Source organism: Dendropsophus ebraccatus, chromosome 4 (assembly GCF_027789765.1).
Source record: "Dendropsophus ebraccatus isolate aDenEbr1 chromosome 4, aDenEbr1.pat, whole genome shotgun sequence".
Lineage (NCBI taxonomy): Eukaryota > Metazoa > Chordata > Amphibia > Anura > Hylidae > Dendropsophus > Dendropsophus ebraccatus.
In genome coordinates, this window is record NC_091457.1 from 26355728 (window position 1) to 27225422 (window position 869695).

Sequence of the window (869695 nt, forward strand, 5' to 3'; positions counted from 1 at the left end):
GAGTATCGCTATGACTGGCACAGTGAGGTCTCCTTGGGTGTCACCAGGCTGGGCAGACGCAGCAGCGGGCTCACTCCTCACATGCCAGGAGGGAGAGGATGTTGTTTTGTTGGGGGTTAAATGCAATATGTTCATTATCTGTTGCTGTTTCCTGCCCAGATGCTCAGGGAGGAAGTGTAACTCACATTCTACCACAGGAGGGGGGGCTGGGCGGTGAAAAGTGACACACAGGGGCTGAGTCCTGTCACAAGCTCTGGACTGAGGTAGGTGCAATGCTGCTCTGCCTGCTGGCTGCACCCATCACCAGGGATACAGCGCTGCCAGCTACACAGGGGATGCTGGGGGTTGTAGTCACTCACACTGGCTGCACCGCTTTGCTATGCGCTGCCTTGTCCTATACATCTACTTTCCATGTTATCCAGCAGGTTTCTAACATGTATGCGACGAATGCCTGCGTCCCATACAAAAGTAGCAGAGCTGAGTGTGTAATTGCCTCTCATCACATTGATGTTAGAGAAGTAGCGGACATAGTATAAAACACAAAGCTGGAACAAAGTAACAGAAGAAAGGTCACCGTCCGTTCATGGCATTTAACCCTCTGGGGTTGTGTCGTTTTTATACGACTGCAGTCCCATGTAAGAACAGTGTGAACAGGTTTGTGCCAAAATGACATACTCAGCTCTGCTATATCCATAGTTAGAGGGGTGGTATCTTTTTTTTTTTTTTTCTTTTGCGCAACTTTATTTTATTTTTAAGGATGTGTAATTCTAAACCTGTGACAATTTACCGGGGATTACTGATACAATTGTAAACATGTGACTTAAAAGAAGTTATCCCTTATCTACTTAAAGGGGTTATCCCTTATCTACAGGATAGGGGATATAAAGCTGATTGGTGGGGGTCTGACTCCGATCCTGAGAATGGGGACAAAATTATCTCCAGAAGGAATGGATGCCCGTCCAGCGATCAATCAACTCATGTCTATGTACAGTAACTTCTTAAGGTGGTAAAACTACTTTATTAGACTTGGTCTGTTCTGTCTTATAATAGTAACTATACAGGGGTACAACGCATTGTGTAAGAGGGGCAGAACTGTTGTGTTATCCTTGTACAGACCCCCTGATTGCTAACTTTGGGGTCTGGCAGCAATATTAGTTACCATTCACTGTATAATACATATATAAGTGTTTTTACATTATCAGAATGAGCTTAAACGAGTTGTCCGGTGTGGTCAATCGCTAGTCACAATCCATAAGGATCTATATGTTCAGCTCCCACATTGACCCAGAGGATGCAATTATTACAAGGACAGCCTATTGATTTCACTGGGAAGTGTAAAGTATCATACATTATACTGTATGTTTTCACCAAACAGGATCCTTAAAGGGACATTCGAAGTTAATATACAAGAAGATTGCATACCGCGGCACTTCAGCCGAAAAGCTCCACCTTTATTGTATTCAAAAACACATAACAGGACGTAGAGGTACTCACACTCCCTGCCAACTGTTTCGCGCTATCAAACGCTTTCTCATGCCTTGAGAAAGTGCTTGATAGCGCAAAACTGTCAGCAGGGAGTGTGCGCACCTCTATTCCCTGTTATGTCTTTTTGGATACAACAAAGATAAAACTTTTAAGTAGGGATGGTCCGAACCTGCCTTCGTACGAACCCGAACTCTCGGCAATGATTCCCGCTGTCTGCCCGCTCAGTGGAGAGGGTGGATACAGCGGGGGGACTGCCTGGAAAACTGGGGTACAGCAATAGCCATAGGCTGTATCCCAGTTTTCCAGGCGGTCCTCCCGCTGTATCCACCCGCTGCACGGAGCGGCCAGACAGCGGGAATCTGATGCCGAGCGTTCGGGTTCATGCGAACCCGAACCTCGGCAGGTTCGGACCATCCTTACTTTTAAGGTGAAGTGCCGCGGTATGTAATCTTCATGTATATATTTGTATAGACCTATATGTTAAGCTGAGCACCATCTGAAGCACTGATGAGATGTGAATGCACACCTGACTGTGCACAAATGCCTGGGACCAGTAGTTCCAGTGAGATAGCTAACTGTGGTACTGCAGTACTGGCCGGGTTAACATCACTTCTTTTTAATTGGAATACGGGCACATTAGGGTGTGCTTTCACTCCAATTAGCCATAGCGGACAATGTAAAGTAAAGCCAAAGCCGCACTTTACATTGCCTGCACAGTCTATTTTGTGCGGGTGCTGTTCACTGAATAGCGGCCGCACAAAATAGACATGTGAGTTTTCTGTGCGGCCGCATGGAATCCATAGTAAGTAATATAATCGGCCGCTGTGATTAAACAACAGCCGTTGTTGCAAACAGATCCCGTTGCAAAAAAGTGAGGAGAATAACATTTCTTCTCTGCTCTATGAGATGCCACGTAGGCATTATGCATGGGATGTTGATCCAGAGATTTATTGTGATAGTCATATTGAGAGTCAGAAAGAAATGTTCCCTTAGCATGGGGCAATTTGCACCGTCCTAATAGGAGTTTTTTTGTCTTCATCTATATCAACACTATGGGGGGGAATTATCAAGACTGGCGAACTCATACGCTGGCCCCGCCCCCTTTCTCCTGGCTGAATTCACGCCTTCGCACCCGGTGAACCATTTCTGTGAGCAGGCTTAAATCATTATAAATGCGGCCACACCGCCTACCTGCCTTGCCGCACCCCCTCCCCCCTGCCCGCCAACGTGCAATGCCACCCCCCAGCATGCTGTTCTTTTCAACACGCCCAAAGGCGCATGATTACAGCACAGGAGTCCACCCAGGACCGTGACTAGATGAACAAGCCACCCGCCCACCATGACTACTTAGCAGGTTATTTTACATACAGGAGATAATTAAACTAACTTTGCGGTTTATATGTACATGGTACGCAGGGGGGTATGTTTGGGAAGTTTGCTGGGTGATGTACCAGCACGTTTCCTTAGCTATATGGCGTTTTTTTTGCGTGATCGGTTCCCTTTAAAGGGGTAGTGCGGCGCTAAAAAATTATTCACAGAATAACACACATTACAAAGTTATACAACTTTGTAATGTATGTAATGTCTGTGAATCGCCCCGTTCCCCGTGTCCTACCACCCCCGCACGTGTACCCGGAAGTGTGTGGTGCATTATACATTACCTGATCCGTGTCGAGGCCGTCCGCCATCTTGTGCCAAGCGTCATCATCGGACGGACGAATCCCTGCCGCCGTCCCCCCTCCACCACGTTACATCTGTGCTCAGCCGCGATTGGCTGAGCAGAGTTATGCTCAACCAATCGCAGCTGAGCATCGGATGATGCTGCAGAGGGCGTCTGGTATTCGGGACAGTCGGAGCTCACTGACTGAAGATCGGAGACGGGGGTCGGCGCGTGACAGGTATGTATAGCGCACCACACTTCCGGGTACACGGGTGGGGGGTGGGGGGTGGGACACGGGGAAGGGGGTGATTCACAGACATAACATACATTACAAAGTTGTATAACTTTGTAATGTGTGTTATTCTGTGAATAATTTTTTAGCGCCACACTACCCCTTTAATAGAATGAACTTGATGGACTGTTGTCTTTTTTTTAGCCTCATCAACTATGTAATTATAGTGGGGAAAATAAGTATTTGATACACTTTCGATTTGATACACTACTGATTTTCCACCTACAAAGATTGGAGGGGTCTGTAATTTGTATCATAGGTACACTTCACCTGTGAAAGACAGAATCTATTAAAAAATTTCATAAAATCACATTGTAAGATTTTTAAATAATTAATTTGCATTTAATTGCATGAAATAAATATTTGATCGACCGACCAATAACAATTCTGGCTCTCACAGACCTTTTTGTTTTTCTTTAAGAAGCTCCTCCTACTCTGCACTCATTACCTGAATTAATTGCACCTATTTGAACTTGTTACTTGTCTAAAAACACCTGCCCACACACTCAATCACATTACAACCTCCCCACCATGATCAAGACTAAACTGCTGTCTATACAAAATTGTAGACCTGCACAAGGCTGAAATGGGCTACAGCAACGCTTCTCAAACTTTTTTTCTACTAGAGCCTCACCCCTCAGACCAAAGCAATGCCTGGGCCTCACCAGACAGACCAAGGGGGAAACCTGGTCAAAAACTAAAGGAAACTTAAAGGTTTCAGTTGTATCAAATACTTATTTCATGCAATACATTGCTAAATAAGTATTCAAAAATCATACAATGTAATTTTCTGGAATTTTGTTTATAGTTTCTGCCTCTCGCAGGTGAAGTGCACCTACGATAAAAATTACAGACCCCTCCATTCTTTGTAGGTGGGAAAACTTGAAAAATCAGTAGTGTGTCAAATAGTTATTTTTCCCACTGTATGTAACTGTGTATACACAATCTGTATGGTGTTCACAGATCAGCCCCTAGAAAATGATATAAAATGATCAAGGAACAGGGGACTCAATCAAAAAATTGCATTTTAACTGCAATTATTTTTTTGGCCTTATGTTTTTAGCATTACTGCAGTGAGACACATGATACCTTTCATATATCTGTCTGTGCTTCTAGGATGTAGATATCACGTATCTGGTCATGAATGAGGAAATTGACCCACTCTAAAAGTAAAGTGTACCTGTCATAGAAAAAAACTTTTGAGAAGTCCTTGGAAGCTTTGATCGGTGGAGGTCCGGATGATCAGACACTCACCGATCTGATCTGTTGTGCAGACAGAGGGGGGAGTGATCGTGGGGGTCTAAAACCAAGACCCTGACATATCAAAACTTGTGACATAGGATGTTCGAATTTTGTATTCACTAAAATGCCATTTATAGACTGTGGTTGATGCTAATAGAAATGAACTGACAAACAGAATAAGCAGGAGGAACAAATTTCAAGTTTTCTACTTCCTATCTTCAGTTATCTTTCTTAAAAAGTCTCTTTATTTTGAACATTCCCTATTAAAGTCAACGGGAGCTAGAAGCTCACAATTTTGGGGAGCATTTCTTTGCCCCTGTGAATGCACCCTAAATTTGACCGCCTTTGACATGCCTTCTTCAGCCTTGGAGGAGGTGGGATTTTCCAGTGTACGACTCTATAGTTAAAGGGGTACTCCAGCGGGGGGCACTTTTTTGCTGGGACCCGCATCGCGGCGCTGCGGTGCCCGGTTTCCGCCCACTTCCGGGTATCTGACGCAACGTCTCAGGTCCGATCAGCCACTCAGTGAAGGAGGTGGGATCCGTTTCAAGTCTGCTGAGATCCCACCTTTGTCACTGAGTGGCTGAGCGGACCTGAGACGTATCGTCTCGGGCCCGCGTCAGACACCCGGAAGACACCGCGATGCGGGACCCGCTGCTGGAACCGCGGAGGTGAGTGGACGTCTTTTCCCTCGGCCACCTCCTCTCCGGTCCCAGCAAAAAAGTGCCCCCCGCTGGAGTACCCCTTTAATCTTGGGATGGTACTGATATATCCAAGTTCCATCACAGATAAATGAAAAATAGATCTGCTTTGCTCCAAAATTTGTGCATAGATTGAAAAATTCTTGGAAATCCCTCAAAAATTTCATGATGTTGAGGTGATTGTTCAAAACTTCCCTGCGAGTTTCTTGATCAATAGTCACTATGTCTGATGTGGATGAGCAGCCTCCCCTTTCATCATCTACAACCTCTTAACCTTCCTTAAATCTCTTGTGACTCTGAAACGCTCACGTGACATTAGTTTCCTCCTCTAAGCTTTTGTTAACATCGGAAATTTAGCCTCTCCAGTGATTTAGTTGCCATTTTGTTCAGTGTCACTAGAAGTTTTAAGGTAATCTGTTGCTCTATGTACTCAGTCATGTCTGACGCCAAACAGACTATGGGAGAGGAGTACAGCTGGTAGCTGTGGTTTGGGAGGGATAAAAGGGTTTCACAAGCAAACATGGTGAAATCAGATAAAATAACTTATAAGGTTCTTTCCCCCCATTGATCTGATTACTTTCTCGACAATTTACATTGTTTATATTTTCAGTGGAGACTAACTGCCAATACTTGTAGGACAGACCAAGAAGTTGCAATTAAACATGAGCATGTGTGACCACCTTATAACAAAGCGGGCACGTGGGGAATAACAGGTATATGATTATACATATGGTATATGCAGATGACAGCTTGGGTCGGCCAAGAACAAAAGTTTAAAGCGAATGCACCACTAGGTACATCGCTTTTTGTTTTTTATATGAACAGACCGGAGCCAGCACAGGGATGCCGGTGCCGCAGTGCTTTCTTTCTAAACCGCCGCTCGGTACCCGCACAGGGCACCAGTCTATTCCCGAGCACCGGCCCGGCATAAAGCACTGATGGTGGGCCTGTCGGCCCCCAGTTTGACAATCCCCTCTCCCTTCTGTGACGTGGCTCCATTGATTCTAATAGAGCCGCATCAGAGAGGGGAGGGGGTTTCATCACACATGGGGGCTGGCAGGCTCACCCCCAGTGCTTCATGTCAGGCCATTGCTTGGGAATAGACTGGTGCCCTGTGCGGGTAGTGGTTTAGGAAAAAGGACCATGGCACCGGCACCCCCGTGCCGGCTCCCGTCTGTTCATGTAAAAAACACAAAGCGATGTACCTAGTGGTACATTCCCTTTAAATCCTACAGTTAAGAGGCCCTGATACGTACATAGTAGATGGTAGTCTGGATCCGCAGACTACCATCCAGCAGGTTTGGGTGACATTTATCTAATATGTATGACAAGCTTTAATGTGACAACTGTTCATCCTACCATGGGTTACTTGTCTTCTGTTAATGGTCTACAGAATAGGTCCATGGAATTATTACCGTCACTGATATTTATATGTAGTCTGACAAGATGAGATGTAAATGTTGAAATCCTGATACTGGAAAATGAAGTACCGGCAGTCTTGGATACATTCCCTTCATTTCCAAGTAGTCACAGGGATTTTCAGAATTGTAAACATGCCAGTTTCTATGCCAGTTCTCATGACTCAGTTTCCTTCTCTATACTGTAATATGTTTTTCAGCAAGTGAAAGTATATAAGGGTATGCTCCAAGATCAGCAGTGGGGCGTCAGAAAGCCTTATTGTTACCGCATGAAAAGGGCAGTCGTGGCCTTTGTAACTGCTTTATCCACAATGGTGCACTACGTATGTGTCTTGGACTATGCACTATGGAGTATATCTGATCATATAAGGACAAGTGGGGTCTGTTGGCTACTTATGGTTTATAAGAGAGCCTAAGGCTGGCTTCACACTACATTTTTGCAATCCGTTTTTGCAAAAAAAAAAAAAAGAATGGAAAAAACGGATGCATGACTGGGGAACTGTGCATGACTGGGGAACTGTGCCAAACCAATTCCATGTTATTCCATACGGTGGTGCAATTTCGACTCTAATGAGGCACATTATATTTTTGAAATTATTGGCTGTAATTTTTCCAGAAAATGACGGTTGTATTTTGCCCTTATTTTTACGTTACTTGAAAATACCCTAAAACCAAACTATGTTTGTGGGATAAATTGGCAAACTAGCCAATAGAGATATATTAAAAGTTTTAATCGGTTGCGGTGTACAGACCCTGACCGATCACCAAAACAAGCTCTGTGTCAAGTGGCATAAACAATCTCATAAAGCAAATCTAATGATCGGCCAGATAATCGTTTAGCAAGGGCTGCATGGACATCGTTACTGATGTCCTTGCAGCCTTTGCCCAAACAGTATACATTACCCATCTACGCTCCAGGGCTCCACATGCGCTCTGCTTCCTCCCCGGTCCCACGCGCGGCAGCATCAGAGCGACCTGTTTGAGATGACAGGCCACTCATCCAATCACTGGCCGGGATCGAAGTGGCCAGTGATTGGCTGAGCTGCCTGTCCGCTCCGCCGTTCCTGGAGTGTGGATGGGTAATGTTTACTGTTTGTAGAATTGACATCCATCGGCCATACATCGCTATTGCACGTAGCGATGCGTGGTCGTCACCCAATGATTTTAGGTTTGAGGCTAAAGATTTTAGGTTTGATTGTTGTCTCTATTACACTGACCGATAATCGGCCAAATGGGGCCAATTAGGCCGATTATCACTCTGTGTAATAGGGCCCTTAGTCCCTTATTAACAGTTTTATTGAAGGAAGAGGTAAACAATACAGAGTTAGCAGGATTATCAATACAATCATATATAGCATGAAACTTTAGTATAGTATCTTGAACATTGTATGACTCTGAACCACAACATATGGTATAATAGTAGTGTCCATCAAGAAGAGGATAAAAGAGAAGTAACCTCAGTAATACTATTCCATGTTCAGAGCAGAATGTTGTCTGCTTGGAACGTCTTTCAACCTTTATGGACCAAAATCTAATGCAAGAAGAATAAATGAATGTCATAATAAGCCCATAAGTGGACTGTTGATGATATAAAATAAAAGAATTATGTTAAATTAGAATATAAAAGAAGTAAGAAAGAAATAAGACCGAGAGTGGAAAAGAAAGTCTATGGAGCAAGAGAGGGGGGGGGGGGGGGCAGGTGGGGGGGGGGGGTATGTGAGGGGAAGGATGTCCAGGAAGGCGGTATCCTGAGGCCGTTCCAACCAGGAGCCGATGACTAGAGGTAAGGCTTCAGTCTACGGGGAAGCTAGCCATGAGCCTAGCCCAGGGCCATCACGGAACATCAGCCAGATCATCCAAGTGTGGTTGAACTGAGCATTACGATTGGCGTCCTCAGCCGCCATCTCCTCCATACGCATAAGGTAGTTAACCTCAGTTACCCATTCTGCAAGAGAAGGAGCTGTGGAGGATTTCCAATGACGGGGGAGCACCACTCTGGCAGCAGTCAAAAAGTGCCTAAGAAGGCCCTTTTTAGCCGAGGAGATAGAGCCTGGAATCATGGAAAGGAGGCCAATCTGGGGAGTAGCCGGTATCGAATTGGTTGTCAGAGTGTTGTATAAATTGAAAATCTTGGGCCAGTAGCCGTCTAATGATGGGCAGCTCCACCAAATGTGTAGCATAGTCCCAGGTGCAGAGGAGCAACGCCAACACAGGTCTGACACCGAGGGAAAAACAGAGTGTAAGAAGGTTGGGTAACGGTACCACCGCGTCAAGATTTTATAATTTTTTTCCTGAGCGTGACATGCCATTGGAGGTTTATGCGTGAGTATGAAGCATTTGTCCCAGTCAGTGGCATTAAGCCGTACAGTAAGTTCCCTTTCCCATGCCTGCACAAAACATAGTGAAGGAAACTGAGTGAGGGAACCCAGGATAGCATAAATGTCCGAGAGGAGCTTCTGCGGAGGGCCTACCTGTGTTATCAGCGTTTCAAGATCAGTGAGTTCCTGGCAGAGAGCCTGTGGCTGTGGAAATGAGTTCAGAAAAGATCGTAGCTGAAGATACCCCATCCAGGTGATATGACTGTCCTGATGGAGGTTTTTGAGTTGTGTGAACGTAGGTATAGTGGGCTGGCCAGCCATGGTGTGTGTCAGTCTCGGGAAGGAGTCTCTATCCCATGTAAGAAATCTATTCTGTCGGAATGCCGGAGGAAAGTCAGGATTGCCAAAGAGAGGTGTCAGTGGTCCCGGGTTGTGGGAAATGTCGCATGAGGAAATCAATCTATTCCAAAAAGTGAGAAATTGTCGGGTCAAAAAAGGAAGATTTTGGAAGGTCATATAGTGTCATTTATCGATCCATGGCAGAGAGCGCAGGGCCCAGGGCGATAAGTGTTCTTCTATCATGACCCATTGCTTAAGCCCACGCGACCTATGCCAATCCACCACTCGCATGAGGATGGACGCTCTGTGGTATGCCTTGAAGTCAGGGAGACCTGCTCCCCCAGTCCGTTTAGATTGGCAAAGAGTTTTGAACCTCACATGAGGTCGCGTCGAACCCCAGATGAATTTACTGAGTGCTCTGTTCAATTGTAGGAAAAATGCATTGGGGGCGTGTATGGGTAGTGCCTGGAATATGTAAAGGAAACGTGGCAATATATCCATTTTGACCACGTTTATACGGCCAAACCATGAGAGTAGTTTGAGGTTATATTCTAGCAGAGATGCCTTCGTTTTGTGGAGGAGAGGTTCGTAGTTTAATTTGAATAATAAGGATAGGTCGGTGGGGATGTGGGTACCTAAGTATTTAATGGCAGTGGGTTCCCATTTAAAGGAAAAGTTGGACTTCAGGGTTTGCACTGCAGCAGAAGGAAGTGATATATTGAGCGCCTCAGTTTTATTATAATTTACTTTGAAGTTGATCATTTTACCAAATTTGTCCATTTCCGAGATGAGGGATGGGAGGGATGTATGAGGGTCGGTGACATATAGGAGCAGATCATCTGCGTATAACGCTAATTTATGATGATCTGGGCCCAGAGTGATACCGTGTATGTCGGGGTTTTTTCGTATAGCAACAGCTAGGTGCTCCATGACTAGGGTGTAAAGTAGGGATGATAGGGGACACCCTTGCCGGGTGCCATTGTGGATGGGAAAAGAAGTAGACAAAATTCCGTTTGCTCCAACTTTCGCCGAAGGGTTGCGATATAACGCCATGATCCGTGACAACATGAGGGGGCCCATTCCGATTTGACAGAGAGATTGCTCCATAAAGGACCAATGCACCCTGTCAAATGCTTTTTCGGCATCCACAGAAACAAGGCACATAGGTACCCGTCTCTTCTGGGCGAGTGAAATAAGAAGTAGTGTTTTATTCGTGTTATCTCTCGCCTCTCTAGCTTTAATAAAACCGACTTGGTCATTGGAGATAATAGAAGGGAGGAGAAGGGAAAGGCGATTGGCAATGAGTTTGGAATACAATTTAATATCAATGTTGATTAGGAAGATAGGGCGAAAGTTAGAGCAAGCATTTGGTTCCCTCCCTGGCTTGGGCAACACCGTGATGTGGGCCTCCATAGCCTGTGCTGGGAATGGAGAGCTTACCGTAATTGCATTGAAGACTTTCACAAGGAATGGTGTGAGGAGTGGGGCAAGGAGTTTATAAAAACGGGTAGTGTATCCATCGGGGCCGGGGCACTTGCCCGTGGGGAGGGACTTAATGGCCTCTGAGATCTCAACTTCTGAAAAGTCAGCTTCTAGCGATTCTATAGCCTCTTCAGAGAGCGTGGGCAGGGATGTATCTGAAATATAGTCACATATAGTACTATGTAGGGTTTGCGGAGGTGCATCATGGAAGTAACCCCGGATATTGTACAGCTCTGAGTAATAGTCCCAAAAGGCGTCAGCAATAAGCCTTGGGTCATGAATAGGGGGCCCTTGTGGGGTGTTGAGTTTGGGGATGTAAACCGTGCTATTGCGGGGGTGGAGCAATCTTGCCAGAGCCCTGCCGCATTTGTCTGCATTTTCATAAGAATATCGTTTCAGTCTGTCCCTGAATCTGGTGTATGTCTGGTTTAACAGAGTCTGTAGCTTGTCTCTCGCTGTCGTCAAGTCAGCTAGCGTTTGTGGAGCTAAAGTGGACTTGTGGGTTGCCTCCAGGTCATGTATCTGTGTCAGAAGGCGAGATATCGCCGCTGCACGGTCTTTTTTCAATCTGGCGCCATGTTTAATTAAGGTGCCACAGAGCACACATTTTAGGGCTTCCCACTGATAAGGGAGAGCAGTGTCGTCATGTGTATGGTTGGCAATGAAGTCAGTTATGGTGTTCTGCACGTCAGAGAGGCACAGTTGGTCTTTTAGGAGGTTCTCATTCAGCCTCCAAGACTGAAAGGTGGGGGTCGACCCAGGTATCTCCAGCGTGCAGAACACAGGTGCGTGATCCGACCAGACCACCGAACCAATCCGCGAACCCGGATGCCATGTAAGTAGGTGATGGCTGACCAGAAGGAAGTCTATTCGACTGTATGAGGCATGTAGTGGTGAGTAGAAAGTGTAATCGCGGTCAGTGGGGTGTAAGATTCTCCATATGTCTACCAATTGGAGAGAATGTAAGGTGGATGTCAGTCGGTGCATGTGAGATACCGGGTTGTTGCCCACCGCCAGATGAGGAATCTAGAGCCGGATCAAAGACGAAGTTGAAATCTCCGCCAACAATCAAAAGGCCCTCCGCAAAACCCTCCAGCAGACGCAGGTATTGCTGACATGTCTTTACTTGGTCCTGATTAGGGAGATAAAGACAGGCAAGTGTAAAAACCTTAGATTGGACAGACAGTTTCAGAAACACATATCTCCCCTCTGTGTCAACCCGGGCATCTAGGACCTTATGCCGCAGTGATCTGTGAATGCCTATACTAGCTCCCCTAGACCTGGATTCTGGATTGGAGCTGTGGTGCCATGTGGGGTAATACCTGTTAGAGAACTGGGGTATGTGATGTGTTTTAAAATGGGTTTCCTGTAAAAAGAGGAAATGAACCCTTTCTTTATGCATATTATAGCAGATTTGCGACCTTTTTTCTGGGGTGTTGAACCCCCTAACGTTTAGGGAACATAACTTAATGGAGGCCGCCATCCTGGGTAGTATGCCTTGCTGGTCTGATTGTACCGCCTGCTGCGCAGCCTGGGTAGCTGATAAAGTGCCAACATCATCCTCTATCCTCTGTACTTGATCAGTTAGCTGAGAGAGATTAGCTGAAAGCACCTTTATTTCTGATTTGTAGGTAGATTCCAGGCGCTGTATGTATCTTTCCATGTCCTCTCTTGTAGGCATGGCGGCCATTTGCTGCTTGAGTTCTTTCGGATCATCCCCCATTATTTCAGATGTAGTGGGTTCAGCTGTGGAGAGGGTCAGGGTGGCTATAGAATTACACTGTGTCAGTGGGATAGAGGAGAGAGTACCCAGGGCAGGAAAGTCTCTGTGTCCCAGAGTGAAGACAGTCCCACCAGCAGCTGCGTGTGCAGGGGGTGAGTTGTGCAGTAATGGCGGCTGCAAAGCTGTGGGAGAACACGTGGGCGCCTGGCTCAGCAGTGGGTCACCCTCTTGGTGGACGGTTGGCGGGCTCTGGAGGCAGTGGGGAGCCGTTGCGGGGGTATTGCCGCTTATGGAGGCCACCGGATCACTTGCCGACACTGCGGCTGCTGCAGGGGAGAAGCTACTGCTGCGTAATGGCGGCAGGGAGACCGCGGGACTCACCCCCGTGCTTCTCAGGTAGCGCCGAATGGCCCCTGTAGCCGGGTCTGCAGGCGTCTTCTTTGTCCTGCTTGGCTTACCGGTGATGGCGGAGGTATGTTGGGACATGTGGCGTGGCTTTGGTAACGCTGGTGTGCCTGGTGCTGGGCTGAGGGAGCGGAGCACTCACACTATGCAGCCGCTCGGCGCCATTCCCAGACCACGCCCCCCTAGGGCCCTTAGTTCAGGGGAAGGTAACATATACCAGAATTTCTGATGTGCCACATACCATTATTAGTGTAATAAAGCGAGAAATTCACCTGAATAAAAAAAAAAAAAAATGCTTGTATGCTCAGCAATTGCTGTAAAACAGAACAGAACGCCAACTGTGTCCAGTGCTGGTGGTCACACATGCTCAGTACATTCTGCTCCTGTACCAAGACAACAAAGTATATTTATTCCTTAAATGAATTTAAGGAGTCAAAGAGATCCACTACCTCGCTGTGCCTTTCAGGTTAGCCTATAAGCTTTGTATAGTATAAAGCTAACTTATTTGTGTAGTGTGGCAGGTTAGCACAGTATATATTACACATTTGTGGTCTTTAATTGGTTTGGGTAACACCGCTATGGTGACTGCATACAGATACTGTGGTATGTGACCCAGTTTTTTACACCTTTAAAAGCTGTGAAGTCAGCTTATCTGCAAACATTTCTGCAAGCCTGACTGCCAGGCCCATTCAGTCAGTGGCAGCGCAATGCATTGCAACCGCAGGAACTACTTGCAGCATTTATTGCAGCTCAGTGGGGAAAAAAAACAGGTGTCAAATGTGAGAGTGGAAGCCTGCAGGTGTGTATTGATTCAAAGTGAGTCTTGTCTTAAAGGGGTATTTCCATCTCAAATACCATAGTTATACTTGTAGGACTCGTCAAGGTAAATATTAAAGGGAACCTGTCATCCAGCATTGCGGCGCAATGCCCGCCCGACTCTGGTCTGTAACACATCCTCTGTTCACGGACCGTAATTTTGGAATGTGTGAATGCCCCCTAAGATGCCGTTTTTTTTGCCCCAGACACCCATATACTTGAGTCTGACCATAGTCTAGGCTCTATCAGTTATCATTGATAATACTTGGGCTTTTGTGCTCACTTCAAGGGCAAGTTCACACTCTTCAGAAAAATGTCCAAAAATGTATGTAGTGTGTTGATATACAATAATTTGGGACAATTTTCACTTGCTTTGTTTTATAATTCATTGGACATTTTACCTGCAAGAATCCACAGATTGCTTTGTTTAATTGCACAACATTTGATAAATCTCCCCCATGTACTCAAACAGACAACACAAACTGAGATGGAGAGCCTGTTACCTGTGGCATGCAGTGCTGTGCAATGTACCAGTATGTCACCTCTGATGGATGTAGTACAGTACCAGTACAAGAAGACTGAGGTACAGTCCATTTCTACTTACAGCAGGGGTGACATAGTGATGCATTGCACAGCACTCCATGCTGCACATAGTTTACGTAACCACAGCAAAAAAGAAATAAAATAGAACAAATGGAGATCACTATTAATAGGACATTTACAGAAATAGAGGTCTATTACAATGTGACTTAAGGGCCTATTCCACAGAACGATTATCGTCCGTATTCAGCCGATATCAGCCGCCACGGACAATAATCGTCCCGTGGAATAGAGTGCAACGATCAGCCGACATCGTTCATGTCGGCTGATCGTTGCAGTCGCTTGTTTTTCAACATGTTGAAAAACAAGCGACTGATATAGCAGCGATCTGCTGCCGTCGCTCCATTGAATAGGAGCGTCGGCAGCAGATGCTGCTATATCCTATGGGCTGCCCGGACGATCAGCAATCCTCCGAGCAGCCCCCCCGCAGCTCCCCGCCGCCCCCTCCCGCACTCACCCGCTCGCTGCTGCCGCAATGAATAGCGGCAGCAGCGAGCGGGGAACAAGGAGAAAATGTGCGCTGGGAGCGCTCGTTTGCTCCTCTAAACAACCTGTGAAATAGGGGCTTTACTTGCAGTGGAAGGGGAATGTAGGGAACAGACAACAAAAGCAGTCTTATTCTATCTGTGCAGATTGGAATGCCGGGCACTTAAGGGTTAATCTCCCCCCTTCCTCCTGTGCAGACAGCAATGCTGGGCACTTATGAGTTAATCTCCACCCTTCCCCTGTGCAGACTGCAATGCTGGGCACTTATGAGTTAATCTCCACCCTTCCCCTGTGCAGACAGCAATGCTGGGCACTTATGAGTTAATCTCCACCCTTCCCTTGTGCAGACTGCAATGCTGGGCACTTATGAGTTACTCCCCCCTTCTTCCTCCTGTGCAGACTGCAATGCTGGCCACTTATGAATCAATCTCCCCCTCTTCTTCCTTCTGTGCAGACTGCAATGCTGGGCACTAATGATTTAAAGGGGTTGTCCAGTAAAATTTTTCTTTCTTTCAAATAAATTGGTGTCAGAAAGTTATATAGATTTGTAATTTACTTCTATTTAAAAATCTCAAGTCTTCCCATACTTATAAGCTGCTCTATGTCCTGCAGGAAGTGTTGTTTTATTTACATTCAAACACAGTGCTCTCTGCTGACATCTCTGGCCAAGACAGGAACTGTTTCTATGGGGATTCACTACTGCTCAGGACAATTCCTGACATGGACAGAAATGTCAGCAGAGAGCACTGAATGTAAATAAAACAACACTTCCTGCAGGATATATATACTAGCTTGGGAAGTATGTATGTATGTAAGTAGAAGGGGAAGACTTGAGATTTTTAAATAGAAGCAAATTACAAATCTATATAACTTTCTGACACCAGTTTATTTCAAAGAATTTTTTTTTTGCTGGATAACCCCTTTAATCCTTTCCCCCTTCCCCTGCACTCAGGCTCCTATTTCCTCCGCACATGAACTTCTGCTGTAACATGATATACAGTAGCAGCGCTGGCAGTCGGGACTGAGAAAGTAGGAGGAGGGGAATCTGCAAGGAATAGACTGCCAGCTACAACTACAGACGCATGTTATACAGGGCCGTATTACCAGCTGCTGCTGCCCTAGGCACTGATCCGGAAGACGCCCCATCTTCACTCACCAATTAGCATCAGGAAGAAATGGGAGCCTGAATTTGGCCACATGCATTTCTCTACATGTAGGAACATTGTCTGAAGCATGTTTTTCATGGTTTTTAACTGCTTAAAACATAAACAAATTTTCACCACAGAATTGATAGGTTGGTAGGTAATAGCTCCAGGCGGCACATTTAACACCGCCACACCAGACCTGACCAATACCGCCATACTGTGACTGGATAACATTGCCATACCAGACCTGACCAATACCGCCATACTGTAACTGGATAACACTGCCATACCAGACCTGACCAATACCGCCATTCTGTAACTGGATAACACCGCCACACCAGACCTGACCAATACCGCCATACTGTGACTGGATAACACCACCACACCAGACCTGACCAATACCGCCATACCCTCCCCCTACTTTGAAAAGACACCAGATGTACTGTCAAGTCTGAACGGGAGGTGCTGCCCCCCTGCTCCCTGGTGCTGCCCTAGGCACAGGACCACAAGTACCTAGTGGTAAATACAGCCCTGATGTTATAGCAGTAAAAGCAGCATGTGTATGTGAGGAAGCCATAGGGGCACTAAGCACTAGGGAGGGGGATTAACTCATACATTTCCTGTACTGCTCACTGCACATGGCAGAGGGAAACATGACAGGCACCTCCAGCCTTCAGCACTCACGAGTAGCTTTGCTCCCATCTTGCTCCAGGGCCATGTGTCCCGCATCCTTCCCAGGCCCCAGGCCGTGCTTCTGCTCCTCTAGGGGCCAAGTCCCACCAGGGCCGTTTCCAATCCTCAGCAGTCAGGAAAGAGCTGGCACCAGGAGAAAGCCAGTCTATCTGCACTGAATTACATTTAAAGAGACTCTGTACCCAACAATCTGACACCCCCAAACCGCTTGTACCTTCGGATAGCTGCTTTTAATCCAAGATCTGTCCTGGGGTCCATTCGGCAGGTGATGCAGTTATTGTCCTAAAAAACAACTTTTAAACTTGCAGCCCCGTGCCCAACGGCCGGGGTTTAGATTGTGTATGCATTAGTCTGGCACAACCTCTCTGTCCCTCCTCCCCACCCTCCTCATCATTAGGAATGCTCCAGGCAGATTGTCTCCTATTTATCAGCTGTGTCAGCACGGCACATTTGCTGACCTGTGCAATGTTCAGACAGAAGAAAATGTACAGTGGCTGTCAGGATTGTGCTGAAACCTGGTGTGAACTGAACCTGCTTTTGCTTCTGTGTGCCACACCCGCTTGCTTCTCTGCTACCTGGCAATGCGGGAGTTAATCTGATTTCCTAGGAGACTTGATCTTTCCAGCTGAGTAGGTCTTTAGACTGACAGGAATCTCTGCCTATCTGGAACCTGGATATCTGAGCGCCGGTCCAATGGGGGATTCGAACTGGGCTCTGGTTCAGTATAAATAGGAAGCTAAGACAGAGTTCCAGTGCTGGTTATTAGCTTAATACCCTGATCCCAGCTTCCCTTGTCTACTCCTGCGATCCCCACTCCTAATCCCTCTGTTTTGCTCGACTTGATCCCTGACCTCCTGCCTGACTTTTTGACTACCCGTTTGCTTGCTGATTTTGTACTGCTTTGCCTGTTTGGATTTTGGACCCGGCTTGTTTGACCATTCTTTTGTGTTGTTTGTCCGTCTTGTTCCGTGTGCACGTATTTAGCGCAGGGAACGTCAACGTGGTTGTCCACGGCCGCCTAGGGCCGACTGAGGCAAGTAGGCAGGTGACAGTGGGTGGGTTCAGATCTAGGGCCCACTGTCTCTTGTCTTGTCTACGCCTGCCAGTCCTGACAGTGGCATTCCTAATGATGAAGAGGGTGGGGAGGAGGGACGGAGGGGTGGTGCAAAGTTAGGGCACAGATACTCTAAGGGCACGGGGCTCCAAGTTTAAAGGGGTTATCCAGCGCTACAAAAACATGGCCGCTTTCTTCCAGAGACAGCCCCGCTCTTGTTTCTAGCTTGGGCGGGGTTTTGCTGCTCCGTTCCATTGATGTGAATGGAGCTTAATTGTACTCCGCACCTGAACTAGAGACAAAAGTCACGTTGTCTCTAAAAGAAAGTGGCCATGTAGCACTGGATAACCCTTTTAAAAGTTGTTTTTTAGGACAATAACTGTATCGCCTGCCAAACGGACCCCAGGACAGATCTTGGATTAAAAGCAGCTATCTGACGGTACAAGTGGTTTGGGGGGTCAGATTGTGGGTACAGAGTCACTTTAGTACAATGCGATAATGGAGAACTGGCTGGAGTTGGGAACATCCCCCCCTCTGCCTGTTGTCTCTGTAGGTCAGACTGCGTGATCAGCACTCCCTGCATCATTCTGGCCCAGACCTGACTAAATGAGCCCAGAGCTGCTCAGCTCCCGGGCCAGGAGATTGGTGAGTATACAAAGAGGGAGTGGAGCTGGGAACTTTTAGAGAATAAGTGACTCTCCAATTGCTGCAAAACTACAACCCCCATCATGTCTTGCTGGCAGTACATCATGGAGTTGTAGTTTAATAACAGCTGAAGAGTCACTCATTGGGAAACAGTAATTTGGGGGACAGTTTATTAATCCAGTCTTTTCTAACATGTGATTTTTCCAGTTGCTGCAAAACTACAACTCCCACCATGAACTACTGGCAGGGCATAATGAGAGTTATAGTTTGGCAACAGTCTGAAAGCCACTGATTAGGAAACAAAGATTTAGGAGGAGAGTTTATTTAGTGAAGTGTTCTCCAACAAGTGATGCGCTCTCCCTTTACTTTACAAGTACAACTTCCATCATGCACTACTGGCAGGCCACGATGGGACTTGTATGCAACAGCTGGCAACAGCTGAAGAGCCAATAGGATGGAAAAAAATGATTTAGGGAGACAGTGGCACAATTGATCTGGGGGGGCAGTGACACAATTTATTAGCAGGGCATTTGCACATTTTAAAAGGGCAATGTAATTTGGTCCACGAAGGGGCCCACTAAGGCTTTGTCGCCCAACCGCCCACAAAAACCTGGAGCTGGCCCTGTCCTCCTCCACCAATGAGCCGCCCTCTTCTCATTCAGACAGGTAGAGGCGCTCATTGGGTAATAAGAGCGCTCATAGGACACCTTTATAGGAGGATGATCACGCAGGCTGGCTGACACTTTTCACTGGCTAGGACCAGTCCCCTAGAGCGGTTGTGGGCCCCGGCACTTGCCCTAGTAAGCCGGGTGATGACGCCGGCCCTGATCTGGATGCCTTTTTATGGTCATAAAGAATGCAACATTTTTTATTTTTTTTTACAACGGAAGATAAATATATATGATGCCATATGATTACTATTTTTGAAGTCAGTGACAGACAGATCCAATCTGACATGTATATTTTTGCATACAGATAAAAATAAGTGAAAAGAACAAAACAGAATGTACCATCTCTCATAGGCGAGTCCATTGCTGCTATACACTAGGCTTCGTATATGCTTTATTGTATTGAGGATGGAGATTATATTTAGATAATATGTTGTATATTCCTTCTTTCTGCTGGCAATGTCATGTCAATGATTGGACAAGGTATTAGATTTCGAGCAGTTGGGGGATCAGTTCCCAAATATCTGATGTACAGCATCTATAATGGCCGATCATACACTTATAATAAAAGAGACTGAACACCCATCAATTTCAGCAGCATCGGGCAGTGATCTTAATGTACAGTACATCCCTCCTGACTGTTTCCATATGCAACACATTTATGTGGGTTATAAAGTCATTGTTATAGGGGGCTGTCAGGATCTCGTTACCCTCTGCCCATTGATACAAACCAATTCCTATTAGGCACAGTTTGTAGAGAACATCTTACTAAGGTCATATGAGCCGCAGACTTTCGGCTTCCAAAACAGGAAGCGATAATTTGACAGTTTGCAGTTCACATTTTGGTATTTCTGATAAAATATTAGGAAACTGCTTTATCAGCATTGCCTTATTATAGTATTATTATTAATAGTAGAAAATCTCTAACTACAAGTATTCGTTCCGAATTCTCCTTCCACTGGACTGTATAAGATTCAGCTTCCTAGACAGTATCCCATCCCAACTGGTTGGTGATGTTCCCTTAGGTACTGTTCTTTTAGGTTGCATCTGGATCACATTTTTACATCTACTTTGGGCTGTCCATCAGAATCTTGTGAAATAAAAAGGTATGCTAGCGTTATCGTCCGGCCCTTACATGCATGTGAATGTAGTCTGTGGTTATGTTCCATCTATTTCATATGTTGTATGGCACAAAAATTGGGCGATTGACGTAAAGGTAGAAACGAGATATGAGCCTTACTTTTGGGTTAGTACCGTCACATACTTATTAATAGTAATTAAATACCTATAAAATATAATTACAAAATAAAAAAATATGCTTAAAGTGGTAGTGCGGTGCTACACATGTATTCATTAAATAACACACATTTACAAAGTTATACAACTTTGTAATGTGTGCTATTTAAGTGAATGGCCCCCGTTCCCCTGATGACGCACCAGAGTGGGGCCGGCATGAGGGACGGCTGAAGCAGTCCAGTCGGCCTCCTGAAGATGACGTCATTGTCCCAAGATGGCGGCCGGGGTCGACAGTAAATATATGAGTGTAATGCACCACACACACACACACACACACCAGGGGTGGGGGGGGAACACGGGGAAGGGGGCCATTCACTTAAATAACACGCATTACAAAGTTTTATAACTTTGTAATGTGTGTTATTTAGTGAATAAATGTGTAGCACCACACTTTAGGTTCATGACATGTTCAGACATTGTGCTTATTTCAACTATTGGGAACTGCCGAGTCAACCTGTGCCCCAGATGTGAGCAGCGTTTGGGCATATTGACTCCAGTTGCATTGAAACAACAGTTTTACCCTCTATACAAGCTTTGCACCATTAGCAACCATGATAATATGAGCCAGAGGGGGGGGGGCTGCACAAGCATAGACCCTGCCTGTTCTTGGGGAGAAGACTGGGATGTCATGAATTTGTGCAGAGTTGACCTCATATTTAATTTTTGCTCTTTTGAACTTCTTGACCTTGAACTGTCCTCCCACTTTTTAGCCAATTACTATTTTGACCACCTACAATCTGGCTTCCTTTCCCACCACTCCACAGAAACTGCCCTAACCAAAGTGGACAATGTTAACTGCCAAAGCCTCACGCCAATACTTGCTGCTCCTTCTCCTTCACCTATCCTCTACCTTTGACACAGTCAACCATTTACTATTTCTACAAACTGTTGGTGTCCTTCAAGGCTCCGTCCTGGGGCCTCTACTCTTCTTCATTATAGGTTTGGACTGGGGCAGTGACAGAATACCATGGCTTCAAGTTCCACTTCTATGTCAATGGCACTTAAATCTATCTCACTGGTCTGAATGTCACCTCTCCAGGATCCCAGAGTATCTATCAAGCATATCTTCCTTCTTCTCCTCCCGCTTTCTAATACTCAACATGGACAAGACAGAATGAATCCTTTTTTCTCCCATCTCACTCCACCCCACCATCTAATCTGTCAGTGAATGGCTGCACTCTCTCCCCTGTCTCACAAGTCCGCTGCCCTAGAGTCACCGTTCATTCCGCTTGTTATTCAAGACTCAGATCCAGACCCTGACCACTTCATACACATTTTCTGACTCTTTTCACAACTGTTACTCAAAACAGCTGGTCCATGGCCTCATCATCTCCCGTTTGGACTACTGCAACATTCTCCTCTCTGGCCTTCACTCTAATACCCTCGCTTCCCTCCAACCCACCCCTAACACCTTTTCCTTCGCTCCTCCTTCGCTCGATCCCTTCACTGACTACCCATTGCCTAAATTCACTTTAAATTGACCATAACATGAAAGGCCATCCTCAACCTGTCCCCTCCATACATCTCTGACCTGATATCCCAATACCACCCTAAACGCCATCTCCAATCTTCCCATGACCTTCGTCTGTGCTCTCCCCTTGTCCGCTCCTCATCCAACATACTTCAAGATTTCTCCGGAGCTTCTCCCATGCTCTGGAATCCACTACCCCAACACATTCGTCTCTTGTCCACCATCAAAACCATCAAAATCAACTTGAAACCCCACAACCTACACCAACCTTGCCACCATCTCACTGCACTGTGACCAGCTGCCCCCTCACCTACTGTCTTCCCCGCCCTTGTGGGCAGGATCCTGTCTCCCTATTTACCTGTCATTTACTTTATTCGTGTTGTTTGGACTTGAGTTTACATTACAATTGGTAGGTTATTCCCTTATCATATGTATAGCGCTCTAGAATGAAGGACGCTTTAAAAATAAATAGTAATATTAGTACATGCCTGTTGTTACGTTGTTTGTAACCATTAGTTCATAGACTATAATGGGGGTATTTGTAGCATGGGCGGCCTTCGAAATCCTCGTATAAAGAATTGTTTACAATGGAACAGAACAACTACACAAATATACAAGCTTTAACTATGTATAGAGGTGAGAACTGGAATGTCTTATTAAATCTGCAGTTATACAAAGGATAATAGAAACATATTTTTAGCGCTTGCCAAAAGTAGTAATTCCGATTCTGCTACAACTACTATATAAGTGGCAGCATACACACAGGGAAAGAACGTGAGGTTGGCACAAAGGTGACATATCTTTGTGAAAGCGTTCTCGCCTGGCAGCGAACCAGTCATTCATAAGCAACTTGTGCAAAGCTATAAATGCAAATATGGCCTGTCCAGATCGAAACAACAGGTTACTGTTCTGAGGCTATGTAAAAAAAAATAAAAAAATAAAAATCTTAAATATTTATATGTATGTTTCTATAAATTGCCTCTGCAGAGCTCAGGTCTGACATAGGAAGTGAAAGTTACCTATTGGCTGCTCATTTGTTGCATCCTGCTAGTGGACATATGTCTGGAAGAAGTCGATGTATTATGTGCCCCGTGTGATTATTGTGGCTCTAGTGTGTGTAGAATAAGGACCCCCTGGATGGCTCTGAATAATAGTTCAAATAAAAGGAGAAAATAAATGAAAACCTTGGTCTTGGTCAACTAAGACTGTCTAATTTTTATACAATGTAAACTTAGACTAGACAGTCTAGAACAGGGGTGTCAAACTCAAATACATAGTGGGCCAAAATTAAAAAATTGGACAAAGTCGTGGGCCAACCTTGATAATTATTTAAGCACGAATGCCACCCTCCTGGCACTGTCAGTGGTGTGCGTCTCCCAGCGCTGTGCACTATGATAAATGACATGATAAATTGCTATGCCATGATTAAACTTCAACCCATGTAATAGCCAACCCCCCCAATATTGCCCCATGTAGTAGTCAACCCAACCAAAATTGCCCCACATATTAGCCAGCCCTCCCAATAGTGTCCAAATAGTAGCCAGCCCCCCAATAGTCTCATATAGTAACCAGTCCTCCCCCATAGTCTGTTATATAATAGCCAGCCCTCCCCAATAGTCTCATATAGTAGCCAGCCCTCCCCCATAGTCTCTTATATAGTAGCCAGCCTTCCCAATAGTCTCTTATATAGTAGCCAACCCTCCCCCATAGTCTCTTATATAGTAGCCAGCCTTCCCAATAGTCTCTTATATAGTAGCCAGCCCTCCCCCATAGTCTATTATATAGTAGCCAGCCCTCCCCAGTAGTCTCATATACTAGCCAGCCCTCCCCCATAGTCTCTTATATTGTAGCCATGGTGGGCCAGATGCAATTCAAACTCTTAAATGCCTGGCGGGCCAAAAATAATGGCACCACGGGCCAGATTTGGCCCGCGGGCCAGAATTTCCCATGACTGGGTCTAGAAATTACCCAAGTTTTATATCAGTGACTAAAGGCCGTAGTAGAGGAGCAAGCTCCTTGTTCCCCGCTCACTGCCAGTGCTATTACATGCAATGTGGCGCAGGGAGCTGCGGGGGAGGCGGGGGGTTTGCCCAGACGATCTTTAGATTTAGAACAGGGTGGCCCATAGGAGATAGTTGCTGTCAGTGAGGAGTTAACCCGTGCAGTGTGTAAGAGACGTGTTACTACTAGAGATGAGCAAGGTGAATATGGCGAATCAAGATTCTGTGCTGTCAATTCGCTTCGTAGTGTGAAGTGAATTCCCACCAATTTGTTAAGGAAATTTGCAAAAAAATAAAATGGCGGCCGCATATGCTGTCTGGAGCGTCACTGGGTGGGAGAAAGGGATTAACCATAATCCCTAGTGTCTGTCCAATCAGCTGCAGGCGGCTCTGTGATGTCAGCCCCCTCCCCTTCTATATATGGCGGTTTGGTAATGGAGGTGGCCAGTCGGCTGTGTGTGGAGGAGAGAGCAGAATGGCTCTCTTAACAAATTCGTCTTCCGATTTGATTCACGAATCTTAACGAGTTTGACCGAAAAGCTTGCAAATGAATTTTCGCCCATCTCTAGTTGCTACTGGGTTTCCTTGGCTCTGACGGATGATTATACCAGTTGGTTCTTGGTGGTTAGAATTGCTGTATGTTGTAGTGCGGTGAGCTGTTGATTCCAGTTGCAGGATGCAGGTCTGAATGGAAATGTGACATTACCGTCAGGAGTAATGGTCCTGGCTAAAGGCCATAGCAGGTTTCAGTCAAAGGCAATGTAGTTGTACAGTAGATACCACAGACAGCAGTATATTGTCTACTTGGTCAACTCATCTCAGGTCATATGAAGCAAAAAGGCACACTGTCCAGAGCAGCAGCAAATCCCAATAGAAAACCTTTCCTGCACTGGACAGTTTCTGACATGGACAGAGGTGGCAGCAGAGAGCACTGTGTCAGATTCAGAAGAATACAACACATCCTGCAAGGCATACAGCAGCTGGAAGGCATGACATTTTTCAATAGGAGTAATTTACAAATCTGTAGAATGTTCTGACACCAGTTGATTTGAAAACTAATTTTTCTTTTCCAGAGTACGCCTTCACCACTTCACTCCCCCTCCACCTGCCAAGAACATGGTGCAAATATACAGTACACTACAAATGCAGTATACTGAGGCATATGCCTATTGGTTTTAGCTATACATTCCAAACTGAAAGCTACAAAGTGTGTTCTATATATATATGAACCGTAATAAAACTACACTTAAACAGGAAGTTTTGCAGATCTGATGTTTTCACCTGGACAGTTCTTGTGAGGAAGTACTGTATATAAGTATTAAGGAACTGAGGGAGGAGGGTAGTCACAACTATCATGAATCAAAAATGCTATAAAGAGAAATTTGAGTTATAAGAGACATTAAAAGAAAGACATTGCCTATTAGATGGCCCGATGCCTCTTGTAAGCAAGCGCCAATCTTTCAGGCTATAATGACAGGCTATAATAGTGAATCTGAAATGGCAGCCACAGATGCCTTCATAAGGCCCCTTGCTATCCTGGCATACACATTAGCACCCAAAAATTGCATTTCAGGGGTACTTATCAGAACTCCGACAGGACTGACACCTGGGACAATCATGAAGTTAAGTGACCACTTGGGTATTAGTTGCTGTACATGTATGTTTGAAGGAGTTAATACTTTTTTGTTGCTAGATTTGTGGGTGAGGATGATTCCTTTACAGTGCTATGGAATATGTTGGTGCTATATATAGGTAAATAAAATAATAATATATGTTCTAGACAGGGAAGCTATAACAGTTAACTTACATCCTTAAAATTACTATTTACTTTCATGCCCACTGTTCAGATTGCTAACAGGAGCGATTCTGTTCCTAATATCTTTCTCTCTTTAGCCAGGCAAAAAAAGGCAATGCGTTGTATCACAATGATTATAGTTTTGGTCACAGGTACTGTGTTGGCATGAGTGGTAGCAGTGTGGCAGATGTATCTGTGCATGCAGCCACCCCTGGCAGTAGGACTGGCAACATAGTCAAATGGCCTGGGCAGATTAAAGAAATGCCAAAATCACTTAGGAACAGTAGGTGAACAAGCAATCCCTGTACCCAATTCAGTTCTTGTAATGGGAGCACACCGCAGCACCAAATGAGACAGCAGAAAGGACATACATAGTCTGAGTGTCTACTAGTAGCTACAAATAAGATAAAAGGTCCTAACATATTCATATATGTGGCGTCACGAACAGGTCAAAATCTCAGATTATGATCTCATATGTTGAAGGGAATTTTTACTATATAATTCTATCACCAGCATCTAAATGACACCTATGGCTGATTAAAAATAGTTGCTGAACACCAAGCACTGTGCACCACTTGCCGCCGTTGCTGCCAGGCCTATAGCCTGCCACTTTGGCGAGGGGAGTCATCCACAGGAAATTATTTTCAGTACTTAGAAGTAATGTCATGCAAGTGCTTACACTGAATGGCGGTCATTGATATTGTCATTGAAGTTGGTATAATAGGGAATGCATTCAGCAACTCTTTCTAGTTGTCATTTGTTTGACAGATCACAGTTTTCCTTTCAGCAGAGCACTTAGGGGTCTGCTTTGCTGTAACTTCACATCTAATTTACGTTGCTGTCTGTGCCATATTCTCACACTTTTTTTTCCTTTACAAAGGCCTATAGTGGTCAAGAAAGATAAAAAATTATTATATATTTTATATGAAACCATATTTTTGCCTTATAAGATACTATGGGGAAGATTTATCAAATATGGTGTAAAGTGAAACTGGCTCAGTTGCCCCTAGCAACCAATCAGATTTCACCTTTCATCCCTCACAGACTCTTTGGAAAATGAAAGGTGGAATCTGATTGGTTGCTAGGGGCAACTGAGCCCGTTTCACTTTACACCATGTTTGATAAATCTCCCCCTATATGCTGAAATGCAGGTGTGTGTTAGGCTCTACAGCTGCCAGTACAACTTCTTTTTACTTTTGCACCACTCCAAGCACTGTCCTGAAAAGTTGGCAGGGATTAGTAGGTGATAGATTACTATAATGCACCAGAGAATTGGCATGAACTATAGCAGATATCTACTGCAGCTCCTAGCTGGCATAAAATCAAGCGCTTTGAGGTGCACCAAATTTATTAAGAGGCCCGGACCTCTTAATAAACGTAGGACATCTTACGTTAAAATATTTTCTCTTAAAGGGATTATCTGGCGCTCGCTCATTTTTGACATGTTGCTGCTACATAAGTAGAGTAACCCGCTGGGGAAGTAGATGTTAGCGGTACCCGAGCTGCCACTGTCAGATGCTATGGTCACGATATTGGCACAAGGGTGCAGGGCTAGACCACGGGAACTTGAGAAAGCGGGACCCCAGGACAATTCTTCGTTGCCCCTAATCAAGGCACCAATAACTAGACCAATGCCAGGGTTCAGAAACAAGGGGAGTTGTGCGTTTATTAACACGGTGGTTGTCAATAACAACCAGTGATAGGCAAACTTGAATACAACTGAGGAGATGGGTGATGTTGCAACAGGCCGTAGTGTGATAGTGTCACTTTGGTTAGAAGAAATCTTAACGGAGGATAAGAGTAGTAGTTTTCTGAGAAGGATGCTGGGTATAGCAATAATGAGAAGAATACTTGTTCTTAACGATGAACTGAGGGTAGCGACTTGAGGATGTACCCAGATCTTGAGTGGAAGTAAGAATCTTGAGGATGAGACTGGTCTGGACTGGACCGGAATACGTCTCAGAGGTAGTTGAGAGGATCACACTGAGTCGCTGCCTTCTCCCTGAGGAGCAGCAGAGAACACGTCCTTCCCCCTTGAAGGTAGAGGGAGAACAACCCACCCTAGAGGGGAAGTGACTAACTGACCCCAGCCAAAAGCTCGACAGCTATTGGGGTTACTATGGCAGCCGGGGAAGTCACGCGACTCTAGGCCATTTGCATCACCACACCACACCACACCACACCATACCACACCAAAAAAATATGCAAATTAACATACATAGGACAATATGAGGAATACAGAGGATGATACCAACTTGAACAACATAAGTTGAGCTATTTGCTGTGGCCATTAACCCTTTCCAGTACAAGAACAAATGGAATACAGATATACATATATATATATATGTATATATATATATATATATATAGAGAGAGAGAGAGAGAGAGAGAGAGAGAGAGAGAGAGAGAGAGAAGAAACTTTTGTACTGGGACACTGCATAAGAAAACATAACAAACATGTTATGCTTACCTCTCCGTGCTCCTCCCATGTCCTGATGCGGTCACCATTGTCTGTAGCCGCCGTTACTTTAGAGACAAGATCATCTCGGGAGTGACAGCCTGCTCAGCCAAATGCGGCGCTGTCCTGTCTCAGTTAGTGATTGGTTGACCAGGCGGTCACTCCTGAGACGAGCTTGCCTTGGAAGTAACAGCATCTACAGACAGCGCGGGACATTAACGACCGCATTGGACACTGTAAGACAGGGAGGTAAGCACAACATGTTTCATTTTTTTTTATAAAGCAGCAAAATGCTTAAAATGTGCAAGCGCGAGATAACCCCTTTAAGACTAGCATGTTAAATGCTGGTCTTATAGGGAATCTGTTCAAATCATGCTCAGAACTGCAGACATGGGCAGATAGCTGATGGGGAGATAAATGATACCTGTCTCTTAGCTGACGACTGTGATAAAATCATAAGTTGAAAAGTCAGAAAAGCTGGGCTGAGCTGTAACATGCATACCTCCACCCTCCCCCACTCCTTACTGCTCTGCATGATTGATGCAAATGGATCGGTCCTGGAAGCCAAACCCTGTATATCAATCATTCAAGGAGGTGTGGGGAAGAAAGAGGCATGCATGCTGCAGCTCAGCCTGGCTTCCATGATTGTATATCATTGCAAAGATCCATCAGCTAAGAAATAGTTAACCTTTGTTTTATCTCCTTTAGCTTCACGATCGGAGCATGCATGAGTTGTGCTCGTCTCTAGCGTTCACCAAACACGCGTCACACCTGTATAGGGTAGAATGTGATGAAGAATTCTTTCAAAACCATGGATATCTCATCAGAACCCGATGCTGCCATCATAGGCCATTATGGTTTTCCGTTTTGAAATCTATTCTCTTTGCATGGCTTGTTTTTTTGTTATTCCCTTTGTAAATGTAAGCCTAAGTTGACAACTAGACATTACCATTCTCCGGTTCAATAGGTTGTGTCCTTACACGTTCTAGCGGTAACCATAAATGTCACGTTATCGTGTATGCTGCACACAACCTTATAGGAACAGTATATTTCTGACTATAATTGATAGAATACTAAGCGGCTACATTAGACCTTGCCGTGTGTACTGAAATATATTATTAGTTCTACAGTTTGAGGTATCTGCGGCTTCGTATAATACTGTAGATCTTATGTGAGAACGTCCCTCAGTGTGCAGTGGTGTGAAGTCACGTCTATACATAGCCGGATTGTCAAGCCGTTCACATGAAGGTTTGGTCGTTCTTCAAGCTGTACAATTACCTGCGCAGGATTTCCACAAGCAGAAATTAAGTCGTCCATTTACCAGGAGCGCCTGTCATCGTTTTTTAATTTCATGAAAGTGTTTGGCGCTCTAAACGAAGGAAGTTCTAAAAGTGATAAAATAAGAGCTCTACTTGTCACATAAGGTGTTCTGACCTCTATTACGATGCGCTAAGAACTTCATTCTCTTAAAATGTTGAATGTTTTTATGGTGTCAAAAGAGATGATAGGTGCCCTTTAAATACTTGCCATGTTTTACCAACTAGAGTTAGAGTCTAGCACCTAACCGAAGTCCTGATAACGTGTAGTCAAAACTTTCTCTACCACTGGATAGCGACTGCTAGGCTCCACCGGAGTGATGACAGGGCGAGATCAGGGTGATATATACACTCATCATTGGTAAAAAAAAAAATTATTCACCCTAATATAACCGTCAGATTGTAAGACTCGGCATGTAGTTATGTCTCAGGCTGATATGTAATGGTTACAGGTGTGGTCGTGTTGTGTGGGCATGCTCAGTCGGGTATATGCTCGATTGCGCTTGATGCCGACCAAGCAACTTGTGATGTTCTGGTAAAGATAGCTATACTTAAAGGGGTTGGCCACTATATAGTAAAATAGTTCAGTGTACAGTATAAGTAAGTGTACTCACTGCACTTACTGACAGCAACTCAGTGTACCCCATAAGGCTAAAATCAGACTCCTCTCTTCCAGGCTGTATTGTCCTGCTCTGTGGTGTTTTGGTCCATAAGATGGCTGATATGAAGAAGCATGTGACCATGCCCCGCCCCCCTGTGTCCACCACTGAGCCTGTATTTGTCAATGTAGAACATTGGGGGCAGAGCATGGTCACATGCTCCTCCATGCCGACCATCTTATGGACAGACTTACCACAAAGCAGGGCAGTGCAGCCTGGAGGAGTGGAGTCTGCAGGCAGGGCCGTCTAAACAGCATTATGGGCCCCTGGGCAGAGGTGCAAATTGCTCCCCCCCCCGCGGCCGCCACCATCAAAAACCCCCCATCTTTGCATATAGTGCCCCACATAGTAGCCAATGCCCCCATATAGTGCCCCACATAGTAGCCAATGCCCCCATATAGTGCCCCCCATAGTAGCCAATCCCCCCCATATAGTGCCCCCCATAGTAGCCAATCCCCCCATAGTAGCCAGTGCCCCCCATAGTAGCCAGTACCCCCATAGTAGACAGTGCCCCCCATAGTAGACAGTGCCCCCCATAGTAGCCAGTGCCCCCATAGTAGACAGTGCCCCCCATAGTAGCCAGTGGCCCCCATAGTAGCCAGTGGCCCCCCATAGTAGCCAGTGGCCCCCATAGTAGCCAGGCCCCCCCTATAGTAGCCAGTGCCCCCATAGTAGCCAGTGCCCCCCATAGTAGCCAGTGCCCCCCATAGTAGCCAGTGCCCCCATAGTAGACAGTGCCCCCATAGTAGACAGTGCCCCCATAGTAGCCAATCCCCACTGCCGAACAGAAAAACAACAAACCAGTTACTCACCTGTCTGCCGGCCCCAGCAGCTGATGTCTCCCGGCAGCGCGCTGCCGCCATCTTCCGGGCACAGGCAGCGGGGTACAGAGAGACTGCCTGTGCCGGAAGTGTCCTGCAGCCTCTATCATGAATGATAGAGGCTGCACGACACATCTGGGACACAGGCGGACGAGTGAGTTCCTGGACCGCCCGCCCCTTCTATCGCTGCTTAGCTGAGCCGATCAGAAGCCCAGGAAAGTGCTGCTCATTGCACTTTCCTGGGCTTCTGATCGGCTCAGCTGAACGGCGATAGAAGGGGCGGGCGGAGGGGGTCGCTCAGGGCCGCTCAATATGCATATGCACGGCTTCCTTGCGGTGCTCGGCACTCCTTGGGAGCCGTCTTCGCTTTATAGGACCCACTTAGTTTTTCCTCCCACTTTGGGAGGAAAAAAAGTGCGTCTTATAAAGCGAAAAATAAGGGTATGTCACAGCGGGCAGGGGCCCCCTAGGACGCAAGGGCCCCCGGGCAGCCGTCTACCAGCCTACCATGCCCAATGGGTAAGACGGCCCTGTCTGCAGGACCAGTTCCAGCAACTAGTGTAATGCTGCCATTATGTGTCCTGCCATTGGCAACAAGTCACTGTTACCTTCATTTCCAGTGGTGAGAAGCGTTGACTGCTGTGGACTGAAACTGCATTGTCTTTAAAGGGAAATCCCAAGTATCTCATGTGTCGCCTGTCATGGCAGGGCTACCATGTGACATCCTTCAGCAGGATAATGCTTACTCACACACAGCAAGGGTTTCCCATGAACATCTCTGCCAGATTCTAACACTTCCTTGGCTGCCCCGTCCTCAGATTTTTGCCAATCCAGAATTTGTCACCAGTTGGGATGCCAGCTCCGGCATCCTAGGAGTGTGCAAGATGTACAGGCCCGGCTGCAACATCTGTGAACAAATATACAGCAGAAAGCCACATGGAACCTGTATTTCTCCATGTCCTGCTGTATTGCATCTTGTGTGCAGGCTAGAGGCTCCCAACAGGGTAAGATAACGTCTGCACGATTGTACAGTTTTCCCCAATAAACTTCTCCTTTCGCTCAGGTTCCGTGCACACAGAGCAAAAGCGACGAAATTGTCTGCCGCGGAATGCCGCCAGCCTCCCTGTCATACTGACAGTCTATGGGAGGCTCCCGTGGCTTTTCTCTCCACGCCTCTCATAGACTGTCACTATGACTGGGAGGCTGGCGGCGTTCCGCGGCAGAATTGTCCGCTTTTGCTCTGTGTGCACGGAGCCCAAGGGTAAGTTCACAATGAGGAAAACAGGTGGAAATTCTGAGTGGAACCCCCTCCCTCTGACTTTTCTGTCAATTCTTTCAGCGGAGAGAGCAGAGGTACGCAACAGATTACATTGTGACGCTGAGGCAGACGGGATTCCGAGAGAATCCGCTGCGGAGGTTGCGCTCAGAATTTCCTCCTGTTTTCCTCAGTGTGAACGTAGCTAAATATTGTTATGACTTATAATAATCATTTCATTACACATGCAATGTTTCATCAGATTCTGGCAAGTCCTTGGTGCATTATCCTTAAAAAATTAAATAAATTTTATATATATATATATATATATATATATATATATATATTACAAGTATATCTACAGTCATGGCTAAAAGTTTTGAGAATGACACAAATATTATATTTTCACATAATCTGCTGCCCTCTGTTTTTTTGTGTGTTTGTCAGATGTTTTTATCACATACAGAATAGTGATGATCGAATACTGTTCGATCGAATAGATATTCGATCGAATAGTAAGGTATTTGATCTGTCGAATATCCTGGGGTCCGTTCGGCAGGTGATGCAGTTATTGTCATAAAAACAACTTTTAATCCGGCAGCGCTGTGTCTAACGGCCGGGGCTTACATTTGTATATGCATTAGGCTGGCACCACCTCTATGTCCTTCCTCCCCACCCTCCTCATTATTAGGAATGATCCAGGAACATTTACTGCTGTTTGAGCTTTGCACAGGTGTATTAACGATCCAATCCATGTGCCGGGCTGCCACAGGTGGGGAATAGGAAGCAATCTGCCTGGAGTATTCCTAATGATGAGGAGAGTGGGGAGGAAGGACAGAGAGGTTGTGCCAGCTTAATGCATATACAAATGTAAGCCCCGGCCGTTAGACACAGCGCTGCCGGATTAAAAGTTGTTTTTATCACTATAACTGCATCCCCTGCCGAACGGACCCCAGGACAGATCTTGGATTAAAAGCAGCTATCTGAAGGTACAAGTGGTTTGGGGGGTCAGATTGTGGGTACGGAGTCGCTTTAAGGCAGGGCTGCAATGAGGTTGAAACGTGTTTTGGGGGATAATAATCATTTTCTAGGCAAATATTGACTTTGCAAGTAATTGCTGTTAAGCTGATCACTCTTTATAGCATTCTGGAGTATATGCAAATTGCCATTTTAAAAACTGAAGCATTAGACTTTGTAAAAATTAATATTTGTATCATTCTCAAAACTTTTGGCCATGACTGTACATGACATGTCTGGTTGTGGAGCAGTTGGTATTCTTCAGGCTTGAAATGTACATTTTTCTACACTAGGAAAAAAACTTATCGGAGTGAAGGATTAGCACTTGGCAGTAAGTGTATTTAGTAGCAGAAGCACTATGTGAAAATGAATTGTACAAAATGTAATATTAGCTGTTTTCTACCGTCTTATGTAAGTTATGAAAAATGCTTGGTGTTTTATATGCACATGATATATATTTATATACTGGGGCCATTGCTATTTCCTGATACCCCTGGGACACCCTTGGGCACCGTGACAGGAGTCAGCGGCTAACTCCACAATAATGGATCTGCAGGCAATAACTGTTAAACACCGGTATACAAAATTCATATATCCAATAAAATGGCATCATCGGTACAACGCATAAAGTAACTCTAGAGAAGTAATTTAGAGAACTTTTAGACGGGTCAACTGCTGTAGAAGATGAGCGCCAATCTTGTGCAGGTGGCCAAATGACCTCAGATAGATAGATAGATAGATAAATAAATAGATAGATAGATTATAGATATAATGTATATGTTGGCTTTTTATTATTGTATTCCCAGTTGTTCTCAGCCTAAAGTACAAACATGAACCAAGGTGAAGAAAGATGGTGGATCCATTGGTGCGCACCCCTTCGGGACAGACCAGGCGAATGGACCTTGAGCACCAGGCATGGAACTGATAATATCCAATGGTTCTTTTATTACAGATAAGTTATGCCTGATGAAAAGGGCAGTTTAGCTCTTGAAACACATAGCATCTGTAATAAGAGAACCATTGGCTATTATTGGTTCCTTGTCCAATGTCTTCCATTACCTGAGGCCCATTCACCCGATCCAGCCCGGTAGTGTATATTAGAGTCATGCCAATAGTACAACTTATTCAGGTGATAATGCATTCTATATGTTATGTGTTCACTAACCCACAGGATTATTGTTCGGAGCATCCAGTATCTGTGTTCTCCTTTTTTCCTCTATATTCCCTAAGGGCCCTTTTACACGGGACGATTATTGTGCGAAAAATCGTTAAATCGTTCGAATTTAAACTATAATCGTTCCGTTCTGTGTAATTGCAGGCAACGATCGAAAAATCGTTTGTATGTCGTTGATCTGAACCTAAAATTATCGTTAATCGTTCGCTGTAATTCCACGTTCGTTCGCTCAAGTTCAACATTTTTTCACTAATCGTTCAGTGTAATTGCACATTGCCCATTGTTTTTCTGGGATCAGAAGGAATAAACGATCATAGTAACGATCGCAACAACGATTGTAGTAACGATCGTAAGTAACGATTATCGCTCTGTGTAATATGGTGAATGATTTCAGGTTAACGATAAACAATCTCGTTTGCGATCGTTTATCGTTATGGTGGTTTTATCGTTCGAATTTGCACGATAACAATCAAATTCGAAGGATATTCGTACGTGTAAACGCAGAAAACGATCAAACGACAAGCGAGAAATCGTTCATTTTGATCTTTTAACATGTTCTCAAATTGTCGTTGATCGTTCGCAAAAAATTTGCAGATCGTTCCATGTAAACAGTCTTTAAACGATTTAACCTATGTGTGAGATAGGCTTAAAGGGGTTGTCCGGCGCTAAAAAATTATTCACAGAATAACACACATTACAAAGTTATACAACTTTGTAATGTATGTTATGTCTGTGAATGGCCCCCTTCCCCGTGTTTCCCCCCACCCACGCTAGACCCGGAAGTGTGGTGCATTATACTCACCGCATCTCGTGTCGTCCACGGTCTCCGATCCTCAGCAGTGACGTCTTCTTCGGGAGACCGGCGGATCTTCCCGAGTGGCCGCGTCATCAGCCGCTCAGCCGCGATTGGCTGAGCACAGTTATGCTCAGCCAATCGCGGCTGAGCTTCGGATGACGCTGCAGAGGGCGGCCGGCACTCGGGAAGATCCGTCGGCCTCCCGAAGAAGACGTCACTGCTGAGGATCGGAGACCGTGGTCGGCACGTGACAGGTAATGTATAGCGCACCACACTTCCGGGTACATGGGTGGGGGTGGTGGGACACGGGGAAGGGGGCCATTCACAGACATAACATACATTACAAAGTTGTATAACTTTGTAATGTGTGTTATTCTGTGAATAATTTTTTATCGCCGGACAACCCCTTTAAGCGTTTGCAAAACGATCGCATAACGATTTTTCCGTACGATGTATCGTTCCGTCTAAACGCTGATTGTTATAAAAAAAACATCGTTCATTCAAAATCGTTAATCGTGCGATCGGGCGAATTATCGCTCCGTGTAAAACCACCATTAGTCGTTAATCGTTAAAAATCGCTCAGTGTAATAGGACCCTTAGGCTATGTTCACACACAGTGGGGGGGGGGGGGGGGGGGATTTATGAAGGTCTTAAATTAGGCCCGTCCTTTTCTCCCAGCCAGATTCACTAAGAGGCGCACACATCTTAGTAAATCCGTTCTGAACCTGAACCTGCACCCGGCGCACCAAATTTACACCTACTTTCAGCAGGTGTAGATTTGGGTCATGTAAATCAGGGGTGGGGAACCTCCGGCCCGCGGGCCGCATCCGGCCCCTGACGCCTCCGGATGCGGCCCGCGGCACCCCTGTGACATGCGCTACTCTGGAGGAGAAGGAGCCGGCATTCACAGCTTCCTCCTGTGTCTGTGACAGTTACCAGACACAGGAGGACGCTGTGTATGCCGGCTCCTTCTCCTCCAGAGCGGCACACGTCTTCTGCGGTTTGCGGCTCTCCTGTCATGTGCGCCGCGGTGGTGAGGCAGGAGCCGGCATACACAGCATCTTCCTGTGTCTGTGCCGGCTCCTTCCCCAACAGAGCGGCGCACGTCTTGTGACTCCTGCGGGCCGTGCGCGATGACGTCATTTCACCGCGCGCCGCCTGCAGGAGAAGACCGGCACAGAAGAGAGGAGGGAGAAGAGGACCTGGATAGCGTGGGAGCGGAGGAAAGGTGAGTGGGATGTTTATTTTTTTTTTATTTGGGGCAGGCACTGGGGATTAACTAGGCCACCAGGGACATGACTGGGGGGGATGGGGGGTTAAGAAGGCCACCAGGGACCTGACTGGGGGGTTAAGAAGGCCACCAGGGACCTGACTGGGGGGTTAAGAAGGCCACCGGTGACCTAACTGGGGGGTTAAGAAGGCCACCGGGGACCTGACTGGGGGGTTAAGAAGGCCACCAGGGACCTGACTGGGAGGTTAAGAAGGCCACCAGGGACCTGACTGGGAGGTTAAGAAGGCCACCAGGGACCTGACTGGGCGGTTAAGAAGGCCACCAGGGACCTGACTGGGAGGTTAAGAAGGCCACCAGGGACCTGACTGGGGGGTTAACTAGGCCACCAGGGACATGACTGAGGGGGTTAAGAAGGCCACCAGGGACATGACTGAGGGGGTTAAGAAGGCCACCAGGGACATGACTGGGGGGTTAACTAGGCCACCAGGGACATGACTGGGGGGTTAACTAGGCCACCAGGGACATGACTGGGGGGTTAACTAGGCCACCAGGGACATGACTGAGGGGTTAACTAGGCCACCAGGGACATGACTGAGGGGGTTAGGAAGGCCACCAGGGACATGACTGAGGGGGTTAAGAAGGCCACCAGGGACATGACTGAGGGGCTTAACTAGGCTACCAGGGACATGACTGATAGGGGGTTAACTATGCTACCAGGGACATGACTGGGGGGTTAACTATGCTACCAGGGACATGACTGGGGGGTTAACTAGGCTACCAGGGACATGACTGGGGGGTTATCTAGGCTACCAGGGACATGACTGGGGGGTTATCTAGGCTACCAGGGACATGACTGAGGGGCTAAACTAGGCTACCACAGACATCACAGAGGGGCTTAACTAGGCTACCAGGGACATGACTGGGGGTATTAACTAGGCTAGCAGGGACATAACTGGGGGGATTAACTAGGCTAGCAGGGACATAACTGGGGGGATTAACTAGGCCTACCAGAGGCATCATTGGGTGTGTGTGTGTAGGGGGGGGTAATTAGGCTACCAGGGACATGACTGGGGGGTTAACTCAGGCTACAAGGTATCACAAAGGATTCACATCAGGTACAAGGGGCATCACAGAGGGTTAACTACAATAGCAGGGGCATTAGGGAAACAATACTTTGCCTTGCCCCGGGTGCTGCAAACCCACGCTACCCTGCTGCGCACGGTATGCGGCCCTCGAATGATTTTATAAATGCCCGACCGGCCCTCGACATGGAAAAGGTTCCCCACCCCTGATGTAAATCATGATAAATAGGGCGTGGGAGGAGGTCACGCCCCCCCCCCCCACTCACCCATCAGGCAAGCGGGGGATACGGCAGACGTGTGCCAGGGAGAAGGGACGAATCGGCGCCTTCTCCCTGCCCCTGCCCGACTTTTCATAAATGTCCCCCTGTATTTTTGCTCAGTATATTGGTCAGTATTTTTCAACCAAAACCAGGAGTGAATTGGAAACACAGAGGGGGGGGGGGGGGGCAACCATGGCAACCAATCACCATTCCTCTTTTATTCTACCAGAGCTGAAAGCTGAGCTGTGATTGGTTGCTGTGGGCATTTAAAACCAGGTGTATATTTACACCCTTTTCATAAATCTCCCCCAGAAAGTCTATGGTCACACACTGTTGAAATTGAGTGGATGGCCGTCACTGAATGGTAAATAATTGCTGTTATTTTAAACTATAATAGTTGTTTTGAAATGAGGGCCGTTATTTGCCATTAAATGACGGCCATCCACTCAATTTCAACAGTGTGTGAACATAGCCTTTCTGTGTTTTTAAAAATACTGACCAAATTCTGAGCAAAAATACTGTGTGGGAACAGAGCCTAAAAGTGTAAGCTAGCTCCAATTGTATGAATGCTGGGAAACTGACAAATCTATGTGAAGTGCTGTGGAATTAGTTGACGGTATACAAATAAATGAATTATTTTTTGAAATAATCAATAAACCTCATAAGACTTCAGGAATCCTCAGGCAAGGTGTATAAAACGACACCTCACAAGCCCCATGTGCGCCCGACTTCCTCTCGTTTTTTCTGCCCCGTTTCCCCCTTATATCGCAGTCCCCTAAATGATGCTAATGACAGATACATCACTTGTTGATCGCCTTTTCTCCAGATACCTATATGTTGTTCTTGGAAACATTTATTCATGAAAAAATGTTGCTTGAAAGTTGGCAAAAATTGTCAAACTCATTTATGATGGCAGATTTTCATTCGGCGTCTATTGCCAGCTACTCGAGACTGAAAGGTTTTGCCATGTGTTCCTTTATGTAACTAAAGCTGCCACAAGTTTTCGAAGATTTTACATTTTTTATGGTAGATCTGTGTGTTTCTAGTCATAACGTTGTATAAATCTGTAGATATAATGTGTAGATATTTAATAAAAGGGACGGGGAGCGTATTTCTGTTAGGTACATACATTATTCCGCTTACCAAACACACTCCATGGGGGAGATTTATCAAACATGGTGTAAAGTGAAACTGGCTCAGTTGCCCCTAGCAACCAATCAGATCCCACCTTTCATTTTACAAAGAGTCTGAAAGGTGGAATCTGATTGGTTGCTAGGGGCAACTGAGCCAGTTTCACTTTACACCATGTTTGATAAATCTCCCCCCAATGTCAATATAGTGCTTCTCAGCTCAGTTCTTAAAGGGGTTATCCAACCTACCCAAGAGACCATGAGTATGCAGTCAGGGAGGCTGAACTGTCACCTCCTCCATTATAACAGTATACCGAGACTATATAATCATTGTCCGTAACTGTGATGGGATCGGCTATGAGATGTTGGTCCCATGGAGAGCCCAAGGACATGAAATGGCAGGTCACACGTTGAGACTTCTCTTAATGTATTAGATGAATTATATGTACTTGAGGACTAGAGTTAAAGGGGTACTCCAATCTGGCATCTGATTGTGGGGGGTCCAGGCAAGAACAGGGACTCCAAGCTTCCGTTATAATGGAGTGGCCACACGTGTGCTACTGGCTCCATAAATTTTTAATGGAATATGCTATACTTGGCTCCCATTGACAATGAAAGAATGGTGTATATGGGCGACCATGTACTCCTTCCTAATGGGAGATGGGGTCCCTGTTCTTGAGCTGGGGGCCCAGTTGTTTGAGAACTCGGTGATCACCTAGTTATGCCCTACCTGTGAATAGGGGGTAATTTTTTCAATAGTTTAAAAAATTGACTTTTGATCCATTATAATGTTATGGTTCCTTACTAATACAATAATAGCTTAAAGGGGAAGTTCCATGAGAGAAAACAAAAATACAGACAGGCAGGTAGGTGCAGGAAAATTACAAACAATGTTAACCTACCTATCCTCTCGCCCTATAGCGCCCCTTCAGGTTTCCAGCCGCTGGTGCAACTCCTAGCTGCAATGTTATATACCTGGCTGAGTGATTGCCTGCTCAGCCAATTAGTCTCTGGGGCGGGACTTTGCCGAAGTCAATGAGTGGCCGAGTGGGCAATCGCTCAGCCGGGCTGTGATGTTGCAGCTGGGAGAGCCGGGTACGTGATGTACCATGTTTCCAGCTGAAAATGACAGTCGGTGTCCACCATCAGGAGCGGCTCAATGGAGCCTAACCCATTTAACACCTTGCTATACGATCAAGGTGGACAAATATCAGGTTCTAGATCACAGATGTCAAAGGGCCCTATTCCACCGGACGATTATCGTTCAGATTATCGTTAAATCGTTCAAATCTAAACGATAATCGTTCGGTTGAAATGCAGTTAACGATTAACGACCGAACGAGAAGTCGGTGATCGCTTTATAAGACCTGGACCTATTTTTATCGTTGCTCGTTCGCAAAACGTTCGCAAACCGTTCGCATTGAATAAGAGGTCGTTCGGTCGTTCGCAATAGATATGAACGCAATAGCGAATAAATAGCGAAGAAAAAAAACGATCACAATTACGATTGAACTTTTTCGCAATAGCGGTCGTTTGAGATCGTTAATCGTTAACGATTATGCAAACGATAATCGTCCGGTGGAATAGGGGCCAAACTCATGGCCCTCCAGCTGTTGCAAAACTACATGCCTGGACAGCTGACGATAAACCCAACTTGCAATGCCTACCTAACATTCAGGTTTTCTATTGATGTCTATGGAGGTTTGTTTCTTGATTAGTCTAAAATCAAACAGCAAAAACTTTTAGCAAAGTTTTGCGGAGTAAAGTGACACCAAAAGGGTTATTGTACCAAAAGAAAACTGTGGTTAATGTGCCTCACGATAAACGGCGAGGAACGACACGACTGTAATGGGCTAGGTGTGAATGAATGCGCCAGGCCCACCAGAGATGTTTCATAACTGACTCTTTGTCTAGATTGCTAAACTGAGGAAAATTGAATAATTCATCGCTTACCACATCCTACCTCTACCATTGCGCTTTGATTCACCATTCTCTTGCCGTTCGTGGCTTTCCGCTCGTACAATGTTATACTGAAAAGCCATTTTATTACAGCAATTTCATTCATTTGTGTGTTCTCCTAGCGTGTGGTTAGGACGGCATTCTTCTGCCGGCTTTCTGTATTTAGGAAATGTAATGTGACTAAACAGCACCGGCGACTTCGGCCATGCGGACAGACTATAATACTCCCCAACTTCATAGCAATCAGAGCAGCTTTTAGAGATTGACCTTAAAGTTTTAACTTTTTTTTTTTTTTGCAGGTGTTTTGCATTCACACCATAATACATTACAGCACTAGCCTGCCATCAATCCAACTTTTTGGATATATACTTGCCTTCAAGAGTATTTGGCTGCTGCTACTTTTTCTTTTTTTTACAGCAGAAATACATTTCTATCTCACAAAATATTGGATTATTGGTTTAGATAGATTAACGTAAAAAAAAAAAATTGGCTAAAAAATTGTAAAAAAAGTAGCCTTTATTTTCTTCACAAGAATGCACAAATGCTTGATGGTTGCAGACGCAAAGGGTCTCAATTCTGTGTTCCAATTTGGTGTGAACAATCACTTACTGGAGCAGTGAAACCGTATAGTACAACTTAATTGATTCAATGGTTAAGGTGCGTTTACACACAACGATAATTGACCCAATCGTATGATTAACGATGTCAGAGTAACGATTTTTTTTTTCATAACGATCAGCGTTTAGACGGTACATAATATCGTACGGAAAATCGTTTTAGCCTATCTCACACATTGGTTAAATCGGCGAACGACTGTTTACACGGAACGATCTGCGAATTTTTTGTGAATGACGAACGACGATTTGAGAACATGTTGAAAGATCAAAATGAACGATTTCTCGTTCGTCATTTGATCGTTCGCTGCGTTTACACGTACGATTATCATTCGAATTCGATTGTTATCGTGCAAATTCGCACGATAATCGTTACGTGTAAACGCACCATTAGGCTGCGCCCAGAGTGGCTGCCATCTGTCAGTTCTTCAGTGCTGCTAAAGGTCTAAAAGCAATTTTTTTTTTTTACCAACTGGTGCTAGAAAGTTATACAGATTTATATAAATTATAAATTAAAAAACGTCCAGTACCTGTCAGCTGCTGTATGCCCGGCAGGAAGTGGTGTATTCTTTCAAGTCTGACACAGTTCTCTCTGCTGCCACCTCTTGACCATGTCAGATTTTCTATGGGGATTTATGTGTTCTGGATAGTTCCTGATATGGACAGAGGTGGCAGCAGAGAGCGCTGTGTCAGACTGGAAAGAATACACCACTTCCTGCAATGCAAACAGCAGCTGATAAGTACCGGAAAGCTTGCATTTTTTTTTTAATAGAAGTTTTTACAAATCTGTATAAACTTTCTGCCATCACTTTTCTTCTGCCATCACTTGATGAATTTTTTTCTTCTTCAGAGAATCCCTTTAAAGACACTAACCTGGTACAACCTTCCCAGATCTAGGCCTCACTTAGGAGGTTTCACCAGCCACTTTGTATAGGTCTGCCCTGTGTCTCCGTGGGTTTGTCTTCATGATTGCAGAGCCATAACCTAACATAAAATCCCCCCCCTGATATGCATATGTATATGTCACTTAGCTCACTGCAAATAAGGAGTGTGGTGCCGGCCCTGACAATCAGACATTGATGGCCTATCCTATGGATAAGCCATAAATATTATAAACCTGAACAGCACCTTTAAAGGATCTCAGCTTCCTATTCACTTTCCATAGGATAGGGATAACAAACTGGGATTTTGATCCCTACTGATGCGGAGAATGGGGGGTGCAATTGTTCCCACAAGTAATGGAGCACTTACTGTGCCTGCATGGTCATTACCGACTATATTCCATTCATTCTCTATGGCCGCAGAACGCTACTAAGCTGAAATGGGAATACCTCTTTATGTGCAGCAACTTGCACGTTCCATCCTGGAAGGCGGCTCAGTGCCATTCCCTGCTGCTACTAATACTACTCCTGTTGCTACTGTGCTGGTTAGACTGCTCGTCCCCAGTAATTGTGTAGCTCCATGACCTTATGTAATGCATAGGTCACTAGGTTTTATGGCACTGTTATAGATTAATGCAAAGCAGCCCTTGTTTCTATATGCTGTGTATGCTGTCTACAAAGTCCTCTATATAGTCCTCCCATACTTAAAGGGGTACTCCAGCAAAAAAATCTTTTTCTTTCAAATCAACTGGTTACAGAAAGTTATATAGATTTGTAATTTACTTGTATGAAAAAAATCTCAAGTCTTCCAGTACTTATCAGCTACTGTTTGTCCTGCAGGAAGTGGTGTTTTGTTTTCAGTCTGATACAGTGCTGTCTGCTGCCACCTCTGTCCATGTCAGGAACTGTCCAGAGCAGGGGAGGTTTTCTGTTTCAATATTTTTTTTTTATTAAAGATTTCTTATATACTCAACAAATAATCATCCCTAATACAATACTTATATAACATAGGTTATATGATTATTTGGTAGCAGGAGAGGTTTTCTATGGGGATTTGGTACTGCTCTGGACAGTTACTGTCTTGGACAAAGAGGGCAGCAGAGAGCACTGTGTCAGACAGAAAAGAAAACAACACTACTTCCTGTAGGACATGCAGCAGCTGATAAGTATAGGAAGACTTAAGATTTTTAATAGAAGTAAATTACATATCTATATAACTTTCTGAAACCAGCTGATTTGAAAGAAAAAGATTTTCGCTGGAGTACCCCTTTAATACATGGTTCACATTTTTAATGGAATAATAATCTGAAAGAAAACCAGTCCACTTGTTATTCCATCTGAATTTTTCCTCCCGGCATGTGAATGGGGTAATATAATACTATATTCACTTGCATTATGTTGGCAGATTGTGTCAGGATGAAGGCGCAGAATCCACACCTAAACACTGTCACAAGCCTGGAGATGTGAACATGGCCTAATAGTGTAATAGCCTCCTCCATGTATTAGGCAAGGGTTAGGAGTCAAGAGAGCACCTAGAGCGCTGAGCGCCAGCTCTCTGTTTTTCCTGGATGCAGGACGTAGAGGAAAGGCTGCTTTGTCGCACTCATGGGGTCATAGTGATGTTGTGTGATTTCCTCATGTCACTAGTTATTATTGTTCTATTTTCCAGAGCTGACAACTGAGATGACAACCTACTATTTACACCGGCTCCTGCCTGCCCATTTAGACTTTAGAGTGGAAACCATTACCACAGCCCCACAATGCTATTAGAGTTCAATTTAACAGTAAGGCTCTGTTCACATCATGTTATGTGAGCACGTTCAGCGTATGGACCTGGAAAACTTCTGGTGCACATACATAGCAAATATAACTATATCCCTTCACCCGACAGAGCCAAAGGGATTATATACCTCTGTATACCCTTTATACTGTGTAGAAATCATAGATCTCTACACATTTGTATGCAAAGTTATCCAGTAATATACATGTATGTATGTACAACTGAATCTTAAAGGGGTACTCTGAAGAAAAATATTGTTTTCAGATCAACTGGTACCAAAAAGTTGTATAAATTGCATTTTAAAATCTAGTACTTATCAGCTGCTGTATGCCCTGCAGGAAGTAGTGTATTCTTTCCAGTCTGACACGGTGCTCTCTGCTGCCATCTCTGTCCGGGTCAGGAACTTTCCAGAGCAGTGAATCCCAATAGAAAAAAGAGATGAGGGAATCTTGAACATGCTCTGTTCCGTCCAAACCTCTGAGTACGGCATTTGATTATTGGTGGCTGAAGAAGTTGGATGCAGTCTTAAGGCTGCCTGGAAATACAGCTATGGATACAGCCATAGGCTAAAGCAGGGGAAGCGAACCTTGGCTTTTCAGCTCTTGCACAACTACAGCTCCCATTATGCCTGGACAGCCAAAGCATTACTTGAGCTCTCCAGGAATGATGGGAGTTGTAGTTTTGCAACAGCTGGATAGCCAAGGTTCTCTACCCCTGGGCTAAAGGCCGTATCTGTGTTTTTCGGGACGTCCTAGTTGCATCCAACTTCTTCAACCACCGGCAGTAAAATGCAGAGCATGCTCAAGATTCGCTCTCCTGCTCTGGACAGTTCCTGTCTCGGACAGAGGTGGCAGCAGAGAGCACTGGAAAGCATACACCACTTCCTGCAGGACATACAGCAGCTGATAAGTACTGGAAGACTTGAGATTTTTAAATGGAAGCAATAAATCTGTATAACCTTCTGACACCAGCTAATTCGAAAACATTTTTGTTACTCCGGAATAACCCTTTAAGTCACTTATTATTGTCATGGTACACTGCAATATCTATAAACTTTTGCCGACATATTGTAGTGACCTTTCCAGTGTCTCTGCTTACATGTCATTATTTTCCTGAAAGAGGAAGGAAAACTTATTTAAGAGGAGTGATGACAATTTGTTGGTGACTTTTAGTGCAATGTTGTTTCCATACAAAGAAACAGATCTGTTGTGCCAAGCTGACGATGCCGTTTCATTGTCTCTGTATTCCTGAGAGCGGTCCCGTGGCACGATGTTCTGAGTAATGTTACAGCTATTGGCACAGAGGATGCATTCTAGTCAGGCATTTGTTTATACTAAAGGCTAAAAATTATTTTGTCCTTCCTCAATAGTGTTACTAACACATTAACGGTAACCCCCCCCCCCCCCAGTTTATATGTTCTCCCCTATCCTATATACTGATTGGCAGGGGTCCGATCACTAATCACAAGTAAATTTTCTAGTGTGCATGCTGGTCCTACTCCATTCACTCAATGGGACTTACAATCTGATAGTGATCAACATGATGATAGTTTATCAATATATTATGAGCAGAAACCTCTTAAGGGTACGTTCACACTTACCGGATCCGCAGCGTATTTTCTGCTGTGGATTCGCAGCGTATCCGCAGCAGATTTCATTTAAATAACTGAACACAGCATCAAATCTGCACCATCAAATCTGCTGCGGATCCTGTAGGTGTGAACGCACCCTTAAAGGGAACCTGCCCCAAGGCAATGCTATCTAATCTATGGTCATCATGTTATAGAGTAGGAAAAACTGAGAAGATTGATATATATCATTGTGGGAAAAGATTGAGTATAACTTGATTGAAATCCCTGCTCATCCTGTGTTAAGAAGTCAAGTGGGCGGTGTCACTCAATGGACTGGACTCTTTAGCATGGAAACATCAGGGATTTCAATCATTTAATTACAAGTTATACTGACTTTTTCCCATAAAGATATATATCAATCTGCTCAGTTCCTTCTGCTCTATAACATGATGCCGATAGCTGAGGTAGCATTTTGATGGTGACTGGTTCCCTTTAAGTAAACTTTAATATTTTTTTTATATGTAATAGATTGTTAGGGACAATCCAGGGATTTATTCTGTTCAGAGCTCTCCGTAGAACGTGAGCTATAGGCCCCACTATACTAGAGACCACTCTATGAAACACTACTGACGTTCCCAGAAGCCCCATGGGATACAAGTGTGTTTCTGTCAATTGCCGGAGGAAGTAAGCTATAAAAACAGGAAGATACATCAGAGAGATCGCAACTGACAGAGGAAGAGGTTACCCAAAATCTGGGAGGGGTAGTTCAGCGTGTACTGCATGTTTACAGATCACTTCACCTTTCTAAAGAAGAAATATCACATTCGTGCCACACACTTATATAGGGTTTCTATGAGATCTTAGGGATCATTGCATCTTATGGGTTCCATAGAATTTATTTTTTTTCTTTTTTCATCTGATAGATTGACAGTCCTACTTGCAAACCTCCTGGGAATTCATCCTATTGCACCTTTGCGGCAGTCAATGAAAAGGCAGAAATGGATGACTTGGATTTGGAGAAAGGCCATACTATCGATGAGATGATAGAGATATCCATCCACAACTTTGGTAAGAACATTGCACATGGTGTTATCGTGGTGTCTATATCTAAGGATATGCTGAACTACCATCGCCTTGACATCTGCTGTGTCACCAGTGGATATCACATTGAAAATTTGTAGTGTATAGTGGATAGATAGCTATGGTGGTGTTCAATTGTCACCGTGTAAGGTGCGAAAAAGACCCAACGTTTAAGTGACATCTCTTATTGGGTCTAGGTCTTAGTGTAAGAGGAGTTGGGGATAGCTCTTGTATAATTTGGAAGTATTGTTTTAAATGATTTAAAGGGTTTTTTCAGGGCATCATGTACTAATGAATTAACCAAAGGATAGCCCATCAGTACATTTCACCAGAAAAACCTTTACCATGTTAGTTTTTAAAAAAGATCTTTTGTCTTTGATGTAGGTGTAGATAGTAGGAAACAGTCGGAGAGCAGAGCTCTACTTTGTTTACCTCATCCTCTCAGCTAGATGTAGGGATGAGAATTGTCAACCAAATGCTTTATGTTACCCTTAGAGATAGGTGCAACTAGAGCATGCTCGAGTCTGGCATTGGATTACCGGTGGCTGGAGAAGTTGGATGCAGCCCTAGGGAGTCCTGGAAAACATGGATACAGCCTCTGGCCTATGTCTGTATCCATGTTTTCCAGACAGCCTTAGGGCTGCATCCAACTTCTTCAGTCACGTTCAAGTTCGGACAAACCCGGAGAGTACTCGAAATTCGCTCATCCCTAGAAACCAAGTTTTAAAGGGGTATTCACATCTGGAAATCATAAAGAGAGACACAGGGGCACCTCCTGGTGTAATACGTCCAATAGTGACCCCAAGTAGAAGTGCCATTGGAATGCACTCAATTGGGAGAGTTGTGCGATATTTTAGGCAGAACTCTATTGAAGGCGTGAAGTAGTTAACACCGCAGCTATTCCTGAAGGCACCACTGAAGTGGTCAGTAATGCAGAGAGATGGTCCTCACAGAACCAATGAACCTAGAGACCTAGAAAAGGTTCTCTAGGTCCATTGGTCCCATGAGGATCATCTCTCTGCATCTGGAAATCATGATATATCCCCAGAATAAGCCATAAATGGGAATAGATGCCAGTCTCAGCTTAGGAACCCATACCCATCTTTAGCCACTTGGCCTGTGGAAGTCGGGAAACAGCCAAACCAGCTGTTTTATGCAGTTTGTGTGACTCCCGTTGATATTTATATGCCTGGTACACACAGCATAGCACAGCAGTCAATGATGCTTTTGCTCATGGTGCTATACTGCTTTTTCATCTACTATAAGGCTATGTTCACATTATGTATGAGACCGGCCGTTCCGTGACCCCGGCTGTGTCACGGAACGGCCGGTCTCTGGCCGGATCATCTAGGCCGGTACTTAAGTATCGGCCGGGTGATCTATCTGGCCGCGGAGCTCTGAAGCGGGCGCATCAGCGTGCGCCCGCATGAGAGCTTCCCATAGCCCACAGTGAAGCAAGCGGCCCGAGCCGCTCGCTTCACTGTGTGAACTGACAGGTCTTTCTGCGGTCGGAATTCACTGAATTCCGGCCGCAGAAAACTGACCTGTCAGTTTTTTCCAGCGCCGCACAGGATCCCGGCCGGAGCGTATATGATGTGTGTACGCTCCGGCCGGGATCCAATTGACAATAAGACTATGTTCCACACCGCAAAACTACGGCCGTAGTTCTGCCGCGAGAACTACGGCCGTAGTTTTACGTTGTGTGAACATAGCCTAAGAGTCAATGGAAGTTAGGAAAATGCAATAAAATAGCCCATTGATCTGTTTTTGGTTTTCTGACCACCTACGTTGGCCTTGACCTTGAGATAACAGCAGGGCCCACCTCTACAACCCCCCACCTATCAGACTTTGTAACCAGTGTCGGACTGGCCTACCAGAAATCCTCCGGTGGGCCCCCAGCGTTAGTACCTGCACAACCGCTGACTGATATGTTGTTTCACTCTGGTTCTTCAGTGGTGGGCCCCCAGGATCATTTCCTCCGGCGGGCCCCAGATACCCCAGTCTGACACTGTTTGTAACCCCTTAACCTTGCTTTATACTGCAGCTCTGTAAACCCTCCATCCCTTCCCTGCTCATCTCCGGACAGTCAGTGTCATGATGGGAATCCATCAAAAGTGAAGCGGAGGAGAATGAGCAGATATGATATCATTAGTCCCTTCATTAATTTTATTTACTGGAACTCTCCATAGCCCGCAGTGGAATTGTTCTGCTTAGTTGGAGAAGCCTTTTCCTTGTAAACTTTTGTTCTGCTGTAGAGAGCGGGCTGGACATATTTTGCTAGTGATGTAATTGTTTAGCTGAAATATAACATTGATTTGTTATTATGGGGACGATGTGGGAAAGCACATGTGCGAACAGTATTGACTGGCAGTATTTAGTGATATCAATGCTGAACGCCATCATTGAGCGCGGGCTCCTGTTTAGTGACACTGTAAAGATTTCCTTACAGGCAGACATGCATCCCTGCACCCTTCACAAGCGGGAATAGTCCAACAATAACCTGTAAGAATTCATAGGAATTCATCGTTTCCATACACCTTGTGGAATCAGTCGCTCCAGTTTATACAGTGCATGGATCCACAGCGATCAGCTGATCACCTACCTGATTTTGTTCCAAAAAAAAAGAATTATTGTTGTTGAATTATTAGAGACGGTCTTGTATTTTCTTGATGCACAGCATTGACATTTAATTTGTAATTTATCTATTGTTATTTATTTATTTATATATATATTTTTTTATTTTTTTGTAAATTTAACTTTTATCATTTTCTTTGTTTAGACTCAGATGGGAATCCTAAGGATCGGGAACTGCTTCAGATGTTTCTTATGATGCATCCTTGGTATATTCCATCTGGGGATCTTGCCAAGAAGCTCTTTTCACTATATCCTTTTGAGAAACTCTATCTGGATGAAAACACTATCCCTACAATGCTTTTTACTTTGTGGTGTTTTTCCCATGAAACAACAATTCCGGGTTGCCTATTGTTATAGCTGTGTGATGCGCCATTCCTCTGTTATTCTTACTAGAAATACATGACGCAATAACCAACTGGGTGTTACCAGCTGGGGGCGTGTCCCTACATTGTCTGGTACTTCCAGCTCTGATTGGCTAGTGTCAGACAGTCTTGGGACACGCCCCCAGTTGGTAACACCCAGTTGGTCAATGAATCATATATTTTGGGTAAGAATAACAGAGGAATAGCACATCACACAGCTATAAGAGAATATGTTCCAGAATTGTTATTTCACAGGCATTGCATGTATTTATTAAACCAGGCAGGCCAGGAGTGCGGACAGGTCATCTTTAAGGACCCTGGAAATGTAAATTTTTGCATTTTCATTTCTCCCTTTTTTTCCTTCTAAGAGCCGTAAGGCTATGTTCACACATGGTAGTAAAAAAGCAAAATATGGCCTTAATTTAGAGTGAAAAAGATGGCCATATTTTTAATGTAATAACGTGTTCTTTTGAAGTCTATAGGAAATTAACCATCAGTGCACATACAGTACAGAAAAACTGCTGTTTTTGAGTACGAGTATAAATCTTTACATGTTGTTTTATTTTGACTCAAAATTATGGCCGTATATTGGTATTTATTTTACTGTGTGTGAACATAGTCTAGATCCTATTTTTCCATTTACAGCGCCATATAAGTGCTTGTTTTTTTTAGGACCAAATATACTTTGTAATAACACTCTTCATTTTACTTTAAGGCTATGTTCTCACACAATATTTTTGCTCAGTATTTTGCAACCAAAATCAGGATTGCATTGAAAACACAGGCTATGTTTACACACTATTGAAATTGACGGACGGTGTCAGTGAAGTTCATTCTAGACAGTACTGTAGTACTGGCCGGATAAACTTAATTTCTTTTGATTTGGAATGCAGTCCCGTTCCGATGTGCCCGCATTCCAAATCACCATAGCCGACAATGTAAAGTGTGGCCAGAGCCGCACATTACATTTTCTGCTCTGTCAGTCTTGTGCGGCCGCTATTCAATGAATAGCAGCCGCACAAAACTGACATGTCAGTTTTTTGTGTTGCCGCTTGGAATCCCAGCTGGAGTGTATACAGAGTGTATAGTAATTAATGTGATTGGCAATTTCATTAAATAACGGCCGTGGTTGCAAAACTGCAACTACAGATGTTTTTTAATGAAATTATACGTTGTGTGGCCATAATATGTACAGTGCTCTGGAATTAAGGGCTCTTTAAAAATAAATAATAAGTTACCCTAATGAAACATGTACAATTTCTTAAGTGATAAATTTCACACATTTTCCTTGACCATTTTCTACTTCGGAGGCAGGTGATAATGCAGAGCGAGAACGGATCTGTCACCTTGTAAGGTATTGCGACACTTTTACCGCTATTAGCATGAATTCATTAGCTCTCATTAGATTAGTGGATGTGTTGATAACCAAGCCCCGACACATAACGCACACTCTCCATCTCTTGTACTGGCAGGTTCTGGATAGCGGAATACCCGGCTGAGTTTGACTTAAATCCAGAACTGGGAGAACAGATTCGAGACCTGAAGAGGGCGCTGGAAAACAAAGGGAACCGAAGGGAGAGCAGTCTCATAGACATTGAGAGTGTGTATGTAATGGTTGTCCGGAGCGCCGGAAACTTATGGAGGGAAACTGTGAAAATCACACTTGTGCCGGCTGTTACAGTACATACAAGTGCTTCATACCTTATATCGAAAACCCTCTCCACAGGCTGAGTGCTAAGATGTTTCTGCTAGAGTGGAAAGGTCATTCTTACCGCCTGGTGTGAAAATGGTGCATTAAGAAAATCAGCTCCTGTCATTTATGGGTATTTGTGGTTATGCTGGAGCTACATGGGCCGTGCTGAATAATAGTGTTTTACATGCTATATATATATATATATATATATACTGTATAAAAATTGGTCACTTTATTAGACACACTCATCTCGTAGAGCAGTTGACCTCCTTTGGCCTCCAGACCTGCTGCAATTCATTGTGGCATACCACTAAGGTAGTAACGGATTATAACAGGTCCATTTCAGGCGGTCGCCCGGGGCCCTGAGCTTCTGGGGGGCCCATGGCCACCCTAACAGATGTATACTTTTAGTGGTGTATTGTCCCCGGCTAAAGTTCTGCCATGATTTGCAAACACGCTGCTTTTTTTTAACCTCAGAACATCATGACATTATCTATTCTGTACTATGAACACCACGCTAGTGTTGCCATAGTTACAGTGGGGTGGGGGGGGCCTAGGCTTGGTGAACAAGCCGGGGCCTATGGTAAAGTTAATCCACTAAGGGGATGAAATGGTTCTGTGTTATATTTTTGGCCCCTAAGGGTATGTTCACACTGAGTAAATTAGGCGGAATCTTGTCTTAGTGTGTCATAGCATCTCTATGGGAGAGTGTGTGCTCCTTGTTCTACCTCATCCCAGTCATTCTTTATGGGATTAATATCTGGGGATAGTAAAGCAAGAAACACTGAGTAGACCATGACTACATGACCCTTGTGGTCCTCTACCATAGGGTAAACAGCTGCCATGAAGGGATGACATTGGTTGTCCATAATGCTTAGATAAAACCTACTGTCCTTATATCCATCCGTGAAAATCAGAGGACCCAGTTAGGAAACGTCCCTCACACCAGAACCCCACCTCTGTTAGCCTGAACTGTTAAAAACTGATAAAGGGTCGTGGATCCATGCTGCCTGTACCAAATTCTGACCTCCTATAAGCATGGTGCAACAGGAATCTCTGTTCATCTGAGAAGATTTTCCACTAGTCAGTCATCCAGTCTTTGCCCTCTTGCCCACTAAAGTCTTGGCTTCCTTTCCCCTCAAACAGCAATGATACTGGAACAGGTTGACTTGGGTCATAGACCATCTGTCTATGACCCAACGAGTTGTTCCTCGTTGTTCCTCCCCAACGAGGAACATTGAGTTGTTAGTTGGACACCAGCGTTCAATATGGCTGCCGTTCTCTTGAATGTTCATCCGAACGATTCTTGAAATCCTTCTTTGAACCAATTCGTTGAGTTGTTTTAGACTCTGCAGGGTTCGCTTTTGCTCAATGTTTTTCCCAAGTTACGCCATACTTTGTATACATTGACACTGCTGCCCAATGTTGTAGCATGACTCTATATAATAGGGGTAGTTTAACCAATTTTTTTTTTCCTGTCAGATCAACTGGTGCCAGAAAGTGCCAGAGATTTGTAGTTTATTTCTATTAAAAAATCTCAAGTCTTTCAGTACTTATCAGCTGCTGTATGTCCTACAGGAAGTGGTGCATTCTTTCCAATCTGGAGAGAAGGAGAGGGTTTTCTATGGGCATTTGCAACTGCTCTGGACAGTTCCTGACACGGACAGAGGTGGCAGCAGAGAACACTGTGTCAGATTATAAAGAATACATCACTTCCTGCAGGGGCATACAGCAGCTGATAAGTACTGGGAGACTTGAGATTTTTTTTTAATAGAAGTAAATTACAAATCTCAAGCACTTTCTGGCACCAGTTGATTTAAAAGAAAAAAAATTTGGAAAAATATTTCGGACCATGATGTTTGATGCATCATAGTCTATGGCTGACCGTCAGACCTTTGGAGAAAGCCCCAGTGGAGCTGACAGGAGACAATGTGACATGGTTGTTTCCCTAGCACCTCTGCTTGTTCATTCTTAAAAAAATAACTCATGTCTCACTTGGGATTATTCTCAGACATTTTTAGAAGCCAGCATTTGATCTATGGGAAAGGTTAATCGAGGAATTCTTTATATAGAAGGATCTATTCCTAGTTGCAGTCAAAAGAGTGGGTGAGATACAGTACATGCATTGCCCTGTAAGGAACAACATTTAAGCGTTCGCTCACGATTTCTTGTCGGAGAGGTTATCCACCAGACAGAGCGTAAGCTCATTCACTCAGTCTGTATTCAGGCTTATTGACAGGTCAGTACACTGGTTAGTAAGGAGAGCTCCACCTTCTGTATGACTGAATGAACATACAGTACTTGTCTACAACTGCAAATTTCGGAAGGCCAGACATTGTCTTGGTTCAATAGCAATAGTCTTCCTTCTGAGACTCTTCATCAGCATTCAGCCTTTATCGCGAGCTTTTACTTACGCTTTCCTTTCCATTTCCTTTACTTAACAAGGACCTTTGGCCAGTATGAGAAAAATCAAGTTATTTCTAGTAGTGTTAAGCAAACTTGCTGAACTGTTCGGGTTCGGCAATGTTCTCCAGACCAGAACGCTCGGCATTTGAATCCTGGTGGCTGGCGAAATTGGATGCCACTCTAGGAAATCCTGGCAAATTGCAGCCCTTGGGCGACATCCAACTTCTCCAGTCACTGGGAGTCATGTGCTGAGCGTTCAGGTTTGGAGAACGTTGCCAAACCTGAACAGTTCTTGACGTTTGCTCAACACTAATTTCTACTAATTTCATAGAGAGTTATGAAAAGTTTTGATTGGTCTGAGTCTGAACACTCAATCGGGAGAACGAGCGTGGAGAGGACCGTCCTGCAGCGCGTCCTCTCTCTGCTCTGTGTAAGAAAAAGAGTCAGGCTCCATAGACTTACATTATAAGTCAGACTCTTTTTTTTTCTAACACAGAGTGGAAGTGGACTGTGCTGCAGCGCTTCCTCTCCCAGCTCGTTCTCCTGATCGGTTCGGGTCTGATCAGAACTTGACATGACTCTATGACATGTCAAAAGTTTTTACAAACAACAGGTACACTTTAACATCCAGTGTGCTGATCATTACAGTGTTTTTACTTTGCGTCTATGCCTTCCTTGCTCACAAAATATAGGGATTTTACTATATGGCTGCAATGGTGCTCTAGTAGATGCCATGAGTATCAGGCAAACAGGCCAGTATGGACCTTTGTAATAGGCCCAGGGACCAGCCGATGAACAAGCTTGGTGGCTGATCACATCATTGTGACTGAAAAATCCTTATTCTTCAGCCGCACACCTCCATGTGTAATAGAGGATGTGTAGCTAATGGATGATGGAAGTAAAGGGCCGCACAAATGATCTAGTGATTGTTTGTCTGGCCCTGCCTGCACAATCATCTAGCTATGTATAATATAATATATTTGTGATAATATGATCTCACAAAGGTGCCTGCTATAAAAATTAACTCTAACCATTGTGTGTTACAGTCCATCGTATGGCTGGAAAAGACAAGTGACGCAGCGAGTACAAGGCAGCGGCAGAATAAGGAAAACTTCACTGTTGTTTGATCATTTGGATCCAGGGGAACTAGCGGAACATCTAACACATCTAGAATTTCACTCATTTTCCAAGATCTTGGTAAGAAGATTGGTTTTGGTTATTCCAAATGTGTATATATAGTGTATGTATTCATAGTAGTCCAACCTTGTTGCTGGATATTAAGTCATTCATTTCTTAAATAAGTATAAATCTTTAAACAGCTGGTGGTAATTCAATCTTCTGTGGTAATCATCCCAATCAGTATTTCATTGTGGCCGTGTCTTGTTTAATATTCCTATCCATCTTTGTTCATTATTTTGTTTCTTGTTAATCTAAAAAGGCTTAAAATTCAATACTAATTCATTACTTATTATATGCTCAAAGCAGATGAAGCACATTTAGGGGGTAACTAAACTGTGGTGGTTTGACTGCTGATGATAAGAACAGAGGTCAATTGTCTACCAAAATACCAACTGAAAGGGGGGCATCAACAGCTGTGTATTGTAGTGGGAGGGATAGAGTTGGCTGAAATCCTAGATAGAGTGTGCAGCATGAAAAGGAAGTCTTTTGCAGGATGTACACCAGACAAGAAGAGAACAGAGCAGACAGTTTGCATCAAGAGCAGAAAGAAGGCATGAAGGACCACAGAAAGGAAGTAAAATAACTTTAACACTCAGTTTACCAAACAGTTGAAAATAAATGTTATTATTGGAAACCCCCTTTAATGATGAGGTAGTCCTTCTGTGTGACCACTATGTGTGTTCTGCTGCTTCACCTTATGGCTAGGAAGATGTGGTATCCCTATCTAGAAACTTCAACTACTTGAAGTGGTTGTGCTGTTAAGAAAACTAAGTCTATACTGATTCATTAAAGGGGTATTCCAGGTAAAATTCACTTCCCCCCTGTGGATAGGGGGAAAGTAGGGGATTGCAGTGGGTCCAACCTCTGAAGCCCCAACAATCTCCGTATCGGATCCTGCCGACTCTGTTATTAATAGAGCCCCGGGTCGGCACGTGACCCACGGCTCTATTCATTCCTATGGAGCAATGGAAAAAGCCGAGGACGCCAAAAGAGCGCTGTACTCAGCTTTTTCCGTCGCTCCATAGGAATGAGTAGAGCCGCAGGTCGTGTCTTGACCTGGACTCTATTCATAACAGAGCCGGTGGGGTCTGATCAGGGTTTAGGAGTCAGACCCCCGCGATCTCCTACTTTTCCCCTATCTTATGAATAGGGGAAAAGTGAATTTTTCCCGAAGGACCCCTTTAAGTAAAATTACAAGCATATCTGTAACTGTCCTTTTTAATATATATATATATATATATATATATATATATATAGCCTACCTCCCTTGGTTACAACCTACGGTACTGAGATCGACCAGGCCTGAACAATTCAACTGCAATCTCCATGAATACTGACAGTTGTTCTCCACTGAGCCAGTGAACATGAAGAATTGTGGGAAAGGGCCCTATTCCACCGGACGATTATCGTTCAGATTATCGTTAAATCGTTCGAATCTAAACGATAATCGTTCGGTTGAAATGCAGTTAACGATTAACGACCGAACGAGAAATCGTTGATCGCTTTATAAGACCTGGACCTATTTTTATCGTTGCTCGTTCGCAAATCGTTCGCATTGAATAAGACGTCGTTCAGTCGTTTGCAGTAGATACGAACGCAATAGCGAAGATATAGCAAAGAAAAAACGATCGCAAATACGATCATAAGTAACGATTATCGTTCCATGGAAATGAGTGAACTTTTTCAGGTCTTTCGCAATAGCGGTCGTTTGAGATTGTTAATCGCTAACGATTATGCAAACGATAATCGTCCGGTGGAATAGGGCCCAAAGTGTGCGCTCTTTTGTATGGCAACAGCAGGGTCACAGTTCAGAGAGGAAAGCATACATATATGTATGTGGTACACATTTATTTTTACTAACTTTGCTTCACACTACAACCCTTTAAAAGACGTTCAAAATGGCACAAAGGGTTTACTTTAAGCCGAGAAACTTGTAGCAATGGGGGATGGCGGTGTACTAATTTATTCAGATAGTTATGAGAGTTGACAAATGAAGAATATATTTAATTCTGATGAATTTTCCCGACTCCTGTTAATGCGATTAGCCCTGTGATACAGTAGACTGTGATTTGATAACACTGCTCGGAGGCTGGAGATTCTATAATTTTACTTTGGGTCCGGACACATGTAATATGACTGTCACTGACGCTGACACACCACAGACCTCTTACCTGGGACATAACATACATGCCCGTTGGGTGGAAATCTAAATCATTTCACATATTAATATAAAAAGAAAAAAAAAAGTCAACTGGAGGAAAATAAACTCAGAGGTTGGTGGTCAGCGGTGTGTTTTCTTCAACGACATTGTATTGTTGGATGGAGGGTCACATGCTACATTGTAATCTTGCAAACTTTCCTGATGGCTATTTAGCTAATAATGAATGCACAGCAAGTACGAAATACAGCGTATCTATATTTAGGAGGAAGTAGAACAGGGAGGATTTTGTATGCTGTATAACTAAATGTTCCATTCCTATTCCAACATTAGCTAACACAGTCAATCTTGTTAAAGGGGTTATCCAGTTACATAAAATACATGTTCAATAGTTCCCCCTCTTGGAGACTCTAATCTATTCCATACTTGGTATTATCTTATCGGTCTCCTTCCCAAGTTCTGAGTCTGCTGCTTTCTGCTCAAGATGCAGAAAACGGTGTGTGAGCTGTTAACTGCGTCTCTGCTCTGAACTCCCTCCTCCCCTCTCCCTTCGGAGGCGCTAATGTAACCAGTGTCTCTGCACTCTGTGATGCCGAGAGGGTTACTCAGTTATTTTTGTGCCACTAATTGTTCTTTGTAATGACACACTTAATGAGTCACTGTCGTAAAATTTTTTTTTTAGCAGAAATTAATCCAGGCGATTTTAAGAAACTTAGTAATTGGGTTTATTAGGCAAATATGCCATTATCTGCATTTAAAAAGACTTTCCCCAGGTCCCCCCTCCTCTCCTTTCTGTCATCCACTGTTTAGAATCAGGAAATCTCAACTGTTTTACATCAGTCGGATCCTGTCTCTGCTATGGAGAGGGAAGGGAGGAGGAGGGAGAAGGGGGATTAGTCGGCAGCAGAGAGCAGAGATCAAAGGATTACACCATAGGGAGCCACGAAAGCCCTTATTCAAAGGTCAGAGAGGTCAGTGCTGATGTCATAGGAGAGAGCCTGGGGATGTAGCTGTAAATTAACTCTTTGTTGTCCTGTTTTGGTGCCTCATCTCTCCCCTTTCCATAGAGAACAATGAAGACAGGGGGGGGGGAGAGCTTAAAACTGCTTTTTCATGATAAAAATGCATTTTTCGGCTAATAAACCCAATTACGTTTCTTAAAATCGCCTGTACCATTGATTTCTGCAAAAAAAATTTTTTGTTCTCTGCAGCCGAGAACAATAGATTGCCGATCCGGGCCATTATGGCACAGACCCCTGGCCGTTTCACATGCGAGGACCGCTCCTCCGCGATCGTGTTGTGGGGGGGTCCCCCTACTAGACCACCATGGATGGGAGAAAGAAGGCATTTAAATGCAGCTGTCAACTTTGACAGCTGCATCTAAATGCCTAATTAGCGGGCACGGCAATCGGACCTCTAATTGCCGCGATCTCGGGTGCTATTTGCAGGCTATTCAGAGCGGGGTCGCTGTCGGGCCCCCCTCTGAACTCCCCTAGCGACGCAAGGGCCTACATTTACGCCCTTGGTTGTTAAAGGGTTAAGGATATTTAAATCTTTTATACTGTGTATAGGGGGAGATCTATTAAAGGGGTGTAAAGTAGAATTGGCTAAGTTTCCCTAGCAACCAATCCGATTCCACTTTTCATTCCTCACAGATTCTTTGAAAAATGAAAGATGGAATCTTATTGGTTGCTAGGGGCAACTGGGCCAATTCTACTTTACACCAGTTTGATATATCTCCCCCATATCTCTATATATCTACACTACTTCTATATATATATATATATATATATATATATATATATATATATATATATATTATATATATATAACAGTTTGGCCATTGCTTTGAGAGCATATAAGGGAAGAAGGCAAGTTTACTAAACTTCTTACCCCATTAGGTCTTTAACTTGTGAAATGAGGATAAAAAATCCTAAAATAAATTCTAACTGGTATAAAAGTCTTCAAATACAATTCGGTATATGATTTACAGTAACACATACCTCAACAATTTTAGGTTATACTTCCCAGACTTTACTTTGTTTTTCACCAGCTATAGTAGTTTTTGGCCCTTTTTTTTGTACTGTTTATATGATTACAAGTTTTTGCTGTAGTCCAATCCTTCACCGTTACTGTATACACAGCGGCATGGAGGACAAGATGGATCTGCTCAGACAGAAACACATTTGCTTTTATTTTTTTTCCCTAGCTATCATCTCATGTTACTGTACTAATCGGATTTTTCATGGAACGTACACGATGTGTAAACAGCTTACTTGATAGAACAATCTGTTTAAGAAAATAACCAACTGTAGTCAATCGCAAGCTGTCTTGTATTTTCTTGCATTCATTTAAAGCCAGAGTCGTAAGAAATTTTTCTTGCTTAACATTTTCTACTTTATTACACCGGCTTTTCGTGTTCTTTTGATTTACATTGGTAATAACTGTGTGCGCTCTGTATTAGGCAATTCTTAGTATGCTATAGGTATAACACATCAGGAAATCTACTCAGGGCCAAAAAGTGAAGGTGTCGTCTAGATTTTTAGAATAGAGCCAGATCCAGAAACATGTTCTATTTCTGATTGTAAGTTTTATATTTTTTGTACAATAACTTGGGAGCAACCATATTGCCTGAGCTAGAGATATATGTTACAGCAACTTCATGGAGATAGGAAACAATAGACTGGAGGGAACTCATTGACTTATATGGAAATGGTTTCTAGGCATGCTCTGTGACCATTGTGCAGAGAGGTGGAGGAGGGGAGCTATTCCTATTGTGAATGGCCTGATCCAGTCTTATCAATATACTGATGCCACCTTTCATTGTTATCCCACCGGTGATGATCATTTCCTTATAAACAGGAGGTTTCAATTTATTAAAAAAATTTAGAAATATAAAAGCTTGATTGAAACAATAGGGGATTTTTTTTTGAGGACACATTAGTTTTTGTAGGTTCCTTATGTGACTGTAAATTGTCCTCCACACTAACACTGAAAAACCACAGGGGTCCGACATGTTTATTTGTACAATTTGACATCTGCTTAGCATCAAAACATAGGAGTTTCAGAATTCTTGCTATTTTAAGACCTTTGACTGTGGGTTTTTTGGGAATGTGCATCAGTTTCACATCTATAACCAGTGACTATAAAAGAGTTTTTGGGACTTTTTGTTTTTCCCGATGGCCTACTGATAGGACAAGTCAATACCAGTGTCAGTGGTGGTCGGCAACCTAGACAACGAGCTGTCTATGGAGATATCAGGAGATATTTAAGTTTAAGTGTCCTAAGACTATAACTATGTTAGTTGAGATGGGAATACCCCTTTAAGAACTTCAGATTTTTTTTGTACCTGTCTACTTTGAAAATGGATGATCAGGCTGACCTGTTATACGGGGTCATTCGGTCAGCCTGGCAAAGAAGCTTTGTGCAGTCTTCAGACTTTTATGAAACTGCTTGTTCTCCTCGCATAGCGTTCTGTTTGCTGCGGCAATATGTTAGTTGCTAGGACACATGGTATCCGTGAGTTCTTTTACAAGATTTTTGATTGTACAGAACTTTGTGTTATATAAAAAAAAATTCTAAAAAAGAACTTACAATTTTGTTTTTTTGATTCCTTATTTTTCAAAAAAGTTTGGAATATGCAGAGCACACTTCTTTTCAGATCTTGACAACATTTCTACCGAGAGTCCCATAGTTCTTGTCCGGTAACAATAGATCTGTAAATTTGCTTGATTCCCTACCAGCTGCTTCAGTTTCCCACATTTACAAAGCAGTTTACATCATAGCCTTTTCACACAAGTTCTCGACCTTGGAATCCTAATTGGAAACCTTAAAGTGACTGTACCACCAGGCCCAGGCTGAAGCACTGGAGGCGGGCCGACCCACCCTTAGTGGGAGAAAACCCCCTCCCCCCTATGATAGGGTTCCATTGATTCTAATGAAGTCACGTCATGGAGGGGCTGGAGTTTCTTCCCACTAAGGGTGGGTCGGCCCGCCTCCAGTGCTTCAGCCTGGGCCTGGTGGTACAGTCACTTTAAGGGCATGTGTCATCATAAAATGACCTATTAATGAAATCAAGATTTGGGGGGCAGGTTTATTATAAAAAAAAAACAAACGCAAATTTTTACATAAACAATGGGGGGAGCAGCGTAAAAGAACGTGGCTCTTAGTGGCCTTAGTGTTAAACATATTTCTATGAATTTTTGGTGATGTTTTCTTTCTAGTTTTCAATTTTACAATCTTTATTTTAAGCTAATTCTAAATTCTTGCTGTTTTCTTTCTGACCACTAAGCATAAAGCTGAGCTGAGACTTCCTATTCTATCTGTGATAAGGAGGAAGCAGCTGGAAAGTGATCTGTACAGCATTACAGGGAAAAGTGATACCAGTAGATACAAAATACAATAGGTAGTTTTTACAGCTCAGCCTCCCCCTCATTGTGGATTGACTCCTGTAAGGGTCACAGAGCATGCCTACAAACCTTTCCCATTCATGTCAGTGGTACAAGTCCCCATTATTGTGCCTATGCCCGTGGGCTTTCTGTAATGCATGTCTCTAAATTTCGTATCAACCATGGGTGCGATGTGCAGCCATTTCTGTTCTCCTGGCTTGTGCATATGGTATATATGTTGTTATGTATGTTCTGTCGCTTTTTTCATTGTGGCTAGCACTCCTCCTTGTAAGACCCATGTGATCCTAATTAGCAGAAAGCACCTCTGTACATATGGTAAGTACCTCCTCTTTCTCCCATTCTACCTGCTGGTGGTTTGGTGAGTAGTAACATCTTGTTCACACTTCTGTTGCTTGGCGGCAGCCTTCTCCGCCGGCGGTGCCTGTGGGGTTTGGGGGGGGGGGGCCCTTGGGGTTTGGTCCTGTGAAAGTGGGGTTGCAGAGCCATTCTGTGGCCTACCTTCCCTGCTTGCGCTTGTTGTGCGAGGTTAGCGGCCGCTGGCCGACACAGTGTTGTTTAGCGTAGGGATCTGATCGAGGAGGTACATGACGCAATATGAATAGTTGGGAGGCTCCCAAACATATTAGATAGTTGGCCAGTTTTGCCAAAATTGATAAGTCCGTTAAACCTATTACTATGTGTATGAGGACCCAATCTCTTAACAATAGTCTGTGTAATGGAATACACAATAAATATCCAATTGTTGCCCTAGGGATTCAAGCCTCCTATGTTCTTAACTGTTTCCTATGTCTTCCTTTCCAGTTTCAAGACTATCACAGCTTTGTCCTCCACGGCTGCACTGTTGGAAACCCTGTGTTAGAAAGATTCATAGCCCTTTTCAATGGTGTTTCTCAGTGGATCCAACTTATGGTGCTCAGCAAACCTACTCCACAACAAAGGGCGGCCGTAATCAAACAGTTTGTTCAGGTGGCCGAGGTGAGTATCTCAGTAGTGATTGTGACAATGGCCACATTCATCTTTCATTGTAGGTTCAATAAGATTTGATAGATTGCTTTACAATTTTTTTTTTCTATAGATAATATATTGTTGCCCCCTGGGGGGGGGGGGGAATAAAAAAAAAAAAAAAAAAAAAATATATATATATATACAGTATATATATAGATATCATGCTTTCTTGATCCTTTTTGACATTACTTCTGTTTATTGCATAAAATAGTTGCGAATCCTGAACAATTTATCCTTTCTACAGAGGCTTCTTGAGCTGCAGAACTTCAACACACTTATGTCTGTTGTCGGGGGTCTCAGCCACAGCTCCATCTCTCGCCTGAAAGAAACCCATTCACATGTCAGTACAGAGACTACCAAGGTGAGTACCGAATATTGTACAATGAGGCGTTCCCGATGTAAAGGCTTGGCATAGTGCATTTGTTCGAGCATAATGTTATTATTAAAGGTTTGGGTACTTTATAGTAAAATAGTTCAGTGTACCTCATAGAGCTAAAATCAGACTCCCCTCTTCAAGTCCTGCTCTATGGTGGGTCTGTCTATAAGATGGCCGACATGGAAGAGCATGTGGCCAAGCTCCGCCCCCCAGTGTCCACCATAGGCATATACAGGCTCAGTGGAGGACACTGAGTGGCGGGGCATGGTCACATGCTCCTTCATGTCAGCCATCTTATAGACAGACAGGGCAGGGCAGCACAGGACACTTGGGTCCCTGAGATTGTTGGGGGTCCCACTAGAAAATGAGGTCCCACTGGAAAATAAAAGGTGGAATCTGATTGGTTGCTAGCCCCTAGCCAATTCTACTTTGCTAGCCCCAACTGAGCCAATTCTACTTTACACTATGTTTGATAAATCTCCCCCTATTTATACATTATATCCCTATACGTCTACACTATAGCTATATATACTAGCCAAACCACTGCTGATAGAGCAAAGTGGTTGTCGGTAACCTACACAATGAGCTGTGAATAATAAGAGGGAAGAAGCAGCATATCAGGAGAAGGAGGCAATCTTACTATATGAATATATTTCCTAAACTATTTCACTTGGTGAGCCCTACAAGGATAACAATATTAGCTGAGATGGTAGTACCCCTTTAAGGCTAATTTTTCTAATAATATGAGATCAAATACATTTAGTCATAAGAATAACCAAAATTAGATCAACTTCAGACGCCAGCTCTGTAAAACTCCTATATAGCGAATGGAAGCAACAATGTTCCAGCTTATTGCAGAGGAGACTGAAGACTATACTTATCCCAGCCGAATGATTGGGAATTAATTACATGAATAATGACCTAGAGGATTGATCTTAGCTGCCGACAGAGTGGGTAGACAATAAGTGAGTGTGAGTTGTTCAGTGACCCTGTCAGTCACATGATCTGATTCCAATTGAACATCTTTTGGATGAGCTAGACCATCACATTGGATTGTGCAACCGGGGGAACAAAAATGATCTGTTTCCTAAGCTATAAAACGTACAGAAGAATATTATAAAGTCCATAGCAGCCATGAAAGTCTCAGCAGAGTTCCATCCTTGTGAGTCTATTACTAAGAAAAAGATCTAGTTTTATGTTAGTAGTATTTTACGCATTTGTTGTGATTTTTGTATTATTCTATATAATTATGTTATATAATGGATTGTATAATTGTATATGATGCACTGTAGTTTATAGGGTCAGAAGAATGGCTTACCAAGCTCTATCTCTCCATTGCTGGATGGGTTGATTCGGTGGAGACAGCATCTCCCATAACCTATGTGCATACCTTCCTACTTGAAGTGTCACTGTAATTTTACAAAACTTTTGACATGTCTTAGGGCCCTATTCTACCAGACGATTATCGTCCGCATAATCGTTAACGATTAACGATCTCAAATGACCGCTATTGCAAAAGACCTGAAAACGTTCACTCATTTCCATGGAACAATAATCGTTACTTATGATTGTATTTGCGATCGTTTTTCGTTCGCTATTTCTTCGCTATTGCGTTCGTATCTACTGTGAACGACCGAACGACGTCTTATTCAATGCGAACGATTTGCGAACGTTTTGCGAACGAGCAACGATCAAGCGATCAGCGATCAACGATTTCTCGTTCGGTCGTTAATCGTTAACGGCATTTCAACCGAACGATTATCATTTAGATTCGAACAATTTAACGATAATCTGAACGATAATCGTCCGGTGGAATAGGGCCCTTAGAGACATGTCAAAAGTTTTGATCGGTCCAGGTCTAAGTGGTCAGACTCGTACCGATTGAGAGATAGAGCTGGGAGAAGACCGTGCTAAACGCAGTCCTTTCCTGGTTTGGTGTCACGTGATCAGTCGGACTTATGATGGAGCTCTGTGGAGTCCGACTGATCACGTGACACAGAGCCAGGAGAGGACCGCGCCCAGCAGTCCTCTCCCAAACGGTAGAGGTCAGACCTGGGCCAATCAAAACTTTTGACATGTCTCTATGACATGTCAAAAGTTTATTTGAATCAACAGTGACACTTTTAGGTGTATCTAAACTTTTATTAAAGTCCTCAACTTTCCATGGAAAGCCAAGCAGAAACAAAGGGCTGAAGTGCTCAACCGGGCTCTTTATTTTTCACTGCAATAACATTGGCAGTATGGTTGAAATAGGACATGTCTATGAACGTCATCCAAGTTATTTCCCTTATTGGACCAGACTAAGGTAACACACAAAATCACAAACAATAAAAATCAATAAAAGATTAAAAACTCTGGAGAAAACTATGTGCGAAGGAGGCCGAAAGCTTCTCAGCATCTCAGAGGAAGACAACTGGAGCTTCCTCTGTGCTCAAGTCCCCATTCCTGGAACTGAACCTGAGCTGTATTCCTCATTCCTAGTGAGCGCTCTATAAATGATCTGTCTTCCGCGTGAGAAGAAGGATTATAATTCACAATTTGTACTCACTTTCTGTTTTACCTTGTAACTACTCTACAGATGTAAGATGGAGGAATCGGGTCTTGGAGTATATCTACAGCAGCTATTCTCCACAGTCTGGCAAACTGTATTCTGCATATTGAATACAGCAAGTCATGAATGTGAGAAAATGATTCTCCTTTAGGGGCAGAAAAAAATTATTATTAAAATTATTATTAATAATAATAATAATAATAATAATAATAATAATAATAATAACAACCCCTCTTCTGTATTTTATCCCATTTCTAGGTCTATGATTCTCTCCTGGAGCTTCTCACCTCTTCCGATAACTACTCACGATACAGGCGCAGGTTTGCAATCTGTGAAGGTTTTCGTTTTCCCGCTTTGGGGGTGCACTTAAAAGACCTAATGGCATTGCATGTAGCGCTGCCCGACTGGACGGACAAGGCCAGAGGTGCCATCAATCTCTCCAAAATGCGTCAGGTCTATAAAGTGGTTCATGAACTAACAGATGCCCAGAGGCTGGAACCTCCAGTGAAAGCCAATCCTGATCTTCTAAACTTGTTAACGGTGAGTCATTAAGCAAGAAAAATTAAGAAATTATTAAGAAAAAGGTGTACTCACGTACCTGGATCCCCCACAGCACCAGTTCTCCTTTCGTCACTCTTCCTTTTACTTCTGAGACAACTCGTCTAAGCAGTGACGGCCCCTTCAGTCAATCACTGGCCGCAGCGGTGTCCCACCTCAGTCAGTTATTGGCTGAACAGGCTGTCACTGCTGACAACAGTCCATCTTGGACTTGTCAGAAGAAGAGTGACAAGTGGGCGGGTCTCGATGACTTCACACAGTACAGGAGCAACTGGAGACCGAGTGATCGGTGAGCCTGGATTATGGAACTGGCACTAAACCGCTGTGTTATTTTTTTCACTTTTGCTCCACTTATCCAACTTTCCGAAAGAGTGAGGCTTAACGGGATCACCTAAGACAAAAAGAAAAAAAGAGATGGATGGCGTATAGAAGAAGTCTCCCGCAGCTCAAAATTTATGTAGAATTCAGTTTAAAGCCGTACAGGCGGCCTTTAAACTAGATATGCATGTGGAACTTTAAAGGGGTACTCCAACGAAAATCTTTCTTTTAAACCAACTGATTTCAGAAAGGTATAAAGATTTGTAATTTACTTCTATTTAAAAATCTCAAGTTTTCCAGTACTCATCAGCTGCTGTATGTCCTGCAGAAAGTGTTTTCTTTCCAGTGCTCTCTGCTGTCAAGAACTGTCCAGAGTAGCAGCAAATCCCTATAGAAAACCTCTCCTGCTCTGGACAGTTCCTGACACAGACAGAGATGGCAGCAGAGAGCACTGTGTCCGACCGGAAGTCGGAGCTGATAAGTATGGGTAGACTTAAGATTTAAAAATAGGAGTAAATTACAAATCTATATAACTTTCTGAAACTAGTTTATTTGAAAGACAAATCAAGACTTTAAGACACGGCAGCTTGAGGTTGCCACCCAAAACTGAATCTGTATTTTGAACGTATTGGTTAATAATAGTTGGCACCCAATAAATTAAGCCTGCTGTTTGATATTTTTTTCCTTGGCAAAAGCTCACTGGCAACGGCTGAAACACATTTTCACTTATCTGAAGAAACGATGGGAGCGAAATGCACAAAACCGATTGTCGGTTTTATTAAAGAGCTCAGGTTCAAACACTTGAATAAACTTTTCTTTGGAAATAAAATATTTGACGTTTTTAATTTTGTTCATGGATTTTCCCCTACATCCCCAGGTTTCCTTGGATCAGTATCGATCAGAAGAGGAGATTTACCAGCTGTCTCTTCAAAGAGAACCAAGGGCACGTACATCGGTAAGATGGAGGCATGTGATGCCCAGAGGGAACATAGCTGGGGGTTAGAGGAGACTATGGCGACAATGAGATACACTCAAAGAAATCCATAGGTCCATGGGCTTGACCACTGAGAAGAGGGCTGCACTAATGACGCTGGTTTAGATATCCCCAGGGAATAATAAGGTGTCATGTAGGTTAATAGTTGGGGTGGATGTCCATATCACTGTGAAAACACCCAGATACCCTGTGGGTAAAGGGGTACTCCATAGTAAAACTTTTTTGAATCATCCCCTGGTGTCAGAAAGTTATAAAGATCTGTAAATTAAGTATTCCCATACTTATCAGCTGCTGTATGTCCTGCAGGAAGTGGTGCTTTTTTCCAATCTGACACAGTGCTCTCTGCTGCCACCTCTGTCCATGGCAGGAACTGTCCAAAGCAGTAGTAAATCCCCATAAAAAACATCTCTGGTTCTGAACAGTTCCTGAGATGGACAGAGGTGGCAGCAGAGAGCACTGTCTCAGATTGGAAAAAAACACCACTTTCTGCAGGACATACAGCAGCTGATAAGTATGGGGATATTTGAGATTTTTAAATAAAAGTAATTTACAAACCTATATAACTTTCTGTCAGATTTTTAGGCGCCGTCTTGTGAGCCCTGGTGCATGTCAGCTACACTAGTCTGTCGCATGTACAGGAGACAGAAAATCTTGTTATATTAAGGTATCCTGATATTTGGTGTGAACATCTTCTGTATAATCTATATCTCACACCAAGTCAGAAACAACACAAGCAGCATAAAATTCCCAGCAATTCTGCAAGAAACAAGTCGCACCCGGTCTGCACTACTGTAATGACATAGTACTGGAGGATAAAAAGACATACGTCTGTCAGGTGTAATCTTTCATCCTGAAGGAAATCCACTATTTGATCCACTGGAAGATAGAAAAGAGAAAACAAAGCTTAGTTCAGCTTGTCTTAAAAGGAGAAAATTCCACGCTGATCCCATTCTGGCACTCGGACAGATCATTGGATCAGCATGTTGTATTGTGTTAGAGTCGCTTTTGTTAGGAAAATATTCAGGCATTTGCAGCGTTTGCCAGGACCATATCTTGCTGGCTGTGCCTTCCTGATTTTTCCTCATCCATTGAAGGCATTTTCTTCACCTGCAGTAGGTGGCCATGTCTGTTCTGAATCCTCAATCTTAAAGGGGTACTCTGGAGAAAAAAAGTGTTCAAATCAAATGCCTGAAACATAAGCCTCTTTTACATTGGCCGATTATCAGGAACGAGCAAAGCTAGAAGCGCTCCTTCGCCCAGCCGCAGTGTATACTATGGGGGAGATTTATCAAACATGGTGTAAAGTGAAACTGGCTCAGTTGCCCGTAGCAACCAATCAGATCCCACCTTTCACTTTCCAAAGCGTCTGTGAGGAATGAAAGGTGGAATCTGATTGGTTGCTAGGGGCAACTGAGCCAGTTTCACTTTACACCATGTTTGATAAATCTCGCCCTATGTGTGTGTACACTCTGTCCGGGATTCCCTTAGCCTGCAGCACAATGTAGGTTCAGTAGTAATTGGCAACAACGGCCGTGATTACTACTGAACTTACGTTGTGTGAACATAGCCTCAATGTGTACACAAACGATGCAGTTATCTAAAATCTTTTAAAGGCTGCAAATGAGCGCTGATCAGTGCTTGCTTGAGTCCTTGCATGCTCCCATGTAAAAGGACCTTTAGACAGATTTGTAAATATCTTCTTTAAAAAAAAAAAAAAAATTAGGCCCTCCAGTACTTATCAGCTGCTGTATGTTATGGAGGAAGACATACAATTCTTTCCAGTCAAACATGGTGCTTCCTGCTGCCACTTCTGTCCACAGCAGGAGAAGTTTGCTTTGAGGATTTGCTACTGCTTTGGACAGTTCCTGCCATTGACAGAGGTGGCAGCAGAGAACACTGTGTCAGACTGGGAAGAATATACCACTTCCTGCAGGACATACAGCAGCTGGAAGGTTTAAAGGGAAGAATCTAATCTGCTGTTATGGTCTCACAGAGCAGGACACTGAGGAAGAAGGTAGTTGTCTTAGTTTGATTCTTACCTTCATGCCGTTGCTTAGATGTTTATGAAGTATATAGAAAAATCTGTAACCTTTATATAAAAAAAGATTTGATCCTACTATAAATAATAGATCTGAATATAATCATATTAAGTTGACAGATGACTTTTCCTCTCTTTCAGCAAGCCACTATCAAGTCGCCCCCATCCCCCTCACCTCCTATGGAGGAATGGGCTTCATTAAAAGCCAAACCAGACCAGGCCCTGCTGTGCCAACACATAGAGAAAATGGTTGAGGTAAGTTATTGGTTATTGTAATAGAGCTGGTATTGTGTTAAAACTTTAATCAATACATTGGTGTAAATCTTTGTATATATAGCACCTCTAAGAATCGACTTAAAGTGTACCTGTCACTACTCTTGACCACCTATTCTTAGCTCTGTGATGTGCTGTTCCTCTGTTATTCTTACTAGAAATGTAGGACTCAATAGCCAAGTAGGTGTTACCAGTTGGGGGGCGTGTCCCTACACTGTCGCCCAGTATCCAGTGAGAGCTGACACTGACAGACAATGTATGGACACGCCCCCAACTGGTAACACCCAGTTGTCTATTTAATCTTATATTTTTAGTAAAAATAACAGAGGATCGCGACGTCTCAGAGCTGTAAGAATAGACAGGGGACACACCAAGTGTCCCAAATCAGCTAATGTACATTGCTTTATTAAGCTTATTGGTAGACAGGAAGCATGGCTGAAATCATGGCCGCCATTAGCCCTATGGCCCCATACCAGCAGATATGTATGCACAAACCTTCTGCTAGTCTCTTTTGTAAACCTCCTTGGGATATGCAGCGTACTGTGCAAGGCTCGGTACACCTCATGTTTTTGCATTGTTCTTTTTTTTTTTTTCTTTGAAAAAATTCTCTGCTTCTTAACAGGGAACAACAGTGTTTTTAAGATAAACTGTACGCTTTTCTTGTTGGTTTCCTTTTCTTACCGAACCATTGTACCAGTTTTCAGCAGTTTGTTTTCCTTTGTGAACAGATGTATTTTTTTCTTTGCCTTTTTTAGAGGTGTTAAAATCAATTCCAAGTTTTATTAGAAAAAAAACAAAAAAAAACAGATGTCAAACAGCATGGTGCCATAGGATGCCTATCCTGTAGCATCCTGCTATCTTTCAGCTTGTCAGAAACTTTGCCTGACTTTGGAGGTTCGTACCTCCTGTCTACTTTCCTGTGCTGGTCTTCTTCTGGGGTCTGTAATGTGCTGATCCCAGAGCTGTCAGACGATCACAGATCTAGGCGGGATACAACCTTGGCTACTTATTGGCTGAGGGGATTAGTTACTGCGGGGTTGGCACATCACAGGGAAGTGAGGTAATAAGTGTAGCTTTTTATAATTTTTACACCTGATGCTGCGTTTACACGTAACGATTATCGTGCGAATTTGCGCGATAACGGTCGAATTGGAACGATAATCGTACGTGTAAACGCAGCAAACGATCGAATGACGCACGATAAATCATACATCGTGATCTTTCATCAGGTCAGCAAATCGTCGTTCATCGTACGCAAAAAATTCGCAAATCGTTCCGTGTGAACAGTCGTTCGCCGATTTAACCAATGTGTAAATCGTAAATCCGACATCGCTAATCGTACGATCGGGCCAATAATCGTTACGTGTAAACGCAGCATTAGGGTCCTATTACATGGAGCGATTTTTAACGATTAACGACTAACGATAATAGTTAGATACGATCGTTACTACTATCGTGATTGCGATCATTACTATGATCATTTATTCGTTCTGATCCCAGCAAAACAATGGACAATGTGCAATTATACTGAATGATTAGTGACCAAATGCGGAACTTGAGCGAATGAACGTGGAATTACAGCGAACAATTAGCTAACGATTAACGATAATTTTAGCTTCAGATCTAAATCAACGGTCAACAACACACAATTACACAGAACGATTATCGTTTAAATTTGAACGTTACAACGATTTTTTGCACGATAATTGTCCTGAGTAATAGGGCCCTTACCCAGCTGTGTAAAAAAAAATTTGTGTGATCAATCTGGAGATCTTCCAGCCTCAGGTTAAAAGGGGTATACCAGAGATTTTATTTTCTTTCAAATCAACTGGTGTCAGAAAGTTATGTCGATTTTTCAATTACTAGCCAGATATCCCTCCAGGAAGGACCCAGTCAAGGAGTGGCTCCTGTAAGGAAACCACCAAAACCACCATATAAGTCAATGTAATGACAAGGGAAAAACCAAGGCCAGGTATTCATCCACATACAGCTGTTTCGGGGTGTTGCCCCTCATCAGTGTAAACAGAGGTGGCAGCAGAGAGCATTGTGTCAGATTGGAAAAAACACACCACTTCATGTAGGACATACAGCAGCTGATAAGTACTGGATATTTTTAAATAGAAGTAAATTACAAATCTATATAGCTTTTTGACACCAGTTGAAATGATTTAATGTAAAATAAAAAAATAAATAAAAAATAAAACTTGGACTTAGATGGAACTCCATTTCTAAGCATCATTTTATTTTTCAGCTTAAAATTTTGAGTTTAGACTATATCCTTATATAGGTCGCCGCTCCATTTTTCTGAACTCTAAAATCATTCCTGCCATTCTCCTGTTTAATTCACATAAAATCTAAAATTAGACGTAGTATACTGATGTAATAACAAAACAATGAACTCTGATAATGTGGAAAACGTTCCGTCACTGCAAGTCTATTGTAAACTAACGAGGCGGCTTATTTGCCACAACACAGAGAACTAGCATAGCGGATCATGAAAACACTGTGAGATGTTTCCGTCCTCTGTGGTGCGTTCTGTAAAGGATGATGAGATACCGGAGACGGTGCACCTTACCTGTTGATCTCTAGTAGTACCTATGTGAATGTATTCTTGTTGGAAGTTCCAAATCTTGATGAGAAGTTGAAAATGTTTCAGTGTATGAAAATATTCCAGCCTTGCGTGGTCCAACTGGCAAACTCAAAAGAGATAAAATACAAAATTAATGCATTTTTTTTTTACATTTTTTATTTCTCTGTCAACTTCGGTACAGTGGTGACAGGAATTTTTGGCTCAAAGTGTCCCTGTCATTAGAAATAAATGTTGACACGTCACGTCGCAGAGACACGTCACCAGTTTTTATCAGTCGGGGTATGATTGTTTGGACCCTCAACATGATGAGCTCCATAGACTTATACAGGGCCGTTTCTGATGCCTGAGCCGAAACATAAATGGCACCCGCCCCCCCCCTCCAGTTTTATGCTGGTATATATCGAATGTGCAACAACTGCACAAAGAGTAAGGGCCCTATTCCACGAGATGATTATCGTTCAGACAATGGTTAATCGATAATTGGTCGGTTGAATAGCAGTTAACGATTACACGACGAACGAGAAATCATTGATCGCTTAATAAGACCTGGACCTATTTTTATCGTTGCTCGTTCGCAAATCGTTCGCATGGAATAAGACGTTGTTCGGTCGTTCACAATAGCGTCGACAAGACGACCGCAAGAACGATCATAAGTAACAATGATCGTTCCATGTAAATGGGTGAACGATTTCAGGTCGTTTGCAATAGTGGTCATTTGGGATCGTCTATCGTTGACGATTATGCGAACGATAATCGTCCCGTGGAATAGGGCCCTAAGGGGATGGACAGCATCCCTTTAAGTAAAGTCACCTGACTCTCTTCCCCACAGTTGCAGTCTTGCTGGCTCATGGTGCCCAGTCCTTCCATCTTCTTACAACTTCCTATGATGTTGCCACCATGCAGAAATAGTAGCCGTGGCCACATATTGACTTAATGGGCTTGTGCTGTATGGTGGCCACTAGAGGAATTTTTGATGCTCAGGAGCTGACTCAACTGCAGCAGCAGGGGAGCAGGGCAGGTGAGTATACTGTATATATATATATATATATATATATATATATATATATATATATATATTTATTTATTCTTTTATTTTTTTTTTTGCCCATTCTAAAAATATTTTAGAACACAAAAGAAAAAAAAACAAGAACCTATACAATGGGGGTTGCCCAGCATTTATTTTAAATAGATGGTCAGAATTAGTTTTGAAAACAAACAATAAAATGACTCATCTTACCGGTACCCCTTCACTGCCCCTTTAATGCCCGCTGGGTGTCTACTGACCTCTACTTCCTGGTCCTTTCTTGACACAAAGAAAGGATTTAGTTGAGGTGGACCGATACTACAACGTTAAATAACTTTATTATATATTAGTTAGCTGCAATATTTTTTCTTCACTACTTGCAAACACCAAGTGGATATTGTACTCACACCCCACTCCAGAATTTTGTTGCCCATTCCGGAGGCGGACAATTTATAGTATTATCCTATATGTACTGTGTCCACCTGGAATTCCGAGGGGATGAGAGAAAATATATAGGAGACTACTGACAAAGCTATTCTTAGTATAGTAACCCTAGAGGGCAGATATGTTAAGGCTTCATGTGTTATTGTGGGATCTTTGGACTTGATCCGTAAGCCTCAGGTGGCTCCGCTGTACACTAAGGTTGGTGTTAGCCTTTATACATAATACTCTTGTGCTGCTTTACAATCGTGAACCGTGAATCTCTTTTTCCTGTTCTGATTTCACCGATTGACACCGAATACTTTGATTACAATATATAATGTTATTGCTGGTGTCCCAAAGTCTTAAGAAAACTAAAGAGTACGTTTAGGGGGAGTTTTATGGAGATATATGCCAGGAAGAAGGCGGAGATTCACCCCTGGCGTACGCCTGCCATAGCCTCCACTCACCTAATGAGCGGGCAGGGGGGCAGCGGCATGATTTACGCCTGCTCGCAGGCGTAAATCATGCCACAAATCTACACCTGCTAAGGAGCAGGTTTACATTTCTATGCCCGCCTTAGGGTAGTATTACACGGGCCGATCAATGCCTGATAATAACTATAAACGAGCGCCGATCTGCCAGATTGGCGCTCGTTTACTGGGCCTATTACACGGCCCGATTATCGTTTAACAAGGGCTGCAGGGACATTGTTACCGATGCCCTTGCAGCCCTTGCTTTTACTTTATACATTACGTATCCATGCTGCAGGGCTCCTCTTGCGATCTTCTCCCCGGGTTCCGTGCACTCCAGCTTCAGAGCGGCCTTTCTGAGCTGACAGGACTCTCAGCCAATCACTGGCCGCAGCGGTCCCGGCCAGTGATTGGCTGAGCGGCCTGTTAGCTCAGACAAGCCGCTCTGAAGCTGGAGCGCGTGGGTCCCGGGGAGAGGACCGCAAGAGGAGCCCTGCAGCCTGGATAGGTAATGTATATCGTCAGTCGCCGGCTGCACATCACTACATGTAATCGGCCCTTAGATTACGTGTAATAATACCCTTAGAGTCCACAGGGTATGGTCACTATCTGGCTTTGCCAATGGCATCATCCCTTGTTGTAATAATTCCATGTCGTCATTTCGGGTTCTGTTACCTTTTAGGCAGTCCTATTTGTTTGTTAGCTTCCTACACAATTTCCAGTGACCTCAAAAGCCATTGATCTTCTTCCTATAGTCTGTGTTTCGACTCTTTGATGAAGATGGTGACGGCCACATCTCCCAAGAAGAGTTCTGCAGTGTTCGGAGCAATTTTCCCTACCTATGTGCCTTTGATGAAATAGACCAAAACCAGTAAGTGCAAGTTCACGTTTATTCTGTACTGAAGAAGGTAAATGGTAGCAGAAATTGGACAAGGCCATCCAAAGAGCAATGTAGGGAATGCAAGGGTTAAATGAAACATTTTGCTTCCATCCTTTTTAGGAAATATTTAGGCCTTTTTTGGCCGCCCTTTCTAAAAAAAAAAAAAAAATGTAATTTTTACAAAAAAACAAACAGGAAAGAAACTGCAGAAAAAAACAAGAATGTCATTGGTGTCATTGCTAGATAGTAAACTGGGTGGATGAAAGAAGTTGAGGCATACGGGGGCCAACTAGAAGTATACTGCACAAGGGCCCACATAAAGCTGAAGCTGGCCCGAGACGTCTGGCTGTAACAAACTTTTGAAAGCTGGCAGGGGCAGGGGAGAAAATAACAATCAAGGATTACTTACCTCTCCCCGTGCCTGCGATGCGCCACCTGACTGGATCCAGAATCCCCACCGGAAGGCATTTTCCCCTAAGTTGTGATGATGTCACATGATGCCCGTCCTGGCTGATAGACTGCACTGCACTGACGCCTCTGGCTGAGTGGCCAGTCTATCAGCTGGGTCGTGACATCGGCTCTGCAGGAGATCCCGGAGCCTGGTGGGGGCCCGGAGCGGCCATCCGGCTCTGGAAAGGCACAGGGAGAGGTGAGTTAGTATTGTGTGTTATGTTCCCCCCGTGCCCTGCTGTTTGGAAAAAAAATTCATGTGGCCGGACTTCTCCTTTAACATGGAATTTACTGTTTACAGTGGTCGTGTTGAAATATCAGCAACAGCTGCAGATTCATTAAATGATGAGTATATAGTATATAAAACTGAAGGCAGATGCTGTGTTAAATGTTTTTTAATATGTACAGTGATTTCTCTTGTGTAATGTACTGTCGTTCTTCTCTGTATATTCCCTCTTGATGTGGTGTACATGATGGTTTCTATATGTCTAAACAAGTAAACAATCTAATCTATTATCTATCTCCTATCTATCTATCTATCTATCTATCTATCTATCTATCTATCTATCTATCTCCTATCTATCTCCTATTTATCTATCTCTCATCTATCTATCTATCTATCTATCTATCTATCTATCTATCTCCTATCTATCTATCTATCTATCTATCTATCTATCTATCTATCTCCTATCTATCTATCTATCTATCTATCTATCTATCTATCTATCTATCTCCTATCTATCTATCTCTCATCTATCTCCTATCTATCTATCTATCTATCTATCTATCTATCTATCTATCTATCTATCTATTTCATATCTATCCACCTGACTGTGTGATCTTTCTCATATCTATTAATTTTAAGCCTATTTTTTATATGTCTTATGTACTTACCTCTTACGTTCATATAAACAATGTGTTTTTCTTCTCTGATGCCATCAGTAGATTTTGGATGAAATAAACACAATAACATCCAGATTTTTTTGCGTGTCCCTCAGCTCCGATAGTGACATTACAAGCTTTTCTGTGCCCCTAACAAATGTGTTCATCTAAAATAAGACATAGCTCCGAGCTTCTATTTTCGACCATGGACTGTTGTTTGGTATTTTTGTGTCTTTTCTCCGCTTAGTATTATATCCTTTGTGTTTTTAAGCAAAGTATTTAGATAAATGTGAACCATCTCTCTAGGCCTTGACTTCCATTATAACATAATGCTTTATCTCTTTGTGTCTTGTGTGCAGGGATGGAAAAATCAGTAAACAGGAGATGACTTCATATTTTCTGAAAGCTAGCTCAGTGTTGGATTGTAAAATGGGATTTATCCACAATTTCTGCGAGAGGGCATTCCTTCGGCCTGTGTCATGTCAGCACTGCGGAAACCTGGTGTGTGTCTGTGCCGTAAGATACGTCAGGGAGAATGATAACGTAACTCATAGATTCTATTTAGAAGTTCTTTTTAATGCGGACAGTTCTAATGAACATCTTTTATATGGAGTCAGTGTATTGTTTTTACAAGTACTGGGCCAAGTACAGGAACTGGAAAGCTGCTATAGTGTTGTCCTTATGATTGACACTTACCTGCCCTTGCAGCTTAAAGGAAGTCTGTCAGCAACGTTTTCCTGCCATGGGCAGCATCCAGTCCCTCCAGGCTTGGAACTAAGTTCAAATGGGGATTTTGCAGAAAAGTTGCATAGCTAATTATACTCAGGCTTCTGCTAAATAGTAAGAAACTTAACTTTACCTTCCTCGCTCCCCCACTCTGGCCATTCTCGCAGAGTCCACCGCACAGCATTTCTGGGGTCAGTTTAGCACATGGGTTTGTCCGCGTAACTAATAAGTGACCACAGTGTTGTGTCATCTCGGCCTGATCGGGAAAATCTATGTAGACTATCACTGGCACTGGGCTTTGTCAGAATGGTGGCAGTGGGGGAGCGAGTAAGGCAAAAATATGTTTTTCTTCTATTTGACGGTAGGCCTGAACCCAATTGCCAAAAAATATTTTCCCTGGGAATACCCATTAGGGCCAAGCTGTGGCTTCTCCTTGCCCTGCTTGACTTGGTTGACAGGCTTTTCCCTATATAAAAGGCAAGCTGGGCAGGGAGAAGCCAGGAGGACCATCTCCCAGACATTCCTCATTGCCTTATCTAGGTCTTAGGAGAATGGCTGGAAAAATACACACAAAAGGGAGGCGCTCCTTGGGAGAATCCGTAAGGTAATATAAAAAGGTAACCGATGGTGAGGAGGATTGCAATCACCGCCGCTCTGTAAGCCAGAGATGAGGAGCCACCCACGTCTCGGGTAAATTCAAAGGAAATAGGTGCCGACAGGAAAATAGGTGCAATTCAGAGGAAGTAGGTGCCAAAAGGTTCCAAAGGTAAAACCTTGGCTTTGGTTTCCCGTCTGCACCTATTTCCTTTCCTTGGTTTTAAACTAAGACTTGATCTTGATGAGGGGACTGTATTGACTGATGCCATCTGTGCAGTGGACAGCTTAAATCCCCACTTTAAAGGGGTTGTCTAAAGATATATGGCTTAAAAATTAAAAAGAAATTATACTCACCTCTCCCAATCCCCTTTTTGTCACAAGATCTTACTTGTTCTTGTGACATGTCATCCCCACAGGAGCCGCCTCTCCCAGCCAATCATTGGCTACAACTATGTCCAACCTCGGGATGTGTATAGCTTTAACACTTCAGCCAGTAGAAGTGATCCATCGCCAACCTCTAAAGTACTATGTTCATTTTCGTTAGTGTTGAGCGGACTTAACAAACTGTAAGGATTCGGCATCGTTCTCCAAACTGAACACTTAGCATTTGACTCCTGGGGGCTGGATGAGTAGGATGCCGCCCTATGGGTGACAAGAATACATGGATACAGCCTATGGCCTATGGCTGTATTCATGTTTTCCAAGACTCCCTAAAACAGCATCCAACTTCTCCAAATGCTGGGAGTAAAATGCTGAGCGTTCGGGCTTGGAGAACCTTGCCGAACCCGAACAATACGGTAAGTCTGCTCAACACTAATCTTCATTTTTTTTGTACATTTCTGGTTTTGACTAATGGACCCTCAAAACTACAACATGTACGGTGCTCAATAGTTTTAAAGTGACTTTCACTTGACTAAAACTCTGTGAATTAAGGACAGAAATTAGGACGAAAAATGGACCAGTAGGAGAGTATAAACAGTACAAATGGCTTTAGAAAAGACTTCAAAGGCGACAGGCAGCCTTCTCTCCAATGTTCCAACTCAATAGTTCTAACCCGGCTCACACATTTCTGCATATGAGGGAGGATGGAAATGTTGGAAGTTTGCTGCATTTGTAACACACTAAAGGAAACCTAACAGGTTGTTAAAATCCTTCTAACTCCAGCGGTATTCTCACTAAACAAAGGCGGTCATGCATAAAAACTCTTCAAAACTAACAAATGTGTCGTCCATAGCAACCAATCAGGTCCCGGCTGTCTTTTTTTTTCAGGCAAAAAAAGGAAAAATCAAGAAAGCGACATTTTATGTGCTAGAATACATTGTACGAATGTGATTCCCTGTTTGTATATGATAAGCTAGTTATTAGGAAATGGCGAGGAAGGAACAGAGAATGTTTTTATAATAAGCATTCTCGTTTTAGCTCATTTTATTATATGGATAAAAGTATTAGGACACCTACACAATCCACCTACGGGAGCTTTGAGGACATCACAATCTAAATCCTATTATATCTTATTATATAATATCCTATTATATGGGGTCTTTCCTCCCACTTTGCAGGTATAACAGCTTCCACTCTTCTTTGAAGACTTTCTACAAGATTTTGTAGATGTCTGGGGAAAGTTTTCCCATTCGTCCAGAAGAGCAATTTGTTTGGTCACCAGATTCCCCCTCCGTGCCTTTATGGTCCTTGCTGTGTGCACTGGGGCACAATCATGGCGGAACATAGCAAGGAAGAACCCAAACCGTTCCCACAAAGTTTGAAGCAACAATTTTCCAAAATATCTTGGCAGGCTGGAGTATTAAAGATTCCAGTATGAGAAAATTGTAGTTAAATGAAACTATCACCCCAACATACATACTGTTAATATCAAAAGTACTGGCTTTAGTGGCCTTTTCCGTGCTTAAAAGGAGAAGTCCGGCAACATTTTTTTATTAAAGTATGGTATTGTGCCCCAAAAGTTATATGAATTACCAATATACACCTATTGCGGGAAATGCACATAAAGTGTTTTTTTTTCCCTGCACTTACTACTGCTTTAAGGCTTCACTTGCTGGATAAAATGGTGATGTCCCTTTCTGGATAACATGGTGATGTCACTTCCTGGATAACATGGTGATGTCACTTCCTGGATAAAATGGTGATGTCACGCCCCGACTCTTAGAGCTGTGTGGGCTGTGGCTGATGGAGAGGATGATGGCAGGGGGACACTGAAGAACACAGGGCACTGGAAGGACACTGAGCATCCCCCTGCCATCATCCTCTCCAGCAGCCACAGCCCGCACAGCTCTGGGAGTTTGGAATTGGAGTTTAATTGCAGTACTTCACAAAAATGATGCAGTACTGCAATGAATTGATGCAGTGACGCAATGAAATGATGCTAAATGTCACAGAGGATCAGAGCCGACACTGCCAATGCCATCCGCAGAAAAAAGCAAGGCATGAACAGTATATATAGAGTGTAAGATAATATCGGATAAAGTCCTTATTTTCGTGCTCAGCTTCAAAGACAAATGATGCTTGATCATAAGGACGACCAAAAATAGGCACTCTAAGTAATATTTAAAGTGATAGGAGTAACCATAATACCTGCAAAGAGATACGAAGAAAAAAGGCGGCACTGACCAAAATAAATACTTTGGGATACAACAGCTTTGGAAGGGGTGTCAGAGTGAAGGACTGTGGTTAACAGCTTATGGAAAGCAATGCATTCTGGAACTTGCAGTACTGAGCAACTGCCCAACCAGGAAGTACAACCACACAATACGGAACTAAGAACCCCAAAACTTTGGTAAATGATCTACAAGATCTGTGCTCAGGCCAAGTAATCGGGACATATGTCCTAAGTCTACCCGTGAAAAAAAAAACATTATCCCTCTAACAATCTTCACAACTGACACAATGCAGTCCCAGATCCAAACTTGTCCATCAGATGCCAGATATCCCTCACTCCACAGAACACTTCCACTCCATCTGATACTTGGCATTGTGCTTGGTAATTTAAGGCTTGCATGCAGCTACTCAGCCATAGAGGCCCATGCCATGAAGCTCCCAGTGGGAAGTTTTTGTGCTTATTTTAATGCCCAATGAGGTTTGGTCTTTTCAGTTATGGAGTCACCGAGTGTTTGTATTTGCACCACCCCCCACCCAACCCCACCCCACACCCCTAGTGGGCACTGCACCAGTGATTTCCCCACCACTCTGGTTTTTACTGTTTTCACTTGATAGATTTGATATGGTTACTTTTATTGTTTATAGTGATGCAAGCATGGACCCTCTTGAATGTGTATTATCTTACATTGCATTGGATTGATAATTTATTGAATACAATTACATCTTATGATCAAACCTTTTTCTTGCAGATCCTTGGACTATATAAGAAAGGATTGAAATGCCGAGGTAAGGTTTTCTGTAGCTATCCCTCTCATCTGAAGGGGGCTTGTACATGAATAGAATTGATTTTCGGTCGCCGAAATTTCAGATACAAATCTTATTCAGACTGGAAAAATATAGACTAATATACTCCGCATACTAATAGGTTGCTAATGCAAAATGAAAATGAATACTTTACATTAAAAGGAATTTATTTATTTTTCTTGAGGCCGCCTTAACACGGGCTTAAAATCTTGGAAAAACACCAATAAAACACCATGGCTTTTTTTTTTGGCAAAAACGCCAACAGCCAAATAAAGGTCAATGGAAGTTTATGATCTGCCTTACACACATGGCCTTTCTATTTCGGGTGGTGTTTTTCCTCTTCTCTTTTTCTACCCTAGACTTCAATGGGATTGTTCTGGTTGTCTCAAAAATGATTGTTGTGATCCAGTTAAAAAACATTAGCACACAGCAGCCTGGGCCCTGTAGCTCTGCTAGCTGCAACGTCAAGTCCCCAGCAGAGTGATTGCCCGCTCAGCCAATCAGTGACTAGGGCGGGACACTACCCCAGTCACTGACTGGCTGAGCAGGCATTTACCCTACCGTGACGTTGCTGGGAAAGCCAGGTACGTAACATACCCAGTTTTAGGCAAAGGAGGACAGCTGGATGCTGTGAATGGGACCTGGGACCAGCACCATAGAGGCACGGGGATGGGTGTATTCAATTGTGTATCATTTTCCCTCACCCCCCTGCCTGCCAATTTTAGTGTATGTGGGATTTCCCCTTTAAGTAGTGACTAGTGTTGAGTGAGCACAGTACTTGATCGAGCATTGGGGCTATGCTTGTGATGCTCAGGTAAAGGTGGCCATACACCTTCAATAACTGATCGTTTGGCATTTTTGTATATTTCATCCCTTAAAGGCATGTTTAAACTAAATATACAAAAATTTGAACGAAAAAAAATGTACTAGGTTGCTGCAAGACACATTTGAACTCTGGCACTATGCCGGCAATTGCGCCTGGCGAGAATGCCAGCAACGCTACTTGTGTGTCGACCAATAAGGGGACCCAAAAATCAGCAGAATTAGAACCAGCAGGAAGCGCTTCCTCTGACATCAATGGAACATATGTCATAACAAACAGATCTTTTTTAATCAATTGTTACGGATGAAACATATGATACTTACTGTTGAAATATTCTATATGGTTTTCATGGGATAATTTCTTTAAAGGGGTACTCCAGCGGGGGGGGGCACTTTTTTGCTGGGACCGCGGAGGAGGTTGCCGAGGGAAAAGACGTCCACTCACCACCCCGGTACCAGCGGCGGGCCCCGCCTCAGCCACTCAGTGAAGGAGGCGGGATCCGTTTCAAGTCCGCTCAGGCCACTTTTCCCTCGGCCACCTCCTCCCCGGTCCCAGCAAAAAAGTGCCCCCCCCCCGCTGGAGTACAATATTGGCAACAGTGAACGAAAATATACAAACATGCCCTGACTTTTATTACTACCTCAGGTACACTATACTGTAAATTGTTAAATGCTGTCACATCTGCAAGCATAGCATCATACTGGTATACAGAGTATAATATTAGCATGTCTTTTTTACCTCTAAGGGTTAATAATTTGTGACTTTACTAGAGAAATTGCTGAGCTACTCCTGTGATACTTCTCTTTTGCAGCCTGTGGGGTCACCTGTCACAAGCACTGTAAAGATCGACTCTCTGTAGAGTGCAAGAAAAGATCTAAAAGTGTCAGTGAGAAGAGGGAAAGTTCTCACCAGGGACGACATTTTTCCTTCACTCTTCCAAGATCATTCAAGAAATCCTCATTACCAGCAGGTAGGTCGCCATACCATATCATTATATTCATCTCTTATTTCCACATTAAAGGGGTGAAATGAAATTGCAGCTAAATAAGTGTCACGCCCAAAGCTATTTAATAGTATAACATACATGTAGGCTTTCTGTAAACTGATTGTACTCACCCTCCCCCCAATTAGCTGTGTACCACACTCTTTTTTTTCCTTGACAGCTTGCATCCTCTGCTTGCTCCCTCTTCTTTCTGGTTCCATCAGCTATATGTAGCCTCTCTATACATACGGAGAGTTGTGAGCCAAATCTGTGACACATAGGCCGCAGAAAGGAAGGAGGAGCGAGCAGAGAATGTGAGCTGCTGAGGACACACAGGAGGAAAAGGCCAGTACACAGCTTCCTGTGAGGGAGTAAATTGAGGGTGAGTACACTGACATCACAGAACACCTTGAATTTTTCAATTTTAAGTATTTTACGCTATTAAAAAACTTTGGGCATGAGTTTATTTATCTGTACTTTTTTCTCAATGAAATACTCCTTTAGGCTATACACATTGTATGACCCCCGCCAGTGTCAGATAAGATCAGTGTGGGCATCAGTGTGCGCCCATATCAGAACTCCCCACTGCACATAATGGAGTGTTCGGCTGGAGCCGCGCGCTTCATTGTGTGCACTGACAGGTACTCTGCGGCCGCTATTCAATGAATAGCGGCCGCAGAAAACTAACATGTCAGTTTTTTGCAGCGCCACTAGAGATCCCGGCCGGAGCGTAAACTATGTGTATACACTCCGGCCGGGATTGCATAGACGGCAACGTAATGTATATTTTCGTATTTATCACGGCCGTTGTTGCAATCAGCAACTACGGACGTACTTTTTTGAAAGTATACGTTGTGTGAACATAGCCTTAAAGAGGACCTGTCATCGCCCGTGTCGGGGTGACAGGCTCCTGACCCCCTGCTAGATCCCCCTATACTCACCTAATCGTGTCGGGTCCCGCTTCCTGATGCGGTCGGGTCACGGAGATATCAGCGAGACATCAGGAAGCGGGACCCGGCAGGATTAGGTAAGTATAGGGCGCTCTAACGGGGGTCGGGAGCCTGTCACCCCGGCATGGGGGGTGACAGGTATCCTTTAAGGGGGTTTTTCCTGGACTTTTCCAGTGATTCTGTCAATGGGAGCTCAGCTGTGGTAACTCAGCATGGGTACAGCACAGTGTTTAACACATCTGCTTCTGTCTCTATACACACGTGTATGTGGGCTCGGCAGGGGTGCTGGATATTGAACCCTTACCCATAAGATATTGAAGGCCTATCCTGAGGACTGCAGAGCCATAGTGGCCCTGTCCATAGGACAGGAGATGGCAACAGTCACATTACCTCTCTGACTGCTTTCTCATTTGCTCCTGGCTCTATCTTCTTCATCACATGCAGTGAACAGTAACGGAACATGATCAGAGCCTGGATACAGGAGATTCTGCACATACGCTCAGTTACTGCTCAGCGGCATATCTGCTGCAGACATTTCTCTGACTTTCCCATTATCTCAGCGTTACTTAAAGAAATCATCATGCTTGCTGCCAAGACAGCTTCATAAAGATGAATCTACCTAATGTTCCATTTCAGAAATTTTATCAAATTATTTGCACGTGGATTCACCCTGAGTGCATATTAACACATCTGTGCTGATTTGCAAATGGAATCCAACTAATTGTCACATCCCAATCATTGTTTGTAACATCCCTAAAGACATTCATTTTTAAACCTGTAAACCTTCAAATATCGGCCTCTCTCTCTGTGACGTTATTTGGAAAACGTCTTTTATCAATGCGGCGAAGTGGGCAGTCAAACTGGCGTGGCCTAGAACATCAGTGCCCTTGGCCTACAGCAGCTCTCTCCCCGCCTCCCTTCACATTCCTAATGGAGGCGGGGAGAGAGGCGCCGCAGGCCTAGGGCACTGATGCTCTAGTCTAGGCCACGCTGTCACGGCTGCGGCGGCGTCCCGTGATCTGGGCCGCCGCCGCCACGACCTCCCCCTGCCCCATGCAGCCACCGGGGTCCATGTGCTGGGACCCGCCGCTGCTACTAGTTCGGCCCCGGGGGGGGGGGCGCATTACCTCGCCCCGCTCCTGTCACTCGCTGTGCCGGCTGGCGCGCGCGTCCCCGCCTCCTAGGGCGCGCGCGCGCCGGCTGTCTCAGATTTAAAGGGCCAGTCCGCCCCTAATTGGTGTGTTCCCATTATCACTCCCTATAAATTCCAGCCCTGCCCCACCTCAGGTGTTGGAGCCTCTACATGCTTCCCATAGCGTTTGGCCCAGCTCCCTGTTGTTCCTGACTTCAGTCCTTGTTCCCAGTTCCTGTCCGCTGTCCCGGTCCCTAGCTCCTGTCCGCTGCTTTACCCGTTGTTTCCTGAGTACTGTCTGCCACCGGCGATTACGCCTACAGACCTCTGCTTGCACTCTCCTGCCTACTGTTCCTGCCACACCTCGCCTGCCGTCACTAGCAACCAAGCCAGGGGTAGCGACCTGGGGGTCGCCAGCCGCAGCAAGTCCATCCCGCCTTGCGGCAGGCTCTGGTGAAAACCAGCGGCCACTTAGACTCCACTCCCTGGTGAGGTTAGTGCCATCACTAGTGACGGTTCAGTGGATCCACGAATCCAGGCGTTACACACGGCAGTTTGACTTCCTGCCCGCTGCGCCGCATTCATAAAAGACGCTTTTCTTCTAAATACTGTCGCCTCAGAAATTTAGACTGATGTAAACCTTCTATTCATGTTTATAAATGGAAGAAAAGGGGGTACATTGAATAGCACCCCACATTATGGGTAAAAGTGGAGAGCGTATATTCATTCATAGTTCATTTATAGTTGCAATAAAAGTAAACCCTTAGTTGTAGACAAACACAAGGTAAAGGCATTTGTATTGTTATTCTATTGTCTTCTATTGAGCCCATTCAATAAACATCCACAGTGCAGGAAAAAAGTGAGTGAACCTCTGTGTTCAAATCCAGAAAATGGTTGGGGACTTTTTGTTGCCTTGTGATCAAGACAATGACCCAAAGCACACAATACATTAAAGGGGTTATCTAGTGCTACAAAAACATGGCCACTTTCCCCCTACTGTTGTCTCCAGTTTGGGTGGGGTTTTGAAACTCAGTTCCATTGAACTAAAGGAGCTCAAAGGGAACCTGTCACCCCCCGTGCCGGGTTGACAAGCTCCCGACCCCCCGCTACAGCCCCCTATACTCACCTGATCCCGCCGGGTCCCGCTTCTCAATCCGGTCTGGTCACGGAGATATCAGCCGCTGCAGCCCGGTGCACGCGCTGAGAGATGAGTCCAACGCTTATAGAGAATGACTGAGCGTTGGACTCTCCTTCATTCTCTATGAGCGTTGGACTCATCTCTCATATCTACCCTAAACCCAATTAAGATACTGTCACCAAAATAGGATAAAAATGAATGAAAGCATTCAGAACACACTTTTGTTGCCTGTGTTTTTATTTTTACAAAGAACACACCTTTATTTAGGCTGTAAATAGTGTCAAAGAGGCGGAGTCTATGTTTTCCTGGGCTCTACTACCGCTATGTTGTATGCAGACTGCACATTGCTGAGAATGCTAGGGTCAAAACAGTAACGTGTAGCAGTACAAGGGCCCAGGGCTTTAGACTCCGCCCCTTTGACACTTTTCACAATCCAAATAAAGTTCTTTTTTATGAAAACAAAAACACAGACACATGCAAAAAAGATATTTTCTGAATACTTTCATTGACATCTATCCAGCGGTGCTGCCAGCCTAATAGGCAGTCATGGGGTCACAGATTCACTTTAAATTTAAGGGTTCATTTACAATTTTTTCCTGCCCTGTGGATGTTTACCTAATGTGAAGATTTGAATGGTACAGCTGTTTGTGTGTTATTAGGTTACTTTTTTTTCTATGATTTTGTCTATGTCTATGTGACTTAGATAACAGCCTGACCTATTATATTAGCAGGCAGTGCAGACATGCAGGTAATTTCAAAGGGTTCACTTACTTACATCAATACAATATTAACAAATCAAACAGCTGTTTTAAGGGGGTTTGAGAGGGACTGGACATTATTTTAGGAAAATGCTATGGAAGATTTAAAAAAATATATATAATAATAAAATAAACCACCATAAACAAGAACACAATGAACAACTTAATATAAAAAAACGACTAAACAACAATAGAAAGACATAAAACACTGAGGTAAAAACCAAATGTAGTCAGGAAAGCTGCATAGCCTTATAGACGTTATACACGGAAGACTGGAAAACCCCTTTAACCTTGTTAACCTTGACTGTGGCATCATGTATTATTGTTCCTGAGTATAAACTCATTATATGAGAATGGATTCCGGAGCAGCTAATCACTCAAAGACTTTTCTGTGGTTTAGAGCTGAAAGAAGAAGATCCGCAGGTGGAGGATGATGGAGTTTTTGATGATCATTTATAACCAGAACAGTAAGTAACACTATTGATAAGGAAATATAATGCATAGGATGGTAGATGATATAGAAACCCTGTATATAACAGTTATGAGGACAAATAAGGTAGACGATGGCCGATGTAAAATCTAATCTTATGGGAACGTAAGCCAATGGATTTAGAGGTCACAACTTTAATATATGTCAAAAGTTTCCCATTATATTGTAATAGTTATTTTATCTTTTTTTTTAGCTGTAAACATTTATATGATAAAATAAAGATAAAAAAAAAAAAAAGTATACGAAGGCCGTGATTCACCATTGTTGTAAATTTATCCAGCTAGGTTTTTTTTCACCCGGTTTGACAATTTGGCATACAGGGAATTTTGGCGCACCAATAAAAGTATCATAGTGTGCTCCAATAGAGTTTCAAAAATTATTTTACAAAAATGCACATATTGACATCATTGCTTACACATTTCTGTTGGATTTTTTTTTTTTTTTTTTAAAACACTTTAAAATTTGGCAAAAAAAAAACATTTTTGTTTAGGTTTCATTAACCCCTTAATGACCAAAGCTCATTGATGTACAGATGTCCAGGTCACGTTGAAGCAGTGCTCCTCCTCACCTTCTAGGAGTCATTACACTTTTTCATTTTGTTACCTACAGGGCTGATTGGAGCGTCATTTTTTTTTTTTTTTTGCCCCATGATGTATTGTTTTTATTGGTATCAGAAATGGGAAATTAAAGGAGTTATCCAGTGTTAAAAACACATGGCCACTTTCTTCCAGAGACAGCACCACTGTTGTCTCCAGTTTGGTGCAGGTTTTACAACTCAGTTCCTCAAATGAATGGAGCTTAATTGCACACTACACCTGAACTGTAGACTGTCTCTGGAAGAAAGTGGCCATGTTTTTCTAATGCTGGATAAACCCTAATTATCCCTGGATAATCCACAATAACTGAAAGTAAACCTGCCTGGGATAACCATACATCTATCCTAAGATAATAAGAATGGAAATACTTAAAGGGCAGACTAGATGGACCAAGTGGTCTTTTTCTGCTGATGATCTTCTATGTTTTTATGTTATTTTTTTTTTATGTATAATTAAAAAAATCTGTAATCCTGGTGGGTTTCTCTTTCCTATTTTCATTTACACCGTCCACCCTGCAGAAACAATATTGGTATAATTTAGGGGGCACTAACACGTCCTCAAATTTGCAGGCATTACGGATAGGGAAGGAATGTCATAAATTCATTCCACGTCCAGCATGACGTGTCAATATCATGCCAGCAGAAGGGAAAATATTTGAATTGCCATGGCACTCTGTTTCCCCACTGCCAAGTTTGTGCATGTGTGAATGCCCCCTTAATAGATTGGACAATTCCGCACACTACGATACCAAATGTTTATTTATTTATTTATTTATTTTTATGTTAAAAAAAAAAAATCATATTTTTATTTGGAAGATCGGAAAGGGGTGATTTAAACTTTTATTGGGGGGAGGGCTTTTGTAATATTTTTAAAAACCTTTCTTTTTACACCTTTTAAAGTGACTGTACCACCAGGCCCAGGCTGAAGCGGGTTCGGGTTTGAGTCGATCCGAACACGAACGTTCGGCATTTGATTAGTGAGGGCTGCTGAACTTGGATAAAGCTCTAAGGTTGTCTGGAAAACATGGATACAGCCAATGACTATATCCATGTTTTCCACATAGCCTTAGGGCTTTATCCAAGTTCAGCAGCCACCGCTAATCAAATGCAGAACGTTCGGGTTCGGATGGACTCGAGCATGCTCCAGGTTCGCTCATCTCTATTTAAGACCCCTTAGGGGACTTATATAAGCAATCCTTAGATTGCTTATACTGATCAATGCTATGCCATTACATAACACTGATCAGTATTATAAGTGATCTGCACATAGGGGGACATTTATCATCCGAAAAAGTTCTATTTTTTGGTGGAAAATGTCCAGATGTGAATAAATTTATTCGCAAATGGCCGTTTTCTAAAAATTTTTTCGCTTTCGGACATTTTCCGAGAGCGGGGTGAATAGGGGGCGCGGACTCTGGGTCCCCTTACGTTACCATTTTTCATGCCGAAAAAGGATAAGGAAACCTACGCCAGCTCAGAGCGTAGGTTTCCTCGGCACTCACAGGAGTGCGCCTCTACATAAATCAGCGAAGTGTTGGCGATGCGGGGACATTTTTAAGCCTGGTGCAGAAAAGGCCGGACTTAATAACTGTCCCCCATAGAGTCTGGCTGAGGCAGACTCTATGAGAGGATCGCCGATCTGACAAGATTTGCCTTTTTCAAGCCAAGTTAGGATGGATGAGATGCAGATAGCTACGTTAATACCAAGATTCACACCTTCCTACACACCTGCTCAGGAATATGTGTATATATTCACAAATAGATACACACCCCTGCACACAACACTTAGCTGCTCCCGTATTAGTTTGCGTACACATATAACATTTACACATATAAATACGTACTGTACATGGGCTAAAGTCACTCACCTGAGGCTGCCCCATGGTTTAATTACACAAATACCTATTAATAGTGTGTTTTGCTAATATATCCAGTGTGCATAGACTATAATAGTATAATATAATATGGTATAGTATAATATAGAATAACATAGTAAGAACTGTTGAATAGCAGTACAGAGGTCCTTCTTATTCCTTCTGCTGGTCCATCTAACACAGAGTGTCATTCCTCATCCTTCTGGATGTATGAGATTGTCACATCACTTTGGGACAGATTTATAAAACTTGGTCCCTGGCGTACTCCAGGGAGGAGCAGATTCGCCCCTTTCCCCTGGTGAAAGCCAGCCATATCCCCTGATCACCCGACGGGAGGAGGTGTGGCGCCAGAGAAGCAGATCAGGCTGGTTTAAGGCTTCTTAAATGTCCCCCTTTGTGTTGAGGATTATACAGACATGATCAATTATGTTCTTAAAGGAACAATGAAAATACAGTCACAATGAAAATACAGTCCAATATGCAGGCATCTAGTTAGTCAACCGACGATTTGACAGGCAGCAGCAGCATACATTACCTGTCAGGTCTTCTCCGCGCTGTCTTCATCCCCGGGTCCTGCGCGCTCTATCAGAATGGCCGGTCAGCTGACGGAGCGCTGACGGGACCGCCGCGGCCTGTGTTTGGCTGAGTTTGGCCGGTCAGCTGACCGGCCATTCTGAAGATAGAGCACGCGGGACTCAGGGATGAAGACAGCGTGGAGAAGACCTGACAGGTAATGTATGATGCTGCAAGGGCTGCAAGGACATCGGTAACGATGTCCTTGCAGCCCTCGCTCCACGATCATCGGGCCGTGGAATAGGCCCAGTAAACGAGCGGCGATCTAGCAGATGGCCGCTCAGTTACATCGTTGATCGGGCCCTCCTCGGCCCGTGGAATAGGACCCTAAGGTTGGGTACACATGAATGATGCGCTATATACACACCTATATATTATTCTCAGCTATATACAAACTGCTGCAGATTGGACAGCATATTTAATGCGACAGGTTCACTTTAAGCCCAGTACATGTCTATTCAGTGTTCACTTTCATTCAGTTTGGGTTGTTGAGAAGCTTTACCTGTACCCATAATGCATCACCACATCAGGAATGCGTGTTACAGTAACACCTTAGCAGTGTGTGAGCATTTGTTAACAGATCATATACTGTATGCTGCATGTTATAATAAGTATATAAAGAGCACCGTACCTGCAGCTATTCCGCCCACATCACACATCTGTTGACATGACACATTGATGGAGCTTTCCTTCTATTTTATTCTTCAGGTTGGATCCTCGTCCAAGTCATTTAAGGATTTTACATAGAAGCACCGTCCTCCTATCTGCTCATCTCTAGAAGAAACCTCACAACTTTCCCTTCGTGTTCTGATTTATTATAGGACAGAAGACTCCGGTGAGGCTGCGAGTGGTGAAAGTCAGATATTGCCAAAATATGTATAAAGAAATGAGAAGAGACGTCCTTGTCGAAACACCCATAAAATAAATGTACAGACCAGTTTTGTCTCGCTGCTTTCTTTTACCTAGTTTATCAGAGACAAATACATGTCACAACCATTTGCTACTGACTAGCGGCATTTACCTCTTTTGTTAACCCATCACTTTCCATTATGATTTTATATAAACTTCTAAATGACCGCTTGCATAAAAGATATTTTAAAAAACGGTTGGATGACAACAGCAAAGAAGACTTTATCAATAAGTGATACAACTCATTTAAATGGACTGTGTCACCTCGATTTTTTTTTCCTGGCTAGATACAAATAATGAAACGTGTTCATTCTTCTAATTTGTTTCTGTTTTCTTACTGTAAGAAAGAAAGAAAGAGAGAGAGAGAGATAAAACAACAGTGTGTCCTTTCCCCTATACTACTCAGGAGAGGCTGTTGTTTCCCCATCCTTTGGCCCGGTGACCACTGTGTAATGTCAGTGGTGGGTGGGGTTACAGGTGAGACGTTACAGTTTACCTGGCAACAGAAGAGACAGAGATCATGTGTCTTTGGTCTCAAAAGGGAAGAGGAGGACAGAGAAGTTGAGACAGAGTGGACCAGGAAGTAAGGTGTTTTTTTTTAGCATGATGTGCTGCAGACAAATGGCCCAATTCATGTAATAGAAACCTATTACAATCAAGCTTAGATTATGGGTGGGGGTTAAACTGTGTTAAATCTTTATTAACCAACATTCGTCTTTAGGCTGGGTTCACACTACGTATATTTCAGTCAGTATTGTGGTCCTCATATTGCAACCAAAACCAGGAGTGGATTAAAAACACAGTAAGGATCTGTTCACACAATGTTAAAAATTGAGAGGATGACCGCCATTTAATGGCAAATATTTGCTGTTATTTTAAAACAACGGATGTTATATTGAAATAATGGCCGTTATTTACTGTTATATGGTGGCCATCCATTCAATTTCAACATTGTGTGAACAGAGCCTTTCTGTGTTTTTAATCCACTCTTGGTTTTGGTTGCAATATGAGGACCACAATACTGACTGAAATATAGGTAGTGTGAACGCAGCCTCAAACACAATTGTTAAGAATATTTGGTGTTTCTGAATTTCTATTTTACTGTCTTGGGTCAAAGGGGTAGTAACTCTAGTTAAGGAGAGCCCGTCATAAAGACGTGTGGAGACTTACAGACCATTGCTGCTCCACTGAGAATTCTGGGAAGAAAGGATAGGCAGAATAGCTCTCACACCTCTTGAGCAAAGCGATGTCCCTTCAAGTGAAGTTTAGCTCAGTCAAGGAGCCTTAGAACATTGACTTTGGATTTTATGCCAAGCCAAACAATCTCTCCAAATGGAAAGACTTTCCACCTGCAGGCAGCTGTTTCTGGGTTTTTGCCCCTCATCAGTGCAGAGCAGGGTGTTGGCTGGCTAGTGAGAGGTCTATCGATGTGGGTCAAAGAGGTAGTGACTCTTCTTAAGGAGAACCCATCATAAAGAGCTATTTTGCATATTTTACTGTCTTATAAAAAAAAAAAAAAGATATCTTGTAGTTTCCATTCTGGCCACTAGGCATAAAACTTCGCTGAGACTTCCTGTCCTGTACAGATTATTTCCCAGCAGAGTCTGTCTTATCATTACAGACAGGAGTACAGTGACAGTTGTCACCAGTATACGGAAAACAGAGGCTCACACAATAACTGCTGTTCACAACTTAGTGCTCTCTTCTCCTTCTAAAGGGCACTGAGCATGCCCAGAAGGCTCACTTAATCAACTAAATGGCACAGGTCCTGTCCTATTGTGTCCATGTTGCTTACTGTAAAGCATACCACAAGCTTTTTGACTTGTGCAGGGAGATGGGGTCTGTCACCCACTGTAGATGGTAGATCCTGTGTTATGTATTGGTGTTACCTGCCATGGTTATTGTGCCTGTAATGATAAACAAGAAACAGCTACAGAACAGGTAGTGCCATCTTATTAGTAGGCTTAGTGGCCAGACTGAAAACTGTTCGATTTTAGCATAATTAAAAAATTTAAATAGTGAAATTTGAAAATGAGGAAAATTATACCAAAAATTCGCAAAAAAATGGTTTAACACAGAAAACTAGAACAATGGGTGATTTTCTGATGACACCCTTTAAGCTGTAGTAGCTTTAATAAGACTCATTCATCTACAAATAGTGAGCAGTTGCTTTGAACCCATCAGTGATTCCATTAACCTTCTATTTTCCTAAGAAATTGTAACCTTTGTTCCCCAAGACATCAGTCGGCATCTGACTCCTTCCTATTCCGGCCACCTTCAGTCTTCAGTAGGTCCATCTCACGGGAAATCCTGATACACTGATCAATGATCCAGAGGATTGTCCCCTATGTATTATGGCTCAGACATCACTCTAAGCAAACAAAATTCATTACATTCCTTTATGTCTTGGACAGGTGCCCTGTCTGACCTCTTAATAGGCTGTTCTCTTACCCGACTTTCTTGATCTTCATCTGTTTTGATCCTTGCCTGTCTACTATCTTTGAACAAATCCTGCTCGTCTTGACCTTGTGCTGAACGTGACTTTGACAATGATGACACGTCACGAATCCATATTTCACTATTGGTATCCTTGTCTTCTGGTCTGCCTCACCTTCTGGTCAGCTGGGTCTTTTGGAAATTATTTTAGAAACCGGTAAAGAATGGATAATCGCAATAATAAATCAAACGCTAAATCTCCCCTAATAATAGGTCAGGGGAGTAATAGTTCCTTTTGTCAAAAGAAAGTAAATAAGAAAATATATTGGGTATTAAAATATACAGTGTTTCTCCGAACATAACACAGGCTCTTATATAATTCTGTTCTCCGAAAAAAGGCTAGGGCTTATTTTGAGGGCAGGTTTTCCCAGTATGCCCCTACACTGTAGCCCCACTCTGTACAGTAGTGTGCCACCATACTGTGTGTCCCACTGTTGTTAGGCTCCTATACTGTAAGTTTCCTTGTAGTTAGGCCTCCATACTGTATACATGCCTCCCTTCTTTGTAGTTCTTCCCCCCATACTGTATACACCCCCCTTCTGCAGGTAGTCCCTATACTTTATACCTCTCTATCCCCTCTCTAGTTGTTCCCCCATACTGTATACATCACCTTCTGCAGTAAGGCCCCCATACTGTACACCTCCCGCCCACCTCTTTAGTTGTTCCCCCATACTGTATTCATTGCTCCTCTGCAGGCAGTCCCCTATACTTTCCTTCCCCTGTGTAGTTGTTACCCCACACTGTATACATCGCCCCTCTGCAGGTAAGAAATAAGTAAAAAATAAAAAAAAATTTGTTCAGTGTTTCCAGCCCTGCCTCTGAAGACCGACCCGGACTCTGATATTCAGAAGATACAGTGGTTCTTTATTGAGACTTTGCACGAGGTTGGCATGGGACTTTGCACGAGGTTCGGGAGACACTCTCCCTTCTTCAGAAAAGAAGTGCACTTCTGTCCTGAGGAAGAGAGAGTGTCTCCCGAAACATGTATCTTCTGATTATCAGAGTCCGTGACGGTCTTCAGAGGCAGCACTGGAAACACTGTACCAATTTTTTAATTTTTTTAACTTATTTCATTCATGATACGGGCCACCATTGAGGGAGTATCCTGTCTGATGGTACATCTAGACATCTACCAACATCACGGTCCCTCTTAAGGGTGATAAGCTACAAGCCCAAGGGGCTTTAAGGTGAGCGAATTATCAACCTCCGTTCTATCCACCGTACCCTCTGGTGTTACACGAGGCGCCGGTGCCTTGTTTTTTCAACTTTTTTCCTCTACCCTCTGTAGGTAGTCCCTATACTATGTACCTCCCTCCCCCCTCTGTAGTGCCCTCTGCCCCCCCCCCCCCCCCCATTTAATGTCCCCTACTGTGCATCTTCTTACCCCTCCTGCCTCTCCTGCAGCTTGTGCTGAGCAGGTGGGGGCAGACCATAACAAATCTGGCCCTGATTGGCTGATGCTCAGTCGCCCAGTGTCAGGGATCTGGTCAGCTGACTGTAACTAGGGCTTATTTTTGGAATACGGCTTATATTTCAAGCCTATTCCAAAAAGTCTGCAAAATGAAGTTAGGTCTTATTTTCGGAACAAACATAGTAACCTTATTGATCCCAAACAGCGTATATGAAAAAATAATATCAAACACTAGAATTGCTGATTTTTGGTCATCTCATAAATCAGATAAAATTGATTAAATAGAAAGAACAAAACATTCTGGGGGAGATTTATTAAAGGGTGTAAAATTTAGACTGGTGGAAAATGCCCACAGCAACCAATCACAGCTCAGCTTTCAGCTCTGGTGAAAGGAAAGCTGAGCTGTGATTGGTTGCTGTGAACAGTTTGCACCAGTCTAAATTTTACACCCTTCGATAAATCTCCCCCTCTGTGTACCCCAAAATGGTACTGAGAAAAACTGCAAAAAAATTAGTTTTCATACTGCTCTGTGGACGAAAAAAAAAAGTTATAGAGATCAGAATATCGTGATTCAATTTTATTTTTTAAGTTTATTTTTTTTCCAATGTTTTACATTCCAGCAAACAAGTATTTCTGTTTCACGGTACATTTTATGGTAAAGTGTAGGGTGTTAAATAATACTATTGGTGTCACAAAAAACAAAAAAAAAAACAAAAAAAATTAGCCCTCATTCACCTTTACAGAAAAATAAAAGGGTTATGGCTTAAATAAAAGTTTTATGAAAAATTATTACAATGCATCATTACGTCAATAGTCATTTAAAAAAATGAATTTAGTTTTTGTACCTTAAAGAAATTTTTAAAATTCTTTTAAGGAGTGACTGTTGTCTGCACTTCCTGCTGCTCATAAATGTGCATTAGGAGTTGAAGCCTCCTAATCTGTCTACATAACGCGAGACCCAGTGTCATTTGATTCTATGGCGCTTGGCCTTCTCTAGGCCTAAGCCTTATGTTCACACACTGCTAAAATAAAATGGCCTATAAAAATGCCCGTCATTTCAACGGTGTGTGAACATAGTTTTAGGCTTGGTTTGAGGCCTAGCAAAATTGACTGTAGTCTACTAAGCTGAAAAGCTGGGATATACAGTACACTTTATTGGTTAGGGCCAGACTGACTGGAAAGGACCATCTTGATGGGGAAAGGGGGTTGGACTTTGGCTTTTTGCAGACAGAAAGAGATGGACCTAGGAGACTCCTCCCTTAGAGATTACTCCACTGCCTTATAAAGTGTATTGTAAACTACATGTTTATTTTCTCACATGTGACCAATACACAATAATGTTAAAACTTGCGTTGACAATATTTCTTAGTGTATGCTGTTCAGCAGTGTAACAAGTAAAGTCGCAGTAAATACAAAGAACAAAGACGCTTAGAAAGGTATTTCTCACCACATGACCAACACTTTTGGCTGGAATATGGGTATCGGGACACTGAACAGGACTTAAAAAAATGCCATAAGAACACTTACTACATTTTCAATATTCTGACATTTTTTATTTTTTTTTCATGGGATTTAAAGTGCCATAAAATAACACGATGTGAAGCAAGCTTAGCAGATTTCTGAAGGTCTTACAAACAGCTCCAGTAAGAGTGAAGGATAGATAGTGCTGGATCACTAACAGGCACGGTTCACCAGTTGTGTCAGGTGAAAGCAACATGGGAAAGAGGTAATAGAGTGGGTTGTCCCCATTAACTGTGAACTAGTTTGACCTATGCAGTTGTACTAGAAGACACTTGGTAAAAGACAAAGTCAGTGACATTCAAGAAGATCAGGACATTTATGGAGGACATAGTTCAATCACATGTGACCCATGACCAGGCTGCTTGGCTAGCCAGGAAAGATTTTAAGGATGACTGATCAGATTTGGCTTTCTTCTTGATATGGAGCTTCCTCAAGGATAAGATTTACAGTATTTATACTCTTAAAGGACACAAAGAAGTTTCCGGTGGCTTCTTCACCTAAACTTTCTATGTATGAATAGTGAAGTAATTGAGGAAATGGGTGGCTATAGAGTCAATGGATATCAGAAAACAGAAAAAAAATGTTATTTTATAGTCACACTGCTCAAAAGTGTTTATTATCAAGTTATAAGGGGAAAATTTTAAAGAAGGTGTTATAGTATCCTATAAAAAATCTTAATGGAAACACAAAAAAAAAATTAAATTGCCTTAAAAAAATACCACTAACCATAAAAACAAATCAAAAGCCAAAGTACAGTCGAAGAAGCACAAATATAAGGGATGCTACTCGATTTAGGCACCAATTGTTCACATAACATTTCAGCAACTCTACGGAGCCATTTACTGCATATAAATTCCCTCCCACGTCATTCATTAATCAGGTAATTGTATAATGGGAGAAAACAACAAGGAAACAAAAAAGACAAAAGAAAGTGGCAAGTACATAATGAAGCGATTTTCATATTAAGTGCTGCTTATAATAATAACAACATCTATAATCATATAATCACTGTAATTCACGCAGTCATCACTGATCACTAACCTGGTACATCTTTCTTACTGCTACTCCAGCTATGCTGGGCCATGAGAGGCCACACATCTCCGTGTCCATCACATTCGCAGTCACAGGAGATGACAACAATAAGCCAATTAAATGATTGTATTGAATTAGTCCTCCTAATGCAATGAACACAACCTAATAAGATTTGTTGTTACTGACCAGTAATACGGAAACATTCTTTTTTCTAATCTGATTTAATTTTCTGGTTGTAATTTTTTTTTTAGATTATTATGGTGGCCTGAGCTATTTTAACTAAGCAGATCACTTAGTTATTTGCTTTACAGCATGCTCCATGGACATAAGCAACAATGGTCACGATCTGTCCCTTTAACATGAATAGGATACATTACTGTGACCATTGAAGATGTTATTCCACCGGGAGGGGTAGGCTGAGCTGCAAGCTTCATCTACTTCTGTACAACCTCCTGCTTATCACCACAGACCGATTATGGAGCCTTAGATTATTTTATTCAGTTTAATTTGATCTTTATAGTCAACAAAAAATCTTTCCCCTAACAAGAGCAAAATGGCATCTACCTGATCTAGCGGATTTTTTTCTTGCCTTCCCCTGGAACAACATGGAGAAGACCAGGAGGGGCAGAGCTGCAGCAGGAGAACAGCCTGCCCCCCCCCCCCCAACCCATCCCTCAGCTGTGTGTGCTCCGAGTCTGGCCAGAGACCTGACCTGCTGGGAATGCTGGTAGGGAATCTACACACTCCACAGAAATTATCTGCTGGTGTTATACTTTTTAACTGAAGCATCATACCTCCCATGTAGTGTTGTGCCTCCCTACTGTGTTCTGCTGTGCCTCCCATGTCTATGTCTCCCATGTAGTGCTGTGCCTCCCTAATGTGTACTGCTGTGCATCCCAAGTATTACTATGCCTCCCATGTAGTGCTGTGCCTCCCATCTATTACTATGCCACCATATCGTGTACTACTGCACCTCTTATGTACTACTATGCCTCCCTACCGTGTACTACTGCACCTCTTATGTACTACCATGCCTCCCTACTGTGTACTACTATGCCTCCCTACTGTGTACTACTGTGCCTCTCATGTATTACTATGCCTCCTTAATGTGCATTACTGTGCCTCCTATGTACTACTGTGCCTCACATGTAGTAGTATGCCTCCCTACTGTATACTCCTTTGCCTCCCATGTACTGCTTTGCTTCCTATGTACTGCTTTGCCTTTCCATGCACTGCTGTGCCACCCAGGTACTGCTGTGCCTCTCATGTACTGCTGTGCTAACACCTCCCCTGTACTGCTGTGCCTCCTATATACTACTGTGTATCCCATGTAGAACTGTGCCTCCAGTGTTCTAAAGCTCTGCCCGGGGGCTCAAAATGATGCCCCTTTCCCCAGAGGACAGCATTCACAAGTGGCCCCATCCCCTCCAACCCACACCGGAGGATAGATTCCACGAGCATCCCCATCCTCCCCAACCCACCCTGGAGGGCAGCACATGAACAGAACTCAAGCCCTATTAAATCTATAGGATTCCTCTATCCGCCCAAGCAACACAGATCTGCAACAGAATTTTCCGGACGGAAATTTTGCTGTGTGAATGAATGGGCGGAAAGCCTATATAAGCCTATGGAAAGGAGGACCGATGTGCATATTTTATGGACGGAATTTTGAGTGGATTCTGCGTGCAATTTGAGAAGATTTGTCTAGGCTTTGGCAACACAGTTGAATGTTTTTAGACAATGCTAATAATCTTGAAAAAAAAACCTGTAAGATGACCCTGGATGGAAGCCTCTGCCAGGTCCCCAGTCTTAGCATAAAGTTCTTTTGTCACTAGACTCCATAGAGACAAGATGCAGTCAACCTTTTCTCCTTCAGTAACTCCACTCAACACTATGTAGTGCTAAGCCCTTCTCTAGAGAGGACAAGTCAGAGATCATCTCAACCCATGCAGTGGACAAGGAGAGTGACAGTGCAGGACAGTATCCACAAAGCAGACGGCTAGGAACTGATCCGGATAGAGCAAAGTTGCTAGAAGCCTATGAACTCTATCTTGCAGCGCGTGTGTCAGCAGGGAACCCTCAGCATTCCGCTCATCTCAGGTAACAAGGTCTGGGGCTTGTGTCCCCCAGTAGGAAGGGTCCCCCGACACTGGTAGGGCAATAAGTGGTGCGAAGACACAAAGGTCAAAACACAGGCACAAGTATTCTCTCTTTCTTCTCAAGTATTCTTCTACCTCATCCTCCAACATCCCGGCAGAGCACAGTACTAATTGGGTTGGGACTCGCACAATATCCTCCTCTCTGCTTCTCTGACTTTATACTCTCAGCACGCAACTCAGTCCACACGAGTACGACTGTACTACTTCTTCTCGCTCACTACAGATCTGGATCCTATCAAGTGTCTTATTAAGAATGAAGTATCATTTCTAGGCAAAGCTGTATGATTTGCTGTACACCAGTGTTTTCAAGTAAAACGACTTTATTTATCATAAAGAGACTCTGTGATTTCTCGCCCTGCACCAACACAGTACACCAACATTCCTTGGGTCATCTCCCCTTTCTGTGGGTGGCAGTGGCAATAGTCCAGGTGGGTCATCACTTCACTCCGGACCACCATGACTGCAACCCAATAGACCCTGCTACAGCCCGGCAGGTCGCTGACCACAGGGGAACAAGGTATAACCGTCCCTTTAAAATAAAAGCAGGTGTGCCCCCATACCTGTGTGCCCAACCGTCACTGGCATCATGACATAACATCACTGGGCCTGGCTATATCTCGGCCAAGAGCTTAGCAGTTGGGTCGGGGAACCTAATGATTAAACTTAGGTAGAGAGTTCCCACAGTCCTAGGCTTTTTTAGAATAAATAAACAAAGTGGAGGGACTGTGGTGAAAATGCTATAATACGTCTTATAGCATGTATTTATTAATATGTACATTAAACACAAACATGAAAAACAGGTTTTATAATTAGATGATTATAGGTAGAGGTATAAGGGGTAAGGGGTAAAGGTACGAGATAGGTTACCCCTGGTTTAACCCTGCCTATTACTAAAGTGGGACCCCCTGGTTTAGGCGTCCCCAAACAACAGGAGGGACTGACCCTGTGCTAGGGTTGTGTAGGTCTTTCCCGTTACAGATGTCAGTTGTCACTGTGTCTGGTAATACGGTAATATACAAAGTGTGTAGCATATAAAAGGCAGGTGTAGATGTTTTTTTGTCGTGGTTCTGATATCCCTTCTTCCGTTTATCCAACGCGTTTCCCTTGTTCTATGGCGACAAGTTCCTCAGGGAGTAGGAAGAGTGTTGGAGTATCAATGGGATATGCCTTGATACATGTCTCAGTCTGATCCAGGAAAAATTGAATTTACAGATGAATTTTGTGGGTGCTCCCAAGTCTGTTGTAGGGGATCACCGCTGTATGTATAGAGATACGTCTGGTGGACAAGTTGTAGTCACTTTATCCAGATTTGTGTCTGGTCTTGTGTGTTAGTTGTTTTCTGCCTTTACAGTATGATCAACTGTATAGTATTATTACGAGCTGTAGTAGATAAGTAACCAGCAATCTCAGTTCCCAGATGGTGTTAGTAAACAGATGTAGTTAGTTTGATACAGATAGTTTTTCTCCTGCAGAGTGATGAGCTGTGGAGCGTGCACTGAGTCTGCTGTGAGGTCTCAGAGATGCTGAGACATCTACCCTCTGTGCGAGGTGCCTGATGGAGGCGCGTCCTCGTGTGCTGGTTTTCACCACAGTCCCTCCACTTTGTTTATTTATATCTCGGCCAACCAGCATGGGACTGGCATCACACCTCACCATCTGGCAAGTGACTTGTAGTATCTTCTCTATAACACCTCAGGGGGTCACCACTAGGGATGCTCCGAACCTGCCGAGGTATCAGATTCCCGCTATCTGCCCGCTCCGTGCAGCGGGTGGATACAGAGGGAGGACCGTCTGGAAAACTGGGATGCAGCCTATGGCTATGGCTGTATCCCAGTTTTCCAGGCGGTCCTCCCGCTGTATCCACCCTCTCCACGGAGCGGGCAGACAGTGGGAATCATTTCCGAGAGTTCGGGTCACCACATTATGTGCTATTCCATTGGGGAAATAAAATACCATGCAATATAATTGTTTTTTAACATGAGACCCTATTGATGAAAGATACCTCTAAGTGGCTTCCATCTTAGGTATACCAGATATTGGTATAGGCTATGTTCACACACAGTTATTTCCGTAAGTCTTTTTTCAACCTAAACAAAGAGTGGGTTGAAAACGCAGAAACTGTGCAAATCTCTCCATTATAATTTTGTCCTGTCAGTTCCACTCCTGATTTTGGTTAAAAAAAAGACTGCCAGTAATACCATGTGTGAACAAAGCCATGTACATTATTGTGTGCAAAATGTTTGGGCAGGTGTGGAGAATTGCTGTATAGTAAGAAGCTTCCATGGATTTATGCTTTATGACCTGTTCTCTTTAGAGTCTGTTCCTGGCTTTGGCTTCAATAATCTGTAAACACACTATTAGTTCTTAATGACATCGGACAATTTGTATTAAAGCCCATATTGTGCCCTTCCCCCGCTAATTAATTCCCCCACTGTATCCCCAATCAGCATTATTGTCCTTATTATGCTAACAAGCAATTATAATGCCCCCATGGTGCCCCTCACCCAGTAATAATCCTCCCATGCTCTTTAGTGTGCTCCCCTCTCAGTAACATTGCCCCTGTGCTGCTCATTGGGCCTTTCTGTAAGTAATAATCCCCTCTTTGCCCCTCACCATGCCCCTTGTGCTCCTCCAGAAATAATATGCACTGTACCCCAACTCTGCCCCTTTTAGTAAAAAATGCCCCTGTGTCCCTTCTCAGTAATAATGCCCCCTGTAACCCCTTCCTCTGCCCATTCTCAGTAACTATGCCCCTGTTCCACTCACTCTGCCCATTTTCAGTAATAATGCATGTGTCCCTCCCTCTGCCCCTTCTCAGTAATAACGCCCCTGTACCCCTCCTTCTGCCCCTTCTTACTAATAATGCCCTTGCACCCTTCCCTCTTCCCCTTTCTCTGTAACAATGCCACTGTGTCCCTTATTTTGCCCCTTCTCAGTAATAATGCCCCTGTTTATCTGACTGTGCTTCCCTCCATTAGTGTCCCCTGCATTGTGGTGAAATAAAAAAAAATAATAATAATAATTATAATACTCACCTAGCCCCACTCCCTGGATGCAGCCTTCTTTTTTCAGGTTAGAAGCATAAAAGAAGCTGCACAAGCTCCCCCTGCAGGCGTGATGAGATTACATCATCACACCGGCCACTACAGGGCTCCCATTCTGGTGGCTCATATGTTGCAAGACTGAACTACCGGCAGCCTATCACTTCACAAAGAAGTGACAACTCAGTGCTCTGCCATTCATCTGCAGCTGAGTCTGGACAATTCAAAGTGGAGGTTGCCCAAAGGTCCAGAGTACCCGGCATAAAATCTGGAGCAGAACAGTATCTGTTCATATATATTAATCTTACACTTTAGTTCTAGCAGCTCCTTACACTACATTCACACATTAACATTTGTGTATGAGCTCAATTCCATATCCTGAAAAATATTGTTGTACAGTATAATAATGGTTCATTCTGCCAAAATAAATGTATTGAGCTTTTAAGGAAATGTCAAAAAAACTTTAAAGGGAATCTGTCCCTAGGTTTATGCCGCCTTAAATGAAATCAACATAAACTAGTTAAAGAATTGCAGGACAGATCGGTGTATTACTTACATCATTCTGTTCAGCCGTTCTCCTAATATGCAGAAGAATAGAATTCTTGCCACACCCCTCCCCCCGCCCTCCAGCTGCTGATTGACAGTTAACTGCCTATACACAGCATGGATAGATAACTGCCAATCAGCAGCTGGTGGGCGGAGTTTTCTGCTTCTCATGAATATCCAGAACTACTGAGCACATGCACATAATGGAGAGGAGTACCTATTGTCCATGTTATTCAGGAGGAGATCTCTGGATCAGCTGCACAGAACAATGTAAATTATACATCATTCTGTTCAGCTTCTCTGTCACTAGTTTATGCTACTCTGAGATAGGACAGCATAGAACTACTGACAGAGTCTCTATACACATGTAGCGTATACACAGATTTTATGCTGTCATCAATGATACACAGGAGTAGGCTGTTATTACTAATATTATTAAATATTTTTTTACCTGCTTATGATTCTTTATAGTTACTACCATTTTGTCTTTCTCAGTGGGAACGATTTCCTTTTTTTTTTTTTTTTTTGTTACACAGTATAACAAAGACCGAGTCTATCGACATTATTGTTGGATGTGCGGCCCTTACTTTATACTTGATTGCTGTCTTGGTACTTTGGTCTGTAGCAATGAAAGCATATAACTAGGATCAGCAAAGTACAAGACTGCGAGCAGTCAGGAACTGTAACCTGAGGTTCAGGAGAGGTCGGGAATGACAGGAGACTTCATAGTGATTTCATTAAAACATTCCAGTTGCCATGGAAACTGAACACGACCGGGATGGGCTAGCAGAGAGACACTTGCAGGAAACAGGGAAGCGGTGCTGGACTGGGGAGAGGTGAGTAAGAAGCCTCCTAAGAGGAACGCTTAGGCCAATGGGCAGATTCCAGATGATGGATGTAAATGCCATTGTCTAATGTGTAAACGAAAGTTTATGAAAGGTCTTCAGGGTTTCACGGATGAGGATCAGTAAGAACAGAGGATGGGGAAACGTCATAAATATCTGATTAATGCGTATTATATTCATCTACCCTGGAACCTATTGACATTCGAGCTATTTAACAGGGTATTTGACAAAACAGATTGGACAGATGATCAATTTCCAAACCAAAGTCCATTGATATGTATTTCAAAGGGAACCTGTCAGAAGGCTTACTGTATGTGCGTGTGCTGTGAGCAATGTGAACTGAGCCTGGTGTGTTCCTCATTGCTATTACTGAGCCCACCATTCCTGAATACATCGGACCCCCCAGCACTCGAGGCGCACTGGGATCAACTATTAGTTCAGCGAAGAGAATATAATACGCGAGAGAAGAGACGTAATAAAAGACACACAGAGAAGTTCCTTTGTGTTCTATAGCCTATACTCCACTATATAGATATATAGGTATTACTTACTGACTATACCATGAATATATGCATGTGCACAATTTGCTGCCAGCCTCCATGCTACAGCTGAGTTGGTTCAGTGTATTATTGGGATGCTACCAGTGACACTTCACAAGGGTTTTAGAAGCATAAAGTGATGGCGTTCGATGTTTATTGATGAGCTGCATATATTAGAGATAAGGCGCGACACGGGGAAAAGGGTCAGAATCTGCCAGTGATCACTTCGGAGATTCACTTCCCAGTCTTGGCCATCGAGGATTCCAGTACAATTAGAAGAGGTTTAACCCCATGGTCTCACATTTTATTATCCCATTGTGAAATGCATAGAGAAACATTACAATTAATAGTTATATCAATTCAAGGAAGAGAGCAAAGAGCTCCCTGAAATGCTGAAAGCGGGGGGGAAATCTCCAGCTTGATCTCCAACTGCACCTACATACATTGTCATGACAAATAGTTTATTGAAAATTTTTCAATTTTACAAGAAAATGTAACAGGGTCAGCAAACAACTAACCAAACAGTGATAAAATAAAAGAAAACATAATACAACATAAATAAACATCAAATGGTTCCTCTATTGCCCGCAATACCTACACACATTGTCAATCCTATACATACTGGTGGTGAGCCTATGCTCAAAAAAGATTGCTTAAGGGTATATTCACACGGACGGGCTTGCAGCGAGATTCTCGCTGCGAGCCCGGCAGGTCCTGGCAGTTCCCATACACTACATACTTGCTGCGATCTAAACGACCGCAGCGAGTATGTAATTATACCGCCCTTAACCCCTTCTGCTCCCCCGCTGTGTATATACTTTACCTGTCCTGGCTGCACGGGTCCGGCGTCCTGCTCTCCCGCCCGGCCAATCAGTGGCTGCGGCTGGGCAACACACTGATTGGCCGGACAGGAGAGCAGGACGCCGGACCCGTGCAGCGAGGACAGGTAAAGTATATACACAGCGGGGGAGCAGAAGGGGTTAAGGGCGGTATAATTACATACTCGCTGCGGTCGTTTAGACCGCAGCAAGTATGTAGTGTATGGGAACTGCCAGGACCTGCCGGGCCCGCCCGTCCGTGTGAATATACCCTAAAACAGATGCATTTCCTAATGACTTACACTACTGTTCAAAAGATTGGGGTCACATTGAAATGTCCTTATTTTTGAAGGAAAAGCACTGAACTTTTCAATGAAGATAACTTTAAACTAGTCCTAACTTTAAACAAATACACTCTATACATTGCTAATGTGGTAAATGACTATTCTAGCTGCAAATGTCTGTTTTTTGGTGCAATATCTACATAGGTGTATAGAGGCCCATTTCCAGCAACTATCACTCCAGTGTTCTAATGGTTCAATGTGTTTGCTCATTGGCTCAGAAGGCTAATTGATGATTAGAAAACCCTTGTGCAATCATGTTCACACATCTGAAAACAGTCTAGCTCATTACAGAAGCTACAAAACTGACCTTCCTTTGAGCAGATTGTGTTTCTGGAGCATCACATTTGTGGGGTCAGTTAAACGCTCAAAATGGCCAGAAAAAGAGAACTTTCATCTGAAACTCGACAGTCTATTCTTGTTCTTAGAAATGAAGGCTATTCAATGCGAGAAATTGCTAAGAAATTGAAGATTTCCTACAACGGTGTGTACTACTCCCTTCAGAGGACAGCACAAACAGGCTCTAACCAGAGTAGAAAAAGAAGTGGGAGGCCGCGTTGCACAACTAAGCAAGAAGATAAGCACATTAGAGTCTCTAGTTTGAGAAACAGACGCCTCACAGGTCCCCAACCGGCATCTTCATTAAATAGTACCCGCAAAACACCAGTGTCAACATCTACAGTGAAGAGGCGGCTGCAGGATTTTGGGCTTCAGGGCAGAGTGGCAAAGAAAAAGCCATATCTGAGACTGGCCAATAAAAGAAAAAGATTAAGATGGGCAAAAGAACACAGACATTGGACAGAGGAAGACTGGAAAAACGTGTTGTGGACGGATGAATCCAAGTTTGAGGTGTTTGGATCACAAAGAAGAACGCAGAACAAATGAAAAGATGCTGGAAGAATGCCTGACGCCATCTGTTAAGCATGGTGGAGGTAATGTGATGGTCTGGGGTTGCTTTGGTGCTGGTAAGGTGGAAGATTTGTACAGGGTATTCTGAATAAGAAAGGCTATCACTCAATTTTGCAACGCCATGCCATACCCAGTGGACAGCGCTTGATTGGAGCCAATTTCATCCTACAACAGGACAATGACCCTAAACACACCTCCAAATTGTGCAAGAACTATTTACAGCAGAAGCAGCAGCTGGTATTCTATCGGTAATGGAGTGGCCAGCGCAGTCACCAGATCTGAACCCCATTGAGCTGTTGTGGGAGCAGCTTGACCGTATGGTACGCCAGAAGTGCCCATCCAACCAATCCAACTTGTGGGAGCTGCTTCTAGAAGCGTGGGGTGCAATTTCTCCAGCTTACCTCAACAGATTAATAGCTAGAATGCCAAAGGTGTGCAATGCTGGAATTGCTGCAAAAGGAGGATTCTTTGACAAAAGCAAAGTTTGATGTAAAAACAATGTTATTTCAAATACAAATCATTATTTCTAACCTTGTCAATGTCTTGACTCTATTTTCTATTCATTTCACAACGTATGGTGGTGAAAAAGTATGATTTTTTATGGAAAACACAAAATTGTTTGGGTGACCCCAAACTTTTGAATGGTAGTGTATATTGTAAAAAAATAAAATAAAGTGCTATATATAGTGGTGTAATCGACTATGTTTTGTGTAGAACAACAACGAATGTATGCAAAATGCACTGTGAACCTAGCCTTCAGTTTAGGTATACTAAACCAAAGGTGGGGAACCTTTTCCCTGTCGAGGGCCATTCGGGCAATAATAAAATCATTAAAGGGCCGCATACTGTGTGCGGCAGTTAGTAACGTGGGTTGGCAGCACCCGGGGCAAGGCAAAATATCGTTCCCCTAATGCCCCTGCTATTGTAGTTAACCCTCTGTGATGCCCTTACTACCTGATGAAAATCCTTAGTGATGCGCGGTAGCCAGAGTTAACCCCCAGTGATTCCCCTGGTAGCTGTAGTTAACCCTTATTGATGCTCCTGGTAGTCCTACTTAACTCCTAAGGATGCCCCTGACAGCTAATGTTAACCCCCAGTGATGCCCCTTGTAGCTGATGTTAACCCCCAGTAATGTCCCTGGTAGTCCTAGTTAACCCCCACTGATGTCCCTGGTAGTCTAGTTGACCCCCAATGCCTGTACCAAAAAAAAAATTAAACATCCCACCTTTCCTCTCCTCCCACGCTGCCCAGGTCATCTTCTCTCTCTTCTCTAGTCTCTGCTGGTCTTCTCTTGCAGGCGGTGATCGATGAAATGATGGCATCGCGCGTGGCCCGCATGGAGAAAGACCACGTTCTCCTGTGTCTGGCTGCGGTCGCATTTACAGAGAGAGCCGCGGGCCGCATTGGGATGTCTCAGGGGCCTGATGTGGCCGTATTAATGTTTATGGATTTAGAACGGAACGTCCTATAAACTCCTGTAGGTGCCCCAATATGGTATATTTCCAGTATATAGTATATATCCTGTATGGACAGGCTCACACAGATAGCAGCATCCTAGTCCTATAAGCTCCTGTAGATGCCCCAATGTGGTATATATCAAGTATATAGTATATATCCAGTATGGACAGGCTCACACACAGATACGGCCAGTGCAGTAAAATTGAGAAGGAATTTGCTTGCTAGTTCTTATTAAAAAACAGATAACTCTGAACTGGAAGATTTCCCGGTTGAAATTCAGCTATTTATTTCTGACGAAATATTTTGGTATTAAGAAGTAAATTTTCATCAACATTAAGTTTGCAGGGTGAAAGTTGTGAGACGTGTTACAGGGACGAGTGAATAACAAGTAACAAGCTTGTTTTTTATAGAGAAGAATAACTCACAGCATAAGTGCGCACATCTAGACCTATTAGCGGTTTACGAGGACATTCTCATGACATCTCGAAAGTTCATCTAGCACAGGAAAGGAGCTCCCAGAATTCCCTTTTATGTCTGACTAGTCCACACAGTGCAGTTTACAGTACATTTCTAAAAGCCTACACGCCCTCCTTGAGTTTATCGGAGACACCAATGTGACCACAAAGTGGCGCTCCAATTGCATCCTACTGGTCCATTCATTGGGCTGGTAGTAGAGCAGGTCATTTTGTAAAGGTACAAATAGTCTGAACCAGTGGCGGACATATCACATGTGCAGCCTGTTGAGCTGCACAGGGACCCGAGGTGGTGGAGGGGCCCGCTCATAATATAGTACAGCACAAACCTCAGGTCCCACTGGAGGATTCTCTGCTGGGCCCTGATGTCTGTTCTGTGCATCATTCTACTGTGTGTAGGGGCCCGAGTCACCTATCTTTCTGCCACTGAGCTCAGTACCATCCTGCTCATCCTCGGATCTGGCTGCCAGTCACACAGTAGAGAGGAGGGTCTAACAGCGCTGACAGCCAATAAAGGATCCGGCTGCACTCTGAGGCATCTGAGGTTCCCCCCCTTCCTGGCGCCTTACCGCTACCCACGCGGCACTGGGGGGGCTCCCTTCCTCTAATTGCCGCCCTCCGCCCTCCTGCCTGAGGGACCCCCTCCCTCTCCTCCGTCCCTGATCACAGCTGCAGAGGCCGGGGCTGTGATCTCTCCCTCCAGCAGGCGCAGTGATGTGACGTCATTGTGCCTGCTGGAAGAGCTGTCCCCGTTCTCAGGCCTGAGGCCAGAAGAGAGAAGACCAACTGCCCTCCCTGGATTAGGTGAGTATAATGGTTTCTTTTTTTTTTTTTGCAATGCAGGGGGCTCTATTACTATATGGGGGCACAGCAGGGACATTATTACTATATGCAGGGCACAGGAGACATCATTACTATATGCAGGGCACAGATGGCATTATTATTATATGCAGGGCACAGGGGGCATTATTTCTATATGCAGGGCACATGGAACCATTATTATATGCAGGGCAGAGGGGGCATTATTACTATATGTAAGGCACAGGGGGCATTATTACTATATGTAGGGCACAGGGGGCATTATTAATATATGCAGTACACAGGGGGCATTATCACTATATGCAGGGCACAGGGGGCATTATTACTATATGGGGGGCACAGGGGGCATTATTACTATATGCACGGGGCACAGGGAACAGTATTACTATTTGGGGGCACAGTAGAGGAGCCTACATACAATTTGTTAATACAAAAAAATAATTCCAATTTGCAGGTAAATACTAAATAAGTCGCATGTGCAAAACAATATATCCTGCATATCAATCAGTACCAATATTACAAGGAAAACTCAATACACTACCAAAATATACCAAAAGAACACTGAATGAGCATGAATTCCTTAATTCAAAAATATTCCTTTATTAGTAAAAATATAAAGTGAAGATGTCATACATAAAAAATGAGGGAAAAGGTGATGACAGTACAAAAAACCAGGGGATACAGAAACAACTATGGGTCAAAAGACTATTTGTATAGATGTATTCCATATACAAAGGGCGCAAATAAGTTAATATAATAAATACCAAAATCTCAATAAGTCTATCATACAAGGTGCATCAATACACATTATAACTCATTCTCTAGACACAAATGGGATCTGTAAACATAACACACATAAATTTGCCACCAGCCCGAAAGAAATTACTGTGAGATGTTTAAAAATGCAGATTAACCAGTCTTACCCATATTGCTGTTCCCCTGGCACACCCCGACGCGCGTTTCGCAGATGACCACTTTATCAAGGGACATGCCCCTTGATAAAGTGGTCATCTGCGAAACGCGCGTCGGGGTGTGCCAGGGGAACAGCAATATGGGTAAGACTGGTTAATCTGCATTTTTAAACATCTCACAGTAATTTCTTTCGGGCTGGTGGCAAATTTATGTGTGTTATGTTTACAGATCCCATTTGTGTCTAGAGAATGAGTTATAATGTGTATTGATGCACCTTGTATGATAGACTTATTGGGATTTTGGTATTTATTATATTAACTTATTTGCGCCCTTTGTATATGGAATACATCTATACAAATAGTCTTTTGACCCATAGTTGTTTCTGTATCCCCTGGTTTTTTGTACTGTCATCACCTTTTCCCTCATTTTTTATGTATGACATCTTCACTTTATATTTTTACTAATAAAGGAATATTTTTGAATTAAGGAATTCATGCTCATTCAGTGTTCTTTTGGTATATTTTACATACAATTTGTGTAGAATTTTAGGGGTTGGAAAAAAGAAGGGAAGATGCTGGATAAGTGCGGAGCCTAAGATGTTTGTCTGGCAGGTTGAGAAGAGATGAATTGTAGCTGCAAGAAATCATCATGGAGGCCGGGGCTGGATAAGGGGGAAAAGGAAAGTGCCACCTCAGATCAAAGAAGATGTCACCTGTGAGTCCCTGTATGTCTTTTTTTGTATTTTGTAGAACATTTTTGGGTAGGAGTTCCCCAAGGTTAAAAAAAGAACAAGCTTTGTGTTTATAGCATACCGGAGAAAAGAGGTAATAGTGAAAGGGTAGGGATGGGAAACAATAGTATGGGGAGGGGGGGGGGGGGAGTATAAAGGGATTATTATATGTGAGGTGAGACAAGGGGCCATAGAGAGATATGTAAATATGCACTCCAGAATTCAAATGAAAAGCTTTGTGTGCTTTCTGTAGTGCCGCAGCATTTTTGGAAATTTATATAAGTTTACACCAGTGGATCTTTTTCTTTTCCTTTTTTTGTGTCCGATAGCGATGGACTGCTCCGTGTATTAGGAGTGGTGGCAGCAGACCGCCACTATCCTGTGGAGCGCGCTTCATAGCAAGTGAGGGGCGGCAGCAATCAGCAGCTGAGTCCTCACTGTTAATGATAGGCAGCACAAATCGCGCTGAAGCCTGTCATTAACCCCTTAAACTGCGCCGTTTAAGTGTAATTGACAGGAGCAGCTCCTGTCACTCACCGATAGGCCCCCCCTGCAATGTGACTGCGGGGGTCCCGATTGCTGTGTCCGACCACCGGAGGTCTCATACCTTCTTCCGTGCGGTCCATAAACGAAAAGAGGGAAAAAAGCACCAGGATTACAGATTTTTTGTTACATTATATATTAAAAAATTAATAAAAAGTGATTGAAATGCCCGATCTACACAAATATGGTATTATTAAAAATTGGGCCACAATAGGATTTCATTAAAAAAAAAAAAAAAATTAAAAAATCTGTGTAAACCTGCATGTGGTTGTGTTCGAACTGACCTACAGAATAATGATATCATTACGTAGACACAGGAATCTCCTAAAAGTTACCATATTGCATTCTTTTTTCCAATTTCACCAATTTATATTTTGAAATCATTTAGAATTTGGGGGTTCTGTCATACATGTTATGGTAGAATGAAAGAATACAACTATTCCTGAAAAAAACAAGCCCTTACATGGCCCTGTAGATAGAAAAATAAAAGTGCTAGAGGTCCTAGAAGGGAAGGAGGAAAAAATGAAAAAGCAAAAATGAAAATTGGCGTGATCCACTGGGTCATTTTGGGCCTGGTCCTCAAAGGGTTAAATGACATCAGCAACTATTTGCATGTATTGAATATAGGAAAGGCCAGGTTAAATGGTTATTGTGTTTTTTATTTTATTTCTTTCTTTCTAGTACTTTCTAGTATAGATTTACCATTGTGCTCACACACCTGTGTTATAGCACCTGCTCATGTTTGTACAGTAGAGTGGCATAGCTAGCAGATTTTTCCTGTATAATACAGAGAGCTGGTCTAAATATCTGTCATGTGATTCTGATCCTTACACATCACGTGACCCCTCGTGTTCAGTGGGTTCCATGACCCTATTTAACTGAATAGGAATTATGATGGAATAATTGTTATTATGGTTATACTTCGTGGTGTATAGATTCACTTGTCTGTATATAATGTATATATAGATACCGGCTGCCTGTAGGGGAGCTGTATAAAGCCTGCCTGTCTCTAGGTGCTGTCTCTGTACTGAGGCTATGTGAGCAGAATTATCTATACTATGGCTGTATCCATGTTTTCCAGGGCTACCTAGGGCGGCATACAACCTTTTCAGCCTTCGGGAGTCAAAAAAAGTTCAGGTTCGGAGAATGTTGTCAAACCTAAACAGTTCGGCAAGTCTGCTCAACACTACTTCTATAAGAGAAACAGATCGCTGATCTCAGAGAGACCAGCCAAACGATAACACTGCCGGCTGCTAGTAAAAGCAATCAATGCAGTTAAATCCTAGGTGCATTGCTCCCTGGAAAACATAGATTTGCAAAAGAAGAGCCCGTGGAGCCTCATCGAAGAGTCGCGAAACACAGGACTAGCCAGATATCCCTCCGGGAAGGACCCAGCCATGGAGTGACTCCTGTTAGGAAACCACCAAAACCACCATATTAAGTGGCCCTATAAGTCAATGTTATGACAAGGGAAAAACTAAGACCAGGTATCCATCCACATACAGCTGTTTTGGGGTGGTGCCCCTCATCAGTGTGGAGCAGGATTCTGGCTAGGTGGGAGCAATGCCTAGTAAAGCCATAAGAGAAACAGATCACCAATCTCAGGGAGACCAGCCAAACAATAACACTGCTGGCTGCTAGTGAAAGCACTCAATGCAGTGAAATTCTAGGTGCATTGCCCCCTGGGAAACATGAATATGCAAAAGAAGAGCCTGTGGAGCCTCATCGAAGAGTCTCGAAACACAGGACTAGCCAGATATTCCTCCGGGAAGGACCCAGCCAAAGGGTGGCTCCTGTAAGGAAACCACCAAAACCTTACAGGAGCCACCCCTTGGCTGGGTCCTACCCGGAGGAATATCTGGCTAGTCCTGTGTTTCCAGACTCTTCGATGAGGCTCCACGGGCTCTTCTTTTGCAACACTACTTCTGACTGGTTGACTGGTTGTATCATTGACAGCAGCAATAATGGCTTTTTATCATTTTCTATCACTTTCAAGCATTGCTCTTGAGAAATCTGAATTGCTTTAACTCGTATTCATAAATGCATAAGCTGCTTATTTTTGTAAAGCAAAAAATTAAAACTGAGAAAACAAAGAAAGCGGCGATAGATTTAGGAAATGTCTGTCGTTATATCATTATACTGTAATGAAAAGAGCAACTGTGTATGAATATAATAATATGGGATATCTGGTGATCTATGCCATGACCACTGGCAGGGCAATAGATAATATGGTGGGCTAGCTTGGAGTTGTAGGTTACAGTAGCTGGATCCTGGGCACCTCCCATTGACTCCCATTGTTCCAGTTCTATAGGGTTAGAGGGTTGGACTCCTCCCACAGAACATTTTAGTGGCTTATATAAGAAGACTGTATGGGAAGGAGCATGTGACCCACCTCTCATATGTTTACATATAGTCCACCAGTAGGTGGCAACAAAGGATAAGTAAACCATTGCACAGGTAATAAAAAGGTTTTTCCCTTTTACTCATTTAACTGCTGTGTATGCTCATGGTAATACAGAGACATATAATACATGTTAGAGAAGTTCTCACTCACGGTGCCGTATGGTAGTGGTGTGGCAGCTGCATGGGTGTAGGGTCACTTGGGCCCTTGTCACGGTAGCCAGGAGTAGTGTTGGAACCCACCCCCGCTGCACTCAAAGTTTGGATAACCCAAGAATGATCTGGTGTGTAGGTGTGGGTGCAGAATAACAGACCAGATTTCAATGGCTTAATCAGGATAACTTCTGTTTATTGAAAATCTTCAGTGCAATACAAGGCAATAATAATGCTTTTGGACTGCAAGTGCAGGCAGGAGGTAGTTGTATAGACTTGGTAGGTAAAAGCAGAGTGGAGTACAGGAGCGTCTTGAGGGCTGTGTCCAATGTAGCCTTGTACTCTGCTGGGATAGCGTACTCTGCCCTATAGTGTCGGGATACCCGTCCTGCTAGGATAGCACGAGGTCCCAGGTCCCTGCGCTGGGATGAGCAGACTTCCCAGGGTTTCCCAGAATAGCTGTGAGTTACAGTAGGATATGTAGGCTTTAACTGCAGCTTTGTCCTACTAGGGTCAGTACCTAACTCACATATACTGTCCTGTGTAGTGTTGAAGGTATCCCTGCCGTGAACAAGGTGATCCTTAGAGGACATCCTTCTTCCTGAGGGGTCTAGCACGGCATGCTAGCAGTAGCTAACTGCATAAAAAGAAAGCTCCCTGTCTCTGTGTCTGTCTCTCTCTAGTGACTAAACTGAAAGACCCTCCCACCAGGAACTAGCTCCTTTTTATAGGGTTCCCTTAGCTAGTGAGGGATTGGTGGGGCTGTGCGTGTAAAACAGAAAAGAGGTGATAAGAGACAGAAGAGGGAAAACAGACCAGCACCTGTGATAGGATAAGAACAAACATTTGACAAAAAAAAGTTAACCCAATGCTTCCTTCAGCTGTGCATAATATCAGACATACAGTGAATACAGCAGCGACACCTAGTGGGGAAAACACATAATACACTTCTCCTTCATCCCACTGTGAGAACCTGAGTGAGTTACTGTGCCCAGGTGCATAAAAGACTAAGTGGCACACTACAATAGCATCTATACACACTTTGACCAATCTACAGCCGCACAACAACAACACAGAAGACCAGGTAGCGGAAAAGTGCAACTACTACTGTGGCATGCCCTTGCGGTGGTATGGTGGAGGTACGGCCTTTCACTTGCTAGGTGGTGAAGTGTGACGCCAGTTCTATGGTGGTTGGCCAAGATGTAGCCGGACCCTAGGATGCTATGTTGTGACGCCAGTGCCGGTTGGGCACACAGGTATAGTGGCACACCTGCTTTTGAAAGGCTGGTTACACCTTGTTCCCCTGTGGATAGTGACCTGCCAGGTTATTGCTGGGTCCGTTGTGCTGTCGTCATAGTGGTCCGGAGTGGAATAGTCACCCACCAGGACTATTGGTACTGCCACCCACAGAAAGGGGAAATGTCCCAAGGAGCGTTTGTGTGCTGTGCTGGTGCGGGATGAGGAATCAAAGAGTCTCTTTATCATAAATAAAATCTTGTTTACTCTGAAGATACCTGTGTTCAGCAGAACATACTGTACAGCTTTGCATTGACAGGATACTTTACACTTGATAAGACACTTAATAGTTCAAGATCCAGATCTGCGATGAGAGTAGGGAGAGAGCGGGACAGTTCTGCTGACTGGGTTGCGTGTTGAGAGGTACAAAGAAGAATCAGAGGAGCAGAGAGGAGGATGTCGTGAGAGTGCCAACCCAAGTACTACTGTGCTCTGCCGGGAGGTTGGAGGTAGAAATAGAAGAAGACTTGAGAGAGAATACTTTGATTCTTGTAGGAATGAACCACCTATTGCCCTACCAGTGTCGGGGGACCCGTCCTAGTGGGTGACACAAGCCCCAGACCCTGTTACCTGGGACGAGCGCAATGCTGAGGGTTCCCTGTTGACAATGGCAGTGCGAGATAGAGTACATAGGCTTCTAGCAACTTTGCTCTATCCGGATCAGGTTCTAGCTTTATGCCTTTGTGGATACCGTCCTGCACTGTGACTCTTCTAGTCCACGGCGTGGGTTGAGATAATCTCTGACTTATCCTCTCTAGAAAACAGTTTAACACTGCATAGTGCTGAGTGGAGTTACTCGAGGAGAAACTGTTTGCTGCGTCTTGTCTCTACAGAGGCTAACTGCAAAGACCCTTACACTTCCTCTACCCACGTGACTTCCTATCTACAGCCCACTGTAAGGTGCACTGTAAATGGGTGAAGAGTGCATACAGAAGAAGTAAAGAAAGAGAGGATAGGATAGAAGAAGGAAGTATTCTCATTGGTCCACAGATCCATGTGACATATAAACAAACAATAACCTTTCCATCCTTCAGCTGTGCACCAAGTACATATACTCACAATAGCGACATCTTTTGTCGAAACCTTATCACTACTACATCACCACTTGCTTATAAAAAGTACAGGTTTTTGTGAAGGGTGTAACTAATAGCAACACCTGTGGTGGGACACCACACTACCATACCAAATCCAGGCAATTTTATTTGCGAATGGAAACCTAAAATACTCCAAACTAAATAACAAAAAAGTGGTAATTCAACATGTCCTCCTCTTTTCTGTCATTCCATCAATGCACTTAGTGGCCTTTATCCTGTTTCCTTAGAGTTCGCCTTCAGAAATTTGGAGCATGCTGAGATTCTTTTTACTTCTGTTCTTCCGCATTATAAATGGCTATGACAACGCTCTAGATAAATGTGCACTAACCAGAGACAGCGTAGTAGGGAATGACAGAAATAGAAAAGCTCTCCTATAATGGTAGAGCTGCAGTCGCTCCCTTCTGCCATGGGAGTGTTCGGATAATACCCATGTGGATTCTCGGCCGTTGACGTAGCTCTGTTTCAGCAGCCTCTGTCGATAGATTTCTAAACCTGGTACATATTTCAGTGGAATCATTGCTTAAAGTTTTTATCTGGGACTTTTTCATTGATGGACTATCCTTATGGTGCGTTTACATAAAAAGATTTATCTGATAGATTTTTGAAGCCAAAGCCAGGAACAGACCATAAACAGGGTGCAGGTCATAAAGGAAAGACTGAGATTCCCTGTCTTTTCAAGTCCAGTCCTGACTTTGGCTTCCAAAATTGGTCAGAAAAATCTGCCTGTGTAAACGCACCATTAGGATAGGCCAATAATAGCTCAAAGACTGGCACCCTGCTGTTCAGCTGTTCTCACACACACACACACACACTTTATAAAGATGTGGAAGCAGACAACTCCGTTCATTGTGTAGTGGCCGAGCCAGTTACGGCAGCTCAGATACCATTCATTTCACTGGAGCTGCAGTAGCCCAGTATGGCCACTATACTATGTACAGAGCTGTCTGCTTACAGGTTTTGTTCTGTATATATGTGGACATATTGATTCATGGCCTATCCTCAGCAAAACCCCAGAAATCCATTTACACTACAAAAAATGTAATATTGTTAAAAAACATCTTGGCCTCCACGTGTCTTCCTGCAATCGCCTGTCCACTGCCTGTTGTTACTGCCCTCTAGTTTAGGATAGAACACCAGATGTGGGAGTAGGCCTTAGCATGTGCTGTGTGCAGAGGAGAGAGTCTGAGAAATCTCCCACCATGCCTGGCTGCTGAAAATTATCCACATTGTTCCTGAAAGGTAAATCATGGCTTTTCTCCCATCTCTGTTAGTTTTTAAAGCTTAGGGCATCTGTATCTTTTGCTCCTACTGTTGTGTGTCCACAATTGTGCTGATATGGTTCCCTACAGCACCGTATAGAGCTACTGTTCAGCTCGCGGCACATACCTGCTGCAGCTGAAGCAGTAGCTATAGTAAGCAGAAAAAAAAGTTTTATTCTGCAGCTTGAGGCAGGGAGAGGGGCGGCCACTAGTCATCTGGGCAAGGAGCCGTGCCATGACTGGTCACTGCTCTCTCCCTGCTGGCACGCAGTGTGGGGATCATTGACAGGCAGAGAGGCCACTAATGGGTCTCTCCGCCTGTCCGTCATCATGAGCTCTGACAGGAATAGAGTACTGACTAGTCACGGGTGGCTCCCCGCCCAGATGACTAGTTGCTGCCCCTCTCCCTCCCTCCATGGCAGAATAAAACTTCTTTTTCTGATAACTAAAGCTACTGCTGCAGCCGTGGCAGGTACATGCGGCCACAAGCTGAATAGTAGTCAGCTGAATCAGTAGTCAACTCTGGAGAGTTGACTACTGGTAGAAGCATCGTGGCAGTATAGGAACTGTGATTTTTTACTTTATCTTGTGATATAGACTACTAAAAAGAAAAAAGAAAAATAAAAAAATACTGTTTATAATTTTAATACTTAACTGAATATATTACTGTTTTTATTGAATTTATTACTGTTTAATTTAGTTAATCACTGTTTATTTCTAGGTATTTGGATTTGTGTTTTTTACTGAGGTTAATTTGGTCATTACTACTAGGTTTTAGTTTGGTGTTTTTGTTTGGTTGCTGCATTTTGTGAATAGGTGTTAATCTGGCAGGGTGTGGCTAGACATTCCAGACTATGATAACATGCTGATGGATGAAATTACTAAAATGTCATTAAAGGGGAACATTGTAGTTATGGGTGACTTCAACATGCCGGATGTGGATTGGAATATCCCTTCTGCACTTACATGTAAAAGCAAGAATGTAATGGAGGCCCTTACAGGGGCATCTCTGAAACAGCTAGTGAAGTCACCAACCAGAGGAGAGAACATTCTAGATTTAGTATTTACTAATGGGGATCAGGTGTCTGAAGTTAGAGTGGAAGAAAATTTAGGTTCCAGTGACCACCAGTGTTTATGGTTTGACATACAAACTGACTGCGTCCAATCCCATACTACAACAAGAGTGTTGGATTTTAGGAAGACAGATTTTAATAAAATGGGGGAGTATTTAGATAAAGAATTAAGAGGGTGGGATAAAACATCGGGGGCGAGCACTCAGTGGGCAGAATTAAAAAATGGCATATTAAAGGCAACTAGACTACTTGTACGAGAAGTTAGCAAAAGTAAAAGGAAGAAGAATCCATTATAGTTTACCAGAGAGGTTAAGGCCATTGTAACAGGAAAAAAGGCAGCGTATAGGAAGTATAAGGAGACTGGGAATGAAGCTGACAGAGAGACGTATAAAAGTATACAGAAGGAGGCAAAGCAGATTAGAAATGCTGCTAAAGCCTCAAAAGAAGAAGAAATGGCAAAATCTGTCACTGCAGGGAATAAAACCTTCTTCAGATGGTCCCCGATGTTTGGAGAACAGCCAATGTTATACCAATCCACAAGAAGGGGAATAGAGAAGAGCCCAGTAACTACAGGCCAGTGAGCCTGACATCTGTAGTAGTGAAAATGATGGAAACTCTTCTAAAAAAGAAGATAATGGATCACCTAAGAATCAACAATTTGATGGATTCAAACCAGCATGGCTTTACTGAGGGCCGATCATGTCAGACTAATCTCATTGATTTCTTTGATTATGCCACAAAAGTGCTGGATGAAGGTGGTGCTGTGGATATCGCCTATCTGGACTTCAGCAAAGATTTTGATACAGTTCCCCATAAAGAGCTGATAGAGAAGTTGGAGAAAATTGGACTTAATCCCTGGATAGTTCAGTGGATTTGTGGTTGGCTGAAGGAGAGATATCAGAGGTTTGTTGGTGGTGTATATTCCGAGCAGAGACTGGTTACAAGTGGTGTGCCACAAGGGTCTGTTCTGGGTCCTATTCTTTTTAATATGTTTGTAAGTGACATAGGAGAAGGGTTGGTAGGTAAAGTTTGTCTGTTTGCTGACGACACAAAAGTGTGCAATAGGGTTGATATTCCTGGAGGTGTCAGTAATATGGAAAATGATTTAGCTTTGCTAGATAAGTGGTCCAAACAGTGGAAATTGAAGTTCAACGTTTCCAAATGTAAAATAATGCACTTGGGGAGGAGGGATCCTCTATCCGAGTATCACATTGGCAGTACTGTGTTGGAAAAGACTTCAGAAGAGAAGGATTTAGGGGTAATGATTTCTGACAGCCTTAAAATGAGTCGCCAGTGCAACCAGGCGGTGGGGAAAGCAAATCATATGCTGGGCTGTATATAACCAGTAAGAAGAGGGAGATTGTAATCCCACTGTATAGAGCTCTAGTGACAAATTGTATGCTGGGCTGTATAGCTAGAGGTATAACCAGAGGGATTAGGGAGATTGTGATACCGCTGTATAGAGCTCTGGTGAGGCCACATCTGAAATACTGTGTCCAGTTCTGGAGACCTCACCTAAAAAAGGACATTGATAAAATAGTACGGGTCCAAATACGGGCTACAAAAATGGTGGAGGGTGTGAGGTATAAACCATATCAGGAAAGACTTAAAGATTTGAATCTGTATAGTCTGGAGGAAAGAAGAGAAAGGGTGGACATGATTGAAACCTTTAAGTATGTTAAAGGACTAAATAAGGTTCAGGAGGGAAGTGTTTTTAGTAAAAAACTGAGCTCAAAAACAAGAGGACACAGTGAGAGATTAGTTGGGGGAAAGATCAGAAGCAATGTGAGAAAATATTATTTTACTGAAAGAGTAGTAGATACCTGGAACAAACTTCCAGCAGAGGTGGTTGGTAAATCTACAATAACAGAATTTAAACACGCCTGGGATAGACATATATCTATTCTAAGATAATAAGAAAGAAAATACTAAAAGGGCAGACTAGATGGACCCAGTGGTCATTTTCTGCCGACAATCTTCTATGTTTCTAAGTAGCTCTACCGGAGGCAACCATATCAGCACAATTGTGCTGATTGGTTCCCTTTAAGCTTGTTTGCAGCAGCAGTTCGATGCTTAGGGGGAGATTTATGAAACATGGTGTAAAGTAAAAGTGGCTCAGTTGCCCCCAGCAACCAATCAGATCCCACCTTTCATTTTCCAAAGAGTCTGTGAGGAATGAAAGGTGGAATCTGATTGGTTGCTAGGGGCAACTGAGCCAGTTTCACTTTACACCATGGAGGGGACTCAGGGGCTGAATAACAGCAGTGACATGACAATAATCACCATATCTGCACCAAATCTTATACATTTGGGAGTGGAATGTGTTAATGTAAGAAACAATCAATTTAGAATCCTGACCTGCAGATTTTGCTGCGGGTGGTCCCCCTGGTTATATAAGATGCCTATACACAGATTAGTCATTGAAGCCTCTGATGAACGATCAGTGTTGTGAAAAATGACTACAAGCATTGACTAGACATTTCTATCACTTCTCATTACAATTATTGTACATATGCCGCCATTGTTACACACTGATTCAACCGTGGCATCAATGTACTGTAAAAGAAAAGCCCGGCACCATAAATTGTTTTGAAAAGTCAGTGGCAGCGGGGTAAATGATAAACCATCACTACTTACTTCTCCCTGGGCCTCTCCAGCGCTGGATCCCTGCTCCGGGACCCCCGTTGGGCTCCAGCATCTCTTATCAGCCAACGTTACAAACAAGTTATTGGACTGGCTGCTCAGCCAGTCAGTGATTGGGGCGGGACGCTGCTGCAGACACTGATTGGCTGAGCGGCCAGTTCAGCGGCCGGGCCAGTTCACCCTCCCCTCCCTTGAGCCGGTCATATGGCGCATTGCGGCCATGGGGAGAGGTAAGTAGTGCTCGGTTAACATGTTCAGCCCTACCCCTGCCTGCTGTGAAGTAGTTAAAATCCTTGGAAGCTGACAGCATGGATTTACAGGATATACATATATCCATGCTGTCAGTTTCCAGATCACACAGCAGTGCATACTTACCTAGTGCGCTGCTGCTGTGATCTGGCATTCCCTGTTCTCTGGCTCTCCCTGGAGGAGGGGAATGGTCTGAAGATACTGCGGCTGGACGGGAAAGATGGATCTCAGCAGCAACACACTAAGTAAGTACTGCTGTGTGATCTGGAAACTGACTGCACAGATATATCATTATCCATGCTGTCAGTGTGCCTCCATTCTTATTGGCAACGCAGGGAGATTTGCAGCTGATAACGATAAATTTTAAAGACTGCTCTAAACAAAGCAACAGCTGAGGATCAGACGTTTCTTCTAAGGTTTTTGGACGATAATCGGTGTTTGTAAAAGGCCCTTTAAGGGGAAGTCTGGCGTCTTTAAATTTAAAAAAAACAACATGCACCTTCCCGGCTCCAGCGCAGTGGTTCGCTGTCCCCCGCTCCGGTTACTTCCTGGGATATTGGAATGAGCGCTAAGGCTGGAGCAAGTGTAGATTTATGCATAATCCCTGCAACAGGCACAGGTCTGGCCATGTGTATGAGTACGCCAGTCTTGCAAAATATTCCCTATAATGTAGATGTAGATACAGTGTATATAATCTATATAAATATGTATACTACAGCTATATATACCAGCCAGACCACTGCTTTTAGAGCAGAGTGGTGGTCGGTAACCTAGACAACGAACTGTCAACAGTGGGAGGTAAAGAGCGGCCTATCAGGAGAAGGAGACAAGTTTGCTAAATGATTGCATTTACAAAAATATTTAACTTGACGAGTCCATTAAGTATATCTGCGTTAGTTGAGATGGGAATACCCCTTTAAGCGCTAGTAAATGATAGCTTTATCATTTATCGTTTTACGCCTTTCTACCAGGCACTTACTCTTATGACCGCAAGGAAACGTATGAATCATACTGAAGATTGCGACATGTAAATGGGTCTTAAATATGTGAAAATACCTTTGCGATACGGTTTGGCCACTTTGGCATTTTACAGCTGCTGTCAGACGTGCGATGTTAGTAAATTGCTGTAATTTTCTTTGTGGTTTGCAGCTGTTTTGATGTTTTTTTTTTTTTTGTTAGCAAAATTGCATCCACAGAGACAGGTCCTGCACTATTTCCTGGAAATGATGTTCACACGCAGCAGATTTGTCGTAGAAAGAGTCTGTTCCATACATCATAATGGGGTTTACATTCAGATATTTGTGCAACAGATACACCACATGTGAAGTCATCATTGCAGTCTGGGTATGCTACAGTAATGATAGGACAATGATATTGGGGGGCAGGGGGGGGCTCCTGGAACGTATAATTCTACATATGATCGCTGTTTAAGAGTCTATAGAGGGGGGGTCCATGGTTTTGCCAGAGATATAAGCTGGGATGGAGCAAAGAGCCATTGGCTCCTGTCCCTGTCACTCACCCTTATAGGTAACAGGAGGCCAGGAGCAGTGCAGGACGTTTGTGTTATAGCACAGGTACAGATAATGAGGTCACTCATTGTGCGTCTGCACCAGAAAAGACAAAGATATTACATAACGGGGTCGCCTATCTACCAACTGGGGCACCTTTCTAATGGGGAAAAACTAGGGGAAAATGTCTACCTACAGGAGCACCTACCTACATATGGGGAAATACTTTATAGGGGAAACTATCTATCAAGGGTACTTATCTCCCTACTGGGGGTTTATTGATGTACAAATGGGGACATTACTGGGTGAACTACCTAATGAGGGAATCTACAAACTGGGGGCATTTTGATACTTAATGGGCACACTATGGGGGTGCCTATATAAGGGGGGAACTGCTTACATAACTGGGGGAACTTAACTACCAACTGTGAGACCTACCTAATGGTGGGCAGGGGGGAGGACAACTTTCCTAACTACTTACAGGGGGGAACTAGATACCTACTAGTAAGGACAATCCTACCTGATTATTGAGTAACCTATATACTTACGTAGAATGGAAAATGTCTACGTAATAGAAAACCTAACTTTCTAATGGAAGGACCTACCTAATGAGGGAGGGGATTATTACATATTAGGTGGGGGATAAGGTGGGACTGAAAAAGATGGCTGGAAGATTTTACAGTGACTAGTTGTGGCTGAAAGAAGTCATCATGGTGGTCTGGGCCACATGGAAAAAAAAGGAAAAAGAACAACAATATACTGAATGTATGTGCTCTGTAATCATGTGTACTGTGTGCAGGTATCAGGCATGATGGGAATTGTAATTTTGCCACAGCTGGAGGACCTGAGTTTGACATCTGTGAACTACATGGACGGCACATTCACTCACTTTCTGTTTAAGAATGCGGCAGACATTGACAACCTCTCCCAGAAATGATTGAGTGGCGCTTTCTGTGAGTAGGTGTAACATTATGCTGAATACTCTGGCAAATCTCATAAATCACCTTCAAATTTAGTCTCGTTCTTATCATAACAATATTTTGTGTGGAAAAACATCTGGTGGCGATTTTAGGGCACAGACCATTTTTACACTGTTAATGTCCCTCTTTGGGGTTCTTAGGCTGGGTTTACACTGAGTTTTTGCAATCCGTTTAACCCCTAGGTGACCCTGGGCGTACCTGTACGTCCTGGGCCGCCTATGGGTGTTCAGAGCGGGGTCGCGCTCTGAACCGCCGCGGTCCCGGGTGCTGCATGTTGCCGGGGACCGCGGCTATTAGCCTGCACGGTCCGATCGCCGTGCCCGCTAATTAAGTAATCAGATGCAGCTGTCAAAGTTGATAGCTGCATCCGATTACCTTATGCAGCCCTTCCCTGGTGTCTAGTGGGGTGGAGCGATCCACACGTCTGCCTCGGGCCGGGGTCTGCGCCGTAATGGCGCTGATCCTGGCTCGGCACTCGATTGCTTCCGGCTGCAGAAGCAATCCATAGCCTATCTCATTGATCTATGCTGTATAACTATACAGCATAAATCTCAATGAGAGATCAGTGTGCTTATACTAGAATTCCCCTAGGGGGAATAACCCCAACCCCAGGGGGAATATTCCTAACCCCAGGGGGAATAACCCCAGGGGGAATAACCCTAACCCCAGGGGGAATATTCCTAACCCCAGGGGGAATATTCCTAACCACAGGGGGAATAACCCTAACCCCAGGGGGAATATCCCTAACCCCAGGGGGAATAGCCCTAACCCCAGGGGGGAATATCCCTAACCCCAGGGGGAATAGCCCTAACCCTAGGGGGGCTTCTAGTATAAGTGTAAAAGAAAAAAAAAAGTGTTTTTGTTAATTAAAAAAACCCCTCCCCTAATAAAAGTTTGAATCCCCCCAATGTTATAAATAATAATAATAATAAATAAATAAATAAACATGTTTGTTATTACCGTGCACGTAATCGCCCGAACTATTAATTAATCACATTCCTGATCTCGCACGGTAAACGGTGCAAGCGCGAAAAAATCCCAAAGTGCAAAATTGCGCATCTTTGGTCGCATCAAATCCAGAAAAATTTTAATAAAAAGCGATCAAAAAGTCATATATGCGCAATCAAGGTACCGATCGAAAGTAAACATCATGGTGCAAAAAATGACACCTCACACAGCCCCATAGACCAAAGCGCTATAAGCCTGAGAATAGAGCGATTTTAAGGAACATATATGTGTTAACAATGGTTTGATTTTTTACAGGCAATCAGATAAAAGAAAAGTTATACATGTTATATATCGTTGTAATCGTAACGACTTGAGGAACATATATCACAAAACTGTTTTACCCCAGGGCGTAAAAAAAAAAAAATACCCTCCAAATAAAAGTAATGCGTTTTTTTTTTCAATTTCACCACACGTTGAATTTTTTCCTGCTTTCGCAATGCACTTTATTAAAACATTCAGCCTGTCATTGCAAAGTACAATTAGTGGCGCATAAAATAAGGGCTCATGTGGGTTTCTAGGTGGAAAAATGCAAGTGCAAGTGCATTAAGCACAAGGAGGAAAAACGAAAACGCAAAAATTTTAATTGGCCCGGTCCTTTAAGGGTTAACGTATATGTTTTATGGAAAAAAGGGATGCAAAAAACAGATGCATAAACGGATGCAATTGTGTGTCATCCGTTTTGATCCGTTTTTACATTGACTTTTATTATTAAAAAAATAAATAAATAAAAAAAAAACAGATCGAAACGGATTCATTTTTTTTAACGGACACAAAAGTAGTGTTTACGTTTTCTGTCCGTTAAAAGTAACCAATTAAAAAATGTATACGTTGAACGGGTTGCAAACTGTGTGAACCCAGCCTTACTGTCGCCCCCTCCCAATCATATTAAGGCTAAGTTCGCACAACGTATAAATTCATTAAACAATGGCCGTTATTTAATGACAGTGGCTGATCACTTTCATTACTATGGAATCCCCATCGGAGTGTATACACACTGTATACATTCCGGACGGGATTACGTGCGGCCCCACAAAAAACTATTCATTAAACAGCGGGCGCACGAAATTGACTGTGCAGACAATGTGAAGTGCGGCTCTGGCTGCACTTTACATTGTTTCCAATGGATAATTGGAACGCTGGCACACCTGCATTCCAATTCAAAAAAAGTGATGTTCATCCGGCCAGTACTGCAGTGAAGTTCAGAGACAGCGGCCATTGTCTTACAACGTGGGAACGAGGACAATGGTCACATCATCCAATCAGAAAAAATTCCAAGGCGTTTCAGACTCTTTCAGAAGTCTTCAGACCATTAGGTCACTCCCCCAACATGTAACACAGAATTATTGAATTGGCCAATTCAATAAGGAACTATTATAACTACACAGGTGTACTCTGCCATGACTGAAATACAGAAGCAAAGACAGAAAAAAATCTGTTTGTAGTGCAGGTGCTATGGCTTTGCCAAATGGCCTATTGGCTTATATTCCAAGCAGGGAAGGCTTCAAGCAGCAGTACAGTATGGAACATGTGCAGCTGAGTATGGTAGTAGTAGCATCCTCCAGCACAGACATTGACTCCTTAGCCATCTTAAAGGGGTACTCCAGTAAATAAAAAAAAATATTTCAAATCAACTGGTGTTCAAAAATGTTATAGATTTATAATTTACTTCTATTTAAATATCTCAAGTCTTTTAGTGCTTATCAGCTGCTGCATGTCCTGCAGGAAGTGGTGTATTTCCAGTTTGACACATTGCTCTCTGCTGCCACCTCTGTCCATGTCAGGAACTGTCCAGAGCAGAAACAAATTCCCATAGAATACCTCTCCTGCACAGTGTCAGATTGGAAAGAATACACCACTTCCTGCCAGACATACAGCAGTTGATGAGTACTGGAAGACTTGAGATTCTTAAATAGAAGTAAGTTACAAATCTATATAACATTACGATTTGAAATAATTTTTTATTTTCCTGCTCTTAGGGTCTGTTTCCTATGGACAAATATTTTAATAGTTTGTTAATTATTTATTTTTACTGGATATACAGTAGATGTGTCTGGTAGTGACATGTACACCATATACCCCACTAGCACCTCAATTCTGTACATTTATTTTAACCAGTTCATTGCTGGTATAAGCTATAGCCCGGTGTATGCAGGACATTACCACAAAGCCGATGGGGGGATCACAGTGGGCCTCACCGCCAGGCGCCCTTATCTCTGCTTTGCAGTTTCTCGTTTTCCCTACAGGTTCTCCACTAAAATCAATGGACGCTCATGGTTTGCAGCACGGATGTAAAGTCAGGAGATGTGTTACAGAAGGTCTTCAGTGAGCTAAGCCTGGTTCCTCATAGGGAATCCTCTTTAGCGTACACCTGTAGTAGGATATATGAGTAAATGTCGTGATGCCGGCATATGGCTGAATACATGGTGTCCTGCGGCTGACACCTCCCATAGTCAATGCATAGGCCTGATGGCTACATATCCTATATAGAAGTATCACACTGCTCTCACTGAAATCAATGGGTATTTAAGTGACGCGTCAATGTGTTGGGTTCCCCAGGGTACGCGGTGTTAATTGCAGCCCCCTCCCCTGAAAATAAGTGGGGACATGTATATGGGACCTCTCCCGCTATTACCAGTAGACATCCCCTTATACGATATGTAATATTGAACATACAGTATCCCCTGAAGCGTTCATTAGAATATTGGAGAATTACATCTAGAAATGGCTACTCCTATACAGTGGCGCAGTCTGCAGGCATATACTGTAAGGAGTGTTCATAAGTGTGTCCATTGGGGGGCAGTACCATCTTAATTATAATCCACATCCATGGCTCTTAGCTGAGGAGTGGGCATTATCTCATGTCCCCTATATGCCCCCCTACCCGTCTTGCATATACCGGGCCTGCTCTTCTCCTCATCGTCTCCCCCTCATCTCCCCTGACTCCCTCCTTCCCTCCCTCATTTTCTCTCCCTGACAGACATTCCCTCATGGATCAATACACCGGTTCTTCGCTTTGTCACTCTGAGTCACAATCCTGGTCTTATCATGTCCAGCAGCTGACAGCTCTCCTGCCTCCCTCCTTAGCACTGTGTCTGCTGGCTGCTGCATCCGCCCTGTCCCCCGCACACCTGCAGTGGATGCACAGCACTAGGTACATGGCCAGCACTTCCCATACCTCTTAGTTCTCATGCTGAGAAATATCTGTGCTGCCACTGAGCAGGTTACTGTTTAACACTGATAAGGGAATTATTGTCATTTAATGATCAATATTTCATTTCACTCGGCCTGTCTGTGCACTTGATGGATCTGGTGGCTGAATAATGCCTGTCCTCATTGTGTACTACCTGCCTGCCCCTTACCGCACCGCATCAACACAGCCACTGCGGGAGGAGAAGGCCTCAGCTTCTATCTATCTATCTATCTATCTATCTATCTATCTATCTATCTATCTATCTATCTCCTATCTATCTATCTATCTATCTGCATTGAAAAATTCCAACAGCACTCCCAAATTTACTGCAAAAACGTGTAGGTGTTCTGTTGGAATGGTGTTGGAATGATGTAGGTGTATTAGGTGTGTAGGGAGTGCTTATGGAATTTTTCAACATATATATTTGATCCTGGTCAAGGTCCTCCAGCTGGCACCTACCATCTAGACGAGCTCCAAGCTGTGCTTTTCACAATCCTGCTGCATATCTATCTATCTATCTATCTATCTATCTATCTATCTATGGTTACACCCTTCGTAAAAGCCTGTACTTATTTTTAAGTGGTGATGAAGGTAGTGATAACGTTTCGCCACTAGATGTCGCTGTATTAGATGTGTGTATTTAGATGCTGCACAGCTGAAGTGTGCAAAGGGTTATTGTTTATTTGTTTGTCACATGGATCTGGGAACCTATAGGAATCTGTTCTTCTTCTCTCCTATCACCTCTCTCTTTACTTTTTCGATTTGCACTCTTCACCCACTCACAGCGCACTTTAGATACGCTGAGGAAGGAAGTCACATGGGTAAAGGAAGTGTGTAGGTCTTTCGTGTTAGACATTGTAGAGGAAGGACCCAAGCTAGACAGCTCTCTACAGTGGTCTTCTCTGGGCCCTCGCCCTCTGCCAGGTCCCCTACTCGGGTCAGTCTTAGCTAGAACCCTGTATGGGTATGAAGCAAGACACAGCTCACAGTTTCTACTCAGTATCGCTACACAACACTATGCAGTGTTAAACCCTTTCAAGAGACAACCTCAGAGACAACCTCAACCCACGCCATGGACTTGCAGAGTCACAGAGCAGGACAGTATCCACAGACAGCAGTAAGCTGGGAACTTATCCGGATAGAGCAAAGTTGCTAAAGCCTATGAACACTATTTCTCAGCGTGATTGTCAGCAGGAAATCCTCAGCATTCCGCTCATCCCAGGTAACAAGGTCTGGGGCCTTGTGTCACCCTCTAGGACGAGTCCCTCAAATCCAGTGGGCATTAGGTGGTGTGAAAACTAAAAAGGTCAATACACGGGCACAAGTATTCTCTTCTTCTTCTTCTAAGTTTTTCTTCTACCTCATCCTCCAACATCCCCGTAGAGCACAGTACTAGCAATAGGAATAAAATGTCAGCTCACCCTTCCTTGGCCGTGATAATTGCAGGTGTGTGTGGACCTCTTTAGTGTAAAGCTCGTGATGGCAGTATTGCGGGCCGAAACCCGAAGATTCCAATCACATGAATAGGTTCCATCCACGGCTTGGTTAAAACGTAGAAAATTTATTCAAACATCACAAAAAACAAAACAAATAAATAAAAAACACACCGACGTGTTGCTGGGTCAAAACCCCTTAATCATGGCTAGTGTATCACAGTAGTTTACATGCTTATATACCTGTAGGACTGCTCTAGACAGTGCACGCCCCTTGGAGGGTGGGGAACACCTCATCTGAGAAGAGGTCACATGACTACACACAAATAAGTTCTCACATAGTATCACAATAAAAAAAAAAACTTAATTACTTCTAATGATAGACATCACATGAATACCAAAAATTTGTTTCAATAAATATAATATAGATCTGATTTATAATTTAATCCTTTCGGTATATCTTGTTTAAAATCCACAGAGTCTCCCTTTTTCGTAGCAAATGAGTCCAATCACCCCCCCCCCCCCCCCCCCGCCTGGGTTTGTTAACTCTTTCTATGGCTGAGATCTGCAGGCCTTTTAAATCTCCCATATGGCTTTCTACATAGTGTTTCGAAAAACCTGAAAGTGAGTGATAGTTGTTGGAGGTTATTGCTGTGCGTATGTCTGTAAGATGTTCGCCAATGCGTACTTTCAGTTTTCTTATGCTCGATCCCACATATTGCAAATTACACACAGTGCAGTGAACAACATACACTGTGTGTGTAGAGTTGCAATTTATGAAGGATCGAATCCCAAAACTGCGGCCTGTGGCACATGACACAACAGAAGTTTGTTTGACAGTGTACACACATGTGCTGCAGCATGGCACCGCTCAGCGGAAAAAAACTTTTATATTCAGCCAGTTCTGGAAATTGGTATCCTTTGCAGCAATGTCACTAGGTGACAAGAGATTGCCTAACGTACATCCTCTGCGTACTACATATCTAATGCCATTGTTAAGGACCTGTTCACACTTGGAATCAGCAAATAACAGTGGAATGTATTTATTTATAATGCTGCGTATTTCTTTGAACTGTGGGCTGTAGTTGGTGGAAAAGGTTATAGATTTAGAGGTGGATTGCATATTGGGGGGTCCGTCTAGTGCCCTATCTTGTAGGTGATGAGATCTGTTTTTTTGTTCGGCTATATTTCTAGCTCTTATTATAACATAACGAGACTTATCTACGGGAGTCTACAGGATAGACTTTTGGCGAGGGGCTATAAACTACATGTTATAACAAGAGCTAGAAATATAGCCGAAGAAAAAAACAGATCTCATCACCTACTATGTAAGAAACTCATTTGTGAGTAGTCATGTGACCTCTTCTCAGGTGAGGTGTTCCCCACCCTCCAAGGGGCGTGCACTGTCTAGAGCAGGACATCACATCCTACAGGTATATAAGCATGTAAACTACTGTGATACAATAGCCATGATTAAGGGGTTTTGACCCAGCAACGCGTCGGCGTGTTTTTTATTTATTTGTTTTGTTTCGTTTTTTGTGATGTTTAAATAAATTTTCTACGTTTTAACCAAGCCGTGGATGGAACCTATTCATGTGATTAGATCACAGTACTATTTAGTATGACCCTCACGACATCCTCCTCTCTGCTACTCTGCTTTTTTGTATCTTTCCACATGCTACTCAGTCAGCACGACTGTACTTCTCACTCTATTGCTGTCGCAGATTTTGTAATTGTACTGTAAAGTGTCTTATCAAGTGCTTTATCAAAGGAACTTTCAAGTGTAACCTAACTTGTTAAAGTAAAGCTGTATCACTTGCTGCACACAAGCACCCTTCAAGTGAAAACAAGATTATTTAGGATAAGAGACTTTGTGATTCTTCATCCCACACCAACACAGTGTACACTACATCCTTGGGACACTTCCCCTTTCTGTTGGTGGCGGTTCCGATAGTCCGGGAGGGTCATTACACCACTCTGGTCATCCGTGACTACACTAATCCAAGGGACCCTGTAGCAGCCCGGCAGGACACTGTCCACAGGGGAAAAAGGTACAACCGGCCCTATAAAATAAAAGCAGGCATGCCATCACACCTTTGTGCCCAACCGCCACTGGCATCACGAAATAACATCTGTATCTCAGCCAACCACCACCGGAGTGGTGTCACACTTCACCACCTAGCAAGTGACCGTCCGATCCTCCGAAACATCACTGCGAGCTCACTCCACATATGTATGTACCTCTTCTCGGCCTCTCTCTCTCTATATATATGTATATCTCCTCTCCTTCTCTCTATGTATACAGCTCCTTCCCCATGTCTCCTGGCTCTCTCTCTCTCTATATATATATCTATATGTATATATCCTCTCCCTCTCTTTATGTATACAGATCCTTCCCTATGTCTCCTGGCACTCTCTCTCTCTCTCTCTCTCTCTCTCTCTCTCTCTATATATATATATATCTATATCTCTATCTCCTCTCCCTCTCTCTATGTATACAGCTCCTTCCCCATGTCTCCTGGCGCTCTCTCTCCCCTTCCGTCTTGTCTCATTCTCTCTATCTATACAGCTCTCTCCCTGTGTCTCCTGGCACTCTCTCTCTCTGTATATATATATATATGTATATATCCTCTTCCTCTCTCTATGTACACAGCTCCTTCCCCATGTCTCCTGGCACTCTCTCTCTGTACATATATGTATATCTCCTCTCCCTCTCTCTATGTACACAGCTCCTTCCCCATTATATATATATATATATATATATATATATATATATATATATATATATATATATATATATATATGTGTGTGTGTATCTCCTCTCCCTCTCTCTCTCTGTATATATCTATCTCCTCTTGTTCTCTCTACATATACAGCTCCTTCCCCATGTCTCCTGGTGCTCTCTCTCTGTATATATCTATCTCCTCTCCTTCTCTCTATGTATACAGCTCCTTCCCCATGTCTCCTGGCCCTCTCTCTCTCTCTCTCTCTCTCTCTCTCTCTCTCTCTCTCTCTCTCTCACTCTCTCTGTATATATCTATCTCCTCTCCCTCTCTCTATGTACACAGCTCCTTCCCCATGTCTCCTGGCACTCTCTCTCTGTATATATATGTATATCTCCTCTCCCTCTCTCTATGTACACAGCACCTTCCCCATGTCTCCTGGCACTCTGTATATATATATATATATATATATATATATATATATATATATATATATATCTCCTCTCCCTCTCTCTCTCTCTGTATATATCTATCTCCTCCCCCTCTCTCTATGTATACAGCTCCTTCCCCATGTCTCCTGGCACTCTCTCTCTGTATATATATGTATATCTCCTCTCCCTCTCTCTATGTACACAGCTCCTTTCCTGTGTCTCCTGGCACTCTCTCTATGTATATATCTATCTCCTCTCCCTCTCTCTATGTACACAGCTCCTTCTCCATGTCTACTGGCACTCTCTCTCTGTATATATATATGTACATCTCCTCTTCCTCTCTCTATGTATACAGCTCCTTCCCCATGTCTCCTGGCACTCTCTCTCTCTCTCTGTATATATATATATATATATATATATATATATATATATATATATATATATATGTATATCTCCTCTCCCTCTCTCTATGTACACAGCTCCTTCCCCATGTCTCCTGGCACTCTCTCTCTCTGTATATATATATGTACATCTCCTCTTCCTCTCTCTATGTATACAGCTCCTTCCCCATGTCTCCTGGCACTCTCTCTCTGTATATATATGTATATCTCCTCTTCCTCTCTCTATGTACACAGCTCCTTCCCCATGTCTCCTGGCACTCTCTCTCTCTGTATATATATATGTACATCTCCTCTCCCTCTCTCTATGTACACAGCTCCTTCCCCATGTCTCCTGGCACTCTCTCTCTCTCTCTGTATATATATATGCACATCTCCTCTTCCTCTCTCTATGTATACAGCTCCTTCCCCATGTCTCCTGGCACTCTCTCTCTCTCTCTCTGTATATATATATATATATATATATATATATATATATATATATATATATGTATATCTCCTCTCCCTCTCTCTATGTACACAGCTCCTTCCTTATGTCTCCTGGCCCTCTCTCCCTCCTTCTCTCCCTCTCTGCTCTTACACAGATTCTACTAGATGTTACAGCCTCCCTGGCAGGTGTCTGGCAGTGTCAGGGGACAGGTTACAGGGTCTCGGAGGACAGGGGACACTGGCTGCCTTGGTGACAGTGTGAGAATTCAATGTACTGTGTAATTGTGACAGTGACAATATGGGAGGCATTCTGTGTGAGGGAAGAACAGATTGCTAAGTGTTTGGGGGAAGAGAGCGGCCCAGGCAGAGAGAACAAGGAACAGATGCAGGAAAGGAGAGGGAGAGAGAGGAAAGAGACAGGAGAGAGGGGGGGAGAGATGAGGAGAGGACAGGCATTCCCGCCTGAATGCTACAAGACTGTGAGGTGACATGGAGGGAGGACACATAGGCAGGAGGTGAATGGGGGAGCACTGGGCAGGGGGGGGGGGGTGTATGCCAGCTTTACCAGGCATCACTGCCAGCTGCCAGGGATCTGGGAGATGGATTTCAGCCTGTGTTTGTCTTTCTCTATCTTTATACCTTCTCCTTGTTTCCTTCTATCTCTCCCTTTCTCCCTCCCTCCTTTTTTTCTCTCTCCTTTCGCACTCCCTCACCGTCTCCCCAGCCCCCAGCTCCCCTCCCATAGGCCTCCAGAGCTGTCACTCATGCCTGCCATCATCCCAGCCCTGGCACTCTGCTGCTGCCTCTGTCTCTGGTGCTGAAAGGGAGCAGTCATAGGCGTCCAGCCAATCAGAGGCCAGAGGCGTCAGGAAGCCCTGGGGTGGGCGTGGCCTGTGCTGGTCCTGATGCTGGCATATTCTCCATTGCTGTGATACAGAGAGGTAGCAGCATCATCATCGCCTTTTGTCAGCAATCTATGGGCCTGCACACACTTCTCCAGGATCCGTCCCTGCCAGACTGCAGTCGTCCTCTGGATCAGGTACTGGGATCAGGAGGGGAGGCAGAGCATGCCGGAGTGATGCAGCTGTTTACTGACGCTACCATGTTGTAGCATTGAAATATTCATGAATCGGGGAAAAAGCTTGGTTATTAGGTAGACAGTATATTACCTTGGCCGCGTTGCTCTGGAGACTAGGGATGGAGCGGGAGATCCTGTCTGCAGTGGATGTGGCTAGGCCATATGCATGCTTTTCTGCATGTGGATGAGATATGTGTAATGCAGCCCGGAGATTTACAGACGTGTTCGGCTAGGTAACCACAATCCCCCATTCATCCTGCAGGTAATGGCAAGGGTTAATTGCATCAATGTCTATGTGGATCCCTACAGGGTGTAGTCAATGTGGGCTCACCCCCCTACTCATCCAGGGTCAGGAAAGTTTATCGTAGAACTGAATATGTCCAAATTATAGAAGAAAACAGGCTTCTCTATTGACTTACTGAGTGAATATTACCTTGCAGCATAAGACTAGCCCTCTGCAGGTATGAGACTATGAATTCTAAAGAAAAAAAATTCTAAGACATGGAAAGTGATTGGAAATGGATTTTTATGTCAGGGTTATGGGAGTGTAATGGGATTAGGGGTCAAAAAAAATAAATAAAAAATCGGAGCCAATGGTGTGTTAATGTGCTTTGCTTTTATATTGTATCAGTGGTCTATCAGGCGGTCACATATCCCGTGTCTACGGCTCCAATCGCCACACTCGATCTGTCTATCTGCTTAGAGGACATATGTGTGAACAGGAGTTATCAATCACATATAGGCATGGGGAATCCACTATGAGGAATAGTAGGTACTCATATTATACATTGACCCTAGTGTAATTCCGGAGTCGGTAGCCATCGAAATGACCAATGTCAGTTACACGGAGGTGGGGAACACCAGCGTTATAGTAGCATGGATGGTAAATGTGTGAACAGCAGGCCAGTGCATTGCAGGGGATCTCTCTCCACACAAGCTGTGGGGATTTTATGGGAGTTGTAGGGTGAAGTTGTAGAGTGTCTGAGCAGCGTCAGCTAAGCTCAACAATAGTCATACTGTAGTATTGATGCATGCATGGGAATGCACGGGGGGGGGGATGCACAAGTCATCTCCCTTATCTTGTATCGAGGACGATGGTGAATTGTGAGTAAGGACGGCGGCTTACAGGACGGCTAGGATGGGATTAGTGCAACTGTTGCATTTTACACAATAAAGGAATAGAAGAAGGTCAAGTGCACATGCACAGGCGTCAATGCTTCTTAATGGAATGAAGGTGTTCAGCTATACGCTCAATGAGAAATCTGGAAAATGAGTATTTTTTTTTTTACCTTTAATTCTGTATAATTGACATTTGTTGCCTGTGCACCGAGCCTGAGGACAATGCAGAAACCCAGCAGAGGCTTCAGTAATTCTCCTGCTTCAGATGGCAATATCGCTGAATGGAATTGTGCTCTGCAAATGCCGTGTACACAGAGGGATCCTCCTTGCAGGCTCCATAAACAATTATATTAGGATAGAAGTGGAGGATATACGGCTCTGGGCGGCCAGGATCCGGTGCATTTATATATATTTTTTTGTTGTTGTTGGAAAGTGGGGGGGGGTATTTATTTGTGGAATTGCAGCAGATTATACGCGTCCATAAAATGTAAATGCTGACACTTTTATATTGTTATAAAATAGCCGATGATTCACGGGGGTTTGCTGGCGTCGAAAATCGAAATCGGATAAATTGGTTTATTTATTACATTTGCTGTGACACCAGGGCATGGAAATGTTGCAGCTGTGATGTTTGACAGCCTTTGGTGCAGTTTATAGGGGGAGGCGGCACTGGTAGAGACAGGGAGAGGGAGAAACATAGAAACATACGGAATGGGAGAAGAGAGAGAGGGAGAAGAGAGGGGGGAGGGGAGAGACAGACAAACAGGGAGAAACAGACATAGGGGAGAGAGAGAAAGAGTGCAGGAAGAGAAAGGAAGAGATAGAGGCGAAAGGGAGAGAAGAAGAGATGGTGGAGGGAAGGACGGAGGGAGGGAGGAGGGATGGGGAGTCAGGTGGAGGAGACAAATATGGCACATCCATATGCAGTTATAGTAAATATCATCTACATGGATGGCGCACGTAGCCAGGAGAATCAGAGAATCATATAGGACCCTGCAGGTGGACTTATTGTTAGGACCTTTTTTGTATTTATTTCTCTGGTTTGTAGAGTATTTCCAAAAACAAGCAGTAGATACATAGTTCTATAGATACATACAGTAGATACATAGACACATGCAGTAGATACATAGGTCCATAGATACATGCAGTAGATACATACTTACATAGATACATGCAGTAGATACATACTTACATAGATACATGCAGTAGATACATAGTTCTATAAAAATAAGCAGCAGATACATAGTTCTATAGATACATGCAGTAGATACATAGATACATGTAGTAGATACATAGTTCCATAGACATAAGCAGTAGATATATAGTTCTATAGGCACATGCAGTAGATACATAGTTCTATAGATACATGCAGTAGATACATAGATACATGCAGTAGATACATAGGTCCATAGACACGTGCAGTAGATACACATGTAGTAGATACATAGTTCCATAGACATAAGCAGTAGATATATAGTTCTATAGGCACATGCAGTAGATACATAGTTCCATAGACATGTGCAGTAGATACATGGTTCCATAGACATAAGCAGTAGATATATAGTTCTATAGGCACATGTAGTATATACATAGATAAAAGCAGTGGATACATAGTTGTATAGACACATGTAGTAGATACATAGTTGCATAGATTCAGCCAGTAGTTCCATAGATACATGTAGTAGATACATAGTTCCATAGATTGAGCCAGTAGATACATAGTTCCATATACATAAGCAATAGATACATAGTTCCATATACATAAGGAGTAGATACTGTATATAGCTCTATAGGCACATGTAGTAGATACATAGATACATGCAGTAGATACATAGTTGTATAGACACATGTAGTAGATACATAGTTCCATAGATACATGTAGTAGATACATAGTTCCATAGATACATGTAGTAGATACATAGTTCCATAGATACATGTAGTAGATACATAGTTCCATATACATAAGCAGTAGATACATAGTTCCATAGATACATGTAATAGATACATAGTTCCATATACATAAGCAGTAGATACATAGTTCTATAGCCTCATGTCCGTCTCTATTGGATCCATAGAAACTCTTCTTCCTTTCGATCTCTCATCAGCGCCATTATTATTCTTACACCAGTGATATGCTATGAGCAGACTGTGGCGAGAGATTTGCAGGCATGATTCATTACCCCCATGCATCTGCCTTGGTCAGCTGGTGCCCCTGCTGTGGGCATGCAGATTTGCTCCACCACTCTGTGACTTGCACCAGAGGCCCCCAGCTGTCTTGCCCTGGCATCGCCTCCCCAAGCTGCCACATGCCAGTATGTTTGCCACCTCCTCCCAGCAGTGGTGATTCCAGATGCCAGCTTACATGGACTCTCCCAGTGCCGCTGCCTTCTTCTTCTTCATCCTTGTTAGCTGAATGTGAGTGTCAAGGAGAAGAGGCATTAATGAGTGTGACTTCCAGTGAGCGAGGCTGTGTCAATGAGTGTGATTATCCTAGTGTGAATGATGCCTGAACAATCCATATTAAATTGGAGTTTCGCTGTCATCTTCTCCTATGGCTTGCAGCAAGTGGCGGGGGAAGGGGACAGACAGTCACACCTAGGACGTCAGCCAAGTGGAGTGGTGAACTGCAGAACTATGAGCAATATTCTATGCTAGAGATTGTATTGTAGACTACAGTAGGGCTAGGCCCACATCTGATTCCATTTGGCACCAGTAAATGGAGCTGGCCATAACGCTGCACAACGGACATGAACGGACCCCAAAAGCCCCCCTTGATTTTAATAGGGTTCATTGGGTTTTCCCATTGGGCGAGGAGCAATTGTTTACATGGATTCTGCATGGAGGCCTCTTATACAGATGTGAACACAGCCTTTTATTTACACAACATCTGATGCCATATGGTATGCCAACACCCTAAGAGATAAGCAGAAGTAGTAAGGAATGCAAAGGGTCCTCATGATTTAAAGGGGTACTCCAGAGAAAAAAAAACAGTTTTCAAATCAACTGGTGTCAGAAAGTTATATAGATTTCTAAATGACTTCTATGTAATAATCTCCAGTCTTTCAGTACTTATCAGCTGCTGTATGTCCTGCAGGAAGTGGTGTATTCTTTCCAGTCTGACAAAGTGCTCTCTGTTGGCAACTTTGCCAGTAGAAGTTTTCTATAGAGATTTGGATAAGTCTTGCCATGGACAGAGGTGGCAGCAGAGAGCACTGACGGGGAAGAATACACCACTTCCTGCAGGATATACAGCAGCTGAAAAGTACTAGAAGACTTGAGATTCTTAACTAGAAACACAAATAACTAGAAGTACAAATTAACTAGATGTACAAATCTATATAACTTTATGCCACCAGTTGATTTAAAACAATTTAATCCCTTTAAGGCTGGTTTCACTACTGTCACATTTCTGCATCATTATGACGGGCCGACTGCACTTCGGCTAATCCTGACATACAGCTGTCACTTCACGTCATCAGAAGTGTAGCCAGGCTGAGACTTTTGCCTGTAACACTGAGGTCCATAATAAGTGTATGTGAAATCAGCCTATAAGGAACCTGCCATGACTTTTTAGGACACTATACCACTAGCATAACCAAGGGAGGCCACACCACCTGCCGTAGGACATATAAAGGGAGATTTATCAAACATGGTGTAAAGTGAAACTGGCTCAGTTGCCCCTAGCAACCAATCAGATTCCACTTTTCATACCTCACAGACTCTTTGGAAAATGAAAGTTGGAATCTGATTGGTTGCTAGGGGCAACTGAGCCAGTTTCACTTTACACCATGTTTGATAAATCTCCCCCATGGACTATACAAAATACAAACCAGATGGTCCCAATCCACCTATTCCAGTAGTTCTATAGATAAAGTGTAAGACGCCCAGCCTTCCAGTCAGACCATACTCTTTATTGCAACAGTGAACGGCGACGTTTCGACCCTGACCTACGTGACTGGACCAAGACCGGCACGGCTGGGTTGAAACCTTGACATTGTAACGGTGAAGACCATTATTTGACCGGAATGCTTGTTCCCTTTAAGGGGGGAATTCACACGCGGCAGATTAGTGAACTGTCAGCTGTAATACATTATCCCCATTCAGATGAATGGAACTGATTTTCACTTACAGAAACGTCTCACCCTAAAGCCATATTGTAGGAACAAAAATTAAGTTAGGAGATAATGGGATTTGTGTTTTAGCACACGGCAGACATAGTAAGTACGTCTACAGGCATAGGCACTTCACAAGATGTTTCATTGCCAGGCTTAATGACACTATATATATATATATATATATATATAGAGAGAGAGAGAGAGAGAGAGAGAGAGAGAGAGACGTATTCCCGAGTGCCTGGCACCGGGTGAGGTAATGCCAGTGGTGGCCTTTTTCAGCCGGCTTCTCTAGATGAGACTACAGTATCCATGTAGTGAAGACTCTCTAGCAGTGTTTGGGAACCCCAGGACGTTGTTTTCTATGGGGATTCGCTGCTGCTCTGGACAGTTCCTGACATGGACAGAAATGGCAGCAGAGAGCACTGTGTCAGATTGGAAAGAATACACCACTTCTTGCAGGGCATACAGCAGCTGATAAGTTGTACCATGGCCCACCTTATCCATATCCAGGACCAGGAGCTGTCAGCCTGTTTGGTCTTTCTTCCTATCACTCATACGTTATACATTGTGGTTTCACCACCACCTTACACTTGCATTGATTCCCAGCAATCCTGACCATTTTAAATGCATATTACATTGATTTAGGTCCTGTGCCGATGACAGTATTGTATTGGAGAAATAATTTTTGTAACGTGTGATGCAATACAATAAAAAAAATGGTAAAGTAGTGGTTAAAAGGGTTATTGTAATATTGTAAGTTACTCCCTGTATATAGGATAGAGCAGGGGTAGGAAACCATGGTTCTCCAGCTGTTGCAAAACTACAGCTCCCATCATGTCTTGACAGTCAAAGCTTTAGCTTTGGCTGTCCAGGCATGATGGGAGTTGTAGTTTTGCAACGGCTGGAGGGCCAGGGTTCCCTACCCCTGGGATAGAGGATAACTAGATGTTGGGTGGAGACCCTCCACCAGTTATGAGAACAGAGGTCCCCTGAATGAATGAAGCATACATATGACCACTACTCCATTGACTGTCTATGGGCAAACGTTGCTGAGCACTGAATTTGGACCCATGGCTGAGCATTCATGCACAGCTGAGCCCCATTTTGTAATCAGTAATGGCCCCATAAATCAGACCCCCACCAATCAGCTGGTTATCCCCTATAACCACGGAATCCGTGCAGATAAGCCCTGGAGAATTCCGTGCGCGCTCCCACTTGAAGATCTGGGATTCTATGTTCAGGCAGATTTCTCTGTCCGCCCAAAGAATTGACATGTTAATTCTTTTTTTGGGTGGATGGCGGAATCTGGTTAAATAGAGCCTATAGGATGGCCAGGTGGTGGTGGTGGTGGGGTCAGGCGCATAGATTCCGCCGGAGCTTATCCGCATGGATTCCGTAGTGTGACCAGGCCCTATAGGAGTAACCTATAATTTGGGGGTAATCTGTTTATATGGATTGTCCAGCATTAGAAACATCACGTATTGGACTGGAGGTGAACAGCAGTCTATAGTCATGTGAGTGTATTATTCTGACAGCTATCACTTTGCGTCAGAATCGGTATGGGATTTATGTCCATAATACGGATACAAGAAAGCACATATAATATACATGTGTGAAACCAGCCTATCCCTATCTATCCGCATTGGTCTTTCCTATCATTATTGCTCAAGGGAATGATGATGTCCGCGCTGTAGACCATGGGTCTCCAAACTGCGGGCCTCCAGCTGTTGCAAAACCACAATTCCCATCATGTGGGCAGCTAAAGCTTAGGATTTGGCTGTCCAGGCATGATGGGAAAAGTAGTATTGCAATAGCTGGAGGGCCGCAGTTTGGAGACCCGTGCTGTAGAACAATAATCAGACCCCACAGACATGGCATCTTTATATGGCGTCTGATGCCAATGGGATTTATATTGCATGTAAAACTCCATTTAGATCTGGTATAACGTCATTACCAGTTGTTCCCGGGACTGGTGTTTGCAGTGTAATATACTTATCACAGTCGATAATGGAAAGGAATCTCTTTTGTTGTATTTAAAAGTGAAGGTGTATTTACTAGCATTGATCAATGGTGCAAATGGACATTAAGTCGTAACATCAGTCAGACAGCTGACTTTATTGCTTAAAGATGACTATAGACGCCGAGCTAGCCCTTCAATTGATGACCAAATTATACAAGAGTCAACCCTATAGACCCTCCTCCTGACCAGATTGAAAGCTTTGTAATGTCAATAAGCCAGGTGTCGATGAGGCCAGAAGTCTCCGCAGTCATCGTTTGCATTTAGATGACAGGTTCGCTATAAGAAATCTGATTGATTTTGTTGTTTTGTTATTATACGGCATTCCGACTTCTTTGTATTGTTGGCATCGAGGACAGTGTTGCAGCCAATGTGATTGGCTAAGCCTGAGCTGAACGCTTATTACTTGTAACTGTGCCATAGTGTAAAGTCAGCAAGTAGCACTGTCTGCAGAAATGAGGTTGCACAGTTGTTGGTTTCCTCACTTTGCTTTATTATTATGCTTCTTTACAACTTTGGAAGATCTTTTCCTTCTCGAAATCTGGCAAGAAAAGTGCAACCTACGAAGTGAGCTCATGATGTAGGTCATGAGTATTTCTGGGAAATGTAGGAGCCATCTCTGGGCGTACATGGAGGACCTTAAGGTGCCCATATACCTTATGTATCCGAATGTATGTTCAGCTATCTGCCCTGATCTCACCACATGCATTGCACATGTGTTCCCGATAGAGGTGGGAGGTAGGCTGCTGTCAGACATGAGAATCCAAAATGCCAGATCAGGGTAAGGCTAGGTTCACATTTCGTGAGCGGCCGGGGATGCTCGCTTCATTGTGTGACCTGACAGGTCTTTCTGCGGCCGCAATTCACTGAATTGCGGACGCACAAAACTGACATGTCAGTTCTTTGCAGCGCCACATGGGATCCCGGCCGGAGCGTATACTATGTGTATACGCTCCGGCCGTGTTTCCATAGGAGAGGCAATGTGCATACACGTGCAAAGTACGGCCGCAACAACAGTCGTACTTTTACGTAATGTGAACATATCCTAAAGTTGGAAGGCCGCCCTCCTCTTAACTAAATTGTATGGATACCTAAGAGGATAGATAGAATTACATTCGTTTGGACTTGAGAAGAGATGAAGGGGACATGATCAAATATGGGGAAAAGATGTTCCAGCCCCCCCCCCCAAAAGGCTCCACCAGCCTGGAGAGAAAGAGGTTCAATCTTTTCTACCATGAGATCTGTGAATTGGGCTATTCACACAGTTTTTAATTTTGTTCTGTAATCTGTTCTGTAAAAAAAAAAAAGGAAAAAAGAACATGTCCTAGTGTGGATTGTAATTGTGGTATGGATTACCACTAGAAGTCTATGGATTCCATATTTTTTTATGGACATCCCGTCTGTAAAAGACACAAATCAAATCTATGCAAACTAGCACTGTTCACATTTTACAAAAAATGGATGCAATTACGGATGCAAATACGGCAGATTTTCCACGGATCACAGAGAAAAAATAGCACGAGGTTTTGCGGCCCAGAAAAATCATGTGAATGAGGCCTAATACTTATGTACACGTATAGAATTCTGATTATGAATGTTGATCCAGTCTGATCGTCAGGAGGAACATTTGTGGTTTATACCTTATGGCTTTCTTCTCTTTCTCTGGATCAACAAAGGGAAACAAAATGTTGAAGTTATCCTTCATAACTTTATCTGTTTTATTTTATTCTATATTACCTAAAAGGAGCCTTTATATTGAAGATCAACATAGCCCCCCCTCCCCCAATTATGGTGCAAAGTTTCTTCACCCAGTACTCCCTTCACTACACCTGTGCCAATTCCTTACCTTACTTTTTATAGCAATGCAATTTCTTGAGGAGAAAGGAGTCCTTTATAGGAACTTGCCACCCAGTAACATTGAGAACTAACTACAAGTGTCCCACTTCACTCTTGAGGCCCCTTAGCACCTATTGTATATGGTTTTCTTGACAGATGCAGCCACCATTAACTTGATTTTTGGTGCTACTCTTTTGGCATGACGTCAAAGACTTGTATGCCATGAAAAGTATCTACGGGAACAGGGACTCCTGTCAAGGCTGGACTCATGTTCTTGTTTGCTTCGTGATGATACAGTACTGTATGTATTGCCACTCTCCTTATTTATGAGCTGCTGTATGTCCAACAGGAAGTGGTGTTTTCTTTTCTGTCTGACACAGTGCTCTCTGCTGCCACCTCTGTCCATTTTAGGAACTGTCCAGAGCAGGAAAGGTTTTCTATTAGTGATGAGCGAATACTGTTCGATTGAATAGATATTCGATCGAATAGTAAGGTATTCTATCTATCGAATATTATCGAATAGTACACCGAATATTCAAGAAATATTCGATAAGCGTTCAAATCCCCCAGCTTCCAGTTTTTACCTCCAAGTGGTCGAATAGATGTTTTTCAATAAGCGAATACTTGTTCCCATAGACTTTTATGGGATCGAATATTTGATCGAATATTCGGGAGATATTCGTACAAATATCGAATATTCGAATATTTCACTATTCGCTCATCACTATTTTCCATGAGAAAGGATGTGTTACTGTTCTGGACAGTTCCTGTCTCAGACAGAGATGTCAGCAGAGAGCCCTGTCTAAGGCTTTGTTCAGACGCTGTATGAGACCGGCCATTCCGTGACCCGGCCAAGTCTCATTAAAGATCATCCCGGCTGGTACTGCAGTACCGGCCAGAAGATCTCTAGCGCCACAGAGTTCTGATGCGGGCGCTTTCGTGCGCGCCCACATCAGAACTCCTCAATGCACACTTTTAGAGCCGCTCGCTCCATAGTGTGCACTGACAGGCTTTTTTGAGGCCGCTATTCACTGAATAGCAGCCGCAGAAAACAGACATGTCAGTTTTCTACGGCGCTGCTAGGGATCTCGGCCGAAGCGTATACTATGGGGGAGATTTATCCTTTCCTTTCAGCACTGCCTAAAGCTGAGCTGTGATTGGTTGCTGTGGGCAGTTTGCACCAGTCTAAATTTTACACCCTTTGATAAATCTCCCCCTATGTGTTTATGCTCCGGCCGGGATTCCACAGAAGGCAAGGTAACGTATATTCTGGTATTGAGCACGGCCGTTGTTGCAATCGGTAACAACGGCAGTACTTTTACGAAAATATACGTTGTGTGACAGACAGAACCTCCGTCACGTAATCCTCAGCTCCCGGACTGCAGCGGGCGCGCGCATCTCCGTCCGTGTCATAGACTCCATTCTATGCACAGGCGGATTCCTTCCTCCGTCCAAAGAATGATCAAGTTCCGGGAGCGGGCGCGAGCTGAGGATTACGCGGCGGAGGTTCAGTCGAAAATCCTCAGTTTGCCCATACCTTAAGACTGGAAAGAATACAGCACTTCCTGCAGGACATACAGCAGCTGATAAGTACTGGAAGACTTGAGATTTTTAAATAGAAGTAAATTACAAATTTGTATACCTTTCTGACGCCAGTAGATCTGAAAGAAAAAGATTTTCACCAGAGTGCCCCTTTAAGGAAGACTGCAGGGACAATATGTCCCTATTGGTAAGAGTAAGAAGATTACTGCTATCCCCAGATGCTGGGTACTAATACGCCACATATGTAAATACATAAGGACAAAATGGTGGAGGATGCAATACCACTAATGATATTATAATATGACATCTTATTATACATAGACATAGGGGGAGATTTATCAAACATGGTGTAAAGTGAAACTGGCTCAGTTGCCCCTAGCAACCAATCAGATTCCACTTTTCATTCCTCACAGACTCTTTGGAAAATGAAAGGTGGAATCTGATTGGTTGCTAGGGGCAACTGAGCCAGTTTCACTTTACACCATGTTTGATAAATCTCCAAGCAAACAAAGGGTGGCAAAATCTAGTATTTTACCTACGATGATTTTGACATATAAACAGCAGCATAAACAAGAAAACTAGTATCCAGTAGTACGCTCCACAATAAACCCATAGGCTCTCCTGCCACGATCACTCACTACTAAATTGGACCTGTATAGTCACTTGTCCGCGCGGCAGTGTGATGTAGTGTTACTTATCCCACTGTTAGAAAATGGCAGAAATGGTCTTTTTATTCTTCCAGATATTGTACATGTACATGTTTAAGCCTCAAGCTGTGTTAAGTTACTTATCCCGCTGGCAGAAGTAGCTGCAAGATTTACTAAACAAACTGAACATAGCTGTCACCGAATCCATCACCGGAAGGGACGCCCATTGGTTTCAACAACGGCCTTTAAGTCAACAAGAAGCCATAACTTGCCAGCTGTATAATGATAGCCTTTCGCTATATTTTTTTTGGGTGGTTTTGCACTTTAACAAGACTGAGCGCCCACCGATCGTCTAATGGCCCGTCACGCCAAACGCTTGTGTTCTATTTAAATTATTTAGAAAACATAAATCTGCGCATCACGCAGATGTAGCAGAGCTGTCGCTTCTCTCTCTAGTGGCCTGATACTATAGTAAAACCACAGAAGTACATAGCGATGATATCATTATATCTTGTGCTATAGGACAGCACTCGGCTCAGCTACATCTATGTCCCCATTTCCTTGTCATTGATGTAGTATGTAGAAAACAAAGTGCAGTCACACAAAAAGCAGCGTTGCTCCAAGGAATAAAAATGTCATTTGTTATCCAATCGGATGCTTGTATGTTGTTGGTCTGGTTTGGCACTAATACATGAGCGGGATCTGGTATCGCCTGATTATTCCCATACTTTCATTGTAATAGGTAATTGGCTGAGGATGAAGAAGGGGTTTCCTACACAGTATCACATGTAGTCTCCCCCTCGCCGTGTTTCTGCAGATAGTGCTGAATCTTCATCATGAGGGAGTTGTAGGAATGAAAGTTTATGTTTCTGCATTTTTTCAATCCCATCACGGTTTTGGATAGAAGAAGCACACTAAAATATCTATCTATCTATCTATCTATCTATCTATCTATCTATCTATCTATCTATCTATCTATCTTGAGGCTTGATAATGACCCTGTGAGAGGGTCGAAACGTCGCATCTCTGTATTTTTTGCACTCTCTGCAATAAACAATCACTTTTTTCCACGTATGCTGGCGTGCTGCAGAATATCTTTGTATACTATTGGGGATCCCCAGGCCGGGGGACTGACTTTGTACAGCACCCGCTTCATGAGGATTTGGACGTGCGGCTTTCTCCTGTATCTATCTATCTATATTAGGGCTGGGCGATATGACGAAAAAAAATAAGATCTCGATTTTTTAAAAATTTTAGATGATTCTCGATTTAAATCTCAATTTTTTTTTTCTTTTTGGCTAAATAAACAGAACATTTTTCTCCTTGCAGCGTCAGATACTATTTTAATAACTTTTGAGACAACTGTATTGTTTCCCACTGTAAGGGTAAGTTCACACAGTAAAACCGGTGGAATTCAGCGTCAGAACTTTTTCGCTGCGAAATCACTTGTCACTTCCTTGAGCGGAGAGCGGCAGCAGCGGAGGAGTGCGCGCCCTCTCATTCACTCACATCGGGAATTCCGCCGTGAGTGTGAACATACCCTTACAGTGCTCCCCCTGTGCCCCCATGTAGTATAGGAGATCTTCTTTGTGCCTCCATTTTGGTAGAGTGTAGTAGTGCAGGTTAAGTGGATAAGGGGTGTAGTAGTACAGGTATAGATGAGGGGTGTAGTAGTAGTTCGGGTACTGATGAGGGGTGTAGTAGTAGTACAGGTAATGATGAGGGGTGTAGTAGTAGTACAGGTACTGATAAGGGGTGTAGTAGTACAGGTAGAGATGAAGGGTGTAGTAGTAGTACAGGTACTGATGAGGGGTGTAGTTGTAGAGGTATAGATGAGGGAAGTAGGAGTAGTACAGTTATAGAGGGGAGGCAGGGGGTGACTGAGGCAGGCTGGGGGTGACTGGGGCAGACAGTGGGTGACTGAGGGCAGGAGGGCACACACCTGGTATTCCCCTCCTCCTCTCACCCCGGGCACACTCGTTATCCTCCTGACAGCACACGGAGGTCCCCGGTCTCTTAAGTAGGAGGAGGCCGCAGGGACAACTGAGTTCAGGTGACTGGGGCAGAGGTGATAGCATCCCTGTGGGTGCTGAAACTGTACAGCGGGATCGATCCTACTGTACAGTTCTAGCACCCGCAGCGACGCTATCACCTCTGCCCCAGTCACCCAAACTCAGTTGTCTCTGCGGCCTCTTCCTACTTAAGAGACCCGGGACCTCCGTGTGCTGTCAGGAGGGGAGCTCGTCCAGCACCTCACCACGCCACGCCACCAACCCCGTACCTCCGCCACGGCGCCAGCCCTGTACCTCCGCCACGGCGCCAGCCCTGTACCTCCGCAGCGCCCACAGCCCCGTACCTCCGTCACGCCGCCAGCCCACCCGCAATGATTTTTAATGCTATTAAAGCCAGTGATTAACTGACCCTGGATGTTTTTCTAACTGTGGGTAACCCCTTTAAGCAGAATCAACTTACTGTTAGTGGCATGGGCATGGCAGTAGGCTGTCAGATCTCTATGAGCTTAGTCTTTGTAAGACCTTAATAGATTAGTGTGGCCCCTTCTTTATGTGGACAAAACCAGGCACGGATTTGGTGGCCCACGGCTTTATCATTTTGCTGGTTATATACACTCTTTCTTGCAAATTTGTATGGTCCTTGGCCACTGTATGGGGTCACAGCCTCATCCATATGCGGCAGCGGCTACATTGGATTTTCCTCTTAATGCAAGGAATGAAATTTTGAGGTTATTTGCACATAGATATGAAAATCACGTTCAGAAAAGTGCTCCTCCATTTATAGCACCGGTATGTAACAAAGGTAATTATAGTCCCCATTATTATTATTATTATCACTCACAATAGACACAAGGACAACGGTGTGACTGGAGCCAAGTCTTTATTCACAGCATCTTCTATCTTCTTTTCAGTCAGAGTGTGAAGCCTGGAGAATCGGCTCCTATAAGACAAAGCCTCCAGAACAATTATACTTAACAAATAATTCTAAATAACATAGATGTATTTGCTGGCTATTTATTAACATCACAGGGTATTTTTAAAGCTGCTGGTTTTTGATGTGTTTGTTGTATCGGGAACTACTGTACGTGGTTGTGTTCCGACACTTCTGATAATTGACTTATCTAATAAATAAACCGAGGACTACGTAAAATAAGGCGAGTTTCACATGGGCGTAATTTGCTGACATTTCTGCCACCATATTATGGCCGCAAGTCCTGGCCTGGCTGCTGGTCTGATGACCCAAAGTGACAGCTGTAACAAGCCGGTAATATAAATGCTAAAATGCCGGAGCAGAGAGGCATCTAATGATTTACAGATTCAAAGGAAGCTAAAAAAAAAATGCACAGAATAGCAGGAAAAAATCCCCTCCCCCCCCCCCCCCAAAAAAAAGAAAAGAAAAACAAAAGCATATACTCACCTTCTAGTACCTTTGCAGTACCGGCCAGATGATCTTTACCGCTGCTTAATTCTGATGCGGCTACATCCGTGCGCGCCTGCATCAGAATTACTCACTGCTCACAACGGAATGTGCGGCTGGAGCAGCACGCTCTATTGTGTGAACTGACAGGGTTTTCTGCGGCTGCTATTCAATGAATAGCGGCCGCAGTAAACTGACATGTCAGTTTTCTACGTTGCCGCTAAGGTTCTCGGCCGGAGTATATACCATGTGTATACACTCCGGCGGGGATCCTATGCTTTCCCATACAACGCATGTGCTGTATAGATCACAGCTGTTGTTGCAATTTGCAACAACAGATGTGATTTCTACACTACATAAAAGTACGGCCGTTGTTGCAATCGGCAACAACGGCCGTACTTTGTACACCTGTGAACACTGCCTGTTCTTCTATCGGATCCTGGCCGGAGCATATACACATCGTATGCCCTCCAGCCGGGATCCCATGTGGACCCGCAAATAACAGACATGTCAGTTTTCTATGCCTGCAATTCAGTTAATTGCGGACACAGAAAGACCTGTCAGTTCACACAATGAAGCGAGCGGCTTTGGCGGCTTGCTTCATTGTGTGCTGTGGGAGGTTCTGATGCGGGCGCGCTGATGCGCCCGTATCAGAACACTGAGGTCGGAAAGATCATCCTGCCGGTACTGCAGTACCGGCCGGGATGATCTGTGCAGAGGCCGGCCGGAACATGGAACGGCTGGTCCTATACGTAGTGTGAACATAGCCTAAATATGTATGCTATAGTTATATACCAGCCGCTGCTTAGCGTAGAGTGGGAGTCAATGGATTATCAATGGAAGGGGCAGGCCAGATAATGCTGTGGGGACAGGGCAGTGCTTCCAACAGTTCTCCCGGCCAAAAATTACACTGACTAACAGAGCGGGACCAGTGCCAAGGAGGACAGTAAGACAAGTACCTTCTTCCTCAGTGTCCCAGGCACTGTAGGGGGTTATCAGCAGGTTAGATTTCATTTAACCTGCTTATAGTTCCCCTTTAATTTAAATGATCTTGTAGTCACATAACAGAAATTATAAATCCATATTTTTTTCCTATTCAATCCAAGTCATGCTATTATGAGTATCTAAGCTGCATTGTTTTCTATCAGGAATATGCTAAACTGATGTAACATTGTTAACCCAATGGCTGACTTATCGGTGGCGACATTTCATGTAGCGGGGTGAGCGATGTACATTCATTTTGTGCATGTGGTTTATCTGTACCCCGCAGTGATAAAATGTAAAATCCTTGAATTCTCACTATTATTGGCACACATTATGAAATAATTATACCCCATCATTGCCCCTTGATTTCCTGACATACAAGATGGGTGGGGGAGGAACCTGTTGCTTATAGTGACTGTAAGTACAGCATGTGTGTAAGCATACCTAGAAAATTTCAAGGGTTTCATGTTCAGTTTCATCTATGTATCTGTGTCTTTGCAGCTGTTGTAAAACTACAACTCCCATCATGCCCGGACAGTATTGGTAGTAATTAGAGGTGACCGAACCGGGTTCGGGTTCGTGTCCATCCGAACCCGAACGTTTTGTATTTCATTAGCTTGAGCTGCTGAAGTTGGATAAAGCTCTAAGGTTGTCTGGAAAACATGGATACATTCAATGACTATATCCATGTTTTCCACATAGCCTTAGGACTTTATCCAACTTCAGCAGCCACCGCTAGTCAAATGCTGATCGTTCGGGTTCGGATGGACTCGAGCATGCTCGAGGTTCGCTCATCTCTAGTAGTAATCTTATCCACATGCTGCTTATAATTTTTTTTTTATTCTGCATATAAATTGAGCCGTGGTGTAGATTTTTCAAAAAGCTTCATGGCGCTACAGGGATTATGGGTTTATAGCAGATTTAACCTAAATGAGATCAAAATAGGCAAAAAAAAAACTGCAGTCGTTGCAATATAAACATAATCCACACCAAAACCTGCAGTAGAAACAGCGCAATAAATCTGCGCTTAAATCTGCATGACTTGGTGAGGGGTTTCTGATATAATTCATGAGCTCCGGTGAAATGAAAGCTGAGCTGTGATTGGTTGCTATGGGCAATGAAAGCTGAGTTGTTATTGGTTGCTATGGGCAATGAAAGCGGAGTTGTCATTAGTTGCTATGGGCAATGAAAACTGAGTAGTCATTGGTTGCTGTGGGCAACAAAGAGTCTTACCAAAAACTATGATGGAGATTTGTTCTATAGTAAGAATGTCCTTTTTTGCCCATAGCAACCACTCACAGCCCAGCTTTTAATGCCTATAGCAACCAATCACAGCCCAGCTATTATTTTCTGGGACCCTTTCTGAGTATTTGATAGCTGAGATGTGATCGGTTGCTATGGGCAACAAAGGGCTTTCCTACTATAAGACTACTGCCTGATAAATCTTCATCTTAGTTTTTCATGGCTTTTTCATGTGTTTTTTTTTTTATTTTTTTCGTGTCCTGATATTACCAGTCTATATGAACTATATAGAAACAGGTGTCATATATGAAGTGCTTTGCACCATTTTCAGTGTAGTTCTCCTCTGCTTGACAGATTTGCCAAGTGTTTGTGGCTTTTTAAATGTTGCTGTGGGCGTGGCCTGTGAGTCGTATCTGTTCATTATTCGTGACTTTAGCACTATGGTGCTCCAGGGAGGGGAAGTGTAGATTCTGTCAGACAAATCTGATTTGTTATACAAACATTGACTTTTTTTGATCAACCTGCACCAACATAGACGGAGTGCACGGACATAATACATTACAAATCTGATTTGGGGTCTGTGGTGCCTTTTTAAAATATAACACTATATAATATTACTCAAGTAAAATTTTTGTAAAATCAGGAAGTGAGAATCACAGAGCTGTGCAGGAGGACAGTGACAGAAACTTTTCTATACAGCAGTGTAATGGCTGAGTGTGTGTGCAGGCAGATTATAGCAGCAGTGTGTATAGCTGAGTGTATGTGCAGGAACATTATAGCAGAAATGGAGAGGATGGGAAACACAAGGACTGAATGAGACTGCAGGGAGCATGAAGGAATGAGCAGGGCAGACGTGGGCACTTACATGCAGCGCTCTCTGCATTATCTCTGTCCTGTCCCCTGATGTAAGCCCCAGCCTGAAGTCCATCTGCTATGATTTGGAAGGTGAGGGAGACCTGGATCAGAGTACAGTGCTGTAGACCGCACTATTCAGACCATGCCCCTCCCCCGTTCCCCCTCCCACCCAGTAAAGGGAGCTCTCAAACCAAAGCAATGCTCTTAAACCAAGTTACAATTTTGAAAAACAGAGTTTTTCTTGCAAAACTCTCTAAATCAAAGTTACTCTTAAACCAAGGTGCAACTATCTCTCTCTCTCTCTTAATTATATATATATATATATATATATATATATATATATATATATATATATATATGTATATACACACACAGGAACTCCAGTAAGTTGCTGGACTCCTTATTCCTAGACAGTACTGAGTGGTGACGTATACTCTGTGCACATTCACAAGGCTGGGTTGGGGGACTGTTCACACCATTTGCTTTTAGACACGAGTAAGGGTCCAGTGGGGCTTGAACCGCCTACGTTTGTTGGTTGTGAACACCATACATGCTTTTAATGGATTTTCAATAAAGATGGCTGGCTTTTATTCGATTTTCTTACTGGGGATACTTGATACTTTACATTCACCGGTACCTGGTTGGGAGTGTTCACACCTGTTGCTTTTAGCTAAGAGTAGGGGCCCAGCGGGGCTAGAAATGCGTAGGCTTATTGGTTCTAGGTACCATGAACTTTTTAATGGATTGACAATAAAGATGGTTTGCTCTTATGCGATATAGTCACTATAGATGCTTAACACTTCACATTCCCCAGGCTGGGTTAGGGGACGTTCACACCATTTGCTTTTAGTCACCAGTAAGGGCCCAATGGGCCTTGAAATGTGTAGGTCCATTGGATATGGGCACACTACAGATTTTTTTATGGATTTAAAAAAAAGATGGTTGCTATTATTTAGTATAATTGCTGTGGATACTTGATACTTCCCATTTTCGAAGTTGAGGGGGTGTTCACATTGTTCAAATGAAATGCATTGGTTGATGGGCACTGTTGGACTGGGGTATCTGGGGCCCACCAGAGGAAATTATCTTGGAAGCCCACCAATGAAGAACCAGTGAGAAAAGACATGTTAGTCAGTGGTAGTGCAGGTTTTGAAGCTGGGGGCCCACCGGTCCTCTGGTGGGCCAGTTTGACACTGTCAATGAAACAACGACTCCTACATTGCCTGGACAGCTAAAGCCTTAGCCTTAATGGGAGTTTTGCGACAGTTAGAGGCCCACGGGTTTGACACCCCTGATCTACTGTGTTTCCTGGACATTAGAAAAATATTCATAATGCAGGACCGATCCTATAATAAATTTTAATAATATATAGCTTGGTTTTATTAACGTGAGGGGCCTAAGGCTTATTTAAACAATGGCTTCGCGACATTGGCAGTGACCCAGACTTAGCTCTGTGTGCACAAAACATATTCAGTGGGAGATGGCGGCTGAAGGATTCCCTACTAAAGCTTTTATTTCTTACTAGAAGTTCTCTCTAATGTCTTGTCAACTATCTCATGTTTATGGTGCTCGCTCGATGGTTCCCTCCTGTCTTTCATGTGTGATCCTTTGTTCCCCAGGATAGAGGCAGCACCAGATGTGTCTGGAAGCAGCTTATCCGCCTGCTCCTACAGAGAGCTGAGGCTTAGACAGGCTTGTTTTGGCCAACAGTTGTCTGGGGCTTTTTGCCAGATCAAGAAATCCTTCACACACCCTTTGTTTAGCATAAGAAGTCTATATTATAGTCCAAAATATATTTATTTCACGTCTGTAATTTTTTCCCATTCCATTCAATGCTGCACAGTTCACATTTCTTTTAAGTGCATTGAGCTTATTTTTGATGTAATACAGCTGTGTTTTTCTAGTTTTACACCGAATGGCGGGCTGGGGCATGTGGAAAGGTGAGGAGGGGGCGTAAATCATGCTTGATGCTGGCTTAGATCCCTGAGGGTGCTGGATGTGCACCTCTCAATAAAAACGCATGGGATATAGGGGCGGGATTGAATTAAAGTGCTACTGTCACAACCCTATTCCACGGGATGATTATCGTTCAAAAAATCATAAGATTGTTCGGATTTGAACGATAATCGTTTCGTGTTATAGCAGGCAAGGATTAATCAACCAACGAGAAATCGTTGATCGTTTAATAGAATCTGGACCTAGTTTTATCGTTTGATCGTTCGCACTTCGTTTGGTGAAATAAGAAGTCATAGCTAAAACATACGCAATAGTGACGACTAGACTACCGCAAGAACGATCATAAATAACTATCATCGTTCCGTGTAATTGGGTGAATGATTTCAGGTCGTTTGCCATAGCGGTCATTTAAGATCGTTTATCGTTAGTTGTCAAAGAATCGCTTGGTGTAATAGCACCCTTACTTTCGCTTCATTTCATGGGAAAACAGTGTCACCTTGGCGGACCTTATCTCCTTGGGAGAGAGTCCAATTGCCCCAACTAGGTGACATTGTCCACTAATGAAATTAAGGGATTTTAGAGAAGAAAGAAGACAGACAAGTTTTATACAATTATAAATCGAAAGTCCAACATTTAAGCTTGTAGATGGTGTGGAGAACCAAACCACACAGAGTAAGGGGGGGGGGGGGGGGACAGTATAACTTTAAGACCTGCATACAGATACACCAGTCTAGAGGAAACCTCCCACCACCCCTTTGTAAATATGAGTATATTTTTAAGCCTCAAAATACACCATAGCCTTAATTTTTTTTTTGTGTATAGTTACTCTTATGATACTGCGTTGCGGTTGACATTTTGTCCTGCAAAAAAATAATGTAGGAGAAAACTGCACTAGAGATGAGCGAGTAGTTAAATATTCGACTTTCAAAAATTCGAATCAAATAGGCACGGAGATTCGACTATTCGAACAAATATTCGATCCCATTATAGTCTATGGTTAAAAAATTTGCGACACTTGGAAATCAAAATTCGACCACTTGGAGGTCACCAAGTCCCCCATGAAACCTCCCTAAACGATGCGAACACCTCCGGAATGACACTGGGACATTAGGGGGAGCATCCCTGGGTGCACCCAACACATCAAAATCGCAATATAATGCCACTCTCCGCAGTTGCGAAAAAAAAATATTTGCGAACGCTTTACGAACATTTATGGCAATGTTCACTTATTTCGTTCGTATTTCTTGTGCAGCGTTACATACATGATTCCAATGTGCATCTGTAGAGCGTCATGTTATTCGCGCGTATCACACTTCATGCTGTACGAACGTTACTGGAACAGTATGTATGACGTGCCTTTTTCTGGGCTACTGGAACAATATGTATCATGTGCCTTTTACTGGGCTACTGAAACAGTATATATGAGGTGCCCTTAGTGGGCTACTGGAACAGTATGTATAACGTTAAGGTGCCCTTAGTGGGCTAAACCAGGAACACTATAAGTCACTTGTACACACAGGGTACGGGAATGAATACAGCTGCTGCTGCTGCTGTTGTTGTCATCTATGTCTTAGCACTGAGAATTGCTTTGGATTCAGAGATGACTTTTTCGCTGAATCTTGCCCTGAAAAAGACTTTTGGGGTCTGTAGTAAGCCTGCCTAACCAAAACGCTACTAAAACCTATCTCTCCCTGCTCCAAGATCTTTCCCTGGCAAGGTTGAAAGCGCATCTGCGGTCGAGAGGCGGGAGCCAAGTATTTAAAGGGGTTATCCAGCGCTACAAAAACATGGCCACTTTTTCTCCTACTGTTGTCTCCAGTTCAGGTGCGGTTTGCAATTAAGCTCCATTTACTTCAATGGAACTGAGTTTCAAAACACCACTCAAACTGGAGACAATAGTAGGGGGAAAGTGGCCATGTTTTTGTAGCGCTGGATAACCCCTTTAAGATTCGAGGTCATGTGGTTCAGCTATCCAATGAGGGTAGACACCGTTTTCGCGCTGCGTGCCTACTCCGAGGGTCCCTCACGGCCTCCCTGCATGGTCATTGGATTAAAAAAAGCGCCAACTGCGATGGGAGGGCTTTTGAATGTTTACCGCATATTCGACACACTACTCGATTGAATTCGAATCTTTCGAATACCGCAATATTCGATCGAATACCATCTCGATCGAATCGTATTTGCTCATCTCTAAACTGCACATAAAAATTTGTATACATAGAAGTCTTCATTTTCAGATAGATGCCACTGACCCCAAAAACGACACAAAAACATATGCAGGTTTTGTGATTTTTTTTTTAATGGGTTTCACACACTGAGTTTTGTGGCAGTTGAGTTTTTTTTAAACCAAGGAAAGAAGAGGATGAAGTAGGAAGGAGAAGTTTATATTTCCCATACTTCTTTCTATTCCCCATTCCTTTGGAGTCAACTTCTGACTTTGACACAGATAGCTAAGTGAAAAACTACCACGAAAAGCTGTGATGTCCCTCATGTTGTTTTCTTCAGCTGAACACAGAAGTGAATACAAATCAGAGAAGTATCGCGCTTACTTTTATACCTTTCCTTCATACAGCATGTAAATACAGCCTCTGGGAAGAAGCACATGCAAAGCAGCTCTTTGATATCAGCTTTTACAGGTAACTTTTCCTTCAAGTTAATCTTTCATTCCAACAAGGAGTCATAGAACATGACTGGAGATATATTCCAAGGCAGAAATTTCTCCAGAAGGAAAGATTACCCACCTGCAGACAGCTGTTTGGGGGTTATTGCCCCTCGTCAGTACAGAACTGGGAGTTGGCAGGTTGCAAATACGCCTATTGTAATGGGAACAAAGGAGTAATATTCCTCCTTAAGAAGAGTGTCAGAATGACAATTGATACTTATAGGCCATTCATGCTTTACAGGGAGTTCCTACTCTGTACTGATGAAGAGCAATAATCCTAAAACAGCTGTCTACAGATGGGTAATCTTTCCTTCTGGAGAGACTTCTTGCTTGACATATATCCCCAGTCATGTTTTAGGATTGCGTGACATGATTGGGAAGCCACCACTAAAAGGAGGCATCGGAGAGTTGCTTAGCCCATCCCCAGTGTAGCATGAACGGCCTATACTGTAAATCTCCACATGTCCTTATGACATGGGGAAATATTACCCTTTTGGTCCTGAAACAGCCTCTGTCACACAATTTGACGGTGTTTATCCTATTATAAGGTTATACATTTCAAATATTTTTATAGTTTTTTTAACAGTGCTTGGTAGTGTTTTTTTTTAATTTGTTGTATTTATAACATGCATTTTTCCTGTTGTTTTTCCTGTTGTTTTTCATACCTAGAATGTGCTGTGTTTGAAAAAGTAATTTAAAAAAGGCACCAAAATAAATAAAAAAAATTGTATAAAAAACAAGAAAAACTGCAATAAAAATTAAAATGAAGTGAAGTTTTGATGAATCATATGAATGCATGATATCATTTGGCATTAGATAAAGGGACACAACACAATAATTAAGGGGGTATTTCCACATCTATTGGATAAGCCATGAATGTCTGATAGATTCCGGTTCCATAACAAGATCAAAGGCCCCTCACCCCCTTCACCATGAGAAAAACAATGAACAGGCTTTTACATAGTATGTGTAATTCCGTTTCATTCTAATGTGAGTTGCGCAAACAGTATTGCTAATTGTGCACCGCTTACACAACTCCCATTACCTTCTATTAGAGTTACATAACCTGTGTAAAATAGCCTTTTTTGTCTGTTTTCAGCCTTCCAGCCCCCTCTGGCAGCTGCAGCCAGATCAGAAGGGGTCAGGGGGGCCTTAAAGGGGTTATCCAGCGCTACAAAAACATGGCCACTTTCCCCCCTTTCTCCTCTTGTCTCCAGTTCAGGTGTTGTTTTCAATTAAGCTCCATTTACTTCAATAGAACTGATTTTGAAACCCCACCCAATCTGGACACAAGAGGGGGGAAAAGTGGCCATGTTTTCGTAGTGCTGGATAACCCCTTTAATCTCAAGATAGGTGCAGGTCTGAGGGGTGTAACTGAAGTTAACTGGGAATCTGCAGTGCCGCTTAATGGACATTCACTGACCAGATGCAAGCCTGGTGATGCAAAAAAAAGTACTATATGTAGTGCCTCTCAATGTACAATCACTGGAACAGGTGCAAGAGTGTTGATGCAAACAGTACTATGTGCAGTGCCACTCAATGTACATTCACAGGGCCAGGTGCAAGAGTGGTGATACAAAAAGTATTATATACAGTGACGCTAAATGTACATTTACAGGGCCAGGTGCAAGAGTGGTGATACAAAAAGTATTATATACAGTGACGCTAAATGTACATTTACAGGGCCAGGTGCAAGAGTGGTGATGCAAACAGTACTATGTGCAGTGCCGCTCAGTTTACATTCACTGACCGGGTGCAAGAGTTGTAATGCAAACAGTAGTATGCGCATTGCCGCTCAATGTACATTCACTGGTCCAGGTGCAAGAGTGGTGATGCAAAAAGTACTATATGCAGTGCCGCTAAATGTACATTCACCGGGCCAGGTGCAAGAGTGGTGATACAAACGGTACTATGTGCAGTGACGCTCAGTTTACATTCACCAGCCAGGTGCAAGAGTGGTGATGCAAACAGTACTATGTGCAGTGCCGCTCAGTTTACATTCACTGACCAGGTGCAAGAGTTGTAATGCAAACAGTACTATGTGCACTGACGCTCAATTTACTTTTACTGTTTCAGGTGAAAGAGTGGTGATACAAACGGTACTATGTGCAGTGACGCTCAGTTTACATTCACCGGTCAGGTGCAAGCCTGGTGATGCAAAAAGTACTATATGCAGTGCTGCTCAATGTACATTCACTGGGTCAGGTGCAAGAGTGATGATGCAAACTATGCTAACAATTACTATGTGCAGTGTCATTTGTTGAGTCAGGTGTGAGAGCGCCAGTCTTGGCAAATATAAAGTACAGTATATGTATTGCTGGCTATACTGCTGCAGTAGCGTAATATAGTGCTCCCATGGTCATGACTGATCATGTCAGGTTTATTTGCTGTATAGAATAGGGCAGTCTCATACAGAAGCCATATTAAAGCAAATATGGTGTACAGTGTATTACAATGGGTGACTATGATGGTAGGCGCCACTGCATGGCATCCGTGGGAGGAATCGCCTAACCGTATACGTCAGGAGCTTTTGCCGGCGAATGGGTTTAAACTGAGAGATTTAATGCAGTGTGAAAGTAGCCTAATCCCTCAGGCAGAAAAGGCACACGTAATAGCCGCATATTACTCTGCCCATCCTTCTGTATTTCTGGGAAAATCAGCCATAGTTAAGGGTGATCAGAGCCATCAGCATTCCGTGTGACAGGGACGTGATATCCCATCAGTAAATACCTTTGCTGGGCTTTTGCTTTCGCAGCACTAGACCATACATTCTGATGAATTGTACTTGCTGAAAGGAAGAGATGATCAAAACAAGGAAGGAAGGAGATCTGAGCATCAAGTCACCGAGCGTCAACAAGGCATTGATCTCCTCCTCACTTCTATCAGCTCTCTGGGCGCTCTCTTGTTAATGTAAGAGAATATAAGACAAAAGAGATGACCTCCGACTCTGCAGTAATCTGCATGAGAGAGTATACAGCGCAAGATCATGTCCTGTGTGGTCATATCTGACGCCTGGTGACACTGAAATCTATACGACATGACAACCTATATACTGTAGAGGCTATACGACAAGACAAATGCTACAGTATACAGTCTATATACTACATGACAGACACTACACTATACAGTCTATAGGACATGACAAGCTGTATACTGTACAGTCTATACGACATGACAAACTCTACACTATATAGTCTATATACTACATGACAAACTATATACTATACAGTCTATATGACATGACAAGCTATATACTGTAGAGGCTATACGACATGACAAACGCTACAATATACAGTCTTTATACTACATGACAAACGCTACACTATACAGTCTATAGGACATGACAAGCTATACACTGTACAGCCTATATGACATGACAAACTCTACACTATGCAGTCTATATACGACATGACAAAGTACACTATACAGTCTATATACGACATGACAAACTCTACACTATGCAGTCTATATGACATGACAAAGTACACTATACAGTCTATATACTACATGACAAAGTACACTATACAGTCTATATACTACATGACAAACGCTACAATATACAGTCTATATACTACATGACAAACGCTACACTATACAGTCTATAGGACATGACAAGCTATACACTGTACAGCCTATATGACATGACAAACTCTACACTATGCAGTCTATATACGACATGACAAAGTACACTATACAGTCTATATGACATGACAAGCTATATATTGTACAGCCTATACGACATGACAAAGTACACTATACAGTCTATATACGACATGACAAACTCTACACTATGCAGTCTATATGACATGACAAAGTACACTATACAGTCTATATACTACATGACAAAGTACACTATACAGTCTATATGACATGACAAGCTATATATTGTACAGCCTATACAACATGACAAGCTATATACTGTACAGCCTATACAACATGACAAACTCTCCACTATACACTCTATATACTACATAACAAGCTATACACTACACAATCTATATGACATGACGAGCTATACACTATATAATCTTTATACTACATGACAAACTATATACTATACAGTCTATATACTACATGACAAACTCTACGCTACACAGTCTATATGACATGACAAACGCTACACGATACAGTCTATGCGGCATGGCAAACTATACACAATACAGTCTATATACTACATGGCAAACTGTACACTATACAGTCTATACAGCATAGCAAACTATACACAATACAGTCTATATACTACATGACAAACTCTACATTATATTGCCTATACGACATGGCAAACAATATACAGTACTATACAGTCTACATAACATGGCAAACTATATACCATACAATCTATACGACATGGCAAACTATTCACAACACAGTCTATACGACAAGGCAAACTATACACAACTATACATATCTATACTACATGACAAAACATATACTGTACAGTCTATACAACATGACAGACTATATACTGTATAGTCTTTACGCTCTTCTATGTAGTCTATATACTACATGACAAACTATACACTATTCAGTCTATACAACCTAACAACCTATATCGGTGCATCAAGGGCTGCAGCACCACTTCCAGTGCGCCAAACAGCCTAACTAGCATATTAATTAAAGAAAAGATATTAGGAAAAATGGGGCTGAGGATGAAGGTAAGAAACCAGCCTTCTTCCTCCTCAGTGTCTCCGGCCCTATAAGGAAAATGATGCCCGGCACATTGAAATTCTGTTCGAAATCTGCTACGACCAGGAACTGATAAGGATTTGGGTGACATGAACGATATCGAGTATATGAAGCCATTAATGTGATTCAAGAACATTTGTGATAGAAAAAATATATAAACATTAAACCATAGGAATAAACCATGAAATAAATCCAAATCCAATTGTTACACAGAACAACATGAGATGAGTAAATCATTGTTTAATGTAAATCCCCATGGCTTATCAGTTCATGTCCATAAATGTAGAAATCTAGGTGCTGGAGGCAGAAGGCTTTAGCTTTGACAACTCATCTTTCATGGTTCAGCAATGACCTGAGTGCTTGATGTATCCGGTGACTGGCCGTCATAAGCGTCTAATAGTAATGACATGAAAACCATGTGATTTGTCAAAGGATGTCATGCAAAAAAAAACAAAAACTAACGCACCAGATAGCGGAGCAGTTACCTATAGCAACAAGATTACAGCCGTCACTTTATAAGCCGCCATAGGAAGTAGCATCTAGAATATTATTATTGTAAACTTCTCTATTTATGTGTTTTATATATATATATATATATATATATATATATATCCCTCAGTTACCATGATGTAACCGTCTCTAAAAATGACTTGCATAAATAAAGCAATAAGAGTATCAGCAACAACAAAAATATACCAAGATGTGATGATCCGTGCACCTACTCACTGAGTCACACATCGGCGGCGGATAATCGGAAGACTGCGCTGCCGAAACAGATTTGCACTTGTAGCATATTTATTGCACTGTGGTTTTTTCTGTTCACACAACATACTTTTTATGAAAAAAAAAATGGCCGTCGTTTTGAATTTACACAATGACCGTTTTTTTATTATAATGCACTGATTTGTATTGAAGTCAATGCAAACAACTGCCGTTGTTTCACACAATGTTTTAAACTACGTCGAAATGATGATCGAGTCAATTATTTTGGGCTGTTGTCCATAGACTTTAATAAAATTTTCATTTGAAGCAACTGTCGTTGTTTGATACCGTCAGAACGACCATACATTGTGTGACCCAAGCAGGAACAATGACAGGTCAATTACTTGTGCGGCCGTAGGGGAACAACGGCCGTTGTTCAATACAGTATGTGAACAACAGCTGTTGTTCCCATAGAGTTCAATACAGTGCATTATTTTAAGGCAAGAATGGCCATTGTTTTAACCGCCAACAACGGCTGTTCTTGTCTTTAAAAAATACACTGTGTGAACATAGCCTTAAGGTGTATCTAGTAAGAAATCACCAGCATGCATGAATATCATACTGGGAAAATCCATTTATTTCTCCTGGTTGTGCTTTCTAGTTGAGCAGTTACTCAGTACTACAATTCCCAGAATGCATTGCTTCCTTTCAGCTGTTCATCATAGTCCTCCCACCCTGCCTACTCCCCTCCCCCAGCACTCCTGTTTGTTCCTTGCTGAAAGCTGTTGCAGAACATTTAATTTCACTGCATACTATTACACAGAAAGGTTGCAGGCTCTAGTGGCTGGTTGTAAATGGTGATATAACTTGGGAAGGGGGGGGGGTATGACATACAATCATTAGATGCCATTGCATAGCATTGATCAGTGTTATCAGTGCTCTGCACATAGAGTTTGCCTATGACCAGACGTTCGATCGGACTGCATCTTGGTAAGTATTAAACTTTTGGCAGTCAGGGAAAATTATCAGGACCGCTGCAGTCACACTGTGGGGGTCCCAATTGGACACTGATAGCTTAGCTCCTTTCACTGACACTTAAATGCAATGATTAGCAGTATTGCAGGGGTTAATTATAGGCAGGAGAGCCATTGCCTGATAGCAGCTGGTCCTCAATCTCTATTCAGCTCCTGAGCTTGCTTCATAGAGTCCCTGGAGTGTATTTATGCCTTATGTTCCTAAAGTGTATCTGTCGTTATAACTTTCAAAATCTAAATCAACAGTAGATGTGATATAAAGCAAGTTTGCAATTTACATTCATTATTTTATTTTTTTTAGTTATCATGAAAAACACGGCACTTCCTGTTTTCTGACTCTTTTTTTCTCATAGAGCCAGAAAACAGGAAGTCCTGTGTATACTACCAGATCACCTCACAGAGAAGGCAATCATGTGATTGATGGACACATTGAGCCGTAACCCTGTACTGGATGGAATTCCTGTGTTTAGTCTGTTTTTTTTCAACCAGTCTAAAAAATATACCTTCAGGAGACTGGACCTGGATTTCTGGTAAGTTCGGCTTTGTTTTACAGAATGATAACAACAAAAATAATGAATGTATATTGCAAACTTGCTTTATATCACATCTACTGTTAATTTAGATTTTGAAAGTTAGGTCGACAGAAACACTTTAAGTGACAGGCTTCCATGGCATACATTTACATCATATGACGGGAGGGGGTTAATGATTTCTGAATTAGAAAAACACTTGGTAAACATGGGATTCATTGAGTTGTCTTCCAATGCAATTTAAAAAAATTATGTTATACACAAGCTGAGCCTTTACGGGGGTGGGAGGGATCAAGCGTATTCATTCCTTTTTTTTCCCATTTATATGATGCCACAGAATTATCGCTGACATTTGCCCCTGTCTCTGCTGGGGTTTACAATTTAAATGTCAGTTTGGCTTATCGGCCAGACGAGACAATTATTGCCTTGTGTAGACTGTGTTCACATATTCAGGTTTTTAATTGCACTTGTACTGAATACAAAGCCGTGAACTGATCATAAATGGAGAACACGTAGCGAGGAAAGACTGAGGCTTCTCTGTTCAGATCCATTCCTGGCTTTGTATCCAATAAGTGCAATGAATAACCTGAAAGTGTGAACACACCATTATAGACTGAGCAATCAGATCTTTGGTTGATCACTGGGATTGTTACTGATCGGTGAGATCGTGCAGTCCTTCACTGAGCTGTGTTATCAGGCAGTGGTTTAGCCATCTAAAGCATAACTATCATTTTCAGTAACTTTTGTATGTGGTCAGACAAGGGAGGGCGTAAGCGGGCGCAGTATAGCTGCAGCCCGGACATGAAGGGGTGGGCAATAGGGGGTTAACAGGGCTTAGGTTAGGAGAGCATGAGGGGAACGCATGGTCAGGCTGTGAGAAAAGGGGATGGAGCAGGGGGAGTGGGGATGCGGGCAGAGGCCAATAGGGGGGCAGGGGATAGCGTCAGGGGAGGGGAGCAAGTTGGTAGTATAAAGGCAGGGGGAGGGGTTTTCCTGCTTACCAGCTCCTCTGTCCCGGACCTGAAGCGGCGTGCTGCTCCTGCTGTAATGGACCGAGAGGCTTTCTCTGCCTCCCTGTGGGAGGCCGCGGCGCGCCATGGGGCTGAATGGCTGCAGGAGCAGTTCCTGCAGGTACTAGGGGGAACGGGGGGGGCGGCAAGCTCCCAGGGTGCGCGCCCCCCCGTACGCCGCCGGCGCCCGCCGGAGCGGCTGAGCCCCGACTTGCCCCGCCGCTCCCGCCGCGTAGGGAGCCCTGTCCAGGACCCTCCAGCCCCTGCTGTCCGGTCCCCTCCTCTCCGGTCCGGCAGGGCTGCTGGGAGGAATCCCGGAGCGCGGAGGGGTTCCGGTGCGGGGAGAGAGGCACGTGCAGCAGCCTCTGCCTCCTCGGTGCCGGCTGCTGACTCGGGACCTGTTGCGGCTGGCCCCTCCCACCGGCCTGTGCAGGGGGCAGTCAGAGGAAGGAGCGAGTCCTCCTACAGGCCCCATAGGAAGTCTGGGGCGAAGGTGAGCACCCGGGCCCGGCGCCGGCCTGAGGGGGTTTCCCAGGGGGGGGCACCCCTGCCAGCGATTGCAGCGGAAGTGCGGGGGGAGGTCAGGCGGTCCAGGCGGCAAGGGGCCTACCGCAGTGCTTCGCCAGCGACCGTCCCCCTGTTCAGCGGCAGCCCTAATTCGTTGCAGGCGCAGGGGCAGGGTCGGAGCCCGGCCCCTGGCGCCGGGGACATAAGTGAGGACCAGAGGGCTTCATCACCGGACGATGACATCGAGGCCGTGGAAGACGGCGAAGTGGTCAGCGATTCGCCGAGGCGCGTAGCATCCTCTGTCGCGGCTGTTCCGGCGTCCGTCCAGAGTCAGCCTGGTGAGTCACGGTCCATGTCTGTTTTGCCTGTGGCGTGTGGTGGGAGTGGTGGGGGTGCGAGTGGAGCCGGTTTTCAGGGGTCTGTCGGTGGTGGGGGTCAGTTTGCTGGTATGGGGGAGGTGGTTGCGCAGTTTTTGGCTGGTATGCGTGAGATGTGGTCGCAGGGAGCGGGGGCCCGGGGGGGTGTAGGGTCTCCGGTTACTGCCTGGTTGGGGGGTAGCGCTGCGCCTGCGTTATCATCGGCGGTCGGGGCGGCGGGTGGTGCGCTGGTGCCAGTGGCGGCGGGGACCTCCGGGGGAGCGCAAGCAGGCGGAGCAACAACAGCGGGGGTGGGCGCAGCTTCAGAGGTTTCGGTGCGGTTGGATGACGCGGCGCGTGGGGAGGTGTACGTTTGCTTTGAGGGGCCCCTGGGGGCCCACCTCAAGCAGGAGGTACGGGAGAAGATTTGGCGGGGTGAGTACGTGGAAATATTTTCCCTGCTCCCCCTCGACAAATTTAATTTAGATAAGGGAAAGCCTGATGACAGCAAGAAGGAGGAGGAGGAGAAGCGGCGGTATCGGTTGATACCGCGCACTTTTTCTAACTGGCTTCAGGCTTTCGCCATTTTGGCTAGCGTGGTGGGGGAAAAGGCTCCTCAATGCTGCTCGGCCCTGTTTTGCTACCTTGACTCGATAGGCGAAGCTTATCGGGTTTACGGTGGCACGGCATGGCTGCGGTATGACGAGCAGTTCCGGCAGCGCAAGGCGGTTCGCCCATCCCTGAGGTGGGACCATAAGGATATAGCCTTGTGGATGCGGCTAATGACAGCAGCGCGCGCTCCGTCGCAGCCGTTTCGGTCTGGGGCCGGGGGTTCGGCATCATCGACCGGAACCTCGGCCGGCCAGAGGCCAGGGTGTTGCTGGCAATATAACGACGGGCACTGTCGTTTTGGTTCCTCGTGCAAGTTCAAGCATGAGTGCGGAACTTGCGGGGGGAACCACCCCCAGTCGCGATGCTTCAAGAAGCAGAAAGGACGTAGCGGAGAGACTGGCGGTAAAGGGTCGGACGCCAGTGAGCCTAGAGGCGATGCGGCCGTATCTAAATGAGTACCCTGATCGGGCGGCGGCGGAATTATTAGTGTCCGGCTTTCAATGGGGATTTCGGATCCCCTTTTCGAGGGAGGCTCCGATTTTTCGCCCACCAAATCTGAAGTCCGCACGGTTGCGTCCGGACGTGGTGGGCGACAAATTGGGCAAGGAGGTGGCCCTGGGGCGGATGGCGGGTCCGTTTACGGACCCGCCGTGGCCCCACCTGCGGGTTTCTCCTTTAGGGCTGGTGCCCAAGAAGGAACCTAATAAATTCCGGCTAATTCACCATTTGTCTTATCCGGCGGGGTTGTCCGTTAACGATGGGATTGAGCAAGAAGTTTGCTCGGTTTCATACGTGTCGTTTGACAAGGCGGTGGAATGGGTGCGGCGGTGCGGGCCGGGGGCACTAATGGCGAAAACTGACATTGAAGCGGCATTTCGGCTCTTGCCGGTGCATCCTGAATGTTTCCATTTGCTGGGGTGTGTTTGGGAGGGGGCGTACTATGTGGACTGCTGCCTTCCTATGGGGTGCTCAATCTCTTGTTCACATTTCGAGACATTTAGCACCTTTGTGGAATGGGTGGTGCGCAGGGAGTCGGGTTTGCAGTCGGTGTTGCATTACCTGGACGACTTCCTGTGCATTGGTCCGGCACGGTCCACTTGTTGCTCCCTCCTGTTGCATACGGTTGAGCAGGTGGCCCGCAGGTTCGGCATTCCATTGGCACCGGAAAAGACGGAGGGCCCGGCTACGGTCATCCGTTTTTTGGGTATCGAGATAGACTCGGTGGCAATGGAGTGCCGACTGCCTGGTGACAAACTGGTGGAGCTGCGGGAGTTGGTGGGTTGTTTCTTGGAACTGCGCAAGGTTCGCTTGCGGCAGTTGCAATCGCTGCTGGGCAAGCTGAACTTTGCTTGCCGCATTATGCCAATGGGGCGCATTTTTTGCCGGCGGCTAGCGCAGGCCACGGCGGGGGTGCGTTCGCCGATGCATAGGATACGGCTGACGGCGGATCACAGGGCAGATTTGCAGGTGTGGGCGCAGTTCCTGGTGTGTTTCAATGGACGGTCGGTGTGGAGGGAGGAGTGGATTCGGACTGTGGATATGGAACTGTTCACTGATGCGTCTGGGTCGGTTGGGTTTGGAGCATACTTGAGTGGTGAATGGTTTGCTGGGGAGTGGCCGGATTGTTGGCGGGAGAATGGATGGGTACGTAACCTGGCCCTGTTAGAACTGTTCCCGATTGTGGCTGCGCTTGAAGTGTGGGGTGACAGGTTCCGGAACAAGCGGGTTCGTTTTTGTTGCGACAACTTGGCGGTGGTGCAGGCTGTCAACAGTCTCACGGCATCTTCCCCGCCAGTGGTGCGGTTGCTGCGGCGCCTGGTTTTGCGTGGGCTGGAACTGAATGCGTGGGTGATGGCGTGTCATCTGCCAGGGACTGCTAACTCTATAGCCGATGCACTTTCTCGTTTGCAGTTCGATCGGTTCCGTTTGTTGGCCCCGGAGGCGGAGCAACAGGGGAAGCCCGTTCCGAGCTGTTTGTGGGAAGTGGCATCCGGACAGCGTTTGGTTTGATGCAGCAAGCCGTATCGGGGAGTACGTGGAGGAGTCATTCGGTGGCGTGGCAGGAGTGGCTGAGTTTCTGTGGGCAGTGGGGGGTGGATGGTGTGCGTGGTGAGCTCGTTCCCTTGTTGTTGTGTTTTATTGGTGATTTGTTTGGGGCCGGGGTGTCGGGTGCGGGGATGGTTCGGAAATTGTCAGGGTTGGCGTATTGTTTTAAGTTGCTTGGGGTGCGTGATTGGACGAAGGAGTTTGTAGTCCGGCAGGCGGTGAGGGGGTATCGACGGTCGCGGGTGTCTAGGGACGGGAGACGGCCGGTGTCCTTTGAGGTTTTGGGACGATTGGTGGGGGATCTGGATGGTGTTTGTTTTGATGTTTACGAACGCCTTTTATTTAGGGTGGCCTTTTCGCTTGCCTTCTTTGGGGCGTTCAGGATAGGGGAGTTGGTCAGCTCGTCTTGTGCGGCCCTGGGTGGGATGCAGCTGGCGGATGTGGTGCTGGGGCAGGGATTTGTGTCTTGCTGGTTGCGGCGCTCCAAGACGGACCAGGCGGGTAGGGGGAAGAGGGTGCTGTTGTACGCGGTTCCCGGTTCGGTGGTGTGCCCGGTGGAGAGCGTTCGGTTGTTCAGTGCGGTTCGACCTAGGGGTGCGGGGGGTTCCTTCTTAATTCATAGAGATGGGAGAGCGCTCTCGCGCTTTCAGTTTGTGTCGGTGTTCCGGAAGTGCTTGGCGAGACTGGGCCTTCCGGCACGGGAGTTCGCTTCCCACTCCTTTAGGATTGGGGCGGCGACGGAGGCGGTTCGCTGGGGGTTGGGAGAATCTGTTGTGCGCCAGATTGGTCGGTGGGAGTCTGCTAGGTTTCGGTCCTATGTTAGGTTAGATTTGCTTTGAACGTGTTGTTTGCCCGGGATGTTGCTTTCATGTTGTTGTTGTTTTGTGTTTTGTTTTAGGCCCGGCATGCTTGGTGTGGATTCTCGGCCATTCGTATGTTCGGAGGGGGGCGTGCCGTGCTGACATCCGGGCGGAGGGAAGGCAACTGGGTTTCCCGCGGGCAGAGGTTCAGGTTCACTGGATGGGAATAGGAGGCATGCTGTGGAGTGGAGTTCTGCCGGAGGTCCACTACTATTCCAGGTTGGATAGGCCCCCTGATATTCTGGCCCTTCACGTCGGGGGCAACGACCTCGGCGTCAGATCGTCTAGGGATCTGATTAGAGATATTAAGTGCGATCTGTTGCGTCTTTGGTCGTTGTTCCCCGGCGTGATTGTAGTGTGGTCCGAGATAGTGGCAAGGTTCGTGTGGAAACATGCGCGCTCTATTGACAAGCTGAATCGGGCACGGGGGCGGGTTAATCGCGAGGTGTCTCGCTTTGTGGCTCGCAATGGGGGCATTGTGGTCCGTCACCGGGAGTTGGAAATCCCTACTACGGGTTTTATGGACAGTGATGGGGTGCACCTTAATGGGGTGGGGATGGATCTGTGGTCTTGTGACATTCAGGACGGGTTGGAAAAGGCCGTTGAGGTGTGGCGGGACTCGCGAGTTCAAGGGGTCGAGCTCGCTCGTGGTGGCGGAGGGGTGGTTGTGGATGGCACTGTGTGAGGAGGTGTTGGAGGTGAGATCTTGAAGGTGGCAAGCCCCTCTCCTTTAGGTTGCAGGGAGATGGGGCATGGTTGGTGGTGCTTACCGCTTAGGCGGAGGAATATTTGTTATATGGGAAGCAGTATTGGGGCATATTTGCCAGCCCTGAGTCGGCGCGGTGCGACAGGGGGACCAATATTTTCATACTGCTGCTGGGCCATCCATGACCTCCCTGATGGGTATGTTATTAGGTTGGGTGGGAGTTATCGGGGTTGAAATAGTTGGTATCATGTTTGACATGTTATTTATTTTTCAATAAAAGGCTGCTGTGGCCATTATTCCAACGTTAGCAGGTGTCATGTCTTCTTTCAAGGTAAAGGGGAGGGTATGGGGATGGGTAAGTTAAGATAATGGTGGGGATGTGTATTAAGGTTATCATTTTAGGTAACCCCCGTAATTTGCCCTGCCCCTAGTCAAGGGAGGGCGTAAGCGGGCGCAGTATAGCTGCAGCCCGGACATGAAGGGGTGGGCAATAGGGGGTTAACAGGGCTTAGGTTAGGAGAGCATGAGGGGAACGCATGGTCAGGCTGTGAGAAAAGGGGATGGAGCAGGGGGAGTGGGGATGCGGGCAGAGGCCAATAGGGGGGCAGGGGATAGCGTCAGGGGAGGGGAGCAAGTTGGTAGTATAAAGGCAGGGGGAGGGGTTTTCCTGCTTACCAGCTCCTCTGTCCCGGACCTGAAGCGCCCGCCCGCCCGCCCTGTTTTTTGGTAGGTGGGTGGTTGGCTGATATTGTTGCACTATTGTCGCGGCAGCTGCGGAGGGGTGGTTGTGGATGGCACTGTGTGAGGAGGTGTTGGAGGTGAGATCTTGAAGGTGGCAAGCCCCTCTCCTTTAGGTTGCAGGGAGATGGGGCATGGTTGGTGGTGCTTACCGCTTAGGCGGAGGAATATTTGTTATATGGGAAGCAGTATTGGGGCATATTTGCCAGCCCTGAGTCGGCGGGGTGCGACAGGGGGACCAATATTTTCATACTGCTGCTGGGCCATCCATGACCTCCCTGATGGGTATGTTATTAGGTTGGGTGGGAGTTATCGGGGTTGAAATAGTTGGTATCATGTTTGACATGTTATTTATTTTTCAATAAAAGGCTGCTGTGGCCATTATTCCAACGTTAGCAGGTGTCATGTCTTCTTTCAAGGTAAAGGGGAGGGTATGGGGATGGGTAAGTTAAGATAATGGTGGGGATGTGTATTAAGGTTATCATTTTAGGTAACCCCCGTAATTTGCCCTGCCCCTAGTCATGTCACATTGGGTGATCTTAGAAACATAGAAACATAGAATATTGTTGGCAGAAAACGACCACCTGGTCCATCTAGTCTTCCCTTTTAATATTTCCATTCTTATTATCTTAGGATAGATCCCAGGCAGGTTTACATTCTTGTATTGTAGATTTACCAACCACATCTGCTGGAAGTTTGTTCCAAGCATCTACTACTCTTTCAGTAAAGTAATATTTTCTCACGTTGCTTCTGATCTTTCCCCCAACTGACCTCTCACTGTGCCCTCTTGTTCTTGAGTTAAGTTTTTTGTTTTACTAAAAACACTTCCCTCCTAAACCTTATTTAGTCCTGTAACATACTTAAATGTTTCAATTATGTCCTCCCTTTCCCTTCTTTCCTTCAAACTATACAGATTCAAATCCTTAAGTCTCTCCTGATATGTTTTATGCCTGACACCCCTGACCATTTTTGTAGCCCATCGTTGGACCCGTTCTATCTTATCAATATCTTTATGTAGGTGAGGTCTCCGGAACTAGACACAGTATTCCAGATGTGGTCTCACTACAGTTCTATACAGCGGGATCACAGTCTCCCTCTTCCTACTGGTTATACCTCTAGCTATACAGCCCAGTATATATATATATATATATATATATATACAGCCCAGCATACCATTATATATATATATATATATATATATATATAGAGCCCAGCATACATATATATATATATATATATATATATATATATATATATATATATATATATACAGCCCAGCATACCATTATATATATATATATATATATATATTAATATGTATATATATATATATATATATATATATATATATATATATATATACAGCCCTGCATACCTATATATGTACAGCCCAGCATACCATTATATATACAGCCCAGCATACAATTTGCTTTCCCTACCGCCTGGTTGCACTGGTCACTCATTTTAAGTCTGTCAGAGATCGCTACTCCTAAATCCTTCTCCTCTGAAGTCTTTGCCAACACAGAACTGCCGATATGATACTCAGATAGAGGATTCCTCCCTCCCCAAGTGCATTATTTTACATTTGGAGACATTGAACTGCAGTTTCCATTGTTTGGACCACTTATCTAGCAAAGCTAAATCATTTTCCATATTACTGATCTTGGGGAAAAAAACAACTTCTATCTCCGACTGTCGATCAAATCCAACTCCTTTGCTCATAAAATGAATCTATTGGATATTGGATTGAGTTTTTACATCTCATGTTAGCGCCTTAATGTCATACTGTATTCAGTATATCAGGTTTGAAAAAGGTCCAAATTGCCTATGCAAAGTATGTAGATGAGCAGGGACTCCTATCAAAGGCAGGAGTCCATGTTCCTGTACAACACCCTTAGTGGCTAGGCTCGGCCCAGAAATTGTAGTGATTGGAAGCCTATGAGGCGTTACCTCTGACCTGCTTAGTGTACGGAGCTCGGATGAAAAAATCCAGAATCTCAAAAATTTACTCTACATATTTGATTCATGTCAAATTAACTCACTCCTCTCTACTGGTTTCTATTCATATGCCTTCATTTGTAAGGTGGTAGAATATCTAATGAAATTATAGTCACATAAAAAAGAGAATATTTAAAGGTGGAACCTGGAGACTATCGGTTTAATATTCTATCATTTAGCGGCGTCCCTAAAGCGGAGCCGCCCTGTAGGCATCTGCTTGCTTTTGTCCCTGATTAAACAACATGTTTGAGTATGTGTTAACATAATAAACAGACCCAGCCATGGCCCAGGAGGGCTGACAGTCTGCCCTACAGCAAGTATTTATTGCGGTTACACAAGTGTCAGCATATTAAGCACCATTCCGAAAACAGATCGACAGTCCAAAAAACAACCCTTCCTTATTCCATCTGGTGACACCTCACTTAGATCGCGGCCCTGCCAGTGACATCACAGGGAAATGTCACCGTAAGAAGAGTTTTTAGAAACCGACATCTTTTTATAAGAATATTTCCAACAGCTCCTATTGATTTGCTGAGTTGTTCTATTAACCTCCACGGTATTTTACACACAAACGCAAACATTTGAAGGTTAATATAACTTTTATTGTCTTAATGCACCAAAATGAAATTGATAAATTTAGATAGCACTTGGCGTGGGAGGAAGATAAATGGCCACAGTAGGAGACTGATCAGTGGGCAGAGATATGGCCGGCATACTTAACCTATAATTTGCTGAGAGTTTTCAGTAGTATTTGCAGTGGAGAATACTGAATACAAAAAAAAATTTTTAAAAAAATTAGGTCCCGTGGATAGGACATAACCGGTCAAGATGGCAATACCCCTTTATGCCTGCTCTGCCTGCTCACCTGTGCCTGAGCAGCAGTGTGGTTTGGCTATAGAGAAGGTGTGTTTCCTCATAAACCATCCTATATTTTACCTGTGCCAGTTTACATGACGTTGACTGTTCCTGCCATGACTGTTCTGCCAGAACTTGTCCCCTCTTCTGGCTGGACCCACTACCCATACTGGAACTACCTGGTACCCACTAGCAGAAGAACAGCTTCTGCATCCTGGAGGGGGATAAAATGTGAAAGGGCACTGAGTCTCCACTTCTGTGCTTGGACCTGGGCCAAACCTATTGGGCATCACAGCAGGTCCACACTCATCGGGACATTAGAGAGAGTCTATTTTGACACAATCCAGTTTATATGGGCTGATACAAGGATGCAAGCGAGTATTGCTCAGCAAGAACATGCTCGCTTGCAGTCCCTTTAAAAGGCACTACTAATCGCGTGGCCAAGCCACACGAATGATCTCTGTATTGTTTGTGTGGCCAATTTAAATACATTGCCTGTTTACTAGGGAAGATGTATGGTAAATAACGATAAATTTTGCTGCCCAAACAAAAGATGCAATCATCCGATGAGCGGGTTTTCCCGTTCATGATTGCTGACACTTTTACAAGGGCTGATTATCGGCTGAAGGAGCGTTTCTAGCAATGATCATTGCCAATAATTGGCCCATGTAAAAGAGCCTTAACACCTACAACAATGTCTGTCATTGGAAGCCAAAATTAGATACAGTTGGATGTTTGCCTATTCTTGTATAGTCCATATTTTTCAAGTGGTTGTGAAGCTGAGAATCACTTTAACCATGTAAAAGTGCTGCGTGTTCAATATTTAATATCTAAACCACAATTGAAATATTCAGCATGTTACTAGCGGTGTACATTTTTTAAGGAACAGCTATGAATTTAGATGTGTAAAAGCGCACTTTGGAAAATCCACAAGCACCAGGCCTTATTTTATTTCACTGTAGTTGGAATATAGAGTATAACAGGTGATAGTATATTTAATAATATATACCAGTGTAAGCCTATATTACCCTTCCAAGACATTCATCTGTTTGGACTGCACTATAAAGTGCATGTATGCATGTTCATGTATCTCCTCCAGCAGAAATGACAGATTAAGTACAGATCAGTGGCATCAAATGTAGTCACATGGTGTAGTGTGAAAGAGCTATCAATGATTTATACTGAACCCTCATGCATCACAGATAAAGTGTTATCTTACCTGTATATACTGACTCTACTGTCTCTACACTGTTGCTGACAAGGAGAGTTGCTTAGTAAAAGTGATGGCTTATGTTGTTAGTAATATGCAGGGTGTCTATTTGGCTTAGTGATGTTAACTAAAACTTTTTGGGCTCAATAGGAAAGCAGTCACATCTTCCTCTTCTGCCGGGGGTTGACTGAGGAGTCCCCTTTCTAAGCACACTCCAAGAAATCCGACTAAAACTTCTTGGTAAATGAATTGTGAGGAGGATTAACAATTGTGGGTCACTGTTAGCTCCTTCACGAATCTTCAGTTGGCAAATTACCTTGCAATGTCTGGGTGATAGTATGTACTGTATATATGACCCAAATAATTATGATATGCCATGATAATACTATAACAATGTGCCTACATAATAATATTTCACATTGTTTAAAAATCATACTTTTACGAACAGTCACTTGAAAAGTAGCACAGGAGACACAGACAGTGAACCCTAGGCTCAGCCCTGTCCACTGTCCCTGCCTAATTGCCACAATCTGTCCTAAATGGCAGAACAAAACAAAGGAGCCACAGTCTCTTATTTATCTCCTATCCTGAGGATAGGGGACAAGTTATTTTATCTTGGACTACCCCTGTTTAATGACCAAAGGGAATTCAGCAGGGTAGAGATGGGTGTGGTGAAGAATAAATTACCAAAGCAAAATGAATTGAGCTGTGTTCAGACAGTTTTCAGACTGGTGCAAATGAAATGCAGAATTTAAATACTAAGTCATGGCTAAGAACAGAGTCTCAGCAGTATACCACGTGCCGAGGACCACGACGAAGTCCGAACAGGCACAGCCATCACAGTATCCCTGCGTGATGTACATTGGTAAAAGTTCTGATAAATCACTCTGTTTTATGTATACAGACATACTGGTAGATTCCCATGTAATCACATATGGGCCGTTCTAATAATACTCTTTACCTCTGAGATGTAAAATCATCTAACAATGCGCACAACAAAAACAATTAAATCAAACAGCTACATTGCCAAACTCTTGTTTTCTTTTTCTTGCATTTCCATTGATGTCTTCCCTTTTAACATAGCAACTCCTGAGTGATATAAAAAAAAAAACACTCTCCTACCCATTGAAATCCATATGCCCAAAGGTGCAGTGTTATAGTAGATGGTGCCTTTAGATCCTTACACGCCTGCTGTGTTATCGTGCGGCTTCTACCGGGTCTCTCACTTACCCGATGCCACCGTCCTTACTGAAGGATTACAGTCCTTCCCTACTGCTGTGGATATTGCAGTGACACCATTGGCTATGCATCTTACTGTCCCCACCTTCTTCCGAGAGGGGGCTGACATGGACGATCACGAGATGAAGACTGATAGCGTCTTTCAGCCTCTAGTTAAACGCACCATAAAAAAAGCAATGTGAACCTGAAAAAAATGATTTAACGCTGACAGCTATAACTAGTGGAAAAAAGCCTTTTTGCAGGATTTGGGCTGCAGCCTTTTATCTTCGTCGTCGTCTGACCGTCATGACCACAGATTTTTTTTTTTTTTTTTTGTGTTATAGATAGGAACCAATCATCTTTCCAGATGATGGCAGAGGAGCCGTATAGAAACACTTAGTCTTGTGGATAGGAAAGGGGAATTACAGAACCATTATATCGATAAATGACCTTGAGGCTGGATTTGCATATAATGTCGTCTTGCACAAAATGTTAAGAGGAAAGGATTTCATTAGCTACCAAACACACTGACATTCATCTTAAGAAGGTTGCATTTCACTGGGATCGTGGTGAAGGCAGACACAATTTGGAAAAACTAGCTCTTATTATTGCTGTCCAAAGCTACATGAAAATGTTTAAACTCTTGAAAGAGAAAACTCCGGCTCAATAAAAGCCGATGCCAAGGCAGTGGTGCATGGTAGACGGGCCGGGAGAGGAATCAGGCAAAAAATAATTTGAAGGAATGAAATTCGCTAAGCAGCAAATGTTCAGGAAGGTCCAAGTTTAATCCAGTTTTGGACCAATTTGCATTGAAATGTCCCCCCCCCCCCCTTGATCACCATGACACTGCAATAATCCAAAATATTCTGGGCAATCGATTTAGGAAGTGCTTATGGCAAAGAGGGTGAGCCAGGATGTTAATGTACCGTTCTCTCGACCTGCATAACCTAGACATGGTCCTTCTGTTAAATGGACAGAATAAACAGAAAAATACTATGTCGCATTTCCTTGCTTTGGCCAATGAATGTCCGTTAGTACTTTTGGATGGCATCTGTAAGTCACACTAATTCACAGGGGCATGTTCGTATAACACTATATCTTTACAGTGTAAAATAATTCACAATAATTCGCATACATCTCCTGTTGTAGGGGTTAGAGACTTGAGAAACTTGTGATCTGAAAAATTCATGGAAACTTTTTGGGTAATTCATAAGTCTTTTTGTACATACAATATGATGACCTTTACATGTAAAAAAAAAAATAGAGGGTCAAAAGTCTCAGGACCCCCCTTTTATTTCAGATACTAAAGGGGAAATGACATATCTAAATACCCCAGCAAGTAATAGGTGAGGGGGGTCTATCTTTTAGGCTATGTCCAGAACATGTCCGCCATCTTTAACCTGCCATATTGAACCAAGGGCTAGTTTTCTCTAGAATATACAGCTATTTGATATGCTGTCCATGGTAGTGAATGCAGAGTTGAAGGCGCTGTATCCAGTCATTATGAAACTGCATGAGAATTTTCTTTGTTGGTAACTTTGAACCACAAGAGATATTGCAGATCTGTTACAATTGACTTCTTTGATATACTAAATGACCACTTTCCCATTGCAAAATCTTACCTTTGATTCAAAATGTCGGCTTTCAAAACGGCGGCCATGTTCCAGATGTGGGATAGGCCCCTTTACCTATAACTTTCTGGGGGATTCAGATATGTCATTTTCCCTTTTGCTTCTGGAACTTTCCCTTTTGCTTTTGTCTCATCCTGTATACAGATTTATCAGCTGTGTGTTTGTGTACGACTCTACACTATCAGTGAACTACATCACATAATGTACACATCACAACATCATAATTCACAATTTGAAAGTGTCATTATTAATGGTGTGTATTCTGAGCAGTGGTGTCCCACAAGGGTGTGTTCTTGGTCCTGTTCTTTTTAATAGGAGAAGGTTTGGTCTGTAAGGTTTGTCTGTTTGCTGATGACACAAAAGTGTGCAATAAGGCTGATATTCCTGGAGGTGTCAGTAATATGGAAAATTATTTAGCTTTGCTAGATAAGTGGTCCAAACAATGGAAACCGCAGTTCAATGTCTCCAAATGTAATAAAATACACTTGGGGAGGAATCTTTTATACAAGTATCATATCGGCAGTTCTGTGTTGGCAAAGACTTCAGTTGAGAAGGATTTAGGGGTAGTCATTTCTGACAGCCTTAAAATAAGTCACCAATGCAACCAGGCGGTAGGGAAAGCAAATCGTATGCTGGGCTGTATATATAATGGTATGCTGGGCTGTATAGCTAGAGGTATAACCAGTAGGAAGAGGGAGAATGTGATACCGCTGTATAGAGCTCTAGTGACATCACATCTGGAATACTGTGTCCATTTCTGGAGACCTCACCTACAAAAAGATACTGATAAAATAGATGGGGTCCAAAGACGGCTACAAAAATGGTGGAGGGTGTGAGGTATAAAACATATCAGGAAAGACTTAAGGATTTGGATCTGTATAGTCTGGAGGAAAAAAGGGAAAAGGGGGACAACCTTTAAGTATGTTACAGGACTAAATAGGGTTCAGGAGGGAAGTGTTAAGAAACTGAACTCAAGAACAAGAGGACACAGTGAGAGGTTGGTTGGGGGAAAGATCAGAAACAACACAAGAAAACATTAAATTACTGAAAGAGTGGTTGACGCTTGGAATAAACTTCCAGCAGAGGTGGTTGGTAAATCTACAATAACATAATGTAAACCTGCCTGGGATAAACATATATCTATCCTAAGATAATAAGAAAGGAAATAGTAAAAGGGCAGACAAGATGGAGCAGGGGGGCTTTCTCTGCTGACAATCTTCTATGTGTCTATGGGGGAGGTAAGTGTATTATGCTACTGATAACGGAGAAGATGCTAATATGTAAGATGGCAGCACATACATAGGCTAAAGAACACGGCTTCCGGCATCTGCGTCCGCTTTGCCATCTTCTACATAGATTCAGGCTCAGATAATATTTAGAGCAGTGAGATTATTGTATTGAGATAAAAACGTCAGGTTGGAGCGTTTGAAGAGGAGCTTCTCAGTGGGTCAGACCCTGTCACACTCCACAAATTGCCTTCATTTGTATCCTCCCGCATGTGGTGGTTTCAGGTCTTATCCCTATACTTATAATCAGGAGCCGTTTACATGTGTTTTCTACCTTGAAAGCTTCAGGCACAGATTTGCTTGCAGCGGTAATGCATAAAAAAGTATGTAAAAGCAGCAAAACATCCCACATATAATTAAAGCAGGAAAAGATAGAAATGAGGCAAAACAACAACGAGGAGAGAAATGGAGAACTTTATTTTATTCTGACGGGTGCTTAGTGTACTTAAAGAGAACCCCTGGCTAGTAGGAATACATTGAGTTATTTATATCGGTTTGTAGCCTCCGGTGTCCTGATAACCGCTGTGTTCTTTCCGGCTACAAATCTGCATATTCCCTCAATGTCCACCTTGGCGGTAAGTTTATTTTATAAAGGGGGTGTGACGGATTCACGGTTAACCCACAACACCTTAAAACCCCCCCCCCCTTTACCACCCTATTGGGGAAATGTGTAGATTTGCAGCCAAATATTAATTAATCAAACTGGTGTTAAGTAGAACTGGCTCAGTTGCCCCTAGCAACCAATTAGATTCCACCTTATATTTTCCAAAGAGTCGGTGAGGAAAGAAAAGTGGAATCTGATTAGTCGCTAGGGGCAACGGACTCAGTTTCACTTTACACCATGTTTGATAAATCTCCCCCATAGACTTCAACCTAGATATAAAATATGGACCTATAGGGGGAGATTTATCAAACATGGTGCAAAGTAGAACTGGCCCACTTGCCCCTAGCAACCAATCAGATTCCACCTTTCATTCCTCACAGACTCTTTGGAAAATGAAAGGTGGAATCTGATTGGTTGCTACGGGCAACTGAGCCAGGTCTACTTCACACCAGTTTGATAAATCTCCCTCTTTACGTCTCAAAAATAATAGGGAGGTACTTAGATATCAACAACGGAGCACTAGATGCTACAAAATTGAGGGTTTTTCAAGCTCTTTAAGTAATATTCTTTGTCTCTTCTACCTCTAGACACAGTTGCAGAAAGACTTGATCAGTGTGTATTTTAGATTGGGGCATCATGCCTTTTGTATCATTTATAACTCATATAGCTTAAAGGGAAGCTGTCGGTGCTAGATCGTGTTCTAAGTGGAAGGGTCAAGGCAGCTGTTCTGAGCCTCAGGATGCATACCTCCTCTCTCCCCCACCGCTCTCTGTCCTGATTGATTGACTTACAGAGCTTTAATTTACACACTGAATAATACATATTGATCAGTCAACTCCATCCTGGGGCTCAGAACATGATCTAGAACTGACATAGAAGGGGGTTCACCTATGTAGACCTATATATTAACAGCCCATTGACTGGAATAAGAAGTTTGCAATGCTTTCTTTCCCCTGTGGTGGTGCTGCTGAATACTTGCTGATGGTTTTATTACAAATTACAGTTGATCGCTGGGGGTCTCAGCAGCAGAACAACCTCTGATCAGCTTATCATCGGGGGACCATTCTAAATAAAAGAGATTGCACAAAGCGGCAGCCTATTAGAGGAATGGAAGCGAAATAATAAAGGTAAGATAGCACTTATATACAACATTAAGCTACTTAGTCTCCGTGGAAGTGTAATACATGTAGAGCGATATCTGGGTTGCAGTATTTACAGCTTTATAATTGGAATCTTGATTTGCCTTATATATAGTAATATCTGTATGGGAATGTTGTTTATGACATAGCTGCCCCCCTCCCCCTACTACCAGTTTGACATTTATTGTAGAGATGTATATGTAATAATATTATAATGTGTGTATAGTTCTGTATACAGAGACGCATCTTAAAGGGGTTGTCCAGGCAAAAAAAAAAAAAATCAGCCCAGCAGGGAGTGGTGTAAACATAATAAACAAGTTAAGGCCCTATTACGGCCATACTCAGCCAATTATCGGCCGTGACAGCTGATAATCGCTTGCTGTCATAGCTACTGTTAAAAGATGGCGATCAGCTGACATGCACAATGTCGGCTGATCTGTGTCTTTTAACGTGTGGAAAAATTTGTGAACGATAATGACGGTCTGCTGGCCTTCGCTCCGCGCATTAGGATCGGCAGCAGACCTTCACTATCTCCTATGGGCTCCCCGGACGAGCCCCTCCTGCAGCTTTCCGCGCCCCCCACTCTTACCTGCATGCTGTTTTGGCATGTGAAATAGCAGGAGGAGAAAGTGAGCGCTGATCTGAGAGGTAGGCGCTCGCTTGCTCCTTCCGATCGGCCTTTACACTCCCCTGTTCTGGTCCCCTAATCTCTATAGCTTCCAGGAGTCTTGCTAAAAAGTAACGGGCACAAACCATAAGGCATATGCCATCACCCATAAAAACAAAGATATATATATATATATATGTCATCAAACAAAGCTTCTATATCACCCCGATACTGTTACTAAAAAACACACTAGACCGGTATTACCAAAGATCCCATTATACAAGATGGCACACCATGGCCACCACCATTACAATCACATACAGACAGAACAATATTACATAATTACATAGATAATGTTACTGAATAAAATCTAAGGCTAATATTACCACCACATAGTGACAATATAGTGGTAGATACAACTTGTATGACTAGATTTCTATTTCTTCACGACACCTATAGAGATGAATGCAGAGAGGTGATAGAGAAGACTATACAGAGTCATCAGTGTTCTGGCTGGTCTTGAAGGGAATCTGTCAGCTGTAATACAAGTGTATATTAAGCTGTAATACATATCCCAAACTGTTGACACATTTAGATGCTGTTAGGACAAGGAGACACATGGTACCTTTATACATCTGTCTGTGCTTCCAGGATGTAGAGAATTGCTTTTATTCTCTGGTACAGGGAGTCAAATAGGGTTTCCGAGCTCCTGATCTGCTGTGAGCTGGAATGTCTCCTCCCTCCCCCCTACTTGATTGACCCCTGGAGTCCAAAGCAGGGTTAGGTATGGGAGGGGGAGTAAGGAGATATTACAGATTTCTTCACTTCAGGAGCTTAGGAAATCCTCTTTGACTCTTCTTACTATATAATAAAAACATTTTAATGTTTTGGAAGCACAGCCAGATATATCAAAGGTACTATGTGTCTCCCTGATCTAAGAGCTATCTAACCAGCTCAGCAGTTTGGAACGTGAATTGCAGCTGACAGATTCCCTTTAAGAGCGGGGCTCAGGGAGTTTGTGCAGGAGGAGCTTCTCCTGAGCACTGAGAGTTCATATGTTGTGTTGCAGTTCAGCCGCCTATAAGGGTAATCCATATATCACCATATATTACCTTGATTTATTATTTTTTTTTATTTGAAAATCACACAATTTCACATTTCTTTGAAAATGTACAATTTTCTGACTCTTCACCCCCCCTCCCTCCACGCCCCTAAGGACCCACTCTGATTCCGTGCTTACCCTGTGTTGCTTCTGACATGTCCTCCAGCAGTTCTTTTGTATCTATTCATACGCTGCTCAGATCGAAGCTTGGCCTTCTCAGCGCACAGGTCATGCATACACGGAAAGCGTCTCTGTGCCTCTCTGCTCTGCATTGACTAAGCGATGATGCCAAAGAGGAGTCACAAGAACCACTAATTGAAAAAAAAAAAAATAGATATTGGCACTCACAAAGCTTGTGGAAGGTGAAGTGAATTTATTCTTGCACTCTCTAACAGGGGTGTCAAACTGCGGCCCTCCAGCTGTCACAAAACTACAATTCCCATCATGCCTGGACAGCCAAAGCTAAAGCTTTGGCTGTCCAGGCATGATGGGAATTGTAGTTTGCAACAGCTGGAGGGCCAGAGTTTGACACCAGTGCTGTAAGACATCAGGCCCTTTTACCACAGTGTGGTGGGGACATTCTGTCTTCCATTTCCAGGACTGGTTTAGTTGTTGTATTACCAATTGTGCAAAATTCTTAGCGTACAAAAAGTGATGACTATTGTGCCCCCCCCCCCCCCCCCAATGAATGTCAAGTGAATTCAGTGTAGGCATCACCGCCCATTACAGTACATATACATTCACTGGACTGGGAGCTCTCACACCTGAATGTTGGATAAATCCAGCTAGTGGCTGTTGCCTACACCTCTAACTAACCCCATAATGCGGACTCCTCTAACACCATAGAGCAGACTTATGCATGATGCCACAGAGCCAGCAAGAATAGGAACCTGCATCCTGTTCATTAATTAAGAATCCCATCCGTCAGCCTTGGCCTATGATTTCTGTTGAGTCGACTGCCTGATTTATAACATAGCTGCTGTGTATCAATATACTGCATCCCCTATAGCCCTGTGTACATCTCTATTCCTGTTCTCCGGCTCCCTGAGTCCCACACTGTATTACACCTAAAACCCCTGCTCCATCCATACTCTGCCTACCCCAAAATACAAATTGTATAGAGGGTGGTGCATAGATGTATATATGTATATGGCTTATATGTATGTGTATATGGATGCGTGTGATATAGTAAACATACTACTATTTTAGCATTACACTTTGCTTTTGAGATTTTTAGCACACTTATAAAGGGAGATTTATCAAACATGGTGTAAAGTAGACCTGGCTCAGTTGCCCCTAGCAACCAATCAGATTCCACTTTATGGAAGGTGGAAATGAAAGGTGGAATCTTATTGGTTGCTAGGGGCAACTGAGCCAAGTCTACTTTTTAATAAGTTTAATAAATCTCCCCCATTTTGTTTAATGTATACATTTATTATTTAGGTGTATACTATTCCTTTATATTATTTGTGTGTATAATGTATGCAGGTATTTATATTAAAGGGAACCTGTCACCAAGACAATGCTATCCAATCCATTGCCATCATGTTATAGAGCAGAAAGAACTGAGCAGATTGATATATAACATTGTGGGAAAAGATTTAGTACAACTTGACTGAAATCCCTGCTCATTCTGTGTTCAGGAGTCCAGTGGGCGGAGTCACTCAATGGACTGGACTCTTTAGCATGGAAACATCAGGGATTTCAATCAATAAATTACAGGTTACACTGAATCTTTTCCCATAAAGATATATATTAATCTGATCAGCTCCTTTTGCTCTGTAACATGATACCTATATCTTAGGTATCATTTGCATTGTGACGGGTTCCCTTTAAGTAAATTGGTACATTATTTATATGTACAGTATAATGTAGTATGTTGCTTACAGTATATTGTAGTATAATATTCAATCATTTTTTCATATGTGACCCCAGTGATTTTTCCTGTGTTATTTGCACCCCCCCCCCCCACCTTGTTGCCGCCAATAAGGTCAATGAAGTCAGATCCAGTTCCTGGTTCATCTATATTCTGCAAAACATTATTTGAAAAATTCTGATCTTTTTTTTTTTGTTGCCTAGAATCACATAATACAAGAAGCTATAAAAATATCGCCACTTTTCAAGTACTAGGGCTTTTCCAAGGACTTCCTATGTGTCATTGAAAACATTGTTGTTATCCACAGGCACAGCTAGAATAAAATATTATATTATTATATGTTTATTTATGATTATAATATTATATATTATATGTGTATCACCTATGGTTTCTAGGTTAGATGGGATGGTGAAAGTCAAGGAAAAGTGCTAAGTAGAGATGAGCGAACCGGGTTTGGGTTCGAGTCCATCCGAAACCGAACTTTCGGCATTTGATTAGCGGGGACTGCTGAAGTTGGATAAAGCTCTAAGGTTGCCTGGAAAACATGGGTACAGCCAATGACTATATCCATGTTTTCCACATAGCCTTAGGGCTTTATCCAACTTCAGCAGCCACCGCTAATCAAATGCCGAAAGATCGGGTTCGGATGGACTCGAGCATGCTCCAGGTTCGCTCATCTCTAGTGCTAAGCCTTTTTGAGCTTAAAAATTCCTGGAATGGCAGGTAGGTTGGAGCTGTCATCTTGCCCAGCTCCAGTAGGGGGTGATACTGAGATTGGACCTGGACTGGACCCTATTACTGAGGGAAACCACAAAAGGCTGCTGCAAGATGCCAAACTAGAAAATCAAGCTTAATGGTTAAGCTGAGGAGACCCGTGTTTAGTTAGAGCCGGGAATGATAGGTGTTTATCTTCTGGTATTTTTGCGCACTGTTGATAAAGCTAGCTTTTAATGGACTTTTCTGCTGTGAATAGATCCTACTTGGACTTTTTTCTGTTTTGAATGTAGGCTGTGTACTTGACTACTTATACCCCAAGGTGGTTTAATTGAGATGACCAGTATCTCTCCTGAACTCCCTATACACCTGCACCAGCCAAACATTATTTATTCCCTATGGGCCAACACACCAGACTCTTCTCTCTATCGACATCATCTATCGGGGTCAGAAGGCACCATACACCTTAGACAGTCGGTCCTTCAGCATCTAAGGTGTGTGGACACTTTTAAGAATCCCATACACTTTATACTTTGCTTGTGGCAGGTTCATCCATTAGTGTAAGGTGTATGGGGGTCTTTCGAGACTCCCCCGACATCATCTAATAGAGGTGGAGGTAAAAGAATTTCACTACCTGACCCCTTTGTTTCTCAGACCCTCTCAGAATACACAGGTGTGACATCTATGGTATCTTAGTGTTAAAGTCTGAAGCTGTAAAGATTATGATGGTCTTGTGGCCTGTGGTGCAGGAATGTCTGGTAAGTGAGGCATTGTCTTACCTGTGGACACCAAATTATTCTGCTCCATTTTGTTGGTCTGGTGGCAAGTTTTTGTAACTGCATCCAATGGCGCCAGTATGGGGAATCTACCTTGTGGCAAGGGAAGGAATAGTATATGGGGAATATGTGCTCCTTATGGGTTCTCAGTCATGTCCTTCTTTATCTTATTACTGTTCCATCAGTTACCTGTATTGTCTTATAAATATCTAAAAAAGGTTTGGATTACTTTGAAGTAAGTTCTCGTAAAGAGAAAAGCTGTAACAGTGTTTCCTCAAAACTAAGACATTGTCTTATACTGCTTCCAAAGATGCACTAGGTCTTATTTTCAGGGGACGTCTTATTTTTCCATGAAGAACAATTCACATACACAGTAGGGACAACATACATTATGGCGGCTTCTTGCCACCAGGGGGAGCTGACTACAGCACACTCGTACAGCACAGCAGGGACACCGTACTGTATGGCATACTGGATAACGGCAGTCTGTGTACAGCTGTACATCTGGCAGTAGGAGACAACAAGATGGCGGCAGGCAATGGGCCTGTTAATGCTTTGCCTGCACATTTACAAGTGATGGCTCTGGAAGGGAACATCAGGGTGGGCGGCAGGTGACTGTCTTCATGTCCTGCATGTAGAGCTGGTCTCCAATGGATGGTGAAGGTAGAGGATAACGGTGGTGGGGTAAAAAGAATGACAGCTGCATGCCCCGGTGTTCTGTTTAGCAGGTACCCTTGCAAACAAAAACTTTTTCTAGGTCTTAGTTTCAGGGGAAGCCTTATATTTAGCAATTCAGCAAAACTTTTCTAGGTCTTATTTTCAGGGTAAGTCTTATTTAGGGGGAAACAGAGTATGTACTTAAGATATTCTCAGCCATACACATAGATTTATTGTTTTTAATAAAAAATTAAGAACATACGGGCAGAATGATAAAAATGTTAATTGTTGAACCATGATACCATAGATGCTTAATCTCATCCCAGTGATGATCCTACGCTAACAAAAGAACTGAGCTCCTCGGTCTGGGTTTTACATGAAAAATAAACTAGCAAGAGAAATATATTTTTAGCATTTTCCCTTAGCCTTTCGGGAGTGTTATAGTGTTGGTCATTTCAGAAACCATCTGTTTCTGTCGGCAGGGGTGTTACTAAGCCCATGGCTAGATAGGGATAGTTGTTGTGATTCCGATACCTTTTTCAATACTGTATCTCCATAGTCCTTCTAAGCAGAAAAATATAAGATCTTTTGTTAATATGTAAACAAGGCTTAAAAGCTCAGGGGGTGTTCCCCAGAAAAGCAAGAGTCCAGGTGAGTCCAGCCCATGTCCTCTTTATTTAAAGGCTGTCAATCAAATTAGGTAGACAGATGCAAGTGGGAAGAGAGGCAATGAATAGTGGGCTCACCTGAGTTGGTACAATGGTGGGGAACGCCCCCTGACAGGTCCACTTCCTAACAATTAACCATTTCATGTCTAGAATTAGGAATGAGACCACTCATTATGTCTTCATTATAACAATATATATTATCTGTCTAAAGCTCCTATGCAGATTTATGTTTTACATCTAAAGTAGTGTAAAGTCTGATCCTGCAGTCTACTTTTTTTAATCCCTGAATCCTTGGAAATGTATTCTGCAGTTGTTGCATATATAGAGACCGCCAACTGTATTGGCAGTGCACTGTGCTGGTTTTGTTGCACTGTATGCTATTGGCGTATTGCACCAAAGAATATCAGCAGAGGATCAAGGACTGTTTATCCTTGGACTCAATCTGTGATGCATATAGTCCTGTAAGCATTGCAGCTCATTTCACATTCCCAGGACCAGGTCTCACACATTTACTTGGACAGGATGAAATCGAACTTCATTGCTTATAGCACTGTATGCATCACTGCTTACACATTTACCAGGACAGCGCTGAAAGTGAGCAGCTATGCTTACAGAACCATATGGATCACTTCTCATGCATTCACCAGGACAGCGTTGAAAGTGAGCAGTGATGCATATAGTATTGTATGCATCACCGCTTACACATTTCCAGGCCAACACTAAAAAAAGAGCAGCGATGCATATAGTATTGTATGCACCACCACTTACACATTTCCAGCCGAGCACTGAAAGTGGACAGCAATGCATACAGTACTATATGAAGCACCACTTACACAGTCACCAGGTAAGCACTGAAAGTGAGCAGCAATGCATACAGTACTATATTCATCACTTTTCACACATTCACTGTCAGCACTGAAAGTGAATGACAGCATATAAAGCACAGTATGCATTGTCATTCACACATTCTCCCAGCTAGCACTGAAAGTGAGCAGCGATGCATACAGTACTATATGCATCACCTCTCCTACATTCACTAGGTCAGCACTGAAAGTGAATGACGGCATATAAAGCACAGTATGCATTGTCATTCAAACATTCTTCCAGCTAGCACTGAAAGTGAGCAGGGATGTATACAGTTCTGTATCCATCAGCGCTCACACATTTGCAGAGCCAACATTGAAAGTGAGTACTGTATGCACTGCTGCTCACACATTCTGAGGGCCAGATAAGAGACCCGGTAGTCTGCTGTATATAAAATGAGTGGCAAAGCATACAGTAGACACCATCACCATCCTCATACACAGTGTGCTACATCAGTACATCCAATCAGACATGACAAAAGGAGAGTATGACAACAGGATAGGCATTTTGTAGTCTGTTACCATAGACACACATTGGTCTACATAGGAGCTGTAGACATGTAACAGTTTTTTTTTTCCCTTTTAACGACGGTATTTGCAAAAGTGCGAAAAAATTATTGAGGCGAATGGCCCCTTTAACACCATACATTGCGGTAGCTGATATATTGTTGAGTATATTGTAATGTATCCAGTCACTTACGCGAGCATCACAATGGTTTCCAGGCTTTTGTTTGCTAACTGAAGATTTTGTTGCCGCATTTTCAGGATAAACCCTGAACTCTTTCCTGGAATATAAAACAACACATTTTACTGTTGAAATAAAACAATTGTTGGTTGTGACCCTGAGATTCAACCCCAAAAGATTGAAAGTTTACAATTAATTCCGATGAATTAGAAGGTAAAGTATTCAGGCATGAAGGCGAGCAGAAGATCGCATTACAAGTGGTGGGAAATTAATTGATTGTAAATGAGCGCTGGCCGGATAATAGTAGTGAGCGGAGACAGACAAAGCGTCAGAGATGGAGAGCTGCAGGGTGGGATAGGGGACGCCGAGAACTGGTAAAAGTGGAAATAAGCGAAGGGTCAGGAAACAGAGCGAGATAGTTCGGGAGAAAATGACATAGTAGTGATGAATAGGCTCTGCAGAACATGCATTAAATGCTTATGATACATACCAAGCTATATTTATAGGACCGTATTGCTGACAGTAAAGTGCAGATTCGGGAGCGGAATTGCCTTCTTCTTTACGAGACGTAAAGATGATTGAAGCGTAGACTTCAGACCGAATAGGCGAGGAATTGAAGAGGAATCTGCTCTTAATTTCCGCTTGAAATTCTTCCCGTAAAATATGAACAGAGCAATGCCCCATTGTGTTCAATAGAATTTCACTTCTGTTTTTCACACTGCAGAATTTCCAAGCAAAATTTTCTGCGGCAGGATGGGTTCACACTACGCAACAGGGGCTGAATAATCTGCCGCGAATTCCGGCGCTTGCCCCCTCTCGCACCCAAGTGCATCTCCACTCGGGCCATAGACTTCATTCTATGGTTGGGAGAATTCCGCCATCAGCCAAAAGAATTGACATGTCAATTCTTTCGGCAGACGGAGGAATCCATCATACCATAGACTGGAGGCTATGGCACGGTCGGGCAGAATTCGCGCCGGATTATCCACCCCTATTCCGTAGTGTGAACCTACCCGCAGATATGCTTTCCGCCCATTCCGCATTGACATGTCAATTCTTTGGGCGGATTCTGGTAGAGGAATCCTATAGAAGTCAATGGGGGCTTAAATTCTGCAGTTAACTGGGCCAAATTCTGCTCAAATTCTGCTCAAATTCTTCCTATATTCTGCCAGAGCTGAATAGGCGAGGAATTGAAGAGGAAAGTTTTCTGCTTGAAATTACACATACCCTTATGGAGCTTTAATTCCTCCCGACTACTCAATAAGCGTTACCCAAGTGTTTAATTGAAAGCTATGTATTTACCCAGTCTACAAAGGAATTGCAGTCATGCACGAGATACGGTAAAATGGCAGGACTGACATGACAGCAAGGCGACAATAATGGTTTCCTAAGGCGAGTGACCTTACAACAATAGGGAGAACACATGAAAGCCTTGTGCACCTTTGTCCTCTCTGTAGGAGCTCCAGGCTCCAGGCTCCAGGCATTATAGCCATATATTTAGTATATACGTAGCCAATCATATTAAATAACATAGTGTATTGAACTAGAAAATCTATATTTGTCTGCATGATTGCCATCTATACAAATGTGTGCTCCCAAGCTGTTTATCCTGTTAAGAGATCTCATCTTTATGCACCATTAACTCTGGCAAGCAGTTGGTAAATCATCTGTACAGTAATCCTGAGAAATGAGCGGGGATTGCCAAAGGACGTGTAAAGGGCGGAGCACCGGCAGGTTAGTCTGGAAGGACACATGCCCATATTACCTATGTAGAGGTGGTCTCCTTATTATTCCTCCTATAAGATCAGTCTATTATTATTCTTACAGATATTTAGTGAACAGAAAGAGGTTTATTTATTTTATTTTTTTTTCCTTCTTTTTTTCACAATGTGTTATCCCTCTTCGTGGCAGGATCCTCTTGTAAAAGTTACATTATCCATAGACAGGGATTCTTTACTGTAAGAGCAGTGAGATTATAGAGCTATCTGATATGATGACTAATTAGGTTGAAGAGAAGCCTGAATAGCTTCCATGAAAAATATAATAAGCCATGTCTCTCCAAAAAGAAGCCTTTTTTAAGAGGAAAAAAAAATTATTTTTGGAGGGAAGGTCTTATTTTCGTAGAAACACAGTATACCTCTACACTGTATCCCCACTCTATACAGTAGTTACTGTAACTGTTATAGAGTATGCCCCCTGTTGTTAGACTCTTAGGCTGGGTTCACACTATGTATATTTGAGGCTGTATTTGGTCCTCATGTCAGGTCCACATAGCAACCAAAACCAGGAGTGGATTGAAAACACAGAAAGGCTCTGTCCACACAATGTTGAAATTGAGTGGATGGCCGCCATATAACGGTAAATAACTTCCATTATTTCAATACAACAGCCGTTGTTTTAAAATAACAGCACATATTTGCCATTAAATGACGGCCATCCACTCAATTACAACATTATGTGAACAGAGCCTTTCTGTGTTTTCAATCCACTCCTTGTTTTGGTTGCTATACAGCCTCAAACATACAGCCTCAAATATACATAGTGTGAACATAGCCTTATACTGTAAGTTCTCCTGTAGTTAGGCCTCCATACTGTATACCTACCTTTACCCTTTGTAGTTCTTCCCCCCATACTGTACACCCCCACCAGCCTGCAGGTAGTGCCCATACTGTATACTTCTCTCCCTCCTCTGAAGTTCTTACCGTATTTTGTATACCTATCGACTAGGGATGGTCCGAACCTGCCGAAGTTCGGGTTCGTATGAACCCGAACGCTCGGCAGCAGATCCCGCTGTCTGCCCGCTCCGTGGAGCGGGCGGATCAAGCGGGAGTAACACCTGGAAAACTGGGATACAGCCTATGGCTATGGCTGTATCCCAGTTTTCCAGGCGGTTCTCCCGCTGGATCCGCCCGCTCCACGGAGCGGGCAGACAGCGGGAATCATTACCGAGGGTTCGGATTCGTACGAACCCGAACCAAACTCGGTTCGGACCATCCCTACTCCCGACCTCTGTGGGTAGTCCCCATACTTTATACCTCCCTCCCACCCTCTGTAGTTGTTTCCCCATACTGTATACATCCCCCTCTGCAGGTAATCCCCTATACATTATACCTCCACATCCCCTCTGTAGTTGCCCCACATACCCTCCATATTCTGTCTCCCCTACTGTGCATCTTCTTACCCCTCCTCAGCCACCCAGTGTCAGGGATCTGGTCAGCTGACTATAATTAGGGCTTATTTATGGTGCAGGGCGTATATTTAAAGTCTACTCCAAAAAGCCCACAATAAAAAGCTACCATTTTCAGGGTAGATCTTATTTTCAGAAAAAAAAAACAGTATTACAAGTCCTAGATTTTTAGAGACATAGCATCAGTCCACGGATTTAAGCTGATTGCCACGTTTCAGAGTTAAAAGTCACATGAGGTCTCACATGGGCCATAAATATTTCCTGTGTGTTTCAGTATTTATCTACATTCACACCATACTTTTAGTAGGGGTGATGTAAGTTACTGCCATACTTTTAGTAGGGGTGATGTAAGTTACTGCCATACTTTTAGTAGGGGTGATGTAAGTTACTGCCTTTCATTTGAATGTGACACCATCGCTACTAAAGTAAAGTACTGTGATACAGGTATGAGTGCTGATAAATACTAAAATACTGGGAATAGTCTATGAATTTTATAAGGCTCGAACCACTTGGGAACCTTTGTAGACCAGGAAGAATATACTGTAAGGCTGTATTCACATTTCCTGTAAAATTGTCCGTGGTCATGTAAAATTTTAGGTACCAGTATGCAGCCATTCACATGATCCGTGCCGGGAAAAAATAGGACATGTCCTACTGCAGATATAGGCAAGGATCACTACCCCCAACCCCCCTCCCACGCCGCCTGGCAGCAGAGATGACAGGAGGGAATGATATGCGCTCCTGTCATCGCATCTACTACTCACCTACTCCCCCGGTGCCGGCCGGCTTACATGTTCACCAGAAGTGGCCTGGACTACGCTGCCTTCTTCTCCCGGCGGTGTAGTCCAGGCCATTTCCGGTGAGTGTGTGTAGCCGGTCTGCACGTGGGAAAAGGCGAGTAGTAGACGTGATGACATCTCTGTCATCTCTGCTGCTGGGGGGCATCCGCGCCGGGTGGTGAGTGGGCTACGGCTAGCGGATCCGTGTTACGATCCTCCTCCGGATCACGGCACGGATCGTGTGAATAGGGCCTAAGTAAGAAGCAGACCATGTTATTGCTCTGGGGCCCTCAGAGCCCCATTCTCACACCTGTACAGAACACCACTCCGCAGACACATATAGCATAGCACCAGGGGCTGGCTGGCAAATTTTAGCCTGGGGGGCAAGCCCACAGCACTGGCCCATGAGTAGCGGCTAGCGGCCCATCCTTCAAGGACCACCCTGTCCCTTACCTAGTAATACCCTCCCCACATCAGTGCAGGGAAGGTAGATGGTAACTTGGACCTGTACGTCCTCCAGCAGCCATGTTCCCACAGTTCAGATAACGTCTTCGGGCCTTCCACTCATTTGTAAACAGGGAATTCCAATTGCTCCCTGTGTCACTTTCCTGTATGAGGCTATGTTCAAACACTGTATGACACTGGCCATTTCGTGACCCGGCTGGTGTCAGATAGTATCATCCTGGCCGATACTGCAGGATGATCTTCAGCGCCGTTGAATTCAGATGCGGGTGCATCCGTGCGCGCCCGCATCAGAATTCTCCGCTGCTCACAATGGAGCATGCGGCCGGAGCCGGACGCTCCATTGTGTGAACTGACAGGGTTTTCTGTGGCTGCTATTCAATGAATGACATGCTAGTTTCTTGCGGCACCACTAGGGATCCCGGCTTCTATACGGGAGAGCGCACGCTCCACCGCTGTCTCCACTCAAAGAAGTGACATGTCACTTCTTTGAGTGGAGAGCGGCGGCAGCGGAAGAGCGCATGCTCTCCCATAGAGAAGCAGTTTCACACTGAGACAGGCGGGATTCTGCGGTGGAATCCCGCCTGTCTCAGTGTGACTATTCCGCCTGACTCCACAGCCCTGGTGTAAACATACCCTAAGTATATGGGACGGCTCATCACAGAAACAGAACCGTCCCATAGACTTCTATTGACAAAGTGACTTCTGGCCCCTTCACACAGAGCAGTAGAAATTCCCTGGTCACAAATGACCAGAAGGGAAGGAGAAGTTATCCGAACTGTCAGAACATCGCTGCTGACAGAAGTACAGGTCCGGGGTGCTATCTACCATCCCTGCACTGATGTGGGGAGGGTAATAAAAGGTAAGGACTGGAGTGCTCCTTTATAGGGAACCAATTAGCACAATTGTGCTGATGTGGTTTTCAGCTGCAAAGTATAGATCTACTGTGCAGCTCTCCGAGGCTACCAGCCACTGAGTATAAGGGTATAAACCCACACACCGTATACACAGCGTATTTACTGCTGCGATACGCAACAAATACGCAGCAGATTAGATCTAAATAACTGAACACAGCATCAAATCTTCACCATCAAACTTTTGCGTATCTGCTGCGTATTTGCTGCATATACGGTGTGTGGGTTTGTACCCTAATGCTGCGTTTACACAGAGAGATTTATCTGACAGATTTTTTTAAGCCAAAGACAGGAATGGATTTGGAAAGAGGAGTTATCTCAATCTTTCCTTTATGACCTGTTCCCTGTTCATAGTCTGTTCCTGGCTTTGGCTTCAAAAAGCTGTCAGATAAATCTCTCTGTGTAAACACACCATAAGATGGTGGGAAAGCTGGGTAACCTCCATTATGCTGACTACAGGATGCTGGAAAGCTGGTTGACCTCAATTACACTTACATACATGATGCTTGGAAAGCTGGGTGACCAGAGTATACAGAGAGGGGGCAGGGGATCCCCTCACCCATGTACTGTTCAGGGCCTGGCACCCATACAGACCCCCTGCATATTTGGGCACCAGGCCCTGAACAGTACATGGGAGGGGGTACAGCATCCCCTCTCCCCTCACAATACTGCTTACTAGGCCATGGTGCAGGGGAGAGGGAATGCTGTATAATTCATAATAAACATCTTACCCATATACTGTTCAGGCCTAGTGGATGGGCCCCCGCCCGCGAAACTCCGCCCCCGCAACTTTGGCCCCGCCCACTTTCACCCGCGACCCTTACCTAGGCCATAGTAGATGGGGGTCCTCTCCATCAGTCCCAGGCAGGAGGGGGTGGTCTGTCCTCTCTTCCAGGGCAGTGGGCAGGAAGCTGTGAGCTGTGCTGCCTGCTCCATGAGTGAAGGAAGAACCACACAAGTAAGCACCCTCTCCCGCAGCGACCGTGGCCCCGCCCCCGCGATCATGGCCCCGCCCACTCACCGGCGACCATGGGAGGAAAAAAAACCTTTTCCCCTTCCCCTGAAGGTGCCGTCCTAGGCAAATACGGCCTGAATGTGCTTTAGCTGTTCCTGTTGCCTGTGATATGTAGAAACGGCCCTGCACAGCAGCCTTACTGACATCCGGCTGCCGCAGCACTTGGTGTGTTGGGGGGACCGGCCCGGGGGGCATATGCCACCCTGCCCCCCGGCCCAGCCCGCCCCTGCATAGCACCAGAGGGTGAACATATTCATGGCTCGTCTCGAGATTAAATGCTTTTAGAAAGAAATCAAATGGAAACCATTTTCTTAGTTGTTCCAGCCGATGATTGTATTGATAGCTATATACTTGTACTATTCGTACAGTTATTCAATTCTAAAAATGGAGAGGCTAATGTCTACAATCCATCTGAAATGGTTTTCTGCAATGCATTATACACAGATAACTGTTTGCCTGAAAACTGTGATAAACTAATTCTTGTGTATAGGCAGGCGGCACTCACCACAGTCCAGCAAGACACATACGGCATTATATATCAGTATAAGCATTGATTTATCTTATCTAAACACTTATATATGCATAGATTCACTAATACTAGTCTATGCGTCTAGCGTCAACATATGGATAAATCAATCCACCAAGAAAACATTTCTCTCTTGCTCGGATAAGGATTCCTTGACAAGTGATCCATCAAAACGAATGACTTCTGAAGCAGATGTAATTTTTTATTCCATTATATTCAACAACAGAACATGATATTTGGTTTCTGTGATATATAACTTTTAGATCGGCTTTCAGGCCCGACACATAACCAAATAGATAGAAAAGCCCAGACAAAGCCGTTCACCATAACCCTCTCCCTCGACCTGTTATGTATCGATTTACTTGAGCTACTGAACCAAAATATAAAAGAACTAATAACCCCTTACTAAAGAATACGAGAACGCCGAGATGGGGAAGGGGCAGGCAAAAGAACTCACTGACTGTGACAATAGAACATGTTCATACGTGACAGATTTCAGGCATGATTTGCCAACTAGACCATGTGTGAAGAAGTGGCATGTGGGAAAAAATCTTCCCAATATCACATCTGTTCTCTGTCACATTCTACCAAAACTGTAAAGGGATTTAACCACTCATCTAAATTCTAGGTTGTGTTCTAAGGTGTCAAATTAACATAGTAACATACTGTAGGATATAAGACTGAAAAAAAGACTTCCAGCTTATTGCCCGACTGTTGATCCAGAAAAAGGTAAAGGTGCCCCTGAGATGGAAGACAGGTCTTTCTCAGCAAAGTTGCCCCATCACTAGCGCCCACCGGCCCTGAACAAGCTTAACCGCCAAAGCCACAACCAGCGCCCCGATCGGTGTGGGGTAATGTGAGCTGCCGGGTGACGTCGAGGACGGATCCCAGCGGGAAGTAGGGACAGCAGTAAGCGTGCGTGTTGGGATGGCTGCGGGAATGCTCATTCTGCCTCATGGCAGAAGCGGCCCTGTTCCTCAGTAATAACAATTTCTTTCAGACTCTAAATCTGGGAATCTGGATCATGGTCTCTCCTCCAGACTCTAGCATATGTATACTGTAATATTGTATCCTGTTAAGCTCCAGAAACATATCCAAGCTCCTTTTGAACTCTGTTAGTGATGTAGAAACTTTCCTTCCTGTAGACTTAAAGGATTTCTTCCATCTGGGCAAGTTATGCCCTATTTTGCTGATCCGGTTCCCTGTTGCACAGTATAGGGTACTAGTCATGGGCGGCTCTCCGAAGCTACCAGCCACTTCAGGGAGCTGCACAGCAGAGCTATACTTTGCAGCATGGAACTACATCAGCACAATCATACTGATTGGTTCCCTTAACTCCCTTAGAACACAGGGGTGAATGCCATCTGGACCTGGTTATTTGTCAGCTTTAAACCTATTATACCTCTCCCTGTATTAGAGAGGAGAGTTTACCTTATCTCTCTGCATTTCACCTAACACCTCAATCTCCTCTGTGAATAGAGTGGAGGAAAAAAAGGATTAATATATTCACATCCTCTTCATCATCCTTTAATAAATTCTAACTTCAGGGGCTGCAAAAATTTAGTTACAGTACACACTTGTCTTGGAGTAGGAAGATTGAGGGAAGCTTTCATGCCTCGCCAGGGTTTGGTTGGAATAATGATGATTGATTGATTGGTTTGTTTTGTTCTTTTTTTTTTTTCAACTGTGTATAAATTATTCAGACACAGACGTGTCCTCCATGCTTCATTCCGAGGAAGGGGCCTCCTATGTATAACGCCTTATCTGGGAATACACAGACCCACAGAGGGTTATTGCGATCTTGCACTCTGATTAACAAGGCGGTGATATACAGGCCATAGAAGAGGAAATTAGCTGGAGAGAATCCCATGGACTAGAGTACCTCATATGTCTATCGGCAGGATATGAGAAATAGGTAAACAAGCTGTATATATTGCTAATGCACGTCATATCATAGGGTGCATTATGTATGTAACCATATTAGAAGATGTATCCTAGAGCAGAGCCAAAAAGGAGCCTCTTCTGGCGATGGCGATCACTTCTATGCCCCTAAACCCAGGGATCTGGTGTTTTTTTTTAGCTATCTCCTTTTCACTTGCTCATTTCTACACTCTGTTTTTTCAGAACCTATTAAAGTAAATAAGACGACTAACCTGGTCTTGGCATACTCTCTCCAAGCAAACGGCTTCATAGCAGGGACTGGCCTTCCTCTATTGTATCTATGCTGTATAGCAGGGACTGGCCTTCCACTATTGTATCTATGCTCTATAGCAGGGACTGGCCTTCTTCTATTGTATCTATGCTCTATAGCAGGAACTGGTCTTCCTCTATTGTATCTATGCTGTATAGCAGGGACTGGCCTTCTTCTATTGTATCTATGCTCTATAGCAGGGACTGGCCTTCCTCTATTGTATCTATGCTCTATAGCAGGGACTGGCCTTCTTCTATTGTATCTATGCTCTATAGCAGGGACTGGCCTTCTTCTATTGTATCTATGCTCTATAGCAGGGACTGGCCTTCCACTATTGTATCTATGCTCTATAGCAGGGACTGGCCTTCTTCTATTGTATCTATGCTCTATAGCAGGGACTGGCCTTCTTCTATTGTATCTATGCTCTATAGCAAGAACTGGTCTTCCAGTATTGTATCTATGCTCTATAGCAGGGACTGGCCTTCCATTATTGTATTTAAGCTGTATAGCAGGGACTGGCCTTCCACTATTGTATCTATGCTGTATAGCAGGGACTGGCCTTCCACTATTGTATCTATGCTCTATAGCAGGGACTGGCCTTCTTCTATTGTATCTATGCTCTATAGCAGGGACTGGCCTTCTTCTATTGTATCTATGCTCTATAGCAGGGACTGGCCTTCTTCTATTGTATCTATGCTCTATAGCAGGGACTGGCCTTCCACTATTGTATCTATGCTCTATAGCAGGGACTGGTCTTCCTCTATTGTATCTATGCTCTATAGCAGGGACTGGCCTTCCATTATTGTATTTAAGCTGTATAGCAGGGACTGGCCTTCCTCTATTGTATCTATGCTCTATAGCAGGGACTGGCCTTCCACTATTGTATCTATGCTCTATAGCAGGGACTGGCCTTCCTCTATTGTATCTATGCTCTATAGCAGGGACTGGCCTTCCTCTATTGTATCTATGCTCTATAGCAGGGACTGGCCTTCTTCTATTTTATCTATGCTCTATAGCAGGGACTGGTCTTCCTCTATTGTATCTATGATCTATAGCAGGGACTGGCCTTCCACTATTGTATCTATGCTCTATAGCAGGGACTGGCCTTCTTCTATTGTATCTATGCTCTATAGCAGGGACTGGCCTTCTTCTATTGTATCTATGCTCTATAGCAAGAACTGGTCTTCCACTATTGTATCTATGCTCTATAGCAGGGACTGGCCTTCCATTATTGTATTTAAGCTGTATAGCAGGGACTGGCCTTCCACTATTGTATCTATGCTGTATAGCAGGGACTGGCCTTCCACTATTGTATCTATGCTCTATAGCAGGGACTGGCCTTCTTCTATTGTATCTATGCTCTATAGCAGGGACTGGCCTTCTTCTATTGTATCTATGCTCTATAGCAGGGACTGGCCTTCTTCTATTGTATCTATGCTCTATAGCAGGGACTGGCCTTCCACTATTGTATCTATGCTCTATAGCAGGGACTGGTCTTCCTCTATTGTATCTATGCTCTATAGCAGGGACTGGCCTTCCATTATTGTATTTAAGCTGTATAGCAGGGACTGGCCTTCCTCTATTGTATCTATGCTCTATAGCAGGGACTGGCCTTCCACTATTGTATCTATGCTCTATAGCAGGGACTGGCCTTCCTCTATTGTATCTATGCTCTATAGCAGGGACTGGCCTTCCTCTATTGTATCTATGCTCTATAGCAGGGACTGGCCTTCTTCTATTTTATCTATGCTCTATAGCAGGGACTGGTCTTCCTCTATTGTATCTATGATCTTTAGCAGGGACTGGCCTTCCACTATTGTATCTATGCTCTATAGCAGGGACTGGCCTTCTTCTATTGTATCTATGCTCTATAGCAGGGACTGGCCTTCTTCTATTGTATCTATGCGCTATAGAAGGGACTAGCCTTCCTCTATTGTATCTATGCTCTATAGCAGGGACTGGCCTTCTTCTATTGTATCTATGCTCTATAGCAGGGGCTGGTTTTCCACTATTGTATCTATGCTCTATAGCAGGGATTGGCCTTCCTCTATGGTATATATGCTGTATAGCAGGGACTGGTCTTCCTCTATTGTATCTATGCTCTATAGCAGAGACTGGTCTTCCCGTATTGTATCTATACTCAATAGCAGGGACTGGCCTTCCTCTATGGTATATATGCTGTATAGCAGGGACTGGCCTTCCTCTATGGTATATATGCTGTATAGCAGGGACTGGCCTTCCTCTATGGTATATATGCTGTATAGCAGGGACTGGCCTTCCTCTATTGTATCTATACTCATGGCAGCTATGATGCAGCATTCTGGTGTGAAGAATGATATGATATACATATCATTGGAAAAAAAAGTCTATTACCCTTATATTTCGGCTAGTCCATCACTTTATGATCGAGCAGCCTGACCTCGTGCACTCCCACTGATCGGGAGATCACCAGCACTCACATAAAATCATTAAATTACAGACTTTTGGACTTCTGATTATTTTTATGTTTTTTGTAACTTAGTAAATCCGCCCTCGGCCTGTGTGGGTACCGGTTACTCTTTGGCTGACTCAGTTCTTAGGCGGCGAGAATGAGAATAAACAAAATCTTTGTCACCAAAACATTAATTCAGCTAATTTCATAAAGGCCATCCACGCGGCTCCGCAATGCATTACACGCTGCTTTCCTAATTTATACCAAATGAAAAAAGCATTAGCCTGAAATCCAAACCACAACATAATGTAGATGGGTAGTTCTTAATATGATACTCGTATCATCTGGTATTTTCATATGAAGTCTGTTTTATTTGTAGATTTCTCATTTGGATCAACAGACAAAACTTGACTCTGGCTGCTGCCTTTTACACATTGTCCAGTAGGGGGTGTAATACTAGAGACTTCACTTGACCTGGGCCCTAAAGCCAAATTGGGGCCAAACGCTCCTATGCATGATACTGGGAGACCAGTGCTATAAATGTTGGGTGATTGCTCAGGGTCGGTCTATTCCCGAGCATGAAGTACAGGGCATGGGCCCGCCGCCCCCCAGTGTGACAATCTCCGCTCCCCTTTGTGACGCGGCTTAGAATCAATAATGCTGAGTCACAGAGGGGAAGGGGTTTAGGCATGCTGGGGGCCGGCGGGCCCATCCCCTGTGTTTCATGCCAGGACAGTGCTTAAGAATAGACCAGCACCGGGTGACAGTTCAAAAAAAGAACCGCACCACCGTCATTCCCATGCCGCCACTGATCCATTTATGTAAATAAAAACAAGAGCAAAAAAAATGATTACGGGCTGAGGATGGGGGAAAATAAAAAAGAAGTTATAGTCACCAGTCCTGGTGCTCACGTAGAGCTGCGTCCCACAGTTGGACCCGCCAGCTGTCTTCTGAGCTCCACTCTGGCTACGTCACAACCTGGCTGACGGATACCCCGCTCAGCCAGTCAGTGACTGGGGCGGGACACTGCTGCAGTCACTGATTGGCTGAGTGGATTAACTCCCACCCATCTGTGACGTCGAGCCTGGGTCGTGATGTAACCAGAACCTGGGAGAAGATGACAGGTGGCGAGCTCCGTGATGCAGTGCAGTGTGGCCTCCGGGAGCGGTAGGCAGACCACCTTTTTTATTCCATCCCCTGCCTGTAATGATTTTAACCCCCCGTCAGACTTCTCTGAAATGTTAGTGTGGTTATGTGACCAATGTTCCTATATTTTTATTACCATAAAAAGTAATCAGCACTTGACTGGATCAATAAAGTATATCAATGGGATTGAAGTGAGGGAGAGGAGTAAAGAGGAGAAGAGAAAGAAAGCGAGAAGAAAAGAGAGTGTCATCCAAACCCATGCCATTCAATTAAAGAGCGGCTTGTCGCATAGCTGATTGACCTTGGTGAGCCATACACTAGAACATACACGATACACTACAAATTCTACCATAAATAATTAAACCCAAGCTAAAGGATCCCTGATTCATTATTGGAAACAATTTGTGTCCCCGGGCCAGCACTTGTACGTGGTTTTGTGATAGACATTGTGAATTAATATTGTGACTGCCCACATCATGTTTATACCCCAAGGCTGAGCCATACCTCCTACACTGTTTTTATAAGATTGTTGATAAAGACCAACCAGAAAAACATGTTAATAGGGGGAGGATTAAAATATAAGCGTAAAATAATTATAGCGCTTAAAAGGGAATGTCAGGTCTAGAAAACCCCATGGTCCATTAGCCTCTAGGAAATGGATAAAGAGGGGTTCCCTGATCAGGACCCTCATTTACTAGTACAGTATAGTAGAAGATGGCTACAAAGAATGTGCATGTGTTTGTAGAATATACATAATTAAAGGGGTTATCCAGCGCTACAAAAACATGGCCACTTTCCTCCTACTGTTGTCTCCAGTTTGGGTGGGGTTTTGAAACTTATGCCCCTATTCCACAGGTCGTTTAGTGGAGCAAACGAGCGCTCTTAGCGCTCGTTTGCTCCTCGTTCCCCGCTCGCTGCCGCCACTATTCAACGCGTCTGCAGCGTGCGGGTGAGTGCGGGAGGGGCGGCATGGAGCTGCGGGGGGGCTGCCCGGGGGATCGCTGATCGTCCGGTCAGCCCATAGGATACAGCAGCGTCTGCTGCCGATACTCCTATTTAACGGAGCGACGGCAGCAGATCGCTGCTATATCAGTCGCTTGTTTTTCAACATGTTGAAAAACAAGCGACTGCAACGATCAACCGACATGAACGATGTCGGCTGATCGTTGCACTCTATTCCACCGCACGATTATCGTCCGTAGCGGCTGGTATCGGCCGAATACGAACGATAATCGTTCCGTGGAATAGGGCCTTCAGTTCCATTGCCATTGAAGTAAATGGAGCTTAATTGTAAACCTCACCTGAACTGGAGACAACAGTAGGGGGAAAAGTGGCCATGTTTATGTAGCACTGGATAACCCCTTTAACCTCTTAGGGACACATGACGTACCCGTACGTCATATGTCCCCAAGAGGTGTTCAGAGCGGGGCCGCGTGGCGACCCCGCTCTGAACCGCCGCGGTGCCGCGTGTAGCCCAGGACCGCGGCTATTAGCGGGCACAGTCCGATCGCCGTGCCTGCTAATCAGGTAATCGGAGGCAGCTGTCAAAGTTGTTTTGTTTAAAAATCTCAAGTCTTCCAGTACTTATCAGCTGCTGTATGTCATGCAGGAAGTGATGTATTCTTTCCAGTCTGATATGTTGTTCTCTGCCGCCACCTTTGTCCATGTCAGGAAAGAGAGGTTTTCTCCACTTTGCTGCTATTCTGGACAGTTCCTGACATGGACAGAGGTGGCAGCAGAGAGCACTGTGTCAAAGTGGAAAGACTAGAATACACCACTTCCTGCAGGACATACAGCAGCTGATAAGTACTGGAAGGGTTCTTTTTTTAATAGAAGTAATTTACAAATCTGGATAATTTTCTAGTTCCAATTGATTTAAAAGAAATTCTGTAGTACCCCTTTAAGGTAGACTGAGCCAACACCTTGAACTCTATCACCTTCCTCTAATCACCACTTCCTGAAGGACATACAACAGCTAATAAGTACTGGAAAATGTGAGATTTTTTTTTAATAAAAGTAATTAACAGATCTGTTACTTTCTGAAAACAGTTGATTTGAAAACTATTATTTGTCTCTGGAGTACCCCTTTAATGGAAACTGTGTAATACTATACATATACATATTTGTTTTAAAGGTCTCTGTATGGGGGCCTCTTAGAAGGATTGTGCAAGATGGATTTAAAGGAGTGGTGACAAAGAAAACTAGGTCTATAGTGGTGTTTTAAGTTAAATGAAACATACCTAAAGGAGAAGTCCGGTGAAAATTTGTATTAAAGTATTGTATTGCCCCCCAAAAGTTATACAAATCACCAATATGCACTTATTACGGGAAATGCTTATAAAGTGCTTTTTTTTTTCCTGCACTTACTACTGCATCAAGGCTTCACTTCCTGGAAAACATGGTGATGTCACTTCCTGGATAACATGGTGATGTCACTTCCTGGATAATATGGATGTCACAACCCGACTCCCAGAGCTGTGTGGGCTGTGGCTGCTGGATAATGGAGGGGGACACTGAGGGACACTGGGGGACACTGAGCATCCCCCTGCCATCATCCTCTCCAGCAGCCACAGACCCACAGCTCTAGGAGTCGGGTCGTAACATCACCATGTTATCCAGCAAGTGACATCACCATTTTATCCAGGAAGTGACATCACCATGTTATCCAGGAAGTGACATCACCATTTTATCCAGAAAGTGACATCACCATTTTATCCAGGAAGTGACATCACCATGTTATCCAGGAAGTGAAGCCTTGATGCAGTAGTAAGTGCAGGGAAAAAAAGCACTTTATGTGCATTTCCCATTATAAGTGTATATTGGTAATTTGTATAACTTTTGCGGGGCAATACTATAATTTAATAAAAACTTTCACCAGACTTTTCCTTTAAAATGTATTTTTTGTGACATATAGACTGACTATTTCCCCCAAGTGCTGCTCTGTTTGATAACCTGTTGGCATTGGTGAAGGCCCGCCAGGCATACACTAGCTTGGGTCAATCATGCTTTGTTTGATTGTAGTCACATGATGCGTCCCATCAGTACTGCCAGTTGGTTTTCACTTCATATGCAAGCAAGGGGGATTGTGGGAAAGTATCTGCACTGTTGCATGGCAACAAGAGGGTCACAGTTCAGAGAACAAACCAGGAAGTCTTTAGATGTAAAGGCAAGAAAAATGGTCCAGTGATGTAAGTTATTTGACTAAAAACTTCACATTTGTTCTCCTTTACGCATATGTATGTGGTACACATCTGATCTTACCGTCTTTGTTTTGTGACACCTCCCCTTTAAGTCACCACCAGAGGAGTCTGACAGTGGCCTACCCCTCCTCTCTTCATTGAGATACACGTTGGCTGAGCCGGATGTTCATATTAGTGAAGGGATCGGAATAGATCAGTGTCGGCCAAACACAAAAAGCTGACAGCTAAAGGCGAAGATACCACTTCCCGCTGGGTTTCCTCAACGCTGGGGCTCTAACAGCGATGATACATTTACAATCAAAGAATCCCTTTAACAGACATAAATTAGTCACAGCGGACAATGCCTTTAATGCTTCATAAATAGTAATTTTGTAGATACAAGCCAAGTTAGCCCTCTAAGAAAATAGGTTTACGCGGCCTAACAAGCCTGTTTTATCATCGATACTACTAAATAATGTAGCTGGAAATAGGGAACACTGGATACACTTTTACGCTCCAACCTCCAGTTACCACTTGTTTATTTTTATGTGGACGCTTCATTGACCAAACTTTGCTTTTTTAGCCACAGATTGAGTGAGCGTAATGCAGTATGGTGGCTATGCTGTGACACATAGGTGTCATGGATTTTCACTATAGTTACTGCAGTAATGTTTGTGCTATAAAGGCTACTTTCCTGATTTGAATGCTTTTTTTTTTTCATTGTTTTGCCTTGTTGTTCTCAAGATGTAGGGATGAATGGGCTGGACTCAAGGGGGTGTGAGCCTGATGCTCACACTCCACCCACATCTACTCACCCTCCAAGCCTGATTCATGCCCCATATTCCCACACCCCGTTTTTAATTCCTGTCCCCTCAGCCTCATATTCACACCCTGTGAGCCTGATCCATACCCCCTTAGCCTTATGTTCATACCCCCTGATTCGACTCATGCCTCCTCAGCCTCATATTCACACCCTGTGAGTCTGATTCATACCCCCTTAGCCTTATGTTCATACCCCCTGATTCGATTCATGCCTCCTCAGCCTCATATTCACACCCTGTGAGCCTGATTCATACCCCCTTAGCCTTATGTTCATACCCCCTGATTCGATTCATGCCTCCTCAGCCTCATATTCACACCCTGTGAGCCTGATTCATACCCCCTTAGCCTTATGTTCATACCCCCTGATTCGATTCATGCCTCCTCAGCCTCATATTCACACCCTGTGAGCCTGATTCATACCCCCTTAGCCTTATGTTCATACCCCCTGATTCGATTCATGCCTCCTCAGCCTCATATTCACACCCTGTGAGCCTGATTCATACCCCCTTAGCCTTATGTTCATACCCCCTGATTCGATTCATGCCTCCTCAGCCTCATAATAACACTCTCTGAGCCTTATTCATGACCCCTAAAACCCCCCAGCCTGATTAATGCACATTTTTAAAATGGAGTTCCCGCCTTTTACAGAAAAAGTGTAGATATTCAACTAAATGGTAAAATCTTTATTACTCCGCTTTTTCTATCTACTCTTTAAAGGGAATCTTTTACTAGGTTTATGCTACCTTCATTAAGGAAGCAGAAACTAGTGACAGAAATGCTGAACAGATCGGTGTATTACTTACATCATTCTGTTCAGCCGTTCTCCTAATATGCAGGAGAAAAAGAAAAGGAGAAAAGCTACTGATTGACAGTTTACTGCCTATACAAAGCATTAATAGATAACTGCCAATCAGCAGCTGGTGGGTGGAGTTTTCTGCTTCTCATGAATATCCAGGACTACTGGGCTCATGCACATAATGGAGAGGACTACTTATTGTCCATGTTATTCAGGAGGATATCTCTGGATCAGCTGCACAGAACAATGTAAGTGATACATCATTCTGTTCAGCTTCTCTGTCGCTAGTTTATGCCACCCTTAGATAGGACAGCATAGAACTATTGACAGAGTCTCTTTATTCCCTGCTATGTTGGGGGAGGCGGGGTCTGATCCCCGATCGTCTTTCTTCGTCCTGCCTTTGAGACAGCAGCTCAATTTGGACTCAAAGTAACGGCCATTAAAGACGTTATGCAAGCATAGCCTGACAATGATACCATTCTGTTTTTCATGGAAAAAGGCCCCAATGAGAGGAACCTGTTAGTCAGCATCTACTGAATGTCTATATGTTATATAGTTATCTGCTGCACATAAGAATCAATATGGTGTACATAGTTGTGTCCCACTTAATAGATTATTTGTAAACTCAGCGTTTACGTTCGCTTTCACGTTCTATGTTCTTTGATGCATAATAACGCTGTATATTGATTGATGTTAGTCAGGAGGAAAAAAAAAAACAAGGAGGAGGGGGTTAACTCTAATTCTTTTTATCCTGTCTGATTTGTATTGATTTTGGTAAATGCAGGTTTTTCTCCAGTCTATATTATGATTGCGCTATTGTGATTATTCTTTTTCTTTGAGATGTAAAGAAAATTCTGCATTCTCACTACCACGTTAAGTATAGTCAATTTAATACTGTATAGCTTTCCTATTCTGGTATGTCGGACGATAGTATTAGCTAACCATGGCTAAACACATCTTTTATGCCTCCTTTCATGTGTCTTCTGTGAAGAAACATGAAAGGAGCTTCTTAAAGGGGTTATCTGGGAGTAGTAAAAGCACAGCTACTTTCTTGCAAAAACAGCACCACCCCTGTCCTCGGGTTGTGTGTGAAATTACAGTTCAGCTCCATTCACTTCATTGGAACTTAGCTGCAAAACCGAACTCAAACTGAGAACATGAGAGGTGCTGTTTCTAGAAGAAAGCTGCCATGTTTTTTAGGGCCATGTGCAGACTACGTAAGAGACCGGGCGTTCCGTGACTTGGCCGGTCTCTGAAAAGATCATCGCGGCCGGTACTGCTGTACTGGCCAGATGGTCTTTAGGACCGCAGAGTTCTGATGCAGGCGCATCAGTGCGCGCCCACATCAGAACTCTTCACTGCACACTATGGAGCGTGTGGCCAGAGCCGCTCACTCCACAGTGTGTACTGACAACGTTTTTTGCGGCCGCTATTCACTGAATAGCGTCCGCAGAAAACTGACATATCAGTAGTTTGCGGCGCCGCTAGGGATCCCGGCTGAGTGTATACTATGTGTATACACTCTGGCCAGGATCCCATAGAAGGCAAGGCAACGTATATTTTTGTACAAAGTACGGCTGTTGTTGTCGATTGCACTTTTACGAAAATATACGTTGTGTGAACATAGCCTAAGGGTCCTATTCCACGGGCCGAGGAGGGCCCGATCAACGATGTAAACGGCGGATCGTTCTCTCTATTCCACCGAGCGATAATCGGCGAATGGGGCCGATTCGGCCGATTATCGTTCCTGTGGAATAGGGCCCTAAGACTGGATAAGCCCTTTAAATCTTAAAGCCATAACAATAAAATCATTGACACATCAAGTGAACAACATTGATTTTCTTGTAACAATGGCGCCCGTGCTAGTAAATAGCAAGTGCCAAAAGCGGTCAAAGGAGGGACGACTGGCAGGATATGGGCAACCAAGGCTCATTGATGTGCATGGAGAAAATCAGCCTATCTGGTTCCGTCCCACATAAGAACTATTGTAGAACTATTGTGGACAGTCGAATGAGCAATGACATTGAAGGCAGTGTGATGCTCTGGGCAAGGTTCTACTAGGAACCAGACATTGGTCCACATTCTTTTACAATGATTTCTGGAAGGTGATAAAGAGTTCAAGGTGTAGGCTCAGTCTACCTGAAAGGAGTACTATGGATAGAAAAAAAAATAGATTTTAAACCAACTGGAACCAGAAAGTTATCCAGATTTATAAACCATAAAACAAAAAAAACCTGAACCCTTCCTGTATTTATCAGCTGCTTCATGTCCTGCAGGAAGGGGTGTATCCTTTCCTGTCAGTGCTCTCTGCTGCCAACTCTGTCCAGATCAGGAATTGTTCAGAGCAGTAGCATATCCTTACTTTAACCACTCTGGACAGAGGTGGCAGCAGAGAGCACTGTGTCATACTGGAAAGAATACACCACTTCCTGTAGGACATACAGCAGCTGATAAGTACTGGAAGACTTCAGGGTTTTTTTAATGTAATTTACAAAATTGTATACCTTTATGGTACCAGATGAATACATTAGAGTGGATTGTAATAGTATTATATGTAATGCGGAAATAGTAGAAGGCTCTTGCTGTTATGACAGATAATCCCTTGATAATACATGCAGACGTAGTAAATCCATACATGACTTCAAGTACTACCTTCTCAATGGGCTAAGTCTTAGGCGCCCAACAACTTGTCCTGAGATGTAAATCCAGGACTCCACATAGGATGCCATAAACAACTAAGTATTCAAGGAGTGTAGCCGTGTGAGGTATAAATGGCACATAACAGTATGCTGAGCTTTATTAATACAGCTGGACAAAACAGCAATAATGTTTATGGGTCCTTTTACATGGGCAGATTTACGGCGCGTAATATGCGCCGCTGCAGGAACTAGCAGGTCAATTGGCGCTCGTTCATTTTCATTGACATGTTGCAGTCATCATGAGCGGTTTGTAGAGACATCATTGGTGCCGTCGCTCATACAAACCACTTAATGTTCTCGTTGGCAGCACGTCCCCTGTTTACATGAGGGTGGTGCTTACAAAATATTAATTCCTATGCTGGCATGAAAGACGCCATCAATAACAAAGGAGCGTTTTATCATTTGAGCTCTGGGCATGTTTACAATGGGCACAATGGGTAACAAATGTTCATGTGGGGATCACCCTGCTCCTAAAACAGTACAAGATACTGTATAGCATGACCTCGCTCCCCAGGGCTCAACCTCTGCAGAGTGTGTTCTTGCAGTATTACCCTCTTTTGCCTGCCTAAAGTGTGCCCCCTATAGGCTTTGACTTCAATGACCCCTTGAGACTCTCTATTGGGCTATGTTCCCACAACTGTTTTTTTTAGATGGAAAAATGGCTGTTTTTTTTTTCTTTTAAAAATGACGGCCATTAATAATGATCATGATGAAAAAACGGACGTTATTTTAGGAACCTAAAAAGCCAAAGATAGCTGACAGCTGCATTTGCGGCTGCTCTATAGAAAATGAATGGAAAGGTGGAGTACGTGGGTGGCCCACAGCTCCATCCATCAGGGATTTTGGAGTCCACGTTACCTAGACTGCAGGAGGGAGAGGGAACCCTGTGCGATTTCATACAACGTTCACAAAACATATTTTTTAATTAATCACGGCCATTGTTGCAATTTGCAACAATGGCCATGATTAATTCAAAAGTATTTTGCATTGAATGAAAATGAATAGAATCCCGGCCGGAGTATATACACATAGTTTGCAAGCGGCCGCACGGAAAACTGACCTGTCAGTTTTGTGCTGCCGCTATTCATTAAATAGCAGACGCAGAGAACTGTCACTTCACACAATGGAAAGTGCGGCTCCAGCCGCACTTCCCATTGTGTGCTATGGTGAATGGGATTCGGGCACACCCGAATGCGCCCGCATCCCAATTCAACATAAATGAAGTTTATCAGGATGATCTTCGCTGACACCGGCCATTCTGTTACACGGCCGGTGTCATACAGCGTGTGAACCCATCCTTAGGATGGTTTCGCACTGGTTGACCATGTTTTTGTATACGTAAAAGTAACCATTTAAAAACGGATACATTAAAAGGACTGCAAAAATGCAGTGTGAACCCAGCCTTATAGCAAGATTCTCTTTGTTGCCCATAGCAACCAATCACAGCTGTTTTTATTTTTCATATAGCCTTTGAACAATTAAAGCTGAGCTGTAATTGGTTGCTATGGGCAATAAAGTGAGCCCTGATTGTTGTTATGGGCAATTAACTGAACTCTGATTGGTTGCTATGGGCAATAAAGTGAGCCTTCATTGGTTGCTATGGACAACAAAATGAATCTCACTATAAGGCAGCGGGGTAAATCTCCCCATTGTTTTCCATATCTTTGGAGTTAACATTCAAATTCCTCAGAGAATGAATTTTCTCCATTGTTAGCTTTTTTTTCTCTTCTGGTTACCTAAGTGAATGTGATCAATGTTTTTGAGGAGACTTGTGTCTGAAGAGATGAAAGACATGAATTCTATGCATATAGGTTTTGCGCTGTGATGTTCCTCATTGTCTGGTATATGTGGTGCAGGGTTAGGAGGGCACCGGAGCGCTGGCACGTTTGCATGGGATTAGAGTCTGCGAGAGGAAATAATATTCCTCTTGGCAGCTCTATAGTCTACAATAAGCATGGCCGCCAGTCTAACAGGCCGCAACATCATCAAAGATACACGGAAAGGAAAGAATAAAAGAAACGTGTCACAACACCATGGGATGAGACCTGTTCTATACGCATAATGCTGCTCTTATCGTTTTAGCATAATTTATAGCTTTATATTGATATTTATAACTATGTTTTCATCTTTTTTGTATAGTTTCATTATAAAATTCCATGTAATTTTTAAGTAGGATTTAAAACTAATGTTAGAGTCATAGAGAACACTATACGTATCCAATCCATAGAGAATACTATACGTATCCAATCCATAGAGAATGCTATACGTATCCAATCGATAGAGAATACTATACGTATCCAATCCATAGATAATACTAATACGCATCCAATCCATAGATAATACTATACGCATCCAATCCAAAGAGATCCCTGTATGTATCCAATGCATAGAGAATACTATATGAATCCAATCTATATAGAGAACACTATGCGTATCCAATCCGTACAGAACGCTAAACATGTCCAGTCCATAGAGAACACTATAATATCTAATCCATAGAGAACACTATACGTATCCAATCCATAGAGAACACTATAATATCTAATCCAAAGAGAATACTATACGTATCCAATCCATAGAGAACACTATACGTATCCAATCCATAGAGAACGCTATATGTATCCAATCCATAGAGAACACTATACGTATCCAATCCATAGAGAACACTATACGTATCCAATCCATAGAGAACACTATACAGATCCAATCCATAGAGAATACTATACGTATCCAATCCATAGAGAATACTATACATATCTAATCCATAAAGAACACTATATGTATCCAGTCCATAGAGAACACTATACGTATCCAATCCATAAAGAATACTATATGCATCCGATCCATAGAGAACACTATACATATCCAATTTATAGGGAACACTATACATATCCAATCCAAAGAGAACACTATACATATCCAATCCATAGGGAACACTATACATATCCAATCCATAGGGAACACTATACATATCCAATCCAAAGAGAACACTATACATATCCAATCCATAGAGAACACTATACGTATCCAATCCATAGAGAACACTATACATATCCAATCCAAAGAGAACACTATACATATCCAATCCATAGGGAACACTATACATATCCAATCCAAAGAGAACACTATACATATCCAATCCATAGAGAACACTATACGTATCCAATCCATAGAGAACACTATACATATCCAATCCAAAGAGAACACTATACATATCCAATCCATAGAGAACACTATACTTATCCAATCCATAGAGAACGCTATAGGTATCCAATCCATAGAGAACACTATACATATCCAATCCATAGAGAACGCTATAGGTATCCAATCCATAGAGAACACTATACATATCCAATTCATAGAGAACACTATACGTATCCAATCCATAGAGAACACTATACGTATCCAATCCATAGAGAACGCTATAGATATCCAGTCTATAGAAAATACATATCCAATCCATAAAGAACACTATATGTATCCAATTCATAGATCACACTTTGCATATCTAACCCATAGAGAACAGGTAGCACCACCTAATATATGGGGGAGAGATTTATGGGACCCCTTTGGCTTCTGGGCCCAATGGCACTCTCTGCATCCCCTATAACCATGCCCCCAGTTAGCTAACCTTTCATTGGTTAGCTTGAAGAAGCCGCTAAAGGGATTTTTCACCTAACAAGTGGTTTTAAAACTAAGCTACTCATCCATATGCCTTCCCCAGATCTAAGGCACTGTTCTGTCTCTCTACTTGGCCAGTGACTGTAGGTCACATGAACATTGTTCCTGTCTTTTCATTGGTAGCCAGAGGTATTGACCATTGATGGCCTTTATCGTAGTCGCCAGTGTCTTGGGCCCATGTGACGTGACTTCTTCCCCTTCTCTTTATTGGTCACTTCTGAGCGGCTGCAATTGTCATTTGAACCGAGTGCAGTAAATCCATAAAACATTCCCTTAGTAAACCTATCCACTTCATAGGGTGCGTAATGAAGAACGTAGAGGCAGCATCATGAGGTCAGCTCTCCCCAACTTGGGAGAGCTGTGGAATAAAATACTAGTTAATGAACAACCCCTTTATACTTAATAACTGGGATAATATCCTCAGGAATAGAGATACTAAAAGGACATTTTTTAAAGTATCTTAAATTTTCGCTATAAGAGGTAAATACCTTATAGAGATAAAAAGGTTTCGGAAGAGGGAAAACAAATGTGGATTAATAAAAGTGTAAAGAAGGCAATAAACAACAAATAGAAAGCATTTAGGCAACCAAGCTGAGGAAAAACATTAAGAGAATAAAACTAAATAAAACGAGAATGTTTTTTAGTTATATAAATAGTAAAAGTGTAATAAGTGAAAGTGTTAGCACTGAGGGAGGAATTATAGAGGGTGATGAGGTGAAAACCATTATATAGTATAGATTTCCTCTTTACTTTGCTTTATTCACAGAGAAAAATGAAATGCTAGACAACTAAGGTAAACACTTGATTAAAGGGATTATCCACCTAAGAGCGAAAAAAAATTAATGCTCGCTGGTCTTACTCACCAAGTCGCCCTGAGTATTTTGAGCCGTCTCCTGTCTTTCTATCGGCTGCCATTCCTGAGTTACATGTTTTTATAAAAGCCGATCTATAATCATGATAGGAAACTACATTTCCCATCATGCATCTCCCTGATTGGTCCATTTGTGTACTCGCTCCCTTAGCTTTCTTTCCTGACCACTGCTGTCATTACTATTGCACAGGAAACACAGGACTGTTTTTTTTCACTGATTTTGCATCACATCACTGCAATATGTATTCCATAGAAACTGATGATGTAGCAGAGCTGACCTGCGCATGGTGTAGCTATGTGCTACATAACGGGCATCTGTTTACTGGGGGTGGGGGGTGTAGTGTAGGTTTAGATTTCTGCTTGTTGACTGTGAATGAAAACATTCTAGCTCCATCCAGACTCTAAGAACATCCATAACACTTACACTATAAAGAGCTGTGACACAAAGACAGGTACATATGCTTGCATTCACTGACAGCAAGCAGAGATAGAACTATAACTTTTCATACAAAAAAAAAAACCTAGGCTCAGGGACACATGTAGGTCTATGGAAGCTGCACAGGTGCATGAAGATCATGCAGATAATGCCGTCTGGGGGTCGGGTTACCAAGTCAATAGACAGCTAATCCAGCCCCCAGAGAGGAGATCACATGTCCTGTGAATACAAAAGAAGGGGGAAAGAGGGAGCTGATCGTGGTCAGAGTAAACCCAGAGTAGAGGATTTTAGACATCCAGAGCGAATAAGAATAAGAAAAAAGGGTAAGGGTGCAAGATATATATGTATATTAGACATAGGGTGGTATTGGGAAGGGGGATTGTTTAAAATATTTTTTTGTTACCTGGATAACCCCTTTAAATGTCATCTGTCTAACCCAAGAAGAAGTTCAGTGCAGCCTTAGGTAAGAGTTCAAGAGATAAATCACCAGTTCCAAATGGCCTTCACCCCTGTATTCTAAGGGAGTTGAGTAATGTGATAGATAGACATATAGGTCTGTAAGTATGAAGCAAACCTAACAGCAGGAATACAGGGATATAAGTTAGTATATGGCTAGATAGGGCTTTCTATCAGACTGTTCCCCAGTATGGCAAGAGCCCAGGTATGTCCAGGCCTTGTCCTTTTTATTTGGTGGCTCTTAGTCAAATGGGGTAGGTGGATGCAAGCAGGTCCGTTGATGGTGACCTGGACTTGCCTTGGCTCTTCCTATGCCGGGGGACACCCCTATAGCACTTGCCCCTTCTTTTGTAAGCTGGTATGCTTTGAACCATAAAGACTGGCCCTATCTAGCCATGTTAAGCTTCAGCCCTCTTTTCCTGCTGACATGTCCATTTATACCTCTGTAGTAGATAAATTGCTTAAAATATTTCTAAGAGTTGCCTATACCGGAGTATCACAATGAAAATAAATGTAGAAGTCCATATCAGCATGGGTTTATGAGGGATCGGTCCTGTCAAACTAACCTGATCAGCTTTTATGAGGAGGTACGCTTAATACTGGACTGGGACGAATCCCTGGATGTCATATATCTTGATTTTTCCATCGCATTTGACATTGTGCCGCATAAAAGATTGGCACATAAAATAAGAAGGCTGGGGGGGGGGGGCATGGGTGTAAGGATAAGGGTAAGTAACTGGTTCAGTGATAGGAAACAGAGAATGGTTATTAATGGTGCATGCTGTTGAAAGTGGGGTTCCTATTGGGGCCTGTTCTCTTTAATATATTTATGAATGACCTTGCAGAGAGATTGCATCATGAAATATACATTTACAGATGTTAATACCATAGATGACGACCAACAGTACACTGTTACACATGGATCTGGATAGGCTGAGAAGTGGCAGATACGGATCAACACTGATAAATGTAAGGTCAGGCACATGGGAAGGAAGAATTATGTAATACATGGAAAAACACTGGGGAAAAGGAGTTTTAGTTAAAGCGTTACTTTCATTCATAATAACTAGTGTTAGAGGGGTTGGCCACTTTATAGTAAGATTGCTCAGTGTATAATATTAGTAAGTGTACTCACAGTACTTACTGACAGCAGATCCCTGTGTACCTCATAGACCTAATATCAGACTCCCCTCCTCCAGGCTGCGCTGTCCTGCTTTGTGGTGAGTCTGTCCTCAAGATGGCCGACATGGAGGAGCATGTGACCATGCCCTGCCCTCTCAGTCCTCCTTAGGCAAATACAGGCTCAGTGGTGGACACTGGGGGTTGGGGCATGGTCACATGCTCTTCCATGTCCACCATCTTAAGGACAGACTACAAAGCAGGACAGCACAGCCTGGAGGAGGGGAGTCTGATGTTAGCTCTATGAGGTGGTCAAGAAGCTTCTGTCAGTATATACAGTGAGAACACTTACGAATACTGTATACTAAACTATTTCACTATAGAGTGAACAAGCCCTTTAAGCAGACTTGTCTTACTGTTCAGGTTAGGCATCATTCTCTGAAACTGAACGCTTTGACTTCCGGTAGCTGGAGAAGTTGGATGCAGCCCTAGGGAGCCCTGGAAAAGATAAATAAAGCATGCAATATTTTCTTGCCATCATCCAACTTCTCCAGCCACCGGGGGTCATATGAAGAGCGTTCAGGTTCAGAGAATTTTGCCAAATCTGAAGAGTTCAGCAAGTCTTCTCAACACTACTAATAACTATTGACATGTCATTGGCCATGTCAAAAATGACTTCGGAGACCCAGTGTGATCCTGAGATACAGCCAGGGGGAGAGTGTTTCCCCTACTGTCAATCAAATCTGACGTCTTCACTTTATTATAGTCAATGATTTGAAAGAGTCTGGCCGGGGAGTGGAGGGCACTGCCGCACTCTCTTACCCCAGCTGTATCCTAGGATTGCTGCAGGTTTCAACAGTGGGGCCCACTGCAATCGATATTTTTTTACATGTCTGATGATATATGTTAATAGACATTACAAATGACAATAACGCTTTAAGGGTACGTTCACACCTACCGGATCCGCAGTGTATTTTCAGATCTGCTGCGGATTCTGTATGTGTGAACGCACCCTAACAGTAAAGATATCTATAGTAACCAGTGTCAGGTAGATGCTGCCGAGGCAAATATTGTGTACAGTTTTGGGTACTAGTATACGGGAATGACATAGGGGAGCTGGAGAGGGTTCAAAGATGTTGCAACCAGAGTTAGAAATGGAATGGGAGGACTACAGGACGCAGAAATATTATTAAAGTCAGTGGAGAAAGATTTATCAAACTGGTGTAAAGTGGAATTGTCTTAGTTGCCCCTAGCAACCAATCAGATTCCACCTTTCATTTTTCAAAGAGTCTGTGAGGAATGAAAGGTGGAATCTGATTGGTTGCTAGGGGCAACTAAGACAATTCTACTTTACACCAGTTGGATAAGTCTCCCCTAGTGTTGTTAAATTTCAAAAAAGATGGCTGAGGGGGTAAAAAGAGGGCATCCTCTGCATTCAAAGGAAGAAGTTTCTACATTTGCAGAGAAAGGGATTCTTTACTGTAAGAGCAGAGGCACTATAAAACTTTCTGCCACATGATGTTGCCATGGAGAAAAGGAATCAATAGGGGTCTAATAAAATCATATATTTATATTTGGATGACACCTTCTAGAGAGAAGCGAGCTTGCTGAAAGTTTTTGGTTCGCATGTTGCATCCACCTTGGTTTGGGTTCGCTTATCTCCAATGCCTATGATAGGGCATTTATAGTGAAAAGCCACATCAAATAAGTCCAATAACCGATAATATATAGTTGTACAGAAGCCAAAAACCTGATCACTTTAGCTGAAAACTCATCCTGACCATACAAAGAACATACATCAACATAAACATATAGATGTCAAAGAGCTCAATACTTGGAATGTATCGTATGAAAAGCCTAAAGAACCTAGATAAATCAAAACATATATTAAAAGCAAAAGATGCATAGATCAATATGTAATGGTCTGTGTTCCCGTAAAATTGCCCCATGGGTATTGTTGGCTTTCTTAGGGTATTACCGTCTCTTGATCATCATTTGGTTTTTTTTTCTTTTTAATATAAGTAAGCAAAGTTTTTTGCAATATGTTATGTTAAAGGGATAGTTCAGCAAAACATTTTTTCTTTCCAATCAACTGGTGCCAAAAATCTCAAATCTTCCAGTACTTGTCAGTTGCTGTATGCCCTGCAGGAAGTGGTGTTTTCCTTCCAGTCTGACACAGTGCTCTCTGCTGCCACCTCTGTCCATGTTAGTTACTGTCCAGAGCAGTAGCAAATCCCCATAGAAAACCTTTCCTGCTCTCCAGAGTGGAAACAATATACCACTTCTTGCAGGATATACAGCAGCTAATAAGCACTGGAAGTCGTGAGATTTTTTAATAGAAGTAAATTACAAATCTTTAAACCACAAAGTCCTAGAATAACACCGACACTACTCTTTTTATCCACAAGGTTGTATTGTTGTGCGCTAATGGGCCTTAAACACACTTGGGACTGCAATTAAGTGCAACGGAGGTGCTCCTCATGAATAGGCATATTGTGAAAACAGCAAGTTCAGTAAAAAGCTGAGGGCACTCACCGAAATATTGCGATGCTTCTTTATTTCAACATATAGTAAAATCTTCGGTGACACATGTCACTGTTCAGCAGACGCCAAACCACTTCACATATACAACACAGACATGACGGCCATTTCGCGCGCATGTGCCCTTCATCAGATCTGATGAAGCGTGCATGCGCGCAAAATGGCCGTCGTGTCTGTGTTGTATATGTAAATTTCGGTGAGTGCCTTCAGCTTTTACTGAACTTGTTTTACAAATCTTTAAGACGTCATGTACTAAGAATCATTCCCAATGGTTAAATCCAGATGCCCCATAGTGTTTCCATGGTAGAAGTCATAATAAAGGTATATAAGACACCATCTCACCACCCCAATAAACCATCATCATACACAATGCTATGGCTATGATTGCATCATAATTTTCCTTACACATTTACGTTTCTTTTATATAGTGAGGGTCAAACTATGATATTAGCAGTAAGTGACATCTGAATATTTGCTTAGCATATTCAGGGATGTCAGTGTAATAAGTGAAAGGTAGCTGTGTACAGAGCCTTGCCGAGGCACAAAGCAGCTCATAAGGAAAACTTGGACAGATTCACAGACCCATTGTATGTCACTGCCATATTGTTGTGGGAGGAACAGACAGAGCTCTTTCTCACTCTGTCATAATGCAAGGGGGAGAAGTCTCATTTATTTCTTCTATTACTGTGTGGGGGAGATAGAGAATAATAACTTCCTCCTGGCTGGCTGTTTCACGCTAAAGATGGGAAAAAAACATACTCAGAATTTCGATTAGTGACTTTTACCTACAAAGGGCCCTTCTATTTCTATCAGTGTCGCTCTCCCAGCCTCAATTTATGCTGCAGCTATGTTTTCTTGCCTGTGAACAACCACTTATTGAGCTAAAACATTTTTTAGACCAAAAATAGGCTAGTTCAGCTGTGATAATATATTACAAAGTCAGGGCGAGCAGCACATCGAGGTTGGAAAGTGAGTGACAAAACTTGTACATGTTAAGGCCATGTTCACACTACGTATTTTTTTCGTAAAACTACGTCCATTATTGCACAGTGCAACAATGGACGTGAGTATTATGAAAAAATACGTTACCGCAGAAAACCCTGTCAGTGCACACTATGGAGCGAGCGGCTTCATAGAGTGCAGTGGGGAGTTCTGATGTCGGCGCGCACGGATGTGCCCACCTTAGAACTCTGCAGCCTGAAAGATCATCTGGCTGGTAGTCCAGTACTGGCCGGGATGATCTTTTCAAAACCAGCCGGTCTAATACATAACCTGCACAAAGCCTAAAGAGGTATTCCCAAAAAAATGAACCCCAATTGGAATGAGTAGAGCCGTGGGTCTCGCGCCATACCCACAGCTCTATTCATAACACAGAAGCCGGGGGGTGGGGGGGGTGGCGATACGTCCTCCGACGTTGTTCACATTTGTGTCCTGGTTTGTGGTCCTGTAGAGCACAATGCTGAGTTGAATTGAGCCCAAAGGATGCCTGGACACCATGGATTCAGCCATAGATTGTGTCCATGTTTTATGCTGAATAGTCGGGCTCAAGCATGCTCGTGTTGCGCTCATCATTAGTTGTAACCACTTGTGGGATACACTGTGGCACCATTTACTGTGCTGCCTCTGATGCAGCACGATCCATACATACAGACACAGTAATATCTAGTCCTGTTGTTTCCAAGATCACATTGTAACTATAGCCTTAGGCTAGGGCCATACAGAAATTCACAGAAACCACTGTGTTATCTTGCCTGGTTGCACAACTCCATCTCTCATACAAGTGTATGGGGTCATGTTGAGCTGGTAGGTAAAGAGGGGAATCACGATGCAGGACTTTTCCTATTAGTATAACCTAATGCATTGATAGGGTACATATGGAGAACCTCTCTATCATCCACAACCTCCTTTCTAAGAAGGTCCCAAATAACAAAGGCATTAGGCAACTGAAATCCAATAAAAATCAACCAATAAAAAACTGCATATAAGGGGGGGGGGGGGGGAATTTATCAAGACCGGCTTACTCATACAAATTAGGCCCCACCCCCTTTCCACCGGCCAAATTCACTAAGTAGCGCACACCTCTTTGTGAATCCGGCTGGGTGTGTGAACCTGCGCCTCCTCCTCGCCTTGCCGCATCCCCCCTGCCTACCCATCAGGCGAGCAGGGGATACGGCAGGGTACGCTAGGGAGAAGGGGTGAATCTGCGCCTTCTCTCTGGCGTACGCCCTTGCCGTAACTTTCATAAATGTCCCCCAAGGTGTTTTGAGTGGGTGAAACCAAGTGCTACTATTTTAGGTCTATTTTAGTCTATGGGGCACCGGATGGGAAGTCAGATGCTTCAGATCCAGCTCGTTCCCATCCGGGATGGCTCCAGATCACCCGACATATGTGTGTGGGCCCTCAAACTGCTTTATAAATATATGGCATTGGCATATAAGTGAATCTACCGAAGGGAAATGTTAGCTGCCTCTCCGTGTTATTATTAGCACCATATCTATACAATAAGTTATGGAGCGCTATATGGCTGTAAGTGGCGAACAAGGAAATGTAAATAATTCTAAAACACATTTCTCTGCATTTAGAGGTGGCAAATACAATTGGCACGGCACACGCGGAATCTTACTATTTTAGGCCTTATATGTGGGATGTACTGCATATAGAAACAGAGAACTTGGTGCATATACATTTACATAAATGATATGGAATAAACGGAATATTTAACTCTAGCATGCTAATGTAATCTGCCACCGAGAATCCCCGCTGCCACATCAAGGTCTGAGGAGATATTAAGTCCTCTAGTCACACAACAAGTACATGACCCACTTTGCGGCATCTCTTGCCTGCTGTCTACCAGCACAATCCCGTGTTTGTTAAGGTCATGATGGGAGCGATTCTCCTCTAATGTCACAGTATGCTTCCTCGCCGGTCGTGTGGCTTCCAGGAGGAATGAAGATTGATTCTTCTCTTTGATAGTAAAAAGTCTGCAACATTCCGATTAAGAGGATTGATTGACCAGGGGCAAGTGCGCATCTGACTCTCTACTGTACTCCGCGTCTCCTATAAAACGCCGCTTGATCTGTGTTAATCTCCTAGTGGTGGTGGCATCCATAGGACAGGAGAAACCATCATTCTTTATATAGCAAATACCAATATAGAATATAGAGATGGATCACTACTAGGATTTTTTTACATAAACAAGAGGAAGCATTAATAAGCCCAAGGACCATGTAATATATTCACAATACATAGTGATGAATAATACATATATACATTCATTGGAGCATGGATTATGGTGATATCTATTACATTTGAAAGGATGGCATTGTCATCAGTGATAGGAAACTGTGTAAAAACTAAGCGATAGGAAGAAGACAAACGGACGTTTCTGCTTACACAATCTGGTATCTTGTACCATGTTTCTCCGAAAATAAGACAGGGATTTTTTTTTTTTAGTTGGGTCTTATTTTTTTCTATGAGCAACAATCACACATTATGCTCGATTCCTTTCTTAGGCCATGTTCACACAACGTATGTTGTGTATAAATCACGGTCGTTGTTGCAATTTGCAACAACGGACGTGATTTATAAACAACATAGGTTGTATAAATGAAGGGAATCCCGGCCGGAGTGTTGAAACATAGTATACATTCTGGCCTGGATCAATAGCGACTTAGATGTGTTCAGTGGCCAGGTAGACTATGAATAGAGCACAGGTCACACTGGCCACACAAGCACAATGAATGTTCTACTGCAAGGACGATTGTGTCCCGGGATCGGTGGAGGTCCCGACAGTTCTACCCCCAATGATCACCTTGTTATTACAAGCTCAGATGGGAATAACCTTTAAATGCAACTACCAGGATCATCTTCCTCTACATAGTGCCCGGTCAATGCACTAACTGGTCATTTCCCAACAAGGCTGTGTTTCCCTTCATCTCCCTCATCTCTGTCCACCAACCTACTGGACATAGTCAGCTCTCAACAACAAGGGGTATTATGGCATGGTTTCCACATTGCTGTGAATAATTTTTGGCCAATGGAAAAAATGCTGCACAGAAGGGGCCATATTACACAGCCTGATGATCGGGGTAAGCGGGTGCCCGTCTGCTAGAAGTGACAGGCCTCTGAGCCAATCACTTGCTGAGACGGGACAGTGCTGCAGCTGCAGGGAATTACAAAAACAAGCCAGGAGGACACTGGAGGAGGGTGGAGATCATCGTGGAGATAATTTTTTCATCTCTTTATCAGGCACGCATCACAATTAAATGTGGTCATGTGCTGCTGGCAGCCTATAATTTCCAAACCTGGTGAAAGCCATCGATCAGCCGATGGTCAGCTCCTCGGCTGATCTTTGTCTTTATTACATGTGGCGATATCTTCTAGGTAATGTAAAGTGTATAAAGGAACTCGGCAGGCAGGTCATTCAAGACATCTTGGAGGACCACAGACCTTCTCTAGATGTGGCTGCCCATGCCCTGTCTCTTCACATGATCCCAGACAGACTTCATGATGTGACATCAGGGCTCTGCGGGGCCATATAATCACTTCCAGGACTTCTTCCTAATCCCATTGTCTGGATGTTTGGGGTAGTTGTCCTGCTGTAGAATATATTTGGAGCCAATCAGATGCTTTCCTGATAGGAGGCATTTTTTCTGTACCTGCATAGAACTATACCTGAGAAAACTTGTACAATCCCCGTATTTAAGATGATGTATAGCTTTATCTTAGATAACGCCTTTCGGGAACATACTGTTCTCTTCCTGAGATCCATGCAATGCATACAAATAAGGTGGTTTAACTACGGAATCCAGTGACCCGGAAGCACATACAGTACATATCAAATGTAACACTTTATAAATCTTGGAGACTTATTTAGTAATGGTAAAATACATCTTTGATGTTTCTGGTCTCCAGTGTTGAGTGAAAGTTATTTATCACAATCCTGAGTAACATCTCCATCGTATGCTATACTATACAGTAAGTAAACTAAATGGTTTCATCGCATCTGTCATAAAGATGGTTTATTATTACGCATGGATTTTGCATTGTACCAGGACACTATTTTGGCACCTAGCAATAAATTCCAGGTCATTGTCACGCAGAGTTTTAGTTGAAAGTGTAGAGATCCTACACAAACCTTAGTTATTAAACAGACTTAAACTTTGCCTATGTCCTCCCCCGCAGCACAAAACAAGTAAAGGACCATAGTTACCCCCTCCCGCTCCCCTTGCTGCTCCCTCTCTATGATCTTCTGGTCCCGGCTGTGTTCTTGTTCTGCCTGTTTCTACTGGGACATCAGTGGAAGTCGGCTGAACAGGAACACAGTCGGGACCAGAAGATCACAGAGCGGGAACAAGGGGGGAGCAAGAAGGGGTAAGAATAGCAGGATTATTGTGTTATGCCAGGGGGAGGCTGTAGGCAAAGTTTAATATTCCCTGGACACCCTCTTTGATCTTTAAAGGAGTATGCTGAGTTGTATCTTTTTCTAAACCTATAGCCACCCTGGTTAAAAAACAAACAAACATACTTACCTCTCCCCCTCCACTGCTGTGCTCTCCCTGAACTGGTTCAATTGCACAGTGCATTTGTGTTTGTAGTCAGGCATTGCTTGCTGAGCCAATCAGTGGCCATGGCACTGACCCGCCTTAGCTGCTGATTGAGCAATGTACACACCAACCTCAAAAACAAGTGTGCAGTGGGATCAGCTCTGGGAGAGCGCTTGTGGCAGGGGGAGGAATGAGGGTAAGTATGGGATTTTTATGTTTTCCACATAAAACGCACAATTTCGCTTTTTTTCCAAAACCATCCACTGGGAAAATATATGATAATAGAGACATCAGTTCTTCTATTTTTTATCACTGTCGCCAGCAGGAGTTTGTATTGGCATACTATAGGGAATATCACCATGAAATAGTAATCATTTGCATTGTAGTCATTTCGCTTGTGGATTATGATTTTTTATATATTATTAAATATTATTTGGAATGTGCTGTCGAGTATTTGATCTTCTCTCCGTAAAACGAATCATTTGTATAATCCCATAGAAGGCTGAAGACTGGCGCTGTGCCAAAACATTGCACCACGTATAGCCAGCTAAGGATACAATGAGTGACCAATCTGTAGCTTATATAGATGGGATAGAAATAGATAGCAAATGGTTACACATGCAGTAGTTCCTCCTAGGAAATGGAAGCGTGAGCTGCTGAAAATAATTGCAATATCAGGGCGACTAATTCGGCTCCGTGATGAGAAAGCTCACGTATTGAGCGCCTGGGTCTGATTGTAGTTACAGAAGACTGGATTGATTGGGAATGACTGCACACCTGGCCCTTTGATGCCTTCAATGTGATTAGCTAGGTATCACTGTCATTACCGCGGGATGTGACATTAAGCGGAGAGCGAGATATTGGTTAAATATGGCCATATCTATTGCTAAAACCTGACATCGAGTTCCAACACTAATTGACAAACCATCATTAAAATCCTTGTGGGTTAGAAAAAAAAAAAACATTTCAATTGGAACCATCTTGTAATTTGTAACACTAGAAAAAAAATGTTGAGTGTTTAAGAGAATAAAATGTTCTGACTCTACTGGTACCAGATGTCCCTATGTTTCTTTGCCGGCTTCACTTTCCAGGCCCTCTAGCATCCTCTCCCATTACTTGTACAAAAATGAATGAACAATTAATTACTATGTGTGCTGATATGTAACACTGAGTCACGGCGAGCACAAGCCTGCCTCTTGTTCCTGATAATAGAAGCCATTAATGCGCTAGGGTTGACTATGCTGTTAAAATAATCTGTCACCTCTATATCATGCTAAGAGGGGGATAAAACACATAAAACCTATCTCTTCACAGATGGATGTTTGCAAAGTTATAAAATCAGGTTTTTCTTCTAAGCTCAAGTGCCATAGAGGCTTTACTGTTCTACAGCATGCATGGTTCCTCATTTTCCTGCTTTTCTTTACTCCACATGATTGATGTTCAAGGCTTTGTGCTAGAAGCCAAGCAGGAAAGAGTGGGGGAGGGAGGAGGCGTGCATGCAGAGGCTTAGCACCACCTCTATGACACTTAAGCTGGGAAGGAAAACATGGCTTTATAACTTTACGCACAGCTAAGGGAAAGTTACTATTTGTTTTATCGCCCTGTCAGCTATTTATCCATGCCTGCAGCTCTGAGCATGTTACAGAGCTGATTGTTTTGCTAACTATTAAGCACAAGGTTCAGATACGTCTTTAAAGAAGGCCACAAATTAAGATACAAACTGATTAAATAGATAATAAGAAATACATAAAAGGATTATATTGCAGACATACAATAACCAGTTGTTTGTTGGAAATATTATATTATAATATATGAGATTGCATAGATGTGAATATAAAGGGTAAGTACATACAATATTATTAGTATTTAGTAACATCATCTGTCCTTTTAGCATCGGTCACCTGCAAATCCGCAAGTGGCTCTGTCCAGTCGGCGCAGGACAGAGAGCAAATCATCACCAGGAACATATTGATCATATCAATATCTTATCTGTCATAAGTTTAACCCATAATAGGGAAGAATCTTATGGTGATCTGACAGAGCTCCAGTCCTGGGCTTACACTATGGAGGTGTCCTCCCCATAGGTCCAAACCTCTCTACCAGATGGCTGAAACTCTTAGGTTTTATACACAGTTGGAAATTAATAATAATAATACAACCTAGTGTTGTATTAAATTAAAGAATACAATTATAAGAGGACAATACTCAAACAATGGGACAATGCAAAGAGAAATCCTAAAGTAATGATAAGAGGTTTGTCTAGGTTCTATTGAATCAGAAAATATATTTTTAGCACTGCAAAGTAGCTCCATTGAATCACTGCCTTAAAATCTTGGAAAAATACCAATAAAAACACCATGGCGTGTTTTTTTTTTTTGCTTTTTTTTTTGCCAAAACGCCTGCAGCCAGATGTTAGCTTGAAGTCAATGGAAGTTTATGACCTGCCTTAGGCCATGTTCACACAACACTTTTTCAGCTCCATTTAGAATGATGTCCGTCATTTTGAGTCTAAAATGACAAACATTATTTAGCTGTCTGGCCGCCCATCAGTGCAATGACGGCTAATGGTACATTATTCTAGTTCAGGTGGACTGATTGCCCTTTAGTTGAGTCTTTAATTGAAAAGTCCTTTGAATTTAATAGTCAAAACGTTGAAAGAATGGTGAAAAAAGAAAAATTGCGCGTGAACAACAAAAAAACGTCTGCTGTTTGCAATAGATGCCCGGAAATAATTGACTTGATCATTATTTTGATGTCCACGCAGACAACGTCCGCTATTTTATACATGGTGTGCATTGGACATCGGTCATCCCATTGACTTCAATGCATTGCAAGTCAATTAAATTGCAGCAATAACGGACGTCTTTTCTCTTTTTTGACGTTGAGTGAACATAGCTTTACACACATGGCTTTTTTGGTGTGGTGTTTTTCTTTCCTCTTTGGCGTTTTTGAGCCTCTGTGGCAGTTTTTCCAAAACGCAGCATGCTGAGGGTGTGGCTTTTTTTTGTTTTTAGCAAACTGTGACTTTTTTTTTCTACTATAGACTTCAATGGGCTTGTTCTGGAAGATGCCGTGCATATGATGTTTTTATTCTGGTGTTTTGTCACCTTTTGTAGTCCAGCAGCTAGGTCATGTGATGGCAGAGGGAAAAAAAAGTTCAGAACACAAAAACGAAAAGATCACTCACACAAGTCAGAAACGCCAAAAATAATGCCAGAATAAACACACACAAATCATTGGATAAAAGGCCATTGGCTTTTTTCCTGACACTATTTTTTATTTTTTTTGGCCTGAAAAACGCCAGACAAAAAGTGTGTGCGAGGGCACCCCAAAACTTTCTGGATGACCCAGAAGTCTCGTGTATCATCTAGGTCATCCATTAGGCCCGTTCCCTAGGTCATGAACATGTTCATTCTTCAGCGCGTATAGAGCAGGAGCGCGCGCCTCCCATAGACTCCCATTATGAGCGGGAGGCTAACAGCATTCCGCGGCGGACAATTCCGTCGCGGAATTCCGCTACCTTTGCTCAGTGGGAACGAGGCCTTAGTGAAGGACTTTTAAATATGTGAAATGGAGATTGACACACAAAATGGCGGCTGGTATACTTCAAATAGGCACAAACTAGCCCTAGCATTACACAGATCCCTTAATATGGATTGATGTCCAGCTCAGTGTATTAAAGTAAATTTATTACCTAGATTTTTTTGTTACTGATTAGAACCAGATACTGAACCATATTCTTTTCTGGTTGTTTTTTATTTTCAGATTTTTTATTTTCTGTATTTTTAGTACATTTTTGTATTTTTTTTCAAATATTTTTTAACCCCTAGGTGACCCTGGGCATACCCATACGTCCTGGGCCGCCTAGGGATGTTCACAGCGGTGCTGGGCAGCGGCCCTGCTCTGAACCGCCGCGGTCCCGGGTGCCGCTCGTAGCCCAGGATCGCCGATCGCCGTGCCCGCTAATTAAGTAATCGGATGCAGCCGTCAAAGTTGACAGCTGCATCATATTACTTACTGCAGCCCATCCCTGGTGTCAAGTGGGGTGGATCGCCCTTTTGGGACGTTGTCCCGGAGAAGCGATCCACACATCCGGCTCGGGCCGGGGTCTGCGCTGTAATGGCACTGATCCCAATTTGATTGCTTCCAGCTGCAGCAGCCAGAACCAATCCAGTGCCTATCTCATTGATCTATGCTGTATAACTATACAGCATAGATCTCAATGAGAGATCAGTGTACTTATACTAGACGTCCCCCAGGGGGAATAACCCTAACCCCAGAGGGGCTGCAAAGTCCAATTAGTGGCGCAAAAAATAAGAGCTCATGTGGGTTTCTAGGTGAAAAAAATGTAAGTGCTATGGCCTTTTAAGCACAAGGAGAAAAAAACGAAAACGCAAAAATTGAAATTGGGCCGGTACTCTAAGGTTGTGCTTAAAAGTTTACATACCCTGGCAGCAGTTTAGCTTTTTTGTCCATTTTTTCAGAGAATATGAATGATAATACAAAAAATGTTTTTCCACTCATGATTAGTAATTAGTGGGTGAAGCCATTTATTGTCCAACTACTGTGTTTTCTCTTTTCAAATGAAGACCAAAACATCCAAATGACCCTGATAGAAAGTCCAAATGCCTTAGTGATATTGGCCTGATAGCATGCACAGAAGTTGACACAAATGGGTTTGAATGGCTACTAAAGGTAACATCCTCATCTGTGACCTGGTTGCTTGTAATTCGTGTGTGTGCACATAAAAGCTGAGTGAATTTCCGGGATCCAGACAGATTCTTCCATCTTTCTAGACTGGGAGTCATGGGGAAAGCAAAAAAAATTGTCAACGGATCTATGGGAAAAGGTAGTCGAACTGTATGAAAAAGGAAAGGAGTACAGAAAGATATCCAAGAAATTGATAATGCAGTCAGCAGTGTTCAAACTGTGATTAACAAATGGGAAATCAGGGGCTCCGTACAAACCAAACTACAGTCAGGTAAAGCCAACAATAAAATTCGGCCACAACTGCTGGGAAATTGTGCGGGATGCAAAGAAAACCAGGACTCTCATAAAACTAGTGGGGTAGCCGTTTCACAATAGGGAGGCACTTTAAGATGAGACCAAAATTGAACTTTTTGGCCCCAACCATAAATGTTACATTTGTCCCAAGGCCTTTGATGAAAGGAACACCATTCCTACTGTAAATCATGGAGGTGGATTGCTGATGTTGCAAATGTGCACTGGAAGCTGCGCATGGGGCGTAAATGGACGTTCCAACATGATCCAAAGTAAAGGCCAAGTCAACCTGTTATTGGCCACAGCAGAACAAAGTGAAGGTTCTGGAGTGGCCATCTTAGTCTCCTGACCTCAAAATCATTGAGCCACTATGAGGAGATGTCAAGCGCACAGTTCATGCAAAAGAGACCAGGAATTTACAGGAACTGGAGGCCTTTTGCCAAGAAGAATGGGCAGCTTTACCGTCTGAGGAAATAAAGAGCCTCATCCACAACTACCACACTTAAAGCTGTCATTGATGTTAAACGGGGCGATACCGGAGTATGTAAACTTTCGATCAGGGTTATTTGGATGTTTTTGGTCGTCATTATGATTTAAAAAGAGAAAACACAGTAGTTTGACAATAAATGGCTTCACCCGACCACTAACCATGAGTGTGAGGAAAGTTTTTGTGTTAGAATTCATATTTTCTGAAAAAAAGAACAAGAAAGCAAAAAGTCTGCTGGGGTATGTAAACTTTTGAGCACAACTGTAAAAACGTGATTTAAATAATATGTAATTTTCTGTTGACACATTCCCTTTAAGTTACTTATATAACAAGAGGCCGGATAGTACTAAATACATCCCGCCTTCCCTTGTAGAATTTCACTAATGCAGTCCATCTCGGCCTAATGTTTTCTGCGTCTGGCTAAGTGAATACCATAGCTCAGGAGGGGGCCGCAAGTGGAGATTTTCTTTCAAAACACGAAAAGGTTAGAAAAATAATTCTCCTCCTGAAAGTATTCATTATGGTACTGTATATGAATATGCACCTCAAGTGCTTGTCCTTTATGCGGCATAAGATCTCTACATAACCATAGAAATCTTGTGTTGCTGTTCAAAGTAAGGCTGTAAAGTTATTCATTATGGAATTTCCCCTTTCATTCAAATAGTCAAGGTACTTTTGCTTTATATATATATATATATATATATATATATATATACTGTATGTATGTATATATATATATATATATATATATATATATATATATATATATAGTTATCAGACTGTAATTGTCTTCTTCAGATAATGAAAGAGACAGCTATTAAAAGCCACCAAGGACTGCCCAGTGATTCATGGTTAAGGCAGCATGAAAGGGATGACAGGCTCCCTTTAAATTACATGTTCTCTAACTAAGTAAGGAATAAAGTTCGCCATCTATAGATCATAAACAAAGTTTTTTTTCTCTGTTAACGACTAAGGGTACTATTACACGGAACGATAATTGGCCGAATCGGCCTGATTCAGACAATTATCGCTCCGTGTAATAAAGACAACGATCGTTGTCATCGGCTGATCATTGATATAGATTAAAACCTATAATTGTCAGGTGCCGACTGCGCATCGCTACGTGTAATAGAGGTGCGCGGCCAGCGACTGACGATATACATTACCTATCCACGCTCTGGGGCTGCTCCTGCGGTATGCTTCTCCCCTGGTCCTGCTCGCTCTAGCTTCAGAGTAGCCTGTCAGCTGACAGGTCGCTCAGCCAATGACAGGCCAGGACCACCGTGGCCTGTGATTTGCTGAGCGATCTGTCAGCTGACAGGCCGCTCTGAAGCTAGAGCACGTGGGACCTGGGGAGAAGCGGACCGCAGGAGCAGCCCTGGAGCGTGGATAGGTAAAGTATATAGTTAAAGCAAGGGCTGCAAGCAGGCCCGGACTGGTAATCTGGCCAGCCGGGCAAATGCCCGCTGGGCTGGCCGGATGACCAGTCCGTGGGCCGCCCGGACTACAAAAAAAAACAAAAAAATCATTATTTTAAAAAATCGCCGCTGCGGCCCGTTCCCCTCTGCCCGCTTCTGCCACCGCAGCCTGCCTGTTGCGCTCGGGCCGCTCCTGACGTGCAATGCAATCCTCCAATGCAATCAACGTGGAGGAGGAGCGGGGGGCCGCTGCGGCCGGCCGGCCGTGACGCACTCGTTGAACGTGCACCACAGCCGGCCGCAGCGGCCCCACGCTCCTCCTCCACGTTGATTGCATTGGAGGATTGCATTGCACGTCAGGAGCGGCCCGAGCGCAACAGGCAGGCTGCGGTGGCAGAAGCGGGCAGAGGGGAGCGGGCCGCAGCGGCAGGAGCTCTACGACGGCCAGGCAGTGGGATCGGTCTGCGTCAGGTCAGGTGTGTGTGAGTGAGTCTGTCTGTGTGTGTGAGTGAGTCTGTCTGTGTGTGTGTCTGTCTGTCGGTCGGTCGTGGGGGTAGTGTCACCCTCACCGCCTTGCAGCTCTGCCATCCTCCGCACTCTTCTCCTTCCATGTACCGGCACAGGCAGCAGTGACAGAGACGCTGCCTGCGCCCAATGCGTCCCGCAGGGGCATCTGTAGGGGGGGAGGGAGAGAGAGGGGGCCATCTATATGTGGGGGAGAGATAGGGGGCATATATAAGGGGGGGAGAGAGAGGGGGCCATCTATATGTGGGGGAGAGAGAGGGGGGCATATATAAGGGGGGGAGAGAGAGGGGGGCATATATAAGGGGGGGAGAGAGAGGGGGGGCCCTTCTATAAATGGGGGCATCTATCAAGGGGGAGAGAGAAGGGGGCCATCTATATGTGGGGGAGAGAGAGGGGGGCATATATAAGGGGGGAGAGAGAAGGGGGACATCTATATGTGGGGGAGAGAGAGGGGGCATATATAAGGGGGGAGAGAGAGGGGGGGCCCTTCTATAAGTGGGGGGGCATCTATCAAGGGGGAGAGAGAAGGGGGCCATCTATATGTGGGGGAGAGAGAGGGGGGCATATATAAGGGGGGAGAGAGAAGGGGGACATCTATATGTGGGGGAGAGAGAGGGGGCATATATAAGGGGGGAGAGAGAGGGGGGGGCCTTCTATAAGTGGGGGGGCATCTATCAAGGGGGAGAGAGAAGGGGGCCATCTATATGTGGGGGAGAGAGAGGGGGCATATATAAGGGGGGAGAGAGAGGGGGGGCCCTTCTATAAATGGGGGCATCTATCAAGGGGGAGAGAGAAGGGGGCCATCTATATGTGGGGGAGAGAGAGGGGGGCATATATAAGGGGGGAGAGAGAAGGGGGACATCTATATGTGGGGGAGAGAGAGGGGGCATATATAAGGGGGGAGAGAGAGGGGGGGCCCTTCTATAAGTGGGGGGGCATCTATCAAGGGGGAGAGAGAAGGGGGCCATCTATATGTGGGGGAGAGAGAGGGGGCATATATAAGGGGGGAGAGAGAGGGGGGGCCCTTCTATAAGTGGGGGGGGCATCTATCAAGGGGGAGAGAGAAGGGGGCCATCTATATGTGGGGGAGAGAGAGGGGGCATATATAAGGGGGGAGAGAGAAGGGGGACATCTATATGTGGGGGACAGAGAGGGGGGCATATATAAGGGGGGGAGAGAGGGGGGCCCTTCTATAAGTGGGGGGGGCATCTATCAAGGGGGAGAGAGAAGGGGGCCATCTATATGTGGGGGAGAGAGAGGGGGCATATATAAGGGGGGGAGAGAGAGGGGGCATCTATATGTAGGGGAGAGCGAGGGGGGCCCTTCTATAAGGGGGGTATCTATGAGGGGGGAGAGAGAGTGGGGCATCTATAAGGGAGGGGGGAGAGAGAGGGAGCATCTATAAGGGGGAGGAGAGAGAGGGAGCATCTATAAGGGGGAGAGAGAGTGGGGCATCTATAAGGGGGAGGAGAGAGAGGGGGCATAAAAAGGGGGAGGAGAGAGAGGGGGCATCTATAAGGGGGGGAGAGAGGGGGGCATCTATAAAGGGGGGAGAGAGAGTGGGGCATCTATAAGGGGGGGGAGAGAGGGTGCCCTTCTATAAGGGGGGCATCTATGAGGGGGGAGAGAGAGGGGGGCATCTATAAGTGGGGGAGAGAGAGGTGGGGCATCTATGAGGGGGGGGAGGAGAGAGGGGGCATCTATGAGGGGGGGAGGAGAGAAGGGGGAATCTATATGTGGGCGAGAGAGAATGGGCCCTTCTATAAGGGGCGGCTGGTGATGTTAGTATATGGTGGTATTAGTCAGTAGCAGCGGTGATGTTAGTCAGTATGTGGTGGTATTAGTGTGTGGTGGTATTAGTCAGTGTGTGGTGGTATTAGTCAGTATCAGCGGTGGTGTTAGTCAGTGTGTGGTGGTATTAGTCAGTAGCAGCGGTGGTGTTAGTCAGTGTGTGGTGGTATTAGTCAGTAGCAGCGGTGATGTTAGTCAGTATATGGTGGTATTAGTGTGTGGTGGTATTAGTCAGTAGCAGCGGTGGTGTTAGTCAGTGTGTGGTGGTATTAGTCAGTAGCAGCGGTGGTGTTAGTCAGTGTGTGGTGGTATTAGTCAGTAGCAGCGGTGGTGTTAGTCAGTGTGTGGTGGTATTAGTAGCAGGGTTGGTGTTAGTCAGTGTGTGGTGGTATTAGTCAGTAGCAGGGTTGGTGTTAGTCAGTATATGGTGGTATTAGTGTGTGGTGGTATTAGTCAGTAGCAGCAGGGTGGTGTTAGTCAGTGCGTGGTGGTATTAGTCAGTAGCAGGGTTGGTGTTAGTCAGTATGCGGTGGTATTCATCAGCGTCTCGCACCAGGGCCCAGAAGACATTAGCTACGCCCCTGAATGGGGGCTGTGAAATCACTGCTGTATTCTTTTCTATAGTCTGCAGGGTGTAATACTCTGCAGCATTTGTATCTGGTGGCTATATGGTCAGTGTATGGCGGTATTAGTGAGTATATTGGTCGTGTACACTTACTTTTCTTCTGTGATAATTTTGGGCGTTATATATGTAAGAAAATAGTGTGACATAGTAGAACTTTGCAGTGGGGGGGATTTATATGTGGGCTGGTGGGGTTTGTGTGCCAGGGCTGCTTTTCTTCCCCAGTCCGGCCCTGGCTGCAAGGACATCAGTACTGATATCCTTGCAGCCCTGGTTAAACGATTATCAGGCTGTGTAATAGGCCCAGTAAACGAGCGCCGATCTAACAGATCGACACTCGTTTACAGTTGTTATCAGGCCCCTATCAGCCCGTACCCTAACTTTTTTGATGCTCATTCTGGAAACAGCTCCCCCAAAAGCAATAAAACAGCTGTAGGTGCAAATCACTGTACTGTTTTTCTCTCCCATGGATTTATTCATTGATTTCCTCTCTGACCTGTGACCCTGCTGTTACCATGCAGCAGTGCACACAATTTCCCACCATACCCTTTGCTTGCAGGCACAGTGGAGACCAACGGCCAGTACTTCCTGGAGATTGCAGTTGAACTGAGCATGCCTGATCTACCTTAGTGAGCCATGAATAATAAAGGGTCGATAGCTCTCACACAGAACTGTTTCAGAATTGCTTGTACATGTGAAATATGAATAATTTTACATAATATATCAGTTAAGACCTAGCTTTCTTAATGGGACAACTCCTTTAAATTTAGGGAACTTAGGCTTCAACTACAATCTCATCATGCCTCTAAATTAGTTTACAACTTAGAAAAATTACATCTTTCTTTCTAATTTCATCCTTGTTCATCGCACAGAATTAGGCTATAGTTTCAGATCCGCAGTTTTAGGTCCCATTGATTTCCTTTGGGCTGTTTACACTGTCTGTATATTTACAGGTCTGAACAGGGGCGGATTAAAGGGATTATCCAGCGCTACAAAAACATGGCCACTTTTCCCCCTACTGTTGTCTCCAGTTCAGGTGAGGTTTGCAATTAAGCTCCATTTACTTCAATGGAACTGAGTTTCAAAACCCCACCCAAACTGGAGACAACAGTAAGGGGAAAGTGGCCATGTTTTTGTAGCGCTGGATAACCCCTTTAACTTTACTATGGGCCCCGGGCTGTTCACCAAGCTTGGACCTCCCCAACCCACTGTAACTATGGTGGCACTAACTTAAGTCTTTTTCCTCCATAATGCAGCTTGTAAAGGACCTGTGGTGACATCATTGTCACATGATAAGGTCCTTCAGTATATTCTCTAATGTTACTGCGTTGTCTCCTGGATGCAGTTTGGCCCTGATTTGTACAAAATGCAGTAAAAAGCAGCAATTTTTATGCAAATCATGGATAAACATTATTCTGTTTGGGAGGCCCCAAGCTACCGCCCGAAACGGACCTATTATAATCCGCTACTGGGTCTGAAATATGCATAAATTGTATCCGCAAAAAATAGTGACAAGCTCTATTATGGACCGTAATTGCGGCACAGGGTGTTTTACAAAAGTCTGTGGGAGCGTCCGTAATTTTTGTGGATCCATCATTTTTACGGATGGAAACGCCTGTAATGTCCGCAAATTCGTAAAAAATATAGGCGAGTTCTCATTTTAAACCATTCCCAATTATTTAACTATCACATTCCCATTTTTTGCGGATTGCGGAAAATTGCAGATATCCTGATAAATAACTGAACATGTGAATGCAGCCTAAGGCAGGGTTCACTACGCTTTTCCAATCCGTTTAACGTATACGTTTTATGAAAAAAACAAATGCAAAAATGAATGCAATTGTATGCCATGCGTTTGGACCTGTTTTTCCATTGACTTTCATTATATATAAAAAAAAAAAACGGATCAAAAACAGATGCGTTTTTTTTTTTACGTACACAAAAATAGGGTTGACTACGTTTTCCTGTCCATTAAAAGTAACCAAAACGGATACGTTAAACGGATAGGAAAAACGTAGTGTGAACCCAGCCTTACTCCTGACCAGATTTTTGTTTGACTTTGTGATCAGCTATTCGTTTAATTTATGTTTTTACCATTTCCCCTTGTGAGGTCCTTGTCTACGCTTTGCCATTATACATAGTCAGCCAGTTATAGAAAAAATATATATTAGAGGACAGAGCTGACCTAGCACACAGCTGGGGCAATGCTATAATCTAGTCTCAGTTTTACCATATGATAAACATAGATTATTGCCTCACAATTTTTTTTATTTTATTTTGCCCTTCAAATATTTTTTTTTCCTGGCTTTGTAATACATTATACGGCAATAGAAAGAGTGCCAATAAAAACTACTAAGTTGTCCTGCCAAAAATAAGCCATCATACAACTCTGTCAGTGGAAATTTGTAAAGTTATGGGTGAGGAGGGAGAAGACGTACGCCAAAAGTCATAGGGGTTAACCGAGTGCTTCATTATTTAATGTGTCCGCTCTACTTTTTACATTAAGAAAACAAATGACTATTTAGTTACAATATTGCTGAGTATTTTATCGGAATACTATTCATTTAGCCTGTCTAGCCTTGTTTTCCCCTCGTTTAATGTTATTACACAGCGGGATGGGATCATGTGATGACTGGATGCTGGGATGAGACATGTCTGTCCTTGGCATACATGCAGCTTATCATTAAGTGGCCGGTGATGGATTATGATCGGAGGTAGTCAGCCATAATGGGACACAAGTCCAGTTTTACACTGTAGCATAAAAAATGTCTCTTTCATGTATGACTAATTTATTTAGTAACTGCAAGGGTAGTGCTTAAAGCAAATGTACCACTAGGTTCATCACTTTTTTTTTTTTTACATGAACAGGCCGATGCCAGGATGCCAGTGCCAGGGTCCTTTTTTTGAACCACCACCCAGTTCCCATACACAGCGCTGGTCTATTTCCAAGCATCAGATGGGGAATGAAGCACTGGAGGCCTGCCCGCCGGCCCCCTGTGTCACGAAACCCCCTCCTCTCTGTGACGGGGCTTAGAATCAATGGAGCCACGTCACAGAGGGGAGATCGTCTCACTGGGGGCCAACCAGGACCACCCCAGTGCCTCATGTCCAACCGGTGCTTGGAAATAGACCAGTGCAGTGTGCAGAAACCGAACAGCGGTTAAAAAAAAGAACGCGGCACTAACATCCCTGCGACGGTACTGGCCTGTTCATGCTCATGTTCAAAAAAAAAAAAAAAAGCTATGTACCTAGTGGTACATTTTTTTTACTGATTAGAGCCAGGTACTGAAACATTTTCTTTTTTTCTAATCTGTTTCTTTTTTTCTGATTATTTAATTTAAAATTAATTGTACATTTTTATGGGTTCTGCCATCTTGTCTGAGCCATTTTGACAGCAGCTAGTGACTTGCTTTACAGTAACCCCATTGACCATAGGACATATATATCCCATTCAGATGACTAGGAAAGGCTTCTGGGCATGCTCAGTGACCTTTACAGTGGTTATTCTAGTAGGATTTCTGAGAACAGCTATTGTGTGTACCTCTATTATCTATATACTGATGTCTCCTGTCTCTGTATTCCTGTCTGTGTTTATAAGGAGGATACAGCCAGGAAATTATCTGTACAGAATAGGAAGTCTAATCTTTATTTTAGTGCTAGTGGCCGGAATGGAAACTGCAATATTTCAGGATTATTTCAAAATCTTGATATTAAAATTGGGAAAACATATCATAATTTTCTGTTGACACATCCCCCTAAATGATTGCACATTTAGGCTATGTTCATTCAATATTTTCCAATTTTTTTAAAGAAAAGAACGGCCATTGTTTTCAATTAAAACAACAGCCATTCTTGTTATAGAGAAATGTGCTGCATTGAAGGCAATGCAAACAACGGCTGTTGTTCAAACAATGTATTGAACAACGGTCATTGTTTGAAACGGCTGTGCAAATAATTAACATATCATTTATTTCCGTGCATTGTGCATTGAGTTCAATGCAATTTTCAATGCAACAATGGCCATTGTTTTTGACTGTCCAACAACAGCTATTATCCATACCTTGTATGAGCAAAGCCTCATAGAGTGGCTACAATGGGGAAAAAAAATTAGCCAATCGAGGTATCTATTTTTTTTCTACAGGGGAAATAATGAATTCATTGTTTTGGTTGGTATGCTCCTATGATGATGCCAAACTCCCATATTACATGTTCATTGTATATTATATATCTATAATTGTTATAAGTCCTTCTATATGCTGTCTTTAAGTGAATCCCTACTTATCTACTATGATGAATGAGATAAAAACGTAGAATAATTTTCGAAAACACAGTGTTTATTTGTGTCTTTTCTATTAAAAACCTTGTATTATTCGCCGGCTTTTTGGTACACTTTGCCCTGTGATTAACAAGCACTTGATGTGCCCATTCTTCGGCAATGTGCAATGAACAGTAAAATTAAAGTCTTGCATAAATTTTAGAACAAACAGTTCAAACTATCAAGAACAGTGTTTTGCATATGTAAAGCGAGGCGAATATGACTGCGATCAAAATATTACCGCTTCTGTTCAGTGTCTAGCAATGGTCGTCCACCTCTATGGAGTCTAAAGAAAAGATAAGCAGACACCATCCTGCCGTGTAGGTCGGGGAGGACGTAACTGGCAGACATGTATGGTTGACATCCATAGTGCATTCTCATAGGATAGGTCACCTTTTACGTGCACAGACATATCCTACCTTACCACTGTCTGTGGCCACCTCTGCCAACATCCTTTAGGTACTTGCTTCATGGGAAATTTGTTTATGTTTTAACACAAAAAATTGACCATATAGCAGTATCCATAGTGGCAATGGCATAAGCTGTAATATGAAAAGTATTACATACAAATAATCCCTACCAGGCTATTGGTAAGGCCATTTGTAATCTGCAAAAGAAGTGGTTTGGCACTATCATTGTATAAAACTTTAAAGGGCTTCTTAGTTTCTTTTCTACTATCCATAGGAGAGGGGATAGCAAGCTGCTGGATGGGGGTCCGACCAATGAGACCCTCACCAATCCAGAGTACGGGAATGCAGTCCCCACAGTGAATGAACTGCTCAATGCATCTGTGTGATCACCGCAACTGGGGCTCCATTCATTCTCTATTGGGCCAGCAAACCCTTCAGAGTTCAGTGCTCAGAAGCATTCGGTAGCCCCATAGACAATGAATTGAGCTCAGTGCTTTATTTATTGGAAGGCGATTCCATCACCTTTCTTGGGATAGGTGGGGAATCCAGTTAACGGAACCCCAGCTATCAGCTTGTTATCCTTTGGATAAGGAAAAACAAGAATACCCCTTTAAGTGCTCTAAAAACCAGGAGACACCCGAGTAGGGTTCTCCTCCATGTGACCATGTTTTGAAGATGACTGTTCTTGTTGCAATTATAATGTAGGATACCTTTACACGTATCGGATCGCAGCGGATTCTGCTGTGATTCCTGTAATTTTCTATGGGTTTACATACTTGCAGAGGATTTTGCCTTCTATTGTATTTAAAGCCCTGTCCCACCTTACTCAGAGCTGTCTGGCAAATAGGTTACCTCTTGCTTCTCAGCCTCCCTGGTATCCCGATCAGCCAATCAGTGCGCTGCCCATCCGTAGCCACTGATTGGCTGAGTGGGACACCAGGGAGTCGGGAGCCTGAGAAGCAAGCAGGAGCTTGGCCAGGTAACATATTTGCCGGGCAGATGTGGGTTAAGTGGCATGGGGCTTTAAATACAGTAGAAGGCAAAATCCTCTGCAAGTATGTAAACCCATAGAAAATGAAAGTTCCGGGAATTGAGATTCTGCTGTGATCCGGTACGTGTGAACGTACCCTTAAAGCCAACAAAGAGCAGAGTACCTCAGGACATTTGCTGCTATAGTGATGCCAGTGAGCATACTTATATAAAGTTTGCAGTGGTCAAAGCGCTTTTGTTATTTACCGGTATACTTTATAGCTTTAGGAAAGGATATTTCTGTATTCTTTTATGATTTGTTAAAATGTTTTTTTTTTTTTTTTTTTTTTAACTAATAAAATGGTGAATTCAATTACAAAAAAAGGTTGCTGTAAGATTACAGGTTTTTGAAAGATGACTTATTTCCTTTAAATGTATAAAAAGAAAGGAATAGTAAAACGCTTTAAGCAAAGAGTTGCCATTTAGAAAATATATAATCATCTCTTCATGGTTATGCACTTTCACAAAGACTAAGTCATGGCTGGGATCTACAACACAGAGTGATGTTTTCAGCTGAGATTGCAATGTATGTATCTGTTTTTAGTTTCTAATTGTAGCAATTTTCCCGGTAAACTTAGCTGTCCATGTGATTAATCTCATTCAATATGATATTTCTGCGCTATAGAAGTCAGGAAATACTCCAAGGAGAGGTACGAGAAGACCAGGTAGGGAGGGAAATTTTCCTCTTAAAGTGCCATCCATAAACATTAAAACTACACATAGGATAATATTATTTCTTAAAGGAGAAGTCCGGCATTTTCTCCTACTTTTGGCCACGGCCGTTCTACCAGCTCACCACAAGGAGAGGAAAGTTCCTACTTGTAAACAATCCACCACCATCCCCCTTTCCCCCATCTGGATCTCCAATCTGTAGGCTGACGGCTTTTAGAAAATCGCCGGACTTCTTTAGGGTATAAACCCACACACCGTATATGCAGCAGATATGCAACAAAAACGCAGAGGATTTGTTGGTACAGATTTGATGCTGTGTTCAGTTATTTAGATCTAATCTGCTGCGAGTTTGCTGCGAGTTTGCTGCGTATCGCAGCAGCAAATACGCTGCATATACGGTGTGTGGGTTTATACCCTTAAGGAGATTTTCTTTTGGCAAATATTTTTTTTCCCCCATATAGCAGACAGTTACAAAGAAAATAAAACAAGTGACCGTATTGTTCACATTGTCCATGTGATGCAGGATAGTGTGAGACGGTACTCCACTAGAGAGGTGGTGCTCGTCGCTGGCAAATCCAAGGCAAAAGAAAAGAATGTCCGGCACTCACCAAGTAGTTTCTGCAATTTATTCACATTCCAATAAAGAGGTTACAGTCATAGAATGCGTTTAGGCACACAAGCCTTCATCAACTAGCTAGTTGATGAAGGCCTGCACATCGAAATGCGACCTATGACTGTATCCTTTTTATTGAAATGGGAATAAATTGCAGAAACTACTTGGTGAGTGCCGGGAAATCTTTACTATTGTCCATGTGACGTAATGCACATAGGGAGAGATTTATCAAACTGGTATAAAGTAGAATTGTCTTATTTGCCCCCAGCAACCAATCAGATTCCACCTTTCATTTTTCAAAGAATCTTTGAGGAATGAAAAGTGGAATCTGATTGGTTGCTAGGGGGCAAATAAGACAATTCTTCTTACACCTGTTTGATAAATCTCCCCATAGTGTAAAAAATATAAAGACTAGACATGAAGGACCCCTCTTGCATTTCTAAATCACCCTTCTAGTTATCTGTTACCCAGAGGGTTATGAGTACTAGGGTCTCAGAAAGAATAGTGATCAAAAGATATAAAACAGGCCACCAAACAGGACAGCTGAATAAAGCAAAGGCCATGTAAAAGGCTCTATAAACGAGCGTTGATCTGGGATATCGGTACTTGTTAGCAGCATGGCTCGGGATGTGTAATAAAGCCTTAAACACACCTGTGTTTACCAGGTTCTGATGCTAGGCAGTATGGACTTTGCTGCTAGGGACCAATGCTGTGTCTGCAGAGACAGATAAATGGTCTCATCAAAGACCTGAGATGGGCAAAGAATTGTTGACTAGCAGAGCGCAAAACCAGGAGGACATGGATAAACCAAATGAGCAGGTGAGAGGTTATCTGTCAAAAAGTCAGATTGATCCAAAATGATAGAAGATGGGTATGAAACCGGGAACAAAAAATAATCAAAGGCACTTAGGGTACTATTACACAGGTCAATGAAGGCCCGATAATAAATGAAAACTAGCGCCGATCTGCTAGATCGTCGCTCGTTTACTGGGCCCATTATACGACCCGATAATCGTTTAACAAGGGCTGCAGGGACATCGTTTCCTATGTCCTTGCAGCCCTTGTTCAAACTTTATACTTTACCTGCCCAGGCTGCAGGGCTCCTCTTGTTCTGTGCTTCTCCCCAGGTCCGCGCGCTCCAGCTTCAGAGCGGCCTGTCTCAGCTGACAGGCCGCTCAGCCAATCACTGGCTGCGGCGGTCCTGGCCAGTGATTGGCTGAGCTGCCCTTCAGCTGAGACAGGCCCCTCTGAAGCTGGAGCGCGCGGGATTCGGGGAGAAGCACAGAACAAGAGGAGGCCTGCAGCCTGGACAGGTAAAGTATTCTTCGTTGCTAATCGTCAGTGCTGGCCACGCACCGCTATTACACGTAGTGGTGCGCGTTCAGCGCTCGACAATTAAAAATCAGAACCTATATCAACGATCAGCCGATGACAATGATCATCGGCTGATCGTTGTCTATATTACACGGAACGATAATTGGCTGGATAGGGCCCATTCGGCCGATTATCGTTTCGTGTAATAGTACCCTTACACGGGTAAATACCTAATCCAAAGAAGGCACCTTAGCTTAGGATTAGATACAACATACCCTTAAGTCTTCTGCAGGAGAGGAAGACAAGCTGGGCTGCGTGCCTGGCCGTATGGCACAGCTGTTGTGTTTTGCCAGTCAGCTCTATAGTATGGCTGGAGCTGAAGTCTCAGTTCCCAATCACGTCCTGCGGCTGGGACTCCAGTCTCCATAAAACTACTCCCCTCATCATCCTCCTTGCCTGCGATAGAGCCTCTTTGAGTGTGACTAAGCTAGCGTTGTATCCTAATTGGCATTCCCTGGTTTTCCTGATTCTTACTGGACTTCCTGACTATTCGCCTGACTTATGGTTTTGTACCACAACTACCGATAGTTCCTGTTCAGTCCTTGTTGGGGCCGGCCTGCTAAGGATCCGATCACTTCAAAAGGAAGGGGCCAGCGGGGTGGGTGTCAGTGTTAAGGCTTCACTTATCCTGTGTCTCTGGGCCCCAGCCTGACAAAGACACTGTGCTAAGTCCCTGACACAGCATACAGTCAAAATTATTATAATGAATGAGGTAGTATTTCATTCATCTCTACATATATCTATAGATTAGAGATGAGTGAACCTGGAGCATGCTCGAGTCCATCCGAACCCGAACTTTCGGCATTTGATTAGCGGTGGCTGCTGAACTTGGATAAAGCCCTAAGGCTATGTGGAAAACATGGATATAGTCATTCGCTGTATCCATGTTTTCCAGACAACCTTAGAGCTTTATCCAAGTTCAGCAGCCCCAGCTAATCAAATGCCGATCGTTCGGGTTTGTATGGACTCGAACCCGAACCCAGTTCACTCATCTCTACTATAGATATCACCCCAAACATAAGATCTGCTCATCACAAGACCCTTCCTTGTATAACTTTTCTGCTGTATGCATCCCCTCCCCTTTGTTAAACCTGCCGTATAAATCCCCTTATCTAATATTCGGTCTCCCAAGATAGAAGACTCTCTCCGATTCTCCAGACTAGAAAACATCCATCATTCCAGACCCACTCTCCTCCATGTATTCCATCATTAACACCCATTTGCCTTATGTTCTGTCTCTTGGGCAAGGCTTTTCTATTGTCTTGGTTTCTTTATCCCGTAGGTTCGGTGTATTGTGTACATGCTTGGTGCTCATGTGCACTCACGTATGTTATGTACAGTATTAATCCCCCTCCTCTTCCCATATACAGCGTCTTTGGAACTTTTTGAAGCTATACTCATACAAATGTGTTTCCTAATTTGGCAAGAACATCCAATGCACCATACCCGAACAGGACGGGGAACTGTATTGTTACGTTGGCAGGTCTATAGAAACTAGTGTTCCGTCTAGATGTATTCCAGGTAATTTATTGGTGGAACTTGAAGCTGAACAATTGTTTGGCACTCCAACAATGAGATTCATAAGGTAATTACATATTCCTTACTAGAAATGAGTGAGTACGTGTCCTTTTTTTTCCTTTTAGGACACTTTGCTAGCAATCCAAACACAGTGTTGACTTGATGAGCACCGCATTGGTATTCTAATTCATGGCTTATTTTATAAGCAGTTCTAGTCTGATTGAATCCTCTAGTTGTTATGTAGTTCAGTGCTCTTCTCCCAGAATCCACAGGAAAGGATTCACAGTATTAGGACACCAATGGCCCAGAGCACCGTGGGTGACAAAGCCCTTAAGCATAGATCCCCATGACTCTGTTATAAAGAGCTAGACCTAATTAATAATTCTATGTAAATACGGATACGAGAATATTAGATCAGCCCACAGTCACATCTATTATACAATATATTTAACTATTGTTAGTAAAAAGCTGTGTACAATGGCTCAAAGGTCTCCATATCGAATAAAAGCCTTATTGTAAATGCCTGTACATACTGCGGGACATTCTTTCTCTCTATTTAAACCATAAGCAATTACTTTAACCTGTAGCAACAATTATACCTTCCATGATATTGTTATAATAAATCTTTTAGTAGGTGTAAATATAGGAAACTTGGTAATATATATTATTAGGGAGGAGTATTTATTCTCTGCTCTTTCGACTTTTTAGCTCCGTCTACTAAACTTATATTATAATGTTTATATTCGCCGTCTTCACAATTATTGCTTCTCTAGTATTTTATCATACAACTTCCTTTGCCGCCCTGCTTCCACACATAAAACCCCTAAAGCCCCTATTACATGGGGCAATTCAGAGGAGCAAGCCAGCGCCGACCTATCAGGGAGGTGTGTGGGGGGGGGGGGCTGCCCGGGTGATCGGTAGATCGTTGCTCCTCTGCTCCTATTGCACGGAGCGACGGCAGCATATCACTGCTATCTAGATCGTTGGTCTTTTAACATGTTGAAAGACACTGAACGACAACGATCAGCCGTCATCGCGCATGTGGGATGATCATTGTCTTCTATTACACAAGACGAATATCGTCCATAACGGCCATATGGGTCCAATATGGCCGATAATGGTTTTCTGTAATAGGGCTTTAGCTCTCCAAACACACTTAACCACCTCAGACCCATATCCTACTAACGTCTACTTTAACTCTCAGTCAACAAAACCCCATCTCTCGTATTGCTGTTTCACCACCAAAACCTCTATGGCAGCCTTTAATTTACTCGAACCCACCTCAACCTTCCCTTTCCCTTTCTTCTCTAAATGTACTCTCTGTTTGCATCCTTTTCGTCCTCCCATCTCTAATTGGCCGTCACCTTCTATCCTCCAAGAGCTATACCACTATTTTTACTTATCACTTAGCTCCTACAGTTCTTTAAAATGGCATCCCCACCATCATCATGGATGACTTTCCTCATTGACCCTTACCATTTGCTTACCATACCATTGACCCACACCTACATGTGTTCCCTATCTAACCTCTCAAACCCTCTCTTACTTACTTTCTCTTCCCTTTTCTCCTTGTGTGGGGTAACTCTCTTGATATTAACCCTTTCTCTCTCTCTTTTCTCCTGCCATCCACTTCCGAATACCAAAGCAGCCACTGTTGTTAATAATACTACATTCACTACAACAGTCAACCCATCCCTTACACTCACTCAAAGAGCTTGATGAATCAATAGGCAAGTGTGGGACACTAGTCTGACAAAACAACCGAGGCAAGCTTCCAAGGTTGCAGGGCGGCGTTGGAAGAAAACCCACTCCGAAGAAGGCTTCAATACATACAAACAACCAGTTCTCATATTCAAATCTAACCCACTTCTCATAAACACGACCACTTCACTACTGTCATGTCTGCTCGGTCACACAATCCCAAACAATTTTACATTTTTAACTCCCTTCTCCACTCATCAGTGCCCCCTCTAATATGGCTGATTAGAACATTAGAAACAGCTTAGATCTCCAGGACTTTTAGCCTCTCTATACAGCAGCTGAGGAGTCTCTCCCTATTACATGCTTCTCCACCATTACTGATGAGGTGTGATGTGGAGGGCAGTTTTGAAAGCTTTTTACCACCTTTGCATCTGTCCCTAATCCATTCCACCAACTACTGTGTTTATGCCAGCCTTATCTCATCTCTTTACCCATCCTTAGGAGACGTCCAGCCAAAAGTAATGTACATTAACTATGGGAAATGCACATATACTGCTATTTCCCTTTTAGCAGATCAGACAGGGTTCAGATTCTGTAAAAAAACGTGACGTCACGAATCAGTTGTAATTCCTATGGAGTGTCCAGCAGGGGGCGCATTATATGTACATTAGGAATTTGTCTAACTTTTCATATGTAATAACATATAAAAAATACGTTTTGGCTGGAGTTGTCCTTTAAGAAGGTTTCCCTCAACTTCTTTTGTTTAGCCATCCCATGTCTAACTGAACCCATTTGCCTCAAAACTTCCTGAACCGCATGTCCACCTTGAGTTGACCTCCCCCCTCTCATCCAATATTTTTGCAGTCTGGCATCTGACCCCACTACTGTATTACAACAGCCTTATTCACATTATTATGGTCAATAGTGGTCTTGTAACTGCTTCATGGCATTACTTAAACAGTGATCCTGTCCTCCAACCCCTTTTTAGACAATCCTTTCTATTACAAATTCTGCAATCCTTTGACACGAAGGCTTGACCCTTTCCTGGATGGCCTCTTGCCTTACCATTCAAACAGTTAGGGCCAGTTCACACAGAGTAAAACTGGCGAAACTGGCATGGAATCCTGCCAGCCTCCGTATTAATACAGGCATTCTATGGGAGGGCTCGCGTTCCTCCTCTCTCACCGCCTCTCCGCTCAGAAGAATTGACACTTTTGTGATGGGTAGTGTCTTCTTCTGTACCTGTATGTCACTCAATACAGGGGTAACGTTTATGGCCCATCCACAGATCACTGGGGATCTCGAGAAAAAGGACCTCCAAGTCCTGTCCAGCCTAGTTGTGGAGAATGGAGGTGGTCGCGAAGCCGAAAACATGCCCTCATTCTTGAGATAGGGCAGGTATAAATGTCTGCACCTATGTCAAGAGGAAGAAACCCATTTAAGATTAAGTTTATCATGTGGTTTTTGCCTTGTAATTTGTATTGTAAAGGGGTGTAAAGTAGATCTGGCTCGGTTGCCCCTAGCAACCAATCAGATTCCACTTTTTTATTCTTAACAGATTCTTTGGAAAATGAAAGGTGGAATCTGATTGGTTGCTAGGGGCAACTAAGCCAATTCTACTTTACATCAGTTTGATGAATCTCCCCCATTGTTCCTATATACAGCTCCAAATGAAGTAATAATTATAAGTGACATCTTCTTCTCCTCGCCTGTATTCCTCCTCTACTGCCTACAGGTTGTCTATAAATGTTCAGCAACCTCCTAGCTGTCTACATTTAAAAAAGTAAGGGAGGAGAGGAGAAGAAGAGTGCAAAAAAAATCTTCCTCATTGCTATGAGAGGGGAGGAAGGAGGAGGAGGAGGAGGAGGAGGAGGGGGCTCCTGTTACAACCTCTGCTCAGTTTATGTGTGAAACTGCATTAGCGGGAGAGAGGAGGGGGCAGCAGATGGGAGACATCAGACTGATTCAGAGCACACAGCCACCACTCTGACATCACGCCAGGAATAGCCTACCCAATCAACCCGCATGAATAGAGAAAATGAACATTTATAGAAAATATGCAGACAGGAAGGGAAGACCCCAAATATGCAGCTTATATACATTTCTGTCTGCTCCCCATCCAATACACGCATGTAGGGGGATGAGGAGTGACTGATAAAATACGGAGAGAGTTTAATGCATATCTATTGTTACATGAAACGGTTCATTCTTATATGTCTATACAGGTAATAGGAAGGTGAAGCCTGATGCACTATAGTACTGTAAACCAGCGCTTCTCAAACTTTTTCTACTGGAGCCTCACCCAATAGAGCAGGGCAATGCCTGGGCCTCACCAGACTGACTAATAGGGCCTGGGCCTCAGAATCTGTGGTGAAAGTCCATTTAAAAGCTGAAAATAATGCTAGGGCTAGCTTTCACCCGTCTTCCACGTTCTTAATATTCTTACAAAGCAAGTACAAAATAAATTAATAATATTGTTACAATGGATATTTTTGCAAACAGCAAAAGGACTGTGCAGATCATAGTTACTTTTGTGAAAACTGGCTCCCCAGCTGGGCCTCACCAACAACTAGGGGACGCCTCATTGGTGTAAACTAATTGTTGCTCTTACAATACATACCGTGTTTTCCCAAAAATAAGACGCCCTCCTAAAATAGACACCCCAGCTACTCTACCCTCTAGTCTAAACCCCCCTCGAAAATAAGGCAACCCTACACTAGACTAGGGCATCCCCCGAAAATAAGGCACCCCCTGGACTCACCTAATCTCCTTGTGGACCTTTAAGGCAGGCACTGCAGGTAGCCTGGACCATGGCCCCCACGTCCTCTGCACGCCACAGGACCCGCCACTGACACACGTCACGCCGCTGACACACTGCAGGACTCGCCGCTGACTTGCTTTTTTGGTGAGTGTTCCGGGGAGGTCGTCTTATTTCTATAAGGCACCGTTTTATTTTCAGGGAAACACGGTAACAGGACCATGTAATGATATTACAGGAGGGGTGACAGTACCGCCCCTGGTGCACCACAACCTAATTTACATAATTGATAAAAGACATGTGCGATGCCCTGGCCCCTGGGGGCCACTTCCGCAGTGCTGGTGTTATGAGCGGGCAATGACCGGGGCAGCTGCAGGGGTTATACTTGTCACGGTATAGGCCTGAGGGCAGCACAGCTGTAGGGCCGGTCTGTGGAATCTGCGGGTGATGATGGGCATGCGATTCTTCGCTGCACCTAGTCAGGGCACCAGTTAGTGGACACCAATGCCAGGGTTCCGTAACAGCGGTTTTATTATAGATGAGGTAACTAGTAGCAACAGTTCTGTCCGGATGCAACCGGGTATATAGCAGGCTTTGACAAATAAGGCAGGAGTGGTGCTGCATAGGCTGTGAGAATACGTGCCGGATGATGGGAGTAGGAGTATGAGAGAAATAGCGTTGCTGGGTGGATTAGCTTGAGAATAATACTTGCTGTGAATCCTTGTAGCGATGAGGAGAGATAACGGAATGACACCCAGATGAGAGAGAAGACTCCGGACACTTGAGCAGGCAGATACAGCCGAAGACTGGTATATAGCAGCAGACTTAGTCACTCTTCTGTGGGAGAGGATAGAACCACACAACCTCCTTGCTTGGAAGCAGGGGGAAGACTAACTTGTCAGCAGGAAGTGGGAGGTCACATGGTTGCTCCTGGCCAGAGCTAGTCGGCCATTGGAGGAACCATGGTTACAGGTCACGTGATCAACAGCCTTGCATACCACTGTACACTGTAATAATACACAGGAATACATGACAATACACATGAAAATGCACAATACCAGAGAATACTAGGGGAAAACCAGCAGCAGTTGCAGTGCAAACACTTACCAGAACAGGCATTGACACAGACATAGAAATGGCCATAATAGGAGTAGTAGTCTGCATGTTCTGGGACACTGCATACCTCCCTAGCAAGTTTGAGCCGACCTCGACGAATCTAGAAGGCAGCAAACATGAATAGACTGGACAATCAAACGACAGGAATGAATGATGAGAGTGAGTGTGATGAGGTGTGTGTTTCCCACGCCCAAGGCACAGGTGAGAAGAGAGAGAATGAGAAACCCTAGTGGCAGGACTTCACCTAGGGGTGCCTAACGTACTCTGGCGACCAGGTAGCTAGTGCGTGAACCATCTGACGTGTAAGCCAGGACAACTTAACTGCTGGCGGGGGACCCTCAATATTCCAGCCAGTTAGACAGTAGGTTTTCTGTTAAATGTGTTACCCTACTGGAAAAGAGAACTGTGAAGACCTGTGTACTACCTTGGCGTGTCTGAGTAGTGTCTTGGATACCTGGAAGAGAAAAGAACAAAATAATAAAAGCAAACATACATGGGGAGCTCCCTTTCATACCACTCAATCACACACACAAGCACTCCACAGGCCAAACACACGAAAAGATATCCAAGGTGCGATATGTATGGACCAGTGTGAAGGTTAGGTATGACTATGTGTGATTACTACTGTGTTGGGACAAGACGGAGGCGAACAAATACTGGAAACAAAAAGGAAGGGAACACAAGGGACAACAAATACTGCGAGGTCTTGAGGAGAACTGGCTCACATGAATCTGAATGAAACCTGAGAAAAATCTGAATGAAAATCTGAGAAAAATCTGCATACGAACTGGCTCAACTAAATCTTTCCAGCTATAGATATGATAATAATACACAATACTGAGACTGGATGAGAAAATACACTCCTACATAAACTGGACTTTCTCTGAGGTATATATATATACTGACTTCTCTTACTCAGAGGAGGAGCTATCTGACTTTGACACTGGAAAAATATACTGTTTTACAAAAGAGGCACTCTACTCTGAGGCAATCTACGTAACCTTGTGCTTACTCAGAGGAGGAAATACAAAGACTTTGATAACACTGGAATGCAATGGTAGAAAAAGTGCAATAATGAAATAAGCTCAATAATACCCTGTGTGGAACACACAATCACAGGAAAGTGCATTAGGAAGGAATGGGTTAAGTGTCTCTGTTAGGTAGAGTCTCTTTTAGGCAATTGGAACATCGTCCATGTAAAAGGCTCTGGGACAGGCACTAGAGAACCTTTTGTTATGGTAAGCGTCCATCAGCTTATCGCTGGTTAGTACAGGGAACTTGGTCAGGAGGACCAGGCACGAACCTTGAACGTTGCAGGAACCTGAAACAATTAAACAGTTAGACAACAGAAACAGTTTAAGGGCTCTGGTCTCTGTAAGGACACTTAGCAGAAATGTCCTGGAGGACCCTGAGTAGGCTTCTTCTTTTTCTTCTTCCACGGATAGCGATAGCGTGAAGGGCCTGGAGCAGAAGCATCACTGGATGCCGTAGTGACTACAATGCTGGGCGTCACCGTGGTGATAGGAGAGATGATGGGGGCCACATGATAGGTGACGGTCGAGGTAGAAGAGGCAGCCTTAGCCACAGCAGTGGGGACAGTAGAGGGGACTGCGGTAGTAGACGGGCCCGCTGTAGTGGAAGCTGCAGGAGTAGCGCTAGGTATAGCGGTGGCAGCTGTAGTGGCAGGCGACAGGGCAGCGAGGGCCTGCTGAATGTCCTCGATCAGCTGCATAATCTTAGGCCCCGGCCCGAGCATCCATTGCGGCAGGGGCGGCGAATCACGCCCTGGAGGTTGCCACAGACCCGGGGATATGAAGGCCTTAGCAGAGTTCTCCCCTTTAGGGCCAGGGACTGAGGACAACAGAGTCGGTCCACTTACAATCTGTTCGCTGTCCGGTGATGAGGACCCTCCGGTACAAGAAGCGAGGTCAGCGGTGCTGGAGTGACCGGGTCCCGGAGAAATGCTGGTCTCAGGTATGGGCCCCTCATTCTGATCAGCAGAGGCCGGGATGAAGGCCCGGCGAAGACTTCCGTCGTCCGACGGGGCAGCGGCCCAGCTGGTGTCGCTGTAGGATGGGAGTGGTGCTAGCAGGCAGGCAGGATTGCTCTCCGGCAGTTCCGGCATCACTGGTGCTGCGGCTGCAGGCAAACGTTTCTCGGGGGCCGCCATCTTGTCACGCTCTGGCCGGAACTTGTAGCAGGAAGGGGAGGAGCGAGAGGGCAGAAAGCTCGACTCCCCAATCTGCCCAGAAACTATGACGTCATCCGGCCCAGGCAGGCAATCAGGAGCAGTCAATGGAAAGTCTATGGCGCCGGGCGATTCCCGCGCTTTGGCAGCATGGCTGTTAACCCCCTCCTCTCCGGGGTATGGCGCAGCCAGAAATTGAAGAAAACGGCGGCCATCTTGTGTACTGTTTAGGGCCCGAAACACTTTAATCACCCCCATAGTAATCGGCAAAGTCTCTGGGGGGTAACAGTACAGTTCTGGGGACACTGACAGTTGGCACAACACAGTCTGTATCCTGTTCGTGACGCCAAAAATGCGATGCCCTGGCCCCTGGGGGCCACTTCCGCAGTGCTGGTGTTATGAGCGGGCAATGACCGGGGCAGCTGCAGGGGTTATACTTGTCACGGTATAGGCCTGAGGGCAGCACAGCTGTAGGGCCGGTCTGTGGAATCTGCGGGTGATGATGGGCATGCGATTCTTCGCTGCACCTAGTCAGGGCACCAGTTAGTGGACACCAATGCCAGGGTTCCGTAACAGCGGTTTTATTATAGATGAGGTAACTAGTAGCAACAGTTCTGTCCGGATGCAACCGGGTATATAGCAGGCTTTGACAAATAAGGCAGGAGTGGTGCTGCATAGGCTGTGAGAATACGTGCCGGATGATGGGAGTAGGAGTATGAGAGAAATAGCGTTGCTGGGTGGATTAGCTTGAGAATAATACTTGCTGTGAATCCTTGTAGCGATGAGGAGAGATAACGGAATGACACCCAGATGAGAGAGAAGACTCCGGACACTTGAGCAGGCAGATACAGCCGAAGACTGGTATATAGCAGCAGACTTAGTCACTCTTCTGTGGGAGAGGATAGAACCACACAACCTCCTTGCTTGGAAGCAGGGGGAAGACTAACTTGTCAGCAGGAAGTGGGAGGTCACATGGTTGCTCCTGGCCAGAGCTAGTCGGCCATTGGAGGAACCATGGTTACAGGTCACGTGATCGACAGCCTTGCATACCACTGTACACTGTAATAATACACAGGAATACATGACAATACACATGAAAATGCACAATACCAGAGAATACTAGGGGAAAACCAGCAGCAGTTGCAGTGCAAACCCTTACCAGAACAGGCATTGACACAGACATAGAAATGGCCATAATAGGAGTAGTAGTCTGCATGTTCTGGGACACTGCACATGTTCTATACAAGATGGCAGCACATCTGCAGGTGCCATCTAAGAGCTCTGTTTAGCAGTGCCATTAGTTTCATATAGCCATAGATGGTGACAGTTTCTCGGTATTTCAGTGTTCATTTAATTTTTAGTCTATACTGTAAATCATTCAAGATAAGTGACATAACAGTAATCACATGCATTAAATATACATTGCACCAGTATCCAATAGAGGCTGCGTCGCATCAGTACCTAGGTCCATCACACAAATAAGAGGGGCATGTCTGGCAAAATATATTGTAGCTCGTAAAAGCAGACAGAAAATTATGGGTTGAACAATGATAAGTCCTGCAACTAAAATCTTGACATTTCTGAATTAAAGGAGAGAATTAGAAGGGACAACTGAAAGTGAAAAGAAAAGGTCAGAAAGGGAACATAATATACATGTAGCACAAATATGCTTGTTTGCATGTAAATGTCTCTGCCAGCCAGATACCGATGTGAAAAAACATTGAAAAAGTTCAGTGTGTGTATCAATATCCTATATGGGGCCAATCCTTTAAACCCTTCAAACAAATTGCCATTTGATATAAATGCTATTACATTTTCATAGTTTGGTCTTTTATGAATCCGGTAACTTTACGAACTGAGATTTGTTATGAACTTTGCAAATTTTTTTCATAATGAGTTCATAAAGATGGTGGCCACACAATTTAATACACAAAAAAAAACAAAAAAAGAGCCTATGGTTACCTATCCGTGCTCTCCCTTTTTCATCCTACAGGTCTCTGGTGTCCCCTGCGAGCTTCTTTTGGTATACTTGCTTGTCGCATCATGTTTTTGTTGCAGTGTTGCTGTTGGATATGAAAAATAGCAACACTGGAACAAAAACATGCTGTCATTAATATACACAAAAGAAGCTGGCAGGGGAGAAAGCAATTGGCATACACAGGGATCCTGTCTATGTAAAGCTTGCATACAGGACAGTAACTGTATGCAAATGCTTAAAATAATATAAAGTATATTATTTTAGGAGATTAAGAAGTGAAATAATGTATATTATTTTAGGGAATTACGCAATTGCATGCAGTTAATTTACTGTATGCTAGCTTTGCATAGACAGGATTATTGCTTTCTCCCCTGCCAGCTTCTTTTGTGTATATTTACTTATCGCAGTATGTTTTCATTCCAATGTTGCGGTTTTTTGTTTCCAATAGCAACATTGGAGTGAAAAAATTCTGTTAGTGTGGTTTGTTTATAGTTTGATTCGGACGAACCTGAACTTTGCCTCAGTTTTTAGCGAACCTGCCGACCCAAACTTTAGAAAGTTTTGCTTATCTCTATAGGTGATATTGATTATTATGCTTAGTTTTAATTGATTCGATTTTTCTCAACCTATAATTTACAATATTTGAGCAGTGTTTCGTGCCTGATTGTCTCCCTCTTCGCTCTTCCTCCAGAAGGGCCTAATAGGTGTGCTAAGATGTCATATTTGGAAATCTTCAATAGGTCCCTGGTGTCCATGACTATACAATGGCATCTCTGCCTCTAACAGTTATATGATTATTGGCTGATGCCCAAAATATTCTACTAGTCACTCAACTATTTACTTTTTTCCACCACTTAAGTAACCATTTAGGCCCCTTTCACACTTCCTTGGCCATTTTTATGGTCAGAAAACAGTGATCAGGAAGCCATCAGTGTTTCCTGATTGTAAAAATGAAGGAGTAAAAAAAACAAAAAAAACAACAACATACTTAGCTGGACCTGCTGCAGGCTGCATTGGTGCTCTCCTCCAGCATAATATTATGAGCATAATATTGCCTCTGGCCCAAAGAGTGATTGACAGAGTGAGAAGCATCAGCACCTGGCGGTACTTGTCTGTGTGTAGGGGCTGGCCCGGGCTGCCAAGCAAAGCATCAGGGCAGTTTCTGGATGTGCATCTGCAGCTGTCTAGAATTCCGAATTCTCCCATAGGGTTCTATAAGACATCCATGTCAGAATTCTGGACAATTATAGGACATGTCTTATACATTCTGGGCCCTTTTTTCCCGTCAGGAAATCTTATCTAGAAATAGAAGGGTGAAGGGGGCCTTTCTTTACAAGTTTATGTATTTATTGTTTTTTATTAGAGTTTTAAAATACACACACACACACACACACACATATATACATTTATTTATTATTAGAAATTTGAAAATGTTTATTTAGGCGAATTAAGTAATCATCACCTGACTTGATTTTTAGTGATTAAAAGGATTGTCCAGGATCAGAAAAACAGCTGTGTTCTTTCAAAAACAGCATCAGCCCTGTCTTTAGGTTTTTAGTGGTATTATAGCTTTATTCACTTGAATGAAACTCAGGCTAAATACTACAGTAACTAAGGGCAAGAGTCGTGCTGTTTTAGTAATAATGGAGCTTTGGTTTTTCTAAAAAAAAACAAAAACATAAATAAATCAAAAAAATCTTTTACAGTTGATCCTCGGTTCTCGAACTGCTCTATGCTTAAGGTACATCCTCTTTAATCTGAACCCACGGATCCAACGGTGCCGTCACGAGGAAGCCTGTGCCGCAGTCTTTTTTTCGGACCGTGGCCCGATTCCCGTGCACAGTGCCGTTCTATGCACCAGAACCGGCTATTCATTCTACTATTATTATCTATATTATTCATTCTAATGGAGCCGCGTCATACAGGGGAGGGAATTCCCTCCCACTGGGGACGGGCCGGCCTACCTCCAGTGCTTGAGCACCTGCCAGTTCCGGTGCATAAAACGGCGCCGTGCACGGGCACCGGCTTCCCCGTGACGGTGGCGTTCGATTTGTGGGTTCAGATTAAAGAGGATGTACCTGGTGGTACATCCTCTTTAAACAGTCCAGTTCTCAAACAGTATTTTCATGGAAAGTTTGCTCAGTTCTCAAACACTTTTTCGGCACCCAGTACAGTGATACCTCGGTGTTTGAAAGCATCTGAAGTCAAACTGTTTGGTATTCGAACAAAAATGCATCTGGAGGTAACGTTCAGAATTCGAGCTTTGCTCGGTATCCGAACAATTTTGTGAGCGTGGATTATGGGTTGTACCTGGTGAGTTTAGCACTGGTGAGGCTTCACATACAGTGCAGTACTGTATAAGACTGCTGGAGTGTATATTCAGTACAGTAGTAGTACAGTTAGTGCACCGACTTCTCTGATCTGTTACAGTACTGGGATTTGGGAGGGTGGGGGGGGAGAGGACTCTATACAGTAAAGGATGAGTGAGGAGTTAGGCTGGGTTCACACTGCGGTTTTGCAATTCGTTTTTTTTCATCAATTTTTTCCAAGAAACTGATCCGTTTTTTTTTTACGGCCACAAAATGTAGCTGACACTACTTTTGTGTCCGTTAAAAAAAAAACGGATCCGTTTTGATCTGTTTTTTTCACAATGGAAGTCAATGGAAAAAACGGATCAAAACGGATGCACACAAATGCCTCCCTTTTTTTCCATCTGTTTTTTGCAAAAAACGGATGAAAAAAATGGATTGCAAAAATGCAGTGTGAACCTAGCCTTAGTGAGTACTGTACTATAATTGCTGGTTTTGTTAAACATTTCTTGTATATAATGTACTGTACAGTATATAGTGCTGCTCTATAATGTCCTGTACAGTACATAGTGCTGCTCTGTAATGTCCTGTCCAGTATATAGTGCTGTTCTGTAATGTAATGTACAGTATAGTGCTGTTCTGTAATGTACTATACAGTACATAGTGCTGCTCTGTAATGTACTATAAAGCATATAGTGCTGTTCTGTAATGTCCTGTACAGTATATAGTGCTGCTCTGTAATGTACTATACAGTATATAGTGCTGTTCTGTAATGTCCTGTACAGTATATAGTGCTGCTCTGTAATGTACTATAAAGTATAGTGCTGCTCTGTAATGTCCTGTACAGTACATAGTGCTGCTCTGTAATGTACTATACAGTATATAGTGCTGTTCTGTAATGTCCTGTACAGTATATAGTGCTGCTCTGTAATGTACTATACAGCATATAGTGCTGTTCTGTAATGTCCTGTACAGTATATAGTGCTGCTCTGTAATGTACTATACAGCATATAGTGCTGTTCTGTAATGTCCTGTACAGTATATAGTGCTGCTCTGTAATGTACTATACAGTATATAGTGCTGTTCTGTAATGTCCTGTACAGTATATAGTGCTGCTCTGTAATGTACTATAAAGTATAGTGCTGCTCTGTAATGTACTATACAGCATATAGTGCTGCTCTGTAATGTACTATAAAGTATAGTGCTGCTCTGTAATGTACTATACAGTATAGTGCTGCTCTGTACTGTAGTGGTTACACTGGGCACTCTTCAGTGTAATAAATGTGTATTGTAGTTAATTATTGGTAGATCTTATTTACTATGGGAAAACACTACTCGCTTCTCAAACTGCCCTCCTGAACCAATTAAGTTGGAGAACAGAGGTGCCACTGTATTTGGTGTGGTAAGTCAGGCGCTTAGCTTTTGTATGACAAATGAAGATAAATCAATAGGCATTCTTATGGCTTGTTTACTTCTGTTTTCCCTTTTTTATCATCCAAGGCTGTATTAAGGGGGGGGGGGGGGGGAACTTTGAGAGAAAGGGAAAAATCCCCATGTGCAAAAATTTTAAAGGAGATTATTATTATTATTATTAATAATAATAATAATAATAATAATAATAATAATAATAATAATAATAATAATAATAATAATATAGATAGCAGAATTGAAAGAAAAAAGCCCCATCACATAAGAGGAAAAGATCAATGTAAAATACTATGTACTGAATACTATATGTTTGCTGCAGAGCCTCCAGCTTTTATAGTAAAGTACAAGGCAGCTCTTGCCTTCCATTAATTCTATATGTGAATTGGAGAGCTACTGGCTGTGTAACTATAGGGTGTGTGAGCAAAGGATAGGTTTCTTTCACACATAACCGGAGGTACCCGGGTGTCATGCCAGGTCATGGTAATAGCCTCAACTATTCCCAACAATGTGAAATAGGAAGCTGGATTTACATGCAATGGTTTTACAAATCCTAAGATTTTCTGCAACCCACTAGTTACCAAATTGATTCTAAAAATTGTAGTTCTGCTTGTCCCAAACCAATTTTTTTTCCCAAAAAAATGTTGCTGTGGTATCTAGTGGGGGCAACTGATGTTATGTTGCTGGCTAGCTGGATATTGTAGTTCATCAGTGAAGAGTCACGTAGCAGGGTGGGTTGCTATTCCAATGTCCCTTGTGTAATCCATCCGCTTGTGATGCAAAGTGTAAGAATGAGACCTCTGGACATCAGGATTCTGTGAAATAACTAACTCTTTACTGAGAGTTTATGTATAATAATACAGGCAAACTTCTGATATGGCACAGGCGGCACAATCCCAACCAAAGGGCGTACACAGAAAAGACATGGAGGCAACCTGGAACTAACTTCAACTTTAGAGGTAATGCAGGAGAGTCCTTGAGGAACTGTTATCTCTCTTGACTAGCCATTTTTTTTCTGTCTTGAATAGGACCAGGTTTCTGAGTAGAACTTTCCTCTCAGAGTGGACTGTAGGCAGTCTTGGGCAAAACCTTGAGACTCCAAAAAATGCTGTGATTTCCCCATGTAAAAGGTCCAGATCTGTCCTGCAAAAGTGGCATCTGGAACAAGATGTAGGATAGGTGGACTCAGTGATCACTTTACATTGACGCTGCCTGTGGAGGTGTGATGGGACTCTTCTTTCTTACATGTGACCATTTGATGTGGTAAATACAAAGCAGTAATGATAACCCTTGCACTGTCAATATACCTCAATGTATGTTGTTTAGCAGTATTTGGCAGTGTCACAAATAAAATCATAGCACATAAAAAATACTGCAATACCCAAACACAGTTCCAGACAGTCAGCAAGGTATTACTCAGTCAGACAACAACTCTAGGCTGGGGTCCAGGTACCAGGACACTGCATTGGAGGTTTTTGACCATGACATACAAAGGAGTTTTCCCAACCTGCTTACTGCATTATTGTCAATGAGAGCATTTAGTTTTTACAATTATCAAAACATTTTTCAATATTCTTTTTAAGTAAAAAACATCTTATTGATGTATGTCACTTGGCACTGGCAGCTCCCTGGTCGCTGTCGTTCTCTCTTCTGGCTGCCAACATGCTGCTGCTTTCCCGTTGCAGTGGCTTGAAGAATGAACATGTTCTCTTTGCCACTTGAAGGGGCATGTACCCAAAACCTGCCCGCCTCTAATCATCACTCTGTACTGCCCTTTTAAGTTAGCCCTGCCTGTTCCTTGGTGTCCGAGCAATACTTCTGGCGTATACCATATCGATGGTTACTACATAATGCTCTTGTACTTGAATCTGGTTTCTGTCTTTGCCCAACCTCTCCTGTGCTTGACCTGGACTGCTGACCCTGACCCTGTGCCACCTACCATGGCACCTCTGCAGGTTCCTAACAACACTGTTTTGCCCTTCCCACAACCGATGCCTAGACCCTGACTTACCTTGCCTGAACCCTTAATACCTGGCACAGGTTTACCCAGCTGATACTCTCACCAGGACCACACTTCTGCATCCCGGAGTGTGAAAATAGATGGAAAACTAAAGGGTGCTCTTGAACATGGCTCAATGGCAAACCGTATCACATCGAGTCCTGATCCGTTGTCTTCTTACATGTATACCTAGTCATTGGTATAGGCATTTTATTGTATTGTTGTTATTGAAGCAGCCATTAGGGCTGTTCTCCCTCCATAAGGCCAAACAGTCAATTTTCCTCTCCGCATTTTGTTTTTGCTTTCCTGTTGAATAACACAGCGAGAGACTCTAATGATGGACTCAGCAGACCTTTTTCCTTTTTTGAGCGTTACTAGCTCTGCGCCGTATTAATATATAACCCTTATCATCACTTCACACTGCCAAAGCTAAAGAGGATTAGAATCCTCAATAAGACACACAGAGGCCTCTAGAAGTAGTACATTATTGGACACTACTAATCACAGCATTTAGCTTTACTGCCTAGGGCTTTGGGTTTGTTTCGGACTCGGGGTGCTTATCTATATGGGTTTTTTTGTTTCTTTTATGGTCTCCGTGGTGTTTATCAACCGGCTACTGAGTACAACATTGCTGGTAGTTGTGACAATGACATTAGAGGTGGAATATATATGAAAATATAATACATTGATTCTGTTATACATAAGGACATTATTATATAACTTTGCAGTCTATAATATCCCGGGCACAGAGTCATGTTTCATGCCACATGCTCACGGATAGATGTCCAGTTTCTTTATAGTGTCCCGATACCATCTGTAAATGTTTAGGTCGAGATTGCAACTTCAATATCTGCCCATAGCCGAGCTCTGCTACAGTATATTCTTGTATCACACTATGTTCAAGGTGCTCAGCACTTGGCACTTCTTTAAGTAGAAGTTATTTAGAAATTTAGAAAGGGACAAAAATTTACAAATTATGTAAAGTGGCACGAAACCAGTCGGTGCTTTAAAAATTAAAGATTTATTATTATATATTAAAAGTGCTCATGAACATCCAAGACTAATGAGCACATGCACATAATAGAGAGGACTAATTTGCCTCTCTAGTTTTTCAGGAGGATATCTAAACTGCACAAAACAATATAAGTGATCGGGTCCTATTACAGGGGTTAACTACAGCCCAATCATTTTAGTAGACTAGCGCCAATCTGCTAGATTGGCGCTTGTTTACTGGACCTATTAGACGGCCCGATAATCAGGAAGCAGGGGCTGCATGGACATTGTTAGCATGTCCATGCAGCACTTGCCCAAACACCTGATACTTTACCTCTCCTTGTCTTCTCTCCTGTTATCCACAACTTCCCAGTCCCGGTGGCAGCCGTGTCTAAGCAACCTGTCAACTAACAGTCCACTCACAGGATCGGACCACCAAGACCTGTGATTGGCTGAGCAGCGGGGACCAGGAAGCTGCGGAGCACAGGAGAGAAGACCGGGAGCGGTAAGGTATCAGGTGTTTGGGCAATGGTCAGCCGTAATGTAATAGCGATGCGCGGTTGACGTTCCGACAATTTTAGACCCAAACCGAAACCAACGATCACTGATAATTGTTTTGTCGACTGATCGTTGTTTCTATTTCACAGAGTGATAATTGGCCACGATTTGGACGATTATCGCTCCGTGTAATAGGGTCCATACATCGTTCTGTTCAGCTTCTCTGTCCCTTAGATAGGACATCATAAATTTACTGATAGAGTCTCAAAAACACAAGTGTGCAAAAGCTGCAAACTCCATTGTGTCTGGGTAACCCTCTTAGATGATGATGGTGTTTGGAATTGAAGAGCTGCAAAGGATGTTAGATACAAAGGTAGAGAAGCACCAGGCAGAGGCTGCCCTTCTGCCAGGTTTCTCAACATAAACAAACTGGCCGTCAGTGTGGTTTAGATGGTAAAAATCTCACTTAGGAGCCCTCCCGGGGAGTTTGGAGGCTTTTATCTACACCGATGATTTTACTACAAATGTCAATGTAGAACGGAATAAATGGAAAATAAATATAAACAGGATTTCCCTTTAAGGTAAAGTCAAGGATTGATACTGAGCCCTGTGAACGTAGATAGGTCAGACACAGAAAGAACAAAAGATAAAAATAAGCTGGTACAATACTAGAAAAGTGTCTCTTGCAAAATTTGCTTCCAGATATCTGTGAGATGTGCATGTCTGGTGTTCCAAAAAGGACCAGTAAGTACGGCAGCCTAATTTATGGGCTAATTAGTGATGGTAATGGAGAGATATCGCCTTGGGCCGTAATAACGTTACATCTATGAAATATTAAACGGAAAATAAAAAAGGAAGTTTAGGAGGTTTAAATATACATAGAGACTGAATATGAGTAAACTAGTTTATAACGGCAATATCCATGTAATGATGAAAAAAGAAAATACTAATTGGGATGGTTGGCTCATAAGGTTTCTCGGAGGAGAAGTTGCCAAGCACAAGGTGGACACAGGGCAGTGTACCCCTCTGGGCCACCAGCCTCTGATAGCAGTTTAAGGAGGCACTGCAATGAAGGGGTGCAGCTTCTTGAACTTTACTAGAAAGAGGGATATGCAAAACAGCCCACATTTTGGAAGTTGTTTTCCCTTTAAGTCAGCGTTTGACAGTGTTTATTAAGAAGCCTTAGGACATGACTGGGAATTTAATAAGCCAAGCTCAGAAGGAGAAAGCTGTCTACAGATAGGTACACTTTTCTTGGGTCTGGCTTTGTTTATTAAATCACTTCAGAAAATTCTACTTCAAAAAGTAGGAAATAGACTGACAAACACAAACAACAGGGGTGCACTATGGTGTAGTATACTCAGTAATTAGAAAGCAAGTGTGGTTCAGAAGAGAGAACTAACCTGATCGAGTTGTGCTGATATAGGCGCAACTCTATGGAGCGTTTGAAATAGACAGAAATACTGCAGCCCGGCTTGTGATCCTGCAGTCCTCATCCGTAACGATGTGGTTGCTCAAAGAACGATAACTTACAACCACCAGTTGGGTCATCTTCTCACCCTTGGGGCAGGAATGGAGACTAGTCTAGCCAATAAAAGCACCATTTCATTGCACAATAGGAGCAACACATTTCAATGCTGATCTGAGCTTGAGAATGACGCCAGATCAGCGTTAAAACGCCTCGCTCCTATCAGCTGTGTATTTTATCTGAATTGTGCAATAAAATGGTGCTTTTATTGGCAAGTCCAGTGTCCATTCCTTCGCCAAGAGTGAGAAGATGATCCAACTGGTGGTTGTAAGTCATCTTACCTCAAAAGGTGGCATCAGAGAACTGCTTTGCATATGCTTTCCAGAATTCCCAGTCGGGCATGAATGGCTTATAAGTCTCTACACATCTTTACGGTGCTGTCCTCAAGGAGAAACATTACTCCTTGAACTTTACAGTGGATCACAACAACAGGAAGAATAAGCAGCAAGCTTTTATCTCCCAGATGGAATGCACAGAATGAAATATACCGCTGTCCTTGCTTAACCCCCTTAGGGCACCATTCGACCCTGCTATAGAACACAGTAGACTACAGTGACAATCTCTTAACACAGCAAGTTCTTGCAGTAAACTTGTAGGTGTTGGGCAGACTTGACCCTGTCCTTCCTTAATAACTCTTGCAGTAGAACCAGCCTCTGTTGCAATTGGTCAAAGCTATTTTAGTAAGCACAATGGGGGAGCAGACTCCTGTAAAGGAAAATACCGGTATATGGGAGGCGTCAAACCGATTGGTTCATCAGACCACCTTGTAAGTGAAGAATTAAAGTATGGAGTTAATGATAATAAAATGTTTTCTTGTAACTGGACAACGCGTTTCGAGAGAGATGCTTTCCCCTTTGTCTAGTCATTAAAACAATGGGAAATCAGGTAACACACAAGATGGCACAGGACCCAGGAACAGGAATCTATGACACCAATCCCTTTGAGTGTAATAGAGACAATGATAAGTCAATGACGATGATCATCGGCTGATCGTTGGTTTAGGTTTGGACCTAAAATAGTCGGGCCGACCACGCATTGTTGCGTGCTATAGCAATGTGCGGCTGATGGCTAACGATTGCCCAAACACCTGACACCTTACCTCTCCCCGCTCTTGGTCTTCTCTCCTGTGCTCCGCAGCTTCCTGACCTGTGATTGGCTGAGTGGCCTGTCAGTTGACAGGCTGCTCAGACGCTGCTGCCTCCGGGAGCGGGAAACTGTGGAGCAGAGGAGAGAAGACCAGAGGAGAGGTAAGGGATCAGGTGTTTGTGCAAGGGCTGCATGAACATTGCTTACGATGTCCATGCAGCCCCTGCTGCCCGTATAATGGGTCTAAAAGATCTATCAGATCGGCGCTTGTTTACTAAAATGATTGGGCCGTAGTCACCCCATTTAATAGGACCCTAAGACCCTTTTAGACCGGCCAACGGGTGCACTAAATGAGCATTCATCTAATAGGTCGACACTTTATCCACAAGCCTTTCGCCTATCCTAACCATCATTCTGGCAGGGCCACACAAATAACATCTGGATCGCGTTGCGAACCTTCATTGTTATCATTGTCAGCTGCATATCCCCCCATTTACACAGGGTGATGTGCAGCAGAATAACAATGGCTTTTAGGTCTGTATAAATGATATGATCAGCTGACAAATAAGAGCTTGTTCGCTGACGGACTGCTTGCCCTTTTTACACCATCCAATTATTGGTTCATAGGAACGTTCAATCAGCCGATAATTGGTCTGTGTAAGAAACCCTTAAGCCAGGACAGCAGTATAAGATAGAAAACACAACATTAACCCTTGACACAGCCCCCCATGCAAAATGGTATAAGTCCAACAAAGCCTATTACACATTCAAGTATCATACATGAGAACACAAAGGAATAAAGATATTCTGTTGTATAGAAATACAGTACAAAACTCACAAATGAAGTATAACAGCAAGTTGGCAACATTATGCTAATAGAGTGAGACATGATAGTAAGGGATCCCTGATGTAACTACAGAGCTTTCCATTCTCTTCCACAGCAATGGTTTAGATCTAAGCAAAACACGTACTCACTGAATGTCTTCTATAGCTTTTATAAACGAAATAAGAGAAAAACTGAGAAAATCCACTATTAAATGTCACCTCAGAACAAACCTTAAAAATAGACTTCAGGTCACCATGCCCTGTAGAACTTCACTTTTGTTATTGACAGGCCTGTTTGTTAGGATAAGGACTCACTTTTTGCCAGGATCTATTTTGCAGGAGTGGTGTAAAGCAATTGCAGACTCAATATTTTAAAGGGAGGCACCACTACTGCCTTTTTTTTCTTTTTTCATGGGAACCATTATTGACCAGGAGCGTTGCTTGAAACAAGATTACAAGCAGTGTATACTTACCATCCGGCATCCTGTTCTCCCGTCCTCGGACGCTGCTCTAACTCTAGACCACCGCCTCCTCCAGAATGACACTCGTAGGAGGCAGGGTCATAAGATACAGTCGGAGGGCTGGAGAGCTGGATATCAGATCACAAGCAGAGCGGGTGGTAAGTATGCGCTGCTTGTGATCTGGAAACTGAGATTAAAGATGTGTACATATCTATGCTGTCAGATTCCAGGGCTGCACAAACAATACAAGGATCGTTGGTGCAGCCCGGCCGTTTGATTTGCCAATCTGAGTGACCGGCTCTCGTTTGAGAGCCGACAATTGGCTGCAAGCAAAGGACCCTTAAAGAGACTTTTATATGCTTGAAAACCTTCTGTAAACTATGGGGGAGATTTATCAAACTGGTGTAAAGTAGAATTGTCTAAGTTGCCCCTAGCAACCAATCAGATTCCACCTTTCATTTTCCAAAGAGCCTGTGAGGAATGAAAAATGGAATCTGATTGGTTGCTAGGGGCAACTGGGCCAGTTTTACTTTACACCATGTTTGATAAATCTCCCCCTATAAGTATTAACATGGTCTTTAAACACATGCATTCTAACCTGATTGATATCCCTGAGGCAGGAATGTAAAATGGGCCCATGATACATAGAAAGTAGCCCAAAATAGTCACTGTGGGGAAGGTGGTTACATAAATCCCACCCCTTTTGCAGTCCGGTTTTCAGGATTGTCATGCCAAAATAGGGACTGTTCACAAGTATGAAAAACTAAATGTTTTTATCCTATGTAAATGGTATCTATCAAAACTAGAACACAATCACTGAGATGTCAGCTAGATTGACATGCGCTGTTTTATGGCTTCTTAATTATGTGGTCAGGACCACATGAACAATTGCTCTATCATCTGTGTGGCCCTTTACGTCCATCACTGTCAGCCATGCATTCCCATAAAGAGATGCACAACCGCCACACTATAGATATTGAAACTGCTTAAAAGATGCAATCAGCCGTTCATTGGCTAATCACTGGGCCTATTATACAGGGCATTATTGGCTTTCTGGGCTATAATCCCCCCTGTGTAATATGGCCTTAAAGGGGGTTTCTAGTCAGGTAAAATACATGCTGAACCCTTCCACCCTCCTGAAGACAATTCTCCCTGCACTCCACAATGTCAGGAGGGTTAATTTGAGGTCAAGTTGCTGATGACCTCACTGAGATTACCCCCCCCCAGCATTATAGATCGCAGAGACCACTGGCCAGGGATGATGATTACACAAGCCGTCTTGGGAGGGAACGGGAGGAAGGGCCAAAGTGAACAGCTCAGACACAGTTTTCTGTGTCTTTAGCAGAAAGCAGCAGTTCAACACTGGGGGACGAAGACTGAAAAAAATAATACTGAGTATGGAACTAAGTGTAAGTTTCCAGGAGGGGGGATCATTCAACATTATTTTACCTGACCGGAATGCTATTCCACCGTAGCGATAATTATCGTTCCTGTAGAATAGGGCCCTAAGGGTCAGAAAGGAATTTTACCAATTTTTGGCCAATTGGTCTATACCAAGGGTAGTTTTTGCCTTCCACTTATATAACAGTTGGCCCTAATTCACCTTTTTCTCTCTATGATTCCATAAAGATCATGTTAGGAGACATCCATAGGCTGTATCCACGTTTTCCAGGACTCCCTAGGGCTGCATCCAACTTCTTCAGCCACTGGTAAGAAGTTAGAGGGAATGGGTAATTAACTGCGAACAATGACTATAGAAATCTGAATTATTAGTCTTATTAGTCTTGGATTACCTCACCTGAAATTAACCATTGTCTTCTGTAAATTACATTTTTGATAATTTAAGATGAAGAAAACAGGGTTAGACTTTAAAGCATTAAATAGAATTTAACAGGACTAGATTAAAATTGTAGGAGATGGTGAAATACAATAAGAGCGACTCTCTTTTCTATGACCGTCCACAGTCTGTGTTTTTCCAGTATAATGATTAATATTGCATTTATAGCTATTTGTAATTGCAGCTTGTAAAATGTAATTAAATGAACAGTGAAAACGCAGTAAAAATTCTCGACATTATAGACATTAGAAGACCAAGGACATTAGATCATAATGATCTCATTCCTATCTCCAGACCAACCATGAAAGGGAAACCTGAATATCCCGCCTAGCAACAGGAGCCCCTTTTAGAGACTGCTGGGGTCACCTAGAGGCGAAACATAAAGCTTCTGGGCTCCAATGCTAAATCTTTTGCTTTGTACTCTGACCGCTTCGACTCCGCAAAACATTTTATACTATTTTTTTGTGCTGCTTATCATAGTCGGCAGCATTGTGTCTGTACATTCCTATGTCTAGCCTGAGCTATTGTATAGAAGATATTGTGCAATTGCAATAAAATATAAGATTCTAAGGAAAGTTGTAGACAACACGTAGCAATAGACATTTCTGGTGCCATATATGATGATTGCAGAAATTGGAGCCATCACGTGCACAGGTTGGTGAACTGTCTTAGCTCTGATGGTCCGGGCTATAGATGAATCTATTAACTAATTAATAATGGAGAAGGCTATCATGTAATAGTAGAGGGAACAATTTCAGTTAAAGGAGAGATCCCGCAAAAATTAAAAATCCTTGGCAGGAACATAATGAAAAATGGATACTTACCTACCCCTGTTCCCTAGCAGCCACGCCTTCTCGATCTCTGACTGTCACTGGCCTCCTGCAGGTCCTGCTGCTGCAACGTCATGTACCCGGCTTATCAATTACTGGGGCAGGACACCATAGCGGTCAGTGACTGGCTGAGCAGGCAATCCATCAGCAGGCGTTGATGTTGCAACAGCAGGAGCCAGGGCCTTGACACACCAGGAAGTTGGGAGAAAATGACATCCAACAGCTGTCCGAGAGTGATGCAAGCATTGCAATGGGGGCACAAGGACGGGTAAGTAATCATTCTTATTATTATGTTCCAGCACCCCCCTGCCTGACGGTGCTTATTCATGAGACCTGTCCTTAAAGGCGAATGCTTAACCCTTAGTCAGATTCATTCATGATGCCACCTCTTCACTATTCATGATGGCCCTTTTTTTTTACCTCAAACACCATCTGTTCATCCTTAAAAGGGCTCTCTGTTTTTTATGTTAAAGGGGAACCCTGGTCAAGGGATAAACAGGAGAGCAGGGGGTGGCGGTAACATAATGATAAAGTGATACTTACCTGTCCTGATGCCCTCACAGCTGCAACGTCACTGCTCATGGTCACCCGCTGGTCTCCTTTGTCTCCTGGTCCTGTGACGTCACAGCCCTGCTCAGAAATTCTCGCAGAGCCAATGATTGACTGAGGCGGGATACCTCTGCAGTCAGTGACTGGCTGAGCGGGTAGTTTCTGTGCTGTTGTGATAACAGAGGAAGCAGGGGATACAGGAGACCGGAGACTGACAGTGAGCAGTGGCGCTGCAGCTGTGAGGGCCCCAGGACAGGTAAGTATCACTTTAAGTTGAGGGGAATGGATTTACAGACTGCACGATGTACTTTAACTTACTCTAGAATTAAGCATAATTTATAGTGTTTATCTATGCTGGATCATAGCCAGGAAATTCCATTTTTTTCTGGTGTTTAGATGTCCAGATGTCTGAAGTTTGGTGCATTTTAGTGCAGAGTACGTTAGACAAACCTATGATTTACGTGTACTCCTAACTATTGTTCTTTTGTCCTGGTTGAGGACATTTGTACATCAACAAACGTTCAGTTGTAATTATGTATAATCCCCAAAGAGACATCAGAGGGCCAAAACATAAAAGACTTCCATCCTATTCAAGATGGTGGAATAGATTTTGAGTTTCACATTTTGAAGGCTCCACAGTGACAAAGATTTACTCACAAGTGATTGACCAATAAGCCTGATCATTTCCCCTTGTAAACTGATGAAGCGAACGACTAATCAGTGCATTAAATGGGAGGCAAGTAGTACATGACATCAGCTTATTGCACTGCATAGTCAATCAGCCGCCATTGTGTTACTGATTGTTGTCTAGTGGCATCTGTTTACATGGATTGTGGTGCTCTCTACCTGTGCTATATGTATTAGTACTGCTCCCTACCTGTGCTATGTATACCATGCTGCTATCTACCTGCGCTGAACTGGATATACTGTCGGGTCGTGAATAATGTAACATAGGGGAGGGCTAACACGCACAGGTAACAAAATATGTTCTGAATAACTTTATTCATATCTATCCAAAGGTGCCACCAGCATTATTTCTTATTGTGACATTTTAGAGTCTTTAGAACTTGTTACTATTTCTAAGTTACATAAAGTTACAATGGTAATGTTCTCCTTGCATTTGTCAAATACAGAGAGAGAATTGTTATCTATTGTTCCACATAACACATTTCAACTGCTTCGGATTCTAGTACGTTTGGCATTGTACATAGTGATGTAAGGCTTGCATGCAGCTGCTCAGCTTTGGAAATCCATACCATGAAGCTCCCGTGGGCACAGATTATGCGCTGACTTTAGTCATGAGATGAGGGTTGGTCTCTGTGATGTTGTAGGTGATTTTTGTGCACTCATACCCCTTATTTCACTATGTTTGTAAAGGCAGACTGCATTCGTAAGGGCACCTCGCATAGTAGCCTAGAGTAGTGTCTCACACTGCCTAACACAGTAGCATACAGTGGTGTCTCAGACCACCACCTCACACAGCAGCCTACAGTGGTGTCTCAGACTACCTCACACAGGATCCTAAAGTAGTGTCTCAGACTACCTCACACAGTAGCCTACAGTGGTGTCACAGACTACCTCACATGTCTCAGAGCACCATCTCCCACAGTAACCTACAGTAGTGTCTCACACTGCCTAACACAGAAGCCTACATTGGTATCTCAAGCTACCTAACACAGAAGCCTACATTGGTATCTCAAGCTACCTAACACAGAAGCCTACATTGGTATCTCAAGCTACCTAACACAGAAGCCTACATTGGTATCTCAAGCTACCTAACACAGAAGCCTACATTGGCATCTCAAGCTACCTAACACAGAAGTCTACATTGGTATCTCAAGCTACCTAACACAGAAGCCTACATTGGCATCTCAAGCTACCTAACACAGAAGTCTTCATTGGTATCTCAAGCTACCTAACACAGAAGTCTACATTGGTATCTCAAGCTACCTAACACAGAAGCATACAGTAGTGTCTCAGAGCACCATCTCACACAGTAGCCTACATAGGTGTCTCAGACTACCTAACACAGTATCCTACATTGGTGTCTCACACTACCTAACACAGTAGCCTACATTGGTGTCTCAGACCACCTAACACAGTAGCCTACATTGGTGTCTCAGATCACCTAACACAGTAGGCTACATTGGTGTCTCAGACCACCTAACACAGTAGCCTACATTGGTGTCTCAGACCACCTAGCAAGGTAGCCTACATAGGTGTCTCAGGCCACCTAACACTATAGCCTACAGAGAGTTCAGGGATTATGTCTCCGTCCCTTAGATCAGCTAAAAAGCCCAGGAAGACAAAGCACAGGTAACTGTCCCCTCTAGGGACCGACTTACAGATCACTTTTGAGCTCCTGCCTAGACAGTTGCTTCAGGCAGTAGCTGAAAGATGAAGCGTACAGCCATAGCCGACAATGCTGAAGCTGTGATAATGTCTGAGAAGGAAGTCTCCACATATCACATCTGTCCTCACTCTATACCTGGAGAATCCTCCATATACTGTCACCTTGGCAAAGTGGTAGAAGAATACGTCTATATCAAACACTCCTCTCACATTTCACAACATGTGGCTACTCAAAAAACATTGGATGTCTCATATACAGTTATAAATGTCACACAACGGTATAAAAAATACAAGGCCGGATGAATGGGTACTATTTACTAACTTCGTCAGTTGTGAACTTTGAAAATAAAAAGAGTTTACATGGGTACTTGGTCCTTAAAAAAAAAAATTCTATATTACTACCCTCCTGCTGTCATTTCTGAGGTTAGAATAGGCTCATTAAAAAAAATAAAAAATAAATAAAAACATAAATAAATATATATATATATATATATATATATATATATATATATATAGCAATATATAAAATTAAATAGCAGAATATGCCAGCGACAAAGTCAAAGAAGTAAGAAAGAAAAAAAAAATTTGCTGGAAGGAAATCCTCTTTACATTTCTGTGTATGTTAAAAATAAGCAATGACCTGACTGGGGAACAGTATAGGAGACACCTGAGATGATGAAGCTAGCTGATGACAACACAGAGACCTTAGAATAACATCTTTGTATGTCTCAGCATTGCTGTATTGCAAGGGAGAAGTCTCTTTGTATATATATATAATGGGAGGCTATAATTATAAATGATGGATGTTTTATTTCTCAGCTCCCATAGTTCATTTGTATTTATTTGTAGACCGGCTGTCTTATGTTGGTTTCATTGATGCTTTAATATTTATTAACAGGCTGGTCCTCAGAGTTATTTATATGCAGATAAATAACTACTTGGACAAATTGTGTAAGTGTAGGTCAGCCACAGCTTTAGAGGGAGTGTCCAGAGACATGCATTTTTTATAGGATGCTAAGGTGGTGTCAGAATAAAAAGTAAGTGATACTCATGTTCCCTGATCCCCCACAGCTAACTGTATAACAATCTAGTCTATATATAACAAAATGGGGGCGAGGGGTAGCGGGAACATTCCTACAAGACTAACAATAGGTTGGGAGGACAGGAATTAGAAATTCTCTTCGGCCCAACACACCACCCAGATCAATATGGCCTCATGGAAAGACTCAGACTGGGGAACCCGCTTTTGGTCTGAACTTTGCAAAAAATTAAGATCTGCATGAGCAAAAACCTCAAACAGTTAGTTTCAGCTAACCCTGCTTTCACAGTAAGTTTGTTGGTTGTAGAATCTAAAGGCCTGTTCAGACCAAACTAATTCTATCTAAACTAAACATTTTGTTGAGATTCGGCTTAAGAAGCCAAACTACATTCCTTGGTTCCTCTATCTGAGCATCATATCTGCAGTTCTGTGTTAGCAAAGACTTTAGAAGAGAAGGATTTAGGGGTAGTGATTTCTTGCACCTCACAATGAGTCAAGAGTGCAGCCAGGCGGTGGGGAGCGCTAATCATATGCTGGGCTGTACAGCTAGAGGTATAACCATTAGGAAGAGGAAGATTGTGATCCTGCTGTACAGAGCTCTGGTGAGACCACATCTGGAATACTGTGCCCAGTTCTGGAGACCTCACCTACAAAAAGATATTGATAAAATAGAACGGGTCCAACGATGGGCTACAATAATGGTGGAGGGTGTCCAATTCTGGAGACCTCATCTACAAAAATGGGTGCAAAGACAGGATACAAAAATGAAAAGGGAAATAATATAAGGGCAGACTAGATGGACCAGGTGGTCTTTTTCTTCTAACAATTTTCTATGTTTCTATATTATTCTCTGTCTCACTGAGCCTGGAAAATTATATTTAAAATTAAATTTGGCGCTCTTCCGCTGTACTCAGCTCTTTCTGGCTCTCCATAGGAATGAATAGAGCCGCGGGTCGCATGCCAATCCGGGGCTCTATTCAGAACAGAGCCGGCGGGATCTGTTACGGAGATAGTCGGGGGGTTCAGGGGTCAGATAGGAGAAAAGTTAATTTTTCCCGGAATAACCCTTTAAGATTGGTATAATGTTAGTCTGATTCATAGCTCTGATGTTTGCCGTTTTTTTGCCGTCTGTCTAGATGCATTTGATTCCGTTGTTGTAACTAGTTCTTTTGATGGATTCTATTGTTTAAGTCATGTAAAAGAAATATATTAATATGTAATATGTAATATAACCCTCATTTCTCTTATATATAACACACTGCATTATACTATTTATATTATATACTAGTATTTCCAGCATGCCCTTGTACGTTCATTATTATTACATATAGCTGAGCGCTTGGCTGTGTTCTATTGATAGAACAATATATTGGCCTAGATAAATGTATATGCCAATTTCTGATGAGTGTAGCTTCAATGATTTTACTGGAAAGGCAGCCTGGTGCGCAGACTGATACAAACAATGTTACATTATTGTCACTTTGGACATAATTCAATCTGTCATCTAGGTGTGACCTCTCGATAACTAATGCGCTTTATGTTGTTATCCCAACGCTTTTCTGACAAAAAGAACAGAATTCAGTTATTTGCTGGTCACGACTTGTGCTGCTCAGTTTTCTTTTTGTTTTAAAATAATCTATGAAAGTCACTTACCAATTTTGTAGTTGGGTGTTAATCGAAAGGGGCAAATATAAAAAAAAAAACATAGAGGGCATTGCTTAGTTAGAACATTATAAAGTTATACTTACCTGTCCTAGTGCTACCGCTCACGGTTCTCCTGTATCTCCCCAATCTGTGATGTCATGGCCCCGCTCAGAAATGCCCGCTCAACCAATCAGTGACTGGGGTGGGGTACCTCTGCAGTCACTGACTGGCTGAGCCGGTAGTTCCATGAAGTGAGTGTAGCCATGAGCAGTTGAGCTGCAGAGGCACCAGGACGGGTAAGTATCACTTGATTGATACGTTTTCACCACCCCCTGCCCATCTGTTTTTTTTTTACTTTGTACCTCTTAAAGAAATAAAATGTATCTATGAACACATTGTAAAGTAAAGGCTATGGCCTGAATATTTTTAGGAGGAAAGGATACTAAGAAAAGAATGTTTCATGCAGACATGATACATTTGGACTTGGGAATCAGAAGGGCTATGGCTTATAGTAGGGCATATTTCTATTCTATTCCCTTCCCCGGTATTATCACTATTTACACAATTAATACTGGTGGTGAAAACAAGTTGGGTTACAGTCCATACAAAGAGTAGAATGGATGTACTTTTGAAAGCCTTTCCATTTAAACAGCTAGCAGTTGGACCCCCACCGATCACACCGACCCCACTCTCCTTTCATTAGAACTAGATCATCTTCCAGTTACTGACGGTTACTTAGCTTTCCATATTCTAGCACTGACCACATCACATATAACTTTTCATTTGAAGGGATTAAAACTACCTTCCCTAAAAACACAAACTCTATTAATGGAGCGACAGATGGCTGGTAGTATAATTATGTTGCATAAGGTTTGGGCTGAGTACTAAGTAAATAGTATATGGTAATAAGCTGCTACTGTTATTGCTTTATTTTTGACTGTAATATGGTTATTATATGTATTAATACATAAACTATAGTCTATTAACTGCGCTATTTTAGGTGTTGATAAACAACAAAAAAATCTGGTGTTTTTTTAGAGACGTGTTTTGTGTTCTATCATGATACCGCTGCCATTGTTAGGTTTTATGATTAGTTCTGATTTTAGATTTAAAGTTCTAATTAGTTTTATTTTACACAAATATTTAAAGGGGTATTCCCATCTCCAAAATGTATCACCTAACCACAGGATAGTGGATAATAAGGTGATTGGTGGAACTCCCACTGATTGCGGGAACAGAAGAAAAGCGTGTCCCTGAATGGAGTGTACTGCGCATGCTCAACCAGTACTCAATCCATTCGTCGAATATTGATGAGTGCTGACCTTGGCAATGCTAGGAAAATCATAGAAAATGAATGATGTTTACTGCGCATGCTCAACCAGATAGGGCTTCTTCAACATTGGCTCCAGGGCACATTCCTTGCATGCCCCCCCACCCCCACCCCTACAATCAGGACCCCATTAAGAATTATTATAAACCTATGTTTTCTTCTGTTCGATATTTTTAAAGATTTTTATTTGGATAATGGCCTGGATTATTTAACCGCACCTAATTATTATGCCTTATCCCTCCTGAAATCTGTGAAAGAGCATGTTACTACTGTATATCCCGGTATAGACCAGCAGTTATTTAATAACTCACTCTAAATGCAGTACAGTCCCCCGGGAAACATAACAACTAGGGACTTAGCGAGGCTGGAAATAATAGAAATGGTGGCATAAAATCTCCTGCTTTTGTATTCTCCATTCACCTTTTTGTATGAGTACACCTGCTAGCTCCATAATTTGCACTGCATTTCTACATATTTTCCTAAGAGCCATGCTTTCACCTTTCTTATTTAATTAAAACATGACAGGTTGGATTTCTATTACTATTCTTGCTGGCAATTCTTTGCCATTCTAGGCCGGCCATTGATGTTAGCGATGTAATTGGTGTAAATGATTGCCGATCTTGGCCCGTTGTATGTTGAGGACATAATATGCTATGTTTGAGAAAGAAAGGTTTATTCTATTTAGACTTACCGGGGTTCAGGACAATGGGGGTGACTTGTCTCTTGCTAGTTGACAATCACAATAGTATTTTTATAAAGCAGATGTAGTTGTCAGATATCAAACTGAAACTACTTCCATAAATTTTCTATATGTTCCACTTTAAATTTATAGAGAGTCTCTACATATTTTCCATGACTTGTGGCCACCACAGGCCATTCATCCAATAGTAGGGAACCAAGAATAAGCATATGAACTGCATTGCCTATCCAATGGCCGGAAATTACACAGAGGCGGGAGTGAACATGCAGAGTGGTGATTTCTCCCCTCTTGTTCTCCTAATCGGTCACGGTCTGAACACTCAGACATTGACCGCTCAAAATTTTTGACATGACTCTCTGACATCACCACCAAAGTAGTGAGTTTCAAGAGCACCAGAAGATCAATATCCAGAAGATGCCCAAATGTAGAAGTTGGATGCACACTGGTAGAGCCTACTGTCCCAAAGGTAGGTTTATATATATGTGGAAGATCCAACAGCATCTGTTGTACGGTTTCAAAGATTTATTAGCATAGCCAGGTACAGAACATGCAACATTTCAACCCTATGTGGGTCTATGTTTGATAAATACCTGGATGCTGTTGGATCTTCTTCATTCCATGTTTCTCTGACATGTGGGGGAAAAAAATTATGTCAGTGGCCATTTAAAGCTTCCAAGTACTTTAAGATGCTTTTTGCAGTTTAAATAGATTAACCATTCTGAGTAGGTGATCCTTTGAGAGCCTCCTTAATAGTCCACAGCTAGTTTTCATTGCCTTCATTTCAGAGGATGGGACCAGAGCTGGGTTGTCCGTCAGCAGTATTCATACAGACACTTTATTTTTTTTTTACTTGTCTGTCCAATCACAAGACAGCACATACTCCTCTCTGCTAAATGGTAACATAGTGCTGGTGATAATGTGAAAGTGCACTAGACTGGCACTGGGCTGAGGGGTAATTTTTAAAGTACATCAATATACTGTAGGTGGCATTTAGTGGGAGAAGATGTTACTGATGCGCTGGGTTTACAAGGTGCTATGTGAGTAGAGGAATTAGCTACAGCAGCACCATAAGGAGGGAGTTACATTAAGCACTAAACTGATGCTGATCATGATAATGTTGAAGACATACCTGCAAACTAAAAAAATCAAGTGGGAAAGAGATTATATTCAGGTGGCGGCTCTAATGCCTGTGCCTGTACGAACCTCAGATCAGTCCTAGGATTGTGGAATATTGCTGAACACTGAACACAGCTCAATTCCTTCTGCTCTGGTAATTGATTCTTCACCACACCCATCTCTTCTCTGAGTTAAAACATTTAACCTTTGTTTTGTTTGTAATTGACATCCTGCCTTTTTACTCATCCTTTGCTTTGTAAGTCTGTGTTCTGTCTGCCTGGTACAATCATATTCTGGACTGGGTCCCTGACCCCCTATAAAGGGTCTGTCTGCCCTATACTCTATGTTAGGTATTATTCTCACCTGAGCGTGCTAAGCGTTTTCCCGTGTTTCTTTATCTCTATACCTGGTTTATCTGATCTTGGCTCTTGTTTCTGACTATTCTCTGAATTCTGATTGCCTGTCAGGTTTGACCCTGGCCTGTACAACCACCCATTGGTGTTGGTCTGTCTTGTCTTTGTTTTATGTTTTACACTTTTGGTGCATGTTAGGGATTGCCAAAAGGGCAGAGATCATGGCTTACTGTCTGTGTCCTACTCGTTCCCTTTCTTCTCGTCCTATGTCCGCCTAGCTGACAGTGACACTGAGTACATACCATAGCAGGAAAATATGTATTTACACAAAGGAAAGCTGCCCAGAACATGTACATGACATGTACATGACACACATACAGGGGCGGGCTGGGCCGGGGGGCAGGGGGGCATATGCCCCCCGGGCCGCTCTTCCCCCAGCTGTCAGGGCCGCATGGCTGCTGACAGCTGGCTGGAGTCCTCAGTGCCTCCCCTGCTTACAGCCCCGGCCTCTTCAGTTTTATTTACCTGTGGCTGTGCTGTGGATCCGGACTGTGATGGAAGCGGCCGCTGAAGCCCCGCCCCCATTACGTTAAGCCCCGCCCCCTTTATGGCCATTATGCTTTCTATAAGCCTATGAGGCTTATGGTAAAAAGCAAACTGCTGTACGCAGTATCTTCCTCCGGCCACCAGAGTGCGCTCTCTCCTCCCAGCTCGTTCTCCTGTGTCTGGGCTAGAAGAGCCTGAAGACAGAGAAGATGGTGTCTGCAGGAAGCCAGGTACCTACACAGCAGGACATAGGGCAGGGGGAGGGGACCAAGGCTCTCCAGATGTTGCAAAACTACAACTCCCATCATACCTGGGCAGCCATAGGCTGTCCATGCATGATGGGAGTTGTAGTTTTGCAACAGCTGAAGAGCCAAGGTTCCCTATCCCCGACATAGAGGATACATATACACAGGAGACCTACACAGGAGGATACATATATACAGGAGACCTACCCAGGAGGATACATATATACAGGAGGAGACATACAGAGGAGTATATAGAGGATACATATATACAGGAGGATACATATATACAGGAAGAGACATATATACAGGAGTATATAGAGGATACATATATACAGGAGACCTACACAGGAGGATACATATATACAGGAGGAGACATACAGAGGAGTATATAGAGGATACATATATACAGGAGGATACATATATACAGGAGGAGACATATATACAGGAGTATATAGAGGATACATATATACAGGAGACCTACACAGGAGGATACATATATACATGAGGAGACATACAGAGGAGTATATAGAGGATACATATATACAGGAGGATACATATATACAGGAGGAGACATATATACGGGGGTACATGGAGGATACATATATACAGGAGGATACATATATACAGGAGGAGACATACAGAGGAGTATATAGAGGATACATATATACAGGAGGATACATATATACAGGAGGAGACATATATACAGGGGTACATGGAGGATACATATACACAGGAGGATACATATATACAGGAGGAGACATACAGAGGAGTATATAGAGGATACATATATACAGGAGAGGACATACAGAGGAGTATATAGAGGATACATATATACAGGAGGTTACATACAGAGGAGTATATAGAGGATACATATATACAGGAGGAGACATATATACAGGGGTACATGGAGGATACATATATACAAGAGGAGACATACAGAGGAATTAGGGCTGGGTGAGTAATCAAATTAATTCGCCCAGAAGGTTAGAATCGATTAGATTTTTTGTGAAAATCTTAAATTAAATTTTCACAAAAAATCATTGCAGGCGGAGCAGCATGGATTGTCGGGTTGGCGGCCGGGCAAGAGGTGCAGGTCAAGCGGGCGGCGCGGAGGTGAGGTGCATGGCGGGCTTATGGCGGTGCGTGGAGTGTCGGGCCGGAGGTGAGGTGCAGGGCGGTCGGGCAGTCCGCCTAACAGAGCTGCGACTGACCTGCCAGAGCTATTAATATCACGTCCTGCTCCCCTCCTGGCCACACGTGCAGGTCCCCGGTCTCTGGAGCAGGCCGCAGGGACTGTAGTGGTGATATCACCACTACAGTCCCTGCGGCCTCCTTCAAAGACCGGGGACCTGCACGTGTGGCGGGGAGGGGAACTTGTGTGCCAGGGTGAGAGGAAGAGGAGGAGGGCTATGTGCACTCCTGCCCCAATCACCCCCAGCTGCCCCAGTCCCCCTAGAGTCACCCCCAGTCTGCCTCAGTGCCCCTCAATCACTCCCAGTCTGCCCCAGTCCCCCTCAGTCACCCCCAGTCTTTCCCATTTCCCCTCCGTCATCCCCAGTCTGCCCCAGTCCCCCTTCAGTCAACTCCAACTGTCCCCAGTCCCCCTTCAGTCACCCCCAGTTTGCCCCATACACCCCCAGCTCTCCCAGTCACCCCCAGCTCCCCAGTTTGCCCCATACACCCCCAGCTCTCCCAGTCACCCCCAGCTCCCCCAGTTTGCCCCATACAGCCCCAGCTCTCCCAGTCACCCCCAGCTCCCCCAGTTTGCCCCATACACCCCCAGCTCTCCCAGTCACCCCCAGCTCCCCCAGTTTGCCCCATACACCCCCAGCTCTCCCAGTCACCCCCAGCTCCCCCAGTTTGCCCCATACACCCCCAGCTCTCCCAGTCACCCCCAGCTCCCCCAGTTTCCCCCAGTGACCCCTCAGCTATACCCGTATTACTACTACACCCCTCATCTTTACCTGTACTACTACAGCCCACATCTGTACCTGTACTACTAATCCCCCTCATCTGTACTACTAATACACCCCTCATTTATACCTGTACTACTACACCCCTCATCTATACCTGTACTACTACTACTACACCCCTCATCTATACCTGTACTACTACTACACCCCCATCTATACCTGTACTACTACTACACCCCCATCTATACCTGTACTACTACTACACCACTTATCTATACCTGTACTACTACTACACTCCTCGTCTATACCTGTACTACTACTACTACTACACCCCCATCTATACCTGTACTACTACTACACCACTTATCTATACCTGTACTACTACTACACCCCTCATCTATACCTGTACTACTACTACACCACTTATCTATACCTGTACTACTACTACACCCCTCATCTATACATGTACTACTACTACACCCCCATCTATACCTGTACTACTACTACACTCCTCATCTGTACCTGTACTACTACTACACCCCCATCTATACCTGTACTACTACTACTACACCCCTCATCTATACCTGTACTACTACTACACCCCCATCTATACCTGTACTACTACACCCCTCATCTATACCTGTACTACTACTACTAATCCCCTCATCTGTATTACTAATACACCCCATATCTATACCTGTACTACTACTACACCCCCATCTATACCTGTACTACTACACCCCTCATCTATACCTGTACTACTACTACACCCCCATCTATACCTGTACTACTACTACTACTACACCCCTCATCTATACCTGTACTACTACTACACCCCCATCTATACCTGTACTACTACACCCCTCATCTATACCTGTACTACTACTACACCCCTCATCTATACCTGTACTACTACTACTGCACCCCTCATCTATACCTGTACTACTACTACACCCCCATCTATACCTGTACTACTACTACTACTACACCCCCATCTATACCTGTACTACTACACCCCTCATCTATACCTGTACTACTACTACACTCCTCATCTGTACCTGTACTACTACTACACCCCCATCTATACCTGTACTACTACTACTACTACACCCCTCATCTATACCTGTACTACTACTACACCCCCATCTATACCTGTACTACTACACCCCTCATCTATACCTGTACTACTACTACTAATCCCCTCATCTGTATTACTAATACACCCCATATCTATACCTGTACTACTACTACTAATCCCCCTCATCTGTACTACTAATACACCCCTCATTTATACCTGTACTACCACACCCCTCATCTTTACCTGTACTACTACTACACCCCTCATCTTTACCTGTACTACTACTACTACTAATCCCCTCATCTGTATTACTAATACCCCCCATATCTATACCTGTACTACCTCACCCCTCATCTTTACCTGTACTACTACACCCCTTATTCACTATACCTCCACTACTACACCCTACCTAGATGAAGGCACCAGTGGTATGGTGGTATAAGTAACTACCGTATGTGGTGAAGGAGTGGTGATAATATTTGTTACTTATATAATGGTAATAGATGATGTGGCTATGGGGTCATAGAGCGCAGTTATGGGCGTGGCTATGTCCCTCTTTCCCCCCAGCAAAAGTTGGGGGGTATGCATATATACAGGAGTACATAGAGAAGATATATATACAGAAGTATATAGATGATACATACAGTATATACAGTAGTACATAGAGGAGACATATATACAGAAGTATATAGATGATACATATATACAGGAGTACATAGAGGATACATCATATATCCACTATGTACTCCTATATATATGCATCCTCTATGTACTGCTGTATATATGTCTCCTCTGTACTGCTGTATATATGTCTCCTCTATGTACTCCTGTATATATGCATCCTCTATGTACTCCTGTATATATGCATCCTCTATGTACTGCTGTATATATGTCTCCTCTGTACTGCTGTATATATGTCTCCTCTATGTACTGCTGTATATATGTCTCCTCTATGTACTACTGTATATATGTCTCCTCTATGTACTCCTGTATATATGCATCCTCTATGTACTGCTGTGTAGGTCTCCTCCTGTGTGTATATATATATATATATATATATATATATATATATATATATATATATATATTTATACTGATCCAAATTTTCCTGCATTGCATATTCCCTCGTGAATATATATATATATATATATATATATATATATATACACGCACACATAGGAGGAGACCTACACAGCAGTACATAGAGGATACATATATACAGCAGTACATAGAGGATACATATATACAGGAGGAGACATACACAGCAGTACATAGAGGATACATATATACAGGAGTAGACATACACAGCAGTACATAGAGGATACATATATACAGGAGTAGACATACACAGCAGTGCATAGAGGGGACATATATACAGGAGGAGACATATACAGGAGTACATAGAGGATACATATATACAGGAGTACATAGAGGATACATATAAGTATGTGTGTTTGTTGTTTTGTTTATTATTATTTTTACTAATGGGGGGTGCACACACGAGGGGGGTGTTCTAAAAAGAGGAATGCCTATACCCACAGGACCACAGAAGTGATATAAACTATTGTAAAAAAAAATACAGAAACCCCAGCTTTCCCAGCATCTTGTATTTGTAGTCAGTATAATGGAGGTCACCCAGCTTTTCCACCATCTTATACTCAGTATGATGGAGGTCACCCAGCTTTCCCAGCATCTTGTATTTGTAGTCAGTATAATGGAGGTCACCCAGCTTTTCCACCATCTTATACTCAGTATGATGGAGGTCACCCAGCTTTCCAGCATCTTATACTCAGTATGATAGAGGTCACCCAGCATTCCTAGCATCTGTCTATGGGTACGTTCCGTGTCATCGCTGAGCCGCCCCATAGACTTATACAGGAAAGTGACTTCTGATCCCTTCACAGGGCACAGTAGGATATTTGCTCACAAATGACGAAGATGTTATAGGTAAGGGCCAGAGTGGTCCTTAAAGGATGGGCCGCCAGCCTGCTACTTATGGGCCAGTGCTGTGTGCTTGCCCCCCGGGCTAAAATTTGCCAGCCAGCCCCTGCACACATATATACTATATTATGTATATGCCATGCAATTTACTATGCAATACATGGGATAACATGGGGGTGGTGGTGTGCTCAGGGCAATAGGTTGTGTTTGTCATTAGAAATTTTCAATAAAAATGACTTGACTGAAAAAAAAAGTATACCAACATATAGTTCTACGCTAACACAATCTATTATAGTAAATTATTAAAATGCATCATACCTCTGTGTATTATTTTATACGGGTCCGAGCCTAAGTCAAGTAACAGTAGTCATGTATAATTGTATAATGCAATACCTCCATTTATTGTTTTCGACCCCTGTTCTATCTATGTGGGAAACAGTTATTACTGATGCTTGTGATATTTCTTGCTAACTATGTCATTAATCATGTGATGCCTGGAATAATTTATAGGACCTCTAATGAGGTCTCAAATATTGGTACCATGGTAAACTTATTGGTTGTCAGTAGAGATGAGTGAAGCAGTCGAAAATTTGTTTCAGAATCGCAAATATTTGCAAATTATATATAGACAAATTTAATTAAAACAGCCAATCTAAAGTAACTACAATAGTGGGACTATTACAACGTTGTTGTAATAGTGTAAGGAATTGGAAAATTACAATTAAAAAAAAAAAATGATGATCAGCCAGCCACTGATTTAATTTCTGCCAAGGACAGCAGTGGACCTTGGTGGATCAGTGGCGTAATATCAATTTTCTCCCAGGACGGCAGTGGATATTGGTAAAGGAGCGGTGTAAAATGACACTTTCTCCCAGGACATTGGTGGACCAGCGGCATCAAATGAAGTTTTCTCCAAGGACAGCAATGGACATTGGTGAATCAGCGGTGTATACTTACCTTTTCTCATTGCACACGGGGAGATCAGCGGTGTTAAATGACACTTTCTACCAGGACAGCAGTAGACATTGTAAAGCTTCAGCCCCATCGGGGGCAATATCCGTCCACCCTCGCTATGGTCACTACCGAAAAAAGTTACCCTAATGGTGCATTCACGTGTCGCTCTAGGGCTGCTGTGTAAAACCATCAGCAGATAATAATGCTGGCCAGTACGATGTAGGCTTTGAGAGATATGTAATTTCAGTGTTTAACTAGGTAGTTCCGCACTGAATTTTGTATTATCTGCTGACAGGAGTCTGGAAAACAGTTGTGCATCCTCTCAGGGTTTTAGGCAGCAGAAACCAAAAAGAAACTATTCACGGAAGAAAACACTATAAATAAGGCCTTTCAGCAAGAGATAGCTGCTGGTAGTACCTTTAGAAGTTTCTTATATCACATTTAGAGGACATCATCCTTTGTGCTATATACCCCATCAAGAACCCTTCCTATAGCTTTAAACCACTCAAGAAACCACAAGAGCCATTAAAACGTCACTCAACAAGTACCTTATCAGGAACCATTGTGCGAGCTCTAAGTACCCTTGTGATATCTTCAAAACATCAAGAACAGTTATTGTTCAGTTACCAAACGTGTCCTTAAAAATGAGACATGAATTGTGGTAAGATTTCTTGGCTCAAGTGCCAGGGTTGAAACCCCACCGCTATGGTAAACAAGAACAGAAATGTCATGGGGATTTGTGTCTTGATAATCCTGTCCTTGGGACATGGGTTGCACATTGGTGAGGCATTAAGCTAGTGTGGATAATATATGCTATGTTGGAAATGTTTTGGCATGGCCATTGAATTTAAAGTGACCCAAAATCTGTCTGCCATCCCCCATATTGCTTGTACAGTTGGATAGCTGCTTTTAATCCAAGATCTGTCCTGGGGTCCGTTCGGCAGGTGATGCAGTTATTGTCCTAAAAACAACTTTAAGGGTACAAACCCACTTGACGTATTTGCTGCGTGAATCAGTCTTAAAAATAAGCAGGCAAAACGCAGGTTGGCTTTATACAATTGTTCTGCGTTAAAATACGCAATTGCGTATTTTTGAAGCGTGAAGCTTGTTGTTAGCAAAGCATCAGTTGTTAACAACCTGTGCGAAAAACGCATGTAGCTTCAAGCTTCAAAAATATGCAATTGCGTATTTTAACGCAGAACAATTGTATAAAGCCAACCTGCGTTTTGCCTGCTTATTTTTAAGACTGATTCACGCAGCAAATACGTCAAGTGGGTTTGTACCCTAAAACTTGAAGCCTTGTGTCTAATTGGCGTGGCCTAGAGTGTCTGTTCCCTAGGCCTGCACAGCCCCTCTCCATCCCTCCTCCCTGCCCTCTTCACCATCAGGAATGTCCCAGGCAGGATTTCTCCTAATCATCACCTGTCTGAAAAAAGCTAATGTGCTGGATAGTAAAGGAACTAGTGCAGTGTTCAGATATGTGAAGAATAGGAGAAATCATGCCTGGGGCATTCCTAATAGTAAAGAGGGTGGGGAGGAGGGATAGAGAGGCGTTGCAGGCCTAGGGCACAGATGATCTAGGCCACGCCAATTTGACACAGGCTCTCTTGCTGACGGCACTGGCAATAGGAATTGGGTCTCAGACACCCACTCACAGCACCCAGTGTTTAGATGAAATACTGTCTTCGCAGCACCCAGTGACTTGGTATAATTCACAACCAGCACCCAGTTAATCAGTATTATGTACACCCAGGGACTTGGTAAAATGTACAACCAGCACCCAGTTACTCAGTACAATGCACAACCAGCACCAAGTGACTTGGTATAATGTACAACCAGCACCCAGTTACTCGGTATAATGCCCAACCAGCACCAAGTGACTTGGTATAATGTACAACCAGCACCCAGTTACTCGGTATAATGCCCAACCAGCACCAAGTGACTTGGTATAATGTACAACCAGCACCCAGTTACTCAGTACAATGCACAACGAGCACCCAGTTACTCGGTATAATGCACAATCCACACCCAGTAACTTGGTATAATGTACAACCAGCTCCCAGTTACTCGGTATAATGCACCCAGAACCCAGTAACTTGATATAATGTACAACCAGCTCCCAGTTACTCGGTATAATGCACACCCAGAACCCAGTGACTTGGTATAATGCACAACCAGCACCCAGTGACTTGGTATAATGTACAAACAGCACCCAGTTACTCGGTATAATGCACAACCAGCACCCAGTAACTTGGTATAATGTACAACCAGCTCCCAGTTACTCGGTATAATGCACACCCAGAACCCAGTGACTTGGTATAATGCACAACCAGCACCCAGTGACTTGGTATAATGTACAACCAGCTCCCAGTTACTCGGTATAATGCACAACCAGCACCCAGTAACTTGGTATAATGTACAACCAGCTCCCAGTTACTCGGTATAATGCACACCCAGAACCCAGTGACTTGGTATAATGCACAACCAGCACCCAGTGACTTGGTATAATGCACACCCAGAACCCAGTGACTTGGTTTAATGTACAACCTGCATCCAGTGTTACAGGATAAGTTCTACAAGATCTACTTCCACTCTCGATCATTCATTTGCATTCATTTAACTTCTTCCATTTTTTACAAAGTTGAAGGAGTCGTTTTTCTTCCGACTATGACTTTTCAACCTTTTCCATCCTCGATCAGGTTATTTTTCAACCTTTTCCATCAGGTTTAAAACCAATGAACATATAGGAAAACAAGAATCTCGCATTATCCAGAGTTCAGCAGATGGCTTTCAATGGCTGCTGCTACTTGGATGTAATGACAGACAAAGGAACTACATTTTGGGATTTTTTTTTGTCTGGTGAATCAAATGATTCGGCATAGAAGAAACTCCGGTCCATTAAAATATTTTGTGTATATGTCATTGCCTATAAAAGGGCCGTGAGTGGCAAACTTGACTTTTTGCTACAGCAGTATAATGGACCATTGATTCTGATAAAGAACATAAATCGAGGATATGCTAAAAATGTCACAGGACCAATTCAACTTAATAGTACTGACATCTGTTCATGCAAAAATAAAAAAAAATCGCACTACTAAATCCTATGTTGTAGAAGGGCTAAATCTAGTTTTTAGTCAGCCAAATTCTTGCAAGACTCTAGATTGACCCTTTGACACTAAATTATTAGCCAGTCATCATAATGACTAATGAATAAGAGCTTAGTATATAATAAACACCATAAGATTATAAACCTGCAATGCACAACATGGGTTACGCTATGAAGATTTGCGTGATCGGAGATAACATACTGTATAGAACCTATCTGGGTAAAAGTTACATAGTAATATGTAGATAGGAGAGAAAAGTCATCGGCACTCACCACTCTGTGATTTCCATTTCAATTTATTTGTAAAGACACAATAGCAGGGAGAGGAAGACAAATGAGGTTTTGGAACATCTGTTTCGTGCTGTGTGAGCTTCTGGCTGGAAACTGCCTTTCCAGCACCTGATTTGTCTTCCTCTCCCGGCTATCGTGTCCTTACAAATAAAGTTAAGTGGAAATTGCAGAGTGGTGAGTGCCGATGTCTTTCTACATCTACTATTGGATTTTTTTTTATACATCTGAGCATCTGCAGCAACCCTTCAAATTTATGCCCCATACATCATCCATGTCCTCCATTGCCACATTGTCTGCCTCATCTGGGTTTAGCGCCATCCAGCTCTACCATAGGATAACATAGTAACATACTATAGTACAGTTGGAAAATACAACCAGTCTTGCAGTGCTGCCCAGGAGGAAGGCAGTAACGCAGAAATAGATATTACACAAAGGGGGAATTTATTAAGATTTTATATGCCAGTTTTCCATTGTAAGCATTGATAAATTCCCCCCATAGAGATGTTTTGACTGGATATCAGTAAACTGCTGATTCATCCTTTTGTGCTGGGATTTCCACTGGGAAAGAGTGATAGAGGTGACTCATTCACAGTCTGGACTGTTCGCTGCTCAAAGAACATGACAATGTTGTATAGGGTTTGTTTTTCAGAAGAGGATTTAACTTGATGGCAATACGTGAATCTATATGGTCCAGTGGAGAAGAAACTCATCTGCAGCTAAAAGTGGAGCAGATTACTTCCTTAGTTTTGCTACTAGAGATGAAACATGAATTGTCTATAAAACTATGTTCACACAACGTTCTTTTTAAGTAAAGAACGGACGCTGATTGCAATTGCCTCAGCGTCCCTTCTTTACTGCAAGGGCGGCATTGCATTGAAGTCAATGCAATGCTGCCCGCTGTGTTCTCACATAGTTATTCTAACGCCCGATCTTTAGAACGGCCATTAGAATAATGTGCCTGTCAATAATTTCCAGACGCTGTTCACTGAACAGCATCCGGAAACATCAGCTGTTCACACAACGCAATGTGCAGCGCGGCCGCACATTGCATTGGAATGGCTATGTTCACACAATGTTTAACAGCGTCCGTTGCACTCAGCCTGTTCCTGCAGCCGATACCTTCGTATCGGCTGCAGGCATGTTCTTTTTTCACAATTGATTTGCGGGCACCGGCAGCTGTGCCCACAAATCAATTAGCCATTCACTCCAATGCAATGTGCGGCCGCGCCGCACATTGCGTTGTGTGAACAGCTGATGTTTCCGGATGCTGTTCAGTGAACAGCGTCCGGAAATAATTGACAGGCACATTATTCTAACGCCCCCTTCTAAAAATTGGGCGTTAGAATAACAATGTGAGAACACAGCGGGCGGCATTGCATTGACTTCAAAGCGCCCGCAATTGCAATCAGCGTCCGTTCTTTACTGAAAAAGAACGTTGTGTGAACATAGCCAGTGAATGGCTAATTGATTTGCGGGCACAACCGCCGGTGCCCAAAAATCAATTGTCAAAAAAGAACGTGTCTGCAGCCGATACGGAGGTATTGGCTGCAGGAACTGGCTGAGTGCAGCCCGACGGCCGGCTGTTAAACAGCGTCCGTTGCTATGCTAAAGCTAAAGCTTAATGGGAATTGTAGTTTTGCAACAGCTGGAGGGCTGAAGGTTCCCCATCCCTGACTTAAAAGATGTTGCCTCCAGCAAGCTTATTTCTTTCTAGAGGGGAGCTGCTTTCCTAATCTTTTTCCCAAAAATTATTATGAATCATCGTTGAATCATTCTACACATAAGAACATATTTTGCAATGCTAAGCAAATGCAATTGTAGTTATCATGGTATATTCATAGGGCCACATAGGATACTAATTTATATAGGTGATGTTAGGGAGCAGTAGAAGGTTTAAAGAATTGTGAAAGCTATAAGGAAAGGTTGTCAGAAGATATACTGTGCTGTTTGCAGATACAACAGAGCTATTGGTGCTTTTGGTAGTGACCTCCTATTGAAATTGCTGCCATATTGGTTGTCAGGTTTGATTCACCATCCCAGAAATGGACAAAATCTCTTTATGGCAGTATGTCAGATCAATAATAATGGCAGGTTGTGGACACTGACAAGGTTGTATGAGGGAGCTGGACCACATGCCATTCCAATGCAGATTTTTTTATGCAGTTATGAAGCCAAGATAAGGAGTGGATAAAAATCTTTTTCTATATAAATCCTCTAATTTACCATCCACATAAATAGGAAATCCATGAAGAGGACATGTGTGATAGCACCAGAGAAAACAAAACATTGCAGTCATTTACAAAATATTTTCATTACTTTTAAAAAATCTAGGATTGAGACGTCCAGTGCTGGTGGTCGCACATGCTCAGTAGCACAGTCCCAAAACTAAGATGGCAACATTGTTCCTTCTGTTGTCTAGGCCAGAATTGGTGCATAGATGTGTCTTCTATTAACCAGCACTGGATGGATTATATTCCGGGTTGGAATCTACAGGGATAATTTACAAATCTGTATGACTTTCTGGGACCAGCCAAATAGATTTGTTTTTCCCCTTTTGGAAAAGCCCTTTAACAGTCCTAAGGTGACCTATTTAGAAGCAGCTTTTGGATAGTTTTGCCATATAAGAACCCCATCGCCCACATGCATATGCTAATATGTTATGGTTGCTATCTCCAACACTATTAGTTTCTTCTTAGAACAATTTCTAAGCACGAGACCCTGTATGCTTGAAATTAAAATGTTAATATGCCAGCGATTGATTTGACTGCAGCACTTTCATGGTATAATCCCTTCAATGATGGAGATCTGTAGCCTCGTTTTCTCTGTGATTCAGGTGTTTGGCGCTTTGGATTTGATAATTCCCTATTGCCTTTCATTGACTCTTCTGTCTACTTCAGTACATTAGTCGTACATTTTAATAAAGTTTCTATATAAATCGCATTGTATGCTTGAAATCCACATTCCGTGGCGGTGTATATTCTGCATTCTGTCTCTAGGATTCTTCCCACCGGTTCTGTGATTCCAGTGTGCTAATGTGATTTCATCTTGATTTCCTACAGGGGTGGACAAACATATTGAGAGCCTAGAAGTCATCCATGCATTATAAGAATCAGAACACTGAGCATCCAACACCTCCACATCTGTCTGACATATCTGGTAAGGAACCTTCTGTGCCCAGTTTTCATTTTCTACTATATTATCCTTGGTTTTAAAGAAACAGTTTTTATCTATAGATTTTTACCACTTTAGTTTTTTACGCTATTGCAAGCACTCATGTAACAAAAATCATTTCTAACATACGACCATTCAAGTAGTTACACTTCATTGAGCAGTATATTACCACTTGTAACCTGTCTTGGTAGAGTTCATCGTTGGATTTCGAATGACACAAGTCTCCTAACAAATTTTTTAAAATTCTTTTTTGAAACCTTGTATAAGCCTAATGTGTCCGGTGTTGGTGGTCGCACATGCTCAGTAGCTCTTTTTAAAAATTTAGATGATATAATCATTTTTTCTGTTGTGGAGGCCAGCCAACAAGAATCAGTGCCCTAGAAGCTTCTTCTCAATGGCACTGGAGTGAAGTTAAAGGATATGAAGTGCAATACTACACATAACCAGAGAACAGGGGTGGTGCTGTTTTTACAAGAGTAGCTGTGCCTTTAAAAAAAAATCCTGGACAACCCCTTTAAACACAAAAATACTTTGTATTGTCACATTATGAAACTTATAACTTTTTGTCTATGAAACTGTGTGAGGACTCGCAATGGAAGAATTTTGGAGTTGATGATCCTTTTTTGTAAAAAAAATTTTCTGGGATGTGGCATGATGATATATGATGGGATATATATATAATACTGCATGTGATACCAAATATGAATTTTTTATTTGAAAAATGGGGAAAAAGGGTCAATATAAGGTGTGTATGTATACACACACACACACACATATATATATATATATATATATATATATATATATATATATATATATATAAACATTTTTTATATAATAGGAATACTTTTATAGAATACCAAAATAACTTATGGGTACATGTTATTGCATCACAGGGGGTGGATGGGGGGTAGCCCAGAACTAATCGGCAGGGCCAGTTGTATGCACATCTTAGTCAAGGACAGGGCTAGGTGTGTTTGGGTTTTCAGCCTCTGGATGTAAAGAAAGAATACTGTCATCCACTGACAGAAAATAGAGATTTTACATATGATAAGGAACTGAAACCAAAGTACACGGAGTATGTTAGAAAGCTGGGAAACTTTTCATTAATCAATAATTGCAGGGGCAGAGCTGTAGGGGGCGTTCTGTAGCCTGAAGGCCCTTCTGTCAGATAAGAAGACACCAGTATTATAAATGACACATGCTAGAAGAAGGTCCTTTTGCAGATTTTCCATCGGTACTCGGGAGATACAAATCTGGCACCTGAGGGATTAGGCTTTATATATACAGTATATGAAACCAGAATACTTCTTTCATGTATTACTAATGTTAGTATGTAAAGTGGTTGTATGAGACTCAAAAATGACAGCTAACTTAATGGAGACAGTGCAACTCAAGTAAATTGGCTCGGTTGTAATTAGTGTTGAGCGGATCTGTCAAAATGATCGGATTCTGCAATATTATCTGAACTCGAATGCAGAGTGTTTGACTCTCCGCAGAAGTTGGATGCTGCCCTAAGGAGTCTTAAAATATGTGAATACAGCCATAGGCCGGGTTCATTTACAGTATGACATGGCGGTCTGTGATATGGCCGTGTCACAGAATGGCCGCTGTCTGTGAAGTTCACTCCAGAAAGTACTGTTTGTGTGTGGCCGCGGTCTAATCAACCATAGCCGACAATGTAGAGTACGGCCAGAGCCATACTTTACATTGTCTGCCCAGTCAATAATGTGCAGCCGCTATTCACTGAATAGAGGCCGCACCAAATTGACATATCAGTTTTCTGTATGGCCCCATGGAATACACTCTGGCTGGGATTCCATAGGTAACAATGTGAATTCGCTCTTTAAATAAATAGCGGCTGGTGTTGTAATCTGCAACAATGACAGTTATTTATTGAAAATATACAGCGTGTGAACGTGGCCATAGGCTGTATCCACATTTTTCTGGCAGCATTAGGCGGGCATCCAACTTCTGCAACTGTGCAGAATCAAACACTAATCATTTGGGTTCGGATAATGTTGCCATTTTTGCAAATCTGCTCAATGCTAGTTGTAATACAAAGTTGTAATATCGAACAAAGCCTGTGGATAAACTTTTCACTACATGTGACTACACCCTCATGCCGAGGTTCGGTACATGGCAGCGGTCTCCAAATTGTGGCTCAGGTTGAAGATCAGGGATATATAGTAAGGTTTGGATTCAGTAGAGCCGGCTGCAATCACGTCTGGCTGTGTTCAATCAGTGAAATCTAATTATCAATTCAATTTGGTCAATTAGTTGATTGAGCATATGCAGGAATATCACATCGGGTAACGCTGTTCCTTAAATATGCACATTAAGGGAAAGGCCACATGGAAATGGTGTCATATGGCCAAGACGCAGCTGCAGTGCGGTTGAAAACCATGCCATTCTGCTCTCTGATGAAGTTAAGAAAATTGATTGTTACTGTATGAGAGGCAAAACCCCTGTTTCTGTCTGCATGCAGTTCTATGGCCATTAAAGGGGGTATAATGTTTATATATAACTGGGGTTGATTTAACCCCTTAACAACATGGGGCGTACATTTACGCTCCCGCAGCCAGGGCCTTGGCACAAACAGGCTATGAAGCACTGCAACTGCTGCATTTAAGTGTGTAAGTGACAGGAGCATCTCCTGTCACTTACGGATCAGGACCCGATCACATGGCCTGACGGCCAGAGGTCTCTTACCTTCCTCCTTGCAGTCAAGTCTTAACTAGTGATGAGCGAATACTGTTCGATCAAATAGATATTGAATCGAATAGTAAGGTATTCGATCTATCGAATATTATCGAATTGTTCGCCGAATATTCGATAAGTATTCGATAAGCGTTCAAATCCCCCAGCTTCCGGTTTTTACCTCCAAGTGGTCGAATAGATGTTTTTCAATAATCAAATACTTGTTCCCATAGACTTTAATGGGATCAAATATTCGGGAGATATTCGTACGAATATCTAATATTCGAATATTTCACTATTCGCTCATCACTAGTCTTAACTCTTCTGATACAGTCTGCCACAGGCAGGCTCTATCAGAAGATCACAGATAACACTGATCAGGGATCAGTGTGAGAAATCTATTGTAATAATGTAAAAGTCCCCTAAAGGGACTATAAAATTGTAAAAAAAAAACATTAATAGTTTTAAAAAATGTCCCAAAGCCTCTCCCCCAATAAAAGTAAAAATCCCCCCTTCCCCTTTTATACATAAAACACATAAAATAATAAAGTTCATTAACATAATATACCGTAGCATGCATAATTTTCCAATCTATCAAAATAAAACAATATTGTTCCCGCTACTTTTAAATTTCATTTTATGTATAAATTAATAAAAAGCAATCAATACGTCTGATCTAAAAAAATAAATTTAGTGATAAAAACAACGAGATAATGGTGCAAAAAAATTATGCCCCATGCGACCCCTTAAGTGAAAGAATAAAAGCACTATAAGAGTCAAAATAGGGCCATTTTAAATACACCTATTTGCTAAAAATTTTTTTTACTGCTAATAAAGATAGTAAAACGTTAGCATATTGCTGTGTTCAGACTAACCTATAGAATATAGAAAAAAAAAGTCCGTTTTACTATAAAGTGCATCACGTAAAACATGGACCCCCTCCCCCCCCAAAAAAAATTGCGGAATCACATTTTTTGACCCAAATTCACCCCATAAATGATATTTTGGAGGTTCCGTCATTCATTTTATGGCGCCAATACAAAGTACACATGTTCCTGAAAAAAAAAGTTCTCACATGGCCCTGAAGGTGGAAAAATAAGAGATTTATGGGTCTTTTGAAAACGCAAAACTGAGAATTGTCCCGGTCCTTAAAGGGTTAAAAATAAAGAGATACTCACCTGCCCTGATCCCCAGCACCTGCAGAGTCAACAGCTCCCAGTCCCAGCTCAATACTGCTAATTCCTAATGTGTCGACCCCACATGAAATTCCCCACTCAGCTAACCAATGAGCTCAATGTTGACCCCTGTCAGTCAGTTATTGGCTGAAGTGTCCTGGGAACCAGGAAGCAGTGATGATGAGAGAGGAGCTTAAGAGACCCTCATAGACTCTTCTGCTTTTATGATGCTATTTTTGAAGCCAAAATCAGAAGTGATTCCTAAAAAGAGGAGAAGTATTACCTGTCTTTTGTAGGTTCTGTCCCATGATGATCCACGCCAAACGGCAATATGATTTTGCAGGTAAAAAGTGTGCTGCTACAGACAGTTAGTTAACCGTAGCAAACAGCCCATCAGTGTGATTTTCGGCCAGGCCCAGACAAATTCCAGCCAACTACCTGCATCAGTATAGTAGAAGACGGCACTCTGTGGGCCAGGCAGTGCTTGTGGTGGGAGTAATTCCAGAACAGTAGAAAATATGAATCTCGGCACTCACCAAGTCAAGAAATGCTTATTTATTGGTGCAAAACAGACAGGAATATGGAGGACATGTTTCGGCTGATGAAGGCTATGTTAGCCGAAACGCGGCCACAATATTCCTGTCTGTTATGCACCAATAAGCATTTCTCCACTTGGTGAGTGCCTGGATTCATCTTTTCAACATCCTGCATCAGGCATCTTCCTTTACCCACGGCGAGTAGATAACTATTGGATCACTGAGTACATTTATTAAACTACTTTATCCTCTACAGTCAGTTCTGTGTAAATTTGTAGTCTTCATAACATAAACTATTCCTAAAGACCGCACAAAGACAGAACGTACCTTGAATGGCAGCTCAATAAGAAGCCTAATCGTTTGGCAATTTATAGAGTTTAAGGAGATAGGTGCATGCTTCTAAACATGAATAAAGAGCATATTAGAAGTGTCTGTCTATAGATGTATTATTGTACACTGCACTGTTACAGACAACCCATAGGGATCAATGGATGCATGCACAGTGACAATAGAGTAGACTCATGCACTATGTCTGGGATATGAGTTGCTAACATGAAAATAAACAATTAAATCTTCATAGTATATAATTTTGGGAATATAATAACAGCTATGGTCCTATGTGAGACTATCCCAGCTGCCACAGACTAGAAATGAGCGCTACAGTTCAATAATCTGCAGATGGAAATACTGTAACTTAGGACGGCCTGGTATGAAATAGCAGATGCAGGGATAATAGGAGAGTGTATGGACAAAACATGATTATGTGCCAAGACAAAGACTGGAAATAGAATACACAACATACGCTCGGGACCAGAAGGTTCAGCATTATGTCCAGTTCTCTTACATACCAATGACCTTGTTAATAGAAAAGAAAGTAAAGTTTCGGGTTTTTTTGCTAATCTGTGTGCCTGAATTTTTTTGTTTGGAAAAAAAGAAAATTCTAAAAATTCAACAAATTCACACAATTTGGTGTAAATATCCTGCTTTTTTTATTTCCATGCAACTTTACCCTAATGAAGTCATGATTAAATAAGATAAAGTTAGCTCAATGTTGTGAACCTTTTTAGATGTTTCTTCAGGTCATTGTGTAAGGTAGCTAAATGTGTGGTCTGTCAATCAAGAATGGTGGGCGGGAAGAAGCCACCAGACCAACCCCACGAAAGGCAGCATTAAAGTGAGGACAGGTTCCCTTTAAATATAGATCAAGGGGAAACAATCTAAGCTTAATTTCTGACTATCTACCATCTGACAAGGCTGATAGTGGTAATTTGGGCAATTATGTAATGGGCAGTACTTGCAGAACTTCAGTCATGAACCTTTTTTTTATCAGATAAATTATTCCTATTCAATAAGAAATTAGGTGTGAAGCTGTATTTTCTTTCTGTTCAAATGCTGGTTTATGTGAAACTCCCTAAGGTGGCGCTCCTTCTGACTGGAAGAAAAAAAGATTCAGTCTCTGTAAGCGAGAATTCTTATTTACCATAATAACACTGGATCTGTGGGATAGTCACCCCACAGCAGAAACAGCTTCATAAAAAGCTAGGACTATACTCATATTTTTTCTGGGCCTTCTTTTGGTCACTATTTTTGTCCTGAAACCAGTAGTGGGTGCAAGACATAAAAAAGGTTCAGTTCTAACCAAAAAACTGACTGGGAACATAGCCCTAGACCAATTCTTACAACGCTATATAATCTTAACACTTAAACTATCAGCAGGTTCGTACCTGTAAAGGAAGACAAACAGATCCAAGGGCTGATCTTCTTATCTTCCCCTGTTGCGCCATTTTTCAGTATTTTTTGCCAACTCCAATATGTAATTCAGATCTGGTACACTAGTGGCATTTCATGGCCCTTCATTGCACCGTCCAACACCTCTTACCTATGCATATTTATATATGCATAAGTAATCACGTCTCCCTCCATGTTAATTTATTTCAAACATTTTTAAATGGTATAGATGTAATGTATAGATGGGTAAAGTATTTGAGGGGTTTGTAAGAGATGCTATACGGAAGCCACTTAATGGAAATAATCTTATAACGCAGCACCAGCATGGATTTATGAGGGATCGGTGCTGTCAGACTAATCTGTTCAGTTTCTATGAGGAGGTCAGTTATAGACTGGACCTGGGGGAGGCTGTGGACGTTGTGTATCTGGACTTTTCATAAGCATTTGATACTGTGCCACTGGAAAGGTTGTTCTATAAAATGAGGATGCTGGGACTATGAGAAAATATATGTAAATGGATAAGTAACTGACTGAGTCATAGAAAACAGAGGGTTGTCATTGATGGATTCAGTCACAGTAACTAGTGGGGTACCCCGCAGGGGTCAGTGTTGGGTGTTGCTTTTTAATATGTTTATTAATTATCTTGTAAAGGGGAAAAAAGGGTTGAATCTCCATATTTGCAGAGGATACTAAACTGGGTAAAGTAATCACCACAGAGGAGATAATATAATATTACAGAGGGATTTGGAGAAGCTGGAGGCTTGGGCAGAGAAATTGAGAAATTAAGTTTAATGTAGATAAATGTAAGGTTATGCACTTGGGCAGTAGAAATAATAAGTACAGTTATGTGCTTAATAATAAAACACTGGGTAAAACTGCTTCTGGAAAGGACCTAGGGGTATTGGTGGACAGTGAACTCAACTTTAGTGATCAGTGCCAGGCAGCAGCTGCCAAGGCTAATCATGGGATGCACCAAAAGAGGCATTAATGCTAAAGTTGGGCACTGGTATATAAAAAGGACGCAATTAAACTGGAGCCGGTGCAGAGCTACAGTACCAAGACAGATTATCAAGCTTAGGACTATTTAGTTTAGAAAAGAGATATCATAGGGGCGATCTGATCACAATGTACAAATATATGAATGGACAGTACAGAGGTCTTTGTAATTATCTTTTTACTCCTAGGTCTGTAACCAAGGGGTTATCCTCTACGTCTAGAGGAAAGACGGTTTCACCACCAGCACAGAAGGATGTTGTCATGGCTAATTAATTAAATAAGTTAAAGGGAGGTCTGGATGCTTTTCTTGAAAAATTTAATATTACAAGTTATGGACATTAGATTTCTGAAGATACGTTGATCCAGGGATTATTCTGATTGCAATTTTGGAGTTTGGAAGGAATTTTCTCCCTGTGATGGGGCAATTGGCATCTGCCTCACAAGGGTTTTTACCTTCATCTGGATCAACCTTATTAACTATGTTACTATATTATATTTTCACCATTTCCCAACCTCTTCAAATGGACCATAGACTACAAAGTCCATTGGCTACTATGTGCAAGTGATGACATAGCAGAGTTTTTATACTGCATTAGGATGGTGACACATCCCTAAAGCAGCCTCTTATTGAGGGCTCATAGTGACGTTATGATGGGGGGATGTGAGAAGGACTTACCCAAAATCTCAGGGCATATGCAGGGTAAAGTAGACTGTGTCAGTTTTTCTTCGATCCTTATTTGATTGAGATGCGTTTAGAAGAGACTGAAGAGGCTTGGTGTACTAATCTGCGATACATTATAGCTCTTGAGCATGCAGATATTCATCAAGATGTTCAGCGTATTTGCTAACTGTATTCTTGACCTCATTTTCCTCTAGATTTCTTCCCTGCTCGTATTCCAGCCCTGACACTCTGTAACACAGAGGAACAGATTTAGCAACAGATTTGCCAGTTTTGGGGTCAAATGTTAAATATACATAGATTCCCAAGCCATGAAATTTATAGAGTGGCTTCAGAACCCAACAACATCAAGTCTGATGTGGGTATGTTATCTACAAGGTGTGCACTGTATTCATAATGCATGGGAGAGATCCTGGAGGACTCTCTTATACATTTAGCAAGTATTAACAAACAGACATGAGCCAACCTGCCTAAAGTTCGGGTTCGCACAATCCCTAATAATTGGCATTTGAATCCCACTGCCTGGAGAAGGTGGACACATCCCGAGGACTGGCTGGAAAACATGAATACAGCCATAGTTTCAGCAGGTTCACTCATCTCTATTAACAAATCTAACCTGTTACTGTAAACTAAAATTATAACACTACAGCCAGTGTTTCAAAATCTGCAAATACAAAAAAAAATAATAATAAAAAAAAAAAAAAGTTCCAATTGGCAGTAAAATTATGAGAATTTTTTTAGCTTGTGTTTTTTTTTTTTTTTTAAATGAGACTGATAATATGGGCCCAAACATTGCGATATATTGGTGAGTGTGCACATAGCAGGGTTAGTTGTAGTTGCTGTTATTTAGTAATGTGGCGCCACCACTGAGGATTTACATTGGGAAGTTACATAATTCCTATGAGTCAATCTCTTACAGCTAGGGCATCATGGGCGTGTATTTTGGAGCTCCACCTTCTTGTTCGGCTGTAGATAGCCTTCTCTAAGCAGTATTCTCTAACCTTTTTCTCACAAGTCATAGTTTATTATACCAGGAGATCTTACCTAACCTAATCTATCCTTGCATTGCATTTAGATCTATATGTGTGACACATCTGCATATGCAAAGCATTCTGGGCTTTGTAGTCCTGGATCCTACTCGCTTCACCTTTTAGGATTGCTGGGGGATCCCCTCTACTATTCAGATCTGTAATCAAGAATCAGAACAGGTGCTGTTTTAATTTGATTGGATAATTAGCTTGTGAAAGCTAATTAAAACCATCCACCAATGAGGAAGAGAAGACTATAAATAAATCAGCGTCTAATTTGCATAAGGCTCGAAATTAAAAGCTGTTTAATTAATATTTAAAATGTTGAACACGAAATTGGACAATACATAACTTGTGGGGATCGAATGGCTCGTCTTCTGCACCTTAACCATTTACAGAGGAGGTGTACCCTCCATACCCGGCCCAACATATGCTTATGCTTCCCTATGTATTATAACCTATGGTCCCTGTCTGTGTACAACGTCTCCTTTCAGACACAGCCTTTGGCTTCCCTTTAATTACCACCATGTGGTCCAGACCTTCTCACCTTGTGCATATATTGTTCCCTTCTCTAAGGAGAAGGCTCTGGCCCATAGGGTGCATGTGATCCCTATTTAAGCCTGCTTATAGTTCCTAAAAAATACTGTGGTTTTAGATAGCAGAGGTCGGCTTGTATCATTAATAATTTTGACAATTGACTGTGACATGTCTGTTTTCTGCCTGTTTACTGGTTTGATCCTCCCCTGCATGACCTGGATTGGGGCCTATGAACATGTGCCACCTGGCATGATCCTCCTGTCTGTACCTGCCCATTACCCACACCTGGACTGAGACTTGCCTTTGCCTAATTCCTCAGGCCTTACACCAGTTTCTCATGGTCTGATGGTCCACCAGCTACTGGTTAGGGGATGTTCTCGCAATACGTTCTGATATCCTCTGGTAACTCCAGCTTACACATCCTGAAGTCGGATAAAGAGTCAAAACCTAGAGTGTTCTTAGGTTCTTCTCCAGAGTATGATCCAAAGCCCAACAGTTTGGTAGCAGACCTGATCCACATGAACACATTGCCAATCTACAATTGATGCCCTAATCCAGCGTTGCCCAACCAGGGATTGGTAAGAGAAGGTGATAGGCTAGAAGTAGTTGAGCTTGTAGTTGATATGGTTGGCATGCAGTTTGCCATTGACATGTTTAATGTTATCCTATACAGCAGTAGTATTGAATAAAGATGAGCGAACCTCTAGCATGCTTGAGTTCATCCGAACCCGATCGTTCGACATTTGATTAGCGGTGGCTGCTTAAATTGGATAAAGCCCTAAGGCTATGTGGGAAAACATGGATATAGTCATTGGCTGTATCCACGTTTTCCAGACAACCTTAGGGTTTTATCCAACTTCAGCAGCCACCGCTAATCAAATGCCAAACGCTCAGGTTCGGATGAACTCGAGCACGCTTGAGATTCGCTCATCTCTAGTATTGAACATGCTATGTGCATTCATGTTGATAATAGCTTCTTAGAATAGGAAAACTAATTAGATGGGTTTTCTTATCTTAAAAAGTCTGGGAATCGTTGCGTTTATCAATAGTTGCCACTTATATGATTCATCTTCACCTAGAAATGCCAGTTTGCAGCTATATCCCTTCTTTCTCTTTAGTAATATCACAACAAACCTTCATATACCAAAGTCTCTGATAGTGTAACCCTGTAAACACTACAGTATAATACAATAGTTGATAACTACCACGATACCATATATACTTCATGTTGACAATTACCACTATATGGTATACACTTCATGTTACTGGTAAACCAGTGATATACTATGACTTCGTAGCACAGAATAGATTAGTAAGGCCTGGAGTCTTTGATCCATTGTCATAACACTTATTCTTTAGTAGATCAGCCAGGTAACATTCAGAGATCAGTTTCTACCAAGATACAATGTAGTTTTTGATTATCTGTTTCAAGACATGGCCAGGTAAGGACCATATTCACTTCAGTGATGTGGATTGATGTAAAAAGATCTTTGAAGTGTTCCTGAGAGCACGCAGTGGGGGACATTTATTAAGTCTTAATTCATTAGTCTTAAATTAAGCCCGTCCCCGCTGGCTTACAGTCTCACCCCAGAGCTGGGGTGACATGTTACCCTGCTCAGTACTGCTCTATAATGTCCTACATGCTGCTGAGGGTTTTCTACAAAGAGGACTTATTCATTGTCCTCATCTTATCTGTCTTCCCCATTTGATTAACAGACGCTAGATCAGGAGGACATGGGGTGAACTTACCTGGGCTTTTTGCTGGGGGACACATTCTGGGCTTTGAGTCTCATTTACATAATAACAATAAGGCTTATACATATGTCAGCTCTGGAGAGGACTAAGGAGGAATAAAAGGTATGCAAAGACTTCAGAAGAGAAGGTTCTAGGGGTATTTTTTACATGACCTTTGCCATGTTTAGTGAAGCTGTGAACCAGTCTGAACATGACCAGGTAGTGGGTATACTGCAAATTCAAGGGAGACTATACCTGCTTACGATCTATGTATAAGTAGATATTGCCATCACAAATAAAATCAGAATGTTTTATGAAGAAAACTACAGTCAGTCTCTTCACTTTGGCTGCTTATACCATAAACCAGTAAAGGAATATAATTTTGGTTTCCGGTCTCTTTAAGGGGGTAAAAAATTGTTAACATGCATCAATAATTCTGTATCCTTCTATAAAGTTAACCACAGGAGTGCGGTTACATAATTAATCGAGTAAATATAGACACAGGTTATGAGGTTCACCCTGTAATACTAATTAACCCCTGCTGATCCAGAGCAGAGCAGAAACACCTGCCTGGCCTTCTCATGACATGACGGCGGGTCCTTGGCTCTACAATTCTTCACTTATACAATAGGTTATACCTTACCTACCTATCGCTTTATCCTTCTAATCTATGCCACCCATTACCAATTCCTCTGTAGACTGGTTCTATAACATTTACATTTGTAAAGTAAAATGAATATCAGCAGAAAATATTCTTTACAATTAGGTTTAATGTTTAAGGGGTTATCTGGTGCTTGCAACTTTTTCCTATATAGTTGTGGTCATATAAAATAACAATAAACCTATGCTTACCTGCTCCCCTGGCATCCTGCTGGTGGTATATTTGGTGCCCCCCCCCCCCCGACTGCAGATGGGAGAGCACTATGGCCTGTGATTGGCTGAAGGGAAGCACCTGCAATCAGTGGGAGGCACTGGATACACCACCAGCAGGACACCGGGAGGCCATGAACAGGTAAGTATAGGATGTTTATTATCTGACCACAGCTGTATAGAAAATATTTGCTAACACTGGATAACGCCTTTAGGCTTTTACTCCCTGGGTTCTCAGTCACCATTAACATTAAATATTGTAGTATAGGAGGAACGCCTACTTAACAGATAAGTCTCTATGCACAGCTGTCTGGGATTATAGTGTATCTCTTGAAGATTTCCAATCAGGCATGGGGAGGTGCAAATATTAAGGCAGGGTGGGCTGTTTTCAGCTGTATACTCCTGTTCAGGATTAGTATGCAGTTGAATACTATGGGGGAGCAGAGAGCAATTGGCCATTGTTAACCAATTCGAAGAACAGCTTGTGATGTCTGTGTCTCATTGTACACTTTCCTACATAAAATGGGGAAGTTTTGACTCAATAATTCCTACACATTACTTAGAGACCCCCTATTAATACAGGGAATTAGGAGGCACTATGAAAGAGCAGGGGGAGCTAACAAATTGGTCAATTTTTGCAATGGATAGGCAACCTACCTACTCTAGTTACCTACAATTTAGGGGCACAAAAAATGACAGGATAGGGGATTAGGTGGGTCATTTTACTGTTTTTGGGTACAAAAAGGACGTAACTTCTGTATGGGAAACACAAAGAGGCACTACTACTGCTACAGATGCGGATGCCTATTATTGATGGCACAGATCACACGGCAGTCAGGTGCTCACCGCTCTCTGCTGAATTATCTGGCCGCCCACACATTTGATTCTATTAACAAGTGGGATAAAGAACCCAAAGGACCAGAGCAGAATGTGCAGATCTATTGCTGAATTCCCAGGAGCATTGAGGGCCATTTTTTCTTAAGGGAAGACAAGCTGCACAGGGATGAGAGGGGGCTAAGGAGCGCCATTTGTCTTGTCTGCCTAGGGCACCAAAATACTTTGTCCTGGCCCCGATCCCAGCACCATAAATGTACAGAATTCTGTACCACTGTGATATTATACAGGACTAGTCGAGATTTACTAGCCTCTATTTTACAATTTTCTATTTCTTTGTAACGTTTAGGCGTAACTCCATATACTGAGCCAAACACAAATGAGCTGGAAAATTAAATAAAAATTATAAAATCTTTAGACTTTAGAGAAAGAACCATCCAACCCTTAAAAAAAAAATCTTTGTGTCATGTGACAGTGATGAAATTCCCAATAGGTTTACCTCTCCTACGATGCCGCGCCAAATGACCGATTCTAAACTCATCGAATTCTGCTATTAAATATTAAAGAGGAGCTCCGACTTGAAGCTGCATTTTTATATAAGATTTGCGATTTGTGTCCGAAATGAACTAAATGACATATTTCCAGAATAGCGATCTTTACAAGTAATTTGGGTAATGGAGCAGGAAGAGCTACAGAGGAACAAATGTAGCCGCTGCATGAGAAGATTGTTAGCAGACGTCTGCACTCTCTGAATAGAGCGGGCAGAGAGAACTGTGCAGCGGCCGTCAGCACATGGTGACAATTGTTCTGCTCACTGTAGACAGATAATATATAGTGCTGTGAATTCAGCCTGTGCCCAGCCGCCTGCGGGGTGCCACTATTATATAACCAGTGCTGTTTATATCCTTATATTAGATAACTGCTGATCATGCTGCACCCTATTATAAAAGGTGCATAGAATCTATGTGGATCTTATTAGGAGCCTTATTACTATCTGTATGACATTGGATTATAGATATACACCTGTTTTATACCTCTATAATTCATCTTCTTATTCATCTTTGCTATTGTATTAATATGGAATCCAATGGAACAAAAGTTTCTATATACCTTTCAGCAGGGACGAATTAACTTTACCATAGCCTGGGCCCCCCACCTTACAGTAACTATGGCAGCACTAGCGTGGTGCTCATAGTACAGGAGAGATAATGTCATAATTCCCTGATTTGTGCAAATTTGCGGTAAAAAAGCTGCAAAAATCATGGCAGAATTGTAGCCAGGTGACAGTACACCACTTAAAATATAATTTTTTTTGGGTGGCCATGGGCCCCCCATGAGCCCAGGGCCCCGAGCTACCATCCGAAACGGACCTATTATAATCCGCTACTGTCTGGAACTCACCTCGCTGTCCCTTCCTCTTGGAGTGATCGCCTCCTTAGCAGGCCAGCCCCAACCTGAAGACTGATACTATGACGAAACAAACACAATGTAAGCAGGAGTCACATAAGAAGAAGATGGCACTCACCGACTGGGTAAATCATCCGGCTTTATTGAACATGTGAGGATCGGGGGTGGCGGTGCCAGACGCCAGTAAGCATAACAGTAATGCAGAGCACCCAGGCCACCCGGCAACCAGGCCGCTGGTGCCGGCTCCTGACAGTACCAATATAAAACAATAGAAGGCATATGGAAGTAGAGTAGGACTCTCATATGCTTCTGCGGTCAGGTCCATAGGCTTTAAAAAACGTCTCTTCTTTAATATGCCGTAATCACATTTGTTCCGATGTAGATTGTAACATTTAAGGATGAGGTTCCTTTGACAGAGGTGTCAGTTCTCCCCAGTACATAAACCTATGAATGAGTCATAAAGCTTAAAATAAGTATGTATCAGAAATTCTATTGAAAATGTGCGGCATGTAATAGCTCTAACATATCTTACTCTGGTTGACTCATTTCATTTCGGTTACACTGTTAGATGGAATGCCTAATAGCTCCCTGATGGAAATTCCAGGGTAACAAGCTGAGGTGCCAAAATCTATGTCCAAAGCCATTAAGGGGGGACATTTATTAAAGGAGTACTCCAGAGGAAATAACATTTTTTAAGCAATCTTCCAGTACTTATCAGCTGCTGTATGTTCTGCGGAAAGTGGTGTATTCTTTTCAGTCTGATACGGTGTGCTCTGCAGTACTCTTAACAATAATATGGATAATTGGGCTTTTTCTAAAAACTTTCTTTAGAATAATTGTATTCAGATGTATGTCAGGAAAGAATATCCTAGTTTCAACTACATCAAGATTAGAGACCTTGATGTAGCTGGAAATTCGTTTCGCAAGCTTTAAAAATTTTAGGTTAAACTTGCGAATCTTAACAAATTTCATTAAAACAGCACAGACTATAGTAGCTACAATACTGGGACAATTACAGAAAGGCAAATTTGTAATAGCATCTTGTAAAAGTGGAAAAAAAAAATTTCACCATTCCTCTCCTCTCTGTCCCTATATCGCTGTTAGTCTCTCCCTGCTCTGCTCTAACTGCTTGCTGCCATCCTGCTCTCTCCTCCACACACAGCCGACTGGCCACCTCCGCTAACGAACCTCCTTATATAGAGGGGGAGGTGCTGACATCACAGGGGGGCCTGCAGCTGATTGGACGGGCACTAGGGATTATAGATAATTTTTTTCTCCCGTCTAGTGACGCTCCAGGCAGCATGTGTGGCCGCCATTTTGTTTTTTTTGGTGAGTTTTCTTAACAAATCGATGGGAATTCACTGAACATTTTCTCACCATGGCCAGCAATATATGAATCGTTATGTTTGAGCGGAACACCCCTTTAATGCTTGTTACCAATCTAAAACCCAGCTGATTGGCTCATATTACTATTTTAGTTTTCCTTTATTTTTTATCTCCCTTATTTACTATTTTGGTACTATTCTTTTTATAAATCTGAGATTTATCTTGATGTAGACAAAGCTAGGATATTTTTTTGCCTATTTTTCTGTTGGTTTATTGTGTGATCAAGATCTCATTTTGCACATTATAGATGTCAGTACAGTATAACATGGCCCCCTGTTGGAACTTGTCAGAAACAAGGGTTATATATGACACACAAAAGATAAAAAGAACACAATTGTAGATTTCCCCCAATTCTATCCCATTGGGAGGTCCAGTTGGCAATAATGACTGCAGATGCTAAGTGCGGGCATGGTGGCTCAGTGGTTAGCCTGTAGCTTGCAGTGCTGGAGTTCAAGGGCAGTATATGGAGTTTGTATATTCTCCAGTTATTCTCATTTCTTCCTAAAAACATATTGGGGGCGATTTATCAAACATGGAGTAAAGTGAAACTGGCTTAGTTGCCCCTAGCAACCAATCAGATTCCACCTTTCATTTTCCAAAGAGTTTGTGAGGAATGAAAGGTGGAATCTGATTGGTTGCTAGGGGCAACTGAGCCAGTTTCACTTTACACCATTGTTGATAAATCTCCCTCATTGTTGCTTTATTGTACAATTTATATTGTGAGGAGGGGTCTATTGTAAAGTGCTGTGAAATTTGTTGCCGCTATATAAATAAAGAGATTATTATAAAATAGTTTTTATTTAAATTATTTTGCCAAGTAAAGGAGAACATGCATTAGAACATGAAACATTAGAACATGAGAACATTAAAACATGCAAAACTACAATTTCCATCATGCCTGGACAGCCAAAGCTTCGCTTTGGCTGTCCAGGCATGATGGAAATTGTAGTTTTGCAACAGCTGGAGGGCTGGAGGTTCCCCATTCCTGGTCCCTGAAGGGACCCCTTAGTGTTTAGCTGCATTTGTTATTAGTAGAGACAGTGCAAGGTACTGTATGTAGTCCTCTGCAACAAGGCAATGCTGCACTACTGTACTTGAAACAGCTGATAACCCTGGATAACCCATGTAAGTGTATCCTTATACACAGCCATCAAATATGCTGGCATAATATAAATATGAGCAATAATAATAACTAATGATCATCAGGATAAAAATAGAAATGTATAGAGAATATTATCCTCCCAGTAAAGCCTATGTAGTTGCAATCCTACCAGAGGCCATGAATCTGTATAAGGGCTCGTTCCCACTGAGCAAAAGCAGCTGAATTTCTGCGCTGAATCAGCGCTGAAATTTCAGCCGTTAAAATAGGTGCAGAGCTAATTTCCATTGTGTTGAATGGAAATTCTGCTCTGCAGTTCACACAGTGGAATTTCCGCACTGAACTAATCTGCTTTCCGCCAGAAGAATGAACATGTTCATTCTTCCGCTAGCGGAAGCCTATACAAATCAATGGGGCTCTGATTTTCTGTTTCAGCGCGGAATACGCGCGGAATCAGCGCGGAATACAAGCGTAATACAAGCGGAAATTACTCGCTGAATCAGCGCGGAAATGGGGAAAAGTGGGGGGAGGAGGATTCTAGTATATGTTCTGGTATAGTCTAGTTTACTCACCAAATACTCGCTGAATTTCAGCGCTGAATGCATGCGGATTCAGCGCGGATTCCTCGAGTATTCCGCGCTGAATTTGTCAAGAGCTTATTACGAGCTGAACACTTTCCTAGCAGAATACGCAGGGATTCTGCTTACATTCTGCTTATATTCTGCTCGGAATTCAGCCTCAGTTGATTTCAGGCGGAAATATTTCCTTGCGTAATCCGCTCCTTTTGCTCTGTGTAATTGTGTATCTTACTGACTTGGAAAGAACTGAATCCATTAGAAGCAGCCAATTAAATCGGGGAATATTCATAGTTTAACATATGCCTTTTTTGCTATTTATTATTTACAACTCTGTAATACTTTTCTTATTTATAACTGTGGGGTCTTCACATCACAGGAACCAGGAAGGGGCTCCAATTTCTAAAGGGCTTTTTACACTGACTGAGTATCGGCTAGGGGGCTTGCTGGAACTCTCCTACAGCTGATAATCGGGCCATATAAAAGAGACAGTGATCAGAGGAGGAACGGGAAAATGCCAGATTCTTAGCTGATCAGATCTTTTGGACTGCATTAAAAGTTATCGATATAGGCCGCACATCTTCCTGTGTAATGCATATGCATATGTCTGTGCTGTCAGTTTTCAGATCATACATGCAGTATACTTACCTAATGAGAGCCAGCTTCCCACTCTCCGCCTCTCCCATCCTGAGCTCTGGCCACCACTGTATCTTCAAGCTGCCGCTTCCTGTGGCTGTCGGTCATTCTGGCGGAGGCTGCGGCCTGAAGATAAAGAGGCAGCCAGAGAGGAAGATACGAGAGCTGGTGAGCAGGTTGCTGGATCACACAGCAGCACTAGGTAAGTATGCAGTGCATGTAAGATCTGGAAACTGACAGCACCGATGTATACATATGTGTGCTGTTAGTTTCTATGGTCACATAAACGATACAAGGATCGTTTGAGTGGCCGGTTGTTCAGTGCCGCATACAGGCACTGAAAACCTCAGCAATCATTGGATCTTACGCATATTGGGCCGTGTAAAAGGACCCAATGAATATTGTATGTGTGCAGATATACAATTGTAGCTAATGCTGGCAGGGTCTTTGTTATGTATCACATGCCGGATTTCTTTTATTTCCATCTTTGTAGTCTATGTATGTATCTTTGACAGGTGTATTTATTGCTTTTTATTATTATTTTTAATGTTTACCTGCAGAGTTTTCTTTTCTGTGTTATAAATGTGATTGAACAAAAGAAACAGCATGAAGTAGGACGTTAAGGGAAGAGTTGCTCTTTTCATTTGAATTAAAAAGAAAAATGCTAAATAATTTGGGTCCTGGCTTTTTATACCTTTGCCCCCTAAATCTTTAGTAGTTTATCTGGGAAGAAAACCAAGTAATACTCACCTATCCCAATTCCTCACTCATCACCTCTTCTTCCTGGTTCCAGCGATGTTTCAACCCCACAGGCTGCTCAGCCAATCACTGACTAAGAACTGACACACTTGCAGTCAGTGATTGGCTGAGTGTAACAGTTCCTGTGGTAAACATTGGAATGAGATGGCAAGGATGAGGGAAGGTGAGTATCACTTGTATCCTAGAAAACCCCTGATATTATATATTTTCCACAAGACCACATCTATACTGGAAATACCCTTGGCTTTTCACTCTACATCACGTCCAATGAGCCCGGGCCAACAAGTCCCAGGTGGTGCTCTCCTCTGGTGCCTACAGATAGCTGTCTAATATAATAAAGAAGGAGAAAAGGATCTGGCAGCACTCGTCATGTGTCCTCTCCTTCAAATAGTTCCATAGATGCAACACATGCCAAGTCCAGGTTGGGAGGATGCACCTCACCTTACAGCCAAGGATATCGACCTGGACTTAACATTTCGAAAAGGTCCGCTGCATCCTTTCCTCCTCCTTTATCGATCCCTGATTCTATTTATAACATGCAGTAATTGAACAGTGGAAAGTTATCTCTTCTGGCCTTAGTATACACATGAACGTTTGGCCTGGCCAAACATTTATGCGTTCCCTATAGAAAGGGGTAAGCTGCAGCCAAGCTGGCTTGGTGTTGGCTTATCTCACTAAGAACAATGGGTTAGGGTGGCAAAAATCCATCACGTCTGACTCCTATCTCGTCAGTGGCTGAAAATGTCCATTGTGGTGGGTTCAACCAACTCTAGTATAAGATATTTTTACAACTTAAGGCCATGTTCACACAACATATGTTTTGTGTAAATCACGGCCATTTTTGCAATTTGCAACATCAGCCGTGATTTACACAAAACATACGTTGTATTGTGAATGAATGGAATCCCGGCTGGAGTGTACTGTGTACACATAGGGGGAGATTTAACAAACATGGTGCAAGGTAGAATTGGCTCAGTTGCCCCTAGCAACCAATCAGATTCCACCTTTCATTTTCCAAAGGATCTGTGAGGAATGAAAGTTGGAATTTGATTGGTTGTTAGGGGCAACTGAGCCAGTTCTACTTTACACCATGTTTGATAAATCTCCCCCATAGTATACGCGCCGGCTGTGATTCCATCCAGCCGCACTGAAGACTGATACGTAGTGGCCTGATGATCTTCATTTTTGATTCATTCAGATGCGGGCGCACACTAGAATTCTCTGCTGCACACAATCGAGCGTGCGGCTGGAGCTGCACGCTCCATTATGTGAACTGACAGGTTTTCTGTGGCCACTACTGCATGAATGGCGGCCACAAAGAACCTGTCAGTTCACAAAAAGGAGCATGCGGCTCTGGTCGCACGCTCCATTGTGTGCAGCGAGGAACTTGAATGCGGGCGCACACGGGTGTGCCCGAATGCGAATTAATCAGAAATGATGATCCTCTCTGACACCGGCCGTTCTGTGACCTGGCCGGTGTCTTACGCCATATGAACATGACCTAAGGGCTTATTCACACGTCCCTTTATATTACGTTACACCCAGGGGCGGTCTTGGCATTTCTAGGGCCCCAAGCAAAGTTATGTCTGGGCCCCCCCCTCGACACGCGTTCCAAAACAATAGACCGCTGTGTGTTTCCCCCAGTAGTATATACCCCTTGTGCGCTACCGCCAGTAATATATACTCCTTGTGTGCTGCCCCCAATAGTATATACCCCTTGTGTCCTGCCCCCAGTAGTATATACCCCTTGTTTGGTTCCCCCAGTAGTATATAGACCCCTGTGTGTTCCCCCAGTTATATATAGCCCCCCTTGTGCTCCCCCAGAAGTATATAGACCTTCTGTGTGCTGACCCAGTTGTATATAGCCCCCCTGTGTGCTCCCCCACTTGGATATAGACCTCCTGTGTGCTCCCCCACTTGGATATAGACCCCTGTGTGCTCCTTAAGTAGTATATTAACCCCCTGTGTGGTTCCCCCAGTAGTATATAGACCCCCTGTTTGACCCACCAGTATTAAATAGACCCCTTGTGTGCTGCCCCAGTTGTATACAGACCCCTGTGTGCTCCCACAGTTATATATAGACCACCTGTGTGCCTCACAAGTAGTATATAGACCCCCTGTATGTTCCCCCAGTAGTATATAGACCCCCTGTGTGCCCCGCCAGTAGTATATAGACCCCTGTGTGCTCCCCCAGTAGTATATAGCCCCCCTGTGTGCTCTCCCACTTGGATATAGACCTCCTCTGTGCTCTCCAAGTTGTATATAGACCCCATTTTGCTGCCACAAGTAGTATATAGACCCCCTGTGTTCTGCCCCCAGTAGTATATAGACGCCTCTGTGAAGCCCCAGTAGTCTATAGCCCCCCGTGTGCTCCCCCCATTTATATAGACCCCCGATGTGCGCTCCCACTGTTAAACAGACCCCTGTGTGCTCCCCCTCCCATATAGTATATAACACAATAAAACAAACACTTATACTCACCTGGGTCCAGGCGTCTCCTCTTCTCTTCACTCTTGTGGCCGCAGGAAGGGTTTTCCCTGCGATCACAAGAGGCCGCACTCCCCTTGTCCTGGCGCCAATGCTCCAGTGATGTCACTGGAGCGCCGGCACCACAAGGACAAAGCTGCCACTTGTGACTGCAGGGAAAACCCTTCCTGCGGCCACAAGAGTGACTGACAGGAAGGAAGGCAATGTCTCCCGCACTGTCAGTGCTGCTGCATGTAACTATGAGCGCTCATTACGAGTGCTCATAGTTACAGTTCAGATGGCAGCAGCGAGCGGGGCAGCGGCCCTGTCCAGCGGTCTTGAGCATAAGAGCGGGGCGTGGGGGCCCCCCTGGATGTTGGGGGCTCCAAGCGATCGCTTGGGTTGCTTGGTGCCAAAGACCGCCAGTGGTTACACCTATAGTTACACCTCAGATAGATTAAGAGATTGACTGCAATGTGTATTCCAGAACAAAAAAACATTGCTCAATGAAAGCTCCTGCCATTTGTTTAGTCATTCAGTTTGCTAGTTTTCCCTTTCTAACAACCTTGTTCTTTCCTACAATCCTCATTGCATCTCTACAATTCTCTCCCTCCTTCCACCCCCATTCTCTCTCCTCCCTCCTTCTCCTGTAATATTCGGCATGCTGTTCTTTTTGAAATAATTAGCGCTTTCGCATTTAAGGAGATGAAGATTGGAGTCTGTATACAAATTACTTTTCTGTCAGTTACTTAAAGAGAGATCGCGAAGGGGGGTGAGAAGGATGGATGGGAATTAATGTTGGATTTTTTTTTTTTGAATGTGTCTCATGGGAGGGGTTATTCCCAGTGGAAGCAAACGAGCAAATCACAGAGAAGGAAAAAAAAAGGAATTGCGTTTATGCAACAAACTAATATACTACATAAACCACAATGCTATGCAAATGGCAAACAAAAAGTAAAAAAAAAACATTACCAATTGTGAACGTGAACATAGAGTGTAAGATTAGCTACAATACAGGAGAAATACGTCTGTTTTTTTTTTTTACTTTAGGTGTTTTTAATGTTTTATGCCCTAACTCCACATCAGAATGCCCCGGCAAAGCATTGCTTCCTATGGCACCTAGTACCTGCATTAGATATGCCCCTGCATACTGTATACTAAATCACATCACAGTTCATGGGTACCACTGAAATCGTAATATCTTTGGCTTCTTAAATGACACTTTTGTAATACACTGCACATATTGTATGCTAATAATTTTTCCTCTCTCTTCTTTGCAGCAGTCGAGAACACCACTGTGCCTGAGACGTCATCCTAACAGCGCTCCTCTCTCAATGAGACATTTCATTTCCAGAGACTATCAGAAAGAGAAGGAAAAAGGGGGGCATTCTGTTTGTTAGGCTGGAGGAAAGACCTATAGTACTGTAGGAGTAATATCGAGCTCATGTAAGAGCGGAGGGGGTCTTTCTGTTATTCGGGCCATCAGATTGCTCCGATATTTCCCATAGAACAAGAGGGAAGACGGGAATGTAAAGATAATTTCCCCCCTTTTTCCCCTTCTGTCCTTCCCTTAAAACCTTTCCCTTCCTTGTTTCCTTTTTTCCCATCTACAATTTTATATTCCTTCTTTTTGCTCCTTATTAGTTTAATAGCTTTTATGTTTTTATATATTCTTGTTCTTCATATCTGGGGTTTGTAACTCTACTTTTACTTTCATTATATCTTCCATCCATATAAATTTCCTCTTTTTTAAAAACATTTTTTGGTCTTCCTTTACAATCACTATGGCTTTGGTTTTTCAATAATCTTTGTACTCATGCCCAAGCCCTATTTTCCACCTCTTCTATGTTCTCACTTTTAATTCCTCTTCATTCACTCCCCATGTGGTCCCTTCTTTGCCTGTCTTCCCTCCTCTCCCTTCCCCTCTGTTCCTTTTCCCTCCAATTCTATGGAGCTCCTGGTCAATGGGTCCGATACTCTCGGCCTACATTAGCGAGTGGTAATGGGGGTTGGGGAGAAGACCTCACCTTTCGGCTTCGAACAAATGCCAGCCGTGGCCTCCTCCTTTATCAAGATGATGAGGGTGACTGTGATTTCCTTGAGTTAGCTCTTGATGGAGGAAGACCACGTTTACGGTTCTCTATCTCTTGTTCAGAGCCTGCAGTTGTACGTTTACCTCGGGTGGTATCAGATGGGCTTTGGCATGGTATAGTAATTGGAGGCAATGGCCGGGAAGGCTGGTTGGCTGTAGATGGAGAAAGAGGAGCAGCGGAAGTACGTTCAAAGCGTAGAGAAATGATCCTTCGCAGTGACCTTTTTGTTGGTGGTCTCCCATCTGATCTACGTCTATCTGCTCTAACTTTGGGTGGGGCCAAATATGAGCCACCTTTTCTTGGTGAAATTGAAAGTCTAAGGCTAGGGGGAAGGCCGGCTCAGCTACTGGCCAGCCAAGGGGTAGGAGGAACAGAAGAAGAGGAAGAGAGGGGGGAAGATCGGGAGAGGGTCAATTCATGCAAAGGAGCAAACCCCTGTCTCAATGGAGGAAGATGCAGAGATGATGCGGAGGGGGATATACGATGTGACTGTCGGGACACTGGATACCATGGAGAAAATTGCTCTGAAGGTGGGTTATGTACCCTTGTTAACTGTATTGTTGACCTTTTTAATAGGCCTACTTTATTATCTGTGATTTAAGTGACCTGTAGGAAGAATAGACATGTGTCACACAATAAATTGTTATAGTAAATAATACTTGAATTCATTTGTACTTATCCAATGTTCCATTTTTTCATGAACCAAATGCCAACAAGTAGCAAAGGCCGAGGTTATTTGTTAGACCAATTGGTAACAGGTTGTGAATTTGTTGAACTTGAGACAATGGAACTGAAGAGCTTTCTAACACTTCTAAATATTATAGCACTGGTCAGAGCCAAATCTTTATGCCACTAGCTACGGTCGTGTTTATTTGAGAAACAAAGAACAATTATTATGGCCATGGTGCCATTATATCTAGGAAGTATGAAGGAACACTTGGGATTCCTGTTGTTATTCTTCATAGAAGCCAAGGTGATGACCTTCGGCATTACAAAAGTATCCATGCCTGATACTGCATCTTAACCCAATTCCAGCAAACGTTACTCAATTTTAATACAATAGCATAGAACATAGGCAAGGATGGTTTGGAAAAGAAAAAATCAAGAAAGGTGGGAAGGTGCAGCGTAGGGACTCGGTGACATGGTCACATCCTCCTGCACAGGATGTCATATGTAGACTGAGGGGTTGTCTAGCCTTAGAGGAGGATGGGGTACTGGAGAGGGATGGAGCTAAAGAATGAGGTCACCAAGTGCCTTATAGAAGAGTGTAATTAGAGCAAATTTTAGTAAACAAGATAGGAGTGTGAATGCTAGGCTCAGAGAAGATGCATGAATAAGGCTCAGCCGGAGTAAAGGTTTAAGGGGCATAAATAAGGCTTAGAGCCCGATAACTCCCCCCCCCCCCCCAAACACACACACACCTTCTCATTCGGAAAAACTGAGACCAAAATATGGACTATAATAGACGTTATTTTAAAACAACGGTCACTGTTTTGAAACAACGGCCATTATTTGCTGTTATATGACTGCCATCCACTAAATTTCAGCAGTGTGTGAACATAGCCTTTCTGTGTTTTTAATCCACTCCTGGTTTTGGTTGCAAAATACTGAGCAAAAATACTGTGTGTAAACATAACCTTAAACTGGGTCAGTATACTGCGTTACCAAGACTAATATGATTGTCCACAGCTGTAGATTTACCTAATGGCCGAATGCGGCTGGTGGGTCTATGTGTCCCTTTGTAGAAATTTCTAACATGGAGTTACAGGGATTACAGGCATCTGTATGTGAAGACCAGATAAAACATGAAGGTTAGAGATTCGGTGTCTAGCATTCGGCCTAATTGAAGTATAAGCATAGCGCTATTAGAAAGATTTATTACATACATTAGTCAAACCTCAGGATTATGGCCACTCCTTAGAACGACGGTAATTGGCAGCAAACTGCTTTGCAATATTAAAGGATTGCTACTAGTATCATCCATCGAAACCTGACCGTGAGAGTGCACCTGTATAGTGACTACATGCATCATGTATTATTTTTCTGCTTCCTCCATTGTTGCACTTTCCAGAATAGGATTTTCACATTTGTCAGAGATTGGCTAACCTTTAGAAGTGCCGACTTTTCATTTGGCCTTGATAGATGTGCTCCTGATGTTATTTATAGGCAGTCGTCTACTCTTGTATTATACTCTACTGTATGTGCTTTTGTGTTTTAGAAAAAGGATGTAATTCCTTGTGTTAAGACCGCAGTCATTTCCCTACCGAGCTGTATGCTATATCTTAGCAGGGGCCATCCCAGGACTTCTGAGCATAACATAGCCTGATTCATTACGCTGGTTTCTATAATTTTTCAGAACTTAATATGTCAAATACTGTTAGGTTTGCTCACTGAAGCTATGGGTGTATGTTGCCAATTTTTCCTGGAGCTAAAAATACTGACTTTAGCATTGCCACTATCTTTATCCTTTTTGCATGCATCTTTTTAGCAGAGACACAACATGCCACATATAGACGGGCGGCATGGTAGATTAGTGGTCGGCATACTAGATCTAACTTCTTGGCAGATGTAGGGATCGGTAACCAATTGTATCTCTCCACTATATCACTAGGGGTGGGGCCAGACCTTCCGTTAACTTTTTAAAAAAAAATCTTATTATAAGATCTGTCGAGATGTTCAGGTTCGTCAAGGTTCTCCAAATCCGAACGTTTGGCGTTTGATTCCCCGCAGCTGCAGATGTTGGGTGCCAGGAAAACATGGATACAGCCTATGGCTATGTCTACACACAGTATTTTTGCTCAGTATTTTGGTCCTCATATTGCAACCAAAACCAGGAGTGGATTGAAAACACAGATAGGCTATGTTCACACACTGCTTAAATTTAGTGGATGGCCGTCATTTAATGGTAAGATAATTGGCGTTATTTTAAAACACCAGTCGTTGATATGAAATACGGCCATTATTTGTCATAAAATGATGGCTATACACTTAATTTCATTAGTATGTGAACAGAGCCTGTGTTTTCAATCCACTTCTGGTTTTGGTTGAAATATATAGACCAAAATACGGAGCAAAAATACTGAGTGTAAACCCAGCCTATGGCTGTATTCATCTCCACCAGGTCTTCCTAGGGCAGCATCCAACTTTTCTATATCTATATTTTATTTGGAAGATAAAAAATATTTAAAGTAACAGTCCCCCTGCCAGCCCCTTCACCACCACAGACTCCCCCCCCCCCCCCCGCGCACTGGCACATATACTCACCAGTGATGATAGGTGTCCCGCGGTGCGGCTCTGTTCTGGTCCTGCGGCGCCAGAAGTCACGTTCTCCAATGCATCTCTATGGGATCAGTCTCCTAGAGATGCATTGAAGAGTGTGACTTCCAGCCTTCAATAAACATTGAGTCGGAAGAGGGGTCACAAGAGTGATGGTGTCACCGCACATGGATTTGAATGGCACTGTGGAAACAGAACGAAGCCACGCTGCGGGACACCGATCATCGCTGGGGGGGGTGGGTGTATATGCACCAGAAAAAATATTTTTGTGGACTGCTTCTTTAATTCCCTTGTTGAATGAAAGACATTGATATAATATAGAAGGATATAAAGCCCTCACTCATGTATTGGTGGTGGGGTGTCTGCTCATATAATAGGAACCACTCTAGACTTTCCTGCTTTTACGCCTCCATTTGTTTCTTGACACCCTGAATGGAACACAGATCAAACGCACCTTGATGAAGTCCATTTATCTCATATAAATACATTTCCTTTTACAACTCCAGTAAGCCAGAAAAAAAAATCTGATTGATTGGAAATAACACATTACTAAAAATCCACTTATGTGGAGTAATAGTTCTCAAGCTTCTATGACATGGCATCACATTAGTCAATTTGAGAGCAAAGCTAAAGGGCATAGACATGTGCTAGACACTTTCAGAATGATACCCCCATCATATAGCTTTATAAAGGCTCAAACTCTATTTCTTACTGATACAGAACTACATATTGCCAGCATAGACATTTAGTTAAAAGGGGTACTCCGGCGAAAATATATATAATTTTTGTTTTCAAGTCAGCTGGTTTAAGAAAGTTATATAGATTTTTAATTTACTTCTATATAAAAATCTCCAGTCTTCCAGTACTTAGCTGCTGTATGTCCTGCAGGAAGTGGTGTATTAGAAACATAGAAACATAGAAGATTTTCGGCAGAAAAAGACCACTGGGTCCATCTAGTCTGCCCTTTTAGTATTTTCTTTCTTATTATCTGAGGATAGATAGATGTTTATCCCAGGCGTGTTTAAATTCTGTTATTGTAGATTTACCAACCACCTCTACTGGAAGTTTGTTCTAGGTATCTACTACTACTACTACTTTCAGTAAAATAATATTTTCTCACGTTGCTTCTGATCTTTCCCCCAACTAACCTCTCACTGTGTCCTCTTGTTCTTGAGCTCAGTTTTTTACTAAAAACACTCCCCTCTTGAACTTTATTTAGTCCTTTAACATACTTAAAGGTTTCAATCATGTCCGGTGCCTAGGGCAGCACCTTGCAGGGGGGCAGCTCCAGGAAGCAGGGGAAAAGAAACAACTTTTTTTTTTGTTCTTATTTTTTTTGTCTCCCCCCTCGCATTCAGACTTGTCAGTAAATCTGGTGTCTTTTTTTTTTTTTTTTTTTTGGGGGGGGGATATGGTGGAATTGTTCAGGTCTGGAGCTATTACCTACCCGTTTACCAATCCTGTGGTGAGTATTCCGTCAGACAATATGCAGTCGGCTCTAATCATTGATTCAATATGGAAATTTGTTTATGTTTCAAGCCATTAAAAAACAGGAAAAACGCGATTCAGACAATGTTTCTACATGTAGAGAAATGTGGCCGAAACCAAGTCCCCCATGCTCCCCAAGATGGGTCGTCTTCAGGTTTAGTGCCTAGGGCAGCAGCAGCTGTTAGTACGGCCCTGCCCTTTCCCTTCTTTCCTCCAGACTATACAGATTCAAATCCTTAAGTCTTTCCTGATATGGTTTATGCCTCACACCCTCCACCATTTTTGTAGCCCGTCTTTGGACCCGTTCTATTTTATCAATGTCCTTTTTTAGGTGAGGTCTCCAGAACTGGACACAGTATACAGATGTGGTCTCACTAGAGCTCTATACAGCGGGTTCACAATCTCCCTAATCCCTCTGGTTATACCTCTAGCTATACACCCCAGCATACAATTTGTCACTAGAGCTCTATACAGTGGGATCACAATCTCCCTCTTCTTACTGGTTATATACAGCCCAGCATACCATTATATGTACACCCCAGCATACGATTTGCTTTCCCCACCGTTTGGTTGCACTGGCGACTCATTTTAAGGCTGTCAGAAATCATTACCCCTAAATCCTTCTCTTCTGAAGTCTTTTCCAACACAGTACTGCCGATGTGATACTCGGATAGAGGATCCCTCCTCCCCAAGTGCATTATTTTACATTTGGAAACATTGAACTTCAATTTCCACTGTTTGGACCACTTATCTAGCAAAGCTAAATCATTTTCCATATTACTGACACCTCCAGGAATATCAACCCTATTGCACACTTTTGTGTCGTCAGCAAACAGACAAACTTTACCTTCTCCTATGTCACTTACAAACATATTAAAAAGAATAGGACCCAGAACAGACCCTTGTGGCACACCACTTGTAACCAGTCTCTGCTCGGAATATAAACCATTATCAACAACCCTCTGATATCTCTCCTTCAGCCAACCACAAATCCAGGGACAAACATAGATCAATATATCAAACAGAATTTTTTATTTAGACAATTCATATGAATAAAATACAATATATCACATTATCATGAAAAGAAAAAACACACAAAGGAATAAAACACGACCAAACAGATGAAAAAACATACAGGTGGTGAGGGGAGATATACACATATTTTATAGGATCATATATTGCACATGCTATTCAGGATATATGTAATTGAGGGAATGCCACGCGAAACGCGCGTAGGGTGAGTGGGTGAGTGGGACTATATTGAATGCAGCCATCCTCCATTACTTATAAATTTTAGACATTAGTTTATTTTCTGTGTGGGAGACACTTATTTGTGTATCTCCCGTACTTTCCAGGGCTTCTGCCAGGTTATACATTATCTAGTGTTGTATATAATTACATTCAGTGCGCCATCTAGTGGAGGCTGCCTGCATTCCCTCAATTACATATATCCTGAATAGCATGTGCAATATATGATCCTATAAAATATGTGTATATCTCCCCTCACCACCTGTATGTTTTTTCATCTGTTTGGTCGTGTTTTATTCCTTTGTGTGTTTTTTCTTTTCATGATAATGTGATATATTGTATTTTATTCATATGAATTGTCTAAATAAAAAATTCTGTTTGATATATTGATCTATGTTTGTCCCTGCATTTCTTTGATCCGTAATGGGATCTTTTTCTTGTTGTATGTGATGCTTTTGGTGCATTTTGGGACTAGTTATTTTTTGGGCGTTTTCTTTTATTTTCAACCACAAATCCACTGAACTATCCAGGGATTAAGTCAAATTTTCTGCAACTTCTCTATCGGCTCTTTATGGGGAACTGTATCAAAGGCTTTGCTGAAGTCCAGATAGGCGATATCCACAGCACCACCTTCATCCAGCACTTTTGTGGCATAATCAAAGAAATCAATGAGATTAGTTTGACATGATCGGCCCTCAGTAAAGCCATGCTGGTTTGGATCCATGAAATTGTTGATTCGTAGGTGATCCATTATCTTCTTTTTTAGATAATTTTCAGTACTACAGATGTCAGGCTCACTGGCCTGTAGTTACTGGGCTCTTCTCTACTCCCCGTCTTGTGGATTGGTATAACATTGGCAATCATCGGGGACATCTCCTGTTAGCAGGGATTGGTTATACAGATCTGTCCGGGGGGCAACAATCACAGATGTGAGTTCTTTAAGAACCCTGGGATGGATCCCATCTGGACCCATCGCCTTATTCAGCTTTAAACGGGCAAGTTCCTCTGCAACTTCAGCCTCTGAAAATACTGGAGCTGAACCTATATAGCTGGAGGCAATGCTGTGTCCAACCATCCAGTGATTGTGAAGGCCTCCTTCTGAAAACACTGAGCAGAAGTAACTATTCAAATAGTCATTCTTTCCAGTCTGACACAGTGCTCTCTGCTGCCACCTCTGTCCATGTCAGGCCCTGTCTAAAGAAGAAGGAAGAAAATCTCTCCTGCTCTGGACAGTTCCTGTTAGGGACAGAGGTGGCAGCAGAGAGCACTGTGTCAGACTAAATACACCCCTTCTGCAGGACATACGGCAGCTGACAAGTATGGGAAGACTTGAGATTTTTTGATAGACGTAAATTACACATCTATGTAACTTTTCCGAAACCAGCTGATTTGACAGAAAAATATTTTTGCCAAGGAACCCCTTTAAATGATAGCATTCTAGCTTCCTGCAGCTTCCATTGGGGAATATAGGGGTTTACTTCAGTTGATTTATACATTAAACCCAATACTGGATCCTTGGGCCGCAACCAGTTTGGTGCTGGCTTAACATGAGTACAGAATCTAAGAAAACCCCAAATTTTCCCCTATAACCCACACAAGGAATTTTGGACTTTGTTGTATGGTATCCTTAGGTTTTGGTCTCCAGTCAACAGCTGGATGTAGTGGCAATAGTAGGGCGCCGAAGTGACAGGTCTAGTACATGATGAGAATGTGCCCAGAGGACTTTAGCATGGTCAGATGGAAGCAAGGGTCAGAGCCAGTAGACAAGAACAGGAGTCTAATGATAAGTCCCAGGGCAAGGGAGACATGTAGGGAGAAGTAGGCAAAGGTCAAGATCTGGGTGTAGAACTGCAGGAAACAGGCAGATAATCCAAAGATTAAGGGAAAAAAAAGAGTCCAAGAATAGAGCTGGGTCATACACAGAGGGATGAGAATCAAGCTAGAGGCAGAGGATGAACATTCTTGACCCTCAGGCATCTAGCAAGTGGTTATTATATAGCAACCGAGACAACCTTGCGCAGAATTAGCCAATAGACGTACAGCATAGAAAGGGTTAACAGATTCCAGCCAAAAGGTTGTGGTCACATAATAGGCAAACAGTCTTCTAAGTCTTTCCTTTATGACCGGTTATGTTTGAGTGGCATAAGTGGAAAAAAAAACTCTGTGGAGGAAACCCCTAGGGAACCATGGCTAAAGGATTGCCCTTCCCTTGGGCTTAGAGGGTTAATACCAAACTATAACTAATCAAATGAAAATCAAACCAATATTGTCATCGCATATATGGCACCATGCACACACAGAAAATATTTACAATAATACATGCATTATTACACTTGCAAAAATAGAAGCCGTTGTAGAATAACGATTAAAAAAGGGGGAGGTTTGGGGGGGTAGGAGGTATGTGGGGGATTTTCTCTAGATCTTCCTGTGAGGGTATGTTCACACTGACGAATAGGTGACGAATTAAGGAGGAAAGTTGTCTGCTTGAAATTTCCTCTTCTTCAGTTCTGGAACAATTGGTGCAGAATTCAGAAAGCGAAAATTTAAAGCCCCAATGACTTCTATGGGATTTCTCTAGGCCAAAGAATTAATCTGAAATCAGATCCGCAATGGAACATTCCATGCGGGGGGGGGGGGGGGGGGGGGGGGGTTGGGGGTTGGGCGACCTTCACCCCAGCACGGGGGTGACAGATTCCCTTTAAGGGCCAGTTCACACTGAGTAAACACGGCGTAATCCCGCCGTGCTCTGTGTGATGCTGTAAGTGAATCAGAGGGCGCACGCTCCTCCGCTCCCTCTCCTCTACGCTCAAAGAAGCAACATGTTACTTCTCTAACCGGCGCCGTCTCATTCACTTACAGCAGGACACTGAGCATAGCGGGATTACTCAGTGTGAACTGGCCCTAAGAGCAGACTGGGCTTGGAATTCCTTGCCTATTCCTCATTGAGAGCATACCATGAGAGAGAGGAAGGGAGAAACAAGACAGAAATGTATATCTATTCCTAAACCCCACCCACCTCATAGCAATACACTAGGCATAAGTAGAACCACCTGTGCTTAAAGCATTGACTTTAACATGACCCACGGATAGATCGGCGCCGGCAGCGTCGTTTTATCCACGGATACCGGGCGGGGGCTGAAGCACTGGAGGGGGCCGGGCCGCCCCCAGTGGGGGGAATCCCCCGTCCATCTATGACGTGGCTTCATTGATTCTAATGGAGCTGCGTCATGGAGGGGTGGGGATTTCCTCCCACTGGGGGCGGCTCGGCCCCCTCCAGTGCTTCAGCCCGCGCCCGGTATCCGTGGAAAGAACGGCGCCGTACACGGGAATCAGGCCGTGGTTCAAAAAATGAACTGCGGCACCAGCTTCCCTGCATCGGTGCTCATCTATCCATGGGTCATTTTAAAACTAATGTACCTGATGTTACATTCGCTTTAAGTATATACCACTGTACAGGCAAAACTACAGGTTCAATAGGTCTCCCCCCTACCACCACCACCACCACCACCAAAGTCATGTCCTGCTTTGTTTAGGTCTTTGGGGGAGTCTGTACTGCTTGTGACAATATGACAGTATGTACTAAGCTCCCTCTAGTAACTGACAGGCTGGATTATATAATTATATTTTTTGGCTATACAAGTGACTTAGGGATCTATTGAAAAAAAAAACACAAAAAATACAAAATTAAAATCAAGCTCTAACAGCTCCAAGGAAATATCAAACAATGAATCATCTCAGGACTGATATTCCCAAAACTTTTGGTCTCCTAACATAATGTATGCCGAATGTGTAAATTAAACTGGTTGTCTCACCAAGATCCATGCTTCTTATTTTCTGGCAATAAGATAATATAAAGGGACGGCTAAATACAATAAAATACTCTTGGATGCTGTTTTCTTCCTACTGGGGTACAGTTAAAGGGGTTATCCAGTGCTACAAAAACACGGCCACTTTCTTTTACAGACAACACGACTCTTGTCTCCAGTTCAGGTGCGGTTTGCAATTAAGCTCCATTCACTTCAATAAAACTGAGCAGCAAAACCCCGCCCAAGCTGGAGACAAGAGTGGTACTGTCTTTGGAAGAAAGTGGCCATGTTTTTGGCCACTTTTCCCCCTACTGTTGTTTCCAGTTCAGGTGCAGTTTGCAATTAAGCTCCATTTACTTCAATGGAACTGAGTTTAAAAACCCCACCCAAACTGGAGACAACAGTAGAGGGAAAGTGGCCATGTCTTTGTAGCGCTGGATAACCCCTTTAAAGGGGTTATCCAGTGCTACAAAAACATGACCACTTTCTTCCAGAGACAGCACCACTCTTGTCTCCAGCTTGGGGTTTTGCTGCTCAGTTTCATTGAAGTGAACGGAGCTTAATTGCAAACCGCACCTGAACTGGAGACAAGAGTTGTGTTGTCTCTAAAAGAAAGTGGCCATGTTTTTGTAGCGCTGGATAACCCCTTTAAGACTTTTCTCTCTTTTTTCCTTAATGAAAAACCATCCCTGAGCAATGTATACATAATGCATGTATCATGTAGTCACTGGCAGAGACTGTCACTTTAAAGGGCCTGACTTTGGTATATTGTAAAATTTAAGAAATCTTAAGAAGTCAGAGAAGACATAAACGCGCTTTACATTGTGTCTTCTGTCAGACAACCGCTTGTCGGGTAGCCCTCCTCCTCCTCTCTCCCGCTCTCTCCCCATAATTCTATTTTTATAAACAACCGCCTTCTCTATCTCTCTATCTGTGCAACATTGCACTCTCTTTTCTCTTTCATCATCTTGCTTTTTAGTCCTCTCTTCCACAGAGACTCTCTGTTTTCCTTCATCTCAATCACTTTCACGATCCCCCTCCCTCTCTGCGGTCCCTTGTGGATGTCACCAGCAGTGACACTGACTCTCAGCCTGGGGTCTACTGGTCTATTCATATCCATGGAAGGGTGGGGAGGGGGAGCTCCTCCAGGGGGCTCAGCTGGCTGGATGAACATTAGCCTGGGGTGGTGGTAGTCCAGGGGCAAGGAGAAGGATGAAGGTCACAACAGCAAAAACAGAACTGAGAGATAGAAAGGGATGGAGCGTGCATGAAGAGCACATAGTAGAGGGGAAAAGAGGAAGAAGAGATCCAAGTACAATTCTGTACAATCTGGAAATAAACAATGAGAACGAGGGAAAAGTGAATAATAGACAGAGCTGGGAAATAAAGAATAAATGTACAACCGCGCTCTCTATGTCTTTCTATCATTGTGATTTTCTGCTGCTCTCTTATCTCCTTTAGTAATTGTCATATTCGTCTTTTTTCTTCTCTCTCTCTCGGTTTCCATGCAGAGGATCGTGTGATTGAAGGTGAGTAGCTGCTTGTTTAAATAATATCATATGATACTCCGCAGGGATCTGTGATGGAAAGGGTTAGGTATCACTGTGTAAATTCCATCCCCCCCCCCTTCCCCCCGTCTCTTTCTCAGGTTCTTCTCCCAACCATTCACTTTCCCTACCAACCACCCTCCTCTTCTTCTCTCCTCTGCTCACCCCCCTCCCTATTATCTTGCTTTCCCTGTCACCTGACTCCTCTGAACATAATAATGAGCAAGCATTATGCAAATTATGTTAATTAGACTTTAATGGGAGAGCACAGGACTGGAAATCAAGAGATGTTTAGGAGAAAAGGAAATAAGGAGGGATAAGCATGACAGAAAAATGAAGGGGGGGGGGGGGGGAAAGGTGGAGAAAGACTGGTAACCTAGAAGACTAATATGAACAGAGAGTAGGCTCGGGGGAAGAACATTAGCATTTTTGGTCCCGAAATGGAATAAAGTTAAAATATGCAGTGGAAGAGATGAGAGACAAGGTGCAATAAGATGTGAGAGACAAATTCAACTCAGGAAGGGAAAAAAGTAGAAGAAAGGTTACGATACAGCCAAAGAATCAGTCTCGGAATAGCCTAAGGGTCTTTATTTATAGGATAGACAATATGGGGGAGATTTATCAAACATGGTGTAAAGTGAAACTGGCCCAGTTGCCCCTAGCAACCAATCAGATTCAACCTTTCATTTTCCAAAGAGTCTATGAGGAATGTAAAGTGGAATCTGATTGGTTGCTAGGGGCAACTGAGCCAGTTTCACTTTACACCATGTTTGATAAATCTACCCCATTGTTTCTAACATCAGGTTACATAACAATAGAATGTATATGTTATACGGTACAATAAAAGGTTCTACAGCTAAATAAGTTATGACTCACCCGTTAGGTAGACCATAAAGGGACACCTTATACTAACTCAAAGCCACTGGTGGGCTTGGCTGACTCTTTAAGGGGTATAGCAGCTTCCAGACTCCCCACAAACAGATGATGTCATTGGAAAATCTCTGGGCCCTTTTTTTCTTTGAGGAATAAGCTGGTGCCAGAGCTGTATGACTGCAGCTTTATCCATTCCTTCCATGGAGATAACACTTGAACATTTAGAGTCCTATTACTGATGAAGGGAAGATCAATATTGTAAAAGAGCACTGATCTAGCAGATTACTCGTTTGGCAAGGGCTGCATGGACATTGTTAGTGATATTTGTGCAGCCCTTGCCCAAACAGTTAATACATTACCTGTCCATGCTCCCGTTCTTCTCCTGCGCTCTCCATGCTTCCCCGTACCGCAGCTGCAGCTTCAGAGCAGTCTGTCAGAGCTGACAGGCCACTCTGAAGCTGCAGCCACGGCACCGGGAGGCATGGAGAGCGCCGGAGAACACCAGGAACATGGACAGGTAATGTATTACCTATTTGTTCAATCGTCAGTCGGCATTGCTATTACATATAGGAATACGCGATCAGAGGGCGATGATTTTAGGTCTAGACTTAAAGAAACAATCAGCCAATGATCATTTCATCAGCTCTTTGTTGTCCCTATTACACAGAGTGAGAATCAGCCAAATCAGGCCGAATCGGCCAATTATCACTCCATGTAATAGGGTCCTTAGACATGCTGAACATTCATGTGTATGGGGAAGTCAAGAGAGATAACCAAAGGTTACTTTAAGCGACTCTGTACCCACAATCTGACCCCCCCCCCCCCCAAACCGCTTGTACCTTCAGATACCTGTTTTTAATCCAAGATCTGTCCTGGGGTCCGTTCGGCAGGTGATGCAAGTATTGTCCTAAAAAACAACTTTTAAACTTGCAGCCCTGTGTCAAACTGGTGTGGCCCAGGGTGTCTGTGCACAACCTCTCCGTCCCTCCTCCCCGCCCTCTTTATCATTAGGAATGCCCCAGGCAGGTATTCTCCTATTCCTCACCTGTGTGAACAAAGCACATGCGTTGGATCATTAAGGCACCTGTGCAGTGTTCAAACAAGTGAGGAATAGAAGTTGTTCTGCCCAGGGCCATTCCTAAAGGTGAAGAGGGTGGGGAGGAGGGACGGAGAGGCAGTGCAAGGTTAGGGCATAGACACTCTAGGCCACGCCAATTTGACTGCAAGTTTAAAAGTTGTTTTTTAGGACAATATCTGCATCACCTGCTGAACAGACCCCAGGACAGATCTTGGATTAAAAGCAGCTATCCGAAGGTACAAGTGGTTTGGGGAGGGCAGATTGTGGGTACAGAGTCACTTTAAAGTGTATGTAACCGGTAAAGCATAAATAGCATAAAACCTGGTAAAAAAAAAAAAAAAAAACATTACAAGGGACTCTTGCCAACAAACCGAATAGAATATTCAGTGACAGGAAGCGTTTGCCTAGACAAAAACTTGTCAAACTTCATTACTTTTTTCATGGTCCAGTTATCACCATAGGTAATAAATATAAGATCTGGCTATTCCCTAGTTTAAGTAAATGTACGGTGAAGTGTAAATGTACATTTTTCTCCCTCATTTCTACAGTACAATTAAAGGGGTAGTGCAGCGCTAAACAATTATTCACTAAATAACACACATTACAAAGTTATACAACTTTGTAATATATGTTATGTTTGTGTTTCCCCCCACCCACACCAGACCCGGAAGTGTAGTGCTCTATACATACCTGAATCTTGCCGCCACCTCCCCCCCCCCCTGTCCGCCATCTTGTGCAAATGATGTCATCTTTGGACGGACGGCCCTAGTGCCGGCTACCCTCTGCCGCGTCATCAGCCACTCAGCCGCGATTGGCTAAGCATAACTGTGCTCAGCCAATCGCGGCTGAGCAGCTGATGACGCGCCAGAAGGCGGCCGGCACTAGGGACGGTCGGAGTTGTTCGGCCGTCCGTCCGAAGATGACATCATTGGCACAAGATGGCGGACGGGGGTCGGCAAGAGGCAGGTATGTATAGAGCACTACACTTCTATGGGTCACATAGAAATATTTACTGATTATGGAGTCCGGAGGTTTCTACCCAGCGACCAGCAACAATCTGCTTCTACTGTAATCTCCAATCCTTTAGCATATGTAAATAGCAGACTCCTCATGCCATTTCAGGAAGGTGGTTAGGTAACCAAATAAATAAATGGATTTATACCATAATCTTCTACCTTTTGTAAAGACTTATTCTTCCTTCCCATTTCATTCTAAGCTCCTTTCTTCCCATCCTGCCTCTGCACTTTTACTGCCCTCGACCATTCTTTTTTTCTCTACACCCCAATGGCTTACCAGATCTTCCTCTCCCTCTTCCACCTCAGTCCCTCACCTCCCTCGGGGTCTCTCTGTTTGCCGTCTCTATGCTGTGTTTTACAGATAAGAGTCAGATTTTCTGTGACTTTCATATGCTCTTCCTTGGACAATAAAAATGGTTGTTCATGTCCACACGGGAAGAGATGGCTTTCAGTATAGCAGACAGATAGCCGCGCTTGTCTTCTATGTGCAAGATACCCATGAATGTTATTCAAGTAGGTTTTTTTACAGTGCAAAACAGCTGCCCGGGTTCTCTTTGCGGAGCGGTAATGATAATAACCAATTACACATCTCACATAATGGATAACTGTGTTCTCCGGAGCAATTTGTCACTGCCGTATCTCAATATTTACTGTGTGACATCTGTATTTATTTATTTAGGTTGTATTGTGTTAGATAGTTCTATGGAACGATAGACGATCTGGTTGATGTCATTGTGCGATCTGTACGCTGGGTCCTAGCCGTAATGTTTTATTTACTTAGCCTGTGTTAATGTGAATCAAGCCTGTTTAGCATCAGAAATGATTAGCATTGGTGGCAAGATTACCAGTCCGGACTAAATGATCCACAGGTGAGTGAGAAGGTGGATGAGCGCTCCTTATTTAATACACTGTTTACGTTTTTTTTTGTTTTTTTTTTTAACCCAATGGTCTCCATAGAAAGAATAAACTTTCAGTTTGCTCCTATTGTTTTAGGCTTTAGACCAAATCAGGCAATGATAGTAGCTGCAAATAGAAAACACCATCAAAATGTTATGAAATAAACATGTCACTGTGGTTATAACTTTCAAACTCTAAATCAATAGTATATGTGAAATAAAGCAAGTTTGCAAAATACATTTATTGTTTTTTTTTGTAGTTATCATGCTGTAAAACAAAGCTGAACTTACCAGAAATCCAGGTCCAGTCTCCTGAAGTTTTCTGACTTATGCTGGTTGAAAAAAAACAGGAATTCCGTCCAGTACAGAGTCACAGCTCAATGTGTCCATCAGTCAAATGACTTCTCTCTGTGAGCGCTCAGATGGCCTGGGATATACTGAACTTCCTGTTTTCTGACTCTTTGAGAAAAAAAGAGTCAGAAAACCGGAAGTGCCATGTTTTCCATGATAACAAAAAAAATAATGAATGTGAATTGTAAACTTGCTTTATATCACATCTACTGTTGATTTAGATTTTGAAAGTTATAACCACAGTGACACTTAAACGCACTTAGCGTAGGTATAATGAGGGTATACGGCTGCCATGCTCCCCTTTTACTGTGTTCCCCAATAGGACGCCACTTCTGGCCCCTGCTTCTCTTAAGTGTAACCAACCCATTCACATATGCACTGGAGGTCACTTTCTCAATATACTTTTATGAGATACATCTAGAGAAAAATTTAAAAAGTTGCTTCCGGTTCACACAGTAGGAACATAGCAGGGACCAGGGACGATGTTGTGTGATGGGAAATAGAATGCCTGGAAGGAGGGTGAGCAGGGCAGCTATTTACCGTCACCATGCATGCCCATAAGGCGAAAATAATTACCGAAGTGTTACTTTAAAACTGAGACTATTATACCGTAATTCAGCCATAATTAACACTAACGTGACCTTTATTATGCTATGCTATAATGTAGGTAACAAAATAGATTGTATTTATTAAATAACAACACAATCAGAGTGTCCAACCATAGTAAATAATTAATAGATCCAGAACTAATATAGGGTGCCATTTGGTAACTATTATGCACCATACAAATTGGGTTTGACCTCCCACAAATTCCCAGAATAAAAAAAAAAAAACACAATGAAGTTGTTTCAATATCTTTACAAAACCGTGACCACGTTCGTGAATGTTTGGCGAACACGAACCAATCACGTTTTTTTTTTTAATGTTCGTGTTTGGGATCCGAACCGAACATCAAGATGTTCGCTCATCACTAGTCCCAATGTGTTTCCTCCAGCAACAAAATGGTTCATAGAGGGCTATAAAGCTCAGAAAGGAAAGAAGAAACCCATGAACTATAAAGCATAAGGCACATAATACTGGGACACAGCTACTTACTAATGCAGCACTTCTTGTCGTAGACGTAAGTCATGGATGGACGGCCTTTATCAGCATTCATGAGGGATCAAGAGTGATTAGCTTGATCAATAGCCAGTTTATTTTCCCATCTATTTCTGCTGTGCACTAATGTATTATGTACTTGTATCTATAGCATCATGCATTAAAGGTTCCAGGTTCTTTCTTTTCTATCCATCTTTTCTATATTTGGTCCCCTGATGAATCCTTTACTTCTGGGAGAAATGCGTTGAGACCATGCTCTTGGCTTTATTAGCAATATTAAGTAAGCCTTTTTGTGTGTGCATTTTTTTTCATTCATTTAGATGGTGCATAGTAGTTACCGATTACCATCCTATTTTTGTGCTAATATTGACTTCATTTTGATGCAGTTCAGACATTCTGATCATCCGTCATCCCAGTTCAGTACAATGAAGATACTAAATTAACTTTAGCAACCGATGTCAGGCAGCTGCTGCAATGGCGTTTAGTGAAACCTGTTGTGAAACCTGTAATGACAAGTTATATATAGGGAGGTGGGTCGGCCCAGAGATTATAATCTGATTATCATTAATTCTGGAAATAATTTCTTCCTCTTGAGTTTGAGGCCATTTGGCACCAACCTCCTCTGGATCAGCGATGTAGTAGTATGGAGCTTACAAATGTTACTTAGCATTTCTGTTACGTTTCCATTTCCTTAAGTTTGTTTTTCAAAATTAAAGATCTGGTTTTTGAAGCAACCTAATAGTCTATGGATGATTAGTTGCGAGAACATTAGTTATAATTGTGGAAATGTGTTTGCTAGGCAGAAGAATGTCTAGCAGCCATCCACCAAAATTGCTTTCATTACTGCTGAGCAACTTCTCTCCTAAGTGCAGTATTTTAGTTACTATGTGCTAAATAATGCGGAATGATCACTTGGGTTTAGGGTACGTCGGAAAAAAGCTTGATTGGTACCAAGTACTATAAAGAAGTACTTTCAATAACATTTGTACAGCTGACCGTTATCTCTCATGTCCTCCCCATGGTCTAACATACATGTGTTCTCTCAGGGCTACCGGGCAGCTCTGGCTATGTCTTACCTCTCCAAGACCAAAAGGTTTGGGCAGTTAAAACCCATTATACCTGTCCCCTATCTTCACCGACATTATCTGTTTGGTCGATGTTAGTATAAAGTATATGGGATAGAGATGAGCGAACCTGGAGCATGCTCAAGTCCATCCGAACCTGAACTTTCGGCATTGGCTGTATCCATGTTTTCCAGACAACCTTAGAGCTTTATGCAAGTTCAGCAGCCGCCACTAATCAAATGCAGATCGTTTGGGTTCGGATGGACTCGAACCCGAACCCGGTTCGCTCATCTCTAATATGGGACCTTAAGAATACTTGCAACAAAGATACCTAGTGTCATGGTCAAGTCTACCGACAATCATAGTTATGACTAAGGACAAGTGTTCAGCCGACCTGTTAAAGGGGTATCCCAGGAAAAAATTACTGGTCCCCTATCCACACAACAAGGCAAAAGTAGGAGGTCACGGGGTGTCAACCTCTGAATTCCCCAGAGATCTCCGTATCGGGCCCCGTCGACTGTTTTGAATAGATCCCCGGGTTGGAACGTAACCTGCGGTTCTATTCATTTCTATAGAGAGGCGGAAAGAGCCCAGTACTTTGGAAGAACACTGTGCTTGGCTCTTTCCGTCTTTCAATACAAATGAACAGAGCCGTAGGTCGCATGCCGACCCGGGGCTCTATTCATAACAGAGTCGGCGTTGCCCAGTACGGAGATCTTCGGGGGTTCAGAGGTTGGACCCCCTGCAACCACCTCCTTTTCCCCTATCCTGTGAATAGGGGGAAAGTAAATTTTTCCCAGAATACCCCTTTAAACTGTTCAGGTTCGGCAATGCTCTGAATGCTCCGACGCTTTCGTCAAGGTTCCGAACGCTCAATACTTGATTCCCTGTGGCTTCAGAGGTTTGATGCCACCCTGGAAAACATATCTATGTTTATGTTTTCCTGGCAGCCCTAGGGCTCCATCCAACCTTTGCAGCTGCGGGGAATTAAACGCAAAGCATGTAGGTTTAGAGAACGTTGCCAAACCCGAACAGTTTGACAGGTGTGCTTAACACTAGAGATGATCAAACAGGGCCGAGGTTCAGGTTTGTACCAACCCGAACCATCGGCATGTGACTCTGGCTGCTTTCCCGTTCCGTGGGGAAGGTGGAGACAGCCGAGTACTGCCTGGAAAACAGGGATACAGCCTATTACCTAGGCTGTATCCCTGTTTTTCAGACGGTAATTGGGCTGTCTCCATCTTCCCCACAGAACGGGAAGGCAGTGGGAGTCACATGCCGATGGTTCGGGTTTGTATAAACCTGAACCTCGGCCCTGTTCGATCATCTCTACTCAACACTTCTAAAGGACTTGTTCTAAAACAGGGGTATCCAGCTTTTCCAAATGGACGACTCATCCACCACATAGGATAAGCGATTGGCGTGAGTGCCAGGAGTCGGACAACTGTTCATGCAACTGAATCAGTCATCGACTCCCTCAAAGGATTGAACTAAAAACTAGAAGACACAAAATTATGAGCTTGCCGAGATACTGGATGTCTCTGTGCCTCTTGTCTGTGACTGTTGCCCTCTGGAGATGGTCTGTGCACCCGCCTGTGGAGGTCCAGGGCAGTGAGCCCATCTGGCAGCTTGGTTCTGTTGTATACACATCTATGAATAGACAAGTAGAGGTCCTATACATCCTTGTGGATCATTTACAATGCAGAAGAGGTAAAAGCTGCTATCTGTCAACATGTTTTGGTCCGCTTATACATCGGAGAGTAAAGCTTTTTGCATAATGTGCATATTTTTTCTACAAATCCTTTCAGTTTTAATCAGATAATATCAGTTATTTTCGGATGGTAAGACCATTGGGTCAATAGTAATCTCACAGCCAATTATGAGCCGAAAATAAAATGGTGTTCGGATAGAAAGACAATTCAAATTAAATTCTGAGAACACACATTAAGCATTTTATTGGCGTACCTTTTTATATAGTAATGTACCAAGTCAAACCCTTCCTTTTACAGCGGCCTGTGAGGGGAAGGACGGTTAATGTGCCTTTTCTGTGGTGGCTTTATTCTTTTATGTCTCTTGTAGCTGAGGGCCCGGAGAGATTGAGCGAGAGCAGAAGCTTTTTTATTTTTTTAACCGCTTCTGATCTTTTAATCTCTTTGTAAAAGGCAACATATGGTTTGTGGGGATCACATGCTCAATTATGTAACTGATTAGAAAAAAAATATATAAACATTAAGAAAAATACAGGTTTTATACTAAAATTAACTTCAGTCAGGAATGATTCATAATAGGCGGGGTTTGTTAAAACAAGAATATGCAGTATATATTTTTATTTTCTTTTTACCAAATAACAAAAAATGTCTGAGCCACTAAAGTAAGCCCTACAGTCACTGTCCTGTGCCCCTATCAGAGGTGCAACTACCACCGTAGCAGCCATAGCGGCCACTATGGGGCCCACCACATCAGAGGGGCCTATCCTTGCAATACACTGGGCCTCCTGAGCTGTGATCATAGTTCAGAGTAGATCCATTCTATGGGGGATACTATGTACTGGGGGGGTAGGATCAGGGCCGCTTTAACCTAGGTGCATATGGTGCACGTGCATCGGGCCCCCTAGTTCAGATCACGTGACAGGGGCCCCCCGGCTGAGGAGAGCAGTGAAGGGGAAGGAGCTGAAGACACAAGTGTCGGCGCTCTGTGACACCTGTAGCAGTGCGGGGCTGGTGGTGGTCGGGAAGGAGGAGGACTGTAGCTGCTTCCTGTGACACAGAGTGACCGGGTCTTACAGGAAGCAGCTACAGCTACAGGCTGCACTCCATGCTCTGCTGGCCCTGTCTGCGGGGGAGCCCAGGAGGCAGTGCGACTTCACAAGCATCCAGCCTCTCCCCAGGCAGAGTGTGTGGAGGCCGGGGAGCAGCGCCTGCACCATGCATGTAAGTAGTAGCCAGGTGGGGGTGTGTGGAGGGGGGGAATTGAAGCTGGGGGCCCACTGACAGAGGATTTGCCCACCAGACCTGTCCGGAGTATGTCCCGATAAGCCCCTCCCCTGGTCTCAAGCCCCGCCCCCGGAACAGACCACAGGTGGTATTTTAACACTTACTGCCATTCAGAAGTCACTCAGCTTTCCTGCATCTTATATTTTTGTATGACTGAGGCCACCCAGCTTTCCCAGGATCTTAGTCTTAGTATGATGGGGGGGTCCTCCTAGTCAGTCCTCCTAGTCTGTAAGCTCCTGTGTCCCCCAGTCCTCCTAGTCTGTAAGCTCCTGTGTCCCCCAGTCCTCCTCCTAGTCTGTAAGCTCCTGTGTCCCCCAGTCCTCCTAGTCTGTAAGCTCCTGTGTCCCCCCCAGTCCTCCTCCTAGTCTGTAAGCTCCTGTGTCCCCCCCAGTCCTCCTAGTCTGTAAGCTCCTGTTTCCCCCCAGTCCTCCTCCTAGTCTGTAAGCTCCTGTGTCCCCCAGTCCTCCTAGTCTGTAAGCTCCTGTGTCCCCCAGTCCTCCTCCTAGTCTGTAAGCTCCTGTGTCCCCCCCAGTCCTCCTAGTCTGTAAGCCCCTGTGTCCCCCCAGTCCTCCTCCTAGTATGTAAGCTCCTGTGTCCCCCAGTCCTCCTCCTAGTCTGTAAGCTCCTGTGTCCCCCCAGTCCTCCTCCTAGTGTGTAAGCTCCTGTGTCCCCCCAGTCCTCCTAGTCTGTAAGCTCCTGTGTCCCCCAGTCCTCCTCCTAGTCTGTAAGCTCCTGTGTCCCCCCAGTCCTCCTAGTCTGTAAGCTCCTGTGTCCCCCAGTCCTCCTCCTAGTCTGTAAGCTCCAGTGTCCCCCCAGTCTTCCTAGTCTGTAAGCTCCTGTGTCCCCCCAGTCCTCCTCCTAGTCTGTAAGCTCCTGTGTCCCCCCAGTCCTCCTCCTAGTGTGTAAGCTCCTGTGTCCCCCCCAGTCCTCCTAGTCTGTAAGCTCCTATGTCCCCCAGTCCTCCTAGTGTGTAAGCTCCTGTGTCCCCCCCAGTCCTCCTAGTCTGTAAGCTCCTGTGTCCCCCAGTCCTCCTCCTAGTCTGTAAGCTCCTGTGTCCCCCCAGTCCTCCTAGTCTGTAAGCTCCTGTGTCCCCCAGTCCACCTCCTAGTCTGTAAGCTCCTGTGTCCCCCCAGTCCTCCTAGTCTGTAAGCTCCTATGTCCCCCAGTCCTCCTAGTCTGTAAGCTCCTGTGTCCCCCCCAGTCCTCCTAGTCTGTAAGCTCCTGTGTCCCCCCAGTCCTCCTAGTCTGTAAGCTCCTGTGTCCCCCAGTCCTCCTCCTAGTCTGTAAGCTCCTGTGTCCCCCAGTCCTCCTCCTAGTCTGTAAGCTCCTGTGTCCCCCCAGTCCTCCTCCTAGTCTGTAAGCTCCTGTGTCCCCCCAGTCCTCCTCCTAGTCTGTAAGCTCCTGTGTCCCCCCAGTCCTCCTAGTCTGTAAGCTCCTGTGTCCCCACAGTCCTCCTCCTAGTATGTAAGCTCCTGTGTCCCCCCAGTCCTCCTCCTAGTCTGTAAGCTCCTGTGTCCCCCCAGTCCTCCTAGTCTGTAAGCTCCTGTGTCCCCACAGTCCTCCTCCTAGTATGTAAGCTCCAGTGTCCCCCCAGTCTTCCTAGTCTGTAAGCTCCTGTGTCCCCCCAGTCCTCCTCCTAGTCTGTAAGCTCCTGTGTCCCCCCAGTCCTCCTAGTCTGTAAGCTCCTGTGTCCCCCCCCAGTCCTCCTCCTAGTCTGTAAGATCCTGTGTCCCCCCAGTCTTCCTAGTCTGTAAGCTCCTGTGTCCCCCCAGTTTTCCTAGTCTGTAAACTCCTGTGTCCCCCCCAGTCCTCCTCCTAGTCTGTAAGCTCCTGTGTCCCCCCAGTCCTCCTCCTAGTCTGTAAGCTCCTGTGTCCCCCCCAGTCCTGCTAGTCTGTAAGCTCCTATGTCCCCCCCAGTCCTCCTAGTGTGTAAGCTCCTGTGTCCCCCCAGTCCTCCTAGTCTGTAAGCTCCTGTGTCCCCCCAGTCCTTCTAGTCTGTAAGCTCCTGTGTCCCCCAGTCCTCCTAGTCTGTAAGCTCCTATTGTCCTCCCAGTCCTCCTCCTAGTCTGTAAGCTCCTATGTCCCCCCCAGTACTCCTAGTCTGTAAGCTCCTGTGTCCCCCAGTCCTCCTCCTAGTCTGTAAGCTCCTGTGTCCCCCCAGTCCTCCTCCTAGTCTGTAAGCTCCTGTGTCCCCCCAGTCCTCCTAGTCTGTAAGCTCCTGTGTCCCCCCAGTCCTCCTCCTAGTCTGTAAGCTCCTATGGTCCTCCCAGTCCTCCTCCTAGTCTGTAAGCTCCTATGTCCCCCAGTCCTCCTAGTGTGTAAGCTCCTGTGTCCCCCCCAGTCCTCCTAGTCTGTAAGCTCCTGTGTCCCCCAGTCCTCCTCCTAGTCTGTGAGCTCCTGTGTCCCCCAGTCCTCCTCCTAGTCTGTAAGCTCCTGTGTCCCCCCAGTCCTCCTAGTCTGTAAGCTCCTGTGTCCCCCAGTCCTCCTCCTAGTCTGTAAGCTCCTGTCCCCCCCAGTCCTCCTCCTAGTCTGTAAGCTCCTGTGTCCCCCCAGTCCTCCTAGTCTGTAAGCTCCTGTGTCCCCCCAGTCCTCCTCCTAGTCTGTAAGCTCCTGTGTCCCCCCAGTCCTCCTAGTCTGTAAGCTCCTGTGTCCCCCAGTCCTCCTCCTAGTCTGTAAGCTCCAGTGTCCCCCCAGTCTTCCTAGTCTGTAAGCTCCTGTGTCCCCCCCCAGTCCTCCTCCTAGTCTGTAAGCTCCTGTGTCCCCCCAGTCTTCCTAGTCTGTAAGCTCCTGTGTCCCCCCAGTCTTCCTAGTCTGTAAGCTCCTGTGTCCCCCCCAGTCCTCCTCCTAGTCTGTAAGCTCCTGTGTCCCCCAGTCCTCCTCCTAGTCTGTAAGCTCCTGTGTCCCCCCAGTCCTCCTAGTGTGTAAGCTCCTGTGTCCCCCAGTCCTCCTAGTCTGTAAGCTCCTGTGTCCCCCCAGTCCTCCTCCTAGTCTGTAAACTCCTGTGTCCCCCCCAGTCCTCCTAGTCTGTAAGCTCCTATGTCCCCCAGTCCTCCTAGTCTGTAAGCTCCTGTGTCCCCCCAGTCCTCCTAGTCTGTAAGCTCCTGGGTCCCCCCAGTCCTCCTCCTAGTCTGTAAGCTCCTGGGTCCCCCCAGTCCTCCTAGTCTGTAAGCTCCTGTGTCCCCCAGTCCTCCTCCTAGTCTGTAAGCTCCAGTGTCCCCCCAGTCTTCCTAGTCTGTAAGCTCCTGTGTCCCCCCCCAGTCCTCCTCCTAGTCTGTAAGCTCCTGTGTCCCCCCCAGTCCTCCTCCTAGTCTGTAAGCTCCTGTGCCCCCCCCAGTCCTCCTCCTAGTCTGTAAGCTCCTGTGTCCCCCCCAGTCCTCCTAGTCTGTAAGCTCCTGTGTCCCCCCAGTCCTCCTAGTCTGTAAGCTCCTGTGTCCCCCAGTCCTCCTCCTAGTCTGTAAGCTCCAGTGTCCCCCCAGTCTTCCTAGTCTGTAAGCTCCTGTGTCCCCCCCCAGTCCTCCTCCTAGTCTGTAAGCTCCTGTGTCCCCCCCAGTCCTCCTCCTAGTCTGTAAGCTCCTGTGCCCCCCCCCAGTCCTCCTCCTAGTCTGTAAGCTCCTGTGTCCCCCCCAGTCCTCCTAGTCTGTAAGCTCCTGTGTCCCCCCAGTCCTCCTAGTCTGTAAACTCCAGTGTCCCCCCAGTCTTCCTAGTCTGTAAGCTCCTGTGTCCCCCCCCCAGTCCTCCTCCTAGTCTGTAAGCTCCTGTGTCCCCCCCAGTCCTCCTCCTAGTCTGTAAGCTCCTGTGCCCCCCCAGTCCTCCTCCTAGTCTGTAAGCTCCTGTGTCCCCCCCAGTCCTCCTAGTCTGTAAGCTCCTGTGTCCCCCCAGTCCTCCTAGTCTGTAAGCTCCTGTGTCCCCCCAGTCCTCCTCCTAGTCTTTAAGCTCCTGTGTCCCCAGTCCTCCTAGTCTGTAAACTCCTGTGTCCCCCAGTCCTCCTAGTCTGTAAGCTCCTGTGTCCCCCAGTCCTCCTCCTAGTCTGTAAGCTCCTATGCCCCCCAGTCCTCCTCCTAGTCTGTAAGCTCCTGTGCCCCCCAGTCCTCCTCCTAGTCTGTAAACTCCTGTGTCCCCCAGTCCTCCTAGTCTGTAAGCTCCTGTGTCCCCCCAGTCCTCCTCCTAGTCTGTAAGCTCCTATGTCCCCCAGTCCTCCTAGTCTGTAAGCTCCTGTGTCCCCCCAGTCCTCCTAGTCTGTAAGCTCCTGTGTCCCCCCAGTCCTCCTAGTCTGTAAGCTCCTGTGTCCCCCCAGTCCTCCTCCTAGTATGTAAGCTCCTGTGTCCCCCCAGTCCTCCTAGTCTGTAAGCTCCTGTGTCCCCCCAGTCCTCCTCCTAGTCTGTAAGCTCCTGTGTCCCCCAGTCCTCCTCCTAGTCTGTAAGCTCCTGTGTCCCCCCAGTCCTCCTCCTAGTCTGTAAGCTCCTGTGTCCCCCCAGTCCTCCTAGTCTGTAAGCTCCTGTGTCCCCCAGTCCTCCTCCTAGTCTGTAAGCTCCTGTGTCCCCCAGTCCTCCTCCTAGTCTGTAAGCTCCTGTGTCCCCCCAGTCCTCCTAGTCTGTAAGCTCCTGTGTCCCCCCCAGTCCTCCTAGTCTGTAAGCTCCTGTGTCCCCCCAGTCCTCCTCCTAGTGTGTAAGCTCCTGTGTCCCCCCAGTCCTCCTAGTCTGTAAGCTCCTGTGTCCCCCAGTCCTCCTCCTAGTCTGTAAGCTCCTGTGTCCCCCCAGTCCTCCTAGTCTGTAAGCTCCTGTGTCCCCCCAGTCCTCCTAGTCTGTAAGCTCCTGTGTCCCCCCAGTCCTCCTAGTCTGTAAGCTCCTGTGTCCCCCCAGTCCTCCTCCTAGTCTGTAAGCTCCTATGCCCCCCAGTCCTCCTCCTAGTCTGTAAGCTCCTGTGCCCCCCAGTCCTCCTCCTAGTCTGTAAACTCCTGTGTCCCCCAGTCCTCCTAGTCTGTAAGCTCCTGTGTCCCCCCAGTCCTCCTCCTAGTCTGTAAGCTCCTATGTCCCCCAGTCCTCCTAGTCTGTAAGCTCCTGTGTCCCCCCAGTCCTCCTAGTCTGTAAGCTCCTGTGTCCCCCCAGTCCTCCTAGTCTGTAAGCTCCTGTGTCCCCCCAGTCCTCCTCCTAGTATGTAAGCTCCTGTGTCCCCCCAGTCCTCCTAGTCTGTAAGCTCCTGTGTCCCCCCAGTCCTCCTCCTAGTCTGTAAGCTCCTGTGTCCCCCAGTCCTCCTCCTAGTCTGTAAGCTCCTGTGTCCCCCCAGTCCTCCTCCTAGTCTGTAAGCTCCTGTGTCCCCCCCAGTCCTCCTAGTCTGTAAGCTCCTGTGTCCCCCCAGTCCTCCTAGTCTGTAAGCTCCTGTGTCCCCCAGTCCTCCTCCTAGTCTGTAAGCTCCTGTGTCCCCCAGTCCTCCTCCTAGTCTGTAAGCTCCTGTGTCCCCCCAGTCCTCCTCCTAGTCTGTAAGCTCCTGTGTCCCCCCAGTCCTCCTCCTAGTCTGTAAGCTCCTGTGTCCCCCCAGTCCTCCTAGTCTGTAAGCTCCTGTGTCCCCACAGTCCTCCTCCTAGTATGTAAGCTCCTGTGTCCCCTCAGTCCTCCTCCTAGTCTGTAAGCTCCTGTGTCCCCCCAGTCCTCCTCCTAGTCTGTAAGCTCCTGTGTCCCCCCAGTCCTCCTAGTCTGTAAGCTCCTGTGTCCCCACAGTCCTCCTCCTAGTCTGTAAGCTCCTGTGTCCCCCAGTCCTCCTCCTAGTCTGTAAGCTCCTGTGTCCCCCCAGTCCTCCTAGTCTGTAAGCTCCTGTTTCCCCCCCCAGTCCTCCTCCTAGTCTGTAAGATCCTGTGTCCCCCCAGTCTTCCTAGTCTGTAAGCTCCTGTGTCCCCCCAGTTTTCCTAGTCTGTAAACTCCTGTGTCCCCCCCAGTCCTCCTCCTAGTCTGTAAGCTCCTGTGTCCCCCCAGTCCTCCTCCTAGTCTGTAAGCTCCTGTGTCCCCCCCAGTCCTGCTAGTCTGTAAGCTCCTATGTCCCCCCCAGTCCTCCTAGTGTGTAAGCTCCTGTGTCCCCCCAGTCCTCCTAGTCTGTAAGCTCCTGTGTCCCCCAGTCCTCCTAGTCTGTAAGCTCCTATTGTCCTCCCAGTCCTCCTCCTAGTCTGTAAGCTCCTGTGTCCCCCCCAGTCCTCCTAGTCTGTAAGCTCCTGTGTCCCCCAGTCCTCCTCCTAGTCTGTAAGCTCCTATGTCCCCCCCAGTACTCCTAGTCTGTAAGCTCCTGTGTCCCCCAGTCCTCCTCCTAGTCTGTAAGCTCCTGTGTCCCCCCAGTCCTCCTCCTAGTCTGTAAGCTCCTGTGTCCCCCCAGTCCTCCTCCTAGTCTGTAAGCTCCTGTGTCCCCCAGTCCTCCTAGTCTGTAAGCTCCTGTGTCCCCCCAGTCCTCCTCCTAGTCTGTAAGCTCCTATGTCCCCCCCAGTCCTCCTAGTCTGTAAGCTCCTGTGTCCCCCCCAGTCCTCCTAGTCTGTAAGCTCCTATGTCCCCCAGTCCTCCTAGTCTGTAAGCTCCTGTGTCCCCCAGTCCTCCTCCTAGTCTGTAAGCTCCTGTGTCCCCCCCAGTCCTCCTAGTCTGTAAGCTCCTATGTCCCCCAGTCCTCCTAGTGTGTAAGCTCCTGTGTCCCCCCCCAGTCCTCCTAGTCTGTAAGCTCCTGTGTCCCCCAGTCCTCCTCCTAGTCTGTAAGCTCCTGTGTCCCCCCAGTCCTCCTAGTCTGTAAGCTCCTGTGTCCCCCAGTCCTCCTCCTAGTCTGTAAGCTCCTGTCCCCCCCAGTCCTCCTCCTAGTCTGTAAGCTCCTGTGTCCCCCCAGTCCTCCTAGTCTGTAAGCTCCTGTGTCCCCCCAGTCCTCCTCCTAGTCTGTAAGCTCCTGTGTCCCCCCAGTCCTCCTAGTCTGTAAGCTCCTGTGTCCCCCCAGTCCTCCTAGTCTGTAAGCTCCTGTGTCCCCCCAGTCTTCCTAGTCTGTAAGCTCCTGTGTCCCCCCAGTCTTCCTAGTCTGTAAGCTCCTGTGTCCCCCCCAGTCCTCCTCCTAGTCTGTAAGCTCCTGTGTCCCCCAGTCCTCCTCCTAGTCTGTAAGCTCCTGTGTCCCCCCAGTCCTCCTAGTCTGTAAGCTCCTATGTCCCCCCCAGTCCTCCTAGTGTGTAAGCTCCTGTGTCCCCCAGTCCTCCTAGTCTGTAAGCTCCTGTGTCCCCCCAGTCCTCCTCCTAGTCTGTAAACTCCTGTGTCCCCCCCAGTCCTCCTAGTCTGTAAGCTCCTATGTCCCCCAGTCCTCCTAGTCTGTAAGCTCCTGTGTCCCCCCAGTCCTCCTAGTCTGTAAGCTCCTGTGTCCCCCCAGTCCTCCTCCTAGTCTGTAAGCTCCTGTGTCCCCCCAGTCCTCCTAGTCTGTAAGCTCCTGTGTCCCCCAGTCCTCCTCCTAGTCTGTAAGCTCCAGTGTCCCCCCAGTCTTCCTAGTCTGTAAGCTCCTGTGTCCCCCCCCAGTCCTCCTCCTAGTCTGTAAGCTCCTGTGTCCCCCCCAGTCCTCCTCCTAGTCTGTAAGCTCCTGTGCCCCCCCCAGTCCTCCTCCTAGTCTGTAAGCTCCTGTGTCCCCCCCAGTCCTCCTAGTCTGTAAGCTCCTGTGTCCCCCCAGTCCTCCTAGTCTGTAAGCTCCTGTGTCCCCCCAGTCCTCCTCCTAGTCTGTAAACTCCAGTGTCCCCCCAGTCTTCCTAGTCTGTAAGCTCCTGTGTCCCCCCCAGTCCTCCTAGTCTGTAAGCTCCTGTGTCCCCAGTCCTCCTAGTCTGTAAACTCCTGTGTCCCCCAGTCCTCCTAGTCTGTAAGCTCCTGTGTCCCCCAGTCCTCCTCCTAGTCTGTAAGCTCCTATGCCCCCCAGTCCTCCTCCTAGTCTGTAAGCTCCTGTGCCCCCCAGTCCTCCTCCTAGTCTGTAAGCTCCTGTGTCCCCCAGTCCTCCTCCTAGTCTGTAAGCTCCTGTGTCCCCCAGTCCTCCTCCTAGTCTGTAAGCTCCTGTGTCCCCCAGTCCTCCTCCTAGTCTGTAAGCTCCTGTGTCCCCCCAGTCCTCCTCCTAGTCTGTAAGCTCCTATGTCCCCCAGTCCTCCTAGTCTGTAAGCTCCTGTGTCCCCCCAGTCCTCCTAGTCTGTAAGCTCCTGTGTCCCCCCAGTCCTCCTAGTCTGTAAGCTCCTGTGTCCCCCCAGTCCTCCTAGTCTGTAAGCTCCTGTGTCCCCCAGTCCTCCTCCTAGTCTGTAAACTCCTGTGTCTCCCCAGTCCTCCTAGTCTGTAAGCTCCTGTGTCCCCCCAGTCCTCCTCCTAGTGTGTAAGCTCCTGTGTCCCCCCCAGTCCTCCTAGTCTGTAAGCTCCTGTGTCCCCCCAGTCCTCCTCCTAGTCTGTAGCTCCTGTGTCCCCCAGTCCTCCTCCTAGTCTGTAAGATCCTGTGTCCCCCCCAGTCCTCCTAGTCTGTAAGCTCCTGTGTCCCCCCCAGTCCTCCTAGTCTGTAAGCTCCTGTGTCCCCCCAGTCCTCCTAGTCTGTAAGCTCCTGTGTCCCCCCAGTCCTCCTAGTCTGTAAGCTCCTGTGTCCCCCAGTCCTCCTCCTAGTCTGTAAGCTCCTGTGTCCCCCCAGTCCTCCTAGTCTGTAAGCTCCTGTGTCCCCCCAGTCCTCCTAGTGTGTAAGCTCCTGTGTCCCCCAGTCCTCCTCCTAGTCTGTAAGCTCCTGTGTCCCCCCAGTCCTCCTAGTCTGTAAGCTCCTGTGTCCCCCCAGTCCTCCTAGTCTGTAAGCTCCTGTGTCCCCCCAGTCCTCCTAGTGTGTAAGCTCCTGTGTCCCCCCAGTCCTCCTCCTAGTGTGTAAGCTCCTGTGTCCCCCAGTCCTCCTCTTAGTGTGTAAGCTCCTGTGTCCCCCCAGTCCTCCTCCTAGTCTGTAAGCTCCTGTGTCCCCCCAGTCCTCCTCCTAGTGTGTAAGCTCTTGTGTCCCCCCAGTCCTCCTCCTACAGACTAGGAGGAGGACTGGGGGGACACAAGAGCTTACACACCCATACTCCCTACAATGGGAACCTGTTATAGCCAGAAACTGTTCCAGTGGTGATATTAGGTCTGTACGTGCCCCCACTAGCTTCACTCTCCATTATTCATAAAGATTTAGGGGTATTGTACCTGACATAGCAATGCTCCCCGACTATATTCCCTTTTTATAACTTGTCATAAAACCTGATGCACTGAGTATAATGCACCAGTGATAATACCTGATAAATATAATTCAGTTAAGCTTTATAAGGAGAGGGGGCCCACTCTTGAGGTCTGTGCACTGGGCCCACCAGTGTATTAAAACGGCCCTGGGTAGGATAATAGGGGAGATGTCTATTTTGGGACATCTCTATGTACGGGAGGGATATAAGGTGAGATGCCTACCACGGGGGACATTAGGGGGGATGCCTACCATGGAGGACACTAGGGGACATCAGTTAGTGTATGGGGACCTTAAGGGTATGTTCAGACTAAGTAATATACGCGGAATCCTGCCTGCCTTAGTGTGGGAGGAAAAGTGGGAAATCGCACGTGCGGGGGCGGGTTTCGACCCCTATATCCTCAGCCCATCTTTGTATCGGGGCTTGCCGGCTCTGTTATGATTAGAGCTGCGGGTCCCATGCCGGAGCGACAAAAAGAAGCAAGTATGCCAGAAGAGTGCTGTACTCTTTGTTTTGCTCCATAGGAGTGAGTAGAGTTGCTATTCATAACAGAGCCGGTGGGCCCCGATACGGAGATCGTGGAGCGTACACAGCTCAGACCCCCATAACCTCCTATTTTTCCCCTCTCCTGTGGACAGGGGAAAAGTCAATTTTTTTTGGACAACCTCTTTAAGGGAGAAGTAGCTGATGACTTGGGTGGAGTTTCCAGGGAATACTGACAGTCATATCAACTCTTCACCCTTACAGCATAGAATTCAGAAGAGAAGGATTTAAGGGTAGTGATTTTTGACCACTCTAAAATGAGTCTCCAAGGGAAAGCTAATCCTATGCTGGGCTGTATAGCTAGAGGTATAACCAGTAGGATTAGGGAGATTGTGATCCCGCTGTATAGAGCTCCAGTGACATCACATCTGGAATACTGTGTCCAGTTCTGGAGACCTCACCTAAAAAAGATATTGATAAAATCAAATGTTTCCAAAGACAGGCCACAAAAATGGTGACCCTCCACCATTTTTGTAGCCCTTCTTTGGACATGTGTGAGGCATAAAACCAGGAAAGACTCAATTATCTAAAATCTACATATTCTGGAGGGAATAAGGGAAAGTGGGTTGAAACCTTTACATATGTTTAAGGACTAAGTAAGGTTCAAGAGGGAAGTGTGTTTAATAAATAATTGGAAAAAAAACCTGAACACAGAACAATTCCTGCAGATGGCAGATGTGGTTGCTAAATTTACAGTAGGTACAGTACCTGCCTGGGATAAACCTATATATAATAAGATCATAAGAAAGGACATTTTATAAGGGCAGACTAGATAAAGCAGGGTTTTCTTTTTCCTGCCGAAAATCCTTTATGTTTCTATAGACTAGAGAATCATCCTATACATCGATTGTCACGTATACCCTCAGGCATTAGTGTCAAACATTATAAATTTAATCTTTACACATTTAGATGAGTAACTGAAACTTTAAGCCTTAATGAAGACCCACGGCCTTTCTTGACATGGCTGTTTTAGTAAATCCTTGTATTCCCCATGCAATAACAATTCTGGAATATTGCTTCTCATTCTGTGATGTATTGTTATTGTTACTGGAAATTTATGACTAATTAGCCAACTGGGTGTTAACAGCTAAAGGGGCCTGTCCCTATAAATTTGTCATTGTCAGAGTATGGAGACACAACGGGTAACACCTGATTAGCTAACTAGTCATAAATATCTAATAAAATAATGGGCATGGCACAAGTCAAAGTCAAAGAAGAGAATACTTGTATTTACTAAAACAGACAGATCAGCTTAATAGGGCACTTATTTAGCTCCATAGACCCAGATCATCATGCAAGTCACCCCCCCTCCTCCCCTCAGTACACATTAAAGTGTCACTGTCATTTCTTTCTTTTTTTTTCTTTTTTTTTGAGAAATCAATAGTCCAGGTGATTTTAAGAAACTTTGTAATTGGGTTTATTAGGCAAATATGTCATTATGTGCATTCAAAAAGACTTTCCCCAGGTCCCCCCCTCCCTCCTCTCTCTCATCCACTGCTTATTATCAGGAAATCTCGACTCTTTTATACAGTTTAGCCCTGTGTAACCTATGGAGAGGGGAGGGGGGAGGAGGGAGATTTGTCACGAGCAGAGAGCAGAGAACAAAGGATTACACAGCCGGACCTGTGTGAAAGATGGTATTCCGAGGTCAGAGAGGTCAGTGCTGACTGTCAGAAGAGATTGCTCTGTCATGTAGCTGTGATCATCTCCCTCCACCCCTCCCCTCTCCATAAGAGAACAATGAAGACGGGGGGGCTACAAAACTGCTTTTTCATGATAAAAATGCATTTTTCAGCTAATAAACCCAATTACAAAGTTTCTTAAAATTGCCTGTGCTATTGATTTCTGCAAACAAAAATTTAATGACAGGTACACTTTAAAGCGACTCTGTACCCACAATCTGACCCCCCTAAACCGCTTGTACCTTCAGATAGCTGCTTTTAATCCAAGATCTGTCCTGGGGTCCGTTCGGCAGGGGATGCAGTTATTGTCATAAAAACAACTTTTAATTCGGCAGCGCTGTGTCTAACGGCCGGGGCTTACATTCATATATGCATTAGTCTGGCACACCCTCTCTGTCCCTCCTCCCCACCCTCCTCATGATTAAGAATGCTCCAGGCAGATTGCTTCCTATTCCCCACCTGTGTGCATAATGAACATGGGCTGGATCGTTAATACACCTGTGCAAAGCTCAAACAGCAATAAATGTTCCTGGATCATTCCTAATGATGAGGAGGGTGGGGAGGAAGGTGGTGCCAGCCTAATACATATACAAATGTAAGCCCCGGCCATTAGACACGGCGCTGCAGGATTAAAAGTTGTTTTTATGACAATAACTGCATCACCTGCCGAAAGGACCCCAGGACAGATCTTGGATTAAAAGCAGCTATCCGAAGGTACAAGTGGTTTGGGGGGGACAGATTGTGGGTACAGAGTCGCTTTAAGGGAACTCTTCCCATTCAGCCCTTTTCCCTGTGCACACATATGTTTCACTGTATCCAAGACTATAGAGATACCAAATGTAACAGTGGGCAAACATTTCAGTGTCCCTATACGTGGTGTATCAGATCAGTAGGCTTTTGTTAAAATACATGGAATGACACAAAGTCTACTTAGGATTTGACTAGAATTAGCTTCCCTTAATTGTGTTTCAATAGAATTCAATATAAGTGACATTTAGACCCAGCAGTTCCATTGTTCCATCCAGATACATATTTTCAAGCTTTTGTTCGGCTCCCTGGAAATATGTGATAATTGTAGCAGAAAAAACGATAAAGAACCGTTATCTCTGATGAAACAATTATACGTCTTTGTGTGGTGGATCTCTTATATGCGGTTATATTTGTGTACTACAGCAATAAATCCAGGCAGTAAGTTATTTATGTCCGTCTCGGTGTCACATGAGAAGCCTACAAGCCTTGATCACTCGTAGATGACACATATACTCTGGATAGGGGGGAAGGCTTTTAATTAGCCGCAGTAGCTCAGCTGGTAACTTTGCTGACTTTGACACATTGTCCGGAGCAGGAACGCCTGGTTCAGTTTCTGTGTCAGCTTGTTGCAATAAATTTACTAACAAAATGTAGTGATCTGTGACTAAGTGATATTATTTCCACTTCTATTAACTCATAGTTGTTGCATTCCTACAAGGCCATAGTAAAGATGCCAGACCAAGATGTATTTATGGATGCACACCGCCAGTACTTAGACATATTATAGTAAACCTTTCACACTTCACTTATTATTATTATTATTATTGTTGTTGTTGTTGTTGTTATTATTATTAGTATTATTAGTATTATTATTATTATTATTTATTTAAAGTGATATTGGGTGACAAAAAAAAAACATTACAAAATAAAAACATAAGGCTGGGTTCACACTGTGTTTTTCCCATTTTTCTATCCGTTTTTTTTTACCCAAAATGGATGGAAAAAACGGATGCATTTGTGTGCATCTGTTTTGATCCATTTTTCCATTGGCTTCCATTATTTAAAGAAAAAAAAAAAAAAGATCCAAACAGATGTTTTTTTTTTTAACGGACACAAAAACGTAGTCGACCTAATTTTTGTGATAAATTTTGATCTGATTTTTTTTTTTTTCTTTTTAATAATGAGAGTCAATCGATCAAACGGATCAAAACAGATGCTCACAAATGCATCCGTTTTATGCAAAAAAACAGATGAAAAAAAAAAAACAATTGCAAAAACGCAGTGTGAACCCAGTCTTACATGAGTAAGGGGAATGGTAGACTGGTACAGAGGAATAAAGGACCCGGCTGTGAAGGCTTAAAATCTACAGGGTGAGGGGAGGGGACAGTAGGAAAGGGGGCAGTTGGTTAAAGTATGGTGCAGAGTTATTGAAGGTCTTGATGGACGATGATAGCTGGATGTGTCAGGGTAGTGAGTTGAGAAAGACTTGTGCAAAATCTTGGAGGTACGAATAAGGGGAGAGCAGAAACAGAGGTTGTTGGAAGATTGGAGGTTGGGTGAGGGATGGTAGCAAGATATCAAGTCAGAGATATACGGAGGAGACAGGTTGGGGATGGCCTTGTAGGTCATCATCAGCAGTTTAAAATGAATTTGTTGGGCACTGGGGAGCTAGTGAAGGGATGGGCAGAGGAGAGAGGCAAAGAGAGTGGAGAGGAAGATTAGACGGGCAGCAGAGTCGAAGATAGATGAGGGATGCAAGGGTGTTAGATAGAAGGCCAGAGAGGAGGATGTTCCAGTAGTCCAAACAGGAGATAATGAGGACATGTACTGGCAGTTCTGTTGAGTCAGGTTTGAGAAAACCCTGTAAACTGCTCAAACTATATTTGACATACATTTGTTTACAAGATAAACACATACATGATACAATTTTAGCAATTTTCCAACCTAGCCTTTGCGGAGATTAAAAATAAAAACTCTTGTAAGAAACCAACGATTAATTGTAGGACTAAGGAATTATAGCTGCAACCTCTGAACTCATGTTTTAGAGCAGAATGAGCTGTGGGGAAAGGGTAAAGGCTATGAACACATTTGAACAGTTTTTTTTTATTGTTTACTCGTTATCTGACAGTTAAATGAAGGAAATTATTTCTAAGTAGTCTTTATTAAAAATGGTCTTCCATTTAGCTGCTCCCTGTGTTATACAAGAAGGGGGTTTACATACCAAACTTAAAGGGGTAGTGCGGCGGTAAAGAATTATTCACAGAATAACACACATTACAAAGTTATACAACTTTGTAATGTATGTTATGTTATGAAATCTTCTCTAAAAGGTCCCTGGCCGAGAATTCAGGTTCGTACAACCCGAACTTTTAGTAAGTTCGCTCATCTTTTATAACTAGTAATATATAAAACCCATGCATATTCAGGGCTAGGGGGTCCAGTGACCTTCTCAGTGCCTGAGACTTTTCTTTAAGCACACTTGTGTCACTTATTAGGAGGTCTGCTCTTATGACTACTTAAAGGGATATATTGACATGGGGGTAAAAAAAATAAACCTGCTGTAGAAACATACCTGACTACCCTAGTTTCGAAACCATCAACAATCCATTTGTTTTGGGGGACGTAATCTGTTTTTTCTGGTTGTACTTCCTCATTGAACAGTTGTTGATTACTACCCAGAATGCATTGCTTTCCCTCAGCTCTTCTTTATAGTCCTCCCACGCTGGTCAGAAATGGTGACATCACTCAGGGGGCAGGGCTAGAGCTCAGAAAGATCCAGCCAGCCTATTGTAACATCAGAGCGTGATGCATTGTCTAGGAAGAGGAAGTAGCCGGGGAGCTGGAGACAATACACCTTGTGTAGCCCTTATTTTTTTTATTTCCTGTCAGGAGTTGAAGCATGAAAAATACACTCTGAATCCTATTCCGAAATATCCCTTAAACCCAGAATGAACAGGAATTTACATGAATAAATGACAAGTAATACTGGGACTATATCTTTATAGCACATAACTATCTTGTACCTACCTAAAAAAATTATTTGAAAAAAATAAAAATAAAAATCCAATCCTTGCCTGGTTAATTATCAAGCTGAACGTATGATCTTGAGAAGGGATTTAATGTCACACGTGAAATCACACATTAACAAATAGGGGGTTTGAAGAATGTAACGGCAATTTATCTGTCGTATTTGCATTCCTTAGCAATCTGCTTATATTCCATAGAGGACGTCTATAATATGTGTAAAAAAAATGCCACTTAATTGCACCACTTCAAGACGCTCTTGCAATGTAATTGTGACACGTGAAAAGTGAATTGTGTGTAACAAGTAATATGTTAAAAGGACTCTGTGAGCCGTGTGATGTAACTGTTATCTTAAGCCACCCAACAGGATGGAGGAGTTTGGTGCTTTGGGGCTGTACAGTAATTTCCTGACCTTTTATACACAAAGTGATTGGCTTCATGCACCCCTGATAATGGAATCCCATTTAAAGGGACACTCCTGCAAAAATATTTTTCTTTTAAATCAACTAGTTTTAGAAAGTTGTATAGATTTGTAATTTACTTCTATTTAAAAATCTCAATTCTTCTCTTATTTATCAGCTGCTGTATGTCCTGCAGGAAGTGGTGTATTCTTTTCAGTCTGACACAGTGCTCTCTGCTGCCACCTCTGTCGGAGACAGGAACCACCCAGAGCAGGAGAGGTTTTCTATGGGGATTTGGTACTGCTCTAAACAGTTCCTGTCTCGGACAGGGATGTGCATTGTGTCAAACTGGAAAGAATACACCACTTCCTGCAGGAAATACAGCAGCTAAAAAATACTGGAAGCCTTGAGAATGTTAAATAGAAGTAAATTACAACTCTATATAACTTTCTGTATCCAGTTGGTTTTAAAGATTTTTTTTTTAAAGTACCTCTTTAATGTTTGTTATATTTAGCCTATGCACACATAACATCGGACTCAAATACAAACGATACCTAGCATTACCAACATGCAGTACAAATCCATTTGTTGTACCCGGGTATTAGAGGCATATAGAAAGTATTATAGCAATCCATACAAAGTGACGGGAGCAAGGAGTAAGTCGCCAGCTCGGTCTATAGAGAAGCTCTAAATACAGATATAACAATTGTTCACATGACCCTTTGTAAGTTAATAAAATAAACATTATAGTCCTCCAGCCATGTTGTCATCGTGCCTTATAAAGTGTGGACTTCTTTAGTGCTCAGATAGGAAAACACTATTTGTTAAAGCCATTGAGCTATCTCAAGTATAACTATATAAGCTACAAGTATAACTATATAAGTGGAGATCGGAATTGCTCCTTACCACTATGCCATGACATAATGTTGGTGAAAGTGCAACAGATTGAACAGACTGGCACTGTGTTGGTGATGATTTACACAGAACAGTTCTATAGATGACTGTGGAAAGGGAGTTATTGATGCACCGACACTGCTTGGTTACATTCAGGAGGCAGCACTGTTTACATACAGTAGTAGGATAACAAGGGACAGCTGCCCAGAGCTTTTGAATTGTCAAATATTAGAGGGAAGCCTTTGATTTACCTTACAGATACATTGTGGATTCTCTGGAGAAGGCAGCTTAGCTTCTATTCTCACAATTTGTCACGGCCGCGGCGGCTTCCCGCGTTCCGGGTTGCCGCCGCGACCGCCTCCTGTCCCGTGCAGCCGCCGGGGTCCTTGTGTAGGGACCCGGCGCTGCTGCTGCTTCGGCCCCTGGGGCGCCTCACCTCTCCTCCGTGCTTGTCGCGGTCTGTGCCGGCCGGCGCGCGCGCGCCGGCTGTCTCAGATTTAAAGGGGCAGTGCGCTCCTAATTGGTTAGTGTCACCAATCACTCCCCTATAAATCCCAGCATGCCCTGTCCTTAGGGTTGGAGCCTCTACATGCTTCCCATAGCGTTTGGCCCAGCTCCCTGTTGTTCCTGTGTCCTGTCCGTTACCTGGTCCCAAGTCCCTGTTCCTGAGTCCTGTCTGTTACCTGGTCCCAAGTCCCCGTTCCTGGTTCCTGTTCCCCTGTCACTCCACCTGTTCCCGTGTCCAGCCTGTCACGTGCTCTCTCATCTGCAGACTATTGCCTGTGCCATCTCCTGCCACGCCTCGCCTGCCGACACCAGCAACCAAGCCAGGGGTAGCGACCTGGGGGTCGCCTGCCGCAGCAAGTCCATCCCGCCTTGCGGCGGGCTCTGGTGAAAACCAGCGGCCCCTTAGACTCCGCTCCCTGGTGAGGTTTGTGCCATCGCTGGTGCCGGTCCAGTGGATCCACTACTCCGGGCGTTACAGTAGGCTCCAACCATGGATCCCGGCGAGGTGCCTGATCTCCGTGACGTCGCCAGAGTGGTCGCGCAACAGGCTCAACAAATCCAGAAACAGTCACAGCAGATCCAGCAACTCACTGCCGCCTTACAGCAGCAGACTACTGCCCAGCGCACACCACCTCCTGACGCTGCTTCTTCACTCCGACTGGCCCTCCCAAGCAAGTACTCTGGGGACTCTAAGTTGTGCAGAGGATTCCTGACTCAGTGCACCATGCACATTGAACTTTTGAGTAGTCAGTTTTCCACCGAGCGCTCTAAAGTGGCTTTCATCATCAGCCTATTAGAAGGTAGAGCCCTGGCCTGGGCCACGCCACTGTGGGACCGTGATGATCCTGTTGCTGCCAATCTCCGGGCCTTCCTATTCGAGTTTCGCTCCGTCTTTGAGGAACCTGCCCGTGCTTCTTCAGCCGAGACTGCTCTCCTCAACCTCTCTCAAGGCAGCTCCTCTGTTGGTGACTACGCCATCCAGTTCCGCACCCTGGCAGCTGAATTGGACTGGAACGAGGCCGCCCTATTGGCCACCTTCAAGAAGGGCCTGTCTAGTCGTGTGAGAGACGTGCTCGCTGCCCGAGACCTGCCTACCTCCCTGAACGAACTCATTCTACTGGCCACCCGAGTTGATACTCGTTTTTCGGAGAGGGAGGAGGAGGTTCGGCATGAACATTTACTAACCCGTTCCCGTCGCCATCCCCAGCTGGCGCCGGTTTTCCAGAATCCTGACCTTTCGATGTCCCAACCCTCTCCTGAGATTCCTATGCAGGTGGAACGGGCTCACCTGACGCCTGATGAAAGAATCCGGCGCCTGGAGCAGAATCTCTGTCTCTATTGCGGTGGTGCCGATCACTTCCGGCTGGGATGTCCCCTACGTCCCCAAACATCCGGAGGATGCTCGCACCTAGGTCCGGTGGGACAGGTGTCCCTAGGTGCGAATGCCACCATTCCAAGTCTGTCTATGCCAGTTTCCATCCGGACTCCCTCAGGACAAAATCATCAGACTGCTGCCTTCCTCGATTCTGGCTCAGCAGGCAGTTTTATTGCGGCAACATTGGTCCAAAGATGGCGGCTACCCGTGACCCGACTAGCCAGGCCCCTGACTATCTCCTCGGTCACGGGCGAAATTCTTACCGACCGTGTGTACTACCAGACCGCATCTTTAGTCCTCCAGGTGGGTCCTTTACATCAAGAAGAGATATCCTTCTACGTCCTGCCCCATTCTTCCCCCGCGGTCCTCCTGGGACTCCCGTGGCTACAAGAACATGCCCCTCAGCTGGACTGGAGAACCGGGGAGATTCTCAGTTGGGGTCAGGACTGTTCCCACCAGTGTCTCAAGTCACCTCAGACCAAGTGTACTATGTCATTTCCTGTCCCGGCCAAGCCTCTATCCGGCCTACCGGCAGAAGACCAAGACTCGGCGGATGCCTTCTCTGCCGAGGTGTACCCTCTCCCCGTACCCAAGACTAAGGTCGTGTCCTCTCACCACCGGAAGAACTTACAGAAGGTCCTCGTCCACAGACCCACAGTCCCTTGCCACGTTATACCGCCTGATCGCCTAGTACCAGTCGTCACCTCCACTCTTCAGAGAGTACCCCCCGGAAAGACTCATGTTCACCCTGCGCTTCGAAGAGGTATTTTGAAGTGGGGACATTCCTCGTTGGAGGCCGGGCACCCTGGAGTCCGTAAAACCGGCCAACGGATCTCTCGCCACTACTGGTGGCCCAGCCTATCCCAAGATGTCAAAGACTTTGTGGCTTCCTGTGCCATTTGCAGGCAAGAAAGAGGGGGAGGCCAAAGGGGGGGGGTACTGTCACGGCCGCGGCGGCTTCCCGCGTTCCGGGTTGCCGCCGCGACCGCCTCCTGTCCCGTGCAGCCGCCGGGGTCCTTGTGTAGGGACCCGGCGCTGCTGCTGCTTCGGCCCCTGGGGCGCCTCACCTCTCCTCCGTGCTTGTCGCGGTCTGTGCCGGCCGGCGCGCGCGTCCCCGCCTCCTAGGGCGCGCGCGCGCCGGCTGTCTCAGATTTAAAGGGGCAGTGCGCTCCTAATTGGTTAGTGTCACCAATCACTCCCCTATAAATCCCAGCATGCCCTGTCCTTAGGGTTGGAGCCTCTACATGCTTCCCATAGCGTTTGGCCCAGCTCCCTGTTGTTCCTGTGTCCTGTCCGTTACCTGGTCCCAAGTCCCTGTTCCTGAGTCCTGTCCGTTACCTGGTCCCAAGTCCCCGTTCCTGGTTCCTGTTCCCCTGTCACTCCACCTGTTCCCGTGTCCAGCCTGTCACGTGCTCTCTCATCTGCAGACTATTGCCTGTGCCATCTCCTGCCACGCCTCGCCTGCCGACACCAGCAACCAAGCCAGGGGTAGCGACCTGGGGGTCGCCTGCCGCAGCAAGTCCATCCCGCCTTGCGGCGGGCTCTGGTGAAAACCAGCGGCCCCTTAGACTCCGCTCCCTGGTGAGGTTTGTGCCATCGCTGGTGCCGGTCCAGTGGATCCACTACTCCGGGCGTTACACAATTCAGGCTTTCTCCTGGACATAGCACTATCTAAGCCCCACCCCTTCTCCTGTGTTTCATCTTGGTCTATCTATAACTATGGGCAGATTGAGCCTAACTATAGGCTGCGGACAGCATATTACAAAGAAAAGAAGCGAGATGCCTAGTTTTTTTTTTCTGGAGTAAAGAGTCAAATTACTGGGGTAAAGAGTCAAATAGCATACATAAACTTGTGTTCCACACATATTTTTTATAAATACATTTATTTAGCAAATCCTTTTCCCGCACTTTCCCTCCCCTTGTTGACAGCTCATACATACACTAGCCAGATCCCTGCTGTTACAGCAGAGCTGTGGTTTGTAACCTACACAATGAGCTGTCAACAATGGGAGGAAAAGAACCGCAACACACTGGTTGCCGAGAGGTCGGCTTCAATGTAGTCACTCAATACTCATTCAGTACATGATTTTTGAACGCTATCAATTCCCCCTTTTCTCATATATTCATAAGAGCGTATACTTCAGCTGATAATAGCATAGTTAAAAATTTATACAACATTGCTATAGTCTTATATCGAATGGCAGCCATACAAGTAGTTACTTATTCATGTCCGTGTACCGGACTGTGTGTACTGACTTTTTATACTAGAAAGCAAACTTCAATGATTGAATATACAAGTCTAAGCTAAACAACAATCTCTTCTAGATTTATTTATTGCTTGTCCGCTTGTCGCTTGCTCGATCTGCAAAATCACTTGAAATTTTTTGGCTGTAGTTTATGACTTGTGTACCAGTGTAGTCTCAGCTTCTGGATATTCAGCATATTGGTTTAGTAGAATGGTAACTTATGAGTTATTCATGTTCCTCTATATAAGAGAACGATCTAAGCCTCCTGTAATAGAGGTATATGGTTAAAGGGGTTATCTGGGGTTAGAAAAAAGAACAGCTACATCCGTACATAAACAGCACCACCCCTGTCCTCAGGTTGTGTGTGGTACTGCAGTTCAGCCTCATTCACTTCAATGAAATTCAGCTGTAGTGTCGAGTGAACTTGCCGAACTCTTCCCGTTCAGTAACGTTTTCTGGACCCAAACGCTCAACATTTGGATACCGGATAATATTTGGAAAGTTGGATACCGCCATAGGGCTTCCAGAAAAAGATAGGTACAGCCCATGGCTATGTTCACACAACTTAAATTTTCAATTAATCACGGCCGTTGTTGCAAATTTCCACACCAGCGATGATTCATTGAAAATTTAAATTGCACGGAAGTCAATGGAATCCTGAACCTGAACAGTTTGGCAAGTTTGCTCAACACTACTCACCTGCATACCTCCAACCAAACTGAGGACAAGACAGGTACTGTTACTTAAAGGGGTACTCCAGTGAAAATTGTTTCTTTAAAATCAACCCGTGTCAGAAAGAGCCAGAGATTTGTAATTTACTTCTATAAAAAAAAAAAATCTCAAGTCTTCCAGTACTTATCAGCTGCTGTATGTCCTGCAGGAAGTGTTGTAGTCTTTCCAGTCTGGCACAGTGCTCGCTGCTGCCACCTTTGTCCATGACAGAAACTGTCCAGAGCAGTAGCAAATCCACTAGCCTCAAATCCACTAGCAAAACCTCTCCTGCTCTCCACACTGGAAAGAATACACCACTTCCTGCAGGACATACAGCAGCTTATAAGTACGAGAAGACTTGATATTTTATAATAGAAGTAAATTACAGATCTTTTAGGCACCAGAGGTATTATTATTATTATTACTGGAGCCCCCCTTTAAAGAAGACAGCCATGTTTTTCTAAGCTTGGATGTGTAATTGAAAGCCAGTGTTTAGACAGCAGATTTCTATGATATTTGCCTGGCTATTTGACATTTCAGTCTTGTATGTTCGATGTAGTGTAATGTTCTGCGCTTTGTCTCTGTCCTTGTGTGAACCAGGGCTTATGGGCTATAATAAAGGTTGTTATAGCCTTTTGGGCTGAATAAAGGTGTTAGTAACTGATTCCCACTAGGAGACGTCGCCATATGGTCCTCGCTTCCTGCGTGTGACAGAGTACAGAAGATTCTTGGCCTCGAGTCCAGGTCTACAGTACGACTGGCATGTTAGGCTTTTTAGTGTTTATTCCTGAACCATAAAATACACATACTTACAGCTAGAAATCCCTGCATGGTAAGATGAACAAAGGACAATGTCCGAATATTATTATTATTATTATTATTATTATTATTCTTGATCACAGCAGGTTTCACTGCTTAGAGATATGGACGTGTCATTTCCTCCCCGGCCGTATCTCCATAACAGCCAATTCTGACAATGGAAGTCTATGAGGCTATATTGTTGGAATTAGAGGCCGGCCGGGGAATGGATTGTGCTACGGCCGTGCTCTCTCCCCAGCTATATCTCCTGATCACAGTGGGTGTCAGCAGTGAGACCCACTGTGATAAATAACTTTTGACATCTAATGATATTTTATATGACGGGTCCTCTTTGAAGTGAATGTATCACTATAACTACTCAATTAAGATTTCCACATCACCTGATCGGAGCAGCCGCACACAAAGTACCGTCCGTTCTTCCCAGCACTGCCCTGCTACTGAGATCTCCTCAAATTTGTACTTATGCAAATGTCCGGTTTGGTGCACTGGAGATGGGCACAGCACCACCAATATCTCCTCCCCTCAGTGACGGGAGGAGTCTTCCCATACTTATCAGCTGCTGCATGTCCTGCAGGAAGTGGTGTATTCTTTCCAGTCTGACACAGTGCTCTCTACTGCCACCTCTCTCCATGTCAGGAACTGTCCAGAGCAGCAGCAAATCCCCATAGAAAACCTCTCCTGCTCCAGACAGTTCATGTCTCAGACAGAGGAGGCAGCAGAGAGCACTGTGTCAAACTGGAAAGAAAACACCACTTCCTGCAGGACATTCAGCAGCTGATAAGTATGGGAAGACTGGAGATTTTGAAATAGAAGTAAATTACAAATCTATATAACCTACATTGTAGGTTAGCTACATTCACACCAGCCTAATGTGTGATCTGGCCTATCGAAATCGAAATCTAGTATGCTGTTTTTATTTTGTATTCAATAGTAAGTTACAGGTGCTGCTTCACTATTCTACTTAATCCATCAAACACTACATACATATTTAATGTAAAGTATTTATGGAACGCAGGCAGATCTAGGTGGTGTCGCTGTGCCAACCCTTGCTGTGAATCAAAGCATCGCAACGCATCGATCCAAAGGTAATTACCAAGTGGCTGCTCTTATCTTTCCTTACTGAATGTATGGCCACTGATAGTCTGACACCGTAAGATAGCTGTAGCCTAGATGTAAGCACATCATAAGGGTGCCTTAAAGGAGTTTTCCCATTAAGATAAATAGCGCTATACTAATGCATAATGCAAAAGTGAACACAAGCTTTTCCAAAAATCTTACATTTAAGATATATAGCTACAGTACTTACTACTCCTATGTGTGTGTCTACTATCTTTTGATAACCTAGTGGTCTTGGCTGTGTCCACCTCATGGCGTCCACTAAGGTGGTCACACATGCTCAGTTCATTTGTAATCTCCTGGTCTCCTGGAAGTATTGTGGCAGTTACAATTAGTCTCCACTGTTCTCGCAAGCAAGGGGGATTGTGGGAACATGAGCAATGACGTACATCTACAATTTATAGGGGAAATCAGAAAATTATCAGATCGATGGGAAGAAGAAGAATATAGTGATATGTTATTTTCAGCAACAAAGGCACATTTGTATCCCAGTACATTAAAGAGACACTGCCGCTGTTTATTTATTTTTTAAGAAATCAACAGGGGTTGTGATCACAAGCAGTTGTGCAATATACTCTCTCTTTTTTTAAGTTTTGTTTGTTTAAATCAGTGTTGTACATATGGCCACTTCACTGCACATGTAAACAACTTTCAGTAGCAGAGAATCCTGGAGGTGCTCGCATTGTATGGTCAGCTCTCCTGTCACACAGCATGAAAACGTCTGTGATATTATACTGACTGAATTGTTGAATAACAAAGAGCATTGTCTCCTGGTAAGCTGCATAGTTGATAATATAGTTGATAATATAATATAGTTGATAATAATAATTAGCAAACATTAATTATAAATTAATTGCCCTCAGTTGATATACAACCTGTATGATGAACAGGTGTCTTTCCTTATGTAAGCGCACAAAGGACGGGGACTTCCTGTGTTTGGTTTCTTTTTTGTAGCAGAGAAAAGACCAAATATCCGCACAGAGGGAGCATGGAGCACAGTTTGGCCGTATGTATAACGTTGATTTAACCCCTTAAGGTCAAAGCCAATTTTCGTTTTTGCACTTTTGCTTTTTTCACTTTATGTTTAAAAGTCCATAGCGCTTGCATTTTTTTTACCTAGAGACTTATATGAGCCCTTATTTTTTGCAAAACCAAATGTACTTTGCAATGACAGGCATTATTAAAACTGACTTGTTATATATGTTCCTCAAGTCGTTACGATTACAACGATATGTAACATGTATAACTTTTATATTATCTGATGGCCTGTAAAAAATTCAAACCATTGTTAACAAATACAGTATATGTTCCTTAAAATCGCTCCATTCCCAGGCTTATAGCGCTTTTATCCTTTGGTCTATGGGGCTGTGTCAGGTGTCATTTTTTGCGCCATGACATGTACTTTCTATCGGTACCTTGATTGCGCATATGTGACTTTTTGATCGCTTTTTATTAAATTTTTTTTGGATTTGATGCGACCAAAAATGCGCAATTTTGCACTTTGTAATTTTTTGGCGCTGACGCTGTTTACCGTGCGAGATCAGGAATGGGATTAATTAATAGTTCGGGCGATTACGCGCACGGCGATACCAAATATGTTTGTTTATTTGTTTATTTATTTATATTTGTAAAATGGGAAAAGGGGGGTGATTTGGACTTTTATTAGGGGGTGATTTTATTAGGGGAGGGGATTTTTTTATTAATAAAAAAACATTTTTACTTTTTTTTAATTTTTTTTTACTGTAACTAGAAGTCCCCCTTGGGGGCTTGTATATACACAGCACTGATCTCTCATAGAGATCAATGCTGTGTATATAGACAGCAAAGATCGATTACATCAGTCATAGATTGCTGACCCGGGATCAGCGTCATTGCAACGCTGAGGCCCGGCACGGGCAGAAGAACGGATCTCTCCCCCGCGATCGCATCGTGGGGGGGAGATCCGTCCCACTAGACACCAGGGACTTGCGTCGTAAAGCCTCTAAATGCAGCTGTCAGGTTTGACAGCTGCGTTTAGAGGCTTAATTAGCCGGCGCGGGTCCCGCGCCAGCTAATAGATGCCGGGATCAGCGCCGTTCAGAGCCGCCGGGACCCCTCTCTGAACACCCCCAGTGGCACCATGAAGTATCAGATACGTCATGGGTCGCTAAGGGGATAAACATAGAAAACGTAAAAGGAAAAAAAAAAAGAACATAAATAAAGTGAATCTATTGAAAAACTGCTTCTGATCATAACACTTTGCACGACAAGTAAGGTGGTTCACATTTTATCAACTTTATCACTATTCTAGAGAGGAATTCCCTTTAACCCTTTCACGACCTGGGGTCATTGATGCTTTAATGCCCAGGTCATTTTTGGACATCAGCTTATGGGATCATAATGATCCAATAAGCTGATGTCCCTATGTCTGCCCCCTTCCGCTGTTACAATCTTGTGACAGCGTCAGGGGAGAGAGGGGAGGGGGCAGAGCTCACGGCCGCATGCCCGGCACGTGCCCTGCCTTCCCTCCCTGCCTCCCTCCCCCCCGCTGGCCACCGTAAATAGGAAACCAGAAGCCTGAGGCTTTCGTTTTCCATGGCTACCATCGGGGCTCTGCGATTACTTCGCAGAGCCCTGATGGACATCGGACAGAGAATTCTCCCACTCTGCCAGGAGCCCTATAGATGCTGCGGTCGTGCTGACTGCAGTATCTATAGGGTTAATTCTTGGCTCCGGTGCTGAGAGTTGCGGTGGGTCCCCGGCTATCACTGATAGCAGGGACCTGCCGCGGATGACACAGGCGCAGCTCCTGCGCCTGTGTCATCCTGCAGCGTAAATTAATGTTCCTGCAGCATCAGGCATAGTCTGCAGCGACGTTATTTACAGTGCAGCAGCGGGAGGGGGTTAAGGAAGATGCAATGCATACTAAACTATATAATATTGGTGTTTTGTTATCATCATTATTATTATTATTATTATTTTAGTAAGTGGCAAAGCAGATTAGGACTAAGGTATCCAATGTGCAGAGAAGAATAGACAAGGGAATATAAAGACACCAATAGTAGCAAATAGCAGCAAAAATGCAAAAAAACATAACTATACCAACATATTTAAGAGATCTAAAACATCCTTGACAGTGATTATACAGTGTGTGAGGGGGTCAAGTTTTGGTTACAGCCCAGGGCCTATGCTTTACGCAAAGGGATATTCCCATCTCTTATCCATTCTAGGTGATAACAAAGTGGTCAGTTGGTTTCGGCAATGTTTGGAAGAGAATGAATGGATTGCTGGCTGCACACGCATGGTGCACCCCAATAATTTAGTTGACTGACCCGGAGAAAATCCCTTTGACACTGGTGGTTGTCACCACACATGCCCATAAAAAAACAACCTTTAACTGGTTTCAAGGGGAGCTCAAATACACATACTTCTTCTCTTTATACTGTATATAGATGTATTCTATTATAAGATATCCTTTGCTGGGGTTTTAGACTATTACTTTCTGGCTTTAGTACATATCGGGAGCATTATAATGCAAAGCAGTTTCCATGTAGAGCATTGTATTTTGTTTACGCATGTAGGTCTATGAATGAACTGCGGGTAGTAAGGTCTATGTACAAAGCCCCCGCATCCTACATTGACACAGAGAGAGAAATGCAAAGTTTTATTATCTGTAAATTTCACAGAAGGTGATGCATTTCCGTCAGATGATTAAGTCCTTTTCTCACTTCAGCCATAATTGCTGATGACTTGATATGTTATAGGAACCTGCGAGCTTAAATCTGTTTTTATTAGATAACACCCAAAGTATTAGGACGTGAATTCTGTAGAGATCAATACTGAACGGCTTCCTGATGGTTACATTGTGACTTTCATCCCACAAGAGATACATGAGTACCGTATGTGGCAGCTTTGTGCTATGCTTTATAGCTACCAAAGGCTATGCATTAAATCTACAAAGGAGCCTATCTCTTTACTGTTTCGGGGGTGAGCATTGTATGATTGCAGAGGAAGGAGCAAATTCTTAAGGATATGGAACATACTATTAGGATGGCACTGTATCTGAAGTCAGCTCGGCTACAGAGATCTAACGGTTCTCTCCACGTCACAGCGATGTACTGTAGGACCTCTAACATACAGAGGAAGATTCCATAGGCGATACTGCTAAGGGGAGGCTAGTGCTCTCACTAACCTGTAATTGACAATACTGTAAGGGAATTCTCTGCTATAACATGGAGAAAGTCTTATTTATTGAATGGAATATCCAAGAAATGTATCTATTCTTCAGCCTTACATTGGTGACAGCTTACTTCAGGTCTATTATAATATTATAAAGTATACATGTACTTACAAAAATGTTATGAGGGATTTAGTGCTTGCACAGATGCTTTACAAATTCCCCCTTTGCAAAGTCAATTTGTAGGGCCTCTTAATAATAATATAATTATAATATAATAATAATAACTTGCTCATTTAAAATGAGGGATTGTTTTCCTCTTCTGCCAGGGGTCAACTCGGGAACCCCCAAACTAGACTTAGTACACACTTATAAAAACTTAGAATAAAACCCACTTGGTAGATTAAATTTAAGGAAGAAGCCAAGTAGAATAAATGGTTTATGTAAAAATTGCTACAAATCACCTAGCACGACACAGTTATAATCTTGTATACTCATTATGGTCCTGGCCTTAAAAATGGGGCTACATGCTAGACCTGCATGGAGTAACTGGATATTTCTCAGTGGTTGAACAATAAGTCCTGAAAATTTTACTCACTACTATTTGAAGCACATATGGTGTTACACAAGGCTTCAGCAATCAGGTCTATGTAAGCAATTTGAATAGGAGGCAAGACCCTACTCTGGGATAGCCATGGGTTCTGTAGGTCTCTGAATGATCTACAGAATTACTACAAGATTATTTTCTGGTAGACTGGAGCTGGTAGACTTCTATCATTCTGCATGCCCAAGTGTAGGATTTTCTGTACTTTTCAATAGACAAACATTGGCTTCCTCTCTGATTCCTCCATGTTACCTTCCCTATAGGAGGCATGTACTTCTTTTGCCAGGTTGCTCAGCCAATCCGTTTTTTCCCTCTACTACTCCTCCTTTAGGTTGTAGAGGAACACAGATGCAAAAGGCGCTAAGAATAGTAATTAGCGTCTCAGGTTGTCTTATTGTTATTGTGTAGCACCATCTCTAGTGCCTTCTGCTCCCTCTTAGTTATCATTTATGTTATCTTTGCCTATTAAAAAATTTCCTTATATAACACTAGATTGCTGGGCGGAAAGGAATCTTTAAAATAGAACATGAATCCACAAATCGGATCACCTGCTAGGATGACACCTATAAATTAATCTGCTTATGATACAACACCACTAGTCTGATTGACAGCTATGATTAAGGTGTCTCAGTCCAAAGAGAATAGGATCTCCCTATGAGACTGATTTCCAAATTCTTATATTTATCAAAGTGCCCTTTTGCTTGATTACATGTGGTATATGAAGAGAACCTGAATAATACAAATAGACTGTCCTAGTCATTATGCCATTTTATAGAGAACTAACATCCAAAATATGTTAGGGAGGTTCCTGGATAATGTGGAGGTGAGGCCTAAAATGTCCTAGGACTTGGGGTTTAAATGTCTAGAGACATAGGGGGAGATTTATCAAACATGGTGTAAAGTGAAACTGGCTCAGTTGCCCCTAGCAACCAATCAGAATTCACTTTTCATTCCTCACAGACTCTTTGGAAAATGAAAGGTGGAATCTGATTGGTTGCTAGGGGCAACTGAGCCAGTTTCACATTATTCCATGTTTGATAAATCTCCCACATAGTTTTAATGCCAGGCTTAAAGGGAATGTATGTCCTATATTTTCTTTGTTCTGAATGAAGATTTTGGTGACTGGTGATTAAGATTTTTTATTTACATTTTTGCATATTGTTATAGGGGCGGCCATCTTGTCTGAGCTGTTTCTAACAGGATTCGGTGATATGCTTTATACAAGCCTTGCAGACAAAGACAACAATAGAGTGATGTCACTGAACTGAGAGTGTCAGCCATAGAGAGTGTAATAGTCTGAGAACCTGTACTTGCATATTGAGACTGATGCAACCTAGTAGCCTCTAAGCAGCTGCATCACCAGAAATAGTTGCAGTCAGGTTAGCACTAGCGCTTCCACAAGGTTTTTTGTGTACTGTGAGCTGGCACAGTGAAAGGAGGCTTCACAATTGCTGGTAATGGTACTATATTCCCCTAGGAACACCCTATGAAGTGTCTGTTTACAAGAATTGTGTGTCTCTGATGTTAAAGAGTTTTAAAAAAATTGGTGTCAGAAAGTTATATAGATTTGTAAATTACTTCTATTTACAAATCTCAAGTCTTCCAGTACTCATCAGCTGCTGTATTTCCTACAGGAAGTTGTGTAATCTTTCCAGTCTGACACAGTGCTCTCTGCTGCCACCTCTGTCTGTGACAGGAACTGTCCAGAGCAGTAGCAAATCCCCATAGAATACCTCTCCTGCTCTCCAGACTGGAAAAAAGACACCACTTCCTGCAGGACATACAGCAGCTGTTCCAGTACTGGAAAATGTGAGATTTTTAAATAGAAGTAAATTAAAAGTCTACTTAACTTTCTGACAACAGTTGATTTAAAAGGGAAAAAAATTGCTGGAGTTCCACTTATGTATGCAAAGATTCAGCTACATAAATTGGTGAAATAAAGCACTTATTTATACTGAACATCTTAGCAAACAAATCTTCCAGTCAAATGAAGTCACAATCACTTTTAGTACATCAGATGGAACAATGGCAGGAGTAAGAGATTGCTCTTAAAGGGGTTATCCAGTGCTACCAAAAAACTTGCCCACTTTCTTTCAGAGACAATATGACTCTTGTCTCCAGTTCAGGTGCGGTTTGCAATTAAGCTCCATTCACTTCAATGGAACTGAGCAGAAAACTCCACCCAAACTGTCAGTGGGGCTGTCTCTGGAAGAAGGTGGCCATGTGTTTGTAGCGCTGGATAACCCCTTTAAGGAAAGCAAGGTAATATGTGGTGGTCCCAAATATAGCCTGTGCTCTGCTTTGATCCTTTTGATAAAATTCTGGTAAAATTTAGATAAAAGTCCACTGATCCTATGAGAGGTGGACACTGCTTGGCTTCCAGCAAATATCTAGAAATAATAGTACTCACTGATTGGGCCTGCAATATCCGTTGCGGAGTTCAGGTCCGTGCTTAATCTGTAGCTAGACACAAAATCTCTAGGCCTAGCCTTGAAGATTCTAGCTTAGCCATGGAGTTCCTGTGCAGTCATTCAAAAATCATGAAATAAAGAGCAGCACAATTAACTGAGCTACTGTATATGAAAGTTTAGTTACGGCTTGGGGATCGGCACTCACTATGGGGGCCGGCTTGATCCTATCTAAAAGGACCCTCAGAGTAATAAAGTTAGAGGCGCTTTTCCGTAATGGAGATCTATTAGAAAGACTCTTATCAATGCTTGTACCATTGATTTCTGGGGGGGGGGGGGGGGGGGGGAATAAACAACTCTGGCAGGATCGCAAACAAGCACAGAACTTAGATAACAATAAGTGGCCAGAATCCAGAATATACCCTTATAATTTTCTTAATCTCACATTAAGAGAGAGAGTTTACGCATTCAGTCGCCTACAGTACCTCCTATAGTAATAAACTATGGCGTTACTGGATTATCACTTTCTTAGGTGCAGCCATGTCACGGTATGTCGGCATTTAGAAAACATATTTCTTCTACCCTCATATCTTCAGTAATTTCAACTCACAAAAACATAAACCCTCAACTAAAGTTCTTCCTATTGATCATTTGTGACCCAGCCTTTGGTAAATCATGGTAAAAAAAAAACCTGTGAATTGATCCAACATTTGCTATACAGAGATCCGAGCATTAGAAAAATAAATTCTAAAAGGCCGTGGAGGATCTTTTAAAAAATTATCACCACGATGACAATGACTACTATACTATTCCTCATGTCAATACAAATTCTCAATTACAACTAAGATACAAAAAATAATAATAATATTAAGGGGTGCCCTAAGATATAGATAAGGGCACAATATTTGCATCCTTAGTAAGGAGCGAGGTAAAAATACAAAAAAACAGGAGTCTTGTTAGAAACCGTACATATTGTTTGCTGGTTTTTACATACCTACCTCTATAAATTTGAGAAATAGGGAACAGTAAGTTGGGATCCCAGTTATTAGATGTAAATAAAATAAAAGCTGAAGCATTGTATAAAAAAGTAGCACTGCTTAAACGGGTGGTTTGCTGTTCAAAAAAAATTATTATATTGCTGCATGTGGTGAAAAAAAAATTACACTTACCTACCCCAGGCTCCCTTCCAACTGCAGATCCTGTTCAGCCTTTTAGGTCCTCTGATGCCCATTTCTTCCTCCCACTTCAAAGCTGACAGATTATAGACGGACCTGTCTGGCCTGGAAAGCACTCCAGTTCAACCAGCAATTAACTGAGCACATAGGTCCTGCGCCAACCTCTTGTTTGGGAAGCAGGGAGCTGTGGTGGATAGGGAAAGGTAAGTATATATTTTTTCCCACCAGCAATATATTTTATATTTTTGAACACCATTATACCCCTTTAAGGTAGCTTTGTTTTGGAAAAACTCGGCAGTGTTTGTGGACCTTTTATTCAGCCTTTTAAGCTAAAGCCAAGAACAGATGCAAAATGAATAGGAATATAAAAGAAGTACACATGCCGTTTTAGAGAATTTTTTAACTTCAATAACAATAGTGGATACGAAAGGTAAGGAAAGTATAAATGAAAGAATTATACTTCTCTCTGTTTGGCAACCAAACTGTATCAAAAAATTGCATGTGTGAATCCACCCTTAGGGCTTTCTGAGTTAATAGAGATTAATTCAGAACCTCCATCAATGAGCCAAAGCGGAAAGCAGATATAAAGGGCATCTTCCTCTCTGGAGAAGCTGGAACGTCAATGCATTACTCAAACCGGTTTAGAGGTTACAGTGAAATCTGGGCCTTGGCGCCTTCTGCCATATGAGGACATCCAAACTATAAATAATGCGATGGAGAGGGACCTTGGTGCTCCAAGCTATGCCCAAGGCTACAATGTTATCATATAAGCAGATCACTAAAAGAAGAGCAATAATTTAGGATTTCTGAGTCATTCCTTACATATCCAGGGTGACAGGCATAATCTGTGGTTGGGCGCTCCATCGGATTGCCTGTGATTTTGGGGAGTTTATAACATTTGTATAGTATCTTTCCACTATATAAAACTATTGATTTAGAATAAAAATAAAACCAAATAGCAAACTTAACCTGATTGGAAAAAAAATCTATTTTTAGAAAACCTGCCAGATTGGAAAATGCTCTGATTGTGATCGCCCATGCAAATTATGTAAAAGATCAGGAACTCCTTTCAAAGATAGGTGTCCTTATTCCTGTACAGTACACCGAGCAGGGCTCTCTACTGCATACTGGGCTGCTGAGTATACCAGAGTAGGGAACAAATAAATCTGATATTCTAAAAAAATCTTTTTTTTTTATTTGACCAAAGCAATTTAATCATCTACAACTTTGTTTTATCAGGTGTTTTAGTGGATGTGACCAGCATAATATCTTTATGACTAGGATATTTATGATCTTCAGATTTGCACATCAGGATTTGGGGGTTGAATAATAATAATGGGCACTATTACATGTAAATGATATTCTATAATTTATGTTAAATAAGTCAGTACAATATCTATCTATCTATCTATATCTATATATGTATATACAGTGGTGCCTTGGATTACGAGCATAATTCGTTCTGGGACCGTGCTTGTAATCCAAATCCACTAAAGCAAATTTTCCCATAAGAAATCATAGAAATGCAGACAATTGGTTCCACACCCCAAAAATAATGATTTATTATTCTAAATAACATGTAAAACAAATAAAACAAACATTCAGAAACAGCAGAATATGTGATATTATAAGTTACTGTACAGTAATGGAGAGGATGGGAAACACAATGGCGGACAGAGACTGCAGGGAGCAGGAAGGAATGAGCAGGACAGATGTGGGCACAGTATATCAGCGCTCTCTTTTTGGGGAGAGAGGGGTTACAGCTATGAAGAGATTACCTCCACAGTCCTGTCCGCTGATGTAAGCCCCAACCTGAAGTGGATCTGCCATGATTTGGAAGGTGAGGGAGACTTCCTGGGTCAGAGTACAGTGTAGACCACCCTATGCAGACCATGCTCTTACTCCACTCCCCCTCCCACACAATACAGGGAGCTCTTAAACCAAAGCAATGCTCTTAAACCAAGTCACAATTCTGAAAAACTGTGAGCTCTTAAACCAAAACGCTCCTAAACCAAGTTACTCTTAAACCATGGTACCACTGTATTTCGATCTATATACAGGGTGGTCTAGAAGTAGGTGGACAGTATGTGTAATAGGGTTATGAAGGGGGTAGATTTATCAAACATGGTGTAACGTGAAACTGGCTCAGTTGCCCCTAGCAACCAATCAGATTCCACCTTTCATTCCTCACAGACTCTTTGGAAAATGAAAGGTGAAATCTGATTGGTTGCTAGAGGCAACAGAGCCAGTTTCACAGATCTCCCCAAATCTGTTATTTTCTGTCCACCTAGTTACGGACCACCCTGTGTATATATATATATATATATATATATATATATATATATATATATACTGTATGTATATATATATATATATATATATGTATATATATATAGTGGTCCAAAAGTAGGAGGACAGTATGTGTAATAGAATTATGAAGGAGGAAATTTTTCAATCATGGTGTAAAGTGAAACTGGCTCAGTTGCCCCTAGCAACCAATCAGATTCCACCTTTCATTTTCCAAAGAGTCTGTGAGGAATGAAAGGTGGAATCTGATTGGTTGCTAGCGGCAACTGAGCCAGTTTCACTTTACACCATGTTTGATAATTCTCCCCCTACATAACCCAATTACACATACTGTCCACCTACTTTTGGACCACCTTATGTGTGTGTGTATATATATTTTTTTTTTCTTTTTTTTTGGTAATGGACATTGTGCCTAAGTTAGGTCTGCCGCTGGAAGAATGTTGTTAAATGTGTATGACATAATAAAGGAACTTGAGCATGTCCTATATGAAACAATGATATAAAGATTTACCGAGGAAACCATCTGCCCTGCTCTCTAATACACCAGTTTATAGTTACAGTTACTCTTTATCACATAAATCCAAGTACCTGTTAATTACAAGTCCTAAACGTAAAGATAACCAATTTACTGTGGTCCCATTGCTATGGTTATGGTATATAATACACTTCAGCATTTATTTGCCTGTTAAATCACACAGCTGTAGGCTTTATAACTTTATTGCGTGCCAGCACAGTATAATAACCTATAAAAGTTTTATTGTAGATGTTCATTCAGTGTAATGTAAAGATAATTTATATTATACATGGTATCGCCTTATAATATGTCCCACACCACAGCTGTTTATTACGCTCCCCTGATGGTGGACACTGGGGTGGCCCAGAGCAAGACGGTAATAATAGAGATAGAAATAAAAGGCAGACTAATAGTGATAGCGAGAGAGACAAGAGAATGACTTTATAGTGATAGAGTGATAAGAGACAGATTTTATAGGGATAGAGAGAGTGATAAGAGACAGGCTTTATAGTTATAGAGAGAAAGATAAGAGACAGACTTTATAGGGATAGAGAGAGTGATAAGAGACAGACTTTATAGTTATAGAGAGAGAGATGAGAGACAGACTTTATAGTGATAGAGTAATAAGAGAGACTTTATAGTGATAGAGTGATAAGAGACAGACTTTATAGCGATAGAGAGAGTGATAAGAGACGGAATTTATAGGGATAGAGAGAGTGATAAGAGACAGACTTTATAGTGATAGAGTGATAAGAGACAGACTTTATAGCGATAGAGAGAGTGATAAGAGATGGAATTGATAGTGATAGAGAGAGTTATAAGAGACAGACTTTAGAGTGATAAGAAACAGACTTTATAGTTATGATAGCAGTGCCGGACTGGCCCACTGGAGGACTGGAGAATCCTCCGGTGGGCCCTCAGCTTTAGAACCTGCACAAACACAGACTGACATGTTGTTTCTCACTGGATCTTTATTGGTGGGGCCCCAGGTTAATTTCCTCTGGTGGTCCCCCAGGATCATCTCCTCTGGTGGGCCCCCAGGATCATCTCCTCTGGTGGTCCCCCAGGATCATCTCCTCTTTGTGGTCCCCCAGGATCATCTCCTCTGGTGGGCCCCAGATACACTGGATGATAGAGAGAGTGATGAGAGACAGACCTCATAGTGATAGAGCGCGTAATAAGAGATAGACTTAGGCTATGTTTCCACTACAGGAATGTACCGTCCAATATCTGCGAAAGGTGTCTGTCTATTGATAATGACTATTGATCCATGATGATCATTATTTGCAGCCACCTTTGATGGGATCAGAGTGGGAACATAGCCTTTTACTGATAGAGAGTGATAAAAGACAGATTTATATTGATAGAGAGTGATAAGAGACTGACGGGAGCTATGTTCCCACTTTGGGAACATATCGGGGGAAGGCGGCCATCTTGTTATGTAGACGGCCACTAGTAATCATTTTGATCATTATTAGTGGCCGTCTATATTTTGAGACGGCCTCCTTCCTCCGATATGTTGTAACATGCAACAGCAACAACTTGACTCTTCTGAATCCTCAGTGTGTAGTTACTATGTGGAAACTTTTTCTTCTAACCTCGTTCATTTGAGCTTTAGATTTTAGTTTTTAATTTTTGGTTTAAGAATGAGATGATTCCCTTTAGCTATGCTACCTTACCTTGGTCTTCTGGTCAAAAGCGACCTTCCCCAATGGCCTAGCTAACATAACATATTCAACATTTTTTCCACCTTAGACAATAGTTGTGGTTTAACAGAAGGTGGGTGTGGCCTCACAAGAAGGGGGTGTGGCTTAAACACAAAAAATGCACCATTTTCCAGCACACATTTTTGGCATGAAAGAAGGTGCAAATTTAGACCACACAGTCCAAAGAAGTACCAGATTTTGGCCCATTCAGGCTATGTTCCCACACTGTCTTTTTTTTGGCTGTTTGACGGAAATCATTTTGAGACAAAACAGCGGCCGTTATTCATATAATCCTGGCCGTCATTATAAGATAACGATCGTTTATTGGCCTCAAATTGATGGCCGTTGTGTGAACATAGATCTAGACTGTCTAGTCTAGTCTATCTAGTGTATGTTTTTAGACTGTGTAGTCTATGTTTACCATAGAATTGCTGTATTTGATTAGCGGCGGCTACTGAAGTTAGATGTATCTCTAGGGAGTCTAGGAAAACATGGATACAGCCATATGCTGATCGAAATTTCCTCAGCTCTACTAATGGCACAATGGCGGACTTTTGCTCCTGCTTGTTGCGCACACCAGACCCTCCCTGTGGGCCTGTTGGCAAATATATATGTTGAAACTTTGCATGAACCTGTCTCCTTCTAAACATAGGTGGCATAGGCTGGGACTGCTCTCGCTCCTCTTCTATGGAAACTAAGCAGCGTGACGTAACCCTCCCCATTCCAGCCCTCTAACCGAGCAGGGACATATCTGACTGAATCAATGTCTGTACCTGCAATGCAGTAAAATGTAAAAGTTCCTGCCAATTCCTATAAAGATAAGATCCATCACCGAGGTGTAACCTGACGTTCCCTGGCTCTAATGCCATGTCTATAACAAGACCACCGGATATTACAGGTATAGGTCTCCTTATAAAGGTACAGGACTACGGTCATACTCATGGGGCCTCTCCAGTCTTTCTTTCTGACTAAGCCTAAAGGGCATGCTAATACAAGATAGGGTACTCTGCAATATTATATACCATACCATACTGAAAACTGTTTTCCATTGACTTCCATTATAAAGAAAACGGATCAAATTGGATCCGTTTTTTTAACGGACACAGAAATGAGGTCGACTACGTTTTTGTGTACGTTAAAAAAAAAAACGGATCCGTTTTGATCTTTTTCTTTTATAATGGAAGTCAATGGAAAAACTGACTCACACAAATGCATCAGTTATTTTGCATCAGATTGCAAAAAACGTAGTGTGAACTCAGCCTTAGCCTCCAGCGTTCCCCAATGGTCAGTAAGGGCCCTATTACACGGGACGATTATCGTGCGGGAAAATTGTTTTGGGTAATTGCAGGCAAAGATCGAAAAACCGTTCGTGTGTCGATGATAGTTAATTTAGATCTAACCCTAAAATCATTGTTAATCATTCGCTGTAGTTCCGCATTCGTTCACTAATCGTTCAGGGTAATTCCACATCGTTCCTTCTTTTGCTGGGATCATATGGAGCAAACAATCACAGTAACGAATGAAACTAACGACCATCAATTTGTGTGAACGATTTCAACAATCTCATTTGCGATAGTTTATCGTGAATCACTAATCTTTAAAAATCGCTTTGTCTAATAGGACCCTAAGGCACTATGGGGGAGATTTATCAAACATGGTGTAAAGTGAAACTGGCTCAGTTGCCCCTAGCAACCAATCAGATTCCACCTTTCATTCCTCACAGACTCTTTGGAAAATGAAAGGTGGAATCTGATTGGTTGCTAGGGGTAACTGAGCCAGTTTCACTTTACACCATGTTTGATAAATCTCCCCTATAAGGGATATATTAATATTATATTAATGTATTAATGTATCTTAATAGTAATACAATATCTACCAGCCCTTTGGTGACAACAGTCAATCTTCACAGGAGAGTAGACATATAACAAATCCCCTTTCACCTCCGTCGCATCCTAATAGCTACAGAATTTACTCATTAGGAATTCTAACAAACAAGAAAGACTACAAAGGGAAGTGTTTTTTTTTTTTTTTACGTTTTCTTTGAAAGGTAGAACAAAAACAAGGTTGCGCACACTCTACGGGGAACGGCTGGATTGCTGCACTCTTTTAGTTAAAGATTTGATCGGGGAAATGACTGTTGTACAAATTTTTTTTTAAAATCGAACCTCTAAAATGTAAGAAAAATGTGGCTGCTTTCTTCCATAAACAGCACTACTCTTCTCCTGTTGTTGGTGTGTGGTATTGCAGCTCTATTCCATTAAAGTGAATGGAGCCAAGATGTAATACCACACACAACCAGATGGGGAGCTGTTTTTTTTTTTTTTTTTGAAGAAAGCAGCCATGTTTTTCTACTGTTATATAACCCCTTTACCATCCAGTGAATAGGACAGGTGGATATAAACATTGAGGAGGCTTACATCACTCACATGTCCTCCGCAGCCCCTTTAAATAGCCGATTGGGAGGGTGCTGGTGATTTCATAATGAGGATAGAGAACAGACCATTTATTTTTAAAGGGAACCTGTAATTTTTGTTTTCATGTTGGAGTTCTCACAGCAGTCCCCTGTGACTTCTCCATGTCCCACCAGCCTTGATGGATAGATATCATCCTATACCAAAATCTATCCATCAAGGCTGATGGGGCGGGGAGAAGCCCCCGGGACCTTCTCAATAACTTGTGGTTCAGTCCGGATGAAAGGCTGGTTAACCCCTTCTTTAAGGGGTCGCCTTATATTTAAACAAAAACAAAAAAAAATCTTGCCTACAGGTCATTTCTGGTACTGCAGCTTATCACAGTAAAAGTAAATGGAGCAAAAATTTTCATTGGGTAAGATGTCAATTTTATGTGATATATATATATATATATATATATATATATATATATATATATATATATACATATTGTATATGCCAAGAATGTATTTAATTACTTGGTTTTATTTCACAGTTGATATGAATGGTAATAAATGTCTGCTTCTCGCTGTATACACTGTATGACACGGTTATATATTCTCTTCCTATCCCCTAAGTGGTATACATTTCCCATGATTATTGCCGTATGCTATAATATGTCTAATGATAGTGTTTTATAAGAAAGCTGTCACTGACGACTGTTTTTTATTGACAGCGTATTGCACAGTGTTATGATGTGACTATGTCAAGTGTGCACTTACACGAAGCAAACATTCAGGATCTCTTCTTCCTCCTGACTTTATTCCTGTTTATTGTTAAAGTAACGCATAATGTATCTTTTGACAGTAGCTGTTACACTATTGCATACAACACTCGGCTTTCTTTGCCTTACGTTGTATATTTTCTATGTGTGTTTCCATCCTACTGTATATATATAAATATATATAAAGAAAAAGCATTTGGCTCTTTTTTTGTTCAGTTTTAAGGTTTTAGATTTGATTTTTAGATTTTAATTTTTTTTTTCTTTTTGCAATATTTTATATTATTTTTTTATTTTTCCCTAATCCCCCCTTCTTCCAAATGCTTTTTCTTTTTTCAATGAAACCAAAGCCAAAAAATCCATATCTCTCTCTTTTGTTTCTGTTTTTTTGGCATCTCCCCCTCTCCTTTCGCTGAACCCTATCTATATCCACTCCTCACCCTTACCCATTTTCCCATCCTACCCATAACTGGGGTGAGATGCCTGTCACAAATTAAAAATAAAACTTAAAATTCATCCCCCTTTGAACCCAAACTTTTAAATTGTGGCATTTAAAAAAAAAAATTTTAAAAAATTAAGTCCTCAGAAAACTTCTTTATAATTTATTTTTTTGTGACGTTTCTCTAAACTTGTCGTTTATTCGTTTTTTTTTCTTTCTTTCTTCCTCTATCCCCCTCCCCACTCCCACTCTGTTCTGATTTTTAACCCATCCCCAAAATCCGAAGTTCCAGCACATCTGACGTTAAGCAACCAAGGTACGGATTTAATCCTCTTTTTTTTTCTCTCCCTTTTCCTTGATTTATTTTTCAACCCTTCATGCTGTCTCTCTCTTCTTTCAATATCTCATCACTTCTGTCTTTCACATCCTTTATCTTTCCTTCTTATGTGTCTCATGCATCATTGGTTTCAATCGCATTCCACTATCATGTATATCATTGGGGAAAGAGACAGGCTGTGAGTGTATTCTTTTAGATTTTTTTATTTTTTTTTACCTTTTTTCTCTATTCTTTGTATTGCTTTATCTTCCTCCTCTCCTCCCTCCCTTCTACCTTTATTCTTCTCTCTCTTACTTCCATCCTTTTCACTCCGTCCAAGAGAGCAGGAAGGAATTGAAAGTGAACTAAGCAAAGGAAGCTGATTATAAAGGAACAAGTAACCACCATGGAAGGAACAACAATGAATTGCTCAGTGAAAAACTAAAGGTCCCTACATGTTATATCCCTATATAATTTGTCCAGTCCTGGCAAGGTGTAAAGTGTATGGGGGGGCTCCAAACTCTTCCCCAACAGATTTCAACTGTCCTGTTCTTTTTGTTCACCAGGATATAAGCCACCACCAGAGCCATCTGACAGCATCTTACACCTTTCTTTCCCTATTAGGCCAAGGCCATGTTCCTAATTTATCATGGCAGAAATCAGACGTAACCATGGCAGAAATCAGACGTAACCATGGCAGACATCTATACCTGCTTCGGGGCTACAGGCGCAGGTCCCTTAGGGGCGTGCACTTAGCTCTTTTTGCCAAATATGCTCAAACCCTATGAAATTACAAATGGCTACTAAAGATTTAGATAAAATCTACATAGAAAAAATAATCAATTTCCAGTTTTGCAGCAGAAAACAAAATGTTTTAAAATGTCAAAATATAAAATTTTAAATGCTAAAAATACAAGTCAAATATATTTCGCCTTCTAGTTCATTTTAAAACCCATTCCCAGCGCTAAGCATTAATTACATGATAATTTTATTTATAAGTTCAAGGAAATTCTAAATTGTTTCTTAAAGATGGAATGTGATATCCTGCAGTTAACACAAATATTGTTCATATATATATATATATATATATATATATATATATATATATATGTGCTCCAAATAGTCTGTCAGGATATTAGTCAGATACTCCTATTAACCTTATTAATACACTTCCTAAAATAACCCCCCAGTTTTGATCACATGATCCCTCTTGTCCAACCAGCTGTTTTATACATCACATAACTAGGACTTCCTCAGGGGTGGGGTTTAGCTGGTTCTCCCCGATTCCCTTGAACCATTGTCTATTTGCGGGGATTTGCAGGGATATGCAGTGATTGTTACAAGCAGGAAGACTCCAGTGTTTCCTCACCGCCCATCTCTGTTCCTTGGCTAATATTTTGGCCATAATTCAGTGAGGGGAGGAGACAACATAATGGTGTCACTACACTGTCTCCTCCTTCTCCGCATAGTTACTACTGAGGCCATCATCCCCTGTTAGGAAAGAGACCCCTAGGGCAATTAGAGGATGTTATTAGGTATGCATTCTTCCTATAGCGGCCACCTCAGGACAAATGTAGTATTACAGGGCAACCATTCAATAGCCATCCTTCAAACTTAGTTCTAGTCTTCCAGAAGGGGAGCTACTTCTACAGACTGGCTCATAGAGACCTAAAAAGACATATGTACAGGGGTGGTTTCCATAAAATAAACTCTTTGAACCTTAAAAGTAAACGGTCTTAGAAGTCATCTGTGGTTTCAGTACAGAGACCCCCACTGATCACTAGACAGAGCGGGGAGAAGCAGGTGGTGGTGCACTTTACTCCCAGGCTCACTGCTCCATAGACTTACCATAAAATCCTAATGCAACAAGTTGGATCTGGAACGACAGACTAGGGAGGGAAGCACGCGGGGGTAGGTTTCTTCTCGAACTGTCATTGTTGAGACTCTTACCAGTCAAAACAAGGGATGTCTGTGTGACGTCAACAGTTTAAGAGATAGTAGTGCTTTAAAGGGAGTATCACCATTCAGGCCGTGGTTATTCAACAATGGGCGGAAATAATGTTCATGACCATTATTTCTGGCCGTTGTTTAACAACAATGGCCGTTCTTTGCAATCTTTAGTATGTTATCAGAGCATAGCCTTAGACTATGTTCACGTGCTGTACAAACAACAGCAGTTCCGCCGTGAACGGCCATTGTTTAACGCTAAATACGGCCAGAATTAATGATTGCGATCATTCCGGCCATAGGTGGCGTTAAACAACGCCCATTCACGGTGGTCCGGAAGTTGTTTGTACAGTGTGTGTACATAGCCTAAGGGTGTAGAGTCTGCACGGCTGACATGCAGTGTATATATATATATATATATATATATATATATATATATATATATATATACGGTTATATAGATAGCCACACACATTGTTAATAGACATGTAGTTTTGTAATCTAGCTGCAATAAGGGTCGCAGGAAAACAGCTTGCAAAACCTCGAGGCCATAACAGTCAGTGGAAAATGACACCAGATGGCATATGCCTGCAGTTTTCATTGTGAAACCTTACATTTCTTCCTCTATACCTTATTATCATATTCTAAAAAGGTGGTCTACCACTCATTGCCCCCCTCTTCTAGCTAAAACCGGAAGCCTTTGCTCACGGTGGCTTTCTAATTCCATGTGTCTTTTGTGAACAATAGGTGCCCTGTCATACTTCATTTATCTGCAGAGAAAAAGGATGCAAGAGCAGCGGTCTCCCCGCAGATAGCAGATGTTCCCAGCAGTGGTGCCCCCTCCAAACAGCGTGTCTCACAGTGGAATAGGAATATGACTGTATCATCTCTTTCATATGCTTAATATAGATTTCTAAAATGGACATGCGGATATAATGCGCTGTTGTCCTATTCCCTATTATATACATTATATATATATATATATCCTTTGGCCAGTGCCGGACTGGCCCACCAGAGGATCGGGGTATCCTCCGGTGGGCCCCCAGCATTAGAACCTGCACTGACTGATATGTAATTTTTCACTGGTTTTTCATTGGTGGGCCCCAGACACCCCAGTCTGACACTGCCTTTGGCCCCCCAGATGTCACAAAACTACAATTCCCTTTATACCTGAAAGCTTCGCTTTTGCTGTCCAGGCATGATGGGAATTGTAGTTTTGCAATAGCTAGAGAGCCAAATGTGATATATATATATATATATATATATATATATATATGCTCAAATGAACTCTAGATGTAACACTTATCAAAACAATCCCAAACATTTGAAGAGGATGCAGAAAGCAGCTCACTTTCTTCCTTCACCTGCTCTCCTCTCTCTCTCTTGGGTTCGGACTATGTAAGACACTTACCAGCATTGGGTCGCTGTCTCTCCGGTCATCCCTCATCTCCCGCTCTGCATGCGGCCAGGGACGGGTGACCCCCTTGCTCTCATGTTCTCACCTGTCACTGGTTTCTTCACCCTGCGCTGTTACTTGCATGTTCTGCTGGCTCTTCTTCTTCTTCTAGGACATAATGTACACGTACAAGCTGAGCATATCGTGTATCCGTGTATGTGAGCATGTGCATATTCCTCGCCATCGAGTCCATGTCCTCCGTTTCATAACTTTTCATGATGTATAGGCTTCTCTGATCACTGGCAACCGTCTATATGGGCCATAAGTACTGCAGCTGGCTCCCATATAGTAGTAGCTGGAGGTTGTCTATGGTCAGCGTGGCAGAGTCTGCAGAAGGCTAAGCCGGCTCCTTACAGGGGGGCTGTCTCTGTCTTTATTTTACATGTTAGTGTTTGTAGTAGTGTTTAGCTTTTTGTCATGTACTTTATGTGTGTCCGCACTCATAGCCTCCAGTACAGCGCAATACTTTACTCCTACTAATGTTTGTCATGAATCAAGTATATTGGTAAACTCTCTAGAGAGAGAACAACTGTCTTCTAGAACTGTTGACTCCATATGTTTATATGAATTAGTGCTGGACTGGCCTACCAGAGAACCGGAGAATCCTCCGGTGGGCCCCCATCTTAGAACCTGCACTAACACTAACTGACATGTTGTTCCTTACTGGTTCTTCATTGGTGGGCCCCCAGGATCATTTCCTCTGGTGGGCCCCAAATACCCCAGTCCGGCACTGATATGAACCGAAGACCACGGAATACACGATGGGGACATTTAAGTTTGAAGCTACTTTCTTATAACATGTTGTACTGTTTAGAGATGTAGCAGAGCTTAACCAGTCATGAAAGGGTAAGGCCACACGCAGCGGAAATGCTGAAGATTTTCCAGAGCCAAATGCTATGGGTTTAACATGGCAGAAAATCTGCACCATATTATTGGGATTTAGATGGAAGCTACTCCCCTGATTCGGATTCTCCACTGGTGGATTATGCTGCTTAGAGTGGATTCACACACAGCAGATTTTTTTTTGCAAAAATTTCTGTAACTGATCAGTTCTTTTCATCTGAATAGGCTTATTTTGGTGGCAAGCAATTGGATTACATCAAGCCCCATTTAAAAGGATATTACGGTGATTTTTATTCACTTTTTCAACTGGTACAAGAAAATAATACAGGATTTTTATTTATTTCTAATAATTTTTTCAGTACTTATCAGCTGCAGTATGTCCTGCATGACGTAATGTATTCTTTCCAGTCTGACACACTGCTCTCTGCTGCCGCTTTAACCTCTCCTGCTCTTGACAGAGGTGGCAGCAGAGAGCACTGTGTCAGATTGGAAAGAATACACCACTTCCTGCAGGACATACAGCAGCTGATATGTACTGGAAGACTTCAGATATTTACAAATCTGTATCACTTTGACAAAAAAAAATGTTTCGCTGGATTACCCCTTTAAGTGAAAAGGATTTTTGCAACAAATCTGCCGTGTATGAATCGACCCTTTAAAAAAATGTTTTGTTGGGAGGAAATGGGGAAAAAATCTGCAAGAAATCGACAGCGTTTCCGACACCAAAAAAATTCAATTTTTTCAAATGGATTTTGAGCAATTTTGTTAAAAAAAATTGAATTGACTGTACTGCCAGTGTAAATCCTGCGGATAGTTCGTCCGGAAATTCATTGTGGATGATCCCCAGCATTTCTACCAGGTGTGACCCTACTCTGCTGCTGCATTCGTACAACTGGCTTTAAATGTTCGGCTTTGATTTCCTAGAGGTTCCATAAGAGTTCTGCTTGGTTTGTTTTATAGCACTGAGCAGCGTCAGCAGGTTTGGGGTCACATTCAGTGATATCAAGTCCCGGACTCCATACCGGTATCACTGCCCCCGAGTCCCCACTCCAGAGCCATGAAACCAAATGTCTGATTGATTTCTATGGTGTGAAGCGCATATATGTTCTATATGCAGGATAAATGTCCGTATTGTGCACTTTCTGTACTGAAGACGGTCAATGTGTGTACTCGCTGGTTATTAAGAAATTGCTGAGAGGCTGACATGTTATGACTTAATTCCAATCTTTCTGCCCATGAAAGCGGCAATGAAATTATTTCTGGCTTTTATAGTCATCTAGTGGTTTTTATAGGAATGACCTGACCTCTGACCTTTCATTCATTACAATAATCAATGGTGTGTAATGGCTGACTGATGAGTGTGAGGAAGAAGAGGCAGCAAGAAAGGGAAGGTGGGGGGAGGGGGAGTATATGATACAGAGGCAATAATTATTTACAGGGTCATCTCAAGGACATGGGAGATGTATAGGGCACAGGACTTCATCCAGGGCCCAGTGCGAGATTATTCTCAAAGCTGAATCCGCTGTAATGCAAGAATCCGCACATTTACCGAATGGATGATGTCACTTCTAATTGTCTGGATGGATGTACATGAGCATTCTGCAAAGTACAAGGGAGCGTCATGTATAAATCATCATGTATAAGTGCCTGCCGTGTATAGATACCCACTGATTCCGCACACACTTCTGCTGTTTGTTCTCCCATTCCGCTGGGCATTTATTTCCACGCACGGTGTCGGTGTCCTGACTTGGCACCGGTTATAGAATATCATTGTGTCTGGCACACTGTCTGATTACACTTTGTCACTGAACATTGCTGTCTCTGGTGAGTTATTACCGTATTCCAGTTTACTGTAAGCGAGAGAGTCCGTAGAGCACCGGAGATTTACTAACAGCAAATACTGCTAAGAAATTTCTGGAAATAGAAGAATACTCCATGGGGGAGATTTATCACACATAGTGTAAAGTGAAACTAGCTCAGTTGCCCCTAGCAACCAATCAGATTCCACCTTTCATTTTCCAAAGAGTCTGTGAGGAATGAAAGGTGGAATCTGATTGGTTGCTAGGGGCAACTGAGACAGTTTCACTTTACAACATAGGGGAGATTTTTCAAACATGGTGTAAAGTGAAACTGTCTCAGTTGCCCCCAGCAACCAATCAGATTCCACTTTTCATTCCTCACAGACTCTGGAAAATAAAAGGTGGAATCTGATTGGTTGCTAGGGGCAACTGAGCCAGTGTTACTTTACACCATGTTTGATAAATGTTTCTATGGGGCTGATATGTATCAATGTGCAAGACGTTATCATAGAGCAGGGGTACTCAACAACTTTTAGTGAAGGGCCACTTACCGGGGTCTATTGTCAGGTGAAGGTCCGAGCTGAACATCAGTAGGAAACGTGTTTTGTTACTTTTCACAAACGTTGTTCAACTATTTACATACAGAATTGCTGCTTATTAGCAGGAAAACTGGCATTTTTTCTCTCTCACCAGCACTTTGATATTAGGTACAAAGGGGGTGATTGCCTTGGTAGTATATAACCCCCCCTGTTGCTCCCCCAGTATTGTATAGCCCCCCCCCCTGTTGCTCCCCCAGTAGTATATAGCCCCCCATGTGCGCTCTCCCCCTGTAGTATATAGCCCCCTGAGCTCCCCCCAGTAGTATATAGCCCCCCTGTGCTCCCCCCTGTAGTATTTAGCCCTCTGTGAGCTCCCCCAGTAGTATATAGCCCCCTGTGAGCTACCCCCAGTAGTATATAGCCCCCTGTGCTCTCCGCCTGTAGTATAAAGCCCCCTGTGAGCTCCCCCAGTAGTATATAGCCCCCCTGTGAGCTTCCCCCAGTAGTATATAGCCCCCCTGGGAGCTTCCCCCAGTAGTATATAGCCCCCCTGTGCTCTCCCCAAGTAGTATATAGCCCCCCCTGTGAGGTCCCCCCAGTAGTATATAGCCCCCCTGTGCTCTCCCCCAGTAGTATATAGCCCCCTGTGAGCTCCCCCCAGTAGTATATAGCCCCTTGTGAGCTACCCCCAATAGTATATAGCCCCCTGTAGTATATAGCCCTCTGTGAGCTTCCCCCAGTAGTATATAGCCCCCCTGTGCTCTCCCCAAGTAGTATATAGCCCCCCTGTGAGGTCCCCCCAGTAGTATATAGCCCCCCTGTGCTCTCCCCCTGTAGTATATAGCCCCCTGTGAGCTCCCCCAGTAGTATATAGACCCCCAGTAGTATATAGCCCCCCTGTGCGCTTTCCCCAGTAGTATATAGTCCCCCTGTGCGCTGTCCCCTGTAGTATATAGCCCCCTGTGAGCCCCCCCCCCAAGTAGTATATAGCCCCCCAGGAGTATATAGCCCCCCTGTAAGCTCCCACCAGTAGTATATAGCCCCCCAAGTAGTATATAGCCCCCTGTGCTCTCCCCCTGTAGTATATAGCCCCCTCTGCTCTCCCCCTGTAGTATATAGCCCCCTGTGAGCTCCCCCCAGGATTATATAGCCATTCAGTGCGCTCTCCCCTTATAGATGGTCCCCAGACAAAAAAAAAAACAAACAACCCACAACTCACCTAGCACCTCGTTCCCCGTCTTCTTCTTTCCTCCTGGTCCGGCCCCCGGCTGATACGCGCTCTCTGGGGATGTCCCGGGGATTCCCCAGCAGAGCGCGCATCAGTGACCTCATTGTACACTTCCCGGAAGTACAGGACGGCGACCTACACTGAGGTCTGAGGTGCGCGCTCTGCTGGGGAATCCCCGGGACATCCCCAGAGAGCACGTATCAGCCGGGGACCGGACCGACACTGCCACCAGCCCCACAGGTGTACTGACATCTAAGGACAGTACGCCTATGGGGCGGGAGGCATTGCGGTGGGAAGCAAGACCTCCTAACTGCCCCGGATCCGGTCCGGGGCGGTTAGGAGGTCTGACCAGGGGTCCGGACAGCTGGCCTACGCGGTCCGGGTTCGGACTGCGGTCCACCAGTTGAGGACCCCTGTCATAGAGGGACACAGGCGGAGAGGAAAGGCTGAAATATCTAAAAATGCATGATGAATATATTAAAGGGATGCTCCGGCAAAAATCTTTTTCTTTCAAATTAGCTGGTTTCAAGTTATACAGATTTGTAATTTACATCTATATTAAAATCTCCAGTCTTCCAGTACTTATCAGCTGCTGTATGTCCTGCAGGAAGTGGTGTGTTCTCTTCAGTCTGACACAGTGCTCTCTGCTACCACCTCTGTCCATGTCAGGAACTGTCAAGAGCAGCAGCAAATCACCATAAAAAACCTCTTGGGGGATATTTATCAAACATGGTGTAAAGTGAAACTGGCTCAGTTGCCCCTAGCAACCAATCAGATTCCACTTTTCTTTCCTCACATATTGTTTGGAAAATGAAAGGTGGAATCTGATTGGTTGCTAGGGACAACACATCCAGTTTCCCTTTATACCATGTTTGATAAATCTCCCACCTTGTGTTCTGGACAGTTCCTGACATGGACAGAGATGGCAGAAGAGAGCACTGTGTCAGACTGAAAAAAAAATACTGTTTCCTACAGGACATGCAGTAGGAAGTATGGGAAGACTTGAGATGTTTAAATAGAAGTAAATTGCAAATCTATATAATTTTCTGAAACCAGTGGATTTGAAAGAAGTTTTTTTTCTGGACAACCCCTTTAAACCTGACTAATAATTCTACAAAGCAATTCTGGTCGCAACACAGACAAAAGGTGACTGCTGTTCATTCCCTGCATTGTGATAATGTAAGGGATTGGGATCACGGTGCTGTGTTGAACCAAAGTTGCTATGTAGCCTTAGTTTTAAAGGGGTTGAGGAGTGGAAGGGGCATGCATATGCATCACTTCTCCATTCATATTCTATGGGAGCTGCCAGGAATAGCTGATCCTCATATTCAGATAATTATTCCTTAAAGAGTCACTGTCCTTAATTTTTTTTTTTGCAGAAATCAATAGTCCAGACGATTTTAAGAAACTTTGTAATTGGGTGTATTAGGCAAATATGCCATTATCTGCATTTAAAAAGCCTTTCCCCAGATCCCCCCCCCCTCCTTTCTGTCATCCACTGCTCAGAATCAGGAAATCTCAATCAGACAGGTCCTGTCTGAGCTATGGAGAAGGGAGGGGGAAGGAGAGACAAGTGAGATTAGTCTTCAGCAGGGAGCCGAGAACAAAGGATTACACAACAGGGAGCCCCTTAAAGCCCCTATTTAGAGGTCAGAGAGGTCAGTGGTGATATCAGTGGAGAAAGCCTGGTGATGTGGCTTTAAATTAACTCTTTAATTAACAATGAAGACAGGGGGGGGGGGAGAGCTTCAATCTGCTTTTTCATGATAAAAATGCATTTTCCGGCTAATAAACCCAATTACAAAGTTTCTTAAAATCGCCTGTACTATTGATTTCTGCAGGAAAAAATGTAATGACAGTGACACTTTAACTTTGCGAGTTGGAAAACCCCTTTGAAGGCTAAGAAAGACATGACCTCTTTCCTCCAGAAACAGCAGCACTCTTGTCTTGTCTTCTGGGTGTGGGGTTTTGCAGCTCAGTTCTAATAAAGTGAATGAAGATAAATTGTAATACCACACACAAGCTGAGGACAGAGGTGGTGCTGTTTTTCATAAGAAAGTAGCTTTTTTTTTTTTCCTGGATAATCCCTTGAAAGCTACCGTATATGTATCCACCATGCTTCATATAGAGCCACAGTTCAGAGGATGTTATATCGTCCTTGTTACACTGAATGAGGCAGCAGGAAGGAATCCATACTTAGAATAGGTTTTCCTTTACCAAGGCCAAGGACTCCGTCTGCTGCTGTAGCCTTGTATCTAAATTCCCTTACCGAAGTATAGCAGCCTGTAGTCACCCGTACTGGTACCCAGCATGTGGGCACACAATCCACCAACCTCCCATGCCATATGCTTCCAGCAAATTGTCTCAGTCAACTCTGACATTCTTTAAAGACAAAGCTGCATTCTCACAAGCTGTCAGATTCATTAAAAATAAAGAAGGTGCAATTCCTAGAGGCGTAACATGATGAGGTGACCCCAACGCAATAATTTGTAACAGGGTCATCAACTATGATGCTTAAAGTGTCAGTTGGGTTTTTTTTTTTTGGCAGAAATCAATAGTACAGGCATTTTTTTTTATAAAAAAAAAACTTTGTAATTGGGTTTATTAGACAAATAGACCATTATCTGCATTCAAAAAGACTTTCCCCAGGTCCCCCCCCCTCCCTCCTCTCTCTCATCCACTGCTCATTATCAGGAAATCTCGACTCTTTTACATCAGTACCCTGTGTAACCTATGGAGAGGGGAGGGGGAGGAGGGAGATTAGTCGCCAGCAAAGAGCAGAGAACAAAGGATTACAAAGCGGGACCTGTGTGAAAGCGTATTCAGAGGTCAGAGTTGTTCAGTGTTGACTTCAGAGGAGATAGCAGGTGATGTAGCTGTAAATTAACTCTTTGTTGACCTGTTTTGGTGCCTCATCTCCTTCTCTCCCCTCTCCATAAGAGAACAATAAAGACAAGGGGGAGAGCTTCAAACTGCTTTTTCATGATTATAATGCATTTTTTGGCTAATAAACCCAATTACAAAGTTTCTTAAAATCTCCTTTACTATTGATTTCTGGAAAAAATAAATAAATTCAAACGACAGTGATACTTTAAAGGAGAAGTCCGTCAGATTAAATTGATTACAAGTACCAACTTACCTTCCCCCCATGCCCACGTTGAGTGGCGGGACCGACCACAGGTCCCCCACTGGAAGGCATTTTTCTCCCGAATTGTGATGACATCACAACTCGAGGGAAAAGGCCTGTCCCTGCAGATGGACTGGCCTTTCAGCCAATCAGTGACTGGAGCGTGTCCTGCCCCAGTCACTGACTGGCTGAGCGGCCAGTACATCAGGTGGGTCGTTTACACCCCGGAGATCCTGGAGTCCAGTGAGGGTTCCGAGGCCGGTCCTGCTGCTCACCATGGGCATGGGGAGAGGTAAGTCCGTACTTGTAATCAATTTCCCCTCTGTCGGCTGTAGGTTTCATAATACACCAGACTTTTCCTTTAAACTATGATAGGGATAGAGACATCTTATGAACACCTCAAGATCCTGAGCCCAGGTGCTACTGTACCCCCTGTATCCACTAGGGTTACAGCCCTGGCAGTTTCCCAAATTCAATTAATTCAAATGTCCATGCTAGTTTCCTTGTCCGATTTGGTTATATAAACCAAATGATCAGACGTACCATGGTTTTAGTGCAATATAAGTAATGCTAAGTATCAGCAACCCTTTTCCTTACAGTACACCTCCATAGAAATGGTGTTATTGTGTGCGAATGCAAAAGTAACTAATAAACACCATGTGATAACACCTCCTACTAGACCCAGATTTCTGCTAACAGACACGAGAACATTTCTCTGTCATCATACAGGTGACTGCTCTCATACAATGTTGGTTTACTTAACCTCCGAACATATTGTAAAGGGAATCTGTCTGATTCCGTTAGATAGCTGGTACGACAAGGAGACACCTGGTACCTTTCATATATCTGTCTGTGCTTCCAGAACATGGAAAGATGCTTTTATCCTCTGGTACAAAGAGTCAAATAGGTTTTTCCAACCCCCCTTCATCCCCACTTGATTGATACTTGGAAGTCCCACGTAGGGTCAGGGATGGGAAGGGGTATAAAGGAGATGTTACAGCTTGCTGCACTTCAGGAGCTTGGGAACACCTCATTGACTATAGAATAAAAGCATTTTTCTATATTCTGGAAGCACAGACAGATATATGAATGGTACCATGTGTCTCCTTGCCTTAACAGCTTTTGAACAGTGTCAGCAGTTTGGAACATGAATTACAGCTGACAGATACAATTTAAGGAGATTATCCAGGCTTTGAATACCATGACCACTTTCTACCGGAAGAAGCACCTCTCTCGTCCTCAGTTTGGATGCAGGTTTGCAGCCCAGTTCAATTGATGTGCATGGAGCTGAAATGTAATACCACACACAACCTGAGTACAGGGGTGGCACTGTTTTTGCAAGAAAGTAGCTGTGCCTTTTCTAAGCCTGGATAACTGCCTTTAAGGGTTTTATTTCCACTAGAGACATTGATGGTATATTAGTAATAGAAATGGTCACACATACAGACACTCTTCAGAGGAATCTACTTATCCCCCTAAAATGATAATGGCCACTGTATCCCCTGGAATAAATAATAATGGCCATGGAATTCCTTAAAATAAACAATAACAAAACAAAAACAACAATATCTACTATGCAGCCTAATATAAATAATAATGAACACTGCATCCAGTAATATGAACAATAATGGCCACTACATTCCCAAATTAGAGGGGTTGGCCACATTATAGTAAAATTGCTTACAGTTCAGTATTAGTAAGTGTTCACACTGTATATACTGACAGCAGCTTCATGTGTACCTCATAGAGCTAAAATCAGACTCCCCTCCTCCAGGCTGTACTGTCCTGCTCTGTGGTGAGTCTGTCCATAAGATGGCCGACATTGAGAAGAATGTGACCATGCTCCGACCCCCAGTGCCCACCACTGAGCCTGTATATGACTGTGTAGGACACTGGGGGGCGGAGCATGGTCACATGCTCCTCCATGTCAGCCATCTTATGGACAGAAACACCACAGAGCAGGACAGCGCAGCCTGGAGGAGGGGAGTCTGATATTAGCTCTATGAGGTACACAGGGAACTGCATTCAGTAAGGGCTGTTAGTACACTTACTAATGCTGTACTGTGAGCAATTTTACTCTAAAGTGGCCAACCTTTTTAAACAACAATTGTGTTATCCCAGAAATAAATAATAATGCCACTGGGTCCCCTACATAATCGTGGACACTGTGCCTCTTGTACAGAACAATTATGACCACTTAGATTCCAGGATAAATAACAATGGTCATTGTATCCCCTAAAAATGCTGCATAGAATAGATTTCCTAATGTTTCCCGCTCTTTGCCCCCGTTGTGCTGTCACTGTTCAGTAGCTGCAGTGTACTGCTCAGCAGGTGTCAGCCATGGTGAATAATGAAAGCATATGTCAGAGTAGTACGCCTGTGTTAGTAAAAATCCAGCCATTCTTAAAGCGCCCCTTTAATAATATTGTTAATATATTTGGTGTCCCTCTTTGCAGTCTTGCTGTCACAGTACGACCCCTCAGGGCTGACATTGGCACAATACCATTCAGGAGCAAGGGAGGGTCTCAGACCACCGGGGGCACACTGTACTTAGGGTAGGCCGAGAGTCTGCTGTTCTTTTTACCTACAAGAAGAGGAAACATTCAGTGTGGTAGCAACACGGGAAGGTGTACTTACCTCCTGGATAGTGACATTTCTACCAGTAAAGCATCTACAGGCGCTGACAGACAGCTTCATCGGCAGACTCAGGTAATTGAAGTCCAACATACCTGACCCTTTTTGGGTTGGGAGATCCCTATACACATTTAAGAATCATCCGACTATAGTGCATAGGGTCCTTTACATTACATGTATAATCTATGCTCACGTTCCTGAAATGCTTGGAATCACGGGGAGATCCATACAGGGCCTAAACATTTCTGATATCATGCCTGGGTGCCGACACAGACATAGCCCAATAGTGTTACCAAATCAGATCTTAAGGAGAAAAAGTTATCCTAGAACATGTATACCATGTTAAACGATATAAGAAATGATTCTTTCAAAAATCTAATTCATTGTGAATTTCAAAATGTTGACATTTTTAGAGATTTTATTTGGATGGTGTGGATGAATGTCTCAAAATGGCCACAGCTGCTACTAACCCTACCCAGCCTCCTGTGTGCTCCATTGTGTCCCATACAATACTGCTGCTATAGCTACTATTAACTCTGCTGCCGCTATGGCTATCTCTACAGCCGCCCATCTCCTGCCCGGTGTATGATGTTCCATACTGTAATACTACTACCACTACTACCACTACTCCCCCTACACAACCGCCCATCTCCTGCCCGGTGTATGATGTTCCATACTGTAATACTACTACCACTACTACCACTACTCCCCCTACACAACCGCCCATCTCCTGCCCGGTGTATGATGTTCCATACTGTAATACTACTACTACTACTACTACCACTACTACAACTACTACCCCTACACAGCCGCGCATCTCCTGTCTGGTGTATGATGTTCCATACTGTAATACTACTACCCCTACACTGCCAGACATTTCCTGCCTTGTCCATTATGTTCTATACTGTACTTTTACTACTACCCTAACAAAACGCACATCTGTCTTATCCATCACGTTTTATACTATACCAACTACTACTACCCCAACACGCCACACATCTCTTGCCTTGTCCGTCATGTTCTATACTGTACTACTACCAGCCCTATACAGCTGCACATCTCCTGCCTCGTCCATCATGTTCCATACTACCACTACTAGCACTACTACCCCTACAGAGCCGCACATCTCATGCCTTGTCCATCATATTCTATACTGTATTAGTACTACCCTACACACCGCCCATCTCCTGCCTTATCCATCATGTCCTATACTGTATTAGTACTACCCTACACACCGCCCATCTCCTGCCTTATCCATCATGTCCTATACTGTATTAGTACTACCCTACACACCGCCCATCTCCTGCCTTATCCATCATGTCCTATACTGTATTAGTACTACCCTACACACCGCCCATCTCCTGCCTTATCCATCATGTCCTATACTGTATTAGTACTACCCTACACACCGCCCATCTCCTGCCTTATCCATCATGTCCTATACTGTATTAGTACTACCCTACACACCGCCCATCTCCTGCCTTATCCATCATGTCCTATACTGTATTAGTACTACCCTACGCACAACCCATCTCCTGCCTTATCCATCATGTCCTATACTGTATTAGTACTACCCTACACACCGCCCATCCCCTGCCTTATCCATCATGTCCTATACTGTATTAGTACTACCCTACACACCGCCCATCTCCTGCCTTATCCATCATGTCCTATACTGTATTAGTACTACCCTACACACCGCCCATCTCCTGCCTTATCCATCATGTCCTATACTGTATTAGTACTACCCTACACACCGCCCATCTCCTGCCTTATCCATCATGTCCTATACTGTATTAGTACTACCCTACACACCGCCCATCTCCTGCCTTATCCATCATGTCCTATACTGTATTAGTACTACCCTACACACCGCCCATCTCCTGCCTTATCCATCATGTCCTATACTGTATTAGTACTACCCTACACACCGCCCATCTCCTGCCTTATCCATCATGTCCTATACTGTATTAGTACTACCCTACACACCGCCCATCTCCTGCCTTATCCATCATGTCCTATACTGTATTAGTACTACCCTACACACCGCCCATCTCCTGCCTTATCCATCATGTCCTATACTGTATTAGTACTACCCTACACACCGCCCATCTCCTGCCTTATCCATCATGTCCTATACTGTATTAGTACTACCCTACGCACAACCCATCTCCTGCCTTATCCATCATGTCCTATACTGTATTAGTACTACCCTACACACCGCCCATCCCCTGCCTTATCCATCATGTCCTATACTGTATTAGTACTACCCTACACACCGCCCATCTCCTGCCTTATCCATCATGTCCTATACTGTATTAGTACTACCCTACACACCGCCCATCTCCTGCCTTATCCATCATGTCCTATACTGTATTAGTACTACCCTACACACCGCCCATCTCCTGCCTTATCCATCATGTCCTATACTGTATTAGTACTACCCTACACACCGCCCATCTCCTGCCTTATCCATCATGTCCTATACTGTATTAGTACTACCCTACACACCGCCCATCTCCTGCCTTATCCATCATGTCCTATACTGTATTAGTACTACCCTACACACCGCCCATCTCCTGCCTTATCCATCATGTCCTATACTGTATTAGTACTACCCTACACACCGCCCATCTCCTGCCTTATCCATCATGTCCTATACTGTATTAGTACTACCCTACACACCGCCCATCTCCTGCCTTATCCATCATGTCCTATACTGTATTAGTACTACCCTACACACCGCCAATCTCCTGCCTTGTCCATCATGTTCCATACTACTACTTCCACTACTGTTACTACCACCCCTACAGAGGCGCCCGTCTCCTGCCTTGTCCATACTACTACCACTACCCCTACTACTATGACCACCTATGCACATCTCCTGCCCTATCCATCATGTTCTATACTGTACTTCTACTACTACCCCTACACAGCCTCCCATCTCCTGCCTTCTCCATCATGTTCTGTTCTTCCGCTGCTGGGAAACCTACTGTGCACAGGATATTAAATATAATATTAAACCCCCTCAACCCTCTCAGTCCCATCCAGGAGTTTCTAGGGTAACTGGAGGAAACTTTGATTTTGGAATTGAATTATTTAGGCTGAAATGAATAACCAGAAATGAATTCCAGGAAATCATCTCATCTCTCTTCATATCTCTATAAACGTATGAGACCTATTACATCTTTCCTATCATTTCCTCTAGTATGTCTCCTTCGGACATGTTACATGCGTTATATGCCTCTATGCCCATTGTATGTTATGTCATGTAAGGGATGCCCAATGGAAAGGGTTTCCCCAGCCTTGTGTGCCAGACAGGGGGTTTTGCTCCATTGAGCACATATTCTCATTACGGATGCTCTTAGCAATGTATATGGGTTTACAATTCCCTTTGCGAGACGATCTGTCACCAGATGTCATCCATGTTGTGCACATCACTTCTGTAAATATCATTTACATGTGATGCCACGTATGACATGATTTATTTGTTTACGCGAGTGCCACTTGGAGTGACATTGTGGGGGTGGGTGTCACAGTGGGGGGTTTCTTCATCTTTGCTTTGCTCCTTAGAACAACCATCACCGCGAATGATTTGTGTAATGCATAATCCTATTTTTAGCGTGTGGCCGTGACGTTGTCTCATGTCCCCTTTCGCCAGTGTCATAGGCTACGGGCACGATGGTAACAACTGCATGTGGCTCTTTTTATGTCATTTTTCACCAACGTTTCATTATGATTATTACGCAAGTGCTGAGAAGGAGAAGAGCCTGGATGGATGCGGCACGGTCAGCGATGGGGAGAATGGCGTTACAGATGTGATCCCAGCTAATGGAATGATGTCAAGGAGTTAAAGAAGAAATATTAGATTATATTAAACTGCCCTACTGGATGCCATAGAGCACAACACAAAAGGCATAAACAGCTCCTAATATTTATGACTCCGGGAACGCTATTGCATAACAAAAGGCAATCTTGAGGAATGTGCCTTGTTATTGTGGGGCAGGATGCATGAGGCTTTAATTCCGCTGCTAGGATTTATGCAGCCGGTTGCAAGCGAGTAGTAGCCGTTGCCATAGTAACGAACGTTCAACGCATTTCTGCCTCCACAGCTGTGAATATAAAGTAACGCAAACATTACCGGACGGCTCGTGCTCCGGTGATCCCAGCTGTGCCCATCCCGCACTAATGTTACATCGCTGATAAATAATAAGACATCAAGGAGACGCCATGGTAAGAAGGAATGCCCAGCTGGAAGCTTCCACATTAACATTGGCTCCGACGTGTTTCAATTAAGTGACAGGTTAATGTCGGACTTGGGTGTCATCACGAGCATCATTATACTGGTGCCGGCCTTTCCTGTTTACCTAAATACCATAAAACGGAGCCACGCTTGGGCCTTATAGGGGCTAATTCATTCTACGTGGAGTTCATAAGGAAATGCATCGACTTCCTACTCACTGCATTGATTCTCCAATGCGCCAGCAAATAAAATTGCATAGATCCCAATGGACATGCCTCGCGTTGTAGCCAAAGTAAACAACGTCTCTCTTTGCAGCTGCCATTTCTGTTATCGGAGCTCAAGGACCAAATTGTAATGGATGCTGGATGGCGAAATAGGAGCTAAATTTATTTATACTATAAAACCACTTATGTCCTTTCGTCACCCGGCAAAGCAGACGAGATACAGGAATAACTACGGTCTACGGCAGAAACAATGCTATCAGTTTAACTGCAGCGTACAGGAGTCATCCGGAAAACAACATCTCAGAGCTCAGCTTTGTGGACCAGTACAAGTGTACAATATGGCCGCATTTCCCTTATAAAGACTGAACAGTTTCTACACTTTCTCAACCGTTTCAGTTCTTAGAAGACGCACATGGTTATATAAAATGGTGCCGTAAGGAAACAATGTAAAGAGAGTTAGGATTAAGAATAAGTGCCTGATCATGGGAGGGGGGGGGGGGGGGGGGGGGGACCGCTGGAAACCCCAGGGATCTCAAGAACAGGGTCCCTGTGTTTACCTTTGGAAGGAGACAGCAATGCACATTGCAATGGAAGAAGCAGCACCCTGTTCTTGAGATTGTAGGGGCCCCAGCGGTTAGAGACATGTTCCCTATACTATAGATAGGGGGTAAGTGTTATAGGCTGAAAAACCCCTTTACTGTACCTGTATTGAACCCTTCAGTTTACATTCAGGACCCTGTTCTCTTCACTGGAGCTTGTCCCCTACTTCATAGGTTCTCACTGAATTGGAGTTTGCCATCTTCTTTCTTACAACTTTGTCTTGCTTTCAAACCCTTGCCCCAAGGGCACTTACACAGACAAAGCTTACTAGGGGTCAGAAGAATATCCTCTCACCAATGGCACCTCTGCCCTAATTTAGCCTCAACCAACAGCCAAGGGATAGTTGAGCAGATCTGGATCCCACTTAACCATCCCCACCACTGTTTTCCAGACACAGTCCACCTGCTCACAGTCCACCTGCCCTGCTTGACCCAGCCCTAGAAGATGCCTTGGAGCTAGAAATGCATGCTGATGATGCACTCGATGGTTTCTGCTATAGCTTACAGAGCCGACTGCAGACTACCACGTCCATGGCGCATCCTTACCTAGCCCCTAGACAATAGAGGTAGCCACAGTGAGGACACCCAGCTTCTCCTTGTCTAAGCTTTAACAGTGTAGAATCACCCCTGCCCAAATTAGCTCCACAAAGTCTGCATTACTTCTTACAGCCTTCAGCACAACCGTTCCATCCTAACTTCCAGTCCTCCTGCTTTTCCTGTAAAGAAGCAAGCCAGTGATTCAGAGCACTAGCTCATAGTATGCAGTAAGCTCTGTACCTCCCTCTAGTGGTGGCAGTGTGCAGTGAGCAAGTTATATTTAACCTTTTCAATCTATGCAGAGAATTTGGAGCTCTGAGAAATAGAGCTCTCCACACTATAAACATATAACAAAATGCTGGACAACATGGCATTAAACACTATAATATAATATATAACATTTTCTATTTGAATGCTCATCTGTAAATGATGTTACCTTTAAAGTTTAAACAATATGAACATCCTGTAATCTGTAATATGATCAGTTTATTAGCTTGCTTTCATAGAAATATGTTAGCACAATCTGTTTTCACATATAAATAACACATCCCCGCTAGCTTAAGAGAAGCTCCATTAATATTGCACAGTTCTTTTTCTGGCGTTTCCTCCTACACATGAGTGTTTTCCTGGATGTAAGTGTCATTTTCTTTCACCCAGATAGTGTCAGCTCATCATGGTATTAACCCAAGGTCTCACCAAAGTGACGCTCTCAGAAAAGTTAGCCTAATGGGGTTGCCTCAGTCACTTAGTGTTACTATCACTCAGGAACCTCCATAGGGCCTTGTAGGGTGCTATATCATTATCTTTCACAATTCTCATCCATTCACAGTTACAGACGTACCTTGCTTAACTTTGTGGAGTATAAGATGCCACAAAATGGCTAAGCCAACCCCAGTCTGTCCCAGATGCTTTGCAAAGGGGCTACATTCTACATATAGGACCATTTGATGGAAAATATAGGGTTACCTCCTATACACTTACCCCAAATGCACTCCCTTCCAGATCACTCCTACCATTAGGACATACACCAGTTGGTCAGTTGATGAACTTCCATCTCTGAGCTGTCATGAAATGGTCAATTCACATCCTCATGTATGCCACTGTGAGCCCCTCAAAAGTCAATACTACTTGATATTATGTGTTGCTCTGGGATCCCATATACTTGATTCTTTCTGGTGGTGTATACCAGTTTGCCTCCTTCTAGGATCAGGGCTGCTTCCTCTTACGCACCTGACACAAGTTCTGTCTCTTTTTACCACTGCGCACTTCTCCTTTCCATTTTTAAGACTACAAAGACATGTGGATAATACACCTAGTCCAATGAACAAGCTCCTCACTAGTGTCATTCTCCGTGAGGAAACTATACCTTGCCTGTTGCACCAAACAGCGCCCCGCAAGTCCTCCTAAAACGGCAGTGGAGCCACCATTAAGAGTTTCCACCACTCAGTCCCTAGAGGTGGGGACCTTATAACCAATGCATTTACTTAGCGGGGGCTGTACTTGTGTTCACAAAAGTGTCATCTCTAATTGAATATTGTAACCTCTCTCAGAAGTTTTGAATTGAGCTTTGTTCCGAAATTGGATTTGGTTCTGCAATCTTGCTGACTGCACCAAAGAGGTGGTTCTCCTCTTGGCAACTCTTGGCAGAAGACCAAATATCTTTTCCTGGTTGTAGTTTCATTAGGACAAAGGGCTGAAATATACAACTACACTACCTACATTCATTGCCCTAAAATTACTTTTGGCTATTACCAATCCAGTTGTATCACTGTGGGTCTTAAAGAAGTTACCTTCTGCCACAGCTTGCCCACCTTTATCTTGGAGGTTTCCTCAATCATTGACCATCCTGATGGTCCGCTGCCGGATCTGCGGAGATTTCCTCTTCTAATCCCGAACTTCAAGTCGCCATGGATATGAATATGATATGGATATGAGCGAACCTGTGAAAGTTCGGGTTCACATAAACCCGAATGATTAGCATTTTAATCCCACTGCCTTAAAAAAGGTGGGTGCAGTCTGAGAAGTGCCCGGAAAACATGGATACAGCCTGCTGTATCGATGTTTTGCATAAAGTCCTCGGGCTGAATCCACCTTCTCCAGGCAGTGGAATTCAAATGCTGATTGTTCGAGTTCATGTGAACCCAAAATTTCGGCTGGTTGGCTCATCTCCACGCAGTGAGACCATAATGCGCGTGAGACCCCTCCTATGGCCAAACCTGATGTGAGTGGCTGGTTCGCCCCAAAATATGGAATGAGCTTTCTTAACAGGCAAAAAACCCTGCCAGCATAGCCAGAGCTCAACCAGAAACCCAATTCTTAACAAATTCAGCTTTATCAAACATCAGTACAAAATACAACGCCTGTCTGGACTGTAAAGACCTTTTGTCAGGTTGTGCCCTTTCATTCAAAGGTTTTGTGATATATATATATATATATATATATATATATATATATATGTCTCACAGGACTAAGGAAAATGCCTAGCTTTTAAGGAATATGATCATGATCTCACAGAGACACCAGTGAAGTGCACAGACTGGTTTCCAAATCTCAAGAATATACACTTCAGCCTCCCATACACAGAAGATAGCTGTCACATTTTAGCTGTTTTCCCAATAAAAATCTAAATTCAACTTGATCGCATTGTCTAGACTACTTATCCTTTGTAGAAACAAAGAAGTGGATAAAATAAAAGCCGGTCTCTCCCATCCTTGTTTCCTGAAATGGAATATTTAACAATCAGATTATGAGTGAATCTCAATGAGATTGGCAAACTCTACGGAGAAAGATGTGGCGTGTCACATTTAGAGGGTGTGTTCACACCTTCAGATTTCTAATTGCAATTATTAAATATAAAGGGGCTTCCCTTTACATGTGTTAATCTTTGACTTTAGTCCTTATGGAGTGTTAGCACCCAGAGTGAATGCAAATAAACGAGAATGTTGTGTTTGTCATAGCAATTGTATACAGGAAATGACTGCCAACATTTCAGCTCAAATTTTTGGAATGAGCCAAAATCAACTCATTAACAAATTTCTACCTTAGAATTTTCCTAGAGTGAATCTTGCGTAATTGGTTTTACTTAAAGTGCACTTGTCTCTTTAAAAAAAAAAAATAGCATGTTGTTCAAAAGTATTGACTGATTAGGATCTGAGTGTTTAAACTCTATCCAACCACTAGAACGAACAAGAAGAGAAGCGCGTGGCTGAGTTCTTTTCTCCCTGATCTCTGTGTTAGCAACCAAAGTGGTCCCATAGACTTACATTGGGGGTCCACCATGGTCATGGTTGCACAGAGTTGGGGGAGAACACACTAGGTGCTCTTTTCCCTGCTCAAGCGATTGGTCAGGATCAGAACACCAAGATCCAACCAACCAACCAAAACTCTTGACATGTCTCTATGATGTGACAGTGCCCATGTAACTCCTATCGTGGTAGCCTTGTCGTTCTACTGAAAATTCATCTGTATTTAAACATCTGCTGAAATGTGAGGTCGTGAAAAATAAGGCTGAATGAGAGTGTGACTGTCATGTGTTTGGAGGCGAGCACTGAGATTACCATGAAACTTGGACCACATTGACGCTTCTTGTTTACACAGACTTTATACAGCAAAGGGCAATAATACGCTTCTTATATTATAAGCTATGGTCTTATATTTCCTTCTGAATTCTTACTCCAATGTTCTTGGTCCTTCCTTCTTGTTATAATATTTGTCTATCTAGCGCCCTGAGTTTTACCTTTCCTCCTTTTATTGAGCGTTGTCTCTTTCTCTAGCCTTCGTACTGCCATGCTTCACTTATCATTGCTCTAACTGGTTTACAATGCTTATTGCACTATTGCACTTCCCTATGCTTTCACTTCTCATATTTACTTCCTCCACGTTCCTATTCGATGCTTTCTCTAGGGAAAGAAGAATACGCGGCTACGTTCCGAGGAAACGAGTTCTTCTGCTATGACTTGTCCCACAGCCCAATCCAGAGCAGCGCCGATGAAATTACCCTCTCCTTTAAAACCCTCCAACGGAATGGATTGATGCTCCATACAGGAAAGTCTGCAGATTATGTCAACCTTTCGTTGAAGAGCGGGGCCGTGTGGTTGGTCATCAACCTTGGATCTGGAGCCTTTGAAGCCCTCGTGGAGCCCGTCAACGGCAAGTTCAATGACAACAGCTGGCATGACGTCCGTGTCACCAGGAATCTACGGCAGGTATGTCTTGGAAGTTTCTTTACTATTATACTTTCATTAAGTTTACAATTTTAAGCATTATAGGCTTTGTTCACCAGGAGAGATGCGCGAACCTGCCGACAGTTCGGCTTCGCACTAACCAGAACAATCAGCATTTGAAACCTTCTGCCTGGAGAAGGTGGATGCGGCCCAAGAACTGCCTGGAAAACTTGGATACAGCCTATGGCTAAGGAAGTGAAATGTTTTCCAGGCAGTCCTTGGGCTACATCCACCTTCTCCAGGCAGTATGATTAAAATGCAGATAGTTTGGGTTTGTGCGTACCTGAAAGGGGTATTCCTGGAAAAATGTACTTTTCCCCTATCCACAGCTGAATATGCCAGAACAGCACTGAAGGGCCCGATACGGAGAAGAAAGGCCCGATATGGAGATTGCCAGGGGTTCACGGGTTGGACCTTCCTGTAGATAGGGGAAAAGTAGATTTTTCCCGGAATACCCCTTGAACTCTTAACATGTTTTATCATCTCTATTCACTAGTTATAGGGTCTAATAGTACTTACCATTTCTTCTGCATTATCTTTTATCTCAGCTTTTATCTTATATGAGGTCAGAGATGGAAATATTGGCCCAATGCAAAATCTTCTAGAAGGTCCAAAACTATCACTATGATTTCTAGTAATGGTGTCATCATATGAGAAAATTATTTGGCCCCTATAGGCTTTATGGTGACCATGACTACTAAACTCTGGTTGACTCCAGTTTCTTATTCAAAGGCCTATACAATGAGTAAAAAGATTTAGATATTGTATATTACCTGGCATCTGTTCTGACCATCGATAAGTTGTGATCTTAAGAAAATTCCATCACGACTAGAGTACTGTTATTTTTAGTAATGGCGCTGTATGTCATCTAACTCATGTTAACACGCCAAATGCAAAGAGTTAGTGTGAAAAGATTTTTTACATATCTGTTGAATGCAAAATTTCCATGTAGATAAGGCAAAAAAAATAAAAAATTCAGCACACCAGATGGATCGAAAAAAAATTCATCTATATAGCAGATGCATATTGTCATCATTATCATATACCGGAGCTACTCAGATGCTGGTCAACATGTTGAAGGCATGAAGGAAAGAGCTTGTAACTAACTAGGATCAGATGCTATAAAAATAATAGGCCTTTAATTGGAATATGGATATCCCAGATATTAGCCAGGTCATGTGACTGTATCCAGAATATGACCTCATAATAAAGATACTATGGTAGTGACATCTCCACATCTATAACTGGTGGAAGTGAGGAGGGACAATCACTTTTACCTACTTCTAGAATTTATATACAGGGGAGAAGCCTGTCACTTGTATATTTGTAGCTGACATTGAAAATCTTTAAAAATTCGAGAATCTGAGCATGTGTCCTCCTAGGATAGAGCTGGCCACAAACATTGGTCATTAGCCTAATGTGAACTGACCTCTTATGTCTTCTGTGAGAGAAAACAAGGCATGTTGGATCTCAACCGGCCAAATCCTTTGTCCTCCTGGGAGATGGATGCTGCCAGGCTTCCATGTTTATGGGGAGCTGGCTCTACAGCCCAGAGAGCTATGGCTTCCAACTACTTCACTCTCTGTTTGCCATTTTAATTTTTTTTAATTAAAGTTTGTTTTTCTGTTATCTCCCAGTCTCTATCTATTATCTATCTATCTATCTATCTATCTATCTATCTATCTATCTATCTATTTATTTTCTATCTATCTATCTATCTATCTATCTATCTATCTATCTATCTATTATTTATCTATCTCCTATCTATCTATCTATCTATCTATCTATCTATCTATCTATCTCCTAGCTATCTTTTATCTATCTATCTATCTATCTATCTATCTATCTATCTATCTATCTATCTATTATTTTCCTATCTATCTATTAATTATCTATCTATCTATCTATCTATCTATCTATCTATGTGTCTATCATCTATGTGGTCTTATTAATAAAAAAATGTATTGTTTTCATTGTCATTATTATTATTCTGTAGATAATCTTATATAGAACTCTATACCATATGTGTTGTGAATGTTAATTTTATATAATTTATATTTTGACTACAGGTAAACATGGTGAGATTAAGTTTATGTTTGCTTTTATGTTGCTTTTTATGTAAATCTTTTTAGCCATTGTGGATCTGAAACTCTAGTTTCTATACAATAGATGAATCACAGACATTAACCATCCAGGTAAATAGCTCTACAAATACAGGAGCCAATCACAGAAATATTATACACATTGATAATGTATTGCTAGGATATGCCATCAATCTCCAGTAGGTTGGGGTCCAATCACTGAGGTCTCCTAGTGGCCTTGGTGAAAAAAAGCATTAGGCCTCATTTTCTCAGACCAGCCGCAAGGTACGGATAAAGCTCAGACCCCTCGAAGCCGACACCGCCTGGAGATTTATGGCATGTCCTAAATACAGTATCTTGTGTCTCTGTATCTTTAGCTATTTATAGGGCTATTTAAATTGATGGTTAAAGATGGACATACACTGAAAGGCTAAACATTCATGTCTTCCCAATGGAGGGAGGAGGGATAAGCCGCTGCCAGACAGCTCTTCTCTGATTACAGGTAGAATGTAACATGTCCCATCTTTATTTTGTCGGGGGGCCCCCATACACTTTACATAAGCAGATTTGGTCATTTCATATAGATAGATGTGAATATCACCATCTATGAAAGAAGTGGCCTTCATTATTATTATTATTATTATTATGATTATTATTATTATTATTCCCTCTCATTCTCTTCCTTTTACATAGATAAGACTTGTTTGCACTATGGCCGAACCCGCCTTTGCGGTGGGGACCAGCCGATCACCCCTTACCCTCCCTGATGCTAAGGAAGAGAAGACCTGGCTATAATGAATATCAGCTGCCTGGTCTTTTTGTTCTTGAGGAGATAAGCCATCACTAGAGGAGTTTGGCAGCGTCTTCCTCCTCCCTTTCACCATGCTGAACATATGAATGCATGGCCGGTAGGGAGTCTAGAGAGATAGCTGTTTGCTGAAGGAACGTTTGGCCTACAGCTATTATATGTATATTTCTACCATTCCTCACTTATAGATGTTTCTTTCTGCTTCTAATCTTGAATAAAGATATAGGGGGAGATTTATCAAACATGGTGCATTTTCATTCCTCACAGACTCTGGAAAATGAAAGGTGGAATCTGATTGGTTGGTAGGGGCAACTGAGCCCGCTTCACTTTACACCATGTTTGATAAATCTCCTGCATGGTGTAAAGTGAAACTGGCTCAGTTGCCCCTAGCAACCAATCAGATTCCACCTTTCATTTTCCAAAGAGTCTGTGAGGAATGAAAAGTGGAATCTGATTGGTTGCTAGGGGCAACTGAGCCAGTTTCACTTTACACCATGTTTGATAAATCTCCCCCATAGAATAGCATAGCTCTTACAGCATAAACCATTACATTTCTGTGACTCGTCCTGGTAACTGTGGGGTAGCATAAAACAGCGCCATTCTTGCCCAGGGGCTCGGCCTGGTATTGCAGCTTATCCCTGACTCCCTGTTCAAAAGCGGTGCTGTTTAGAGCCCCATAACACAATTTATGGTAGAATATAGCACTGCAGATGTGTATTTGTTAGTTACTGTTTGCATAAAAGGATGTTATATATGCTTGACAATAACCCCTGCCTTTTCTTCTATATAGCCTGAATTATTAATGCCCTGAAATGGTGATATTCTATAATACAAAAAAGTACAAGGCGTCCACGGTCATTCACGTTTTATCCCTTTTACCTGTCTTTTTAGCCTTCTATTTGATATATTTCTGTATCTAGCTCCCCCGGTCCTCATTCTTTTCACTCCACTCCCCTCTGTCCTCAATTCTTTCACTTGCTCCCACTTCCAATTTTTTTCTTTTAATATTTTCCAGCTGGAATATAGAACTATCTTCCCTTTTTTTTTTTTCATTTTTCCTATGCTAGTCTGTAATAGCTTAAAGCGGATAGGTGAATGATGGGACGGGGGGTAACCTGGAGGATGAAGGGAAGGGGGAGATCTCCTTCCTTCTCCCCATTTGTATTATATCGTTTTTTTTATTTTATTATTTTTTTTTTTATTCTCTTTCCAATCGTGATAAAGCATGCAGGCATCGGACATGCTCTGGTAAACAAACTCCATTACCTGGTAGATATCACTCCAATTGTACCCCTGGGGTTTATTCCAGCTCCTGTCTTCTGTTCCGTTCACAGCTCAAATACCAAAAGTCCCTCAACCACTGTACCCTTTCACCTCCCACCCTCAAACTCTCTTCTTTACAAAACCCTTACTACCTCTCTTGCAAAGAATATCATTTTTTTTATACAGTATAATTTCACTTTCATCTTTTTATATATATATATATATATATATATATATATATTTATTATTATTATTTGTTATCGTTATTATTATTATTATTATTATTATTATTTAAACATTCACATTCAAATTGATTTCTATCCATTTGTACCTGTCATTCATATTTCTTCTATATGTGCTAGTGTAAGAGAAGACCGGAAAAAGCTCTGATGTAAAATAACAAAAAGCACACATATAGCATGTAATAAAACAATAAGATGCATTAAGATGACGTCTCCTTTGTGGAATTACATATATATATATATATATATATATATATATATATATATATATATATATACCGTATATAGATAACCAGCGAGCGGCTGTGTTATACATCTGTATGCAGACATTACATGCTCTTATGAACATAGAGAGCGTTTTCTTACTATTTTGCGCTAATAGTATCGTGGGTGTCAGTGACTGATGGCGACCCACTGGTCATTTCGGTATCAGGCTGAGTTTTCCGCTGTATGAAGGTTTGTAGAAATATGGTGTCCCCATGTGGTTATTGTCATGTGTTACAGACGGTATATAGAAGTATTAAATCCGAGCTGCGTTCTATATACAGATTGGTGTATAGGTGCTGACACCATGTGGTCTAGAGCGGAGTTGCAGACAAGCTTTATCATTGGAATGGGTTGTTACTATTCTAGGATGGCACGCTGTGTTATTGGGTGTAGTGGGTGTTTTGCAGTCACTGGGCACTACCGGAACAGGTTATTTGTTTCATGCGGTGGTAAAGCCAGTGTAAGGTGTGTTGGGAAAATAACAGTGATTTTGTCGTGCAGGAAGAAATAGAGGATATTGTACATTGTACCAATATATTGTAGAATTGGCCGGAGCCAGCTAGCGGTAGTCTAAGCGACATGAGTCATACCATTCAGGATAGTATCTTTTCATGTAGACAGCATGGTGTCAGATATAGCATAGGTTTGTTTTGAGTATTTTTTTTTTTTGCCCATTCGTGTATCACGTTGTCTGTTTTTATTTTTATTTTCCGCTCTCCTGCTTCCCTTTCTCCGCTTCTCTTCCCTATCCTCTTTCTCAGTAACCTCACTGACTCATGCACATACTCTCCCAGCATCAAACACTGCTTACAGTATTACTGGATGGGCTGATGTTGGAGGGTGGGGTCTCTCATGGCAGCCTTTCACCTAGGATATGGGCTATGGGTCCTCTGCGGTTCTATCATGTCAACTCAGATGATTATATTTTTGCGCTAAACCCCCCCACTCGCCCTTCTCTAACCCCCCAACCTGTCTTTTGCTGTTTCTCTTATAGGCTGCCATTATAGATTACCCTCCTTCTTAGACAATGCATGTTATAAGTGGGAGGGGGCTGTAACAATGCATGATTTAACACGAACCATCCCCCCCTTCACATTAACCCCTCTTCTAACCTCACTAACATAACCCCTTGTTCCCCCACATGCTCTAATATCTCTGTTCTCTTTCTATATTATGGCTATTGAGAGACAGGACACACATTCTCTTTCTTATTTTGGTGCCATATAGCAGTCACCTCCACCATCGTATTTCTTCACGTTGCACATAGAGTTCACATAGGACACATATACTACAGTATACTATTTATTAGCAGACCGCTCTCTCTAGCTATCTCTATCACACCCATTTGTACTGTTAAGTGCACCTGGCCGCTGTTTCTCAACCAGCATGGGGCTTTAGCATGCAACGAATGGACCTCCCCCCTACCTCCATTAACCTCATTAACTGCATGCCTGACAATCTAATACCTCCCTGGCCGCAGACGAGTTGTGTCTGTGCCCCCATGGCGGTATTCCCAGCATGTTCCTCCCCCCTCCTGCATGTCCCCTCTCTTGTGATCTGTGACATGTTTAACTTAAGGTTTGATTACTAATAAACTGAAATCGAATTAATGACTTGTTTACTAATCAACATTTTTGTGTCTGGTCTGTTCCTCTGAGGGGGTCCACTAACTTCTCACTAATACTATACATCTCTCCCTGTACCTCCCTAACTATCACCCCCGTCCTTTACCGCAAAGCTTCTCCCCCTTCCTTACTCTAACCTGTAACCGTAATCCTTTCCAATTATGGGGAGACTTTGGAAGGACACTGTGCTGGTGTATACATCTCTATTAACGTGGGTTTCATTCCTAGAGAATCACAAGGGATTGGTATGGCGGCTACATCCATTTGGCAGCAATAAAACAAATGATCTAGTCTCTTCTCCTAAAGGTTTATACATAGAATATTTCTTATGCCCATTACTAGTCACTTGTATCTAGCGGGATAGTACTAGTACACTAGATGAAGGCTATTCTTCTATCATTATAATAATGTGTCCGCTTCTTTAGGTCATCAAGATCTCTGCTTAACGTCAATCAATTAAAGGGGTTTTACAAGATTAGAGAAAACACAGCAAAAACAGCCCCACCCCATGCTCAGGTTGTGTGTGGTATTACAACTAAGCCCCATTCACGTTAAGGGTGCCTTCACACCTACCGTATCGCAGCAGAAAATCCGCTGCGGATCCGCAGCAGATCCGCAGCAGATTTAACTAAATGAATGAACACAGCATCAAATCCGCACTTACAAATCTGCTACGGATCCGCAGCGGATTTGACAGTGCGTATTTAATGCTGTGTTCATTCACTTAGTTAAATCTGCTGCGGATCTGCTGCGGATCCGCAGCGGATTTTCTGTTGCGATACGGTAGGTGTGAAGGCACCCTAAAGGGGTTATCCAGCCTTAGGGGCCTATTCCACGGATCGATATTATCACTCTGTGTAAGAAATACCACAATCAGCCGATGACAACGATCATCGACTGATCGTTGATATAGGTTTTAACCTATAAATGTCGGGTGTCGGCGGCTGACGATTTACATTACCTATCCAGGCTGCAGGGCTCCTCTTACGGTCTACTTCTTCCCAGGTCCTGCGCGCTCCAGCTTCAGAGCGGCCTGTCTGAGCGACAGGCCGCTCTGAAGCTGGAGCGTGCGGGACCCAGGGAGAAGAAGACCGCAAGAGGAGCCCTGCAGCCTAGATAGGTAATGTATGAAGTTTAAGCAAGGGCTGCAAGGACATCGGTCACGATGTCCCTGCAGCCCTTCTTACACGATAATCGGGCCGTGTAATAGGCCCTGTAAACGAGCTCCGATCTAGCAGATTGGCACTCGTTTACAGTTATTATCAGGCCCCCATTGGCCGTGTAATAACACCCTTAGAAAAACATGGCCACTTCCTTCCAGAGACATCACCACTCTTGTCTCCAGTTCAATTAAGCTCCATTCACTTTAATGGAACTAAGTTGCAACACCCCACCCAAACTGGAGAGAATAGTTACTGTATGTTGTCTCTGAAGGAAAGTGGCCATGTTTTTAAATGCTGGATAACCCATTTAATGGAACTGAACTGCAAAACTGAAGGATGAGAGAGGGTTTCTTGATGAAAGCAGCCATGTTTTTCTAAACCTTGACAAAACCCTTTAAGGCTGGAGCTACAAGGCCACTTCTGTTGTGCGACCGGTCTGTGACTTGCTGTCGAACTGCAGATGTGACATGCAGATGAGGTCAATGCTGGCAAAGTCGTTGTGTAGCCCTAGCCTAATGTCTGCAGTCGAGGACAATCTGTCATTGGGTGATTACGAGTTGCTCGGCATGTGACAGGGTGTGGACACATTGGGTATTGTTTAGAGATGAGCAAACCTCAAGCATGGTTGGGTCCACCTGAACCTGAACATTTGATTACTGGTGGCTAAAGAAGTTGGATGCAGCCCAAGAGTCCTGGAAAACTTGGATACAGCCTATATTCTATGACTGTATCCATGTTTTCCAGACAGCCCTAGGGCTACATCCAACTTCTTCAGTCACCGGTAATCAAATGCTGCAGGCTCAGGTTTGGATGGACCCAACCATGCTTGAGGTTCACTCCTCTCTAGTAATGTTGAATCTAAATTGGGGTGAAATCTGCATGAAATCCAAGAGCCTTTGCTTTCAATTCAGGACCATGGTATGTTTCACACAGAATATTCCGCCCTGGATTCGGAATCCGCTTCAAAAATTTACGTCAATTCTTGATGTAGATTCCGCATGGAATCATCCCGATGGCGGTTTGGAATTCCAAAGTGTTGACTTGGATTTTGGCAAGAATTTCGTTATGAAACTTGATTCCTCAATTTCTCCTGTGGGAATATACCGATTAGGATACAGCAGTGAAACAGCAAAATGGTTGGCACGGAATTGGTTGTCCTCAACTCAATCCACATATGCACACTCCGTCTGGAGCAATTCCCAGGCACATTGGTTAGTTGTTCACTCCTGGGAAACGGTATATGAACATAATATAATAGAGCAAAACCACAGCAGGTATACTGTATATCTTTATACAAAGTTGGTTGTACATACTCATAACAATAACGGTATACGCTCCATTATTTCCCTTAGGATAGATTTATACCAGGTAGATACTCTGCAGATTTTCCACTGTGTATTCTGCAGAATATTACAGTAGCAGCAAAGTGAATGGGACTGGTATAAATCTTCTTCATGGGCTACATAAAAAAAGTTGACTGCTGTAGTTTTTGCACCGTGTGAACCATCACATGATCGAGGTCAATCCGTCGGATGTACATAGTGATGGTTTTCATGAAATGACTGTAAGCAGAGACCTTGAAAACTGTGAGGAATTCATCTAGAAAGTATAGAACTTATTATGATACCAAATGATACTATAATCCTTCTCTCAGTAGATACTTGATGTACTGGATGACTGGTGTGATGCTTGAGTGTCAGGGTTTGTAAGTACTCTTCACATACATTTGTGCGGGAATTGTTGGGCGATAGATAGATAGATAGATAGATAGATAAATATTAGATAGATAGATAGATAGATAGATATTAGATAGATAGATAGATAGATAGGAGATAGATAGATAGATAGATAGATAGGAGATAGATAGATAGATAGATAGATAGATAGATAGATATTAGATAGATAGATAGATAGATAAATATTAGATAGATAGATATTAGATAGATAGGTAGGTAGATAGATAGATAGATAGATAGATAGATAGATAGATAGATAGATAGGAGATAGATAGATAGATAGATAGATAGATAGATAGATAAATATTAGATAGATAGATAAATAGATAGATATTAGATAGATAGATAGGTAGATAGATAGATAGATAGATAGATATTAGATAGATATTAGATAGATAGATAGATAATAGATAGATAGATAGATAGATAGATAGATAGATAGATAGATAGATATTAGATAGATAGATAGATAGATAGATAGATAGATAGATAGATAGATAGATATCTCCACCATCTATTGCCACCTGAGCTGCTTATAGACATAAAATAATAGTTCAATGATAATTTAGATGCCAGGCTTCCATATTAATATATATTTTTATTTGTCTTGGGGGGAAGAATAATTACAATTTCCCCTTTTCCTTCTGAAATATGCTTTTAGAGAAAGCCGCCCCCCAATGCGCATTCAGTGCTGGCTTGGTGGCATCTGTAGCTAAAACTGGACCATCTATCGGTAGCTTAGGGCTGTATACAGGTAGATGCCCGTGCTAAAGCAGAGAGATCAGTGACACAGCACGGCTTCACGGCTCCTATTAAATCTCCATTTCCCAGTGAAGTGCAGACTGCTGGACACTTGTTCTTAAAACACAAAGATATTTGGGATGTGGTTGGAGTAAATATAGTAATGCATGCCAATGAAACTCATTTAGGCTCGGGACTTGTACATGCTTCCCCTGTCATTATTGGAGGACAATACAAAGTCAAGCAGAAATCTGCTGTGTTAAGGAGGAAGGAGTAGAAGAAGTTTAGAGATATTTAAATTATTGTTTAAAGTCAAGGGTGTCTTAGGTGTCACACTGGGTCCTTTTAAGACGCTCTATTAAAGGGGTTGCTTGGAATATATTTTATAGGGAATCTGTCACTAGGTTTATGCTGCCCCAAATGAGGGCAGCACAAACTAGTGATATAAATGCTAAAAGGATCGATGTATTACTTACATCATTTTTCTCAGCCGTTCTCCTAATATGCAGGAGAATAGGATTATTGACCCACCCCTTCCCCCGCTCTCCAGTTGCTGATTGACAGTTGACTGCCGATACACAACATAGATAACTGCCAATCAGCAGCTGGTGGGCGGAGTTTCCTGCTTCTCATGAATATCCAGGACTACTGGGCTCATGCACATAATGGAGAGAACTCCTTATTGTCCATGTTATTAAGGAGGATATCTCCCAATCAGCTAAATAGAACAATGTCAGTGATACATCAGCTTCTCTGTCACTAGTTTAGGCTACCCTGAGGTAGGACACCAAAAACCTACTGACATAGTCTCTTCCTGCTCCGATTTATAAGGAAAATTCAGACACATACTCACCCATTACTGCAGTCACTGAGGGAAGCAGGTCACTTCTGCAATTCCTATAAGGATATACGATAGAGAAGGAAAGCTTCAGAACCTCTAGGATTATTCTATACCTGGACAGGCACTGCAGCACCATTGAAACACACTCTTTTTACTGACAGTCCCCAGTTGTTGACATTGTGCTGGTCCCACTGCTGAGAGCTTCCTGTTCTCCATCTCAGCCAATCAATGTGTGAGACAGACCACCTCAGCATTTCTATGTATTGGGCTAGAGAACAGGAATCTCAGAGCAGCAGCTCCGGCAGGGGATCAGGGGGCAGGTGAGTACATGTATTTTTAGCCTTCCTGCCACCTTGAGCACGACATTAAACAAACTATTCCTGCAGACATTCCCTTTAACCATGTGGAAATAGCTTAAACCATTACATTTACTCATTTATAAACTACAACGAGAAACATAATTTATTTAACACACCAGAGCCCAATCCTACACTAGTACATGATGTAGAGAAATGACGTGCAGATAAGCACAGTCTGTTATACCGTATGTGGTACATGGACATTAGTGATAGGAGCTGGCACTATGTGAATTGAAGAGGTTGTGTACTTTGGGCAATCCCTTTGTATTAGAAGAGTCCCTGATGATAAGCTGATCATAGGATGTCCTGCTGCGGAGACCTCCAGAAATCATCTGTAATCTGCAAGGGAAGCCGAGAGCCCGTGTTCTCTTCAATGGTCTTTGTAGATAGTCTCGGCTATGGCTAATTGATTGAGGTTGTGAATGAGCGTTATCAATGTATTAGCTTACAGTGTCCTAGCAGGGAATGGGAAATGAGTTTTCTAATCCAGAAAACCTCTGTAAAATGGCTTTGTAATATTGACTTCTCCTTATCTACTAATGTTTAATTAGCAGTAATTGTATGCCTAATGGGAAACGACTGCTCCCCCCTAGTATGGGGCAATTGGCATCAGCCTCATAAGTTGTTTTTTTTTCTCTTTCTAAAATTAATGGACTCTTGTTCAATTTTTCTATTTAATTTTTTTTTAATCTAATTTTAGTAAAGACTAGTCCCCACCCTGAAATTTAAAGAGCAAGAGACTCTAATTGGCTAACACACACATATACAGTATACATGCATACACTCACAACGTGGAAACACAGTATAAAAATAAATAGTTAGATATTTGAATAAAAAAAAAAAAAAAATTGTTTCATTGGGGGATCAGGTTACATGCTGTCCATGCAAGTCTATGGAGATTGGAGGAGGTAAGAAGGAGAGGAGTGAGGGAGTGGATAAAGAGAGATTGAAGTAAATAGAAAAACTATTGAAGGAGGAAAAACTGCAGGAGAGGAAGCAAGTGAGCACCGAACCTGTAAGGTCAGCGCTCGCTTGCTCCTCGTTCCCCGCTCACTGCCAGCGCTATTACACGCATCGACAGTGAGAAGGTAAGAGCCAGCGGGGGTGGGGGGGATGGGCGGCGGGGGCAGGGGTAATCACTAGATTGTCCGGGCAGCCCATAGAAGATAGTGGTGGTCTGCTGCCACCGCTTCTATTATGCGGAGCGACAGCAGCATATCACTGCTATCGTGAACATTGATCTTTCAACATGTTGAAAAACAACGATCAGCCTACATTGTGCATGTCGGCTGATCATTGTCTTCTATTACACAAGCTGATTATCGTCCTAATACGGGCGATAATCGCTTCGTGTAATAGGGCCTTAAGATCTCACTCATTTACTGCTTATGCTGCTTAGTACTGCTCTATAATGTCTTCCATACTGCTACTGCTTTTTTACATTGTATATAGAGACAAAGAAGAGCTGAATTAAGTGTGTGCAGTGTATGGTGGCCATCTTAGCAGTTATTCTTTACCTACTGGCTCAGGGGTACAGGCTGAGTACAGGCTTGTAATACCTATGACCGGGTCAGGTTGTATACGGGTCATTGACTATGGTTATGTTACATAGCAAGTCGTAAAGAAACAAGTGTGACATGAAGGCAGTGAGCTCTATCGATTTGTACAGCAAGAAAGAAATCCTGTAGATGGGAGTAGAAGGCTGTAATATGGCAGGATGAGACGGGTAGAGAATAATTCAGGAAATGCATGTAATTCTACAATAAACATCTAACTGGTATATATATATCCCCAGTGTATGAGCAGCAGATAACAGAAGTGCTATCACATTCAAAAAGATCAACCTGGCTGCTATATTCATGATGGGTAAGGGAGTCACTAACTCACAGGCGGCTTTTTTTCTGCCATTTGGTCTATTTGTTCCTAATTTATAGCTTATAATATTATTCCTGCTGGGCATTAGGAAGCAATGAATGCTGGAAAGTGCTGCCACACCAGTGACGGAGAAGGTAGCCTACTTCTCTTCCCTAAGTTTCAGCAGGGACCAGCATTGCTCACAGCCTTGACACAACAACATAAAGGAAAGGTAGCAGTTTTATTGGACACCCTGGGACCTCAGGGCCATTGTTTCTCAGCATCATAAACTAGGAATTCCAAGAAAAGTTTGCTCTTTGATGGCAGGTTGTAATGGTAGCTTTCTTCCCCTCCAGTCACAGTTTGACTGCGATTAGAAGCCTTAGAACAGGGGTGCCAAATTGTGGCCCTTGCAAAACTATGATCCCCATCATGCCTGGGCAGGTAAAACTATGTCTTTGGCTGTCTAGGTATGACGGGAATTGTAGTTTTGCAACAGCTGGAGGGACAATAGTTTGACACCCTGCCTTAGAACATGACTGGGGATTTAAGCCAAGACAGAAAACTTAACTTTTAGAGAGTTTTTTTGGCTTGGCTTAAAGGGAAATTATATATTCCTACTGCCAGTTTCTTGTTGCCGATCACATGAGCAGTACAAACATACCTTCACTGTTGCTGTGAAAAAAATATATATATATTTGTTCCGGGCTGACATTATTTTTGAAACCCGCCCCACCCGTTAGCTGCTAATGTATCTCCAGGCCACAGCCTTATCTGTCCTTAATCATTCTTGATGAAGAACGGAATGATAAAAAAACGGATAAAGAACCTTTTTAGCAACACACTGGATCACAGTGCAGCAGTATGCAATGCTCATGTGATCGTCAGTTGGGAAACTGGCAGCACGGACATATGCATATCTGTGCTGTCAGTTTCCCGTTAAATCCCCACTCATGTCTTAAGGCTTCTAACTGGAATCAAACAATGATATGAAAAGAAGAGAGAGCTTCTTTGCATATTGTACACACTGAAACACACTTATAAGCTTATATTGTTAGCTCTATATTTTAATACACACAATACTGGATTATATATCGGGAGCCCAATTCCTCTAGATCAGTTTTCTCCAATGCTCTGCAGCTTCAGCTGCCAGGGCATGATGGGAGTTGTAGTTTTGCATAAACCGACGACACTGCTTTAGCTCCCTATAGTCATGTATATGCTCTTTAAAAAATGAAAAGGGGGGGGGGAATAAAATATATATATATATATATATAATTTTTTTTTCCTGGATATTGCAGTGCTGTTATAATCTGGAATCCTTCAACCATTCCCTGGGTGGTATCTAAGTTACATCTAAATACACATCATATACATGTGAATACACACAGCTCAGTGAAGGCATATATAGGTTTTCTTAATAAGGCCGCCACTTTCCCTCCAGGGACGCCCTTAGACACAGCATATAGTACATTACAGTAAATTTGGCTGTGCATGGATAATGGGACTAATTGACTTCACATGGATTGTCGCGTCACGTCTCTGTCATGCAAATTGTGGAAAAACCAACAAGAACAATGATGCCCACTCTTCATTATAGAGAGACACAACTTCCATACACATAGGAATAACATTACTGGGGCGTCTGTCATTATCCTGGAGATTGTGTCCTCTTCTTATTGCTTCATGTGAACAGCTCAGAACCGATGATAAAACTGATGGAAACAGACATCAATATTCAGTCGCTTTTTTTCCCAGCAGTTTTTATAGACGTGTTATGAAAAGATTTACACCGCCATCATTGCCGGCATTAGCCGCCCTCCACTTTTTGATCACTTCACATTATATTGGAGTCTATGATATGGCAGATAAAGTCATAAATAAAGGTGATGGATGATATTAGGTGTGAACTGTCACATCAGGTTTTTTTTTCCCATTGCCGTCTATATTTTTGCTTTGCAACAAAATTACAGAGAAATCAATGAGAACAATATCCGGGCCAGGAGCCGCTAATATAATCCCATAAGGAAGAACAGGGGCCTTGGCTCTATGGTGTACAATGCTTTTTAGCATTGTATATGCATGGCAATAGTGACCTTGACGGATATATGGAAGATTTTAGGTATATTAGGTAATAACTGATATGTCAGCATTAGCATATATAGAAAATAGAGTTGGGGGCCAGAAACTCCATACATGGTCTAGTGGTTGTGCTAGGTTACTGCTGCTCAGTTTTCATCCACTTCAATGGGACTAATTTAACACGGCCACTATACAAGGCACAGAGCTCTGTGTTGGACCTTGATTTACAGTACAGTGCTGTAGACGGCATGAAAAGGGAGAAGGGGCTACTGATGTACTGGTTTGCAGGAAACTGCAGTGAACTGTTGAGATGAGAGGGAAGCCTTGATTTATCTTTATGGGACAGTGAGGACTCTGGAGGATTGCAGGTACACAGTCCGTGCTCTCCTTCTCTGATGTACTGGTTTTGCAAAGTGCTATGGAAGCAGGAAACTGCAGTGAACTGCTGAGATGAGAGGGAAGCCTTGATTTATCTTTATGGGACAGTGAGGATTCTCTGGAAGATTGCAGGTACACAGCCCGTGCTCTCCTTCTCTCACCTTCACAAACTTAAGAATTGGTTAGAAATATTGTTGTGCGAGCACTAAAATGTAAAGGCAAAGGGGAGGGTGTCTGCTGTAAATGAAATGTACAAAAATTAGAATGAAAAACTACAAGACACATTAGAATTAGAGCATGCTTGCTCAACACTAATCATAAATAAATTTTGCCCTGAAAACCCTTTTATGATAGGTTACCAGAATGATGTATGCTTCTATTTAGTGGTAAGCATTATATTTGCTGTAAGTAAGTACTGTCTTTATTATATATTGGTGCCTGGTAATTCCATTAGTTAGAACCATGGAGCTTTTTTTGCTTTGGATGGTGCCCCACCCTCCTTACTGTCTGTGAGTTACCGCCACACTGAATCTACCATACAAGCCCGCTGCTGAGATTAATCTGCTGAATGGTAGGTGGCATTTGCTCTAGGAAGCATAACAGTATGGACCTTTAATAGGTTCTTCCTACAGATGGTCCAAGCTAATTCTGTGAATACTGAGCAGAACACATAACAGCAATTCATTAGAATAAGACGTCTGTGAAATTCTCATCATACCGGGGCAACAAGCTGGGTTCTCACATGTGACTGTGTATATATATATATAGGCCAGGCCAGAGCAGTTGTCTCTGGCCTATGCCTCATCCCAGCATGCTCTATTCAGGTGTACATTGTTAGGCCATAATGGGAGCTGTAATTCTGCAAAAGCCCCAGCTTGGAGAGCACTGCTCTAGATATTAAGGTTTCACACGCTTATTTATTTAACAGACCAATGTCTCATCCCTTCATGTTAATACTAGTATTAGGTCATTTAAAATTAACTTGTCACATTGAACATGTATTCTGATCTATAGGCAGCAAATTATAGAGCAGAAAGAGACTCATAAATAGTTTTGTGGGACAATATTCAGTATAACCTGCCATTTATTCAATTAAACTGTTTACGAGCCCTTTGGGTAGTCCTATACAGTGGCTGATATCTGTATACCCACTGATGTCTCACTTCTCTACAGCCTGCCATTTACCGCCTGATGTTAGGAGAAATCTGTCTCTAGTAACAGACAGACATGGAAAGAACACAGAATAAAATGGGTAGGATCACTGCTGTTTGAAGGAGAAAAGGAGAGAGCATGGGCTCTGTACCTGATAGATAGATAAAAAAAATAAATACCCTCATCTCAGCAGCAGTAGTTCACTGCTTAGTGTAACCCCTTCCTTGCCATGATTTCTCTGTTTCTTTCCTTTCCACTTACATAGCACTTTGCAAAACCTGTACATCAGTAACCCCTTCTCGCTCCATATATGAAACTTTATTGTAATCCATTCTCCAGTATAGTGCACTTACACCAGCACTATGTCACTGCATAGAGTAAGGAATAGGGGCTGTGCTGTGATTGGCCAGACAAGTAAGGGAAAAGAAGAAGCCGTGTGTATACTACTGATAAACAGCCCAGCTGGAGTCCCCTTTAATGGAGAGAGTGAGAAGTAGTTGTGCAATAACAGTTGTCAGACCACTGTAATGGGTTAATGTAAGACAACAATACAGGTCTTTAAAAATCATTGGATTAGGTACTCTTTAAGGAAGAGAAAACCAGAAGGCCACTTGCTGTACTTTCTTCACCAACCCTGGAAATTCCCTTTAGAGGGTTATGAGAAACTGTAATTTTCTGATCGGGAAACCTGGGCATTGGGTTGCGATTATATGCTCAGTCAGCTTCCCATGGAATTGAATGGGGAACACTTTTCCCTTGTCAGTACAGGATGAGTCTACGGTTATAACAACGTAATCGCTCTGGTTTAACAGAACAACATTAGCTTCCCTCGTTCATGTTATGCTGAATGAGTAGATCGACACAGTGGTTTTCCGGTCACAAGATGACAGCTTTCCAAGTCACCCGTGTTACTGTGCCCCCTGGCTAGTGACACAGCTTGAGGTACCAGTGTAGATCATTTGGTAGAAACCCAGCATTTACATGGACTACGCATAGGGAATAACCCGCCCTTGTAGCATTGCAGTTAATCAGGTGCACTGGGGTGTCTGAAAATTCCATTTATTTAACCCCTGACTCTCAGGGTGGGTACGCTGGATTTTGTGTACAGAAAATCTGTAACATCTATAAAAGCAGCAGAGAGGTTAAAATATTTTCATCTAAATGCCGAAAAATTTGGATGGAAATTGAGCTGCAGTGCAGATGTTAACTCCCCAGCATGCCAGGTTACAATGCAAGATTTTTTGTGAATTCCACCCATTGTCTTCATTGAGGAAGCCATAAGTCTGCAGAAATGCGGCCCATGCATAACATCTGCATCACTTATCTCCCATGTGGACCTACCATAACTATGCTAACGGAGCCGCTCTTGTTGGCTGTGGCAGTCACCGACCACATGTCCTTCTTCCCATCAGTTTTATAGACAGAAGGATGCGAAGAGACTGTAACATGATCATTCCTTCTTCCGCTCTTCTCCGAGTCTTCAGTTACCGTGTCATGGAAGTCAAGCTTGTTAGTAACCGAGAAGGATTTTAGAAGGGAAGGGGTAAAGTTTCTCCTTAAGGAGAGTGTCAAAAGGTGTGTGGACTCATATAGTACACACTTGGGAAAAAATATGCAAAGTAGCTATGCTCCAGAAGGAAGAGCGCTTGCCCTCTGGTGCCATCTATTGGCAGTACTCTGAATTAGCTGTCTACAGATAGATAATTCTTCCTTTTGAAGAAGATTCTCGTTTGGCTAATAACTCATGTTTAAGTAAGGCCCCCTTCAGACCTCGGTGGACGTTTTTACGATCAGGAAAGACAAATCAGGAAGCTTTTTAGGATGAAACCAGTATTTCCTGACTGTAAAAACTGAAGAGGAAAAAAACCAGCACACTCACCTACTGCAGGGGGTGTCCTCTTCGGGCTTTGCAAGCACATGAATGATGTCAGTCACACACCACAACACTGGGGGGGAGACAGTGGCCATTTGTCAAACACACATTTAACTGTATGTGCTCCTGATTGAGAGCGCATACAGTTAAAGGGTCAAATAAAGGAAATCTAGATTTTCCTGGTGTGAAGGCGGCTTTAGTCATCTTTTATGGCTATTAGGAAGGCTGAGCATTAACGCCAGAGGGCAAGTTCTCTTCCTTTCAGAGGAGGGCTATTTAACCCATGAGATGGTTTATGAACTCTGACAAAGATCCTGTAAGGGATGGGGCAGCAGGCTACTAGAAAGCAAGGCTGGTGCCAGTCATCCCTAATAAAATATTTTACGATTATTAAAAAGTTTGTCTGCAAGTTGGTAGAATTGGATAAGAGATCAAGTAAAAGTAGGCCCATCTCTTGAGTACAAGCCCCTTTCTCTAGTAGATCTCTGTATAGTAATATCTGTTTACAGGCTCTAAAACATTATCACAATTCTTCCCCCCAAAATTTCAGCATATTGAACAGTGAAACACTAAATCGTCATCAGTTTTTTAAGAAAAGATTCACAAGGAATCATGACTAGTCAGCACAATGCATATGACCAGCATTCTGTATATGAGCATATCCTTGAGATGCCAAGATGAAAAAAAAAAGCAATAAAAAACAATACACAGCACCACCTAGTGGCCAATAGCAAGAATAGCGGCTAATCTAAAATAATAAAGAAAACTGAATTTACAACTATGCACACACCAGAGAGTTTATTACCTGACAGCTCGAGTCTCCTTCCTTATACTAGGAATAACTATTACCGACTGCTAATGTCATCTTGAAAAGAATGTTAAATGCATGAAAAAGAAATAAAACACAACATTCTAATATGGAGAGAAAGAACTGAGGATGTTAGATAGAAACATCTCGGCCTTGTTTACGCAGTGTAGCAAGGTCTATAAATACGGAGTGTGATAGGGGAGCAATATACAGAGGTGCAGGTTGGCTTCATCCTCCAGGATCGGCCGTATAACCTTGGCCCCAAGAGCACATTATACACAGTTGCCATGGAGATAACTTATGTGCCGGTCAGTGAACTTGCAATTATTTCCCTGAAAACCATTTTTCTTGCTTTTTCTCTGCGCAGTAATCACCAATTTCTTGGTTCTGATCTTTTTTTTTTTCTATTATTCTTTTGTTTCTGAATCGCCCTGAGTCATAACGTGAAATATATGGCCCAGCTTTCCCATGTCTTATGGTGGAGTCTTTTATTTGCACCACATAGATATTTAAGGCATATTTTAAGGGTGCGTTCACACGTACAGGATCCGCAGGAGATTTGATGGCCCAGATATTGATATCAAATCTGCTGGGGATTTCCACCATGAAATCTACTGCGGATATGTGTGAACGCACCCTAAGGCCATGTTCACATGGCGTATGAGACCGGCCGTTCTGTGACCCATGCCGTGCAGTACCGGCCAGATGATCTTCATTTCTGTATAATTGGGATGCGGGCGCATCCCAATTCACCGCACATTCCATTGTATGAACTGACATGCCTGTACGGCCGCTATTCAATGAATAGTGGCCGCACAAAACTGACGTGTCAGTTTTTCGTGCGGCTGGTTGGAATCCCAGCCCAGAGCATATCCTATGTGTATGCACTCCAGCCGGGATTCCATTCATTCACATACAACGTATCTTCTGCATAAATCATGGCCGTTGTTGCAAATTCCAACAATTACTGTGATTTATGCAAATGATACGTTGTGTGAACATGGCCTAAAGGTTTTTTTATGGCCTAAAACTATTGGTGACCTATCTGCAGCCATCATTAAGTGATGGGTGGGGTGCCAACACTCAGCATTCACTCCAATCAGCTGATCAGCACAGCCGCAGCTCCGGAAATAAGCAGGGTACAGGACCCAGAATCCTCGACTCCATATACAGTTGGTAGTGGTGGTGCTGGATAAATGTACAGCTGCTCCCATTCACTTTCTGGTGCCGCACCCACCCTGTGGATAGACCATCATTAGTTTTGAGCTAGGGAATCCCTTTAAATAACAAGTTATCAAGTCCGGTGTTCTAATTTCAAGGGGTATTCCAACTACTAAAAGTGTGAAGAGAGATAATTGTGCGTGCTGAACTGTTGCTCAACTGATGCATTTTTAGTCACTGGACTGCCCCTTTAAAGAGGACAACATAACAATAGCTTTTAAAGTACAGTGCGAAGGAACAGCGGAGCAGTTGCCCATAGCAACCAGTTAGATTCCAGCTTTCATTTTAAAAAAAGGGTCTTTGATAAATGAAAGCTGGTATCTGATTGGTTGTTATGCGCAACGGCTCCACTGCTCCTTAGTACAATCTCCCCCCATGTGTTACAAAAATTATAGCAAGGCTAAACTAGCATAGTGCAGGTCTTTTACGTAGCACCAACATATTCCATGGTTCCGTAGACAGGTCCTCACTCACATCTGTCCCTGCCCTCACTAGGGCTTACAGACAAGGGCCCCTTTCCCATGATATTTGGTCAGGCCTTGTATCAGTATTTGGAAGCCATAACTAATAGTAGATTACTTATGGAAAGGGAACTATAATAGATTTGTAGCCCTTCTTGTGGATAGTGCGGAGAATCAAACATGGAGTAAGGGGGAGACAATACCACTTTAAGTAATGGAACCCCTTTAAAGAACCCAACTGTAATGAAACCTGATTTTTGTGGTCCACTTTTACTGCAAACTTTAAAGTTCTTTCTAAGATCGGAAAAAGGCGTCTTGTTTTTTTCTTATTCTGTTTTCGTAGCTCAGTTACTCTTGTCCTTGAATAAGTGTTAGATCAATAGGGGGGCAAACCCTGGGAACATTAGAATGGGAACAACAGTTACTCCAAGGAAAAGCCTTAAAACACGACTGGGGATTACTATACGACCCAAAGCCTCCTCCAGAAGGAAGAGTAACCTTTAGGTCAGCACAGAGCAGGGTCTTTGACTGAAGAAGTTTAGTTTCTTGCAGCACTATACAGACTGGTACTTTGTAAGCGTTTAGTGGGGACATCAGAGTAGCAGCCATCCATAGTTGCCAACATTTTTAAAACTGGAACATTTAGGTCCCCAATACCACTCAGGAAGGCACCAGAAATACCAACGATGATGTATTAAATGGAAATTTTGGGGAAATACCTGCAAAACCAGGAATGGTGGCAAGAATACATATAGATCTACAACGACAATGTAGGATGCCAGTGCGATAAACCTTAGTGAAAGTGAAGTTTCAGTATGATTAGGTTTATGTATTTTCATATTAACTCAATACATTTAGCACCGAGAGAATGAGATGGACCTGAGTGACGTAAAGGGTGTGAATTGGGTGAATGAGTGATTTGTGTAATTGTATTACTACCAGTAATGTTCTGTTACTCGGGGGTCATAGCTGCTACTTAAAATGAAAACACCAGCACAGTGTTACTTTATCTGCTAACTGCATGTCCATGTGGTACTAACAGTGGCTGCAAAGCAACACATAAACGAAACAAAGCTGTGAACAGGTTCCTATCCACATATGAACCGGGGGTGCTGGAAGAAGTCACCCTAGGTCACCATTTACAGCGCAACAACAACCGCCCGACAACACAACTACCCCACCCCCCTCATAATATTAGGATATGACTGGGAATAGAAAAACAGTATAGTAAAAGAGAACCCATTACAAAAACACTTGACGCAAGTGTACGGTTATGAAAAAAAAAAAGCTTTAAAGAGAACCTGTCACCTCCATTTTGGCATCATTTACATAGGCTTGCACAGAGAAGAAATGGAAGCCTTTGCCCATAATTATTTTTTCCCCCCGAACAATGTTTTTGAAATTTAAATTCACCATATGTAAATGAAGGGGTCGAAATGGACGTTTTCTTTTCAGCCTCCAGCCAGATTGACGTTACCATTGTGGCTGGGGGGATGGGCCACCATAGCAAGAAGCATGCGCAGTAGTACTTTTAACTCAGTCTTTAGTACAGAGGGGTTCATGGTGCAAACACCCTATGAAACTGGATCACTGAATGCACAAGATTTGTTAGCAAATCCTTGGAGGAGAAGACATTTGGATCATCCATCAATTTGCTCAATCACATCCATACAGCGGATTCCTCTCTGTGGTAAGATGCCCAGCGGACTCTTCTCTCCGGAATTCACATACATCATGGCAAAAGTTTGTATAAAGCTCATAGAGGTACCTAGGGTTTTCTAGAAATGAATAGGGATTGGAGGCAAATTATTTCTAATACACTGCTGTATTGTGTATTGTATAGCTGGTCAAATGTTGGTGACAGGTTCCCTTCAAAGACTGTAGAGGAGCTGGTAAAATGAATTCAGAAACATTAAACCTAAAGGGGTTATCCCGTATTAGAAAAACAGGGCCAACACAACTATTGTCTCTAGTTCAGGTGCGGTTTGCAATTAAACTCCATTTACTTCAATGGAACTGAGTTGCAAAACCCCACCCAAACTGGAGAGAAGAGTGGCACTGTCTCTGGAAGAAAGTGGCTATGTTTTTCTAATGCTCGATAACGCCTAATTTCATCAGAATATTTTGACCATTTAAATCCCTCCCGACATATGCAGCTGTATGTCCACACCATACTTGGATAGTGGCCAAATGTGGACACATATTGTTTGAAGAGAGTCTTATTTTTTTCATTTCCAAGAATTGGTGGTTTAATTGAATTCTACCTTCAATCAAGGGGTTTTCCAGGAGTCCTTTGTTAATATTGACGGCATATTCTTGGGGCCGTGCTGGGTTACTGCAGCGCTATTCCTATTTACTTCAATGAGAGTGGGGATGCAGTAACCCAGTACAACCACTACACAATGTATGGCGCTGTCTGCTTCTTTTTCTATCCCGGAAACCCCTTTTAAAATGTCTAATTACTATTTCGGCCAACATAGGAGCAAAGTAGTTGTGGCAACATGATAGAGATATGTGAAATATCACACCCTTCAGAAGCTCCTCACTATTTAATCAAGCAAGAGTATAAAAATTGTAGCAAAATGTGTTATGAAAAAACTACATTTATCACTTAGGCCATAAATTGAATATTTTCTATCAAATTACAGCATGAAAAAAGCTAAAGTGAGTACAATCAAATTAATTCATCCCAGTTGGATAGGAATATAACAAATATTTAGACACAAAGATAATTCAAGGAACATAGTTGTAAGTAGAGATTGGCCTTCAGAGAAATCGTGTACAGCGACCTTCAAGAAGGAGGGTGAATGGATTAGACAGGTAGATAAGAAGCCTAGGGGCCCCATTAATGCAGACTTCTGTCATACGTCTTCTGTGGAGCTGATCAGATGATCCCCCCGCCCTCCCGCCTCCACACTGGATTCCCACAAGAACACACACTTCTCTTTATGTCGATTTCCCCAATCCCTCCCTTCTTCTTCTTTTTTTTTTTTTTTTTTTTAACCCTTTACTCAACTTTCTCTGAGACCAATTTTTCATGGTCCACATGTTCCCATCCCAATGGATTTTTCTCTAATTCTTTCCAACTCTTTCAGTATTGCAGTAATCTCTCTATACGCCCCCTTTCTTCTCACCTATGGTGAAGAGCTGGTCTTGCCTCAGAGACAGAACAGACATGAAAATGGTGAGACATCAGCAGCTTTTTTGCCTTCACCTAACTTTTGTCTTTTTACCCTCCCCCTCCCTCTTCCCCGCTCTCTTCCTTTTGGATCTGTCTCTTTTCTTTATCCATTCTTCCCAAATCTCTCTCTCTGCCTCTTGGCCTTCTATCTCTTTCTTTCCTCCTCGCACCCATCCAAATCAACTTCCAGGTCACCATTTCAGTTGACGGGATTCTCACATCTACTGGGTACACTCAAGAGGATTACACCATGCTGGGGAGCGATGACTTCTTTTATATTGGTGGCAGTCCGAACACTGCGGATCTCCCAGGGTCTCCTGTCAGTAATAATTTTATGGGCTGCCTTAAGGATGTAAGTATGTTCGAAATGATAATTCTGATTTATTTGTGCACCTCCATTGTGTTTCATTTCATGGATTCAGAGGATTGGCCATTATCGATACTAGAACCTTTACTAGTATCCAAGCACAAAAGTCAGGTTGTAACAATGGAAGCCAAATTTCTTCACGGGGGGTTACTCCTCAACATTTTGATTTGTTTTCAATGAATGGAAACATTCCTTTTGACGTCCAGATCAAAACCTTGTCCTGATCATATGCTGTTTCCCTTTTGTTGATGACTGTAGATTATGGATGAAGAACCTTCAGCCCTCCAGCCATTTGCCTTTGGCTGTCCAGGCATGATGGAAACTGTAGTCTTGCAACAGCTGGAAGGCCGAAGGTTCCCCATTCCTGGTAGGAAGGGATATTTGGAGTCCAAATAGCGATAATGTTTGGTGCCAGATAGAAATAACTCAGTTAAACCACAAGAGATCCATGTACGAGGCATTGACCTAAGATAGTAGTAGACATGAGCTTGTTAAATGGTGTGCCAAAGGGCTGAAAAGAGGAGCAAGTGATGGTCTTCCTGACTGGAAGCAGTACAGTGGTACCCAGAGTGGTACCATACAGTAAGGCCAAGGTTGGTGGTAATATAGTAAAATAGTAAACAAGCTATACTCACCTGCCCCACTCCTTGCCCACAGCAATAACGGAAAATCACTGACTGAGGCATGATATTGCCACAGCCACCAATGACTGGAGTTCCTGTGTGGTGACAATGTCACAGGAAGTAGATAGATGCTTAGAAGACCAGGAATCGGAAGCTGCCATGAGTGCAGCAGCAGAAAGTGGGACAGGTGAGTATGGCTTTTATTTTACCACCCTACCAGCCATGGATTTTTTTTCTCCCAGTTGGTAAGTTTGTTTTTTAAGACTTCTGCCCTAAGTAGAGCAACAACTAGGCAAGTACATACAATGAGAGAAGTCTCGGCACTACCGGCTGTGGCTTCCAGACCGTAATAGTATGACTTGCCAGGGGCGGCTATACTGTTGCAATACCGTGGTGGTGCTCAACTCCAATGTACAGTCTTTGGTAAACTAGTCACGTAGAAGAAATAGTGGCACTCACCAGGTTAAATTGCAAATAAAACAAACTTTTATTCCATTATTCCAAGTCTGGCAACTGGGATGTGGATCAACGGGTGACGATCGTTTCGCGTGCTCACGTGATGCACGCTTCCTCTCGGCCTGAGTGAGCGGTGAGTGCCACTATTTCTTTTACGTGACTAATAACTAGGCAAGAATGGGCTTTGTGAGACTTAAGCCCTAAAAGAAGGAAAACAACCAGGGGATAGTAAGTTATTGGCTGTGCTCTAACATAGAAAGGGGCATGTAAAACAAAGTTGGAAGACAAACCAAATGAGTGAGGATGGTGGCTGTAGTCCTTTGCAGAGGGTGGACTGGACTGGCTAAAGAAAGTGGACCATACCAAAGGGGTCCCTGACTCCCTGCAAAGCGAGCTAGGACTAGATATTAAAGAACCATCTTGTGTTCAGTGGAGGTGCTGTTTTTTTACACATGTTGCAGTGATCAGTCAACAAATGAGAAAACTCGGGAATGTGTGGACGACTTTCATGAAGTTTATAGGCCATGTGAATGTTTTACCAAAGAGCCTTGATCTCAACGATCGCCCTTCGCTTGTGGCGATACTTGGGCTGTGTACAATGACAATTAACTTGGGCAAAAAAGTGTTTTGTACCGTTATGCTTGAGCTACAACCACAAAGTATGGAACATTTATACCATTGAAGAATAATAAAGTCATTGTTTCAGCAACTATTCTTAAAGGGGAACACACAACCCCACCTCTTAATGCCCCTACTAATTGAGTCTTTTCTATTACAAGCTGTGCTAGTTCGAAATAATCAGGATGGGCTTTTGATCCTCTGGAAAAAAGAATTTTTCCTTTCATTCACAGTAAACTCAGATCTTGAAAATGGTGAATATACATATAGCAGAAGCTTTATGCTGTGGAAATATCCCTGGAGTCCAGGTCAGATCTTCACCGGAAAGGATATGTATGTGTGTCCGATAATGAAATAAAGCTAGATGGCCTGACTCATGAACTCCAGTACTCGGTCCTGTGAAGATCTGTGCTGAACTCCAGGGATGTTTTGTAGCTTGCAGCTCTAGTTATTTGTATACAGTACTTTGCACTCATTACGGATGAACTCCACTCCTGACCCTCCCGGAGCCTTTCTTTAAGATTACATGGCTATTATATGCTGTTGTATCTTCAACACAACGCAGTAAGGTGAGTGCATCTCCTGTGGGGAATTGTTTGTTCTAACACTATATATCTGCTTGATCTCAATTTGCTTCCCTATGAGCATTGTGCTGTCTTGTCCTATTCACTCTTGTTCTACTGAAATATGGCGAGGAACTGAAACACAGTTGCAGAGATCATCAAAAACTCTTTTACCCCTATTACACGACCTTATCTTCACGGCAAGCGAGTGCCTGTCAGATCACTGCTCGCCTGCTCCTTGTTTCCTCGCCCACTGCAGGCGCTATTACATGAACCGACAGTGAGCGGGTAAGAGCAGGGGGACTGCTCGGATGATTGTTAGATCGCCCGGGCAGCCCGTAGACGATAGCGACTGTCTTCTATTATATGGAGCAACGGCAGCAGATCGTGGTCGTTTGTCTTTTGACATGTTGAAAGAAATTGAAAGACAATGATCAGCCGACATCATACACAAAGTTATTATCGATTATCGGCTGATAATCGCTTTAAGTAACAGGGCCTTAAGGCTATGTTCACACAGTAAAATAATACTAAAATGCGTCCATAGTGAGAATAAAACAATGTGTGAACAGTTGAAAAACAAAATAGCCTTTCTTTTTTTTTTTTTTTTGCAAAAGCAGGTGATAAATAAAGAGTGTGTTCATTATTTGGGCGGTCGTACTTAATTACAGCCATAATTTTATATGGCGTGTGCACTACTGGCCAATTCCCCATTCACTTCAACAGAGAACATTGTTACATTGAAAATATGGCTGTATTTTTACCAATATAGTGATTTCCTTTCTCTACACTTTCTCATAATAGGTGGTATACAAAAATAATGACTTTAAATTAGAGCTGTCCCGCTTGGCTGCCGATGGGGACTCAAAGATGCGACTGAGTGGTGACCTCCTCTTCCGCTGTGAAAATGTTCCTTCGCTGGATCCAGTAACATTTCAAGTTCCTGAAGCCTTTCTACGCCTTCCACGATGGGAGACCAAGAAAGCCGGATCAATATCTTTTGACTTCAGGACAACAGAGCCCAATGGTCTTTTACTTTTCAGTCAAGGAAGACCACGTACTGGGAGCGGGCCAGCAGGAGCTGTTCCAGGATCAGTGGCCACTGGGCGGCCAGAAAGACCACCTAAAGCCGATTACTTTGCAGTGGAGTTACTTGAGGGAACACTGTATTTACTGCTTGATCTTGGTTCTGGAGGAATTAAAGTGAAAGCAAGTCACAAGAAGGTCAATGATGGAGAGTGGTGCCATGTTGACATCCAGAGAGATGGCAGAAAAGGTTTGTGTTATTCCGTTTTCTGGTCGACACTATTCTCTATTAAACTGACCCTTCACAAGACTCAGTCAAAGTTGGATCGTTTGCCCGGCCCAGTAAATTCATCGTTAGTGGCAATGTGCGAGAGATCGTGAAAATTTCTATTGGCTGATCAGGCATTGGTCAAGAATTTGCTGTTTTTTCGGCTGATCGTTGCCCCTTTTATGTAGGCCGATTATGAGAAATCATCGTTCCTAGGATTCAGAGAACAAGAGGGCAATTGTCCGCTCAAGTGCTCCCCATGTCTGTGCTTCATACATTCTCTATTGGGCCATCAAACATTTCCGAGCGCTGAACTCTGCCCTATAGAGAATGAATAGAGCTTAGGCTGTGGTGATCATACAGGTGAGGTAATAGCTACATTCATTGTGCAGATGATTGCGTCCTCGTTCTCGCGATCGGTGGAGGTCTCAGAAATTAAACCCTCACCAATCAGCTTGTTATCTTCTATTCATTGGATTGCAAGCTGAGATGGGAATACCCCTTTAAGTCAGAGTGTACAAATACAGATCTAATGCAGGAAACGTTGTCCTATGCGAAGAAAGTCATGGATCATGAACATATGGATAAGGAGTTCAGTTCACATTTTCCCCTTTCAGATATGACTACAACCTGTCAAAGAGTTGCCGATATACAACAAGAATATCGACAGTAGGTCCTATAAGTTTAATGCTAGATGCAAAAGACCATGCCTTTGGTTCCAGCAAAACATGCATGACCACATATATTCAGAACATAGTAACAAAACTCAATATTCCATTAAACTAAATGAAGTCAACTAAGACAGTATGGGGGAGATTTATCAAACATGGTGTAAATTGAAACTGGCTCAGTTGCCCCTAGCAACCAATCAGATTCCATCTTTCATTTTCCAAAGAGTCTGTGAGGAATGAAAGGTGGAATCTGACTGGTTGCTAGGGGCAACTGAGCCAGTCTCACTTTACACCATGTTTGATAAATCTCCCCCTATATGTCTAAAATCTTTTTTTGACAGGTTATCAACGTACACCCCAAACATATGGGAAAGATATAAGCCGAGCATACATAAGAGCAATCACATACTTATACAGATAATATATCTTTGCTGGTTGTAACATACTTGTCTGTGTAGGAATTCTGATTATTTCTGTGCAGTCTCATTTTATTATGTGGAGCTCTTCCTCCGCAGTAGGAGCTTATACAGCGGGGGACTAAGTACAGTCATAATGACCTATAGTCTGCTGTCATAGTCATTCAGAGACTACGGGGAACATGTTTTTATATGTGCTGCTCTGCACTGACAGCTAGACATACATTATAAGTGTGGGTGATAAATGCATTAATAAGCTAGACTGATAGGTATGTTTGCTTTTGTTACTTATGATTTAGTTTCTGGCAATGTGTCACAGATTTTTTTTCCTGGTTAGATACAAATACTAAAAATAGATTTTTTTGTCTAATCTGATCTATTATCTGTAATTTTATTTTATTCATTTTTTTTATTATTATGGGGGCATCCATTGGCATGAGGCTCTACTTTATTCTAATAATAACATTTAAAGGGAAGCTATCACTAGGTTTATTCCACCTTAAATGAGGGCAACATAAAATAGTGACAGAAATGCTGAACAGATCGGTGTATTACTTACATCATTCTAATCAGCCATTCTCCTAATATGCAGGAGAATAGGATTTTTGCCGCACTTCCCCTCCACCCTCCAGCTGCTGATTGACAGGTGACTGCCCATACCCAGCATGGATAGATAACTGCCAATCAGCAGCTAGTGGGCAGGGTTTTCTCCTTCTCATGAATATCTAGGACTACTGGGCTCACGCACATATTAGAGAGGACTACTTATTGTTCATGTTATTCAGAAGGAGATCTCTGGATCAGCTGCACAGAACAAAGTAAGTGATACATCATTCTGTTCAGCTTCTGTTCAGCTCTGTCACTAGTTTACACTTCCCTGAGATAGGACAGCATAAACCTGCTGACAGAGTCTCTTTAACATGTACCTGTCATGGATCCAATGGGGGTTGTACGCATTATGGTCTCTTGGCATGTTCATGGTCTGTGAGACCCAAACTTCCAGAATAAAAGAGGAAATCTCGTCTGATCCAGCAGTGGCCGTTGAGACAAGTACATATTAAGGCTATGTTCACACAACATCTTTTTTGGGCAAAAAACAACGGCTGTTATTTTAACTTCAAAAAGACGTTGTGTGAACATGGCCTTAGTCTTAAAGTAGCCCTGTGAATATAGGGAACAATAGACTGGAGGGAATTGCAAATACCAGACCATGACTTGCCTCCATAAAACAGATGTTAAAGCTCCATTCCGGTCAGAATAAGACCCAATAGTACTTTGTAGTTTTAGTTATATTGTATACCATATATAATACTTTATACTATATTATGTTGTTTTGTTCTCCGCAGGTTCTATCTCAGTCAATAGTAGAAATACACCCTTCCAAGTTGGAGGTGATAGTGAAATTCTTGACCTTGATGGAGAAATGTACCTAGGAGGTCTTCCTGAACCAAGAGAAGACCTTCAGCTTCCTCCTGAAGTCTGGACAGCCTCCCTTGGCTTGGGATTTGTAGGTTGCATTCGGGACCTTTTTGTTGATGGCAAAAGTAGAGACATTCGACGGCTAGCTGAGTTATCGGGGTCTGCGGGTGTCGCTCCTTTTTGTACTCGAGAAACACAGCGCCACTGTACAAATTCCCCGTGTAGAAATGGAGGGCAATGTAGGGAAGGCTGGAACCGCTTTATATGTGACTGTGTGGGGACAGGATACCTTGGGGACACTTGTGAGAGAGGTAAGTTATAAGATACAAGTAAAGGATGACTACGGCATATTGACTAGAAGTTTACTCTATCATCCCCAGTACATTGCTGGCAAGCTAAAGCATATACTTACGTCTTATATGTGGGTCAGGCTACCCTCTGCCTTGTATCGGTAAAGTAAAACATCTCTGGCTGCGTTCACACTAGCACAATACAAACAAATTTTTGGGTTAGTATTTCAGTCAGTCAGCAAGTCCTTGCCAAGACAAGTAATGACCTGAACTTACTGCTGTGAGTTCAGGTCATCAGACCTCCGATTGGGACAGGACTTGCAGCCATTATTTGAACACAAAAATTAGTTTATATTATGGTAGTGTGAACACAACCTTGCTAAAGGTATCCCATACGCCTTATACAAAGAACCCACTGCCTTCAGCGACTTCAGCCAACTATCTAAGGTGTATGGTGACCTCTGACTCTCAACCAACAGAGAAAATGGTTGGCCGTGTTGGATTTTTTCTACCTGACCCTATTCTTCTGGAAGGGATAAGCTGCCCCTAGAGCTGTCTGTTGTGGCTTACCCCTCTACATATACAACAGGTTGACGTTTGGCCAAACGTTCTTGTGTATGGAAAGGTCCAAAGAGCGATTTTTATTGAGAGGGTTTGGCCCACTCGCGTTACCTTTTGAGAGCCCCCAAAATTTTTTTTAAATCAATTAAAATAAATAAAAATGTTAATGTGCTGGAAATATTAAAGGCGACCTAAAATTCTTAAAGGAATTATATTTTGGTTCCGCAACGAAATTTCTATGTTAAAGCTTTCTGGTAATTGAATTTCTTATGGTGGGAATACATTCATCCTTATTGAAATGGTGAATTACTTTCAATGTCATCTATTTTAAAATAGATTAGATGACTATACGGGCTGAGGAGATCACACAGTCGTCCTATGGATATTTCACTCTCATAACTTTGTGATGACTTTTGATGTTTTAATGCATAGATTGCAATTTTCTGAATTGATGTTGGAGGGGGATGGAAGTGTTTTTCATTGATCAAAGCCAGTTATAAGAGGCTGTTCACATCATGATTTTAATCCACATTTATCATATATATGCCATTACCTGGGGTTGCTATTTGGTAACAGCAGTGGGCAAGGTGTTGGTGTTTGGACTGGACACTTGGCACGGTGGCCAGGAGTGGTGATGCCCACCCTTGGGTGTACTAACAGTAGGCACTTAACCAGGATAACACTTTACCTAAGGAATCTTCAGTGCAATACACTTTAAGGCCATGTTCACACAGTGTATGACACATCCCAATTCAGCACAAATGAAGATCATCTGGACGGTACTGCACTACCGGCCGGGATGATCTTCTCTGACACTGATCTTCACCAGAGCTGACATTCTCCATTAAGTGACCTGTCAGACTTGTGTGGCCGCTATTCAAATGAATAGTGGACGCACAAAACTGACATGTCAGTTTTCTGTGCGGCCACTAGGGATCCCGGCAGGAGCGTATACTATGTGTATACACGTGAGCCAGGATTCCCTCTGAATGCAGTGCACGCAAGTTTTGTATTAATCATGGACGTTGTTGCAAATCTGCAACAATGGCCGTGAATAATACAAAACTTATGTTGTGTGAACATGTCCTAAGACTTGAAAAAAGTGAAAGCGCACAAAAGATAACCACAAAAAACAATGTCTTTTCACCTTGTGGACAATACAGAAGAATTGACTTAGGTGCTTGTAGGGCAGATAAAGAAGTGTAGCTTGGGAAGAGCAAGTTAATAGGCTTTCTTGGGGCCTTACCTAGTAAATGCAGAACTCTGCTGGGATAACTTGTAGTGTGTGACTTGTGGTGAAGAATCTCGTACTCATGGTTAAGACTGAGAAGAAAGAAGAAGAAGACGCCTTATGCCGGAAGAGCCCACAGAGTGTTAGGTTTTGTAGTACAAGTCCCAGGGTTAAACAACTGAGTGTAGCTAACCCCTCAAGGTTCCGTGAGTAGGTTAAGCAGGTTTCCATAGAGTTCGACGGGTTAGGCACTTTGCTCCACTGCAGAATAATCCCTTTTCTGGATAATCCTAATTAGATCCAAGATGGTTATCCCAGGCGTAAGCAAGGTTTCTCCCAGGTGACAGTTAATCCTAGCTTTCTCTCTCCAAATCCAACAAACTATATTCTCTCTAATCTCCAACCAGGAACTAACTATCCTACATAGGGGTGACCTAGACTAACCTTCTATTGGTGGGGAAAGTGTGAGAAGGAGTGAATTGTGAGAGTGTGATAGGTGAGGAAGTGGGAGGCACCCAAGCCAGTGATTGGACAACATAAACCATGACAGAACACACAATTAACCCTTCAGACCTTCAGCTGTGCAGTTAAGATAGGGGAAAGTGAGACACCAAGTGGTGATAGTGCAAAACAACACCCATCATCCCAGAGTGTGACACCTGACAGAGATACCTTTTTCTACGTCGATTAGAAACTTATTGGCACACCTGTACTGGGACACTATATATCATTAACGTATACAAGCTAAACATGAGCTAATGATATGGAACTGTAAGGCTGTATATTTCAGTTCTTTTCCTTTGACCCTAATGTTTTAAATTCAGATAACAAAATCATGATGTAAACAGACGCTAATAACAATGTACTCCTCTTGCAGCTGCCATTGGTGGTCAGGAAGCCAAAAACAGGCCAGGAAGCTGATTATGTAATTTCCGTAACTTCCAATGACTTTAATGGGACTTGTATAAACAGAGGAACTCTGCTACTTTGTTCCCGTATGATCCGGAGTTACACAAATAGCAGTTTTTGATAAGATTTAAGGAATTAGGGTGAACCTTGCAGAATTTAACCATGTAATTTCAGCTGACCTCATGAGAGAGATCCGCCATAGTGCCCACATTCAGAGACTGTACTGTAATACATAGTGAGCAAGGACAGATTATAAACTGTAATCCAAAGCAGCACGTTCAAAACTATAATCCACAATGTCAGGTTATAAATTGTATTTCACAATGGCAGGATAGATATTGTAATCCTTAAAATGAGGATATGTAATCCACAACAGCCGGATAAAAATTGTAATCCACAATGGCAGGATCTCTTCACCGGAGCGGCAGATTCATCTGTGAGGAATAGAAAAGTGCACGGACAGTGTATGGACCACACCTATGTGGATTATTCCATAGAAGACACACAGTAATTAATGGAACATCCCTTAAAGAGGTTTCCCTGGTCCCAACTATATTGTAAAATATCTCCTCAGTCTGATCCCAAGTAGACAAAGCCATTGTGAATTGCACCATTAGAGTCAGTATGTATTTGAATCCTGAAGTTCCACACTGAGGAAGTCCATTGTAAAAAGGTGAAGGGGGTAGTTTATTTAGATGGTGGGAATTGAGGCCTGCTCTTCACCCATTTTCTCCAGTCACAGACGTGCAGATCTCTTCCACCACCTTCTTAAGTCCCAGGCAAAAATAATAGCACTGTATCCACTGGTAAGATTTATCAGGTTAAACCATTAAACCTCCCATGTCTCTCTCTGATACCATTCTTTGTCCAGTATTATCTAGTTCATTATGTAGGTATAGAGTATCCCATTGTTGACCTTCAGTCTCCTGCCTTCTCTTTGTGAGACACTGATTGATCTATATCCAGTGGGTTATCAGGACCGTAACCAAGGTCAGTACCAGTTTCTTCATCCGGTCCAAATGTATCACCTGGGTTTAAACTATTCAAGTGTCCTGGCTGAATGTAAGGCCCTTATTCCACCGGACGATTATCGTTCAGATTATCGTTAAATCGTTCGAATCTAAACCATAATCGTTTGGTTGAAATGCAGTTAACGATTAACGACCGAACGAGAAATCGTTGATCGCTTTATAAGACCTGGACCTATTTTTATCGTTGCTCGTTCGCTAAACGTTTGCAAATCGTTCGCATTGAATAAGACGTCGTTCGGTCGTTCGCAATAGATACGAACGCAATAGCGAATAAAAAGAAAAACAATCGCAATTACGATCATAAGTAACGATTATCGTTCCATGGAAATGAGTGAACGTTTTCAGGTCTTTCGCAATAGCGGTCGTTTGAGATCGTTAATCGTTAACGATTATGCAAACGATAATCGTCCAGGGCCCTAAGTCTCCAAGATTGACCTTCCCATGAGTATGAACTCTAGCACTTGTATTCTTTGCAGTCTTTGTCTATGGTGTTACAGGGGGCCTTTACTAGGATACAGCAGAGGGAAATCTCATTACTGTTGGCCACATATAATCTCCATTTTCATTTTATTTGTATGGGTGGGTGAGGTGACTCCCCTAAGCTGGTCAAAGAGTGAAATCTTCACAATGTCTTTTACAAACTGCTAGTAGTACCCTGCAAGACTCAAGAAGGACTGTAGATCTGTGATGGTAGCAGGTGGTAGCGAGCATACCCAATTTTTGTGAAACTATATGTCAGATGAAGACTGTACAGGGAGAGAAGAGATCTGTGTGTTGTGGATTACAATGTACTGTATATCCTGCTGTTGTGAATATAAATGTATATACTGGGCTGTCATTGTGGATTATAGTTTATAACCATAGGTCCCGTAAAAGATATACAGTGAAGTCTAAGGCACTGCCAAAGTGAAGCATTAAAAGTACAGTTGAGCAGACTTGCCAGACTGTTCGGGTTCGACAGTTCTCCGAACATGAACACTTGGCATTTCACTCCTGGCATCCGGATAAGTTGTATTCTGCCCTATGGAGTCCTGGAAAACATGGATACAGCCTGAGGTTAAGTTCACACAGCATATTTTTTCATTTAGTTACGGCCGTTGTTGCAGATTGCAACACCGGGCACTATTAAATGAAAAAATACATTGCATTGATTTCAATGAATCCCGGCCTGAGTATACACTCTGTATACACTCTGGCCGAGATTCCTTGTGGCTACACAAAAAACTGACATGGCAGTTTTGTGCAGCCGCTAATCATTGAATAGCGGCTGCACAAAACTGACAGTGCAGACAATGTAAAGTGCGACTCCGGCTGTACTTTAAATTGCCCGCTATGATGAATTGGAACACGGGCACAGGCGTATATGCCAAATTTTTCAAAAGAAATGAAGTTCATCCTGCCGGTACTCCACTGACAACGGCCGTTCTGTGACCTTCTCCAGAAGCCAGGAGTCACATGCAGAAGGTTCGGGTTCAGAGAATGTTGGTGGGCCAGAACAGCCTTGCAAGTCCACTCAAAACTATTTAAAAGCTTTTCTTTAGGAAGGTAAAACAGCCACATTATGGCATGTAGGCCGTCCTCAAGACGATTCTGATTTATGTTTTTGTCCACTGAAATAAAGCTTTGACTTTGGTGGTCCTTTGGGTCTTGTTGCATTTTGGACTTGGTGAGTTTGGTGAATCTCCCTCCGATGCAAGGTTGTTGTCATCTATTTTCCTTGGATTTAAGGCCCCGACAACCTAACAGCTGTTTCCTTGTCTTCCACCCCCCTGACATCATATCATTATTATACCATGTCTCACCTTTGTCTTGCACTCTTGGTTACAGAAGCAGCAGTCCTGAGCTATGACGGCAGCATGTACCTCAAGGTCTTGCTCCCCGGGGTCACACACACCGAAGCAGAAGATGTCTCTTTACGCTTTATGTCCCAGCGAGCCTACGGACTTCTTCTTGCAACCACCTCCAAAGAGTCTGCAGATACATTACGACTAGAACTGGATGGAGGAAAAGTGAAGCTCACAGTAAACCTAGGTACCTGTTCCAAGCCGTCCTTTCTTACTCCAACATAAACCTTGGTAAACCTATGGCAAGAGTCACAGAGACAAACTATCCATAACATGAGCCTTAACAAAAACAAAAAGACAAAAATTGGGAATTCACATGGTTAATAGTATCTTTACATTTCTTCTTCTGCTTAGTCACTTTGACTTCAGCCGCTTTGTCATACATTGGGGAGTGTTACCAGGCAGCTATAAGCTTCATCTCATGAGACATATATCTCTATTTAAGTCTTAATCATTGGCGTGTAAACGCTGTCAGCTTAAAAATGAAGCTCTGGGAGTAGAATAATAGAAGGGGGAGAATAGCTTTCTTTTGTTGGAGAACATTGTCACCAGATAATTATTTCTCACTTCTTATGAGTCCCCATTTACATTCACGATATTAAAATATTTACGTACTTGCACAATTGCCATTGTCACATTGTTTTTCCGTTCTATATTAGAGCTGTGGTTTGTTTCCACACCCGAGGCCCGAAAGCCTAACTATTAAAAGGTTTTATCCCATTAGAACACCCCTTTCCATCTGTCTTATTAGGGAATATAGAGAAGACCTTGAGACCTCCGCGTTACTCCAATGGGCACCATGTTAAGTTAGGGCAACACAACATCATGTGTGGTGTAAAGTTGAGTACGATTTTGTGACCTGTGACTAAAAAGTTGTAAAAAAAATATTTTTTTGCATGGTCACAATGAGACAGAGATAGAGATGAACGCAACTGGAGCATGCTCAAGTCTGATTGTTCGACATTTGTATGGCTAAAGAAGTTGGATGAAGCCCCGGACTCCTTAGGGTTGCATACTTCTTCAGCCACCGGTATTCAAATGCTGAACGGTCAGACTCGAGCATGCTCCAGTTGTGATAATTTTGTAAACAGGGTGGATACAGCGTAAGGACCACCTGGAAAACTGGGATACAGCCTATGCCAATGTCTGTATCCCAATTTTCCGAGCGGTCCTCAGGCTGTATCCACCCTGTTCATGGAGGCTGCAGACAGCGGGAATCAGAAGCCGATAGTTCAGGTTCATATGAACCCAAACTTCGGCAAATTCACTCATCTCTAGTCGTCATTGTATAGCCCTATCCTAATATCACACCTTACAAATGTCCTGCTGTCTACAGTTTTCCCCTTCAATAACAATTGATCATTAGGGGTTTCTGCTGCTGGATCCAACGGGATCAATTCATCGAGATTGTCCAGACCATGTCCATGTACATATACAGACGATCTATACAAAGAGCTGCTTCATTTACTGACCACATTTATTTTCTATTCTCAGGTTTTGAATAACCGTTGTAGATTTCTGACAGGTGATGCCCCTCCCACTAAGCCCCACCCACTCTTTTAGAATAGTCATATGGGTGGAGCAAAAATTAAACATTTCCGCAAAAAACAAAAATGTGGGATTTAAAAGGATGTCTAAAAGATATCCAATACATCACTGTACATTATATAATCATCACATAACATGAATATCGTCCTTTGTCTCTGTGACTCTTGCCATATTACCTGTCGACCATGCTTTATGAATTGAAGCATGATTGACTGGTGTTTAAAGGTTAGAAACTAGAGATGAGCGTAACTTGGGCATGCTTGAGTCCGATTGATCTGTGGCTGAAGAAGTTGGATGCAGCCTTACAGAGTCCTGGAAAACATGGATGCAGCCTATGGACTATGGCTGTATCCATATTTTTCAGGACTCCCCAGAGCTGCATCCAACTTCTTCAGATATCAAATGATTGGACTCGAGCATGCTCCATTTGCGCTCATCTCTATTAAAAACTACTACTGTCTATATCCTCTCAGTGTTTGCTTTGCTGAAAACCTTCAGACACATCTGGTCTGTCAGGCATGGAGTGGACATTTCAGAGTGCCAAAGCCCTGCCCCACTGTACTCTTCATAGATGATCACCCATTAATCCTCATATGACTCCTATTGTGCGGCTTGAATTCTCATTTTTCAGATCCATTTTCTGAAGTCATCAGATATTAGACAAAGCAGAGAATTAATATTCTGTCTAACAAAAGCAAGCCCTTCATTGTGACACCAGATTCATATGTGAGGCCTACTGTCTCTCTGTTAGATGGTGATAAAGCAAAGCTGAGATTACCATTGAGCACAATTCATCATAATACAGATGAGATGTCGGTGGATTTTATAGGCCCGGATAACCCTGTATAGCGATAGTTTTAGCTCTGCTACATCTGTAGATTGCCTCAATTATGTGTCATCAGTTATACTGATGACACTAATCTGAGCTTCATACATTCGCTTGCTTGGTTTGGGTTAACACCTTATGTGTTTTCACCTTTGGGAGATATTTTTGTTGACATAATGTGTCCCCAGATGGATCGTGTGTGCATGGAGCTCTCCTCGTCTTTAAATTCCCTGAATCAAATTGCTTCCCCTACCTTCTGGAGAGTTACTTGTCTCAGCTTACATTCCCAGTCATGTTCTAAGGCATCTTATCAGAGTCTCTTACTTTTTCTCAGACACTCACTTTCAATCGGACACTCACTTTCTCCAAAAGGTGGCATTAGAGAGCTGTTTTGCATATTCTTTCTTCCTAGAAAGCATGAATGACCCCATAAGCCTTTGCATATCTTTATGGCACTCTATGCAGAGAGCCGGTATGGCTGACAATATTTGCCAAGAGATAGATATTTTCTGCATCATAAATGAAAAAAAAAAAAGGTACAGGGCCAATCACAATGTGTCGCACTATAGTGTTGTCATTGGAAAGACTTGGAAAGTCCATGGATAATAATTTATTACATTTACTATTATATAGCTCATGCTCATCTTCATGTCAGTCACTCATTTTATAAAAACATACATCAATTCATTTATACTCCTCAGAAAAGAGATGTAAGTGGGGCCTGGTTCTGCCTCTTTTTTGTTCATTTCCCCTTTTCCGTCGCGGTTGACGACATGTGGTGACCACAGCCATCAGCCCCAGATCAATTCCTTCCCTCCTGTAAGGAGGCGGACTGGGTTGTTTCTGAAGGAGACAGAATGGGGGGAGTCAAGGTCCCACCTCTAAGTTCTGAGGTGGATTGGTTAAGAACCAGAGCGTAACAGGTTCTGGAACGACCTTTCAGCCTGGATGTATGAGCTTAGAGGGCGAACGCGCTGGGACCACCCCCTTTCTTGTCTGCTGTTGGCTGTAGTTTGCAAGGTGGCCATTTCATGAAAGACAAGTATGAGTGGAGTCTATGTATGGGAAAAGGCCTATGGGAGTTGCCCATAGCGAACGATCAGGTTACAGCTTTCCAGCCATGTGATTTATTTCTATTGGCAACTTCTCCACTTTATGTTTGTATTGTTTTGTTTTTTTTATACCAAATATTAGAAATGAATAGAGATCAGCGAACTGGGTTCGGGTTAGAGTCCATCTGAACCCGATCGATTGGTAGGGCTTTATCCAACTTTAGCAGCCACTGCTAATCAAATGCCGAAAGTTCGGGTTCGGATGGACTCGAGCATGCCCAAGGTTCGCTCATCTCTAGAAATAAACCATACCAGGCCACGGTTAGTTTATTCCCTAATATTTGTAAGGTTCTATTTATAATACTTAACAGATGTCTGTTTCCTTGTAGTAAGCTTTCTATAGCTTTTTTTGAGCTTTTATTGCCTTACTACCTAATATAATATTAGTGTTTTTACATGAGTAGCGTGCCGTAGTGTCAGTTATGAAATGGCCCCTGAGACACATGTGCGTCCCCGGAATATGTGGGTGCTGAATTGTACTGTCTGCAGAAAGATCTGAAGGATAACCCAGGCTGTCTCTTTCTCTTCCCCTCAGACTGTTTACGGATAGTATGCGGGCCCAGTAAGTCTCAAGCTGTATCTTTGCTCTGACTTTGCTTTCTAACAAACCTGTTCTGCTGTTCACCTCCTTTGCTATCTTCCTCTCTCACATCTCTCCTCTTGCATTCTTTCTGTTACTTACCGTTCCTTCAGAATTCTCTCTTTACGACTTGTTATTCTTATTTTTTTTATTTTTTTTTTCGGTATTTTGTTTGGAATAGTTTTTAATAATGTGATTTCTTTGTGTTTTATTTGTTGGTTTTATTTCTAATGTTCTATCTGCTGTTTAGTTTGTGGTTGGTCCATGGATTCCTTTTAGCTATCACTGAATTAATATCCCAGTACTGTTCTAGTATACAGGATAGTTAATCTTATCTTTCCTTTATTTATTTATTTTTGTCTCATTTTTATTTTTGAGTATAATACTACATATGACAGTGCAGTATTATATAACGATTCCAGTTAAATAAACTATGAGGTCTAAATGCCTGGATGATGTGTAAACAATTCAAAGAATATTAATGGGAAACACAACACTTAAAGGGGTTGTCTAGTGAATTTTTTTTTTACATTTTTATATGACTTTGTAGTATAATTTTGTTAATTTTATTTTTTAAGTACATTTATTCATTTGCAGCAATAAGGTGCTATATGGCCCCTCTGCTGCCACCAGTATCTGTGTCACAAAGCCAAGCCCCTTTTTCCAATTAGCCATGCCCCCTTGTCAAACACTCAACACTGTCTAAAAGTGTCTACATAATAAATGTGGCCCACTATACTATATCACTGACACTACAGTATGTCTAGACCAAGGATTACACATAGTCTAGTCCTCCCTGACTGTTTTCTCTAGTGATGGATTCTGCAGTGTTGTCCTATCTCAGATGTCTCACAGCACACAGCAAAGGCAGAGAAGAGTCATAGCAGCAGGTAGAAAAGGACGATCAAGCTGACAATTTGTGTTTCATTGAAAGGGTACCCCAGAGAATTATTTTTACTAATGCATTGGTTTATTAAAATTATATTACTTTGTAATGTAACTTTATTAAAAATAAATCTTTTTTCATGTACATATATACTTCCAGTGCCTGTCAGCAGTAGGGGGTGACACAAGCCCCTCTGCTGCCACCACCACTTGTATTGGGAACTGCAGGGCAGTCTAAGCCCTGCAGTTCTCTATCCCCTTAGTTGCCCCTAGCAACCAATCAGATTCCACTTTTCATTCTTCACAAATTCCATGGAAAATGAAATCTGATGAAATCTGGTTGCTAGGGGCAACTGAGCCAGTTCTACATTACACCAGTTTGATAAATCTCCCCCTATACATTTATTTTAATAGAGGTATATTACAAAGTAAAAGCAAATAGTAGTAAACATCCCCCCTTCAGAATTCCTTCCCATTTAATGTCACCTGAACCTACCACTGTCCATTTAATGTATGAGGTGGCCATCCGACTGTCCCTTGATGGGCTGAGACTGTATGGCGATCGGAAGAGAAAACTGTTGGTCAAATAAACATTTATCCAACAGTGAATGGAAATGTATAGCTAGCTTGAGATAACATTACAGACTAGGCCGGTGAGGAAGAGAAGAATAAAGGGGTTGCCTTAAGGTAGCCATACTCCTTCAATAACTGTTGGCTAAATGATTGCTCTGCATACAGAGTACTCCTGTGTTCTCTATGGAGAGGGGAGAGGTAAGCTGTAACCAAACAGTTCAGCTTATCTCTCTGAGAACAAAAAGGCCAAGAAGTGCATTTCTGAGGTTAGTGGCAAAACACACTTAAAACGCACTAGGTGGCGCAATATGCTTCATAGCTGCAGGCCACACATGGTGGTACAATACCCTTGTTGGTTCCATTACATATTAAACATGAACAGTTTCTGAATGTTACTGAGAGTCTCTATGAGGCAGGCTTACATCACTGGGGTTGCACCAATCATTTCATCTGGATCTGAAATATAGTCCCAGATCACAGATTGTTGAACACAGTTTTAGGGTGCGTTCACACCTACAGGATCCGCAGCAGATCTGCATGCTGTGTTCAGTTATTTAAATGAAATCTGCCGCGGATCTGCAGCGGATCTGCTGCGGATCCGCAGCAGAAAATCAGCTGCGGCTCCGGTAAGTGTGAACGTACCCTAAGGGTAGCTTTACACACCGTACTGCAGTGAATTTTCTGCTGCGGATATGCAGCAGATACACAGCAGATTTGATGTAAATAACTGAACACAGCATCAAATCTGCACCATCAAATCTGCTGCTGATCTGCTGCGCATCGGTCGTGTTTGTTAGCACCCTTAGCCGCAGTCGATTACATAAAGGTATATCTAAAGGAGACTGCTCGTGCTAACTTGCATCAGGAGCATCACAACAGCCTCACTAAGTACTATGCAGCACATATATAAGAGGGATCATGGGCTAGACTATAATGTAGAATCCTGATCTAGCAGAATTCAGAACACCATGAAAAAAAAAAAGAAAATTTTTAATTTTTTTATTGGTCGAAATCCTCTATAGTCTATGAAAAGATACATGTTTGGAGGGTAAGATCAAAAACTTTCAATACAAATTTAAATGATTTATAACCTATATCACCAGGCTTTATCTTGGAATACCACACTAGACTATACACATCTATGTGTGCTAGCTTCCATCTCTTCTAGATATAGGTATATGTTTCTGATGACGGTCCTACCTAGCCTTACACTGCCCCCTGCTCCTTACAGGTAAGGGCCCGGAAACTCTGTTTGCCGGCCAAAAGCTTAATGACAACGAATGGCACACGGTGCGAGTACTCCGACGAGGGAAGTACCTCCAGCTCAGCGTGGACAATGTCACTGTGGAAGGTAGGGCTTGTTTTTTTTGTGTGCTGTATATTAATTTTTAAGTTATCAAAATCCAATTTTTGATCTAGTCTTTATAAGTTTAAAGTGTCACTGTGTTTTTTTTTTTTTTTCTGCAGAAATCAATAGTACAGGCGATTTTCAGAAACTTTGTAATTGGGTTTATTAGGCAAATATGCCAATATCTGCATTCAAAAAGACTTTACCCAGGTGTCCCCCCCCCCTCCTCTCTCTCATTCACTGCTCATTATCAGGAAATCGCATCTTGTTTAAATCAGATTACACAGTGGGACCAGTGGGAAAGCCGGTATTTAGAGGTCAGAGAAGTCAGTGCTGACTTCAGAGGAGATAGCCCGTAGCTGTAAATTAACTCTTTGTTGTCCTGTTATGGTGCTTCATCTTCCTCTACCCCTTCCCCCTCTTTATAAGAGAACCATGAAGACAGGGGGAGAACTTCAAACTGCTTTTTCATGATAAAAATACATTTTTCAGCTAATAAACCCAATTACAAAGTTTCTTAAAATCGCCTGTACTATTGATTTCTGCAAAAAAAAGAATCGATGCATGGATGTTTGTATGTTACAGCTAAATTCACTATGCTAAAAAAGTATACTGTAAACCAAAGTACAGTATATAATATACAATAATATAATATTATACTATACCTTCCACAACCTACTGTAAGTATATACTAAACACTATACAACCTAACTATACACTATACAACTTAAATACATACTGTACAGCAATGGAGTTAGGTTGAAGATCCCTGCACAGGTATGACAGGAGCGCTGCTAGAACAGAAGAAAGCTGCAGGGATCTTGACTCTTCTTCTGATGATTAAGGGTCCCAGATGTAGGATCCTACCCCATTATAATGCTATGGCAGGGATGGGAAAACTCTATTTAATAAGCTTTATGATTAGCTATGAATATATGTAGTTATAATACATCTCATGTACATAAAAAGTCTTATAATAACATTAAAAAGAATGGCAATTTGATAATATGATTTATTAAACACACAACTATGAAAATATAGAATCATTGGAGATAGATGATAGATAGATAGATAGATAGATAGATAGATAGTAGAGATGAGCGAACCTGGAGCATGCTCGATTTCATCCGAAGCCGATCGTTGGGCATTTGATTAGCGGTGGCTGCTGAAGTTGGATAAAGCCCTAAGGCAGGGGCGTAGCTAATGTCTCCTGGGCCCTGGTGCGAGAGGCCAACTTGGGCCCCCCCCCCCTCCTTTCACGACCAAATGATGCTATTGTTGTGTGTGTGTGTGTATATATATATATATATATATATATATATATATATATATATACACAGTGGTGCCTTGGATTATGAGCATAATTCGTTCCAGGACCGTGCTTGTAATCCAAATCCACTCTTAAACCAAAGCAAATATATTTATTATTCTGTACTGTACAGTAATGGAGAGGATGGGAAACACAAGGGCTGACAGAGACTGCAGGGAGCAGGAAGGAATGAGCAGGGCAGATGTGGGCACATACATGCAGCACTCTCTGTCCGGGGAGAGAGGGGTTACAGCTATGGAGAGATTACCCCCCCCCCCACACAGTCCTGTCCCCTGATGTAAGCCCCAGCCTGAAGGGGATCTGCTATGATTTGGAAGGTGTTTAGAGTACAGTGCTGTAGACCCCGCTATGCAGGCCATGCCCCTTCTCCACTCGCGCTCCCACCCAATACAGGAAGTTCTTAAACCAAAGCAATGCTCTTAAACCAAGTCACAATTTTGAAAAACTGTGAGCTCTTAAACCAAAACGCTCTTAAACGAAGTTACTCTTAAACCAAGGTACCACTGTATGTATATATATATATATATATATATACACACACACACACACACACACACACACACACACACACACACCAAGACAGATATTACCTATTACCGCCATACTGTTACCGACCAAATCCTGTATACTGAGACCAATATTACCAGTAATACCAGTATATAGGGAGGAAACATTACCGCCACACCACAACCACTACCATCACCACCATATTGTTACTGACCAAATCCAGTATACTAAATCACCTCATCCAGTCATATAGAGGTGGCCCCAGCTCTACACAGGCTCTATACACCATATACATTACTGTGCAGTTATATCAGGTGACTCACAGGAGACGTCTTTTCTGATCGGAGTTCTTTCCTTTTCATCTTCTTCTCCATCCGTCCTAGGCCGTTATGAGAACTTCTCCGAGCCACGAATCCACAGAATCTGCCAGACAGACATATTAGGCTCCACACTCTGACACCATCTCCATCTCTCTACACACTGCACATCTGTACTGTCCCCTTTACACCCTCATTTAGTGGGTAGCCCTGACTCTATGTGACCTCCTAATAATATATGCCCCCCTCTGTGTATTCCCTCTCCCCCTATGTTGCCCCCCCCCCAAATAGATGGCCCCCTCTACCCCCTCCCTTATAGATGGCCCCCTCTACCCCCTCCCTTATAGATGGACCCCTCTACCCCCTCCCTTATAGATGGCCCCCTCTCTCCTCACCCTCCCTTATGGATGGTCCCCTCTCCCCCCACCCCCCCCCTTATAGATGGCCCCCTCTCCCCCCACCCTCCCTTATAGATGGTCCCCTTCCCCCCCCTCCCTTATAGATGGTCCCCTTCCCCCCCCCTCCCTTATAGATGGTCCCCTTCCCCCCCTCCCTTATAGATGGTCCCCTTTCCCCCCCTCCCTTATAGATGGTCCCCTTTCCCCCCTCCCTAATAGATGGTCCCCTTTCCCCCCCTCCCTTATAGATGGTCCCCTTTCCCCCCCTCCCTTATAGATGGTCCCCTTTCCCCCCTCCCTTATAGATGGTCCCCTTTCCCCCCCTCCCTTATAGATGGTCCCCTTTCCCCCCCCCTTATAGATGGTCCCCTTCCTCCCTCCCTTATAGATGGTCCCCTTTCCCCCCCCCCACCCTCATAGATGGCCCCTCTTTCCCCCCACCCTCATAGATGGCCCCTCTTTCCCCCCTCCCTTATAGATGGTCCCCTTCCCCCCCCCCTCCCTTATAGATGGTCCCCTCCCCCCCCCTCCCTTATAGATGGTCCCCTTCCCCCCCCCTCCCTTATAGATGGTCCCCTTCCCCCCCCTCCCTTATAGATGTCCCCTTTCCCCCCCTCCCTTATAGATGGCCCCCTTTCCCCCCTCCCTAATAGATGGTCCCCTTTCCCCCCCTCCCTTATAGATGGTCCCCTTTCCCCCCTCCCTTATAGATGGTCCCCTTTCCCCCCTCCCTTATAGATGGTCCCCTTTCCCCCCCTCCCTTATAGATGGTCCCCTTTCCCCCCCCTTTATAGATGGTCCCCTTCCTCCCTCCCTTATAGATGGTCCCCTTTCCCCCCCCACCCTCATAGATGGCCCCTCTTTCCCCCCACCCTCATAGATGGCCCCTCTTTCCCCCCACCCTCATAGATGGCTCCTCTTTCCCCCCACCCTCATAGATGGCCCCCTCCTTCCTCCCACCCTCATAGATGGCCCCCCTCTTTCCCCCCACCCTCATAAATGCCCCCCTCTTCCCCCCCACCCTCATAGATGCCCCCCTCCTTCCCCCCCACCCTCATAGATGCCCCCCCTCCTCCCCCCCACCCTCATAGATGCCCCCCTCCTTCCCCCCCACCCTCATAGATGCCCCCCTCCCTCATAGATTGCCCCCCTCCTTTCCCCCCACCCTCATAGATGCCCCCCTCCTTTCCCCCCACCCTCATAGATGCCCCCCTCCTTTCCCCCCACCCGTAAAGGCTGATAAAAAAACAAAACTTAACTCACCTGACATCGCGCTCCCACGTTGATCCTCACTCCTTCGATCTGTCCCTGGCTGCTGCGCGGCTGCCGGGGGTGTCGCGTCTTATCCCCGTCAGCGCGCGCATCCCAGAGCTCCCTGCGCGCCGGAAACCGGAAGTCAGGGCCCAAGGCGCGCAGGGAGTTCTGGGATGCGCGCGCTGCCGGGGGTAAGACGCGACACCCCCGGCAGCCGCGCAGCAGCCGTGGGAAAGACGGAGCCAGACTCTTGTGACCGCAAGCAAAACAATGCTTGCGGTCACAAGAGTGATTGATCGGGGGGCCCCGTGGGCCCCCCTTGTGGTGGGCCCGGTCGCGGCGGCGACCCCCGCGACCACGGTGGCTACGCCACTGCCCTAAGGCTATGTGAAAAACATGGATATAGTCATTGGCCCCCTCCCTTATAGATGGCCCCCTTTACCCCCTCCCTTATAGATGGCCCCCTCTCTCCTCACCCTCCCTTATGGATTGTCCCCTCTCCCCCCACCCCCCCTTATAGATGGCCCCCTCTCCCCCCACCCTCCCTTATAGATGGTCCCCTTCCCCCCCCCTCCCTTATAGATGGTCCCCTTCCCCCCCCTCCCTTATAGATGGTCCCCTTCCCCCCTCCCTTATAGATGGTCCCCTTCCCCCCCCCCTCCCTTATAGATGGTCCCCTTCCCCCCCTCCCTTATAGATGGTCCCCTTCCCCCCCTCCTTTATAGATGGTCCCCTTTCCCCCCCTCCCTTATAGATGGTCCCCTTTCCCCCCTCCCTAATAGATGGTCCCCTTTCCCCCCCTCCCTTATAGATGGTCCCCTTTCCCCCCCTCCCTTATAGATGGTCCCCTTTCCCCCCCTCCCTTATAGGTGGTCCCCTTTCCCCCCTCCCTTATAGATGGTCCCCTTTCCCCCCCTCCCTTTTAGATGGTCCCCTTCCCCCCCCCCCCTTTATAGATGGTCCCCTTCCTCCCTCCCTTATAGATGGTCCCCTTTCCCCCCTCCCTAATAGATGGTCCCCTTTCCCCCCCCCCTCCCTTATAGATGGTCCCCTTTCCCCCCCTCCCTTATAGATGGTCCCCTTTCCCCCCCTCCCTTATAGATGGTCCCCTTTCCCCCCTCCCTTATAGATGGTCCCCTTTCCCCCCCTCCCTTATAGATGGTCCCCTTTCCCCCCCCTTTATAGATGGTCCCCTTCCTCCTTCCCTTATAGATGGTCCCCTTTCCCCCCCCCCACCCTCATAGATGGCCCCTCTTTCCCCCCACCCTCATAGATGGCCCCTCTTTCCCCCCACCCTCATAGATGGCTCCTCTTCCCCCCCACCCTCATAGATGGCCCCCTCCTTCCCCCACCCTCATAGATGGCCCCCCTCTTTCCCCCCACCCTCATAAATGCCCCCCTCTTCCCCCCCACCCTCATAGATGCCCCCCTCCTTCCCCCCCACCCTCATAGATGCCCCCCCTCCTTCCCCCCCACCCTCATAGATGCCCCCCTCCTTCCCCCCCCCTCATAGATGCCCCCCTCCTTCCCCCCCACCCTCATAGATGCCCCCCTCCTTTCCCCCCACCCTCATAGATGGCCCCCTCTTTCCCCCCACCCTCATAGATGCTCCCCTCCTTTCCCCCCACCCTCATAGATGCCCCCCTCCTTTCCTCCCACCCTCATAGATGCCCCCCTCCTTTCCCCCCACCCGTACAGGCTGATAAAAAAACAAAACTTAACTCACCTGACATCGCGCTCCCACGTTGATCCTCACTCCTTCGATCTGTCCCCGGCTGCTGCGCGGCTGCCGGGGGTGTCGCGTCTTATCCCCGGCAGCGCGCGCATCCCAGAGCTCCCTGCGCGCCGGAAACCGGAAGTCAGGGCCCAAGGCGCGCAGGGAGTTCTGGGATGCGCGCGCTGCCGGGGGTAAGACGCGACACCCCCGGCAGCCGCGCAGCAGCCGTGGGAAAGACGGAGCCAGACTCTTGTGACCGCAAGCAAAACAATGCTTGCGGTCACAAGAGTGATTGATCGGGGGGCCCCGCGGGCCCCCCTTGTGGCGGGCCCGGTCGCGGCGGCGACCCCCGCGACGACGGTGGCTACGCCACTGCCCTAAGGCTATGTGAAAAACATGGATATAGTCATTGGCTGTATCCATGTTTTCCACATAGCCTTAGAGCTTTATCCAACTTCAGCAGCCACCGCTAATCAAATACCGAACGATTGGGTTCGGGTGAACTCGAGCATGCTCGAAGTTCGCTCATCTCTAATAGATAGATAGATAGATATGCAGAAACATTAATCCTAGTTAGCAAATACACTCGCAACCTATGTAATGCACTTTGCACTTTCACCTGCACTAGTCATACAATAGGCATGACTCTTGTGTAGAGATGAGCGAACCTGGAGCATGCTCGAGTCGATCCGAACCCGAACTTTCGGCATTTGATTAGCGGTGGCTGCTGAACTTCGATAAAGCCCTAAGGCTATGTGGAAAACATGGATATAGTCATTGGCTGTACCCATGTTTTCCAGACAACCTTAGAGCTTTATCCAACTTCAGCAGCCCCAGCTAATCAAATACCGAACGTTTGGGTTTGGATCGACTCGAACCCGAACCCGGCTCGCTCATCTCTACTCTAGTGCATGAATGTCACTGGAATTGCAACCTTCTACCTCCCAATCTCTCACATAGGAGCTTGTTATGAATAAAGCAATCAGCAGTGGTAAAGAATAGTGAATCTCAGCATTGTGAATCCTTTCAGACCAAACCTCAGGCTTCTAGAAAGGAAAACATCGGGCACAGATACCGATAAATGAAAATGAGCTATTTTTTGATGCAACACATTTTGAAGGCACACTACCTTTTTCATAGGGCACCTACCTGATAAAGAAGGCAGCGTGCGTTAATAAAGAATGCCTCATTTTCATCTATCTGTATTTGTGCCCAACATAGAATATTAGTTAGAGAGATAGATAAATAATAAATGGATAGATAGATAGATAGATAGATAGATAGATAGATAGATAGATAGAAAGAAAGATAGATAGATAGGTAGGTAGACAGGAAAATAATAGATAGATAGATAGATAGATAGATAGATAGATAGATAGATAGATAGATATACAATGTGAATGTCAGCAGCACTGCTTGAGCTTGGTTTGGTGGGTGCCAGCTGGAGAATCCAGACCACGGGTTAAGGAAATAGTAAAAGTATTCCAACAGCACTCCGAAGTAGTGAAAAAAACGTGTGATTTATTCCATCTTCAAAAAATGCAGCACAGCAAACAATAGCAAACTCTGTTTCTGCCGTCTCACACGGCCATTTTCGAGCTTGAAAATGGCCGTGTGAGACGGCAGAAACGTTGTTTGCTATTGTTTGCTGTGCTGCATTTTTTGAAGATGGAATAAATCACATGTTTTTTTCACTACTTTGGAGTGCTGTTGGAATACTTTTACTAGATAGATAGATAGATAGATAGATAGATAGATAGATAGATAGATAGGGGATAGATAGATAGATAGATAGATAGAGATAGATATGCAAAAATTGGGTCCGTGGAGTCTCAGTTGCAAGTCTCAAACCACAGGAATAGCCAGATATCCCTCCAGGGAAGGAAAGCCTAGTCTACTTTTTATTGTCCCCGTTAGCCAGAATCCTGCTCCACAGTGACGAGGGGCAAATACTCTGAAACAGCTGTCTGGGGATGGATGCCTGGCTTTGGTAAACCCTTGTCATGTCGCAATACTTGCAACAGAGATAGATAGATAGATAGATAGATAGATAATAGATAGATGATAGATAGATAGATAGATAGATAGATAGATAGGAGATTCACGTTTATACCAATATAACCAAGTAAGATTACTTTAGGTCACCTTCTTTATATTCCCTTAACCTTGAGTATTATAATAATTCCTCCATAATACAAGGAAATTAGGAAATCATAGTGTAAGTCCCATCTGCATTGTACAGACTTATCCTAATCACTACCCTGCCCTACACTACTATAAGCGTATAATCATTGTACGTTCTCAAGGACATTACGCTCCATTCACTCAATCACTCAAACCCTCTAATGTATCCTATACCGCATATTTGTAAGAATACTAGAGAGCCTGTATTTCTTATAAAGGACACATGTAATTGCAGTCCTTCTAGAACATGTGTTTAGATTCTAGCTGTGCATTTTTTTCCCCACATTAAACTATTTTCTCTTCTATTTCTTGCTATCGCAGGACATATGGCTGGTGACCATACTCGACTAGAGCTTCACCACCTGGAAACAGGCATAATGACCGAACGCCGTTTCCTTTCAGCCCCGCCTTCTAATTTCTTGGGTCACTTGACAGCCCTCCGTTACAATGGTGCCCCATATCTTGATTTATGCCAGGATGGTGAATTGGGCAGACGTTGTGAACTTAATGCTCGTGCTGGTGGTCTTCGCCCACTGCTCGCTGACCCTGTAGTTTTTCGGTCGGGTCCGGCTTACCTTGCCCTTCCGCGGCTTCAAGCTTATGCTTCCATGCATCTTCTCTTCATGTTTCGAGGGCGACACCCAGACGGACTCTTACTTTATAATGGAGGTCAAGGGCCTGACTTTATAGCTGTGGAGCTGGTGAAGGGGTGAGTAGCATTATAGACTAAATACTGTTAGAGATCAACGCAACTCAACCACGCTAAGGTCCATCTGAACCCGAGCGTGCAGCATTTGATTAGTAATGGCTTCAGAAGTTGGCTGCCTGGAAAACATGGATATGGCCATAGACTATATCCATGTTTTCCAGGACTCCCTAGGGTCCCAACTACTTTAACCACCGCTAATCAAATTCTGCATGCTCGGGTTGAGATGGACCCTAGCATGTTCAAGTTGTACTCATCTACCTACTGTATGTTAAACTGAGTTATGTCGAGTAACTAAGCTACAATAACCTATATGGGTTCTCAGGTCATAGATTCTTCAGTATGAGGGTAAGGCCCTTGGTTTGTAGTCTTGCAACACTAGGACCTTGCTGTTTGCATTCAGCTAAGCACTACACATGCATATACCCTCCACAAACATACTGATAATGCGATACCATCAGGTGGTCACGAGCGGCTCTCATGTGTAGACTTCTCTTTTGCTAGTCATGAGTAAACTTGAGGACTTCACTGTCATTTACTCAGTGTGAACATACCCTTATAGTCGATAGTTACGACTATTTTCAATTGCAATTGTAAATACGATTATTTGTATACTCTAGTTTGGCCGTCAAACTTTCTTGCCTGTAACCCCATAGAACGTGTTTGGGATATGCTGGAATGGGACATGGAACATCCCTTTAATAGTTTGGTGTTCGTAATGCAGTAATCATGTAGTATAGTTAGAAATACCCATGTAAATACACTCTCCTACAGCTAATGTATGTATGACTAATGTAACCAAAGAATTTATATTGATGCCAACATTCTAATGAAAGAATAGTAGCATATCGGAATGAGACGAGGAATCATAAGTGGCAAGAGTAAGAACACTTAAAAAGCAAGGAATGGGCCTTGTAAATACAGATTTGTATGCTGTCACAGTGTTCCAGCTGTTCTCAGATATCAGGAATGTTTTAAAGTCTGAAAGTGTACAAGTCAAGGTAAAAACACAGGAGGAAATTTATCGGTAGAGATGAAAGATCTGAGTTGGCAAATGTATCAAAATGTATTAAACAGCTCCGTATGGTAGGCTAAGGCTATGTTCACACACTGTCATTTTGTGGCCGTCTTTTTAATAATTACAGCCACAAATAATGATCATGATCATTAATTGCAGCTGTAATTATCAAATTAACGCCATCCAAAAGGACGAACGCAAAACGAAAGTGTGTGGACATAGTATTTCATGCACTTTGCATGGAAAACAACCTTTTTCTCTTGACGGCTGAGCTTTATATCAGTATTCTTAGTCCTAACCATTATTCAGAATTGTTAGTCCTAACCCTTTTCAACTTTTCAGCAAAATGTACCAAATTTGGTGCATGATACAGTCCACTTTGTTATAGAATCTCACTTATTAAATCTACACTAGAAAAATTGACACACAGTAACCAGCTTAAGAACTCCATAGCTATTAATAAAAAGGCGTCCAAACCTACAACAGGAGGAACACTGATATTTACACAAGGGACAGCTGCCCTGGGCTTTATGGATGGTGAGAGTAAAAAGAGAAGCCTTGACTTACCTTTCAGGGACAATGCAAATCATCTTCCGCAGACAGACTGGCCCAACTTGTAAGTGCATAGCCCACGCTTTTTCTTTCCTTTGCAGAGCAACACCTAAGCGCCAGTCTCTACTTTCTGTGTTCTGTCCTGATTTAGCTGTTACTAAAGACAGATTTTCCTTTACAACAGACACTGGAAAGTAGATTGCAGAGAAGCTAGGCACCTAGTGGCCAAGACTTTAGAGATATTTTGCTGTGGTAAGAAGTTGTTTGTGGTAAATGAAATGATTTACAAATATGTTAGGAATCAAATAGGTTGATAAATAGAACAGTGACCGTTTAAGTCCTGTTGTAAATTCAGTGATCCAATGATTGTACATTTACAGTTTTTTCTAATGCATGGACATTTTATTTTAAAGTGTCACTGTTGTTTAAATATTTTTTGCAGAAATCAATACTACAGGCAATTTTAAGAAACTTTTTAATTGGGTTTATTAGCCCAAAAATGCATTTTTATCATGAAAAAGCAGTTTGAAGCTCTCCCCACAGTCTTTATGGATCTCTTATGGAGAGGGGAGGGATTGAGGGAGATGAGGCACCAAAACAGGACAACAAATAGTTAATTTACAGCTACATCATCGAGCTATCTTCTCTGAAGTCCTCTCTGACCTCTAAATACCAGCTTTCACACAGGTCCCGCTGTGTAATCCTTTGTTCTCTGCTCTCTGCTGGCGACTAAACTCCCTCCTCCCCCCTCCCCTCTCCATAGGTTACACAGGGCTCGACTGATGTAAAAGAGTCGAGATTTCCTGATAATGGGCAGTGAATGAGAGAGGGGGGGCCTGGGGAAAGTCTTTTTGAATGCAGATAATGGCATATTTTCCTAATAACCCAAATTACAAAGTTTCTTAAAATCGCCTGGACTATTGATTTCTGAAAAAAAAAAAAAAAAAAAAAAAAAAACACATTCACAAAAAAAAAAAAACATTTAACAATAAATCATTTAACTTGACATTTTAAATGATGTCAAGTTAACCCAATCATCACGAGACCCATTAGTAGAGATTCCCAAGCTGACACTAACAATCTCATGATTTTAAAATGTAAGCTTTTGTAGTGAGATCACCATGGCCATTTCCTCTGGCAGAGAAGTCAATAGTGTCATCACTGCTTTGTCTTCTGATGTAGGATTTTTTTTTTCCTCTCTAGGCTTAGAGGATGTCCTCTTGGTACAGATACAATCCTGGGTACAAATAGATCATTAAGAGATCTCTGTACTGCCTCCTAATATATTTAAACAGTTATTAGGTCACCCCTCACCTGTCTTTTTTTTCTAAATTAACCTAAAGTTAGATCACTCCAACAGTGGCCATCCTGACCACCTCTCTAGAGATCGAGTGAAGCACCGATTCAGCTTTGCGCCTGATCAGAGACAGAACCGAGCAGCCATTCACTGCTGCACATAAAGCAATAATAAGGAATCTTAATAAATACATCTTTATTATGCAAATCACAAATATTAAATTACAACAAAAAAAATCCAAATATCAACATTTTCTTTAACTACTCTCCTCCATGCTCTACTGTTTCCATGCTTATTTATTATCATATGCCTTCTTCCCTTACTTACTCAGTACAGCAGTAACTGGGGCTCCCCCCATCTGGTTAGAGTCCCCCCAGATCCGCACAGTTTAAAGATCCATCTATCGTGGCCCTTTCTGCCAGATCAGCACCAAGGCCATCTCTTTTCCTCTTATTTCATTTATATGTGAGCCCTAACCCTCCTTATAATGGGCGCCTATTTGTATTACAAGTGCTGGATAGGAGAGGAAGCTGAGTGCGGTTGGCACATTGTATCCAGCTTCCTACTATGTAGACACCTTCTCCACAGAGCTTACCCTGCAAGGACAAAAAAAGGACCTTTTGGTGATGCAATGTCTTTCCTATACACACACAGAAAAGGACTACATATTACAGCTCTGTGTGTGCACTCTAGAGCTGTGTATATTTGTATGCAGCAAAGCTGTGTGTGCATTTGTGTGCTGTATGTAGTAGAGCTGTGTGTGTTTGTGTGCATGTATAATGAGCAGAGCTGTGTATGTGTTGGTATATAAAGTAAAGTTGTGCTACAATAGCCGTAGAGTGCCAGGTTGGGGAACACTGCAAAAAAAGTAATGGAAAAAATACAGTCGTCAGCATAATAAATACAATATTAAAAAATAATTAAGCATAACGCAACACTACAGATTAACGGAGAAGTCCGGCCATATGTGGGAGAGGAGGCAGCAGGGGAGAGGATAACTAACAGTACTTTACCTTACCCATGCCCATGTTGCCCTCTGGGGTCCGAAATGGCTGCCCTAGGTGATGGACTGGCCACTCGGCCAACCAGTGACTGGAGCGGCATCCTTCTTCAGTCACTGATTGGCCTAGTGGGCTGTCCATCAACCGGGTCGGGTGAATATCCCGGAGCCCGGCAGGGGGCCCGGAGCTGCAATCCATCACTGCATAGGCACGGTGAGAGGTGAGTTGGTGAGGTTTGTTATTTTCCCTACTGCCCCTGTATTTGGGAAAAAAAACATCCTGTGGCCAGACTTCTCCTTTAATATGAGGGAATCACAAAACAGAGGAAATGTTGAGGCCATAATGCGGGCACATTACTGTTAGTCAGTACATCTATACCCTCGCACACAATTCTCACACACTGCTCAGGGTGGACCCGAGGCGAATAATTACAACGTTTGGAAAACAAGAAAATTACGGCCCTTCAGGTAACCGGTGCTTTCCTTATACTTAATAGAGATTGACTTGTGGAGAAGCGAGTTCATCAATATGCTCAAGCAGGGAGATTATTCACTAATTTATAGACGTGCACGGTCGTCATGGCAACATGTATTAGGACTCGGAATTCAAATGACCACCATGACCCTAGTAGTCATAATATATGAAAATGATTGAAACAACTGTAAAACATGTTAAAAATGTAAAAATAAAACACACAGAGTAATGAATGGAAGCTGTGACTGTACTACGTCCTTGTTCATACCCACAGATGGCTAATTCGGACCGAGGAAATTAAATAATGGCTATTGTAGCCATGTTAATGTGTGTCCATGTGAGAATACATTTCCATGTACAATAGATCCCATCTCTTCATCTCATCCCTGATCACAGTGAATAGCTGTGCCAGCCCTAGCTGATACCAACAGGAACGTCAAATGGTTGATTTTTAAATAGGTTTTTATTCAGAATAATTCTGGAAGGTCCCTTCTCCGCTATCCATTATCTCTGTACGTTTGGACCTTGAGCTTAGATCTCAAGGTCTGGAGCTGGCTTATGTTTTCCGCACGTGCACAAACATACAACGCCTTGCAAAAGTATTCACCCCCCCCCCCCCCCCCTTCCTTGGTGTTTTCTTGTTTAAAATAGGAATTGATTTTATCCTTTCTGTCCACATGCATTTCAATGTCTTCATTTTTTTATTTTTATTTTTTTATTTTTCCATCATTGCTTGAAAGAATACATTTTTGGTGAAACGTATTATTGAGTCGAATAACTGCGATTTTTCTATTCGTTTTAGCCAATTGTATTTGTTAGCCAATTTTTTTTGCCAATTATACATCCTTAGGCTATGTTCACACTACGTGAACAACCGGCCGTTCCGTGACCCTGGCTGGGCCATGGAACGGCCGGTCTTAAGTACCGGCCAGGATGATCCGGGCTAAGTGCCTAAATTCTGCAGTTGTCATACCTTACTTTATAATAGATTTCTTGGTGCTTGGTTCAGTGAAAAATGCTTTTTATTATTGGTGGATTGTGCCACTTAGGCACCTCCGTGACATCATCACGGTCTAGGCCCCACCACCTCTGTGGCCATTGGAATGGGCCGGCCTAGAGGTCTAGGCCCCACCCCTCTATATTGGGCCATTTCACTGGCCGCTGAGGGGGCCATTGGAATGTACAGATCAGTTTTGGGTAATAAGAATAAATCCCAAATTTGTAACATCCCACAAATCCAGTATAATAGAAAGAATATGGCACAGTCACTAACCTGACAAGAGAAGGTGCCCACCAAAGCTTAAAGAGCTCATGAGGAGGTCTACTTTCTTGCAGAAACACTACCTTCCCTGTCCTCAGGTTGTGTGTGGTTATTAAATTCAGCTCCATTCACTTCAATGGAACTCAGCTTCAAAACTACACCCAAATTGGGGACAAGAGCGGTGTTGTCTCTGGAGGAAAGTCATCATGTTTTTCTAAGCCTGGATAAACCCTTTAACCACAGATTCAACAATAGAGAACAGCAGTAATAATACTGAAGAAGTACACTCCACATAGTGGGACTTCATGTAAAAGATACCAGAAAAGTCATTGCTTAAAGAAAAATAGAAAAAAACACACTTTGCAGTTCACCAACTCACAAGCTACAGAATCACATATGTGGAAAAAGCTTCTCTTCTCATTTAAAGTGACTCTGTACCCACAATCTGACTCCCCCCAAACCGCTTGTACCTTCAGATAGCTGCTTTTAATACAAGATCTGTCCTGGGCTCCGTTCGGCAGCTCATGCAGTTATTGTCCCAAAAAACAACTGTCCTGTGTCACACGGCCATGGCCTAGAGTGTCTGTGCATTAGGCTGGCACAACCTCTCTGTCCCTCTTCTCGCCCTCCTCATCATTAGGAATGCCCCAGGCCGATTTTCTACTATTCATCACATGTGTCAGCATGGCACATGGGCTGGATCGATAAGGCACCTGAGCAATGTTCACTGCAGACGAATAGGAAATATCCTGCCAGTGGCATTCCTAATAATGAAGAGGGTGGGGAGGAGGGACGAAGGGTTGGTGCAAGGTTAGGGCACAGATACTCTAGGCCACAGCTGTTGGGCACAACTGCATGACCTGCCAAACGGACCCCAAGACAGATCTTGGATTAAAAGCAGCTATCCGAAGGTACAAGTGGTTTTGGGGGGGGGGGGGGTACAGATTGTGGGTACAGAGTCGCTTTAAGACTTTTCAGCCATCATAGGAAATAAACCCAACAATTCCCATCACCTCAGGAGCACTATTCACACAGTGAAGCATGGTGGGGGCAGCAAAACGTCTTGGAACAATCTAGTCAAAGCCCTGACCACAGTCCAACATCTGAAGGCTGCCGTACATCAACATTAGTAGAGTTAGAGCAGTTTTGCATAGAAGAGTGCAAAATTGGAAGCCAAGTACGTACAGTAGATGTGCAAAGCTAAAGGAGACACATCCCACGGGTAGGGATGATCAACACCCCCCCCCCCCCCAAAAAAAAAATAAAAAATAAATAAAAAATAAAAAAATACAAATAAAAACTCAAAACATATTTTCGTTTCAGTTTTGCTTTTGTTTCAGTTTTGAAAATATGCTGTGTTAAGTAAATATATAGTAAAATAGCTGGCTTTAATATAAAGGGATCGTGTCTAATGCAATATAGCCCCCAGCTATTTTACTATATATTTACTTAACACAGCATATTTTTGTTCTAATTTTGCTATTTTTTGTTTACAAAATCAAAACTGAAACGAAAGCATGCTGTATTAAGTTAAAGGGGTACTCCAGCGTGGGGGCACTTTTTAGGGGGGACCGGGGAGGAGGTGGCTCAAATAAAAGACGTCCACTTACCTCCCCGGTTCCAGCGGTGGGTCCCGCATCACGGTGCTCCGGGGCCCGGTTCCCGGCCGCTTCCGGGTGTCTGACGCCGCCCGAGACGCTACGTCTCAGGGCCGCTCAGCCACTCAGTGAAGGAGGCGGGATCCGAGCGGACTTCAAACGGATCCCGCCTCCTTCACTGAGTGGCTGAGCGGCCCTGAGATGTAGCGTCTCGGGCGGCGTCAGACACCCGGAAGTGGCCGGGAACCGGGCACCGGAGCGCCGTGATGAGTGACCCGCCGCTGGAACCGGGGAGGTAAGTGGATGTCTTTTATTTGAGCCACCTCCTCCCCGGTCCCCCCAAAAAAGTGCTCCCACGCTGAAGCACCCCTTTAATATACTGTTAGGAAATTGATGGCCATAATGCAATAGATGGGAAGGGAATTGGGCCTGTTGCATTATAGCCCCCAATTTCTGTATAATGCATTATGCATTTCCACAGCCTTATGTACCTTCTGGATCAGCGAGATTCTCTGCTAATCCGGAAAGTTGGGTCTCCATGGACCCGATATCCATATAAATTGAATGGGACAAGGACCCAACCAAACCTCTGTCTCTTTGGTTTTCATATATTTAATGTCTATATTAACTCCTCTCCTGAAGTTTAGAAAGAATATAGGACAAAGTATTATGCAACAAACCTTGCTATTCAGAATGCTGAGAGTATAGCTGTAGCTCTGTTTCTGAGCATTCCCTGTCCTCATCTGTCCTGTTACCTGCAGTGTGATTGTCTAGTGAGGGAACAGTGTCAGATACAATTACAATCTAGCTAAATGCATATAGGTAAAATATATCTGATTACTGGATGGGCATAAAGGAAGGACAAAGTGTTATTCACTTCCCGTCATTTCCAATAGAGGTTCTCTAACTGGGACATTAGAACCAGGTGGCTAGTATACTATGTATAGAAGCAATAATCATACATGACAAATGGTTAAAAAATATCATAAAAATGAAGAACAGCTACATAACCGTAAATTGGACGGCTCCATTAGGACAACCCCTGCTCCTAAGTCCATATTTCTAAGAGAATCCTTAGCTGGTGCACTAAGCGATGTAAAACGCATTGTATCAATCCCCAGTAGCTTATGGGGATTGCCAATAGAATATGTGGCAGCTTTATTCTTCAATCCATGGCAAACAGCATTCATAACATGCAAAACTGTTCACCAAAGAGACCCTGCTCATCTGAGCTCCAACTACTGTATACAGATAGTTCCCCTGACTATACAGGCGGCTTATTACCTGTCACGCCAGCAGGATCCGAGTCCCATCGGTCTTAGAATGCCCCTTTACTAGAGATGAGCGAATCTCGAGCACACTCAGGTCCATCAGGACCTTAACTTGCAGCGCTTGATTACCGGTTGCTGAAGAAGTTGGAAGTAGCTCTAGAGAGTCCTGGAAACATAGATACAGCCTGTGGCCTATGACTGTATCTATGTTTTCCAGGCAACTATAGAGCTGCATCCAACTTCTTAAGCCAACGATAATCAAATGCTGCAAGTTCAGGTTCGGATGTACCCAAGTGTGCTCGAGATTCGGTTAGCTCTACTTTTCACTTGTTTTAGAATAGGAACCCTAACCTCAGTTAAATACAACCCGTTAAATCCTTATTTCCCCAGCAGGAGGTTGGGAGCACAGCCGGGCTGATCCGGTACACATCGCAGTGGGATCCCGATGACTATGGGCAGCATTGCAGCTGAGACTATACAGCATAGACATACAGTAAATGTGACCTCTCCAAATATATAGTTATAAATGGTTGCAGCAAACGCTGCATGTATAGAGACGGGATCAGGACTCCTCTACAGATAACCCTAATTGCTATTTCAATGCCTTATATGAAACACAATATAATGATACAGAACAAATCCCACTCCGCCATAGATTGCAATTGATGATTTACGCAGCGGTGACTCAGGCAGTTTCCTTTGGTGCAACAGAGGTAAGCTTGGGAAGCCTGAAATCCATGAATAAAACAGCGGTTCCAGCTCTGATAGATGCCAAGATTATGACATAACTTTTATTGCAGATCCAAAGAGCCGAGCTTATGTATTTCATATCGCATCTCGTTCCTGGGATGAAAAAGAATCAGATAGAGCTGTAAACACACAAGCTCGGCTGCCGATGCTATAATAGATCTGCAATGATAATAATTATTTGTTATCCTCGCAGTCATGAATGCTGCTACAACTGCAAGAGGCTCAGTTTTTTTTGCCTGACTGGTATTTCTTCTTTTTAATCAAATCCATAGAAGGAAAATATGCTGACAATGCTAGAAAATGGGGATTATGTTTAACGGTGTTGTTGTCACCCATTGTGCTCAGCTGTATATGTATATCCCCAACCACCGACATGCAGCCTCTCTCCGTGCTGTGGTTCCCATTCTGGCCCATAGGGTGCATACACATGTTTTCTCGTAACCCTAAAGACGTAAGGTGACAATAAGGTGAACCTCAGAAGAATCCAAGAGAGGAGAGAGTATAGTGTAGGTCCATCCCTCTGAGGTTCACCTTAGCGTGGTGAGATGGTACACACTATTTGATCAAGTGATACGTCAAGAACCGCTTGACACGCTGTTGCACTTTTCTGTTCTCGAGCAACATTGTAGTTTTCTATAGAGATGATCGAACTGTGGGAATTTTCAGGTTCGTTCGTACTCGAACCATCGGATTTGAATGAAAAGCCAATGGTTCAACCTGAAAATTCCCGCTGTTCGATCATCTCTAGTTTTCTATAGCAAAGGTTTTTTAGAAGATTTCCTGTTTTTGACGCTCCCTGATCTGTATACTATATGTTCTTCACCCAAATTGCTGACCCTAACCCCCCACCTGCCTCAACTCTCTTGCTTGTACTGTACCAGACTATGCTACTTTGAAGACTGCCCAACACTCCCGCCTGGTCCTTGACCTACCCCGCCTAACCCTTCTCTGCCACTTATCAGTGTCTCCTTGTGCGCTGGTCCAGTCACTACCTACATGGGACCACTTTTGGGAAACAACCTAGTATTTAACCAAAAATATGCTCCAAATCAGGCTTCCACATCCTAGAAAACACTCCTGAATTTAGCCCAAAGTCAACCCTGAATTTAGCCCAAAGTCATAGCATAGATCAGACGTGTCAAACTGTGAGATTTGAATTGACACGATGGTGGCCCAGATCCCCTTAAAGAGCCCCCGGTAATTAAGCGCCCACAGAGGGTGTAGATAACATAGCACCATGCAATCCTAAAACAAAATGGTGGGTGCATTATACAGCCGGTGAATGTCTGACTCCTCCACTTAGTAATTATAACCATCTTTTTGCTGTATAATTTAAAAGCATTTTCCTGTTTGCTCCTTTCAGTAGCACTTTGAGGTCTCTGTAATTTGCAGCTTTGCATACATAAAGTAGGCCGACTCTATTATCGCAAGCTTCTGCTAGTGCCATTCGCTTACATCACGATCCTTTCCCCACTCATACATTACGGGAATGTAATAGAGTATAGAACGCTCATTCAGAGTTGCTCGCGATAACCATAGTAACTATGTGCCGTGTAAAATCTCGATTCATCTGAACGCAGTGACAATCACACATTTTATATATCTCTACATTGTAACATCGCGGATCCTATGGATTTCTGCACTGACTGCTCGAAATTCTTCTATATCTATTATATTTCTATAGATAATTAGCCAATCATCTCCATTGAGATTTCAGGGTAATGGGACCTTACATTTTGCTCTATTCTGCTGACAGTGAAATATGTTATATGGAGACAATGTTCATGTCCTTGTGTAAAACACTTACTGTTCCACTATAGATGTAACCATGTGCCTATCTACTTGATTCCTCTAGGTATATACATTATGTCTTCGACCTTGGGAATGGTCCTTCCTTGATGAAAGGCAATTCAGAGCGACCGCTGAATGATAACCAATGGCACAGTGTTGCTGTCTCGAGAGATCCAGGAAATGCGCACACTCTAAGAATTGATGGAAGAACCGTCACGCAGCACTCTACCGGGGCCAGCAATCTAGATCTAAAGGGTGAGAACATATAAGGACAAAGATGAATGTAACTCATGCAGCAAAATATCCCTCTTCTTTCCATGTATTTATACTTGTAGTACCCATTACAAAAATGGATTATTTGTCAACTTCCAGTAGCAAGGAAAATTATTGCAAACAGATGACGATTGTCACTTGTAGATCTAGATTCAGACATATGGTTAAAGGGAACCTGTCACCAAGACAAGTCTATCTAATGTATCAGCATCATGGTATAGAGCAGGAAGAACTGAGCAGATTGATATATATCTTTGTGGGAAAAGATTCAGTATAACTTGTAACATGTTGATTGAAATCCCTGATCATTCTGTGTTTTGGAGTCCAGTGGGCGGGGTCACTCAATGGACTGGACTCTTTAGCATTGAAACATCAGGGATTTCAATCAATAAATTACAAGTTATACTAAATCTTTTCCCATAAAGATATATATCAATCTGCTCAGCTCCTTCTGTTCTATAACATCACATCGATAGCTTAGGTAGCATTTACATGGTGACTGGTTCCCTTTAAAGGAGACCTGTTGATAACCCCAAATGTTGCCAGAGATGTTACCATTATATAGCTCACTTTTTTAAAGCTTCTTGATGTCTCCTCCTGTATCATGTTAGATATGTGTTTTCTTTGACAATTCAGTTATTAGTCAGATGGGCGTGAACTTAATATTAATAATGGGAGGGACTATTACGTTGGGATAAGAAATGAGCAGATATCCCAAAATTGAAGGCAAATTCAACCATACACATTCACTGGGCTGGTTACAGAGTAGTAAGCCTAGCAAATATAGTAAAAAAATGTGGCTCTGCATCCCAGCCAGCAAATGTAGTAAATAAGTAGTGCTGCAACCCACCTAGCAAATGTAATGAGTAAGTAGCAAAGTACACAGTAATGCATATGTTACCTATGACCCCCTTCACATGTCAGGAATATCTATCTGGATTTCTCAGAAAATCCGGAAAAATGTACTGTCCCATTGGGTTCTATTAGGCACAGACAGGATTTTTCTTGAAGGGTGTCTGTTCCAGAAAATAGGTCCTATCTTATTTTTGTCCGTAATTTCGTGCCCCTATAGTCTATGGGTATGTTCACACAAAGAAATTAAAGAGATAAATGTTTTCAGCTTGAAATTCCTTCTTTTTCAGCTCTAGCTGAAAAGGTGCAGAATTTGAACTTAATTCAAGTGGAAATCAGGACCTCTAAGCCCCAAAGACTTTTATGGGATTTCTCCAGCAGAATCTGCCCAAAGAATTGACATGTCAATTCTTTTTTGGCAGAAAGCAGATTCGCGGCAGAACATTCTACGGGTAAATTCCGCCGTGTGAACAACAGAGCCGAAATCCCATTGAACACTATGGAACATTGCTCTGTACATATTTTACAGGTGGAATTTCAAGTGGAAAATGTGTAAAATTAAGCACGGATTCAGCTTTAAATTCCTTGTCTATTCCTCAGTGTGAACATACCCTATGTGAGCATCTGGAATTCCAGTCATCAACCCATCAACTCAACTCAACTTGTATCTAATTTTTTATTTGATACCTTAGAGTAAGCCCCATGGACATTGGTTACAATTGACCGATGCTGTCCTATTGACATGAATGGGATAAGGATAAGTTATTGAACATACTCTGTGACCTTTTCTGTCCATAGCAGATAGCAGCGATCTGCTACCGCCGCTCCTGTTCCGCAGAGCGACAGCAGCAGATCGCTACTACATTAGTCGTTTGCCTTTCAACATGTTGAAAGACAAACAACTGCAACGATCAGCCGACGTCAGCAGATCCTTGTGTTCTATTACACAAGACGATTATCGGCCATAACCGCAAATATCCGCCGAATACTGCCGATAATCGTTTAGTGTAATAGGGCCTTTAGAGAGTCAAAATGTGTAAGGATATGGCAACACTGAATTGTCATTTTATTTCTATGTATCCAAGAGGAATAACGGAGAGGCATACATATACTAATACACATGTTAGAGCAGACTGTATATAGATAAGTATTAGTCCTGAGACGGACTTTTTCACTCGGATCCAATAAAACTCTTTATAAATGATGCAATATAACTCTGTATAACTGTAGCAGACAGTTTTGAACAAACTTTCAAACAAATTTCCAAAGTAACACAGTGAATCCCAAAACAGGACATGTCCTTTAAATCCATCCTTATGTATTGTGAGGCCCCAGTGTTAGAGGGAACCACCGAACAGCATAGTTTACTTTCTTCATCATAGCAGTACTTTTTCCCTGTCAATCTGAATACAGTATATGGAAGCTTCATTGCCAATGCTGCAGTGGTTGTCCTGCGGCTTCTGACCTATATCTGACAGCATATTGCTTCTCGCTGTGTCAGCACTTTCTCCTCTCTCGCTCCCTATTCTCAGTTTTAAAGGTGGCAGAAGGGAAGAGATGGCAGATGTAGAGAGCAGATTAGTGTGTGAAGAGGCCAGAAACCTCCAAGTCTTCAGGGAGGGCAGATTACACAAGGCTGTAGATGGGGAGGGAAGAACAGACAATGCACTTAGGTGGGGTAGAGATCACCCAGGCTGTTTATGAGTGTAGGGAGAAAGGACAGAACCAATGCAGACTCTGTAAGGGGAGTGAAAATCACACATCGCTGTTTAGCATCAGTTAGCGCACAATATCATCATAGGCTTTACAGGAGGGAAGCAGTGAAGGAAAACAGCTGTGCTGATATACGAGAACCAGTGACGGATTATAATATGTTTTGTGAGGCCACCCAGGGCACTGGGCTCCTTGGGGTCCCATGGTTGTCTAAAACAGACATATACTTTCTGTGATGTATGTCTTCCCTGCTGCAATTGTGCCCCTGGTTTTCGTGAAACTACAGCATTTTTACCGCAATTTTGCACAAAGCAGCAGGATGTAGGTAATACATTACTAAAACACTATTGAAAACTGTCTATCATATTCTGGATGTTATAATCCTCACCTTTTATATACTCCTAAATAGACCTAAGAGACCATAAGTATGCAGGCAGGGGGGTTGAACAGTCACCTATGCAGTCTATGCCGTGTTATCATACCGGAAGGTCAGACAGTGTTCCTGTTAAAAGCACAGAAGCACATTTAAATTCCAGAGGTCACCATGACATCACATGATGCAACTGTAGAAAAGGATTCCAGGAATTTTCCAATAGAAATAAATGACTAGATAACGTGATACTATCAGAATTATCTATCTATCTATCTATCTATCTATCTATCTATCTATCTATCTTGGGTGACTAGCTGCATAATGCGTAAAAAACACTGGAGTGCTTCTTTAGTGATCAAAGTATATGAAGTAAGCTCCCCCTAGTGGGGGCTGCAAACAGAAATCAATTCCATGTGTAAACCATTCAATCTATTTGATATTCTATCTTAGAAAAATGTAGCCTGTTTAAAAAAAAAAATTATATATATATTAGTGATGAGCGAATACTGTTCGATCGAATAGATATTTGATCGAATAGTAAGATATTAGAATATTCGATATTCGTGTGAATATCCAACAAATTTTCGATAAGCGTTCAAATCCCCCAGCTTCCGGTTTTACCATCCAAATGGTCAAATAGATGTTTTTCACTAATTGAATACTTGTTCCCATAGACTTTAATGGGATCGAATATTCGATCGAATATTCGCGGGATATTCGTACGAACATCAAATATTCGAATATATCACTATTTGCTCATCACTAATTTATATATATATATATATATATATATATATATGTATATATATATATATATATATATATATATATATATATATATATACACACACACACACACGCACACACACACACACACAGAATCAGCACAGAATATAGGCAGGTTCAGTGGTAATGTCCATTATGAATCTAAGTCTTTAGATTGATATGAATAGTTTATCAAATATATGATTCCAGGCAGCTCTAACCCCTGGCCATGCTTAGAGGGTAGTCACCCAGCCTTTTTTCCCATCATATCAAATAAGCAAATCACAGATATGACACAGAACAATGTTTGTTTAACAGCTTAACATTCTGGCTTTTACGAAAAATTCCTCAAACAAATGAAAAGAAATTATATTATTGACGGCAGATGTTTTTTCCAGATAAAAAAAAAAAAAAAAAAAGAAATCATGTGAATTTCATTTCTTAAACAAATAACAGCACGAGCCAAAAATGCAAATTAGCCTGTGGATAAAGGGGAAGTGTCTACAGACCTAACTGAGCTGTGGGGCTTGGATAATTTAAAAAAACATGGACCCAGCAAGAGAGTTGTCTATAATAAATCATGGACTGTGTCAAAAGATGTTGGTTGTTCCCAGTCAGTTTCCAGTGTCTGAGAATAAAAATAAAAATGGAAATTTGTAAAAGGAAAACATACAGGTAAAACGAAGGAAAACATCACTGTGTCCAGACAGAAAACTGAAAGCGATATATCCTGAAAATAGTAAAAGCACAACATTACAAATTTGAAACAAATTGGCAGAAATAAAAAATTATATTTGTTACAGATCTATAAAAACAATGAAATAAAATGAAATTGGATTTATATATTGAAAATGCAACAAAAAAAAAAAACAGCACTTACATAAACAGAAGAAAACAAGGTTACATTATAAAGAGACATTATCAAGGAGTGTGGACAACTGGATGAAAGTGATATTTAGTGATATCACCAATCTGCTTTTTCCATGACTGTGTGCCTTGCCACTTAGTTAAAGTGACTGTACCACCAGGCCAAGGCTGAAGCACTGGAGGCGGGCGACCCACCGTTAGTGGGAGGAAACCCCCACCCCCCTATGATAGGGTTCCATTGATTCTAATGGAGTCACGTCATGGAGGGGCTGGGGTTTTTCCCACTGGGGGTGGGTCGGCCCGCCTTCAGTGCTTCAGCCTGGGCCTGGTGGTACAGTCACTTTAACATTACCTGTGAATGTCTGTGGCTACTCAGAAGTAACTGCCAGGCTGTATGCATTGCTGCCTTTTTACTAAATATATGTTAATGGAGCAGAGAGACATACAATGTCAGCTTCACAGCTCAGTGTACAGGGACAGGGACTTCTCCATCTGACAGGAGTCCCTGGTCCTGTACATGCTTGTAACTCCCCTAAAATGAATCCCCCAATAATTAGAATTTAGATCAATCTAAACTTTTTAGGAAAATTAGAACAAATACTAGTCAATTTGGAATCTGATCGACCATTTCAGTAAAAAAATATTGGGAAAATTGTGGGAAATATGCTCATCTGAAGATGGAGATCATTGCTGCTGCAATACATTGCTGTAAAGACTTCCAATCCAGCATGTAAAGGGGGTAATCAATACATTTACCCACCTGAGTAATTATCCTCTAACATGGAATATACAGGAAGAATTAAAATCTTCTTCTCATGAGATTCAGCTTAGGTTTAGCCTGGTGTTCAGTTAAAGGGTGAAGCAAGAGTAATCACTATTCAATAGGGAGTTCGCAACCTGCATCTTGATATCTATAGATAAACAGGATTACGCCGGCGCTCGGCAGACTTGATAAGAGAACCGACTGAGTGATTCATCCACTTGTCATCAGTCATAGACTTAATATATGACCTATCAATCATATGCACAGCTAGACCTTGATATTTTTTTATTAGTTAAGGCAGATATAAATGGATTGACTCCTAAGCCTTATAGTACGTGTGTCTCAGAAAATTACAATTCAGTAATTAACCCCCGGAGAGATAACAACCGGATATATAGGAAGAGGAGAAAATAGAGAATATTTAATAACATATTTGTATTTGGATTACATTTCTCTTTATCGGAACCGCAACACCAAAGAGGAAATGTAGTGGAATGACGGAAATCACTGGATGGATAGACATGTTGGGGCTTATTCCCACATTCTGTGAAACACGTGACCAGGAAAATATGCAGGAAAATATTAAACAAAGAAAACTTACCTATCTTCGTGCCCTGTAGCGTCGCTCCCAGTTCCCATTAACAGTCACTGGTTTCCTGCAGCTCTTTTAGCTGCAATGTCCCATACCTGGCTGAGTGATTGCCTGCTCAGCCAATCAGTGACTGGGGCAGGAAACCACTCCAGTCACTGATTAGCTGAGCAGGCAGTTGCTCACCCGGGCAGTGACGTTGCAGCTTGAACAGCCGGGTAGGTGACATACCCAGTGGCCATCAACGGGACCCAAGAGCAGTACAATGGAGGCACAAGGACGGTAAGTTTATTATCTTCTAGTACCTGCCATTGCCTACCTGCCATTTTTCAATTTTATGGGACATAAAAATGGAAACAAAATCTTCAAAACTTCTGAGCGCCAAACACAGAAATACACGCACTTTCACACCCTAGTATGCCATCAAGGTTGTCTGAGGAGTATTCTGCCACGTTGAATGCACTTGGGCATGGAAAACATCAAGATCCTCTGCTCGCAACTCCCACTGCAACCAATGACAGCAGTGACTTGTCTCCCATGGAGAACATCTGGGAAGTCTGGAGGCACCGCTGGCCATGGTGGCATGTTTAGGCCACACAGGCTCCTCACATGGAAATGGGGAGACGGGAAGAGCAGTGATCTGGAGAGAAAAACAATCTGCCATGCATGCTTCCAGCTTTATCGTGCAAACTGTTGGGGTTCAACTAAAACTTTTGATATGGTTTATTTCTAATAAAGTCATGTAATCCAGTTTTTTTTAATACAAATTATGGCAGATTATGGTGGATACGTCGTCGTATGATCGCCACAGAATAGATGAGGAGGCCACACACAGTAACCTTTCTGATCATTGCTCATCTGTTATTCACCACACCAGGCGGGCAGGGGTCAGGGGACCTCCATGTCTGACATAAGGGCAGGTGCCAGAGGTGAGACCCCATCCTGTGTATGTGCCATGAAGGACTGTGATGGAAATACCCCTTTAATACAGTAGGGCGCCCTCCTGACACCATGGTGCTCACTTTATTTATAGCAGATGACCTACATTTCACTTTTATCTAATAAGTGAAATAATCTAATGTTCTTGCACAGGAAAGAGTTTAGTGCATTGCGTTTGCCTTTAAATCAATGTTAGAAATGTATTCATTTATTATCTTCTCTCCATCGCTTAATTCTTTTTTTCTTTACTTTTCTTTCTCCAACACTCTTATATGCAGGTGAACTCTATATCGGTGGGCTGCCTAGAAATATGTACGCCACTCTCCCAAAGCTGGTTGCCTCTCGAGATGGTTTTCAGGGCTGTCTAGCCTCTGTGGATCTCAATGGTCGCCTCCCTGATCTCTTGACTGACGCTCTTCATCGAGTCGGCCCTGTGGATAGAGGCTGTGATGGTAAGACATAATATCTTATCGGAAAGTATATCATTCTACGAGTGCCAATTCTCATTCATCGGGCTGAACTGCAGAACCACACACATCCAATGGACACTGTATCACACCTTATTTTATAATATTATACAACCTATTTTATTTTTTTTTAATCTAAGACTAAGTTGCACTTTATTATTCATCTGTTAGAGTCTATGAGAAGTACTGACAACCTAGAATTGCCACATACACAAAGCCATCATGTGGAGACCCTTTACAATCTTTCGTCAAAGCATAGTAGATGAGGATCATAGTTTTGCTTGTGGGAGCAGGTTTCTTACCCTTGTTAATTTTCCAGAAATCAATAGTCCAGGCGATTTTAAGAAACTTTGTAATTGGGTTTATTAGCCGAAATATGCATTTTTATAATAAAAAAGCAGTTTGAAGCTCTCCCCCCTGTCTTCATTGTTCTCCATGAAGAGGGGAGGGGTTGAGGGACATAAAGCACCAAAACAGGACAACAAAGAGTTAATTTACAGCTACATCACTGGGCTATCTCCTCTGAAGTCAGCACTGAACTCTCTGACCTCTGAACACGGCTTTCACACATCCTTTGTTCTCTGCTCTCTGCTGGCGACTAATCTCCCTCCTCCCTCCTCCCCCTCCCCTCTCCATAGGTTACACATGGCTCGACTTATGTAAAAGAGTCGAGATTTCATGAATACAACTACCACTCACTAGCTCTGACAGAATCAGATTAATGTCTCACCTTTCTCTCCCCCCAGCCAAAGCCAGACTAAACAGGTTTATTTGTGCCTTTTGATAAGAGAGGGCTAGACTAGAAGGTATCTCCCACATGTTACTGGTAGCTTCTATGAGTGGCCTGTGGGAAGAGGAGAGTGTGTAAAGACCTATATCTCTATATGTATACTAATAAGTGTAAAAGAGGGAGAACATAGCTCATTGTACATATCACAGTTAAAGGGGTACTCCAGCGAAAATATTCTTTAAATCATCTGGTACCAGAAAGTTAAATAGATTTGTAAATTACTTCTATTTAAAAAGCTCAAGTCATCCAGTATTTATCAGCTGCTGTACGTCCTGCAGGAAGTGGTGTATTCTTTCCAGTGTGACACAGTGTGGCTTCTTCCATAAAATATGACATTCATAGACAGCTGTGAATGGGGATGGGCTGCGGTTTCCTGTACAGCTAGTGACTAGCAGGGTACTGTGATAAAGCAGCAGTGCGGCCCCTTCATTTTCAGTCAGTGGGGAACCCAGAGGTTGAACCACCACCAATCATCCTAATGATATGTTGGAGGTGAGGGATGAGTCATACACACATTATAGCTCACCGCTGGGATGGGTGTTCTGCACCAGCATAGCAAGTGTCAAGGCCTAAGATTAACACTTCTCTTTAATGGAGAAATCAAGCATGTATGAGTCCAATAACGCTGGCTGAAGAGTCCATAGGCTGTATCCATGTTTTCCCAGACTCCATCAAACTTCTTCAGCCCCTGGTATTTAAATACCAAACTATCGGACTCAAGCCTGCTCCAGTTGGGTTCATCATTACTCTTTACTGACCTTATCTTGCCCACAGGTGCATTATCCTGACACTACGTATTCCTATTTTGGATTAATATATTCAAGATAGCTATTGTTACCTCTGTACTGCTGTATACTTGCCCACTGCCTGTATAGGGGCAGGAAATCCAACTTTTGATAGGAGTCCCTGCTATCCCTGTACTGTATATGGCATACTACAAAAAAGTAAAGCGCATGCCATGGACCTGGGTTGCTAGGTGGTGTTTTTGCTTGGGCACTTTTTACAGTGGCCAGGATTGGTGATACCCACCCCCCAGACATATGGCACTGGGCTTTGTAAAGGTAGCGCAATGTGTGGGTGCAGGTGCGGCAAAGAGTAATGAACACAGAGTCCAGCACTTAAACGCGGATAATACTTTACTTGAATACTCTTCAGTGCAATACAGTGTGCTGAAAATAATCACAACTGACAATGTAATTTCTCCTGATGGACAACACAGGTCTTCTAGCCTGAGTGCCTGTAGTGAAGATAGTAAGGAAGGAAGAGTACCTGAGTTGAGTAAGTGAAGAAGTGTAGCTGAGTTGAGTAGGTTAGAGGGCTGACTTGGGGACCTTGCCTAAGTAGTGCAGTACTCTGCCGGGATGGGTTGTAGTGACTTGGTATAGAAGTAGAAGAAACCTCTCATACTCATGGTTAGAATAAGTAGATAAGAAGAAGACTGCCTTCTGCCAAACAAGTCCAGCGAGTATCAGGTTTGGTAGTACAATTCCCAGGCTACAACAACTGGGCAAAGCTAACCTCTCAGGATTACCCGAGTAGGATAGCAAAATTCAATAGAGTACTTCAGCCTATGCTATTTGCCTCACTGCAGACTATTCCTTACTTTTGGTATAGTCCTGTCTAGTAAAGGAATCCCTGGCGTAGGCAAGGTTTAACCGAGGGGACAGTGGGGTACCTTTAGGTTTAGCACTGCATACTAGTTTTCTCTCAGTCTCTCATAAAACTGTGTCTAAAACTCCACTACAGAAGACTACCATACCAGAACTCTGGACTAGGCTAGGCCTGGCTGTAGACTGCTGCAGGAACTCTCTCTGTTTATGTCCTTCACTGCAGACAACTAGAAAAAAAGACCAATCCCACTGTTCCCACTTCCTGTGTTCTGTGCTGCTCTGCTTTTTACTAGAGACAGAATTCCCTTAACAACAGGAAGTGGATATCCAATTCCAAAGAGGGGAGACTAAAGAGACTTTAGAGCATTAAGGCCAAGGAGGCTTTTTTATTTCTTGCTAAATAAAGTGATTTACAAATAAGTTACAGATCACATAGGTTATCAAATAGAGAGAAGTTGAAATGGCAGAGACCATTTAACCCTTTTTCCTAAGCTGAAGCAAATTTTATAATTTATAATTTTTTGTTATAGTTGATGTGTGTGTGGTGTCCCACCACAGGTGTTATTTATCTCTCCTGTGCACCTCTCAAAAAGATTCCTCTTTCAGGTTTAAAGTGGTGAAGAAGTATTCTGAAGTTTCTCCACTAGGTGTCAGTATTTTATAAGTCTATGTGTTGCACAGCTGAAGTTAGTATTAGGTTAAGATTTTAAGTGTACCATGTGTTATTATTGACCAATAGGAGGTGCTCTCTACTTATAATCTATCTCTTTTACCCTTTCTTCTGCACACACTCCTCCCCACCACTCACAGGTAGGCATATGGAAGCCCTTGTAGGGGGAGACACTGGTGGAGGAAGTTCACAGTCAGTCTTTTCCAGATTCTCAGAGAGGGAAGACACAAAAACAGCTGTTCCTGCAGTAGCTAAGGACCCCTGACAGGGACAAGCAGTTCAGTCAGTTGAGTCTAGACACAGTAGTATACAGACACATCCAAAGACCAAAATTTATTTCAGTATTTCTACTATATCTACTATGCAGTGCTAAGCACTTAAAAGGCAGAGGAATCAAAGAACACTCTAACCCACCCCGAGAACATGTGTATACAGAGCAGGGCAGTATCCTTAATACAAGAGAAACTAGCCTGGATAGGACAAAGTTACCGTAAAGAAGGTCTACGTATCCTATCTCACAGTGCAGGTAACTGGGACACTCCCGGACACTTAGCTATACCCAGATAACCACGGCTGGGGCTTGTAGTACCCTGCAGTACAAGTAGCTCGACACTGTAGGATAGAAGGTGATAAGACCAAAGTCTAAACACAACTGCAAGTAAAGTATCTCACTATAAAGTATATCTTCAAGTTCAGGCAGAGTACACAACTACATTGGGTTAGGGCTCCTCTGAAAAACTCCTCTCCAATACTGTACACTACAAGTACCACTACAACTACCTCTCTTCTATTCTATATCTCAAGCAACTCCTCAAGCACAACAAGTTCAAGCACTAAGAGGCTGTGTCAAAGATGTATCTATTCTACAAAAGTGAATTGTATTATTGAAGAACTTGACAGTAAAGCTGTTCTATTTTTACATCACTGGGACTCAGTCATATTCTCTACGCACCAGCACTCATACACACAAACCACACACCTTGGGTTATTTTTCCCCTTTCTGTGGGTGGCGGTACCGATAGTCCGGGTGGGTCAATTGCCATTTAAGACTGCCGTGACAAGAGCCCAAGGGACCGACTACAACCCGACAGATTACCGACCACCTTGGGGACACAAACTTACCATCTACAAAACAGGTACCACCATCACACCTGTGTGCTGGACTAGCACTGGCGTCACAACAACTAACACCCCTAGCCATACACCACAGAACTGGCATCACGGTTAGCTCAACTACTGGCCAAGTACCACATGTGTTGTCTCTTTTGTCTAGTCAACAATTGGTCGGCTTCAACTTCAGCAGAATCTTGCACCCAACTTTTTATGTACCATGTTGCATGCCCAGTCACACCGCTTTTGCAAAAGCCACGTCTCTTGAAGCCAATCCCCCATACTTTTTTTTTTTGTAGATTGCTGGAACTTTTCCAATATTAACTCTGCCCCAGTGTTCTGAACAGCAGATCTGCATTATGCTTACACGTTCTTCTGCCCCTCCCTCATACAATTATTTGCCCTCCAAATTAAAGGGTTGATTAATGCATTTATTAATAATCCAGTCATGGCACAGAAGTTAGACAACTATCCTTATTGATTTCTCCTGAGAAAATACATGAAAGAAGTGATGGAAAACATAGTCTTTGGTTATTCCTGCAGCCACTGCAGACAGCTTTAGAGAAGAAAGGATCAGATTACATATACAAAATGAGATTGATCTCTACAGGGGACTAGTGCAGATAAAAACTTTGCAGCAGCAGATACGCTGTAATAGACAAGTGCAGTGTTTTTCCAGGCGACTACATGAACAGATAAGGACATCTACATCAATGTAATTTAGAATATCTGAACATGATGACAGAACCATCAGCTCTGAATATTGCCGAGGCTTCACGTGCCGTGAGCGGATTTGTTGCAGCTAAGCCATACGCAGGCGCTTTCAGCAACATATACATAGTGTCCTTACATATGTATACACTCAACTTGTATAGCTTAAAAATGTTCAGACCACCCACACTATGGGCCAGTTCACACTGAGCAAACTCGGCAGAATTCTCTTGTTTGCCTCCATGAGCCCTCTCATAGACACACTGTCTCACACTGAGGCTGGTGGGAGAGCTCCGCCGCGGAATTACACCAAATTTGCTGAGTGTGAACTGGCCCTATGGCAGTAATGACCTTAGCAGGTGAACCTGAGCTGTATATGTATATACACTGATTAGGGATGGTCCGAACCTGCCGAGGTTCCGGTTCGTACGAACCTGAACTCTCGGCAATGATTCCCGCTGTCTTCCACCTCTGTGGAGAGGGTGGATACAGCCGGAGGACCGCCTGGAAAACTGGGATACAGCCAAATGGCTATGGCTATGGCTGACAGCTGAGGGATGTGTAAAGTAAAATAATAAACTTAATACTTACCGCTCAACGATCCCCAGGGTCCTTTTAGCTTGTCCCCACTCACCGCAGCCGCCACTGACATGTCTTAAGCCTTCTGTGCATTGACGGACCGCTCAGCCAATCACTGGCCGCTGCACTGTTGTGTCTCGGCTAGTGATTGGCTGAACGACCTGTGAATTGAGAGACGGCTTCAGCACAGCTAGCGGTGAGTGGGGACAAGCTAGAAGGACACCGTGGAAAGGTAATGTATATACTTTATTATTTAGTATACACAACAAGGTCTTCATAAACATTATGAACGATATGTACAGCCCTTGGCTTCATGATCTTCGAGCCATCTAATGGGCTTGGTAAGGGAATACAAATCTAGCGAATTGGCGCATGCTTACATTAAATGCTAACTCCCTACAGCCCTAAGTCCTGTAGGTTAATGTGGACTCCATAGATCGGACTTACTTTTCCAACACAATTACTGTAGATTGAGATCTGTGAAATGTGTAGTCAATGCCTTAATCTCTCTGTCGTGTTCCTCAAACCATTCATGAACAAAATTTGGATGGCAGGGGGCAATATCCTGTTGAAAGAGGTCAATGTCAGGAGTAAGTACCGTTTTCTTCGGGGGGGGGGGTCCAAAAATAACATCTACATAAATGTTGGGACTCCCAACAGACCACTGCCCAGAGCACCATGCCAGCAGCTTGTTTCCTTTCATTAGAGCTGTCATGTCAAACTCTGGCCCGCAGGTGCCAGGCAATTCAGAGTTAAACTTACATCTGGCCCACCATGGCTACTATATAAGACTACTGGGGAGGGCTGGCTGCTATATGAGACTATATGGGAGGGCTGGCTACTATATAAAAGAAACTATGGGGGAGGGCTTGCTACTATATGAGACTATTGGGAAGGGCTGGCTACTATTTGGGCACTATTGATAGGGCTGGCTACTATATGAGACTATGGGGGGGCTGGCTACTATATAAGGCTATTGGGAGGGCTGGCTACTATAAAGAGACTATTGGGAAGGGCTGGCTACTATATGAGAGTATTGGGGAGGGTTGGCTACTATATGGGACACTTGGGGGGCTGGTTACTTTTTGGGCACTATTGGGGAGGGCTGGCTACTATATGGGACACTTGGGGGGCTGGCTACTATATGAGACTACTGGGGAGGGCTGGCTACTATATGGGAAACTTGGGGAGAGCTGGCTACTATTTGGGCACTATTGGGAGGGCTGGCTAATATGAGGGGCAATTTTGGGGGATTGGCTATAATATGGGTTGAGGTTTAATCATGTTATAGCAATTAACATGTCATTTATCATAGTGCACAGGGCTGGGTGACGCGCACCACTGACAGTGCCAGCACCGCTGCATTCGCGATTCAATAATTATTAAAGTGACTCTGTACCCACAATCTGACACCCCCCCCCAAAAAAAAACCAAAAAAAAAACCGCTTGTACCTTTGGATAGCTGCTTTTAATCCAAGATCTGTCCTGGGGTCCGTTTGGCAGGTGATGCAGTTATTGTCCTAAAAAAACAACTTTTAAACTGAAAGCCCAGTGCCCTACGGGAGTATCTGTGCCCTAATTTTGCACCATCCCTCCGTCCCTCCTCCCTCCTTCATCATTAGGAATGCCACTGGAACATTTTCTCAATGCTGTACATTTGCACAGGTGTCTTAACGATCCAGCTGGGCTGACACAGCTGACGAATAGGAGGCAATCTGCCTGGAGCATTCCTAATGATGAGGAGGGCTGGGAGGAGGGACAGAGAGGGTGTGCCAGCCTAATGTATACACTATCTAGGCCACTCCCGTTGGGCATGGGCTCCAAGTTTAAAAGTTGTTTTTTAGGACAATAACTGCATCACCTGCCACAGACAGATCTTGGATTAAAAGGAGCTACATGAAGGTACAGAGTCGCTTTAAAGTTGGCCCGTGACTTTGTCCATTTTTTTAATTTTGGCCCACTGTGTATTTGAGTTTGACACCCCTGCCTTAGAGCATCCTGGTGTCATCTAGGTCAAGCATTACTCATCTAGCAGTTTGGGATACAGTTGTTCTTTATTGGGTTCGGGCCTGATAGCCTTAGCTCCCCTCAATCATCAATGGGTTTTATGTGTTCATGATTCTGTTTCTGGGTCACCAGTTTTTCAGCCATCACAATATGGGCCTTGTTGCTCAGATTCTTACACTTGAAGAACTGACTGTTAACTTGTCACCTAATATATCCAACTCTTTGACAGTCCATTGTAATAATCAATGTTATCGATTTCACCTGTCAGCAGTTTTGAGGTTATGGCTGATCAATGTATATCCATATCCAAATAAGCTTGATGAAAACCCTTGGCTTAATTATCAGGTTGGCTTTCCCCTTTGCTAATGTCAGAGTCTCCATTAATTTTACTATAGATGAAACCAGTTTAGTGAAGATGGATACTGAGGTTAGAAATTAGTTTGTCAAAGTTGTTTCAGCAAATATGTCAAAGTGTGCACCTCGGAAATGTCAAGCTTACATCATGGTAAAGGGTCTTAACCTGCAGGCCAAAAAGGGTTACAGAAGGTCCTAGTACCCTATCTAGATACTGCACAGTAATCTTAACCTCTTTACTACCTGTCACAGATGAGTGCTAGTTCCCCAACCGTGATGTTAGTTAATGTTGTCGGTGCTGTAAACAAACATCACCAGGAAACTAGACAGGGCCTCCCCAGGGTTGTTTGACTACGTAATGTACAATATTACTGCTATGGCCTAATAGTGGCCATGGATATAACTGTGCACAGGTGTGAGAATACAGACATGCATATTTTTGTGATTGAAGCATCTATATGGATTTGGCGGAGATGGGTGGAATATTTATAGCCATGGTAAGGAAATGTAGACAATGAGCAAATTAGACAAGGTACAGGAGTCACAAATTACTATATTAAAAAAAGTTAAAGTATAACTGTCATTTCAATGTCATTTTTCAGAAATCAATAAATATCAATAGTACAAGTGATTATAAGAAACTCTGTAATAGGTTTTATTAAGCAAATGCGTTTCCTTCTGTACTCAACAAGCTGTTTTCCTACCTCCCCTTACTACAGAAGAAGCAGGATTTCTGTGTCCATTATGCCCTATGGAGACGGGAGGGGTCTAGGGGGGAGAGTGAGCACAGAGAGGAGAAAAGTTAGCCCTGCAAAACACTACATCCTGCAATCTTCTCTCACCTTGATCTTAGATAAGCACTGACCTTTCTTACCTCTGAATCCAGTGTACTATGTGCCCAGATAGTCTGCAAACTGTACAGCTGCTTCTCTCCTCTTCCTACTCACTCATCCCCCTCGGCCCTTCCGACCTCTGTAGGTGATAATGTACTCAGCAAACCCGTCTTCACTTTGCTCCTCTGTAATGAAGATGGCTTTGCCTGATATAAAAATATATTGTAAGCAATAGGTGATGATATGTACAAGAAGCCACCATGTTCTTTGTCTATTTTTCTTACAGGCCCCAGCACCACCTGCTCAGAGGAATCGTGTGGTAATCTGGGTGTATGTCTACAACAGTGGGATGGCTTCATATGTGACTGCACTATGACCTCCTATGGAGGACCTGTTTGCAATGATCGTAAGTTTACTAAGCTCTTTTATTAAATGCAAACCTGTAAACTGACATTCTTCATATAAAATCTCACATTATAACCTGAATATTTAATATGTTCCGGCTTTTACCACAGCTTTAAATGATATAGATTATCCAGCTTCCTAAGAGTCCCCGGTTCATCATTAGTTGTATGTGCTCCTGTCTATAATGGTTCCAGTCCAGTGTATCACTATTACTCATGGACGACCATTAATGTAATTGGGACTAACTTTAAATTAATAAAAATAGATCATATAAGTCATGTAATAGTTCCAACCATTCTAATGAAATCCCTGTGAAGCTTTGTAAAGATGACGTCTATGCGTGATATAAATTAGCTCTACTACAGAACTGTGTACATCCACAATGCAGAGATCTCAGCGCTCCAGGTCCCCATACATGTTCCCCACAAACATATGGATATTTGTGTGCTCTCAATAAAGAGAAGAGGAGTAAGGCACTTCCAGACTTTTCTGGTGGTGGCTTATCTCCCCAAAAACAAAAGGCTTGGACAGCTGTAATTTAACATGTCTAATTCTTCTCTCCCAACATCCTCTGTTGGGGAACAGCTGGGAAGCCCCAATATACATTATACCACTGGCAATTTAGGCGACATTTGCCAAATCTGTATGGGAACTTTTAGAATCTAAAATATTATAGGGGGATTTGTTCACATATAAAAATTATAATGGCTTCATAAACATTGTAAGATTGTCCAGTTTAGCAAACCAATTTTTTATATACCCTCTTAGGGGTCCTCAGTTGGAACCCATATCTCTTGGCCAAAGAACATCTCTTGATCTGGAGGACCTGTCCAGTGGACATTGTGTAATACTTACATTGCCCACAGGTGGCACTACAGGGAAACTGAACACTAACTGTCAGGTTTCCTTAATGTTGGTGGTGCCATCAGGGGTTACTCTGTGATAACTTTATACTTATGAGACCCTTCTAACAGCTAGGGATTGTCCATAACTGAGAACCCTCACAAGATTAAACTATAGCAAAAAATGTAATTGATTCATGTGTTTTTACCAACAAATCTTATGTACAGGCTGTCAATCACTTTATTAGATATTAGTTTTCAGTCATGATATATGAATTAATGAGAGGTTCACATTACATTTGGGCGCTACCATTTGATACCTTCTTTGAACTTACATGACTGTATTGGCAGTTGCATCTCAGACATATGTCTGCCATTGATTCCCTTTCCTATACAACATGCAGCTGTATTGAAAAGCATACATATGTGAAAGACTAATAGGTCATCCATGCTCCACTGGAAATTTTAGAGAATTAAAAAAAAAACATACAAAGTAGATCTTTCCAAAAAGAAAAAAAACTTGCTCTCTGGTGCAACCTTCAGTTCAATACCTAATTAAGAAGCCTTAAAGCAAGAGTGAGGATTTAATAAGCTAAATCAGAATTTAAAGGAGAGATCCCATGAAAATAAAAAAATACAGGAACTAATAAATAAAGTATACTTACCCGTCCCTGTTCCTCCACAACGCTGCCTTACCAATCTCTGACGGCCACTGGTCTCCAGCAGCTCCTGCTGCTGCAACATCATTCATATCACTGCATTGATGGATAGCTCGCTCAGCCAATCAGTGAGCAGGCAATCCATTAACAGGGTTGTGACGTTCCAGCAGCAGGACCCAGGGCTGTGACCTAGGAAGAAGCCTCCTGAAAATGACTTCCTGTGTCTGTTAGAGAGAGGCGGGAGCCGCTATAAGGTGGTATGGAGCAGGTACGTATACTTTCTTCATAATGTTTATGCACCCTTATCTGCAATATATATATATATATATTTATTTATTTTTGAGACTTTCTCTTTAGTAAGTCATGTTCTAAGGCTTCTTAAAGTGTTAGTAAAAGTTAGTAAAGTACAGTGAAAAAATTTTGGCATATGGTCCAGGTGCGTTATAACTTTCGATCGTACTGGGTCTGAAACCCTGAGACCAGCTCCAATTGTAAGTTATAAGTGAGTGAAGCACACACGGCTGTGTGCTTTACTTCACGGCCATCTCCTGATCTAACTTATTACAGGAGGCAGGCTCTATTGTAAGCCTATGATGCCCAATTCCTATAATCAGTTAGATCTGGCACTCTGGGAGGGAAGCATGTGGTTAAGCGCTTCACCCATCTATAAATGAAAGCTCAAAGAAACCTGCTGTGATCGAAACGAAGCAAGCATTAACTTGAAGGAATTCTCCTTGTAAAATGTGGCAACAGAGAGCAAGTTATTTTCCTTTTAGGAGAGAAAGCTACTGTACCTTTTATATCCTTTTTATAGACATATAGGGGAGATTTATCAAACATGGTGTAAAGTGAAACTGGCTCAGTTGCCCCTAGCAACCAATCAGATTCCATTTTTCTTTCCTCACAGACTCTTTGGAAAATGAAAGGTGGAATCTGATTGGTTGCTAGGAGCAACTGAGCCAGTTTCACTTTACACCATGTTTGATAAATCTCCCCCATAAAATTCTTGTCTACAGGTATCCATATATACCCCCTTCATTCACATCTTCCTCTTCCCCTTGGTTTGGTTGAAATTGATAGACATGTCTGTCTGTATGTATATGAATACAGCAAACAGAGTTTAGTTCGGCACTCAGGTAATCAGCAGTGGTGAACGTAGACAGAAACCAGTCCCACGTAAGCAATAGTAATAAATTTCTCGGCACTCACCAATCAGCTATGCTTGTAATGTTTATTGTATCTTCGAAGATGAAAACTGGCAAGGTGCAAGCCTAAATGCGTCCTGTACCATTTGTTTTTCATCTTCGAAGATGCAATATACATTACAAGCATAGCTGATTGGTGAGTGCCGAGAAATTTACTAGCCATATATACTCAATGTAGTTGCTAAATGCAATGTGAACCTAACCTTGACAGAAGTAGCGTCATGTTTTTGGCTCTCTACAGCCCACTCTCTCTAGATGGTGCTCACATTGCAATAGACCTTATTATTCAATAAAATGAATGTAACTACTGTAATTTATAGTGAATGTCTAACAGTCGATGGCAATACACGGTAAGTACAACAATTCGCACCTAATTGTATGTAAAGGCCTAGTATTGACAATGTGAAGGCTGTGTGTCTTACAAGATGATGTTTACATGTGGAGATTTTTCGATCCCCTTATGACATTGCATTACGGCTGACAATGGGAGTCTATTCATTCCTATGTAGAAGACGTCAATGAGCTGTTCCCATGCAATGACAGGGCCTGTCTGCAGAACAGTTTCAGCATGACAAATCAATTTCAATCACAATGGCAGCAATTATCATCAATGAAGAGCAGTCGCTAAAGGTCATTGTAGAGAGTCCACACACCCTGAGAGGAGAGGCAAGGACGGGGTGTCACTCAGCTCAATGATTATATAGATAATTTACGGTGTAGACTTTACTTTTACATGGCTTATCATGAACATAGAATTAAAGTGTGCATTCCCTGAGATAATAAATGGCTTCACATACCTGGAAGGGGTCAGATTGAAATCTTCACATCATAATCTGCGTAATGAATATGTGTCAGCATGCCCGATGCTCGCCAGTGCAAGGTAAGGTAATAGTCGCTGACAATTTCTCTTTGCCAAAATATACAAAACTGCATTTACGGCTCATTTCGGGCTTGGTAATAAAACACCCATAGACATCTATGGGACCCTACTGTACGGCCATATGACTTTGATTTCATATACGTAAAGCATAAAGAATTTTTTGTTGAGTCCAACACACATAAAACAGAGCCATTTTGCTGAGCTTTTCCCTTCTACAAACATAGATTATCTCTATAATACAGCAATATACAGAAGTACCATATGGCAGAACAGGAGCTGTGTATTGCTCTGTATTATGGCCTACTTGTATGCCTGTGTTCTTAGATATGGTTGACTTGTCATTGACCTATAGTATGATATAAAATGTAGGTATAGAAAAATGTTTATAGAAATGTGCAATATTGAGGAGAGAGAACAGTTTATATGCTGTTACTATGCTCAGGATAGGTCATCATCAGTATTAGATCGGTGGGGTGCAACTCCTACTGATCCGCCGTTTGACCCAGCTGTGGCTTCAGCATAGAAGTGTATGGGAGTTGAGCTGCAGTAACCCCAAATGGCCACCATATAATGAATGGCACTGTGTCCATTCACTGTGTGATCTGTCTGATCGGTGTCGGGATGCCTAGATATCCATAAACATTATCTCCATATTGCAAACCTTTCTATATTCATTTTTCCATAACTAAAAATTAATTACATTTTATTCCATGGGTCGATGATATAGGTAAACATTTATACTAAGCTAATAAATGTTCATTCCTGTTCGATTTAATAGTAAGATACTGGATTCAAAGGAGAAGTCCAGCATTTTATAAAACCCGGCATCCTGCAGGGGGAGGGGGAAATTGATCACAATTACTAACTTACCTCTCCTTCTGGCCGCGGTGAGCAGCGGCTGCGGTAGCCCCGCCAGAAGTCGTTTTCCCTCCGGGTTGTGATGATGTCACGACTCGGGGGAAAAGGCACGCCAACTGTTGAACTGGCTATACAGCCAATCAGTGACTGGAGCAGAATCCCGCCCAGTTCATCAGCCAAGTCGTGACTCGTGATATGGACACCCCAGAGATCCTGGAGCCTGCGGTCATTCCTGCCACTCAACGAGGGGACAAGGAGAGGTAAGTTAGTAATTGTGATCAATTTCCCCCCTTCCCCTGCAGGATGACGGGTTTTAGAAAACGCCGGACTTCTCGTTTAAGATGTCCACATCACGTTGGTGGATGCAGACTATCACCGTCACAGTTCTCTTTCATGTTCTCCGACTTATCTACTGTACACTTTCTCCTATGCGGTTATGAAGTCTAGCATTGCCATACATAGAGCAGCCTCACTTTGTTTTGCCCTAATTTGGCTACAATTATCCTAAATGTGTGGACTATTATCTGTTTCATGTTCACCCAGAAGTACAGCTAGTTCTTCTCCATCTTACTTTCCTGACTTACAATAACCTGTACTGCAGCGAATGTTTAATTCATAGTCTTTATTTCTAATTCATAAACAAATGATTGAATTTACACCCATTGCCATCAAATTGCCGAAAAATTATTACCTGAGAAGTAAGTTTTCTTTGCTTACGTTTTTTAAGACATACACTGTAACCGAAGGTTACCATAAAAGCTTTTTAACAATGCAATAAAAATAACAATAAAGGAGCTGCCCGGGGATGAATATAAAGGCAAAGTAAAAAAAAAAAGGCATACTCACAGATCCTGTTCCCCCGACGTCTCAGTCCCACTAGCTCCTGATCCACTGTCCTCTCTGGGTCTTCCTGGTTCCTGTTAAGTCAATCATGAGCTTAGACCGGTCACCACTGTTGATTGGCCAAGTGGGAAAGTTCCTGCACTCTAGTGACATCAGAATAACCAGGAGGAAGCAAAGAGCTGCAGTGGGTGAGGGAGCAGGGGAGGTGAGTATGCCTTTTTTTTAATAAATTAATTTTTTTATTTTATTTTGACAGCACCTAGGGCCCTTCTTTAATATATTTTTGTCCTTGAAAAATGCTTTTAAATATCCCCATTACAACAAGCTTTTTCTATATATTCTGTGTCACATTATGAATACTCATAGACATTTCTGATTTCTATTTTTCTGCTCTGGTTTCCCCATGACAACATTCCCTGCCGTGGTTGAACTTTGTCATAGGGAATTTATAAACAGTACCCAAAGTAATGTTGACATCTGACTTTATCTTGCACATGTCCATAGAAAACAGCCTGCATACTGTCCGCAATTGCAGACAGTATAGGACCCATTGTATTCTATTGGTCAATGCACAAGACAGTGGTATATTGTACCTTTAACAGATACATGTATTAAGGGATCCCATATGGTATGAAATAGTGTTGTTTACTATGCTGTTCCCTAATATACTGATACGTAAAAGCCAGGTAAAAGCCAAAAGGACACTCCTGGCCTATGTCTCTAACTTTAACTCTTGGCCTAACTCTAAAAGACTAAAAACATGATGTGAACAGGACCTTACTTGACATTTTCTGTGTACGCCATTGAGCCTTTGGTCTAACACTAGTGGCTATTCTCCTCTGCCAGCTGTATACTATGGAGGTATTGTATGATGTAGGGAGCTTATGCTAAAACATATCATCAAAGGTTTAATAATTGTTATGTCTCAGGCACTTAGCACAGTAGATTCGGGACTATACAATTGTTCCTCCGGCGCGCTGAAAGATGTTGTGTATTACATTCACTTGGTCGGCAGTGGTAGCACTTACTTTTCTATAATCTGCAAAAAAGTACATGTGGATCAATGCCAGGAAACAATTTATCCCATATACCATGTGAATGATTTTTCATAAAATGGGTAATTTCAGTTTTTGAAAGCCTGTCTCCTAACATACTGTACTGGGGAGAATAACTGTGCGTAGAACGAGCCGCCGACAATCATGTAGCGGCGATATTAAAGGGGTTTTCAGGGCCTAATGTCCGATGACCTATCCTGAGGACAGCACGCCACAAAGCAGAACATAGTCACAGCTCAAATTTTACAGCAGTGAAAAGGAAGGATGCAAATGTTATTAATACTCAAATCCCGTGGGACTCCAGTTGTATCCACAGTGAGTAATACCAGCATCCAAAAAGGGGATCACGTATAACAGGGATGGGGAACCTTCGCCCCTCCAGCTGTTGCAAAACTACAATTCCCATCATGTCTGGACAGCCAAAGCTAAAGCTTTGGCTGTCCAGGCATGATGGGAATTGTAGTTTTGCAACAGCTGGAGGGGCGAAGGTTCCCCATCCCTGACATACAATAATACCAAAAGACTAAGGCTGGGTTCACACTACGTTTTTGCAATCCTTTTTTTTTTTTCATCAGTTTTTTGTAAAAAAAGACTGATGTAAATAACGGTTGTATGTGTGTGCATTCATTTTGATCCATTTTTTCATTGAATTCTATTATAAAAAAAAGAAAAAAAACGGATCCATTTTTTTTAACGGACAACAAAATGAGGTCGTCTACGTTTTTGTGTACGTTAAAAAAACGGATCCGTTATGATGCGTTTTTTATTTTTTTATAATGGAATTCAATTGAAAAACTGATGCACACACGCATTCGTTTTTAGCGTTTTTTTTTCTCCCAAAAAACAGATGGAAAAAAAAAAAGAACGATTGCTGCAACGTAGATGAACCCAGCCTTATTCCTCCATATATGATGCATGAACCTCTACAGGGTGTCTATTAAGTATTCCTTATAAAGACCTGTGAGTAGGTCAAAACATGTATTTTTTTATACCATGGAGAAATAAATCGTTTTGCATTATTGTACGTGATCTCTTTACGGTTGCTGATACTATGACTTTTCTCAGGATATCTCAGGTCATCAATATTAGGTCAATGCCAACTACTGGAACCTCCGTCAATCATATTTTTGCCAGAACCATGGCGCCGACATACACAGTATACAGTATGTAGACAGCTCCATACGTTGTATAGTGGCCACAATGGGTTACTGCAGCTCAGCCTATTGGATGGAGCAGAGTTGAGGTAACCCAGCACAACCAGTATACCACATATGGCTCTATCTGCTTCTGACTATGGACAGGGGGTGTCGGCACCCCGCTTATCTAAGATTCATGACCTAGCCTGACAATTGGTCATCACTAGAAATGAGCGAACCTAGTGCATGCTCGAGTCCATCTGAACCCGAGCGTTCGGCGGTGGCTGCTGAACTTGGATAAAGCTGTAAGGCTATGAGGAACATGGATATAGTCATTGGCGGTATCCATGTTTTCCACATAGCCTTAGAGCTTTATCCATCTTCAGCAGCCCCAGCTAATCAAATGCTGAACGTTCGGGTTCGGATGGACGCAAGCATGCTCCAGGTTCGCTCATCTCTAGTCATCACTAAATTTGTATGACTGCTGGGCCCATTATATCAGTATATACACATCTCCCATTGTGTGTAATGTATAGGAGCGCACTAGCTCCTCTTTGTGCCTCTAATATAAAAGCTAAAGCCCAGATGAGATACAATATTCTTTTGTTAAATGTTACATACAAAGGAATTATAAGACATATGGTTAGGATTCGAGAAACACAAGTGGTCTCGTGTTGAGTTACTATGGATTTCCCCTTTTATGGCTACTCCTTGAAGGTTACCATGGCGACCAGCACTGCTACCCCCACGGTTTGAAACCCAATCCTTTAATATGGAGCCATTTATTAATATGTATTTATTGATATCAATGCAACACAAACATCTCTGTCAACGTCCATTACGGGTCTTATTTACAGGAGGATTTAGAGGAGCCGTTCATTGCGTCTGAAGGATTATCAATACTCTGACTCATGGCCCAGCTTTATGTGATTGTGTAGAACATCACCGCTAAGACACCATTACATCAGGCTCTAGTCAAGGACGCAGCTCGTCGAGTTTAAAGGGGTTATCCAGCGCTACAAAAACATGGCCCGCTCTTGTCTCCAGGTCAGGTGTGATTTGCAATTAAGCTCCATTTACTTCAATGGAACTGAGTTTCAAACAGCACCCAATCTGGGGACAAGAGTGGGGCAAAAGTGACCATCTGACCTGGGCTCTTTGTATAGATAGTACTGATAGAAACTGTGAGGTGGTAAAATGTAACACAGCTAAAAATAGGAACACCATAAGGTGAGAACAATAGACCACACACTAGGTAGATAATAGAGATTATAGATTGCTGTGCTGTTGTGTAGGCAAAACATATACATACAGTATAACATATTTTAAAAATAGAGCTTGATGTCTGCCAGTATTCACACTGGTGTCAGGTGCCGCCCCATGTCAGGAGAAGGTTAGTCATGACTTCATTAAGAACACATTGTATTTGGGTTTATTAGGCAAATATGCCATTATCTGCATTCAAAAATTCTTTCCCCAGCCCCCCCCCCCCCCTCTCATCCACTGCTCATTATCAGGAAATCTCGACTCTTTTACATCAGTCGAGCCCTGTGTAACCTATGGAGAGGGGAGAGGGGAGGAGGGAGATTAGTCGGCAGCAGAGCGCAGAGAATGAAGGATTACACAGTGGGAGCTGTATGAAAGCCAGTATTCAGAGGTCAGAGAGGTCAGTGCTGACATCAGAGGAGATAGCCTGGTGATGTAGTTGTAAATTAACTCTTTGTTGTCCTGTTTTGGTGCCTCATCTCCCTCCACCCTTCCCCTCTCCACAGAAAACCAAGACAGGGGGTGAGAGCTTCAAACTGCTTTTTTACGATAAAAAAGCATTTTTCACAAAGTTTCTTAAAATCACCTGTACTATTGATTTCTGCAAAAAAATTTAAACAACAGTGACACTTTAAGGATGTTTTGAAGCTCAGTGGGTCCTGTTTTCAAGCAACGATCAAACAACCAACGAGAAATCGTTTGTTGGGTGCTGACACCAATCATTTATCAATCTTAAACATTCGTTGTAATTCCACATTCTGTAACTAATCTCTCACTGATCGCTCACTTTAATTCCCCATTGCTCCTTCATTTGCTGGGATCCGATGAAGTAAACTATTGTTGTAACAATCTTAGGAAAGATCATTGCTAACAGCTATCGATCTGTGTAATATGATGAACGATTTCAGGTTAAAGGGGTACTCCACTCAGGAAAATATAACCCTGTTTAATGCCTACCCATAATCTAAGTTTGTTTGTAATACGTTTTTATTACATGATTTGGGCTATTTATCTGCTATACATCCTGACTCTACAGAAAGTCCTCACTTCCCAGTCCACTTGGTCCACTTCCTGATCTCCAGTCTTCTGTCCTCCCCCCTCCCTTCTGAGACCAAATTCACATGATCTGTCTCTTCTGAAGCCAGGCAAGCTGTAATACCTCAAACTGTAACCCCACCAACCACTGACATCCCACCAATCAGTGAGCACCTGGCCAAGGAAAGGGGAAACAACAAAACAGTGACAGCCTCCTGAGCAGTGTAGGGTAAAGGAAACACATTTGTTTCATCTATATCTCTCTTTCTCATTTATCTATGTAGGTGGATAGATAGATAGATAGATAGATAGATAGATAGATAGATAGATAGATAGATAGCAGAAACGGCCTGGTTTACTATAATGTCATTTTGAAATACTAAATGTCCACATATCATGGGAAATAATGATCTCCTTACACATCATATATTCCAGGGTGAAACTGACAGCCCAAAAAAACTTGATATTATTGTATGTGAAGACATATATTAACACTATTAAAGCAAGGTGTGCAGAGCTATGCCGTGCGGTGTACTGGCATCATGTTACACGGCAAGAAGAGATAAGCAGATTGATATAAAGATGTGTAAAAATGATTCCATATAACTTGTAATTTTTTGATTAAAATCTCTAATCATTCTGTGCTTAAGAGTCTAGTGGGCGGTCCCTGTATGAACATGAGCACAGATAGCTTTAATTCACTGATTAGGACCGCCCACTGGACTTCTAAGCTCCTAGTCTGGATCTAGAGTGATCACTACCTATGCTTATAGCTATCCTCAGTTTTAGCCTGGATGGTGTATGCAGGCTCACGCATGCTGGATTACTGGCTCCTTGAAGCTTACTTTAGGTTATAGAATAAATCTACTACAGGGTTAAGCATGTACTTTATATACAGTACCTTGAAATTGTATTAGCATATATTATCGATCAGAGCTGCGTTCACTATTTGAGCTGAAATCTCTTAACATTTAGTACTGGCTTATTATCTACAGTCTGCTCTGGTGACTTTAATTTAGTCTTCATCTTAGTGAAATGTATTGTGTGACTACTTCATTAAAGCTTAGCACATCTGAGGGTTGTAAACAAGCTTATTCACTCTTTCCAATAATTATGAGCAGAATTATGATTGCAGCTCTGGCCTATTAATACAGATTGCATCGGAATCAGTGTTGGGTACCTGTAAGTATAGCAATGTATTTACAGAGCTGCTCTCACTCTCTTTGACACTGATTTAACATGGGATTTGTAGAGTCAGAGGTAAAATACATGGTAAAATATGCTACAAAACACGTCTTTCTCTGGATTTTATAATCCGCCGCAGGCCTTTAAAGTCCAAATATTCTCTTGTGTTCTACTATAGTTTTCTGTAGATCTTTCATGCAGAATCCACATAGAAAAGCCAAAGCAAATCCTTAGCTGGAGCGTTTCTAGTGTTTGTTTAACGGGAAAGAAAAGAATATACGGGAAGTATATATGTCAATGACCCTTACCTGTCCTCAGGCACATACATGGCTGTGTCTACCAGGGATCACTCTGTAGAAAATCCATAGCATTACATAGATGCCAATTAGGGCAAGTATACATCCAGGCTGTCCATTGCTTACAATGCTGGCTTCACATGCTGCTCATGTTATAACTTGTGTCTCTAGTACAAATCGCTGCTGTTTTGCACTCATTTAGAGATTTTGTCATGCACATTTTTTGTAAAAACACACATGATTTTGCTGTTAAAACCTAAACATGATAAAAAGGCAGAAAAAAAAAAATCAATGCATGTCGTAAAGACAGCATAATGTCATAGATAGGGTTGTAAAGGGTATAGGGGTAAAAGGGGTTATCCAGCAAAAATCTTTTTCTTTCACATCAACTGGTTTCAGAAAGTTATATAGATTTGTAATTTACTTCTATTTAAAAATATTAAGCCTTCCAATACTTATTAGCTGCTGTATGTCCTGCAGGAAGTGTTGTTTTCTTTCCAGTCTGACACAGTGCTCTCTGCTGACACCTCTGTCCAAGACAGGAACTGTGCAGAGCAGTAGCAAATCCCCATAGAAAACCTTTCCTGCTTTCCTGTCAGACTGAAAAGACAACAACATTTCCTGCAGGACATACAGCAGCTGATAGGTATGGGAAGACTTGAGATTTTTAAATAGAAATAAATTACAAATCTGAAACCAACTGATTTAAAAAAAAAAAAAAATCTGTAGTGGAGGCTGCAGAATGAAGCCTCCACTACTATGATCGGACTTGTCTGTCTTTGGCAGCTCCATAGACAATGACTGGAACAGCGGTGCTCCTTCACTCCTTTAAAACAAAGGACTCGGAGCTCTGTTCTTGAGATCACGTGGGCTCCCAGCTGCGACCCTACTGCCCCATTAGATTAGATCTTTGAACCTTGGAATACCCTAATACTCCCAAACATTGATGCTTTTTTTAAAAAAAACAGCACCACACTTGTCTTCAGGTTGTGTGTGGCATTACTACTTGGCTCTATTCACGTCAATGGAACTGAGCTGCAATACCACACACAACCTGAAGACAAGGGTGGCGCTCTTTCTGGATAACCAGAATAACCTGGATATCCTGTGCTATTCTGTGCTGCTGTAATTGTATATATAGAAGGGCCTATGCAGCCTTTGGCTATGTTCACACAACGTCAAAAATAGAGAAAAGATGCCCGCTTTTGAAATTTAAAATAACGTCCGTTTTTGCCGCGATTTAATTGACAATGCACTGCATTAAGGTCAATGGAAAGACGGACGTCCAATGCACACAATGGGGGAGATTTATCAAACATGGTATAAAGTGAAACTGCCTCAGTTGCCCCTAGCAACCAATCAGATTCCACCTTTCATTCCTCACAGACTCTTTGGAAAATGAAAGGTGGAATCTGATTGGTTGCTAGGGGCAACTGAGCCAGTTTCACTTTACACCATGTTTGATAAATCTCCCCCAATGTATTGAATAACAGACGTTATCATCGCGGACGTCAAAATAATGATCATGACAATTATTTTCGGACGTCTTTTGCAAACAGTGGATTCTTCTTTTAGTTGTTCCCACACAGTTTTTCTTTTGTCACTGTTTTGTCCATTTTAACTATTAAATTCAATGGACTTTCCAATTAAAGGGGTTATCCAGCGCTACAAAAACATGGCTACTTTTCCCTCTCTCTTGTCTCCAGTTCAGGTGTGGTTTGCTATTAAACTCCATTCACTTGAATGGAACTGAGATTGAAACCCCACCCAATCTGGGGACAAGAGAGGGGGAAAAGTCGCCATGTTTTTGTAGCGTTGGATTACCCCTTTAGGGTTACCGTATACGCAGCAGATCTGCAGCAGATTTGATGCTGTGTTCAGTTATTTATATCTAATCTGCTGCGTATCAGAAAATACCCTGCGATACGGTGTGTGTGTTTGTACCCTTAAAGGGGTTATCCAGCGCTACAAAAACATGGCCACTTTTCCCCTTACTGTTTTCTCCAGTTCAGGTGCAGTTTGCAATTAGGCTCCATTTACTTCAATGGAACTGAGTTTCAAAACCCCACCCAAGCTGGAGACAACAGTAGGGGGAAAGTGGCCATGTTTTTGTAGCGCTGGATAACCCCTTTAAGCCGCACCCAAAGGCCAATTAGTAACCCCAAACTAGAGTAATGTACCAACACCAGTCATTACAGGAAGGGGAGGCCAGGCTGCTAAATGACGTCCGTTATTTAAGACTCAAAACGACGGACCTCATTTTAAACGGAGCTGTAAAAACGTTGTGTGAACATAGCCTATTCCTCACAGTCTTATGACCTATCACTCCATGGTATGATACAACAGAAGTAGGCAGATATATTATACTACTATTATCCTATTAGACTGTAGTATGCTATCAATGAGGAGCACTCTGCGCAGTAGTGAGACACCATCCAGCTGCTGCACTACACTGCGTCCTGGCTTCGTGATTCTGACACCTAATATATCAGGGAATCACCTGTCTGCCCACATTTCATGTAATCCAGCCACTAAGCCCCTTCTATCCTGCAGAAATTCAAGCTCAATTCTCCAAAGTAGTTTAGGTGAAGTGTATAAAAATGAGCACTCTGGAGACATCTGCTGGAGGAATGCAGCCACTTCCACATGGATAGTGCGCCGAGGCGGAAGAACCGCCGAGAGCTCACAAATCATTTCTCTCAGGGCTTTCCTCCAATTTACTCGCCTCTTATGTTGTGCATTTTAAAAGACCGATGTGAGGACTAGAAAAACCAAATATTTGAAAACCCAAAAGTAATATTCTCCAGGTGGTAAAGCGAGCGATTTCTCAGCAATTGTTAGAACACAGGCGTAATTTGTAAGTGGCGCAGAAAAGCAAATAGAACCTAATAGTAGGGAAATATGAAGTGGTATTAAAGGGGTTAACCCCTTAAAGTGTCACTGTCATTTATTTATTTATTTATTTATTTATTTTGCAGAAATCAATAGTAAAGGCGATTTTAAGAAATTTTGTAATTGGGTTTATTAGCTGAAAAATGCATTTTTATCATGAAAAAGCGGTTTGAAGCTCTCCCCCCTGTCCTTATGGTTGTCTATGGAGAGGGGAGGGGTGAAGAGAGATGAGGCACCAAAACAGGACAACAAAGAGTTAATTTACAGCTACATTACCGGGCTATCTCCTCTGACATCAGCTCTGACTTCTCTGACCTCTGAATATCTGCTTTCACACAGGTCCCGCTGTGTAATCCTTTGTTCTCTGCCCTCTGCTGCCAACTAATCTCCCTCCTCCCCCCTCCCCTCTCCATAGGTTACACAGGGCTCGTCTGATGTAATAGAGTCGAGATTTCCTGATAATGAGCAGTGAATGAGAGAAAAGGGAGGGGGGGGGCCTGGGGAAAGTCTTTATGAATGCAGATAATGGCAGATTTGCCCAATAAACCCAATTACAAAGTTTCTTAAAATCGCCTGTACTATTGATTTCTGCAGAAAACAAAGAAACAAAAAAAAAATTACACTGACACTTTAAAGGAGAAGTCGGGAGAAAAACTTTTTACCCCATTCATGCAGTGAATCCAAACTATCTAACATCTTAATATACTCTATTCCCTAAAACAATGGTCTTACTGTGCATATCACCCCCTGCTATGGCCCTGGAAGTGGTCCGTTCATCTGCGCCATCTTGGGTTGTGACGTTCCTGCTTTGCGTCACAGATCAGGGCATTCTTTCTTCTGGGACGGCGACTACCTTTGATCTTCCTGCTACGTCTATTGGTTGAAGGGCTGTGATCTGTCTCATGGGAGGGGAATCGGAGAGTAGGCGTCATACAGGGGGAGGACAATAGGGAGCCCAGAATCTGTACACACTGAGCGGCGCGGCAGTACTGGTGTCAGAAAGTGCCAGAGATTTGTAATTTACTTCTATTAAAAAATCTCAAGTCTTCAAGTACTTATCAAGTACTGCAGGAAGCGGTATTATTTCCAGTCTAGAGAGCAGGAGAGGTTTTCTATGGGTATTTGCTGCTACTCTGGACAGTTCCTCACACAGACAGAGATGTCAGCAGAGAGCACTGTGGCAGACTGTAGAGAATACACCACTTCCTGCGGGACATACAGCAGCTGATAAGTACTGGAAGAGAATTGCAAATCAATGGCACTTGCTGGTACGAGTTCATTTGAAAGAAAAAAAATGGTGAACTACCCCTTTAAAGATTAAAAGTATAAGGAGTAAAAAGCAGGTGGTGGTCCAAATGCTGGGACCTCCACTGATCATGAGAAAGGAGATCAATTGTCCCCATGCTCAGCCACTGCTCCATTCATTCTCTATGGGACTGCCACCTGGCAATGTTCACTTGTCCCATAAAGAACGATTGCAGCAGTGACTCCATTCATTTGGGGGACAATTGACTTCCATTCTCATGATTAGTGGCAGTCCTAGAGGTTGGAGCATTAATCCTAATGGTGCGTTTACACAGGCAGATTTATCTGACAGATTTTGGAAGCCAAAGCCAGGAATGGATTTGAAAAGAGGAGAAATCTCAACCTTTCCTTTATAACCTGTTCCCTGTTTATAGTCTGTTCCTGTGTAAACGCACCATTAGCTATGTCTATCTAGATGGTGGCTACACCAGCCAAACAGGAGATCTTATGGTGTGCTTACACAGAGAGATTTAGCGGACAGATTTTGGAAGCCAAAGCCAGGAATGGATTTGAAAAGGAGAAATCTCAGTCTTTCCTTTATCACCTGTTCTCTGTTTATAGTCTGAATTTGGCTTTAAAGATCTGTCAGATAAATCTGTCTGTGTAAACACATGCCTAATGGTGCGTTTACATTAAGCGATTATCGTTTGAATTTTCGCGATAGCGATCACATTTGAGCGATAGTCGGCTCGTGTAAAACACAGCGACCGATCAAGCGAGGAGCGAGAAATCGTTCATTTTGATCTTTCAACACGTTCTCAAATTGTCGTTCGCTAAAAATTTTCAGATCGCTTCGTGTAAACAGTCTTTTAAAGATTCACCCTATGTGTGAGATGGGCTTAAACGCTGATCATACTAAAAATCTAATTGTTGCTTTAAAATCGATAAACGATTGATTGGCCGAATTATGGCTCTGTGTAAACAAACCATTATACCCTCTAAGGCTGGGTTCACACTACGTATATTTCAGTCGGTATTGTGGTCCTCATATTGCAACCAAAACCAGGAGTGGATTAAAGACACAGAAAGGATCTGTTCCCACAATGTTGAAATTGAGTGGATGGCCGCCATATAACAGTAAATAACGGCCATTATTTCAATATAACAGCCGTTGTTTTAAAATAACAGCAAATATTGTGTGAACAGATTTCTGTGTTTTCTGTGTTTTCAATCCACTCCTGGTTTTGGTTGCAATATGAGGACCACAATACTGACTGAAATACTGTATACGTAGTGTGAACCCAGCCTAATGGTGTATTTACAGAGACAGATTTATCTGACAGATTTTGGAAGCCAAAGCCAGGAATGGATTAGAAAAGAGGAGGAATCTCAGTCTTTCCTTTATGACCTGTTCCCTGTTTATGGTCTGTTCCTGGCTTTGGCTTCAAAAATCTGTCAGATAAATCTGCCTGTGTAAATGCACCCTAACTGGCAAAGACAATCACTAGCAGGTGCAAAGAGTAAAATGATTGCTTTATCAAGCTTATGCTGCATTTACACGGAACGATTATCATTCGAATTTTTGCTATAACGATCGCATTTGAGCAATAATCGTTCTTTGTAAACACAGCAAACGATCAAGCGACGAGCGAGAGATTGTTCATTTTCATCTTTCAACATGTTCTCAAATCGTCGTTCATCGTTCGCTAAAAGTTCGCAGATCGCTTTGTGTAAACAGTCTATCAAAGATTGGCCCTATGTGAAAGATGGGCTCAAGCGATCTAAAAAACGATCGCAATAACGATTTTTCTTACGATTTTTCTAACGATTTATTCGTCTAAGCGCTGATGGTTATAAAAACCAAATCGTTGCTTCAAAATCGTTAAACGATCGATTGGGCGAATTATCGCTTCGTGTAAACGCAGCATTAGTGAGGCACAGGCCACACCAACAACCAGACACCACTAAAATCTGGCATGGATCCAACAACTGTCCGCTTCCTGCTCTGTTATCTATATGTAACAAACAGCAGATCAGTGGGTTGCCCAGGTGTCAGCCCCTGGTGATCAGCAATTGATGGGCAATTCTGATGATTGGATCCATGCCGGATTTTAGTGGTTATCTGGTTGTCACTGTAGCTTGTGACTCCCAATCGTTTAACTCTTTTCTGATGGTCCATTTACACAGAAAGATTATCTGACAGATTATCTGCCAAAGATTTGAAGCCAAAGCCAGGAACAGACTATAAACAGAGATTAGGTAATTTCTCCTCTTTTCAAATCCCTTCCTGGCTTTGGCTTCAAATCTTTAGCAGATAATCAGTCAGATAATCTTTCTGTGTAACTGGACCCTTAGCCCAGACCACTGAATCAGTTGGCTCCTCACTCTCGCCTATTGCAGACCCTTTTTCCTTTTCTCATACAGCCCTCTTACTGAAATGCTGCATTTACACGGAACGATTATCGCGGAATTTGCACGATAACAATCGAATATGAACGATAATCGCACGTGTAAACGCAGCAAACGATTAGGCGACGAGCGAGAAATCGTTCATTTTGATCTTTGAACATGTTCTCAATTCGTCGTTGGTCGTTTGCAAAAAATTTGCAGATTGTTCCGTGTAAACAGTCGTTCACCGATTTAACCTATGTGCGAGATAGGCTTAAGCGATTGCAAAACGATTGCAAAACGATTTTCCGTACGATATACCGTTCCGTCTAAATGCTGATCGTTATAATAAAAAAAAAAAAACGTTACTTCGAAATCGTTAATCATACGATCGGACCAATTATCGATCCATGTAAACGCAGATTACATGTAATTTTGATGTGTCCATGATTCCATTCTCATGACATGCTTACCTATGCTTCAACCCATCTGCTCCTCATTCAATTAAAAATCTACTTACATGGTCTGGCTAGTAGACACCAATGCTCCCTCCTATGGTGTATTCCTGCAGCGTAGCAGTGGTCTCCGGTATAATACAGCTAAATAAATTTAAATCCCTCATACCTAAAAGGAATAAGCAGTAAGACGTTGCGACTGCTGTAGAACGATATGTGGACTACACAGCATGGTGTCCAGTAAGCCGCCACTCCTGCATAATTTTCCAAGAATGTAGCAATCAATTCGGTGAGCCCGCTGGGTGTCAGAGGTTTGCCGATAGACGCATGGCTGTGACTGCTGAGAAGCCATACAACATTACAGACCCCACACCAACTTCACATGCCGTATACAGCGGATATCATCCAAAGTGTCCAGGCTGGAAACTATTGATAAACCTGCACTGTAGTTCAGGGCGGACTGCCCGACTGGTAAGCTAAGGGCATTCTCTGAGAATTATTTCGGATTGAGGTGCAAAGAGCCAGCCTGATTCTCATTCTGTAAGAGTAGGTTTTCTCTCTGGACATCATTATGTGTGAATCTACTGCTTATATATTCAGAACAGGCAATGAATGATCAGCAATTGATGCAGTACGTGTGTGATGGCAGAGATACAGAGACTGGAGCAACCAGTAGCTGACTGTGCCATGCCACTTGGCGGAAACTGCAATTACTCAACAAGATGTATACTTGATAGTCTATGATGTGGCCGTGAAACGTGGAGTTCTATAAAACTGATAATAGCCATATTCCCCTGCTTATATCCAACTCACTTTTTACAATAACAGCTATTTTATTCTCGCCAACTGAAATATTAGAAGGGTTTCTTATAGATCTCTCATCCAAGAATCTGTTGGTTCTCCATACAGCGGTTGGGTGGAGTTCCCCATGGCAGGCTTATATTTGCTTACCATCCTCACCGTTTATATAGTGGGGTTTTCCAATCAACTACTTATATGGTGTACTGGAGAGTAAACAGGGCCCCGAGTCACTGACCTCACAGAGAACCATGTGTGATCATTCCCCACTGTTTAATCCAGCTCTTATTGAATGTAGCTACTTGCAGTCAGCCCAGCAGATAACCACTTTAAAGGTGTACTCCAGCCCGGAGGTATTTTTCAGTTATGGCCGGGGATGGGGTGGTTATAGACGGCGGAGGTCACTTACCTACCCCATTCCAGCGTCGGGTCCCGGATCGCGCTGCCAGGTACACCCGTCCCGAGGCCGCTTCCTGCTGTGAGCTGCCACATGTGACGTGACGTCTCAAGGCAGCTCAGCCATTCAGCGGCCGAGGCAGGACTTTGCTACGGCCGCAGAATGGTTAAGCTGCCTTGAGGCGTCACATCTCATGCGGCAGCTCACACCAGGAAGCGGCCGCGGGACGGGTGACCTCCGCCGTCCATAACCACCCCATACCCGGCCATAGCTGAAAAATACCCCCGGGCCGGAGTACCCCTTTAAAGTGAATGTACCAAAGGGTACATCGCTTTAAGTTACTGGGATGCTGGTGCCACAGTCTATTCCAGGGCACTGGCCCTGCTTGAAGCACTGCAGGCGGGCCCGCTCGCCCCCAGTGTGACGAAACTGCCTCCCCTTTGTCACGCAGCACCATTACAATCAATGGAGCTGCTTCACAGAGTAGAGGGCCGATCATCACACTAGGGCTAGATGGCCCATCTTCAGTGCTTCAAGCCGGGTCGGTGCCCAAGAATAGACCAACGCTGTGCGCTGGAACTGGGCTATGATTTGAAAAAAAAAAAAACCGCAGCACTGGCATCCCCGCGCCAGAGCCCGTCTATTAATATAAAAAACTTAAAACTATGTACCCTATGGTACATTGGCTTTTAGGTGGTCTTTCCCCCCTCAATAACTGTCAGCTGAATGTTTATATGGCAGGCAGCTGTTCCACCTGACCCCTCTTCTCATACATATGCCTTTTCAGCTCACTGCTTGTTGTTAGGGGAATTCTGTCTCTAGAAGCAGAGACATCGAGTGTTTATTTATTTATAGCTGGTAGAAGGAATTAAGCCTCTGTCAGGCTTCTCTGACAGCAGCTTATTTCTGGGGAGAGCAAAGGTGTTGGGTCAGGAGTTGAAAATTTGAAATAATGGATACTTTTTTACCACTACTTATATTTTGGGGACGGTGTTTGCTTTGGCTCAGTTTGCACTCAGTGTAGATGACCAGAAGTCCCACTGCTGACCAGCATTGACTTGTTTTCTAATGAATAATAAATTAACTTAGCTACAAACAAAACAAAAAATAAGTTGATTAAAAAAAAAACACATAAAAAGTGCTGGAATGTTTGCTTTGGTGCAGTATTCCTATTTTGGTGTTTTACATTTTTTTTAACGATTGTTGCGGCAATGAGGACAAGGCAGTCCCTGAAGATAAATCCAGCAAATGAAGTAAAACAATTAAAACATGTACACACTATACTTAAAAATGCAAAGACTCCAAGTCCAGAGAGTCCAGACTTTAGGCACAGTGTCTGAACCACCTGGGTATTGTAAGGTTTTGTAAAAATAAGATAGAGAAAGCAAACTGGATCGTATTATGTTATTGTTTATTTGCAGACAGAAAGTTCTCTATAAGGATAAACATTGGCAAAAATTGCCCACTGTAATTCCAAGCAACTCTTCTCCCTGTGATAGCCAATGTCATTCCTAGCATATATGTATATCACTTCCTTTACCAAAAATGACTCCTTACCCCAGAAAAAGGCTCTAAAGTCTTAGCTGACTGCCTGCTGTTTGGGTAAATCCAACTAAGAGCAGCAGAGACACCAAGACTAAGCACAGGAAGTTGGGGTGGGGCTTAGCTAGTGCTATGTTCAGGAGGGACAATAGACTGCATGAACAGTGTACATCCTCTGTGTCTGAAAGGTAAATTAAGGCTTTAAACTTATCTCCCACTTCCAGTTCTTGGTTGCTGCCCTTTTATTGACATCAGCAGCAGTTTACTGCTTAGACCAAGGCTGCTTTTGTGGTGTAACCTCTGCCTTGATGCAATCCTGTTGCTTTGTTCCTTTCTGGGGACACTGAGCGGCCTCTTGTGGCTGGGGGTGCAATGCTGTCTCCAGCCACAAGAGAGACTGGCAGGGCAGGAAGCCAAAGGCTTCTTGCTCTGTCAATCAGAGTGCTGCACCATTTAACTGTGATTTAGCACGGTTAAAGAGCCAGATGCCAGGCCAGGCCTGAAGGCCCCTTTGGTGGATGGGCCCCGTAGCAGTAGCCTGGTCTGCCTTCATAGTAACTGCACCACTGGTCAAAATCAGTTAGATAATGTCATGTCCATGAAGGAATGACACAGGTCACAGAACAGATGTAGAACACAACTCCAATAGTTCACATCTCACAGATTTTATTTATTGAATTACATAGAATCTATACAATACTACTGACAACTCCTGGTACATACATTCATGCAACATTTTGGTTCATAGTAACCTGTCATCAGGTTCCAAAAGACTCGAACAAACGAAGAGATACTAAATGGAACACCTATGTCTTACATAAGAAAGAAAATGACACGTAGTGATAATATGCGTATAGGCGCTATGCGAGAAAGGTGATAAAAACTGTCCGAACAAATAATGTGAGAACGACCGTCATGTTATTTCTGAAACTGATACAATAGTCAAGCACAGAAGGCATGGTGATAGCACGATAGCATGACAGTACATAGAAAGGCACATAATGGAAGAGAGAGTTTTCAATTTATTTTGAATAGTACAGTAAAAATAGCGCTTCCATATAGTTCAAATAAATCAACAATGCACAAAAGATGCTTCCATATTAGTCTCTGAATGGCGAGGAAGTATATAGTCAGTATATAGTATTGCATAGAAAGTTTTTCCATCAATCTAATTGGTAAATGCCTAAAATACAATTCCGTAATGAAAATGAACATAGTCCCCCCTGCCTAAGTACGCTGCACTTCGTGGAATAAAACGGAATACGTCAAAATTCATAGGGACAAGTCCCATTTTGTAAATGGGGAAATTCATGAAGGCAGATACATAAAGATCCTGGGATTTATGATGTGCTACATGTTTATGAGTTGGCCTCAATGAAATCTCTGAAGATTATAAGACGTAGATCATCAGGGAAGGGGCGGATAGAGGTACCGATGAGATTGCGGTAGGACATCGAGAGATAAAATAAACAGGGTCAGCCACCATATGTATGTGGCAATCAGTACAGATGCAGAGGCCAAAGGTTAACGACAGTGTACATAGGAGGAATATGGCAAACCTGATAGGCAGCTGTAACACGGCTGAGCTATGGCATCGTGCGGGATTAAATGTAGGAGTAATGTCATAAGATTATGTTAATATAAGTCTGGAGACATCATGAACTCATATAGGGCAAGTAGGGTGCTGTCTATAATATAATGCCAGATGGATTACCAACTGTTTGAGGTCAAAGAGTGCCCAGTGGGAGGGAATAAGGTGAGAAGACTCCTACGCATGCGTCATTAAAGATACAGTGTCAAACAGGTTATATATATATATGTGTGTGCGTTACTATTGATAGGAGTCAGGAATGTAAGGTACAAACCACACAGTAACATCGACAATATGCAAAATGTAATGTATAACTAATCATGTCAAAAAATTATACAGCTCACCCATGACTCTGTTGTCCTAGTTTACATCAAGGATAATGCTTATGATATGTTGGCCTCATAGAACATTGTACCAAGATTTTGGCATCAATGGTCATTTAAAAAAAAAAATGTTGGTTGACTGTTCTGTAAGAGATACCAATGCGTGTTAACTGGGTGTTTGAGTTGCCTATTTTAGGTGATTGAAGTAAATATGCAGGTGACCCTATCGTGTCCTCCTTTTGTCCTCCAACATGGTTGAAGAAACTCCTTCCCAGAACATTCCTAGGCCTTTGGGAGGAGGGTATTAAGAATCTATCTAAATGTGATCATTTACTAACCGTTGTGTTATTACTCAGGTTTATTTTTTTGTGTGAAAAGTCAGAATATTAAAACCACTAAAAATAGCGTTGATCAGCCTGTGACAACGACACCTGCCAAGTGATGGGATATATTAGGAAACAAATAAACAGTCAGATCTTGAAGGTGATGCATGAGGAGCAGGAAAATGGACAAGCTAAAAGGGCTATTGTCATGATGTTATCCTCTAACCACAGGAACTAATCATGAGGGTGTCTGATCACAAGAATGGGGATACTTGACTATGACCTTGGCTTAGTACATCCGACCTTAAAGCCACTCTTTATCTACCAGCCCACCCCGCTAGTACCATCCGTTTGATGAGAGTGAATCCTTACCAGTTGTTTCTTAAAAATGCGCCAGGTGCCTTGGTTAGAGCAAAAAGTAAACTTGTATTATACTTGTGTGGCCTAGAGTGTCTGTACCTTAGGTCTGCGACACCTCTCCTTTCTTTCTCCCCACCTTCCTCATCATCAGGAACGCCCCCAGGCAGGATTTCTGCTCATCACCTGACTAAACAGTGCACATGGGCCGAAGTGACACTGGGGTGTTCCCAATGATGATGAGGGTTGGGAGGAAGAAAGGAGAGGCGTCGCAAACCTGGGGCACAGACACTCTAGTCAGTATGACACAGTGCTGCAAGTTTAAGGGTAAATTCACACGGGCAGATCCACCGGGAGTCTCACGAACGAAATACGCAGCTAATCCGCAATACACGTATTATTATTATTATTATTATTATTCACACGCCCGTGTGAATTTACCCTAAAAGTTTATTTTTTGCTCTAACCAAGGCACCAGGCCCATTTTAAAAAACACAAGGATTTACTATCATCTAACAGATGGTACTAGTGGTTTGTTGGGGTGAGTTGGTGGATACAGAGTCGCTTTAACGTTGAAGGACCAAAAACACTCTTTCAGGGCAATGGCATTTCCCAATGGCCATGTCCAATGTTACCAGGATAATGCATAATAGTTAAAGGAGCCTGACAAAGAGGTCAAGACGGTGACCTGACCTCTGAATTGCCTATATTTCAGTATGATGGAGCATCTGTGGCCCCAACAGGCAACTTAATGAATGGGAAGAATCTGCTGCTAACAACTTGGTGTCAGATATCACAGGACACCTTCACTGGTTTTGTGCACTTCATGCCTTGATGGATCAGTCTTTTTTTAGTTCCCCTACCCTTCGTGTATCTCTATATTATGCCCTTATGCCTGTGAGTAAAAATTAATTGACGTCTTACCCACATTATCAGTTTTTATCATCAGGTAAAGTGCCGTAACAGCGATCTTGTGATGTTATGTAGAAACCAAGGTGCTAGATCACATCGGATAAAGCTGATTCTTCCCAACATACGGACACAGATTAACACCGCTGAATATTCATAGCTACACAGCAGATGTGAATATAAGAGACAGTACAAACTAGAGGAGACGGGAGACGTGGGAAAGGTTTATCGCTGTTTGTTCCTCACCTGTTTAACATGCAGCTGTGTACTGAGGCTGTTCCACTTTAAATTTAGAAGACATTTATTTAGTGTGGGATGGCGTTATTCTAGCTGAAAGCCACTGGGGATTCTCTTTGCTTCTAATTTATTCATGGGCTACTGGGAGATCTGTTTCACCAACACGATAAGAAGATCTTCTACAAATTCTTTATTGACTATCTATAGGAGATTTTAGCCGTTTATGGTCACAGACAGCTAGAGGTTTTCCGGCTTGGGTGGGGAGAAGATGACAACGTTTAGTTATACCCTCATGACATTGTAGAAGATAAAGGGGAAGATTTATGATGGCTCAATGAATGGTGGATGTGGTGCTAGTATTGCCCATTCTAAAACATTGTATGGCATATTTAACTTAAAGGATATTTTGGTACCGGAAAATTGTATTAAGAAATAGAAAGACTGCAAATTGTGTATTGTCTTGAGCTCTCTATTTCCTTCCCGTCTCCATAGACAAAACACCAACGTTTGATGTCACAGGAGGATCGGCTGGGTCTTGTCTCAGAGCTCTATTGCCCCCTCCCTCGAATAATGTTGCCATCTCTGACCAGCCCCCTCAGCTCACATCATCATCTCCCTGTCATATACCCAGATACATATATATCTTTATTTAGGGAGATTACAACATGCTTCCTTGTGCTGAATGATGCTAAAATAGCAGCAGACAGGGAGTGAATGAGGCAGGTGCTTCAATCTCACTGGGCAATAGTCTTCAGTGAAATTAGATGTTCTACAACAGCTTTGGGTGGAGAACTGGCAGGAGTGCTGGGGGAGGGTAGTAAGCAGGGTGGGAGGATTGTGATGATCAGCTGAAGAAAAGGAAAGCATTCTAGGGATTTTATTATTGGGCAATTGCTCAAACTAATGCTGCATTTACACGGAACGATTATCGTTCGAATTTTCGCTATAACGATCGCATTTGAGTGATAATCATTCCATGTAAACACAGCAAACGATCAAGCGCGAGCGAAAAATCGTTCATTTTGGTTTTTCAACATGTTCACAAATCGTTGTTTGTCGTTTGCTAAAAATTTGCAGATCGCTTCGTGTAAACAGTCTTTCAAAGATTCACCCTATGTGAAAGATGGGCTTAAGCGATCGCAATAACGATTTTTCTTACGATTTTTCTAACGATTTATTCGTCTAAACGCTGATCGTTATAAAAACCAAATCGTTGCTTCAAAATCGTTAAACGATCGATTAAGCGAATTATCGCTTCGTGTAAACGCAGCATTAGACCCCCAAACTAATGATTTTTTGGGAGTTCTAGAACTCTATAACTAATGCTGTATCCAGCATTGAGCTGGAGGATAACCACCGGCGAAGCCACACAATGATGACAATTCTCACAAGGGTTTATACAGTATTTAAGGTGTTTGTTATTGTCTTATTTTTGGAGGGTAAGAACTCACCCATTAGCTAAATAAACACGTCCTGTGTGGAGAGGATTGTAGATGAAGGTTACAAACAGATTCATCTGAAAACATAGTGGAACAGCAATTTTGCTCTTATTTTTGGTATGGGGAATAAGCAAATCCATAGCAACTAATCATCTGTGTCGGCGTTCATAGCGATCCGGGCCGGTAATTAATTAGCCGTCTGCCAGTAAATCATGTCCGGCAAGGTGAAGCTGTGGCTTCTGCGAGGTGCAGGCATCTAATTAGATTCTATAGATTTTCCTTTAATTCACAGAGATACACCACTCTACGTCCTATGAACCATCTCCATCTTCCGTATATTAGAATATACATCAGTCGTCCAGATAAATATAGCAGCCACATCATATATTTAAGGAGAAATGAATCACTATGAATAATAATAACCAGAAAAGCACTGCCCAGTTCCTGAGATGTGTGCTACTAGAGGACCGCTTGTAACAAGGCACTTAGCCCAGAAAATAATTGGCGCACAAGGTAATTTTCTACATGGTTTGTGTAACACGGGGTAATACATTTCTATTGATTAATGCGGCGGTTTTGAAATTGCTTGGATGTGAATAAAATGTGTTCTGCTTTACTAACCCCTATGGTAAGTCATGACTCTCCATTTATGTCACAGGCCCGCGCCTTGGGTTGCGGCAGTGTGTTGGTGTCAATCTTTTACTTTCTCGGCTGTGAACAGGTTCAATCTATTAACATTAGAGCTATACTATAACAGGGATTTATTTAAACAATCATTTTAAAACGCAGTATTAACCCTTTCATAAAGTAGAAAAGTAAAGTAGAACTGGCTCAGTTGCCCCTAGCAACCAATCAGATTCCACTTTTCATTCTTCACAGATTCCTTGGAAAATGAAATGTGGAATCTGATTGGTTGCTAGGGGCAACTGGGATAATTCTACTTTACACCAGTTTGATCAATCTCCCCCTAAGAGTATATTTTTAAGGCTGTTATATCTTTTTACTATATTTATATTAGTGGTCCCCGGCAGTAATACCGATCCATGTAATTATTAAAGAACAACTCCAGCGCTGATAAAAAAAAACTGAACTGAAGCTCCAGTTGGTTTCTTCATTTTTTCTTCACTTCCTGGTTTGGGCTTTCCCATGATGCACTTTGTCTCATGTGATGTCTAACTGACTCTGTAAAACTGTTAGATGGATTACATCTTGTTCAGCCAATCAAAGCTGAGCAACCTGAGACATCTGACAAAGGGAGGCTGGCCTAACAGGGCTTGGACCAGTTTCCCTCTTGATGTCATTGTCACAAAATGGCTGCCACAGAGAGCAGCCTGGGGTCAACAGTCATTAGGTAAGATTTACTTAACTTCCTGGTGGGGAGTGGAGGGGGGAAAGATAGGGAAGGGGGGCAGGTAGGTGATTGAAGCATATTACAAAGTTATATAACTTTGTAATGTGTTTCAATTACTGGGGAAAGGCTTTTCACCTGAGTTGTCCTTTAATATTTATTAAAACAGCACATTTTCGTTCATTTTTCATTTACAATAGTAAAACTGAAATGAAAAAATGCTGTTTCAATTAAATGTACTGTTAATTTATATTTATTTATTTACAGTGTATTTAACCCTTTAAATGCAGAGCCAGTTTTAATTTTTGTGCTTTTGTTTATTACTACTCGTGTTTAAAAGGCCACTGCGCTTGCATATTTTCCCCTAGAGACCCACATGAGCCCTTATTTTTTGTGACACCAATTATACTTTGCAATTACAGACTTAATTTTTCCATAAAATATGCTGCAAAACCAGAAAAAAAATTATATGTGCAGTGAAATTGGAAAAAAAAGGTGCAACTCTTATTTTATATTTTGAGGGGGTTTCCTGTTTACGCCGTTCGCCCTATGGTAAAACTGACATGTTTTCTATATTCCTCAAAACGGTATGATTTTAACATTAACATCTAATTTGTATAACTTTTATTTTATTAGATGGCTTTTAAAAGTTTAAAACCTTTTTAAAAAAAAAATGAAATGTGTTTAAAATTGCTCTATTCCCATCCTTATAGTGCTTTTATTGTTTGGTCTATGGGGCTTTGTGAAATGTAATTTATTGTGCCATGATGTTTTCTTTTTTTCGGTACCTTGTTTGCATATATGTAAAACATGTATTGGGGGAGGGGATTTTTTATTAATAAAAAAAAAACCTTAATTTTTTCTCCCCTGGGGACTTCTATATACACAGCACTGATCTTCCATTGAGATCAATGCTGTGTATATAATAGAGCACTGATCCATCAGATCAGTGCTCTATTATACTGGTCTGCAGTAGACCACATACACTGATTGCCGAGCCGCGATCAGCGTCATTGCAACTCTGAGCCCTGGCTGGCTCAGTAAAAGTGATCTCCCCTCTGTGATCGCATCGATCCCCCTACTAGACACCAGGGACAGGGGAACGCAGGCTATTTAAATGCAGATGTCAGCTTTGACAGCTGCATTTAAATAGTTAATTAGCCGGGAGCGGAGACCGACATGCGATCTCCAGCTGCACATAGCAACCGGTGACCGGGAGGGCTCACATTGGAAACCATTTCTGTTTACCCTTAACGGCCTGCTCTGGACAGTTTCTGTCTCGGACAGAGGTGGCAGCAGAAAGCACTCAAAAGAAAATACCACTTCCTGCAGGGCATACAGCAGATGGTAAGTATGGGAAGACTTGAGATTTTTAAATAGAAGTAAATTACAAATCTGTATAACTTTCTGAAACCAGTTTATTTGAAAGAAAACGATTTTCACGATTTAACCTAGTACCTGTCCCATACTATGTGGCAGACTATGAGAGTAGTAGAGGTATACTGAGCATAGAAAACAGCTCAAGGTAAAGTACAGAAGCCTGATCGCTCCCAACTATTCACACACACAACATTCCGGTGTGCACAATGAAAGCCCGGAGCTGAATCACCCTTGAATCATTCTTTGTCTGTGTTTTTTTTAGAAGTAATTTATCTTCGGCAGAAGGAGCCACTTGCTATTGTCACTGGCCTTCTGGAACATGGTGTTACATGGCAGCATCATACCTCTTCGGCTATGGAGCATCCAAAGACAATGGCATTCTATAGGAGTAGCTGAAATCTTTAAAGTCATGTTTTTCCCCCCACTTTTTATATATATCATTTCCATTGGTACTGTATTAATAGCAGGGATTGTGGATTCTCACAATATCAGCTACTAAAGTGACTTTTCAGTCCTATTTAGGTCTGTTTGGCTCCGGCATAAACTTTAATGTACGTATGGAATGATATTACGGTAGGATCAATTTGATTTTACCACCTTTATGAGAATGAGCGAGGCTCGTAATAGAGATTAGAAGGGGGGAATTAAACTTTAGCGGAGTGGATGTTTTCCCAGGGCTCGGAGAGCAGAATACAGTCACCCTTTATGGACTCTCTTAATAACAGCAACTTATTTTGTACTCATTGTGCCAATATTGGAATCTTTAAGCCGGGATAATTTTACATCGAAGACTATATCAACCAATGTAAAAAGGGACAGCGATCAGGCGATGAACGAGAAATCATTATCGGCTGCACATGGTCCTGTGTGAGTCTAAAGGGGTACTCTGGTGAAATGTTTTTCTTTTAAATCATCGTGTGTCAGAAAGTTGCACAGATTTATAATCTATTTCTATTTAAGAATATTTAACGAAGTCTTTCAGTACTTATCAGCTGCTGTATGTCCTGCAGGAAGGGGTGTATTGTTTCCAGTCTGACACAGTGCTCTCTGCTGCCACCTCTGTCTGTGAAAGGAACTGTCCAGAGTAGTAGCAAATCCCCATAGAAAGCCTTTCCTGCTTATTTTTTTTTTAAGCACCCTCTCTCTATTTAAAAAGAGGACTACCCCTTTAAGATATTGACTCCACACAGTAATGCTCAGTAGAAACTTTCCCCATGTGATCTATGACTTGGATTTTAATTAAAAGCTATTAGATTCAATGCGGTCTTCAAGTGGATTGCAACGCAAAAGTGACATGTTCTCCTGTTGACTATTTCTGGAAGAATTATGGTTCCTACAAATCCCATTCACAAAAAAAAAACTCTGCCTCCCCGCAGTATACTCCATCATGTCTCAGATGTCACTCATTGCCAAGCATCCGAAATCTGCATCAGAATCACAAGAAAATCTGTTGTGAACAAAGACGAATTTCAGGAATGCCCTTGTTACCTCATTTACTATCGCTCTACCAAAAATGGAAATTGGGGATGATTTTTTACATCCGATGACAGACATTTCTCCGGTGAATTACTTGTTGTGACTGCATTATTCTATTCTTCTGATGCTTCTGTCACACAGCTCCATGGAGAAGCCTCAGAAGCAAAGTCATTCCGCTTTTGTTTAGCAGACATCACAAACCAATGCTAATTACAGAGACGCAATTATTATTTTCCTCATTGTTATGAGATTGAGGAATATCCCAAAAGTGAAAGCCGTGGTGCTATCCTCGCAGTATGAGGCTAAGTTCACACAAAGTATATTTTGGGCCATTTTTCAAGCTGTAAACTGGCCATGTTTGAATTTTGTGGGAGTTAAAGGGGTACTCTGGCGGGGGGGGGGGCTATTTTAGGATCTGGCCGGGGAGGAGGTGGCTGAGGGAAACGACGTCCACTTACCTCCCCAGATCCATCGGCAGGTCCCATTTTGTGCCGCTCCTGTGCCCGGCCACTTCCTGGTGTCTGACGCGGGCTCGAGACGTGACGTTCCCGCCACTGTCACTGACTGGCTGAGCGGACTTGAAACGGATCCCGCCTCTGTCACTGACTGGCTGAGCGGACTTGAGACGTCACTTCTCGAGGCCGCGTCATACTCCAGAAAGCGGCCCGGAACCAGGGATCAGAGCGCCATGATACGGGACCGCCGCTGGAATCGTGGAGGTGAGTGAACGTCGTTGCCCTCCTCCCCAGCCAGACCCCAAAATAGACCCCCCCCCCCCCCCGCTTGAGTACCCCTTTAACAGATTACTCTCATTTATATTAACTTTTCATCTGTCATCAGACGGTTAAGGTGCTTTTACACAGATTTATCTGACAGATATTTGAAGCCAAAGCCAGGAATGGACGATAAACAGAGAACAGGTCATAAAGGAAAGACTAAGATCTATCCTCTTTAAATCCATTCCTGGCTTTGGTTTTAAAAATATGTCATATAAATCTGTCTGTATAAACACACCATTAGTGATCACGTCGGGTCTCACTCATGAGACCCACTGTAATCCCAACATGAGGCTGGAGAGAGCACACAGCAGCACCACTGTCAATCAAATCAACTTGTTCAGTCCATTAGAATCGATAGAGCAAACAAGTTTGATATCCCTGCTAGCTGGGGAGTCGGGCACACTCCGCGCACTCCTTCTGGCTATATCTCAAGATCGCATTGGGTCTCTCGAGTAATATCAAGTGCAATCAACAACTTTTGACAGGAACTTTTCTAAGGAAAAAAAAAATTTGGAGCTAAACAAAAACCCTTTGTTCAAACACTCAAGCATTTCCCATATGTAAATTATATATATTGTAATATATATAATATGCATTGAATAATACTTGGGCACAGAATAGCGGCCATCCCCCCCCCCCCCAAAAAAAAAACAGCTGTCAAATGGCTGAAAAAAGACGTTTGGAAAAAAAATTGTTAATAATATTCAGAATAAAAGTCTGAATAAATATTTCAATAAATGCAACAACTGGTCCTAAAAACTAAACGGCAGAAAAGAAGACAGACAATATGCTTTCTGCGAGTTGGCGGGTGCTATATCTGTGTATAGGGAAGAATTTTTTTTTAATTTGTTCCCACTTTTAGCTTAAAAAAATTCTACATCAAAATGACATGTGTGAAACCAGCCTTTATCATACTAAAAATGGCTAAATAGGTGCTAGCTAATAATCCTCCTTTATCACATGCCATTATCCAAGAACGCAAATCATAATCATTATATGTGGCCCTGGTTAAAAGGAGATGTTCACCCAACATATTTTTTTGGCCCTTTGAGGCCCAAAACGGCTGATATTTCATAATGACGGCCATCATTTGTACAATAAAAGCAGTTTTTATGAAAGTCTTGTACATGAGTAAAAAAGAGGGCTGCACTCACCTCCTTAGGTTGATGCTTTATTAAGGCCAATAGCAGAGTAAGAAAAATGCATAACAAATAGCGAATGCGTATCAACGCATCTCCCGGGTAAGCCGGAAGATGTGTTCATACGCGAAACGGACCTTGCTTGTTTTTTGTTATGCGTTTTTTTACTCTACTGTTGGCCTTTATAAAGCATCAACCTAAGAACATTTTGGTGAGTGCAGCCCTGTTTTTACTCGTGTGAAAGACTAGTGCTAACCATTTTGGGCCTGTGCACCACCTACCTTGTTTGTGTGGAACCACAGCCCCCTGTGTCCCGTTGAGCTTTGTTTGCGGTCTATCTCTATTGCTTGGACAGTTATAATGAAAGAATGGCTATTTGGCCTCAAATAGGCCAAAAAAAAGCCTTAAAATGAATAAAATAGCTCAAGAAGGGACTAAATGGTAGAGATGGTGGATTTAATAAGCCAGGTATGAGGTCTACAGTGCTTTACATTTCCTGTGGATCAGCAGAGAAGAACACGGTTAAATATTCTGAAGATGTCAGATAGTTTCATCACGTCAAGTCAGTTCATGAAAGTTTTACCCTACTACGACTGCCTGTGTCATCTGTAAGTGGCATCATTGTGAAATGAGAATGCCTCGGAGTGATCGGAGCTCGGCTGTAGGCCTCACAATGTCACAGGAAGGGACTGCCAGGCCATGAATCTCTTAGAACGCAAAAATCATCTGTCCTTAGTTGCCAGGTTCTATGGAGTGATGAAGAATGATTAAACATGGCAGGCTGAAGGACAAATCTGGGCTCAGCAGATGGAAGGAGGACACGTTGAGAACTAGCTTAAAAGTGTGGAGGAGGAAAGGTGGGGTCTTAGTTTTACTGGAGGGAATTGCGTGTTACCAAATGCATTTTCCGTTTTACTAAGACCAAGATGGTGCAAGGCTTTTTACAATTTAGTGAGAGAAATAAAGCCAAAATGCATTAGCAGTCTGTGAGAAATGGAAGGGTCCCTTGTAAAAATTTTTAAAATTATAAAAAAAAAAGACAGTCATTATTATTTTTAGAGAGTCCTTGGGTTTAGAGCACTGAATATAGGATAAGAGGTAAAAATACATAAAAACACACACAAAAAATGAAACTCACTGCTAATGGCAAGATAAAAACTAGGGATAGTCCGAACCTAGTTCGGTTCGGGTTCGTACGAACCCGAACGCTCGGCAATGATTCCCGCTGTCTGCCCTCTCCGTGGATACAGCTGGAGGACTGCCTGGAAAACTGGGATACAGCCATAGCCATAGGCTGTATCCCAGTTTTCCAAGCGGTCCTCCCGCTGTATGGAGCAGGCAGACAGCGGGAATCTGATCCCGAACCTCGGCAGTTTTGGACCATCCCTAATAAAAACCCAATATGATGATCGCTAAAAACAGCCCCCCAACTGCTAAAACACCCACTGTACATAAAATAATGAGGCTCCTGGTATACCACTTGCAAATAGTGTAAACCATCCCACCGCGATAAGGTGGCCCCATGCCGGGGTGGACCTACACTGTACTTTGGCCTCTCCATGGCACATAATAGGCTTATGCTCTGGGCATGCAGGATCCAACTAATACTAGCAAAAATAATAACCACCTGGGTGGGATAGGGGGAGTCCACAACCAAGTAGAGGCAGCCACTCCCCGCATTTGGAATACAGACAAAAAGTCAAATTTGGTCAGCTCTCCTACAACACCATTCACACTAGGCAGGAGCACGTTACATAGTTACATAGTTACATAGTTACATAGTTAATACGGTTGAAAAAAGACACATGTCCATCAAGTTCAACCAAGGAGGGGATGGATACAGGGAAGGGGGAGGGGTGATATGTTCTATACATATGCATCTATATTATTTTGGTCTAAGAACTTGTCTAGCCCTGTTTTGAAGCCCTCTACTGTTTTTGCTGTGACCAGATCCTGTGGTAGACTGTTCCACAGATTCACAGTTCTCATGGTAAAGAAGGCTTGTCGCCTCCGGAGATTGAACCTTTTTTTCTCCAGGCGGAGGCAGTGCCCTCTTGTCCTTTGAGGGGGTTTTACCTGGAACATCTTTTCCCCATATCTCTTGTAGGGGCCATTTATATATTTAAATAAGTTAATCATATCTCCCCTTAAACGTCTCTTCTCCAGACTAAACAAATGTAATTCTTTTAATCTCTCCTCATAACTAAGATGCTCCATTCCCCTTATTAGTTTAGTTGCCCGTCTTTGTACCCTCTCCAGCTCTAGAACATCCTTTTTATGAATCGGGTTCCAAAACTGGACGGCATACTCCAGATGGGGCCGCACCAAAGCTTTATAAAGCGGTAATATTATATCCCTGTCCCGAGAGTCCATGCCTGTTTTAATGCATGACAATATCCTACTGGCCTTAGAAGCAGCTGACTGACATTGTGTACTGTTCTGTAGTCTATTATCTACAAGTACACCCAGATCCTTCTCCATCAGTGACTCTCCCAGAGTAACTCCCCCCAGGACATATGATGCATGCGGGTTATTAGTACCCAGGTGCATAACTTTACATTTATCCACATTGAACCACGTTGCTATGGCTGAAATTGCAAACACACAAAAACACAAAAATAATGCAACAGCTCATCGCAATGGCAAGATACAGACCCAAAATAGATATGAAAATCACTAAACGCAGCCCCCAGCCTGCTAAAAAAGTCTCTATAAAAATAATGAGGCTCTTGGTATACCATATGCAAATAGTGTAAACCATCCCACCACGATAAGGTGGCCTCATGCCCGGGATGGACCCACACTGGACCCACAAAAAATACATATCATAAAATAGACATGTCATTACATACAATAAACCGAGATCTGAGATTGCAGGGCGGTATCGGGCATGTACAGTGTCTCTTCTATGAGCTGAGGTCCGTTGCACTGCACTTAGCCACAATCTATTTCCCCTGTGCTTGGTCTGAATATTCCTCTGGGAAGAACTGCAGGCAGCAGCCTACATCTCCGGACAACAAGGCATCATCAGGTTGCATTGCAGTTAGATTGCGGTATGTAAGAAGTAATGGAAAAATTTCATTGCCGCACTAATGGTGCGTTTCAGCATCCATGCCGTGGATTCTATGGTTGGCCGCACGTTTTTTGTGTGCATCTACATGACTTGACTGCACCATCATTGTTTCTGCTGAATTGTGCGCAGTTGAGACACTATTCAAGCAGACACCGAAACAGCAAATTAACCTAATGAGAAACCTCCATATAAATGAATCTAAATACACCCTAATTGCTAAATAGCAACAGCTGGCAAGTATCAGTGTGAAAACACACACGATCAGGTTGTGTAGCAGTTTCTGCAATGAAATTCTTCCATTACCATCGGAAACATGTTATGTAGTTACTAACTGATAGGCAACCTGAAAGGGTGCTCTGACCCTTAAATAACAGGTTCACAAGCTGCTATTGTATGCAGCCAACAACAACACAACCGCAATGCAACCTAATTGTGTGGTTTCAACCTTAGGCTATGTTCACACACAGTTTTTTGTTGTTGTTTTTTTTTTTTTTTTTACTGTGATATAATGTAACAAATCACCTGTAATTTCTATATTTATAATAGTAAAATACGGCAGTTTTTCCAATTACTTTTGAATTACGGAAGTATTTTTGCCTTATTTTGGAGTTTGTTGCTTTTTAGTTAAGAGATTTACGTTTTGGAACTTTTTGGAACTGGTCTGTTAGAAATACAGAAATTTTTAAAAATATTTTAAGAATGAGCATGTTCCTTATTTTTAGGCTCATTATTTTTAGGTTGTTTTTCTGTACTGTGTATGCACAGATGGTTAATTCTCCACAGACTTCAACGGAGCACCTTTCTTAAGAAAAAAAACTGCAGTAATTTCACTCAAAAATATTTTACTATGTGTGAACGTAGCTTTAAAGTGGTACTCGGACAAAAATCTTTTTCTTTCAAATCAACAGGTTTCAGAAAGTTATATAGATATGTAATTTACTTCTTTTAAAAAAATCTCAAGTCTTTCCTTACTTATCAGCTGCTGTATGTCCTGCAGGAAGTGATGTATTATTTCCATTCTGACACAGTGCTCTCTGCTGCCACCTCTGTACGACACAGGAAGTGTCCAGAGCAGGAAAGGTTTTCTATGAGGATTTTCTGTCGCTTTGGACAGTTCCTGTCTCGGACAGAGATTTCAGCAGAGAGCATTGCGTCAGTCTGAAAAGAAAACACCACTTCCTGCAGAACATACAGCAGCTGATAAGTACTGGAAGACTTGCGATTTTTAAACAGAAGTAAATTACATATCTATATAACTTTCTGAAACCAGTTGATTTGAAAGAAAAAGATTTTCACTGGATAACCCCTTTAAGCTTTATAGAGTGTTATGCTTCAAGCGAGTGTATTTCTTCTCACTCCTATACACAACAAAACTGTGAAAATTAGCCCATGGAAACGTTAGTTTTTTTCCTTTCAGGGTTTAGACACACTGTTGCCATGATGCTGGAAGATATTTATACAGCTAGGCACAAAGGGTTATAAAACTTACGGCCACTTTACAGCTCCGAGTATGATCTGCTCGCTTGTGAACCTGTAAAGTGCATAACCTGCAATTCCCTGATATATCGCTATTTCCTGTATTTACGAGCTGGTGCCATCTGAGCGTCATTTCAGATATGACAGCCGTCAATTCTCTGAATACACGGTGGATTTCACAAAAGCCTCAACACCTGTTTACACTCGACAGATCACGCGATGCAAATGATCAGAATTTTAAAAAGTTGCACCCAACAGTCTTTTTTTTTTTTCACGGAACTCACCGACGAAAAACAAGTGGTGTATTTAGGCAGTTTTTGGAATTTTTTTTTAGATGAGACTGGTTCGGATTTAAAAAATGTTGCACGAGTGTGAATTTAAAGGGGTACTCCGGCGGGAAGGGCATTTTTTCTGTGACCGGGTAGGAGGTGGCTGAGGGAAACGACTTCCACTCACCTCCCCGGTTCCAGCGGCGGGTCCCGCATCACGGCGCTTCGGTCCCCGGTTCCCGGCCGCTTCCTGGTGTCTGACGCAGGCCCGAGATGATACGTCTCAGGTTCGCTTAGCCAGTCAGTGACAGAGGCGGGATTTGAGTGGACTTGAAACGGATCCCGTCTCCATCACTGATTGGCTGAGCGGACCTGAGACGTCACGTCTCGGGCCCGTGTCAGACACCAGGAAGCGTCCGGGAACTGGGGACCGGAGCGCCGCGATGCTGGACCCGCCAGGGAGGTGAGTGGACGTCGTTTCCCTCAGCCACCTCCTCCTCGGTGTCAGGGAAAAAATCCCCCCCCCCGCTGGACTACCCCTTTAAATGTTAGGGGGCGTTAGAGCTTCATTTACGTGTGTATATAGTGGTGCCTTGGATTACGAGCATAATTCGTTCTGGGACTGTGCTTGTAATCCAAATCCACTCTTAAACCAAAACAAATTTTCCCATAAGAAATCATAGAAATGCTGACAATTGGTTCCACATCCCAAAAATAATGATTTATTATTCTGAATAACATGTAGAACAGATGAAACAAAAATTGTTAAACATCTGAATATGTGATATTATAAATTACAGTATAGCAATCAGCATGTGGTATATAATGTATAGTAAGGGCATAAACCTGAAAAAACAGCCGCAGTTTGTGGATACAGAATGGAGATGCAGATCCCCACAATGCAGTAATGTAGTACAACAGGCTAGAATAGAGAAGCAGGGCTACTGTCAGAGGACTGTGTGGTCACATGACAGCAATAGGTAATGGGTGTGTGTTCAGCATGGACCAATCAGGAATTGAGAATCACTGAGTGTAAGTGCAGGCACATTATAGCTGCAGTGTGTATAGCTGAGTGTAAGTGCAGGCACATTATAGCAGGAATGGAGAGGTTGGGAAACACAAGGACTGACAGAGACTGGAGGGAGCAGGAAGGAATGAGAAGGACATATGTGGGCTCATACATGCAGCACTCTGTCCTGGGACAGAGGGATTACAGCTATGAAAAGATTACCTCCACAGTCCTGTCCCCTGATGCAAGCCCCAGCCTGAAGTGGATCTGCTATGATTTGGAAGGTGAGGAAGACTTCCTGCGTCAGAATACAGGGCTGTAGACCCCGCTATGCAGACCATGCCCCTCCCCCACTCCCCCTCCCACCCAGTACAGGAAGCTCTTAAACCAAAGCAATGCTCTTTAACCAAGTCACAATTTAAAAAAAAACTGTAAGCTCTTCTTACAAAACGCTCTTAATCCAAGTTACTCTTAAACCAAGGTACCACTGTGTGTGTGTGTGTATATATATATATATATATATATATATATATATATATATAGTCGTTCGAATTTATTTTTACATTTTTGTACTTCACATGTATCCTTTCCTCCATTGTCGCCGTGCGGCGTTATTAGTTGGATGGTGTACAATGTGTACATATAAATATATGAGGTTGTTTATACATTGTGATTCTCCGGTAGGTGTGATGACAGTTTTCAATGCTAATTTAACTCATGCGTCAGAATATTGAAGGGGGAAAGCGAAAGAGCCGAAAATAGAGTGGAGAAGGGAGTATAGCATATGGCGGGAGAGGGATGTGATGATGGGGAGTCAAGAGAGAGAAACAGTGAGACGACACAAGTGATACTGGCACTAGAGATAAAGTGGTGCCCTGTATGTCTCGCCTTAAATAGGGAATGAGCATACTGTATTGTAGACTAGTGATTATGCTCTTCCCAGAGGAAGGATTATGTGACTTACTGTACGCTATGAAAACCAATGTAAGATATATGTTACAGGGCTCCTCGCAGCAGTGCTGGCAAGCGGCGATATTGTACATGACAGGAATAATGTGATCAACGCGTCAAAAAATCCTGCGCTGGGAATTGACCCAAATGGCGCAGGTTACCCTTTCAAGGGTTAAACAATACTTTGAAAGGACATGGCAATGCTCCACGAGGCCAGGCAGGCAGACAGTGGAACTAAGTCATTATTTGAATGGCTTTTGAGACATAGCAGTTTTGTTTAGCTTCACAAGGATCTGTCGGCTTAGGGGTTTAGCGGTGATCTGTGTGGCTCTTCTTCTGGAAGATTGGGAAAGTAAGAACAGAGTTTTGCGCCTCTCTATAAAAAACCTAATATTGAGCCGAATTGTATACCGGCGGCTGTGTATTATTTTACATAGAAAAAAAAAGTTGCTGGCTTGGTAAAAGTATAGAATAATTAAAAACCCTGTCTTACCCCGTCTGACATAGATTCCGCGTTTATTAAAAAAAAAAAAGTTTCGGTCAATAACAACGGTCTGGCTAACCTATCCTAATAAATGGGGATGTTACAATTTTACTAAGCCATACTGGCTGGCAGCAGTTTTATCCGACTAGTGCTGTCCTTAAAGGGTAACTTCACATAAGGAAAACGTGTTTCCTATTAAAAGTACATTAAAAGTTACACAAATGTGTCTATATAATGTATAACCGTATCTGTACGGTTCTGCCACACTGGTAGCTGTTTGAAATACAGGAAGTGAAGGAAATGGCCTCTGTGCCAGTTCACATTGTCTCCTGCTCCTACTGCTCTCCCACCTTAGGAGACAAAGATTCCATGCCTATGTCTCATATTGTGTGTGTCTGCTGAGTGCAGGCTGGTGATGCAGACAGGGGGCAGGGCGTGATGTCACAGGAGGCGAGGCTGGATTGGGGGATCTAGCCACGCCTCCTGTGACATCACGCCCTGCCCCCAGTGAAATTAGTGCTATTTTCACACATGTTGGAGTTTCATTGCAGTACTGCAACGTATTCACAAAAATGATGCAGTAAACAAGTAAATTATGCTAAACGGCAGAGAAGATCTGAGCCAGCACTGCCAATCCCACATGGAGAAAAAACGAGGCATAAACAATAAACAGATAAACTCTTTATTATGGGGCTCAACTTCAAAGATAAAAGATGCTTGAGCATAATATGTGCGTGGAAATGAAAAGAAAAAAAAATGTAATTCAAAAAGTTTTTTACTTCACTCCAATATCAGCGATACTGGTAGAGAATACAGCGTGCTGTGTGGTGTTACAGGTAGAGAATATAGTGCTGTGTGGTGTTACAGGTAGAGAATACAGTGCTGTGTGGTGTTACAGGTAGAGAATACAGCGTGCTGTGTGGTGTTACAGGTAGAGAATACAGTGCTGTGTGGTGTTACAGGTAGAGAATACAGTGTGCTGTGTGGTGTTACAGGTAGAGAATACAGCGTGCTGTGTGGTGTTACAGGTGGAGAATACAGCGTGCTGTGTGGTGTTACAGGTAGAGAATACAGCGTGCTGTGTGGTGTTACAGATAGAGAATACAGTGTGCTGTGTGGTGTTACAGGTAGAGAATACAGCGTGCTGTGTGGTGTTACAGGTAGAGAATACAGCGTGCTGTGTGGTGTTACAGGTGGAGAATACAGCGTGCTGTGTGTGTGCTACAGGTAGAGAATACAGCGTGCTGTGTGGTGTTACAGGTGGAGAATACAGCGTGCTGTGTGGTGTTACAGGTAGAGAATACAGCGTGCTGTGTGGTGTTACAGATAGAGAATACAGTGTGCTGTGTGGTGTTACAGGTAGAGAATACAGCGTGCTGTGTGGTGTTACAGGTAGAGAATACAGCGTGCTGTGTGGTGTTACAGGTAGAGAATACAGCTTGCTGTGTGGTGTTACAGGTAGAGAATACAGCACTGTGTGGTGTTACAGGTAGAGAATACAACGTGCTGTGTGGTGTTACAGGTAGAGAATACAGCGCTGTGTGGTGTTACAGGTACAGAATACAGCGTGCTGTGTGGTGTTACAGGTACAGAATACAGCGTGCTGTGTGGTGTTACAGGTAGAGAATACAGCGTGCTGTGTGGTGTTACAGGTAGAGAATACAACGTGCTGTGTGGTGTTACAGGTAGAGAATACAACGTGCTGTGTGGTGTTACAGGTAGAGAATACAGTGCTGTGTGATGTTACAGGTAGAGAATACAGTGCTGTGTGGTGTTACAGGTGGAGAATACAGCGTGCTGTGTGGTGTTACAGGTAGAGAATACAGCGTGCTGTGTGGTGTTACAGGTAGAGAATACAGCGTGCTGTGTGGTGTTACAGGTAGAGAATACAGTGTGCTGTGTGGTGTTACAGGTAGTAACTGTGTTCTCTGTGGGTGGGACCACAAGGAAATGCTAAAGTATTGCAAATAATTCAGTAACACAATGAAACTGCAATGTGTGAACACAGCCTAGATGTTCTGCAACAGATTTGGGCAGGGAATAAGCAGGGTGGAGGACTGTGATGAACAGTTGAGGGAAAGCATTGCAGTCTGGAACCAGTATTGCAATATGGCCTGGCGTTATTTTCTGCAAAATTCTCTCCCGTAGAGTTCAATGGAGTTTCTTCTTTTCGTCTCAAAAATGGCAAAGGCCAAAAAAAGAGGAAAAAAAAAAAAAAAAGAGAAAAATAGTCAAAAATGCCAGAAAAAAAACACCCAGATAATCTTTGGCAGTTGTTTTTTTTTTTTTTGAGCCCAGAAAAAAGCTGTGTCTGGGGACATCCTTAAAGCCCTGTACTGTACATAAATTTAAAGGGGTTATTTTCCTTTTGTAAGATAGCTGCTTTGCATACTTTTTTTTCCCCATGAAGCATTCATTGCATGATTTTAAGCCTTCATACAGAAATTTGGTGGTCTCTATTTTTATTTTATTTTTTTTAAAGAAAAGATAAAGAAAGATCAAGAAAACATAAAATGATCTAAAAAACAAAGCACAGCAAAATTAATTAAAATAACGATGTCAGACCTCAATACAGCAAAATGAAACTAGACACTATACAGCAAAATTAATTCAGACCTCATACAGCGAATTAATCCAGACCCCACACAGCAAAATTAATTCAGACATCAGGCATTAGACCTTCATAATGAAACCCGACTCCAGGTGTCAGAACTCACAATAGGTTTGGACCCCCAGTCAAGATTAATTCAGACCCCGTATGGGAAAAAATAATTTGCCAGATGTCAGACCCCCAAATTAAAAGGATTTCACCATCTCAGAATTCATGGCATCTCTGGGACCCTCAGTTATCTAAACAGCCTGCTTCTATGCCAGAGTCGTTAAAGGAAATCTATTAGAAGGTTAAAAGCATCTAACCTGCTAATATGTCCCTAAAGCACAACGAGGATGAAGGTACGTTTCTTACCTTAGACCTTTAAACCTCCACACCGTTTTGTTGCCCTGGGGCCTGGGCTACCACTCTTCACCAGACTGTGACGGCTGGCCGACCTCTTCTAAGGAATATTGAGGCCGCACTCTGCAGTGATGTCACTCTGGCGCTCAAGACCAAAAGAGTCTTAACAGCGACGTTCAGAAGACACCCAAAGGTCCAGGTACAGAAAGCAATGTTTTAACCTATAAAGGTTTTTATCAAGTCACTCCGGCACTCATCACTGCAGAGCACCGGATGGATATTCATTAGGAGGGTGGGCCAGCCTGGACCAATAGGTGCACTGAGGGCCATAGTCCCGCCCCAGTGCAGAAAACAACCAAATTTACATATCTAAAAAACTAAAAAAAAATCCTGAAAATAGCGCAGAGGATCGAGGTAAGAAAATTACATTCATCCTAAGTGTCCTGTGCGCTATGGGAACATATGAGAAGGTTAGATGCGTCTAAGTTTCCCTTTACCAGCGTATGGAAATTGTTTGGCTTGGCATAAAATCCCAATGTCAATGTTGACTGAGCAAGACTTGACTTGAAGGGACATCTTTTTGCTCAAGAGGTGTGAGAGCTACTTTGCATATCCTTTCTTCCCAGAATGCTCATTGGAGCAGCAATGGTCTGTAAGTCTCCACACATCTTTATGACGGACTCTCCTTACCCCTTTGTCCCACCTTTAACACTGTAAGCCACACTGTTTCTGAAACAAAAGAAGATTTTTTAACTAATAATTCTGGCTTCATGAATCATACCTTAGGCAGATATAAGAAAATAATGAGTAATATTAAAATATTGGCAGAAATTTCCCATAAGATCACATAAAGGAAAAAATTATGGAATCACCAAATTGTAATTTGCCTTTACAAAACAAATACAAGTACAAATCTAAAAAAAAGTTTTTCTGTACTTAGAAGTTTTTACCACCAAGCAAAGTATTTGAAGGCATATCAACGGAAAGACTTGGGCAGCAGTCAGTCCCGATGTCAACTTGATTGAAAATTTACTGCTGAAGTATAAAATTATTGGTCCATAACAGGTAAACCATGGCTTTCCAGGCTACAATGAAATCCTGGTGAGATTTTTTTTCTTGATGATTCCATATTTTTTTCTTCTTCTTGTTGTTCTGTAATAATGAAATTATGCCGGCAATTTTTTTTCAGGCATTTAATGCAAACTCACCAACTATATCCTAGCAGTCAGTTTGCCTTTTCCCAGCTCAATTGCATCCATATATTATAAACCCATTCCATGTCATGTGATGATCCCAGTCTATAGGGTGCTGTTGAAGACTAGCTAAAGAGACCAGGAGAGCAGAGATATAGTAGGTGAGTACACACACTGAGTAGCTGCACAGTTATAAAACTCCACTGACTCACATTGTCATCAATGAGCGCTGTTTGTTAAACAGATACGCAACTTTATACTGATCTCCTCTGCCTCTTGCGGAAGACAGGATTCCATTAAGAAGTATACAGTATCCTATATTTGTCTATATGAAGCCACCCGGGGCTGTTATGTGGACGGCAGCCTTTTGAGAGTTTTTCCTGCATGACATGATAACATATTGCATGTACATGATAACAAATGGCGGATACATTTGTAAGCAGCAAATTTAATAAAGAAGAATCGGCGTCTCACTTATCACACGGCTTCTTGGGGTTTCCTAGACATCAGCACGCTACTGTTGACAGTCCTGACAGATTTTCTTTGAACCCTACAGACCCATTGTGAGACAGTGGGGTGGATATGGCAGTGCAATGTGGTTGCTGTAATAAATAGAAGCCATAATGTATATCTAAACCCATTCATCTCCGTAGACCACCAGGGATGTTTGGTATTACTGTTATCAGATTGAACTGTAGGGTCTCAGCTCCTCTACAGCAGAGGGCTTCTGTATATCTGTTAGTAGAGGCATAATTCTGCTTTTTTTTGCCTAGAGGAACATTACTACTACTGTACCTAAAACTAATCTAAAAGTTATATTTGTAAGACGTGCAAAGGGGCAAATTTATCAAGGGTTTTGTACCTATTTTTAGACCAATAAGTGGATTTTCACCCATTTTGGTTGAATTTCTATTTAAAAACCAGTATTCAACAGTCATATATTTATTCAAATTTGCCTGTTTTAAGTATTCACCCCAAAATTTGCATAGTTCACGATTTAAATATTATGGAGAATATTACGCTCGCATAATTCGGGATTAACTCCCAATTTATCATGCAACTTTTTAAAAAGTAACAAAAGCAGGTGCAGGCCTACGTCTGATCGGTGCCAGGTGAATTCGTTGGGACTTTTTTTGCGACCTTTTTGCTTACGCATTTACTATGACTCTGTGCAACTTTTCCATAAATCAGACTCAGTATATTGCAACAAAATAAACTCCAACCCACTTTAAAGTAGTCGCACACATCACCTAACACCAGTTCAAGCTGGCACCACAGGTAGTCAAAAAGGCGTGCTAGTCCAACTGCTACAAACAATAGCAAACAACCAGAAGGAAAAGGGAAACAGGTAAGTATGAACTGCACAACCACAATAATGTAAAAATATCAATATACTTTATTAACAATTGTACTTAGACAAAAAACCTCCAAAAGCTTAAAAACACTTAAAACAGATTGGTATATTCTTAAGTATCTTGCAAAAGAAAATTAGCGGCACTCACCACGTATGTAGATATTTCAGAGTTCCTTTATGTATTTATTTTTTTAATTCTTTATTTATCAAAGAGAGAAAAATTTACACTTTACATGCTTTAGGAAAAATTATCTTCCAAGCCATTCATTAATACATGACATATATTTTATAGTTCCTTTATTAACAACAACGAAACATCATAACAGCAGGTGAGACGTCAGTGAAAGCCATTGTGTGTTGCCGGTTACAGCTGTTTTGCGCCCTTCGGGTGCTTCTACAGTAGAAGCTTCTGTAGAAGCGCCAGAAGGGCGCGAAACAGCTGTAACTGGCAAAACACAATGGCTTACAATGGCGTCTCACCTGCTGTTATAATGTTTCATATTTGTTAAAAAAAAAGGAACTTTGGAATTGCTATATACGTGGTGAGTGCCGCTAATCTTCTTTTGTAAGATATTGTAAAGCTGAAAGACTACGTATCACTAGCTGACTTTTACCTAATCCATCTACCTGCAAGGATTCACTCTTTATATGCCAGAAAAGAATGTGTTTCATTAGAAGGTAATCCCTGCGGTGCCGGTGCTAGTATAATTGTTAATAAAGTATATTGATATTTGTACATTATTGTGGTTGGTTAGACCAATGTCCCAGAGTGTTTTCCTACTTTTCCTATAGGAGAAGGTTGTCATCTAAACACCTACTTCTCACATTGACCCCCAGCTTATTACATTCTTATGACTGGGTGTTACATTTACTTGCATGGTGCCGTCACTAATCCTCACCATCAGTCCGTCCCATAAAGAACAATTAAAAATTTTAATCAGCGTATATAAAATGTCATTATGTCTTTTCACTGCGACAACAGTCAAATATAATCCGTCGCCTCTAAGACAATAAGTATAGAACAAAAAAAGGGGGAAATAACCATGTGGATGGCATTTTTATCTCATCTACAAAGCTATTAAAGATGTAGCAAGACCCAGACGCATGCTAGGGAGAAAGAGAAATTGTCTGAGGCTCAGGAGAATTGGAGGTAAATGGAGTGCTCGGCAAGTAAAAGCTGATTATGCCTCCTGCCCATAATAGTAAGCATCGGAGCCAGGCCTCCGCTCTTCTTGTAAAAGGATGAATGTTCATGTAACCTTCTGCCTATAGACTTCCAATGTTGTATTATAGCATGTGTTTTTGGTCCCAGGAGCTGCTGCCATCGGCTAATTTTTGACAAAAATTTTTATCCTATTTTTAATCGAAATTAATTTCATAAAGGGGGTCACTTAAAATATCAATGAAGAAATGGAGATGTAAGATGATTTCCTATAGAACATAGACAGGAACATAATTATTATTGCAGACTTAAAAAGAAAAGTGCAGGGGATTTCTTTTCGGCCATTTTCTACCAAGCAATTTTTTGGGTCATTTAAAATTTGCAAGTTGCATATTAGCTTGATAATAGAAGACTAGATGGCCCTTAGACTAGATGGACCATGTGCTTTTTTACTGCTGAAAAGCCTTAATATTTCTTGTATTTCCTGTAGCATAAAACAACTGAAATTGGCCACAAAATATTTGAAAGAAATGCAAAAAAAACCCCTCAAAAATATTCTAAATGGCTAAAAAAAACAAAAAAAAAAAGTCAGACTCATTTTGCCTTTAAAAACAAATATTTTATTGAGGCCTCAGTTCAGGTCATCAGAAACATCATTGGGAAGGGAACGGAGAAATGCTGGCAAAGGGTGATATTTTTTCACCCAGTTAGGCTAGGTTCACATCAGAGTCTGAGACTCTATTCAGTCATAGATTCCATTCAGCACTGGACGTGAACTGGCTTGTTACATGACACGAATGGAGCCCAAAAGACCTCATTTAATTTAATGGAATCCATCGGAATTTCCACTTGTGTCCATCATATAGCAGGAGTCTAACTGGACAAAAAAGTATGGATGCAGCTTTTTCCCCTCAATTTTTAATCAGATTTTGGTAAAGGAGTCCTCCTAAACAGAGCCTCCAACACAGATGGAAACAAAGCCTTCGGAGTGTTTTTTTTTCCTGTATACTTTCAGATAAATGCCAGAATTATTCCTGCATTAAATAATCTTTTTGTTTTTGGTCGTTCTTTCGTTGCTGTGAGCCTAGGAGTTCAGTGCACAGCCACACACTTCTCATGGCTCATTCAAATAATCGGCAGGAGTCTCTGCGACATGTCAAAAGATATTTCTAATATCAGGAATACTTTAAAGTGAACCTGTCAGTTCAAGACTATGCTAAGAGCTCAAATGTCAAAGAGGATGTGCTGAGCCGCAGGATGCATGCTTCCTCCCTCCCCCGCTACCTTCTGATTTGATAGATTGACAAACAGGTCCTGGCTTCCAGCACTTAGCCCTACATGTCAATCAATCAAGGAAGGGAGAAGTGCCAAAGAGATACTTTATCTCTTAACATAAACAAAAGGGGATATAAAGGAAGCCTAAAAAACCACAGTGGCTTGTTTTTTAAACTATATTTTTTTAACAGTATGTTACCCCCACCTTTGGGCACTTTTAAAAAAGGGTAATATGGGTACATCTCTGTGGTCATATTATGGCTCTAAGTCCTGTGCCTACTACAAGTGTAATGTTGAGAAATGACAACTTATGACGGCCACGTATTAGCCATGTTTACTACTGGCATGACTGGGATTGGCTGTACTATTACGTATGTTACATACATGCTATAAAAAATAAAAAAAAATGAGGCAAATTTTTCCACAGTCTTTCCTGATTCTTGTGCCTTTCAGTAGGGAGAGTGAAACGAGCAGGGACAGCATCTGAATTTAGTTAGGCAGCAATATTCACAGTGGTAATTAGTCAGTTTAGGGAGGGAGAGCTGACCGAGTAGGGCTTAGAACATTGTGAAATTGTCAGTGTAGTGAGGGAAAGCTTACCAAGTAGGGCTTAGAACGTTGTGAAATTGTGTAGGGAGGGTGACAGAATCCAGCGTTTTAGCACTATAAGAATTCATTTCTTAACCCTGAAGTGACCAGGTGTCCTCTGTGAAAAAACCTTAAGAACCCAACAGTCCTTTTTAGGGCTAATTTATATATATATATATATATATATATATATATATATATTTTTTTTTTCCATTAATCTTTCTGTTTGGCTCTGCTGTGTTCCAGTGATCACCAGTATATATGCACGGACAAGTAGAAGATGCCCTAATGGTACGCACCTCTTACTTGCTCTAACGTTATGTATTTTACACTTTGAACCTGATAATCTGTACGCATGTGCGAAACGTATGCTTCTACTGTAAGTTTGTTATTTTTCTTTTTTTTTCTTGTTTGTTTGTTTTTTAAGGTTCAGTGAACATGAATCGATCACTTTTTTTTAATGTTCATGTTCGGGATTTGAACCGAAGTCAATCTTGTAGCGCTGTAAGTCACAGTGTAGCCCTGGATTAATACAGATGCATGAATTGCACCAATATTGTGTCCTTGTGAAACTAGCACTTTTTTTTTTATAGTTTTTGTAATATTCCTGATAATGGATGTATATTGGGGAACGGCTGTATGTAAAGTCTCCTCATACACCACCATAAGTTCACCAAAGGTAAAGCCATGCTTTATACTTCTACGTGCCCTTGTTACAATAAATTACTTGCTGACAGGATCTCTTTTGCCGATCCTTTATCTGTGTCCAGGGCCAGCACATATTTTTTTTATTGCCGCACAGAAAAATTGAAGTGCTGTTCGCAATGATTTCAGCGGAGCTAACTAAGTGATTGGTTATCACCTGATGCAGTGGCTGCAGCTGTGCTTACAAAGTGGATTGGTGCGCCTCTTAAACCTGTCTGTACGGATGAAAAGCTATTTTGTTGGCTTCCTAGCTAGCTTGTAAGATTAAAGTTTTCCACAGTTAAAACTGTTCATGCGTGGTTGCGATTTATTGTATACGTTTATATCTTGCAGTAAATACATTTCTTACCACGTTCGGAAGTGTGCGAGCTACTTTTGTGCCTATCCCGTATTTTTCTACTCTCTTTATGTTATGACTACACTGAACACTGAGCGCGGAGGTTGTGTATGGTGACGTCCGTTACACAACAGAAATTCTTTATTTAAATTTGAACGTTTTAAAGCGGTACGCCGGCGAAAATCTTTTTCTTTCAAATCAACTGGTTTCAGAAAAGTACTTATGAGCTGCTGTATGTCCTGCAGAAGGAGGTGTGCACTGCTTAAATGTTCATGAGGGAGCAGAGGGTGGGCAAATCTGTACTCTGAGGGGTAAAGCACCGCCGCCCTCAGAGCACCGAGCATATAAATAAAAAGTTGTTTCATCCTATTTGTTCTAGGGTGTACGGATTTGGCTGAAGACTCAAGCCCACTCCTTACCTCCATACCTATAATCCCTCTGCCAACTGTTTAGCCATTTAAATGCAGCTTTTGACAGTAGCATATAAATGGCACTACCGAACATAACATCGGTGCAGTGGTATAAATTGGCTCCCTGCAACATGAGGGGCTGATCCGTTGTCATGGCAACCCAAGGCCTCTGCTAAGGCCTAGCTGGCTATGCTATGCACGGCTATGGCAGTAGAGCGCCAATCTAATTTATCTGTGCAGTACATTGCCCATTAGAGGGGATAAAAAAGGTTATTATAATTTTAGGGATTAAAAAATGAGGGATTTCTTTAATGTATACTTTTTTATTTATAAATCTTTTCCATAATAAAAAAAAATCAACCCCCATTTCCCATTTATTTGTCTAAAAATAAACAAATAAATGGCATAAAAAGCTATATAAAAAAAGAGCACCTCAAACAGCCATATAACCATTAAAATAAAAAAGTTACAGGGGTTTTAGGATTTAAATTTTTTCAAGTAGTAAAGCCTAACAAACCCTATACCTATTGGGTATTATTGTAATTGTAGTGTACCTGAGGTACTAGTGTACCGACAGCATGCCCATTATACAGTACAGTGATGGGCATAAAGATTGGCAAAAGTGGACATTTTTAAATCTTTTTTTGTTTTCCTCACAAATACTTGTTGATATTATTATTTTTATAGTAAAATGTCACTGCAAAGTACAATGTACTGCACAAATAAAATAAAGCCCTAATATGTCTCTGTAGACGGAAAAACAATACAGTATGGGCTCTTTGAATGCGAGAAGAAAAAAAAGGAAAAAAAGAAAATTGGTCCGGTCATCAAGGGGTTAAATAAACTGGAAAATGAACAAATAATAAAGATGGTTTAACTCCAATTAACACATGACGTAGCATATATATATTCCATATTACTGGATAATGGAGCCTGGGGTCTCCCGCTCAGAGCCATTTATGTATTATTTATTACATTTTGGCATATACTGATTAATAGGAAAGGGAAATGACTGTGTTGAGTATAAGAATATTCATGTATTTCTAACACGGCCTTTTCCTGCATTCAGCGTTGTATTTTTCAGCCTACGTTGTGTGAACATACCCTCAGGCCCTTGTTAAAAAAAAAGGCATCTGTAACCTGTTTCAGGCAGCCATAATACAAACATATTATAGGATCCATATAACACAGTAACGGGAGGACCTATCAGTTTCAGGTTCTGTGGGGATGTAACTTCTAGAATGATCTTTGTGAAATAATACAGATCCTAAAACGCATCTGCCTTATGGCCATGACAGACAGGCCTAAGTTCTGAGCAGATCAGATCACAGATCACAGAGAACAGAACTATTACATCCAGTGACTCACGGGTGATTGTAGACATTCGCTTTTCTTTTATTCTTCATCCGGCCTGGACTGATATGATCATGTCTCCTGATGACTGCAGGGTTTGCTGAACAGACATCTTTGCACTCATCTATCCTTTAATACTGCTATCCTGCTGCTACCACCAACACTGGGAGTGATGCTACCCAATATGACCCCATCGCTGTACCTATGATTCCTCCAAATACAGTGATTCGCATATAACTGTGTTTTGGACATGGATAAAAATGAAAACATTGGATACTGGCTTCATTCTGTCCCCAAAATACAAAAACTAGACCTTATGTCTCTTCTGAACATGTCACGGCTGAAGCGTCAGAGTCCCATGCTCCCTGCTGCCGCACCAGCTCTCCTCGCTGTGTACTGCTGGCGGACGTCAGAGCCCACATTCAGTGGCCCAGCACCACCACCTCTTTGGCCCTGCAGGATGCCTCACTGCTCCAAGCTCCTACTCGCCAACTCTGTCATCGGCACACGCACCCCCGCCTCCTAGGTTTAGTCATATTCAAAGAGGCAGTATGCCTTTAATTGGTTACTATGCACCCCCTTATAAATGTCGGGGCCTGCCCTTACCTTCTTGTTGGTGGCTCTACATGACTCCTGTCGTTACACCCCACACACTGCTTCCCTTGCCCCCCTCTCACAGACTGCTTCCCTTGCCCCCCTCTCACAGACTGCTTCCTGTGGCCCACCCCCACACACATATTGCTCCCCAAGGTCTCTTCTTAGACTCCTTCCCACCTTGAATACACAGCTCGCAAAATTCCCCCTAACAAAGACTAAGCTCCTCTTATAGATTTCTCCCCATCACACTCTCTTACACAGACTGCTCACCATGCCACCTCGCTCACATATAGTACTCCGCATGCCCTCCTCTCTCATACACTCTAATCTGTTGCCAGCCTCTCTCTCATAGACTGCTTCCTATCTCCTGCCTTATTAACAGACTGCTTCCCATGACTCTTTCTCTCTTGTGTCCATGCTCCAGCTGTCATGCATACATCATGGTTCATACAACATATGGGGGTTAGAATTTACCTGGATCAACATTACAGGATAATAGACTCATCTGTATACAATAACAGTATGTTACTCTATCATTATATTTCTGACGTTAACCCTTTAATTTCTAATATACTTTTTTTTATACTTTTTAGTGCATTGTACTAAAAGAATATCTTTTATGCTGTTTCTGGAAGTTAGGAATACTTGCATTCTGCTGCCTTGTTTAGCGTTTATGTATTATCACAGTTTCATTCATACACTGGCTTTCCTTCTACAGCCCATGAGGGATTTCTTTTACCTAGCGCTGCCAGACAGTGATGCCGATGAGTGTACAGCATCTGCCATTGGTGCTCAGATTTATGTCTAAACTCATATGCTCCATGTAATCTCTCCCTCCTCTCTTCTAGGATGCTGTATATACTTACTTCTTTATCTATACTCTGACATAGTACAGCCTGTGTGATCTCTTCCCTTCTTGGCCGCTGTATATACTTACTACTTTATCTATACTCTGACACAGTACAACCTGTGTGATCTGTCCGTCTTGAAAACTTGGCTGCTTCCCCTCTCTCTATTCTGATTTATCACAGCCAGAAGCAGATAGCTGCCAGAATAAACAGCACTGCCGGTTAGGTGAAGGAGTTACACAGACTTTACAGGAAATTTTTAATAAGGCCTTTTTTAAAAACTACTTAAAGGAGTTATCCAGGAGATTAAAAAATAATTTAACAATAGTAATTGTATAATACACACAAATTAATAAATAAGTCTAACCATTACCCCTGCCACTCCAGTGCTGACACTTCTGTGGCTTCTTCCAGGCTTTGTTTACTGCAGTGATGACATCACGTACATCCGTGTGACCACTGCAGCCAATCACTAGCCTCTAGCGCTGTATGTGGAGGCATCTGGGACCACTGATTGGCTGCTGCAGTCAGGATGTGACATCTTCTCTGCAGCAAAGGAAAAAATAGTCAGAGCATCAGGGCTGGCGTAGTGGGGAATTTAACACATATTAAATAATAGTTAGATTTTATTTCATTACATTTTCAGCTGATTTCTTTTTTTTTTTTTTACTCCCACACAACTTCTTTAGTTTAGCATTTTAAGAAGCAAAGGATTAGTAAAAAAAAATATTTTTTTTTCAGTGCAAATGTGTCCTTATCCTTTAAATAACTAACTTTGTAAGTAAAATTTATATTCACTTACAAGTAGGAAGGATTCACATTCAATAAACATTGAAGATTCATTGACTGTAAAAAGAGATAAATCGAGTGGAAGTAATAAACAGAATATATTAGAAAGTTAGATAAGTGTTTATTATACAATAACTGAGTTTTAATTGCTGAAACCATGATGAGTCTGTAATTAACTGCCTCATTTGTATAGATTGTCATTTAAAGGTGTAGTACAGGGAATTCTTTTTAGAATTAAATGTGCCCTGGCTGGGGTAAAAACAATTTTTAAAAAAGTGTACTCACATGAACCTTGAGCCACCGCACCATTCCCACTATGCTTGGTCTTTGTCTTGACAAACAGAAGTGCCCTCTCAACTAGTGGCCCATTGATTGGCTTTCTAGTGCTAAAATGTGCTATGCAGTGGGACAAGGCACCATTGGAACAGTGACAGTGAGGTATCAACGCAGCTGAGTACACTGTACTTATAAATACAATTTCCCCTGACATTTCTTTGAAAAAAGGATGGCTATTAGAGATGAGCGAAGCAAAGCAAAATTCGCAAAAAAAAAAGGCGGCTGCCCATGGTGTCTGGAGCATCATTGGGCGGGAGAAAGGGATTGACCATAATCCCTAATGCCTGTCCAATCAGCTGCAGGCTTCTCTGTGATGTCAGCACTTCCCTCTCCCCCTCTATATAAGGCGGTTTGTTTATGGAGGTGGCCAGTTGGCTGTGTGTGGAGGAGAGAGCAGGATCTCAGTAGGCAGTTAGAATAGAGCGATTTAGGGACAGAGAGGAGAGGATAGGACAGGAGGGCTGATTGTGGGTGTTTGTTTGTTGTAGCTGCCAACCAAGTGTCCAGTTTACCAAGTAACTGGGTGCTCATAGGAATTCACTGGGACCAGTGAAGATAGAGTCCATATTATTCACTCACTGGGCACTGTAAACTCCTATTGAGTTATACCAATTTACTGGGATCAGTGAAGTGAGTGTGCGCCTTACATAATCAGTGGTAGCACTCCATTCCTACTGTGTTGTCCAAGTTGGATTTCATTATTGAACTGAGTGTGTGCCTTACATAATCAGTGGTCGCACTCCACTCCTACTGTGTTATCCAAGTTGGGTTTCGTTACTGAACTGAGTGTGTGCCTTACATAATCAGTGGTCGCACTCCATTCCTACTGTGTTGTCCAAGTTTGATTTCATTATTGAACTGAGTGTGTGCCTTACATAATCAGTGGTCGCACTCCACTCCTACTGTGTTATATAAGTTGGGTTTCGTTACTGAACTGAGTGTGTGCTTTACATAATCAGTGGTCGCACTCCACTCCTACTGTGTTCTCCAAGTTGGGTTTCGTCACTGAACTGAGTGTGTGCCTTACATAATCAGTGGTCGCACTCCTGTCCTGGGAAGAAAAAGTATATTACGCTGCTAATCCACCAAGGTCCACTGTTGTCCATGGCGGAGGTTGGATGATTGACTGGCCGATTAAGCGATTTTTGACACTTTTACAACAACATGCTTTAACAAATTTCTGTAATAGTCCCAGTCCCTTCTGTAATAGTCCCGGTACTGTAGCTATTATAGTTTTAGATGTTTTAATGAAATTTGTTAAAATTTGATTTGCGAATCTTAATGAGTTTCACCCAAAATTTGCAAAGCTTGTGAAAGAAATTTCCGGCTGCTTCCCTCATCTCTAATGGCTATGACTATTATAGAGGTGAAAAGTGGCCTAGAACACTCACCTCAAACTTTTCGGATGTCACTTTTTAGTTGCTATTAGCTGGTCAGTCAGCTGAAGGAGCTTCTAAACAGCCAAACATCAATGCATTTCGAGACTGAACAAGACCCTGTGTCGAACATCTGGTAAGTGGCTGGTGAAGGGACTTGTTAAGTCCTGAAATGCGTTCCTTCTTGCGCAAGCTGACTCTTTTTTCATCCTATCATCTAAGCTCCGGCATTTGGTACTCCAATATTCTCGTCTATCTCATCTACTGAGTAGATGTTTATAGCTCAGCAAAGTGCTTGTCACAATCCAATCCGTTTTCGCCATGGGCCTAACAAACTAAAGAATTCCTCTGTAGCTGCTCTATATAGACACGAATATGATCCAGAATATGTCGGGAAATTTTCATGGCTGAATGTAATTGTTCTTTAATTAGTTGTTAAACAATACAGCGGCCTAGATTATTCTTTTAATGTGACGGACGGTCTTCGTTATTTTAGTGAGCTGCGGAGGATACTCACATGTTTCAATGTCTTTTTATGTAAGATAAGCGCATATTTTACGAACGCTCGGGCTATAGAAAGCATTATCATTGCAATAAGGTAAAATTGAGGGGCAATGTAAATGTAAAGTAAATCAATTGTGTGAAGAGTCGGGAGAAGCATAATGGAGAGTGATGGGAAAGGTAATGAGAGGTACAGTAGCTATTGGGGCTGAGTATGGAGACAACTAAGAGACAACAGATGAAAGGTTAGACTCATTAAAGGTTCACGTTTACAACACAAGGCAACAACACGTGTCAACCTTTACAGCATGTGCTCGAGGAGGCAACATGCTTTACATGTGAATTTATTACACCGAGAAGTTTAACAAATTCTAATTTGAAAGTAAGATTTACTGTTAGGCTATTGCGATCATTAACAACATTGGTCTCTATCAAAACACGAATGTTTTTCCAGTAGAAAAGACAAGGTGGAAACGTAACCTTAGTAGAGCTTTATTTAAATTTGTTATACGGATACCCATGAAAACGGATTCAATGGTATACGAACCGCCAAAGTTCTTTTTATGCTTTTTTAGGGTAGCTTTCACACATACCGGAGAGTTTACAGTGAAATCCGCTGCGAATCCTGGTATTGTGATCTTTATGGAATTACATACTGTACCGGCAGTGGAATTTTCAGTCCAACGCGAGTATGTAACGCCGGCCCCTTTAACCCCGCGCCACTCGCAGCATACCTTACCTGGTCAGCGCTCCGGCTGCATCTGAGGCTCCCTTAGGGTCGCTCAGCCAATTAGTGCACGGGGGTTAAAGGGGCCGGCGTTACATACTCGCAGCGGAATGAAAATTCCACTGCGGATATGTGCCCCCATTAAAGATCACAGTACCAGGATGCACAGCGGATTTCGCTTCAAACTCGCAGCATGAAATCCGCTGCTAATCTGGTTCGTGTGAAGCTACCCTTAGGGTGCGTTCACACATAAAAGATCCGCAGCAGATTTCACGCTAGGAATTTGCAGCGAAATCCTCTACGGATCCAGTGCCATTCTTCCCTATGATAGCACATACTCGCAGCGGGACTGTACTGTGAGTATGTGAGTTACCCCCTGCCGCCCGCAGCCCCGCAGCCCGCCGCTGTGAGCATACATTACCTGCTCAGAGCATACATTACCTCTATGGAGCTGCTGGAGAGAGCAGAGTACAGCAATAGGCTCTTTCCTGTGGCTCCATAGAGAATGACTAGAGCCGTGGGTCACGTGCCGTACTCATGACCCTATTCAAAATAAAGGAGGAGGGAGCCCATATTGAGATCACAGGAGGGTGTGGGGTGTGGCTGGTATGGAGCTCATACTCTCCACCATCTCCTACTTGTCCCTTATTCTGTGGATAGGGGACAAGTTATTTTTTTTTTTTATGCCGGATAACCCCTTTAAAGCTGGTGTGGAGCTTTGTCCATATTTCATTTCCTTAATCTTTGCTTATAGCCACACTATGTGAATCTTTGATTGCTGATATAATATAGCGTAATGGTCTAGCCTTCATTATACTGAAATACTATAACCTTTACAGCCCATGGCCATGGAAATACATCAGCTTCCTGCTATCATATCAGAGGGGTGCTGATGGGGTAATAAAAGGAATGCCCATTAACTGCTTAAGTGCTTTCGTTGCTATTAGTCATAATTTAAGGAGTATTCCACAGGTTTTTTTTAATCAATATTTAGACTCAGGGTCTTGTATAAAATATATACTTACCTTTCTTACTCCTTGTCACCACTGCTGTCACCATATGCATCCCTGTTGAGCTGTACTTTCTTGTATTTGTGTGGACACAAAGTGTCGTGTATCAGCCAGTAAGTGGCTGAGTGTGCAGGTCCTTTTGCTCCTGGCCTTTCTAGTCTTCATTCGGTAAAAACATAGAAGCCATCCTGCATCCCCAAAGTGTCCAACCTGGCACACTGTGAGAAGGAAAAGGGACCGAATAAATCAGGAATGAAAGAGTCCGAAAGTAGGAACGAGACAGTCCAATAGTAGGAACAAGACAGCAGGGCTGGCGTCAACACAGGCCTTACCCAGGCAAGTGCCGGGGCCCAGAGAGGGAGAGGGGCCCGGTATTCTGATATTCAGTCTGCTCACTGTAGTCCAGGGTGAGGGGCCTGAACATCACAAGACAGAGAAAGAGCCGGACCTGCCAGCATCCTGCAGAGAGAGAGGGATGAAGGACCTGATCACATGACCGGAAGGTCCTTAACCTAATTACAGTTGGAGATTGGCCGGGCAGGGAGGAAGAGGGAGAAGACTGGGCTGTAAGTGATGTGTGGGTGTGTCAGTCAGTAATGTGTGTGGGTGTGTCAGTCAGTAATGTGTGTGCGTGTGTGTGTGCATGTGTGTGTGTGTGTGTGTGTGTCAGTCAATAATGTGTGTGTGTGTGTGTGTGTGTGTCAGTCAATAATGTGTGTGTGTGTGTGTGTGTGTCATTAATGTGTGTGTGTCCGTCAGAAATGTGTGTGTGTGTGTGTGTGTGTGTGTCAGTCAGTAATGTATGTGTGTCAGTCAGTAATGTGTGGGTGTGATTTAGTAATATGTGTGTGCAACAGTCAGTAGTGTGTGTGTGTCAGTCAGTCAGTCATGTGTGGGTGTGATTTAGTAGTGTGTATGTGTGTGTTAGTAATGTGTGTGTCAGTAGCATATGTGTCAGTAAGTATATGTTTGTGAATGTTAGTGGTGTCTCAAGTACGTCAAGACCTGTGCAGAAGTCTTTACCTACTTCAGAGCAGGTGTAGATTTCTATATGGTCTGCAGATGTAAACCATGATACATTAGATGTGGGGGGAGGCCATGCCTCCTCCCTGCCTTGCCCTTTCTTTCCCCCATTCCTGCCCATCAGGTGGGCGTTGTTTACAGCTTTTGTATGCCATTGAAAAGGTCTTCTCCATGGCATATGCCAGGATTGCATTTTTTAGAAATTTTCCCCAATGTTTTTATGTTATTAGTTCTATCTATGCTGTCTTGGCTCCTAGTGCCCTTGAACCATAGCTACAGGCAATGCAGAAACTCTTACCCAACTGCTAGAGGGGACCACATTTCCACACAAGTATCTTAGATGTCTATGGTAGATGGGGGCCCTCTTACAGATAAGTCCCAAGAATCTCAAGCAGAAGTTGATGTCCCATCACTTTCATCCTGGATGGTCCTCGGGGGCTTCTCAGTGGCCTGCCGGCCTTGATCAATAGATCTCACCCTAGGCTGGCAAGACCTACGGAAAGCCGCAGTGGACTTCCACCATATCTCCTGGTAAAAAAATGATAAAAAAATGATGTCAGGATCCCTTTAATAATACTAACAAAAGCCTTAGCAAAATTCCTAGGACTTTTTTTTCTATCTGTCCTGATCTGAGCCTCCAGACAATAATACGTTCAAAATGTCAGCAACCTTTGACTACTTACAGTGCTGCTGGTATACAATGTAAAAAAAAAGAGTAAAAATGAACATTAGGTCAGTGTCCTTCCTATAAAATCTAGAATAATTCGGATTTGGACCATCCATGGCTTCCTAATTCCGTTCAGAACCGCACCTAGCAGGAACAAATTTATCAGAAATTTAGTGTTCCAAAATCTCATCTGTATTCAACGCATGTATGTCCTTTATGTGCAACCCAACTACAAGATAAAAAACACTACAAATAGATAATAAAACACTAGATTGCAAAGGCAAATTTGCCCTTATCATCGGCACAATATCATTGGCGTAAAAGGCTTAGAAGTTCGACGCAGCGGCATCTTGAAGGAATAACATTAAGTTGTATACTCTCACATCTATTTTGTTTTTCTCGCTTTTTGCTTTATTTGTCATCAATTTGCGTTCTGTTTGCAAAGAGAGGATGCGAATAAACGCTGGCAAAATATTTAGCGCTAGATTAGACGCCACAGAATGCCGTGATTTTAGGATATTCCTTCGTTTTTCATAAAAGCCAAGCTTGTGCAAGGCACAAAGACATTGATTGCATATGCAGCTTCATAGCATGAATCACAAGGCAGACGACTCTATTGGTCTGATTATACAGTATTACTAACACTTCACTGATCAATGTCTGCTTTAACCCCTTCAACATCCTCCTGTGGAATCTCATAGCAGTCTTATGTAGAGAGACGGCGTGTGTGTTGGACACAGTATTAGTATGCTTGTGGCGGGTGAAGACTCAACATTGGAAAACCTGGCTGGAAATTTTTTTGTTCATTGCCATCCCCCCCCCCCTTGATATTACACAGAAGATTCATTTTTTGAGTGGAGATAACCTTCATGATTAATACCCCTTTTATTACACTATTTATTATTATTATATTATATATTATTATATTTATTATTTTAAAAAAAGTAGCAAATATTTTAAAAATAATAATAATAATAATAATAACAATAATAAAAACTACCGAATGTTAAATAATAACTGATTTTGTATGCACATTTACTATGGAAGCACACATTTTTTAAAGTGTACTTATCAATTTAAAGTTTTTTTGTTTTTTTTTATTGATCCTTTTAGAGTCCCCTCTCTTTATTTCAGAGACCAGGATCATGTTTGGCCTGTTTGCCAGTAGCACACACAGAGTTAGTTTCCCTTACTTCTCTGGCCAATCAAAGCACATACTCCTCTCTGCTATGCCATGACATAGTGCTAGAAAAAAAAGCGTACTAGACTGAACAGGCTGCACTGTGCTTGGGAGTGATTTGAACAGTACAGTACTATAGATATGATGAGATGGGAGAAGGGATTACTGATAGACTGTCTTTGCAAGTTGAGGCTATGTTCACACAGCGTAAAAGTACGGCCGTTGTTGCCATCGGCAACAACAGCCGTACTTTGTACTCGTGGAGTAGCCTCATGTTCTTCTATGGGATCCCAGCCGAAGCGTATACACATAGTATACACTACAGCCGGGATCCCTTGCTGTGCCGCAAAGAACTGACATGTCAGTTTTCTGTGGCCGCAATTCAGTGAATTGCAGCCGTAGAAAACCCTGTCAGTTCACACAATGAAGCAAGCGGCTCCGACCACTCACTTCATTGTGTGCTATGGGGAGTTCTGATGCGGGAGCGCCCGCATCAGAACTTCGCGGCCGGAATGATCATCCGACCGGTACTGACGTACCGTCCGGGATGATCTTTCCAGAGACCAGCTGTTCCGTGACCCGGCACTTGGCTAATGCTGCTACTTCTGGGGTTATCCAGTTAGGTTAAATTTATGTTAAATCAAAAACAACTCGCCACCCCCCCCCCCCCCCACGGAGAGTAACAATTCATTCCATACGTCATCAGCTTTTCTGCCTCCTTCCCTCAGTTTTGAGCTGCTGCTCTCTGCTGAAAACTTAATCTGAGCTGTTTAGTGCATTCCTGCACTCAGCTCCCGTCTCATCCCTCTCTTCTGAGTCAGCTGATGAAAACAAGTCCCTATCTGCAACTTTGTAGCAACTTTGTAATGCCAGCAGTAATATTAACAGTGAGTTCATAGGTAACTTGTCCTCAGATTAACCTCAACAAATAGGCTACTAAGTTGCAGATAGGGACTTAATTACACAAGCCACCTGGAAAGGAGGAGGGAGAAGGGGGAGATGGAGAGAAAAGCTCACACAGATTTTTGTGTCTTCAGCAGAAAACAGCACCTTAGACCTGGGGGAAGTAGACAGATAAGGTAAAAACATGTATGGAATAAACTGTTAGTCTCCAGGATGGGGGTGATTCAAAATATATTTACCTAACCTCATAAACCCTTTAAGTATCAATGTAGATCAGCTTCAGCAGGCAGACAGGCTCAGCTTACTCCCTCTCATGCACATTGTATGTGCTAAACTCTAACTCCACTTCCTGCACTTTGTCCTGATCTAGCTGGTACTAGAGACAAATTTTCCCTCACAACAAGCAGTGGATAGTAGATTGCAGACAATGGAGACACCTAGCTGATCGAGCTGTTTTTCTGCAAGAGGTAATCCTAGGTAACAAGTATGTTAGAAATCACATAGCTTATCAAAGGGAGGGTCTGATCCTCGGGCAGCATGAAATCCTGACAGGTTTGCTCTAGGTTTTGGGCTGGTTCAAACAAGGTTTGCTATTCGTTCTAGTCATCAGAAACATTTGTCCAGGATTTGTGGTTTCCTCATTGGTCAGTAGAAGATATCTCTATGTCCCATCTGAAAACGATCAAACAATAATTTGTCCTGATAACCGGAATACTAATGGGCCGACATTATTTTGCGCCACGTTAACAGAACAGCCGCTGATATCTCACCACCGAATCCCATCTGTTCCCTCATGAAACATTTACAGCTATTTTTTGTGATCTTTAAATCCTCCTTATATTTTATGATGGTGTTTAGTCTATGTAAACTTCACTGTTGTATTTGTCGTCTTGTGATAAGCAGAATAACGCTTCATATTTGATTTTCTATGATTCTTTGTGACAATATGCCCCTTACCGATTGCAAAGCTCTGTTCAACTGAATCAATTTGTAGAATTCCCTGAACCATGCAAATATAATGCAGGATTACCTTAAACACTGCATAAAAAACAAGGCTAAATTTATCTTTCTTTCTACCTTTTCATCTATTTACATAGCAGATCAGGCACTTATTTTACTTTTATTTTGCATCGCTTACATAGTGCCAACATATTTTTGCACAGAGGCTGTCACCAGTCACGTCAGTCCTTGAGGCTCATGGTCTTATTTCCTTATCTTACATACACTAGGGCCAAATTGGCGGCACTACATCATGGTACCACAGCGTGCCAGCTCACTGCAGCTCTTGGAATCTGACCGGCTCCTCTCAATGCCGGATGGGTAAACTGTATGAGTCAGGATTAATACAGTGTATGCATCACCACTAGAGATTGGCGAACCTCAAGCACCCTCGGCTTGTCCGAAACCCAAGTGCGTGGCTTTTGATTACAGGTGACTGAAGAAGTTGGATGCAGCCCTAAACCTGCCTTAAAAACATGGATACAGCCTTAGGCTATGTTCACACAACGTCCAAAAAAGGAAAAAGGCATTCAATTTTTGTGTTTAAAAAAACGCCCGTTATTGCATCCTTTTAAGTGACTTTAACAAAACGAATTGACTCCTTTTTCACACTTTGTATTGAATGACGGACGTCTTTTGAGGCGGACGCATTCAATACAATGTGTGAAAAAGACGTCTGCTATTCCATAGACTTCAATGCATTTTAGTCAAGCCAATTAAAATGATGCAATAACGGACGTCTTTCTAAACACAAAAAGCGAACGCTTTTTCCCTTTTTTGGACGTTGTGCGAACATAGCAATAGGCTGTACTCATGTTTTCCAGGACTTCCAGGGGCTTTATTTGACTTCCTCAATTATCGGTAATCGAATGGCACACGTTCAGGGTTTGGACATTCAGGTTTACTCTTTTATAAGCACCAATAATTTGCAGGACTGGGAGCTCTTGCACCTAGACCTGTCAAATGTGAAGTGAGTGACATTGCCTATACTGTATTGTACAGGATCAGGAAGTCCAGCGATAGGCAGGAGCTCCCACTCTTTTACGTACAGGGCATGCTACACAAAGCTTGGCATGCCATGAAAACAGAGTAGCCACCTATACTGGCAGCTGCTACATCTGTCTTTTTTACAAAGACCCCCCACACACTCAAAAAGTGGTTGGTGCAATGCAATGTAAAAGATCAAATTGTTACACCAAAAACAGGCGTAAAGGATTATACATATGAAAATGTGCACAAGGGAAAAAAATAAGCTGTAAAGGAATTTATAACAGATCTATAACAGACAATTTTCTTACACATTTTTGCACAAACCCCTATTTTGTACAAATATGTTTTTCAATTTTTGCCTTTTATAGCAGCTAGCCCACTTTTTATATATAGGTGGGGCTTAGTGAAAAGGAGAGCGGCATCTACACTCTGCATTTACTACATGTTTTTAGTAAATACAGGATTGTGTTAGGAAACCTATACAAGCAAATAGAAGACATACAACTTCTATGCAGCTGTAGCCTTCAATCAAATTTGAACCCACTCCTTCAGTTATGTCTTCATTCTCTAACATAATGAAGGGACTTCTGGAATTTAAAGGGATACTCTGGTAAAAATCTTTTTTTTTTGTTTGTTTCAAACCAGGGGTTTCAGAAAGTTATATAGATTTGTAATTAACAATTCTATTTAAAAATCTCAAGTCTTCCAGTACTTATCAGCTGCTGTATGTCCTGCAGGAAATGTTGTTTTCTTTTCAGTCTGACACAGTGCTCTCTGCTGCCACCTCTGTCCGAGACAGGAAGTGTCCAGAGCAGGAGAGGTTTTCTATGGGAATTTGCTGCTGCTCTGGACAGTTCCTGACATGAACAGAGGTGGCAGCAAAGAGCACTGTGTCAGACTGGAAAGAAAACACCATTTCCTGCAGGACATACAGCAGCTGATAAGTATGGGAAGACTTGAGATTTTTAAATAGAAGTAAATTACAAATCTATATAACTTCATGAAACCAATTGATTTTGAAGAAAAAGATTTTAAAAGGTTGCACATTTTTAGAGCAACACAGCATTTTCAGCTGATTTATGCCACGCTCGCCACTTTAAAAAAAAATAGTGGGCTTAGTAAACTGTAAAAGAGGTGTGGCCTCAGCAGCCACTAGACATATGCCAGTGACCTGGTGTAAATTATAGGCAAAATCTACTCCAGCTTGGAGATTAGATTTAGATTTTCTGCCTGTGCTACACAGGAGATTTATTAAGGGGCCAGCGACCTTAATAAATCTGCCAGAACTATGGGCGTGGGATATGCCGGTCTTTGTAAATTCTAAGTAAATTAGAATTTTATATATATATTTGCAATATCTATATATATATTTTTTTAAAATTGTTGTGAAATGCAAATAATAGATTTGTACTAGAGTAGAATTGATAGATTTAGGTTTTCAATAGGTTCTACTTGACTCTCAGTGGAGAACTCCTTTAAATATTCACTCATCAATAAGAGATGGTAGCATTGATCTGCATGGCTTAAAGATGCTCTGTGAATCCCACTCACTTGCCTCCCTGTGAATATTTAAAAAAAAAGAAAATTTTAAGGAATTGACACAGTTCCATATATTAATACTATAAACATTTTTACCCAAATTCTGGATCAACATCTTGACACGGAGCTAAGAATAAATTTTATAATAAAATAAAAATAACGTCAATTTGTGTCCATTTTACATGTAGAAAGGGAATAATTATGTTTTCTTTATGTAGTGAGGGTAAGGGATGTTTTCTACACCACAACTACATCACGACTTCTCATCTATTTCCCTGCCGTATTGATAATTTACCTTAACGTCCCCACTTTTCCTTAGTTTGGCCATAAATCTATCGCTCGCCTCCAACATCCTCTCTATAATTCATTCACTTTGCTTTCCATTTCACTCCTGTTAACTCTTTGTAGGCGCTGACCTACTTCTCCATTGTCTTGTTTGGTTAATAAACTCTAAATCTGAACCTTGTCCTATCGGTAACTTCGCCCCCCCCCCCCCCACCACCCCCTTCCTCCGACATCTGTATCACAACAGTCTGCTTGTCTCTATCTGCATGGCTGTAATCTCTCCTGCCCAGTGTGCATTCTCCGAGCATCCCTCTCCTCTTCCTCCGCCTTTTTCCTATAATTTTAAAAGGGTGTATCTATAGAATGATTGCGTAGGAGGAAACTATTTCTTGGTGCTGATGGAGGAGGGTATTGGTGTGAAGGATCACAGGGTGATAACCCCCCCCCCTCTCTTTCGCGTTTCCTTAAATATATCCCGCTGCATTATTTCGTAACTCCCAGGTGAGAATATGGAGAATATTGGGATTATTGGTCTCCCCCACTATCCAGCTCGGGATTCTCCGCTATTTATTTTATTTGTTACATTATGCCAAATATTTACGGTTATTAAATCTAGCTCTGAATTCAGCCCCCTGTCCCGTCATCATTGGTCATTTCTCCTCTTCTCCCATTATCTCCTGAGCTCCTGCAGTCACACGGTGCTCCCTCTCACCTTGCTGTCATCTGGAATCCTCCAGCCATTATTCTGCTCTAGATCGCAGTGTTATATAGTGCTCAGACCTTCGTCATTTCCCTGTCTTGTACATCTGTGCTGCACCCTCCGCTTGCTTGTTCATTCCTTCTTCCCTCTTCTCCCCATTCAGCTCTACGTTCCCACTCTCCTCTTCCCACTCTGTTTGGGTTGGTGTCACCGTCTGCCCTACGACTCCCCCTTTTTTCTTGCTCTGTCGCCTACGTTTCCCTGTGCACCTTTCCCAGGCTCTTTCTGTTGGATGACCCCCTGCGTGCACATGTCTCTGGCCCTGTCTCATTGCATGCTATGTGTGCTTCTCTCTCTTACCTCTGTATCTCTCTCTCTCTCTCGCTCTTTCTCTCTCCCTCTCTCTCTCGCTCTCCCCCCACCTTCTCTCTCTTCTCATCTCTCTCACCCCTCCCCCTCTTTCCTCCCTCCCTCCTTCCTCTTTCTCTCTGCAGCACACACAGGCAGATCTCTCTCTCTCTCTCTCTCTTTCCTCTGCTGTTGATTATTCTTATCTCGTTTTTCTTTTTTTTTTTTTTTTTTAATAATCCTTCTTTGTTTTTGATTTTTTGGGGGTGAAGGAAGGCATAGGGCTCGGATAGTGTGTATTTTCTGGCTGAGGGTGAGGAATTCTAGAATCCATCTCCAAAACCCAGGAGCATCTGAAACGGAATATTTGTGTGGTGAATCTGTTTTTTCTCTATGCCACAATCCTCCTTTCCTCCTCCATTTCTCTCTTTCGCTCTCCATGATGTTGAATTCTCTACAGCTTTGCCGGATGAGATTTATCCACGCTGAGGGCTTTCTGAAATAAACCAGGGCACTTGTCTGTTCCTCTGCTTTGTCATATATATATTTTTTTGGATTTCTGCTAACACACGAAGAAGGACTGATTTTTTGGGAGCCTTGGGGGGGGAGATCCCCCCATATTATCAAGGATTTTTTATCTTTTGTATTCCTTTTTGTTGTTTTTTTTTTGCTTGTGCATCCTTTTAGTCTGGATATTGTAGGGAATCAATGGATGCTGGAGGAGGCTAAAGCCCACCGATGTAATAACCCTCATTTTCTTCCCAGACAGAATTCTACCTCCTCATTTGGGCATCAGAGGGGGAGATAGTTTGAGACAGGCAATGGGGGTCAGCATGACATGCTGATTTGGGAAAGGAAAGGCTCGTGCTTGCCCTTTCCCCTGGCCCCCAGAGGAGCATCGGACAGCCCCCTGGGGGTCATGGCCAGTTTCGGCCACTGGGTTCGGACCCTTTTGCCCCTTGGCCTTCTGACGCTGGCCAGGGTCTCGGACACAGCACGGGTATCATCCAGCCTCAGCACCACTCACCATGTGCACCATTTCCATAACAAGCATGGAACAGTCCCTATCGCCATTAACAGGACCCCATTCTTAACGAGAGGGGGACATGGTGAGTATATTATTATAAGCAATCTAATGACAGTATACTGTGTCCTAAACCACAAGCTTGGTCTGGATGGTGTTGCTCAATGCTGAGAACATGGGGGTTGTTTTAGGGGCCACTGAGCAAGGTTGGGGGAGAAGGGAGGGGGGTATTTGGGCAATTTTACCATCAGTCCCTTGGGGTTCAATCCTGTATTCCAAGGTTTTTGCTATATCAGTGATGATTTGTATGTTATACAGCAGATTCCATCTCATCTTTGGATACACATTTTGTAGGTGATATTTGGCTTCTGTGGATTGGTCTTCTTGTCCTATTGCAGGTGATGGATTCTTTGCATTGAATGTGTATGAATGACGGGTTGATATGTTTCAGGACCTGTTAGTGCTTTTATTATGGGACTATAGTGAAGGCAATGTCCTGGTTTTATGAATATGAAGTTTATTTACAATGAATCTATGCTTCCATTATAAATAGGATCCAGTCTCTTCGGAATCTTATCCTAGACCTTTGTTCCTTTGGATTTTATCTTATAGAGGATTAGTACATTATCTGCCCAGAGAGAGAGGGAGCAGATTAGGATTTCTGTAAGCAAATTGGTAACTAATGTATCGGGACCGAGGTGCTGATCCTAATAAACTCCCTTTGATCTCTGTCCTTCTCCAATCCATCCTATGGAGACGACGGTGAAATGATGTCTGTCACATGATGCGAGGACACAAAACTCTGGTGTGCCCCTGTCTGTGCTCTTTAGTGAATAGCCTGATTATAGTCCGGATGTTTTCCCATGCAGACATACATTTGCCTTATCCTACATACCAAGGGACGTTATACTGCCTGTATGGTAGCCATATTGAATGCAATGGTTATTGATTTGAGAAAAGACGGGGAGCATGCTCAGCTTAGGCTGGTTATAAAGCATATTTATTTGTTGCTAGAACGGCATTGTGATATTTGGTTACTTAGTGTCTCGACTTGCCGGATGAAGCACAGGAATGTTCGAAGTGCCTCGCCGCAGTAATGATACCAGGTGCCACCGCCACATTTGTAGTTGACACATCTCAACGGCCAGGGAGAAAATGATCCCTTGCTGTGGACGAGACAAGTGAAGGATAACCAGGAAATAGGGGAAAATCATTACGATAGATTGTTTTATGTTGTTTATCGTCTAGGCTTTCTATAGCATTTACTATTACAGTCCCAGTACAAGGCTCTATTCATACTAGTGTCATGACTCCTGCTTCCAAATGCATACAGGTGAATCCTAATGGATATCATTGACTCTAGTGGGAGTTCGTCAAGGTTCTGTTGATTATGGCGGCAAAGATAACACTGTAGAAATGCTAGGAAGCCCTGTCAGACCCCATTAACGTGTGTGAACAGAGCCGGTTGTTTATGTGTTTGTTGTCATTTCCAATTTTTGTAACCAGGATATTTTCTAGGTTTAGACTATAGTAAATTCTCCCTAATTTCTTTCATTTTGCATCTAAGCTTTAGCGTTGAGCATGATGGACTGCATCCATTTAGTTTCCCCTGACACTTTTTTTTTTATGAAAATCAGAACTGAGGGCTGTATTGGGATATTACCTTGAATATTTCAATGGAGCATAAAGCATACTTACATAGCTAATAAGATTGAAAAAATACAAGAATGCACCAAGCTCAACCTTCGACCCTACTGTGTGTATCCAGAAGTAGGCAGAAAACCCCGAAGTTGGTGCCAAATTCCTTTCCGACTCCAAATATGGCAATGAGAATAATTCCCTGGATCAAGGCCCTGTCTCCCGAAACCTGGTACTTGTAACCTGTAATATTATATTATTCAAGACCCTTCTTGAATGTGTATATTGAGTCCACCATCACAACATCATGTGGCAGAGACTTCCATAGTCTCACTGCTCTTACAGTAAAGAATCCTGTCTTAGTGATTATGAAACCATTTAATGGGTGCCCTGACCCAATGACTTCTGTTTTGTTTTTGCTTTTGATCGTGGAACATAGATGTGGCACATGGTGTTTTAATGTTAATAAAGCCTTAACATACAGCATTGATCCATTATGTATGCAGACTGTGTTGTCAACATACCTGGTGGCCTCTTGTTCTCTGCTCATTGGGATTCGGTAGTCTGAGACACCCCTTCTGATCTCAAACGGACCAACACTGACATCATTAGGTCAGGTCCATCTAAGTGTGGGGAGAAGTAGCCCAGAATACTGAAGCCTACTATGCAGAGGGCAGTCTACGAATACTCACATGGAGAATGGACTGAGAAAAGGAGCCACGATAGCAAGATTGAAAAGGCGGGCACCAGGTATGGTAACTGTACATTCTGCATGTACGATATAGTGAAAAGAGGGTCACTTCTTCTTCCTAAAGCTGGAAATCAAGAGCTGAGTCTGCTGTATATGCAGCAGGTGTATCAGGTGTATATTATAGCTGATACTGTGTGGGAACAGCCAGGATTGGATAGAACCCCAGACGAGCTGTTTACCTTGTAATGTTGTGGTCAATAACAACCACAGCATCTAAGTGGTTAAACAGAAGGAGAGGACTCCATGCAATGTGATTGAGAGGTAGAATGTTATGGCCACTGGGGCCCAATAAAGGTCCCCAGGTGTTCTGTCTCAGCACTCATAATAGGCCCAGCAAGAGGCAGGGCTTAATAGGATTGAGGCATTACTTATAAGACACTACAGTACAAAAGAATTTCAGTCTATTATACAAGATCACATGGTTAAGTCCTCTAGTAGGCCTATAAAAATGTAAAAAAGTTCAAAAGTACTAATAACTGAATTGCTCATGTAAAAGGAATATACCGTAAAAAATAAACATATGGTATTCAACAAGGTAAACACCATGAAAACCAAAACCGGAACCTTTTTTGATCCCTCGCTCCTCCTAAAAAATGAAATCCAAAGTGATCAAAACATCATATAAAATCAATATAAAACACCCCTATACCGCTCAAGTGATGGAAAAAAAATTAAAAAAAAGTTATAGTAGTCAGAAGATTTTGTAACAGCAATAAAATAGAATAATTACTATATAAGGCTGGGTTCACACTGCGTTTTCAGCATCCGTTTAACGGATCCGTTTTTTTTAACGGTCAAAAAAGTAGTGTCAACAGTACTTTATTATGCGTCAAAAAACGCATCCGTTTTGATCCTTTTTTTATAATGGAAGTCAATGAAAAAACGGATCAAAAACTGATGCACATAAATGCATCAGTTTTTTGCAATCCGTTTTTTTTCAAAAAATGGATCCGTTAAACGGATGCTAAAAACGCAGTGTGAACCTAGCTTAACTTTGGCACTATAGTAATTTCGATAAACCACAGAGTTTTAAGTTAAACATTGAATGTCATAAAAATTAATCCATCCAGAAGAAACTTGTGAGTTTCAATACATACAGTATGGTGCCACGAAAATACAATTTAGGCTATGTTCACATAATATCTTTTTCAGACAAAAAACAGCATTTTTTTTTACAATGATGATCGTTAATAAAAATACTGATTTACATTCGCCATTATAAAATAACGGCCATTATTATTATACAAAAATGCCGTTATCGTTATTAAAAAACTTCCGCTATTATTTTATTTATTTATTTCCGTTATTATTTTATTATTTTCATTTTGCCAAAAAAGACGTGGGAACATTGCCCTATCCTGCAAAAAAACAAACAGCCATCAGTAGTAATGATGAAAAAAAAAAAAAAAAAGCTCTTGGCAGGGCAGGAATGAAAGACAAAACCAAAAAAGAGTTGTCACCAAAACAGACAGCGGCACAATGGAAAGTGATTGTAGTTTGATCTGACAAAACCAATCCAGTACAACTTTTATTCTGATGGCCTTTCCTTATGACTAGACCATTAAAGGAGAAGTCCAGCGAAAATTTTTATTAAAGTATTGTATGGCCCCCCTAAAAGCTATACAAATCACCAATATACACTTGTTACGGGAAATGCTTATTAAGTGCTTTTTTCCCTGCACTTACTACTGCATCAAGGCTTCACTTTCTGAATAACATGGTGATGTCACTTCCTGGATAACATGGTGATGTCACTTCCTGGATAAAATGGTGATGTCACGACCTGACTCCCAGAGCTGTGCGGGCTGTGGCTGCTGGAGAGGATGATGGCAGGGGGACACTGAGGGACACAGAGCACTCCAGGGACACTGAGCATCCCCCTGCCATCATCCTCTCCGGAAGACACAGCCCGCACAGCTCTGGGAGTCGGGTCGTGCCATCACCATGTTATCCAGGAAGTGACATCACCATGTTATCCAGGAAGTGACATCACCATGTTATCCAGGAAGTGACATCACCATGTTATCCAGGAAGTGAAGCCTTGATGGAGTAGTAAGTGCAGGGAAAAAAGCACTTTATAAGCATTTCCTGTAATAAGTGTATATTGGGGATTTGTATAACTTTTGGGGGGCAATACAATACTTTAATAAAAATTTGCAGGACTTCTCCTTTAATATCTAATCAGTGGTGGTCTGACTCCCAGAACCCACTATTGATCAGCGGACTGAAGTGGCCGTTGCATTCAGTCACAACGTATCAGACACAGTTAAAAAGAGGTCGACTTTCTCTCATAGCATTACTGATCACCATAGTGCAAGGTAATGCCTGAAAATATACATGGACTTAATAAAAGGGTAGACATTCCTTGTGCCCAATATACTGGGTTATAGATAAAAATCTAGGCTGTTGATCCAGACCGTTTGCTGGTAAGGGTCAGGAAGGAAGCTTTCCACTTTAGACATTGATCACACACATGGTTTCTTATAGTGTTTTTTGGGGGCTAGTAAAAAACCTCATACATTTTTAAAGGGACCTTGTTATTAGTTTCTTGCTGCCTGAATCATGAGTCCCTGGTGGCTTCTGCCTGCCCTGCCGCCTTTGATTGATCTCTTCCTAAACTATCAATCAAGGCTGGTGGGACAGAGAGACCCTGCAGGGACCACCCTGGTGATCCTTAGTTTGGGAAGCATGAAAGTAATGGGAGGTTTCCCTTTAATGGTGATTTTAATATTGTAACACTTAAAACAAATGTCCTTTTTCTTCCATTTTTCAACTCCTATAGAGAAGTCTATAGAAAAATGCCATAATATGCTAAAATAAAATGGGTTTTCAATCCACTCCTGGTTTGGGTGGAAACTGAACACTGACCAGAAATACTGAGCAAAAATACTGTGTGGAAACATAGCCAACAGTATTTTTGCTCAGTATTTTGGCCAGTATTTTGCAGTCAAAAACAAGAAAACAGAAAGGCTATGTTCACACATAGTGGATAGCCGTCATTTAATGGCAAATAATGGCCATTATTTCAACGACCGGTAAATGACGGCCATTGCCCTTAAATGATGGCCATTCACTCCATTTCCACTTTATTTAGTTTGTTAGGTATTTATTATTTTATTTAACATTTTTTTTAGTTATATCCTCCTCCAGAACATCAAAAAAAATCTTTAAACTAAATTGTCTGTTAAAAGAAGCTGCCATAGCATACCCAATTACAGGGGAAACAACTATGGGTTGGTTCAGATAAAGGAATCCAGGCGGATTAATTCTGGCGGATGCCATTGCTGGTACCCGTTCACGGCGCGCATTTCCGCCCGTGCCATAGACACCATTCTATGGGGGGGCGGATTCCGCATTCTGCCGAAAGAAATGACATGTCAAGTCTTTTGGCGGAATGCGGAATTCGCCCGCCCATAGCATTGAGTCTATGAGATGGGCGGAGATGCACGCCGCTGCGAGAGGGTACAAGCGGAACTAATCTGCACGGATTCCGTAGTCTGAACCCACCCTAACACTGCTAGGAGTGTGCTGGGTCTAGTTAGACCCCCAACATGGTCATTTGACCTCTTTCCCGAAGTCACATGATTGTAGGACCTATTAAGGCCACATCCATTGCTCCCTAGAGAGGGATTGGGAAGGCAAATACAGTAAAATAGCAATTCTGCCTTCTCTTGTCTCTGTCTCTGACTGGTTGCACAATCTCCCATTGTTTTAGAGCAACATAAAAACACTGCTAAAAAATAAAACCTCTTAATGACAGCCATTCAGTACAATGGGGCATGGATGAAATAGATCGCTTCTTAAAATAATAATAATAATAATAATAATAATAATAATAATAATAATAATAATAAAGCAATCATTTATTGTAATGTTTTATTGTAACAGTACATATCTTTGTGAGTGTAGATTAAAAAAAAAAAAAAAAAAATATATATATATATATATATATCCAGCATCTTTACAGTTAACCAAGCAAGGCAGCGCAGGGCCATCCTCCAAAGCATAGGTTCAGGATCTTTATTGAAACGCCAACTGTCTACAGAGGATTGTCATGTTTGCCTTTCACAAGGCCATTATGACAGCTCCCAGCAAGATACGTTGAATGCAAAATGCAGCAGACTGATGTTGTTTGCAGACACTAAATTAAGCCGGCTACATAATGTTTTCCTGCTCAGCATAGGAGCCGCCGTGCCCAGGAAGAGGATAGTCAACAGCCTCTTTAACGACATAGTCACATGTTGTTTTAATGCAGATTTCCTTCTCTTTGCCATTGTGAAGCTCCACCTTCAGGCATCACCTATTTACCTAAGCATTATCTATTCATATAAGACTATTAGGAAAGCTACAAGGTTATTGAGTCCGGTGATACGTTGTGCTAAGTTACTGGACTGCAGGGTATTTTTATGTCCCCCAATGTTGCCCTTCATGCATTATTAACAGAAAATATTCACTGGTCGGGCCTGCTATAGATAGAGGCCGCCAGCTTGAGAAAGTAATTATTATATTGTATCAGATCATTACTATTTAAAGGAGAAGTCCGGGGATCCTGCAGCCGACAGGGGCAGAGGGGAGTTAGATAACAAGCAACAATTTACCTCTCCCAATGCCCGCAGTGAGTGGCGAGATCGGCCTCGGGACCTCAGCTGGACTCCAGGATTTCTGGGGTGTACAGGTCACTACCCAGCTGATGGACTGGCCACTCAGCCAGTCAGTGACTGGGACGGGGCGCCTCTCCAGTCACTGATTGGCTGAGCGGTCAGTCTATCAGCCAGGACAGGCATTTTGACAACGTAACAATTTGGGCGAAAACGACTTCCGGCAGGGGGCCCGAGGCCAGTCTCAACGCGGGCACAGGGAGAGGTAAGTGACTACTCCTTATCAAATTCCCCCCTGACGGCTGCCGGATTTTCAAAATCCTCAGGCTTCTCCTTTAAGCATTTCCCTAATACTTAAAAAAAAAAAAAGTCACCATTAACACTCATTGATTGATCTAGAAACTAACCCTCATTGCTGCTTGACTGACAATATAATCTTTAAACATGATAAGAGTTCGTAGCAATTAGTTTCCTTCTTCTGGATCAACAATGTGGGAAATTCAATATAGTACACTTTAGTATGCAATAAAAAAAACAATCTAAGGCTAGGTTCACATCATGTTCCTGCGTTATATTCTGTAGATGCCCCAGACCTATACAGCTGTGAACATTTACCGTTTACCCTGACAGAAAAAGTAAGGTATACTGCCCAGTATATTTTTTCTCTATACAGAATAAAAAGTGTATGGAAGACATAATGAATGCTAAAAGGTCACTGTTTCGTTGTACATCTGGATATCACACATTGGGAGAAGATGCTTATATATACTCTGAGTATTGGGGGAAATTTATCAAACTGGTGTAAAGTAGAACTGGCTCAGTTACCCCTAGCAACCAATCAGATTCCACCTTTCATTCCTCACAGATTCTTTGGAAAAAGAAAGGTGGAATCTAATTGGTTGCTAGGGGCAACTAAGACAATTCTACTTTACACCAGTTTAATAAATCTCCCCATAGAGCCTTAATACCTTTACTTTAAGTGTTGCACATGAATAGACCGATGCCGGCCTTCCCCCAGTGTGATGAAACCCTTTTCATTCTCTGCCATAGAGGGGCAGGGGTTTATTCCCACTCGGAGCAGGCCGGCTCGCCTGCAGTGCTTCATCCCAGGCCAGTGCTCAATAATAGACCTGCGCCGAGCACGGGAATCAGGCCGAAGCTCAAATAAAGGACCATCCCCATGCCGCCACTGTTCTATTCCTGTGCAACACTTAAAGCGAATGTACGTGATGGTACGTTCGCTTTAAATTTGCTTTCAGCAACTTTTCCCATTGACTGCCTATCCTTAGGATACATCATCAATACCAAACCGGTTAGTGTCCAACAGCTGATCAGCCATCAGCACAGGAAGCAGATAGCTCCATATAACCTTTAGTGGACATACTGGGTTACTGCAGCCCATCTCTCACTGTATATGCAGGCGATACAGCTCTAGCAATCAGATGATCGGAAGGTGGGGGAAGGGCTGAGTCTCCACACCCCTTGTTAGATATTAGTCTATCCTGTAGACAGTCCATCAATGGAAAGGCCCCGGAAAACTTTTTTATAATAATACATAGTCACTAAGTCACATCATTCATACAGTAGTATTGGTACAGGGAGCAGATCATAATAAGTTTAGGTGATATAAGATTCTAATCGGAGAGGATTGAGGTGACAAGTGACCTGATTCGCGCACAGACATATCTGGTGGATTTCGCAATGTAAGCAATTTTCAAAAAACAAGTATAAACAATTTTTATTAAAAAAAAAAACAACTAAAAAGCATTGTCTAATGGCGGTGAAGGATAAAGCAGCATAGCCTAGTAAATCAGCCGAGGCCTGCTGAGAATCTGACACGTTTACCTGGGAAATCAGCTTTTAGCATGAACATCGCCCTTGGGAAGGTGAGCAGACCTCCTTTTAAATGCACAATGCTTATGAAAAATTAATTCTGCAGGACTGAACTGCAAACAATGCATCCCAGCAGTGTGCATTTTCCTATGTGTCCCGCATTAGAAAGCCATCTGGTCGCTTTAGTTATGACAGGATATACAAGTATAACCTAGGGGATTTCTAGTGGCTAAAGGAGAGCAAATTTTCAAGACCACTCATGACTCTTTTATAATGTCGCTGATGGATTGAGAACCTGTTTTTACTCCTGTAATTCAAGGGATATTGTTATTTTTTGTTATTATAGGTTACGCTGCATATAAAAGTACAAGGCTATAATAATATAAAGTCATATTAGAATTTTACACTATAATAACTGGTGGAGAGATTGGCTGGAAGAAGTGGAGTAAGAACCACAGCAGGAGAGGAGAATCAAGGCTTATTTCTTATAATAGGTTAAAAGTCATTCAGGTCTCATGAGCACAACAAGGCAGAACGCAGAGTCCCTGTGTATTCATTGTGTATTGTTATATGGTGCTTTGTGTGCTCCGATATTAGACAGTTATTCTAGACTTCTACCCTCTATGCTTCTAAGGGAGGATTCTTATATAATGCAATATCCGATGAAGATGATGGAGAATATCAGAATTGTATTGGTCTAATTCTTATGCATTAGACATTAGTGAATTTTACTAAATTTATGTGTAACGGTATGGAACATGATGGACAAGGCAGGAAAAGTGCAGCTGTGTAAGGGTAGTAGTAGCGGAGACAGTAGTAGTAATACTAGTACTAGTAGTAAAAGTAAAAATAGTAGTAGAATACAGACATGGAGAGAAAGGAGCTGCTGCACCTCACACCTATGGCTGACACCATTGCCTCTTGGCTACATTTAAAAACCAACGCCAGGATGTTGGTATATAATTTGATCAAACCATATTGCTTCATGTACCACGTGCAGGTCCCCTGGCCCACATGAGTCCCTACACTAAATCAACACTGTGTCAGTCAACGACCGCCAACTCCGCAAAGCGAGCGCAAGCAGGGAAGGGAGGCCACGGAATGGCCCTGCAACCCCCCTGTCACAGGACCAAACCCCAAGTACCTCTTAGTTCTCCCATTCTACCACCGCTGCAGTGATGAGTAGTAAGACTTTGTTCACACTTGTGTTGCTTGGTGGCTGCTTTCTCCGCCGGCGGCACCTGCTGGGTTTGGGGGGGTCCCTTGGGGTTGACATTTTTTTAAATTGTGATTTTCAGATTTTTGACACTTTTACAACAACATGCTTTATTTACATTCTCTAATAGTCCCAACAGTTTAGATACTATAATTTTGGTTTTGGTTTAATGAAATTTGTTAAGATTCGATTCGAATCTTAACAAGTTTGATCAAAAATTTGCTAAGCTCGTTAAACAAATTTCTGTCCCCTTCGCTCATGTCTAGTATAGAATATGATGGACAAGGAAGGAGATGTGTGGCTGTGTGGGGCTAATAGTAGTAGTACAGTCTAGAACGGGGGTCAATCTCAGGCCCTCCAATGTTGCAAAACTACAATTCCCATTAAGATTGACACCTGTGATTTAGAACCTGATGGGCAAGTAGGGTCTAAAATATGTGCAAACCCATGAAACAGTCCTGTGCTTGGACCTTAATGGTTGAATCAAGCGCCAAAGAGATCATACTCAATATGACAGGCTGTATGTGTCTTGTTTGCGTGGCTCTACTTTTATATATATTTTTTATATTTAGTGCTTTTTTCCCGGCGGCTTCTTAGCAGCAATTGTGTTAGCGCCTTCTGCTCCTAACATAGTCACAGTATCCAGTCTGTTGCTAAGGACTAGCTGACCAGGTTTTAGAGAGCAGTCATTTTTACAAAGCCGAGGCTGTACGCTACTAGAGAAAGTGCAGGATAACAAAGAGCGGCTTTATTGTGAACCGCAGTCTATGAGTTTGGAATATTGCTCCGACGGTCATCAGCAAAAGTAAGAAAAAAGCAATCATCGGGGTAATTGTAGTCGCATGAGCTCAATAGCAATAGAGTTCAGATACAAGCCTGGGCTGTCAGGCCGGCCAATAATAGAAATAAAAGGCAACACCAGGCAGGAGACATGAAAGAGGTGGAAATGATCTGAATATCATCCACTGTATCTATCTATCAGCCTTCCAGATTAATGTTCCCGCTCATTCCTAAGAATGCCAAGACTGTCACCTTTCACCATCTAATACCATATGAAGTAGATCATTGCGGATGACGGTATTTCTAGATACAATTACCGTCTTATTTCTTTATTTCTAAAATAGAGGATACATCCTTAACCAGCCTAAATAGGCCCGCTTCCATATGAGTTCGATCGCATGCTCGGAGAATAGAGTAGATAACAGGGCTGGCTTGATATTCCATTCAGCAATTCCGCTAGCTCAATAATTTCTATTTTCTTTGCTGCTGCCCATTGTATAGCCACAGACCCCGCTCTTTAATGTTTGTATTAATAAACCTTTTCTTTCATTTTTCCTGTAACCATTTGAGAAGCCAGATTATCAATATTAAAAAAAAAAAAAGGACCATTCTATATCTGGCGTCCCATGTTTTCTACCACACCATTATAGACCTGCAAAGAACAATCTCAGAATTTATTTATGCCTAATATGGGTTATAGCTAGGAGTGTTTCAAGAGCAACCCTCTTCATAAGGTGCAAACAAGGTGATAACAGGCATTGGGATCAGTGCAATTTATACCAAATCATATGTTTTCTCCAGGCTTGGAGTAGAGCAATCTTCTCGGCATATTGCTAGGAGATTAAGCACCATGGTCAGAGATGCAGCAAACAAATAAGAGCAGATCCCCTGGGTACTGATCAGCTCATTCCTTTGTTAGGTTGTGCAATATCATAAACCTGTTCATTATAATCATTATACATTAACAAAATGCCTTTCTTAACGTTCTTCCAGGCTTGCGTCTTCCCGCTGTGTGAACTCCTCACCTAGGTAGTTACTCCTTAAGGACTAACTACTACAAGAGGCTTTACAGACAAATATGTAAACGACACATTGAGTCAGCCAGACAGAGAGGATATGAGTAAATAAGAAAATCATTTCTTCTCGGTGAATGGACATCTCCACGGAGGGAACAATTGCCTTTTGAGTCAGAATTGCATTCTTTAAAATTATATACAAATTATTTTGTAGAGTAGAAATTGAATCGGCCAATACAAGTCCTAACTGGGATGAATGTAAGCGGGCAATAGTCTATACAGAAAATGTGTACGTGCCAGTCTTTGAGCATCATTATTTATTCATGGTTTATTATTCAAAGTACCATTGGTCACCTATATCCCCTACTAAGTAATGCCACATATTCATGGATAGCTTGACTATTACACATATTAACCAAATGTGTATTTTCATTAAGCCATATAATCTCTATAACCTACATTCTCTATGTTAGCTTTGAGGTATTAAGGCCCTATTACACGAAACGACTATCGTCCTTATTTCGTCAATTTTGGCCATTATGGCCGATAATCACTTTGTGTAATAGAAGGCAACGATCAGCCGACAAGAACGATTTCGGCTGACCATCGCCTGTTGTCTTTCAATATGTTGAAAGACAAACGACTAAGATAGCGACAATCTGCTGCCATCGCTCTGTGTAACAGGAGACCGCTGCTGTATCCTATCGGCTCCCCGATGATTGTTACAGCCCCCACAGTTCCCCTCGGCCCCCTGCTCTTACCCGCTCGCTGTCGGCTCGGGTAATAGCGCCGGCAGTGAGTGGGGAACAAAGAGCAAGCGACCACTGACCTGACATGTCAGCAATCGCTTGCTCCTGTACAAAGCGATTTTTATCGATTAATGGTAAACGATCGCAAACCAGATTGTTTATCGTTAACCTAACATCGTTCACCACATTACACAAAACGATAGTCATTAGTTACGGACATTATAACGATCGTTGCTACGATTGTTTACGCCATCTGATCCCAGCAAAAGAATGAACGATGTGCAATTACACTGAACGATTAGCGAACGAAAGCAGAACTACAGCGAACAAATGTGGAATTACAGCCAAAAATTAGCGAACGTTTAGCGAACAATTTACAATGATTCTAAATCAATGATCGACGAAACACGAATGATTTTTTGATTGATGCCTGCAATTACACTGGACAGTTATTTAAATTTGAACGCTATAACGATTTTCCTCGCGATATTCGCCCCATGTTATAGGGCCCTTAGAGCAGCAGTAAGAGAAATCCTGGATTAGTCGATAGATATTGAACAATCAGGTTCCCCTTCTAGTTCCCCAGATTTCACCTATTCGCCATGATTTGGATTATTCAATAAAGAATACTTAGATTTGGCACTGTAGTGGTTAAAATAAGTTTTCTTATGAAAAGCGACATTACGTTGAACAAAACGTTGATGCATGTTAAACTGTATTGTAAAGCTCTTAGCCATGACCTGCCGAGACGAAGAACTTTCCAGTTTGGAAGTCGTCAGCATTTTGTGCTTTGTGTTCAGTTAAACCATATTTTATATAAGGACGCAAATAAAGGAATCTGATATTAAGGGATACAGTGCTGGATCCAGGTGTGAAGTCTTGCTGTAACACATGCAGACTAGTCGGGATTCCTAGTCAGACATGGCTACGCAGCAAAAATCCCACTACTTATGGGAACACAGCGGTGAGCAAGCATGTTTCATGAGCTGGATCAGTATTTAGTAGTTTCTCTACCAGACTAATAGCAATACAATTCAGCCTTCCTTTTCCACAAATATACATCCATTTTGAATGGACATACAGTTACGTCCAATACATGATACGGCCACTGAGGCGACTGTATACCATACAGCCAACAGTCTCAAACAGCTAGTATTATGAATGCTTGTACATTTTAAATATGTTTCATGTCACATAATACATCAAATAAGACCTATTTAGCGTCATGAGTCACCCCTTTAAGTGACAATCCTGACTCATTCCCACAGACTACTTTGACACATTAACACTTTCATATTTAAATTTGTCACTAGCTTTATCGTGCCTTAAATGAGAGCAGCATAAACTAGTGACAGAAATGCGGAAAAAACAGTGTTGAAGGCTGGGTTCACACTACGTGTATTTCAGTCAGTATTGTGGTCCTCATATTGCAACCAAAACCAGGAGTGGATTAAAAACACAGAAAGGATCTGTCCATACAATGTTGAAATTGAGTGGATGGCCGCCATATAACAGTAAATAACGGCCATTATTTCAATATAACAGCCGTTCTTTTAAAATAACAGCAAATATTTGCCATTAAATGACGGCCATCCACTCAATTACAACATTGTGTGAACATAGCCTTTCTGTGTTTTTAATCCACTCCTGGTTTTGGTTACAATATGAGGACCACAATACTGACTGAAATATATGTAGTGTGAACACAGCCTTAGGGCCCTATTCCACTGGACGATTATCGTTCAGATTATCGTTAAATCGTTCGAATCTAAACGATAATCGTTCGGTTGAAATGCAGTTAACGATTAACGACCGAACGAGAAATCGTTGATCGCTTTATAAGACCTGGACCTATTTTTATCGTTGCTCGTTCGCAAATCGTTCGCGTTGAATAAGACATAGTTCGGTCGTTCGCAATAGATACGAATGCAATAGCGAATAAATAGCGAAGAAAAAACGATCGCAATTACGATCATAAGTAACGATTATCGTTCAATGGAAATGAGTGAACGTTTTCAGGTCTTTCGCAATAGTGGTCGTTTGCGATCGTTAATCGTTAATGATATGCAAACGATAATCGTCCAGTGGAATAGGGCCCTTAGGCTGTTATGGTGGTATTTACGCCCCTGCCCTGGGGCTACATGACAAAAAATAAACCTGTAAGTTCGAATTAGGGATGGTCGTACGAACCCGAACTCTCGGCAATGATTTCCGCTGTCTGCCCTCTCCGTGGAGAGGGTGGTTACAGCAGGAGGACCGCCTGGAAAACTGGGATACAGCCATAGCCATAGGCTGTATACCAGTTTTCCAGGCGATCCTCCTGCTGCATCCACCCGCTGCACGGAGCGGGCAGACAGCGGGAATCTGATGCCGAGAGTACGGGTTCATACGAACCCGAACCTCGGCAGTTTCAGACCATCCCTAGTTCGAACAGATGACCATACTATAATAACTTACTTTGAAGACTCGAGAGACCATGGCTGTCTCCAGAAGAAGTCTCCTCAGTCCGCGGCTTCATCTTGTATACAGTGCTTTGCAGCCGATTCAGCCAGTAGGACGAAAGTCTTTGGCTATTGTCTAAACAGGACATAGTACTGCAGTGTGAGTAGGCTATGGCACATACACAGCCACTATTTTAAGTGTTTTGTCAGTTTTATAGGACATTTTGCATTGCAGATAGTTTCTTTTTCTTCCTAATTTTTTGTGCCTTAAAAAAAAGAGCAGGATTTTTCCACTATAACCGTAGAGCCATAAATGCCTCTTTCTCCTCACTGGCTATGGAATCGGTTGGCTGGCAGGACCGTAGCAACTCACGAGACTGTAGAAGTGAAACCGATTCTCGACATGACGAATACAAAAAGTCATTTTCATACGTACTAAGAAAAGGCGTCATTTAGTAGAAACATGAATATTGTCTTGGCATATTGGTTCACAAGTGATTCCAGATACATGTAAAAGACAACACGGTCCTGCCATGTAAAAAATGTATAGCATCACCGCATGAAGGAAATGATAAATGGCCTACAGAGCTCAAATGAAAGAATAAGCTTCCCTATCTGTCAGCAACGTGACATGTCGGAGCGTTTAGGGAATTCCTAGGCTGGAAAGAAATGAAGATTCGGATTCATTTAAGTATATTGACTCGGCAGTCATCTAATGAGAATAAATATCAGCCATTGTTTCCCTTGCCCCATGAGTCCAGTCCATGGTACTGTGCTAGTTTAGAGGAAAAAAGACGGGAAGTGAGAACAAAGGATAACTTGTAGATCAAAAACCAATAAACTTGGAACTTAGACTCAATGGGACTGGCTGTTTTTGGCTTCTCGACCACCTCCTGTAGCTTTAAGTAGGCAAGAAGGGTCGGAGGAGTCCTTGAGCTTGTGATAGGTGTGGGGCCTAGAGGTGGGACCTTCATCATGGCATATGCTGTAAATATCACCGATGGGAATAGCCCTTTAAATAGTGTGAGAAAGGTCTTCAGATAAAACCATCTGTCAGTCAAGCCAAGGAAGAGATGAAAAGCAATGTGCTTGTTGGAATGAAACAAATGAGCTGCAAGCTAAGCTTCCCTCTCACATGAAAAGGCCACGTATTGTACATTTCATGGTTGATTCATCGGAGTATACTATCTGCACTTGCACACGATACTCCAGGACTATTGTCTGCACTCATCTAAACATGAGAATTATCGATCGCCTGGTAGGTGTTGTGAGATGTTCTCGGCACATCCCTATAAACCCGGGGAGGTTGTATGACTTATCAGAACTAAAAAAAAAAAGCTTATTACAATAGTTCGGAATAGTTTCACGACGCCCTCCACAAAGAATTCATTACACATTGCACTTGACCTTTAGCTACTAAAACATGATTGTTTTTTTTTTTTACTATTTTATAGAATAGGTTGTTTATATATTTGTCTATAATTAGAACTATTCACTTCAGGGAAATCCAAACATGAATACCATAGGATCTCATTCCAGGGTATCGCTAGCGGTTTATTACGGCCAAGCTTCGCCCAGGCTTGCCAACTGATGACTGTTAAAGACCAAATTTATACTGGCATTGAATATCTGACAATTTCTAGTAAGGGCTTTAGATTTTGTATTCCACATTGAACGCATTTGAACAGAGCTTTATGTATAGGTTGTCCTCCATTCAACTGTCCAGTAGCATATCTTAGAAACAAGATATACCTGTACGGGGGAACACGTATACAGACAGACTGGCCTTCAATAGGGCAAGCTCCCAATGTCCTTTTTTTCCTTGTCTTTGAGACTAGCGGGGATCATAATTCATCCCTAAGTGTCTCTTTACAAGCTAGCCTGACCTGGAGAGCAGATTAATGGGGTAGAAGCCATACACATGACAGCTCCAAGTGCTTCACATTGCAGTCTCAAGAATCCTAATCATCCTACCCTTTTTGGCTGCTGTGTGTCTGTAGATCAGATCCATGTGATATTGGTAGAAGCCAGTTCACTTTCTTCAAGAAATTATAAGGTTCCTTTTCCGGAACTATCTGTCAACATGATGAGAGTAAATTATTAGTGAAAATTATTCTATGATTTTAGAACTCTTAAATTCTTTGGTATACAAAAAGATTCATGGTTTGAGCTGTAGTGCTTGTTGTTTTTTCTTTTGTTTTTTTAGTTTTTTAGTCTTTGTTATCCCAAACAGTCATTTCCAGAGGGTTCTGGAGAATTGTAATATAATTCCAGATTACATTAACCAAATTTCCAAATTAACTCAAATAAATAAATTAACTATCCTCCAGTACTTATTAAGTAAACTTTTGAGAAAAATTTTTAGATACACGCAAAAGAGTTAAAACACACACTACACTACAGGTTTACACATTATAAAAACCTGCTCTATAGATTAAAAAATGAGGATCTTAGCAAACTATTTGATCGAACAGAGTCTACCATGTCACCATGTTAAGGTGTCCTCAGAGACAGGGTCCCTACTCTGGCACTCTCACACTAGCAATGGCCTCTCCTGGGCTAACAATAAGCCTACAACTGTGCAGATAGGATCCAAATAATCTCCATTTATAACACCCTCATGACATGGGTGGAGTGCAAGCCAACAGGAGGTAGCCACACACCCTAGATACAACAGAAAAAAGCTAAAATTTTCCGCACCTCTTTGCCTCTGTTTACACTGTTGGTTGCATGCCACATGTGGCTAAAGTACAGACAAAAAAGGAGGAGTGCAACAGCAACCTACAGGTTCAAGTGCTTACCATACAGGAAGTATGTACAGTGAGCACTTGTACCTGTTGCACTTTTTTTGTCTGTACTTAAGCGACGGCGTGCAACCTACAGTGTGAACAGAGGCATAGAAGTGCTGCCAATTTTTGCATTTTTCACACGCAAAAGAGTTGTCAAAAAGAAAAAAAAGGGGGAGATAGAATATTCTAACTTTAAGTTAAACTAACTTTATCACCAGTTTTTGATAATGGTAGGGAAAAAAAGAACAAAAACCAGTGGCATTCTGAGAACAGACCCCATGTTAAGTATACATTATCCATACAAAACACCTATTAAAGGGAAATTAGCATCAGGTTAGAAGAATCTAACCTGATGATATGTCCCTGAAGTGCACAAGATGCTGAGTATTAAGTTACGTTTCTTACCTTCATCCTCGGGGCTGTTTCTGTGATATTACCAGTTTATCTTCTATGCTAATTAGTTTTTTTGGTGCATTGGGGGTGGGGCTACCGCCTGCACCCCCCCCCCTTCCCCCCCAGCACAATGAATAAGCTGCTAATATCGCGGAAATGGTGCCGACGATGAAGGGAAGAAACTAACAGGTTAGATTCTTCACCAATTATATACTATTGAACCAAACATATTGAGAAGGACACCCATCCCTCCTTTGGGTAAAAGGGGTTAATAGATTCATTGAGATGTAAAAAAACAAAACATAACAAAACAAAAAAAACACCTCCCCTGTGGAATCACTAACAACAGTGAAAACAAATTAAAATCTAATACTACCCAGGAACCATTGAATCGCAAAGAATTCCTTACTTGTAATTCTGACTATGTGGTCTATCTAGAGGATTACAGCTGCAGACTACAATATGTGGGCTGCCCCTGCCAGACCCTCGGGGACAGAATCAATGGTCATAGACATAAGACCAAAACTGGCTTTTTAAAGCAAATTCTATCAAGACATTTTTATTGAAACACAGGAATGCCTCTGAGACCATGATTCCCACTATGAGAACGTGCCGTCATTTATCAGGAGAAGCCGGACGTCTTTTAATAATGATGGTCACAAAAAATTATTGTGATCATTATCGGTGGCTGTCATTATGAATAGATGACCACCATTTCCTGATAAAATTTTGTAGTCAGAACCTAACCTATTGAAGGAATACAATCTTATACACACAAGCCACAGAGTCCTCTGAAAAAAAGAGTCGGCTCAATGATGTCATTGAATCAGTGGAAGGCCATGTTCACATAACGTTTTTTCTTCCCGTTCTTTCTTTTTTAAAATGACACCCGGCATTTTGAGTTCCAAATGACGTGAGCCATTTCACGGTTTGGGCACCCATCGTTACAGTAATTGCTGTTGGTTCATTATTTTTGTTCAGGCCCTATTGGGTGTGGTTCTTTTTAAAGACGATGAATGGAAATGATAAAAAAAAAAATGTTAAAAGTAGCGTCCGTTATTTGCAAAAAATATCCACAAATATTTGTCATGAACATTAATTTGACGTCCAGGCAAACAACGTCCGTTAATACACTATAGGGGACATTTATTAAGATGCACCCCTGGCATACACCACGGCAGTTTCACCACTTTTCCATGGCATACACCAGCCGTATCCCACGCTGCAAGGCAAGGCAGGGAAAAGGCCATGCCTCCTCCCTGCCTTGCTGCTCCCCCCCCATTACTCGCTCATGAGGCGAGCGTGGGGGGTATGGCCTCCTCCCGCACCTGATTTTTCATTATTTACACCAACTCGGTGGCGTAAATTATGATACCAATCTACGCCTGCTCTACTATACCTTCATACTGTATTTTAACTCACACATGTTGGGTTAAACTGATATAGTCATAACTTTAATCGGCAGTTCATCAATGAGTGAATAGGGTCTGCTCCAGTCTATTGTGCCTATACCTACAGGGCTTGCTGTAAAACATATCTCTAAATGCTGTTAAAAGCAACATAGGAAAGATGGCTTCCCCCATAACAATGTACTAAAACTTAATATACTAAATGTACTAAAAATATACTAAATGTACAAAAAAAAAAATATAATTTACAATCAGTAACTAGAAGCTTATTATAACAAAGAACATTTCAGTAACTCTTTGTAACTTTTAGACGGTATTAGCTGTACTCTCTGATTTATATTCGTTATAAGGACAGGTGTTGCCAGGCACTCTATATAATTCAGGTTTAATGCGGCTTCTATGTGGCAAGGGTTTCTTAGCAACAGACAATACCAATAAATCAGCTTGCCTCCATATGGGCACCGATACCATTAAATCTCACAAATAGTCATAGAAAACCTGGCCCTTCGAGGCCCCCATAGCAACTAGTGACTCTGCCTACTGTCGAATCTCCAACAAAGCAATGTTGTTATTTAATCAAGCTATCAAACATCTTTTTTTTTTTCTTCTGTTGTATACATGTAATCCATCTGCTATATAAACATTATGGATAGCATGTGGAGTTGTATGAATCCTTGAACAGGAGCTGCATCTTCTGTACCAACAGCAAACAAATTGTAAGGTTGTAGGTCATTGTGCATTTCACAGTTATTTCTCATTTGTGTGGTTTGTTGATTCCCTTAGTTTACCGTTTTAATCGTAGCATGTATTTTTATGTGTTTTATTAGTGGTGTCAGAAAATAGTGTTCTACTGTTTATAGGCAAAACTCGTAATTAATGAAGACTCCATTCTGAGGTTCAAAAGATTTTCGATTTTTCCCTTAAAGGGGTACTCCGGTATTACTACTTTTTCTTTTAAATCAAGACGACTGGGCGTATAAGACGACCCCTGACTATTAGGAAGATTGTCAGGGGTTCGCCTTATATGACGGAAAATGTTAACCCCTGCCTGAATGCAGCCCTGCTGAGGTCAGGCAGGGGTTAACTGCAGTTAAATTAAAAACAAAAACAAACAGTTATCTTACCTGGGGCCCGTTCCCGGTGTCCGCACGTCTCCTGGCCTGTTCCCAGCGCAGGCAGTGTGACGTACACTGCCTGCGCTGGGAACCCCTCGAAGCTCACCCGAGCAGCCGAGCATCTCATCGGAGAGGCTCGGCTCCCGCTAGAGCTTCGGGAGAGTGACAGAGGCTTTGGGAACTTCCGGAGTCTTCATCATTCTCCCGAAGCTATCCCAGCAGCCGAGCGTCTCCAATGAGATGCTCGGCTATTCGGGAGAGCTTCGGGGGATCCCCAGCACAGCCCCTGGAACAGGCCCCAGGTGAGTTAACTGTTTATTTCTTATAATGGTCGCCCCATACGGTGGGGATGCGGCCATTTTTCAGCCCCCCCCCCCCACCACCATATGGGGCTACCATACCTGGCGTATAAGATGACCCCAGACTTCTAAGAAGATTTTTCAGGGTTAAAAAGTCGTCTTATACGCCGGAAAATACAGTAGTTCACAAAGTTATGTAGATTTGGAATTTACGTCTGTTTAAAAATCTCAAGTCTTCCCATACTTATCAGCTGCTGTATATTTAAAAAGAATGGAAAACATAACATCAGGGTCATAAGGCACGAATTTCAGGCAATTCCTTTTAGTTATAGTATTGGTACTGAGGGGGAGTTTGGCTGCTTTTAGCATTGTCTCAATGGGCCAGAAGGGTAAAAATAAACTATTAAAATACGCAACATTAATAAGAATCAACAAATCCTACAATTTAATGGATTCTGTGGATCATATAGTTTCTAGCAACTATGTTTTTGCAATCAGTTTTTTTCATCAGTTTTTTGCAAAAAAAAAGGATGAAAAAAAATGGATGCATTTGCATGCATCCGTTTCGATGCGTTTTCCCATTGACTTCCATTATCGTACACAAAAACGTAATTGACATTATTTTTGTGTCCGTTTAAAAAAAACGGATCTGTTTTGATTTTTTTTTTTTAAATGGAAGTCAATGGAAAAACAGATCAAAACGGATGCCCACTAATGCATCCCTTCTTTTCATCCATTTTTCATGTGTTTTTTTTTTGCAACAAACGGATGAAAAAAAAACGAATTGCAAAAATATAGTGTGAACCCAGCCTTACAGTCAAATTCATGCATATGATTAGAGGAGTTATTCAGGCTTAGAAAAACATAGCTGCATACCTTTTGGAATCAGAGCCACGCATGTCTTCAGTTTGGGTGTCGTATTGCTGCTTTCACCTGAGGTCAGGCGTGGCACTGTTTTCAGTGGTAAGTGGCAAGTTTTTCTAATCATGGATAGCCAGTTTATTAATATGCATAAATTTCTCATGTGTCATTGGCTGGACATGATTTCCTCTTATGTCATTGGCTGGACATGATTTCCTCTTATGTCATTGGCTGGAAATGATTCCCTCTTATTTCATTGGCTTGACATCATTTCCTCATGTCATTGGCTAGACATCATTTCCTTTAATGTCATTGGCTAGACATAATTTCCTCGTATGTCATTGTCCGGAAGTGATTTCCTCTTATGTCATTGGCTGGACATGATTTCCTCTTATGTCATTGGCTGGACATCATTTCCTCTTATGTCATTGGCCAGACGTGATTTCCTCTTATGTCATTGGCTGGACATCATTTCCTCTTATGTCATTGGCTGGAGATGCCATCAAGTTTTTTTTTAACACAGTTCTGTATAGTGATATACAGTAAATAATAATAATAATAATATAATAAAAGACAACATGTACTCTTGTCCTATAAAGTGTGTATACAATAGTCACTAAGATAAATTGTCAGAGCAATAGAAAACATTTCAATATATCCAAACTCGCCTAAACACCCCTCCCCCAACTTGGGTTTGAGTGACAGTTCTACAACCTATATATCACAGTTGTCTGATGACTAGGATTATCCGACATCAAGAAGGTTACTTCTCCCCAATGTGACATGCCATCTTAAAATCAATAGACAATATGTCGAAGCACCGAGCCTTATTCATGCTTCCACTGCGCATCAGATGGATATGTGTCGCTTGGCCAAGAATCCTTAGAAGGTCGGGGTGTGTCCCTGGCAGAAACACTTGTAGGGCAGATGGGTGCAATTTCTATTGCATCGCCTATTAACTCACAACGACAAATAAAGCCCTTAACAACTGAAGCTGAGAACAGGCATTTGAGCAAACACAAAAAGACTCATTGACATTTATGGACTGTGTCTAATGTGTTCTCCAGATGCGTATAGTCTTTCTTAATTATAAGGTAATCCTGTGGTTTTTGTGGGGTAATTTTCTCATGTGTAGGAAACCTCTATGGTCCCGTTGTCTGGTCTGTTTGAGGAGATAACAGATTTGTCATGTCAAGAATTGCGGGATTTATAGACATTCTTCTCTGTTAATTCTCATTCTGTCATGGGATAATAAGTAATTAAGAGCTGATTTATCCCCTGTCATTGCCGTGAGAATCCACGTCCATATACCTGACGTACAGTAGTTGTCATGATCACCCGTACACAGCCCATTAACACTTGTCTATTTCATTGAGCTCTCTTGGTTCTCCGCTTTTCTCAGTCTCCAGCGTTTTACAGGATACCTAAGGGTACTATGTTCTAGAACAAATATTCCTCTCCTACCGGTTCCTTTAAAGCTGAAACTGCACACGCAGCAAAGAATCTCCGGGCAGGAAAATCATTTGTGATAGATGACGTTAGATATATCTGTTACTATGGCAATAAATAATGATGATGGAATATGGTGAATGGGTGAGCTCCTATGCTCACTTCATCCTTGTATGTCTAGCACTTCATTAATCCCATTCCTAATATGTACAAGGGCCATTATAGGACTCTTTAGTCGTCTCACTTTCTTTAATTTCCAGCTTTACCCTTTGCAAATATTCATTAAAACATTAACACTTGTATGGAATATCAGATATACATGAGTGACTCTGTCCATTATAACAATTTGCAGAAGGTGACCTTACTTAAAGGGCTTTTCTCGCTGGCTCTTTTCAAAAGTGAAAAAAAAATAATACTCACCCTCCTGTCTCTCCCCATCCCAAGTATACAGTATACAATTATACAATAATATCACTAAATACTGTGCACGGGCAGCTGCAGCCAGTCATTAAGGTCAGTGTTTGGCTGCAGCAGCCCGTGCACAGTGAATATTGACATTATCATACTCTTACACTGATGCAGAGGACACTGGTAAGGACAGGAGCAATTATTTTTTTCTCATTGTCCCCTTACCAGTTTTCCATCTTTTTTTTTTTTAAAGGATTGAAAGAAAAATCTATAATTCGAACGTGAACTATAAAATACAAATATATCTGACAAAGTCCTACAGTATATACCCTGATAGCGGACACCAAGATCCCAGAGTGTCTACCAATATTTGCATCTAGGTTATGAGGTATATGCAGACCTATGTCAGTTCCTGGAGGAGTGTTGTGTTACAGCTGCAAAAAATGAGAGGAGAAGGGGGGAAGGGATGGTAAAAACCATAAAAATGGGACATGTAAAAGATTAAAAAGTTACAGAGAGTAAATACTATGTAGTTGATAGTAAAAGCTCAATAATTGAAACAGGGTAAATTTGTGGGTTGAATAGAAGAAGAGTTTGAAGGGCACATTGTATGTGATGCTAGACAGTGTCTAATGGAGACAGAAGGAGAACATACACAGGGGTTTTAAAAAGGCAACGGGAGGAGGGGAGTGACAGATAGCAAGGAAGATTTAGCCCCGGAGGGAGATCCATAAAGGTCGGCTGAAGACTGCACTAAGTGAGGGATATTGGATAACGGTAAATATTTCCTGATCTTATTGCCTCTTCTCTTTCTATAAGGGCCTTCATTTATTCTAAGATATTGACTTATAATTCTTACCGCAACACTTACAATATCCGGCATGATCTGCATAAGCTACAAGGCCCAACTAGTCCTACAGACATTCTCCTTTGCCTCAGATATGTGAACCTACGGTTGTAGCCACCACTGAATATGACGTAACATCATGGTAGAGCAGTACTCCAAATTTCTGTAGAAAGATTTCTCCCTGAGGGTTCTGCCAAATAAGGGGGCTCAGGATTTGTAGGTGATACTTGCCCCATTGGAGGTGACTCTCTTGACGGTAGCGCCAGAAAGTGAACTCTTCCTTTCTTGCTCTACAAAGCCATTAACTAGGGGTAGCTTCCCTTCAAATCTATCTTTGACCCTTTAACATGATTGCGGATTATATGTCAAGCAGAATTTCCACCAGTAGGAGGCGTTACCCATCTGTAAGCAGCTGTTTGGGTGTTTTGCCCCCACATTAGTACATAGCAGGGTTCTGGATGGCTGGAGAAAGACTTTGAACCTTGGACTATTGGCATAGTGTCTCTCCTTGGGGGTACAAGCTTCATGGGAAATAGTATGCTAACTAGCTCCTTTCTAGAAGGAAAAGGGCTTGCTCTACAATATTAGCTATTTGAAATGACTTCCCTTCAAATTAATGTCCTTTTAAAAGATTTCTACAGATGGGTAACTCCCCAACTTCTGGTGCAGATTCTTGCCTGGCATATAATCCCCATGTTTTACTGCCCTTTAATATTGATTTAAAGGAAAGTTACCTCCAGTAGGTGATACTGTAGAACAAGTTCTTTTCCTTCTGGAAATAAGCTACTTTGCATACTTTTTTCCCATAGAGCAAAACACAGCTTGTAAAACACCAGTTTAGCGGTCTCCCCAAGGAGACACACTAATCCCCTAGTCCCTTCTATGAGCAAGAAACAATTATTCTTCTCTCCCCCCCCCCCCCCCCAATTACTGCAATACCCTTACCACTACAGTATCCCCTAGTACCAGACTAAAGTGTAAGTGAGCTGCCATACATACGCAGTACTGTGTGCATGATCACTCTCTACAGTACAGCTGGGCTTTAAGCTTTGGAGAATGCATAGTAGGGGGACATTTACTAAGGAGTCTAATGTGTGCGACTCTTAATGTGGGTTGGTGTTTATTTCGTTCCTATAGATGTGTGTGTGATTTATGGAAAAGTTGTGCTGTCATAGTAAATGCGTCTAAAAAAAAGTTGCGAACAAGTCACCTGGTACTAAGTAGATTGCACCAGTATGTACACCTTTTTAAAAAGTCACAAATGATAACTTAGGCGCAAATCCCGGTTTATGTAAAATTTTGGGGTGAATATTAAAAAAAAAAAAAAGTTGCATCTAATCATATTTGCCTCTCGAATGTTATTTCGTACATAGAACAAAAATAGGTGAAAAATCAAATTACTCACCTAAAAATAGACACAAAGCCCATGATAAATTTCCCCCATACTAATATGTGTATTTTTACTTGTTACATTCCCTGTTCCAGATGAGTGAGCGCCCTGTCCAGCAAATTTACTGTATTAGTGTGAATTAATGCATAGAGTGCCAAGTGCATCACCCCTCATTACAGTACTGTAACAGAGCAGGGAGCCCAACAAAAGACAGGTGTCCCTGCTCCTGTATGTACCTTCCATGGCACGCTGTGCTAATATGTATTATGCCATGGGAACAAAGGGTAGCGTGATATATGGGCTTATATTCCTACTTTAATATTACTTTACAATATACATTTAGTATAATACAGTATGCAGCATTAAAGTATGCGCCGCAGCACTAGGTGAATTATCTTATAACGTATGGCCCAATACTCGCAGGGTAACGAATGGTTTGAGACTGTAACCTCCAGCATTCCTGTTATAATAAATGCCTTAATAATGTGCGTTCCAATATCCAAAGTATAATCTATAGTCTTATTATTTACACTCCAGTGCTCCCATTGTAAAAGGCGGCCTTATAAAGAACGTCTGACACTGCTAGTGTAATATATGGCCTTATGATATACCAACTCTATTCAAATATTAAAATATATCAGCTCGGAAGACATACAATGGCCAATGAGCAGATATCTCTCCTCTCCTCCCTCTCCCTCTCTTTCTGCATTGCATTGTCTCTCCCTTTCTCTCTCCCCGGGTTTTTTGTCTCTGTTGCTGCTGATAAAATTAGTACAGACACATTTTCAGCTTCCCACGCTGATAAAACCGGGACAGAGAAAGGCAGAAAGAGAAAATGAAGGCTTGAGCAAATGACATGGAGTGCCTGAGCGGTTACACGGCATTCATAGAAAAAGAATGAAGCACGGAGAGACAAAAAGAGCAGCGGGAATGAATGCAGAGATGGCATGGATGCTCATTGGCAGCAAAAACGGCCGTGGATTTCGTTTTTTCTAATGGATGTGTTAATGGAGGGGCTAGAAAATAAGTGGGAGAGCAAAGTTTCTTTAACCCATAACCCAGGTTTTACATTAGACAATAACCTCTTTGTTACCCTTCATTGAAGGTTGTTTTCATACAATTGTGAGTTACTATTGGGGTCCGCCGTTCCGGAACCTCATCTCTTGGCCACAGTAGAAGACGACAGGTTACAAAGATCATGATCCGGCCATGTCCTGTTTAATTTATTGAGCACTGTGTGAGGTATTCCAGGAAAAAAACAACTTTTTCCTTAGGAGATCATGGGGGGTCCGACCCCTGTATCCCCCGATGATCTCCGTATCGGGCCCTGGCTTCTGTGTAATAAATAGAGCCGTGGGTACAGCACATGACCCATGGCTCTATTCATTACTATGGAGCTGACGGAAAGAGTTGAGTTCAGGGCTCTTCTGGCATACTCAGCTCTTTCCGTCGCGTCATAGGAATGGGATAGGATTCAATCCCTGTTCTAGGTTAATTTGCAAAATTTATAATTCTAGCTGTTTAAAAAATTATACAGAACAATGTAAGGGTATAAACCCACACACCGTATATGCAGCGTTTTTACTGCTGCGATACGCAGCAAACTCGCAGCAGATTAGATCTAAATAACTGAACACAGCATCAAATCTGTACCAACAAATCTGCTGCGTATTTGTTGCGTATCTGCTGCGTATACGGTGTGTGGGTTTATGCCCTAAATAACTAAAATGACTACTGCAATTTCATAAATCTTCGACCTCTCTATGACAAGTGTCTTTACTACTTTGTACAGCACCTTCTACTATTAGGACCTGCTGCTAACCTGATGTGTAGCCAGACACCAACTTCTGGCACTGTTCCTGCAGACTCATAGTTAATTCCTTATCGGCAATGGTTTCCAGTTCACTAATATTGGTGGGTATGTGGGCTGCAGTCACCTTCTTCAAATCTTACCAAAGACATTTCATGGGGTTCAATTTAGGATATTGTGACGGCTTCTCCAAAATCTTCCAGGACGTCTTCTAAAACCAAATCTTGGTGGACCTTGAGGTATGCCTGGGATCATTGCCCACGTGGAAGTCCCAGTAATACCCAAGTTCCTCCACTGCCATGCTTTCTTGTATGGTATTGAGTATAGGCTTTATTCTTCCTCAGATATGCTACAAATCCATTGGACCTAAAATTTCTGGTTTTGTTCTACTGCTCCATAAATCAGATCTCGAAATGTCTGCACCTTATTTATATGGTTTTTGGGGCATATTGCGTCTGACCTTTCTTGTATTCATGGGTCGGTAGAGGTACATGTCTCGGAGTTAGGGGATGAAGAACTTCAGTGTTTAGTATGCAACTTACTGTCCTAACAAAAACTAGGGATGGTCCGAACCGAGTTCTCTTGGTAATGATTCCCGCTGTCTGCCCACTCCGTGCAGCGGGCGAATTCAGCGGGAGGACCGCCTGGAAAACTGGGATACAGCCATAGCCATAGGCTGTATCCCAGTTTTCCAGGCTGTCCTCCCGCTGTATCCACCCGCTCCACGGAGCGGGCAGACAGCGGGAATCTGATGCCGAGCGTTCGGGTTGATACGAACCCGAACCTTAGAGGGTTCGGACCATCCCTAACAAAAACCTTGGTTGGTTGCTACTTTAGCTAATATTGTAGTCTATTGAAATATTTTAAAGTGCACAAACCTGGAGAACAGAAATGGCAGCACATCGCACCCATGGTTGATACGAAAGCCTGTACAGCTACATTAAAAACCAACTTTAGAAGATAGTATATAATTTGATCAAACCATATTGCCTCATGTACCACGTGCAGGTCTTCTAAAACACATGAGTCCGTACACTAAACCACACTATGCCAGTCAGCGAACGCCAACCACGCCAACGCCCCTCTTCCCTGCTTGCACTTGCTTTGCAGGAGTTCAGTTTAGTCTCCAATCTATCTGTCAGAAAAAGGAATAGAAACTCCCAGATCTGGTCACAATTCCCTGAACCCACAAAGACGGTCAATCCGTTTCCTTGGACATATAATAAATGTGAATATAATTGCTTGAGGTAACAGGCCAAACCTTGAGGCTTCTTTAGTGATACTAAGGATGTCATGCCCAGTTCTTTATTCATTCAGGTTCCGGGGTCTCTTTATTATAAAGAAGACAACCTTCAGCATATAGATCTTTACAGTAATAAATGAAATGTAATTTTTTTCTTATAGGTCTTTTGACATGCTGATAATATAGAAGTCAATATGACCTCCCATAGTAGGGGCATAGAATTGTATTCAGAGGTTTCACTACCCTTACTGTGAAGAGCTGTTATGTCATACTTATGGAAACACTTCTTTTCTTGCACATGCGATGACCCTTAGTTCATGGTATTATTCTTGGCATAAATAATGTACCAGTTCTATGCATTGGAATATTCCTGACAAGGACAAAGTGAAAATGAAAAGAAAGAAAAGCGGAAGCCCCAAGCCCCTTGAGAGTATCACTACGCGAAAATGTTATCTTTGAAAAAGTACTGTGTAAAATGTACCTTTTTATGTTTTATTAAAGGCAATGTGTCATCAAAAAAGACCTATTGTTTAAGTCTAGACTTTATGTTAAACATTTTTCTAAAAGATTTTACTGTTTTGTTTTTTTCATCTATATTATATATTAATCCTGAATTATTGCAGTTTTCATTCTGGCCACTAAGCCTAATAATAAGCTCAAACTTCCTGTTCTTTAGGAATAAACTTTCCAGCAATTTCCTCCTCCTCCTCCTCCTCATCATGATCACAAACAGGATGACAAAAGTATATAAATTAAATGGAATCAGACTATTCACAATAAGCCATCATCACCTTTTAAGCATCTTCTTTCTGAACCTGAATGAGACCATTGTTTCCAACATTTTGGGGGTCATTTATAAAAAGGTGTAAAATATACACTGGTGTAAATTGTCTATAGCAACCAATGACAGCTCAGCTTTCAGCTCTGGTAAAATGGAAGCTGAGCTGTGATTGGCTGCTGTGGACAGTTTACACCAGTCTATATTTTACACCCTTTCATGAATCTAAGTCAGTGGAGCCTCATTTAGGAATCTCAAAACACAGGTTTAGCCAGATATCCCTCCATGCAAGGGGTGGCTGAGTAAGGAAACCACCAAAACCACCATATTAAGTTGCCGTTTTGGTCAATGTCCAACTCAATTTACGAGCATGAGAACATAGCAAGGGAAAAACCTAGGCCAGGTTCCATCCACAGACAGCTGTTTCGGGTTGTTGCTCCTCATCAGTGTTTAGAAGGATTCTGGCTAGGTGGGAGCAATGCCTAGTAGAGCCATACAGGAAACAGATCACTGATCTCAGGGAAACCAGCCAAAGATAACACAGTCTGCTGCTGGTCAAACCACTTAAAACAGTGAAATTCAGGTGCATTGCCCCCCTGGGAAATAAAAATATGCAAAAAACAACTAGGTGAAGTCTCATTTAAGAGTCTTAAAACACAGGACTAGCCAGATATCTCTCCGGGAAGGGCCCGGCCAAGGGGTGGCCCCTGTAGGGAAACTACCAAAACCACCATATTTAAGTGGCCCTTTCAGTCAATGTCCAACTTAATTTTACGAGCACAGGACAAGGGGAAAAAGACAGGACAAGGGAAAAAACCAAAGCCAGGTATCCATCCACAGACATTTTATTTGCATAGGATTTCTCACTATCTTTGTTCCCATGGCTGACTGCCTTAGAAACCCTTTTCAGTTCTCAAATCTACTATATCTGATGTTAATCGATGATCAGAATGGAGTCAATAATCTCCCTGTTAAATAAGATGTGACTTGAAGCAATAAACGATTTTACTGTATAATATATAATTCCTTAAAGGGATTTCTGGGGAAAAGTCATTAATAGCCATCAATATACCTGATTGGTGGGGTGGTAACAACTGGAAGTAAACAATGTACAGGAGTTGGATGCCTTGACTACATTATAGTGATGGCACCGTGTTACTACAGCGTAGTTCTCAATTCATTGCGGATGTCAACACCTTAAGGATGAGCTATCCTTTGATTGGTCATCAATAACCCATCAAAGGAAACCCCTTTAAAGTTGATTTTAAATAGATTATTGCATAAAGACATCCTCTTTTATGTGCTCTATTATACACTGCAGGGGAAATGCATGGGTGGCCATTAGTGATGAGCAACCACTAAATTGCTGTGCGGGCTGTGACTGCTGAAGAGGATAATGGTAGGGGGACACTGAGGGACACAGGGCACTGGAGGGAGCCACAGCCCGCACAGCTCTGGCAGTCGGGGCGTGACATCACCATGTTATCCACAAAGTGAAGCCTTGATGCAGTAGTAATTGCAGGGAATAAAGCACTTTATAAGCATTTCCCATAATAAGTGTATATTGGGGAATTGTATAGCTTTTAGGGGGCAATACAATAATTTAATAAAATTTTTTTGCCTGACTTCTCCTTTAACTTTCCTGACACTTGCAGTTAATTGACTACACTTGACGGGTTTGCTATAGGGCCCAGCCATTTCTAGTTCTGCCGCTGTCCATGGTCCTCATGTGATGTCCATTGCAATGCTAAAAATGGTTGAAATTGTTAAGCTTGATAAGTACTTAATGATTCTTTACCATCTAGTTAAGAGCTTAAATGAACTTTCTTGTGTTTTAATAAATCTAAAAAACAGGGCTTTCTCCTTCCTCCTCTTCCATCATAGGAGAAAATTTGATTTTTGGAGGATGACTCTTAGAACAATTCTAGAATGGATACAAGGAAGCCTTTTGGCTGGGGTGTTGATAAGAGCAGATTGGTCTTCAACCAAATGGTCCTGGGTATGAGGCAAATTTCTGTAAAACAGAGTTTGTCTAAGGCATTAAAGCGACTCTGTACCCACAATCTGTCCCCCCAAACCGCTTGTACCTTCGGGTAGCTGCTCTTAATCCAAGATCTGTCCTGGGGTCCGTTCAGCAGGTGATGCAGTTATTGTCCTAAAAAACTACTTTTAAACTTGCAGCCCCGTGTCAAACTGCCGTGGCCTAGAGTATCTCTGCCTTAACCTTGCACCACCCCTCCGTCCCTCCTCCCCACCCTCTTCATCTTTAGGAATGCCACTGGCAGGATTTTTCCTATTCCTCTGCAGTAAACACTGCACAGGTGCCTTAACGATTCAGCCCATGTGCAGTGCTCACACAGGTGATGAATAGTAGAAAATATGCCTGGAGCTTTCCTAATGATGAGAAGGACGGGGAGGAGGGACAGAGAGGTTGTGCCAGCCTAATGCACAGACATTCTAGACCACACCAGTTTGACACAGGGCTGCAAGTTTAAAAGTAGTTTTTTAGGACAATAACTGCATCACCTGCCGAACGGACCCCAGGACAGATCTGTTGTCAAATGACAGGGACACTTCCCAATCCAGGTACTGTATATACCGTATCTATGATGTATGTCGGGCAGTGGGATGATCACTGACATAGTCAACACTGTTTCCACCTTCACCAGCTGTTCATGGAAAGCATTTGGCTTTCCATGAAAGAGACAATAGTGGAAGAAGTAGGACATGAAGAAAATACAGATCTGCTAAACCAGAATAATACATGGAAACATATATCGTAGAGAAAGCGAAGACAACATGGACGCTATATCAGTCGAAGACAAACTTAACACATCCATTCCATTTAGTCTATATGTTGAGTCTAATCTGGAGGTGGGGGAGGGGGGCATCATAACCACTTACATGTCAAAACTACCTGCAAAACAGGAGCTGGGAATGAACCTGATGTGGGTATTCATGTGCACTCATGGAGCTGGAAGCTTCTATAATTGGCCAATTAACCTATATATCATCTACTGTATATAAGAAGCCAAATATAGAGCTACAGTATATAGGAGCAGGAGGAAGATATAGCCTGACTGCACATCCCCATATCTTTGCCACCATCTTGTTTATCGGGAAGTTCAGCTAAATATCATCTTACAGTACAAATGCTTCTTACTTCTTCTCTATACACCTCCGCACACCCTCCCTTTAGGTTTTGTCCTTTTCACCTCTCTTTCTGCTCTAATAATGTCACATAAAGGTAATCAGCCATTGACAAATGTACAGTAATACATAGAAGACGTCTCTTCCTGCTACCGTGTATTTCATGAAGCACCTGCAGCTATATTATTTTATACTGAATAAATGCATCTATCTATCTATCTATCTATCTATCTATCTATCTATCTATCTATCTATCTCCAATCTATTATCTATCTCCAATCTGTTATCTATCTATCTATCTATCTATCTATCTATCTATCTATCTATCTATCTACCTCCTATTTATCTATCTATCTATATATCTATCTTCTATCTCCTATCTATCTATCTATCTATCTATCTATCTATCTATCTATCTATCTATCTATCTCTATCACCTATCTATCTAACTTCTATCTATCTATCTATCTATCTATCTATCTATCTATCTATCTATCTATCTATCTATCTCCTATCTATCATCTATCTATCTATCTATCTCCTATCTATCTATCTATCTATCTATCTATCTATCTAACTTCTATCTATCTATCTATCTATCTATCTATCTATCTATCTATCTATCTAACATCTATCTATCTATCTATCTATCTATCTACTATCTATCATATATCTATCTATCTATCTCCTATCTATCTATCTATCTATCTATCTATCTATCTATCTATCTATCTGTAGGGGACAAATAATTCTGGTTACTGATCTGTACAGAGACAAGTAAATTAATGAAATTAAATATTTCCATAAGACTTTTAAATGAACTATCTGGTCACAGCTCCTGTACTGCAGAATGGTGAGGTAGTCCTAGTTAACCAGCTGTAGTCTCTGATAGAAACTTTAATCAAGTCTTCTATTTTCTTGCTGCAAAAGGGAAAATGAAGCATCACATGGTGTCCATTGATATCGATGAGCTGTCCATGTAATGAATGGATATGTCAGGCCTACAGAAGCTCTTTGTTGCCAGTCTCTGCCCTGTTTAATAGATAAGGGTCCTAAACTAAGGACTTGTCTTTATTAACGCACAAGGCCCTAATGGGGCTACTTAAAAAAGCTTTTCTAAACCAAACAACCCTTCTAATATCTTTTTTCATGCTGAATGTGCGTCCAATCTGCAGGCAGCTTGTTACAGAGCAGGAGGAGCTGAGCAGATGGATATTTAGCTTTATGCGAAAATATCTACAATTACTTATTATTTATTCATATAAAATTTCTGCTTATTCTTGGCTAAGTGGTCAAGTGGGCGGTCCTACTCAGTCATGGACAGCTATCTTTACCTATTGAGAACTGTCAATCACTGAACAGGACCGTCCACTTGACAACTTAGCTCAGACTTACATGAATAAATGACAAGTTATCCTGGAACTTTTCTCATAAACTATATCTTAAACGGCCCAGCTTTTCCTGCTTTATAAAATGATGCCTATAGATTAGACTGTATATGTAATTATGAACTGTAAAAGGTTTTTCCTTTAAAGGTTTGGCCATTTTAAAGTAAAATTGTTTAGTGTACAGTATTAGTAAGTGTACTCACTGTATATACTGACAGCAGCTCCCTGTGTACCTCACAAAGCTAAAATCAGACTCCCCTCCTTCAGGCTGTCCTGCCCTGTGGTGAGTCTGTCCATAAGATGACAGACATGGAGGAGCATGGGACCTAGTTTCCACCACTGAGCCTGTCTATGCCTATGGAGGACACAGGGGGGGCGGGGCATGGTCACATGCTCCTCCATGTCGGCCATCTTATTATAGACTCACCACAGATCAGGACAGCACAGCCTGGAGGAGGAGAGTCTGGTTTTAGCTCTATGAGATACACAGGGACCTGCTGTCAGTATATACATTGAGTAGTGAACATACTACTATAAAGTGGCCAAACCTTTTAACTTTAAAATACTATATAGAACCAAGAGTCTTTACATTATCTAAAAAGAACTGCGTCATAGCATTGTGCCTTGACCATATATATATATATATATATATATATACTGTATGCACAGTGATAGAAAACCTTTAAATATCACGCAGACCATTGAAAGACGGCAATATGAATGCAAATTGGTCTTTGCTGACTTTGACCTCTATCCACTCACTCCTGTGCCTTTGTCTCCAGAGAACTTTAGAATCCATACAAAGGACCCATTACAGGGAAAAATGAGTTTGTCTATAGATTTAGAGGGAATGACTGTGAAATAAATGTGCTAGGAGGACTGCGCGCACTCTTCTATCTTTATAGTGCCGGTAAGAAAGTGAGGTGTCCATTGATTTCTTCAAGTTCAATGACGTGATGCCCAATTCTCCATGCAGATTACAGATAATAAGGAAGATTTATTATAAAGTAAAGTAAGCAGACCTAATAAACCCAGAGTATTGTGCGCTGATCATGTCTGGCATCACTAATGGGTTTCTTGGTGTATCGGTGGCGCAGTAAATAGGATGTATATTAAGTAAATTAATGGACAAATATGTAACTTACTATACGTTTGGGAATTCACATTAGGATGGCTAAGTGGGCTTGAACACTTCAATACGGTATAGTTTTAGTTTAGATTACGGCCTGTATGGTAAGTAGTATAGCAAACATAGTGTTGTATGTCAACACTAAGGAATTTGCGCGGATAACTGGCCGCGGATTCTGTCTCTCCAACACCGCCCCCCCCCCCCCCCCCCCCGCTTCACTCTCCGCCCATCCCATTTATTTCGTTCTATAGTCAGGCAGATTCCGCCTTCTGCCTAAAGAATAAAAAGGGGCGAGCGACGGAATCCGTAGCCAGTTGTCTACGAGAATTCCTTAGTGTGGAATCTGTCTTCTACCTTGAGAGATGGGAAGAATCACTCAGCGGCGCTCTTCACCCACTTTGTTCTAGAGATCATTAGGATTCTGAACAACCAGAGTCCAACCTACTACAACTTTTGTCATGTCTTTATGAATTGTGGGACAAAATCAGCCTCTGTCCATGGTGTAAGGATTAAAGGGGTTGTGCAGTGGAAATCTTTTTCTTTCATATTAACTGGTGTCACAAAGATATATAGATTTGTAATTTACTTCTATAAAAAAAATCTCATGTCTACTATATGTTATGCAGGAAATGTTGTTTTATTTTCAGTCTAGCACAGTGCTCTCTGCTGACACCCCTGGCCGAGACAGAAACTGTCCAGAGCAGGAGAGTTTTTCTATGGGGATTCCTGTAGAAAACCGAGACAGAGTTCCTGTCTTGGCCAGAGGTGTCAGCAGAGAGCACTGTGTCAGACTGAAAAGAAAACATTTCCGGAATTGACATAAAGTAGCTGATAAGTATTGGAACACTTAAGATTTTTTTAATAGAAGTAAATTACAAATCTATATATCTTTCTGACACCAGTTGATTTGGAAAAAAAAATAGATTTTCACTGAATAACCCCTTTAAGGCCACATTCACATGTCAGTATGTTTTTGAGGATGAAATTCCTGATCCCCAAGTTTTTATCCGCAATCCACAAAAAAAATCATCCATAATGTACGTGATATTTTGCGGATCTGCAAATTAAAGTGAAGTTGTTAAAAAAAAAGGGGGGGGGGTGAATTACAATCCTATTTTTTTGCATTGTGGATCTGAAAATTTACAGGATAAATGAATAGCACCATAGAAATCAATCAATAGGCTGCAAATAAGTCAGTATCTTCTACTCCGCAGATACTGCTGAAAAATACTGACGTGTGAATGAGGCCTAAGCCACAGAACAAATGTAAAATGAATCATAAAAATTTTGGATTTTAACCAATCTGAGCTTCTTGTGAAATTGTGTCTATTGTAGCATCACTAACTACACCAATATATTTAAAAAAAAAAAAAAAAAACTAAAAGATGATGAGACTAGAAGCTGCCACTATATAAAAAATGGCTAATGATAGCAGAACTCCAGCTGTAATTGTATCGCACACTCCAGTATAATATACCCTATAGGCGAGGCACCCAATCCCCTCTGACAGTGACATCATCACCTCCCACTACAGCGGCGACTGCAGCCTTCTCCGGATAGAAACCTTCACAGGCTCAAGGTCATTCCTGCCAATGACACGTTTCTGAAACAAACCTTGAATATATTTCTATCCAGTAATAAAGCTAATTACAGAAAAACCTGATCTAATTGCATTATGGGAAATGAGTCCTAATGCTCTCATCAGTAGATGTCCTATATGTGTAGATGACTGGGAGATCTTAGTTCTGAAACCACTGGCACAGACATAAGCCACTATTAATAAATGGTAAGCTGCTGCTTCGGCCTAATGAGAAAGGTAGAGAGAGGATGTGGTCAAGGACTGGATGAGCACCGGGGGCGCTTACCAAGCGGTTTGAACAGACGTTTTAGTTTTTTTTTTCTTTCTCATTATAAAAACGCTTCCTAACAATCAATATCAGATCTGCTGATCAATAAGTTCTCTGCTGATAGCTTGTCCTATTCCACATCACATTCCAGCTCTAATAGTATGACGGATTAGTGATTGAATGAACTTGTGTTACATTCATGGCAGATCACTATACATCCATGTAAACATGGCCATGACAAGGTGCAGGAAATGGATCCATTTAAAGGAGAAGTCCGTCGGGGAAGTAAAATATTATTACAGGAAGGGGGTGGGGGAATAACAAGTTAAAGTCACCTGCCCCGATGCCTGCTCAGAGCTGCGTCCTGCTCCTGGACCCCGACGGCTGTCTTCTGAGCCCCCCCCCCCCCCCCCCAGCTACTACATGACCCGGCTGACGGATGCCAGCCAGTCAGTGACTGGGGGGGGACCAGTGTTGGACTGGCCCACCAGAGGACCAGTAGGCCCCCAGCTTAAGAACCTGCACAAACACTGACTGACATGTTTTTTCTCATTGGTTCTTCATTGGTGGGCCCCCAGGATCACTTCCTCAGGTGGGCCCCAGATACCCCAGTCCGACACTGGGCAGGACACCACTGAAGTCACTGATTGGCTAAATCCCCCAAGTCTGTGACGTACCCGGGACGGGGGAGAAGATGATATTGGGCAGGGTCTGGGAGCTCCGCGAAGCAGTGCAGCACCGGCACTGGGTCCGCTAAGCATAGTGTCCCCGTAATGATTTTTTACCTCCCCACCATGTGCGCTTACATTTGTTTTATACGTCTTATGTTTTCTCTATACAAAAGAATATAATACAATTGTTCATATGAATATCATCCATGTAATATATGGATGAGCAGTGACTGCAAGAACAAGAGGCCGCTGCCTGTTACAGGCTTTGTGGTTTGGCTGAGAGGTGGGGTCCTATTGTGTTTTGTTTTTAATCTTCTTTTACTTTTTGTAGCCCTTATAGTCCTCTAATATGTGTTAACTATACTTAAAGTGACACCAAATGTAACCAAACACAAGCCGCCTATACAGACAGGGGCATGTACACCGTATGGAAAGGGGCAGTAGACAATGAAACCTATTTTAACTGACTAATTAATATATATTGTGGGGAATAGCTCTGGTCGATCCTAGGTAGCAGTGCAGTAAGCAGGGACACAGACAGGGTAACGTCCAATTTAAGTGTTTTTATTTCACACTTAGCTTCAAAACACAAAGCAAACCTTAACAAAGGCTTAAACACAAATAAACCCTGCTCGGCTGAGCACTTACTAATACATAACCGCTCCCTTACTATACGTGGGACCAGCTATCCAGCCCACGGGTACAAATAACAAAGTATGGTGTGGCCCATGCAATACCTTCAGTATTCCAGCAGACAGTTCTCCAGGTATGGCCACACCTCAGCTCTGCAGTGAGCTTCTTTTTAAGGCCCTGATGACCCCCAGCTGTGGGCTATGGAAGCCCAGGACGGAAGCCCGGGTGGAGTGAGCGTCCCACTGCCAACCTCACTCACTCCAGAAAAAGCAGGTCCCAGTACGTATTTTTACAATCTGTCTATGTTAGCTATGGCCAACACAGACAACCAGGCTATCAATCCTGCTTTACCTGTGTCTGGGTTAACCCCTTGGTTACCAGAGACACACCCAGGGCTTACCAGACACAGTTTAACCACTTCAGTGGCAGATATCTGTGCTCCCAAACCATGCCTCTCTTACTATATATATATATATATATATATATATATATATATATATATATATATATATATATATATAGGCTCGTTTCATTACCTTTCTGTGATCATTTATGCCTCTGCTTCTGATGCAGACTGTTGCTTTGTTTTCTTCAGCCCAACATCCTGTCTGGTGTTCATCCTGTAACGGACTACCTGTTCCTGTGTACAGGACAGCCGGGAAGCCAAGTACAGGAACGTACAGGAGAGCCAAGACTTTATCTCCCTCTGACTACACTTTCTAAATAATAACCCCTCCCACATAGTGGGAGCCAGATAGAGTTGGCTGAATTCCCAGCTAGAGTGTCCTGGAATCCATTACAGGATATACACCAGAGAGGATTATGAGAGTTTTGCATCGAAAGCAAAAGAAAAGCATTAAGGATTACAGACAGGTAGTAAAATAAAACTTTATTAACCAATGTATGTTCATTTACTAGACAGCTGAAAATAGGTTTCGTTATTGGACAACCCCTTACAAGGAGGGCGGGGGGGGGGGGGGCTTGAATGAAAAGAACGGCATGGCTTAAATGTACATATCATCTAGTTTTTTTTTTTTTTACTTATCAGATAGAGATCCTGGAATATGTCCTTTCTATTTTCTGATGATAATTTTTGAGTATTTTATTTTAGTTCATTATTATATGACAAGCCCAATGGACATACATGTACATATATGACAAGCCCCATGATTTCAGATATGGAATCCAGAATATAAAAACTAGCATTACATGTTCACCCATAGTCCACTTTGTTTAGCATCCATTTTAAGTAGTAATCTTGGATAAGCCTAGGTAATCCTATCAGCCTATAGATATACTATACTTTATTCTTGGCTTTTCCTACTTTTCGACATTTAGACTTCCAGCAGAGTTTACATTGTGGACGCCATTGCACCCTGTAGCCTGAAGGGATGCTGGAAGCAATGACATGTAGGATGGAGGCAGCTCTATAGAGACTCTGACTGACTCCTGTTTCCTTGTGCTGAGCAGAGGCTTCTTCTAGCTTCTGCCTGCCGATCCTTACTGCTCTTCACAGATGGGAACACTGACAGGAAGGAGTGGGAGTGATGCTGGAAAGTACAGCCCAGTATAGAAATCAACATTCATAACCCTCTTATTTTCCAACTTTGCCTTGAACATAGCGCAGCAGAAGGCAGACGACTTTTCTTAAGAAAGACAGAACACGCCATACGTTACAGAGCCAAGGTTTATATGTGTATTCTTATGGAAATCCATCTTGAATAAATAGTGGATCAATATGCTTGTAAAAGGTGGTTGGATGTTATTCTTGGACATGTGATATTATAACTGTATATATTGTAGTATTGCGCCTTTGGAAGGTTAGGTTATTTACTTATTGTTGGGTATACCATATGCCGTGATGGAAGTGGGTGGTCGGTGACTATAAACTAGAACTACAAACTCAACTATTTTTATAAACTAGAGCGAGTTAATGCACGGCTATGCTAACGTCATCATTGAACATGTACTATAGTGTTAACTATTCACACTCACTAGTAATCCCGACCAGGGCCGTCTTTCCCATTGGGCAGGGTAGGTGGCTGCCCGGGGGCCTATGACTCATGGGGGGCCCCAGTGGCAGCCGCCTACCCTGCAGAAAGGAAGGGAAGCTGATAAGCCACGCTGTGCCCCCCTCTACCCAGTACATTACAGGGCCGCACTGCCCCAGCGCTCTCCTCTCCTCACATAAATAAGCTGCAGGGCCGGCCTGTGATGTGGGCGGCTGAAGCTCCTCCCCCTCCGTTAAACCCCGCCCCCTGTGGACTGGTCCCATGTTCCTCCTGGCCTGGGACTTCCTGCCCCCAGCAGGCCTTGGGATGGTTATGTGCGGGGCCTCACAGCAGCTGCAGCCTGTGCTGCCATAGCAGGAGACCAGCAGTGTGGAGAGCAGGAGGCTACAGGCTGCTAACCTCCAGCTACAGAGCTTCCTGACCATCCCCCTCCTATCCTGGGCTCCACTGCAGGAAATGTCAGGTACCTGGGGCTGTAGATAGCAGGGAGGTCGGGACAGAGAAGAGGGGGGAGTCTGCAGATCTGGGCTGAGAGAAGAACACACACACACACCCCTACCCCTGTTCCCCCATAGCTGCCCCCTCTCCCCCAGGCTGCTTTGCCCCTGTCCACCTGTAGCTGATCTGTACCTCCCAAGCTGCAATGTGCACCCCCTCCCCCCCAGACTGCTGTGTTCTCCCCTTCAGGCTGCTGTATCCCCATACACTTGAGGCTGCTGTACCCCCCCCCCCCCCCCAGACTGCATGTATGGCCAGGTTTAACAAAAACAAGCCTAACATGTGTAAAGATTATTTTTTATATATATATATATATATATATATATATATATATATATACAGGGCCGGCGTTAGGGGGGGGGCAAAGTAGGCACTTGCCCAGGGCCCCCATCCCCCAGGGGCCCCCTAGCTCCTTCCTTCATTAGTGGAGCAGGAAGCAGAGCAGCACAAGCAGCTCCCCTGCTCCACTAATGAACGAAGGAGCTGAGCTGTGAGGACGGAGCGCCCCTCCTGCAGAGCTGCCTGTGCCCTACAGAAGAGGAGGAACGGCAAGCCCAGGTAAAGAAATAGGGGGGAGGGGGAGGGGGGGGGTTAGAGGGTCACGGAGACTGGGGGCGGGACTTGCGGCCAGGGGGCGGTGCTTACGGCCGCGGGTGGGCGGAGCCTCGGGTGTCTTTATAAAACAGTAACCCCCTCCCCATATACTAGCCTAGCGAACAGTATACAGGAAGGGGGCAGGGGATCTTGTATGATGCAGTCCCCCCTTCCACCATATACTGTTCAGGGCCCTCCTCCCTCTGTATCTATGGGCACCAGGCCCTGAGCAGTACATGATGGAGGTGGGTGCTGAATCACACAGTATCCTGTATGATAAAGTACCCCCATATCTCTCCTCTGCTCTACTACTACCCCCAATACTACTCCTAATACTGCTCTACTATTACCCCCAATACTACTCCTAATACTGCCCTACTATTACCCCCAATAGTGCCCTACTACTACCCCAATACTACTCCTAATACTGCCCTACTACTACCCCCAATACTACTCCTAATACTGCTCTACTACTACCCCCAATAGTGCCCTACTACTACCACCATCAATACTACTCCTAATACTGCTCTACTACTACCCCCAATAGTGCCTTACTACTACCCCAATACTACTCCTAATACTGCCCTACTACTACCCCCAGTAGTGCCCTACTATTACCCCCAATACTACTCCTAATACTGCTCTACTACTACCCTCAATACTACTCCTAATACTGCCCTACTACTACCCCCAATAGTGCCCTACTACTACCACCATCAATACTACTCCTAATACTGCTCTACTACTACCCCCAATAGTGCCCTACTATTACCCCCAATACTACTCCAAATACTGCTCTACTACCCCCAATACTGCCCTACTACTACCCCCAATACTACTCCCAATACTGCTCTACTACTACCACAAATACTGCCCTACTACTACCCCAATACTACTCCTAATACTGCTCTACTACTACTCCCAATACTGCCCTACTACTACTCCTAATACTGCTCTACTACTACCCCCAATACTGCTCTACTACTACCCCCATACTGCCCTACTACTACCCCCAATACTACTCCTAATACTGCTCTACTACTACCCCCAATACTGCTCTACTACTACCCCCAATACTGCTATACTACTACCCCCATACTGCCCTACTACTACCCCCAATACTACTCCTAATACTGCTCTACTACTACCCCAATACTGCTCTACTACTACCCCCAATACTGCTCTACTACTACTACTCCCAATACTACTCTACTACTACCCCTAATACTGCTCTACTACTACCCCCAATACTGCTCTACTACTACCCCCAATACTGCTCTACTACCATTGCTATTATTACCTCCACTCCTGATACTACTACTACTCCCAAAACTGCTACTCCCCTTATCTACTACTACACCCCTCATTTTATATGCTTCTACTATTGCTACACCCCTTATCCACTATGCCTATACTACTACACCCATCAAAAAATAAATAAAAAAATCGAGAAAAGAAAAAACGAGATTTTATTTTTTGCCCACATCACCCCAGCCCTAGGAGATGCTATGTGCTGGGGGCGGGGGGGCATTTAACTATCAGTGGAGATGCTATCTGCTGAGGGGGCAACTATCAGTGGAGATGCTATGTGCTGGGGGGGGGGGGGGGAACAGGGGAGATGCTATGTGCTGGGGGGGGGGGTAACTATCAGGGGAGCTGCTATCTGCTGAGTGGGCAACTATCAGGGGGCTAGCTAACAGGTGTAAAACCTACAGTGAGATGCCTCCTATATTGGTGGATACTACATACTGGGTGGTGGAGGTAACTACCAGAAGAATTACCTACAGAGGGATACCGACTATATGTACTATGGAGGCACAGAGGGACCTATCTACTATATAGGGCACAGAGGGGTCTTATTTAAGGTCACAGAAGATCACCCCACCTCGAGCAGCGCGCCAACCGCTGACAAAAAAGTATCGGGACCTTAAATTGCTGCTACAATGTTTTAGCATTTGGGGCCCCACCTTCAACTTTGCCCAGGGCCACATTTTGTCTAAAACCGGCCCTGTATATATATATATCTATCGTTACACATGTTAGGCTTGGTTCCTATTTGTGGTTTTGTTTTATTTTTTCTGCTCCTGAGCATTGAAGGAGAGGAATGACCCCCCCCCCCCACCCACAGATGCTGCAAAACTGCTCCAGACAGAAGGATACACACATACAGAACAATATGCATCCATACAGAACGATGCACACCCATACAGAACCATACAGTACAATATACACTCATACAATACAATATACACCCATACAGAGCCATACAGTACAATATACACCCATACAGAACCATACAGTACCATATACACCCATACAGAACCATACAGTACAATATACACTCATACAATACAATATACACCCATACAGAGCCATACAGTACAATATACACCCATACAGAACCATACAGTACAATATACACCCATACAGAACCATACAGTACAATATAAACCCATACAGAACCGTACAGTACAATATACACCCATACAGAACCATACAGTACAATACACACTCATACAGAACCATACAGTACAATATACACCCATACAGAACCATACAGTACAATAGACACCCATACAGAACCATACAGTACAATATACACCCATACAGAACCATACAGTACAATAGACACCCATACAGAACCATACAGTACAATACACACTCATACAGAACCATACAGTACAATATACACCCATACAGAACCATACAGTACAATATAAACCCATACAGAACCATACAGTACAATATACACCCATACAGAACAATATACACCCATACAGAACTGTACAGTACAATATACGCCCATACAGAGCCATACAGTACAATATACACTCATACAGTACAATATACGCCCATACAGAACCATACAGTACAATACACACCCATACAGAACCATACAGTACAATATACAGTACACCCATACAGAACCATACAGTACAATATACAGTACACCCATACAGAACCATACAGTACAATATACAGTACACCCATACAGAGCCATACAGTACAATATACACCCATACAGAGCCATACAGAACAGTATACATCCATACAGAACCATACAGTACAATAGACACCCATACAGAACCATACAGTACAATATACACCCATACAGAATCATACAGTACAATACACACCCATACAGAACCATACAGTACAACATACAGTACACCCATACAGAGCCAAACAGTACAATATACACCCATACAGAGCCATACAGAACAGTATACATCCATACAGAACCATACAGTACAATATACACCCATACAGAACCATACAGTACAATATACACCCATACAGAACCATACAGTACAATACACACCCATACAGAACCATACAGTACAATATACACCCAAACAGAACAATATACGCCCATACAGAACTATACAGTACAATATACACCCACATGGGGCTGCACAGCACAAGGTTGGGGGTAGGGGGGATGCGGGGACTTGATCTTGGGTCGGGGGGCCCAGTTCACAGCTATGCCCAGGGGCCCATCGTTTTGTTAAGACGGCCCTGATCCCGACCTTCCATTGCTTTTCCTTCTAAAATATGAACATTTAGGCCATAGAGTCAATTAATACTACACAAGGAGTGAACACCATCAACTCCAAATAATAATGGCAGCAAAGTAATAAAAAGTTGACCATGTCTCGCTCATGTAGTCGGTTACCCAGCTCATAGCTACTCATCGCCTTTTGAGAATGGCCGTATTACTAAGGTGTCCATTAATCCGACACTACCTGTGTCTTAGGGTCCTATTAGACAAAGCGTTTTTTAACGATTAACGACTAACGATAAATGATGGCAAACGAGCTTGTTTATTGTTAACCTGAAATCGTTCACCATATTACGCAGAACGATAGTGGTTAGTTACGATCGTTCCAATGAACGTTACTACGATTGTCTACACCCTCTGATCCCAGATCCACACTGAACTATTAGTGAACAAATGCGGAACGAATGTGGAATAACAGTGAACGATTAGCGAACGATTTTAGGGTCAGATCTTAATCAACGGCACATAAACGATTTTCATATCGTTGCCTGCAATTACACAGGACGGTTATCGTTTAAATTCAAACGATATAACGAATGATAATCGTCCCTTGTAGTGGGGCCCTTAGTCCTTAGCTTTTGTTTAGTAGTACAAGTATACTACTGTAAAATACAACCTTGTATGTCTTCATTGCATTTCAGTCTGACTCCTCCACCTTTAGACTCAACTTCTGATGGTTCCCATATTACGGAGGTAAGACTATGAGACCCAGCTCGACCTAGGGTCATCTTAGGCCTAATGTGGTGAGCACCGTTGTCATGGTTTTTTCCCTGTGAAGTGTTTTTTTCCATGACAATCCATACAAGTTCATCTGTTAGGTCATGTCTATGCCACGTGATAAGGCCTGAGTTGAGTCAACTGTCTTTCCAAGACTATTTTATTATTCTTCTACTTGCAAATATCCAGGTTTTTTGGACCTCATTTCAATCAAGATCGATGGTTCTTTGAGGTAAAAATAAAAATGGTAATTTTTGACTGGAAAATTGAGCGAGTCAATCAGGTCGGAATCCAGTGTGGTCCAAACTCTACAAAAGATTTGAGTGTTTAGAATCTGAACATTTTTATGATTCCTTCTAATTTGCTTCTAGATGTGAAGGGACTTTTATTAGACAGGAGTAGGGATGGTCTGAACCTGCCGAGGTTTGAATTCGTCCGAACCTGAACTCTCGGCTATGATTCCCGCTGTCTGCCGCTCCGTGCAGTGGGTGGATACAGCAGGAGGAACGCCTGGGAAACTGGGATACCGCCATAGCCATAGGCTGTATTTCAGTTTTCCAGGCGGTCCTCTGGCTGTATCCACCCTCTTCACAGAGGCGGAAGACAGCGGGAATCATTGCCGAGAGTTCAGGTCCGTACAAACCCGAACCTCGGCAGGTTCGGGCCATCCCTAGACAGGAGTTTCTGCTCGTGTACACAGAGTTGCAGTGTCCCAGAGCAGGAATGGCTACCACCTAGCCTCTCCGGGTCACCACAGAGTGACCTGGTGGTATGCAGTGATGGTGAAGGTGTCTCAGCTTACACTCCCTACACTTACTGGGCCAGGTGTCCTGCACCCAACACATTGGGGGAGATTTATCAAACATGGTGTAAAGTGAAGCTGGCTCAGTTGCCCCTAGCAACCAGATTCCACTTTTCATTCCTCACAGACTCTTTGGAAAATGAAAGGTGGAATCTGATTGGTTGCTAGGGGCAACTGAGACAGTTTCACTTTACTCTATGTTTCATAAATCTCCCTTTGAGTGTTTACCACCACTCGGTGTACTACATCGGAGGAGGTACACCTGCCTTTCACACAAATCCTCGCTCCTGTAAATACTTTGCACAGACAATCACGGTTGAGATTCAAATTTAAAATAAATCATACTATCCAGACTTACCAGACTGGACTCAAACCTACTTTTAGATAGGGTGGTAAGAGGGGCATTGCCCTATTTAATTACATGGCTCATAGTTATAGTACCTTATAGTACTCAGTTTTAGCATTGTGGGAGGAGACTGAATGAAAGATCATGCAAAGTTCACCGAGATCTCATCCTTGGTCATGGTATTCTTCGAACTTGACCATCATAATGACAGTGTATAAATATTCACTTAGCGTTATGGGTTTCTATAGGGCAAGTGTTTGTAGGTGGTAGGTTTCTTTAAGAGGTTGTTCAGCAAAAAAAAAAAGAAATCTTTCAAATCAACTGGTTTCAGAAAGTTATATAAATTTGTCATTTACTTCTATTTAAAATTGTAACTCTTCCCATACTTATCAGCTGCTGTATATCCTGCAGGAAATGTTGTTTTCATTTCAATTTGACACAGTGCTCTCTGCTGCCACCTCTGTCTGAGACAGGAACTGTCCAGAGCAGCAGCAAATGCCCATAGAAAACCTGGACATTTCCTGTGTCAGACAGAGTTGGCAGCAGAGAGCACTGTGTCACACTGAAAAGAAAACAACACGTCATGCAGGACATACAGCAGCTGATAAGTGTGGGAGGACAAAGACTACAAATCTATAAAACTTTCTGAAACCAGATGATTTGAAAGAAAAAGATTTTAAGGAAAATCCATTGTGTTCATGGATGTATGTGAATCATGGATATTGATTGCTGCATAGATAAATAACCAGTATACCCCTTTAAATCCGGCATTGCTCTTTCACTGCATTGATTTTTATATTTGAATGTAGCAGAGTTCTGTTATCTTATTTTTGCAACAAACAGGTTGGGGGGGTATTAATACATTTTCTTCATTTACGTGATTTTCTGTTAGCAACACACCTCAACCCGTGTATATCAGCTAAACACCCACGTATCGTAGCCCCCCCCTCCATTCCTGCTAATAACTCGAGTGCAGGTGTCCTAATTGCTACCTTTGATGACAGAGGCAGAAAATGTACAGCACGCTTATACAAAAGAAGACTTCTAAAACGGCAACACATCAATACGCCGCAACACACGCTCGGCTTTGAAGGAGTTTTAATCATGTGTTAGAATCTTCTCATGTGTGGCTCACGTTCTACAGCCGAGACTTCTCGGAATATATTAGTATTTATTTAATATAGCGGATTATAATGTAATTATCCAGATTAGTCGAAAGTGATCACATAGCGACACGCAGATCCGCCTGGACATTTAACGGCCTAGCTTTCGCTTTCTGTGCCTAGAGCAAGTCCCTTATGGGGCCTCCCGGCTAATATGGGGGCCTTTCCACACACGTTTCATTGTCTAGTTGACAGCTCTAATCTTTTCCTCTAATGCGTAGCCTTTTCCATGACCTTTCTTTTCATGGGCCATGAACATAGGTCTAAAAAAAAGGTTAAAACTGTATCAGAAAGGGTGATAATAAGTTTCCATGTTGGCATTTCTAGCTATATATCTAAAGAAAACGGTGGCCACGGTGACATTAAAGTGTTGCCGTCATTTGTATTAACATTTGACATGTCATACATAGAATTCCTCCGGCTATAACTTTTAATCGCAGCCGGTCATCAGGGCTGACATGTGAAAAGTTAATACAAATGACAGTACTACTTTAAAGGGATATTCCATAAATGTCTAATAGATGTGGGTCCCACCTCTTGGGACCGAGAGCCCTATGGCTTCCTCTGGCCAGATTGAGGCTAACGGAGGTGTAAAGTCAAACACAGCTAAGGCAACTATTTTACACAGTTTTTATAAATTCTATAGAATAATATAGGAGTTGTGTATTTTCCTCTTCTGCCCTTTCTTTGTTGGACACAGATACAAAAGAATTTCCCTCCCTTTTGGGGATATCTGACTTTCCTTGATCTGCTGCTAGAGGCCATTTCTTCCATGGAGGGTCTGTATTGGCCATTATTTCTGTGAAACAAATTCCCGCCAATTCGTTAAGGAGATTCATAAAAACAAAATGGCGACCGCGCATGCTGTCTGGAGCGTCACTGGACGGGAAAAAGGGATTGACCATAATCCCTTGCGCCCGTCCAATCAGCTGCAGGCCCCTCTGGAGGAGAGGGCAGGATGGCAGCTGGCAGTTACAGCAGAGCAAGGAGAGACTAACAGAGCGATATAGGGACAGAGAGGAGAGGAATGGTGGAAATTGGATGATTGACTCGCTGGTTGGCATTTTTTTTAAATAGTGATTTTCCGATTTTTTACACTTTTACAACTACATGCCTTAATAAATTCCTCCTTCTCTAATAGTCCTAGTACTGTAGCTACTATAGTTTTGGCTGTTTTAATGAAATTCGTTAAGATTCTATTCGCAAATCTTAATGAGTTTGACCGAAAATTTGCGAAGCTCACGAAACGAATTTCCGGCTGCTTCGCTCATCTCTAATTGATTCTTGAGTTGGTGTCCCACCCCTTACTTGGTTGTACCCACTTTAGACAGGATATTGTAATTCTGGCATCTTACACCAGAAAGACTTTTTTTGGCTTTTCTTTAGGGACATTCATATCCATTGATGTTACTGGAACCACCCTTTCCGCAAATCTGTGGTCTTGACTACAATTCTACTGCTACTATTTTTGTGTTACTCAGCTCTGAAAACGTCCCCTTTAGTGATGAGAGAATACTGTTCGATCAAATAGATATTCAATCGAATAGTAAGGTATTTGATAGTATTGAATAGTACACCGAATATTCGATAAATATTTGATAAGCGTTCAAATCCCCTTTCCCTGAGGTGTCATTGTTGACTTGTTGACCTCCAAGTGGTCGAATAGATGTTTTTCAATAATCCAATACTTGTTCCCATAGACTTTAATGGGATCGAATATTCGATCGAATAGTCGAATATCAGGGAGATATTCGTTCGAATATGGAATATTCAAATATTTCACTATTCGTTTATCACTAGTCCCCTTATTTCACCAACCCTTGCACACATCTTCACTTTCAGATATGGTTCCCAGCCTCCCTCAATTCATCTTCCTGGCTCCCATATATTATAGTCTCTTTTCGCACTCATAATTTATCATATTACAACATCTCCATGGGCTCCATTGATTGTCTCCTAACCCTACAATTTCCATGGGTCACATCGGCAGCATACAGCAGGACCCACTATGTCTGCTGTTCCCAGCTAGGGTTATGTTCCGCCTGTTACATAGACTCCATCCTGTGCTTGGGTGGATTTCTTCGTCCGCCCAAAGAATTGACATGTCAATTCTTTGGGTGGACGAAGGAATCTGCCCGAGCATAGAATGGAGCCTATGTGAATGACGGAACTTCAAGTGGCAGCGGGGGAGGGGGGGGGGGGGGGGGGGGGGGGGGGCGAGCAGAGGAGTCCGCAGCAAGTTATCCATGTAATTACCGTAGTGTGCACATACCCTTAGACTGCTTACAGCCTTTTCCAGGCTCTCAATCCCACTCTTTATCCCCCATGGACACATTCCTCAGTGGTTGGCTCACGCTTAGACCTCCACACACTGACAATCTGCACACTTTGGCAATACTGCTACTTGGAGGGCCAAAGCAATGTGCCATACAACATGGCAAATGCAGAAAGCATCCATAAACATTTCTCTTAAAGGCATACACACCTACCATCACTTCGCTGAGGTTACTTGAGGTCTATAGTGATACCAGTGGGATACAGCATGAAGTCTAAGACTCCTCTAAGTCATTTAGTTGGTGCTTTTTCTAATTAATATGAAAGCGAATCCTTGCGATCTGCAGCATTATGTGACTGTAGAAGAAGTACAGTGCTCAGTATATATAACCGGGTTTCCAAGGGACTGGGAAATGTAATATGTTAGAACTGTGCTGACTAATCTGTATGGGTGTGTCTGGCAGTCCTTAGAGGGTCTGTAGGCTGGGATATTCTGCAGTTGATGCAGTTCAGTGAGCAGACACGGAGTAACTCATTAGAAGACAAGGGAATCCTATGCAAAATAAGAACTACAGAAAATGTTCTCCAGCTCTGTTATACTTTCTGCCATAATGTAAAAAAAAAAAAAAAAAACAGTGAAAAAATCCATTATACCTGAATAGTTCTGAGCGACGGAAGCAGAAGTGATTGCCCTCCAAATGGAGTCTCCTTTCAGCTGCTATTTCCTGCTGCAGACAGATTGCACAGACAATTAATCATTACTTAATTTTCCTGATATTTTTAATCTGAATCAACGTCAGATAGGAGAATTTATACTCATCCAAGGTTACAGGTTTATAGAAGAAATTCGCCAATTTAAAGGGGGTTTCCAGGTGTCCAAGAAAACCCTCCCAGACCTGTTTCTCCTACCTAACACACTGGGTAGAAACACTTTGCAGTCCTCATTATCTTCCTCCCCGATCCTTGTGGTTGTCATTGTTAACTCAGCACTGCTGTCTTCTTGGTATAGACCTTATCTATGGTTTCAGCAGACTAGATAGCAAAACATCTTCCTCCTTCCCTGCTGTGTTATACAAGATGTTCTTGTCGTATTAGAAGACAATGGCCCAGATTGCCTAATACTGTCTATAAGAGATTAGCGCAACTCAACCATGCTCAAGTCCGTCTGAGTCTGGAAGTCTCGGCATTTGATTACAATTTGGATGCAGCCCTAGGGCTGCCTAGAAAACGTGAATACAGCCATAGGCTTGAGTTGTGCTCATCTTTACTGTCCATCTTTTTAGATGACCATACCTATAGAACTCCAGGCTGCCAGCTAGGGATGGTCCGAACCCGCAGAGGTTCGGATTCGGATGAACCCGAATGCTCGGCATCGGATTCCCGCTGTCTGCCCGCTCCGTGCAGCGGGCGGATACAGTGGGAGGACCGCCTGGAAAACTGGGATGCTGCCTATGGCTATGGCTGTATCCCAGTTTTCTAGGCGGTCCTCCCACTGGATCCGCCCGCTGCACGGAGCGGGCAGACAGCGGGTATCATTACCGAGGGTTCGGGTTCGTACGAACCCAAACCGAACTCGGTTCGTACCATCCCTACTGCCAGCTATTGGAAGTGTATGACCACCTTTAGAGTATGCTCACACTGAGCAAATGGGGCGGAATTCAGTGTCAAAACGTATCTCTATGGGAGGGCTTTGTGTGCCTCTGCTCTTCTCTGCTCTCTGCTCAAAGAATTGACATGTCAATTCTTTGAGCGGAGGCGCGCAAGCCTCCTATAGAGATGCGGTTTGACACTGAAGCAGGAGGAATTCCGTCCCATTTGCTTAGTGTAAACATGCTCTAAGGGCCAGTTCACACTGAGCAAGATCGTCTGAATTCCGCCGCGGAATCCCGCCGTGCTCAGTGTGCTGCTGTAAGTGAATGGAGAGGGTGCGCGCTCGTCCGCTCCCTCTCCTCTCCGCTCAAAGAAGTAACATGTTAGTTCCTCGAGCGGATAGCGGCGGCAGTGGACGAGCGCGCGCCCTCTCATTCACTTACAGCAGCACACTGAGCACGGCGGAATTCCGACGATCTTGCTCAGTGTGAACTGTCCCTAAAGGTGGGCATACACTTCCAATAGCTGGCAGCCTGGAGTCCTATAGGTATGGCCATCTAAACTGATAGGCGGTAAAGATGAACACAACTCAAGCCTATGGCTGTATTCATGTTTTCCAGGCAGCCCCATTTGCTCAATGTGAATATACCCTTAGAGAGTAAAACCCCCCTATGTATTGCTGATATTAGCATTTTGGTCCACAGGGCAGTAGGACAACAATGGCCTCCCTAAATCCAGCTTGGCTAAAGCAACTACACTACAGTAGAATTACATAGGAAAAATTAACTGTTCTTCCACCAACTGCGTAGACGACTCCCTCCCTTCCACCTCCCCTCCCCCCCCCCATTACCTGTCTGTGTTTTGCTCCGTCTTTGTCCTTGTCAGTCCTTCCTGTCTTAATGCCTCGTGTCTCCCAATGTACTTGTGCAATTCTGTCCAGTGAAGTTGATCAGTGAAAGACTTAAAGGGAATGTGTCACTTAGATTTGTTTTACCAATAAGAGCCAGTTACTGATATGTACTTATCTATTTTGTTTCTATTTTGTGATTGTAATTTATCTTAAATTTTGTACATTAGTATGGGGCGGCCATATTGACTGAGTTTCTGTTGTTAAAGGGAATGTGTCATCAGTTGATGACTTGTTTAAATAATGGTTTTATGTTAAACATATTTTTTAAGAATTTTTGGTGGCATTTTTTCTAATTTTCCATTTTTATATCTGTATTATAAAATAATTCGGAAATCTTGCAGTTTTCATTCTCACCAGTGGGGCTAAAATAAAGCTGAGACTTTCTGCTGCGTCTGTGGTGAGGAGAGGAGGGTGCTGTAAAGTGATCTGTACAGCATTACAGCGTCATGTGACAATAGCAGCTTCCTGTGAAGTGACCTCTTCAAAGGTCACAGAGCATGCTCAGTAATGTAATGTCATCTCAAGGGGACAGGCTCTGTCTATTGTCATCTATGTCCAAGAGTCCTGATGTAAAGCATGTCACTAAATGCTATTAAGAACAGTCCAGGCAATATGGCAGCCCCTATAACAATGTACAAAAAGTGAAAGAAAAAATTAAGTCAGAATATAAAAACAGATTAGAATAAAAGAACAAGTGCCCTTCAAGGGGATGTATAATCAGAAAAAGACCTTGGGGGAGATTTATCAAACATGTTGTAAAGTGAAACTGGCCCAGTTGCCCCTAGAAACCAATCAGATTCCACCTTTCATTCCTCACAGACTCTTTAGAAAATGAAAGGTGGAATCTGATTGGTTGCTAGGGGAAACTGGGCCAGTTTCAATTTACACCATGTTTGATAAATCTCCCCCCTATTGTTTATATCATATTTTATGTTAAACATATTTTTTAAGAATTTTGGTTGTTGTTTTTTTTCTATTTTTGTCTTTTGCTTTCTATATTAAAAAATAATCCTAAAATCTTGGTGATAAAGAAGAGGCTGCTGTAAAGTGATCTGTATAGCATTGCAGCGACAGGTGACACCAGTAGATAGATAACTCCAGTATAAGACAATAGCTGCTCCCTGGGGAATGACCTCTTCGCGGTCACAGAGTACACTCAGTAATGTTTCACATTCATCTGAATGGGACAGGTTCTATCTATTATCATTTATGTCCATAGGGCTTGCTGTAAAGTATGTCACTTAATGCTGTTGAAAACAGCTCAGGCAAAATGGCAGCCCCCATAACAATGTAAAAATGTAAATGAAAAACAAAAAGACAATAGTAACAGATTAGAAAAATATAAGTTGTTTCAAAATCCACCTACAATTTATAAAAAAAAAAAAAAAAAAACATACATTTATATTACAGGATTTAGAGATATGCTTTAGAGCAGCTACCTGGACTTAGGAGACAATGGACTAAAGGGACTGAAGTTCATTAGACTAAAGTTTATTGTGTCTGATTCTGCCTCACTGGTGTTACCTATATAATAATCCTGCATGTGATGATAAGGAGGAGATAATAAGATAAAGTGTTAGCTTATAATTAGGCTTAGTGGCCAAATTGTAAACTGCTAATTAAAATATTGATGGTAAAATGGAAGATTAGAAAAGATTTACAAAGATAATTAAAAAAAAAGTAAGCATAAAAATGTGATTTTCAAATCATAACAGCTTTTTATATTTATTTTTTTTCGGGTGTGGCTGACGCACCTTAGAAGTTTTTTCCAATGTCTTTTTGTATTTTCCTGCGTATAAGACTACTTTTTAGCCCAGGAAAAAATTTTCACAAGTCAAGGGTTGTCTTAAACGCTGGGTGCTAAAAAACTTCGGAACCAGACTGGAGAATCTGCGTTCGCTACATAGGGTGGGGGGAGCTTAAAAGTGGCCACATTGCCGCCATATGCGGCGAATGTATAAAGAGCCGAGCAAGCTGCAGGCGTCCAGGATATGGAAAAAAGAGATACAATAGAGTGTTGCTGTGCCCAGAAACACACACCTCTTTAACCCATCTGGCCCGCCCTTGTATTCTACCGGTATTACTGTACCTCCCTCTCTGCCTCTCAGATCTCGCTGATGTCTGATGTTTTTTTATAAATTTTTATTTGGTGTGCATTTGAAAAGGGGCAGTCTTAAACATTGAGCAGTGGCGCAGCTACCATAGAGGCAGGGTAGGCAGTTGCTATGGGGCCCGTGCAGGAGGGGGGCCCGGGGGAGAAGGCAAAAGCTGTGTCCTTCTGCTTAACCCCTTATGTACTGCAGTGTGTGACCCAATGTTTACTTACACGCTGCAAAACAAAAAAAAAAGTTACCAAGCAGAAGACAGAGATCTTTGCTTCACTGCTCTGATAACCTCTGACTTCTGTTCTCCAGCTGCCACTCAAGTAGGAAAATGTGCAGATCTCCGTGCAGAGGTCAGGGGTTATCAGTGCACCAGTAGTAAACATAAATATATATATAAATATATATATATATATATACACGCAGTGCTTTGTGTTGTATGTAGGGGAGGGGAGCCCCTTAAAATTTTTTGCTATGGGTCCCCATGAATAACTAGCTATGCCCCTGACGGCGAGTATATGCCAAACTCTATATTTTAACTGGAAAAGTTGGGGGTCGTCTTATATGCGGGAAAATACGGTACTTTTCTTTTCTTTAAATCTCTTAACACTTCATTACAACTCAGAGGTCATTATCCAATATAACGCTCCCTACTTAACCTCCTCCCCCGCTCCCCATGCACCTTTTATTCTACTGTCTCGCACTTTTTCATTCTTAGAGGTTATTATCCATCCTCCCGCCTTTCTCGTCTCGCTGTTTTCCTGTGTTTCTCTTTTCTATCTGGATTTTGTGCCTTTTTTGCTATGTTGTGTTTTTTTTTTTTTTTTTGCATTTTCTCCCTCTCATTCTCTCCTCCCACCTCCTCCCCCTTTCCCGCATGCAAAACCAGAGCTTGTTATCATTTTTTAATTAAAGGCGAGCTCCTCTTCCCTCTCTTCCCCTCCATCACGGCGCGCACCGCGGGGGCCACTAATTAACTGGGGAGAATTCTATTAGGTAGGGGAGGTTAGCGAAAACTATTATCCAGAAACGGGGAAGAAGAAGAAGAAGAAGTAACAATTCTGCAGCCTTTGTGTAGATGAATACCAACTTAGGAGCTTGAAAGAGAAATGTTTTTCCAATGGACTTGCCGTATTATAAATCAGCAATGGGTACGACTACAGTGCTAGGCTGTAGATAGAACATAAATGGCATTACTATAGCAACTGTGGTTATTGATCTATGGCTGCATTCTTGCCTTCCATTAATCTGCCCCAGCCTGATAGTCTTAGTTTTGGTAAAATGAGCTCTTCAAGCTCATACTGCTGTTTAGGTGATAAACATGGAAGGCATTCATCTAACCTTGTCAGCTCCCTTATTAAGACACTACAGAAAGAAGCCGTAAAAACCAATCTCTTAATTATTGTAAACAAACCGAAGCCGGGAGCCGCATGTTAACACAATGCCTTATTCCGATGTCTGCAGAAACGGGACTGCAGGACATGGTGGGGGATGATGGCGGAATGATAATATCCGCCTGGCTGCAGATTCCTCTCCTCATGTATTGTAGCACGTCATAACGTCGCTTAGCGCTTTCAGCTTTGCGGGGAATATGAGGTTAATTGGTATTCACCCACTCGCCTGTGATATCCATTGGGCTTTGGAACATCTGCTGACAGTGTTCCCGCAGCTGGATGGAGCAGAGGATGTGGAGGTGGAGGCAAATCCGATGTGCTAGGGGCAGCGTGTGAACGTGACGGTCTCAGCCAGCCGGGGGAACGGAGGAGGGGGCAGGAAGCTGAGATTTGTTTGTTGTTGCTTAACAGGAATCAATACTATTAGCAAAGTGTGGACCCCATCCCGGTGTGCTGCTCCGTCTCTGGGCAAAATTGATTGCAGTAAACCTCTGACTCTGCCTCCCAGGCTAATTTCTGTGCAATGTTAGCAAGGTAGGACTGGAGAAATATCTTGTTTTACTCACTATGTGTCAATAGCAGCAAATTAATGGGATAAATAAGCATGGTATAAGGGAGGAAGACGAATTACGCAAGAAAATACTAGCGTTCCATCGGAAAGCACTGGCGGTGCCTTACCTGCTCTACTGCAATGGCTGGACGGGAATAGGCTTTAAAGGAGTAGTTCACCCAAAAAAAAAATCTTTTAAATAAGCTGGTGTCAGAAAGTTATATAGATTTGTAAATTACTTCTATTAAAAGAATCTTAAATCTTCCAGTACTTATCAGCTTCCGGAAGTGGGACATATGATTCTGTTTAAATGTATGACCTTGACCATTGTGATTTATGCTGTTGAGAAAGACCATGGAGGTCGGAACGCGTGCAGTGTCTTGTAACAAATAAATACTTGAAAGAAGCATTATATACAGCGGATGTTTTTGTTATATTGTCCGCAGGAAGTGGTGTTTTCTTTCCAGTCTGAAAAGCAGGACAGGTCTTCAATGGGGATTTGGTACTGCTTTGGACAGTTCCTGACAGCAGAGAGCCCTGTGTCACACTGTATAGAATATGTTACTTCCTGCAGGACATACAGCAGCTGATAAGTACTGGAAGACATGAGATTTTTTTTTTTTTTATAGAAGTAAAATACAAATCTCAGGCACTTTCTGGCACCAGATGAATTGAAAGAAAAGAAAATTGGTGAACGACCCCTTTAAGGCTGGGTTCACATACTGTAAAGTGAAAATGTGCAAAGTGTTAGTAAAATAGGTGAAAAAGTAGCTGTTTTAAATCTAAAAATGCCGTCAGTGGACACACAAAAAAAAAAATAATTAAATTTCAGCTGTTTTCTAACACAGTGTGTGTGCTTCCAGAGGCTTTAATAGAACGCAGTTATAGATAGAAAAGAGTCAGCTTTTTATACCTCTTTTACAGGTGTGATTTTCTTCACATTTAATAATAATTATTTAGATAGCACTAAACAATATGCTTAAAGGGGTACTCCAGTGGGGAAAAAAAAGAGATTTGTAATTTACTTTTGTAAAAAAAAAAAATCTTAAGCCTTCCAGTACTTATCAGCTGCTGTATGTCCTGCAGGAAGTGGTGTATTCTTTCCAGTCTGAAACATTGGTCTCTGCTTCCACCTCTTTCCGTGTCAGGAACTGTCCAGAGCCGTAGTAAATCCTTATAGAAAACCTCCAATGCCTTCCAGATTGGAAAGAATCCACCACACATGAAAACAGGGGTGTAGGGGTGGTAGTAGTAGTAGTAGTACAGTATGGAACATAATGGACAAGGCAGGAGATGTTCAGTGTGTGGGATAGTAGTAGTACAGTATGGAACATAATGGACAGGGCAGGAGATGTGCGGCTGTGTAGGGCTACTAGTACCGTAGAAGTACAGTATGGAGCATGATGGATAAGGCAGGAGATGTGCATTGAATAGGGATAGTAGTAATAGTAGTAGTACAATATGGAGCACGATGGACAAGGCAGAATGTGCGGCTGTATAGGGTAGTAGTAGTAGTAGTAGTAGCAGCAGTACAGTATAAAACATGATGGAGGTGTAGGGAAGAAGTAGTAGTTGTAGTATAGCATAGAACTCAGATAAGGCAGCAGATATGCGGTTGTGTAGGGGTAGTAGTAATAGTAGTAGTCGTAATAGAGTATAAAACATGGATAAGGCAGGACATGTACCGCTATGTATGGCTAGTAGTAGCAGCAGACAATATTTTGAGAGATTTTACTAAAAATGTCAGATTCACAGAATTTTTGGAAAATTCTCAACAGATCCAATTCGTGCCATATCCATTCACTCATCTCTAGTTATAAACATATATATTATGTATATAAATTACTTCAACTCTATCACAAGCCCGGACCAGGGAAATTAAGTTAGAGACTCCATGATGGTGGAAACCCCAATGTACCAAACGCAGTAAACTGTGACTATTTCGGTATAGAACATAAATATTTATATCTAGATATTAGAATCTTCCTTCTCCCGATAGCTGATATTCATGTCAGGAGGAAGAGAAGTCGTCGCTGGAGAGTTGGTAATTAGATTTGCGGCAGAAGGAATGTTTGTCAGATGATGCTTTATTTCCTGATTTAGTCTCTGCTGGTGGTTGCTAAGACTTCCATTTTAGTAGGATTAAGGATTTAGATGAATTAAGCGAATAGAGTGTCACGAAGTCCTGTATCAGCGTGTAGATGCACAGCAAGCGTATTCAGGCAAAGTGGTAGTTGTAGCTCACAGGATGTTCCACAATGAATAGAGATATAATTTAATTGAGCTTTGTAGGTTCTTGGCTAAATACATTAGAAATAATCCCGATGTATCTCTACCGGGGTGGACATTGAAGAGAATGCAAAAATTGGAACCATACCTGGTACTGGTTCATGGCACTATACCAGTCTTTGTTATCTGCAAACAAAAGAGACTGGACTACCTGGATTACCTGGACTAACCCTCTGCGGAAAATTATAGGGCGTCCTGACACGGGCTTCCTTCCCGATAGAGGTTGTGTGTTGACTTTTCTACCTTTTTACTCCTTCGTAAGCTAGATGCCTCCAAACACTCTGCATGGCGTAAAAGCGTCTCTTAAATGTTCCCGGAATTATTCCTCAAGGCGCATTGATGTAGTGTAAAGAAATACGCTATACTTGTCACTAACAGAGATAACCGCTGTTCTATAAAAAAAAAAAAACACAGGAACAGCGTAAAACAGAACTCGAGGCTTGTTCTATTGTCACCCCAGTGCGTCGTTCATTATTGGCCAATTGTGACCTAATTTGTTCTACTTTATAGAGGCCACCTCAGGAAATCCTGATTGGGGAAACGTAATCGTTTCTCTCCCGTTATGACTCATGAATGCTCCTTATAATTGTTCCACTGATTCAGCTTTTAAGATCAACCTTTGTTAAAAAAAAAAAAAAAAAATCTTACAAATTAGAAGCATAAAAGGCAACCCTGTATTGTTATGTCACTTTTTTTGAAGGCATTTATGTTGAGTGGGTAATAGTATAATGTTCGTATTGGAACAGCATGCGTTCATGAAGTTTATACAAAGGCAATGTGATTCCCGGTTTTAGATGAATGCGGTGTAAGGAATGACTGATAAGTTTACTCAAGAAGGGAAACCTCGTATACCGTTATAAATGGCTAGCGTCCTGCCTACTATGCGCCTCAGTGGCCATGAAGGCTCTTATTTAAGGTCACATCCTTTTGGCAGAAACACATTATCTAACTTGGTACGGTGATTTGAGTAAACTTCATGCAGTGCTGATACCTTATTTCTTAGTGTATAAAAATTCCGGACCTTGGATCTGGTGTCTATAGGTTTATAAGAATGGGCGCTTTATAGCTCCTTTATAGATCGAGAAAACGATCCTTTACTTCAGCGATCAGAGGTCTTCAAACTTTTGTACAATGCGTTTAACTCCAAAAAGGTGGAGAAAAAAATACTTAAAAAATGGCCTTTTGCCGAAATGTGGCTCCCATATTGGCAACATACCTATGCTAACCTTTGATCGGTGCCAATTAGAATGATATAATAGTCTCACATTTCTTACATAGTTACTATGTGACCAAAGACCCTGGGGCGGGGGGGGGGGGGGGGGCACGGAGAGCTACAGCAGCAGATCGTTGCCATCTTTGTCTTTCGTCTTTCAACATGTTGAAAGACGTTAAAAGACAACGATCAGCCGACATCATGCATGTCGGCTGATTGTTGCCTTTTATTACACAAAGCGATTATCAGCTGTAATGGCCGACAATCGGCCAAATATGGCCCATAATTGCTTTGTGTAACAGGGCTTTAAGAAATATGAGACTAGTGTATCATTCAGATTGGCACCAATCAAGAGTTAGAATGGATACATTGCCAGTATCGGTGTCAAATTAGAGATAGTATGTACTGTATGGTCTATGGCTAGCCAAATAGCTAGGGGTCAAGGCTAGCCACATAGCTAGGGGGTCATGTCACTTCTGAACCACTCGTTTTGGACCACTGCTTTTTTAATCACTTTTGAATCTTTTATGGTTTTAAACATTCTTATTAAACCCGTGTTTCATATTTGTAAATTTTAAATATGTGTTATGTTATTCTTCTTACCTTTTAGACTGTTTGCTTTCACCTTTTATATTTTTATTGTTATCATCCCTAGCTCTAAGTTCACACACATTACAGATGAAGCTTCTAGTTCTTATCTCTGAGAAGGTTAATGCAGGATATTACACAATGTAATTGCTAAACACTGTGAAGCCGACGTATGGTTTCTGTTTTATGAATTTATTAGCTTGGAATTGCACGTTGTATTATTTTTAACAGGATGATAATTCATGCAAAAGCTCGTTTCTTCTCGGCTCGGTAATGGATGTACTCTCAGCTTCTATCCTCTTCTCTTTTAGCTGGAACCACATATATATTTGGAAAAGGGGGAGCGCTCATCACATACACCTGGCCGCCAAATGATCGGCCAAGTACAAGAGCTGATCGGCTTGCAGTTGGCTTCACCACACAACAGAAGGATGCAGTCTTACTTCGAGTGGACAGTGCTTCTGGTTTGGGAGACTACTTGCAGCTTCACATAGTAAGAAAACTTTTTTTTTTATTTTTTTATTTTGATACTATCAATGCCTTGTATATTTATACTATTACAGTATTTTACTGCTATTTTATAGATAAAGTTGTCAGCCAAATACTTTTAAAGAGAACCCGTCACCCAACGTGGCATGGGCAGAGACCGGCCGACCCCCCACTAGAGACTTTCATACTTACCCCGTGCACGAAGTCCCGCTCCTGGAGCTGCTCCCATTGCAGAGATATCACCATCGGAAGCCCGACATGTGCACATCAGAGATAAGTCCAGTCTCATAGAGAATGACGGCTCCATTCATTCTCTATAAGCGTCAGACTCATCTCTGATGAACACGCGCTGGGCTTCCGACGGCTTCTCGGCAATGGGAGCGGCACCAGGAGTGGGACTTTGTGCACGGAGTAAGTATAAGAGTCTCTAAAGGGGGGTCGGCCGGGCTCTGCCAGGTACCCTTTAAAGATGACCACTATCTAACCTGACCTTTGTATAAAGGATCAGACAGTTAATGTATAACATGCCTGATCCTTCTCTTCCTTGAAATCATCTGTCAGGAGGCTTTCATATACTTTCTGTCAAGCAAATACCAGGAGGCCCTCATACACATTAGGTAGATGATTGGCAAAAATCAGACAACTTTTTTGTAATGTATATGGTGGTTTTTAGTGTGGTTGAAAAGACACATGTCTCTCAAGTTCATCCAGGAGTGGGGAGAAGATGTGGATGGAGAGGTAACGTTAGATTTTCGTTTAATCCAGCATAAAGTAAAAAATGTAACGGGTGACGGGTGTTTTACACATCCTTTTTGTGTGGTGTTTTTCAGGCCTCCAAAAAAAAAAAAGAAGAGAAAAACTGCCACTGCATTTTTCCAAGCATTTGTGATTTTTGTGGCATTTTTTCCCGGCATTTTTAACTTTGTGTGAATAATCCTTTTTGTCGTTTAGGCGTTTTTGTGTGCTTAACTTTTTTGTCCTTTGCCATTACATGACCTAGTTGCAGGACCACAAAAGGTGACAAAAACCCCATACTCACAGCAATGGCATTTTTGAGACAACCAGAACAATTCCATAGAAGTCTATGGTAGAAAAAGAAAACACATTCTTAGCATGCTGCATTTGGAAAAAGATCCTCAAAATGCCAGAAAAAAAAGGGGAAAGGTGCCACATTAAAAAAAAACACCATGGGGGAGATTTATCAAACTGGTGGAAAGTAGAAGTAGCTCAGTGACTCTAGCAACCAATCAGATTCCACCTTTCATTCCTCACAGATTCTTTGGAAAATGAAAGGTGGAATCTGATTGGTTGCTAGGGGCAACTGAGCTAGTTCTACTTTACACCATGTTTAATAAATCTCCCTCCATATGTGTAAGGCAGATCATAAACTTCCATTAACCTCCAGCTAACATCTGGAGTTTTTGCAAAAAAAAAAAAAACACACTGTGGCGTTTTTCCAAGATTTTAAGTGAGTGTGAGCCAGCTTTCTTGTCTTCACTTGGGTGTGGTTTTCCAGCTTTGTTCCTTAGAAGTGAGTGGCATCAAATTGTAATACCACACAGAGCCTGAGAGCAGGTGTGGCCCTGTTTTTGGAAGAAAGCAGACATGTTTTTCTAATCATGGAAAACTAGAGAGGAAGGAAACGATTCCTATTGTTCGGCATTTGAATATTGTGGCTAAAGAAGTTGTATGCAGCCCTATGAAGTCTGTGCAAACATGGATACAGCCTATGGCTAAAGTTGCGCTCATCTCTATGGATAATCCCTTTATGAGATCCAGAAACATACACAACTATACTCCTGCTTTGTTCAGACTTCTCCGTAAACATAAACCTTGGATTGGTTGAACATACATGAGTGTAACGCAGGATAAATAAACCAATGCCAGATACCGTCTCACATTTACGTATTGCCAACCAATGCAATGAGATCCAGTTAAACCACTAACTTTATCCAGCTTTCCACCAGTCTCATTCATGATTAGAGATGAGCAAACCTCAAGCATCCGAACCCGAACTTTCGGCATTTGATTAGCGGTGGCTGCTGAAGTTGCATATAGCCATAAGTCTATGTGGAAAACATGGATATAGTCATTGGCTGTATCCATGTTTTCCAGACAACCTTAGGGCTTTATCCAAGTTCAGCAGCCCCAGCTAATCAAATGCCGATCGTTCAGGTTTAGATGGACTCGAACCCGAAACCGGTTCGCTCATCTCTGTTCATGATGTCTTCCACCAATAAGTGCCGTATTAATAACAAAAGGCCCGATTGGCTTAGTTCTACAATAAATGAAGTTCTCCTTTTATTCTACAAGTGGTGCATTTGTGGCCAATATAGTAAGAGAGCTGGATCCGGTGTATAGTTGAAGTGCGGGATTGAATCACACTCATTGCTTCACTCCTTAATGAATCACCCCCTAAGTGTTTATGTAAATGCTGCAATAATTGCCTTATTAACTTGAAATACAGTGCTATGTAATAAGCAGTTGGGATAGGGCGATGAATCATAGGACAAGTCATTTTTTTATCTTTTTTTTACTATTTTCATAATAAATAAAAATAAATGTGAATTCTGCCATCTAGATAGCGAATTAGCTTTACATATTAACAATGAAAGATCATTTTGTGGATTTTCTGGCAGGATAAGAGGAACCTGCCTTTCTGAGAAGTACAGAAAAATACAAACATTTTTGCCTCAGAGCAAGTAAGGGGGTGTGGGTGCCAAGATGTCAGTACTTGTGAGGATGTGAAAGTTTACATTGCCATTGGCAGAAGAAGATCGTCCCCTGTTAAATTTAGCTTAAGTGGATGAATGCACCGAGTGTTCTGCAACCATCCAACCAAAAAAAAAAAAAAATTAAATTTTTTTAGATGAGCATTTAAAGGTGATGAAAAGGTAGTGAATGTCTTCTGAGAATAGGGATTAGAACAGTAAATCATACATTCTCAGGTGTTTAACAGAGTCCAGAACCAGTCACAAGTTTCACGACATGAAAGTCATGAAAACGGTGAAGGAACACACATGGAATAAGGTAGCAAACAAAAAAGTATACAAATCGATATGTTTTAGATTCTGCAACATGATGGTTTTGATAACTTTGCATTCAGCGTTCTCTCAGTCAATTTTGTTAGGTAGTCACTTGGAATGGTTTTCTAGCAGACCCAGAGGTGCTGAGCACCTTTTGGCTGTTTTTCCTTCTAAGGGTAGGTTCACACTACGGAATCTGCGCGGAAAAGTTCAGGTGGACTCCGGCGCTTGTACCCACTCGCGGCAGCACGCTTCTCCGCCGGCTCCATAGACACCATTCTATGGCCGGGCTGATACCGCCGTCCGGCCGAAAGAATTGACTTGTCAATTCTTTTGGTGGGCAACAAGATTGGCCCGGCCATAGAATGGTGTCTATGGAGCCAGCGGAGAGGTGCACCGCCGCGAGCGAGTTCAAGCAACAGAATCCGCCAGAACTTGTCTGCACAGATTCCGTAGTGTGAACCCACCCTAAGATAGGAAACACATCACTGATCTCAGGGAGACCAGCCAAAGATAACACTGCCGGCTACAGCACTCATTACAGTGAAATCCTAGGTGCATTGCTCTCTGGGATATATGAATATGCAAAAAAGAACATGTGGAGCCTCATTTAAGAGTCTCTTCTAAGATGGGTTTTGGATTGGTGATTGTAATGGCCATGTTAACTGATGTAGCACTTTATCGCTTACTTTCTTGGTCAAATAGCTCTTACATAGGCTGAATTTTTCTTTGCACGCATTGTCCTTTGAAATAAAAACAAAAATGGCTCCACTAAGCCCAAACTAGGTGGGGTTAAATTTTGAAGAAGTCACCAACAGCGTCACCAGCAAAGCTCCCATACTCTATTTCATCTTCTCCTCCATGTTTCATGATCGGAACCACATGGGAAACTATCCAATCACCTTTTCTGTGTCTGAAAAATATATAGTGGTTGAATCTCAAATTTTGGATAGTAAGACCAAATTTCTACTGGCTTAATTTCACTTTTTTTTTTTTTTTTTGCGGGGGGGGGGGGGGGGGCAAACAATTGTCATCTTTTTTGTTGTTCTTTTGTGTAAAGAATTTATGTGGACTTTAACCTGAAGTGCTAGTAATTTGATATTTCTGAGTAGTGTTGATCAGAGAGGCTGACAGTTCGGCCTTTTCCGCTCAACACTATTTCTCTTGTCTTGTAACTCTACTGAACTTATTCTCCACAGCAGGGATGAATCTTAGAGGGATATTTATTAAGGTTATACCACTGGTGTATGCCAGGGGGAAGGCATAGATTCTTGCCTTCTTCCTGGCGTATGCCAGCCGTAACCCCTACTCGCCTAATAGATAGGCGGTGGAGGGGGCTGGGAAAGAGTGGAGGCGTTGTCTCCTACCAGACCTAATATATTAAGGTTTATGCCTGGAAATGGGCATAAACCATGCAAAAATCGACACCTTCGAGTATGCCAGTCTTGATAAATGTCCCCGTTATTCTTCCATCCTCATGAGAGTCAGTTTCATTATATTGTTTAAAGGTTTTCATTCCTGCACTTGAGGATACCTGGAAAGTTTCCGTATTGACTGATCATTATGTCTTTAAGTAAGGCTCTTAGTTGATTGTTTATTGCCATGACTTGGATTCGAACAGTATGGCTAAACACTGTATGGATCTGCGTACCAATCCTACTTCTGTAAAACCCAACTGATGGTCTCAAGCACATTATCAAGGCAAGAAATTCCACAAACTACCACTTGACATGCTATACCTGTTCATTGAAAACCATTCCAGGTGACTACTTCATGAAACTGATTTAGAGAATGCCAAGATTGTGCAAAGCTATCTTCAAAGCAAAAGGGGGCTAGTTGGGTTAAAACGAATGTACCACTTCGCGTATTGAAAAAAAAAAGTATACTACCTCGTCTGCACCAAAACATAGATTACAGTGACACACGCATCTTTAAAACCGCTGCCTGATTCCCCCATCTGTACCAGTTTCTCAAACTGCAATTCGACCCACTTTATACACTGGAGATGGACCCAGCGCCCCAGTTTACTGATATCCCCTCCTTGGCGCGGCCAGACTTGATTCTGAAGGAGGGGGAGGGGATATAGGTGCACTTGGGGCATTGGGCCTGCCTCCAGTGCATAAAGCGGGCCGAATTGCAGATTGAATAACTGTCACAGATGGTGGGAACCAGGCGGCGGTTAGAAAAATGGATTGCGCCACCGGTATCTACATGCCGGGGCCGACCAAGTAGTATGAAGAAATGTTATTGGTAAGGGAAGTGGTACATTTGCTTTAAAGAATGTAAAATATAAAACCTATTCTGGTTTAACAATATTTTCTGTTGATGCCGTGTGCCTTCATTGTTTCCATGACTTCAATATAAAAAGGAAAAAAAAGGCAGGAATAGAAAAAGCGTGTCCAGACGTTTCACATGCTTTTGTAAAGTATCATAAATCTCTAACCGTGGAATCGTTTCACGAAAAGCCTCTTCGTCCAGTCTCCACCACGCCTGTTATGAGGCTATGGTGAGTGCTGCACTGACAACAAAACGCAATAGCAATTCACTGACCTTTTTCTCTCACCAGGAATTGTTTCTATATTCTTAAAGTATGTACTTTTACCTTATGCACTGGGAAGGCAACCAATGTATATAGTAAATGCATCCATAGGCTGCCCATTAGAGGTCAGAAGGCTGTCATACTGGCCTCCCCTAGGGTGGCATATGATGGAGTCTCTAATTATTTCCTGTATGGAATAGCTCAACAGGCTGCACTAGTCCATAAAGAGGCATCCAATAAAAAAATGTGTTTGTTGAACGTTTTACGTGACATACTGTTACAGTAGATCCAGAAAAATTGCCTTAGTTTATATTATGGAACCAAAGAAATCCATTTACAGCTTCCACAAGGCTGCTTTCGCAAAGCCTTCGAATTTTAAAAGTTTTAAAAATATCCTATTCCTTGAAAGGTTACTGGGACTGAACCATTGTCTTTAAACTGACACTGTCACCCCCTTTTTGCAATCTGACTTCTCTACACAATGTGTAAATTTAGCAGTTTTCATACCTTATTTTATATCATACGTCTATCGTATGTACGTCTAAATATCACCTGTTTGAATAGTCGGTGAGGGGTGAAGTTTATGTGCCTATGACCTCCTAGAGGGGCAGGACCAACAGTGGCACAGTGGGTGGGGCTAATTGGCGCTAATGCCGTGAAATCCCGCTCACTTAGCACAATCTGCAGTTGATAAAAGATCACTTTTTACAAGCACCATGACATATGATATAATATAAGGTACGAAAACCGCTAAATTTACCCATTACAACTGTGTAGAGAAGTCATAATGCAAAAAGGGGTGACAGTGTCACTTTAAATAAATGTAAAATTAAATGTAAAATTTGTGATTGGCCAGCCAATATGTGTTCATATGTTTTTTTCACCTCATGTTCAGGTGTTGAGGTTCTTCACCATTACAAGTGATGACATATCGTTGGAGATCTGACATCTTTAATTTCTATTTAGCCCCTTCCCATCAGCAATATGGCTGTACCACTACCGATGCCCCGTGCAGTAGGAATGTATATATCTGCTCCTGGTGTAGAGGGGTTTTGAAAAGTGATGTCACTATCAGCCTATGTCACCATCTCCATGTGATATACACAGATTCATATATCTTTATAGAAATATTTAGGGAGAATAAGGTGTAATTATAGCATACTGTCTGATGCTGAATGATGCCACAGAAAGAGCAGACAGGGAGTACATGCAGCAGGTGTTGGTCAGGGAACTTGCAGAATGGACAGCTGAGAGAAGCAATGCATTCTGGGAATTATAGTATGGTTTCAGAATAGGTCAGACAGGAGAGTAATGCTATATGCTTCTCATGTAGCATGTATTAAGGGGGGAGGATGCCTCTTGGCAGTAATAATTTACAGGCTGTGCACTGTATTCATATCCTTTGTCTAATAATATATTTAGTTTTAAAAAAAATCATCCGCCATTCAGCGTGAAATTTTGTTGGACACGCCAACCTTCAAATCACTGGGAAAACCAAGAGCTCTTCTGAAAATTATATCTTTGAGGGAAACATTGATCTTGAATGAACTTTCACTCTAGTTGTCAAGGGAACGGGAGGAAAGACATAAGTCAAGATGAAGCTCCACATGATCACACATGCATCCAGACAGAAAGACTTATGGAAATGGCAGAAGAATATGGTAATGTTTGCCCTCTGAAGAGTGGATACGGTATTTATGTCTGTTAAGCCCTTCAGGCCATGCGTTCAGCATGAGTATCTGTATTCAGGGACCATTCTCCAGGAAAGTGTAATGATCTACCAGTGTCCCAACTCCTATGGACATGGCTTTGCCTTAGGTTGGTTGCCTTTACTGCACTGTATCCTTTATATCCATGAGGTGGGAATGATCCAGAACTCTACAATCAATCCCATTTCTCTGAGGTGAAAATTTTCACTTTCATTGGTCTGTGAAATTCTCTATATGAGTGTCCAACTTGCCCAGGAAATATAAGTCATGACTAGAGACGAGCAAAGTTCCAAAAATTCATATTAGATGCAGTAAGTCGTAATTGAAATCAGAAGTGCCCTATTTTCCTGTAGTAGTAGTTGTAGTACAGTATAAAACATGATGGAGAGGGTAGGAGATGTGCAGCCGTGTAGGGCAGGGCAGTTTCTAGGTTACAAAATTTTGGCAACAGGGTGAATCTTGATAAAAGCCAGTAGCTATAAAGTCAGTAGGTATGTGGGTTGCCACCTGTATGTAGGATCCCCTGCTGTGCTCCCATATAATATTAATAATGCTTCCTACTGTGCCCCATATAGTAATAATGTCCTTGCTGTCCCCCATATAATAATAATGTCCCTGCTGTGCCTCCATATAGTAATAATGTCTCCTGATGTGTCCCTATAGTAATAATGTTCCCCTGTGCTGTGTCTCCATAGTAATAATGTCCTTCTGTGCTATGCCAGGGCTAGTCAAGCAATTTTTATGTATTCTTGGTTATTAGTTTATTTAATTCTGCCAGGTGGTTTTGCCAGGACATCCAGGTGGTAAATTAATATATGTAAGTTCATTGTTTTCTGCTTGGTTTTTGTTACCCAGGTCTATTTTGTTATTTTTGTTTTTAAAAATTAGTATTATAGTTGATTTATGTATACATTAAAATATTTCTGCTGATTTGTAAAAAATTATATATATCACAAAAAAAAAAAATGAATAGAGCAGCAGTTCAATGAGAAGTACAACTGTGTAGGACCAGTAAGAGAATCCACCATTTTGACAGAATTTTCCGGAACTAATCTCAGAGATCTCTTAGATTTGTCAAATAGACAAGCCTTCAGGAAATTCAGATTGAATTCAGTTTGTGCCAAATCAGTTTGCTCATCTCTAGTTGTGCCACATGGACTAGTTACCATATAGAAGTAGATATATCCAAAAGCCTAATTGTTTCTTGGAATAACCTGTCTGGCCAATCTCAGGAATAGGAGCTCCTGGAAGGACCTCGTATTGTATGTCAATCGATAGAATTATGGATCAGAGCTTAGCTCTTACACTATTGTACTTTTTAGCACAGAGATACTAGTCTACCATATGTGAAAATGACAATACATATAAAAGTAGAGCTTGTTATTATAATTCTATAAATGTATGCTAATGTTTCTGGGGGTTCTCACAACTTAAGATAATTGACGTCAAATAGTGATCCCAAGGGCCGGGCTTCCTGTTAGCATTGCTGTCAGTCTTTTCCCAACCAGAAATTCTCACTTCTTTCAAACAACAAATTACATTAAGCTGTTCGACAAATGTAGATAAACAAGCGGTTTAGTATTATTTTCAATGTCACCAGTCTGATAGCTGAAGTGTCAGGTTCGGAGTTCTTTGTACATTATCACAGCGGCATGGTATCCGACTCATCTTTCATCAGAGAAACAAGTCAGATATTGAAATACCCATTTGCCTGAGAAGTACAACTATCTCTCCAACGTGACGATTAGAATTTTTTGAAGTTTGCGTATCGTGTCCGTAACAGAAACAATTGATTTTGTTCCAAACGATCATTTTACCATTCGCTAAAATGTTAACGTGAAAAAACATAGTGTCGCACTCAAGTCAGGGCTGCAGGAGATCTTCCTTTGTCTGTCACTTCAATGACAGTTATTTTGTCGGAGACGTAGAAGTAAACTGATAAACAAGTTGCACACGTCTACTCTTCAGATTTGATTGATGCATAGTCTGCAGCCCTGTAGTTATTAAAAATACAGCAGAAAGTAATATGTCAAATGACAATTAAGACATGATCCAGACAGTGAGGAACCTCAAGCTGTTAAATACTGGTAACACGGAGCATGTCGAGAACAAATCGGCAGAAAAGAAGTTGTATATCATTGAGTCATGTTGTTGCCAACAATGCTAACTGCTAGAACCGTGGTGGAAAAATCAGTAAAAAGGGAAAGGTATTGTGACGTATAGAAGGGCGCATAGACATAAAAAAGTATTAATCACTGCCTACTTAAAAATTGAAAGTTTTCATCCTTGTGCTTAGGGTTTCAGTATAATCTGATAAATCTGATTACTAAAGTTATCCTCTATCCTCTATTATGAGAATTGAGGGGAATTGTACCCCTGCATGAACAAAGTGCAGACCTCAGCAATATTTGAATATTTCAAAAAGAATGGAGCACTGGCTAAGCATGTGTGGTGCCCCTGGTTCTTTCAGGAGAACAATTTTCTCAAGTTCTCAGAATCTGTGTTGGTCCTGGTTGTTAGACCCCATAGAATGAGCTTTGGATAGGGGTTAACTTTATGAGGTGGATATATCCTTTTAAAAGGAAACTGACAGCACGGATATGCATATTTCCGTGCGTCTAGTTTCCAGTAGAAAAACATCTAGATTCACCACACCAGAGTCCACTAACCTTTTGTTGTTGCACACTGAGTAGGTGCAAAACTACTGTAGGTATGAAGAATAATAATCAAAAATTGTGCCATCTCCTCCAGCTAGCTGTCCTTGCCAATGTCCTTGCGAAAAATCGTTATACCGTCTGAATTTAAATGATAATTGTTCTGTGTAATTGCAGGCAACGATCGAAAAATCGTTCATATGTCGTTGATCGTTGATTTAGATCTGAACCTATAATTATCATTAACGGTTTGCTAATCGTTCGCTAACCATTCGCTGTAATTCCACATTCGTACGCTCAAGTTCCGCATTTGTTCACTAATCGTTCAGTGTAATTGCGCATTGTTCATTGTTTTGCTGGGATCAGATGGAGTAAACAATAATAGTTACAATTGCAGTAATGATTGTAGTAACGATCATAACCAAAGACTATACGATGATAATATGGTGAACGATTTAAGGTTAACGATAAACAATCTCATTTGCCATCGGTTATCATTAGTCGTTAATCGTTAAAAATCCCTCCGTGTAATAGTACCCTAAGATGACCCAATAGATACACATATCCAACAGCTAGGACTTGGTGGAAACTGAAGTATACACGCACCTCAGTAAGTCCAATACAATATCAGGCTAAATGCCCAATTAATATGGCTGATACGACAATTCAAGACCCCCTAACAACAAAGAAAGTATAAGTAACAGGACATTTGTCTTTGAGAAATGAATAACAGAACCATCTACCGTCTGTATTTAATTGTCCTGTCCTTAAAACTAGCAAAAAAAAAAAAAAAAATAGCATTACTGTGTAAGTCAACATATAGAATTCTTGTATGAATATTGATTTAATTTTATGACCACTTAGGTTCAAGAGGAATGTCAGGAGATACATTTTTCCTTGTTATCGAGTCTAATTTACAGGGGGGAAACAAGCTTCTAGAGTTACCCTTACTGTGTCTTATTTTAACCTTACTAGCTATGTACAGTAATACCTCCTACGTCCATGTGGAAGAATAGCAAATATATAAGAATAGGTTTGTCTTGACGCTACAGATATAAGGCGCCATATTCAGTGTGAATTTCTACTAGGCAAGAAGCTTAAAGAACAGTTTCTCTCCTTAATAGTTTTCCATGTCCCAACCGCGGGTCATGGGTTCACATGGAGTAGACCCATAAAGCAAAGGGCGGACATATCTCCCCCATGTTTAGAGCGGACATGTGCTATCAGTTTTGTGCATCCCTTACCAATATGTATAGATCGTATATGCTCGGCAAAATGTTGATTCATAGGCCTTATAATTTTGTTGATATAGTAATATCCACAGCTACAAATCACGGTATAAACCGCATACGGGGTGCGACAAGTTATTAAACTCTTCATATATATAAGGACAGCATAGTTGGTGAGTCCCCAGTGCAATGGCAAATATGTCCAGCCCGAGGGCTGGTGGTGTTGGGGCGGGGGGGGGGGGGGGCAATGTTAAGTTAATTGCCTATTCATTGACCAAATGCTCAAAGTTAAGCACCTAGATGCTGCAGTATATAGCACCTCACCTAGGGGGTTAAAAGTCCTCACCTAGCAGATCACCTAGGTGGTTAAAAGTCCTGTTTTAGGATCTTCTGGGGGACAGTAGGCTTTCCAAAAACTCCCCAAAACATTTTTAGGGTGGAAATTGAGGGACTTTTGAAGACTTATATGGCTGACATGTTAGGACTGAGTGAGATGAGGTGAGCAGAAGGGGTGGTGATAAAAGGACATGGGCTGGACCTACCTGGGTATTTGCCATGCTTGGGTATGCCCCTAGACATTTGATTCTGATTTGGATAAAAAGCTTATATATCAGCACAGGAAAGTAGTATAATATAAGAAGGTATGCCTGGAATTATGATGAAAAGCCCAATCTAACCACAGGCTTATTTATATCTCCGGTGACTGATCCACTTTACAAGCCATATGGCTGCGTGGCCGGTGGAAAAATGATTTATGGCCCTGAGAAGACGAGGTTAAATACAAAAAGCAAAAATGAAAATTGACCGCCCCATAAAGGGGTTAAATGACGTTAAAACAATTACGAGGTATTCAGAGAAATCAAATTACAGCTACAGTCCCCAAGATTGCCTTCAACTCCCTGTATTCCTTTGGACTGCAGCTATAGCTTGATTAAAATCAATCAGTACTGATACAATTGAAAGTCTCCATGTAGCTGAGGCCTAAGGCTGGTTTCACATGAACGTAATCTGAGTGCATTTTGCGTCTGTACGGCCTGGCCCGATCATGGATCTAATGACCCAAACTGTCAGCATTATAGTGATCTATCATAGTGATCTATGATGCTGGCAGTTCAGATCATTAGACCCCATGGTCGTCTGGGACTTGAAAAAAAAAGTGCCTATATTCTGCTCATGGAAAACCAATCTAAAGCTAGCCCTCATTGTATAGTACATAAACGTACTAACATAGTCATGTATTGCAAGAATCCATATGATTCTTATGTAAACGGTTACTAATTAGGCGTAATATTAGCAAAGTACCTAATGCAACTACTGCGAACTGAGTTAAAAGGTATTTTCAACTCCAACGTCAGTGCCTGTCAGTGATTCCTCCTTCATGAAATGGGGAGAAAATTGTTTGTAATTAAAGTAAATAGAGATGAGTGAAGCAGCGGGAAATTCGACTCGTGAGTTTCGCAAATTTTCGGTCAAACTCGTTAACATTTGCGAATTGAATCTTAACATATTTCATTAAAACAGCCAAAACTTTAGTAGCTTCAGTACTGGGACTATTACAGAAGGGAGAATTTGTTAAAGCATGTTGTAAAAATGTCAAAAATCGGAATATCGCAATTTAAACAAAGTTTCAATTTCAGTCAGTCATCCAATTTCCCCCATTCCTCTCCTCTCTGTCCCTATATAGCTCTGTTAGTCTCTCCCTGCTCTGCTCCAACTGCCTCCTGCCATCCTGCTCTCTCCTCCACACACAGCCAACTGGCCACCTACGTTACCGAACCTCCTTATATAGAGGGGGAGGGGCTGACATCACAGAGGGGCCTGCAGCTGATTGGACAGGCGCTAGGGATTATGGTTTATACCTTTCTCCCGCCCAGTGACGCTCCAGACAGCACTTGCGGACGCAAATTTTTTCGCCAGATTTGCTTCACCCATCTCTACCAGGAAAGCTAAAGGTATACTGGTCTATATAGAGATATAACCAATAAGAAGAGGGAGCTCTAGTAAGACCACATCTGGAATGTTTTGTCCAGTTCTGGAGACCTCAGAAACATAAATCCTATCGGGAAGACCTAAAGATCGAAATCTGTATAGTCTGAAGGAAAGAAGGGAAAGGGGTGACATGATTGAAGCCTTTAACTATATTATAGGCCTTATTACAATTGAGGTTGAGGGAAGATCAAAAACACAAGAAAATATTACTTTACTGAAAGAGTAGTAGATACTTGAAACAAACGTTCAGCACATGTGGGTGGTAAATCTGCAGTAAGTGAATGTAAACCTACCTGAGATAAATATTTACTCTAAGATAATAATAGAGGGAATATTGTAAGGGCAGGCTAGATGGACCAGGTGTTTTGTTTTTTTCTGCCCATAATCCTCTAAGTTTCTATGTTGCAATGCTTTCCATGCTCTCTGCTGCCTCCTGTGTCCATGTCAGGAACTTTCCACAGCAGGAGATGTTTGCTATGGGGATTTTCTACTGCTCTGGACAGTTTCTGACACGGACAGAGGAGGCAGCAGAGAGCAATGACTAAAAAAATTAAACATGTCTTCCTCTAGGGCATACAGAAGCTGATAAGTAATTGAATGCTTGTGTGTGTGTGTCTTCTCAAATAAAGGACCCTCTCTAACTAGGGTACTCTTTTCCAGTGTCCATAAAAAGAAAAAAAATTTCCATGTCTGACTATAATAATTGTGATGCCGACCAGGCTGAGTTTCCCGATGCTATAAACATGTATCAGTGGTGATCTTAATCGCTCGTTACGGTTTTTCAGTTTGTCGGGATAAAAATGTTGATTCTCCATGATTTTTGGATAATCGTCTGGGAAAAAGACCAATTCGGGTTGGCAGACCTGCTGGAGGATTAATGCTGAAGGTCATGTGGTCGTGCCCGCTTTTATTGTCGCACCGGCCCCATGTGAGTAGCTGCACCGCCACAGATATGCACCAGTCCTATTTAATGGATGGCAGAAATAACAGCATTTTCTTGCGGCCGGTGTGTGAATTATCAGGTGGTTGGCAGCACTGAACTGCATTGAAAGGTCGGAGGTGTATTAGCACTAAAGGCAGAACGAAACAATGCTTCTCAGCGAGGAAATAACTTCACCTGGCGTCTTCTATAAATAGTGCGGTGACCTACTAGAGTAAATGACTATGAGGAGAGAAGTCAGGCAATTTAACATCCCTTCAGCGAGGTAACTATGGAAATGAATATTAAACATAGTGTGCAGAATCTGCTGATGGTAGATATGCTCCGGCCGCCTTTCATGTTTTATAGATGCATGGGAGTGTATTGTCACGTAAAAACATAATGGCAGACTGGAATCGTGCATGACTGGATGTAGCATATTTACCCCACGTAACCGAAATCCGGGAAAAACTCAACTTCACGATAAAAAAGAAAAAATAGAAAAAAAAATCTGAAATCATTTGTAACATGTTAGCTATCGGGGAAACCGCAAGCACAGCCAAGACCTGCACAGATTTTTTTTTCTTCTCCTAAATGTCCTCATACATGTCGAGAGTAACCATGGAAACAAACCATAAAACGGATATATTCCTGAACTGCTCTCTTTACATACAGGCTGCAAAATATTCGTTCAAAGTTGTTTTTTTTTCTACCTAAATTACATGTAATAAAGCAGATTTTCTCCTTTTTAGATGTTTTTTTTTCCCCTTCAAATAACCCTTGATAATGGATGAATAGTGATGTAATTTTCTTCCTCCTCTTTAATCATATCTATAAAGCATTTCAGGTAAAGTCCCGGTTTGTAAACCTGCCATAGTTTCTAGTTAAAGTGACAGGGACAGCCTCACTAGAAAATAGGTGTTATCGGTAGTGATGAACGATCTTACCGAATGTGTTGGGTTGGTCCGAACTCTAACGCTAGGCATTTGACTCCCGGTGGATGGAGAAGTTGGATGCAGCTCTAGGGAGTCTGGGAAATATTGATACAGTCATAGCCATTTGGACAAACCTGAATGATTGGTAAGTTCACTCATCACTAGTTATGGGGCAAATGTGGGCACGGCCAGGGTGAAATGAAGAAGATAGCAGTAGAGAAGAGAGAAACTCATAAAATTCCTCTCAGTTCAAATTCATTCCCATCTAAATCGATAGCACCCAATTTCTTTAATTACTCGTGTACTCTGAGGTCTCGTAAGGTTATTTAAGTGAATCTGCCACCTTAAAAACACCCACCAATCGGCCAATATTAAATTCCCACACAGAGGATACGAGTCATATCTATGTGTGCATTGAGTGACTTTAATCCAGCGAAATATTTGCACAATTTTCAAATATCTGGAAAAAAATTAAAAAAATTCTTTTTTGTTAAATCGATTCTCTCAGCTCATGAGACATTGAAAATATTGAACTTGTAGACTAAAATAATAAAGAGCCATCACAAGCCTAAGGTTAATGTTTCAATAAGTTGGATAACCCTTTTAAACTTACTTCTTGTGCCCCTAAATTCTGTTTCATGTTTTATGTATTGGCAACAAAATGGAAGAAATGGAAGGGAAGAAAAATCTGATAGTGTTCTAGACTATAGTATAGGTGCAAATCCTTCCTGTATGAATTCGGCCTTACTTTCCATTCCAAAATTTTAGATTTGTGAAAATAAAATAAAAACTGCAGTTCAATTTTTCCAAATTTCAAATGATACACTTGGGGAGAAAGAACCCTTTATGCGATTATCATATCTAGAGATGAGCAAACCAAACCTGTCGAACCCTGGTTCATTTTGAACCAAATTTTTGGCCAATTTCGATCAAAATGGATTTTTAAAACGTGTTTGATGTTTTAGGACAGTGACATGACCATGGGATTGTCCCTAAGCCCTTTTATTACAGTTATTACAGCTGAAAATCTTGCCCTATTGACGGCCACTGCCCCTTAATATAGTGTATCACATTTGTCTAAAGCATGGGAACAACAAAGACCTGCCTCTCCTCAAGGGTAGAAAAGTTTACAAAGACCGGAACCAAACTTCTCTATTAACTGCCACTCGGGGTTTAAAGTTACATAGTTACATAGTTAATACGGTTGAAAAAAGACACATGTCCACCAAGTTCAACCAAGGAGGGGATGGACACAGGGAAGGGGGAGGGGCGATAGGCTCCACACACATGCATCCATACCTCCTTGCTCCAAGAACTCGTCTAGCCCCGCCTTGAAGCCCTCCACTGTCCCTGCCGCGACCAGATCCTGTGGCAGACTGTTCCACAGATTCACAGTTCTCATGGTAAAGAAGGCTTGTCGCCTCCGGAGATTGAACCTTTTTTTCTCCAGGCGGAGGCAGTGCCCTCTTGTCCTTTGAGGGGGTTTTACCTGGAACATCTTTTCCCCATATCTCTTGTAGGGGCCATTTATATATTTAAATAAGTTAATCATATCTCCCCTTAAACGTCTCTTCTCCAGACTAAACAAATGTAATTCTTTTAATCTCTCCTCATAACTAAGATGCTCCATTCCCCTTATTAGTTTAGTTGCCCGTCTTTGTACCCTCTCCAGCTCTAGAACATCCTTGTTATGAATCGGGTTCCAAAACTGGACGGCATACTCCAGATGGGGCCGCACCAAAGCTTTATAAAGCGGTAATATTATATCCCTGTCCCGAGAGTCCATGCCTGTTTTAATGCATGACAATATCCTACTGGCCTTAGAAGCAGCTGACTGACATTGTGTACTGTTCTGTAGTCTATTATCTACAAGTGCACCCAGATCCTTCTCCATCAGCGACTCTCCCAGAGTAACTCCCCCCAGGATATATGATGCATGCGGGTTATTAGTACCCAGGTGCATAACTTTACATTTATCCACATTGAACCTCATTTGCCAAGTGGACGCCCAAACACTCAGTGTGTCTAAGTCATCCTGTAACATCTGCACATCCTCCATAGACTGTACTGTACTACAAAGCTTGGTGTCATCTGCAAAGATAGAAACATTGCTGTTAATTCCATTCTCAATATCATTAATAAACAAGTTAAACAGAAGAGGGCCCAGTACTGACCCTTGGGGTACACCACTTATTACCGGGGACCATTGGGAGTAGGAATCATTGACCACCACTCTTTGGGTACGATTATTAAGCCAGTTTTCAATCCAGTTACACATTAAATTTTCCAAACCGATAGACTTTAACTTACCCATCAGACGTCCATGAGAACTGTGTCAAACGCTTTTGCAAAATCCAGGTACACTATATCCACAACCGCGCCGCCATCCAGGCTTCTACTTACCTCTTCATAGAAACATATTAGGTTGGTTTGACAGCTTCTGTCCTTAGTAAAACCATGCTGGTTATCACTTATAATACTATTAGCCACTACATATTCCTGGATGTAGTCCCTTATAAGCCCCTCAAATAGTTTCCCCACAATGGACGTTAAGCTTACGGGTCTATAGTTACCTGGGGAAGTTCGAGAGCCCTTTTTGAAGATCGGCATTACATTTGCCTTACGCCAGTCCCTCGGCACAATACCAGTAAGCAAAGAATCACGGAATATTTTATACAAGGGTAGTGAAATTACAGAACTGAGTTCCCTAAGAACTCTGGGGTGTAATCCATCAGGCCCTGGAGCTTTGGTTACATTGAGTTTGTTTAATTTATCTTGGACCATATCTATAGTAAACCAGTTCAGTACATTACCTGTGTTAGCAGCACTGGCCCCACCCACCTCAGTACTGGCTCCACCCACCACAGCTCCATCCTCTTTTGTATATACAGAACTGAAGAACCCATTAAGTAACTCAGCTTTCTCCTGATCCCCAGTTATTAATTCCCCGTCACCATTATTTAGGGGTCCTACATGCTCTGACCTTGGTTTTTTTGCATTAATATATTTGAAGAATTTTTTGGGGTATCTTCTGCTTTCTATAGCTACCTGCCTTTCATTGTGAATTTTTGCTGCTTTTATTACATTTTTACAGGTTTTGTTGACTTCTTTGTAATGTTTAAATGCTACAGCTGACCCCTCTGATTTATATTTTTTGAATGCCCCTTTTTTCTCATTTATAGCCCTTCTAACCTCGGTTGTAAGCCATGTGGGATTGCATTTTAACCGTTTATATTTGTTACCCATAGGAATATATTTGGCAGTACAGTTATTTAATGTGGATTTGAAGATTTCCCATTTATTAGCTGTATCCGTATGTGATAGCAGCCGCTCCCAGTCTATGCCCTGAAGTTCTGCCCTTAACCCAGGAAAATTGGCCCTTTTAAAATTAAGAGTTTTTGCCCTCCCAACATGTTGTTCTTTTCTACACTTTAAGCTAAATGTCACTATATTGTGGTCACTATTACCCAGGTGTTCATGGACAGTGACATCCCCAACCAGCTCAGCGTTGTTAGAAATAACCAGATCCAACAAGGCATCACTTCTAGTTGGCTCCTCCACAAACTGGCCCAGAAAATTATCCTGCAGGAGGTTAAGAAATTCCCTCCCCTTTGTGGTTTTAGCTGAACCGTGACCCCAATCTATATCTGGGTAGTTGACGTCCTCCATTACCACTACTGTCCCCTCCCGGGCAGCCCACTCTATTTGTCTATTTAACTGGCCATCTACCTCCTCAGTAATGTTGGGGGGTCTATAGATTACACCAAGAATAATTTTTTCACTCTTTACCTCCTTCTGTAGTTCTACCCATAATGCTTCCACATCATCACAGTCATCGCCCACTATTGCATCTTTTACACTCACTTTAATATCATTTCTGACATACAGACATACTCCTCCCCTTCTGCCCACCCGGTCCCTTCTGAACAACGTAAATCCCTGAATATTGACAGCCCAGTCATGTGAGGAGTCCAGCCATGTCTCAGTCACACCAACCACATCAATGGACTCCTCCAGAACCAAGGCCTCCAGCTCCCCCATCTTGCTGGCTAGACTTCTGGCATTAGTAACCATACACTTTATATTACCATCGAGTTTAACCGCTTCATTATAAGAAATGGGATATATTACTGTGCTGTGGCTACAATCATCCTCACTGTTCATCCGCAACATATGGATCTCCCTATGCACTGCTCTTATCCTCCCCCCACAGGACCCTTCTCCTCCCTCCTCATTGTTCTGTCCCCTCTCTAACCCTATCTGCCACTACATTACATACTACATTGTCCTCCCTCCACATCCCTAGTTTAAAAACCCCTCCACCCCTTCTAGGATTCTCTCCCCCAGCACAGCGGACCCCCTTCCATTAAGGTGCAAATTATCTGCGGAAAACAGATTGTACCCCAATGAAAAGTCAGCCCAGTGCTCTAAAAACCCAAACCCTTCTCCTCTACACCATGACTTGAGCCATGCATTTAACTCCCTAAGCTCCCGCTGTCTTTCCTGCGATGCGCATGGCACAGGCAGTATTCCAGTTTAGTGCCGGAACATCCAGAGTCCACACTTCGCCGCCATTTTAAGGGAGCCTGATGCTTAAATGAGAGACCGTGGCCATACCTTAGTGGGAGGAAAGAGCTCATAAGCATTCAGCATGGTGAGCATAGAGAAGAACTGTGAGGGCTCTCCGGCACAAGCCACACCAGAATACTACAGCCATCTCAAGGCATTTACCTTCCCCTCCAGCTCCTCTACCCTTAGCAGGTTTTGATCCTCCAGTTTGGGAGACTTGATGGAGCAAGCAAAGGCATGGTGTGAAACATTTGAAGTACCCTCTATGAGGTTGACCACTAAAATGACGAGGCCCCCCGAGTCCGGAAGCACCTGTCAATCCGCAATGGCTGTTTGGTGTCTCAAATCTGTACAGCTCCCTCTCGACAATGTATCCCTCCCATAGTGAAGTCCCCAGGGTGGCACAATAAAACAAAGTTAAAAACATATTTAGTATCTTGGCGTCTGTAATGAGGCTGGCAATAAAATCACCACAAGATTCAACCTGCATAGTTACCACAGAAAATCTGTTTTACTCTGCACCTCACCAACATCAACGTGAAAAGACCTCTCTGTCACATCACTTATTCCCCTCATAATCTAGTCTGCCGCGGCTTCCACCTCCAGGTCTTTGCGCTAGGCCCCATTGGGTATAAAAAAGTGCCAATGCCGATGTTGCCTCTTCCAGGTATCTGTTCTAGGCCCCTCTGGGTAAAATAGATTGCCCCTAATGATTCTGCCACTTTGATGTGACCACTGCTCTCCTGGGAGAAAACGTAAGTGTACACCGCTAATCCACCACATCCAGTGCTGTCCTGAAAGAAAGCATCACTTTACAACACTTATCCACCGATACAGTCAATACTGTCTGCTACTGACAGCTTCAATGCTTCATGTGTCACATATTGTAACGGCAGTAGCGGTGGATCCGCTGTATCACCGATAGTGATGGCGTAAGCTGCACCAGGGTGTGAGGTCTAGGGGGCTGTTGTTTTCAGCAGCGCAAGGTGGGCTGAACTTGCTGAGGCAGGTGACCCCACTTCGCTATCTCTGACTTCGCTAACCGATAAGGGTGAGAAACATTGTTACAACTCACAGCAATAACAACTGGGATCTTCAATTATTATTAGAATTTTTCTAAAATACCATTACCGCTTATGTAAATGTATCAAAATCTTTTTTTGAATCTTGATCAGGAAGGAATTTTTTCCTTTTTAGAACAGTTTGCTGAGGTCTTTCTTACCTTCATTTGGATTACTTTGAAGAAACAAATTTCTATAGTGACCTCTACTCCCCCTATCCCCACCCCCCTTTTATCCCTAACCTCAATGTAACTGTCTTCCACTGTATTTGTCAGTATACAATTGTATCTGTTATTATGTAGATTCCTCCGAATCATAGCCGCCAACACTGTCATGCCATAATAATAGACTTCATATATGAATAGCGGCGCAGACACAAACTGATATCTTTTATTCTTTAGACACATGTCTGGAAGTGAAAGCAGTGATTAGTTATTATGGACAACACCACCGGTTTTTCTCTTCACCTATTTTCATATAGGAGGCACAATATGGTTGGAAAATAGCCGAAAGGTATCAACGTCCAATAGCAGCCAATAGGCTACAAGAAAAAGAATTACCCCTTCACCTCCCACTAAATGCATAATTTAGAAACATTAGACAATTGTGATAATATGGCGCCTGATTTATCTCTGTGGCATATTCTGACACAGACATGTTAGTACATATTTTAGTACATTTTATTTAATGAAGTTAGACAACTTAGTATTATAACTTTATTAAAATAAATGTATTTTTCATTACAGGGGCTGTCCATTAAAAATCCTTTTCTTTCAAATCCACTGTTTTCAGAAAGTTATATAGATTTGTAATTTACTTCTATTTAAAAATCTTGTCTTCCCATACTTATCAACTGCTGTATGTCCTGCAGTAAATGGTGTTCTAATGGTGTTTTAAGTCTGACACAGCACTCTCTGTTAACATCTCTGGCTGAGACACGAACTGTCCAGAGCAATAGCAAAACCCCTTAGTAAACCTCTCCTGTTTTGGACAGTTCCTGTCTCGGCAGCTGAGAGTACTGTGTCAGGCTGAAAAGAAAAGATTTCCTGTAGGATATACAGCAGCTGATAAGTATGGGAAGACTTAAGATTTTTAAATAGAAGTAAATTACAAATCTATGTAACTTTCTGAAGCCAGTTGATTTGAAAGAAAAAGATTTTCGCTGAACAACCCCTTTAACTCATTTATTTCTTTTACATATTGACTGTGCAGTAGTAAGGAGCAACACAGCCCCTCTAATGCCAGCAGTGGCTGTGCCTGGAACTGCAGGGCTTCAGAAGCCCCGCTCCCGGCACAGATAGATACTGCATACAGCGTTATGAATACTCAACCCTTCTAATGCATATTAGTATTAGAATGGATATTACAACTAGGGAAGCAGCCTGTGTCAGTGATTCTGTACAATGAAACAAAGGAAGCAGTAGTTGACAATTTCCCCTGCTCGCTCTACTACACCTAGTGACGAATGCATAGCTATTCTAATGTTAATATGCAATATAATAGACATTAAGGGAGGATTAGTATTTATAACACTGCATATAGCAGCAATAGCCATATCTGTGTCAGGATGAGGGCTTCTGGAGCCCTGCAGTTCCAGGCACAGTTCAAGGAAATTGACTATATTTGAGATGTGCAGGAAAATACATTAGCAACTACATCTGCTAATGTTTCGGTGCCAAATACACCATGACAATCCTGTAGAGTGCCTCAACCAGTCAGGTGGTCTACACAATATAAGGTGGATGTTTCTAAATTATATCTTGGGCAATGCTCCCACAATGGTCTTTTTAGGTAAAATAATGGCCATTACTTTAAAAATACTGGTCGTTATTTTAGTGGCAGCCATCAATAAATGTTGCGGGAACATAGCCTTGTAGTATAATTAAAACTGCATCAACTGTACAAAAAAATAATAAAAATAATTATGTTTAAATAAAAAATATGGTTCAACAACATGAATTCTATTAGGAAAATAAAATTTCCATTTGATAAAATAACATTCATTGCCCTTGAGGAGCCATTTCATCAGTGCGGCATTCTGGATGGAATCAGCGCTAAGCATTTTCTTGCCTCGTTCATGGAAGTATTTATCTTAAATGGATGTGTATAAAATATTACTTGCTCTAATTAGCAAAATCTTTAACTTCTTTCATGTAAGATTTAATTCCAGATACAGGGGGAGGATGGGGACAAGCTTTTTTTTTTTTTTTTTTAATGATACGCATTGAAGTCAATGGCCGAGGGCACAAATGGGGCTAAAGCATGGAGCAGTGGGCCGTGATATCATTTACTTTCCTAAATTATTTGCATTTATACAGTATATACTAGAACACGGTCAGTGGTATTATCAATACGTTGCTCTTGCCGATGGCGCACTCAAAAGAAACGATCCAAATATTGAGGTAGGCAGAGATCTGACACTAGAGACAAGTACTTGGAATACTAAGAATGTTCTTGAGTCACAAAAAGCCGAGCTATTGTGTGCTAATATATTTGCTGATTTATTCTTGATGATTAAAAGGAAGCTCTTGAAACAATTGTTTCTCTCGCGCATTGTTCACTCTTAGAGCTTGTTCGTAAAATTGAATTGTTTCTGACTCTTAAATTGTAATGCCATCAAATCATGTAAAAAGCTATGCCGACATTGACTCCTGATCGGCGTCATCATGGTGTACTACCTTTTAGGCATCTATGGTGGATTTACTACCTTTCCATAGCTGACTACTTAAAGGGGTTGTACAGGATTGGTAAAATATGGCTGCTTTTTTCCGAAAATAGCCTTGCGTCTACCCATGATTTGGTTCACCTCCATAGAATTGAATTAGTCTAAACTGCAATATTGCCAATAACTTGTGGCAGGTGTGGCGCTGTTTCTGGAAAAAGGATGACTCCTTTATTAAACATGACTGGTTAATAATTAATAACTTTATTAAGAAATTTAGTCATGTTGTGATGTAGATTGGAGGCTTGTTTACCTCACCTAGCCCTAGAATTACATCCTAGTGAGTGGCCACTAGAGATGAGTGTTACTCATGCTTGAGTCCGCTCACTTGGCATTTGAATACCGATGGCTAAAAAAGTTGTATGCTTATGGTTGTATCTTTGTTTTCCAGGACTTCCTAGTTCTGCATCCAACTTTGTCAGCCACCAGTATTCAAATGCTGAGTGAGCGGACTTGAGCGTGCTCGAGTCGTGCTAGTGGCCACCAATTCTTCTAATAATTGTGTCTGGTTGGAAGGCAACTGGAGGCTTTTGCTCTCCTTCATGCAGTAGTATTCAGCTGATAAAACACCCAGCTCCGGAAGATAACATCAGGCTCATTTTAGGGGTATAGTCAAAATGGTCATCAACTGGGGGGACATTTACAAAGGTTACGGCAGGGCGCTGTTTCAGCCCCTTCTTCCTGACGTATACCTGCTGAATCCAGTGCTCGCCCGATGGGCGTGCAGGGGGAGCTCGGGGGAGGGGCATCAAGGCAGGGAGGAGGCGTGGCCTCCTCACGCGCCTGGTTTATCATGATTTACGCCTGCTTGCAAGACAGGCGTACGCTGGTCTTGATGAACCCCCCCTCCCGTTATTAATGGGATTTTCTAAGGACTAGTCTGAACATTGTCAGGCTGAGCTGAACAATACAAGACCCTGTACTCACCTGCACTACCTTCATCCTAATCGTTCTTTGTCCGGCTGCCCAGCCTTTTCTGCTCTCCGCCTCAACACAAGGAAGTGATCCAATTACTGGAAGTGCTGAGCAGCGGGATCGGGTGCTGTTGGATTAACTGCAGTGGGTGACATTTAGACAGAACTATTAAAACATTAACATTTTGCTGTTACTTGTTCCTGCTTTGGATTTTGCAAAAAGAAAAAAAAATCTGAAAAAAAAAAATTTCAAAAACTTTGTTTACTTGGTCCATTATATGTTTGGTTAAAACTTTCTTAATGGACAAGAACCATAGGACTATAGTATTTTCAAAGAGTTCTAATAATAAGTACTTGTAAAACAGGTGGAACATGGTTAATACTTCTCACCAACTGTATAAGCGTTATGGTAAATTGATCCGGCCTTTATATGTTATCCATAAAATTTAATTGGATGGCTACACGATTTATCTAGTTAACGCTTTTATGGCAAAAACACTGTTTTAGCATAAACTTAACTCAGCAAAGCTAAATATAGATTGATCAGCAGCAATAGGATTGCGAGAAGAGGATATCTAGCTGCAAATTGAGATTTGTTTCCACCAAATGTCTTTATGTTTTCTGCTCATACAATTCAACTGCAATTATGAAATAAATTGTGTGAACGTTTCGTAAGAAGGAAATTCCACGTCGTCTATTTCATGCATCCCGAACAATCTCCCGATTTACTGGAAATGTTGATTCTATCACTCCCCAGTGTCTAAGCATAATGGTGAAGGCTACACAATACTGAGCTGAATCATACCTCTACCCCCTATATTTAGGATAATTGTGGAAACAGCCCTCAACGTTGTGCTACCTGACATTAGAGCTCGGTTTTTGTTGACTTCCATCGTCTTAAATTATTGAAATGTTCATGAGACATTTTCTGCAGCTGTTCTGTTGAATTCATTTACATAGAAAATGGAAATGAGACACGAGCCTTGTTAAGTTGCACAGTTTAGTTGGTTTTCTTTATTCGCCATAAATGTATTAATTTTTTTTACTTTTTTTTCTCCTATAGGACCAGGGCACAGTGGGGGTGATTTTTAACGTTGGCACAGATGATATAACTATCGAAGAACCAGGAGCCCTGGTGAGCGATGGGAAGTATCATGTGGTGCGATTTACCCGTAGTGGGGGTAATGCTACCTTGCAGGTGGACAGCTGGCCAGTCAACGAAAGGTATCCTGCAGGTGAGGAACCCTAGTACAAATAATGTGCATGGAAAGTGCTTCCCACGAAGATCCATGATTTGTTTTTTCTGTTAAACTTTTTCCTAATCTACTACTATCCTTTGCTGAAAATTATGACTACCATGTAAGTGTACATAAATATAGAAGTTACACTCAGGTACGGTTAGCTACCAGATGCACCAGAAGACAAGCCAAAGGGTATAGTAATGATACATTATGTAGCTGCCAAGATACAGTAACTAAAACTAGAGATGAGCGAATCCCATGAGATTTGGTTTGCCTCTCATTTAACAAATGTGATTGACCGAATCTGATCACAATTTGGTGTGATTGACCATGCAAAGCCTGTACAGGACCAGGGACTCTTGTCAAAGACAGGTGTCCCTGCCCCTGTACAGTACACTAAAAAGTGTTCTACACTCAACCTAGTCAATATACATAGTAGAAGATGGTCAAGACAAATCTGAGAGAAATCCCAAAATTTCTTTTGTGAAACTTTAAATTTTTGCCGAATTGATTCGCTCATGTCTACCCACAATCAAATTAAGCTATCTTTTTTCATGGTAGAAACATCTAAGTGCATGAAATAAGAAAAAGCTCCTACCCTGCCTATGACCCCAACACTTTTACAGTCACTTTTCTGGTACTATATCCCGCTTTCTTCGTATTCCTTGCCTATCTGGTAATGTGGGTTCCCGTTTCTTTCACATTTCCCTAATCGAGGCTGAAAACTCGTCCAAATTCAACCGAGTAAAGAAAACTGTATCTGTCCCAGAGTCCTAACATTTCCATGGTTTATACACATGTAGATGATCACTTAGGATAATGTTGCTCTTATCTGATGTTCAGAGCTACCAATCTTATCTACTTGCACTGAGATCTTGCAAATCAGTTTTTTTTCCTTCCCGTTACACTGTGTTCCTAGCTTCTGCTTGTATACTGTAAATGTACTTCTTCTAATAATGGGTAAAATAAAAAGATCAAAGAGATTGTATTTTTTTCCTTAAGGTATATGTTTGACTGAATAAATAATGAATTAACAAAAAAAAAAAAAAGTACTGATAAACCTAGTGCTAAAATCTACTGGTCTAAACTGTCCCAAATCTCCCATAACCAGTTTCTAAACAGAACTAACTAGAGCTTAGCTTTTAATCCATTCTGCCCTCATTACAACCACTTCAATTCTAGACCGACGGAGAATATAATTGGAATGCAAGATTTGGGAAAAGTGCACTTAGTTTATTTGCCATATGTTTCCTTAAGCCGACTACTCCATGTGTTACCGGGTTTAATAGCATGGACGGTGTTCTAGATCAAGCTCCGAAAAATAAGGAATCCACTGGTTTTGTAAATTTTCTATTTAAGGCCAAAGTCAGTGCAGAGTGGAGAAGTTCCAGCCAATCAGATTCCTTCTCAAAAACAAGAGATGGAATCTGATTGGTTGCTCTCAGTAGCTGCGCCACCTTTTCTTTGCACCGGTTTAATAACTCTCTCTCTCTCCGCGTAAAGTACTTGTAGATTGGCCGACTATGAAGCACAGCGTCGGCGAAGTAATTTGTCACGAAGTCAGTGAATATCTATTAATGGCTGACAAGTGAGAAATTGATTTGTGAACTGCACATTGTGAAGATTGCAAATGAATAGGCTCTTTTCTGAGCAGCATTTGCAATTATTTCTTTGCCTCTGCATGAAGATTTCGAGACCTTTCGGCACTGGTAAATGTGAACTTGTTTGCACTTCTGAAAGTTCATGAATATGTTGTATTTACGTTCCTAACTATCACCTTTCATCTCTATATCGAGAGTCTCACCTATATATCAAGCATATTGTCCTTTTCCCTCTATACTTAGTTGTATTGCATCTCTCAACACTTGATCCAGCCCTGACCTTTCAACTACATTATAGTCATGTACGCTTCCCTCCTTACCTATCTTGTGTTCTCTTTGTTCTACTTCCCGTTCCCTCAGATATGACAACCCTCTATTATTTCTGTAATCATTGACAGCTATGTTTCTAAATAACCAATGAAATACTCAGCCGCCGTTATAGAAAGGCCATTATCTTACGGCTGGCTTGTAAACCCACAAGGAAAAAAAATCCTTAGTCATCTCTCGAAAGTCTTAGATCATCCATAGAAAGACCGTGAATGAAATGAGCATGAAAATACATGGTTATAAAGGTCAACAATCATTCCTCTGATAGTTGGAGTTCCAACACCATTTATTAGCAACATCTGTAATAGAAAAATAATAGTTTATAGAGTACCAATTGATCTTTGGTATGTTGTTACAGAATGTATTGATCCCATCTAGTCATGTGGATGCCAACACTTGTAGGTTAAGGGTTATATGGTATGAACATGTAGAGTGATTTGTATTACGTTAAAAAGATCAAGAGATATTATATGTATGTAGAGGCCAGTCATCTATAGTTGGTTTCCCAGATTTTGCAATCCATACTTTCTATATTGGCTTGTTCAAGTGGTTTGAGTAAATGGGGGCACAATGGGACTAATCTCCTTAAATCTCTCTTAACCATTTTCTAACTATTGTAACTGTTCCATGAACTGTTAACCTCTAACCTTTCGCCTTTCAGATTCTAATGCATCTAATGTTCTTTTATTAAAACTCTATAAAGGGAACCCAGATAGTGAAAGATTGTCGCTTGCCCGTCAGCGCATCCCCTACCGCCTGGGTCGTGTTGTAGACGAATGGCTGCTAGACAAAGGTAATTCTTGTGGGGATTGGGAGGTTGGTTTTAAAAATGGCGGAGTGAGAAGGTGAAGAGAATTCTTCCAAATAAAAGTGGCAAATTATATATAAATCGCCTAAACATTATCAGAAAAGTTGTCTTCTTCCCTCTTTTACTCTGTGTTATTTTTTCTTCCTCTCTTTTTTTCATAATTCCCATTCGAAGGACCAATGTTGTAGATAATAGCAAATTCACATTTCAATTGTCCATTGAAGACATTTACATTCATTGTAAACGTTGACATGTTTTTCCTTTCTTTGGCGTTTTAGTTGTTTTTCATCCAGCTAAATAACCTTTAACATAACAGTTCTCATATATAGACCAGATACCGAACAATTGTTGGGCCGTTTTGATATTTAGTAAGGTAGAGGCTAGATCATATTCAGTGCAGTGTTAAGAAAAATTACTATTAAACTAAATTCATTTTTTGTTAAATGGACTAAAAATTTTATCTGACATATGCAAACGTGAATTTTAGAAAAAGAGGGAGAACTGAAAATATTGATTTGTATAAAATTTGTAACATAACATAGTACATAGTAAGGTTGAAAGAAGACAAGAGTCCATCAGGTTCAACCTAGGGAAACCCTACTGTGTTGATCCAGGGGAAGGCAAAAACCCCTATGACGCAGATGACAATTGCCCCATCACAGGGAGAAAATTCCTTCCCGACTCTAAATGGCAATCAGAATAATCCCTGGATCAATGTATCACCAGAAATCTAATGCCCATAACTTATAGTAATAGTATATTTTTCAAGACAATTGTATGAAGGTTCCCAAGGGTTCCATGGAATGTAGTGGCTGAAAACAAGAAAAAACAAAATGGCACAAAATGCTTGATGGTAACAATACTCATGTGTGGCACAGAAGCCTGGTTGTTGCAGTTCACTATAGGTGGCAATAGCCCTTGAATTCTCCAAAATATAACTTTAACAAACAACAGATACTATACATCTTTTTTAGATCACTGTTGACTCCACAGGGACCTCAGGCTAACGTTAACTTCACATTGACCTTCCATTACAACAACACGTTGCTTAGGACTTGTCATATAACGTAATCCCCTGAACACAAACAGGAGGGTCACTATCACATCACTATCAGCCCTATCTCTGAAAGCCCTTTCCCCAACTCACCCCTCCTACTGTGACTTGTCTAGTCCACTAAACCACAGGACTGAACCAATCAATTACAGCCAAGCTTCTGCAAATCATGTCTTCATCACAAGGCTGTCTAACAGTTCCAACTCCACCTCTCCCTGGCTCCATTTTGAGCTGACAGCTCTCATGACGCTATTAAACTCCCAAGAACTAGACCTTTCTGAGGCTATCGGCCTTAAGAACTGTCTTAAGGACAGCTCATTGTCTGCGCTCCATGATGTTCTCAAAGTCTGGCTTGGCAGGTGACAATTCTCGACCAATAGGACTTTAGGTGATCCACCTCACAGTCCAACGTAATTTTACAGGCCTTCAGACCACCAACTTTTCCACAAGAAATTTGAGGATCTATTTATAAGAAATAAATAGAAATTTAAGAATTCTTTGTTGAGTTGAAGTGTTGTATTTATATAGTAATTAATACAAGCACCACAGCATGGATCTGGCATTTGTAATAAAGCTGGGTTCACACTTGCAATCCGTTTTGTTTTTTTCATCCGGATGGAAAAACAAATTCAATTATCAATTAATTCCATTTTGATCCGTTATTCTATTGACTTCCATTATAAAAAAAAAAAGGAACAAAACAGATCCGTCTTTTAACGTAGACAAAAATAAGGTCAAGAACGTTTTCGTGTAAGTTTTGATATAATGGAAGTCAATGAAAGAACGGATCAAAATGGAAGCACACAATTGCATTCATTTTTCCAACCGTTTGTTGCAAAAACGTATGGAAAAAAAAAAGTTTGCAAAAATGTAGTGTGAACCCAGCCTAAGTCTAGATGAAAGGGCAACTCCAGCTAAATGTTTTTTCTTTCAAATAAACTGGTGTCAAAAAGTGCCAGAGATTTGTCATTTACTTCTATTAAAAAAATCTCACGTCTTCCAGTACTTATCAGCTGCTGTGTGTCATAGACATAGACATGGATTTGTAGGACATACAGCAACTGGGTGACTTGATATTTGTTTAATTAAAGTAAATTACAAATCTCTGGCACTTTCTGACAGTTGATTTGAAAGAAAAAAAAATTGCTGGAGTTGTCCTTTAACCATTGCAGTATCTGAAATTGGGTCTTTGTATATCCACATAATGTGAAGATTCGGAAGATTTACAGCTTTTACGTTAGTGAACATTTAGGTCATTCCTTACAGCGTTATAGAAAACAATGATTGATTTCTAGCAGAAAAACACCGCCTTACTGTAAGCATATTGAGTCTCAGAAACTCTCGCCCACTAGCATTAGTATTGACAGATATCTCGGACTGACTAAAGGAAGAACGTAACATCTTTATATCATTAGGAAACATTGAACGTTTCTACAGCCCAAATTCCAAAATATTAAATTCATCCATTTAGCTGCCAAGTTTACCGTTTATATGCATGGAATAAACTGTGTTGAATCCATATACATGGCTAAAACCATGTGTAACCACTAACATTCCCAATCCCGTCATTTTTAAAGCAACACTCCAGTTGAAAGTTGAACGTCAAGTTAAAATTCCTAGTGGCCTCCACTTTAATCTTTTTGCCATGTGCCATCCCTTTGCTTATTCACTCTTTAGTACTGTAAAATGGTTATCTGATTCTCAGACTACTCTACGCATAATGCATCTTGTCAATTTGAAACACACAACCCCTTTTCTCAGGTTGACCAGCGCTGATCATTAAGTAAGGTTGGCTACCAACCACCTAGGAGACTATATTAGAAGCAGTACTACTACATTCACTAGGGTGACACTTGACCTCTGTTTGTATATTTTGTAAGGACCTTAGCAGTCTAGCACCCACCGATCAGCTAGCTATTCCCTATACTGTGTATAAAAGAACCTTGGATAACCTCTTTAAGTACCACTAAAGGGTAATCGTTAAAGATAAAGTTATGTAAGACTAGTCACATAGCCGTTTTTTTAACCCTACGGGCAAGCTAAAGTCCCCCTATAAATTATTCAAATATGATGTAGCTCTTGATTTGTAGATTGACACTCCAGTAGCCATTGTTCTAGAAGCAGGTATACTGTTTAAAGGGGTTTTCTGGGTACAAAAGATGGATTGACAAAAATGATTGATGGCGCCCCTGCCAATCAGATGTTTAGTGTGGGCTGCTGCAGATTCAGTTGCAGTAAACAGGCATGGCCACTATACAGTCAATGGAGCAAACTGCTCCTGACCCATCAACCCCATGGAGTTGGGGCTCCTGAAGATAGGCCATCAATCGTTTTTGCTTGATAAACTGTTTTTATGGCCCACACCATGTTCATATCTAAGCTCTTTAAGATGAAAGGCCAATAGGAAAATTGGGTCGTACCATAGGATATTTAGTCTCTCTAGTAATAATAACCATATCCTGTGGCACATATAGAATCTAGAAGAGCCAAGATGTGAACATTGAAGGTTCAGTCTGCTGATCTTAAGGTCACCTTCTATGCTCGGATGGTTATTTTACACATTCTTGAATTCATTTGCTAGTTCAATTTGCAGAATCCCGGAATGTGTAAACCCGCGAATATTAGTTTTGCTGAATCATCCAGCTTTGTTTGCATATGTCAGATGGTCTATTTATCAAACAGAAACATTCTATTGAAAGTGCTGAACATATAAGCTTTGCTCCCTAGTAAATAGACTCTGTGCACTGTGGTGGAAACATACGTTAGTGTTGCTATTGAATTAACTGATTGTATAACCTGAGCTGATCGCAGCAGTTTATAGAAAATCTCTACGCTACCAAAGCTAGGACCAGAACTTGTCGACAGAAAAGATTAGAGCAGATCAAGCACAGGGGAATGGGGCGCATGTGCTAAAGTCACAACTCCAGAAGTGTAACTACAGTAGATTGTCTTCGAGACGACCACCCACAAACTGCAGTAAAAAGTATACTTCTAAAGACGTGACCAGTAGCCACACAAAACTGTGGAACATCTAGTCTCGATAAGGTGGTGGTCTTCTCAAGTGGTGGGTTTCCCAAGAGGTTTTACTACATATCCTATTCAATAATTCACTAGATAGGTAATCACAGAAACTGGTGTTTCCGTAAACAACTACTCTGTGATGTCAGTGGTCGAAAAAATTCAGTGGTATATAGACAATATATGGTATATGGTGATAAAGAGGCACGTTTCCTGGTCATGGTACTCATGAAGATATCGGCTTTACCATTAAAATTGTTCTTGTCAAGCTCCATAGTTAGAGCACAATAGGCACCAAAACTTTGACTTTCCCTCGATGGAAAGATGTAAGCGAAAGAGATGCTAGTGTTATCAAGTCCTGATATAAAATGTACGGGGGATGAATTGTATATATCAAGTCCTTTTTTTTCTTGCACTTTTTCCTAAGCCTTGATTTATTTGATTTTCGGTTATGTACATAGGAGTGAAGTCTTTGGTCTGCAAGGGATTCTCGCCAGAGTGAGTTTCCGGCCGCTGCTAATATTTTAGATCACTCCTGCCGCTAATGCGAGTGAATCCTTTAATAACATTAATGGAATAAGCAAAGTATATCTCAAAGTAGGAACGCTCTATAAATAGTTTACAAATGCCCATTTCATTTATTCTGAGTTTAGCTACCATTGTTATTTAGACAGGAGGACAGGTTTCATGTTCCTGCCACTTATGGGATCTTTGTCATTACCTACTGGGTAATGCACCTTGTGTGATGTGCCAAGACAAGTGGAAAAGAGAAATGGCAATTGCTATAAGTGGTTGTTTGATATTAAGCCTATTAAGCTATGACTGGTGAAGTTGATCAGGGTTGCTATCACATATTCCGGGGCCGCATGCAGTGAAATTGATCCTGTTCTGGAGGGGGTATCTGTCCATTTAAAAAGGCAAGGGATCCAGTAACCAGGACCACTATTTTATTTGAACTATTAAGGTCTATTGTCTACTTGTCTCGATACCACCATCTCGGTAGTAGTGCTAGTTATGTCATAATTGGCTTATGACATTACAAGGTAATAAGATGATTGGTTGGGGTCTGACCACTGGAGACTAAAGATGAGCGAACCGGGTTCGGGTCGATCCGGACCCGAACGATCGGCATTTGATTAGCGGTGGCTGCTGAACTTGGATAAAGCCCTAAGGCTATGTGGAAAACATGGATATAGTCATTGGCTGTATCCATGTTTTCCAGACAACCTTAGAGCTTTATCCAACTTCAGCAGCCCCCGCTAATCAAATGCCCATCGTTCGGGTTCGAATCGACTCGAACCCGAACCCGGTTCGCTCATCTCTACTGGAGACCCCCACTGGAGGAGAAATGGAGTACTGCCATAGCCAAATTCAGTGCTTAGAAGCCCCATAAAAAAAGAATGGACCTGTTCAATTTACTCATTGGATAATTGACCTCTGTTGACCAGTGGGGGTCCCGGCAGCCAGACTCCCTCCAATCAGCTAGTTACCCCTTATTTTATGGATAAGGGATAACTCCTTTAAGTCCCTGATGGCTTTACCAGCTGTACTGCCATGATGGCGGTAGACCGCCGCAGACCGATGTCCAATAGATAAAAAGCAGCGCTATTCTTATCAGTTGGTGCTTATAACTATGTACACTATGTTGATTCCAAGTAATAATACAAAGCAAGGCCACTTCACAGCAATCCTGTTGGGAATACGATAAAAGCTGAACACTTGCTAATGATAGCCACATTGAATACATATACATGATTCACCACAGTGCCGTGTGCAGCTTGCCAGATGCTACAACATGAGAGATGCTTATGATCATGCTTGGAACAGGAGCTTAGCAGAAAAAAAGGTGGTATTTTATAGGATGTAACATTCATCCGGATTACATGGTTTTATGCATTGTTTTCTATTATCTGCTTATGATACCATAACCATTGCTAATATCACATGGTCACTTGGTTTATGATGTAATATCATTTTATGCTTTTTTTCTTTACGTTCATTTCTTCATCTTTCCAAATCCTTTTCTAATACGATGTTGTTGACCGAATGCAATGAATTCTCTTTTCCTTCTCAATCCTTGAACACCTAAATTTAAGGTATGCATATATATAAATCTCACTACATTTATATATACGTGTACGCATTGAAGTCTAACCTAAATTTAATCCTCTAATAATTTCTGCTAAACAGCTGATAAACGTTTTTCTTACTTGCGTCACATGAAAACCATAGGAAAGAGTGAGAGAGAACCTAAAGATTATAAACCTACGGATAAAAAAAAACACAAAAAAAAAACGTTAAAGGGACTAATATTAACGATTTCAAATGCAGGACATTGAATTAATGGTTTTTAACCCTTTGCTGAAACTAAACAATGAAATCCTCCAAACACGGGATAGGGATATGGAATTCTGCTGATGTTTATATAGCAAATATTAAGAATATTGTGTATTCCTATTGTGGGTCTGAAACAAATAGGACCTCTAAGAAACAGAACAACATTTGGACTGTAAACATAGAAGATAGAGTTGGCTGAAATCCCAGCTAGGGTGTACACTGGGAACAAAAAGTCTATACCAAAATATACAGGACAGGAAGTGGAGCAGTAGAGAGAACTGAGCAGACAGTAGGAAACAATGAGTAACCTATGAAAGGTAGTAAAATAACTTTACTTACCAAACCAGGTTCATTTATTAGACGGCTGAAATAAGTTTCATCCCCAGAAAAACCCTTTAAAGAGCCACTGTCGATTAGTCCAGGCGATTTTAAGAAAGTTTGTAATTGGGTCTATTAGGCCATTATCTCCGTTCAAAAAGACTTTCCCCAGCCCCCCCCTCCCTCCTCTCTCATCCACTGCTCATTATCAGGAAATCTCGACTCTTTTACATCAGTCAAGCCCTGTGTAACCTATGGAGAAGGGAGGGGGAGGAGGGAGCAGAGAGCAGAGAACAAAGGATTAAGCAGTGGGAGCTGTGTGAAAGCCAATATTCAGAGATCAGAGAGGTCAGTGCTCACCTCAGAGAAGATAGCCGGTGATGTAGCTGTAAATTAACTTTTTGTTGTCCTGTTTTGGTGCCTCATCTCCCTCCACCCCTCCCCTCTCCATAGAGAACAATGAAGACAAGGGTGAGAGCTTCAAACCGCTTTTTCATGATAAAAATGCATTTTTCGGCTAATAAACCCAATTAGAAAAATTCTTAAAATCGCCTGTAGTATTGATTTCTGCAAAAAAAATTAAACTACAGTGACACTTTAAGACAAGATAGATGATCTTATATGTGTATTTGTGTCCCAACTTGATGGTAGACGGTGTCTGGGGCAAAGTGAGATTGAGCATGTTGATATTTTTACAAAGTTAGAATTAACTCAACTATATTATGCCCACAACTCTCTAAATTTTGACTCTCAGCTTAACTCTAGAAGATCCAGCTTAAAGGGGTTGTCCAGCCCAGATTAAAAGATTAAAATGGTGATGGAATAATAAAACAAAAAAGTCGTACTCACCTGTCCCCATGCCCTGCAGCTGTCATTCTGACATCTCCCCGTCTTTGCTTCTGTGCACTGCTTCTTGTTCCTGTGAAATGTCGACCCCACAGGACACATTACAGTACTCAAAAAGCAGTGCTAAGTGGTGGAAACAGGTAAGTATTACTTTGTGTTAACTTTTTTTATATATTTATTTCTTGGGCTGGGCAACCCTTTTATAGTGAACATCTCTCTTCTGACACCAAGTGCTGAAGAAGTTCTTCTTTATCTTTATAACAAAGGAATCTGCATACATTCTAGCTGTCAGAAGAATTCACTAAGTTTGGGAACTTACTGTTTATTGCTTATATATTGAACTTAATGGTTATATAGTATGCTGCAGACTCCTTTTATTGTTGGATAGAAGCAGCCAGAATTCTATCTTTTGACCTAATGTTTGGAGCTCTGCTTTAAAAAACCATAAGCCCTACCTTGATATAGACATATCTTGAAGAAGGTGATGGAAAATTCACGTACTTAGATTAAAAACAACAAAATAAAGCTAAATAGAAGACATATACTATAAACCTAAGTATACAGAACTATAAAACCAGTTACATCAAGCAGAATGAAATAGATGTAACCTATTCTGTATATCAGTTCTTGTTTGCCCTATTATTCCGCTCCGGTACGAAGAACTTCTCACAACACGTTTTGCTTTGCATTGTACATAATGGAGCGTGCCATATAAATGGAGACACTGGGCAATTTAATTGAAAACTCTTGATATTAAAGCAATGGGCCACAGCAATAAAAAATACAATGTCGGAAGAGAATTGTAATCTTTGATTATCTTCTCCGTACTCCAGAGCTATTAAATCCGGACTGATCAGCCATCTGCATTGACAGAGATCACTTTTCCTAATTGTCAGTATCACCTGAATAATCTCCATACAACCTCTGATGTGATATATAAGAGGTCGAAAGAGAAAATGATGTTTGCCTTTTATTCTGTCCTTTGATCTATGATCTTTTTATACAAGTTTTATGCTGCCCTTTACGTGCTGTGCTTGTTAAGCTGCTCATAGTGCACTGCATATGAAAAGACATTAAAAATTACAAGCTGAAAAGTGTCCGGGGTGAGGAGAGTGTCACGGGCATAACTATAATTACAGTAATGCACTCTATACACCTTATGCCACATATATATATATATTTATAATTTGTCCTCTAGTATGTTCCCTTATCTATGTAGCAGTGATTACTGCTTTTATCTCCAATAAATCTCCATGGGAACTATGGAAGAGGACAGCTCTGAGAACCACTTAATAGCGAGCAATGTGTGGTGGAAGTGGTCTGTTGTAGGAACTGTCCCTTTGATGCAATAATATAGCATATTTAAGAAATTGCTCCTCTTCTGTTTCGGGCTTCTCATTTTACATACTCCTTACACTTTTATCATATCAATGCACAATACATAAATCACCTCGCACACGCGCTTTGAGAGACACATAAATAGTACGGATCAATTCTCGGAGCACAATGGACAATGGTAGTTTATTGAGATCATCTCATAGACAGATCATGCATTGTACTGGGTATAGTTTCTTGCTTTCACCATAGGGCACACTGGGATCTTTACCTTGAATAGTGTGCCCCACAAATATGGTGAGCTATATATGCTGTAACTCTGGAAGGTGTGGACAGGAGTTGGACAATTTCAATGGGGAAGGATTATTGGTGCTTACCTGCTAGGGGCTTCCATGGCCCAAGTTGCCAAATCGTTGAGATTGTTGAGCCTACATCTCAGTAGGCAAAGACATTTGCGGACAGTAGCTGTGGTCAAAAGTTAAAGCTTGACTTGACGAACAGAAGAACACTGTAATAACAATTGTAGTTGAAAGAAATAACAACAATAACAGAGATGAAACCAAATTTAAAGGGGCTAGTCAGCATAAGAAAAAAGATGGCTACTTTCTTCCAGAGACAGCACCACTCTTGTCTCTGTTTAGGGTGAGGTTTTGCAATTCATTTCCTTTAAAGTGAATTGAAGCCTAACCACACCTAAACTGTGGACAACAACCCTGTTGTCTCTGGAAGAAAGTGGCCATGTGTTTGTAATGCTGGATAACCCCTTTAAGGACACTCTGTAGTCATTTGAAGGGCTGTAGTTTTGTTTTTGTTGTCTACAATTTGACAAAGTGCTCTTCTGCCCCCAGCATCAAGCTTGACTTTTAACAACTTCTGTTTGCAGAAATCTTACTGGTCCTTGCATACTGAGATGTGATCAAGGGGACAGTAGATCTAGATAGATATATCAGCTCAGATGCCCTGCCAGGTTTGCGCCTCTAGACATATCTCCCCTAAAAAAATTACAATACAAAAAGTAAGTGCGCAAGTAACACACTGAGTAATAAAGTTCAACAACATTGATACAAACCACATAACTTAAAAAAAAATGGGGGGGGGGAGCATTAGGAATGATGGCAGGTGTGTACAAATAGAGCTCTTCTAGTTATTTTGTCAACCGCCTGTAGAACATGCAGCCACTTGCAGCTCCGACCGCACTTTACATTGTCGGCTATGGTTAGTTGAAATGCAGGCGCACACCTATGTGCCTGCATTCCAATAAGAAAGAAATGAAGTTCATCCGGCCGGTACTTCAGTACTGGCCAGGGTTGAACTTCAAAGATAGCATCTGCTCTGTGACACATTGTGTGAACTTAGACTATGAATGTAAAGGAGGTCAACGTGTCCTATTTGTTTCCAAATTAAAGATTATATTTTCTTGTTTTTTTTTTCACAAAACAAATTTCAAAACCAAAATATTTTTAAACAGAAACATCAACAGAATTCCAGATTTAAAAAAAAAACACACAATTCTAAAAGCAACATGGAGGAACCTAACAACTAAAACTAAAAACAATGAAATAAATAAAAAAAAAAGACTAACCAAAGCTTAAAATAATAATTGAGAATGTTGTAACCAATCACTAAATAAGATCTTAACCAATAATTATTCCTTTACGTTTTCTAAGGAGACATGAACTACTCCCACCTCCGATTGGATAAATAGAATGTTAACTACAGAGGGTTAAAAAATTAAATTCATTCATAAACCTGGGGGGAGGTGGGGGGGGGGATTGAAGGCGGGAAATGGGAGCAATAGCGATTCAAGGATGTGAAGTCCCTTTAACATTTTGAGCATTGGGGTAATGAAATTATTAATAACCATGATGGGGGGGGGGGGAAATAAAGGGAAAAAAACGATAAAACGATTGTCTTGGTGCTGCTGATTCCTCTGCTTTGTCTGTGAGTGCAAGTGAGTGGTTACTTACTGGTGGCACATGGGAGTGTGATGTGAACGTTAATGCCTCTGTTACCCACAAAACACTCATAGGGTTCCTTAAACAGTAGTGATTTTTGTATATCCAGAAAGTGCATTGGAAAGCAGATGAATTTGCACAACCTACATGTGAAATATTCCTACCGCATTGAAGGAGAGTGTTCACTGTCTCATTTACAGTAAGAAGCTTGCCCTTATATCTGGCAACTTCCTCCCTGGTGGAAACACTTGGCTCCGCTTCTGACTGAGAAATGCTGAGCGGGTCTTTGCGAGCGCCAGCGGGGAAGCTGCCATCTTTATAAATGTTTTAAACTTAGACGGTATGTAACGTACATGCCAACTTTTTAAAATAACTTCCATGTAAACCACGATGCTAAGCGTTTGTGCCCGAGCCTAGCATGCGTTACATTGTGTCGAAAAATCACATAGCACTGCAGTCTCCATCATAGAAATGTTACCGAGCTTCTCGATGACATATCATTTGCATTTAAATTAATCATGTTAAATAAAAGTAAACTTCAAAGACCTGAAGTGTGGAAATGTACAAATATGTTTCGCCGTCTGGCTAGTAAGGGATAGCCGGGACGTGTCCACGGGCAACATATTTTAATAGACACTTTTTTTTTTACTTTGGGATTGGTCTTGGATATCTGGTCTATTAGTAACCAAGATATCGGCTGAGACATCGGCCCTTTATAAATGTCTCTTTTTCCATTTATCCTAAAACAATGGCAGCGACTACATTGACACACGTGTGGGATGTGCTAATTCAACTTACTAAAATCGACTTTTTATTTGAATGACCATACATTAAAGAGGTTATTTCAAGATCAAAAGTTATCCTCTATCAACCAGAAAGGCAAAAGTAGTTTATTGGTGTGGGTTTAACCACTAGGAACCCCACTGATGCTAAGAATGGAGGTGAGTCATGGTTAAGCCACCACCACTCCTTCACTGTCTATGGGATAACCAAAAGAAGCCCCATAGGCCAACAGCTGGGACCTCTACCAATGGAGGCAGGTTGTCCTCTAGTTGAGCCACCACCACTCCTTCACTGTCTATGGCATAGCCAAAAGAAGCCTCATAGGCCAACAACTGGGACCTCTACCAATGGAAGTCAACTGTCTTTTAAGTGAATAGAGCAGCACCGCGCATACCCAACCACTGATCCATGTCTATGGGACATCCAAACAAAGCTGAATTCAAAAGTCCCATAGACTCTCTCTATCTCTTTATTCATTTGGGGCCAGGGGCGTAGCTAGAAATGGCTGGGCCCCATAGCAAACTTTTGATTGCCCCTTCCCGACTGACAAATAAGCCGTCAAGTGTAGTCGTAACTGCAAGAGCTTGCCAGGAATGCTTTCAGTAAAGGGACATTTGCAGATCCCAGAAGGCCTGCTCAGCTACCTAGTGCTGCAAATGATGACAGCTTAGGGGGCCTAGTGTATTGCAGAAGCAGGCCACAGGACCTCTCGATCTGGCAGGCCCCATAGCAGCTGCAATGACTGCTACAGTGGTAGTTACGCCCCTGTTTGGGGCACAATTAACCTCCATTCTTGTCATCACTATGGGTCCCAGCATTTGGATGCCCACCAATGGGTTAGTTATCCCTCATCTGGTGGGTAGCAAATAACTTATGGTCTTGGGATAACCCCTTTAAGGACACGCAGCTACATGTATTAAAGTGGTCACAGAAAGTTTCATCTGCTTTACAATCCACTGCTTCTTCACACAGCACAGACTTGTTTTAGGTTTTTCCCATTTAAGCAGAAGGAAGTATGTGAAAATTGTGCAAGAAATCATACTGCTTCAGGATACAGACAAGGAAAAGACTGAGCAACATATTCAGGAACGAGTAAGATTGTGAGTAATGTGTTATCTGTGTACTAAGCCGTAGGAAAATTGGAATCATTGTTTAGCAAACAGAGAAGAGCTTTCTATAGAATGCTTTCTGTGTAATGCGCTGTATGAATGTGCTATCGGAACAATCATACCATTAGTTTGCTGGCATGTGTGCTGCAATGGTAGAATTATAGGTCTATTACACAAGGTGTATTGATGCAAAAGACAATGGATATGTTGGCTGTATGATTATAGCAGTTGTGTAAGACTAATGGTAGGGGCACTTGCCTTGCACATATTCATGAGCGGATGTGAGAATGGTGTTTAGATTTTGTATGCCAAAGCTATATCATGGTAAATACACAATATATGTGAATATCAGAAATGATTAGACAATTCTGAAGCCATAGTTAATGTATCGTTGGACAGGTTTCAGAACACTGGGTTGCAGAATTTTTACTACTTCTGCAGCAGCGGCACCAGAGAATAGTCGGAGAGGAATCTGTGCATTGTTCTGCTGCAGAAGGAGGAAAAGCCAGAGGCATTAACCAGGGAATCTGCAAGCATCTTAGTCCCAGACTCCAGCACCACCAGTAGAGTTGTCTGAACCCATCAGAGGCAGACAACCAGTATGTATTTCTATCCTATAGCTCCTCAAGACATTCTTGTAGAGCTTTATGTTTACTCTTCTTGGGGAACAATTTGCAGTCAACCAGATATTCCATGCTGTGGATCTTCACAACTCTCTCCCTCTTTTCAACATTTATTGGGTGAAGAGTTTTCGTGTAAGTTTTATTTTGTGATTAACCATTGTTTTATATGTTCTTAATATGTATAAATGATATCTATGTAATGTTTTCTATGCAGACATGACTCCAATATTAGCATCTACTGTTTGCTTTACTGTTGTACTGGGAATCTCTTTCACTACTAGCTTACTGTTGTGCTACTAATTATGTTCACTGCTAGCTTACTGTTGTGCTACTAATTATGTTCACTACTAGCTTACTGTTGTGCTACTAATTATGTTCACTGCTAGCTTACTGTTGTGCTACTAATTACTTTCATTACTAGCTTACTGTTGTACTACTAATTACTTTCATTACTAGCTTACTGTTGTACTACTAATCACTTTCACTGCTAACTTACTGTTCTATTAACCTCGTTCACTACTAGCTTACTGTTGCACTACTAATCACTTTCACAACTAGCTTACTGTTGTACTACTAATCACTTTCACTACTAGCTTATTGTTGTGCTACCAATCACATTCACCAGAAGCTTACTGTTGTACTAAGAATCACTTTCACTACTAGCTTACTGTTGTACTACTAATCACGTTCACTGCTAGCTTACTGTTTAAGGCTGTTACACTCACAAACATGATTCTATCATCTATTTTCCAATGTAGAATTTACTGCATAAGTTTAATATGTTCTTAATCTGTAAATCGAAAATATCCAATCCACTAACGTTGTATTCCTGTTTCGAACTATATATGTTTGGAAATTGACTGGACATGGTCGTTAGTGGACTATGCCCAGTCACGTGAAATCAAAACTATTGATATATAACAATGATAAATGATTCCATACAAGGCTATGTTTGCATGGGATAAGTAATCCCATTGAGATCAACCATCTTATTACTTCTTATTACTTCGACTGGTGTAAACTGCCCACAGCAACCAATCACAGCTCTGCTTCCATTTTACTAGAACTGAAGGCTGAGCTGTGATTGGCCTCTATGGGCAGTTTACACCAGTGTATATTTTACACCCTTTTATAAATCTCCCTCATAGATTTTATACTCTACATCATGTAAGTGCACATACAGAAGCCTGTAAATGCACATACAGAAGTCAATGGATTTCATTAGTCTATATGTTCCATGTATACAGGCTGGATAGAACAGGGCTCGAATAAAGGCTACCACCCTCAGGGCAGGTCTGCTTCACATTTCATGTATTTTGTAATACAATTAAACACAGAATTAAATAACTCTGGGAAATCTTTTTCCAATAGTTCATCTCGCTGTTGGTGGAAACGGAGAAATTAACACTATAAATTGTTCGGAAAATAGAACCAATCACAAGGTTGTTAATTCAGCTGGAAACCAAGGGCAGAATAAAGGCATATTGTAGAGTTATTGGAACTTATGTCAAAAGGACTTCACTTTGGTTCCAGTGTATTCAATTTCTTCACACTGCTTGCATACAGTAGCCTAGCGTGGGCAAGGCAAAGTATTGTGTCCCCCCCAACCTGGCCAGTTAATGTAAGAGAATTGTAATGCATAGAGTGTATGTATCACTGATCACCAAGGGTGCACGCAGGATTTTCTCAGGAGTTAAAATAATACCACCATCAGGATGACTACCACTGTAGTGTCTTAATAATGTTATCATACGGTTATTAAAAAATAAACACTATATACATCCAAATATCACCAATTATCACCAGTATTCAAGGGGCACATAATGTTGTCAAATTATGACCACATAGCATTACCACCACATAGTGACTGGATAATACCACTGTTAGTGAATATAAACCACAGTACACAGACCATTATCCCCCTATACAGCGCCCATATATTGGTTATCCGAGCTACATAGGTTCTGCAGACCATATAGGTGATTACAATGCAGTTACAGACAGTGACCCATAGGAGGCATCATCTTGGAGTCATTCTCTTTATTTCCTTCTCTATTTTGCTCAGACTGCCATAAAGACTTTATTCAACACTTTCCAAACTCTTTCCCCTCCCTTAGTGCACCAAATAATAACACAAAGTGGGTTAGGCGAGAGGGGTAGGGGGATTTGGAAAGGGTGGGCAAGTATGTCCACAGTGGGTGGGTGAGGCTGTCCATTAGGTTAAATTCTCCAATCAGTTGAGGCTCTTAGTAGTTATAGGTAGGTTGGCCACCCCAGGATACCCCTAGTAGATTCCTGTCAAATTGGTTTAAATTAAAAATAATCTGTTGCCAATGAAGTATTTAAAGGGGTAGTGCGGCGGTAAACAATTATTCACAGAATTACACACATTACAAAGTTATACAACTTTGTAATGTATGTTATGTCTGTGAATGGCCCCCTTCCCATGTCCCACCACCCCCACCCGTGTACCCGGAAGTGTGGTGCGCTATACATACCTGTCACGTGCCGACTCGTCTCCGATCTTCAGTCTGCGATGTCGTCTTCGGACGGCCCGGCTGAATCCCTCCGAGTGTCCTGAGTGCCGTCCGCCCTCTTCAGCGTCATCAGATGCTCAGCCGCGATTGGCTGAGCACAGTTTGGCTCAGCCAATCACGGCTGAGCAGCAGATGACGCGGCCGCGTCATCGGCTACTCAGCCACGATTGGCTGAGCACAGTTATGCTCAGCCAATCGCGGCTGAGCAGCCGATGACGCGGCAGAGGGCGGACGGCACTCAGGACGCTCGGAGGGATTCGGCCGGGCTGTCCGAAGACGACATCGCAGACTGAAGATCGGAGACGAGTCGGCACATGACAGGTATGTATAGCGCACCACACTTCCGGGTACACGGGTGGGGGTGGTGGGACACGGGGAAGGGGGCCATTCACAGACATAACATACATTACAAAATTGTATAACTTTGTAATGTGTGTTATTCTGTGAATAATTGTTTACCACCGCACTACCCCTTTAAAAGCGGCTCTCTACCCACAATCTGACATCCCCCCCAACCGCTTGTTCCTTCGGATAGCTGCTTTTAATTTAAGATCTGTCCTGGGGTCCGTTCGGCAGGTGATGCAGTTATTGTCCTAAAAAACAACTTTTAAACTTCCAGCCCTGTGCCAAACGGCCATGGCCTAGAGAGTCTGTGCATTAGGCTGGCACAACCTCTCTGTCCCTCCTCCCCGCCCTCTTCATCATTAGGAATGCCCCAGGCAAATTTTCTACTATTCATCAGCTGTGAGAACACGGCACACGAAGCGATAATTGGACATATCTAGTGATTATAGTTCCGTGTAATAGGGCCCTAAAGGTGTTTTCCGGGCATGACACACCTGGCTACCCACCAATCAGTGATGGATGAGCTATTTTGAGGGTAGCTCATCACTGCATTTTGCCTAGAAACCCCCTTTAAGGTTAATCGTTAAGTTATTATCACCAAGAAAAGTTTTATGGAGAAAAACTAGAAAGGTCCCATAGGACAGAAGTCCAAGTGTTGTTACATCTGCTTCCATTAGTTCCAAGGTTTGCTAAGTAGAAGACGTGGCCCATACTGTTAAGTGAGCCAAGCTTATAAACAAGGATTATATAACGTTGGCACTGAGACGTGATACTTAGACTGTATACTACCTTATATTTAGCTTGAGTCAATTCTGTTAATTTGTACATCGTCGTTTCGGAAGAATTTACCTCTCAAATATGTCTGAGTTTGCATTTCAACAGAGCAAGAGGAGAGGATGTTTTTCAAGCTGGTTGTCGGCATATGATTAAACAGATGTCTTTATTTGTAAGGTTTGGCAAAGGCTTTTGGACCGGAATTCACTTTAATAAAAACAGAGTCTTAAGGAAGATCCAGCTGAAACAGACTGTGTCTGTACAGTGTATATCGTAAGGCCGGCCGGGTAATGACAATACACGACTGCTGAATTACAGAAATGTTGGCTAATAGTAATAATATTAGTAATACTACAATGTATTAGAATTTCATTACCGCAACACATTTATTTTATTCCCGACTAGAAGCAAAGATAAAGTCGGCAACTACTTGAATCTGAATAGATAATATGTGCAGACGAGGAATACTTATTAGCTGGCAATGCAAAAAATCTCATTGACCTTGCCACTCTGTTCCCGATGTAATGGTTTTATTGTATACCAGTAGTCTTATAGAATATGTGTAATATATACACGGCTTTATAGCTATTATTTATCATGTCTATGCAGAACTCATTAAACTCATAATTACCAGATGAGTTTACTGTGATTCACCCTTATAATACATGGCATAAAAAGAGTGAACATAACTGGGACTGGCTCATGTTTCCAGATGAAGAATAAAAGAAAACACAATGGCCCACATTTACTAAAGACCAGTCTTTTACATGCCGGTCTTTAGCTAATCTGCAGGGCGCAGGCCTGTTAATATATTGGGTGCATCCATGGCTACCTGCACGTAGAGAGAAGTCTATGGATGGTGTAAGTTATAAAATAGTTTGATGTCTGGATCACTGGGTTTCCTCAATGTTACCAGACACTGAGTCCACGTTCTGGTGAAAAAAGTTCTTTATTTGCATTCAGCTACGCGTTTCGAGGAGGCCATCCTCCTTTTCGTCTTATGAAGAGGAGGATGGCCTCCTCGAAACGCGTAGCTGAATGTAAATAAAGAATTTTTTTCAACAGAAAGTGGAGTCAGTGTCCGGTAACGTTGACAAAACCCAGTGATCCAGACATCAGACTCCTGGTCCAGATGGACTGCGCCAGGAAAGCCACCACTTTTTCCACTTTTTCTTTTTGCTAATATAATTTAGTAAGTTATAGTAAGGGTCCTATTAGATGAATCGATTTTTAACGATAAAAGAACACAAACAAAATTGTTTATCATTAACCTGAAATCGATGACCATATTACACAGAACAATAGTCGTTAGTAATGATCGTTACAATGATTGTTACCATTAACGTTTACTCCATCTGATCCCAGCAAAAGAATGAACCATGTGGAATGATTAATGAACGATTTACAATGATTTTAGGGTCAGATCTAAATAAACGATCAACAACACACAACCGATTTTTCAATCGTTGCCCGCAATTACACGGAATGATTATCATTTGAATTTGAACGATATAACGATTCTCCACACGATAATCTAGTGGGAAGGGGCACAACTGGAGTAAAAGGGCAAAGGGGGAGATTTACTGTGCTGAACTATAATATTGTCCATAGCAGCCAATAACAGCTCGGCTATCATTTTATACATACTCCATAAGAATCTTGTGGGCAACAAAGAGAATCTTACTATAAGACAGCATCATAACTTTTTACCAAGACTTTTTATGCAAACAAATATGCACAGTGGCAAGGGTAAAACTACCATTGGAGAAGCCATAGCATTTCCCCATCCCAGGGAGCCCAAGCTCTTGACCCCCTTGTGCATCACAGTTAGGTTATGTTAATCAATAAGAGACTCTGTCAGTAGTATTATGGTGTCCGATCTCAGGGAAGCATAAACTAGTGGCAGAGAAGCTGAACAGAATGATGTATCACTTACATTGTTCTGTGCAGCTGATGCAGAGATATGCTCCTGAATAACATGGACAATAAGTAGTCCTCTCCATTATGTGCGTGAGCCTGGTAGTCCTGGATATTCATGAGAAGCAGAAACACCCGCCCACCAGCTGCTGATTGGCAGTTATCTATCCATGCTGTGTATAGGCAGTCACCTGTCAGCAGCTGGAGGGGTGTGGCAAGAATCCTATTCTCCTGCATATTAGGAGAACTGCTGAACAAAATGATGTAAGTAATACACCAATCTGCTGTATCAGCATTTCTGCTTAGGTGGCATAAACCTAGTGACAGAAACCCTTTAAGCTTGAGCCCTTCCATTGGTCCTTATGCCTGACATGCCCATTGACTTTAATAGGCTACACCTACTTTAATTATGACTCCATTTGGTCGACTTTCTGAACGTACACACTATCTGTGTGGCGGGCGTGGTCTACCATGTCTCTGAGACCCATACGTTCAGAAGTAGGTTTAGATCTGTTCCATAAATGAGTAGAGTAGAAGATAGGAAAGGGAACCTGTAATATAGTGAGCGTGCAAACAAGTCAGACCAAGCACCAACGACTCAAGGTTTCTTATAATAAAATTTTTCTCACTTCATACGCTCCCCATGACTCCTGAGCTCCTGCTATTTCCTTTTGCTGTAAATAAATAGGTTTCTATCAGGGGGAGTCCTGAAGTAGAGCAGCCTTAGGCTCCAATAGGATGTATGGATAGGGATTGTCCAGCTGGGGCTCCCCTATATGACAGCGAAACTATAAATGACATCTCCCGTATATCTCAGCAGATCGCAGCATGTGCCTTCCTTGGCCTACTTACTACTTTTAGCCCTTAGAATTGCTACTAGCAGCACAGGTTCTATTGAAGATGTACAGTATATGTATTCTTCAGGATCTTGTAATACAAAACTCTTGGGATTGTAGTTTATATGTAGTTAATGTTTCACATTTAAGGAATTATATGGATAGAAATTATATTGATAGAAATACCTGAAAACAAGACTTTAGTAAACACCTAGACTGGGTGATAATAGGAAACTTATTCTACCTAATGTTGAGCTTAAAGGGGACCTGTCATCCCGGGAGACGCCTGACCCCGCCCGACCCCCCAGTGGAGCCCCTTATATTTATCCCCCTCTCGAAGTCCCGGACCCCATCCCACCGCCGAGAAATCCCTGTCGGAAGCCGCGCACGCTCACCAGTCATTTTCTATGGGCGTCGGACTCTTCTCTGGTGAGCGCACGCTGGGGATTTCTCGGTGTCGGGATGGGGTACGGGACCGGGGCAAGTATAAGGGGCTCCACCGGGGCGTCGGGCGGGCTTCACCCTGGCAGCTGGGGTGACAGGTCCTCTTTAATGGTCCCAAAACATATAGTGGACACCCAGGTTACTGAGCCTTATTATGTTATCATGGGAACCTCCACTCCATGAGAGATTTCCTGGGGAGTTTATGCAGAGCTTACCCTTGTACACAGCTTAGAATCTCAACAAGCAGTGCTGCAGTATAAAGCATGGTATAGGCACAGGAAATGGATTTAAAGGGAATGTGTCATCATTGGTGTTGAGCGAGCGTGCTCTATCGAGCATAGTACTTGATCAAGCACCTTGTGGTGCTCGGGTTACTGCGACACACATTAGAACTCCGGTGGTATTTTGCATTTTTTCATTCCGAAATCAATATCATCAATATCTGATCTGTGAGGGTATGACACCTGACACTCAGCCGATCAGCTGTCTGCATACACAGGGAATAGAGCCAGAGGTAGACAGCTCCATACATTGTATAGTGGCCATACTGGGTAACTGCAGCTCAGCTATCATGGAAGCAGGCTGCAGTAGTCCAGAATGACCACTGTCTGTTTCCTGGCAGGCACTACCACTCTGGCGAACAGCTGGTCAGTGGGTCATAGTTACATACAGTAGCTAGGGGGGCTGGATATATAAATAATTTATTTCTACATATACATTAATGTTTATTTGTCAGACCCCCTACTTATCTGATATGGGGGGGCTCTGCTGAAAAAAGACAAACAGCTAAAAAGTCCCAGAAAATCCCTTTAATACTGTCTACAGAGCCTAAGCAGGCTATGCTATGGGGCACTCTATCCCCATATAGCCATCTTGTTCTGTCCCCATATCTTTGAATGCTTTTGTAAAGCTATTCGGGCCTCATACAATAATCCAATTCAATGTCTTTTGTGTTCATCCTGAAACATTGACTTAAATACATTAGTGCGGTATCTTCCTGGCTTCTTCTAGTGCTTCACAGCCTTACCGTCTATTACCATATGTAATAAAATTTGTTTCCTGGATACAGCTTTATGCAAACCAGGGAGATTGCCGAGCAGTGTCATACAAGAGGAGCCATAAACAAGTCGCTCCATGGTCAAGTAGCACAAGTAGCGACTATAAAAGCTAAAGAAATATTTATAGTGAAAGTCACAGGACCCATATAAGTCTCAAGGCGCAAAATAGTACAAAGGCAAGAAAAAGCCATTATATAATGGATATCAATCACTCTGCGCTGGAACAATGGGACAGAAGATACATCATACAACAAATACGGCGGCGGCCGATTTAGCAATGCATTGATTTGTATTAATAGTCATCTATAAGCTCCAGCTATTGTAGAGAAAACCTTCAGCAGTCTCCTCCTCGTCATCACAGACAGGATTACAAAAGGTGACACCTAGAGATGTAGATAACACAGAACCCAATGGCCGTAATAGTGGACAGTCTGCTTAAAGGGGTACTGCGGCGCTAAACAATTATTCACTAAATAACACACATTACAAAGTTATACAACTTTGTAATGTATGTTATGTAAGTGAATGGCCCCCTTCCCCGTGTTCCCCCCACCCCACGCTAGACCCGGTGTTGTAGTGCTCTATACTCACCTGATCCGTGTTGACCCCCGTCCACCATGTTACTGATGTCATCTTTGGGCGGCCGGCCGAACCGCTCCTACCGTCCTTCGTGCCGGCCCCCCTCTGCCGCGTCATCAGCTGCTCAGCCGCGATTGGCACAGTTATGCTTAGCCAATCGTGGCTGGGCAGCTGATGACGCGGCAGAGGGGGGGCGGCACGAGGGGGTCGACACGAATCAGGTGAGTATAGAGCACTACACTTCCGGGTCTAGCGTGGGTGGGGGAAACTCACGGGGAAGGGGGCCATTCACTAACATAACATACATTACAAATTTGTATAACTTTGTAATGTGTGTTATTTAGTGAATAATTGTTTAGCGCCGCACTACCCCCTTAATTCAGATCCCGCAGCTGTGCTGATCTGCTGATCAGTAGTGGTAGTGGTACTGGAACTATTTATGGCCTATTCTGAGCGCAGGTCATAAATAGTTTTACATCAGAAAACCCCTTAAAAAACTGATATCTTAGCGGCCACTATGCCATGAATCATCATTCAACAGTCTCCTCCTTATTATCACAGGCAGTATTGCAATGAAAGGTGACACCAAAAGTTGTAGTTAACAAAGGATCTGCCAATTACAATAGGTGGGGGTAACAGCACCCCCCCTCCCCCTGCACATGGATCGCAGAGCATGCCTACAAATCCCTCCCATAGAAGTCAATAAGTCAAATCAAGTCTTTTGGTTCCTATAGTCCATTTGGCTGCTTTAAAGCAAATATATCTGTCTGTTGTAGCTGATGGAATGGGCTCCTCCAGATCACCAATGTGTATCGTAGCTGATGGGGGGGGGAGGCTCATCCAGATCACCATTGAAGCTTTAGTTCAGATAAGGGAATGTCCTGGAGATAGAAAACCGACTTAAGACGGGCAATGAATGCTGGGAAACAGATACATCCCAGCAGACCCGCATTTTGTACAATAAAATGATAGAATTAGCATCAGATGTATTTTAACACTCAATTATTCCTGCCAACTCTGTGTTCCTCTAATGAATTAGTTATACATCTGTTGTATCTATCACAGATCCTTGCATTGAGTGTGATAAGTATTCACTTTGATTCGTGGCAGTATGTTACACATCTGGCTCCACTTTAATAATAGATCAGGCTGTGAAAATGTCTCGTAGGAACCAACTGACTCGACCTTTTAGATATACACTGCTCCGAAAATATAGGGAACCCTTAAACCACACAATGTAACTCAATCCCACTTCTGTAAAACCAACCTGTCCAGTTGTGAAGCAACAATGATTGTAAAGGAACTGTTCTGTAGGGGGTGACCACAGACCAATTCTCTGTTCTCATCCCTTCACTTTTGCTATTGTTCGTCATTGTTGTCTCCCCTAGAGGAAGCATGAGGTAATGTCTACAACCTGCAGAGGTGGCTCAGGTAGTGCAGCTCATCCAGGATGGCACATCAATGAGAGCTGTGGCAAGAAGGTTAGCTGTGTCTGTCAGCACAGTGTCCAGAGCATGACGAAGGTACCAGGAGACAGGCCAGTACACCAGGAGAAGTAAAGGGGGCCAATGGAGGGCACCAACCCAGCAGCAGGAACACCACCTTCCTCGTTTGTGCAAGAAGAAACAGGAGGAGCACTGCCAGAGTCCTGCAAAATGACCTTCAGAAGGCCACAAATATCCATGTGTCTGCTCAAACTCACAGAAACAGACTCCACAAGGATGGCATGAGAGCACGATGTCCAAAGGGCCCTCATATCTCACAGCATATAGCGCCATCTTATCTCACAGCACTTTACTATTCTGCCCTCTTTACCCATATACAAGAATGTTCAGCTGTGTTCTTAATAGAGAGAGGAGGAATAAGCTGCTGATAAAGCTCTGATGGTTGTTTAAGGGGTTGGGTAAGTAAAATACAACCCGACCGCTCTCTCCTCTGTCATGTCATAGTCAGGAGGCCCCAATGCACTTTAGAATATCCCCCGGTTGATGGGTTTAGTCAGCCTTTGACTATGGTGCATGGGCACCTTTACTCAGTCCTTCTATGGCTGTCTATAAAAGAGGTATTCCGCTCAGACATAACTTTTGATATGTTGCTACCCATGGCGAGACTTACAATTTCTTCTATACTTGTTATTTTCTATTCAGTCTCCTTTTCCCAGTTCTCAGCTGCTGCTTTCTGCTGAAGACACAAAAATCTGTATGTGAGCATTTCTCTCCCCCTCCTCCCCCCTCCCTTCTATGACAGCTGATGTAAACAAGTCCCTGACTGGCTTTATCTGCAACATTGTAGCTTCGTTGTAATGCAGGGAGTTTTAATCTGAGGTCAAGTTTCTAATGAACTCACTGTGATTAATCCTCCCAGCTTTACAAAGAAGTTACACATTTGCAGGTAAAGCCAGCCAGAGACTTGCTTACATTAGCCATCTCAGAAGGGAGGGGATAGGAGAGGGAGGCAGAGAGAAAGGCACAGGCAGAGATTTGTATGTTTTTAGTAGAAAGCAGCAGCTCAGAACTGGATAAAGGAGACTAAATAAATAACAAGTATGGAATGAGTTGTAAGTGTCACCATGGGCAGCAACACATCAAAAGTTACGTTTGAGTGGAGTACCCCTTTAAATCTGACTCTTTTGTTTAATTACAGTCTATGAAGTTAGAGTCAGAGCATCTCGGGATTGCAGCGGGTCTCAGCACTGAGATCCACTAAGACCAGTAACTAAGTCCAATAACACAATACAACTTTCATTTATATGACCCATAACTCATAGATGTGAAATAGGCCCAAGCCAACACAGCTCATAATAGCTGAAATATGAAAGATGTCACACTGCCCCTATGTGCAAAATGTAAAGTATATAATTTATTAGTAAATTCAGAGCAATAGAATTTGTGACTAATAATAGTTCATCAATAGTTCATGAATGAATCAGTGCTGAGGCTCCTGTAATCACAGGACTTCACTAACCGGCCAGTTGATTCTACAAACATCTTATATTATATTTCCATATTTGGGTACAATCAAATATTAAAGAAGATTTCAAAATCAGAGAAATTTTATGCTTATTCTTTACATGCGATAAGGTTAGTGCACTTCATGGCCAAGCTTCTGATGTTTGTATTATATCTTTACACCAACTGGTGGTTTCTCTTTCCATCTCCTCTCTCCCTCCATGATAATTAAGGACAACACATGCCTTATCACCAGTGTTCTCAGACGTTACCCCCTTCCTCCCTGTCTCAGGGGGGAGCATGTTTCACATGCTGGGCAGCAGCTCTAATAAGCAATATAACAGCATGGAGGAAGTAAAGGGCTGCTGTAGTTTAAGCCTCCTCTGTTTGCAGCTTACAAGTGAATAAAGCTTCCAAACAGAGTTTAATAGATAAGAAACTTACAGTATATTGGCATAGGTTCAAAGATTTTAAACTTATCACCAATTATTTACTGCTTATCAATACCCTCAAGTCCTTTGCCGTTTTACCCATTTGAAGTCGTCTTCCCATCTCATGGTTTGGACCCTGAAAACATAACTAAAATTTTTTTGTTGATATACATATCAATACATATACATACCCAAAATAAAAAAATAAAAAAATGTCAAAAGGTAGCAAATCTATAGCAAAGTACAATTACAGGTAAAGAGTAGAGATGAGCGAACCTCGAGCATGCTCGAGTCGATCCGAACCCGAATTTTTGGAATTTGATTAGCGGGGGCTGCTGAAGTTGGATAAAGCCCTAAGGCTATGTGGAAAACATGGATATAGTCATTGGCTGTATCCATGTTTTCCCAGACAACCTTAGAGCTTTATCCAAGTTCCCCCGCTAATCAAATGCCGAACATTCGGGTTCGGATCGACTCGAACCCGAACCCGGTTCGCTCATCTCTAGTAAAGAGGTACAGGGTGTATTTACAATTGTGTAGATACCGCCACAGTTTTCACTTTATTTTCGCGTGTAGGGATAGAGTAGCACAGTCAAGGCTTCGGGATATGAACCCCAGATGAATAAACAACAAATCCAGTCCCAACGTGTTTCACCCCTCTAGAGGGGATCATCAGGGGATATGACAGACGCAAAACACCATTATAGGTTGCCAGGTATGCAGACAATGCTGGTAAAGACGACAGTGACACTAATGGTGACTTGTGGTGCTCACACAATGGTGAGTACACCCTATACCTATTTACCTGTGATTTAGCTTTGCTGTCTTTGACATTTTATTGTTTTGGGCAGTTTTAGTGTATATCAATAAAAATTATTGATTAATTAATTAAATTATTGATTGATTATTGATAAATGATAATATGTATCGGACCTGGTGTACACCTGACTGTGCAGTGATTGTATGACGTAAATAGCGTAGCTTGCAGGGCTATGTCATTTGTTAAATTTCTGTTCAAGTCAATGGGAGTTATGCAAATATCATAATTTTCAAGCTGTTTTTGGCTTTGTGAGCCTGAGGCGGCCAGGAAGCCATTTTTATGAGATGGGAATGCCCCTTTAATACATGCACTCTTATAAGTGCATAACCTTACATTTATCCACCTTAAACTCCTCCGCCCATGCCTCCAAGTTCTATAAATCCCTCTGTAATATTACATTATCCTCTCCTGTATTAATCACTCCGCAGAGCTTAGTAACTTCTGCAAATATTGGAATTTTTCCTCTGTAAGCCGTCTACAAAGCTATTAATAAATATGTTTCAAAGACTATGGGAAAGCTAAAACTTGTATTACTCTATTATTTTACAAAGAAGAGAAAACCTCTTAAGCGTTGGCTGCTTTCTAGTGTTTTCAGTCTTCTCGCCATACCATAGCTATGTTTATGATTATTCTCTTTTACACACTTCTTTGATGGTTTAAAGCCTGAGCAGTCTTCTATGTAGTGGATGCACATATTACACCGTATGCTTCATTAACACAGATGCATGGAATCTCAAATAATGGCTTTAATTTGCATAATTGGCAGCATTTTTCTCCTATCCAATTTCTATTATGTCTGCAGCGTTTCCTTACCATTTCCACATGATTCATTGTCATTACTACAATGCTAAATGTGTGATGGGTTTTTCTTTCATGATGTTTTATACATGGAGAGTCATTTAAAGTGGACCTGTCAGCTGTTTTTTTTTTTTGCTGACTGAAGTAAAGGAAGTGCACAATAGGGTTTCTAACCGTGAATCAGGTGATATAACTCTTATTTCAATCTGTCACTCCATTGCTGAGATATAAGTTTATAAGAAATATTCACAGAGTGGGTGTTTACATACAGGTATAGGGGCATAAGTTAGGAGAAAAGGCGTTAAATGATGTGGGGCTTCTGCAGCTCAGGGGAATCTTTATCTTCTAATTTGCAGACAAATTCCTTAGCACTCAGTGCTGGAATGATGGAATAAAATAAGAGTTATATCTCTTGATTCAGGGAAAGAAGCCCTGTTATACACTTACTTTAGTCAGCAAAAAACTTCTGAAAGATCTACTTTAGGTGTCCTTTCACATGAACTGTATCTATCACAGCTGATTTTATGCTGTGATCTTCCCGCAATGAAATATACTACGAAACTGATAACCAACTAAGGTTATGGCACTCCATTGTTGCAGCATATTTTTTTAGCGTTTTTTTTATGCCACTGCTACCTTTTATGCGAGTTCCGCAGCAGAATTGTTCATTGTGCACTTTGCACAGCAAGAAATCTGCAGTTTAGCACATACTTGTGAGTTTCTTACTGAAAAACGTGCAGTTTTTGGCAGATTTACATGCATGAAATCCACCATGATCCACTACATGTCAATGGTCCCTAAAACAATTATAAAGAAAGGGTTAAGGGTCTTGCTTTATTATAGTCAGAAAACAATCATTCATGCCCATAGCGTATGTCTGTTACTGCAGCTCCAGTCCATTCACTTCTATTTTTATATAACCCCTGGGAAATGTAGCGCTAGCACAATTAAAGGATTTTCATCCAGCTTATTTACTTAGTAGCAAATATATAAATCACAGATACAACACAAAAGAGTGTTTGTTTAATTGCTAAATAGTCAGTTTAGTAAGAAAAACCTTAAACAAATGGCAGCAATTTACATTTATTAATGACAGATATTTTACTAGATCAAGTGAATTTAAAAAATATATAAAATAACAAATTAGTCAGCAGTTACAATCTAGTGGCTACAGATATTATGACGCCTTTACTTCCGGCTAATTAAAATAATTAAATGAATAAATTAATTAATTAATAAGAATTCATATGGAATTGGTTATAACACTCTTCTAGGGAGGAAATCCAACTTGGAGTGTAGTAAAAGATGTTGGTTGTTCCCATTCAGCTGGGTAAAATTTGGTGCAAGTATAAACAAAATGGAAAGATTGTAAAAGGAGAACAATGGGATTACATACAGTATAGAAAAGCCATCAAATCTAAATTGAAGCAAACGGGGTTACAAAATGTAAGAATCATGGAGTGTGGAAGATGGGATGAAAGTGACATTGGGTGATATAACACCAGTCTACATTGGTCAAGGAGAGGATGCTGGAACAACTTCTATCTGGGGCAGTTAATGAAACTTATGAAGATTTCTGACAAAAGAAAACAATTATATTTCCTCATTTATGATGGGGTTGCAAGTCAGGTAAAGAACCAGGGGAGATAGCAATCAATACCTTAAAAGTCAATATACAGGTCTACACAGATCATAGACATAGGCTGATAACAGGTTTAAAGTTCAAGTCAATTTTCAGGATAATAAAGCAACTTGCTGCAGGGCAAAGAGTGGAAATAATATTTTTTCAGGAAAGCCACATGAACTCAATGGTCAGCAGTCTTAATCTCAAAAAGATTGACAATTTATGGTGGAAATTGAAAAAGAAAAAATAGTCCATGACAAGGCTCCATATTGCAAAGCTGATCTGTCCACCGCTCTTCCAGAGAGGCGGACCGGACTTGTTGTAGAATATAGTTGATCACTAGTGGATTGGTAGTTCTAATAGTTATTCTGTAAATCATTATAATATCATAAAAATCTAATAATTATTATTTGGCTCAGACATATAATATCCATGATTTGTCTATTTGCTTAAGTAAAAGAAACAGCAGATGCTTAGTGCGACAATTCCTTTAGTTTGTAAATTACACCATGGAAGTAAATAGATATTAGTGAAGGAAGATAAGAAAAGCCTTCCTAAAGGACCCATTACACTGCTGATTATCAGCCAAATCCTTCAGTTATTTCCCCATGTAAGGCTAGAGATGAGCAAAGTGAATCTGACTAATTCCGATTCGCAGCAAATCGAATATTAAATTCACTTCATAGCGATTTGCAAATTTGCCAGATTCGCTTCGCAAAATAACTAAACATGTTAGCTTACAGAACTGTCTTTTGACGGGAGCAAAGGATTATCCACGATCGCTAGAAGCCGTCCAATCAGCTGTAAACCCCACTGTGATGTAAGCACCTCCCCCTCTATATAAGGTGATTGGCTTCCTGGAGACGGCCAGTCGGCTGTGTATAGTGGAGAGCGGGTTGCAGCAGGCAGTTAGAGCAGGATGAGAAATACAGAGAGATAGGGACATAGAGGAGAGGTGGATTGTGGGTGGTTTACTGTAGGAGCAGAGAAGCCATTGTCCAGTATACCAAGTCACTGGGGGACTGTTGTTCATCATACCAAGTCACTGGGTGCTGTGTATTATAGTAAGTCACTGGGAGCTGGGTGTGCACTATAGGAAGTCACTGGGTGCTGGGTGTGCATTATAGGAAGTCACAGTAAACACAGTGTCTTAATACCTCACTGGGTGCTCATTTACCAATGTCCACTGCTCTCCTGGGAGAACATTGATATTAAGCTGCTGATCCACCAACGTCCACTTCTGTCCAAGGCGGAAATGGAATGATCGACAGTTTTTTTTTTAAATTTACATTTTACAATTTTGACACTGTCACAGCGACAGGTATTGAAAAAATCACTACTCTGTAATAGTCCCACTATTGTAGCTATTATAGTTTGGCTGTTTTAATAAAAAGTTGTTAGTATGCGATTCGCGAATATTCACGAACTTGATGAAAGAATTTCCGAGTGATTCGCTCATCTCTAAATAAGACCAGTGATCAGCTGATCGCACTTCGTTCTGCCTAAAATCCTCTGCCATCGGCTGCACATCTTCCCAGGTAATAGTGGATTTGCAGCTGATTAAAGTGTAACTATCATTCTTTTGCAGGTGGCAGGATACGCTGTCAAAATCCTGCTGCCACACTCCTTGTCCAGGTGTGCGCCATTGTATACAATGTAGTCAATGGAAGAATTACCTCTTCAGCGTGCGCCTGAAAAGGGAGCGTGGCAGCAGGATTTTGACAGCGTATAATACCGACGTGAAGAATGATTGTTACACTTTGAAGCAAAGAGTCAGCACTATTTACCAAGCCATGTAACACGCTCAGTAAACGAGTGCCAATCAACGAGTCAGTTACATCAGCCCGTCTATTAACGCCCCAATATTGTGTTCAGATTACTTGAAATGCACATGTATGAACACTCCGACTGTCCAGAGGAGAATCCACCTTGCCGGGCCGGCTTGTTGCCTGCCGCATCTTTGTAAGCAGGAAGGGTCTGCCGTCCTTGACCTAAATATTCAGATCTTTGCATATGATTTCTCTGAACATTATTCGTAATAATCTTTTTTTGACAGCCAAGAATGAAAAGACTTAAAAAAAAAAAAAAAAAAGATGTGTCAAGCCGAATTCCCAGGCAATGAAATAATATAGATGTTACCGGGCAATTGGCCAGGTCCTGCAGCATGTGTGCACAAAATGATTACAATGCCAGATGATAATCTTGTTAAAATCAATACGATCATTATCTCATTACCAGTCAGAGAGAATAAAACAGGTTGTAACATAACCACTATTACTGGATCATGTATGTCCGGTCATTTCTGGGAACATTAAAAGGTTCCAGTACATCTTAAAGTGATCGGCATAATAAGATCTTACTGATCTTCTTCAGGACACCAATCATAAACTGATTATATCCAATATTCTGATTGGTTAGCTCTGTGATTTACAATCCCTTTGTCCTAAAACCTTGATATCTCTCAGCTCTAAAAGAATTTCAGAGCATTATCTAATATACATACTCCAAGCTTTGGCTAAAAATTTTTTAATGAAAACTGCATGTGTGATTCCAGCCTTAAACTTTGCATAAATCAATAGTACAAGCAAATATAAGAAACTGGAATACATTATATCTTATTAGAGAAAATGCTTCCTTATCTACTTATCCAGCTTCTTTCTTCCTCTACCTGCCTTCTTATCTGAATCCACTTATAAATTACTAAGGGAAATCAGTAGAGCAGAGAGTATATGAATGTTCAGCTTCGCTGAGAGATCAGGTTACACTCCCCCTAGAATTCTAAGAAGATGGGAGGAGGAATTGCAGTGACAAAAAGAGGAATAAAGACATACACTGCTATTTAACTATTTCTTCCCATTGTTGTATTTACAGCTCATACTGTTCTCTGATGTCCTCCATACTGCTGACACTTTGCTACTGAAAAACAAGAAAGCAGAATTATTCCCTTAATATTGTGTGCCTGTTCATGGAAAATATTTCCCACCCTAGACATGTCAATGAAAGCTTTCAGAGGGGTGAAACTAGTGGAGAATGCCATGTAGAAGTTCTATAATGACCGAAATAGTGCCACTCATCACTACTGACCACTTTGCTAATACAGCTGCAATATATCATACAAGTCGGGTTTGAATGAATGATCGTAAGAAAGATTGTTCAAACCAATCCTGATAATTCCATATTGTAAAAGTGACAGTAGTGAGTGCCAATTGACATTAATCAGTGCTTTTGAGGGCAATTTACCTGTCTGTATTAGAGGACCCTTACTCATAAAGTACCCTTATCAATTTGTTTAATCCCCTAACCAATCTGTTGTGCCGTAGGATGGCCAAATGTGTTAACAACTGTGGAACAGAGCTACAAGCAGCAGTGATGTATGATTTACCCACTATATCCAGAAACTTATCTGCACATGAAAACATTTATATAAGCTAATACTTGTAGACTATGTCCCATTGTGTCCCACTGACCAATGAAGTCACAGTCCCAGCAACACCTACTAAGGGGTTTTGTGGTCCCAGGCAGCACATCCTTTAAGTTCTATAAATTGTGAGGTTGGGTTTTAATGGATCTCATTTTTTTTCTAATACGTAACGCAGATGCTGGATCGGATCGAGATCTGATGGGCATGAATAAAGCTAATGTACCATTAGTACATTTGCTTTAAGTTTTGCACATGGATACAACGGCGCCGGTGCCGCAGTCCTTTTTTTTTAACTGTACGGCACAATTCTATTCCAAGGAACCAGGCCGCGGTTCAAAAAAAAGGACGTCAGCACCGGCTTCCCTGCGCCAGCGCCGTTCTATCCATGTGCAGAAATGAAAGCAAATGTACTGATGGTACATTCGCTTTAAGTCTCTACGCCATCACAACCTGGCCTTTGTAAGTATTGCAAAAATCCTTAAGATGTCCAATGCCCATACACGTTATACTAAAGTAGGTCAAAGCGGTCTACCGTGTATGGTAGTCTCATTCCGATAGTTAATGTCAGTAGAAGGAGGGATTCTCTGGATTCTTTAGATTTTTTTCCCCCAACCCTTTTATTCTGGGAGTGATAAGCTGGCACCTTAAACCTCCCCTTTCCATGGGTGACACATAAACGTTCAGCTGTGCCAAATGTAGAAGTCATAAAAGATAACCAATGATCAGCCAACAGTTATTGAAGATGCATGGCCACCTTTATACTTGGCCATTTTTCCTGCTTCCAACACATCGACTGTTCACTTGCTGCCTAATATATCCTACTTCTTGACAGGAGCCATTGTCACAACATAATCAGCGTTGTTCGCTCCACTTGTCACTGGTCCTAACATTATGACTGATGTGTGTACGGCAGTAATGTAGAGCTTGGGTGGACTTTTCCGAGCTCCCTATGCTCATTTCCCTGGGAAGCTCCAACATCCCCCCTTTTCTCGTAGTATTGCCCAGTGCTCCCTCTTTATTGTCTTCGGAAAACAGATGGTGCTGACATTTTGCCGCAGCAATAAACAAACTATGTATTTTTTTTTCTAAAATGTTGTTCATGACAACCTAAGCAGAAAAAAAGTCTCTTACGACAACTGTGCACCCCCCTTTAAATCTGGCATTCCAAGAACACCATGAACGGGAACATCAAATAATATAAGATCTGTCATTTCTTGTGTATTCTCTTTGGAGACATGCAAAGTATACATATGTTCAAGTACATTTTCACAGAAGGCAATCTGCTAAAGCTAAAGTAAAAAAGTGGCATGAATAATAGGTATAATAAAGCCATATGACAGTTCTTGTGCGGGAACTTGAGAAGGTTAGATAACAGATTCTTGCTATGTCTGCTCCTGTATGTGACTGGGAGTGTTGCCACCTAGCAACAGTTGTACGAGAATAAGATGCACATGGCAGTCATCCTTATAATATGCTCCCTGCTGTCAAGATTTTGCTTTTCACTTAATAATTTTCAAAAGTCAAGAAAACCATCGGGACATCTTTACCGTGAGGACTAAAGAGATTCCTTGATGCCGCTCACGGAACAACAGATACAGAAGCGGAAGAGCTCCCCACTTAACTAACAGATTTGCCAGCTCTGCAGCTCAGAAAATTAAAAATGCATCAATATTTGACCTGGAGCCATACTATATATAGGAGGATGGATTCTTACAGACTGGCCATATCCTCCACATAAGACACAATCAATAGTGCTGGAGATTAAGGGCATAGTTTTCAGCTTTTCATAGGCAATTATAAAATTGTCCTTAACAGGTATTAACTGCAAAAAAAAAAAGTCAATGTTATCCTAATGATATGGTTAATCCAACATCCACCTTAAGGCTGAATCCGCATGATGACTTTTTTTTAGGAATGCTTTCCGAGGGAGTGTGATGGCCCAATATTATTTCTCTGTAACTCAATAGATAAAACTAGAGCGAGACACTACAATAGAGAACACCACCCCATACGAATGGTAGAATGGCCCCACCACTACATTCAGAAGCATTGTAAATGCTAAGTCAGCCAAGTAATCTGCCAATTGTTCTGAAACGCTTTGGCCCTGGGATATTACAAAAAGGGCCAATACTACCCATAGCTACTATGAATATATCTCTGGTCATTTGATTTTTCAGCATAGAGTGAACTTGTGCTTTGACAGATTTCCTCTGGCCCAGGCATTCTTCTATTTGTTTTTTAATTTGTACAGTACCAACCATTGGTTGGAGTGGTGTACAGCATTGGGGATATTGGTGGACAGTAAACTGAACTTTAGTGATCAGTGCCAGGCAGCAGCTGCCAAGACTAATAAAATAATGGGATGCATCAAAAGAGGTATAGATGCTAAAGATGAGAACATAGTTTTGCCTCTTTATAAATCACTGGTCAGACCACACATGGAATACTGTACAGTTTGGGGCACCGGTATATAAGAAGGACACAGCTGAACTGGAGCGGGTGCAGAGGAGGGCAACAAAGTTCATTAAGGGAATGGGTAGGTTACAGTACCAGGACAGGTTATCAAGCTTGGGGTTATTTACGCTAGAAAAAAGACGTCTTAGGGGCGATCTGATCACAATGTATAAATATATGAATGGACAGTACAGAGGTCTTTGTAGTGATCTTTTTACTCCTAGGTCTGTAACCATGACAAGGGGGCATCCTCTACGTCTAGAGGAAAGAAGATTTCACCATCAGCATCAACATGGATTCTTTACTGTAAGAGCAGTGAGACTGTGTAACTATCTACCACATGATGTTGTCATGGCTAATTCATTAAATAAGTTCAACAGAGGCCTGGATGCTTGAAAAGTATAACATTACAAGTTATGGGCATTAGATTTCCGGTGATATGTTGATCCAGGAATTATTCTGGTTGCCATTGGAGTCGGGAAGGAATTTTCTCCCTGGGATGGGGCAATAGTCATCTGCTTCATAGAGTTTTTGCCTTCCTCTGGATAAACACAGTAGGTTTTCCCTAGGTTGAACCTGATGGACTCTTGTCTTCTTTCAACCTTATTAACTATGTTACTCCACTCACTGGACTCCACTGGACACCATTTGATTGATGTGTCAGGGTATGGTAAATGCCAGGATAACGTTACCTGCCTAACTTCCCTGTGGCAGCTTTAAGTTTTGGTGGAGAAGGCATAATGCTTAAGGTTGTTTAAGGGTTGTCGTAGGCCCCTTAGTTCCAGTAAAGGTAAATCCTTATACTAAAGCATACCAAGACTGATTGTGTCAGTTTGGTGCACATGACTGTCCTCACTAAACCCTGTCCTTAAACCCCTTAAACACCTTTGGGATGACCTAGAATAGAGATGGCCCTCCTTCATAAACATGTCTGACCTTACAAATGCCTTCTAGATAAATGGGCAAAATGTTCCCCAATCCCCAGTGAAAGCTGTTACCAACCCCATATTAAGGAGACCAACCCCATATTAAGGAGACCAACCCCATACTAATGCCTATGGGTTTAGAATCCCAAAGGCTCCTGTAGGTGTAATGTGTAGGTGTCCCCATACTTATTTATATATATAATGTATATATATATATATATATATATATATATATATATATATATATATCCTTCAGTAAAGTAAAAAAAAAAAAAAAGGGGCTAATGATTATATATAAGAAAAATATACTTTCACTGCCTTTTCCTCAGCACCCCCATACCTTAGACGCAAAGGAAAAATGGACTGATGGTATTTGCTCACTTATTGTCCAGAGAATTATTATTCCACTTGAGCGAGAACATATTTCATTTGTATCAAATGTTGCATGGAGTCATTGTGAGGCAATCTGCAACATGCCAGCTGCTGACGAACTACATCTTCATCCCATGGTGCTGGCAACAGCTGGGGGGCTGAATGTGACCCATCTAAGTTAAATACATCTCGTACACACTGTATAATGTATGGAACAGTGGTGGCGTCAAGTAGAAAAATTAAATGGCTGGCTGCTTCTCGGTCATGTCGAGCGGTAATGCTAAGTTCTGGTGACCCATTTTTCATATAGTGCAGTTAACATTGAGATCACCTTACAGTAGACAGTTCTGGTGTCAAATGATGATTTCACAGACAAAACAAATGACACAGGGTAGAGAAGTTAGGTAATAAGTAGAAAAACGTATTGCTTCGAACAAAACTATTTTCAAATGGAAAACAAATAAGCAAAGTAGCTGCCCTCCCGATAAGGAAAAGAAGTTGCTCTGTACCGCCACTTATTGGAGGTAGCATCCCTTTAAATCAATATTCAACCTTTAACCCTAGGTGGCAGTGAAGAGCAAATTCCTGATCTTTTGGAGAAGAGCTTTTTTTTCCCCATGGAGCATTGTAAGACTTCACATGCCTTATGGAGAAATGGCTCCTTCAGTCCCGTGTAGAGATGAGCGAACCTCGAGCATGCTCGAGTCGATCCGAACCCGAACTTTCGGCATTTGATTAGCGGTGGCTGCTGAAGTTGGATAAAGGCTATGTGGAAAACATGGATATAGCCATTGGCTGTATCCATGTTTTCCAGACAACCTTAGAAATTTATCCAACTTTAGCAGCCCCAGCAAATCAAATGCCGAACGTTCGGGTTCGGATCGACTCGAACCCGAACCCAGTTCGCTCATCTCTAGTCCCATGTCAAAGGCCTCTCACCTGATCTGTAATGGTGAGCGGAAAGAACCCTAAAACAACTGTCTACAGATAGGTAACTCTTTCTTATAGGAGAGATTGTGGCTTGACATATAATCCCCAATCGTGTTTCAAGGCTCAGAAGCCAACATTGTTTTGAAGGAATTCCATCTCTAACAGTTAGAGATGGGGAAGGAGCTACTGTACAAGTACTTCCCATAGAGCATTTCATGGCTAATAAGACTCTATATGCCAGTTTGGTGGTCTCCTCAAGGAGACACATTATCCCTCAGTCCTACATAGGCAACAGTAATTTAATATGGGAATTTCTGATTATATGAATCATGTGGACAACTTATAAACTTCTTCTTCCTACTACATCATCATATGCCGAGTATGTTGCTGTATGACAGCCATGCACCCCACCAAAAGTGCTACTTTAGCAAAGGACTAACCCTATCTACAAACAATTATTTTACATATTGTGTTAAAGCAAATGTACCATCAGGTACATTGTTTTAAGTTTTTTTTATATGAATAGACCGGCGCCGACACGGTGATACCGATGCCACATTACTTTTTTTGAATTGCAGCCCATTTCCTGTGCACAGCACTGGTCGATTCCCAGGCACCGATCCGGTCTTAAGCACTGGAGGTTGGCCTGCCAGCCCCCAGTGTGATGAAACCCCTTCCTCTCTGTGAAGCGGCTCTATTAGAATCAATGGAGCCGTGTCATAGAGAAGAGGGTCGATCATCAGTACTTGGCTGGACCAGTGCTTAGGAATAGACCGGTGCTGTGCTCAGGATTCAAAAAAGGACTATGGCACCGGCATCCCCGCTCCGGTCTATTCATATAAAAAAAAATGTAAAGTGATGGTACATTCGCTTTAATATCTCAGATACATCAAGCTTTGGAAACAATGAGAAGTTCATGCTACGATCAGTGAGAGTTAAAAATTATTTCTTGGCTGGGAATATATAACAAGCAACAAAAAAGCCAATGTCAAATTAAAGCACAAATACGCTGCACATGGGTCTCTCACACTGGTGTGTAAAATAGAGGGCCTGTGAACCTCCAATAGTACTCCACAATAGAAAAATAGCACACACCATAAATTCTTATGAACTTTTCTTTATCCACAATATTTTAGGATAAACATGCACAAAGGTATATCACCCAACACTCGTGCTCATCGTCTTCAGATGCTGTGTGAGAGACAAACAAAGTCCTTTAAGGCTCCATCAGAGCTCTGTCATCCTCATGGAAGTGATCGGCGTTGCGGAGGCAGACGCCGGATTCTGCGACGTTTCGTGGAATGGATCCACTTTGTCAAGCATCACGTGATCAGCCCACCACCAATATAAAAAGGCTAGGAAGTATCGCGAGACTTCCTAGACTACGGACACAAAAAGATACAATAAGATATAATTAGATACATCGTCTGAACATGAATATTATGTATATACCAAGTTAAATGGTCACAAGGTGATCCCCCTAAATAAAGTATCCAAGTGTCCGCTAAGCTAGTGAAGCTGCAAAAGGCGCACTGCAGCCGCATGTTTCAGTGCAAAAAACGCTACAAAAACGCACTGAATCCGCATACTTCATTCAGACCTCCCGGATTCAGCGTACCAAGACGCTTACGTTGGCCAAACATCCAGAATGGTCAAGATCAGATTGGGTGAACACAAATCAGCGATTAGACGATGTATATTAAATAAAGGTACCATACCAGAAAATGAATTTGGAGAAACTGGCGTAGCCCGCCATTTCGTCACATGTCGACACCAGGTTAGCGATTTACGTTGGATGGTGTTAGAAGAGATAGAGGGTGAGAATGAGATGCAGATTAAGAAAAAATTACTGCAGAAAGAGACATTCTGGATTCAGCGTCTTGGTACGCTGAATCCGGGAGGTCTGAATGAAGTATGCGGATTCAGTGCGTTTTTGTAGCGTTTTTTGCACTGAAACATGCGGCTGCAGTGCGCCTTTTGCAGCTTCACTAGCTTAGTGGACACTTGGATACTTTATTTAGGGGGATCACCTTGTGACCAATTAACTTGGTATATACATAATATTCATGTTCAGACGATGTATCTAATTATATCTTATTGTATCTTTTTGTGTCCGTAGTCTAGGAAGTCTCGCGATACTTCCTAGCCTTTTTATATTGGTGGTGGGCTGATCACGTGATGCTTGACAAAGTGGATCCATTCCACGAAATGTCGCAGAATCCGGCGTCTGCCTCCGCAACGCCGATCACTTCCATGAGGATGACAGAGCTCTGATGGAGCCTTAAAGGACTTTGTTTGTCTCTCACACAGCATCTGAAGACGATGAGCACGAGTGTTGGGTGATATACCTTTGTGCATGTTTATCCTAAAATATTGTGGATAAAGAAAAGTTCATAAGAATTTATGGTGTGTGCTATTTTTCTATTGTAAAAAAGCCAATGTGACTGAAAAATAAGTGAACAAACTCTTGACAGAAAATGAGGTGATGGTGTCATGCCACTAACACTGGTAAATAACAGCAGGCATACGGTATTCTCACCAACAAGTGAAAGATAAGGTTTCACCATGATACCATACAGGTGTAGTAGAGGTGAATGGGCCATTTAATCCTTGTCTATAGTAAATGGTTAGGAAACTGCAGCTTGAGACCTGCCAACTCCCCTTGCCCCTCCTCTGCCCTCGGCTCGGGCCCAGTTTAGCTTTGAACTGTCGAGGTTCGTAACCTGAAGCAAGTTGGCTGCAGGCATAACCCCATGTAAAAGGTTGTAACTCTATACATCCAACAAATCAACGTGCACGCTCGCAGATGGATTGGCATTGTGCTGACAACACTAGAGGAGAAATGAGCAGAAAGCCAGTCCTACAAGTTCTCATCACATCCTACATTATTAATAAGAATTGTTCATACTGTTGTTTTGATGCCAGAGAATTACTTGCAGTCCTAAAAAATTCTTATTGGGAGGAGGTTTCTACAGACTAATATCTAATGTGCAGTGGGACATCCAGACTCTCCACCGACAGAAGATGTCTAGGGAGAGAGGGATCACACATATTGGATTTCAACTGTCTGATCCTTTTATCCCCATAGAGATAAACCTGCAGGGAAGTCTGGCAGCAGGTTACCTCCCCTGTCTCCATTCAGAGCACCTGCTTTTCTGAGCTGAACTTTCATGCATATAGGTTAATCAGGAGGGATGGCTGCTGGGCTGATAGCTACTGAAGGTGTATGCCTACTTTAGAAAAAAGTCAGCTGACCAGACTATTTTGGAGGGATTTCAACTGCCTGAAGGCCCTATCCCACGGAACGACTATCGTCCGTATTCGGCCGATATCGGCCGCTACGGACGATAATCGTCCCGTGGAATAGAGTGCAACGATCAGCCGACATCGTTCATGTCGGCTGATCGTTGCAGTCGCTTTTTTTTCAACATGTTGGAAAACAAGCGACTGATACAGCAACGATCTGCTGCCGTCGCTCCGTTGAATAGGAGCATCGGCAGCAGACGCTGCTGTATCCTATGGGCTGCCCGGACGATCAGCGATCACCCGGGCAGCCCCCCCCCCCCCCCCGCCCACAGCTCGCCGCCCCTCCCGCACTCACCTGCTCGCTGCAGCCACGTTGAATAGCGGCAGCAGCGAGCGGGGAACGAGGAGCAAACAAGCGATGAGAGCGCTCATTTGCTCCTCTAGATGGCCCGTGGAATAGGGGCTTAATCCTTTAGTTCTCAGAGAGAAATCATCGGTAGATGAGCCTGGCAGCAGCTTACCCTTCCTCCTCCTCCTATCAGAACTTGCGAACAATTGGACAAGCCCAACGTTGTTGTGTGTACGGATCGGGAGAAATAGCTGTTGGCCCAAAAATTTTGCTGACATTCTATCATGTTTGTATGGCCACATTTCTAGTTGACAAATAGAAAAGAAAGAGGGAGAAGAGGGGGGCGCTTTCCTGGTTTAGTAAGTAAGAGGTCACAAACACTTATATCACACAAGCAAGGGACCACTCAACTAATAGAGTTGTGCAAAAGTATAGGCGCAACTCTATATCGCACTTATTCTGAGACGGCACAGCTCACGGAGTACCACCAATGAAGAGTACCCGGGGTGTGTAGCAAATATAGACAAGACTTTGTTAGCCTGGACCCGGCTTACAGACGAAAAATAGGAGCCAAAACATGTTGTAGGTGTTTTTTAGCATTACATTTTTAGTGGGTTTTCTACCTGAATGCTTTATTGGCTCATTTACATGTAGTGGTAGTAGCTGCGTTTTTTATACACTTTTTGGTATCCTTGAGTTGGTTGCACCTATTGGTTGGAGGAACCTGTTGGTTGGCCAGGTCCAGGATTAACAAAGTCTTGCCTATAGTTGACAAATAGGGTCAATTAATCCTAAATAAGAGCAAACTGGGTGGTCGGTAGTCAAATGCAGTACAGACAGAATACAAATCTTGCTGTTGGTAATCATAGATGTAAAGATCCAGCCAAGGCTGAGAAGAGCCAAACAAGTTGTGTGGTCAGTCCACACCCAGCATCAAAAACAGGTAATGCCAGGTACAAACAAAATATTTAAAGAACTAGGTGCATGATATATGCCTCTATAACTGGCACTAGAAAACAAACTCTAGACTTAAGCAGTGCGTCCTCTAGTGTGATTGGCCGACACCTGTGTCCACCGTGCTTGTACCACTCAACATCTCAGTCGGCATTTGCCATGGAGAGTAGAACAGCGGAGACCGCAATCAGGACAGACAGGAATTAATGGAGCGTGGTAAGGTTAGTTTCATACACAATCTAAGGGCACATGCACAGTAGGGCTCCAGTACGTTGTTATGAAAACAGTTAATCATGAAGGATTAGTCCATGGAACCTGTTCATTTCTATTGAACAACCTGCTGCCAAATTGCATTAGCTTGCATGAATTCGCAGTCGTGAAAAGACATCCTACAAGATTAGTGTAGATGACTGGATAACACTATTACATCTGTACCACTATTAGAGTACACTCTCAACCCTACATCTTCTAGGGTATATTCACGTGATTAATTGTACATCGGCTGTGGAATCGGCAGCAGGAATCTGAGGAGTCCCCAGTGTCAGACTGGGGCCTACTAGAGGAAATAATCCTGGGGGCCCACCAGTAAAGAACCAAAAAAAAAATGACATCAGTCAGTGTTAGCGCAGGTTCTAAGGCTGGGGGCCTACCGGAGGATCCTCCGGTCCTCTGGTGGGCCAGTCCGACACTGGGCGTACCCATTTCTGCTTGTGTGCGGTGTTTTGCACCATTGGGGTTAAATCACATCCTGCGTCACATGGTTAAGGCAGAAGTGTGAACATGGCCTTAGCAACAAAACCTATTCTGGATACATCAGTGTTCAGTCTCTAAACAATTTTGGATATTGGATATTTTCTACTCAGGTTCATATTCACCTTACTGAAACATATATAACCCACCATAACAGAGAAAAAAAAATTCTCTCTTTTACCATATGTCATGGCTGCCTATGTCTAAGTGCTGTTGAGATGCAATGCATTATTTATCAGCTGCATATTGACTGAACAATAGAACATAGTCCCTTAATATGTCTTGATAGTATCGATGGAACTTGATGAACTTTCATTCCTGTCACTTACCAGGTCGGCAGCTCACCATCTTCAACAGCCAGGCGGTCATCAAGGTTGGAGGAAAGGACCAGGGACGTCCATTCCAGGGTCAGATCTCGGGCTTGTATTACAATGGCCTAAAAGTGCTGTCCCTCGCTGCAGAGAGTGACCCCAATGTCAGGACAGAAGGCAATCTCATGCTTGTTGGTGAAGTTCCATCAGTCATGACCACTGAGACTACAGCCACTACACTATTGGCTGACATGTCTACCACCATAATGGAGACAACCACGACCATGGCCACCACAACCACAAGGAAAGGGAGATCCCCAACCATGAGAGACAGCATCACACAGGTAAGCAAAGTCTGCTCGATAATGTTGTGTTATGTGGAAGTGAACCAGGTTTTGAATATGAGTTTCGGATCTGGAGAGGGCTCTTTATCAGACATGCGCTTAACTCCATTAAAGAGGCTATCCAGGCTTACAAAAAGCATGGCTGTTTTTCTCCAGAAATAGCGCCACTCCTGTCCTCAGTTTGGGTGTGGTTTTGCAGCCGAATTCCATTGAGAAGTGAATGAAGCGGAATTGCAATTCCACATGTAAGGTAGCTGTGCTTTTTCTAATTTTGGATAACCCCTTTATGGATCCTCTATAGATCCAAAAATTAAAGATATATACCTTGTTTTTTTCCATTCTGTGAATTCAATAGTGTTAAGGTCCACTTTTTCATGCACCAGGTGATTTCCTGACAGTGATATCTGAGACCACCAGTTTTGGGGAGTATGTTTTAAAATAATAATGCCCAAGCAAGTGTAAAAAAAATTAAGTTATACTCACCTTCGCTGCTTCCCACTGCTGTGGAGGCAGTACTTGCGCTTGGTGTCAGCACAGAAAGTGCCTGAATAGCAAATCACGGGCTGAAAAGCGATCGCCAGAGCTATCCATTTTTTGTGCTGATACCAGGGCCAGGTGAGGGGAAATGGGGAAGGTGAGTAATTCTCTTTTTTCTCACACTAATCTGAGCATAACTATTTATAGAAAATAGTTCTCAGAATAAGAATATATATATATATATATATATGTATATATATTCATTATAAAAAAAAAGTAACATAGATGTGTTTGTGAAACACACTAAGTATTCAAAGGCCATATGGTGCACCCTTTCCTGGGGAAGTAGTGTGCAATTCGCATCAACGTCAGTTAAAGTCTCAAGTGAACAAACTGCTTACTTATATATGTGCTATGTCATATATGTTACATTTTGTTATCTAAGCTATTTATTAGATAGAAAACGTTTAAAAAAAAGTCCTATGAGACAAAAAAAAACTACAGGAAGGCAGTGGGGTGTAGGCATATAACAAACACTGTATACTTACCTATCTTTGTGCCCTGCAGCACTGCTCTCACGTCTCTCTGAAAGCCACCGGCTTCCTGCAGCTAATCCAGCTGCAACATTACATACACGGCTGATGGATTGCCCGCTCAGCCAATTAGTCAGTGACTGGTTGAGTGGGCAATCGATGAGCCGAGACGGAATGTTGCAGCTGGAGGAGCCAGATACCTGACATATCCGGAGGCAGGTGGAAAATGACAGCCAGCGGCCATCAACGAGACCCTGGAGCGGCACAACAGAGGCTTGGGAATGGGTAAAGGCCCTATTCCATGGGCCGACAGTGAGGAGCTCCTTGTTCCGGCAGCAGCGAGCGAGTTAGTCCGGGAAGGAGCCAGGGGGAGGTGCAGGGGGGCTGCCCAGGTAATCACTGATCGTTCGGGCAGCCCATAGGATATAGCGGTGGTCTGCTGCCGCTGATCCTATTCTGCAGAAAGACGGCAGCAGATCGTTGCTATATAAGTCGTTTGACAAACGACTTCAACGATCAGCCGACATGAATGATGTCGGCTGATCATTGCCTCCTACTCCACGGGACAACTATCGACCATAACGGCCGATATCGGCCGATAATCATTCCGTGAAATAGGGCCTTAAGCATACTTTGTTTATTATGTTCCTGCACCCTGCCTTCCTGTCATTTTTTCATTTCATAGGACTTCTCCTTTAAGAACTAAGTGTGTATTATCTTTTTCTGCTTTCTGCCTATTATATTATGCCTATGGTTACTAAGGAATCTACACTGAAATCTCTTTTGTATATTGTAAAATATATATTATATAACCTTTAACATATAGTTCTCCCCAAAAGTTCTGATTAGGCTGGTTTTACACTGTGTTTTTTCCATCCATACAAAAAAACGGATGGAAAAACGGATGCCTTTGTGTGCATCCGTTTTGATCCATTTTTTCATTGACTTCTATTATAAAAAAAAAAAAATAGATGAATTCAAAACGCATCCATTTTTTTGCGTACACAAAAATATTATCAAGTACGTTTAAAAAAAATAATAAAGATACGTTTTGATCCTTTTTTTATAATGGAAGTCAACGGAATGCACGGATGCACAAAATTCATGCGTTTTTTGGAAAAAATCTGTATTCTCCATAGTGATGGGGAATGTTATTAGATTGTCACGTTGTGCAGTGTCACACACAGCTCTGTTAGGAGTCACTCATATTGATGGAGCGTCCGTTCTTGCTCCCCCTTGTGCCAGATTGCAGATGAACTGCTGTCATAGACACACCGTGTCCAACAGAAAATGATCGGGATAATGGGCGCTGCTGGTTTCACAGTTCCGAGGCAGGAAATAATCTCCTTTATTTAATTATTTACAGTGCCCATTATACCTTCTACGTGATGTCGTTTAATGCAGGTTGGCAGAGATTTAAAAGAATTGCAATTACCACCTTAATTGTTTACAACCTAATAGCAACACATTCCACTTGCTGACCGCCTATAGACTAGAAACATTCAGGTGGTCTGTGAATTATTAGGCAATTACATTCCTTAAATTACGTTTGTGCCGCTGCAGGAGAGGGGAGGCAGCTGTCTTCTATCCCTGTCTTCCCAATCTATGTAAGCACAAGGCTCAGTGACTGCTGTGTACACAGATCAGTGGAAGCCATAATGCTTACTGCTTCCTATCCTGGCCATTGTGTGCTCACTGGTGCCAGGTAGCTACAGGAGCCACCGAGTCCTAGCAGAGCCAGACCAGTCCTGCAGAGAGTGTATTCCTTCTGTAAATGGAGCTGAGATGTCTGCCACAGTAATGGCGTTTTCCCCTAAAAACATCACATAAAAATGCTATGGAGGACCCATGGCCTTCCAGAAAGAACATTGCACCTAAAAATTAATTTGGAGTTAATAGGGGAATATAAAACACCATAACTACAACGCTATTAATAAAAAAATAAAAAGAAATGAAAAATGTCACTAATTCCCATTTGTTTTTAATACTCCCCCTCCTCCAATATTACAAAAAAATTTTTTAAAAATTTCACTAACTAAACAAGAAGAAACTTTATAGCTTCAAATCCACATTTTCTTAAGAAAAAAAAAAAAAGAAAAAGTTGGGAGGGGTGAACGCCATTTTGGGCTAGAAGGGGTTAAAGTGAATCTATACCGTTTAAATGGAAACTATCAGCAGGTTAGAAGCAACTAATATCTGCTGATATGTCTCTATAGTGCACAGGGCGCTGAGGATGAAGGTAGGTTTCTTAGCTTGATCCACAACATCATGATCTTTTCAGTTTATAATATATGTAGATGAGCCGGTTTGGTGCACTGAGGGTGGGCCCTGGCCAGCCCGCTCCTGCTATTGAAGTCTGCAGTAATGTGAGTGAGAGTGACCTCTCTTCAAAGCTCCGCACTAATTTTAATTACACAGGGACCGGACAGCCGAGGTGGATCTGGAACTCAGTAGCCCAACCCCAGTGCACCAAATGCCTCATTTACATAGGGAATAAACTACAAAGTCCAGACAGGTTGAACAGTCTGGGTCATTTGACTTGTTTATATACAGTATCTTAACAGAGTTTTTTCTGATAAGGAATGTTAAACCTTTTGGAGAAATATAGAGAGTAAAGGGCCTTTTACACGGGCCAACAGTCCAGAAGCGTTGCTAAGAATGCTCCTGGGCCAATAAGCAGCCCATGTAAAAGTGACAGCGATCAGCTGAGGACTGGGAAAATGCCAGATCCACGGCTGATTGGGTTTCAGAACATGCTTCAAAATGTATTGTTATCTGCACACATCTTTCTATGCAAGGCCAATAACAATAAAGGCAAACTGACAGCACGGATATACATAGATCTGTTCTGTCATCTTCCAGATCACACAGCAGTACATACTTACCTTGTGTGCTGCTACTGTGATCCGGCATCCTGTTCTCTGGCTCTCCCATCCAGCCACTGTGTCTTCAGGCCTCACCTCCAGCCAGAATATGCAGGGCAGCCTGAAGATACAGCAATAGATGGGAGAGCCGAAGAAGAGGATGTTGGATCACAGCACCAGTGCTCTAGGTAAGTATGTACTGCTGTGTGAGCTGGAAAATTACGGCACAGATATATGTATATCTGTGCTGTCAGTTTGCTTAGCTGCACAAAAAATACAAAATCGTTTGTGCAGCCCAGCAGCTTGATTTGTGGTGCCCTGTGAAGCCACTGTAAACAAGCGCCTGCGGCCGACAAATCTCTCAATGTAAAAGGCCCGCTACACAGATTCTGACGTCACTAGGAGGAGCTAATGAGAAGTTAACGGGAAACTGTCAGCTATAAAAGATGTCTCAATCTGTTTATAAGAACATCTATACCTATGAAAGTATACCATATCAAAGTTGTCTGAAGTAGCAATCACTTTGAAAAATCCTCTTATTGCCACTCTTAGAGGCAGGCTCACTTAAGTGCCACGGCCACGCCTCTTTGTCACTTCAGGACATTTTTGAGGCGATTGCAGCTCAGCCAACTACGATAAAGTTATAGATTCTACAATAAAGTTATACTCTGACTGCTTATATAACTATGTAGGGACGTGTTTTCCAGCTGCCATTTTCCCTTTAAGTTCTTAATCTCCTCCTAGTGGTAGCCACATGTTATCATTTAACTCTATGGCTAGGCGGGAGATTTTTGGCCATGAAACATAAAAGAGCTCCAGCAGATATCCAACCCTTGTAAGGAAATATCAAAAAGTCAGTCAGCAAGGATGTAGGATCTATTAAGATGAAGAGACACGGGGAGACTTTAAGATGTCCTTTGTTCTTGTTCAAGTCATTGCGCTAATATACAGTAGTAGTATTGGTAATTGTAATAGAAGAGAACTAGCTGTCAGAGCTTTTCCTGTCAGCCTAGGATGTCCGTACACGCTTTTCATTGCTGGAAGAGTCAATTTCTCCCATCTGTATGACTGTCAGTTGACATAGGTTAGAAGTTCAGTCGTCTAGATGATGGCGGCTATTTATAGGAATCATTTTGTTCTTACTTTAGAGGGAAATTTATTAAACATGGTGTAAAGTGAAACTGGCTCAGTCGCCCCTAGCAACCAATCAGATTCTACCTTTCATTCCTCACAGACTCTTTGGAAAATGAAAGGTGGAATCTGATTGGTTGCTAGGGGCAACTGAGCCAGTTTCACTTTACACCATGTTTGATAAATCTCCCCCTTAATCTCTAAATTTTTCCATTCAGGTTTAGCAATAACTGAAGAAGAAATTGGAGATGGCTTGAGTGCTGCAAACTACTAGAAGCCCTTTATAGTAATTCCGCTCTTCTATATAGTAGAGGAGTCCTTAGCTGGGTGCAAATATAACCACTGCGCCCCCTACGGCTATACCACTAACACTATCATTGGTGGGTCCATCCCAAAGATGATCACTTACATAGAGCTATATTCCTCGAAACACGTTGTCCATTAAATATTCCTCCAATAAAGAGTATTCTAGTTACAATCGACTGTATATCACCACTAGTTTCCACTCACCACTGGTCCTGGTTCTACCGCCAAGTGTGGTGATTTCAGGTTATGGGAATAAAACACGTGGATCTGCTACATATCTATGGCAGATCAGCTGCAGAAAATCTGCACGTGTGAACAGACCTTTAGGGTGTGTTCAAATATACTTTTTCTGCTGCAGATTTGAAGGTGCAAGTTTTAATATGCAGATTTACTGGTGTGGTTTTCATAATGTGGATTTAATGCTATGGATACAATGGTGTGGATTTAAAGGGAATCTGTCAGCTGCTATTCATGTTCTAAACTGCAGACACTGTTAGATAGCTGTTAGGGCGAGGAAACATTATATATATATATATATATATATATATATATACACACACTTTCAAGACATTTTATTCTCCTGTGCAAAGTGTCAAAAAGGGGTACCCAAACTGCCAATTATTAAGGGCTGTAACGTCTCCTTGCACCCCCTCCTATCCCTGACCCTGCTTGATTGACAGTTAAGTCCCGGCCTCTGAATCCTGTTCCTGGGCACTGCATCTGAAATGTGCACGATCAATCTGAAATAAGGGCTTGGCTTTCAGTTGACAATCAAGCAGGGTCAGGGATGGGAGGGGGAGTGAGGAAACATTACAGCCCTCAGAATTTTTTTTTTTTTTTTTTTTTTTTATATCTTTATTCTTTTTCACCCTAATTTAACATAAAACAAAATTTACATCGTTGATGATAACAATTAGTATGCATTGATCATCACCGTGTCATAATGTTCAACTTCCATTTCCATTGAATTACCCATATTACATCCAACGATTTTCCTATATCGGATTCCATTACATCCCAAATTGTTGGCCCTCCCAACTCGACCATAACCCTTTAAGAGTTTGGAAATGCCTCTATGTTATGGAAGTACAGATGGATAAATAAAAGGTACCATGGGGAAGATTTATCGAACAAGGTGTAAAGTGAAACTGGCTCAGTTGCCCCTAGCAACCAATCAGATTCCACCTTTCATTCCTCACAGACTCTTTGGAAAATGAAAGGTGGAATCTGGTTGGTTGCTAGGGGCAACTGAGCCAGTTTCACTTTAAGCCATGTTTGATAAATCTCCCCCTATGTGTCTTCTTGCTCTAACATTGTCAGCAGTCTGTAACATGAATTGCAGCTGACAGATTGACCTCCTGGGTAGCACACACCAGAGACCAGAAGAGTTTGCACCAATATAAATAAATAGCTGGAATCAGCCTTATCAGATCTGCAGTAGATAAAGTATGTGTCAATGTAAAGCGGCATTCCCATAGTTGTGAGCCTGAAAGACGCCCTCTGAGTGTGGAAGAAATGAGAGTAGGTGCAGGACATGTTATACAGATGAGTCGTGCCGCACCATGTACCACCGGGTACCGGCTGAGAGGTGAAGTCCAGATGAGCGTGTGTGACCAGTGATGCATACACTGTGCTGTACACATCGCCACTCACTTGTATCCCATCCCCAGAAGCAGCTGTACATTCACCAGACCAGGAGCTCTCATATGTACAATGAGCGGCCATGCATACACTATTATATGCATCACCGCTCAATACCTTCAGGAGCAGGAAGTTTGTCGATTGACAGGCGTCTCTGTTCCTGTATATAATATCCATTGCACTTTATGATAATAGTATAGTGCGGCACAGCTGCTACATCTATGGAAAAAAATGACTCCCCTCTAAAATCCCTCTCTGCTTTAGTGGTCCCCACTGTCAAAAGTTATGACGCCGAACATCTTCATGCTGCAGTCAAACACTGGTCTCACTGAGGAGGCAAGTATTGCTATGTTACAGCTCAGGCCTGTGATTGGCTGAAGAGGTCATGTACGGCAAGTCATGGCTCTAGGACAATTAAGACTGGCAGCAGCTTGGATTTTATTTTATACCGCATCCTGTAGCTATTAGCAGACAACCCCTTAACTTGCTTAATTTGACTTAATTTGCCATTTTCACATTGTAATGATTTGTTTTTTTCAGTCTTTGGGAAAGTGCTCGCTGCTGACATCATGTGGCCAAGAGAGTTATTACAATTGACTGTCTGATAAATGTGGTAGAAAAGCAGAGGACAGACACATAAGTCTGCCGTGGCCCAGGTTGCTGGAATTGATGTTGTACCTGCTGGTGGGTTCTGGTGTTTTGGGGGCTACTTGTCACTGTGGCCAGGAATAGTAACCCCTACCCCCGAACACACAGCAACCAAACCAACTTTAAGGAACTTTCAAACTTTAATTAGAAAAGGTATTTTAGTGCAAAAACAATCACAAACAGTGCTCAAGTACTTAGTGCAAAAATCAATAATACTGATCCAACAGAAAGATACAGTAAATGAGTGGATAGAAGTAACAGAAGTAAGGGGGCTACATAGGAGGGCCCTTGCCTAATGTCCTATGTACTCTGCCAGGATGTGGTGAAGTGTCTCTTTAGTTTTTGAAGAAATCCTTATATTCATGTAAGGATGAGTCTCAGTTATCTCATTCTCACCTAACCGCCTTTTGCCCCACAGGTTTCCGTCCTAATGGGGGAGTATGAGTCCCAGGTCTCTGCACTGGGTGGAGCTGGCTTGTAGAACCCTTCCTATTAAGCTGAGCGTCTGTCAGTAGAGAGCAGCTTATTGGCACTGTGCTCTACTGCAGGTCCAGTCTTGAAGTATCTCTCCCTTTTCTCTATGGTGGTCAACTGTCCTGTCTAGTCTAGCAGCCCACAGTGTTTTACCAAGGTGTAAGAAGAAAAAGAAAACACGTAGTGGGACACTACAGGTTTACATGTGATGGGATGCAGGCTCGAGGCAGAGCTGAATTAGCAGGGACTGCAATAAGATTGTTTATACCAGACCACACATAACAAACTAAATCTAAAACTGAATGTCAGCAGGGGCTTAAACAGGTAAAGGCCAGACCTGCTGGAGCTTGTAGTTTCATGATGAGATACTTGCCTAAAGGCAGGGCAAAAGGGCAAGTGCTTCTCCTCTCTTCTGCTTTATTCTTAAAGCCTGTAGTCTGTGATGGGATTTAGCCCCATATATAAAGTGTATCCTCGGTTCTTCTGTGGTCTTTCAATATACAGTGCTCCTAATATAATACCTTCATCCCTCCAAGTAAAATACAGAGATAGAAGTGGAGCACGGGGTAGCGAGGTGACACTTCTTACATACATGTAATTCCACATAACCATCCCTCGGTTTCTATAACAATATTTCAAGGAAAAACTTTGTTTCTAAAGTGTCTTCCTCCCACATGAAAGCTGAACTGCACACCTTACCGCGGTTCACCAGAGTATGGAGCAGAAGGTGTCAGTCCTGGCTACAAGCCAGCAACGTTCTTGGAGAGAGAACGAGATGTCACTAACCTTATGGCACTAAGGAAGGAGGTAGCTGTCTTGGGGATGTAGCATCCTGCAGTGAACTGGAACAAACAAGCCTTAAATTAAAAATACAATGTCTATTTCTATCACGTCATGGCCATAACCTCGGTTATATTCCCAGCTGTTCAGCGTTACACTCGTAGGTGCTTAATAATACAAATGCATTTTGCTATGTTACAGCATTTATTCATATTAGAACTGAAAGTGACTGCAGAACCAATCTGGATCCTCCAGAACACACGGAGATTGTTTCAGGACATCAACATTTTATAGAAACATTTGTTTACTGTAGACGTAGCCTGCGTCCAAGATAGATTGTGTACACTACTGGGCGGCAAGGTCTGCCATCTGCGAGGAGGTCTGCCATCACCTTCATGGGTTCTCCCTGAGTTGTTTAATCTAGTCGATTCTCATATTTAAATGTCATATATTTTTGTATTGGGCATCAAAGATTGTTTTCTGTCCATCCACTCATGTTTAAAAGATACGATGTTATGACTGACACTATAAGGAGATCACTCTAGTGATCTACAGTACGAGGCATGAGGATAGGGTTTCCAAAGATGAGAAAAATTCACAAGATTCGTTTCACTCAAAAAGAGCTGTCAGATTTTTTCAGACTCAATGCTGCTTTGGATCCAGTCTTATAATGTCTAGGCAAAGTAAAGAGTGGCCAGTCCAAGGAGAGTAAGAAGTCTAATTATTTAGGGGACATACAGTCAGCATAGATACATAGTACATCACTATACAGTCCCTGCTCTCTACATAGTTGGCGCTCTATGATACAGTCCCTTTGAAATAACATACTAAGCAGAATATCCCATGGAGCAATGCACCCAGGATTTCACTGTATTGAGCGCTTTAGTCGGCAAGCGACAGTGTTATCTTTGGCTGGTCTCCCTGAGATCAGTGATCTGTTTTACTTATGGCTCTACTAGACATTGCTCCCACCTAGCCAGAATCCTGCTCAGGACTGATGAGGGGCAACACCCCAAAACAGCTGTCTGTGGATGGATACCTGGCCTTGGTTTTTCACTTGTCATTACATTGACTTATAGGGTCACTTAATATGGTGGTTTACCTACAGGGGCCACCCCTTGGTTGTGCCCATCTTGTAGGGATATCTGGCTAGTCCTGTGTTTTGAGACTCTTTTTTGCATATTTGTGTTTCCCAGGGAGCAAAGCACCTAGGATTTCACTGTATTGAGCGCTTTAAATTTGGCTGGTCTCCCTGAGATCAGTGATCTGTTTCCCGTATACTAAGAAGAAAGCATATACTGCAAGCCTCCTGCTTAGTGAATACTCATTAGGCCGAATGCAGACCATTGGTCAAGCAAGTGTAAAGAGTTAAAGGGCAATTATGAATAGCTATAAGGACAGGAGTCTGGGGAGTGGGAAAATACTCACAAGCCCAGTCCAGCATGTTCACTTTACAATGTAGTGATCACTTAATGGACACTAGAAGCTGCAAAAAGAAGATGCCGGTCTAGACCTATGCAATGACAAGAATAGGGAACAGGTGAGTATTTTTTTTTACCTTTACAGGTTAGGGGTTCAGAGGTCAAGTATACTGAATATCTGAATATGCCTGGGCATTCTGTAATTAGATTTGTATTAAAAACACTCAAAAAAAATCAGATTTGAACAAATTTAATTGTTAGCTTAAATTCATAACAAATCTGATTAACTCCAAATCGATTCATTTATCACTACAAAAAATATCCACCCATAGCAGAAAAAAAAATGCAGGGAAATGAGAGTACTCTGTTTTTTTTTTTTGTTTTTTTTTCTGGATGTTCATTCTTACATTCTCACAGGTTTTCACAGCTTTCACCATTTACGCAATCCATAACAAATTATCCATGTAGATATTGCTATGGGTTCACCATGAGTTCACTGCAAAAAAAAAACTCTATGTGATCCCAGAATATTGGACACAATTAGATGTAGTAATAATAATGATGATACAATAAATCAATACACCTCCTGGGATCAGCCCCTTACTCATATGCCGCGGCCCCCCAGCATGGGGTCTGTACTCTATACCAGCACAGAGGCCTTCCCCATAGCCTGATCCAGCACCTTACATAAATGTCTCATTTTCCAGTAGTCATGAAGCCCTCACATCTCACATCTTCTTTTCTATTTAACCAAGTAATAGGATGATGACCTGTTACCAAGGAACATGCTTGTCCCAGCAAATAACATCTTAAAATTTGAAGTGCTCACTTAATCGCTAGACATTTCTTCGCAATCATGCTGTTCTGTACTTGATATTTCTAGGAAAAATTGTGTCATATATAGATGTGTTTCTCCTCAATACCGTTTATTTTTTTTATTATTATTAACTCATTATTGGACGCTTCAGAAAAAGCACCAAAGGCGTCACTCATCAGTTCTTTTAAATAGGTTTTCTGGGCAAAACATAGCGAGGTCTTAGTATAGTTCATCACTCACTGACCGGTAAGATGCCAACACCCAGCATAATCGCCGATCAACTGTTCAGAACATGTGAACGGGACCGGAAGCTGTTGTCTCCATTCACTGTGTAGTGGTTACAATGTGTAACTGCAGCTCCTTTCTAAGTAAATGGCAGCTAAGCTTCAGTAACCAGGTCTGGCCACTACACAGTAAATGGAGACAACTTCTTCCTGCCAGGTAATGCCAAAAAGGAAGGGATCATCAGGAAAGTTGGGTGTCAACTGAGTAGATTGACGGAGGCCCAACTCCCACCACCCCTGCTAGTGAGCTATTTGAAGGGGCTTCGAAACACCAATCTAATATTTATAGCTAGAGATGAGCGAACCGGGTTCGGGGTCGAGTCGATCCGAACCCGAACGTTCGGTATTTGATTAGCTGGGGCTACTGAACTTGGATAAAGCTCTAAGGTTGTCTGATAAACATGGATACAGCCAATGACTATATCCATGATTTCCACATAGCTTAGGGCTTTATCCAAGTTCAACAGCCACCGCTAATCAAATGCCAAAAGTTCGGGTTCGGATCGACTCGAGCATGCTCCAGGTTCGCTCATCTCTATTTATAGCCTATCCAGAGGGCACCCAACATCCCTGCCAATTCATCCCTCCCCAGGGCCAAAAGAAGTTGTCCCCATTGACTGTGTAGTGGCCGTATTTGGTTACCGCAGCTTAACTGCCATTCACCTAGGAAGGAGCTGCAGTTACACATTGCAACCACTACACAGTGAATGGAGACAACTGCTTCCGATCCTCTTCACTGTGCTGTGCAGAAGACCCACAACATGTTGCAAAGGCTGTAGGAGAGAAACTAGGCACCTTTTTTAAATAAAAACCTATGGAGAATGTGATTTTTAAAAAAATCTTTAGATCACCCCTTTAACAGCTGATAGACCTTTAAGAACATGTCGTGCCCACACAGTGAACCCCCACATATTGGTGGCTACCTGGGAAACGTCATCTCGGGAACACTTATATTCTGCAATACCATGGGTCAGAATAGATTTACTCCTTTTTCCCGCCCTCCTTCGTCTACTGAGTCATTCTATAACTATAGGGAACATTTATTTTACTTTATCTCAGGATTTGTGTTGTGACTGTTCCGGGAGCTCGGTAGATTTCCTCCTGTCGTGAAGAGACAACAGTGGCTGATTTTTTTCATTGATTTTTTTTTTCATGATTTGATATTCATTTGAAACAGCAGAATAAGTATAAGGATCTCTTAAGAGTCCTCAGAGCGATCGGGTGCACATGATAAGACTTCCTGAAACAAGTGTGTACTGTATCCATGGTCTTGTAATGGAGCCAATAATTTTGATTCCCATTTTGCTCCAGGAGAATTGATAACATAGGCGGCCATGCATGCTTCAAAGCTAATTTTCCTGCAGATATATGCAATCTACCACGCTAGGATGATAACACGCTAGGGTTTCAGTGTTTAAATCAGATACTCATGGAATATTATAGGGCTTAGAATAGGGTTCACTTTAATGGGTGCAGTTACTGGTTTGTCCGCCTCAATAACCATTGGAAACACTAGCGGGTAAAAACTGTATTTTTGACTTCTAAAGAAGCAAGAGATTTATGGGAAGAAAGCTGTCTGATATGAGTGCTGACCAACAATGTACATGTCAATCCGCACCCACGGACAAGTCACGAAAAGACACCTGAACAGTGGATTGGTTTTCTGGCTTTCATCACAGGCAGCCTATTTACACGTGGAGAGGAGCTGCCAACAAATGATGATTCTTAAGCCCCTATTACATGGGGAAATCTCTGGAAGCGAGTGAGTGCCGACGTGTCAGATCAGCTCTCGCTTGCTCCTCGTTCCCTGCTCTCTGCTGGCGCTATTACACATGCCAACAGCAAGCGGGTAAGTGCAGGGGGGCTGCAGGGAGCAGCGGGGGGGCTGCCCAGGCAATCTTTAGATCATCTGGGAAGCCCATAAGAGATAGCGACAGTTTGCTGCCGCCGTTCCTATTACTTAGGGCAGCAGCAGCAGATCGTTGCTCTCCACAGCGATTGTCTTTCAACAATCAAAGACAACCATCAGCTGACATTCATTATGTCGGCCGATCATTACCTTTTATTACACAAAGCGATTATTGTCTGTAATGGCCAATAATCGGCCAAATGTAATTGCTTCGTGTAATAGCGCCTTTAGGCCTGCTCAAGCCATGGGATCAGCCAATGAATCGGAATTTGATCAGTGCACCTTTTATGCGTTGATCAGTAGTAAAGTTGGTTGAAGATGAAAATGTCATCCTTAATGGCAGCTTTTGGATGACCTTGGCTCTCCTTGCAGAAGTTCATCTGGTGTAGGGGTCTGCGACACCCACCAATCACAATACGCTTCTCTCCGCCAGTTCTCTCCTTGCTGCAGGAGATTGATTTAATAGAAAGCCTATGGAATCTTAGAGCCAAGCACTTCTCAATATTCATTTTAGCCGTCAGTGAGGGTCTCGGCACCCAAACCCGATCAAAACTTTTGAGATGTCTCCAGTTAAATGCTTTGAGTCTCAGGATCACTTTTGTAGCAATTTTTCCTGATTCTATCGCTGAACACATGCACCCATATTAAACCTGACTTATATCTCCTGCCTATCTCCTAACAGTCTGTAATAGCATTATATTAGGGCCATTCACTCCAAGTCTGGATATGTTTTCAATTATGTTACAGACATTATCCAAATCAACCATAGATTCTCATACTTGCCTCAACAAGATTTTCGATGCACCGCTGCACATCTCTGACATTTATTCTTTAACAAAGCTAAATCCTAGCTACTGACATTTAGAGCAGATCTGTCAGCTGAATAAGCTGCCCTATGTAAGGGCGGCATATTACAGCTAAAGGTCAATACACCTAGTAGCCAGAATGACACAAAAAATTTTGCACCATTTAGCAAATAGGAGAACTGAAAGAATACAGCGGACTCATACGAGTTACGAGTCCCTTGTATTCATCCTAGGAGCCTAGCCAATGCCTCTATCCTCCTCTCTTGGTAGTGATTGATAGAGGTGGATTTAGCCCCTGAGCTTTTTCAAGGAAGCCATTTTGAACTAGTTTTTTGACTACTGTAAATCAGTGTTTAAATGACCCGATACAAATCAGCCAAGCGCTTAGCTTGGACCACAAGCTCTGTGAGCTTATGGCTATCACACCTACGGAAACACGAATTAAAAATTGTAATTTAACTGGAAAACTGTAGACATACTTGAATACATCGTGTATAGACAGAACAGGGTCGTGAAGTAGCCATGTGTGTCAGGAATAGTCTTAAATCATCAGTTATTCAAAATATACTCAAAATGCTAAAAACTCTCCGGGTTTGCAAACTGAGAAGAGAACTGTGATTAGAATTGGCCGCCGGGGCAAACTGATGATTTTGATAGCCCGTTGATTGATGAAATTACTCAAATGGCAATAAAGAGAGAAATTGTAATTACGGGTGACTTCATCATGTCTGATGTTGATTGGAATATCCCTAGTGCACTTACATGCAAGAGTAAGAATTTAATCGAGACACTTAAAGAAACATCTCTAAAGCAACTTGTTATGTCTCCAACCCAGGCGGATAGCATTGTAGATTTAATATTTGCAAATGGGCCTAAAGGTGAACTTCGGTCAACTGTGAAAAATCTAGATGGGAAGCCGGATGTGGGGGGAGGATAATAAAGAAGTCCTACTTTCCCATCTCAATGCCACCACAGTGCAGAGTCACTGCTGATGGTCCCCCACCGGCCTCCCGTAGCTCCTTGTCCTGTGACATTAAGGTCCCGACTCAGCAATGTCCATTCAGCCAGTCAGTGACTGAGGTGGGACACATCTGCAGTTACTGACTGTAGTAGTAGTAGTAGGTAGTTCCTGTAGGACCACAATGAAACAGGAACTTGGTAGATTTAGAAGCCCGAGAGGTCAAAGAGAGCAGAAGATGCTGCACTGTGGGAGAATGGAAGTAGGAGTAGGAAGTCTTTATTATGACCCCCTCAGATTTTCATAGTTGCCCAGAGAACCTCTTTAAGGATATTTGCTTTCCAAAGACCACCAATGGTCTGACATAAAAAAGACAGTAATCTATTCTAAGATCAAAATTCTAAGGAAAACGTAGACTAAATGGATCAAGTTATCTTTGCTGTTTCCTATGCGTCTAGATTTTTATGTTAAAGAGGTTGAGCCGTAGAGCAAATTTGGTAAAATCAGACGTGTACCGCAGGAGGACAAATGTGCTGTTTTTAGGAAAGTAACTCACATCCCTGTACTGTTTTTCTCCCCCATGCATTTAATCACTTCCTGGGTCACAACTGGGACCCTGCTGTTGCCATGCAACAGAGCACCCACCTTCCCACAATCCCCATTGCTTGCAGGCTCAGTGGAGATCAACTCCCAGTACTTCCTGCAGATTGCAGATGAGCCAATCATGCCTGGCCCATCTTAGTAGGTTGTAACCAAGGCCAGAATAATATCATTATAAAGCAGCACATGGGGGACTAGTAAGTCCATATCTCTTGAATAATACAGTTTCAGAACTGCTTGTACATTTGAAATATGTTCAATTTCACATAACACATCAGTTTAGACCTAGTTTTCTTTATGACACAACCCCGCTAAAAATATACAGTTAGATAAATAAAAAAAATAACCTTCAACACGTTTACCCCTTCAATTATGCATTATTCAGTGCTAGATTATTAATAACCTTCAATGCTTTTTGTTACCACACAATCATCTATCACCCAATGCTGTCATAGTGTCTGCTATCACTGTCTCTTAGTGTAGGGAATTCCCTACACTACTTTACTGCTTGAACTGTGAAGAACTCTTAAAGGGGAACTATCAGCAGGTTAGACAAATGTAACCTGCTGATAGCCCCCTACTGTGTACGAGGTGCCAAGGATTAGATAAGTCTCTTACCTTCATCCTCGGCACCCTTCCACTGCAGTTATCCATTTACTTTTTAGACCGGTATGACCAATAGGAGCACTCCCCTGCCACTATAGCGTCGGTCCGGCTCTTCCCTTCTAATGATTATCAATAGAGTGGCCAGCCGGGAAAGGCCGTATTGGCTTCTCACAGGAATGGCGCTGAGGATGAAGGTAAGAGACATACCTTCATCCTTGGCGTCTCCTCTGCAATAGGAACATATCAGCAGGTTACATCCGTCTAACCTGCTGATAGTTCCCCTTTAAGAACAATTTTCGTCTACATGTAAAGAATGTCATCCGCTCCCTGGAATGATTATTCACATGACAAGATTCTTTTTATTGACTACACCTACGATGTATGTCCCTTTTTAGCATCACACCATAAAAGAGACTTTCCCTCCCGTTCCCTCCTGTTTAATAAGCTAGACCTGACATTTCTCTCTCTCTAGCTTTCCTTTATTTTTCTTGCAATGTTAAGCTCAAAACTGAATCCCATATATGAGATGTGGCTTTACAAGTGATTAACAGAAGGACAGCATAACCTTGGGATCACTTTTTATCTATCTTTTAATGCACTCTAAAACTTTATTTGATTTTGCAGCCGCTACTTGACATTGAGTTCTAGTGCCAAGCCAAGCCTTTACTATCTATCTATCTATCTATCTATCTATCTATCTATCTATCTATCTATCTATCTATCTATATACAGTATATATATATATATGTATATATATATATATTTATTATTATTATTATTATGATTGCAGCCTAAGTGAATTACTTACATGCTTAATCTGATATCTTCTTGCCCATCCTGCCAAGCTTACCAGCTTAAGGCCTTTTTTATATATTTTACAGTCAAGTTAGGTCAGCAAAAACTGCACGGTGACCTCTACCTGTGTAACAAAGCATGCCCCCAACACTCTTCCATAGAAGTCAGTTACTGAACGAGGTTTCCCGTGCCCAAATACTATAAAACAAATTGCGGCTATGTTCACACAACGTTTTTTCAGCTCCGTTTAAAATGACAGTCCGTTATTTTGATTCTAAAATAACGGACGTTTTTTTAGCAGCCTTGCCTCCCCTTAGTGCAATGACGGCTGTTGGTACATTCTACTAGTTTGGGGTTGCAAAACTACAATTCCCATCATGCTTGGACAGCCGCATGATGAAAGTTGTGGTTTTGCAACAGCTGGAGGGCGAAGGTTCCTCATCCCTGATTGAAGCTGTGTATGGATTCTGCTCTGTGGGTTCAGTCTCTAATTTTGTCCCTGAGCTAATGAGTGAAGCCTAAAGGCAGATTATATGGACCGGTTATCTGTCAAATCAGGCAGATATCGCCCTATGTTATAGAGCCAGGGACTAGCAGATGAGGGAACAAAAACTTGCTTATGGGTTTTTCGCTCAATAAACTTTTTTTTTTCAAAAACTTTCCAAAAAATAATTGTCTCGCATATCTCTGTGTAAAAGTTTTTTGTTTGTTTTTTAAATAACATTAGTCAATGGAAAATGGATCCTAACATATGGCATACAACTGCATCCAATTTTACATCCATTTTTTTTTTTATAAAATGGATATTTTAAACGGAAAGCAAAAACATAGTGTGGCCCTAGCTTTAGTTCTGTAAATGATCACCAATCTGGGCAGTTTAAAGCATGGCTCGGGCCATGTCATACGTCACACATGAAAGAGGAGACCATTCTTCTCTATGTCTCTCTATGTTTTTTCTATGTCTTCTCTATGTCTTGTCTATGTTTCTCTATGTCTTCTCTATGTCTTTCTATGTTTTCTCTATGTCTTCTCTATGTCTTCTCTATGTCTCTCTGTTTTCCCTGTCTTCTCTATGTCTTCTCTATGTTTCTCTATGTCTTCTCTATGTCTCTCTATGTTTTCTCTATGTCTTCTCTGTCTCTCTATGTCTTCTCTATGTCTCTCTATGTTTTCTCTATGTCTCGTCTATGTCTTTCTATGTCTTCTCTATGTCTCGTCTATGTTTCCCTGTCTTCTCTATGTCTCTCTATGCCTGGTCTATGTCTTCTCTATGTCTGGTCTATGTCTCTCTATGTCTGGTCTATGTCTCTAAAGCAGAAGCGCCATGGAGGACAGAGCACAGAGCACGAGAAACCTCATTTAGATATTGACTTCTATGGGAGAGCGTTGAGGGCATGCTTTAACACACAGGCAGAGGTCACCTGACCGAAATATATTCTAAAAATATTCAGAAAGACCTTGATAAGCTGATAGGATAAGCAAGAAGAGATCCGATTATGCATTATATTTATAAATGTAAAGTAATTGTAGCATTCACAGCTGACAAAGCTCAGTAATGGGGTGAGAGCTAATACTTACTATAGGATCCTATAGTCACTCTCTCTGTCTATGGCTCTTTCCAGCCACTCCCCCTCCTGCCCTTTTACCTCTTCCCCTCCCCATATTAAACCCCTCCCAGCATGTAACCTGATCACTCATTCAGTCCATTTCCTCCATGTCTAAAGCAAATGATGAGTTTACTATAGGGGAAGCAGACCAGGAGCCTGATAAGTAGAGCAAGGCATTTTCTCTGCTAAGATTGGACAGTTTGGTTGTACTATTGAGTTTGTTGAAATGGCAGCGGGTACTAAACGACCGGGTACTAAGGGTAAAAATGAGAAAAGCAACAGAGAATCCACAAAAAGTCACGTATTGTGTTTTAAACTGAATCTGAATTAAAGATCTCCATGTAAGTCTGTAGATTTTTGAATGTACACTATTAAAAGGATCAGCAACTCGTGAACTTACCCGAAGGAAAAGTTTCTAATTAAGGGAATTTTATTAAATTTTTATAAAGTACATGTTCCGGAAGAACGCAGATGAAAATCCTTGCAGAGCACAGAGGGGGGTATCGCCTTACTGTTCAGCCATAGGGAGGAAGTGGAGTCGGCAGACCAGTTATTTCGGATAAGAAGTGAACGTCCTCTGGTCCAGTGCGATGAATGTGTCATTCAGACGCCTTTATACCAATCCTTGACAGAACACACGCTGGCTTTCTCTTCTGAGAAGTGAGACAACATGCAGGCACACCAGGGAAGCGATGTCAGAACACACAGAGCTATTACAAAATACATAACCGGGAAGTGAGCGGCAGAATGGCAGGACGCTGAACATGGTCAGATGAGGCCCAATGAGGAAAGGGCTTCTCTCTCTTCCGTATTACTGAGCTTTACATCGCTTGACGTAATCACACGGCAGACTATAAATCCCACCATATGAATTATAGAAGAGGAAAGCATAGTATATCATAAAATATGTGTCCACTAATGCAATGTTTCCCAACCTGTCAGCCTCAATCTGTTGCCTGAAGGCTGTCCAGGCATGCTGGGAGTTGTAGTTTTTCAGCAGCATGATCTTGATTTGACATTGATAAAGTGACACACCAACATTAGAGGGACGTTCTTGCTGGGTAATCTGGATAATTTAGGAGTAAAGACGTAATCCCCCCTTTTTCTGTGACAGTGGGGTTTCCCCCATCTAATTTCATTAATGTCTGATGGCCGTCATTATAAGCTCCCTCATCTAGGTGGTAGAGTCCCTCTAACAAGATGTTCTACCCCCACGCTGCTTCTCCCGCTCCGTTCCCCCTCCTCTTCTCCGTCTTTTGATATGCAGAATCTGTTCCCCCCCTCAGGTCACATCCTAATCCCAGCACAAAATGCTGACAGAGCCGTCTAGGGGTTGCCATGGTGATGGCGCAGTAATTACCCGGGTTGGGAGAAGCCGCTGAGAATTGAGATGTATTTATTTTTTTTTTCTCCCTCTTTTCTCAAGCTCAATGCAGTTAAAATCTTTGGTTAACCCTTTGATATTTAACTCCTCACCCTTGTAAACGTTACCAGATTTAGCTTCTGAGTCAGATATCAATGAGATGTTCCCGTCAGGCTGGGATTAGTGTGTCAGAAGCATCGCCTTTGCTGGCCACGTGAGCCATTGTTTTCGATGGTAGCATTTAGCCCTGTTACTGTATACATAAGCCTCATTTCTTCCATCGTTACACGTTAATATTAGATCTGTAGGCTGAGTCACATTATTATCTCTGTCATTTTCTAAGCTGTGGACGTATGAACTGCCTTCAATGATGACAAACTAGATACAACTCGGGCTAAAGTTGCAGGACGGTTCACTCTAATTATATACTGTAATATAATATAATAAGTAGTTTTAGTTTAGTTTAAAGGGGTTTTCCGAGTTATTTTAAAAGGAACCTGTCATCCCCGGTGCCGGGGTAAAGGCCGTCCGACCCCCTGCTAGAGCCTCGGGACTTACCCCATCCAGTCAAGTCCCGTTCCTGGAGCCAGTCCCGGGACGGAGATATCCCCGTCTGAAGCCCGGCGCGCACGCTGCTGAGATGAGTCCGACTCCCATAGAGAATGAATGGAGCCATCATTCTCTATGGGCATCGGACTCATCTCAGCAAGGATCTGGGGCTCTAGCGGGGAGTTGGGCGCCTTCACCCCGGCACGAGGTTTCCTTTAATATTTGTCTAATAAAAGTGTCTCGCTATATAATTAATATGTGCCATTGGCTTCTATAGCGAATTCTGGCTCTTTCTCGTTATCTAGATTATTTACATGGTACAGTGACATCACGGACCTGGGAGGCAGTGACGTCATTGACTCAGCTGGCCTGTATCTAAGTATGGGCTTTCAGAGCCTGACAAACATCTCTCTGGATGGACCGCCCTGAACACAGAGCGTCACAGTACAATGTACCACTGGCATCCTGGTGTGGGGCGTGAATATATAATCTAGCTCTTTACTCATGTTGAACACAAACCCCCCCCCCTTCTCCCACTCCTCCCCTTTAAGTCCATTGTATTCACCTACTCCCCCCTTTACCAAATCTACTCATACATATAACCCCCCTGTCTGCGGTGCTGGTATACAGGGGACTCTTGGCGCCTCAAAGCTGTGCTCAGTGGAGTCTCCTGTCCTGCACACAGAGCGCTTGTTAGCTGAGCACAACGGCAGGGGTGCTGCAGGGTGCTCGGGATTCGCTCTTTCACACCCTGAACACTCTTTGAGACAGCCCGGCTCCTCCCTCTTGCTCGCTGCTGCCGCGCAGGTCACAAACCCTCATCATCTCCTCTGGCAGCTGGCAGCTAGACGTCGCAAAATACTTAGGCTAGGTTCACACTGTGTTTTTGCAGTCTGTTTTTTTTTTCTTCCGTTTCATGCAAAAAAACTTATAAAAAAATGGTGTATTTGTGTTCATTTGTTTTGATCCATTTTTCCATTGACTTCCATTATAAAAATAAAAAAAAAACGGATCAAAAAAGCAGATCAAAACACGAATGGTCAAACACGTTTTTGTGTAAGCTAAAAAAAGGATGCGTTTTGATCCCTTTTTAAAAAAATATTTTTTTTATAATGGAAGTCAATGGAAAAACGGATCAAAATAGATGCACACAAATACATCCAGGGTCTCTTTTTTTGCATAAAACGGATGAAAAAATAGATTGAGCAAACGCAGCCCAGCCTTATACGGCCATAGAGGTACCGCAGCGCCCTGGCCACGCCTTCATGACACTTCAGAGCAGCAATGAAAAGCATTGTTTTAGGTTATTGCAGCCTACAATGAAGGTATGGATAGTCTCAATGCTTTCATGTAAGCAATTTGAGATTTCTTTTCTAGCTGACAGTTCCCCAGTCCAATCCACAAACAAAAAAAAATATAAAAAGTCTTCTTAACACCGTACAAATTTAAAGAAAAAAGTTATAGTAAAAAAAAAATACTAGGTGGAAGTAGGAACCAGGTGGTGTATTTTTATCAGAAACACAGCATGATCTGGGATGGTATTCTTTCACCTTTGTTTGTGGGTTTTCCCTATAGACCTCCATAGATTTTTGTATGCATGTGTGCATTTTTTTCTGGCCTTGTTTCACATTCTTCATGAGAAATGAAATCACCTGATTAAAAAATCACAAGACTTGTAATGGAGAAGATATGTGTGAAGGAAGCCTAAGGGTAGTTTTCCCACATAATTTTTCTGAAAAAAAAAAAAAAATATATATATATATATATATATATATATATATATAATTATAATTTTTTTTTTTTTTTTAACCAAGTGCTGCTTCTTTATCTATAAGACCTTTAAAAAAAGTAATGTTTTATTTTGTTTTTCCAGATGTTTAGTAGGTAGGAGACATCAAAGTAAAAAGAAAATGCTCTGGATAACACATTTCGCAACACAGCAGGGTGCTTCATCAGATCCAAAAATATCCATGCCTTGTTGGGAGTCTTCTGTGAACACAGTTCATTATTGATGTCAGCGCCACCAAAGGTCCCATTTGTGTTGTAGAAGGTGTTCATCCTCCAAGTTATCACCAAATTTTCATTTACACATCTAGTGGATGAGATACTTCTCACATTTCTGGTATTATTCAAACTGACATGTAATATTACACGTACCTCCAAAATCATGTATGGGACCTAAATCACACATCCAAAATAAAAATCAATATTTGTGTTCTATAAATATTTATTTATTCTATAATTCTGCTTGAAAATTGAAGATTAGATATAAACCAGTTAGTCAACCTTAGGCTATGTTCACACAACGTTTTTAAAATGACGTCCGTTAGTTTGAGTCTAAAATAACGGACGTTATTGAGCAGCCTGGCCTCCCCTTAGTGCAATGACAGCTGTTGGCACATTATTCTAGTTTGGGTTACTAATTGGACTTTGGGTGTGTCTTAATTGAAAAGTCCATTGAATTTAATAGTAAAAACGGAGAAAGAACGGTGACAAAAGAAAAACCGTGTGTGAACAAATAATAAAAAACTTCTGCTGTTTGCAAAAGACGTGTGAAAATATTGTGTTCATGTAAAATATTGTGTAATCATGTTCATTATTTTGACGCCAGCGGCAAAAACGTCCGTTATTCAATACACTGTGTGCATTGGACGTCTGTCTTCTCATTGACTTCAATGCATTGCCATTGCAGTCATTTAAATCTCGGCAAAAACGGACGTTGTTTTAATTCAAATTTTTGATCTTTTTTGATGTTTGAACATAGCCTTAAAGTGAACCACGTATACAAGTACATACACACAGTGCTGAATAATAAAACAAAAGGAGATGGAAAGAGAGGAGAAGAAAAGAGAGAAGGGGAAGGAAGAGAGAGAGAGAGAGAGAGAGAGAAAGAAAGAAAGTGAGGAGAGAAAAAAGAGAGAAGCAGAGGGAGAGAGAAGTAGATGGAAAGAGAGGAGAGGGAAAGAGAAGGAGAGGGAGAGAGGAGGAGATGAAGAGAGAGAGAAGGAAAGGGAAAGAGGAGATGAAGAGAGGAGAGAGAAAAAAGAGAAGGAGATGGAAAGCGAAGGGAAGAGAAAAGGAAAAGGAAAGATAAGGAAAGGGAAAGACGGGAGAGGAAAAGAGCAGGAGAAGTAAGAGAGAGGAGGAGAGGAGAGGAGAAAAAAAAGAGAGAAGGAGAGGAAAAGAAAGAAGGAGATAGAAAGAGAAAAGGAAAGCGAGGAGAGAAGAGGAGAGGAAGAGAGAGAGGTAGTGCAAAGAGAGAAGGTAAAGAGAGGAGAGGAAGAGAAAGAAGAAGAGGAAAAGAGAGAGGGAGAGGAAGAGAAAAAAAGAAGAGGAAAAGAGAGAAGGAGAGGAAGAGAAAGGAGAGAGAAAGAGAAGGAGGGAGAAAGAGAGAGTGAGAGGAGACCAAAGAAGAGGACAGGAAAAGAGAGAAGGAAAGGGAAAGAGAGGAGAGAAGGAGAGTGAGAGAGATGAGGAGAAAGAGACAAAGGTAGATGGAAAGAAAGGAGAGAGAAAAAGAGAAGGAAAGGGAAAGAGACATCCCAGACAGCGGGACAATGTTCACAATCCAGGACTGTCACATTGGATCATTGCCACTTGAGAGCTATAGGTTTATTTATCTGAACATACAGATGACCTTAGTCTCGATGTAAACCTTAATGGTTCAGTGTGTAAGAAGCCATAATCTACAGGAATGTAGGCTAACAAGATAGTACATGACGTGTATAAATAAATATATCATACAATAGCCATATAGACCCCACTAGTGAAAGCATTATGCTAGAACTGTAATGCCAGGGTGTTTAATGCCCTAATGGGCCTCCCAGCTGTTGGTGGAACATGTGGGCAGATAGGGAGATAATCAAAACTGGCTAAATCAGTGTAAACTTAGATTTTGGATTTGGATTTTAGCAGTGATTGAGGCTCTTTGAACCATCTATTAGTTGGCAAATTAGTTTTACACTAAAAATGCGTATGTGAAAGTGGTGTTGTTTTAGCCCTTTAAACCAACCCCCTTTTATATAAGACACACCTACTCTCCAATTAGCCACACCCCTTTTCGAATGAAACCGTGTCTAAAAAACACCGAAGATGTGGTACGTTTTGGCACAAATTCACCATGTTTTGGGGAATGCAGTTTCTTTCGATTCTTCTGTATTTTGGGGAGTTATATGTATAATGCCATTTTTACTACAAAAAGTCATTGCTATAATTTTATAATCATTTTAGATTTCCTTGTGTGAACATTGCCTAAGAATTTTTTTTTTTTTTTTTTTTTTAAGTTTACATTTTTATTTTTTCTTTGCCAAAGTCAGGGCTATACTTATACTTCTTCCTGCTGGATCATTTTATACTGTAGCTTCGGCATGAAGACTGCAGAGCCCATAAAAATATTGTGCGTGAGATCACCCCAGTACAACATGGAGCACATTAGATGATACAGTACGTTATAGGAATAATAAGGGGCTTGTTTTATTCAGTGTGAAAACTACCACAAAGCATCTGCCTTCCCGAGCTAGCGATACTTTGGAAACCCAGTGTGTTATGATTGATCACAGCATGGCTCTGTTACATTGAAATAATTTCTGATAGGATTAGCAAGTCCAAACATGGTATTGTAATAGCGTGAATTCTCCTGAATAAGTGAAATCAATGTATTCTGTGGATTATAGAGTATAGCTCCCATGGGGGTCGGACAAGGTTTAAACAGTCCTTTCTATATCAGTGGAGCAAGGTGCAATTGCTCTTGGCCCTGGACTCAAGTAAAATAATGGCATCCCTTCTAGATCGGCTGAGCTCACTGGGACGGAATTTTCTGAGGTTATTCACACGGGATGTTTTTATTGTGTTTTTGACCAGTATTAGGTTATGCTCATACATGGTAGATTTGTTCCTGCCAATCACTTCTGAAAGGGGTGATATTTCATGGGCATGGATTTCTGCAAGCACCAGAGATGAATGGGGGGCAACTGAGCAAGTTTCACTTTACACCATGTTTGATAAATCTCCCTCTATGGGTACACACTCCGGCCAGGATTCCATTGACTGCAGTGCAACGTTAATTTTCTATTACCAAATCTGCAACAATGGCCGTGATAAATAGAAAATTTACATTGTGTGAACTTAGCCTAAGGCTATGCCATCGGCAACAACGGCCTTACTTTGTACCGGGTGGAACACTGCCTATTCTTGTATGGGATCCCGGCCGGAGCGTGTACACATCATATACGCTCTGGCCGGGATCCCATGCGGCGCCGCAAAGAACTGACATGTACGTTTTCTGTGGCTGCAATTCAGTGAATTGCGGCCGCAGAAAGACCACAAGCTTCATTGTGTGCTGTATGAAGCTCTGGTGCGTGCCGGGATGATCTTTGCAGAGGAGTCTTTCCGTGACCTGGCCGGGTCACTGAACGGCCGGTCTCTTACGTAGTGGGAACATAGCCTAAAACAGTATAAACAGTACAATGTATACAAAACATGTAAGAAATCCCAGTAGGACACTGCAGCATCATACCTATCAGAGCCTATAAAGTTAAACTTTATTAACCAGTTGCTTGTATATGTAGTTCAGTAGCCAACTGGTGTTTATACTTTAGTTTAACTGAATTGAACATACAGTATCTGGCAGCCTCATACAGAACAGCAGGACAAGAAAGGTAAGACACAGGATTTTCTATGAGCATATTGTATAGTGAGGGATGCTTGTGTGAGTGTTCGCTGGAAATCTACAAGGAAATAACAAACCCTTTATGCAGACCTATTATTACGAGTTTATTGCTGTTTTATGCTATAAATATTTTCATATTGCATTTTTCCACTGTGGTTTTGTTGATTGTAATTCCATGAGGCAACTGTTAATTATAAGGCATTCAGTAATACGCTTCTAATAGAGCAATGTTAATCTAACGTAAAGAAGGAAATCGGCTTTCCTGTTGCTTTTATACATTTGTTTTAGACGCATATTAAATTTTTTTCGCTATCATATCTAATTGTGGATTCTCGCCATTAATAGTAAGGGATTTTTTTTTTTTTTTTATACTTTCATTACAACGTCGCTAGAATTTCAGCCCGAGGTGACACAATCGCCGTTTTCATGTTAACAATTAAATGTTTGCTAACTAACTTGTTAGGATAACAAGCATGAAACATGGCAAAAGCTATCTGTTCAGAAGTTGTTATAGCTGTAAATTAGTGTCAGATCACCCTCTAAATCAGCCTGTACAAATAGAGCCTTTAAGCGGAACGCCGCACCGCCGCCGAAAACATCCCATTGAGCTTTATGACGACGAGCGCGGAAACTATTATATATCCCATAGTCTCTAGTATTCATGAAAATAGGACCCAGAATGAATGGCAATTGCAGAAATCATGTGCTACGTTGGCAGTAGGCCGCTATTTCCCAGGCACGGTGTTGATAAATGGGGATCTGTGCAGTAATATAATTCGAGGGAAATATCAATGTTTTTCTGCTGCAATGTGACTGTGGGACTAAGGAGCTTTGAGAGAAGAATCTCTGAAATCCTGTAGCCATTTCCGCGCCATAGGAACCGTGAGAATAGGCTGAAAACAAAGATGAACAATTGTGTTTTGCAATAATTCCTTAAAGGAGCACTCTGGGAATTTTATTCTTCCATGTCCATTATGAGGTGGGATGCTTACTCACATGGTCTGATGCTGGTGCAATGTTGTCTCCCAGTTAGGATGCCATTTCCATTCTGAATACCCACGTGACCATATTTCTGACTAGAGAGATATATAGAAGACTCTGGGACGCGGAGAGAGCCATGTGGGCATCTAGAAGGATTTTTAACCAGGAGATAACACTGGGGTGTGATAAGTAAGTAAGTAAGTATACTATCTTCGGGTATGTGCTTACTACAGAATCCCGGCAGATCACCCGCTGCGGATTCTGCAGCTTGCCCCCGCTCGCAGACTCTTATCGGCCGCGTGAATCTCCGCTGCTCCCATAGGCTTCGTTCTATGGTTTGCCAGATTGAACCCACTCATTCTTCGGGCAGACGGCGGAATCTGGCAAACCATAGAATGAAGCTTATGGGAGGAGAGGAGATGCGTGCGGCCACGAGCGGGTGCGAGCTGCAGGATCTGCGGCAGGTGTTCCGTAGGGATTCCGTAGTGTGCACATACCCTATCTGTCGTGCAGGGTGAAAAAATATTCCCCAAGTGCTTCTTTTAAAGGTTTATTCCCACCTGCTGATAATTTAGATCAGTACTGCTACGACCCCACTCACTTCCTGGATCAGAGGGGGGGGTGGCATGGTGCAATGGAAACAATGGAACAATGGAGACACATGTAACCTCAGTAGAAAGAGAGGGAATAAATCTTTACTTACCACCAGGCGCGGATTAACTTTTCCATAGGCCCCGGGCTGTTCACCAAGCCTGGGCCCCCCACCCCACTGTAACTAAGGTAGCACTAGCGTGGTGTTCATAGTACAAGATAGATAATTTAATGATGCCTGTTTTTGTTCAAAATTGTGGTAGAAAAAAAAAAGCAGCAATTTTTTGCAAATCATGGCAGAACTGTAACCAGGAAACAATACATCACTGAAAGTATAAGTCTATTTGGGTGGCCATGGGCCCCCCAGGAGCTCAGGGCCCTGTGCTACTGCCCAAAACGCACCTATTATAATCCGCTACTGCTTACCACTCCCCAAGGTCCTGAACACTTGTTGATAGCTGAGACTGGTGGTCGGGAACCTAAGCAACAAACTAACCACAGCACAGGGACACCGAGGGGACAAATGTAAGAAGAAAACAATTTAGCTAATCGCTTTCTTTTGTATTCTCCATCAGCTAAACTTTTGTTTACCCTTTTAAGACAGTTATTGGCATCTGCAAACGCTATTTAGGCATAAAGTACCTTCTAGCTACAATATCCTGCAGTATTGAGAATCTATCTCTCGGGAGGAAACAGAGACAGCGCTACAAGATGAGAAGGGACCTATGGAGTTTTTCTATATGCAACGGTGCTGGGTGGGTCAGGTGTGTGGCACTTTTTGACCATGAAGGAGCACGCTATAGTTTATATAATGTGCATGCAATGAATGGAGAGAATCGCCAGTTCTTTGACCAGTTAAGTCAGCTGATAAGGCGGATTTTGCACTGATACAGGCGGATTCTGTGCCCAGAAAAACACATCTCTTTCACCCATCTGGCCCGTCCTTGTATCCTACCGGTATTACTCTACCTCCTTCTCTGCCTGGGGATAGGCAAGAGCTGGAGGACAACTCCTGCTAGAACTTATCCCATTGTTGTCAATTTGTCAATGAGGTAATTCATGACATCTGAGTGTTAGCTATAATGCCGGACTGGTCCAGATGCTTGATAGCAGAATGTGTCTCCACCTGCCTCAATTTCCGGATCAATGAAGGCCTTCCCCCCTCCTTTTAGTACCCTCGCCTCTTTACATGCCATAAATGTCAACATATGAATACTTCTTTAATTTAATGCGAATGTTATATTGGCTGGTAACATGTAACACGGGGCAGTTGATTTGGTATTGATACAGAATAAGGCAGACAACCCCCAACAGGCTTTAGCCGATTATCCTAATTCATTGGGAACATAAAATATCGTGGTAAGAAAATAAAACGCCAGATTGTGCTATTGACCACAGTTACAGAGCTCTGCTCGCCTCCGCGGTCCCTGCTGCTTTATAGTTTAGTTCAGATTTTGATTTTATTTATTAATAAATATAGAGAGCCAAAGAGTTATTCTGCATAGAGTGGAACTTCCAAAAGTCCAACTCTGTAAAGACCTTCATGATTAATACTAGGTATGGTCCGAACCTGCCGAGGTTCGGGTTCGTACAAACCCGGACTCTCGGCAATGATTCCTGCTGTCTTAAACCTCCGTGGAGAGGGTGGATACAGCGGCAGGACCGCCTGGAAAACCGGGATACAGCCACAGCCATAGGCTGTATCCCGGTTTTCCAGGCGGTCCTGCCACTTTATCCACCCTCTCCATGGAGAAAGAAGACAGCGGGAATCATTGGCGAGATTTTTTTAAATTCCTTCTTATCCTAAGCATCATGGCCTACTTCTGTCAGAGCACCACCTATCTAGTAGATAATTTGGGCCGCCATATTATAGAGATTACATGAGATTAGAGTCCTCACATAAATACCTTTCATTTGTTAATGCTTGGTGTAGCCCATGGAATGGATTATTCCATAGCTAAGACTATACAGTAGCATGATCTTCTACCCCAACAATCAGTTGGTAACAGGATTATAAGTCATAGGACGATACCCGGTCACATAGTATCAGTGATGTGACCAGAGTCATGTTTAGTTTTTAGCAGATTTTTCAGTATACGTATTAAGGCTGGGTTCACACTACGTATATTTCAGTCAGTATTGTGGTCCTCATATTGCAACCAAAACCAGGAGTGAATTGAAAACACAGAAAGGATCTGTTCACACAATGTTGAAATTGAGTGGATGGCCGCCATTTAATGGCAAATATTTGCTGTTATTTTAAAACAACGGCTGTTATATTGAAATAATGGCAGTTATTTACTGTTATATGGCGGCCATCCACTCAATTTCAACATTGTGTGGACAGAGCCTTTCTGTGTTTTTAATCCACTCCTGGTTTTGGTTGCAATATGAGGACCACAATACTGACTGAAATATACGTAGTGTGAACCCAGCCTTAAGCTCTCAGGTTTATCCCTTTATTATGTTTAGGACCTGTTCACACTACGGAATCGGCGCCGAGTCCACGCACAGGGGTTTCGCACAGACATGTAAATTCTTTGAGCGGAAAGGCGCAGAGAGTGGAAGCGCTCGAGCCCTCCCATTCAAACAGATACCAGGCAGGAGTCCGCGCAGGGGTTCTGCATGGAATTTAGTCGCCAATTCCATAGTGTGAACAGGCCCATATGCTTTTTATAGGCCTTGAAAAAAAAATGGAAAGGCAGGAGAAAGTTTTAATGATCAACTTTTTCCATTACTATTTTTTCCCAATAATGTGGGGGCAGCCATGCTGCCTGAGATTCATGCTCTGTTACCAGTACTTAGAGATAAGCTTTACAGCAGCTATATGGCTACATGCAGCCACAATAGACTGGAGGGTACTTATTAACTTCAATAGAAGAGTTTTCTAGGTATGTTCTGTCCAGACTAAAAACTGTATAATTTCAGGAATCTGGAAAAGTAGAAAAAAAATGCCACCAATTTTTTTTTAACAAGTTTAACATAAAAACATGATTTAAACAACAGGAAATTTTTTGAAGAGTGATTCCCTTAAAAAAAAAAAGCCTCTATAATTTGGATAACTCGCACTTGAAGAACAAGAGTGAACGTTCTAAAAGCCCTAGTTTGTAATATCCAGTTTGCTAATTATGAAAAGTTGGGCAGAGTTTCACATTAACAATATATCTTGTATGGAGCATATGAAACAGATGCCAGTCCATGAATTAGAATGCTCCAGAGCTGTGATTAAGGTTTTTTTTTTTTGTATTGAAATCTGCTTCTATTTTCTAAGACTGTGAAAAAAAACCTGCAATCAATTGTTAGAGGCGAAAATAGCTTAATTATCTCAGATTTATTGTGACTATGAAAACAATTGTCAAACTTTCAAAAATTATATTCATATGGTAATAAAAGTAACTGTCTCAAGATTGCAATTCATATTAATTTAGTTGGGGCAGCAATCGGCCCTTTCTCTCCAATAAACGCTAAACCCTTTGTTGCTACATTTGTAAGATTATCTTCTTGCAGTGGTTGGATTTCGATCCATGTAACTGTGGCATCCTAATACTGATGTTGCCCTATATGTCATGAGACAGCATTTGTTACAATTGCAATAAGAGTGGATTCAGATGTGTCCAGCCTTATCTTTTCCTTAGATAAGTTCAGGACATGCCAAAAGTATAACAAGGTCCAACAGCACAGCTGTCTAAAAGAGGCCAAGTACAGTAGTGGATGCACACTAGAGTGCCAACTATCCCAATGTAAGCTGTATAGCCCAACAGCATCCAATGTAGTGCAAGAGAATCTTCAAATTTATTGCATATCCAAGTACAAGAATGCAAAGTTTCTACCCATTGGGTCTTTATCAAACATTATCTTGCTTGATAAAGACCCAATAGGTTGAAACATTGCATTCTTGTACTTGGATATGCAATCAAATTTGAAGAGTCTCTTACACTACATTGGATGCTGTTAAACTTCTTTAGATGTATTACTGGGTCCTACCGATCAGGGGTACAAGGGGTAGCATTTAAGGAAAAAAAATGTATGACCTTTCATAAAATTAAATGCCAGTGGAGGGGTCCTTTTTTCAACCTCCGCCTGGTTCCCGTGCATGATGCTGGTCTATTCCTGAGCACTGACCCAGTATGAAGCACTGGGGAAAGGCCCGCTGCCCCAAAGGGTAACGATCTTCCCTCCCCCTGTGAGGCGCCACAGAGGGCAGGGAGTTTTACCACACTGGGGCCCGACAGACCCACCTCCAGTGCTTCATTACGGGCTGGTAATAGAAGGGGCCATGCACGGGAACTGGATGGCGGTTTAAAAAAGTACCGCGCCTCCGGCATCCCCATACCGGCACTGATCAATTCATGTAAAAAAAAGCGATGTACCTGATGGTACATTTGCTTTAAGGTGTGCTTTCTGACTTTCATGAGAACATGGCATGGCAGGGTCATTTGTCATATTGTACTTTTCCTAGGGCAAGTTGCAAAATAGGACTGAAGTTTTCTCGATATCCATTTCTTTTTCTAGGCTTATCATGACTGATCAAGGACATTACCTTCATACGTGTTAAAACATGCAAGTGAATCAGATGCTCTTAGAGTCAATAGTTAGCAGTGAATAATACAATAATGACGTGTATCGGCTGCCATTATGTAAGCCTTATGTAACATACTCATTGATTGCTTTATTGGAAACCATTCTCTCTTCTACAGGAGAATACATTTTTATACCCTATTAAAAGTGTCCAGTGGAGAATTTTTAACATAGTTGCAGAAAATATTGACCATAGGGAAAGATCAGTATCGATTGATACGTCCTCATTCATTTAACATGTCATGTTTTATGTTCTTGTTAGAGAACAGAGTGATGATAGAAACATAAAAGCTTAGTCAGAAATTACCATTTTCCAAATGTCTTAGATTAAACGTAAAGGTTATATAGTGCCACTGAGGAACTTAAAGGGGTATTTCAGGAAAATTTCACTTTTCCCCTATTTACAGGTTGGGGAAAAAGTAGGAGATCGCAGGGAGTCCGACGTCTGTACCCACACTGATCTCCGTAGTGGACCCCACTGGCTCAGTTATGAATAGAGCCATTGGTACGGCGTGTGACCAGCGGCTCTATTTATTGCAATGGGGTTGACAGAAAGAGCTGAGAACAGTGCTCTTCCTGTGTACTCTGCTCTTTCCGTCACCCAATGGGAATGCATAGAGCCACGGGTCACGTGCCGCACCTGGGGCTCTATTCATAAAAGAGAGCCCGATACAGAGATCAGCAGGTGGTACAGGGGTCGAGGCCCTGCAATCTCCTACTTTTCCACTATCCTGTGCATAGGGGAAAAGTGAGTTTTTCCTGGAATACCCAGGAACCCAATGCAGTTGTCAGTGAGATTTTAAATTAAAGGGTTACTCCGAAAGATTTTTTTTCAACATACTTACCCTCCTTGGCTTTGGTAAAAAAAAAAAAAAAAGGTCAGGTGACCACAAAAAATAATATTAAAAAGTTGATGTATGATGGACTAAAACGTATGGCTGACTAAAACAACTATTTGTGTGGAATTCCTCAGTTGCATCTTTCTAGTCTACTTTTCTAGCTTAGGGTTCTTTTAGATGCAGCAATCTTCGGCATCCTTGGCTGCAAAGATCATTGAGATCTGTGATAATTTGCAGTGCCTTTAGAAGGCACAACTAATCAAGCATCCAGGCCACATAAACGATCACTGTATTGTTTGTGTGACCATTTATATAAATTGTTATTGGCTGCACATCCCCTGTTTCTGATGGTATACAGTATAACTAGGATACACCACAAATCCTTAGAATGAAGGGGTGCAGTGCTGGGCCCATTTACAGATGTAAACTTTATCTTTGGCATTCTACATCTATCGTAAAACGGAAAAGCCCTGCAACAAGTTATGAGCTATTATATCATTGTTATATGACAGATAGGCAGCTTGGCGTCCCCCTTACCTTGGTATAGAAATATCCATAAATATAAGCTACACTGCACATGATTTTGTCGCCAAATGAGTCATGTAACATGAATATGTAAAACGTTCATACCTCCTATTTATCCAATGTCGCCATTTCTTACAGCTCTGATTTATATAGTTATTATAACGGATATAGAAAATGCAAACTAACAAATAGCATTATAAATATAGGTTCCCAACCAGTTTCTAAGCCCTTTAAATTCTCCCGGTTGATGATGAAATAGATCTATGTAATTCCTTAAATCCCCGGCTGTAATATTTCTGCTTCAGATATTAAACGTGTAAACTTGCCAATAATGTCTGTAATGTATTAGGATCGCTCGGCGACGTCTATTGTTCTATAAATTGTGTTCTACTGTATAAAAATGACCAATATAAATGTGCATTTTGATTAGACTATACATGGGTCCCAATCTTTAGTTGAATTCTGATAGAAAATGGAGCATCCTATGCACATCCTACCGTCCCTCAACGACTGGTTGGTCTAAAGAAGAGAAGATGTTTTCAGATGGCTAATACGGGAAAATCTACTTTTCTAATAACCTGTATGGATTTTTTACTGTGTTTGATCCCTGATTCCCCAGCACAACGGTGGTCGGGGATCTCTCAACACTTCATTTGTAATGTGCAGGTTTTTAAGTATATACACTCTGAAGGTTGTGTCATACTCCGTGATGGTATATATATTTTTACGTTAGACCAGTAGTGGCAAACCTTCACCGAAACTATAATTCCCATCATGCCTGCTCGACCAAAGCCATGTCTTTAGTTGTCCAGCCATGATGAAGGTTTGCCATCACTGGACTATACTATTCCCTACAGAGGTATATTGTAAATATACTATGAGATCCCATGAACAATGAATGCCTATACTGTGGTATACATTACAGGCTTCCATCAGGGTGAACATATGGCTACCTTTTTGCATTCATATTATAGAGATGGGTCCTGGTCCAACCACAGGTCTAAGGACCTCAACCAAAGGCATCATAGAGAACAAGTTGTATGGGTCCTGGTCCAACCACAGGTCTAAGGACCTCAACCAAAGGCATCATAGAGAACAAGTTGTATGGGTCCTGGTCTAACCACAGGTCTAAGGACCCCTACCAAAGGCAGCATAGAGATCAAGTTGTATGGGTCCTGGTGAAACCACAGGTCTAAGGACCACAACCAAAGGCATCATAGAGATCAAGTTGTATGGGTCCTGTTGCAACCACAGGTCTAAGGGCCCCAACAGAAAGTTGTATGTGGCTAACCACATATGCAGCTTCACCCTAAGGGTATGTGCACACTAAGAAAAAGTCCTTAGTTTGCTCCATGCCGAAAAAAAGCAGAATTACAAAGACTTATGATTATTAGAGGTGAGCAAACCTTGAGCACGCTTGGGATTGTCCAAACCATTCTGCACACCCGAGGGCCTTAGGGCTGCATCCAACTTCTTCAGCCACCGGTAATCAAATACAGAGGGTTCATAAAAACCCTAGCATGCTCTGTGTTCACTCATCTGTAATGATGATAATAATTCCTGTACTTATACTCTTTACCTAGCTTGTACAGTAGTCAGGGCTTACTCGTGTTGGTGCACTAGCTTCTCATCTTACTCCTCATCTTGGGAGTAACAGCCCGCTCAGCCAATCACTGACTGAGACAGGACAGCACCATGGCCAGTGATTACTTCTACAGTGGGGGACAGCGGTGACCGCATCAAGACACGGGGGGGGGGGGGGGGGGGGGGGAGAGGTAAGTATAACATGTTTGTTATGTTTTCTGTGCGAGCACCGGATAACCCCTTTAAATGTTTACCTTAGTGGCAAGAGGATATAATATAGATACTGTCATCCTTCTTATTCCCTGTTCCATTGGAATTTATCAGCACGTTAGTGGGATCATCTGACCTGCTCATGGATCAGTTGCAGAAAATCCTCAAAAGATCCAAAGCATGTGTGATTCTATGAAAAAACTGCTGCCACTTTGAACAACACACAAGACGGCCCCCATCTTGTCACATGAAAGGTCCCGTAATGATCGGCGGAGTTGTGTCACACCTCTCTGCTGCTTTTGAAGACATTTGCCACCCACTGCGGCTGCCTGCGTGACCTTTTTTGCAGACTCGCTGTATTTGAATCTTATTTGAAGTGTTTTTCAAGCCCACTAGAAACAACCTCCAACATTTGAAAAAAACTTTCCAAGCAAATACAAGAAGCTCGTATCAATATATATTATATATACTGACGATAGATGAAGTAATAGTAAGCCAACTAAGACTTGGATGAGAAACTTTAGTGATACTTTTCAAGCTGTCAGAATCTATTTTTGTCTCTTCCTCTCTGTAGGTTTAATTTTCATTTGATGGAATCCTATTCAACGCCAGCTGATTTGCATTACCTCCTATGGTTATAATTGAGGGTCCCTGATTCCTAACAATCTGTAATAGGTGCAGTTTATTTCCAGGTGTGTGGGCTGTCAAGAGACGAACCTCTTCACATATATGCCAGATCTACAGGCGTTTGATTTGCCTACATGCAGAAAATAGACCCAATCATTAAAGGGATTTTATGATCTTGTACAATGATGGCCTATCACTAGGATATACAATTACTAGTGATGAGCTAAGTTGCTAAACGTTTAAGTTAGGCAACATTCATCTGAACCTGTACTCTCAGCACTTGACTCCCAGCGGCTTGAGAAGTTGGATGTTGTTCTGTAAAATATCGTCTGTATCCACGTTTTCCTGGCGGACCTAGGGTGGTAGTGAACTTCTCTAGCCACCAGCAGTCAAATTCCAAGGTGAATGTTGCCGGACTTGAACGTTCGGCAAGTTTGCTCCTCACTAACTATCACTTGATGATTAGGGTTCTGATCTTTGTGACAATCACAGATCCTGAGAATGAAATTGAAGCAGCGCTGATGTGCTGTAGCTGATGGCCCTATATACAGATGTAGCCAGTTCCAACTTTATCATAGGCACAATACATCTACTTCAAAATTATCTAGGCTATGAAAGTAGTTCTCTTTGCAAGGAGCAATAGCACCTGTTTTTGATAGGTGTCCCTGCTCTCTTGGTACTTACCAAGGTGCTCTAGGCTTTCAATGTCGAATGACCTTAAAAAAGGAGCAGGGATACTTGTAGTCCCAACTCCATTTACAGACCAGTAAGCCAGTGATGCTTTATGCACCGCTGACTTACTGTTAGTAAGGAACAGAACACGCACCAAATTGTGGTGTACATCTACTGTATAGTAGTACATCACAGTCTGGTGCACCACATCTCACCACACTTAGGGCCATATTACACGGTTCGATACGCTGGGGAGGTGAGCGCCCACCTGTCAGCTCAGCACTCGCTTCCACCTGATTTCCCGCACGCTGCACTGTGCTATTAGACACATTTCCTCTCCTACTACACAACGCAATGCGCTGCAGACCGTCGCCACTGATCTTTCAAACATGTTACAAGACCACGATCAGCTGACGTCACCTGATCGTTGCCTTTCAACATTATACCAAAAGATTTTCGGCCAGAACGGTCAGTAGTCGGCCAAGTGAGACCGATAAGACCCCTTAATCTTAAAGAGTATATGTCATCAGTTTAATAGGCGTAAAACAAATCATATGCATTTAAAGTGATTTTTTTTAGCTTTTTTCCTCTGTGCACATGCACACCTTGCTTGGTTGAGTGTGCATGTAATGGTGATTAAGTAGTAAGCTGCTGCTGGTGACAACAAAGGATTGGATTTACAACATTAGGGGAGAGTCTGGACACCCCAGGCACATTAGATGGATGGCTGATACCACTGTAACCATTGGTTCAAGCCATCATACATCGATAACTGTTGTAGGATGTGGGTGACCCAGATTTTTTTTGCTGAAAACAAGCAGAATATATCTGGACTAATCTCTGACCCAGTGATCTACTTTAAGATTGAACAACTTACAGTGAAATGTTTAATTCTACTTTCACTCGGCTGTATTTTGGTCTGTGTAGTGGGGAATACTGTCCAAAATAGTAATGTCTGGAAGTGACTTACGAAAGAAAAAGATTTACTTGTCACTTGGTTTCATGATTTTCACCTCTTTCCTTACCTAGAAAGCAGTCAGCAGTAGATATATCAGCTCCAATCCCTGACCTATAGTCAGCAACCCTGTCCAAAAAAATCTCTCGAAACGCGTTGTCTGTAGCTCCTTTCTGTAGCATCAAAAATTAGATGACCTGGATCCTTTCATATCCATTAATGCTAAGACTGCTAACCACTTTAGGTTATAAAACCAGAGAGTGTGAGCCAAAGTCTCAAAGTCTTGTAGACTCGGACCTGCCAACACCAAGGCTTTAAAAGCTGGTCATTTAAATAATGTGCTGGTCTTTAAAGTAACTTCCCTTACAATCAGTGTCCGACCCCTAAAGAATAACTCGCCCCCCCCCCCCCCCCCCAATAAACACACATTACAAAGTTATATAATTTTGGAATGTGTGTTAATCAGCTGTCCGGAGCTGTTCTGCCTCTTCCCCCTCCCCCGAAAACCCTCCCCAACCTCTGGAAGTGAAAGAAAGCTATACTTACCCATCTACTGTCAACTGCGTCCTTTTCTCCCTGCGCCATTTTGTGTCAATGTCGACACGAGCGGGGGGGCTGGCCTGGTCTTCTTCCTCTTCAGCTTCTTCCTCTGTAATGAACGGTAGAGAGAAGGCTACTGGGATCCAGCTTGCTCAGCCCTGATTGGCTGAGTAAGCTGGAAGCCATGTGATGTGATCCAGCCAATAAAAAGGCTGCCAGTGCGAGCCAGTAGCTTTTTCTCTCCCATTCATTACAGAGGATGAATTGCGTTTTGAATTGCGCATATCACCCTTTGCATTCCTTCTACAAAACTTTGATGTTGGCGCCGATTATGAGTGTAGCAGGAGCAGCTTTCTGCTGGTTGTGAGCTGCCCACATCACGTTGTAAATTCCTGAACAAAGTTTAATGTTGGCACCTATGGGGGTATCAGGAGATGCTCTTTGCTGGTAAAATCCTAATGTTGCCGCTGACTAGAAGTGTAGCAGGAGCGGCTCTGTGCTGGTTTTGTATATCTCTGTACAGCACTTCAATGTGGGCACTGACTGTGAGTGTAGCTGGATGCAATTTCCACTACAGTGATGAGTTGGTGGCTCTGCGTCATTTTCCCTCAACCCCACCCCTAGGCTGGTGGGTGCAGGCCACAGTGGTCCCTACAGTCCAAATACTTAAAAGAGTTGTCCACTTTATACCTGCAGAGTGTACAGTATTAGTAACCGAACTCACAGCACTTACTGACAGCAGCTTCCTGTGTACCTCATAGAGCCAACATCAGACTCCCCTCCTCCAGGCTGTGCTGTCCTGCTCTGTGGTGATTCTGTCCATAAGATGGCTGACATTGAGGAGCATGTGACCATGCTCTGCCCCCCAGTGTCCACCATAGGCATATACAGGCTCAGTGTTGGACACTGGGGGCGGTGCATGGTTCACCCCTTTAAGTATCAAGCTCTCCTCTATTAGCCTAAGTATCTAAATGCCTTAGCATTTTTTGGAAGACTGAAAGAAGATTTTTTTTAGATGACCCAACAAGCACTGCAGCAATGATCATTTCTCCTTCGTACAAAGATTCTATACTTTGTGGTTTCCTTTCATTAATACCTTATTTCAAACAATTATACTTGACTGGATGTTTCAGGCAATATTGGTCGTTGCCGCAACAAATTTGTGTGTATCTCTCTTTTTTTTTTTTTTACTTGTACTTATTAAGGATGAACTGCACCCAAGAGGCGTAATTATCTGTAAAAGCAAATTTTCCTCAGACATCAGTAAGGCTCGCTGCAATTTTCTGAGTTTATTTGCAAAATATGACTGCAGAGAACATCTCTTTTCAGGAGACATATCTATTATGTGTTCTGTGCAAGGAAAATAGTAGATGTATCATAAAGTGAGAGGATCTGATAATCTCTTCAGTAAAAGGGGTGAAATAGATGTCGGCATCTGGGAATGACTGGCATCAGATGTAGGTACATCCCTATGTTCTTTATACCTTTGCTCCCTTTTTTTCTAAAAATGCCATACGCCGCTGTCATCTACATGTATTTATATTTATACTTCATTTATTTTTATACCTACACAGTCGAGTCACATTTTTATGATCATTTTTGTTGGAAAAGCCGAGCTCACGAAAGAAGTCGGGGCGGTAAGCAGCTTGGAGAGCAACGTGATGGGTATATAATGGGTGCGATGTCTGCACACACGTCCCTTGTTGCTGTCATGGGTAAAAGGGGCAATTTAATAGTTGTAAAAAATAATTATTACAGGGTTTCTGGCCAAGGGTGTCAAAATTTTTGAAACTCTACAGATTGTGAACTATTTGAATATTGTGTATTGTGAATGCACAAATTATTAGGCATCAATGTGAATAAGCCACGTGTAAACTGTGGAACAGTATGGGGGAGATTTGTCAAGACCGACATACTTGTATACCTGTTTAAAAGGAGAAGTCCATCGATGGAACTTTTTCCTTTTCTTTTTAAGAAGGCAGGGGGTAACATAAAAAACAAGCTCAACTCACCTCTACCTGTGCCTCTCCAGCGTCGGATGATCGCTCTGGGAACCCTGCCAGACTCCGGCCGTAACGGCCGATAATCGTTTCTTGTAATAGGGCCTGAAGTTGCATTGGCAGAAACGCCTTCAATTTTCATCATAGTATCTGAATAGGATCTCTGCTGATTGGCAAAGGGTTGTCCTCTCCGATAAGTGACACAATGGATGGACACAAGCTGGTGATGGCAGTATTATGGTCTGTTTTGATTACATTCTCTGGGCCCATTTATCCATGTGGAGGGCACTTTCACCCGTTCTGGGTATCAATCCATCCTTGCAAACGGCATACATCTATACATGCTGATTGTGTGTTTCCTGGGGTACATGGGGTCCTCCAGCAAGGCAATGCATCACGGTGGTTATCACGTTTGGAAGAGCATGATCATGACTTCAAAGTACAACCCTGGTCCCCTAATTTCCCACAGATTGACCCAATTGAGCATCTGTGACAGCACCTCGATCATTGTGTTTGGTGTATGCCTCCTCCTGTATATACCCTCCAGCAGCTGTGGAATACACTCCAGGCAGCATGGCTCCAGATACCTGGGACAACCAACCAGGGCCTTGCTCAGTCATTCCCGGCCCAGGTAGCTGATGCTGCACTTGGAGGTTACTCTGGATATTAGCTGCTGGTCAGAATAATGTGACTCCACTGTGTATTTAAAACAATTAGCATAATTCCCTCATTTTTCTCTCACTGGTGAATTTATAATTTGCCTTTTAATTATCTGTTCTATATTTGAACAAGTACAGAATCCTATACTGTATATCTATGGGGAAATCAAAGCACAAGTTGTAGAACTGAAATTATTTATTAGAAGTGTCTTACAAAACAACTGGCCCTCAGCAACCAGTCACAGCTCCACTTGACTTTGCACTGTGATTGGTTTTTAGGGTGAAAAGACCTGTTTTTCGTCTGTTTAGATTTATTTTTTATATATACCGTATTTTCCGGCGTATAAGGCAAATGAGCGTATAAGACGACCCCTGACTTTCAAGAAGATTGTTCACCTTTTCAAGAAGTTCGTCTTATACACCGAAAAATGTAACCCCTGCCTGACCGCAGCCCTACTGAGGTCAGGCAGGGGTTAAGCGCAGCTAAATTAAAAAAAAAAAAAAAAAATGTTAACTCACCTGGGGCCCATTCCCGACCTCCGCGCGCCTCCTGGCCCATTCCAGGCACAGTCAGTGTGACGTACACTGACTGCGCTAAGGAACCCTGAAGCTCTCCCAAGCCGCCAGCATCTCGTCGGAAAAGCTTGGAGACGCTCGGCTGCCGGGAGAGCTTCGAAAGAACAACAGAGGCTCCGGAAGTACCCAAAGCCTCTGTCATTCTTCGGGGATCCCCGGCGCAGTCAGCGTACCTCACACTGCCTGCGCCAGGAACGGGCCCTAGGTGAGTTAACTGTTTTTTTTTTTATAGTGGCAACCATACCCGCTCCGCCCTGGGTGCAGGGAAAAGGAGACAGCCCGAAGGAGGAGGAGACAGCCCGAGTACCACCTGGAAAACAGGGATACAGCCTATTACCTAAGCTGTATCCCTGTTTTTTCAGGCGATACTCGGGCTGTCTCCAACTTCCCCACGGAACGGGAAGGCAGCGGGAGTCAAATGCTGATGGTTCGAGTTGATACCAACCTGAACCTCGGCCCTGTTCGATCATCTCTACCCATAGACTGATAGATAGATAGATAGATAGATAGATAGATAGATAGATAGATAGATAGATGTTGTTGGTGTATCTTTGCCTTTCACTTCAATTATACAGTATGCAACAAAACTTATACCATACTGTCTACAAGATATACATTTATTTATTTTAAGGAAATTAATTAAGTCTAATCCAATTGACTAGGTGAGAAGCTGCAGACTTCTAGAACAGCAAGGCTTAAAGAGAACCTGTCATCATATTCATGCTGTGTGAGCCACTAGTCAATGGAGCAGTCCCCAGAGGCTTCTGCCTGCCTTGCAGAGCTTTATCGATAGATCTCTCAGTATACCCAGACAGGGAACGATCTATCAATCAAGGCTGGCGGGTAGGGGGAGAAGCCACCAGGGACCGTCCTGATGACTTGTAGTTAAGGTAGCATAAAAGTGATGACAGGTTCCCTTTAAATATTCCAGCTCAGCCAAAAGCTTGAGAGTGGTGCGATCCTAGCCTGACTTCACGTGCTTATTCCTGCTTAATATAAGCAATAGATGAAAAGCTAAAGATGTCTATTGTGACAAATTTGCTCGTCTCTTCCATTATAGGAAATTGCAAAATATGTTAAAGAGTAATAAGAAACCTTTTCTTATTTGTTTCCCTTCAGAATTCTGATGACATACTTGTAGCCTCAGCTGAGTGTCCCAGCGATGATGAAGATCTGGAAGAATGCGAGCCCAGCACTGGTAAGACTTAATCTAGTAACCAGCCCAAATTACATAGAGGGAATTATGGAGAGGCGCACAATATAGGAAAATAGGGCAGTGCCGCACATAGATCAATTTAATAAAACTCAGCATCTAAAGGGTTTGCTTGAGACAAAGGCAGCCGGCTGACTGAGCAGAAATACAGCCAGCCGCTGTGTTAGGTATACTACACAAATATGATATATTGCTGCTGTATCTGCATATGTACAGAGTGTTGGGTAAAGGAGGTGAAAGGTCTCTTGAATACATTATTATAAACTGAGGGCACAGAGCTTCATGTCATAGTAATAGAGTAGCTGTAATAAGGAGTTCTAGTTTGAGTTCATAAGCCATACAGTAGAATGTATTGAGGTATTACTGTGCAAATGAAGAAGCCATAGAATAGAATGTACTGAGGCATTAGTATATGTATTATGATGGGAACATAGCAGGGAAAATTCGTCGTCTCATTATAATCATGGCTGCGAATAATGTTAATGATCATTATAACAAGCAACCGCCTTTCTCTGCTACTGTATGTTCCTAGTGTTGGAACATGGAGAAGCTGTAGCATAGAATATGCTGAGGTATTACAGTATACACGGATAAGCCATAGAATAGAATGTACAGAGGTATTACAGTGTACATGGAGAAGCCATAGAATAGAATGTACTGAGGTGTTACAGTATATATGGAGAAGCCATAGAATAGAATGTGCTGAGGTGTTACAGTATATATGGAGAAGCCATAGCATAGAATGTACTGAGGTATTAGTGTATATGGAGAAGCCGTAGCATAGAATGTACTGAGGTATTACAGTTTATTTGGAGAAGCCATAGAATAGAATGTACTGAGGTATTATAGTGTACGTGGAGAAGCCATAGAATAGAATGTACTGAGGTATTATGGAGTACATGGAGAAGCCATAGTATAGAATGTACTGAGGTATTACAGTGTATGTGGAGAAGCCATAGCATAGAATGTACTGAGGTATTAGGGATGTACATAGAGAAGCCATAGCATAGAATGTACTGAGGTATTATGGTGTACATGGAGAAGCCATAGTATAGAATGTATTGAGGTATTACAGTGTATGTGGAGAAGCCATAGCATAGAATGTACTGAGGTATTAGGGATGTACATAGAGAAGCCATAGCATAGAATGTACTGAGGTATTAGGGATGTACATAGAGAAGCCATAGCATAGAATGTACTGAGGTATTATGGTGTACATGGAGAAGCTATAGAATAGAATGTACTGAGATATTACAGTGTACGTGGAGAAGCTATAGAATAGAATGTGCTGAGGTATTACAGTGTACATGGAGAAGCTATAGCATAGAATGTACTGAGGTATTACAGTGTACATGGAGAAGCTATAGCATAGAATGTACTGAGGTATTATAGTGTACATGGAGAAGCTATAGCATAGAATGTACTGAGGTATTAGAGATGTACATAGAGAAGCCATAGCATAGAATCTATTGAGGTATTATGGTGTACATGGAGAAGCTATAGAATAGAATGTACTGAGATATTACAGTGTACGTGGAGAAGCCATAGAATAGAATGTACTGAGATGTTACAGTATATATGGAGAAGCCATAGAATAGAATGTGCTGAGGTGTTACAGCATATACTGTATGGAGAAGCCATAGCATAGAATGTACTGAGGTATTAGTGTATATGGAGAAGCCAAAGAATAGAATGTACTGAGGTATTACAGTTTATTTGGAGAAGCCATAGAATAGAATGTACTGAGGTATTACAGTTTATTTGGAGAAGCCATAGAATAGAATGTACTGAGGTATTATAGTGTACGTGGAGAAGCCGTAGCATAGAATCTATTGAGGTATTATGGTGTACAGTGGCTGAGCTCCCTTTGCCTGGAGGCTCTGACCTGGTGCAGGACACCAGCATGGGGGCAGCATTACTCACATCCCCTGCTGCACATCCTCCAGGCTCTGGGAGCTGCTCAGCTGTCAGGCCAGGGAGGAGGAGATGAAGAATAGCAGCCTGCAGAGACCACACAGGGGGACCAGGAAGTGTCTGCCTGGGCCTCTCCTGTCAGCTGCTCATCGCTGCTGCATCATGGTCATCAGCAGCAGCAGCAGCAGACCCCTCCATAACAGTCTCAGGATGGAGAGGAGAGAAAGTGCAAGCTCCACACACCTAGCTGAGAGGTAGCTGTTTTGTGCCTGTGTATGTGTACATAAGAGTGTTTGTGTGTGTGTGTGTGTGTGTGTGTGTGTGTGTGTACATACATAAGAGTGTGTGTGTGTGTGTGTGTGTGTGTGTACATACATAAGAGGTAGCTGTTTTGTGTCTGTGTGTGTGTGTACATAAGAGTGTGTGTGTACATAAGAGTGTATGTGTGTGTCACACTAAGAGGTAGCTGTTTTGTGTCTGTGTGTGTGTACATAAGTGTGTGTGTGTACATAAGAGTGTGTGTGTGTGTGTACATAAGAGTGTGTGTACATAAGAGTGTGTGTGTGTCACACTGAGAGGTAGCTGTTTTGTGTCTGTGTGTATGTGTACATGAGAGTGTGTGTGTACATAAGAGTGTGTGTGTTTGTGTACACATAAAAGTGTGTGTTTGTACATAAGAGTGTGTGTGTGTGTGTGTGTACATAAGAGTGTGTGTGTACATACATAAGAGTGTGTGTGTGTGTGTGTACATACATAAGAGTGTGTGTGTGTGTATTCATAAGAGTGTGTGTATGTGTGTGTATAAATAAGTGTATATACTGTACATAAGTGTGTGTCTGTGTGTATATGCATAAATATATATACATAAAAATATATGCAACTCGGGGCAGCACACGGGATATATATACAACTGGGGAAGCAAACAGGGGGTCTATATACTACTGGGGGAAGCAAACAGGGGGTCTATATACTACTAGGGGAAGCAAACAGGAGATATATATACATGGGGGGGGGGGGGGCGCCATTTTCCTTCTCTGCCTAGGGCACCAAAATTCCTTGTCCCGGCCCTGCTGAGGTGTTACAGTATTTATGGAGAAGTTATAGCATAGAATATGCTGAGGTATTACAGTGTATGCGGAGAAGCTAAGGAATAGAATGTACTGAGGTATTACAGTGTACATGGAGAAGCCATAGCATAGAATGTACTGACGTATTACAGTGTATATGGAGAAGCTATAGCATAGAATGTACTGAGGTATTACAGTGTACATGGAGAAGCTATAGCATAGAATGTACTGAGGTATTACAGTGTACATGGAGAAGCTATAGCATAGAATGTACTGAGGTATTACAGTGTACATGGAGAAGCTATAGCATAGAATGTACTGAGGTATTACAGTGTACATGGAGAAGCCATAGCATAGAATGTACTGACGTATTACAGTGTATATGGAGAAGCTATAGCATAGAATGTACTGAGGTATTACAGTGTACATGGAGAAGCCATAGCATAGAATGTACTGACGTATTACAGTGTACATGGAGAAGCTATAGCATAGAATGTACTGAGGTATTACAGTGTACATGGAGAAGCTATAGCATAGAATGTACTGAGGTATTACAGTGTACATGGAGAAGCTATAGCATAGAATGAACTGAAGTATTATAGTGTACATGGAAAAGCCATAGCATAGAATGTGCTGAGGTATTACAGTGTATATGGAGAAGTTATAGAATATAATATATATTGTGGTATTACAGCATAAATGGACTATACTGTAAGCAGTTACATAGAAGCAATAAAAGCATAGCATAGCTGACATTAGTAGGGGACATGACAGGATGTTAATCCTTTGTAATATACAGTTACTATATATTTTCCATTATGACTGCCCCTGCTTCCAAGATCTTCTCATCTCCCACTCATTTTTGATACAACATTTCAGGGGCATGGGTCTGACCCTCCTATAGTGTTGTATAATGTTAAAGGGGTGGTCCTACCATAGAAACAAAACATTAAATTTGATTTGAGGGTGATATAAAAAAAACTCATACTCACCCGCCCCTGACCCCTCAGCTGCCCATCCGATGCACCTTATCATGATTCAACACTGCTTCCTGGTTCCTGCCATGTGTCAACCCAGAGATCTAGTCATATACAGTATACAGGATATCTAATAAGTAATCTCCATAAAAGTATAGCCTGATTGCTATTCAGGATAGTGAGGTTTAGTATACCATAAAAGAGCTGGCTAGCCCCATTCTGATTCAGGCACATTATATATAGGGCTAAAGCGTTTATTTATTTTTATCAATTATCATTTTATATGAAAGATCCAGAGCAAACAAAAACAAAGACAGGTAGTTAAACTACTCTCTGCAAAGAGTCGAGTACACGGGGAGGCTAAAATAAGTGAAGTAGTCTTAGAACACACGGAAAGCCATTTCTAACTTTCTATCTTTAGAACAACTAAATTAACAGTCAAAGTAACAAACTGAAGAACTAAATAAAAAGTTCCATAGCAGAACATGTCCTATAATGTAATGCAATGGGACTATATATAACCTTTCCAGAGAAGTGTATACACTATCATTCTCTGTTTTATAGTGACTATAGATAGAGTTGGCTCTGTTACTAGGATTTTTTTTCTAATCCTGTACATCCTCTGTATTTAGCTACTTATGATTTGCCACATACAGTAGTATGACCCCTGTCCTTGGGGCCTAACAATGGCTATTGCCCAGGGCTGTCACCAGTCCAGGACCTAATGTATTAAAACAATATTTTGACCATAATAATAATAATAATAATAATTATAATGCTTGTAGGAACATAGTGTATTCTATTGGATAATTTCCTCTTGGTTTCATCTTTTTTGAGCATTTGGGCACAATGTACTGTATGTATGCTTTGGTCCAGGGCTGCACAACAATATACTGTACACAGCTTGTTGGGAGGGGTAACCATTTTTTTCTGTAATTATTATGCCAAAAAAGTCCAATGCAGTTTTTTTTTTTTTGTTGTTTTTTTTTGTTTTTGGGGGGGGGGGGGGGGGGGGGGCATTGACACGTGGAGCCCCAACCTTGGATACCTTTCCTCCTTTGTGCTTCCCCTGCAGGCAAACTGCTAGATTACTGCCGCTTTTTCCATGAGGCTCAAAAACAGAAAATCCCTAAAGAAAACCACAGCCGAATTGCTTAAATTTTATAATCAGTGATCAATGACTTTATTTTACAAATTTTTAGGAGTAGGTGTTGATCGGGGATGAGTTGGTAGCAATATATCAGCGATAACATGTGCAAATTTAAATTAACAGCTAAAAAACTATATATACTGTAATTACAATATAGTAACGGTGGATATAAGTAACGGTGGATGCGGTTTTTACTTTATATTCTTAAAAAGCGACCCAATGGTCTGAACACCTGCAGGCAGGGAACATCAGGCTTTAGCTTATATAGTTAAATATACCATTCTAAAAAAAAAAACATTCTAATTATGTCATGTGTCCTGTACATCAGAGTTGACTTAACAGTGGCTTTATTTTAGGAAAGTAAACGTTTAGGTAGTTTTTAGGGGAAAAGGTTTAGGTGTGTTAAAAAGAGTTGTCTAGAGACATACAGTTGTCTATATTCAGTTAAGGGTGCAATAAAGTTGTACTCATCTACCCTGATCCCCCGGTTGCAATGGCTGCAGGTCCCTGCTGATCATCATTGCTTTCTGGTTCCCCACAGGAACTGCCCACTCAGCTAATCAGTCTATGATTGGCTAAGGAAGCAGTTCATGTAGGAATAACTAATCAAATAAACCAGGAAGCATTGATGACTAGCGAGGACCAAAGTCCATTGGAATTGCAGCTGCTGGAAGATCAGGGTAGGGGAGTATAACTTATTTTTTCATGTTTAACATACTCCCAGACAGATAGAAAAAAAATATATGTTTACAGGCAACCCCTTTAATGTTTACATATTGGTTTGGGGATAGTAGGTGGTAAGTTATATAAGTAATAGAGATAACCAGCTACTAGGGCAAATAAAATACTTGTTGAATTGTAATGAACTGTTTTACAATTGTTATACAAAGCAAGTTGTTTTTATATTAAAGGCCAGCTTTATATACTGGGGGTATTTCTGTCCCTTTGCCCCTATCCAATAATTTCCTTTTATTTTTGCTTTGCTTTTATTTTTATTTTTATTTTTGTAACATAATCTCTACATAATTTGATTGTTCATGGTCATAACATCTTTTTAAAGTCTTTTAAAGGTCAGCATATCTTATAGAGGTTCACTCACTAAGCTATGCTAGTCCTAAAACATTTGATTATTTATATATAACATATTTTATACATATATATGATGTTTGGGTAAAATAAGTGAAATTTTTTAAACTATAAATTGACCGTGAAACAGTAAAGTAAATTAAACAAGAAAGTGTTTTTTTTTACCCAGAGGTTTCACAGTTTCTTTTGTAATTTTTTTTTGTCTTCATGCTAAAATCACATGTGGCCAATTGTTTGATGTAAGTTGTCTAAATATTCTGAATCAATTTTATTTGATGAGCACAGAGCAACTGAAATAAATAGGAGTATTTTTTTGTAGATGAATGGGGAGAACTGTTAAAAGGTGGGAGGTATTAGAGAGGGCAGTTCGTAGTCAATTTAGAATTCAAATTAGGAGTATAGTAAAAAAAAATATATATATATTATAGAAGAAAGCAGTAGAATATATGTTAGGGTAAAATTGGCTAAATAGAAAATTATAGAACCAAAACTAGTTATAATTTTAAATTAAAATAAAATGACAAAATAAAAGCATTAGCCTTAAAATAACAGAGACATAAGCAGAGGATAGAGTTACGTGGGAGTTTGGGCGATAGAGCCGCACAGTTTTAAGTAATTTAGGAAAGAAAATTTATGAAGGGTTTCAAATTTGAAAGATAAAAATTAATACCGTATAAAAAAAAGTTTAAGCTATTTAGCATATTAATATAAATATGTGGGGTTGTATGAATCGTAAGTCTATGTATTGCTCTAGAAATGAAAGGAGACATTTATGGCTCCAAAAGATGTATATAGCATAAAAGAGTTTAAAGATAAGTGAGGAAACATGGCACAGGGGATAGAAGGAAATGATGATCTACTGTAGGAGAGGATATTACAAATAAATAGCAGATAAGAAAAATATACTTTGGAATAATTCAGTTGTTTATTAGATATATTTAACATAATAATATTACAACATGTTTGATAGATAGTCAGCTGTATGATAGAGCATTTCTGGGTAATTCTAGAGTCATCTAGGAGTTTTAGATATTTCAGGGAGTTAGACGATAGCATTGTGTTGACTGTATGTTTATATTCTGAGGTTTTTACTCACACAGTTTTCTTTGCTGTTTTCTCTGTTTTTTGTCTTGTTTACAGGAGGGGAGTTAATATTACCCATAATAACCGAAGATTCCTTAGATACCCCTCCCATTGCTACCCGGTCCCCCTTTGTACCTCCTCCCCCCACCTACCGAACTGTCCTCACACTGGACACCACCAAAGATTCCTTGAGTGTTCCTTCCAACCTGAGGCCACCATGCCCTTCTGAGCAAGAGGATAGTGATTGCGAGGAGGGGATAGAGGTCTCTGGTTATGCCTCAGGGGAGGTATTTGAATCAAGTTTCCCTCCTACTGATGATGAGGACTTCTATACCAGTTTTCCATTGGTAACTGATAGAACCTTGCTATCCAGACCAGATAGTGCAGCACGGAGACCTCCAGGTTCTCGGCCAAATACAAGGGCAGGAGGATCAACCTCCTCCCCTTATGACCTTCTCACCTCCACCACATCCCCAGACCTTGTCCGAAATATCCCTGCCGGCAAAATGAATAACAGGGAGCCCCTAAAACCCAATATAGACCAATTTCCCCATATCCCTACCTCTTTCCAGCTGGATAAGCTGAACAAACAGAGGTTTCCACCTATAACTTCTTCCCCTAATTTCCATAATTTCCCTACAGCAAATCCTACAGGCTCAGGGGAGAAAGGGTCCCCCGGAGCAGTGGAAGTTATCAGGGAGTCCAGCAGCACAACAGGAATGGTTGTGGGAATCGTGGCAGCAGCTGCTCTTTGCATCCTTATTCTCCTCTACGCAATGTACAAGTACAGGAACAGGGATGAAGGGTCCTACCAGGTGGACCAAACCCGGAACTACATCAGCAACTCTGCGCAGAGTAATGGTGCTGTGGTTAAAGAAAAGACAGCGCCTGCCACCAAAACAGTTGGTAAGAGTAAGAAAAATAAGGACAAGGAGTATTATGTGTGAAAGTATAGTATGGACTCTCCCGAATTTGGGAGTATGGTTGGACAACATCTAACCCGCCATTTAATGGAGATATCAGACTGACCCCATGCTGTGACCAATCATTGACTAAGCAAAGTGACTAAGCCCCAGGTCAACAGTTGGCCGTCACCTTAATCAACTATTCAAATGCTTAAACAACTGCCAACTGTTAAAAACCCAACTAAGGGTCATCCAGACATTAACCTTTGGTCAGCCATTTGAATGTCAAAATTAGCCAACTTATTGTACTGTATTCACAGTAACCAAGAAAACATTCATGGACATGTCCACTGTTTTTCAAAGCCATCTAGCAGTGGATGAACACCAACCAGTCTTCTACCAATTGACCATGATCTGATCATCTGTTGAAACACTCCTGTGCCCAGTTCTCAACTAAACTTTTTACTTTAACCTTAAACAGGAAACACATCTCTCGTTCATTTCCGATCATCTATTCTTCCTCCTGTTTTGAGGGGAAAAAAAGCCAAGATTCACTAAGCTTTTATGTTGGCAACTTCTGAAAAGATAAAATAATTAAAGACCCACAAACTTGTTTCCTGTCAAAGTATGGTAGCACTGAGAAAGGGAATGTAGTATGGAGATCTCCTTCCATGGACAAACATACTGAAGTTAGGAGAGATGGTCAATAATAATCAACTATAATCCTTTAACAACGTGGAGCCATTGAGGGGAGAGGAATGGTAGTGTGTTGAGACAACCACTTTTAGAGACAAAGACTCCTAACAAAATTTGAAAGAGGGCTAAAAGGACTGGCCTTGGTTATGCTCTCCCCTCCCTTATCCTCATTGCCCCTCTCAAAATCCTCTATGCTCTCCTAAAGATCAAGGTTATTTCTATTCTGGTTTGTGTGGTGTTGTCTTGGTTTTTTGAACGCTGAGCCGTGCGTTTGACTTCTTCGTGGACTCAATCTACTGCCCCACACCCCCTCAAGAAATCAAAACCCATTTTATCACCCCAGGCTTTCTCCACATACCCCTTAAAATAAAAATGGACTTGTAATAAGGGGTTTGGGCTACTGGGGCAAAGAGAGTATCAGAATATCAATAAAGCAAATGTTACGGCCTTGTATAAGAGTGTTGAGATTGTTCATGGAGAGGTAGAGTCTATATTTGTTACCCTCTCACTATGGTCTACATTCTATTCAGGTTATATTTTACATTCCTGTAGATATTTTGCATTACATTTACATAATATATACAGTATATATCTTATTGCATACTAAAGGAGTGAAAGAAACTATTAAAACACTCCCAGGTATGAAAACTTTGCCTTAATCATGGAAGCGTACAGGACTAAAGAACAGTTTTTCCAGTGACGTATACCTCCATTTATAGGGTACAAATGATGTGTTCACAGACAAATTCTTCCTCCTTATTTCAGAATAAAAGAGACAGGCCAGCCTACATATTGCACACTGGGTATATAGTTATGAAATTTTGGTGTGGGAGACACCCACGCGCTCTGTCCCAAAGGCACCCGAATAGGTCTGTTCACACCATGTTTTTGCCTTACAGCATACAAAGAGAAATTAAACTGCAACAAATATACTGCATAAAACAACAGGACCAGCAAAACACAATATTCAGCTGTAAACAAAATTATTTTAAGTCAGTGCCAACAGGATCCAACGGTATAGACCTCCTGATGCCATTCTGTTTTGTTTTTCTTGAAATAACACGACTAGCAGAGCTATGGCTGCCTCACATATAGCCAAAGGACCAGGCTGAGGGCTATTGACATATTTTCCTATCGGGCATCTGAACCGCGTCACAACTGACACACTGGATGTCGGGAATGGCCCCATTGATGACAGTGGGATTGGTTCCGTTATCACTTTCTCTTCAGCATTTTTGTTTTTCCAATTTGGAGGGAAAATGAGCCTGATCTTCACATATATGCAAATGAGTATTGAGTATTGATCCCTGTACTTAATACAAGTTGCCCATTATCTCTGTATCCCTATGTAAGACTTCTAAACACTATGACCAATGGGCGCATGGGCATCAAACAGCTAGAAAGAAGAAGAGTAGGTTAATATATGGCTCATATTGTGTGGAGGTAAAATAGTCTTGGTAGATACATCATCCCTGCTGAGAACCAATGCAAACCTAAGATACAACATTGGGAGTACACGGTAGTGTGCGCCTCTGCCGGCTGTCAATCAAATATGACTCCTTCGCTTCATTACAGTCTATTAGTCAGATGTTTAGTTGGCCGGAGAGTTGAGCACATTGCTGCCTACTCCCCCTGACTGTATCTCGTGATCGCAATAGATCTTTTGACGTTTTAAACGTTTCTACAAATGACAGTAATGCTTTAAAGATAAAATATGGCCTACATTAATGGAAAAGTTCACTTTTGGTGCCACATTAAAGAACATATTACTATACAAATCATAATGATGAACATTAAACTAGATTAAGGCCATGGTCGGGTCATATGGTCACTGTACGTAGTTGAACCTGTCAACCATAAAGTTAGGGGCTCAGACGTATGCAAGTGAACCCAATCGACTTCCATTACGCGAAAAAGAAACTTTCCTGGAATATATATTCAATGTTTACCACAAACAGGGTGAGAAACCTTATATATATTTATATGAGATCCATTAAACAGTTTATAAAGAAAAAAATGGGGAAGGGGGGAAGTATTGAGTGGATAGCATTGGTGCACACACCGATCAGCCATAACAATAAAAGTGAAGGGAATAACACAGATTATTTCATGGCATGTGTTATAGGGTGGGATATACTTAAGCTGGAAAAATAGGCAAGTGTAAAGGTCTTAGCATCTAGGTCAAAGCACTTCGGGTCTTGCGGGGTGTTCGCACTATGCATTTGTTAGTATTGTACCTTTAAAAAGTGGTTGGAGGAATGGTAATTGGTGTACCGGTGACAGGTTGGGCTCCCATAGCTCATTAATGCCATATGGTCTCGACTCAAAGAAGAAATACTGTAGCACAAATTGCTGAAAAAGTAAATTCTAGCTATAGAACAGCAAAGCCGATTCTGACCCCTATTAATCACCAAGAGCCTACAACGGGCCTGGGAGCATTAGAACTGGTAAATGGAGCAATAGAAGGAGGTAGCTTGGTCTGGTCATCTTGAATTGAAATTATATTGTCGGCCAGATACTGTAAATGGGGGCACTCACCCGGAAAACAAACAGCACCAGGATGAAGCATGTAAAGGAGACAAAGCCATGTAGTGCTCTGGGAGACCTGGCATTTTAGGTAGATCTAGAGAGGCCCCACCTTGCAACATACAGGACTTAAAGGATCTGCTACCAACATATTGCCAGATAATATAAATATCTTGTGGACTCCATGGATGGATGGGTTAAGGCATGGATGGGGAACCTTCAGCCCTCCAACTGTTGCAAAACTACAATTCCCATCATGTCTGGACAGCCAAAGCTAAAGCTTTGGCTGTCCAGGCATGATGGAAATTGTAGTTTTGCAACAGCCGGAGGGCTGAAGGTTCCACATCCCTGGGTTAAGGCTATTTTCGCAACACGTTAGGCAGTTAATTTAAATGTTATGGTTGATCGGTGTAGCAGATTTCTTTCTGGTGACAGATCTTCACAGCAAGCATGAAGGAGAAACCTACAAGAGTACAATGAGTTTTTGGTCTTATTTCTGGGTATAGTCACTGATGGCAGGTGTGACTATCCCATTCATATCAATGGTTCTTGCATGAATCAGTGAGCATGTTGCAGAAACAACCCCATCCAGATGATTTTTAGTTGCAGACGTTTGCCACCAGTGACTACATCCCAACTATCCTATGGGTCTATGTTTCGACAACACTCAGACGGATAAAGAAAGAGGTTGAAATAATGATATACAGTATTAAGGATATTCAGTTCTTAAGTAGCATCATTTATAATGGTTTGGTCCTCTCCAAAGAACAGTATGAGTAGATCTGACAATTCTACTATTAAGGTGCACTTTACTATTGTATCATTTACAATTAAACAGATTATATACGACTATGGAAATGTTTTGTATGTTTATCAACCAATGTCATGTGCAAGAAAAGGGGCTCGATTCTGAAGATCTCTTCACCTAAAGAATGAGAAAGAATTCCAGCACAGCAGAGGTAACAAACAATCCTAAAATCTATACATGATACTAAAATATTGATGTAGTTTTGAGCGGAAATAAAACATATCAACAGGTTAAAAAAAATATATATGTAAATTTTTGGCAAAAATAGGTAGTAAATAATGAGAATGTTCATTGGGTGGTCGTAGTCAATTACGGCTGATATTCTCTATTGTGTGTGCACTGCGACATTATGCTGTCCAATTTCCCACTCACTTCAATGGCGCGCATTATTACATTGAATATATGGACACATTTTTACCTAAAAATGACACTAGTATTGTTTTACTGGCCTTTTATGGTTTAAAAATACGCCAAAAAACTGCCAAAAAAATGAAAGGCCTGTTTTTGGGAGGAATTTATAGCAAATTTACCAGCAGGTACATTGCTTTAAAGCGTAACTGTCATGTTTTTTTTTATTGCAGAAATCAGTAGTATAAGCGATTTTAAGAAACTCTGTAATAGGTTTCATCAGCCAAAAAAGCCTCCTTCTGTACTCAAGAAGCAGTTTCCCAGCCTCCCCCCCTGACTTCTTATCTGTGCGTTATCAGGCAAACACGTCTTCATTACAGAGAAGCCAGTGAAGACGGGCTCTGCTCTCTCCATTGTAAGCCTATGAAGGGGGGAGGGGCTGAGGGAGGTGAGGGAGCAGGAAGAGGTGACATGAAGGTCAGCTGTTTGTAGACTCTCTGGGCACCTAAAACACTAAATTCAGGTGTCAGAAAGGTCAGTGCTTATCTATGAACTTACTGAGAGAAGATTGCAGGGTGTTGTGCTTTGCAGATTTCCTCCGTGCTCAGTCACTCCTAACAGCCCCTCCCCTCTCCATAGCCACATAATGGAGACAGAAATCCTGCTTCATTTGATGTGAGGGGGGAGGCTGGGAGATTGCTTATTTACTACAGAAGGAAACTCTTTTAGTACATAAAACCTATTACAGATTTTCTTAAAATCGCTTGAACTGTTGATATTTAATGTTTTCAGAAAAATGACCCTGAAATGACAGTTACGCTTTAAACTCCTGGTGCCGCCGTCCTTTTTTTTAAACTGCGGCCCAGTTCCCGCACATGGTGCCGATCTATTTCCGGTCTGGCCTTAAGCACTGGAGGCAGTAGAGCCATGTCACAGAGGGGAGGGGAGCTTTAGGCCGGGCCGGTCACTGGGAATAGACCGGCACTGTGCATGGGAACCAAGGTGCGGTTAAAAAAAAAAGGACAGAGGCACCGGCATCCCTGCACCGGCACTGGTTTATTGATGTAAAAATCTTAAAGCGATGTATCTGCTGGTACATTGGCTTTAACCCCTTCCCATCACATATCAGTACATCCTAGGGTGGATAGGGGGGTTAAGAGAGGGGTCACTCCATGACCTCGCTCTAAACTGCGCAGCTACCTGCTGCTATCAGCAACCAGGGACCGTGGATATTAGCCAGCATGGGACGATCGTCACACCTGGGTAATTAACAATTTAAATCCCACCGCTCCCACCGCATTCAAATGGCTATAAAAAGCAATCACCTGGGGTCCTAGTGGCGATGTGATCGCGGAGAGGCGATCCCTGGTTTTTTTTGGGGGGGGGGGGGGTTCAAATATTTTTTTCCAGTTTTGCTGTATACTTAATGGAAAAATTAAGTCTGTCATTTCATAGTATAATTGGTGTCGCAACAAAATAAAGGAAAAAACGAAAGCGCAAAAAGAAAAATTAGGCTTGTCCTGAAGGGGTTAAGGCACAAAATAACAGCTGTATTTCTGAGATGTATTTTAGGATGTCTTTTGGGTCATAAATAGCCCAAAATATTTCAAATGCATACAGTTGTTTTATGAGCCGACTGGCATGTGAACATAGCTTCTAATAGTATAATGACAATGGACGTATTTGCAGTAAAAGACTCTATAGTGGTCCATCAGGTAACAACATTTTCAGCACACACTAGTTTTTCCTGTACCATACTCAATATACAATGCTACAGACGGTACTGAAATGCCACACGTGTGAACGGCTTAATAATATGTCCAGTGGCGCCTCCCGACAGTATAGCGCAGTACTACGTGTTCAGTTCTACTCTGCTCCTTTGGACCCCAGGTGAGAGATACAATGGGGGAGGATTTATCAAAGATGGTGTAAAGTAGAATTGTCTCAGTTGCCCCTAGCAACCAATCAGATTCTACCTTTAATTTTCCAAAGAGCCTGTGAAAAGTGGAATCTGATTGGTTGCTAGGGGCAACTGAGCCAGTTTCACTTTACACCAGCTTGATAAATCTCCACCATTGAATATTTTTAACATACAATGATGGCCCTGGAACCACTTATTGTAACATGAGGGATCACTGACTTTAGATGTACCTTCTGCATATTCCTTATCATTGTTTGCTAAGAATTTGTCTCTTTAAGGGGTAGTCTAAGAGTCCACATGTATTGGCTACATGGGAAGGATAGGAGTAGATCCAAGCATATCCTGTGACAAACTCATAGGCTATGCGTATGAAGGGGTAGTCTAAAACAAGGATGGGGAACCTTTTGACCTCCAGCTGATGCAAAACTACAATTCCCGTTATGGGAATTGTAGTTTTGCTTTAGTTGGAAGGCCGAAGGTTCACCGCCCTTGTTCTAAAACAATGCTTTCCAACTCTAATCCTTAAGTCCATCCAACAGGTCATGATTAGAAATGAGCGAACCTCGAGCATGCTCGAGTCCATCCGAACCCAATCGTTCGGCATTTGATTAGCGGGGGCTGCTGAACTTGGATAAAGCTCTAAGGTTGTCTGGAAAACATGGATACAGCCAATAACTATATCCATGATTTCCATATAGCCTTAGGGCTTTATCCAACTTCAGCAGCCACCGCTAATCAAATGCCGAATGTTCGGGTTCGGACATGCTCGAAGTTGGCTCATCTCTAGTCATGATGTGAGGCTATCCCATAAAAGAACACCAAGGATGATCCCTGATGCACTATTTTATATTACCTATGAAATACTAAGAAAAGCCTCAAAACATGACCGGTTTGGGGTACCTGAGGACTGAAGTGGAGAAACACTGGTGTAAAATACGCACTTTATGGATGTAGATGCCCTCCCACCACAGCCCCAGGGGCAGAAATGAAGAGAATAAGACTACTGACAGCATGGCCTCTTCACTCGGACATCTCCCTTGGATGGCAGACAAGAAGGCTAAAGGAACTCTGCAGTACTTGAGGAACTTAATGGACATAATTCTAATGGATTTTTATTGCTGCTTTTCAAAGTTTATTCACTAAACATAATGTAATGCTTAAACGTAATGACTTAAATGCAGAAAATACATCTATAAACCTAAACAGTATATTCCTCTATCTCATGTATTTAGTAAGTAACATTTAAGAATTAAGTAGAAAACATTATATTTGTAAGGCTATACATTTCAATCAACCTGTTAATCAAATTTGACTTATTCGCTTCATTATGGAGAGTGAGTCTATGGAGATGATGAGTCACATCTCCCTTCTGGAAATGACAGTACTGCTTTAAAGGGGTAGTTCAGAAAAAAATTCTTTCAAATCAACATGTGCCAAGAAGTGCCAGTGATTTGTAGTTTACTTCTATTAAAAAATTCTAGTCTTCCAGTACTTATCAGGTTCTGTATATCCTGCAGGAAGTGGTATATTCTTTTCAGTCTGGAGAGCATTTAACATCCTCTATGAGTTAAAAGGAGTCCACCATAACTTGCCTGCAACTTCCACCTAATTCCTGAGCCGCCAACCAAAGCTGTGACAGATAATAAAATATGCATGTTTTATTTATTAATTTTTTTTTAAAATCTTTTACACATTTTTGCACACCTAATTCAATGCCATAAACGTATAACTTAAAACTAAAAGTACAGGCAAAACTGTGAAAATTGTGCAAAACACGGCGAAACCTCGACTCCTCCAGCACTCAGTAGAGGAAAAAACCCCTGTGAAGGAAACCTCTAGGGAACCATGGCTGAAGGATTGCCCTTCCCTTGGGTTTAGACGCTTAATGGCAAACTGTAATGCAATACATGCATTATTACACTTACAAAAGAAAATTAGTTTTAAAGTAAAGATGAAAAAAGGGCGGGCGGGAGGGAAATGTTTTCCTCCAGATCTTCTAGTGAAAGAGAGGAAGTGAGAGAAAGACAGGAAGTTATATCTATTCCTAAACCCCACCCTGCTCATAGCAATACACTAGGCATATACTCCTTCCTCTTAAAGTAGAACTACCTGTGCTTAAATGTATAGCATTATACAGGCAAGACTGCTGGGGCTATAGGTTACCCTCTCCCAAAGTCATGTCCCCCTTTTCTTAGGGCTCAGGGGGATTCTGTAATAGAAGTAAAAAGCTTGAGAAAGATACAAAATCTGCACATACTGTAGTTAAAGGGGTACTCCGGGTCAGCTGTATAAACCGAATCTGGCCGGGGAGGGGGTGTAAATAGAAGGCTCCAGTGACTTACCTCCCCGGTTCCAGCATCGGCTCCCGTCCCGCGGTTGCTTCCTGGACTTAGCTGCGGCTTGAGATGTGACGTCTCAAGGCAGCTCAGCCATTGAGCGCCCAAGGGTTAGACGTGACGTCTCAAGCCACAGCTCAGTCCAGGAAGCAGCCGCGGGACAGGAGTACGGGGCGGCGCGATCTGGGAGCCGTTGCTTAAACCGGGGAGGTAAGTCACCAGAGCCTTCTATTTCCATCCCCTCCCTGACCACGGATTATACAGCTGGCCGGGAGTACCCTTTTAAAAAGAAATTTTTATTGAGAAAATGCAGACAGAAAACATTCTATATACAGAAAGAAAGAACAGGAGGAGGTCCATCCCCAGCTCACAGCCAGAGACACTCATACATGCAATGTAATGCATGAAAAAGCCTCTCACCACATGTACAATCAATATAATCCTTCCCAGTAATGCAATGAATACCATATATATACATGAATAAGGTGTCACAGTGCAAGTAATAACAATAAAATAGCTCAATATGGTGTCCACATAAACCTATGTAATATAATGGAGACACCAGATAAATACTAGATGCACAGAGAGGAGGAGGAGCACTATCCTGCCCCTGGTCTGTATACAGAACGTTCTGCATTTTCTCAATGAAAATTATTTTGCAACTAGTGGATGTGTGGACTGTATACTGTATATTTCTCATGCTTTTTTATTGTATTATGGTTCTGTACATTTTCTGAGAGCTTCCATCTACATTTATTTATCAGTGTTAGGGATGGTCCGAACCTGACGAGGTTCGGGTTCAAACGAACCTGGACTCTCTGCAATGATTCCCGCTGTCTTAAACCTCCGTGCAGCGGGCGGATACAGCGGGAAGACCGCCTGGAAAACTGGGATACAGCCTATGGCTGTGGCTGTATCCCAGTTTTCCTGGCGGTCCTCCTGCTGTATCCGCCCGCTGCACCGAGGTTTAAGACAGCGGGAATCATTGTCGAGAGTCCGGGTTCGTACGAACCCGAAACTCGGCAGGTTCGGACCATCCCTAGTCAGTGTGCATCTCCACTTTGGTGCTTTTTGGTGTTCACAGACATTTGGATTTTATGCAGTGGAAAATCGGAAGTGTTTCCGTGAGTAAATCTGCAGCTGTAAATTCACACCAACATCCACAGGGATGTCAATAAGACTTGTCATTATCTCATCTGCTCTTATAATGTGGGTGATTCATGCAGATAGAATAGATAGATAGATAGATAGATAGATAGATAGATAGATAGATAGGAGATAGATAGATAGATAGATAGATAGATAGATAGATAGATAGGAGATAGATAGATAGATAGGAGATAGTAGATAGATAGATAGATAGATAGATAGATAGATAGATAGAAGATAGATAGATAGATAGATAGATAGATAGATAGATAGATAGATAGGAGATAGATAGATAGATAGGAGATAGGAGATAGATAGATAGATAGATAGATAGATAGATAGATAGATAGAAGATAGATAGATAATTAGATAGATAAATGATAGATAGATAGATAGATAGATAGATAGATAGATAGATAGGAGATAGATAGGAGATAGATAGATAGATAGATATTAGATAGATAGATAGATAGATAGGAGATAGTAGATAGATAGATAGATAGATAGATAGATAGATAGAAGATAGATAGATAGATAGATAGATAGATAGATAGATAGATAGGAGATAGATAGATAGATAGGAGATAATAGATAGATAGATAGATAGATAGATAAATGATAGATAGATAGATAGATAGATAGATAGATAGATAGATAGATAGATAGGAGATAGATAGGAGATAGATAGATAGATAGATAGATAGATAGATAGATATTAGATAGATAGATAGATAGATAGGAGATAGTAGATAGATAGATAGATAGATAGATAGATAGATAGATAGATAGATAGAAGATAGATAGATAATTAGATAGATAAATGATAGATAGATAGATAGATAGATAGATAGATAGATAGATAGGAGATAGATAGGAGATAGATAGATAGATAGATAGATAGATAGATAATTAGATAGATAGATGATAGATAGATAGATAGATAGATAGATAGATAGATAAATAGATACATAGGAGATAGATAGATAGATAGATAGATAGATAGGAGATAGATAGATAGATAGATAGGAGATAGATAGATAGATAGATCTTTTTTGGCCAGTACAGACCTACACTGCAATACAACTTTAGAAATACAACATTACCACATACACGAGTTTATTAAAGGAATTTTCTGAACACTCTGTGCAGCCGGTCATCACTGCAATGTAGATGTCATCTCAGAAGTAAGAAGTAGAGCTGCAGGTAACCGGATGATGTCAGGAGCCCCAGAGGACTAAGGTAGAAGTTTTTTTGTTTTTTTTTTCATTTTCTGGTTAACGCTTAGCAACATATGGAGTTTTAAAAAAAAAAAAATCTCTGTATAAACCCTTCAAACCATGAAGAATACAGATAATACAGGTTATACAACTTGTAGATATTTAATAAATGTAATGAAAGCGTGTATACTTCTAGTTCTCTACTTATTGTATCAGAGAGCTGTTTGTCTCCAAATCCTCCTGTCCTGATTCTGAAGGGATCTGGTCTGCACCTGCAAACAGCATGCTAACCCGGACGCTGTCACCTTACAGGTAAGTGACCACAACAACCGCAAAGGCTCTCCAGATCAGGTCAGGTCATGTCGCTCTCGAGATGTCGGGGCACCAGTTTTGCAACAGCTGGAGAACCACAGGTTGTAGACAATGGTGTTATGTGCTATCATTATGTAACAGTTGAGTATCTCAGTTTTCACCCTAAGGCCAAGTTCACACTACATATTTTACCATTAAACAACGGCCGTTGCAGGTTGCAATAATGGCCGTTGTTTAATGACAGTGGCCGATTACATTGCAGCCTATGAATCCTTGGCCGTAGAATATACACCCTGTATACACTATGGTGGGTGTTCTCTGCGGTCGCACAAAATAATTGCCAGAACTATTTTGTGCAGCTGCTATCCATTGAAAAGCAGCCACACAAGATAGCCTGTGCTCCCAGTGTAAAGTACAGCTCCCAGCCGTACTTTACATTGTGTTCTATAACTAATTGGAGCGTTGGAATGTGGTCGCATTCCAAATAAAATGAAGTGATGTTGACTACAGTATCAGCCGGGTGAACATCTGAGACATTGACAGTTTGACTCGGCAAACAGCGGCCATGTCAAACAACGGGCGATGTGACACCCAATGGCTTGAAAATGTGACACCCATATAGGTTGGACATACCAATTATTTCAACCGGTCACATAATATAGCTTTATTTACATAAAAAAAAGTGTATATATGTATGTATATATATTTATTTTTATTTTTTTAATTTTTTTTTACGTTTTAATGGCCCCTCTGCTGCCACCGATAGCTATGTTGGGAACTGCAGGACTGTTCAAGCCCTAGTTCTTTACTATCCAGTAGAGATAAGTCAATCTCTTTCAAGCTCAGGTTCAGGGTTAGACAAACCTAAGTGTGCTGGAGATTCCCTCATCTCTACTGACCAGTTAAAAAAGGATATCCATTTGGGTGATATAACTAAACATTAGTGGATTCCCAGTAAAGCCAAGGGAATTCACATGTGTGCAAGTCAGAGCTAAAAAGGAAAAAACTGCTTACCCAGAACTATGGTCTGTGCAATGTGCTCAGAAATGATTTCCTTCTATTGATCCATCCACTGGACCTTTGTTAAATTATATTCACATGACAGATTGAATCCTGCTCCAGTTTCTTCTGTGGTATGGCACGTTTAGTTATGCTGACAACCAGTATAACAGAGAAATTGACCAGTGACCTTTTTATGCCCTTAATGTCAGTTCTACCAATGCCTCAAGGGAACCGATTCTATTGAAAATGCAGTCGGAGCTGCAGGCGACACGGAATACAGCAGGAGGAGCTGGACGGACTGATATATAGGGGTGTGGGGAAAGATTCAGAAGACCTTGTGACATTCATTTAAAGTGTCACTGTCGTTATAACTTTCAAAATGTAAATCAACAGTAGATATAAATGATATAAAGCAAATATGCAATATAAATTCATTATTTTTTTTGTTGTTATCATGCTGTAAAACAAAGCTGTACTTACCAGAAATCCAAGTCCAGTCTCCAGAAGACTTGAGCTGGTTGAAAAAAACAGACTAAACACAGGGATTCCGGCCAGTACAGAGAGTCACGGCTCAATGTGTCCATCAATCACATGACTGCCTTCTGTCTGTGAGCGCTCAGATGGCCTGGGATACACAGCACTTCCTGTTTTCTGACTGTTTCCTGTTATTTTGAGAAAACAACAATCAGAAAACAGGAAGTGCCGTGTTCTCCATGATAACTAAAAAAAAAAAAATCTATGTATATTGCAAACTTGCTTCATATCACATCTACTGTTGATACTACTGTTAGATTTTGAAAGTTTTAATGACGGTGACACTTTAAGTCTCTGCTAATTCTGGGTTTAGAAGTCCAGTGGGCGGTCCTATTCTGTGATAGACAACCCTCCTGGCATTAGCACAGATAGCTAAGTCAATAGCTAAGTAAGGCCTCATTCATGGCCTATCCATAGCCATAGACCATAAGCTATGGACAGCCAGCAGAAGTGCATCTCTAGGGTGTCCGCAGTGCTTGGACCTGTTCAATAGAGAGCAATGATCCATGCCGCAATTGTAGGTTTGTACTTTTATTTTACTCTTTATTTTAAATTATTTGAATTTTTATTAGTGGAGGGTTGTTGTTTTTTTACATTTTTAAAACTTTTTTTAAATACATTTTCTAAGTCCCCCAAGGATAAGCAATCACTTGATTGTTTATAATGATCAATGCAACTGATCAGTTAGATTGGTGCTCTGCTAGCACAGCCTACCTGAGGCAATTTCTAGAGCCAATATGGCTGGCACAGAGTTCTAGCAAAACCCTCTGTCTTCTATAATAACTGACTGGCGCCCTGCAATCATGTGGCAGGGAAGCCAACCATTCACCTGCCACCTGCAGCATACACCATTTTGCCATTTAAGTGGTGCAGTCACTATTGATTGCATTATATAAAAGGTTAAACGACTGACATCAGCGACAGCACTGATGTCAGTCATTAGCGGCTGGAGTCTTCTACAGATAATAAGCGAATATAAGTAGATCAGTGACATTAAAGGGTTAAACAGCTAATGTGGCTCTCTGGTATGAGTACAATAGAGAAACACATTAGACCTCAGTTTCTATTGATCAGAGTGGGTACAGACACTTAAGGGCCTATTCCACCAACAGATCTGACAACAGATTATCTGCCAAAGATTTGAAGCCAAACCCAGGAACAGACTATAAACAGAGAACAGGTCATAAAGGAAAGACTGGATTTCTCCTCTTTTCAAATCCACGCCTGGGTTTGGCCTCAAATCTTTGGCAGATAATCTGTCGTCAGATCTGTTGGTGGAATAGGGCCTTTAGACTGGCATTCTCTTTAGAATAGTAGAAGTGAATACAGTCACATATCATAGTGACTGTACCTGACAATGACATAATGTATTCTTATTGCGTTACTCTGTAGTACTCAGTGGTAAGTAATACTTCCATAAATGCAAATTATTACTTTTTAGGGCTTTTGAGTGTTTGTTTTTTTTTACTTTTACTTTCTTTGTAGGTTTTTTAGAATGTTAGATACACTGCAGCTTTTGATGATTGAATTACATAGATGGCAGTCACCGCCATTCTCCAGAACCATATTTTCTCAATGCTGATATAATGTCTATTTCAGTTGTTGCAGCAACAGTTTCTTCACAGTATAGATGGTGTGAAGTACTTGGCGGTTTCTTTAGATGATACTGTTATGTTGTTATAACAAACACAGATACAGAGACATGGTGAAAACTGGAAGAAATGTTACTGGATAGATACAACATTCTCCGAACCCAAACGCTTGGCATCCGATTCTCTGCGGCTGCAGTAGTTGGATCCCGCCCTAGAACTGCCAGGAAAACATGGATGCAGCCTTTGGCCATATTCACATTTAATAAAACACCGGCTGTTCTGTGACCCGGGTTACTGATGATCATCCCTGCCGGTACTGCAGTACTGGCCGGATGATCTTCACCTCTCATGAATTTGGATGCGGGTGTACCCGTGTGCCAGAGCCGCACGCTCCATTGTGTGCAATGGCAGGTTCCCTGCGGCCCCTATTCAATGAATAGCGGCCGCAGAAAACGGACATGTCAGTTTTTCTTGCGGCCGAATGGAATCCCGGCCGGAGGGTATACACACAGTGTTTCCATTTATTCACAGACTATGTATGGCCTGTATAAATCATGGTCGTTGTTGCAAATTGCAACAACGGCCGTGATTTATACAAACCATACGTTGTGTGGACATGGCCTTAGGCTATGCTCAGTATTTTGGTCAGTATTTAGCAATCAAAACCAGGACTGGATTAAAAACACAGAAAGGCTATGTTCACACTCTGTTGAAATGGAGTGGATGTCCACCACTTTATGGCAAACAACGGCCATTATTTCAAAACAATGGTCGTTGTTTTGGAATAATGGTAGTCATTTGCCATTAAATGACGACCATCCGCTCACTTTCAACAATGTGGGAACTTAGCCTTTCTGTGTTTTGGTTTTGGTTAAAAAATAAATACTGACCAAAATACTGTGCAAAAATAGTGTGTGAACATAGCCTATGGGTGTATCCATGTTTTCCAGGACTCCCTAGGGCAGCATTCGACTTCTGCAGCGACAGGGAATCAGATAGCGAGCGTTTGGGTTCAGAGAATGTTGCCGAACCTGAACAGTTAGACAGGTCCGCTCGATACTAGTTGAGATGTGTTGCAGTTCAGGGCAGTTTCCCAACAGAGTGACCCAATAATAATCTACTAACCGTCAGATCAGGTTAACATGCTATAGATGTACATTTGCTCACATGTAACTTATTTTTAGCAAGTACAAAAAGGGGTAGAACCCTACACATACAATGAAGAGCCTACAGCATTCACCCAGTATTACCACCATACTGCTACTTTTCTTCTCCATACAGCGATGATTTCTTCTAGCCACAACTCATCTCTGCAGAACCTGCCAGGCAACTATCTTAGGCTTCATATTCCTCCAGGCCCCTCCCTACCTTATGACACATACTGTATGGGGAACATTTATTAGGAACAGCGTACTCGTACAACAGTCCAAAATTAGGCACCAACCCTTAGGCGCATCTAGCCAGCCATGCACCTGACCCAGCACCCAGAGTACTAAAGCTTCAAGCATGTGTAGATTTGAATCATGATTTACGCCTGCAGATGACTTACGCCTCCTCCTCGCCTTGCCACACACCCCTACCCCACCTGCCCATCAGGCAAGTGGGGGAATACGGTATACACCACGGAGAAGGGGCGAATCTGCGCCTTCTCCCCGGCGTACTTCCCACCAGTTGGTTTGATAAATGTCCCCCTTAGTGCCCAAAATAGTAATAATGCCACCTTGGTGTTCCATATAGTAAAGTGGGTAGGTAAAGGAATGGAGGTCTCTCCAGTAGATAGACAGATTCCCCCTTTAGATAGGTCCTCTCATTACCTATTCTAGGTAGGTGCCCTCTGAAGATCGTTTCCCAACAAAGTAGATCACCCTGTATGTCATTTCCACTACTAGCCATCACAACCCAGTTTGTAATTTCCCCATGTAGCCAGGACACCACTCGTAAGTACTCTCCTCCATTAGCCAGGTTGCCCCTCATATGTATTTTCCTCCATTAGCCAGGTCCCCCCTCGTAGGTACTTTCCTCCATTAGCCAGGCACCCATTGTAGGTACTTTCCTCCATTAGCCAGGTCCCCCTGTTGTGCTCTTTCCATTACAAAGGTCCCCCCTCGTAGGTACTTTCCTTTATTAGCCAGGCCCCCCTTGATAGGTACTTTCCTCCCTTAGCCACGTACCCCCTCGTAGGTACTTTCCTCCATTAGCCAGGCACCCATTGTAGGTACTTTCCTCCATTAGCCAGGTCCCCCTGTTGTGCTCTTTCCATTACAAAGGTCCCCCCTCGTAGGTACTTTCCTTTATTAGCCAGGCCCCCCCTGATAGGTACTTTCCTCCCTTAGCCACGTACCCCCTCGTAGGTACTTTCCTCCATTAGCCAGACACCCCTCGTAGGTACTTTCCTCCATTAGCCAGACCCCTCCGATAGGTACTTTCCTCCCTTAGCCACGTACCTCCCTTGCCCATACTATTAAATTGTCACATTGCTGATCTCGCACAGTAAACGGTGTAAGCGCAAAAAAAATCCAAAATTTCTAATTTTTAGTTGCATCAAATCCAGAATAATTGTAATAAAAAGCAATCAAAAAGTCGCATATACGCAAGTAAGGTACCGATAGAAAGTACATGGCACAAAAAAGGACACCAGACATAGCCCCATAGACCAAAAAATAAAAGCGTTATAAGGGTGGTCATATTGCACATTTTAAGGAACATTTAGTTTTTTTTAAGGTTTTGATTTTTTAAAAGCCATCAAATAAAATAAAAGCTATGCAAGTTACATATCATTGTAATTGTACTGACTTGAGGAAAATACAAGTTGTTTTTTACTATAGGGCAAACAGCGTAATCACTAAAAACCACCAAATTAAAAAAAAGCCTGTCATTGGAAAGTGCAATTAGAAAGAATTGAAGAATTTGCAAGTAGAAAATGAACCAGGAATTCATTCATTTGAGGCACCCACTACTACCCTTAAACCGAAATCACAATTTACCCCCTCCCTGGCCACATGCCATGCCATCGACAGGTTTGTACACTATGGGGGACATTTATGAAGTCCAGCGTTTTTTACGCCAGACTTACAAATGTCCCTGTAGCTCCGGAGCTGAGGGGATTTATGGAGAGGAGCACTGCCTCTGCATAAATCCCGATCGCACGGAGCCCGTCCTTGCGAAAATTTTGCTCAGAGCTGGCGTAGGTCTCAGTATGATTTTTCCACCGGAAAAATGATAAATGCGGCGCACGCAGAGCCCATGTCCCCTCTGCATGCAGCCGCACCCCCTGTAATGCACCCTCTCCGCCCCACTGGTGAGGGTGGCGCAAATGCGAAAAAATATTTGCAAAAATACCATTTGTGAATATTTTTACACCGATCTGCCCCATCTGCACCTAAAAAAGGCATTTACGCCTTTTTATACATGTCCCCCTTAAGTTGCAATTAATTAGGACAGATGCAATGCAATTTAAATGACCATAATTCTAACTTAACATCTAAGGAAAGAGAATCGTTGAATAAAAAGAAAAATGTGATCATAAAACAATCGAACAAAGGTGGAAATCTGGTAATACAAGATGTTGAAGATTACAAACAAATGGCGTTAAACCTACTGCAGGACAAAAACACCGAATGCTAAAGGGTGACCACACCAAAGAATGTCCAACAGAGCTAAAGCTGCTATTAAGAGATGCCAAGACTAATAGATTCATTACAGAGGATGAATATAAAGTAATGTTCAACAGCACACCAACTATAGCAACCTTCTACGCATTACCCAAACTATACAAAGAAAGAATCCCTATCCCAGGACGACTAATAGTATCGGGAAACTCTAGCCTCAGAGGGCATAAGCAGATATGTAGATGAAGTATTAGCCCCCTTCGTAGGTACTCTACCATCGTTCCTAAAAGACACCAAAGAAACTGTTAAGAAATAAGAGGAGATCACCGTAACACCGGAAACAAAACTAGCCAGTTTAGACGTAGAAGTGTTATATACCAGCATCAGACACGATCTAGGCACCCATGCTGTTAAACATTTTTTTTTATATCAAAAGGAACATCATTCACACAACACAACCAATTAGTCATCCAACGTATCACTTTTCTGTTGACACATAATTACTTTGTTTTATTTACAGACCACTGGCACAGTGATGGGCACAGCATATGCACCAACATACGCAAACCTATTCTTAGGGTGGTGGGAGTCAGAACATGTATTCACTGAATCACTGACCCAGTACACTCAACACATCGTCCTATGGAGCAGGTATATCGACGACATACTCATTTTGTGGGATGGAGCCTCCGACATATATCAGCACTTTGTACACACCCTTAATCACAATACCCTGGGACTCAAATTAACCTCAGAAATTCTCGAAACCACAATCAACTTTCTAGATCTTACTATACAAATCACAGAAGAAGGACATCTCAAAATGGAGATATTTAGGAAGAAGACAGCCACAAACAGATTCCTTACATGGTCCAGCCATCATCCTGTTCTTCTGTGAAAAAGAGAAACAGATCGTTGATCTCAGGGAGACCAGCCAAACGACAACACTGCCGGCTGCTAGTGAAAGCGCTCAAAGCAGTGAATTCCTAGGTGCATTGCCCCCTGGGAAACATGAATATCTCTGAGGAATATCTGGCTAGTCCTGTGTTTCGAGACTCTTTGATGAGGCTTCACGGGCTCTTCTTTTGCATATTCATGTTTCCCAGGGGGCAATGCACCTAGGAATTCACTGCTTTAAGCGCTTTTACTAGCAGCCGGCAGTGTTGATCAGCGATCTGTTTCTCTTATGGCTCTACTAGGCATTGCTCCCACCTAGTCAGAATCCTGCTCCACACTGATGAGGGGCAATACCCCAAAACAGCTGTATGTGGATGGCTACCTAGTCTTGGTTATTTCCTTGTCATTACATTGACTCATAGGGCCACTTAATATGGTGGTTTTGGTGGTTTCCTTACAGGAGACGCCCCCTGGCTGGGTCCTTCCCGGAGGGATATCTGGCTAGTCCTGTGTTTTGAGACTCTTTGATGAGGCTCCACGTGCTCTTCTGTGAAAAAGGATCCAGATTGGACAATATTTGCGGGCTAGACGAAATTGCTCCGATGAAGAAAGCTTTGAAAAAGAAAGCTTAGAGCTCTTGCGAAGATTTACTGCAAGAGGATACCAAAAACGAGTTCTACATAGAGTTTACAACAGAGCCAAGATGTCAACCAGGAACACAAAAAAGACTACAGATAAAACTATACATTGTATTGGTACTTTCGATGTAGCACATTGGAAGACACGCCAAATACTAAACAAACATTGGCCCCTCCTTATGGCCGATCCAGACCTCAAAGGAGTGATTACCATTACACCCAGCATTACATATAGAAGAGGCATGAATTTACATGACCTTTTAGTACACAGTCACTTTTCGTCTCCAGACACATCAAGCATTATATCCAATAAAACCTGGCTAAAATCTTGTATAAAAGGATCCCACCCTTGTGGCACTTGTTCTTTCTGTCATATCTACCCAAAACAGAGGAATTTATCAATCCTAGACCGGAAAAATATGAAATTCGAGACTTCATAAACTGCCAAACCTGTAATGTGATCTACGCTATAAAATGTCCATATGAATTAGTCTACATCGGAAAAACCACACAACAACTGCGTAGAAGATTAGGCTCCCACATAAGCAATATCCATCATAAAATGGAAACGAGTGTAGCAAGATATGTTAACGCAGTCCATTCAGGCAATCCAAAGTGTCTTAAGTTCTATGGCATACAAAAGGTTAAATTAGGACCAAGAAAAGGCAAAAAACACCACATAGCCTCAATGAAGGTTTTGCCTATGCCCCCTTTTTGTAGTAAATACATGCATACAATTTTGATTAGTCTCACAAATATCAACGGAGGGTATGAGAACGTTTTTTGAGTAACCAAACACATACTTTCCTCTCGTAGAAACAATCACCAAGCCTTCAGGCCATAGGGACCTCGGGTGGCTCCAAGAAAGGAAAGTTACTCTACCATATCAATCAGTTACCTCCAGCACTGACTATCCAATAAGAAGCAATTCTTTATGACGTGGCAAGAACATGTGGGATGAATTAAATTCATACCCTCCTCTTACCCCCGTTTTGGTTACTCTGCCCCCTTAAAAGGGAGCTACGAGCGACCAACTTGCAGCTTTGCTATCAGAACTTTGAAAAAGTTTTCTTTCTCCGCTATGCACAAAATGTCTGGGGGACGGGGTGGGCTGGGCCTCCCTGGGCTGGGCCTCCCTGCCGGGCCCGTAGGCCGTGGTTCATTGTCTGCGCCCTTCGGGTTTTTGTATGATATGCAACTGTTGTTACCTCTGTGCACCTTGTTCTCTTTCTTTTTGGTTGGCTTGCTGGGTCTGGCGGGCGTGTTGCCGCGCCTCTCCCGTGTTCTCAGTAAATAAAGAATTTTAAAAAAAAAAGAACTTTGAAAAAGCCAACGAGTTGTTGGGGAAACATGTTAGGACATGGGCAATAGTGCGTTTTAAACATGAATGATCTGGGGAACCTGTGTGTGGGAGTTTTGCTATGCGTATACCAAATCACATATTTGGAGGCATGCAGCACGATTTCCTAAGCACGGAACGTGACTGCATCTCTTAGCGTTAAAGTAACGGTAAAGACATGTACATTTGTGGTCTTTGGCAGAGGCATGTTTTCTGCTTATCGCCGTTCTGCCAAGTCTGTAAAAGTTGATAGAACGCAAAGTTCACTGGTTTAGCACCCACGTCCGGGGCTGCTTTATCTGAACCGCAACTCCGTTCAATATCTCATAACTATCCCCTCACAAGGTAAAATACAAATAGTATGTTAGGGTAGGGACAGGGAAACACAAGGACAGGTGAGCCCTGAAGCTGGCACCCGCCCCGCTGTCCCTACCTAAGAAGCTCTAATAGCAACGGACAACTGGACGGCAGTTGCTGATCTCACTGAGTGGAACACAGAACAAAACAAGACAATACACAACACAATAAAGGGAAAGTCAGGAGTCCAAGTCAAAACCAACCGAGCAGCAAAGTACAAAAATCGTGTCCAGAGGGGAAGTCAAAGGGTTAATAGCCGAAGTCAGGTAACCAGAGAATAAATGCAGGAAACGCTAGGTCAAGTAAACTAGGAGCAAGATACTATCACCGGTGCTGAATCTGGGCAGAATGGAAATACTTATAGGACCTCGAGTCCCAGCCCAGCCCAGATATTGACAGCTAACTGGAAGAGCCAGCCGTCAGTCCAATTTAATTTAATTTTAGCTAATTTATTTAATGTAGTAAAAGGTAAGTTTTAAGCCTTTAGGCTATCCAAGGGAATCAAGGGGGACACCCCCCACCAGTCAAACAAAAATGCAATTAATACTGCAAAAAATAGGGCCTGTAGTTTAAAAAAAATGCAAGCGCTATGGTCTTGAAAAAACACAAGAAGGAAAAAACGAAAACACAAAAGTGAAAATTGGCTCAGTCCTTAAAAGGTTAAAGGAATTCAATAAATCTGTTTTTTTTCTATGTGGCATAATGTCAGCAATAACTGAGTCCTATAGCAGCACTAATATGGGCAAACGTGTGACAATTTTAATGGCTTTACAAAACTCCACAAGGTTTCTATTACTCAACAGCTGAATTGCAAAGGCCACTCGGTTTCTATCGACTACTTATTTTTAGCGGGTTATACGCGAGTCAGAACAGTAGTATTGCCAAATTGTTATCATTATTTCTTCTTTACCATCGAGAGACAGGCGTATAATATAACTTCTCTTTGGTTTTTCTTGAAATCCATTATTACATTGAATAATTAATGAAGAAGAATGCTGTGTTACAGATAGGTATAGGATTAGGGGCAGCGTGTTCATTCCGATTATACATTTCATATTTCATGAATTGGCCTAGCTACTTAAACAATTGAAAGCGAATGTACCACTGTGTACGTTGCTTTTTAAAAATTTTTTATACATGAACAGACTGGTGGCAGTGCGGGGAGGCCGGTGCCATGGTCCTTTTTTTGAACAAACTCCCAGTTCCCGCACTCGGTGCTGGTCTTTTGACGAGCACCGGTTGGGCATGAAACACTGGAGGCGGGTCTATTGGCCCCCAGTGTGACGAAACACCCTCCCCTCTGTAATGTGGCTCCATTAAAATCAATGGAGCTCCATCACAGAGGGGAGATTGTCACACTGGAGGCCGACGGGCCTGCCCCCAGTACTTCATGTCCAGCCAGTGCTCAGCAATAGACCGCCACCGTGCGCGGGAACAGACTGTTCAAAAAAAGGACCACAGCATCGGCACACTCGCAGCGGCACCGGTTTGTTCATGTATTTTTTACGCACCTGGTTCTACTGGGACCAATTCACCGATACAGATGAATACAAATCTCTCCTAACTCAGTGAAATGGCAGGCCTCTGTGCTCCCACTCTCCCACTTTTCCCTCCCCCCCTCCTTTTTTTTTCTTCTTCTCCTTCCCCCTCTGCTTCTCTCCTTCTCTCTCTTCCGCCACTTTCATGTTGTTGTGGGCATTAGCCCGCTCCCTTTACCTCTTTTTATTATGCCAAAGATGTCTATGGGAGTCTTGTGATGTTTCTTTTCTTCTTAACTTGCGCATATTTGCCGTTTGTTGCATTGTTCACATGCTGTGTTCGATACTTTGTGACCCGCGCCTCTTGGGTGCTGTTGTATTGTTGCTTTTTATTTGGAAAATGAATAAATTCAGAATTCAAAAAGAAAAAAAAGAGAGGCCAAGAACAATATCCAGGATTATGAATCATCAGATAAATCCACACTCGCTGTTAGTACCTTGTTAGGTATTCTTACTATAAATGTATGACTCAATAATCAACTGGGTGTAACCAGTCAGGGGCATGTCCCTACACCAGGGATAGGCAAACTTTGGTCCTCCAGTGTTGTAAAACTACAATTCCCATCATGCCTACACAGCCAAGGGCTTGATCAAAAGTTTTGATCTGTGAGGGTCTTACTGCTAAGACCCCTGCTGGTCAGGAGAACAAGCCAAGAGTGTGGTACCGCATTTCACTCCCTGGCTTGCAACGATCACAATCCAGGCAGCTTCATTATATGTCTATGGGGCCGTCTGGATAGAGATGATTAATAGTGTGGAAATGCATTGTGCTGCCACATGCGGCTCATTCTCCTGATTATGGGGTAAGTCTCAGCTGTGACACCCCTCTAATTAAAACTTTTGACATGTCCCTGTGGCTTGTCAAAAGTATTTTTTTTTAACAGATACGCTTTAAGGATTGTTAAACCATTTGTTTTCTTATTTTAGGTGCCGCAGCGCTAGTGATATGTTACTGTGCCGGGAACAAGGCTTGAGCAGTAAATCAATAGTACAAGCAAATATAAGAGACTTTAATATATCTTATTGGACTAAAATTCTTCTCTCTCTATTATTGGGCTCTTTTCCTGCCCACCTTTCAAACCTTAATTAAATTTTATTCACTATATAAAAAAAAACAACAAAACTTACATCTACCCTGTCTTTACAAGATGGGCTAGCATCTCACTGAAGGGCCAATTTACAAGCTGCCCATACAAACCTACAGAGAGGAAAGCGTCAGGGAGGAGGATAGGAGAGAGTATGATTAGATACAACCACTATGCAGAGACGACATGAGGTTACTGAGGGCTTAAACTCTCTCCCTATGGTCAGAAAGTTAGGGTGGTATTAGACAAAGTGATTTTCTTGTTCTCCGATCAACGATTGCTAAATGATCGCTTTTGAGAACAATCTGAAATTGTTCACCACCATACTTGAAACGATAGTCGTTGTTAATGATTGTTATTGCAATCTTTATACACTTGCTCAAGACAACCCACAAAGCATGCTGAATCTGTGCGCGACTGTGAACAGATATGTAAATTATGGTGGAACTACCAACAGTGGTTTTCGACATGTTGAAAGACAATGATGACTGGCCTATTGTTACCAGATAACCGTTCATTTTTGGTTGTTATAGCGAGTTTTTAAACACCCCTTTATGCTGCGTTATGATAATTCGCCCAATCGATTAACAATTTTGAAGTAACAATGTGTTTTTTTATAGTGATCAGCGCTTAGACGGAACGATATATCGTTTGGAAAATTCGTTATTGCGATCGTTCTAAAACGTTTTAAATCGGTGATCGATAAATCGGTGAAAGACTGTTTACACAAAGCGATCAGCAAATTTTTAGCGAACGACCAACGACTATTTGAGAACATGTTAAAAGATCAAAATGAACGATTTCTCGTTGGTCGCTTAATCGTTCACTGTGTTTACACGAGCCGATTATCGTTTAAATGCGATCGTTATCGCAAAAATTCGGACGATTATCGTTCCGTGTAAATGCAGTCAGTCTTTAGTTAAGTGCAGGAGGTAGTAGGAGTGTCCAACAAAAGGTTATCAGACATATAGAGGGACATTTACTATGGAAGGAGAAGGCGCGGATTCACCCCTTCTCCCTGCCGTACGCCTGCCATATCCCCGCTGGCCCAATGGGGGGGAGGTGCAGCAAGACGGGCATACACCTGAACCGGAGACATTAAAGTTGAATCTGTCAGCTGCCAGCAGTTTGTGTAGTGAATTGCAGTGGACAGATTCCCTTTAACTAGTGAGACTTCAGGTCCTTCATCTATACTACTTATCTGAAAGCATAACATATTAGAGATTTTCTCAGTTCACAATTAGGTTATGTTCACACACTGTAATACAACGGCCGTTGTTTAACAGGAACATTACTAAATGGTTATTTGAATTGTGGGCGCCTTTGGGTGTGCCTGCAATTCAATTAACCATTGACCTTAATACAATGTACGCCCATGAGAACGGCCATACGTTTTGTAAACAGACTGTGTCTGTGGAAAATTGTAACGGACAACTGGACAGCAAAACCCTGTACTCAGCTAGGTGCAACACAGAACAAAACAAGACAAACACACACGATAAGGCATGTCAGAGGTCCGGGTCAAAAACACACGAGCGGCGCAGTACAATACAGAATACAAGAGGGTAGTGGAACAGTCAAGAGCCAGAAGTCAAATAACTAGAAAATCAATGCAGGAAATAATGCTAAGTCAAGATACACTAGTAAACTAGGAACTATCGCAGGCAAGGACTGAGGCAGAGGGGAAGATACTTATGGCACCTGGAGTCCCAGCCCCAAAAGCGATTGGGACTGAGGCTTCAGGTCCGGCCCAAGTTCTGACAGCTGACTGGTGTGTCAGCTGTCAGTCAATCAAAACATATAGCAAACGCCTTATACCGATTGGCCGGGGGCGGTAAAACCCCAGCCATGGCTACATCAAAAGAAAGCACAGCAGTGTTATATAGAAGCAGGCTGGCTGCTAGGGATTAGCCTGAGTGGTTACCAAGGACGCCGTCGGTGTCTCCACAAGGCCAACCGCGCGCTCCGGCAGAGCCAGAAGCAGAGAGCGTGGCTCGAGCTCTAACAACACCCGTCTTTCTCCTCTTCAGATCACAAGACAGCTGGTATTGACATACACGTTCCCTGAGAAGTCCCTGGTGAGGTTAGATTTCCTTTAACCCTTTGAGGACCAGGCCCAAAATGACCCAGTGGACCGCGCAAGTTTTGATCTTTGCGCTTTTGTTTTTCCCTCCTCCCTTTCTAAGAGCTCTAGCACTTTCGTTTTTCTATCTACAAGGCCATGTAATGGCTTATTTGTTACAGGAATAGTTGTACTGTGTAATGGCGTCTTTCATTTTACCATAACATGTATGACGGAATCCCAAATATATTATTTATGAAGATATAAATAGGTGAAATCGCAAAAAAGAATGCAATATGGTAACGTTTGGGGGGTTCCTGTGTCTACGTAATGCACTATATGGTAAAAGAGACATGACACTATTACTCTATAGGTCAGCCCGAACGCAACCACATGCAGGTTTACACAGATTCTCTAATGTTATATTTTTTTTTATGAAATCCTTTTTTTTGGCAATTAATTATTAATAAAATGGGCCTATTGTGACGCATATAACAGTTTTATTTTTTCACCTACGGGGCTGTATGGGGTGTCATTTTTTCCGCCATGACCTCTTGTTTTTATTAATATCATATTTGTGAAGATAGGACATTTTGATCACTTTTTATTAATTTTTTTTATATACAATATAACAAAATCAGTAATCTGCGCACTGTTTTCCTTTTTCCGTGTACGCCGTTTGCCGTTCGCAATGACGCTTGTTATATTTTAATAGATCGGACAATTACGCACACTACGGTATATTATATGTTTATTTATTTTTATATGTTTTATTTATATAATGGGAAAGGGGGGGTGATTTAAACTTTTATTGGGGGAGGGGTTTTGGGGTAGTGTGTTAGTGATTTTAACTTTTTTTTTTTTATACATTTTAAGTCCCTTTGGGGGACTTGTACATTCATTAGTTTCATTTTCTACACTAATCATTGCTATGCCATAGGCATAGCATTGATCAGTGTTATCTGCGCTCTGCTCATTGAGCCTGCCTGTGCGGGGGTCCCGACCGGTAAGTGACAGGGGACTTCCTGATCGCGGCATTTAAAGAGTTAATGGCACCCTGCAGCGTGTCATTAACGGTGAGGTGCCGGCTGCTGATTGCAGCCGGCCCCAACCTGCTATGAAGCGCGCTCCAGCTTCATAGCTCAGGACGTACCAGTACGTCCAGGGTCGTCTGGGCACAGACTTCCAGGACGTACCCGTACGTCCTAGGTCGTCTAGCGGTTAAGCTATAGATGGGTGTTAGACCCCAGTTTCTTTTCTAGTCTCCACATTGCTATAGAAGGTTTATAAGAGGAGCCTTTTTAAATGTTACAATTCATCAGCGTACCAGGGGTCCATTTAACCCTCTAGCAGCCATAAACCTTGAATACATTTCTTTCACCTTTTCCTCGGGAATAACAACTGCTATACGTCAGAGTCAAATTGTTTCCAGATCTTGACAAAAGGATTCTATTCAGATTAGATACCTCCTTCCTTCCCAAGGTGTCTTCTGATTTCCATGATAATCGGATCATCTTACCTTCTTCCCAGGAATGAAAAAGAACAAGAATTCGACTGTCTGGATGTGAAAAGATTTGTCTTATATATCTGGACATTACTAAAGAATGGATGAAAGGTGCGAAGTCAATTACATGAGAAATATAAAGGAATGAGACATCTAAGAAGACCATCGCTAGGAGGATAAAGAGCTCAGAATATTTCTCAATGCTACAAGATTGAGCACAAAGAAACTCCTGGATGTGTAAGAGCCCATTCTACCCGATCTGCCTAATAGCAGGGACTTCACTGTATAGAAGATTTGTAGAGCAGCTACTTGGTCTAGGTCTAGTTTGTCAAAGACATCTTAATCTATCTGCGTTCCTGGAACACAGAAGAGTTTGGCACCAATGTGCTACATATGCTACGTGCTAAGGTGGGCGACCTTTGAGGCCAGTGATTGGCAGACAGGGACCAAGCACTGCGGTAACGTCACCGGTGAAGGTTCGGCAGCAGGTGTGTACTTGCTGTTGCACATCTTGACTGCCTAAAGGGGTATTCCCATCCCAGCTTGTTATCCCATTTCCATCCAGTAGGGGACAACAAGCAGATTACTGGGGTGTGACCATTGAATTCAGAAACGTTCAGTGGCCCCACACTGGTAGATAGCTGTTGGGTCAAGGAGACACGTGGTACCTTTTTATATATCCATCTGTGCTTCTATAATATAGAAAAATGTTTTTATCCTTCAGTTCAAAGGGTCAAAAAATATTTTCCAAGTAAGCAAAGGCTGAAGGCTCTAACATGTCCTAACTCCCTCTGCCATCCCTATCCCTGCTTGTCAGGTGAAGAATAACCAATGCAGAACAAATAAGGGTATTTGCTCCCCTTTAATTTTATAGGGCCAGTGATCTACACTAATTCAAGGAATTATTGGGGAGACCAACCACATATATAGGGTATATTAAAACATAATTTTTACTGGCATATGTTAAAATTACGCAGACCCAAGACAACGTGAAACACAAGGTGAAGTATCAAAATAATATGGCAATTTTGGTGGTGTCCACCTAGGTAACCCCAACCACAGTGGTTGTCTCTTCCTATGCTGCAGGGATAAACAACAAACTGGTGAAGAGAGAAAGGAGCACAAAACCCCAAGTACAAATAAGACATAAAACACTTAAAATCTCAACTTTACCTGCCTCATTATTACAGGTTCACCAGGGAATTGATAGGTGCTAGAGTATTATAGTAATAAATACACCTAGTAATGGCTAAATTATATCAATTAGATAGATACAGCAGACATTAGTCAGGTGGACCCAAATGGCGTACATTTGAAGCATACGGGGTTACAGCATACAGAGTTACAGCTTATGGCCCTATTCCACGGGTCGTTTTAGAGGAGCAAACGAGCGCTATTAGCGCTCGTTTGCTCCTCGTTCGCCGCTCGCTGCCGCCGCTATTCAACGCGGCTGCAGCGAGCGGGTGAGTGCGGGAGGGGCGGCGGGGAGCTGCGGGGGGGCTGCTTGGAGGATCGCTGATCGTCCGGGCAGCCCATAGGATATAGCAGCGTCTGCTGCCGATGCTCCTATTCAACGGAGCGACGGCAGCAGATCGCTGCTATATCAGTCGCTTGTTTTTCAACATGTTGAAAAACAAGCGACTGCAACGATCAGCCGACATGAACGATGTCGGCTGATCGTTGCACTCTATTCCACGGAACGATTATCGTCCGTAGCGGTCGATATCGTCCGAAAACGAACGATAATCGTTCCGTGGAATAGGGCCATTAGTATGGGCTCCAGTGTTTGCGGTCTGTGCGGTCATCAGCACTTCCACTCCTTGGAACCTTGGAAACCTGCGTTCCACCCCTCGGGATCACATTGTCGGCCATTATCTATTTTTCCATACGCGGAACGCACTGTACACTCCATGGAACGTATGAATGGATATGTATTGTCAATGGGCTGATGTCAGATTGCGGGGCATAGTCTAAATGAAATCAGTCGTTATGATGATATATAATGTATCCACAGAGGAGTATGGGAAGTACAGAGATAAATGGTTTTACAAAGTAATGCCCTGCAAGATTCTCCAGACACCCCAAAGGTAACAACGTTAGTAGAGAGGCTGGATGACATACATAATCTCTGCTTAATAAACTGGAGACATATATATGATTAATCACTTATACACGAGGATAAATAAAAGCCCTCGAGCATTTAGTTCTACAGACCTATGAAATGGAAGCAGGTTATAGCTCAGAAAGAAAGGCTAAGATGTAAGAATAAGAACCCTCGAGTATCAATTCTACGGGCAAGTGGGACCGAATAAATACCCTTACTATATGTTAATATACGAGGTATAGATATAGACAAGATACAAAAAAGTCAGGTATGGGAAGGAAAGTTGACGGAATACAAGTATGCTAGATGAATGGAGTAAAAAAGAGAGGGCTTCATTAAGGCCCCAGGAGTACACCGGACTATGGTTGTATCCATATTTTCCAGGTAGCCTTAGGGTCGCAACCAACTTCTTTAGCCACCGGTAATCAAATGGTGCACGCTTGGGTTTAGACTAAACTGAGCATGCTCGAGGTTCACTCATGGATGCGCCCGCATCAGAAGTCAGCTGTGCTAAAGATCATCTGGCTGGTACTACAGTACCGGCCGGGATGATCTTATCTGACCCGGCCGGGTCACGGAATGGCCGGTGTCATACAGCGTCTGAACATAGCCTTAGTCTGTTTACAAGTGCCAAAAAATTATAAGAATGATGAGTTTAATGCACATAAAAAGAGTTTACAGCAATAAAGATATAAAAAACTGTGAATACAGACAAAGGCGATAAGTTGTCTTACAAATGATGTCGATTCCTGGCAGAGTTCATAAGTTGAAGAAGTAAGTTTCTGTGTCCTTAGGAAGATCTTGTTACCATGGTGCATGGATAATAAGTAGTTCCATGGCTTCCCCCTCATGCTTTTCAACCCTTATCTTATACAAGAGGCCCAGTGTTCCTCTACATATATTTGGTCTTAACCTTTAAAGCAAGGTACATCACTTTAAGGTTACAAACCCACTTGGCGGGTCTGCAGCGAGTCTCCATGCTGCGTTTTTGCAGCGAGACTCGCTGCAGATCCCGGTCCTATACTTTTAATGGCAGACAAACACGCAGCAGGGATGTACATCCCTGCTGCGAGTTTGTCTGCAGCCCTCCCCATTAACCCCCCGGCCGCCGGAGCTGATACTTCACCTGATGCCGGCTCCGGCGGTTCCCGATGTCTTCAGCAAGCCGGAGCGGGGACCAGGTGAAGTATACGCTCCAGCCAGCCGCCCGCAGCACCGGCCGCCCGATCGCACGCCCCCCCCCCCGCAGCACCGATCGCTCGCCCCCCCCGCAGCACCGTTAGCTTGCACGCCCCCCTGCAGCCCCAGCCGCCCGATCGCCCCCCCCCGATGGGGGCTGCAGGTGGGCGATCGGTGCTGCCGGGGGGCGATCGAGCGGCCGGGGCTGCGGGGGGGCGTGCGATCGGTGCTGCGGGGGGGCGTGCAATCGGTGCTGCGGGGGGGGGGGGGGGCGATCGGGCGGCCAGGGCTGCGGGGGGGGGCGTGCTGGCGGCTGGCTGGAGCATATACTTCACCTGGTCCCCGCTCCGGCTTGCTGAAGACATCGGGAAAATTATACTAAAGCCCCTCATCCCTGACACAGCCCACCCCATTAACCCCCCGGCCACCGGAGCTGATACTTCACCTGATCCCGGCTCCGGCGGCCGGGGGGTTAATGGGGTGGGCTGTGTCAGGGATGAGGGGCTTTAGTATAATTTTAGGACACAGAGAGGATAGTGTTAATATGATTCTCAATAACACATGATTTACAAAATGCTGATGTTGCTCATCAGGTTGGGTCACTCTGACCCATCCTCAGGACACTTATCTATGTTCTGGTCTACAGAACATTGATAGAGAGCTACAGAGACATCATAATTGAAGATAACTTGATTGAATAAACAGTAACAAACTGATTAGCGGGGAATCGATCCATACCAACCTTTAACCAACCATGATTGGATGTTATTCTTATTAATTTCCCTTACTCTGCAAATAAGATGTTTACTCATATTGATCACACTGCGCATGACCGGATATAATCACATGACTTCATCTATGGAAAATACCTAAAGATTCTGTGTTAATGTTTAATGAAGTGTACACCCCGCAAGGGGTATAAAAGATGATGACTTTGTTGCAATAAACATGCTGCTACTCAGAACCATCTCGAGTTGTCTGCATCCTTCTTGGCCAAGATGCCCCTTCAATCTGGCTACCATCCAATATACCTGAAGGTCTTACCTGAAGACCACCCTAACAGCTGCAAACAAACTCGCAGCAGGGATGTACATCCCTGCTGCGTGTTTGTCTGCCATTAAAAGTATAGGGCCGGGATCTGCAGCGAGTCTCGCTGCAAAAACGCAGCATGGAGACTTGCTGCAGACCCAAGTGGGTTTGTAACCTAAGATTTGTACATTAATAGACAAATGGAAGGGCAGAACGTCAGTGCCTCCAGTGTTTCAGGCTGCGCTGGTGACCAGGGATAGACCGGCGCCGTGTGCAGGAACCGGACCATGGTTCAAAAAAAAGGACCACAGCACCGGCATCTCCGCACCGGTCTATTGATGTAAAAATCTTAAAGTGATGTACCTGATTCGCTTTAACCCTTAGGGGACACAGCCAGTTTTCATTTTTGCGTTTTCGTTTTTCCCTCCTCATGTATATAAGGCCATAGCGCCTGCATTTTTCCACCTAGAGACCCAAATGAGCCCTTATTTTTTGCACAACTAATTGTACTTTGCTATGGCAGATGTATTTTTTGCCTAAAATGTGCCGGGAAACCAGAAAAAAATTATATGTGTGGTGAAATTGAAAAAAAAAAATGTTTTTTTTTTATTTGGGGGGGGGGGGGATTGTTTTTACTGCTGCCTCGATATGAGTCCACCTTATCGTGGTGAGGCAGTTTACGCTGTTTGCAAATAGTAACCAAGAGACTCATTATTTTTGTGGGAATTTTTTGGGCAGTTGGGGGGGCTGCTTTTAATTATTTTCATGTCTATGGTGGGTCTGTATCTTGCTGTTGCGGTGAGCTGTTGCATTTTTCTGTGTTTTTGTGTGTTTGCAATTTCAGCCATGGCAACGTGCTCCTGCCTAGTGTGAACAGTGTTCTAGGAGAGCTGACCAATTTTTTTCCTTTTTTTCTATTGTTTTTACTCCGTTCGCCCTGGGGTAAAACTGACTCGTTATATATGTTCCTTAAGTTGTTACAATTACAACGATATGTAACATGTATAACTTTTATTTGATTTGATGGCTTGTAAAAAATTAAAACCTTTTAAAGAATATATATGTTCCTTAAAATCGCTCCATTCCCAGGCTTATAGCGCTTTTATCCTTTGGTCTATGGGTCTGTGTGAGGTGTCATTTTTTGCGCCATGATGTGATCTTTCTATCGGTACCTTGATTGCGCATATATGACTTTTTGATCGCTTTTTATTACAATTATTCTGGATTTGATGCGACCAATAATGCGCAATTTTGCACTTTGGGATTTTTTTGCGCTGACGCCGTTTACTGTGTGAGATCAGGAATGGGATTAATTAATAGTTCGGGCGATTACGCACGCGGCGATAGCAAACATGTTTGTTTATTAATTTATTTATTTATTTTTATTTATAAAATGGGGAAAGGGGGGTGATTTAGACTTTTAGTAGGGGAGGGGATTTTGTGTTATTAAAAATACATTTTTCTTTTACTTTACACATATACTAGAAGCCCCCCTGGGGTTAGGGTTATTCCCCCCTGGGGTTAGGGTTATTCCCCCTGGGGGACTTCTAGTATATGCACTCTGATCTCTCATAGAGATCCATGCAGTATAGTTATACTGCATGAATCCATGAGATCGGTGTTCTATTACTTTTAGCTGCTGCAGCCAAAAGCAATAGAATGCCGAGTCGGGATCAGCGCCATTACGGCGCAGACCCCGGCCCGGGATGGATGCAGGGATCGCCCCCCCGCAATCGCGCCGCAGGGGGGCGATCCCCCCACTAGACCACCAGGGATGGATATGAGCAAGTATTTAGAAGCAGCTGTCAACTTTGACAGCTGCTTCTAAGTACTTAATTAGCGGGCACGGCGATCGGACCGTGCCCGCTAATAGCCGCGATCCCGGGCTACATGCGGCACCCGGGATCGCGGCAGTTCAGAGGGGGGTCGCCGCGCGACCCCCCTCTGAACTCCCATAGCGGCACGAGGACGTTCAGTAACGTCCTTGTGCAGCTATGGGTTAAGGGATCGTATAGCAATGGCCTAGAATATACTGCCTTCCAAAACATCTTTCATAAGAAGCATATGCCTGATGGATGGTTAACATATGTCTCTAAGTATAGATGCAATGCATTGGTAGCTAACTTGTTTTGCTAGACCCTGAGACAACGTGGCCTAGGTATCGCTCATATCAATTCAAAAATACTTTGTAACTATCATATTAACTATAACTTTATAACATATACTCTGGATTAACATGGGTACAATTTAGACTGGTGCAAACTGCCCACAGCAGCCAATTACAGCTCCTCTTTCCTTTCAGCACTGCCTAAAGCTGAGCTGTGATTGGTTGCTGTGGGCAGTTTGCACCAGTTTAAATTTTACACCCTTTGATAAATCTCCCCCATAGAGTGCAGGAACCGTCAGAGAGGAGAGGTAACCAGTGCAGTGACCAGAGGGGAGACGTCGGTATAGCGGCTGGAGAGGAAGATGAGCCTGGCTGCTGCGTTAAGGATAGACTGGAGAGGGGAAAGCTTAGAGAAAGGAAGACGGATTAGTAGGGAGTTACAGTAGTCAAGACGGGAATGGATCAGGGCAGAGTCTGAGCGGTGTCAGTGGTGAGAAATGGGCGGATTCTGGAGAGGTTTTTGAGATGAAGATGACAGGAGCGTGTAAGAGCTTGGATATAAGGAGTGAAGGATAGATCAGAGTCTAGCATAACCCCCAGACATCGAGCCTGATGCACAGGAGTTATGCTAGTACCACAGACTGGGAGTGAGATGTCGGGTTTAGGTTTGTTAGAGGGAGGAAATACCAGAAGTTCAGTTTTAGAGAGATTAAGTTTGAGAAATATAGAGGTCATAGTGTTAGAGAGAGCGGATAGGCAGTCACTAGTATTTTGCAGGAAGGCAGGGGAGATGTCACGGGAGGAGGTATATAACTGGGTGTCATCAGCATAAAGATGGTATTGAAAACCAAACCTGCTGATGGTCTGTCCGATGGGGGCTGTATAGAGGAGGAAGACGACTTATCCATGGGGAACCCCAACAGTAAGAGGTAGGGCACAGGAAGTAGAGCCAGAGAATGATACGCTGAAAGAGCGGTCAGAGAGGTAGAAAGAGAACCAAGAGAGAACAGAGTCCTTGAGGCCAACTGAGCATGGAGAGGAGAAGCTGATGGTCCACAGTGTCAAACGCCGCTGAGAGATCCAGGAGAATCAGCAAGGAGTAGTTTCCTTGTGACTTGGCCTTCAGGAGGTCGTTTGACACCTTGGTAAGAGCAGTTTCAGCGGAGTGAAGGGATCGTAAGCCAGACTGTAAAGGGTCGAGAAGAGAGTTGTCAGAGAGATAGAGGGTAAGGCGAGAATAGACCAAACGTTCTAGGAGTTTGGAGATTAAGGGGAGATTAGAAACAGGTCGATAGTTGGCTGCACAAGATGGGTCTAGGTAAGGTTTTTTCAGCAGTGGGGTTATAATAGAGTGTTTGAATGAGGAGGGAAAGATACCAGAGAAGAGGGAGAGGTTGAATATTTTAGTGAGGTGAGTAGTGACAGCAGGAGAGAGGGACTGGAGGAGGTGTGAGGGAATAGGGTCACTAGGGCAGGCAGTGGGACAAGAGGAGGAGAGGAGCTTGGCGACTTCTTCCTCTGTCACTGGATCAAAAGTTGAGAGTGACGAGGAAGTGGGAGAGAAGGGTATCTATGAGAGAAGTATAGGAGCTATGGGACTTTGGGGCTTGGAGGTGATATCGGAACGGAGAGTATCAATTTTGGTTTTGAAGGAGGAGGCCAGGTCTTCAGCACAGAGGTCAGTGATGGGTGTCTGAACTTTGGGCTTAAGAAGAGAGTTAAAGGTGTTGAAGAGGCGTTTTGGATTGTTTGAGAGTGAAGAGATGAGAGAGGTAAAGTAAGTCTGTTTGGCGAGGTAAAGGGCAGAGTAATAAGATTTGAGAGTGAATTTGCAGTGAATGAAATCTGCTGAGGTTCTAGATTTCCTCCACAGACGTTAAGCCGTCCTAGAGCACCGCCGAAGAAAGCGAGTTTACGGGGTTTGCCAGGGCTGCTGGCATCTGTAGCAGGGTGTGCGGAGAGTAGGGGGAGCTACACAGTCTAGGGTAATTTTCAGGGTGTTGTGGTAGTGTTGTGTGGCCGTGTTTGGGCAGGTGAGGGATGAGATTGGGGACAGTGAGGATTGAAGGGAGTCTACGAGTTGAGTGTTAATACCACGTAGATTTCTGTATATGTATGGGGTATGAGTGTCAGGAGGGGGGTAGATGTTAGTAATTGAGAAAGAGAGAAGATTGTGGTCTGATAGCTCAGATGGATCGTTAGAAAAGTTAGAAACAGAACAGTGGCGGAAGAAGATTAGATCCAGGGAATTCCCACCCTTGTGTGTGGGAGAGTTAGTTAGTTGTGAAAGGCCGAAGGAGGAGGTTAAAGGAGAGCAACTGAGAGGCAGCAGGGGAGATGGGAATATCAATAGGGATGTTGAAGTCACCCAGAATGAGTGTGGGAACTTCTGTAGATGAGAAGTGAGGGAGCCAGGTGGCAAAGTGGTCAAGGAATTGTCGAGGAGAGCCAGGGGGACGGTAGATGACAGCCACTCTGAGGGGGAGTGGGCGGAAGAGTCTGAGGGTGTGAATCTCGAACGTAGGGGAATGAGTGAGGGTGTACAGGGTATGGGAGCCATACATAGGGGAGGGGAGGAGAGAGGGGTTGTGGTTGTAATTTATAGTGTGGATGGAGGGTGGGTAGGATAGTCAGAGAACACAGGAGGTTCAGACAAGGATAGTTAGAAAGTTGATGGAGTATTTCATGGTGATCGAATGTAACTTACAAAAGAGTTTTCAGCAGTCCTTCTCTGATCAATTCTGATCCAATTCTGGCCTAATTCTGAATTTAGCACTTAAAGATTGCACTTTAACATGGCATATTTAAGATGTGCAAAAATGAGACCAAGGTCTAAAATGAGACCTTGTCTCTAAATTTATACTACTAGGTCCAGGAAGTTGAATCAGATTTGATCAGAGCTCAGGTGTGAAAATGGGTGGGGGGGGGGGGGGGCAGAGCAAATGGGAGAAACTTATCAGTGGGGAAAGTGAAGACGGTGCCATGCTAAGGTAAACAATAATACACATACCAGTGAAAATACAAAGACACAATTACTGAAGCAAGCGGCCGGAGCACAAGGTTTTCTATGGCTGCTATTCAATGAATGTCAGTTGTTTGCGGCACCACTTGGGATCCCAGCTGGAGCCTATGCTATGTGTATACACTCTGGCCGGGATCCCATAGAAGAACATTCAGCGTGTCTTTTCGTACGCTGTGTGAACATAGCCTAAAGAAGAAAATATATGTCATATATATGTAATATAAAATGGTCCATACTACGTCAATTAGCGATTAATGAAGTTACTATGTTTTACAAGTCCCCCTGATTATGACTAAGTATTATATGCTCTAATCATAACCACTCTATTATACTCACTTATTCATCTTTGGCGTCACATTCGTATCACAGTCATCCTCATGCATATCACTGTTCCTCAGAGACCATGTTAGGATCCTTCGCATTGATTGTTTTTTTGTAAGAATTTGGAACCAAATTGGAAAACTGTATTCTCTTTATCACATCCCTTAGAAATTTACGCTCCTTTGTCTACCTCAATTTTGATTTGCTTATACATTCTCCTAACTTTCCACATCACAAAAATTTGATACAACATACAGATGAAAACAATAGCAGCAATGATCCTAATAGGGTGTGTCATGATGTTAAAGGGGTGCTCCAGCATGGGGGCACTTTTTTGGGGGGACCGGGGAGGAGGTGGCCGAAATAAAAGACTTCCACTTACCTTCCCGGTTCCAGCGGCGAGTCACTCATCGCAGTGCTCCGGTCCCCGGTTCCCAGCCGCTTCCGGGTGTCTGACGCCGCCCGAGGCGCTACGTCTCAGGGCCGCTCAGCCACTCAGTGAAGGAGGCGGGATCCGAGCGGACTTCAAACGGATCCCACCTCCTTCACTGAGTGGCTGAGCGGACCTGAGACGCCACGTCTCGGGCCCGCGTCAGACACCCGGAAGCGGACGGGAACCGGTGACCGGAGCGCCGTGATGCGGGACCCGCCGCTGGAATCGGGGAGGTAAGTGGACGTCTTTTATTTCAGCCACCTCCTCCCCGGTTCCCAAAAAAAAGTGCCCCCCGCTGGAGCACCCCTTTAATTACAGCCTTTTGTGTAAAAGACGTCTACGGATTTCTTGAGATTTTTCCACCATCGTGACCCTGCTATCTCATCCCAATCAGGTTGGATTTGGTTTAAAATGTCCCTGTTGGTATTGGAAAACTATTTCTGCTGTTTCACCATTATCCCAAAACAGACCTTACCTAGTTTTACCAGATCTTTTCCTGAGTCTACCATCTCTATTTTTGCCAGACATGCTGTATGATTGTGAAAACAAGAATTTATTATTTTGTCTTGACCCGGAATACACATTACTTTAGACTCAAAATTTAAACATGCCGAAATATGCAATTGTTCTAACTTGTTTCTGTCTAAAGCAAAATCTGTACATTGCAATTGATAGTAAATGACTTGTTTTGCACTCACCGGAACCCCTAAAGAAATTACAGGAACTAAGACTTGTTCTACTCCTGCCACCGGAATTAAGGATGTTCCCACACGTATGTTCTGATCTCACCAATCCATAAATCTAGATGACCCAGACTAAACCCATATTGTTCAGGCAGACTTTTTAACACTCCCAGGAATATTATTCCACTTTGCATGACTTGAGCTAGTATTATTTTAAGATTAGTGGAATATTCCATCTGTATCTCTAGGCACGCTCTAGACACTTGAGTTTCCTCTTGACTTTCAATTAATCTCAGTGTCGCATCTTGCAAGTGTGATACCGATGAACCTGACACTGTAGCAGAACTCAATAATTTTTTTCCAACAACTGATTCAAATCTTTCTGAACCTTTACTTCTGTACCTCCCAAATAGCCAATGGTTCTTAAGTCTGCCTGTAAAGTGGTAATGTCCATGGTGTTGATCAAATATGCAAAAGTACTGTGGAGACACCATCACATGTTTCTCAACATCAGAGAGCTAGCCAGATCTTCCTCTAGGAAGGATCAACCAAGCCAAGGGGGTCTCCAGTCAAGGAAACCACCTTCCAACAAGCCACAATCAAGAAATGGTGGTAATCAAACTTCCCACAGTCCCAAAACCTCCCAAAATTCTTCCACTACTACCTTTCTATTTTTTACTGTTTTAGGAGTATTTTGTCCAAACCATTGAGATGGTCCTTTCTTGGAATTTGAGAGATAAGGTCTACATTGAGGAAATCTTCTAGAGATCTTTCAGACAGTAATGTTGAAAATCCATGCTATTGTTACAAAAACTCCATTTCTCTAAAAGGGTCTTGCCTGAAAGTGAGTAACTTGAAAAGGATGTGATGGTTTAAACATTACACCTCTTATGCTTAGGGGCCCAAACCTTAACATAGGTACAGTTACAGTTCTTATAGGATTTACCTGTTGTGACACAACAGTCATATTGTTCTGAGTTTTTCTTATTTGGACTCTGAATCAGAAACCTAATTTCCAGTCCACCTAACACCTAACCTCTCCTCGCTCTTCTTTATAAAGTAGTCCTGGAAATCCATTGGTATAACTCCCCAAAATTGTATCTCCCTTTGACCATTTAATGACTGCATCAATTGGTAAAGGTAACCTTGTGCCACATTGAAATTTCAAGGGTTCATCATTATTTCTGGAGCTATGTTATTTATTTGTCACGATCAAATCCATATCTACTTTTACATTAGCCCTTGCCACTTGGAAAACCCAACATTATGTCCAGTCCTCATCATTGTCTTTGTTAGTTACCCTGTTTGAATTTAGAAATGTTCTAAACTCTTGATATTGATGAAAGACATTTTCTCTAGTTTTCTCTAGTTCCCCTCCCCCTACTTGAGGATAACATACGATTAGTTATGTCACCAGTCCATATGGCTGGTTCTTCCCCTTTGATCTCAACATACCAGAATGACATTTCAGTTGGCGTACATTCCCATGTTCCCAACTATTTGTTCTGTACATAAGTTCCCTGCAATTGTGTGTAAGTATAGTAAATCTAAATATATTTCTACACAGCATTGACTTCCATGCCCAATGCAAATTCTCCCACCAAAGCCCATTGAATTGTTCACAATCATTTCTTCAATCCACAAGTCTGTTATTTCCTCTTAACACAGGCAATTGTCCGAACCCTTGAATGCATCCTGGGTTTGCACAGGATTTTCATTTTCAGATAATGATGAATCCTGGATTTCCCAGAGAATCTTGAACCTGTGGAAGACTCTTCAGCACATACACCACTCATTGTATACAACAACAGCAATAGCAAAGCTGCCTTGCAATAGCAATTCAAGATGTTTTGCTTCCATCTTGGAGGTTTCTTTGGATACTCTTTCTTCCAGGATTCCCTTTCCATAATTGAGACAACCTCTTATCCTGAAAGAAGAAAAGATAATGTCATTATTTAAGATTATACAGTTTACATTGGTCTACATGCACCCACAGTTTTTGTTGTTTATGTGCATTCTTGGTCATGTTTAGAGTTCTTGAATCATGACCTGACCCAATGTATCAATTATTTGAAAGGATCCTTCCCAGTTGCTTTCCCAGTGCCCACTCTTCCTAAGGTTTTTATCATAACCATTGCATCTTTGGCAAACTTTGAAGAGTGTGGGGGCACCATACGCTGCATTTTGAAAGTTGCGTGTGGGAGGATCCCTTTCAAGTTTTATTGGAGCAACTGTAGCCATTTTGTTCTGGCAATTGTATCCTTCAGGGTGCGTTCACACCTACCGGATCTGCAGCGGATTTTCATGCTGCAAGTTTGCAGCGAAATCAGCTGCGGATCCTGTACTGTGAAGCTCAATGGGTCCCATACACGCAGAGCCGCCGCCGGCAGCTTACAGCCCCGTCCCCCTTAAACCCCCGCACTGCCTGATCATCGCCCCAGTTCCCCCGCACGCCCGATCGCCGCCCCGGCCCCCCCACACACGCGCCCGATCGCCGCCCCAGCCCCTCCCACACGCTTGATCGCCGCCTCGGCCCCCCCCCCCCCCCCACACACGTCCGAGCGCCGGCCCCCCACACGCCCGAGCACCGCCTCGGCCCCCCCACACGCCCGAGTGCCGCCCCCCGGCCCCGAGCATACATCACCTGCTCAGGCCGTGGCCAGGAGCATCACACAGCCACGGCCCGAGCAGGTGATGTATGCTCGGGGCCAGGGCGGCGATCTGGCGTGCGGGCAGTGCGGGGGGTTAAGGGGGCTGGGGCTGTAAGCTGCGGGCGGCCGGCGGCGCAGGGGTTAAAGGGGCTGGGTCCCATGCAGGCAGGCAGTTTCTCCCCATGGTCCAAATAAATTATCATCATCAGTGTTTTTCTGGACTTCATATAAGGGTTTGGCCTTTTCCCCATTGCCCTCAATGAACTCTCTGAAAAAAATGGCTGATCCCAGAAACGGTCTTAAAATTTGTATGTGGTTGGGACAGGCGATGAAGCTACAGTGGCTACTCTTTCTTGCAAGGGACATCTCTAACCTGGACTGATTAGTCCTCCCAAATACTCAACTTCCTGCTGCAACAACTTGACCTTGTTTGGATTCAATTTCCAACCTGCTTCAAACAACTAACAAAGTCAAATACAACTCTCTGGTCTCTGTTGCCAATAAGATGTCTTCCAGAAAATCTAGATAACACCTTAGCCACTGCCTGATGAAACACACAAGGTGACAAATGCGCTCCCTGCGCTAACCTGCAAAACACATAATGCTCATCTAGGAATGGGAAGGCTAATTTATACTGAATCGGAATGTTAAAAAAAAAAAAAAAGTTACTGATGTCAAGCACAGAAAAGAACTTTGCTTGAGCATTTAACCAAGACGTGATGTCAGGAGTGTCTGCAACAATAGGTGCAGCATTGGGAGTGACCTCAATGAATCTTTGCAACATTCTGTAAGAACCATCACTTTTTCGGACAGACCAAATAGGGTCATTAGTTACAGAATTTGCCTTTCGAACACCTTGTTGGAGCAACTACAATCTTGGTTCTACTGTATCTGAAGGTAGTCTGTACTGTTTTTGTGGTTCGGGATCGGCACAATTTTCACTTCAATATCTTTCATTGTCCCGACCTCATTTCTGAACTGCGCCTACAAGGAAGGAAACTTTTGCAATAATTCAACAAGCACTGGTTCATAGTTAACATTCGGCCGCACGTGATTAGCAGACACTGTTTCAACCAAATTGATTCCAGCTACAGAACTATCATTATCAGGATCAATCACAATTGACTTTCTACTATTGACAACCTGCCAAATCACCTGATTGAGTGAGCGCTGTGTTCTTACCCACCCCCCAGGCTAGCGTCAGACTAATATTTGCCAGCCCCTGTATCTAGATAACCCCATTATGTTTTGTTTGCAGACATTTTTGCTGTTTTTCTACATTACATTGTTATTATTACTATATAAAATTCATTGTAATGTCTATTGGGCACCCGGTTACAATATATCTAATGTTGTATAAACTAAAACACCAATTGTTTCATATTCAATATTAAAGGATTCTGTGAGTGCAGACGGCCCCTTGATGCTGAGCTTTTTGAGCTCTCTTTTCCCTCTGAACTGTATTATTTCAAAAGCTGACATCATATTATATAAACTTGAAATAATAGTAGCTTATATAATGTAACCTAATACACTCGGATATATACTCTGTTCACATGAATTGGATGAAATGGATTGGTTTTTTTTCATGTTATTTCACTGGGCATTTGCTCAACAAAAAGCACTAATTTTATTATTTTTTTATTCATTTTTAATTCCAGGAGGATCAAAGTTTTACAATTAAGAGGTGCACTTGGTCAACAATATTTGGGTGGGTGGTTCATGTAACAAAGCGGTCGCTGATGTCCATCATTACTATGTTACTATGTTTACTATGTTACTATTAACTAATATCAGCCACTACTCAATATCTAAATAGCCAGAGTGTTGTTGAAAACCAAAGCGACATATTAAACATTTGTACAATGATTTGCTTAGCTACAGCGCTACCTACCGGCAAATTTTGGGTGTAAAAATTGAAGTCTCAGATCTTTTTTGCAGCTGCAGAATTCCCTCCATTGCCTTCTGGGGCAAAGTTGTTTAAATTTTCTTGATTTTTTTCAGAGTGAGCTCCGCATCCCAAGATGCACTATGGAAAGTGGACAAGCCAGGTGGAAAAGTTGACACTCTGAGCAATGTTCTTCTGGAAATCCTTGTTGTCATATTTCTAGCGAAGCAAATAAAAGGTATTTTTATGAATTATAGGTATATCAAAAGAAAGCCCAGTTTGTCACAAAGAAAATCTCCTAAGACATGCCTACAGGAGTCAAATGGATCTCAACATAAAAGACATAAGCTGCTGGTATTTGTTTATTTGATGTTACTTTTGCATGAACCATCTACCCAAAGATTGGTGACCAAGTGCAACTCTTCATTTTAGCAAAAAAAGGGGTCCATGGAGCCTTAGTTGCGAGTCTCAAAACATTGGAATAGGAAGATATCCCTCCAAGGAAGGAAAACCTGTTGCCAATGGGGGCCTCCCAGTGGAGAGATCACCAAACCACCCAAATATGTAGCCCCTTAAGTCATACTCGATTGTGAGCATTGGAACACAAATAGGGAAATACCAGGGTGGCCCCTTTTGCGTCAAAGTCTAACTCAGCTGCGAGTATTGCAGCATGACAAGGGATTAACAAAGCCAAGCATCCATCCACAGACAGCTGTTTTGGGGTATTGCCCCTCGTCAATGTGGAGCAGGATTCTGGCTAATGAGGGCAATGAAAAGCAGACCAACAAAACACAACAATCACTGAGCTCAGAGAGTTCAGTGAAGAAAATCCAATGAAGTACTCAAGTCTCGATTGATACATTGCACCCTATAAATTGTAGCAGTTTGAGAAATCTAGGAATCTAGGACTGGATCCATCTTTTTCCAGCACCAGGGGAGGAGAGGAACTAAGCGGAGCAGACTTCAAAGTCCGCACCTTGTAGCAGAATGTAGATAGGAACAAAGCGCTTCACTTCCTTCCTACTGTAAATTCTCTAATCTCTAGTTATAACAACAGGCCACACACAAAATATACAACAGACGCTATAAATCCTTCCTCTCCATGACGTATGACGATGGGTTTTCTGGATAAGCATACGTAGTTATTTCTTGGATGACCTATGGCAGTACCAGTATCAGTGGGTTAAAGGTTTTTATTCCCACTTCGAACAAGAGACATAATAATTGGCAATAAATTAATTTAACGATTTCTAATTAAGCAACTATACAAGCCTAATTAATGCAGACCCCAGTGAGACTTGTTTCCATGCCGGTGGTAGATAGAGGCAGATGTGGTGCACTTATGTTGCTCCCTTAGCATAAGTGATTCTCCATTAGAGGCTTAGTATAAGCTACCTCTGTGCTTTTTATATAGAGAGCGATCTATCTATTTCGCTGCATCAACACTTTTTTCTTGTAGCCTTCTCTGAAGCAGGTCACCTCCCTTGCTGCATTCTGTATTCCTCTGTGCTGTTCACTATTGCTACAATGGTAAGTTGGGCGTGATGCATGGCTTGGCCAGTCTCGCAAGGTTCCTTGCAGGCAACAAGAGTCTCCACATAAGTTCTATGATGAAGACCAAGTGACTAAATATCTTGGATCCTCCCTGTCCGTGTCCACACGGTTGACAAGTATGATGGAACAGGAAGCCAGTAGCTCACTGTTTTATTATTTTAGAGATAGCCAGGGACTTCAACTTCCCGATGCAGGCAATGCAATATCACTGCACATCACTACCTGTACTGAGAGAGTTACACTAGGGGGCCTAGCTATCTAGGGGGATAGAGAGGCCTAACTACTATATGGGGGCACATAGAGTCTTAACTGTTATATGGAACACAGAACGGCTTAACTACTATATAAGTTATCAACAATAGAATGCCACATGGTCAACACGACTGGTACTGATGCCTCCAACAAAATATTTTCCAATAGTCTATAAAGACCAAAAGTATATATATTGTGACAATCTGGGGGTTACTCACTCGCTGGGATCGCCATCTCCTGGCTCTGAGACGGTCGGCACATTACATTGCAGGCCAGTCAGTGCTGTATGCTTTATACTGACCACAGCCAGCTTTATTTATCCGTTCAAAACATAAGACAAAAGCAACACTTTGCAATTAAAATAAAACCTAGGCCGTCTAGCCAATGACTAACACAACACAGCTTCCCTAGCTGTCACTCCTGAGCCTACTGCTCAACTTTACCAGGTACACTGGTTTCACCCAGACTTCTTGTCTGCAGCTCCCCCAAGCCTAGAACTGCTTGTGTTCTCCCACCCTGGGAGCCATCACCTGGGAAGCTCTGGAGTCTGTAATAGAGCTCCACCAGGTGGGTTTCAGAGCCTCATCAGTTCTTAGGTTGGAGTGGAGTATGTAGACCAGGAGCTCCACCTGAACTCCAATTCCCACTCCAGAGGCATAGAACTGCTTCTTACAGCCCCACCATGCCACTATATATATATATATATATATATATATATATATACACACACACACACACTCACACACACACACACACACACACACGTATCACATGTGTTCCACAATATCCTCTTAACCCATATGAATCACAGCAGCCGTATGTATAGAGGCTTTAGGGCGACAGATCGTTTTGCGCACCAGCACATGTGAGCTTCCTCACAGCTCTTTATTATTTTACTTATAAAGTGCAGGTCTGGTAAAATTGTAATTTATTTAGATTAGTTAGTTATTTATTCTGGTAATTTATTTTGGTCTTCATAGACTATTGAAAAATATATTGTTGGAGGTAACTACTATATAAGGGCACAGAGTAAGCCAAAGTACTATATGGGGGAACAGATGGGGCCCATCTACTATGTAGGTAACAAGAGGGACCTAACTACTATGGGGACACAAACAGGGGGGATAAGTGTTGTGTGGATGGGCACAAAAAATGGGAATTTTCTTTAGAGGTGCAAGCGAAGTAACAAACTTAAAAGGGAACTATGAGCAAGTTAGACGAATCTAACCTGCTGATAGCCCCCTGGACGCTGAGGAGGAAGGTATGTGTGTTACCTTCCTCCTCTGCACTGGTCCCACACTGCTAGTCGGAGTAATCTTTGCTCCGGAGCACCGCTAGGAGCACTGCCGCATCATCTGGCCCGCCCGCACTATTGATTATCGTTAGAAGGGCTGGGCCGGATGATGTGGCAGTGCTCCTAACAGTGCACCAAAATGAACATTCCTCCTACAAACAGTGCGGGACCAGCACCGATAAGAAAGGTAACACACATACCTTCCTCCTCAGCGTCCAGGGTGCTATAGGGGGCTATCAGCAGGTTAGATTTCACTACCCTGCTCATAGTTCCCCTTTAAAATGTTTGTCCAGCAGATTCTGCAGAGACAAGTCATGGCTTGGAGAAGCTGTCATGTCAGTCTGAGCCAGATAAAAGAAAAAGTCAATGACTCATTGAGTGATTCACTGGATGCGACTATATTGTAATGAGCCTGTGTTAAGCTGGTATCTGCTGCTGCTATATGGTCACTGAATGAGAGAATGAAAATTGGTCTGTATTTGGTGTTTTTTTTTTTTTTGCTATTCAATAACAGTGTGGTGGTCAAAGTGTGGTGGCAATGGTAAAGGTCATGATGCAGCTGTTTTATTTGTCTCTTGTATACTGATATATATTGGTAATATTGATCTTGGAATACTGTGATTTCTTCAGTAACAGTATGGTGATAAAAATTTCATGTAGAAGGTTATTATTTGGTGTACGACTATAAATGAGAGGTTTACAGTATTAGGCTATGTTCACACAACGTATAATTTCGTAAAACCACTGGTGTTATACAACGGTCATGATTTATTTGAAAATATACGTGCCACTGCTGCCTATGGGATCCCGGCCGGAGCATATACACATAGTATACGCTCCGGCCGGGATCCCTAGGGGCGCAGCAAACTTGTCAGTTTTCTGCGGCTGCTATTCAGTGCCGTAGAAAACCCTGTCAGTGCACACTATAGAGCAAGTGGCTCCGGCCGTACGCTCCATAGTGTGAAGTGGGGAGTTCTGATGCAGGCGCACACAGATTTCAGAGACCAGCCATTCTGTGACCCGGCTAGGTCACGGAACGACCGGTCTATTGCGCTGTGGGAACATAGCCTTATGGTACAAAATAATTAACAGAAACTAGTTATAAATTTACTCAATCTTTGTTAAAATATAACTTTTATTCCATCATATGATAAAATTCCATCACAGGATGTGCCAAACTCACACGCTTCAGTTTGGAACGTCCTGTCGTGGAAATTTATCTTACAAACGAATAAAAGTTGTATTTTAAGACTGATCGGAGTGCTGATTCCTCCACTTATCACTTACGCCGCATGGCTGGCTACCGCAGGGATCCGTGCACCCTCCCTGCTATGCACACGAATGAATGGGGCGAGTTCACTTTCACCCATTTTCGACAATGTTTATTTAGATTCCAGTTTTAGAATATTGTAAAGTGTAACTCAAAACCAAACTTCTGCAAAAAAAAATTAAAAATTATGAATGGTTCTATAATCATAGAACTAAGAGGGTGACATAATGTGGCATATTTGACACTGAAACGGTGCAAGGATACATTTTGTTAGAATAAATGTTATTTTTATTAGTAATCTATTCCATTTGGATAAATAGCTAATATGCCGCACGTACAGTAAATGTCGCATTGTACAGTAATTGAAGCAAAGGCAACCTCTTATTGTTGTATTAAACTGAATTGTGCTATTACAGCAAAACGCTCAGTTAGCTTGTTAAAAATGGGAAATTACTGTACACTGGTAAATATCCCACAGTCCCTGATAACAATGGAAGATATCTGTTTATTAATAAAGGAAAAAGAAATATAATGCTCCATAATTGCAGAACTGAAATGTAATTCCCTCTACCATGCCAGAAGAAAAACTAGCATTGACAACCCCATACAATACTTTATTATGGTAAAAAGGTCTATCGCTGCATAAGTCACATAGAATTCATGATAATAATAATATATTTTTCTTTTTTTCACATTATAACCCTGTATTATCATAACAACCTATATATCATTGGTCTTACATAAAAGAAGAATCACTTTTTCCATAAAATACAGTGGTACCTCTGTTCTCTTAATCTGTTCTGGAAGACTGTTCCAGAACCGAGAACCGAGGTGTAAGTTCCCAGCGGTAGCTGGGAGCAGGCGGCTATGGAGTAGGTGAGCGGGCCACTGGCGCAATGGGCCACTGGAACGCCTGTCAGCTCTGCCGCCTCCCCTGTCTCCCCTGCCACTGATACAAGATTGTAACAGCGGCAGGGGACATAGGAGAGGTGGCAGAGCGAGGGACATCAGCTTATGGGATCTTTATGATCCCATAAGCTGATGTAAAATCAGGACCTGGGCATTGAGGTATCAATGATCCCAGGTCGTGAAAGGGTTAATACCATGGGAATCCCCCTTCTTTACAGGGTGTTCCCCAGAGAGAGGCAGGAGCAGGCGGCTCTTTAAACTCACCACCCTGCTCCTGCTTCTCTCAACTTTAGGGACACCCTGTAAAGAAGCAGGGATTACCATCATAATGAGGGGAACCCCCGCTTCTTTACAGGGTATCCCCCGCAGCTGAGAGAAGCAGCAGCAGGGAGGCAAGTTTAAACAGTCGCCTCCTCCTGCCGTTCTCTCTGTTGAGAGCGGGGATTTCAGTCATTATGAAAAGAATCCCCGCTCCTGTTCCCAAACACCTCTGAACAATAGTTTAGCTGACAGTTATCCCCCCTGATTTTGTTCGGACACTGAGCAATGTTCGAGTACCGAGCAAAACAATCTGCCTGGAGCATTCCTAATGATGAGGAGGGTGGAGAGGAGGGACGGAGAGGGTGTGCCAGCCTAATGCATATACAAATGTAAGCCCCGGCCGTTAGACACAGCGCTGCAGGATTAAAAGTTGTTTTTATGACAATAACTGCATCACCTGCCGAACGGACCCCAGGACAGATCTTGGATTAAAAGCAGCTATCTGAAGGTACAAGCGGTTTGGGGGGTCAGATTGTGGGTACAGAGTCGCTTTAATGTGTGCAAGGGTGATCACACTGAAGCAGTCCTGCGCACGTTAAAATCCCTTCAAGCCAAGAACATATATACAGTACATTTCCACTGCACATGGCATCGACACCAGGAACATATATATATATACAGATTGCTGACATGAAGGGGATCATGATTGTATTAGTTATATTACAGATATGCCCTCAATGAAGGTCAGATGACCGAGTCTTCTGAAAGTCTATTTGCTTGCAATGAAAATTTCTATTCAAGTGTCCTGATCCTTTGTCTTTGTAATTGCCTACATGTGAATAAATGTACATGAAAAATTCATAGAGCGCTGTGGAATTGTTCTGGCTTCAAAATATTTTTATTACAGACAATTTATTACATTTGTAGTATATATTTTAGTGCATAAAACACAGGAACGTTTCCTCACATATACTGAACATTTATTCTTGTGTCCATATTTTATTTTATTTAATTATATCAGTTCATGTTTTCCATTTGTATTGTTCCTCTAGAGCAGGGATGGGAAACCTTTGGCCCTGTTTAGTAGATGGAAGGCTGTGTTCACACATTGTGGTTTAGATGCTGTTTTGTAATGTTTTTAAAAAGATTGAGGCAAAAATGGCTTTGTTTTAGATGTAATTCCAATTTCCACTTAATTCCACTTAATAAATTTTTTTTTATTTTTCTGAAGTTTAAATTTTTATAGCATTAAGATTCTTCTGCGCCCATTATGACTACATTAATAACAAACAGTGTTTGTTATATTTGGCTAATTTTATATTTATATCACACAATAGATATAGTAAGTATACACCCCCCACCCCCATCTGGTCGCAAATCAAATAAAGGGGTGAATTTTAATTAAATAGTTTCACTCCAATTTACCAACTATCCCACAACTTTATCCTGCCAGTCTTCTATATTCGTATCTCTATAAAGGATTTCTCCAAAGCTCATAATCCTATTAACCGTATTTTCTCTACCGGCTATCACTGAGGAGTCACGGCTGCAAACCAATTTCTAAGAATCAATAAACGTGCCGCTAATATCAAACTCTTTCCCTTCCTTGTGGCTCTAATCATCAAGAACTTGCTAAACTTCCCACAATATGGCAATTTTAAAGTGACGGAACCGTTGACCCTGTACTTAATAAATCCATTAACCTTTATACTTCTGAAGGGCATCTGTCTGTCTTCATTTCCATAAACAATGTCTTTAGAACACTGGTTCAAGTGCCAAAGGGGCAGGGCTTAGGGTCTTTGCTGCCCTACAGCTGTATCAGTTCTTTGGTCTGAATGCCTGTGTAATGGACTTAAAGGGCTTGGTGTATACTGCTGATCCCTGCTCAGATCCCACGCAGGCACCGACGATACCAACTGCAGAATTTTGGCTGCGAAAGAAAATCTTTGTTGGTGTGGGCATATTTAGTGTGTACACAGGCCACAGGTTTAGTATCTCATCTATTCTCCGACACCCTATACCTCTACCCCCTCACATAATGGGGCTAATTTACTAATGATTTGTTGGGTTTTTGTGCATTTTCCCCTAGCGGTTTGGTGTTCCGACAAATTTACTGCATGTGACACAATTTCTCTAAAAACCAGACAAACCTGTCATTTTTGTCCAAAAACCGACGAGTAGGCATGTTATGGTCATGTCTCTTAAAACACACCAAAACCAACAGTTTTATTTTTTAACCCCTAGACGACCCAGGATGTAGAGTTACGTCATGGAAGTCTGTCACCAGACGACCCTGGACGTAACTCTACGTCCTGGGTGTTTCTCCAGCTATGAAGCGTGCTCCGGAGCGGAGCGCGCTTCACAGCAGGTGGGGGCCGGCTGCAATCAGCAGCCGGGACCTCACCGGTAATGACGCGCTGCAGCGATCGCACTGCTGCGTGTCATTAACCCCTTAAACGCCCCTACAATATACTGTAGTTCACAGGTGAGATGATGTTCTTTGGCTAGCAGTTTTTTCTCTATATATAGCGATGGTCATTATGAGCAAACAGTAACATTTTTCATTCATCAGGCCAGTGGACATTTCTCCATAATATATTTGTCTCCATGTAATCTGTAACCTAGGTTTTTATGGAAGTTCTGAAGCTGAAGCAGGCTGAAGCGATTGAGCCCTGACATAATGGATCAAGGCAGTATATATGTACTGGATTGATCCCTATGAGCAATCAGTGCCTTGCTCATAGAAGTCCCCTAGGGGGACCACAAATAAGTTAAAAAGTAAAAAAAAAGTTTTTTAAAGGGGTACTTCGGTGCTGATAAAAAAAAAACAATCAATCAATCATAAACATAGTTTTTACACTTACCATTCCTTCTGAGTCTTTCTCCGTTTGACTGTTTCCAGGTCCCTGAAGCTCCAGTTGGTGGCTTCATTTTTTCTTTACTTTCTAGTTTGGGCTTTCCCATGATGCACTTTGTCTCCTGTGATGTCTAACTGACTCTGTAAAACTGTTAGATGGCTTACATCTTGCTCAGCCAATCAGAGCTGAGCAACCTGTGTCATCTGACAAAGGGGGGCTGGCCTAACAGGGCTTAAGCCCGCCTCCCTCTTGATGATGTCATTGTCACAAAATGGCTTCCACAGAGCAGCCTGGGGTCAACAGTCATTAGGTAAGAATGAGTTTACTTCACTTCCGGGTGGGGGTTGAGGGGGGGAAAGATAGGGAAGGGGGGCAGATAGATAGCTGATTGAAGCATATTACAAAGTTATATAACTTTGTAATGTGTTTCAATTACTGGGGAAAAAGCTTTTCGCTGGAGTAACCCTTTAATATATATATATATATATATATATATATATATATATATATATATATATATATAAACCTTTCCCATCTTAAATATCCTCATCCTATTTTTTAAAATTAAAAAGCAAGAGTAATTTTAGGCACATTTAAGGATTTTTAAAAAGTTTTCATTTTTGAAAAGTAGTAAAATAAAATAAAAAAAGATATACATAGCCTAACATGTCATTTTTATCACACGGCAAACGGCATAAAAAACAATTCACCCCACCCCCCCAAACTTTTTATATGGAGAAAATTAAGTGTGTCCGTAGGTGAAAAAAATGAAAGATGCATGGCCTTTTAAACACAAGGAGGAAATATATGTCGAAAATGAAAATTGTCTCAGGGGTTAAAGGCACAGGCAGCGTAGTGTATGTAGAGTTCACACATTCTGGAACTCTGATCTAGTGAATTATAAATGAAATGATCTGTTTGTCAACATTTGTTGGGAAAAATTACTTGTGTCATATACAAAGCAGTCACCATGAACAAGTTCCTAACACTGCACTGCTGGAATCTGTTTAGTGGACAAATATGATTTCAATGTCTTCAGACTCGTATGGAAACATTCTGTATATCCTCCGTCTCTGGGGCTCTTATAGCAGCCTGAGTTACGGGAGAAAACAACTCACGTATGCACAACATATGCTCATATATCCGCTCCTGTAATAACGTTATAACTCCTATACGCTTTGCATACATTTTCCAATTTCAATTGGCTGTGACTATGGATTACACAGCTGGGGACATGACGATGCTCTGCTCACTGAGCTGGACCTCCAGTTTTGCCACAATTTGCAGAAATTAACTAAAATATGATGGAACCTCAGTTACATCCGCTACCCATTGAATCCCTTGCTTATAGGCTATGTTCACAAGCTGTGTGAGACCGGCCAGCTGGGTCACGGAACGGCAGTACCAGCCAGATGATCTTTAGCGCCGCTGAGTTCTGATGCGGGCGCATCCATGCGCGCCCGCATCACAACTCTCCCCTGCACACAATGGAGCGCGCACTGACAGGGTTTTTTGCGGCCGCTATTCAATGAATAGCGGCTGCAGAAAACTGACATGTCAGTTTCTTGCGGTGCACCTAGGGGTCCCGGCCGGAGTGTATACTATGGGGGACATTTATCAATGGAAAATGGGCAGATGCAAATAAATTTATTCACAAATGGGCATTTTGCGAATAAAATATTCGCATCTGGCCATTTTCCGCCCGGTACGCCAGATGGGCGGGGAGGGGGTGTGGACGCGGGTGTAGACTCAGAGTCCTCTCAATTCATCAATTTGTTCGCCATAAAATAGTCAGGAAACCTACTCCAGCTCTGAGCTGGCGTAGGTTTCCTGGCGCGCGAACTCGCCCGCACGGGATTTATGTAGAGGCAGTCCGCCTCTACATAAATCTCCGCACTGTCAGGGCTGCAGGGACATTTTAAATGTCCCCCTATGTGTATACGCTCCGGCCAGGATTCCATACACGGCAACGTAACATATATTTTTGTATTAATCACGGCCGTTGTTGCAATCGGCACTTTTACGAAAATATACGTTGTGTAAACATGGCCATAGGATAGATCAATGGTGCAAAATGACCAGACCCCAATTATTGTGGGGTAGGTTTTTGTATAGTGATAAAGTCGGGTCATACAAAGACTGTGCGATTATTTATTTTTTCAAACCAAATAAGCGATTTAAAAAAAAAAAGCCCAGGACTTCAGTCCGATGCAGTCAGTGCAGAAGTGTTCTGTGTCCCTCTGCTTAAGGGTCCTTACCTACAGATAAATCGCTCATGCTCTCATTAAGTGAATGACAAGGGACGATTTTTTTTCTACTAAACAATAGGCTTTTAGACACAGATAGATTGCTAAAATAAATTGTTAATACTGTACATTAGTATTTATCATCATTAATAAGACCATTATCGCGCTCGAATCTATATACTGTGGACGATGAGTGTCTACGCTGAAAGACTTGCGAACAATTAACAATGACTTTGAGGTCAGCTCAAAAGATGTGATCAACAACATACGAAAGAATTTTCATTTGTTGTTTGATCATTGCCATGTTTATCATTGCTGTGTGTCACATGCTGCAGCATACAAAGGGTTAAAGTGTCACTGTCGTTTACATTTGCAGAAATCAATAATACAGGCGATTTTAAGAAACATTGTAATTGGGTTTATTAGCCTGAAAAATGCATTTTTATCATGAAAAAGCAGTTTGAAGCTCTCCCCCCTGTCTTCAATGTTCTCTATAAAGAGGGAAGGGGTGGAGGGAGATGAGGCACCAAAACAGGACAACAAAGAGTTAATTTACAGCTACATAACCAGGCTATCTCCTCTGACAGTCAGCACTGACCTCTCTGACCTCTTAATATCTTTCATGCAGCTCCCGCTGTGTAATCCTTTGTTCTCTGCTCTCTGCTGGCGACTAATCTCTCTCCTTCCTCCTCCCCTCTTCATAGAACAGACAGGAAATCTTGACATCAGTCGGGCGATTGGTGTAAAACAGTCGAGATTTCCTGATCATGAGCAGTAGATGAGAGAGAGGAGGGGGGGGGGGACCTGGGGAAAGTCTTTTTGAATGCAGATAATGGCATATTTGCCTAATAAACCCAATTACAAAGTTTCTTAAAATCACCTGGACTATTGATTTCTGCAAAAAAAATTAAAAAAAATGAAACAGTGACACTTTAAGCAGAGGGGCAGTCAAGCAAGTGCCGACCCTCACCTGCACCTATGTATTTAACCATAGAGGCTCACCATTTAAATGCATTGTCTAGTGGCGATCACAATGGGGCCATCCTACTTGCTGGATAGGGCCTCAGCAACGTAATGACACTGATCTTAGCTCAGCAATCTTTATTATAAGCTTCAGCAGCACTTATTAATGGAGCAATAATTGCAGGGATTAAAGTGACACTGTCACCCCCTTTTTGCATTATTACTTCTCTATACAGGTGTAAAGGGTAAATTTAGCAGTTTTCATACCTTTTTTTATATCATACGTTGTGCTTGTTCCAGTAAAAAGTAATGTTTTATCATCTGTGGATTAGGCTACCTGGGCGGGGCTTAATGGGCGCAGTGACACTTAGCCCCACCCACATTGTCACTGTAGACCTCTGTGACATCACTGCGCCTCGACAGCCATTGAAACTGACTGGCCTAAAGGTCTAGGCCCCACCCCCTCTGGAAAGAAAGGCAACTTTTTGAAAAACTAATTAGCAAAATATGCAGCAGAAGTCAGCCAAATTTGAACATCCCCTCCCCCCTTCTTATTGCCTATCGTGTGACTCCTGACAGTGACAGCCTCTGTGCTAGGCTCTGTTGTGTGTCACCTCTTCCTAAATATTCTAAATATTGTACTCAGTATGTGCCGATTCCCTTTGAGGACAATGGAATGAACACTGCACATATATTCACATGATATGAGAGGTTTTATGAATGTGCACTTCTCTGTCTGGGCAGCCACTTCTCAGAAGGCAGATGCTATGGGGATCAGGCCATGGCCATTTTGTCTAAATTTGATTTTCCAAATTCAGGTGCCAGGGTTATTCATGTGCATCATGTTAAATCCTGTGGCTTGTCTGAACAGGGGGTATATACAAACATTTAGTTTGGCAACACTTGTGTGACCGTGTAGGCTTCAGTAAGCATGTCCTAGAAAACTCCTCATGTATCCGATTTCTGTATGCTTTTTGTTGTCTTTATTGGAACCCTCCTATCCTACAATGCACAGAACTGCATAACATGTGGTCTATAGGTACAATTGCAGTGTCTGAGAGCGGGAGTTCACTGGTTAATTTAAGCAAGTATAGGTCGGTGCTGTGTTTGTCTATTTGATCTCAGACTGAAGCTGTAGTATGCGGCTCCCACCACTAGGTGTCACTGTGATTTGTGCCTTAAGTTGCACAGCTGAAGGTTAAACTCCGTTAAGGATTAACTATGTCTGTATTGCTTGTGTGAGGCAGAGTCTATGAGTGTCACAGTGTATGAGAAAAAGAGTTTATGTCTAGAGAACCTGCTAAAGAGATTCTAACAGGCCCTGGCCTGAAGCCAGGACCCATAAGTGGGCCTTTATGCAAAGGATTATTCTACTTTCTACAAGCCTTATGTTCCTAGTAATGCTGCGATAAAGGGGATCAAGGGACAACTCTGTCTATGCTGGGCAGATATTCTTCTCTCATTCTGAGGAATATTCCAGGAACAAGTCAGTACTTAAGCTAAGAGCAATAAACTGAGTCTCTACTGCAAGCTGCTAGGTTTCCTAAGGGGGTTCCCCTGACAGCTAGCTCTATCCACAAGGTGGGGCCTACATCACTGGATCTGTGTCACTCTCTGCCCATAGACAGCATTAGGTGGAAGTTCATTCACGTGGGTGTAGGTAACTCTTCTCCAAAGCCCCTACAGCTGAGCTAGGATCTAGACAGGGCCCTATTACCCCAAGCCAGCCATAAACCCACTACTGCTCTTAAGTCCCTACAACCAAAGTCAAGTCTATTTCAAGTAACTATTGTATTCAGAGACTGTGTCAAGTGTTTATCTCTATATGAGTCTTAAAAGTATTTTCTATTACCTTCTCTTATCTGCCAGAATACTAGCTGTGATCTGTGGCCTGCTGAAGATTCCTAAACTGTGAACTGTCTATTGTTCTAATGCAACTGTGGGGTGGGCTACTTACCATTTTTGACCACTGTGACAAATGCCTTAGTGGTACTACAACAACCAGCCCAGAACATGCATACAAACAAACATCCACATGTTGTCCTGGCTCAGCATGAAACCCGAGACTCCAGCAATGCCTCAAGGGAAAAGTCACCAAAAATGATGCTAAAGGGCAGGCATGTAATAAGGGAGTAAACCTTCACTGGTCTGAGTGATGACTAAAGCCCACAAGATTGTTTAAGTCTCCATATAGTTCAGACCCACGGTTAGGGTGCCTTTACACCTACCGGATTCACAGCGGATCTCACTTCTGCGGATTCGAAGCGAGATCCGGTATCAATTCACCCCTATGATAGGACATATTTGCAGCGGGATTAACATCCCGCTGTGAATATGTGCTTTAACTCCCTGGTGCCGGCAGCTCCGCCGTCGCATCCCCGGCGCATCCCCCCATCCCTGCCACATCCCCCCATCAGCCCACCCCCAGTCCGCCGCCGCCCGCATCCCGCCGCCGAGAGCATACATTACCTGCTTGGCGGCGCGGCTGCAGTGAGGCTCCCAGCTCCGCTCCCGCTCAGATCAGCTGAGCGGGACCGAAGCCGGGAGCCTCACTGCAAGCACGCCGCCGAGCAGGTAATGTATGCTCGCGGCGGCGGGCCGGAGATGGGCTGATGGGGGGATGTGGCCAGGATGTGCCGCCGCCGGGGATGGGGGATGCGATGGCGGGGCTGCGGGCACCAGGGAGTTAAAGCACATATTCACAGCGGGATGTTAATCCCGCTGCGAATATGTGCTATCATAGGCATGAATTGTTCCCGGATTCGCAGCGGTTCTCGCTTCGAATCCGCAGAAGTGAGATCCGCTGTGAATTCGGTAGGTGTGAAGGCACCCTTATACTGAATACTCTTACTGTAGAACCACATAAATGACTGGAAAATCACAACTGGACATTTTTAACCTACAATAGGACCACACAAAATGATGTAAAGTACCTAATATTCATTACCTTATCTTTACATGTAATATACAAATACGTCACAAGAGGGTGCTGTTGCACTACTCCACTCAGTTACAGTTGTTTTGTAACCTGTATTATTCTATTTCCATACATGCTAGGTTCTGGTTATGCCATGACTCCTCCTCATGGCTCGGTTGTTGCTCTGATATACATTGTAAGTTGTGAGACCTTATAAAGACAGGGGCATGTCTTTCTAAATCCTGTCCAATCAGCTGAATTTACCAGAGGTTACTCCAATCAAGGTGCATAAAAATCTCATAGAAATAGTGCAGGCCAGTCTAGCCAATGCATTGTATACATAATATAAAATAAAGGAGGAGAACAGGACTGAGATCTTGACCTCATGGGGGCTATGTTCACACTACGTATATTTCAGTCAGTATTGTGGTCCTCATATTGCAACCAAAACCAGGAGTGGATTAAAAACACAGAAAGGCTCTGTTCACACAATGTTGAAATTGAGTGGATGGCTGCCATATAATGGCAAATATTTGCTGTTGTTTTAAAACAACGGCTGTTATATTGAAATAATGGCCGTTATTTACTGTTATATGGCGGCCATCCACTCAATTTCAACATTGTGTGGACAGAGCCTTTCTGTGTTTTTAATCCACTCCTGGTTTTGGTTGCAATATGAGGACCACAATACTGACTGAAATATACATAGTGTGAACCCAGCCTAAGTTAAGCCGATGGTGTAGTCTCTGCAATATTTCTCTCTAAACCACGAATTACTACTGATCATGAAAGCCACTAATCATGAAATCCACTGTCTGAAGAGAACCTAATCACCTATTTATCTCTTGTCCCTATTATTTCACTATATGTGTCCCTAAATCTAACTATTAAGATACAGATTGCCTTTGCAGTCTGCATGTGATACTTTACCTAATCCTCTGGTCCCTGGCTGTACCGTCGGACGCGGCCATCTTGGTGACATATCTGCTTTCCTGATGTCACCATGATGTGGCCAGGGAATAGAGCAGGGCCGTTTCTTGCACCGGGCGGGCCGGGCGACAGCACGGGGCGCCGAGAGTTAGGGGGGCGCTGGTGGCTCCCCCGGGACCTCACACAGCCTGGGTTGGATAGCGCACCATGCGCCCCCACACCCGGACCGTCACCCAGCCGCCCGGCATCTCGCCCCCCCGATCTGTCAGATGAGCGGCACGGGACGCTCATGTGAGCGACAATCCCGTCCGCAGCTGTCCCGTCCCGTCCCTGCGCCTGACCTACTGCCAGAGTGGGAGTGGGAGTGCAGAGTGGGAGCGTGGGGCCGCTGCGGCCGGCCGTGGTGCACACAGCCAATCATCGTGTTCGCCACGGCCGGCCGCAGCAGCCCCACGCTCCCGCTCTGCGCTGATTGGAGGAGTGCGGGCAGTAGGTGAGGCGCAGGGACGGCCGGGACAAGTCACATGAGCGCGGTCACGGCAGTTGCGGACGGGATCTAACAGACCGGGGGGGCGAGATGCCGGGCGATGCGCACCTTCTACCGCTGCAGCACTCATCTGAGAGGTGAGAAGGCAGCCATCTACGTAATATGAAGTGGGGTAGTGTGTATGTGTGAGGAGGAAGGGGGGGGGGGTCAGGGGGGATAGTGTGTGGAGGAGGGGGTGGGGGTCCGGTGGATTGTATGTGGGGAAGGGGGGTCAGGGGGGATAGTGTGTGGAGGAGGGGGGGTTAGGGGGGATAGTGTGTGGAGGAGGGGGGGTTAGGGGGGATAGTGTGTGGAGGAGGGGGGGTTAGGGGGGATAGTGTGTGGAGAAGGGGGGTTAGGGGGGATAGTGTTTGGAGGAGCGGGGGTTAGGGGGGATAGTGTGTGGAGGAGCGGGAGTCAGGGGGGATAGTGTGTGGAGGAGGGGGGGTTAGGGGGAATAGTGTGTGGAGGAGAGGGGGTTAGGGGGGATAGTGTGTGGAGGAGGGGGGTTAGGGGCAGTGGCGTAGCCACCGTGGTCGCGGGGGTCGCCGCCGCGACCGGGCCCGCCACAAGGGGGGCCCGCGGGGCCCCCCGATCAATCACTCTTGTGACCGCAAGCATTGTTTTGCTTGCGGTCACAAGAGTCTGGCTCCGTCTTTCCCACGGCTGCTGCGCGGCTGCCGGGGGTGTCGCGTCTTACCCCCGGCAGCGCGCGCATCCCAGAACTCCCTGCGCGCCTTGGGCCCTGACTTCCGGTTTCCGGCGCGCAGGGAGTTCTGGGATGCGCGCGCTGCCGGGGATAAGACGCGACACCCCCAGCAGCCGCGCAGCAGCCGGGGACAGATCGAAGGAGTGAGGATCAACGTGGGAGCGCGATGTCAGGTGAGTTAAGTTTTTTTTTTTTATCAGCCTGTACGGGTGGGGGGAAAGGAGGGGGGCATCTATAAGGGTGGGGGGAAAGGAGGGGGGCATCTATGAGGGTGGGGGGAAAGGAGGGGGGCATCTATGAGGGAGGGGGGCATCTATGAAGGTGGGGGGAAAGGAGGGGGGCATCTATGAGGGTGGGGGGAAAGAGGGGGGCATCTATGAGGGTGGGGGGAAAGAGGGGGCCATCTATGAGGGTGGGGGGAAAGGAGGGGGGCATCTATGAGGGTGGGGGGGAAGGAGGGGGGCATCTATGAGGGTGGGGGGAAGGAGGGGGGCATTTATGAGGGTGGGGGGGAAGAGGGGGGCATTTATGAGGGTGGGGGGAAAGAGGGGGGCCATCTATGAGGGTGGGGGGAAGGAGGGGGCCATCTATGAGGGTGGGGGGAAAGAGGAGCCATCTATGAGGGTGGGGGGAAAGAGGGGCCATCTATGAGGGTGGGGGGAAAGAGGGGCCATCTATGAGGGTGGTGGGGGGGGAAGGGGTCCATCTATAAGGGAGGGGGGGGAAAGGGGACCATCTATAAGGGACGGGGGGAAAGGGGACCATCTATAAGGGGGGGGAAAGGGGACCATCTATAAGGGAGGGGGGGAAAGGGGACCATCTATAAGGGAGGGGGGGAAGGGGACCATCTATAAGGGAGGGGGGGGGAAGGGGACCATCTATAAGGGAGGGGGGGAAGGGGACCATCTATAAGGGAGGGGGGGGGGGAAGGGGACCATCTATAAGGGAGGGGGGGGGGAAGGGGACCATCTATAAGGGAGGGTGGGGGGAGAGGGGGCCATCTATAAGGGAGGGTGGGGGGAGAGGGGACCATCCATAAGGGAGGGTGAGGAGAGAGGGGGCCATCTATAAGGGAGGGGGTAGAGGGGGCCATCTATAAGGGAGGGGGTAGAGGGGGCAATCTATAAGGGAGGGGGTAGAGGGGGCAATCTATTTGGGGGGGGCAACATAGGGGGAGAGGGAATACACAGAGGGGGGCATATATTATTAGGAGGTCACATAGAGTCAGGGCTACCCACTAAATGAGGGTGTAAAGGGGACAGTACAGATGTGCAGCGTGTAAAGAGATGAGGATGGTGCCAGAGTGAGGAGACTAATATGTCTGTCTGGCAGATTCTGTGGATTCGTGGCTCGGAGAAGTTCTCATAACGGCCTAGGACGGATGGAGAAGATGATGAAGAGGAAAGAACTCCGATCAGAGAAGACGTCCCCCTCAGAGTCACCTGATATATCTGCACTGTAATGTATATGGTGTATAGAGCCTGTGTAGAGCTGGGGCCACCTCTATATGACTGGATGAGGTGATTTAGTATACTGGATTTGGTCAGTAACAATATGGTGGTGATGGTAGTGGTTGTGGTGTGGCGGTAATGTTTCCTCCCTATATACTGGTATTACTGGTAATATTGGTCTCAGTATACAGGATTTGGTCGGTAACAGTATGGCGGTAATAGGTAATATCTGTCTTGGTGTGTGTGTGTGTGTGTGTGTATATATATATATATATATATACATACATACATACATACATACAGTGGTACCTTGGTTTAAGAGTAACTTCGTTTAAGAGCGTTTTGGTTTAAGAGCTCACAGTTTTTCAAAATTGTGACTTGGTTTAAGAGCATTGCTTTGGTTTAAGAACTTCCTGTATTGGGTGGGAGCGCGAGTGGAGAAGGGGCATGGCCTGCATAGCGGGGTCTACAGCACTGTACTCTAAACACCTTCCAAATCATAGCAGATCCCCTTCAGGCTGGGGCTTACATCAGGGGACAGGACTGTGGAGGTAATCTCTCCATAGCTGTAACCCCTCTCTCCCCGGACAGAGAGTGCTGCATGTATGTGCCCACATCTGCCCTGCTCATTCCTTCATGCTCCCTGCAGTCTCTGTCAGCCCTTGTGTTTCTCATCCTCTCCATTACTGTACAGTACAGAATAATAAATATATTTGGGGTGCGGAACCAATTGTCTGCATTTACATGATTTCTTATAGGAAAATTTGCTTTGGTTTAAGAGTGGATTTGGATTACAAGCACGGTCCTGGAACGAATTATGCTCATAATACAAGGCACCACTGTGTATATATACACACACACAACAATAGCATCACTTGGTCGTGAAAGGAGGGGGGGGGGCCCAAGTTGGCCTCTCGCACCAGGGCCCAGGAGACATTAGCTACGCCCTTGGTTAGGGGGGATAGTGTTTGGAGGAGCGGGAGTCAGGGGGGATAGTGTGTGGAGGAGCGGGAGTCAGGGGGGATAGTGTGTGGAGGAGGGGGGGTTAGGGGGAATAGTGTGTGGAGGAGAGGGGGTTAGGGGGGATAGTGTGTGGAGGAGGGGGGTTAGGGGGGATAGTGTGTGGAGAAGGGGGGTTAGGGGGGATAGTGTGTGGAGAAGGGGGGTCAGGGGGGATAGCGTGTGGAGAAGGGGGGTTAGGGGCGATAGTGTTTGGAGGAGCGGGGGTCAGGGGGGATAGTGTGGAGGAGCGGGGGTCAGGGGGGATAGTGTGTGGAGGAGCGGGGGTCAGGGGGGATAGTGTGTGGAGGAGCGGGGGTCAGGGGGGATAGTGTGTGGAGAAGGGGGGGTCAGGGGGGATAGTGTGTGGAGGAGGCGGGGGTCAGGGGGGATAGTGTGTGGAGGAGGGGGGGGTCAGGGGGGATAGTGTGAGGAGGAGGGGGGTCAGGGGGCATAGTGTGTATGTGGGGGGGTAAGGTGTGTGTTGATAGTGTGTGTGTTGGGGGGGGCAAATGGCGTAGTGTGTATGGGGGGGGGGGCTTTTATCAAGATTCGCCCTGTAGTCAAAATTACCTAGAAACTGCTGTGGAATAGAGTATAAGGCAAAGAATTAGATAGAGACAGCTGTGAGGCTCATGAGAATGGATGAGATAGAGTGTAGTTAATCAATGTTGGTTTAGATTTAGTAGTGTTTCTCCACTCCCTTTTCATTATCCCCCTTTTTTTTTTGTGTGTGTGTGTGTGTTGGGTTTCTGGGCTAGAGAAAAGGTCCTTGATGGGGACATGATTTCTAGGTTCCATTCTTTGGATGAATGGTATGTACCAGGTGCCACCCAAAACGAAATTACATAATTTTTATTTACTCATGTATTTATAATATTTTTTTTTTAAAGCTTATTAATTTCTTTTTATTATTTATTTTATTTATATCTTATTTATTTTATTATTATTATATCTTTTTATTTTTTGTGTATCTTGTGTGTGTGTGTGTGTGTGTGTGTCAGGAGATGGAAGAGAAGGGTTTGATAAGGTGATAATATGGATATGAGGCTTGTAACAGGGATTATAAGTAGTACGGTATCTCTTGTCGGGTCCCGGGACTGCGGTTAGTTAATATATGGGAATTAAAAGATCGAGTGGACTCTATTGAGTATAAGACAAAGCTAGGGGTGACCCTGTAGTGGTCCTGATGTGATATGTTAAAGAGTCTCTGTACCGACAATCTGACCCCCTCCCCCAGCCAAACTATACACATAAGTGTACATTATAGACGGGGAAGGGGTCGTCTAAATGCATCAGATTGTCAATGAAACCAAATTGCAATACCACAAACACACACTAAGGACAGAAGGGAGCTATTTCTGGAAACAAAAACTGCATTTTTTTTTTAAATTCAGAACAACCCCTTTAATTGTTAGGTATCATATACAGCTACATCAGTGTCAGGACAGGAAGGTACAAACACGACAAGACAGTGGGCCCTAGGTCTGTATGTAGGTCTGTAGGGTACCCACTGTCTCTGCCTACTTGCCTCGATCGGCCCTAGGCGGCCGTGGACAACCACGTAGACGTTCCCTACGCTGATTACATGCACACAGAACGAGACGGACGAACAAACATAAAAGAATAGTCAACAAGCCGGGTCAAACCAAACAGGCAGCGCAGTACAAAATCAGCAGGCAAAGGGATCGTCAAATAGTCAGGCAGAAGGTCAGATAACAAGACGAGTCAAACAGAGGGATTAGGAGAGGGATTCGCAGGAATAAACGGGGAAGCTGGGACCAGGAGTTAACCTAAATAGCCAGCGCTGGGACTCTGCCTCAGCTCTGTTTTATGCTGACCAAGAGGCCGGTCCGGATCCTCATTAGACCGGTGCGCTGATCACCCAGGCTCCAGAGAGGCAGAGGAAACTGTCAGTCAAAGAACGCCGCCGACTGCCAGGAGGCTGAAAGAAATGCGGGTGTGTCAAACAAAAGGCAAAGACAGGTCCAGTTCACATTAGGCTCAGTGCAAATTCCTGACAATCAGGCTGCCAGACGACACAGCTACAATTTTCTTCATGTCGACATTAACTTTTCTCTTTTAAAATAAACTGGATACATGTTTTTCCACAGGACTGAAAAGTGCATCGTGCTCGGCTTTAATGTTGTTTTAAAGTACCCAGACGCATGATGTATCCACAATCCTAAAAGTCAGTGACAGCAGAATCCAAAACTATGGGCAGGATGCGACTGTGTGCCTATAGGTCTTCATGATGTTGTCATTGGCTTTTATGTTAGTAAATACCTGATATATCAAGGTGCTTAAAAAGGACATACTGTATAGTAAAAAAAGAAGAACAATGCACTTTATGTCCCAGTGTAAAAACATTTATTGACATGTATACTTTATTTTAAGAAGAGCAGTGAACGGCCACATTTACAAAATCCAGTGAATCCCGATGCAGCTTATTGGAGCTGTATATTGTAAGCTATATTTTACTATTAAAAGGCTTTCCTGGTAAAAAAAAAAAAATACATTTAGTCATATAGCTTTGTAAAAAAATTTTTTAAAGAAAATGTATGTGTAGAGATAGATTAAAGAAACTATGTCAGTAGTTCTATGCTGTCCTATCTCAGAGTAGCATTAACTAGTGACCGAGAAACTGAACAGAATGATGTATCACTTACATTGTTCTGTGCAGCTGATACAGATCTCTCCTCCTGAATACCATGGACAATAAGTAGTCCTCTCCGTTATGTGTGTGTGCCCAGTAGTCCTGGATATTCATGAGAAGCAGAAAACTCCGCCCACCAGCTGCTGATTGGCAGTTTTCTATCCATGCTGTGTATAGGTTGTCAACTGTCAATCAGCAGCTGGAGGGCGGGGGGAGGGGGGTGGCAAGAATCCTATTCTCATGCATATTAGGAGAATGGCTAAACAGAATGATGTAAGTAATACACCGATCTGTTCAGCATTTCTGTCACTAGTTTATGCTGCCTTCATTTAAGACAACATAAACCTAGTGACAGATTTCCTTAAAAAAAAAAAAATCATTGAGTGGTTGCAGTCTTGACATGCAGAGCTAAGCCCTGGTCCTGGCACAGCTACATATCACTAGCACTGCTGCATGTAGTATTAGTAGTACAGAGCATCCCGTAATGTATATCTTAATGCATGTCAGCATTGGTATAGACATTACATTGGGGAAGCTGTCTGTGTCACTAGCTAGCCAGGATACCCTGTAGTAGACGGAGTGGTGAGTGAGTTATCTCTGTTCGCTCTGCTACACTATGTCGCAGCTTCAGGATAGCAACCCTGTAGTTCCGACACACAGCCATTGGTGGCAGCAGAGGGGCTGCATTGCCCTTGGCTGATGCCACTCATTGTAAAATTAAAAAAAAACAACATTTTGTGCCAGAATCCAAGAGGTTAAAGGGATTTAAATAATATACATTTAATACTATAATATAAAAATATAAAGGGGTACACATAAGTATACATATACTGCTAGCTGAACCCCAAATGGGAGTTGCATACTGGGCTCTATATCCTGGGTCCATACAAGGACTCTCCCATGGTTGGGGAATTACACAGACATGTGACCTCTCTTCTCCTGGATTCAACTAACAAGGGTAATCCAAACAATGGATCCCAAAAAAAACCATGCCGGACAAGAACAGGTTTTAATGTTTTTTTTTTATGTTTTAATGTTGTTGTTTTTTTAAGTGCCCACAGATTCCGCAGCGCATTTCTGTATGTTTGTGTGTGTGTGTGGAAAAGGGGGGAGGTATTTTGGTCTAATTTAGGGTCTGAATTAAGTTTGGGGTTCAGTGTATTTAGGGGTCATGACTAGAGATGAGCGAACCTGGAGCATCCTCGAGTCCATCTGAACCCGAGCGTTCGGTATTTGATTAGCTGGGGCTGCTGAAGTTGGATAAAGCTCTAAGGTTGAAAACATGGATACAGCCAATGACTATATCCATGTTTTCCACATAGCCTTAGGGCTTTATCCAACTTCAGCAGCCACCGCTAGTTAAATGCCGAACACCCGGGTTCAGATGGACTCCAGCATGCTCCAGGTTCGCTCATCTCTAGTCATGATTAAACATGATGAACATTGAGGAGACATGGCTGGTGTCACTGAACATGGAAATGTCCCAACTACCTATAGTCTACTTGTAGCTGTATGAACCATCAGCCCTCACTGGGTACAATTTATCCCTTAATGGAATCACTGGTGTCTCCTGTCCCCGCTGTTAGTAGCCGGGCATTAGGAGTCACATTACACTGGGGATGAGCTGGAGACGGTTGCTATGGAGATGGATCAGGGCGCTGCACCTACTAATTCACAGATACAAACAGCAGGGAGCGGAGACGATGGCGCCTCTGATGAGGTACTTACGTACCAAATACTTTAGAAAATGACGATTCAGCACAGTGCTGCCTGATAATTTTTCATAAAAACTTTACGGGTACATGGTAAATCTAACATTATTTTCCCATACTGTCAACACCTTTTTAGTGCTGCCATAGTTAGTGTAGGGGTGGGGGCAAGTTTCGTAAACAGCCTGAGGTAAAATTAATCCACCCCTGTGCACATACATAAAAAAAAAACAACTAACAATAAAAAAAAACTGTTGTTGCTCATACTTTGCTGCGCTGTGATTGGTCGCTATGGGCAACAAAGTCATTTTTTTCTCTTAGACTGTTTCTAAAGATTTCTTTTGTTTTTGTACTGTATCTGTAAACAATGTTGACTGATTTGTAAGGCATTGTGACATCACACCTGCCTATTGTGACATCACAGCTGCCTATTGTGATATCACAGCTACTATCTGCTGTATAAGAGCTGGCTCCTCCTAGGTGGGGTCACTTGCTCCTTGGCTCTTGTGCTTTGCACATCATCAGTTTGCAGAGCAATTTATGGAGAAGACAGTGGAGAGAAGTGGGGAATGTAATGAAGAACCCCAGTCTGACCTGGCAGGAGATACATTTAAAGTAAGTGAATAATTAGGTTTATTTATTTACTTTATATATCACCAACATATTCAATAGTGCTTTACAGAGATTCCCCTCATCCACGCCTGTCCCCTATGGAACACAATCTAGTTTCCCTGCCTCAGACCCACACACATACTGCAGCCAGTGGCCACTATTAGCCCATCACATTAGTATCCTGGATGCTATGGCACCACCAGAACGCCACACTATTAACCAGAACATTGCTAGATATATTGTACAGTGTATGAGAGGGTAGAAGCCTCCTATACAAATTAACTTATATACAGTTATATGTAGGTAGATGAAGGTATTGCAGTAATTTATTAAATTTATTACAACTTCTTACATTGGTCATTTGGGTTTAGGTGACTACCAACAAGGGAACAGCTAGCGGATGCGGTGCTGCCGGCCAGGGCTACATCCCAAGTATCTTACTTCTTGGATTAGCAAATAAGACAAAGATAGACATAAAGAACCTGGATAAGAGAAAACGAAGACATCTGCGACACAATAGTAAGTTTACCACTCGACGTCCGGTAGATGCTATATGATATTGGAGATTCAGTTGACAGAGTGAATTATAATCTTACACAATGTGGATATCTCTATGTTTGATTTATGTATATAGCCAATAGAGATCAGTTTTAATAGTTTTTGCTGCACTTTGTGCATTTTGTGATTTGATAGATCCATTAGTATCCTGGATGCTGTGACACCACCTGAACAGCACACAATAGTTAGCAGAACATTATTAGATTTATAGGACAATGTATGAGAGTAGCAGCAACTTATACAAATTCTTTTGTATGTACAGAAAATCTTACATTTGTGACTGGCGAGTGAGTGTCCAAGAAAACAGCAGAAGCCAACAGATAAAAGAAGCAAAGTAAACCAAGAAGACAAGATAAAAGATGTCATACAGAGTCTTGGCCTTTGAAATGCTGTCAGAAGACAGGAGGAAAAAGAAGACAAAAAGTGGACTTTATTTTTTTACATAGTAATATTTTCTTAAATGTTTATATTTTTAATATATTATATTTTTATATATTTTATACATATTTTATTTTTTTTACAGATTTATATTTTCTTTTTTTTAGTTTTTTTTATTTATATATTTTATACATATTTTATTTTTTTACATATTTATATTTTTATATATTTTATATACATATTTTATTTTTTTACATAGCTATATATTTATATATTTTATACATATTTTTTTTTTTTACATATTTATATTTTTATATATTTATTAATTTTTTTACATAGTTATCTTTTTAATATGTTTTTTTACATATTTATATTTTTTATATATTTATATATATATTTTTTTTACTTAATTATATTTTTATATATTTATATACATATTTAATCTTATATATTTTTTTAAAAATTATATTTTTTATATTTTGTTTACTTTTTTATCTTTTATATTTTTTTACACAGTTATATTTTATACATTTTTTACATATTTATATTTTTTATATATTTTTATACTTTTTTTACAGTTATATTTTTATATATTTATATGCATATTTTTTTTACATTTTTTTATATTTTTTTTATGTTTTATATATATTTTATACGTTTTTTACATATTTATATTTTTATATTTTTTATACTTTTTAACATTTTTTTACTTAGTTATATTTTTATATATTTATATACATATCTTAATTTTTTACATATTTTTAATATTTTATATATTTTTACAGTTATATTTTTTATGTTTTATACATATTTTATTTTTTTACATAGTTATATTTTCATATATTTTATATAGTTTTAAATAATTTATTTTTTTACATACATTTTTATATTTTTTTTTTACATATTTATATTTTTATATATTTATTATATATTCTTTTTTTACACACTTAGATTTTTAGATATTTTGTATTTTTTTACATAGTTATATATTTTTTATATATTTTTATATTTTTATACATATTTTATTTTTTATATATTTTTTATATTTTTACATAGTTTTTATTTTTTCACAATTATATTTTTTATATATTTTATATAAAAATATATATTATTTTTTTACAGTTATAAATTTTATATATTTAATATAGTTTTATATATATTTTTTTATATAGTTATATTTTTATACATATATATTTATATTTTTATACAGAGAATATATTTTTTTACAAAAGAAGTCTGCTGTGTATTGTTTTTTTTTTTTTTTACAAAATAACGCATAACATAAAAATCCATGCACAATAGGCAATGTTCACACATATATAATCACAGACCAAGAAATAGCCAAACTTGTCTCCAATACCCAGATAAGTCAATTATTCACAGTATGGTATAGAAATATATTCATATATATATATATATATATATATATATATATATATATATATATATATATATATATTTACAGAAGTATAACTTGAACAAGACCATGTTGGTCTTTGGCCCAACTTTGCATGCTTTTGAACTTGGATTTCTTGGATATACTGGTCCCCTTAGGCTACGTTCACACATTTTTTCAGCTCCATTTAAAATTACGTCCGTCATTTTGAGTCTAAAATATTCGTCTAAACATTAGATTTGTAATTTATTTCTTTTTAAAAATCTCAAGTCTTCCAGTACTTATCAGCTGCTGTATGTCCTGCAGGACAGGAAGTGGTGTTTTATTTTCAGTCTGACACAGTGCTCTCTGCTGACATCTCTGGCCGAGACAGGAACTGTCCAGAGCAGGAGAGGTTTTCTATGGGAAATGTTCTACATATGTTCATGCACATGTTCTACATATGTGCCCATCACCAGTGGGGTCCATATGCTCACTGCACCTCTTGTTAGATTCCTTGTGGGGTGTAGTTTCCATAATGGGGTCACTTGTGGGGGGTTTCTACTGTCCTGGTAGCACAGGAGCTTTGTAATTGCAACATGGCCTCATCCTCCATTCCAGCCTCTAAATGGCGCTCTGTCCCTTTGGAGGCTTGCCCATATGGCACATTATGTCCACATGTGGGGTATTTTCATACTCAGGGTAAATTACCCTACACGTTTTGCATTCAACTTCTTTTTTAACCTCTTGAGGAAATAGAAAAAATCAAGGCTAGACAAACATTTAGTGTAAAAAATGTTTAATTTTTACACTAAATCATTGATCTTGTCTTGTTTTTATCATTTTCACAAGGGGTTAAAAGATAAAAAAAACACAAAATGTGTAGAGCAATTTCCCCTGAGTACGAAAATACACCACATGTGGACATGCGGGTGCAGGGTAAGCCTCCAAAGAAAAGGAGCGCCATTTTGTTTTTTGGGCCGGATTTGGCTGGAATAGATTTCGAGGGCTTGTTGCATTTAAAAGGCCTCTGTGTTGTCAAGACAGTTGAAACCCCCCGCACAAGTGACCCCATTATGGAAACTACACCCCTCAAGGAATGTAACAAGGGGTGTACTGAGCATATGGACCCCACTGGTGACTGGCACAAATGTGGAACAATGTGGCGTGAAAATGAAATTTTACATTTTTTTACACTATATTGTTGGTTTAGCCTTACATTTTTCATTTTCACAAGGGGTTAAAAGAGAAAAAAACAAACAAAATGTGTAGAGCAATTTCCCCCGAGTCCGTAAATACCCCACATGTGGACATAAAGAGCCGTGTGGGTGCAGGGCAAGCCTCCGAAGGGAAGGAGCGCCATTTGGATTTTTGAGGCTGGATTTGGCCAGAATGGATGATGAACGCCATGTCGCATTTACAGAGCCCTCATGCTGCCAAGACAGTGAAAACACCCACAAGTGACCCCATTCTGGAAACTACACCCCTCAAGGAATCTAACAAGGGGTGCAGTGAGTATATGGACCCCTTGATGACGGGCACATTTGTGCCATGAAAGTGAAAAAAATTAAAATTTTCCCTTTCACGTCACATTGTTCCACATTTGTGGCCATCACCAGTGGGGTCCATATGCTCATTGCACCCCTTGTTAGATTCCTTGAGGGGTGTAGTTTCCAGAATGGGGTCACTTGTAGGGGGTTTCCAGTGTTTTGGCAACACGAGGGCTCTGTAAATGCGACATGGCTCTTGAAATCCATTCCAGTAAAATCCAGCTTGCAAAGGCCAATTGGCGCTCCTTCCCTTTGGAGGATCGTCCTGCGCCCGCTTGGCACTTTATGTCCACATGTGGGGTGTTTCCGTACTCGGGAGAAACTGCGCTACACGTTTGTTTTTGTTTTTTTATTTTATCCCCTTGTAAAAATGAAAAATGAAGGCTAGAACAACGTTTTAGTGTAAAAAAATTAATTTTTTCCTTTTTTACACCGCATTGTTCTGAAAATCTGTGAAGCACCTGTGGGGTCCAAATGCTCACCGCACCCCTTGTTACATTCCTCGAGGGGTGTAGTTTTCTAAATGGTGTCACTTTAGGGGTGTTTTTTAGGTTTTGGCACCCCAGAGCCTCTGCCAACCTGAAGTGGTACAGTCAGAAATGACCAAATATAACGGAGGCGTTGAAATTCACTAGGCGCTCCCTTATATCTGAGGCTTGTGGTTGCGTCAAATAGCGCAATAGGGCCACATATGGGGTATATCTATAAACTTCAGAAACGGAGCAATCTGTATTGGGGTGCATTTCTCTGGTAATAGGTTTATAATTATGAAAAATATTGGATTACAATAAAATCTCTGCACAGAAAATTAAAATTTTTAAATTACTTACACACTTAGCTTTTATTTCTGTGACTCCCCTAAAGGGTTAAAAAACTTTCTGGATGTGCTTTTGCAGAGTTTGGGGGGTGCAGTTTCTGAAATGGAGTGCTTTGTGGGGCTTTCTAACATACAGGCCCCTCAAATACACTTTTAGTAAACCTGAACAGGTCCCTGAAAATATCTGATTTTGAAATTTTGAAATTTGCTGCTAATGTTTTAAGCTTTCTATTGTCTAAAAAAGTGAAAGATAGTTTAATAAATGCCGCCAACATAAAGTAGACATGTTGCTAATGCTATTTAATATATAATATATGTGGCATAACCATTTTCTGTATAAGCAAAAAAGTTACAAAGTTAGAAAAATGCTTTTTTTCACAATTTTTCACATTATTTTGGGTTTTTTCATAAAGATTCGTTAAAAGTATCAACTCCAATTTACCAGAAATGTAAAGTACCATATGTCACGAGAAAACAATCTCAGAATCAGCCGGATAGGTAAAAGCATCCCGAAGTTATTAATGACTAAAGTGACACAGGTCATATTCATAACCTGCACAAACACTGACTGACATGTTGTTTCTCACTGGTTCTTCATTGGTGGCCCCAGGATCATTTCCTCTGGTGGGCCCCAAATACCCCATTCCGACACTGCTTGCAGCATATCACAGGCTTTGGAAAATTCCTTTGACACTTTGCACCAGAGAATTTAGCATTTGTTCTGCATTAAGGAAACACAGATATATGAAAGGTACCATGTCTCTCCATGACTAGCAGCTATATAACAGTGCCAGCAGTTTGGTACTAGATTTGCACCTGCAGATTCACTGTAAACTAGCAGCTATATAACAGTGCCAGCAGTTTGGTACTAGATTTGCACCTGCAGATTCACTGTAAACTGAAGCCTGTGTGACACAGAGCGGCTGCAGTACTTTGACTACTTGTGGTAGAAAAGTGGAGTATCTGAATTAGCTCATGGCTATGGAAACCTTACATTTTTATGCACTACACAATATGCGAGGTGTATTTTTACCAGTTAAAGGGGTTATCCAGCGCTACTAAAACATGGCCACTTTTTACCCTACTGTTGTCTCCAGTTCAGGTGTGGTTTGCAATTAAGCTCCATTTACTTCAATGGAACTGAGTTTCAAAACCCCACCCAATCTGGAGTAGGGGGAAAGTGGCCATGTTTTAGTAGCACTGGATAACCCCTTTAAGTAGGCTATAGGGAAGGAAGAGGACTAAAGTAGTCCTTAACACAACAAATTGCTGTGTTGTGAACTACCAACAATGTCATTTTCCTATAACCACACAAGTTATTGTCCAGAAACTTCTTCTTTTTTAAATTAAGGCATGGTATGGTATTGCTTGCATTTGTTGATTGATTATCCTTGGTTATGTTTAGTGACATAGGGTACTCCCAGCAAGGGGAAAAGGTCATAATAGCTAATTGCCCAAGAGCAAGCAATGGCATTGGCTTCCTTACAGGATAGCAAGAAGCACCATTGCCTTAATGGGGTTATCCAGCGCTACAAAAACATGGCCACTTTCCCCCCTCTCTTGTCTCCAGTTCAGGTGCGGTTTGCAATTAAGCTCCATTTACTTTAATGGAACTGAGTTTGAAACCGCACCCAATCTGGAGACGAGAGGGGGAAAAGTGGCCATGTTTTTGTAGTGCTGGATAACCCCTTTAATGGGGTTATCCAGAGCTACAAAAACATTGCCCCTTTCTTTCAGAGACAGCACCGCTCTTGTCTCCAGTTAAAGTGTGGTTTGCAATTAAGCTCCATTCACTTTAATGGTACTAGGCTGCAAAACCTACACCCAAACTGGAGAGAAGAGTGGTGCTGTCTCTGGAAGAAAGTGGCCATGTTTTTGAAGTGCAGGATAACCCCTTTAACCACTCGGCCACCTCGTCTACATCAAGTGATTTCACCTGCTGCTAGACTGGGAAAACCATTGGAACAAGGCTTTGGCTACTTTAGCATTGAACGTTGTCTATCAGGCACTGGCTGAGTGGAGCTTAAAGGGGAACTCCAGGTAGAGGTTAAAAAAATTAAACTTCTGCAGAAGCATATAGCATTACTAACCTGTCTATCCCAGTTTTGAAACTACCAAAAATCCATCTGTTTTTTTTTTTTTGTTTTTTTTGGGTTTTTTTTTTGGGGGGGGGGTTGTTCTGTATTGTGTTTCTGTCTTTCCTGGTTGAGCAGTTCCCAGAATGCAATGCTTACCCTCAGCTAATCATCACAGTGCCCCAGCCATCACAATTAGTAAAATTAGTGCAGCAGCTGCTTCTGGCTGGACAGAGATGTCTGCATCATCAGCAAACACACACAATGTGAGACAGAGGCATGGAAGATTGGTCTCCTAAGGTGGGAGACCAGTGGGAGCAGGAGACAATGTGAATTGGCACAGAGGCCATTTTTCTTCACTTCCTGGATTTCTATCAGCTACCAGTGTGGCAGAACCATACAGATACGGTAATACATTGTATAGACACATCATAACTTTTAATGTACTTTTAATAGAAAACAAGTTTTTCTTATCCGGGGTTCCTCTTTAACTCCTCTACTACACTACGTAAATCTTTTTCAAAGATGAACCAATGCATAGGGCATAACAATTGACCCACCCTACTTCTTACTCAGCACCTGACCCGTGGCTCTAGTCTTTCTCTATGGAGGCACTCCAAGGCACTCAGATCTTTCTGGCAGCTCCATAGAGAATGAATAGAGCCACTGGTCACACACCAACCCACTGTTGTATTCAAAACAACGGAGCTGTAGAGGAGAAGGAAGGTCTTAGGTAGCTCTGAACGTAACAAGTTTTTTTTTTTTTTCCAGAACTACAATAATGTAGTTTTCCCATAACCACTACAGTTTATGTTCCAAATCCTCATGTGTGTTTTTTGCAAGAACTGATATGATATGGATTGTTTTTTGAACTTGGATTATTGTACACAGAGATTTTGTCAGTGTGTGCATTGCTCTTGTAGGATTTGTCGCAAAGCATGAGAACTTAATTAAATTGATTGATCTCATATGTGAGGATAAGCAGGGCCGTTTCTAGCGGAGGGTGAGACTGGCGACAGCATGCGGCAGCCCAACAGCTAGGGGGGGCTGGTGGCACAAGAGACATGATGTGTAGTGACATGACGTCATTGCACATGCTGGAGGATCCGTCCTGCTTCTCGCTTTTTGTGTGTGTATTTGGCAATACAGGGGGGGAGGCGCAGTATTACTATGGGGCAGAACATGGGGAGGAGGGATTATTACTATAGGGGAAAACCACAGGGGGGGATTATTATCATAGTGGCACAGCACAGAACAGTACAGAATAGTTGCAAAATAGGTGTTGGCCACTAGATGGTGGTAAAGTTCTTCTTTATTTGTAGTGCAAATTATGAAATCATATATGAGACTATTATTGGTATATTAAGTTTGGCCACTAGATGGTGGAAAAGTACTTTTTTTTTAGTAGGGCAGTTTATGGTATAATAAATATATCAGAGTATAGTCGCAATATAAACGTTGGCTAATAGTTCTTTGGATTTAGTGCACTTTATGGTGTCCTATATATTTAGGGATAATTGCAGTATAATGGATTGCCACTAGATGGTGGTAAAGTTCTTTTATATATTTAGTACACTTTTATAAAATCTTATTTATCAGGGTATTGTTGCAATATAAAGGCTGGCCACTAGATGTCGGTAAGGATCCTGTTTACTTTTTTTTTTTCTTTTAAAGTTTTTATTCATGCATTTCAACTTTTAACAACGATATTCAAAACAATAATTAAAACACAGAATCAGAATCAGAATCTTCTGTGAGCTGAAAATTCATTACAATAAAGATGAGCGAATCAGGCTTCATTTAGCTTCATACAAAGCAGAACAAATTTTAATCCCGATGTCTGCCTGCTAAGTGGAGAAAGTAGAGACAGTCTGGGGACCCCCTGAAAAACATGGATACAGCCATGCATACAGCCCTATGGGTACAGCCATGTATGTATATACTACTGAGGGCAGCACACAGCAGTCTATATTACACTGGGACTGCACAGAGGTGCCTATATACCTTACTACTATACTGGGGCACAGAACATACCTAATTATTAAGTGGGGCAAAGGGACACCTTAAAACTGTGGGGGAGGGGGAACACACAGCAGGGGTCTATATAAACGGGGGGCGCACAGGGGGGCTATATAAACGGGAAGAGCATACAGGGGGTCTATATAAACGGAGGGAAAGCGCACAGGGGGTCTATATAAACAGGGGGGCGCACAAGGGGTCTATATAAATTGGGGGAGCGCACAGGGGGTCTATATAAATGGGGGGAGCACACAGGGAGTCTGTATAATGGGGGGGAGCGCACAGTGGGTCTATATAAATGGGGGGAGCACACAGGGTGTCTGTATAAAACTGGGGGAGCACACAGGGGGGCTATAGACTACTGGTGGAGCACACAGGGGGGCTATATACAAGTGGGGGAGCACACAGGGGGCTATATAAAACGAGCAGCACAAAGGGGGCCTATATAGTATACTGGGGGAGCACACAGGGGGTATATATATAACTGGGGCAGCACACAGGGGTCTATATATAACTGGGGCAGCACACAGGGGTCTATTTATAACTGGGGGAGCATACAAGGGGTATATACTACTGGGGGCAGCACACAAGCGGTATATACTACTGGTGGCAGTGCACAAGGGGTATATACTACTGAGGGCAGCACACAGCAGTCTATATTACATTGGGACTGCACAGAGGTGCCTATATACCTTACTACTACTTCTGGGGCACAGAACATACCTAATTATTAAGTGGGGGCACAGGGACACCTTAAAACTGTGGGGGCACAGAGGGGTCTAACTACAACAGGGGACCTAACTACTGTATGTGTTGGAGCCTAAAAGGTTTCTCTGACAGATTCTGGAGAGAGAATTCACAGCCGGGAAAAGACTTCAAGGTGGCCCACGCTGGATGGAGAGGGAAAAAAAAAAGTAAAAGATGATGTGGGTCACTGGATGTAACTGCACTCTGTTATAGGCTTGCAGTGATAGTGTACAAGGTGTGGCGGTATTATGCAATGGCATCATTGGTGATATCTTCCTGTTTTGTTCAGAGCAGTTTTCAGGCAATATGTAATCACTGTATGGTAGTAGGAGGGTTGTAAGAGAACTACTGGGGGGGGGGGACATGACTTCCCTTGGGGCCCAAGAAATGCCAAGACCACCCCTGCCTATCCTCATAACAATTTGATACGGTACTATAATAAAGATCTCACATCAGACTCGGTATAGGTACTGAAGCCTGCAATAGAATGACTAGTCACAAATGTAACCAACACAGTTCTATCCAATGTATCCTTACTAAATATAAAGCTTATTTCTAAAGATGAGCGAACCGGGTTCGGGTTCGAGTCGATCCGAACGTTCGGTATTTGATTAGTGGTGGCTGCTGAAGTTGGATAAAGCTCTAAGGTTGCCTGAAAAACATGGATACAGCCAATGACTATATCCATGTTTTCCACATAGCCTTAGGGCTTTATCCAACTTTAGCAGCCACCGCTAATCAAATGCCGAACGATCGGGTTCGGATCGACTCGAGCATGCTGGAGGTTCGCTCATCTCTACTTATTTCCAAAAACCCTTGCACATTGCTCGGAAGCTGTGCCTCCTCCCTCAATCTAGCCAGAGCCGTTTGGGCTGACAACCATGGTCCCCAAATTCAAGCCTACCTCTAGCAGAGTTAGGGCCCTATTCCACCGGACGATTATCGTTCAGATTATCGTTAAATCGTTCGAATCTAAACGATAATCGTTCGGTTGTTTACGATTAACGACCGAACGAAAAAAACTATTTTTATCGTTGCTCGTTGGCAAAACGTTCGCATTGAATAAGACGTTGTTCGGTCGTTCGCAGTAGATACGAACGCAATAGCGAAGAAAAAGCGATCGCAAATACGATCATAAGTAACGATTATCGTTTCATGGAAATGAGTGAACCTTTTCAGGTCTTTCGTAATAGCGGTCATTTGAGATCGTTAATCGTTAATGATTATGCGAGCGATAATAGTCCAGTTGTACATTTCCAGATCACCATCCACTAGTTTTATCCAATAGGACAAAGTGGGGCACTTAGAGGGTTGCCAATACCCTATACAACAGCAATACCCTATACAAAATATGACTATACTTAGTGGGAACTCCGTGTGGAATAGGTAGTGTACAAGGGATTCGATGTTTTTAATATCCGGGCATGACATGATCCATAGTTGCCAACATTTGAAAATTTTTTCCAGGGACATTTTAGCATTAAAAAGGGGCGTGGCTTATTGTGTTTGTGGTCTTGGTGGGGTGTGGCCTATCATAGGTGTGGGTTCGAAATTTTCCAGTTAGAATTCACAGTCAGAACAACACAAAAGGAGCATTAAACACCCAAGTATTAGGTCCCCAGTATATTACACACCCCAGTTTCAGGTCCCCAGTATATTACACACCCCACTCTCAGCAGGCTGAGACTCAGAGAAAGCATTCTACTGACTAACTGTACATACTGGTAGTTTGTACTCATATGATGCATATCATCATACTACTACCCCCTTCATCCTCCTGCCCCTCCATCATCATACTACTACCCCCTTTATCCTCCTGCCCTTCCATCATCATAGCACTACCCCTCTAATCCTCCTTCCCCTCCATCATCATACTACTACACCCTTCATCCTACTGCCCTTGCATCATCAAAGTCCAACCCCTCTCATCCTCCTGCCCCTCCATCATCAAAGTACTACCCCTCTCATCCTCCTGCCCTTCCATCATCAAAGTACTATACCTCTTATCCTCCTGCCCCTCCATTATCATACTACTTCCCCCTTCATCCTCCTCCTGTCCCTTTATCATCATACGAGTACCACCTTCAGCATCCAAAAAAAGCTATACTTACCTCACAGTATGGTTACTCTAGTCCCTCAGGGACTCCTCTCCCTGCTCTGCATGAGTGACATCACTCACGCTAGAAGGGGACAGGGCTTCCTGGGACATACCCAGGACATGGTTTTGCCGGGGCTATCTCCTCAGAATCGGGACAGTCCTGGCAAAACCGGGACTGTTGGCAACTATGCCTGTTCATCATTGTCCACTTCTAGTACAAATATCTTAGGATAATTTACCCATCATAACCAATCTAGCCAGAGTAAGGTATACCCTGTGCAGCCATTTGACTTGGATCAGCTGATCTCTAGTATAAAACACTGATTTTCTTCCAATGGCTGACTAGTTCCTTGAGAGGATATCTGCCTGCCACTTGGCAAGTCGACTTTCAGTTAGGGAGTCTTGCATTGACACTATGGCAGAATATAGAGAAGATACAGGCTTTTTCAAGGGATCCCTGTGAAGAAACCTTTCAAATGTTCCACAATCCAGATCAATTTTCTCTCCTCCAATTTGTACTCTACATGCACGCCTTACCTGAAAATAATGGAATTAAGAGGATTGGAAAGGGTGAGGTCTGTGAACCAGATAAAACACCATCTGGCTATAACTGCGGCCACTGAGTGGTGGTAAGGTTGCTTTTTTTTCCTTCTTATATTTAGTGCATGTTAAAGGGGTTAGACACTTTATAGTAGAATTGCGCAGAATACAGTATTAGTCAGCTCCCTGTGTAGCTCATAGAGCTAAAATCAGACCCCCCTCCTCCAGGCTGTACTGCCCTGCTCTGTGGTGTTCCTGTCCATAAGATGGCCGACATGGAGGAGCATGTGACCATGCCCCATCCCCCAGTGTCCACTACTGAGCCTGTATATGTCTATGAAGGACACAGGGGTCGGGCCTGGTCACATGCTCCTCCATCTTATGGACAGAAACACCACAGAGCAGGGCAGCACAGCCTGGAGGGGGGGAATCTGATATTAGCTCTATGAGGCACACAGGGAGCTGCTGCAGTATATACAGTGAGTACACCTACTAATATTATACACTGAGCAATCTTACTATAAAGTGGCCAACCCCTTTAATGTATTGTGTATATCATGGTATAGTTGCAGTATTGAAGTTGGCCAATAGATGGTGGTAATGTTCTTTTTTATATTCAGTACCTGCTTATATATCATGCTATAGTAGCAATATAATGGTTGGCTTTATTCGTTTTTCTTTGCTTACCCTGTTCACCCTGCAGGGTTTATGATGTTCTATTTTAGTAGTTCAGATATTTACATACATTACATTTTTTTTTCTAGAAGAGAGCTGTAATGTATACCATACCTAATGTGAGACTTACCTACTCCTGAAGGCGTTTGCTAACAAAGTACAGAGCCTAAGATGGTGGTCCAGCAGTGTTGTGGCTGGAAGAAATCATCGAGGCAATCTGCACCAGAGGGAAACAAAAAGGGGAAAACACTCTTCTGATGAGAGATGGGTCCCTATTTAATGTCACAAGTTGGCCCTTAGTGATGACACAAGTTGGCCCTTAGTGATGTCATAAGTGGGTCCTTTGTGACCATTGGTTTATTTATGATGTCAATAGTGGGTGCTTTGCGATATCACAAGTAGTCCCTTTGTGTTGGCCATTGGAGTCTTTTGTGATGTCAGAAGTGGGTTCTTAGTGATGTCAGAAGTGGGTCCTTAGTGATGTCAAAAGTGGGTCTGATTTTACAAGTGGGCCCTTATGATGTCACAAGGCAGCCTTAATGATATCATGAGTGGGCTATTATAATGTTCCAAGGGGGCCTTCGTATTGTTGCAGTGTTCCAGTACCCTGGTTTATGCGCTGCTGAATGTACTGATGTGTAAGGAGGCAATGTCTGTCTCTTTATTCATACTTTCAGGGATTCTGTGTGTGATTGTGTACGGTTGCACAGTATTCTCCCTGCACTTTGATATACGGCATGGGAGCAGAGCTTTGAATCTCCCGCCCTCACTTCCTGTCCACTGTCAAAAGTGCTGTTGTTATTGAAGAGCGTCATTGACAATGGAGAATAGGGTTAAAACAGTGACAACTAGTGTCCAATGTTATAATTTTGAATTACACACTGAAAACAAAATTTTTTTTCAAATGAAGTGAATTACAAATATGCCAGATATCGATGTCTCTGCCAGAATATGCAAAGTTGTTATTAATGACTGGTACTCTTCAAGGCGTATTGGCCATGTCAGCTGGCTACACCTATAAGATAATTTTCCCTATATATTTCCTAATCCCCCAATACACACGCATACTTGCTTACATATATATGGAAAAAAATGTGACTGGGAAAACATCCAAGCATCATTTCAGACTCTTATTACAATAGGACTCAACTCACATATCCAGTAAAAAATTAAAGTGCTTTATTGTGGTTGATTGAAATCCCAATAATAATCACATTTATTCTAGTAAATCAAACATTTGCTTTATTTAAATATATTGAAATGGACTAAAGAGGATTGGACTAAATCTCAGTCTACTTCTTCGCACAGCGCCCCCTTTTCACAGTCCTCCAGACAGGATACCTGAAAGGATCAACAAAGAGAATAAAAACGACATTAGAGCCACATAGTAATAAATGGTTATAAACAGTATGATCTATGGTATACTATAGAGTGTGGGGGCAGGGTATGAATGGGGGGGGCGGTATCAAGAAAAGAGATGATAGATAATCACTGGAAATCACAGTGCAAACACTGTTATAGCGCTATTTCCTACTGGAAACACTTGATGAATAAAGCAGCGGTTTGACTTTCATCTGCCCTGTAGTGCTGTGATGCTTTTCTACTATCTATACAAGAACTGTGACCTGGGTTCACATCTCTGCTGGCACCCACTAAAAGGAGGCTTCTCTTTAGAAGTGCAGCTCTCTTGGTCATTAGACAGACAGTCATACATACACATATATATATATATATATATATATATATATATATATATACACACAAAACCTATAAATACATATACATTATATGAAGAGAATTACCTGTTCATCAATACAGCGGAACTGCCATGTCCAGCCTGCATTGTACAGGAATGGCCGTAGGTCAAAGCGGTTATCATCGGGGCTGTAGCTCTCGGCATGGTAAGCGGGAGTCAGCGTGGTCATCTTGTGTCTATTAATGGAGTACATGCGGAAGAAGTGCTTCACTTTCTCAGCCACCTGAAGTGCAATGTACAAATAAAACAGAAGTATTTAGATTCCTATACAATATGAAGAATTTTCCTATACAGATACATAAATGTTATTCACAAACTGTATGGACTGTGGCAGCCTCTGTGTAGTAAGAAAGGGCTTAAGGATCCCTTGCAGGTCCCTTCGGTATCAGCAAACTGGATGAAAATGTAAATCTTTGCCATTGTTTCCATGACATGTTTCACCAGACTTCTGGCATCTTCAGGGGGTAGCACAGCTTTCAACTACATAGTCAAGTCACATTCTTATGACCTTCACACAATACCTTCTGTGTGTGGATAGAAGCTAGACGGGCTGGGATCCTGCTAGGTTGTCATATAGCTATGTATCCCACAGCTGCTGAAGGGTGCACAGACTAAACATGACAACCAAGGAGGCCTCTGGGTAATAAGGGGGCCAGGGTAGTAACTAAAAGTTTTGGTCATGCTCTTGGAACCAAAGTTGGACATTTCTAGCCAGGTCACATGTCACATGTGTTGCTAGAATATTCCATCCATCTGATCGCGTCTTTTGAGGCTGCTTCAAAATTTATAGTTATCAGCCACACATTTTCCTGTGTACATAGGGTTATTTGTGGCCGATAACGATAAAGGGAAACTGACAGCATGGATATACATATATCTGTACTGTCAGTTTCCTGATCACAAGCGGTGTATACTTACCTAGTGCATTGCTGCTGAGATCCTGCATCCAGCTCTCCCGTCCGGCTGCTGCTGTAACTTCCAGCCTGGTCTTCTCTAGAATGATTAACAGCTGGAGGAGGTGGGGCCTGAAGATACAGCTGGCAACCCAAGGACTGGAGAGCTGGATGGCAGATCACAAGCAGTGCGGATGGTAAGTATACACTGTTTGTCATCTGGAAACAGACAGCACAGTTTTTTCTGTGCTGTCAGTTTCCATAGCTGCATGAACAACACAAGGATCGTTGGTGCAGCCCAGCTGCTCAATTTGTCTTGCTGTATAAAGGCACTGCGCATGTTTGCATCTGCCTGTGGCAGACAAATCTTTAGGTCTAAAAAATCAACTCCTGTTCACAGTAAAATAGGCAGAATTGTGTGCGGAGCCCCCGCCACAGACTCCACTCAAAATCCCACCTGCCTCAGCGACAAATGTCACTGCCATGGCCGATCATCTACATGGGGTTTCTGTTGCGTTGTCTCTGCACAATAAAAAAAAAAAAAAAATTGCCAAAAAAGTCAAAAGGAAGATATTGACTTTACTCACTTGTCTTGGTGAAATTTCCCTCCACATAAGCAGCAATTTACAGAACATACTATAGGGTCCAGTTTTCACAACTTTTCGCAGTTTCCCATAGACAGAAAGCTCATCATATGTCATCCCCATATCATCCTGCAGGGGGCAGAAGAGAAGGACTAAACATTCATGAAGATACAAGCAACTTTATGCTGCGTGTACAATCATTGGTGGACTGTTAGTTAGACATAGGGGGAGATGTCATGCAGAAGATGGTTATAGATGAATACATGTACCACAAATGGTGATGGGAAATGTAGTTCAGTTTGGGGATTAGTTCACTATGTTCTAGTCCATTTAAAAGAGTAGATTAAAAGATCATCTCATTTTGTTCATATAGTTCATTATATACAGTATATATATATATATCTTAAACTAATAATTTGCAATCATAGTATATTATATATAGTTCTCCTGGGCTGGACTCTGTTGCGCCCCCTGGCTGTAGTTCATTTTGAACTAATCTTTGCCAGGAAAGTGAACTTAATTTTTTAGGTCACTTTAAAGATTAGTTCATTTGAACTGATCATTCACAAACTACCCATCACTAATCACAATAGCTTTTTCATTTCCTAAAGATCTTTTTAACAAAAGCCCAGTCAACTGCTCTCTTAAGGCCCTATTACACCAAGCGATTATATTGGCCGTATTCGGCTGATCTTTGCCTTTCAACATGTTAAAAAATTTTTCAACGATAGGGTCTGCTGAAGACCACAGCTAGTTCTTTGCTGGAACTGTCTACTACAATACTGCACCCCTACGAACAAAAATCTTTAACTGAGATTATTTTAATTAAGTTATTTTTATTAAAAAACATACAAAAATTACAACAAGAATTGGAAATCCCCAGCAAGGTGAATAAATTCTCCTGCCCTCTGCATAGAATGTAAGGACAGCATTGCAGCTTACAGGAGACATAGGCAGATCTCAGCGTTCACTGTTGCAGGTACTGGCTCATGCTGGTTGGGTTTTGGGTTATTACCTCATCTGTCTGGGACACCTGTCCGTCTGTAAGCGGCTCCAGTTCTGCAGTGGGTGGGGCGGATAATATACTGAAATGTAAATACAGGCACCATTGGTTAGAGGGATACAATCACTGCTGATAAAAACCATAATACAGGCGACCACCCACCTTGTCAGTGCAGTCAGCTGGAAACTGTCTATACAATACTGGATGAAACCTCTCAGATCTGTCTTACTTATCCCACCAATGGGGTTTATATCAGCACTCGAACAGTCGTATTTCGTGAGATATCCTCGGAGACTGTGGAAGATAAGAAGAGTGGGAGGGTTTTATAGTTCTGCTTTTGCAATATATTAGCTGGAAATATCAATCCTGGAAGTCTGGAAAAACAGCATAAGTAGCACATCTTTACTAAACATGCAATGTACTCGCACGTTTCTGGGCTCTTTCAACCTCTTTGCCACATAGCAGCTGCTATTCTTATAGTTACATTCATGATAGTGGTGCCACACATTACTTTGCCCCATTGCTTACAACACACAACAAATTAATAGGAGAATACTTACCTGTCCACCCTTTCCTGGTGTCCTCCTGGCCTCTCACTGCAGCCACAGGCCGCTCAAACAATCATTGACCGAGTCGGGAAAGCCAGTGATTGGCTGAGCAGCATGTCACCCCAGAGATGGCTATAGAAACGTCAGCGGCAACTGCGGTGAGCAGAGAAAAGCCAGAAGGACACTGAGGAGCATAGAGAGGTAAGTATTACTTGTTTTTTTTCTATACACTGTTTCATTAGCCGCCACACACGTCCTATTACACAGTGGGACGCGTGGCGATGATTTTTAAACCTACTGAAAGACAATGATCAGCCGATGATCAGCTCTTTAGCTGATCCTTTATTACACAGGGTGATATCTGCCAAATTCTGCCTGATTGGGCAGATAATCACTCAGTATAATAGGGCCTGAAATTTTTGAGGGTCCAAAAAGTCAGCAAGCCACTTGATATAGAATTATTTCACTAAAAATAAGAAATGTGTTACGCACCTTTCATCGACATTCGCTGAGCCCAGAACCAGCAGACCACCAGGCAAACCACGTGTCCAAAGACTGAGCTGGGTGAATAAATAGGCGATGACCATGCGTATCCTGGCCTAGAAAGATGGGAGACAGGTTTTTACTGTGTATTAACTAGAAGAACTTGAAAGGGTTGTCCAGCATTAAAAGAAATTAAAAGGGGTCACCTGCCCGATCCCCCACTGCTGTCATTTTGATGGTGCCCAGTGTCCACTGATCAGTGCTTACTGTGCCTGCATCAATACAATGAAATACAAAGCTGCCAATCAGTGGCTGAGGTGGGATACCACTGCAGACTGTGATTGGTTGAGCAGGCATTTCCTGTCAAGAGGGACTCAGGAAGTGATGAGAAACGGGGATCAGGCAGGCAACCCCTTCAATAAGATCCTAATTACCTGAACATTCTGAAGGGCAAGGTTCTCTGGGCTGCTTCCTCCATGGACACGGAATTGAGGAACTTTGCCAGTCACCATAGTAAATATCCCAATAATTGCTTTAACAGCTGCATCAATGTTTGGGGTCAGGTGGTAGCTAAAGATAGAAAAATAAATAGTGAATGGAACCATAAAGATATGCTGTATAGGTGCCAGGTATTGCCCACGAGTTTGGGTAGATACCTCGTATTCTAGTCAGATGAGGCCAAGTGTGCCCCCTATGCTAGTATCAGAAAGCCCAAAACTACCTGCCTATTTGTTCTGACAAAGTCCTTGCCCGTTCCTTTGTTTCGTATGAAGAATTCTCTGTTGCCATGTAGCAGGTGGTTAAGAGACGACTGCAGAGTTCCTGGGGCATCCTGGGCACGTATAATGCATCACCTACTATATGACGCACATCATCCACAACTTCTTCATCTTAAAAAAAAAAAGAAAGGACAGTATTTACCAAAAATTTCTTGACACTTGTCAATTTTTTTAAAGCTACAGTATGTAGTCTATGTAACTTACTGCCCGCATCCACAGCCTGACAAACTAGGCGGCACATGGAGTATACAATGCACGCTACTGCAGAGCTGTCCACACCACCGCTAAGGGGAAGGAGGAATCCCCCCTAAAACACAATGTTAAATACAAATTAGAAACAGAGAAGATTGCCGTCAGAAAAAGCCTTCTTATTATGTTAGTATATATATATGTGTTTATCCCAGGCAGGTTTACATTAAAAAGCAGGATATATCAGGATCACAATCTCACTCTTCCTACTGGTTATAGCTTTAGTGACTTATTAAGAGTCAGAAATCACTACCTCTAAATCCTTCTCTTCTGAAGTCTTTGCCAACACAGTACTGCCGATATGAAACTCAGATAGAGGATTCCTACTCCCCAAGTGCATTATTTTACATTTGGAAACACTCAACTGTAGTTTCCATTGTTTGGACCACTTATCTAGTAAAGCTAAATCATTGTCCACATTAAGGCACCACCTTCATCCAGCACTTTTGGGACATTAATCAAAAAAGTCACTAGTTAGTGGATGAAGACCGTCCCCATGCCTACAAAGATCTACTAAGTTGGGCCATATAAGTAACGCTCATAGCAATTACTTATATTATATGGCTGGAAACAGAACTCAGGGCCATATAGCAATGTATTTATGGCTGCAGGGGTGATTTTATAGTGATTGGTTCCATTTTAAGAGCTCTGGCGTGGACAAGTTTCTCTGAAATTGCACTGTTATAGGGGGTTCAAGACTACACAGCCAGACTGCTGTTATAGGGGGTTCAAGACTACACAGCCAGACTGCTGTTATAGGGGGGCTCCAGACTATACAACCAGACTGCTGTTATAAGGGACTCCACATTACACAGCCAGACTGCTGCTATAGGGGGCTCCAGACTACACAGCCAGACTGCTGTTATAGGGGGGCTCCAGACTATACAAGCAGACTGCTGTTATAGGGGGCTCCAGACTACACAGCCAGACTGCTGTTATAAGGGACTCCACATTACACAACCAGACTGCTGCTATAGGGGGCTCCAGACTACACAGCCAGACTGCCGTTATAGGGGCAGTCCAGACTACACAGCCAGACTGCTGTTATAGGGGGCTCCAGACTACACAGCCAGACTGCCGTTATAGGGGGGCTCCAGACTACACAGCCAGACTTCTGTTATAGGGGGGCTCCAGACTACACAGCCAGACTTCTGTTATAGGGGGGCTCCAGACTACACAGCCAGACTGCCGTTATAGGGGGCTCCAGACTACACAGCCAGACTGCCGTTATAGGGGGCTCTAGTCTACACAGCCAGACTGCCGTTATAGGGGGCTCCAGACTACACAGCCAGACTGCTGTTATAGGGGGCTCCAGACTACACAGCCAGACTGCTGTTATAGGGGGAGGTCCAGAATACACAGCCAGACTGCTGTTATAAGGAGCTCCAGACTACACAGCCAGACTGCTTTTATAGGGGGAGGTCCAGACTACACAGCCAGACTGACGTTATAAGGGGCTCCAGACTACACAGCCAGACTGCCGTTATAGGGGGCTCCAGACTACACAGCCAGACTGCCGTTATAGGGGGCTCTAGACTACACAGCCAGACTGCTGTTATAGGGGGAGGTCCAGACTACACAGCCAGACTGACGTTATAAGGGGCTCCAGACTACACAGCCAGACTGCCGTTATAGGGGGCTCTAGACTACACAGCCAGACTGCTGTTATAGGGGGCTCCAGACTACACAGCCAGACTGCTGTTATAGGGGCGGTCCAGACTACACAGCCAGACTGCTGTTATAGGGGCAGTCCAGACTACACAGCCAGACTGCTGTTATAGGGGGCTCCAGAATACACAGCCAGACTGCTGTTAAAGGGAGATCCAGACTACACAGCCAGACTGCCGTTATAGGGGGCTCTAGACTACACAGCCAGACTGCTGTTATAGGGGGAGGTCCAGACTACACAGCCAGACTGCCGTTATAAGGGGCTCCAGACTACACAGCCAGACTGCCGTTATAAGAGGCTCCAGACTACACAGCCAGACTGCTGTTATAGGGGAGGTCCAGACTACACAGCCAGACTGCTGTTATAGGGGGAAGTCCAGACTACACAGCCAGACTGCCGTTATAGGGGGCTCTAGACTACACAGACTGCTGTTATAAGGGGCTCCAGACTACACAGCCAGACTGCTGTTATAGGGGCAGTCCAGACTACACAGCCAGATGTCTGTTATAGGGGGCTGCAGACTACACAACCATACTGCTGTTATAGGGGGCTCCAGACTACACAACCAGACTGCCGTTATAGGGGGCTCCAGACTACACAGCCAGACTGCTGTTATAAGGGGGCTCCAGACTACACAACCAGACTGCTGTTATAGGGGGCTCCATCTAAACTTTAAATAAGTATAAAGTACTGTACCTGTTTACTGCGTCGTAAATAGTCCCAAAGCCAGCATGCAGGTCCAAGGCTGTAATGACAAAGATTATTATAAAACTTTACAAATCACAACATTTCCCCTCATCCCATGCTATAGTGCAGTTTCCAATACCTTATTTCTTCAGCAGGGGTGTGATACTTCCATTGGATTGGCTCAGATGTGAGAGTATACACATCATCAAATGAGGACAGAGAGAAATCCACATGTACTCTATGAAATGGGGAAACTCTGCTCGCCTGCACAATATAACAAAGCTAATGTTAATGTAGGGTTATAGAAACAACAGATTAGCCTCCTTTTATTAGAAACACTGCCACTCTCAGTGTTATCCAGCATTAGGGTCATTGGGGGCTGGGACTACTGCCCTTAGTGCCCTGATCCGCCCCAGCTGTACCACCCCTTCTAATACAAATTGGGCGGTGCTCTGCAGTGAAATCACTCTGGCGCTCATCACTGCAGCTCGCTGGATGAATAGGGCGGGCTGTTTGGGGTAAATCAGTGCACTAAGGGCGGTAGTCCCACCCCCAGTGCACCAAACTGCCTATTCAGCCTATAGATTAAACTACAAACTACACCAAAATGGCGCCAAGGATGAAGTTAAGAAACTTACATTAATCCTCAGCACTCCATGCGCTATAGGGACATATTAGCAGGTTAGGTGCTTCTAACCTTCTGATAGTTTCCCTTTAAGTTGTTGTAAAATTCTGGATAACATGGAGAGTAATAGAAACAAAAAGTCCCTTACTGAGATGCAGCGTGATGAGGTATGAGCCCTGTAACTGCGGACGTCTTCCAAATCTAATGTGGCCGTAAGAACTTCCTGTGGGAAAGAAAAAAAATGGTCAAGTTCACACTTTGCATTACGGTGTGTTTTTTTATTTTTTAGTCAAAACAGAATTCACACAGAGAGGCCATTTAAGTCTACTTAGTTCAGTCCTGGGCAATGACCTTACCACATTTTCAAGAGAGAACTGCGAGCCCTGTGCTACAATGTCTCCATTGATGGAAATCATCGAGCAGCCATCATAATACAGCCGGTCGCTGTCACAGCCCCTCAGATTGGACAGAAGATAAATGCCGCCATTCTGTAAAACAAAGATGGGAAAGAGGTTTCAAGGGAATTGTTGGAATAATACAGGGGAACATGTAACAACTCATATGCACGTGTATGATTAACCCCACCTATGATGAAGAAGCAAGATGGTGCTCAGACCTTCACTATCATTCATGATATAGTAAAGTCAGTGATAGATACATATAGTAATAACATAAGTGGCCTGTACCTTTGTAGTAGTAGACTTGACCAGATCTACTCTCAGATGGGCTTTCCTCAATTCATGATGACTCCCAGAACCATTAGTGAATATCTCCACCCCGTCCAGGCCCATGTCAATGTGAGGACTGCAGAAGGTAAGAAAAGGATATTAAGATCATCAAAGCCAGGGTGTATAATATAGTATAGTGACAAACCACCTGACTGGGAACCCAGAAAAAGGGGTCCACCCTGGTTACTCCCCTTCTCTATCTAGTGAAGATTTACAGGAAAGAACTTCCCTCTATATTTTCATATACCCTGGTGGTGAATTCTGCATTAAAATAAGAGGGTCCTCTGCTAATGGAGAGCGGTTACAAATATGCTGGTGGACCTCCCCTGGCCTGCAATACACAGACACCCCATTGCTATGAATGGACAATGTGTGATGCTAAATTTTATCTGTGGTGGCGGTGCAGAGAAACTTCGGGGGGAAGCGAGCACCAACCTGTCAGCTCAGTGCTTGTTTCCCCCTCATTCCCTGCTTACTGCCTGTGCTATTACATGCGCAGGCAGGGAGCCTTAGATCGTTTGAGCTGCCCATTGAAGTCAGCAGTGGACTGCTGCCACCGTTCCTGTTACACGGAGCAACAAACATGTTTGTGATCTTTTAGCATGTTGAAAGACCATGATCAGCTGCTCGTTGCGTTTCAACATGCACTATTACACTAAACAACCTGAATGGTCATATACTCTGCATAAAAGGATAACGGAACAAACAAATACATAATCGTATTTTACCTATTAGGCGCCCACAACTCTTCACAAATCTCGGACCCCAAGCAAGTGTCTCTGGTTGCCAAGACTGCATCACCAAATGGTACAGTGTCCTAAAAGAGAATTATACCTAATCATGCTACCAAGCACAGCTCCATACTTTTCATAGTGGATGTTCCTGGTATTACAATTCACTGCAACTATGGTACCATTTAGGTGTATGGACTAAGCTCCAATACCACACACCACCACTACAACTAGTACAGCACTGGATCAGATAAACAATAAAGGGGGGGGGGGGGGTTCTTGGTGGAGCGCCATGGACTCCTTGCTCAGCTAATCTGCGGAAACACTGGCAGCTGCCCCACCACCACCATCACTATCTGTATAAGAAGAAAGGTCTGGGGGACTATTTCTGTGCCGAAATCCTTGACTGACTGAGATCTCCCAATCCAATCAGGGGGGGTGAAGCCGCCAAAGCCCAACCTGTTGACATGAAAGTGATGACAGGTTCCCTTTAAAGTATCATTGTTTGTAAAAAATTTGACAAGTAATAGAGACATATCAAAAGTTTTGATCAGTCTGGGTCTGAGTGTTCAGACCCGTACCAATCGGGAGATTCTCTCCTGGCTTCCTGTCACGTAATATCAGTCAGGCTCCATAGACTTACATAGGCAATCAGATGGAACCTGACTGATCACGTGACACAGAGTCAGGAGAGGATCGCCTGACTCGTTTTCCCGATCGGTATGGGTCTGAACACTCAGGGGGACATTTATCAAACATGGTGTAAAGTGAAACTGGTTCAGTTGCCCCTAGCAACCAATCAGATTCCACCTTTCATTTTCCAAAGAGTCTGTGAGGAATGAAAAGTGGAATCTGATTGGTTGCTAGGGGCAACTGAGCCAGTTTCACTTTACACCATGTTTGATAAATCTCCCCCTCAGTCTTAAAGACATGTCAAACATTTTACGGACGACGGTGACCCTTTAAAGGTGTATTTCAGCCAAAAGCATTTATCAAGTATCCACTGGGTAGGTGACAAACACTAGATCAGTTTCAGTCTGACCACTTTGACCCCCACCAATCCAATATTTATGGATTTTTGGCTGGAATACCATTTTAACTTTTACCCAAACCTCCACTTCCTACATAACATATTATCCCTGTAAATTATATTACATTATTATTCCTATTTACCTAAATGACCCCGTTCACACTGCAGGTCCCCCATCACCCACTGAAATGAGACATTCAATGATCACAGGGGATACTGAGAGTTCTCCGACAGAGACAATATTATATGGTGGTAAAGCAGGTAAGGAAATAGAAATCAGACCTGTCCTGTGATCTTCTGGATGGTTCTTGGAAGAAAGTGATCCTCAATTTCTCTAAAAGACATGACGTGGGATTTGCTCTGTAGTCTGTGATATCACATTAAATGGGCACTGACAAAACGTTTGCCAGGTCCCAGAGCCATAACAAAAGTATTGGTCAAGTTCTAGGTGTTCAGAATCCGACAGATCATTGTATAAAGCTGGGAGAACCTCGGATCAGCACCTTACTCCGGGGCTCGCCACAGGTAACAGTTTCCATAGTAAGTTGCCTAGCCGAGCACTTCTTCTGGCTCTAGCTAATGATCGACGGGGTCTCTGAACACCCACACCCTGATTTGACATGTCAGACAAAAGTTTCTGAAAGTGACCAAAAGACATCTCAGATAGGACCCCAAACCAATTCTGCCCCTCAAATTGCTAAAAAAAATGCCATTTTAAAGGGGTATTACATGCTCTTTGCTGGTTTCCCTTCCCTGCACAGCGGCACCCCAGCCATCTAGAGGGCCGGCCTGCAGTTCCTTCCACAGCCACATGGCCAGGAGGGCCGGTATGCAGGGAAAACCAGCAAAGGAGATGCTACATTGCACCAGTGCTGTGGTCCCACATCATTGGGATCAGTGGGTATCAGACCCGTGTGGTGATCATAGGGCGACAGAATATTGTAGAATTATGCCTAGAACAAAAAATTGTTCTAATCTACTGGGCCAGAAAGTGTCAGAGATTTGTGATTTACTTCTATTAAAAAATCTTAAGTGTTCTAGTGCTTATCAGCTGCTGTATGTCCTGCAGGAAGTGGTGTATTCTTTCCAGTCTGGAGAACAGGAGAGGTTTTCTATGGGGATTTGCTACTGCTCTGGACAGTTCCTGACAAGGACAGAGGTGGCAGCAGAGAGCATAGTACTAGTCTGGAGAGAATACACAACTTACTGCAGGACATACAGCAGCTGATAAGTACTGGAAAACTTGCGATTTTTTAAATAGAAGTAAATTACAAATCTCTGGCACTTTCTGTCACCCGTTGATTTAAAAAAAAAAATTGAACTACCCCTGTAATGCTACATTTGCATAAATCCCATTAACTGCTAATTGTTCATACACAGTATATAGCTATAGGACTTTACCTTGACTTATTCCATGGGGTGAACCACCGCAGCTCTCGGTAATTTCCGGCATTAGCCATCACCATTTTTGGTCGTATTAGAAGTATTTTCCTGTCCAACACACAATCGGTTAAATGGGAGATTATCCTAGTATAATACAATAGGGGGGAAGAGGCACTATGGCCCCCAAATATACTCTGACCCGCTCCATGCTCTATTAATGTTACGAGGTCTGAACACCAAGATCCCAACGGTTCAGACTTTTGACATATCTCTAGCATCATGAATCACTTTTCCATGGGGCTGGAATACCCCTTTAAGTTAGGTGCCTGGAAATCCCCATAGATGTTTATGAACAGTCCCCATAGAATATAATGGAGAATATCACACAAAAGTAAATAGCCAACTCTCATATACTTCTCCTTCCCTGTGTGGATGGGTTCTAAATGGCAATTTAGAATTTCAAGCATCATGTGACCCAAAATAATAACTATGGATTTCTATGTTCTTATTCTTGGATAGTTTTCTTCGCAGACGTGAAAAGGACGGACTTACCTGTTGAGGAATATGACTCTGCAGTTGTATCGCACGTTTTTGTGCAGCATCGGCCTGTAGGAAACAGGAAGCAGCCATTACGTTATATGCAAAGGTGATTATTGTAATCGTTTTATACAGTCAGCCTCAAGCTATATATTCCCCTTACATTAAAAGAACACTCTAGATAAAACTACTACAATGCCTAATGCATTGTACTGGGTCTAAGGAGGTGGAGCATGACACAAGAGATTTAAAGGGTACTTAAAAAAATAGATATAAACCAACCCCAGGGTCCTGCATTTTGAACAATACAGAGGGTTATTTTTGCTAGGAGTGTATACGTGTATAAAATATTATTAGCATAGGTTTTATATGGGCTCCAGTATACTGATGGTGGCCACTGTTATTGCCACTTTCTCTTTGTCAACTCCCTACAGGAGGTCCACCTGCATAGACTTAGGGGCTTATTCCACCGGACGATTATCATTCGCATAATCGTTAACCATTTCAAACGACCGCTATTGCGAAAGACCTGAAAACGTTCACTCATTTCCATGGAACGATAATCGTTACTTATGATCGTATTTGCGATTGTTTTTTCTTCGCTATTTCTTCGCTATTGCGTTCGTATCTACTGCGAACGACCGAACGACGCCTTATTCAATGCGAATGATTTGCGAAAGTTTTGCGAACGAGCAACGATAAAAATAGGTCCAGGTCTTATAAAGCGATCAACGACTTCTCGTTCGGTCGTTAATCGTTAACTGCATTTCAACCTAACGATTATCTTTAGATTCGAACGATTTAACGATAATCTAAACAATAATTGTCCGGTGGAATGGGGCCCTTAAAGTCTAAAACTGGCCATACACATTAGATACTGTCTTCCAAAACTTGCCCATCTCGGTGTGATCGTAAAGGAGACGTCCGGCCATTTTTAAAATCTCCCCGTTCCTGCAGAGAGCGGCCGGACCGGCCTCAGGACCCCCGCTGAGCTCTGGGATCTGCGGTGCTGACACGTCCTGACCCGTCTAATGGACTGGCCACACAGCCAGTCGGTGACTGGGACAGGATGCCGCTACAGTCACTGATTTGCTGAGCGGCCAGTTCATCAGCCGAGACAGGCCTTGTCATGACGTCATCACAACTTGGGGGAAATACCTTCCGGCAGGGGTCCCGACGCTCACCGCAGGCACGGGGAGAGGTAAGTTCATACTGCCGGCTACCAAGTTTAAAAAACGGCCAGACTTCTCCTTTAATCATGTAATGTGAATACGGCCTCCAAATCCTCACCTGATGGCAGATATCGGGAAAGAGATGATCAGGTATGTTTGATTTCAACTGACTGGGTCATATCCATACCCCATAGAATGATCATGTGACACCATGACAATTGATATAGCCACAGGAAATGACTACCAGAGTCAATGTAAAATCAGTATTCAGTATGGTGCCGCAGGCAGCAATTATGTTACCACTTAAAGCCATGTCTGTGCAGAGGGTTTGGTGCTCTGTATCATGATTTCTTATCATACGGACAAGATATTAGTGGGAGATTATGGCTGTGCCCCCACTAAGTTGATGGAAGCTCCATTGCTCTTATTGTTCTTTACTTTGTTCTTCACATAGTACAGATGGATACAGACAGAACCATCCTCATACTCACATTCCCACATCGCAGATGATGTCTGTAGTTATAGGAGACTCCAGGAGTTTAGCCAAGACTTGAAATGAATGTAATATAGTATCCGACTCAAAGAAATGATCCGAGCAGCCATAGCCACTGTATGCAAAGAAAGAACATCCATATTATAACAGTGAATGTATGTATGTTCACTATAGGCATCTAGACGCCTTAACGATCTGACCCCACATTTGTCATTGGGTGCCCGAAAGGTTACGTAAAGTGATGACCTTGCCGGACGTACACAGCCACGGCAAAGCTAAAGGTTTGGCTGTCCAAGCATGATGGGAGTTGTAGTTTTGCAACCTCTGGAGAGCCAAGGTTCCCTTCCCCTGCTTCAGAGCAACTGAGCTGTAATACAACACACAAACAAAGGACAAGAGTGGCGCTGTTTCTGGAAGAAAGCAGCCATGTTTTAATAATCCTGGAAAACCTCTAAGTTTAAGCCACATGGCCGCCTCTGCTGCCACCAATGTTTGCATCAAGAAATGCAGGACTGTGAGCAGAGAAGAATCGTTTTATACGTGAAACGGCCGTAAGAGGCCTCCATCTATTCTATCCATACCCAATAAGATGCACAGGAGAAGAGGTTGCCTTCATGAGACTAGCCCTAGCTGAGCCTACTCTCCGTACACTGAACCTCTGACCTATGACCATACAGACTTATTTACCTAGGTGGAGGGGCTGACACAAGAGAGAAAAAGGGCAAAAATGTCTGATTAAGCAGCTAAAATGACTAAACCAGAACTCACCAGATTTCTAGCTCTGGGCCCAGGCGATACCGAGCTCCTTTCTCCTTTGCAATCTTAATGCCTGAAAAAAATGTATTCAGAAATTCACTCAATGGCCACAATAATACTAATAATCATACACAGATAGAAATGTCCTGTAAAAAAAGGCTCTCGGGGGCTGCTTTTGGGTAGTGTACATCTTGTTGAGAGATTGGTGACTGCAGGACGTGTCTCTAGCACCCACACCTTGCACCAACGCAGACTCTGGCGGCCACGCGCACTTTCATCCGTGCCATAGACTCCATTCGCCGTCCGTCCAAAGAAAGAACCTTCTCCGTAGTGTGCTCATACCCTTAAAGCAGTGATCATTTAATACATGCAATGTGTTATACAATGCACTGTATAACATACCACTATATACAGCTCTGTATAACATACTACTATATACAGCACTATATAACTTACCACTATATACAGCTCTGTATAACATACTACTATATACAGCACTATATAACTTACCACTATATACAGCTCTGTATAACATACCACTATATACAGCTCTGTATAACATACTACTATATACAGCTCTGTATAACATACTACTATATACAGCACTATATAACATACCACTATATACTGCTCTGTATAACATACTCTTATATACAGCACTATATAACTTACCACTATATACAGCTCTGTATAACATACCACTATATACAGCTCTGTATAATATACCACTATATACTGCTCTGTATAACATACTACTATATACAGCTCTGTATAACATACTACTATATACAGCTCTGTATAACATACCACTATATACAGCTCTGTATAACATACTACTATATACAGCACTATATAACATACCACTATATACAGCTCTGTATAACATACCACTATATACAGCTCTGTATAACATACTACTATATACAGCACTATATAACATACCACTATATACAGCTCTGTATAACATACCACTATATACAGCTCTGTATAACATACCACTATATACAGCACTATATAACATACTACTATATACAGCACTATATAACTTACCACTATATACAGCTCTGTATAACATACCACTATATACAGCACTATATAACATACTACTATATACAGCACTATATAACATACTACTATATACAGCACTATATAACATACTACTATATACAGCACTATATAACATACTACTGTCACATGTTGTCTGTCACTTACTCTGTAAGATTCTATGGAGATTCCCTTCAAAATCCAGTGCCCATTGGTTGAGGGAGCAGGTGGCCAGAGTGACTTTCCTGCCCATGGTGCCAGGCTCTGCAGACTATCCTCCCTGATAGACTGTATACACACTAGTGACAGCCCTTCCTCCCCCAGTGCTGACACCTCCCAGCACATCACACATCACTTCCTGCCTCTTCTCTCCTCTCCCAGAGTCTCTGCACTGTACACACAGCTAAGGATCTCTGCCAGTGACTGACTGTGCAGCTGCTGCAGAGCCACAACTCTCAGCATGCCCTGACAGCAGCAGCAGGCTGGGAGTTGTAGTTCTGCTTTAGTGTATAGAGCAGACATTGTGCTGGTTGTCTGCACATTACAGATCCATAGACTACAGGAGGGTGTAGGCTCCTCTCTTATTTGAGCATAGCTTTTGCTTCTACAGTAACCATACCTACACAGAAGCAAACTGCATCCAAGTTGAGTAACCAGAATATTTGGGTCGATCGGAGCGGCGGGGGTGGCGATCAGAGCGGCAGTGGCGATCGAGCCGGCGCAGGGGGCTGCGGATGAGCGGGGGGCCAGGCTGCGAGCAGGGGACCGGGCAGTGAGCGGGGGGCCGGGCAGCTAGCGGGGGGCCGGGCGGCGGGTGGCCGGACTATTGCGCGACGACTGTTTACACGGAACAATCGGCAAATTATTTGCGAACAACGAACGACGAATTGATAACATGTTGAATGATCAAAACTAACGATTTCTCGTTCGTCGTTTGATCGTTCGCTGCGTTTACACGTACGACTATCGTTCGAATTCGATCGTTATCGCGCAAATTCGCACGATAATCGTGCAAACGCAGCCTTAAAAGGACCAGCTAACATCATTTCAGTGATTCGATTCAGGGAAGAAAAAGAGTGCTGCACCTCACACCTATGGCCAGAGCCGGACTGGGGCTGAAAAGCAGCCCTGGCACAAAACCCCCACCAGCCCCCATATATATCGTCGCCCCCCCCCCCCCCCCCCCCCCCCCACACACACACACACACACACCCATTTCGCCAGCTATTTCGAACAGAAGAATTTTTTGCTCTACTTAGTCACATTACTTTCTTACATATGTGAAGCCCAGAATTATCACAGAAGAAAAATAAGTGTACACTACCAATATAATTAATAATACCGCCATACACTGACCATATAGTCACCAGATACCAGGTGTACACAGATGCAGCAGACTATTACACCCTCAAGACTACAGAATAGAATACAGCAGTGATATCACATACCAGGTGTACACAGATGCAGCAGACTATTACACCCTCAAGACTACAGAATAGAATATAGCAGTGATATCAGCTACCAGGTGTACACAGATGTTGCAGAGTATTACACCCTGCAGACTATAGAAGAGTATACAGCAGTGATTAGACGCAGTCACAGGTAGAATACAGAACAATTCCAGCGGATCTGTCCGCTCTCCTGTCATTGTGCTGTTCCCCGATCAGACTCCTAAATAAATTATCCCAGACCCCTGACTAAATGGAATCTGCCTCTTACTCACACAGTAAACACTTGCTGATATTATTATTATTATGTCACACACTATTAGTACTATTATATAGTGTGTGAGCAGCAGGACTGTCCTCAGAAGATGCAATATTAGCTGTCAGCAGGGGCAGACACAGACAGCAGAGGATCCCTGTGCAAGGATGTGCCTGAGCCCCCCATAACCTAAGTGTCCCCCCACTCTCGCCCCTACATAAGTGATTACACTGGACTCACAGGTGACGTCTTCTCTGATCGGAGTTGCTCACTTTATTTTTTTCTTCCCCATCAGGCCCGGCCATCATGACTAATCTCCCAAGCACAATTCATCTCCACAGAATCTGCCAGACAAAGAATTTAGGCTCCTGGCATTAGCACCATCCTCACCTCTATACACAGTCCCCATGTATTGCCACACACTGTAATAGTGCCTACTCTGTGCCCATATAATAGCCCTCTCTGCACCCCCATATAGTACACAAAGCCCCCTTTGTGACCTCATATAGGGTATATATATCCCCACTGTGCCCCCATATAGTGTATATATATATATCCCAACTGTGCCCCCATATAGTGTATTTATATCCCCACTGTGCCCCCATATAGTGTATGTATATCCCCACTGTGCCCCCATATAGTGTATGTATATATATCCCCACTGTGCCCCCATATAGTGTATGTATATATATCCCCACTGTGCCCCCATATAGTGTATGTATATATATCCCCACTGTGCCCCCATATAGTGTATGTATATATATCCCCACTGTGCCCCCATATAGTGCATGTATATATATCCCCACTGTGCCCCCATATAGTGTATGTATATATATCCCCACTGTGCCCCATATAGTGTATATATATATCCCCACTGTGCCCCCATATAGTGTGTATATATATCCAAACTGTGCCCCCATATAGTGTATATATATATATATCCCCACTGTGCCCCCATATAGTGTATATACATATATCTCCATTGTGCCCCCCTCTATGCCCCATATAGTTTTTAAATGCCCCCTTTGTGCCCCATAGTGTACTATGCCCCCTCTTTGTTAAGCCCTTGTTATGCTATCCCTCCTCTGTGCCCCGTATTTTGTACCCCCTCCATGCCCCCCAGAGAACCCCCTCTGCCCCCTAGGTACCCCAAATAGTTATTCTATCCCCCATATCTTGCTCCAATTATTACGCCGTCCCAGCAGTGCCACCACCCGCAGTGCCACCACCCGCAGTGCCACCACCCACAGTGCCCCTACCCACAGTGCCCCCACCCGCGAAAAAAAAAATAAATCTCACCTGTCACCCGTTCCTGCCGCTCCTCCACCGGCAGCGCGTGGCATCTCGCTCATCTTCCGGCGCAGGCAGCATAGTACAGGAGACTCTGCCTGGGCCGGACGTCGCAGCCTCTATCAGACGTCAGCGTCTGACGTCAGCGTCAGCGTGTGCGTCTTAAAGACACACGCACACGCTGACGTCTGATAGAGGCTGCGACGTCCGGCCCAGGCAGAGTCTCCTGTACTATGCTGCCTGCGCCGGAAGATGAGAAAGACGCGCGCTGCCGGAGGAGGAGCTGCAGGCCTGGAACGGGTGACAGGTGAGATGTTGTTGTTTGTTTTTTTTCCCCCTCCCGGCCCACCACGCAGTCTTCAGCCCCGCAGCGGCCCTCTGCTACTGATTAAGCAGCACAGCGGCAGAGGGCCGCGGCGTTGCCGTTTATTTATGATGTCTTTTTTTTTTTTTGCAGTCTGGGTGGCCCACGGACTGGTAATCCGGCCAGCCCAGCGGGCATTTGCCCGATTTGCCAGATTACCAGTCCGGGCCTGCCTATGGCTGATACTAGTACCTCTCGGCTGCATAAAAAACATCAGAATTCTGTATGTGAATTGATCAAGCCACACTGCTCCATGTACCGCGTGCAGGTATCTGATACACATGGGTCCCTACACACTGTGCCAGTCAGCGACCACCACCCCTGCAGGCGTGCACAGTCAGGGAAGGGAGGCCATAGAACGGCCCTGCAACCCCCATGCCACAGGACCAGACCCAAAAATGTCACACCGAAACCCAGCCAGCGCCACCGGCGGAGGAAGCTGCCCCCAAACAGCACAAGTCTGGATAAGGTATTGCACTAGCTATCAATGATAGAATGGAATAGAATTCTGATGTTTTTTATGCAGCCGAGAGGTACTAGTATCAGCCATAGGTGTGAGGTGCAGCACTCTTTTTCTTCCCTGAACCGTATTTTGTTTCTCTCTTTTCTCCGTGTTTTGCACTCCTCCTGGTTAGACCCACATGACCGCAATTAGCAGGAGACACCTGAGTGCTCATGGTTTTAATCCCTCCTGTCTGTCCCATTCTATCTTTGATAGCTATGGTAAGTGCAATACTTTATCCAGACTTGTGCTGTTTGGGGGCAGCTTCCTCCGCCGGTGGTGCTGGCTGGGTTTTGGTGTGGCATTTTTGGGTCTGGTCCTGTGGCATGGGGGCTGCAGGGCCGTTCCATGACCTCCCTTCCCTGACTGTGCACGCCTGCGGGGTGGTGGTCGCTGACCGGCACAGTGTGAACTTAGTGTAGGGACCCATGTATATCAGATACCTGCACGGGGTACATGGGGCAGTGTGGCTTGATCAATTCACATACAGAATTCTGATGTTTTTTATGCAGCCGAGAGGTACTAGTATCAGCCATAGGTGGGAGGTGCAGCGCTCTTTTTCTTCCCTGCACCTCATTTCAGTGATTGCTCCATTAACACAGGTGTGGGTGTTGATGAGGACAGGGCTGGATATCAATCTGTCATGATTAAAGTGACTCTGTACCCACAATCTGACCCCCCAAACCACTTGTACCTTCAGATAGCTGCTTTTAATCCAAAATCTGTCCTGGGGTCCGTTCGGCAGGTGATGCAGTTATTGTTTTAAAAACAACTTTTAAACTTGCAGCGCTGTGTCTAACAGCCGGGGCTTACTTTAGTATATGCATTAGTCTGGCACAACTTCTCCTTCCCTCCTCCCCATCCTCCTCATCATTAGGAATACTCCAGGCAGATTGCTTCCTATTCCCCAGCTTTGTGCATAATGAACATGGGCTGGATCGTTAATACACCTGTGCAAAGCTGAAACAGCAGTAAATGTTCCTGGATCATTCCTAATGCTGAGGAGGGAAGGAGAGGTGTGCCAGCCTAATGCATATACAAATTTAAGCCCCGGCCGTTAGACACAGCGCTGCCGGATTAAAAATTGTTTTTAAAAGAATAACTGCATCCCCTGCCGAACGGACCCCAGGACAGATCTTGGATTAAAAGCAGCTATCCGAAGGTACAAGCGGTTTGGGGGGTCAGATTGTGGGTACAGAGTTGCTTTAAGTAAGAATGACACCACTGGACACTTTAAAAGGAGGCTGGTGCTTGGCATCATTGTTTCTCTTCTGTTAACCATGGTTATCTCTAAAGAAACATGTGCAGTCATCATTGCACTGCACAAAAGTGGCCTAACAGGAAACAAGATTGCACCTGAGTCAACAATCTATCGCATCATCAAGAACTTCAAGGAGAGGTTCCATTGTTGCCAAAAAGGCTCCAGGCGCCCAAGAAAGACCAGCAAGCGCCAGGACCATCTCTTTAAAGTGATTCAGCTGCGGGATCGGGCTACCAGCAGTGCAGAGCTTGCTCAGAAATGGCAGCAGGCAGGTGTGAGTGCATCTGCACGCACTGTGAGGCAGAGACTCTTGGAGCAAGGCCTGGTCTCAAGGAGGGCAGCAAAGAAGCCACTTCTCTCCAGAAAAAACATCAGGGACAGACTGATATTCTGTAAAAGGTACAGGGAGTGGACTGCTGAGGACTGGGGTAAAGTCATTTTCTCCGATGAATCCCCTTTCCAAAAACACATAAAAACCAGAGGGCAGCAGATCATGGGAAAATATTATATTTGTGTCATTTTCAAAACTTTTGGCCATGACTGTAGTTCTTTCCCAGTGCAAGATAGAGACGGAATGAACAGCAATTTTCTGTAGTGCTCAGTGGACTGAGCGTATAGACCATGAATATGATGAGTGATACCCTACCTGTGCAACCTACACCTGGAATGAATGGGAAATAGAGGTTTTGAAATGGAGGCATATTCCATAGAAAAAGAGGTGTAGTTCTTTCTGCGTGCAAGATAGACCCGGAATGAACAGCAAAAAGCATGAAGAAAAAGAATAAACATTATTTCCTACAGGGAAACATGTCAAATATGGTTTTGATTGGTTTTATTAGTGAGATAGACCTGGAATGAACAGCATTTTGTGCAGTGCTCAGTGGACTATACGCACAGAAACCAATGTGTGATACCCTACCTGTGCAAGGTACACCTTGGTATCAGTGGTGTATATGCTCAGTCCACTGAGAACTACAGAAAAATGCTGTTCATTCCAGGTCTATCTTGCACGGGGAAAGAACTACACCTCTTTTTCTATGTAATATACCCCCATTTCAATACCTCTATATCCCATTCATTCCAGGTGTACCTTGCACAGGTAGGGTATTACACATCGGTATTTATTATATATACGCTCAGTCCATTGAGCACTACAGAAAAACGATGTTCATTAACCCTAGATTAACCCCCGTCCAGATTATACCCGGGTATAAAATGGCCTGGGCCAGAGTATACCCCGGGTATAAAATAGCCTAGGCCAGAATATACCCCGGGGTATAAAATAGCCTAGGCCAGAATATACCCCAGGGTATAAAATAGCCTAGGCCAAACTCTACCCGGTGTGTAAAATTGCCTAGACCAAACTATACCCTGGGGTGTAACATAGCCTAGACCAGAGTATACCCATCTAGGCCAGAATATATCTATCTAATGTCGGACCAGGCCACAGTATACGCCTGGGGATAAACCCTACACCTAGGGGTGTAAAACAGCCTAGGCCATGCTATATCTCTCCGGGCCATACTGTTATTACTTCACTGGTTTTCTCACCCCTGGCCCAGGCCACAGTATACCCCAGGGCATATATTTTCATACCCAGGGGTGTAATATAGCCTAGGCTATACTATAAACCTGGGGACAGTCTAGCCCGGGCCACAATATACCCCGGGGGATAAACTCTATATTTGGGGGTGTAAAACCAGGCCAGACTATATCCCTCCAAGTTATCATGTCACTGTTTTTCTCAGTTCTGACCCAGGCTACAGTATACCCCTAGGCCAAGGCCTAGCCTAGGCCAGAATATATCCCTCCAGGTCATAATGTTATCACTTCACTGTTTTTTTCACTTTATCTCTTATTTGTTGAAAAGTGCGCAGATTTTTTTTTTTTTTATAATACTCGGACACACAGCTGCTTCCTCTTGTTGAGAAATACAGTACAGTGCTTACACTGAACTGACAGTAGGTGGCGCTGTCCCATCACTGCATCATCTGCACTATTTAAGCAGGTGGAGGTTTTTATGGGCTGTGCAAAATTTTGCGGTTGTTGAGCAAAAATCATTGTTAGATGCAAGTGCCTCGATACATCTTGCGCAATTTATTGCACAATTTATGCGTTTTTTTGCAGTCAGTTTTTTTTTCCATCCTTTTTTGCAACAAAAAAATAAAATGGATTGAAAAACTGATCTTTTTTTAGTGTACACAGAAATGCGTTCAACCACAGTATTTTTTTTTATTATTGAATGGAAAAACTGATTAATGGAAAAACTTCTTAAAATGGGAGCACACAAACTTTTTTCTCATCTATTTTCCAAAAAACGAATGGGAAAAAAAATGGACTGCAATAACACAGTGTGAACCCAGTCTAAAACGGCTTGGATACAAAGCTATGCTAGGGTAGGATTTTGCACAAAAAAATGAAAATTTGCCCTTGACAAATCTAATGAAAACTAGTTAATAGAACAACCCCCTCCCCCTTGCATATATTGAAAAAAGGTGCAGGCATTGAAAACTGATGTAAAATAGCGCAAAACCCTTAATAAGTCTTGGACAGGTATTTATGAAGTGCACAAAATCTCTTTATTAGCTAAATATTAGATGATACCACCCTAATAAAACCACACATGCATGTATAACATAATACAAAAGACAAATAATACCGCCACACCATGACCACACTTTACCACCATACTATGCTGAATAAAGACCACAATACACAGAGCAATATTCCCCACATACAGTGACATATAGTGTTAGATGGGGGCATGAAGGGGGCATAATTTGGGGGTACTGAGTGACATTATTTGTATGTGGGGCATAAAGCAGGCATCATTGGTAAGCGGGGGCACAAATGGATGCATTATTACTAAGTGGGGCTTAAAGGAAGGATCTTTAAGTACATTATGTGGCAGTAAGGGGCATTATTATAAAGTGGGGGCACCAATACTGAATGGGGGGCACTGAGGAGCACCAATACTCAGTTTGGGGGCACAATGGAGCACCAATATGGGACACTAATGGGCGTTATTATTTAGTGGGGGTAGAAAGGATGATTATTACTCGGAGTATATGTATGCTACCTTCCAGAAATTGTTTGTACAGAAAGCTGGTGCTATATGTTGGGGCCTTGATACAGACATTGGCATGAGGCCTACATGTAGCCAACCTAATATGCTGTATGTAGCTGTTACATCATATCATATATTCACATAAGTTATTGTGGTTGTGGTCACTACAGAAATTATACATTGTGCCACCATTATGAAAATCAGAGAAAAAAGCTAAAACCCAAACCTCCACAAAGTAACAGCACAATATAAGTAGAGTATAACCTTAGAGGCGAGGAGGGGTCTGTGCACCTGCTGATCTGCACCCACCCTGACTCCCTGCAGAGCCCCAGAACTAACAGGATAAGTGACACTATGCGGTGTGTAATGAGGGGCCCCACAACTGGATCTGTTCCACCTGATGTAATCCGCTCCGTACTTTCCACGTGAAACCAATACATTATATAGTCGTGATTACCGCAACTGTACAATACCATGTGAGATGTCTATAGCGATTAATAATGGTATTTATGTATCTTATGTATAGTATAATATTATTTCTCTCTCTCTCTCTCTCTCTCTATATATATATATATATATATATATATATAAATGTAGAAGTACTGACTGCTCTGTTAATATTGTCTCTATCCTTGCAATTATAGGATCACTGAAATACTGGATCGTTAGTTTAAAAAATATATATCTTTATTTATCTTCCTTAAAATTTATATTTCGAAAACCAAACACATTTATATCTTCACAACCATCACCACTGCATTATACTATTATGTCACTGGCATTTAGGTTTTCACCAAAAAGTCTCTAAGACACAATTCACATGTTTCGTTTTTTCCCAAAAAGTCTCTAAGACACAGTTTATATGTAGCGTTTTTTCCCCGTTACAACTATGTCATATTATAATCACACGTGCCTCTGTTCTGGACTATTTAGTCCTATTGGACATGTCACAGTTCAGACGCATATGTTTCAGGGAGAGGCATCTCAATTCACATACAAATTGTTTTTATTTTTTATCTTTTCTGAGTACAAAGTGTCTTGAGTAAAAATTAAAAAAAAAATTGTATGTAAATATAAATAAAACACAAGGTATGACTGAACGCTGAATAAGTCTTAACTGTGACATGTGCAATAGGACTAAATAGTCTTAGAACAGAGGCACGTGTGATTATAATATGACATAGTTGTAACAATGAAAAAATGCAACATGTGAATTGTGTCCTAGAGACTTTTTGGTGAAAACCTAACACATAATGCCAGGGTGATGGTTGTGAAGATATAAATGTGTTTGGTTTTCTAAATATAATATTAATAATTTTAAGGTAGATAAATAAAGATATATTTTCTTTATTTCCTATCTATCTATCTATCTCCTATCTATCTATCTACTATCTATCTATCTCCTATCTATCTATCTATCTATAGTTCAGAAAGGCAGCAGCACTCCGTAGTCGTAAAAAATAACGTGGAAATTTATTCACAATCCATGCAAAAATACAGCAGCGACGTTTCTGACCACAACTGTGGTCTTTTTTCAAGCCAAATACACACGTGTCCCATTAGGGTATATATAGCAAACCGTGCACTCATTAGTGAAATCAGATGTGGACAAAGTGACGTACATATCATAAACTAAAAGCAAATCTTGAACCAAAAGAAATGAAAATGCTGATTATCTAATTTTCATTTCTGATGGTTTAAAGATTTGCCTTTAGTTTATGAGTAATATCATAGATCTCTATGCATATGGGCGTTCCTACAGACTCGTCATGAGCTATACTGTAGCGCGATTGGTGCATCTCGCGCATGCGCAGCCCGCACGTACACGCATGGGATTGCGTTCCAACTGGGTTTGCGTTCCACGACATAGAACGTTTGCACTGACAGATTAGCGTGTTCTTCTCCTATCCTGGGTGAGCGATCGAACATGCTCCTTGTTATTCTAATGAATAGGAATGATTTGAGCTGTACATGATATCCTGAATTATGTCACATTTGCATTGTATTATATTGTATCACGCTGTTTATATGCCTTATGGGACTTCGTCCCCTTCAATCACATGATATGTACGTCACTTTGTCCACATCTGATTTCACTAATGAGTGCACGGTTTGCTATATATACCCTAATGGGACACGTGTGTATTTGGCTTGAAAAAAGACCACAGTTGTGGTCAGAAATGTCGCTGCTGTATTTTTGCATGGATTGTGAATAAATTTCCACATTATTTTTCATGACTACAGAGTGCTGCTGCCTTTCTGAACTATATATTGCCAAGCCTGGTGGCTCCCTGGCTTGCAGCTGGCACCTACTTGCTAATCCTCCTGAGTGCTGCAGTATATTTTTGTCTTTTATCTCCTATCTATCTATCTATCTATCTATCATCTATTATATCTATCTATCTATCTATCTCCTATCTATCTCCTATCTATCTATCTATCTATCTATCTCCTATCTATCTCCTATCTATCTATCTATCTATCTATCTATCTATCTATCTATCTATCTATCTATCTATCTATCTATCTCCTATCTATCTATCTATCTATCTATCTCCTATCTATCTCCTATCTATCTATCTATCTATCTATCTATCTATCTATCTATCTATCTATCTATCTATCTTCTATTTATTATCTATCTATCTATCTATCATCTATTATATCTATATCTATCTATCTATCTATCTATCTATCTATCTATCTATCTATCTATCTATTATATCTATCTATCTCCTATCTATCTATCTATCTATCTATCTATCTATCATCTATTATATCTATCTATCTATCTATCTATTATATCTATCTATTATATCTATCTATCTATTATATCTATCTATCTATCTATCTATCTATCTATCTATCTATCTATCTATCTCCTATTATCTATCTATCTATCTATCTATCTATCTATTATATCTATCTATCTATTATAATTATCTATCTATCAATCAAATCAAATCAGCTTTATTGGCAGATCTAAATAAATAGATTTTTGGGGGATGGGTAGGGAAGATGGGTAGGGATGGGGGGTAGGGACGGAAGTCTGTGGTATATCGTAGGTGGCGGATGGGGGAATACCGGGGGTCAGGTAGTTGGAGTCCATGATGTATCACGCTCCTCTCAGTCTATGGCAGGCAGTGACGTATTGTGCCGCTATAGTCGCTGTGGTCTCTTCTTCCCCCAGCAGGATGAACAGTCTCTCTTCCTCCTCCATGGTGGAGAAGCCTGGAAGGAGATTGGAGAGTCTCCTGAAGTGAGTGTCCCTCACTGCTGAGTATTTGGGGCAGTGTAGTAGGAAGTGGGTCTCATCCTCCACTGCCTCCTGGTCGCACTGCTGGCACAGTCTGCTCTCCCTGGGCTTGTACGTCTGTCGGTGCCGCCCTGTTTCAATGGCCAGGTTGTGGGCGCTCAGTCTGTAGCGGTTCAGGGTTTTCCGGTCTCTGTGGTTGGGTAGTTTCTCCAGATATGGGGCCAGTCTGTACTCCCTCTGTAGCCTCTGGTATATGGTCAGTTTCTGGGATTCTCTGATGTCGTTCCCCCAGACGCTGATGTAATCCTCCTTCCTCTATCTATCTATCTATCTATCTATCTATCTATCTATCTATTTATCTATCTCTCTCTCTCTCTCCTATCTATCTACCTATCTATCTATCTATCTATCTATCTATCTCTCTCCTATCTATCTATCTATTGCTGCGTTTACACGTAACGATTATTGTGCGAATTTGCGCGATAACGATCGAATTCGAACGATAATCGTACGTGTAAACGCAGCGAACGATCAAACGACGAACGAGAAATCATTCATTTTGATCTTTCAACATGTCATCAAATTGTCGTTCGTCGTTCGCAAAAAAATTGCAGATCGTTCCGTGTAAACAGTCGTCGCGCGATAGTCCGGCCGCCCGAAGCCCGGCCCGCCGCCCAGCCGCCCGCTCGCAGCCCGCCGCCCGGCCCCCCGCTCGCAGCAAGGCCCCCCGCTCATCCGCAGCCCCCTGCGCCGGCTCGATCACCACCCCCGCCGCCATCGCCGCTCTGATCGACTCCGCTCCGATCGCCACCCCCCCCGCCGCCGCCGCTCCGATCGCCCCCCGCTGACAGCAGGTCTTCTGACATCCGCTCTTCAGTGCACTGATTGGCTGAAGAGGGGAGCCAGGAATTTCAAACGGCTCCTCTTCAGTGCACTGAAGAGCGGAGCCGGGGATGTCGGAAGACCTGCTGCGCGGAGCAGGTAACATATGCTCGCGGCGGGGGCGGCCGGAGCGGCAGCGGCGGGGGGGGGGGGGCGACCGGGGCGGCGGGGGCGATTGGAGCGGCGGCGGGGGTGGCGATCAGAGCGGCAGCAAAACGATCGCAAAACGATTTTTCCGTACGATATATCGTACCGTCTAAACGCTGATCGTTATGAAAAAAAAATCGTTATTTCGACATCGTTAATCGTACGATCGGGCCAATTATCGTAAACGCACCATATGATCTATCTATTATCTATCTATCATCTATCTATCTCCTATCTATCTATCTCCTATCTATCTATTATCTATCTATCATCTATCTATCTTCTATCTATCTATCTCCTATCTATCTATCTATCTATCATCTATCTATCTCCTATCTATCTATCTATCTATCTATTATCTATCTATTATCTATCTATCTATTATCTATCTATCTCCTATCTATCTCCTATCTATCTATCTATTTATCTCTATCTATCTATTATCTATCTATATATCTATTATCTATCTATCTATCTATCTATTTCTTTATCTATCTATTATCTATCTATCTATTATCTATCTATCTATCTATCTATCTATCTATCGAAAGACTTATAGGACTAGAAGTCCCAGCCCAGCCCAGATACTGACAGCTAACTGGGAGAGTCAGTTGTCAGTCAAATCACTGTGATCCCAAACACCTAGTGCTGATCAGCAGGTGGAGTGCAACACTGGACGCTGCTACAACCAGGAGCAGCAGAGCAGAGTATAGCAAAAACCAGAAGCATTCAGGTTGCTATGGAAGCTGAGCCGAACACACAGCCCGAGTCCTAACACAGGAGTTGTGTATTTCGCTATGCTACATTGGTTTGTAATTGCCATTAACGTCAGGTGAAAAGATGGGGAGAATAAGTTTATTGACAGTGAAAAGGTCGTCACTGACTATTAGAATAGCAACTTCGGCTCATTGTTTTCCGAAGTAGGCCTTCCCAATCACAGGATGGGTGGGCACAGCATTGGCTCCAGTTATATGGATTTAGCCCCAGTGTTTTCAAAAGCTGAAGTTGCAGAGGAACTTGCCCATTTAATGTTGAAAAAGGCGATGGGTCCATATGGTGTCCACCCCAGGATTCTGAAAGAACTCGGGTCTGTGATTGCTGCCCCTCTAACAGGAGATGTCACTGATGATTGGAAGATTGATTGAAGTTCAATGTTTCCAAATGTAAAATAATGCACTTGGGGAGAGAGGAATCCTCTATCCGAGTATCACATCGGCAGTACTGTGTTGGCAAAGACTTCAGAAGAGAAGGATTTAGGGGTAGTGATTTCTGACAGCCTTAAAATGAGTCACCAGTGCAACCAGGCGGTGGGGAAAGCAAATTGTATGCTGGACTGTATACATAATGTAATGCTGGGCTGTATATAACTAGTCAGAAGAGGGAGATTGTGATCCCACTGTATAGAGCTCTAGTGACAAATTGTATGCTGGGCTGTATGTATAATGGTATGCTGGGCTGTATATATATATATAGGTATGCTGGGCTGTATATATAATCGTATGCTGGGCTGTATATATATATATATATATATATATATATATATATATATATGTATATATATATATATAATGGTATGCTGGGCTGTATATATATAGGTATGCTGGGGCTGTATAACTAGAGGTATGACCAGTAGGATTAGGGAGATTGGGGTACCGCTGTATAGAGCTCTAGTGACATCACATCTGAGATACTGTGTCTAGTTCTGGAGACATCACCTACAAAACGATATTGATAAAATTGAACGGGTCCAAAGACAGGCCACAAAAATGGTGGAAGGTGTGAGGCATAAACCATATCAGGAAAGACTTAAGGGTTTGGATCTGTATAGTCTGGAGGAAAGAAGGGAAAAGGGGGACATGATCGAGACCATTAAGTATGTTAAAGGACTAAATAAGGTTCAGGAGGGAACTGAACTCAAGAACAAGAGGACACAGTGAGATGGTGAGGGAAAAATCAGAAGCAACGTGAGAAAATATTACTTTACTTAAAGAGTAGAAGATGCTTGGAACAAACTTGCAGCAGACAGATAATTGTTGGTAAATCTACACTACACGAATGTATCCTAAGATAATAAGAAAGGAATTACTAAAAGAGCAGACAAGATAAACAAAGGGGTTTTTTATCTGCCGACAGTATTCTATGTTTCTAGGTTGAGATAAGTTAGAACCTTGAGCTAGAACCTGCATGCATATATCCAGCAATGTCCAGATGCGTAAAGTTTTTGCTGAAGTACCTCTTTGAGTATTTGTCAAAAATTCACATAGAAATGTGCACCTGCACAGCCCCAGTGGGTCGGATACCCTATAGGTTACAATTAGGAATATTTGTGCAAAATTTCAATTTGTTCTGCACTTGTGTAATGAATAGAACCTGCTATAAAGCGCCTCACCCATCAGCTCACCCAAAGCTACTTACAGATAGCCAGGGGCCATCTCAGCCTCCTCCCAGCTCCTGATTGGTCGCTCACCCTCTCAGGTTGGGTATATAAGGGAGATGTCTGGCTGCAGTAGAATAGAAGAATCCCGGTCTCCTACACAGCAGACTTCCCAAAGAATCATAACAGTCCCTGCAACATGGACAAGAGAAGAAACAAGAGAAGACTATCTGTCATCCTACTGGCCTGTATGATACAGCTGTGCATCGGATATCCATCGCAGGTAAGCCCTCCTTCTATTTAGTCCTATTGTATAGAAGTTTAAAGGGAAGATGTCATCAGAAAATGAATTATTGTATAAATAATGTTTTTATGTTAAACATGTTTTTTAATAATTTTTGGCCTTTTTTCCTATTTTTTTCCCTAAGTTATAAAATAACCTGGAAATCTTGTAGTTCTCTTTCTCACCACTGGGACTAAAACTGCTGACTTCCTGTTGTGTCTGTAGTGATAAGACAAGGCTGCTGTAAAGTGATCTGTACAGGATTGCAGTGTCATGTGACACTAGTAGATAGAGGAGACAATAGCAGCTCCCTGTGGAATGACCACTTTAAAGGTCATAGAGCACACTCATAATGTTTCACATTCATTTCAAGGGGACAGAGTTTGTCTATTGCCCTCTATGTCCATGAGGCTTGCTGTAAAGCATGTCCCTAAATGCTGTTAAAGCAGCTCAAGCAATATGGCAGCCCCCATAGCAATGTACAGAATGTGAAATATAAAAAAAATTACAGTCAGAAAATAGAAACAAACTGAATTAAAAGAACAAGTTTTAGTGTCTGTTTTTAATAAAAAAAAAAAAAAAAATCGGTGACACATTCCCTTTAAAAGACCATATAAACTTTATAGAAATAACCTCCCAATATGAGCAAAACATTTTATTGCACTGGTGACCTAGGTATGACTATATACTACATTCTAGCCCATTCGAGTATCCAATACAACATATGAATAAATCCTATAATATCAGCAGATCATGGGGAATTTCAGAACCCAGTGCGACTGGTCTCACAATCTATTGCACCATGGAGCCGTTACATTTAAAGGGGAAGGATAATCAGATAAGACTGTTCCTTTAAGAAACTGACCATCTATAGATCACACGTGCTGAATATATTGGCATTTTCTATATTTTTTTTACTAATATTTTACTACTTCTGATTCACTCCTCTATGTTTCTTTATTGCAGATGAATTTCGAATCAGTGATTAAAAAAGGTAGGTGGATGAGTATGTGGATTCATGCCATTGTTATTAGGGGATCCTTGCCTATTAGGAGCCTGTAGTTCCTCTTTCTCTCTTTATTCAAAATCCCACCCAGAAGAGACTGCATGCAGTGAGAGGGGAGGAGGGGGGCTACAGCTGCAGATTTTCTCTGTGCCTGAGACTGCATGTTGTGAGAGAGGAGGAGAGGGCTACAGCTGCAACTTCTCTGTGTCTGAGACTGCATGCTGTGAGAGATGAGCAGGGGCTACAGCTGCAGGCAGCTTCTTTTTATGTCTGAGACTGTTTGTTGTGAGAGGGGAGGGGGGGGATACATCTGCATCTTCTCTCTGTGTTTGAGACTACTTGCTGTGAGAGGAAAGGAAGGGGCTACAGCTGCAGTTTCTCTCTGTCTGAGACTGCATGCTGTGAGAGGGGAGGAGGAGCAGCTCAGTACACCTACTGCTTTACAACACCACCTCCTACAGGCACAGAGAGAACTGTGCAGTTACAGTATGCAAGTTACCACCAAACTTTCCTTCTACACTACACCCAATATACATCTCCACACCAGCTGTCTGTAGGAATTAGTTTTCTTTAATGTGCATAAGCCCCAATAATAATGACTGCTACTCCTATCATTGCAGAAGAAGGGGAAGAAGTTCCAGAAGTTGAGCCTCCAGATGTTTTCAGCATTATCGAAGCTTCCAACAGAGGTAAAGGTAAGAGTCCAGCTGCTTTCTTTGGTGCCACGGCCATCCTAAGCGCTATATAACGCTGCTCTGTATCTCTTTCCAGGTGGTAAAATGCTGCTACAGGAAGGAGACATTGCCGTAGATGTCAGTCGCAGTGCCATGAAGTGTGATGGAAATACCTGTAGATGGAATAAGAACAGTAATGGACAAGTCAATGTGCCGTACACCCTCTCACCCAACTTCAGTGAGTACTACAATAGAGTCCATAGCCCTGATGTACCAAATATTGCTGATCTTCCATTAAACTGTGCTGGGAGTTGTAGTTCTGCAACCGCTGGAGAGCCACAGTTTGGGGAATGCCATCCTGAGGAATGAATCCATTTGCAGAGCTAAATATATAACTCACTGCAGTAAATTATTCTACCACTAGATAAAGAATATATTACCACTTAAAGGGGAACTCCGGGGGGAAATGTTTTTATATAGATTTATAATTTACTTCTATTTAAAAACCTTCCAGTACTTATCAGCTGCTGTATGCCCTACAGGAAGTGATATATTCTTTCCACTCTGACACAGTGCTCTCTGCTGTCACCTATGTCCATGACAGGAACTGTCCAGAACAGGAGAGGTTTTCAGGGGGAATTTACTACTGTTCCCGAGAGTTCCTGACATGGACAGAGGTGGCAGCAAAGAGCACTGTGTCAGACTGAAAAGAATACACCCCTTTTTGCAGGGCATACAGCAGCTGATAAGTAATGGAAGACTGGAGATTTTTAAATAGAAGTAATTACAACTATATAACTTTCTATACCATTTTTTTTTACTGGAGTACCCCTTTAAGAAAAGAAATTGATGCTCATGGGCACACCATGTGGTCAGGCATGATATTGCATGTAAAATTAAAAAAGAAAAATTAAACCTTACAAATCCCTTCTCTTAACAGTGTTTCTTGGAGGGATTTGTGATGACGCAATATAAATTATGTCATTATACTTACAGGAGCCGATTTTGTGTCTAACATAAAAACAGCCATGCAGGAATTTGCAACTCTCACCTGTGTCTGGTTTGTGCCCAGGACTGCAGAAGCTGATTATGTGAAAATAATAACTGATAGTGGGTACGTAGACAATGATTGTGTCGTCATGCATGCGTTTGTGAATGATGTGTGTTATAAAGTAGTGCACTTGGGAGTCACAATACTCATCACCTATCAGGATCAGTGGGGTCCAACCACAGGGATCCAACCATGGGACACAGGTCGTCGGGATAATACCATGGGACACAGGATGGGAGTGCTGACACTCTATTCAACTCCATACAGCAATCTTTGAGATGACCCCTTTTAAAGTTGACACCTGCCTAGTGATCACTGTGGTTTGATGTCTGGAATCCCCAAGGTAAAAGGGTCCTTACTAGTGTTGAGTGGAGAGGCAAAACTGTTTGGGTTTGGCAATGTCCTCCGATCCCGAATCCTCGGCATTTAACTCCCCAGGGTTGCAGAGGTTGGATTCGGCCCTAGAGACTCCTGAAAAACATGGATACGGCCATAGGCTTCCAATACTCCCTAGGGCTACATCCAGGCTCTGTAGCCGCGGGGAGTCAAGTCCGATTGTTTGCGTTCGGAGGACAGTTTGGCGACTCACAACACTAGTCAGATACTAGGAGATATTTCAATGACTTTATAGGGGATATTCATATGGTAGTGAATAAATTAGGGTTGCTGGAAGGAGACCTGACTAAAATAAGGGGTCCTGAGTGTGGATCCCCACCTGTATGACCTAAAAAACTACATATAGCTGACCCTATCAGCCATTTTCTAGACCTTATAAGTTGATGAACTGATGACATTACCAGTCTCTGGCTCCTTCTGTGTTGGCCATTATGATGTGTACAAAAACTTAATGGTCATCCAATTCCTAGAATAACAAATGACTCTTGTTCATAGATGTTGGTCTTACATTGGCAAACAAAAAGAAGGTCAAGAGCTATCTCTGGATTCCGACTGCAACATGTTTGGGACCATCCAGCACGAGCTGAACCATGCGCTGGGATTCTATCACGAGCAGAGCAGAAGTGACCGCGACAGCTATGTGGATATAAAAGAGGAGAACATCATTGAAGGTAATAGGCTACAGGAGCATATGCTGAAGGCGCTGTGATGTCAGCTGGTAATACTGCAGGCTGGTGGGGATGTCTCGTGAGGTTTTAGGTAAACTTACTTATCAGATATTGTATCTTTTACAGGAGCGGCATCACACTTCCGTAAATATAATTCTGACAACCTGGGACTTGAATATGACTACTCTTCTGTAATGCACTATGGAAGGTGAGATAGAAGTGGATGATAGGGAGCATTGATACTCATCTATGTAGTTACTTTTAGACCAGGAGTAGGGAACCTTGGCTCTCTAGCTGTTGCAAAACTACAACTCCCATCATGCCTGGACAGCCAAAGCTTTAGCTGCTTTACATAAGTACTACGGCTGCATAAGACCAGAGCCAAATTATAGGCATGTAGGCCTCTGTTACTATGGCGACCCACTGACTGCCCACCACTTCAGTAAATAAGCCTATACCCACATTGTCTTTTTTTTTTTACTTATGACCTCCACTGACTATTGGCTGGGACTCCTGCTGCCAGCTGCCATGCTGTACTCTGACATACGCCCCTTCATGGCTTTGATTGGAGGAGAACTTAGCTACTTCCTCTATGAGCTTATGTTACTAATAAAGTACATTTCCCAGTATTCCTTGCCTTTCAAGTTGTTTAAAGCGACTCTGTACCCACAATCTGACGCCCCCAAACCGCTTGTACCTTCGGATAGCTGCTTTTAATCCAAGATCTGTCCTGGGGTCCGTTTGGCAGGTGATGCAGTTATTGTTCTAAAAAACTACTTTTAAATTTGCAGCTTCGTGCCCAACGGCCGGGGCTTACATTGTGTATGCATTAGGCTGGCACAACCTCTCTGTCCCTCCTTCCCGCACTCCTCATCATTAGGAATGCTCCAGGCAGATTGCCTCCTATTACCCACCTGTACTATAAGAGAAAAGGTAATGCACAGCTAGGTCACTGGTGCTCACTGTGTGACATACTGAACAAACCACAAATTCATATAAAAGAAACAGATGTATGTCATAACTTACCTGGCACACAAATGTATTCCCCACCTGTGTAAATACTGAACATGGGCTGGATCGCTAAGGCACCTGTGCAATGTTCAAACAGGAGAAAATGTTCCAGAGGCATTCCTAATGATGAGGAGGGCGGAGAGGAGGGACAGAGAGGTTGTGCCAGCCTAATGCATACACAATGTAAGCCCCGGCCGTTGGGCACGAAGCTGCAAGTTTAAAAGTTGTTTTTTAGAACAATAACTGCATCACCTGCCAAACGTACCCCAGGACAGATCTTGGATTAAAAGCAGCTATCCGAAGGTACAAGCGGTTTGGGGGCGTCAGATTGTGGGTACAGAGTCGCTTTAAACAACTTGAAAGGCAAGGAATACTGGGAAATGTACTTTATTAGTAACATAAGCACATAGAGGAAGTAGCTAACTTCTCCTCCAATCAAAGCCATGAAGGGGCGTATGTCAGAGTACAGCATGGCAGCTGGCAGCAGGAGTCCCAGCCAATAGTCAGTGGTGGTCATAAGTATAAAAAAAAAAAAAAAAAAAAAAAAAAAAAGACAATGTGGGTATAGGCTTATTTACTGAAGTGGTGGGCAGTCAGTGGGTCGCCATAGTAACAGAGGCCTACATGCCTATAATTTGGCTCTGGTCTTATGCAGCCGTAGTCAGGGCCGCCATCAGGAATTTCGGGGCCCCATACAACCAAAGTGTCTGGGCCCCCCACATTAATAAAAAAAAAAAAATTGTGTGTTTGCCCCACGCCTTGCTGGGAGGTATAATTTGGTTCAGATCAATTCTAGAGAACTGGCTCATATACTCCATTTTCCCCAGTGGCTTAAAATGTAACCTCTGTTATACAGTTATAAAATTGTAGAAATTAAATGTGAACAAGGTGCAATTCAAATAGACACTTACTTGTATAGCTGCCTCTTGTGCTCTGTATGCAGTGCATTATATTCACCCCTGCAACGTACAATTTATAGCGTGTCTACAAGCCCAGCGGGGCTCATTATGATGGAGACTAAAACTTATACAAGAGTGGGGTAGGGGTTCCCCTGTATTCAGAATGCTGTTGAGTACTAGGCAATGCCCCGTTTGGGGTTATTGAATTTCGAGGGTCTGGGGGGCTGTTTGATTTGTATATGTTCACCAATATCCCCCCCCCCCCCGGTATGCTCACTAACATAGAATATGTTGATAAGGCTAATATAATGAGGCTGTTCCATGTTAGTGAGCATATACAAATCACCCCCCCCCCCCCAGACAGACTAGTTTAGCTCACCCAAGACAGTGATAGCGAATACATGGCGGTGAGAACGCTTTCTAGGAGATCCTGTTTGTGCAGCAGAGGTGTCTTCATCCTGCTCTGCATAGACCCTCAAAATGCAATAATCCCAGACGGGGCATTGCCTAGCACTCAACAGCATTCTGAATACAGGGGAACCCCTACCCCACTTTGTATAAGTTTTAGTCTCCATCATAATGAGCCCCGCTGGGCTTGTAGACACGCTATAAATTGTACGTTGCAGGGGTGAATATAATGCACTGCATACAGAGCACAAGAGGCAGCTATACAAGTAAGTGTCTATTTGAATTGCACCTTGTTCACATTTAATTTCTACAATTCTATAACTGTATAACAGAGGTTACATTTTAAGCCACTGGGGAAAATGGGGTATATGAGCCAGTTCTCTAGAATTGATCTCACACACAGACACCAGCACACATGTATACAGACACCAGCACACATGTATACACACATACAGACACCAGCACACATGTATACAGACACCAGCACACCAGGGCACGATGAAGTTTGAACTTCTGCAACCTGGAGAAATCACCTGATATCACCTGCAGTCCTATGTAAAACCACATAACACAGTGGTATCTCTGAGTACAGATAATGTAGTAGATTTCACCTGCAGTCCTATGTAACAGCACAGATAACACAGTGATACCTCTGAGTATAGATCATGTAGTAGATGTCACCTGCAGTCCTATGTAACAGCACAGATAACACAGTGATATCCCTCTGAGTACAGATAATGTAGATGTCACCTGCAGTCCTATGTAACACCACAGATAACACAGTGATATCTCTGAGTACAGATAATGTAGTACTCACCTGCAGTCCTATGTAACACCACAGATAACACAGTGATATCTCTTGAGTACAGATAATGTAGTAGCTGTCACCTGCAGTCCTATGTAACACTACAGATAACACAGTGATATCTCTGAGTACAGATAATGTAGTAGTCACCTGCAGTCCTATGTAACACAACAGATAACACAGTGATATCTCTGAGTACAGATAATGTAGTAGCTGTCACCTCGGGGCGCCCCTACTAAATGATGTTCTACAAAATAAGAAAAGTGTCATACAGGGACTCACAGGTGACGTCTTCTTTGATCTGAGGCGTCACTTTCCCTTTTCCTCTCCATCCGGCCCAGACCTCCATGATGATTCCTTCCAGATACGTTTCATCCCCTTAGAACCTGCGAGACAAACAATTTAGGCTCCGCACATTTCTAGCAACTTCCTTTCCTTTCTCCCCCCTGTAGGCTCCCATAGTAACTGCGCTGTGTGGGATGTCCCCTGTATGTAGGATCCCCTGCTGTGCCCCCTGTATGTAGGATTCCCAGCTGTGCCCCCATGAGCTAATAATGCCCCTAGAGGTGGCCCCCATGCACTAATAATGCCCCCAGAGATGCCCCCATGAGTTAATAATGCCCCCAGAGGTGCCCCCATATACTAATAATGCCCCCAGAGGTGGCCCCATATACTAATAATGCCCCCAGAGGTGCCCCCATATACTAATAATGCCCCCAGAGGTGCCCCCATATACTAATAATGCCCCCAAAGGTGCCCCCATATACTAATAATGCCCCCAAAGGTGCCCCCATGAACTAATAATGCCCCCAGAGGTGCCCCCATGAACTAATAATGCCCCCAGAGGTGCCCCCCATATACTAATAATGCCCCCAGAGGTTCCCCCATGAGCTAATAATGCCCCCAGAGGTGCGCCCATACACTAATAATGCCCCCAGAGGTGCCCCATATACTAATAATGTCCCCAGAGGTGCCCCCATACACCAATAATGCCCCCAGAGGTGCCCCCATACACTAATAATGCCCCCAGAGGTGCCCCCGTAGACCAATAATGCCCCCAGAGGTGCCCCCATACACTAATAATGCCCCCAGAGGTGCCCCCATACACTAATAATGCCCCCAGAGGTGCCCCCATACACTAATAATGCCCCCAGAGGTGCCCCCATACACTAATAATGCCCCCAGAGGTGCCCCCATAAGCTAATAATGCCCCCAGAGGTGCCCCCATACACTAATAACGCCCCCAGAGGTGCCCCCATGGACTAATAATGCCCCCAGAGGTGCCCCCATACACTAATAATGCCCCCAGAGGTGCCCCCATACACTAATAATGCCCCCAGAGGTGCCCCCATACACTAATAATGCCCCCAGAGGTGCCCCTAAAAAAAACAAACATCCTACTCACCTAATCCGCGCTGTGCAGGCAGCAGCTCTTCCTCCTCCTCTTCGGGCTCCATCTTGCGAGCCGCAGGGACGGGACTTCCGGCAGACGTGATGACGTCACATCATCACGCCTGCCGGAGGGGCACATGACCACGGCCCGGCCTCCCATAGGCTGCTGGTATGAAGTGCCGGCAGCCTATGGGAGAGAATACAGGAGGAGGACGCTGACAGGTCCTTCTCCTGTATTCTGATCGCTTTAATGTTCCGCCCGCTGTGCGGGCGGAACATTAAAGCGATCAGTGCATCCCGAGAAGCTGCGTGGCCGCAGCTTTTCGGGATGCTCAAAAACAGTTGGCAAGGGGGGCCGTGCGGGCCCCCCTAGCGTAGCGGTCGGGGGGCGGCGGCCGGCGGGCCCGCCGGGCCCCCCCCCCGTGTCTCTTAGGGTCCGGGCCCCATACGGCAGTACCACTTGTACTGCCCTATCGGCGGCCCTGGCCGTAGTACTTATGTAAAGCAGCTAAAGCTTTGGCTGTCCATGCATGATAGGAGTTGTTGGCCATTTAAACAACGGCCGTTCATGCCTTAAAATAACGCACTGCACTGAAGTCTATGGGGAACAACTCCCGTTGTTCACACGCTGTATTGAACAACAGCCGTTCAATACGGTCGATATGACATGTCAAGTATTTTCGGTTGATAGAGTGCGAACAACAACCGCTGTTCCTGTTTCGTTCACACAATGTATGTCTGTTCTGACAGCCTTACATTGCATAGACTTCAATGGTTACTTGGACTGCAGGCACACCCAAATGTGCCCATATTCCAATTGAAATAAAATGATGTTCCTGCGGCTGATATGGTAATATCAGGTGGAGGAACATGTCAAATAGCGGACGTTGTTTATACATAGAATGGGATGACTGCGTTGCATAACTTGTTCAGCTTTGATACTAAATCACATTTACATTTTGCCTTCTAGATTTGCCTTCTCTAAAGGATATAATCTGCCTACTATCGTTCCGAAACCAGACGACAGCGTACCCATTGGGCAAAGATACGGCCTCAGTACCCTGGATGTTGCCAAAATAAACAAGTTGTATGACTGCGGTAAGAAAGAGATAGCATTGTGGTCGGAGGATATTAAGGAAATGGATATTGGGGATGACTATAACCATCTATTTTACAGGACTCTGTCGAGGACTGCTGACTAATTCCACAGGAACCATCATTTCTTCTAACTACCCTAATCAGTATCCCAGTGATACCAGCTGTGTTTATCTCATTCGCATCCCATCGAATCAGGTGAGGCACAAGGATCTAGAGATGGGCAACCTTTTCCGGTAGCCCTTTTTATTTCACTGTTTTTGTGGCCTACAAGGCAGAATTCCCTGATAGTAACATGCCTGTTGTCCTATTAGATCTTCTTGCAGTTCAGCGCTTTTGACGTCCAGTCCTCACCAAACTGCACCTCCGATTACATAAGAATTTATGATGGTGCAGACAGGAGCGCTCCTCTACTACTGGACAGAAGCTGTGGTGCCGGGCAGATGCTTCCCCTGGTTTCCACTGGAAATAAGATGCTTATTGAATTTAGCAGTGATGATAAGATGGGGGCAAATGGATTCAAGGCTTCATATAGCACTGGTAAGGGAATATACTATGTATGGATTATATTTGCTTTTGCAGTCTGTATAATGAATTCAGTGGCCCAACCTGTCTATAGCGAATTCGATGACCAAACCTGTCTATAGTGAATTCTGTGACCCAACCTGTCTATAGTGAATTTGATGGCCCAACCTGTCTATAATTAATTCATTGACCCAACCTTTCTGAAGATTTCATAGGGTTAGCCAAATACTTGACTAATATAACATACATAAAAAATACATACATATTAATAAGATACATAAGTACAGGGACTATCTTGAGCAGGGGTGTCAAACTTAAATACAGAGTGGGCAAAATTTTTTTTTTAAATTGGACAAAGTTGTGGGCCAACCGTTATATATTTATTAAATTCTGTCCTATTTGGAAGTAATCAGTCCCCCCCCCATAGTGCTCCACATATTAGTTTGCTTCTCCCCAATAGGTGAAGGACCTGGACTTACCTATCTTGGCTCCGACGCAGCAGCTCCTTTGCCTGCAGGATGCACCCATCACAGGCGGCATCATGCTGCCTGTGCCAGGGATGCGGCACCACCTTCTCTTACAACTCACTTCTAGGTCACAGGCAGGGTGAGTTGTAATAGAAGGCAACGCCGCACCCCTACACAGGTAGCGTGGTGACATCATCACATGGGCTGCCTGCGATGGGTGCATCCTGCAGAAGATTATCTGGGCAGCCGCCTGAACCTCCCATATAACAATTACCTGGACTGTCCTATCGGTGGGCCAAATGTTGGAAATCAACTGATTTCTTCTGTGGGCCAAAAGTAATGGCACCACGGGCCAGATCTGTCTGTCTGTCTCCTATATATCTTTACAATAGCTGATCTTATCTTTCAGTGAATTGCGGGTCCATGCTCACCAGCACTACAGGAACCGTCTCATCTCCCATGTACCCCAATAAGTATCCCCCCTCAATGGATTGTACATGGGTCATCAATGCCCCTGCTGGGTTTGAGGTAAGTATATAGACTTGCACTGGGAGAACTTGACTTTCCCAAGCTCCGTGATAAATTCATATGGGAAAGGAAAGCTGTGACTCCATATTGGCTGTGTGTAATGGGACTTTATTTTTTATTTCAGGTGTCTTTAAATATCACAAACTTTAATGTAGAATACAGGAAACAATGCACTTTTGATTATCTTCTTGTGTTCAATGGACCGAAAGTAACCTCCCCTCTGATTGGCCAATATTGTGGCCAAGGCATCACTGTGCCCAGTATCAGGTCAACTGGAAACACTCTTCTTCTCCAGTTCCACAGTGATAAATCCATTCAGGCAACCGGATTCTATGGCAAATATGCTTTTGGTAAGCTATAAAGCAATTCATGAGATAAGATGGGGAATGCAAGATGATTAAAGTCCTTTTGTCATGATATGGAGGGGCTCATCACCATAAACCAGTCCTTAGAGGGTCCCCAATCCTTCATTTTTTTTAATACAACCTTATATACCATATTGCTCTATATCTACATTTAATTTACATAATAAAAGTCCCATTTAACAATTTTTTCCTATTTCTTTCAGTGCCAGAATAAAAGAAATGAGTTGGAGAAGATGAACGTCGGCATTGTTCTTTATTATTTAATCCTAAAGGAGAAATGGAGGAATAAAGAAAGTGGATGTGATATGGTAATGCTCCTGTACAGATCGTGTGATGTCTCTTCCTTCTATAAACATAAGGAAAAGTAAAATACTTAAACATCATAAAAAGTCCAAGGAGTTTTCTGATTAATTTTGTAACAATTTAATTTTAAATTGCAATAAAGATAACTTCTTCCTGAGACGACTTCTGTTTGCAGTCATGTATTCCAGTTATGGTGACATCTATGCAAAGTAATACCCCAATGTATGGCAGACACCATGTGCAGTATAACATCAGACACAATGCATGGTATGACATCAGACACCATGTACGGTATGACATCAGACACCATGTACAGGATGACATCAGACACCATGTACGGTATGACATCAGACACCATGTACGGTATGACATTAGACACCATGTACTGGAGGACATCAGACACCATGCACGGCATGACATCAGACACCATGTACAGTATGACATCAGACACCATGTACGGCATGACATCAGACACCATGTACAGTATGACATCAGACACCATGTACAGTATGACATCAGACACCATGTACTGGAGGACATCAGACACCATGTACGGTATGACATCAGACAGAATGTACGGCATGACATCAGACACCATGTACGGAATGACATCAGACACCATGTACGGTATGACATCAGACAGAATGTACGGCATGACATCAGACACCATGTACGGTATGACATCAGACACCATGTACAGTATGACATCAGAAACCATGTACAGTATGACATCAGACACCATGTACAGTATGACATCAGACACCATGTACAGTATGACATCAGACACCATGTACGGCATGACATGAGACACCATGTACAGTATGACATGAGACACCATGTACAGTATGACATCAGACAGCATGTACGGTATGACATCAGACACCATGTACGGTATGACATCAGACGGAATGTACGGAATGACATCAGACACCATGTACGGTATGACATTAGACACCATGTACGGTATGACATCAGACACCATGTACAGTATGACATCAGACACCATGTAAAGTATGACATCAGACACCATGTACTGGAGGACATCAGACACCATGTACGGTATGACATCAGACACCATGTACAGTATGACATCAGACACCATGTACAGTATGACATCAGACACCATGTACTGGAGGACATCAGACACCATGTACGGTATGACATCAGACACCATGTACAGTATGACATCAGACACCATGTACGGTATGACATCAGACACCATGTACAGTATGACATCAGACACCATGTACAGTATGACATCAGACACCATGTACTGGAGGACATCAGACACCATGTACGGTATGACATCAGACACCATGTACAGTATGACATCAGACACCATGTACGGTATGACATCAGACACCATGTACAGTATGACATCAGACACCATGTACGGTATGACATCAGACACCATGTACAGTATGACATCAGACACCATATACGGAATGACATCAGACACCATGTACAGTATGACATCAGACACCATGTACGGTATGACATCAGACACCATGTACAGTATGACATCAGACACCATGTACTGGAGGACATCAGACACCATGTACAGTATGACATTAGACACCATGTACGGTATGACATCAGACACCATATACGGAATGACATCAGACACCATGTACAGTATGACATTCTGGGGTACATTTGCTCACAGCTGGGCCTGTACATCCTGCATAGGTTGCTGAAGCTGTGCCACTATAAATGTGTGTGGACGTGGTGCAGCTTGAAGCCAATGAGAGACAACACATGTGGCTGCAGGATGTCCTGTACATTCCCTCATGTTACTGTACCTCATATCACTCCTAGGGGTGGCAGACTGTCATATCACACCAGCAGGGGGCAGTGTGTTCACGGTACAAGCAGAACTGAAGAGCTCACCACAAAGCCTCAATACTTGAACCCAACCTTCATCAGATTACAGCCCGATTCAGTTTAGTGATGAGCACTGATGTCATGCTTCTATATTTTTGGAAATAAGTTTCTACTAGTGTTGAGCGGAAAGGCGAACTGTTCGGGTACTGCAGCGTTCTTTGCACCTAAAAACTCAGCATTAGATTCCCTGCGGCTGCAGAGGCTAAATGCAGTCCTAGGGAGTACTGGAAAACATAGAACTGCATGCCACTTTGGCAGCTGCGGGGAGTCAAATGCTGAGCGTTCTCGTTGGGACAGCGTCGCCGAACCTGATGCTCTCTACTCAACTCTAGTTTCTAGTAACTTTGAAACAATAAATTTAGCCTTTAAAGCATATAATTCCATGAGTATAACATATCTTAGATGTACATCCCATTGTACACTGTCAAAATATGCAAAGATTGATGGGTTCTACCTCCTATTGAAAGCCCCGCGGCCTTACAGTGCGGCCTGACCCCACCACGTATTCCCCGCCCCACGTACTGGCCGGACGCAGCTACCATGATGTTACTCAGCACAGTAGCTGCGTACAGCCGGTCACAGCAGTGCCGCGCTACATCCCTGTCTTGCTCCTGCCTCCTGTGTGTGTGGAAGGGTCAGGTGGGGTAGTGTATGGGCAGCGACGGGGGTCAGGTGGGGTTGTGCATGTTTCGAAGAGTCAAGTAGGGTAGTGTATGGGGAGGGATGGGGGTCGGAGGGGTAGTGTAAGTGTGTGTCGAAGGGTCAGGTAGGGCAGTCTATGGGGAGGGATGGGTGTCAGGTGGGGTTGTGTGTGTGTGTGTGTGTGTGGAAGGGTCAGATAGGGTAGTGTATGGGGAGGGATGAGGGTCAGGTGGGGTAGTGTATGGGAAGGGATGGGGGTCAGGTGGGGTAGTGTATGGGGAGAGATGGGGGTCAGGTGGGGTTGTGTGTGTGTGTGTGTGTGGAAGGGTCAGATAGGGTAGTGTATGTGGAGGGATGAGGGACAGGTGGAGTAGTGTATGGGGAGAGATAGGGGTCAGGTGGGGTTGTGTATGTGTGGAAGGGTCAGGTAGGGTAGTGTATGGGGAGGGATGAGGGTCAGGTGGGGTAGTGTATGGGGAGGGATGGGGGTCAGGTGGGGTTTTGTGTGCGTGGAAGGGTCAGGTGGGGTTGTGTATGTGTGGAAGGGTCAGATAGGGTAGTGAATGGGGAGGGATGAGGGTCAGGTGGGGTAGTGTATGGGGAGGGATGGGGGTCAGGTGGGGTTGTGTGTGTGTGTGTGGTTTGTAGTTTATTTCACACAATAATTTTTTTGTTTATTAAGTACAGTTATATATTACAATTACATATTTTTGTATTTGTATTTATAAATATATAGCAAAATGATGGTGTTTTTTCTCGAAGTGACACACCATCCGAGTTATACTCGTTTTTTTGCCGAATGTTGACACACCAAGCTCAAAAGGTTGCCCATCACTGCTCTATGCAGTCCCAGTCCTGGTCATCTGATAAGATTTCTCTATAACTGTATGTGTATTACTAATAAGCATTGTGATAACCTCCTCTCAGGACGTCATATGGGTAAGAAATGACCTCACTACTTGCACTACACCTGCACAGAGACATAACATCCCTGCACTCCCATAGGAATTGGCCGCTCAGCATAGACTCTGTGCTGAGCGACCATTTCCAGTGGATGCAGCACACCCTCTTATGTTTTCAAAATGCTGAAAACGGCGCAGAGCAGGCAGCCCGGGAACTAGCAGCGGCGGAGAGTGGAGCAGGTAAGTATACATTACATGTATACAAATAAGAGGTAAGTATACATTACATGTATACAAATAAGAGGTAAGTATACAATACATGTATACAAGTATGAATTTTTCCCGTACAACCCCTTTAAGTGGTGTAAATGTTCCATATGAGTTTAGCTAACTGTATAGATGACATTGTGGATAATGTATGCATGTACCCTTAAATATAATAAACACATTTAAAAAAAATATATTTTTTTTAATTAGTAAATAATACAATAAAATGGTTCAGGGTCAGGAAGGGACATTATTGTTGGAATACTTTAGAAGTCTTTTTCCACAATACACATCGTAATTTTTACAGAACTACAAAATCTCTATTTGAAATATATAATTTGACCTACCTGGAGTCACCATTAGGGGCTGTTTAGGAGCTTACTGCATACAGTCATTTTTATTAGTTTTAATTTATAAGTTGTATGCATTAAGCTCCCTAGCTCCCCCTAGGTAATGAGAGATTCAATACTTTTGTTCCCAATCGATTTGGAGATAGTACTGTATATTAGAAATACAAAGTCCTTAAGATATATTAAGAAAGTAAACTGAATTTCAAACCGATTTGGTTTACAAAAAAAAAATTAAACAGGATCATGTCATTTGCTGTGATTTTTGTGGTAACACTACATTGGATAATATATGGATGTGTAGGCTAGTTTTTACATAACCCTAGATCTCCACATATCATGGTGAGAATATAGCAATGAGCTTTCCCTAATAAGTGTCCATTCCAGGTAATAGCATGATACATTTTTCTTATATTCACATAAGACCACAGGGTGTGTTGTTTATTACTGTTCCTCAGTATGATGGTACTGCAAAAGAACAGAAAACAGTCATTACCAGAATAGCATTGTTCATAGCTGCAAACTTAAAGGGGAGTCCCACTATACCCAGGGCGGGGACTAAGTGTATAAATGTATGATGGGGGAGGGGTGTTTAATAGGTCTGATCATGGGGATCACCAACGATCTAGAACCAACAAACTTACAGTCACGCATGCCTCTTGTCACTTCATTCACTTTCTTTGGGAGTGTCAAAGATAACAGTTCCATAGACAATGAATTTGGGAAGACAATGAATGAATGAAACATCAGTGCACATGTGTGATGGACATTTCTTTCCATCAGGAGATTGCAGGTGTTATTGTTGGGACAACGCCTTTAAAGAGAGTGTCTGTAGTACAATATTACTAATTATTATTAATAGTCGACACTACACACATTCTGATGGTTGGCCCAACTCAAGTTTGCCACTGGGCTGATATCTTATTGCATCCTTGAGCTGATCGTTGAGGGTTTATACCATATTATGCAGGGTGATCAGAGGGAGCGAGCGAGCACTGACCTGTCAGGTCAGTGCTTGCTTACTCCTTGTTCCCCGCTCGCTGTCTATGCTATTACATGCACCGTCAGCGAGCCGATAAGTGTGAAGGTGGGGGTAAGAGCCGCTGGGTGGGCTCCCTGGACAGTCTTTACATCGTCCAGGGAGCTAATAGGGGATAGCAGCGGTTAGATGCCACCGCTCCTAGGGTTACACGGTGCAACGGCAGCAGATCGTTGCTATCATTGTCTTTCAACATGTTGGAAGATGTTAAAAGACAACAATCAGACGACATTTTGCATGTCGGCAGATTGTTGCCTTTTATTATAAGAAGCGAACATCATCTGTAATGGCCGATAATCGGCCAAATACGGACCAAAATTGCTTTGTGTAATATGGCCTTTAGTCTAGTGCTTTGATATGTGCAAAATTGGGTCTGACCTGGTCAGGCTCAACGACAAGTCACCTCCACACCCTGTATAATACATTTATATATATATATATATATATATATATATATATATATATATATATATATTAGGACCAGAGGCAAATTCTTTGCTCTACAGTAAACATCAGTTCTATAAAATAATTCAATTTTAATCACTCTTCACCTCGCAGCATCCTGGCCATGCACTTCAGAAGGATTATACAGCCAAGTGGCATATATGACCCTATACACATGCACGCTCAGCACAGTCTGCACCACCCTTTCAGCAAAGAAATAAACTTACCAAAGGTATAATCTGCCTTGTAGCCTCGTCTGATGGTCTGGAGGTCGCTGGTGAACTGGAATAGCAGCATGTCTCCCCCCGACAATAGGCTCAATGTGGTTTTCCTGCCACAATAGGACCCAAGGACAGAGGACTGTATATCTCCGCCATTTCTAATCACTAAGATGTCATTGGAGCAATTTGGGGATGACTCAATGTCAAAAAGCGTGAAGTTGAGGGACACCTAGAAGAGATGGATACCTTTCTGAGGGGGATATTTTATAGAACCTGTAGGTTCAATGTGCAGACGTCCTCATACGTTTGTCTATATAGAGTATCTCTTCAGTACAATAGTCAAAAGTATTGAGTGTCAGAGGATCCATAGCATAAAGCATTGTTCCCGATCCCAGTTGGGGTAAAACTAAAACTTGTCTGGACAGTTTTTGAGGGAAGTTGATGCAACTGGAGGGCCACAGATTGTGGAACACTGGAATATACATTGTGAGTACTCACCTTGAACCCAACGGGAGCTATGATGACGGATATGTCCTTGGCACTGTTGGGATAGAAGCTTGGATATTTCGGGGAGACCACAGAACCAGTGCTGGAAGTATAAGTGGCGCCATATATCACTGAAAAATAAAATGGAAATTATATATATGTAGCACATCTGGTGACCCAATAGGGTGACATGGGGGGGCATCTATAAGGGGGCGGGGGAGAGGGGGGCATGTATAAGGGGGGAGGAGAAGAGGGTGCCATCTTCAAGGGGGGGAGGGGGCCATCTATAAGGGGAGGGGAGAGGGGGCCATCTATAAGGGGAGGGTGAAGAGGGGGGGCATCTATAAGGGGGGGAGAGGGGGCATCTATAATGGGGGGAGAGAGGGGGCCATCTATAAAGGGAGGGGGGAGAGGGGGCATCTATAAGGGGGGGAGAAGAGGGAGCCATCTATATGGGGGGGCAACATGCAGTGGGGTCCATTTTTAAGGGGGGGAGAGGGGCCATCTATAAGGATGGAGAAGAGGGGGCCATCTATAAGGGGTGGGGGAGAAGAGGGGGCCATCTATAAGGGGTGGGGGAGAGAGGGGGCCATCTATAAGGGGGGGGGAAACATGCAGTGGGGGCCATCTATATATACTATAAGGGGGGTCACATAGAGTCAGGGTTACCCACTAAATGAGGGTGTAAAGGGGCCATTACAGATGTGCAGTGTGTAGAGAGATGAGGATGGTTCCAGTGTGAGGAGCCTAATATGTCTTTCTGGCAGATTCTGTGGATTTGTGGTTTAGAGAAGTTCTCATAATGGCCCAGGGCAGATGGAGAAGAAGAAAATGAAAAGGGAAGAACTCCGTTCAGAGAAGACGTCCCCTGTGAGTCACCTGATATAACTGCACTGTAATGTATATGGTGTATACAACCTGTGTGGAGCTGCGTCCACCTCTATATGACTGTATGAGGTGATAGTGATCTGTGTACAGTGGATCTTATTCAGTAGCAGCGGTGGTGTCAGTATGTGGTGGTATTAGTCATTATGTGGCGGTGTTAGTCGGTATGTGGCGGTGTTAGTCAGTATGTGGTGGTAATATTTGTTACTTGTTATCCAGTACTGTGTTTTATTGGTCTTAGTATACTGGATTTGGTCAGTAACAATATGGTGGTGATGGTAGTGGTTGTGGTGTGGTGGTAATATTTCCCCTTGTATACTGGTATTATTGGCAATATTGGTCTCAGTATACAGGATTTGGTCATTAACAGTATGGCGGTAATATATATCACCTACCAGTAGCATCACTTGGTCGTGAAAGGGGGGGTGGGGCCCAAGTTGACCTCCCGCACCAGGGCCCAGGAGACATTAGCTACACATCTGCCAGCACATCTAGTATGTGTAAATGAGACCCGCCATCTTACTAGTTGCAACAGTACCTGAGTCATATGACGCATGGAAGCTGCTGCTGCAGGACTTATTGGTTATGTATTCCACCACCATGAATAATCCCGATGAGATTAACACAGGGAGAGGCTGGTTGGGGCTGAGAGTTGCCAGGATTGGCTTTGATTTGCTGACTCCATCATATACGATGATTTTAGCGGAACAATTTTTTTGGGAAGCGTTGAATGAGTCAATCCGCAGAAAAACCTGTCAAATAGAATATGTGTTAACATTGCAGATTGGTTTTATGGACATGGATCCTTTGGCAGGGGGACACATAGATTATGGAGCTACATAGAAAGAATCAAAGTCAAGCGCCCCCTAGTGCTGGTATATAATAAACTCCTTCCTTAGGTGGGCCTGACATATGTGATGTACATCAGTGGAGATCAGGTCTAGGGAACCTTGGCTCTCCAGCTGTTGCTAAAACTACAACTCCCATCATGCCTGGACAGCCAAAGCTAAAGCTTTTGCTGTCCAGGCATGATGGGAGTTGTAGTTTTGCAACAGCTGGAGAGCCAAGGTTCCCTACCCCTAGTGTAGATCTTAGTATAAGAAATAGGGATAGCAGTAGTCATAACCTGACCTTGTTGATAGGAACGTGAAGGAGCCACAGACAGCTGTCATTGACCCGCGCGGTTGCATTGATGGAAGAGAAGTTTCCTGATGGTCCCAGTAACTTAGTCCGGCACAGATCTGGATAGAAGAAGGAACCATTAGACTGACGTTCACAATACAAAGGGTGGAATGATGATATAATACGTATGGGAAGACTTGAGTTTTTTTTAATAGAAGTAAATTTCAAACCTATATAACTTTCTGACAATAATTGATTTGAAAGAAAAAGATTTTCGCTGGACAACCCCCTTAATATACATTAGCAGTTAACACAGCGCCATCTACTGGCAGTTCTTTAGCATTTAGTAAGTCTGTAGCTGTTATTAACATGTCAGTGAAATAGACCACTGTAAAATGCATCTAGAGGCAGCGTATCTGCCATGATAACACAGGATCAGGCATAGTTCTTTCCTCCAAGAGAATTGGGACCAGATACTGATCCATACATATACATTTGGCCACCATCAATAGACTGATGGGGGTCCGACTGTAGGGACCCCTACCAATTGTTTGTAAAAGGACTTACTTTTTCCATTCAAAAGAAAAGTTTTTTATACCATAAATGTCAACCACAAGAGAAATGATATAGAAAATAGGACAGTGATATCTTACTGCAAGAATAATATTTGTTAATCATCACAACATCCAGGCCGCTGAGTCCGTGTCTTTGTCCGATGAATACTGTGGGGTCCGGTTTGGGGACCAGTGACGGCATTCCACTGGTGTTACTGAAAGTATTTCTATGGAATCAAGGTAAAAGAAGAGATCCATAAGATGTTCAAGTCATGCTCAGCGTGTTCTCTCCCGATCCTGTGCCATGTGAGGCGGTGGATACATTATACAGTACATGTCTATGGAGCCGCCTACTCACACAGACAGAGCGGGGAGAGGACCACACGGCAGCTCATTCTGATCAGTGAGAGTCCAAGCACAGGGCCCTTGACCAACAAAAACTTCTGACATGCTACCCTGAGCAGGTTTTGTAAGGTTTTTTTTTAGTGTACAGTAGTACCTTGGTTTAAGAGTAACTTGGATTGAGAGTGTTTTGCAAGAAGAGCTCACAGTTTTTCAAAATTGTGACTTGGTTTAAGAGCTTTGTGTACTGGGTGGTAGGGGGAGTGGGGGAGTGGGGGAGGAGTATGGTCTGTATACCTTGGTCTACAGAACTGTACTCTGCCCCAGGATGTCTCCATCACCTTCCAAATCACAGCAGGTGTACTTCAGGCTAGGGCTTGCATCAGGGGACAGGACTGTGGAGGTAATCTCTTCATAGCTGTAACCCCGCTCTCCCTGGACAGAAAATTCTGCTATACTGTGCCCACATCTGCCCCGCTCATTCCTTCATGCTCCCTGCAGTCTCTGTCAGTCCTTGTGTTTCCCATCCTCTCCATTCCTTCTATAATGTGCCTTCACTTACACACAGCTATACACACTATATACACATTTTCTGTCCCTGTCCTCCTGCACAGCTCTGTGATTCTCACTTCCTGATTGGTCCATGCTAAATACACCCCCATTGCTATCATGTGACCACACAGACCTCTGACAGCAGCCCTGCTTCTCTATTCTAGCCTGTTGTACTACGCTACTGCATTATGGGGATCTGCAGCTCCATCCTGTATGTACAAACTGCTGCTGTGTTATCAGGGTTATGCACTTACTATACATTATACACCACATGCTGATTGCTATACAGTACAGTAACTTAAAATATCACGTGTCCAGTTTTCGAAATGTTTGTTTTACATGTTACTTAGAATTTTTTTTAAAAAACATTATTTTTGGGGTGTGGAACCAATTGTCTGCATTTCAATGATTCCTAATGGGAAAATTTGCTTTGGCTTAAGAGTGATTTGGATTACAAGCACAGTTCTGGAACGAATTATGCTTGTAATCCAAGGCACCACTGTAATTATTAAATATTACATTATTTAAAAGAAATTAAAATGATTAAATAAAGGGAACACTGAGACTTCTCCTATCATATCCAGCCCTGGTTTTGTATCCAATAACTGCAATTAAAAACGTGAACATGTAACCACAATCTTAATGTTCTAAGTAATTGGACTACTAAATACACATTGAGGCTGGGTTCACACAGCGTCTGACACCGGCCGTGTCACAGAACAGCCGGTTTCAGTGAAGTTAATCCCGGCCAGTACTGCAGTGATGAACCTCATTTCTTTAAATTTGGAATACGGGCACATTCCTGTGTGTCCCCATTCAAAACCGCTAGAGCCAACAATGTAAAGTGCAGCTGGAGCCGCACTTTACATTGTTTTCTCTGTCAGTCCTCTGTGGCTTGAAATCCCAGACGGAGTGTATACTATAGGGGAGATTTATCAAACATGGTGTAAAGTGAAACTGGCTCAGTTGCCCCTAGCAACCAATCAGATTCCACCTTTCATTCCTCACAGATTCTTTGGAAAATATGACCTGTAAACAGTGGAAGAGATTGGAGTATCCCTTAAAGAAGTGTTAGTGCTTACCTGCCATAATGCATGACGGAGTTATAGTTATAAGGGATGCTCAGAGTATCTCCATTGTCCTTCTTGAAGTCGCCTTTATTTACTATAAAGAACATACAAGACGATGAATTTGCATAATCTGGGATTAAAAAGGGAAATTCTTCTATGTGTTCAGTTCCATATTGTTGACCATAGTAAATAGTATTAAGTTTGTTGCTTTTAGCATAGATAGGGTGGGGAACCTCCAGGCCGAGGGCCGCATCTGGCCTCCTGGTGCGGCCCGCGGCTCTCCTGTGATGTGCGCCGCTCTGGTGGGGCAGGAGCCGGCATACACAGCATCCTCCTGTGTCTGTGACAGCTGCCAGATACAGGAGGATGCTGTGAATGCTGTCCCCTTCCCCACCAGAGCGGCCCGCGTCTTTCTTCTCAGGAGAAGCATTTAAATCCACGTCCGTTATTGCAGTATTACCGGCCAGAAATAATTGACATGTGCATTCAACGGCCGTAGTTACATTGCATTGCATTGCATTCATAATAGGGAACCTCAAAACAACTGCCGTAGATTTGCGGCGAGGACTACGGCCGTTGTTTCACGTAGTGTGAACAGCCTGAAACTGATCCAGCTAGCATCCAGTTCCCTTTATGCTTACCAGGCACAGCGCCGTACTGTTCATAGTGGCTGGGTCTGGTATTGCAGCTTAGTCCCATTCATTTGAATTGCCAACAAAGGGCCGGGTTATGCAAGCAGACATAAACTTTAGAATGGGCAAAGTGGGTTTTTTTATCACTTGTAGAAGTATATGGAGACTCTACTCACCTTCAGAGATGTATGACCACATTACATCCACATATTTGTCTCTGTCCACCCTGGTGTGTTCATGGTAGAAGCTGAGAGAATGCATTGCTTCATGCTGGATCACACCATACGTCATACATGATGGCGACTGCAGGTTTATTTGCTGTAGGCCTCCATATTTTCCAATGACGGACCAACATCTAAGCATAAAATATAATAAGAGAGTCATTTTCCTCCTCATTTACCATGAGAATCATTGTACTAGGCCTGGCCATATGCAAACAGAACAATGCTAAGTTGTGTCCTTGTCTCTGGATAGTGGGAGTCCAGGTTGGGGTCTGAACACCATAAGAATTTGTAATAGTTTTTAAAGTGACAGCACCCACTTAAAATGGTTGTCTTAAAAAAAAAAAAGTCTATATGCCCTGTTAGGGCATAGGGAGGTCATAGAGAAACACTACAGGGAGCCCCCATATGACATGTATATGCCCCAACAGGATCAGGACCTCTCATATACATCACGACAGAGAGCCCCTCTAGCCCAGCCACCATGTCTATGCATCACATGGTCGACCATTCTAATACTACGCTTTGCAACATGGCTTCCCAACAGCAGATCGCCAGGAGTTAGAGATGCCACAGGATAGAGAACCCATGCATATTTGCTGGGGGTCTGACTACTGGGACCCCAACTGTTGGGACTCCTATCTCAGATGGGTGCTAGAGGTAACCCAGTGTCCTACTCCACCATCTTTGGCAGTCCCATAAACAGTGAATGGAGAAGCAATGCACATCCACTCCATTCAAATGGGAGAGGCCAGATTGACGTTTTTAAGATATGGGTCCCAGCTGTTGGACCCCAACAATCATGTACATATCACCTATTTTATGGACTGGGGATAAGAATCCCTTTAAGGTCTACTTTAATGTTATCTAAGGGCCCTATTCCACCGGACGTTTATCGTTCAGAGTATAGTTAAATCGTTCGAATCTAAACGATAATCGTTAGGTTGAAATGCAGTTAACGATTAACGACCGAACGAGAAATCGTTGATCGCTTTATAAGACCTGGACCTATTTTTATCGTTGCTCGTTCGCAAAACGTTCACATTGAATAAGACGTTCGGTCATTCGCAGTAGATACGAATGCAATAGTGAAGAAAAACTATCGCAAATACGATCATAAGTAACGATTATCGTTCCATGGAAATGAGTGAACGTTTTCAGGTCTTTCACAATGGCGGTCGTTTGAGATCGTTAATCGTTAACGATTATGCGAACGATAATCGTCCGGTGGAATAGGGCCCTAAGTCTTCTTCCATATTACTTTACTTGGAACAAAGGTTAGTTGGTATGGTCATTAATTGGGGTGGATTCACCAAAACTGTCTAATTTGTGTATAATAATAGCAACCGTCTCCCCTTCCCTGCAGGTTATTATCGACAATTTGGGTCATACTATGGTATTATTATCATAGATTATCATATTACAGATTATCATAGCCATTTTCACAACTTACCCGGTGCCATTGACTATTTGGATGTGGTCGTTCTCAGAAACTCTGTCTACAAATTTTACGCAGGTCAGAGTAGAAAACTCTAACAAAGCCGATCGAATCAAGGTTTGATGTGAATCAGCTGGGGGCAAAACACAAAACATTTTTTATCAATTGCTAATATTCAATGACTTTCCACAATAATTGTTGCTGAGGACCAAAAACCTAGTCTACTGGAAAAAACTTGAACACATGTAAAGCTTGGTTTTCCTGACACCAAAACCTCCTAGAGATCTGCAGTCATCTGGAGCCAAATCTTGGTGGTTGTTTTTCCTGCAGCGCCACCACTGGAAAAATGAAGCATTGCAGCGCCACTATGGGCGAAATAAAGCAAAAAACATTATACATTGTCTATTCCAATGAATAGGCCGTTTTTAGTCTTGGGTTGAAAAAAACTCTTCATTTCCCTTACCAGTCCACACTCTGGCCATTAAATAAGGTCCATAATTTAATTTAACTCCACAACAGGTTACTTGACAACAGATTTTCATACAGACATTCCTATTAATGACATTATAGAGCAGGGATGGAGAACCGTCAACCCTCCAGCTGTTGCAAAACTACAATTTCCATCATGCCTGGACAGCCAAAGCTAAAGCTTTGGCTGTCCAGGCATGATGGGAATTGTAGTTTTGCAATAGCTGGAGGGCGGAAGGTTCCCCATCTCTGTTATAGAGAGTTATACAGTTTCAGTATACCTATTTTGGCCCAATAAAGGATTCCGGTGAGAGAAGAACTGAAGTTCTACTTCTCGGATGGTGTTAAATTCCCAATACCAGCTGACTGCCTAAAGTGTATGGATGCCTCCCGACAGATTACGTCAAGGGATAGAAGTGTCTCCAGAGGTTTCTTGCAGTGTAAGAGAAGTGCTGGGATGTGGCGGTGTAGTGTTCACTTGTATCCAGAAGAGGGAGCCACTTTTATATCTGTTATGGGGCAATCTGGTAGATGTGTAATAGAGGAGCTAAGACCAGCCCTGATATCATCTACCAATACCCAAATTACTCAAACTTACTGTAATTGGAGAAGATGACAAAAGGCACATTGACTACTCCATTCTCCTTGGTCCATTTGCAGGGAGGACATTTTCCTGCACTGCGTCCAAGTGGCTGAGCAATATCACCTTCATCCAGGGGCCATAGAACATCTAATGGAATGAGATAGCATGAGATGGTGTATCAATACATCCTGGATGAAGAGTGTAATGGCGGATAGATTTCACTACTGTGGGCTGGTCCAGTGAAATAGCCCATTCCATTCCCGCAGGAAGCGGAGTATTCGTTTCAGTTTGACACAGTGTTCTGTGCTGCCACCTCTGTCCATGTCAGTAGCAAATCCCCTTTAAAAACCTCTCCTGCTCTCCAGACTGGAAAGGATACCACTTCCTGCAGGACATACAGCAACTGATAAGTACTGGAAGACTTGAGGTTTTTAAATAGAAGTAAATTACAAGTCTCTGGCACTTGCTGGGACCAGTTGATTTGAAAGATTTTTATTTTATTTCTTTTGTGAACTGCCCCTTAAAACATATGCCATGAATGTAAGAAGACATGGTAGACATCTTACCAGTATTTGCAGGTACTATAATGTCAGATATTGTTTTCTCATTCTTCTTTGTCTTTTCTAGCAGGAATAAAAGAAATAGCAATTAAAATTTATTGATTTTTTTTAGCCATTTTTCCACTATGTAAAATACTAAAATGTAATTCACAAACCATAAAAATAGCCCAAAAAAAAACATTTTAATTAAAAAACTTTTTTTTTAATGGTTAAAAAAAGACCTTGCATTTTGTGGCCTTAAAATTGTGGTTTTGAATGTTACTGAATGGAAGTCACTCGGGCTATGTTACCACATACTGGGCCATTTTGGGGTCTGTAATATGACCGCACAATTCTCCACTCTATTACCCAAAAAGGCCAATATAACCATCGGCATCTTCTCACCTACTGTAGATTAATTATTACAGATGTAACATAGTGTTGGCTCCTTATTGCCAGTATTTTTTAGCTGAATATAGATTTTCCTGTTGGTCTGAAAACTGATAAAAAATGCAAAAGGGAAAAAACAAAATCTCAATATTGCCAACCATTTGAGGGCATGTTTTTTTTAGTCTATTTTTAGTCTATTTTTGGCTTGTTTTACAGCACAGAAATGGGCCAAATGCTGTGTGTGAACAGGCCTCATGCATCCTACTTATCATATGAGCAGGTATATCGTGACATTGTTTTAAAACAGAACAACAAAAGAAAAGAAACGTCCCACAAACTTGTAACTGCCTACTATCAGAGTCTATACTCCAGAGTGTACACCTGTTTACACTTAAGGGAAATAGAACAAAAAAAAGGGCATGGAGAAGACTACAATGATTATAGGTACTAGATACACAGTTTATAAACAATTAATAAAATCACAAGCAATAAATATATAATACAAAGAATGAATAAGAAAAAGAAAAAAGAAAAAAGAAAAAACATAAATGTCCCAAGGTGAATAACTGCGATCATAGGCTGGTATTGTGAATGCCGATCTTACTCACAGTTCATTATGCTATCCGGCCGGATAAACAGCTAATGTTCACAGAGTCTAGTCCATGAGAGTGAAACAACCAGATAGAGTAATCCTTAGCGTGTGATCTGTTGAACGCCGTGCCGTGGCCACAGCACGTGATATCCGCACGTGATCTGATTGGTTATCTTGGACGTAGAGAGACTCCCAGCAGAGTCGTACTAGGATCGTAGTTAGAGTAGATTAGATAGATGTATGATGGGGATAGTTGTCCCCCGAATTGTGCTAGACGCGTTTCGGAAACTCTCTTTCCATCCTCAGTAGCGAAATGGTTAATTCATCATTACAGGAGACAATTTATAGTGACAAAAAGAAAAAAGAAAAAAGGCAAAATATAAAAAAGTAGATGGATGATTTGGCCTGGGTCTTTTGGTATGTTCTAAAGCCCGGATCCAGTCTGTTCAGCTGGAACTCACATCTCTCTCTCCATTCCTCTGCAGGTAGAATGGAGAGAGAGATGTGAGTTCCAGCTGAACAGACTGGATCCGGGATTTAGAACATACCAAAAGACCCAGGCCAAATCATCCATCTACTTTTTTATATTTTGCCTTTTTTCTTTTTTCTTTTTGTCACTATAAATTGTCTCCTGTAATGATGAATTAACCATTTCGCTACTGAGGATGGAAAGAGAGTTTCCGAAACGCGTCTAGCACAATTCGGGGGACAACTATCCCCATCATACATCTATCTAATCTACTCTAACTACGATCCTAGTACGACTCTGCTGGGAGTCTCTCTACGTCCAAGATAACCAATCAGATCACGTGCGGATATCACGTGCTGTGGCCACGGCACGGCGTTCAACAGATCACACGCTAAGGATTACTCTATCTGGTTGTTTCACTCTCATGGACTAGACTCTGTGAACATTAGCTGTTTATCCGGCCGGATAGCATAATGAACTGTGAGTAAGATCGGCATTCACAATACCAGCCTATGATCGCAGTTATTCACCTTGGGACATTTATGTTTTTTCTTTTTTCTTTTTTCTTTTTCTTATTCATTCTTTGTATTATATATTTATTGCTTGTGATTTTATTAATTGTTTATAAACTGTGTATCTAGTACCTATAATCATTGTAGTCTTCTCCATGCCCTTTTTTTTGTTCTATATCGTGACATTGTACTTACTTGGTTGTTGAGCATCTAATGGATTCTATTAAAAAAAAAAGTAATTTATATTAGATTTGAGTGAGTCAAGTTATTATATTTGTCAAAATAGCTGAAACAATTCTTTAAACACTAGAGCAGTGCTCCCCAACCTGCTGTGCTACAACTATTGCAAATCTACAACTCCCATCATGATGGGAGTTGTAAAAGCTGAAGAGCCGCAGGTTGGGGAAAAAAACACTACAAAAATCAATTTGGAATTTTTTAAGGGTTTTTAATCACTGATTGCCAAACTTTTCAACTTATACAATGGGTACGGAAAGTATTCGGACCCCTCTAAATTTTTCACAGTTTGTTTCATTGCAGCCATTTGGTAAGTTAAAAAAGGTTTATTATTCTGCTTAATGGTCTACACTCTGCGCCCCATTTTGACAGAAAAAAAAAACTGAAATGCAGATATTTTTGCAAATTTATTAAACATAAGAAAATGAAATATTACATTGTCTTTTGTATTGAGACCCTTTGCTCAGTATTGAGTAGAAGCCCCCTCCCTTTTGAGCAATTACAGCCATGAGTCTTCTTAGGAATGATGCAACATGTTTTTCACAACTGGATTTGGGAGTCCTCTGCCATTCTCCCAAGCAGATCCTCTCTAGTTCCCTCAGGTTGGATGGTGAATGTTGGTGGACGCCATTTTCAAGTCTCTCCAGAGATGCTCAATTGGGTTTAGGTCAGGGCTCTGGCTGGGCCAGTCAAGAATGGTCACAGAGTTGTTCTGAAGCCGCTGCTTTGTTATTTTAGCTGTGTGCTTAGGGTCACTGTCTTGTTGGAAGATCAACCTTTAGCCCCAGTCTGAGGTCCAGAGCACTCTGGAAGAGGTTTTCATCCAGGATATCTCTGTCACCCCCAAAGCTTAGAATTAACACTAAAAAAGTTCAATCTTCCTCTTTATCTTATTTCTCATAGTCTGAGAGTCCTTTGTGTGTTTTTTGGCAAACTGTATGTGGGCTTTCATATATGTCTTACACCAAGGCTTCCGTCGGCACACTCTGCCATAAAGCCCTGACTGGTGGAAAGCTGTAGTGATAGTTGACTTGGTAGAACTTTCTCCCATCTCCCTACTGCATCTCTGAAGCTCAGGACCTCAGACTGGGCTAAAGGTTCATCTTTCAAGACAATAACCTAAAGGGCCTATTACACGAGTCGTTAAGAGGAGCAAACGAGCGCTCTCAGCGCTCGTTTGCTCCTCGTTCCCCGCTCGCTGCTGCCGCTATTCAACGCAGCTGCAGCGAGCGGGTGAGTGTGGAAGGGGGCGGCGGGGAGCTGCGGGGGGGCTGCCCGGGTGTTCGCTGATTGTCCGGGCAGCCCATAGGATATAGCAGTGTCTGCTGCCGACGCTCCTATTCAACGGAGCGACAGCAGCAGATCGCTGCTATATCAGTCGCTTGTTTTTCGACATGTTGAAAAACAAGCGACTGCAACGATCAGCCGACATGAACGATGTCGGCTGATCGTTGCACTCTATTCCACGGGACGATTATCGTCCGTAGCGCCGAATACGGACGATAATCGTTCCGTGGAATAGGGCCTTAAGCATGCAGCTAAAATAACAAAGCAGTGGCTTCAGAACAACTCTGTGACCATTCCTGACTGGCCCAGCCAGAGCCCGGACCTAAACCCAATTAAACATCTCTGGAGAGACACGAAAAATGGCATCCACCAACGTTCACCATCCAACCTGAGGGAACTGGAGAGGATCTGCGAGGGAGAATAGCAGAGGATCCCCAAATCCAGTTGTAAAAAACGTGTTGCATCTTTCCCAAGAAGACTCCCAAGAAGGGAGGGGGCTTCCACTCAGTACTGAACAAAGGGTCTGAATACTTATGACCATGGGATACTTCAGTTTTTCTTGATTAATTAAATTACCAAAATATCTACATTTTTGTTTTTTTTCTGTCAAGGGGGGGAGCTGCCACCACCATGAGCAAAAAAAATAGCAAAAAAATGAACTTTTTTGAGAAAGTCAAAAATTTAAAGGGGTCGGAATACTTTCCGTACCCACTGTATATCTATTTACAATCAATTTCTTAATTATTTGCAATTATTGAATACAAAACCAAGGACAAATCAGAGATGGGACAAGTTTAATGGAAATACTGAGGCTTCTTCTGGCTTTGTATTCAATAACTGCAAATATATATATGTTAAGATCCATCTAAGACCTACCTGTAATGGCAAAGCAGATCCAAGTACCAATACTGCTGCAGATACAAGTAGTACA

General features: G+C 42.7%; 5 protein-coding genes and 2 long non-coding RNA genes across 24 annotated transcripts; 4 read left to right on the top strand and 3 right to left on the bottom strand.

Moving 5' to 3' along the window:
- Positions 1–200: 200 nt before the first annotated feature.
- Positions 201–91482, top strand: RASGRP2 (RAS guanyl releasing protein 2). 2 transcript variants are annotated; one of them, XM_069965311.1, is made up of 17 exons: positions 201–263; positions 46661–46805; positions 49597–49699; positions 51117–51167; positions 51286–51417; positions 54959–55109; positions 62460–62633; positions 62908–63024; positions 65849–66130; positions 67344–67421; positions 69640–69753; positions 75034–75149; positions 76850–76991; positions 81176–81212; positions 82865–83023; positions 87414–87480; positions 91254–91482. In XM_069965311.1, exons 2-16 carry the CDS (start codon positions 46736–46738, stop codon positions 87470–87472), a joined length of 1785 nt encoding a protein of 594 aa, XP_069821412.1. In that variant the 5' UTR covers positions 201–263; positions 46661–46735; the 3' UTR covers positions 87473–87480; positions 91254–91482. The 2 variants fall into 2 exon arrangements, with proteins under 2 accessions (XP_069821412.1, XP_069821411.1); XM_069965310.1 differs by lacking the exon at positions 201–263 and adding an exon at positions 39120–39335.
- On the bottom strand, positions 66201–68743 carry LOC138787964 (uncharacterized). The gene is made up of 3 exons (XR_011362536.1): positions 68568–68743; positions 68287–68336; positions 66201–66539 (listed from the first exon to the last, which is right to left on the bottom strand). It is a non-coding gene; the product is annotated as an uncharacterized lncRNA (long non-coding RNA).
- A 26690-nt stretch (positions 91483–118172) lies between the features above and the next one.
- On the top strand, positions 118173–728097 carry NRXN2 (neurexin 2). 16 transcript variants are annotated; one of them, XM_069965316.1, is made up of 25 exons: positions 180864–180943; positions 181389–181512; positions 266539–266618; positions 289793–289889; positions 312330–313672; positions 324472–324489; positions 373913–373942; positions 397022–397323; positions 401455–401478; positions 421668–421829; positions 424909–425380; positions 427832–428215; positions 433754–433957; positions 437792–437818; positions 440526–440645; positions 448671–449058; positions 460133–460323; positions 467481–467654; positions 476620–476739; positions 604997–605178; positions 630504–630675; positions 633313–633402; positions 675641–675963; positions 718657–718735; positions 726085–728096. In XM_069965316.1, the coding sequence occupies exons 5-25, from the start codon at positions 312895–312897 to the stop codon at positions 726972–726974; spliced, it is 5130 nt and encodes a 1709-aa protein (XP_069821417.1). In that variant the 5' UTR covers positions 180864–180943; positions 181389–181512; positions 266539–266618; positions 289793–289889; positions 312330–312894; the 3' UTR covers positions 726975–728096. The 16 variants fall into 16 exon arrangements, with proteins under 16 accessions (XP_069821416.1, XP_069821415.1, XP_069821417.1 ...); XM_069965315.1 differs by lacking the exons at positions 180864–180943; positions 266539–266618 and adding an exon at positions 118173–118229; XM_069965314.1 differs by lacking the exons at positions 180864–180943; positions 266539–266618 and adding an exon at positions 135249–135353.
- A 65729-nt stretch (positions 728098–793826) lies between these two features.
- On the top strand, positions 793827–794974 carry LOC138789523 (uncharacterized). Its single transcript, XR_011362729.1, has 3 exons — positions 793827–793937; positions 794306–794453; positions 794755–794974. It is a non-coding gene; the product is annotated as an uncharacterized lncRNA (long non-coding RNA).
- Positions 794975–807923: 12949 nt separating this feature from the next.
- Positions 807924–824215, bottom strand: NADSYN1 (NAD synthetase 1). Of its 2 annotated transcripts, XM_069965330.1 has the most exons (21): positions 824085–824215; positions 822885–822945; positions 822115–822231; positions 820467–820520; positions 819933–820022; positions 818814–818865; positions 817499–817587; positions 816729–816846; positions 816399–816530; positions 816191–816265; positions 815557–815681; positions 815427–815475; positions 813017–813119; positions 812755–812923; positions 812468–812603; positions 812043–812149; positions 811165–811296; positions 811015–811084; positions 810003–810128; positions 808569–808745; positions 807924–808107 (listed from the first exon to the last, which is right to left on the bottom strand). In XM_069965330.1, the coding sequence occupies exons 1-21, from the start codon at positions 824167–824169 to the stop codon at positions 808054–808056; spliced, it is 2121 nt and encodes a 706-aa protein (XP_069821431.1). In that variant the 5' UTR covers positions 824170–824215; the 3' UTR covers positions 807924–808053. The 2 variants fall into 2 exon arrangements, with proteins under 2 accessions (XP_069821431.1, XP_069821432.1); XM_069965331.1 differs by lacking the exons at positions 807924–808107; positions 808569–808745 and having other exon boundaries at positions 810061–810128; positions 810942–811084.
- A 4841-nt stretch (positions 824216–829056) lies between these two features.
- On the top strand, positions 829057–850798 carry LOC138789241 (embryonic protein UVS.2-like). Its single transcript, XM_069967844.1, has 13 exons — positions 829057–829311; positions 840013–840040; positions 840673–840741; positions 840824–840964; positions 841723–841840; positions 842669–842844; positions 842968–843049; positions 848327–848454; positions 848534–848649; positions 848766–848991; positions 849853–849971; positions 850096–850321; positions 850540–850798. The coding sequence occupies exons 1-13, from the start codon at positions 829057–829059 to the stop codon at positions 850548–850550; spliced, it is 1695 nt and encodes a 564-aa protein (XP_069823945.1). The 3' UTR covers positions 850551–850798.
- Positions 850799–855135: 4337 nt separating this feature from the next.
- LOC138789242 (astacin-like metalloendopeptidase) lies at positions 855136–865674 on the bottom strand. The gene is made up of 12 exons (XM_069967846.1): positions 865596–865674; positions 865305–865361; positions 864754–864885; positions 863703–863820; positions 862205–862383; positions 861409–861490; positions 859532–859659; positions 858888–858997; positions 858295–858508; positions 856884–857002; positions 856392–856614; positions 855136–855149 (listed from the first exon to the last, which is right to left on the bottom strand). The coding sequence occupies exons 1-12, from the start codon at positions 865672–865674 to the stop codon at positions 855136–855138; spliced, it is 1455 nt and encodes a 484-aa protein (XP_069823947.1).
- Between the last annotated feature and the right edge of the window lie 4021 nt (positions 865675–869695).

Coding starts and splice junctions, on each gene's coding strand:
- RASGRP2 (XM_069965310.1), top strand. CDS start 39,279: ATGGGATCGGCTATGAGATGTTGGTCCCATGGAGAGCCCAAGGACATG. Junction 39,336..46,660: donor CCAAGGACATGAAATGGCAG/GTCACACGTTGA, acceptor TTCATCTGATAG/ATTGACAGTCCTACTTGCAA. Junction 81,213..82,864: donor GAAAGGATTGAAATGCCGAG/GTAAGGTTTTCT, acceptor TCTCTTTTGCAG/CCTGTGGGGTCACCTGTCAC.
- NRXN2 (XM_069965315.1), top strand. CDS start 312,895: ATGTTCTCACTTTTAATTCCTCTTCATTCACTCCCCATGTGGTCCCTT. Junction 440,646..448,670: donor GGACAATGTCACTGTGGAAG/GTAGGGCTTGTT, acceptor TTGCTATCGCAG/GACATATGGCTGGTGACCAT. Junction 467,655..476,619: donor TGTGGATAGAGGCTGTGATG/GTAAGACATAAT, acceptor TTTTTCTTACAG/GCCCCAGCACCACCTGCTCA.
- NADSYN1 (XM_069965330.1), bottom strand. CDS start 824,169: ATGGGCAGGAAAGTCACTCTGGCCACCTGCTCCCTCAACCAATGGGCA. Junction 816,847..817,498: donor GAGTTGTGGGCGCCTAATAG/GTAAAATACGAT, acceptor TACCTTCTGCAG/TCCTCACATTGACATGGGCC. Junction 811,297..812,042: donor TCAGCGAATGTCGATGAAAG/GTGCGTAACACA, acceptor TATCTTCCACAG/TCTCCGAGGATATCTCACGA.
- LOC138789241 (XM_069967844.1), top strand. CDS start 829,057: ATGGTTATCTCTAAAGAAACATGTGCAGTCATCATTGCACTGCACAAA. Junction 840,742..840,823: donor TATCGAAGCTTCCAACAGAG/GTAAAGGTAAGA, acceptor ATCTCTTTCCAG/GTGGTAAAATGCTGCTACAG. Junction 840,965..841,722: donor CACCCTCTCACCCAACTTCA/GTGAGTACTACA, acceptor TTATACTTACAG/GAGCCGATTTTGTGTCTAAC.
- LOC138789242 (XM_069967846.1), bottom strand. CDS start 865,674: ATGCCGATGGTTATATTGGCCTTTTTGGGTAATAGAGTGGAGAATTGT. Junction 864,886..865,304: donor TATAGTACCTGCAAATACTG/GTAAGATGTCTA, acceptor TCATTCCATTAG/ATGTTCTATGGCCCCTGGAT. Junction 857,003..858,294: donor CCATGCGTCATATGACTCAG/GTACTGTTGCAA, acceptor TTTATTTTTCAG/TGATATATGGCGCCACTTAT.